Source organism: Urocitellus parryii, chromosome 8 (genome assembly GCF_045843805.1).
Source record: "Urocitellus parryii isolate mUroPar1 chromosome 8, mUroPar1.hap1, whole genome shotgun sequence".
Lineage (NCBI taxonomy): Eukaryota > Metazoa > Chordata > Mammalia > Rodentia > Sciuridae > Urocitellus > Urocitellus parryii.
Genome location: NC_135538.1, coordinates 33,985,668 through 35,139,100, shown reverse-complemented (window position 1 = coordinate 35,139,100; position 1,153,433 = coordinate 33,985,668). Strand labels below are relative to the sequence as shown.

Genomic DNA, 1,153,433 nt, shown 5'->3' with positions numbered 1-1,153,433 from the left:
TTTCTTTATGATGTAAAATGATCATCTAACTACCTTATACAAACTTTAGAGAAGCTTGGTAAATAATGTAAGTGTGCATAGGATATAATAATATTAGCTAATTTTAAAAATACCTTACATGGGATAGTAGGCAAAATATTGAAAACATGCCCCAACTCCCCAAAAATGAAATCTATGACCTAATCCCTGAAAGTTGTGAATATGTGACCTCACAGGGTAAAGGAACTTTGCAGATGCAATTACACTAAGAATTTTGCAAGGCTATATTTTCCTGGACCATTTGGTGGGTAGTCCAGGAGGTCCTTCTAAGAGGAAGCAATTGAAATTAGAATCAGAAAGAGAAGATGTAGGATAGAAGCAGAAGTCATAAAGAGTAAGAGTTGCTATACTTGGGACTATGAAAATGTAGGAGGCTATAAGCCAAGGAATACAAGTGACTTCTAGAAGCTGGAAAAGTCAAGAAAGGGGATTCTCCCCAAGAGCCTCCATATGAAATATAGACCTGCTTTCTCCTCAACTATACTTCTAGTGAAACCCATTTCAGACTTCTGACCTCTAGAGCTTAAAGATAAATTTGGGTTAGCCACTAACTGTGTAGTAGTTTACTAAAATAGTAATTGGAAGCTAATATACACGGGTCATCTCATTTGAGTCTTTAAATATCATACCCATTTTACAGATGAAAAACTGATGCTCAAAAAGATTAATCCATGTAGTTAAGGGTTGGAACAAAAGTGCAAGCCCATGAACTGTGATTCCATAGTCTATATCTTTGAGAAATAGACTATTTACATTAATTCGGAATGGGAAGAATATATTATTGGCATATGAAGGATATTTTGATAGCAAATTTATAAATTTTGTTGAATAGATTTACAACTTGTATTCACAGTTAATACAATACTTAACATTCCATATAGTTCCTTTGTTCTAAATGCTAACAACCATATACTAATCTGGTATAATAATATTATTTAGCCAGAAGAACACATAAATTAGGAGATAACCTTTGTCAGTAGTTATTCTGAAAACTAATCGTCATGTACATTTATTTAGTATATTTCCTGATACAACTTTCATTATGGATTGTAAGCCATTAGGAAGCTGAGACTGTATACCTCTCTGTTCTACAAGCCCATAGCTCATGTCATTCCATACATTATCTTACATCTATAGGCCATCATGGACCTATTGGTCATTAATGCTGGGGGTCATTGACTCCTTAAGAATCAATTTTTCCTCTGCTCGGCTCAAGGACTATCACTATAATTTCCTGGAAGTAGGATTGTATATTGTTTGTTACTGTATTCATCCCATAAAACAGTTACTGTCATACAATTGTTCAACTCATTGTATTTGAGAAATGATTGAATGAACAGACTTTCCAAGGCCAAGTGGCAGAAGAAGAAGAAGAAGTAGAATCTGATATAAAGACAGAACAAACATCTGGAAAGAGGGTTTAAGAATAAAAGAATAGCTAGGTTCTGTGACACCCAACTATAGCACCAATTATTCAGGAGATTGAGGCAGACTGAGGCAGGAGGATTACTTGAGCCCAGGTGTTGTAGCACAGCCTGGGCAACACAGCAGGAGCCTGACTCAAAAACACAAAGAGGGGAAGGGAAGGATAAGTACCATTCTGATTTAATGTATAAAGTTCATTGTTCTTTATTCTACTTCTAATATGTTTCTTGTTTTATGCCTCTAACATTATTCAAGAATAAAGACTTATTAGTTTCTTTTTGTATTCTTCCTGCTGTCTGATGATATGCTTTCTTTTATGCATAACAAACAGCTATTAACATCACTTATTTACATCCAGAGACATTGAAGGTTTATTTTCATAAGTCATTGTGTGATACTCAGAACTCTCTTCTTACAGGAGCTCTGAATCTAAATTTAAGGCAAAAAAGTGCAGGTGCACACACAATTTAGGACAGTTCCAGTCACCTTAGACTTCAGCACTTCAGATTTTTCCTTCCCAGATAGGTGTCAGAGAGAAAGCTACATAAACACCTCTTATTCAAAGTCTTGTCTTTCAATCATAAAATTCACTGGTAAACAAATCATGATCAGGCTGATGGCCCTAGGATCCGGTTACTTTATATACACTTTAATTTAGGGTGGTTTGACTAAAATAGCTCTTCTGCCACCCTGCAACACACAATCTTTCGTGTGTGTGTGTGTGTGTGTGTGTGTGTGTGTGTGTGTGTGGCAGGGCAATAAGGAGGCAAAAGTTTTTGCCCCATGTTTACATTTTATTGGAGGCAGATGGACAATAAAAGGAATCATCTAGAAAAAATAACTGTTGTTGCAACTAATATTTTAATATCTGAAAAAAATATCCCCAAAGAGGGACTTTTGTTGTATTTTGCCTCCTAAACCAGACTAGATTCAATGTAACATTGTTACCAAAATTAAAATTTTGATTCAGTATAAAAAAGAAATGTATGATGAGTAGGTTAGTTTTTTTTCTTCTAAACTATGGGTATTTATATTTTATGAATTATGATGTAGCCATCTGGCTTTCCATTTTTACTTAGACTGCTAGGAAACTCAGATCTAAATTTGCATAATGATTATGTAAAGTTTATTGGTCTGCATTGGTATATACCAAATTTCCAGTGGTCTTACTTTATCATTCTACATAGGTTTCCTTTCACTTTGATTTCTTTATTTGAATCTTAATGTATCGATTTAAAGGACTAAGTCTACTGACCAAAGAGCAAAAGTTCCTAAGTGAATAGAATACTTTATTTTTATGCATTCATAGAATAATCAAGAGCTCCTACCTTCCTGTTTCTTAATCTTTTTGGATTACAAATGCCAAGTCATAGATACCCTGTCCAGGATTTTCACTGGGTCCTCAAGCATAGCTTATTAGCTAACCATCAGCTAGCTAATGGTTGGCTAACCAACCACGGGAGTGGGGAGTAGTTTCAGCATTATGAGGGCTCTCAGTTAGATCTCTATTCTGTTCATATTTAAATCACAAAATTCTACTAGCTTTAAAAGTTTACTTTATGTGATATTCTGCAAGCTATCTAAGTTTTTAAGAGAAAGAAATTAAGAAGAATTAATCTTGATACAGAATCTATAAATCATAGCAAACGGACATGTTTAAGGAAATAAGTAAGATACTTGAAATGTTCTTTAAATTATTGCAATTTACCTCTTTATTAAAAAGCAATTATGGGATTCAGATTCAAAGTATAATTTCTCAAAGAAATATGAAACCTGAGTTGGTAAGTGACAAGACCCATCACAGAGCTATTTTGTGTAGTAGTAATGCAACCCCTGATCAGTTTACTAAAGAGCCCAAGGGACAGATTAATTATTTAGCAGTGCAATAAATTGAAAAGTTGGCCCCAACTACTTCAATAAGAAATGAAATAGCAGACTCTGCAAAACTCTCAGCAATAATCACAGAAAAATGCAAGTGCATTTGAAATCAGGTTTTGCAGTTGGTCTAATATTATTGTCTCCCTTTTTCCTTCTAAACCCCTCAAATCCATTTTCCCCACTCCAGCTCATCCATTTCCCAGCCTCCCTTCCCACTCTGGACACTAATGAATACCTCCCTCATACAGTAATTCTTGCCTGCATCTTCCCTCCTTCCTTATTTCTCCCTTCCATCCTACATATAATGTATATAGGGCATTGAGGGGTAGGTGAGAGAGCACAGGCCCACATACTTCCAACAGCATAAGTTACCATCGAATGGTGAGGGTGAGGTACAGTGAGTATGATGTGGAAAAAAAAAAAGAAGAATTAGGAATAAATACAAAAACAATAGGCACAATTGAGGTACAACCTGCTGTGAAGATACAGATGAAGAGGTAATTAATTTCTGTCATTTTCAAGCAAGATTAGGTGACAAATATCTTCACTCTGCTTATTCTCTTCCCATCTGTTTCTCTCACTTCTAATAGGGACAATTTGGGATCCGGCTTGTCAGTTTCTGCTACCAAAATACGAACTTGGAGGATGAAATTTATTCTGATGTCAACCACAGAAAATGCTGGATTTAACATAATCCAATGACGGGAGCAGTTTAGTGACTAGGTCTCTATAAGGAACAACAATCCTTGGTCCCTATAGACCTTGCTGCTGTTCAACCCTCAGTGCTGGCTGCTTTCAGCCATCCTCTCCTTTCTCCCTCTGCAGATTTCCCATCTCTTCTCAGGGTTTCCCAGATGTTAGGCTTTTGCTATCTCATCAGTCCCTTACACCAGCCTAGTTTTAGTTGTCTTGTGCTTCACATACCAAGCAGTCTTTGTGCCAAGATAACCTGATTGCCTATGGGTTGTGAATTTGGAGACATTTTTTTTTCACAGTCACTTTGTCTAAAATGCCACCATTTTATGTCTTATTTCATGTCACTGTGAAGTCAGAGCAGAAGGTCTCTCAGTCACTTACTGTTATATTTACAATTATTTCATCATATCATGTTTCTCTAAGTATCTGGCAGAGATGAACTACCCTGGGGAGGTTAATTCACTCATTCAGTCACTGTTTGCTTTGAGTCCTATTATATACTGTTACAAAAATGAATAAGACTTGTCTGACTCATATGCCAGTAGGGAAAGAAACATACTGTGTTCATTTATTTTTATGTGTGTTTGCTTGTTTGTTTTATGGTGCTGGGGATCCAACTGAGGGGCATTGCACATGCCAGGCAAGCTCTACCTTTGCATTACAACCCTACCACCACAACTATAATTTTAACAAGTGATAATTGTATGGAGAAATCGCCAACAGTGCCTTGGGCATTGGGTAATGAAATAAATCAGGGATTTGAGATGAATCTTGAAGTTTAAATTGGGAATCAGCCAAAACTAGGGAAGGAGAAAAAAGTATCAGAATTAATACTTTGAACTGGGTAGTGTTTGAGGGAAGGCTGGGATAAAGATCTCAAGCAGCCTAGAATGGCATGGGACATTGTGGGTAGGAAAAAGGTAGATTCAATATCAGGGGTAGGAAAAAGATAGATTCAATATCAGGGAGAAAATGTGAAAAGGTAGAGTCATGGGAGGATATAAGACAGTCTTTGATGATTTGAAATTTTTACCACTGAGAACTTAAGAGGCAAAGAAGTCAGGATCAGAATAATAGTAGGATATCTTGGAGGGAATTAGAATATGAATAATGGGGCTGGAATCCTCAATTTTCTTTTTAATCAGTTCCTTCTCCTCCTCACCTAGGGTGCTCTTCTCTAGGTCACAGGTGTGTGTCATCTGTCATACACAAACATTGAAGAGTGCTGGAGTCCTAGTTCTACCATTAATTTAGTGCTTGCAAGTTCCCTAAACACCCAGGGATCTAATTTTTCATATTTCACAGGAAAGCCTGAGATACAATGATCCTTAAGATTTCTTTTAGTTCTAAAGGCTATTATTATTATTATTATTATTATTATTATTATTATTATTTATATTTTGAAAGAATTGTGCTGTAAATAGCACTATCTAAATAGACACAACCTCCTCCTACCAGGAGCATAAGCTTTACCCAACTTTGGCATTAAAGAACTCAGGGTTTTATTATTTTTATCTTAAAAAGAACTTTTTTCTTCATTTTAAAAATAATATGTGTTCATAACATATTCATCACATAATAATATGTGTTCAGGAAAATTAGAATAAAATTGTAAAATATTACAACTCCTACTCACTCAGACATTATATGTCTAATACTTAGTCTACAACCTTACTAAGAAGATTCTTATTTTGTGTAAGATTGCACTAAATAAATGGTGAATTATTTTCTATTAGGAAAAAAATTTTGCTTGTTTGCTTCTTCTAGTGCCACGTGATTTTCATACAAATAACGACTGACTGTTTCATGGGATTCAAAGAATCTAGGCAGATTGGCATCTCCCTACAAAGTCAATCAAACATACACTAAGAAAACCTTGATAGGATTACAAGTTAATATAAACATCTTCCCTGTGACTTCGGATTAATGCTTTCTTAAAGCTCTTTCAAAGATAACACTCAAATACCAATACAAGTGTATACAAGGCACTGTACAAGGTACTTTCTATTTGCTAAACAAGGTATTTTCTATTTGCTAATTTTAAACCTCATAATAATAATTTAAGGAAGGTGTTCTGATCCCAGTTTTACAGATAAGATGTCAGAGGGTAGAGAGGGTAACTGACTTCATTACAGCCACTTCTATAGGGAAGAGCTGAGCCAAGAATTGAACCCCAAACCGCCTGATGCCAAATGTCACATTGATAACATTACAACAGCATTCACCAAAAAGCTTCCAAATTATGTTAGTATCCAGTGAAGTAATGTTTCATTTAAAAAAAGTCCTATTTTTAGTTATGTTTGTAAAACTCTGTGTTGCAGGAAAGAAACATGTTTAACTTAAGGTAATACTTAACTTTTAAAATTTTATTATTATTATTATTATTATTATTATTATTATTATTTGGTACCAGGGATTGAACTCAGGGACACTCAACCACTGAGCCACCTCCCCAGCTCCCATTTGTGTGTGTGTGTGTGTGTGTGTGTATGTTTTTAGAGGCAGGGTTTCACTGAGTTGCTTCACTGTTGCTGAGGCTGGCTTTGAACTCAAGTTCCTCTTGCCTCAGCCTCTGGAGTCGCTGGGATTACAGGCATGAGCCACCCAGCAATTTTTAAATATTACTTGATAGTGAAACTGCTCTTAAAAAAAGAGGTCATGTTTTGAGGGGCACATATGAGGATATATAGGTGACTGTATTTTTTTCCTATGAGCATGAAATCATTTATGAAGAATTTGAAAATCTTTCTTTCCTCTAACCAATATTACAAAGGTAATAGAAAATATAGGGTCATTTTCCTAAATGATTTATTTTCATAAATAAAGCTTATGAAAATAAATTTATGTGAATTTGTTTATTTTCATAGATAAATTTTTTCAGATATATTTCCATAGTGTAGTTATTGTGGACTGAAAAGAATGAATATTATGTGGGGACCAAATAAAGTTACCTGTAACTTCAAGGTTTATTACAAGTACCTGAAAATAAATTTATATAACAATTTACAGAAAGAAAAATCTGTAAATAGTTTCACAGGGCATATTTTTTCTTACCTGGATGAGTCTCAGTTTCCTTGTCTCTAAAATGGGATGATAATACTAATATGTAATTGATATTAACTATTGAAGAAATGTGTCAGATTGTGGGAAGACCCACAATCTTAAATTGTAACAGAAGAAATACAGATTTGACATATAGAGTGATTTACATAACAGAGTAATCAATCTTCTCAGCAGGCTGGTTTTAAGAATATTAGTGTGATGGCATTGTATAGCAGGGATTATAACAGGTTTTTATGTCATGTATCTACAATTTGGTAAGTCTGGCATTTTACCAATATGGCTTCCTCCATTCCAGTATAGGTCATAACCATCAGCCAGTAACTCATCACTCTCTTCGGAACTCTCAATTATTTTTTGTCTCAAGGATTTAGTTCATGGACTCAAAGCTGACATCCCCAAGTTTCACCTGAGTATAATAGGTGACTTAAACTTTGACAAAGTTATGACTATAATTTTTTAATTGTTTCATAAAGGGAAACAAATAATTTTCTAAGCCAGGAAACTTGGAGAGAATGACTTCAAAGGCAGCAGACTAATAATTATTAAAAAGCTAAAAGAAAGTTGGTCCTGGCACTTGAGCCCTAACAAATGTTTCCATTGGTGGACTGGCTGTCAGCCATAACACTCTAGTGCCAACCACCAGCATCACAAAGTAAGGAAACCCAGGAAACATCCATTGAGCCAAATTCTTTCCTATTCGGTACAATTGAAATAAATCCCTGCCCACTAGAAACATGACCTTTAAATTCAGAGAACCCTAAAAAAATGGAATATAAAAAAATACTAAAGTTGACTATTTTCTTTATGGCCTTCAGGCCAAACAGAAAATAATTTATTGTAAAATCAAATTAATAAAGTTTAACCTATAATACCTTGAATGAACCCCTTTCAAAACTTTGGGAGGGAATTAATAATGTTCTTATATGATCATAACTTTCTGTAAAATTTGCAAGTGAAGTTATTGTTACCTAATTATGATTTTGTGTTTCCTTTTTGATGTGCCCTCTACTATATTTTGATACTAGAGCATTGGTAGGCATTGTTGGTAAGTCATTAATAAGAGGAGTTGGAATATACTTAAGATAAGTCTAGCACAGTGGTTCTCCACTGGGGGTGATTTTCCCCCTCTTGGGAAAAATTTAGTTCACAACAGGGACAGGGGTTGGGAATGCTAATGGCATCAAGTGAAGAAGGAGGCTGCCAAACACACTAGAACTTGCAAAATGCCCTTTCCCCATACAGATTATGTCCCCCATAATGTCAGTAGAGCCAAGATTGAGAAACCCTGAATTAGTCAATTGCATTTTTGTGGTCTGAAAATATTTTTATGTATACTTACATTATTACTAGTTATTGGGGCATGGAAATGGCTTTTAGGAAGACTGTGCTGACTTGCCCAAAGTCATAATACGAAGACATAAGACCAGAGACTATCATGAGATGAACTTGCTCTACATTAACTGACCCTAGACATATATATATGGCAGTGAAGGAAAAGAGTTTTCAGTAAACCAGAAGCTGGTTAAAGATTAATTTTCCAAACATTAAAAATGTACAATTAAGGTAGGATGACTGCTCAAAACAGATGTTCTTTTCTGTCAGGAATGTAATAACACAGAGAGGAGAATGATGTAAAATGGAATGTATATAATTCATGTGATTGAAGGTACAAACCTATAGCAATATTATTAAAGCCATATATGTCTATTTTAAAGTCACTTGTTTTGTGCATCCCAACATGTAGGGAAGTCTTGGAATAACATTATCAAGAATGAATAATGAAGTTGAAAGAAAGGTTTCAACAGTCTAATTAGTTTTAAGAAATATATTTTTGAGGCTGGGTGTGATGGCACAACCCTGTAATCCCAGCTAGCTGGAAGGCTGAGGCAAAAGTAAAATTTAAAAAAAATATTTTTTTCTTGAATTTTTGTGGTTTTAACTTTTATTTGTCAGTTTTACAAATTTTCAATTTATTGTAATTTCTTTTACCATTTTAAATATTGACTTTTAAACCTAATTTTGAATGTGTAAGTTTAATTTGTTTTTCTTAAAAAGGGTTTACAAAATTGTATACATTTTAGACCGCACAAAACCTAGATATTTCTCTAGATATATGTTTTATTGTTAAATAAAATTTTGAAATGTTATTTGTTTTATTTATTTAAAAACAATGTTTGCTTTCTGCTCCTGGCTCATTTCAGAAAGCAGCCACACTGAGAAATCCATGTTTTTTCTGTTCTGCTCTGTCTTTCAAGAACTAAAATATTCTCTTCCATTTCCCTTACTTAATGGAAAATGAAGATGCAAGGAAAAAAAATCCTATTACTTCTGTGAAACCTGCTGCCCTAAAGTCACAAACATAATTTATGGATTCTAGCCATGCTTGCATTCCTTGCCATGCCAATAAAGTTTATTGAAATTGGTATTGGAATTAAAAAGCTTAAACTAAGAGAACCAGTCCAGAAATCAGAAATGTATGTGTGTGTGTGTGTGTGTGTGTGTGTGTGTAACATGTGTGTGTGTATTTTATATATTTTTTAGGTTTTATCCAAATAAAAATATTGTTTTATCTTCAGCCAGACTATCATACCAGTTAGAACAAAGTAGTCAGTTTTATTTTTTAAGCCAGCTAATCATATGAACATTGAGGAAAATTTTTCATTTTTACTTATTTTTTTATGATCTAAGACTTATCTTTCCATATTGAAATGAGAGTCCAAGAAAAAGGGACCATCTTGCCTTATGCTCCAGTCTTTAAGGGCTTTAAGATTTAGAGAGAACATGATAAAAAATATCTATGTAGGGCCAGAATTACTAGTCAGGGTGAACATTATAAAAATGTAAGTAAAAATGAATTCAAAAGTGATATGAGTACATTGAATTGGTTGAAACATAAAATCCCACAGTGAAGTATTTGTGGATTGCTGCAGGAGATCTACATTAAAGTACATTATTTCATGCAGAGAGAATCTTGCTGAAATTATAAAGTACTCCTATGGCAAAAAGGAAAGAACAACCCACAGCTTTATAGCAGCAGCCAGAGTAACAGCACACATCTCAAAATAAATCCCTCACACTTTCAGAGGGATGACTCCAGCTAATCAAGTATCTCAAAACATCTGGGTCCTACTTGGAATTGCCTGAGCATTCTGGCCAAAGAGACAGAAATGTAGATTCCAATAGGGCATAATAATATTTCAGAGGCGCTGCTTTTGAAGCATTTCTAATTTCACTTAGTCTCAGAATGCCCCAGACTAATAGGGAGACCCAAAGATGATGAGTATCAAGAGCCCTCAATTGCAGATTAGGGAATATTCAAAGCTAAAAACAATTAGTAGGCTGGATGTGTGGGAATAATAGCACAAATGAAACTTTTTCTAGCTTCTGATTTAACTTCTTATATTCTACTTTGTATAACTCTGGAGGAATTAGTTTTGTTGTCAGAAACTTTTAGGGAGTATATGTTTTCCTTTCATTTGCAGAATTTAGTTGAGAAATCTACCACTTACTTGCCATTAAGGAAAATATCAAGACAGAATAAGGAGAAAAGATTTCATCTTTTACAGAATAAGGAAAAAAGGAAAGTAGTCTGATGTAAAGAAATGCTACCAATCTAAAGAAAACTTGCATGACTGTAACCTGGGCAAATGTTTGAATTTTATCTGTGAAATAGACAACATTACACACCTGAGTGAGTTGTGATGAAGATTAAATAACAATGATGTTTGTGAAACTTCAAGCGGGGCTAGGGACAGAGTGGGCTTGTTGTTGTTGTCTTAATATTATCCTAATAATTTTGTTTCTTTATATATGGATAAACATTTTAAAATTTGAGGGAGTTGGTGATAAAAAAAATTCAGAGAAAAACTTACTCATTAGGTGGTCCACAAAATAGAGTTCTTATTTGCTGAGAAGCAGGCATGGAAAAAAAAAATCTAAAATTATCTCACCTGTAGAAGTAGCCACTCTGAATTCTTTTATTCCTTTGCAAATAAACTCAACCTAATATGAATAAAAATCAGTTTTTAAAAAATGTTTCAGAACTTGTGTTTATTTTTATGTGGTGCTAAGGATTGAACCCAGTGCCTCACAGGTGCTAGGCAAGCGCTCTGCCACTGAGCTACAGCCCTGGCCCTAAAAATCAGGGTTTTAATAAATAATATTACACATGAAAATCTTGCTCAAATTAAATAAAAGTAAAACTACTTGAAAAAGTAAGTACATATTTTACTTCAAGTAGGAAACTTGGACTAACAATTTCTACCATCACATTTGGAAATGTCTAATATATTATCCACCACAATGAACTAAACTTTATGTTATTAACAAGTTTCTGATAGAACAGAAGTCAGTTGGGTCTCAATATCAGCTACTAATACACTTCTTTATAAGGTTCTTGTACATAGACCCTCATTGCAGCATCTTAAGGTTCTAGTATAACAGGAATATATTCTACTATCTTAAATGTACTATATAAAGTGTGTATAGAATTGTATCTTAAATATACTAGATAAAATGTGAAATTACAATTCTTACTATTTTACCACATCACCATTCATAATACTTGAGTTTTTTCTTCTAAAAATAATAGTATTGATAAACAGAAATCCATTTACATTCTTTCTCATCTAATCATGTACACATCACTGACAACTCTTGCTATTACCTAATTTTAATTGTTCACCTAAAATGAGCACCACATAAATACTGGTCTCATGAGTCCAAAGCTATACTTTTCAGAAACTACATAACTATTCTATAAAATTTCTAGAAAAACCAAATGGAGACACAATCACTGAACTCTTGGGCCATAGTCTTAACTTTTAGCAGTTTGAAAGTTAAAATGTGTACATTTTTTACTTCCCTTCTTTTTAAGGTATTGAAATTACATGTCCACAAAGCTTTATCTGCAAATCTGAAATTCAAAATGATCTGAATGCCAAGAAGTTTTCTAAAATTCATTTGATGACAAACCAACCCTAGCTGAACATGAAGATATTTATGATCTCTGTTTTGTGTGCATATAGATGTTCATGAATTTCTCTACAAAAATAGTCATGTCTTTGATAACACTAGATATATGTACTCTGTGGTAAGTATTTCATATCACTGTCTAAAATCCTATAAGTTTTTGACTTTGATATACATCTAACCCTGTAGTTAGAAAAGAGATTGTGACCTGGATTTCCTTTTGAATTGCTCTTGTCTCAAATTTCAACTTTTTTCTCTTTATATTTTTTTTAAAAAAATTCAGTTAATCCATATTACATTAAATGTCAGCTGTGTTTAGAAACTGATCATGAGTTAATAATTCAGGACCTCTTTTGAACTATCAAAAGTGGAACTGAAGTTATTTTGGTTAGAGAAAGGGGAAAATACTAGATTTCATATAGAATTGTGCATTTGAAAACAAAGATATTATCCCTTGTCATGGAGAAGAGTAGGATGCTAAATTTTAGGCAAACTTATTTAAATGAACAGGTTTTATTTTATCCACACATCTCAAACAGCAGATGCCTGCTGCTGTATACTAACTGCTAAGAGTCCTATGGTTTTCTACCATAATCCAGCTGTTTTCAAAGTTTTTGATGGATAGTCCTTACTGCTCTGCCACCCTGCTCTGTGAATCATGTAATTGTTTACTGTCCTGGTCCATTTAACTCCCATTTAGGACCATATCTCATACATATCCAGAGTATTTGTACTTCCTTTCTTTGATCATAAAAGAAAAACCAAACAAAAGAATATTATCTTTAACAAACTTTGATGCATATGGAGTCCTTTTCTTCAAACACAACACTTCTTTTCCACACATGGAAGTTAAATTACATAAACAATTCTTCTCAAGAAATAGTTGTAATAAATTTTTGTCTTTATTGTCAAAATGTTATAGCACTTGATCAAAGGATGAAAATACAATTTAAGCAAATATGTATGTTAATGACATTCAATGGATTAAAAAATTAAGAATTGGAAGTAAATATCTCTAACTTGGTAAAATATCCAAATCAAGTTAAAAAGTTAAAAAACATTGTTTATAAACTTCCCAAATTGAAGCATACAATCTGATAAATTCTGACTTAAGTATACATCTATGAATCAAGACTCAACATTTCTATCATATCTAATGTTTCTTCCAGGCTAAGTCAACTTCCCTTCTTGATCTCCCTGCTATTTTATATACAGACAACCATCAATTTGCTTTCTGCCACTGTAGAATAATTTGCATTGTCTAGATTTTACAAAACTGGAATCTTACAACATATGTTACTTTTTTATTAACCTCATTTTCTTCACTCAATATAATTATTTTGAGATCCATCCAAGCTGTTACAACTGATACTTTATTCCTTTTTTAAAATAGCACAAATTATATACACTTTTATTAAAAGTCTGTATAAATAAAGAATTGCTAGCATTACATTGCATGGATATGCTACTACTTCTTTATCCATATAGTTGCTCATAGATCAATTTGGATTATTCCAGTTCTTGTATTACAAATAAAGCTGCTGTAATACTTCTGTATAAGGCATAAGCTTTCATTTTTCTTGAGTACATACATAGGAGTGGAATGGATGGATCACATGGTGGGTGTACATTTGACTTTTCAAGTACCTGCTCATTATTTTTCAAAGCAGTGATACCACTTAACACTCCCATCAGAACTGTGTTAGAGTTCTAGTTCTCCATATCTTCATCAACATTTGATATGGGACAATATCAACTTTTAGTCTGAGACATTCAAGTAAGTAAATAGTGGTATTGAATTAAAGCTTTTTTAAAATTTTTATTTGTTATTTTTAGTTATACATGACAGTAGAATACGGATATAAAGATCTATGAGATGATCTTTCATTTCATCTGTGTAACTTTTCTGTTTTTTTTTTTTTTTTTCATTTTGGTACTAGAGATTGAAACAAGGGGTCTTAACCACTGAATCACATCCCCAGCCATGTTTACTTATTTTTATTTTTTGTTTTGAGACAGGGTCTCAATAAGTTTCTTAGGGCCTCACTAAGATGTTGAAGCAGGCTTTGAACTACCATATACTACCATGACCATCTCATTTGCATTTCTTCTTTTAGGGAAATATATATTCAAAACTAATATCCATACTTTAAAATTAATTCAACCTTTTAGAACCATTTTAGAAGTACGGGAAAACTGAAGTGAAAGAATGAAGTATGCCTATAAACTCTGGATCCAGTTCCCCTAACATCATCTATTAGTATGGTCTGGCTATTTCAATTAATTAACCAATATTGATATATCATCATTACTAACATACATAATCTATTTATACTTCCTTACTTTTTACCTGTATTTGTTCCTGGATTCAATCCAGATCATCACATTTATTTTGTTATCACATCTCAGTGACAGTTTCTTAGACTTTACTTGTTTGTAAGGTACCTGATAAGTTTTGTAGAATGCTCTTATAATTGAATTTACCTATTTTTCTAAAAACTTTGATCCAATTATAGTTTTTTGGGAAGAAGACAATGACAGTAAAGTTCCATTTTTGTCATGTCATATCAAAGATGTTCACTAAAAACTTATCACTGTTAATGCTTACCTTGATCACCTAATTAAGGCAATGTTTGTCAGATTTCTCCACCATGAAGTTACTCTCCCCCTCCCTATTTTCTTTCTCTCTTTCTTTCTTTTCTAAATACCTTTATTTCATTTTTAAGTGGTGCTAAGGATTGAACCCAGTGCCATACTCATGCTAGGCAAGCACTCTACCACTGAGCCACAACCCCAGCCCCTCCCCTCCCTATTTTCCATGCTATACTTTTTGTAAAGAAGTAACTTTTTTTTTTTTTTGAAGGCAAGACGTGTATATATGTACAGTATTTGGAATTCAGCACAGGAGATTTATTCCTTTTCCCTTGGGGGCTCAGATCCTAGGGAAACAGAGTCAGGATCCTGGCAGAAAAAAGAAAATGTGAAATGCAGTTGGAATGTAGACATGATTTATTTGGAGGTGGCAGTAGGCCAGAGCCAGCCCCCAGCTTCAGCCTTTAGCCCCCTGAATCTTTCCATAGGACTTTTTTTTTTTTATATGCAGGCCAAAGAAGGCCCAGTGCCAACATGCTATATAAGTGAGCACATGCTCATAAAGCAGATGCTTATGACCTTGAGTACATATAATGAATCTGGGTAATGAATCTGGGTATTTATGAGCTTGACTACATACTAACACATAGCTGACCAGATATCTTGCTGAGGGAGCCTAACTATAGCCATCTTGGGTTTACCCTACATCCCTTTCCCTGCATGATTTAATTTAATGTTTTTTTATATCAATAAAGATTGGTTCATAAAGACTTATTTGGTATTCTCCATTTTATCTCTTTAATACAAAACTTTCTTTTGTTGTTATTGCTTAAAGCATTCCAACTCTGGCTAATGGGAGGTCTTTCAGTTGATACCTCTTCTTTGACCCACCTTCTTCAATGGAGGGCTACTTTTTAATTTGTAAAAAGCACTTCCTAGCTTTGTGGTATAAAAGATGCTCCAGCTTTTCCTTGTTGCAACCCACTTTAAATTGTTGTTTTCTTATTCATGAGATTTGAGGGTTCTTTAGACAATATTCTTGATACTAGATCCTTATCAAACAGGATTTATACATAAAGTCTGTGACTTGTCTTGATTCTTCTCAACAATGCATTTTGAAGAGCAGAAGTTTTTCATTTGCTGAACTTCCACTTATAATTTTTTTTTATTAGGTGCCAAAAAATATATTGTAGAAAAGACAGCCTTTTAAATAAATGGTGCTAGAAAAACTGGTTATCCATACAAAGAAGAATGAAACTAGACAATTATCTTTCACCCTACACAAAGTGAATTAAAGACCTAGGAATTAGAACAGAAACTATGCAACTCCTAGAGAAAATGTATGGTCAACACACCAGCATATAAGCATAGACAACTACTTTCTCAATAGGACCCCTAAAGCTCAGGAAATAAGGCCAAGAGTTAATAAATGAGATGGCATCAAATTAAAAATCTTGTGCATACCAAAGGAAACATTTAAGAATGTGAAGAAAGAACTAAGAATAAGGGAAAATCTTCGCTAATATTCTTCTGACAGAGGATCAATATCCAGAATATATAAAATAATTCATAAAACTTTACACCAAAAAAATCAAATAATTCAATTAATGAGTGGGCAAATGAATTAAACAGACACTTCTCAAAAGAAGAAATACAAATGGCCAAAAAATACAACAACAAAAAAAGTTTGGCATCATTAGCAATTAGGGAAATGCAAATCAAAACTACAATGAGATTTCATCTTACACCAGTCAGAATGGCAGTCCTCAAGAGTACAAACAACAATAAATGCTGGAGAGGATGTGGAGAAAAAGGAACACTTTTATATTGTTTATGGGATTGTAAATTAATATAACTACTATGGAAATCAGTATGAAAGCTCCTCAAAAGACTAGGTGAGGAACCACCACATGACCCCGCTATACCACTTCTTGTTATTTATCCTAAAGAATTAGTCATGATAACCTCAGTGATACATGCATACCCATATTTATAGCAGCACAATTCATAATAGTCTAGGTGTCCATCAACACAAAAATGGATAAAGAAAATGTGAGATTAAAATGGAATTTTAAAAATTAAATTATGTCATTTGCAGGAAAGTGGATGGTTCTAGAGATTATTATATTAAGCAAAATAAGTCAAACTCAGAAGGTCAAGGGTCATATGTTTTCTCTCATATGTGGAAGCCACAGAGGAAAAAGGAAAAGAAAGGTGGGGATGGGGAATCCCATAAAAATCCAAAGGAGATCAATTGAAGAAAGTGACTGAGGGGTATAAGGAGGGGAGAGAGGGGGAAGTGCTGGGGAGTGATATTGGCCCAATTATACTCTTATATTGTCTGCATATATGAATATGTAACAATAAATCTGATCCTATGTACAACTATAATGCACCAATAAAATTGTGGGGAAAAATTTTTTTTTATTCTATTTGATGGACAATGATTTCAGTTTTTAATGTAAGAAATCTTTGCCTAATCCACTGTCATAAATTTTCTACTAATTTTCTCCTAGAATTGTGATAAGTTTGTGCTTTAATATTGTCCATCAGACGGGGATTTCACCAAGGAGCACTGTGCTACCACTGAACTACATCCTCAATCCTTAGGATTCATTTGGATTTTATGTGTGTGTGTAGGATGAAGTATGGCTTTTCAGTCCACATCACTAACTAATTAGTTAATTAATTTTAGTGTTGGGGATTGGACCTGTGGTCTTGTGCATACTAAGTAAATGCTGTTCCACTGGGGTCCACAGCAGCCCTCATTTATTTTAGCATGTTTAGCACAAATTGATGGAGAGAATATGTGTTCATTAGTGAATTCCCTTGTACCTTTACCAACACATGATTGGTTGTGTGTGCCTATCTCTGGGCTTTGTATTTTCTTTCTCCTTCCTTCCTTCCTTCCTTCCTTCCTTCCTTCCTTCCTTCCTTCCTTCCTTCCTTCCTTCCTTCTTTTCTTCCCCCTTGCATCACACTGTCTTGGTTATCACACCTTTACTTTGTTTAGAAATCAAGTGATAGACACACTTCTTCCAACTTGGTTCTGCTTTCTCAAGTTTGTTCTGTGTGTACCATTACATTTTGTTTTGTTACCAGCAGGAGTTAGGATCTTCCACCCAGTGGAAGAATGAACATTGCCACTGAGGTAAGCAAGGGAGCAGGACTTTCATTAAAAAGGAAAGTGAGAGAAAAATTCAGAGCTCCCATTGCAGTGTGCCTGGAGGGGTAAGAGTGTCATTTAAGTCTTACAGCTCACCACCTTTTAAAGGTACCTAAGAGGTTGATAAGATCCTCTTCATTGGTCTTTGATATTTCAGTTGTTTTCAATTATGCAGTAACTTTTGGCAGAATGGAGACTTCTGCCCTGCAATGGTTAATTTGAATTGTCAACTTGACTAGATTAAGAGATGCCAAGGATTAAGAGGCTTATGGGTGTGTCAATGAGGGTATGTCTAGGAATGATTGGCATGTGGGATAGGAACTGAAGTGGAGATCATTCCTAAGTGTGGACAGCCCAATCCAATAGGATGGTGGCTTGGATGGAATAAAAGTTGGAAGAACAAGGAACCAGCAGAAGATTCAAGCTCCATTCTTCCTGAATGGGTTCTTGATTGTTGTTGGCATCTGAGAACATCAGACTCTCGATCCTTCACTCTTCCAAAGTGGACTATGCCTATGATTCTCCAGGGAGTTTCCAGAAGCCTTTGGTTTAAGACTGGGGTAGCACCACTGATCCCTCTGGTTGTGAGGCTTCAGCCTTTTGGACTGCTCAGCTACTGGTTCCTTCAGCTCTCCAGCTTACAGACAGCGATTGTGGACTATCCAGCTTCTGGTCCTGTAAGTCAATCTAATAGATCATACTTATAATCAAACTTCCTGTTGATTCTGTTCCTCTGGAGAACCTTGACTAACACAAGCCCTTTCTGAAAAACAGGAAGTGTCTTATAACATGTTGGGACACATTAAAGTGGCTGTCCTCACGCTTGTCCTCTTGTCAACTTTTACTGTCCCTGCCCTACTCATCCCTGCCTATTTTTTTATATCTGAGTCTTGTAACCCATTTTTAGAATATTTGTTTTGTGAGTATTATGTAAGGGTCTGGCGAAACGTCGGAGGGAGAGACCACCCAAGAGTCTGACTCCATGCAATTGGCAAAAGGGGATATTTATTGGGGATCCATTCCAGCGCGCTGGGACTCTGTGCTCACTCAAGAAGGGAGAGCAGCCCAGAGCCCAGAGCAAAGGTCAAGCAGAGCTTAAGGACACTTTTTGGAGAGGGCGGTGGGCTTTGCATACATCAGAAAAAATGAGGCGCGGGCAAATTGAACAACAACTCTGAGACGTGATTGGCACATTTATTGGCGGGAACAGGTCGGGCAGGGGTGATTGGTCATTCCTAAGTGGGGTACACATTCAAACTGATTGGTTTGGGCCCTGTGACAAACTGCACAGGGCCCTAGGCTAAATGGCCAGTAGGGCGTTGTCTTAACTATCTCAGGAATCTGGGTGTGAAAGACACCCCGTTTATGAAAGACCCCCGTTTCCCTGTCCAAGGAGAATCACACGAAACACTGGCTGCAAAAGCACGAGGTGGTTTATTGAGACGAAGGCGCCTGCGGGTGCCCAGCAGAACCTCAGCCAGAGCTTTGGTGAACTAGCACACCGGGCTTGGGGATACAGAGATTTTTATAGGGTTTGGGACAGGTTTCCCGCGCGTGTGCGGGAAGCAACAGGTTTCTTATTGGTTTGTTTAAATCTAGCATATAGGCCACCTAGGGGGTACAGGTCTGCATTCCAAAAACCACAGGTCTGCATTTTATTCTTTCCGTTCCTGCTTATCTGTTCCTGTTTATTCATTCATGCCTCAGGATGTGGGTGCTCTGTCCTTTCTCAACCGGAAAGCACATCTGGCGCCTGAGCCTGTTTGTGACAAGCCTGGTATCTTGATTTCATCTCTTGGCCTTAGGTAACTGGGCTAACTGGGCTAGGGTCTTTCAGGTGTAACAGAGGAACTTAATAATACCTAATTTTAATTCAAGCTTTCTAGCTTAGAAACTTTACCCTTTCACTTATTTTATTCAAAAGAAGTCCTTAAGTTTTAGGAAATTCATTGGAAAGATGACCAATGCACTTGAAAAGGGGGCAAAGAACAGTAAATATTCCATTGAGAAGGAAGAAATAGAAATTTTAAAAAAGAATGATTCATGTAATTAATAAAGTAGTGGGTATCTGCAAATTAAGGTTTTTTAATTCTTAAAAGAAGAACTATTTTAAGTGATTATAAATATTCAAGGCTGATGATAGCATAGATAAACAGGTGTTACCATAAACACTTGTAGTGAGAGGATAACTTGACAAACTTTCTGTGTTGAATTTTGGAGGTTTTCTACAAATATACTTGGATTCATAGTCGAATGCTGGTGTTCTTGAACATGAGGACTGCAAGAGTTGGTGGTTAGTGAGTGGAGTCTTAACTATTCAGAATTTATTCCTTCAGTTAAATCTAGTACCTCAGTATCTCTAACAAATCCTGTGTCTTCTGCTGGAGTGGGAGAAGAAGTCAGGCTCAGTGGTCTCCAAGGCATAACTCTGACAGCACCATTTACCAGAAGCATACATGTCACCACTCTTTGCAGGATTCCAAAGAATGACGCAGCTAGCTGCTCTTTAATATTCTCCTTTGCAGGTCTTCGATTGCATCTTGCTCTGCCAATATGATTACCACTCCTCCATCTGCTTTTCATCTTCCAAAAATTCATTCACATTTCTCACTTGCTGTTGTCTTCTCTCTAATTCCTTTGTCCTTGCAGGTTTATTCTTTTATTAGCAATACCTTTCATTACTTTTATTTCTAGAGGGAGTGAGAAAAAGCAGTAGAGTTCAATCTACGGTGCTAATATGAAACTTGCTTCCTAAAATTACCATAGAAATATGATTTATTTAAAAATTTAAAAAGTTACTTTAAAATGAATGCTGAATTTGACAGATGAGAGCAGCTCCATCTCTTTATTTCTATGATCATATAATTAAGCATAAATCAAATATAGAATAAATTGACTGTTTTATAATGTCCACATCCCATATATTCAAAAGAGCCCTATCAAATATCACAATTTGATGGTTGACTTTCTGATTTCAGATGGAAGTTGGATTATTAATATGCTGAACAATTTCTACTGTAGGATAGCTGCATTGGGTTTGCATGTGGCAGAATGAATGTCAGCTTATTGTGAAGGAAATCTTCAGGGCTAAATTCAGGGAATGTTTACAGTTTGTATTTTCTAAGTTCAAACTGTGAGAAATTTATGAAAGAAACAACTTGATCACAGCATTAGAAATGTTTTTTTTTTTTTTTTGTTATAGTTTTTAAAGCCAACTAACCACTAGAAAAGTTCTGGAAAAATGTTACTTGGAAAGATAATTTTTTCAGTCTCTTGCTTCTGTAGGATGCTATTGGTTTGTTAACATGGATCAACTTTTACAGATGTTTTCCTCAAATTTTGGAAATAGAAATTAAATTTAATTAATGCTATCTGTTGTGTAAATACCTGCCTATGAATGTACTTATAGGTTTCTGCTTCCCTGTGGACTATAATATTGTACTGTCAATAAGAAGCTTTATCTCTTCTATTCTATAATTGTTTTCATTTCCATTAAAAGAGAAAGGCACAAATAATAGAATGAAAGCATGCAATCTATGTTATGTCACTGAATCCTTGATGTCTATTAAAACTCCACCTAAACTTGCAATTCCCTTGACAGAGCACATAGGAAGGCCTTTATCCAGCTGCTGTTTTTGCTGATGAGATGCCAAATGTCTTTACAGATACATCTTCAAAAAAACAGAGAGAGAGAGTGGGGGGGGGCGGAGAGATGGGAATGCAATTACAGGAGCTCTGCTCTTAAAAGTAGTGGTTCAGTAAAGGTGAGTGATTTTATACTTACTAGATCACCACACAAGGATGATTTCAAATGATGTTCATTAACAATAAAAGAGAATTTTATCTGATTTTTAAATATTGGTTTATAGCTAATAAATGATGTATGAAATGTCCATCAACTGCCACTCAAAGCTGTGGAGCTTCATTCTGGCATGATTTTTTTCATTAAAAAATCTTTGAATTTTTAAACTTTGAACATTCTTTTCATTTACTTGGAATTCAATTTATTTTTATAAATCAATACTGTGAGCTATGCTCTGAAGATCTGTTATGCTACAACAAATATAGAAACATTTGATATACAAATATTATTTTCATGAATATCTTATTTTGTGTACAATAATGCAACAAAGCAATAGCATTGGTGTTGTAAATAAAAAATGCTAAATCCAGAAGCAAAAATTTTGTGAATTTCCTGTTTCAATTCTTAAAAAATATAAATATTTTTTATTACTCCTGCTCACACTAACTCCCAAATAACTTCTCCTTATTGGTATTGGTTTTGATCAATACATATATTTGTGAACATGTATTGGCATTAATAGTCTTTCATGAGGATCAGCATATAAAAACATCTAACTTCAAACTTAGGATTTTAGAAATGTTTATTGTTTGCTTCTTGCTAAATTATTTAGGGGTTTGCAATCAAGATTATAACTTGGGGTAGAGGAAATACAAATCTTCAAAAGTAAAAACAACATAAACAAAATAACAACGTTGTTTAACTATTGTCTTTTTTCTCTTCTCCCTTCTTTCTCATCTCTCTCTTTCTCTCTCCTTCCCTCTCACCCTCCCTTTTCCTTTCTTCTTTTTTATAATAACAAAAAGCAAATTGAGTTCACAGCTATTTAAGATTGGAAGATATTTCTTATTCATCACTAAGTTAGTTTACACATCTGTTTTTTAAAACATCAAATTGTTATAAAAGTATGCAGGAAAAATAAAACTGCCTTTGAGGCTGGGTGATACATTTTTACTGTTCTTGTATATAGGTGTAAATTAAAATGGAATAAAACAACCAAGAGAAAACAGGGTAAGAATTAAAAGCACTTTGTCTTTGTTCTTTCATTTTCTTCACTACAGAGTATAATCAATACTTTACAACAGGGTTAATACACTGTCTTCAAATATGCTATTATTCTTTCAGAAGAGCACAATAACTTTATTAGTTATGCTGTCTACAGTCTTTCCAAAGTGATAAGACCAGGTGGGTATGTCAATCGCAAACATTTCTTGGTGCCCTCTGTTGGAATATTTTTATTATACACCAACATTATAACAAGAACCATACAGCCGCAGGTAATTTTAATGGTGGAAGTTCTAATTTTAATTAGTATAATTAACCAAAACAAAACAAAATGAAAAAGAGGTTGATGTTTTATTCTTTCTACTCACTAGTCATTGAATATTCAGATCTTACATCTGCTCTCCATTCAAGTGAATCCAGAGTTGCATTATTTGTTTCAAAGCAGTCTTAGTGTTAACTCATATGATGACAATAACTCAAATTCCTTCTGGTATGTCAGCAGAGTTCAATGTTGCTTTTTGTAAGTCACATTTGTATATGAGTTTTTGTATTTCCAAAAATATGTTTAAAGTCAAAGCAAAATTATCTGAGCACCAGTTGACTCCATTATTAAAACTTGTATTTCAACCTATGTTTTACAGATGAAAACAGAAAACTCTCTCTGGTGGTTGTCTTATTATCACTAAAGTGACTAATATTAAAACATTCTAACTAGAGAAACTGAAATCAACTAATTTGAGTTAAACATTTATAGCCAGCAAAATATTTTATTAGATAACTCACAACTGTGATTTCAAATTGGGAGGAGGAAGCCATCTATTATTGATTAAATTGTGTAACCTAAAAAGATGCTGAACTTGTAACCTAGCACCTATCAATGTGACCTTATTAAAAAGTGGGATCTCTGTAGATGCAATCAAGTTAAGATGAGGTCATCTTGGATTACAGTGGACCCTAATTTAATGCTGGGTTCCTTATAAAAAGACAAAATAGAGACACAGAAACACAAAGAGTAGACATGAAGGAAGAAGGATACGTGAGCACAGAGGCTGAAATTGGAGTTAAATTGCCACAAGTGAAGAAATCCCAAGAATTGCCTATTATGACCAGAATCTAGTAAGAGCAAGTTAGGACCTGTCCCCAGAATCTTCAGAGGCAGCATGGCCCTGCCTCCTTGTAGCTTCCAGCTTCAAGAACTGTGAGATAATAAATTTCCATTTTTTAAGCCTTATAATCTGTTGTATTTGTTATTGCAGCACTAGGACACTAGTACTGTATCCCCTAGCCAAGGGAAATTACAGCTAAAGAAGATTCTGTTATATATGAAAATCCTAAAAGCCCTAATACCACGATTTGGCTGGGGGTGTAGGCAGTGTAGCAGAGGAAGACATATCAACTTCTTTTGCACATGATAACAAGAGAATAATTACCTAACACCCAATTGTTGAAGCCAATAACTGAAATAACAGGGCTCATTTTGAGTTTCCTAAACACTTGAAATTCTTAAAAGGGAAAGTGCAATATGTGCATCATCACCTTATCAAATACTTAACGTGGCTGATGTTTTCTTTTAAGAACGTTCTTTGAGCAAATGCCAAAGTGGAGAATCATCAAATACAGAATAGATCCTTAATTGAAAGTTTCAAATGTTAGAACTAGAAGTCTTAATACTAATCATATTAGCTTATTACTGTCTGGCTTTTTGCCCTAGCCCTTCCTCTTTTCTGCTTTGGCCCTGGCTTAATACAATCCAGCATCAGCTTGCAATATTACTTGAAAACATTAGGAATCCCCTAATATTAAGAGAGCAAAATATGGATGATTGAAAGATGATCATGTATTAAATTGACGGAGCAAGAAGATAGAAACAACTGAGACAGATTGCATACAATGTAATTAAAAGATAACACATTATATGAAGGAGAGAAAATAAATATAGGAAAGGAAACAGAAGAAAAAATAATCTGAAAAAGAGAGCCCTGGAAAAATAGGGGAGATAGAAATAATATTCAAGGCAGGAGAAAAATTGACATAAATTGCATCTGAGAGCAATATTTTAGAATGATATATAGGATTATAATTCCACAATTATCTTTATGAAGTGATAATTTAATTCAAAACAACCATTAAACAATTATGTATATGCAGCTTACTTTTAAAATCAAATATGTTATTGGAGAGATTTGCAAGAGCTTTGTCAGAACTATACAGAATAGATGTTTAGAGGTCACAGCATTGTTATTAAGTTAGCATTGTACATGCTGGTTAAATAAAGTCAGGAATGAAAAGGTTCACTGAGCTGTTTTCTTTTAGATATTTTTACTATGAGCTTCTGTGACATTTAGTTAATTTGTGTTTATAAAATAATCATTTTCACAAAATGTGATACAAAGTTTCACAGACTATTCTCAGACTTGTGTGTGTGTATGTATATGATGTTATCTACCCATAAGCAATACAATGCCTTTTTTTTGTTTTTGTTGTTGTTTTGTTTTGCAGAAAGCCTTATCTACTCAAATAATGTTCACACTCAATTACTCCTGTGATAGGAACAAGCTCATCTGCTGCTGTGAACAGATAAGAGGCACAGAGTGTGCAAGAAGAAAGGAATTGAAGAAACATTTTTATAATTTATCATGATCTGCTGTCAGTAAGTTACCAAAACAAACAAACAAACAAACAAATGACAAAAAAAAAAAAACCACAAAAGAACAAAACAACCCATAGACATGATTGCTATAAGGAATTGCATTCTGGTTTGCTTTTCTACTCTCTATGCTATTTTATCCTTTGTTCCAATTATCTCCTCACTTTGCTTGTTACCTTAGTCCTTACAATAATTAAAGTTTTAGAATGCTATTAGCCTGAAGAATGTATACTCTCACATTGGTCTATACTACCTATTCTCCCTTTTTAAATTATATGTCCCCTCCTCTCTACAACATAGTAGGTGCTTTTGTTTTGGCACCATTCAAAGTATATTTGTTATAGACCCATGCATATTATACCAATTTGTTAATTTCTAAAGAACTGTCCATCATGTAAAATTCTCTCTACTATTGATAATTTTATAAAGATAAGTATCTTATCTTTACAATGAATAAGTGAGGGATGAGGTTGATTTGGGATGATGAATATCAAGTTTAATTTCAAATTTACTCAAACTCCTTTGTACTGTGGGGGATAAAATATTTCTTTAGGAGGACACCATATTTTTCTTTACATAATATTATGAAAATAATTAAAAAGTAAAAACGTGTGTACTGCAGATCTTGGCAGAGTCTGGCACCTTTGACAGTTCCAATACCTCCCAGTTACTTCTTCAAATACCCAGGACTAGATGCCTTTGACTATTTGTCAAAGGATTTAAATAGCATTTTCTGTTCAAGTGCAACACACAATCTATTCTCCACTAATATGTTAGTGGAGATTGTCCATGAAGTTCACTCCAATGACAGGCCTTGGAAAAAAGAGATAGAGCCTTAAGAATTCAGAGAACCTGGGAATTTAGAGAGGTAGAGGAGTCCAGGACAAACTGCCTTACTTTGATGGCCCTGCAAACTATATGCTACACAAATGTCAAGTTGTCCAAGTCTTTGTCACAATGTCTTTCATACCCATTACCTAACTTTCATCTCTTTCTGTAATTCGGAGTTTGTGACTATTTGATTTCAGAGATATAGGCTGTTTTCCCTGTTCAGTATTCCCCCAGATACTTTTATTCAGACAACCTTGAAAACATATTTGTTTTCTATGAAATCAGACATATTAAATAAATTTTCTATTTGGAAATAAAGTGTAAAATATTTATGAGAAAGACTTGTGTCTCCTCTTTGGGTTTTGTAGTAGTTTGGTTTTCTTTTTCTGAGTTGTGGTGTCATCTCTATAGCAAAATCCTCCATTCTGTTGCTGCATACCATAACATTCGGACAATCCTTTAATTTTTTTTTTTTTAACAAATCTTTTGGTTACTTTTTTCTTCACTATTATTTTGTGTTTATTTTTTCCTCGGTAAACCTATGTTCTTTATATCCTTCTATAGGATGTTCAAAGTTACCCACCCAATCAATCACAGAGTCTTTGTCATTTCTTGTTCCTCTTTTTCGAGCTGTCTAGAATCTACTCTGCCTTTCTCTACATGCCACAATCAATTCCAACTCTTTGCTTTACCTTGATTATTAGGAGCTCCTTCCCATTGGTGCAATAGCTATGGCTCTTGTCTTCAACTTTCTCTTTTTCTTATTTTTAATTCATTTAATTTCCTACTATCTGAATACTTTTGTTCTCTCAGAAACTGCCACATTTGTTCAACTTATTTCTCCATCTTATAAATTGTGGTATAAAGATGTATTAAGAATTGTAATGCAAAATAATAATAATAATAATAACAATAAGAGAGCTCATGTGTAATGGCATAATTTGCATTGAACATACTTTATATACAGAGTTATGAAAAATTTTGCTGTGAATGGATAATTACGATTGTAATGCATTCCACTATTGTCATAAATGTAAGAAATTTAAAAAAAGAAAAAAAAAAGAGATCCTCAAGTATGGTGGTGGTGCACACCTGCAATTCCAGCTACTTCATAGGCTAAGGCAGGAGGACCATAAATTTGCAGCCAGCCTAGTCAATTTAATGAAACCCTAACTTGAAATTAAATTTTTTAAAAATTATATATATAAATTATATATAAACATATATAATATATAATATAAATATATATATATTTTATACATATATAAAATATATATATTTTCATTCCTAGGATAGAGCTTAGTGGTACAGTGCCCCTGGTTTCAACATCAATTCTGCAAAACAAAATGAAATAATAAATAAAATAAAATTCTTTATAGATAAGATTCTTTAAACTCCTTTGACACACAACCCCTTAAATGTACATATTATTGATTTTGGTAATGAATGATATGTGCTTTTTTAAAAATTTTTTTTAGTTGTTGATAGACCATTATTTTATTTATTTATATGCAGTGCTGAGAATAGAACCCAGTGCTTCACACATGTCCAGCAAGTGCACTACCACTGAGTCCCAGCCCCAGCCCTAGCCCTGTGTGCCTGTTTTTAAAACATGATTAGTAAAAAGACAATCAGCAAAACATACAACTGTGTAAAATTGGGATACAAATTCAAAATGGTGTAAATATACAATAATCCCCGCTCCTTCAATTAACAGCTAACCCCAGAAAAACTGAGTGTTGAAGCTGTAACAGTGTTGAGGATTTGAGTAGCCTGATTATGTGAATGAAATAAAGCCTTATTTATTTATACAAGTTCAGCAGGCCTTTAATGATGTTTTGTTCCATGAGAAAGTTTGTTTCTATGTGATATGAAAAACAGATATGTTGAAGGAACTATGCATACTTTGTAGGAAAGAATAATTTAGTAACTTCTCATATTACTATGCCTTCTTAGTGCTTAAAATGAATTATAACCTAAAGTACTAATTATCTGGGCTGCAGAATTAATGTTCTAGATACAACATTACACTATTTCTCATCTGTCCTCATGATTCCACTAATATTACTTTAGTTTGGACCTTCTTTAATAATTAACCAATGACTATATTAGCCCCCAGACTGGAATTTCCTCTCTTTCTCTCTATCTATGCATCTACCCAAGTATTTATTACCCATTCTTTACCATGTTCTTAATGAATATATGATGATACTATCCTGATGTTAAGATGTTGCCTCTCTTAAGGATCTGATGAACTAGCTGAATTCATTAATATTCAATTGATCCTTGTATTTCACGTTTTTAAAACCCTGTAACATTTTGCAGTGACTTTTAGGATAAGATTCAAATTTATCAGGGATTACAAGACCCTTCACATTTTGGCACAATATGTTATTATTTGGGGGGCAGAGCTGGATCCAGGGATGACAGATGTCCTACAATGTATAGGGCAGTTGTGTCTAACAGAGGATTGTCCCACATCTTGCATGATTTCAAATGCCTCAAAATGTTTAAAGAGATGAAAATTTTATCTAGACCTAGAGCCTAACTTTGTTTTCCATAATGTGCAAATCTTTCATTTTATTTAATATTTTAGATGGTTTAAACATGCACACATTCTCATGCTGATTTCAACCAAAATACTGAAATAGCCCAAGAGCCTGATTTCTCTATTTTCATCCTTTGGGAACCAAAACAGGAAAATGAAGAGCAATAGAGGAAATCCTATGCCATCTCCCCTCTGTTGCCCTCTGGACAATTTGTTAGGATATGTATATATGAATGTGTATGAATGTACGTGTGTGTGTGTATGTGTGTGTGTGATGAAGATGGTTTTGGCTGGGAAAGAGGCAGCTTCATAGGCAAGTTACAGGATAATATAGGTTGGATCTGGAAGGTCCCCCAAAAGTTTATGTGATGTAGTGAAGACTTTGTCCCCAATGCAGAAATATTTATACGTAGGGCTTTTGGCAACTGACTGGATCATGAGGGCTCTAATATCATCTATCAATTAATCTGCTCATGGGTTAATAATGAAAGGGACTATTGGGAGGGGTTGGAAACTGTACAAGGTGGGGCCTGGTTGGAGGAAGTAGGTCATGCCCTGGAAGGGTATATGTTGTCTCTGGCTCCCTCCTACCTTTCTCTTTCTGATTCCTAACTCTGTACCACTTGCCCCTAATCCTCACTATGATGTTCTTCCTCACCAAGAGCCCAAAGTGATGGGGACAAGTGACCCTGGATTGAAACATCAAAAACTATGAAGCAAAATAAATCTCTCTTTTAAATTGATATTCTTGGTATTTTTGAAACTGGAGTTTGAGATGAACCCTATTCTGTTATAGGTGCAGTCTGTGTAAGTAGCATGCCTCTGTAGCCCAGAAAATCCGTTTCAGTGTTAGCAGCTAATCACAACAGGGAGTGCCTACCTGCTCAGTTCTGAGGGTTGCAGTTGGCAAAGCCTGATTCTTTGGCACTACCATTGAGTGGTGTGTTGCAGCTCTTAATATGGGCCATTTCCTTCCAATGTTGCTGCAGATCTCATCAGCTAACCACCACTTCTTTTCAGGTTCTTGTTTTGTAAATAAGAAGAATGAAATTCACAGAACAATCTAGGCAAGAGTAAAATCTATTCAAGTGTGAAAGATCAAAACAAAACTCTGGCAGGAGCAGGAGGAGACCCCTTAAAAGTTGCCAGGTGGGTGTGCTAGTTTAGGTTTTTATATATGGTCAAAAAAAATTTTTAAAAATATATGGTTGGGGTATTGGTTCACATTTATGCTAATCAGGGTTTGGAAATATACTAATGCATTTGATGAATCCTCCATCTGTACTTCCATTCAGGTCAGCCCCATTTTTGTTTTCTCACCTGTCACCTGCAATCCCAGCTTCCTAGGAGGAGATCAGCAGAAGCTTGGGAGTTCCGGACTGTAGCACATCTGCACCGGCCTGCCTGGCTGCCTGTGTGTGACACAGGTCAGTGTGTCTTGACTTGCCTTGGCCATGCTCTGTACCTGCATGGTGGGCTGTGTGCTGCAGCGGTAGAGCTCACTGCCTACCCTCCAGCCGGCCTAGACTGTTGCACCCCAACTCCAGGACAAGGGCTTGGCTTCATTTTGTCACAGCAGTGAAAAGCTATCAGATGGTAAATAGAAAAAGTACAGTTGGAATTCAGTTCTCCCCTGCTATTATCTTGAGGCAGAAGCATCAGCTTTAAATCCTGGTTCAAGAATTCTTGTCTCAAAATCCTCTGTGGTTAATAATGGAGAGTAAAATAGGTCTTTCTTTATGCGGAGCTGAAACAAAAAGTAGATAATAAATAAATTCAGGTGGGGACCATCTGACCTCAGTCAGTTGTGCTGCCACACCTCATTTTCCAAATTCCTGGAACGGTAGCAATCAAACTATTTCACCCTGAAGTTATATATGTAACTTTAAGAAAGACAAATGCCTGGATCCCTCAATTACAACTCAATGTAATTGGTTTAGGGTGTGTCTTGGAAATTGTGTATGGGTTCTCTCCACAGCCTAGGATTATGCATTATAATCTAAGAATCTAAGAATCTGCATATGATGATGAAAGCTGAAAGGTGAAGAAGACCTGACCTGAGATTTGGGGGGAGTTGGGAAGTGAGTGTTTCTTGGGTCAAGACTCTTCATCTTGCTAATCATTAGTCCCCCACCCACACAGACTGACACACTGGAAAAAACTCATTGCCTGAAAGCACAGCCAGGAATGCTAGCGAAATGGTTCCTAAATTTTGTCACACAATGGAATCACCTGAACATTTTTCGAGGAGTGCTCACACCTGGCTCCCACTCTTAGACATGTTGATTTAATTGCTATGGGGTGGGGCCTGGCTTTGGGATTTTAAAAGTTCCACGGATGATTCTCATGGGAAGCAGCAATGCTTGGGACACAGACCTGGTGAGAGAGAGCTCTCAGAACAATATATATATGAGGTAGGTAGCTAAATATACACCATTTACACATATAAATATCTATACCAGAACAGCAATAAAGAATCTAAAATCAAGATAATATTAGATTTTTTTAAATAGCAAATACTGCATACAGGAAGATAATGGGTATTTTATAAGAACTAAAAGAGAAAAAAATTAAAATTATAGAATTTCCTGTCAAGCCAAAGTAACTTCAATTATGTAACATAATAAAATGATTCTCAGGCATGGGAGCATCTCGAGGTTTGCCACACAGAGTCTCATATAGACAAGAGTTTGGGGTAAAATAAAAGAGAAAGTCCAAGAGATAAGTTATTTGAATTAAAGGAAATGAAATAGCTTGGCAAAATTTGTTCTTGTCTTGGTCATCACTGTGACAGATATCTGAGAAAAACAACTTAGCAGAGGAAAGATTTATTTTGACTCACAGTTTCAGAGGCTTCAGTTCATGGTCTACTGGCTGTAAGGCAGAAACATCCCAGAGGAAGAGTGTGGTATATGAAAGCTGCTCAGTTCATGGCAGTTGGAAAGCAGAGAGAAAGAGGAAGGAGTCAGGGACAAAATATAGTCACCAAGGGCATGCCCTCAGTGACCTTATTCTTCCAACAATGCCTCAACTGCAACTGCCTACAGTTTCCATTGCCTCTCAACAGTTCATTCAGGTCTCAATGGATTAATCCGTTGATAAGATTAGAACTTTTATAACCCATTCCCTAAAGCCCTAACTCTGAGCATTGCTGCACTGGGGACCAAGCCTTCAATATTTAAGTCTTTGGGGGGACACTTCATGTGCAAACCATGACAGTCATTAGTCAAAGAAAAAGAAAAAAAATAGGTTCATAATAATCCAAAATTAAAAGTCTAGAAAAAAAAAACTTACATGATGTGGTTTTTGTGGAGGAAGAATAAGGGACTTAAGAATTCACTCATTTCTTTATTTTGATACCAGGGATTGAACTCAGGAGCACTTGACCATTGAACCACTTCTCCAGTCCTATTTTGTATTTTATTTAGAGACAGGGTCTCACTTAATTGCTTAGCACCTTGCTTTTTGCTGAGGCTGGCTTTGAACCTGCAATCTTCCTGTCTCAACCTGACAAGCTGCGGGATTACAGGTGTCTGCCACTGCACACTGCACTCATATATTTTCTCTTTCTTTCTTTCTTTCTTTCTTTCTTTCTTTCTTTCTTTGTTTATGAAACTTTATTTTATTTATTTGTTTCTATGTGGTGCTGAAAATTGAACCCAGTGCCTTACACATGCTAGGCAAGTGCTTTACCACTGAGCCATAACCCAAGTCCTCATTTCTTTTCTTAATAGAAGTACCTTTCTTTCCTTAAAAAAAGAAAGAGCATTAAAAAATAAAGGATAAACAAAAAATAAGGTAAGTTTGCAGAAACATATTCAAATAATAATAATGTTGAATATAAATAGACTATATTCACCAATTTCAAGTTTAATATTGAAATATTGGGGACTGGGGATGTAGCTGAGTGGTAGAACACTTGCCTAACATGTGAAAGTTTTTATCTATAGTACCATCCCAAAGGGGAAAAAAATAGAAAAAAAAATATAGGTATATAGTATAAAAGCCACCTGCACTTCATTTGCATCCAATATGAAGCAAAATGAATAGATTTACCCTTCTGTTGAGAACAATGGAAAACTAGACTGAAGTCTAGTGAAGACAATGACATTTAACAGGAAAGGCCAGTGATCCTGGCAGAGAGAAAACAAGTAAGGCAAATCCTATAACTTCCTCATCATGGAGAATTTCCATAAGGAAGAGGAAGAATAGGTGGAGACCAGTGATCTCTCTGAGTGGAAGAGATGGGAACTAAGGATCTGGGGAGACAAACACAGCTGAACTTCACATGGCAACCAGAGCACCAGAGAGGAGAGAGCCACACAGAGATAAAATTATGGACAACAACAGGGCATCACCCTCTAATATTCAGTAAAGTCTGACCAGAGGAAGCATTTGAGAAAAGTACTCACTAATAATTGAGAGGAATAACAATCCCAAATGACTAAAGGGAATAGAACCCAGAATTCATACAGGATGAGAAACTGTACTTGTTCCCACGGGCCAGATTGGAAAACACAATTCACAGGGTTCTGCGTAGAAGGATCCTTGGGGGTGGGTAATAATTAATCCTAGACTAACTGTGGTTCTATCATGTATAACAAATTTTACAAGCAGGACACCAAAGGATCAAACTACTTCCAAGGAACTTAATTCCATCTGAGAAAAAGTTCAAAATATTTTTAGAATACAAAATATCCAGTACTCAATAAGGTAAAATTTGCAATGCTTGACACGAAATAAATTATTAAGCATAGGTAGGTGCAGTGTGCATGCTTGCAATCCCAATGGCTTTGGCGGCTGAGGCAGGAGGATTGCAAGTGTAAGGCCACCTTCGGCAACTTAATGAAGCCCTAAATAACCTAGTGAGCCTTGTCTCAAAATAAAAAATTAAAAAGGACCGATGATGTATCTCAGCAGTAAAGTGTCCTTGAATTCAATTCCCATTACTCCTGTCCCCCCACCCTGCCGCCCCAAATATCAGGCATAAAAGGAATGGGAAGAAGGGGTTGGGAATGTGGCACAGTGATTGAGTATATGATAGCATGCACAAGGACCTGGGTTCAATTCCCAGTTTTAAAAAAAGGAATGGAAGTAACACGTTCTGTAATATGTAGGGAAAAAAAATCAGTTGAACAAAACCAATCAATCAATGAGAACTGACGAAGATAATTAGCAGACAAAGATATTAAAACCCTTAGCTCCATTCTATATGCTAAAATAGGTAGAAAAAAGACTGAATATAAGAGAGTAACAGAATCAGAACTTCTAGGAATAAAAGCTTCAATCTCAGATGAAAACCATACAAATGGTATTAATAACAGACAAAGTATTGCAGTAAAAATTATGAACTTATAGAAAAAAACAAAAGAAATTATCCAATAAGGAACAGATAAGAATGATATAACAAGAAAATGAATAGTGCATCTATTAGTTCTGGAATAATTTTCTAGCCATCTACTGTACATGAAATTGCAGCTTTTAAAAGGGGAGGGGCAGAAAAGAAACATTTGGAGAAGTAATGGCCAAAAATTTTCCAACATTAATGGGAACAAAAAGGAAATAAACCCTAAGAAGAAGAAATAGAAAGAATCTAATATAAGTTCACATCATAATAAATTTGGTCAAAAAAATAAGTAAGAGGAAATCTTAGAAGTGAGAGGGAGAGAGAAAAAAAGAAATAACCAAGGATCAAAGGTAAGGATTATAGCAGATTTCTCATTGAGAATAACACAAGCAAGAAGTTAGTGGAGCAGCATTTTTAAACAACCGTGTATGTGTGTGTGTGTGTGTGTGTGTGTGTGTGTGTGTGTATGTGTGTGTGTATGTGTGTGTGTGTGTGTGTGCAAACATGTGTTTATACCTAGATTTCTATAACTAGTAAAAATACATTTCAAATATAGAGGTAAAATGAAATTATTTTTCTGGTTATTTATGTGTAGGAATTAAGAGATACAGAAGGGATATCAATGTGGGTACATATGTAAGAATTTTCTTATGGAATTCAAATCTCTGAGTGATAATTGACAATTTAAAAGGTTATACAGTGTATTCTTGGATTTCTTACTATAAGTAATAATTGCATAAAAATGGAATGAAAACACATGAACATAAGGGTGTCATATGTGAAGTGCCATAATATCACTAGAAGTTAGACTATAAGAAGATACAGATATAGATAAAATATAATCCTCTAAGATTGAAAATAAAAGAATGGCATAAAAAGGTTTATTAGGATAAGATAAAATGACATTGAGAAAATCATTGGAGATAGAGAGGATCATTCCAAACTGACAAATATTTTTAGAAAAATACATTCACCTGATATAATAGTCTTGAAATATGTGAAGCAAAAATAGAAGTGCTATGGAGAGAAACTGATATCACCAATATCATAATGAGAAATTTTAATACATTCCTTTAGTTTTGTTATCCCAGTGATTTGGGAGACTGAGGGAGGAGGTTCACAAGTTCTTGTCAACTTAGAGACACCCTGTCTAAAAATAAAAAGTAAGGAGACAGGAAAATGTTGGAATGGAGAGGTTGCTTCCCTGATGGTTCTGTATTGTGAAACCAAGAAAAGCAGACAGGCAAGTTTTCAGCAAGGTGGGTGATTAAACAAAAATTGTGTGTGGGGCGGACTTTACTGCAATTTAATACTAGACACTCAAAACAGACCTGGGACTTAGGTGAACAAATATAATAAAATAAGGAAGAAATTCCCAGGGTCACAGCTGTGGCAGCAGCTAGAGGCACAAGCCAAAATAGTCATTCCATGAATGCAGTAAAGCAATTAAAGGAACCCCCAATTCTTGGGAGGACTGAGGCATGTTGGGGTATGGAAAGTTTAGAGATCAGAGTCACTGCTTGACCAAACAAAATATCCTTGTGTGGGAAAGTAGGTGCCAACTCTCCCAGTGGTACCCGGCACACAGAAAAGGAACCATTTTGAAACCACTTGGGTGGGAGCAGCATGGGTAGCTGATTTCTGGCTGACCTAAGTTTGGCTCAAAAAACAAGCCAGGCACACCCACGCTGCACAACAGAGTGTGATTAAGTGATTGGGAGAAGTCATCCATGGAGGGGGGTTTACCCAGGGGAATACTGGTTGAAGAAATCCACCTGGCTTCTCCCTCCCCTTCTACTGCAGTTGTTTGCAGGACCAGTTAGGAGAGAAGCCCTTGATTGGGAATTGAAAAGAGTTGGGGCAGGAGAGATTGAGTTTGAAGACTGAATCAGAGATCAGAATTTGTGCTGTCTGAAGGTGATGTAGTAGGCTAAGAACTGACTCCTATACCACACAGTGAAACCCAAAGGAGATTCCTGGGGTGCAGTCTTCCAGTGTGGACCAGCAATTGATAGGTCCTGGAGGTGTGCTGATTTAAAATCTCCAGACTGGCAATCAGCAAAGAGACTGGAGCATAACTAAGCCTAAACCCTGCCTCCAGGAGTTTTGCCCCTAGGATTAATACTCTCACCCTAGCAACACCACCCTGAAGGAGGAACAAGCATCATACTCCAGGCAATCCCACCTAATTGCTGAGAAGGAAAACTGAGAATCTTTTGAACTTCAATGGAAACAATGTTTCATTGAGAACTTTTTTTTCCTCCTCATGTTTCTACCATTTTTGAAACCAATTATTTTTCATGCATCAGGTTATTGAGGACTAGGTTGTTTGATTAGTATATTTCAGTTTTCTTTTGTATTCTTTTATTTTTACTTTTTTCTTTCTATTTTAATTTTTACATTTTTAAAAATATTTATATTTTAGTTGTAGTTGGACACAATTTCTTTATTTTATTTATTTATTTTTATATGGTGCTGAGGATCAAATCCAGGGCCTTGCATGTGCTAGGTGAATGCTCCACCACTGAGCCACAACACCAGCCCTCTATTTTAATTTTTTTAAAAAAACTTTTACTTCATATATTTTTTCTCTCACTTATTGTTGCTCTTAATTCTCCTTCTCTCTTTCCTCTTGCTAAACACCAATCACTATTATTCCCTCTTTCACCCTTTAATTTTTTACTTCTATCATCTGTCCTCTTTCTTCATAAACATCACATCCTACACTTCTGTCCTCTGTTTGCCCACCTTTGAAAATTGCAAACATTTTTTTCAAACTTACTGTTTATATTTAGGCAATAACTTAACATATCATTTCTGCTTATTGTAACAAAATTGTAGATGTCTTAGTAATAACTCTTTGGTTTAAGGCAATATACTGTTTGCATTGGTTGCTATTATAATTTATCTCCCCCTTAATGACAAGGTAGTGGAAATATTCAGGGACACTATAAGTCTACGGGGTAGGAACTATACTGCCTCAGATTCACACTGATAGATGGGAAAACAAACAAATAACAAGAAAAACCAAAGGAAGAAATCACCCCAAACAAACCAAGATGCCCTGATAATAGAATAGAAGCTGTTGTCTCCACAACAGAAATGTCAGAGAAGGAGTTAAAATATACATAGCTAAACTAATCCCAAGGTAAATGATGATGTAAGGAGTGAAATCACAGAGAAAATTCAGGAGGTGAAAAGTAACTTCAATAATGAATAGAGATTCTCAAAATAAATCAAGCACAAATCCTCAAAATGAAGGAAACAATAAACCAAATTAAAAATGCAATGTAAAGCATCCATAACAGACTAGATCACATGGAAGACAGAGTTTCAGACAATGAAGACAAAATATGTAATCTTGAAAATAAAGTTGACTATGGAAAAAAGAGGTTAAGTGATCATGAACAGAACTTCCAAGAAATATGGAATATGAAAAGACCAAATTTAAGATTTATCAGGATAGATGAAAGCATGGAGATAAAAAACAAAGGAATGCACATTTTTTTTCCCAAAAAATAATACCAGAAAAATTTCCAAACCTAAAGAATGAAAAAGAAACTCAAACACAGGAGGCTTATTTTATAATAGAGTCTCATCAAGACACATTGTTATGAAAATGCCTAACTTACAGAATAAGGATAGAATTTTAAAGGCTGCCAGAGGAAAAAAATTAAAGATTACATTTATAGGGAAACCAATCTGGATTTCATCTGATTTTATACCCCAGACCCTCAACGCTGGATGTCTTGGAATAATGTATATATATATAGCTTTATAATATATATAAAGCTTTGAAATAAATGGATGCCAGACCAGAATTCTATTCTCAGCAAAATTAAGCTTCAGATTTGAACATAAAATACAAACCTTCCAAAATAAAAAAAAAGATTAAAAATTAACAACTAGAAAGCCTATACTACAGTATATTCTCAGCAAATAATCCATGAAAATGAAATGGAAAAAAAAGGGAAAACTAGCAAAGGGAGAAATTATACTAAAGGAATAGTCAAACAAAGGAGAAACTAAGTCTAATTAAAAATCACAAATAAACCAAAGTGATTGGGAATATAAATCATATCTCAATAATAACTTTGAATAATTTAGGCCATTTATATTCAATCAAAAGACATAGACTGGTAGATTGGATTAAAAACAAAACTCAACCATGTACTGTTTCCAAGAGACTTGCCTCATAGGCAAAGATACCCACAGACTGAAGGCGAAAGGATGGGAAAAAACATCATTCATGTGGATCATGTAAACAAGCAGGGGTTTCTATCCTTATATCAGATAAAGTCAATTTCAAACCAAAGTTAATTAGAAGGGACAAAGAAGTACACTTCATACTGTTCAAAGAATTAACACCAATACTCCTCAAGTTATTCCATGAACGAGGAAACAAGGGAACCCTTCCAAACTCATTCTATGAAGCTAGTATCATCCTGATACCAAAAGCAACAAAGAAACATTAAGGAAAGAAAACTTCAGACCAATAACCCTGATGAACATAGACACACAAAAAAAATTCTCAATGAAATACTGGCAAATTGTATACAAAAATATAGTAAAAAGATAGTGGTCAAGTGGTCATGGTCAAGTGGGGTTCATCCCAAGGATGCAAGGTTGGTTCAACATAAGGAAATAAATAAGTGTAATTCATCATATTAATAGACATAAAGACAAGAATCATATGATTATCTCAAAAGATACATAAAAAACATTTGACAAAATACAGTACCCAATTATGCTAAAAATACTAGAAAAATAAGGCATAGTAGGAACATACCTCAACATTTTAAAAGCTATGTATGATAAACCCAAGGCCAACATCATTCTAAATAGAGAAAAATTAGAAGCATTCCCTCTAAAAATGGGAATAAGGATGGCCTCTTTCACCACTTTTTTTTTTTTCAACTTCATCTTTGAAACTTAGCCAGAGCAATTAGAAGAAAAAAACTAAAGGGATACAAATAGGAAAAGAAGAACTCAAACTATCCCTATTTACTGACAACATGATTCTATATTTGGAAGACAAAAAAACCTGCACTAGGAAACGTCTAGAACTAATAAATAAATTCAGCAAAGTAGCAGGATATAAAATTAACGCTCATCAACCAATTGTGATCCTAAATATCAGTGATAAATCAACTATAAAAGAAATTAGGAAAACTATCTCATTTACATTAGTCTCAAAGAAAATAAAACATTTGGGAATCAATCTAATAAAATAGGTGAAAGACCTCTACAGTAAAAACTAGAGAGCACTAAAGAAGGAATATCTTAGAAGATGGAAAGATCTCCCATATCTTTGGATAGGCAGAATTGATACTGTCAAAATGACCTAGTACTAAAAGTGTTTAATCCAATTTTTATTAAGATTCTGATGATGCTCTTCATAGAAATAGAAAAAGAAGTCATGAAATTCATTTGGAATAATAAAAGGCCAAGAATATCCAAAGCAAATTTCAGTAAGAAAAGTGAAGCAGGAAGCATTACAGTACCAGACCTTAAATTATACTACAGAGCTATAGTAATAAGAACATCATAGTATTGGCACCAAAGCAGACATGAAGACCAATGGTACAGAATAGAAGACACAGAGACAATATATATACACAATAGAATATTACTGAGCTGCGTGTAAGAATGAAATTATGGCATTTTCTGGTAAATAGATGGAACTGGAGAATATCAGGCTAGAGGAAATAAGTTGATCCCCCAAAACCAAAGGCCAAATGTTTTCTCTGATATGCGTATGCTAACTCACAATAAGATGGAGAAGTAGGGATGTATAGAAGTACTTTAGATTAGAAAAAGGTGGATGAAGGGAAGGGCAGAGGAAGGGAAATAGGAAGGATAGTTGAGCGAATTGGAAATTACTATTGTATGTGCATATATGAATTTATGACCAATGAATTTCTGTATCATGTACAACCAGAAGAATGGGAAGTTATCCCCATATATGTATAATATGTCAAAATACATCTACTATTTTGCATAACTAATAAGAACAAAAATATATAAATAAATACAAATTAAAAAAAATAAAAAGTACTGGGGAACTAGCTCAGAGGCAAAGTACCCCTGGGTTCAATCTCAAGTACAATACATACATACATACATACATACATACATAAAATGGAGGGAGAAGGAAATAAAAAAAAAGATAAAAACACAATAAATGTGACCATCACATATAGAATTCTGCTTGCCATACTTAGAGAATACACAAATTTATGCTGAGGGATCAGAAATCTTACGACAGGTCTGTAGAAAAACAGGATTTCCCAGGGTTGGGGTGGTAGCTCAGTGGTAGAGCCCTTGCCTCACACATGTGAGGGTTGGATCCTCAGCACCACATAAATAAATAGGATATCTTTAAAAAAAATTTAAAAACCATGATTTTCCATTATAAGACTGTTAAAAGTTAGAAAATATGACAAACAATTACTAGAAATTAAGAAATTTGCAAGAATTTTCTAGAAATTCACTTTTGGTGCCAACAAAAGTATGTTTTGCTAGAAATGATGTGGATCATTTCTCATCATTTTAGAAAAAGACATCACATTAACTGTGTTAATAGTATTTGACATCAGGGCATTTGAGTGAGAGTGAGGGGTGTGAGGCAAATAGGGGGTATCTTTTACAGTGTCATGCAAATGTCTCTACATTTTTTGCTCAAGGAACCTCATACCTTGTCCTGGCCCTAGTGTTTGAGTCATCTGAACAATTCACCTATACTGGTCTACATCAATATGTTAAAGAAGAGATTTGTCTCTCCTTTTTTTTTTTTTTTTTTTTTTTTGCCTTTTGATGCTGAGGTTTGAACCCAGACATTGTAAACACATATTCTATCATTGTTTGAGCTACACCCCCATTCTCTTGTGAGTCCTTTTAGCCTGTTAGAACATCACTAAGATAAGAGCAAACCAAAGAACCTGATTATATCTCATTAATAAAGGTAACTTTAAAAAATATTTCATATTTTCTAGCATGTATTTTAAATGTATCATATATCTCATTGGTTAAATAAACTACTATGGAAAAAGCACAATACAATTATTTGTATAATCCTGAGTTGACAATTTTTTTTCAAACTACTCAGATATCATTCTGGAAGATAACTGTACCACTTCTTCATGGTTCTTGCTGTATAGTGAGTTTGCTCCTGTATTTCCTCTCCATCCATCTTTTATTTCTCATCACTAATAGATATATTTCATGTTCTGAATAAATTAAAAAACACAACAAACAAACAAACAAACAACAAAAAAACTAACTTGTGTCTTGACAGGTCCTTGGCCTTCCAGAAATAAGATGCATTTTCTGTGATGATGCGAGTTTCATTCCATGCCATAATATTAAGAATTATTAAAATTTTTATCAATAAAATTGTTTTTTCCCTTAATGATTCTCTAGGTTAATGGTCTCAAACCATCCTTTTTTCTTGGGGGGGGGTACTGGGGATTGAACTCAGGGGCACTTGACCACTGAGCCACATCCCAAGTCCATTTTGTATTTTATTTAGAGAGAGGGTCTCACTGAGTTGATAAGCACCTTACTTTTGCTGAGGCTGGCTTTGAACTCATGATCCTCCTGCTTCAGCCTCCAGAAACACTGGGATCATGGGCATGTGCCACTGTATGTGGCTCAAACTATGGTTTTGTCGGAAGTGTTCCCTTCTGGAGTGACTTGGCTGGATTTATTTTAACTTAACTTTTCCAAATTCTAGTGACTTCCAGCATTCCTTAACTTGTGGTCTCCGACTTTACCTTTGAAACCAGCAAAGGTAAACTGTGTCCCTTTCACATCCATACCTTTTTGACCTCGCTTCTGCCTACACAACTGCTTTTTTTACTTTGACTCTCATCTACTTTCATTGACCCATATGATTGCATGGGCCCACCCAGACAACCCAGCATAAGATCCCTCTTTTAAGGTTAGTTGATTTGCAGTTTAATTCCACCTATGCAACCTTGATTCTTCTTTGTCCTGTAACAGTATACTCACATATTCTAGGGATTAGGATGTGAACATTTTTCTTTCCCCAAGAGGAGGCATTTTTCTGCCTACCACATTTTTTTTTTCCCTAACACGAGCCTTTGTTCTAGCATTCATGTGTATTTCTGCCCTTTCATTCCCCTGTGCCTACACAACACCCTACTTGTCACAAATCATATCCCATTCATTTCAAGTAGATGCAAGCAACTGACAATTTCATACATCTTCTGGTATACTTGTGTCCAAGTCCTTCCATTGTGAAATATAAATTATTTTTAGTTTCTCCTATTATGGAAAGTTTTTTTTCCCCCCCTACAAACTGTAAGTTTATAGTTAGGGCACCTTTCCTTCCTTCCTTCTTTTCTTCCTTTTTCTTGAAACATGTGTCTCTGAGTAGGGACCATTTAAAGTCAGTCTTTAGGAAGACAAAGAATGGGGCATAGAAAGATCCTAGGGAACAACAAGAGCATTCCAGGCATGTAGACAAACCAGTGTGGAGGAGGATGGCTCATCTTCAGTTTGGGTAAGACTGGAGAGGTCATGTAGGTCAAATGCTTTTTGGAGAGTTATTGACAACATCCACCCATATCTTCAATACATTTGAAGTTTTTGAGGGTAACATTCCTTTGCGTGTAAGATTTTAAAAAGTCTTGCATCTGCCAACGAGGCTACATGAAATCAGGGAAATCTTTTCCTTTGTGAAAGGTGAGCAGGAGATGGAAACCTAGGTTGTAGTTGCTGTTTTTTCTTTTCCTCCCTCCTGAGCTATAAGTTAGAGCTCCATTTTAGATTCCCCCACCCCCACATTCATTGGGCAGTCACTGATAGAGATCTTTCCTGGAATAGAAATAAGAGAATAATGCACAGCAAAACTATCACACCACATGCTGGGCTGTATTGAAGGTGCAATCCTAAATTTAATTAAGAAAAAGTTTATTTTGGTAAAATAATATCTTTCCAGCCGTCCTAACAGATACCAATGAGAAATACAGCTGAGACAGTAGGGTGGTAGGAAGCTATCACAGTTCCCCAGGGGCATGCCTTGGGCTGGAAATCTCAGCACTCTCACATGAAGTCTTAACAAGATTGCCACCACACCAGTAAAACCTGCTCTGTAGGACTGTACCAGGCTGGATTTTTTTTATTCGCGCTTTTGTTTTTCTATAAAGCACTTTTGAGTTTCTGTTTCCCAAGTCTGGAAGAGACAGGCATGTAATTTTGGCAGAGATTTTTCCCAGCGATTTTTTTTTTAGTTGTTTTATTGTTTATTTAGAGTGTGAGGTGATGTATTAATAAGGAGACTGGTACTGTAGGCGAAGACCAGGCAAGTTCCTTTTATAGCCCTGCCAGGACTCCACATTCTAGGCAAAAAGAAGGTTCAGCCAATTATCCAGGTAATAGAAACAAAAGGTAAAACAAAGAGGAGATGATTTCAAGTTCCCCCACATCTGCTTGTGTTAATGGGTTGACAACCACGGTGTTCTGCAGTTTCTGTCTGTGACTTGTGATGGGAAATAGATTCTGTTTAGTTCAGTAGGCTGTGACTTCTGTGAATGAAACACAGGATACATGTGGTTAGCTTAGGCATGTGGATAGACATGATCCCATTCCTGGTTCAACATGTACTCCCTATTATTTCTCTGTCTTCCTTCTCCCTTTCCTGTATCTCCTTTCCTGTACACTCTTAAATCTTAAGTGCAATTTGGCATCAGTATACTTAATTCTATTTACAATTTTCCATGTTAAGATCATGTGGTCATTTTAGATAAACAGTGCCACTTAGATTTTATCTCCTTCTCCCTCCTTTCCTGTCTCCAATCATTTTGTCTTTCCTATTATAGACTTAGTATCTATAATATTCCAGGTGTTGTGTTATATATTAGTAAAACAAAGTCCTAATAAACTCACAGTATAGTTGTTGGGGAAAATATAAGTAAATAAATAATTATAATTATTTGATAGAAATATGTATTGGTGGCTGTTAGAAAATATAACTTTATAGTAGCTCATATACTTACACACAAAGAAAGTAGCACACAAAACAAATAAACAAAAAACTAATAGTAAATAGCAAAGTCATCAACTGTATTTAGTTTTATAAGAAATTAACCTGGCTTACAATTATTGGTGTTCTAAGACCACAAATGCGTTGAATGAAAGATTTTTTTTTTTTTAAAAGAGGTTTATTGTCTTTCACTGAGTTGTAAATTCATTATAGTATGGGACATGTTTGTTTGTTGTTTGTTCTAGTACTGGGGTTTGATCCCACTGATTCCCAAATATTTTTACTTTTTGAGACAGGGTCTTACTAAGTTGCTGAGACTGGCCTCAACCTTTTGATCCTCTTTCTCCAAGATATCGTTTCATGACACACAATAGATGCCTAATTAAAATATTTGGAAGAAAGGATAAAAGAATATCACAATTTAAAGTAGTGATTCTATTTTTGTAGAACTACCTATAAAATATATTTATACTTCCTTAGATCAGTAAGAACAACACTGAATACAATTTACCGTTTCTTTCAAACTCGGTCATTATTAGGAGTGAGTCATAATTATGAATTGCACTTTAGGGGTAAAGGCAGTTGAAGATGTAGGGCAGAGGACCAAGCGGGTATCAACATTTTCTTTCTTGAAAAGATCTCTACATTGCTGATTGCTTGCTTCTAGTTTATTTCCATGTTTTTCTTTTTTTTTTGTTGTTTCATGTGTGTGGAAGAAAACCATGTATTGTTTGGCCCTAGGGAAGTCTAATGTGGCCATTTTTTTTCCCAAGGTAAATCATAGAATAAAAATATAGAATCTTCTCATTTATTATTTTTTACCTTCCAGAAAATTTATCTTTGTTATTGCCAGTTGATTTTTCAACAACATTCATATAATTATCTCTTTTTTTCCAAACTGTCACTATTAACATACCAACTTCACTATATTTTCCACTTATTTAAACTAACATCTATTGAATGAAAACTTATTGAATACTTGCTATGCATTACATGTCAGTCTAGGAGTATAAGGTGCATCATGGAACAAAACAGGCAGAATTCCTAATTTTGTGGAGTTTATAATCCAGCATGTTTAATTGAAGTTTCTTTCTCACTTTATTAAGAATTTGGTAGGGTAACTGGGAAGGCTCTTTTGAAGTATAATTTATAAAGGCAAAAATACCAACTTATTAAGGATTTTATAATATTTACAGTGGACAACTCACTTTTAGAGGATACAGTTTTATCAAAATTTTATAGTAACTTGTAAGATAGGTTGGATGGGTATTACTGTTTTTTGTAGTATACGGATGTAGAATTTGGGCTTAAAGTTAATTACTTGTAAAGGTCACACAGGTATCAATGATGGAGCTGAAACATGAATCTAGAATATTTAAAACTTCAAAAGCTGCCTTAGTACTTTTAATTTTGGAAATGTTAAATATTTGTTATTTAATTGGTTCTTTATAGTAATATAATTGAATGAATTCATTATTTAATTTGTTCTTCACAGTACTATACTGGTGGTACTGATGGTGGGGGCCAAGCTCACATAGCTGGTAATGTTGAAACCAGGAATCCAGCTGTGTTCATTGGGAAAATCAATTCTGTATGATAAACACCACAGCAATATTTTCTTTAATGTCTCTATATTCTTATAAGCAAACAAAATTTTTAAGAATTCATTGTAAAGGTAATACAAATGTTTGAATACTTTATAAATTAATTTCCCATGAAATCAGCCTTTTTTGTAACATTGTGTGTTCTGAATAATACCCAGGTATATAGTTTGAATAGTGAAGTGACAGTAGTAGGCAGCAAAGTCACAAAACTTTATTAAACAACACATTCTGATTTTCGGAGTGAATTCTACAATTTTCTTAAGTGAACATATCATTTAGCAAGGCTTTTAAAAAAGTACATTGCAGGTGGCAAAATAAGTTTAAAATAAGGAGAAATACAAAACAAAACAGAACTCCAGCCACATATCTATTAACACATGCCTTGTAAATATAGAGCTAGAAATGTACATTATTTTTGATGGACAGAATTTCCAGTAGTGGAGGTTTTATTATATAAAAGACAGCAGGAATGGTATATGCAAAAGCTCTTAAGGTACCCTTTTCTTTTTAAACTCAGCAATTTGCGATTATTATTGTTTGTCAAGCAGGAGCAAATTGGACCATCATTTCAGCAGCTTTGTAGAAGTATTCCAGGAGATGGTGTTGATAAATGAGTCTGAAAACGCCATATACTTTTCTTGCAGCTTCACTGTTTGATGACTTACTTTCCATGGGCACATCAGCCCTTGGGCTTCCTGTTCTACTGCTAAACGTGAAAATTGCTTGTCAGAAAACAACTGGCTCAAGAGGTACACAAAGAGCTGACTAGGGCTCTGGTTGAGCTGAGTGGTAGAGCACATGCCTTCTGTGCACAAGGTTCTGGGTTTAAGACCCAGCACCAAAAAGTAAAATAAAATAAAATTAACCCCCAAACCCCATAAGAGTGTCTGACATTTGCTAATAGAAAATATAATCTGCTCTTCATAGAACTTATTGTCGGCCTTCTATATGTATCTGAATGCTACCCTGGATCTTATCATGGTATCTGTTGCCAATAGATTTATTCCCCTCTGAGGGATACTCTGTCGCATACTACCTGGGGGTACCATCAAGATGATGACCCTTCAATATAATAATGCCTTGAAATTGTGTGGGTGATAAACTCAGATTATCCCCATTCATGAAGAGTCTAGGCTAACTGTAGCCATGTTGTATTTTGTTCTAAAGGGTTACTGAAGTAGTTAGCATAAAGGGAAGAGAAAACATTTTCACATATTACATACCTATTAAGTGCCAGGGACTGGGAGATGCTTCTTTAATTGTTGCGTACATTAAAAAAAAAAGTTCTGTAAATTCCATATAATCCTCAGTTTACAGATGAGAAATCTGATACTTAGAAAGTTTAAATGGATTCCGTAAGGTAGGATTTCACACTCAGATTTATCTAGTTTCCAATATCGTGCTCTTTCTATTTGCTGTTTGATTTACTGGCTTAATCTGCCCCAAACCAAATGATAGTAGAAGAGTTTCTCTTCTGTCAGGTAAACTAGCATTTCAGATTAAGTATTCTTGAAAAGTCCTTTGTTTCCCATAGCTTTGTTGTTTGTTTGCTCTCTGTTGGTGAAAATAGATCACATATACTCAAAATCAGTCTGGTTAAGGTGGAATTTTCTGAGTTGCATGGGAGTGGCACTGCCTGACTGGTTTTGTCCAATCTTGTCCCAAACCTGGACTGAAATAGGCAGATATGGTTCTATTGGTCCAGATATCTGTGTTTGATAATAGGTTAGAAAGATTCTTTATGAGATTTTATGAAGTCAACCAAAAACTTATTCAGAATGACTAATTGTGCTCAGGAATGGAGATTATATTCACCTTCTGTACAAATGACTGAGTTCTGAGTACCTGGCCCTGGAAAGAGCTCCTACATGTTGTTGTCCTGGATGCTCCCTGTCCTTCATTGTTGAGTCCTTATATCCTTTTGGTGGTTCATCCATGTTCTCCTACCTGGAATTGCTGATGCTTTGTTTCACAAACTTCATTAACAAAATTTTTATTATTTCATCTACAAATATCCAGAATTCACTTTCAGTAGAATGTTTATCAGTAGATTTCTATGATGACTTTGCATATCTTCAATATGCTTACTGCTTGATTTATTAGCACCTCTTTCTTCTTAGCTTTGTCTGTACCTCTTTAGGTAGGAGTGCTTCTTTTTTCTTTTGATTTATTTGATTTACTTTCATTGGAAATAATAGAGAACTATTCTTGAGTTGGATTAAAAATTAAAAGTGAATAAGCCAGTATGTACCTGAAAGTTTTTATTGTAGTATAGACTTCAGGTTCTCATCAATGAAGAATCTGACTTGATTTCTCTGCTATTCTCTTGGCTCTAATCCTGGAAATTTAACTTTGCCCTAAGTCTGGCTTATCTTATGGTGATAAAATGGCTGCCTGCAACTTCTGGGGTGACTTGTTTCTCCATTTAGGTTTATAGAAGAGAAAGAACATTGCTTCCCAAAACATTGAGCTAAAGTTTCACACTTTTCCCTAAATGGACCACTTATTAATAATCAGGATTCTCCTGATTTTTTTTTTTCCTAATTTAGGGGTGTCCTTGGATGAAGTCAACTGCACCACAAGTACATGTGGTTTCTATAGAATGACAAATCCTTAATAGAAGATACCCTGAATGCCACAACACTACAGTGAATTAAGCTATAAATTTGTTCTTATTCTCTTTTGCCACTAGCACTAGAGCAAGGGAAGTTAGAGGATGGTTACTGGAATCTTTTTGGTGAGAAAGTCACATTCTTTTTGTGTGACCCTGATGAAAACAGATTTTATTACTCATGTAGTCCTGGAACACAGTGTCATAAAGTGCTTTTAGAACAGTTAGTATAGTAGAACCAAGTGGTCTAGCAAGTGGCCCTGTCTCCCAGGCCAGAAGCATCAGCATCTCTTGAGAATGTTTAAAAATGCAAATACTGAAACAGAAACTCTGGGAATGGAGGAAATCTGAATTTTAGCAAACACTGAAGTGGCTTGTGATCATGCTAAGATATGGGAACCATTGCTCCAGTAATTATATCCACTGTCACAATCCAGTGGTTTGCATATTTACTTAATAGGCTCATTTATTTTCCTATAACTGATGTTTGAGATTGTGTGGCCAGACAAATGAGCCACAGATAAATTATTTCTTATTATTTGGAATTAACACAGATTACGTAGTGTATTTTGATATAATGATAATTTTTTTAAAACTGTGAATTTGTTCCTATGCAATTGATATGTTGGGAAACAAGTTTAGCATAAGGGGAATTTTGCATTTACTTTTGCACTATTTTATCTGGTAAACAAAGGAGGTGAATGCAGAAAAATGCACACAGCTGAGATGGCTCTTGTAGGAATATGCAAAACCTAAACTCACATCTCACAAGTATAATCAGTGGCTCACACACATACACATCTAGTGTGACAACTTCCTATCAATTTCAGAAAACGTTTTCAGGGCAAAGTTTTTATTTTATAATCAAGATCATTTTGTTTCCTTTTTAATAGAATACACATGAATTTAAAGTGAACAATTAGGGAGGGGTAGCCTTTCAACTATTTTTAGTCTTTATATTGATGTGTTTTGTTTAAATCTACCATTTTAAGCTTTAGATACTGAAACATACTTGTCTGCTTGTATTAAAAAACATTCCAAGAAAATAATTGCATTTCTCCTTAGTATCCTCTCTTTGATGACCAAGTAATATACAAATACGTGAAAATTATTCAGATTGTCCTTGCTTGAAACCAAGATTTATTTATATGAGCCAATGTTTTTTCAAAAACATGAGAAGTTTGACATTACAGTAGGAAGAATTAAAATAAATTATTATTATTAAATTTATTATTATTATTATTATTTCCTTCCATCTATATTTGCTTTATTTACCTTTTTTCCTAAAGATTTTTGCTCTTTTATTTTTAATCAACTCTTTAAGGAATGCCAATAAAGAAAATGAAAAGGTTATTAATTATAGTTATCCTTGTTGGATGAAGGGGGAGAGTTCTTGTGTGATTAGCTGTGTCTTACTTCTTTATCAGGAGAAATAATTTGCAGTGTTGTTGTTGAACCTCCAAGGGTTGGCTCTGTGACAGGTGAAGAAGGGCATCAGAGTAAATTTCTTGGCCTACAGAATAAATAGAAAATATGGAAGGACGAACTCATATACAATTTCCTGTTTACAATGGGGGACTTTAGGCTTCATAATTGTGGACTCATCTAACACACTAAATATTCCCAAACTAATAGGTTTCTTTTCCATCCATTGGATATGTTTGTGCCCTATTGAGTTTTTCGTGGCTAGAGTACTCATGAGAATGTAACTACCAGGCTGTCTGATGGGTTAGAGTGCCTTTTGAGAAGAAATCAATGAATACTGGATTTATTCTTGTTAATGAAGTTTTAAAGGCTCTACAAATCTTCTAAAATGCAATGTGAAAAAGAATGAGGAACAGCAGTAAAAGAAGCATCAAGTGAAAATATAGGAAGCATATTAAAGCTTGGACTAGAATTTCTTCTTGGTATCTCAGAGATAAGTTTATCATAGAATATTTTCCTGCTAACCCATACTGATATACCAAAGATGTTAAGTGACATTGTCTTTTTAAGTTTTAGAAAATTAGCTTAATTTCTACAGATATACAATTGAATAAAGTAATTATATTGTACTACCCCTTACCATTTCTTGGAAATAACATCTCTCATTTTCCAAAATTAATGTAGTCATAAAGCAAGATCCCTCAAGCTGAGTACTCTGGTCAGCTGATCATTTTTGCCTTTAAATAGTATATGTGAGAGCATGGTATTTTAGATATTGTGTAAAACTGTTTCCTGAACAATACGATATAAGAAAGAGTAGAAAAAAAAATAAGTTTTGTAATTAAAGTAAACACTTGGCATAAGTGATGTTGTGTTGCAATGCTTTTGTGATTTATTTACGTCTCACTACCTTCTCTACCTCCCCACAGCCCTGTATCTTATGGTGCAATGGTAGGCAATCATCATCTCTGGAATTGTGAAAGTTCAACAACGAAATAATAGCACCTGATGGCCCTTTAAAGGATTTAACAATCAAAGGTGCCTTGTCCAAAATGCATTTACCCTGAACAGAAAAAAATGTGAGACTGTGAAGTTTTATCTCTCTAATTATTCATTGCTTATTATTTTGCTGTTTGCATACCCTCTATGCTTTCCACATCAGTGTTATCTGTCGTTAGATTATGATCTGTCTTGACCTAGACTCTGTTTTCTAAATTGCTCCATGCAATTAAATGCTTTGTGATTATGATAAAAAGCATCATTATAACTGTTAGATTAGAGGTCTACACACAAAGCTGTATCCCATGGAGAGCAGCTACTGTCACTGAGCAACAGCTGAGTATGCTGTGTACAGGAGAGACTTATAATCATTAGGTTTCAAACAATTCCTTATGTTTATCTTTCAACACAGAACACCAGGCTAGTGTACATGTATGTGTGACTTGCTGCTTAATCTATACCAGAGAGACTGACTCTTAAATTGGGTATGCAAGAAGATCAATTAATAGATTTGTTAATTGAGGAGTTTTTTGATGGCTTTATTGACCTCCAATGGCTTCTTAAATCTTCAGTCATTATTAGACTCACTAGTGACTCATAGTAAATGGTGAGGCATTTACCTGTGTAAATTTATTTAAAATATGACACTTTCTAGCAATGAAGCAGCTATAAAGTTGAAAAGTTCCTGGCAATCTTCTTAACTAACTTCTATTAATATTTGCTTAGTATTGGTTATGGTCCATAACCAACAAAATATTCTTTTCCAAAATTGAACTAATAGTTTTTGCAGATGTTCACATTAAACAAACAAATGAAAACACACACACACACACACACACACATACAAACACACACATAATCTATAAAAACATATGAATAAATATGAATAGTAATTAATGATTATTTTCCCCAAATGGGTTCTTAGTCTTCAACTTGCTACAAATATTAAATAGGCTTTAAAAAGGAAAGGGGAAAATAAATGTTCAATTAATGCATTTAAACCTTTCACTGTGTAATGAAGTATATCCAAATCCTTCATGAATGAACATTTTGAATACCAAATGGACAAATATTTTTAAATTTCTAAAGTAAATTTCCAAAGTCTTTAAGTTATTCTTTTGTAGTGCACAATACTTTTAAGTCTTCAAAAAAGTACTATTTTATTTAAAAAAACATGAAGTTTGAAATAGAAGCTTATATATGAGAGTGTTGGTGAGAAATAATCTGTTAAAGACAGCTTTTATAAACATAAACTGCTGGAGAAAAACAAGAATTTCAAAAGACAATGAAAACTTTCTGGCTCCTCAAAAGAATTTAGCACTGATGAATACATCTCATAACTGAAGTCTTTGGGATTTTTTTAGTTCTGGTTCTTCCATGAACTCAAGGTTTGACCTTGGGCGGGTCATTCTATCTCTCAGGGCTTTATTTCTCTTATGTCAAAGGAATACATTTGTTTGTAACAACTTCAAAGTCCTTCTGCTTGTAAATACAATAAAATTTTCATTCAGTTACCATGGCATGATTTTGGAAATTGTTTAAATGCTTACAGAAAAATATCTTGAATGTATACTATACACAGAGCTGCTATGTTGAAAATCTCAGACGTGTCACTTGAATATATTATTTCTCTGATCACTATTACTGAAGAGGGGTATAATTTTTTCTCTTAAAATTTGTGTACATACCTCAAATTCTGATGGAGGAAAATTACATTAATATCTATAGTAGAAACAGAAAATTATCTCTAATTTATAGTAATAGATATGTAGATATCACACATCATTATCTACAAATTACTTGTTAAATTTAATAACCTCTAGTGCTCAACAAATTGTATTGAACCCCTCATTTGTATAAGTGTGTTTGTCTTAAGTAAAGTTTATTTCAAAAATTATTGCCTATGAGTTATACAGAAAAGGTCAAACTCTTAAATCAGTCCTATGTATATCAACCAAAGGCCTCGGGTCTAACAATATTTCTTGCTATTCTTTCAATTGCAGGGTAGAGAACGAGATGGTATCGAAAAGTAGGTATTTTTCTACAAATAGTTCTGTTTAGTGAATTTTGGACTATAAAAGCATTAACAATAAAAAACATTGCAAATACATTTTTTTTGTTTGTTTGCTTTCCTGTTGTCTGCCACCCTGACAATGAAGCAGAAAATACAGCACATATAGGAGTGGGTAACCCTTGTTCCTCTGCATTTTCTGAGCTTGAAATAATTGGCAACGTGAATCTGAAATGCAGATACAAAAAGTCACCCGTGATTTGATGGCTTCTCTTTTTTTGTGTGTGTGACTTTTCATGTTTTTATTTTGGTATATCCCTCCCTGCATACAGTATCAAATACTACCTCGGTATTAATAAACAAAATCAAGAGGAGGAAATGCGAAGAGGAAAGCAAAAAGAATCAGCTCATTATTCCTCTCCTGTGCATGATTGGGCTCTTGCGATTGGTGCATTCAACTTTGTAGTGTCAGTTCTTTTCTTTTTCTGTAAACATCAATACTAGCAAATGAAAAGCAAACCCTCAAATGTGAGGATAAGCACCAATTATTAATGTATGTACATAATCTGCCTGGGTTTCTAGCTATTGATCTTCACATGAGTATCTAGGCTGAAGTAGGTTTAAATGTATAGATAGTCGTTTTGTATCCTTACATTTATTGTAATTAATATCTAGAAAAACAAGAAGGAAAAGACAGATTACTACTCTCATCATTTACCCCATTTGCCTCTGCAAAAATAGGAGAAGGATTACTTGTTATCTACTTGCAACAGACAAATTTAAACTACTGTGAATTAAAAACCCTTAGGCATTTTCCTTAAAGTTTGCTTTAGTGAAAATTGATAGAAATCAAAAATTTATATGGAAAAAAAATGGCAGGTACATTGCTTCTAGCAGAGTTTTCTGAATGATTTCCTAGGTCAAGCAATCTGTCAACCATTTTCCCCTAGATCATAGGATTAGTGTATCAGATCAGATTCTTATTCTGTGTAACAATGAGCAAAGCTATTTTTGGAATGTGACAGAGTGTATGATTTGACACTCCTAGAGGAGACTTTTTAAGATTTTTTTCCTTCCAAAAAAACTGAGTGGATATTACAGTAAAATATAATTTCTATACAAAATACAGCTGGAAAAACTAAAATGCAGTTTGAATACATTTAAAATGAATCTTCAATACTTTCTTCATTAAATAAAAAGATTGCAAATTAAAAGTACTCAAAAATTGTAGTTGACATTCAGAAACTCATTAGCTTCATTCTTCTTGAAAATCACCATAGCAATTAGTCTTAACTTTAATTGGTCAAAATTGTTCATCATTAAAACTCTGATTTTTTTAGAAAGACTATTTTTTCCCTTTGCCATGGACTTTTTTTCCCCTCAAAATTTTAAATCCTCTTCCACTACCAGTTCCTGAAGTGATCAAACACATTTGCATTTCATCTGTTCAGAGAAGATATTTCTTCCATTGAACTTTCTCATTCTGTTTTTTTTTTTTCCCCCTGCTTGGTTAAATGTCTATGAGAATTCTCTGCTGATTAGTTATAGATTGTATGAAAATCTATATTTCTTAAGAAAAGTTGAGAAAATGTGTATGTAGGGTCCAATTTATAATAGAAGTTTCAACTAGGAATTTTTGTATATTCTTATTCTATCTTCTTGGTATAGTTTTTAAATTTTCATCTCAATTTAACTTCTTCAGTTTAAGATATTGCTTCCTTATTAACACAGTTACCATCTTAAAATTATCCACTATTACTTAATATACATATATGTTTATATTCCTTTCCTCCTTCTTTCATGTATTTAATCAATCAGCCATGTGTTAGTTCTAGGGCGGCGGGAACATGGCGCCCTCCCTTGTTTCCAGGGAGTTAGGCTGACTTAGGCTTCCTACTGTGTCCTTGCTGTTGTTGGAGTGATATTCCTTAGATAAATAAAAAAAATTCCACCACATCACATTACCTGAGAGGGATAAACCACCTACTATGAACTTGGCCTTTTCCAAGTTTCACCTATTTAACAGCCAAATCCTGTCTTAGCAACGTTGTTTTGTGTTTTTTTTTTTTTTTTTTTTTTAATTTCCTCTGCATTTCAGTGATAGTTGTCTTGGCACACAGTCCCAGCTGCAGACAGCTTTTATTTTTAGGTTTCCTTATTTGAAAAGAGTAGTCCCTGCTTAGGGACTTCACTGTCATGCTAAGCTTTCCACTGAGCTAGGACCCTGCAGCTCTCTTCAAATTCAAGTCACTGGGGAGGCCTTTTGAAATTCTGAAAAGACAAGACAACATTTTTTACAAAGGGGAAAAAGCAACCAAAAAAGAAAAAGAAAAAAAAAAAAAACTATTCCAGAACCAAGTAGATATCATGGGGAAAATAAATAAAGAAAGAAAATAAAAACAAACCAAACCAGAAAAGTGAAGACAATGACTGGAGTCAAAAGGACAAAAGATGATACATCAAATCCTTAGTAAGCCAGCCAAAAACACCAAGGAAGACCAAGGGCAACAAACTTCTAACTCAGAGTTAGAAGTTTGCACACAGGGAAGAAAATATTTGCTTCATAACTCTCCAAAATACTACCCAAGTCACTGCAGGTCATACGATATTCCCTCTTATTAAAATAAAGAAGTTGCATTTTGGTTCACATTATGAGTGAGCTGGTTAGTTTTGGGGATCTCGCCTTGGCACTCATTCAGGTATGGATTTTTCAAATCCAATTATTTGAGTGAAACAACCTTAAATTGAGCCTACATTCTAAAAAGTAGTCGTTTAGTTATGTAGACTCATGTCTGGAATTAAAACTATATTTATTTAAGCATTGTCATATTTTATAATGGCTGTTAGCATCTCTTTTCCAAATATTTAGCAATCCTAGCTATGATACAAGATAAACTAAGGATAAGCCACCAAGTAATTGTAATCAAATACAAAGGTACAATTCAGGGCATGCATAACGTGTCTTTAATACACTGAAGTCTTCAGCAATATGCATTTTACATGATGCCCAAATGTGCCACCTTTTGGTCTCTGCGTGGATCAGGAAACTTGTGATGTTCAAGAGAGGCTGCAGGGGTTTGGGTTGGGGCTCGGTGGTAGAGTGCTCACCTAGCATATGTGAGGCAAAGGTTCAATCCTCAGCACCACATAGAAATAAATAAAATAAAGGTATTGTGTACAACTTAAAAAATATATAAAAAGAGAGACTTTTAGGAAGGAAGACACACAGGAGATGCAAAGTTGTAGGAGGAATACGCTAGAAAGATTTAAAGTTTGTAGTTAGCACATGAGGTTCTTTTTGCCCTAAAATGCTTTAGGAGAGATTTTCCCATCTTTCAGTCCCTGAAAATAAATGGTATATTCATCTAAATTACCTGAGGCACTTGAGGTAGACTTAAAAGAAATACTAGGAGCAACATTGATGCCTCATGAATCATTTCTATGAACTCAGTGATGGCTTCTCCCAGCCCTACTCACAGGTTGACTCCTGTTCTCTTTGTGTCCTGTACCCTGCCAGGCTAGCTTGCAAAGTAGAAGGGAACTGAAGAAGCAGAAACAGGAAAGCAGGCTGCCTCAGTCTTGCCATGGGCCACACAAGTCTTGCCTTGTTTCCTCTACACTTTCTACAATTCTTTGGTTTTTCAGAAAAATTGTGATGACCTAATTCCTTGCTGACACATTTTGCTTTTCTCTCCACATTTTTGTTGATCACTTGCAAGCTGTTTTCTGGGGCCTCTAAAATTTCTGACTCATGTAGTTGGCAGTGGGGCACCCCTGTAATCCCAGTGATTTGAAAGCTGAGGCAGGAGGATTACAAATTCAAGGCCAGCCTTAGCAATTTAGTGAGACCCTGTCTTAAAATAAAAAATAAAATGGACTAGGCATGTAGTTCAGTGCTTTAAAGAGCTCTTGAATTTAATCCCTAGCACCAAAGCCATCCAACCAAATAAAAAAATAAACAAGAAAAAAATCTTTGGACTTCCTGACTTGTGCTATTTATGTTCATTTTTCAATCACTCTCTTTGCTCATTTTCCTGATACTTTAAAATGTATCTTTCTCTAGTGTTAACTCTACTCTTGACCTCTTACTTTAAAATGTATCTTTCTCTAGTGTTAACTCTACTCTTGACCTCTCCTTTATCTTGCCCATAGATATCCTGTTGTAATTGATGTTGAATGAAAAAAGCTAATCAATTATTATTCAAAATTCAGAAAAACTTTGAAGTAATAAAAAAAATCTTACATTTATTCCATTGTTTTCCTCAAAGACTTTACTCTCATTCTTTATATAAGCGCATCATTGGCATTAAGTGGCAAATACCTTCTGGGGGCTGTATGATCATTCTGGGTTAAGCTCTCCATTCATATCCAATGAGTCACTAGTTCATACTGTGAACTGATATTAACTTTGCCTTATTTGCAAACACCAGCAAGCATTTTGGAGATAAACCATAGTTACTTCAAGAGCTGGCTTTGACATGATTTAGGACTGGGTTCCATACCCAGTTCTTCCAGGTCAAAACTTCAATCAGGATAATAATGTAGGGATAGAGAAAACAATACCCCAAAGTAAAGACCTCAGACCCAAGTTCCTCTCTGATATTCTCCTGCCCTTCTGCTTCTCACCTCTCAGTATCCTTTATCCTAGGGTGGATCATAGAAACCAAACCCTCATTTTCTCAAAGCCAGCTAAACAACCTTAAAATATCACTCTAACTTTCCCCTGAATTTCCAGGTAAAGAAATTCTTTGATCTAACTGATTTGATTTTAGGTCAAAGACTTCCCATTCCAGAGGATCTTTTGTTCCATACCCAGAGGGAAGGAATGCTATCCAAAAAGGCCAAGAGGAATCCTAACAATTAGGCCTTGCTGGGATTCTACCCTTGTCTATTGCTATTAGATGATTCCCTTTCCATTTAGTCAAATATCTACATGACTGTCCATGTTTCAAGGAACTGAAAGATATATAGCTCAACCTGGGTCAAAGGGTCTTTAATCAGAAGATTCCCATGTCATATAAAACTGTGATCAATTAAATTTCTTATGGCTTCTCTCTTGTTAATCTACTATCAATTTATTTCAGTAGACTCAAATATTGAATTTTCAAAGGGAAGGTTTGAAATTCTCTATGTAGTAATGATAATAATAATACTATTCAACACTCCAGTCTTATCATAGAACTTGATTCATAGAAAGTTCCCAATATTTATTAAACATTCTGATGATGAATAAAGAATGTTCAATGAAGAGCCAAGATTTAGACTAATCTTTGCAAACACTTCCCTAACAGGTGCCTGGCTTCCAAACTTTCTCATATCCATGGCATTCACTACAACCCTAGCAGAGCTTGCCAATATCTGCTGTGGAGTGTCCTGGTATTTTGTTTTTGTTTCTGGTACTTGTTATTGAACCTATGGGTATTTTACCAGTCATCTACATCTCAGGTTCTTTTTAGTTTTTACTTGAGACAGGATTTCAATAAGATGCTGAGGATCTCCCTAAGTTGCCATGGCTGACTTTGAACTTGCAATCCTCCTGCCTCACCCTCCCAAGTCTCTCGCATTACAGGCTTGCACCACCATGCCCAGCTTGGCCTGATTTCTTAAATGTCCACATCTATACTTTTTGGTTACGTGGAAACACTGACCTGCCCAGTCTATGCTGACAGTTTCCACCTGGTGTGATAGTCCCTGTCTATCACAGTGTTTAATCAGATTTCAGATCTGGGGCACACCTCCCAGAGGCATGTCTCTCAAAGTTCAGAGGCTGACCTTAAGAACCACTTGTAAAGGTTTCCTCCTGCATATGACTCAATATTTCTAGCTGAGATATTCATTCTTCATTACAAAAGGCCATTGGGAAACAAGGTCAGGAGGAAATTGGCACTCACCTCTTTTATTATCTATTTCTTTTCCTGATTATGACTGCTCTCACTATCTTTAGGTTCGGATGATTTGCATCTATCTGTTGCTAGAGTTCTTCCTTTGACCTATAGCACTTGCCACTTGTGATGATAATTGGTTGTTTTCAGCATGTCTCCCCTTCAAACTCTGAGCTTTATGAAAACAAAACAAGATTATGTGCTCCTTGATTATTGCTATATCCCAGCTTCCAGGCCAGAAATTGGCATTATCACATGATGGTTAAGAGCTTAGGATCCCAGAACCTGACTGCTTGGTTCAATTTACAGTTCCACTCCCTATTGTCTATGTGAATTTAGGCAAGTTATTAAATTACTTCTACTTCACTTTACTTATCTGAAAAATAGGTAATTTATTTATCGTGGAAGGAATAAAGGGATCGAACTTAGGGGCTCCCTATCACTGAGCTACATCTGGGCCCTTTTTATTTTTTATTTATTTTGAGACAGGGTCTTTCTTAGTCCCTGAGGCTGGCCTTGAACTTTTGATCCTCCTGCTTCAGCCTCCCAAGTAGCTGAGATTATAGGTACATGTCATGGCATTTGCTCAAAATAGGTATTTTAATAGTGTCTACTTCTTAGAGGAGATTAAATAAGTTAATATTCATAAGCACTCAGGATAGTATTTGGCACAGAGCAAATAGTTATTAAAGTAGGTGAATAAATATTTGATGAATCAAGATATGTTGCGGTAGGTCCAGTAATCAGCATTCTGCAGACAGATTTAATCAATCTGAATAGTCCAGCTGCTTTGAGAGTCTTGATATTTTTTCATTTCCTGCCTCTCAGATTTTTATTGTATTTATGTCAAGTCCACTTGTCTAAACATTTAAATGAGGAAAACAATGTTACATAGCTTTAAAAACCATTATCATTTCACCCCACACATTCATTGTTAAACATCACACACAAGTGTTAAGCCTCATTCAAGGATTTATAATACTGGTCAAATCTACTCATTTAACCAGTGTGTAGTAACGTGGAGTGTGGTGTGCAAAGTTGGATGTTAGCTCAGTGTGTGTATGTGCAGGTATGTCTGAGTGTCTGTGTAATTCATCTATTTGCATGTGTGTGTGTGCTTTGGGTGGAACTGGCAATGACAAAGTTGAATAAGATAAAGAGATGAAGTTTCTGCTCTGTGGAACCTTGAAATTTAATAAAGAAGATAACCATGCAAACAATTAAATCACAAGGTACAGTCCTCTGTGAGCCTCTGTGAGTACCTGCATCTTGCTCTGGGAAAGTGTAGCAATCCCTCTTGGTGTCTATAATTTTACCCAGGCTGGCATCTGAGTCAGATTGTGGGCTCCTAATGTTTCACTTTATCAGTTGTACAATGCCCCACATCTCTGAACACTAAAATAAAATGCTGCCATTAACACAATGTGAAAATAATGTGTTTCTGTCTTTTTTCTTTCCCTGAAGGGACCAAAGTACTGCCATGAAGCTATAGAAAAAGATCTCAGTAAAAAGACTTTCCTTAAAAGTATTTCCTAGAAACATTTTAATGTATTTAAATAAACAAACAAAACAAATGAGGAGACTTTTGACCTGTGTGGCTTCCATGTTCTCTCATCCTGGTTCTTTGGACCTTTAGTGAATCCCTTGTTTGGGTTATTTTTTTTTCTACCCCCTTTCTGTCATAATAGGAAGAGAATTCCCAGTGGGGAGACTACAGAAGTCTGTTAGCAGCAGGAACACTTCTCTATAAAACAAAGAACTACCTCTCCCTGTACTTCAGTAGTTCTTTCTCAACACATGGGCTAAATTCCTGTACCTGGTTTCCTCCTGAACATCAGGGTTGGGTTGCCCTACTCTCAGACAGCTCTCTTCATTATGATTATCAGTGCTAATGCCATGTCATTAATCCTCGTGGGCATACGGAGGCTTCACAGGAATGAATGGGAAGGTCACCATGGAAACATTTGTCTCCCTAGCTGACTCACTGCAACCCCACAACTGCTGAACCACATCCTGTCTCCTGGGTGCGCAAGATGAAACCACAAATTTGGCATCCCCTATAAGACCATATTCTTTTTAAAAGCTATTAAAAATCTATGCCAGGGAAATGTTCCTTGGACTCACGATAATAATAATATTTGTGATGTGCTTAAGTGGGTGATGCTATGCAATTAGCTGTTAACAACTTTTAATAAAGGCACGCAGTAAACATTACCTGTGGTTTTTTGGCTCCTGGTTTCTGTACAGTGTTGTCGTCTCTGGAGGTAAGTACTGGAAAGAAAAAGTGCCCATGTGGAAACTAAGCAAAACACTTGCACTCTCACATTTCAGAAGTGATCCTCCTTAGGGGGTTAGTGTGGTCTATCAACCTGTAGCCCAGTGAAGTGGAGAATAATAAGAAGGCCTTTGCTGGATATATACATGTATTTTGGGGCTTCTTCAATGAAAAAAAGTAAGATAATCCATGTAGAAAAATTACATTTGAGGTCTGCAGACTTCTTGCTTGGCCTTATGACAGGAAGGCAGAATATCAGCATTTCCTAGATGTGAAACTAGGTCTAGGTTGGGAGATATTAGACTTAAATAAAATCACATGAGAACTGTAGTGCACATCCCAGTTACCTCAGTATAACTAAATGGAGCAATCTGTCTAAAGTTGCTGTGTTCAGAGTTGGTTCAAAGTTGCTGTGTTCAGAGTTGTCTGTAGCTATATGCACTTCTGCAAGCTTGGGAGGGAGAAAGTCAGCAGACTGTATCCCAAGCTGTGCACAATCCCCAGCTCTTCCCAGAGACAGATCTTGAGTTCTTGTTTATACTGTGGATCCCAAGTCTATGTTTTAAACATAGGTGATAATAATAATACTTATACAGCACTTGCCTAGTTTATTTGGTTCTATAAATGATCATATGTTGTAGGTAGCATTCTTTTTTCAGCAGACTAGGAAACTGAGGCATGGATTAAGTGATTTTTCTCATGGTCACGTAGCTATTAAGCAGCTGAGTTGGGACAAAATTCAGGCAATTGGCCTCTAGAATGTATTTACTAGACATCCAGCTAAGTATTTGCCTCTCATTCTGTCATATTTAATTCCTCTCTCTTCTGTTACTTTCTCCTGCTTCCTCCTTTCTCTCCTCCCCACTTCAGTCTCTTCTCTCTCCTCCTTCCTACCATCTGCCCTATCACTCCCCTTACAACCATGCCCACTTGACACCTCTATCCTTCCCTCCCTCTATTCCTATCATTGGAAGTCCACCGGCCGGTCCAGGACAAAGACTTCTGGCTTCTCCCACACTAGCTTCTACTCAGAAATCAGGAAAAGCTGGTCTTTACTTCTAGGTCCGGCCTTCCCACCAGCTCTTCCTCTCCTATCCCTTTCTTTCCCATAGGCACCTGGTTCTCCTGCACAATTTTTCCTATCAACTTCTCTCTCAAGAAGAAGATGACTTAAAGTCATCATACAGTAAATGCAATCTCTTTATATAAAAGTGTTTTCCCTTTATGGATATTTGCCTTTTTCCTTTGTTATTGAAGAATAATATATAAATGGCAATATGGCTTGAACTGTGGCCCTCCCTGCAAATTGACAGGTTGAAGCCTCCCCACCCCCAATATGGCTGCATTAGGAAACAGAGTCTTTTAAGAGAGGAAAAGTTAAATGAGGCCTCCCTGATAGGCCCTAATCCAATACGAGTGTCCTTGTAAAAAGCAGAAGAGAAACTGCAGATGTGAGGACACAGGAGGAAGGCAGCCAGAGGCCTGAGGAGAAAGAAGCCAATCCTGCAGACACCTTGATCTTGACTTTCAACTTCCAGAACTGTGAGGAAACAGATTTCTGTTGTGTAAGACACCAAGTGTGGCATTTTTTACGGCAGCCCCAGCAGATGAAAACATGAGGCCAAATATATAAATGTTTTATGACTTGGTAGCATTGTACACATTTGTAAATTCACCACAGATCAAGAAATAGGACATTCCCAGTATTCGGCAAAGCTTCCTCCTGCCTCTTGCCACTCTCTTCGGCAACTTGTGCCCATATGGTCAGATCTGCTCAACTGTGGACAGGGTTAGCTTAGGTCTGCCTGTGTCATGGGGAGGGCTCTTCCTCCATGGGTGTCCACAGAGCCAGTGCCTGGATGGGCAAGTTGTTTGGGGGGATCAGGGCTGGTGAGGCCACTGTGCCAGAGATCTAAGGCAACATTCTCCAAGCTTCTTCACAGGTGGTAAGGATGACAGAATCTTCATCTGGTTTCTCTATTTATCATTTTTTTTTCTGAACTGAGGAGGGAAAAGGGGTATTGTCTTATTATTTTTTTAGTTTATTTTTTTCATTTTATTTATTTATATGTGGTGCTGAAAATCAAACTCAGTGCCTCACAGACATGCTAGGAAAGTGCTCTACCAGTGAGCCACAACCCCAGCTCAGATGTATTGTCTTAATCCCTTTTCTGTTACAATAGCATACCTAAGACTCTGTAAGAGAAGAAAAATTTAGCTCATTGCTCTGCAGGTTGGAAGTCTGAGAGTGCCCTTCCAGCACCGGCTCAGCTTCTGATGAGGGACTCATGCTGCTTCAGTTTAAGGCAAAAAGGGGAAGGGCAAGTGGGCACATGTGCAAGAGGCAAACAGGAATGAAGGATGACCTCACATAATAACCTGCTCCAGAGGTAATTAATCAAGTGCTGAAAGAATGAGAACTCACCACAGATGAGAATTAACCCAGTTCTACAGAAAGGCATCAATCCATTCATGAATGCTCGCTGCTCCCCTGACCCAAATACTTCTCACTAGGTTCCACTTCCCAATACTGCTGCCTTAAGGAATGGAGGTTCTAACACATAAACCACTGGGGGACATGCTCACACTCTAGCAGGTTTTATCAGCTCTTTAAAATCTAACATTTTGATGTTTGGTTGGCCCAAGTTCAGAATTATACGAACTTACCTACTATTTTTATTATAAACTCTTTCAGACATTCAAAAAATAGATATTAATATGATTTTGCAACTTAATAATACATAAATACAATTTAATATATTTTCCTGAAAAAATTTTTTATTTAAACTACTCTAATAAATCACAGACTTTCTTTCATTATTCTTTGGATTTTACAAATGAATGATGAGTGCCTCTAAGAGAATCATATAAAAACACAAAATACACAATACTCCCATGATCACTAATGCTACTTTTTATCTAATGTACTTCCCATTGTGTTCCTTACCATCTGCTAATCTACTAAAGTGCTCCAAGAATCAGAGTAGTAAATTTTAAAATCGCTCTCTTCCTTTGATATGTATGTGATAGAGGATCCCAGGATTCTAACTTTGATGAAGTAGTGGGATCTCTGAAAGTTTAGGCAGATTTGGGGCAGCTGGCATCACAAATATCATTTGTCTGAATCCCCAGCCTCTAGTCAAGAATGGGTCTTGGAATTTATTTACTTTTTTTTTTTTCAACCACACACTTAAGAGGAGCAAGTGGTGACCATCCCTTGAGGAATGGGCAATTATGCCAAATAGTTACAGGAAATTGGGACTGATTTGAGAGAAGAGGTCAGTATACACTCTTCAAAGATTGGCTGGCTAGATATAGAGGTGACAAAATATTACTAGTGCAGAGTCAGAAGGAGAATCCTGTGTCCCAAGAGAACATGCTAAACGATGAGGAAATTGGGACTTGAAGGGAAGACATAAACCAGCAGAAACACATTAAAGGTGTGGTAGGCAGAAGATTAAATTCAGGCCAGAGTTTGTTAGTGTTTTGGTGGAATTATCTAATCTAGGTTAGTGAAGGTGAACAATTATGATGTTTTTGAATACATGAAAGTCATTAGCGTCCTGTGGTCACAACAGAGAGCTAAAGAGAACATTTGAAAAACAAATGGCCAGGCCTGGAGAAAAAGAGGGAGGGAGGGAGATGGAAATTTAGAAATTGAGAGATGAAGAAAATGAAAATAAATTAGTTATGGAAAACCTGTAAATGGTGAGAGTCCTACATAAGTTTGAAAAAAAAAAAGAGATCGAATTGATAAACAGGTGAAACCATTAAGGGGTACATGCCTTGATTAACTTATAGGAATATATATATATATATATATATATATATATATATATATATATATTAGTTGTAGATAGACACAATATTTTTATTTTTTTATTTTTATGTGGTGCTGAGGATCATACCCAGGGCCTCCTGTGTGTGAGGCAAGGGCTCTACCTTATGAACATTTTCTAACTCTTTAGACTAACCAATGTGAATGAGAAACTATGTGAATTCTAGTAATAAAAAAAAATCTTACACTAGGATCACATCTCCAGTCTCTGTTATTCCTCATGGTAATCTTTTCTCTGGAGAAGGAGAAACTTACCTGACTGATGAGTTTCAGAGCAAATATGATCACTGTACCCTTTCCTCTTGCTGCTTCTTCTATCTGTCTGCCAGCAGAAGGGGTGCATTGTCTTCTCTTTGTCATTTGAGAAGGTCTTTGTCCCAAGGTAGTGCATCAGTAGCTTCCTGGCTATAACTGTGGCTAGTGAGGGAGGGGGTAAATTTGTCCATGTTGAGAGTAAAGGCTTATTACCAAGTTTGCACTGCATCAATATCTAAGTCATCAATATCTAATTTTCAATCAGCTTTGTTATTAATAAAGGTGATATGTGAATGTTATTTGGTCCCAAGTTTGAACATAATGAAAAGGGAAGTTTTATTTCAAAATATACTCAGTAATATTCTGAAGTAGTCCATAAATGATTGGGTAGAATTAAAAGAAATTTATAACAATATACTAATATTAACAAAAATTAGTAATGAATATGGGAATTAGGACAAGCGATGTATATTTGGTCAAGGTGGGAACAGAATGAAAGGTCTTGAACAATGATGATCAAGCTAATAGCTGACATTTACTAAGTGTTTATCCTCTCTGGTTAATTTATAATTACAGGCCCTATCTTTTGGATGAGGATACTGAAGCATAGTAATTGTGACAGATGAGGGTTAATAAGAGGGGAGTCTATATTCATAGTCAAAGGCCTGAATTAGAGTTGGTTCTCTTAGTTTAAAATATGCTGAAACTTTATTAAAATAAATTTGTCTCTGAACTTTCACAAAAATACTTTGGTTTTCAGTGTAACATTCTCTTTTGTCCTTTTATATTAGAGTCCATTCCCAGGAGAAATACAATATAAGGCCCTATTAAGACATGCAGCCAAAGTATTCTCCAAATAAGTTTCCCTAATTTATCTTGCCACTAAGAGAATATGTGTGCAAATTTATTTTGCCTTATCGAAATAGGTTGCTACCACTTTTTGGCATTTTATTTCAATCAGGAAATGCTATGGCATGCAGTAAGAAGCAACCCCTGAACTTTCATGACTTAAAACAACTTAAGTTTATATCTTGCTCATGTTGCATGTCTTTTGCAGTGTGGGTGGGTACACTTCTCTATGATATCCTCCTCTGGAATCCCACCTAGGAGATCTCTGGAGGGTTTTTTTTTTTTTTTTGTCAGCTATTAAGTGTTTTGGCTGAGAAGTGAACAATATCACTAATGTTCTCAACACCATTAGTCACAAGTCACTTAGCTTCACCCAATCATAAGTGGCCTAGGAATTGTAAAAGAACCATCTTAAAATTTAAAAAAAAAAAAGAAGAGAGCTGGAAGATACTTCATGATAAATGGTACACGATTGCTACACAGTTTTATGTTTCACAGCTGCAAAATGGTTACTTGCTTTTTTGTTTTTTGCATTTATATTATAGCAATTTGTTTTTTGTGAATTATTTATTCATGCTCTTTTTGGTTTTTTGTATTAAGTTGAATATGTTGGAACCTGGTTGAAAACCTGTTGTTCTCATGTTATCAGCAAGGAATTACCTACCACCTCTTCTTGCTCTACTCCTTCCTTCTTCCCACCCAAGAAGTTACACACAAGGAAATATTCTGGAGGGTGGTGTCTACCTGATCTGCAACATACACTATAAGCAATGTATCTCATAATGAATTCAATAGGGGTACTACGTTTGTTAACCTGTAAGTGACTCATTTTTATAGCAACATAAACTGAGTCATATACTTGATGTACTCTGCCAAAGATATATTTTTCCAAGGTGTATTTGTTAGGCACCTTAGCTGTAAATGACAGAATTCCAATCTGAACTAGTTTTAAAAATAAAAACATATGATCTCAGGTAAAAAATTGCAGGGCTTCCTAAGTAAGGCCATGGCTAGAAATGTGAAGTTAAATAATATATTCAGAAATTTCCTTCCTTTTCTCCATTTCTCATGCCTGTATCTCTGTGTTAATTTTGACACTTGATTGTTTTTTTTTTTCTCCACATGGCCTTATTTTTTTTTTGTAGTGCAAACATATAAGATTTAATCTCTTAGTAATTTTGAAATATATGTCATATTATTAAGTAAACTCACCACACTGTGTAATAGATCTCAAAAATGTATTCTTCCTGCCTAAATGAAACTTTGGTTCTTTGACCAATATCTCCTCATTCTCCTAACACTCATCCCAAATTCTGGTAACCAGCATTCCATTCTCTGCAAACTAATTCCCATACCCACTCCTTTGGTGGCAGTTACTTTCCTATCTGGGATGGGTAAGGCCCTTTGATTTCTTATCTACCCACAAACTCTGGAGTGAAGATAGGCAGTTCCCCAGAGGAAAAGGAGAGCCTCTGTGACTCAAAAGAGGGACTGATGTAGGACATATCATAACTGCAGATAACCATGACTTGGAGAGTAATCTGCCCTCCTCCAAAATATCATGATTTCACAGGATTGTTCAGGAGGGAATTTATTATTTATGATAGATTTTTTTTTAATTAAAGTTGTTCAAAACATTTAGAGCTTCAAATCCAACAGTAGCAATTTGGTATAGGTTGTAAAAGCAGTTGAGTAAAGTTCACAAGGCTCTTGAGTCAGTCCAATCTCAATTTGAATCTTAAACTCATCCATTTACTACGATTGCATTCATAAGGTATTTGGTTCTATGCCTATAAATTAGGGATAATGATATTACCTCTTATCTTGTAAGTATTAAATTTATTTATGTTAAATTATTGCCACAGTGCCTAATGCACTAATAGAAATAGTAGATGCTGCCTATTATTATTCTTAGTACATCTGTTATTACTGTTACTGATGTTATGCATGGATTGCTCAACACAACAAAATGACCCAATTAGATATAACTTATCCAGAGATACGAATTTGGGTTAACTATTATTTTTAGACCTTATCATTGATATAAAAATGAAGGTGGTGTACATAAAAGATTTTAAATATACCCTTAAGCAGATTTCAGGAAGTGAGAAGAAACTGGACTTGCCAGATTGCACATATCTCAGTGCTGAGTGTTTTGAATTGAGGAACCTGTGTGAAAATGAAATGGAGAGATTCAGTCTAGGATTTTCATTCTGTATCTGAAGACATAGGTTAGGGATAGTAGAAATAAATAGAAAAATTATTTTTAGTATTGGAGACTCCAAACTAGCTATTTGGAGAAAGGGATTGTGTATTTGTTTTTCTCCTAAGCAGATCTTGATAATAAAAGAATAACATTAAAATAATTTAAAACCTGCTGTCAAACAAAAGAAACAAGAATGTAAAGGGAGGCTACAAAATGGGAGAAAATTCTTGCCAGGTACTATTCTGACAGAGAACTAATATACAGAATATATAAAGAACTCAAAATACCCAACACCAAAAAAAATAATAACCCAATTAAAAAATGGGAAAATTTACTGAAGGGACAGTTTGCAGAAGAAGAAATACAAATGACCAACAAATTTATGAAAAAGAAATTGTTCAACATTCTTAGCAATTAAGGAAATGCAAATAAAAACTACACCAATATTTCAGCTGAGTCCAATTAAATGGCAGTCATCAAGAATACAAACAATAATAAATGCTGGATGGAATGTGGAGAAAAAGACATTTTTACAGTGTTGGTGGACTGTAAATTAGTACAACTATGGATAACATTATGGAAGTTCCTCAAAAGACTAGACATGGGCCCACCATATGACTCAGGTATACTGCTCCTCAGTATTTAGCCTGACCTGGTGAATTAAAGTTATCCTACTATGGTAATACATGCACACCCATGTTTACAGCAGCCTAATTCACAATAGCCAAACTATGGAACTAGTATAGGTGTCCATCAACAGATGATAGGATAAAGAAAATGTGTTATGTATCCACAATGGAGTTTTATTCAGTCAAAGAGAAAAATGAAATTATGTTGTTTGCAGGAAAATAAATGGAATTGGAGAACATCATGTTAAGTGAAATAAGCCAATCTCAGAAGGTTCCGGGGTTAAAAGTTTTCTCTCACATGTGGAAGCCAGAGAGAATAAAAGGAAAAACCTGATCTCATGGAAATAAAAGGGAGATCAGCAAAAGAGAGGAAGGAGATCAGGGACAAGAAGGACGGGAGGGAAAATAGAGGTACTGGAGAATGAAATTGACAAAATTGTGTTAACTATGATATCACAGTGAATCCCACATGTGTAATTATAATGCACCAAGAAAAAAAACTTTTTAAAAGGAACCTATATCTGGAGGCCATTTAGACAAAGATATGTGGCATTTTGAATAGTTTTAATTAATGGCAATACTTCTGGGAATGTGGAAATACAAAACCTGAAGGCATTGATAAAAATTAAGTTGCCAAATTTTCACCGAAATTAAATTAAATTAAATAAATCATCCATCTACCATTTACTTAGTGCCTAAGACATGCCCAATGCTGTGCCAGATGTAAAATGTCAGTATTAGTCTAAACTCACTGGAACCTAATCATTTCTCTTATTGAGTTCTAATGGAGCACTGGGGTGCTGTGGCCCCAGGAAAAAACAAAGTACAATTTTCTGTCCAATTTTTCATTACATATATCAATAAAATTTGATAGCCATAAAAATAAAAATATTGAGCTTTTCTTAATAAATTAGGCAACCCAGGCACAGTGCTTGGCATTCTGATATGGCAAATGGCCAAGGAAACTGAGAAGTAGCTGTCTCTTTAGGCCATGATTTCCAATCTTCATTCAGACTTATATGCTTTTATTCCTCACTCATTTGGGCTACTTTCTTCCCCTCTGATGGTATTTGAACACTGATTCCAATCAAGGGCAATTTGGCCCTTGACATAAACAGTTCGGACTAAAGATATGAGGTTGCAATACAAAAGCAGAAGGAAAAGGGTCCAGTTGTAGAAGGGATGGGAGCAGAGAAAAAGAGTCATTCAAGAAACTAATAAGGCATTATGAGTAAGATCAGCAGGAGGGGACATTACATCAAAGGCAAAATCGGAAGTAGACCTAATGGGCAGGAAATGGTCAAAGAGCACCACAATCCTAAAGAAATTTAATAGGCAGGGTGAAAATAATCTATTAATTTTGCCAGTTAAAAGAATTCTTCAGGAAATAATTTAGCACAATTCTTGAAATTGATATCAAAGACATATGGATACATTTAAGGATTAAAAATGATTTGACTAGACTTGAGTTATTTATTGTTTTGAACAAATAAAGGAATCAGAATTTTATTCTTTGTTTTATATTTTGTACACTACTTGTTACAAGAGATCTCCCTATAATAATTTTCAAACTGAAGAATAAAAGATTATATATAGACTTTTCAGTATAAAATAAAAAGATGGTTAGTGACATATAGTAATGAAAAGAGGTTTTCATTGGGATGGAACAGAAAGCTACAAGGGAGAAGGGTAGGAAAAAAAAGGTAGGAAAAAATAGGAAGTTTTTATTTATTGAAAAACTTTTAAGACTTTTGTATAATGGAGTGATAACTAGATGAGGTTTTATGGGAGTCTTGCTTTATTTTTTAAATTGCAGAACACAATACATATTTTACTGACTACATTGGAAGCAGTTTGTAGAGGAGATACTATAAAAAGAATGAAGAGACAAAATTAATCTATGGAACCTAGAGGAGATACTATAAAAAGAATGAAGAGACAAAGTTAATCTATGGAACCTAATTCCAGTGGAGACCAAGCAAAATTTTAATCACACACACACACACACACACACACACACACACACACCACACCTGAATTTTAAAATCTACTAGTCTTGAGACTCAAAGTTCTTGGAACTCAAAAGGTTTAAAAATAATTTCACTAATTGATCCTACCCTATCTTCAAGCAGATTTCTATTTGTGTATTCTTTCCCCAACTCATCCAGTCATTTTGTATTTTCTTTCTTACCACCATTCTGTTCCTCTTTTCTTTTCTGATGCCTCCTATTCAATCAGACACAAAGTCCCATGAAGCTTCTCTTAAATATGTCTCTGAATTTTGTCTTAATCAGGTTCTCCTTTTCTGGATTTCTACTAACCTGGAAGCTCTTTGGGAATGAATTGTGTTCTTATTAATACTTTTTCTCATTTCAAGTCCTAAAAGTTTATAAAACGTGATGTTTGATAAATCTTGCAGAGATGAGTTCAATATTCATTTCCCAATTTCATGTCTTACTATGTTTGCATCCTACAGTCCACCTACAGCGAACAACCAATCTTCCCTCAATAATACAGATGGTTCCTTAGCCTTTATATATATGACCTTTCCATGAGCTGTTACTTCTTTCTATGTTCTTTGTGGCGCACTGCCCATCTGGAAAATGGCTCATTCTTAACATTAGTAGAAAAAATCAATGCCTTTTTGAAATTTACTCTTGTTCCTGTACGTTTGTGCAGCCTGTGCTGCAGAATACCAAGTAATTTCTTTTTTCTTTTGAGTTCTTTTTTTTTTATTATTGTTGGTCGTTCAAAACATTACATAGTTCCTCATACATCATATTTCACAGTTTGATTCAAATGAGTTATGAACTCCCAATTTTCTCCCGTATACAGATTGCTGCATCACATCAGTTACCCTTCCATTGATTGACATATTGCCTTTCTAGTGTCTGATGTATTCTGCTGTCTATATTATTCTCTACTATCCCCCCTCCCCTCCCCTCCCCTCCCCTGTTCTCTCTCTACCCCTTCTACTGTAAATCACTTCTTCCATTTGAATTATCTTGTCTTACCCCTCCTTTCCTCTTATATGTCATTTTGTATAACCCTGAGGATCGCCTTCCATTTCCATGCGATTCCCCTTCTCGTTTCCTTTCCCTCCCACCTCTCAACCCTGTTAATGAAAATCTTCGTCTCAAGCTCTTCGTCCCTACCCTGTCCTTGTTTCCTCCCCTTATATCAGAGGAGTCATTTGGTATTTGTTTTTTAAAGATTGACTAGCTTCACTTAGCATAATCTGCTCTAATGCCATCCATTTCCCTCCAAATTCTATGATTTTGTCATTTTTAAATGCAGAGTAATACTCCATTGTGTATAAATGCCACATTTTTTAATCCATTCATCTATTGAAGGGCATCTAGGCTGATTCCACAATCTTGCTATCGTGAATTGTGCTGCTATGAACATCGATGTAGCAGTGTCCCTGTAGCATGCTCTTATTAGGTCTTTAGGGAATAGACCGAGAAGGGGAATAGCTGGGTCAAATGGTGGTTCCATTCCCAGCTTTCCAAGAAATCTCCATACTGCTTTCCAAATTGGCTGCACCAATTTGCAGTCCCACCAGCAATGAAGAAGAGTGCCCTTTTCCCCACATCCTCTCCAGCACTTATTGTTGTTTGACTTCCTAATGGCTGCCAATCTTACTGGAGTGAGATGGTATCTTAGGGTAGTTTTGATTTGCATTTCTCTGACTGCTAGCGATGGTGAGCATTTTTTCATGTACTTATTGATTGTTTGTATGTCCTCTTCTGAGAAGTGTCTGTTCAGGTCCTTTGCCCATTTATTGATTGGGTTACTTGTTGTCTTATTGTCTAATTTTTTGAGTTCTTTATATATTCTGGTTATTAGGGCTCTATCTGAAGTGTGTGGAGTAAAGATTTGTTCCCAGGATGTAGGCTCCCTGTTTATCTCTCTTATTGTTTCTTTTGCTGAGAAAAAACTTTTTAGTTTGAGTAAGTCCCATTTGTTGATTCTAGTTGTTAACTCTTGCGCTATGGGTGTCCTATTGAGGAATTTGGAGCCTGCTCCCACAGTATGTAGATCATAACCAACTTTTTCTTCTATCAGATGCCGTGTCTCTGATTTAATATCAAGCTCCTTGATCCATTTTGAGTTAACTTTTGTGCAAGGCGAGAGATAGGGATTCAGATTCATTTTGATGCAAATGGATTTCCAGTTTTCCCAGCACCATTTGTTGAAGATGCTATCCTTCCTCCATTGCATGCTTTTAGCCCCTTTATCAAATATAAGATAGTTGTAGTTTTGTGGATTGGTTACTGTGTCCTCTATTCTATACCATTGGTCCACCCGCCTGTTTTGGTACCAGTACCATGCTGTTTTCGTTACTATTGCTCTGTAGTATAGTTTGAAGTCTGGTATCGCTATACCGCCTGATTCACACTTCCTGCTTAGTATTGTTTTTGCTATTCTGGGTCTTTTATTATTCCATATGAATTTCATGATTCTTTTATCTATTTCTACAAGAAATGCAGCTGGGATTTTGATTGGCATTGCATTGAACTTATAGAGAACTTTTGGTAATATTGCCATTTTGATGATGTTGGATCTGCCTATCCATGAGCAGGGTATATTTTTCCATCTTCTAAGGTCTTCTTCTATGTCTTTCTTTAGGGTTTTGTAATTTTCATTGTATAAATCTTTCACCTCTTTTGTTAGGTTGATTCCCAAGTATTTTATTTTTTTGGGGGATATTGTGAATGGAGTAGTTGTCCTCATTTCCGTTTCAGAGGATTTGTCGCTGATATACAGGAATGCCTTTGATTTATGCGTGTTGATTTTATATCCTGCCACTTTGCTGAATTCATTTATTAGCTCTAATAGCTTCTCTGTAGACCCTTTTGGGTCTGCTAGGTATAGAATCATATCATCTGCAAATAGTGATAATTTAAGTTCTTCTTTTCCAATTTTTATCCCTTTAATTTCTTTCGTCTGTCTAATTGCTCTTGCCAGTGTTTCAAGGACTATGTTGAACAGAAGTGGTGAGAGAGGGCATCCCTGTCTTGTACCAGATCTTAGAGGGAATGCCTTCAATTTTTCTCCATTCAGAATGATGCTGGCCTGTGGCTTATCATATATTGCTTTTACAATGTTGAGGTATGATCCTGTTATCCCTAATTTTTCTAGAGTTTTGAACATAAAGGGATGCTGTACTTTGTCGAATGCTTTTTCTGCGTCTATCGAGACTATCATATGGTTCTTATTTTTTAGTCTATTGATGTGGTGGATAACATTTATTGATTTCCGTATATTGAACCAGCCTTGCATCCCATGGATGAATCCTACTTGATCATGGTGTATAATTTTTTTGATATGTATTTGAATCCGGTTCGCCAGAATTTTATTGAGAATTTTTGCGTCAAGGTTCATTAGAGATATTGGTCTGTAGTTTTCTTTCTTTGAAGTGTCTTTGTCTGGTTTCGGAATCAGGGTGATGTTGGCCTCGTAGAATGAATTTGGAAGTTCTCCCTCTTTTTCTATTTCCTGAAATAGCTTGAAAAGTATTGGTGTTAGTTCCTCTTTAAAGGTTTTGTAAAACTCTGCTGTATACCCATCCGGTCCTGGGCTTTTCTTAGTTGGTAGTCTTTTGATGGTTTCTTCTATTTCTTCTATTGTTATTGGTCTGTTTAGGTTGTCTATATCCTCCTGGTTCAATCTGGGCAGATCGTAAGACTTAAGGAATTTATCTATGCCTTCACTATCTTCTATTTTATTGGAGTATAAGGCTTCAAAATAGTCTCTGATTATCTTCTGTATTTCTGAAGTGTCTGTTGTGATATTGCCTTTTTCATCCCGTATGCTAGTAATCTGGGTTCTCTCTCTTCTTCTCTTCGTTAGCATGGCTAAGGGTCTGTCAATTTTATTTATTTTTTCAAAGAACCAGCTTTTAGTTTTGTCAATTTTTTCAATTGTTTCTTTTGTTTCAATTTCATTAATTTCAGCTCTGATTTTGATTATTTCTTGCCTTCTACTTCTTTTGCTGTTGTTTTGCTCCTCTTTTTCTAGGATTTTGAGATGAAGTATGAGATCATTTATTTGTTGGTTTTTTCTTTTTTTGAGGAATGAACTCCAAGCAATGAATTTTCCTCTTAGGACTGCTTTCAATGTGTCCCATAGATTCCGATATGTTGTGTCCGTGTTTTCATTTAACTCTAGGAATTTTTTAATTTCCTCCTTGATGTCTTCAATAACCCATATGTCACTCAGCAACCTGTTGTTCATTCTCCAAGTGATGCTTGATTTTTCCTTTCTTCTTTTATCATTGATTTTCAGTTTCATTCCATTATGATCAGATAAGATGCATGGTATTATCTCTACCCCTTTATATTGTCTAAGAGTTGCCCTGTGACATAATATATGGTCTATTTTTGAGAAGGTTCCATGTGCTGCTGACAAAAAAGTGTAACTACTTGATGTTGGGTGGTAAAGTCTATATATGTCAATTAAGTCTAGGTTATTAATTGTGTTGTTGAGTTCTATAGTTTCCTTGTTTAACTTTTGTTTGGAAGATCTGTCCAGTGGTGAGAGAGGTGTGTTGAAGTCTCCCATGATGATTGTATGGTGGTCTATCAGACTCTTGAACTTGAGAAGAGTTTGCTTGATGAACACCGCTGCACCATTATTTGGGGCATATATATTTATGATTGTTATGTCTTGTTGGTTTATGGTTCCCTTGAGCAGTATGAAGTGTCCTTCTTTATCCCTTTTGATTAGCTTTGGCTTGAAATCTATTTTATTAGATATGAGTATGGACACGCCTGCTTGTTTCCGCTGTCCATATGAGTGGTATGATTTTTCCCAACCTTTCACCTTCAGTCTATGGATATCTTTTTCTATCAGATGCGTCTCCTGTAGACAGCATATTGTTGGGTCTTGTTTTGTGATCCATTCTACTAGCCTGTGTCTCTTAATTGGTGAGTTTAAGCCATTGACATTTAGGGTTATTATTGAGATATGGTTTGTACTTCTATCCATATTTGTTTGTTGATGTTACTAAACCTGATTTGTTATCCTCTTTGACTACTTTCCCCCCTTTACTGTCCTACCTCCCATTGTTGGTTTTCAATGTTATTTTCCATTTCCTCTTCCTGCAATGTTTTGCCAAGGATTTTTTGAAGAGATGGTTTTCTAGCTGCGAATTCTTTTAACTTTTGTTTATCATGGAAGGTTTTAATTTCATCTTCTAACCTGAAGCTTAATTTTGCCGGATACACGATTCTTGGTTGGAACCCATTTTCTTTCAGTGTTTGAAATATGTTATTCCAGGATCTTCTAGCTTTCAGAGTCTGTGTTGAGAGATCAGCTGTTATCCTGATTGGTTTACCCCTAAATGTAATCTGCTTCCTTTCCCTTGTAGCTTTTAAAATTCTTTCCTTATTCTGTATGTTGGACATCTTCACTATAATGTGTCTAGGTGTGGATCTCTTATGGTTTTGTACATTCAGCGTCCTGTAGGCTTCTAGGATTTGGGATTCTGTCTCATTCTTCAAGTCTGGGAAGTTTTCTCGTATTATTTCATTGAATAGGCTGTGTATTCCTCTGGTTTTGAGCTCTGTGCCTTCCTGTATCCCAATGACTCTTAAATTTGGTCTTTTGATATTGTCCCATATTTCTTGGATGTTCTGTTCATGGTTTCTTAGCAGACTTGCTGAGCTGTCTATGTTCTTTTCCAGTTGAAATACTTTGTCTTCATTGTCTGATGTTCTCTCTTCTAAATGATCTACTCTGCTGGTAGTATTCTCAATTGAGTTTTTAAGTTGGTTTATTTTTTCCTGCAATTCTAGTATTTCTATTTGTTTGTTTTTTATTTCCTCTATCTCCCTGTGAAATTGATCTTTTACTTCCTGGATTTGTTTGTCAATGTGATCTTTCATTATCTGATTTTGCTGTCTCATGTCTTCCTTGAGACTCCAGATCATCTGAAGCATGTATATCCTGATCTCTCTATCTGACATTCCATCTGTTGCACCTATTACCTCTTCTAAAGTTGAGTTGACCTGCATTGCCTGTGGTCCTTTCTTTCCTTGTCTTTTCATACTGCTGGCGTTTCTTTCTGCTTGGTGAAACTGTTGTGTTTTTGAAATTTTTCCTCTATTTATTTATATTGCTCTTGTATAGTTGAATAATCACCCTTGCAGGGCATGTAGTGGCTGTGATCCTCCTCCAATTGGTGTGATCCGTCTACCACGCTGGGAGGCCCTAGGTCTGCTCTGCTGGTCGGTCAAAGGTCCGCCTACCCAGCAGGCACGAGGGGCACCTCTATCACTCCGCAGGTTGCTGGGCCTAACCTCCCGATGGGTCAAAGGTTCGCCTAGCTTGCAGGGGGCTGCTCCCGGAGCGAGAGCTAGGCCTCCCGGGGGAGCCCGGATGGTGGAGGCCGACTGCCGGTTCAGGCGGGGTGGGCCAAGCCGCACTGGGTGCCGGCGGCTTGCAAACGCGGCTGGTATCAGCAGGACTTAACTCCTGCACCCGCTGCGGGGGCACCTTTATCACCGAGTAGCTGCGGTCGCGTGGTTGGGACCCGGGCGGGTGGGGCCGCTTCTCCCAGGGCGAGAGCTGGGCCTCCCGGGGGAGCCCGGATGGCGGAGGACTGCCGGTTCAGGCGGGGCGGGCCAAGCCGCTCCGGGATCCCGCGGGTTGCAAAGGTGGCTGGCGTCTGCAGGACTTAACTTCTGCACCCGCTGCCGGTTCGGGCGGGGCGGGCCAAGCCGCTCAGGGATCCCGCTGGTTGCAAAGGCGGTTGGCGTCCGCAGGACTTAACTTCTGCACCCGCTGCCGGTTCGGGCGGGGCGGGCCAAGCCGCTCAGGGTTAACGCGAGTTGCAAAGGTGGCTGGCGTCTGCAGGACTTAACTTCTGCACCCGCCACGTGGGCACCTTTATTGTCGAGTAGCTGTGGCTGCCTGGTTAGGAACCGGGCGGGTGGGGCCGCTTTTCCCTGGGCGAGAGCTAGGCCTCCCGGGGGAGCCCGTATGGTGGAGGACTGCCGGTTCGGGCGGGGCGGGCCAAGCCGCTCAGGGATCCCGCGGGTTGCAAAGGCGGTTGGCGTCTGCAGGACTTAACTTCTGCACCCGCCGCCGGTTCAGGCGGGGAGGGCCAAGCCGCTCAGGGTTCCCGCGGGTTGCAAAGGCGGCTGGCGTCTGCAGGACTTAACTTCTGCACCCGCCACGTGGGCACCTTTATTGCCGAGTAGCTGTGGCTGCCTGGTTAGGAACCGGGCGGGTGGGGCCGCTTCTCCCAGGGCGAGAGCTAGGCCTCCCGGGGGAGCCCGTATGGCGGAGGACTGCCGGTTCGGGCGGGGCGGGCCAAGCCACTCAGGGTTCCCGGGGGTTGCAAAGGTGGCTGGCGTCTGCAGGACTTAACTTCTGCACCCGCCACGTGGGCACCTTTATCGCTGAGTAGCTGTGGCTGCCAGGTTAGGAAGCGGGCGGGTGGGGCCGCTTCTCCCAGGGCGAGGGCTAGGCCTCCAGGGGGAGCCGCCTGCCGGAGCGGCTGATGGTTGGGGGACTAGACCTCTGTGCCCGCGTGGCCTTCCAAGATCCACTTCTCTGGGGCAACCTGTCACTTCGAGTAAACCTACCAGTTCACGGCAGCTCTCCTCTTAAGGAAGTTATGCTAGAAGTTCCTCCGTAGCTAGGCTGCAGCTGTTTCGATGAGTCTTTCATATCTCTTTTTTCTTTTGAATACACGATAAAATATTTTTCAGCCTAACATTTTGTTTGACATAGCCATAGAATATGAGCAGTAACCGTATATACACTCTCCGGTTTGGACAGTAAACTCCTCCCACTTCTGATCCTTCATGCCATCTAACAATTCAAAATAGTCAATTTAAGGAACTCTTTCAAGGAGATTGCAGAATCGCTTATTGAAGATGGTAGAGTTATTGGAAAAAGAGAGCCCAGGTCCCTGAGTCATTGCTTGCAAGAGTACCGCCTGATCACCAAATTATGCATAGGACCATTAAGAGAGACACATTTTTTATTGTGTGAAAACTACTGAGATTTTCAAATTTATTCATTATAGCTGCTAGTGTAATCTTAACATAAAACTTACATTACATTTAAATTTTTTTTTGGTTGTAGATGGACATAATACCTTTATTTTATTTGTTTTTATTTTTATGTGGTGCCAGGGATGGGACCCAGTGCCTCACACATGTTGGCAAGTGCTCTACTACTGAGCCACAAACCCTGGGCTTTTCATTGCATTTTTTTTAAACTCCATAACATTTTATTATCATGTAAATATCTATCCCTCCACAAAATTATGCCTGTGCTATAGAACTAGTTTTCATCAATCTTCCCAGTATCTGACAGACAATAGGCATTGCTTTATAAAATAAACCTTTAATTTTAATATGTTGTTCTTTTACCAAGTTGTTGTTTTATCTGGGAATTGATTTTTCTAATTTTTTTTAATTGTTAAAATACACTTAAGTTAACCATTTTCAGATATATATCTCAGAGGTGTTAAATTTACAATGTTTTGCAACCATCACTACCATCCATCTCCATAACTCTCTTCACCTTGTGAAATTGAAACTCTGCACCCAATAAGCAATAGTTCCTCATTTCTTCCTCCCTCAGCCCCTGGCAACCACCATTCTACTTACTGTATTTATAAATTCGTCTTGTCATTTAGCATTTTGAAAGTAAAAGCACACTACCTTCTGGCCTCAAAAATTCTTGATCTTATTGAGAGCCCCTTGTATGTGACGAGTAAATTCTTTATTATTATTCTTATTATTCTTATTATCATTATTTTAAATAGCAATTTTTATTTGTTCTTTTTAGTTATACATGGCAGTAGAATGTATTTTGACGTATAACTTTCCATTCTTGTGGTTGTACAAGGATAAGAAATTTATGTCCAATTCACTCTACTGTCTTTCCCATTCCCCTTCCTCCTCCCTTATCCCCATTTCCTTCTGTCCAATCTGGTGTATCCATACTCATCCCCTCTCCCCACATATTTTGGGGGGTTGGCTTATTTCCCTTAGCATATTTTCCAATTCCATCCAATTACCAGAAAATGCCATAATTTCATTCTTATTTATGGCTGAGTAATATTCCATTATGTATATATACCTCATTTTCTTTATCCATTCATTGTTGCAAGGCACCTAGGTTGGTTCCGTATGTTAGCTATTGTGAATTGAGCTATTAACATTGATGTGACCTTGTTACTATAGTATGTTGATTTTAAGTCCTTTGGGTATATGCAAAGGAAAGGAATAACTGGGTCAAATGGTGGTTTCATTCCAAATTTTCTGAGGAATCTTCATAGTGCTTTCCAAAGTGGTTGAACTAATTTGCAGTCCTATCAGTAATGTATGAGTGTACCCTTTTCCCAACATTCTCACCAACATTTATTATTACTTGTATTCTTGATAATTCCACTTCTGACTAGAGTGAATTGAAATCTCAGTGTAGTTTTTATTTGCATTTCTCTAATTGCTAGAGATGTTGACCATTTTTTCATGTATTTGTTGATGGATTGTGTTACTTCTTTTGTAAAGTCTCTTCAATTCCTTAGCCCATTTATTTATGGGTTATTTGTTTTTTGTTGTTAAGTTTTTTGAGTTCTTAATATATCCTGGAGATTAATGCTCTACCTCAGGTGTAGGTGGCAAAGATTTTCTCCATTCTGTACACTATTCCAAGACCTTCTAGGTTTGACGGTTTGGGTTTTGAGATCAGCTGATATCAAATTGGTTTTCCCCTCAATGTTACCTGTTTTTTTTTTTTCCTCAGGCAGCCTTTAAAATTCTATCCTTAGTCTGTATGTTTGGCATTTTCATAATAATGGGCCTTGGTGTGGGTATGTTGTAATTTGGTATATTTGGCATCCTACAAGCCTTCTGTATTCTGTATTTCATTTTATTCTTTAAGTTTGGGTGATAAGAAACTTCAATTTTTGCTGCTCTCAAGATTACTTCTTGCTTTTTAAAATTTTGTTGCATCTCAGTGTGGGTACCTTTAAATTCATCTTATCTGGAAGTTGCTGAGCTTCTTGATTGTTTGTATTCATGTCCACTGAAGTTCAATAACTACCGGAAGAAGGCTTGTAAATCAAATTGCCTTTGGCATTGGTGATTTCAAATCTTAGCACAGCTACACATCCTCCATTTCAAACTTTGTTACAGGCAGTCATACATGTCTTCCTGAATCAACTTGTATGCAGCTAGTGGGAACCAGTTTGGAAAGTATGTAGACATTATTTCTTCAAACATTCACTGTTTTTTTTTATTCTTTCTTTTCCTTCTTGAGTATTGAAAATTTCTATAATATGCATATTGGGTTCACATGCTGGTGTCCTTTAGGTTGTGTTCACTTGATTGTGTTTTCTTTCTCTTCCTTAGGCTTGATAATTTTTATTGTCAAGTTCACTGGTTTTTTTTCTCTGTATGCCCAAATCCACATTTGAATACCTCTAGTGAATTTTTTTTTCAGTTACTGTATTTTTTTTTTTGAATTTTTAATATTTATTTTTTAGTTCTCGGCGGACACAACATCTTTGTTGGTATGTGGTGCTGAGGATCGAACCCGGGCCGCACGCATGCCAGGCGAGCACGCTACTATTTGAGCCACATCCCCAGCCCCCAGTTACTGTATTTTTACCTTCAGAGATTCATATTGTTTTCTCTTTAGATTCCTGTCATTATTTCCATTTTGTTCATAGAATATTCTTTTGATGTTCTTCACATCTTCTTTTAGTTATTTGAACATTATTAAGATAGTGTTTTAACATCCCCACCCCCCTGCCCTTTTTTTAAGTAGATCTGCATCTGGCCTTTCTCCAGTGAGTTTTTGCTGATTTTTATCTTTTCTCCAAGTGAGCTGTGCTTTTCTATTATTTTATATGTTTTGTCATTTTGTTGTTGCTTAAAAGTGTTTTACTTGAATCTCATAATGTCATAACCCCTGGAAATCAGACATTCAACCTTTCCCTCGGTTTCTTATTTTAATTGCTATTCTATTTTTGTTTTTATGGGGTTTTGAATATTATTGTCTATTTCTGAGTGTGAGATTAGATTGAGGTATAAGCTTAAGGTATTTTTAGGTGTTTTCCAGAATTGTGCCTTTCCCTTTCATTTGTACTCACTTTTAAATTTTACCCATATTTGTAGCTGTTTTTGAATACCCTAGTTTCTCATATCTAACTTTCAGAAAGAAAAAGAGATCAGGGAAAGAGTGTTGCCCTTTAAGTATCTCAAAATTACTTCAACTGGAGATAGTGAATCTTGCAGCAGTGGGGGAAGGTACAGTAACAATGGCCACCCCTTCTTTGTACTTCTGAAACCAGAAGCAAAAATTATTTGTCAATATGCGGATTCTTATATTTGGAGGACAGGGTCCACTTTGCCCATACTGGTTCCCACTAGCTGCATACAAGTTGATTCAGGAAGACATGTATGACTGCCTGTAACAAATTTTGACATGGAGGATGTGTAGCTGTGCTAAGATTTGAAATCACCAATGCCAAAGGCAATTTGATTTATAAGCCTTCTTCCGGTAGTTATTGAACTTCAGTGGGCTCCAGAGTTCCCAAATAGTTACATGAGATAGCTTCTGCCAAATAAATTTTTCCCTAGGTGGAAAGATGTATTCTTTCTGGTTCTTTCTATTCTACCATTTTCCAAGAATTCTCCTCAAATTATTTTTTAATGAATAGGCTTCATAATTAGAGGTAATGAGATTTTTCTTTTTACCTACGAACTCCTCTTTAGAAAAAATGTTGGGTATGAGAAATTATATATTTACCTAATAACCACTGGCAGTTACTTCTCTTCAGAGTAAAGATTGATATTGGGCATATTTTGAAATTTCAATGTGGTTTTCCAATTTATAATTTATTATTTGTATTTTCATCATTTCCAAGCACAATGGTATTTTGGGCAAATTAACACCCACAGTAGGAATGTTTTAATACTACTGAATAATAACAGTGTGTAATTTAAAAGGTAATTCCATTATGGAAAACTTGCTGGGAACATCAAGTGGACTGACTGTTATAAAATTTGGACTCATTGTTAGAAATTATAAGTTTATTGAATAATAAATACAGTTGTCATTTGGCCTTCAAAAGCGAAGTTTTGTATTTGTGATAAAAGGAGGTAGTTTTATAGAATTTCTTTCATTACTGTTCTCTTTTTCCCCCTAAATCACCAAACCCTGAATTGTGAGTTGTAAAGGGAGTGAAAGGGTAATTGTTGTTCAAGTCAAAAATAATAACTCTTTTAGTTCTTTCTAAGCATTTTCTTTTGTTCCAGGGCAAATAAGATATTTTCAAGTCTTTTTAATTATAATGAATGATTGTTAAAAATCATAAAGCATAGCAAATTACATTGTTATTCAGGATTACTCTAGAAAGTAATTCATCAATGCAGATCTTGGAAGTACTGGTTACTAAAATCCATTACAAGCTCTTGTGAATATTAATGTTATATAGACCTTTATTTTATATATTATCTTTGGAGTAAATTGTCCTTAATTTGAATTGACAATTATTTAGAATCTGTAACTCAAACACTAGTCTGAAGTTTCATTTATTTTTTGAAAAAAATTGATGTAAAAATAAAATTTTTAGAAGATTTAAAAATCTATCAATAGTATATAGAAAAAGGTTTAAAAAATGGGAAAATTCTTGGTCATGAAGAATGCAAATTAGAATGAAACTATAGCATTTTTCAAATATAGTGAAAACTTGATCGTTATTGCTATAGTTTGGATGTGGTAAATCCTCCAAAAATCTTCAGGGGAAAGGCTTCCTTTCCAGGGCTGCACTATTGGGTAGTGGTGGAGCCATTAAGAGGTGGGACCTAGCATGAGGTCTTCAGTCATTGAGGCTGTGCTCTCAAAAGGAATAAGCCATTGTCTCTCCTTTTTGACCCTGACCATTGAGTAAGGGTCTTCGCTTTGCTCTGGGTTCCCCACCATGTTGTGGTGGTTTGCCACAGTCCCCAAAACAAGGGAGCCAAGTAATGTCAGACAGAAATCTCCAAAGTTTTAAAGTAAAATAATGATTTTCTTTTTATAAGCTGATCATCTCATGTATTTGTTATAGTAATAGCTGACTAACACAATCAATAATTGTGTTTATGTCAGCACAGAAGCTTGGAGAGGATATAACTACATTTCTTTTAAAAAATAATTAACTTGAGGGGAGGGGAGGGGGGAGAGTAGAGGAGAGGAAGGGCAGCAGAATACAACATAGACTAGTATGGCAGTATGAAAAAAGTGGACGTGTAACCGATGTGATTCTGCAATATGTATACGGCATAAAAATGGGAGTTCATAATCCGCTTGAATCAAATGTATGAAATATGATATGTTAAGAGCTTTGTAATGTTTTGAACAACTAATAATAATAAATAAATAAAATAAAATAAAATAATCTATATTTATACATACATATATAAAATTAATTAACTAAAAAACTAAATTAATTAACTAAAAAACTTAATTTTTAGTTAATTAAAATTAATTAACTAAAAACTTAATTTTTCTTCCTGGGGATTGAACCCAGGCATATTTTACCACTGAGCCACATCCCAAGTTGTTTTCTCTTTTTTTGTTTTGACATAGGATTTTGCTAATTACTGAGAGTATCAGTAAATTGCTGTGGCCAGCCTCAAACTTGTGACCCTCCTGCCTCTGCCTCCTGAGTTGTTGGGATTTCAGGACATGCTACCAAGCCTGGCACAACTACATTTCTTTCAAAATATCATAGAGATTAATTTTCTGTTTTGTTCATATATTTCTTTATTGAGCAATAAGACACAGGCAGGTAGAGTTTAAAAAGTTATCTTTGCACTTTTATATTGGGGGAAAATAATGCACATTCTCAAGGTAATGTGCAGAGATAAAATATAAAAGATTCTAGGAGGACAATGACTGTAAGTGTGTTCTTGCCTTCCACAATGTCCTCCATCACAACTCTCTGCCTCTTCCAAGGCAAATAATTCTGGGATCTATGAAAGGGCTGAATGGAAAGGAGGTCTTTATTTTTTTTTTCCCCCACTGGTGAGATAAATGCTCAAGAAGACCACAGGAGCCCTGGGCTGCATAGAGGTTGGTCCTTAGAGTAGAGGCTAACATATTTGTGGGCCTGGTCTTCACTAGTTTCTGAAAGGGAAAATAATTTTTTTTAAATAAAAGGAGAATTGTCCCATTCTTTCACTTTCTGCATGTTAGCAAACCATATGTGAGAATGGCAGAACTTTAGCAAGACATCTACGAGTACTAGTATAACACAAGAAAGACCTCTTTTTCTTCCAATATTTGTGTAACATTCCCCACCTTGATATTCCACAACTATCCCTGTTTTCCACTGAGGAGATAAATGAAGTAAAACTAACAATATCGAGAGTTCCAGTAGCCAGGAGAGGAAGATTAGTCAGAGCAAACAAAACTCATGTCAATCAAAATTTATCTCCCAGGGGAGACAAAAAGCAATTTGAAATAAAGAGAGTGATTAAAGAAATTGAAGTACTTCTCATGAAATCTTTTTGCTTAAAACAAACCAATAAAATATTAAATAAAATCTGTCACCTTATCCCCTATAAAAAAGATAAAATGAACATACAGTTGAAAAATACAATTTTCTAATTTAACAATTTACCAGTAAAATGAACAAATGGTGGTCTTTGGTGATGTGACAAACAGATATGTTCCACAAAACCTGATTCTTTTTTTTTTTCTTGGACATATATGTAGTTTACATTACTCAGTCTTACTGTAAATGCCCATCCATGTCAGTGAGTTCTTGGTAATGAAATATAAGAACAGAGAAAATAATTACACTATCACAGAAAATTTCCTTGGGGAAAAAGGAGACCCAAGATAATTTAATGATGCTTAAATATAATTGATATAAAATATATAACTAAAATTTTCATAATAAAACCTTTTTAAGAAAAGATTTTTAGCTGGTCATGGTGCTGCACACCTGTAATTCCTGCTATTTGTGAGGCTTGGGCAGGAGGATCATAAGTGTGAGGCCAGCTTGGGCAACTTAGTGAGACTTTTTCTCAAAAAAAATCTTTTTATGAGAATCCAGATTTTTAAAAAGAAGAAAATTATAAGGGGAAAAGAATCTGTTAATGGAATTCTCATATTTACTTATTTAAAAAGTAAATATGTAAATATTGAGGACTAGGGAATAACATCTTGAAGGTAAAAAGACTATAAGCCAGGAATCCTAATCTCCCTTATAAAATGTATTATTTGTATTTCAAGTGAAAGAAAGATACTTGTAATTATACAAACCATGCCTTATATGCTGTATTGGAAGAAAATCATTTAGAAAGCAATGTATTCTGTCAATAAGTAAAATAAAAGTGACACCTTATAATAGAGGAGGAGGATAAATAACCAAATAGCCACACATATAAATACTAATAACTCACTGTCTTGACTATTAACATAATGCTTAATGTAGGATCTTGAAACTAAAGTATTTTATTAGGATTTACTATTAGGCTACAAACAAAAGTAGTGAAAATTATATCAGCAAAACTTGATTTTGGAGTGAGTCAGTGAAGAGAAAACTGAAAGTATTTAAATAGTTTTATTTGGGACACATTAAAAAGGAAAACTAAACAAAATTATTGGAGTGTCCAGAATGTCTATGAATGTGGTAGTTGGGAGTAGTGGTATGAAAGCACAGAATAGGTGGAATTAGAGCATCTTGGTTAGGGAAAGAGTTACCACTCATTCTAAAATAGTAACAGAGAGATGAGAAAGAATGTTGTCTGATAAAGCCTCAATAGTCTAACCATATAAAAATAGAAGACATGTCAATTAGCATGAGTAAAAAATATTACAAATACTCACAAATATCTATTTTTCTGCCTTGAAATAGAAATATATTTTAGGAAGAAATTTAGGATTCCCAGTGTTAATTCTTCTTTGAGGGTCTGGTAGAACTCAGCTGAGAATGTATCTGATCTTAGACTTTTCTTCTTTGTTGGAAGGCATTTCATTACCTCTTCAGTCTCATTGCTTGATATTGGTCTGTTTAGGTTTTCTATATCCTCTTGGTTCAATTTGGGTCAGTTATCTGTGTCTAGAAACTTGTCAATATCTTCTAGATTTTCCAACTTATTGGAACATTATGTTTTAAAAATAATCTCTAATGGTTCTCTGTATTTCAGAAATGTCTGTAGCAGTATCCCTTTTATTTATAATTTTGTTGATTTGGGACTTGTTTCGGATTTATTTATTTAGTTTGGTTAGGGATTTGCCAATCTTGTTTATCTTTTCAAACAAACAATTGTGTTACATTGTTCCTCATATTGCTTTTTTACTCTCTCACAAATTTCAGCTCTGATCAAAATTCCTGTCTCCTACTAGGTTTGAAATCAGTTTGTTTTTGCTTTTCAAGGGCCTTGAGATGTAGCATCAGAGTGTTTATTTGAAATATGTTTTTGTTCTTTCTTAAAACATGTAGGCTCTGAATGCATAGACTTTCCTCTTAGTACTACCTTTGTAGTATCCCAAAGATTTTGATATGTTGTATCATTGTCTTATTTGATTCTGCAAATTATTTTTATTTATTCTATCCTTTCTTCATTGATTCATTACTAATTAAAAGAGTTTTCTATAAGTTTTCTTGCTGTTAATTTCCAATTTCAATTCATTGTTATTTGATAATATGTTTAGAGTAATACCAATTATTCTTTGTGTTTTGGTTTGTTATTAAATATGGTCTATTTTGGTTTCTATGAGTTGTGGAGAAAAATATGTATTCAACTCTTATTGAAAGAAATCTTTTATAGATGGGTATAATGTCCATTTGACTTATGATATCATTTTGGTCAACAGAATATTTATTGATTTTATGTCTGTATGACCTCTTGTTGAGAAGGTGTGCTGAAATCACCAAGTATTGTTGTTTGGGGGTCTGTCTGAATTTTAAAGCCAATAAATGGTTGTTTTATGTAAGTAGGTACACCAACATTTGTAGTATAAAAATTTACTATTGTTATGACTTCTTACTGAATTGTTTCTTTTAATAGCGTATAGTGGTCTTCCTTGTCTTTTCTGATGAATCTTTGCTTGAAATCTCCTTTGTAAGATGTGAGAACAGGTATTTCTGCTGGATTTTTGGACTACATTTACATAAAATATCTTTTTCCAACCTTTCATTTTCAGTCTGTGGATATTTTTTGCCGATAAGGTGAGTATCTTGCTAATATCATATGGTCAGGTCCTGTTTTTTAATCTATTCTGCCAGTCTATGTCTTTTAATTGAATATTTGAGACCATTTATATTCTGCATTATCATGGAGAGATGTTTATTATTTTCAGTTATTTTGGTTTGTTTTGTAGATTTATTTATTTATTTATATTTATTTATTTTGTAGTTGTAGGTGGACATAATACCTTTATTTTATTTATTTATATGTGATGCTGTGGATTGAACTCATGGCCTCACACATGCTAGGCAAGAACTCTACCATTGAGCCACAACCCCAGCCCAGATTTAATTCATTCTTAATTTTCATTTGCTGAATTGCTCTTCTGGAAAGCTTCATTCATTTGAAAGCTCTGGGATCTGTTTTTTAGTTCTTTGTGTAGTTATTTCTCTAAATATTTTCTTTAGAATAGTTTAGAAGTCATGAATTCTTTTAGTTTATCCTTATCATGAAGTTTCTTTTTTATTTTTTTCTTTGATTCTGAATGATACCCTTACAGGCAATTGTTTTCTTTCTAGCTTAAAAGATTTCATTCTAAACCCTCCTGGCTTTTAGAGTCTAAGTTGAGAACTCTGGAATGAGTTTAATTGGTCTAACTTTAACTGTAATCTGATGTTTTTCTCTTGCACCTTATAATATTCTATTCTTATTCTCTGTGTATTGGATGTCTTCTTTTTAAATCTTTTCTATCTGGGGCTCTATATGCCTCCTGTATGTCAATTTTCATTTTACTCCTAAGGTTTGGAAACTGTATGCTATTATTTTACTGAAAAAAATTATGGTGCCATTAGCATGTACTTCTATGCCCCTTTCTGTCCTGATGAAACTTAAATTTTGTCTCTTAATGTTGTCCCAGAATTCTTACATATCCTGATGTTTTTCATTTTCAAGAGTTCTCATTGCCTTCTTTTCAGAATCTCTATCACTTCATTGAAATGGTCTTTCATTCCTCCTGTAATTGCTCTTTTAGTTCATTCCTCAATTTGTTTCTTAGATCTTCTTTTAGCTCATTTATCATTCTAATGATCAATATAAAAAAGTCTTTCCCTGGAATTTTATCCCATTCTGTGTCTGTTTCTTTTGGGGCTATTGTAACTTTGCAAAGGAAATTATTTGTATGTTTTCAGAGGTCTTGAACTTGTACTTTTGTGGAGACAACTGCCTCTTCCTCTTTAGTGAGGATTTCCTTCATTGTGTACATATTTCTTTTGCACTAAGGCCTGTGTTGTCTCTCTTAGCTTCAACACATAGGCTCAGTGTTATCAAGTGTTAGTTTCAACTGTCAATGCCTCTCAGTTTGCTGTTGCAGAACTGCTGATTTATTTCACTCTTGTAGAGCTGCTCTAACACTGTGGGTTTTCCTGAAACATTGTTTTGGAATCTTTCTCTGATTTCTCTGATTTTGCTGTAAGAGTAGATGTCTAGTGGGTCCTGATATCCCACTCTCTTCCTTCCTACTTGGAGCCCAATCTTGGATATATTTTTTTCTTCTCCCCATTGTATGTGTTCAATTATTGCTGAAGCTTGAGTGGAGTTAGTTTGTGTCTGGAAAGTGTTCTGTTGCTTTGCTCAGTTGAGGGTATAGTTCAGTTGTGGATTCCCCACCCTGTGAACCCACAGTGTACAGTCATTTCCCAGATACTCTCAGGAAAAGGCAAAACAACAACAGCATTGGGACAAATGTCCAGTGCCTACTATGGCATGTTTACCATTGATTACCACAAAAGAGGACTAGTGGGGTCAGCATTTAACAACAGCAGCAGTCAACAGCTGTGAACTAGGTGTTGCTCTAAAGGGCCCTCCCCAGTGCTAATAACCACAGTAATGCAAACGGCAGGGGTAGAAATTATAGAAACTAAATTTTTTAAGAGTTAAAATTATTGTTTATTAAAAGAAAAGAAAATATGGTAGAAAAGCAAAAGGAAGTTTAAAGTATTCAGAAGACAGACAGGTAAATTAGGAGAGATGTATAAAGGTAAGACCATAAAGAAGGAGTAAAAATAACTCAACGAAAAAATAAATAATGAGATGGTAAAAGAGAGAACAAGCAAATTTGTCTATTGAAGGGGGAAATAAAGGAGAGAAAAAGTAATAAGAGAAACAAACACGAGAGTCAAAACAAATAAAAACTCAAGCCAAAAGAAATAAACAAAAACACTACCCCTCTAAAGTCAAAACAAGGTGAAATAACAAATGGTTAAGGCAAAAAAGGGGAAAAATTGATAAAAATTAAGAGAAAAAAGTGAATACATATATTCATTTGTGTGTGTGTATGTGTGCACACACACACATACCACATTCATACTCACACTGGATGGAAAAGGACAAAAGCAAAGAAAAACTCTTAAAGAAACTCCACTGCCCTCAAATGGAATATTCTCTGTATCAGACTCCAAGTGCAAATGTACACACCTGTGCACACTCTGGGTTCATTCTGGCTCATCCCACAAGCTGCCAACGGAATGCTAATGGAAAAGTGAACCACACTCCACTCTATCCCCAGCCTGATTTCCTCTCAGAATAACCCTAGCCAAGAGGACTTAGATCTCACTGCAGGCACAAGCAGGTACAGTTGGCTACTGCTTATGAAGAACAATTAGGTTCCTACAGCACAAAGATACAGTGGGGCCACCCCCCTCCCCAATATGGGAATCTATGCTAGTTCTTCATTATGTTGAAAAACATGGAACAACCCTCACCTATCAGCCAACTGACCATTCTGCTTCTGGGTCACTCAAGTTCAGACCACACCTGTAGTCTTTGGATTTCCCCAGGTCAAATTTTCTTTGCAGATTGACTATCTTTCTGCCTGGGTTGCCCCTCCCCTGTACAGTGAATAGGCTCCTCAGTATAATCAGCTGGATTCCTGATGTACTCTTTTTCAGGTGTTAAAAGCACCTGAATTTCTGTGTGTCTATGATTCTGATATTGCATTTCAGTGTATTTCTTCTGTCACTCACCTCACTAGGAAGCAGTGGACCACTGCTTGAATCCTGAACCACCGAGCAACTGGAAATTGCAGACTTCCTCTTCCTCTACTCCACCAAAGATCTCTGTCTCCTATATACACATTCTTTTTAAAGCTGGATACTTATAAGGATCTTTCTTTAAACACTTTATATCAACCATTTTATATTGAAATTTTAAGGTATATGCATTTTATATCAATTATATGTAAAAGTGTCCCAGGCTTTTGTGACTTTTTTTTAAAATTTTGATACTGGAAATTGAACTCAGGGGCACTTTACCACTGAATTACATCCCCACTTCTTTTTAATATTGACTTTATTTTGAGATATGTTCACACTAAGTTGCTGAGGGTCTTGCTAAGTTGTTGAGGCTGGACTCAAACTTGCAATCCTCCTACCTCAACCTCCTAAATTGGACCACTACTTCTTTCTCTACTTCTTTGAGATAAACTTTTGAATTTCCATAAATAAGTGAGAACATGCAGTAGTTGTCTTTCTATGCCTGACTTATTTCATTCAACATAATGTCCTCCAGTTCCATTCATGTTGCTGCCAATGATGAAATTTCATTTTCTTTTTCGTGGCAAAATAACATTCCATTATGTTTATATACCACAGACTCTTTATCCTCTCATCCACCAGTGGATACCCAAGTTGATTTCACTTATTTTACCAGGGATTGAACCCAGGGTGCTTAACCACTGAGCCACATCCCCAACCCTTTTTAATTTTTATTTTGAGATAGGGTCTCACTAGTTTGCTTAGGAAGTCACTAAATTGCTGGAGCTGGCTTGGAACTTATAATCCTCCTGCCTCAGGCTTCCAAGTCACTGGAATAACAGGTGTGCACCACCATAACCAGTGACACTGAACATGTTTTATATACCTGTTGGTTATTTATATGTAGAGTTTCTTTATAGAAATGTCTAACCAGTTCACTTATTAATTTTTTTTTAAAGAGAGAGTGAGAGAGGGGAGAGAGAGAGAGAGAGAGAGAGAGAGAGAGAGAGAGAGAGAGAGAGAATTTTTAATATTTATTTTTTAGTTCTCGGCGGACACAACATCTTTGTTGGTATGTGGTGCTGAGGATCGAACCCGGGCCGCACGCATGCCAGGCGAGCGCGCTACCGCTGAGCCACATCTCCAGCCCCTCACTTATTAATTTTTAAATGAGAATATTTGGGCTTTTGCTGTTTAGTTGTTGGTTTTATATATAATGGAAATTAATTCCTTATCAGATGAGCTGTTTGTAAATATTTTATTACGTTTTGTATGTTGTCTCTTCACTCTTGATTGTTTTAATTGTTGTATAGAAGCTTTCTAGTATGATTTATTCCCATTTGCCAATATTTGCTTTCTTTGATATTAATTTTTGGAGTTAAATAAAAAAAAATCTTACCCAACCATCTCCTGAAACATTTCCCTTGTTTTCATCTAGTAGCTTCTTTTTAAGTCTTATATCTAAGATTTAAAAATATCTAAAATATCTTCTATTTATTTTGAGTTGATTTTTGTATACAGTGAGAGAGGGAGCATAGTTTCCTTCTTCTATCTATGGATACCCATTTTTTTAGCATCATCCATTCTACATATTTTCTCCAATGTATATTTTTAATACGTTGTTGAAATCAGTTGACTGTAAGTATGCAGATCTATTTTTAGCCTCTTTATTCTGTGTCTCTGTGTCTATTTTTTGATAGCACCATGCTATCTTTATTTCTATTGCATTGTGTTATGTTTCAAAATCAAATATTGTAATTATTTGCCCTTTTTGTTCTTTTAGCTACATGTTTCATTGGCTAGTAGGTTTTTTTTTGTGGTTCCATATTAATTTTTATTTTTTTCTAGTTATCTGAAGAATGTCATTGGTATTTTGCCTATAATCTTTATCAAATCTACAGATTGCTCTGAGTAGCACAAAAATTTTAACAATATTAATTCTTCTAATTAAGGAACATGAGATATCTTTCCATTTTTGTCTATGTGTTCTCTTCAATTACTTTCATCAGTGTTTCAAATTTTATTGTACAAGCCATTTAATTCCTTCATTAAATTCATTCCTAAGAATTTGAAAGTTTTTGTGCCTATTTGAATGGATTTTTTTCTTGATTTCTCTCTATTGGTATTTAAAAAACCCTTCTGGGCATAGTGGTGCCCTCCTGTCATTCCAGCAGCTCAGAAGACTGAGACAGGAGGATGGTGAGTTCAAAGCCAGCCTCAGCAATGGTGAGGTCCTAACCAATTCAGTGAGACCTTATCTCTAAAAATATACAAAAAGGGCTGGGGATGTGTTTCAGTGGTTAAGTGCCCCTGAGTTCAATCCCTGGTACAAAAAAAAAAAAAAAGTGTAGATATTTTTGTATTGATTTTGGATCCTGCATACTTAATTTATTACTTAATCTTTAGATTTATTACTTAATCTTTAGATTTTTCTACATAGAAATCATTTATTACTTAATCTTTAGAATTTTCCTACATAGAAAATCCTGTTGTCTACAAACAGAAAATTTGACCTCCTCTTTTCCTACTTGGATACCATTTATTTCTTTTTCTTGTCCTATTTCTCTGCTTAGGAATTCCAATACAATATTAAAACAGTTGTGAAAGCATACATTATTGATATTAAGGAATGATTTCAGCTTTTCTCTGCTCGCTATGATATTGGTTGTGGGTTTGTCATATACAGCGTCATTTTGTAGAAATACATTTCTCCTCTATTAATTATTTGAGGATTTTAATCATGAAGGAATGTTGAATCTTATTGAATTTTTTCTTCTACTGACATGACCATATGTGGTTTGTCTTTCTTTTTGTTGATTTAATGTGTTACATTTATTAATTTATCTATGTTGAATCATCTTTGCATCCTTGGGATAAATCCCACTTGATGGTGGTGCTTAGTCTCTTTGATGTGCTTTTGGATTCGTTTTCTTAGCATTATTGCTGAGTATATTTGCATGTACATGCACAATGGATTTGGACCTATAATTTTCATTGTTATTGTTCTGCCATTGTCAGATTTTGGTATCAGGGTTACATTGGTTTACCAGAATGACTTTGAAAGAGTTTCCACCCTTTCAACTCTCCAGAATACTTTGAAAATAGTCACCTTTAATTCTTCTTTAAAGGTTTGGTAAAGCTCATGAGTACAGCTAGCCAGTTATAAGCTTTCCTTTGTTCAGCAACTTTTATTACTGATTCAATTTTATTATTTGCTATTAAGATTTTCTATGTTATTGTTAAATTTGAATAGTTATCATGTCTAGCTATTAATTCATTTCTTTGTAGTCTTATAATTTATTGGCACATTGTTGTTCATAATAATTCCAAATGATCCTTTGTATTTCTGTGGTATTAGATGTAGCATCTCCTTTTCAATCTCTGATTTCATTTATTTGGTTCTTTTTCTTGGTTAGTCTAGCTAAAGTTATTTTTTTGTTTTGTTTTTAACTTTGTTTGGCTCATAAAAAAAATTCATTGACCTAATTTTGTGTTTTTTAAATCTCTATTCATTTCTGCTCTGAACCTTGTTAATTCTTTCAGATTTAATTATGTTTATAAAACTGATTGCAATAACATTGGGTACATATTTACAATTATTATTTTCTCTTGTTGAATTGATAACTTTATCAATTTACAGTGGTATTTTTCTGTCTCATAGTTTTTGACTTAGATTCTATCTTAGTAGACTGATACAATGATAATAATTCCTATTGGCTTTTGATTTCTATTTATATGATAAATCTTTTTCAGTTACTTAATTTTAATCTATATGTTTTTTTTTGTGAAGTGAGTTGCTTATAATTAGCATGTTTGTATATTTTATTTTTTTAATCCAGGCAGTGAATATCTTTTAATAAGGGAAATTAATCTATTTACATTCAGCATTATTATTTGATAAGTAAAAAGACATACTCCTGTCCTTTTGGTAAAATTTTTTTTACAGTTTGTTTTGGATACTTTTTTTCCCCCTTTTGTCGCTCCCTCTTCTTCTTTTTTTTTTTTCCTATGTTTTTAACTTGCAGCATTTTATTTTATGCAGTGAAAGTCAAAAATTTAATGCAGATGTATGCAACCAGAGTCTGATATATTTTGAATGTCTTATGTCTTAGAAGTTTTTTGTATTTTTATTAGAACATTATAGTCATCCAAAGTAGTGGGGTTCATCCTGACAAAATCATACATGCATGGAATTTGATATCACTTCATGATACATCCTTTTCACTCCTATCTTCCCTTCTCTCCCCCATTCTCCTTCAGACCTTGCTCATCTATTTAATTATTTATTTATTTTTTATTGGTTCTCTTTACTTACACATACAGGTGCAATTCCTTGTGGTAATGTATATGTGGTCATAACATGATTTTTAAAGAATTCATTCTGCATTGCTTTCCCTTTCCCAACCCTCCGCTTTGTCTCTGAATCTTCTTCTACCCTAGCAATATCCTTATATCTTAATGGTACCCTATCCTTCTCTTTATTTTACTCTAGCTTCCACATATGAGGGAAAATTTTGACCCTTGAGTTTATGAGTCTGTGTTTATTTTACTTAGCACGATTCTCTCATTGCCATTTGCCATAATTTTATTCTTCTTTATGACTGAGTAGAACTCCATTGCGTATATATGCCTCAATTTTTTAATCCATTAATTGACAGATTAGCATCTGGACTAATTGAATAATTTAACTATTGTGAATTGTAATGCAATAAACATTAAGGTGGATGTGTCACTATAGTGTGCTGATTTTAGTTCTTTTAGAAAAACACAAAGGAGTAGGATAGCTGGGTCATATGGTGGTTCCATTCCTAGTTTTTTGAGGAGTCTCTATACTGCTTTCCAGAGTGGTTATACAAGTCTGCAGTCCCATCAACCATGTACAGGTACACCTTTTCCCCCACATCCTCACCATCATTTATTATTGTTTGTATTCTTGTTCAATGACCTTGACTTGAATGAGATTAAATCATAGCACAGTTTTGATTTCATTTCCCTGATTGCTAGAGATGTTGAACATTTTTTCATATGTTATTTGGCCAGTTGTGTTTTTTCTTTAGTGAAGTTTCTGTTTAGTTCTTTTACTCATTTATTGATTGAGTTATTTGGGTTTTTTTTTTTAGTGTGTTAAAGTTTTTCAGTTCTTTATATATTCTTGATATTAACTCTCTGATGGAGGTGTAGCTGGCAATAATTTTCTTCCATTCTGCAGGCTTTCTCTTCATACTCTTGTTTCCTTTGTTACAAGAAACTTTTTAATTTGATGACACTCTACTTATTGATTCTTGGTTTTATTTCTTATACCTTGGGGGTTTTCTTAAGGAAGTTGGCACCAGTACCAATATGATGAAGTGTTGACCTTATATTTTCTTCTAGCAGTTGCAAGATCTCTGGTCTAATTCCTAAGACTTTTATTTTGAATTTTGTGCAGGGTGAGAGATATGGATCTTGTTTAAGTTTTCTACATCTGGATATGCAGTTTCCCAGCCTAATTAATAAAAAAGGCTCTCTTTTCCCCCAAATATATTTTTGATAACTTTTGTCATACATCAGATAGCTACAAGTATGTGAGTTTATCGCTGGGTCTTCTATTTTGTTCGATTGGTCTTCATGTCTATTTTGATGCCAATACCATGCTTTATTAAAATTTTCTTACTATATCTCTGTAGTTAATTTCAGATCAGGTATGGTGATATTGCCCATATTGCTTTTGTTGATCAGTATTGCTTTTGAAATTCTGGGTCTTTTCTTCTAAATGAATTTAAATACTGTTTTTTCCTAATTATTTGAAAAATGACATTTGTATTTTGATGGGGATTTCATTGAATCTATATTGCTATTAGTAGTATGGCTATTTTGACATTACTAATTCTGCCTATCCAAGAACATGGGAGGTCTTTCCATCTTCTAAGTTCTTCTTCAGTTTCTGTCTTCGGTGTTCTATAATTTTCATTATAGAGCTCTTTTACTGGCTTTATTAGATCAATGATTTATGGCTGTTGACATTGTATCTTGCTACTTTGATGAATTCATTTATCAGTTCTAGAAGCCCTCTAATGGAGTCTTTTTTCCTAGATATAGGATCATGTCATCAGCACACAGAGATAGTTTGATTTCTTTCCCTATTTCCATTCTTTTTTTTTTCAGTTTTTTTAATCGTTGGTAGTTCAAAACATTACACAGTTCTTAATATATCATATTTCACAGTTTGATTCAAGTGGGTTAAGAACTCCCATTTTTACCCCGTATACAGATTGCTGTATCACATCAGTTACCCTTCCATTGATTTACATATTGCCATTCTAGTGTCTGATGTATTCAGCTGTCTATCCTATTCTCTACTATCCCCCCTCCCCTCCCCTCTCCTCCCCTCCCCTCTTCTCTCTCTACCCCCTCTACTGTAAATCATTTCTTCCACTTGTATTATTCTTCTCTTACCCCTCCTTTCCTCTTATATGTAATTTTGTATAACCCTGAAGATCAACTTCCATTTTCATGCAATTTCCCTTCTCTCTCCCTTTGCCTCCCACCTCTCATCCCTGTTTAATGTTAATCTTCTTCTCTAGCTCTTCGTCCCTACCCTGTCCTTAGTTATTCCCCTTATATCAATGAAGTCATTTGGCATTTGTTTTTTAAGGATTGGCTAGCTTCACTTAGCATAATCTGCTCCAATGCCATACATTTCCCTCCAAATTCTATGATTTTGTCTTTTCTTCATGCAGAGTAATACTCCATTGTGTATAACTGCCACATTCTTTTTATCCATTCATCTATTGAAGGGCATCTAGGCTGGTTCCACAATCTTGCTATCGTGAATTGTGCTGCTATGAACATCGATGTAGCAGTGTCCCTTAGCATGCTCTTTTTAGGTCTTTAGGGATTAGACCGAGAAGGGGAATAGCTGGGTCAAATGGTGGTTCCATTCCCAACTTTCCAAGAAATCTCCATACTGCTTTCCAAATTGGCTGCACCAATTTGCAGTCCCACCAATAATGAACAAGTATACCCTTTTCCCCACATCCTCTCCAGCACTTGTTGTTGGACTTCCTAATGGCTGCCAATCTTACTGGAGTGAGATGGTATCTTAGGGTGGTTTTGATTTGCATTTCTCTGACTGCTAGAGATGGTGAGCATTTTTTCATGTACTTGTTGATTGATTGTATGTCCTCCTCTGAGAAGTGTCTGTTCAGGTCCTTGGCCCATTTGTTGATTGGATTATTTGTTATCTTATTGTCTAATTTTTTGAGTTCTTTGTATACCCTGGATATTAGGGCTCTATCTGAAGTGTGAGGAGTAAAGATTTGTTCCCAGGATGTAGGCTCCCTGTTTACCTCTCTTATTGTTTCTTTTGCTGAGAAAAAACTTTTTAGTTTGAGTAAGTCCCATTTGTTGATTCTAGTTGTTAACTCTTGCGCTATGGGTGTCCTATTGAGGAATGTGGAGCCCGTCCCCACAGTATGTAGGTAGGTCGTAGTCAACTTTCTCTTCTATCAGATGCCGCGTCTCTGATTTAATATCAAGCTCCTTGATCCATTTTGAGTTACCTTTTGTGCATGGTGAGAGAAAGGGATTCAATTTCATTTTGTTGAATATGGATTTCCAGTTTTCCCAGCACCATTTGTTGAAGATGCTATCCTTCCTCCATTGCATGCTTTTAGCCCCTTTATCAAATATAAGATAGTTGTAATTTTGTGGATTGGTTTCTGTGTCCTCTATTCTGTACCATTGGTCCACCCGCCTGTTTTGGTACCAGTACCATGCTGTTTTTGTCACTATTGCTCTATAGTATAGTTTGAAGTCTGGTATCGCTATCCCGCCAGATTCATACTTCCTGCTTAGCATTGTTTTTGCTATTCTGGGTCTTTTATTTTTCCATATGAATTTCATGATTGTTTTATCTATTTCTACAAGAAATGCTGTTGGGATTTTGATTGGCATTGCATTGAACTTATAGAGAACTTTTGGTAATATCGCCATTTTGATGATGTTAGTTCTGCCTATCCATGAACAGGGTATATTTTTCCATCTTCTAAGGTCTTCTTCTATATCTCTCTTTAGGGTTCTGTAGTTTTCATTGAATAAGTCTTTCACCTCTTTTGTTAGGTTGATTCCTAAGTATTTTATTTTTTTTGAGGATATTGTGAATGGAGTGGTTGTCCTCATTTCCATTTCAGAGGATTTGTCGCTAATATACAGGAATGCCTTTGATTTATGTGTATTGATTTTATATCCTGCCACTTTGCTGAATTCATTTATTAGCTCTAATAGTTTCTTTGTAGACCCTTTTGGTTCTGCTAGGTATAGAATCATGTCATCTGCAAATAGTGATAATTTAAGTTCTTCTTTTCCTATTTTTATGCCTTTAATTTCTTTCATCTGTCTAATTGCTCTGGCCAGTGTTTCGAGAACTATGTTGAACAGAAGTGGTGAGAGAGGGCATCCCTGTCTTCTTCCAGATTTTAGAGGGAATGCCTTCAATTTTTCTCCATTCAGAATGATGCTAGCCTGAGGCTTAGCATAGATTGCTTTTACAATGTTGAGGTATGCTCCTGTTGTCCCTAGTTTTTCAAGAGTTTTGAACATAAAGGGATGCTGTACTTTGTCGAATGCTTTTTCCGCATCTATTGAGATGATCATATGGTTCTTATTTTTAAGTCTATTGATGTGGTGAATAACATTTATTGATTTCCATATATTGAACCAGCCTTGCATTCCAGGGATGAATCCTACTTGATCATGGTGCACAATTTTTTTGATATGTTTTTGAATCCGATTCGCCAGAATTTTATTGAGGATTTTTGCATCTAGGTTCATTAGAGATATTGGTCTGTAGTTTTCTTTCTTTGAAGTGTCTTTGTCTGGTTCGGAAAATTTATCGATGCCTTTACCATCTTCTATTTTATTGGAGTATAAGGCTTCAAAATAATTTCTGATTATCTTCTGTATTTCTGAAGTGTCTGTTGTGATATTGCCTCTTTCATCCCGTATGCTAGTAATTTGTGTTCTCTCTCTTCTTCTCTTCATTAGCATCGCTAAGGGTCTGTCGATTTTATTTATTTTTTCAAAGAACCAACTTTTAGTTTTGTCAATTTTTTCACTTGTTTCTTTTGTTTCGATTTCATTAATTTCAGCTCTGATTTTAATTATTTCTTGCCTTCTACTTCTTTTGCTGTTGTTTTGCTCTTCTTTTTCTAGGAATTTGAGATGAAGTATGAGATCATTTATTTGTTGTTTTTTCCTTTTTTTACGGAATGAACTCCAAGCAATGAATTTTCCTCTTAGAACTGCTTTCAATGTGTCCCATAGATTCCAATATGTTGTGTCTGTGTTTTCATTTAACTCTTAAGAATTTTTTAATTTCCTCCTTGATGTCTTCTAAAACCCATTGATCATTCAGTAACCTATTGTTCATTCTCCAAGTGATGCATGATTTTTCCTTCCTTCTTTTATTGTTGATTTTCAGTTTCATTCCATTATGATCAGATAAGATGCATGGTATTATCTCTACTCCTTTATATTGTCTAAGAGTTTCCCTGTGACATAATATATGATCTATTTTTGGGAAGGATCCATGTGCTGCTGAGAAAAATTTGTAACTGCTTGATGTTGGGTGGTATATTCTACATATGTCAATTAAGTCTAGGTTGTTAATTGTGTTATTGAGTTCTATAGTTTCCTTATTCAACTTTTGTTTGGAAGATCTGTCCAGTGGTGAGAGAGGTGTGTTGAAGTCTCCCATGATTATTGTATGGTGGTCTATTAGACTCTTGAACTTGAGAAGAGTTTGCTTGATGAACATAGCAGCACCGTTGTTTGGGGCATATATTTTTATGATTGTTATGTCTTGTTGGTGTATGGTTCCCTTGAGCAGTATGTAGTGTCCCTCTTTATCCCTTTTGATTAACTTTGGCTTGAAATCTATTTTATTTGATATGAGTATGGACACTCCTGCTTGTTTCCGCAGTCCATATGAGTGATATGATTTTTCCCAACCTTTCACCTTCAGTCTATGTATATCTTTTCCTATCAAATGTGTCTCCTGTAGGCAGCATATTGTTGGGTCTTGTTTTGTGATCCATTCAAGTAGCCTGTGTCTCTTAATTGGTGAGTTTAAGCCATTAACATTTAGGGTTATTATTGAGATAAGGTTTGTTCTTCCAGCCATATTTGTTTATTAATGTTACTAAACCTGATTTGTTTTCCTCTTTGATTATTTTCCCCCCTTTACTGTCCTACCTCCCACTGTTGGTTTTCATTGTTATTTTCCATTTCTTCTTCCTGTAATGTTTTGCCAAGGATTTTTTGAAGAGATGGTTTTCTAGCTGCAAATTCTTTTAACTTTTGTTTATCGTGGAAGGTTTTAATTTCATCTTCCATCCTGAAGCTTAGTTTTGCTGGATATACGATTCTTGGTTGGAACCCATTTTCTTTCAGTGTTTGAAATATGTTATTCCAGGATCTTCTAGCTTTCAGAGTCTGTGTTGAAAGATCAGCTGTTATCCTGATTGGTTTACCCCTAAATGTAATCTGCTTCCTTTCTCTTGTAGTTTTTAAAATTCTCTCCTTATTCTGTATGTTGGGCATCTTCATTATAATGTGTCTAGGTGTGGATCTCTTATGGTTGTGCACGTTCGGCGTCCTGTAGGCTTCTAGGATTTGGGAATCTGTCTCATTCTTCAAGTCTGGGAAGTTTTCTCCTATTATTTCATTGAATAGATTGTTTATTCCTTTGGTTTGGAGCTCTGTGCCTTCCTGTATCCCAATGACCTTTAAGTTTGGTCTTTTAATATTATCCCATAATTCTTGGATGTTCTGCTCATGGTTTCTTAGCAGACTTGCTGAGCTGTCTATGTTCTTTTCCAGTTGAAATACTTTGTCTTCATTGTCTGATGTTCTCTCTTCTAAGTGATCTACTCTGCTGGTAGTATTCTCAATTGAGTTTTTAAGTTGGTTTATTGCTTCCTGCATTTCTAGGATTTCTATTTGTTTGTTTTTTATTACCTCTAACTCCCTGTGAAATTGATCTTTTACTTCCTGGATTTGTTTATGTAGTTCCTTGTCAAAGTGACCTTTCATTGTCTGATTTTGCTGTCTCATGTCTTCCTTGAGACTCCAGATCATCTGAAGCATGTATATCCTGAATTCTTTGTCTGACATTCCATCTGTTGCAGCTATTACCTCTTCTAGAGTTGAGTTGACCTGCATTGCTTGTGGTCCTTTCTTTCCTTGTCTTCATACTGCTCGCGTTACTTTCTGCTTGGTGATACTGTTGTGTTTTTGAAATTTTCTCTCTATTTATTTATATTGCTCTTGTATAGTTGAAAAAACTCCCTTGCAGGGCAGGTAGTGGCTCTGATCCTCCTCCAGTTGGGGTGATCTGTCTACCATGCTGGCAGGCCGCTAGGTCTGCTCTGCCGGTCGGTCGCAGGTCTGCCTACCATGCAGTCACGTGGGGCAGCTCTGTCTCTCCGCAGGTTGCTGGGCCTGACCTGCCGGTGGGTCGCAGGTACGCCTACCTTGCAGGTGCGGGGGGAGGGGGTGAGCCTGCCCCTCAGCAGGCCACTGGACCTGTTGTGCTGGTGGGTCACAGGTGCGCCTACCCTGCAGGCACGTGGGGCAGCTCTGTCACTCAGCAGGCCGCTGGGCCTGATGTGCCGGTGGTCAGAGTTCCGCCTAACTTGCAGGCACGGAGGGAGGGGGCGGCTCCACCCCTCAGCAGGCCCCTGGGCCTGACCTGCCCGTGATCAGAGTTCCACCTACCTTGCAGGCATGGAGGGAAGTGGACTATTTCCATCCTTTTAGTTTCCTTCTATTGCCTCGTTGTTGTGGTGAGGATTATATTGAATAGGAGGAGTGATCATGGATAGCCTTGTCTTGTTCTTGATTTTAGAGGAAATGTTTTTGGTTTTGCTCTATTCAGCATGATGTTGGATTTGGATTTGTTATAAATAGCCTTTATGGTGTTGAGGTAAATTTTTTCCATGTCTAGCTTCTCCAGTGTCTTTAAAATCAGTGGCTGCTGTATTTTGTCAAATGCCTTTTATGATCTGTAAGATTATCCTTTGATTCTTGTCCATAGTTCTGGTTAAATGATGAATTACATTATTCATTTGCATGTGTTGAACCAACCTTGCTTGCATCGCTGGAATAAAATTTAGTTGATCATGGTAAATTATCTTCTCGATGTGTTTTTGAATGATGTTCGCTAATATTTTATTGAGGATTTTAGCATCTGCATTATCAGGAATGTTGGTAATTCAGTTTTCTTTCCTTGATGAGTCTTTCTCTGATTTTGCTATCAGGGTTCTACTGGCTTCATAGAGTCTATTTTAGAATGTTTTCTCCCTTTCAATTTCATAGAGTAATGTTAAAAAGATTGGCATTAGTTCTTTAAAGGTCTGTTAGAACTCTGCTGAGAATATATCTGGTCCCTGGCTTTTCTTTTTTGACAGGCTTTTAATTGCTATTTCAATTTCATTATTTGATATTTGATGTCTTCTGTAACTTTCTGGTTCAATTGGGCAGATACTCTGTGTCTAGAAATTTGTCAATGTCTTCTAGATTTTCTTGTTTATTGGAGTACAAATTTTCAAAATAGGTTCTGATGATCCTCTGGATTTTAGGGGTCTATGGTGATATCTGCTTTTTTACTTCTAATTTTATTGATCTTTGTCTTCTCATTTTCTTTTGGTTATTGTGGCAAAGGGTTTATCAATCTTGTTGATCTTTTTGGAGAACCAACTCTTCATTGTGTTGATCCTGTGTATTGTTTTCTCATTTTTAATTTAATTAAATTTGGCTGTGATTTTAATTACTTTCTGTATTATACTGATTTTGGAGTTAGTTTTTTTCTTTTATTATAAGGCCTTAATATGGAGTATGAACTTATTATTTGGGATCTATTTTTTTAAATGTATGTACTCTGTGCTATATATTCTCTTAGAACTGCTTTCATACTATCCCAGAGATTTTGATATGTTGTATGTCTGTTCTCATTTCTTTCTAAGAATCTCTTGATTTCTATCCTTATTTCTTCTTTGATACATTCTTTATTTAAAAGAGTATTGTTCAGTCTCCATGTGTTTATCTGTTTTCTGTTTTTTAATTGCTATTATGTATATGTCTTAGCTATATACATCATATTAAATAATATATAACATTATATATATTAATTTAATTATATTTAATATATTAGTATATTATATAATATATGTTATATAACATTAAATGTTATATATATATATAACATTTAATTTGTGACCTAAAATATGGTCTAATTACAAAAAAGTTCCTTGATCTGCTGAGAAGGAGGTAAATTCAGATGTTTTGGAGTGAAATACTCTGTAGATGCCTGTTAGGTCTTATGGTTTTATTTAGACAGGAAATATCTATTGGCTTTATTTTTATGACCTGTCTATTAGTGATAAGGGTATGTTGAAATCACCCAGTATTATTGCGCTGGGGTCTATCTGGGATTTAATGTCAAGGAGCATTTTGTATGCATTTGGGTGTGCTTCCATTTGATATTCTTCTATTTTTATAACTTCTTGTTGGGTTGCTCTGTTTTCCCGAATGCACTGGGCTTTCATTGTCCCTTCAGATTAATTTTTGTTTGAAATCTGTTCTGTTGGATATGGTTCTCAATAGCTGTTCTAACTATTCCTGCTTATTCCTGGATTTCATTTTCATGGAATATTTTTTTCCATTCTTTCAGCTTGTGGGTTTCTTTGCCTTAAAGCTAGTCTCCTTTAAGTAGTATAGAGTTAACTCTTTTTTTTAATCCATTCTGCTAATCTATGTCTTTTTTTTTTTTTTTTTTTTTTTTGGCACAGGGATGTAGCACTTCATACCCCTAGCCCTATTTTGTGTTTTATTTAGAGACAGGGTCTCACTGAGTTGCTTAGTGCCTTGCTTTTGCTGAGGCTGGCTTTGAACTCAAGATCCTTCTGTCTCAACCTGCTGAGCCACTGGGATTATAGGCATGCACAACTGTGCCCTACTAATCTAATTTTTAATTGGAGATTCGAGCCTATTAACATTCAGTATTACTATGGATATGCATTTGTGGTTTCCTGCAATTTTTATTTTTTGATATATTTAATATGACTTGATTGTTATTTATTAGATTACTCTTCTATTGATCTTTGTCTATTTGGAAGTTTTCAGGTTTGTTTTTGAGGCCCTCTGTGTGAAGTTTATCTTTGAGATTTTTTTTGTTTGTTTGTATATTTTTGTTTTTATAGTTCTGGCTTGGTGGACATTAATTTTTTTTTTGGTTACGGAAAATTTTTCTTTCCCCCCAAATTTGAAACTGAGCTTTGGTGGATATTGTAGCCTTGGCTGGCAGTTGTTTTCTTTTAGAGTGTGGAATGTATCATTTTTTATTCTCCTTGATTTAGGGTCTGAATTGAAAAAACAGATGTGAACCTTATTGATTTGTTTTTAAATGTGCCTGGATGTTTCTCTCTTGTAGACTTTAATATTTTTTCCTAATTTTATATATTAGGCATTTTTATTATAATGTGCCTTGGATAACTTCTCTTTTGATCAGTTTCTATTTGGGGTCTCATATATTATATCCTAAATGTGAATGCCTATCTCATTTCTATTAGAAGAAAATTTTTCTGTGACTATCTTTTTGAAAATTTTCTTAGTAACTTTATTTTATGTCTCCATGTAGTAATGAGACTCGCTGTTGCTTAGTTGATATGTGATTATTTCTTGGCAATGGGACCTCTACCCTGTGTTTTTGAAGTATCCCAATTTCTTTCCAGCTCCTCTTAGCAGGAGAAGGGGGCAGAAATGGCACTAATGGCAGCAACAGAAGTACAGCTTAAGATAAATGTCTGGTGTTGACGTTGACATCTGTAATGCTAATTACCATTTATATAGGAATGGTGAGTTTTTTTTAAATTTAATGATAGTACCAACAATTAAAAAGAAGAAAACAACCATGAACTAGGTCAGGCATTTGACAGAAGGTGTCCACTACGCTGTCCACTGTGTTATTAATCACAGCAACTTGAATGGGGCAGGAATTACATGAACCATATAATTTCTATTATTTAGTGGGATTACAGTTTCTTAAGTAAGAGAAAATAGAGTAGGAAGTCAAGAGAAAGTTTGAAGGGTTTGAAAAGCTGATTAGTGAAGAGGCAGGAAATAAGTAGCAGGGGTCAGCTGTAAAAAAGAAGAACTAAAAAATTAATTGAAAGTAATGAGAGAAAGAAAGAAAGGAGGAGGAAGCAGAAAATTTTGGGTATTACTAAGGGAAGAGAGTGATGAAGGGGAGAGAAGAAGGCCCAGAACTTAGATATGAATGAATGAGCAAATGTACCATCCAAAAAACCTGTACCTCATCTAAGTCTTATCAAGACTAAATAATAGATACATACAGGAGAGAAGTATTTATGTGTAGTGAAGTTATAAGAATATATGTGTGTGTATGTGTGTGTGTTTGTGTAATATATATAATATATAACATATATTATAAAAATATATAATATATAAAAATATATACAATTCTGATCTATCCATATAGTGAGAGCATAAACAATCACATACACACACTCACATACAAAATCATACATAATGAAAAAAAATTGAAGAAGAATACAATATGATGAAATGATTTTTGAAAAAAAAATAAACATAATATTGAAAAAGAATGGAAATATGGAGGAAAAAAGAAAATAAAAGAAAAAGGAAAATACCTTAATGTGGGATAGAGGGCTTATTTTCACTGCAGTGGTCAAATCTGTTGGCAGGGACAGATTTTCTTTTTTACATTTACCTTTGGCTGTGTATTTTTGGCCACTATCCTTGTGTTCCTCATCTAGCTGCCAGCTGGGTGTAGTAACTCTCAGCTTCCGATCTCCAGGTATTGCGAGGGATAGACTGGGTGATGCTGATGCATTGTGTAATCCTGTAGAAGGGTGACACAGAGTTCTGGATTTGAGTTTTCAGTTGTTGGGGTTGGTTTGGTCTTTTGTGGATTTTAGAACTGTGAATATTTGGACCACATACCCTCTTGGTTTGGAGCTGCTGATCTTTTCCAGATTTTTGGATCTCTGGGGCTTCTGGTAAAATCCACTATTAGGAAGTAGAGACTAAGACTCCACAGGTTTTACCTTTTCTTCTGTGGATGTGAATTACTGGGTATCCACCCTGGAGTGCAAACATGCTTATGTGGCTCAGGAGGATTTTTGCAATAACGCTGATGGGGTGGTGCCAGCAATTATGAGAGTTTTCTCCTTGGGTTTCAGAGGCTGAATGTCCAGATAAAATTTTCTGTGGGCCTATTTCAGTGTCTCTAGGTCAGGCACCCTCTGGGAATTTTTTTACTGGCTGTTGATAACTTCCATTGGGTTCTCTTATCTTTTGTCTGTTTATAGCTGTGCAAGCTGCATGGAGATAGCTTTCTGTGCCTATGAATGGTTTCCTCATCTGCTAGCCTGGTCAGCACCCATGGAAGGCCTTCCCTGCCACCACACAGAAGACTTGACACTCCCAGAGAACGCTTTCACGCCTGGAGACTGCTTTGTATTTGTTTTCCCTGAGACGCTTTCCCTATCAACTCTGTGTCCACTAAAATTGGCCTTCCTCTATAGACCACAGGTTTCTGCAAGTCAATTTTTCTTTATTTTTAAATTCCTGTATCCACTGGCCATGTGTCTCTTTGGTCTTCACTCCATGCTCTGCTCTGTTACCCCTTATGGCAAGTAGAGCTAGAACATCTATAAGGTATTATTTCTTATTTTCAAGTTACCAACTTTCTATAGCTCTATGAATTTTTTTATCAGTTTCATTGAGGTTCCTTGTTTACTCACTTCACTGAGGAGCACCCCAGATTTACACCACTTTGTAAATCTGGTGCTGAGGAACTTCTGGGATGTTCTTCCTCTCCCGAATCCATCATCTTTTCCTCTATCCTTCATCTTTGTGAAGGGGTTTTCTATATTGATGGAGCTTGTTTCGCTTTTCTCTCTTGTACGTTTTTGCTCTGTTGGTGAGCTTTATTTTTTCTTAGGTTTTCATTAGGGTAGTTATCATTATACTTCTAGTATAGGACTTCATTAAGAATTTCTTCTAAGGCTATTCAAACCGTGACTAAGTCCCTGTTTTGGTTTGTCTCAGAAGGACAACATTTTACCTTATTTCTGAAAGATAGATTTGCTGAATATGGTATTCTTGGAAATCCTTTTCGTTTCAGAATTTTGAATACACTGCATTCTTGGCTTCTTGTCTGATGAGAAATCTGAATTTAATGTAATTTTAACTCCCTTATGTGAGACTTGATGTGTCTTTCCATTTTTAGAATTATTCTTGTACTTTTGAGAGTTTAACTATAATGTGCCTCAAAGTGACTCTTTTTCATTCAAATTATTAGGAATTCTTTGAGCTTTCTGAAATTGGATGTCAGTATATTTCTGAAGATTTGGAAAATTTTCGGCCTCCTTCTTTAATTAATGTCAGTAACACTGCTGGAAATTCTCTGTGGCTTTTTCTTCTGCACTCATAGCTTTAATAATATGAAAGCTTTGGGAATTATGGTGATATTTAAAAAACCACCAACCAGTCTGTAGTAGCATTAAAAGAATCCAGTTGTGCAAGATTTGATGAATATAGTCTTCATCTGTAGATAATGCTTTCTCTTTAAATGTAAAGAAAGTTGTTCCTGATGTTCTAATTGACTTTCAATTCATATACTAAATAATATTTTAATTTCTTATATTTCTTTTGATATTGTAGACTTCACCACACTTAGAGTCCTTTTAGACATTCACATTTATTTCTGCAGGGTTGTTTTTGCTTGTTCACTGTGTGGATTTCTTTATGTGTATTGGTCTAGAGATAATGCATATTGCTTGTTTCTTTTAAAACACATTAATTCAAGATTATCTTCAATACTTACAATTTGTCTTTTATATGTTCTGCTTGCTGGTTTTGAACCCAGATACTTAGATATTTTGGGGATGTTAATTAAAATATCTTCACATAGAAGATAAATTCTTAAATTCATAATATTAGAAATATAGGATGCATTTTGTGAAAAGCAGTACCCCTCTTATTTCTGACCTCAATTTTCAAAATTTCAGTTATACTCAACTGTTATCTAAAAATAGTAAATGTAAATTTTCAGATATAGATAAGTTATGAGTTTTAAATTGCATGCCACTTTTGGCATGATGAAATTTGCCACTCTGTTCTGTACTGCTCATTACAGAAATCATTGCTCTGTCCAGTGTATCCACATTGTATATGCTGCCTCCCTGTAAGTCACATAATAACCATTGAGGTTATTGGATTAACTACTTCAGTATCACAGTGCTTGTGTCAAGTAATCATCACATTATCATTGGCATCAAAGGGCAAGTGTAGTGATGCTGGTAATTTTATTATCATATAGTCATTTGTCATAGAACAAAGTTTCTGTTAACATGCATATAGAAGAAGGTGATCCCAGAAGATCATGAATGAATTGAAAATTTTATATCTTTGTGATGTTATTATCATGATAAAATCCTAGTACAGTGCATTACTTGTGTGCTTTTGATGATGTTGATGAAAATAAACATGCCATAATGTCAGTCATACAAAAGTATAGCACACACAATATGTATAATACATAATACTTGATAATGATAATAAATGACTACATTACTGTTTTATGTATTTGCTATTACTGTAATTTTAATCATTATTTTAGAGTGTATTATTTCTACTTTTATAAAAAAAAGTATACTGTAAACAGTGTGCCATATCTCCTGGCAGCATTTTTGATAACATCATTTTCCCTGTGCTTGATTGAACTTTTTTGTCATTTTTCATCATGGCCCTAAGAACAATAAACTGTGGCATATATTCCATGTAACCTAGGTGTGAAGAAAGCTGTAATTCTTGTTTTTTAGGTAGAGTCTATGATGTTGGCACCGTGGTGAAATTGCCTAACAATGCCTTTCTTAGAACATATCCCTATCATTAAACTACATGCTACTGTATATTATAATGTTGTATTTTATAGTTATTACTGTTCAAATCTTACCATGCCTAATTTGTGAATTCAACTTTATTATAGGCATATATATATACACACATATATATACACACATACACACACACACACACACACACACATACATACAACACACACGCGCATATACATTGTTCTTCTAAGCATTTTGGAGCATATGCCCTGGAAAAGGGGGACTATTATATTAATTCCAACATAGCTTTGTTCAGTTGATGTGATTTTCAGTCTTTGGCTAGTGTTTTGTGGAGATAAATGATTCATAGGCAGAAACAAAATTTGTTTTGTGTTTGAGTTATTTTAAAATGTGTAATTTATGCAGGAACAAAGTAGTATTTCAAAACAAATGCTATAATAAAACTGACTATATACTCTAAAGAAGTTAAGAAGTTGAATCAATCTTTACATGTGTTAACTGGCCAAAATCTGCCTTTAAAAGAAGGATATCATGAGATTGAAGTTAAAAAGTCCACTTATGTACTGTCTCTGTAGGAAACAATAACAAAGAGATGAACAGAGAGATATATGATAAGTGAAAAAAAAAGAAGTAAAATTGATATTATAAATATCAAAAAGCTAAAATTTATGGATAATAGCACTAGTCAGGAAAAGATTATATAATTATAAAATTACTATCTATGAAAGATATATTGACTATATACTTATGTATCAAATATACCAATGAAGTATATAAACAAAAATCTATTATAAATTAACTTAAAATCTCTTGGAATTTGGATTTATAAGGAAATGTTATAATTTCACTTTCAATTTTAAATAGGTTGGGGGGGAATAGCAGTTTTAAACTTATTATATATATATGGGGGAATATATAAATACAGACATACACACACATATAAATGTATATAATCATAAAATAGTATTTTATTTCTTAAATAGAGAAAATAGTTTAGTCTTACATTTAATATATAGGTAAAATTATAATATAAACATTAGAATATCTTATTTATCAAGGTATTAATATACCATGATAGAAGTTTTATTTTAGAAATGATTTATTATCAGGAATTCTGCCAGCAGAATTTAACATAAGACTTAATACAAAACAAATTTAAAGAGAATAACCATATGGCCATAACAATAGATGATAAAAATGGCATTTAAAAATGTATTATGTGTTCTCATAAAAATTGGAGTTTAAAAAGCAAAATATCTTTAAAATAATAAGTGCCATTTATTGAAAACACAACTGATGTTTTTCCCCTTTAATTGTGAAATAATAAAAATCCCTTTAAAATCACTAAGAGTATCCATTTTCAAATAAAAAAGTGCAGAAAGGATATGAATGAACAGTTTATCGGACAGCAAACCTAAAAGGTCAACAAATACATCAAATGATGATTAAGCTGACTTGGCACCAAGAAAATGAAAATTAAAATGAGATGCTACTATATACCATATTGGTCAAAATGTAAAATGAGCCACATTTTCCTTCTAGTTGTTGTGGTATAAATTTTATTTCCAAGAATTGCTCATGGATATGTAAATCATCATTTTGGACAAGAAATCTAGTAATACTATTAAAATATCAAAAATTACTATACACACTTTGATCCAGCAATCATATAATGAACCACAGATTTAACAGTGTCACTATGTAAGAATAAATATGTTTAATTGCACTGTTCATGACAGAAAAAAAGGTAGTGTCATAGCCCTTATAATGGTTGACTTATGGTTTTAACATATAAAGAATTATTCTGCACTTATTTAACGTGAATTAGATTAGAACTATTGCAAAGTACTTTGTGGGATTTTTGCGAGGTATCACTGGATGAAAAGGAAATAAAACACAAAAACATATATAATAAGTTTATTTTATGTAGCATATAATGTAATAATCTGTACATATGCATGCATGTGCTAAAAATATAGTAAAGTTTCAGTGTGAGGTGTCCCCTAAAAGCTCCTGTTAATGCAAGAGTATTCCAAGTTTAATTATATTGGATTATGAGAGCTGTAACCTAATCAGTTCACCCTAGCTTGAAGGTACTGACTGAGTGGTAACTGTAGGCAGGTAGGGGCAGCCAGAGGAGGTAGATCACTGGGGGTGTTCCCTGGAAGAGTTCATCTGCTCTGCAGACCCCCCAATCCCTGCCCACTTCCTGGACTCTCCTTGAGCTGAACAGTTTTTCTCTGCTGGGCCCTTCCCCATGCTATTCACCTTGGCACAGAGGAATGGAATTGGCCATTTATAGACTGAGATCTCTGAAACCATGAGCCTTACATCAACTTTTCCTCCTCTACATTTTCCTTGTTCAGTAATTTGGTCAGAACAAAGGGTAAGCTAATACAAGTAGTTTTAGTATTTTCTTTGAATTTCAATTATTTTATTGGGGAGGGAAAATGAAATGTTTGTTGTAAAGTGGGGAGCATAGAAGGCGTTATCAAGAATAAAGGAAAGGGGCCAGGCGGTGGCATACACCTGCAATCTCAGTGGCTCAGGAGGCTGAGGCAGGAGTATTGTGAGTTCAAAGCCAGTCTCAGCAAAAGACAAGGCACTAAGCAACTCAATTAGACTCTGTCTCTAAATAAAAAGGAAAAGCATAAACAAGCAATGATAATAGGCTACAGAAGAAATTAATAAAATGTTCAATATGTGCTTTCACTTATGTATATTTGTGGAAATTTTTATCTGCTGGCCCTTCTTTTTAGAAGAACAGAAAAGTTCATATTTATTATAAAGTAATATAAATCCCAATAATGGTAGTCTCAGTCAGAACATCAGGGTACAAAAACATGCACTTATAGGAATAAGTTGAGTTAAAAGCATGTATTCTATTTAGGCTACACTTGTGTCCAGCAAAACAGAGAGGGCCTTAAGAACAGTAGCTGTGCTTGCAGAACGTATGTTTCAAAAGGAACCAGCAGGATTTTATTGAAGTAAGGATCTCATTACTGTGCTCTGTGTTCTTCGTTGACTACAAGAGGCAGTTCTATAGAAGTTTAAGGCAGTTAGCCACATATGTATGGGAAAGTGAAGAATTCCTGTCTTACAATTTGTCTTGATTTATAAGAAAGATATATGATGGCTGGCAACATCATAGATTCTGATTCAATGGTACAGGAAGTATGGCTGGGTTTCTGAGCTAAAAGGTAGGATGAGAGTACTAGTATTTACCCTCCCCGGTCATTCCATTGCTCAGCAAGAAAAACAATGTCTATTTCAAATCTATCTGGAAGTTTTGCTATTATGAATGTTTATACATTGGATCTATTTACCAGATGGAGCAATAGCCAAAGAGGGTTGTATTATATAATTCTCACCTGATAGTGAACTGAGACAAAAAGAGGGTTATAATTATTAACTCAGAAGCACCAAGAGAGGGTATCACAATTAATGTTATATCTTTGTCAGGTAAATAAATATGAGATGGAACTTTGGACAAGCATAGAATAGATGAAACTTTAAATGTGGTCAGTTTTGACAGTGCATTGGAATTATCTGGTGCTGTGGTTTGAATGTGTGCCCTAAAGTTCACATGTTGGAAACCTAGTTCCAAATGCAACAGTGTTGAGAGGTGGGAGGTTTAAGACATGATTAGGTCCTAACAGTTCTGCCTTCATAAGTTCATTAATGCTATTATTGTGGGAGAGGGTCAATTGCCACAGGAGTGGGTTCATTATCTACAAGTATAGATTCATTACAGAAGTGAGTTTGGTCCTCTTGTTCTTTCACATGCTCTTTGGCTTCTGACATGGGATGATGGATCAAGAATGCCCTCAATAGATGTGTGACAAGCCCTGAACTTCAAGGCTCTTAAATTGTGAGCCAAATAAACTCTCATTGTTTGTAAAGTACTCAGTCTGTGGTATTTTTTAAAATAACATTGTCTTTAAAAAAACATAATATTTTTAGTTGTAGATGGATACAATACCTTATTTTATTTATTTTATTTTTATGTGATGCTGAGGATTGAACCCAGTGCCTCACGTGTGCTAGGTAATTTCTCTACCACTGAGCTACAACCCCAGCCCTAGTCTGTAGTATCATAGCAGAACAAAATGAACTAAGACACTTGGGGAACCTTAAAACATACTAACACCTTCCCTGTTCCTCCTAAATTCTGATTCAATTATCCTGCATATAGGGATTTAAAAAATCACCCTGTAGTTGTATTATGAAACCTGGGTTGAAAACCACACACACACACACACATACACACACACAGACACACTCACATACTTATATAGAGGTCTGAAGACCTTTTGCGATGGATGACATTTATTTATATTATTCATTTAGTTCAGGTATTCAGGTTAGCCATTATTTCCATCATATTCAACTAATGCAATGTTTACTAAGCAAACACATTGTCACTGAACTAGAGGCAGAAATTCTCCACCCAGTCCCCACCCTCATTTCCTGATAACTAATATGCAAATTTGCTGTCACTAATTTCTTCTTATTGCTGGCACACATCTCTTATTGTGAGTCTGGCTTTGTCAGAAAACAGAGACCAGTTTTCTATTCTATTTTTATATTTGCTTTTAGACAGCAATTAGGAGAGAAAGACCCTCAGAAACTTTTATTTGGTTCCTACTGTTAAGCAAGAGCTTTGGTTTGAATGTATCTCTATATGATGGTTGGAAATCTGATCCCCAAACATATGTTAGTGATACTTAGAGGCAGGGCTTTGTTAGGTAATTAAGATTTGATATGATCATGAGAGTGGGGCCCCTGTTATGGCATTAGTAGCTTTGTAAGAAAAGGAAGAGAAGCCTGAGCCAGCAAGCTTGCTCAATCTTGCCCTGTCATGTCCTCTGCCATGTTATGAGGCAGCAAGAAGGGCACTTTGCAGATGCTACAGCTTTGTTCCTAGACTTTCTCAGCCTCCTGAATCATGAACTAAATTAACCTCTGTTCTTTATAAATTACCCAGTCTTTGATATTCAGTTACAGCAACAGAAAATGGACTAAGCAAGGATTAACATTTCACAGTCGTAATCTCACAGATCTGTGATGGAGGCATTATTACATCTATTTTATAAATGAAGACACTGAGACTCAAAAAGAGTAAGTAACATGTATAAGACCGAAAAGCCACTTAGTGACAAAACTAGGATATAAACTTCAAACTACTTCCTAAAAACCTTTGGATTACAATTTCTGTAAAGTCACAGGAGAGAGAAATTATGTTCCCAAGTAGAAATTGTGTCTGCCGTATATCTGAGGAAGTATTCTGAGAATGCAGTTTCTTTGAAGTTTCTTCTTATATCTTAAGAAAATTCAAATTCACTTTTTGATTTTTATTTCATACTTTATATGTTAATTAAAATTTTTAAAAAATTGTGTATAACTTACCATTAGGAAAAAAAACAATCTGTTCCTGCTTTAATGGGTGCTATTACATTAAGTTTATGAACTTCAGAAAATTGTGCTGGAGAATCGACTCCACATATTAGGCTGAGCATCTAGGAAATTTCCCTGCTCTGGCTTGTAACTGCTAAATTGCAGTTTGGTTATACAAATGGTAACAGACTCTTTTTCCACTGTGTTTCTGAATCTCTGACAAGTCTTGTTGCAAAAAGACCCTCCAATTCTGAATGAATTGGAAAGGTCACTGTGCCCACTGGCCAGGCTAGTCTCACTGATGTTGATCTTTATTTGCTCCTAAAAATATACTTTTCATTGCATGAATCAAGACTCTCAAGTGACTCATAGTCCCTAATATCAACTCTCTTCATCCTGTTGAAACTTCATTGTCTTTGTGGAGATCTGATGTGTGTTTCAATAACTTATCAGCACTTTACACTCTTGTATTGTTTACTCAACTCTTGTAATTATCTGTTTAATGTGTATGTTTCCTGCTGGTATAAGCTCTGTAAGGTAAGCATCTGGTTTGTTTTTTCACCTAATATATCTCCCACATCTAATATTTTGCTGTCTATATTAGACACTTAGTATTTATCAAATGATTACAGCATGGGACTCTCTCAACTAATTTATTTCTAAAATATGCTTTTACACATCAAGCTTCACTGACCTTGAAAAAAGTCTGAAGTGATTTTTAATTTCACTGATTATATTTTTTTACTTTTTTTCTCCACCATCTTTAGTATTCATAGAGTCTTTGTTACTTCGGTTCTTTTTTTCTGTCAAGAATATTTCAGGGACATCTCGGGGACGACTGAGGGACAACTGGTTTCATGATATCAGGCTGCTATGCATTTCCATCATGTTTGTTTTTACTGGTTTCAGGCCTATTTTTAAATAATTGATTTTTAAAATCCCTCTCAATATTGCCAGTTAGAAATATAACTTATAATTATTTTCCTTCTTTAAATGAAAAGGATAATAAATTCCCTTATTTACATATAATTATTAGAATCTTCATGTTAACTGAGGAGTTCATAACATGAGTAACTAGAGTAGTAACAAATCTGCCCTGTTGCATATCCAGTAGCTGTAAATATGCAACCACTGTATTTCATTTATCTGTATTCTTTATTTATTGCATGTCAAATTAAGTAATTTTTCATATACACAAGTATATATGTATATAATAATTTTTTTGTGACACATGAAATTATTATTTCACATTATCTTTTCATTAGCAGAGAAGATATTTGTTGTCTCTTAAAAAATAAACAACAGAAAGCAGCTGAGAATATTGTAGTTCATCCTTGTCCAAGGTCACACATGCTCATATGGAGTTAGAACCAGTCACAGATCTGCTCTTCGACTGGTGCTGTCCACTCTGAAATCATTGTAGTGGCTCCTGTTCACTCTCTATTTTAATTTAAGAATCCTGGCAGGATGGAAAGAATATACAGAAAATGGTTCACTGCTTTCTCTGCTATACACTTTATCTTGTAAGAATTTATGGTACGTGGTGCTTGAGAACAGTGCCTGCCTGGCAATTCTTGCAGCATCTCTAGGGCTGTATATCATCCCATTTTCTTATTTGCCATACTGTAAATCAGCTTTGCAAATAGACACTCATACAGGAAAGTAGCACTTCAGATTGGACAGTCTATAACTTTCCAATTTTGTATATGGTTTAGTAAGCTGTATCTGTTAAATATGCCACATGTTTATCACTGTCCTCTCTGAACCACCATTAATATTAACCAGTAAGTAGTAATCGAGTTAACAGACTCAAAACTCTTTTGGCAAAGAAATGATCCTTCAACGAACTTTGTTATGAAGGATGTATGTGGTTAATTAATATATTTTGAATACCTAAATAGCTACATCATGAGGCTGTGGTAGGAAAACTTCACCAGGAGAAGGGGGGGGGGTTAAAATGGATGCTGTATAGTAAAAAGCTGCTTTACAAATGTTGGCAGAAAGCAGACTAGGCAGAAAGTGGGTATTTGGAGCTTTCTCAAGAAAAGTTTTGAGCTAATTCAACTGAGTATAAAGTAGAGCTGCATGCTTAGGGTGAGGTTCTGCGGTAGACACTGACTGTGTATGTGTTTATGATTTTCAACAAGAACTAGCTACTTTTGCCCCTGACTTTGACAGTCTCTAATGGGTAAGAATCAGCATGAGTCATTAAGGGAGCAACAGATTGTCAGAGGCACCACAATTCCAGCTAAAGACAGGATCTTCCTCCTTACTGGAGGCTGAGAAGCTGCAGTCAGCCTAGCTCAAGGTCTTAAGGAGGAACTAAACAGGTGGCTTAATCTGAAAGACTTGATATGGCACTATGTCAAGTAGGTCAGACAGGCAAGGCAGAGGTAGGTATGGCAAGAACTGCATGAACTTGTGACTTGTCAGAGTAAACGTCTTGCCTCAGTTCTTTTTGGCTAAGAAAAGCTCTATTCTTTGTGTTTCCTACTCCCCCATGGGTAGAATTCAAAGCTCTCAACATTCCCAAAAAGTCTAGAAAAGCCCTGTTTGCTGGAAATAACACTGTACCCTTAATTGCTTAGGTAAAGTCTTTGTGTTCTGAATTAAAATTGCTTACTAATCTTTGTCCTGACTGGTAATCCCATTCTCTGGTGCTAGGAAAATAGAAATTTGTACTAAGAAAATGGGAATCATGAAGACAGGTGTACATCTGTCCTCAAACAGCACAGTCCTCTGAGAGGATCCATAATATCTGTAGCTCTCCTTACTATGCCCTTGACTGCCAGCTCCCTTCCTTAAAAAAGAATGTGGGGCAGAATGATAAAATGGGTTCCCCAGAGTATATCCACCCCTGCTGCAACCTGACTGTGGGTTGACAATTTATGTAACACTAACTCTGAATATGTGGAGCTGACAGTTGTCAAATTAATATTTATACAAAATTTGCTCTGTATGCAAAATCAGTCAGGCTCAAGTGTCAACAGTGGACACTGATATTACAGTGCTTTAAATGCCATCCTGGTATGACTGAATCTTCTCTTGGCACAGAGCTATGGTAGTTTAAGTGGGTGCTGGGCCTTTTAGTGCATTGTAATTTAGTATCTCACATAAGACAACTTTATTATCCCTCAGAAAAATCATGGGACTTTAAAAACTATTCTTACTTTTCTTTCCCATCTAGTTCTAGTCACAAATTCTCACCAAAAAGAAGAAGAATTTTCATTTTCTCATAAATTTGGTACAATTCAAATAGAACTTCATCACTTGGAATAGGCCCTAGAGTTCCTTTAAGGCCATTTGATGACCAAATTTTCTCTTTTTTATGTTTACAAAATACACAATAAGCTTATGCTATAATTAGTATAAAAAATTGCACAAGCTGAAAATGAATACATAATTTAAAATTATATACATGTATTTAAAAACATTTGGAGACATTGGAGCAATGTCTCTATATATTATTCTCATAACAGTTCTCAATGGTATGAAGATGTTTGAGAAACAAAGATTTAATCAATGAGCAAATGCTGGACAATTTCTGAGAAGGGAAATAAATAGAACAAAGAAGAATTAATAGGGAATATAATAAAGCAAGAAAGAGAATTCTCTTTCACTTCATCAGATACCTTCATCATCCTGTATGTTTTTCTCCTATGGCACTTGGAAAGCTTAGCATTATATATATTTAAGTGCTTATCCCACACCCAAAAGATATAAAATTTACAAGGACAAGGACATCACTTGTTCTCATCTTGAATCCCCCCCATACCATGCACAGAGCTTGCAAAAGGTGAGTGTTCCATATATTTTTTGAAGACTATATAAATAAATTTCTTTCAAATAGTTGAAATAAAAAAGTAACTGAAAAACTAACAAGTTGAGTAGATAACTAGAGGTTAAGAGAGTCAAGGAAGTAAGTTCAAGAATGCTGTAGAGGGAGGGGTTGACAAAAGACTAAAGACTGTGTTGTGTTCCCTGATTGACAGCCTGTTGGGTCCTAGTGCCCTACTGTGCTCAGGTACTGATCAAGGATAGGAAGCATCACAAGACCTGAAGGGGACTCTATCCTCTGATTGGCTGCAAGCTGTTATCTTACTTTGGATTCTAGTTACATACTGTGTATACAGTAATTGTGTAACAGGCCAGGTGAGCATTAAACAAAGGCTGTTTTCATTTCTTCAGCTCCCGGTGAAGTTCTTTAGCATGACAGATGATAAACAACTAGGCAGACAGTCAGACATTTTTAAGCAGATTTTCAGGGTGGTCATGAATATATCATTATTGTAATTCTTCAAAGTTCTTGTTATCTTTTAATTGTATATTCAACAGGAACAAATCTAAGCTTACCTGTCTAACTAGTTGCTATGTAATAATTAATACACATAATAAAAATAGTAAAAGACCATCTTAGCTAATAATAGCAGGTTATCTTCCTTACATAGCTATTTTTTTTCCAAAACAATTTGCAATATAATTTATTCAGGCTAGTTTATGTTCACATTTTTTTTTACGTACTGTTTACAAGAAGCAATTTGTCTTTTTTTTCTTAATAGGCTTATAAATTTGAGTTTTAAAGCCAATTAACGAAAACAATCACCAAATGAACTCAGTCTAATTTATTTAACTAAGTGCTTTTACAGAATAAAAATATATGGAATTTTAGGTCTTCTTTTGTCTTTAATGACTTTCATTGTAGAACCTTAGACTTTAGCACCCCCATTTCATATCCTGCAAATGGAGTTAGTAATTTTTGAATATGACAGAAGTGTTAGAGTTTTTAAAACTGCGTTAAGAAATTAAGTTTTTGCCTCTTATTTACTAAGACTTTTTAAAAAGTCTTCTAGGTTTTAGAAAACATTTATTCACATGCCAAGCTTGATATTGGGGTTACTAAGATAAAAAAATTGATTTTTGTCCCCAGGAAGTTCATTGTACATTGGAAATAGAGATGCAGAAACTAAGCATTCTCTACATTGTGATAAGTAATGTAAAAGAGGTATTCACACAACATATAAAGTTGCAAACAAAGAATAGAGGCATGTTATTTAACTTCAAAATTGACTTTTTTGTCAAAGAAAATTTTGTAAGGCAACTATAAGAGTTTTTTTTTTTTTTTTGAAGGAAACCAAATACAACCAGAGGGTGTGTGTGTGTGTGTGTGTGTGTGTGTGTGTGTTTCTGTAGGGGAGTCTTGTTGGGAGGGTATAATTTGGGTATTTCAAGTATGTGCAAAGTATGTGAAACATCATTAAGAATTTAAATAGCAGTTTCTCAATGTTAGTTCTATATAGTGTTTATATTTAGTAATCATTGATGAGATGTTGTGGCAGACAAATGGGGACCATAATATCTCTTTATTCTAAGGATAATGTGGACCCACTGGATTTTATTCAGAATTGTTTCTGAGCTTTATCTCTCTCTGTCTCTGTCTCTGTCTCTGTCTCTGTCTCTCTCTCTCTCTCTTTCTTTCCAGCATATACTCTCTTTCAATATTCACAAAAAGAATATGGCCTCCTTTAAAAAGATTTTGACAATTCTAAATAAACATTATTTCTAAGAATAAAACAATCATAATCTCCAATTAGATTTTCCCAGTTACTTTATGATGAATAAGATTCATTTAACCACCTTTTACACTAATTTCCCCCAAACATTTAGATGAGATTATTATATGATTTCTTTACAATCACCTGGTTGAAAATAAAAAATATTTAGGATCAGTATGGAATATGGATAGAGAAATTTCAGAATGAACTTAGGAGATCTGTTAGGAGGTTACTATGTACTTCAGATAAGAATGATAAATGCCTGAACTGAAGTAGTAGTGGTAAGAGCTGAGAGAACAGTATTGGCATGGGAGATATTTAGGGGTTTGGATCAATAGGACTAGGTGATAGATTGAATGGGGGTTGGAAAAGACAAAAATGCTCAAGTTGACTGCCCAGGTTCTGACTCAGCCTTCTGGGTAGAAGGGGACCATATTATAGTGTGTTGAAGGGTTAGGTTCAGAAATACGATAGGAAAGATTCTGAGTGTAATTGGGAAATTATTGATTTAGAGATGGATGATGTATAAAGTATATGGACATATTGACTGGAGCTCAAGAGAGAGATCTGATAGGCAAACACAGATTTGCAAAACTCATTGCTGAAAGGATAGTAGTTGAAGTTACAGGGTTGGCTAAAATGTTCCAGGACAAAGTTAACTGGGATCAGAAGAGGACAATTGAAGAAATATGAGAAAAATCCCATATTTACAGGGAGGAGGAGAAGATGAAATTAAAGGATACTGATAAAGAACATCATAGCAGTAGGAATTAAGGAAAAATATCAGAATCTTGGGAGATGATAGAGAAAATAATTTCAAGATAAAAGAAAGAGGCAATGTTAAAAGTGACTTAGAAATCAAGGGGGATAAACCTCTGCAATTGTTCATTTAATTTTGGTGTTAAAAAGACATAATGGCCATCATCAGGCATTTTAAAGGCTTTTTTTCTTTTAGCAAAAGGATTTGTTTTTTTTTAGAGAGAGAAAACTAAATGAAACCAAAAGTATTCTGATATCACAAAAACATTTCTTTCGCTTATTTTTCTAAATGTTATAGGACCCTTTTGTCATTTTTTTAAGGGAAAGAAACAGGAAAAATCAATTGTTTGATTTTTTCAGTCAATTGTTGATTTTAGTAAATCTATATTACTCAAAATGACAAAATTGCTTTCTCAAATCTCTTCCTTTTCAGGACATTACCTGTATTTCCTTTATTATGTTAAGGAATAACTCAGAGTGTTGTTTTCTAAAATATTATTAACAATTCTAGATTCATGGTAGAGGGAGTATAGTCTAAAAATTTAAACCAACTTTTGGAGAATATAAAGGAGAATTAATTTTAAAGCAACAACAACAAAACCTTGTAGTATCTCTTATGAAGGGGGTCCATGGGCCTCATCATAATAATCAGTAAATTAAAACCATTAAGAAAAATTACTTCCAGAGATTTTTCTCTTTGGTTACAGTTTAACTTTTAAGTATGGGAAACAACATATATAAAGTTCAAATCTGGTGTCAATAAAGTCAGGAAAGAGGAGGAAAATACAAAGGTTTCCCTCTATTCCCTAACAATATCTTGTAAACAACAGGTCAAAACTTATTTCAAAGTAAAGTGATCACAAAAGCTCAAAATAGCCTTGGGCAATACAGGAGAGCAGAGAAAGCACTGAACTGTATGCCAAGGACAAAATCAGATGAGAGACTACAGTTGAAAAAACTGGCAAGAGGAGTAACATTTTGGGTTTAGGAAGGAAAAATGAGATGCTTCCTAGGGTTTGTCCACTTTCTAAAACAGGATTGTGTGTTATGCTTCCTAGATATGTAGCATTTACAACATGGATGGCTAGTAATTCTGGAGATTTAAAAAAATTACTTATTTAATCCCAGGTCATTACCAATATTTCTCAATAAATAATCTCTTCAATTAACTAAAGAAGGTTCCAAAAATACATAGCATTTCCCAAGTGAGGGCATCCTTTGGGAATAAATACATGTCTTCTTACTTCTTTGATGTTGTTCACCCAAATGGCTGAGACAAGACTGATGAAATGGGATTTTTATTCTCTCAATAAATTTAGCATTGCTATTTGGAGTCTTTAGCCTTCAGATCATCTACAGAGCAACAGAATTCTCTAAATTCAGATCAGGAGGGACAGAAGACTGTTGTTTCTCTGGAATCAGAGAAGCCTTCTAGACATGTCAGCAAGTTATAAGCACAGAACTTTCCAAAATCTCCTATGAAGCTATATCTGGTAAATGTTATTTACTTTCTAATTTACTTAAAGTATTCTCTGTTGGGAAATGAATTAGAATGTTCATCTAAATATTTCAACAATCTAGCATGATGCACATGACTTAAGACTTTGAAAATCACAGCACATGTCAATATAAGTACATGGACACACACATGATTTGGATATATGATTTAGGACATGACATAAGGAAATGTAAGATTAAACTCTGACATGGAAAATTTTTTAAGTCTTTGTGAGATTACATGCAATTAAAGAGATTTAGAAAAGGCTTCATGTCTTGCTTCATGTGTGAAAATAATTTTTAAAAGAACTGCACAAAAGTACTTTGTGAAAGAGGTATATATTTCTAGAAAATTTATTAAACCAATGATAGCCAAAGATTGTCAAGAAATAAAAAGTGATTATTTCAATTTCTGTGATTTTAAGAAACATCCTAGGAATGACTCACTATTTCATAAGTTTGATTTCCAGTTTTCCAAATGTGAGGGTTGTTGGGGACAAATTAAAAAAGCATTAGAAAGTGCATCAAAATTTCTCTTTGGAATGAAAAATATTGCCACTAGAGATGTTGAGTCAGTTTCTTAGCTCCTGCTTGTGAATCCCTGCCACAGAGGGTGACTCCTTTCTGACACCAGATTCACTAGAAAATAATCCTTCCCTTGCTCCACCTGACAAAATCTTACTCATTTTCAGGTTGTTTCTGAATGTCACTTGCTTCAGGAAGCCTTTTCGAAATCTCTTCAACTGAATGTAATCTCTCCTTCTGCTGCCCTCATAAAGAATCTCACTCCTCACCTTGTGACATTCATTTCTATAATTTGTTCATTGCCCACACTATTTTGTAACTTCCTTGAAGGAACACAGTGTCTTGTATTTTCTGTCTCCTTAGACCAATATCAGATGGATAAACAGATAGACAACTGATGCTCAAATATTTTATTTTTAATTCAATTAGATTACAGGGAGGAAAGGTAGGAAGATATAAAAGGATTTTAAAGAACAGACAGAAGGACTTTGGCCAAAATATTCTTTATCAGAAGCATGGGAATTGGCCTAAAATAGAAGGTGTCCTGCCAGTCTATGGAGGGACAAATTCTTGTTTGTCTACACATGTTTTTCACTCTTATCACCATGGCTTGTTTATTATATTTTTGTCTTACTCACTTGCCTCCTGCAGTTGGTTTCCAAAATGATCATGTGCCAGTTGGCCAGAGCATGAAATGTTTATTTGTAGGAGTCAAAGGTGTTACAATTACAAGGTCATCTTATCTCTGAACTTTTAACCAACCATTTAGTTCATCCTAATATTTGATTTTTGTGTACTTCCTACTCATAAACATAATTTTACTTCTGACTTTGGATCTCATTTTAGAAACATCAGCTCTGATTTTTGAGACTCAAATTGTTCTTGGCTCTCCTAGCTCTGACTCTTCCAACCCTGGCATGCTCTTTTGTAAGATTCCTTTAAGGACTTTTTTATTGGATTAAATGGAGAGAAGGGCAAGGAATGGCATAGAAGACAATATTTGTGATTGCTTTTCAGTATTATCTAAATCTAATTTTTTTTTTTTGTCATCTAGCTCTTCCCCTTTAGTTTGACTGATGGCTATTTCTGTGCTAAGTGGTTCTGAAGTCTTTGTTAGGGGCCATTCTGTTTCTATAATGATCCCTTAAATCAAGTGCAACCTAGAACATTCAAACACAGATTTTTATCTTCTTGAATTACACATTCACTGAAAATTCCAATACCCATAAGTAAAACTTCAGAGTTGGTTAAAAGTCTTTAAGTAATTAAATTCAAAGGACATATAAATTTATTTCCATGGAATATCAAGATTAATAAAGATGATATTCTAGAAGGTAATATTTTGATGCTAAACTTATCTTTATTTTCTCCTAAATATATAAATAAACTTTGGATATTCTGTGATATTCTATATCATAGCTTTCAAAAAAATTTAAAAAATGAATTGAATTAAAATGTCTAAAATACATTAGTAGGAGTAAATTATGCATTTAAAAATCATGAAATGTGTACAGTAGAAAGGATGTGCGTAACATTAATTTATTTTAAAATTTTAGTAAGTAAAATTAATTTATTGAAATAGTTCTAATTTTATAATTTTAAAATTAATTTCTAAAATTAATTATATTTTCTAAAGTAAGTTTCACTTCATAGAAATAATTTAAATTTTGTTTTCTCTAAATGTACTATAAAAATAATCTCACAATTTTCAATTCAAATTGATTTAATTTAGTATGCCATTGAAAATTTGTTTGCAATTCCTGGTAATAATAGAAAAAGGCAACTTGTTTATTTATCCAAATTATTAGTACTGTTTGAAAATGCATGCAATATTTTTACTTATGATCTATTTTTACTGTTGAGAAATTTCTCTTTGGAGGAGTATGGAAGATAATGAAATGTCCACACTTTAGGAAAAACAAAATATAAGGATATGCTTATTCAATGGTTAAGGTACTTTAATCTCACAATTCCCTTTTGAGGTTCTGAGGTTTTCTTTCTTTTCTTTACTTTTTTCTTTCTTTTATATTTTAAAGGGTTTGAAGAAAGAAATACCAAGAAGTTATGTAACTAAGGTGAAAACATTCTAAACAACTCAAAAGTCAATTATTTAAATAAATTTATAGTATATCTGTGTATCACAACACTAATTAAGCAAAAAAACCTTAGTAATTAGTAAATATATTATTATTTGATGACATAAAATACATACTAGATATTGGCAATTAAAAATGGATAAAAATGCATGCATGCTTATTCATATGTATATCTTTTAAAAAATAAGTTAAAAACATATATAAGACAGACTCACAGAATCACATAAAACAGAGAAACCTGTTAAAACTTGCTTTAGCATTTATTTCAGGGTAATAGATTACAAGCAATTTTCATTGTTTCATTTACTCTAAATTTCTGACTGTATTTCTCAGGGTGTTTTCTTTTTGTTTTTCTTTTCTTTCTCTCCACCCCCTGACCCGTACCCCCAGGTTTAGGAATTGAATCCAGATACATCCCCAGCTATTTTCCTGGTTTTTGTTTGTTTGTTTGTTTGTTTAAGACAGTGTACAGGGTCTTACTAAATTGCTGAGATTCACCTAAAACTTTCACTCCTCTGTTGTTTTAGAACCATAGATACGTATACACATAATTGTAAACATAAGAACTCAGATCTGAAATATAAGGTTATATTCTTTTTACTACTATCAAAGATAGACTACCTCAATCTAAGAAAAACATTCAAATACCCTTGTTGGTGTATGGGTGTCTTGGGTGTCTGTAAGTGAGAGAGAGAGAGAGGGAAGGGGGAGAGAGACAGAGAGAAAGAGAGGGAAAGAGAAAGAGCCTGTGCAACTGACAGCCTCTGTTTACCTTTAGCTATTCTTGAGTGGACAACCTTCATGATAGTTATTTTTGGGGCAGTCGTGAAAATCCTTCCTAAATTGCACATAACAATACTTTCTTTTTGAGTTCTATTGGTTGCTATTGAAGATTCATAAGAACATTTGTTATTACCTCCAGAGCAATTAAAAATTTAGAGTTCCAGGGAAATCTGACTATGGATTCTCTTGAAATAGCTGGGCTAGCTGAATTTACAGTGAGGTTAATATTCAACATTAAGGAATTTTGTTGTTTCTGTTTAAATGGAAAATTTAGCCAAAGTCCTGTTTGGAAAGTTCCAAGCCAAATCAATGATGAACAGAGAAGAACCTGGAAAAAAGAAAATAATCTACTTGAACAGCAGCCTAGGGATAGTAATTGGGTTTAGAGATCATAGGCCCAGCGACCAACCAGTAAGATTGTATTACCAAAATCAGCAGCAAAAGAAAATAAAGCCAGGTGCCCAGGTCAAAGTCAGGTATGACAAAGGTTATAAATCAAAACAAATAGAATCAGAGTTTAAGGACAGGTGGACCAGCAGGAGATGAGTGGGACACCTAGTAAATTGTTGTGTGTGGGTGTTGATTCTGATTCTTTTCTTTTCCTCCTTTCTTCCCTGCCTCTCTCCCCCTCTTCCTCCTTTGTCTTCCTTTCTTCAACTTCCTAGCCCCCTTTTCTTCCTTTTGTAAAAATCATCTCTCCTACAAGTACTGCTTAAAGTGTCTATTATAATGATGAATACATGTGTTCCCTACCCTCGCAGACTTCTCAGACTATCTGCATTGAGATCATAGGTTAATATTTGTCTTTATTTATCTTGAAATTAAATCTCAAATTAAACACTCATCTGCAGTGTTTTCATTGTACACAATCTAAAATAGGAATCTAATGCTGAACACATGGCCTGTGTTGTGAAAAGTTATGGGCTTTGGGGCAGAAACCCCACCCTTGACCTTCAAACTGAAATGAACATTCTATGCAATGTAATGTCTACAGCTACTGATCTTATACAGTAGAGTTCACTTGTAACAGTGGTGCAAAAAGACTTGGATAATGGCCCCATGTTGACTTGGTGATAAAATGAGAAATTCATTATGAAACTTCAAAGAAGAGGGATCATTTTTCTTACTAGATAAATGAGTTCTTGCTATAAGAAACACTGGGGTGAAATTTTACAGAATTAAACAAAACACAGTGACCCACTGCTGTAATAGTATAAAGTATGATATCAAACCCAGACTTGGAAAGAATACAAACTTAGGCTTAAAATATGTTGTATTTCAAGTGGAACTTTGTGACAGCTGAATAAGGGATATGATATTGCCTTTTAATGAGCTAATTTCTTCCCAATTTTAATAGTGACCAAAGGTCAGCCCTTTTGGATTGTGTGCAGAGCACATTTGTAAGAAAGTGTTATAAATCATCCTTATGTTCAAGTACAAGGAACTACAACACAACTCTATGTATTAAATCAAAAGTGCCTTTCACAATATGGGAGGGAGAAGCAAATGTTTATAGTAACAATGTCCTAAGTGTTTTATGAAATGGAAAGTTAACTTTGCTACTTTTGTAATGGACAAGGTTTATGTAAAACATAGGGTTTTTTGTTTGTTTGTTTGTTTAGAGGATACCAAACCATGTAGAACAATTATCATTTTGATGTGGCTATATGTTTCATTTGTCTGTTTCTGTGTTAATCTTTCTATATTAACACCACATTTTAGAAAATATTAATTGTATACTCAATGTCCGTAATGGATTAGATTTAGAGAGGGGTTGTTGGAACATTGGAACATTTCTGATTGATCAGTTAGAGAGACTGAAATATAGCTAGTGTCACAGGTGACACCAGCACAGAAACTAGAAATAGGTAGTTGGTGTTGATGGATGGTTAGAACACAAACTTCCAAAGGGATCCAGAGAAGTATTTCTGATAAAATGATAGTTAGAGAGATATGGTAATGGGAATATAAATTAGTATAATCTTTTTGAATTGCAAATTGTTAATAAAAATTATGTAGCATTAGTTTAGTACTTTATATACAACAGAAACTATGCTGTTTATACATATATTTTAATAACAATTGTTTACAATGTGTCAGGAGTCTCAGAGGTATTAATTTTCTTTATCTAGTATTTCTGTATCTAGGACCTTAAACTATGTAATCATCAATATCCATATAAAGAATTATGTAATAAGGTATTTGCATCAACATGATTTATGTGGCATAAAGTTTGAAACAAATGTCTAACAATGAAAACTGCTTAGGTAAAAGTACATAATAGGATATTACACACTCATTGAAATTATGTTTGCAAAGAATACCTAATAAAATGGAAAAGTAATCTGCATGCAATATTAAGTGAAAAATAAAGTGAAATGCAAAAAGGTATATATAAAACAGATTGAAATTACTGAACAATAAACAGATACTCTTACAAAAAGAGAGGAAATGGAACAGAATGTTAATTGTGATTGTATCTGGGTGATAGGAATTATGAATAATTTTAGTCTTTTCAAATGCATTTACAAGTAATCCACAATAAGTATACATTAAATCTATAATTACAATAATAAGCTTAATTTTTTTTTCTGGCTCAATGTGATTCCTGGCTTCTCTTCAGGAATATTTCCTTCACATGGCTCCCTGCCCAACTACCTTGTCAGTCAGACACCCTGCCTGTCTGAAAATAAAATCTTTGTGCTAATTTTTGAATCTTCAGAGTAGAGTAATTTTCTTGTAGACTTCTAAGATTTTAGTGTATTCCTCTTAGGAAGTCAGCCCCCTCCATAGTCAGCTATTGACTATGGAAACTCCTTATCTGAATACATTCTGGGATGGAGATATAAATCATTCCATTCTACCTTTAGTTGGTCACTGACACCCTGGCTGACTTCATGCTTTATTGAAGGAATTTCATTAGGACTTCCAGTAATATACTGAATGTCCCAAAAGTTACTTAAAATTCGGGGATGTCAGGGGAGTATATCATGTGGGCCTCATCTCTCAGAGCCTTGACTCCATCTCACTACACATATGCCTGTCCGCACTGAGGACTTTGCTAGTAAAACAGGCTACCAGAATGTTCTCCTAAGAATCCCTGGGATTCCTTGGTAAATTAAAAGTAAGGAATTTGGGAATTAAAGGCAGTTTCTTTCAGAGACCTTGGTAACTACCATGTAGTGAACTCAAGAAATATTTGATGAAGAAAAGACTACTACCTCCAGTATTGTCAGTCAGACACCCTGATTGTCTGAAAATAAATATAAGGATATTTTTTTAATATAGCAAATATTTTATTAAACAAAATAATAAAGAGTTTTTCAGAGAATAAGTCAGATGTGGGTAAGACATAAAATACAGACATCATTTTGATTAGTAGGGGATTTCATAGGATAAATTTCCCATCTTGGGACAAATATTCAGAGTTATTGAGGATAATTAAGAGGACAATTTATAGTGTGATATAAGTGAACATGGAGGTACTTGGTACCAACTCTTTAACAGAAGAAATAGTAAACTTTTTTATTCTAAGGATCCAAAGAGTTAAAAAATTTATGACCCTGAACTTTTTTCCGACCGTAGTAGGTTGAATGATGGTTGCACAAAAATATCAAGTCCTAAGCTCTGGAACTTGTAGATTTTAACCTTATTTGGGAAAGAAAAAAGGTCATTTGCAGATGGACTAAATTAAGGATTTTGAGATGAAAAGATTACCTTGGATTACCTTGGTGGACTACCGAAAGTGTCTTCATAAAATAGAGATAGAAGGAGATTCCACACAGACACACCAATGAGGAGACAAACAGAAGAGGAGGCAGGAATCTGATGATAGAGGCAGAAACTGGAGTGATGTGGTCATAAATTAAGAGATGCTGGAGTCACCAGAAGTGGAAGAAGCAAGGCAGGACACCAGCGACTTGAGGGACTGCAGTTCTGTGACTTGTTAGAAATCTGACTTCTGGCTTTCAGAACCATGAGAGAATAAATTCCTGTGGTCTTAGGCAAAGAAGTTTGTGGTAGTTTGTTTTATGGCATCCCTGGTAAATGAATGAAGCGATTAAAATAACCCTTACATGGAAGAACTGTGATTACTGCAAAAAGTCATTCTAAATAGTGTGCTTGTAAGTTGATGAGAGGTAAAAACAGCTTTGAAGAGCAGGTCTGCAGAGGCAGTAGGCCAGCAGAACAGTGGTAAAAGAACTTGCTATAGTAAGACCACGGGGGGGGGGGGGGGGGGGGAGCAGAGGAGGGGAGGAGGTTCCTTCCCAGGTGCCCAGTCTCTCTTTCAGTCGATTTATCCCACTGAAGCACCCAGATGAGATGGTTTTCTGGGTACTGTCCTAGGTAGGAACTGAGACCATAGTCTGTGGTGTTATTTATCCAAATTCTGGATTATTCTTCAAAATATATGTATTTTGGTGAACAGGATTTACGGTATAGTTTATCAATATGGAAACCATTACAAAGAAAGTTGCTAAACTAAGTTTTCTGGACCCTAAAAAAGTTCTTTTTAAAGGAATGATTTAAATGACTGTTTTGGAAATAAAACAACATTAACAACAAAACCATGCAGCTTCAGAACTCAAAAGAGACCACCTCCAAAAGCATTCTTTTCTCAAAATTAACTGGTGGATGCCAGACTTAGTAAATTTACATTTGACAGACAAATACAAATTTTTTTCATATTCCACAAAGGCAACGTTATAATCTAGCTGTCGGGCCTTAGCTCCATTGAGGCACTGAGATGTGGGCCAGATGAAGATAATTCAGGGAATCCAGCTGCAGCGACAGTCTCAGGGATCCCTCCCTCAGTGAGCTGAAATCCCAAACGCTTATCGCAAAAGCAAGAGAAATTTGATAATGACCTGGCAGTGGTGACCAGACTTATTCTTGCTAGAACAAGAAAGAGATTGACATACTCTTCAAATGATCAAAAGGGAAATGCAAGGGCTTTCTTTTCAGACATTCAAGTCACAGTAAGTTTGGTCAGATAGTGTGAGGGGCCCAGTCGAGTCACTTGTTAGAGTATATAAAATAAAGTTGGGAAAGAAAAGGAGAGATTGGAGAGAATGAGGTATTTATTTACTAAAAGGACCAATGAAACTGATCCCCTCTGTTAAAGAAGGAAAAGAGGACATTGCCAGGTATTTAAAATGCGTGGACAGGGGATTATTTCTAGAACACACCTAGGGGTTAGTTGCCATGAGAGGTTTGAAAGTAACAAAATTCCATCATGTCAGTTATCACAATAACAGTTTAAACAAATAGATATTGATGTTTCTGTTACAAAAGTGATACAGTCCACTATTAAAACAAAATAAACCAGAGCTGAAAATTAAGGCACATGACATGGATGGTGACATTCCCACGGAAGTCTGCTCCTTGGTGTCAGCTGTGGTTAACAGCTCAATGTACAAAATGACAAAAGAAAGGTCTGAAAAATTTGTAGATGTCCTCTAATCCAATTCCCTTACTTTAGAGAAAAATGAGATGCAAAGAAGGCTATGGAGTTGCTGAAGTTTGTCCAGGTACTAAGAAGATGATCCTGGTTTGCTCTCATGCACCTACAGACACAGAGACCCTTCATTCACATGTTTTTTTCTCTTACGTTACCAGGGGAAATTATCTTAGATAGTATGAACTAAACTTGAACATGGAAGAGATTTTAAAAAGGAGAGCTGACTAAGGTGGGCAGATGAAGAGGTAGTTTATGATTTAATTATCAGCTAGAATGCGTTGTAGAAGCCTTCATTCTTAGTTTCAAATTGCAGGTAAAAGCACAATAACAATATTTACCAATCTCTAGAAGTTTCTTTGTTGGACATATGTATATATATTTTAGCTCTTTCTTGCCGCAGTCTGACTGGACACAAATCACTGAGCCGCCACAAAACACTTGTATGTTCAAACAGGAAATTTTATTGCCTGAACTTCAACAGCACTCCACGCACACTCCCCGGGAACTCTCCCTAACGCCACCCACGCGGCCCCTCTCCGGCTCACCATACCAACCAGAACTCCCTCCACTCCCTTCACCAACCAACACGAACTCCCCAGGATATCCCTGCCAGAACTCCAAAGGAGCGGGCGCCTGAGGCGTACAGCAGGGGTCTATATACAATTGAATCAATCCAGCATCATCTTAATGGCTTGCATTTTGCCAGGGGCCATTCCGACTGGGATGTGGCTCTCAACACTTTCTCTGAGAAATCAACCTACAGTCATGAATCATTGGGCTAATTTCTATGTGCTTTCCAATCTCTCCTCTGCAATACCCTCCAAAGGCTGCTTAGTATGTGGCAAATAATATCAAAGAATTTTAAAATTTTCTTTGAGATACCAGAATTTTACTGACTACTGATACTTTTTCCTGTAAAGGAAATTTACAATTTCCTTTCATTATTTCCTTTCATTACTCATTATTTCCTTTCATTATTTTACAACTTATTTAACATTTACCTTCTCTAGGGGGAAGGCTGCAATACTATGAAAAGGATTGCAAATGTTTTCCATATTCTAACCTATCCTACTGCAATTTATCTCTTAAATATGTCTCCCTTTCTTTGTGATTTTTATGCCTTCTCGGTTTTTCAAAGTAGTGACTGAGCCAAGTGCAGATATAGTCTACATTTTTTCCTCATAGTGCTGAGCACAGTGGTCACCATGCTCTATAAGATATGTGTATGAATGAAACTGTGAAAATATGTATATGACTGATCTGTGTTTAAGTGTGTTTACATACATACATATACACTGTTCACTATTCAGTTCACACAGTTTTGAATAAGAAGAGAGTTTGGACCTCAAGCCAGGTAGATTTGGCATCAAAGGTTGCCTCTTGCTGGTTGTGATTTGGACAAGTCACTCAGCTTCAGAACCTTAGTGTCTTCATCTACAAAATGATGATAATAAGTATCTTCAGGTGTAGTCTGTCACAAGAATGGAATAAGATAATGAAATAATGGGCCCAATATAATGCCTGGTATATGGTTAAGTGTCAATGAAAAGCAGTTATTATTATTTTCTCATAAAATCTCACTATATTTTTAAAGGACTAAAACAGTATTGCCTGAAAATATTCAACATTTCTCTTCTCCACTCTGATTTCTGTCCTTTAGAAAACACTACTTCTTGGAGATCATTTGCTGATTGCAGTTTTATTCGATCTTTCTCAAACTCACATTTTCTCCCCTGCATTATCTCTGACAGTGATGGCTGCTCTGCTGTTATTGCTCTCTGGCTCTTCCCCTTGTTCCTGAATGTTTCAGGCTGAACTGTGCTGAGCTATGGAACCATTTCAGGTACTCTGCCCTCTTGTGCAATTGCCTCAGAATCAACTTCCTCCACAATTGGTTGCCACTGGTTACATTTTTAGCAGTTGACCAAAATGCTTGTTTGGGTGTAGATTAGGTTGTCATGCCTCTGGAGTGCTTGCAATTCAGAACTTTTACTGGATACTTTCTCTTGTCACTTGATGCTAAGAAGAGCATGTCAACAGTAAAACTGATCTGGAAACTAAAGATGATGTAACTGATAGATTTAGGTGTCATATTATATAGTAGACAGTAGTGTTGCTTGATAGAACATTGTTTGACTCTGTGCCAAAAGACACATTGAGTTCACTCTAGCTGTCTAGCTCTTCACATATCAGCATGTCATTTGCTATCATGCTAAAAACGTAGCAAGAGGCCAGGATTATTTTTAGTTTGAAAAGCTTCATTTACTTCTTCTAGGCTAAATAGATCTTTAATGAATAGCTTCTTTAATTTAGTCTTGTTTTTAAGACATGAAAAGGGAATAAATATTCAGTGATTTGAATGATGGGTTCTCCATAACAATGAAATATTTAAATGCTTTAACTAGGAACATTAATCCACCATAACATTTCTTTTTGACACTCAAAAGTATTTTCTGTTAAGCAGGGGTAATCTCTTTTAAACTAAACATAAAATCACAAACACAAAGGTCTTCATTTTGAATTTTTAATATTTAGATATGAGCCTGTGTTCAGATTGCTTATTGAGGTATGGTCCCTATTCATTGCATACATAAGAATCTCTTCTAAATCAGCATTAAATTTAGGACTAATTTTAAAATAAAATAATTAATTATAGTCATTGGCATGAAATGTTTTTGGGCACAGGAGACTGGAATTTTTTTCCCCTTTCCCATATTCCCAGTCATCATTTAATGCCATCTCATATTAAATGCTATATTTTAATAAACTCAGATGATGCATAATTCATAAAAGATTTCAATTGTTGTTAGGAGATAAAATATGATAGACTGAATGAAATAATACAAGCACACTGATAATAAATTTTCTGAGATTAACAGTGGAGTCTGTGGAGTTATCTGTAGAGGATTATCCTTCCTTGAGAGTAAGAACTGTGAAGGAGTTCAGTCATTTGACTAAAGATCTTGAGTTTATGCTTGTGTGGTGAACTCTTATGCTTATGCTTGTGAACTCTTTTCCCTTTATTTTCTATTAAAAAGTATAACAAAAAAAGTAGTTATTTTGAATAATTTCTTGCCATAAATGAAAACAACAGCCTTCCTACACCATACACACAGGCTCCAGGAGGACCATATGCATAGCATGAAGTCCTGATCTGGGACTTCAGCAAAATCAACATTGATGTGATTTTGATGTTGTTTGTTTTCCTTTTAAAATTGTCTAAAAGAAGACTTGGGCCATTTCAAATTTATAGCACTTTTTCCTGTTCGTAGATGTATTGTTTAAATATAGGGTATCCACCAAAAGGTCATGTGTGGGACAATGCAAGGTTTAGAGGTGATATGATTGAGTTATCAAAGCCTTAACCAATCACTAAATTAACCCCATGATATACGGCAGCAGTAGGCAGGTAGGGTGTGGTGGGAGAAGAAGGGTCATTGGGGATGTAATTTTGGGGTATATATTTTGTACTTGAAGAGTGAAGTTCTCTCTCTCTCTTCCTCTCTCTTCCCCCCCATTCCCTCTCCTCCTCCTCCTCCTCCTCCTCCTCCTCCTCCTCCTCCTCCTCCTCCTCCTCCTCCTCCTCCTCCTCCTCCCCCCTCTCTCTCCTTTCTTGTGCAATGTCCTGAAAACTTTTCATCCTCTTCTGCCATGTCGTTCTTCCTTATCTAGGGCCCTGAGGAATGAAGTCAACTATCTATGCACTAAGAGCTCTGAAACCCTGAGCAACAACTGAACTTTTCCTTTTAAATTGTTCCTGTCACATCTTTTGGCCACAGCAGCACAAAAGCTGACTAAATCAGTAGATTTCCATTCAGACATCAGAAGCCACTCTGAATACTCAGATAGAAGGGGTTATGATAAAGAAATGACAAGTGTAGCCATTGTAAGGGTGGGGGTGAAGATTAGGGAAGCCTATCTGCTCATATCAGAGGCCAGTAGACCCAAAGAGGATTCTCAAGTTCACCTGAATGCAACTGTGAATCTCAAAAATCTCCAAGAAGTGGCTTCTAATGTTCACGCTGCCTAAAGCACCTGAAGTGACTGATTTGGAAGCCCTCTCACACTGAATCTTCTGTCTCCTTGTGCATTTCTTTAAATCTCTGCCAGAAAGCAAAGTTTTGGTTTTTTTTAATTATTTTTATTATTTTTATTTTTGCTTCCTTCTGCATTATATATATCTTTTGCAGACTAATTCTGTAACCATCCATTTAAAAGTGCTCTGGGAAATGGAATTTCAGGATTTTTTCCTTTGAAGCAGACAAAAATATATGACAGGGACAGTAATGATGTTAGTTTGGACTAAAATCTAAACTGGTCCAATTTTTTTTCAAATCAGAAACCATATACACTCTTCAATGCATATTTGAACTTCAAAAACAACCACCCTGCTTCATGCTTCCATAGGATATGATAATTCTGTCTTATATAGTCATCCAGTTTACCCTCTCCCCAGAGGGGTGGATACAAAGTTCTATGAATCACTGCATCTATCTATGAGTGATGTTTATTCTTTTCCTGGACTTAGTTTCAAATTTTCCATTAATATTTTATACCTTTTAGGCTGAATTATAAGACTAATCTTACTAATATGCATCATATTAGAAGAGAATGATTGACAAAAATGGATTGATGGATTAATATATAAAGCAAAGAAAGAAATAGGCTTAACTTCTACATGCCTCATTTCTACAAGTAAATAAATGGTTATGATTAGTATTTTTAATTCATTTTCTCACTACCCATTTCTTTTGTCTTTAGTAAATAACTTGTCTAGTCATCATTTTTTTTAATCTAATAAGGTAATGCCAATCTTTGTTTTCCTCTTTTTTCTTTTTTTTTTTTTAAGGGCTGCAGTTATTAGAGCTTTTCCTTCATTGGACTGCTTTACTCCTTTGCTAACCTCTTACATTAGATATGAGTACTATGAGGCAACTCAGTAAATTCCTTTAATACTCTTTCCTTTATCATGTGGCTATAACTCTTTTTCTCTTTGATAATAAGTATTATGCTCTCCAGTTAGTATTCAAATTCTTTGTCTATTTCCTTGATGATATGAAGAATTAAAAGTGACTTGGCAAGTTCCGGAATCATTGTTCGGTCTTCTAGTGGAAGCATTTAGTTTTCAGAAATTAAATCCTCTAAACCTGCAGAGCCAAAAGGTAGAAAACAGGATGAAAAGATTTGTGACTGAACCCTTAAGGATAACAGAGAGAGTAGAACCATGTCCATTCCCACTTCTTGGTTCCTGGATGTATATATTCTGGCTTTGGGAAAAGATAGTATCATATTTGTTGCTTTTTCAGAAAATGCACTAAATCTTGTAGGACAGTATATCCCTAATGAGGTACTATGATTACTTAGACAGCACTATAACTCTTTAATAGGATATTTCACTGCTGTCTCAAACAGGACAACTTGAGGCGATGTGGTACGTGATAAGACCCATAAATTCCATGGGTGTGAACCTCTCCCTCATTCCTTGCTGGTAAATGTGTTCTTTGGCCGGAAGCAAAGTTGTGTGGGTAGCATTATAGAGAATCAGGCATTCCATTAGCCCATGGTTAATGGTTATTAAAAAAGCAGAGCACTCAGGAAAGGCAATTTATATCTACTGTGTTTGTTCTGGTGAAATATGTTCCTTCTTCCGTGATGGAAATAGTCAACTTGGCAAACAGATCCCAGTGGGAATGAAGCCACAAGGAGTCAGTATCAAGTACAGCTGATGGCATGTCATGTGTTTAACAATGGTGGCAGATGAAGTAGTCTTGTTGAAGGGAAGGCTATCTTTTATGACCACATGTATAGCTTCTATACCTGATGTCTTGGCTATCTTGTGTATGAGCCCATTGTTCAAGCTGAAATGATTGGAGAAAGGTTGACTGATGTTCACAGAAAGTGTTATCTTTTCCACTTTGCTACTGAGAAAATGCTTTGCAGTTGAGCATTTAACTTAGAACACAAATACTTTCAGACTTTTACCATTTCCACAAGTTTATTGCTTCTTATTCAGTATTTTGTTTCTTTCAAAATTCTGGGAAATGGGAAAGCCATTATCCACTGTCCACTGTGTAAATCTTTTAGGAAAATGAATGTGGTTCTGACTACTAGGAAGATTTCCTATCTTCCCCTATGTAAGGCCCATTACACTGTGGAACTGAAATTTCATAAGGGAATACAAATTTATTGTGTGAACATATCTGTAAATCAGCATTGACTTATTTTACCTCCGTCACTTGATCATGAATGCCTTCTGAGGTCCAAAGTCAGCTTGGCTAGCAATGTTGGTTACAAAACCTTTGAATTTTGGTGTCAGTTCAAATTCTCCCTAAAGTTCTATTTTCTACTTTGTTGAGAAAGGGACTGGTTCCCCATCCTGTGTGAGCTTTCTCCATTTTAAGGCAATTTACCTGTACTTTCAAAAGTAATTGACCTCAGTTATACATATGCCAATTAAATTTGATAATGGAGAGCTACTACACACTCAAAAGGAAAAATTAAAAAACAAAAGAAAAAGGGCAAAGGGTTGAAGGTATGACTTAGTTATAGATTGCCTAGGATGCACAAAGCCCAGGTACAAACTAGTATTGCAAAAATAAATTTAAAAAAAGATTTATTGAGATTTAATTTAGACAAAGAAATGCATCAATTTTAAGTGTAGTTTAATGAGTTTTGACAAATGTGTGTGTGTGTGTGTGTGTGTGTGTGTGTGTACACACCATGTATGACCTCCACAAGAACTATTAACGAGAACATTTCCTTCATTTAAAAAGTACATGGTACTTCTCTGTGGTCAATACCCTCATTTACTCTGACTGCAAAACATTGATCTGCTTTCCATCACTATAGATTAGTTTTGGCTGTTCTAGAATTTCATATAGTCTTTTATATATGGCTTAATTATATTGTACAATGTTTCTGAGTTTCATCAAAATTGCTGAATGTATTAGTAGCTAGTTCTGTTTCACTGCTTTGTAATATTCCATTTTATGAATATTACTGGTTTATTTATCCATCCATCACCATTGAGATATACTCATACAAGTCTTTCTGTAAGCGTGTGTCATCAATTGTCTTGGGTAAATATTTATGAATGGAATGACAATTTCAAATATTAAGTTTGAAACTCAATGTTTCACTTTATAATGAACTCCCAGAATGTTTTCCACATGGCAGTAATATTCTGTATTCTCGCTAATGAGTTCTCATTACTTTACCTTGTTGGTAAAGGCACTTTTAAATTTTATACATTTCTATAGTATTTGGTGACATTTGTTTACATTTTCCAGTTGATCAATGATGTTTCATATATTTCTTGGCAATTTATTCATATTTTGTGAAGGAACAGTTCAAATCTTTTGCCCATTAAACATTGTGCTGTTTTTCTTATTACTGAGTTGCAGTAAGTAGTCTTTATTATGGAAACAAGATCTATGTCAGATGTGTACATTGTGGATGTTCATTCCCAGTTGGTGGCTTGTATTATTTCTGTAAAAGTGTCTGTCAATAGGCAGTCATATTTAATCTTGATGAAGGACAATTATCAGTTTTTTATGATCAAGTTTTCCAAGTCCTTTGTAAAAATAATACACAAAAACAATACAAATAGTGTATCACAGTCACGATGATTTTTTCCTTTTTCAATCTAGAAATTTTAGAGTTTTAACTTTTACACTTAGGGCTACGATTTATTTCAAATTAATTTTTATGCATCATTTGAAGTAGAAGCTCAGGCTTAATTTACAATGTTGTCTTTATCTGTAGTTCTATTTAGTTCTGTTTCATATTATCTGTATCTCTATTTAAAAATGCTTAATCTTCTCTCTAGCATTTTGAACACCTGGACACAGTCCTATTAGCTGTTTAATTGTCCTTGTTAACACATTCTATCTTCTTCTTAATTTCTGGGTCAGTTTTGATTGATTTGGTTTCTGCTCTTTATGAGTCTTACTTTCCTGTCCTTTTTATGTTTGCATGGCAGACTTTATAAAATTCACCTTTGGGGGCACTGGATGTTTTCCTATTACTATACATGTTTTTGAGCTTTGTTCCAAGACATAGTTCATTTTTCTGGAAATAGATTGATTATTTCTGGTCTTGCATTTAATTCTTGCTGTGTGGAATCAGAGCAGCTAATTTTGTCATACTATGGAGGAAAAACCTTTATGCATACTATACCTGATGCCCTGTTTTCCATGCTGACAGGGAGTAGAGGAACTGGGACCCATCCTATGAGAACTGACGCTTCCAATCTTTCTGGGCTGTTCTCTTAATCCTCAGAGAGTTTCCTCACAGAAATGCACTGAGGAGTCTCAGCTAAAGACCCAGAGAGAGAGGGAATACTGGGATTTCTGGATCTCTCTCTGTGTGTCCTGAGCAATTTGTGAGGGAATAGAGTGCACCTGATCTGAAATGATGTGATGCCAATCAATTTGGGGGCACCATTTCCTCATTGTCAGAAATGTTTCTCATGCAAGCAGGAAAGCTCTTGTAGCTGACTGCATATCTTCTTTCCTGGACAATGCTGATACACTTCCTAAGAATCTGGCCCTCTGGCTTTCTTTTCCTTTGTTACATTATGAGTTATTTTTCTTTTAGTGATGTATTTTTTTTTTCTTTAGCAATCATTTTGTAACTTTCTTAATTCCAATCCCATTACATTTGTTTTTTCTGATTAGTCATCTGACTTGGAATTTCCAAAACTCTTTATTCATAAATACTTATAGTCACATGAGTCATTCACATAGATGAACAATTGAGTAATTGTAGGTTGATTTTTTTAATCACTTACTTTCAGACACCAATTTCATTGTAAAAGTTATGGCTCAATTATTGTGTATTAAAAACTTTGGACATACTCCTGTTTTAGAAAATATCTTTACTGATGTCGTCTATCTTATTTACATGAGTTCCTGTATAATCTCAACATTTTAAGTATCATTTATCTGTTAATGTTTTCTAGTTTACTCTTAGCTCTTTAATTTTAGTTGTATTTTATTTTATATAAAATTCAAGTTCATACATAGTAAAACTATTGATATTTATATTGTTTCTTCTTTTCCTTCCATGTATATTGAATTAATTGATCTTATGAGAGACTTGATAAACATTAAATTTCATCTGTAGCTGTATTTGTAGATATTTATTCTAAATTTCCTGACAAATGGAGTGCAGTCCCTTCTCTACTTTCCTCCATTCATGAAACTAGCCTCAAGAAAAGGTAGAGGAGGCAGAGCAAGATGGAGGCCAAGATGCTTTGGTAATCCTCTCTCCACAGACACTGAATTCAACAGCTATTCCTGAACCAAACGACCTTTACAAGAACTACAGAAACCAGATGAGAGGCCATATTGCCTGCTTTTTAGTATAATGAAACAAGAAGGCTATTCAAGCAGTCAGGCAGGAAAGAGGTACTAGCATGGCTCCTCCCCAGCACTGAACAGCAGAGAGGGAGCTTCCCACTTGCAGGAAGGAGAGGAGACTTGAATGCCAGCCTTAGTGAAACCCAGTGCTGACCAAAGCCCATGACCTCTCCTGCCATACCAACACCTAGGACCACACCAGTGGAACTACAAAAGGCCTGCCTCTGACTGTGACCACCACCCCTCCTTATCCTCAGACTGCAGATTGGGCTGGACTCTACCACTGGGGCACAGCAAGTGAAAGCATGCACAGGGCTTTGTCTTTTGAAATTGAGTGCCAGGTCTGTTAAAAATAAATAAATAAATAAATAAATGTTAGAAAAAGAAAAGAGAGAAATGTTGGGAAGCATTGACAAAACGTCTAATTCTAAAATTAAAAAAAAAAAAATAAACTAGTTCCTTCCTTCCTGACAGGTCCCCTCCATCACTTGGTTAATCCATAGCACAATATGTGATATTAAGCACATATTTATTTATTTACTTCATTGTTACCATGATGAATGCTAAGAAGATCAACCAAAATCTAAGTGGAAGGAAATCAACCAGGTCTGGGTGGTAAGAAATAATTCATTAATAAATAAAGCATTTCTTGTATATTTTCTAAGCCAGATTTCTACAGTGGCAGACTTATTCCAGAGGCATGTAGAATTTTTTAAAAAAAACATTTTATAATTACTTATAAGAAAATGGCAGAAATATGAAAGTGTATGGATTTAAGTTTCTGATTTCTTTTTTTCATGTCTTTGACATTAATTTTCCATTTGAAATAAGAGTTAGTCTTGAAACTTAAAATGCAGAGTATAATACATATTGTCTAGCTTTGTCAGAGGTTGCAATGAATGCAAAGAATTTTTCTGCTTTAGAAATCTAGCATTATAAGTGGAAGGTTTTAAATATCCGATAAACAATGCTGGTTATATACATTTTCTTACACCATTTCAGTTGGGCTTTTCTTCTGTCTGCTCCCCAACTCACATTGCTCAGGATTTTCTCCACACATATAGACACCGGAGAGAAAAAAAGAAAGTAGAAGGTAATAATTGAAACATGAGTTATGCACCTAATACAATAGGGAGCACTTGGACATTTCTGTTTTCTTTTCTTTGGTTGTTCATTCTTTTTCTCATCCACCTAATTGTATCTTATTCTATAACAGAGGAAAGTTGTTTTCCTTTTGTGTGTGAAGGCCATGGATCTTTGATATTGTAATGACTTCAAGGGAATCATTGAAAACTTAGAAATTGGATAAGGGTGTAATTGTGTATGTCTGTTTTGAGGGATGGGATTGGGGTAGAAAAGTGTGTTCATAGCATTTCCCACCTTTAAAAGAAAACAGTAAGTCATAATTGTTGGGTAGCCCTGTTCAAAACTCTTACCTTACCTGAAAACTCTAGCCAATATTGATCTTTCTCTGGAAGTAGTTCTGAAAGGCTTAATGTACTTAAACATAAATTGGTTCACATTGCTACAAACTGGTTTGAGAAATCAATCCCTTCTCTTACACATCAGGTAGAAAGCTCCTTGAAGTATATTTCTTTTATGCCTTTAGTGTCCATTTTAGAGCACCAGGGTACAAACTTTAAAGGTAATTAGTTAATTCTTACTAACAGATAGCATAAATCATTGCTCATTAACATCATTGAAATTTTAATTTTTTGCCAAAAATTCATATGCCATTATACATTTTTACATTTCTATAAATGACAATTGGATTTGTTCTTCCCAAGGATTTAAAAAAAATTAGTTGTTGATGGACCTTTATTTTATTTGCTTATTTATATGTGGTGCTGGGAATCAAATGCAGTGCCTCGCATGTGCGAGGCAAGTGCTCTACTGCTGAGCTACACCTCCAGCCCCTTCCCAAGGATTTTTTCTTTATAACAATAGCAATGAAAAAAAGTCTAGTGTAATAAACAATAAGAGTCAGTTCATTTTGTTGTTACCTATGATATTATTGTACTGTTTTAAAAAGGACCTTATCAATGTCACTTTATTTTCCTATTATGTCAGGATTAGTAGATTAAGTGAGGGTGTTTAACTGCTCACTATATAATAGGCCAAGTAACAGCTAACCCTCCAAGATATTTACTTTATCATCCCTGGATTTGTGAATAAGTTATGTTGATATAACTTCATGGCCAGTGGAGTGAGGCTGCAAGTGTCATTAAGGTTGCTACTCAATTGACCTTACAGTAAGAAAATTATCCTGGATCATGGAGGCAGATGAAACATGATCACAAGGGTCCTTAAATATGGAAGAAGACATCAGGAGGATCAGAGTTAGTGATACAATGTTAGAGAGATTGGTCAGCCTCCTGCTAAGATGTTTGGTGGCCATAGTCATGTAGACTTGAGCAGCTGGCAAAGGCAAGTAAATAGATTCTCCACTGGGCTTCCAGTGGAAGAAATACTGTCCTGTATTCACCTTGTTTCTGGCCTAGTGAGATCCATTTTGAGCTTTTGACCTTCAAGTTGTAAGATAATAAATTTGTGTTGTTTTAAGCCACACAACTTATAGTATTTGTTTTAGCAGCAATAGAAAACTTAATCATACTACCAGATAGAAACATTAGATTACTTTTATTTTTATTGTCCACACACTATGGGCCAAGTAATGGGTTAAATAGGTTAAATCTCTCTCTCTCTCTCTCTCTCTCTCTCTCTCTCTCTCTCTCTCTCTCTCTCTCTCCCACACACACACACACACACACACACTTTAAAAAATATTTTAGTTCTGTCTGATTCTACAATCTGTATTTCTTAACCTGTTGTATCAACCTCTTCTTTCTCAATCATTGGATGAATGATTAAAATATGTAATATTAAGCTTGCACATAAGGAACAACATGCAACAATCAGTAAAGGCTTATAAACAATTTATTTTATGAGTAAAAATTGAATCTTCTATTGATATTTAATTCATAGTTTTCTGAAGAGTGGCATTTTGGTCAATAAGAATATTTAGTAGGTTGGAGTTATTCTATCTTTCTGGTTAGAGGGGTCAGTAGCTAGAGCAACCTTGAGTTTAGTTATTTATATTTTAACTATTCATTACAGGCATCATTTTAGAGATCCTCAAGCCTTTGGAAGTTCATTTCTTATAATTCTTAGAATAAGAAGATATATGAACCTGCTTGCATACCCTGGCAGATCATCTTAATCAGGGTTTTTTCCCTCAAGGTTTTCCAGACATTTTTCATACTGTGAAAAAGTAGAAGCATATTGAACTCAAAGCCAAGTTAAAGATTCCCTAAAGGTAAGCATCACATAAAACAACCGATCCATTTTTTCTTCAACTTTCCAAACTTGTTTTTTGCCATTTGTTTGAAATGTTTTCTCTCTTGCTCTGTTATGTGCAGTGCCCGAGTCTCCCTGTGGTATTTGCTTTCCATTAACTTCCTATTGATTTTCAGTTATGTGTACACAGTACTTCAGGAACATAAACTGTGAGCACCAGACTTAAAGAAGTTCTGAACTATAACTGTTTAATCATGGTGACAGAGTTCTATGTCGTGAATATTATCTGTGACCTCTTAAAAAATGTATTTAAAGGTAGTTGTGACAAGTAGGTTCAAGTCTAACTGAGTGATGATATAATATAAATTATAGTGGGAAGACATTTGGCATCTGGAGATGAAGGATATTCAAGTAGAAAGAAGTTGGAATAGATAGAGATGAATTTTTGAAAATAGAGCATTACAGAAGGCTAAATAAAGTGTAAATCATTATGAAAGAAAGGTACCAAATAATGAGAAAATAAGGAGAAATAGTAAAGAAATAATACATAGCACATTGATACAATTAAAAGGGGATATAGTTTTTGAAACAAGTGAAATTTAAAAAGTTATTTTAACTTATTATGATTAAAACTGTCTCTTACATTTAAACTCATTCGCTTCTTTTTTTTAGAGTCTCAAACATAGTAACAACACTTTGAAACCATAGATTCTTGGCTATATGTTGGGGGAAAGTGTTTATCTTCTTTAATCTCAGTTACATCATATATAAGAGAAAATAATGTTCAGAGTTACTGAATGGGAGAGTGGCTGTGTGGTAACATTCAGTATAGCCTCATGTTTCAAGAATTTGTGAGTACCTGATTGTATGGAGCTAAAATTAAAAAAAGGAGTTTTCTCTGTTTTTTTTTTTTGCATCAAAAAAAATAACATGTTTTTAGAATTTCAAGATTATGTTCTACTTTCATATAGTATTTTTAGAAACAGTACTAAGTTATATGTCTAGGAAAATTTAATCATATTCCTGAAAAATGTTTACATAAAGACCTGTATTACATGAAGAACCTTTAAACAGTATCCATTACATGTATCCTTCAAAAATTCTTTCTCCACAAAGCAAGGGGAAAAAAGAAAAGTGTGTTCTTGGAGGAAAGATAAGTTACCTGAGATATCTTAACTTTAGTCCTTTTTCTTATATATATATCATTTTTTCAGATAAGAATTTTATATTTATTTTTATGAGTTAATTACTTGAAACACTAATTTGTTGTTTTTGTCTTATTTCACTTAAAGAAATTTTCACCTTCTCCTAGGAGCCTTCCTGATGGGGCTAAGCATCAACTAGATAAGTTACCTGAGAATACCATAGTGTGAAAGTTTCCTACTGGAGCATCTTTCACTATTGTCATTTGTTACTTTTTTCTAACTGGCTAAGAGGAAAGTTTTCCAAGTATCCAGGAAGATAATAGATATGGCACTACATATAATAGCCTGGGTTTAGATTATTTAAAAGGAGCTTCCTTCAAGGACTGGCTATCTCATTATGACTTCTTTAGATAACTGCTTCACCTTCTCCAACTGTTATATCATAAGGGAGCTTGGAAGAATTTGAGTGGGGGTGTGTGTTGTTGGGAGTGGTGCATAATTCTTACCTGTTTATTTCTTCATAATTTGGTTAAAGAAATGTGTATGGTAGAGTGGCTCTAACTATAATTTGTTTATCTATTTTTATCTTTGTTTTTTTTTTAAATAAGATTTAGAAAACAGAACATTTTTTTTTGAGTTCTATTTACAAGTTATTTTTGGTTCCTCCTAATTTAGGATCAACAGTGTTACTCTTTGAACACCTCTATTTCACATATTTTTGCTTATTTTCAAAGTGAGAAAAATCATAAAGGAAAATTCCCACTTGCTGTCTAATTCATTTATCTATCTGAACATTGAAAGTAGGATCATTTAATTGACATTTAAGAAATACCCCCTATACTGGCAGAAAATAGTTCTGGTCCTGTCTTTATTTCACACTGGGTTATTTGGAGGTCATCAGTTCCAGATAGGAAAAGCAAATAGGTATTGCAATTGACTGTGAGCAGGGGCAGTGGTGCACATCTATAATCCCAGTGACTCAGAAGGTTGAGGCAGGAGAATCACAAGTTTAAGACTAGCCTCAGCAACTTAGGGAGGCCATGTCTCAAAATAAAATAAATAAAGGCCTGGGATGTGGCTCAGTGACAAAGCACCCCTGGGTTCAATACTCAGTGCCAAAATAAATAAATAAATAAATAATGATGATGATGATAGAGTCTGAATTTTTACATTGACAATGAAGACTGTATTAAGACATTCCAAATACTTATTGAATGTTGACTCTGAATAAACTCTCAATTTTTCACCATTCACCACATCTTTCTTCTTCCATATGAAAATTATTCAATTGTCTGCCTAAAATACATAAATAGCAAATACAAATCTATATCGAGGGACTGATGGCTACACATTCTATTGCTCTGGTTTGATTTCTGCACTAGTTTCTCCTCCCATTAAACTTTTGCTCAGTGCCATACATTATCATACTTCCACATAGGAAACACTGAAAAAAAGAGGTTCAATGTATTGTAATGTCCTCCCTCCTTTCGTAAATGTCAAACACCAAGTATGGCATTATCAACACAGTGGAAGAGCCAAGATTTACTTCAGCAGAAAGGCAAGAGGAGTCATCATCTCCTTCCTAAATGAGACCTAGATAAGATGATAACTGAATATGCATTGCATATACAGAATATATTTTACATTTATTTTCTAAACCAATGATCAGTATACCTAGTGGTCATTTTTTCCACTCATGTCCTCATTCTTTTATCAATTTCTTTGAGGTACACTATATTTATTGAACATGTACTACTATACAGTGAACACTGTATTAAAAGCTTGTTATATCACAGAGAACAAGTTAAACACAGCATTTACCCTCTAAGTATTTATAGAACAGTGGGATATCAAGTTGAGTATCAAAACAATGCTGGTAAAATATACCAAAGAGTAAGCAATAGGGTTTTTTTTTATTTATTTATTATTGGTCTTTCAAAATATTACATAGTTCTTAATACATCATATTACAGGGTTTGGTTCAAGTGGGTTATGAACTCCCAATTTTACCCCGTATACAGATTGCTGAATCACATCAGTTACCCGTCCATTGATTGACATATTGCCTTTCTAGTGTCTGATGTATTCTGCTGTCTGTCCTATTTTCTATTATCCCCCCTCCCCTCCCCTCCCCTCCCCTTTTCTCTCTCTACCCCTTCTACTGTAAACAATTTCTTCCATTTGTATTATCTTGTCTTACCCCTCCTTTCCTCTTATATGTCATTTTGTATAACCCTGGGGATCGCCTTCCATTTCCATGGGATTCCCCTTCTCACTCCCTTTCCCTCCCACCTCTCATCCCTGTTTAATGTTAATCTTCTTCTCAAGCTCTTCGTCCCTACCCTGTCCTTGTTGACTCCCCTTATATCAAAGGAGTCATTTGGTATTTGTTTTTTAAAGAATGACTAGCTTCACTTAGCATAATCTGCTCTAATGCCATCCATTTCCCTCCAAATTCTATGATTTTGTCATTTTTTAATGCAGAGTAATACTCCATAGTGTATAAATGCCACATTTTTTTAATCCATTCATCTATTGAAGGGCATCTAGGCTGGTTCCACAGTCTTGCTATCGTGAATTGAGCTGCTATGAACATCGATGTAGCAGTGTCCCTGTAGCATGCTCTTATTAGGTGTTTAGGGAATAGTCCGAGAAGGGGAATAGCTGGGTCAAATGGTGGTTCCATTCCCAGCTTTCCAAGAAATCTCCATACTGATTTCCAAATTGGCTGCACCAGTTTGCAGTCCCACCAGCAATGAACAAGAGTGCCCTTTTCCCCGCATCCTCTCCAGCACTTATTGTTGTTTGACTTCCTAATGGCTGCCAATCTTACCGGAGTGAGATGGAATCTTAGGGTGGTTTTGAATTGCATTTCTCTGACTGCTAGCGATGGTGAGCATTTTTTCATGTACTTGTTGATTGATTGTATGTCCTCCTCTGAGAAGTGTTTGTTCAGGTCCTTGGCCCATTTATTGATTGGGTTATTTGTTATCTTATTGTCTAATTTTTTGAGTTCTTTGTATATTCTGGTTATTAGGGCTCTATCTGAAGTGTGTGGAGTAAAGATTTGTTCCCAGGATGTAGGCTCCCTGTTTATCTCTCTTATTGTATCTTTTGCTGAGAAAAAAACTTTTTAGTTTGAGTAAGTCCCATTTGTTGATTCTAGTTGTTAACTCTTGCACTATGGGTGTCCTATTGAGGAATTTGGAGCCCGATCCCACAGCATGTAGATCATAACCAACTTTTTCTTCTATCAGATACCGTGTCTCTGATTTAATATCAAGCTCCTTGATCCATTTTGAGTTAACTTTTGTGCATGGCGAGAGATAGGGATTCAGATTCATTTTGATGCAAATGGATTTCCAGTTTTCCCAGCACCATTTGTTGAAGATGCTATCCTTCCTCCATTGCATGCTTTTAGCCCCTTTATCAAATATAAGATAGTTGTAGTTTTGTGGATTGGTTACTGTGTCCTCTATTCTGTACCATTGGTCCCCCCGCCTGTTTTGGTACCAGTACCATGCTGTTTTTGTTACTATTGCTCTGTAGTATAGTTTGAAGTCTGGTATTGCTATACCGCCTGATTCACACTTTCTGCTTAGCATTGTTTTTGCTATTCTGGGTCTTTTATTATTCCATATGAATTTCATGATTCTTTTATCAATTTCTACAAGATATGCTATTGGGATTTTGATTGGCATTGCATTGAACTTATAGAGAACTTTTGGTAATATCGCCATTTTGATGATGTTAGTTCTGCCTATCCATGAGCAGGGTATATTTTTCCATCTTCTCAGGTCTTCTTCTATATCTTTCTTTAGGGTTCTGTAATTTTCATTGTATAAATCTTTCACCTCTTTTGTTAGGTTGATTCCCAAGTATTTTATTTTTTGGGGGGATATTGTGAATGGAGTAGTTGTCCTCATTTCCTTTTCAGAGGATTTGTCGCTGATATACAGGAATGCCTTTGATTTATGCGTGTTGATCTTATATCCTGCCACTTTGCTGAATTCATTTATTAGCTCTAATAGCTTCTTTGTAGACCCTTTTGGGTCTGCTAGGTATAGAATCATATCATCTGCAAATAGTGATAATTTAAGTTCTTCTTTTCCTATTTTTATGCCTTTCATTTCTTTCGTTTGTCTAATTGCTCTGGCCAGTGTTTCGAGGACTATGTTGAACAGAAGTGGTGAGAGAGGGCATCCCTGTCTTGTACCAGATCTTAGAGGGAATGCCTTCAATTTTTCTCCATTTAGAATGATGCTGGCCTGTGGCTTATCATAGATTGCTTTTACAATGTTGAGGTATGATCCAGTTATCCCTAATTTTTCTAGAGTTTTGAACATAAAGGGATGCTGTACTTTGTCGAATGCTTTTTCTGCATCAATCGAGATGATCATATGGTTCTTATTTTTAAGTCTATTGATGTGGTGAATAACATTTATTGATTTCCGTATATTGAACCAGCCTTGCATCCCAGGGATGAATCCTACTTGATCATGGTGTATAATTTTTTTGATATGTATTTGAATCCGATTCGCCAGAATTTTATTGAGGATTTTTGCGTCAAGGTTCATTAGAGATATTGGTCTGTAGTTTTCTTTCTTTGAAGTGTCTTTGTCTGGTTTCGGAATCAGGGTGATGTTGGCCTCGTAGAATGAATTTGGAAGTTCTCCTTCTTTTTCTATTTCCTGAAATAGCTTGAAAAGTATTGGTGTTAGTTCCTCTTTAAAGGTTTTGTAAAACTCTGCTGTATACCCATCCGGTCCTGGGCTTTTCTTAGTTGGTAATCTTTTGATGGTTTCTTCTATTTCCTCTATTGTTATTGGTCTGTTTAGATTGTCTATATCCTCCTGCCTCAATCTGGGCAGATTATATGACTTAAGAAAATTATCTATGCCTTCACTATCTTCTATTTTATTGGAGTATAATGATTCAAAATAATTTCTGATTATCTTCTGTATTTCTGAAGTGTCTGTTGTGATATTGCCTTTTTCATCCCGTATGCTAGTAATTTGGGTTCTCTCTCTTCTTCTCTTCATTAGCATGGCTAAGGGTCTGTCAATTTTATTTATTTTTTCAAAGAACCAACTTTTAGTTTTGTCAATTTTTTCAATTGTTTCTTTTGTTTCAATTTCATTAATTTCAGCTCTGATTTTAATTATTTCTTGCCTTCTACTTCTTTTGCTGTTGTTTTGCTCTTCTTTTTCTAGGATTTTGAGATGAAATATGTTATTCCAGGATCTTCTAGCTTTCAGAGTCTGTGTTGAGAGATCAGCTGTTATCCTGATTGGTTTACCCCTAAATGTAATCTGCTTTCTTTCTCTTGCAGCTTTTAAAATTCTCTCCTTATTCTGTATGTTGGACATCTTCATTATAATGTGTCTAGGTGTGGAGCTCTTATGATTTTGCACATTTGGCGTCCTGTAGGCTTCTAGGATTTGGGATTCTGTCTCATTCTTCAAGTCTGGGAAGTTTTCTCATATTATTTCACTGAATAGACTGTTTATTCCTTTGGTATGGAGCTCTGTGCCTTCCTGTATCCCAATGACTCTTAAATTTGGTCTTTTGATATTGTCCCATAATTCTTGGATGTTCTGCTCATGGTTTCTTAGCAGTCTTGCTGAGCTGTCTATGTTCTTTTCCAGTTGAAATACTTTGTCTTCATTGTCTGATGTTCTCTCTTCTAAGTGATCTACTCTGCTGGTAGTATTCTCAACTGAGTTTTTAAGTTGGTTTACTGTTTCCTGCATTTCTAGGATTTCTATTTGTTTGTTTTTTATTACCTCTATCTCCCTGTGAAATTGATCTTTTACTTCCTGGATTTGTTTGTCGATGTGATCTTTCATTGTCTGATTTTGCTGTCTCATGTCTTCCTTGAGACTCCAGATCATCTGAAGCATATATATCCTCAACTCTTTATCTGACATTCCATCTGTTGCAGCTATTACCTCTTCTAAAGTTGAGTTGACCTGCATTGCTTGTGGTCCTTTCTTTCCTTGTCTTTTCATACTGCTCGCGTTTCTTTCTGCTTGGTGCAACTGTTGTGTTTTTGATTTTTACCCCCTATTTATTTATATTGCTCTTGTATAGTTGGGAAGTCTCCCTTGCAGGGCGGGTAGTGGCTCTGCTCCTCCTCTAATTAGGGTGATCTGTCTACCCCGCTAATCGGTCGCAGGTCTGCCCCCCCTGCGGGCATGGCTGGCGACTCTGCTCTGCCCCCACTTCAATTGTGGTGACGTAACTACCACACCCTGGGGTCGTTGGTCCTGGTCTGGATGTGGGTGGCGGTTCTGCTGGGTCCCCACTCCAATTGGTGTGACGTGTCTACCGCGCTGGCAGGCCTCTAGGCCGGTAGGTCGCAGTTCTGCACAGCCCCCACTCCCAATGGGGGTACCTGACTACCTCTCCAACAGGTCGCTGAGCCCCCTCCGGACCCGGGCGGCGACCCTGCTCCACCCCCACTCCAACCAGTGTGACGCGACTGCCTCGGTGTTGCGTGTCCACCACGCTGGCAAGCTACCTGGCCTGTCTTTCCAGTGGGCCGCAAGTCTGCCTGCCCTGCTTGCTCCGATGGCAGCTCTGCACAGCCCCTACTCCAAATGAGGTTGTGCCTCCCAGGGGAGCCCTGATGGCGGAGGCTGACTACCGGTTCGGGTGGGGCGGGCCAAACCCCTCGGGTGTCAGCCGCTTGCAAAAGTGGCCGCTGGCCTCAGGACTCGACTTCTGCACCCTCCGTGGGGCCACCTGTGGAGCCAGGTAGCTGTGGCCACGTGGTTAGGACCCGGGCAGGTGAAGTGGCTGCTCCCAGAGCGAGCTCTAGGCCTCCCAGTGGAGCCCTGATGGCGGAGGCTGACTGCCGTTTCTGGCGGGGCGGGCCAAACCGCTCGGGTGTCAGCCGCTTGCAAAAGTGGCCGCTGGCCTCAGGGCTCGACTTCTGCACCCTCCGCGGGGCCACCCGTGGAGCCAGGTGGCTGTGGTCGCGTGGTTAGGAACGGGCTGCGTGGTTAGGGACCGGGCATGTGAAGCTGCCGCTCCCAGAGTGAGCTCTATGCCTCCCAGGGGAGCCCTGATGGCGGAGGCTGACTGCCGTTTCTGGCGGGGCGGGCCAAACCCCTCGGGTGTCAGCCGCTTGCAAAAGTGGCCGCTGGCCTCAGGGCTCGACTTCCGCACCCGCTGCTGGGCCACCTGTGGAGCCGGTTAACTGTGGCCGCGTGATTAGGAACCGGGCAGGTGAAGTGGCTGTTCCCAGAGCGAGCTCTAGGCCTCCCGGGGGAGCCGCTTGCCGAGCGGCTGATGGCTGAGGGACTAGATCTCTGTGCCCGAGTGGCTGTCCAAGATCCACTTCTCTGGGACGAACTGTCACTTCCAATAAACCTACCAGTTCACGGCTGCTCTCCTCTTAAGGGAATTATGCTAGAAGTTCCTCCATAGGTAGGCTGCATCTGTTCAGGTGGGTCTTTCTTATCCCGTTAAAGTGGAGACGTTGGAATCGCTGCTTCCTCGCCGGCCGCCATGTTGGATCCCCCCAGCAATAGGGTTTTATGAGGATTTATAAGTATATTGGTTTTTATGTCATAAAATTAGTAACAGTGTAATTTGAATAAAAATTTCAAAGGAACCCAAGAAAGTAAAGTTAAATACAAAAATATTGGTTCATAACAAAATAATCAAATGACACTTGTTGGCCTATGAATTTTGCCAGTTATTTTAAATGAAAGGAGACAAAATAACTTACCTATATAGGTTTTTTTTTTCTCTAACAAGCCAAAAGAAAAACCAAAATCCAGTCACAATCTAAATCTGAGAAATTAAAAAAAAATCAGTCAAGAATGAGTCTAAACACTATCTTATAACTTTGAAAAGTAAAAGTAGGAATCTAGAAATCAACAGAACTTTGGCAGAAAGAACAGAAATAAAAGTTGTGACCCTCAAGAGAAAAAAGAATATCTAGATCTTCATGAAACAAAGTTTTAAAAGAGAAAAGTTAATGTTAGAAAACCACACAAAAGTCTAAAAGCTGAGAATGTTCAGATCCCTAAAGAAATAAAGATACCATCATAGAGATTTTATGGGCATTTTATTTTCACAATAGTTGGTACTAATATTTTTTTTTTCCCCCAGAAAGAATCTACCACATAACAACTAGTAATATGGCAAAAGCAACAGGTAAATTGGATAAAAGACTTCATCTCTGGCAGTACGGGAGTTTACCCTGCAATTTGTCTTTTATTTTTTCACTTAGCTTATCCCTGACTGTCTCACATAACAATTGGGTTGTAGATTATCCCATCATTGAGTCTGTGAATCACAGACCAGGAAGACTCACAGAATCGCTCCTTCCCTGACTCTACCTAACAGCTTTCAAATAACCTCAAACATGGCTCTTGGTTTATAAAAAACCCTTTATGAAGGAGAGGCCACCATCTTTCCTTTAAACACACTGTGGAAAGCATCTAATTGGTAGGATATTTTTAGATATATTTTCAAAAATTCTGCTTTTCCCAAGTCTCTTCTTAGTCAAGTACTATGGCACAATGCCAATAATCGTATTTTTAGTGTGTTGTTCTAGTACTTAACTAACAGACCACTGGGAGGAGTAGAAAAACGTATTCCTTTCAAGTGATAAAATTGATTTTTTTTCCTTAATTTTATCTAACACAAATTCATACTCAGAATTTGTCTTTTATTTCTTCCTTAGTCTTATTTATTTCTTACCCTCCCTTTAAATGGGGTTTAGAAGAAACACTGAGCAATGATAAAAAGTAAGAAATAAAATTGTATTTGGGATTTCAGGTGGGTATGAAAGGGTTTGGAGAGGTAACTGTTGATGTAATTTAGAAAAGTGGAACTTTATCTTCAGAGGTGGTTTCTCGGAGAAGCAGTACCTTTGTCATTAGAACGTTCTAGACCAGATGAACTAAGAGCATTCATCTCCACTTGTTCAGGATCTGAAACATAACTGTGACGGCCTAACTTATAAATTGGTACATTGCTGTTTTTATACACTATGCTTAGGAAGTTAACATTGTATTTTAAAACACTCCTTTGAATGTTTGCTCTTAGATATCTGCTACTTTTGTCTACATAGAAACTATTATCTTTTCTCTGGTACAATGTTGTTCCCTGCCTGCTCCTTTGGAAAACTAAACTGGCCCCACTCTTAAGCTTTTTATCCGAGACTGCAGAGCACCAGCCTGGATCCAGATGTAGCTCTGAGGTAGGCCTAGACAATGAGTTTATTTAATCCTCTACCTACAAAGAAAGTTATGGGATAGAAACATCTCTCTCTGTGTGTGTGTGTGTGTGTGTGTGTGTGTGTGTGTGTTTTGAACTTTTGTAAAGGAAGAACTCATTCCACTGTGGGGAAGAACATAGCCTGGAGCTGTTGACAGCCATCTTGCTATATTCCCTAGGGTAAGACTGATAAAGGAAGTCCACATGGAGAAACACTGATGTGACAGAAGGAGAGAGACCATGTTCTTATTGATATAATTGAACCACTTGATTTATCTCCTTCTGAATGTTCAGTTTCTTGAGTTTATAGATTACCCAACTCCCCTTTATTTCCTACAAACTACCATGGCTTGTATTTTTCTGTTACAACTGAAACAATCCTAAGTAAAGACAATATGTTTGTTTGGCTTCCATGTCCACAGAGGGATTTGGGAGCCTCGACAGTGAAAAGGCTGAGAATTCTACACAGGATTCCTTTCCATTTTGGCTCTCTTTGCCATCTGAGGAAGGGACTCAGCATGAGAGGCCACCCAGCCAGTTAACTATGGAGAGCTGTTGTGGGTCTTCCTGTTTATGCCGATAGCATAACAATATATTGTTCCTACCTTGTTAGGAAACAAGTTGGGTTTATTTTAAACTGCATTTTTTTTTCTCTAGTGAATAGGAGAGAAAAACTAGATTTTTTTAGGAGAGTTCTACCAACATCGTTGGTAGAGCCCAAGAGGCAACAAGAAGAAAGGAACAAAAATGGCACTTCTACTCTCTAAGTTGCTCAAATGGTATCATAATACAGCAATTGTTGCTTTATAACTTTCTTATTCCTATCCAGCAATACTAGTGTTACAGAGGATCACAGATGCTAGTCACTTCCTCTTGCTAACCTTTGAAGAGGTGGATAAAAGAAAGAAACAGCCCCCAGTGAAAAGATAAGATCTACAATATAGAAGTTGAATTCTTTCCCTGGAGGAGGTTATTATGAGACACTGGAATATTACAATACTATTCTGGTGGCTAAAGGAAAAACAAATAAATTCACACTAGAGTTAATTTTATTGGATAATATAGTAATTTGTAATAGTAGAAAAAATATCTCATGAATTTTCAAGGTGTTGCATTACTTTTTTTCTTTTTCAGTACTCAACATGAAATCCATTTATGTACTGGAAGATGAAATGTCAAGTTAAGAAGGCTCTAAGTCATTTGACAAGAGGAAAAGTGTTGGGTTTTAAGTTGATAACAGATTTTATTATTTATGAAACCAAAACCATGGAAAATAAAAAATATATATTTGTTATTTAAAATTGAAAATTATACAAATCATAAGTGGAAAACTTAATACATTCTTACAAAATAAACTTACCAGTATAACAAACACCCAGATAAGGAATATAGCATGACTAACTTCCCCAAATCCTTATACAGTCTAACAGGTATCATTCATTATGTTGGAATATTGGGGGAGATGTACTAGAGAAATTATTTGGCTTAAAACTAGAGACCCAGTGTTACACAAATACTTATAGCATTAAGTAAATCAGAATTAGAAGAATGTGCCTTATGTGAGATTTTGCTCTTTTTCATTGAACAATAATCTTAGTAATACTGATAGCTAGAATCTATGGATTTAGCAATTTCCAGAGCAGTTATTTTAATTGAATTTAAAAGGGATATTATACTGGATAAAACTCTGAAAATATTTTTATAACTGTGCTATGGTTTATTATGCAGAGTACATTTAAAGATACATGCAATGTATTACATTAACTTCTTTTAATCCTGCATATTACATATTTTTCTTCTTGCAATGAGTAATTACTGGAACTATTCAGAGAATGATTTGAAAAGTTTAACAAAGAAGGCCTCTTACAAACTTGCTGTCTTCTTGAAGGTACACATTCTGAGTTTGTGTGTTGGCTCACTGTCACTTTTGCCAAAAGTATTTGAAAAACCACAATAATGAGGAACAGTGTTTTTGAGGGAAAAGCAAAGAGGTTAGTCTAACTAACTCCATGCTACCTATGTATATGCAAGTGTGTGCTTGTGCACCAAATGTAAAATAAAGTAGGAATTTTAAAATTGGACATAGTCTTCCATAATAAGAGAACAAGTGCATTCAGTATATGTGGAATGAGGGAGGAAAAATTGACAAAAAAACTTTAAATACATAATAGAAGATTAGGGTTTTCACATTGTAGGTAACAAGAAGATATATAATTCCTCTCATTCTGACCAGAAATTCCTTTGATAAAGCAAAGATTCAAGCTCTTCCATAGTTGGACTTTATCTGAGTTAGTCAACTGATACAGAAACTGCAAAACATCTTGCAATTGTTTATAAATGTGGTCTTTTGATATTCTGTGAACTTTGACCAATCCATCTTTCCCAAAGCTTACTCCCACTTTTATTCTGTGACATTAAAAGGTTTTAAATTATACCATCTAGATTTGTGACAATAGTGAATGCTAGAGCGATAACAAAAACTAGAGTGATAAAAATCAGTGCCATCCATATATTTATATATGCAATTGCTATACACATACATACACACATATTTATTAAAAATTTCATGTGATAAGATTTTTGAAAACTTCATAAATGTTAGTCCATAAGAATTTCTTACATAATCCAAATTTTATGAATCTTTCCTTGAAGTAAGTTTTCATGACTTTTTAAAATATAAACTAATATTTTTTGTTAGTTTTGATAGTTTATTTTTATTTGATTTTTAGGACTTATTTCTAACAAAATTGACCCCTTGGTTGTGCTCACATCAATAGCTGATGTCAGCATATTACTAGTTAGATATAGATGACGTTTCTTGATCCCTGGTCCTTTCCCCACACTGTCACCATCAACATTGTTACCAAGCATGGCATGGGCAATGTGAGCCAATTATTTTCTGATTCCTACAGCCTGCGTAATTTGTTTATCCCGTAGGTACTATCTCTAAAAATAGTTTTGGGTTCTGGAGACTAGAAGAGACAGATGGTGTATGGGGAAATATTCACCATTTTACCAAGTGCATAACAGATCCAAGTAGAGTATAAAGACAACTTGGATGTTTCTTATGGGCATCATGACATTTTGCTCACAAGTCCCTGACATATTATAAAATTAAACACAAAAAAGGAAGAAAATACAACATTAGGAGTGTGTTCAGCCTACTACTTTAGGGGAGTGAGTGAAAGTTGGATAATCATTCCATTTGGCATCTTTGGATTATTTTTATGGATTATGTCCCAGATGGATATTAGCATATTATAGGGCATAGTCAGATAAATGGTCAAATTTTTAAAAAAGCAACAGCTAGTAGATTGGCTCCAACCATTTCCTTAAAATGGCAGATTAGTTTTATGATTGGTATTTTAATACAGCTTCACAGCAAAGCAGATTTATATAATTTGGCCACCTGCTATAAACATCAATTTTAATCAATCACATATATCTTTGCCAATATAGCTTATCATTGGTTAATGTTTGAGGATTTTAAAATAATTTCATGATAAAATTAAGTAGCCATCTGGAATTGTAAGTTTTCTCTAAATGGTTTACAAGTCATCAATTTGAAATGCTACATATATGGAGAGGACACACATGTAAATGCATATTCATTTTGGCCCTGTTAGCAATATTGTTTGTGAGGACATTTTTATCATAAATGATACAGAACATTTACCTACTTAACACAGCCTCTAAACAACCATGGCCAGAAATATGTTTGAGATTTTGCCGGTCTAGACCTGTGTGTTTAGATAATGAATCCAGCTGCTCTAGCCAGGACTACTCAGTGATTATGAGCCAATCTCTGTAGCTTTTCACTTAGCATAAAATTATTGCAGAAACCAAAATCTGCTTTATGATATTTATTTTGAGTAAAATTGCTTTAATAATATGCCTCTAATACATAGATAATTTGTGCGGAAAATGTATTTATGCTGCCTATGCAAGTTAGCAGCCTCCCATCAGAGTAGCAGTTTCCTAAACTGTTTAGGAAAGACACACTCAAATAATTTACACAAAGATTATATTACAATCTGGATCTGTGAAAGAAAATATCTTGAATATCTAAATTAGCAGTAATTTATGCATGTAACCCTTCAATATGCTTATTTTGAGGACATGGCTTATTTTAGTTTTTCTATTCTCAGGCTTATTTTGGATTTGTTGACTTATTCATTACTAGTGGTAGGGAATGTAGGGGTTGGTTTTTTATCTCCTCTGTTTTATCCCCCTTTTTGCACTTTTTTATGGTTCATTTTAACATGCCACCTGTGGGGGCTTCTTTTTGAAATTACCAGTACTCCTCCAGCTAGAAACATATTTTATTAGTTTTATAGCTTATCTCTGCCTTTTATTCAAAACTGTAGGTTTTGAAAAAGACTGGATACAAAATAAAAAATGTGAAATGTGAAAATGAACAAACATAATTTTTAAAATAGATTTAGAACTGTCAACAAAAGACTCACTCTTACCATTTATAAAAGAAGCCATTTTAAAGCCATTAGGATGACATGTTATATTTTTAATTTCTGTGGTAATATAAAAATACATAAAATATTTTAATATACATTTTTAAAGTTGTAGATTGAGATAACACCTTTATTTTATTTATTTATTTTTATGTGGTTGGTGCTGAGGATCAAACTCAGTGCCTCACATATGCTAGACAAGCGCCCAACCACTGAACTACAGCCCTGGCCCATGGAATATGGAATCTTCATAGAGATTGACTTTGAGCATGTAAATACACAAAGTCATAGGTATAACCCATCTTGTGTATCCTTTATTACATTTACAATTAAGATATTTTATGTATTTTAAGTGTATCTTTAGGTTATAATTTCATATTGAGACATAGAATTCTTTAACACACTCATGTTACATATAATGGGCTGGGGACTCACCTTCCATCATCTGATGTAAAAACTTGTGAGGTCACAGTGTCTGAATCTAGATGGTAATTTATCATCAATATACTACATTATCTCTCTTGTAATTTTTGTGAACTAATTTGATACCCAGTAGAGTAATTATGAATAGATATCTGTTCAGAAAATAGAGAGGAAATAATCCAGTCTTCCTTGAGGTATATAATGATCTCACAGAGGAATTTGTATTTATATTGAGCTGTAGTATTAGAAGATGGGATTTATCTGACTGCCTTATATGATTGTGGATAGTCCCACAATGGCCATCTGCACACTGGAGAACCAGAGGACCCAGTAGCAGCCAGGCCAAGAAGCTGGTGTCTCAGAACACGAGGGAAAAATGATGTAGCCTCAGTTTGAGCCTAAAGGCTTGGAATGTCCTTGGAAAGTCACTAGGGCAAGTCTGTATTCAAAGGCTGAAGAATCTGGAGTCTGACATCCATCCATGGACCACAGCAGCAGCAACAAATGCCCTAGTCTATTGCGTGTGTGTGGTCATGAACTTCCCTCCTCTTCTGCTTTGTTGTTCCATCCAGGCACCATACACATGTGTGCTGGTCTTTCCCATTGAGCTTGCTGATACATGACAATCTTCTCTAGAAACACCTTCAGATAAGCACCCAAAATTGTGCTTTACCAATCTTTAGGCATCTCTCAATTGAGTCAAGTTGACAACCAAGATTAAGCACACTGAGTATGAAAATAAAGAGTTTATTCAAGCCAACATGAGGATGATCATCCAGGGAGACAAACTTCTAATCATCCTAGAATTTGTGCTTCTGAAATGACATTTGAAATGACATGGAGCTGGCCAACATTTTGAAGCAAACGACTGACACAAATTGATGTGTTAACATATATTTAAAAAAAAGATTTTATGTATTTTCTGAAGCTTTATAGCTAACAAAATAACAAAAAAAGGAGGTTATGGCAAATCATTTGCTATAATATGCCTTGGGTATCAAAAAAACATAAGACATCGAGTATTGATTGGTCACTTATTAATTCTAAGAAAGAGATTCAATAATAAGGAAAAGGCTTTTACTGAAGTTATTTATTATTCTTATGGCATCATGGGGTCTCAGAAACTTGCTGTATTCCAGGTCACAATGACCAAAGTGTCTGCAATCTCATGCCTCATGATTCCCCAGTCTCAAGTATTTTGTGATCTAATTTGAGTTTGTGGTATGTGTGTGTGTGTGTGTGTGTGTGTGTGTGTGTGTGAGAGAGAGAGAGAGAGAGAGAGAGAGAGAGAGAGAGAGAGAGAGATTTTTATTGTTCTTTAAGATGCATAGAAATGTATTAGGCAACTTAGAAATGAGGAGCATTCCAACAGAAAGAATAGTACTAAAGAGTATAGTCAATTAAAAAAAGGCCTAGAAGTTGAAGTCCATAGGATTGGAAAAGTAAGCAAAGGGCTTAAAGTTTATCTAAAGTCAGGAAAAGAAGGGTATTTTGCTATTATGAAAATGTATTCTGTATGCATAAAGAACTGGCCAATATTTTTTTTTTAGATTTTTTTTAGAGAGAGAGGAGAGAGAGAGAGAGAGAGACCGGGCCGCACACATGCCAGGCAAGTGCGCTACCGCTTGAGCCACATCCCCAGCCCAGAACTGGCCAATATTTTCAAGCAAAGGACAGACACAAATTGATGGGTTTTTAATAATAGATTATAAAGCGATACTATGGAGTTTGTGTCAAATAGGAAAAGACTGATAGCAGAGCCAATTATGCACAAATGGTACTGGTCTAAGAAATTTTTTTTTAAGTAGAAAATGAAACCATAGGTTTTCTGGGAAGACTTGGAAGACCTCTCTTACATATGTCACTTACTAACATTAGTTTTACTTTTAGATGACATTTAAAGACTTAAAAATGTTGCATATATCTAAATTTTAAAAATTTAACAGTTAACAAAAGTTTATCATCCTCTGATGATTTTAGTGCATCTTCTTATTTTTTTTAAATCTTGTGGTTTTTTATGTCTAAGTTACTTTTGTACATGCTACTGAGATATTTCTGTTACACTAGTGAATTAACTCTTATAATCCCCAAATTTATTTTTAAAAGTAAATATGTCTCCTCTAACAACATTTTATGAATATCCAAAAGCAAAAGCAATTTCTTTGTGTTTTGTTTCCTACTCCTGACTCTTCCTCAAAAACAGAAAAACTGTAAATTATTAGAAAAATATCCAAAAGGCAGTTCTCTGAATGGAAAAAAAAAGGTACATAAACAAGAAAACAACAGAAGATAATTTAATTCTTATGAAATTGAAAATAAAAAAGATAAAATGTCATGGGCCTCGGAAAATAGAAACTCTTGTTATGATGAATATTGTTATATATATATATATATATATATATATATATACACACACACACACACAGAGACAGATAGATAGATAGATAGTATCTTTATTTTTTACTCTATTGTATTGCTTATACTATCTAAATTCCCTACTCTAATGAGTTATGAAACAGGGTATTCTTATGCATGGGATTGTTTGTCCATGTCAAATATTATTTGATGGTTTTGACTTGATTTGACAGGTCAGGTCAATCAAAACAATCAAACAAGCCTCTATACTAATCTAGTCTAATTATACTGTCAAAATTTAGAGGTTTTGCAATGATAAAGCATATCAATTGTTTGCTGCAAAGAGTTTAGGGTCCTTAGCTACCCTCTGGCATTTAAAATGCTGTTCACTTTAGTGAATATGTAAAGGAATAGTTGGATTAAATTTTGAGCAAAGCAATTTATTTCCTTACTTAATGCTAGACTAGTACTAATGATTCTTGTAACAATTGTCATAAAGATGATTCATATTTTTCTATGTGGCTTTATAAATGCACCATCTAGCATAAGATAGAAGATTCTAGTTTAATTGCTACCATTTATCTTTCTGGGTCTCATTTTCTCCCTGGAGTAACATTTCTAGAAATGATAAAAAATAAATCATTACTTAAAAGATTGGATTTTAACAACAGAATTTGAGGTTATTACATAAATGTTTTATAGGGGGTAGTACTAGAAGTATCCTAGTTTATGTAGTAGTATGTCTTTTAGGCCATAGATATAATTGAAAAGTTAACAGTTATATCATCCTTTGGAGGTCAAAGTTTCAATTAAATAAGCTCTTATAATTTTCTGTGTTTTCAATGTAGGATAAGTGTAAATTTGCTTTAATGTTATCCTTTTAAACAATACCGTAGATGAGTAACATTTTTTGGTGATTCTCCTCTTGTTCTCTGTCTCTTCATCCATCCTATATTACTCCTTGATTCTTTTCTTTCTATTTGTCTCCTATAATAGAAATCACAGATTAACTATTACATGTTCTAACATAGTGACAGATACATTGCTGTACAATGACTACATAAAGGCAAAACCAGCTATTTAGGATCAAGTCCAAAAATCTAGTTAGGTTGAGAGAGTCTTATATTCAAGAGGTCATGTTCCAGCGAAGAGACTGGGAGCTTCTATTAGATGACTCAAGTAAGGAAATACTCAACAAATTATAGTTCTACATGATGTTTTAAGTATGTTGTTACAAGGAAAAAAAATGTGTGGGGCAGAAAAGAGGCATGGGAGGAGAAAAGAAAAGAGAGACACAATCTGTGGTTTTAGCTGTTAAGAGGGTGAACTCATGATACAAAAAACCAAGTCACTTCAAGTTCAACTATGGACATTATCAGGACCATTGTGGCCTGACCAAACAGAATAGATCCCTGTCAAAAATATTAACTTACTGAGTCAGAGACCTCTTTCTGTTTTTTTAAAGTGGAAGAATATCATGGGATGAAAATGGTTTCTAAGGGGGGTAATTTCAGAGAGCCATAGTAGTTGAAAAGATGCAGAATTAAAAATTCTTTTTACATATAACTTTATTTTATTTATTTATATGTGGTGCTGAGGATTGAACCCAGGGCTTTGCACATGTGAGGCGAGGCGCTCTACCGCTAATCGATAACCCCAGCCTCACAGAATTAAAAATTCGAACTTCACTGTTTACGAACTATTTGATTTGGGCAAACTGTTTCACCTCTTTGTACTTCAGTGTTATTATCCTTCAAATGGGAAAAACAATGATGTACATATCATAGAATTATTGTAAGAATTAATCAAAATAATATATTTAAAGTATTTAGAATAATACCTAGATAATAGTAAATGGTTGCTAAATATATAAAAAATAAATAAAGTCTGTATGAATGAATAGCTCATGAGAGAAATGGTAAATATAGCCACTTTAGGTGAACAAAACATCCAGTGTGAGGTAGGTAGAATTTGAACTAGAAATGTGAATTGTGGTATGTATAAGACGAAGTGGATATACAATTTATTTTCTCTGGTTTTACAAGGCCAATCCAGTTCTTGCCCAAACATGTCAGATTAGTCTAGATGTAACATTAGTTCAGTCAGATAAATATTTAAAAGAGTCTAAGATTTTATATTCTTACTTGAAGGAGCAAAGCTTGTCAAGAACGCAAACAGTAAAATCAGACTAAACTTTTATTTACAGAGGTCTCAAGGATATTCAGAACAGGAAACTGTGCGACTTCTATAAGCAACATCATTCTAAATCACTAACTCTAGACAAACAATCCAAATGCAACAGTTGAAAGGACTTAGAGGTGGTTCCGAGGTCTTACATGTGTTGGGCTCATTTAGGATCACCCAGCCCTTGTAATTTGTATAGTTTTTGTGTGTAGCACCTAGGACTTTTGGGCATTTGAAAGTCTAACTTGATCCATAATGTATCCATTTGGAGAATCCTAGTAATGTGACAATATTTTGTAGAAATTGGAGGATAATGCAGGTTAAGAAATAGTTAATTGTCCTGTTGAGAGATTGATTTCTATTCTCCATTATTCTAGGAAGAGAGTTCTATTGACGACAGAAATGTGAATTCCTCTCTATGCCACTTTGTTCAGTCTGTGGGGAGTAGCAAAGAATTATTTTTTACAGTATGTTTTCTAATGATTTGTCCAAACTAATTTTGTATTCCAGAGTCATATTTTGCTCTTGGGTTTTTCTCCCCACATTTTCCCCCAGTGGATTATTTATACTTTTAACGAAATGATGAATGGTTCTTTGTATATTCTAAATGTATTTATATCCTCTTGAGAAACTGAGTGAAACAAATAAATTCTTGCAGAAGAATCCTAATATGGTTACCTGTTCCTTTGAAATTGGCTTTATCTTTGATTCTGAGAATTCTCTACAAATTGAATGCTGTATATTAAAAAGCTACAATATTTCTTATTTTTAATAGCAGAGATAAAATTGTAGAAACAAGTTAAAATAGAGAAGGGATTTTGGTTTCTTCAAGAGAAGAGTGTTTCATAACATTAAATAAATCCATTTAGGAATTTAAAAATGCTTTCTCTATATGTTCCTGTGAAACTTCTAAAGGCAAAGTTATTTCTCTCTGGGATTCTTTCTCTCCCTTATTTCTTTCTCTGCTGTCTTCTTCCTCTATTATTGTACTTTGGCTCTTAATTTTTGACTATAATTTTGACTGAATAAATGTAAGTTTGTTTCTTTTTAATGTTCTTTAGTAACTTTTTATTATACATCATAATGGGGTTCATTGTGACATATTCATATGTGCACATAACATAATCTGCTCCTTTTCATTCCCCCCCCCAGTACTTTAGCTTTGCCTCCTCTCCTCCCTTTGCTTGGTCCCCCTCTTCTACTCTACTGGTATCCTGGTCTGTTTCTGTACAGTAATATATAACATTTTATTTAACACTATTTGTATATAAATAGTTGATTTTGGAGAAGAAAGAATAAGGTGAAGTGCAGATGCAGGTCACAAAATTACCCATATATCACTTTTTTTGTTGTTCTTCTTATGTGGTCAAAGTAATATCAAAATTATAGTTAAGTTTTTAAAATTTACTAAGTTGGAATGACTGAAAACATCTTTTGGAGATGTTTTTTAAATGTAAGCTATGAACACAAGCCTAAGTAATTATACAAAATGTAGGGTGCATAGAAAATATATAGAACTTTTTCTGTCATTAATCTTGAGGAGAACTGTTTTTCGTGAGAGGGACTTCAGTAAAGTATACAATTTTAAGTTTTTAAAAATTTTAAATGCTGATTAAGGCATTTTGACATTCCCGGGGAATGTATACATGAACATATAATAGTCCTGCTTCTCTAGTGATTTGTAATTCAGTTAAAGAGAAAAGAAGTAGACACTGTGACCATATAAGCTCATCTGTGAGTGGCACAGATTTCACTGTGGATCAGGAGAATAAAGACATTTTTGAGTCCTTGGGAGGATATTGGGAAGATATGCATGCACATAGTTCTCTGAAAAAGGATCACATATTCCATTAATGTCTATTCAATTTCTGGAGCCACAGTTGCTCATTGTTTAGGGAATTTTTGGAATAATCAAAGATGGTCTCTTGGAGAAAGTAAGATAAGCCTGGCACCAAAATTTTGTGTTAAAAAAAATGCTGGAGTGGAGACATTCAGAGAAATGGCAGAGCAATCTATGAGAGGATAACAATGTGAATGGATGACAGAACACAGGAAAGTATTAAGTAATTTTTTCGGAAAATGTTGAGTAACTGCCAAGTTGAATTAGAGCTGCCAGGTTGGGCCAAATTGCAGCAAATTTTGGATTCCAATTAAGGCTTTATCAGTTTAACAAGATCTTTAACTGTTTTTGAAAGTGGAAATTGTGGTGTGTGAATTAGATTGGGAAATGGAAAGAGATCAAGTTGATGCTGTTTATTATTATTTTAATTTTTATCCAGCACATATGAAGTACATGCAGCATTTCATTAGCTGGAAGGAAAAAGGAGAAGTAAATATTAGAGACAATGACAAGATTGAAGGTTTTCAAGTACAATTATACAGGTATAATAACAGAAGCTATGAATTCCCTCATTCACTCCAATAAAAAATGATTATCTATACTGTGAGCCAGTTACATTTCTAGGGGCTTGAAATACATCAGTGAACATAGCAAAGCTACAACTCCCAAGGTGTTTGCCTCCTAGAGGACGCCACAAGTATTTATGAATGGGACAATTTTGGCAGCACAAGTGCTGATTGTGACAGGGGAAATCATTATGAAGTGGTGGAGCAATTTCTAAATTTTTGCAGCAAAACAGTAGGCAAGAAATTTGCTTTGGAGTTAGATATTATTTGTCATTAATATCCCATTTGAACTAATGAGTAAAGCAGCTCAAGAGTAATTATACTTAAAATTGTTTCAGAATGATTTTACACTTCATCAATTTGAATGTTCTACAATGACGTGATAGAGAAAGAAAAGAAAAAAGAAGGAGAGAGGAGATAGAAAAATATATGGGAAAAAAAACAGAAGTTCTTTGGACAGCCAGATCACATATTGAATTGATTATGTAGTAAACATTATATAAAACAAAGTACTTCAATATATTGAAGTTTTTAATGTGAGATTTAATTCTGAGACTATACTTTCCTCTAACATTTCTGTCCATCAAAGGATTTAATCCTGAAAATGGATTACAAGTAAAATATTACAATTTATACAGGATACTAGTTTTCTAATATTAAAAACTTTCCTTTCTTGGTGTATATTTATGTGCCATTAAAAATTAATGAATGAATACTTATGGAGTATTTTCTATACTGAAGTGGCTGTAAAAGACAATGGGAACAAAATTTTAAAAGAATAAACAGAATTCATCTCTAAGAAATTTATCATCTCAACAGGGAAATAAACATGTTAAAAACCAAACAAAACCAAATCTATAATTAAACTTGGTTAAAAGAAACAAGGTGTCTAATTCTGCTTGGGATTACCTAGCAAGCTGACAAAAAGAATGAATCTGAAGGTAATTTCAGAAGGTAGATCAAGTCAGAAAGGGCATTTCAGGCAGAGGCAACGTATAGACAAATAAATGCACTAAAGAGGCATAAAGGAGAGAATGTTAAGCAAACTGCAAACTGAAGGAAGGACTGCTGGTGCAGTTGTAAAAAGACATGGCCCTGGAGTGTGGCCAAGAGCAGCTCAGGGAGAGCCTTGCACACTAGCCCTTATTAGAACGTCCCGCAGTGGAATCTGTTGAGCTCTGAAATGTTAGAAGAAATAATGCTGTCATTATATTCCTCAAGCATAATACTTCAAGTAATAACATAAATCTATGAAGTGTTGTGAAATAGGATGGTTCAGTCTTACACAAAGCACTGGTCATTTTTGCAGGATGAATCAAGATTCCCTGGGGTAAAGGGGAGTATGACCATAAATAGATACGGGCTTAATGAGCTTCCAAAAGGCAATACTCATCTATTCAGACTGTAGAGCCACAAAGAGCATAACACAAATTGATTAATTTATCCAATAAATATTATCTGCCCATAATGTACCACTGTGGGAGATGAGACTTGTTCCTAAAGAGTTTATAAGGTACCACAAAACAGTGCAGTCTTTGATTGTGAGGAACTAAAGCAATAGAATCAGCTGGACATGTTGTGGCTACTTCCTGCCTCCCAGGTACAGTGAGTGAATTATATTGCTGATCTTCATAGAGTGGGAAGGTTAATGGACAATTATATTTCTTAATGTGCTTATAAGTGCTTCTTTTGTGAACTGAACGTTAGACTGTTTATAAGACATGCTACAAAGTGGTCTAGTGGGAACTCTGTAAACTGGTGCTACAGACCTGAAGTTGTAAAAGATAAAACAAGTTAAGTCAGTACTTTCAGTACACTATAATGAAAATAGGAGAGAATAAAATGAATGAGCCCAACAAAGGGATAGCTTTACCATCTAAGATGGTGTTGTTTGGTGGCCTACAAGTATTCATTGATTTTGTCCATGTTTTGCCCTGGGACTTTGAGCATCAGGAGAATTTGGCTTCCTACCCAACCCCAGGGGTGAAGTTTGATTTGTCCAAGCCAATTATGGTAATTCTATACCCCTGCCAAGTGAGTCATGCTGGCATGGGCATTGACAGAATTTTGGCAACAAAGATATGAAGGGAAATCAGTTGGATAACTTCTGGGATATTTCTAGCTATTCTCATTCAGGGATACAAGGAGAAGAATGTGCCCTCCATTCTGGCTTTTGGATGTTGTTGTGGAAGGATGTGATAAAGACGCTGCAGCCATCTTGCTGTCAGTAAAGGGTCAGCCTGAGGACATATATGTTTTCATTCTGAGGATGGTAGTAAGGAAAACCTAAAGAACCAAAGTTATTCCAGGTACAAGGACTGATGAGATCTTAATAATTTAGTTTAATTAATCAATTAATCCTTCCTACCTTTCCACAGTTCCAAACTCCTATATAACATAGAAAATGTCATTGCTGAACCCAGTTTTTATTTAATGCCTTTTCTCTTTCTTGCAGGCATTGCTGGGGAGGGGGGTGAATCTTTTCCTCTACTCTTTTAGATGCAGTATGTGGGTTTCTGCAAATTAAACTGAAGAAAGGAAAGATTAGGAGAAGATATATGTTTCTTTTTTTTTAAATCATACCCCCCTTTTTTGGGGGGGTATGATTAATGTTCAAAAACCTGTTCATATTTAATATATACAACTTGATGAGTTTGGAGATAAGCATATACTCATGAATCCATCACTATGCTCTGTCATAAACCTGTCCAGAACCTTTTAAAAATGGCCTTTTAACTTTTTATTTATTATCATTGTATGATGAGAACACTTAACATAAGATCTACTCTCTTAGTATAATTTTAAGTATATCTCAATTTTAACTATAGGCACTGTATTCTGCAGTTGTATTCTAGGACTTATTTATCTGGAAGAACCAGAACTTTGGGCTCTTTAATTAACTCTCCCCATTTGCACTCTTCCAGCCCCTGCAATCACCATTGCAGTCGCTGCTTCTGAGTTTGACTGTGTTAGCATCAGAATATAAGTGAATTCATGTGGCATTTATCCTTCTGTACCTATTCACTTCACTAGGTTTGTCTCCAGGTTCATCCGAGTTGTCACAAATAGAGTTCCTTCTATCCTCACACTGCACCATACTGCATTGTATGTACGCATCACATTATCTTTAACCATTTGTCCTCTAAAAACATTTAATTTTCTTCTAGGTCTTGGCCATTGTGAACAACCTGCAATTAACATGTTCTAATTTCAGTTTCTTTGATATACACCTCAATGTAGGATTGCTAGATCCTATGGTAGCTCTGGTTTTAACTTTTTTGAGGATCTACCATACTGTTTTCCACAGTGGCAGCACCAGTTTAAATTCTCAGAGTGTTCCCCCCACCCCCAACATCCTTGTTAATATTTGTTATTTAATGTATGTATGACAGTCATCCCTACAGGGGAGTGGTAACATCTCTTTGTGCTTTTGATCTGCATTTCCCTGATGGGTGGTGACACTGAGTACCTTTTCATATGCATGTTGGTCATTGTGTGTCTTCACTGAAGAAATGTCTATTCAAATCTTTTGTTCATTTTTTGTAATAGAGGAATTTGGTTTTCACTATTGAATTATAAGAATTATTTATATATTTCAGATACTAACCCTTTATAGGATACATAGTTTGCAAATATATATTGCTTTTTTATTTGGTTGTGTCCTTTGCTGAACAGAAGCATATCAAATTGAAATAGCCACATTTCTCTATTTTTGCTTTTCTTGCCTTTATCTCTGGTGTTATATCCAAAAACTATTGCCAAGATCAATGTCAAGGAGCTTATGTTTTCTCCTTAACTTAGTTTTGAGTCTTAGTTTTGCATTTCTAATCAGTTTTGAGTTGGTCTTTCATGTGTGACTTAAGTGCATATGGATACGGTTTTCCCACCACCATTATTTGAAGATGCTGTCCTTTCCCCATTGTATATTCTTGGCAGACTTACCAAATATCAGTTGATCATGTTAGTATGGATTTATATGTTGTTTGTTCTGTTTGATTGGTCTGTATATCCATTTTTTGTAGGGTGGTACCAAAGATTAAACCTAGAGGTACTTTACCACTGAGCTACATTTCCAACTGTTTTTATTTTTTTATTTTGCTAAGTTGCTTAGAGCCTCATTATATTGCTAAAACTAGTGTTGAACTTGAAGCGCTCCTCCTCAGCCACCTGAGTTGCTGGGATTACAGGCATGTGCCATTGCAAGCTAGTTTATGTATCCACTTTTGAGAGAAGGCTCTACTCACTTTGATTGCTTACTTCATGATATACTTTGAAATCAGAAGTGTGATGCCTCCAGCTTTGTTCTGTTTTTTGTTTGTTTGTTTTAGTTTTTTTGTTTTTCAAAATTTCTTTGGCTATTTGGATTCTTTTGTGGTTCCATATGAATTTTGGATTTTTTTTCTTTTTCTCTAACATTAAACCTCTGTCTTTCACCCTGCACAAAACTCATCTTAAAGTGAATCAAAGACAGGCTCTAGAACAGAGACTCTGTGCCTAACAGAAGAAAAAGTAGGCCCAGATCTTCATCATGTTGGCTTAGGAACAGACTTCCTTAACTAGACTCCTAAAGTGCAAGAAGTAAAATGAAGAATCAATAAATGGGGTAGAATCAAACTAAAAAGCTCCTTCTCAGCAAAGAAAATAATCAAAAATGTGAAGAGAAAGCCTACAGAATGGTAGAAAATCTTCACCCACATTCTCCTCAGATAGAGCATTAATCTCTAAGGTATATAAAGAATTTGAAAAACTCAACACCAAAAGAAACAAATAATCCAATCAATAAATGAAAAAAAAATGTTTAGCATCTCTAGCAATTAGAGAAATGCAAATCAAAACTACTTTAAGATTTCATCTCACTCCAGTCAGAATGGCAATTATCAAGAATACAAGCAATAATAAGTGTTTGCAAGGATGTGGGGAGAAAGGTACACTCAATACATTGCTGGTGGGACTGCAAATTGATGCAACCATTATGTAAAGCAATATGGAGATTCCTCAGAAAACTTGGAATGGAATCACCATTTGACCCAGCTATTTCGCTCCTCAGTATATACCCAAAGGACTTAAAATCAGCATACTCCAGTGATGCAGGCACATCAATGTTTATAGCAGCTCAATTCACAATAACCAAACACCAGAACCAATCTAGATGCCCTTCAAGAGATGAATGGATAAAGAAACTGTGGTATATATACACGATGGAATATTACTCAGCGTTAAAGAAGAATGAAATTATGTCATTTGCTGGTAAATGGATGGAGCTGAAGAATATCATGCTAAGTTAAATAAGCCAATCCCCCAAACATCAAAGGCTGAATGTTTTCTCTGACATGTGGATTCTAATTCAAAATTAGGTGGGGTGGTAGCTAGGGGAAAATTGCATTAGGCAGACAGGAGTGAAGGAAGGGGAGGGGGCATGGGGCTAGGAAGTGTAGTAGAATGAATTGGGCATTTTACCCTATGTACATATATGACTACAAGACTGGTGTGATTTTATATCATGTACAATCAAAAGAATGAGAAGTTATACTTCATTTACATATGATGTGTCAAAATGCATTCTACTGTCATGTGTAATTAATAAGAACAAATAAAAACTATGACATTGTATTTTTATAAGGATTTCAATAATCTGTAAAACAGTTTGGACATTTTAATGATATTAATAAAATCTGTGAAAATTAAATAATTTTATTTGTATTTGCTTTAGTTCATCGATTTATTTTTTTAAAGTTTTGGTGCATAAGTCTTTCACTTCTCTGGTTTAGTTATTTTATTAGAGGCTATCATAGATAGAGTTATTTTCTTAATTTCCCCTTCAGATAATTTATTCTTAATGCATGGAAATACAACTGACTTTTAAACATTGACTTTGTGTTTTGCAGCTTTGCTAAATGCATTTATTTGTGTGTATATTTTTGGTCTTAATATTTTTCTACATGTAAGATTGTGTCATCAGCAAACAGATAATTTTGTTTCTCTTTTTCAAACTTGGGTATGTTTTTTTTGTCCTTTTATTGCTTAATTGCTTTGTTCATGACTTCCAGAACTATGTTGAATAGAAATGGACAGAGAATCCTTGCCTTGTTTCATATTTTGAAAGAAAAGCAGACAGCTTTCATCATTGTGTTTTTAAGCTATGGTCTTTTCATATATGGTTTTTATAATGTTGAGGTAAGTTTCTTCTATAATTTGTTGAGAGTTTTTTCATGAAAGCTGTGTTGAAATTTGACCAATTCTTTTTCTGCACCTATTGGGATGGTCATGTGATTTTTATTCTTTTTATTGGTGTGTATCACATTGATTGATTATTGTGTGTTGAAGCATCCTTGTATACCTAAGATACATCCTGCTTAGTTATGTTGTATGATCTTTTAATGTACTGTTAAATTCAGTTTTCCAACAATTTATTGAGTATTTTTTGCATCTACCTTCCTTGGAAATGTTGGCTTATAGTTTTTCTTTCCTTTTTTGTGTGTTCTTTTTCTGGCTTTGGTTCCAGGGTGATGCTGGCCTCATAAAAAGAATTTGAAATGTTTCTTCTAATTTTTTATTTAGAGAAGAGTTATTTTTAGATGTATTTTAAATGTTTACAGGGGCTGTGAATCAATTTGTTCCTGGGCTTTTGTTGTTGTTGTTGTAAGGCCTTTGATTACTGATTCAATTTCCTTATTTATTGTTGGTATACTTAGGCTTTCAAGCTCTTCTTGGAAAGATGTGTGTTTCTATGAATTTCTCTATTTCTTCTGGGCTACCCCATTGTTGGAAAATAATAGTCCATAGTAGTTCATTATGACCTTTTATAAATGTGGCATCAATTTTAATGTCTGTTTTTTTTTTTTAATTTCTGCTTTTATTTACTTGAATCTTACATTCTTTGGTTTTATTTATTTTCTTCTTTTTCTTTTTCACTTTTGGGTAACGAGGATTGAATCAAGGGGCACTTAACCACTGAGCCACATCCCCAGCCCTTTGTATATTTTATTTAGAGACAAGGTCTTGCTAAATTGCTGAGACCAGCTTTGAACTTTTAATCCTCCTGCCTCAGCCTTCCAAGCCACTGGGATTTTAGGTGTGAGTCACCTGCTCAGCTTGAATCTTTTATTTCTTACTGTAGAAAAACATTTGTCTTTCAAACAACCAACTCTCAGTTTCATTGAATTTAAAAATATTTTTCTGTTTTCTCTTTCACTTCTTTTTGAAATAATTTTTATTATTTTCTTCCTTTTACTTGCTTGGGACTTAGTTTGTTATTCTTCTATTTCCTGGAGGTATAATGATAGTTTATTTGAGATAATCTTTTTGCTTTAATTTAGACAATTGATCACTATTATTTATCACTATTATTTATTCCTCTGTGTTTTTGTTATATCCCATAAATTTTGATATGTTGTGTTTTCATTTTAATTTGTTACAAAATATTCTAATCTCCCTTTTGATTTCTTCTTTGGCTCAATAATTTCTTACACATGTGTTGTGTAACTTTTCATGTATTTGTGAACTTTCTCATTTTCTTTTGTTATTGGTTTCTAGTTTTATTCTTTTGTGGTCAGAAAAGATAATTGGAATGATTTCAGTCTTCTTAATACTTGTTTTGTGACTTAGTATGTGACCTATTTTGTACAATGGCCCATGTGTGCTTGATAAAATTTCATATTCTTGTATGGGTTGAATGTTCTGTATAGGGAACTGTTAAGTATTTCAATTTATAGTTTTGTTTGAGTCTGCTGTTTGTTTATTGATTTTCTATTTGGATGGTCTGCTCATTAACATAAGTGGGTTATTGAAATCACAATTATTGTATTGCTTCCTGTTTCTCCTTTCACATCTGTCAAGGTTTTCTTTATGTATTTAAGTTCTCTGACGTTGTTTGTGTATATGTATATATGTATATGTACATATACATATATATTCTTATTGAATTTTATCCATTTATAATTATGTAATGAGCTTCTTTTATCTTGTGAGAGTTTTTAAAATTTATATATAACAGCAGAATGCATTACAATTCTTATTACATATATATAGAGCACAATTTTTCATATTTCTGGTTGTATTGTGAGAGTTTTTAAGTTAAAGTCTATTTCATTTTATGTAAGAATAGTAACCAACACTCTGTTTTTATTACCATCTTTATGGAATATCTTTTTCTATTCATTTATCTTCAGCATATGTTTATTCGTATATATAAATTTGGTTTCTTATAGATTGCACAAAGTCATGTTCATGTTCATTTGTTTTTAAAATCTATCAAATCTATGTTCTTCAATTGATAAGTTTAATCCATTTACACTTAAAGTAATTTTTTATGCCAGGAATTATTAGTCCATTTGTTGTTTTCTGTATGTTTTACGGGGATTTTTTTTGCACTCTTCCACACCATCTTTCTTAGTGTGTGTTGTTGTTGTTTTAGTAACAATATTTTGTTTCTGCCATAGACATTTTCTTTGTGCTTATCATGAGGTTTGCATGTAACTTCCTATTTCGAGCCAATGATAACTCCAATTTCATATCAAAAACTACACTTATACTGCCTACCACTTTGTTTTTATTAATGTTAGAATTTCTTTGTTTTATATTGTATATCCACCAACCAATTTTTGTGGTTGTGATTATTTTTACTATTTGTCTCTTAAATTCTATACAGGAGTTAACAATGATTTATGCATCACCATTACCATTTTAGATTATTCTATATTTATGTATATACTTACCTTTAGTATTAAGATTTATTCACTCATATAATATCATTCTGTTTTTTAGTGTCTTTCATTGCAAATTGAAGAACTTCCTTTATCATTTCTTGTATGGCAGATTTAGTGGTAATGAACTAACTTAGTGTTTGTTTGGGAAAGTCTTTATCTCATTTTTTAAGACAGTTTTTTTCTTGTCTGCTATTTTGGTTGTCAGGTTTTGCCTTTCATTGCTTTGAATATATCATTGTTCTCTTTCAGACCTTCAAGATTTCTGCTGAAAAGTGTACTGATAGCTTCATGAGATCCCTTCTACATTGTGATGAGTCTTATTTCTTTTTTTTGAACATTTTAAAAAATATTCACTTCTTTTACTGTACACAATATCTTTGTTTTATTTATTTATTTATTTATTTATTTATTTATTTATTTATTTATGTGGTGCTGAGGATCAAACCCATGGCCTTGCATGTACTAGGCAAGTGCTCTAAAGCTTAGCCACAACCCCAGCCCCATGAATCTGGATGTACATTTCCTTCTCCAGATTTTGGAAAATTTCCTCCATCCTTTATTTCATTAGTAAGCTCTTAATCCCTTTCACTTTTTCTCCTATTTCCAGGATTCTCATAATGTGAATACTGGTTCACTTAATGGTGTCAAAAATGTCCCATAGTCTTTCTTCACTTTTTTTTCCCATTCATTTTCTTTTTAATCCTCTGGATAATTTCAAGTGATCTGTCTTTGACTTCCTGGATTCATTCTTCCATGAGATAAAGAGTATTGTTGAAACTCTGTTAAGCTTTTTTTAAACTTTTTTTTTAGTTATACATGGGCACAATATCTATATTTTGTTTATTTATTTTTATGTGGTGCTGAGGATCGAACCCAGGGTCTCACACGTGAGAGGCGAGTGCTCTACCACTGAGCCACAACCCCAGCTTCTCTGTTAAACTTTTCATTTCAGTCATTGTTCAGCTCCAAAATTCCTGTTTTATTTTTTGATTGTTTGTTTTTCTTTCATGATTTGTATCTCATTGTGGAACTTCTAATTTAGTTTTTGCATAATTTCCTATTCTGTTCAGTTGCCTATCTGTTTCCTTTGAAGCATACTAGGCATCTTTATTTTATTCTTTATCAGGCAGATTTCTATTTCCCTAGGGTCAGTTACTAGAACTATTTTGTTAGTTAGCATTACATTTCTCTGAATCTTTGTGATTATGTTGCCTTGTGTAGGAATTCATGAACTTGAAAAAAAAAAAAAAACCTCACTTCTTCTAGTCATTACAGACTGACTTTTTCAAGGATGGACCTTCACTAGTCATATCAGTCAGAGATTCTGGGTGTGCTGAAGGCCTGAAACTTGGGTTTCTAGGGGGCATATTAAGTGCTGATATTTCACTGGGAAGGGTCTGTTTGCTGTGGTCCATGGTAAATTCAGATACCCACTTTACATTCCCTTTCTTCCAGAGGAGAAATTTTGGACCAACAGAATCTATTTCAGTGATTCACTTTGTGGGTTTGATGCAAGGGTGATGTCTGTAAAACAAAACTGATCTTTTTATTTGTCTATTATGCCTTTCCTGTTTCTGTGCTCTACTTGTGTGCTGTTGCATTTTACCTGAATTTTGAAATTTTTAAAATTTAATCTTTACTTTTGTAGTGCTAAGAATCAATCCCAAGCCCAGCACATGGTGGGCAAGTGGTCTACCACTGAGGTATGCCCTAGGGCCTCACCTGGATTTTGAAACTAACATAAAGGCCTTTTTTTTTTTTTTTAATGGAAGATGGCCAAATCAGTGTTTCTGTGAAGGGATGAAGGATATGGACCTCTTCTTTACCACACTGCTGATATTACATCCTCATATATTGTTTTATTGATATTAATATGTTTATGTGTGTGGAGCCTCATAAATAAGGTGCAATAGCCTAAAGAGGTACTTAGGCCAATGAGAATATATACCATTTTAACAGGGGGCAATAAATTGTGAAGAAGCAATTAAACAATAGACGAGGGGTTTTGGACTCCTAGGGGCAGTAAATTCTGGGAATATAACTGAGATATTTATAGTAGATAAGAGCTGTTTAGTATAGGTTGTTATACAGATAAGAGTTATTTTTCTCATACCGATGCAGGACAGGTAAACACTTTTATAAATGAAGATTCATGTCATTCTTACAAAGAGAAATTTATGCCCTGTTTAGGCAGAGAGAGGGAAAGGAATGAAGTGTTTCTGCTACTTTGCTATAGTCTTTGGCTTAAAACAATCCTTATGTTAAAGAAGAGTATTTTGGAGTGGCATGTGCTCGTCTCTATCAGCATCCTGCCTGGTACAGTGGTTCTCTCACTCTCATTTTCTCAGAACTTGGATTTGAGATTTTGAACAGATTGTGGATGCATTTTGTGTAAATCTAGGAGATGAAGCAAATGGGGGTTGCTTTCATGATAGATATATTTATAAGTTACAATTTTAATGTCTGTGTTGAAACCAAATCTTAAGCATCATTCTAACAAAACTGAAGGTAAGGGCTGGCAGTGTAGCTATATGGGTAAGAGTCCATGTTTACTATGTGCAAGCTCTGGGTTGAATCCTCAGCACAAATAATGGTGATGATGATGATGATAATAATAATAATATAGCTGAAGTTGATAAATGAGCTCAGAGATGTTTAAAAAGAAATTCTTTGAAAAATCCACATTCAGGTTAAACTGCGATATAGTAGTTTCCAATTAAGGGACTTTTTTTATTTTTATGACTTCTAAGAGGAAAAGCACAAAGAACTAAAGCAAATGATCAAAAACTATCAAACTATCAATGGTTTGGGCAGACAGCTATTTTTTTAGGTATAAAAATAAATGTGGTTCTGTCTGGAATTTAAAGGGAGTGAATGACCCTCAGCTTTTCCTTAAAATAGACATATAAGTGAGACAAAGTTTAACCCTTAATAAATGAAGACTGGGAGTAAGAAAATTCATAAATTTGAATCATATGACCAAGAAGTTGTCTCTTTTTATATCACTGTTAATATCATTTGTATAAGGATTTGAACGACATTTAAGAACCTCTTGGTTATATGAACTTGAATTTCAGTGAAACAAGGCTGTTATTTTGCAAAGTATCTGACTTAGCATTTTTTCTAGAAAGATATCATTTTAATTAGTGTATTTGAAGGCTGAGAGGAGAGCTTTATCCTTTCTTAGTAGTGATTTTCTTCCCAGACTAGTTTTATGTCATCTATTATTGACCTTTACAGTGTCTCTGAATTACTGTGGTTTTTCCCTCTTTAAATTGGGAGAACTTAATTCATGATTGAGAAGCAGGAACAGAAAATGTCACTTCTCTCCTTGAAAAGTGGAGGAAGTCTTTAGGAAATGCTCAGTCTTCTAGTTTCATAATATGAAACTTTATAGAATGTTAGGTCAAAACATTTACCAGTGGCATTTCTCACTTTCAAGTGCCCAGTCTTGGAATGTGTGTGTGTGTGTGTGTGTGTGTGTGTGTGTGTGTGTAAGGAACCTTTCCACATGCACACACATGCAAAAACTGCACTTGTTTGAGTGAATTCAGGACCAAGCTGAGTGTAATTGCAGGCAATATTAACATATTGGCAACAAATATCAAGGTTCACTTGGCCAGTCAGAGTGCTCACGTTTATAATTACTTGTTCTGTGAACCTGGACTAAGAAGTCTCTCCTGAGGAATGTTGGGATGTCATACAGATTAAAAGATGAGGTAGTTGTTCTCACTGTGTGTGTCATGGCTCCTGATTTACCCAGTTAAAAATACCTTAGATGTAGAATTTGATGTCCCGAAATTAAGTAAGGGTTTACTGTATGGGTGGATTGTTTTTATAAGTGACACTTTTAAAATTTGAAATTTAAAAATCATCATAATAGCTTCCTCTGTTGTGTGGAGAAAAAAATCATTTTCTCAAATGTTTGTCGGACACTATCGCAGTACATGGGCCTGTACTAGGTTCTTGGTACTCATATATATTTAAGAATCTACACTCTGGTATAAGGAAGATAATGATATAGTGAGGTAGACTTAGCTGCCAGTGATATTGATCAGGTACAATTAGAATTGAATTACAAGGGAGAAAGATCAGGAACAATTTGTTGAAAAGAAAAATCATTCATCATTCATGCAACAACTATCCATCAAACACAAGGAAAGTTATGATGACAAACAAAACAGACTTTTGGAACTTATTCTTGAATGGTAATAAATTAATTAGAATGTCTCACTAATATTTAAATATAAATCACATTAAGTATTGTGATTGAAGTGTACAGCTGAGTGAGACCTGGGATATATTCAGGGCAGAGTATTTAACTTTTATTTATTTTCTTAATGAACTGAGAACTAAGAATTGTGTTCTATACTTAGATTTAGTAGTGTGACCATTTTGTGTTTCGTTTTCTTCTTCAAAACCAGGAAGAGCCATATTTATCTTATTTCACAGAGCAAATTAACATAAATGAGGGCGCCTTGGACAATTAAAACATTATACAAATGGAAGTTAAATAGTGTTACAGAATAACAATCAAAAGTACTGAAACAACGACTATTTTGGTAGAACAGATTATTTGTTATCCAAATTAATTATGGTAAGTTCAGTAAATATAATTTTTTTGGCAAGTATTTCACAAAAACATTTGCAGTAGGTTGTGGTTGACTTTTGAAGACAGTCGGTAGAATACTAGATGGAGAAAACATGCTGCAGGAGTTTCAGGAGGAAATTGGAGGGAAGGAGGAGACACAGGTGGGGCCAGAAGTGGAAATCTATTCAGTTCCTTACGCAGAGAAATGCACTGGTGGAAAAAAGCTTCTTTTTTAAGTTCTGATCTCTTTCCTTGGGAAAAAATTTTTCCTTCTTAATCTCCCTAACCATTTCCCCCCCTACCCTTTTCTCTGAAATTATTGCTTCTCTTAAGTGAATAATTGTGAATTTTTTGTAAGGTAAGCAGGTAAAAGATCCCCTAATGGTCTATACCTGGGGTCCTTAAAAGCTATATCCTAACTAACAATGCCACTTATTCTTTCTTTTGCAAACAGAGAACTCTATGTTGTTATCCATTCCTTTCATTTGTTTTTGAATACTTCCTGATTTATATTGTCCACATATTGTCCTTCTAGGGGTGAATATTTAAAGCTTAAATTGTATAGTTTGCATGATTTCTTCAACTTAGCCCTATAGCACCCTGAAGCTATATATTCAGAGCCCTATTTTTAACTCTGGATACTCATCAGAGGTATCTGATAGCAAACAAATAACCAACCAGTAGAAGAGGTAGCCTATGACTTTTGTCATTCTCAGGTCACTCAAAGTTAGAATCTGTTTTAGGAAGGAAAAACAGAAGTTCTCATGTTCTTTATCTTCCTTTATATCAGATACATACCCTCTCTGACATTGTAACTTTTTAGCAACATAGGATTGTTGGTTCTTTGGGTAGAATTTCCTGATGTGAAATATTTATTTTATGGCTCCACATTTCTCTCAATATAAAAAATCTTTGTATTGACAACAACCACACAGGATCTTTTATATATTTATTTTAGCAGAAACACATTTCCTGAAAAACAGCACTCAAACATATTCTGTGGACACAAGAAGTATTTTGCATTGACATCTGTCATTCCATTAATCATTAAGGAAGATTTGACGGAATTCGTTTCCTGGGTATTACTTTTCTATTTCTGTTTGTGTCCTTTATCAAGTTGCAATCTTGGAGAAATTCAAGATAACTCCCCAGATAAGACTTTTCATCAAAGGTATGAAAATCAAGTACATAAATGAAATAGTTAAGTCAAGTTTCTAAATATAAAACACCATTGGGCGTAAGATAAGCTTTATGGACACTTTTATAGAATAGCATTTCAAATTCATTAGCCTTTCTGCAAGACAGTCAGCTCTGTGCCAGGCACTCTGTAAGGTGAAAGCTCCGGCTGAGGAAGGTGTGGGGTAGTGGGGAGGGTGAGAATGTAAATATGAACATAGGTACAGTCACATACTAAGAGGGCATTTTTTGTAACAACTGCTTGTATTTCTATCCAAACATAAATAATTTTTAAAACCTGTGTATGGGGAGGAGATCGTCCTCCAAATAAGGGAGGTCACTTTCTACTTTGTACTTGCAATAATTCATTGTGTAGATCATATTATCCTTGTACTCCACATGTTTGTTGCCTGTGAATTTTCCCCCTGTGATAACTCTGGCTCTTTTCTGTTTCCATGACCATTTTTCTTTTCAGTGAAAATCAGAAAAACGTAAAACAGAATAAGCATGTATTACTTTGTATTCTTTGTTATTTTTCATATTTTTTTCTTTCTCTTTTTCCAATACTTTAAAAAATGAAAACAACAACAACAACAACAACAAAGAAATCCGACTTTGTTCATGCTTTTCCTCTGTTCTGAATACTTTTCATTTTTTCTCTTTTGTCTTTTCTTAGTTAACATTACAAGTTTCCTAAAGCAATTTTAAAAAGAAGTTCCACTGTGTTTATGTAAAGCTTCTCTTCATTGCACCAGTCAAGTCATTTCATCTTCTATGTCTTTAATGTGTTCTGCGCCCAACAAATAGAATAAATATTGCCACTGTTTCTGCACAGATTACATGGTGAGAACAGGACTCTCCTTGAACTTTCCATCTAAAAATTCTCACATGTATTGAGATTCATGTTTAAGCACAAACTGATTCAGAGCCCTATCTCAGCACTAGCACTTTATTTACGCCAGGGCTTTCTTTGAGTAGGGGATCCTTCCCGTGACTTCTTCCATGGTGTGAACACCTTGGAACACTAATTATTCACATGTCAGCTGGAAAAAAGGAGGTGACAAGTGTTGACATTTGGATTTCTGGAGAAGGCACTTTGTTTTATCAAAAGATGATGGTGCCAATTAGAATTTTGTACATGTTGCCTCATTTTTACAAATAGAAAGTTAGAGGCAAGCTAAAGAATAAAGGTGTCTGTGAAAATGATCAGATGATATAACATGGTACCTGTGTAAGAAGTGGGACAATCAAAAACCTCGAAAAAGAAGAAAAAAAAAAAGAAAGCTGAATATGTACTATTAGTAGTACTACTGGAAATTCTCACAGTGAACAGGGAAAGTATAATGAATGGAAAATACCCTTAGTCTACTTTAAATGCCTTATTTGAAAGTGCTGTATATTACATATTTACTGTTCTCAATAATATAATAGTATATTTCAGACTTTTCTGAACCATCATCATTGTTTTCTTCCTTAACGTTACCAGTATTATCACTGAGTACTCTCTCCATATGGAGTAACATGTCATATATATTTGTACTACAAATGGAAATCAGACAATAACTGTGAGTGCAAGGATGCTGCAACTGCAGGTCCAACATCCCTAATCAGAAAATGCAGAATCTGAAATGCTCCCAAATCTGCGACTTTTTGAGCACTGACAGGATGCCACAAGTGGAAAATCCTTTATCATGAAACTCTATTTAATGTATGAATTCAATTAAAATACTGTTTAAATTGTCTTCAAGCTTTGTGTATAAGGCATGCATTAACTTTTCATCACTATAACAAATACCTGAGATAATCAACGTAAAAAGAGAAAAGGTTTATTTCAGCTCACAGTTTTATAAATTTCAATCTATTGGTCCCATTGCTTTTGGTCTATTGTGATGCATCATGGCAGGAGTACACAGTAGAGCAAAGCCATTTGCCTCATGGGGAGGAAGCAAAAAAGGAGGGACTAGGATCTCATTATTCCCTTTAACAGCCTGTCCCCAATGACCCAAAAACTTCTATTAGACCCTACCTATTAAAGGTCCCACAAGCTCCCAATAGTGCCACTCCAGGGAACAAGCCTTCCACATGTGGGAACGGGGAGGCATTTAAGGTCCTTGCTATAGAGAGGCATATATAAATCATGAATTATATTTTATTATTTATAATAATTAATTATTGATTATATCCCCAAGATATCTCATTATGTATGCCAGTATTCCAAAATCAGAAAAAAATGAACAATCAAAAACACTCCAGTCTTGGGCTGGGGATGTGGCTCAAGCGGTAGCGCGCTCACCTGGCATGCGTGTGGCCCGGGGTTTGATCCTCAGCACCACAAGCAAACAAAGATGTTGTGCCTGCAGAAAACTAAAAAAATAAATAAATAAATATTAAAAAAACTCTCTCTCTCTCTCTCTCTCTCTCTCTCACACACACACACACACACACACACACACACACACATATACTCTCTCTCTCTCTCACACTCTCTCTTTAAAAACAAACAAACAAAAAAAAAACTCCAGTCTCAATATCAGAATACAATACTCAACTGCAGTAGTAGAGATAGTAAACATACCTGTAGCAATGAAGGAATGTTTGATGATATCTAATTTGGGTAATATTACACTTGAAGAATTCCTAGAACTTATTTTAAATGATTATGATTTTACATGTGATTCTTCACACTTTGATTAACATTGGATTTTAATGTGAATTTGGTTCATGTAAAAAAAAAAAAAACAACTTGCATTCCAAACATAATCTGTCCTCTTTATAAAACTTCTATGGTATGAGCAAATATTTGACTCTCTAGAGAATATATTGTGTGCTTGAACTATTTATGTCTGTTTTTACTAATCAGGGTAACTGATAACTACTGAAATAAGTAACACTGGAAATCTCATGGGCTTAACATGATGTCTTATATGGATAGGACTCTCCTGGGTGGATCACCTCTAAGCAACGATGAAGGGATGGTGGTAAGACCATTCAATTGTATGGCTCTGCCATCATGGAGTTTGTCACTTCCTGTCTCAGATTTAGGAGACAGATATAGTGAATCATCAAGTGGGACTTCTGTTGATGCTGCACTGGCCTGGATTTAGTCACATGGTTTGACTTAATAGCAAAGGTGGCTGAGTAATGCACACTTCCTGTGTGCCCCCCCTGCAAACCAAAACAAACCAAAAACAAACAAATAAATAAACAAAAAACAGCCCAGGACTAAGAGTATGGGTTTGTTTAGTACACAGTATTGTCTCTGTTACAGTGTAGAGTATCCAAGTAGAATAACAATATTAATTTGAAAAGTGGAAAATTAAGAGAAAGGGCTGAATTATAAATATTGACGTGGAAGACAAGGACAATGATATAGTGGGAATTAGATATTGGTTAATAGGTATCACTAGAAAAAAGAACATACCAAATGAATAAAAATAATACTTAAAGAATGGTTTTATAAGTGAGGGACAATATGGAACTCTGGTATGGTGTAGAGTTTTAATTGCCTCTTTTTTTTTTTTTTTTTTTTTGTACCAGGAATTGAGCTCAGGGGCACTTGGCCACTGAGCCGCATCTCCAGCCCTATTTTGTATTTTATTTAGAGACAGGGTCTCACTGAGTTGCTTAGTGCCTCTCCGCTGCTGAGGCTGGCTTTGAACTCACGATCCTCCTGCCTCAGCCTCCTGAGCCATTGGGATTATAGGTGTGAGCCACTACTTCCCACTTAATATCCATTTTCCCTTCTTCCTTGTAACAAAACTCTGATCTTTGCCTAATTAAGAGAATATTTTCTAACCTTCCTTATGTGATTCATCTTTTTCCAGTGATATATAAGTGAGAATGTTAGATGAGATCTATGAAATATCTTAAAAAATAGTTAGTATGCTCTGTCTCCCTTTCTTACTATGGATTCATGAATTGACTTTTATGATGGGAAGCACTGGGATAGTGACACAGGCAGATAGAAGCCCAAGTCTCTGAAAGTTCTGCCTGCCTTCCTCCAGAATTCTTTTCTATGAGAGGAAATTACGCTACTATTTGTTCAAGTCACTATTAGTTTTTGTTTTCTGTCCCATGTAGCTGATCTTAAGTGGTATCACCTATTTTTGATTTTTATCCTAGTTCCTTTTGATAGACATCAGAATTTTGAGATGGTAAAAGCACCAAAAATCAAAAGAAGACAAAAATCTCTGATTTTGTTTTTTCCCAAGCTACTCAAAAGTATAATATTTATCAGAAAGGTGAAACAACACAGAAAACCCTAACCACCTAGAGCTCCCTGTGATCTTCCTTTCTGTAAGATAAGAAATCACTTTGACCTATTAGATTTTTAAGAAACCAATACCCTTGGAAATAAACATTAAAACTTAAAAAAAATGGTTCTATTTTTAGGTCTTTATTGTTATTTGAAATACATACATACTATGGAAGGTGAAATAAAAAGGGTACGTGATCATAAAAATTTACACTTGGAAAATTTAGAAAGCAGTAGAATCTAAGAAATTAGTAATATGGTCTTATAGGATAAATCATCTGGAAATTGATCATTTCATATAGCATCACAGTGTTTCAGAACAGACAATGTATGCAATGTAAGTTCCTAGCCTTTCATAAACCATTAAAAGTACCTGAGGAAATATGTGAAAAGTTAATTTGAATTGGCACTGTCACTGTGGCTGAGAAATGAGTGGCAGTGAGTGAATTTAAAACTCTGATGGTCAATAAATATTGCCCTAAACTTTGGTAGAGCCATCTAGGTACAAGTCAGTACAATGAGGATCTTAGCTTTCTCTCCTTTTTCTTTCTTCTCTCCTCTCTTCATCTCCCTCCCTTTCTCCCTTCCTTCCTTTCCTATCTCTTTCTCATTCTTTTTATTAGTCTTCTGAAAAGATTGTGTCATATACTATCCTACCCAGTTAATAAATATATCCATATTGGATGTTGGATTATTTTGTTGACTAAGAATTTTGCTTATGATTAACTGATTGGTTGATCATAAGTTGGCTATTTTGTTTTAATTGAATGTGTTTTTTTTTTCTTTCATGCACTTCCATTTCCTAGCTGTGGTTGTTGCAAGGTTTTGTTATTTTAAACACTGGTAATCCAGATTATCTTCCTTACCCTTAAAATCCTTTGGAGGGGGCACAATGTCTATTAGAATTTCTCTTTCTTGCCCTATTTTCTTCAATGGACTCTTTTCACTGAAGCACTGCATTTATTTAGTTCCAATGCTCTCAGTAAGTGTTCATTAGTATAAATGGTTGTTCAGGTTTAAAGATTATAAAGTAGAAAAAAGTTAGTTTGCAGAGTAAAATTTTGTTTATAATTAGTAGTGAGAAATCCTGAGTGGTTTAATACCACTGAACATGATTTTTTTTTTTTTGGAGGTCAGAAGTTTTATTTATTTATTTTTATTGGTTGTTCACAACATTACATAGCTCTTGACATATCATATTTCATACATTAGATTGAAGTGGGTTATGAACTCCCAATTTTTACCCCAAATGCAGATTGCAGAATCGCATCGGTTACACATCCACATTTTTACATAATGCCCTATTAGTAACTGTTGTATTCTGCTACCTTTCCTATCCTCTACTATCCCCCCTCCCCTTCCCTCCCCTCCCATTATCTCTCTCTACCCCATCTACTGTAATTCATTTCTCTCCTTGTTTATTTTCCCATTCCCCTCACAACCTCTTATATGTAATTTTGTATTGCAATGAGGGTCTCCCTTCATTTCCATGCAATTTCCCTTTTCTCTCCCTTTACCTCCCATTTCATGTGTCTGTTTAAAGTTAATCTTTTTTTTTTCCTGCTCTTCCTCCCTACTCTGTTCATAGTTGCTCTCATTATATCAAAGAAGACATTTGGTATTTGTTTTTTAGGGATTGGCTAGCTTCACTAAGCATAATCTGCTCTAGTGCCATCCATTTCCCTGCAAATTCCATGATTTTGTCATTTTTTAGTGCTGTGTAATATTCCATGGTGTATAAATGCCACATTTTTTTTATCCATTCATCTATTGAAGGGCATCTGGGTTGGTTCCACAGTCTAGCTATTGTGAATTGTGCTGCTATGAACATCGATGTGGCAGTATCCCTGTAGCATGCTCTTTTAAGGTCTTCAGGGAATAGTCCAAGAAGGGCAATAGCAGGGTCAAATGGTGGTTCCATTCCCAGCTTTCCCAGGAATCTCCAAACTGCTTTCCAAATTGGCCGAACCAATTTGCAGTCCCACCAGCAATGTACAAGTGTACCCTTTTCTCCACATCCTCGCCAGCACTTGTTGTTGTTTGACTTCATAGAGGCTGCCAATCTCACTGGAGTGAGATGGTATCTTAGGGTGGTTTTGATTTGCATTTCTCTGACTGCTAGAGATGGTGAGCATTTTTTCATGTACTTGTTGATTGATTGTATATCCTCCTCTGAGAAGTGTCTGTTCAGGACCTTGGCCTATTTGTTGATTGGGTTATTTGTTATCTTATTGTCTAATTTTTTTAGTTCTTTGTATACTCTGGATATTAAGGCTCTATCTGAAGTGTGAGGAGTAAAAATTTGTTCCCAGGATGTAGGCTCCCTATTTACCTCTCTTATTGTTTCTCTTGCTGAGAAAAAACTTTTTAGTTTAAGTAAGTCCCATTTGTTGATTCTTGTGCTATGGGTGTCCTATTAAGGAATTTGGAGCCCGACCCCACAATATGTAGATTGGAGCCAACTTTTTCTTCTATCAGATGCAGAGTCTCTGATTTGATATCAAGCTCCTTGATCCATTTTGAGTTAACTTTTGTGCATGGCGAGAGAAAGGGATTCAGTTTCATTTTGTTGCATATGGATTTCCAATTTTCCCAGCACCATTTGTTGAAGATGCTATCCTTCCTCCATTGCATGCTTTTAGCCCCTTTATCAAATATAAGATAGTTGTAACTTTGTGGATTAGTCTCTGTGTCCTCTATTCTGTACCATTGATCCACCCGCCTGTTTTGGTACCAGTACCATGCTGTTTTTGTCACTATTGCTCTGTAATATAGTTTGAAATCTGGTATTGCTATACCGCGTGATTCACACTTCCTGCTTAGAATTGCTTTTGCTATTCTGGGTCTTTTATTTTTCCATATGAATTTCATGATTGCTTTATCTATTTCTACAAGAAATGCCATTGGGATTTTGATTGGCATTGCATTAAACCTATAGAGAACTTTTGGTAATATCGCCATTTTGATAATGTTAGTTCTGCCTATCCATGATCAGGGTATATTTTTCCATCTTCTAAGATCTTCTTCTACTTCTCTCTTTAGGGTTCTATAGTTTTCATTGTATAAATCTTTCACCTCTTTTGTTAGGTTGATTCCCAAGTATTTTATTTTTTTGGAGGATATTGTGAATGGAGTGCTTTTCCCTCATTTCCGTTTCAGAAGTTTTGTTGCTGATATACAGAAATACCTTTGATTTATGCGTGTTGATTTTATATCCTGCCACTTTGCTGAATTCATTTATTAGCTCTAGTAGTTTCTTTGTAGACTCTTTTGGGTCTTCTAGGTATAGAATCATGTCATCTGCAAATAGAGATAATTTAAGTTCTTCTTTTCCTATTTTTATGCCTTTAATTTCTTTCGTCTGTCTAATTGCTCTGGCCAGTATTTCGAGAACTATATTGAATAGAAGTGGTGATAGAGGGCATCCCTGTCTTGTTCCAGATTTTAGAGGAAATGCCTTCAACTTTTGTCCATTCAGAATGATGCTAGCCTGAGGCTTAGCATAGATAGCTTTTACAATGTAGAGGTAAGTTCCTGTTATCCCTAGTTTTTCAAGTGTTTTGAACATAAAGGGATGCTGTACTTTGTTGAATGCTTTCTCTGCATCTATTGAGATGATTATATGGTTCTTATCTTTAAGTCTATTGATGTGGTGAATAACATTTATTGATTTCCATATATTGAACCATCCTTGCATCCCAGGGATGAATCCTACTTGATCATGGTGCACAATTTTTTTGATGTGTTTTTGTATTCGATTCGCCAGAATTTTATTGAGGATTTTTGCATCTAGGTTCATTAGAGATATTGGTCTGTAGTTTTCTTTCTTTGAGGTGTCTTTGTCTGGTTTCGGAATCAGGGTGATGTTGGCCTCATAGAATGAATTTGGAAGAGCTCCCTCTTTTTCTATTTCCTGAAATAACTTGAAAAGTATTGGTATTAATTCTTCTTTAAAGGTTTTGTAAAACTCCGCTGTATACCCATCCGGTCCTGGGCTTTTCTTGCTTGGTAGTCTTTTGATGGCTTCTTCAATTTCATCCATTGATATTGGTCTGTTCAAATTGTGTGTATCCTCCTGAATCAGTCATATGACTTAAGAAATTTATCGATGTCTTCACTATCTTCTATTTTATTGGAATATAGTTTTTCAAAATAATTTCTAATTGTCTTCTGTATTTCTGTAGCATCTGTTGTGATATTGCCTTTTTCATCCCGTATGTTAGTAATTTCAGTTCTCTTCGTTAGCATGGCTAAAGGTCTGTCGATCTTATTTATTTTTTCGAAGAACCAACTTTTAGTTTTGTTAATTTTTTCAATAGTTTCTTTTGTTTCAATTTCATTGATTTCTGCTCTGATTTTAATTATTTCTTTCCTTCTGCTACATTTGCTGTTGTTTTGCTCTTCCTTTTCTAGGGCTTTGAGATGAAGTGTGAGCTCATTTATTTGTTGGTTTTTTCTTTTTTTGAGGAATGACCACCAGGCGATGAATTTTTCTCTTAAAACTGCTTTCATTGTGTCCCATAGATTCCAATATGTTCTGTCTGTATTTTCATTTATCTCTAAGAATTTTTTGATTTCCTCCTTTATGTCTTCTGTAACCCATTGATCATTCAGTAACATATTGTGCATTTTCCAAGTGATGTAGGATTTTTCCTTCCTTCTTTCATCATTGATTTCCAGTTTCATTCCATTATGATCAGATAAAATGCATGGTATTATCTCCACCCCTTTATATTTACTGAGGGTTGCCCTATGGCATAATATATGGTCTATTTTTGAGAAGGATCCATGTGCTGCTGAGAAAAAAGTATATCTATTTGATGATGGTTGATATATTCTATATATGTCAGTTAAGTCTAGGTTATTGATTGTGGTATTGAGTTCTATAGTTTCTTTATTCAACTTTTGTTTGGAGGATCTGTCCAGTGGTGAGAGAGGTGTGTTGAAGTCACCCATAATTATTGTGTTGTGGTCTATTTGAACATGATTTTTTAACATATAAAACTGCTATGCAAATACATAGCTTATATTATAGTCTAAGGAGTAAATGATAAAACACATGCAAAAGTGGTTAAAGGTGCATCTTAAAGGGTAAATAGATGTTCAATAACGTTTTTTTGTTCAGCTTTTCTTTCTTATTTTCATTTATCTTTCCATCCCTCCTTTCCCTAATTCCTCTGAAATATCAGTTTGTACTTTAAAAAAAGACTGTTTTTTTATTTTATTTTATTTTATTTTTTTAGAGAAATGTGTTACAGTAGATGGGGTAGAGAGACGTGATGGGAGGGGAGGTAAGGGGAGGGGGGATAGAAAGGACAACATAATACAACAGACACTAGTATGGCTGTATGTATAAACGTGGCTGTATAACCAATGTGATCTTGCAATCTGTACACGAGGAAAAATAAGAATTCATACCCCATTTGAATCAAATGTATGATATGTCAAGATCATTGTAATGGTTTGAGCAACTAATAAAAAAAAAAAGACTGTTTTAACCAGATGTAAGATTTAACTTTTCTACTTGTCTTGAGTTGCATTTTGCCAAATTTTTATTCTATCATTTGAAACTTGGATCACCTCTGTAAGAAATAAAGAGCAAACAGAATATTTTTGGTGGCATTTTAATATTGGCACATTCACTGTGAACTTGGGGGAAATGTTAGTGTTCACTGTTTCCTGTATCATTTCAGGAGCATTTCCTTGGTCCACTCTTGACTGCAGTAGCCCCACCATTCTGATAAATGTCCTAGTGGTGGCAAGAGTGTAGATGTCTGAGTGGATAAAGATAAAAAAAAGGGGGGGCAGCATTTAGAATTGGCCATTTTTGTTGGGGTTAATCAAATCTCCCTCCAGCCAGAGTTCATGACATCAGTGACAGTTTTTAGCCAAGAGCAATTCCACTGGAGAGGAAATAACATTGAAAACACTCTCCTCTGAATCTCCTTGTGCTTCCCCTAGTACTGCATCATCCTCTCCCTCAGCTTCCTTTCTACTGAGTGAACAACTTTCATTAAACACCTTGAGCAGTAATCCAGGTCATGGCACCCTCTGATTCCATCCTATCTTAAATGCTTCCCTCTTCATAATATTTGTTGTGAATGATGAGTATATACGTTCTTATGGAGTGAAACTGTCATCGGTTGCCCTGGTACTTAGAAGTATGTACTGCTCAGTGGAAGGCAAGTTCTGATTGTAGAAATTGGGTGTTCAGTGAGAAGTTTCTGCTTAAGTGACCACTTTAGGAGAGGCATGAAAATAGTTGTTGCTCCCACGAAGGCACAGATCAATTTAAGCTACATGTGCTGTTGCAGATGTCATTTTGAATATCCATATTATGAGTAAGTGGTGCAAATACAAAGACAAATCCATATTCTATGGCAGTAAGAGGAAAGGAAATTTGCTTTCCTAAATCTGAGAACACACCCTATAATTCATCAGAAACAGCAAATTCACAAACACAAAATTGACAGAATATGTAAAATTTTTCCAACAGTTTACTTCTGAATACATTACAAAATATGACAGAACATACTAAATTTCTTGTGATTTTATTTCCCAAGAGAAGTGCTAGGTTTGTAAATCCTAGAATACCATCAACTGTTTTGAACTGCTTTTTTTTTTTGAGCTTGAATTTTAAAATATTACATATTTTCTTGCAGAAAATGTTCATGCAGTTAGTAATAATGATGCTGAAGGAATGGAAGTGTAATTCTGGAAATCATTTACCACTTTTTAAAGTTTTATAGTTTATGAACTGGGATACTGGAAAATTGAAGTTTGATTTAATATTTGGTGGAAATAGGAGAGTTTATTATTTATAGTTCTGATATTAGAAATTACTTGAGGTTTCTATTACCAAACTTCATAAAATATATTTCATAAAAATGGTTCTTAAATCAGGTTACACAATGAAAAAAAAAATACACCGATGTGTTGAAAGGCATTAGATTTTAACATGATAGCTGACCTAAATAAATTGGAGAAAGTTCTTAAGCAATTTTGTTTAATTTTCCCATCAATAAATGGAGTGATAATAATACTTAATTATTTATTGCACAGGAGTCTTGCAATAATTAATTAATGCTTTAAAATACTTTGAAGATGAAAACAATTTTATGGGCCTCCGTATTAAAGGTAAATTTTTATGGTAAATATTAACCAGTGAAAATCATGCTTTTGGTCCCCTCAACTTTTTTTAAGTGCTCTACTTGGATGCCTGTGTTAATTGTGAATTTTAATATAGTACTTTTTAAAAGAATGTGAAATCCTGCTCTAAATCTTGAAGTTTTCGGCTGTGAAATCACTGGTAACTTATTTTTCAAATTTTAGTTGTTTTATGATTATAAACTTCTTTCCTATCCCAGAAAGTGAGAAAATAGTGCTCTCAGCTCAGTAATATGAAAAGAGGCTCACTATGTTAGAAACTCTAACATTTATGTTTTCTCTGAAGCCTATTACTTAATAATTAGCAAAGAGAAAGAAAGAGTCACTATGATAGCAATTCAGAGAATGAAAACATAAAGTCCTTCATTTACTTAAACAAATATTTATTGAGCATATGCTATAGCCTATGAAAGATGAATCACTGGATATGTATGGGAATAGAATAATGTTCTCATTCCCATAAAATGTTTATCTAATGGAAGAATTCAAGCCATTAAATTTAAAGTGCTTTATAGAATGTTAAGAGTATCACAAACACCAAGTAAAAAGAGACTGTTTCAAGAAGCTCACAATTTTTGTGAAGGTTACATCCTGATGTGCCTTTATATTTAATAGACAAAAAGGGAGAAGTGCTACTTTAGAATAGTAGTGCCCAACTGTAATCAATCATCCCTGTCAACACAATGGGACATTAGCATTGTCTGGAAATAATTTTTGTCATCCCTGGAAAGTGCTACTCACATCTAGACAGACAGTGGTGGGCATCCTATAACATACAAGACTTGCTTCAAAGGACCACAGGGCCGAACTTGAGAAATTCTGCTTTTGATAGAGAAGATAGAACTATCAAGGCACTATGTGGAGAAAGTACTGGGTATAAATTAAGAGTAGTTTGGCAGGAGCAGGGAAATGAGGTAGGTAACATTGAAAATCTTATTAGGAGAGTCTTGAATATTATAATACAGATTGATTCATTCTTTATACTCATTCACTCAATCACCATTGACTCACTTATCTATTCAGTAAACATTTATTTCTCAGCTAATGGGGACAAAGAGATGAATGATATAGTTCCTGCTCTCAAGTTTACAGTGAAGTTGGAGAGTCAGGTAAGCTAGTCACTGTATGTCTAGAGCATCTTTGACTAACATAATTTCGGTAAAACATCAGTTCTATTGTTTCTTTACCAAGAATTCTAATAAAAAATAAAGAGTAAAAATATTAAATTTTTGTCTTTTGTCCTACTGTGGGACTGTATGGATCCATGGATGTAGTCAATCTCTCTCTCTCTCTCTCTCTCTCTCTCTCTCTCTCTCTCTCTCTCACACACTCACACATACACACACACACACACACACACACACACACACACACACGCTTGGCTTTCTTTTAGCCAGCACTTCTTTAAGCCAACATAGTTTTTCTTTCTGTATGTAACAACTTTTAACAGCCCATGATCTGTTGAATAGTTTTCATCATTGGCCCTTTCATATTCACTCTCTACCTGTCTCCATGCTATTTCATGACCCAGGGAACTGATCTTTATGAATTTCATGCTTGAATGTTTAATTTCTGGCTGTGTTTGTCCCAATGAGACATTTGCAGGAGACCACAGAATGAAAGAAGTAAGGGGTTAGGGCACTTATTTCCTTTGCTTCCTCTTTCAGGTAACCAAACCATCACAGATTTGCTGCATCCCTCAGCAGAACACCATAACCTTTTCCAGAAGCCATTCTCAGCTACCTCTCTGGGTCCTTATCACTGTTTCCTCTGCTTGCACCTTCAAACCTAGAGCTGGCAATGCTCCTCACCTGTTAGGACCTTTATGCTGCTGCACTATCACTCTTTACAAAAATGCCTACATATTTGTAAAAATCCTTTATTAAGTGCTCCTCAGATTACCAATCCAGTATTTTCTTTGTTGTATATGGAGCAAATGACTCGGAAAATGCTCATATGGTAGCTGCTTATAAACAGAGTTTTGCATAGGAAGGAGTCTGGAAAACTATAAATTTCATATTATGACCCATGAGAACCTATTAAATTATTTATTTGTTAGCTTATTTATTGTTGTATTTATTTTTACACGTAGCACACCTCAGAGATTTAGCTGTTTCACAGCACAGTTCTGATGTGCTCTATGTAATTCCACTTTTGGTATATTTGATTTCAGAGCAATTTAAAGTTGGAGAAGTAAAGCAGCTCAAAAAGAACTGTGCTTTATTCTGGCAGAGAAAAGCAGGCAAGGAGGCAAGGAGACCCACTGAGATGAACATTCAATACTGAATAATTAATATTTTGTTCTACATGTTTTCCAATTCTAAAGAAATCAAGACAATACTTTAAAGTCAAGATAATGACTTGAAAAGAGCAAGTATTGGCAAGGAAAGCAAGAATGGAAAAGGGATATGCTAGTATGATTGACAGTGCTTGAAAGCTCATTGGAGGACAGGAGTATAGAACAGAGAGCGATGATGTGAGATAAGAAGGGAAAGATGAAAATGAAAATGCAAAACGCGATACAACCTCTTCCCTCCGGATTCCTTTATAGCTACCCATCATATCTATCTCACCTATGAATTTTAAAGTTAGTGTTAATACTGAGGTTAGATTGGCATGCAGAGGGGACAGTTGACAATAACTGGAGAGAAGGTGATTTGAGGAAATGAATTGCAAAGGCAAACCCTAAATAGAATGAAGTAATAACCATATTTCCCCTTTTATCTCTAAAATATGGGTGTCATCAAGCTAAGTTAAATTGTACCTCCTAGACATGATATTTGCTAACCATTGTCCTCAATTGTGCAAATATAGAGATGAATAAGGAGTGGTTCTTGTGTTTCCTTTAATAATCTGTGAACTGTGCAACTGTGTCTCAACTGTCCTATGGGGAAAGAAGAAATAGATCATTTATCCAACTTATGGTAATAGAATGACCTTCCATGGTTAGCATGGTGGTGGTAACAGTAAACTTGGAGGAAAATCTAGAAACCACCTGAATCACAGAACCAGAGTTTTTTCTTTTAATGTGATCCAAACATTTGTCCCCATCAGGAGATATGGGCGGAACTTGTAGAGTCTCTCTTTATTATTTTATTTTTATTATTATTATTTTTACCCATTAAGAAGAGTGGCATTTCCTTTTAGTTAATGCTGAAATTTCCCCCGCCTGCTAAAGGATTATTACAATGGTCATATAGCGAAGTTAGTATCAGATTAGCGTCTGAATCATACATTTTTCAATAGTTCAAATAATTAAAAAATTAAAAGTAACAAAATTTCATGTTTCACCTCATGTACTTGGTTTAATATTTGAGAGATTGGTATTATATAATACTCTAGGTTTGCAGGTAGGCATTTTGTAATCTCTTAAGTGCTTTTCCTTTTTTAACTCTCTCCCTCTCCATTCACCAAGCTTATTAAAACCCACCTCCATCCCAGTAGCTTAGGTATATTATCATATTTTAACAGCTTTATTGAGATCTAATTTACATAATCATTAAGTTTCCTTATTTAAGTGTATCGTAGATGTCGCCTTTAGTAAATTTATATAATTGTGCACCCTTCACCACAATTCAGTTTTATTATATTTCAATTACCAAAAAAAGTTCTTTTGTGTACATTTTTTTGTTAACTTTGCTCCAGTCTAGTCTGACAACAATCACTGATCTATCCAGCTATAGTTTTTGAACTATTAAGTTGCATGTATTAGTACTTTGTTCATTTTATCAGAGCAGTACTACATATTTGGATATGCCATATTTTATTTATCTATTTATCAATTCATAGAGATTTATACATTTATCATCTCATTGGATTATTTCTAGCTTTTACTTATTATGAATTTTTCTAAAGAAATTATTATAAATCATCCTTATTTGCATGGAAGTGTTTCTGTAACATAGTTAAAAGTGACATGATATGTACTTGTATAAAATATCACATAGTATCCCATAAATATGTATAGATTTTATCTTTTTAGGTATTAGTTACAATAAATTTAATTAAAAACAATTTGATTATAACTTGGAAAATTTCCATGGGTTGACTTAGATGGTATAAAATTATTATTAATTTTTTACCTGTGGTAGTCTGATAGTAGTATAGTACTTATGAAGAAACATGTCCTTATTAAGATACACATGCTGAAAGGTTATACTTTTTAATTGCTACAAAAGTCTTCCTGATGCAGAGTCAAAATCTTTTAAGTACTAATTATTGGTCCTCATTTTGCCATCTGGAGCTGAAAGCATGGGTTGGTACTGTCACAAGAAAATTGTCTTTATTATAAACAGAATAATTAAAATAAAACATGTTTATATATATGTATATATATATATATATATATATATATATATATGCAAGAGAGAGGATTAAAAATTAGGTATCCTTATAAATTGCTATATTAATTTTATGCCCCCATGGCAAATGACTTTTAAAATGCATGACTTCTTCTAATAGAAAAGTTTAGGTAGAAGTGAAGTATAGGTATAAATTAAGCATTAGCAACAATGCTGATATTTTTTCATTTATCTGTTTGAAATCTGCTCCTAGTCTCAAAATCTTTAGAACTTAATAAAAGAAAGAAGGTCTCATTTAGTACCTCCCTTCACCCCCAACATTTAGTGATGCAGCAAGGTTATGAATTTTTAGCATGCTGATGGTAGTAGCAAAGGGGAACCCAGAATAGTGCCATTTATTTGCAATTTAATTTGATTACAGAATTGTTTGTTTTGTGTTATTTGGTTCAATGTTAATTTTAATCACTTTCAAAGGAATACAGTTTCTTTCATGATTTACCACTCCAAATAGTGAAACATGTCATCCTTTACTTTAGAGTCCATATTTCTTAGGTATAATTTTTGAGCATCTTGAAGGCTTAGGGGAAAGAGGTTACAAAATTAGTTCCATGGAGTAAAGAGTTTGGTTTTAAATCCCAGCTTTACTTGGATTAATTGTGTGAATAGTTTAAAATTACTTAATGTCTCTGAACCTCAGTTTTCTTATAGGTAAAATAATAAAAGTTCATGAATCTCAGATTAAATGAGCTATGGCATATACTGTGGTTACTACAGTGCCTGCCATATTTCAAAAATTAAGTTCTTATTATTTTATATGGTTGATAAGTAAGTTAAGAATTAGGTGGAAAATCTGGGACTTCTTTTTATTTTTAATTTTTTTTTAGTCGTAGATGAACACAATACCTTTATTTTATTTATTTATGTTTATGTGGTGCTGACGATAAAACACAGTGCCTTACACATACTAGGCAAGTGTTCTGCTACTAAGCCACAACCCCAGCCTGGCACTTCTTTCTTGCTAGGATTTGGTGAAAGATGATCCCTCTGCAGCAGTAGTGAAGAAAGCTAAGGAGAGTCCCCTACTGAAATAAGAGAGACTATGTCCAAGATCTATGTCCCAGAGAATCAAACACAGGTGAGAACTAACTCCCCAGAAGGTAGATAAGGAAATCAAAATGTCAAGAACAGAATTCTGAGGAGGAAAGAAAAAGACAGAAAAATGATTAGTTATGTTACGGTGGAGAGAGTAGAAGAAACCTGTAAAGAAAAATCTCAAAAAAATTGACTAAAGAAATGTCAAAGTGATTACTATGAATAGATCCACTCATCAGCCAGCTAATCAAATGGGATCCGTGAGGTGGCTAGGTGAAGTTATGGATTCTTCCTGACATTACCTGCACAACAGATGCTTTCTCTACTTATTGTTAGCTACAAGATGCAACGGAAATATACCCTTCAATCAGCACAGTTAGCTCAATCTTCTTAGACTCACTTGGAAAAAGCTGTATCTATATAGTGATTAAATATTTTATCCTAGATACCAGACTGACAATGGAGATAAAACACTCCTAATAAATATTTACTTATTTTCCAATAATAAAACCAGAAAAAGAAAACTCTAAAACACAACCAGTGTTTTAGAATTTGCAGTTTACTATCCAATTTGGTTGGTACTTGGCAGCAGAGAAAAGGAGTGGTGGGAAAATCAGTAACATTAACATATGTTAAAATTCAGCTGCTAACTTTTATATATGTAGGATGAATTCTGCTTTTGAATTATATCCCTTTAGGTATAATTTGTTGTTCCTATAGTTTCATTAGTAGTATTTAAAAGTCTGTAGTCTTGATGGATCACTTATACAAAAGCAAAGAACAATAAGCGCTGATTTCTAAGAAGCTAATAAGAAGTAGTTTACAAAACAAATTAGTTTCATTTTAGTTTACAATTATCTAAAAATTTGGAAAGATATATTTACTTATACATCACAGCGTATCTTTTTCATTCAACATTTCTTAGAATAACATGCTTATTCTCAGATGCTTACAGGATGCTACATACTTCATTCTGTTTAATACACATAAAAGAATTGGTTTAACATTGAAAGTTTTGACCATTTCTTTTAGAATTCAGATTTTGATTTTCACTTTTTTTTGCAAGATAACATTGAGATATGTGTGATGAATATAAAGTAGATGACAAAGTAGAATGCTATGATGTGAAGTAAAATTTGATGAAAATATAATTGATTTGGAGATTTTTCGTTGAACAAATGAAACCAGCTATTTTTTTTCCCCAACATCACACACTAATTACATTTTGTTCTGATTTCCTTGGAGACACATGTGGAATAAAGTGTAATAAATACTGTACTTGTGTGTTTACTTACCAGAATGTTCTCCTCAGAAAAAGTAATGATACCCTTTCATTGACATCATCCAAGTGATAATATACTTTTGTTTCTGTCATTGGAGTAATAATAACCTTTCAACCACATCACTGCACAGTGCTTCTTTCTTTTATTGTACATAATGTATAAAAATAAAAAGGCTATATTATTTCCTAAGAAATAAGGTTGTTAAATAAACTCACAGACATCAGAAAACTACAGTTCCTTGTTAATGCGTACTAAAATTTCTATAGATACTTGTACCTTTGTATAAAAATTTAATTTTAATATTCTTTTCATTGTCACATTATACTAAAATTCAAATCTCTGCTATTTCATACCCGAAAAATATGACTTTAACCAGTTACAGTTTCTTACACCACAATGCTAAGTAAGACATTATTATTATTATTATTATTATTATTATTATTATTATTATTTTGAGAACCATACTTCTCATGCTAGATTTGAAAGTCTGGTTTATATAAAATAATACAGGTAGATCATTGTCAATAAAGGGCAAACAGTCTATTCAAGTGTTTGTTCATGAGTCAATTTTAAATTAATAAAATTAAATAAAGGACTGACACTAGTCATAGTGAGAATTTAAACTTTTTCTCTTAAATAATTTAATAAGTGAACTCACAGCTTCCTTGTAAAACATTGATACGTATTTAATGTAAATCTTTCATGAATTGCTTCATATCATCATAAATTGAATACAGTATGAAATAACTTGTGACTTTTATTTCTTAGTATCTAAGATAAAAGAATATATTTGTTCTGGTTTTTGTTCTTTCATAATAAATTGTAATAATATGATTTGTCCTAGATGATAGAAATAGTGTTACTCTATGTAGTAAGAACAGTGAATCATGTATTAAATGCTCAAAATAAAGAACTCATCCTAAGCTAATGAGGTAGTTCCAATATATAAACATGAATCTCAGGAAAAAGGCTTAAAGGAATTTTATAAAAATTAATTATAAAATGTTATATGATTTAAGTAAATGCTTATTAAATGTATCTATTTTTGTTCTTGTTCCACATCCCAAAGAGACCTATCTAAGCTGAATAATGTTGGTTTCAAGGTATCCTTGCAGATGGAAGGCAGAAATGTTACCACCATTTTCAGGTTTATACTGTTAAAATAGTCTCTGAGTTAAAACCTGAGTTTTGCTGTCTGTGGGATATTATTAGAACAAGGGCTACCTAGTCAAAGCTTTTTTTTTAAATGTATATATATATATATATATATATATATATATATATATATTCAGTAGAATAAGAAAACTTAAACACTAAATTTTTACTTATTCTGAAAGTCATGATTTGGCTTTATTATTGGAAAGAGAGGGATTGTTCACCAAATCTCTGACAATGAGAGGTGAGATAACTTTGTTATTTGGTGCGTGTGACTTAGCCTGCCTGCCAGGTACCTCTCTGGCAGTATTAAATGTAATGTGTTATTCCTAGATAAGGTTGTTCTAATTTTTTTTGTAACAGCCTTCTTTGAAATATAATGCACTTACCATACAATTTTCCATTTTAGGTGTACAATTCATTGTATTTTTTAAAATGTAGAGAGTCTGACAACCATTGCCACAATCAGTTTCAGAACATTTTCACCATCCTGAGAAGAAATCCCATCCCCATTAGCAGTCACTCCCCATGTCCTCCTAATAAAACCTGGTCCCAATGTTCAGCCACAGGCAACTATGGATGTACTTTCTGTCTCCATAGATTTGCCTATATTTGGAAATTTCATAAAACTGGAATCATATAATTTGTGGTCTTTTTTGACTCCCTTTTTAAAAATTTAGCATGTTTTTAAGGATCACCCATTTTGTTGTAGGATTTGTCAATATAACTTTGTGTTTGTTGGTTTGTTTGTCTGTTGTTGTTGGCAAATAGTATTCTGTTGTATGAATATACCATATACCACATTCTGTTTAGTCACTTGTCAGTTAAAGGACCTTAGAGTGTTTTCATCATTTGCTATTATGAATAATGCTGCTATAAACATTCTGCTACAGGTTTTTGAGTGGATGTGTTTTACTTCTTTTGGGTACCTGCCTAGGAATAGAATTCCCGAGTCTTATGGCAACTCTGTGATTAAGCAGTTGGGAAATTTTACTGGACTGTTTTACAAAGAAGCTGTGCCATTTTGGATTTCAGCAGTGGTGTTTGTGGGTTACAGCTTCTACATATCCTAGCCAACACTTGTTATATATCCTTCTGATTGTATTCATTCAACTCCGGTGAAGTGTTATATCATTGTGGTTTTGATTTGTCGACGTTGACATCTTTCAGGTACATATTGGCCATTTGTATATCTTCTAGGAGAAATGTCCATTCAGATTCTTTGCTCGATTAAGAGATTATCTTTTCATTATTGTCATGAGAATTCTTTATATATTGTTTTACCAGTGTTTCTTTGTGTGGTTTAGTAAGATGAAAACTTTAATTGTGTGTTATTAATAAATATAATTATTAACAAAAATACATCAATCAACTATAATTTTTGATTGACTCAACATAGGGAAAGCTAATTTATTTAATGTTTTTTTTAAACTGGTCTGGAGTATGCTTGCTTACCAAATTATGGATTTTAATATGTTACCTAGTGCATAGCTTTAAAACATAATAGAATATATTGATTGGAGATTACTGTAAGATAAGCAATTTATTTTGTCATGTACCACTGAAAAAACGTACTCCTTTCAAGGAGATATAATATGAATAAAAAAATTAAAGGTAGACTGGATTTTATTTTTGAATAAGTTGTGTTAATTGTGAATTTAATAGAATACAGCATGAACTGATCAAATCCAGCCTTTACCAACCCCACCAATTACTAGTATTTACTATTCCATCTTCAGATTAACTGTTTCTTTTCTTTTATAATTTCCATATGTGAGAGAGAGCATGTGATACTTGTTTTTCTATTTTAGGCTTATTTCAATTGACATAAAGTCCCCCAGCTTTATCCTTTTCACAGAAAATAATATGATTACATTCTTTTTGGCAGAAATAATATTTTATTGTACATATATACTGAATTTTCTCTATCCCTTCATCCATAGATGAGCACCTGGGCTCATTCTGTATCTCAGGCTGTGAGTTCTGCAATAAACATGGGCATGCAGGTATCTCTCTTGTATGCAGATTTATTTCCTTTGGGTGAATACCCAGAAGTAGGATAGCTGGATCATATGATAGATATGTTTCAAGTTACTTGAGGGATATCCATACCTTTCTCATCAATGACTGTACTAATTTACATTCTCACCAACAGTATATTAGTATTCTTTTTTCTTCACATCCTAGCATTTGTTTTTTATTTGTTGTTGTTGTTGTTGTTAATAGCCATTGTAACCAGGGTGAGATGACATCTTATTGTAGTTCTGACTTTATTTCCCTAATGGCTAATGATATTGAACATTTTTTTTCATATATTTGTTGAGTATTTACATTCTTCTTTTGAGATGTGCCTATTCATATCATTTGCCCATTTTACTTGTTTTCTGTTAAGTTTTTTGAGCTACTCATATCTTCAGGATGTGAAAATTTTTTGTCAGATGAATAGTCTCCTATCCTTGTCTCTTGACTCAGTTTATTGTTTCATTTGCTATGCAGAAGCCTTTTAGTTTAATGTAATCCCATTTGTCTGTTTTATATTTGTTTCTTGTACCTTTGGGGTAATATCCAAAAAATTATTTCCTATATAAATGGACTTATATTTTTAAAGTGCATCTCAATTTTTCAAGTTGGAATATAATAACTGGATATACTTCTAGTGTGATAACTCAGAACATGTATAGAACTAGTAATGTTAAAATTGGGGTAATTTGCATTTCCATCTCTTAAAACCTTTATCATTTCTTTTTGTTAGAAGTTGTTCATTTAGGGCTGGGGTTGTGGCTCAGTGGTAGAGAGCTTGCCTCACATGTATGAGGCACTGTGTTCAATCCCCAGAACAACATAAAAAAAAAAAAGAAAAAGAAAACTAAATAAACAAAATAAAGGTATTGTGTCCATCTACAACTAAAAATATTTTTTTTAAAAAAAGAAGTTTTTCATTTAGAGTTACTTTTTAAGGAAGTATTAAAACTTTAAAATTTTAGCATCTACCTGTCCTTCTTTTAAATTTTTCTCATAATTTTTTATACCTATTAATTTCAGATTGTAAATTAAACCTTAAAGAACATAAGTGATTTTACATTTCAACAAAATTAATCACTTCTACTCCCCTGGTTAGTATGGAAGATAAGAGCAACCAAGTTTGGAGAGGAAATCAATTGCCACTAAAATGTCAAAATGTTAAGTATTTCTGCACTTGCAGCTAGAGGAGAAGACAGCAGTGTGCTCATGACAAGGCATTTGGAAGAAGCATGACAGGTGGTGATGGCCCTTTTATTGGGGCTGGGGGGGGTCTCTTTCCTTGGGTCAGGGACATGATATATAAGTTGTCAAAATACCGGCCAGAAAGAATATGTGCGGCACAACACAAATACAACCTCTACTTTATGAAAGAAAAAAAAATCTTAGGAGGTATGACTGAAAGTCATCATTTAAATTTACAAATTCTCTGAACAATGTCTATTTATTAGAGGATTCTTAGTGTGTTTTTATCATATAATAAATCAATATTAAAACAAAAATAAAATGAACTAAAAATGGAATAGGGTGGGATTAATTATAAATTTGAAAGTTGAACTACACATAGGACTAGCTTTTAAAATATCATTCGTATTTAAGAACTCTTTGAAATATGGCAAGTTATAATTTATAACATTTCTTTAAAATAAAATAAGCTCATATATATGAAAAGTACATATGTAAATGTTTATATATATATATATGTTTTAAACATATACATATTTTTAAGTAGATGCAATAATTGGTCATAACCCTCAGTGAAATCCTAAATATCAGCAAATTTATACTGACAAGAATTTGCAGAATACATATCATGATCCAAACCTAAACAGAGAATAACTCTGGTGCCTGATTTGAGTAATAGCTTCTTTCATCGAGTGTCTGCAGCATCATGTTCACCCTTATGCCTATTCCTTATTTTCACTTGTAGATCAGCAATTGGAATTTTGTCATTTAAGAGCTACACCCTGTGGCAGGATAGTAGGTAGAACTTCATTAATATGAATGTGGAAAAAAAAATGCTTGTCTTAGGCCAGGAATGAAAGAAAGTTTTCCACACAGGAAAAAGAAAGTAAGAGAGAGAGAAAAAGTATAAAAGAAATAAAAACTTAAGGGTAGAATTTTCTATTTACAAACGTGCTTTCCCTTGGCACTAGCTTCTGCAAGTGGATGACTGCCTTTTGGGATCTTAGTGAATCATGGCTGCTTGGCCATGGTTTTAAAGCTATTAAATTAAGTTACCAACAGTCATCCCCAAAACTTATATGCATGAAAAGATGTAAAAATAACATAAAACAATAAAGAAAATTTCCTATTTAAAATTTAATACTGATATGATTAAAAACATATATCAACAGCATAAAGGCAATCAGACTTCCTAATCAAGGAGTAGGCTTGTTACAATAAAAACAAGCTTTATTGTCAGTTCTGATATAGATTTAATTTTTTATTTTTTTTAAGAGCTGAGAATAGTAGGAGGTGATTCATTTATTTAGATTGAAAACTACATCTGGTTCAGAGTTAACAGCCATCTCAAAGTAAATTATCATTTAAAGAGGCTTGGGGGTATGCCTAAAGCTTTTTATTTTTACATCATTTGCTAATAAGCTAGTTATATGGAAGCTATTAAATTGGAATATTTGATTTTGCTGAGATTAAAAAGAAATATTAGACTCATAGTTAATATTTTGTGCAGAAAGCTCCTATTACATTCTACAAAGTTTTAAAAATCTAATGTAACAATATGTTTTGTGTTGACTTTAGAAAATGTTTCTCTATTTGTTGTATATGAAATAAAACAAATATAAAATTTGAAGTAGGATAATGTTCTGAGTTTATATTTTATAAAGCTTCAAACTTTAGACTCAAGCCTGATTTAAAGAATTTTAAATTAATAAAATTAATGTGTAGTGTGCTATTGGATATAACTACTAAAGACCTACATCCGAAGGATAATTAGTTATAATATTTTCTTTGACTCTAATAGCAATATTGACATTGTACAGGTAAATGTGAGAATATTAGTGAACTGTGCAGGAATAAACTAAAAATGAGACTAAAATAATTAGAAGTAAGATAATGTCATGACTATCCCTGGACTTGTACTTCAATGTATATTTGTCAAGTTAAAAAAATTTTTTTCTGCATTTTTTCCCACAATACCTTTATTTATTTTTTATGTGGTGCTGAGGATCCAACCTAGCACCTCACATGTGCTAGGTGAGTCCTCTACTGCTGAGCCACAACCCCAGCCCCCATACTGCATATTTTTTCTGTCTATATATATATATATATATATATATATATATATATATATATTTATTTATTTATTTTTACCCATGGTATTGGGGATAGAACCCAGTAACACTCAACCACTAGCTACCTCCCCAACCCAAACTTTCTTTCTTTTCTTTTTTTTTGGACACAGGGTCTTGCCAGGTTGCCCAGGCTGACTTCAAACTTGTGATGCAACTGCCTCAGGATCCCTCCCAAGTAGCTGGGATTACAGGTGTGTACCACCGTGCCTGACTAGACTGCAATTCTTTATATTTGACTTTTGTTTTATTTTTCCTCTTCCTATTCTTTCTTGCTCTTTCTTCTCATTCCTTTGTTTCTTTTCTCATTTTTTTTTCCTGCTGAAATTATTTTTAGGTACAAACAACACATGTTCTATTCCAAGGAGAATTTCAGAATGCAGATACCTTTCTACTCAGTGTAGCAAGATCAAGAAATTCCTGTGTATGTGTATGCATGTGTGTGTGTGCATAGTGTGTGTATTGAATATGAGAGAGATTTTTATTGTAAGATAATTAAAATATAAATTCACTACCTTTCTTTTTTTGCCTAGCATTTTATTCAAATTCTGCATAGTTTTTAAAACAAATTGCAATTAATAGTATTCTAACCCTGTAATCACATTCTTTTCTTAAACTTTTTTTTACTAAAAATGTCTGTATTGACTTGCTTTAACCCAAATAAAGTCACAAGCATATGTTTCCATATTATTCCTTCCTTAGTTTCAGTTTAGGAACTGCAAATAGGAAAACATCACAACTTATTTTTTCCACTGCTTATTAAACAGAGACTTTAGTTACTGTTGAAGGGCAAACTTCCTTGAAATAGGCAGTTATTAACTTATTGAAGGAATCTTTAAAATTTCACTGATATGACAATTTTTTGAAAATTTGAAAATAATTTCTCCATTGTAACAGTATTAAAAGAATCTGACTTGACCCCAGAATGACCACAAAACTCACTCGTTTATTTCATAAGAAAGGTAAAATATCGACATTTGGCATCTAATTTCAGTACATCTTTTCGGGGGGGTGGGCGGGGAATGGATTGAAACACTCTTAGCTTTCTGATGTGCAATGATTTTGCTTTGCCTGTGTAATCTGACTCATCTCTGGCTATACAGTGCCACAGGGAGGGAAGTAGGAATTCTTGAGATCTGGTTTACTATAATTTCATGCTTCTTGTAACTAAGTCCATACCAGAACTCTTAGGTTTTTATTTATCCCATACTGGTTCTCTAACATAATACCAGAAAGGGCTGCTTTCACTGATACTTTGTTACCTTTCCTCTTATCTGCCTAATTCTACAGTCCCTTGATCTTCCAGTTCCATCTTTATTTCTCATCAAATGATTAATCTGCCTATTTATTGAATGATTTAGGTCATTTTCCATCTTCCTCAGCTTGCCAATTTCTGTTTGTTTGTTTGTTTAATTTTGAGAAAGAGTTGATTCTACTGTAAAACCAGGTACTTTGTCCTTGACCCAACTCTTCCAGTTTCACAATGGATATTATTCTTAGGGATATTCTCTCCCAGTCTTTGCATACACTGTTGTTCTCAATCCCCTTCTAGCTCCTTTGCCTTCTTTTTCTTTAATGATAAGCATCTTAAATGTCCATTTCATCTCTGTTAGCCTGTAATTAAGTGTATTTAATTATTTTCTTCTCTTCTTTCCTATTAGAATTACCTTCTCAATATTGGGATATTATCAGATCAAATAGACACTTATTCCCTTGAAAACTACTCAATTTTTTTACTCTTTAAAATTTGTTTGCCCTTGAACTCCAGTTCATTATATTCCTTCACAAGACTCAGATTCTTCTTTTCTTAGCTTCTAAATACTCAATATTTTTCAAATATCTCTTTTCACTCCTTTGCTGTTTTCTTTACTAAATACTATCACACAGAAATCTTATACCCCCCCCCAAAAAAATTGTACAAATCCTTTCTGTGTGAAAAAATATAAAATAATCATTTTACATTTCAAAGAACTGAAGGCTGTATAATTATATTTGACCTTCAATATGAATGTGTGAGATAGATATTTTTATTCTTATTTTATAGACTCCTAAATTCATATTTTCACTTTCCAACTATCTGGTCACTTTTCTAAATTCAGCTAGATGTTTATTCATGCAGGCATTCAATATTACATGGCAACATAGTCAAGATTAAATTTATAAACTCTTCCACTCTCATCCATTTTCTCTTAGCAATTTTCCTACTGGGTTAATAATAGTCAAGCCTGTTCATTCAATATCTTGAGTTAAGTTTGATTCAAACACCTGAGCCTTTCAAAGAGATTAATTTGGATCATCATCTCTTGGTGTCCCCTTTCCATAACATGTCAACTCATCCTTCAATAGCTCACTCAAATGAATAGTGTGGACATATGAACAATATCAATTCTTTCAATCCATGAGCATGGGACATTCTTCCATTTATTTATTTCTCCTTTATTTCTTTATCAAACTTTTCTAGTTTTCTCTGTTTTTTTTCTTTACCTCCTTGTTTAACTTTATCCATAAATACTTTTTTAGCTATTGTAAATGGGATTGTTCTTTTGATTTCTTTCCAAATAGTGCATTGTTGGCTGTATAGAAATGTGCTTATTTTTGTGTATTGATTCTGTACCTTCAAATTCACTGTATTTATTTATTATTTTAACAGTTTTGGGTGGCATCGTTAGGGTTTTATATATATAATGTGTCATCAGCAAACTGCTAATTCTACTTCTTCCTTTCTTATGTTAAAGCAAAATGGTGACAGTGGGCATCCTTGCTTTGTTCCAGATCTTCAAATTGCTAATTCCTTCACCAAGTTGGCACTTGGTTCCAAAACTCTAGGAACCTTCTCACAACTCTATGTTTCTGTGGAACTTTTCCCCTCCAATCCTGATATTGCTAAATAATGCACCATCGGAGCTCAAGTTCTGGATCGGACATGTATGTACTCTAATATCCTTGCTGCTACTTTTGAGCTGGATGACTTAGTGCAAGTTACTTTTCTAAAGCTTTATATTTCCACATTGGTAAGCAGTGCTCATAATAACTAATTTTGTGTGCCTAATTTGTGGAATGCTTAAAAAAGATGAAACAAGATGATAATACCTATTTGGCTCATAACAAGTGCTGAAAAAATTGTTAATTATCGTAACTCCTAAAGCATACTATTGTGAATGTATGCACAACATGGATTTTTAAAATTCAGTTTTTAGTTTTGTGTTCCTTGAATTTATATTGCTGTGATACTTAAACATAGTACTTTTATCAGCTCTGTTTTATAGTGTGATGAATTGCAATTTAAATGAATATTTGTGGAATGAGAAAATTTTCTCTAAGAATGTTCATAAGCTGTAAGATTATATAACTATATGATTAAAATCAAGCCTTTCAACAGAAGAATCAGATTTTGTATATCTTTGCATTTTGTTTATTACATAAACTATCATAACATAGCTTATATTTAAATATTATGTCTTGATTGAATTTACTTTGATATTATATTAGTCAGATTTCTATTGCTATCACAAAACACTTGAGATAATTAACCTATAAATAAAAGTATTTTATTTTTGCTCACAGTTTTGGAGTGTTCAGCCTGAGATCGGGTGGACTCATTGCTTTTAGGTCTCTGTTTGGTGTGCCGGATGGCAATACAGGGAGCACATGGCAGAGAAAATGGCTTACTCCATCATCCGGGAAGTAAAACAGAAAGAGCAAAGGGCCAGAATCCTGCAAATACCTTTCAAGGAAACACTTCCAAAGACATCAGTCTTCCACAAGGCTCCATCTCCTAAAGGGTCTATCACCTACAAATAGCACCACCTTGAGGACTAAGTCTCAACATGTGAACTTTTGGAAGACACTTAACATCCAAACTCTAAGAACTACCAATCCTTTGTTTCATGTATACAGATATTTTCTGAATCTTGTTGATGAAAATATAAACCAAAACCAGAACTCTGTAATCTAAGGTCAAACCACTCTTATATTCAGATCACCATCATTTTGAGCATAATTCTAAGTGTCTCTATTTGACCCTGTTGCCTCCAACTTTTAATTCTACTAATTCATTTATTTCAGTGATGTAGAATAATATTCCTTAAACTCAGGTGACCATACCATTCCTTGCTCAAGAACTTTCAATGGTGACTTGCTTTTTTTCTAGCACAAAAATGTTAAACTTTTCCCCTGAAATTTAAAATCTTTCGTCTATTTCTCCTCTTCCTATGTAATACTATTTTATATTATTCGTTAACAAGCTTCCACTGCTCTACTGAGACAGGTATATGTAATTTTTTTGCCTCTAGTAAACTAGGCCCCAAAGATAAAAATTTGCATAAAATATTCAGTAGCATGTTTCTTAGAAATTTCCCCTCTCACCTTCTAAGCTTTTGCACATACTGTTTAGTTTCCTGGAATGCCCACATCTCTCTCATTACCTTACACAAATTTACCTAAACCCATAACCCAAGAATTGTTTGTTCACCACTATGAAGCCTTTTCTCCAGTACTCATTAATCCTCCACCTTTCTTAATATCATTACAAGGCCTTTAAAGTAGTCTAAAATGGGCAATTTAGTCCCTTGAAATAAGATTCAGGGGAACATATGGTTTAAGTTCCTGATTCTCAGTAACTCCCATATATCTCCTTCTTCCAGAATTTTTTTTCATGAAAACAGATGTTATTTATATTTTTTTTTCCATTCTTCTCCCCACCCTTTTAAATACGATGATGGAAGGAGTGATGAAGCTGTCCCTAAAGAGTTCATATCTGAGCAGGAACCTGAATGAAATGATTGAGTATGCAGGTGAGGATCTGGGGAAAGAATTCCAGGCAAAGTGTGTGGGAATTGCCAAATCCTTTACATGGCATCTCTTTTTCCTCCAGGGAAAACAAGTCACCCAGTGTCGGCCGAACGGGGTAATGAGGGAGAGAGGGGCAATGAGGGGCAATGAGGATGGGAAGGTTTGAATGACCAAATCAGGGACGGGGGTTTAAGCCATGGTAAAGGGCTTAAATGGTAAAGGGTTTAGAATTTGTTCTAAGTGTGATGAAAATCTATTGTTCAATTTTGAACAGAGCATGCCATGAAATATTCTTAATTTAAAACAACCCTGTGGGTGCTCTGTTGAGATGTGACAACAGGCAAGTATGAGTAGGGAAGATGTTTAGGAGTCTTGGCGAAAGAAAAATAATTTCCACAAGAAAGCTGTAGAAACATTTTCCTAATTTGGTCTTGACACCTGGACATTAAAAACCAACTGAAAATTATAGATTACTTAGAATTAAAGACATTAAAATTACTATATATTAAAACCTGTAAGATATAAGCAGAATGGTACTGGGGAAAAATTCATACAGTGGAAGCATCTATTTAACATATTGAAAATAAATGAAGAAACTGGAAAAAAATAGATGTTTAGCAAAGTGAGGTAAGATAACTTAAATGGATGAAGTAAGCTATAAAGAGAAATTATATATAAATAAAACCAACAATTATAATTGGTAAGTTTGAACAAGAAAATGAGACAGAGAGATAGTCATGGTTGTCATAGGTTAATTTTTTCGAGGATGCCCAGGTTAGAATTCTAGCTTTTCATGAATGGGCCTCCAATATATAGAGACCGATGCTTGGTAGCTCCATGCCAGATATGATCCTGTCTCAATAGTTATGACTCTTTGAGCATGGACTAGGAAAGTCACCCAAACTGGAGCAATAATATTTTTTTTTCTGGAAATTTGACATTTACAATTGTTAGGAAAGACTGAGTGGCTAGAGAGCTCATAGAGCACTGTCACTGAGGGTGTTGTAGATATTCCAAATGTTACTTGGATTCATAATATAACAGAATACATTTCCATATCCGCATCAGCAATACACGTCCTTTCCTAAAATCCTCTCTAAAAGGAATGCAATAAAAATGCTTTTCTCACCTTAATATTCACAATAACCCCTTTCTCCTTTACAAAGAAAGACATAGGTCTGCCTCAGTCTTCTTAAGTATTGAAATAATACACGGAGCCAGTATGGGAAACCACTAGAGCGCCAAACAAAAGACATCTGGGAATATGGATGTTGGTGTTTAGAGAACAAATGTCCAGCGACTGGGTAACAAATCCTCTGGCAAATCAGAGGATTTCATTTTTATTGAATTAAGTACAATATAAAGAGAAGATAGTAGAAGTTGCATTAATTAATCATTAAAAACAATATTTGAAGAATTTTTTTCATACACTAATAATGAGTTCGAAGAATTGAATAACATTTCTGTTTTTAAACTCCTTCTAGGACCCCTTGTTAATTTATGTAAATAAGCTTCCTCAGCATTAAGTCTCTGAAAATGAAAATAGGGGAAAATGAATGTTACACACTACCTCATTCAAGAATGATAGCTTTCATCAATGAATATAGGAGCTAATAATAAAAATAACTGAGAAATGAGAAAAGCTTCATTCTTATCCATTTCATTAAGTGTGCATTTTAAATTAAAGTTCAAATTTCTAAAATTAAAAATTGTCAACTTTGTGATTTTTTTGTTTAAATTAACTGAGTCCAACTAAATAATTATAGTAATTTAATTTAGGAGAAAAAATAATTCAACAGTTAAAGCTTATAGTCATGGGAATTTCAATATTAAATTTATGGCTTTATTATAGAAATGCATTAAAGGAAAATTAATAAAAGATACAAAACATAAAAATAAATACTACTTCATTGTAAAGTTTTATGTGGGCAAGTGAAAGATAAATAAGAAAAAAAGAAACAATGTAAAGTTCTTATTTAAAAAGAAAAGTTATTAAAAACAGATTTTGCTGTCAAATCTCTATGGTATTCAGATTGAATTAGATACATTTGAAATGACACAATAGTTTTATTTATAAGATGACATATTGAAAATAAACAAAAAGTCATCTTTTTGCAACAAGTTAAATGAAAAATCTCATTTATAAACATAAAAACTCTCATGGAGACACATAAGAAAATGTTTGAAGACCTCTATTCTACAGATATGACCTACAGTGAAATTGTTTGATAGAGTCTCCCCAGGGAACTTCTTCCTTTCATAAAGTAAATTAGATTTGTAATTAGCATCATGTTAAGAATGGCCAGATGTTTACATACATAGCCTATGGGCTGATAACACTGGCTTTGAACATGAACTCTTATTAGGCTATTTGCTCTCTGCATGATGCTGGACAAGTGAGGTTTTGATTCATGCCTCAATTTCCTCATCTGAAAAATGGGAAAATGCGACAGCTACCTCATAAAGCTGTTGCAAGAATTAAATTAAAACAGCACCTCACAATAGACACCTAAAATATTATTATTGTTATTTTAAAGAAAAAAATAAAATCTAATTAAAGATATGAAAAGCAGGGGAAAATGTTTAAAATATTTTAAACAAGAATTTGCTAAAATAATAGTGAAAATTGTATTATTGAATTTATCCTTAAAAAAATAAAATTATACTCATATAAAGAATAAAATCCCCCCAAACAACATTACAGGTTGATGAAACTAGCACCTAAGAAAGGCATGGGGATGACTTCATGACCAAGTTCTTTTAAACCTTCAAGCAAGAAGAAATTTATCAGAACTATTTCTGAAAAGAATTCAAGGTGGAGATCCTATTGCTATCCTGACATTAGCTTGATACTAATAGGTATGAGATAGGAATTTATACATATACAGACACACACACACACACACACACACACACATGAAAAATCTCACTTGTAACATATTAAAAGATTAAAATCTATTTCAGGAATACAACTATGTTTAAGTACTAGAGGAAAATGTTACTATGATGGGATAAAAAACATTAAAAGCAACAACATATCACATCACATAGATATTGGGAGTTACTACATGAGTAATAGAGATATTAAAGTTGTGCTTAGATAGGAAACATTAGCATGTATAACTATCCATGGTACTGTTGTCAGTCTATTGAATGTTGTCCAAATAAAATTTCAATAGAATATTTGTTGATTTTCAGCCTGACACAGTGACACATAACTGTAATTCCAGCAACAGAAGAGGCTGGGGCAGTAGGATCCCAAATTCAAGGCCAGCTCAGCAATTTAGTGAGACTTGTATATTAGTTAGCTTTTCATTGCTGTGACCAAAATACCTGACAAAAACAACTTAGAAGAGTAAAATTTTATTTTGGACTCATGGTTTCAGAGGTTCAGTCCCTGGGGGGTTATCTCCATTGCTGTGGGTCTGAGATGATGCAGAACATCATGATGGAATGGCCTGGCAGAGGATAAGTGTTCAACTAATTGCAGCCAGGAAACAGAGACAGGGAGCTGAGAAGAAAAAATGAGATATAATACCCAGGGCACCATCCAGTGGCCTATGTCTTCCAAAGGTGAACCACCTGCCTGTTAACCATTCAGTAATCCGTTCAAATTATTAATCCATCAAATGAATTAATTCTCTGATTCAGCTCCAGCTCTCATAATCTAATCGATCATTTTACCTCTGAACATTCCTGCATTGCCACGTGAGCTTTTCTGGGGACATCTAATATCCAAACCACAACATCCTGTCTCAAAATTTAAAAAGGGCTGGAGATATAAACTCAGTGTTACAGCACCCCTGAGTTCAATAGCTTATACAAATCACCACCACCAAAAAAGCAACCAGAATGTTGACTTTCAATTTTATCTGAATTAAACAAATTCACGTGTATAAAGAAATGGACAGTTTCTGCCATGCTTTGTGGGAAAGCTATTTTCTATAATATTTTGAGGGGCTGACATGATATGTATCTAGATGAATAAAAATCATACATGTTCTTTGATCTAGCACTGAAGTAGATACATATTTATCAATTAGTGTATTAGGGAAGAAATGAAGTTGAAAAAAATGTTTAATATAATGTCATTTTGCTAAAAAATTAAATTTATGGCATTCAATTATTAATCCAGTGGTTTCAAAATGGCAGATTAGAGGAAGTCTGCATTTCCAGTTGCTCAGTGGCTCCGGATTCAAACAGCAGGAGTACCACTTCTCAGTGAGGTGGGTAAAAGAGGGCTTTTGCTAAACTTCAATACTGGACAGTTAGAGTATCTTAAGGACTCAGAAATTCATGTGCATTGAAGAAAGATCAAGAAAGAATACATGGGAATCAAGTTGGTTGCTGCAGGGGCAGTAGCAGCAGCAGCTGTCTCCATGTTGGTCCACCATGGAGGACATGAATAACACAGAGGGAAACACATCAGATTTGGCATGGAAAAATCTGTCGATCAGAAAAACAACCTGAATTTAGCTGATCCAGAGGCTGAACCACAAACCTGTGTTTGAAAAGTGCTCTGTGTTTCTCAACTGGCCACAGGGAGCTGAGGCGGGAGCCATCTTGAGGTGGCCATACTGCAGCTGCTGCTGCAGAGCCTGGAGATCAGAGCAAACACTGCCAGGCTGTTTCAGCTAGTGCCTGCCATGTGGCTTTGGGTGTACCTACCAGAACGGGTACAGAGAAGATTGTACCCAGGGGGATTCAAGTCAGAAAAGTGAAGGACAAGCCCAACTTGCCTCTACTTTGAATCTGGCGACTCACCTGACCATCTGAAATTAGCGATGGGGAATATGCACAGGTGGGTGTGAATATGCTCAGGAACTAAGCCTGGGAAGGCTGTGTTCACAGGTGGCAGAGTGTGTGAAGCATTTGGCCTTCCTGCTCCAGGAGTAGAATTCTAGGTTGGCTCCTGAGATTCTGTCTCCTGACAGATCAGCATCTGCTGGGCCCTCAGGATGTATTGATTTAATCTCTCCAGAGCAGATATCACCCATCAAAGCCACTGAGGCCTGATTAGACCTCAGCTCCACCTGAGGGAACTCCATAGAATTCTACAGCAGCTCCACCCATCTGGTCTGTGTGAACAAAACTGCAACTGAAAATACTTTCTATTCCATCCTACTTTATACTGGTGAGAAGGAAAGCTGAGAGCCATTTCAACTAGCTTCAGTCTTAGGCCACTCCAGCTGGCAGCTCAGTGGGCAACACAACAAGAAGAGGGAGTAACAACCCCCAGCCCTTGAGATATCTCTCTCTCCCTCTCTCTCTCTCTCTCTCTCTCTCTCTCTCTCTCTCTCTCTCTCTCTCTCAGTACATAGTTCAAGAATAAGTTTGGAGAGGGGCAATTGGGCATAGGTATTGGACAACCATTGTTGTAGATGGTTTTGACCATCTCAGTGGAGACGATTTGTTCGTTTTTCATTAATATTTTTTCCTCTCTCTCTTTTGTCTTCTTGCTGAACTTATTAGGTGTGTGGATAAATCCCCACATATATATTTCTCTTATTTTCCTAATTTTTAGCATTTTTTAAAAACAATGTTATTTTCCCTTTCCTTATCTTTTGAGGTTAGGGTTTTTGGTTTGTTTATTTTGTTTTTGCTTGTTTCAATTCCCCTCTTATCTTCTCTTGCTAACAGCCAAATTCCCTTGTTCTCTCTCTTCCTTACTTTGTTTTCCCTGTTTTTTTCTGCTCCTTCTTTATAACCATTATCTCCTATATATCTTCTGTATTCTCTCTGTTCACATTTTAAACTTTCTTTCTTCTGCCTTTTGTTCACATTTTTTTTTTTACTCTTAATGAATTGTATTTTTACCATCTTTGGAACTATTTGGTTTATTGAACTCCTTCCCCCACCATTCATATTATTGCAGTTATTAGTACTATGAATGGAATCATCAAAACAGGCTTCATTTTAATGCTGTTTATTTTACCGCCAAATCTAGTTTATGGTTGGTTACTCATTGTTTTTGCTGTTAACCGTTGCTGATCCCACCATTCCTGTTTTTGTGATAATTAGTGTTGAAGATACCATAGTAGGCACTGAGTTTTTAACAGTGCATATTGTTTGCTTCAGTTATTGCCATGATTGATTTCACCCTTTTCTGTGAACTGCTGAGAATCTACATGGGCACCACAAGCTCACAGGGTAGAGACTCTGCTGCTGAACTAAAAGCAAAAGACATTGCACCTTGCTTCACACACAAACACTCAAATTTTCTTTATCCTTTAATGCAAAGAAGAGACAAAAAACTAAACTAACCATCAGGCCCCAAGTTAGAACAGCTAGGGTTAGGCCCTCAGGTCCCACTCACAGACATCCACTTGTACAGTAAAAACAAAGAATTAACACAAAGACTCTGGGTCACACCTATGAGGGGGTCTCAATCTAGATCATTCTAGCACTCTTAGGCAAAAGAAGACTATATCCTAACAAAGCCTGCACATACGAGTGGAAGAGAAATCCATCCCAACAGAAACATAAAATCCAACACAGGAATACATGAATTGTGAAAATGCAAGGTAACACAAGACCTCCTAAAGGCATAATTCACCAGCACATGACCCCAAAGATATTGAAGTTGATAAAATATTGGGTAAAGAACTCAAAGGAATTATAAAAATGACCAATGAATTCCAAAACATTCAGGAAGACAACTGAATGCATTGAACAAGTCAGTGTAGGATATAGATGAGAAATTCAATAGGAGCTAGAGATATGAAAAAAGGACCAAAAGACATCTTGAAAATGAAAAGACACAATAAATCAAATAAAATGTTTAGTTGAAAGTATTTCTAATAGAGTCGACCATGCTGGCGACAGAATCTCAAGGCTGAAAGACAAAGTGACCATTTTTGAACACTCAGAGAACATAAAAAAAAAAGAATATAGAATACACAAGAATGCTGGGACAGCATTAAAAGACAAAATTTAAGAATCGTTGGAATTGAGAAGGGTTGTGAGATGCAGGCTAATGGAATGGAATTTCAGGGAAATTTCCAAAGAGTAAGATGAACAGTCAGTTATAGGATGCACTGAGAATCCCAAACAGACAAAGTTAAACAAACAAACAAACAAACAAAAAACAAAACAAAACAAAACAAAAAACACACACACACACAAAGAAAAAAACAAACAAAACAACAACAACAACAACAAAACAAACTCTCTACAACAAATTGTAATTAAAGTACCTAATGTACAGAAAAAAGAGAATTTTAAAATCCTCAAGAGAAAAACATCAGGTCACATTTAGGTATATTTATACATAGAAACAAATTTTAAAACATGCCCATTTGGATGGTAACTGGTGAGGGTTTTATTTTCTATTTATTTACTACATAATGTTAGGTTTTTTTTAAAAAAAAATAAGATCACTAAATTTTTATAATTAAAATACAAGTCATGTCTTTGGGAAAATCATAAAGTTTGGCAGTGGCTATTGGAAAAGTGTGTCTCTTAACCTAGAATTACAGCCTAAGAGACTTAAATCAATGAGAAGTCAGGTTCAGACAAGGTATTTCCTCATGACCTCTTGTCTGTTTAGTAATTAGTGGCAGATCTGTGTTAGACTAGATCTAATCTTCACTTTAGCTAAACTACACTGTCTCTTGCAGTTGAATGTTTGTACTTGCAACTTGTGGTGAGTGAAAACAACCCAGTTTCCTCCTAGTTTTATATCACCTGACATATTTATCTGTTATTGCTTAAACATGTTCTTTGTATAGAATGAAAGGATATGAGTCTGAGTTACTGTATCAAAAGTTTCCTTGTTTCAAGGACATAGATGTTAAAAGAAAGAAAAACTGTGATGTCAACATTTATCCCTAGGGTGTTCCCTGGCTCCTCTCTTTTTGTTGTTCAGCCTACCAGTCACGTCTTCTGCTCTGAATTTACCCAGAAGCATTGGACTCATATTGTTACCCAGTTTTCTTCATGGCTGTCCTTACTTTCCCTAAACAACCCTAAAATGTATTCCTCACCCTCCACCAAAGTGCTATCTCTCAATTTGTCATCTACCTACCTATCTTTCACCTGTTTTTCTGTATATAGATATGGATTTCACACAGATATGGCAAATACACTTGCATGTTTATCTTTCATCTGTTTTTCTGTATGTAGATATGGTTTTCACATAGATATGGTAAATTCACTTGTACTTTTATTTTGACAACCTTATATGTTACCTCTTCCAGAGGGTCTAAATATGAAAAGATAATTTGACTTCAAATGCTTCTACAGATTTATTCCTAATAGAGGAAAGACTTGAGAAAACTAGTTTAAAGCACCCCAACAAACACTAAATGTCTACATTTAGTGTATATTGTAAATACCTTTGAAGTTCCATGTTTTAACACTATAAGCATTGCTGATTTCACTTCACAATATGTCTATTTAAATATAGAATTGTGATTTTAAGTGTGAGATAAAACATATCATTTATTTCACAAATCTTTTATAAAGATTATAAGATGTATTCTCTCCAAGCATAGTATTTACTAGTTAACTCTTGTATGCATTTATGTTTCAGATTGCATTCATGCAAGTGTGTGTGTGTGCACACGTGCACATGTGTGTGTCAGTAGGGCGTTATTTGTGGTGTGTTTTTGTCAGGAGAGGTCGTCTTCCCTATGTTTCTTAGCCTGCTGTGTTTACTTGCAAGAGTTATATGTGGAAAAAAAATGATATATGCAAAAGCTACTTCCTAGGATTTCTATGCACTCTGAAAGCTGAATTTCAAAGAGGCCATTTCAGTGTCTTATGAAATTAGTCACTGGAAGGAATTGATGCGGCTTTTAAAAGAAACAGAAATTCCAAGAGAGTGCTAATGCTTTGCTAGAATGAGCATCAGTAGGCAGGTAAATCAGTCATACAAAATGAAATTATGTATGCCACTATTAAAGATTACTTTCTTGCTAAACAAATGAAACATTTTATGATGGACATATTGCTTGTAATGGAAAGTCCTTGATTGCAAGGGGTATAATGACAGCAGCAACTCAATGCAACCTGTTTGAATAAATTCTTTTTATAAGTATATTGAAAAGGCAGATTAGAAAAAGGGTTTTTACTTTCTGCCAAATGTTTGAAATCAGAAACATAAAAGAAGTAACATAAATGTTTAAGTGCTAAATAAGCTTAGAGAGTAAAATCTTGTTTCTTGTCAGTATAAATACAATTCTTTTAATGTATTTTTGTGTGTGTGTGGGGGTGGGTACCAGGGATTAAACTCAGGGGCACTTGATCCCTGAGCCACATCCCCAACCCTAGTTTGTATTTTTGTTTAGAAACAGGGTGTCACAGAATTGCTTAGCGCCTCAATTTTGCTAAGGCTGGCTTTGAATTTGTGATCATCATGCCTCAGCCTCCTGCGCTGCTGGGATTATAAGCATGCACTACTGTGCCTGGCTCCTTCAATGTATTTAAAAAAATAATTTAGCATGTGTAGTTTAAATAATTTACAATTACATGTTAGATCACAAATATTTAGTGGGAACTATTCATGAAAATAGAAAAGGGATACTTTGCTTAACAAAGGTGAGGAACCTACAGGGTAAAATCATAAAATGTAAAAGCTAAATTAAAACAACAGCAACATTTTGAACCAGATTCAGTGACTCTGCTAATGCTGGCAGTATTTAAATGACTAACAATTTTTTTTTTTTTTTTTTTTGCTGGTATAATTAACACTTAGAATGTATAGGATGTGAACTAAGAACCTCACAGAACTATGAAGGATTTGTCTCCAAGCCAAAGATTCTCTTTTTATGGACACATTAGAACAAAGCAGGGAAATGACTCCAGATCCTAAAGCTACACGTGTTGTATCCTAGAGTGAGGGATGACATGTCAGCGGTCACATCATTTATAACAGTCATTAATAACAGAAGTCCTGTTGTCCTTAAATTCTGCCTATCTTATTAAACTGGCAATTTCATCACCGAATTCAATTTCCTTCTCATTCTTAAGTTCCCCATCATCCCATATTTTTTTGTTTTTATGCATATTTAGGTAAAAGGAAGGGTAGAGCTGTCCTCAGCACAAACTTTGCCTCAACATCTCTTACGTCACTTTGGCACCTGAAACTCAAAAGGAGAACATTAAATATCTAATTTTTGCTTAGCTCTGTACTGATACTAAGCCAGTTCCTCTCAGGATACTTAGTAAATAGTAGCTATAAAACTTAACAGGAAATAATACCAGAGTATCTTACATAGTGCTTTTTTTTTTTTTTCAGGAAGAATTTCCCTTTAAACATAAACGTTCATGCTCATCCCAGCATGTCCTCTTTTTCCCCCGAGTGTGCTCTTATTGAGTGACAATGAGTTCAAATGATGCAGTCAGTCACTTCTGACCTCTCATTTCATTTCATTTTGTCACAAGTGACAGGTGTTTAAGCTGAACTATTTTCCTTTTCTGCAGGACTGATGACCTTGAGCTTGTGAAGGTGAAGCATTTCAATGCAAAAACTGGTAAAGAAGTAAATGATTCTCTCAAGATTTTCTTACTGAATATTCCATGTAAGTCTACTGTTATAACTCAAGTATAATATCTTATCTGCAGTGCAATGTGGAGTTAATTTTTTCCATAGGCTAAATTTTATTTTATTTTATCCCAGCAAATTTTGTGCTTTTTCCTATTATTTTATTCTTTTTTGGATTGTTCACTTGGTGGTGAGTGAAAGAGTTTATGTGGGAGGAACTGTTGTTGTTTGAAAAATTCTCTTAAAGAATTTCAATAAAAATTTTAAAATAGTTATTTATATATCTAAAGACAAGTAAGTAAACAAATTTGATATGTTGACTTGATTAATGACACACGCTGAATTCTTCACTAATTCTTTGAGATTTGCATGAATTTGGTTTCTAAAGGCCAACACTAGGGGTCACCCTTCCTTATTTTAAAGTTTTAGTCATTGCCCAGATCCCACTGACAGTCCATTAATCTCAGAAGAAGATAGTAACCAATTTTGTAAAGGGAAGCAAAAGACTTTTGGCTGTGAAAGTGCTAGTGATTTGGGTTTTTGTCCTTGCCCTGTCGAAAAGCCCAAATTTGTAACAGAATTTTATAAATAAGGGAAGGCTGTTGAGTTTTTTTGGACAGAAACCTTCTCAGGAAAGAATAAAAAATTTAAAAAAAAAATGAATTCAAGCTTGAAGCCGGGCTCCAAAGACGATAAGCATTATGGGTATAATACATAGGGTAGTACTTGAAATCATTAAATTAAAAAATGAGTTTTTAGCTTAGTAGTTTTCTTTTAGATATAATAATGGTTTTGCTTAATAAAATGGTACAAATGTCTTTATAAAATGAAATAAGTTAAGTAATTAATGATTATGCATATCATTAACTATGTGTTTATAAAATCATCTTAGAATAAAACTTAGGAAAAAATACATGCTGAACTATACAATGTTGGTCCATGCCTTGTTGTGTGTGTGTGTGTGTGTACGTGTGCATGCACAAATATATGTATAGTATGTGTATGTCTGGTTGAAAGAATATTTCCATCTATAATAATGCAAAGAATCTGTAAAATATCAATCACTATTCTTAGATTTGTCCTGTAACTCAGTTTTGAAGATGAGTCTTAATAGTTTTATTAGAATGCTTATGACTGTCTCTATTTCTTCTCAGCTGTAATATTTCCAACATAAAGTAGCTCTAAAATTGCAATTCTGTTCAATTGCCTTAAACTCCTCTTTTCCTTTCTTTTAATAACTCTTAACTCTGCTTTTTTTCTCCCCTGTACTTTTCCCTTGTTTTGAATGTGTTTCCATGAACCTTTCATTCATCCTGATGATAAAAGTACCAATCTCAGTATTAAGTGCTTATTACGTAGCAAGCACTAAGTCTTCACAACCATTTTTCATTTTACAGAGGAAGACACTGAGGTACAGAAGCTTAAGTGGAGTGCCAGAGGGAAGGTCCAATCCTGCAATGATGTAATCAAGTGCACATATTCCTGTACCCTAGGCTAGGTGGAGTTTCCAAGCTGACCACAAAGTTGCCTATCAGTTACACAGCATATGTGCATAAGTACCCCCAAAACATGTAGTTAAACATTAGGTGGTAAATGTATAATTACCTTGGGCTTTTGGAAGATAGTGATGTAACTTAAAGAATCACTCTAATAGTGGAATTTTGGTCACAGTAGTGGGATCATTAGAGCAGCAGAAACCAGAGAGTATCACACAGTGCCCTAAACTTTTCCCACCAAACTAGCCACACCAACTTCATTCCAGTGCTTAGCAGAGCCTGCAGCCATCATTGCAAACACTGTGTGTGTCAGGGCGCTGCTCCTTAGTAACAGTGAGCATCCTGTGCTTTGGGAAGACAGGAGCAGTCAAGTAGGGATTTGATGGCATTTAACTCGAAATTTTCCCCATCTTCAGATTTTCTTAAATCCAAAAGAACAATGAATTCCTCCTTTCTCTGTGCTACTGTAGCAATTTATATGTATATTATTACTGTAATCTTCTCATTACCTCATAATTACATCTCTAGTTTCCTGTATTAAATCTAAAAATTCAGTGAAGCTAAGACTATATGTTGCTCTGTCTTTTTTCTTTTCTTTCTTTATTATTTTTATTTTATTTTATTTTTTTGGTAGTGAGGATTTATACCAGGGGCATTTTACCACTGAGCTCTATCCCCCCACCACCACCCCCCTCTTTTTTTTAACTGGGTTCATCTAAGTTTCTTAAGACCTTGATAATTTGGTGAGACTGGCCTCAAACCTGTGATCCCCTTGTCTCAGCTTCCTGAGTTGCTGGGATTATAGGCATGTGCCACTGTGCCCAGCTAAGCTATGGCTATTCTATTATTATGGTGTCAGACATGAGAAATTGAAAAGGTGGTTATGAAGAAATACATTCTCAATTTTAAGGGACTCTGTCATATTTTTCCATAAGAGATTAATGTAGACAAGGGTCAGGGCTCACCCCATTCCTGGACCAAAGTGGTTATCCTGTGTCAGTTCCTAGGTGGTAATACTGAAAAGGATAAAATAATCTTTTGTAAAACCGAATTTAGTGTAGGCGATTAAATTTTCCCACTTTGTTTTCAGAGTTGACAGAAACTCAGTTTGGGGGCTGAAGGATCTTTGTCTTGTGATATAGATGCCTATGGAGACACCTGTCACTCCACAACCCCACCTGCTGCTTCTGTTTATGCTGCATCAGTGTAGTTATGAAATCTGCCAATTTCTGATGTTTGCCCACAACATTTTCACTCACACTCAATGCTTTTGGAGTTTAGAGATTCTCTTTGAAACCGAGTCCTAGAGAGCAGTCACATGTCTGCCTTTATACTGGCTTTCTCCATCCTTGGAACCCCTCCTCTCTCTGCTCTCCCCAGAGCTGGTCCTCCTTGCCCCATGTAGTCCCAGACTAGCTTGTGAGGGAGGGAAAGAAAAGAGAAGGAAAGTTCTGGATAGACTGATGCTTTCATGCTGTTATTGCACCCTTTAGAATTTGTTGTCATTTCAAGCTAACTTTTCTCATAAGGTACTTTTGTGGGTTCCTCATAGAACCCCCCACTTCTGCCTCACATTGTGGATAGCCTCACACCTGCAGTTCTTTTGAGAGGAAACGTTGCTTCCCCACTTGATATTTGGACATACACTACTCTCTAAATGATTCTTTTTTTTTTAAATTATAATTAGTAGCACATATTAATTGTACAAAATACTTGGTTTCATTAGTTTTCATTTTGATCATAAACATCTCCCTACTCCCCTCTTGGACCTGTCCCTGGTCTCCTTTGCTTCCCTCCTGACAGCTCCCCTATGAATTTCATGTTTTTTTTTTCTAGCTTCTACATATGAGTGAAAAGTTGTCCTACTTATTTATCTGAATCTGTCTTTTTTCCTTTACCATAAGGATCTCCATTTCCATCCATTTTCCTGGAAATGACATAGTTTCATTCTTCTTTATTGCTAAATAATCCTGCATTGTATACATATACTGATTTTCTCTAAATGATTTTCTTGTTTTGGTCTTGAGATTAAAACAAAAGAACTCCTAATTCCCTTTACCTTGGGTGGGGGAGCATACAGCATATCATCTCTCAAAAAAAATTTTCTACTGAATTTCTCCAACACTTTTATTCACTCTGAATGAGTGAGGAATTATTCTTCTCACCATTTTCTGCAACTTTCCTTGTTGGTCTTGCACCTGAGTTTGATAGTAGTATTAGGATTTTAGCTAAAAATTGATTTAAGTTCTCTCAATCAATCTCTTATAACTTCTACCAGTATGCTGAAAAAGAGCTAAACATCACATAGTTAAAATACTTGCCTATTGTCACATATCTAGTAAGTGGCAGAATCTACGTTTCAAAAAAATTTTGATCACACACACACACACACACACACACACACACACACACAACATAAAAGTTCCATTTTAACTGTACAGTTCATTGCCTTAAGTGCTTTTCCATTGTGCTTTGACTGCTTTAAACCAGTCTTGTTCCTCTAGGCTGTGTACACACTGTTTGACCTCAGAATTTTTTATTCTGTTTTGTGATGCTATATCGAGGTTTCATGAGATGCGTACCAGGTTCTTCAAATAACCTCTACATCTTTCTGTAATCCTTATCTTAAATGTAAGAAATGTTTTTTTTTTAAATAAACACTTCACTTTTAATTTCTGTTTAAAACTTCTCTATCTTCCCTTAAGTTCCAATTGCTGCATTCTATTCAGTCTTTACCCATCCCTACTGAGGATTTCCTTGCTCTTTCAACTCACAAGATAGTGAAAAACAAAATAAAGCCCCAAACTTTAAGCTATTTGTAAGAGTAAACCCAGGTAATATTAATTTACTAACTCTGATCCCTAAACCCCATCTTTCCTGAAACTTTAACCATATCCCCATCTTATAGTTAAGTAATTCAGGTAATGATTTTATATCCCTCAGTAACTAATTTATATAATGTTTATAAATACATAAGTAAAAAAATAAGCATAAAGAAAATGCATAACTTTACTACATAAATTTGAAAATCTGTTTCAAAAGATAGCGTAATAAAGTTAGCATCTCAATGACAAATTGAAAAAGTTTTTTTTTTTTTCACGTAAATATGTCAGAACTGGTGAATGCTTTTGATATTTGATGTCCACTGGTATTTCTCCCTTTTTAGCAGGCCTCACATACCCTCTGCTTCTTTTCAAGAGTTACTCCTCCCCCAGTTTGACACTGTGGTCATCTGGGTGAATCCAGTCTCTGAACCCCTGGCCATACAGAATGGGCTCTTTTGACCCAAGCCTAGCTGGGCTTACACTCATTTCCTCCTGGCCACAAGGAGGGTAGCCAAACAACTTTAGGTAAGGCTACCTGGGAGTCTCTGGAACCCTCCTCTAAAGGCAAGGCTGTGAGCTGGGTGCTGGGAGAGTGAAGCTGAGGGGCAGTCTCACTCTCTTCTGGGACTGCTAATTCAGGATGATGTAAATCTGAAATGTCCCGTGGGCACCTTTCTTTCCATCTCATCCTGCTAAGGAAACTCTTTGAAATAAAAGAGAATGAGAAGCTGAAGTTATAACTCAGTAGTAAAGTACCTGCTTAGCACTCACAAGGCCCTGGTTTGATCCTTAATGTAGTGGAAACACAAAACCAAAACCAAACAAACAGCAAACAACAATAAGAAAAACAAAAGCCCAAGGACATTGGTATGAAAGAATCTAACAATACAAGAAATAGATTCAACACTGGTGACATTTGGATGCTAGAATTTAGTCATCGTTGAAATAAATTTCTTCAGTGTCCTTGGAAGTGTTCCCCGTTGTAAAACTTTCAATTATTTTCCCCTTTTTTTTATAAACTGAAGAATCTTGACAAACAGTTTTATTAACATGCAAATATTCTTTTTGTCAATAAGAAAAATATAAGCAACCTAAAAGTAATGGGCAAAAATTATAAAACCGAGGAAATCAAAATGTTTACAAAAACTAAAAATATAAGGTTCTTCAATTCATATTTGTCAACTAAAACTAAATATTGAGGTATACTAATGATTTAAATATGAGTAAGATGATCCAAAAATGTAGAAGTATATATTTTTTAAACTTTGGTGGTAAAGACCTTTCTTACAATAAAAAAAAAATCATAGGAATCGCAAGGAAAAAATCACTTGATTCTATGCAAATTTAAACAAAATTAATGATCCTCAATAAGTTGAGATGAATACTTGTATTATTTATAGATCTAAATAAAATATTTTAAAACAGAATAATACAACAAAAATGAGAAAAAATGGACAACTTCTAGAATAATACTAATTTCAGATGATAATTATAAAATCTAATCTTCATAATAAGTTGATGTGAAGGAAATTGAGGTAGTGTCTTTTTTTATTCTCTTGATTTGTGATAACCTGATAACTCTATATGACAAGTGTGAAACAAATAAGATTTTTTTAGATTGGTGCCAATTTTCTGGAGGACAGAGTGAAATATTTTCATGCTTTCACTCAGAAAATATTCATTGAATGCTGTGCCAACTACTGTTTTAGGCACTGGGACTAAAGTAATGAATATGTAGACAAAAATTTCTGACCTCAAGGAACTTCATTGTATTAATACTTGGTATGCACACCTTTTGACTCAATATCTGTGCTTCTAGAAATTTATTTTGCAGAAAAGCTTGCAAAAAGTACAGCGAGGTTAATATAAAATGATATCATTGTTATACCACTGTTAGTTATACGAAAAATTAGAAACAAGCTAAAAGTTCATCAATATAAGACTGGTTGGATAAATGATGGTATTCATTGTGTAAAAAATATTTTTTCAGCTATTAAAAGCAATGAGATAGATTATATAATATTTAGGATTAAAGTATATTTATCTATGTATATGCATATTTGTTAGAAAAATTCGGCAACATGTACCCCCCCCCAAAAAAAAAGAAGGTTTCCTCTGAAGGTGAAATTATGAAGGACTCATTTCTTTGTTCATTTTTTAAGTTGTTTAAAGGAATTTTTTCCAAGACACTTGTGTTGCTTGTCTAAACAGATTTTTATTTTTTTAATGAAGTATATAAAAGGGAACTTTCAAGGGTAGAGGAGTGTCCAGCAGGGAACTACAGAGTTGTTGGCATCTCTTTTTACTCCTCCAATACAGTACTTAAGAAGAAAAAAGGAAAGAAAAGCTGGAAAAACAAAAGTTCCTCTTTATTTGCGTTACCATATTGCATTTTCATTTGTCTTTACCAGTAGGAAGGTCAATGATAGAGATCTATAAATCAGAAGCCCCAAAGCATCTATTTGTCTAATAATGACACTTCTAGGAATTCATCTTGAGAAAAAAACACTAGACAGAAAGATAGATTTATGCATAAGAGTGGGTATTAAAAGTAGTAGAAAAAATCTAAAATCCAAAATAAGGGATTGCTGAAATACACATATGACATCATATAATTGGATACTTGGGAACCTTAAAAATAATCTTGAAAAATACTGCCAAGGAAAAATGTTAAAATATTTTAAGTGAAAATATGAGGCTCTAAGCCATACATACCCATTTTAGTTTGTAACAACAGACGTTTATTTTATCATAGTTCTTGAGAATGGAAGTCCATGATAGAGGTGCCAGCAAATTTAGTTGCTGATGAATACTCTTACTTGCCTATACCATGCCATCTTCTCATTGTGTCCTCATATGGCCTTTCCTCTGCTTGCAAGTAGAGGCAACTTTAGAATATCTTTCTCGTCTTATAAGAAGACAGCTTTATAGGATTTACCCTCCATAGTTAATTACATCCTTAAGAAAATGACTATAGACGTCTCATTCATCTTTTGAAATATTAATTGACCTCGGCTTGGTGGTGCACACCTGCAATATCAGGTAATCAGGAGGCTGAGGGAGTAGGGTCACAAGTTCAAGTATAGCCCAGACAATTTAGCAAAACCCTGTCTCAAAATTTAAAAAAAAAAAAAAAAAAAAAAAGAAAAAAGAAAGGGTGATGGAGAATTTGCTTAGCATAACTGAGGCTCTGGTTCAATCCTTAGTACTGCAAAAATAATTTAAAAACTTGACTTGGCATATATAATTTGCCTTCACATTCCTGTTGATCAGAAAGTCACATATCCATACAAAACTTCCAGGACTCTGGGAAATGTAGTATTACTGCAGGCAATCATATGTTGAGCTAAAACTATTAATGGGAAGAGGGAAAAATGGATATTGGACAGAGAGCTGCTCTGCCATAGGAAACCTAGAAAATATTATATTGAGAATGCCTAAATGATATCTTTTAAAATATTTTATTAAAAAAACACATTTCTAAATTTATTATTAACACATTTTAATTATACAAATTATGGGATTCACTGTGATAATCCCATAAATGTATACATCGTATATTGATCATGTCCATTCTCCCTCCTTTTCACATATGAAAGAGAATATACAATACTTGTATTTCTGTTTCTTTTTTATTTCAGTTAACATAATGTCCTCTAGTTCTACTCATTTTGCTGCAAATGATGGGGTTTCATTATTTTTTATGGTTAGATATTATTCTATTATGTATATATATATATATATATATATATAGTATATTTTATTTATCCATTCATCTATCAAAATGACATCTACGCTAGTTCCATATTATACCCATATTAAATCCAAAGCATTTATATAGTAATATGGTTAAAAAGATAGATGTACCAAAATATTAACAGTGGTTATTCTGGATAAGAAGGATTTGTTTATGAATGATATTTTCCTCTTTAAGCTTTTGTATTCTTCTAAATCTTTTAAATAGTAAACATATATTACCTTTAAAATTAGAACATATTTAACGAAGAGAAATATCTCTGCATAAGTTGTAGGTTTAATTAACATTACCCTTCTTATATAACTGCTCTCATAATAGTTTTTTTATTGGCTTAATTTAAGAGTCAGTGAATTTAGGTAGGGCCATGGCATATACCTGTAATCCCAGAGACTAGGGAAGCTGAAGTTCAAGGCCAGTCTCAGCAACTTAGTGGGACCCTATCTGTCTCAAAATGAAAAATTAAGAAAAGGACTAGGGAGGCAGTTTAGTGGTACAGCACCCCTGGGTTTAATATCCAGTGCTACAAAAATAAAATAAAACAACTAAACTAAACAGTCAGTGAGCTTACATTGCCTAATATGTATTTTAAGATTGTCATCTTGTTATTTAATAACAAATAGAATAATGAAATAAAACACATTTCATTTTTTAAGCTAAAGAAAATGGTGTATATAGGTCAGAAAGGTTATCTTTTATAATAAGGTAGGGATAATATCACTACCCTATTAGCTTCCTTTCCGCCTTTCTTTTTTCCTTCCTATGCTGGGGAGCAAATCCAAGGCCTCATTCATACTAGGCAAGTCCTCTACCACTAAGCTACATCCCCTGTGCTCTTTATTATTTTGAGACAACATCTCCCTAAATTAACTAGGTTGGCCTGGAACTTTTGATTCTCCTGCCTTGGGTTTCCCCATTAGCTGGGACTACAGGTGAGGAACAACTCTCCCAGTTCCCCACAAGCTCTCTGAAAAGTAAAAGAAATCAGTTCATGCAAAAAGGCTCATACAGTGCCTGGCTCATAGTAAATAGTCCATATTTATTACCTATTATCATCATCACTGATGGCGGCAGTATATTGTTTCTTCCTCTGCTTTCACTGTTGAACTGGTCACATCTGCTTGAGAGACCTGTCAGTTTCAGTGTACCTTCAATTGGTTGGACAGATTCTGGAGAACAAACAGCCCAAAATTCAACACTTTTTATTCCCCGGGTTTCTTAGAAAAATTCCTAAATCTTCAAGAACCAGATTGATCTCGTATGTTTCCAAAATCCATATGGCCACAACACTATTGAATCCTTTGGCCCTTTATTTGTCTTCATTTTAATCAGCAGTTAAAGAAAGTGCTATCTTCTTGGACAAACATTCTAAGGTCTGTTGAGTTTTCGTCTTTTATGAGCTTACTTCTTGACATGATCACACTGCACTCAAATTCATCAACGAAGTAAACAAAGTGGAAAGCAATTCTGAATGACTCTGCATTCTACTCAGATAGACACTGTACAGCCATGGTAAACAGATAGATTAGGGAAGTGAAGGGCAAACACAAAAGGCAGAAATAGCGACTTCATGTTTATAGCAAAACTTCAAGCACAACCGTATCCAGGAATGAAGAAGAAAGCTAGGATTTAACTATAAACTGTGTTACAATATTTCAACAAACAAGCACAATATTTTAAAATAGAGATCTTGGCAAGATCCTTATCAATTCCTCTGTGACATATTAGTTCACAGAAGTATTTGAAAATAAAAAAAGAATCTCTACACTCCTTTTTTTTTTGATGGTTGTATTGAGATATATAATCTTAGTTTGAAAAACAATTTTTTTGCATTTTTATTTTAGTAATAATTTCAGGTCAAAGAAAGTATTTTATAAGACAATGATTGTACAAATGTGCAAACTTAAATGGATTATTAAAATTCAAAATACATTCATACATAACTATTAGCCTATTATAACATATGTAAGAAACAATACATAATTTATTTTCCTTTCTTCTTCTTTTTCTCCCCCCACCCCGCTCCCAGTACTGGGAATTAAACTCAGGGTTACTCTACCACTGGGCTACAACTCTAACCTGTTTTATTTTGAGACAAGGTAGGTTTCTCAGACTGGTTTCTAACTTGAAATCCTCTTGCCTCAATCTTCCAAATAGCTGGAATTGCAGGTTTGGGCCAACATGCCTGGCTCATTTTGTCATTATGGTTGAGAATTTTGATTTCCCCAATTTAAAAAAGCAAATTTATTATTTTAAAATGTAATTAGAATTTACTAGGGAATTTTATCAAATTCATTGTTTATCATCTTTTTCCCCCATTTTCATGTGTGATGATGAATTTTGTGTTGACTGGCTAACGAGACAACCAGAGAGCTTCTCTGGATATGTCTGTGAGTGTGTTTCCAGAAGACATTAGTCTTGAATCAATGGAGTGAATCTGTCCTCACCAGTGTGGGTGGACATCATCCAGTTTGTTGAGTGTCCACCTAGATGTAATGAAAAATATAGAACAAGGAAGAATTCAAGTTCTCTCTTCTTGACCTGGGACTCCCACTTTCCATTTGTCATGTTATTCCTGGTTCCCTTAGGACTCAGCGGTGGGTGTACAGGACAGTTCCCCTTCTCCCACCTCCTTTGGTCTTATATTGGGAGTTACACCATAAGCTTTACCTGTGCCCAGGCCTTTGGATTTGGACTGCATTATACCACTGGTTCTGGCTCTCCTGGCTCTTAAGCTCACAGATAGCATATAACTGAACTTTTCTGTTTCATAATCCGGTGAGCACATACCTATAATAAATCTAAATTTCCTTAAAGTGTGTGTGTGTGTGTATGTGTGTGTGTAGATATATTTATAATCCTCCTGTTGATTTTATTTCTCTGGAAAACCCTAATACTCTACTAATCTTCTTTTTCACTTTTCCTTTGATAACATACATAGTCAAATTTTCTTTTAGAGAATGACTAGCGGGTAAATGATCTTAGATATTATATGTTTGAAAATGAAGCCAAAATGAAAAGAGGCAGGCAGTGTAGACAGGTAAATCTGGTCAGATTGGATCAAGGAGGCCAATTTGGGCCCAGGAAGTCAAATACCACCCCCTGAGGGATTGAAATGTTAATTCCTTCAGAGCCCTTCCTCCACCCTTATCAAGATGTCCTGCTCCTGTTCCAACCTGTTACTAAGGTAACCTGTCCCAGGAACTGTACCTTCCTACTGGGACTTGTAAAAGTTGGTAATTAATGTGCCCTGGGTTGCTCCATTAGACCTTCCCCCACCCCATCTGCTTCTCACCTTTTGGCCATCCCACCTGAGCATCTCCTGGGCCTCCTCACATACTCAGGAAGGAGAGAGATAAGTGGAAGAGAGCAGGAGAACAAAGGAAGCCTAGGACATATTAAAAAAGGCAGACCTTCTCATTTCTTGGGATACCAGGATACCAGTTATGGCCTCCTTCTTCTTCCCAGGAGAAGTCTGTTACCCCTTTTAAAATAAACACTGCTTTCTGTGTTTGCCTAGACATGTTTCTCTAATATTACACTTCAACATGAGAGGGAGCAGAACTCATCACTGCTTACTGGCAGTATCAAAAACATCTTTATTTTGCTTTTACTCTTGGATAATAGTTAAGTATAAATGCTTTGTTGATAATTTTCTTTTTCCCCTTCCATTTGTCCTTAGATATTATGAGTCCACAGAATTCATAATACATTATTGCAGATGAGAAGGGTACTTTCTGTCCTTTGCAAGTCGTTTATCTGTTTTGCTTTGGTAGCTTTCATGTATGTCATTTTATCTCTGATGCTCTAGAGTATCAGCACACTGTGTATATGTATGGGATTTATCAACACATCAAAGTATACTTTTGACCTAATGCTTCAAGCTGGAGAATTCTGAAGCCGTTATCTCTTTAAATATTGTATGTTTCCTGCTCTGTCCTCTTAGATAAGTTTTCTCATCTTTTGGTCCATCCTTTATATTTCTTAACTGCTTCTTTCCGGTATTTCTTTTAGCTTCTTTCTAGTATTTATTTTAGCTTCTTTGAACTGTATTCTAGATGAGTTTGTTCCTTATCCAACATTCTAGTCATTCTGTATTAGTTTCTATTTTTATGGTAACCACATGTGCTGTATTTTATTTAAATGACATTATTTTTTCACATTTGGAATATAGAAGTGATTGTTTTATATTCTCAGTTTGTTTCTTAAGGTTTTCCAAGTTTGGTAATTGGCTGAATTCAAAGGAAGCCAGGGTTCCTTTATCTCCTGAAAACTTTTAATGTATTTATTTAAAAACTCTTGCCCCTTCAATCCCTATACCTGCCCATACAGAACCCTATTCTGATTTCTATTTTAATAAACTGAAATTAATTAATGAATTTGCATTCCAATTATTGATTTCTTGGCTCTGTTTTAGTACTATATTTTTTAATGCTTTGTAATTTTCATTGTCTTGCTTTCTTTCCTTTTCTCCAGTTCTTTTTCTCATCCTTCCTCCTTGTCTTTCTTCCAATCTGTCACAATGTGTCTCTCCTACTCACTCATCACTTGCATTTGCTTCTAACCAGCCCTCTGATGATCAGGTCGATAACCACAAGCAGCAGTTACTGACTGATGGTGATTTGGGACTATCAGATATATTCATGAAGCAAGTGGTTGGTTTGGTTCAGCCACGTGTCACAAGATGCATTTTGTTTTGTTTATTTTATAGTCCTGAAACATCTTTGTCTTACAACATTTTTCATTTATATTCTACTTCTGGTCAATGGAGTTTGCTTTGAATTTGAGTCTGACTACATCATTTTGTTCTTCTATATTTTTATTTGACAGTGCCATGAAACGGGAGTTTATTAATGGGCATACTCTTTGTAATAATTTAACCTGTGTATCTATTTCTTCACCTTTTTTTTTAAAATAGGTTACTGGGGATTGGATGCAGGGATGTTCTTCCACATATACATTTCCAGCCATTTATTTATTTATTTATTTATTTAGGGACAGGGTCATGCTAAGTTGCCTGGCTGAACTTGAACTTGCAACCATCTTTCCATAGCCTACCAAATAGCTAGGATTTTAGGTACATGCCAGTATGCCCAACTGTTTATTCATATTAATGTTTACTTTTTGTCCTATTTTCATGTTTGGACCCAATTTTCTCTTTTTGGTGTTATGATAATTTGGGGGAGTTGGCTATATGTCTTTCAAGTTCCTTTTTAACTTGTTTAGTATCTGGCTATTGAATTCTAACTTTTGCCTTCCTTCCAAGAGTAGAATTATTATTGTGGTCTTGCTGTTGCACTACTTCTTGGGCCCTTGTCCTTTATTCTATGCCATAGCATATTCTTCTGCTATACTTTTCCATAATATTCTGTATTTTCTTACAAGTGCATATAGGGAGAAAAAGTAATATATTCTCCTCATCCATTGCTAGGTTCATTAATGAGACCCCAGTAATAAAATTATTAATGAGAAAAGCATATAAATTTTATTTAATGTGGCAGAAAGGGACTTTGAAAAATGGTGACCCAAACTTGGAAACCTACATGTCTATATGCTTAGGTTTGCTGAAGGGTGAGCAGTTATAGGGAAATATGAATGAACAAAGCTTGGTCAAATGATGATAAGCTGGGGAAACTTAGCAAGACCTGTTCAGATTCTTCTCTGTGATCCTGTATTTTCAGAAATCAGAATTTGCCTTTCCTCCAGGGATAAGGATGGCTCTTCTGGAATTGAGAGCCTCTGACCTTTTTTTAGAGGAAGGTCAGAGAATCCTTTTGATGTCTGCTTCAGAAGACAAGGAAGGGAGAGGCTACCTTCTGCTATTTCCTTAAATTCCCAAGTGCCATATTTTGGTGTGGTATGTGCTGCTCTGTGACACAGCCATTTTTCTTTTTCTATTGACCACTTAAATATAGATCTTGTTTTAAGGACTCTTAATTCTGCCTTCTGACATACAGGGTCCTTGATTTTATACGATGTGTTCTTGCCAACTGTGACTAGATCTCACCTCAATTATTCTCTTTGGCAGTCTATGCAGTTGCAACTTCATCCATATCCTGTTGGCATTCACTGTAAATGCTGAGGTTTATGTTTTGCAAACACACAGGACTGTCTTCCTGAAGGCATTTTATAGGTATAGTAATTTGCTTGCCCCACTTGCCATACAAACTGAAAGTTCTGGAGCATTGATGCCTCCAGAAGAAATTCCCAGAAATGCTGGGTATGAAGTTTTAGTATCACAAATTGTCCCTCAATTAGGAAAAATCTGAAGCATATTTTACACTATTACCCAGAGTTCTATAGTGGAATTTGGTTCTATTTGCTCACAGTGATAACTTATTCATAATGTGACTTTTATTGCCGCACTTTCCTTCCTTTATCTCTACTTTTTAATAGGCATTTACCTGGATCACTTACCAAGTTACCTGTATTCAAAAATCTTTCTCTGGGTTTGCTTCTGTTGGAATTCAAACTCTGATATAAACCATCTCATGTACATACTTCCATTTAACTACTATTCATCCATTCCCACTTGGTGTAACAACAGATTTTCCCCGTCTCTTATTAATGTTTTAGTTTGTTCTCTATACACATGGCAAACTGAAATCCATTTGACCTAAATGGTCCTCATACTTGAGTGAGAAAGTCTGGCCCAAAGTAGCCTCTCTATAAAATAAGCAGCACCTATTGATGTTTAAAAAATTATAACCTACCCGGTAGTATGCCCTTATAAGCAAGCAATTAAGTCTTAGACACTTATAGTCCTCAAACTGTAGCCAGTCACAAGTTTCTAACTGATCACACCATGCTCATGTAAGCCAAAGGTCAATTACAGCCAATCAGGTGATTTCTTTGTATCACTACTTTTTTTTTTAAGACTATAAATATAACCATATATGTGGTAGACTGGAGCATTCTGAATAGAATCATCTTTAGTCTGGAATACTGTTTTGTCCTGGAAGCTTTTTCTTCCCCCAGCAAACTTTTATAAAATTTATCTACTCTCAGTTTTTCTTCAGTACATGTGTGCTTTTTGTAAGTGCTGAGTTACATGCTTCTTAAGACTATGTTTTGCAAAAGGTGTTACTGTTGCAGAGCAAGACTAGCCTATGAAGCCAAAGGGGCTATGGACATTCTACAATTGTGGGTGTTTTCTCAATTATTGGTTTTTGCAATTTCAAAAGAAGGATTTTAGGCAAGTTGCATATGGGAATAGGCAGGAATTTATTCGAAGGGAATGAGAAAGAGGAAAAGGACACTTTCAAGGGAGAATGGGTGATTGGGTCCTCTTTGAGAGGAAAGGAACCTCCAGTTTTTTTGAGGGTCCCAGATAAGTTTCCAGATCCTCTGGGCCAGCACCAACTTTCAACTTTTGATTGACAACAGAATTGCGTTAGACTTCCAAGTCTGCTACAATATTCTTACCCGCAGATGCTTACACAATATTCTTACCCACAGATGCTTAAGCAAAACCCATGGCATATATGTGTGGGGTTACCATCATAATGACTTTTTTGGGGGAAGGAGGTTACTGAGAATGAACCCAAGAGTGCTTTATCGCTGAGCTATATCTGCAGTCCCTCGTTTGTATGCAGTTTGAGACAGGGTCTCACTAAGTTGCTTAGAGCCTTGCTAAATTGCTAGGACTGGTTAGAACTTGGGATCCTTCTGCCTCAGCTTCCTAAGTTGCTGGAATTACAGGTGTGTACCACAGTGACTGGCATATAATAATGACATGTTAAAGATCCAAAGGCAACTCAGGGTCACCTTAGAGCTCAAATTGTTCTTACAGATTTTATACTGGGTGGGCTTTTTTTTTTTTTTTTTCTAATTATCCTTTTTTTCCCAAGTCCTGGAATCTTTAGGGTGTTCGCTGAGGAATACAGCATGTCCTATTGATTTAGGGCAGTATAAGAGTGGCCTCAGGTAAATTTTTTTTTTTTTTTTTTTTTTTTTTGTAAAGAAAGCTTGTGGGTATCAGCACAATAGGTCCAGTCTATAGAATTATCTCCTTTACCTCATGTCCCTCGTGCTCATGTCTGCCTGTTATCTGTCTCTACAATCCCAGCAATGCCATTTAAATTCTCCCATATCAACTTCTAGGGCCTCTTCCTTTCACTTTTTCTTACATCTATTTTTAAACATTATAAGCTGATGAAAATAAAATTTCCAGATTTACAGTGTAGTCTTTGCAACTAGGCATAGTTTGGAGCAGTCATAGGCAACTTTTGAACTTTCTCTTTCAACAGTGAATACTGAGTTGGTTCCTTTTGCACCAGTAAAGTTGTGATTGTACAGTATGTCTGCAAGGCTAGAAAGCTAAACCTATTGGCTTGGCTTGAGGATTTAGGAGTAGAGTAATAGAGGGCATACTTGAAAGCTTTGTTTAAAACCATCAAGCAGGTTCAGTGGTTGTAGTACTGCTTTTCTTCCTCTTCCTCCTCTTTGTGCATAGTGGCAAAATATTTATTTAATGGGTGAAATGGTAAGTCCTTGTAAACATTTTCTGGATACACAACCAACTTTTATAATGCTACAACTACCAAGAGCTTTCTTGTTTCCTGTTTGTCTCTGTTGTTTTTATTTTATTCTTTTTCCAGCAAGGAAACCACATTGATATCTGCTACAGGAAAAAAGGCTAAAAACTGCCACAAACTGCTCTATGACAGTTTATTCTCAATAATCAACTAGCTAAATAGATATCATTCAGAGGCAAAGATACCACCATGCTCATTTAGGAGCATTTAAACCCAACTTATTTTTAATCTCTCCCCAGTTGATGGTAAGCAAATATTGATACTGAGTACTAAAATCTGTAAAGCAAAAGAAAATGATTTTCATGGCTGTTGAAAGAAGCCACTGGAGTCACTTTGCCAGTTGTTGTTCCTTTTTATCTCTGAATTGGCTTATTGTTTCAGGCTTTGTCTCTTCGATTAGAGGCAATTTATACTGAAAAAGAGGTTTTCATTTGCATATTCTGTGAAATTCAAAGCATGTTTCCTTGGAAACTTTGGTTGTCTGAAACAGTTATTTACATAAACAATGTTCTCATCAAAGCTAATGTTTCCAAAGGAGGGGGGATATTTATAGTTCCTCTGAAATAAAACATGAATTAACACTAATATCCTGAGATTCTGTGGGATTAGCGAAATTTAATGATCTTCATAAAGAATGTGAAATAACTGAAAAACGGCTTTTATATTAATATTAGGTTATATATTCTATGCATTATACAACAGTATCCCTCCTGCCTGATTCAAGACTGGTAGGTGGAAAGGAGATTAAGACGGTTTTTTAAAGTGAGTTATCAGGAAGAAAAAGTTAGATACAATTAAATAAAAATTACTCATGTTACTTGCTAAAGGTGGTAAGGCAGATTTTATTCTTGAAGGGTCATGGAGATAGGCATATGCAGCCATGCAGTGAGATGAGATGTTGGATTCACCTCTGACTCCCAACCAAGATAAATGGGGATTATGAACAATGAATGGATAAAGACTAAGAGCATCATCAAGTGTCTGGCTAATCTGACCAAATTGGATAGTTACTGAAGGCAGGTGAAATGATGAGGTGGTGAGGGTGGGCAGATATCAGAGGCAGTCTTTTGGTGAACTGGCTTAGCAGGGTTCTTTTTCAAACTGGATTCTAGATGGACAGAGAGGGAAGCCCAATTCTGGGCCTAGCCAAGACAGGGATTCAAGATCCTGACTGAAGTTTGGGTCTAAGGAGAGAACCTATGTCAATATACACTGCAACATTTCATTTTAAAATGTGCACTTATTTGCCAACCTTTGGATGGTGATCCAAAACAATTACTTTGATGTCTGCTGAGAAAGTTCTACATTCTTTTCTTATATAAACACTGTACTCTGTCATTTTCAGTTTTTTTCAAATTTATTATGGGAGTCCATGTACTTAAAAAAAAAGAGTATAAGTTTCTTCTAACTGTTATTTTCAAGTCCCCTGTCCGTTTTTTATTTTTTGTTTCACACAAGAGAAAATATATGTTAGTGACTCACAATTATAAAATCTTTCAAAGCATTTAACTTAGTTTACATAGCATTCCCATCATCAATTACATTTCATCAATTTGCATAACATTTAATTTAATTACATAATTGTTGTAAGAAGTACAACTGGCATAAACAGTTTAGGAAATTCAGCTGAATCTTGGTAAGCATACAATTCCTCTAGCAGGAACATAATCACTAAAAAAGAAAAAAAAATATATTTATGAAGTACTTAATTTTACCATTTTAAACTGAAACTGGGAAGACCAATAGATCTCTGAAATACATGGTCAGCAGGTCTTGGGACATGTTCCTGCCACTGCAGGTAGCAAGACTGTGTAGCATTTGGAAAATGTCTGCAGGAACAGAACCAAGACCCTTTATTTTTGTAAACTTTGAGGAAAGAAAAAACCGTTACCTACATTGCTTATAAATAAGAGGACAAAACCAAGCAGGCAAACATGGGTTAGGAGTTCACACGGCACGGCAATACATTATTAGCCTCTCGATAGCTTTGTTATAGGTACCAACACTGGGGGATTCTCAAGCTAACAGGAGCTGAGGTTCCTTTTCTCACCCACTCTACAGATGTCCCATGGATGACAGGACATATAGTATCTTTTGTCCTTTGTGACCTTAATTTTGGGGTCCAATTATATTCAGCACTGCACATAGACATGTTGATCATTTGAGGAATATTTTGTCCCAAACTAAAAGGATTAACCTGAATTAGACTTTTTCTAGTTTCTCTCTCTCTTTACCTCCAGGCTGATCAGCCTAACCCTACCAACCATCATGGCCAGAAACTCCAATGAAAAGAGTGAAAAGAGGTAGCACTTGAGTTCCTGAAACCTCTCTAGTTTTTCCTCCCAAAAGACATGTTTATCCCACCCCTTTATTAGCCTCTCTATCTCCCTCATGATTCCTACCCTACATCTGTAACCACTCAATCCCTAGGAGTTGAGAAGCTGATTTGTGAGTAAAGCTCCTTTTCTGTTCCTTGGCCACTCAATAAAGCCTTTCTTCCCCCCCCCCCCCCCCCCAGTGCTCATTTCAGTGTTTATTCCAAAAGAGGAGCTTCTAGATCTGGGTTCAGTCACAATATTTTAAATAACAATGGGCACTATAGGAAAGGAAGCAGAGAAGAATAGGGGTTTGAAAATCATAGGGGAATTGTGAATTGGGGGAAGTATAGTTTAGAAGGTGGTATTTGGTCAAGTGCCTAAAAGAAGAGAGTTAAGTTAGATAGGAATAGTGAGGAGAGAAAATTGATTTAAGTGGTAATAAAGAAAAAAGTAAATTTACTTATACTCTTTTAATTTCTCTGCTGGGACCCCTGTAACAAAAGGCAGATTAACAAGAGAAAAACAAATAAAAGTTTGTTATTAGGTATATACATGGAAAAAAAAAACAGGGAAAAAATCATTATCAAAAATGTGGCTTAGAACTCTGTTTTAGCATCTCCAATAAAAACCAATACATTTTCACAGAAATGACAAGACAAAGGCAAAGGATGTTAAGTCTCTCAAGATGTCTTTGTCCTTTTAGGCTGTCATAACAAGATACCATAAATTGGTATTTCTTAGAGTTTATGCTCATGAAGATTAGCGATTTGTTTGATGTGGTTTGGGATTCTGGGAAATCCAAGATGAATTATCATCAGATTCAATGTCTGGTGAGGATCACTTTTTGGTTCATAGATAACATCTTCTAGCTGTGTCTTTGAGGGGAAAGGAAAATCTCTAATCTCTTTAGAAATACATAACTGTGCTGATGCTAACCACAAGGTCTCTATCCACATGAGCCAATAATTTCTCAAATCCCAACCCTAAATACCATCAACCTGGGGCTCAGTTTTCAACAAGGAACACAAAAATTCATCCTGTAGAAAATCAGACTAAAGTCCTTATTGGGTAACTAACTTTGGTCTTTCCTGGTACAGATATGTAAATTGATGTTCTATTTTCAGGCAAATGGGGGGTGGTAGAGAGCTTTATTTTCTGTCACTGTTTCTTCTCTATTTGCCTCATCTCAAAATAGTCCTTATTTCGAAATAGCACACGGAGGGTGGCATATTTTGTTACCCTTCACAGTCTCTGAGGCAGAAGTGTGCCTGGAGTTATGGAGGATAGATAGCAAGGGAGCCAGGGGCAGGGCCTTAGTAACTGAAAAGTCAAAGCAAAAGAGAAGTTATCTCAACATTTTACAAAGATCATCTGGCTGAGAAAATATATGTCACCAAACGAAGTAGAAAGGACAGTTGGGAAGCTACTGAAATGAAACAGATTAGAAGTGATGGAATTAAAGAGAATTAAGGAATTAAAAGAACAAAAACAAGAATCTCATAAAAATACAAGGGAGAACTGGGGATTAGAGGGAGAAGATCCAGGGCCACAGAGGAGGGTTAGGAAAGGGGAGACCTGCGGAATGAGATTACCAAAGTTTGTTATGTGCATATATGAATACATCACAATGATTCCACTTTTGTGTATAACTATAATGCTCCAGTGAAAAAATTTAATAGAAGGATGGACAACAGAGGAAGGGATCATGGGGAGGAAGGAGGTGGTAGAAGGGTAGAGTCCTGGGCATTGAAATGGAGCAAATTATGTTATATACATTGATGTATATATCAGAATCAACTCCACAAGTAGAATGAACTAATAAAAAAGTAATTTTTTTAAAAAAATGAGGCATATATTTAAAAAAAATAAAAGGCAATGATGGAGTTCCACACCTTGAGTTTTACATTGTAGTGTTATAGATATATTTTGAAGGTAGCATCCTTAAAATCTATATTAGTGTATTTTTAAAAATAGTAAAATAAAAATAGTGTTTTGGCTCTGTGCACAGAATTGAAATAAAATATTGGAATCATATATTAGAAAAATTCTATTATTGCTCTGCAATAATTCTAGATGCAGTTTACCATTCCTCTTAGTATTAGAAGTTTTTGAAAACCTCTTTGGCTTATATTCATACACACACACAAAAAAAATCACTATTTTAGAGAAGTGATAGATGACTGGATATAAGTTTCATGGATAATGCTTGCATTAGTTTTAAGGTAATCTTGTTCTCTTGTGTATTATAGTTCAGTCCCTTGAACATGAATGTCTACTAATTCTTTAGATTCTTTACTTCATGCCCAATTTTAATTTTAAATTTATTTTCAAAGTAAATACTATAGTTAATATTAAAAAATATAGTATATATTAATAAAGATGATATACATATATGTGCATGGTACATATATATCATTTTTTAAAATGGAAACTCCTAACCCAATAATAACTTTGCCTTCTCTTTTATTACCAAATTATTTCAAATGAGGAGGTTGACATTCTGAAATGTTCCCAGATGCATCTTATAATTTTTCCCTTTACTTTAAGTGCCAGTTCTGCTCTGAAATTGAAAAACAAATCAAGTCACCAACCTATTAAACTCTGTTGTCAAAATCATTCAGCTTCACACACAGCTTCTCTTTAGATCTTTGACTTCCAGTTATGACAAGGTATCTAGTACTTTGTTTTTCAGTCCTTTACCTTAATTTCTATTTGAGTAGCATATTTTCTTTCCAAGAATTGAAAGTCATTCATAACTCATTTATTTTCTATCTACTGACATGTTATATTGAAGATTTTTAGGCTGTGAGAAGTGATATGATAGTGAAAAAGACAGACTTAGAAAATTTTAAAATGAGTACAAGAATAGATAGATAGTAGATATATCATAGTGGTAAAATCCACTCATCTTCCCAAATGGAAATCTGAACATTCTGAACATTTTATGTCAGCCTGACTTTGGGAACCTAGATCTTATTGGTGGTTGAATAATATTTTTTGAAAGTTTCAAAATTTCTTTAGTTCAATTATTGATAAGCTCATCCTTTCTGGAAAAGGTAATATTGTCTTTATTAGAATTTAGGCAATTATTATAACTCCTCATAAACAACAACCTCACACAATAATAATGATCTCTCAAAAATATTCTAAGTTTGGTTCTAGCACTTAAGTGTTCTTCATGTTTTATTTAGATCAATACCAGTTGTCAAAGTAAAGACCACTCACAAATTTTACTCTCCAGCCAAATCTGTCCCTGAATATTAGGGTTGACTATCTATGACCATGAATAAGTGACTAAAAATTGAATTTCCCGTTTATCCTTTCTCACCACCCCTGCCTTTCCAAATGTTGTGTAAGTCATCTGCATCTTAATCAATAGTACTTAATCTTTCTAAGTGCTATAGCCCAGAATTTGGTTCTATCCTTGATTACTTTTCTTTTTCTTTTATCACACATCCAGTCATTAGGAAATACTTTTTTCTTAATATTGAAAAACATATACAGTATCTTTTGCAAAATATATACAGTATATTTTGCAAAATATATGCAAAATTTGCAAAATATATGCAATATTCAGCCTTCTTTGTCTGAACCACCAGCTAGCTATGGACTAGATGATAGTTTATTCACATTAAAGCAGCCAGGTGAACCATTTAAAGCAAAATTAATTTTCATATTACATCTCTGCTGAAAACCTCTATAAGTGCCCCATTAGAATTTGGATAAAAAAGGAAGTTTTCATAATGACCTATTAGCCTGTATACGACCTGGCCTACTGTTATTTCTTTTATACAGAAATAGTGTTAAAGTAGAAATGGTGGAAATTAGAAATCAACAGGAAAGATTAGAGAAAGGAAAAACCTACCTGAATTTTTTATCAATCAAAATTAAGACAAAAAATAATTAATGACATCCTCAAATACAGCGTGAAAAGTCCCCTTAGCAGATTTAACTGAAACACTCAGGGAATTCCTCTAGTAGAAATAAAAATCAGTGAAATAAAAGGATGGAAATCCAAAAGGTAAAGAAAAATATGTGGGTAAACCCAATAATCTCATACTGTTCAGGCAAAGCAACAATAATTACAAAAAAAAAAATGTGAAGAAGGAATATACATGCAACACAAAATATGGGAGGGGATAGTAACCACCATATACTATTAACATTCTGAAACTTTCAAACTTCTTTCCCTAGAGCTACAAACTGGCTGATTTCCAGTGTTTGAATGTTGACAGTTTTACCAATTTTTTGCCATTGCACCATAAAGTCATCCACGTTTTCCATTTCTGATGTCAGTTTCCTCATTGACTGCTACCTGGTCACTTAGCTAATGCAACATATGCAAGGTACTTCATAAAGGAAGTACTCCATTTCAAATTACCAATAATTTTTTAAATGTTATCAGATTCAGAAAATGAACAAATCAGAAACAAACATAACAAAATTTTGGTGGCTTATATAACTGAAGTTTATTTTTTGCTTAAGTAATAGTCCCCTACAGATGCTCTTGGCTGATATATACCCCCACATCAGGTGGTTCAGGACCTAAAACTCCTTTCCCAAGTCCCTGCCATCCTTTAGGGCTTTGAAGTCCTCTGCATTTAGTTGACAGATAAGAAAATAATACAAACAAAACAGAGCCATTGTTTCTCAAACTGAGATGATGTAATCACTTTGACTCACATTATCTCACATTATTTTGGTCTCTATTGATAGTTAGCAAAAATGTTGGAATTGTAGACTTGGGATAGACAGTTTCTTCCCAACAGGAATTCCTACCATTGCTAAGAGAAATCACCAATTTTTGTTGAACAGTTAGGCATTCTTTTTAAAAATTTTTTTTAAAGTTGTTTGTTTCTTTAGAATTACAAATCAAAAGGAGTTTTTAGAACAAAGATTTGAATAAATCTTAATCATTGTTGGACTTAATTTTTCTTTAAGCAATAAAAATGTAACAGTATCAGCAGAAACCAAAGGAAATTATCTTAATAAAATATAACATCTTTGTTATTTAAGCCAGTTCTCTGTTAGATCCTACTTATACATTTTATTTATATCTTATTTTTATGTGTTCTTATTATACATGACAGTAGAACGTATTTTGACATATTATACATATGATATTTTGATACATTATGCATATACATATAACTTCCCATTCTTCTGGTTGTACATGATATGTAATTACATTGGTTGCGTATTCGTATATGCACATTCATAATGCCTCATTCATTCTACCAACTTTCCTATTTCCAATGTCCCCTCTCCCTTTTATTACCCTTTGTTTATAGGGGCTTTTGAATGAAAAAAAAATAACCAAAGGCTTTAAGTTTGTAAGCAAAGCTTCTTCCCCATCACAATAACTTTATAAAACTAATTTTGAACATTAAATAGATTTGATGAGACAGCTAGGACATGGGTAGGAAATACATGTAATTTGGACCATTATATGAAAACTTTTAGTTAATAAATTGGAGTGTTTTATTTTAGTGTTTCATAAATGTTGACTGAAGAGAGTTCTTTGAAAGAAACTCTATTCATTTACCTTTTCCCACTATGCATTCAGATATATGCTTTTTAATATAAGTACATATTTATAAGTTCTTCATATAAGTACTTTAATTGTGCTTTCACGAGCAAGAGGGCTATAAAGTTATGCAAACTTCCAAGACTTAGATTAGTCTTTCAAAACTCACTTATCTTAAACATGGAAGGGGATAAAATAAGTAAAAATGTGTACATTTAGAGGCCTTGTGCTAAAATGCTTAATTTCTCAAAAGTACTCATATCTCTACTTTTACAGTGGATGAAACAAAGGGTAATTGTGGCCCTTTGATTTGTGATGTAAGCCCATATCTCCAGAGGACAGAGATAACTATTTTGACAATAGAAATTTAACTCATAGGTTATTTGGATATATTAGATACATGTTTTAGTATCTAGCCCAATTTATTAGAGAATATGTTTTCGTGATATGCAATAATAACATAACCCATAAAATCTCTTATAATATTAAGTGTAAATTAAATATCTACTTTTGTTTATCTGTATTACCATTTAAAATGGAAAAACATCTTTTTATGTTTTAATTTACAAATAACAACATTTAAAACAATTACTTCCATCCACAGATGTATTTACATGCAGCTCAGAATCAAATGAGATAATTTTGAAACTGCTCAATTTGATATACTGAGCTTATGTCTTCTATTAGTTTGTGCAACCCATTTAGGTTTAATGAAAACCTCTCACCAGTTATCTAATTTTTGATATCCTTATTAACTTAGTGCAGAAAAATTGTGTCTATGAAGCACTGGGCTCATTCCCTTGAGTTAAGTTGCTGTTAAAAGGCACCTTCTTATGTGACACAATGAAGACAGCATTAAAAATTTTAAAGATCTTAAATGCTAATTAGGTCTGGTCAAATATGTATATTAAATTTTATTTATAGTTCATTTTGTCCTTGACTTATTATTGAATACAGTGTTGAATTTTTAGTAGCAACTACTATAAGTAAATGAATTATTTTCAACTTTATAATAGTCATTAAAACTGAGAACAACCTGTTGATTTCTCTTTAGTTGGCACAGAACTTATTGGAATTATGTAATGAAAGTTTTTGAATACATGAATTAGATGAAGACCTAGATGGGAGATATCTATCTTGTCTTCAGTGCCAACACTAGAAAAAATAATATATACTGTTCATTGCCAGTATTAAGTAAAGTTTGGTCATTGGAAAGATTGTAAATTATTTGAGGAAAACAATTGTATCTCAGATGGTTTTTTATATCTAGACTTTAGCTACACACATTTCTCTTATGAAATTGTGCCAAATTTTGTTGATTTTTTTCCTGTGTTTATCAAAATAAGGGTATGTCTCATGTTGACATGGTGGGTTACATTGATAAAGGTTCAAATATTAAAACAATATTGCAATCCTGTTTTAGACCCAATTCAGTTAATACCTAATGTCTTTTTAAATGTATTCCTTTATTGTAGTTGCTAGTATTTTATTAATTTTTTTAAATCTCTATTCATGAATGATTTTTCTGTAGTTTTCTTTACTTTTAATACCCTTGCCAGATATGGTTCTGATTGTCCTGATCTTACAAAATGAGTTAAAAATTTGTTCATTTTCATCGTTTTTCCAAAGAAAAGTTTAAGTAAATGCTGTGATCTGAATATCCTCCTAAATTCATCTCTTCAAACATAATCCCATGGTGGTTAGCATCAAAGGGACCTCTTGTCAAGTGATTGAGTCATGAAGGCTCTGCTCCCAGTGAGAATGGATTAGGTGCACCATAGAAGCTCTAGAGGGAATTTGGTTAAGCTTTGTTTTGTCTTTCCACTTTCTGTCTTGTAAGTACATAGCAAGAAGTTCCTCTCCAAGACCCTATTGTTAACACTTTGATCTTGGACTTCTCAGGCTCTAGAACTCTGAGAAATAAATTTCTATTGTTTATAAATTACCCAGTCTATGGTATTGTGTTATAGCAGCACAGATAGACTAAGAGTTAAGAACTATTTTTTTCTTTAAGTATTGGGAGGACTTCACCTTTGAAGCTGCCTGAGCCTGAAGTTTCTATAGTAGGAAGAATATTAATAAAAATTTCACCTTTTAAATAAATAGAAAGCAATTAAATTTTCCATTTGTTGTTCCAACTTTTGCAAAATGAGTTTTTAAATAAATTTTGCATTTTATCTGAGGTATGAAATTCAATGGCATAAAGTTATTCATAATAATATTTTTAATGGCTATTGGATCTATATGTAAATACCACTTATTTGTTAAGGATATTGGCAATTATGTTTTTCTCACTCTTTGGAGGAATTATTCTCACTAGAGAATTTTATTTTTTTTGAACTTTCAGCTTTATGTATTAGCTTTTTCTGTTGTGTGACATAACACCCCATGAAATATCAAGTTAAAAGAGGAACTATTTATTTTTGCTCAGTTTTAAGGTTTTAGTTCATGATTGTTTAGCTCCATTTCCTTTAAACCTGTGGCAAGGCAGAACATTATGGTCCAGAGGGAATGGCAGAGTAAAGCTGCTTACCTCATGGCTGTGGGGAAGCAAAGAGAGAGAAAGAGAGGCCCAGAGACAAACTATACCATGACTCCAGTGAACTACTTCCTCCAACTGGGCTTCACTTCCTAAAGTAACTGATTTCTAAACATTTAAACATTTTCTACTTAGAAAATATCTTCTGTGTTTTTTATCTTAATTTAATTTAGTTGAAGGTCAGAGAACAAAATATAGTGTCATTTCAATTATTTGTAATTTATTGAGATTTGTTTTATGGCCCAGCTCATGGTCTATCTTGTTAAATCTTCCACATGCACTTGTTTGAAATGTCTATTCTGCAGTTGTGGGTTATAGTGCCATAAATGTGCATGATATCAAGTTAGTTGCTAGTGTAGTATTAATTTCCTTTAGCTTTACTGAATTTTTTGTCTATTTTACAATTATCAAATGGGGGAATGTTAAATTCTGAAGTCATACTTATGGATTTGTTTCTTTTCTTAAATCTGTCAACTATTGCTTTTTGTATTTTTACATTGTGTTATCAGTAGCAAACACACCTTTCTTGTGGACTTTTTTTCCTTTATTTTTGCAGTGGTGGGGATCAAGTCTGGGGTCTTATGCATGCTAGGCAAGCATCTTACCACTGAGCTACATTCCCCGGGCCCCACACCTTCCTTATGAACTGACCTATTTATTATTTTGAAATACATCTTTTTGTGTTTGTCTTAAAGTACACATTATTTCATTTTAGTATAGCCATATCTGCTTTCTTATGATTATCTTCGTATATAATTTTTCAACCTGAATATCTCTCTCTCTCTCTCTCTCTCTCTCTCTCTATATATATATATATATATATATATATATATATATATATCTCACATATATAAAACTATATATAACACATATATATAACTATATATAACCATATATACATATATATCTATATATATACATGAAATATATAAATATAAATATATGTGTATGTATACATATACATACACATATATATCTTTTTTAAGGGCACTTAGTTTAATTGTATAAAAAAATCCATTCTTATGATGTCTCCTTTTAATTGGAGAACTTAATCCATTTGCATTTCATGTAGTTATTAATAGAGTTGGAATTTAGACTAACCCTTTGCTTTTTATTAAGTTTGTTCTTTGTCTCTGCTTTCTAGCTCTCCTGTGAATTAATCTCCTTCCTTAGATAATTAATTCTAATCTTGGTTTTATTTTTATTTTTAGTGGTTTCTTTAGGAAATATTCACCCCTTAATTTACTGTCTGTTATATCATTTTGTACTACTTCACCATATGACAGATATATTTCATTTGTTGTCTTATCCATTATGATGTTGCTTTTTAAAAAATATATTTATTTATTTATTTATTAGTTGTAGTTGGACACAATACCTTTTTTTTATTTATTTATTGTTACATGGTGCTGAGGATCAAACCCTGGGCCTCGCACATGCTAGGTGAGTGCTCTACCTCTGAGCCACAACCCCAGTCCTATGATGTTGCTTTTATCTAATTTATTTCTAAATTACAATGCATCATTAACTTTGTATTCAATAATCAGTTGCCTCTCAAAGAAATTTTTAAAAGTGTTTTTCTCACTTGTGTTTTACTTCTGATGAATTTTATTTTTTCTGAATATACTCATTACTGTTTGGTATTATTTCTCTATAGGTGAACAAAATATTGCTTACAATTTCTTAAATTTCTGGTGTTGGTAATAAATTCTTTAGTCCATTTTAATACAAACTTGTTTGTTTCACTTATAGTTTTGAAGGATATTTTCACTGGCTATAGAATTTTGGGTCGACAACATTAAATGTATGATTCATTTTCTTTTTTATGATGAGAAGTCAGTAATTAGTCTCACCAATGTCCTTTTCTTATCTGAAGACTTTTAAGATTTTTCTTATTATCTTTATTTTTCAGATATTTGAGTACCTATGTGTGGTTAGCTTTATTTTTACATCACTGTGTTTATGCTAATTATTGAGATTTGTGCATCTACATATGATGTTTTTAGTTGAATTTGGTAAAAATTGTGCCATTAAACATTTGTTTTTATACTCTATTTTTAAAATTTTCTTTGGGAAATCCAAATGCACATATAATATGCACTCCTGGATATTGTTTCAGGGGTCATAGTCTTTTGATTTCCAGTATATTTTATTTCATAATAAATAATTTCTTAGAACATTTTTCAGTTTCATGGACTCTCTTCTGTGAATGATCTGCTTTTAAGTCATTGTGTATGAACATATATATTATATATTTAATTTCATGTATACCATTTTTTATTTCTAAATTCTCATTTGTTTACTGTTCTGGGATTTCTATTTCTTTCCTGAAATTATAATTATCTTCCCTATTATATTCATCTTTTCCTGCAAATCTTTTAACATATTTATAATATTGGATCAAGATGATGGCTCATGGTTAAAAAAATCTGAATTATCTGTGGGTCTATTTCAATTGATTTTCTTTCTTGAGCATCACATTTTTCTAGTTCTCAATATCTATTTAACTCTAGATATTATGCTTCATCTCTGTTCTGGTCTAGTGGCTGGGTGTGAAGCTCCTCCTTCAAATTCCACTAGGGGTCATATTGGGCTGTTTTGGGACACAGCTCTGAAGAGTTTTGTTTTACTGTTGGATTGATTCACAGCCGGGCTTTGGAAACCTTGCACCCCCAAATGCATAAGGCTGCTTGAATCCTGTTTCATACTCTTCTTCCATTGCTTCTTTGCAGAAAAATTTAGGAAGTTGTGGGAGAAACTGTCAGGCACATTGGTTAATTTTAGCATTTGGGGCTCTTCCAGATTTTAGTCCTCTCTGCCAGTCTACACTTTTTTAAAAAGCTAGGCTAGATTCTCCTCATTCCAGCAAAGTCTTGCTATCTGTGACAAGCCACTTACTGCCCATCCATAGCCAGGCAAAGGATGGGCCTCTTGACATGGGAGCTGAATTGACTTTCTGCTCCTTGATACTGGAATGCAGGGCTTCCATTCATCCACCACCTTTAATAGTCCCTTAGGATACGATGTAAATGTTTATAATTTTTTTTTCATGCTGCTATCATGAAATATTTTCCCTACTCCTACATCCTACTCAGTAGCAAAATGTTTTCAATTGTCTTATATTGTGTTTTCTTTTGACAAAACAGTTTTCCTCCTACAAACCTTTAACTGATGGTACAGATCTCTGTGGGCCCAGCTAAGGGCAGGTCCCAACTGTTGGCTCTTACTTTCCATCTGTGCCTTTAAATGCAAACCCCTTGATCATTAATATCAATAAATCCTCACAAAGAATTATGGGTAGGTTTTAGCATATCGTGCAGATTGTCCAAAATTTCTTTTCTGTTTTTTTCTTACTTGCTTTCTTAGCCACCATTAGGGAATTCTCTTATCCTCAAGTGAACCTCTGCTTATAAAAGCTTACTTTCTACATTTTTCCAGCATTCTAGGTGCTCTGTGGTGGGACAATATCTAGTGTACCACAAAGACAAAATACATAAGTCATTTCTTAAGCCTTCATGTAATTTTTAACCTTTAAGCCACACAATCAGATAATGCTGTTTTTCTTCCTTGGAAAACCTTCAATACTTCAGTTCCTCTTTAATGACATTTTACATGTTCTTTACTATGTTATTGATAGTTTTTCTGCATATCCTAGTTGTATTACATGATTTTAAGTTCAGAGCGGTGGAGTAGCTTGATAGAGAGATGTTTAGCACACAAAGCCCTGGTTCAGTCCCTAGCACCAAGAAAAAGAAAAAAAAAAAGAAAGAAAAAGTTCGATAACCAGTTGATTTTGATATGCTTATATTCTTTTTAAAAATTTATTTTTAATGACACATAAAATTGTACATATTAATTGGGAATCCTATAATGTTTTGATACATGTATACATTGCATAATGTTAAGCAGATAAAACATTTATCTTCTGAAACATCTGTCATTTTTTATGGTGAAATGTTCAAAATCTTTCCTTCTAGATTTTTGAAATGTACAATGCATCATTAATGTTTCTAGTCACCCTATTATACAACACACACCAGAGCTTCTTGCTCCTAATTGCATCTTAGAATCTAGTGATCAACCTTTTTCATCCCTCACACTCCTTACTTTCCCTAGTCTCTGGTAACCACTATTCTCCTCAAAACTTTAATGAGATCAACTGTTTTAGATTCTACATACAAATGAGATCATGTGGCACAGGACTTTCTGTATCTGATTTATATCAGATACATTTAACCTAATGATCTCCAGTTCCATTGACATTATTGCAAATGACAGGATTTCATTCTATTTTTTTTTTTTTGTAGTTTGACAGTGTTCTTTTATGGATATGTATCACATTTTAAAATCTATCCATCAGTTGACACACACTGAGTTTGTTTCCATTTCTTGGCCGTTGTGAATAGTGCTGCGATGAACAAGGAGTTCAGGGTCTGTAGAAAAGAAAGATTTCATTTCCTTTAGATATTTGCCCATGGAATTGATAGATCATATGGTAATTCTGTTTCATTTTGTTAAGAAAACTCCATGCTGATTTTCATAATGGCTGTACTAATTCTCATTTCCACCAACAGTGTGGGATCGTTCTCCTTCATCCACATCCTCACCAGCACTTGTTGCCTTTAGCCTTTTTGATACTATCCATCTTACTGGTACAATGTGATATTTCATTATGATTTCAACTTCCTTTCCCTGATGATTAGTGATGTGTTTTTTTTTTCATGTACTTGATGGCCTTCTGTATGTCATCTTTAGAGAAAAGTCTATTTAGATCTATTACACTTTTAAAAAATCATGTTGTGATTTTTTGGGTAATTGAGATTTTGGACTTCCTTATATATTCTGGATATCTGCCCCATATCAAATATAAAATTTATAAATATTTTCTCCCTGTGAAACCACTGTAAGAAAAAATAGAAGAAATATTTTAACATATACCTATAGGCAGTAACTTCCTGAATAGGACTACTAAAGCTCAAGAAATAATACTAAGAATTGATCATTATGATTATATGAAATTAAAAAGCATCTCAGGACAGAAAACAATAGAGTAAAGAGATCATACTGAATGAGAAAATGTCTTTTCTCAACTGAAGATAGATATACAGAATATATAAAGAATTAAAAAATCTCAATGCCAAAATAAACCAAATAACTCATTCAATAAGTGGGCAAATGAACCAGACAATTCTCAAAAGAAGTAGAAATGGGCGATAATTATATGAAAAAAAAAGTTCAACATCTTTAGCCATCAGAGTACTGTAAATTGAAACTTCTCTGAGATTCCATCTAAGCCAAATAGAATTGAAACTAAGACTACATATAATAGTAAGTGCTAGTGAGGATGTAGAGAAAAAGGCACTCTTATACACTATTTGTGGGAAAGAAATTTAGTGAACATACTAGGGAAATTAGTAATGAGATTCCGTAAAAACAGTAAAGATAGAACTACCACTCTTTGGTATTTATAAAAAAATGATTAAACAGCATACTTTAGAGATACATACATATCCATATTTATTGCAGTACAATTTTCAATTGTGAAGTTATGGAGTCTTCTAGGTGTCCATCAACAGTTGAATAGATTAAACAAACAAACAAAGATGTGATATACATATACAATGGAATTGTATTCAGGCATAAAGAAGAAAGAAATTATGTCATTTACAGGAGAATGAATGAATCTAGAGTGTATCATTCTAAGTGAAATAGCCAGACTCAAAAAGCCAGTATTGAATATTTTCTCTCATATGTGAAAGCTAGGGGAAAACAAGAAAACTGAAAGAAGACATGGAAGTAGAAGGGAGACAAGAGTGTAGAGTGGTAAGAGGAAGCAGACTAGGAAAAAGAAAGGGTAAAGGGTGTTACTGGGTAATGAAATGGTTCAAATTATATTATGTGCATGTACAACTATGTCATAATGAAACCCACTATTTCTGGACAATTATTAGGCACGGATAAAAATATCTTCTCACATTTTTAGGTTGTCTTTTCACTCTGTTGGTGTTTCCTTTGCTCTAGAGGAGCTTTTTGCTTGATGTAATCCTTTTTGTTTGTTTTTATTTTTTATGATCTGTGGTTTACCCAAAAAGTCTGTGTCCATTCTAATGTCCTGAAGAGCTTCCTTCTGTTTCCTTAGTAGTTTCCTATGTATGTCTATATAGATACCATAGTCTTTATGTTAAGCTCCTAGTATTGCATTAAAGTGCTTAATCAACTTTGAGTTGATTTCTGTTTGATGAGAGATAGGGTTCTCATTTATTATTCTGCATTTGGGTATCTATTTTCCAAGCACCATTTATTGAAGGCTCCTTTTTCTGATGTACTTATTTAATGCCTTTGTAAAAAATAAGTCAACCTTAAATGTGGGAGTTGGATTCTAGAATCTCTATTCTGTTTCATTAGTCTATTTGTTTATTTTTATATAAGTACCATGCTGTTTTGATTATTATAGATTTGCAATATGTTTTGAAGTCCAGTAGTGCAATACATCCTATTATTCTTTTTGTTCAACTTGGCTTTGGCTACTAAGGTTTTATTTGGAGTTTTGTAAGAATTTTAGAGATTTTTTTCTAGTTCTATAAAGAATGCAATTGGTATTTTAATGAATATCACATTGAACTTGTAACTCACTTTGGGTAATTTTCAAAATATTTATTCTTCCAATCTATGAACGAGGGCTGTAGTTTCATTTTTTATTGTTTTTTTTTTCAATTTCTTTCATCAATGCTTTATTATTTGATTATAGAGCTCTTTAATCTCTTTGGTTAAATTTATTCCTAGGTGTTTCTTAATAGCCATTATAAATGGGATTGATTTCTTAATCTTTTTTTTTCTTTTAGATAATTCTCAGTTGGCATATAGCAATACTACTGATTTTTGCATGCTGTATTTACATCCTGTGGCTTTACTGTACTCATTTATTTTAATAGTTTTTTGATGAAGTCTTGGGTTTTAAATTAAGATTATGTCACATGCAAACTGACAATTTGATTTATTCTTTTCCAATTTGATGCCTTTTATTCTTTCTCTTATTTGATTTATTGGAGTAAGACTTGTAGCACTGTGTTGAATAAAAGTGGTGAACATGGTCACGCTTGTCTTGTTCCAGATCTTAGAGAAAAAGCTTTCAGCTTTTCCTCATTCCTCATGTAATGTTGTCCGTTGGATTACATAAATGGCCTTTATTATGTTGAAGTACCTTCCTTTTATGCCTAATTTATTTATGAGGCAATGTTGAATTTTATCAAGTAATTTTTCTGCATCAATTGAGATGATCATGTTTTTTGTTCTTCCTTCTTTTGATGTGGTGTTTCATGTTTATTTATTTGTATATATTAAAAATGTCCTTGCATTCCTGGGATAAATCCCACTTGATCATGGTATGTGCTATTATATTTGGATTTTATTGAGAATTGTATCACACCTGGATATTGGCTTATACTTTTCTTTTTTGTTATTGATCTATCCTTAATTTTCTTATATCCTCAATACTATCTTTAGTGCTTGGTGCAATACATTGTTTATACTATCTACTCCATGAAGGAATTGATGTATGTAGAGTGTAATAATATCTATGATTTTTTTACGAAGAAGAAATAAAAGCACTTCTATGGCCAGGTTAAAATTTTAAAATTTTTTATCTCTTTAGTTGTAGATGTAGAACATATTCCCAAAGACAAGAAATCAATGGTAATTGATAACTAGTTACCCTGAGGTTTTGTTGCCCTCACACTGAAGTTTCCATACTACAATTAGCAAATAATCAGAATAATATAAAATACTCAACCTCATTTGATTGTCAGATAAATAATAAGTTTTTACAATGTAGATATGTCGGAGATTGCAGTGTTATTTATCTGGAGGTCAAATTTAGCATGATGTCTTGTACTCTTTCTGTTAACTCTATTCAAATTATAATGAATATTCTCAGAAACCTGCTACCAAATTGCAAAACTTTCCAGGAATAGTTTCCTTGGGGTACACCTTATACCCAAGAACTTCTCCCTGAACTTCTCTTTTCTCATTTCTGTCATGAAGATAATTTTCTTCTTATCCTTCCAGTCTTCAAGATGACAGTTATCTAACTGGCATAACTAAACTGTATTGCGTGGGGCGGGGGGGACGCTATACCATGGAATTTGTAACTTTCAAGTAAAATGTACACAATGTAACAGTATTGGAGTCAATGTCATAATTCAAAAACATGATTCTATTGATGAAATCTTGAACCAGAGTCAAAGTATCACCAAAATTCAAGAAATTTGTGGTCTTTGAAACAAGCTCAGTAAATTGTGTACTGATGCCATCAGGTTTGGAGAAGTACTCTTTGCCAGTTGGGATTCTTAACATGTAGACTTTGTGATTATCAGCCATGTCATTTTAACTTCAGTTAGAAAATATTTTTGCACTATGTAAACATATAGTAAAGAATTTTTTTGAAGTATTTAAAATTTTTAAATGACTGCTACCTTGGATTCTAGGATTTAGGAAAAAATCATAATAAACATCATCAATGGTTTTTACAAAAAATTATATACTCCACCAGTATTTCTTCTCAGACTAAAACTATACATTATTCCTCCACTATTAAAGTAAGCAGTAAATTAAGAAATTCAATTGAACATATTTTGAATTAAAAACACATAAATTTACTATTGCAAGCATTCATTTAGCTAGTTTCTTGCCCTTCTTCCCTCCTTCTTCCCCCCCTCTTGTTTCTCCTCCTCCTCCTTCTTCCTTTTTTTTCTTTTTTGCGTTTTGGAACCAATGAGAATTGGTTCATTTATTAATTTTCTTTTGTTAATAAATTTATTCATTGGGAAAAGAAGAATAAATGTTGACAATAAGAATAGCCGGTTTTCAGGGAATCATAAGATTTTTTTTCCCCTTGAATGTACAGAAAGTTTGAATTATAAACAATAAATTGTCTAAGTCTGTCATTTTTAAACTTGGGAGAATCCACTCATTTATGAATTAAGATTTAATATTAGTTCTCTGAGAGAATATTATTATTAGGAGATGGACACAGGAATTATGAAATGTTTTAAAGTAAGAAGGAATTTAAGTATACATTTAGATTACAGCAGAAACAATGCTTACATAGAATATAAGAAAATATTTTTAACTAGCATGGGTAACACAGGAAGATAGCTGACAGCTGTTGACAGTTTTCAGAGAACACTGAAAACTCTCTGCGTTGTATTTCTTCTTGATAATTTTATACATTAAAAAGACTTATTATGGTTTATTTCTGTTTGACAAACATGATTTTAGACTTGATAAGGAATATTTTCCTGTGTTCTCAAGCCCATACCCAACACGTTTGAAGGTAAACAACCAATTCCTATAGGTAACCAGCCACCATAGTGATTCCCCAAATGATAGAAGTTTAGAATCTTGATAAAGGACTAGGAGACTGGAGAGAGGCCTGGGTAGTTTTATAAAGTCCTCCAAATAATGCTGATATCATTTTCCCATCCTTAAGGATCTGTATCTAATATAAATATTTTCTTTAAATGAAGCAATTGAGAGACAGATTTGCCCCACATCATCCAGAAAATTGGGTAAGAAGATAAAATTGGTAAATGTATCACATTTTCAAATACAGTGTTTTTCCTGATGCATAATGTTTTACTATACTGCTCAAAAACTTACATTTGTGTCAGCAATAATTTATCACTTCGGTTCATGAATGCACATGAATTTTTTGACCATTTTTTAAACTGATTTTCTTCTGTTGTAAAACAGAGGGTTGGTAGCAGAGAAATACTCAAATGTGAATTGCTTGAGTTATTCTTAGTTAGATGCTTCCTGACAAACTTGGAGGAATCGATACAGTTTTACCAGTCTTTAAGCAGATTTTGTCTTTTTTTATTACTTTAGCTTGGGGGACATATGGTTAGAGTGTTTGGTAAAGGATGAAAAATGTCAGAGCTCTTGTCCTAATTACTAACTCTGATTAACTCCTCCAACCTGTCTGGTTTACATTTCCATCCTGTGGTTACACTAATTTTATAAGTTCAGACAGCAGTATAACTAGGAAGATAATCTTAGGGGACAGCAGACAGTGATGGTGCACATTCTTTTCTGGTGCTAGAGACAAGTGTGTGGAAAGAAATGTTGTTATGCAGCTGGAATTTGTCAGTGCTATAGAGACTCATTAGTTTATTAATATATATATATACTCACTGAGTGTCTGCTATATGCCCACCCAGTCCTAGATCATGGGTCTTGATCTGTCAATGAAACAAAGTCTTTGCTTTTGCAGAATTTATAGTCCAGTTGAAAATTGAAGTTTGAAAGTCTGGTTGGTAAAGATTTTACATTCACCCATATATATTTAATTGCATACACACACACACACACACACACACATATACACATTCTTATATAGAGATGTATGCATATGTACATATGTGTGTGTTTTTTTATTAGTTGCTCATGACAATACAATGATCTTGACATATCATACATTTGAATCAAATGGGGTATAATTTCTCATTTTTTCAAGTATATAGGTTGCAGAATCACATTGGTTATACAGCCACGTATATGTGTGTGTGTTTGATGGTAAGTTGTAATAAAAAATTAAAAGAGTAAAGGATGGAAAATTTTACAGGGTCCATGATGTAAGACATTTTAAGTAGAGTCATAGGCCAAGTGAAGGGATGAACCAAGAAAATAATGTAGGGAAGAACATTTGAGACAAAGGGAAAGGCTTTCTTTGTATTTTTGGAGAATTACAGAGAAGTAATATGGGTGGAGCACCATAACAGAAGAGTGAGAGGAGGTGAGGTCTAGAAATCATCAGGAGGCAGTTCATGTTGGAATTTGTAGGCCTACTAAGTATTTGGACTTTATTCTCTGTAAAATGGCATACATTGGAATAATTTGAGTTGAGGAAGGGCATGATATCATTTGTGTTTTAAAAAATACTATGTGTACAATTGAAGGATCTGACTCTAGTGGAACTAATGTAGAGGAAGACATACATTGGGAGGCTAGGAGCAAAGTATAGGCAAGAAATGATGATACTTGGTTTGATGTGCTATCTTTTTTTGTCTGTTTGTTTTTGGTACTGGGGATTAAACCCAGGGGTGCTTTGGAACTGAGCCACATCCACAGCCTTTTATATATATTTTTTTAAATTTTGAGACAGGGCATTGCTAAGTTGTTTAGAGCCTCACTAAACTGCTGAGCCTGGCCTCTAACTTGCAATCCTTCTACATCATCCTCTGGACTCTCTGGGATTATATTCATGCATCACCCTACCCAGCCTGACATGCTATCTTTAGAGGGGTCAGATTCTCAGTAAATTTCAGAGATGGAACTAATAAGATTTTGGATATGTAACATAGGGGATAAAAGAGCTAAGAGGACTTTATGAATTTTGTCCTGAGAAATTGAAATAGAAGTTATCCTTTGACTGAGAGGGAGAAATAAGTAGTGATTTCCAAAATCTTTTGTAGTAATGCAACAGTCCTCACTGGATATGAGTTAAAGCTCCTCCAAAAGATTGAACTGGTTCAGTACCTTTTTATTTTGCTTCTTGAACATTTTTCACACTTGTTAATGAAAGCTCAAGTTGGCAGCAGAGATAAAAATGATTGGTAGAGCTATTAGGGAAATACTCACAGAGGCTAACAACTATCTTGCTTGACAGGCAGAAACAATGACTACTTAAATGGCTTTAGGGATTTGGAATGGCCCAAAAAAACCTCAGCTTAAGAAATGCCAGCCTTACCAGCCACACAGATTTCCTGACTTCACTATTTGTCACTATAGGAGTCCTAGGGGAGTTCCTGTTTTTTGACTTTTAAATCTATACTAAACACTTAAATGCTAAAAACTAAATTGATTTAATTTTATCATTTTAATTAGTAAGATACATCTGGTTTATTCTGTATCTGGGAGCAGAACAGAGAAATCTAGGACCATGTAGTATACTGATATTTTTCATACTGACAGAAAAATTATTACTAGACATAATAATTATGTATAAAGATACATATTAGAAATTTTTAAAAATCGTGAATAATTTTTAAAAATTTGTACAACAGGGCTATTTTTTTTTTCTGGAAGCACATTTTTTTTCTTAGTTGTAGTTGGAAACAATACCTTTATTTTATTTATTTTTTTATGTGGTGCTAAGGATCGAACCCAGGGCCTTGCACTTTCGAGGTGTGCGCTCTACCACTGAGCCACAACCCCAGCTCACATTTCTTTATTTTTATGTATAGATTTAATCTAGGGCATTTTGTTGCTAAGTAAAATGACATTTTTAAAAACAGCACACTCAAGTAACAATTTAGAAATTACAACACTGTGCCTGCATTAAAAAATTCTCAGCAACGGCACGGCGTTTTGTGTGCTGTATTCACATCTTATGTGCTGCTTCCTATAGCAATCTGTCTTTTTTTTTCCCTCTAAAGAATGAAGCTTTCATCTCAAATATTTCAAAGCGAATCCAATGGCTAAGAAAATATGCAATGAAAACAAGAACTTTCCAGGTTTCATAAAGCAAGACTCTTTCTAAAGATTTTTAAGTTCTTTAATTTTAAATTTATTCCTGGAATATTTCTTTTTTTTTTTTTTTTTTTGATTGAGAATTTTCTCCAATCATTGCCTCTTCTGAGGACACTGCTGGCACTATTTTCCCATGTAATCATCAGGTACCAGGATTGCTTTCTTACATTTATAAATCATCACTCCTCTTACATCTTGTATCGTACCTTGCCTTTCTAAAAATCTTGACCATGGCTCCAAGCCACCTTCTCATTTCTTCTAGGAATAGGCTTCTCTTTGTTTCCATTCCATTCATTGAAGACTTTATGAATTAGTTTTGTAATTCACACATATTTCTGACCTAGTTCTTGCTCACTGCAACAAATGTGAATGATTTTTGAGACATTCAGAATTTTCAGTTTCCTACACTTTTGTTTCTGTTTTTTTTTTTTTTTTTTTTCATTCCCTCAGTCATGTTGTCATATCCTAGAAACTGTGACCACTCAGGGCTTATCAACCTCTGGGGTATTTGCTTCAACTTCCCAATTTCTGTCCACCATCCCTTCTTAGGCCAGCTACTCATATAGCTCCTCTCTGCTTGTCTTTTTTCTGTCCTAACTAGAATTTCCAGCATTGGAAACCTCAGAGTTTCCTCATTCACCTTCCCCTGTCTTCTCATGCCTTATGTAGTGTAGAATTCCTGATTTACTTATTCACTCTCTTCCCAACATCTTATCTTCAATCTCACATCAAATTCTTCTTCCATACCATCTGCAGGGAAAATAAGTCCATATCCATCAGGAATCCTCACTATACATATCAGAAACTGCTTCCGATTTATTGGAAAAGAAATTTATTAATAGAATATTGCTGTTTTAGTCAGTTTTCCCCCTGCTGTAAGCCAGAAGATCTGACAAGGACAATTTTAAGGAGAGAAAGGTTATTTGGGGGCTCAATGTTACAGAGGTCTCAGTCCAAACATGGCCAACTCCATTGCTCTGGGTTAGAAGGGAGGCAGGACATTATGGTGGAAGGGTATAGCAGAGGAAAGCAATTGAGAACGTGGCACCTGGAAGCAGAGAAAGACTAAACTTAGCTCACAAAATAGAGACCCCCCCCACCAAAGACATGTCTCTGACAACCCACCTCATCCAGCCGCATACATGCCTATAGTCACCACTGAGCTAATCCCTTCCAGAGGATTAACACACTGATTGGGTTGAAGCTCTCACAATTCAATCATTTCATCTCTAAACTTTCTTGCATTGTCTCACACATGAGCTTTTGGGGGATGTCTTATTTAGAAACCATAATTACTGATGGAGTGGTTCACAAAGTTGAGAAGTTAGCAAGGTAACCAAGCTCAGGAAAGAGGTTGCAAGGAAGGTTCTACAAAGAGCCTGTGAGCATGTCAGGCCACAGGGACTTCTGGTTAGGATGCTGACACTGAAGCCAGACACACTGGCATGGCCCCTCTTTATAGCACTACAACAATATACCTTAAAATTTTCTTTTTGATTTCCAGAAAAATTGTTTCAGAAATAGCTGATACTGAGGATATGGATACTGAGGATTTTTAAGGCTGAACCATTATTATGAATAATTTCTAAGCTGTGCCTATGTCTTTGCATTATTTTGTCAAGATTCAAAGTCTTAGGAGCATGATTCAAACATTAATCTTCTGGTTTTAAGGATGGAGTATTCAGAAGTTCTCTCTCCTTTTTCCTCTGTAGTTGCCTCTAAGGCAGTGAGTACTGTCACCTTCACAAAATGAGATCGTTTTCCCAAATCAGAAAAGTGTCTGGGAACTAGTTGCCAAACATTGAGAAATAACTGACATATCAAGACTATATTAATTCAGTTGACTTCCTCATCCATACATGGGTTGCTGAACACTGTTAGAGAAAATGATACAGCCATAAGTTTATATTCTAGATCAAAATTAGTTGTTCATTGTTTCCTGTACTGCTGTGTTCTCCATAGCAATTATTTCTCATTTTTATGCTTCCCTTATTTTTCTAAACCTTCCCTTTGTCCTCTTATTCTTTGTAGTTGCACTCATCACGTTCTTTAGAGAGAAAAATAGAACTTTAAAAAAGTCCTTCAATTTCGTGCCACCATTCAAACAAATTCATCTGGCTACATTCAGATTTTCTTCTAGCTTTGTCTCAGTTATCAGCTTCCCATCTGTGCTCCATATTCTGCTTCTTTATACCTTTTCAAATCCTTCACTTGGTTGTTCATTCCACTTATCATGACTGTAATTTTTCCCTTACACCTATTTATATGTATTGACATATAAACACTTAAGAATTTCTAGTCATAAAGTTTTCTTTATTCATATTACTTAAGATACTACCCATTATTATACTCAAAAATTCTAGAAAGTTTTAATGATTTTCTTAAAAGAATGCCTTATTCATCATAATAGCTATTTCTGCAACAATTTGGCTGGAAATCAAAAGAAAATTTTACTGATCAGTGTGTTAGTCAGCTTTCCATTATTATAACAAAGTATTTGAAATAATCAATGCATAGAGCAGAAAGGTTTATTTTGTTCACAGCTTTGGACATTTTCAGTCAATGACCAATTGCCTCATTGCTTTGGGCTTGTGGCAGCACAATTCTTCATGGCAGGAACACACGGCAGAGGATGCCCATTCACCTCATGGTACCCAGGTGCAACAGAGAGAAAGAAATAGAGTCCCATGATCCGTTTTGGGGACACACTCCCAATAACCTTAATCTCCTCACTGGGCTCCACCTTGTAAAGGTTACCACCATCTTTCAGTAGTTAGTTTGAAAACCAATTCTTTAACATATAGGCCTCTGGAGGACATTACATATTCAAATGGAGCAAGCAATTTGTAATTACAAGGTAAGAAAAAATATACAAACTTCCCAATTCCCTGATTGGGAAGGAGAGTGACTTGAGACTTCATATACTTGAATGGAGATGAGATTGTTTTAGACACTCACTTATCAACAAAAATTATTCTCTTCTTGGTTCAGAAGAGACTATCTTCTTCAATCTTGAGCCTCTTCTAATAATCTAAGGCATCTAAGGCAGTTACTTGGTAATGGGTTGCTTAATCTCTTCATCTCCTGTTTATTTCCTCTTGCTCTCATGCCTCACACTTGTGACTTAAAATAACACGAATGTATTAACTTACTGTTTTCCAGGTTAAAAGCTCAACATTGGTCTCAATGGAACAAAATTCATGCCAGCAAGTCTGCATTCCCTTCAGGATACTCTAAGAGAAAAGACAATTCCTATTTTTTCCAGATGCTAGAGGCTGCTTGCCTTCCTTCAACTTCAAAACTAGTGAAGGGGATCAAGTTTTTCCCCCATGATATTACACTGACATTCTCTTCACCTTCCTCTTCCACTTCTAAAGATTTTTTTTCAACCCACAGGAATAACCAAGAAGAGCCATTTCAAGGTCCTTAACTGATCTACAAAGGTGTTTATTTTATTTTATTTTAATTTGCCATGTAAGATAACCTATTCATGGATTTGTGTAATGACAAAATGGACATCTCTGAGGTGCCTCTATTTTCCCTACCAAATACCTCAGAAATATTTTGTTGCCACTGGATTCATAACTATGGTCATTCATTGCATGATCCTGAAGAGTCAGTACAGTCTGAGCAGGAAGCAAATAGTTGACTTACAAGGAGAGTGGCAATATTTTTTTCATACATATTTCAAATACCTGAAGAATAGATGCAGGAGTATAATTCTAAGGTAGGTAAAGGAGAGAATATATTACACCAATTTTTTGAAATGACTACAATTACCAGATACTTTAGAATTTATATGTTAATTTCTACAGGTAGAAATAGTTTTAATAATTTACTTTGTCAGTGATTGAAACTTTGATTGAAAGAAGTTGATGTTCTATAACTCCTCTAGCATAATGTGATGGAAGAAGCCTAAAGGATTAAGAAAATGGGATGTTGGAGAATTTATCATGTATGACTTGCAAATTCCACACCTATTGCATATTCCAAGGAGGCCTAGAGGATCCTCGCAAAACTAATGCGTTAAGCATTAAGACTCTCCAATGCCCTGTAACATTGTCTCCTGTAAGTCAATGATGAGTATAGGTGATGTTGCCAATGAATTAGGCTCTCTAATTTCAGCAGGGATAATGGGATCCAGTAGCAAAAGAAGTTAAGTGGCTGTGTAAGACCAAAGAAAAGCTGGTATATATATCATAAAAGGCAGTAGGAATGAGGTGGGGACCTAAATATATTAACTCACAGGAATCTTTGGAAGAGACTATTGTTTTTAGAAACTTACTGTATACCAAAGGTGTATTTAACTCCTTATTGGTGCAAACAGGATGGTAAAAAGATTTTAAAAACACCATAAAAAAGAAATATTTATTTATAACCATGAAAACAAATGCTCAATAGAGGTTTCTAAATTTCATGCAAAATATTTGAATGTCCTACAGGGCATATATTTTCCATAGTATGAAAATTCTTTGCATATCTCCAGGATAAAATTAATCAGCACTGCATAGAAACAGAATAATCTGCAGGCCTATCAGTTTTTTATCATCTTTACAGATTTGAAAAATACTGTAATGTAGGCAACATCCTCCTAGTGTTGGATAACCCTTGTAATTTCTGTCTCTTAGACAATATTCTAGGATGACATTATGAGATATGGAATCCTCTGTTTTTCTGCATGTTTTGGAATTTTTCCCCCTTTTCTCTTTTCCTTGTACATGTAAGTAAATAACTCTCTACCCCTGGCTACAGGCAACCACTAAAGTTTTATGTCACTATAAATTGTATTTGACATTTCAGAGATTCCAGTAACAGAATCAAACAGAATGTACTTCTTGAGCTTGAATATTTAGGATAATATTCTAAATATTAGGATAATATTGTTGGGCTGAATTATTTAGTTTCTATCAACAGCACATATTTTGTTTGTTTATTTTTATGTAGTTGTACTTTATTATATGGATATACCAAAAGTTTTTTTCACTGATCAACTTTTTGGGTCTTTTCAATTTTTCATAACTTTCAAGTTTTTAGCTATTTTGAAGAAGCTAACAAGGATATACATATGTATATATATATACATATATATATATACACATATATATATATGTATATATATATAAATTTGTTCACATAATGTATATGTGTGTGTTCATATAATACTTATTTTATATATATGAACATACTTGATTTATATATATGTGAATATATACTATATATTTATATGTATATATACTAAATATGCTATGTATCATATAGTATATATAGTATATATTTATATATTGTATATATTTATATAGCATATATAGTATATATATATACACATATGTATGTTGTGTGTATATATATAGTATATAACAAGTATTATGTAAACACATTTTTTTATCTCATCTATGTAAGTAACTCAGAGTGGAATTAATGAGTCATATGGATATGAATATGTACCTTTTTAGGAAATGGTAGATTGGTTGGATTAATTTTTCAAAGTGATTACATTATCAATAATTATTCCCATCTTTGGAAGGGAGAGAGCCTCAAAGACAAATCATTTTCTATTCAGCGTCAGGAAGCCAAAATCAAAGCCAAAGCTGACTGCCAACAATGGCCAAGGAATGGAGAAGGATGACCCTCACTCACAGACCAATTTCTCACTTATGGTTGAGAGGCTGCAGAGACAGAGTAGGGGAAGGATGGTAGGAGACACAGTAATCCGGGAGAGGAATCTGTTCCTAATATTGGTAAGACTTCTTAGAACTTGAGGGCCACCTCTTTTTATTCCTTTTATGATCTAGTGTTTATGACCATGCAGTGGGTATGTGTGTCATGTAACATGGACATTAGATTATAATGAAGTTAGAGATGGTCTGGCAGTTACTCTGGCACTCATCTCAGATCTAGCTGATATTAACTAGCCTACCAGAAGAGAAAATTTGCCCTTCAGACATCTTGTTCTCAAAGATAAACAGGATTAGTGGGGTAGAAATTCAGCTGGGTCATGTAGGTACTACTTTGGATAACAGTTATAACATTTTCAATTCCTTGCTCCATGTATGAGAGTACCAGAAACTTTATAGTCACCAATAGTTAACATTGGTCTTCTTTATTTTAGCCATAATAATGAGTATACAGTGATAGCTTACTGTATTGTTTTTATTCAACTGATTACTAATGACATTGAAAATTTGTTTATGTATATCTTCTTTTGCCAAACAAAGGGGATGGATTTCTTCTGAAAATTTACTTGTAAATATCCTTCATATATTCTAGATGCAAGTTGTTTTCCAAGTTTGATGAGAATATTTCTGGAAGCCTATAGGTTGTCATTCTATTTTTCTGAACAGTGGCTTTTTAATAGCGTGAATTTTGAATTGAAGGGATTTAGAACATGACACCCCAAAATATGTTGCATTGGTATATTGTTTATTTTGAGCTGAAAGTGCTAGCAAAATAGAGAATGTAGGGAAAGACTGCCTCTAAACTCCCCAAATCTGTCTAAAGAGGAAACTAAAAATCTGTCTAAAGAGGAAACTAAAAAAATCTGTCTAAAGAGGTTCTCTAAAAGGAACCCAATTGTCATAAATCCTTTCCCCAGAAATTTCATCAACCAGAGAAGATTGACTCTTATCAGAGGAGAGGAGTCTAGAAGTTAATACTACACCTAGACAAATTTTGTTACAAACAGTAATATCTACCATCTATTCTATCAAGTTTCCATTCATCTTTCTAGAAAGTCATTTTCTTTTCCCTGTGTGGCCTAGTTTTTACCTTTCTTTCCCATCAAGACTGTAAATAAGCTTTGAAATCTCACAACTTTTCTGAATATTCACTTTTTTTTTCTTGTGTTGCCCCATGCATATAGTACTAAAAATTAGTTAATTTGTGTACTTTTTCTTATATCATTGTATTTGGTGTCAGCTTATTTCACTGACTCATCTGTCAAATTTAAGAGTGTAGAAGCAAAGTCCTACTCTGCAGAATTTTAATGAAGTCCAGATTGCCCAGATATTTTTGAAAAGCCCAGATGGGCTTTTCTTTTTTCTTTTGTTTTAATTAATTAATTAATTTTTTAATTTATATATGACAGTGGAATGCATTACAATTCTTATTACACACATAGAGCACAATTTTTCATATCTCTGGTTGTATACACAGTATATTCATATCAATTCGTGTCTTCATATCTGTACTTTGAATAATAATGATCATCACATTCCACCGTCATTAATAACCCCATGCCCCCTCCCTTCTCCTCCAACCCCTCTGTTCTATCTAGAGTTTGTCTATTCCTCCCATGTTCCCTCTCCCTATCCACTATGAATCACCCTCCTGATATCAAAGAAAACATTTGGCATTTGTTTTTTTGAGGCAGGGCTTTTTCTGTGGTATCTTTGCCTTTTTTATTATCACAATGATTAGGTCTATTTTCCTAATAGTTATTTTTTATGTTTTCTTAATAGTTATGTTTTTTTATGTTTTATGTTTGGGTCTATGATATACTTTGAGCTAATATTCTATATGTTAAGGTGAAGGTAAAAATTACATTTCTCCATATTTATATCAAGTTGTTCTGATACCATTTGTTGAAATATTGACAACCTTCCTGTAAAATCACCTTAGTATCTCTGTCAAAGTAAATTAACTGTAAATGTATACATCTCCCCAGTCCTCTGTATTTTGTTTCTTTGATCCTTATTTCTTGATCTTTACATGAATGGCAAACTATCTTGATTTCTTGAGCTTTATACCAAGTATTGAAATCAAGTAAAGCATGTTTTTTAACTTCATTTTTCTTTTGAAATTCATTTTTTTCCATTATTTCCTTATATTTTTAGAATAAACTTAATTTTTGCAAAAAGCCCATTTGTGTTTTATTAGGAGCATATTGAGAATATATATCAATAGAAAAATTGTCTTAATATGGAATCGATGAATTCATGATTATAGTATATATCTCTATTTCTTTAGGTGTTTTAAAATATTTCCCAGAAATGCTTTAAAGTCCTTAATATTCAAATTTTCCATACATTTTAATAAATTTATCCCTATGTATTTCATGTTTTTGATGCTTTTGCAAATTGTTGCATTTTTTTTATTTTCTAAAAATATTGTTCTTAGTGCATTATAGTTATACATAATATTGGGGTTTATCCTGACAAAATCATACATGCATGGATATAATTTTCTCCACTTCAGTCCCCAATACTTTCTCTTTTCCTCTCTTCCTCCTTCCCCTACTTCCTTTATACTACTGGTATTCCCTCCATTTATTCTTTTGTTGGTGTTTTATAGGAATACATAAAGGCAGACTTCACTGTGGTATATTCAGATATGTACATAACATAATTTGGTTAATTTCATTCCAAAGTCCCACTCTTTTTTGGTCACTCCTCCCTCTGCCTTAATCCCCTTATATTACAATGACCACTCTTTAATTTTCATTGGAACCACTCCTGCCTCACTTTTTCCCTCTTTTTTTTTTTGCTCTAGTTTCTGCATTTAAGAGAAAACACCCAACCCTTGACTTTCTGAAACTGGATGATTTTACTTAACATATTTTCCTGTTCCACCCAATGACCAGCAAATGCCATAATTTCATTTTTCATGATTGAGCAAAACTTCTTTTTGTATATACACCACATTTTCTTTATCCATTCATCTATTGACAGGCACCTATCTGGCTTTTCATAACCTGGTTATTGTGAATTTCACTGCTATAAATATTGTTGTGTCTGTAGCACTATAACATTCTGATTTTAGTACTTTTGGATAAATATCAAGGGGTAGGACAGCTAGATCTTATGGTGGTTCCATTCCTTTTAAGAATCTCTATGCAGGCTGGGGATGTGGCTCAAGCGGTAGCGCGCTCGCCTGGGATGCGTGCAGCCCGGGTTCGATCCTCAGCACCACATACCAACAAAGATGTTGTGTCCGCCGAGAACTAAAATAAATAAATAAATAAATATTAAAAATTCTCTCTCTCCTCTCTCACTCTCTCTTTAAAAAAAAAAAGAATCTCTATGCTGTTTTTTAAAGTGTTTGTATTAATTTGCATTTCCACCAACAATGTAGGAGTACACCCTTTTTTGGACATCCTTGTCAACATTTATTATTATTTGCATTCTTGATGATTGCCCTTCTAACTGGAGTGAGATGATATGTCAATGTAGTTTTGATTTGCAGTTGCTTTATTACTAGGGTTGTTGAAATTTTTTTCATATATTTGCTGGCCATTTGTATTTCCTCTTTTGAAAAAATGTCTGTTTAGCTTTTTCCCATTTATTGATGAGGTTATTTGTTGCTTTGTTGTTAACCTTTTTTTTTTTTTTGAGTCCTTTATATGCTCTGGATATTAAAAGCCTGTAAGAGGAATTGCTAAAAAATAATTTCATCCCATTCTGTAGACTCTTTTTGACTCTCTTAATAATTTTCACCGCTATGCAGAAGCTTCTAAATTTGATGGCATACCACTTATTGATTCTTGGTTTCATTTTGTAAGCTTTAAGGGGTCTTGTGAAAGGAAGTTGGTACCTGTACCAAATTGTTGGAGTATTGACCCTATATTTTCTTCTACTAATTGTAAAGTTTCTGGACTAATTCCTACTTTGAGTTTTGTGCAGGGCAAGAGCTAGGAATCTAGTTTCATTCTTCTATATATGAATATCTGGGAAACCAGCATCATTTATTAAAGGTTATATTTTTTCCAGTGTGTTTTTGGCACCTTTGTTGAGTATCACTTGACTGTCTATGTGGGTTTTTCTTGTGTCACCTCTACTTTTCTACATTCTCATTGTCCTAATATATATATATATGTATATATATATACATATATATATATATGTATATATATATACATATATATATATATTTTTTTTTTTTTGCTGGAATTGCTCTAACACTAACATTTTCTGCTTTTCATCTGTTTTCCAGAGGGATATTAGCTTATAGTTTCTTCCCTCTTTGCTATCTATCTTCCTGCCTTCCTCTCTCACTTTAAATATCTTTCTTTTTCTTATCAAGTTATTTGATCTCATAAAATCATTTTGGAAATGTATATCTGAGATACATTTTTTTTCTCTATTGAAATTTTTCTTTCTAAAATATTTGATAGAATTAAATAGTAAATTCTTTAATTCTGGAATTTTCTGCGTGGTAAATAAAGTAAATTGAATATAAATTAGGTTTCTTCAGTAAGTTTAGGTCTTTTCCATTTTCTATTTCTTCTTGAGTAAACTTTGATTACTTAAATCTTAGGAGGAATTTTCCAACTTTATCAAAGTTGTCAAACTTACATCCTAAAGCATGTCATTACATGTTCTAGTCTCACTTTAAATGGATGCATAATGCACTATGGTGATTTCTTTTTCATTTCTAATATTCCCATATCAGCCATGAATATTGGGTCACACCATCAGCGAAGTCCCTAAGATCTGCTGGTAGCCTAGTTTGGAAAGAGATTAGAATGGACAATGGAAGAAGGAATGTTTGAGTACCAACTGCAGTTTTGACATCCACCAAATAATTGAGAGCCATTGCTCTCATTTCTAAATTTCTCCTTGGAACCTCACAAAATTCATGGAGCTTTTGGTTTAAAATTCTTCGTAGATGCAATTTTGTTGTGACATCACTCAGGCAATTTTTCATCTCAGAGCTTCTGGATAGTCTCTCTGTCTTTGTATTCAGTCAAAGAATTAACAGTATAAGCATGCTTATTTCTGGAACTCTTTTCCTGTGTAAATCCCTCATTTCCAGAATTCTCCTCTGGAACTTCCAGCTTCTTCAGCATCCCTAAATCTCTTTCACTCAGTGAAACAATTACATTCTCTTGGATCTTCTTCACAAACGAAGACCTGGACTATGCACCAGACTGAAATCCAGGGCAACCAACATATGATTTCCTTGTTTGTTTCTTATCCTTCTGATATTTCCTTTATTTTTTTCTCCATATTTGTGGTTGTTTATGGTGAAAGACATAGTTTGGTATTGTTACTTTATCTTAGAACTAAAAATTATTTGCATGATTGTATAAGTATTTAACTTATTTTATTTCTCAGTAGTAAAATTTTAAAAGCACAGTTTAAAATCTTTATCCATTGACTTGAAACATCAAGCTTATCTTAAGAGTACTTAATATGTATTTCTGGACTTCAAACATTTCCATTCATACGTTTGCTTGTACCTGAGAAAGTTTTTGATAGTTTAATTACAGGTTGAAAATATTTTAGAATCTTTTAGTTCAATCCCCTCTAATTATCTTTCTTTTTTTTCTGTTATTATGTGATATAATGACAAAAGTAGAATTTAATACTTTGTATATTTCTATTTTTAATGTGTGATTAATCCACAAGATTTTTTCTTTCATTTAAATTAATAATTTATCTCACTTTGATAAACTACAGATTCTGAATTTAGTTTATTAGAATTTTTTCCAAATGTATGAAAAAAAGGCAATATGAGTCCAGTTAAACTATTCTCTGTTAGTTTTTTCTATTACATTGTAGAGGGATAGATGACATAATACCTGGGTTATTAGTGAGATAATAGGTATAAATCCAAGTACTCTTAATAATTTTCAAGTCATAAAAGTTACATATATAATCTGAAGTCTAAAAATGAACAATCTGCACAAGGAGTTGATTATGTATTTTCATTTAACTTTGTAGTAATCTGTTTTCAAAGATTGAGTAACTTATTGAGGATTGAAATAAATTAAGTAATAAAATATTTCAATAGAAGTATGAACACTTTAAAATGAACATAATGTCATATAGATATAAAAATAAATTCATATATGGAAGTTATAGTTAAAATTAAGTATATATAAACAAATGTAAGTATTAAAAAGTCTTATGTAAAAGCAGGAAGCAATGTGAGAAAAGAAATTAATTATTTGCCTCTAGAAGTATTCTTTAACTTTGTTCATCCTTTAAATTACTCAATCTACAAACTTTTACTGAGATTAAATTTGGTTATATAATATATTATTATGCATTGATGTATAGTTATGAAACACTTATATAATTCAAAAAGATCAAAATTAATTTTCATACAATGTTGAAAATATCAAGAAATGTATATAATAGGTATGTTTAATACATAGGTCAATTCATCATTAAGTTTACATTTTATAATGCTAATGATAACCATACATATATTATGAATTTTCTCCCTAATATTAAAATTTACCATCTTTATAAAAAGTAATTTATTGTGTTTGCATATATTATTTGCATATAGCACAATTTAGCTTCCTGCTTTGAACATAGCATCATTCACTGCTTAGGAGTCCTATAGCTTGTGGTGCTTGAGTTTTCATGACCTGAAACAGTGAGTCTTTCCTAAAATGTTCTGTGGTCAGAGGTTATAAACTTGTGGTATCTGCAACACAGAGCTGAAAAATGTTGTAAATGTGGCATGATGAATTCTGCTGAGAGACTGGTTTCTCAGCATAATTGATACATCCCAGAAAACTTCAGAAAAAAAACACTTGGTGCATAAATGCAGGAAATCTTATTGTTTACTTAGACATATAGGAGAGAATGATGACTCAAAATTAAATATTCCTAAAAAATAAATATTCCTCCAAGTTTTGAATCACAGGTCTTAAGCCTTGTGAATACCACATATAATTATAATATATTCATATCCACAGAGATAATATTATCAAGCCTAAAATTTTTATTCCAATCTAAGAGGCTTAGATAATATCATTATATGGTACACTTCTTATAAGAAGTGAATACAGACAACAAAATTGAGAGGTTTTTTTTTTGCTTACTAAATTAATTTTGGATAGAAAAGAGTGAAAGTGATGTTGTTTTATTTCTTGCCATTTCAAAACAGAAAAGCTTGCTATCAAAGAAAAAAAAAGAATCGTGTTAGAAATTTTATTGGAGAAATTAATTCAATTAGTTTGTGTAATTTAGCAAAGTATAAATAAGATAAATAATACAGATATTTAAATTTAAATTTTTATTTTGAAGAAAGTCATAGACTTATTAGAAGTTGCAGATGTAGAACAGAGAGGACTACTATATGCATTAGGCAATTTCAGCAGTGGCAGCATCTTGTATAATAGGTTCAATCATTCCTCTAGCTTTTGAACAACAGAGAACAAGTGAGGTAACCACCTTCCCACTCTAATCTGAATTTGCAACAATTGATTAATTTTTCTCCTAATACTGTTTCATAGTTTCTTCTCTCTCTCTCTCTCTCTCTCTCTCTTTTTTTTTTTTTTTGGTTTGGATACTTTTTAAATTGGATTACAAGCAATTTGATTTTTGTTTGGTTCAGAGTAAGATATTTTTGTATTGCTAGAAATATTCTTGACATTTACTTATTTATTTTGGTACTGGGGATTGAACCCAGGTATGCCCTACAATCCCAATCCTTTTAAAATGTTTAAATTTTGAAACGGGATCTCACTAAGTTGCCTAGGTTGACCGCAGACTTGCAATTGTTCTGTCTCAGCCTTCCAGGGAGCTGGGATTACAGGTGTGTGCCTCCATATTCAGCTTGACTTTTATTTTCAATGAACTTAAGTTACTTAATAGTTTTGACTCTGTAAGTTTGTTTATCTTAACAACAGCATTATTTAATCTAGGCTCATTTTATTTACTGCTACTATTGTGAAAGACCTTTCTTGGTACTTTGTTGTAATATGTGATGAGTTTGAGATTTTTCTAGTCTGCTTAGTGGGAACAGATTATCCTGGGTGAGTTGCAGACATTGGCCCCTCAAGTCATTTTAAGTAGTTTTGTGTGTGTGTGTGTGTGTGTGTGTGTGTGTGTTGTGTACTTTCCTCATATTCATATACCAAAAAAAAAAAAAATACTATTCTGAAGACTGCCAAGGAAAGCTTGTTGTTCTCTGCGGTTTTTTTCTTTGTAAATTTTTTTTCCCACTGGTAATGTTTTGTATGATTCTAGACATTTTGTTTTTTCTGGTGTTTCAGCTCTGTTTTCTCCACCCCAGATGTCTATCCATTACCAGAAGCCTGGAAATTCTTCCAAAGCTTGAGCTGGGGTAGTCATAGGACTCACCTCCTTTGTGTCCCATCTCTCAAGGATCATTACCCTTCATTTGATGCACTAAAACTTGTCATTTTATTTACTTTGTCTACTTTTATAGGTTTTTCAAGTAGAAGAGTAAATTTGGTTCCTGTAATTCTATCTTAGAGAAATATAAAACTCTTTTACCGTTCTGTTTTACCTGGACATTTAAAATATTTCCTACATTTTCTCCCTTCTTCCATTTCACTTCCTTCCAGTAAATTCCTTTTGTGGATGTCAAAGTGGCTTGTCTAAGAGGAAAGTTGATCAAGAAGTATTCTGCTTAAAAAATTTCATGGCTTTCTGTAGCAATTATTGTTAAGGAAAAAAAAATCTAGTAAAGGCTTAATATGATTTTGAAACCTTATATCCAAATCTGATGTCAACTCCTATCCCAAATCTTCCAATTCCTTTTTTATATCTAATCTCCTGCCACACTGAACTTGGAGTCCTTTCAAAGTAACAGCACAGTATTGCAACTTTAGATAGTCATATGCACTGCCCTCTTTTCCTAGTTACTTCCAATTCATCCTTAATTATCTACTATTTATCCTTAAAAAATGGTCATTTAAACTATAATTCCCCCTAGTTTAACTCAGTACTAACCACACATCAGGCAAATAATAAATATTTTTTTGCATATTATTATTTGAGTATGAGGGGGAAAGATGGAGCTAAAAATTTAAGAACTAATATTGAATATTTGTAAAATTTTGTTTTTGAAAGTGCCTGAGCTCTAGAACAATTATGCTTATATTCTCAAAATTTTTCATTCATATTTCAAACATAGTAGTAATGTTGGTGTTCAACAACTCAAATTTTCAGTAGTTTATCCACCGCTCTCAGTTCTCATTACCCCTACTGAGTCATCTGGATTTTCTCCAGAACTCTCCATTTAATGCCAGATTTCACCCAACTCAAGGTTGGCATAATTAGTCAAATTTAATCCAGGAAAAGCCTTTCCACTCTTTTCCCAGGCCAGCTGGCTTCTTCTTGAAATCCTTTCCAACATTCACAGGCTGCCTTATGTTCCAGGTTCCTCTTGTCTTGGCTTTTTCTCATCACACCATATTCTCTAATGAGGCGAAGGCTATCTGCCTGGACTGGAGGTGGGCAGACTTCCTAGTCCTATTACAAACCACCAAGCAGAAATTATTTAACTGATAAGACAAGATGGCACTTAAATCTTTTTGGAAAAATTAAGGCTAAAACTAAATGGCAAAATCTTATTTCTGCATATTAGATCAAGGTTCCCAATACGGTCACACAAAACTTTGACATTTTTGATTATTAATATACATCCATACTTCAGAATATGTTTCAAAGGAAATTTTATAAAACTTAAGTGACTTGAAAGTATCATAATGTTTTTTTTTAAAAAATAATTATTTTCTCTGCTTTTAATTTTTGGAAATTTCTTGACTATATAGACTGTATACATATGTATACACATATATAAATATGACAAAAGTCCATTTTTCATAAAAAATATTTATCAAGCATAATGCTTGACTTTGGGAGACATATATGGGTCAACAATGGGCATGCAATGTCTGACTCCATGTACTTGTAAGTGAATAGATCACTAGAAGGCATGTACTCGTTCAAAGCAATGCTACAAAATTTTCGTCTTTCCACTGCCTCACTATATTATGAACTTACTATTCTCATGTACTTTGCAGAAGTTGACATATTAATTAAATGTGTCTTCCTTTTTATTCTATTGTTGCTTTGTTGGTACCCAGTGGCATAGAATTGGATTAATATTTTTCTTTGTTTTGTCATGTACTGTCATCAGTGGCTCTTTTGTACTTTGTACATTAATGCGTTTTTGCTTATAAAGGATAATGTAACAAATGCCAGTTAACTTACCACCTGGTTTGGAAATGAGAATATTGAATGATCTGGTTCTTATAATTTCTGTTCACTATCTTCTTTTTCACCACCTTCCTACCACTATTTTTTTGGATCATAGATGGACATCCTCTTGTCTTAAAAATAATATGATGTAGTTATAACTATTTATCCTTAAAATAGGTAGTTTTATTTTCATTATTTCAATTTTATGAAAATATATTGTGCAGGAACAGAGTGCGGTTGAGAAGGGAGGTGTGTGTGTGTGGCGGCGGGGGAGAGAAACTCAAAAATGACAAAGAGTGAAGACCGGGAGCGGGGAAGGTAAAAAATATTGAGGGACCTCAGATCTAGAATGGACCATAAAGATAATCTCATTGTTAGGATCCTGAAGTTCAGAGTCAACCAGGGACAGTAAAGGAGCTCAACTTTCTTGACTCTTGAGTTTGCTGTTCCCCGAAATGAAGGGGCAACCCTGGTGAGGCTGGGGTAAGGAGGAGGCATGGTTCCGCGATCGCGAAGTTCCTGGACCCTGGAAAGAGAAATGATGTTAAAGTGGGATCGTGGGGCGCCATGGAAAGGACAAGTGGGGAAGAGAAATAAAAATGAGGATGGGCCTCCAGTGAATAAATACACCTCCAGTCGTCCAAGTACGTTTTCTCCTCCCGGCCTTTTTGCTTGCTGTACCCACTTCTGGAATGCTCACTGCATGACTGTAACCAGTTCAAGTCTCTGCTCATAGGTGACCCTTCAGAGACTGTAACCACCGTATCCAAGGTGGTGATCATTGCACCTATCCTGTTTTATTTGGGTTTGGTTTTATTTATCAAAGCACTTACCACCTAACTTGTGAATCCAGGAGTTTTTATCCTGGAGGGCAATTAGTGAGCGGACCTAAGAAAATCTTTCAAAAAAAAAAAAAAATGCCATCTAACCATTTTTCTACAGAGAAACTGTGGATGGCTCTCTCTAGAACAATGGTTTGTGATTTTAGAAAATCTGCATATTTCTAGAAAGAACCACTTGATGCTGAAGGATATCCAGAAAGATGAACCATTTGTATTTTAAAATACTTTATTCTGGTAACCTCTGGATATCCCTGAATAGAAGATAACCAGTGATCCTGGGAACATACTTCAGGCTTATCAGAAAAGAGCCTTGTTTGAGGCTCTTGTCTTTCTAGCCTTTCAGTGCTTGGATTTTTCTGGAAGAAAGACTGTTGCTGGAATAAACAATAGGCTAACAGTGAGTAGGGTTGACTTTTGCTAGGCTATTAAGGTGGTTATTTCCACTCTATCTCATCCCTACTGTTTACTGAAGTGTCACCTGCAACGTGGAATAGGAAATGGAAAGAAATCCTTGAATTTCCTTTGAGAAGCTTAGCAATATTACAGCCTCTTTTATTTGTTTTATCCTATGTTCACTTTGCATTTACAATTTGATAAAACATACTTGATTCAAGGATCAATATGAATGTTAACATACTTTTCTGGTTCTGATGAGAGACTCCCACTACCATCAACAGTTACATACACCACCCACACCCCCATGTAACAAGTATGCTTTTTTAACATCTATAACTCAAACATTGCCTCATGTTCTCAATTCTAGTTCCAAGGTATCATGATATTGAAAGAGCACTAATTTTAACACCCAGTATATAAGATCCAATCCTAGTTCTATCAGTTATTAGTTGTGACCTGAACAAGCTTCTATGCCTATCTGACATAGAAAATAATACCTACTATGTTAACCTCAAATATAATTGTGAGGATTGGATGACATGGATCTAAAGCATCTTTATCAATTGCAAAGTACTATGTTCAGGGACATTGTAATGCTATTCAAATACACTGAAGTATCCAAATCATAGAAGCTAGAGTTGGAAAGGACCCTAAAAGAAATATATAAGTTCATTTACTTTATTTGAAAGATAAAGAAACAGACCCAATATAAAAGATAATCAATAGATAAATACCTTTGTAATAAGGAAGCCTATATTAAACCAGTCTTTTATTTTACTTCCCCAAAAAAGAATATATTGTGCAGTATTTTCACTTTCAACTTGTGAGAGTTTTAAAATAAGTTTTTGTTTATTTTTAAAATGAACAAGATATCATTTTTCCTAATTAAATAAAATACATTTCTTACCATGATGATTGTTACAGGTATAACAGTTAACATGAGTACAATATTTATCTTTGTATAGGAAAAGCATTTCTCTTGTTAAGCTAAAAAAAAAAAGAAAAGAAAAAGAAAGAAAACTGGAAATTGATGAGATGTAAAAAGATTTGACAAATTGAAATTAGAAAGCATTGTCAAAATACCATTTTTCTCGGGATGGAGCATAGAAATTTGAATAAGGAATCTAGACAAAGTTAATCTACTGATATGTGTTCAATATGTTAATATTATTCAACATCTCTTTCAATGGTCTCTTAAAAACTTATTTTGAGATTGTCATTTTGTCTTACACTCTCATTCATTTATGTTGTATCTCCATTTTCGCAGAACAAAACTCAATCTATACTGTTTTTCTGTGACCAGGTAGGGCAATGGTGGGTTTTTCTAAAGGAATTAAATAGTGGACTGTTATTTGCTTCTCTTAGGCTGGCTTTATGCTATGATTTTTTTTCCCCTTAAGGTTGCATTTGTAATTTATTACATTACCACAAGGGTGCACTAAGAAGCCCTCATAAACACAAAAATCAGTTATTTAACTTGCTGTAACTCATTTATCCAGAGCAGTAAAATATTTTTATTGGATTCACTTGAAGATGTTCATACTCCAAGAACTTCCTTAGACTGTTAGAAACACTCTGCATAAGAGCAAAAATGTATTCTCACAAAAAACACAAGAGTTTCTTTCCAATAATTAATTATTAAGTCTTAAAAAGTTGCATAGATTATTTTAGACAAAAAAATGAATTTAGCCAGGGATTTCTTTCTTTTATTTCTTTGGCACTTAAAAATAGTTTTCTTTGGAAAAAGTATTTTTAATTATTTGGGAGAAATAGCAATAGGATTTTAGTATGTATTCTAATTATGAACTGTAAAACTTTACATATTATTAGCATTATGTCATTTTTTCATCATTCCTTTGATTGTTAAATAAAATTGAGTATTAGGTTTTCAGGAACCTCACATACATTAAGAGGCATATCACATACTTCATATACCAATCTAGAATATAAAAGTAGATTATTTTTCACAAACAAATACTCCCAATAATATTGCCCTAAATGTAATTATGTCTATATATTAGAAATTTATCACCTTTATCATTTTATTTACAAAAATTATAATCATTTTGCTTTTAGATAAAGCTTTAGAATTGTTGAGATATAAAGCTCTCTTATTGTTTATTCTCCAGTGAGCATTTAGTAATAGCCTACTGTATGTCAGGCACTGTGATAGATCCTGCAAAATCAAGGATTAATCACAACTACAGTCTCTTTTCATGCCTTAACTATGTACTAATAGCAGTGGACATGGAATAATCAAGAAAGGAGTTTGAAGTTTTCTTCAGTATTCATCGGAGAGTTTTTATTTGCTGAATGGACTTATTTGCATAGAACATTGTCCCTTACTTTTTTTTCAGGTTGGGTAGTGGAAAATTGCCAGGTTGGGAGGCCAAGTTTTGGATCTTACATTTAGCTCAGTCAGTAATACCTTCTTGGGAACTTCAAAAAATCCTGTTTTCTCATTTGTAAAATACAAGAGTTAGAGTCAATGATTTCTTAAAGAAGTTTTCTTTGAACTTTGGCATGCTATGATTCCACTTATGTTAGTGCATAATTAAGAGATGTGGTACACTGAAATGCAAAAGAAATTGGATACAAACTGAACATATTTTAGGAATAGGACAATAAATATATTGTGAGCTTTTGATTTTGAACATAAAGACATTATTCATTTTTACAGTTTAGTTCAGCAGTGGGCATCTTGCCAATATGATAGGCACAAAACGACCCCTTAGATACAAAATAATCCTTTGAATACCACAACATTCCAGTCCACAGCTACTCATGAATAAATTTCTTGGTTGGGTAATTTACTTGATGATGGAAAAATAAAGTCAAAGACTATATTTGATATTAGAGATTAAATACTGTCGAATTTTACTGAAGAATTTCTTATTTCCTTTCTCACTTAATCTTTATTTTGTATTTAATTACTTTTTAAAATTTTTGGAAAATATGTAGCATATAAAAATGACAATGTATGGTATAAATGACAATGTATGGAATAATAAATCCCCATATATTTATCATATAGCTTTAATATCAATCAATGACCAATCCTGAGTTTACATACCATCTACCACTGATTATTATATCATTTGTAAACATAATCACAAAGAAATTGAACCCATTTGTAAACCAAATTCAGGCCTTTTCTACTCTTTCAGTTTTTATTTGTATGAGCTAAAGATATGTCCCTGGCTGAATGATGCACAATATGTATTCTGGGATGCCATATATCTTACTGATGTTCTTTAATCTGTCTTGGGCTTAATTATGAATACACCATTTCCATTTTATGATGGACTGATGCTGGATCTGTCTTGTTTTGTGACTTAGTGGGTGCTATAGAACACAGCTCATGATAGGCAGTTTCAGATTCACAGTCAAATGTTTTATTTTTACCAGGGTACAATAGTTCACTAGGAATTCTTTTGCAAAAAGTATACAATTATTCAGTGCAGATGGCATGATCTTGCTCCAGAACCCCAGGTACCTACATTGTAATGCCTCCGACCACGGAGACTTCTATTTGATCATGGGGTCTACTGATTTGGATAGTCTAAGCAGCAGCCTCCTTTTATTCTAACAGAACCTGTTTTGTATCCTGTATCTGCTCCAACTCTTCTCCAAGATAAAACATTTCACAGTACCCATGGATCAGATCAGTATTACTAGTTGAGTACTGTGTTATCTTCAGAACTTTCAGAGATTTAAGAGACAGTGCATTTCCTATTTTATAGTTGGGGATACAAGAAACAGTAATTTTACTTTTTAAAAATATTTTATTTTTTAGTTGTATATGGACACAATACATTTATTTATTTATTTATTTATTTGTTTGTTTATTTATGTGGTGCTGAGGATCAAACCCAGTGCCTTATATGTGCAAGGAAAGTGCTCTAGCAGTGAGCTACAACCTCAGCCCAGTAGTTTGTCTTTTAATTGAAGATGACCTGCCATGCCACTGACCACTGTGCCTCCTGATATTTTGCTAATATGACAGCCCTCTGAATATTCAATTAAGTTTACTTCATAGAAATTTACTGGAACTCATGTGCCTCACCAGTGCTTCTAACGTGTTAACCACCCTTTTCATCCTCCTGCTTGATCAGCATGATATCATTAAGGAAGTGGATCAACTTGATTTTCTGGAGCCGGATCATATGATAAGGGTGTCTTTGAACTCCATCTTGATATGGAGCTCAAGATTGAACCTAGAGATGATGTAAATCTGCGATTATGTTTTGTTGGGTCTTCCATGTGAATGTAAACCCTTTATTTTCTTTTTTTTCTGAGATAGAAACACATGCATAGACATACATAAATTCTCTCAGTGTACTATATACCATGTATCTAAGGCTTTATGAATGTGCTTGGGTAAAATTACCCAATTTAGCAGGGAAATTGCAATTAAGCTATATTTGGTTGAGCTTGTGGCAATTTATTGTCATTCCCCACAACCGATCTGTTTTTTAAAAACTGGTATATTTGATGGGTACCATTCCTGTCTGTCATCCACCATCCTTTACCCACCCCACTTCTAAAGTTTCATTTTGTCTGTGATTTTCTATCAGAGCTGGGAGGTGAGGAGGATTGTGGATAGAATGTCAGAGACTTCCTTTTGATTTAGCCTTCTATGATAGCTCTTATCCCACAAACCAATGCAAGGGTTATTCTACCTGTCAAGAACATCTATCCTCATTGTCTACTCCACTGGATTTCTACTCTCCCCTACCACCTTTCTGTGTGTCAATTTCCACATATCAGTGAAAATATTTGACTTTGGGGATTGGCTTATTTCACTTAGCATGATACCATACATTCAGAAACCAGAAACATCTATTCATATTTAATGAGACTATACTGGAATTTAGCTAGAATTCTATTTGTCTACTGCCTCTCACCTCCCATTTGTTCTTTCTCTGAAAGGGAGGCCATGATGATTCTTTATGTCTCTGGCGATCAATAAAATCCTAGATGCCTATGGTCTTCCTGAAAATGTCTGGTTATTCGTGTTGTACAGAGACTTGAGACCTGAGTAAATGGCCACAAATACTAGCCCTCTCCTGGAGAAAGACTGGGAGAGTCAATGCAGTGCTTACTTGCCATGCTCCTGGAGGGTCTTCTTTCTGCTGAATTCATTTGATATTGAGTCTTGAAACTGAATTGCTGACTAAAATGATAAATGTATATGAAACTTGTCCAATGTTTTCTATTGTCTCTCCACGAATGTTATATTACTTTCCTTCCACAGCAATGATTGAGAGCATCTGTTTCTCTATGGCTTTTTCAGAAATATGTGGCTGAATTTGGAACATTTGATGATTTCATAGGTGAAAAATATCTCCGTGTGTGTTCAGTTTGTATTTTTCTTATCACAAGTGACCCTCTTATCCTATGCTTAACTGCTATTTGCATTTATCCTTCTGTGAATTCCATTGATAATCCTTGGGAAGTTTCATAGGATTTTTGTATTGTTTTTTTTTTCCTTCAGTTCTCAAGGTATCTTATATATTAGTGATGCTTGTTGTTGATTTTTAACAGAGATTGGATATTTTTTCCCCCACTTGGTCATTTGATTTTTGGATGTCTTATGATTGCTTTGTCATGGGTTCTTTATATATTAAAAACTATAAATATTTTTCCTTATGGAATTTAGAATCTGAGTCCCAGCAGGCTGTTCTCAGGTTATCCTGCAATTTATCTGTGGTATGATTTACTTTTATTTATAAATTTGTTTAAATAAATATTGACCCATTAGAACTTAGATGGCTTGGTCCATGAAATCTTTGATCCACTTAGACTTCATCATGGTAGATGATATGAAGAATGGTTCTACTGTTATTTTTATCCTCTATCTTATTATAACAATTCCACTATTTGGAAAGTATTTATTTAGCTCTACTGATCTGAGGTGCTAGTGCCTGTATACACACATTTTTCATATTCTGGTTATTTTCATACACAATTCATACTAATTTGTGTCTTTATACATGTGCTTTGGATAATAATGATCATCACGTTCTACCATCATTACTAACTCCATGCCCCGCTCCCTTCCCCTCTAACCCCTCTGCCCTATCTAGAGTTCATCTATTCCTCCCATGCTCCCTCTCCCTATCCCACCATGAATCATCTTCCTTATATCAAAGAAAACATTCTACTGCATTTTCTCTTTTATGAAAGTTTATCTTATGAAACTGGTTTCAGAAATATTTACTAATGTTACTTCATCATGAAGCATGCATTTTAACTTTATAACTGTCCTAGTAAATCTCCTTTACTATATTTCTAGTTGGAATTCCTCCTCATCAAAAATAAAGATTGAGAAATTCCAAAAAAAAACAAACTTATGTTCCATTCAAGTTGTTAGAAAAGGAAGAAAATAACTAGTTCTAAAATCAGTAGAAGACAGGAAATAATAAAGATCAGAACTGAAATAGTGAAATTGAGGACAAAAAACAAAATATACAGGATGAATGCAACAAAAAATTGACTGAGATTTGTTTACCTATTTTTTTCATGATTTCAGAGGTCTTAGACTTGCATATCAATTGCAATGGATTTCCCTTTCTCTATTTTATGTGTGTTATTTTGTGTGTAGTTATTTTTATTTTTTAATTTTTTGTTCTGGGACTTCTCTGTTTTTATTGTACAAATAGATGTCCAGATATATGACCTATAGGGTCCCTCTGGATTTTCCCTCTTGGGGCCTTTTGATCTGGGAGTTGTTGATCTGGGAGTTTTTTCCTTCTCAATTTTATGGGATAAACATGGAGAGTGGTGACTTGGTTTCTGGTTGTCTCAGCTGCATTTGCACTGGGAACTTTCTGTATAAAGTACAATTCAAGGTGTCCCAGTTGCTATGTTAATGCTGGCCTGAGGAGACTCTGTGTAAACCCACAGAGCTATATCATTCTGGGCCTTGAGCTCAGGCATCAACTCCAGAGGATAGAGAATTCTGAGCATAACAAGATAACCCTAATGTGTTGCCAGTCTTGTGTCCTTCAGATTGCCTTCTTTGCTGAAACTTTCTAAAAATTACCTTTTGATGAGATTTATATAATAAACATGCTGTACTATCTCTAGGTCATTTATCTTTCATCAGGGGATAATGATCCACTTGCCCCCAGCTTTTTCTCTCTATATGTGTCTGTTTTACTTTTCTCAATCCCTTGTTGTCCCTTGCCAGTTTCTGAAGTAACAGCAGTTCTGGTTGCTGCAATATCGTAATGTTGAGGCCCTGGTGGAGCTAGATCTTTTGTGAGGTGAGATTCGCTGTTACTTGGCTGAGTTGTGGGTATTGTTCTGCAGCAAGATCCCCACTCTGTGAACTTAAAGTGTTCCAATCACTTTCCAGCCTCTCCTAGAGGAAAAGGGAGCCAGAAATAGACTAAAGTTAGCAACAGATGAATATTCATTGTGGATATTTTATTTCTCTTATAACCATCAATTAGATTTATTTCTCTAGGTAAATATCTACTGAAAGCTCATTCCAGACCTCAGGCTGATGGCTTCTATTTTCTTTTCTTTTCTTTTCTTCCTTTCTTTACTCTATTGAAACTTGTTCTCTAATAGATTCTTTCAGACATGATCATTCTGAAAGAATGAAAAAAAGATAAAATTCTCTGTATTCTTATTCCTAACAGATAATTTTTATGTTCATATATAAAGTTAGTATGGATGACATACAGCCTGAACATAAAAAATATTTGTTCACATTTTCTTTCCTTGTGTTTTAAAATTTTGTGTTTTCATTGTCTTCAGGCATAATGTGCTACTGTCAAAGAGTCTAATAAGAGTATAGTTCCCCCCGGGACTGGTAGTGCATGCCTATAATCCCTGTGGCTTTGGAGACTGAAGCAGGAGGAGTGCAAGTACAAAGCCAGCCTCAGCAATGACAAGGCACTAAGCAACTTAGTGAGACTCTGTCTCTAAATAAAACACAAAATAGCGTTGGGGATGTGGCTCAGTGGTCAAGTGTCCCTGAGTTCAATCCCCAGTACCAAAACAAAGAGTGCAGTTCTCTTTTCCTTTTAAGTGCTTTGGTATATTTGCCTACATTCTCAAGCTCCCCTACCCTATTTTCTCCCCACCTTCTTAAAATCTAAGTTTTTCTACTAAGAAAACATGTCTGGGTGTTTTCTCCTCTGGATTATTTGTCCATGTGTATAGTGTATAGTAGGATATGAAATTTCAAGTTATCTGTTTTCCAGGAAAGTTGTTTTGAGTTGTGTTTTTGTCCTGTTTCATGATCTTAGTTTTCATATGTTAGATCTGGTCTTTCAGTTATATGTATCATTTTCTGTGCATACCTTTTTTCATAGTGCTCATCTTTGATTTTTAAACGTTGGCTGCTTTCTGTTTCTCCCAGTCATTATTTGTATATGTTTGTTTTTTCTCTCTAGTATTAATTAAGACATTTTTCTTTTAACTTTTCTTATAACTTTCTAAATCTTGTCTGCTATTTTCAAATTATACTTTTGTTCAGTCATCTCATTTATTATAAGCGTTTATAATTCTTATTTAATCAGTTTTTAGTTTCTAACATTTCACTAATTGTTTTGTACTTATTTTTAATAATTAGGTAAATTTATTGTGGAGATATCTTTCTATTGCACCTTCTTTGTCTATAGTAACATAGAATTTTTCCTGAATCTTAGTTTTATTGCAAAAATTGTATCTATGATTTGAGTGTAGTCCTCTTCTGTATTCTTCAGGAATGAAAGGAGAATAAGATTATATGTTGTAGGTTTATGATTCCAGAACTCCTGTTGGCATTGAAAAAAATATATCTTTCTATTCTTTGAGACCTTATGCTGTATTTTCCCTCTCCCATGTATGAGATCATCTTAGTCTTTTCTCTATTGCTCATATCTTGCTGAATTTGATTTTAGATGCAGCAGGTTTTAGAAGTAACTTAGCTTGACTTTATTTATTTTTTGGCATGTATTTGTTTTTTGTGTTTGTTTTGTGTTTTCTTTTTCTCACTGAGTTAAAAGTTCTTAAACCACACCAACACCACATGACCTCACTGTTTTCCAAGACTGTACCCACAAATTGGAGTCTGTTGAGTTCTTCTCAAATCAGTCACCATTTTTATGTTTGCTTTCCAAACTCCAGAGTGTGGTGATTTCAGAGTTTTCTAGGTCTTGTGGCTCTTAAAAGTCCCTTGTTCATTTTCTCTGCTTCCTTCCACACAGTTAGCCAGACCACTTAGTTCTTGCTCTTATAGTGTTGATCCTCATCTATTAGCATTTTAAGGTTTTTGTAAGGATAACTTGCTATCTAGAATTGATGCAGATTTTGTCTGTGGCTGTGGATTTTGCTACTCTGAGTGTTCAATGCATTTTTTATAGGGATATCAGGGAAGGTTAACAAACTGTATTAATTTACTAAGGTTATCATACCAAAGACCCAGAGAGTAGATGGGTTAAGCAACAAATTTGTTGTGTAACAGTCTTGATGACTGTGTGTTAAAATCAAGGTACCAATGTTGTTGGTTCCTTCTGAGTGCAGTATGAGATGCCTCTGTTTTAGCAATCTATCCTGTATTCTATAATTTCATCTTTTCCTTTGCGGAAGACACAATGCAAACTACATAGAAACTACTGATGCCCAACTCTTATTTTCTTGTTTAAATTTCTTTATGTACAAATAAAACACCAATAAAATCTCTGTATGTTATATTTTGTAATGCATATAATAGAAGATTCCTGACTTTAAGGAGTTGGCATACAAATGGAAGAACAGATATAAGACACCTGAAACATTGAATAATAGTATATAAATGCTTCAGGAGTTGAAACGAGAACTCAGTGAAGGTTTATGTATTCAGGAAAGATTTTCTCTGAACATAGAATTGACCATAATGTTGAAGAATTATGGGAAGAATCTGGATAAATTGAAGGAAAAAAAAAACATGCTTCAAAGTAATCAAAGACAAAAAAAAAAAGTGAGAGAATATGAATGCCTGTCCAGTTGTCCAGAGAAAACTTAGAGATTACAGTGAGCCTTAGGAAGTAATGGGTTAATGATTGGATAGGGATGATGTGAACAGCTTTTAATGACCTTAAAAGTTAGAGGAGCTAAACTGCTTGACTAAAGAAACTCAAAGCTGATCAGTGTCAAGGCATATTATTTGTAAAAGTAAGTTTAAGAGTAGTCTATTAGCAATATGCTTGATGGATTCAAAGTAAAGTTAAAATTAGAATATTATTTTATCATTTATAAATCATGTTTTCATCCATTTCCCCAATGCTAGTAGAAGATAGGAAGTAAAGACTTATTTAGCTTTGATAATTTTCTAGGATCTTTTTACAATTATCTACTTTCTGCAAAATACCTTGATGCATGTGTTAATGCTGCTCTTTTTGGATGATTAAATTAAACCCATACAGTTGAAATTCCTTCCTGAAAAAAGAAAATATATATATATATATACATTTAATACATGTTTTAGTTAAAATCTGAATCCAGGTCTCTCTGGTTCTGAAGTTCATACTCTTTCTACTATCCTTTACTGCCTCATAAAAGGCTACCAAGTTTTAGAGATAGTACAAAATATTTTTATAGATTTGGCAATGACACTAGAGAAGAAAGTCTAGGCATGAAAGATTTTTTTGAAATGAGGATGAGTTAGTGAGTGATCATATATTTTTTGAGCCCAGAGATTATATCTAGCTCACTTTAGCATTTCTTACACCAAGCATATTGTGGAAACACATCAGTTTTTATATATTTTGTTATAAAAATGCAGTGCTTAACTTTATTCTCAGTAGTATGTAAGTCAAACTGGCATTTTGTAATTTTTTCCTCCACTAGATAAAAATAAATGTTAAAAAATTTTTAGTTGTCTAATAAATCACTTACAGATTTAATTGCCTTACATATTCAAGGAAATCTTTTTTCCATAGTCATTTTTCTTACGCTAGTTTTCAACTATACTAATTATTATGGATGTTATGGTCAGTTGTAGGTATCAACTTGGTCACCCAGACGGCTTTTCTAGCATACTTTCTGAGTACATTGGGGAGGGTGTGAAGTCTTTTCCAGAAGAAATTGACATTTAAATCCTAGACTGAGTAAGGATATTCAGTACTCACCCAATAGAGGCAGACACCATCCAACCAACTGAGGGCCCAGATAGAACAAAAAGGCAAAAGAAAGATGAATTTGTTCTCTTTCTTGAGCTACAACAATCATCTTGTCCTTCCCTTGGACATCAGAACTTTAGGTTTTCTGATCTCTGGTCTCCAAGACTTGCACCAGAGGACCCCAGGTCCTCAGACCTTGGACCTCAGGTGAAGAGTTACAGAGTTACACAAGCAGCTCCTATCCTGCAGTTCTCAGGTCTTCAGACTTGGACTGAGCTACATCTCTGGCATCTCTGGTTGAAGATGACCCAATGTGGAATCTCTTAGCCTCCACAATCACATATGCCAATTCCCATAATAAATCCCCTCTCATGTATCTATTGTCTCTTTTTCTCTGGAGAATCTTGACTAAGACCATGGGTAAGAGAAAAGTCTAAATGTCGAAAGTACCTATAGAAGTGGGGGGAGAGAAAGGGAGAGAGAAGGGAGACTGTATGGAAATGGAAGGAGACCCTCATTGTTACACAAAATTACATATAAGAGTTTGTGAGGGGAAAGGGGAAAAAAAAAAAAACAAGGGAGAGAATTAAACCACAGCAGATGGGGTAGAGAGGGAAGATGAGAGGGAAGGGGAGGGGGGATAGCAGGGGATAGGAAAGGTAGCAGAATACAACAGTCATTAATAGGGCATTATGTAAAAATGTGGGTGTGTAACCGATGTGATTCTGCAACTTGTATTTGGGGTATAAAATGGGAGTTCATAACCCACTTGAATCAAATGGATGGAAGATGATATGTCATAAGCTTTGTAATGTTTTGAACAACCAATAAAAAAAAAAAAAAGGGAAGAAGAGCCGGAGCCCCTTGTAAAGTCTTTCTTTTTTGTGTGTGTTGAGGGGGAAGACACAAAATATTTAGCTCAGTTGCAGCCACATCATGTGGTGTTCCTCCATCTTCCCCAGGTCTAGTTTCTGTCCCATTGTATTTCTATGTTATGAATAAATTTTGGACCTCTATTAATGATACCAAGTTAGAGATAGTGTAAGGATACTACAGTGTTGTCTACACAAAATGAGGATGAGAAACAAGTGATGCTAATTAAAAAGAAAATACGAACAGAGTGAGGATTTTCTGGCATTAGCATTTTAAATTTTGTTTTGTCTGATTTAAAATAAAGGAATTATGTTAAAACTCTATGTTAAAAGTCACATTTAAAAAATATGTTAAAATTAGAAAATTATTACCAATTAAGAAATGTAACTTGAGCCTCATTAATAGTTCTTGAATGTTGTTTAAAATTACTTGGGGTTTATTATATTTTGAAGTTTAAAACTTTATAAAATTAAACTTTAGTAATTAAGTAATAATGTAAAGTTTATCATCATAATAAATTAATACATAGGAATCAGTAGGGAATTGGATTATAAATTTTTTATCTCAAGCAAAAGAACATTGGTTAAAGTTATGATTCCAATAATGGTGAGTAACATTTTCTGAACTGATCTTCCTATTGATAATTATTATAACTTTGAATTTAAAAAACTGGTCAAAATATTAAAAATCAACCCAAACACCAGAAACCAACACAATCTTTTAAAGAAAAGAAGTGGCCAAGGTGACACTTATATTTACTTAGATTTCTCCCTGAGGTGATTCCCAGTTTCTTGAGGTATATAGGGAATAGAGCTCAAATAAACATCTGTGGTTTTGCCAGACTAAAAAGGTAGAGCAGAAGGAAATTGAGGAGAAAATTGCAGGAAGGAGAGAGCCACAGAAAAAGGATGCCCATTTCCAAATTCTGCATACACATTCTGCACATATATTTCTTTCAACTCCATCAGTGACTTCTGAAATATGCACATGAAGAATAAGACTTCAAAGAGCCAGGAGGAAAGCTGAAGCTGAAAGACCAAAGAAATGAGAACAGACTTGAATATCTTCCTCTTGCTCAGAAAAAAAAATGTTCTATTCAAATGAAGCTAGGTTATAGTCTCCAGAATATGAGACAGTAAGTTTATGCTGCTGGCACCATTCAGCTTGTAAGTGTATTAAGGCAGCCCGAGCAAATCACACAATGAACAAATCACATGCAGCCACATGTAACAAACACAATAAATCATTAAAAGGAGCTGCTTATTCTGTGAATGCAAGATTGATTTAGCATGTGAAATCAATCAATAGAACTTCAACACATTAATCAGGAAAAGGAGAAAAAATATGATCACAGAAAAATCATTGACAATATTCAACAATGATACATGAATTTAAAAAGTAAGAAGAGGGAGAAAACCTCATAGCAAGCTAAAATGTATATAAGGAAACATCTCTAACCTATTTGAGGATATCTATGAAAAATCTATAAGTATTCAAATTATTTTCCCTCAAGTGGGAAATAAAAGACTTATTGCTCTCACCACTTCTCTTTAATTTGGAAATGAAAATTCTAGCCAGCAATTAAGCAAGTAAAGAAATAAGTAGGGATTTTCAAGAGAATGATCAGAAAAGACAGAAAAATTTGCAAAAGATGCCCTTGACTAAGAATTATTATAGGAACCTGTGTAGGTAGATGGATAGATGAACTGAGGCAGAGAGTCAAGAGATGCAGGGAGGCAGGGTTTGCATGACTATGAGAGTCTGCAAGTCTCCAATTTGTAGATCAGGACTGGCAAGACATTGTGGTCTTTGGTTTAGAAGCAACTGATGACATAATTTCTTCTTTGGGGGATCTTAAGTCTTTTATCTTATGGTTTTATGGAGGGTGACCTATTTTGCTCTAAGTCTACTGATTTAAATATTAGTCACAATTAAAAAAGTAAAATATCTTTACAGCAATGTCAAGGCTGGTGCTTGGGAAAACATCTAACTGATCTCAACAGGCTGGACAAGTTGGTTGGTTCATAAAATGAACCATCACAGAGGGAATGTCCTCAACTTGATAAACGACATCTATGAAAACCTCTGACTAACCTCATATTTAATAGTGAAAGGCTACTATCTCCCCAAAATGAAGAACAAAGCAAGGATACTCTTTTTCATCACTTCTATGCCACAATATATTGCAGCTTTTAACCAGTACAGGACGGCAGAGCAAAAATAAACAAATACATAAAAGGAATCCATATTGGAAAGAGAGAATGCATTAATTCAGATGAGATAACTTTAGGATATCCTATAGAAACTCCAATAAAGCCACTAAAACTAATAAGTGAGTGTGGCAATGTTACAGGATACAAGATCAATATGCAAACATCTACAATATTCCTATACACTAGCAATAAACAATATGAAATGGAATAAAATAATACTGTTTGTAATAGTATCAAAATATGAAATAGAGACAAATTTTACTAAAAGGAGCAAGGTCTACATACTAAAAACTATAAAATTGTGCTGAGCAAGACATGGTAATCCCAGTGGCTTGGGAGGCTAAAGAACAAGGATTGCAAGTTGAAAGCCAGCCTCAGCAATTTAGTGAGGCCTTGAGCAACTTAGTGAGACCCTGTCTCAAAATTAAAAATAATAATAATAATAAAGGGCTGGGGATGTGGCTTAGTGGTTATGCACACCTGAGTTCAATTCCCACTACCAAAACAACAACAAAAAAGTGCTGAGAAAAATTAAGTAATAACCAAATAAGTGGAGAGATATAGCATTCATAGCTTGGAAGACTAAATATTATGAAGATGTCATTTATACATTCACTGAACTACATTCATCTGCATACTGTCTACATTTGCTTTAGTACTGCCCTAGCACTTTAGAGTGGTAGTTACCACAAGAGACTATATGATCCCCAAACTATTTATTACCTGGTCCTTTGCAGAAAACCTTTGCTAACCCTGCTGTATTTCCCTCTCCATTCAGGTTCTGGTTATTTTACTGGCTCTTTCTGGTGTCAACTCTTAGTCTTACATGCCACTGACATGCACTTCTAACAGATTAACATACCATGGTATCTCTCATGGTATACTTTAAGCTTCATTTTAAGATAGTAATTTTCTTTTAGAGAGCTTTGCTGAGCCCTGAAATCTCAAGAGAATGCACTGAATCTGTGGTCCTAGGGAACTTCATATTCCATGTTTTTTAGAGTAATAGTTAACATACTATAAAAATTTGTTTTTATTTTCTCTGAAAGATTGTAGACTATGTGGAGAAGGGATTGTGTTGCAATATTTTACTGGGGAATGGTATATATTTTCTACTATTGAATGAATTAACATATAGGCAACAACCTTCCACCAAGATAGCTTTAGACCTAAACAGCATGGTCAAAGGAAAGCTTTTGGGAAGATTATGCTGGCACTAACCAGTGATTTCTTCTCCTCTAGAAACTCAATGTCATTTCACCTGTGTAGAATAGATATTGTGATCTGAGACTCAGAGTTACAATTCTTTGACTCTAACATTTCAAAAAAATGTGGATTCATATCACAAATAATTCACAAATGTTTTGAATTATTTGATATGAATACACAATTTTTTTACATTTGTGAAAAATCTTTCCTCTGATACAGCATTGATAAATTTCTGCCTATGAAATCACCAAAATGATTTTTTTCACTCCTATCTTAAATGAAAATGAAAATTAGCTATTAACTGATATGCTAACACAGGAGGTAAATTCCCAGACCAACTACTGACTTATTTGGTATGAAAAGTACACATTTTATTTGCAGCCTGGCATCTTCCTATTTAAAGACAGAACACAATGGCTTTTGATATAATTCCTTCATGTACTTGTTGAGAGGATTGCCATCCCTGTAACATACTCACAGCAAAACCTCAGGAAAATCTCTGAATCTGACTTCAGGTACATGGAGGGAGAGTAAGCACAGATGTATTTGATTGGTCAAAAGAGTTGAGATCATTTGGGTAAAGGAGAGGGACATAACTCACATTTTTCTAAGTTTTGTGCAAAGAAAGACTAAATTGGTATACAAAGTAAATAAATGAACTAAAATACTATAAAGTGAAAATAAAATTGGGAACTATTATGTGGTGGGGAATTATATGTTATATTTGCAAGTGAGATAGATTTGTGCAAGTTTTAATGGTTAAACATACAAATGGAATCTTTAATGCAAATTGTTGGTTTGAATAGCCAGTTACCTAGACTAACAATTATGGCATGTGATGTAGGAAAGCCACATTTTCACTGTAGAAGGTGCAAGATGTCTGTAATATTAAATGTTTAGTAGTGTGAGTCCAATACATTACCCTAGGAAGTTGTAAGGTATGTGAGACATCTAAACAACAAAGGTGTGATTTTGGGGAAACAGAGCGGATTCATTATTGAGTATTTTAAAGTTAAAAATATTCAAGACATAAGTGACTGTTTTAAGCTAAGGATTTGTGTCATAATCATGTTTTAGATTTAAAAAATAAAAATTACAATATACAGATTCTTATATGACTATAAAAATACTAAGTGATATCAGTCATGTTGTCCTAGAAAAATAATATCCTAAAATCTCTGTTTCTATTTTTTGGCACTGTGATTTTGGCCCCCACCTGTGTAGGAGGAAAGGTGCCAAGCAGAAGCTGCTATCATCTCTGTGGAACATTTTTAACTCAGTAGCTGAAAGTGACAGCTTAAGTTATAGAAAATTGGTGAAGGTACAATTGGATAAATAAAAGTCATTTTTTTTTTCTTTTTGAAGTTACAGTATATAAACTAAGAAACAGAAGTTTATAAAGCCAAAAGATTCAAACCTTAGGGAAGTAAGCATAAACTAGTCACAGTCACACACACACACACACACACACACAGAGAGAGAGAGAGAGAGAGAGAGAGAGAGAGAGAGAGAGAGAGAGAATGAATACATAATGGAATCACTGATGTTCTTTGTTCTCCCTGGCTCATTTCTAGTTTCAGAGACAAAGGTTGAAAACCAAGCAAAATGATAGCAACAAATAAAAAACCACCAGCATCACCAGAGAACATCCTCTAAATATAAATGAGTATTGTGTGTAATGCTTCCTATTCATCAAGGATAACTGCACTTTAAGGGTGGTCACATAAGATTACATTGGATCAGGGAAATTCCCATCACTTAGTACCATTATGGCCATCACAGTGTTGTATAGCAATACACTAAGAATGTGTTTGGGTGAAGTTGGTGTAAATCAACAATGCTGCCAGTTGAATAAAAGTAGAGTGCATATAAATATGTATAGAACATATATTCTTTGATTATGATAATAAATGCCTATGCTTCTAGTTTATGTAGCTATTATACTATACTTTCCATTGTTCTTTGGGAACATAAGCCTTCTACTCATAAAAAAGAAAGTTTAATGTAGAAGAGTGTGCCATGTTATGCAGGTTCTCTTGATTATACTGTTTTCTTTTGTGTTTGGTTTAACCTGTTGTTGTTATCTTCATCATGACCCTAGCAACAAATATATATGTATGTATACTCATACATACACCATTTAGCCTAGGTGGGCAGCAGGCTATACCATCCAGGTTGGTGTAAGTAAATTCCAGGATGTTCTCACAATGATGAACCTGCCCAATGACACATTTTTCCATATTATATCCTCACCATTAAAGGATGTATGCATGTATTTGTGAAAAATAGGTCCTCACAATGAAGCGTAGACTTGAAATAAATCAACATCAACCAGAGATATGAAAAATTGTGCTCTACGTGTGTGATAAGAATTGTAATGCATTCTGCTGTCATATATAAACAAAAAATAATAAACAACATATGAACTAAGAAATTATTTATCAAAACATTTATGATTTTTTAATTGAAGTTGTAAAGTATTGTTAAAGGGAATATATCCTTAGAAGACTCTTTAGAGTTGGGTTTAAGTGGATGGTTTTTCATTCAAATTTAGAAAGTAATGAGAAACTGTTCTTTAAAGAGATATTATCATTCAGAACAATAATAAAAACATTCAAAAGCCTGTCAATATAGGAGAAGTTACTTATATTAATGTGATTCTATCCACACTGACACATAACAGCATTGTCTGTGGGTGTTCAATTGCAGCTGTGACATTAGCACTTGGCTGGACACTAGGGACCATCCAGTGATAGTCATAGTACCTGCTATTAAGTTGCTAATATGATACAGTTTGAACATCCCTAATCCCAATATCCAAATTCTGACATGATTCGAAATCCAAAATGTCTTAGGCATCAACATGGCTCCACAGTGGCAAATGTCATATCTGGCTTCATCTGACAGGTTGGAGTAAAATGCAGGTGCACTAAAATATTGTATGACAATTCACACATGCATGGAAATTGATTTCAGTTTACTCTTGTTGTTCTTTTTTTTGGCAGTGGGGTGCATTCAGGGGATTGAACTCAAGGGCAGTCAACCACTGAGCCACAACCCCAACCCTATTTTGTATTGTATCTAGAGACAGGGTTTCACTGAATTGCTAAATGCTTCACTTTTGGTGGGGCTGGCTTTGAAATCATGATCCTCCTGCTTCAGCCTCCCAAACTATAACCATAAAGCTTTAATAAAAAATTAAAAATAAAAAACAACAAGACTGATTGATACCTCTTTACTAATCAGTTTGCTCTCACACAAGAAAAAATGGACCTTAGTAATAGTTTCTCACTGTATGATTTTTCAGAACTGTTGTACATTTTATATATATCAATATATAAGAAAAAGCATATAATCTCAATCCATTGTTTGCAATCAGTGATTCAACTTGCATGATATTCTCTCCTTCTAGAAATAAAAATTATTGAGATAAAAAAACAGCAACAAAAATATCGTATGAAGTTACCGTCAGACTATGTGTGCAAAGTATATATGAAACATAAATGAATTTCATGTGTAGGCTTGGATCATGTCCCCAAGATGTCTTATTATGTATTTGCAAATATTTGTTTCACTTCTGTTCCCAAGCATTTCAGACAAGGAATACTTAGCCTTAGTAAGAAGGAGATGTGAAAACAGAAGTATACTCCCATGTACTTTTGGAGAGGTTTGCATGATACACACATGAAATATTGATGAAAGAGCTCTTACGTTTCTAATTCTCAGAATGGATTGCCAATTTGTAGGACAGGGAAATTACTTGTTATATTCAGTACTGTATTTCCAGTTCTTAGAATTATAATGGGTATAGAGGTGTACTAAGAATTTTTTAAAAGATTGAAAAAGAAATTAATCTTCCTTGGGATGTTAAGCTAAATTTCACAGCAGAAGTGATGCATAAAATGATTCTTCAGGTAAGACAGAGAGGCAACACATCAATATATGTAATGGCACGGAAGGATAAAGCAGCTTGATGGTTGAGTAATAATAGGTCTGAGGAGTTCCAGCCTTGGGGGAGGTGGGGAACAGAGGCTGAAGACAGTGAAGAGGTGGGCAGGGGTCATAATTTAAATGGGTCATAAGTGTGGAGGATATTTAAATTTGATATGGAAGCTCACTGAGACAATAGAGAAAATCACTTTACCTGAAACTTCCTTCCTAAAGGAAATCTGGTTTCTTCCAACTAAATCTGGCTTTGAACAGGAACTGAATGGGCATCTCAGTTGGGTCAGATTAAGTTTTGACTGGAAATGTCAGGAGTGTTTCTGATGGTGGAATAGAGATTGCCTCTGGACGTAGGGAGGCAGACCAGAAGAAAATGGCCTCTATTGAAGCAATGGAATAACTCAGTCTAATAGTATAGTTATTTACTGTTAGATAATTTTATTCCACTATCACATCATGGTGATGTTACCCAATGGGAGTTAGGCTTAAAGTTATATACCCTGATCTTAGTTGGCTATGAGATATGAAGATCATCTCTGAAGATAATTTTGGTGATACCTGCTTGATTCCATTGAAGTTATATGCAGATGTCATGTATGACACTTGGCCCATTGCTTGGGTATAGGAAACACATGTAAATATTAATTGTATTTATCTCTTTTGTCATGTATCATGAACACACATCATCATGAGTACACTGCTCCATACCAAAAAGCGTTTGATTTAGTGTCTGCTCTATTTCATTTTCTTTGTAGACCACTTTTATTTCTCACCTTTCCATTCTTAAAATGCTTACATTACATATCCTCTCCAATAAGCCATGATAATCAATTTCATTGCAATCAAGGATTATCTCTATCAGGGTGCCTAATGTCAACCTAATCCTGTATGTTTATCTCTTATGCTAGAAATCACTTTTCCTTTTTCACATTAAATTTTACCCAACTCTTACAACCTATCTCAGCTCCCACCTAGTTCAAGAAAATACCTTCAGCTCTACAAGTTTGTCTGAATTCAAATTAGATTAGTACCTCTCATTAGATCCTAATGATTTTGTGTGTTAGCAACACCATTGCCAATAGATTGCAAGCTCCTCCATCATTAGGTACTCTGTGTATTTGTAGCCCTGACAGTGCTAAATCCAAGGTTCAACGTGTGACAGATACTCATACTTAAATGTTGACTGACCTAAAGAGAGTTCATGCGTGGGTGAAAGGAGGATTCTTAAGTCTGGACAGTAACAGCAGTTGTATCTTTAATAACAGGGATTTATTAGCTGATTAATCAGCATTAAGAGGTACCTCTATCATTACCCTTCCTTGCCAGACATTATCATGACCTTTCTTTTGTTATTCCACTGTTTTCCATCTGCCATTGGGCATTTGCTCAGCTCTGCATCTATGGAATCTTTATAAGTATAATATGACATGAGGTAAGCATGGAAAGAATTTTTTTGCATATCACTGAACAAGAAATGTTGCTTGTCACAAGGTAATGTGATATGGCAAGCCCTAATCACTGAAATGTTCCGAGTATATTATTGAACACAACAAAAATGGAACAGTTACACCATGTACATATGACTTTACAAATTTATTCTCAGAATTGGTGAAGTAGTGACCATAAATAGCTGCTTATTTTGCTGTGTTATATATAAATGCGACAACTAAGTACAATCCTATCTCTAGCATCTGGGTTAGTCAACTGGCTATCAGATATCTAAGAATATTTGTTGTTATAGAAATACAAAATGAAACAGTGCTTGATTGAACTTTTACGCTCCAAAAAGATAGAAACAATAAGCAAGTATATTGGAACTTTAATGAAGAAAATAAATGTTGCCAAAAAATCAGTAAGAAAAGTTGTACTGCTTATATAAAATTTTTATCCCTCTGAAAAATTTCCTACCCTTATCTCAGAGCTTTTTGAATGTACAGTTTTCTAAGTTACTCTAAATAGGAAAAGGAATCATGTACCCAATTAATTAGCAACCTAATTAACTGAACTGCAGCAGTATTTATCTGATAGTAAGTTAGAATATTGGAAAAGGTAAGCTGATGTAATGTCTGCATTTGTTCTGCAGGCAGGGCTGTGTTTTACTTTTACTGACCATAACAAAACTTTTCTCCCTGAGCTGTGACATGGAAGGGAAGACAGTCATTTTTCTCTAAGAATATCTGTGGTTGTTATTCCCAAGAGAAATTGCCTAAAGGACCTTGTCTCAAGTTATAAGCTTTTTCAAAGACAAAAAAACAATCTCTCAAAAGCTGTAGAGAACTGTGAGCAAACTAAACCATTCCCTATGGGTTTTCTCATAGCACTTCAGGTCTAATGCTTCAGCTATGCTCCTCAGTATCTTTCAGTGGGTCCTGTTTTGAAATTGCATGGGGTTAGAAATCCTTACAAAGATTAGAAATACTTGGTGAGATCACTTTAAGACAACTAGTATGCAGCTCTATTTTCTCTAATATTATTCAAAGTTAAATATGATAAAGTAAGAAAGAACACTCAAAAAGAAAAAATCCATACAATTTTATATCTATAGTCTTGTCTTCCCTTGTTGCATTTTTACAATAACAAATGACAAAAGCAAGCGATAAAGTGGGGTTTACACATGGATTTGTACATATGAGCTTACCTATATTTTGTTACTATTAAAAAAATAGTTAACTTCAATTACTTACTGACCGATGCTTTTCTTGAAGTATAATCATATCAGCTTTCTAATGACTGACCTCTTACTTATCCCTGTATTTGACAAAACCAGAAAAAAAAACTGTTTTGAAATAAGAAATACAATGTGGGAGAAACATGTTGGTTTGTCTTTAGACACTGGATGCTCCAGCCCTAAATACAAGAGTCAAGAGTTACAGAAGCTTTAGTTCCTCTGCCCCTAGGAGGCATGCTGCCGGAACCCCGTGCCATCTCATTGCTGTGTGGGTTTAAGGTTCCTTTACCCATTCTCTGGGAGTGTAGGAAATTTTTTGCTGTGGCATTTCTTCTATTTCTTTTGGGAGGCTCCTCAGGACTGTCAGTGACCATCCACAGTGTCTACTTTTATGATAGTACGATAAACTTTAAAATATATTTTTAGTTGTAGATGGACCCAATACCTTTATTTTATTTTATTTAAATGTGGTGCTGAGGATTGAACCCAGAGCCTCACATGTGCTAGGCAAGTGCTCTACCACTGAGCTACAACCCCAGGCCAAACTTATTTTTCTTACCAGTATTGACATTTTTCCTCATCTCCAAACATAGCCACATGACATCAGGAAGTTCAAAGTAGGCAGAGACTTTGTTTTTAATCATTTCAGTATGAGTAAATATATATGTCTACTTGTATTTCTATAATAGTAATATATGTATACTTGTATTTCTCAACAATATTGCATTTTATCATCAGCTCTATACTTGAGGTTACAAATAAAAGAAGTAATAAAATATAAGAATTTAAAATCATTCCTGCTTTGGCAGTCATGGAAATGGGGTTTTTGAATCTCCCTTCAAGAAGGAACTTTCTAGTTAACTACAATTAGTACATTAAGGGAGAGAGCCTGAGCACCTTCAGTATCTGTCCCATTTTTGATCCAAGTTCATTCTCTTCCCATGCAGCCCCTGGTCAGTGACTGAGCTTGATATGGTCCCTGTACCTCTTCCCAATACAGACCTCTGCTGAGGGAAAATCCTTGCTAGAGAGCTCCCTGATGGATTGGTAAGATTTTGTCAGATCTCTTTCACTGTTGTAAGATCTCCCTGCCCCATCTGTTCTATAGTTCCTTTTTTTCTTTTACACATGTCAGATTTTTATAGTGATGTCAAGCTTTTTTTCTGCTAGATCTTAATTCCTCCAACTTTTATCTTATGTAGGCATTATCACTCAATAAAGTTCTTGACCTCCTGTTTGTCTCGCAATCTGTTCCCAAGGGAACCCAACTAATATTTTAACTGATTTGTTTGATGTTTAAAAATGTCACTGTAGATTGTAATCTAATGTCCTTTTTACCCTGTTTATTAAGTTTCTCAAGAAGCAGAGCTCAAGACTGGAGCTTAGCCCCAGAAAGCTCATTTTGGTCTGTCCTACCAAGGGACAGGAGTGGACACTGGATATAGGCAAACATAAGCCAGGGTTGGTCGTTGGCATGACTATTGTGTGCCACTGGGTTAAATTCCTCTAAAAATACCTTGAAGAGGCTGGTGGAACATCCTCAGAATTGTTTGCTGGAAGTACACAAAAGAGAGGAATTTACATCATCCTTTCATCACTTTTTGACTAAGGGCTGCTATCTCCACCTTTGTAAACTGGTTGCTGTATTAATGGTTGGAATAAAAAGGTGGGTTAAGAGGATTCCTAGGGTGGCCGAGGATGTACCCACTGCAGCCCCTTTAGAAGTTTCATTACCACTTATATTAAATTTGTCCCATCTTAAGAGCTTCTAGCAATTTTATACCTTTAAAGCATATACTTGTTGAAGAAATTTTGGAATAAAATTATAAAAGGTGTAATATTCATTCCACTTTTAACAATTATAATTATTCTACTATTTCTGTTTCATCAATTGCTTCCTCATGTTTTTTCCTAATGTATTTTAAAGCAAATCTAAGATAAAATAAATTTTATCCACAGACATTTTATTTTATTTCTATACAAATTAAGGACTTTGAAACCTAGTCACTATACCATCATTATTTTAGCAAAATTTTAACAAAAGAAGCTACAAAATCTGTGTTCATTTTTTTCTCCTGACTATACCTACCTTCATGCATACATGCTCACACACACCCAGTTTGTTGAAGTAACTGGCTAATGTATCTTTTGAAATTTCCTCCACTCACCTTTTGACTGATAATAGCCTTGTAGTATTGTATAAAATATTCTTCCATCATATTTCTGAATTGGGGTGTCCCAGACCTATAGCATTCAGATTTGGGGAGTTTGTTAACATGGATTGAAAAATATCAGCAATTTTATGTTTCCTAATCTAACAGAAATTTAACATTTCCTTCATGTTGAACATAGCTTAAAAATTACAGAAGCATTAGCAAAACTACTATATGGATTTTTTTCTATTGTTATAAATAGAAAATTTTATGTCCATATGACATTACAGTTGTAGAAATGTCATTTACCCTCACTATTATTCTTCTGGTTATTTACATCAAAAATTTACTATGGCTATTAGATACTCCAGTACATTCCAAGTTATCACAGTCTTCGTGTTCATAAACATGGATGGCCAACTAAGGGTCAAACCTGGCCTAATATTTAGTGAAAACAGGATGATTCATGCTATCTCTTCAAGGCACATAAGAATTCTTAACTCTTGGTTTGTGTTTCAAAAAGGCAGTGATCTTTTATACTACAAATGACTGCACAGGCTGAGTGAAGACCAGATAAGTTCAAATGTATCTTATAATTGAGGTAAATAAAATGTATGCTAGTTAATGTAACTTATTAATTACTACAAGCAAATTGTAAGATATCCAGCTCTAAATCTGTGAGTAGCAGATACTCTTTTCTTTCTTTTTTAGTATCATTTGGACATTGCTTATATTATAAAACAAAAATATTCCCATACTGAAATATTAGCTGTGAAATTTGACTTCATGGAAAATGTTCAAATACATGGACACATCTTTAGAAGGTTGTGTGTTGAAATGGTTTCTGTTATATTTCTTTGGATTATTAAAACTCCTTTTTCTCAGTCTTTGTGACCTGAAGAAGAAATTAATAATGATTTTTTAATTCAGAAAAAATATTGTCTTTGTTAGAGAGAATTCCTTTTTATTATTTTATATAAAGATTCATAGAAATTCAGAAGTAGTTGAGAATCAGTGGAGTTATAGGAAGTAAGAAATCATTTGAGAATTGTGCTTAAGTCTTTGTTTCATTTAGTTATAGTTTCTTTTTATTTTTTATGCAGGGTCTTGCTGTGTTGCTCAGTCTAGTCTTTAACTCCTGGGCCCATGCAATCCTTCCACTTCAGTCTTCCCAAGAGCTGTAGTAACTTACCATTTTTCCCAGCTTTAGGTAATTAATTGCGAATGCACTAACTCATCTACTAATGTGTACAGATGGCCTATTAGCTAGTATATATTTTGAAAGACTACGTAGTTTAAATGTTAATTGAAATTAGATTTCCAAGAAGTTATAATTTATTAATATATCATAAATATTTATCTACTGTAAAATTAATAAATTGCTATTTATGACATGGTGAGATTTAGAATCTAAATGATAATTAATGAAAAATTTCAATTTTAATATTGACTGTTACTAAACCAATACATGGAGGGAATCATTCACTTGGTTTATGAGAAAAAGGGCTCATCCTCCCCACACACTTTTACAAAGTCATTCAATTCATTCTCAGATACTTGGATTTGGATTTGTAGTGGCTTGGCCATGGCTCTCCAATCTGTCTTATATCAGAATCACCTTAGGACTGTTAAACTCAGATTTCTGGGCCGAGTGTTTCTGTTTTAGTAAATGTGGAGTAGGGTTTGAAAATAAGCCTTTTTAGTATTTACTTGGGTGATATTAATATGGATGGTCCAGCAACCACAGTTTGATGATTGTTATTAGAAAATATGAGTTTATTTAGTTATCAACTCAAACATTCTATAAAAACATGGAATGAGTACTTATTATGTGTCAAAACAGCAGAATAAAAATTGGGAAGCCACATTGTTTTTATTGGAGGTGATTTTTTTCTGTAGGGGTGTACTTGGGATTGAACTCAGGGGCACTTGACCACTGAGCCACATTCCCAGCCCTATTTTGTATTTTATTTAGAGACATGTTCTCACTGATTTGCTTAGTGCCTTTTTTTTTGCTGAGGCTGGCTTTGAACTCACCACCCTCCTGCCTCAGCTTCAAAAGCCTCAGGGATTACAGACATGCACCATCATGTCCATCCGAAGGTGTTTATTTTGATGAACTATGTTTAATTTATATCTGAAAATAATTGTTAATGGTTAACTTCTACCTGTAATTCCACATAACCTTTATATTGCTCAAAATTTTTCATGTTAAATGAATCAGTATTTTACTTTTCAAATTAGGACATTAAGACTTGAAATGTGGAGTATCCAATGTAAAGCAACCTCATGAAATATGAAAAGGTAGTCTGAGGACTTTATGTTTATTAGTATTGATCAAGATATCATATTAGCTTTCTAGGGTTGCCATAACAAAATGCAGCACATTGGGATCTTGAACAACACATATTTGTATTTTTATATAGTTCTGGAAGTGGGATGTGTAAGATCAAGGTGTTGGCAGAATTGGGTCTTGGTAAAGCCACTCTTCTTGATTTGCAGCTGGCTGTCTTCATGCTGTGTCCTCATGTAGCCATTTCTCTGTATCTGTGCCTTCCTCGTGCATCTGTCTCATTCTACTGAAGGGCATCAGTCTTGTTGGATCGGGTCCCCACCTGGCTAGCCTCGTTTTAACTTAATCACTTCTTTGGTTACCAAAAACAGTTCACTCCAGAAGCCAGGCACTAAGGGAGCTTGAGTGATATAGGACAACAGAATTAGCAAAGAAAAGAAAATAAATGGGAGACCAGAGGACCTAAGAAGCTACAGCCGGGCTTCAGTCTGTCAGAGAAGACACTCAGACACATTATTTATTGGCAGAACACTCATATGTCAAGCATTGTTGTTTGTATTTTGTTCCGGAAATCAAATGATGCAGAAGTCAACTATGCAAAAAATTACAGAGTCAAAAGGAATAGTAAATCATAAACTAACTCTGAGAGAGATACTAAAGGTTATAAATTTATATTTAACAAAATTAAGTTTGCTTAGTTGAACAATTCATGTAATGATAGTCTAATTTTTTTTTCCTTAGCTTATACTCATTGTTGTGGTAAGTCCATAGCTGTAGGAAGGTATTTTTCCAAGACTGTGGTATATATGCTCTCTTGGGATCTATTTCTTTGAGACGACTTAGACAATAAAGTCTTGGTGTTACTCCTAGGGTGACAAAGTTTTTCTATCTTGGGAAAGATTGTACAATTTCAGAAACTGCTAAAGTATCTGGGTGGTGCTTGGATTCAATATAATTGGATAGTATTTTCAGAACCTGTTGTGTCATGAACTATGTTTAGTGACAAAGTAAATGAGTCCTGGTGCAATGATAGGAAATCAACAAATATTTTTGTACAATAAACATCAAAGTTAAAATGAACTTTATAAAATATTTTTACCTCATCTATTAAAATAGTTGGAATAATTATAAATAGAAAGAAATCCACCACTTGATTAATTTATCATTAATGTATTATTAATTTCTATTCACTGAACACCTTCTTGGCTTTCTAAAACTCAACATTGATTGTCAAGAAGACATCTATCAACAGTTTCTGAGAAAACTTTATATTCTCTGAAAAATATATTTAAGTTCAATGTAGCAACACAAAGTCTCTGTAATTCAGTATCTCCTTACTCTATAGCTTGCATAAATTATATATCACCGTGGGAGATAATTAATCTGCTTACTTGCTAGGTTTAATTCTATTCATGTAAATGCTTTTTTGTTATCTATATCTTCAAATATTTGTAGTATTTATTTAATTTCAATTTTACTTTGCTAAATTTTAAATCAGAAAAAGAGAGATTTTCCAGGAAGAATCATGCAGTGATTTATCATGCAGACTTGAAGTTAGATTCCATGGATTTGAACTTTGACTTTCTTCTTTACCTTATCAGTATTTAAGCTGTTTACCTTTATCAAGCTAGTGAGATTCTATCAATTTTAATTTCTTTGCCCTGATAGTGAGAAATAGTAACAACATCTACCTGAAGAAATTATTATGAGGAATGGACAAACAGATATATTGTTTGGCCAGTGATTTAAAATTTAAATTATTATTACAATTGTTATTAATACATATAACTCACATACATCTAAAATAACTCATCAATACAGTACTTAATTACTAAGTGTCAAATTTCTTAATTTTTATATCATTAGATATTGTCAGTCACAAATAATAGAATTGTAATAGTCTCTTACTTCACAGTATGAAGTGATAATTTAGTGGCTAATATTTGTGGTAATAACAGTAAATTAAATACTTTAAAGACTTCTTATTTCTCTTCTGCAATTATTGATCTTTAAAAATAATATATTTTGATTACTTGTGAGAAATAAGGGGGTTTTGTTTGATTGTTTTTTTGCACTAGAGATTGAATCCAGGGTGCTTAACCACTAAGCCACATTATTTATTTTAACAAATGTTTATTTTGGGCTGGGGATGTGGATCAAGCGGTAGCGCGCTCGCCTGGCATGCGTGCGGCCCGGGTTCGATCCTCAGCACCACATACCAACAAAGATGTTGTGTCCGCCAAGAACTAAAAAATAAATATTAAAAGTTCTTTCTCTCTCTCTCTCCTCTCTCACTCTCTCTTAAAAATAAATAAATAAATAAATAAATATTTATTTTGAAAGACAAATATTTATTTTAAAAATATTTTTTATTTAGCAACTGGGTCTCATTAAGGCTGGCTTTGCACTCACGATCCTCATGCCTTAGCCTCCTGAAGAAATGAGGTTTTAATATTAAATAGTTCCCCTCAGAAGAAAAAAAAACACATAATAGTTTAATAATTTGTGTGAGATTTTGCAGAAAAGAATCCCTTAATGTTTGGATTTCTTTTTAGTCAAATTCTAAAGAATGCTGAAATATTAACATTTCCATCTGTTTTTTTTTCACCATTAGTGAAGCAAGGGGTATAAAGCAGAAATAATGTGGGCTTTCAAAAACTAATATAAGTTTACAAGAAATTATTACTGTATCCATTTAGATAAATAATTTTAAACTGAAGACAAATAGTTATAGTAACAAATATTTTAATTTTGACTGCTCATATAGCAGAAGATTAAAGCTATTTTTAGCCTAGTCCCATATTTAAAAGTAGAATATTTGGAGAAAGATTTTTGGAGATCAGAAATTGATATCCACAGCTTTTTTAAAATATTTTTTTAGTTGTAGTTGTATACAATATCTTTATTCCATTCATTTATTTTTACGTGGTGCTGAGGATCGAACCCAGGGCTCTGTGCATGCTAGGCAAGCTCTCTACTGCTAAGCTACAATCCCAGCCCCTACGTTGGTTTTTCTACCACATTATACTGCATTGTGTGTGTGTGTGTGTGTGTGTGTGTTGCATATAAAAATTACCCAAGCAAAAGTACTTTAAACATTACAGAGGATTTCTGGGATTTTATGAGTGTATAAATATGAGGCCACGTTGAGTTCTGAGTTGGTTTTGATCTGGAAACTTAATGGTATCTTTATGGGCCCAGATTTCTCTGTACTTTCATTCTCCCTTACTCTATCAACTTTATCTCTGAGATTTTCTCATGATACCAAAATTAATCCAGCATTTCCAGGCTTTATAACAACTCTTCATCTAGAAATAGGGATGTTCCTTTCTCAGCATTCTAAGAGTTCTAAAATTCTTTTTTTTTTTAAAAAAAATTCAACTTCTAGTTGGATCATCCAATCTCTGTACAAGGGGATGAAATATTTGGATTAACTTATGTCTATCATAAGTCTCACTCTTGAATTTAACTTCTTGTGGAACACATGTGCTGCAGAGTGGAATAGCAGGTGACTAAACCAAAATTCTTAATGCTTTTAGGAAGAAAAAAGAAATCAATTTATGCTGCCTAGGTAGGTAATCAAGAACAAATCCACACTGGTATTTTTATCAAAGTCAGAAAAAAAATTACAAAATACATGGAAAGTAATCTTGAAGATTTAAAAAAAATTATACAGCTTAAAAAATCCAGAAATAAAATCATGTATAAAGAACAGGTCTGCAGATATGAGAGTAATTAGTTATTTTTCTCTCAAAATGAACCTGTGTTCTCAGGGATAACAAATTTTTATTGAAATTTGTGGATCCAGAGATATAAATATCTTAAATGGCTATGGGCAACTTGGTTTTGGGAGATATGTTCCAATGGAATATGTTATTTGTTAAAGGAATGGTTATCTGTTCAAAATATATCTGTTTATAAATAAATACATAGATAAACCTCTTAAAATATAGTTTCTAACAGCATCTGGAATACGTTTCCTTATGTGAATTCATCATATTCAGTTCAGGCACCTTTTCATCTGGAAGCATGATAAAATTGAATTTCTGGATCCGGTTGAATACTGGATTAAGAATTCTAGAGTATAGTATATATCAAAGTTGCATATGATTTCATGCCTTCCATTTTTCTGGTGCCAGCAGCAACCATGCTTCCATTTTAAATAGATCTCAAGGACTGACAGCAGTGTCTGAAGAAGGGAGAAGCTAGTATTCCTCTTCTGGCTGTTGGTTTTAGCACAGTCACTCTGGATGAGATGCAGCAGAACCTCAGAGTGAACGTTAGAATACAAAGTTAATACACAATAGGTATTAGTTCAGATTCTACAGAGAAACTGAAGACAATAGAATGGATAAATAGGCATAATTATAAGGAATTCCTTATGTGATCATGAAGACTAAGTGTCTGGATCTATAAGTGGTGAGGTTCTCATATTTCCTAGGATCTGAGAGTCAGCTAAGCTGATGGTATAGTAGTATGAACGCTGGTAGGTCACCTGAAATACAGAAAGAGCCAATACTTCAGTGTGAGTAAGAAGGCAGGAAAAAGCCAATGTATCAGCTTGCTTGCAGTGAGACCAGGCAGAATTTCTTTTAGTTAGGAGATAGCTTCCTTGTTCTATCCAGAACTTGGACCAGTTAGATGGGGCCTATCCACATTAGGAAGGGAAATCTGCTTTAATCAATCTTCCAATTCAAACATTAATCTCATTCAGAAATACTTTTATAGACACATGCAGAATGTTTGACCCACTGTCTGAGCATCCCATGGACCCAATCAAGTTGACATAAAAAACTAGCCTTTACACAGTACAAGTGCAGGATGGCTTGTCTTAAAAGTTGACAGATCACTGAAAAAAAGCAATTCTGTTTACAGTTCTGATGAAGAAGTTATAAAGTTTTGCTCCAAATCCTTTAAGGCTTTAGAGCCAAAATTCTTTAGATCTTTTCACATTTTTATCCAGATGTGATGGCCTTTACAGAACAAATAAACATGGGTTTGCATGTGACCATATTTGGAAGAAAGAATGGAAGGATTAGGAGTGCAGGAAGCAGTATTTAGCCTAGAAGAGTTCCAGGAAGGATGCTTTGATGATGTGCTCATCTTCCTACCAAATCGTGGTTAAAACCTTCCAGAAAGATTATGGTGGCGATTCTTAAAATCCTCTGGAAGAGCAGATTCAGACAACACTTGAATAGTCATTGTATCGTATACTGAATGTAAAAGGGAAGACCACAGTCAGGCCATGCATTGGTTGGTCTGCGTGAAGGAGAAAGTACTTGGAGGTGGTTTGTGCTTAGCTGGGGTAGAAGGGTGGAGAAGTGAGGAGATAGACCTCAGGAGGACACCTGAGCCTCTGCACGCCAGAAAGAGCCCTTTCTATAAAGGACTCCAGAAAACAGGGGACACTCCAGCAATGTTGGTTCAGAGCTCCAGTTGGAAATGTGACAGAGAAAGAGGTGCACTCTACTTGTTTATTTTCCTAAGCAACCCAGCATGACACAGAGGAAGACTAAAGGAAATCCAGTGTCATTTCATTCCTAGTGAGTTTATAGCTCTGTAAGCAACATGAGAAGCTACTCTTATCTGGAAATAATCATGTTTTCATGGTGGACATAGCAGCAACAGAGCGAGAGGCCACCCTCAGAGCCTTGGTTGATAGCAAACCTTAGTGAGATGATAAGAACAGAGAACTGTTTCTAAACTTATAGACAGATAGAATCATAATCCAGTGATTTTCAATTGTTTCAGTTAATAAGATTATTTCACATTGGTAAGGGATGTAGACAGTGGCCCATTTCTTAGCTCTATGATCTTAAAATACTGAAGAAACAAGCCATAACAATAGGAAGATATAATTAATGAATTTCAAGACCATGAATGATATATTACTATATTTCAATGAAAAACTGTTTCTCTTTTATAATGTTTCCATGTCAGTTATATCTAATTTTACTAGGTTACTTACAGTTTTCATGTCAGTTATGTCTACTTTTACTGTGTTATTTAAAAGTTAGGTTACCTGGGGCATTTAAAATTAAATGAATAGGGAAAGACCCAGAGTTCCCTTTTATATTGTGGAAAGTGAACATAACATATGAAAACTTATATACAGAGAGAAGTTTTTCAGATTGATTAAAGTCATTTGATTTCAGAAGTATTTATTTATTTTTTAAAAAACGTTGAGGGCCACAGACAAGTCAAGATGGCGGCGCCTGGCACTTTGCCAGGAGGAGTGGTTTGAGAAGTAATGTCAGGAAGCCATTAAGATGATGGAGATTCTTAATGACTGACTGCTGTGTCTAGATTATGTCAATTAATTTAAGCTGTGTATAATTATTAAGATAATGAGGATTCCTTAATGACTGATTCCTGTAACTGGATGATGCTAAATTGAGTCAAGCTGTGTATTCAGTTATGTATATATACATCTGCTGTCCTACAATAAAGCGGCTCCCACTGTATCAACCTTCACAAGTTGCTTGTCACCCCCTCCCCCCCCCCTGTTATTTTGCCCAGCCAGACTGCGGCAAAAAAATATTTTAAATTGTCGATGGACCTTTCATTTATTTATACACAGTGCTGAGAATCGAATCCAGTGCCCCATGCATGCTAGACAAGTATTCCGCCAATGAGCCAAGTACTACACCCCAGCCTAGAAATATTTACTTATAAGAAAACCATGAAGGTTTGGTACAAATGCCTTCTCTTATTGCCTAAATATGTAATTTTTTAAAAAAAGATTTTAAGTGGAAATGTTTTAGTAAATTAAATTACAGGTCCAATCTTTCAACATATTTGCCTTCTGCTTATTTTTAAAATGTTAGTTTCAGGAATTCAATCAAGAACTCTGTCTGGTTAATAGATTTATATTTTCTATGGAGTTTCTATAAGACCCACATACGTGTATACACTTTTATTTTATTTAGTGTATAAATAAATTTTGAAATTGGGTGACAGGTTGAGATTGATACACTTGGCTCTGCAATTTTTATCCTCTCATATTTGTTGCCTCTTGACTCCATCAGCCTATTTTCAGAACTGATTTTGACCCAAGAGAGGAAAGAGTAAGGATCGCCTCTTTCAGTATATTGAAGTTGAATATTATTCTGCTCTCACTTTTTACCTTATTTCTGAGAACTTTGATTCTTTCTCCTGTTAGTCTAATGCAGAGATTGGTTAAATGAACTCATTATTTTTCATGGATGCTGTGTTAGTCTATTTTTTGTTGCTATATCAGAAGACTTGAGGTGGGTAATTTGTAAAGAAATGAGTTTACTTTGGCTCTTGGTTATTGTTTTCACTCGCTTTTTCATAGTTGTCACCCAAAGACCTGAAAAGAGCAATTTTAGAACAGGAAAAGTTCATTCTGTGGCTCACGGTTTCATAGGTCTCAGTCATGGTTGGCCAACATGGTTGCTCTGGGCTAGAGGTGAGGCAGAGCATCATAGAGTAAGAGTATGGTGGAGAAAAGCAACTAACTCATGACATTGAACTAGGAAGGAGAGAAAGATACAGCTCCCCTCACCGCGGACAAAATATAAACTTCAAAGGCAGGCCCTCTGTGACCTGCTTCCTCCAACCACACCCTACCAGCCTGCAGTTACCACCCAGTTAATCCCTGTCAAGGATCAGGTGATTAGGTTAAGGCTCTCATAACCCAGTCATTCCACCTCTAAGCTTTTTGCAGGGTCTTACATGAGAGCTTTTAAGGGAGAACTAATATCTTCACCATAACAGTGCTGGAAACTGAAAAGTCCAAAATCTGCCAGCTGCATCTAGTGGGACAACATCTTACTTCAACTCATGGCAAAGGTGGAAGGGAGGTAACTTAGGGTGGAAGAGGGAGAACAGGAGGGAAACTTGACTTATAGCAACTCACTTTCGGTAACTCATTCAGTCCAGTGAGAGCAAGAATCAACTCACCCGGGAGAGGCATGGGTCCATTCATGGGGATTCCCCATCCCAACCTAAACTTTTACCATGTCCCACCCTCCAACATCAAAGACCAAGCCTCAATATAAATTGTGGTGGGTACAAACCATGTTTGAACTATAGAAAATGCAAATATGTTCTTTCTTTCAAATTCTCTACTTCAATTAAACCATGAAATACAAGTGAGAGAGTCTGGATTGTCTTTAACTCTACCTTTTCCAATCTCATATTTAGTTGTTTCTCAAGTTCCATTCTTTTCACTTCAAGAGCTGTCTTATCTGTTTATACTAACTCTTAATTCCTAGATTAAAAATTCTACTATCTTTTATCTGATCATTTGATGTAGCCTGTTATTGGTTTCCATCACTGCTGTTTCCATGTATAATTTATCTTTCAAGTCACTTACAGAAGAGTCAACATGTGTGAGGTTAAACAGACTGGACTCTGCTATCAGATTACTTAGGTTCAAATTCTAATCTGTTCTAGAGCGAGTTATTTAACTGTTTTGTGCTTTAGTTTCTCACTGAAGATGGCAGTACTTATTTGTGTGGATTTGAGAAAAAAGAGAGAAAATATACGTGAGTAACATAGAAGAAATCATTCCATGGATGATGACTCTCAGAAAATGTAGTTCTGCTCTGGACCCAGTGGTGGTTCTCCTTTACCTAGGGAGCATATCAGTATCATGACATACAAAACTTTTCCTGATGAATTCTAGGTTACTTTTCCTGCCTTGTCTCTATGTCCCATAAAAGCACCCTGTGTGTTTCAAATCATGTTATTTTAAAGATGCATATTATATGTTGCAACTAGCTTATTATTTTCTCTCTATGGAATGATTTTATGTTGGTTATTGCTTGGAAAACACTTGTTTGTATTTCAAGCCATTGTCAAATTAATTTTGTTTGTAAATTTTTCTAATCCTTTCTAGATATCAATTCCTTCTTGCAGTGGACATTGTTGTTGTTTCACCTATATCTTTTTTGATTCTTTCTATCCTTTCCATGCATAACAACCTGATTTTCAGAAGCCATTATCCTCTAACTATATCCTGAGACTGTTTAATACAGTTTGTCATCTTGCTACTAAATCCACTTCACAAAATAAGAGTTGGGATAAAGAGATGAAAACAGTCTCATGGAAATTAACATCCACCTGGAAGCAGACCTTAATTTCTAAGTAGAATATTGAGTTGGGATTGCTCTTAGGGGAGAAAAAAATTATATCTACTGTATCTGCTTTTCCATAGCACTTGGTACATGTTACCTTAGAAGATTTGGTTGTAGAACTTTTATTTAGTTTGTACCTGTTTTGCTACCTCCTCTGGACTGTGAGACGCTCCAGCAAAGACTGCACATCTCATCCATCTTTGTATTTCCATGATCTTGAGCTGATCTTAACCCATGATAAGCCTTCAATAAATTGGCTACTGAAATGAACCATGATCATTTGGTGTGCCACTTGAATCTCTCAATCGTTGTTTTTAATCTTTTGATTCTTCCAGGTTTGTGGATGTTTGACCTTGCCTCGACTGTAAGTCTCTCCTTCAGAGAATAGACTCTTGTCATTGAAATCCCAAATCATGGCTTTTGCCTTCTGGTTGATGAGAGGGTTTCTTTTTTCTTTTTTTGTTTTGTAATTTTGCTTTCCTGGAAGATCTTTCCTGAAAAAAAGGAAGGCATAAATAATTAAGAAATAATTGAAAGAAAAAAAATAATGAAAAAGAGAAGAGAGAGAGAGAGAAAGAAAGTAGGTAAAATTACATGGAAGGTTGAGATGCAGAAGAATGCTGAAAGTTCTTACTAGATACGCCGCTCCCTTTTTTTGCTCCCTTTTTTTAGTAAAGTTAGAGAAAAAATCATTTGCTCAGAGGAATGGGCAAAATACATATGGTCATGAAGGCACTAGAAAAGGCTTAAGAGAACAGATAAGAATAGTGCAGATAGGAAACCAGTAAAGACTTATAGAAAAGGCATTTATTCAATCTATGAACTAACAGAGCACGTGCTGTGTATCATGTCCTGTACTGAACATGATTGAGACCATTCAATATGATGAATAATTCAAATCCACTACTTTCTTTTTTATTTGTTCTTTTTAGTTATACATGAGAGTAGAAGCTATTTTGATATATTTATACAAGCCTTGACTATATCTTATACTAGTTAGAACCCCAGTCTTGTGGATGTACTTGGTGGTAAGATTCATTGTTGATGGGACTGCAAATTAGTGTAACCACTCTGGAAAGCATTATGGAGATTCCTCAAAAACTACAAATGGAACCATCATTTGAACCAGTTTTCCCTCTACTCAGTATATATCCAAAAGAGTTGAAAGCAGCATACTACAGTGATGTAGCCACATCAATGTTCATAGCATTGTAATTCATGATATTTAAACTATGGAACCAAACTAGATGTCCATCAAGAGGTGAATGGATAAAGAAATTTTTGTATATATACACAATGGAATATTACTCAGCCATAAAGAAGAATAACATTATGACATTTGCCAGTAAATGGATGGATCCAGAGACTGTCATGCTGAATGAAATATGCCAATCCCCAAAATCCAAAGGTCAATGTTTTTTTCTGATATGTTGATACTAACCCATAATAAAGGTATGGGGCAAAGAATTGAAGAAGTTCAGTGGATTAGACAAATACACTACTTCTAACAATGTATTCATTTTAAATTTTTGGACGGTTGCCTTAAAATACTTACAAGTAACCTAAAATATGAAAATGTTCATTAATAAAGCAAAAACCTCCATTAAATTATTTAAGCTTTGAAAATAAGCATTCCTTTAGAACATGTAATTTTGACCAATGTGAGAAACTATCATTTTGGTATTTCTCTTTGTCAAGTAAAGAGAAAAGAACCTCTGGCAATACAACCTTCTTTAGTACCTTTGCTGCCATTACCTGGAAAGCAGGATATTGAGTCATTTTCCCAGAAAAGAAATATCTGCTGAGGTCTGCTTAGTTTATGATATATTCTAAGGTAAAGTAAAATTTTATAACTAGAATTTTTTGACCCAATTTTACAATTCTAAGAACTTTCAGGCAAAAGCCTTAATCTAATGATTCAGGTTTTAAACTCAATCACAGTCTTTCATTCTTCCTTTTTCATATGACATTTCATATGACTTATCAATTTTTTCAAGGAACAAAGCAATCTTATATGTCAAAATTACTTATGCCCTTTGTTATGGTTTAGATATGGTGTCCCCCAAAAGCTCCTATGTGAGAAAATGCAAGTAGGTTTGGAGGAGAAATGATCGGGCTACAGACTTAACCTCATCAGTGAATTAATCCCTGATGGGATTAACTGAGTGGTGGTTGCAGGCAGGTGGGGTATGGCTGGAGGAGGTGGTGCCTGGGCGGATTGGCTGTGGGGTGTATATTATGTATCTGTAGAATGGAGGTTCTCTCTCTCTCTCTCTCTCTCTCTCTCTCTCTCTCTCTCTCTCTCTCTCCCCTTACTGATCATCATATGAGCTGCTTCCCTCTCCCACACTCTTCTGTCATGATGTTCTGCATCACCTTGAACCCCAAGGAATGGAATGGGCTTTCTATGGACTAAAACCTCTGCATCTGTGCACCCTCAAATAAACTTTTCTTCCTTAAAATTGCTCGGATCAGATCTTTTAGTCACAGTAGTGAAAAAGCTGACTAAACACCCCTTGAATCCTGTGGATAGTTATTTATGCAATTATAAAAAAAAAAAAACGTAGGCAATAGGTAAGAGGGTGGAATTATCACCTGACAGATCTGAATAACCTTATCACTGATCAGTTGTGATCTCAGAGAAAGCTATTTATCCTTATTATAGTTTAGTTTTCACTCCAGAAATTGAAAAAAAAAAGTGGAGTAATGTAAATGAATAATTTGACAGAAAACTCATAAAGTAGTGCCTGGTAATGGCAAGGCATTGATAAATGATAATTATTTATATTGAATATTTACTTTTCTGTAGTTTGTTTTCAGGCATTCATTGTGTAGACAGACCACTTTCCTAAACACAGGGAATTTCTGACCTAAAAACCTTTGCTGGGAGGGAGAGTCAATTTTCGTATACTGAAGCTTAATTGCAAGCACATATTTATGACACTTAACCTGTCTCACCTCCTTGATTTAGGCATATTTCCAAGTGCATGCAGCCTATATTTTAACTGTGAGATAATGCTGGAAGGAAACACAAACAGAAACAGAAGGGAATCAGGTGGATGACAAAGACACCTGTTAACAGTGATAGCCATCTTCCATGGGCAGTAGAAGCAGGAGGTCAGCAGTGACTTTTTTGAATTGCTGGTGATACTTCCTGTGGCTCTGAACCTGTTTCAGCAGTGGCATGAAGAGTGGCAGGTTCATAGACTGTGATTTGGGCTGAGGCTCTGGCAGTGGGCCTTGGGAGACTGGTTCTCTAACTTCATTAGAATTTCTTTCAAAGCATTCTTTTATCTTGAGTCAACCAGTGTCAGCCTTTGTGGCTCTCAGTGAAGATTTCTGATTAATATAATATTAGGATCAGAAATATTTTCAAGTAATAAGCCTAAGGGGAAATTGAGGGTGGCACATGGAAGTGGAGAAATCTGGGATTTGTTAACTGGCTTAAAGGGAAAAAAATTACAGTGATCAGTAAAGGATACAACGATGGTAGTTGATGGGATGTTGTACCTGAAACACTAATTAAATTATTCCCTGTGGTCATCTGCTATGAAAGAACCACTCAAAGAAAGGTTGTGAGGGACCAGTGGATATTATGGGCTAGTATGAAATATTTTCCCTAAATATATGGACATATTAGCCAAGGAGGATGATGTGGTCAAATTCCAACACTTTTGGCTTAAGATAAAAAATAAACAAGAGAATTTCTATGTCCATGTTAAAACAAACAAACAAACACATACCTCTCCTCCTTTGCATCAAAGAGCCTAGACACTGAAACTGAATGTAGGTTTGAGTCTGTGAATTGCTGAATTATGTTGGGTAAATTCATGGTTTGATGAATTTTTCCTTTACTGCTAAAATTGCTATTATTTCATGTTTTTATTAGTGCATGGATTACAAATACAAAACGCCATTCAGATAGAAAGGTAAATTATATAGGCTTTGGTTTTCAGTACAAAGACACAAATAACTTATATACAGTGTTTAGTCATTCCAGTGAATCTACCTGTATTCACTAGGATTACATATGTCTGTAGGTAACTAAATACAGCTAGCGTGGCTTCAAAGGCAAGCACACACACTGCACTTGTACCAAGAAATCTGCAGGTGGCTAGTGGGTTTAACAGCTCTGTAGTGTTTGAGGTTGCTGCTGTTTCTCTCTGCCATTCCCTCATGTCAAAGGAAGGGCTCTGCCATTCCTCTTTATTGATGCTCAAGGCAGTGTTGAGTTATGGAAAAAGGCTAAATCTTCACCCACTGTCAGACACTTGCCAAGAAATACCATCATTCTGTCACTTCTGCTAAGGTGCCATTGCTGACACCAGCTCATGGGTTTGTTCACTCTGACAACAAGACAGTATTAAAAAAAAAATCAGGAGAGGCTTGTGCTGATGAATTTGCCTGGGATGGACATATTGTTCGCTGAATTAAAGTGAGGATGTTAGCAAGGATGAGGCTGGGAATGAATATTAAGTTGCCAACAAGGAAGGTCTGCCACATCATCCCACATTTATTTCGCCAGTTCCTGAGTATATGACTGGAGTACATGTATTTAGTAACAGGCAGCACTTCCATTTATCCTTATGAACCATGGAACCAAGGTTACCATGGGAGGGAGACACAGAGATCTTCTTTCCTAATGAATACACTGCCCATTGAAAAGTTAATACCATCAACAAAGACATGAAAGAAAACAAGGAATCTCATCAAGCACTGTGCTTCCCTTTTAGTGTTGAAATCTGTAAGATACAATAATTTGCCTTTTCCTTTTGAAAGAAGAGATCCACAGGCATGATTCAGATCACTGATTTGGCCCCCTCCAAATTTCACTGATAAGGTAGACCCCTGAATTTTCTTTTTTTTTTTAATTTATTTTTTTTATTGTTGGTCATTCAAAACATTACATAGTTCTTGATATATCATATTTCACACTTTGATTCAAGTGGGTTATGAACTCCCAATTTTACCCCGTATACAGATTGCTGTATCACATCAGTTACCCTTCCATTGATTGACATATTGCCTTTCTAGTGTCTGATGTATTCTGCTGTCTGTCCTATTCTCTACTATCCCCCCTCCCCTCCCCTCCCCTCCCCTCCCCTCCCCTTTTCTCTCTTGACCCCTTCTACTGTAAATCATTTCTTCCATTTGTATTATCTTGTCTTACCCCTCCTTTCCTCTTATATGTCATTTTGTATAACCCTGAGGATCGCCTTCCATTACCATGCGATTTCCCTTCTCACTTCCTTTCCCTCCCACCTCTCAACCCTGTTAATGTAAATCTTCGTCTCAAGCTCTTCGTCCCTACCCTGTCCTTATTTCCTCCCCTTATATCAAAGGAGTCATTTGGTATTTGTTTTTTAAAGATTGACTAGCTTCACTTAGCATAATCTGCTCTAATGCCATCCATTTCCCTCCAAATTCTATGATTTTGTCATTTTTTAATGCAGAGTAATACTCCATTGTGTATAAATGCCACATTTTTTTTTATCCATTCATCTATTGAAGGGCATCTAGGTTGGTTCCACAGTCTTGCTATTGTGAATTGTGCTGCTATGAACATCAATGTAGCAGTGTCCCTGTAGCATGCTCTATTTAGGTCTTTAGGAAATAGACTGAGAAGGGGAATAGCTGGGTTAAATGGTGGTTCCATTCCCAGCTTTCCAAGAAATCTCCATACTGCTTTCCAAATTGGCTGCACCAATTTGCAGTCCCACCAACAATGAACAAGTGTACCCTTTTCCCCACATCCTCGCCAGCAGTTGTTGTTGTTTGACTTCATAATGGCTGCCAATCTTACTGGAGTGAGATGGTATCTTAGGGTGGTTTTGATTTGCATTTCTCTGACTGCTAGAGATGGTGAGCACTTTTCCGTGTACTTGTTGATTGATTGTATGTCCTCCTCTGAGAATTGTCTGTTCAGGTCCTTGGCCCATTTGTTGATTGGGTTATTTGTTATCTTATTGTCTAATTTTTTGAGTTCTTTATATACTCTGGATATTAGGGCTCTCTCTAAAGTGTGAGGAGTAAAGATTTGTTCCCATGATGTAGGCTCCCTATTTACCTCTCTTATTGTTTCTTTTGCTGAGAAAAAAACTTTTTGGTTTGAGCAAGTCCCATTTGTTGATTCTAGATATTAACTCTTGTGCTATGGGTGTCCTATTGAGGAATTTGGAGCCCGACCCCACAGTATGTAGGTTGTAGCCAACTTTTTCTTCTATCAGATGCAGAGTCTCTGATTTGATATCAAGCTCCTTGATCCATTTTGAGTTAACTTTTGTGCATGGCGAGAGAAAGGGATTCAGTTTCATTTTGTTGCATATGGATTTCCAGTTTTCCCAGCACCATTTGTTGAAGATGCTATCCTTCCTCCATTGCATGCTTTTAGCCCCTTTATCAAATATAAGAAAGTTGTAGTTTTGTGGGTTGGTTTCTGTGTCCTCTATTCCGTACCATTGGTCCACCTGCCTGTTTTGGTACCAGTACCATGCTGTTTTTGTTACTATTGCTCTGTAGTATAGTTTGAAGTCTGGTATTGCTATACCACCTGATTCACACTTCCTGCTTAGCATTGTTTTTGATATTCTGGATGTTTTATTTTTCCATATGAATTTCATGATTGCTTTCTCTATTTCTACAAGAAATACCATTGGGATTTTGATTGGTATTGCATTAAACCTATAGAGAACTTTTGGTAATATCACCATTTTGATCATGTTAGTTCTGCCTATCCATGAACAGGGTATATTTTTCCATCTTCTAAGATCTTCTTCAATTTCTCTCTTTAGGGTTCTGTAGTTTTCATTGTATAAGTCTTTCACCTCTTTTGTTAGGTTGATTCCCAAGTATTTTATTTTTTTGGAGGATATTGTGAATGGAGTGGTTGTCCTCATTTCCATTTCAGAGGATTTGTCGCTGATATACAGGAATGCCTTTGATTTATGCGTGTTGATTTTATATCGTGCCACTTTGCTGAATTCATTTATTAGCTCTAATAGTTTCTTTGTAGACCCATTTGGGTCTGCTAGGTATAGAATCATGTCATCTGCAAATAGTGATAATTTAAGTTCTTCTTTTCCTATTTTTATGCCTTTAATTTCTTTCATCTGTCTAATTGCTCTGGCCAGTGTTTGAAGAACTATGTTGAACAGAAGTGGTGAGAGAGGGCATCCCTGTCTTGTTCCAGATTTTAGAGGGAATGCCTTCAATTTTTCTCCATTCAGAATTATGCTAACCTGAGGCTTATCATAGATTGCTTTTACAATGTTGAGGTATGTTCCTGTTATCCCTAGTTTTTCGAGAGTTTTGAACATAACGGGATGCTGTACTTTTTCGAATGCTTTTTCCGCATCTATGGAGATGATCATATGGTTCTTATTTTTAAGTCTATTGATGTGGTGAATAACATTTATTGATTTCCGTATATTGAACCAGCCTTGCATACCAGGGATGAATCCTACTTGATCATGGTGCACAATTTTTTTGATATGTTTTTGTATCCGATTCACCAGAATTTTATTGAGGATTTTTGCATCTAGGTTCATTAGAGATATTGGTCTGTAGTTTTCTTTCTTTGAAGTGTCTTTGTCTGGTTTCGGAATCAGGGTGATGTTGGCCTCGTAGAATGAATTTGGAAGTTCTCCCTCTTTTTCTATTTCCTGAAATAGCTTGAAAAGTATTGGTGTTAGTTCCTCTTTAAAGGTTTTGTAAAACTCTGCTGTATACCCATTCGGTCCTGGGCTTTTCTTAGTTGGTAATCTTTTGATGGTTTCTTCTATTTCCTCTATTGTTATTGGTCTGTTTAGGTTGTCTATATCCTCCTGACTCAATCTGGGCAGATCATAAGACTTAAGGAATTTATGTATGCCTTCACTATCTTCTATTTTATTGGAGTATAAGGATTCAAAATAATTTCTGATTATCTTCTGTATTTCTGAAGTGTCTGTTGTGATATTGCCTCTTTCATCCTGTATTCTAGTAATTTGAGTTCTCTCTCTTCTTCTCTTCCTTAGCTTGGCTAAGGGTCTGTCGATTTTATTTATTGTTTCAAAGAACCAACTTTTAGTTTTGTCAATTTTTTCAATTGTTTCTTTTGTTTCGATTTCATTAATTTCAGCTCTGATTTTAATTATTTCTTGCCTTCTACTTCTTTTGCTGTTGTTTTGCTCTTCTTTTTCTAGGATTTTGAGATGAAGTATGAGATCATTTATTTGTTGGTTTTTTCTTTTTTTAAGGAATGAACTCCAAGCAATGAATTTTCCTCTTAGAACTGCTTTCAATGTGTCCCATAGATTCCAATATGTTGTGTCTGTGTTTTCATTTAACTCTAAGAATTTTTTAATTTCCTTCTTGATGTCTTCTAAAACCCATTGATCATTCAGTAACCTATTGTTCATTCTCCAAGTGATGCATGATTTTTCCTTCCTTCTTTTATCATTGGTTTTCAGTTTCATTCCATTATGATCAGATAAAATGCATGGTATTATCTCTACTCCTTTATATTGTCTAAGAGTTGCCCTGTGACATAATATATGATCTATTTTTGAGAAGGATCCATGTGCTGCTGAGAAAAAAGTGTAGCTGCTTGATGTTGGGTGGTATATTCTATATATGTCAATTAAGTCTAGGTTGTTAATTGTGTTATTGAGTTCTATAGTTTCCTTATTCAACTTTTGTTTGGAAGATCTGTCCAGTGGTGAGAGAGGTGTGTTGAAGTCTCCCATGATTATTGTATGGTGGTCTATTAGACTCTTGAACTTGAGAAGAGTTTGCTTGATGAACATAGCAGCACCGTTGTTTTGGGCATATATATTTATGATTGTTATGTCTTGTTGGTGTATGGTTCCCTTGAGCAGTATGTAGTGTCCCTCTTTATCCCTTTTGATTAACTTTGGCTTGAAATCTATTTTATTTGATATGAGTATGGACACTCCTGCTTGTTTCCGCAGTCCATATGAGTGATATGATTTTTCCCAACCTTTCACCTTCAGTCTATGTATATCTTTTCCTATCAAATGCGTCTCCTGCAGGCAGCATATTGTTGGGTCTTGTTTTGTGATCCATTCAACTAGCCTGTGTCTCTTAATTGGTGAGTTTAAGCCATTAACATTTAGGGTTATTATTGAGATATGGTTTGTTCTTCCAGCCATATTTGTTTATTAATGTTACTAAACCTGATTTGTTTTCCTCTTTGACTACTTTCCCCCCTTTACTGTCCTACCTCCCACTGTTGTTTTTCATTGTTATTTTCCATTTCCTCTTCCTGTAATGTTTTGCCAAGGATTTTTTGAAGAGATGGTTTTCTAGCTGCAAATTCTTTTAACTTTTGTTTATCGTGGAAGGTTTTAATTTCATCTTCCATCCTGAAGCTTAATTTCGCCGGATACACGATTCTTGGTTGGAACCCATTTTCTTTCAGTGTTTGAAATATGTTATTCCAGGATCTTCTAGCTTTCAGAGTCTGTGTTGAGAGATTAGCTGTTATCCTGATTGGTTTACCCCTAAATGTAATCTGCTTCCTTTCTCTTGTAGCTTTTAAAATTCTCTCCTTATTCTGTATGTTGGGCACCTTCATTATAATGTGTCTAGGTGTGGATCTCTTATGGTTTTGTACGTTCGGCGTCCTGTAGGCTTCTAGGATTTGGGAATCTGTCTCATTCTTCAAGTCTGGGAAGTTTTCTCATATTATTTTATTGAATAGATTGTTTATTCCTTTGGTTTGAACCTCTATGCCTTCCTGTATCCCAATGACTCTTAAGTTTGGTCTCTTTATGTTATCCCATATTTCTTGGATTTTCTGCTCATGGTTTCTTAACAGTCTTGCTGAGCTGTCTATGTTCTTTTCAAGTTGAAATACTTTGTCTTCATTGTCTGATGTTCTATCTTCTAAGTGTTCTACTCTGCTGGTAGTATTCTCAATTGAGTTTTTAAGTTCGTTTATTGCTTCCTGCATTTCTAGGATTTCTATTTGTTTGTTTTTTATTACCTCTATCTCCCTGTGTAATTGATCTTTTGCTTCTTGGATTTGTTTATGTAATTCATTGTCAAAGTGGTCTTTCATTGTCTGATTTTGCTGTCTCATGTCTTCCTTGAGACTCCAGATCATCTGAAGCATGTATATCCTGAATTCTTTGTCTGACATTCCATCTGTTGCAGCTATTACCTCTTCTAGAGTTGAGTTGACCTGCATTGCTTGTGGTCCTTTCTTTCCTTGTCTTCATACTGCTCGCGTTACTTTCTGCTTGGTGATACTGTTGTGTTTTTGAAATTTTCGCTCTATTTATTTATATTGCTCTTGTATAGTTGAAAAAACTCCCTTGCAGGGTAGGTAGTGGCTGTGATCCTCCTCCAATTGGGGTGATCTGTCTACCACGCTGGCAGCCTTCTAGGTCTGCTCTGCCGGTCGGTCGCAGGTCTGCCTACCCTGCAGGCATGTGGGGCAGCTCTGTCACTCTGCAGGTTGGTGGGCCTGACCTGCTGGTGGGTCGCAGGTCCATCTACCTTGCAGGTGCGGGGGGAGGGGGCGAGCCTGCCCCTCAGCAGGCCGCTGGACCTGATCTGCTGGTGGGTCACAGGTCCGCCTACCCTGCAGGCGCGTGGGGCAGCTCTGTCACTCCGCAGGTTGCTGGGCCTGACCTGCCTGTGGGTCAAAGGTCCGCCTACCTTGCAGGTGCAGGGGAGGGGGCGGCTCCGCCCCTCATCAGGCCGCTGGGCCTGATCTGCCTGTGGTCACAGTTCCGCCTACCTTGCAGGCACGGGGGGAGGGAGCGGGCCTGCCCCTCAGCAGGCCGCTGGACCTGATCTGCTGGTGGGTCACAGGTCCGCCTACCCTGCAGGCGCGTGGGGCAGCTCTGTCACTCCGCAGGTTGCTGGGCCTGACCTGCCGGTGGGTCGCAGGTCTGCCTACCTTGCAGGTGCGGGGGGAAGGGGCGGCTCCGCCCCTCAGCTGGCAGCTGGGCCTGATCTGCTGGTGGGTTGCAGGTCCGCCTAACCTGCAGGTACGTGGGGTAGCTCTGTCCCTCCGCAGGTTGCTGGGCCTGAGCTGCCAGTGGGTCGCAGGTCCGCCTACCTTAACCCCTGAATTTTCAAGGATTAAACTTCCTCACCTCTGGAGTTTGTTTTCCTCACCAAGATTTCCAATATAGTCATCCTTTTATTGCTTGATTCAGCCTGTCTACCTTGATGTCATTGTTATACACAAGGGGACATTCTTCTGTTTTGTGGAGTATCCAGGTGAAAAGGGTGAGAGAGAGTTAACAGGGACAAGGGACAAGATTGTTTTTATGCCAAGAATAAGATGGGCTTCCTTACCTATTCCTTAAGATTGAAAGTCTGATTTGTCACAGTTGTGTGTGTGTGTGTGGGGGGGGTGTATGTGTGTGTGTGTGTGTGTGTGTGTGTGTGTGTTTGCAAGGACAATTTCAACACAGAAACTGATTCATTTCTTATCATTCTTGTAGTTGATTATCTGGGATTTGGATTATCATTCCTAAAGTTAAATATATCATATTTCTAATTAGGTTGGTTCCTAGGCCAACCCACCAAGGCCAACTTAGTCCTATCAGACAATAAATTGTGTAGTACAATTGCACTAATGTGGATTTGGGGTCCTATGGAAAGGAAGCCATTAAATACAGTGGGAGAAGGGAGAAGAGGCCTCTTTCTGTCTTGACTTAAGGAAAAAGAAAAACAAAATGAACCTTTCCCCCCATGTACTGATTTCCCTAGTGCATCCACTTCCATGCGATGGTACTGAACTGTGGCACAGACCTAACTTCACTGCAAAATCCAAAAGGGTCCATGTTTCAAAATTGCAAATACTTTTTAACTACTTTTCACTAATATTTACACCACTATTTACATGTATGTATGGGAATGCTTTAAGTGTGGGTTGAGAAACTACCATATTGCTAGGTTAGTTCTGCCTATAGGTCTATTCCCATGGTTGGTTCATCAAAACTCTTTTCCTTTCTATTGCATATTCTCTCCTCCATTACTAAATATGCAGATGAACTGAAAGATTTGTAAAGATTCTTTGGGAGGTTCCTTTGGTGGCACACAGCTTGACTTGTGAGAGTGGAGAAAGTCCATAAAGATAAGTGGTTATATTTTAGGATTATCTGTAAATTGGGTTTTACTGAAACAGAGACCTGTTCAAATAAACATGATCTTCTCATTAGGTTGATATTGCTATAAAGAGTATCAGTTATTTTATTGAAGGATGCACTAGGTGTTCCAAGATAGAGAATTACTGCAAGGGAAAAAGAGGGTGAAAGGGAGAGCAATGCTTAGTGGGCAGGGCTCCAGCTCTATGCTCTCCTACAACTTCTCCTCCACACCCAGGTACATGTAGGCACTTTAATCTCAGCAATTTACTGGCTATGTGTATCAGATATTCACCTATTTTGAGAAATGGCTCCCTTTCTTAAAAACATTTGAGAAGCACTAGATAATATTTAATATTCATTCCAAATCTGAAATTAAATGGCTCATCACATACCTATCACTTATTACATCTAACCAACACCTTGAAATATATTACATATTTATTAGTGTTAAAAATATTTGATTAATTTAAGAGAAGTTAAAGAAAATAGACTTTATGTTTGACTATAAATAAAATGTTAAATTTAATAATAAATAAGTGCCTTAAATTTTAAGGCCTGCACACAAAAATATTAACCTCCCCATGACTTGATATTTTTAAATAGCAATGAATCCCTATTCCACTATTTCCTAGCAATGTGGACTGGAAAATTGTCTTAAGCTCTTTATTCTTCAATTTCCTCATCTGTAAAATGGAGATAATAATAGCATGTATTTAGCCGTAATGAAAAAGTAGTAAGACATTAAAGCTTTAGGAAAATGACTAGAACCTTGTAAGCACTCAATATAAATTATAAATATTATTATTGTTTATTTTGAAGTCATAAAATCTATATTACAAGTCTGACCACTGAAAATTTGAATAACTATTTTTTTTGCATTTGCGAAAAAGGAAAAAATATAGGACATCTAGAATAGCTTGAAGTAGAAACTCGGAAAGGAAAACAGATGGGTAATATCCAGAAAGAAAATTTTGCTCAGGATTGCCCATCTGCTTCTTTCTGCCTGCATGCTTTGCAGTAATATAAATTTCCAAACAGCCAAGTAATAGAATTCTCAATCTACTTTAATTTGTGTTTGCACTTCATTGGCTACTGGCAAGGGAATGGTTAGACTCAGATTTGATGATAACACCACATAGTCCTCATGTTTATCCCAGGAGAGGCAAAGCTGTACAAAAGATTAAAATTAGTAGGAGGCAATTATTCTCCTTATTAATCAATTCTAGACACATTTGGCAGCTTTCTCTTGCAACAGAAGTACTATTCAAATCAAGGTAGTAGAGACTCTTTTCAAAAGTGTTATTTTAATTGAAAGCATCCAGCTCTCTTTAGTAGGCCATAACCTTCTTTGCCTAAGAATGTGTTAAGATTAGTGTTTTTCATTTGAAAATTACAGAGTTTTCTAAAAGCACCATCATTATTCATTTTATTATTAATTGAAATTGCTTATTCACAGTAAAAATAAATAGAAACTTATTTGATTCAGGAATTAAAGACTAATGCATTTTTCTCTTAAAGGAAAAAATGTTAGCTTTATTTTGATTTATGTTAATAAATGGCCACTCATGTAGATCCAAATCAGAAATCAGATGATGGTTTTTAAAGGCAAGACTAAAAGCCTCTATATTTAGAAGGTGGTTGTGAATTATTTTACAGAATTATAGATGGCTAGTGATTAAATCTTTAAGTTACTAGGCTAGATGGTCATTTTCCTTGTATTTAATTAGTCAATTCAAGCAGGCACTTAACATTGAAAAATTTAAAAAGAGCAATTTTCTACTTACTTTTCATCCATAAGAGGAAAATTGGCCAAAGACTTTATGTTTTCTTTATCCTGGATCCTTCTTGATATCTGTAAGTCTAGAAATACTCTACTCCAATCAATGATCTCAAATCCTAATGTCTTATAATAGCAAATGTTTAAACCTCATTTAAACTATATATCAATTGGAATGTCATGGAACCCAGGCCATGGTACTACCTTCTCTGAATCCTTGTGGTCTTAATTATGGAGTGGGAGGAAATTGTGGTGAAGTTCATGGAAGTGAAATATATCACATTTCTTCTTCATTGGCCAAAACTATAGCAAGATTGAGTTCAACATAGTGAGAAATTGAAATTTCCCACCCATAGCTTAAAGGACTATCTTGAAGCATTCATTACCAACATAGCTAAAATGAGGCCTTTGAAGAACTGTATCTGAAACATGTGAAGAAAGAAGAATTCTAGTTGGGGAAAGAAAAAGAAAAGATCATATCAGAAGTTAAAAAAAAATTAAAATTGACCTTTGACTCTGAGTATCCCCTTTATCCATTCTCAGATTATTCTAAGGGTGTTATGAGACTATACATCCTCACATGACCAGTATGCTTGAATTTTGTGAGTATAATTTGTTCAGTGTCTTAAAATTAATAGAGTCTATCAAATTTTGTTCTTAACACCTCTTTTGATGTAAGTGGTCTTTCAGTAGATTCAATAGCACTATATAAGTTATAATGAATCTACAAGTACTTTGTAATTATTTCCATATTCTTTTCATAATTTTTGCTTCCATGTAGATCATGGATACTTTTTGATCTTAATGAAATTGTCACATGATGGCAGGTAAAATAGGCTGATGAGATATTGGATTAATGGGAATGTTATCTGATACTTAAAATATGTCAACTCCAGTCTTCTTCAGAAAAGTGCTAATTTAGGCTAGCATGTTATATTCTCAAACCTCTAGGTCAAGGTTAATGACTCACTTTATGTTTCATATAAGGACTTTATTTATGTTTATCTTCTGTAGAAATATTGTAGGAAAAAAATCTGAAAGGAGCAAATTTCCTTAACATGGCAGAAGCTGATTTGCAGTATATTTTATCAATTGAATTAATAACCACGAGCTTTTTCATCATTCTGTGAAATGTGTTCACATCCTGGTGGTAGAATTCCTCTAATCATAGATTCAAACGTCCTATTCTCTTTTTATTCTCTCCTGCATTCCACAAGTCTCTTGACTGTCTTTCTCCATGGGGTGAAGAGTGAATTATCTGGATGATAAATTGGGCAGTCAAAATTGGGCATGTAAAGCTGTAGCTTGCTATTTTTGTTATTTGCTGCTTGCTCAGGTCCTCCACTCCATAAATAACTTTTATTTGGGTGAGGTTGTGTGGAAGGGTGTGGCTGGTGCTTAGAGTTTCTCAGAATTGACTGTAAGTGGGTAGGTAAGTGTCTAACACTGGGATTTCATACTGGAAATCTCTCCTGGCTTCACAATAAAGCTACATTCTCCAACAATACTATGATACAGACTGCCCTGATTTTTTTTTTCAATTCTCTGCCTCACTTCACTTGTTTCTCAAGTCAGGCAAGGAAACAATTTTTCTTCAAACCCTAATTATCCATTCCTTCTCTTACCAGCCCCAAACCTTGCTCAGAGCTACAGATTAACTGCTGAAGAACACCTTGCTATTCTATCCAATTTTCCTGTTACTTCTCACAGATTGAAGGAAAATTGTTGGGTAGGAGTTGGGTATCTGTACTTTTAAAAACTTCATATATTTTTTGAAGAGCTCCCAGATTAATGAAGATACTGACCTGTTTCAGTTATATGTGTTGTATATGTTATCAAGTTTGTGTTTATCTTTTCATTTAATTTACAATTTTTAAATAATAAATACTTGAAACTTGCCTACAAAAACTATTTGTCTTTATATTTTTCCATTTCTATATTCCTCTGTTCTAAGAGCTGAATATTTTCTGGTAGGATTTTAGAGTTTGAATTTAAAGTAAGTTATTTAAAAATCACTACATGAATACATGCATATTTTTTAAAAGCCTCAAATTGCAAAGAAGCATGTTTATTAAAACATAAAAATTCCCCATTAGTAACACTTCCATCCTCTTATTACATCAGAAGCAATTTGCACATGCAAATATACACAGATCGGTTCTAATTTTGATGTAAAATATGCATTGTTTAGTAATTTTTACAAAATTAACATATCTTGGCAAAATTTTCATGTCTAGAGATCTTTTTATTTCTAGAATGGTATAACATTCTATAGGAAGGACAGATCATAATTATTTAACTATTCCCCAATTGATGCACTCTTGATTTACAAATTTACTATTGCAAACACTCCTGAAACAATCATACTTATGCTGTTATTATTTCTGTGTTCACTTTTGGAAGTACAGGCTCTTCTTTAACTCCTGAGGGGGGGAAATGTCATGTTCTTCAAAAATGACAATTATGATAACAAGAAATAAATAGGCTTATGGAAGACCACTGAACACCTGGACCACTTTGAAACTAGAGAACCAACAAAAACAGAAGTTGGTACTTGAAGAGAGAATGTGCACTGCCCATGCACAAAGCTCTGTGTTGGTAGGTGGTCACAATGGATATTAAAAATATCTGAAATCAGTAAATGGAAATGCTAATAAGATTAGGGCTGATGATGCTACAGGAGGGACAAAGTAGCACTGTGAGTCAGGTAGATACCATTATGGTGGGGACAGGCAGGAGTACAAGGTGCAGTAATATGAGAACTACTAATGCTGAGAATAAGCCATCACTGGAGAAGCTGGGTGCAAGCAGTGATTCTTTTTTTAAATCTTTTTTGGTTTTGATTGGCACATAAAATGTGTACATATTTATGTTTTGATTCATGTATATACATTGAGTAGGCACTGATTCTTAATGGTATCTTGATAACACTGCAGGAGCCCAGCCATGGGCTTTTTCTTTTCATGCTGAAGATTGTCTTTATACTTAATGCCTTTTTCCTGCTTTTCTTGCTTGGAGAAGGCCGTGCATAAATCTATACAACTTCTATGCAATATTGTATCCATTCTATTTATGACACAAGTATAAGTAAATACATTTGAAGTGAGGTAAAACTGACTGTTGAAGAAAAAAAATGTTTCTGCAAGTAGAGTAAGGAAGTCAAAAGTGATGCACATTTATAATTTGGCATGAATGAGTTAAATGTGCATGTTTTCTATTCTGCCAAATTGTTCTCAAAAATGATGATGATCATTTACAACCACAGGGGTTTAGAATATCTGTAATCTAGATTTTCATTAGCACTAGGTGGGGTTAACCTTTAAAATTTTTTTGTTTCATGAACTTATTCTACCCAGTAGAGTGAAAATAAATACTTTATTATTGTTTTCACTTACATTTCTGAGATAGTTGAACCATTTTTGTATCTTTTTATTTTGCAGGCAAATATGGACTTGTGGATTATTTGTTGTTATTCTTTGCTTATTTTTATGTTTAATCTGTTGTTGTTGTTGTTCTTCATAGTTGTTGGTAGAAACTTAAAAACAGTAAGAACATATAAACTATGTGCCCATTAATTATTGGAAGAGAGTCCTAATAATCTTTGGCCTATAATTTAACTTTCCATGTTTTTTTCCCCCACAAGTAAAATTTTAGCATATTTATGTGGTCATTTATGCTAAATTTTCCCTTGTTGCTCAGAATTTTGTGATTACTTTAGAACAGCTTTCTTATCCCTATATTTCTTATCCTTATGTTACTAATGCATTAGTAAATATAAATATATCTTTATTTGTATTAATAAAAAGTCATAGAGCTGCTGGGCAGTGGCACAGTTCAGTATGCCAAGTGAGCTGGAAATCTGAGGAAGGAGGATTGCAAGTTTGAAGCCAGCCTGGGCAACTTGGTGAGACCCTGTCAACAAAAAATAAAAAGGCTGGGATGGAGCTCCTGGGTTCAATCCCCAGTATAGCAAAAGAAAAAAAAAATGTCACAGTGCCATCTTCTCTCTACTAATTCATGAACACTTATAAATAAATCTAAACATAGTATTCTGCTTATATTCAGACTGCTGAAGTGTTAATGTCTTCTCTAGTTTTTCTTTTTATTTTTAATTAAAATTTTGTTTATCTACTTGTAAATACTTTTTCCCCTAAAGGAACATTATAGGGACAGATACTCTCTTTGACCAGAATTTGGTCATTATCTCATGAGTCCTCTTCTTGGTTATGCCTGAACCAACCCTGGGCTTTGCTGGCTGTCTTCAAGGATTCTAGTTTTAGGAAGAATCCTGCTAAGTCACTTTAAGAGAGAATCTCATGTTTATATCTTATCATTCTTCTCTGTCTTGAGCAAAAAGACTGTTAAGTCAGTTTAGTAAGAGTCCCCTTTCTTTCCTTTGATGTCCCTGTTATTGTCTATCCACTGAACCCCCACACTACTCTTAGCTATAAATCCCCACTTGTTTGTGTTGCATTCAGAACTGAGTATGATTTCTCTTCCCTATTATAGTAGTCTTGACACAGAAAAGGAGCACTGAATTGTCTCCCTTACCAATTTATCAGGTGCCAGATGATTTTTTTTTCTTTAGCAAGAGACATTGTGTCATTATTTCATAAATAAATTCAGAATTTTAATTAGTATTGATTAATTTTGAGAATAACTGTTTATTTAATATTTAGTTCATTTTTCAAGGAATGTGAATCTGTATCTATTTCTATAAACATTGAGGTCCTCTGCATTCTTTTCCTAATGCCTATTTTAAAATTATTTTTGTAGGGCCAAGATCAGTTCATTTAAACACATATGCATTTGAAGCTTTAATAACTTCAGAAGTATAAGTATTACAAACATACAAAACACATCGTTTAAATATTTGCATTTCTTTATATTTATTTAGTTTTGGGAAATTGGATAATAAATTTTTAATTCTTTTAGTCAATGTTGCCACCTTTAATCAGAAAGACTAAGGCAAAATTAAAAATTGATGATTTGCAAAATCAAATATACATACAGGAAATGTAAACAAACTTTCATATGATTTTGGGGGTAGGTTTGTAGAATTTATAAACAAGAAAAACATTTCCAAGTAGAAAGGAGAAAACCATTCTTTCTTAAAGTCTTTGTCTTGTTATTATTTCTTCATTCTCTCTTTCTTATTTGCTAACTGGATTAATTACTAAGGGACTGGTCTTGTATCTTTTGTAGTTCTAAAATCTCTACCTTTGACTTCATGCTCTGTTACAGTTTTTGTATGACTTTCATCTTCAAACTATAATTTATTTGCTTTGTATTTTTATTATAGTATTTTAAAAAAATTCTAATAATAAATTTTGGAGACTGATTCAGTGTGACAATGATTTTTCACTTAAGTCTGAAAACTAATTTTAAAACTGAGTTTTGAAAATAGACATGTTAGTTAATTTTTAATGACTGAGGAAAACTTTTATTTTTCTCTAACCTAGCAACTATAGAGACTTAAAAAAAATTTACTAGGGTAATTATCATAACCTCTATCATGTAAATATAATTCTATGCATTTTCAGTCAATTTTTTGGTAAGTTATGTGTTTTTCCTGGTATATATACTTTTTAGGTTTATTCTCTCTCTTTAGATAGAAATTGAAGAGACTTCTGATTTTTCAGTTGTACAATGAAAATATTGCTTAGCAATTTTTAGTGATATGAGAATATTTCTCTAGAATAGACATCAAATGCACTTGCTAGGCTAAAATAATAGGTATTTCACATTTTAGTTAATTTTATCACTTGGTGCAACTCGATATGTTTGCCAATTCATATACAGTGAATGAGCACCCCGTATGATAGTGTGTCCAATCCTTGAGTATTTCAGTTCCTTATTTTGCTGCCAGCCTCATGGAGGAAAACTGGTGTTCAAATTGTTTTAATTTGTGATTTCCTACTAACTGGTAGGGTTAAGCATCTTTTTTTTGTATATGTATTGCTCTTTGATAAAGTCTAAATAAATTTAGTGATTAAGTATAAAAAGTCACAAATCATTTAAAACAATATGTTTTTGCTTATTTTTCTGTTGTCTGCTTTTCTTTTATTCATTTATGAGTATTTTTATATATTCAAGGTACTAAACTTTTATCTGTTCTATATGTTACACATATTTTCTACATGACTGTTGGTTATATGTCAATGTTGTTTATTGTAATGTTGATATTATTTATGGCTTCTGAACTTTAAGATGTTCATCATTCTTCCCTATCTCTGATTATATTTTCTTCTAATGCTCTTATGACTTTACTTTTTAACAGTTTTAAGAGTTAGCTTCTTAATACACTGAAATAAAGCAAGAACATACTGTGGGCCCTACCTTTAATATATGTCTAGAATCTGCCATTTTTCTACCTCTGCTTCTCCTCCAGTTCCAGCTACCATTGCTATTTCTGAATTTCTGTGGCAGCCTGCTAACTGGCCGTCTTGTGTCTGCACTTGCTCCCTACAAGCTATTTCAACGTGTAGCCAGACACACATCATCAAAGTGCAAAATAGCAATAACTGCCATTTTCACATAGAGTAAAACCAGTGTCCCCAGAATGCTTAACATAATTTTGACCCTTACCCTTGGTCTCTTTACACTTTGCTCAGTCCTTTCTCCATTCCTTACTGTCCTCAATTAATACACAACCCCAAGTCTATGCACCTACTCTGCTTTCTAGCTGAAGAAGCACCAAGGACAGCTTGTTCTATTCCCACAGCTCTCCAGCCATGGTGTCCCTATGGCTGTTGGTGCTTCTTTAAACTGCTGTGCTTACCTGCCTCTGTTCCTATTCCCTCTTGAAAACATCCCTAAAACCTCTCTCTTATCTCCATTCTTGGGGTTGCTGTATTGGCACTGGGTACTGAGACATAGGCAGAATCTGTGAATTTTTACAAAGAACTGAACATGTGCAACTTATATTTTATAATAATTTACTGAATTTTGTGATATTATTTTTTCCCCAGAATAAAAGCTTTAAGATTATAGAGCAACAGAGATCTTTGTTTCATTTGCTGACTGCTGTATTCCCAGCATGCAGACCAATGCCTCACCTGTAGTAGGCTCTCAGTAAATACCAGTGGAATGAATTGAAAGAAAGAGTGCTAACACTGATGCTACCAAGTGTCACCACCATTGCCACTGCAATGAATTTGAACTTTTCTCTGCTTCTTGATACTGCAAGTTGTATGTTGGAGGCTGGCTTGGGTAGGAACATCCAAGTGGCAATACTTAACCTCCTTGCCCTCATCTGCTTGCAAGGAATCTGTTCATCTTCCTCAATGGGCAACACAGCCCATGATCCTACCAGTAATCACAGGGCAGGGCCCAAACAAGGACAAGCCAAAAGAAGAAATTATTCCTTTCAGGATTGAATTATATATATAAATTAATTTCTAGAGACTCTTTATGATGTTGAATATTATCATCTAAGAATATAGAGTAACACTCTATTTAGGTCACATTTTTTATTATTCAGATTTTGGGAAATACTATATTATATTTTAGTGTTATGCATTTTTTATATTTATTTCTAGATAGATTTTTATTAGTATTTTTTAATTAATCATTTTTAATTGATAGTTTTTGGTGTATTCCACAAATATTATGTTTATTCCTGTAGTAAATATTCTCTTTCCTAGATTTATGAATTATTGTTTTAAATTATTTGTGACTTTTTACACTTAATTACTAAATTTATTTAGACTTTTATGTATGATATTTAGTGAAGATTAAACTCAATTTTGTATTTTTCAATTCCTCCACCAATTGTCTAAGCCTTTACAATTGATATTCCTTTTTTATTCTCATTAATTTATGGTGCAAATGAGCATCTACTAAACTGTTTTGTTTCTAGACTAGTTATGATTTTTAATTATTCCCTCCACACCCATTCCTCAACATCACAGAGAAATCTGTTCACTCGACTATGCCCTATTCATGAAATGACTATGAAGTGCTTTCATAAGAACTAAAAATAACCATCTAGATGTCTTTAATGGAAATTACCTCAATATATCTAGCTCACATGGGGCGGTCTTCCTGTATTTCCTCTCAGTTATTAACACTGCCAGACATCCAGTTGCTCCAGGAAGAAACTTTAGAATGATCTTTGAATCCCCGTATCCGGTTGGTTAGCAAGTCTTGTGAATTCACTCTCTCAAACACCTCCAAAATATTCTGACACTGCATTCATTGAATCCTGTCCTCTGTCAGATCTCAGCTTAAATGTCACCTCCTTAGAGAGGGTTTTCTGACACACTATTTTAAGAAAGCTTCACCTTATAGTCACTGATTAATCACCTTGTTTCTTTTGTAAATGTTATAACAATTTGTAGTCACGCATTTACAGCTTTTTACTAATTTGTTGTTTGTTTGTTTCACCACATTGTAAATGCTATGATAATGGGGTCTTATTTATCTTGTTTTTGGTAGTAACCACAGTATCTAGTTTCTAGCATATATCAGACATTCTTGTTAGGTTTAATTGCTTTCATTTCCCTTAATAATTTTTTGTTCAAACAACTGCCACATTGGTAGAATGATAAAGTTCAGAAATCTAATCATGTTACCTCCCAATTTAAAAACCATGTCTTCTTAATTACAAAGCAGACATCACTTTCTTCAGCCTGTAAAAAGTGGCAGGACTACTTCTGATCTACTTTAAATGAGGTTTTGAGTAGAATTGAATGTGCTATGGTAGGAAATAATCTTAAAGTTTGTGTTTGTTTTAAGTTATGCATTTTAAAAAACAGAATTTTAGGAGGAAAAAAAAAACTCATGTACTTTCTTCAGAGATGTTTCCAACATTTTTCTCATATATTAATTTCTCTTATTTCCAATTTTCATGGGCTTCTTTTGTTTTAAAATATTTTATATTAATCTTTTTCTACATTTTAGAACCTTAGTAATTAAACACTATTCTTTTCTGGTTAGATTCATAATACTACATAAAATAATTGCATTTTGTGATTAGCTTGTGGGGTTGGTTTCTTTCATGCCTTTACTCTTCTGTAGGTCATAAGCCTGAAGTATATGATAAACCTTTACATGACACATAGAATGTCCCTTGTACACAGGTAGTTGCTGCTGCCCACATATGGATTCTGAACACTTCAACAGTGACTATCTGACTGAAGACCTAAATTATAATTTTTCTTTTATTTAAATTTGTTTAAATTCAAATGACCATGTGTGGCTAGATGTTACTGCATTAAACAGTATAGGTCTATTCACTCTAATAAAAAGGCAAAAATTATCAGCCTGTCTGAAAAAGCAATACTCAATTCAATGCTGACTATAAGAGATAACCTTTATACATGAAAGTAGAGCATAGCAATGTAAGCAAGCAAATGTTAACTGTCTATATTTCTATATAGAGTGGATATTTGACCCCGCTATCTATCTCCTTGATCTATACCCAAAGGACTTAGAATCAGCATACTACAGGGACACAACCACATCAATGTTTATAGCGGCACAATTCACAATAGCTAAACTGTGGGACAAACCTAGATGCCCTTCAGTAGATGAATGTATAAAAAGAAAAGTAGCATATATACACAATGGAATTTTACTCAGCAATAAAAGAGAATAAAATCATGGCATTTTCAGGTAAATGGATGGCATTGGAGAAGATAATGCTAAGTGAAGTAGCCAATCCCCAAAAAACAAATGCCAAATGTTTTCTCTGATATAAGGAGGCTGATTCATAGTGGGTAGGGAGGAAGATCATGGGAGGAAGAGAGGAACTCTAGATAGGCCAGAGGGGTGGGAGGGAAAGGGAAGAAGCAGGAGGTTAGCAAGGATGATGGAATGTGATAGACATTATCCAGAGTACATGTATGAAGACACAAATTGGTGTCAACATACTTTATATACAACCAGAGATATGAAAAATTGTGCTGTATATGTGTAATAAGAATTGTAATGCATTCCACTGTCATTAATTTTTTAAAAAATCCAAAAATATAGGTGGATGTATGAATATAAGACATATGGATTTTAGCAGAAGAAAATTACCAGGGATGGAGGCATTTCATAATAATAAAAGAATCAATTTTGAAGATAACAGAAGATACTAATGTGCAGACACTGATAATACATCTGCACATCATTACTAAAATCTTGTGATAAAGAAATTGTATTAATATAATAAAGAAGAATCCTATAAGATTATGGTGGTTATAACATAAAATATACCCACTCATTTACATACTTCTAATAAGTAGAATTTTGTGAAAGCGATGGTGTGACTAGGTCATAAATAGCATTATTTTTTCTCTCTTATCATTTGCTCTAGGTAAGCAAACTGCCAAGTCATAAGATAACTCAAGCAGTCCTATGCTGAAGCATGTGGCAAATTACCAAGTCTATGCCACAGCTGCCTTAGATAGGGATCCCATAGCCCCAGGATAGCATTGAGATGGCTGCAGCCCTGGTTGATGTCCTGACTGCAACCTCATGGGAGATTTTAAGTCAAAATCACCCAAGTAAATTCCTTTTAAATTCCTGATCCACAGTAACTTTGAAATAATGAATACTTAGTAATTGAAGCTGTAAAGTTTTGGTGGCAATTTGTTTTGAAGTAATAGGTAACTAATAAAAGGTCTAAAAAGTGAACTAGAAACAGCCACATTTATCCTTAAGAGCAAATGGATAGATACAAAGAACATTATCCACCAGTTTGACTGACTTAATTAACCTTTATAGAACATGCCACCAAAGAATAGTAAAATACCATTGTCTCAAATAAATATGGACCATTCATAAATATGGATCATATGCTAGGAAAACAGGTTTCTGTAAGTTTAAAAGTATTAAATCATATAGACTATATCATATAGACTATGGGAATTAAATTAGAAATTAATAAAAAATCTAAGGAAACCTCAAAAAATGCATATTGAAAATGCAATTTGAAAATAACAAATGAGTCAAAGAAGAAAGAACAAAATAAATTTTAAAAAAAAGATTTTTCAATTGAAAGAAAAACTAAAATTCCAAATTTGGGGGATGCATAAGACTCAGCTTAGAGGAATATTGAGTCCTTTGCTATTTATTTAAGAGAAGAAGAAACATCGATAATCAATGATTAAGTTTCTACCATATGAAACTAAAAAGTAGAAGGAAAGAAATTTTCAAAATTTAAGGAGAAATTGATGATAAAAATATACAAACAACAAAAGAAAAAAATCAACAAAGTCCAAAACTGATTCTTTGAAAAAAATCAATAAAAACTATAAGCCTCTAAAAAATTACCAATATCAGGGGGGAAAATCATCATTATGGATCCTACAGATATCAAACAGATAATAAATGAATATTATGAAAAAATTTTTGCCAAAATAAATTTGACAATTTAAACAAATACATTAAATCCTTAATACAAGTCACCATAATTGGTATAAGAGAAATGAAAAATCTAAATCACTCCATATCTATTTAAAACACTGAATTTAACAATTTTAATTAAAAAAAAACTTTTTAAAAAAGAACAGTATAGGCCCATAATTTCTCTGGTGAGTTGTATCGGTTATTGATGGAAGAAATTATAAAACCCTACATGAACTATTGCAGAAATGACCTTACTCAGACTAATTGAGTAAGGCCAATATTACTCTGATACTAACTTCAGATGACAATTTACAAGAAAAGTTAGAATGTACTGATATACTTCATGAATATAGGCATAAAATACTTCTTAAACCCATAGTTTAATTTAAGTATAACTGATATAGAAATAACTCTACAAATTAAACATATACAACTTGATGAGTTCATGTGTATTGAAACCATTGCCCAAATCAAGGTAATAGACATATCCATCATCTCCACTCCAAAGATTTCCTTGTGTGTGTGTGTGTGTGTGTGTGTGTGTATTAATAACAGTTAACTTGAGTTCTAAAATTTGGTGCATACTACAATATTATTGACTATCAAAACCCAAGTAAATCTAAACCAGCAACATATAAGGGATAATAAATCATTTAGGCCGGGGCTGAGAGTTTTACAAAATCAGTCAACATAGACTCACCATGTTAATCAAACAAAACTAATTGTGCTTTTTTAAAATAGATGCAGAAAAAGCAATTTGCTAAAATTTAATACACATGTCACAAAAACTTTCAGCAAAGCAAGAAATTCCCTTAATTTCATACTGAGCACCTACTGAAAACCTATAGCCACTATCATATTGGTGAATGTGCATGAATGACTGCTTTTCTGCTCTGATCAGAAATAAGGCAAAAATGTCCACTCTTATCAGTTTTCATCTTTTTACTAGTGGTCATTGCCAGAGCCAAATGGCCCCAAAAGAAAGGAAAAGACAAAAGTAAAAAAGTAAAAGGCAGACAGATTGAAAAGGAAGAAGTAAAATTATTTGTATATAGCTTGATCCAGCACATAAAAAATTCTAAGGAGTTGTCATTTAAACTACTTTAAAGTGATTTTAGTAACTTTTTGATTACTAAACTTTTGATTATTTTGATTAATGATCCATTGTAGATAGTTCAAAATTACCATTTCTGTTAGCATAAAAATTAAAATTTAAAAGATTAGGTGTAATAGCATTGAAAAACATGAAACATTTAGATTAAATTTTAGAAACTATGTTCAAGAATTGAACATATTAGCTTTCACACATGCACTGAACACTACAACACAGCTTAAAATATTCAAGAAGCAAATAGAATGGGAAATGTAATATTTGTAAGTGGAAGTTCAATATTGCTAAGATATTGATTCTTCCAAAATTAATCTATGAATTCAACCTAATTGCAATTAAACTCCTATGACTATGACCTTTTTTATTTCCCCCTTTCAAATATGGTAAAAATTGACAAGCTGAGTTTTAAAATTTTGTGTATTTCAAAACTAAACATAACTTTCTGATATGATCCAGCAATTTTGTCCCTGGCTATTTACCCAAAAGAGTTGAAAATTTATATCCACCTGCTCAGAGATGGTTCTAGCAGCTGTTTAAAAATTGCCCAAATCCAGAAGTAACCAACATGTCCTTCAGTAGTGAAGGGATAAATAAACTGGTTTATCCAGAGACTGAAATATTATTCAGGTCTATTATTCAGAAATGAGCTATCTGGCCACAAAAATATAAGGAGGAAACTAAACATAATATGAAATGAAGGAAGTTAATTTAAAAAGGCTTAAATACTGTAAGATTCCAACTGTATGAAGTTCTGAATAAAACATAAATAAGAAAACAATAAAAGATCGGTGGTTACCAAGGGTGGAGATTGGTGTTTGTGGGTGGGAGGACAGTTGAATTGGCAGAACACAGAGAACACTGAGGGTGATGGGTCTTCTTTGTAAGATACTATTTGTCTAAACCCTTAGAAGTCCAATGCCAAGTCATAACCCTAGTGTAAGCCACAGACTCTGGGTGATGATGACTTTTCCATATAAGTTCATCACTGTAACAACTGCACCCCTCTGAGAGGAGGCTGACAGTGGGAGAGGCTGTAGGTAGTGAGAGGGACTAGGGCTGTAAAGACATCTCCTTATCTTATGCTCAGTTTTGCTGTGAATCTAAAACAGTGCTAAAACATAAAGGCCATTAAAAATTAAAATATTCAGTTTCATCAATAAATTAAAGACACTTTCATTTAAAAATTACATGGACATACACAATAATAATAAGAATTTTTTTTGGTGTGTCGGGGGAGTATCAGGGATTGAACTTAGAGGCACTTGTCCATTGAGCCCCATCCCCTGCCCTATTTATTATTTTATTTAGAGACAGGGCTCACTGAGTTGCTTAGCCTCTTGCTTTTGCTGAGGCTGGTTTTGAACTCAGGATCCTCCTGCTTCAGCCTCCTGAGCTTCTGGGATCACAGGTGTGCACCACCAGGCCCAGCTAAGAATTTTATTTTTTATATTTGAAAAATATGCAAAATGTATAAAGCAAGTACTTAAGATACCAATTATTCTTTTTTCTTTTTTAAAATTGTTTCTTCTTACACATAACAGTAGAATTTGTTTGGATAAAATTATATAAGCATGGAATACATCTAATTCTGATTAGGACCCCATTCTTGTGGGTACACATGATGGTGAGATTCACTTAGGTATTTTCACATGTGTACATAGGAAAATTATGTTAGATTTATTCTACTGTCTTTCCTATTCCTATCCCCCTTTGTTCTGCTTTGTCCAATCTACTGAATTTCTTCCCCCCACCCCTTTATTGTGGTTTAGCATCCACATATCATAGAGAACATTTTACCTTTGTTTTTTGGGGGATTGGCTTATTTCACTTACCATGACAGTTTTCAGATATATCTATTTCCTGGCAAATGTCATAATGTCATTCTTCTTTATGGTTGAGTAATATTCCATTGTGTATATGTACTACATATTCTTTATCCATTTATCTAATTGATGGGCATCTAGGTTAGTCAACTGAACTTCACCAAAATTCTTAGGTAAGAGCTCTGTTTTTTTTTTCACTGCAGATATTCATTGAAATGGTATTTAATACCATTTCAGAAAAAGCACACAATCAGTAATCCCTATGCTCATGGTATTAGAGTGTCCAGGATAATATCTATACCCCATCGATCATATTGATGATGACCCTAAGAATAGAATTCCTAAAATAGGATTTACATTATCTAACTTTGAGATTTACTATAAAGCTAGGTAAGAAAGGCTGTGATAGTGGCATATAACTTTCTATCTATCTATTCATCCATCCATCCATCCATCTATCAATGCAGGGTCCAAAAATAGACCCATACATGGTCAATTGATTTTTGAAAAAGAAACAAAGGTAATCAGATAAGGAAATGATATCTTTCTCAACAAATAGTGTCAAAATTAATTATATATGCATGAAGAGAAAAAAGAACTTACCTTAGACTTTACTTCAAAGCCAACATCAAAATACACTTGGAATTATAGATTTGATTGTAAAAGTCAAGAATATAAAAATCTCTATGATGGATAATCCTGTTAGGAACTCTTTATTTTACTGAAAGGAAATTCATAGATAATATCATAACTTCAATAGGATATCTTTAAAAATCAATTTATCTTAATTATAAAAATAAAAATGTCATTTACATGAAAGATTTTAATATGAAAATGCTTAGATAAATATACTTTAGTTAAGTAAGCAAAATAAAACAGAAGGAAACACCTATTCCTAGAGTCACTGTCAACATAATTGATGTGCCATTGATGTTGTGGGGACTCATTGTGAGCAGGGTTGTTACCAGTGATGTGATTTTCTGAAGCGGTATACTGTTTCAATTGATATCTGCATAGTAAAATGAAAGCACTTATCTAAGAACTTTTAGTGAACTACAGAATGACAAAATACAGTATTTCCTCAATTTATATTATAGATACATCTGGGAAAATAAAAATCACACATCAAAAATTTATATGAAACGTTTGTTTTTCAAATATAACAAGTTTATTTTAAATCTGCATGAATATCCAGTGGCTTATTGATAAGTCCAGGCGGGATAATTTACAATGTAGGACTGTCTGTCCATTGAGAGACAACTAGACTCCTGATTGTACCCCACATTAATGACTGTAGTGTCCACCCAATCCCTGAACAGAAAATGGACGTCTTGCAAGTTTCATTAAACCCTTTAAAGAACTGTTTCAAATTTTATGAGAACCACTGAGCTAGGCCATAACAAGCAAATAATAATAATAATAATAATAATAATAATAATAATAATAATAATAATAAGTAGGAAGGGAAAAATTGAGTTAAAGGGAAGACATTAGGACTGAAAGAACTTTGGATCTGAAAGGAAATCATTGTAAAACGTTTATCCTTTAAATAAATGTCTTCCGGAATCAGGGGAAAGCTTTAATTCTAAGCATTATATTGATGAGAAACATTTCAGGAGATCAAGGGGCGTATTTTATTTTGCCAAACCTCTGTTGCCTTGACAGCCTTCTATAGCCTCCCCTGGCCTGAAGTTCAGGGTTCCCAGGGGCCACTGGGGGAACTCTGGAAACTGGGGAGGGTCTTGAATTACCTGGATTCACAACAGCTGCAGTTTTGCCAGGACGTTCTCAGGAGCCAGAGTTCCTAACTGTACGGATTTGCCACAAATAATGTTTTCCATGTGTAGGGATTTCACAGATCCCAAAGTACTTTGGTTGGTGTCAACAACTTTTGTAATTTTAAAGAAGTTTAGGTAATGGATCAAGCTAAGGAATGATGCCATCGCCGAGGAAGGCGCGCGGTGGGAAATCCGGTCTTTGCAGGAGGACCCTTTAAAGGCCTGAGCCTGGGTGTCTGTGGGGCCGAGCGCCTGCGAAGGGGGAGAGTGGGGGAGTGTCCTCTTTCTCCCCCCACCCTCGGGCGGCGGCTGAGCCAAAGCCAGGGAGGGCTGTCTCCTCCTCTTCCCCAGCAGCTGCTGCTCACTCAGCTCTCAAGCCAGGGCCAGGGGACCAGGCAGAGCGACTCTGAGAAGCTCCTGAGAAGTGGATTCGCTCGGGGCCACCACGATGCCGGGGGCCGCCGGGGTCCTCCTTTTCCTGCTGCTCACTGGGGGCCTCGGGGACAGCCAGGAGCAGCGACTCCCACAGCGTCGACAGCCACAGGCGCATCAGCAAAGAGGTACCGTTGAGGCAGGAGCTTTTGATCCGCATCCTTTCCAGGGGCGCGGCTCCTTACTTGTCCTTTCTTCCCAGAGTTGCTGGCTGGGACCGCTTTCTCGCTTTGCCCTCAGGGAGTGCGCTTTCGGAAAAGAGGGAGGAAGAGTGGAGCAAGTTCACGTTCAACTCCCTGAAAATTAGTGTAGAGGGAATTACCTCCAGGGACGTGGAGCGCTCTTCATTGTTCATTTGTTTCTAAGCGGTCCTGCTATCTCTATGCTTTCTGTAAACTGATTTATGAACTCTTTCCAAGAGGCAAACTTTTCCAATTGGGGGGAAAAAAAAAAAAGAAGAAAGAAAAGAAAAGAAAAAGAAAAGAAAGTTTCTCCAAATCACATTCCATCCCTGCAGGGAAAGGTTTCCCCAAGATGTAGTTCATCTTGGAACTTTATGGAGGGCAGCTGATGCATCTTTTTTTAATTTTAAGCAAGTTTGTTTCCAATTATTTAAATGGGATTTGTAAAGTCGTAAAGTGTGTGGATTTTTTTTCTTCTTTCTTAACAATATTTCCAGCCTCACCTTTTCCATAATCACATTCCCTCTCTGAAGCCTGTTTTTGTTGTAATGAAGCTTCTTTTCTTGCTTAAATATAGAGGAGACTTTTAAGTCCTGTGTATTTTAAAACACAGTGACCAGATATACACTTCAGGGGCTTTGGAAAACAGTTATATTTAATGTAACTTAAATTATTCTCATCGGAGCATCAATGTGTATATGCATATCATTTCTGAAACTCTTGGGAGACTTTGAAGTGTTATTTTACCATGAATTTTAAAAGAAGCACATTGCAGCATTTTAAAACAGAATTCGTAACATTATTTCAGAAAACGTTGCTATTAGCTGGAAACCTGAGTCAAAGTAAAATGTTATTTAAGAAATATATATGTTTTGTTTTAAATATCAAAATATTTAAGCTTTGGGAAGTTTGGATAAGGCTGAATTTGCTAAAGTTTTGAAATATAATCATCCCTTTTCTAATTAATTGGAATAAAGCCATGTCGAATAGTTTTGATGGTTGTTCTTGTTATAATCTAGACTTTTTAGGAGTACTGTTTTTTAAAAGATTGAAAATATATCCTAATCTTCTCGCTTTAATAATAACTCACTGTTTATATATTTTATAAAATAAAAATGACGTTGAGTTCACTATATAACTTTTTTTTTCTTTTATTTTTTTGTTTTTCCTTCCCTGAGAGGTTAAATGGGGTCATTGTGGCTCAAATAACAAGATTTTGAGACAGTGATTTTAAGAATATCTTTAATGGCTGCTTTAAGAATACTATTTTAAACTATTAACCTTTGTTTAATTACATGATGTGTTTCAATAATACACGGTATTTCAGTACTGTTAGGCATCTGGCAGAGAAGAGAGGCTAGAACACCAATCCTTCTGTCCACTTAGAACAGGACAGAAGCTTAAAGCATGCAGAATAGTGAGCAAGTGGGTTCCTGAGAATTTTCCCCAGCACACACATGTGCTCCTGCCTTTTCTCCCTCCTACCTCAATTTTGAGGTAAAACTAACTGTGATTTCAGTAGTCTAGGCATAGGGAGGTGAATGCAGAAATGTTTGTAATGCCATATGTTGAGAGATTATTACGTATTATATAATAAGAAATCTTGAGAAAAATAACAATGATGTAAAATCTACCATAGACTACAGTATTCTGTATTAGATATATTATCATTATTATAGGCTATTTGCAATATATTTGGATGTCAGCTCTAGGATAAATCGTTGAAGTTCCTTCATAATAAAAGTACATATAGGGCTGGGGATGTGGCTCAAGCGGTAGCGCAATTGTCTGGCATGCGCAGGGCGCAGGGTTCGATCCTCAGCACCACATAAAAATAAAAATGTTGTATCCGCAGAAAACTAAAAAATAAATATTAAAAAATTCTCTCTCTCTTCTCTCTCTCTCTCTCTTGAAAAAAGTATATATAAAATATGTTTTGTGACACTTTAAATTTATAGGTCTTTATAATTTGAAATGGCTTATATACATGATCTGTTTTTACCATGAACTTATTATTCCACTAGGATCAATTTAAAAATTGAGGCTTTAAGTAGCTGTAACTTCTTACATAACTGATAAGAATAACTTAATTTTAAACAATTACAATCACTTTCCAGATTTTTTTATGCTAAAATTTCCCTTTTATGGTTTCAAAATTCCTTATTTCCTTTTTTTTCCTCCCCCCCCCTTTTTTTTTATTTTGACATGATTGCTTTTTGGTGTCATAGTATTAATTGATTAAAGTAAGCTTTCAGTGAGGATCATTGGATATGAGTTGGACAAGTATTTTCTTGCCTATCATCAACTGTTTTTCGATTATACATGCTAGCACTGACCTTCCTGACCAAACACTAACTGTGTAGGAATTCTGTTTTCCTTTATAGTACCAGGCCAACTTTTAAGTATTTTGATATGTAGCAACAATTTTTAGATATTGTAATGGAATTAGAAACTTAATCAGATTTTTTTTGCTTTTTATTTTTTCATTAAAATTTCATGTGGTTTTTATAAAAATACTGAATTATAGAATGAATAATACTGAATAAGCAAGTGTGGCAGTCCAAGGAAATTCTACAACTAGATTTAAGATCAACAAAATAGGAGCATGGCGTAGTCAATTATTCTAAACTTCAGCAAGGCAGTGAATAACTTTTTTTCTCTAATTTTCTTGTGAATAACACATACAAGTGGAAGCATAATGGTGGGTAAATTGCAACTGAGTGAAAAGTAGTTTGCAAAGAACATTGCAGAGTGGATCATAGTCAGTCTGGAGAGAAGTCTCAAGTAGTGTGACAGAAATTTTCTTATGTTCAACTGTCTTAGTAATGATTTGATGGCAGACATAAAATCCATGCTTATCATAATGTCAACTTGTCCAAATATGATGCAAGTGGCAAGCTGGTGAATAAAAGGATTAGCCATTTTAGAGGTCTTCACAGCTTGGACTGTGAACTAAGCTTACATGAATCTGATTTTATTTTTCTTAACTGGAGTTAAATAATTCTATACACCCTCTTCAGAAAATGTATGATGTCCTTTACATGTACAGGGATGAATCAAAGAGAGGATGAGAAAGGCCAGTTAGAGTTGTAGCAAGTGTAATATGAACATATAGTATGGCATAGTGACAGAAAATTTAACTCGCTTTCATACAGAGCTCATTGATGCAGACAGGTCTGGTCGATGCATTTAGGTACCTCATTGACAAATAGGAATAAATTCAGAGGAAGGCAAATAGAAGAGTCAAGGGTCTGTAAAGCTTTTCAGAGGAGGTATGTTCCAAGGAAAGCATTTTGACCTGACGAAGATTTAAGGAGAGATAATAATAAAAGAAATCCTCAGAGTTTTAGAAGGATTGTTACCTGACAGAAGGACAAAACTGTCCTTTCTGAAGGCTGAACAGGTTTCCATAGAAGAATATGACAAAGAGGAAAGTTTATATTCAATAAAATGGAGTAAAATGTTGCCTGTTCCCCGCCCTTCCACTCTCCTCCACTCTCCACTTTGAGCAGCTTGCAACAAACTGGATTGTCTTTGGGACCCTCGCCTCTGGAAATGTCCATGCTGCAATCAGATGTGTTAATTGCAGAGATGCTTTAGGAAGAGATGCCTCTGCTGAGAAAAAGTTGAGATGCATTAAGTCTAAGTTCTTTTTCGTAATTACAATACTAAGTCCTAGTATTGTAATCTATTGTTTTGGGATTGTATACTTGCATTTAAATTTCCAAATTCTTATAAATGTCAAGCTAATGTTAAATGTATTAAAATGAGTGTTTGGATGCCTTCTAAAATTTAAAATAGAAAACATGTTTGAGACAATCCTCACACATTTTTGGGAAGAATGTTTAAACATTTAGCAGTGAATTTTTACATCACCACCAATTACATGATTTTAAAACATCCTGTGTTATATAAGAATAGTTTATAAATTTCCTAGGAAATTTCAAGGGGTTCAGTGGGATCATAAACCTAAAATCATTATGTTTTTATTCTTTCTTTTGCTACATTATAACTGTTGACTTATTTATTATATATTGACCTACTATTTTAGTAGAAATGATTCATAACAGATAAAAGGTATGGCTGATAAGAATATATTCAAAATTGACTATTATAGATATGGCAGAATTAATAAAATTTGTATAAATTTTAATTTTATATTTTATTTTACATATCAGTGAATACAGATTTCTATGTTATTCCTAAGGATTTTCTATCCTAGGATTTCATGCAAAGTAATGAGCTGAATCTATCAAGAGTTGCTGGGTAATATGAAAAATATGCATATGCTTTGCCAATTCTTCCTCAACTCACTTCAGTTACTCTAGCTGCTAAAATATGGGGGAAATCATCACCTACACTTATAATAAGTAAAGTTTTCACCTTCTGCAGATATAATCATTTAAAACTCAAATAGGTATTTCAAGTGTTCTAGTCAGATATGACCACTGTAAGAAAAAAATAATTCTGAATTTCATAGGAGGTATTAAATAATAATAATAATTTCTGAATTAGTAGGATTTCTTGTACTTTTGTACTATACTGCAAAAATTATGACTCAGAAAACTTTCCTTTTTCATAAACTTCACATCTTAAAATTTTCTCAGTCTCCATTTACCTAAAGCAGAACATTGTCACTGTTGGTTTATTTATACATTTGCTCAATACTAATCATTCATCAACAATGACTAATGTACTAGACATTTCAACTTGGACCTCTGAGACTGAAGCAATTCTTTTGGTCCAAACAGATTTAGCAAGAATTATTAATATTTAAACTTTATTCTGCGTCTCAATTTTCTTTCATAATATGTTGTAGGATTACAGAATATGTTCACAATAACTGGTCACAATGTAAGTGGGAGGATTGATACCTAATGAGATCTAGAATAGGGAAACTAACCTCAGGTCACCTGTCCAGTACACTTTTCAGTATGTATTCTGTTAGTAGCTGTAGACTGTATAAAAAATATCAGAAGGAAAGGATCAGTGGCCACACAGATTATTTAGCTTCTAATCTAGAATATTGGGGCTTAGGTTTTGTATAACCTCAAAACTTTAAACTGGGTAGCCTAAGCAGGCATTTAAGCAGAAGCCCAGGTGCAGTCAATGAGAAAACAAGATAGAGGTTAGAGAAAGACAAAAGTGAATTTGCATGTGGTTCTCAAGACTCCTGCCAGGCTTAGTGTTCATCAAATAGACTGAAACTAAGCTAATTCTGGGCTTTACTTTTTGGAAACACTGAATTTAAAGATCAGGATTTGTGAATGAAATAGATGGGATTAGGTCTGGGTGTATTGGAATGTGGTTAATGAATGAATGTGTTCAGTGAGTAAAACACACACACATGCACACACTCGTGAAGCTCTTGTGGAGCTTATATTTTGTTGTGATGGAGATGAGGTAACAGGCATATAATGAAGAAGTAATAATATGTATATTATATAAAATTTAGTGAGGGATAAATGTTCTAGACAAACAAATACAGTAGGGTAAAGAAGCCAGGAGTTCTAGGAGAGGAGAGAGACTGTTTGCTATTTAAAAAGGCTGGTAAAGTTAGGCTCAGTGAGAAGCTCACACTTAAGTTACAGTTGCTTATGATGTGAGAGTCATTCATACAGACATCATGTGGAAGAGTAATTTCTGTGCAGGGAACAGATTTATAATTTAGAGCACAGCGAGAGGGATTAGAGAAGTAATGGGAGCTGGATTATATAGCATGTTAAATATTGTAAAGATTTTGCTTATAGTCTTAGTGAGATGGGAAGGTATTGGCAAATTTTGAGCAGAGTTTAATAAATGCATGAAGTCACCACCGTTATGTACTTTCTCAAATAGGCCCAGATCCCTGAGACTCAAGCAACAGTCCAAGGGTAGGATTATGTTAGGCCATCTCTTGTCCCAGATGCCGGATTCATGGAGGATATTAAAGTGGCTCCACATTTCAGAGCATTCTACATCAGGTCTTTTCACTGTGAAGCTCAAATGTATCTTTGGATGCTTTTCGTCTTTTGTCATCTCTCAATACTATTTCATAATACAAAGTCAGTACCTCAGTAAGAGCATGAGTGCAAGCCCCTTTATTTCCCCCAGTGTATCTGGAAACATGTCATAGTTTCTTAGAGCAATTTTAGCTAGTGTGTACTTTAAAACAAAAGTAAGTTACTTACAATCCCACAAGGACCTACGTGTATATTGAAGTTTCCTTTTTTATTATCCATTTCAATATCAAAGCTAAAGTTTAGACACTATTGTTAAAAGTGGCACAGTGATGTATTGATCTGATGACTTCTTTTATGAAATGGACTTTGAAATGTTACCCATTTTTACAATCAGAAGCTTATTCTATGCTCCATTTCGATTTTTATAACTGCTTTAAGGATCACCGTATGTCTTACAGTAACCTTTGGACTAAAGTAATGCAATTTTGGCATGATTTAATTCTGTCATTTAGAACAAAGTTACATGAAGAAAATAGCTTGGCTTTTCTGTTCTTTCCTTCCTTCCTTCCTTACTGTTTCTTTAGTATCTGCTTGTGAATAAAAGAGGGCAATTAAAAGAAATGAATTTAACTATTATAAATTTTAAGAAGATTTGTACAGCAAAGCTTCACTTAAATCCTTCTTATTAAAAATTAGTGAGTCTTGCTCTCAAAAGATAGTTTTGAGACAATCCAAATTTCCATATTAAGTCAAAGCTAAAGACATTGTCAAAGATGTACCAAAAAGATTAAAAATGTTTTCTTTAAATTATCTTTAATGTGAATTTTAATGTGGGAATCTTACATTATTTGGAAACATGGCATTTAGAAAAATATCTTGGAGTTTGTCCATTAGTAGGTTATTACTCCTAATCCCAGCCTTCCGTGACAAGGTTCCTCTAGTTCAAATAGCAAGTTAATCTATGCAAATCCCAATAATGAAAAACTGAGGACCTATTTAGTGTCTGGCATTTAAGAAAGGCACTTCAATAGTTCTGGGATCTCAGTGGACCACTGAGCTGTGCTCTACCTCAAGGCTCCTCATTCAATTGGTCTTCGGTGCTAGAGGTAGATTGGTATATTAATATTTAATACAGTGAGCATTGATTAAAACCTTTACTTACATAACAAAGATTTTTAGTAGATTGATATAATTAATTTATTTTATAGCAGGAAAATTATGATTCCTAGCAACTTATCAAGGAAAAATAAAATTTCCAATGCTAGTTTTATATTTAGAAACTGAACAGCAATGGGGGAGGCGAAGGCAGAAGGATCACAAGTTTGAGACCAGCGTCAGCAACTTAGTGAGACCCTAAGCAACGTATCAAGATCATGTCTCAAAATAAAACATTAACAAGGACTGAGTATGTAGCTCAGTGGTAAAGTACCCCGGGTTCAATCCCCAAAACCAAAGTAAAAAGTAAAAAACTAAATCATGTCCCTCCTCCTGATTTTATGAATCCTGAGCCTTCATCCTTTTTAATAAAATACACTTAAATTAATATTTTCATTTCTGAGTTATGTTAGTCTAATTTGAAATCAGAGATTCATTAAGTATTGTTAAAGAGTAAGATATTTGATGAGGAACATTCAGGGCATATTTTTATTTAAACACAAACTACTTAAAACTGTGTAGAAATATATGCACACATAAGTCATTAGTTAAACCTATTCATAAAGCATTCATCAAATTTTAGTCTTTAAACTCTTAGGACTTTGATTCCTAGACTATAAGAAAGTATTGATTAGTTCTTTTTTGGCATTTGTGATGTACCTTATAGAAGTTACTTAAGCGGGTCAGAAGCATAATGATATTTATTATGTAACGGTTTCTTTTTAAAAATACTTGATTTGTAAATGTCAGTGAAGGAAAATAGCAAGAATAAAACATATATACCTAAATACCAGAGTGGGGTTAATTTAAAAATTTCTCATCAAGAAATTTAAAGCTTTGCTATCTTTATAAATAGATTTAGACTTCCATCTGAAGTGAACTCAGTTAAGAGAAAGTTTTGCAACCCTCTTAGATTCTTTGAGGGTGTGCATGTGTAGGTATGTAGTATGTGTGAAGAGCACATCATTTGTGTATTATTTAAGGTTTAACAATCACAGTGCCTAATTAGTATATTTAGTATCTTGATCATTAGCTTTTTGTTTCCTTAAGTCATTAGATTTTTTTGGTATCAAAAAAACCTAGAATAAGGGACTCTAAGAATTGAATTTCTGGAATTTCTAGTTGCCTTGGAGAATGATTACGGACCAAAGGATAAATTGTAAGTGGAATAAATCTCAGTCTAATAACTATGGTATTAAAACTCTTAAGGTATAGCTTGTAATATAGAAGGTTCTATCCCAAAATGGAAGTGCAGATAGTAGAGTTTTCCAGATCAAATATGTGGTTTCAAAAGCCTATGTAGCTGTCACAATTGTCTGGCTTATTGCCTGTCATATATTTTCCAGTTACTGAAGAAGACTGAAAGTCAGAAGGACAGCATGAATCTGTACAATTGTTATGCTGGGGCACTACCCTATTTATTGATTTGTTGTGAGGTGTTTGTGGAACTTAGACTATAAAGTACAGCATGTAATGAGGTCTCAATAAATGTGAATTTTCAAGATGCCTAAAAAAATGAAGTTTAGAAATTATTATGGTGTTGAGAAATGTTTTGGCTCAGTGAAACACTTTTCTACAACTGTGTGGCATAACAAATTCAACTGGGATTATTTATGAAAGAATTTGGTCCTATATTTAAAAACAGAGATATAAGAACTCAGTTTTAGTTAGAATTTCTGTCACAATCATAATCAGAATAAATAAATAGTATTTATTCTGAACTTCATGGCATAGCCTACAATAATTATACGTATCACCATATTCCTACTTATACTTTCAATTTCCACACTCATTTCTCTATTAATGAGGTAACTGAGTAGTAGAAAGTATGTACATGGGAGATGGTAAGAAATGGATTCACTGCCAAGTTACTAAATAATGAAAAACAAAGGACTCAGTCAATGGAGTTTAAATTTCCTCTTAGTGGAATAGAATTGTTAGAAAATACACATGAAAATAATTGGCAGTTAATCAGGACATATTAGCTCTTTCCTTTCTCCTTTATTATTCAAACATAAAGTCCAACAATTATATTTGTAGTGCATATGTCTCACCTCTTTGCTGAAGAAGATCAAAATATTCTAAATTTTGAGTATTCCTTAAGAGATTATTGATGGCAAACTAACTCATTGTAGAGGGGTTGAAGAATTCTGTCAGAGTTACCCAAGTCAGTAACAGAGATAAGAAGAGACAAGTTCCTATAATTAGCTAATAGTTATGTTAGTAGCTCAGTGTGAGAAGTGATTTAAAACAGGCTACACAATGGAAATTTTAGCTATTCTTTGTGGCTATTTATACTTCAACTGAGATAATTGAAATTATGTTTTAAGACTCTCATTAATAAGCATCCATTTATTAAGTATTGGTAAACTCCAGTTTTAGATCGTTTAATGCACATAATGAATTTTCCTTTAATATATGTAATGAGTTTAGAAAAATGTGTGGCACATAGTGTCCCATAAAGTTTAGTTAGTTATTAGGAAGCATATGTCCTTATTAACACCTGCTTGGGTAGAGATGACAATTAAGCATATTTGACACACAATATTATTTTAGGATGGTCTTCAGTGATCTTCAATGGAAGTCCAATTGGATTATAGGAAAACTCTCAATATAAAGAAATTATATTGATATTTCATAACCACTAACATGAAAAAATGTTCTTAAAGCACATTACTTAATACCAACAATTTTTAGGGTGTTAATCTGTGTATTGAGTATAATGACAAATTAAAAGAAAAGAAAAAGAAAAACTACCTTGGAAAATCATGCAACACCTAACATATTTAGGGAAAATTGATTTTTAAAATTAGGAATATTGAATTTTCAAAAATATTCAGATAAAACACTTTCTATAGACCCTTTACCATCAAAGACGTTTCAAACATACTAAATATATAATGTTCAACTATTTAATTTTTTATTCTGATAAATTAGAAAAATATCAATGGATTTGCAATTGGAACTTTAGAATAAAAGTCTTGCCACCAGCCATCCCAAAATATATTATAAACATTGTATATGTCATTGATTCTGAAACAATTTTTGATCTAAAAAATGGCAATAGACTGTTAAATCTATCTCATGAGATTTCTGGAAGGGTTAAATGAAATATGCCGTATAAAGAACATTATTAATAATAATGTTTAATATTATAATAAATGACAAGGCTGGCCTTAGGCATTACTGAATGAATTGAAGTTTTGCTGTGATTTCCTTCCCCCTAGTAGCTTTTAGTATAATTAGTTATATATTTTCAAAAGCATATAGCACATGGTTTTCAAACATGATGCAAATGATTTGTTTAGTAAGCATTATACACAAAGTATTGTATGTTTTGAAAGCATATATACATTACTACAGAAAAACAAAACTGGTATCTGAAAAATACATATTAATTTTCTACAAATAAAGAGCAAATCTTAAATATTTAGTGAAAATATAAAAATAATAATAATAGCTCAGGAATTCTCTAACTTTTTGAGTCAAGATTTCTTTATACATTTAAAAATAATTGAAACCAACTTATATATGGCTTATATTTACTATTTTATTGTAATATAAATTGGAGTTGGAAAATTTGAAAAATATTTGTTAATAAAATAACAGTAATGTAACAATTACATGTTGACAAAAATTATATAGCTTTATGGAAAATAATTTTATATATAAAACCTAATTAAATACCTTAATTAAAGTCAAGAAGAAGAGAACTAGGTTCTCATTTTTGTCTCTTAATTCAAATTATTATATATCTATTTGGTTTAAGTTTATAAAGAATTATACAGTAACATATCTAGGAATGATGCCAAGAAAATCTAAACCTATATCAGTGATATTTTTGTTCTGCTGTATTAAAATTCACTGCTTTATCTTGCATTTGGAAAGAATTTTATTCATGTGTTCTAATATCTTTCACTGATTATTTGGAACATATTGATCTACTAAGTTATGCAGATCACCCAGAAATTAACAAGTTTTATTTAAAAACATTTTAAAATTATATTTTTATACAATCACTGATCTAATCAGCAAAGTCTTTAAATATTAGAACTTATTAATCTCACAGTGGTAGAGACAAGATTTTCCAGATTTTATTTTCATTTGCAAGTTTAAATATAATTATTGATCATTTTAAATTTTTTTGTAACACAATTACTTTATTTCCATGGAAATATCTATCAATTAATTAAGAATCAAAAAGTATAATTTGTCAGACACTTTTTGGAGAAAAAATATATTTCCCCAAAAAGTATTACTCCTAATGTATTTAGATTTTTATTTTTTAGTTTTTGTAGTTCTGGGATCAAACCCAAGCCTTTACACATGGCCCATGCATGACATCCCCACCCCTGATGTAAGCAAGTTTTAACATGAATTTATTAACTTAGTCAGTCCTTGGGGTTCAAAGTGAGCCCAAGGGCAAAGTTGGAACTGAACTACTACAAAAATGACTCTTTAAAAAATTTTTTGTAACATGTTTGCATAAGGAAATAAACAAAAGGAAAGAGTATGTCATCTCTTTGTCAAATATCTTTTTAAAATTTTGTTTTTGTGTTTCTCATTGACATGTAATATTTGTATTTCAGAGGTACAGGAATGAAATTCAGTTTGTAGATACAATGTGTAAAGATCAAATCAGTATAGTTAGCATTTATAACTCATCAAATATTGTTACTTCTATGTGTAGGAACCATCAAACTCTTATCATCTAGTTATTCTGAAATGCACAATTGATTTTTGTAGGTTATAATTTCTTTTTGTGACATAGAACCTTAGAACCTTAATTGTGCTTTGGAACCCATTAGCTTCCCTCTCTCACTATTCCCTTCTGTCTATGCCTTCTACCATCCAATGACCTCTATTATATTCTCTGCATCTAGGTGACTGACTTTTTTTTTTAAAACTTCTGGATAGTGAAAGAAAACATGCAGTATTTATCTTTCTGTGCCTGGCTTACTGTACTTCATATAACATCCTCCAGTTCCATGCATGTTGCTGCAAATGTCAGGATCATATGTTAGTTCTATTTTCAATTTTTGAGGAATGGTCATACTATTTTTCATAATGGCTCTGCTAATTTGCATTCCCACCAACAGTATATCTCAGTTCCCTTTTCTCCACATCCTCTACACCATTCATGATTTCCTTTTCTTTTTGATAAGAGCCATTCTAACTAGAGTGAAATGATGTCACATAGTGGTTTTGATTTTTTTCCCTGGTCATTAGTGATGAGCTTTTTTGATATACTTGTTGGCCATTTGTATAACTTCTTTTGAGAAGTGTTTGTGTAGGTCATTTGTCCATCTTTTAATCAGATTATTCATATTTTGCCGTTGAGTTGTTTGAGTTTCTTATATATATTCTGAATGTTAACCCCTTTTCAAATGACTAGTTAGTCAATAGTTTCTCCTATTCTGTAGATTATCTCTTAATTCTGTCAAATGTTTCCTTTGCTGTGAAGAAGCTTCCTAATTTGATATAAACCCATGTATCTTGTTTTGCTTTTGTTTCCTGTGCTTTTTGATCTAATCAAAAAAATCTTTCCCTAACCCAATGTGTTGAAGTATTTTCCCTGTTTTTATTTACTAGTTTCATAGTGTCTTGTCCTGCTACTTTAAAGTATCTTGATTCTTGAGATATGAATTTCTTTCTGTTCCCTTTTGGGTTCTATTTGTACAGAGGATCTTTCCCCAACCTTTCATATTTAGTTTGTGTGTCTTGAAGTAGTGCATTGGGTCTTCTTTTTCCATCTATTCAACCAGTTTGTATCATTTAATTAGGATATTTAATCCATTTTTATTCAAAGTTATTACTGATAAGTTAGAACTTATTCCTGCCATTTTGTTGTTTTCTAATTGTTTTGTTCATTCTTTATAGGCATAGACATCCCTTACTGTTTATGTTTGTGGTCTTGTGGTTTTTGTACAGAGTATTACTGTTTTTCATTTTATGTCTGCTTTACCAGTGACTTTTCTTTTTAATGTGTTTTCATGATGTTGGTAGTTATTTTATTTGTTTATTTTTATGTGGTGCTGAGGATCCAACCCAGTGCCTCACATGTATGAGGCAAGTGCTCTACCACTGAATTACAACCCCAGCCCCATGATGTTGATACTTATCATGCTTTTGTTTTTAGATATAGGATACTCAAGCATTCCTAAGATGGCTAGTTTAACAATAATAGATATTCTGTTTTTACTTTGTCTTCAGAAGTATTTTTCCTTCATCTCTGAGGATTGGCTCTTCTGTAAATAATACTCTTAGTTGATGGTGGTGTTTTATTTCCATACAACTTTTACAAATATATTGTTGTTTATGCTTGTAACTCCCTTCAAAGTACCATTAAATTACTCCCCTTTGAGACTGATGGATTGCAAAGGAAATCTTATAACCAATAACCTGGTTGGTTATTGGTTAACAGAAGGTATAGTCCTAGTTTTGTGACTTTGTATCAGAAGTACAGCTAAGTCCTAATTCCTTAATTTATCAGTTTATTTGTGACTGAGCCCCACTGGAAGTTCAGCTGGGGTGGGCATTAAAGACACCCACTTTGAAATTAGATTTCTGGGGTATGAGTTCTAGATTCTCATCTTGCTGACTGAATGAATCTGAATAATTTCTTTGAACCTCATTGTTTTCAGCTGCAATAATAATAATAATAATTAATAATAATAATAATAATACCTTTCTTAGAGAATGATATAAAGATTAAAAGGAGTGGGCTGGAGATGTGGCTTAAGTGGTAGTGTGCCCGCCTGGCATGCGTGCGGCCCGGGTTCGATCCTCAGCACCACATACAAATAAAGATGTTGTGTCCGCCATAAACTAAAAAAATAAATATGAAAAATTCTCTCTCTCTCCATCGCTCTATCTCTCTCACTCTCTCTTTAAAAAAAAAATAGATTAAAAGGAGTTAAGTGCCCAGTCTGTATGCAGAGGCAAATCATCAAGGGTAGACTTCATGTTCATGTTCAATGGTGTTCTCAGCATGACAAGTCAGACTTTGACTTAATCATCAAGGAATTAGCTTTGCTGTCAATCATTTTAGAATGAGTACAGGTAGTCATAGTTTGGTCTATGTTGCTGCTATCCTAGTTTTGAATACTAATAGATGTCTTCATGTCTACTACTCCTCTCAAAACTAATATTTTCAAGTACTGAACATGTATCCTTCATATTACCTCAACTCTTCTCCCCTCAGCTTCCCCAACTAAGAAAATGGTACTGCCATCCACCACTGAATAAAATTAGATAACTAGATGTCGACATTAACTTCTGTTTTTCCTTCCCCTCCCACATCCAAATCACCAGTATGTCTCTTACCCATACTATCAAAGTTTATTCCATAACCATCCACATCTTTTGGACCCTACTGTCTTCTAGACTAAGGCTCTGCCTTTTCTTGCCTATGCAGCTTCAACAGGCTCCCAGCTGCACTTCCTGTTTTCCATTTTACCTATTTACAATCCATTGTCTAAGCAACAACCAGAGTGAGCTCTGAAAAGAGTAATCATATTAGATCTACCTCCCCGTAAAAGTTTCATTGCATTCCGATTTCAAGAATATTGAACAGAGTCCAGATTCCTTAGCCTACAAGGCTATTTGGGACTCAGTTCCATGTATTTTTCTCTTATTTCTCTGTTTTTCTATAATATTACAGGAGCAGTGTGAACTTATTTTCATTTCTGAAACGTACCATGCTTTTTTCCATTTCAGAACTTTTGTACCTGTGGGTCTTCTGTCCAGAATATTGTTTCCTCAGTTTCCTGCATGGCTGTCTTCTCAGTATCAGGATTCCACCTCCTAGAGAGACCTTTCCTGAGTATCAATTTAAAGTAGTTCTCATTATATACTCATCTCCCTGCTGTGATTTAAAAAGAAAGTTAACATTTATTTAGAATAATCTAATTTATCTTTTATTTTGTTGTCTGTCTCTTCTGCCATCAGAATATCAACTCTATTGTAAAAAGACCTTCATATCCAGAGCACAGGAGACACTGTATGTCAATATTTTGAATTAACACATGATTGTGTTCGGGTTCTTTCATATATAATTCCATGGGTTATGTAAAAATTGAACTTATCTATGTAATGAATCTTTCCCATTTATGACTTTTAAGTTATATAATGAGTTAGATGATGACCAATCTACTCCTAATTTAGATTAAACTTCTAGAGTTATCGCTCTTACAGAAAGCTGGAAAGGTAGTAAATCAACTAGTTCCTCTCTTTAGAGCCTCAGCTCTTTAACAGAAATTAATAACTAAGTAAGGTTTATAATGATATGATAGGATTTTTTTACCTTTTATTTTTCCTGTTGTTTTATCTCCAGATGATAGTCTGATATATGTATGGTAGGCATACAAAAACAACACAGAACAAAGGCACACAAACAAAAAAATCACCTTCATGAAGAAGACATCCTTTTTGTATAAACCTTTCAAAAATATTTACATATTTTTTTCACCTAATGAATGTCTTTATAGTCTGGATGAATTTTTTATAAGTTATAAATTTCCACAAGTACTGAAACACAGTATATATGTAGATATAGATACATGGCATTGTTATCCATTCCACTTAGGGATGACCAAAATATTTTAGAAAATGGAACTACTTTCAATTACCTTGTTTTTTAAAGATTTTTTTTCCCCCTTAGAACTTTCCAGTGACGGTTTAATGGCATTTAACTTTGATAGGATCTCTTCCTTAGTGTTAATAATAAAAATGGTGACGTACTTAGAATTAATAAGAGATTTGTAGTTTAAGAAGCATGGCACTATATTCTTCTCCTTAAAAAAAACAACCTTAATAACAGGCAAGACAGAGATGGGCTTTCAAAAATGAGAGATTTTTCTGATGGGGTAAGAAGGTTGTGAGCAGGACCTAGGACTGTTTTGCATTCTTAGCATTGTATGGGCCCTGGCACCTAGGATATTCACAGGACAAACTGGATGATAAAATAGGGTGAAAGGAAGAGCTAACGTTTAGGAGGAAAAGTGTATTTCATTCATATAGGTATCAAAATAAACACAGTTTAGATGTATGATACCATCAGAAGTAGGTATTTACTCAGTATGGAAAAGAGAACCAAGCAGGATTTTCCAGGACAAGAAGGACAGGTGTAAGATCATGGACTGATGAAATATATTATTCCAGTTAAATGTTTAAATCTAAAAATTGATGATACTGGGAGTTTAACAGGTACTTTACACATCAGAGAAGCTAATAGTCAAAACTGCCTGCCAGTTTCCTTACTAAGTCCTTCTTACTAAGTCCTAATTCCCTATTTTTTCAATATTCTGTTTTCACTAACTTTTTTTTGCAAAAAATCAATTCTCTATTTATGCCTTACTATTTAAACCATCAAAACAGTCCTCTTTCCTTAACAATCTTTATAACACCCTACTTTTTCTTCTTCTACTTTTAAAATGGGGCTAAAAACTCATTTCCTTCAAGTTCTTATTGATAAGTCCACCTTTGTCTGAGTATTTCTGTCCCTTTAATTCAAGCCATCATAATACACACTGTAAAGTCTATTATTTTTTATATATTTCATTTTTTCTTATTTTTATTTCTTGATTAACATGTTTATGTATTAAAAGTATGATAGAGGTAGAATTTCTCTCCAAAGTATATGCATTTTCTTCTTTTTTAAAAATACTAATTGAACACCTAGTGATGTATGAACTCACTAGGCAATGACAACATTTTCAATTGGAGATATTTAAAAGGAATAGAGAAATGGTGTTCTTCATTAGCTTTTGTTCTCTTGAATTGTGTTATTCATTAGTAAAGAGCCAATAAATGGATTGAAAAAGCAATATGAGTCAAATAATGAAGAGTCTCTGCATTCAACTATAGAATTATTAATATACTTGCAATTTTGTTTTAAATTAAATATTTTTCAAGTCTGAATTACTTTGTATAACTTTAAAATTTCTATTTTAGTTAGAGCCTGCTATGGTGCTTGTGTAAACCTTTTTCCCCAGAGTGGTGGTATGGGGAAGGGCTGTGGACCAGTAAGTGGTAGTACCTCATGGGAGGCCCTTAGGTCATTAGGAGTTTGCTTACCTTCAGTGGGCATTGTTAGATCCTGGCTGTCCCTACTCTCTACTCTCTTTGCTTGAGATGTGAACATTCACTCTAAAATATGGTTCCACCACAATGTGTCACCTTTAGCAGAGGTCCATACCAATGAATTGTACCTCCAGACCCCTAAGCCTAAATAAACCTCTTAATTCATAAGTAGCTGTGTAATATATTAATTACAGTGACACAAAGCTGATGCATACAAGATGTATAAATTAAATGTCTAAATTTAGGTAAGTTTATATAACATACCATGACTGCCATGGGAGATAAAGGCCAATCTGATGATCTCAGTCAAAATCTCTCTTTCTACCATATTCTGATCATATTGACATTTGTGTTGCCTCTGTCATCAAGGGACTTTATCTTTTCACCATCATTTCTCTATTTCTCTACAAAGCCTTTGAGTCTTGTGTATATAGCACTACTCCCTATAGTTGGAGTTAAGGGGGAGGGGCAATGCTAAAAATGAACTATCTTTACAAAAATAAGAAGGTATGAAATCCTGCATACCCTAAATGCTGGTCGTACATTTTAATTCTCTATATATTCTTCAACACAACATGAAAAGCTGCATTTTTTTTGAAGGAGAAAGCCAATATACAAATTGTAGTAGTATAATATCATTTAAAAATGAGAGGGTTAGGATTTTTGAGAATTGAATCTATAGATAACCTATAATATATTTTAAAACTTAGTTAAAAACTGCTGGTTTATCACATTCTCAGAGAAATATCTTTTCATCTTATTTCTTTAAGATAATTGTTAATCTTTATGTATTTACCTGTTTGATTTTTACATTCTATTTATAAATATGACTAGAAATAAATTAGAATGCACACTATTATTTTACATTAACATATTTCGTACTTCCATGATAGATTTGTGTATGGTTTTATATACTAGAATATTGAATATATTGTAATTCACTTTATAAAATATTGATATTAAAATCTATGAGTTCTGTTTATTTGAAGGCTATAGGAGACTTAGAGTGAAATCATCATCTCAAGATTTCTTTCAAATAATACATTCACTATTACTGGAATTGTTTTTTGTGCATTACATTCCATTGACGTAGTTTTAAACTTCCATTCTACTTCTCTATAAAAGGAATTTCATTATATCTGACACCACAGTAAGTGAGTTCCAGAATCGTTGACATTTAGTAGAATTACATATCTTAGTGTCTTTGTTCCGCATTAAAATGCATTATGTGTAATTTCAATTCTGTTTTAAAGAAACTACCATCGATTTACATAGTTGTTATATACAAGAGTTCTGTTTAACTCCATTGTTGGATTTAATGGTGGTTTTTATTTATTTATTTATTTTTCTTTCTGAAATCATTTAAAAATATTTCTTGGTGTATTTTCAGCTATTGAATAAAAGTAAGATAAATTCAATGTTTTCCTAGGTTATGTATTTCTGGGATTTGCCATGGGGGTTGGGGAAAAGAGGAATCTGGGCTGAAGGGGTGGGGAATAAAGTTGGTGGCCTTTGATTCTAAGAGGCCTGATTCTGAGAACTTCTCATCCATCCCTAGAGGATCTCACAGATGGATATGCAACTGCAGATAAGTATTTTTCAGCCCAAAGGAGTCCTGATAGATCCAAGGTGTGATTGCCCTAAAATCATGTAAAAGCCACCAGTTGTGGAATCACCATTTCCTTAAGAATCTGAGCCTCAGGGACCAAAGTCGAAGATACATCTACTCCTTTTACTTTTATGGGAGGAGAGCTTTAAATTCATCCAGGTCCAAATAACCCACTATCTCTGTTTTGTTTTTTTTTGGGGGGTGGGGGTACCGGGGATGGAACTTGGGGGCACTCAACCAGTAAGCCACATACCCAGCCCTATTTTGTAATTTTATTTAGAGACAATGTCTTATTGCATTGCTTAGCACCTTGCTTTTGCTGGGGCTGTGTTTGAACTCGAAGTCCTCCTATTTCAGCCTCCTGAGCTACTGGGACTGTCTCTATTCTTAACCATTGCTACATCTCTGCTTTCTTTTTCCTGTCTAGAGGGAAAAGGGTCACAGTGTTAGTAACCATTTTGAAAGACAGTTTCCTGTTTCATCAGCATGCCATCCACAGTCTTAGGTTTTTAGCTTGGTTTGAGGGATTCTTGTTCGGAAGTTACAGCAACAAATTTGGCATGGAAATGCCCTTGACAATAGTTTTAATAAGCACTTCAGTTTCACCAAGAAGTGATATAGAGAATCACCATGCTCTCTGTCTTCTAAGAGAAGTTTGAGGAGGCTGAATGTCCTGCCGAGTTGATTAGCCTGATCAGAAACTAGGCATAGAAGCATGAAGCATGTTGTTCTGCATCTGGAAGCCAGGATGTAATAAGCATTGTTAATTTAGTTAAAGAAAGACAGCTGTTTAAGATTAGTCTTGTGTATGTGTGGGAGTTAAGAGCATAATGTCCCTTTTCCAAACTATTTATGGTTTTCTCTGGCTTGTATGCAAATTTTAATTGATTAAGGGATAAATAAACTAAATGAAATAATAGTCAATTTTGTACACTTAAAAACTGGTTGATCTGTACTCATTTGAATGATGGTACACAGTTCTATAAACCAGATAACTTCCAATTCTTTCTATACTGTGCATTATATTCTGAATCAGTTTCCTACTGTGTAACTGCTAAGTCTTGTACAGCCCTCTATTTTCAAAATCAGCCTTTCTGTTAACTCTTACTTAGGGCCCCACCCTAATTACTGATTTGTCATAACCACTGTTGTTTTCTGATATGCATTTTGGTGAAAATTTGAATAACATGTATTTATGCAAATGTGTATAATGAGACATATTTGGAAAACAGGTTTTTTGTTGAGTTTAAACTTCTGATCTCCTGTTAGCTTTCATAAACTTTAACGTTTTTTTCTGGTGTTCTATCAAAGTACTGATTATGTGTCCTGCATTTTATTTCTTTTGTTTCAACTATTCTTGAGATTCCCTGAGAAGTAAGACTATTACAGTTATGATGCTATAACTGAGGAAAGGAGGTTCCCAGTATGATGTAAAGGCAAAATCACTTTTTAAAAACAACCTTTTGATATATAATGTATATAAAATAAAACAGCACCTATATACAGGTAGATAACTTTTGACAAACTCGCGCACCCATGTAATACCACCCCAGTCAAGAAATAGAACATTTCCCCTTTTTCCAGAATGCCTTCCTGTCCCTTTGCATTCTCTTCCCACAACCTCCAAATCCTTACCCATTTTGGTTCATCTGTCCTAGGATTTCCTTTATGCACATCAACAACTATGTTGTTTTTTGTTCTGCCTTCTTTTGTCTATTCTAATGTCTATAGAAGCATCCATATTTTTGTGCTTGTCAATATTTATTCTTCTTAATTGCCAAAAGATTTTAAATTTATGAGCATATTTTAGTTTTTAATTTACCAGCCTGTTGGTGACATTTAGACTGTTTCTAAGTTTTAACTATTATGAATAAAGTTGACATATGCTAATCATATACAAGTCTTTTTTTATGGACATATGTTTTTATTTCTTATATTTATCTAAGACTGGAATTAATGGGTTTCATGGAAAATGTACATTTCATTTTATAAGAAATAAGCAAATAATTTTTTTAAAACAAAGGTATGATTTTAGTCTAGTGTTGTTTGCTTTTATCCTGAAACATATATATTTGCTAAGCTAACTTTCTGGGTAAGGGATGGTACCATATTTGATACCTTTACTTCCTTCCTTTGTTTTAGATAATTAAAAAATAAATATGAAAAGCTCACTCTGTATGGGAAGATTTCTAGGGGATAGGCAAGTTTAAAACTTCTGTAAGATGCTGCAGAGGCATAGAAAACAGAATAAATACATTTTGTTTAATTTAAAGCAGGCTGTTAATCACTTTTTCACTGTTTTACATGTGTTGTGCTCACGGGAAAGGAAATGGTACAGAGAAGGAAAAGTTCCATTTTATTCATTAAACAAAAATGCATTGAACAAGAACTATAATAAAAATTCTGCATTGTAGATAAAAAGATGAGCGAGAAATAATTTTTTTCCTCCAGAATTGTACGGGTAAAGAAAAAAGTAAATGTATCTTATATAGTGAGATTAATACAGGCAGGATGTATATGGAAAGGACTTTGTAAAGTTATTAAAATGTTTTTAGATTCTAAAGAAATAAAAAATTTTCCATCTCATAGGTTAGGTATAGGAGCAATATCACAAAGGAGATGGAATTTGAGTCCAACAGAAGAGAAGAATTTTGATGTGCAGGTCAGGAAAAAAGCAGATAAAGGGGATGAAATTTTGTTTTGTGGCTATGGTGATGAGAAAGGCAGGTGACTTAAAACAGGTTTGAAACTGGAAGGATGGAGAATTAAAAAACACAAACTTAAGTTTAGTTTCCTTATTAGTAAAGCAAAAGATTAGCTTGTGATGAGAAAAGAGAAGCTAAACATTAATTTTATTTTTGATTGACATGAATTCTTTTTTATTGATTTTATTATTTTTTAAAATACACAACAGTGGAATGCATTACAACCCTTATTACACACATAGAGCACATTTTTTGTATCTGTATATAAAGTATTTTCACATCAATTTATGCCATTATACATGTACTTTTTTTTTTGCAAATTGACATGTATTAATTCTATATATTTATGGGATTCAGAGCGGTAATTCAGTGCATGCATGCTCTGTTTCCCTGGCTCCACCCTCCTACCCCACCCTATCCCAACCTCTAATAATCCCTGTTTCACATTTGACTTTTTTTTTTTTTTTTTTTTTACTTCTGCATAGGAGAGAGAATATGTAGTACTTGTCTTTCTGGGTCTGGCTTATTTCAGTGAACAGATTATGAAAAGTAAGGGTGAGGGTCTACAATCATTGAAATGGAGTGTAAGGAACACTTACAGGCTTTGATAAATTCTAGAAGCTGTGACAAAGGTGATCGCTACTTGAGCAATTCTAAGTCATTGGAAACCTTTAAACTTTGATTCCATGTTTTCAGTAACTATTCAAATTCAATTAATTTAGCCAAAGAAAGAGTTACCCTGTCATTGATTATTGATAATTGGACTAGTATAGTTTTTGTCTAAATGATACATTTTTATGAAAAAAAAAAAAAAAGACCAGTTTCACTACCTGGATCACTTGTTATGACTTTGTCTGAGATAAACATCCATATGAATTTAAGCCATCTTTACTTCACTGTTTAGATGACATTAATAATTTAATCTTATTATTAACTAGAGATTACTTTTTAAAAATTGTACACTTGTGGCTTATTGCATCACAGTGACTAAAGCTGCTATATTTCTGCCTCTAAAAATTGATTTGTATGTATTGTCTCCAGTTTATTCACAACTTCTGTAGTAAAGCAATCAGTATAAACTCTCAGAGCAAATTAGAGGGTCCTTATTAGCAATAAAATATAGTAAAAACATACACAGAATAAACATATTTTATATAATGAAATTACCTCAGAATGTAATTAATCTCAATCAATCTAAATTAAATGAGTTTATAATTGAGATATGTGTGCAAGGGAAAAGAAAATTCATATGCTATGTAGTGTGCATATATAAATATATGTACATATATATATATTAATGTCAGAGCCAGAATCTCAGCTATCATTTTAGAGTATGTGTGGGTGCCATTAAATGCAAATGTCTTACTTTGCTGTAGTACAAGGATAGACCTAGGCAAAAATTAGGAAAAAAAAAGGATTGAGGAGATAAAGAAGTGAAAAATTATAAGAGAAAAACTAACTTCCTTATTTTTTTCCACAAAGTTATTAGCAGAAATAATGTCCAACATAAATAGTAATTAAAAAAATAGAAAGATGTTTATTTTAAAAATAGCTATATAGGGCTAAAGATGTGCTTCTGTTGTTTTACTGTTATAACTTCCAAAAGCCACAGTTAGGGATGTTTTATTAATTTGATACTTGAAATCAATAGATAAATTCTACTTAAACAGTATTTAGATGCATTTGATTTTTCACTTCAGAAAATGTATGTTTGTGAATGCTGAAATCAGCAAGCAAAATGTAAATGTAAAGTGAGCAACAAAGAATGCTACTTATGTTGAGTGCTGGCCTGTGTACTTTAAGTCTGTAATCCTCTATATGTATGTAATACTTGTTCAAGTTCATCATAGCTCTGTGCCCTCTACCTCCCAATACAGTCTCCAGCATATCTAATTTTAAAATAGCTATGCTCATTTCAAAGGAAAACTTTGCTGTGGTTTTATTTTATAGGCTTTAGATTTAAAGTTCTACCACTTCGGTAGATCACAAAGGTAGCTTTCTTGAGCATCTGTGTTTGCAAGAGTCTTATGAGCACTTTGTAAGAGAAATGACAAGTGTATATACTAATCACATAATTCTTTCACTTGAACCTTAAGACAAAGATAGAAAACCCTTTAAAACAGATTGATAATTGAACCTGAGTAAGCCATTCTAGAGCCCATTATTACTGAACCTACATGGGCTTTAGATTGGTAATGTCTGAATTGTGTTTTTATATTGAGGATGTTCATATTCATGGTATTTTTATTTTTTTATTTTTTTAAAAACAAAAATATTATTTCCCCCAGAATGTTTTTCATACCTAAAGTACATTACTGACTTTAAGCAGAAGACTGAACACTTAAAACAATTAGCTAGATCTATTTCTTAATAGTTCAAATTAAAGCAGTTTGACCTAGACCCTATTGGATAAAAAAAAAAAAAAAAAAAAAAAAAAGATAAGGTGGTGATGGGAGAATAGCTGGTCTAATTAGAAATACTTTGGCTTCACGTGGGCCTTTGCTAAATGCCATTTCTGTGTATTCAATATGTGACCAAGTGCTGAGCATCCACATACATTTGCCTCTATGTCAACATTTTGCCTCAGTCTCTCTCCCTCTGTGTGTGTGTGTATGTGTGTGTATTATATAATATATATGTATTTCAAAATATCATGTTGTACATGATAAATACCTATGGTTTTATCTGTCGATTTTAAAATAAAGAAAAAAAATACTTTGTAAATATTTCACTCAGGCACTTACAAGAACAAGACCAAAGGGCTAAAGGAAAAATAATTTGCTTTTCTTAAAATACACATTTATTTTCTTTTAATTGCTAATGGGCTTTTTTGATTAGTCTGTTGTTGCTTTTGAAGAGTTATGGGAGCACAGGGCAAGATCAAGAAAGGAATTTTTACCCAAAGTATTCCTGATTCTTAGTGTTTTGTGGAACAGCGTGAGAGATGTCTTCCAATTGTGTAGGATAAGTACAGCCCACTGAATAGTGCTTAACAGCAGTTTACCACAACCAGTTATAATGTCAAAAACATCAGAACCTTTTCTTTTCTTCTATATTTGAATAATGATAAATGCCTTCACGCTGGGTGAGAACTATTGAAGTGCGTTTCTCTGCAGGTAAACTTGGCAGAGTCTTATATAACTGCACTCGATGGGAGCAGCGCTTAAACAGTGTGAAACACATTGTCTGACGAGAATTGTATCACAATTTGGAATGATGTTTATGCAAGTAGATAGTCTACCAGTTATTTTTTATTTTAAAAATGGACCTCGGAAGCCACAATATAATAACCATGTATGAGTTTGGATGTTTGAAGTGAAAACTATAATTGTTCTTTGTGAGAGAAAAATAAATTCAGAAATGAGACTGAAAATAAACTATCATTTGGCCCCAAGTCCATCAAGTATGTATGATGAGAAATAATTTGTCTGTCTTTTAATTCTAAAGTAAGATGTACAATATGATTAAATAGTTACTATTTTCTAAAAAAAAATCTAAGTATAATTTTGATTGAAATTTAATATTTAGTTGTGCCTGTACCTGATGCCTGATTGTTTACATGTTGGTTGACATTGTCGGTTATCTAACTGCTGTATCGTGTTCTTTGCTGCTGCATTGATTCTACCTGTCCTTCACGGTGATAACATTGTTTTTCATGGTAACCTTTCATATTGGTTTGATGATCCTAAGTGGACTGCATGAAAACTGGGTGACCCAAAAGTCTATTTGACTAATTGGGATATTGGAATGAAGACCAGAAATTCTAGTACTTGTTTGATTTTTGAAGAACTTCAATTATGTTGGTTCATATTCCCAGGCACTCCAAAATAAATGTAATAATCAGAGATTCTAAATGCAAATACCAGTTTTAGCAATGAAAATAATTGGTATTTGAGTTGTTGAGCTTCTAATATGTGACTATGTAAGTAGTTATCGGTGACTTGTGAAATGGAATATGCAGTGCTTTTATACTTGGGTATGTCATTTGAACATTTTGTAAGATAACTAACATTTCAAGTCTTCCTTGTTTTATAATTGCATTGTCTTCATTCAATTATTACATTTTTAAAATTTAAAATTTATTTTTTTTCAATTATTGAATTTTATGATAGAATTTGATGTGTAGAGTTCTGAGGTCTTAACCTATAGGGTGGTATTTCTCAAATAGTGTAGATAGGGGCTGGAGTTGTGGCTCAGTAGAAGAATGCTTGTCTAGCATGTGTGAGGCATTGGATTTGATCCTCAGCACCACATAAATGTAAATGAATAAAATAGAGGTTAAAAGAAAATAGTGTAGACACGGAAAACCTAGGAGATACACACAACTTGAGAAGCTGTCAGGGCAACAGTGGCTGTAAAATCGGATCAGGAATTTAGGGCCAGAGGTGAGTCAGAGGCTTCCTAGTCAGCTTCTTTTACAACTGAACATTTAAATAAAATTGGAAACCTGCTATTCTTCATGTTTGATTTTCATTATGATGGGAACGACTTGGGCAAGTTACAGTACAGATGGTAACATTGGCTATGATGGAGTGGCACGTGGGAAAAGGAAACTTTTAAGCATTGGGTTTAAGAGAGGCACCAAGTGTTGTCCTTTCTTCCCCAACCTTTATATCTGTTTACTTACCTTTATCTACCTCAACACACCTGATTCTTATTCTTTCATTCTCTCTGATAGATAGCTTTGCTTTTCTGCTCTCCCGTGGCATCTCATCACCTCCTATGGCATCTCATCATCTTCCATCTTACAAATATAGTATAAAATTGAAGCCCCCCTTTTTAAAAAATAATTATAGATGTAACATACATTTGTTTCTTTCTATAGTTAAATAATATATATAAGCAAAAAATAAAATAAGCATGAAAAATTTTTTATCAGTTTCCATCAGAAATTGGTCAAGTGCTTTGGAGTTTAATGGCATATAGAATTTACTTTATTTTCTTTATCTATTTAAAAGTTTGGCCCGTGGTCTCAATTTATAAAGTCATCAACCTTTTATTTTTACTTTCTCTTTTACTCCTTTTATTATTTCTCAATATGCAGTGTCTAAGACAGGTACATATGTGACTCAGAGTCCCAACTGTTCTCTTCTTGTAATGTCACCAACATAGCAAATGGCTCTCATGCGGGCTGCAGCAGAAGAGAGGAGAATGGAGCCATCACTCAAGGTCTTCAGTGCTTTAGTGAGGAAGTCACATGAATTTATTATCTAGAAATAGTCATATGCCTATGTTAACTACAGGAGAGCTAAAGAGTGGAGGACACACAGGAGATAGTTGGTGGGAACTGCTATCTCCAATTACACATAATGGTAAAAGAAAATAGTCTTCCAAATCTGTTAAAATCACAGTCTTCTCAAATATCCTGGGCACTTTACTAATTTAGTTTATTGTTATCCCAATAATTGTCTTTTCACATTGCTTAAATAGCGATTTCACAAGTCTTTTTATTAACATGCTGTTGTGCACACCACAGGTACTGAAACATAAAATTCTTCTTCCAAAATCATGCCTATTTAAACATTTTTAATGTTCAATTTTCTTTTGGGCACTGGGGATTAAACCCAGGGATGCTTTACCACTGAGCCAAATCCCCAGCCCTTTTTTTTTTTTTTTTTTTAAATTTTGAGATAGGGTTCCACTAAGTTGCTTAGGGCCACATTAAATTGCTGAGGCTGGCTTTGAACTTGAAATCCTCCTACTCATCCTCCCAAGCCTCTGGGATTATAGACATGTACCACCACACCTGCTCAAAGGAACCTGGGAAAGCCCGAATGAGAGTCATTTGCTGGGATTATAGTCATATGCTATCACAGTATCTTTCTTAGTCCTATGTATGAAAAATATATACAGCCCTCCAAGATATTTGTAAGTACTCAGTGCCCAGGTATCTAGGGTGCCATCTTATCTTCCCCCTGAAATTTTAGGTCTCACACAAATTGAGCTTTATTTTTTGCCTGACACAGTACAAACCACTGTTGCTTCACATCAACCCATTTGCAAATAGTCATTACATAATAACATCATTTTTAGAGAAGAGAATCATTTAATCAAACATAACATCAACAAGCCATTTACAGACTACACATACTTAAATATCACAGCTTAGTTTTGAGATATTTATAATTGATATATAAGTGTTTACTAAAGTATTATGTGAATATATTTTTGTTATAAAAACTTAAAATGAAGCTTTATAAATTTTGAATGGATGAGTGCCATTACAAAAAACACCACCAACAACAAAAAACAAAAACAGAAAATGGGATGGCCATTGTGGAAAACAGTATGTCAGTACTTGAAAACAATTAAAAACAGAATTACCATAAGATTCAATAATTCTGCTTCTGGGTATGTACCCATGGAATTAAAAGCAGAGTCTTGAAGAAATATTTGTATAACCATGTTCATAGTAGCATTATTTACAATGGCTAAAAGACAGAAGCAACCAAGTATTAACAGACAAATAGATCAAGAAAAAATATGAAAATTATTCAACCATTAAAAGCAAAGGAATTTTGACACATTCTGCAGCTTGGATGGATTTTGAGAACATTGTGAGATGAAATAAGCCAGTAAAAGGTGATTACTATACGATTCCACTTACATAAAATACCTAGAATAGTCAGATTCAAAGAGTCAGCTTATTGACTCCCAGGAGCTGAGTGGGGGGAGGAATGTGAGTTAAAGTTTTCAAGAGGAAGAGTTTTAGAGGTGGATGGTGGTGGGAGTTGCACAGCATTGTCAAGGTATTTCATGCTACTGAACTGCACACTTAAAACTGATTAGGATGATAACTTTTGTGTTATGTGTATTTTATCATAAATTAAAATAATTCAAAAAGGCATTCTTACTTAAAATTATGTAATCAGAGAAAAACACTAGCTTTATTTTTTATATTATCATATAACAATATAGGGTTTATTCTCTGGTTAACTTTGTTTTTTGCATAGATCTGATGTTAATTACATAGTGTAATCTGCATCTCCAACAGCATGCAAGTCCTGTTATGACAGATGGAGCAGGGAAACTTCCTGGGTCCAAATCGAATTTGGTCTTTTGTTTCCTTTTCTGCCACATTCTTTGTGGTCTTATTTCTACTCGACTCATACTCTCCACCAATGAGACATTCTGGCAGAATTTTTTGTGACCCACCAGATCTAGGATTTCTATTCAGTACTTCTAACCATTTATTCTAAAATTTCCTGGTTCTACTCAAAGGTTGTGTGCATGTATGTGTGCATGTGTACATGTGTTTGTCAATGTGTAGTTTCTATGGACATATGGACTGTTAAACTTCAAAGGTGAATTTGCAGCTTTTTACAACTCTTCAAATTTATTTAGCCTTCAGTGTGTTCTGAATTTTTTAAAAAAGCTCTTTGGTAGTGTTAGGAATAGTAGTTCAAGTACAAATATTATCTCTCAGGCTTTTTTTTTTAAAAAAGAGAGAGAGAGAGAGAGAGAGAGAGAGAGAGAGAGAGAGAGAGAGAGAATATTTTTTAATATTTATTTTTTAGTTCTTGGTGGACACAACATCTTTGTTTGTATGTAGTGCTGAGGATTGAACCTGGGCCGCACGCATGCCAGGCAAGTGCGCTACCGCTTAATTTACAGTTTTGAGTATCAGAACACAAATTTATAACCCAAAGAGGTCATTCAGAGATTTCTTCTTCTTCAATAATAATCTGTTTTGTATTCAATATTTAGGGTGGATCCAAGATGAAAAATTGGGAAGAAAATCTCAGGACTCTTTTTTTATTGGTTCTTTTTAGTTATACATGAAGTAGATCTATTTTGATATATACAAACATGGACTACATCTTATTCTCATTAGGATATCAGTCTTGTGGATGTACATGATGGTGAGATTTATTGTGGTATATTCATATATGTACAGAGCAAAGTTATGTCAGATTAATTCTACTGTCTTTAAAGACAATGGGATCTCAGGACTCTTAACAGCTCAAACCTTCATGATTATTTATTCAACATAGAGAAATCCAAACTGTTAAGGTACATAGTATCTAGCCATTATTTGTTACTAATTTTTTCTGTTTAAGAAATGATAGTATAGACCATATTTTGAACATTTATGTGCCTTTTAAATATTTGTAATGTGTTTGCTGTGATAAATTCAAGAAATCCAATCTTTCTTTTGAGCCCCTCTCCACTTTTGAAATAGATAAAGACCACTTAGTCATTTAGAAATATTTACTGTAGTGCTAAAGCTCAGAGTAGAAAAGGTGTTTTACTATTAATCAGATATAACATTGTAATATTATTGGTAAGACTGTGAAGCAAATCCCAGTGCACTTTAGCTTGGTTAACAAAGATGAAATAGAGAATTAAGTAGGTATATCATGAATCTGATTAAGGTTGACATCCAGTTTGAATACATTCATCCTCTAAGGTATAGTTTAGGGCATAAATCATCAACCAAGTGCAAAATGGTGACGTTGAGAGCAGCAGGACATGTATTAGTCAGCTTTATATAACTACAATGGAATACCTGACGCAGACTACTTTTGAAGCAGAAGAGGTTTACTTTGGCTTATGGTTTTGGAGTCTGGAAGTCCAAACAGCATGTCCCAGGATCTAGTGAGAGCCTGCCTTTGCTGCCTCACATCGATGTGGGAGCACATGTATATTCCTGTATGGTCTTTCTGTTTCTCTCTCCTCTTAAAGCCACCGATTGAATCATGTGCGCTCAACCCTAATTACCTGTTCTAATCTGATGAATTCCCAGAGGATCTGGAACAAAGCATATTTAAACCCTTACAGAATACAAAGATCTGGTGGATGTTGCTAATGTGTGGCTGCTTAAGTGAGCCTCCCTTTTCTAGAACAGTGGTCTTAAAACCGTTCTTCGAACCCTTTTTAAAAATGTGCATTTAAATTGTGACCATTTTTCTCACACACACAAATATAATGAAAATGTCATGAATTTTCTTGAAGAAATACTTGGAGTTATTATGTTTAGTGTACTCCAATATTTCTACCCCACATTTTTTCTTAATATTTGTTTTGACCTACTAAATTGATTTCAAGATGTACTAACAGATGGTCATAACTTGAAAAATACTCCCCAGACTTTTTCATGTTATATATTTGGGAATAATTGAATATGTGTTGAGTGAGTAATGATTTGCTTCCAATTTACCTGTGTATATGGTGAAAATGTTGCTGTGAGTTGAAATCTTTTCTCAGGAAATTTACTTGAAAATCTTCATAAAAGATTTTCTTCATTAGTTCTTTATTAAAAGTTCATGTTTGTACAAGCCAAGGCAAGAGGAAAGAAAAGCTCTTAAAAAAAATTCACAGAACTGTTTTAACACATTTCAGGGGATTGTCATTAAGTATATGCTTTCTAATTACCCCAGAGGAGATCAGCAGACTTCCCTTGTATTTATGTGGTGACCTTGGGGGAGTAAGATATGAAAGTTCTAAGACTATACTAACAAAAGACTCTTGATGTATTCAAAACCCACATCTATCAACAATTTCAATCCTTAGAATTATAGTGCTCTGTTTTTCTGAAAAACTTTTCAAATTCTTATCCACATTATATTTATCATTAGTTTATTTCTTCTCCATCTACATGAAACAAGTAAAATAATATCAACTTCTATTGGCTTAAGAATGTGGTAAGACCATCTAATGTTAATAATTTTACAGAGATTTAAGCACTAGTTCTATGTCAATAATCCAAGGTCTTTATTTCCATTGTTGACCTCTTCTTGAGCTCCATCTCCTAATTTTCAACATAAAGTTACCAGCTGAGCATTCTTTTTTGAAGTATCTGATTTTGTCCACAGACTTCTGACACTGCATTAACTCTTTCTCCTCTTATTTCTACTTTTTTTTTTTTTTTTTGCAAAGGGTACCACAAGTCTTTCAGACATAAGCCCCTGGATACATGCTAGATCCCTGTCTTTTCTCCCATATTATATTGTTCAGGAAGGACTTGATTCTATTTTCTGAATATTTCTCATACTTTCCTATTTCTTTCCATTCCTAACTGCTTATACCCTAATTATCTTTAATCTGACCAATGACAATCACCTTTTGAGGTAGTAGCTGGTGCAACTGGATATTTCCAGTTCTTCTTCTGGGCACACAGCAGAATTGCATGTGCCCAACCTCTGAAGTTAGCCACAACCAATGAAATGTGAGCATAAGAAACATGTGTTATTCTTAGCCCTTTAAAAGTCACTGCCAAGTCACCATGCTAAACAGAGAAATAATTTTCCAGATGGAAGATTGAGAAAAGAAAGATATCTGTGCCCCCAACATGGACACAAAAGACACATGGAGTAAGAGAATGAAATAAGGTTAGTTATCTTTGCTAATTTAATCTGAGAGACTTGGGAGTTTGCGGTCACATAGCATTCTAGCTTGCCCTGATTAATATAGTCCCTTAACTGATTTCTCCAAAGTCTGTTACCTTTCCAATTATTCTATGTCATTACCATATTAACACTCCTAAAATATAAGTTTAATTATACATATTTTTAATATTTCTCCCTTACATTTACTTGCCTTCAAGGGAATCACAATGTGTATGTCAACTCCCTTTTTATATCTATGCACACTGGACACTTTCTGCTTCTTTTGGTTTTCTCTTCCCATTATGATGCCAGAGGCCTTTCTCTTCTATTCCTTTCTGATGAATTCCTATTTATTTTTAATGAACAAATCAAATGACAGTATCTCCATGACTTTTTTTTTCTGGACCCTTGTATGAAAGAGACAAGAGATGTTTCTATCATCTCAACTCCCAAAAGACTGAATAATTGTTCTAGCGTTTGTCACTCTTTGCAGTGGCCATTCTGAGTAGATTTTTAGGTACTTTGAAGCAGGAAGTGGTTTTCTTTCACTTCCATATTGTTGCACATTCTCTTGCTTAATGAAGAGTAAATATCTTAAAGTTTAATGAATGAATGAAACTAATGGTACCTTTGACTTTAAAACTGTGGCTTTGCTCTTTAGAAGCCATATGATTATTGGTAACAATAATGAGTCAGGTGCTGCTAATGACATATTTAAGGTAAAAAAAATGTAAATGTCATAGTAGCCATTTTCTTTCAAATAATCTTCTTTTAAATTATTTTATTAAGCTGCACTTTGAATTTTACTTTGGTCTCTGACATATTGACTTTGAAGAGTTTCTTAGTGACTTTAATTTTTAAACAATTTAAACAAATAAATATTATATTAGTAAACTGTTAGTTTCAAACTGTAACTTTCCACTTGATCTGTTATTGCAAAATCTGTTTCTATTTTAATTTTAGATAAATTTTTTTAAAGAATTTTAATATTTATTTTTTAGTTTTCGACCGGACACAACATCTTTGTATGTGGTGCTGAGGATGGAACCCAGGCCGCACGCATGCTAGGCGAGCGCGCTACCGCTTGAGCCACATCCCAGCCCCATAAATTTTGTTTTAAAAAGAATTACTCATTATATTTTTCCTCCAACTTCTTTAAATGCATCAGCTATTCTTTTCTGGATAGTATAAAAGTTTCAAATCAATGAATATTCTACGTCATCCTAATCTTAATGATTAAAAGGAAAGAAAAGCCTAAAACCTTTTTATTCTACAAAAACCAATACTTAAACATGTCTTTTTCTTTGTAATTTGTTTAATTTGATACATAAAAATTCTCCATATTAATGGGCTACCTCTCTCTCTCCTTCTTTTTCTCTGTCTCTTTCTTTCTTTCTTTCTTTTTTGTGGAGCTGAGGATTGAACCTAGGGTCTCACACATACTAGGCAAGTGAGCTACCACTTAGTTACATTCCTAGCCCTTTTATTAAAAAAAAAAATGGGGGACAGAGTCAAAGTGACTTGGAACTTGTGATCCTCCTGCCTCAGCCTCTCAAATAGCTGGGCTTCCATGTGTTTACCACCACACCTGGATCTATTTTTTACTATAAAGTAATCTTAATACAGTAGACAAAAGAGTAAGTCTGGATCATTCTTAATTACACATTGTAAGGGCTTTGCCTGTTTGGTGGTAGGCCCTGGAATGATATCCTCGTAAGTGGAACTCTCTGTCACTGACTGCACTTATGTCAATTAAAAATCTTCCCTAGAAGTGACTGGACCTTATGCAGATCTCTCCAGTTGTTGTTTCTCCCAGTACTGAGGTCTGAGAGCCTGAGCATAAATCACTCGACAAGTTTTTAGTTAATTTCAAGTTATTTTTTGCATGAGGAGTAAGGATCCAGTTTCACCATTTTGCATGTGGATATTCAGTTTTTCCAGTGCAATTTATTGAAGAGATTTTTTTGTTCCTCATTGTTTTCATGGCATCTTTGTCAATAGTTAGTTGATAATATATGCATATGTTTTTTTTTTCTAGGCTCTGTATTCTGTTCACTTGGTCTATGTATCTTTTTTTTTTTATTGCCAGCATCATGAAAACTGTTAGCACCATGTGAGTATCATACTATTTTGATCACTTGGGCTTTGTAATATAGTTTGAAATTAGCAAGAGTAATGTCTCCATCAAGTTCTTCTCTTTCAAGATTATTTTGACTGTTCAAAGTCTTCTTAAGTTCACTTCAAATTTTAGAATTATTTTTCCTATATCTGAGAAAAACGCCATTGACATTTTTATAATGATGGCATTGAATCTGTAGGTTATTTTGGTAAAATGGATATTAAACAATATTGATTCTTCTGAGTCTTGAACACAGGATATCTTTTTATTTATTTGTATCTTCTTCAATTTCTCCCAGATTATAGATTTCAGCATACATATCTTTAATTTCCTTGGTTAAACATTATTCCTGAGTATTTTATTCTTTTTGATGCTGTTGTAAATGGGATTGCCTTCTTAATTCTATTTTGGATAGTTTATTGCTATGTATAGGAGCACAACTGGTTTTCTTATGTTGATTTTCTTTTTATCCTGAAACTTTACTAAAGTCACTCAATTTGCCAGAGTATAGTTCATAGTAGTCTCTTATGATTCAAATATCCCTTCTTTAATTTACAACTTAAAAGTTTTTTCAATTTCATTTTTCCAAAAAGAAATTTTTAGTTCCATTGACATTTTCTATTATCTTGTTTGCTGTGTTACATTTATTTGTGCTCTAATCTTTATTATTTCCTTCCTTTTGCTAGCTTTGAGCTTTGTTTTTCTTTTTCTGGTTCCTTGAGATAAAAAGTTAGTTTTTTTATTGGAGCTCTTTATTGTTTTCTTAACGTAAGGTTTCATACACTAAAAACTTCCCTCTTAGAACTGCTTTTCCTGCATCCTGTACATTTTGGTATGCTGCTTTTTGATTTTTGTCAATGTTTGATTTCCCTTGATTTGTTCTTCGACCCATTGATTGTTCAGGAGTGTGCTAGTTAATTTTCACATCATTGTGCTGATTTGAAGATTTCTGACTGCACTTCTAGTCTGTGATCTAATTATAACCGCACTATTTGCAAGATATACAGCTCTAGATAATTCACTTAAACTCTTAGTGCCTCTGTTCCCTTATCTGTATAACAGGGAATCTAATGATAATATTAGTAAGAGCATCTACCTTGCTGTCTGGTTGTGACAGTTGACTGATCAGTAGGAAACACTAGGTAGGAAGTAATTAGAATAATTCATAGTATATGATAAGCATTTATTATTATTGTGAACTAATCTTTTATGAGACATTGACACTGGGAGGCACTGTCTACAGGGGGATTTTCATTTGACTTTCACAGCAGTCTTACAAATAAAGTTTTATTGTCCTGTGTTTTAGATGAAGATACTCTTGGTGAGGTCACCGAGCTGATTTTAGACACCAGCTAGAATATAGAGAACCTGGTTTGCAAACAGAATCTTCTCATTTAGCTCAAAACCTGAGCACTTGAACACTCATCTGCTCCTCTAGAAAAGTAGTGATTTTATGCCTGGATTGCATGGACATGGGTAATGGGCAGGACATTGGACTTCAAAGTTTACAACTCAAACTCCTCGGAGGATGGCTTTCTTAGAAATATTCTTCCTCCTACATGTGTTTCCCCCACCCCACCCCCGTTGGTTTACATTGTTTATAAACATCAGTTTGTGATTTCTTGTGTACCACGAGGAAGGAAGGAAAGTCTTGGGAGTACCAACGCTCAAGCATGAGCAAAAGAAGAGAAGCTAGCACAAAGGAATTGTATTGTTTTGATTCCCAAGCCCACTAATGGTCTTCATCTCAGTTAAGGACCACTGGAACTTGACCCCCAAAACTCAAATGACCACACTCATTTCTCTCCACTGCATAGCACATTACCTCTTCAGAGTCTAGACCTCAATATTTTCCACGTGAACTTTTTCTATCTTATTTTTATTCATCTTCTTGCTGCTGTCCTTATATTCTGAGTAATCCTCGATTCTGTCCTAAGTTCAGAATTATTTTCCAATCAAAGATTCTAAAACTATTTTTTTCCTTTCAGTTTTCACTCAGATTCTTCACATATGTACTCATCATCTAGACTCGAAAGCCTTTACCCTAGAATTTTACTTGGTAAGGTCCCTCTCATTTGTTAAAACTTAATGAAAATATTGATTTTTACATGAAAATAGATAATCTTTCAACCTCTTGATATTTATAGTTTTTGTTCCTAACTCTATAATAGTCCTTTCATGATGTGTCCCTAGTTACCTTTACCCAAATAAAGATAAGCACAAGAAAACCAATTTTCTTTTCTTTTTTAAATTTCTGTATCCCTGTGCTTCCTGTATAGTAGTCATTCTATGCGTATTTATTGGATACACATGAATCTCTCATATCTTTATCTTCACTCAATTTTGAATTTTATAAAGGTTGCAAATTTTCGGATGAATCTACTCGTTTTGCATTTAGCAAGAATATCTGATAAAACAGTACAAAGTTTAAACAAATGAGTAAATAAAAGATTAAATTCATAGACTTTTTAGAAAGAGGCAGAAACAAAGATTTTAGTGTCCAGAAAGCTCACCCCAAAGATGGGTAGCTAGAAGTATGGAAGCAGAGTCCAAAATGTAGGGCAGCAAGGAACAGGAGGCTCAGTGAGGAGGAAATCATTAAAGAGGCTGAGCAGATACTGGAATACTCATCCCTTCCTTAATGCACTGGCCAATGCCTCCTTCTCGTAAAATGATTATTTTCTTCTCTGAGAAATGTGTTCTTCCCTGAGAAGATGAGTTGCTTTCAAGCTTCTCCATGTGAGCTGCCCCCATCATTCCCTTCTAGAAAAAATGCCTCTTCTCCATTCTTGCCAACTCCAATCTGCTTTCTTTGATGCATTAAGAAATGTTTATCACTCCTCTGTTTTAAAGTTGAAAAAGCCCTTATCTCTGAGTCTTCTTGTCTTAAAAGATGACCTCTATCCAGCATGTTTATTTTTCAAACTTAAGTTCAGATATTCCCTCCTTAGGGAGGTCTCTTCAGACTGTCTGTCCCACCCCAACTCAATCACACTCCTTATGAGGGGCACTGTTGTTTTCTATGCTTTTTTTTCTTTTACACTCGTCATTGATTATAATTATTAATTTATTGAATGAGTTGATGGCTGTCCCTTCTTTTTGTATTGTAAACTTTGAGAGGACAAGGACTCTTGTTTTCCTTACCATCTTTCTCACTTCAGTGCTGATAATATCTGGCACGTTGTAGAAACCTAATAAATATTTGTTGAAAGGAATGAGTATTGAGTGAGGAAATAAATGAATAATGCATTTATGAGTGAGCAAAGAACATCACACTTTTTTTGGTAAATATTTCGCTCACCTTCATGCTAAACTAAAAGAACATCATAACCTGAAATATACCTGGAAGCCATTGAATGAAAAATTCCATGTGCAGAATATTGTTTAAAATATGAATGAAGTATGTATCATGTTTACAGGGGTACAGAACCATAGAGTTCATGAAGGAAGAAATTGAGAGCAATGACCTGGAATAAGATTTTAGGATATAACTTACTTGAGTGGAAGGTTTTCTTTGAGCAGTAGTAGAAAATACCTGCTTGATGGAGTGGAGCAAGTAGGTGGAAAAACTTTGGATTCAGAAAGAGTGATTTAGACTAAATGAATTTATTTTCAGCTGTCAGCAAACATTGACTGAATGTTTGCTAGTTACCAGCCACATAAAATTAGGTGCTAGGAAAATGGAGGGACATAGAATGAAGTAGAATCATTGAGACCTTTGGAAAGTCAAGTACATATTCAATATCTGTTCTTTGAAGAAGAATTAGAATACTTCTGAAAGATGGTTCTGGGATAGGGAGGAAGTCTGTTGAGTGAATGAGTGAATCAATCAAATTTAATTAATTAAACTGTGCTTTAGTGAACATTCTGAACATCCTTCTCTTAGTTTTATTTCTCTTGACTGTAAGATTTTACTTTAATGAATTGGTTTAATGATTTGGTTCTCTTCCATTGAGTCAAAGAGATTTTTAAAATATCATTTTAAAGTTTCAGAAACAAAAAAATAAATGACATGCTCTAAAAAAAGGAGGAGTTTAGACCTAAAAGAAAAATGGCAGAGATGGTAAATATGTAAGTGAGAAACTTGATAATGAGTTTCGTTAACAAGATGCACCACTAAATAAAACACATTCTCAGGTGGTAGATGGTAGTTTATTCTCTGTGCCCAGTGCGTTGTTACCTGCTGACAGTGATTTTTCAAATGTGACATGTGGCTGAGGTCATCACATCACCCACATACACCTCTGTCACTGAGGAGTTCAGAGGTAGAGGATGAAGGGGAATGGCATTGGCCTCCATTAATCTTTGCTTGAGCAGAGCATCTCTGGAGAACACAGTCTGAATTTAACTATGTTCAAAATGCTCCACCTACAAAGAAGAGCAGAAAACAATCTCATTAAAACTAGCCTAGAAAACAATTCCAAGATATATGATTAAAAGCAAACCGAACAATGGGAGCACAAATAGCGTGACCTTCTCTTGACTTCCATTTTTACTGCTGTACTTATTCAAGTTCTGTTTTGGACATTAAGCTTTGTTCATAGCCATAACTTCTGTGGCTATTCACCCATCTCATCTATTATTTTCCCCTTCTAATTTTTATTGAGTTCTTTTAAGAGAAGCTTGAAAGAAAATCTTTATAAATCTAAGTTTTCACTCAAATGCTTTTAAAATAATTGTGTATGTATAATGTTATTTAAAAGTCTTCTATTGTCATTTAAGTTACTGTTTATTGAACTTTCATTGAAACTAGGTAAAACTTTTTTTCTTTCAGTTCAGCTTTAAAAGAAAAGCCAAAAATATGGATGGTAGTCAGAAATGATGAAAATAAATTAATATTCTTTTTATTTAATTTTTAAAACTATGAAGTAACTCTTTTAAATGGGTTCTAAAAGTTTTTGTGTGTATGCCTGAATACCATTGTTATGCAGAATAAAAGTTTTTTTTTTTCAGTTCATACTGTGGATGGAAGATTTCTTCAATTGATGTTTCTGTAAAATAAAAAAGAAATTTAGCACAGAATTCAGTATTTAATATAATTGTTCATATGTAATCTTATTTTGGATGATATATTAAAATCACTTGTATTTTATACTTGTATATTGCAGAGTATAAGAATAATTACAATTTCATCGGTAACTGCCTTAATTAGAACTAAGCCTGGGGAAACGCATTTGAGGTGACAGGGTACACTGTAAGGTATCAGAGATGAGGGGTTGTTGGAGAGACTGTGGGCTGTGTGCTCTCTTAATTTTGCTCTAAATGGTTAGGAGCACAACCCATACATTCTCCATTTGTAAACTATAGAGTACTCATTGTTATTCTGTTCCACATTCGCTAATACCATTTTTTTTAGAACAAACTATTTTTAAAGGCATATATGTTTTAGTTCTTAGTAATCAAAAACTTATACTGAAAAATATCCGCTGTTTTGAAATTAACTTGATTTCCTTTGATTTCCTCCTGGACATAATGTATTTTTTCCAAATGACCAAGAAAAAAATGTAGCTTTCTTAAGATTTTTCTACTTTCTACCTTATCAGAAGGAATTAGTGGAAATAATATTAAAAATATATCATCAGGACTGGAGTTGTGGCTCAGTGGCAGGGCACTTGCCTCACACATGTGAGGCACTGGGTTCTATCCTCAGCAACACATAAAAATAAACAAATAAAGATTTTGTGTCCATGTATAACTAAAAAATTTTGAAAAAAAAAGATATCACCAGATGCTACTCATGGATAATATAGAGGACAACACAGTACAGTTGTTCAGCATAGATGAAGAAAAGAAATATCTCTGTATGAGCCTACCATGTAGGTCAAATATGAGGCCCTTCAGAGAGGAAGTACCTTGTGAAGAAAGAGCCTTAAACATTAATAAGATTTAGAAAGAAAACTTACCAAATGTATTTATGGCAGCAAACTATATAGGTAAATATATATATGACAAAATCAAGATTTTAACAGATCTTCAAAGATTACAGTAATACACAAATATAATTTCAATAGACAAGATTTCTCATACAGTGGCCAATCTTTCATCTGAGTACAAACCCAAGTGTATTGAAAGTGAAAAATGGAGAGTCCCTAACTGGATTAAGTGAATTAATTATAATCTTTGGATTTGGGTCCCAAAATTTCTATTCTCCTCAGAAACTTCTTTTGTGTATCCCAGAGTTTTGCAAGCTGCTCATCTAATATATGAAAGGTAATATCCTTGATCCATTTCTGTTTGCTAAGCAAAAATTTGGAAGAAAAAAAGCTAGCCTTAGATGCCATACTTCAGAGGGATACAGGAAAGTAGGTTACTTTTGGAATCAGGGGTGGGTGGGACAATGAAGGTTTATAACTTCATGTTGTTTGTGATGGCAAATATCTATCCTTATAAGAGCAGGCACTGAAATAATCTACCAGTTGTTTTCAAATATCCGAGGGAATATCAATACAAAGTTTATTTGTAGTTATGCCTCACTTGTCTGGAAGTTTTGATTAAAATGCATTTTTGTAGATGTAATTATGCCTTGTTTCTCTGGTGACCATCTGTTAGAATTTTGAAAACCTACACCTATGAAAAAAATTGTGTCACTAAGATACATTTGTTACACCCAGTGTCTCAGTTGTGGACTTTTTAATCAGTGTAGTTGCCATCAGACTGACCAACCAGCTTGCCTGCTAATCCATCTGATCCCTGTCACACTAATACCGCAGGGAGCAGAGCACAGCTGCTGCTCTTATTTCATTCTCCTTCTGTCTGTCATGACATCCAGGTGCCAATATCTGGGGATAGACATTTTACCAAGAGCAATTGTTACAGTAGCTTAAACTAAAATCTCAACTCATTTCCCATGAAATAAGAAAACAAAATTGTAAATTTCAATAGTGGCATGTGAATTAAATAGTTAGGTTCAATGACTATTTAGTTCTGATCGGTGTTAAGATGACTGGTTTGGATCTTGGAAGACTTCATGTACATATATTTAATTATATCTGTGTAGCATTTAGTGTGATAGGAAGAGTCTGAAATGGCTCCCAGGATTCCCACCCCCTTGATTATGTGTCCCGTATAATCACCTCTAAGTGAGTGTGGGTGGGACCTGTCAAAAGGATGGACTGTCATTCCCATGATAGGTTACATTTTGTGACAAAGTAGAAGATATAAATCAGTATAATTTTGATTCCTAATTAGCTTTCTTTGAGTCAATGAGATGGGAGACCATTGTGGGTGGGTCTGACCTGGTCATGTGAGTTCTCAACACAAGACCCAAAGGGCATTTACTGCTGACCTTGAAAAAGCAAGTAGACATGGGAGGGACCTGAGGCAAGAGCAGGGAGGGCTCCAGGTGTGGAGAGCAGCCCACATGATTACCAGGAAGGAAGCTGAGCCAATGCTGAGACCACAGCTCACTGCCACCTTGTGGGTGCTGAGCAGAGCACCCATCTAACATGGTCCACAAAAACTTTGTGATAATAAACATATGTTTTATGGGAATAAGTTTAGGGGCATTGTTACACAGCAATAAAAACCAAATACTTCATGGTGAAAAAACAATTTCACCAAACAACAACCGGTTACTCAAACATTTAGCTTTTTCTTCACTTAGTGATTTCGAAAAGTGATTTATGATAACAGATTTGAAAAATTTAAAAATAATTCTAATTCTTCTTCTCCTTCTTTTTTTCTTTTTTCTTTTACCAACAAATCAGCATCCTGTTTGAACATTGCTTCATTTTAGTTCTCTGGTTGTAAATTGCTCAAAGTTGAGATTTTTCTGGATAACACTTGTTTGTGTTTCACTGAATGCTACAAATAAACTGAAAAGGTCAAGACATACACACTGTTTATCAAGGCAGGAAAAAAGATAAGCAGGATGATGATTTTTCATTTTACCTGATTCATGGCTATTAAATATTAATGTAATAGTTTGTATTTGTTGGGTGTTAAATTGTTTGACATCTAGCTGGAAAGTAAAATGTCATATCACAGATAGCTTTTCCAATGTTTCCTTTTTAAAGTAAAGCTTGAGGATTAATTTTTTCATGAAAATTAATTGCTATTCTGTATGTCTTCCTCTATAAGAAAAGAGTTAAAGAATGGAATGTAATGACATTGAAAATTGCTTTCATGTCATATCAAGCAGGAAAAGCCATATTGTTAATGTGTACATTCAGTGTGATCCCCACTTTATAATTCTACTGTCACTCTGTATATCTAAATATAGCATATAAAAAAGGATGGAAGTAATTTGGGTCTTAACAATTATTATGTCTGATGAGATTATGCATAATTTTTTTTAAAAAATAATATTTATTCTATATAGTAAGCATGTATTACTTTCATAACCAGAATGAAACATTATTTTAACAGAAGAGAGTAAATTGAAAGTTTTTAAATGAGACAGTGATTGTGTGTGTGTGTGTGTGTGTGTGTGTGTGTGTGTGTGTGTGTGTTACTTGATTGCAAAGGGAAAGGTGGAGATGAGATTGAGGAAGGTTAGAATATTGTGGAGTGAGCCACTTTGATATTGTTATAATCTGGGCAGAAGGAAGCAATTGCAGAGAGCAAGAGGCTAAAATGCAAGGGAGAAAATGAATAGCTCAGCTGTATTTTTTAGGGAAGCAGGAATGACTCAGATTTGAAATATAGGTGCCTGGATTAGCCTTTAGGAGGAGAAAGAAAACCTCTTCTGAGACGGTGAGAGATAGCTATAAGAGATACAGAGAAGAGCGGGCAGGAAATTAAAGGAATCTGTGCATGTAGCCTAAATTCTGTCTTTGAATTAAGCCAGGTCATTAGCTGAAATTGGGAAAACTGGGGTGAGCATGGGCCTGAGCTGATTTCTCCTGGAAGAATCCAAGCAAAGCAGACAAAACAGGTCCTTGATTGCAGACTGGTGCAGACATTAGTGGCTAATCTGATAGCCACCCTGAGGTTGCTGCACTTAAATATGTGGTAGGAACTCTGGGGAAAAGAATTTCTCCCTATATGTGCACAGATTTGGTTCTGATCCTGAAGAGAGATTTAGTGGCTTCCCAGTTCATAGACTTACAGAATATCTTCCCAAAACATGCATTTCTTCTGTTTATTTCTTAACCTGATCCCAATCCATCTACTCTCATTCCAAGACATACACTAACACTTCTAAACTGCTCCCGACCACATACAGCACACACAGTGCTTGAGTCCCTCCAAATGACACACCTTCTTCCGAGCATGGGTGTGAAACTAGGAAATTATGGAAATGTGATATTTGGGACTTCCCCTCCCTCCATCTGGGATCAATTTGGCATGAATATTTTAATGGTGTTAAGAGTTAATAATTAATCTCACCTAATTCTCAGAGCAAACCATGGGAGATATATTTTATTTTAATACCACTATAAAAGAGGAAGAAGTCAAGGCCAATAGAAGGCTATTCACTATCCAGGTCATGCTATCCCTGATTGTGTACTGGTTGTGTTTCTATCTATTTAGAGCAAAAATAAGAAAGCACACAGCCCACAGTGTCTCCAACAACCCCTCATCTCCCATGCGTACAGCACACCCCGTCACCTCAAATGAGAGCTTAATCTTCAGGCATGGCTTCCTCAGGTGGACTTTGTGTTCCCACTGTGATATTAGCTGCAGATCATTCTTTCCTTTACCCAGGGGACAAAGACTCTTTACAGTGTGTTCACCTTTCTCCCCTTCTCTTAGGGCAGGCTGATTGCTCCTCATATCACTACTTACAGTGTAGTGGAGGGAAGATTGATTATTCTGTGGGTGTCAGGAACATTTGGCAGATAACAGTAGGTAGGGGATACAAGTATCAAAATTAGAAAAGACATTTTTTTTGAAGAAACACATGAAGGGAGGGGAGAGGGAAGGGAAGAAAGGAGAGAGAAAGAAAAGGAAGAAAGATGGGAAGGAAGGGGAATGTCTGATGCGTTTATGAAGAATGTTCTTTGCAACTGAATTGTGTGACTTTAGGTACATTGACTTAAAAGGAAACAAAAGAAAATCACACAACCAGTATGTATGTGTGTGTGTGTGTGTGTGTGTGTGTGTGTGTGTATTTAGTGACTTAAAATGGGGTCATTATTTCTGTCTTTATTTCATATGTCTTTATGTGTTCATACCTTCTTAGAGTTTTAAATTTTTTTTTCTTTTTTCTTTTTTTATTGGTGTTCACAACATTACAAAGCTCTTGACATATCATATTTCATACATTAGATTTAAGTGGGTTATGAACTCCCATTTTTACCCCAAATACAGATTGCAGAATCACATCATTGCAGAATCACATCGGTTACACATCCACATTTTTACATAATTCCCTATTAGTAACTGTTGTATTCTGCTACCTTTCCTATCCTCTACTATCCTCCCTCCCCTCCCCTCCCCTCCCATCTTCTCTCTCTACCCCATCTACTGTAATTCATTTCTCTCCTTGTTTATTTTCCCATTCCCCTCACAACCTCTTATATGTAATTTTGTATAACAATGAGGGTCTCCCTCCATTTCCAAGCAATTTCCCTTTTCTCTCCCTTTCCCTCCCACCTCATGTTTCTATTTAATGTTAATCTTTTCTTCCTGCTCTTCCTCCCTGCTCTGTTCTTAGTTGCTCTCATTATATCAAAGAAGACATTTGGTATTTGTTTTTTAGGGATTGGCTAGCTTCACTAAGCATAATCTGCTCTAGTGCCATCCATTTCCCTGCAAATTCCATGATTTTGTAATTTTTTTAGTACTGCGTAATACTCCATGGTGTATAAATGCCACAGAGTTTTAAAAATTTTGAAGTCAAATTAAAAATAGTTAATTTTCACTAAAACAGTCATATTTTTATTCTTTGCAGCTTGTGCTTTATTTGACAACCTAACATTTACCACCTAGTGTTAAATTTGAACCAGTTTTAATTTTAACCAGAAAATTTAAGACTTTTTTTGATGTTTTGAAAGATTTTATTTTTTTTGAGCTGAATTTTTTTTTATTGATTGTTCCAAACATTACAGAGCTCTTGATAAATCATCTTTCATACATTTGACTATGAAATGTAGAACTCCCATTTCTACCCCAAATACAGATAGCAGAATCACATCTGTTACATACTCACATTTTTACCTAGTGGCATATTAGTGACTGTTGTAATCTGCTACCTTTCCTATCCCCTACTATCCCCCCTCCCCTCCCCTCCCACCTTCCCTCTCTGCCTCCTCTGCTGTTGTTCAATTCTCTCCCTTTTTCCCCCCCTCCCCCTTGCCCATAGACTACTGAAAGAAAACAAAATATGATTCTTTATTGTTTTGATTATTGCTAAAATATCTTGATCCCAAAGAAATATGCATAAATGCTGTGAGGAGAATTTAGAAAATTAGAAGACTTAAGTAAAATATTTTTTGTGTACTTAGAATACACAGGTATTAATTATGGTGCTAAAAGCAGCAGATGAAGAAACAAATTAAAACGTTACATGATATGTGTTTCTTCCACACATGAGTATGGGGTACTTAAAGAAAGAGGTGCTTGGGAGAAGCTAGAGGGAAAGCTCTGGGATTGAAGCTCTGGGATTGGAGCTCCAGGAAGCATACATTCAAGGTAAGAGGAGAAAGGGCCCTGAGTATTCAGGGAAAGTGAGCACTTTGGCAAGGATCACCATTTCTGAAGCAACTCACCAAAGAGGAGCCAGCAAAGAGAAAACAAAATTGCAGTAGGGAAGATGGGTGAGGAGCCATGCAGAGTGGATGGGTAGAACTTGCTTATTACAATCAAATGTTTCTCCATCTAATCTCTAGTAGTACTAGGAGTCCTATAAATGTTTTGTTTACTTTTTTTTTTTTTTTGCAGAAATCTCTCCAGTTTTCAAATACTGTTAATCTCAGTGACATGTGAAGAGCCACTGTCCAGAAATGGCTTAGCGAGGTGCCAAAGCCACACGGCCTGGGGTTGAACCTCCGTCTCTGATTTTTTAGTTGTGGGACATTAGTTAAGTTACATAACCCCTGATGTCTCTGTTTTCTTGTCTACAAATTGGGAATAATAATAGTGCCTATCTTTAGGAGCACAGTAAAATATTATATTTATTTTACTATATATACATGTAAGGTTCTTAGCGGAATCCCTGGTATCACATGAGCACTGAGTAAACATTGGATGTTATTGTTTAGTTTACCCGAAACAGTTAAATGGCACAGTATGAAGGACATATAGCAATGACCCATACCTCCACTATTGAAATTTTATCAGAATTTTTTTAATATCTAGGATATAGATTCAGAGGAAGGCTCTAAAAATTAGCTTAATGTTTGAGATTAAGAGTAAAGTGATGTGATTGGATTTTTTATCTTTTGTCTGTGTGACAATTTCCTCATGGTCCTTGTCACAGAGCCAGTAAGCTGTCCTGTTTTGGAATTAAGGCAGATATGAATTTGAATTGCAGTGTTTCCATTTTCTATATGTTTGACCTTGTATAAAAATGACTTTAACTCTTTTTTTTTAATCTATCAAACTAGGTTTGTGTTCCTGGCAGGGCTTGTTAAGTGAATTAATTGTGATAACAGGTGTAAGTGACTGGTAGAGAACCTGGCACAAGTCAGTGCTCAGTGAGTGGTGATTATTGAAAAGAGTTCCCCAGAGGAGAGCTGGCCCCACTTCTGAATAATGATCCTCAGTTCTGTACTGGGAGTCACTTCCTTAAGGGAAATCTCCTATCAGCACAATGTCCAAACTTAAAAATTTTCATGATTATGCTTACAAAAAAGTTATTTTAAACTGGGATGTAAATCCACTGAGCTTCAGCTTGGAGTCTGAGTTACAAAGTTATCTGTAGTGATTTTGAACAGAGATGCTGTCCTAAGGCAAAAATGATCATAAATTCCAATGTGTGTTCAATGCCAGGTCATCCACATTAGTTTTCTTTTACAGAGGGAAAGCTACTTATTGTCCCAAAGCTGTTGACACTCAGTTTAACTCAGCATGACATATAAATACTATTTATCCATTTGGCTTTGCCATTTAAGAAATTCTTAATCCTTTTTATCTGTTTTTTAAAATATCATATATTGTATATAACATGTATATAAAATTATAACATATAACACACACACACACACACACACACACACACACACACATATACTCCTTCCTTGACCTCCCAAGCCACTCAGATTAGAGGGCTGTGCCACTGCACCTGGTTAAAATTATATTTTATAAATAATGCCAATCCTCAAAACTACAAAGCACTTCAAAACCTAATGTCTTCATTTTCTGAATCAAAATAAAAGACTTTCTTTAAATATATGGAAAAGTATTTGTCTTTCATATGGTATATTCTATTTTAAAAGATCTTAAAAATTAAGTGAAATAGTCTAGTGCTTCTGGTAATGTGAATGTTAGCCAACAGGAATGGAAATTAATACACAACCAACCACAAATAATTTTTGAGAATCTATTATAAATAAGGCATGGCTTCACAGACTGGGTATCTAAAAGTGGTAAAATAGAATTTCATCTCTTAAGGATCTCAATTACTGAGAACAACAGACACTATAACAAATACATATTATTTAATTTAACAGAATTAAATTTGATTATTCACAAGGCATTTGCAATCGCTATTCACTGGTGTTGAATTTTAAAATGCAAAATCCTGACAATTTAGCCAGACACAATAGCACACGCCTATAATCTCAGTGGTTCAGAGGCTGAGGCAGGAGGATCATGAGTTCAAAGCCAGCCTCAGCAAAAGTGAGGTGCTAAGCAACTCAGTGAGACCCTGTCTCTAAATATAAAGTACAACATAGGGCTGAATATTGATTGATTGTTATTGGTATTGGGGATTTAACCCAGGGGTGCTTAATCCCTGGGCCACATCCCCAGTCCATTTTTTATATTTCGTTTTGAGACAGGGTCTTGCTAAGTTGTTTAGGGCTTCTCTAAGTTTCTGAGGCTGGCTCAAACTCTCTATCTTCCTGCCTTGGTCTCTCAAATCACTGGAATTACAGGAATGTGCCATGGTGCTCAGCTAGGATTGTTTTTCTAGTTAGTCTTCAGTTGCAAGTGATAAAAGTGCAAATTTAGTTCCAGGGACTCCTCTATTAATCTGTTCATGGAAGAGCTGATTTAGCTGTCCATTGACCAGTGGTTGAATCACATCATCAGTACTCTTTCCCATTCCCTCTCATTTTTCCTCTTTTTTTTTTGTCTTTATTTTTATCAGGTCTTTCTTTACAGGTGCCATTAGTAGACAGCCATCAGTAGCTACAAGATTTAGGTAGTTCTTAGCACTTTAAATCTAAAAAGGAGAAAAACCTCCTATTCCTAAAGTTCCCTTTAATCTTTGATGGCTTTGCATTGGTCATATGCCCACAAGGGACAGGGTATCTTGGCCAGCTTGGGTCACATTTCCTGAATTTTAGAGGGGTTACACTGTGGCTGATGTATATTCCACAGGTAGGAAATGATAACTGGGGTTGGATCCATTCTTTTCTTGATGACTTCCTGCCTCCACATGAAGTTCTTTTCAATTGAAACTGCTTCCTGGCTTGTTGCTTAAATTTTGGGTGAAAAATCAATTTTAGGTAAAAGCAATAAAGAAGGCTCTCTAATGCTTCTTTTAAAGAAACAGACTTTTACCTATAGGAGATTCCATCAATAGAATCTTTAAGGAAGAAGAATATAGTTTATATAAAATAGTAGGATGCCCTGAATTTTTTAATGTCTCATGGATTCTAACATAATTGACAGCCTGTGTGAACCACTTGACATCCTCCAGATATGCACATTGTCAAAATACAAAATCAAAACCTGTATCTGGAGTCTGTGTGTTCTTTGTGTGTGTGTGTGTGTCTGTGTGTGTCTGTGTGTGTCTGTGTGTGTGTGTGTGTGTGTGTGTGTGTAGGCATGTATGGTATTAATGTGCAAGGCAAGGAGAAGAAAAAGATGAGTTTGATATTATCTTACCAATATACTGTGATAATCTTGTTGAATAGTTTCTTTTGTTTCTCTTCTAAATTGACAAAAGTGCAATGTTGTTTGTGCTGTATGAAGTAGATGGACGATTTTCCATATATTAACAGCAATTCTAAAAGGAGCTCATTTCTCAGATCCATGTAGTCAAAATGGCAAACTTACTAAAGTATATTTGCATTATTCTAGATATATTTTTCAGCAGTATTCTTTAAATGTTGAATCCCAGCTGATTTTTCTTTATCTTCAAAAAGTTCAATGAACAAATTATATCCTGCAGATTTTGTTGTTGCTGTGTTCAAGTTCATTTCATCTCTTTTGCTTTAATTCTGCATGGATATTCGATCCTGATTGAAGGTAGACTTGAGTCCCGAAGTTTGTCTCCTTGACCAGTGGGTGATTTATCAATTTAAAAAGAATGTAGCCATGCATATTAAAGAAAATGTTTACTTTAAGAGGCAGTGCACTGTTATTTTTAGAGCACATCTCTCAAAAAAGAAAATGTGAAGTTCATAATGATGCCTTCTCATATTCCTCTTGAAGATGACTATCATTTTAGCTGTTATAAAACAGGAAGAAGCATCATGGAGCATTAAAATATAATACCTATAGTCACAGTAGCATGCCACTAAATAAAGTTAAGGCATGAATATTTAAATTAGAATTTGTTTTTCATACTCTATTATGTCAGGAAGAAATTGCAAGCTCTGGAAATCCTTTGCATCTTATTGAAAGAAGGTTTGGCATTTTATGCTTCTTTTAAAGAAATATCTGTATCAGCAGAAGATTGCTAACAGTCATCATATTTGATTTTATTTAACATTTCTTAAACACATGGTTGTTTTTATGCAGGCATGGTGTGTTGGCACTTTTACATTACCAGCTCCTTGATTTAAATTTTATTCATGATGCTGACCTGTCATATGGAGTAAATCTATACCACAGTAAAACTCTGTTGTGCTTAAGTACATAGCTAGATGTAATATATTTGAGTGAAAACATTGCAAAATCATAGAAGGAAATCTACTTAAGATTTTTTAAAACAATCCTTTGATGTTCTTCAGTTTGTCAGCAGAAGAACATGATTGATGAGCCAAACAAACAAACAACAGCAACAAAGAGACAAAAGTGTGGGCCCCAGATTTCTTAACAAGACTCCTAAAGCACAAGAAATACAATCCAGAAATTAATAAATGGGATGGACTCAAATAAAAAAGCTCTTCTCAGCAAAAGAAACAATGAGGTGAAGAGAGAGCTTACACTTGGGGAGCAAATTTTTGCTACACACACATCAGATAGCACACTAATCTCCAGGATATATAAAGAACACAAAAAACTTGGCACCAAAAACAAAAAAAACAAAAACACCCAATCAATAAATGGGCTAAGGAGCTGAACAGGCACTTCTCGGAAGAAGATAAACATATGATCAACAAATACATGAAAAAATGTTCAACATTTCTAATAATTAGAGAAATGCAAATCAAAACTACTCTAAGATTTTATCTCATGTCAGTCAGAATGGCTGTTATCAAGAATACAGACAACAATAAATGTTGATAAGAATGTGGGGGAAAAGGGCACACTCATACACTGCTGGTGGGACTGCAAATTGGTGCAACTAATCAGGAAAGCAGAATGGAGATTCCTTAGATTACTTGGAATGAAACCACCATTTGACCCAGCTATCCCACTTCTTGGTCTACACCCAAAGGACTTAAAAACAGCATACTACAATAATGCAGGCCACATCAATGTTTATAGCAGCACAATTCACAATAGCTAAACTGTGGAAGCAAACTAGATGCCCTTCAGTAGATGAATGGATAATGAAACTGTGGTATATATACATGATGGAATATTACTCAGCATTAAAAGAAATAAAATTATGGCATTTGTAGGTAAATGGATGGATTTGGAGAATATTATGCTAAGTGAAGTAAGCCAATCCCAAAAACCAAAGGCCAAATATTCTTTCTTATAAGTGGATGCTGATCCATAATGGGACAGGGCATGAGAAAAATGGAGGAACTTTGATTGGGCAAAGGGGAGGGAGAGGTGGGGAGGGGGCATGGTGGCAGGAAAGATGGTGGAATGAGATGAACATTATTACCCTAGGTACTTGTATGACTGCACATACGGTGTGACACTATATAGTGTATAACCAGAGAAATGAAAAATTGTGCTGCAGTTGTGTACAATCACTCAAAATGCATTGTGCTGTCACAGATACCTAATTAAAATAAATAAATAAATAAATTTAAAAAACAATAAATTCATAGGCTACACAAAAAATAGGTGTGGGCAAGGAACACATTAAGAAAAAGAGGTATTTTTTTTACAAGTAAATACTAAATAATAAATTATTAATGTAAACTTCACACATATTTTTCTGTCTTTAGAAAGGGTTTGATTCAACAATCCTTGGAATCATAAATGATAATAATAAGTGTAACATAAATGTAATAATGGGCTTTGGGTTTCTGTTATTTTATGTAAAATCTGTGGGATAATAAAAAACAAAGGTTTATGTGGTATTTACTGTGCATCAGTAAATGTTTGAACTCTCTCTATATAATTCATTATTTTTCTCAAACTCTGTGAGATAGGTACTATTACTGTACCCATTTTACAGACAGTGACGCACAGAAGAAACTAAGTAACTTTTCCAAGGAGACATACCAACAAGTGGTAGAACTAGAATTTGAATTTGGACATCTGTGGAAAGGCCCTTGAATGGTTTCTTCAATCACTAAACTCTATGGCAGCCGCAAGTGTGTCAGAGAGATGACAAACTAGCTATAGCTTCCTTCATCTAAAACAAAAGTGTGTGGAAGCACACCAAGTGTGAATACTTTTAAAATAGAAAAAAAATAGGGAAAATAAAACACATTTAAGAGTTTCAACCTCTTCCAGTTATGGGCATTTAGATATAATTTGGGTTTCTACTGTTGGTTTTATTAAAATAAGTAAGTCTATCTTTTATTTGTTGTATTTATTTCTCTATGCTAGTTTTTGAAGGGCAAAAATAGAGTTGCTCATTCTGACTATTTAAAAGTTTTAGCATTAAATTGAAACACTGATTAATCATTGTGAAAACATATTCAATGCCTTTATCAAATTACAGCTAAATAGTGAAGCAGGATGATTGATCAGTGTTTTTAGAGAGAATAATGAGTGCAAAGAAATTCAGCAAAAATAATTTTTAACAAAAAGAAAAAAAAATAGACTCAATTGACCCAAACATATGAATTCATATGAGCCAATAATTTCTTGTAATATCATACATTTCTTACCCTTTTTATAGGAAAAATTTACACAATTCTCAGTGTGGCAAACACTTACCATCAAAGATACAAAGTGATAGGCCATGGACTTTATAAAACCACAGCACGAATATGGCAGATTTTCTTATGCCATCAATTTTACTCAAGGGAAATTTTAAATAATATTTTAATTAATGTTAAAAATAAAATTTATCAGGCAAAATAATAAAATATATTTGAATTTTTAAAATATCTAGTCTGACTCTTCAAGGAAATGTCAGTTGTGGCAAAAAAAAAAAAAAAAAGTTGTAGCTATGCCACTAGACCCCAGGACATATCTATTTATTCTTCTCTGCCTTAGGGAAATTTAAAAAAAAAGTCTGAGAATTTCTGAGATAATTCAGCTTTCCATACTTATTCTATTTGTAGATTGGTAGTATGTTTTGGACACTCGTTATGAATCCAAGAGTGAAGTTGAAACAGTTGGATATTTTATAAGACTTACTATGTGTTGCTCTATGTTAATGAAATTGGTTAGATAGATCAATAATCATCTTATTAGTGAAAGAAAATAAAGAGTATTAGTATGTAATGAACACAAAACAAAGTTAATGATATTTTGCACAATGTTAGACTAAAAAATATGTGTGTCTGGTAATCTTTTCACCTTGGTGATTGTTGCTTTCTTTATAGGTTTTTACTGTAGTTCTCTGTTTATAATGACACACTGCGGCCTGTGCTAATCATTATCATATATTGCTTTCGTTTTATTTGTCATGTTGTACAAATTCATGTTCAGTTCTCAGGTTGCAAGAAGTCACACATAAGGTAAATTTAAAAAAAGAATACTAAAATTGAGTGAAGATATGGTTGGATTTTATATGTGACTGACCTTGTGTGAAGAGAAATCCACAATAAAATGCTCCATGAGACACACTGCATCGAAATCTCAAGCAATAAAATTCATCCATAAATTAAATGTTATTCTCACATTCTATTCTATTTGGTTCATTAAGAACATGATGATATTTTGAGAATCCCAATTCCTCAAGCTTTTGATTTTGACACCAAGAGATCTACCAGGGAAAGAAATGATTTGTCTTCCTCAACTCAATATTATCAAGTTAGGAATATTTTTCCAATTTATTCCAAAATATTGGCTATTTTTATGAATATTTATTATGTGCAAGGAATCTGGCTAATTGCTGGTTAGATACTAAGATATTTGGATATATTAGATACCAGTACTGTTCTTTATGTTATTTTTATTTTTACTTTTAGTCACTGACAATTTATAAACCATTAAGCCTTCTGATGTTAATATTTGAAATTCCTTTTTTGTATTACATTTACTTACTGAATGCCTTATGGGATTTTTTTGTGTAGTTTAGTCAGGGTTTCATATACTTTCAGTGTTTTCAATATATACATTATTCTATAGGTTTCAAAGGCATAGTTTCCTATTGTTTTCTTAAAATTTTCTAGGCTAAAATATTACTGGCTTCCGCATTGATGCCTTTAGCATCAACAGGTCTGATTTTTGCAGATCAAAAATATTTGAATAAAAAACCCACACATGCACTGAACATGTACAGCTTTTCTTATCAGACCTGAACAATACAGTGTAATAGCTATTTGCACAGCATTTACATTTACATTGTATTAGGTATTATAATAGAGAGATGATTTAAAATATAAGGGAGAATTATATACATAGAGGTTATAGGCAAATATAACTCCATTTTATATAAAAGATTTGAGCATCTACAGACTTCAGTACCCTATGGAGTGGGGGAGGCAGGGTGTAATGGAATTTAATCCTATTGTTGATACTGAGATACAACCATGTTTATGTTTGAGAGTCTATTCTATAGTGACCGCTGCAAACGTGTGCTTACTATAGATGTATGAGGGGCACATTTTTTGTTTGTTTTGGAAACAATACAGAAGAAAAGTTTTAAAGTATAAACAATACACAATAATTGTTTTTAATGCCCTTCTTGATGGTGCCCAACATTTCACTTCTCTTGCTGGCTATCTCAGTGGTTCAGGCCTTTTGTGTTTAAAGAGTAGTTTTCACTCAGTAATGACTAGTCCTTGAAGTCTCTTAGCTTGCCATCAATAAGTATAATTGGCATATGTTCCCAATGTGTAATACTCCATGCCCATCTTCTGCCTCTTGTTTTGAGATTTATCCCTGAACTGTTTTTCTCTCTATGTATATAACAATCAAGAAGAGCTTCATCATCTGCCAGTTTGAGGTTTCACTTAAAAGTAGCCCATCAAAGAATAATTCATCTCAGTAGATTCTTTATGTCCTATCACTGTTTTCCTGTATTACTTCAAAAATTTTTCATATATTTATTTTCTGTATTAAAAATACTGCATTTTAATATCAAAATCTGGAAAATTCACACAGGCAGAAATCAGTCATTTTACCAGGCAAAAGAACATCTAGCAATAATGTAATGTTTAGCAAATATATATTTTTACAAAACTTGGCTTCAACATCTGTATGTCATTTTACCTATGCATTTATTTATTTGTGCCTTTCAATATCCTATCTACCTTCTTTTATTACCTGAATGTGAGTTTATTCCCATATGCGAGATGATCTGGCAAGATCAGATAAATTTTAAAATGTCTTTGAAATACTTAATTTATCAATGGATCTTTGTTATGGTATCCATGTTCGGTGTCCCCCAAAAGCTCACATGTGAGACAATGCAAGAAGATTTGGAGGAAAAATGATTGAGTTATAGCTTTAACCTAATCAGTGAATTGCTCATTGATGGGATTAACTGGGTGGTGACTAGAGACAGGTGAGGTGTAGCTAGAGGAACTGGCTCATTAAGGCCATGGCTTTGGGGTACATATTTTATATCTGGAGAGTAGAGACACTCTCTCACTGCTTTCTGATCACCATGTGAGAATCTTCCCTAAGCAATACTTTTCCGCCATGAGCTGGCTGTATATGGACTGAAAACCTCTGAAACTTTAGCCCTAAGTAAACTTTCCTCCTCTATAATTGTGCTGGTTGGGTCCTTCAGTTTCAGCAGTGAAAAATCTGACTAAAACAATATTCTTCCCAAAATTTACTGTCATTTTTTCTTGTTACATAATTATTAGTAGAATTCAGAAGTATGCTTTGGGGACTTTTTGTCTTGGTTATTTTCTCATGTTTTTAAATAAGGACTTCAACTTGTTTCATGGCAGATTTTAAAAATTACTTATTTGTTATTAAAAAGTATGTTTATCAAAGCAATGCTTTTTAATCATTACAATTATTCATGTATTTGACATTAATTTTTCAGCAATTTATGTTCTTACTCTGTGGCATATTTTTCTTTGATTTCCAAATGATGATACTAAAGTCTCGAGGTTTCTTAAAGCAAAATTCTTAAAACTGACATTTATATTTTTGTCCTTTTGTACATTCATTTTAAAGGCAGAAGAACAAAAAAAATAGGCTCCAGGATACCCATGGTGTTTAATATATTACTAAGAAATAATATGTTACATGTGTAGTCAAAGCCCTACAATCTCATCTCTCCTCATCCCTTCAGAGGGATCTGGTTGTGATTAGTAATTTGTGGTTGTGGCAATTTAAACTAATTGTTATGCTATTTGTTTTCATTCTGCACTTTCACCCTCATCATCATCCTTGTGATAGGCTTCATGATTTGAAAATAACAGCTAATATTGATATTTTCTGGTTTAATCATCACCTGCCTCTTTCCCTGGTAAGTTCTATTTTAAAGGACATTGTTTTAGTCAGCTTTTTCATCTCTGTCACCAAAGATCTGACAAAAACAACTTTAAAAAGGAAAGTTTGTTTGGGGGCTTATGGTTGAAGAGATTTCAGTCCATATATAGGTGGCACCATTCCTTGGGACTTAAGGTAAGGCAGAACATCACAGTGGAAGAGAATGGTGGAGGAAAGCAGGTCAGGGTATGGCTGCCAAGAAGCAGAGAGAGACCAACCTTACTTAGCTCACAAAATATACACCCAAAGGCACACCCCAATAACTCACTTCCTCTAGCCACACCCTACCTGCATACAGTCACGGCTCATTTAATCACTATCAGAGGATTAATTCATTGATTGGGTTAAGGCTCTCATAACCCAGTCATTTCACCTCTGAACTTTCTTGCATTGTCTCACACATGAGCTTCTGGAGACACCTAATATCTAAACCAAATCAGATATTATATGTGTTTCATGAAGCTTAGTTGTATCTAAATAACAGCAGTTATGGTCATGGAATATTGGAAAAATCAAAACAAACAATTGCAATTCCTGATCCCTCTTATATCCTGAGAGACATGACTGATATAATTTAATTGTTTCTTCTAGTAATTACCTCCAGATTTTTAGATGATATATTTAAATAGTATAATTTGAGTTTTGAATTTTAGATGTTATTCCTTTTCTAGTATGGAAGCAAAGATTGAGTTCTCCCATCTAATCTGCATATACATTGTACCCTTCATCCTTCAATATATTTCTATTTAAAATAAATGTTTTATGAAAACTATAAAAATATCACAGCTGAGCTCTGTGGTATATTGCACATACCTTTCCTTTCTTGCTAGCACTAATAATTCCCTTGTTTTTAAAAAAGTCTTCCTTGTTTGTATACATTTTCCTACTTCTAAACATATCCCTAATTACATCTACCTACTTCTAAACCACAGTCTTTGACAGAGTTGTTCACTTCCCTTAAATGCTCATAATATTTGGAAGTTTTGTTATTTTTGTTGCTGTTTTTAGTTGTGTGTGTGTTTTAAGAGCACTCCTGTGGAGCTCTTTATGGCCATATTTTTGTATCTTCCCTACAAAGATTGAGGGGTAAATGACATTTTTAAATACATCTTATTTTTTTTCTCTTTTGAATATCAACGAGTTATAGAATTTCAGGCTGAGAGCATTGTTTCTTGTTCTTTTGAAGGCATTTCTTTCTGGGGTTCTCCTCTTGATTCATATCACTCCAGCAATCTTGCATCTTTACTTGAGTACATGAAATATGTTCTGGGTTCAGGTCCTTTGCACTGGTTGGTCTTCTGCCAGGAATTCTTCTGCAGTAGATATCTTCATGGCTGTTCCACTTCTCTCCATAGAAAAGTATAAGAATGAGCCATGTTCAGTGAATCTCCTTTTATTCCTTTTAGATTAATTTTTGCAGACTGATCTTGCCCCTGATATTCCTTTATCTCCCTAAGCAAGTCGTAGTATTTCCTCCTTTCTCTTATGTCTTTGGGTATACCATAGAGCTTACTTACATATGAGGCAGACTTTTATTACTTCTCTCTGTACCACCTACTCTTCTCCTTAACCCCTGAGAAGACAGAGACTCCATGAGGGCTTGGGTTTTGTCTGACTTTTCTTTTTCTTTTTAAATAACTCAAATATCCAGAGCAACCAGGTGTATCCCTCAGCACTTAGAAAGGTGCCTGGAACATGTTAGAACTGTAAAAATATTTGTTAATGAAGAGTTTTCTGATTTTCTAAGTGAAGAATTTTGCCAATCTTCTTCATCCTATATATGTGAAGAGATTTTTACCTCAATAATCCTTATGGTCTTTTTTTTATTGACCTCTAGTATTCCGTAGTTTGATTATGATAGGCTCTGTATCATGAATTTTTGACCCTGAAACTCATGGATTTAATTTTTATTATTATTTGTATTATCTATCTATGGAAATATTCTTAGTAGGATTTGAATTTTGTGGATTTTTCTTTTTTGTCTTTTCTTAGATAGCTTGGCATCTTTTTTTTCTTTTTATTCCATTGCTTTCACCTAGAAGATTTCTGTGGTAGTCAGCTTTTTCACTGCTGTGACTAAAAGACCCGATAAGTACCACTTTAGAGGAGAGAAAGTTTATTTGGGGACTTACAGTTTTAGAGGTCTCAGTTCATAGACAGCTGGCTGCATTTCTCAGGGCTCAAGGCGAGGCAGAACATCATGGCAGAAAAATGTGGCCAAGGGAAGCAGCTCCATGATGATCAGGAATCATAGAGAGAGACTCCACTTGCCATATACAAATAGATACCCCAAAGCCACGCTCCCAATGACCCACTTCCTCCAGCCACATCCTACCTGCCTTCAGTTACCACTCAGTCAATATATCAGCTGGACGTGGTAGCTCACAATGTAATCCCAGGGACTCAGGAGGCTGACGCAGGAGGATATCAAGTTCTAGGCCAGCCTCTGCAATTTAGAGAGACCCAAAGCAACTCAGAAAGACCCTATCTTAAGATGAAAAATTAAAAATAAAAAAGGCTGGGTATGTAGCTAAGTGGTTAAGTGCCCCTTTGTTCAATCCCTGGTAATGTACACACACAAAAATTAGTATATCATCCTGTTCATGTATATCATATATTTTTGCTTGTTATCTTAGTATTGATTGACTTTTGAAGTTTTGTCTTTGTTTCCTCTGAGTTCCTTCTATTTCTCTGTTTTATTTTCTGCCTTTCATAGTAGATATAAAATTTCTCAGAAAATTTGGCTGTCTGATTATATTTAGCTGATCCACAAAGTTTGTTAGATCAGTGGGTGTCAGAAATATATGTTAACTTGAGAATGATCAAGTTGTTGTCTTTTCACTGTGAGACTCTCAAACACTATATCTTTTGACTATTTCATGGGCAGGTATTTTCTAATCTTTTGTCTGCTAGCTTTTCTATTGGGCATAGTTAAGTAAGGGCTAGGGATTAAAATGATCACTTTATTCAGTATGTAGATTATCTGTTTTTTTTTTTTTTTTTGTCTTCAATACAGAAGGCAAAATTACTACCATCTTCTGCTGCACGAACACTAGAAACTCACTGGTTTAATTTCCCTGGAGAATAAAACCCCCATCTCCTGCCTTATAAGTTATTTGGCACCTCAATTTGTAGAGACTCTATGGGGTTCAGCAGCTCAAACTAACCTTCTTGTTGTGGTTTGTTCCCATCCCCCTCCTCTTGCAGACACCTGTCCTTCAGCTTTCTTGCTTTTTTCTGGTACCACTTGCACTATCCATTTTCTTTCCATCCTCTATGAATTTGTTGACATTTTACTGCTATCTTCTTCCATCTAGTTAACTAGGGTCTAAACATTTTTATTATCTAAATCTTACTTTAGAAGCTTTTATATTAGGATTTAATGTGTTGTTCATGGCCATCTTTAACTAGAGTCCTAGGTATGGGTACTTTAATGTGAAGTACAGACGAAATGTAATTTTACCTTCATCCCTCTACTTTTTTGACTTAGTGATGCTGAGCCCTAGTTATGCTATGGTTACATCACAACCAATGGTATGGACCTTTGATTTTATGTGTATTACATTCATAAAGAGAAACTTAGGGTGACTTAAAGTACTTTTGAAGTTCATGATCATTGTGAGAAGGAGGCTTTTGAGTTATTTTTCATTTCCCTAAGGGACAAGAGCAATAAAAATTTGATGTAAACACATTAAAAGCTTTGTTAGACATTAGGCAGTGGTGTCTAATTATTAAACAATAAAGTAATAATATTTCTCTTCAGTCATGTGTCTATAAAGACAAAGTTCTTAGTGATTTAACCCAAGTCTTTTCCATCAAGGTGATAAGGACCTCTGGATGCTAAAGAGATTGGTAAATTCCAAATACAGAACAAATTAATTTTCTTAAAACTTGTTGTATTTATTTAGCTGATGACAGGGTTAGAATCAATTGAAAGTAACTTCAAATTAATGGCTGTATTTCTTTTTATTGGAAAACAGAATCTTCTGAAAAGGCAAAGTGAAATCTTGTCATCTACATCACTTGTTAATGAAAGGGCACAAGATACCCATAATTTTTCTCCATCTGGAAAAAAAAACTACAGATGAGTGATTAAACTTATTCCAGTCTTTATTATCTTTTAAATATAACTTTTTTGAGCAACAACAAAACCATGGTAATGTTGGAAATATTGACCCGAGAACTAGATTGCCTTATTCTAGTATATTCTTTCACTAACTGGTGTGTTTTTTGTTTTTCATTTTTTTTTTGTACCGGGGATTGAACTCAGGGGTACTTAACCACTGAGCCACATCCCCAGCCCTATTTTGTATTTTATTTAGAGTCAGAGTCTCACTGAGTTGCTTAGTACCTCAGTTTTGCTGAGGCTGGCTTTGAACTTGCGATCCTCTTGACTCAGCCTCCTGAGCCAGTGGGATTACCACCATGTGTGCACCACCATGCCCAGCTAACTGGTGGCTTTAATCTCTTAAATGTGATCATAGATCACCAGTCATAGGACTAGATGATCTTTAAAGACTCCTTCTTGTTATTCTCCTCCTCTTCCCATGTTTTGCCTTTCCTTTTTGATGCTAAGACATGATTCTTGTTTTCACTGGCTCACATTGTACTAGTGAAAATGATGGTGCAAATTAAGGACAAACATACACACATATACCAGGTCATCTTATGACTTCAGAGGAAAATACATACAGAAAATGCTGGGGGGTCAATCAGAGTATTTTCTAAGAAATCTAATTTTTTTCTTAGTACAGAATTTACATTTCCCATCATAGAAATGTAGTTAAAGTAGAGTCTCACATGACTGCATTCCCTCTCATCTGCCTCTCTCCAGGCCCTATGTCATGTAGAATTCAATGGGTGTTTTCCTCTGTGTGCTTTGTTTACTGTTATAAAATCTTAAATCAAAACATTACATCAAAGGAGAATTTTCATCAAAAGAACCTCAGGAAAACCTCAAACCAACCACATATTCTGCGCATCTATTTAAATCATTAGCAAAGGCAGCACTGTTGTCCTAGCTTCTGAAGGTAACTAGACTCATCATTTTACCCCTCTTGTGGATGCTTTTCCCATGGCTGAAATACCTGTAAATTACTAATAAATACTGGCAAGGAGAGAGGTTAAAAACAGGCAAACCATTGCCTTTTCGCTGACAAAACATTCATTGAAATGCTATCTGTGTGAAGCACTCAGAAATTCATCATCTGAATAGTCTAAATTATAGTACAGGAAGAATGCAGCCCACTTGGGGGACTACCTCCAGCATTCTTCTAGGTTAATTTAAACCAACATGCAGATGTTTTATATGCTTCCTGTGTGGTATCCCAGAAGGTTATATTTTTCCTTTTGAGCTTTGAATGTGCTGATCACCTTGTATAAACAGTAGCATTTCAGTGCACTTGGAAAAAAATAATCTTTGTCTTTGGAGGTAAGTGGTGGGAAAGAGAAATCATTAGAGACTGGAGTGATTGTTGTTGATTGAAAGAGTATCAAGTGAGTTGAATGCCCTGTATTTTAAAAATAGGAGTGATCTCTATTATTACTTTTTTTCAAAAAAATCTGCTTTTTATATGATACCTGACATGGGAAAGGGATGTTAATGAGAAGCCAATGATGTTGAACTTGCTGTATTTTCAACTGACTTGTTTTTCTCATGAAGGCAGCATTTTAGTGAAATTGTGTTTGTTTTTCTTTCTGATAGGTTCTAATTGAAGTTTGAAGGTTCATTACACAGTGCCTGGGAATATGTTGTCAAATACAATTCACCTCTCCCATAGTGAATGTTAGCATAATTTTATAGGACAGGGGACTCTAGAGTGCTCAGCTGTCATAATATTTGGATTCAATTTTATTCATCACGGACAGAATATTTACAATGTTTTGAATTTCTATGTTCAAATATCAGTACACAGAAGCAAGGCATAAAGAATAGATTTGAAAGTAAGTAGACGAGCTTTGGTCTTCAAACAACATGTTACAGATCAAATCTTATGTCTCCTTCAATTATATTGAAATAATGCAACCTTACATGTTTCACAAATGTATCACCTGAAACCTAAAAGCAAACCACTTCATCAAAGTCACCTTTATTTAAGTTTAATAGGAGAAAACAAAAATCTAAAGTGTTTTATTATATATATATATGCTTTTTACGTAGCAGGACATTTCTAATTTTACTTGGGAAATTGAATATATGTTGGGTAGGCTTGGGTTCTCAGTAAATGAGTCTACTTCAGTGTGAGGACTGTTTTTATTAACAGATTTTATAAACCAACTTGGTAGTTTCTAGTTCTGTGGCAAGAACAATCTATCATCATAAACCTGTAACATAAATGTACAGTATACATTCTTGTTTCAAGAGTCTCTAAGAAGAGTCCCCTTATGAACAATTTATATGAGAAGATCATAAACTGAAGTTCAGCAATAGCACAAGCCACTGTAGAGAATGGTGTGTGTTTAATGATCTTTAAATCGTGAAAATATATATTTTTTTTCAAGAATTTATTAGTCTTACTCCAAATATATGTATTTTTGGTAAATTGCAATTGGAAGGAAGAGTTTATACTTTTTAGAAGTACTGAGCTGGCCAGTATATTAGAAAAGTACATAAAACAGGGCTGTAATCTTTGTTTCAAGTGGAATATTTTTCTCCGACATCTGAGTGCAATGATGGCAGTACACTGTCATTTTATTTTTCTTTTGTACAAGTTTGATTGAATTTTTAAAATATGAAAATGTGTTTACGAAATATAATCTGTGTTATATTGTAGTAGAAAAAAATTGGTCTAACGACATGAATCGGTTTGGATAACATGGTCATCAAACTATTCGATTTATTTAATTACCCTAAAGAGAAGTTGGTCATAAATTTTAAAATGTTATGACTGAATTTATCTTCCACGTTCATGTAAATTTACATCTTGCTTAAGAGCCTTGATTACTTGAGGTCAATCATTTTTAGGAAATACAAGACTCTTCTATAATTCCTACCTCCTGTGAACAACTCCTTGTGGTCCCTATAATTGCTCTTGTTTAGTGCACAGGCCTTTTAACTAAAAGGAAGAAAATAAAACAATATATATGGACAAAGACTGGAAATCAAAATAAATATAATTTGAATTCACCAGATTTTTCTGGACAAAGACTCAGAAAGCATTCCAGTTCTTCTTCAGAAAGGCCTTTGTACGCTTAGCTAAATAGATTGAAAAATGCTTATAATTTTGATAAATTATTCAATTGTTTTCTCAATACTAAATATTCATAAAAAAGTGTCTATTCATTCACATAATCCTTTTTAAAATGAGGTAAGTTAAGGAAAAAAGTAGGTCAATGTGATGAGAAATGAGCTTTTTCTTTATCAAAAGGTTAATTTTGTAATCTTTAAAAGAGCAAAGATAAGCTCAGCAAATAAGGGGCTTGTAATAATGAAAGTCCTACACACAGAAAAACTGTCCTTTTGTTTTTAATCTATAATTGATTAATTAAATTTCCTTGCATGTGTATTGCATAAAACACCTTTCAAGGGTGCAGTTCTTCCTCATTATAGCACCAGCAAAGGTCCAAATTTCAATGAGTAACTTAGCATAGGTGGGAAAGAGTGCTTGTAAGCTACATGCAGATTGTTATAAAACCCTATGAAAGATCTTACAAATACAGAATAGGAATGTGCCTAGGAATGAACAGGCTGTATTCATTTCTGCTTCTATGAAGCTTTCAGGCCTAGGCTTTTGCTCTGAGACAGAAAACATCAAGAGTGAAATATCAGTTACCACATGTATCCACCAAGTACCCAGTTTGTCTAAAAGTACTAGTAAATTTAAACTCCCTACCACTCCCGAAGATATACAAAATCAAACATCAGTTTAAAAGAGAAATATGAGTGAAGTAAATTTTAAAAAAACAGAAACAAATGTTTTTTTTTTCAAGATGCCAAAAATATACAAAGAACAGTAAATCTTGATTATTTCATTAAACATTCATGGAACGAAATAGTCATGGGCCAGGCACCTTTAGGTTAGCCTCATGTGCTTTGCATGAGAACTCAGTTGCTATGCATAAGGCTCAAAGACACACTCCTGACCACTTATTGTGCCAGATACAATTCCTGTCTGATATTGTGTTTAAGGGGTGACTAGAATCGGTATTAATCAATACTTGATGAGTACATTTGACAAACATTTTAAAACTATCCCTGCTAATCAGGAACATGAGACTTGTATGGGCTCCAGGAGGAAGGAGATGAGTTAGAGCAGTTTTCTAACAAGCACCCCCAGGACTCCATTCTCTCCTTAGGGGACTCAGTAGGTGATGAAAATCTGAGTCTGAGTTTTATATCTTGGGTTATTTCTGAGTTAATCTCTAAGGAGCATGAGATTCTTAGCTCAGGTTCCATCCTTGCTCAAGGATAAGATCATATATACCTAGTCCTTGCATATTTCTCTCTAGTCCAAACTGAGGCTAATTTTGCTTGTTAAGGATTTGTGTTAAAAAGAAATCAGTCTCAGGGCTGGGGTTGTGGCTCAGTGGTAGAGAACTTGCCTAGCATGTGTGAGGCACTGGGTTTAATCCCCAGCACCACATAAAAAAAAAAATTAAAAAAAGGTATTGTGTCTATCTACAACTAATTTTTTTTTAAAAAAAAGAAATCATCTCAATTCATTCTGTAGATGAAAAATGTGTTTATTTAATCAACCAAGAGTAAATCTATGTGAGGCAAAAATTAAAGAAGGACTTTCCCACCATTTGGTGAGCAGCAACTGAACTGGGTATGTTCTGAGAGGACTGTAGCAATATTGAGGGACTGTACATAGCTCTGTTCTGGGTAACTTGTCTTCATGAACACACTGGAGTCCAATACTGTGTCACTCTGGAAAACATCACAAGTAGATAAAACTTGGAAGTGGGCATTGTTCCGGGCCAAAGCCTCCACAGGACAATTTCAACAACTCAGTTGCAATAGTCCCTGGTCTCTGGAAGGGACCCCCAGGGTTTCTTCTGCAGTTACTCTTATTTGTGGTGGGCCCAAACATCTAAAATAAAATGTGTAACCAATTATACTGTTATTTCAGGCTGAAACCTAAGACATTGAAAAGAGTTAATACTACTGGAGGAGGCTGGGATTGTGGCTCAGGGGCTGAGTGCTTGCCTCACATGTGTGAAGCACTTCAGCACCACATAAAAATAAACAAAGACATTGTGTCCATGTGTAAGTAAAATATTATATATATATATATATATATATATATATATATATATAATTTTTTAAATTACTGGAGGGAAGATGACATAGGAAAAGCCATTTGTTCCCTTCTTTTTAAGTCTCCACAGGATGACAATAACACTTTATAATAATCACATTTATGCAATTTCCCAGAAAGTTTGAAATCTTAGATTACCACTGACATTCCATTTTCTAAAGGCAGCTCATATGAATTCCCACAGCTCTGTGAGAATAGATTTTAGGTATTATATTACAACTTCCTGTGTAGTTTTTAATACTTGGATTGATAGTTCCTTTGACTTTAAAGCAAATTAATTATGTATACAGAAGCAATAATAACAATATTGTTATTTGCAGAGAACAAAGATAATTAAAAGTACTCTACAAATGGAAGATATACCATGCTTTACAAGTAACTGGCATCTGCATGCCAGTGGGCTCAGATCCAAAGGTAGATGAAGAGCAACACAAAGTACATTTATGACTGGCACAGCTATTTTGAAGTTTTAAAAGAGATAATATATAAAAATCTATAATTGAAAAGAGAATCTCGTTAGAAATCAGTGGAAAATAACATTTCAGAATTAAATTGGTTAAGTAAAATGAAGAATCTATTAGGGGGATAATCATTCTCTTTAATTTTTCTTACAATTTATAAGTTATAAACCATATAAATTATTATGTTTATAAATAACATTATTATGTTTCATTTTTATAAATATTGAAATAATATGCTGACTCTTTAGTTATCATGTAGCCCAAGGTCTTTTTATTCTGTTTAGTCTATTATTTTTGAAAGAATGCAAACTATGGTAACTTTTATTATGCTACATGGTATTTTTCAAATTTTTGCTTGAATAAAAGATTATAGAGTAAAAATTTAAAACATTGGCAGGCTGTGCAAAGATCCCGCAAATGTTCTATCATTTTCATTATTTTTTTATATTTTTTATTACATGATCTACCAATGTTCACAGCCTGTGAGAGTTTTTTTTTTCAGCTTAATTTGATTTTTACCAACACCCTGTGGGCACAGTTAAGAAGATGAATTATTTGTAATTTTTATAACTGAAATTGTACCAGTTCAAAGGTCTATTAGATATAAATGTACTTTAATTAAAAATAAATATAGTTTTTAAACTCTCAAACACCAATCTTTACAATTTTTTCCCTGAATAACACAAATCAATTTGCATTACAAAGTAGAAAATTCAGTTGTTGGAAATGTTATTCAATCCTATTCTGATAATTAGTTTCTCTTGATTTGTTAGGACCCTTATCCTTAAGTTGTATCCTATGATTTATGACAGAATGACCATCACTAAGTCCATCATTGCCCATTGGTTTGTCTAGATTAGCTGTGTTCTAAGGAAATTAATTTTAATTTAGTATAGGAATAGCCTACAACCATGAACACTGAAGCTATATATATATATTGCTAATCAGAGTTGGTGGCTTTCTTTTGCATGTCTCTTGGAATAGTGTTTTTTTAAGGGAGGGCTGGTTTTATTGGTGACCATATACAAAGGGAGAAAAAGGAGCCTCAGCTATTCTTTTTTGCAGTTGACTGTGATGTCCTTTTTTCCGCACTGTGACACTCTTCCATTTGACTCAGGAGTTTTTGTGAGTCCTTAGCTTTGAATATCAAAAGACCTCATCTCCTTTCTATCATATACCTGGCACTGAAAAAGAAAGTGAAGAGTAAAATAATAATAATAATAATAATAATAATAATAATAATTCCACACACACACAGACATACATATATGTATATAATCTGTTAACATAGTGGAAACATTTCATAACATTTCATTACAACATTTACAATTTGACTTTACACCTGTATTAGTCATTTAAAATTCACCATTTATTTGTAAATTAATATTTGAATATTAGTATTTTCAAAGAAAAAAAAGTAAAATCTTCACAGAGAGAATATAGTCAAAGAGGCGATGTGAATACATGGAGGAGAATGAGAATCGTTGCCAGATGAGTAATCAAAAAAGAGCATTTTCAAAAAAGTGCTATCTGTGCTGGGTTTCTGTTGGGATTAAATAAAGGAGAGATTAAGTAGAAGACAGATCTTTTAGGCAAAGGTCTAGAAGTTGGGTGTGCATCGGGGATTTTAGTAGATGTAATTTATAAAGGGAATGTTCTCAGGAGACATCCATGAGAAGAAGAATCAGAAAAGGATAGGGTAAGAAACTGGAGAAAGATGCAATTACAGGAGAAGCCAAGCCTCCACCTGCACAGGCATGGTGTGTCCTGGAGACAGTATTGCACCACAGAAGGTGTTTCCCCCACAAGGAGGAGGATCCCAGGGTTTTATACCACACATCAGACACTTGGTAGCCACAGGCTGAAGGACAAGTAATGTGACTCAACAGGTATTCCAGGGTGAGGTGGCTCTCAGACACAAAAGCCAATGTCTGGAGTGGTGGATCTGAAAACCATCAACAGCCACCACTGCCACAGCTGAGAGGGGGCTCAGACTTTGGAGAGGATTCTGAGTAGGCTCCAGCAGAATTTCCTACACTTGGGAAATATGCAGTGTACACATAGAAGGTTAGTTGTGAGAGAGAACAGCCTGATAGGAAATATTTATTAATTCAGATTTATCAGGATGTTCAACTGGTAATACTTCATTAGTAATTAGATATTGACCATTTATATATTTTGAAGCAATGACTGTGTTTTGAAAACCTTATTTTGTTAATGATCTATAATGATCTATTCCATTTCCTGCCCTACAGTTAGGACCATTTATTAATTAAGAGCAAAGGAAAGGGGAGGTAGGTGAAAGACAGATAAAAATCCTGTTTTTTTTTTTTTTTTTAAGCTCACAAAGACTAAAGGGGCTTCAATCTGCCAGAAGAGCAGAAAGTTAGTGTCACAGAGACCAGGGACCACTTGGTATAGGTATTCATAGGACCACCTGGCCCTATGAATCAATAACCAAGGCAATTCACTACAAATAGTTGGCCACCATGGGAGCAGGTGGAGTTATTGTTTTTTCACCACTGCTGCAGAGCCTTGATGCCTCCTTCCATAGGGGATCCTGGAAATTGCCTTATAACACAAATGCAGACTTGCATTTCAAATAAATGCCTTTCCACCATTGCTTTTTAAGCTTTGCACATTAACATTGACCTACTGCACCAACTACAAGTCCTCCATCTATCACACAGTGGCTAGCCTATTCAAGGTAAGTAGCCAGATGCCAGCATGCTGTGCACAGTATGTCATCTGACCCTTGGTGCAGTTCAGGATACTCCATTTATGCCCAGTTAACCAGGCGAACCTCTAGTTGCTTTATCAAATACAGCCTAGGCTGTCAAAGAGGTCACAATAGGAACAAACAGCATCCCTGTATTCTACAAAAGAGTTGCTTAAAATCAGAGAATATTTACTATTATTTTCCAATGTTCAATTTCCACCAAAGGACATATACCTCTATGACTTGTGAGAATTGTTTAGGTTGATAAGAACTAAAATTCAATACTTATAATCATTAGGGTGTCTAAGAGCATGCCAGCAGATAGCAAAAATACAAGATGAATATGATACCATTTTGTGGAATATGACATAAGGGTTTAAATGGGATGTAGATAAAATTACTATTTAGTATTAATATACATTAAATCATATCACAGGATGACAGCAATATTTTAATATAGTTTTTAGATATATCCTCCAAATTTTTATATTTCCTGTAGTGTTAATTCAAAAATTTCCATCAAAAACACCAGTCCTTTGGAAAAGTTTGAGAAGTGCTAATGTACTTCTCAATGATCTTCAGAGAAATATTTTAGAATAAAAAGAATTAGAAAACTAGTGGAAATGAGCCTGTGGAGTCACTAATTCATTAATTCATGCAATATATTTTAAGCCACTCTTATGCACCAGTTGTTGTTTTTGTTTGTTTGTTTGTTTTTTCAGATAGGCAATTTCTGCATCGTGACACAATCTAATGAAAAATTTTAAAATAAATATAAATAGTATATGGTGAACTAAACACAACAATAGAAATGATGTTATAACAGCATATAACAGACAATAACTGAATATTAGAAGAGTTAGGGAAATCTCCTTGAGGAAGCAAAACTACTCTGAAATATTAGAGGAAAGCAGTATAAGTTCAGGCAAATAGAATTTGGAGTGGAGTTAGGGATAGGTGGATGGAGTGTGAAAGTCTAGGCAAATAATGTAGCATTTCATCTAATGAGTATCCTAGGTGAGAAAGTATATGGCTTATTTCAACACTTAGAGAAGTTTGAAATGCTTGGGATATAAAGTGTGAGGAGAAGGATGAAGGAGAAGGTAAAGCAAGCATCACAGGGAAAGAGGAGGATAGGTAAGGGTAAATGTTAACCAAGAACCAGGTTGTGATCCACTTTGTGAGCCCAATTAAACCATATCAGGAAAATCATCCTGACTGCAGCGTGGAAAGTGAATTGGAGGGGTCAATGAAGGAAAACCCATTAAGAGGTGTTTGATGGGACCAAAGAGATTTTTGAGGCCTCAGAGGGTTGTGCTGGGAATGGACTGCAGAGCTGGACTGATAGTATTTTGACGGGATAGGACGGAGTAATGGAGTAGATGACAGTGTGAGGTGGGCAGAAGGGGGAGGCATGACACTCACATTTTTAACTTTGTTAAAAGATAAGCAGAAAGACGTGTTTTGAGATGAAATAAGAATTCCCATTTGGGTTTGATTTTTTTCTTCTCTTACACTTGATGGACATCCTCCTGCAGATGTCTAAGAGGCAATTAAAGGTTTAGAGTGAGAGCTGATGGAGAACTCAGGCTGACGATAATGACTTGGGAAATTTCAGCTTATAAATACTCATTGGCACTAGGGGACTGGCTGATATAACTCAGGACAGATTTGTGGAGTGAAGAGAAATTGCAAAAGGAGCACTGGGAAAGACATTGGCCTTGGAGAGGAAATGCTTTGCTTGAGGGTCCACTATGCATTCAGATTTTTCTCTTTGAAAGAAGCATCAGAGCAATAAAGGAAACTTGATTTCATCCATGTTTCAGATTGATTTTAGAGAATGGCATCCAATTAATAACGAGTATATGATGTAAATATTGACATTCATGAGGAATGTGTCTTGGGACCTTCAAATCTGTAACTATCATTTTAGTCCAAATGAACCCCAAGAAATTCTGTGAGGCTTAGATACATGTTCTGTATTTCAAGATATTTTACAAATACACCTGGATCAGAGCCCTGATGAAATTGGTATATAAGTAGCTTTGTGATCCAATGCCAAGATAAGTACACAGATTCCTCTTCTTGTCCTTCAAAGTGAGATTCCCTGTGAAATACAGCAAGACTGCAATGTGCAATGAAATAAGGAAAAATTCATATTTGACTATCTTTTGCTCCTTAGATATGTTTGTAGATATCACTGTATTCTGCTGATGTCTGTGATAAGAAATCTGAGTGTCTTGCCTTTCCTGGTCTTTCTCTTTAGGAGTATCTCTGGTTAGAAAGAGCTTCACACAACTGCCTGATCAGTTTTCAGCCTCTCCTCCTAAGGCTCTTTCTTCTTGCTTCCTATTTTTTTTTTTTTAAGAAAGAGATATTCTTAAACTCTGAGAACTAAATTTTGCTTATGATAAATACTGGTTCATTAGCTTCAATATAGCTTTCAGCCTCTGTTGCTTCAGAGAAATGATTTTATATACTTTACATTTCACCTGAATTGGATTTTTGTTGAGACAAGTATTTTCTGAATATGTCCTCACTTCACCAAATTAATTTATTTTCATCTTCCCTCCAGTTTTACCACTGTTTTGAAAAATAGTCTTATAGAGACAGACTCAGTGAAACAATTTCATAGCCTTTTTATCTTGTTTGCCTCAGACAGTATGGTTGATTCATTCCCTCCCTATGTTGGAGTCATTGTAAAATCAACATTTTACTTTTAAATGAATCCAAAATGCATAAATTCTAGTTAAGTAACCTCAAAACTGTGAGTTGCCTTTATTTTAAAGGGAAATGCTTAATTTTTTTTTAAAGAAACCATTAAACATGTCATTTTGAGATTTACCCTGTATATTAGAATGAGTACGGAGTAGCAAACTTGAAAGAAAATTAGTATCCTGGGTGTCACTGACCAATTTAACTGCTTCCATCTTACACACTAACCAAATGATTCTGATTCAAAGCAGGGCCTGAGGAGGATTAGCAATGAATATTTGTAACAAATCATTGGGGCTGCTTGTGAATAATTGAGTATTAGGTCGGTGTGTGCCATAAATTCAATTATTCACTCAACTCTTTTTTTTTTTTTTGACCACCTTTCTGAGACTTAAGCACAGGTATTTAACCAAAGCAGATCTGCCTCTTCTCTAAAGTCCATTGCAGCCTATGAGGTTGATAGACTGTAACTGTATCATTAAGATAAGGTAAACATGATTTGATGTGAAAGAGGTAAGGAACAGGACTCTTGACAGTATATAATAAAAGAATATGATCTATGAGACAGAAAATCAAAAGCTGCATCTTTGAGGAAGTGACTCTGGGAAGAATTAGTAGAAACTAGGTCTGCAAATTGGGTTAGGTAAGAGGGTTGAGAGTGTTAAGAGGGAAAGCTTCACAGGAACATAGTCCCTGTCCTGGTGCACTATCTAGAGAAAACATGGAGCCTCAAAGTGAAAAATGTGATTGTGGTTAGAACATCAAGATGAAGGGCAAAGACTTTCAACTGAGAAAGAAGCCAGACCATGCATGACTTTAGAGGTTGTTAATTAAAAGATTATATAATTTAAAGGAGGCTTATTGATTAGGATGAACTCAAGATAACTTACTTTGTAAAGGGTCAGCTAGGAAATATCATAAATACCACAGGTGATATGGTCTCTGTGGTAACTATTGAGCTCTGCTATGGCAAGGGAGAAGCAGCCTTCAATAGGACATATGGGAGTGAATGTGGCTGGGTTTCAATAAAACTTTATTCATGAAAACAAGCCATGAGAGTATTTTGCACACCCCCTGATTAAGTCAACCCTCAAGTTACTTCTTTCTTTCCAGATTTCTCCATTTGAAGTTGCTCAGGGATATTGAGAGGACTGTAGCAGTGCATAGTCAGCAAGTATCAAGGTACTTCATACCTCGAAAATTAGGCTAAGAAAAAAAAGTTGGAATCCTTTGATTCTTCTTTGAAATAATGTCACTGGAAGAAAGCAGCAGTCTGGTTCATCTGCCAAGAGGAAAAGCATAAAATGAAATGCCAGAAACTGGATACTAGAGGGAATGAGTGCTAAGAAAATGTTAAAAAGGTTTCTTGAATAGTAAGGATCACTTGAGAGGTGAACTTGTTCAAACCATGCATTTACTAGCCTCTTGCAAGAACAAACTCTATTATGAAGCTCTGCTATAGCTTGTTTGATATACGGCACCTATGGTCTCTGCAGACAACAGGCTCTGTACTTGAAAAGCACTGAGTTTAGTGCTCCCACTATAGAGAATGATGTACTGTCATAAAAGTATTCAGATGAAATCTGGAAAAGCTAAAAAAGACTTTATGGTAGGTTTTGCTCCCTGTTTTAATCACAGTACCAACTTTGAGTAATTTCATAAAACTTTTTTATGTTGAAATGATCAGTCTGTAAAATTCTTGTCAAAATCAGATAGTATCTTTACAATATTTTGGAATTATAACACTGGACACAAGTGGAAGAAGATATGCATCTCTCAGGATGTGCTAGATTGTGCTGAAGACACAAACAACCCTAAACTTCAGTTACTATAAACAACAAAACATTTTTTTTCTTTGCCACTCAAACTACATGTTCATCATGGTCATCAGAGGACTGTATTAATCATAGTCACAGACATAACTAGTTTAACGGAGCAATCAGCTTTTCAGTGTTTCTGATAATGGTCGTAGGAGAGAGAACTCTTGACTGATTTAAGTGACTTGACTTGGAAATAGCATATTAAATTTTCTCATAATACATGAACCAGAACTAGTCAAATGCACCCACTCACACCTGTTGGGCTACGATATTTAGCATCAGCATCCATGTACCCAGAATTTGGAAAGCTGGGAATGTGGCAAACAGTACTAGAAACTACCATAGGAAGTTTTATATTTTTTTGTGTGTTAAAAAGTTTTCTTGAAATAAAATAATTATTTTATTGATAACTATTTATTCAGTTTGGAGTAGAGTAACATAAATCAAGGACTGTGATTATTTTTGCTCACAGTATTCTCTACCCAGCATACAGAACAGTTCCTGCCCCAATGAGGGGCTCGTAAAATATTTGTTAAATAGATGAAGCTGTCTGTCTAGTCTAATCCTTTGATGCAAGACCATACAAAATAATGTGCCACTTTCTTTCTTTAAGATCTTAAGAATGTGACTTCCACATAACATTATCCTTAAAGTAGCTAAAAAATCACTGTCAAAAATAATAGTCAATGGGCTGGAGTTACAATAGTCATGTGTAGAACAGTTACCTGGCACATGTGAGGCCCTGGATTTGATCCTCAGCACTGCATATAAATAAATAAATAAATAAATAAATAAATAAATAAATAAATAAATAAATAATCCATTGATGACAACAACAAAAATTTTTTTAAATGTAGCCCCAAAATCTATCTTTAAAACTTTTTTATCATTTTGAAGAAACTGAAGATAATTTTTTAAATGGTCAACTTTTCCCCACCATAAGAGGAGAGAGACTTTTGAATTGCAAATATTTGATGTTGGGGGTTTACTCTCTTGGTTTATATTAATCAAGATTATTCCATGATCATAAAGTGATCTCTAATATCTTGGTTAGTTAATATAGCAGAGTTTGTCTTCGCTCACATTGTCCAACTGGGTTTATGAGGGAGAAGGAAAAGGAGCTCTGCTCATATATTAATTAACTGAAGTTAATGGATGCTCTGCTATCTGGAAATGAGTAGTCACTTTGAGATCAAGATAGCTGAAGCATACCACTCATCTCCTCCATACTTTGTCCAGGAACGTGACAAACACCACTTCTACTTATAGCTCATTTTTTAGAATCAGTTGTCCTCACATACTACAAAGGATCAGAGTAATGTGAGAAAGCAGATGAGATGTTTGACAAGCACTACTTCTTGCCACATAATCTGTATCAAATAATTCAAAGGCCATAATATTATACATAGATTTGTAACAGTGGGGATTTTATTCTGAATATAGAATTCAGTAGAAAGAAAAAAATATGTTGAGATTATCTAAGAAAAAGTAACTTAGTCTTGGTTTGCAGGAACTATCAATTTAACTGATTTAATGATTAAGTAATAGACAAACATCAGAGAAGAGATTTGGACTTGTAGAGTCTGGGCCCAGTTGCAATCATAGTACAAAAACAAAAATAGATGTATTAACCTACTGCTAGGAGAAATATCATAAATTAATATCAGTGATCATTTCGATATTAAGTATTAGAACAGTGAAGTGGAACAATGCTTATTTTATCTATCTACATCAGCACCATACACAATAGTATTTTGTTTGTGTTTTAAAATATTTTGCTAGTTGCCCTGTAAATATATCAATGTTCTGTACTATGTACCTCTTAAAAGGAGAATTACCTCACAAATAGCAACCATCTGCTATTGTAACCCACCAAGTTGTAGATATGCACAACGATTGCAGTTAGCAGAATAAGTAGATTGAAATTCTTTATGCTATACATGTTAACAATTATAGAAGGAAAGCAGTTCTTTTTGAGACTTAATTTTCTATGTGAAAATAAATCAATTTTTTTTGGAGGGACATTTCACATGGACTATTGGGTCATATTAGGTTAAGTTTGGGAAACTGATGTTTATTGAGCTATCCACATATCTGCTAAAGGAATTTCACATCTATAAATAAATAAGCTTATTTTTCCACGGTGCCAGAGAGATAATAAGACTTTTATATAAAAATATTTCAAAGCAGCTGAAATATCATGATTGTTATTCTACTATTCCTGCCATAAATACTTAGTGATCTGTGTGTCTATTTTAGAAATTTGCAGTGAATATTTTAATTTTTTCTTGTTTTTGAGAACTACTTTCAACCACAGCAAAAATCAAGTTTATATTAATGTGTATATCTTAAGATGTCTTTTTAAATGCTGTTTATTTATTTATTGGTGTAGTACTGGGGATTGAACCCAGAGCCTCATAACCTGTTAGGAAAGCTATTCCCAGTCTTAATATGTTGGACAAGCATAAGATTTTTGCTTTGATTTATACTGAAATCAATTTAAGATGATTTTAGAAAGTCTTATTGTTTTTGTTTTTCTTCCCCAGTTACAGTTGTGATTGTCACTTGCCCCAAATCAAATAAATTGCCTCTTTCCTCTGTGTCCTAACCGAAGGACATCTTTAGCATTCAGGTGTCTTTCTTGGAAACCAGGAGGCATCTACTCCTACTTTCCATTCCACACAGTCACAAGTAATTATTCTGTAGTTTGAGGTCCCTACATACTTGCTGATTTTCTCCCTTTTGTCCTACAGGTTCCCTAATTTAATAGTTATTTCTCAACTAAGCTATTGTTAAGATCAAACTTTTCAGGCTGTCAGCCATAATAGAGCCCATACCTGGTACTATCATTCTAGGTATAATTATGAAAAAAACTATGAAAAATTTATAATTATGAAAAATTAAATGGCCTTGGTTGACTCCCTTTCACCTGGGATAAAGTTCAAACTCCTGAGAGTTGGTTCCATTTCCTTTCATCCTCTCACCCTTGTCTGACCTCAACTCTCACTCCTCTCCTGCACACCTTTGAACCTGTGACACTAAAAATGACTTCCAGTTCCTCCCAGGTATCATGGTCTCTCTTGCTCATTTTTCCTTGTAAAGGCCATTCTGATTGCCTTCCCCAGAGAAACTCGGTTTCAGCTCCCAGCTCATCAAGTCCTACTCACTTCTTAATTGCTAGCCACTAGGACACTGTCCTTTAGTTCCTCACAAGGCAGATAGAGGCAAATAACCAGCCTTCCTGAGCTCTTTAGCTCTCAGGGCAGAGTCTGTTTCTTCAACATAACACAGGCACACACTTTCCAGGTGGTTCGTTTTACTTGATTGACATCTTTACTGCATTGTTCCTTGTGGGTGGAAACAGTGTCTTTGTTTATTATCTTTATTAGCATGAGAAAATCAAAAGGCACAGGGAAAAATATGGAATGATAAAATTTACCCTCACACTCTAATCTTTTCTAGTAACCTTGATATTTTATCATGTTTTCTTTTTCTTGACAAACAAATAAAACAAAATACAATTAACTTTTACTTCTATTCTAACTTCCTTTCCTCCTTTGCGTGTAAGCAGCAAACACCATCACAATTGGATTTTTCCATTACATTAGAAAACTTTTAAAACACACATTGTGTATCTATAGTCAGACAGTGTATGTTTATGTGGTGTTTATTTTTCTAATTTTAGAAATGTTTACATACCTTCTTTACCCTACTATTTCTAGAAAAATTGTGCCAGTATGCATAGATCACAAAAACATAATTTTGAGTAAATGTGCCAAGGGATAGAATGTCATGTGAAGTTTAATTTTTGTCAGTTATAAGTGATAGCAATTTATCTTCTTTTGCTTTTATTTGTATTTTTGATTAATAATGAGATTGAACTTCTTCCCATTGACCATTTAGATATTTCAGACTCTGAATTTTCAGCAAATTCATGTTTTTCTAGAAAAAAAATGAGGGAATGTCCCATAGACTTGAGGAAATGACAGTTCTCTACATGCGTGGGTAGGCGGTGTGGTAAGTACCAGCTTTACTGAGCAGAAGATGGAATGGGAGATAGGAAACATGAACTAAGAAGCTTGGATTTTATCTTCTAGTGGTAGAAAATTATTGATGAACTTTAAACAAGGTTGTACTGTGTCAGAGCTTAGTTTAAAGAGTCAGCCTGTGATTGATGCTTTGTAAGCCAAGGCAGAGGGAGAAGACTTGAAATAGAAAAAATTATTTAGAAAAATATTGCAGTAGATTAAACAGAAAATTGCAATGATCTGAAATGAATAGAGGAAGTAGAAATGAAGCAAGTGGCTGTTTTTGCAATTTACTTGATAAATTGGATTTTAGGAATTTGGATAGGTTCAAGGTAAATGAGGCACATAATCTAAATGTAATGATGAGTGTTATTTAATGTGTACTACTGATATTGTTTTTTCCTTACTAAACTTAAAATTAAGACAGTCAGATGCTATGAAACATTTCCCTGTTCTCCCCATTGTATCCCCAGTGCTAGTACATAAAAAGTATACCATGAATGAACAGAATGGACATCTGTATACCTCTGTCTCCATTTTGTTGATTTACCTTATTCTTGCAAATACTACTCTTTTCCCTTCCTATCTTTCAGAAATTTTTTCCTCTATGTCCTTGATCTAATCAAAACACCACATCTGTTTTTCCGGTTGTGGTGCTAGGGAAACTTAGAACTACCAGCAAATTCTCATCTTTGGTCTGATGGGTTCTTTTGCTTCTCCTCAGCTGTTCATGTTCTTGCTGTGCTGCAGTTACTGGGTATAGCTCATTTGACTACAGTATCCTCATTATCATATGTTTGAAAACTTACATCTCTCAAGAAAGACCCTTTCATATACACTTAACCAAGAAGTTCAACAGAGACAATTTACTAGATGTGAGCTCCCTCAGCTATTCTTCTTTTCTCTAAGCTTTTCATTTTCCATGCTTAAAACACTTCCATCTTTCAACTTTCTCTAAAGAAATAAAAACATAATAATTCTGCAGGATTGCATGACAAATTTTTCATACAAAAGTATTTTTTCCCCTATGGGGGGAAAAAAACTTCTTTGGAAAGAAGAGAAATAAAGTAAATGCTTTGCAATGGAAAGGGAGATATTTCTCCATAATCTCACTGGTTTCCATATTACTTTATATCTTAATCTTGATAATCCCTTAGATGGCAATAAATATGATTTTGTTAAATTTTACTTCCTTTCTGGTTTTTCTGGGGGAGTACCTGCCATTGTGCTTGCATTACAAAACAACATACATTAAATGTGTACAGTTGGAGACACTTGGCTACATTGAATCAGGTTGGAAAATAAAGATTTGTGATTATTTCACAGTTTATAGAAACCATCACTTTCTGGCTCTTCTGTATAGATCTACAAATTAATTAGTAGTTTAAGATACATGATTTTTATTACTCATTCAAAGCCTATATTACTTCCTATTCCTTTGACCTAAGTCATAATACACTGTCTTGTAGGTACAGATTTTTAAGAACTCCTTAGGCTGCCTCATTCTTTTCGGACTCATGTCTATGTCATGCATGGTCCTGAATGTGGAATGGGTCTCTGTGAGGAAAACTGGGTCAGATGGCTGCTTGTGCAGATTGGGAAGGAATCTCTAGCTTTCTGGGCTCTTTTGAAGGGCGCTATTTTAAAATACAGATTAGTCAAGGTTTACAGCGTTCTTCCCAGCCCGAACACTTCAAACCACCATGCAATTTAAAACTGTTCAGTGCTCTTGGCAAAATTCTGGTCTTTTGATGTTGGGGCAAGAGTAGATATTTTATTGGACGACAGGCAAAAGTAGAGATAAAACACTGGAAGGTTTTTTAGGTAAAATGGATTGAGTTTAATAAGAAATGTTCACACCTTTAAGATCTAGAAATGCCAACAGAATGAGAAATAGAAACACAACAAAACCACACACAAATTCGGTCTAGATCCAACTTAACAGTCTGATATTCATCTTCCAATGTTTAAAAAAAACTTACCGTAAAAAATTCTAAACATGAGAAATGGAGACTATAGTATAAGAAATCCTTTAAGTGCTAATCACTTCAATAATTATCACACATCTATTAACTCTACTTTTTTCCTTCTTTCCCCATTGGATTCTTTTGAATTGAATCCAAAACGTCACAATCTGTAATATAATCTGTAATCTGCAAACATTTAGGCATTCATCTCTAAAAGACAAGGATACTTTTTAAGAATATAACTCTAATGCAATTTCACAGTATGAAGTGACTAAAGATTATTTCATATCATCAAATAGTCATTGACAATCTATCACTTTTTATATACTTACTAGAATATTTATTAAATAAAAGCTGTGGATCATTAGCTTTTTCTTTGTTTACCTCCAGGTAGATGTTACTATAGGAAAACAGATCAAATACTTGAGACTTTTCCTTTATTTTCTAGTCTGGGAAAAACATGAGTTTGTTCACTGGTATCTGTTAATAGTGATCCATTTGCTTTATTTATCTTTGTGACCTCATATATTTTTAATACATTTGATATGTTTCAATTTATTGTAGCTATTATTCCTTTCTATGCTCAAATGGCTCCCTCTTTATCTTGGGAGAGTGTCTTCACCTTGGCTCCTTATTCCTTTAACTCATATGCCTTGATTATGCCCAGGCTTCCTGGTATTTTAAGATTTTCTAGGATTGTCTTGTGTATTTCCTCCCTCAGTCATAGACACTGTCATTTCTCTAAGGAACTCTGGTTCCTTATAGGAAGAAAAGATACTTAGAAACCACAATTTAGGCCAATAGGGCTGTTCTTGGATATATATTGGTGTGATTTTTAGGTCTTTTTAGTGGACTAAGAAATAAGTATTTTCAATATTGAACATACATCACAAGTTCATTTTGACGTATCCACTTTGAATTATATGGTTTATATTCAACTCCTTTAGATTTATATTTCTCTTTTTTATTCACCGAAAGTTTTGATTCCTAATACCTTATTTGCTCTATTTTATGCTCTATCTAAATATGTACTTTCAAAATAATAATAACAATAATATTGTACATAGTATAATTACAAAAGTGACGTTCTTAGCCCTAACCATTATTTTGTATTTCTAATATATCCCACTAGGCATGTATAATCAAATTACCCTTTAAAAAAAACTTAAATTTTTTTTCTATTATGGTTAAGATGTTATCCATAATAATAGCTACCTTTGTTTCATGTAAGCTATGTTTTAAGGAATTTTTAATTTTTTTGTAAAATCTTCACAAAGTTCTAAAGTCATATCTATAAAATAAGGTATATACAACACTAGACTCAATCTCTGTCTCAATCCTGTTTTCTACCTCCCCAATGGGTACCCATTCTCTTTAGTTTTAGATTAACTTTTTGGTTTTTTTAGGGATACACACACACACACACACACACACACACACACACATACATTTAGACACCTCACTTAAAGCTTTTATTTTGTTATTTGCCTGTACAAATATTCTTATAATCAATTGTTATGTGCAGGTAATCTTTGTACTTTTTATTTTTTGATCAGTTTATCCTTAGAATAGATTCCTAAAAATATATCCTCAGTTAAGGGATAAAATTGGATATTCTTTTATCAGATATTGTCACTTTCATCTCTTGGGGTTGTGATATTTTCTAGTTCTAAGGCCAGTGTGTGAGAATACTCCATATTCTTCAACAAATTTTGTTGCTAAACTTTACGTTCCAAATCTTTATTGTTGGTGGTGGGATGTTTATTAGTTTGTTGGGGAAGAGAAGGAAGGAAGAAAACTCAGCTTGAAGGAATAAAAAGAATTTGAAAACTCAGGTTCAGTTCTTGAGCTCTCCATGATTACTTGTTGGACCTTGGACAAGTTAGAGAACATTTATCACCTGTTCCAAAGGACTGTAATGAAGATTAAATGAAAGGAGATCTGTGAAATATATGACAAACTATTTTGCCATAATAGTTACTAAGGACATGGTTTTTAAAAGGTAAAGTATTAATAGACACTGGTAAAGAATTTGTAAATTTCTACTTGTCCTTTGATGAGAATATACAAGAGGATCCATCCACCTTAGGTCTCATGATGACACCTAGTGCCATCTCCAAAAGCCAAAAATCTGTGTCTGAAAAGTAATTGTAGTCATAGCACATAGGTCCTGCATTTAAAATGGCATGCAGAGTACTTTAACCTTATTAATATTCAGATAATTACATATGTCACAGGGCACTGTGACATTATATGCTTGTTTGATAAATAAATAAACTAGGTTAAGAAAGGCTTAGTGATTGTTCAAGGTCAAGGTCATACAGCTATGGTTGTGTAGATATTGGAATATATTTATGTGACATGTATAACCGTGTATATATCCATATTCTATGAGTAGAAATGTGTCTGAGCTTGAGGGAAGAAAGGGCATGGTCCAACTAACCGAGACCAGTTCAGTGTCATTTTAGATGGTGTGACTAAATGCCTTCATTTGCTAAGGACAGTGCTGTTTTATATATATATATATATATATATATATATATATATATATATATATATATATAAAATATCCTTCTGTAATTGCTACCAGTATCAACCCTCATTCTCAGAATTGTCCTACTTCTGAACAAGAGTCAATAAGCCTGTAAGCAATGTATGAAGTTTAATGTTACAGTTTCTCAAAGTGCTTTGTGGGAGATCCTTCCTCCCTAAATTAAAAGCAATTGAAAATACCACAATCCTAGTGTGTGGCCTACTAACTTCTTTATAGTAGCTAAGGATAGCGTCAACCTGCAGCTGTGGCTAAACGTCTCTGTAGATTTTGAGTCCCTGGTGGGGCTAAGCCTGGGGTTGTACAGAAGACAAAAAGCAGGCTGTTATCCTTATATCCTGGGTTTAGCAGTCCATATGTTCCCAGGCCCTATATCAGATCCTGCAGAAAACTGAGCACTTGGTAGTGTCTTCAGTAAACATATGACTTCAACTGGTATGTGGAAAGAAAGCCAGCTTACTCAGGCCACAGAGTTGACGTGCATGCTTATATCCACATTATTTAATCTTCTTGTTTCAGAGAAAAACATTACCAACTGGAATAGAGACCACCTTTTCAGACTATATCACTGTGTATGTCTTTTTAAACAAAGATCAGGGACCCAAGATGAATGGCGTCTAGGCCTAAGTTATAGCTTGGTTTTATTTTGCTTATTAATTTTGTAACTTTTTACCTGGGAGAGTGCTGCTGTGTATTTGATCTTACAACCAGCACCAAAAGTATCAGTCTCTTTAGAATGTGTACTACAGAAACACAAGGGCAGGGGTTTTGACAATGGGCATGATGAGTGCAAATTTGATAGGAAAAATATTAACAAAATAGCCTTGCACCAGGTGCCATGCATCACACCTGTAATTCCAGTGGCTCTGGAGGCTGAAGCAGGAGGATTACAAGTTCAAAGCCAGCCTCAGCAATTTAGGGAGGTCCTGAGGAACTCAGTGAGATTCTGTCTCTAAATAAAATATAAAAAGGGGTTGAGGATGTGACTCAGTTGTAAAGCACCCTGGGTTGAATCCCTGATACAAAAAAAATAGCCTTGCTGATGCCAAACCAACATCCAGGCAAAGACTATGTGATTCTGGACAAATAAGAGTTTCATTTTTCTATCTAATAAGCTTCCAGATAAAGAACAAAATAAACGAGGTAAAAAAAAAATATTTATACAGGCTAATGTGTCACTAAGGGGGTTTTAGTTATTGTCTATTGAGCAAAACCAGCTGGGCCAACACAAGACTAAGGCCCTGATGTCCCTGTTGGTTGGAGAGGGCTTGAGGAGAGGGAGCCCAGTCTTGCATAAGCATTACCTGGAAAATTAAATTGTCAATTATTGGATTTGTCACTGGTTTCTAGAATTTAGACTAAATTAGCAATCTTTTCTACTTTAAGTCTTAGAAACCATAAGGGTGGGAGAAATTTAGTTCTTCACTTTTATTTTCTATGCTTGATGGGGATTAAATTTCGTTAGACTTTAGCCCAATATATTAAAACTGAAGCATTTAATTGAAAAAACTCAGAAATTTCTTCAGGCTAAAATTCTTAATTTTAACAAGTCTATTAGATTCATTTAAGATTAATAGTATACTGAATAAAAATGAAATTGTCCATTCCTGTATAATTAAATGAAAAACAGAACAAAATCATTATTTTATAAGTATTATGCATCAAGTTTCTAGAATAGCAAAGGATTATTTGTCTTCAAGAAAATATTTTCTATATAATAGTAATGGTGGTATGTGGATATAGGGAGCTTAAAATAATGATTAGGAATGATACTAATGTCATAATTAGGTTTGAGTGTAGCCTTTCTAATTCTGTAATGTTTAATTGAACACACTTGTTGATGCTTAAATGTTAACAATATTTTTAAGAGACTCTGAATGGGATTCTATCTTTAAATGGTCTAATAGTATTTATAGAAAAAGAATGCACCTATAAACATTTGTTCTTAAGCATATAAAAATCTAATCTAATATGAAGGTAGAGTAATGCAGAGAGGATAAATAGGTAATTCTGAACCGTGATTTTTAGTTCCTTTTGAATAAGTGAAATCATGAATGTTTCTCATATTTGCTCAATTTATAAAACATGAAGTTACAAAATAGCATTTGAATGACCTGCACAGGCTTTGCAAGCACTGAACCTTGCATCTGCATTAAAGTTCTTGGTATACATTTTCTAGCTTGGTTATTAGAAAGCAAGATAATTTTCCTCAGTGTCTCAGGTGTTCCTTATGTTCTATGAAGATCATATTTGCCTTCTAAAGTTGTCCCAAGGAGCAGAGATAATATATTCAAAGATACTGGCACATAGTAGGTGCTCACAAATTGTAACATGTTTTCACTTCACATGATTTGTTGATATTTATAAAAGCCACTTTAATAGATAATTGCTGATAGGATAAATATTGTTATAAATATTGCCGTAGTCCATTTATGTTACTGTAACAAAATAATCATGAACAGGGCAGCTTATAAACAGCAGAAATTTATTTCTGATGGTTCTGGAAACTGGAATATCAAGGCCTAGGTGATGTCAGGTTCAGTGTCTGGTGAGGATCTGCTTTCTCCTTCATAGACAACATCATTCTGCTGTAATCTCGTACAAGCATACAAGGAAAGGCAACAAAGTGCCCCCTCATGCTTCTTATATAACGACACTAATCCACTTGTATGGGCTCTGCCCTCCTCACCTAATGACCTTCCAAAAGGGGACTCCAGGATTAGGGGGATTAGGTTTCAATGTGTGAGTTTGGGTGGGCCGTGAGCACTAACATTTAGAATGTTACAAATATAGATATTATTTTAAAATGCTTTAGGATTCCTTATTGTGGTCACTGTTAAAACAAAACCAAACACAAAGCTGTAGTAGCAGCCTGGATATCTTACATAGATTTGTTTTGAGGGACTATTTTAGGCTTTTGCAGTTTACAATATGCTGTTAGCCATTTCTGTTTGTTAGGTCCTCAGCCTGTGTTATTTCTGAAAAAAAAAATATTTTTGTATTTTGTATTTATGTATTTCCTATTGGATCTCTGAAAGAAGCATTTATTTTAATTATTGATTATTTATGGTTAAATGGGGAATCATTTTATTCTGACTCATAGGAATAAAACAACAACAAATGGGATGCATGTGAAACACCTCATAAATGCATATCCAGCGAAGAAAGTATGCATCTTCAGATATGAATATGCATTTAGAGCCTGGCTTGCTGCCAAGCTCCTAACAAGTTGTTCTGTGCTTCAACTTCCTATTATCATAGATCCTGCAAATGGATGCTTTTGGTCCACAGCTAGAGGTAATAGCACCCTATAGAGTTTTATATCTGGGAAGAAGTGGACTTCTTTGTGGTTAGGTAATTAAATATTTATCACTTTGCCTTAAGCCAAGTACATGGTAAAAGACTAGTTTGTGTTTTTTGTTGTGTTTTCAAGTGGGCTACTTTTACTCTTATTTATCTTGCCTTAATCAGAGGGTTCATTGTTTATTAAAAAGTTGTAATCTGAAATACTTTCATTGCATATGTATTACCTAAAACAAATGAGCTATCAATGCTTCTGAGCTTCAAGCAATGACTTGTCAGTACATAAATCCATAATATGTTCCTTGATATGCATAAAGAAGATATTTTAATCAGTATTTGTTTTTGTATTTAAAAGTTGAAAGAAATCCTCTATAGAGCTAAGAATGCTTTTTTAAAAAATTTTTTTAGAAAAGTGATAATTCCAGTGTTATTTATTTACTGTTCATAGAAGATTCTGATTCAATCAGTTTAATGATAAACAGATGATTGGTCATTTAAGTTGGATTTTGATTTAAAGAGTAAATTCTTGGAATTTGGGATACTGAACTATCTGTTCCATGCTGAAGGGGAAAAAAATAACTTCTCATGATTTTTTCTTACTTTTATCTTTTTTCCCTAGGAATGTCATCCTGTTAGAAAAACTTATTTTATTCTCCTAGATTTCCTATCACCCCTACCCTCCTGATGCATGGTGATTGGTTTACAAATAGAAATTTATGTCAACTGACACAATCCTTCTTCCTTCTACTGTTGATCTCAAAATGTTCTGCAGTCCTGAAATATGAAACACTATTGATATTTTTTGGTTCAGCTAATGCTTTCCAAAATGTAAATGGATGAAAGTGCTCCAATCTATTACAGAAGCAGAAACATCTTCATATTTGCTTTACAAATTTTTCTAAGTAAAATACAGTCAGGTTTGTAACATTGCACACAAACTCATTTTAGAATTCTTTGCAATAAATTGAAGAAGATAGAGCAATCTGCTTCTCATATTAAACAGTGAAGTAAAAAGCACAGTTTTAAAGAACTATTTCTGTTTTGTTAGTGTGTAAAAGTTTGTGCTTATTGCTGACTTCTTAAAGAAACCCTATGGGTGAAACTTATGGTTGTTTATAAAATCTGTTATAGGACAAAGTAAAGTAAGATTGGAACTATATGTCTAATTAAATGATAAGGTATGTAGGCAAACTAGCCAGTTAATTCACATAAATACTTCCTATGCAGTTTGACATCTAGTATTCAATTTTCAATCAACTCAAAGCCCTGCAACTATTCATTTGAATATTAACTTGGAAAAAACATTCACAGTTAGCAATTTCCTTTTATGTCCACATTATTTAGAATCAAGGCATAGATTTACCACTGTGTTTTATAGTCAGAGCATATTTATCTGTGAATACTTAACCCTTGATATAATATAGAATGTAGTATAGGACAAATGACATGATCAATTGTTAGATTCTGACGTAATGATAGAGTCTTGGCATTTACAGATTCAGCATTCACAATTACAGCTCTTGTAGTTTCAGATATTTGTGAGAAATCTCAAAGATAGATAATATGGTTTGAAATTTGTGAGCCACAATAGTTTGTGCTGTGATCCCAGCTCTTGGTTACGTGCAAGCAAGCCCATCTTATAACCAGAATTAACACTGCAATAGAGTTGTCTATTCATTAGGGCCTTATATTGACTTCTATGACAGGATAACTACCTTATTTCATAGCATGAACTGTGCTAACAAGGATTTCATCTATGGGTATTTCAGGTTTTTTATTTGTTATATACTATAAGATCTATACCATAAGAACATCGTGGTTTAGTGAAATTAAAGACACTTGTTATTTTGTAATAAGATTATTTTAGTATTTCAGATATGGTCTCACATTAAATGAAAAATATTCAAAGATGCAAGAATTAGACTTTAAAGAAAACTCCTATGCACCCATGTGTCATGCTTTCACACTTAAATTTAAATAAATTATTTATAATCTATAGTATCCAGCGACCTTCATTTTGTAGTAGAGAAACTGAGAATTCCTGATTAGCCAAGTTAGAATAGGAAGACATCAGCCGTGCTGTTGATATTTTGCTATGACATTTCATTTTTCTCACATGGCTTTGTCTTTTTTGACTTCACATTTTATTGATAGTTTTGTTGTATGTACTTCAAATACATCATCTCATTGCATAACTGATAAGAAAATAATGCTATAAGAAAAGTAGGGAAAATGTGAAAGTCAAGTTCAATTTCTTAGTTATGTACAGGGTATCCAAAAGAAACAAGGATATTTCATTTAAAATAGCTGAATCCTCTAAGTAAAAATATTTTACTTGTCATATGCCAAGCAGATCACTGGTGCTATTTAATTTCTCTACCTGTCAGTAAGAACCATCCCTGAAGAGCACTGGAAAAGCTTTCTGTGAATGAAATCATTTAACTAAGTAACACTAGAGATTATTTATGTTTAATTACCACAAAAACACTTCTATATGTGTATGCCAAAACATTCTAACTGAAAAGTTCAAAATAAAATAATTAATCACTATTTTCTAAAAGAATGTAGTATTTCCAGCAGAAACTGGAAAAACGTCCACCAAGAATTTATATATAATGTATATAAATCCTGACTGAACAATGAGTGAACAGTTACTTCTAACAAATTTCAGTAACATTGTCTTGACAGTGGTTCATGGTGCCTCTGTGTTGCTAGGCAACCCAAGAGGAGATGGAGGATTCAAACTCAAATATAATATATATATATATATGTATGTATGTATATATATATATATTAGACTTTATGCATATAATATTGAGAGTGTATTATACATGTCATTACAGGCTAGTTGTACATATCTATTTTATATTTGAAGCTTCTGTCTATATATGTTTATTTTTATGTATACATGCATACATATGTATGTCTGTACATATATATGTATAGACACATACTGCCAGCATCATTACTCCTCATTTAAAAAAATTAGCATACTCCTAATAATATGCATTGTTATGATTTATTATTCTGGCTACAAGAGAGAAAATATGTAGACTTTATTGATGCAGAAAGAATTTTTTTAAAAAAATATAAACTTTACAATATGTGCATAAGAGAGAGAGACAGTGTTTCTGAAATAAGATCTCTATGGATAAAAAAAGGAATAGTCTCTTAGTTCCACCTGGTTCTTCTCAGTTAATTACTATAATTAATAGATGTGGGAGAAAAATTAACAGGATTCTTAAATCCAGGGAGATATTAAATGTCAAAAATGGGGATATTTGAATTAAAACAGGTTCAACTTGAACAATACACAATGATGTTTAAGATTCTGGTAGCACATTAATTTTAAGTGAGAGTCTTACATTTGATAACTGGAGTAATTTTGTGAATCCAATTTTAAGAGTTAAATGTTATGTCAATGTCAAAGACCAGAGAATTAGATATTAATAACAAAAGAGCTTTATGGAATAATGCATAATACATCATGAAGGCTAAAACTTCTGAAAATTGATAGTCTCAATCAAAGAGGATGGATTTTAAGAATCTTCCTGGAATGATTACACACCTGCAGTTTTGTGAGGACAGGTGAAAAGAACACAGAATATCAGAGGCTTTTATTTCAAGGACTCTGAGAACTTGTAAGTGTACATCATAGTATTAGTCAGTTTACAGTTAGTTAAATGGTCCAAACTTATGAATGAGGATGTTTTTATTGTCTCCCACCAAGATCATGGCACGATTGCTAGGCAAATAGGGGCTTGTAATCTCCATGGTATCACTTACAAATCCATGTGTGGGCGTGCAAATTGGTACATTTAGATTCTGATACACTTTAAATTTCTTATGGTAGTTTGAACCAATATCTAATTGTGTGCTTTTTATATGTTTATGTTATTCAGATAAGGTTGAATTTATTTATTTTCATCTTTGAAGATTGAATTAAATATAATCTTTACTATTTCATTGAGATTATTTTAGAATAAATGTATTATAAGAAAAATGATTATGTATCTAATACACTATCTCTATACTTTAGAAATTTAGTGATAATTAAGAATTATAGTCCTCGCTTTGGTTTTCTGGGCAGGGAATATTAGAATTGGTAATTATATATCACATAAATTTGATAAAATTATTTTGTGGGTGAAAATTCTTCTAGACACTATATGTCAAATGGCATAGCTATTTAACGATAAATATATCATGCTTAGCATAATGCCAGATATACTTGGGTGATTCAAGATTTCTGTAGAATGAAATTGAGAGGTATTGATAAGTACCAGATATTTCATAAAAACAATTTCCCAATTCTTTGGATTCCTGATTCTTCAGTGATACATTTAATTACCCATTATTCTATTAATCTTTAAATTTATTACAAACATTATGGTTTACCAGATTTTTGTTATTTAATCATTTAATTCTGATTCTCCTATTGATGAATTATGGAATGATGTCTTTCATGCTACTTTTAATTTAATGTTTTAAAATTGATTCTAATATATGTTTCTTATTTTATACTAATAAACACATTTTGGCCAAATTGCTTTCTTTTAATAAATTTTCTTATCATTAAAAAAATTTTATGTAGATGATCATTTATATGGCTTAACTTCTTTTATTTTAGTAAAACAAAATGAGCAGAATTAGTAAACAAAATCATACTGATATTTTCGGTGTGGATTGTTAAATAAGTAACCTTGCTTCTGTTATGCAGATCTTTGACAGATTTGTAGTTAAACCTTGCTCTCATGTTAATACCCTTTGTATTTAATGTCTAATAATGTGTATGTAAATTCATCCTTCACTGAGAGTATAAAAGTGAATAAAATTATATAAATAAGGACTTTGTCCTGTGTAAATCAAATGCAGAGGCTGACCAAGGGAACTAAATGATGTAACTATAACATACGTAAGTGCTATAAAGGAAATTTAAAAAGCAATATAATAGAAAGTAGTTGGGTTGGGTTGGTGTAGAGGAGATGATCAAAGGAGGCTCTTCGTGGGCTGACGTTGCCACTGAGAACACCCAGGAAGAGCCCTGACAGTTCAGTCAACCAAATAAGCACATCTGGCAGAGTCAGGGAAATAGGGAAGGCACATAGAGCAAGGGGACTGGTGACCTCAAGAGGTAGATCAGCCAGTGTGTTTACAGTGCATTGAGGGAGAGGGAAAATAATGCCAGTCAAGGCTGGAACTGAAGACAAAAGTTGACTATTTGAGAAGTGTATCTATAAGAATTTAGGATTTCTGGTGTGTTTTAATTAAATGAATGCAGCTGTTTTCTTTGAAAAAAAAAAGGACTTGAGGTTTTTATAATGTGATTTTAATGATGAATCATTAAGCCAGGCAGGAAAGAATGAAGGCAGGCAGATAAATGGTAAGTGGGAGAAAGAACTCTAAGCTGCAGAGGAGTCTGAGAGATCTTGGGGAGGGTGGTGAGTAGAAGATCTGCTGAGGAGCCAGAGCAGTTGGGCCCTGAGACAGAGGGGAGGAAAGGTGAAGACCGAAGGCCCAAGCACTGGGTGAGACACATGGATAGACTTTTCATTTGTAAAGAGGGGTAAATAAATGTCTTAAATAAATGACTAGCAGGTGGTTTGTGGGATGTATATGTACAGACCAATGACTCCAGTTCCAAATAAGCTGAAATTTTTGGAGGAAAAAAGATAATTACTTTAGGAGTAGCAGCAAAGAGAAACAAAGGCATTATACAACCTGTCTCTAGGTTTTGAAGAACTTTTTAAAAATTAGGTTCACAAGTCTCTTGTATGGTGATGGTGGTCATTTTATTTAGAATTAAATCATGTCCCAGTACTCACTGGTTTGCATCAATATGTTTTTCTGGGCATTTTTAACAAGGATGCATTTCCATGAGGGCAGAGATAGTTTTTGTTTTGTAGATTGTTGAATCATCAGAACCCTTTTAGTAAATACATGTTGACTTAAATTAGTTACACTCAATTTCTTGTTTGACTTAAATTAGTTACACTCATTTTCTTAACTTGATTTTAATTGGCAAATTAAGAAAAATGTACTTTTATTTTCTGTCTTTATTTCTAATTCTTTTTTTATATGAATTATGTTATCACATGTATTTTGGCACTTTATAATTATTGCCAAATTATAAACACTATTAGTTAGTATCTTATTGACACCTCATAATATTCTATTAACTATCATTTAACACCTTTCCCACTAAACATATTTCAGAATATATTTATAGTTATTGCTTCATGATTCTATTTTATACTCATTTCAATTATGTCAACTAAATTTTCATGTAAAACCACATGGAGTTATCAGATTCTTTAATAGCATTCAAAATTTATATAATGTATCTGTAGAGTTTCAGATATTTTTGAAAAAAAATTACTTTGGAAAGAAATAATTTACTTTAACATGTTTTATTTTTTATAAAGACATCCATAGGTTATGAATTTACTGTTCTTTTCTTGGGGAAAGAGATATTAGGGTTTCTTTCCAGCTTTTAGACTGGCCAGTGAGGGGAGATTTTTATAAGGTAGTAATTTAAATCCCCTTCCTTCATCTTCTCTCTTCTCTCTTTCCTTTGTTATTTCTTTCCTTTAATTTTAAATATATGTATCTTCTTTCCAGGAGGAATGTATAATGATTGCTGCATATATAACTACTCATATTTTGTCCTTGGAATATTAAAAAGTGGTTGACGTTGCCTATCTTGCTTTATTACAAAATAATCAAAAATATATTTAACATTTTAATACTAGAATTTACCAAATTGATGAGTACTGATAACTTTTGTTTTCTCATTACTTTTAACTTTCATTAATTTAATGATAATTTTGCAATTTTATTCAAATTTCAGACCTGAGCATACATAAACTGATAAATTGATGTCTAGGAAATAAGTTGCAATATTTTTATTCTGGAGAATTTTTCCAATTATTCTAAAGCTCTGTAGATTACCAAAGCTGTCAAGGAAAAAATTGTGTGTGTGTGTGGTGTATATATCCATGTATGTTTCTTAGTATTTTTGCCTTATCATGAAAGGACAGGCTACTAAGCAATGATGTGGTAAAAAATCTCCCTCTTTTTCCCGAATTGGACAGTAACTCTGAATTGTGTTAGGCGAGAGCTAAGATAGGAGTACTTAGGCCACCAAGGCTGCAAAGCTGGGTTGAACCTGGATTCCATAGCCCATTGAGACCAGTGGCAAGACCAAGGCCCATGTAGCTATAGCCTGCCTGTTGCTAAGGTATCTTGTGGCCTAATACCACTGCAGCCAGCAAGAGGTGATACTGGCTGCAATTTAAGTCTGTCTCACTGGAGCTGCAGTTTGGGTCTCTGGACATGTACAGACCCAGAAGATTTATCTGCCAGCACTAACCTGGGATAAGTGCTGTAGAAGTCTTCATAGTGTTGGGTTTTAAAGGCATGGCACTGAGTTCCAAGGCAAAGTTCTGTGTATATTCCCCTGTCCTACTCCCCAGTGGATGGAATCTTTGTGTATTATGGTGCCTAAAGTTGGGGCAAGGATGGTGGAAGGAGTCCCTTGGCTTCTAAGTTACTCTAGGTCCATGAGTACTGGCCCAAAGGAAGGGCCTGTGTGCACTGCCAAGTACTATGTCGTTGTGTCAAGTCTGGTACTGGGTTCCAAGTTTAAAGCCCAGACTAATTTCTTCTCCCTCAAAGGGGAGGGAGGTAACTCCAGTGTGCTCTGCTTGGAGTTGGAAGAGGGGTAACAAGTGCAACTTTCCTTCCTGACTTCTTCAGTGCATCTTCTTACTAAAACAATGGATTATGATTAACCACCTCATTTCCTTAGTTTATATGAAGGTAATTTCATGGGTGGACAATTGTTCAGATAGATGTTTCTGTAGAGATAGGATCACTGGAAGGTTTTACCCCTCTGCCATCTTGTTCCACCTATAAAAAAGAATAAGTTTGATAGAATCAACATTTTGGGGTCAAACAATAAACCCCTTAGATTAAAAAACATTCATCAGCTACTATAAGTTTATTGCAAATTTTTATTTAGGTTCAATAAATATATAATTGAGTAAATAATATTAGCAGCAAATTTTACAGATTACATAAGAACCAATTTGATAAGTCTTTAAAGTGTAAACCTCTATAACTGTTATCAAGCAAAATTTGGTGTCTATTACCACATATGTGAATTGATATCATTCTTTCCACAAGTTCTCAAATTTTTAATGTGAATCTTAAAGTTTTTGTGATATATTTTCAACTTGCATTAATAGTTTACTTTTTTGGTAAGAATTACGTTATATTCTTGGGGTTGGGGTTGAGGCTTAGAGGTAGAGCACATGCCTAGCACATGCAAGGCACTGGGTTCAATCCTCAGCAGCACAAAAAAATGAATAAATAAATAAAATAAAGGTATTGTGTCTAACTACAACTAAAAAACATATACATATAAAAAAATAAATACTTTATATTATTAATTTTAGCTGAACCAACTTATATGTAATTTGCCACAATTTTAGAGGTTGAGGATTGGGCAACAGTCCCATCTTATCTCTTTCCCTACTTTCCTGATCTTAGTGAATGGTGTCCCTTTATCCCACCCATGGACAAACACTACGGGCTGTGCCTCTGACATCCTAAAATCCATCTGCTTTCCAATACTTACAGCCAATGTATTCATTCAAAATCTCTTTCCCTTGATTTCTAAACTGCTTTTCACATTAGCCATCTGCAAATCTCTCTTGTTACTCCCATTCTCATATCATTCCTGCCGAAATGCTCTCCCAGGGATCCCTGTGGTCTCAAAGATAAAGTTAGATTCAAACTTGTAATAAGGTGTGCTTTAGTCGGTGTTGCTTTGCTGTGACAAAAATACCTGAGAAGAACAATGTAGAGAAGGAAGACTTTGTTTGGGCTCACCATTTCAAAGGTTCAGTCCATGGTTGACTCACTCCACATATCAGGGCCTGTGGTGAGGTAGAACCTCATGGCAGAAGGGTGTGTCAGAGGGAAACAGCTCAGGCCATGGCAATCAGGAAGCAGAGAGCTCTGCTCACTAGGGACAGAATATAAAAACCAAAGGCGCATGCCCAGTAACCTACTTCTTTTTGTTATACCTACTTGCCTACAGTCACCACCCAGTTAATCCATGTCAGGGGATTAATTCACTGATTAGGTCATCGCTTTCATAATTTAATCATTTCACTTTTGAACATTGTTTCATTGTCACATAAATGAGCTCTGGGGGGCATCTCATATCTATAACATAGTAAGGTACAAATAATCTTAATAATTCAGTCTCTGCTCATCAGGTAGTCCTGTCAGGCTGTACTCCTTGCAGTTGCTGGGGAGTGCATGAGCATGCTTATGATTTGTCCCTTCTGTCCAACACCTCACATTATTTGTATGGGTAGCATGTCGTCACCTTTTAAGTATTTGCTGAAACTACCCATGACATCCTGATCCCTGAACAATCTCTTCTTTGTGCTCATGGAAGTCTTTGTGCTTATATCATTTATCACACAGAATTACCTCTGGCAGTTTAATGTCTGTCTCCCATCAGGCTCCTGAGTAGTTATGCATAGGGGCAAGCAATCTGGTGGAAGGGGGCCAAGGAAGCTTGTCTTTTAGCTACATTGGCAGATCAATGCTTTGCTTAGATTATCTTTAATTGAGATGGATTTAGGTAGACTTAGGGAGATTACTGGAGAAAAAGGAAATACGAAAGACGAAGCATCTCTTGGCACCTCTGCTGCTGATGTTTCCACTGTGGATTGAGCTCTTAGAAACCAGGGACTATATCATCTGAGTGTCCACTGAGTACCACATAGTGTTTGGCAAATAGATTGTATGTCTGACACTTAATAGGCCCTTAATAAATATTAAGTGAATGGAGGATTCTGGATGCTATTCATGTACTCATACTAAATTACTTTCAAAAAGTAAATCCTCTGTAACATTGAAATATACTTAAAATGTGTATTTTTTCATCAATGTGATTTGATTTAGATGTGTGGGATCAAATGGGATTAAGACAAACCATTGCTACCTATATGCAAATACTACACGTATCTAACATTTTATTCTCTGATGGAGATTTTGTGAAAGGAATCTCCTTGGCCAGAATTTTCTGATGGAGGAATAAGTCAGAAATATGAAAAGCATACCTCCTCACTTTTAGGTTGACAGTTGTTTTTTTTTTTTTTTTTCCCTGTGAGCTGTTATACATCAAGCATACCTAAATTGCCTTTCTGAAATACAGGGACACTGTGTATTGTCAGTAAAATGGTCTGTGTTGATTAGTTTGTCTTTGGGGTGTAGTTGATTCATCAGATGATGGAGATCCTGCTGGCGTTTCATGCAACCTGCTATGGTATGTGGGCTTTATTGGCTTCCCAGCAGCAACACTGACACAAATTGTCAGATTTTATGGGCAGTTTTAAACCTAATGAAATACATCCTTGAGAAACTTCCCTCACCATTTTAGTAACTGTACAATTTGAAAGAAAAGAATCAATGCACACCACACAGGGTAGTTCAGGACTGAGATCATGGAATGCGGTGACAACATGCTTTTTTGCTCTTGCACATGGTGTCATTAACTGCACTATGGGATACTGATGCCGCCTCAGGGGCTGGTATTAATCTTTGTGCCAAAGCTTGCAGAAGCCCTGGGTGCACTCGCTGATGTAAGTGTCGCTGTCCATCTTTTTGATCCTAAGATTATTCCTTTGGGGTGGAAGGTAATATAAGGCTGCTGAACTTAAAAAAAAAAAAAATCTGTTAGTGATGTTCATTTTCTTCCAGTTCTGAGAAGGAAGAGTACAAAGTCACATTATTACACAAAAGAAAGTAGTTCTATCACTGCTAGATAATTTACATACATTATCTAATTTAGTCATAAACCTGAGACAGTAAAAATATTATCTCTACTTTGCCAATGAGATATTAAGTGATTTTCTGGCATTTGATCTTAGGTCCACATGCATCCAAAGGCATATTCTTAATTAACACACTAAAGAGTCTCCAGTCAAAGCAGTTATTTTGCTATTTTTTTTCTTTTAAACTTAAGTGATTCATTGTTATAATAATAGTAATAATGATATTTTTATAAGTCAAGAAAGTTGACAAAAATTTATGTTCAAGATTATCTAAACCTTTCATTTCCCCCCCTATCTTTCTATGTATTTCTGAAATGATGTTACAGTCAGGATCTGTATATTGCCAGGAACTTTGGCAAGAGGAGAGATTACTTTTTGGATAGAATCATTTGCAGGAATTTTCCAAATGATTCACAGAGAATCAGCTTAATCTTCTGGAAAACATTTTAGGGACCACAGATACATATTACACCCAGAATGCAGTGTGCTTGCTGTAGTGTGGTCTATTATTTTTCTTTTGGCATATATGCATAATCCAAATACCTACATAGATATAGCAAATTTTAGCACTTCTAGCTATAAAACAAAAGCTATCCTACAGAAGAAATTCTTCATTCTTATTAAACATCTCCAGTATCTCTAATAGGAATAACTAATTCAGAAAGACATCATGCCGTTTGGTTCTCATTTGCTATTCATGGGGGAAATGGTCCTCTTTGGGAATACTTTAGAGAAGTTAACTTTTTAGCTAAATTAAGGCTCAGTTGATATAAAAAAAGGTATATAAAATGATAATCCACCTTGTAGAAATGAGTGAGCTGTCTTCCCAGTCAGATCAAAATCTCTCACGTGAGTATTATAAATTCTCTTTTTTATTTCTAAGAACTTTGGAATAATTGTGACTTAGATCCTTTAAAAACTGAGTGCTATGATTGGTTTTTCAAAAATCTCAAAATTTTGACAAATGTTTTCCATTTTCTTGTAATTAGGATAATTATTGTAGAAAGCCAGAAGGTGCTTAATTCAAAACTCTAAGCTGAAAAACCGAAATTAGAATGTATCTTTAGAAAAGTGAAGATGTCCTTTTTTGAAAAAGTTTGGAATCATTAATTAAATATTTGACCTTTTGTGGCTTTTCAAATGTCCATTTTCAGAAAGGGAGAAACAGTTAGAAGGAAAAGACTATGAATGTAGATTCAGGGCTAGAGGACAAAAACAGTTTAAATTGCCTTGATATAGATTCATAGATTGCAAATGAGCACTTTTTAAAATTTAAACCCTTGAATATAATATCTCAGGAAGAGAGTGAGTTCTTAATATATATGTATATAATGTGATTCTTACTGCCTACCAGCTGTGTTCTGATTTCAGAAGATGACCTTCCCTATAAGTTTTATATCTAACTCATAAAATGTGCAGCTCTGGAGAACAATTATCATGACAGGGAATATACATTGCTGATGATACAATGGGGTCCTGTTTCCCACCTCTGTTTTTGAAGGATATTAAAGGTAAGAATATAAATGCTTCAGTTGTTCTCCTTGCCTGATTGTAACAGTGAAGGAGACAAAATTGATTCTAGCTTATGGCTTGGTGTTCAGTGTTATTCTGTGGCACCTGTTGACCAGCAGCTGTTGGAGATTATTGCAGGTTTCTTTGTCAGGAATGTTGTAGCAACTATAATAAATCAGACTTAGATTGGATACTGAAGGGTTTTTTTTAAAAGATTTAAAACTCTCTGTATAGACAAAGATGTTAATTCTAAGTGGCAAATCAGAATGAGCCTGCATGCATATTGAGACTGAAGTGTATATTCTAAATCTGAGCTTATGATCATTCATACAATGAAGCAGAGACAATTTTCTCCCAGAAATACCCAACATCAAGAGATTCCCTACCAAGTATGCATTAAAAGATAGCAAGAGTACAATATTTCCTTAATATCCCCTGCTCTTTTATTCAAAGGAAATGGAGGAGACATCTCTGATGCATAGAAAACCATGTGGCAAACACACATACAATGGATTTGAGAAAATAAATTTCACTAATCTAGACATTTCTCTCCTCAAGAGAAAATGGATTTAAGAAATTTCATGATGTATTTATATTAAACCTATTTTCTCCTACTTTAAGTTGGAAAAAATTGACTCTAAGGTCAAAATATGAAATTGACTTTCTCCTTCTGTGTTAGTCAGCTCTTCATACTGTGACCAAAATAGCCAACAAGGACAACTTAGAGGAGAAAAGTGTATTGGGGCTTAGTGTCAGAGTTATCAGCCCATAGATAGCCCACTCTATAGCTTTGGGCCCATAGTGAGGCAGCATATCATGGTGGAAGGGTGTGGTGGACAAACGCTTCTCCATTCATAGCAGCCTTAGAAAACAGAGGTGGAAGAAGGGACCCACAGAAAAGATGTACCCTTCCAGGATATGCACCCAACCCTTGCATCCATGCCCCAATCTTCCCACAGTTACCATCTAGTCAGTTCATTCAAACTAGGATGAATTGATTAGGTTATGACTCTCTAGCCTTTCCTGCAAAACCATTCACCTTCCTAATATACAATAATATTTCACATTAAGTTAAATGAAGGAGGAACATTCACAGTGACTGGGGAGGAAAAAAATGTTGTTTATGACTTTATTGATTATTATATCAATATATACTGGATACAGTCCATCTATTGTCTAAATTTATATTTTCTCTGAGCTCAAATCTCAAAAAAAAATCAGATATATTTGGGGATATCTGAGAGAGGTAAACTGTCTAGAGTCAAAGCAAATATCATGTGACTTCTAATATATTTATTCCTCTTATTTATATCTTTGCCTATGCTACCAATACATCCATATCCACATGAACTTAAGGATTCATTTTTCATATTCAAATTTTATTCATGAGAAAAGCAGATTTATGCTTAATCCCATTTATGTATGTGGAGAATGGCTCACCTTACTCATTTTGCTTTGCAAACCCAGTCACTCTTCTTCTCACCTCTCTCCATCTCTTTCTTTTTATCCTGTCACTAATAGAGCCTTCACTAATGGAGCCTTCAGCTACAAAGACACACAGGACCGCTTTCTGCGGAGTAACTGAAATTAACCACATACATCATTTCAGTGGCAAACCCCACAGCCACCAGTCATTCATAGTGCCAAGTCTCAGCTCTTCAGGTAACAGTGGGAAGAAATAGTACACTACACATGTTCCACACATGGATAAAAGAGATTGCTGATTGTTCTCCTATGTGGAAGCCGTGTGCCATACCCATCCCCTTTACACATTTATGAAATTTCTGTGATTTGTCCTTTATGTCTTTTGAAGCATTCACATAATTAGATTAGGCTCTACCTAATGGAAGGGAATTGCTCCTATTCTGTGCACAGGGGGTTCATCCATCACCAAGCATCAATGGCATCAGTAGTGTGCTCAGCATCAAGGCTGAGCAAAGAAAAGAACTTCCCAGAGATTACTCTTAAAATATTCCATTCTGAGAACACCTGTTTCTCCTAGTGCTGTTTACTTTGGGACTTTCAGGGTCAGTAGGAAGGCTTTTCAACAAATTTGGTTTCTGTTTTAAACTATTTTTGGCAGTTTTGTTACATGTGCCTGTAATTCATTTTAAGTGGTAAAGAGATGGAGATAAATGGTAGGTACAATTTGAAATGTCTGAAAGCTTTTTTTTTTTTTTAATCATCCTAAGTTTTTTTCCAAAAATTATATCTGGTAACATACAAAAATGAGACATTGTAAAAACAAGGAACAGTTTAATGTTGTTTAATATAAAATCTTTACTAAGAGGGGATAAAGATGGAATGAGGCTCTTCCACTCTTCTTATTTTTTATTATTCTTCTTTCACTCTTTCCGACTCAGGACCCAAATAAAAACACTCAGGATTAATTTTTGTCATTTCAGGGAAATCTGTACTGTACCTTGTCTTTCTGCAAAGCAAAGATAATATTGTATTTCAAAACTTATCTGCCTATAATACTTGAGGAATATATTTTTATTATTTTCTCAGAAGCACTTAAAATTTCCCTAACTGTATTTTTAATTTTTATTCATTCTTAAAATAGAACATAGATAATAAATTTACTCATTTTGTGACTCATTCATCATTATTATAGTTCTGATTTGAATATAGTTATAACACTATGCCCTGTTAAATTATTAGAACCACTTATTTTTATGGCAAATGACCGCAAGCTTCTATATCATCATCGCCCTCAGTCTCTTTCTTTAAAACTGTTATTAATTGGAATAAAAATTATTAAAATTTTAAAAATATATTTCAATTAGGTATATATGACAGTAGAATGAATTTTGATTCGTTATACACAATTGCAGCACACCTTTACATTTCTATGGTTGTACACGATGTAGCATCACACCATATGTGCAGTCATACATGTACCTAGGGTAATGATGTCCATCTCATTCCACCATCTTTCCTGCCCCCATGCATCCTCTTTACCTTCCCTCCCCTTCCTCCCCTCTATCCTTTTTGCACAATCAAATTTCCTCCATTTTCCCATGCCTCCCCACTCCCTTTTATCGATCAGCAGCCACTTATCAGAGAGAATATTTGGCCTTTGTTTTTGTTGGGTTGGCTTACTTTGCTTAGCATGATATTCCCCCATATCTTTCCATTTACCTGCAAATGCCATAAAACAACAATTGTGTGTGTGTGTGTGTGTGTGTGTGCGCGTGCGCACCCGCGTGCTTGCTGTGGATTGAACCCAGGGCATGTGAGGCAAGCACTCTACCAACTGAGCTATATCCCAGCCCCCAAATGTTTTATAATTAGTTGTAAAATAATAATTCTCTTATGATAAAATATACATTTATTTTGGCTATTTACAAGACTATTTTTTTTTGTTTGGGGCATAGTTATTTTTCCTTTTATATTTATAGTAAATAATCAGTCACAATTTTTACAAAAACCTTTCAAACTCATTGCAGTTTCATTAGAGACAATTTGTTTTTCCTAATGAAATATACTATGTAATAATTTTTGCTCACTGAAAGACAAGAATGCACATTTTCCCTCCTTTGGTTCATCAAGATGATGGTTCATAGAGAATAAATAAATGTTCTATTGACAAAGTTACTTATGTGTTATAGTTTCTGAAGTAAAGGAAAATAAGGAGAAAATGATTTTCAAATATGTTATAGATGGCTTTCAGTAAATTTTGCCAATGGGATATAAATTTTAGAGACTGTATTTAGACTCAGTGTTACATACTTTATTTTATATAATAAAATATAACAATATTTTCCTTAATAGTCAAAGCTAAATGTCCTCTTCCTCCTCTCAACACAATCATATTACACTCATTCTTTAATAGTTGAGTTCCCATCTCTTCTTGAAGTACTGCCTGTGAACATCAGTCTATGGTGTAAAACAACTGTTACAGCATTTACGGCAAATATCAATAATTACTGCATCTAGGTGATAAGTATACAAGTGTTATTTGAACTAGCCTTTCAATTTTTCTTTATAATTGATATCTTTATTAAAAATTTTTGAATAAATAGAATAAAGAGTTAGCAAGTAACTAGGCAGTAAAAAAAGCTAATAAAATATACCAAGATGCATGTTTATAGAAACCAAAAGAATGCTGCTGTCAAGCATAGAAAGTGTGGATAAGAGGATTAAAATGTCTCCATTCCAAGAAGAAATGCCAGAGAGGTGGGCAGGGGCCAGGAGCTTTGTAAGCCAGGAGAGACATCTGCATTTTATTCAGTAGATTTTAAGTAAAGTTGTAGCTTGCTTCTGATTTATATTTTAGAAGAAATCTTTGGCTACCCAGTGCAGAATTTATTGTTGGGGTATAAGATCTACAGTAGGGAGGTAAATTAGGAGGCTATAGGAATACAGACACAAGAGTGGCTTAGATAGGGTGAGTTTAAAAGATGTGGGGGAAAGCAGCCATGTGTGGGACATTTGTGACAGGTAGAATCAATAGTAATGACTGATGGATTGCAGGTAGGTAGTAAGAGAAAGAGGGAAACTTTAAGTAAGGCAATTAGGAAAGTAAAATCAAAGTTAGATCCCATATTTGTGTCATCAGCCATAATATGGATGTGACGTCATTGATTTTGCTGGAAGTGATTAGGAGGGGAGCACGATTTTCCAAGAAAGGAAGGTCATGGAATAAAAATTCTGTTTTAGCCATATTGAGTTTGAGACAAGTAAATAGAGCTAGTGTCTTGCTATTTGGGTACATCTTATTTTCTAGGAAGAAAATAATCCAGTAGATATAAATATGGAAGTCTTTGGCATATAAATGGTGTGTAAAATCATATGACTGAGATGGCAAGATGATGTCACCAGGGAAGATTGAGCAGATGGAGAAAAGGAGATTTCCCTTGCCAAGCTGTGGGTGTTTCTACATTTAATTGCTAGCAAAGAAATAGGAAACAATAAATGAGATGACAAAGGTATAGCTATTTAGGTATAATTCCTGGAAGTCAATGAAAGAAAATATATCAGGACACTGTTAGTGTTGTCAAACGTCGTTAAGAATTCAAATCAAACAGGAACTATGAAATGGCCATTGTGTTTGGGAAAATGAAAACCACTGATGCGTGGGAAGAACATTTTCTTTGGAGTTGGGAAGACTAGATGAGTTTCAGGGGGGAATGGGAGATGAAGACAGTAGAGGATTTCAATAGATTTTTCTCTGAAGGGTAAAAGCAAAAGAGTGCGTTAGGCAAGGAAGAGAGAAACTAAGGAATTTGTTTATGCCTTTTTCTGTTTTGGTATTTACAGTTGTATCTTGTATACTGATATGAATGATCAAACAGAGAAAATAATGATTCAGAAAACAAAGGGGATAGTTATAGGAGCAAAATTCTCAAGGAAGATGGAGTGATCTTAATTCAGACTTACCATGCCACATGTGGGGAACTTGTTCTTTGAGAGGGATAGTCCCATTTCATCTAGAGCTAGAGGAGAAAAGGCAAAAGCATGACACAGATGCTGGTCGCCTGGTGTAATGGCACTGTGAACATGACAAAATTTCTGTCTCATTTCCTCAAAAGGGTATGAGGTGAGGTCAGCAGTGGGAAGTAAGGCAGGGGAGAGGGTCATCTAGTACATTTGAAGAACAAGAAGAAGGTTTGGCTATCTAATTTTTTACTTCCTTTTCTGATTATCTTCCATTTGTATTCAAATCTCAGCTTTCCCACTTCCTACATATTTAGCCATGGTGGGATCACTTAACCGGCATTCCTCACAACAAAGAATTTAAACTTTCATAATGCTGACAGCATGGTTATGATAAAATAGGGATATGCAGATTTGAAATGTTAATAGTTTGATATTATCATTAGAATCTAATCAAGCATGAATATCCCGGCTTCTATATTCTGGCAGAGGGAATTATCTAGCCTTAGTGTCTTGAAATATAACTCATAAATTCATTCAAATAATAAATTACAATAAGAATTTACTCCATATAACCAATTAACACTTTTCCAAATTAATTGAGGATGCTTTGTCTGAAATTGACTTAATGTAGATCATTTGTCCATAAAAACATAAGCATATTAATTAAAGGATACAAACTTAAATGTTAAAAATGAGGTGATCTTATTTGGAGGTATAAATCAAGGATGCATTTTCTGATTAAGAAAATGTCATGGTTAATCATATGGAATCTCCATATGGAATCTCTACTCACCCTACACCCTTTAAAGCACTACAGTACAAGTTTGGGCTGATCAGGATCATCACTGTCTTTGCTCTGAGATGAACAAAGTCAGGTGTTCCTCTAAGATGCACTGGTGGTTACAAATAAGAGCATGGTAAAAGGGCAAGCGAGAGCAGCCTCACTTAGAATCCAAGAAGTTCTCCCAGTCCTCCCTATAGTTTATTTGCATTGTGGGTTTTTAGGGGCACCTAAAAAGTATCTTACTTAATATAATAGTATTCATAATATACTAGTATTCATAATATACTTAATATAATAATATTCACAAATGTTTTGTCATGAGGTATTTCACCATTTTAATCATTTAAGATCATTTAAGATGAAATGCACCAGCTCTTATGATTATCTTTATTCACCATCTTCTTGATAACTATATTTTCATCAGGAAATTTAATTCCCTAACACTCCAGAGTAGTAAATTTGTCCTTTTTTGTTTGGGGTATGAAGGTCAAAATAAGGTATTATTTTTAAGAAATTGAGTGATCTTCATTGTTCCTAATCAAAGAATTTCTCTTTATGTAGTCTATACTGGAATTTGCAATGATGCACATAAGATATAACTTTTTAACCTGTAAAATTGTTTTGCATTTTGTTTCACTTATGTTTGCAAGTGTGAGCACTTAAAATCACCATTTGAATTTTGAGCTCTTTTGGCTTTTGACTGTGGTAGAAATTTGGATTGCAGACAATGGGAACTGTGATGTACAATATATAAACTTGCATCCAACTGAGAAAAACCACCACTCCTGTCTCAGTTTCAGTCAGCAGGGGTTTCTCTTTTAGTTTGTTTAGAAGAACTGGAGCCTGTCATCAACATGGCAAACCATAGTTGACAGCAAAATTTTCTTTTGCCCTTTGTATCGTAACTGATGAATGCCACAGAAATTTATGTCTAGCTGAAGAACAGTTTATATCCACAATGTTAAGAATAAAACCAAATAATATCTTAGATTATTATGTAAAATAGACCAAGGACCATTATCTGAATACCAGATGGAGCCAAATACTTCTTTTTGATTCAGATTACACTTAGAAACATCTTAAAAATAAGTATGTGGCATAAATCACTTTGTAAAAGTGTTTGGCATTATCTGCCAAACTCAGTACATGCACAGTCTATGATACTACAGTTTAGCTGGCAAGCAAATACCAAAGAGCAATATGTGTACTAAGACACAGACTCCAGAATTTTCCTAGCAGCAATAATAACACCCAAAGCTAGACATAAACAAACGGCATTCCTAATGGACGAATAGAGGTTTTTATGGTATATTATATAAGAAATACTATGATGGAGGAACAGTGAGGTAACAACTCCCACATCTCAAAGTGAGAATGAATTCTTTAATATACTTTCTTTTTGAAATTAGATGTAAAAGAGTACATACTGCCTGATTCTATTTACATAACATTAAAAATAGATACACATAAACTTTCATGTTTGATGGATAGATGTCAACATGGTATTTACGTTTGAAGATATTGGAGATGGGTATCAAGAAAGAGGATTCTGGATATGGGTAATATTCTCTCTTAATGTGGATGATGGTTATGTAGGTTTATATTTATGATCATACATTGATTTTAATGTGATACTAAATGGGGATCTTCATGATAAAGCAATGAGATTACATAAAGATAATACATTTATACATTTTCTGTAGGTATATTTTAGATATGTTCACCATAATATATTTTATTAATACTTATTGTATACATTTTTTTAAATGCTTTCACGGGAAGAAAACAAAAATCTCAGAAAACAAAAATTTATCCCATTTCCTCTTCACTAGAGATAAGTCTATAAACCTGTCATATAAGTAGTATATTATGGGTATGTTAAAATATGTTGAATAAGCAATGCAGCAGCTCCTTCTAGACTTTCTTATGAATCAAAAAGCAGAATTAGGTTTAAATGTATTATGTGGGCAACTGAAAAAAAAAATCTTTTTTTTTCCTGAGTAAACTTCAAGTACATTAATCATAAGTAAATTTAATGAGTTAATTATATTAAAGATTTTTAAGCTCAGTTTATTTAGATGTATCTTTGTTTTCATTGAGTTCAATAATTTACTTTAATTTTAAGTAATGATATTTTATTTTGCTTCTACTGTTTGTAAGACATTATGAGTTTTATGTTATAAATGTTCCAGATATAGCCTCATAGAAAATTTGGTGATGAGAGTACTATTGATTTTAGCAAGTGAAGATGTGTAAGTCTATAGATTATTTACATACTGCAGGAATAGTACATCATGAAAGATAAAAGACTTTTGTGTACATCTTTGGCATCTGACAGATGAACTTTGATAATATAAAGTCTAGCAAAATCTTATTACTCAAACATTTATTAACAAATGCATATTACTTGTTAACCTTTTTTTCATAATCCTTTGGGATGCATTATCTAAGAGATTGACAAAGGTGATAATAAAAGCTGTCATTTACCAGGCATATTCCACTTGCCAAACACAGTTCCATGGCTGATGATGAATATGATTCTTATGTTTCTGGAGAGCTAATTTAAAAAAGCGTTTTTTTCTGCCTTAAAATTATGAAGTGTTTTTCCTAAAACCATTACTTCATTTATCCTATTATGGAGAAAATTAGCTATTTTATGAGGAGAACACCATCCTTTGATGGCTATCACCTAAGATAGTTAAACTTTCTTTTAAAAAGTTATCATCTAGGGGGAATAAAAGTAAATACAGTTATTTACATTAGATCTTGTAAAGCTATTTACATGCACAGAAATACCTAATTTTCCAAAAGCAGCAGTTTTGTATCTGATGGGAATCTCTTTCTATTGTGTGGATTGATACATTTTAAGGGATCTTTCTACTTTGCATGAAAAAAGTAGATATGGGAATATTTCTTTGTCAAATGTAGTTGTCTAGAAATATTAATAAGAGAGAAAATGTGTTGGGCATTATAAAATATTTTTCAATTTCAAGTTACAGTTGATTGTGAAATAATAGTTTCATACTGACTGAAAGATTTGCTTTTAAGAAACAAAAGTGAAGTATTTTAGAAGCCATTAATATAGAGGACATGATTATCTTATATTTTGCTTTAAGAAGTATATGCAATAACTCTAACGGGGTTGAAATGCCAGAAAATCAATCTGAAGGGAACCTGCATAAATGAGAAGAATAAGAAACAATTACTAGGGTCTTAAGTAAAAAGGTAGAACTAATGGGGTATGCTAAAAGTTATATCAAAGTCAAGGGGAAAATTGGTAATTATTATGAAACTTTTATGTATTTTAATCAGAGGCAAATGAAATAGTACAAAGAAGCTTGAGATAAAATAAAATACTTAACCTATCCCTCCTTACCTCTCAAGTCATATTTGTTTTAGTTAGCAATTCCCTCTGATATGTCTAAATAATAGGCTTTTATACATCTTTCTCAATCTATTGAGTATTGATATTATCAATTGACATTCTCTTTTATAATCCTCCACTTGGCTTTTCTACACCCGTGTTCAATGCTGTTACTTCCAATGTAATTAATATTTTACTTAACTCATATTATTTTTTATGATGTAAATGTTGACCACTGTTAACATATCCATTATTCCATATTTATATGACCTATTTTGAGTGGTTATGTTCACTGATATTTATATATATATATATATATATATATATATATATATATATATATTAGTTTATAGTCCTTCTGGTATAATTTGCTATTGTCGTTGTCTTCCATCCCTTACAAATACTTCATCATATTATTCTGAACAGCACCACTTGTCTTTAGAGCTTTTGCTTGAAGTCCTCTGTGTTAGGCCTGAGGGTGGATTGATTGCTCCCTCAGCCTTCTAGAGTGTTTTCCTACATTTCTCTTTTCTGGTTTACTTTCTCATTTTGCTGAAGCACATTTTCAAATAGTTTCTTAAGAAAAGTTGCATGTCCAATACATTTTTTGTCTTCATATCATTTGTGGTATTGTACAAAGTCATAGGCCCTGCTACTATATACTTATTTCTTCTAGTTTAAATAATTTTTTCTTTTATTCTTACTTCTTAACTATAACTCAATTTATCTAGAGTCTTCATTCTATCTTCCTAAAACTTCTACTAGTCAAATTTGTTGTTTCTGTATTGATGATTGATACCACTCTTCCCCTCCTATATTAAATCTATTTTTTCTCTATTGTGAGACAAATCTTCAACTTTTCTTCCAAAAACTTTACTGAAATTTTTTTCTAAGTAGTTGTAATTTCTTTTTTTTTCATATTATCCTACTTTTTAATCTCTGGAATCCCTCCAACAATATTAGAGGTGTTTTTATTTTAAAAAAGTAGCTTCGTCAGTTCTTTGTATAACTTTATGTCTTCGAGGATTTTCTCTTATTTAGTCTTAGTTTCTCTTTTCCCTAAGAGATACTTTACTCAAAAATCTGCATATTTTTCCTTCCCTCGATTAATCGCAAGGGCCTAAAGCGACCTGTGTTGCTGATTGTACATGAGGGTAGTGCAACATGCCTTTAGGTCAAGCATGAGTTATTTTCTGGGGCAACATCCTATGCAAAACTTTGTAGGTTTTTTTTCCTCCTCAGGGATCATGGCTTTTTAGGGCAGCTCCATGTTTAACCCTAAGGGACAGGTAGTAACCACTGTTCTGGGTCTCAGTTGTTCTTGGCTGCAAGAGAAAAAAATATTCCCCTGAACAGAAAAGTTTTCCACTACTTCTGTTGAATTTAGTACAGTCATATCTTTTAATGTAGTCACATCTCATGAATAAGTTTTATTTCATGTAACTGATTTATTCAACAAAAACAAACAAAAGAAGGTTTACAACGTAAAATTCCCCAGTAACTCTTTGAAATTTCTCTTGTTTGGATTTTCATTTCAATATATCATGGGCTTAATTGTCTGTGTTTGAGAAGGACCCAGTTTTTGGGTCACAGTCCACCTGATTATAGTTGAGTCTTGATAGCTAGTTGCACTATCATATGCACTGGGTAAAAAGTTCTCTTGTTTAGCACATTATGTCACTTATTTGTTCCAAAATATTTTATCTATGAATTGCTACTCCTCCATGTAGACTTTTCCTCACAGAAAAGGTAAAATAATTTTGGAAACAGAAATTATTCTGAATCTAAAATTAGATATTCTTAATTTTGAGTAAATTGTAGGTAGAATTAACCATATCCTATGTGCAATAGAACTTATTTCTTCAAATTATGCAGAAAATGCACATAATTCTGGAAATAAAAATGTTCAAGAGCTAAGAACTCTCTCCTGTTATTTGTTTTCCATTTGATATAAACATATTCGGGTATAGTTACTTTTCTAGCTACAAGAATTAGCATCAGCTTTGGAGAGAAAAAAAAATAGGAGAAAGAATGCCCTGAGCATCCCTTTGAATAGCTCAGGCAAGAACAGGTGTTATTATCCCAGGAGGAAACTGTAAGTGACTTTTGTGTAATTGGAAGTGTGTCCTGCCCTGATAAGAACTGGTGGGTAAGGAAACAAGAGACTAGTAAATAGCCGAAGGGAAGAAAGCCAGAAAAGCATGCTGTGTTCCTCCACTTAAATATATGTCATTTCTTTAGGGTCTGCAGGTTTTATAAAGAGATGAGGACTAATTTGGAATGCTACTTACCTCTGTTTCCAAAAGAAAGACTTCCTTTAAAATGTGGTTTTAAGTAGGCCATGGACCAAAAAATAGGCCATAAGGCATGCCAGGCAGCTTGATAAACTTCAAGGTTCTAGGAAATTTTATCCATTGGCAAAATCTTCCATGCTTTAAACAGTATGAGAGGGGAAACCCACGGTAAAAATCAGCCATGGTAGTAATACTGTCTCCCACAAAAAGCTATTTGAATGGTAACGCCTTAGGAGTGCTGCTCTTGTTGTTTTGGTTGGTTGATTAAATGTTCTATATATTGTTTGTTTCTTTGCTTGTTGATTTTTAGCATATAAATAAAACTCATAAGGCCAACAACAAACAAAACACAGTAATCTTTCAGGAGCTTTTAAGATAGCATCATCCATTTCAACATATTTTGAGGCTGAGGTTCTTCTATTTTGCTTGTTACAATACTGCATAATTTTGCTTATTCTACATTTTTTCTTACTCCTGAAACTCAGAAGAAGCTCTGTCATTGATAGGCTCTCATTGTGCATTCATCACACCACCAAACCATCATTTACTCTAAAATTAAGTGTTCAATGATATGCATGTGATAAACTCATTCTCGGTCGAAAAATTTTCTGGGTGCTTAAGAAATTGTTCTTTAATCACATTTGGCCAAAAAGTTTAGCAAAAATAGTATTTTGACAAGCAACATCAGCCTTTTCCTAGATCTTGATAAATGTGGACAAAATCAATAGATAGATGCATGAGAAGTGCCCAAATAAAATCAACATACATCAAAAGAATTTCCTAACATAACTCACAGCTGTAGATTTTTTCTTTCAATAATAAAACAGTTTTCATAACTAGAAACTACCCACCCAACTTTTTATTCAAAGAGTACTTCTTTGCAGAAGGCAGAATAGTTACTCAGCAAAATAAAAACAATGTGAGACTCCAGTATATTGTTGTATACACAAAAGCCATGTGAATTTAGAAAATATTTAGTGTTTCCAGGTTTGGTATTTGAGAACACTTTTTGCATCTACATGGCAATATAGAACTGACTTTCCCCTTCCTCCACCCCATTATCAGGGTCCCAGGCTATCTCTTGTTTTTTTTCTTGGTTATAGTAATATATGCTACCATTTTATTTTAGCTCTTTCAATATCTCACGTGCTTCATTCTTTTTCTTTTTAAAGATGAAACAAAAGTTTTTGCACCACCCTTATCTAGTTCCACTCCCATGCCTATTACCATTATCCATGTACTCCTCAGCTGGTGGCAGTCTGCTTTATTTTTCTCCATATATAAAACTGGTCTCATTAAATCCTTCTATGTAATCTTATAAACCAATGTTCTAAATTCTACACTGCTCCTCTTTTTTTGTGTTCCAAAGAGCCTATCAGTGGATTGGAGAAAGCTTCCACAGTGTCTATTACCAGTGTGTATTGGAGACTCTGGATCTACACTTATCCATTTGATCTGTTGCTTGTACATGAATGTCAGCAAAGAAACCTGAAGATCATCCTCAAATCTTTTTTCTCCTGAATTGCCACTATAATCAATTTTAACATAATGTCTTTTAAATAATTTACCCTTTCTCTGAACCTAATATCAGAATCCTTTGCATATGGTTATATCTTGCTTGCATTGATGGTTATATTTTGCTTGCAATTGGCTATCTTGTCCCTACTTTGGCCAACTACACTTAGTCCAATCCTGTGATCTCTTTTCTTTCATATCACTAACTTCGTATCACATATTTGATTTTATTAATTGATTCATAATCACACTCTGTTAGTTCATTAGGTGCCCATTGCTTATCAATATTATTTTTTATTTTGTTATTCCATTCATAGCTCTTGTCATAAATGTTTAAATATATATGGTAGACAGTGCAGATGGAATGGTAGTGGTAAAATGAGTACTGGGGCAAGGATGAGAATGGGTATCTAAAATTGAAAGGGTATTTCAGCAGCTGCCTCCCATAGTCTAGAAGAAGTCCACTCTGTCTTCCTTGCATTGGTGGAACTGGATCTATATTAAAATAGGTTTATTTGAGAAATTTTATATAGAAATTAAATATAACCTCTGTGTTGGCTCTACTTAAGGAATATGCTATACACCCATAATATAAATAAATCAAATGTTACGAGGGAAATGTGGGAAGCATAAATTGTTCATTGATTTCTAAAGATAGCTGTATATCTGCCTACATTAATTCACAGTGTTATGATAATAATGGCATTTCTCCATGTCTTTCCAGTTTTTTGACCAGGCAAGAGGTGTGTTTAAAATCAAAAGACATCAATGGTCTTAATAAGTTTTCTCCTTAGAAAGTTTAAAAATTAATTAAAACTAATTAAAAGTTAATCTAGAACTATCTAGATTTGGAATTCATATTGTGCATACATGAACTTAAAACAGCAAAAAAAGTGTCCATACCTGTGTGAATTTGTTGTCTAATTTAATTTGAATTATTGAGAAAACAGACAGTTGCAATGTGATATATTATATGAAATGTGTTCCTTTGCTGTTTTTATAGAGAGTGGATATTTTACTTCTAATTTCAAAAAAAGAGCCTTTTTTTTCTTAATTCTGGGTTGCTTATTATCTGTAAGTAAATTTCTGAGAAAAGTGCAAGTATTTAAATACATTGTTTTATATTTAAAAGGAAAGAGTATGTGTTTCCACACATATTACTATTTAAAAAAAACATACATTTTATTTACTTGTTTTATACATTTTTAACAATAGTGGTCTGAAAATAGTTATTGTTTAATAACTGTGGATATCCAACACTTTGCTTTAATACAGCTGCAGGCATCTTTTTCATCAACAGCATTGTTAGTAGGTCAAGGAGAAATCATACCTAAATAGAAGGATCCATGGAGAAAAGAGAACCAACCATATCAGAATTAAAATGAAATTGAAAAAATTTAAATCAAGAAAACCATTTTTGCTTCTTTCAGTATGATGTGCAAATTCATGCATTTTAAATGGGAAATTTCCTAGCCACTGAACAGCAGTGATGTGAGCTTTGTGGTCACAATCTACCTGTGGTTGCTTTTGCTCACTTAAGGAAATTACATTTGAAACATTCCGAATACATTATGGACCCACAAGAAAATTCACAGTGATTTCTTTTTAGTGGAACAAAGTACTTGCTTTTTCTCAGCTCAGAATCATTTCCCAATCTTTCTGCACTTAAGAGGCAGCACACACCTGCCCACACACTCACACATGCAATATTTTACTGGCCATCTCTGTATTTCTTAATGTGTGGCAAACTTGGCCATCAGCTAGAATATGTGTTTTACTTTGGATAGTAATTTACCTCAATAAAATGCCCGTCACTTACTTTCTATGCACGAAGACATTTTTTCCCACAAGACTTATAGGTGATTTCATATTTAGTCCAATATGGCCTAAAATGAAATTTTGCATGACATTAACATGATATCAAGAATCTTTCTCTCATGTAGAATGAAATAGGTATTTTGAAAAGATAAAAAGTATCTGTGATAATAAGTATATTCATAATATATCAACCAAATTTGCAGAATATTGGTTTCTCTATTAAATTATGTATAATTTTAATTAAAACAAATATATTGTCAATTTGCAAGCAGCACAGTGGTAAGAATCTTTTTCGTGAAGGCAGTTGTATAAATGTGCACTAAAATTCAGTCTAACTGCAAAAATAAATTCAGTAGCTACACATTTAGAAATCAGTGCTAAGAATAAATCTGTTTACAAGCAATTAGTATATATGTGCTTTGTTAGAGGGAAGAGAATTCATTGTAAGTGGGATGCATTAACTCTTTCAGACATAAGGATTTTAGCTCCCAAATACACTCCATTCATGCAGGCAATATGTTTTTTTTTTTTTTTTTTTGAGAGTCAGTTTTCAGCTTCCAGCTGTTTTCTAATGCTGGAAAGTGAACGCAAGAGTTTGAAATGGTTCTGGGGACACAGTCTTTCCTGTCAGGGATTCTAGCAGATGCTTTTATAATTTGATATCCATGGAAGACAGGGCAAATATAGAATAGCATCAAATTGATTTTGCAGAATTTTCAAACCAGATGTCCCTTGGCATTTACATGGAAGAAGTCTACTGAGTACCAAGTTGCATATTTTTGTGTGCAAGTTCTCAGCCATGGTATGTAGTCATTGGTGTTTTGACAGCCATCTGCTCAGACCTTACTTTCTGTATTCAGTCATAACTAAAATTGAACATTTTTCAAACTGGAAAATTCCAGGTAGTTTCAGTTTTAAGAGAACAGAAAACTACTACTCAGTAACAGATCAAAAAAGCAATATCATAAGCTTAGACAAAACCCTTGAATGGAAAAACAGTGTCTTATAAATAGCTGTGAAAATAAGTAAAATCTTAGAGAATAAAAACCTCATCATATTATCATTGGAATTGGTGTTAATTGTGAGCAAGGTTTTCAACTAGATTCTGAAGATGTTACAGAAATGAGAAACTCCATATTACACTGTCTAATGTTGACCTGGTCTTGTACCTGATGAACACCTCATAAATATTGGTTGAATAATGCATGAATGAAGGAATATTAGGAACCACATATAATAATGTGTCTATATGTATGTATTTTTCACCCAACACACATATACACACAACTTTTTGTGTATATGTGTAAGACACACATGTTTACACATTATAAGTGAGCAACATGTTTAATAAAAGTGTAACTATGTACTTATTGGTATATTAGGCATTTTGGAGATTCAAAGAAAGTACACAACATTGTTTCTAAAGTCACCTAGAGGTAATCCAATAAAACTTGTTAAATTATAAATTATATAATATATAACATACGTAATATAACATACTATATATACATAATAATATAGAGAAAAGCAGAAAAGTGTTTTTTAATCAAGAAAATGATTCTGAGCTAATTTTGAAAGAAACACTAAATTTAGATATATTATGGAAAACAATTTAGACAGGGAAATGAATATAGCACAGAGAATATGGGAAATAAGATGGTGTATTCAGAAGAGGATAAGGAAATATTTGACTACAGTGTGGGATTTTAATTGAAAATATGAAGAGATAAAATTAGAATATATTTAGATTGATAAAGTGGATTGTGGTGAGATTATGGAATACTTTGTCTAAATGAAACCTTTATATATAATCAAAGAGTCAAGTAAGAATTATTTGAAGTTCTGGATAGAGGTGAGAACATGGAGAAAGTGGACTTTTGAAGAATTTATAATAATGCAGAGGAATCAAAAAAATTATGATAATCTCTGTTTTTAATTAAAATAAGGACTTAGGCTGCATCAGTAATAATGACAAATAGTGTGAATTTATTTTGAAAAACAAGGATAAAGCCTGATAAATAGAAGACAAGAGAAAACCAACGTGAGATATCTCTCTCTCTCTCTCTCTCTCTCTCTCTCTCTCTCTCTCTCTTCCATGTTTTCAATTGTAAACCATTTTTATTACTCCACTACTTTTCTTATTAATATTGGAAATCAGCCATAATTATGCTCATACATTAATTAATTAATCAATCAAATATTTTTTGAACCCTTTCTTAGGTCAGGTATTACATTAAGCACATATATTATTTTAAAAGTTTTCAATTTGGTTAAAAGAAAGATGATAAATAAATATTATCATGAGATTTTTAGAAATCATAATGCTCCAAATCCATCTATCAGTTTCATAAGCATGATTTTCAAGCTTGACAGGGTAGCAAAATTTACATCTCTGAAAAATAACACTTTTCTGGGCATGTTTGTTGTCACCAAGCAAATATATGGCATTCTGAAAATATTGCTTATGTCGCTTGTTTCAACATGCTTGGGACAAGTTAATGTTTACAGTTTTGTGAGTGAATAAATCCATATACTGAAAACATGTTATTCAATAAGTTGACCTTGAGTTTTGAATAAATTTTGGAGTCTGAGGGAATATGGTCCTTAAGTTTCAATCTTCTAGGTGTGTCTAAATTTAAGTTCATAGATATAATTATCGACATTTATTATTAGTTTAATGATTTTGTTAAGTTAATTGATTTTTAGAATATTTTATTCTGACCAGTAACTTTTGACCACCATTCATTCTGGTGGGAATCATGAGATTCCCATATTAATAAGAAAAAAAAAATAACTAAATTCTGACTGTCGTGACATTACCTTATTCACCAAATATATTTCCCTTCCAAAATAACTTGAGAATATAACATCTTGATATGATTTTAAATTGATACAGCATATTGTTAAATTAGCCACTTAGTGAAAAAAATAGATAAAACATTACTAAAGGCATAAGGAGAGAGCATTAAGTGAGGGAAATCTGCAGAAAAAATTCAGTTTCATGTAGAAAACTGAAGAGCAATTTACTCTGGAAGCAAAAATCTTATGACATTAAAACAAGATGATGAAGAAATTACTCTGTGCAAGTGTGGAGAAAAAAATAGCTTGTGATACCACAGTGATGTGAGACCTCATTATCTATCAGCAATGAAGAGCTCTAACTACCATGCAATTAAAATACTGGAGAGTCTAAATAAGAGTGTATCATGCCTGACACATGTAAAAACTCAGAACTGGGTGGAATTGTAGTAGAGTGATGCTCTTGGCAAAGCAAACTGATTAGAGATCTTTAATTAGAGAACAGTTGCATGGATACCTTCTATAACTATCTTTCAAGTAACAACATCTCATTCTGGATATCTTACTTGCAATAAGATTGATACTCTGATGAAGACTCATCATTTCTGAACACTTACAGAGATGTTTCCTATATTCTCAGTAGTAAGTTCCAAACTGTTCATACCATGTGATGGAGAAAGGCTTGTGGTTTGGTGGCTTGATTTTGCTTATTTCTTTTAGAAGATCAAATAAACTAGTGCACTGTATACAGATTTTTTAAAAAAGGTTAGAAGTAATGTGATTAAATTGATTTGCAGAATCTGAGGCCATTCTTTAATTTTATAAATATTTACTGTAAATCTATTTGATATCAATACTATAATTGTCCGTGGGAATAAAAATATTAATAAATTATGGTCTCTGCCTTCAAGAGACTTAGATTTTAGTGGTCAGAGGCAAAAAAAAAAAAAAAAAATCTGATGAAAACCTATCTCTGTGAGTTTGTATGTGCTTGGTAAATTAAAAGCATTATTATAAACCCTATGCTAATTGGCTGTACAAAGCTGTTTTTTTACTTCAATTATTTCCAAGAGAAAACCAAATATTTGTGAGTTTCCCTGCATATTTATGTGTGTATTCCAACAGCTGCTGGAGAACAAAGTATTTTGCTATAAACACTGTCAAATCTCACTTTGAAAAAAAATGTCTATAAAACAAGTATTTCCATAGATATACTGAAGCTGCATAGAACTTGCTTTGTAGCACAAAACAGAATTATATGCTTGAGTCAGCCATGAAGTATTGTTTTTAGATAGCCCTAGTTCTCTGTCTTCACCTTGTGCATTAGGCTGTGGTCTGGTACAATTTGAAGGTTATCAAGCCATAAAATGTTCCAGAAGGAATCTAACAGTTAGTGTAATTTAACATTGTAGTTATTAGATTAGGATCAGCACATTTTGCCTTCAAGTATTTTTGAGGGAAGTAGGGTCATAGACTGGGGAAATACATTAATCCACCAACCAAATTTCTGATTTATCAACCAAATCAACCTAATCCCAGAGAAAACTAAAGATGACTCATAAAAACTCCACAGAATATGAGAAGCTGTATTTATTTCCCAACACAGAAGATGGAAATCTACCCAGAGGGCAGGGGTATGGGTTTAGGAAGACAACATAATAAATTGTAAGAAAATACTGGTTTTAGACTTCGATATTATCATTATTTCTATGCTGTCAAATCATAGAACAACAGCAACAGAATTGTGGCTTTTTAGTGTTATGTTTGTTGAATTTTGTTTTAGGTCATGCTTTATTCTTTTTATTTTTTGACAAAGGGAAGTTTGCCACTTCTTCAGAACATGCATATAATTTATGTACTAAATTCTGATATGTTTCTCATTGGAGAATATTTCACATACCTTTGAGAATACAGTGATAAATTGAAGGAACTATATATGGTTTCTTCCATCATGAAGCTTGTGTTCCAACAAAAGAGATGATCACTCATTAAAGTTACAGGTTGTCATAAGTTCTACACAAGAAAAATAAGGCACAATTAGGAACTATAATAGAAGACATGTTTATAAAGATTAGAAAAGATCTCATAGAGGACATAAGACAAAATAAATACCTCTGAAAAGCAGGAAGGTATAAAGAGCACAAGAAAGTAGAGGAGCAAGAATTTCTAGATGTAATACGGAGGAAGAAAAAAACAGCCTTGTTTAGTAACCAATTCAAGAGAGCATTCTTTGAAGGAGACGAAAATCTTGTAATCCAGGATAATAATTTTGAATTTTAATCTAACTTCAATTAAAGTCTATTGAAAGGGTTTAAGAAGAGTGATGTGATTAGATTTATATCTTAAGAAAATTCATTTTATATATAAAGATTAGGAAAATGTCCAGAACAACTTAGAAATACCTTTCGGAGGCTATTATAGAAATATCAGTGTTACCATGCATGCGACTTGGCCCCACTGTAGGCAGTGATGCTGGAGAGAAGCAGATGGATCTGAAAATTATTTTGGAGTTAAATTAGAATGTAGTGATGAAAAGACATCAATTTTGACTCCCAGTTTTCTGTATGAGACACCAGATGGGTAAAGTAAAATGTGCTGAGCTACAAAAAACTCAGGAGTAGCTAATTCACTGGGTGTTGGGGCAATGGTTGGAGCACTGGTAATCATAAGCTCTGCTTTGGATAGATTAAATTTGAGATGTTGGTGAGACATCTAAGTAGAGGTTTCAGCCAGGCATTAAGATAAACAGGTCTAAAGCTTTAGAATGCTCTCTGGCCTATAGATATAACTTGGGTATCAGTGATGCTACAAATCACATGCAAATGGCTTAGAATTGGATGAAATTATTCAAGAAGAAGAATTTAGATAAGAATCCAGGATCAGCCCCTGAAGAATTCTTAATACTTACTGTCAAAAACAAATGAAAAAGAGTGTAGTAATGAATGTGACTTCCTTTCTGTTCATCTAAGTCTTTTAAGCCAGGGTAAACATGACGGGGAACTGTGTTTCATCACTAGAGATAAGAAATGGTAAGCAGTCCTTATAGAGCATGGGAACCACATTTTCTCCAAGGCTGTGGTATTCATCAAAGCATGCACAAATCCCTTCTGAGTTTGTTTGTTTGTTTGTTTGAGGGACATAAATATAAGCTTATGCTCCTAGCATAGAAACTAGTTTAGAGATCTGTCATATTTCACTTTTAAATTATTGGTGAACAGCACACATAGTTGCAAAGTTTTTGATCTGTCTCCATTACAAACACCTTTGTTGTGGGGTAATTGCCAATTTAAGGTTGTAAATTTCATTTTAGTGACTTAAAAGTGTTTTGTATTTTTTTCATCCTTTCCTTTTTTCCTTCTCATTTTGGGTTTGCACACAGACCTGCCAAAGAGACATCGAGTTGATAGGCTTAGTTTTTGGAAGGCAGGCAGAAGAGGGTAGATACTGAACATATGTTCTGCTGATATTGATGAAGTGACGTTGGAAGGAATTTGGAAGTAGTGTATTTCTCCCCAGATGCCACCCCCTCAGTATATATTTTAAGTATCCTAATGCTAGAACATTCCAAATAAGTGTTCCAGCTATGTCTCTTTTTGGGGGGTAATAATGATTTTGAAAACCATTGAGATGATTCAGGATTGTCCTACAAATGAAGTATAATAAAAACAAAGTATTTGGTGAATACTAATTTTAAATGGTAGTAAATAAGATTTCCAAGCCAGTTCCAAGGAGTGGAAGTGTGACCAGCATCTGCCAGATGGTGGGTTCTTTCTATTTTATTTTATTCTTTTTAGTTATACATGATAGTAGAATTTATTTTGACACCTTGTATATACATGGAGTACAACTTCCCATTCTTCTGGTTGTACATGATGTGAAATTACCTTTGTCATGTATTCATATATGGTGGGTTCTTGATAGGTGGTGGAGGCCATATGTAGTGAGACCTGCTTTTTGGGACCAAGTTAAAGTCTCTTCCATTTAGTCCTGGGATGATGTCTTGCTAAATCAAATTTTTTCTTTTCATTTCAGGAAGTATATTGATCACAGGCGTTGTGGTCAACTCCCATTATCCATCATAGGGTGTTTAGAGTTGGTTCCAAACTGTATTTATAGAAGTTTGGGGGAGTTTAAAGCACAAATGCCATATCCCAAGTCACTGTTACTGTGTAATAGCTTTCCTGGTGTAGGTTAGATTCCTACAAGAAATCTAAATTGTAATAACAGTCATTTTCTTATGTATATCTAAAGTTTAGGTCATGGCAAATCCATGAGGGTATTCTCTTAATTAGATGAATGATGCCCTTTGTGAGTTATTCAGCTCATGCATTTGCTAGGCCAAGTGGTGAAGGTGGCTGTCACATAGAGTAAGTGCTGATGCTGTGTCAGCTATCATATAATAGTTACCTTTGGCTTATTTCATTTCTGATGATAATAAGATTGTTTAAGTTTTTTTCTTAATCAGTTTATTTTAAAAAGAGAGAGAGAGAGTAAACAATTTTAAAAAGTTAATTCCACAGAGTAATAGGAACAACTTTTCCTAATTATAAAAAGAGGAAAGGAGACCAAATCAATTCAGGAGGATTTAAATGTGTCTTTTTATTTTGGAGGCTGAAAAGGGCAGAATTAAATCATAGTCTGAGATAAATGTTAGTGCCCTGGAAACAACTAGAATACGTGCTCTCCTTGTTTTTGTTTGCTTCTAGCCAATTGGATTCATTCTTATTTTCTTTCTAGCTTGCAAGCGTTGTTGTGTCTGGACAGCTATTAGTTCAAATTGGACTGATTTTGCAGTTCTATAAAACTCCTCATCTGCATTGTGGATCAAGTGCATTAAGTTACTTCCTGTGGTGCACAGCTGGAAGTCATTCTCTTCAACATTTTGTTTTGTTCCATTTTTGTTTTATACCAGTGTGTCCTACACACCCACATAGTTCAAGATTTCAACAGACAAGTATCTCTTTTACTTCCTTGACACGTCTGAGAACATTTTAAATTGGCATGTTCTCTTTTGTCTTTTAAAGAGTGAATCGCTGGCAAACAATTTTGTTTACTTGCATGAATATTTTTTAAAATGCTCCACAGACCTAGAAACTGAAATGGAAAGTTAGAAACATTCAAACCATTTCCGTTTATTCTCTTCAGAGGTGATAGGTGCTTGGCATAAAATAACAGAAGAAATACTGTAGCCCAGAGTAAGATGACAGGAAAAGAGAGAGAGAATCTGCCATGTATAATTGTCATAACAATTATTTTTCACAGTTATTAAGATGAATATACTGAAAACAATTGTTTTATTGACTTTCCCATAGAAAGTCTCCAACTACCATTGGTTATCAGTTATTTCGTGATGGTTTTCACAAGCTGAAGTATGAATGTTAACAGGTAGCATTATTTGAGATATTAAAGAGATGTATATGTGTCAATAGGTAAGTGTATACTGATATTTCTGAGTGTTAATTTAAAAATATAATAATATGCTAGACACAAACAATGAAGACAGATAATCCATAGTATCTAGCTAGTTTAATATTTATGCTGATGAAACAACAAAAAAACACCATGTTTGGAAATATTCATGCCAGACTGTATTAGAAAGATTTTCTTTAAAGATGTATACTAGATAGTGGTCATTAAAAAAATGTTATCAATGCTGGGTATGTGGCTCAAGTGGTAGCACGCTTGCCTAGCATGAGTGAGACACTGAGTTCGATTCCCAGCACTGCATAAAAACAAAATAAAGATATTGTGTCCATCTAAAAATAAAAAATAAAAAAAAAGATTTATCAAACATTACACAAAGGTAGTAAAAATAAAGCTACAAGAACTGGAAAACTCTAGAAGGGAAATAGAGTTATCTGCTGGTTGCTGACCTGCATGTATCTTGGAGTAATTCAACATTTTACTAATCTTATCCTTTATTTTATTTTATTTTATTTTGGCCCAGTTGCTGTGCTTGAAGGAAAGTGAAAAGACAGTCTCCCTTTGTAGCACCAAACAATCTTTTCCACATTTGATTTAAGAAATGCCTGTTGAAATTTTTATTGGTACTGATATTAAAATTTATGAAAGCCAAAGAATAAGATAAATTTCATGGATGCATTACATTTCTATTATATTTTTCACCAAAATTTCGTGATGAAAATTTGACTTCATGCAGAAAATTCAAGAATGATATAGTGAGCACAATTATATAGTGAACATGGGCTGAATTAAAGCTAAGATTTTTGTATATTCACTTTGTTACATGTCTATTCATTTGAGCTTATCTATCCATGGATTTATCTTATTGTGGACATCTTACCAACTTCATTCTTATATACATTATCATAAATAGCATTAACTAGAATCAAAATTGGTGTGTGACTTGTGTAAAGCTTCTTTAATTTGGCATAACAGTTCTTGGAGTCATCTGTGTTGTTGAGTGTATTAATAATTTGTTCGATTTTAATGTGAAGTGGACTTTTCATCATATAAGCACAGCACAGTATCAGTTCTCTGATGGAGCCCAGGCTTGGGGTATTATGATAAAATTTTCTATGAATGTTCTTGTATAAGTTTTTTTGGATACTGTCTTTTCGGTTGATTATTTAACTGTGAGAGGAAATGTGGGTTCATAGGGTAGGTTTAAGTTGAAATTTATTAAAAACTGCCTAACCATTTTATGAAACATTTGCAGTATTTTACGTCCACAACAGTAAAATATGCAAACTTCAACTTGTGCTGTTATTGTAATTTCATACCACTTAACACAAAGCATTTGGATCCATTTACCGTAATCCTGCTATCCTCCAACCTTCCTGATGGTTGTCATATGTGTTATATCTACATCATAACCCTACCCAAGGCAACATTATAATGTTTGTGCTAAGTACTAATATCTATTTTAAAGACTTCAAGAAGGAAAACAGTTTATAGCTTGTTCTTTAGGTCTCTTACATTTTCTTCTGTCAGTTTCAATTTTCTATTATTCATTTCGGTGGGTAATTTAATTTTACATATATTATTTTTCAGTTCTAGAATCCATACTTCACATGTGTCTATTTCTCTGAAGATATTGAAGATATTTATCATTTGTCTTTCCATCATGAGCTTGTATGTGTGTGTGTGTGTGTGTATAAGACAGAGAGAGAGAACTATAGTTTAAAACTTCCTTTAACTTATTTGTTTGCTTCTTCTAATATGTGATTGATCTCAATTCTCAATGCTGATCTTAATTGATTACTTCTCTTCAGTATGGGTTGTCTTTCTTTTTTTAATCTTTATATATATATATTTAGTACTGGGGCTTGAATCCAGGATTCTCTAGCACTAAGATGCATTCCCAGCTGTTTTTATATTTATTGAGACAGCATCTTGCTAGTTACCAGGGTTGATTTGGAATTTGCAATGTTTCTTTGTATGGATTTTTTTTCTTTAATTTAATCTTGGATTTTGTGAAGGTTATATTGTACAAATTCTAGGTTGGGTTATATTCCTCTGATATAAACACATTCATTTTTTTGTTTCTGAGACAGTGGGTTAACTTCACTGCACTCAAATTTCAATCTTGTCCCCGCTCCCCACCCCCATGGCCTTCAAGAGTTGTATTCTCTACCCAGGGTTTTCAGTCTCAAGTTGGAGTACTTGGAAACTGCCTAGGACTTACAAAGGTCTGGCATCTGTGAGCAATCTGGGTGCAGTTTGTGCACATTTTCAGGCTCCCCTTCTGTGCCCCTGTCCACTCCAGGATTTGACCCTTCATTTTATAACTGCTGTGAGCTGTGCCTGTTCTTGGTTCTGTTCTTTGGTTATTTTATCCAGTAAAACTGTGAATCTCTGTTGAGTTTTAGCCCCACATTGCACGATTGAGGCTTATCCAGTGAGTTGACCTCTTTTTCTTCTATGCCTACACGTTTCTCCTTAAATATTGTTTGTGGTTGATCTGATTCAATAAAAACTTAGATATCAACTGACACTAGATATTGGTGGGATACCTATCCATCTAGATAAATGTATAGATAGAGGAAAGGGGAAGAGAGAGAAAGAGACTGAGAGAGCCTGAGAAAGAGAGAGGAAAGGAAGGGATATCAGAATCTGCAGCTTTTATCTTTGGGAACTTTGATCAAATAGGAGCTGCTTCACAATTTTTATAAATAGAAGTTCCATGAATAGATTTAAAAATGCTTCTTCTGTTTGAAACTAGAATATGGTATTTTGACAATGCAGATGATCAAAATCATGCCAACATGTATGAACATACTATATTATTTGAACACCCAAATAGACTATAAATATATCCAAGCAAAATCAGTAAAAATTTAGTGAATTTTCTAAGTGTTCACTGTGTTGTAATATAATTTCTGTTTTTCCCCTAATTTTGATTTGGCATTTTCCTAAATTTTCTATTTACCATATGTGTGTATACATGTACATATATGTAAATAGAAATATGTGTGCCTATTATATATGCATATATAATAGAACAAAATATTTTATGAAGAGTGAATGTATTCTAATCACTATATATAGCAGAGAGAATAAATATTATTTTTTCCAGAGTTGGTTCTTCATAAACATAAATCCAACTAAATTTAGTGTAATTGTATTTAAAAAATGTCAATCATAGTTGTACGGTCATTAACATTACAAGACCTCAAACTGATTGCAATGCATTAATACTCTGTAAAGGTTCATCAGTTATCTGTAGTTCATTTACACTTCTAATGCTTACATAATCTTAACAAGTAACCTAGATTGAATATGGCAATAAATATTGGTCTAATGCTTTTGAATGGGAATAAATAGGTACACCCTAATAGATTTTATATATAATGAAAATGATGGCAATCTATAATATTGCATGTTGAAGCTTCAGCAAAAGTTGAGATATTGACTGACTGTTAAATTGATCATTTTCAACTAATTGAGGACTTTCCCTGACCAATATACTTTATTGATTTTTTAAATAAGCAGGAAAATAGTGATAAAATTTCATGAAGCAACTATTCTCTGACCACGATACAAGGCAACTAAATTGTGAAAAGGCTAGTTTTGAGCAAGTGATCAATAAGTATAATAGAAAAAAATATCAACAGAAAGAGGGGAAAAATACCAAATGTAAGTTTTTTTTAAGAACTTTAGTTTTATGGGTAGAAAACTCAATGGAACAATGGAGTGGTGAATAGGTAATTTATTTAATTAAATATATACATTGCTAAGCTTTATAGAGAACCAGGTTTTGGGATCATCATTGTGTCCTGAAAAAAAAAAGTCTTCTGAGCTTTTTAAACAGCTGAGTTCAACTCATATTCTCAAGCTGAACTTTCTCCACATTATTTATCTACACTTTCTATAAAGTAGAATTAATAAGATTTACACAGTGGGATGATTGGGATATTAAATAATATGAGGAACATAAAATAGCTTCTGAATCAATGTTATTTCAATATCTGTAATCCTTTTGTAGTTGGATCATTTTGCTCTCATTTTATTCATTTATTCATATGGGGAAATTGAGATGTAATCCAATTCTATGTTTTCTGAACATAAAATGCAAGTAAAATAGTTCCTGCTGGGTGGGTATCTTTCTTTTGGTTTGCTCTCATGACTGCTTGGACCAGGGAAAGTACTTTGACCATCTCAAATGAGGCCCTGTAGGACTGCACCAGACCAGGTTATGGGGAGTCATCCATTCCTGCAAAGTCATGGGAAAGGTCAGGATTTGTCAGTGGTAAAGGAGGAGATCACAGAGTCAAAATGACTATATCTTGGGGAAGTTGTAGAGACGTCCCCAGCTGCTGGAGATGGCTTTTATGTGGGTAAGCTGGTTTTCTTTGAAGGGTCTACATGGAGTTTATGACTGGAGCTTGTTCTATGATCACTAAGATGAGAAGAAGAGTATTTATCCTCCTTAGAACATAAGGCTTAATGCATCTCTTCATTCCTATTACCTATTTTTTCTATACCATAAATTAAGTGTTTAAAGAATTGGAAAAAAATAGTGACTAAAACAAAAAGGTAACTGTGACATATAGGCTGTGGTTTGTGTTGGTATGTGTGTGAACCATTAGGTGTATTCTATGTGTAATCTATATGTTTCTGTATCTATAAAGTTACATAATCTTACATGTTAGAACAACTGCAAATTGAAGTACTCAACATTCACACAAACTTTTAGCATAAAGCCCATATACAGGGTACATTTGCTTTCTCCTTTCTACCTTTTTGCTACCAGATAAACTTCTCTATCTTCAATATTTAGCTCAACATAAACTCCCACAATAAGCTCATCTTAATAATTCCAAATTTTACTCTCTGGCATAATATGTTCTCAAACATATTTGATGAAAGGATAATTATATAGTTAAATGTAAAATGGTGATGAATGACAGAAGACAGAGATATACACACAAATCTTATTTTTTTGATCATATATTATTTACTAACCTAGAGAAAAAAAAGTGTCTACAATAAAGAAATAGTGCCCTGGAGACTATATAATTATAAAAATCAGTTTAAATTTACAACCTGTCAAAATTCACAAAATTGTTATGAAATTTTTCAATAAATCTAGTCTATATAGAAAAGGTAAAAATAAAATAAATACTAGATAATTTTTATATAGCACTGTTAGTTAGCTTTTAATTGCTGTGACAAATATATGAGAAAATAAACTTAAAGAACAAAAATTTATTCTGGCTTACAATTTCTGATGTTTTAATCCATGGTTGACCCAGCTGCTTTGGGGCCTGAGGTTGGGCAGAATATCATAGCAGCAGGAACATACTGTGAATAAGGTTGCTTACCTCCTAGTAGCCAGGAAGAAGAAAAAAAGAGAGAGAGAAAGTGCTGAGGTTCAAATATCCCATTCAAGGGCACACACCAAGTGACCTAACTCCCTTCCAGTATGACTTACCTCCTAAATCTTCTATCACCTTCCAGTAGTGTCATAGGCTGGCACCACGCCTTAGCACATGGGCCTTTGGGTGATATTTAAGATACAAGCACCTTGCTTTTTGCATAGCACATTATGCTTTATTATGAAACAAACAAACAAAAATAATGTTTTATGAATGGATAACATTTCTCTGACCAATGATCATCTTAGTTGACCTCACATCTCATTGTAGCATGTCTCACTGTGTGGAGGTCAGAGAGCATAGAAATTGTGGGGAGGGATAAATTCATTAGGGAGAATGAAAGAGACAGAAATTAAGTAAAAATTTCAGGAAGTGATGAACTCCTGGCAAACCAGGAAGAATTGGAAACCTCAAATAATTATTAGCTGGAGAAAAGCACAAAGCCAGAGGATTAAGGAGAGAGGGATTGCTGTGCTGGAAGGGAAAATCAGAGAGATCTTAGAGCCTGGAAAATGCAGACAGGGAGGGAAGATTTCTTGGGTATAGATTTGGGAGATCCTGAGGGTGATTGAGAAAAGAACTGAAGTGCTTCCTGGCCTTATGAATTCACTTACTGATTAGACAATTTGGATAATGATTACAATAAAGATCCAAAGTAATTAAAATTGTTTTTAAATTTTCTTCTATCATTGCTTTTGCTCTTCTGGTTGAAAGGAAGCTTTATTGATCAAATAAAAATACATATACATCTCATCAAATTTTATAAACACTGATTTATTTTTTAGTCTTTTATTGTTTCAGTGCAATTCCAAGATCAATCAAGATCACGAGTTTTAATGAGCACTAGATTTATGTAGGTTTCAGATTGCATTGAAGATACCGTTCTGTGTAATGATTAAGAGGACAGGCTTGAGAGCCAGAAAGCTTAGCCTCAAAGCACAGCTCTGTTAATAGTAATCCTGAGCCATTTGCTTAATACCCTGTGCTTCTTTAATAAAATAAAAGTAAATATAGCTCATATTGCTCATAGACTTATTATACATAAATATTATAAAGTAACTATCATGATTGTTATCATAAGTCATTTATTCATTTCTTTTACAAACACACTGAGTGGCTTTTCTGTGCCAAGTCCTGAGAATAGGCTGAAAAAATTTAAAAGCTTAAAACTTTAAGGGTATCAGTAAAACATCAGGCCATAGATTTAGTCAAGAAAGACAGTATTAGAAGTTGAACTGATATAGACCTACTTGGCACATGCATAGAACTTGGACAACCTAAGTGATCAGTGTGTTACTTACATAAATTGAGTCAGATTATCTTAATTCCCAATTGATTTCCTCCAACAAGAGTTTTTCAGTTATAGAGTGGCTTTTGATGAGTCACTTTACTGCGCTGTCATGGAAAAGAGGTCTATAAAATGCAAATACTAGACATGTACAAAGCAGAACTGACATTAAGTTATAGAAACGGAAGGACCTGCACTGGGTTCTCAGATAGAAGGAAGGCTCTCTAGCCTTACAATGAGTTGGCCTTTTGAGTTTGTATGTATGCAAGTCAAACATTTTATTGTAGCTAAGAAATATTTTCAGGTATATGAACATTTACTATTATGATGATTCATTTTTGGAAAGGTATTGTGTAGCACAGAAATCAGTAAAGGACAGTTTTCCAATATCTTTCATCATTATCTATTTTTTTTAGTGTGGACATAAAGAAGTTGTAACAACCATTTACACCAAGTGATAATTGGAGCATAATGTGAGCATGAGAACCATAGGTGCATTGTTGTGCAGAAACTACATGTGATTATAGTTTAATACTAGATATAAAATAACTGAAGGGGAAGATTCAGATTCAGTAAGATAGTTTATTGATCAAATGAAAAGTATTACTTAAAAGTGTCTGTGACAAGACCTTCTTTATAATTAAATATTAGAGATTAAAAATTAAATAGACAGCCTCATATTCCCATATTTAAGACCCGGAAAGAAAAAAAAAATCTCTTCCTTTGATAACATGCAGTATTTATTGTCAGGTATATCATTATAACTAAATATTTCATCTTGGATTAATTTAATGCTCTGAAAAATATCCCATGTTAATTAAGCATTTTAAAATACAGCAAAATCAAAACTGGCTCACGTGCTTTCATTTGTCTATCTTTTTCAGGTTTATTCCCTGCTGTCCTGAATCTTGCTTCCAATGCCCTCATCACAACCAATGCGACATGTGGAGAAAGAGGACCTGAAATGTATTGCAAGTTGGTAGAGCATGTCCCTGGGCAGCCTGTACGGAACCCCCAGTGTCGAATCTGCAATCAAAACAGCAGTAATCCATACCGTATGTATTTCACATGTATTTGTTTTCACTCAGTAAGATATATTTTTGAGAGATTTTAAGAGCACGTTCCATGAAATTAAAAGAGCTTATAATTCTAAGAATTATTAAAATCTTTTTTTTTCAATGTGAGCCTGTATATGGCCCTCTTCTGTCATTCAACAAAAATTAAAGTCTTGGGGTTTTTTAAAAGTAGCAGGCAAAGAGGCTGAAGAGAATTTTCTAGCTGAAGAACTAAATCAGTCATTGGGTTTCCTGGCTCCAGAATGGTATCAGAGGATGTGATTTTTCATGGAGACTTTAGTTATTCATTGGTTGCTGGTGTGTCAGGTACTATGGTTAAGTTCTACTGGGAATAAGGAGTAGTCTTAGCCTAAACAAGAGAGTCAGTGGGCAAGACAATGGCTACTGCTATGAAGTGTAATAAGTACAAAGAAGGAGTATAGGACCCTGAAGAAGAGAGAAAAGGCTCAGAAATTCAATCTTGATATAGGTGAAGGCTTACCTGATGTGATAACCATGTTGGCAAAGAAGACAAGTATGAGCTGAGTAGGTGAAGAGGGAAGAGGGGAAGAAAAAAAAAAAGCATGGTTAGGAAAAGAAATCAGAATAAGACAAAAAAATTTACTTGTTCAGGAAGCTACCAGTAGTTAGGAATGAGTAGAACTGAAAGTGTCAAAGGGCAGAGAATAGAGATGAGTCAAACATAAAAGACTGGAAACAGATTACCAAGGGTCTCACAAACAGGATTGTTTGTGCATGGAAAACCCACTCGGTTACCTCTATGAACCATACTGACACCTCAGATAATTTAGTGTATTTGTTCAACAAGCTTTTAAATGCTGCTTCTACCTATGTCTTATACTGGAACATGATGCTTAATCATATGTAGTCCTTGACTTAGAGAACTTGAAGGGGAAACAGGAAAGAGAAACATAAACTGGGAATATGTAGGTTCTATGTAGATGCCAAGGTCATTGAAGGATTTCCAGGAGACAGTGACTCATACTCTCAGAAGGTACAAAGTAGTAAGATTAGATGAGAGAAAAGCATTAGAAAAGGAAAAGCATATATAAGTCTTAGAGGTATAAAACAGCAAGAAGTATTCAGAGAACTGTGTCTTAACAAGTAAAGAATTTGTATGGCAAAGGGAAGAATGGTATGAGATAATTTTAGAGTTGAAAGTTCATTTATAAATATGCATTAGAAAATCGTATATCTCATCTACCTATCTGTATCAATTTATATAGAAAGGAGAGAAGCTAATAAACTAAATATTTATTATCAATTGATGTGAGTTAAGATGAAAAACTTGGGATAAAGCTTCATCATTATATTATTTTTAAATTTGTTAAATGTACCTTTTAACTTTCTTTTATAGTGTTTACTTTTAGAACAGACTCAGGTATGCAGAAAAATTCCCATATTCCCTCTGCCCCAAATATATGCCTGACCTTCTCCATTATAAATATCTACCTCTATTGTGGTAATTTTTTGTTTATAACATTGACACATCATTATTACCAGAATTCAGAGTTTACATTAGGTAGGGCTCCCTCCTGTTGATATGTTCTATGGGTTTTGGGCAAATGTGTAATGAAATGTATTTATCATTACCATTTTAGTATCATACAGAGTAGATCCATTGCTGAATTTTTAAGCTTATCAAATGACTAAAGGTTTCTCTCACAATTTGCATTTTTTCAATCTCAGAAAGGAAATTGGAAGGCACTGTGCCTTTTTGATAGAGTTAAAGAGAAGAATGCATAATTCTCTCTATAATAGTTAATTTAGAGATGTAGAAATCATTAAATATTTTGATATAATATTTATTAATATATTTTTACTTTTATGATTAAAACTGATGGTCTCATATACTACAAAATGTTAGAAAAAATTAAGACACCAAAGAGGGCAACCATCAGAAATCTTTCTTTGCTATGATGGACTTTAGTTGATTTCTAGAGTCTGTGTTGGTATGGTATGGGAACAGACTGGTAAGTCACAGCACACTTCCCATGTTTGTCTATTTCTTGTGTGGTATGATAAGAGCAAAAGACTTATGTCAGACCCCTGGGGAAACATTGAAGGCTCAAGGAAATGGTTAAGTGGAATCTAGGTGAGGATGAAGATAAACAGATTTTAAGGAAGAAAATCTGGAGAATGAGGCATCATGTATATTAAGAAGAAATTTTCAGGAAGAAAGAGTAATGTATAGTGTTAACTGCTTCCAAGATACTGAGCAAGAAAAGCATAACATGGATAACATAGGTTTTCCTAGATTTTGACAACACAGGCATCTGCTGGCCATCTTGTTAGAGTCAGTGGACTCACGGTGGCAAAGACAACATTGAAGAGTTCATAAATTAATAAGGAGGACAAAAGGGGAGTGTAGGAATAGTCTTTTCAAGTATTCTTGATATAAAGATAATAGAGGGTTTTACAGTGGAGTATATGGTGCTGGAAAGGTTTTCAAAGACAGTAAACAGGTGAGCTGGTTTTAGAGGTGACAGGGAAAAGTGAGGGAAGTTGTCAACAAAATGATGTTGAAGGTGATGTCTCTTAAGAGATGAGGAGAGATGATCATTAAGCACAGATATAAAAGCCTAAATGAGGAGATATATACCTTTTTAATTGACCAAGTTAGAATAAAAGGAAGGATGCATAGTGGCAGATAGAAGAGTGGTTGGGAGGAAATTCTTACTAGATGATCTTATTTCCTTTTTAAGATGTGGATCTGGGTTATCTGCTCAGGAAATAAGTAAAAATTCAGACTAGCTTCCTAGGAGATAGACACCATTGAGCTATAATGAGAATAAGGTGAGAATTCCATATAGAGTAAAAAGGCAGTAGCAAATATTTGGACTGATTTTCATGCAACATTACAGAGAAAGTGAAACGGAAGAATAAAGTGTCAAGAAAATCCAAGGAAAGGCTTGAGAAGAAATGAATTGATGGATTATAAGTTTTTATTTCATTAGGAAAGAGGGTAAATTCTGGTGGAGAAAAACATCTATGAGCTCAGGAACAAATGATTTTGTGCAGAATTTGAGAAAGGCTGGAAATACAGACGTAGTGCAATGGATGATAGGGATGGGATGGTAGAAATGCATAGCTTTGTGTTTAGGATAGGATGGGCAGAGGGGAAATTATAAAGATAAAGAACATTAAAATTCACATGTGTGTGTGTGTGTGTGTGTGTGTGTGTGTGTATATAAATGTTTCTAAGGTAAGTACCTTTATTTACCATATATATACATACATATATATTTACCTTATATATACATGAATATATATTTCTACAAAGAAAGAAATTGATATGTTCAGGATGAAAAATGCAAAGATTAGACTGGAAAATAACTGAATGGAGACTCTTGTTTGGAAACTAGATGAAATATACTTGCCAAAATGAGTTTAAGACCTACTGTGTCACTTTTTCCTTCAAAGTTCTGTATTCAGAGTCTCTTGAGTCTCAGTGGAATATACCTATATTTAGGCATTTTCACCCCATGTTTTCAAATTAAAGCCAAAACTGAATCAATGTTTTAGTATAGCATAATTCACACCAGGTTTGCTTTGTACCTCCCCATTTTTACTTATTTGTGTTATATTTTTTTATAACTAGTCACAGCCTGTATTTTCTTCATATTGTTTGTTTATAAATGACCAGCTTTACTACATTTCAAAATCATGTTTTATTACTGGGAATTTAGAAAGAATAGAACCCCACCAGAATAAAAATCTAGTAATAAACCACAGGAACATATGTTAGTAAAGCTGGAGCTATAAAGGATAAAATTCCACAAATTCAGTGAACTTCTAGAATAAATCTGGAAAGTTTGCACTTAATATCATATAAAAAATGAAACTTGAACTTCCTTACTATTACTAGACTGTGCTTCCCAATTAAAAATTAGCAGTCTGAGTGGTCTGCCTCCTTGGATCCCCAGCCAGTTTTCAGATGCAGTTTAGCCCTTTGGTTGACTTGTATAGTTTTTCCCTGTTGAGGATATTACATGTTTCTATCCCCTTTTAAATAAGGGAACTCTGCCAGCAATTAATCAGTATTTGCAAATTAATTATGATTAAATTTTTATAATGGGGATTATGGTTAATTGTTGATTCATCTCCCTGTCCTCCTTTTCATGACTAATTCTCATATCAATTTGACCTGAGGTGGCAGATATCAAAATTTCCAATTAGACAGGCTCTCTCGCAATTACCTACGAGTCACAAATTCTATTTGGTAATGTGGTTGTGTGAATGTTTTTCTATCACATATTAAACCCACAGTCTATAAAGATGATTCAGGAAGATGTTTGGGGAATGTTTGCTGTGATATTTGTTTTTCTTCACAAGCAATGCCAGCAATATTTCATTTGGTGTTCTGATTTCGGTGTGCCAATTTTAGCACCCACTCACACCACCAGGAGCTTTTGTTTGATATTTAGTTATGCTTCTGATATTTGCTTATTGTTATAAAGATGACCTCTTCCTTAGCTAAACATAATTTAACTAGCACTAATTTTTAAATACATTTAGCAATTTTACTTTTCATTAATGAGACAGGATGCCTTATCTCAGTGGACTGTTAATGACATAAGACTTGGTACAAAATAAAGTCCATCCAGCTGCTTAGTGGAATTAAATTTTTATCAATAAAAATGGAATGTTGTTATCGTGTCCTATCATCTCATACAATATTTGGAATATGAATATCTATGTTTGAAAGGTGAATATCATACCATAAGAAAGACAAAGTCATAGCCTTTGTGTGTTTAACTGATGGTTATAGCAGACTACCTAAATAAAATTGACATATAATAAAAATTTTCACAAATTTGAAAATGGCAAATTTAATAAATAGTTTTTAATGAATTTTTTAAAAGATATTTTATTTTACTGATTTATACTGCATGGAAGACTTATTAGTTTTGCTTTATTTTTTATTATGTTCATTTTTTTATTAATTGCAATTTGTCTCTAAAATTCAGTAAGGTATACATTTTGAACAGATTCACAATGTATTTTATCTATATGCATAATAAGCTTAGATTATTGATAGTTATAGAGTTCATTAGCAACCCTATAAGTAAAGGATTTGGATACAAAATGTTTTCACGGGTCAGAGACATGTAAAATAAATGAGCACAGCATTCCATGTGTTTCATGAAAACAAAAGGATACATTTTAAAAAATTTTTCATTTCTGGAGCTGGGAGTGGGGTACTGGGGATTGAACTCAGGGGCACTAAGCTTTTATTTGGAGACAGGGACTCAGCAAGTTGCTTAGCACCTAAGTTTTTTGCTGAGACTGGCTTTGAACTTGCAGTCCTCCCGCTTCAGCCTCTTGAGCCCTGGGATTACAGGTTGTCCTTTATTTTGATTTTATGGCTTTTCAAAACTATTGTTAGCTCTACTTTGTGTACAACCAGAGATATGAAAAATCACTTGTGCTCTATATGTGTAATATGAATTGTAATGCATTCCACTATCATATATAACAAATTAAAATTTTAAAAATGCCTCAAAAACCCTATTGTTAGCTTCTAAATGTCCTTTATTTTGTGAAATAAAAGTGATGGCATATTAAATGATAATTAGTAGATCAGGATTTATTAATAATTGAAAAAATAAATTTGAACTCCTATATCAACTCCACATATCTCTCATAAATTTTTTAAAAATTTTGCTTCTTGTCTGAAAGTTAAGAATCTGGAAACCACTGCTGTGAGTGAAGTTTTTGTTATCCCTATTTTAGGGATGACACAGATTTTAAGCAATTTGTCCATGGTCAGTTAAGTACTAAATGGCAGCGTCAGGAGGAATAGCTAGTTTTTCGTATGACAGCTCTTCATGTGCCAAATTTTGTGCTCTTTCATCATTAGACTATAGCATTATCATTAGAATATATGGCTGGATAACTTCATTATGTAGATAAATTGAGAATCCATGATTGCTCCTTTCAGTGTTGTAATTTGTTCATTATTTGAGGTAGTCTTTCAATTTAAAAAAAAGATTATGTTTTAATCTGAAGGATTATTCATAGATCACTAATTTTAAACATTTTCCCAAATAATTAGTTTTATATAAGTTCTCAAGAGTGACACCCCAACTATACTTAAACCATAATGAATGGAAGAAAACCAAGGAAGCTCTTTTCCCTTTTGTTTACATTTCTGAGGGAAAATGTGCTGACTTCCAAGTGAGGTGTGAGGAATGTAGACACTTTTACTAGAGCCTTAAAATTAGAAACAGGAACATCAACAACCTCAACTCCCACCATTCTCACCCATGTGTGGATGGGGCCCATTTAGATGAGAGAAAAAAAAACAAAAAACAAATAAACATAGCTTGTATTATTTGGAAAAGGAGAAGCAAAGATTTCAGACTTTGATTCAAAGGGTAATGGGGATTGGGGAGGCCCGGGGTAGCTCTACTGTAAAATCTGTGGAGCTAATTTGGAAGAGATGAGCATCTTTGAGGTCCAAAGCTTGTAAGAACAAGGAGAGCCATATCAAAGGACAGTACGATTGGCCATGGCTGTCCATATCTCACCTGCTATTCCCAGTCTTCCTTTTGATTCTCACAATTGGGTGTCTTCTCAACTGTGTGGAATAAGGTGAGGAAAGACCCATGTTTTATTGGTTGGATGAAGTTTCATATGCATTATCTCTTTGTTTGCCATTATTATCTAAATTCTTCCACTACAGTAGTGATTTACGGGGCTAGAAAAAAGCTGCATGGGAAGCATAGGTATCTTTCACTATATTTTTTAACAGTGGTAGAAAATGACAATCTAAAGACTTGTTGTAAAACATCTAATAGGATAAATGTGATAACAGTTTATATTAAAACCAGATAAATACTGGATTGTCCAAGTCCTGGTGATAAAGAATTTGTCAGAAGAGCAAATGTTCAAGTATGTTTCAACTACAGTTCAGGATTTTATGTTTCTGTTAATCAAGTTGATGGTATACTAGAGTTGTCTCAAACAGTACAGATTTTGCTTTTTTGAATGACTGATGCATCAATTTGATTTCAGTATTATTTCCTGACCCTTAATTTCTGTAGTCATCTTCAAAGTTGCCCATTGTAGTAGTTGATGGCTGGAGTGTTGAACAGCTGCTTCTTGTGTAGCCTGAGATCTTGGCAATTTCCTACTACATTGTACAGAGATATGGAAAAGGTATCACTGGATAAATTCTATAGAAGATATGGATTACTCTTTTTTTAAAGTTTGATCTTTACAGGATTGTTTTCCTTAGTTTTACTTCTTTTCTTCAAAGAAACAGTTACAGATTCATTATATGATTTTCTTTTCTCTTCCTTTCACATGTTGCTGCTGACTCAATAGAGAGACACCCTATTACGAATGCTATTGATGGAAAGAACACTTGGTGGCAGAGTCCCAGTATTAAGAATGGAATCGAATACCATTATGTGACAATTACACTGGATTTACAGCAGGTACAGTGCCACTTTCTTATCATTTTCCACTTTTGAAGTTGTACCTTGCATTTGCTATTTATTTAGTTGGTACTTTTTTGGGTGAAAGGATACACTTTCTGATCACCTGCTGTTATTTTCTTGATACAATGAGCAAAGGGTCCTATTCATTTGGCATATAGTCATTTACAAATATGTGGTATTTATTTCTAAAGCACAACTAAAATGGATCCATGCAAATGGTTTATTAATGAATTAGGACCTGAATCTATATTAACTAGTTAGAGTTGATGAAAACATAGATCAACAAAATTTTACATGAAGGGAGTATGATAGTGCCATTTTTAACTTTTAAAATAATACAGTGCTTCCACTCTGCTGATGTTGTATGTGCTCTTAAAGGCTCTTGGATAACAAGGCTCTTGAGTAAATTGCCTCTCATTACTGAGAGTTGTGCAAGCTGCGACAGTTAGTCTCAAATTAAACTTGGGCCTCTAAACGAGGTAACAAGCCTTGTAGTTATATAAAATTGATGTTGGAAGTCATTAGAGTGTGTGTTGCATAGGCCTGAGTGCCTTCTATGCTTAATTTCCTTCTTCTTTCTGTTCACAACATTCAGTTCAGGATGAAGTTATGAATCAAGAATCACCGTCACCAAAATTATTTAGGCTTGCAAATGGATTTGGGATGGGATTTGAGAAAAATGTTCCCATAGTTTTTTGTTATTCCAAATACAATGGTTAATTTAATTGGTCCTAGACTGAGACTAGAAATGGTGAACTTATGTAACCTCTTCACTTTGGCCTGTTTCTCTTTCACTCTCTGGCATTAACATAGGAAAAACACTTATTTGTTCTTTCTTAGTCCAGTGTGGAGATGATGCATCTAGAGATCTGAGGACTGGTGCAGGGGAATGGCCAAAACAATTAATGGGAGATCAATACACTATAGAGGTCATGGTTTTCAGAGTTTGCCAAAGTATAGGGAAATACCATCTAGTGGGCTAGATTGACATCAGGCAGAAAAGTTCAACCTCCATTCTCCAGAATCTAGGCCCATTTTGGTGAGACCTGTATGTAATCAAGAGCCACAGATAGCCATTGGAAGAGTGAGCAAGCTGGTAGGTCATATAGCAGACCCCCTTTCATCATATCTCACCCTTTGAACCTGAGTAACAGAGTGGCGGCAGGGCTCAGTGCTGCAGCTAAATTGCCAACTGACATAGATTTATTTCTACTCATATTAGTGTACAGCAGCTGAATGTCAGGTCTGAGTTAGTGATATTTCCCAAGAACTCTCTGTGCATTGTCTGGGAGTGGCCAGGCCATCTACCACACTGATCAATCTTGCTTTAGGTCAATTAACCCTGTGCATGAATTCCCTGTGGATCCTACCCTCAAATTGGACTTTATCTTCCTCTGGATAAAGACAGCTTGGTCCTTTATCGATCACAGCAGTACTTCTCTTTCATATGATCATTGAAAGTCTGCCTTCCCAATCAAGAGTATGTCTGCTGTCCATTGACTTGGGTCATCTCCTGGGATAGGAAACCAATAAATAGTGATGGTTTATTGCTCTGGTTTACTCTCCACTTATTCTCTTAGATTGCACATAGAGCAAGAGAGTCAATTATTAATATAATTTGCACAAATCACTTGAACTACCTTTTGAGCTCTACCACAACATTATTTATCTGTTATCAAATATAGCAGCATTTTTCTTTCTAATTTACAGCTGGATGGTGGAATCACCAGTTTTTACTAAATCATTTTTGTCCAACATGCTTGTCATTTATTTCATAAGTCAAAGAATTCATCCCAAAGCTCATTTTTTTAATGAAAGCAGTTATATTTCTCCAAATTTCTTTTGCATCACCATTATTCATTACCATACACAATCTGAAGAATCATGTAGTTTTGAGCCAGGCCTGAAATCTTAGCTCCTCCGTAGGCTGAGGTAGAAGTATCACATGCTTGAGGACATACTGTCACAAAAATAAAATAAAATAGGGCTGGAGATATAGCCCAATGATACAGCAGCTCTGTGTTCAATCCCAAGTACTACAAAAAAAAAAAAAAAAGGAATTAGGCAGATTTGTTTTTCTGTTTTCTTTCCACATGTTATGATAGATTAAAGATGAATGAATACTCCAAAGCATCTCTTAGAGTTCAGTCATCCTAACAATCCTGACTAGTGGGGAAATTCTGTATATAATTAAGGGCTACTGACTCCAATACCTGTAACTGCACAATATACATAAGCTTTGTAATCAAATGGTCTGATATTTTAGGGTATTGCCCACCCATTCCCTTTTATTTACGTTAGCCTACTCTAACTTACTGAAAGACAACCTACTATGTTTTTAAGAGGAGAATATAGATAATCCGTAAAAGAAAATAAAAATTTATTTAGTCTATTATTTAATGATGTACATCAAGGAGGTTTCGTAAACAGGCTTTATATAATTCCGTAGACAAGAAGGAACCCCACACTTCTCATTCGGCCTCAGCCTTTGTAATAACAAACTGTGGCAACATATTTATAGTACTTACCTAGGAAGCAAACCATAGAAAGGCATATTTTAATGCATTTGGCAACAGAGAAAATAAGGACATTCTTTATTAAGTTACTCACTTCTCATAATAATCCCATAAGAAAACTAGTATTATTATTCCTATTTAATAGCTGAAGAATATTAGTAGGGTCAGAGAATTTAAGAAACTTGGCCTTCTTTACAAAGCTTAGCATAGAGAGTCTGGATTTTGACTGGAATAGTCTGAATCTGGAACCCAAACTATGCCACCATTTTCTAACAGGGGTCTGAGAACCTTAAGCTAGGAAGCACATGAGAATTTCTGGTATATATTTTCACGGGGTTCATACGTAGTCTACGATCAAAGAATACTGTACTCTGTTCTCTTGTCTTCTATGTAAGCAAAAAAGAATGGAACTAGATCTCTTATTTCTGGTAGAGTCCAATGTGCCTCTAAAGTGGCATAGAAGCTGTCTTTTCCACTTAGAGTATAAAGGAATAATAGGTTACTCAGCATAATATAAGCTATTATCCAACTGGGAGTCAAGTGCAGTGATATTGTTAGGAATAGGTAAACATCAGTAAATGTGTGTTTGTCATTAATTCACAAGAAGTTTGAGCATCTATTCTTTGTTTTTGTTTTGAGATGTATGAATTTTGATAAGTGCTAATGGTTTGTTGATATGTTCTTGACTCCTCTGTGAAACACTTTGAGTAAATTACTAACTTAAATATAAGTAACAATCATTAGATTTTCTTGATTAAATCATTAAAGACTATACTGAGAGATTTCTTCACATTTTAGTATTCAAGATAAGCACCAGAAAAATATGAAAAATGTATTGACAAGAAAGTAACTGCCTATTTTATAAGAAGACTGTTTTTACATTTATTACTAAAGAACTATTGGCTTTTTCCAATTGTTTACTCATAGCATATCTTAAGCTAATGATTTAATCATGCTGTGCCCCAATATCTAGATGAGCAGAATACACATTACAGTGTGATTGTAAAATAATGATAATAGCATATAGCAACTAAATTCCATCTGGCAATTATGTCAATTATTAGAACTTTGGATCAGCATAAACTTGAATAGAAGATGAAATGTTCCAGTGATATGTATGCAAATACCTAATATGACAAACAAAAGTATACAGAAATTTAAAAGACAATAAAAGAGAATTGAATGGTAATATAATTTCAAAACATTTATATTCTGACAAGATGTCATGAGAATGTGTCATGATATCTGATCTCATTTTATGACTTTTAAAATTTTTATCAGTCTTGCCCTTTGGTTTCTTTAGAGAAAAGGCAGATTGGTAGTTTGTATAAAACACAAATGACCAGCGGATAATAGACTATGCTAGCATATATTGAAGTCATACTCGTGCCTAGTAATGGAGGAGTGAGGGGAAATAATTTTGCAGTGTGTAGGAGTCCTGGTTAGCTTAATAAACACTTCTTCTATTTCATGTCTATTTCTTAGACTTAAAAGGGCATTTACAAATAAGATTGTCTTGCAGCTACAGAGATCATACTACACACATATTTTAAGCCTAAATGTCTTACACATTGACTTCATACAGACATATTTGGAGAGATGGGTTAACAATTTTAAATATGAGTTATAATTTAGAAGGAATTCAAAGTAGTATAACTATATTTTTAGAATCTATTTGAGTAACATAGAAGAAACTTCTCTTAAAGCCCAGAACTATTAATTTAATGGTTGAGTCCTTTTATGACAATGAAGCACAGAATACATCATCTATTCAAGTTTTTTTTTTAATTTAAACATTTGAAACATGATTGAATTTTCAGTCTTGAAAGAACGTCATTGTTCTTTCATATCAAATTATTTTTTATACTCTTATTACTGATTCCTATACAAGGATCTGTTTTTCAAGGATAAATTTTGGAAAACTTACAAATACACAAAAATTATACAGAATGCTTCCAAACAATGAATGGGTCAAAGAAATTAAAAATGAGACAAATAAAATGATACAGACACACTACTAAAATTCTATACCATACTACAACTTAGAGGATTCAGCAAAAGCAATTCCAAGAGGAAAGCTAATAGCAATAAACACGACATCGAAAAGAAGGAAACTCTCAAAGAAAAGACCTAATGTTATTCCTCAAAGAAATAGAAGCAAAACATACTGAGCCTTGAGTTACTAGAGAGGAGGAAATAAGAAATATCAGAGCAGAAATACTGGTATAAAGACACAGAAACAATAAAAAGTCAAACAAAACCGAGGGTATATTTTGAATATAAACAAAATCAGCAATCTCCTTTACAATCAATAAAATAAAATAAAAGATATAAAATAATAAATGTTTTAGTAAGCTTTTGCATTGTTATGACAATATACCTAACAAGAACAATGTAGAGGAAGAAAAATTTATTGTGGCACATGGTTTCAGAAGTCTCAGTTCATAGATAGTGGACTCCATATCTCTGGGCCCAAAGTGAGTCAGAACATCATCGAGGAAAGGCATGTTGGAGTAAACAGATCAGACCATGCCAAGAGGGAAGCCAGAGAGAGCTTCATTTACCAGGAACAAATGTGTACCCCAAAGGCATTCCCCCAATGACCTATTTCCCCTAATCACACACTACTTGCCTACAGTTACTACCTAGTTAATCCATATTAGTGGATTAATCTACTGATTAGGTTATAACTCTCATAATCAAATCTTTTCACTGGTGAAGTTTGTTGCATGTCTTACATATGAACTTTTGAGGGATATTACATATCTTTACCATAACTATAAATTTAAAAAAAGAAGACACGATTATTGATACCACAGAAATATAAAGGATCAGATACTACTATGAACAATTTTATGTCAAGAAATTGTATATCCTAGACAACGGGTATAAATTCCTAGACACATACTATCTACTAAGACTGAATTGTGAAGAAATAGAAAACCTGAAACAGTCCAGTAAAGGATAAGGGAACTGACTCATATTCTTTTCTCTGTACCAAATATTTAAAGAATAACAAATACCAGTTCTTTTCAAACTCTTTCAAAAAAATTGAAGAGGTAGGAATATTTCCAAATGCATTTTATGAGAAGAACATTACCCTTATACCAAAGCCAGGCAATGGTATGATAAGAAAAGGACACTAAAGCCTAATAACCTTGATAAACATCAATAAAACATTAGCAAACTGAATTTAACATCATATTAAAAGGATCATTGTGCATGATCAAGTGAAATTTATCCCTGGGATGCATGGATGATTCAGTATATGCAATTACATACATGTAATATACTATATTATCAGAATGAAAGATAAAATAGTATGATTATATCAATAGATACAGAAAAACATTTCACAAAATACAACATCCTTTTATGTGCATAGGGAATATATCTCAATATAATAAAACCATGTATGATAGACTCACCAGTAATATACTCAGTGGTGAAAAGTTGAAAGCTTTTCCTCCATTATCAGGAACAAAATTAAGATGCCCCATCCTACCACTTCTATTTAATATAAGTATTAGAAATCTTAGCCAGAGTAAGTAAGCAAGAAAAATAAATCAAATACATCCAAATTGGAGAGGAATAATGTAAATTCTCTGTTTGCAGATGACATTATATATAAAAGCCCTGATGATTCCACCAAAAAGTGTCATAAATGATTTAAAAAAATTAGTAAAAATGCAGATTGTAAAATCAAAATACAAAATCTAGCATATTTATATAATATTAATGAGCTATTGAAAAGAAGAAGCCAGAAGAACAATACTATTCACAATTACATCAGAAATAAAACAAAATTGACTATTTAGGGAAAAAGTTTAAATAAAAAATTGAATGACCCATCCACTAAAAACTATAAAATGTGGATGAAAGAAATTTAAGAAGACAGTAATAAATGGATATCCTATGTTCATGGATTGGAGTAATTAATATTATTAAAATGTTCCTACCAGCCCAAGTGATAAAAAATAATGAATTTTCATTAAAATTTCACTGATATTTTTCACAGAAAAAAATTCCTGAAGTTTCTATGGGAATACAAAGGATTGAATAGCCAAAGCAATCTTGAGTACAAGAACAGAGCATCATATTACCTGACTTCAAAATATAACTACAGTGTATACTGTCAAAAAAGTATGATAGTAGCATAAAAACAAATAGACCAATGCAAAAGAATAGAGAGCCCAGAAATAAATATACACATTTACAGTCAATTGATTTTCAACAAGCTGCCATGGATATACTATGAGAAAGAATAGCTTCTTTAATATAGGATGTTGGGAAAACTGGATATCCACCTGCAGAAGAATGTAAGTAGACCCTTATCTCACAACATATAAAAAATCCACTTAAATAAATTAAAGACTGGAACCATAAAATGATGAGAAGAAACCATAGGGGAAAAACTCTATGACACTGCTGTTGGTATTAATTTGTTTATATAACCCCCAAAACACAAGTTACAAAATTGAAAGGTCACAAATGAGAGTACATCAAACTAAAGCATGGTGGCTCAGCCAAGGAAACAATAAACAAGGCTGCTTTTGAAATCACTGAATTTATTTCTTGGTAGTATTTGAAACCCTGCTAAAGTGGGAATTCAAATCCAACAACAGAGATTACATGATGAAAACATCCTACTTAGATAGACCTTGTTTGGTGTAGCAGTAGGATCTGTGGTTAATAGAAAATATATTCTCTCTATAAATGGATTTGTGTTGACTTTTTAGTCATTTATGTAGTTCACAACCAACTTCAGTGTCTATATTGTACAGAATATTAGTCTTGACTGGTTTCTACTCCTCTCCTCTTCAGTATTTTCTCCATACAGCAGTCACAGTAATCTTGGCACAAAAATCAGATCACATCACTTCCACTGAAACTCTCTAAGGGCTTCCCATCACACTCACTTTGGTAAACACAATGACTCATAAGTCCTTAAAGGACCAATTCTTCAACCTGTTTCATTTTTAGCTTCATGTACTGATTTCCCTTTTTCATCTGCCCTGATTGTTGCCTCTCTGGATTTCTTGAACACTAACATTTTGCACCCTCCTGCCTTAGCACCCTTGTACTTGCTCTTTCTTCTGCCTGTAGTTGTTTTCCCCATTTTCCACTTGGCCAGTGTTCTCACCTCTTTTGCGGTTATATTTGGTGTTGTCTTCTCAGCAAGGATCTCCCTGAGGACTCCATTTAAAACGGCAGCCATTTCCTAGACCACTTCCTTGCTTTATTTTTCTCTACACAATATAACTTTCCATGTATGTATATTTTACTATTTATGTTGAATGGTTTTTTTTTTTCACTTCTAAAAGCAAATTTCATGAGGTTGGAAATATTTGTTTTTAAGTTTTTTGAATATAAATTAAAAATATTTAATTTACATAAAACATGAAAATTTGCATATTAATGATGTACCATATGATATTTCAATTTTTTAAAAATACTACATTCTAAGCCCTTAGAACAGTGTCCAGCATATAGAGAACACTCAATACATTTTTATTAAGTGAATGAAGGATTAAGTGAATGAATAAGAAGAAACATAAATTCATAATGTAACAATCTTATTCTAAAGATTAAATTAGAGATTAAATCATTGGTTTCTAATGATAAAATTTTGTTTGCATTTTTAGAATTTATATAATTTCTATCAGTTCTTAGGTTGAATAGCATTATCTTAGTCTGTTTGGGCTATAACATAATGCCATAGATTAGGTGGTTTATATACAGCATAAATTTATTTCTTGGGAATTCTTGAGGCTGGGGAAGTCCAGAGTAAAGGCACTGTCAGATTATGTGTTGGGTGAAGGTTTGCTTCCTGGTTTATAGATGGCCATGTTCTTGTGGTAGCTTCAAATGGCAGAAGAAACAAATGAGCTCTTTGGGGTCTCTTTTATAAGGACACTGATTCCATTCATGAGGGTCTATACTCATGACCACATCACCACCCAAAGGCCTCCCTGTTAAGAGCATCACACTAGGGTTAGGATTTCAACATAGGAATTTGGAAGGGACATAATATTCAGCATTTATAAAACATTGAATAAGTTTTCTCACTAATCATCTTTCTAAACATGTGTTAAACTTCAGTGATTTGCCATTCTCTGTGTAACTTCACCACATTCATAGTTTATTTGTGAAAGAAGGTTTTACTGTGATAATATAAAGTGATGGAGGGATAGGTTTTACATACTGGGTGGCATAACGGGCTCTGTTTTAGCTTATGTTTGAAATACACATTGATCATCAACATGGAAATATTAAAGAGAATTTAATTTATCAGACTGAGGTTGAAGGGAAAGATTAGAAGTCATGATATCAACTTGGATAACGCTGGCAAAGGATTCTCATTAACATTGAGCCCTTGTTTAAGACCATCTAGAATGAAAGTATAGAACTAAAAATGTGCCTAAAATTGAATCCTAGGCATTCCAAATTCAGAGTTGATAAATTAAATATGTCAAAAAAGAAGAAAGGCAGCTGGGTGTGGTGGCCCATACCTATAATTTCAGCAGCTCAGGAGGCTGAAGCAGGAAGATCACAGTTCAAAGCTAGCCTCAGCAACTTAGTGAGGCCCTAAGCAACCTAGTAAGACCTTCTCAAAATTAAAAAAAATAAAAAGGGCTGGGGATGTGGCTCAATGGTTAAGTGCCCCTGGATTCAATCCCTGGTACAAATAAATAAAATAAACAGTGTGTGTTGGGAGGATTGTTCAACTGTGTCAGTGCAGATGCTGAGAAGAATGAGTCAAATCTCTCAGATATTAGAAATAACAACACTAAAAAAAAACTGAAATCAACGAGTACGATATTTTTTAAACTTAGAGAATCTTTAATGAAAGTCAAATGGCTTCAAAAATAACATTTGATCTGGAAGCATCCACCATGATTCTACCTACCAGTATTTGTTTACTTAATTACACACATTTATTCTTCAACCTTTCAATTAAGGTAATAACCAATAAAATTGGAGAGCAAAAAATAGAAATAGTAGATGTCCGCATCTTTTGCTTATCAGCCAGATTGTGAGCAAGTATTAAAAGTAATATATTCCTGGCTGGGCACAGTAGTGCACATCTATAATACCAGCAACTCAGTAGTTTGAGGCAGGTGTGGCACTCATTCAAGTCCAGCCTGGAAGAGACTGTCTCAAAATAAAAAAAATAAAAGCCACTCAGTGGATCTCAGTGGTAGAGTATACCTGAGTTTAATCCCCAGTACCATGTTAAGAAAAAGTAAAATTAATATATTTCTTAGTCAAAACACCTCACTTTCGCTTGTTTTTATAAATATTCAAATGCAGCCTTTCTGCCTAATTGGTTGTAGGAAGCTCATTATAGATTATTCTCAAATTAACTGAAACAATGGACACAACTACAACGAATACAGTACAACTAAGAAAATCCATCCCAAACACTAATGAGCATTTGCCTTTCAGCATTGAGTCATTATCATTATACTGATATAATAAGTCTGGTTCAGGTTAGGAAGCAAAGATAAATAGTGCTCAGAATATAAGGTAACTAATTAATTAAACTCTCTGCCTTCATACTGGTTGCTGTTTTCATGCTAAAATCTTGCAGCAGTGGGTTGGAATACATGATTTTCTTAGTAATAGTATGTGATAGAATGTCACATTTTGCTCTATCATCATCCTCATCAGCTTTCTCAATTTATTTGAAATGATAATCATTTACATTCATCAATTTGACAAATAATCTGTTTACTTACTGAATCTGAAAACGTTGGAAAATTTTAACAAATACAGAATTTAACAAATGGACTAAGAAAGGAAAAATGTTTTTCTCCACTATTTTTAGGATATACTCAAGAAAACTATAAATAGAATATAAATTAATCTATGGACAAGACTGATTTAAATTATAAAGTAATTGTACAAGTTAATTACAATCCATGTAACAGATTTAGAGGAAAAGAAATTGTAAGTAGATCCCATTTTGATAGTATTATTAATGTACTCCAATCAGCATCTTACATTTCAAGTGTCCCTGGTACCATTTTACTATGGATCTAGACAAATGGGTATGTTCTAAGACGCAGCATAGAAGATGTGGAACATTTGAATTCCATTTAACTCTGTGGCACAGAAAGCTCTAAGCAATGTATAGCACCTTGTTTATCCTTTTCTTACAAGGGAACCTTCCAAACCTCTAAGAAACATTCCTTACTTCTTATTTGGCCTCTTGATATGTCAGATTCTTTTTTTAGGAAGCTATTATTTTTCAGGCAGATCATTGCACACATTTATAATAAATGACATTTTTTTTACTTTTTATTAAATAAATCAGGATTTAGGAGATGGAAGGGTGAAAAGCAGAGCAATGAAATTTGAATGAAGAAAATATGTTATTATACATTTGTCCTGATACACTGATGGCACATCTAGAGTGAACCCTAGTATACTCTATAGACTTTGGGTATTATGATGTGTTAATGCAGTTTTCACAACTGTAACACATGTACCACTCTGGGAGGTGGTGTTGATCATGGGAGAAGCTGTGCATGTATGGGGCCTGGACACATATGCAAATCTCTGCATCATCTGCCCAGGATTGCTATAAACCTAAAAATCTGCCCCCCGCCCCTGCAAATAGCATCTTCAATAAGGAAAAAGGAAACCCTATGTTTCTCACTAACTTTTTGATGAAGATTATCTTTTTGTTTTCAATTCACTCAGTGTTTAATTCTTTAGAACACAATTTCACTTATGGTCAACCTCTCAGAATGTGCTGTCTTTTTTTTTATTATGATAATACACACATGCACACACATCCACACATGCAACATAAAAGTTATCCCCTCAAGTGCTTTGGAGTACACACTTGTACATTCATGTGTTCATTCATCAAGTACATTCATATTGTTGTGCAGGCATCACCACCATCCAGATTTAGAACTCTTTTCCTTGTTTAAAACATGAAATATTGAGCTCATTAAATAATAACTACCCATTTCATCCTCCCCTTATCCCACAACAACCACTTTTCTGTCTTTTGTCTCTGAATCTGACTACTTTAGATATCTGATACTAGTGGAATCATATTTCTTTGTTACAGGCTTCTTTCACTTAGCACAACATTAAGATTCTCCCATGTAGCAGAATCTTCTCCTTTTAATCATGAACAATATCTACTATATGTATATACCACATGTTGTTTCTCCATTCATTCATCGATAGATATTTGGATTACTTCCACCTTTGTACTGTTGTGCATAATGCTGCTGTGCACATGGGTATATGACTATCTATTCAAATCTCTGGTTTCTTTTTTCCCATATTTTTGGCTCATATACCTAGAAATTTTGCTGACCAATTGGTAAAGCCATTTTTATTATTTTGAGGAACCCTCATTCTGTTTTTCCATGATGGCTCCACCATTTTAACATTTTCACCAGTACACAAGTGTGCAGTTTTTTTCACACCTTCTCTAACATTTGTTATTTTTCTGTTTCTCTTCTTTTTCATCTTTGTTAGTTTTCCTAGTGAGTTTGAAGTATTAATCATTCATATTTTCAGCCATAGTTTTCTTATATTTCTTGACATAACATTGTTACATTCTAAGAGAAATATTTTTAAAACATATATATTAGAAAGAATAGCAATGCAGAGTGCCGCTAATCTGGAAACATGACAGATCAATAAGTTAAAGAAAATTAAATACTGGGCACTTTTGCTCATTTTGCTGAAACAGGTCATCAGTGAAAGATTCATGCTGAGATCCAGGTAATATGTGACCCATTTTATTATTTGCATAAATTATGGCTTTATTATATAAATATAAAACACAAGTGCTCATGTTTAGAATTACAACAGAGGCATTTTTGTCTCTAGGGAGTTACACAGACACTTTCTGAACACCTATTTTTTCCTACTCTGGATAAAACATTTTACATGAATCGTCTTAGGTATTGTTTTCAACTCTATAAGAAAGGTACTATTACAGAGGAGAACATTTTGCACCAGAGATTCAATATCTTGTGACCACAAAGGGAAAGCCATAGAGCCAGACCCCAGTTTTCTCATTTCAGAGATTGCCCTCATTTTGCAAGATTTAAAATATTATAATTTAAAAGATTCAGTTTCAACCAATCAACACATTTCTCTTTTGATCATATAACATGGGGATTCTTTTTGGGAAGTGCCCTTAAAGTAGATGGTATTCTAAACAGTAACAAAATAGGAACAATTTATTTGTAGTGTATTCCAAATTTGGAGGTGTTAAAAATTTCCTGAGCAAAATCTTATTTTGATACTGAAATTAATGCAACTTATTAAGAATTAAGAAAATCAGGATTTTAATGCTATATGTAAACCCTTATTTACTAATTATCATAATAATCTCACTAAAAATAAGAATAAGTTAATACAAAAGAAAATTAAAATTTAAAATTCTACTTCCAAGTTAAGCTTGGGATTTACCAAAAGTGTTACTCACTTTTAACGTATACGTGTAGATATAACTTGACATAGTGAATTTAATACTTAAATATCCACATATATTCTTAACTCTCTCAGAAGGATTTGGAGAGATTTGTTGTATTATTAAATACCAGTCATTGGTCAATTTAATTTCTTTTAAGAAGTCATGCAGAATTTGTGGGTCTTTGACAAAAATGCTTTGGGCAATTTTACTGCAATAGACTAATCACTGTGCAAGATTGGAGAAAGGTCATTATTAATCCAATTTGGTCTAAATGATTTTCTCAAGTTTAAATTATTGTTTTTTTCATTTTTAGTGTGACTCATTGATTTTTCTCAGGAAGAACATTTAATTTCTTTCTGGAAATCAAAATAAAAACTTGCCTGAATGTTTACATATCAGCATGACTTTTAAAGTCTTTATTACCTATGGACATTAAATAGAATTCTTATTAAAATATAATTTCTGATATATAGAAAATAAGGATAACTTTTAAATAATAAATCATATTCTTTTGATATTGTTATCAAATAGGATAGTTTAGTATGCTAAAACAGCTTCCTAGAAAAAAATCTGTTTTATCATATTCTCATTTAATCTATATATGTCAACATAGATTAAATGATATTTTAAGTGATATAAAAAACAAAATATTTCTAAAAATATAATGAGAACTTTAACAGAACATTTTTTACATGAAAGGATATTAGCACTAGATATTTGGATTAAAAGCTAGTGCAAATTTTCCAATATGCTTCTACAATGTAAAGAACAATATGAGTTCTTGGTTATCCTTTTTCATAATTTCACTTAATGCTTCCTAGTATCTATCTAAATAATGGTGCCTGGCATGTAATGGTGCCCAGTAATTACTATTACATTAATCTGCTACTTTGCTAAATCTTTCCATCTCTGATTTCTTCTGTTACTGACATTACTGTCTTAATTATATTCTTTCCCTCTTCTGTAAGAGATTATATAAATTATTCTCTGCTCATAAATGGTGTAAATTACTATTCCAATATAGATATGACTTGTTTAATGATATAAATATTTTATTATTTACTTATTTAATTGTTTTGTCATACTGGGGATCACACCCAGAGCTTTGCTGCTTCTGGGCAAGTTCTCTAATACAGAGCCTCACTCCCAACTCTATCTAAATATTTAAATATCTGAATATTTTAAACATCCTGTAAACTAAGTCTTTTATGGGCTACTTTTGAAGTAGAAATTTACAGATTCAGCAAAATAACTCTTATTTGAATTCTGTATTGTAAGTGTATTTAGTATGGTATTATAAACAGCAACAAAGTAACATCAATGCATTTACTGTCTTTTCCAAATTTGGCTATACTGTAAATTTCTTGAGAAAAAGTTTATCTTCATAATCTCTGTATACTATCTATATTGATAACCTTAATTTTCTTGATTTTTAATTTAAACTTGTAATTTCAAATTTATTAGTGAGCTGCATGCCTGTATAAAAGTACATTTCACCAAATATCTTTTTCTTTATCTTTAAAATGATTATAGATTACCATTTCCAGTATGGTTTAAAATTGATAGTTTTAAATTTTATTCCTGAAATATTTGGTTTTCCTATTGGCACTTTCTTGTTGATTATTTTTCCTGTATATATCTTGAAATTTTGATCTGTGTTTCAGAACAAGCAAAGCAATATTTATAGATTTGTCTCACAAATTGCCTTTTCAAAATAGATTCTGACATTTTTATATTATAAAAATTAGTTAATAGCATTAACGTGGAATTATTTCCATTCCGTTCTCTTGTACTCACATACACACACACACACACACACACACACACACACATGCATTTTACATTGTCAGCATACTGCAGAAAAAGTTCATATCCTCTTTTGTTAGCTGGATATTACATTATGAGCATCTTCCCTCTTATGGCTACATAGTCTTTGAAAATTAGTTATTTGAAAGTTGAATTACAGACAAAGATCATATAGACATTTTCCCATATCTTTGGAGTTATGTCCCTCCTGAAATATAAGGATAATATAAGTGACTTAGCACAGCTAGCCAGGCCTCGGGAAGCACCATTAACTTCATGAAGCCTGCCAATACCATGGAAGCCAGCAAAATGACTTTTTATCCAAGTGATACATTTCTATTAATAATTAGATAAAATTTAAAATATATTCTACCATTTTATTTACAAACTACCATTTAAATTCTCTATTCATTCCAATAGTACAAACAAATAAGCCAAAAAAAAAAAAAACTAATTCCAAAACAGATGACTGCTGATAGCTGAATTATAAGGATAGATGGGAAGGAAGATCCAGGTAGATTTTTTTCCCCATTTAGGAAATATTTATCCATGTACTTATTTCTCTCTTTGTCTCTTTCAGTTGAAAGTTTCAAAATACTGTGAATGTTCATTCTCTTTCCAACTTGATATCTAATTATTTTTCTCTTCCAACATTAAAATATGTTAGATCCTGCGAGTCAACTGGGAAACAGGTGAAAGGATCACTGCTTATTAAAATAACTAATATTTAATGGGGGTTAGTATAAGCCGAATACTGCTACATACAATTTACTTGTATTACATTTTATAATCATCCCAATTGTATAAACAAAATGTGTTATTGTTTTCATTGTCCAAGTGGGGAAAAAAATGAGGCACAGGAAAGTTAAGAAACTTGCCCAAGTGCCAAGCCTATTTAACAGTGCGCTGTGTCTGTCTCTCAACCAGCAGCTCCACTTGGACATTTAATGGAGCATCACAAACTTTATAGCTTTGAGCAGAAATCTTGATTTCCTTCCTTAGAATACTTTTCCCAGGAAATAACATCATTCTTACCCAGTTGTTGAGGCAAATATATACAAACAAACAAAACACATGGGGATAGTCCTTAATACTTCTTATTCTGGTCCTGCAAACTTCTCCTACAAAATATATCCTGAGTCTGTCTTGTGTCATCTGCACCACTACCACCTTCTAATCTAAGCCCTCATCAGTTTCACCAGAACTGTTATATAGTCTGTTTCAACATCCTCTCTCCAAAGGCCACTTATCAGAAAGCAACAAAAAGTATATCTACCTCTCCATATAAGCCCTGTCTACTTCGCTAACACTGCTACTGACCAGTCTATTGCTCCTGATTCTGGCCATATTGGTATTCTTGGAATGAACCAAGTTTATATGTGTATTAAGCCCTTTACACTTGCTCTTTCCTTTTCCGTAAATGCTGTTCCCCAAGATGCTGACTGGTTTCATCCCTCGTACTAATAAGGACTCTACCCAAACAACACTGTCTCAGATAATCCTTCCATTATCAACATCTATTATAGAAATATCTACCTAAAATTACTTATTCATTTACCTTATTTGTCATCAAAGCGGTATCCTGGCAAGTGTTTATCAATTAACCCTTCAGGGGACAAAATAGCCCTGATTTGTAAGCCAGTTTCCATGAGGGAAATACTCCTATTATGGGTGACTTCAAGTTATTAGAGTGATGTCATCGAACAAGGTGTTGAGAAAAAAATGCTCTTGATTGGCTTCTGAAAGCCAGTGTCAACTGGCTCTACCACATCATTGGTATATTGCTCATTTTCTTATAAAATTACTCCTTGAGAGAGCAGCTTTCATTTCATCACTGTATTCCAACACTAGGTTAAAGATTATCATTGAAAACAATGTGTTGCTCAGCAGTATTTGTAAAATAAATAGATGAGCTGATTGATATATCATTCTGTGGGTTTTTAAGATACATGTACAAGTGCAGAATATTAGAATTTCTATAATAGGAATCTTGGAAAACAAAGGTAAGGATAATACTGACCAAGTGGATTTGACTCAGATACCACTGTCCTTCCCACCCTTCTTAATTAGGAGTCACCTTAATGCCTGTGTGAAGGTTCTCTTGTAAATCTCTATAAAATGATTATTGAGTATGTAGACATTTAAATGTATTCTGTTCCTATTTAAATAATTTCATTTATGTTTAGGCTGCAAAAATTCACCGAAAGTTATCCCCATATATTATGTACTGTGGGCATTTGATGTGTTCTGAAAATGTTCGCAGTCAAGAATATCTACAATTCAAATCATGACCTTCTTTTGGTTTGTTTTCTAATTTACTGTTCCTGACCTAGACACAGAAAGAATTAACTCAAACATTTTAATAATCATTCTGTTATTCTTCATTTCTATCCATGAGACACTTGAAATGTAAACTGCTGAAGAGGCCAACGATGGAGGAGGCTCCTCCACACAAAATGTTGTGTGAATTCTAGTTTCCCTAAGTAGTGTTCATGGTCACTTTTTGCAATACTCTTCTTCCATGCATTGCAGACAGGAAGCCTGGGCTAAGGGAAAGTTAAGTCTTCACACTTCTTATAAGGCTTCGCTGACAGCTGCAGATATTTTGTACTGTATGTTTAATTTTCTTGGCTCTGAACTAGGAAATGTGCCATTAGACCTCGTATGGTGTCTTTATTTGTAAGTGTCTCTCCACATGTACTTTTGGGAGGATTTCACAGTTGCTCTGCTGTTGTTCTTTCTTTGCTGTGTAGGTGCTCTCAGTTCTAGGTGTCAGGTATCCTTGTAGATGATCTTGCAGCTTTGCCATTTGATGATAAGCAAATGTAGTCAGACTGCTCAAAAGGCCCTACAGATTATGTTTTACACTAGGTTTCACAAATAAGCAAGAGCATGATTCCATATTGGTGGACTACTACTTATGTTTCCCAAAGATAAATTTTTCTTTTATTTATTTATTTTGGATTTTGTGACTAAATGTTTAATGGGAGAGTCATTTCAAAAATCAGAAATCAGGGGCAACATTTTGCCCTACTTTTATTTTAATCTTAGAAAGTTTTTCCCACATCACCTTTGGGGCTTTCTTTTATCCCTCCTGAATTATGAGTTCTAGTTTGATTAAATAAGATACAGTTTAATTGTAACACACACGAGATATTCATCTCTATCATATATTTCATGTCTACCATATATATATGATATATATATCCAGTTACATATATATACACACACACACACACACACACACACACACACACTCACACACACACACACGCACATATGTGTTAGGCCTATATGGACAACTTTGGGATGTGTAAGCAAGAAAACTTTCTAATAGCAAAAATTTCTTATGAAGACAGTGGATTTGGATGTTCTCCTAAGTGTTGTGTATGCTGTGGTTCATTTTGAGTTTAAGAAACCCAGCTCACAGCATAAATCATTTTTGACTTGACATCATGGAAGTTATATTATAATTTGGAGAATTTTAGACTCAAGAAACACTATGAGCTATCTATGCAGAATACAGGGTGAAAAACTTGTGGAGCAATTCCTATAAGAAATTTGTCACATATCTTCTTACAATGGTAGACTTAAAAAAAAATTTTTTGTTACCTTTTTGGCACTCAGGCTTGAGAAAATGCCCATATAGTTCTGTGAGTCTCTTTTCCTATCTTTGTTTTTAAATTTCAGGCAGAATGACATAAGGCTCTGCAGCTTTCTCATTTTTCATTTCATTTATATTCTTCACACTTCACTGGCAAGTGAGGTCACCTCTTTAAAATTTGGGGTAGAGGCCAGTTGGACAAACAGTGTTAGAATGCTCTCTTCTGCAATTTTTTTTGTTTCTAAGGAAGAATATATGATTTAGAAATATTTAGACTGTCATCTTGGTAGAGTATGCCCTCCATTGATATGAGTTATATAATTTGTACTTGCTAATTTTTGTGGTGGTTACGTAGGTTCAACTTTCAGATAGTTATAGATAATCCAGGGTTATTGCCCCAACTTAAAATTTTTAATTATATCATATCTTAAAAGTACTTTTGTCAATTAAGTTTACATATTCATAGGTTCCAAAGATTAAGATATGAACAATTTGAGGGACCCTGATTCAGTTACTTAGGGTCACCCTTCAGATACTTGTAGAAATCACCTCTGAGGTCCATTGAGTTATCTCAGAGGTGCAATCAATCTATTTTTTATTACTTATTCAATGAAATTTTAAAACTAATTGACCATTCATTCATTAATAGATATTTATAGGATATGTGGTAGTTTCTATTGCTAGCAATTGAAGACTTAAGTTTTAGTGACTGAAAAAAGGCAAAACTGCTTCACTACAAAGCAAAATTAAATTGTCACAAGAGAAGTTCTGTTGCTAGTTTGAAATATAAAATGGGTCTTGCAGGTATGGTTAAACTGAAATGTGCAAAACATCTGTATAATGGAGAGAGTGAAGTAGTCATACACATGAGAGATGGTACTGTTCTGGAAAAAGATCTTGCTTTATTTGTTACTAGTCATGTGAATTAGAACTAGTTATTTAGTGTTTTAGTTTTATATTGTTGCCATAACACCTTACTAATAAACTTGGCAACTTAAAATAAAATGAATGTATTGTCTTACAGTAAAAATCCAACAGGAGTCTTACTGGCCTAAAATTAAAACTGGGCAGGTTTGCATTCCCTTCCAGATGTTCTAGTGTAGGATCAACTTTTTTGTCCAGCTTCCATGGGCCACCTGAGTTCCTTGTCTCATGATCTCATCCTTCTTGCCCTTCAAAGCTAGCAACAGGTTGAGTCCTGGTCATGTTGTTGTCATTCTGACGTGTGTGTGTGTGTGTGTGTGTGTGTGTGTGTTTGTGTGGTCTTGGGACTGGACCCAGGGAACTCTGCCACCAAGCTAAATCTCACTGAGCTGTTGAGGCTGACCTTGAACTTGCCATTCTCTAGCCTTAGTTTCCCAAGTTATTGGGATTATATCTGTGTGCCACTGCACTTGCTGTGACCTCTTCTTTTGCCTTCCTCTTTTACTTTCAAGGACGTTGTATACATTTGGCTTACCTGGATAATCCAAGCTGATCTTTCCACCCTGAGGTTTTTAATTAAATCATATCTTCAATGTCCTTTTGTTAAATAAGGTTACATATTCATTGGTTCCAAAGATTAGTTATGGATATTTTGAGGGGCCCTGATTCTAACATACTTCTCTTCTCCTGTTTTCAGTATCTCTATCTCATAGAATTCTTGTTGGCACAAACTTCTGCATGCTAGGAAAAAGCAGGAAGAAAATTTTTTTTTAATCTCAAGAAACAGATGATTAGGAAATAAAAGATTGGATTTTATTTTATTTTATTTTGTCTAGGAAACTCAAATTAGAAAGGATCAGAACTAGCTATCAAGAGAATAGAGGGAAATTCAATCTAGTGCTATCTTCACCCCTTCCTCTTGTGTTGTTTACTTTGTGCTGTTTACTCCCTAAATTTTAAATAAATATCACTTTTCCAAAGAAAGAAGAAGTTTCAGAAATCAAGAGAACAGCATAATCAATAGCTGCAGATACTGCAAAGAAGATAAAGATGGGGCAAAGAATATGAATTTTCCAAATAGGCCACTGGAAACAGAAGGGGATTCTAGAATAGGGTGGAGGGGTGATCCATGGGCTGCAGGGAATTAAAGAGAGAAGAGGTGGTAAAGTAATAACCAAAAGAATTCCCTGGAGAAGGACAAGAAATTGGGGCCATATATAAGCATCAAACTAGCTAATGCTATTTCATTTGTACTAGCTAAAGTTGGATAAGTGTTAAGTGACTCGGATCTGTTTCTGATTCATGAGCCAAGATCAGAAAATTTCATTCTTTGTTATTCTACACTGTTAACGTTATATTTTGAACTCTTTCTCATCACAGCAAATCTCTATTATTCCCCAAATGCTTTGAACTAGAGTGATTCATTCATGTCTGTAAAGTCCGAAATTGGAGAATGCATAGGTTCTTCTTAACCTGATAACTACAGAAGCATGAAAACAAAGGTAATGCTGGTATTTCTCCAGGGTGAATAATTTTTAGAAGGCAAGCTTTAAACTGTCACATTTTTGATTATCTGTGATTCACACCAATATTGTGCTCCTGATGGTTTCATTGAAAGAACTGTCATGTTCTATGGGGGACTCAGCCTACCTGCTCTTTTACCAGTAGCTGGTGTAAAAGCCATGCTGAGCCAATGACTTATTCACAGGAAGCAGGTCAATCTTTTGAAACCATAGATTGTTTCAAATGAGAGAGAAACGTGTGAAGAGAGAATAGATGTCAAGGGCAGTGCTAAAGACAAGGAAAATGCTTGCCTGAGTTTTCCCTGCAGCTAACATTGTAAAAAATGATAGTGACTTAATGAAGCATGGAAAACTAAATACATTAATAGGCTGAGGGAGGGCCTTATTCATTCCAATTGGATTCCATTCACTGATGTTACTATTTTCCCTTTAAAACTGGACTAAAATTTTGAGACCTTGTAGGCCAAAAAAGCCTTTTTGACTTGGTAATTATTCATATGTATTTTTTGATCTCAGAGTGCAGTATAATTACAGTGAGAAATAGAGCTAACCATTCATCGAGATAATTAAGAAAATACAATAATTGTTTGCACTTTAAGAGCAAGCACTAAATTATTGCCAGTGGATATATTGGTATGTGAAAGAGAATTATTTATAAAAATGAGATGTATTAGTAAGTTATATTTTTTTTAATTGTGAAAATCTCCAAGCAAATACAAAAGTATAGAGAAGGATACTATAGGTCCAAATGTCCCCAAACCCACCCAGAAATGAGAATTAGCTCATGAATCCCTTCATGTCAGATCTAAACTTTTCCACATCCCATTCTGTGCCCTGGATTATTTGGAAGTAAACTCAACAACTTTCTGTATGAATAACTCATTATATATCTGTAAAGGATAAGACTTATAAATAAAACCATTGTCACACCTAAATACTACTTTGGTATTAATAAGTATTTAGACAGTATTAAAATTTATCATGCTTGCTTCCAGATTCTTTTTAAATGATTGGTTGATTGAATCACAATGTGAATGAAGACATTGTATTTGTTTGTATGTCTTAAATCTCTCTTTATCTGTAACCTCACTATTTTTTAACTTCCTCACAATTTACTTTTTTAAAGAAATCATGTTGTTTGTCCAACAGAGGATCTTAGATTCTGCAGTTTGCTAATTGTTCTACTTCAGTGCTATTTACTTGCTCCTCTGCTATTTCATTTTCTGAAAACTGACAGTTCAGTTTAGACCAACTTTACACTTACTTCCAATACACTCCTGACAATGTCTGGATATGTCTCTTCTGAGGATATTAGTAGGCATATATCCATTTTATTTTTTCATGAGGGACCCCTTTCACAGTAGTCAGATGGAAGCTGATTACTTCATGTGGCTTTTCTTAGTTAACAATGTTTACCTCCATTCATTGCTCTCAGGGCTTCTTGATTCTTCCAAATCAACTTCATCATCAACTTGTCCAGCTCTGAGAGGCGAGGTGGGGGTTCACTTAATATTTTTTTCATGAAAAAAAATGGAATTGCATTATATTTATATATTAACATAGGGAGAACCAAAAAGTAACTCATTTTTCAGAGATAGACTTATGATTAACATTTTTGCAGAATGAGGTAGAAAATTCTTTCAAATACTGTCTCTTGAAGAGTTAGACAATGATTCAAATCCTTTAAAAATAATTTCAAAAGTAATTGCAAATTCTCTCTTCAAAGGACTATCATTAGCCATCCAGTTAGATTATTGTTTCTTAAGAATTCTGTGGTGATGTATTAATTCGTTTTCATCTGTATTAACTTCCTACGTCTTTAATGTGTACATAATTTTTTTTTTGTCTTAATTGGAAGCAAAGTGTTTCTGTTTCTCTTATGACCTGGGAGACACTTACCTCGAGGTAAAGTGGCAGGTTTGCTTACCTGCAACTTCAATAAATGGATGCTCAGCAACTGTAATACATATTTGGTGGAGGAGAGTTAGATAAGTGGATTGCACATTATAATTGAGTGACAATTGCAAGTCATTTTAGTATGTGAAATTATTTTAAATGTGTTTGTCTGAAGATAGAGAGTATGGGGGAGAAATCTCCTTTTGAGCTCCCTACCACAATATTCTAGGTTTATTGAAGTAAGTAAATGTATAAGTGGACAAAGAACTCACCTAGAAACTAATAATTGGATATATTCTAAAATTATTTTTTTAAGTTTAAAGCATCATTTAAAAACTCCTTTGTTGAACTTGTTGTAAACTTAAGTCTAGTAACAGTATTATCAGAATTTATATAATTATCTCTTCAAAGAATTTTAAGATAATAGTAACTAATTTTCTGAGATTGCTCAGAAATTGTCACTGGATAGTAAAAGCCTGGTCACATGCAACTTAAGTAGAAGTGGGGCTGTGAGATAGCCCTCTGTGATACATAGACTTTCTATAAATTCTCTGTCTTCAGCCCACTCCACAGCAACAACTCCTGCCTGTATCCATTGGCCCAGGACTTTCACCTGGGCAACAACCACTGAATTCTCTGGGCTCTGACCTTTACTCTCCTTCATCAGAAACTCTGATGAATCTTCCAGAAAAATGCCATACTCTCTATATCCATTTCTGTTTGTTTTTATTGGTTCCTATTTTGGTTTTTTAAATTTTTTTCTTTAGTAATCACAAGAGGAAAAGCTGATAATCATATGCTATCCATCAGCTTAGATAAGGAAACATCAAAGGCACTCTACAAAGCTTCCCAGATTATTCCAATGGGAGCTAAGCTTGACAATTCATGTTTTCTATCATCCATTCTGACTCTTACATTGGGTAATTCTCATATATATATATATATATATATATATATATATATATGATAAATATGATAAATAAGAGAATTTGACAAATATACTATTAAAGCAAGAATAAGCTTTCAAAATGTATTTGAGATGACATCAAAATTGATGGAAATGTTAAAATCCTTAACAAGGCTGGTAGTACAATATTGTAGAACCTCCTTCAACATTAAACAGTTTTATTTTGTGGACATCCATTTACTCTAAGATTCACAGCCATTTGACAGCTGCGTGGGCAGTGGTGCAGAGCTTAACATTGGGTAGAAATTAAATAGCCACACACTGCTCTCCTGAGATTAGGAAAGAAGACACAGAAGAAAGTAAATCAGGTCCTAGGAGAAGGCAGAAGTGCCATCTTCCATAGACAGTAGCTGTCATTAATGTTTTATGGCTTTCATGGGAACAAGCCTATAGGAAATTAGAGGACCTCTGCCCTTGTTACATCATTACACTTTATCCTGGCTCTTCTGTGTGCCAGTGACACTCAAAAGTCTCAGTAAATGTCCTAAACACAATAGTCTTTGGTAGCATTTTTCTAGATCTGTGATTAATCTTAGCAAAAAACTTTTTTTAATGCATACCCACCCAGTAATGTGAATGCTAGAAATTGGTTCTGAATTAGGCTTATCTATATGGATTATAGATGAGCTAAGATATTCAGCCCTAGGGCAGCATCCAGAGTGCTCAGAGATCCCAGGTAACTTATTTCAGGCAGTGAGACTCTGTTCAACACAGTGCTGTGCAAATGTAATTTTATCTTAGGCACAATGTGAAAATGTTTGGAAACCATCACTCTATTGGTTGTGATTTGTTACTTTTATTTTGGGACTGAAATACTCTTTAGAAAGACCCTATTCTCCAAATCCGCATTCAACAAGATCAAGTTCTTAACACTCTACTAATTATCAAAGTAACATCTAATTCCATGCTTTGTCAGATGAAGTAATCACACGATAGTTTGTTAGGTGGCAAGCAAATGATCAACACATGGAATAGGAAATGGTGAGTTTTCTTTGCTGCACTAAAATTTTAGATATTTGGTATTAATTTCAGAGTTATTTTAGATTTTTTTCAGGCACAAAATTTGTAAATGTGACTTCCATCAGAAAAACATTTCTGTATCATCACATTTGATAAATTTGATTCATTGAAGTGTATGAGGCTTAGTACATCTTTTAATGTGGGTGTTTTCTTTCCTTGTTGCACACCAAATAGATTAGGGATATATTCATTTGAAAATCAGGTATTAAAGCTGCTGATTTTGAAGAGTTTTTATGCTGAAAACACAAGAGATAGTTAATAAAAGTAGCATAGATAACATTAAAGAGCTATTCTGTTAAGGACCATTGAAAATTTGCAGTACTTAGTAAACCACTGTTAAAATTTTCACAGTCATTCTCTGAAGCCTTTAAAGAATACTTCTATTCATTGTGTTTTTCAATAATACTATTTATGACACTTTAAAAAGTTTATTCATAATACTACATGCCAACAAATTTAATTAATTTTGCATGGGATGTGAAAGAATTCATTGAAAATAAATGAAAGAAGGATATTGTTTTGAAATAGGACTCCTTTAATATTTTCAAAGGCAGTGACTGCTTTTCCATGTCATTTAATTCTGGCTGTTATATTGAATAATAGAAGGATTCTGTGGGGTTTCTTCTAGAACTTTTTTCATGGATTATTTTGCATGTATTATTCCAGAGCCAACACAGAAATTCCAAAATTGTATATCCATATTATAGCTCCAAGAAAATTTGGCCTCTTTCTATATTTACTTGCTGAGCTGCTTTCTAAAGCATGTTCTTTATCCATGACCTCAGTGTATCCTTATTTTTCTTATTGAGTACCTTTGGTCTCCAATATGCTTTGTAATCTCAGTTGTTTTTCATCTTTTAAAAATATCTCTGTGAAGTTTCTTCTCCTAGAAGGAAAGATGCTAACTTAAAATATTCATCCAGCTTCTGTCTTCCAAAGAACATGCAGTTCATTATCACTTCTGTGGTTTGACTGTAGAGGAGAGAAACTGGGAAATAAAGAGTAAAATAATTTAAGTAATTTTCTCAACTCATAGGTATATCATAAGATGAACACCAAAGAGAAGTATGCCTTAGTTCCTGCAGTTCACAAAATATAATAGTGTTGATTGTGACATCAGTTCTAAGAGAAATGGCCAGTCTGAGCTTATAGCAGCAATGTGGAATTATGTTACCTAGATTTTGGTTATTTGGCTAAATCTAATTAATAGTGAATCCCTAGAATTTCAAAAGAACTGTAATAAGGTTTGTAGCATCTTTAAAAAATGTAAAATCTGTAGCTCTTTACCTCTAAACACTCAAAATTTAGTATTGACCTTATGGTTTTAAGATCCTGCCAGAAATACTTTGGCATTACCAAAAATTAGGACCAGACTTTCATATTTTATACTGGACGCAATCTTGCCTTTGCATTTGTAGAATAAATCAGTTGGTATGCTTCTCAGTGAATTTTCTTTCAAGGAAGTTCCATGAGATGAGTTGTTTAATAAGAACTATCTGAAATATTTGGGAGGCTGAGACAAGAGGGTCACGAGTTCAGAGCCAGCTGCAGCAACAGCGAGGCGCTAAGCAACTCAGTGAGACCCTGTCTCTAAATAAAATTTAAAAATGGAGCTGGCGTTGTGTTTCACTGGTTGAGCACCCCTGAGATCAATCCCCAGTACATCCCCACTCCCCAAAAAAGAACTATCTAAAGGAAATTTTTATGAACAATACCTCAAAAATTCAAAAGCTGTAAATAATTAGTTAATAGGTGAGAGAGTACGTTTCATCTTATTCCTAATTTTGTCCTTTCTCTGGTAATTTGTATTGGAAGTTTTCTTTATTTTAAATTACTTTTATTAAAAGACATTTGTGTTAATAAAAATAATGTAGCAGGATATTGGGATAAAATTTTAAAATTGTTCTATTTCCTTTCCTTGACTCCTCTTTCTGAATCTCCAGAGATGCCAGCTTTAGTATGCTTATGTGTAGCCTTGCCATAAATGTTTAAGCAGTTTTCAAGTACTTATAGGCATGCTTATTATGATATATATATATATATATATATATATATATATATATATCTGCAATTATATTGACATGTGTACCTTTGTAATATAAACACATCAGTATTCACTGCCTATAGTGAGAGTCAGTAATGGTCAATTTCCACACCAATGACAATGGATGTTTTGACTGTTCCTTACTCTGCTGGGAATAATCAACTAGTCTCAGGGAAGGGGTGGTGTTTAGGAGGTTGATTGTACAGCAGTGATTTACCAACAAACACAAAAACATATCAGTATTTTAGCCATCCAGGGTTATCCTAACTGAACCTAAAAGTTGAATACCAGATCCAACTGCCATCACTTGAGGCTTATGATTTTCCCCTCACTTGTACAAAGTATGCTCATATCTAGTAAAGTTCTCAAGCACTGGTATCTGAGTCGCCTGAACTTACCTTTCTGTATCAACTTTTCATATTTTTTAATTCAATCTCTTCATGTATACCATAGATATTATATATGAATTTATGAAGGCCTCCTGTCAAAACAATAAAGCAGATAGAGTTTATTTCTAGAACATTCTTTTAAGATTCCCTCTGTGGCACAGCAGGCCTTTTACCACATTGTAGTGGGCCTGTTCTTCTAATTGTACCCCACTAGTGGTCCTGATCACCCAGAGCTTAAAGTTGTCAAGCTTCCCACATCTTATAGCATTTACCAACCAAGAATGTATCGTATTTTTTTATTAGTATTGTAATTTCCATGTCTCATTATTACCTTATATTTTCAACACAGTTTTAAAGTAGTTTGTATGTATATTTCTATCTTGAACATTGCATAAAATATCATTCAATAGTGTTTATATATTACACTTTTGGAATTATTGACTTTATTTGTAAAAACACATGTATATACTATCCTAAAACACTCAGAATATTTATTTTCAGATCTATTTTGCATCTTCCATGTGAATTTGAAAATAGAGGATTGTTACATTCCTCTCAATTGTCACTGTTGATTTATAGTAACAATGCCATTTCCTTTATTTCTCCATTTTTAATATTTTTACCTCTTATAAAGAGAAGGTTTCAAAATCTTTCATTTAATATGTTTCAACTTCAATCAATTGTCTGCATGTCACTGAAATTTTCTCTCCATTTTTTTAATATTTGGGAATATAGAGGAATTTACATTGCTTGAGTATTTCTGCTAAGTTCTTTGCCAGATACTTTACATACATTATCTCATTTAATCCAAACTGTCTCTTCCTGGTGTGCTTATTCTAGACTTTAATTCACAGAAAAGGAAGCCAAGAGTTGGAAATCTTCCCAGGTTCACATAAATGGTGGGGCTACAATTTGAACACATGAGGGTGCCTCCAAAGCTCATTTTTTTTTCTGTATTATCTTAGTCCATCAAAATAGTACTTTTTAAAGCACTAAGTGACACAAGTAAGCATGTTTCCTGGATTATCTAGTACTTGTCACACATGGGATTTCTTACACATTTTTTTGTGGGTGAATAAATTAGCAGACCATAAATACTTTCATTGGTAATAGTCATAATGGAACTTTAAAAGTTAGGTGAAATGATGCCAATGAGTTGTTAGACAACTAAAATCTAGTCCTAATCCATTGCTTTTAAAGTCATGGCTGTCAAAAGGAAACATCGCTTCTTAGCAAACAGGTATTAAATGTGAGCATCCAATAGTAAAATCATTTCAGAGAACATAAAAGGGTTATAGAATAAAAGTAAAATAAAATCTCCCACATCAGTTAGCTGCATATTTGAGAATTAAAAAAAAAAAAAGGTGAAAAGACTTTGGAATTGAAAAGTCATGCTGCTGTCACTCTTCCCCAGGTGTTCCAGATTGCTTATGTGATTGTGAAAGCAGCTAACTCCCCTCGGCCTGGGAACTGGATTTTGGAACGCTCACTTGATGACATCGAATACAAACCCTGGCAGTACCACGCTGTGACGGACACAGAGTGCCTGACCCTCTACAATATTTATCCCCGCACTGGACCTCCATCCTATGCCAAAGACGACGAGGTCATCTGCACTTCATTTTATTCCAAAATACACCCTTTAGAAAATGGAGAGGTAAGATGAGAATACTCACCATTGAAGTACATTTTATATGGCAAAATAAGCCTGTCAGAAAGACTTGAATATATCAGTAATTAATGTCAGAGAGATTTTAAATGGGATTTAGCAGAAGTACATTTAAATGAGTTATTAAATAAAAAAAGAAAAAAAAACCCAAGGTGATTAGAATGTTAACTACCTTCATGTGTCTCCTATCTCCAATAAAGATCAGAGAATAGGAAATGGGTTTAAGCTGGAAAGTCAGTGATTAATTTTATATATAAAGACTTTCCTGACGGTGAGGATTGATAATGATTAGAGAAAGGCTGGAGACCTTAAAGAAAGCCTTACATTTGTGTATGCTCTGGTCTGAAGATGGAGACAAAAGAGGGGGATTTGTGAAGAAATGGAATCTACATGAAGGGCCCAAATAAAAGAAATCCTGAGTCGTGGATGCTTTTCTGCTATCACCACAGAGTGCTACAGTGGGGTTTCTTTGCTCTGGTTGGGCCATCCTGAATATTAATGTGCAGGATTCTGAGGTTCTCAATTATGTGCAAGTAGGCTGTATGCTTAAATCAAAAGTGTTCTGCTACCCTGTAGTGTTTTTCATCCTGCAGCTAAAATTTTAGTTTTATTCATTAATTTTAAGCTACAGATTGAAGCCATGACTTCCTTGTTATTAGTTTTGTGTTCTTCCTCCAGTTATTTTAAGTTATCTGTGCGTCAGTTTCATCTTCCATAAATTGGGAACATAAACAATCACTTTTATCATATGATTCCCATTATGATTAAATGGATGATTATATAGAAACAGTGCTGACATGTACACCAAGTGCTACAAGCATGAACTATTTAGTGCTATAAGCATTTAATATTTTTGTCATTGCTGCTGCTATTTCAGTAATAATGATAGCAATAGCTACCATATTTATTATTATTCTCTTCTCAAATACTCAAACCCAGATTTACTGATTCTTGAATTCTCTAGTGCCTCTTTATTATATTTTCCTGACCTGACTCCCTTTAATATGTATGGTTAACCTCCTTTCATCCTACCTGCTTGACAGCTACTCAAGTAACCATCCTGATAACCTCTAAGTTGAAAATATCTAAGTAAAAATGTACCTTACACATCTGACATCTGAATACCATGGCTTAGCTTGCCTACCCTAAACATGTTCAGAACATTAGCCAACCATTGGGCAAATTGACCTAACACGAGGCCCATTTTATAATTATGTGTTGAGTGATCTCATGCAATTCACTGACTACTGTACTGAAACTGAAGAACAGAGTGGTTATTTGGGTACAGGAGACACTGATGAACATTTTGTAGACATAATGAGATGTGAAGACACAATGTCCAAAAGTGTTGACAACACGGCAGATTGTAGAGGATGGATTGTTCTCGCCTGAGAGCTCACTGAGAGCTGTAGCTCCTGATGCTGCCCATCACAAGACAGGGTGGAACCCCATATCACTAGCCTGGGAAAAGATCCAAATTCAAAATTCAAATTACATTCTACTAAATGAATATCATTCTTTCACCAGCATAAAGTAAAAATATCCTAAGTGAAAAATCCTAAGTCAGGATGTCTGTACTTGTGTCTGATATTCTTTCCTCCTAAGACATCAGAAGGTAATGTCATCTGTTACATTCTCACATTCAGAAAAACCACATTCATATTCTATCATTTCTACCCAGACCAATCCAGGCTATCCCTAAACACTTCTGGGGGACAGTTAGGTGTCTGACATAAATCTATCAGACTCCTTTTAGGCAATATTATTCTATGAGTTTAAACTTTATTTCAAATTCCATGTTCAAAAATACCAGTTTTGGGGAAAAAACATTCCAAATGGTGCTCTCAGCAGAGACCTCAATCTGCCAAATGACAAGGAGTCAAATGTAGTGAGTCAAACATCTGTTCAACCCGCTCTATGCCCAGAGGCAGCCAAGACCTGGCCAGTTTGGCTTCTGGATCTGGAAGGGGAGTAGAGAGAAGACATGTGTGGGAGCTGAATTTTTATTATTTCTTCTCCGTGATCCAGGTTTTACTCAGGTCTAATGATTATCTAATATTTTAAGATTTTTTACTCTTTTAAAAAATGACCCAATTCAGAAATTGGTTGAGCAAGATAAAAAACATAAAGCAGAGCTCCTTACCCTGCTCTCCCTAAATTAATGGTGGTCCTCCATCCTTTAGACCACATCAACCTACCAATGTGGAACAAACCTACATGTCTGTTTAGTTCTTTATTTCTCTAATTGACAAAATATCATTTCTACTCTTAGAACAACATTCACTAAAAAATGCTCAGTGATGGTGACTATTAAGAAGTTAAAGTTAGAAACAGAAAACAATTCAGCATATTTGAAGTAGAATGATAGGTTTTAAGAGCATGAATTAAATTCAGACTTCTCCTAGACTTTCTACTCATTTTGAAGAATTTATTTCATGGAATGTTCCTTTTTAGAATAAACAGCCTCAGAGAAGGCAGGTGATATTAGCCAGGACCAGCTCCTGTGATAGTAGAGCTGAAATAAGAATACAGGTCTCCTGCTAGAGAGGAAAAAGGAAAAGAAGGATGGGGGCTGGATCACATAAAGCAGAGGGAGAGTAGAGTAGAGGAAGGGGACCAGGGGAGTGATATTGGCCAAATTATGTTGTTATACTATGTATGTGCACTAATATATAACAACAAATCTCCCCATTATGTACAACTCTCATGTACCAATATAATATGTAGAAGGGAAAAAAAATAAAGAATCCAAGTCCCCTACTCCCTGGTAAATGTTTCTTTCATACTCTAGCAAAGACTAGAAGTTGGTTTAAAAAAATCTGTTGATAGTTCTTAAACTCAGAAATAATTTAGAGGAGTTGTACATACTGTTGCTGAAACCAGTGTGCTTATGAAGAGTTATAATTCTGAGATAACTTGGTATAGGAAAACATACATGGGAGTAAAAGTTTAAGCTTTATTTCAAATTCCATGTTCAAAAATACCATTTTTGGTTCTTTCTGGGACCTCAAATCAGTTAATCATCAGTGAATTTCTTTTTGTTTGGAATGGGGGATTGAACTCTGGACTTAATCGCTGAACCATATCCCCAGCCCATTTTTGCATTTTATTTAGAGACAGGGTCTCTCTGAGTTGCTTGGGGCTTTGCTAAATTGGCAAGGCTAGCTTTGAACTCATGATCCTCCAGCCTCAGCCTTCCAAGCTGCCAGGACTACAGGCCTACACCACTGTGCCTGGCAGTTCTAAGGCATCTTTGTGTTCTAAAGCAACATTGTTTTGGATAACATATTACATTTGAAAATACAAACTTTTTTGGATGCTTGTCTACAATATTTCCTAGACAAATGACTGTAAAATTAATCTTAGTCTCACTCATTAACTTTTGGTTTTAAAATGATATTGTTTTAGATAGCACCTGAAATACAATTATTAAGTGTTTATGTTCAAAACTTCCCAAAGAAGTGACAATAAAATTAAAGAAACAAATGTACAGACTAGGAAATAAAACATGAAAGTACAACTACTATAACAGAAGCGTATAGAGGGGCAAATCCACCCCAGCCCCACAAAAAGAAGTCACAATGAGAAGGTAAACTCAAAATACAGAGAAATCAGCAACAACTCTAAGTATCTCAAATTTCAAGGCCAATATGCAAATTCATCTTCAATAATGTATATAACATGAAGTAAACAATAGAATTCACCTCCATTGTAGAAAAATATTTTATTAAGCATAAATTTTAGGTTTGCAGTTATTTTATTTTGGTACATTTGGTTATTTTCTGATTTCCATTTTACTCTTTTTATTTTGGTACATTTGGTTATTTTCTGATTTCCATTGTTTATGTAGAGAACCTTTTGTTTACCCTTTTGTCTTCTTCTATCTTTGATCTAGGTACTTCTTCTGATATACTTCTAGTTCATAAATTCTCCCTCAGTTATGTGAAATATATTAAAATGATTCATAGAATTCTAATTTTATTTATCATATTTTTAGTTTCTAGAATTTCTGAGTCACTTCAAATAGAAGCTTGTAATTTCTAGTTTTACATTGAAATTCTATATTTATATTAAATTTTTAATTCTATTATATATGACATTCAAATTTTCAATATTCTATTTTTATCTACTTGAAAACAAGTTTAACAACTGTTAAGCATTTCAGCTTGGTAATACCATTCCTTTATGTGTATATTTTGCTGTCTGTTTCATCTACTGGTTTTCTTTTAAACTGTGTTATCTCTTTCTATCCTGACCACTTTGTATAAGAGAAATTGTAATTTGATAAGCTATATAAATATATGTAGATCCAATATAGGGAGGAAGATATTTTCTTCACCTTGTGAGGTTATCCTGATCCTTCTGCTATCCCATGGCAATCTGGATCCTCTTAAAACAATTTAGAGATTCAAGTATCTGAGACACTCAGATGACTCAAAGCTGTGCTATAACCCAGGGACAGCTGCTTTAATTCCAGTTATCCTCATTCCTGGAATGTCTTTGGAGTCTAAGCCAACATGTGGGGGATTTACCAATCATCCTCCTACTAGTCCCAGAATCTAACTTTCGTCCTCTTAATACAGCAGGGCTGTCAGAAACATGGCTTAGTATATCAGCCATGTCTTTTAGACAAGAAAATGCCCACAAGACCAAAGTTCTCATAATAAGCCAATCACCTATCCAAACATTTTTCTTCTCAATATTAAGGTTACTCTTCATCCTCTAAAGAGCTCTTAGGTGGCTTTTAACAAATATCTTTGTATATTTTATCCAGTTTGTCTAGTTGTCATCATTGAGAATCTAGCCTTGGAATATAACCTGCTGTAAACAAAAGCAAAGTCACATATGCATTTAAAAATAAATTTTTATTTTGAATTATGATGAATTGATATAAATATAAGAAGAATAAATCCTCATATCTCTTCACTCTACTGCCCTAAGGATAATATCTTACATGATGCATATTTCAAAATGATGTCAACATTGATGTATTACTGTTAAATAAATCACAGACCTGGCTAAGATTTAATTAGTTTTACCATTAATGCTCTTTTTCTCTTATGGGATCCAATTCAGGATTCCACATTGCTTCTAGTGAATGTGTCTCCTTTTTTGCTTCTGATCTCTAACCATTTTAAGAGATATTTCACATATTATTTAAGAGGTATTTTATAAATATTAGTCTATGTGGGCTTGCCTATTTTATTATAATTATATTGGGCTTCTAGGTTTAGGTTAAGAATGTAATGCAGGAAACAGGTTTCTTATTTATTTATTTATTTTTATGCCTTTATTTTATTTATTTTTATGTGGTGCTGAGGATCAAACCCAGTGCCTCAGATGTGCTAGGCAAGTGGTCTACCACTGAGCCAAAACCCCAGCCTCTTATTTATTTTCATATGTGTAGCTCTTTTGCATATATGCTGCAATTTGGTGTGTGTGTGTGTGTGTGTGTATGTGTTTCTTTTTGTTCTTTATTTTTGAACCAGGTGTTTAAATAAAAAAAATGTCAAATCCAATGAGCTTTTTTACATTGTCACTTGTTTGGAGAATTTTGAGGAAATGTATCAAAGTTTTAAAACATTTTAAAATATTATATTTCAGGCAAAAAGTACATCATTTCGGAGCCAAAGATATTTTAGATAAATTCTTTATTGACCTAATAAAGGACATCCTGGCTTGGCTTCAACCTCGGCATCTGAAGTTCAGAACTTCCTCTGCCCATACCATCATTGCAGGGTCTGGCCCTTCCTCTGACCTCCTTGCTCCTTCCACCCCAACTCACTACTTTCCCTGGTTTTCCTCAGGCCCTCGCCTGCTCTCCAGCTCACATGGCTTTCAAGAGATCAACAAATGTTAATCATGAGGATTTGCCAGGAGAGTACTTTAGAAAAAATACCCAATTCCCAAAATAACAAGGTTCAACTACTTCCAAGAAAGAGATTACCATAGAATCTAGCATTCTGGGCTACTTCCAAAGGAAGAAGCTCACCCCTAGCTTTGAGATAATCATAGGGTATCAAACCTTAGGACTTGGTAAAGGAGGGATAATGGAGGGATAACCTTGTATATTCTTATCTAGGCTGCAAACAGAGGGAAGCTTTGAGCAAAAACCTTACAAGAGTCTCATTTTTGAAGGGCAATTTTGTATCATCAATGTCAAGAGAAGGCTCAGCAGGGACCCACTTTTCCCTGTTTTGAGAGAGTGATATTGAACTCACTAATAGACATTGCAGAGTATAAAGCAACAGACCACAGGGGGCCCCTATTATTTTATGAGGCCAGTCATAGGGAAAGCTCTGGTGGGCACAGCTACATAGGCTTACCTCTCCAGCAGTGCCAGAGGGAGCCAACACCATCAGGAGCCACTATCATGGCCCATGTGCTACCTCTGTTAAACCAGTTGTTTCCAGAGCTACTAGGAACCCTGAACAAGGAATGCCACGTGGAGGCACCACTGAGAAGCTGGCTTCACTCTGAAATCACCTAGAAGCATTTGAAAGATAGCTATTTCAGAGACCAGTGCTTTTAACTCAATAAATTCAGGAAGGGCTCAGGAAGCCTTCTGTATGTTTTCAACAGATGCTTCTGGAGACTCTGATGTCTCAACTCCTAGTTTGTTTGTTCAGACATCTCCAACTTTCTCCAACCCTGGAGGAGAGATGGGTACCACTTATTTAAGGAGAGAAAATTGGTCACAATAACTACTTATATGAGGAAAGAAACTAATGTTTTTCTCTAAGGAAACCTCACAGGCTTTTGTGAACCGAATATCTGGCTGGTTTTGAATTGAGTAAATGAGCTTGGAGCTTTAATGAGGTTACTGATGGTTGGAGAGGTGGCTGAGAGAGGAATTACATTTATGATATTGAGAAGGATGGAAGTACAGATGGCAATGCTTTTAGGTGTCCTAGAATTAAAATTATAATCCATGTTTATTTGTTATGAGATTTTTCCCCTTTCTATAACTGGGATTATTGCTTTAAATTTACTTGAATTGCCACTAGACTAATAACTAAATATTCATGGTTACCATGGTGATGTTGACTCAATTTCTTCATACAGAGACCTAAAGGTTATTTGCATATGATTTCCTTTATTTTTACTCTAATCCTACACACTCTCCTGCAGTAAACTCAATGGAACTTAGATTCACTTTGAGTTTGCTTTTGAAACATGGTAGTCTTGTACAAAAATCCCTGGAGAAACCATCATTAATTCTTGAAGACAATTTCTTTTTGGTAACTGTATGTACAGCTTTGATATTATTTTGATTTCCTATGTGACAGAATTTTATATAAAGAGACAGAATATTTTTCTTTCTCTTTTCATCATCTGACATTATGGTGATCCTTAGAATTGCAAATACTGGAGAGAGAAGAAACAAAACCAACCCTGTATTAAAAATGTTTCAGAGATTCTCCTTTGATATAATATTGTTAAGAGTATAGCAAGATTTCATATGTGAGCTCTTATGGAAATGTGGGAATAGAAATGAGGAACTAGTCCTTCTCAATTACTCATAAAATCTCCTTTAGTGAACAGCAGAGTATTACTAATAGTTTCTATTATGAAAGCAGGTTTAGGTAAATAATAATTTGAGATTTCAAACTTCCTTTCTCTAAAATAATGTTTGCATTGACCAACATTAGGTCAGTAAATACCCCTTGAGCAAGAACATGAAAGTTCCTCCTTGCCATGAGGATTCTATGGAGTCCTCCAAGAAATGAAAAGTTTCAACTCTGCTGGAATACACAGAGCACTTGAGATATCTTGTCACAAAGCATTATATCACATAAAACCCATATTTAATTCAAAGCATTTTCTTTTTAATAGATTTTATTATTATATTACCTTTGTAATAAAAAGACAAAATTAAAAAGATTGTATTTCTCCATTCTTGATATGGATCAGTTTATAGATTTCCTCCACCCACACCCAAAATAATGGACCCAGAAAGTGTCAGGGAATCCATTAATATGGTGTTGCTGATAAACAAAGATTGTGAGAGAAAATGAATACGAATGGACTCTTGAGGAGATAGCATCGATATTTAAGAGACCCATATATCTCAGTATTGTAGAATAAGATATACCAGGGTCTAGTAAAATGAAACAGCTCTTGTTAAGCTAGGTTAGAAAATTCATAGTTTTGGTAGAAGACACAAAAGAACTGTACATTGTCTTTGGAAGTATTCACTAGATTTGACTTTCAGATAATTCTGCCAATGATTAACAATGAGGCTGGCACAGACAAGTAAACTATCTAATAAGTGGCCAGGCCAATTCCCAGAGCTATAAGTGCAGATGAAATTAGATTATTTATGGCAATGGCCTGTATAACCTATGTAATGTGATAGCAAATTCCCTTGGTTCATAGCTAACATTGACTTAAACCAACTCCTCACTATAGAATGACTGAGCTGGCTTAGTCTGGATTGACAGCAGGAAGCATCATGGGAACAGAACCATATTGTACTGATTTGTGGAATCATTCCTAATGTAGACAGGGGCTCCTAAGCAAGACTGAATAAATGAGTGAGGCAAAGAACTGTAGCTTGCTAAAGTATAAAAGACCAGAAAGAACAGGGTGGGCCTCAAGAAGTGACATGGGTTCAATACAGGGCCAAGAAGACAATAACAATTATTGTACCTTAATTTTATGACAAATATCAGTCTAAGAGTTTTATGAGTATAAAGTCACATATAGTAATTCCCCTTTATCAGCAAGAGGGTGGGTCATTTCAAGATCCTAAGTGGATTCCTGAAACCTCAGAGTACTGAACCCCAGATACTTTTCCTATTACACATGCCAATAATAAAGTTTAATATAAAGGAGGCATAGTAAGAAATTAACAATCATAACTAATTATAAAATAGAGTAATTATATGTGTAATATAATGTTTGAATATATAATATAGTATAATAAAATTATCAGCATGATATTTTTGTACTCTGGAGTCATTAAGTAAAAAAAAAAAGGATTTCCATGAGTCCAAGCCCTGGGATACCACCACAGTCACTCCAATGTCTGAGGTAGTTATGAAGTGACATATGGGCAGGTATACAATGTGCATACACTGCACAAAGAATGATTCATGTCCCTGGTGGGATGCAGCAGGACATAGGAGGGTGAGATAGTATTCCATTGTGCTACTCAAAACAGCGCAAAATTTAAACCTTATGAATTACTGCTAGAATTTTTGAGGTAATATTTTCATGCTATTGTTTCAGTTAGTCATGAAAAGCCAAACCCTGAATAAAGAGGGACTACTATATTCTAATATTTTTTTTCTCTTTTTACCTGAGAAAAAGATGGTACAGACAGGGGACATGACTTTCCCAAGGTGGCATACCTGGTCATTTTTCCAGCTGTGATTGAAACTTAATGTGTCCTCAGAGCATCAGAAAGGTGTAGGGTTAAACCTTTTTCCTTTTTGTCTGGGTTTTCTGGAAAAATATCCTCGTTGCTGAACTGAAAGCCTAGGTGTCCCCACCTTCTAACAGGCCTTGCTTTCTTTGTGTGTGAAGTTGCTTGAGCCTGGGTTTTAGCTACTACCTATTTTTACTTCTGCATTTTCACTCATTTGGCAACATTTAAAATCAAGTCTGAATTCCTGAGCAAACATGCCATAAAGGAATGGTAGGTCGTTTGAGATTGGATGAGTCTTATCAGCTTTATTCCATATAACCAAAGTAGGGTCTAAGCCTTTTGAGTTAAAATGTGAACCCCAAGGAGAGGAAGAGGATTAGTACAGCAACTATTGGTTTTGTTACCAATAAAATTGGCAGTAACATTTAGGTCTATGATATTTTATCAGTTACAAAGTACTTTGTCATATACTATTTCATCTGATTCTCTCCAAAACCTTGGAGAATTTTGAAGCCAAAATTTTTATTATTCTCAGATTATAGATGGAAGCTTGTTTGATATAATGCAGGGCTAAATTTCAACATTAATATCTGGTCTAGATTTTGTGATTGGCAAATCTCATAATGACTCCACTTTATAAACTGAACCCTTGGGTGCAATCATCCATCTTCTAAATGTGACTTTTCCATTGGCCACAAGGACTTGTGTAACACCGTGTGGGTAATTAAGTGCCATCCACTTTCTCAACTGGGAAAACCTGAGGGTGTGTCTGTGCCAGTTAATCAGTTTCACAAAGGAAAGATAAGGTACTGTTATCTTTATTGCAGAAGTATACTTGAAAATACAACAAAGGATCTTGAAGCTATTAAAATAAGCTTCTGATCCTCAGGGAAACTATTTCAACACTGAAGCTATCATCAAAAGTCCTTGAGACAAGTAACCCAGGATTGGAATGGTTATGATTACACTTCACAAGCAAACTTAAAAAGGAACTGTTTTACCAAGTCCACTGTTAAAAAAAAAATGAAAACTAGAGGATAATTCAATGCAAGGAATTCTATGTAGCCTGAGGATATGTACTATTTTACAACATGGAAGACTGACTACTACCAAATATTTTCATTGAAAATATATAAATGAATAACTTCACTGAATTCTGCTACCTGGGGAACACATAAGACATACAATTTAAATTCTAATCATGGGTAGCAAAAATCCTATGATACTCAGTTTACAGAGAAAAATGGCAACCCTGGCAAGATTATAAGTTAGAAAATTATATTTTCCTTGTGTAAATTTGTTCTTAAGCTTCATTCAATAATAAGACTTATTTATTTTCCTATTCAACTGACAAGTGCCTTCTAAAACCAAATGTACTATTAGGTTAAGACATATAAAATTGCCAATATTTGACTACTTTTAGTCAACAAAATGCATTTTAATATGTATTAAAGTAATATATGCCAAAGCATGAACAAAAATACTTACAGAAATTTAATCTCTACCAAATATAATCTTAGCTACACACAATATTTCAGCAAAAACATCAATGGGAAATCAAACCCTTTCAATGAAACAATAATTTATATGTATAATGATATATACTAGCTGTCTTATGGTTCCCCTTATTCCTGGAATAATAATAAGGTCACTATTACGCTAAAAGGAGTCAAGTTGTATTTATTTCTGAATTTAGGGGGGAGGGAGAAAGCAGCGAAAACTATTTTCATATGAATATTTGGCATTATGTCAGGTTACATGAAAGCTGAAAGTTTATTGGTTACTGGTAGTAAGGTTGGGGACACTGTGGTTGGGGTTCATAGAAAATAAAGTATGTTTGTGTATATCTGTGTGTCCATAGAAATACATTTCCTATTTCTTGATACTTGGGAACAGGAATGTTCCTCTATTCCATCACGTGTAAAAATGTTGGTTTTATCAGGAGTGACAGATAATACCGTTTTAGAGGCATTTCACATATTTTTAAACCTGACATCCACTTATAGCAGTTATCTACTATTCTTTTCAGGGTGAATTACCTTATTGTAAGATTATTGATGAAAATTCTTAAAGATTATGTCAAGAAATAGAAGAAACCATCTATTACCTTTGAAGGAAAAAATCATAGAAATGATTTAATTTTGCCTTCTTCCTTATCTCCATATTATTTCAGGGCATGAAAAACATTTTGCTCTTCTTCTTACAGTTTGTTATATTATATCCACTTATCTTAAAATAAGATAAACTTTTGTGTTGTATTAGCTACAGTAGAGCAGCTGACACATTTATCACTACTAAGCAAAAGATAGGACAACAAAAATATGGCTAAGATACAGTTTCAGTTCAACCAACAAATGACTTGAGATTAAGAATAAATTTAATGAGTTCATGTAGTCAATGAATGGGGTTCAACAATTAACAATTTTACCCATTAACAAATATGGAGAACCATCTGCGTGCCCAGCAGTGTCTCAGGGTACAGGGAGGCAATAAAGTAAATTTGAGGCATTAGATACAACATAAAATGAATCAATAAAGTGGTAAAGGCATTCTTAGTACAGAAAGGGTGTGGTTACAGAGTGACACAGACAGAGGAAATGCCAGCGACTCACCTAGGGAAAGGCCTCCTTGCCACATAGAGAATGTGGGAAGGATTAAATGGAGACAGGCTGTGTTCATAGCAATTGCTTTGACTCATCATGATTATTTCGGCTTCTGAATAACTGAATAAATTGAGTAAACAGTTTGTCCATTCTGAGCTATAAAACAGTTTCAAAACGAGGAAATACCATTTTAAACTTGGGGAAAAAACACCTACCTTGCAGATACATGTTGCAGAAGCAGATTTTAGGGAAGCAGAGTTCTTTCCCTAAACAATAATTATAGCAAAGTCTTGTTAAAAATAAAAATAAGTACGTTTATCAGCATAAGGAGTGAAAACATTTGGAGTTTTGCTTTAGTTTATGAAATGTATCTTGTTTTGCCATTCTTTCCCCACAGTGCTCACACATGTGGGGCTCATTCTTTGGCCTGAGGGACAGTCCCTAAAGGGGCAATGTTTCAGTTTTCTATTTTTCACCAGTGTTTGTTAACTCTTTCCTTTTAATAATTCCCCAAACAGTCCTGGGTAATATTTGACTTCTAAGTCAGTCCATTTGGCAAAAGATGGACATATTCTTTTTTGCCTGGGTTCCATGCTAAGAAAAGCGTATGCATTTATCTTGAAACAATGGCTAGTGAAAAGCCACAGAGAACTAATAGAACAAAAATACAGAGAGACAAGCCCAAAGCAAGCAAAGCAACTGGCTTTAACTTCAGCATTATACTGAATTGTGTGTCGTGACCAAATCTCTACTAGTTAATTCCAGCAAGCACCTGATACTAACACAGTATTGGTGCCAATACTATGCCATATTTTGTTACTATTGCTCAATAGTATAGTTTAAGGTCTGGTATAGTGATGCCACCTGCTTCACTCTTCCTGCTAAGGATTGTTTTGGCTATTCTGGGTCTCTTATTTTTCCAGAATAATTTCATGATTGCTTTTTTTATTTCTATGAGGAATGTCATTGGGATTTTGATTGGGATTGCATTAAATCTGTATAGTGCTTTTGATAGTATGGTCATTTTGACAATATTAATTCGGTGTATCCAAGATCAAGGTAGATCTTTCCATCTTCTAAGGTCTTCTTTAATTTCTTTCTTTACTGTTCTGTAGTTTTAATTGTAGAGGTCTTTCACTTCTTTCATTAAGTTGATTGCCAAGGTATGTTTGTGTGTGTGGCTATTGTAAATGTAGTAGTTTTCTTTATTTCCCTTTCAGAAGATTTGTCACTGATATACAAAAATTCCTTTTATATATGGGTGTTCATTTTATATCCTACTTTGCTGAATTCATTTACTAGTTCTAGAAGTTTTCTGGTGGAATTTTTTTTGGGGGGTATTCTAGGTATAGAATTATGTCTTTGGCAAATAGTGCCAATTTGAGTTATTCTTTTCCTGTCTGTATCCCTTTAATTTCTTTCATCTGTGTTATTGCTCTTGCCAGTGTTTCAAAAACTATGTTAAATAGAAGTGTTGAAAAAGGGCATACTGTCTTGTTTCTGTTTTTAGAGGGAATGCTTTAAATTTTTCTCCATTTAAAATGATGCTGGCTTGGGGCTTAGCATAGATAGCTTTTAAGATGTTGAGATATGTTCCTGTTATCCCTAGTTTTTTTAAATGTTTTGAACATAAAGGGGTGCTGTATTTTGTAGAATGCTTTTTCTGCATCTATTGAGATATCATATCGTTCTTGTCTTTAAGTCTATTTATGTGATGAATTACATTTATTGATTTCCATATGTTGAACCAACTTTGCATCCCTGGGATGAACCCCACTTCATCGTGGTGTACAATCTTTTTGATGTTTTAGTATTCAATTTTCCAGAATTTTCTTGAGAATTTTTGCATCTATGTTCATTAGAGATATTGGTCTGAAGTTTTCTTTTTTTGATGAGTCTTTGCCTGGTTTTGGAATCAGGGTGATATTAGCCCCATAAAGTGAGTTTGAAAGTGCTTCGTTTTTTTTCTATTTACCTTGTCTCTTTCTTTAAAAAATATTTATTTTTAGTTATAAGTGGACACAATATCTTCATTTTATTTTTACGTGGTGCTAAGGATAAAATCCAATTCCTCACACATGCTAGGCCAGCACTCTACCTCTGAGCCACAATCCCAGCCCTGCCTTGTCTCTTGATTGCATTATTTTCTCTTAATCTTGTGTTGTGTTGTTTACTATGGTCCTGGAAGCAGTAGGCTATACTGTATATTCACATACATGCTCATGTGCACATACACAAACACAGATACACATAGACATCATATGTGATATGTAGAAACCTATAATATTTGGGTTTTGTGGAAGTACACACTATGATGTTTACACACAATGGAATCACCTCACCATACGTTTCTGAGAACATATTCCATGGGAAGTGAAGCAAGGCTATGTAGGCAAAACAACAAAACAAACAAAAACCCTGTGTGACTAGAGAAATGGCATCTAAACATGCACAGAGAATGGCAAATGGAATTCTCAGGAAGATAAACAATCAGGACAGTAGCAAAACCAGGGAAATGATGTCCTGGGCAGTCCTGAAGTGTTTATGCATTTCTTTCTACCCACAGAGACATGCTGATGAAATTTACCAAGGCCCACTAGTGTCCTTGAGGTATCCCATACAGGGAAGCCCAGATATATCAGCCATCCTCAATTCTGCCTGGCCAAGGCCTTGCATTAAGGCTAAGAAGAGACATGGTTTGGGACATTTTATCCCTATCACTGGAAAATTAGCACAGCTGGTGTCTAACTTTCTTTTTCTGAAAATGGCACAGGTAATTTTTCAGCCAAATAAGATTTTTATCAAAAGAGGAAACAAAGGCAGAATAGGAAGAGGAGCAGATGTCTGTGCTTCTAATGATGCTAAGTTTGTTTAAATATAATAAAAGAAATAGCATTTCCAGGCTCTTTAAAGTTCCAAAATTGAAATTAAACCAAAAAATGACAAATAGGATATTCACATATTTTTTTAAAATAAAAGGACTTGAATTGCACAAGGAAAGGTAAATTAAAATTGAAAAGATAAAACATAATTAGTTCAAGAGTAATCAGTGAAATATAAGCTGAATCAAACAATACTTTAATATTCTGGCCTGGAAAGAGAATTTGGGATTATTTTGAAAAACAACATCTCTATGACTCCGTCCAGAACTCACAGCTGCAGAAACAGAAGTAAACAAGTCCTCCTGTTGAAGGACTGCAAGGTTGAGGAACAGCTAGAGACTCAACACCAAATGAATTCTTGTTAGTTCTCATTGATATGATTATAACTCATACAGTTCCCAAAAGGAAAACTACAAAGGATGTTTGTTGAGATAGGAATACAAATAGCTTTTGCTTGTTTGTTTTGTTTTAAATCAGGTAACAAGAATGAATGTTTTCTGTGTTTGCTTCAAAAAAATATTTATTTTCTATGCAGTCATTTAAAATAAAATCTTCCTTGTTTCTTTTCATAGATGAAGAGGTTGAAAGTTGCTTCGTTTATTAGGCATTGCTGAAAGCAACTGAGTTCCATGAGAGAGGGGGCCATGACTTAATCCTTCTTACATTTCTTCACTGCTTGGTTTACATCACAAGAACATACATGTAAGGCCTTCCTTGAAGATATCCAAATTCAATAAATCATGCCTTGGAGTAGAAAGTAGGACCTAACTTATTTAGCTTGACTATCGTGAATGATAAACCATCTAGTCTTCAAATATCTATTAAATCTGTGGCAGGAAAGCAACACCTTAGAATTTTTTAGTATTTACATATGTCATTTGTTTATGTGCTAAAGCTACACCAAAATAGCAGGAGAATCAAAAACAAAATGGTAAACTATGATTCTGAATTCAAGTTTAAGCACAAATTATTTGAAAATGATTTTAATTTTATGTATATTTCATTTCTTGGCCACTGAAGAGAGCTTTAGCTCCGCTCAATCCAAAATAACACATAAGCAATGTAATAGGGGCTGCAAGGTGTTGTTATGAAAGCTACATTAATTATTCTAGCCAAGAAACAATGTCACAACCTTATTGCATCATGCAAGACACTTGTTCTATATGTGCACACTAAAAATGAAGAGAAATAATTCATGTTCTGTAACTTAGCAAAAAATCAAATTGGTATCTCCACTTTGATTTCCTTTTTGCATTCAAAATTTTTTAAGTTTTTATTTGCTTCTGGTATTATGGATGATCAGTTTGTAGCATCTGGGTAATTTTATATTAACATCTGGAACTGAGATTATTATTTTTTTTGTCTGATGCATATAGACTACTTCTTTAAGAAATGTACTTTCCCAGCTGATGTTTATTCATTTCAAAAGGACCTGGTTAAGTGAATATAACAGCTTCTAAAAATCCTTAGGAAAATACAAATCATGTTCAGTTTTAAGTCCTGTCAGTTTATTTTCTACTCCATCATATTTTCCAATGGAAGAAATGGATGAGATCTGTACAGCAGGAAGAGGTTAGAATGGTAGTGGGTGGTATCCGTGGTATCATTGAGTACAGGGTTCTTTGAAATCAAGCCTGGTTTGGAGTCTGATCTGGCTGTTAATGACCATGAAACCTTGGGTAACTCTCTGAAGTTCACTTTCCTTATCTCAACATGGAGAAGTATTAATACATGCCTTTCAACAATGACCATATGAAATGAGATGATTTACAAAATATGTGGTTCATGGTACATGTTCAATAAATGCCAGCTTTTATTATCATTTATTTCAGACTGTTACAAAATGCAGCTTAGAATTTCTTCTTTTATTGATCTACTAGGATTTTATGCATGCAGGTAACAGTCTGGGATTTGCACAAGTTTTTGAGAGCTGTGTCTTATCTTCTAAAAGCTTGCTCATTGAGTAACAAGGAGGAAGGAATTAAGCTGGCTCAAGACATGACAGGAGGAGCCAGAGAAGGCTTGCTTTCCTAGCTTCTGTAGTACAGACTATGAAGTGTGCTAGCAAAAGCACTTCAATTTTAGGAAATGCTTCAGAATTCATAGTAAAATAAAGAGCCCTATACTCATAATGAATGCAATATTGTTCAAAATAATTTTGAAACTCTTCTTGAAGTTGTTTACTCCTCTGGACTAAAAAATGACTTTATTTTTTCTCCCCAAATTATTTTCCTTCAAAGGTGAAAATTCATTACATTGAGGTAGGCAAAGGAATGCTCCAAAGGTTCCGAACATAGCTCTGAATAATTTCAAAATCTGAGTGGTATTGGATATGTGTAGAAAAAGGTGGTTAGTATAGGGCAGTTTTCATTCACTTAGTTGTATGATTTTTTTATATTCTTGTGTAAAAATTAACTGCTTCATTGTATATTCACGGACAAAAAGAGTTTTAAGAGAAACACGAATTAACAGGGTTTCAGAGAAATGATATTAATAACGTGAATTTCACACACTTATTCTGAAATTCAATGACTTTCTTCAATATAGTATTTCCAATGCTTTTATGAGTATTTCCAGATTGTCTGCTTTTTCTCTCTTGTATTTAGCAGGGTTGGTGCTCGTAATACTGGATAAGCAAATGAATGAAAAGATGACACAATTATATGTTAAAGAGGTGTCCCTTTTTATACTTGTACTTGTTTCCCAGGAAAGCATCAAGGTGACATATGTAACAAAAGCAAAATTTAAAAGGACAACGAAAATGAAAATTTAACTAGAAAAATTAAGGAAAATGAACATTGGCTGCTCATCTGGGATGGGTTAGTTATTGCACTTGAACTCTTAATTTAAGTCAGAATTTTCAGACAATTAAGGCAAAAAAAGGAAAATGTTAAATTATATAATTTCTTTGTCTGCCAAAGAAAAGAGCTCTTCCAAATTTTCAAGACAAATATTTTCCTGGCAATGAATTCTCAGAGCAAGTTTTAGTACAGTCCTTTTGTTAAGACTTCAGAGAACAGAAAGTACAAGGTTTTCAAGGACAAATGGCATAAAGAAAAAATATTACTTGCTTAATTCTACCACATATGAAAGCTAAGGATATAAACTTAAATTTTTTCATTCAATAATGATATATGTGTCTCTGAGGAACTTGATAATATGATTCAGTTGCATGATTTTCTGACAGTCTAACTTAACCCACAGAAGAGCCTTAGGGATGGGTGGTTAATATGCCATTTTGTTGTCACTCTGAAATGTCAAGTGTGCAGTTAAGTGCTCTGGGTCAGATAACTTGACAGGGACTTAAGCATCAATATTCTTCATTGTTGGGTGGCTTTCTGTGTGATTAATATATAGAATGCACTCCTATCCAAATGGAGAGCCAGATTACTGTCACACAGAAATGCTTCTGTCTGAACAATATATTTCCCCAATATACCCTTTGAGCAATAATAGTTAACATTTACTGATTGTTTGCCATATGCTAGGTACCATCCTATGTGTTTTGCAATTCTTATCTCATCAAACCTTCACAACAACTCCATATAATGAAAACTATTATTGTTTCAATTTATGAATGCAGAAACTGATGGACAATATCACAGTGCCTAAGTATAAATGGCAGAGTCAGGATTTGAACACAGGGTCATGCCACTGCCTGTAGTCAAATTGCCTACGAATTTGCAATAGCACATAGGCATTACAGGATGGATACTTCAGACTCTTTCAATATAGAAAAAAAAAAAAGTACCATAATCGCCAAAGAGATGAACTAACATACTCCTTAGCATTGGGTTGAAAAAGAAACCTAGTATTATCAAGGTGATCATGAACAAATGGAAAATGCACTGAATTTGAAGTAAAATACCATCAGGATTCAATTCCCAATTGTACCACTCAATTTCTTCAACCTCCAGTCTCTAGTTTCTCTGGCCTCTTAGGAGTGTATTCATAAAAGATAAATTTCTCCCATAAGATGGCTTAAGATTCCTTCTCCCGCAACCTTCTAGCTTTGTCGTGTAGCAAATAAGATACTGTGTGTACGTTTCCTTGCAGATGCTAAAGAAGTTGAAAATGCATAGTATTCAAAAATACTAATGTCCATGAAAGACAGGAATTTAAATAACATCCATGTGGTACCAAGTTATTTAATTTCATTAGAAAGACAAGTAGTTCACAGGCCCATTTCATTGCACTTAGACTCGGAATTTCATCTGTTACAAATTTATTACTGATTGCTCTAATCCTGTCTTTGAGGAAACTTGACTAAACTGGAATATATGCCAAGAGTGTAGAGAAGCATTATCTCTGAGAAGTAAAGCAGACGAGAAACCTCTGAAAGTTAGAAACGTGCTTTAATGTTTTTAACATCTTCCCTGAAGAATGGAAGAGGGAAGCTGGACCATAGAGGTGCTAATGGGCTGTCATTGGTCCTTACTGCTGATGTGTAAGAATGAGGAACCTAGTCTGAAAATTCCTTAAGGGAACAAAGAGTATACAGGGTACTTAAAGGTATTTTTTTATAGTAGAAATATGTCAATTAAAAATAAATAGAACAAAATTATATAAAGCAATTTTTTTTAGTACTATGTAGATATCTGCAAATATAGATGAAGAGAGTTCTAGCCTCTTCACATCCTTCTCACTGCTAATGGCAATTAGCAGTTTGGCATGTGACCTTCTAGATTGCATTTCCCATACATATGTGGGTATAACAGTATATTATATATTATTTTACAAATAATATTATATATATTATATTCTTTTACAAATGCAATTATCTTTTATATAGGGTCATGATTTGCTTTTTCACTTACGAGGTTGCACACATTTGTTTCTCATTTCATTATTGGTAGATTTGCTTTGTTTTTATCACATCATTGAAATGGAGGGATCCTGTAACTTATTTCATCATTACCCTCTGATGGTCCTTCAGATTCTTTCCATTTTTTCATGATTATAAGCAATATGTACAAATATGTTTATGTTCTTCCATGAATATTTCTGAAAAAAAATGATAATTTATTTGGTGATTTAAATTTGGAACTGCTTGGTAAAATATAAGTATATCATACAAAAACATACATGCACACATATATTTTGTATATGCACTGACACAGAAGTAAGTAAATAGCAATAAATAAATATGTTTAGGAGATATGGAAAATTTCATTGTTTTAGTACAAAATGATCACTTGTATAGATTCTAGTTATATCTATTTATATCTTGATAATGCAACCAATTTAAGAAGATTCAAATATAATTTCTACTATCTCTACATCAATGTTATAAAAAGAAATTTTCAGATCCATAGGAGAAATATATCAAGAACATTTTTGAGGGCTAGGGCTGTAGCTCAGTGACAGAGAGCTTGCCTCACATGTGTGAGGTGCTGGGTTTGATCCTCAGCACCATATAAAAATAAAATAAAATAAAGGCATGCTGTGTATCTACAATTATAAAAAATTTAAAAATATATATTTTTGAAGTTGCTATAGAATAATTCAAGGTATATTTCAATCTGAAATCCCAGGTACATATTTTAGTACAGCAAAATCTTTTAAAAATAAAAATAAATTATTTAAATATACCAAATCCCATTTGCTATATATGAGAATCATCAACACAGTAAAATTAAAAATTCTGTTTTTAAACTGGGCATGGTCGTGCACACCTGTAATACCAGTGACTCCAGAGGCTGAGGCAGGAGGATCTCGAGTTCAAAGCAAGCCTCAGCAAAAACATGGTGCTAAGCAATCAGTGAGATCCTGTCTTTAAATAAATAACACAAAATAGGTCTGAGGATATGGCTCAGTGGTCAAGTGCCCTTGAGTTCAATCCCCGGTACAAAAAAAAAAAAAAAAAAAAAAATTGAGTTTTAAATATTTGGGGTTTTCTGAAAGCACTTAATGAAAATCCCTAATACAAATGTTTGCAATTTATAATTTAAATAAAAAAGGAAAAGAAAGAATGAAATGAGATAAGCTTATGTTCCATGGGGTATCATTGTCACTCATAAAAATGGACATACTTGGACTGTAATAAAATTTTGGACTTATAGGGCCTTATGAGTATCATACTGGGCAAAAATGCTTAATTATATTATAAAAAGTGTTTGGGGATTTTAGATTTAAACAATCAAGTAATGTGAAATAATTTTAGGGTTATAATGACATAAATATCTGGACTTTAGATGTGACTTCTATGACCTTAGAAGTCAGACCTTTCCATTCTGATGACTTCACTTTTGTCTCTGGGGACATTTTGTTTAAAGACTTATTTATCCTCTGTCAGATGATCTTTATATGACTTTTCAGCATGTCTGTTCACATTGGGTTGAGAAATCTTCCAGGAAATTAGTAATCTCCGGTTTCCACAGTCTTTTGCTATTGCATTTGCTGTGATTTAGAATAAAGCTAAAAGTCATAGGAAAAAATGTAGAAGTTAGCACTGTAGAAGAATCCAAATGTGTCTAATGTCTTCTTCTGCTACTTCCTTATTGCCTTTAATAAAAAATAGCCTGTGAATTGCAAGGATTTTTTTTAATCCACATGAATCAGTATGCCCCTTCAGCTTGACTTTTCAAGGAGACTTTTTGAATGCTGAAATGATTAACAATATCTGGAGCTGGATTGTGCAGAACCATGTGGTGTGGTAATAGTGGGTGGGAATACTTATTAGCCTACAGGCCTCTACAGAGCCCTAGACAAAGATCTTGCTCCCTAGTATTCCTCACTGATGGTGGGCTGGAGATGTATTTTCAGAAATAATTATTTACAGAGAACTTATAAAATAAATGAATCACCCTCATCACTGTGCCTGTTCCATTTTGGGATGTTTGTCTACAAGACTTTCTAAATTGGGAGATTTAAAATTTTAATAAGAAAAACATGTTTTATTTCCTTGAGGACCTCTGAGTCTTCTACAAAGACACTTTCAAATTTTTTTAAACCAATCCTTTTGATGCTGTTGCTTACCAATGCATTTTTATTTAATTTGAATATTTTAATTTAGCATGATTCATTCCTGTGGAATTACGACTTTCTATTCCAGCATATCTAGTTATATTGTCTGTTGGCAATGACTCTTCTTCTAAAGAGTTCCCTGACTTTATCACTTTAGAACTGACAGAGCATTTTATGACCAGGAGTAAAGATAGAAACTCCGGAAGGAGGTGATAACAAAATCTGGAAATTGTGTTTAGAAAAATAAAATCATCTTATTACAGAAGTTCTAGATTATGCTTTCTAATATCATTACAAATGTGTTTTAAGAAATTAATTATGGTGAACTCTAAAAACTCTGGAAAAGGCTGAAACAGTGAAACTATAAGGGATTGCAAATTGCAAATAATATGTTTTGAAATTATAATTAAAATTAACTGGAGTCAGTTTTATGAGGCATTGAGCTATTAAAGATTTATAAATTGCCTAAAATCAAATTTTTCAGAAAGTAATCGCTTCAGTTGAGATAAAGGAAAGATCTTATTTGCTACTTCACTGCTTGAACTAGCATGAAAAAATAAAATTTGTGATTATTACTCCTCATTATGAAGTCTATTGCTAAAATTATAGCTAATGTTTAAAACTGTGTGAAATCTCTAAAAATTGTTTTAGTCCCTCCTTAAAACTCATAAGCAAATCTTAGAAGTTTCCTGAACTGGTTAATTTCTACTTCTGTATGTAGCTTAAAGTCCTGTGAAAACTTTAGGTTTAACTCTGTGTAAGTCTTCCATCATACGAGCTGCTAATTCATAAATTATTCACAAAATATTGATGGAAATGACTTTTTTCCTAATCACATTTACAAAATTAATATTTATAATGTAGTGTTCAAAAAAGTCTTAACCAATTAGGATTTCTTTCTTTTATGCCACCTGACTCTTTGTGGGTAACAGTGGCATAGACTTTTATGTTCCCTATTGGACTGGATTTCAATGTGTGATCCAAAGTAAATTTCAAAGGAATGTGACCCAAAAAGCCTTCTTTCTATGTTTTGTTTTATGGCTTTGAAAATCTGTGGGAGAAGATGTATCACAACTCCAGGAAGGAAGCACAATTATATATGAAGACTGTCACATGATTTATCTCTGATGGTATTTATGCAAAGATTTGTGACTTGTGCTTTTGTGGGGAGTGAGTAATCCCCAGGTTTGCTGGACAAAGGTTGTGGAGTGGTTGTCCCTAACTGTGACTGACTGCATTCCTGCTCTGTTGGCATGCTCCAGCTCACCCACATCTACCACATGCAGTTACTATTGGATTTTAATCCTGACTACCAAATTTCCTAGCTGTTTATTCTTGGGAAAGTTCTTTAACCTCTCTGAGTTTGTTTCCTTGTCCTAAAAATAAATAACACAGTAATACCTTCCTAATACTTAGCATTAAATAAGAGAAATTTAAAGTATTAAACTGGCCTAGAAGGAAAATAAATTGTTGTGGCTAGTTATTAAAAGAATATAGTTTCTGCAAAATTATTTATTTATTTTTAGTTGTAGTTGGACACAATACCTTTGTTTTTATTTATTTGTTTTTATGTGGTTCTGAGGATTGAGCCCAGGACCTCACATGTGCTAGGCAAGCACTCTTCCACTGAGCCACAACAACAACCCTCTGCAAAATAATTAAGAGTTAAATAGCCATGTGATCTACTCATCTTACTTCTAGATATATATCTAAAGGAATGATAATCCAGTTCTCAAAGAGATATCTATACTCTTATGTTCTTTATAGCATTACTCATAATAGCCAAGACATAGAAGCAACCTAAATGTTCACTTGTGAATGACTAGATAAAACATATATATTCATACTTATGATGGGGTAGGATTCAGCCATTGGAGACAACACAGATAAACATGAAGAATATTATGTAATTGAAATAAGCCAGACACACAGAAAAAATTCTACATGACTCTGCTTACATGAGGAATCAGAAATAGTCAAAGCACATAGAAACATAGGCTGTAATGGTGATTACCATGATGCGAGGAAAGGAGAAAACAGAAGGACCAGTCAAAGGGTACAAGGCTTCAGTTCTTTAAGATCAATGAATTCTAGAGATTTACCATCCAGTATAGTGTCTAGCATTAACCATACAGTATTTTGTACTAAAAAGCTTATGAATTTGTAGGGTGAAAAGAAACTTTAATCAGTTACAGATATACTGATAGCATAGAACCTAGTGAGGGTCTTCTTGATGTTCCTTTATCTGCAAACTCATCAATTTGGATACATTGAATATGTACTACAGCTTTTTGTATGCCAATTTTATCCCTATAAAGTATTTCTTAAACGATCTTGTAAAAGCCTATTTTAAAAATTACTACCATTTAAAACCACCTAATTCCTATGGTGTCTTCTTCAAATAATAGTTACATTATGACTGAATTTGAAATCTAAAAGCTTAGGCCTATATTCAGATAGAAACCTTGGAAAATTGGTTATAACTTTTGAAACTAGGGCAGAGCATCTTTGTGGCAGACTATCTTTTCCAGGATGTTTATTTAGCATCTCTGTGAAGCAAAGGTCAGGTTTGTTTATAGCTGGGGTAGATATGGATGCTGTGTCCACCCAGATGAAGGGACGAACATGCTTACCACCCAGAAGAGACAGCTTGCGCTCTTAAATCAGGATTCCTCTTCAGTAACACACTGCCTGTGAGTCTGGCCTTCAGCCAGTCCTCTTTCTGTCTCTGGGAAGCAGAGCTTGGGAACTGGTATCAAATATGGCAATGCTCAGCTTTGAGTAATAAAGTCTCCTTCCCTGTGTAGGAGTCCCATATATGCTTCTAGCATTCATGAAACTATATCTGGCTAACTTGACATCTTCCAAATATTATAAAAACTCACATTTCACAGTCCTCTTTTTTTTTCCTCAAAGAGTGTTTAAAGATCTATTTTATATACAACATAATTGATCAATTTCAAGTGTGCTGTCCAGTAGTATTTAGTGTAGTCACAGACTTGGATGACCAGCACTTCAGTCCAATTTTAGATCATGTTCAACACTACAAAAAGAACCCTTGATCACACAAAGTTCCCCATCCATACTCTCCTTCACTCCCCTCACTCCAGGTGCTCTGTGTGAGTGTTAGAGCACAGTGGGGAAGGGTGGGAGCAGGAGAGCAGTGAAGAGACTTTTGCAGCAATTCAGAGGATAAATGACAGTGACTTTGAATGTGGAAGCAGCAGCAAAGGTATGAAGAATGGCTGAATAGAAGATAGATATATATATATATATATATATATATATATATATATATATATATATATATTTTTTTTTTTTTTTTAAGTAGACTCAACAGGATCTCCTGACCAATTGGAACTGCCAAAAGAATGTGCCAATGATCTCACATGAAGTGTGAGAGAGTGAGATGAGCAAAGGACAAGTCCATGGTTTTGGACTGAGCAAATAGAAGGACTGAGTTGTGATAGAGTGAATTGGGGAAGACTGTTGAAGTAGCAGATTTTACAGGAAGACACAAGAGTTCAATTCTGTATATATTAAAAGGTCTATTAGACATTGAGGTGATGTTGAATAGACAACATGTAGTATTCTGGAGTTCAGATGAGAAGTACTGCTTAAAAATATGATTTGGGGGCTAGGATGTAACCCAGTAGTAGAACACTTTCCTGGTATATACAAGGTCCTGGATTCAGTTCCCAGTACTGCTGGAAAAAAAAAAAATACTGGAGGAATTTAAAGCCATGAGAACTCATGAGATCACCAAGGAATTTCTTGACCACCATGTTCTAGAACTGAGCCCTGAAGGATGTTGATCTTTAGAGGTCAGAGAAATGTGTAGAAACTATAAGATCAAAGAGTAGACACACATAATTTGGGATAGGGAGATTTCTCCCAAGAATGTTGTTAGTGTTTCATGTTCTTATTTATTGGAGGCAAAAATAATCTTTTGAGAAATGTTCACATGAACCTTGGTGTGATTTATATGAAAAGCACTGGACAATTTGCTAATTCCATTTTATTCCCAAGAAAATGAAAATGTTACAAAATAAACAGTCAGGGGAAAGGGGCTCCATTTCTGTATAGAAAAACTTGACCAGGCTTTTCAAGATTTACTATACATTAAACAAAAGAAAACCAATTAGTATATCTGTTTAATGTCCATCAGAATCCCCATTTCAAATAGATAACTGTTGTATATTCAAGAATATATCATAGTAGTACATTCTTGAAATAACATCTGAAGGATAAACATGGAATTTAGAAACTTTTAAAACAACTTATAAATCATATAATAAGTGTCAAATATTCACACTTAACACTGGATAGTCACAATTAGGTTTCAATTCTGGTTTTTGTTAGAATTGGAAAACATTGAAAGATAATTATTTTTATGATATTATTTATTTATTTATTTTCACTTTTTGCAGTTCTTCAGATTGAACTCAGGATCTCACACATGCTAGGAAAGGGCTTTAACACCAAGCTACATGCCAGTCCCAAATATTTATTTTTAAGTAAAATTTTATTTATGATATTTTAAAAGTCTTCCTAGTAGAATTGTACATATTGAGAAAAAATAAGGGATTGATCATTATATTCATATGAGTTTCTTCTCTGTTGTTTTGAGCCCAACTCAAGAAACATTTGTGTTTTTTTTTTTTTTTTGACATAAAACTAAGGTACTCTCTTATGTGATGCCAAACATCTGGGTGAAACTAAAAAATATAGTTAGTCATCAATGTTTATTACTACTATCTGGATATTTGATGTCATGGAAATGATAAATCATAATTAGCATTTCAGTTTGTCAAACAGATGTTCATTGGAAAACAAACACGAGCTATTCTACAAGCTAGAAGGACATGTCAGATAACCCACCTAAGCATAATCGTTCTTCTGGTCTCAAAATTAAAAAGAAACAAAATTTGTCAACATAATCTATTCAGTGATGTATAAAAATAGGGTTTATTTGTAAATATGAGAGCCTACATTAAAATGATCATGTGTTAAAATTTGATTTAATCTGTTGTGGTTTAATGATCTTAAGGACTCAAAACAGAAGCTGGCAGAAGTATAAATTTAAATGAAATTTATAACATAATGTACATTTTCCATATAATTTACAATATAGGTTTAAACATAGGATTGAACATATTATAATTTTGCAACATGTTCTTTTTTATTGCTGACTCATTTTTTAGTGACACTGATATAGTAATATCCTTTCCCTGGTGAATGATTATTATTCTTAAATGGACTACAATAATTTGATTTTATGATATGGTAGTCTTTCATAGCTGCACAGATACACTCTAAATAGTAACAAACCCTATATATACTATGTGTTATTTCTGTACATACACAACTTGATAAAGTTTAATCTATAAACTAGACACAATAAGAGATTGACAACAATAACTAACAAAATGGAATAATTATAACAACAAATTTTGATTTAAGTTATGTGATTATGGTCCCTCTTTACCTTGAAAGAGTCAAGGCAAATCTTAGTATTTCCAAACTGCGGTTGACCATCAGTTTCTGAGGCTGTGAAGAGCAAAACAACAGATAAGGGAAGACTATTAGAATGGCAGAGATTTTTTAAGTAGACTATGTTTGGTTGCCAATTCTTTCCTGAAATCTTTAACATTTCCCAGTAGCTCCTGGTGGTTGTTAAGGGACACTGACACTGAAAGAGCCCTGGACTCCTGGGTGCCAAGGGAAATAAGTGGAAGATTGTGTCATCTGGACCATCCTCTATTTTCAGCTTGAATTTTCCATTTCTATTCTGACTTTTAATTTTTTTGAGATATTTTCCCCTAGTAACCTTCTTCTTGAGATAGTTTTCCTTCTACCCCTTCAAAAAAAAAATTCAGGAATAAAGAAAAATGCAGTAGTATTAAAAATATTAGTGACAAGTCAAACTTTTTATAAGTAGAGCAGCATGCAATAATTATTTTAAAAGGACAACACTCATTGGATTTATAACTCTGGAATGCTATTATTAAATCATTCATGAGTTTTTTTAAATTACTTTTTTACATAAGAAAGAAATAAGAGTGTTGGTATTGTCTGTGTACTTCTCTACAAGCTATATAATTGATAACAGTTTTTGTGACCTAAAAGAATATTTTCCTCTTTTGTAGTCAAACCATCAGAACTGTTTCTCAAATATATTACTGCAAGGGATACAGGGATATATAAATACAAGAGCAGATATCTAAGTAAAAAACAAATGGGGAATGACCTAAGGACTGAAAATAAATTCTCTTTTAATTTTTTTTTTAAGTGGCAAAACTTCACAGTCTCAGTAAAGGAGATTTAAAGAAGTAGACATATAAACATGGCAGTTAGGAGGAAGGATTACTTCAGCTAAAGTAAATTACTAGAAGATAGAAAGATCATGAGATATTTCAATGAAAGGGCTTAATTATGATGGAGAAGGGCTTGATTATGATGGAGAAGAAGGGATTAAAAACAGAAAAGAAAATGAATTATCAGAAATGAAGTCACAGAAGGGACTGAATATTGATCAGATTTTCAGAAAAAAAAAAAAAAAAAAACTATATACAAACCCCAGCCACTTCTAATGCCAGTCCAAGACTTGAGATTTTTGAAAACCAGCTCTCTATGGATACATTCAGGGTCACTGTGAATAAGAAAGGCCATGGAGCAAGACCATTGTGGTCTCTGACCCTGTGCTATGGAGTGTAATGATTGGGACAAGGAAGACTAGACATCCTCTCTCCACAGAAGTAATAGAGCCCTTTGGGCTGCCTAAGAACAGGATTTCAGTGATTCTTCCTTCTGTTTTTCAAAAGATTTCCACAGCTAGCCAAATAATAAGGAATGGCATCTGTTGGTAAAGAGTCTGTCCTCACTGTGCCTCATGACTGAGATCCTAAACATGACAAAGATGCTGGTGGTGATGGGCCATGAGAGCCCTAAAGGAGAGCTGCTGGAGAAGCCTGAGAAAAGATGATTTTTACAAATTGGTTAAAAGCATTGGTTCCCAGCACCAAATATTCACCAGGCTTACAGTATATCTTCTTTTTCAAGGAATGAAGTTCACAGTCATTACAACACCAGAGATAATCACAACATAGCTTCTTTTAATTGCTTATAGGTGTCCTTGTCATAAACTCTCTCAATAAGGAGATCAAGGTTAGCTTCTTATTTTGGACGTAAGATTGTGAGAGCAAGGAATAAATGAAACAATCTTGTTGCCGGTTCTCATTGCAGCCAGTTTAGAATGAAAACAAACAAACAAACAAAAAAGCCCTCCAAGCCAACAGCAGCATTCATAACTATTTTCCTAATTTAACTCCTTTTCTTTTTGCTAAGGACAAACAGTTGTATTTTTGTCATTAATAGAAAAGGGAACAGTGCCTAAACAACCTATTATAAATTCTTCTGGGAAAGCATATTACAAATAATTGAAAACAAACCCGATTCCATGAACTTGGCAGCAAATGTATAACAGAAAGCAATTCAGCCTTGGCCCCTGGATGATTGATTAAATGTTTTATTCCCTTTACCTTTCATTCACGCTGTGTTTGTCAAGAGGAGAGAGAAAAGAAATGTTGTGAAACAAAGTCCACTTAAGACAAATAACTTACAGTAATGATCGATGACCTCTAATCAGATATTTATTCATTGTTCTCAAGTTTTAATGCTTCTAAATATTAGCTATTCTGCATGGGTTCCTGTAGGAAACCAGGGCCTGAGTTTCAGCATGTCCCCAACCCCCGCCAGCAAACCAACAACATGAGCTGTTTCTGAGCTACTTTGAGGGCACGGCCCCGCAGCTTCCTGTGGTCAGTTATTAGTCGGAGTCCAGCAAAAGAACAAGAACACTGTGTACTTGGTAAATCTGCAGAAAACTTCATCTTCTGGCTGTGTGGGAGGAGAGGATCCTTTGTTACTTTGAAGGGACTAGAGATTTGCTGGTGCTGTACAGATGCTGAGGTGCACAGAGCCAGCATCCTGCAAACCTAGTAAATAAATGATTTTGATTCACCTCTATACAGAATAAAAGGAGGATTCTAAACTTGTGTATCACAGTTGTTGTTCTGCAAAGTACATGACATGAAGACCAAGCATCTTCAATGAAGCACTTTCTTAGAACCTTTGTACTGTTTAATATTTAGCCATCTGTGTACATCATAGTATGAGATATAAATCTGGTGACTCTAGCAAAATTTTAAATATAAAGTCAGATTTCCAGGGGGTCCCTTCTTACATCACATTCTTTTCCTTTTCATCTTTCTCTTCTCACAAAATACAGTCCAGCTAGTGGTCATTCTAGTCTATTCTTCCTGCAGCCTTTGGTATTGGTCACTTCCTCTGATCTCAGACCCCAAAGCATCATGTCAGGAGATGAGAATATAGGCCATCCCCACAATAAAACCCTCAGCACAGAGGCAGAGGGGGGTTGAGCCAAGAAGTCCTCTGATCTTTCTTTTTCCTCATTGCTTGTGTGAAAAATAGACATGGATAAGAAGATGAAAAGCAAGAAGTTGTGATTTTCTTCTGGACATGTGTTCTCCTGTTGATGTCCCACCACATTAGCATTTCAGAATGACCCCTCCATTGTGGGTGGGAACTCTGTGACTCCATTCATGTTGCTAAGCCAGGTTGGTAATGGGTAGCTACTGTAAAGAATAGAGTCCTTCCTGCTTAGCAGAAAAAACAGTTACTTGCACTGTTCTTATTCTCACAAGAATAACAATTAGCACTTAGATTTTCTTGTACGATAGACATTATTCTTGATCTTTTTTTTAATCCACTAAACAGCAGTAAGGTAGAAATTATTGCTGTTGTCTGCCATATTTAAGGAATGATTAAGTAAATTGCCTAATATACCTATATAGTAAGTAGTAGAGCCACAGTTTGAACATGGGCAAACTATTTCCAACATGCATGATCTCAGTTATACAAAGCATCAAGCACACGGGAAGAGCCAGTGTCAGAAAAGCACATAAACATCCTTACACTGTTACACACAAACTACTAAGCCTGCTGAAAGGAAAAACTCATCACTTATGGGAATACAAAAATTTGTCTTACAAAAAAATAATTTAGTCTATTTTAGATATTTTTATGCAATGAAACAAAAATCACAACATTGGAGAGATAATGCCCATGGTTTCCTTTTACAAAGCTGGTCCATCTGTTGAGCAATAGAACACATTATTTCACCTGTAAGCATAGGAACTTGACCAGCTGTGGATGTACAACTTTGCTCTAATGATGAAAAAAAAATTATAAGATCAAGAGTAAAGAAATAAAACATGAACAGAGAAAGAGTAAAACTATAAAAGTAACTACCAAAAGTTAATACTGTGCAAGCAAAACTAAAAGAAGTAGAAAAGTTGACAAAAGAGGGAAACATTCAGAGAACAAGACTTTTCCTATAAGTGGAAAACAGAGAGCTGGCAGGCAGAGAAGTGTCAGAGGGTAGGATGATGTGGGCAGTCACTGGGGACTCTTCTTTGCAAATGTATGTAAGGGATGTTAGGAATATAGCTAGCCTAGAAAAAAATGATAGTTCTTGGGGAACTTGTGTCTACATTCAAACTCTTCTCCAAGTATTAGTATGACTCCGTAATTTAAATTCTCTTACATCTTGAGGTTGAGCCTTTTGGAAGATTAGATCTGTTGAGGTTAATGGCCATCTTAAAATGCAGCTTCTATACAAATGGGGAAAATCAAATTAATATATTTATATAGCTTTTCATTTACATACTTATAAAAGATGCACACACACTCACACATACACACATGAACACACACACAATTTCTCTCTGAGGATCCTCTGAATCAGAGAATAAGAACAAAAGAGTCTGAATTTCTCTTTCAAGTGCACGTCTAGGTTTTGTTCCAATCTGTGACACATGATCTGGCAGTGTATTGAGACCTCCTGCTCCAAGATTTTATTTTAATTTTAAACAAGTGTTCCCACTTGGGAACTGAAAACAAAACAGGAAAATGTTGCTTAAGTTTTCCTTTGTGCTGTTATACATCTTTCAAGTGTTTTGTATTACCAATGTGGGTCATTGTATTCTCATTTGCTTTTTTTCCTGTTCAGAACTCTCTTTTAGGTACACCTTAAGGAAGACCATGTTAGTTTCACAGATAGTTATTTTGAGTGTTAACACATTATTATCTTCTTCTCCCTCTAATTTAAGGTTTTCATACATCCTACCTTATATAATTTACCATTAAGTAAAATTTTTGGCATATCAGTGATAGTTTTCACTTAATAAAACATTTAAGTATTTAAACTGTCATAACCAATTTAATTGATTATGATAATAAGAGGGTTTTTTTAAGAGTTATTGGTTCTTTTCTGGATAAAAATGATTCTGTCCTCAACTCTGAGACATGTTTAGTTTTGGTTTTGACCAATATAAAAAAATAGTTTCTTTTTGCCAGGAGAATTTATCTTGATGTGGACCAGTACTGAGGGGTCTTACTGGCTCTAGAACTGTTCTTTGATTAGTGATTTCTTGTGCTTTCATGTGCCTCACACATGTTCCTTCACTGGAGACCTGGGCACCTCCTGTCCAGTGGTGTGTCCTGAGTAGTTTCTACAGCATGGTAAGAATTCTACACAGAAAGTCTAGAATGGATAGAATCAGCAGGACAATTGCTACACAAATTAATGCAGAAAACCAAAAGCTGGGGAAGTCAAGCTATAAAGATAATTCCAGAGGAACAAAGGCAGACCATCATATAAAAAATGGAGTTAAAAATACAAGGTCTATCACAGATAGAATCAGCTCAGAGCAGGTCAGGAGATAGACTGGGTAGAGGGTGCATAGAATAGGCTCTCTCACCAGTGATGAGCCTCCTGTTGCTACAAGTCTTCAAATAGCATCTATATGATGCTACATGATGCTATCTACAGGATGCTATTTCATTCAACAAATGCCTGATGAGTCCCTGCTCTGTGAGGTAGTATAGTGATATCTACTAAAGTAAGTCTAGAATTGGAACATACCCTAGCTATATTTGGCCATTCTTGTTAAAATTTTAAAGTCTTTTTGTTTTCAAAAAAAGGCCAATGATAGCACCTACATCATGAGGTTGGTTGTTAGAAGCATTAAATGAGTCAATATTATAGGTATTAGTACATACAGAGCACATATAAGAGTTTCTGGTATCCAGTAAATATACCATAATAACCACTATTGCTTCTCTAGTCAAGGTCCTGTGTATTGTAAGAAATTTCTGAAATAGTGATAGAGCTGAAACAGATGAGTAATGATGCTGTTCTCTTAGGCTCTCTCTGGTTGGGGCACACCCCAAACAAAATTTAGAGCAGTGCAAAGGTTTGAAGAAAGCAAGAGAACTTCATTTTGGTATTTTTCTTCATGACTTGTCCTCTTAGAGTCTTTTCTGGCTGTGAATTTCAGATGATGACTATATCTGTATATAGTCTTAGCTTGACAGCACAAGGATTTAGCAATGACATTTGCATTTGATAAAATGTAAATGAGAAACTCCCAGAAGAGATTGAGAAAATCTATTTTGACTACTTTCCTTTTATCCATGCAAATATTACACAACAGGAGAAAGGAAAAAACAATGATAAATAAAATATTTTCAACTGGAAGTATTTTTCCAAAGCACTTTAGAATATATATGAAATAAACTCTTATATGTAATAGTCCTTTCAGAAAAAAAAAAAAACGGGGGGAAAAGGAAGGAGTGAGATTTGCATTTAGAGCTATTTCCTCGTTTTGAAAATTTTAGGAACTTGGCGTTAGGGTCAGTATTCTATTTAAACATCATGACCAGAGGGAATGATATAAAGATCTTCTATTTAATTATGATGGAATATAGGTCACCCATCTGTGTGTTTTTCAGCTGAAATTAACCTTAGCTCACCTTGAACAAGGAACTTACAAATAAGTGTTTTCCTGAATTGTTTTTAGAAACCCAAAAGAACAACAAAGGTGTTTTGAAAAGAGGATCCATACCAATTTTGAGACTTCAAGAAAATGATAATTCTTATAGCAGCTCAGATTTGGCTTCCACTTTTGATATTTCCTAAAAATTTAGACCTTCTGGGTATTCAGCAGTTCTTATAGGAATTAGAAATCACTGTCACATGAAATCTGCTATTGTTACAGGAAGTTAAAAAAAAAAAGCTGCAAGATTTGCAGCAACTGTGAAGCCAAAATGTTGGTGGTTAAAGAAATGATTACTCTCTTATTTTGTTTTTTGACAAGCAGAGAAGCTACACAAACTTCTGGAACATAATATTTTAAGGAGTTTTGCTAGGTAAGAAGAAAAATAAAAACATAAGATGACAAATACTCTGAAGAGAGCTGATTTTCTTATTATGTTGCAATCTATTAATGGATATTGCTTTGACAGTGAAGAATCTGTTCAAATACTTCATGGAAGGCAAAGCTTTCATCCAGGAATGACAAATTCAAGAATTATAATTCTGAAGAAAAAAGAAAAGCAATTTAAGTTTCTGGGTAATTGGGACCAAGTAGGTGTCTAACACAAAATGCCTTTTATGGAATAGTATTAAGACTAAACTTAAAAGCAGAGTTGTCAATGATATGGCCATATTAGTTAAACATTTCATTAAGCTAACATTTCCCTGTGTTCTTGGAATAGTTAGTTAAAGTCATACACAGTCTTTGACATTTTATTATTAAATACCTACTTTTCAAGCAGCTTAGTAGTCATCCACCATGAGAGAGTAGTTGTTTTAGTTGGGCTTGTGAACTTTAAATGTTAGTAACATATTTACTAAACATCTTCCATCTAATTTAGTACACTACCATTTGCATGTAAAGAAGTCTTCCAAGTTCTGGATACTGGAATACAAAGGCACCTGAGGAAGATAGCCATTTATCTGTATATCCCCTTATTATTCTCTTCAGAAATGATTTTACTTTTGTCTTTAATAATTTCTCATTAACTTACGATAATGTTGGAGCTAACCAGTGAAAAAGAGCCAATCTGCTATGGTTGAAAATTGGCTGAATAGTTCTTAAGTTCAAATACAATGTCTTATTCTTTAAAAACAAAACAAAACATATTTATGTATTATTCTCAGCTAAAAAAAATAGCCTATCAAAATAAAACTTTGATGTAATATAGAATAAAATTAACTAATATTTATCTAATATTTCTTTTAACTAATACACTAAGATATAAAAAATAATGGACAAATACTACTAACTTATCTTTAAATGAAATTAAAATGCTTGGATTGAAAATAAAGGGTTAATGAATTTTTAATTTTACGAAAATAGCATACTCACAGATAGAGTTATATTAATAGCAGAAAAAATCATATTACTCCATTAAATTGTTTCTTTTTTAGACAGAAAGCTATTGTAATTTGCTAAATATTTAGGGATTACTAAACTTAAGAAATTTTTATTTATTCAATAATTTTTTAGCACTTTATTTTTACCAGATGCTATCCAGTGTCTGCTAGGGATTATATCAGTTAACAAAATAGAAACTTCTAAGCTCTTGGGCTCCTGTCCAGTAAATAGAGAAACAACCAACATTAGTGTCCCAGGTGAAGTAAGAGGAAAGCTTGAACTGAGATGGTCTTAGTGGAGGTAGTAATAAGTGATTAGATGCTGGACATATTTTGTAAGTAAAGCCAACAAGATTTGCAAATAAATTTGACATAGGATGTAAGAAAACAAAGAAGTAAGTCAGAAGTAGATAAAAGGATGGGAAGAATTAGTAATGTTGGGAAGACTGTGTATGAAAAGCAGGAACTCCTTTGGGATGAACTTGAGCCTAGTAACTTCAGCGAGTGGACAGTTGGTTGCTGCATTCTAAACTTCAGAGAGAAGAGACCAGGCCTGGAGTTTCTATGTGAGAGATATCACAGTAGATGGTATTGGAAGCCAGGTACTTTGATGGGATGACTGAGTAAGCGTGGCCAGAGCAGAAGTAAAGGACTGTGCACTTTGGTGCTGTAATATTAGAAAGTTAGGGAAGAGTTAAGGTACAGGGTGAGGATCTTTATTCTAAACATCTAAACTATGAAATGCTCCAAAGTTTGAGCTGACATGGTACCACAGGATACTATAACTGGAAAATTCCACACCTGACCCCCCTGATAGGTCACAGTCAATATACAAATGCATTAAAATTATTATATAAATTACTTTTAGGCTAGTGAGTAAGCTATATATGAAACATTAATGAGTTTTTTGTTTGAAAGTAGGTCCCATCTGGAAGATATCTCTCTCTCTCTCTCTCTCTCTCTCTCTCTCTCTCTCTCTCTCTCTATATATATATATATATATATATATATATATATATATATATATTTTTTTTTTTTTTCAAAATATAAGGATTCTAAAATATTTCAGGTCCAAAGCATTTTTGTTAAGGGAAAATCATTCTATAGTAGTGACAGAGATTGAGATGGGATAGCCAGGGAAGGGGAGCCAAACAAAAACTATGTGTCCTAGATATCAGTGGAGTAATCAAGTTTTTGCAATTGCTGACTATGGTAAGAACTGATAATTGGTTATTTCACATACTAAAAAGGTGAAGGACCTTGGTGACTTTCCCAAGAGCAAGGACAATGAAATGGAGGATGCTCTGGAATAGTAGGAACACAGGTGAAGTGTAGTCTAGAAAGCTCCCAATTTTCCATCCAGAGCCAGAACCAGAGAGCCTTTATTTACCTTGTGCTGGGAACACAAGACAAATTGTTGAACTTTCCCCCTTTTCAAAGTAGTCTACACCTTACTTTCCTTTTTTAAACTCATTTTTTTTTCAGACTTAAATAAAAGTGATTGACTCTTTTTTAAAAGTTATCTTTATAATCTTACTCTCCCTCCCTGAAATAATACCATGTTAAGAAGGATTGGATTGCCAGGCATGGTGGCGCATGCCTTTAATCCCAGCAGTTCAGGAGGCTGAGACAAGAGGATCTTGGGTTCAAAGCCAGCCTCAGCAAAAATGAGGTGCTAAGCAATTCAGTGAGACTCTGTCTCTAAAAAAAAAAAAAAAAAAAATACAAAATAGGGCTGGGGATGTGGCTCAGTGGTTGAGTGCCCCTGAGTTCAATTCCTGTTATCCCCCCAAAAATGAATGATTTGATTTAACAAGTTCCCATATGCCTCATCCAATCATCCACTCATTTTATACATAAATTATTTAGTCACAGATATAAGTAGCTAATCTCACCCTATACATATGAACTCATTGTTTAAACTTATGGGGTCTGTTTACTTTCAACTTGTGGTACCTATCTCATTGGCACCCTCTTTGGAGATTGATAATTAAAAAAAAAAAAAGATTTTGAAAATGTTCTAACAAAGCATATCACATTTTAACTTCATCCACTTCCACTACTTATTTCAAGATTTCTGATACTGATTTCGCTAATGCTCTTTCAGTGGTCTCCTGTCCATCCATTCCCTCAACAAACTTGTATCATTTGGGAAGCGTCAGGAGACCATAGCACTTCCAGCAATCCAAAATAGATATAGTCATACAATAAGGGGCAATTTTTCATACTATAAATTTCATTATTTGATACACAAAATATTTTAAAAGATATTCTAAAGCAAAAAAAATGCCATAGAGACATGTAACTCTTATCCATCTTTAATGGAAAGGTGATAAGGCAGTATGCTTAACCTTTTAATAGCAGAATTATTTAGGTGAATACAGTGTAATATCGATATAGGCATTTAGTAATTTTAAAAAAAGATATTCTGATGTGTTTTCCCCTTTATTTTTCTGAAAGCTCATTTCAGGGAAAAAAACAAGCAATTTTTAAAGCTCAAAAGCTTAGTTGATAATCATAGTAGGATATTTTCAGTTGGAAAGAATTCCTGTGACAGCATGAACATACACCCACCAACATGTCTGTAATAGAAAGAATTTCAGAAGACAGTAGACTGCCGTGGATTTCCCAGGGCCTCACAGCAAGACAACAGTGGTCTTGGGGTCTGATTCTTTCATCTTTCTTGAAGATAGACACTTTCCAGTTGTCACCCCATAGGGAATCAGGAAGTAGGCTAAACCATCCAGTAAACTTGAAATTACACAACATCGTGCCAGTGGAAATATCTTATCCAATGTTATGATTTATTTTGAAGGAGAGTGGGGAAGAAAGGGGGAAAAAAAAGAAAGAAAAAAATAAAACCGATGTAAGGAAGCTGCACACACATGGCCAAACAGCTGGCTGGTTTTATATCCCAGAAACAGCTTGGGATGAGCCATATTCACAAGATCTCTTGGCAGAGTAGCTTGAGGAAAATACCAAAGCTGTGAGGAGAAGTGTTCTTTTGCTGAATATTTCATGGAGCTCTCATGTGGGTTAGTAACCTAAATGAGAACATACACACCTAATTTTTTTTAAAAGTCTTTGTTTAAGTGAGAGATTTCTGACTCTTTAAATAACACAAATGTGGTTCACTATAACATTAACACCAAAGATACATTAATAACTTTTGAAAACTATAATCTTAAATGAGTATTAATTTTTTCATTTGTTTCAAATAACACTTTAGGGAAAAGTTCAGGGAAAACTTGAAAGAAATGCAAGCATGAATTCAAGGGCACTGGTGACTTTGTTTGGATGCAAAAATTATCCTTTAAGAGATACTAGTTTTAAGGACTTCAAGCTTTTGTTTGTTCATTCTTTTAACATTTAATTGATGTCTCTTTAAGTAATGAAGACAACTTAATTTTAAATATTTATTGGCTCACCTGCTAAATGCCAGAATTGTGACACACACAAGATCTACTTTACTCTTAGAATTTCCTACATTAGAAGTGGTTTAAGATGCAGTGTTTTAGGTGAACTTACATTTTACCATGTTCCAATTTGTTGATTATATGAATTTATTCTTCACTCAGTATCCACTTTAAATTCAGCTAGCTAGAATATTTCACATTCTGATCACGAGGCATTTTGAGTCTTCTTTGTGACATCAGAATTAGTTTCTCATCTCAGAGTTTGCTATATTTCTCTAGTGACTCAAGTAGTTTATTGGCAGTCAGTTTGTAAAATGCTTACTGGGATTATCTAAATGCAGGATGTTAGGAATAGAAATAGATATCATTGCCACTCCTGTCAAAATTATAATTAAAACAGGATATATAATCTTGAAAAAGTAGATGAAAAATCCCAGGGGATGATTTTGAGTCACAGGTCCTCAGTGTGCAAATGGATTGTCCTACACCAGAACATCTCCTGCCCTGGCACAGATCTCCCACTTCTAGTGTTCCTGTCTCCTTAGCCCTGTGTCAATATATGCATTTTCAGTTCAAAACCTATCACTTAATTTAAAAATTTTGATTAGACTAAATTTATTGCACAGGTGGGAATCCATTTATATAGTGCAAAAAAGTAAAAGTAGTTCTTTCTATCATTATATTATGGATCCTTTATTTTTTATTATCACACATATTTCAGTATAACCTTAACTGGTCAAACATTGATGGATATCTGGTCATTTCCTGTTTTCTTGTTTTGTTTTGTTTTGTTGCTGTAACACCAAATATGCTGAAAAAATATTACTTGTACTCATTCAAGTCACTATAACAAAATTCCATAGAGTGGGTGACTTGTAAACAACAGAAACTTATTTCTCAAAATTCTGGAGGCTAGAAGACTGAGATTAGAGTGATAGCATGGTATGGTTGGGTTATGATGGAGACTTTTCCTGAACTGCAGACTGCTGACTTCTAGGACTGTCTCATGGTTGAAATAAGGTAACACACTTGTATCCTCTTTGGGTATTAATTCTGTTCTTTGAGGGCCCATCCTTATGGCCCAATTACTGCTCAAAGGCCTCACCTCTAAATATCATCACATTAAAATTAAGGATTCGGTATATAAATTGGGGCAGGAGTAATGGAAACTTTTAGTCTATTTAACATAGTCCATATGTAATATGATATGTGTATTATTTCATATGTGTAGGATAATTCCCCAAAGTAGAATTTCTGGTCAAAAACTCTGCATTTCTCATTTTGACAGTTATTGCTAACCTGGCTTTCTGAAACATTTTTCAATACCCCTTAGACTTGCATCCCTTAGTCTTGCCATCAGAGATTATTACCAGTATTGAGGAATTTTATCAACCTAAAGATATGGGGGGAAATTTATCCATATCCTTTTAATCAACATTTATCTTATTATGAGTAAACTTTAGCATTTTTATCAATAGTTTAAAAAGCAATTATTACATTTCTATTTTTTTCAAAATTGTCTTTATGTCTTTTTAAACCATTTTTGTGTTGTATTGTTGGTCCTTTCCCTTGTCAATTTATAAGAGTTCTTTAGATGTCAGGGACATAATTCCTGTATTTGTACCAGGAATTCTTTTTATTTTGTTCAACAGTTTATCCTTCATTAGAATTTTCTGCTCTCAAGATAGCCCTGTGAGAGTAAACCATCTTTGGTATGAGTTTGGAGCAAAGATTCCGGGCATATCTCCATTTTTACATTAAAAAATTGTCTGATTAGATTGTATTTCTTTTGGTGTCAATTGTGCTAAATTATTTTTCTAAAAGATTCTCCATTTCATCCAGATTTAATATATTTTCATACATATATTTTTCATAGGGTATATTATGTCTTTGGTACATTTTTGTCTTTTTATTCTACCAATTACTAAAATGTAAATGAATCACAATAACAACAACAACAACAAAAAAACCCACTCTACTAAAAATTTGTTACCCTGGGCATAAGTTTGTCTAGTTTTCACTATAATCTATCAGTTTTTACTTTCTATATTTTATGTATGTGTGTGTGTGTGTGTGCATGCATAAATATGTATACACATAGAGAGAGAGAGATGATTTCAAGTTCAGAATTAAATTCCTGATGGGTTCTTGCTTTTGTCAGATATTTTCTAACCGCTCCCTCTCGCTTTTTTTTTTTTTTTTTTACTAAGTTTGTCCCACTATGTATCATATTCTTCAATAACTTAGGGTGCAATAATTTTCAGAAAAAGTTGATTTATGAATTTATTGAAATCCTAGGAAGGGACGAGGATGTTGCAATGTCCTAGAATAGAGGATATAGGTAGTTGTAGTATATAGTTTATAAGATATAAGCAAATGAATTGCATGCTTGGATATTAGAAGAACCAAAAAATATATCAGTTATCTCATTGTGGTCTGGTGAGTACATGTGAGCCTGCATATATCTAATTGGGAGAACAGGGGCCTACTTTTATTTTTCTAAGAAAATAGGAACAAATAAAAACATATCTAATTTCGGTAAACTTGAGTGTTCAATTATTCCCCACATTTTGCAGATTCACATTTCTCTGATCAATGGAAGACCAAGTGCTGATGATCCTTCTCCTGAACTGCTAGAATTCACCTCTGCTCGCTATATCCGCCTGAGATTCCAAAGAATCCGCACCTTGAATGCCGACTTGATGATGTTTGCTCACAAAGACCCAAGAGAGATTGACCCCATTGTCACAAGAAGAGTAAGTTATAATGACTGTGAATGAGCCTGTGAATGATATAATGCCCATCTTTTAAATTGTCTGTTAAGAAATTTAAAAAAGAAATATTTCAGTGATTTGTATAAGTAGTTATTAGCAAAGATTTTAAAATTCAGTGGACATTCTTTTGTTCAAATTGAAGTCTGCAACTTATTAGGTGCATAAAATTTGTCAAACCTTTTTCACGTTCTTAAACTTTAATTTCCACTTTTGTTAAATGAGTATCATAATGTCTAGTTCATAACCCCCCCCCTTTTTTTTTGAAGTCTGAGTACAGAAGTAGTCTTTTTCACTTTAGGTGACCTGTCCTATTAGTATAATTTTGCTGAGTTATTACTGAAAGGACAGGGGCTTTGACATACTTTTTTCTATGACCCTCACTAAGAAATACACTTTTTAATCATGACCCAGTATAAACACACAGAGAGAAAAAGAGTGCAATTTATCTTAAACGTTAGTGTGCACAGAATTGGTTGGTGTTCTTGTGGAAATGCAGATTTGGATTCAGTAGGTCTAGGGCAGGGCTGAGATTATTCAATTCTAGCAGTTCCCAGCTGGTATCAATGCTGCTAGTGTGTAGACTATTTTGCCTCTGTAAATATTTTTGTGTTAGGTTTTAATAATGAATCATGATCCATAATTTTTTTTAGAAAATAACACTACTATCTGAGAAAAGGGATACTACATACTGTTTGATTTTTCTTTTTGAATAGAATGTAACAAAGGAAAACAAAGGGTTAAAGCTTCTTTTCCACAAATTTTTGACCATAGAGCTAACAGAAGTGCTGATTTCCAATGTGAAACTGGGATTTATTAGATTGTGAAATAGATGGCAATCTCATATTGCTATGGGTGATAATTGTGCTTCTTTGTGCCTGTCTACTCTGTACCGCATTCACTGGTTTATGTCACTTTCCCTTATATGATGCCACACAACATTATTACCATGAGATTCAATTCAGCCATAAATCCATAAGGCAAATCCATGCTACCAAGAAATCCACTGTAAGGCCAGAGGTATCATAAGAAATAGGATGGTAGAGAGAAATTAACATTGTGGGAAACCACTTAATTATAGAAAGAGCATACCAAGATCAAACTTCTACCACCAGTCACCAAATTGCTTTACCACTAAGCTGAATACAACAGTTCCTGAACACTTCTCACATGTTTTTTCATTACTTAATTCCTCATGCATAACTTCTCCATCATCACAAAATAACTTCAAAAGTTATAATTATCCCCATGAAAGCTATTTTCAGATGTTTTAGTGCCCTGTTTTTTCCAAAACTGAAACTACTTTACCGCATACTATATTTCAATGTATTGTCAATTGCATTATACAGAAGTAATCATTATCTTATAGCAATGTTTAGATTCTTTGCATGTTTCAAGAAATCACTTTTAATTTCCATTTTGGCGTGACTTAAAAATCTGCACCAAGAAAGACTGAATAATATTGAAGTGAAATTTATTCTTTCTTGACAGTATATCTATCAGGGAAAAAAATCAATGAAAATAAATTAGTGTTCCTTTTATCATCTTTTGCAAGCGTCAGAGTGGGAGTTGGGGTGCACATCCATTATTTATGACTGTGTTGTACATGAGCATTTAATACAGTGCAGTACAAGTCAACATATAAATGTGTTTTTTGAAAGTACTGAAGTTGAATAAACACTACATACAAATTTAAATATATAAAAATAGGATATTGAATTTTAGCTCTTCATGATTCAAAAGCAAAACATTATGCATTTATATTTAAAATCAATTTCCCAATTTTAAAAGCATCTGCAAATACTACTGTGGCAGCTTTTTGAGCAAATATCTCCATTTGTATTAATATTATTAAGTGATAAAGTGAAAAGGAGATTTATATGTTATCCCAGTTTCCTAACAAGTTCCATTAGTTCAAGGTCTAGGCATATCAAATATGTTAATGTATAAAAAATATTTAAAAAGACACTATATGTAAATAACAAAAACAAAAGGAAGAAGAAGGAGAGGAAAGTAGGGGAAGAGGAGGAGGAAGAAGGGGAGGAGAAGAGTAAGTGAATAAAAGGGATTTCTAGCTAGGGAACTCAGATCTGTGTCCACATGTTTATTATTACTAAATCTGGGATTTTTTAAGGTATATATTTGAATAATAGTTCTGTCTTCCATTGAGAGTAATACTTGGATTCCATATGATAAGGTAAAGGGCTCTGACAATTATGTGCATGTTAATTAAATTTTTAATAATACTAACTCTGTAATTATGAATAATCTTTTTAAAAATAGTTGGTAGATTAAAATAATTAGGATCATACCCCTTTATTAGCTTCAAATAGAAAGGTAATTATATGGACATTTTAACATAATAATAAAAGAGGCAAGTGTTCTGCACATCGAATTTGCAGTTCCTTTTTATATCCTTCAACGTTTGGGTAAGAAGTACATTATTATCAATTTTCCCTAAATGTGTTATTTGTTTTCAAATCTACCAGACAAAATAACCTGCATGTGATTTGTGAATACAGTTTTCTATTATCACAATTAAAGAGCCTTTCTCTGAAGAAACCATGCAAAACTTTTATGAAGAATTACCATCCTTAGCCCCATTTAAAAACTGCTTTTAGCAATGGGTACTCCCGCATGGCCTTTGTACTGCCTATGGGAAAGAAATTTATAAAACGCCCACCTAACATAAATTAGAGGCATTCTTTCTTTGGGCTATGATTACAAATCTAGAAGTTACTTCATCTGTTTTGTGAGCCCTCACTTTTCTTCAGTAAACAGAAGCTTGCTTCAAACCAAGGATAAAAGCAAAAAATGAAGTTTCCAACTGAATGTTCCCTTTTATGGCTTTCACCCTGCAGTCGTCTTAACAGGATTTCTTCTCTGGATTGCTTTTTGCAGTATTACTACTCAGTCAAGGATATTTCGGTTGGAGGGATGTGCATCTGCTATGGTCATGCCAGGGCTTGTCCACTTGATCCAGCGACAAATGTATGTATATTTATAGGATGCTTAGGCAAAATGAAGTGCTCAGCTGTAAAATGCTTCATGAGCTGCTTTGCAGGCAGGGAGCACTGTGAATGGGTGTCAGGTCCCCACTTAGACAGTGTAACAGAAAGCCATGCCAGGGTGAAATAGAGCTGGCAGTTAAGATGATAGACTTTGAAGTCAGCCATCACATTATCAGAAAACAGATTAGGTTTTTTTTTTCTTTTTCCAAAAAATGTTCTAAACTGGTATCTATTTTGAAGCTTCTCTAGCTATGACAGCTTGCTGCATGATTTAGCATTAGAGAATGCCTGCCATCAATCAACCTGTCCATTTCTTTAGAAATGTTTAATCAAAAAATTAATGCAAACAAATGAAAAATGTGCATGGAAATAAATATATAAATGGCCATGGAACAGGAGATAGGGCAGGAGCAATAAGGAATAGGTGGGAAAGAGGATTCAGGAGAGTGTTGATATCAGCAGGCCAGAAAATGCTGGAATGCTTTTGGGTAAAATTTTCCATTAATGACAATGTATTAGGTGAACATAACATAAAGAAGAAGATGAATGAGCATCTATTTTTTTTTCTGTCATAAACAAACCGGTGAAATTCATAATCAACTACTGGGCAGTATAAAGAAGAAATATAATGAATAGTAAGATCAGTGAATGTTGGTAGGGTGATAGTTGGGTTTTGTTTTACTTTTGCTTCAACAAATTGTATGATACTTGACATTATACTCAGACCTAGTTTTCTGATTAATAGATCATATAATGTTATCTCCTAGGAAGATTCAAAATCCTAGTATGTTTTTCTGGAAGAGTTAGAGTATCTTGTTACCTGGTAATATGCCGTCAGGGGTGTTTTCCAAGCTTTGAGAGCCACCAGGCAACCTTAGAAGGGCAGTGGCATGTGGCAAATGAGACCACTCAGAGCACACACAGATCGGAGAGCTAGCCCAGGGACACTAGATTTCTGTTCCTCCTCTGCCCCTAGATACAGAGTTGGGGGAATCAACTCCTTTCTCTTTTACTATATTCAAAAAATTTAAGGATACTTTGAGTGAAGACTTGAACTCGACACATCTGACTCAGAAAACATGTGCATATCAGAGAATTCGGTGTTCAAGAACACTTCCCATTGGTCTTCACTGATTTCTTCCAAACCTAAGCCCTTGATTCCAGAACTACCCTGGATCACCCTAAGCTGGTATTGATCAGAGATACCCACTGCTTCCTGCCCAGGCTGACCCAGTTTTACATTTTAGTACATAGCCTAGAAGTCTTCTCTTCTTTGTACTGCCTTTTAGAAGGAATCCCTCTCTGAGTTTCTAAATAATGTTCAAAGTGTCTCCCACTTTGTGGCTAGAAATCACGCTGCGAGTGTGAGCACAACACGTGTGGCGAGAGCTGCGATCAGTGCTGTCCAGGATTCCATCAGAAACCTTGGAGAGCTGGGACCTTTCTGACGAAAACCGAGTGTGAAGGTATGTTCTTGAGAAGCCTACAGAGTGTGTCTATCTTCCTCTCCTGGAACTCGGGTAGCATAGACGTTTGGAGATTTTAGATACTGTCCTCATATATCCAGTTTGTATATCTTATCCAAGGCAAGAGCTGGTGAACTCTTTACCTTGCTACCTTAGTTTTCCAGGTTTTACTTGGTTGTTTTAATTTGACACTTTTGAATTTACTACTGTGGAAAGATTATGAGAACATGTAAAAGTATACTATCATCATAAGAACGAACCTGATACTTCTAACATTTTATTTATTATATTTATTATATATAATATAAAATATATTTTATAATATATTTTTATATATAATATAAAATATATTTTGCGTATTTTATTATATATAATATAAAAATATATTTTGCGTATTATATATATATATATATATACACACACACACACACACACTCTCATAGAAATGCAGATAAATATTAATTAAAACCTAGACTGTGTAGAGGCTAGCCTCCCAAACATATACACTTAGGAAATTGTTCTGAAGCATATATTAGCTCCAATTCTTTCTGGTTGTTCCCTTGACAGTCTGATGCTCTACCCCCTTTTTCCTAGTAAATAGTCCTTACATACTCATTGTCTGATGAAGTGTGGGAAATAAAAGGTGAGAGATTATCCTCACATGTTAAAACCAGGTTATTATCAGAAAAAATTCATTCATTAGGATTTGATAATTATACTTATTAGAGGTACTGTTTAGGGCAGAATCTAGGAAGGGTACAAGGGTAAAAGGTGAGAAGTCAGAAGATGAAAACTGTGAGAAATGAATGCTTATCTTTTTTTTAATTGACACATAATAATTCTACATCTTTGTGGGGTATCTTGTGATATTTCAGTACATAATTATACACAGTGTATAATGTTCAAATCAGGGTAGGAATATCTACAGATATTTATCATTTCTTTGTGGTGTAAATATTCAAAATGCTCTCTTCCAATTTCTTTGAAATATATAGTATATTATCATTTCCCATATTTACTCTACTATACAATAAAACAACAGAACAATGTCTTGTGTTAATTAGCTTTCTGTTGTGACCTGGCAAAAACAACTCAAAGGAGGAAACATTTATTTTGGCTCACAGTTCCAGAAGTTTTAGATCTGTGGTAAGGCAGAGACATCATGGCAGAAGAGACTGGTAGAAGAACACTGCTCACTTTGCAGCAGCAGGGGTGTGGGGAGAAGCGACTTGGGACGGACCGGGTACCCTTTCAGGTTACACCCCCAGTGTCTTCCTTCCTCCAACCTGACCCCAGCTCCTACAGTTCCCAATACCTTCCAACAGTCAATTCAATTTGAACCTGTTAATAGATAAATCTGTTGATGAAATCAGAGACCACGTGATCCAGTCACTTCCCTAAAGCTTCACTTCTGAACATTATTGCATTGGGAACTAAGCTTTCAGCAGATGAACCTGAGCAGAACACTTCAGCTCCAAACTATAACCGAATCTACTGACCAACTTTGACTCTCCCTATTCCCTACTCTTCCCGACTTCTGGAACCCTTATTCTACTTTCAACTTCCATGAGAGCAAATTTTTTTCTTGATTTAACACATGAGATTGTGCTTTATTTGCCTTTTAGTGCCTGGCATATTTCACTTAGCATAATGCCTTCTTGTTCCATCCTCATGATCACAAAAGGAAGACATCATTATTTCTATAGCTTGACGGTATTACTATATGTATAGCTATTTGCTCACAAACGTCTTTAAATTTTGATTAAATGTTTTTTTAGGCTTATGGAATATCAGCAACCACAGTGGAAAAAGCATTTTAGGGTAGGGATTCTTCCTGATACCTTTGAAATTGTGTCAAACAGTTATAATTGTGTAATATTAAGCAATTCTGCAACATTTTTTACACTTTTCACACACACACACACACACACACACATACACATACACACACACACAAACACACATACAATAAAAAGACCAGTTCAACTTGTCAGCCACAGAAATAGACTATAGCAAAGCAGATTTCTACTTGATATTATCTATATATTGATCTATCCATATATAGATATAGATATAGATAGATAGATAGAGATATGTATTTAAAACCCTAAGATTATGAATCTATTTTGTCTTTCTCTGTAGGGCAGAGAGTGGGTTATATTTTCAAAGAGAAGAATAAACATTTCAAACATCCAGAAATTAAAGATGGGCATTTTAACCATAAAATCTTCAAATAAACAATGTGCTTTGGGCAAATGTATACATTCCTAAAAGTTTATATTAAAAAACAATTTCCAAGTTGAATTGCATTCCAACTGACTTAATATTTATAAATTCTTCTGTGACATGATAAATCCCTATATTTAAAGGATAATCATCATCTAAATCACTTAATTTGGATTTTCATCAGTATAGCTTACTTAAGGCAAGATGTATCTATCTCTAAAGAGCAACTAATATTCATTACATTGCTAATCCTTTACTTACATGGTAGTTTCATAGCACATGTTTTAGACATTCTGCTAAACATCAAGTTGCTAATAACAGCAAAAAAAAAATAGCTCTTTTTTTGTGTTGTCCCTGTTGTCAGACTCCATGAACATAGAACTGGGCAGGGTGTTGATAGACAGCAACCAGGGCTATAGGTAGAGTGTCCTGGCTGTAAGAGAGCTCTGAAGAAGAACTGTCCAGACATTGATGTTACACCTGCAATAACTCTCAGTTATAAATATACTCAGCAACACTGATTCTAAGTCGCATAAATTTGCATTACTCCGTATTTCCCTCTGTTTATACCAGCATCAGAAATCCTCAATTTCGGGCTGCAGATGTGGCTCAAGCGGTAACACGCTCACATGGCATGTGTAGGGTGCTGGGTTTGATCCTCAGCACCACAAAAAAATAAAGATATTGTGTCCAACTACAACTAAAAAGCAAAATATTTTTTTAAAAGGAAGAATACTGTATAAATTATCTTTCTCTAGTTCCCATCCTGATAGAAATTCCACATGATTTTTTGAGGGCTTTGTCCTTTCTGGGGAAAGTGATTTTTCACTTCTTTGATTTTCTATAATGCAACATGAAAAATACGAGGAAGACTAAGAGCAGGACAAATCAATTTGGAACTTATTTATAAAGCATTATGCTAAAGATTTTACATGCATTATCTCACTCAATGCTTTTAAATATCCATATCTGGTAATTACTATTGACTACTCATGTTTTATATGGAAACTGAGTCTTAGTGAAATTAAGAAGTTCTACACATCACATGACTAGTAATTAGAGGTGAGGACACGTAAATCCAGCACTGCTTGGTGCTCACTTTGTCCTGATTACTGGATACCTGCCTTGTATCTTATATCACTCACCAGGTGGAATGTGAAGGCCTGTGGCCCTGGTGAGAAGTGCATGGAACCTAACTTCAGAATTTGATTTCCAATACAAATTAGGTTAGCTTTTTTTTAAGTTAGGATACTTATCTGTGGCTTGGGTTCCTAATACATGAAAAGAGATTTATTTCAATTTAAATCCACTGTAATAACCATAAAACAATTAGAATAGAGTCTGGCATATTAAAAAAGTAAGCTTTAGTTGTTACTAGTAGTAAAGGAAAGGAATTATATCCTGAATGTTCTTTTTTACATGTAGTGTCTAAAACTGAAATTCATATACAGTAATTATTCATTACAGATGACCTAGTTGCTAATCATTCAGTACTATCATTCAATAATTTATAATTTAATATACTAGGAAATTGTAGGCTGAACTATGTGAACCTGTTTCACTTTTATATATCAAAAGTCAGTAAAATATCATCAGTTTCATGATTCAGCTTATATTTTGATCATTTCATATTTCATTAAAAGCACAAACTTATTAATATATCCAATAAATCCAAATACTTTCTAAAGGTATTTGTGTATGTCTGATAAATTATAACAGAAAATACTTTTTAAATATGTCTGAAATCTGAGATTAATGTTTGCTAATTTATTATTTTCTAATGCAGCATGCAATTGCCATGGAAAAGCTGAAGAGTGCTATTATGATGAAAATGTTGCCAGAAGAAATCTGAGTTTAAATATACATGGAAAGTACATCGGAGGTGGAGTATGCATTAACTGCACACAAAACACTGCTGGTATAAACTGTGAGACATGTATTGATGGCTTCTTCAGACCCAAAGGGGTAAAGTATATTTTTATATCACAGTTATTTTTGCTTTTTCATATGAAGACATAGGATGCAAAAAATAATTTTGACAGGATTTCTAAGAGGAGTTATTCAACTTCAAATTTTAAAAGGTGACCAGAACTTTTCATCATTGAAGCTGATATAAATCTTTAAGGATATAAGACATTGAATAGCCCTAGAAAATTTTATTGTACCTCATTCCAGTCAATACTCGCCGTCAGAAAACTCTATTCAAATTTTTATTTTTTTCACGTAGTTTTCTTTTTTTTAAGTTAGTGTCATGTGGATGTACATAATAGTTAGATTCACTATGTTATATTCACATATGTTCATAGAAAAGTTAAGTCAGTTTCATGCCACTGGTATTCTCTATCCCATCCTTCCTCCATTTCTATCATTGCCCTTTGTCTACTCCTATGATCTTACTTCTGTTCTTTTTTAAACCACCCCTTCTAATTTTGGATTAGCTTCTGCATATCAGAGAAAACTTTCAACTTGGTTCTTTTTTTTTTTTTTTTTTGGACTGGCTTATTTCACTTAACATGATAGTCTCCAGTTCCATCCATTTACCAACAAGTGCCATAAAGACATTCTTCTTTATACCTGAGTAACACTCCATTGTGTGTGTACATTTTAATATATGCATCACATTTTCTTTAACCATTCATCTATTGAGGGGCATCTAGATTTGTTCCATAGCTTAGCTATTGTGAATTATGCTGCTATAAACATTGATGTGGTTTCATCACTGTAGTATGTTCATTTTAAATCCTTTAGACATGTATCAAGGAATGAGTTAGCTGGGTCATATTGTGGTTCCATTCCCAGTTTTCTGAGGAATCTACTTACTGCTTTCCAAAGTGGTTTGTATAACTGTATCATTTTCCCCACATCCTTCCCAGCATTTTTTTGTTACTTGTATCATTGAAAATTTACATTCTGACTGGAGTCAGAATGATTGGAGTGAGATTAAATTTCAGTGTAGTTTTAATATGCATTTCTCTAATTGCTAGAAATGTTGAATATTTTGTCATATATTTGTTGATCCTTTGTATATTTTCTTATGAGAAGTATCTATTTAGTTCCTTTGCCCATTTATTGATTGGATATTTTTTTTGGTGCTAAGTTTTTGTGCTCTTTGTATATCCTAGTTATTAGTGCTCTGTCTGAGGAGCAGGTGATAAAGATTTTGTCCCATTCTGTAGATTCTCTCTTCCTGCTCCTTGATGGTTTCCTTTGCTGTGAGAAAGCTTTGTAATTTGATGCCATTCATTTATTGATTTTCAATTTTACTTCTTTGCTTTAGGAGTCTTATTTAAAAAAAAAAGTAAGTTCCTGAGCTGACATGTTGGAGTGTTAGGCCTACATTTTCTTCTAGCATGTGCAGGAGTTCTGGTCTAATTCCTAGGTCTCTGATCTACTTTGAGTTGAGTTTTGTGCAGGATGAGCAATATGGGTTAAATTTCATTCTAATACTTATAGATTTCCAGTTTTCCCAGCACCATTTGTTAAAGAAGCTATCTTTTCTCCAACATATATTTTTGGCACCTTCATCTAATATGTGATAACTGTATTTATGTGGAGTTTTCTCTGTGTGTTCTATTCTATTCCATTGATACTAGGATCATGCTGTTTTTGTTACTGTAGCTCTGTAGTATAATTTGAGGTTTGGTATAAAATATTGGCAAACTGCATAGAAATACACATCAAAAAGGTAGTATACCATAATCAAGTTGGATTCATCCTAGGGATTCAAAGTTGGTTCAACATACATAAATCAATAAATGAAATCTACTAAATAAATAGACTGAAGACAAGAATCACATGATGATCTCAATAGCCACAGAGAAAGCATCTGACAAAGTATAATACCCATTCATGTTTAAATCACTAAAAAAGCTAGGGATACAAGAAACATATGTCAACATTGTAAAGGTTACATATGACAAACCTAAGGCCAACATTATTCTGAATTATGAAAAACTAAAACCATTTTCTCTAAAAATAGGAATAAGTCAAAGATGCCCACTTTTATCAATTTTATTCAATATAGTCTATGAAAATCTTGTCAAAATATAAGGCAGGAAAAGTAAATTAAAGAATACAAATAGGAAAAGTAAATCTCAAATAATCTGTTTCCCAATGATAAGATCCTATATTTAGAAGATCTGAGAAACACCACCAAAAGACTTCTAGAACTCATAAATTAATTTATCAAAGTAGCAGGATACTGTAAAAGCAACACCCATAAATCATTCCTGTTCCTATTCATTCCAAAGATTAATCTGCTGAAAAAAGAAATTAGGAAAATTATATAACTCATTATTACAAGCAGAGTTTCTATAATAAAGAGTCACTGAATTTTTTAACCTGGTAAAGGCTTTTATTCTTTGCTACTTTCTTTCAATTCTTTTGTTTTGCCATTCTTTTAAGAATATTTATTCTAATTTGTTATATATGACAGCAGAATGCATTTCAATTCCTATTACACATATAAGGCACCATTTTTCATGTCTCTAGTTGTACACAAAGTAGAGTCATACTATTTGCATCTTCATACATGTACTCAGGGTAATGATGTCCATCTCATTCCACCATCTTTCCTACCCATATGCCCCCTTCCCTTCCCTGCCTTCCCCTTTGCCCTATCTAAATTTCCTCCATTCCTCCCCCCCCCCCCCAATCCTCAGCATGGGTCAGCATCCTCATTTCAGAGAAAACATTCAGCATTTGTTTTTTTGGGATTGGCTTACTTCACTTAGCATAATATTCTCCAACTCTATCCATTTATCTGCAAATGGCATGATTGTGTTTTCTTTTAATGCTGAGTAATATACCATAATTTCTTTATACATTCATCTACTGAAGGCTATCTAAATTGGTTTCACAATTTTGCTACTGTGAATTTGGCTGCTATAAACATTGATGTGGCTGTGTCCCTGTAGTATGATGTTTTTAAGTCTTTTGTGTATAAACCAAGGAAGGAGTGGGATAGCTGTGTGAAATGGTGGTTCCATTCCAAGTTTTCCAAGGAATCTCCATAGTGCTTTCCATATTGGCTGTACCAAGTTGCAGTCCAACCAGAAATGTACGAGTGTGCTTTTTCCCCATATCCTTGCCAACACTTACTGTTGTTTGTATTCTTAATAGCTTCCATTCTGACTGGAATGAGATGAAATCTTAGAGTAGTTTTAATTTGCATTCCTCTAATTGCTAGAAATGTTGAACATTTTTTCATATATTTTTGATTGATTATATATCCTCTTCTGCAAAGTGTCTGTTCAGTTCCTTGACTCATTTATTGATTGGGTTATTTGTTTTCTTGCTGTTAAGATTTTTGAGTTCTTTATATATTCTGGAGATTAGTGCTCTATCTGATGTGTATGTGGTAACAATTTTCTCCCATTCTGTAGGCTCTCTCTTTACTTCACTGATGTTTCTTTTCCTGAGAAGAAGCTTTTTAGTTTTAATTCATTCCATTTATTGATTCTTGATTTTATTTCTTGTGCTATATGAATCTTATTAAGGAAGTCAGGGCCTAATTCCACATGATAGAGATTAGGTCCTTCTTTTTCTTCTATTAGACACAGAGTCTCTGGTTTAGTTCATGGGTCCATGATCCACTTTGAGTTGAGTTTTGTTTATGGTGAGGGATAGGGGTTTAATTTCATTTTGTTGCATATGGATTTCTAGTTTTCCCAGCACCATTTGTTGAAGAGGCTATCTTTTCTCCAATATATGTTTTTGGCACCTTTGTCTAATATGAGATAACTATAATTATGTGAATTTGTCTCTGTGTCTTCTATTCTGTACCATTGGCTTACAGGTTTATTTTGGTGCAAATACTGTGCCATTTTTTGTTACTATTACTCTATAGTATAGTTTAAGGTCTTGTATACTGATGCCACCTGCTTCATTTTTCTTGCTAAAGATTGATTTGGCTCTTCTGGGTCTCTTATTTTCCCAGATGAATTTAATGATTGCTTTTTCTATTTCTCTGAGGAATGTCACTGGGATTTTGATTGGAATGGCATTGAATCTCTATAGTGCTTTTGGTAGTATGGTCATTTTGACAGTATTAATTCTGCCTCTCCAAGAACACAGGAGATCTTCCCATTTTCTAAACACTAAAAAACTTGGGATATCAGGAACATGTCTGAACATTGTAAAAACTATCTATGCTAATCCCCAGGCCAACATCACTCTAAATGGAGAAAAATTGAAAACATTCCTCCTAAAACTGGAACAAAGCAGGGAGGCCCTCTTTCACCACTTCTATTTATCATAGTTCTTGAAACTCTAGCCAGTGCAATTAGACGAAAGAAATTAAAGGGATATGGACAGAAAAATAAGAACTCAAGTTATCACTGTTTGTTGATGACGGATCCAAAAATTCCACCAGAAAACTTCTAGAACTAATAAAGGAAATCAGCAAGGTAGCAAGATATAAAATTAACACCAATAAATCAAAGGCATTTCTATAAGAGTGACAAATCCTCTGAAAGAAAAGCACTCCATTTAAAATAGCCTCAAAAAAATAAATAAAATACTTGGGAATCAACTTAATGAAAGAGACGAAAGACCTCTGCAATGAAAACTACAGAATGCTAAAGAAATAAATTAAAGAAAAGTTATTCAATTTTATCAGATGCTTTTCTGTATCCACTGAAATAAATCTAATTGTTTTCTTCTTATATGTTAATGTGGTAAATTTGCATTGATTTTTTAAATATTGAACCAACTTTGCATTTATGGGTTAAATACCACCTGATTATGAAATATAATCTTTATTTATTAGATGATTTTACTTAAGTAAGGATTTTTATATTTTTGTATAAGGCATATCATTCTAAACTTTAATTCTTTTGTAACGCCTTTGTCAGTTTTTGAATTGGCATACAATGGTCTCAAAAAATGAATCTGAAAATGTTTCCTTATTCTATGATTTCAAAAATTACTCATGTAAGATTGAAATTAATTGGAATTAAGGAAGTGGTATTAATTGTTTTTAAATGTTTCTTATATTTTTAGAACAGAATTCCCTACTAAAACTATCTAAGCTTTTTGTTTTCTTTGTAGAAAAACATGTGGTAATGAAATTAATTTTTATTGGTATAAGACTATATACACTTTGTATTTTTTCCATGGATCAGTTTTGATACATTAACATTTTCCAAGGATTAGTTTAATTTAGATAAGTTGTCAAATTTTGTAATAAAATAATTTTCTTTAATACCCTCTTATTCTTCTTAAATTGTAGAGTATGTATACTGACACCACTTCCTTAATTCCTAAAAGTTTGAACTTTATTTTTCTCTTTTTTTTTTAACTGATCAGTTTTGGTAGGAGTTTATCAGTTTTCTAAATGTTTTCAAAATTTTTTTACCTTTTTCTATATTTATTTATTTCTATTTTTACAATACTTACAATATTCTTCTAACGTGTTTTAGTTTTCAATTTTTTATTATCTTACTACCTAACAACAAGGAAACAGATTATTTTGAAGCCTTTTTTCTATTATAATACACATATTTATATATAAATTTTCTTCTAGTAAGTACTTTTAGCTGCTTCCCATAATTTCAGAAATGCTTTATATCCATTATTATTTATTTAAAATAATTTCTAATTCTCATGATTTCTTTTTTTAAATTTAATTTCCAAGTATTTGGATGTTAGTTGTTTGATTTCCAAATATGTAGTCTTTCTCAATAAATCATATATTTATTGTGTTCTACACTGAATATCATATTGTCTGAGAATGTAGTCATTAAGATGCCAAACTCTAGAAGTTTATTGATACTTATTTGTGGCTCAGTGCATGGTCTCTTGGTAAATGATTATCTGTACCTGAGATAGTTTGTCCTAACATTTTTTACTTCTGCACATATAGATCGATCCAATTTATGATTATGGATTCTTGCATTTCATTTTTTTTTTTACTATTTCTCCATGTATTTGAAGTACTGTAATTAGGTGCAGTCACATTACAAAATTTTTATATCTTTACATTTTATATCTTATAAGTAGACATTTTAATAATTATGAAGATGTCTACTTAATCTCAGATGAAACTTTTGGTCATAAAATCAACTTTGTCTCCAATTAATAAAGCTACAACAGCTTTCTTATGCTTACTCTGCATTTATATGTTTTTACTTTTTTTACTTTCAACCAATTGGTATCTTCATTTAAAAGTAGATTGCTGTATAACTAAAAAGAATCAATAAAAAGTGAGTTTCTTCTAATAAAAAAAATAGTAGATCACTTATAAATAATTATATAGATGAGTGTTTTTATCTTGGCAATTGCACTTTTTAAGTTGTTTAGTCCATGTATACAACATAGTTACCATTATGGATAGGTTTTGCTATGTGCTTTTTTTCTCAGAAACTTCTTAGCCTACATTTTTTCCTGTTGTCTTTTGTGTTATACACAACTATTTTTCACTATTCCACTTTATTTCTTCTGTCATCTTTTTAGCTATAACCTTGTGTATTATCTTTTTATAAGTTCATGCTTTAGTGATTGCAATACATACATTCTAAAATTATCACTATCTTATCAGAGTAACTAATATGATACTTCATATACAGTTAGGAGAACTGCAATAGCATAGTTCAATCTATGCCTCTCTTTTGGGCTTTTATTTTCCTTTATTGCTTGTAAGCCCCACAGTACAATGTTGTAATTTTTGATTCAATTCGTGTTTTAAAAAAAGAAATGAAGAAAAAAGAATTTTACAAATATATGCACACACATACATACATATGTATATACATACACTGACACACATCACAGTCTACAGTTGGAATGCATGTGTATATTTATATACATATACACATATTTATATGTGTGTATACATATACACACACATATATACATCCACACATTCACACACACATGAACATATATATACATGTGCCATTTATAATAACCTTCAATTCTACCCTGTCAATTTGCCCTTTGCCTGAGTAACTTCTTCTACAGAACTACTAGTTATAAATTATCTTTTAAGATATTTTACTTAAAGATATCTGAAAATTTCTTTACTTCCATAATAGTTATAGAAATGGGTTTTTTTAGAACTTTAGTGTAGTACCTTTTTTGAATTGTTTTTTTATGAGAATGTAATCATCCTTTGTATATTTGTTCTTCTATATATAATGCATCTTTAATTCACTAGCTGATTTCAAGATGTTCTTTTTTATATTTCTCTTTCAACGGTTTTAACATGTATTAAAAAAACACCTTGGCCTGTAGACCAAATCTGGCCCATAGCCTATTGGTGTATGGCCTGCAAGCAAATAATTTACATTTATAAATGTTTGTTGGTATAAGAGGAAGGATCAGTAAAAGGATGATGGGAAGAAGAGGAGAAACAAAGACCTTAAATGGCTTACAAAATCTACATATTGCTATCTGTCTCCTTATAGCAAAAATTTTTCAATCTTAGACGGGGATGTGTTCATGTTTGGATTTTTTTGTGCTTATCTTGCTTGGTTTACTGAGCTTATTGAAATTAAAAAACTTATTTTAATTATTTCCCATTTAGCACATTTTAGGCCATTAGTTCTTTAAAAAATAAAGACTCATTCTTTCTCCTTTACTTCTGGGACTCCATCTATATATATTTAGCTTACTTGGTTATATCCTATAGGTCACTGATGCTAATTTCTTAAAAAAATATATCTTTTCCTATTCTCTAGATTTTATAATTTAATATATCTGATGTTATGCCATTAAATTGCCACTTTTCTTTCTGCCATTTCTAACTGGAATTAAGTATATCCAATGAATTTTAAAACTGAAACATTTGATTTTCAGCTATCTGGAGTTCTCAAGTTTCTTACAGTTTCTATTTCTCTACTAAAATACTCCATGCATTCACTCATTGTGAATGTCATTTATTTTATGTTGGATATATTTGCAGTACCTGTATTGACTTCTTTGTATGTCAATTTAAATACCTGAGTCACCTCAAGGTTTACTTTTATTGACTTCTTTTTCTTAAGCAATGATCACATTTTCTTTGTTTCTTTTTTAGAACTAATAATTTTATTTTCATAGGACATTTTGGATAACACAATGTAAAGACCCTAGATTTTTGTTACCTTCCTCTGAAGATTTTCAGTTGTATCCTAGTTGGTAGTCAGTGCATCAAATAACACCTGGAAATTGTAAGGCTTGTTTTTACCCTTTGTTTGGTCAGTTTGATGGAATCTCAAGGTGTTCATCTAACCATGTTGATTGAAACTCCAACTTCTGATTATTTTATGATATACTGCACCTGAAAATTGCTCAGGTGATTCAGCTTTCTGGTCATTGCTTTTTACTGAATTTCTTGGCATTTGCTTGAAGCATCTTTAATAATGGATTAGTTAAGCATTTGTGGGATAATGATATGTAGATTTTGGTTCTGTCCCTCTGTTAATATGGATCTTCTTCAGTACATTTTTTTTCCCCTTAAAACATCAAATTCTTCTAGTTTCTGCCTGTTTTTAATTGTTCTTACACATCCTCAAGATTCAAGCTTATCCTCTGATTATGTGTTGCCCCATGTAAGACACTGCCATAATTGTAACTACAAGGTTGATCAAATTTTTATTAAAAGTCAAGTAATGAATCTGTCCCTAGCATTTGGTACTTTGATACTTATAAAAATACTTATGCTAAAGTAAATTTTTAAAAACACATATTTGCAAGCACTTAATATTTGGGTAGAAATAAAATTTTATGTATTGAAACTTACAAGTAAAGTAATTTATTTCTATGATCATCTTAAAATTGTCTTAAATTTGATTTTATATTTATTGACTAAACAATGTACATTTATTTATATATTCATATATTTTGTATATGAAATACATATAAAATAATATTTACTTAAAGAGCCATTTATTAATCAAAATTATTACTTTAATAAAATTAAAAATCAAGGTAAAGTAGATATGTTTATAGAATCTCATAAATTAGAAGTTTTGCTGAACAATCTGATTAACTTATATTCTTCCAATTATCACAAGACATGATAATGAATTAAAAGGGCTTAGTTTACTAAAGCTCATCATTAAGATCATAAATCATATTTATGAGTCTAAATTTTATTCAATAGAATTTTTTTGTAATATGTTACTGAGGGTATGCTTTGTTTTGTTTTGTTTTAGTGCCCTGATAGTTCTTCTGGATAGAAAGCCCTCTTTCAAATTATTTACTCATGTATTCATATATCCAACTCCACTTTAAATGTCCCTTTTTTTGGAAAATATTATTTAAGTTTATTGTGTTATAGGGGTATCCTTTTTCTTTTTCTCAATAAGGTTCTGTTTGTTTGTCATTTTTATCACTGTGTATATTTTCTTCAACCCGAGTCCTTCACATTTGTAACCCCTATAAGCTCATTTTAGGTAGAGACCATGATTCTTATATTAGCTATGTAGTTCTTACTTCAAAATGGGAAAAGAATGAATGAGTCTAAAGCAAATGATGATTTTGGAACTGCTCTGTGATCTTAACTGATTCATATTCAATCACATGAGTAAGCAACTGTGATTTTAACATTCTGAATTATATTAGCAAATGAGTTTTCACTAATAAATTAAGTTTAATTATAAATATATATGAAAGGCATATTTTATTAGTGGAAAATGTTTACATAGCTATATATATATTTAGTAGCATTTCAGTATTTTCTGGACAACTAATTTAGGTATTTTTATTCTTTTCCTATTCCATCTGGAAAACAAATGTTTCATATATAGTATATGAATGTAGTCTAGGTTTATTTCATTAAAATATTCTAGCAGGAAAAGTTAGTAGTTACATTAATCATTTAATACATGCCAGATTCTTATGAGATTTTTATATATTATTCCTTTTAATTTTGATTTATGTAACATCACTGTAGTTGTTTTTATTACCCTTATATTAGAAGAAAGTAAATAAATCACACACAGCTTCACAGCCAGTAAGTGGTCACACTGGGATATAATCTGAAGTTTTCCTAATGGCCCAGGTCACATTGTTTCCTCTCAGGTTATGCAGCCTAACAGCCAGGAAGGCCTCATTATAAAATATGTATTAGAATATTCCCAATAAATATCATTGTTATTTTTCTCTGTTATGTTGACAATACTGTGGTGATAAAAGAGGTGCATCCTTAAATGCATAGTTTTTAAAGTCTCTTTATCAGGGATTTTCTCTACAAAATTCAACAAAGGATTAAAAGAGATGATATTTAACTGCTGAATGTAGGTAACAAATAAGTTTATTGTAATCTTCTCTATGGATAGAGTTAGAAGAACTTGATTTTAGAAATAGCATGTGTACTAAAGTTCATTTCTTGTAACTTTTCTCAAAATAATTTATTTTGTATTATTAAAACCAATTTGTCCTTAAAAGTGGCTGAAATGACAAATATTGGTGTTTTTATTACATGTGATGAAAAATATTTCAATATTTTTATTAGGTATCACCAAATTATCCAAGACCATGCCAGCCTTGTCATTGTGATCCCATGGGTTCCCTGACTGAAGTCTGTGTCAAGGATGAGAAATACGCTCGCCGAGGTGAGAGCCGCAGAGAGCCACTGCCCTTAGGAAGTCACAGGGAAGGCCAGCCTCCAGCATTTTCAGAACAACTCACAGTGAATTCCACTCACATGATGCACATCCTTCAATTTATCAATGTACCAGTTTTTCCCTGCAGGGACCAGATTTTGTTGTGTCGAAAATTAGTTTTATGTGAAATTATAATCTCTTAAAAGCAAGAAGAGTTTAGTCATTTCTTTATATATTATTATATATGGACAAATACACATACACACAGATATAGACACACTTGCAGAGTTATGTGTCTCTTAAAAATGGCATAAATTCTGAGAAACTTGTCATTAGGTGATTTTGTTGTTGTATAAATGTCCTAGAATGTACCTGTAGAAACTAAAACTTTACCAGGCAATATAATGCTATGAAACCACGACATCAATAGTATATGTGGTCTTTCCTTGACCAAAATGACATGCAGTGCATGACTCTTTGTGTGTGTGACTGTGTGAATGTGTGTGTGTATGTGTGCATGTGTAGAGAAACAGGGAGAGACTGTGACTCAATCACAAGTCTGTGATGTCTCTACATTATTTTGTGTGTCTCATTATTTATTAGACAGTTTGTAGCCTCTGTGGCTGCTAGTGTAAAATGGCAGCATTCACTGAAGGGTGTGTATGCTACAATGGAAAGAAAACAGGGAAGAGCATATAGTGAAATGGAAGCAATAATATGGAAAGCAAGAAGTGTACATAAAGAGCTATAAAAGATAGTAGTCATGAGTTAAAGGCAAAGAGGCTGATGTTCACTTAAGCCAAATACTTTGGGAAATAAAATCCACAATGAACTCCAATCATCAAGGAATCAAATCCCAACCTAACTTCTTAGTATAAAATGCTTGGGAGCTACTTCTAGGGCAGTCATTTGCCAAGTTTAAGTAGGAAATTCATAAAATGTATCTGGAGCCATTTCTTTATATATCAAGGAGTGAATTCTTGTCTTCTTTGGAAAGACTAAAATAAATCATGGCTACAATATAGGGTTTTTTTCCCCTCTAATGACTTTAGAGTAGAAAGACTGGCAGTGTTTCTCTGGTATAGTTCAGCCTACCTGCTTTCTTTATAAAACTGCAGACTTGCTTAGCAATTGAGCATTATATGCAGTCTTAAATCTTCAAAGATTAAAAGCTAATGTGTTTTAATATTTTAATAATGATTACTGAGGTCACTTTTCATTTTAAGACCCCTTCCCTTTTTCTTTTCTTTTTTGTTTCAGTAACAACAAAATCACAATGTTATTTTCAGCAATATCATTTATCCTCTGTCTCCTTTTAATAAGTATATCATTGTTGAAAAAGTTATGTAAAAATGTAAGAAAATAACTACAATGCAGTGGTATTTCAGCAGAGATACTACTGTTAACATTTTGCATGGTTTTGTCATAATGTATAGAGATTTTTATAATGCTTCTTTTTACTTTACATATGAGTTTTCTTATTATCACCAAAACCTTCTCTAAAATCTGTTTTCAGCACCTAAATAATACATTAGAATATGGTTATACCACAATTACCCACTGAATTTAATGTAGACATTATTATTTCCAATTTTTGTGTATTATAACCAATTATTTAATGAATACCATTGTATATAACTATTTTTCAATTGAAAGAATATGTGGTGCATGATTTAAAAGGAAGGGAATAAAATAACAGGCAATAGTATCCTTGTTGATCTCCTTACCTCCGATCTTCTTTCCAAATTTAACTATATTGAGTTTTTTCTTCTACTCAGTTCCTATAAATTACCCAGTATCTAAACAATATTCATTCAAGCATTTTGTCAATATAACATATTGCATATTGATTCCATATTGAAATGCAATAAAATGTGTTATTCATACCACCTACCTTTTATCCACTATCCTTACCTTTTTAATATATATTTCTTCTAAATATCTTCATTATGATAAATAGAAAGCTTAAATATTTTATAACCTTTTAAATTTTGACTCTATCTTGAGGTCCTACAATGACAGATCAGAAAAGTATCATCCTTACACTGTGCCTTGCCAGGTGTGGCAATTACATACTTATCTTTTCAAAGATTTTACCAAGTTATATTTGTGTCTTTAGATTAGTAATTAATTATTATAATTTAAAAATATAAGCATAATCAAGATTGGCATTATTATCATCATTGGCATTAATATCAGATGCATATTATTCAATACAGACACGAGTTGTAAAATTGGCCACACTCTTGTAATACACTGTACCTTCAGGCTTGGTCTGATTTCATAATCTCTTTAGGAAAGAGTCCAAGATGTAGTCTAATGGTTTGAACTACTTTATCAAATTGTGTCACTAAGCAGTAAAAGAAAATATATTCCACTGCCTTTTTGGCATTAATTTGATTACTAATAACATATAAATGTTTCTTTTGTGAATTATCTGTTTTCTTTGTTTTCTGCCAGTGTAAGGTAGTCTTAAGATTTTTAAAAGCCCTTTAAATATTAAAAATAATAATAGATCCTACTTGTTATAAACAATTTCTGTGTCTCACTGGTGTTTATAAGAATTTCTAACATATATTACTTAAATAATTTTTATATAATCAGCTCTCAGAATTCAGATAATTGTCTTTAGCTATAATCCTGGCACTATGTGAGATTATTATATTATAATAATATGTCCTATTTGTTATAAACAATATCTGTGTCTCACTGGTGTTCATAAGAATTTCTAACATACAGTACTTAAATAATCTTTATATAATCAGCTCTCAGAGTTCAGATAATCGTCTTTAGCTATAATAATGACACTATGTGAGATTATTATATTTTAAATGTTTTTCTAAACTGAGTTTCTTCCTACCCTTTATAATCTTAGAGATATTGTATCCCCAAATTAGATGAATATATTTATTTCCTTCATTTATGATTTCCTTTTATAATACCTAATTGATTAATCTATCCGCAAATGATTTTGGTAATTTTATAAGGAAAGTTTCTATCTATATTTTGTTTCTGAATGATTTCTTTTGTTTCACTGATATTAATACTATCTCTTGAAACATATTAAATATGATTACTTCATATTCTGTATATATTAGTAGTGCCATTGTTACCTGAGTCTGATTCTGCAGTTTGCTTTTTCTACTCACTGCTAATCATTGGAGTTTCATTTTCTAAAATGTTTTATAAGTATGTGTTGTATGTGTGTGTTGGTGTTGTGATATATGTATGTTCATGCTTGTGTGGGGTTGTCCTTTCAGAAGCTTTGAATTTGTATGAGATTCTCTGATATGACTTCTTAACTTATATAGGACCTAGGATTTTTATTATTGTTATTGTTGCTTTCTTCCTCCCCTCTTTTTTTTTTTGCATGGACTATATTTTATTAATTTGCTCTTAACTTTTCTGAATTTTGAAGGTCTATTACCTGTATATATTTGTTTGGCATTTTTTATATTTTTCTAACCAAAGACATGAAGGACAGGCAATATCACTGATGGTATTACTGAAGAAGATTCTAAGAGCATTCGTGGAGATAAAATTTATATTTTATTTTTCTCTGTATAAAAAATAAAAACAGAATTTTAAGCTGCATTTATATCCCTCTTCTATTTATTTGTATGTCCAAAATATCTATTTCCATGAATACTTTCAGTCTTTTCTTCAGTAACATGACCGTGACATTGTCTTTAGACCATCACTCCTGAATTGTTGTCTTAAGTACCATATCTTCATTCTCAAGGCCTTTGCCCATCTTGTGTTAGTGTGATGGGATAGGTTTTTTTATCTATCAGGATGCACAAGTTAATACTTATTCTTCCCAGTATAGTCTCATTACCTAAGATTATGTGGAAATTGCTATTTTCTGATTATTGTTATAATTTTACTGTAGCCTTGGTGGATGGTTTATGTAGTAGTTTGAAAGTTCATCTATCTTTTTTCATCCTTCATCTCTTGAAAGATATTTTTAGAAGTTGCAGATTATCATAAATGTAGCAAACTTCCTTTTGAATTTGGTACCCAATAGCTATAACTATTGATGGACAGCAAGAATCTAATGTTTGTGTCAAAATCAGCTTCTAAAGATTACTATAAGAAAGCTTTGAGAACCAAATTATGTATTTGTTTTTAAAATATGTGGTGCCTCTTTCCTTAGGTCTGGCACCTGGATCCTGTCATTGCAAAACTGGCTTTGGAGGAGTGAGCTGTGATCGGTGTGCCAGGGGCTACATGGGTTACCCAGACTGTAAACCCTGTAACTGCAGTGGCTCAGGGAGCACAAATGAGGATCCTTGTTTTGGTCCCTGCAACTGCAAGGTACATAGATTATTCTAGTAATGTTCCACGGTCAAGACAGAGGTGATTTTCTTTGGCTCCTCTGTTATGTCTGCTGGCATTAAGCAATTGTAACAACTTCTCCTGATAATATCCACCATCTATTCTATATGTAGTACTTTTATAAGTGTCCTTAAATGCTTAACAGGTTCACTGCAGCAAGATATTTATAAGTCATCTGTCATTTATCTAAAAACTACAAATATACAGAAGATAAGTCACCTTAACAGACTGTGTCATTTTATAACCAAAAGGCTTCCCCCATTGCCCTTATTCTCTGTTAATTGAAAAATACACAGCACTAGATACAGCAATTCTTTAAAACCACAATATATTCAAATCTGTTTCTTCACATGTAATACTTAAAAAATTCTGTCAAGGGTTTCATTCTGGATTTTTAAATAATCCTCTGAATTTTGAACCTAGATAGGTCTTAATATTCACACCATATTCAACTGTTCAGTTTAATTACCAAAAGTATAAGAAGACCTAGTGGAATTGATTAAAGACTCAATATTTTCTCCTAAGACTACTTTTAGAAATGAAATTTTATTTATTGTACATGCTCAGCTAATAGCTCATCATGTACACTCAGAGGGATGCATTACACCTGCAGCTTACACACATAGAAGGAACAGTATGGCATGCTCAAATCTAAAATAAGACATATTTACATTATCTATAATAATCAGCTCCATAATGTTCTGATCAGTGTATAGCTACAGTAGCTAAGAGAGTGAACAATTCTTTGAAAAAGTTAGTATGCCATAATGATACAAAGATAAAAATTACTACTTTTTTCATTTTTTTAAAATCATAGATGGAGGCTTACTAGCCTTACTAGTTTATTAGTCTTTTCTAGAAAGTTTTAAATATTACATGGTTATGGCTGATAGATGTATATCCTTGTATGTGTGAATTCCAACATTAAGCCCTGACAACATTATAAGAAGTAGACAGTGAGTTGTTGAAAATATTAGTTTTAATATTAATATTAGTAGCAAATATTCATTTAATGCTAAATATATATATTTTGAAAAAAGCATATCTAAAATATAAAGCTAAAAATTATAATGGTCGCATAGAATGCATCTATTTTATCAGGGGCTATTTAGTTGCCAATCTTGGGCTATTGAATTTGGAACACTTGGCCAACTTGCTGTCTACATAAGGAAGCAGAAGTCCATGAGGCCATGGTAAAAAGTTGTCAAAATTTACTGCAAGATAGTAAATTTTCTAGATTCAATACATTTTACTCCAATGTTATCTAAAATGAAAAATTGCTCTCATAGACCAAGGTTGGATAGCTGTCTATGAGTGATTAATTGCTTAAGGACATTTCCCCTGTCCATCCTGAATGCTTTTTTTTTTTGGGGGGGGGGCGGGGGAGGGGGTTGCAATTTTACAGGCTTTTAGTGCTTCTTCGCTGATATGTACTGAAATGAATTTTGTGTGTGCTTTATTTTCTTTTCCCCAAACTCCATAGAAATCTCTAACCTTTACCACTTGCGCAAATAAATGACAGGTAAGGCTAGGCTTAAAATCGAAGAGAAATGTCCTGAATCTATAGATTACAGGAAGCATTTCATACACCTACCATTTATAGACTGATGGTTTGATGGTGTGCTCAAGGAAAGAATCACAAAAGTGAGGGAGGTAGACCTCATTTTGTTAATTTTCTGTGGGAAATACACTCAGAAAGGCTAGAATAAGGGAGCTGTAGTGTTTGCAGAGCTCCCAAGGAAAGCTCCTTGGGCTCCATGTGCCAGCTCTCTGCCTGACTTAATGTTGTACTGAGAAGTGATTACCATCCTAATAAGAAAAATGCCTCCCACGAAGACACTTGAAGCTCTGTGCAGACAATTAAAATGCACAATAAATAGCAATTAAGAAATCATAAAAGAGATTGAAAAATTAAGTAAATAGCATCATTAAAAGAAATGTCTTTCAGCCAGATGATATTTTAAATAGTAGACTCTCTGTTCTTAAAAACAATTTGGGGGAAATAAAAACGTGTAGAAAACAAGTTTCACAAAATATCTACATAAAGATCACAGGCTATTTGTTCTAGCAGTTCAGATCACAAATACATATCATAATAATTATATCATAATATATTATAATGAATTCTATCACAACATACTGTAATGGAGACCCTATTGCTTCTTCTTTACAAGAATAATAAAAGCTAAATATTTCAGCAAACCACACATACAATTTCAATATTGAAAGAAATACGTACTAATGTAGAGAGAAAAGTGATATTTCCTTCTGTTTCGTGAAAACATGGTTTGTCACAGTGTGTCAACTGATCATTAAAGCAGCATGGACCAAAAAGCTATTTAAGAAGCAAAATATTTGAGACATAAATTCATATAAATTATAGATTTTTGACTGAATAGGAAGAATATGTGTGTATTCATGTGCATATACTATTGATATCAAATTTAGTAATATTAAATAAGTATTTACTTATAAATAGAATAAAAATTACATGTAAAATAATCTCTATAAGTATCATCTTCAACATGAACATTAACTATTAAGTACATGCATACCTATTTCCTTATACTATAAGATAATGAGAATTTTTTTTGTAATTTCATTAGAAAGAAATATCTCAAGTATGAAGATGTTTTATTGAAATGCTTCTTTATGAAGTCTTGAGACTAAATTTTTTTTCTAGTGTTAATTTTAAATGACTGATACTTTAAATGCCACACTGAGTTTATGTGGATGACCCCTTTCACATTTCTGCTATTTTAAACACCTAGATATGCTCCGTAACATAGCAAATGGGTTTTAAAACACTTTGATTCATTAAAGAAAAGGAATTTTCTAGGCATCAGACCAAGGAAGGAAATTGAAGTTGAGCATAAATTCAAGCAAAACTCAATACTGAGTGAAGTAGTAGGTGTGAGGCTTGTCTTGGTTAAAAGATGGTAACTAAAGTTTGGGTATTTAATACAAAGGACTGGACAGTAAGATTAAGGGAAAATGCAGCTGATTAAACTTAAGGAAGAATACTGCTAATAATCTCTGAAACTGAAAAGGGGTCTAGACCCCTGCAAACCTAGACAGGCAGTTTTTCTTTGGGATTGTGGGTAGTGAAAAATTAGTGCCTATCTCCAAACCGGAGTGCCACAGGGGAATGGAGTCAATCTTATTCTCCCTTATATGTCTGAATTCTCCAATAAATCAAGCAAGTGGTTTTCCCATAGGAAAAAGAAACAGAACTACAACTAAAAATGAGTTCACTATAGAGCAGCACAGTGCACAAGATAAAAATTACTACAAAAGGAAATTGGTAGCCATGAATATGAGAATATTTGTACACTAAAAACTAGAAAGCATAGTGTGAAACAAATCATATAATCATAAAACAGGTAATCCCTTTTGTCTCATAAATCATAAAACTAAAACTATGTTAAAATGTACCATCATTAAAATATGATCTGAAGATTAAAGAATAAAAAAATAAGAACTAGAAAAATTATATAAAGTAGGGTCCTATGTTAAAATACAAGAATAACCTGGTTTAGAGAAGAAAATTTAAAATATATATAGTCATTAGAAATAAAAAAATTAGTCAATAGATATTTTAGTCAGCCTTTCAGACTAAAATAGCCATAAGAAAAACTTAGAGAAGAAAACATTTATTTTGGCTCAAAATTTATTTTGGTATCGGAGGGTCAGGTGATGGTGGGTGAACTCCATGCTCTGGGCCCAAGGTGAGGCAGAACATCATGGCAGATGGGTGTGATGGAGGGATGCTGGGATGTTCTTGGCATCCAGGAAGCAGAGAGAGAGAGCAGAGTGGGGAACAGGACACAGTGGAGGTGAACCCTTCCAGGGAAGGCCCCAGTGATCTACCCCCTTCCAGCCAGAGCCCACCCGCCTACCAAGTACCACCCAGTCAGTCCATTCAAATTAGGTTAAACTGATTCTGTTTCAGCTCTCACAATCCAATCATTTTACTTCTGAACATTCCTGCATTAACCTAGGAGCTATTGGGTGATACCCTATATCCAAACTATAACAGTGGTTTAAACAAGAGATTAGGTACTACTGGATAGAGAGTAGAAAATACAGTCTAGAGGAAATTGCCTACCAAGTGGCATAGGAAGGTAAAGAAATGATTGAAATAAAAGAAAAGATGAAGTTCAACCTAATTTTAGCAGGGATTTTCAGAGAAAAGAGCAGATGATATTGGGTAGAAACAATATTAACTTTAGCAGGGATTTTCAGAGAAAAGAGCAGATGATATTGGGTAGAAACAATATTCAAGAAGCAGTATTCAAGGAATAGCAAAGGATAAAAGAGTAATCAACAAAGAAACCATAAATCCTTAATTTAATGAAATTAAACAAAACAACCCACCAGTAAGGCCCATAGAGAAACCTAATTACCAGCAAGAAAAAGAGAAAAATACTAAAATTAGAGAGGAATAGGGTAATTTGTGAATATTCACCACTAATCTGTCTTCATAGAAAGAAATACTAAATAATGTATGTGCTTTAGTAAGAAGAGTATTAAACACAAAGGTTTTTACTACATTGCAGGATACACGAATCAGCCTATAAAAAAACTGTAGCATTTTCTACACAATAATAACAATAGTTATAATAGCAACATAAGCTTTGTGATACCTAGAAATGTTTTAAAAATAGGAGTAATTTTTTAAAATTATTGAAGAATAATAACCTAAAATATAAATGTGGAGATAGTTGATAATACCAAACACCAGTGAAAATCTGGGGAAATGTAAATGTTTACCATTGCTAATATTAAGGTATATTACTAGCATAATTTAAGAAAACAATATGGCATTATCTAGTATCTTTGAGATGACAAAACCCTGTCATCCAGGACTTCACATTTAAACATTTACCCTTAATGAAATTCTTAACTGTATGTTTAAATAAGTATATAAATGATGTTGAACATAAACCTATTTGCTATAAAAAAAAGAAAAAAATATAAATATCCAAAAAATAGCAAAAGTAAGTTGTAATATAGTAAAAAAGTAAGTTGTAATATAGCAAAAGTAAGTTGTAAAATAATCCTTTGTATCCATAGGTTTCCACATCCTCAGACTTAAACAATTGCATATTGAAAATATTGTTTAAAAATTATACTGAATATGCACAGACTTTTTTTTTACAATTATCCCTAAACAATATAATAACTATTTATATTGCATTACATTGTATTAGGATTTATAAGTAATTCACAGGTTTATAATATATGGAAGGTTGTGTATAGGTTATATGCAAATGCTTCATGAGTTTATGTAAGGAATTTGAACATCACTAGATTTTTTGAATCCATGTAGAATCTTGTAATCAGTCCCCTACAGATAAGAATGAACAACTGAATGTTCATTTAATCTTATAAAAGAAACAGTTAAAGTGAATGAAATACGTCTATATGTAAAAACATTGATAAATTTCAGAAACCTTAGGTAAAGAAAACAAATGCCATCAAATTATCATTTACATAAAGTTATAAAACAAAATAATTCTATATCTTGTGGACACTCTAGAGAAAGAAAACAGAGCAGAACTTAGGTGAGATACAACTTTATATTTAAAACTATATCTGAAGCAAACGTAAAAAATGTAAAGATTGTTTACCTTTAGATGGTAGGTAGTGGATATCATATTACAAGTAATTTTATGATGCTTTAAAATAATTGCTAATTTAAAATTTCTATACTTAAAGGTAAAAAGAATTCTAGATTTAAGAGCTGAATGAAATTCTTAATACAACTAATATCAACCACACTATTGCTTTTACACGTATGGGGTTCTCTTGTACTCTTACTTAGACAATAATATTAAGGAACATTATCCTCATTATATTCCAACTATAAAAGCAAAAATAATGTGAGACAAAATTATTTGCAAGTTTTTATACATTATTATACATGATTGAAATTTCTGTCTTTTTGAATTACAAGTCCACCTTAGATAGCTGAATCTACTGAACAGAAATGCTCTCTGACTCTGGTGTTTGTTTATTTTAAGTACCACCTGCTAGAAATTGGCTCTGTTTTAGTTTGGTGCTATATTATTTATTCAAAGTCACTTGGATTGCAGAATGTGATAAATAATATAAGCTGACCTTGATCCATGTAGGAACATTGGCTTTTGTTTTTATTAAAGACTTAGTGAAAGACTAGAAATCAAACGTTATTTTCATCTTGTTTTGATTTGGTTTTTTTATTATACTTTCCATTAAGTCTTCTTAGCCCACAGGACTATGTGATCTGGCCTTGACTTATTCCTCTAGGATGTTCTTGAGACTCAATCATTGTCTTCCAGCCTTGCTCAAATTCCTTGGGTCACCAAGCCTTTTGTAACTCTGCAATCTTACAAGCTTTATTCAGACTGCTTGGGAAATCTCAGCTCTCCCCTTCCTTTGCTTAGCTATGTGCTTTTCAAGGCTCAGCTTTACCTTTACTTTCTCAGCAAAGCTCTCCCAGGTACATCAATAGAAATCATTCTCTGCCACAATCACTTTTACACTGTCCCCCTTTGTGATCTTTTCACAATTTGCAATCTTATTTTATGTCTGTCTTACCTCTGGGGATGGCAGGGGTCCTATATAATTTCTCCATCATTACACAACAAGAAGATAACATAGCAACTCTATATGAGAAAGTAGAAATCTTTAGAAAATTGTGAAGTTTGACAGTCAGTTCCATTTCATAGTTAGTTCCATTTCATAGTCTACTATAACATTGAAGTTCTGTACAAACATAAAGTATAACCATAAATGCCCACTGGATTACTTTTTTTGGTTGTTGTTTATATTCCTTTTCACAAGTACAGATAAGTTTTAATTATCCTTCCCTAATAGGATTTTTATGGCGTGTTAACTTTTTTATTGGTTTTGAATTTTCCTCCTCTTTTTCATTTGTGTATAGGAATGGTCACGTCATTTAACATGTTAGATTTGAACCTTGGGCATTTCTTCAAAGGACCTTCAATGTATATGTTTTATCCTGGATCTAAACTTGCAAACATGAAATTTTTAACATGAAGACTGCATTCAGAAATTTGTCTCTGGTCCCTCTTATTAGATGTCATCTTTAGGCCTTATTTTCATGCCTAGCCCACTTTTAAAAAGAATCCTACTAGATCAGTGCACAGAGAATTCCCTACTCTTAATATCCAAGTACCTTGACCTGTCTTTAACAAGAATCTTATTAGGTTGATTTAACAGGAATGCTACCTACTTTTGATGTTTCCTCTCAATAGTTTTCCACCCACTAACCCTTTCTGCTCCTTGACTATAAATCCCCACTTGTCTTTGCTGTATCAGGCATGAAGCTTAGTTCTATATTTAGCTCTCCCTTCCCCTATTGCAATAGTTTCTGAATAAAATGTTTTTATTATGTTAAATGCTATATGACTATGAGTCTTTTCAGTAATATTGAAACTCAACTTGTGAAAAGTAAAAACTAATTTTCATTTGTTTTCTTCATTCCCTAACCCATCAACTATTTGTCATCTAGCCTCAGAACACTGTGTTTAGAGTAAACACTCAACAAATACTGCCAATTAGCCAGTTATTCTTCCATTTGTTAACTTCTTTTAATACTAGGATGCATTAGAATGAAGGCCATAATGGAAGAAAGCCTGTAATTGACTGTATACCCCCCAAAAAAACAAGTACAACTGCAAAATTGCTGAAGCAATTATCTCTTTCTCTCTCTCTCTCCCTCTCTCTCTCTCTCTCTCTCTCTCTCACACACACACACACACACACACACACACACACACAATATCCTTAAATGTCACTGCAGATATTCTTGGTAACTTTGTCAATAGAATTCCCAGTTGACTAACAACCACAGATAAGCATGCACTGCAGAAGTTGTACCTCATTTATAACCAGGCAGCTTCCTGATACAGAATACAGGAAACTACTATGACTCTATTTCTCCAGAGAGACACTATACTGAGGAAACTATGGCAAAAAGAAATTGATGTTAGCTCAACAGAATTTTATTTAAAGAAATCAAAACTAAAAACAGCTAGTAAGGTGCCCACCCCCCACTCCTTCTGCTTCCCCCCCCCCCCGGGGAAAAGGAAACCAAAAAAAAAAAAAAAAAAAAAGAAAAAAAATGAAAAGCACTATAAATATTTTTGTAGGATAGGACATAATATATTTAATTATATAGTCTGGTAAGTATGTTCAATTGAGATATGTGTCTGTAAGCACCCGTTTCCTCTTAAGGGAATGAAAATTAGTTCTTGGGTGATGAAAATATGTTCATTTTATGTATAAGGCAAACATATTCACAAAATACATCTGTACATACAATGTATCTATAGTATTAAAATTTCATGAGGGATTATTATTAAAAAAAGAATAACTAAACAGATTTCCTTAGGGACATGATAATGAAAAATTGGTTGAATAAACTGAGAAAACTGGTCTCAATTAAAATGGCATTTTATTATCACAATATATAAGAATAAAAATATTTGTTATCTGGATTATTTACAATGAAAAATAATTTATTATTGGTTCATATTTAATTTTTAATATAATCAATTAGAATAATGCTCTAAAAATAACACAAGTAGAATATTGAGAATATTAATCTCTACAGTAGAAATATGGAGCTATTTTAGAGGCTTCAGTGTGAAAACTGTTATTGAATCTGTACATCAGAAAGACTCAGCAGTGAATTCTAAATAGATAAAATATTAAAACAAAATGACAGGAGCTGCCCAGTGGAAATGCTTGTTTAATAGAGTCGAGCCTAGTTTGTTTAAATAAAGAATAAAGTACATTTTTAAATGTATTAAATTATGTTAATAACTCTTTTTAAAGTTGATCAGTACAAAGAAGTGATGCAGTAGTAGTTAAAGGAAGGATAAATCTCATAATGATTAAAATAGCATCCAGACTGGAAGTTATAATGTCTCACTCTCCTGATCAGATAGTTAGGATCCCACCTGGACTTCAGGGACTGAGCCATGGCCTCTGCCAACCTTATAATATAAAGGGTAAATAAATAACAAAAACAGTGCTTTTACTCTTTGTGTTTATTTATTCATTTATTTCAGTAAATGGATTTTGATAGATCCTCCTGCTAGGGACATTCCAGTAAATGAAGATTTTGCTGCAAACTGGGCATGATGGCACACTCCTGTAATCCCAGGGGTTTGGGAGGCTAAGGCAGAAGGATCACAAGTTCAAAGCCAGCCTCAGCAAAAGTGAGGCACTAAGCAGCTCAGTGAGACCTTGTCTCCAAATAAAATACCAAATAGGGCTGGGGGTGTGGCTCAGTGGTCGAGTGCCACTGAGTTCAATCCCTGGTACCGCTCCCCCCAAAAAATAGATAGTGCTACAGTAGCCTGTTTTCACCTTATCATGAAAATCTTGAGATACATCTTCTTTGCTCAACCCTGTGGCTTTTCTGCCTCACTTTTCCTTCAGGGGCAGAGACGACTGTGGTGTCTCAGGATGTTCTCTGAACCCCTCTCAGAGCAGTCAGTGCATGTCTTGTGAAATGTTATCTATGCACTTTTCTTAGTTCCTTTGCTCTATTGCTTGCTCTTGAAGGCAATTTTATTTTCCTCTGATATCACCTATTAGACCACATAGAATAGCTGTCATTTGATGAATGAATGAGTCATACAAAGAATAAAACAAGAAGAGAAATAATGTGTGAGTTGTTTATTAATAAATTGACATGGAAAGCAAAAGAAATTCAATTGCCCAAAGAGCTCACCCTTAAAGCAGATGGTTCACTCTCAAGCTAAAAATCATAACATCAGTCCTGAATCATTCATATCAAGAGGAAACTTCAAGGGAATGAATCAGGAATGCAATCAGGGACTGAGTAACAGATGACAATGTTGATAAATCATACGAGTTTTGAAAAAGCAATAGTACCCCTGAAGACCAATACAGAGAATTGGGATCTAGGCTGCTAAGATTACACTGATAGCATAAAGATGCTAATTATATACAGATTGTGAAACACATTATAGAGGAGGTAGGAAACAAACCCTTGCCTCTATGAAGGTGTACACAAATGTCTTAAAACACTATATTCCTGTCTTTGAATTGTGCTATTCTCTATTGTATAACTATTTATTATTGCACTATAATGTTCTCTAGCAATCATCATTTTTTTAAAAAAAGACTTACTGTTAAAAGAAAAATTGTGAAGCACTAAGTAGAACATTATTTAGATATGCAGTCAACTATACACTCTTTCAAGGGAGTTTGTTAAAGGAAGTAGAACCTAATAAGATTAGTTTTCCAGATATCTATGTTGATATGTGTTTAGAAAGAAGATCTTTAGTGAATCCAAAGATTTTCTCCAGTTCTTCATCTTCCTACCAACTTCAAACGGCCCTTTAAGTAGGCCATGAAGAATGATATATAAGCAGGTCATATATACATTATATTTATTATTTAGTTATATTTCAGTATTTGCAGTAGAGCCTGAGAAAAATCAAAATCTAGCAATTTTGGATAATGAATCTACCTCAATCTTATTAGAAACATAAAAATTCTTGACAAAATAAATTTAATTTAGTTTCTTTGAGCAAGAATGGTTCAGGAATCAGGTAGTACTCAAAATTGGAAGAGATTCAGAGAACTCTGCACACTTATGTGGTCAATAAATATTAGAGGGAGGGAGGGAGGGGAGAGAGAGAAAGAGAGAGAGAGAGAGAGAGAAAGAGAGAGAGAGAGAGAGAGAGTATAGAAGCAACTTGATGGGTTACTTCTAGGCATTTGCCTTATTTGAACACTGATCAGTTGGCAGCCTGTAATTGGCTTAAGCTTAGCTGTTTGTGATTGGCTGAAATCTGACTATCTGTTACAATAAATATACTCCTAAATTAGGTTTTCTAATCATTGAAAAATTAAGTTGCATTTTTATTATGTAGCAACTCGAAGTATGGAGGTAGCCTCAGATAAAATTCAATTTAGCAGAAACTATTATTCACTATAAAGTAAATATAAGGTATAGACTCAGGAATAAAAAGTGGGAGTATAGATTTTTTAAATTGTACCATTAAATAAATATGCAATGAAATCTTATGTAAGGTTTTTGCAAATGCTGTAAAAATATGACAATCATTCATAGAGGGGAATGAATTGAATTGGGTGTAAAAAGAGTAGGATTAGTGTGAAGACCTAAAATACATCACTTCAAAAATTTTTCAAAATGAACAAGGCAAAATCACCACTTGGAGACATGTTTTTTTAGATGTAGATATCCTACATCACTAGCATGATGTGTCAGGGACCCTAAGATCAACCCCAGTTTGAATGATTTGTCAAGAGGATTCACAGGGCTCAGAAAGCTGTTATATTCATATTATAGTTTACTACTTGAAAGGTTGCAGATTAAAATTGCCAAAAACAGAAGATGCATAGGTAAGAGTTCAGGAGAGACCAAGCAAGCACAAACTCTCAGTTATCTTGTCTCAGTGGAAGCACACTGAAGGCTAAGTTCTTCATGCAAAAGTATGTGACTACTCAGAGGAATTGTTGTTCATTAAGGAAGTTCATCTGACTCTTGATGTTCTGGACTTTTACCAGAGGCTCAGTTATAATGTATAATGGCCCATATTACCAATCTTAAACTACCCAGTCTTCAGTACCTCCAGAGTTCACACTGGTATGGCATGGCCCTGGCGCCTCCAACCGGCCAAAGCCAGGCATTCTCCTTATAAAGTATCTGCTGTGACTCTAGGACCCAGGCATATGAAGGTTTATTGGTTATCTTCCCATAACATAACAATCATCATTATATGCAGGGTTTCGTACCCTAAACCTGTTGAGGTAACTCATTATTGCACCATAAAAAGTGAAAGGTTTTGTTGTTCAATGACTCACATTTCTTAGACATTTTACTCAGTGCTATTGACTTAAGTCCCCCAAGTATAGTGCTATTGATTTATCTCCTGCTGAGAAGTCACAAATGACTTACTAGTTCTTAAGGGGAAATGACAGGTCAATGTATATTAGGATTGCCTTTAGGATCTATAAACTGAGGATAGAGACCCTGGATTGCAAGAATCAAGTGAAGCTCCTAGCATATTGGAGTTATTCGATGTATTTGTTTTGAAAGAATAAATAATGAATGAACCTTCTACCTATTATGATATTCTTGTTTCCAATATCTTTGCTAACATGAGTCTCTTGTTCTATCCCTGCCAACTAGTTGAATTCATAAACCAGACTTAAAGTTTACGTGAAATTTCACTCCTGCTATGAAACCTCCTAAAGCTTGCAGCAGAAATTAGTACTTCCTTATGGTACACCTATAATTTAGTTCACTTCTGAGATGCAGTGACCACATTCCATCTTGCATTAGAGTTGATTGTGAGTCTATCTTGTTACCTAAGTAGATGCTGGCTTTTAAAGACAGAGACCTTGACTCGCTCATATTTATGGTACTTCGAATTTCTTCCCTAATGTGTTGCTTCAGGTTATCAAATTGAATTGAATATGCAATTATTTAATCATATTTTCAGGGTCATGTTACTAGGCTAAAAGGAAGCTAAAGAAAATGCAACTAATGTCTAAAATTTTCTAATTGTTGAACTCACTCTGAGTCTCAGAAAAGTGGTATGATTTGCTTTCAAATGAGAGTAAATGAAAAGTGGATTAGAGCAAGCACAGAAGAACACAGTGTTCAGAACAGCTGTCCTGTGTCCTCAACAGGAGAAGCAGAACTATAATTATAGCTATGTTTCATCCTTTTGCCTGTGTAATCTTTTGAAGATGCTCTCAACTTCAGTGCTGTCTGGACTTACGTGTCCCGTTAGGTCTGAAATAAGTTTTATTACTTTCTCTGAAATCATCTCAAAATATCTGAAATCGACCTTAAAAAAATTAAAACTTGCAAGAATGTTAATGCATTGCTTCATTTGGTGTGCATATCAGATTCTACAGTTTAACACATGAAACAAGAGGAGAAACACCCCCTTGTTGAGGCTTCCAGTGATGCAGAAGTGGTTGATGTCAATGGACCTTAGAAATGCAGAGCCAAAAAGTTAATTTTAAACAAGTTCTAGATTTAAGGAGAAGCTCTTCCAAATCCCTCCTTACATTTATGCCATTTTTTTCTATTTTACCTTATAAATTCTCAAAATTTTAACATACTTGTCTTCTTCCCAATCTTGACTTATTTAAAAATATCTTCTTCATCATCTATTATGTTCAGAGCACATTTTTGGATGTAGAAATCACCACCATTTGACAAAAAAATTATGAAGTCTGCATTCAATGTTGGACCAGGATTTCTTATTTTCTGGGATTGAAGTGTATTGGAAAATAAAAGTCAAGACACCAAGATCTGGAAGCAACACTTTATTAAATGGACTATAATGAGGAATAATTCTCAAAGTCTGAGCTCTGAGCACAGTGGGACTCTTATTTTTAAACATAAGCAAGTTTTTGGTACATCAAAGCAAGGGAGTGGGTGCAATTCTATTGAAGGTTTCATTCTACACTCCTTTATATGCATACAAGCTAGTCAACACCATGTGACTCTTTGCTCATTCAGCTTAGGGAATTTTACTGAACTAAGCATAAAAATTATTCTGTCCCCATTGCTTTGCTTCCTGCTTCTACTACTGTAGTTATCTTTTATAGGTACCTGTAACCACTGCAAGCCTCTATGATTAAATGTCCATAAGTAGAGTTGTTGTGTGTCAGCGTGCAGAACCAGTCTGTCAAATCTTAAACTGCTAAAGTTCCCAATTTGCTCTACCACAATAAGCACAAGTAAATAGGGTTTCTACCTCTGAATAGATTATTGTACACATCCAGGAAAATTGCATTTTTTTTGTGGTTATCTTAAGGCAGTGTACAAAAGGCCATCTGAACACAGTTGAGAGAGAAGTTTGTTCTCCAAGGAAAAAGGAAAGCTTCAAAATTGAGGTGTAAAGGGAATTTAAGAAGAGGAGAAATGCAGAATAAATTCACCTTTAAGTAATATTGAAAATCTATTTTCTAGAAAGCAGGGAACTTTCATTTAGAAGAATTAGTCAAGATTAACCATCTCTTAAATGGAGATATTACACCTTTCCCAGTTTTTCATTATACAGCCAAATTCCACTGGCATAAGACCTCATTTGAGGATCACCTATCAAAAATAACTTTCAGTGCGCTAGGAGTAGAATTAATGGAACCAATCTGGAGAGCAGTCAGCAATAAGAATGAATTTTTCCCATAATATCCTTATATCACTAACTGGCTGGACCAATGTGTCAAAGCCAACAATGTAAAAAATTAACCAGGGAAAACTTTCTTCCTTTTGCAGTTAGTCTGATCAGGAAAACATTCCAGATTATTTGGCCTAGTTCCTCTTCCTGTCAAATTAGCGCTTTTTAGTGCTCAAAGGCATGCATTTTAGTCTGTTGTATAAAAAGTATTTTACAATTTGTATAACATCAGTGTTCTATTATGCATCCAGGTAAAAGTTTAACATGTTTAATTTTATCATATATCATGTGCAAAGTTGTTCAGTAAAATGGAAATTGCTCCATAGAACAGAACCGTGAACCTGAATGGCACCATTTTAGTCAGGCTAACATATTCTTGTATTTTATCATAACATTTGCTCAATACACTTAACAAACATGAAGATTAGCATCCAATAATCTCTGCCCCCTCCATGGGATTTGAATGGATATAACTTTACAAGCAGCTTATGATCTGATTTTAAAAATAATATTATACTTTAAACAAGTTTGTAAGTAAAATAAATATACAGGTAATATTTTCCTGAGACAAGCAGAGGTATAACTCCTCGTCTTGAGGGGTATCTCTGTCTGTTGCTAACACACCTCTCTATTTGCAGGAGAATGTTGAAGGAGGAGATTGTAGTCGCTGCAAATCTGGCTTCTTCAATTTGCAAGAGGATAACAGGAAAGGCTGTGATGAGTGTTTCTGTTCAGGGGTTTCAAACAGATGTCAGAGTTCCTACTGGACCTATGGCAATGTAAGGACTGCTATTTAATTCTTTGTGCCACTCCAGGGTCTTCTTTATTGCTGCTGTTGTTTCTTGGTAACAAATATTTTCAAAAAGTAATTTATTACCATGAGCTTCTATTTAGAGTTATTTTTTTTAAAGTGATAGGATTTTCTACAAATGCTATTTGTGTATATTTGCTCAAACCCTTTAAGGTTTTATTTGTAGAGCTGTATACTGGCACCTCTTAGAATAAATTGTCTGGTCTTTCAGTGCCTGTAATTAGTATGTGAAATAATAATGGAATTCATGTTGTTTCAATTCCAAGGGTTCATGATATAATAGAGAAAGCATGAGATTGTAATATAAAACATTACATTTTCCATTTATCAACATGTTTTGTATGGAAGTTGAAAAACTCCTTTATCATATACATAGTAAATATATATATGTTTGTGTTTATTTATATATATATATACTTAGTAAATACCAGCTTTTAATTGCTGTTTGATGCTTCCTGGGCTATTTAATTATTAAAAAGTACACTAAATTTAAACAACACCTTCATTTTTAGTTGATTGGAAGAGTTTTAAATTATTACCTATTTAATCATAACTAGGATTCTATTCCTCTAATGTAAATATGTTTACCTCTCTAACTCTACTGCCCAGAATACTTCCTAATGGTTTCCTTTGCAGAGATCAATTTATCCCCTTATAGAAGAGTTGAGGGAAATGGGACCTTCGGGGAATTTCAGAGAGTTTGTGTAGCTGGACTTAGTATATACAGTGTAGGAGAGAAAAGCTTCCAGGGTGAATGAGACACTAGGTCTTATGAAGTTGAATGGACTGAAACACTGGAATGTTTTGTTTGGAGAGTTAGAGAAGGATTTTGAGCAGTGTAGTACAAGATTGTAGTTATGCTTTACAAAGACTATTTTGATAAGCTATCTTCCAAATACTGCTTAGCTTTAATAAGCTAAATAATTCAGAATATAAGTATAAATATTTTTCTGCCCATATGGCTGTTAAGTGAAATTTGCAATATTATGAGTAGTTTCTAATGATCCTCCCATGCCTGAATTTGAATCTGTGTAGACATTATCAAATGTATTGCTTTTGAAGCTGAGTTCAAAGAATCAATATAAAATGGGCATTCGGTCTAACTTCCTCATTTCCCTTATAGAGCCCCATCCCACCCTCCTGATGTCTCCACTGACATATTAAAGCTTCATTACCAGCCAAGGGGCACATCTGGTGGCACTCAAGCTTTGGGGTCTTTAGAACCAAGGTCCACTGAATCCAACTCAGCTCCCTTGGAAGGGGAAAAGGTGGAAGGAGTTTATTATCTATCATCTAGCTAGCCAATAAGTTTTCACTTTGTTTTTGCTTTTCTTTTGACCACAAAAGTACTAAAGATTCTACAGCTTTGGGATAAGCATAATCAAATGATCTGTACATGAAGAAATTTAAAAAATATTTTAGCCACACGTCATCACCATTACCATTCTTTTCCCAACACATCACAACACCAAGGAGGTTAAAAAAGTCTCATAGATCCCTGGTAGTGAGTAGCCTGAAACCTCAGTTCAGCTTTATCCTAAGCAGGTAGGATGGTTTAAATTCAAAGTGTGGCAATATGCCTGACCCTGACAGGAGCAGAGCAATGAAAAAGCCAATCATCATGCACCCCCTTCCCTGCAAGGTTTCTTCCTTTTCTGGCCAGGGATCTAGGATGTGGGTCTCCAGAGCACTTATGACCCTGTGGGAAAGAATAAATACAGTATTGTGAGATGTTGTCATAGCAACTGACTGGGGGATTTGTATGCCCTTAAACCTACACAGAAATTTTAAAATGTGGGAGGGGAAGAAACACTGAATGTAAAGCCACCTTTTAGGTACTTGCATGTTTTCGTTCTTTTCTTCCTCTGCTTTACAAATATATATGTAATTCTTTTGAAATATGTTTATTTCCTTAAGCAACAAGAAATTATTAATAGAATGAAAACGATGAAATTCAAACTCTGATTATTTGATGAATTATATACTGTTTTAACCATCATGTAACTTTGAATGAATTTCTGTTTTTTACAGTACTTGGAACTTTTTAAAAGTATAACATCAATAAAAAACTGATTGTTATACATTGTTATCAAAACTCCTGGAAACATCACGGAAAAATAAACAATGGGAGCTTATATGAGTGTGTTAGTTAGTGACATTCATGAATTTCATGTTCTTCTAAGTGTTAATAGTTTGGTTTTCTAATTTCTAAACATGGACACTACAAGGAATGTGACATAGAGAAGAAGGTGATGGATAGTTGTTTATAATTATTGATGTTTGTTTTTTTCTAAGATACAAGACATGAGTGGCTGGTATCTGACCGACATCTCTGGCAGAATTCAAGTGTCTCCCCAGCAGGACAACTTGGTGTCGCCTCAGCAGATCAGCATCAGTAACGTGGAGGCCCGGAGAGTCCTGCCAGACAGCTACTACTGGAGTGCTCCAGCTCCATATTTGGGAAACAAAGTAAGTCCATATGTTTGCATGTTTCTTGTTCCTCTCCTATAACTGACCAATAATGAGAGTGAGTTTTATTTAGCATTTTTTAAAGAAAGAAGAAATCAGATTCCTAGTGTACTGTAATGCCAGAACTGGTTAGTCAAGTCAAGTTGGGCATTTCTCTCCTGATGCTGGAGCAAGGTTTGTGTAGAAGACTTTAATGGGCCATGACATCCCTGGTTCTTAATATAGTTGGACTTACATGTAAACTTTCTGAATGAATGAATAAATTAATGAAACCTCGATGATATTTTGTAAAACATTATAGATATTTGAACACTGTTGTGTTTATTTGAAAATGGGTATTTTTTAGAGTGTTCCATGATGGGATACTTAGTGAAGTTTTCTTTATCTGTTTAAACTTCATTTTCAAAATTGATATGTAAGAGAGCTACTTTTTCTTCTACCTGGTATAAATCTTAATTGTAAAAGAAATCTATGACATAACTAATTAAATGCTTGCTATAAGGCTTATGTAAACAGCATTTTTCCTGGAATTCAAACTGAGAACTACCCTAAATGTGCTAAACTGAAAGAACATGTTTTTTTTTTTAAAGTCTACTCATATGTGTATCAAAACACACACTGATTATCATAATAAGCCTTAGAAATTCAACCTTTCCCCCCCTATTGTTGATTAACTCTCTCTAGATAAGTGTTTTGGTGTTTAGAATTTATTTTATTTTGCCTAATAATATGTTGGAAACTAAATGGTGTCTTAATTTCATGAATATATCCTTATTCTGTGAAAATTAATAACTTGTTATTGATAGTTAAGTTTCTTTATGAAACCAGAAACTATAATAGAAAAACAAATATGTTAGTGAATTGATGCTATTAAAACCTATTTGTCACCCATAAGAACATAGAGTAACTTTTGAAGAAATCTTCATTAGATTCAACAAATAATTGGAGGGAAGAAGAGGGAATGTGGGGATATGAAAGATAGTAAAATGAAACAGACATTATTACTGTATGTATATATGTGACTACATGACCAATATGATTTTGCAACATGCACACTCAGAAAAATGAGAAATTATATCCCATTTATGTATGATATATCAAAGTACATAAATGCATCCTACTGTCATGTATAACTAATTAAAACAAAATTTTAAAAGTGTATTTGTAGCTACTGGTTCTCTTGTATGGCATGAGAGTATCAAAATGAAAAAAAAAACTTACTAGCTTATATGTTGCTCAGTGAGTGGGAACTGGTAGTTTCAGCTGATTGAAAAATTTTAACTCACAACCTGGTTCTTATTTTTAACAGGCTTTAAATGCTATTACAAAAAAAATGTGTAAATGAATAAACAGGTTTTCAATGAACATGTATTTTAAAAGAGACAGCATATGTTGCATAAAATTCAATAGCTATAATAAAAATCTAATTAAACTTTTATTTGCAGAGCCACTTACAATAAGAAGTCATTTTATCCTATTCTATTTAGGAACCTCCTGTATTCCCAACAAGGATAAAATAACACATAAGATTTGAATTTCCACTGCTTAAAATTGCCAAAAAATTATGAAAATAAGCTGTCTTTTTTTTTTTTCAACATCTTATAGGATGTTCAAGAAGAGATTTGGGTCAAAATTAGATGAGTTTGAGAGGTTTATTTTTTTATGTGATGGCAAAATTTATTTAGAGATAGCTGATAATAGAATTTGCCATATTTTCCATCACATCTTCTTCGGTCATATGCTTTTTCTTTCTGTTGGCTGAAAATCAAACTGACAGAAGGAAAGCAAGCAAGTGGGGTACTAAACAGCATCAGAGCAAAGAATTTGGACATCCTGTTCATAGTTGTTGGTTCCCAAAGATAACTTCCCTTATCCTGGCTGAACTGTTTCTTTTAACCACCCACAATGAAGCACTTCATTTTCCCCTACAGATTATTTTCACATCAAAAAGCTGTGCTTGCCTGTGCTCTACTTTCCATTCAGTGAACAAAATAATGGTAACCGGGTGTGCAAATTGTTTGAATATGGAAGACATTTTTTAATGTAATGTGGAAGCCCTTGGTGGTTTACTGTCAGACATCTCAGTATGAATGAAACAATTTGCCTTAATAACTGAACCATATAAATTTTTGATACTACAATAATACTGCAAGCTCTCAGAAATTACCACAGTACATCTTAGCTGTCATGTCACATCATGTAAATTATAGTCATGATGACATGCTTAGCTTGGTTGATTTAATATCTTGCTAAGGAAATGGAAAATTGCAGGGCCTTGTTTGTAAATTCAATAAAGCTACTTTCCTAAATAGTTGAGGCTAAATTCTTTAGCAGTAATTGCTATTTGAATCAGAGCCATTGCCAGAATCTGACAGAAAAAGTATATCAAGATATTTGTGCATCTGCTTAGATACTGAATTTCATTGACATCCATGACCAGAGGCTATGGGTGCATAATCACTCCTCTGCTTTTTTTTTTTTTTGTTAATTCCTAAGTCCAAAAATATGTATGTATATATTTATGAGCAGCTATTAGCTCTTCCTAAATATTTATATGACTACTTTTCAAACATTTTCCAAGTCACTTGGTCAGAAAGCCACTTTGCAACGGAAGGGAGAGATGCTGTGCTTATTCTCCTGGAATGGAGATGCCACATGTCCTTTCTTTCTGAGGAACCTAACCCCACATAATAAAAGTGCTCCAGCACAAGACACACTTTACTCACATAGAAGTCTGCAGGTTGTAATAAAACTCAAAAATATGAGCCAATATAGTATAGTACCTGTTATCCTCTGAGGCATGTTCATTTTTTGGCTCTCTGGAATAGTAATGTATGAGTGCATGATTATGAGTATGTATGGAAAGTGGATGTGACCCAGAAGAAGCTCACACATTTTTATTCTGCCCATTGAAACTACTCCCATGATCTCAACTGTGAATTAACTTCTCAATTGTAATCATGATTTTTTTTTCTCACATCTAGGTAAATATTTGGCACAACAGGCAGCTCATTTTTATATAATTTAAACCATCTCATTCTACGTAGTCAAGGAGAATTAAGTCCTGCATGCACAGGGTTATCCTAGGCAGCATTTTATTTTCGACGTGCTTAGCAAATGTTAATGCCTAATGTTTTAAAGCATTTATGTAAGCTTGGAACCAAGCTAGAGGACAAAGAATCCTGCTGGTTTGCTATAGGCTGTAGCTATTCAGGAACAGTTTGGGAATTTCAGAGTTGGATAATTTACTGCTCTAGTAAACTAAATGCTACTGAAACACTGTAACAGTCATTTACTTAAGGTTACCCTAGTGGTCTAAAATAGTTAGTGCAACTTCCCAAAGCTATTCCCTGCATCTCTCAAGTTCTCAAGAGAATCTGGCTCGCCTGTCTGCTTCTGTTTTTACATTACCATTAAGGTTTGAAATTCTGTCTCTAAACATTATTGAATAAATCTTATGTGATTTGTTATTTACAACATTATTTTATGTTCTACAATATTATGCTGTCTCTCTTTTGCTTGCTTAGAAAAACTTTAAATTGTTCCATGTAGGTGCCAATAATACCTGTAGTCTAGCTTAAGAAGTCTTTATGAGGGCCTCCCAACATAAGAGCATCTGGATTTCAAAAGTCATCTCTGGTGAACTCCTTTGTTGCACTTGCTTGACTTTCAGTTCTACTTTGTAGAGTCCAAATTACAGCTGCTATGAATTAAAAGAAAGAGACTGATGTTCAAGATTCACAGGACACGGTAGCCCTTATCATATAAAAAGAGCTCAACAAATACTGTGTGATCGATGCTTCCTGCTTAACACAAAGAACAAAAAACAACAAAAAAAATATTTTCATTAAGTTGCTCAGAAATGAATGACCTTTGAGTTGAGATTTGTGTGTGAGTTGAAAGATGATTTCAGTCTTGTATCTAAGAAATTTAAAATCCTCTAACAAGTATGATCCACTTTTTTTTTTCTTTAGTCTTGTAGTTTGCTTCTGTGACTCCTTTGCTCCACATTCCTCAAGATTATCCAAAAGAGGAGTTCAAAACCCTTTCCTCCATCCATAAATTTCCTCTAATTTAAGTCTTGAATTAATTAAGAAGATCATTATGTATGTGAGGAAGAGCATGGTCATAAAAGCAAGTGAATAAATCAGCTGTGATTGACTTTTTTATTCCATAAATCAAATCCTATCAGGAATTATTTGGAAATGAAGTATGGCCTAGCAGAATGATTTCTTCCTAGAATAAACCAAATGAATTGTTAAGAGAAGATGAGGAAATAAATATCTCATATTGCAAAGTATTATCTAAAAGAGCATTCTAATACTCATATGTGTTTTTCTATTTCCACTGTTCTATAATGAAATGCAATGGCACAAAGATCATTTTTTTAAATTGATCAACTAAACAGGTACTAGGTAAGGGACCATTCAGTTTAATAGGAACTTAGTGGAAAAAGTAAGGGACTTTATTTAAGAGTAATTTCAGTATAAGTTAGTTTGCAACATGGTTGACAACAAAGCTAATAGAGAAAGTAGGGCTACATTGGTAGGAGTTCACTGGTCAGAACAAAGGAAGGGAAAGAAAAGAAAGAAAGAAAAGAAAGAAAGAAAGAAAGAAAGAAAGAAAGAAAGAAAGAAAGAAAGAAAGAAAGAAAGAAAGAAAGAAAGAAAGGAAGGAAGGAAGGAAGGAAGGGAAAGGGAGGGAGAGAGGGAGGGAGGGAGAGAGGGAGGGAGGGAGACTCAGAACCCAACAATGTAAAATTCACCATGTTTAGCATGAAGTAAAAAAATACCAGGACCATTAACAAGTAAGGCATATGAGCTATAACCTGGAACATAATCAGTAAATGAAAATAGACCCAAAACTCACATGAAAGTTGTGCTATAGTCTATCAAAGTTAAGTGATTGAAAGAGGAGATGAAGAGAAAATCGTAGAAGCTCCCAGAGGGAAAAATGATACAACATGTACAGAGGAACAAAGAAACAGCAGATTCTTGTCATACACTATATACTATGATCCACATATTGATGTGCACCCCTCCCCTGAAAATTCATGTATGGAAGCCTAATACCTAATGTAATAGTGTAAAGGGTTGGGGCTCTTTGGGGAAGTGATTACTTCATTTCCTTGCAAATGGAATCACAGTCATTATTAAGGAGGTTGAAGGGGAACTACCTTGCTTTGTCAGTCATGTGAGGACACAGAAAGAAGTTACCATCTTGGAAACAGAGAGTAAGCCTTTATCAGATATTGAATATGCCAGTGCTTGAGTTGAAAATACCTATCTCAAGAACTCTAAGCAATACATGTCTCTTCTATTGTTTATAAATTACCAGGTCTATGTTATCTAGTTATAGCAGTGTTAATAGACTCCCCATGCAAGCCAAAATATAACACATTCAATTTTGGGGAAGAAAACAGCAACAGAAACAAACAAATGCTATGAATCCAGCATTTTTTTTATCAGACCAAAATATCTTTGAAAAATGGAGGCAAAAATAGACTTTTCCACTGGTGTAAAGGCTGGGTAAATTTGTCACAGATCAACATTAGAAGTATTTAGAAAGTTTATATATATGTATGTGTATATATATATATATATATATATATATATATATATATATATATACACACACACACATATATACACACACACACATATGCACATATACACACATGTCATATATATGTGTGTATATATATATATCATATATGATGGAAATTTGTCCTATAAAAGAAGTATCAAACAAGATAAGTTTTATTTTTTTCCTACTGTTACTTTCTAGCATAAGACCTCCAGCCAGTTATCTCATTAGCCCCTGAGCCAAGAACCATAATTATTAAATAAATGATTAAACACACAAAGTTGAACTAAAACTTTGAGCACTCCTTGCATAAAAGTTTCTGTCTGAAGTTGGAAAACTGAAGACTATACTATAACAAGAGCATAAAACAAAGGCTTCCTTGACCATTTATCACTTATTATCTCAAAACCAAAGAAAGCAAATCCAGTACTGATTTGAATGTATTTCAGTCAGTCCTTAAAGTAAACTATGTTTTGTTTTTTTCCCATATACTTTTCAGTATGTTTTTGACATTCATGTTTCATGTGCAGCTCAGTGGAGAACTTTGGGGGAACCAATGGAGTGTTGTCCAATTCCATAGGGGACAGACCCTCAATATGCTGCCCTCTCCTACTTGGAGTAGATGAGATGCTCCAATAATTGTTAGTATGACAGTATTATACCATTAATAAACCTAGAGTGGCAAGTGTTTTTTACATACTTATTTTTTTAAATTGTTCTTTAAGTATTGGTAGTAGAACAAGAGCAATGTAGTAGGGGTGAATGGGCCACAGACATATACAGAGGAAAGACAATGGAAGGACAGTGGGAGATGCCAGCCGTCAATTTGCCAAAAAGAGATGTCTGAAACACACCAATTCCTCACAGCCCTCAGAAGGGACCATCCCTGCTGACAGCATGAGCTCAGGCTAGGGCTTCTTTTTCTTCGCTTTCATGAGAATTACTAAAAACTAACATTCGTGTAAGAAGGTGACCTGGTTTTATTCTATTTGTGGTTACATTTGTGTGTGGGGGGGGGGGGGGTATGTGTGGTATGTGTGTGTGTATTTTGTGTGTGTGTGTGGTTTGTGTATGCCTGCATGTTCATGCTAGCGATCAAAACTTGGGCTTTGCATATGCTAGTCAAGCACTCTGCCACTGAGCTACACTCATAGCCAATGTTTTCTTTTTTATGCCTTTCACAGACCTGATATAAATGTTACAGCTCTTCTTTATTAACTTTGTTATGTTGTACACATTCTTTCAGTCAGTTGAACTAGATATTCATTTTCTGAAAAATGAGGATTCTAGCACCCTCCAGAATCATACAAAACCCTCAAAAACGTCCTTGCCACACAGAAGCTCTTCAACAAATGCACATTGTTTTGTGAATTTCTATAGTTTTATGCTACGGCAATTTATATTGGAAGTAATCTTCATAGTCTCAAAGACATTTGTTAAGGAACACTTCGTTCCCTGTCTATTCATTGTGGCCTGGCATAGCATCTGGTGGTAAAGGTATCCTTACAAATAAAAATGGTCAAAGAGTTCACTTGAGTAAGTAAGGAGATGATGTGACTTAACGGCAGCTTCACAGAAAAGGAAAATGATAAATAAGTTAGACAACTGTTTGAAATACCTGGAGGGCATTTTGTACTATATTTTGAAGGTACCAAAATTGAGCTAGTGTGTATTATTTTATATCTTCCTGAGCAAATGACTAGGGCCCACTCTCTTTGCTTCACTGAAGACCTGGCAGTGAGTGGGATTTGAGTTTTCTGACCATCAGAAGTCGACTAAAGAAATAAACTTCACAACTGTAGTCAATGTGCTACAGCAATCATTTGGCAAGTGAGAATGAGGTCATTAAGATGGGCCCAACCCCAATATGACTGGTGTTCTTATAAAATGGGGAAATTTGGAGACACACACATTGAAAGAACACCATGTGAAGGTACAGATGGCCATCACCAAGCCAAGGAGAGAGGCCTAGAACACATCCTTCCCTCTTAGCCATCTCAACAACTGACCGGCCAATGCCTCAGTTTCAGACTTGTGGCCTCCAGAACTATGTAGCAATAAATTTCTAATTTTTAAGCCACTCCGTCTGTGGTATTTTGGTATGGCTGCCCTAGCAAACCAATACACATAGTAAAGTATTATTTTTTTTTTAGATCCTATAACTTCTAATTGTGTTATAATATATAGTGAACAAAACACAAATTTCTTGATTCTTTAAAGAAAGCATACAAATTTGATAATAGCAAGGTTAAGAGTCCAACAGAAAAACGGATAATAGGGTAAATGAGCAGTACATAGAAAAGGAAATAAAATGCGGTCTTAACTATGTGAAACAATGTTCAGCCTGTTTTATAATATAATAACTACACTGAAAAATCATTTGTCATTAGTCATGTAGGGAAGACAACAAAATGGATAACATGCTCTATTATTTATTGAAGGTTTAAAGAGACAAAGCTCCTCATAAATCCCTGGTTGGGATATATATCAATGTAGTCCAGGAAAACCAACCTAGAAATCTCCACCAAAGTTACAAACGCATGTATTCTTTATATACTTCTCTTCTGGGAATTTTGCTTACATGTATGTGTGTGTGTGTGTGATTGTATGTGTGTGTGTATATACACACATGCAAAGTCACTCATTCCACAAATGTGGTAAGCACAAAAATATCCATTAGTGAGAAACTAATTTAATGAATTTTGGTGCATCCATGCCATCAAACACTATAAAACTATAAATAAATTAGAAAAAGAAGTTATTTGCAAAATAATATAGAATGATCCAGAATATATTTTTAAATGATTAAAGAGAGGAATGGGAAAATAAACAAGGAGAGAAATGAATTACAGTAGATGGGGTAGAGAGAGAAGATGTAAGGGAAGGGGAGGGGGGATAGTAGGGGATAGGAAAGGTAGCAGAATACAACAGTTACTAATAGGGCATTATGTAAAATTATGGATGTGTAACTGACATGATTCTGCAGTCTGCATTTGGGGTAAAAATTGGGAGTTCATAACCCACTTCAATCTAATGTATGAAATATGATATGTCAAGAGCTTTGTAATGTTGTGAACAACCAATAAAAAACAGACTGTCTTGTATAAAAAAAAATAGAAGTCTAATATATGTATGACTACCATTTATGTTCTCAAGTGGAGAAAAAGATTACATATTTGGGATTTTAAAGTGACTTTCCTGTTTAGAGTAACATCCACCATTTGGATTGAGATGAGTTTGTCTCAAAGACTGTGTTCTATTGCCACACTCAAGAAGAGCATATTGTCACATTTGTAAGATAAGGTATTTGAACTAAAACAGTCTTATTTTTATTTCTAATTTCATCTCTTTCACACTATTGCTTCTTTATTTTATACTTCACTGTAGCAATTGATGTTTTCATGTGATCCTTTAATAAGTATTAAGTGCCCAATCCCATCTGCTAAAGAGTGGTTAGCATGCTTAATCAATCACAAGGATTCCAATAGCACTCTTCTCTTTCCAGACTTTTTCAGGAAATTCTCTTATTGTCAGCAGGGCCTGTTGGGAAAACATAAAACTGGCATTTGTATTCCTGATGTCTTCTCATCATTTCCAACAGTAGCAGCTGAGTAAAAGCAGGTGCACTCTTGCCTTACTTTTTCAAAATCTCTTGCTCTGTTACCTGGGTCTGAAATTTCATGCAGTTAAAAATCTAACACTTGCCACATTGAAAAGGGAGCTATGTGAGAGAACCCCAATCTGAAATGTGATGAATTATTAAACAGGTAGTTTGTTGGGTGATTGAAAATTACCTGCAAAAGAGTGCTTATCTCCTTGAGGCACATCGAAAGCTGAAGGAATTGAGCCAATTAGACTGACTGTCTTTTCAATGAGTTGTGACCTATCAATGGTAATAGCTTATTATGATGATAAATGAACCCATCTCTCAAACTGAAGCCTGAGTACACACTTCAGCAGTTTCCTTGAATCATGAGGCCATTACCTCTCAGCTTCAGATCGACAGCAGTGACAACCATGGGAGCAGAGAGCATGCATGACTAGACACAGATGATTGTTTTACTCAGATGAATATATTTACAGCTATTTCCAAAGAAACAGGCCCTCTTTGTGCCTTGTGTGTTGATACCTGAAATATTCACCATATAATTCTTCCTTCATTAGGAAGAAATCCTCTCCCCAGCTGTAACATTCTCAGATAGCTAGATATGGGTATTTTGAAAGCATTTGTGGTTGGTTTGTTGTTTACAGTGTTTGGATATCCCATTCTTGTTGGTCTTTTGGTTAGGTAAAAATACAGAATAAAATTAGCTTCTTACACTGAAGATAAAAGTAAATATGAATAAGTGTAATTTTGGCATGAAAATAATTTTACCCATTACATTTCACGGTTTATTTTTGATGTGAGTTGGGGAGACTACACAGAGACTCCTTTTTCTGCTCTTACAGAGAATTGTTTTTTTTTTTATATTTTTTAATATTTATTTTTTTTTTAGTTCTTGGCGGACACAACATCTTTGTTGGTATGTGGTGCTGAGGATCGAACCCGGGTCGCACGCATGCCAGGCGAGCGCGCTACCGCTTGAGCCACATCCTCAGCCCCAGAGAATTGTTTTTAAGGATCAATAGTTTAAAAATCACACAATATAAAAAAAAAATAGTTTGGGGTTTTTATTTTAAAGACATGTCAAAAGTTCTTGAAATAATTATAGATGTTTGATAATTTCCATGGGCTATTACAACAATTTCTGGTGTTAGGAGAATTAGAAATGACTAATAACAAAGTATAGTCTTCTGATTCTTATCAAGTATTCGACAGATGTCAGTTGCCAACTTGATAAAAATATCCCTGAAAAAAATCTGTTAGTTAGTCAAGCACAACTAAGTTTTGAAATTAATACAGGGTGGGAGAACAGAACTTCTATAAGACTATAACAGCAGCTCAGAAGGTAAAGATGAGGGTTGATATTTATGAGTTTTAGGGAAAACAGGTAATTTCAAGGCAGCTCTTGCATTATGGAAAACTCTTCCGGGATTCAGCAGAATTTATGGTACAATAGCTTTGCATTTGTCAGCAGGGTAAGGCAAGGGTCTTTAATCAAGTATTAAAGAGTCTGCTATTGGTCTATAACTAAGCTTTTTTAGATGGTTCATAATCCAGGAACAAAGTTGTTTTCAAAATTATTCACAGTATTTTTTTTTTTTTTTACAATGAGAGTTGTAAGTTATGTTGTTGGAAGTTATGTTATCCTCAGCCTTGTTTGATACAGTAACAAAAATTGGAGTTGACTTTCCTTTTTACAGATAGCTGGGTGACTGTAGTACAGTTTACTTGGCATTTCTGTGCCACAGTTCCTCATGCATAAAATGGAAATAATTATTAATACCTACTTCATTGAGTTTTTGTAAGGATTAAATGAACAAATGGATATCCCACACTCAAGATGTACCTGAAAAATAATAAGCTGTTATTATTAACTCCAAACTGGAATTTACTTGAGGTCAAATTTTATTTCATTGGGACTTGAGAAAAGCTGGCCCCCCTGGAGAGGTGGTACAGGCATGTGATCCAGTGTCCCTGGAGGCTAAGCAGGAGAATTGGAAGGTCCAGCCCAGGATGGACAACTTAGTGAGACCCTGTTTCAAAATGAAAAATGAAAAGGGCTGGAGATGCATCTCAGTGATAAAGCACCCTTGACTTCAATCTCCAGTTCAGAAAAAAAAAAGGGGGGGGGTAAGAAAAGAAGAACTTCTGTCCCCCACCCCCAACATAAACATCATGGGGGGAGGGGAGATGGAAGGTGGGAGGAAAGATAAAAAGGAAAGGAAGGGAAGGGAAGATGTAGGAGAGAGGGAAGGAGTGGAAAGGAGAAAGGGAAGAAGGGAAAGAATGAAGAAATAGAGCAGGAAAGGGAACAGGACAGGAAGAATCTGATGATAAATAATTTTGGAGGGTATTTTGATTTACAAAGTAACTGTCTATCAGGGCCTCCCTTAGCCCAAATCTATTAAGAAATGGCATGGTCTGAGAGTAAATTACTTTTCTCTACAATTTTCATCTGGGGCTGGATTTGAAGTGATCATCAGCCTCAGTGTTCTGGAAAATTCCTCTATAATGAAATGAACTGGAAATAACTCAGAGGCATAAAATTTTGCAGGCAATGGAAGATCCTCCAGGTCATTGAGCGCTTTACGCTTGTTTTTGCTCATATCGGAGGGGATAGAAATGAATAGGATGTTGTTCTAATATCAAATCATTTTAAATTAAGATGTGATGGTTTTATTTAAAAGTAAAAATATTCTATTTTGCTCTCTCCTTCAAAGAGGCATACAGTTAAAATTTAACTATAGTAACATCTAATGTTAATTCTGCTCTTGATCAGAAATTCTTGAAATTTTACCCAGAAAATGATAAAGCAGTTTAATGCATCTTATTTGGAGGATGTTGGGTAGGAGGAGTGTTTGAAATAAGAAAGCGGGCTGGGGATGTGGCTCAAGCAGTAGCACACTCACCTGGCATGTGTGGGGGCGCTGGGTTCCATCCTCAGCGCCACATAAAAATAAAAAAAAGATGTTGTGTCCACCGAAAAATAATAAATAAATATTAAAAATTCTCTCTCTCTCTCTCTCTCTCTCAAAAAAAAAAATGAAATAAGAAAGCATTCCAGTTGTGCCAAGCTCGCAAACTTTTTGTCTGATGAAAGATAACTAGGTAAATGAAATGTTAACTGTGCTGGAAATGAAACAACCACAGCTTGATTCTATAATCTTAGATGGGATAGGTTTGACTCCATGTCCCTGATTCACACGGTACATTAACTTTAAAGAAGACAAGCCAGGTGAAGGGGTAGAACAAAGCCATTGAATTAATGCCTTCTTTTAACATCAAATTGTAGCTACCACAGCCTCTTAGGGCTGTTGTTCAGTCTGCTTTGCACCAGTCATCTAGAGTCCACTAAACTTGGCAACTGTAGGCCCTTATTCTGGCTTCACTCAGAAGACGTGGGCAAATCTACATTTCTAAACCACACACCCAACCATTGGTTCACCTATAAAATTTTGACAGCTACCCTTTTGTGATTACTTTATAAACTGACTGATGATTAATTATCTGTAGATAGTTCTGGATACCTAGGCTTTCCAAAGTTTAAAAAAAAAAAAGTTGCAACATACCCTAATCTGAATTCAAAGGTTGACTTTCTTATTTAATAGCTTAGCATGCACAATGGAATCCTAAAATAGCCCCTTCTTAGCCACCTCTGAAGACTATGTGAATCCAAATTTATCATCAATCTCATTAAAAGAGAAGCTTGTGCTAAAGCATGTGTGCGTGCACACACACATACACATGCACACTCACAAAACACATTCACATAGTAAAAAAAAAATAGGTTTATAAAACAGCTGTTTTATAATAGGAAGTCTAAAATACATTGCAATTAATATTTGGAAAGAGGAAAAAAGGAAGCTTGGCAGGACCAGAATATTATGTCTGGACTGGGAACAGTTTCAGATTTTAGAAGAGTTTCCAGCTCTTCCTGAACATATTAATGGTTTTTCTGATGGAAGTCTTCTGCCTACTTATCAAGTATCAACAAAGGTAAGACCCTCACCTTCAGAGGGCCTCATTTCTTTAGAAATTGAAAGGTTATTATTTCTTAGCAACAGAAACTGTTTTTTAAACAAACTTTTAAATAAGACATCCAAAACAAGGAAAACAAATCAAGTAGATGAGAGGGCCAGTGCTGTTACATCAAAAGATGCAGATGGTTCTGGTTACATGGGAGATAGGGATGGTGCTAGCTACTTTGGAGAAAGGGATGGTCCTGTTTACAGTAGGCCGCAGGCAGTGGCTGGTTATAGGGTCTGAGAGTTTTGGTTCAAGTGAGAGTTAGTGTTGGTGATTATTACAGTGGTTGAAAGGGCTGGTTTTAGTTATTGTGAGTTACAGAGGTAGGAATTCTACCTGCATTTATATCCCCATGGTTTCATCTCATGTTCCTACATGAAACTTCAGTTTTAGAGAAACGTGGATTGAAAATATACAGATCAGGTGAATTAATAGGTCTTCCGAAGATTCAAAATTCTGTGATTCTAACACCAAATAGAAGCATATGCTCAGTTGACTACTAACAAGAAAATAATAACTCTGCAAACTATGGTAGAGGGACTACATGACAACGATTGAAAAGAAAAATATTTTACCCTGCTGAGCTGTTGTCCATATCCAGATGTGCTGATGAAACATAAGCCCAGCCATAGAAAATGTGGGATGTGTCAGAGCAAAGCAACTAAAATGATTCAAGACACTGAGGACACATCATTCCTTAGCTAGATTACAGCAAAAAGCCATTGAACTTTCTTTGCAACTCTAGCCTCCCAACTCTTAAATATTATTCACACACCTGATGGAGGGAATCTTATAAAAGCTCAAATTTCATTATCTCTGTCCCTTTTTAAAATCTCATTGTTGAAAGCATACGGCAAAAGCTGAGCACCCACTTCAGATTTGTAACTCTCTTGGAGGTCAAGAAGGAAGCTGGAATCAACCATTAAAATGCCCACAAACATCCAGTGCTTGAAGGCATTCCCATATCACAATATCTTCTTTTGTCTGGAATTTCCACGTATCATTTTCCTGATTGATTAACTTTTATGCAATTCAAATATTGACTTGTCTACTAAACTTTTCTGACTCTATCTCCCAGCTCTATCGGAGTTCAGGCTTTTCCTGGGACCTCCTACCACACAGTATGAAGAAATATTCCTTTTTGACTCTCTCAATAAACTAAGTTCCTGGAGGATTACCAATGAATTCTGTTTACTGTCTCTCCAGAATCCAGAAGATTGCTTTAGACATCATAGGAGTTCAAAAACTCCTCACTGAGCAAATAAATGGAAGCACCATGTGAACAGCTATTGTTTGTTTCCATAGAAGATGAGCAATAGAAAATATAGGCAGAATTCTTTTAAGTAAAAAGAATTTTGAAAATGTAGGGAAAATACTTAATAGGAATTTATTCAGAAATTCCTGTCTAGATTTTCAAATATTTAAAATATATATATATATTTTGGGGATCATTTAAAGCCATGTCTGTTCAGAACCAGCCTAAGTTGTATGCCAGATTCTTTTCCAGCCCCCAAATTTTATGAGCCTGTTTAGTATTGTGGATCAGGAGGATGTTAAGGTGTTTTGTGTATTTACATACAAAGAATTTCAAGACTGGAAAGGACTTGAGCACTGCTCTATTAAATGGTTTTCATTTCACACTGTATTCTGTGTGAAATGATTTTCACATTGTGTTCTTTGTGGTCCTATGGCAGGAGGTAGGATAGAGCAGATAAGGATTCTCTTTCCTTCTTAAGCCAGAGTATTTTTATCTGTTTTGCATATTGACAATACACGTCATGGAATATGGAAACTGAGACCCCCAAGAGATTATGTCACTTGGACAAAGTATATAGCATCTCCAGAGGTCAGACATAACATGAGATTTATGATTTCCTGTCATCTACTGCAGATCTCTTTTCATTTTTCTATGCAAACAATAAAGGCTATTTATGTTTTAAATAGGTAGGTTAAAAATCAAGACACTTGTTTTCAAACATTAATTTTAGAGTTTATGTCATCAAATTTAAGAATTGGTTAGCAAAGTTTAATTTTCTTTTACTTAGGAAGCAGCTGCATTTCAAGATAATAAAATAAACAGATACAATAATATTTGGTCAGCTGTGGCTTTTAATTTAAACATTTGATTTAGTGTTGTTTAGTCTATTGGATTCCAAATTTTTCTCTGCAAGAGAAGTGTATGCATTTCAAATGTTTATTGTGGTGTCCTAGATCTTGCTGCCTTTATTCTTGTGGTCCCCTGAGCAGACATGACATTGCTTTGGCAGCATATATTTTATACTACACATATAACTTTCATAATATAAATTTTCTGGTAGAGGTGACAAATGTGATCGGCCATTGTCAACCTTACTGTCTCCTTAGTGCTTTTTCCAGGATGTCATTTGGAATCCTTGGTGTATAACCTTTTCAGATTGACCTTCCTCACTTGGTAGCATGCATTTAAGTTTCTTTGAATCTTTTCACAGCTTAATAGCTCATTTATTTTTAGTTCTGAATAATATTGCATTATTTGAATGTGCCACAGTTTCGTTGTCCATTCACTTACTGAACGACATTGGTCTGCTTCTGAGTTTTGGCAATATGAATGAGACTGCTGTAAGCACTTGTATGCTGGTTTGTGTGCATGTAACCTCTTAGCTTGGTTAAATTCTAAGTAGTGTGATTTATAGACTAAATGGTAAGAATGTGTTTAGCTTTGTATAAAACTGCCAAGCTGTCTGCCATTTGCTGTACCATTTTGCCTTCTCATAAGCCATGAGAACCCCTGCTGCTGCACATCCTCACCAGCATTAGATGCTGTTACTGTTTTATAATTTGGCCCTTCTAATAGGTGTATACTGATATCTTGATCTCATTTGCAATTCCCCAATGATTGATGATGTTGAATATCTTTTAATGTGTTTATTCACCATCTGTATATAATCCTTGGTGAGGTGGCATGCTTTTGCCCATTTTTAATTGGGCTGTGAATTTTTTTATTATTGAGACTTGAGAGTTTTTTTATATTTTGGAAAAAAGATTTTTGTCATCATCTTTGAGCACACATTTCCTCCAAGTTTATGGAGTGCCTTCCCATTTTCTTAACATTCTTTCACAGATTACATGTCTTTTGATGTTGACAATTTCAGCCTATCAATTTTTCTTCTATAGCTCTTGACTCAAGGTAATTTAGATTTGTCTTCTGTGTTATCATCCAAGAGTTATTTGTAATTTTGAATTTTATATGATTCATTTTGAGGTTTATAATCCATTTTCTATTCATTTTTATGAAGAGTGTAAGATCTGTGTCTAATTTTATTATTTATTTTTGTAAGGGGTATTCATTTGTTCTAACACCATTTGTTGAAAAGATTTCCTTTTATCCATTGAATTATCTTTGATTCTTTGGCAAAGATCAAATGAGTGTATTTGTGTGGGTCCATTTCTGGGCTCTCTATTCTATTCTGTGATCTATCTTTTTTTCACCCTTACTACACTGTCTTGATTGTGATAGCTCTATAACAATTCTTTTCATGGAGTAGTATCAGTTCTCCAACTTCATTCAGTATTCTCCAATGTTGTTATAGATATTCTTGGTACTCAGCACTCTATAAAAACATTAGAACCAGTATCAAGATATCCACAAAACAACTTGTTTGATTTGGTTGGTATTACATTAAGTCTACATTTCTTAGCTGATATCTTAGCAATATTGAGTCTTCCTATCCATGAATATGGAATATTTCTTCACTTATTTGTTTTTTCCTTGAGTTCTTTCATAAGTCTAATATATTTTTTGTTAGATTTATATTTAACTATTTGGGGGGTGGTACTAATATAAATTATATTTTAAAATTATTTTTGCATGGTAAAAAAACCAATTGACTTTTTATTATTCCTTTCTCTTTTTTTAAATAGAATCAAGTGACATAGAAATTGATAATTTTTCTCTAAGTTGAATATCTTGAAAATTCCCAACTTCATTCTGAGAAATATGATCTTTACATCTCAAGGATACGGATAACACACTACTTCCAAAATTCATGTTAAGACACAAGTTCTAAAAACCTAACACCTCAAGAAGTTTTTCAAAATCAGAATTTGGGTTTCTAGTGGCTTCAGGAACTGTATGTGGAGTATATTGGCAGAACTATGGGCCACTCTCAAAGATTCTGAGTTGTAGCCCTCTTCATATACAGGGTGGTTTTTTTCCCCAAGCAAGAACTAACTACAAGTAGCTTTGCCACATAGGGATATATATTTCTTAAACTCAGCCAAAGAATGGTAGTGCCAGTGAGACCAAAATTTCTTTTTCAGTACTTAGTGAAATTCCTTTGACCCATATTCTTTGACACTTCATCTGTAAAATGAAGATTGTGTTATTTCATAGAATTATCATGATGTTTTAATATTAACACAACAAACATTTAGTATGTAATAGGAACTGGATAATTATTAACCTCTTTGCTTCTGTTTGAGATTTTCCAAAGAATAAAATCTTGATTTGGAATTCAAGATTCTCTGTCAGATTCCAGTAGAGAAGGTGAATCTGAGGGAAGAGATATTTGTCACATTTCCTACTTTGTTATGGGGATAGTTTGGTGTTTAAATAGCTGTTCAACAAAGATATGTGGAGGGAGATGATTGCCAGAGGATCATATTTAGACTCTATCTTAGTCAATACTTCCCTTCTGTTTTTTAAAAAAGTACTATAATAGTGACTATAACAAATTGCTATCTATTGATTCATTGTGAACAGAGACAATAATGGTTGACTATGCCTTACTGTGCAAGGCAAAAATGAGTTTAATATAGGATGTAAATCATGAATCAGAAAGTAAAATTTGCTTTACACATGATGGATAACCACAAAGAAACTCGAAAACACAAACTCTGATTATACAAGTACAGTAACCTGCAGCTACATTCTACAAAATAAACACCATTGTAGCAACAGATACTTTATCATTTATATTTTATGAACGCTATTCTCCTTTGTTTTTATGTCATTTAGAGGGTAGAAGAACATCCTCGAGGGTAAAACATGCCTTTCATACATTAGGGTTGCCTAGAGCATATTCTGGCACATTATATAAATATTAAATAATCTTTATAATTAAAATGATGTTCTTTGGAATGAAGATGGAAACACATGGTTATCTGAATAGCCTTGAGCTAGTTTTTCAATAAGTAGATCTTTACTTTTCTAGAATATGTAATGAATCATGCTATGTTACAAGTAAATATTAATTAATAGTGAAAATTCAAAGAACATTTTCTGGGGATATGTGATAATCTATTTACAACAAAAGGTATTTGTCATGATAAATGCTTGTCAGTGAAGGCTATATCAGATACATTTTTATTCATAAAGAAAATTTTTATTTATTTTTAATACAACAAATATTTACTTAAAAAGTAAAAGAACACTAGTATAATGTGAAAATCTTAATATTTTACATATGATACATGATTTTTGTTGAATAATTTGGAAATACTTTCAAGTTATCAAAAATACTCAGAAGGGGTTGCAATTATCAGAAATACATATTATACCCAAAATGTATTAAGGCCTTTGTTGTGAAAATTATGTTTCATAGCAAGAAAATGGTCTATTTAATTATGTTCTTCAAATATAGGTAAAGACAGGGAGTGTGTTTTAAACACAAAATATTCATTTTTAGAATCTCAAACTCATATTTCTTTTTCACATACAAATCCCAATGTCAGTTTTCTACATAGTCTGTGTATATAAGATTTGTAATTATATTACTTATGTAAATGCACATGATTCAAATTGTTTGGTCAATCTTCCAATTTTTTTTTAAGCAATTACCTGCTCACTTTGTGTTGAATTCCTTTTAAATCACAAAAGTAAGTATTAACAGGGTACCTTCAATATGTCTACCAAAGGGGCTGGGGATGTGGCTCAAATGGTAGCACACTCACCTAGCATGCGTGAGGTGCTGGGTTCGATCCTCAGCACCACATAAAAATAAAATAAAGATGTTGTGTCCACTGAAAACTAAAATATAAATATTAAAAAATTCTCTCTCTCTCTCTCTTTCAAAAAAAGAAAATGAAAAAAGATATTGTGTCCACCTACAAAAATAAATACTTAAAAAGAATGTCTACCAAAGAGCCATGCATAACTCTATCCAAAGTAGCTTTCTCCTATAAACGTTACCTATGGTATTTTCCATAGATCGAGATCATCTCTTACCAAGTTCTGATCAAATTAGATCTTTTTCTCATTTGAAACACTCTGCTCACTTTAAGTAGGAAACACTTCCTCCTTTAAAATAAGATCACTGGAAAATCTGGCTGAGACACTTTTGAATATTTTTCACAGAAAGTAATGAGAAAAAACTTAATATCAGAGTTTCTGGGAAACCCTAGTGCCTAATCTATTCTAAAGACTTGGTACAGTTCAGCCTCTACGGCTTTAAGATACAATTCTGAAGTTAGGTACAAATGGATCTTGTAAAGTTTCACAAAATTTCTCTCAAAGTCACTTGTGAAAAATAAGATTGGGCCAATAGCCAATAGTTTGTATTTTGGTCTCCTGCTGTGAACCTAGTAGAGCAAAGAGGTATCTTTCTCCCTTTGTTCCTTCAGGATGCACAAAGGAGGAGACAGTGGTTACTTGTAGTACAACATGTATCATCCCAAAGTCAAAAGCTTTTTGCTCACCTTACTAAATTCTCCAGAATTCACTGATCTGTTTTTTTAAATACAGAAACATCAACTTTCCATTACCATAGCAGTCATCACATATTTTAATGCAAGTACAGAAAGTGTAAGTAATGAATCAAAACTTGAAGCAATGACATATAAAGTATAAACTAGATTAAGACAGATAATATACCCAATTCATTATTCCAGATGACACTAAGAGCAGCTTTGCTACCACAAGTGACATCCCAATTAACTCAATATATCAAAAGATAAGCACGTGCATATTTTGGGTAAAATACTAATGATATTCCAATTGAAATACTTTATCGTGAAAAAATTGATTTGTTCAGTGTTTTCACTCCTTTGAGTTTTAAAGTTCTTGATGGAAAGAATGATGTTTTGTTCCCCTTGTGCTTACCTTCCTTCCCTATGCATGCTTCCTTTAGACATAATAGCTATTCAATACTGTTTATTATAGTCAATAGAACTTTATACATCATGGTTTATAAAGTTTGACATACACTTGATATACTCATGCAATTTATAAAGCCTTTCTGAAAACTGGCTAAATTATAGCTAGTTGTTAAAACTCTGGGGAAATTTTATAAATTAGAGGTAAACTACTTCTCCAATATAAAATAGCTATAGGCTCTAAGTTAAAATAATGATTTTCCTCATTCTTCAATAACATTCATTAAATTTCTAATGTGATTCTGTACTTTCTGAAAAGTGATTATGATGAAGAGATCTCAGCTATTATACAATTGTCATTTAGTCATAGGTAAAACAAATGAGAGTATTACAGTGAAAGCATTTTTATTAGAGGAAAGATGAAACTACTCTTTTAAAACATTTTAGTGTTATTCATTTTCCATATTTTATGTTGAGTGAAAGAATATGGATAGATAATGTTTACATTGGCAGGTTTTTAAATTTAGATAAATGTTACTACTTAAATTCTTATTATCAAACAGTACCTATCATTCATTATTCAATTTATTAAATGAAAAATTAATATTATTAAATATTTATATGCAAGACCTCAAACTAACATATTTCATAGTGAAATAATGGCTTGGATAGCCATTATTTAACAGTTTTATATTACGTCACAAATTTCTGATATTTTGCTGATTTTCATGAATTTGGGTTAAGACACCATAAGAATGCCCTAAATGTTTGGCAAAATATATGGGTAAAAAAAAAAAAAAAAAAAAAAAAAAAAAAAAAACACGCCAAATCGGACATCTCTAAAGTCCAGGAAGTATGTTTGCCATAAGAATGCCTGTAAAGGAATATTAGATCTTTCAATACTTTCAAGTGGACATCTGGGGGCAAGTAGATTTTAGTGCAAGAGAGAAGCACATGTACAGGCCCTGACAAATAAATGTGAATGGCATGTTCACAGAATAAGGGGTACAGGAAGAGAAGAATAGAAGAAAACGGGAAGGGAAATATGTTTTAGGCCTTTGTGCCAAGGTAAGTAATGTCTTTATATTTTTCTCAGAGTGGTTTGAGCACGGAAGTATATGATCTGACTTGTGTTTTAACAGTCAAGTGATCAGTGCGCTGAGAATAGGCTGAAAGGAGACAAAGGAGATAGGGAAGCCAGTTAAGAGACTTTGTAATCAGCCAGTCTTTAGATATAATATCTTGGACCAGAGTTGTGGCAGTGAAGGTGTTTAAGAGTGATTTTATTTTGTATGTATTTCAAAGACAAAGCCAAAAGGAGGTACTGACAGTTTGGCTATGAAACTTGAAAGAAAAAGTCAAAGATCATTTCAAGATTATGGGCCTGGACTACTGAGAGAATAGAGCCAATGATTTAGAGGGGGCAGATTTTAGAAGAGTATATTTTGGAGAAAAAAAAAATCAGTGGCTCAATTTGGCTCGTTAAATTAAGTTAGAAAAGACTACTAAACATGTAAGTGGAGATGTTAAAATGGTAGCATACAACTCCCAAATTCAGTGGGAAGGAGCTAAATTGAAAATTTTTTTTAAAAGTTGTCATTAATATAGATGTCAGTGAAATCAGAAGAACATATGAAGCAACCAAAAAAAAAAAGTAAATATAAACAAGAGAAGAGATCTGAAGACTGAAACAGTGGCAATCTCTGATTTATGGAATAAGAAACTGAGAAGGAATCAGAAATAAAAAGGAGTACTCAGGAAGGTAAAATGAAAACAAAGATGCTGAGGTTCTAAAAGTCAAAAGAGTTAACTGATAGTGATCAACTCAGTCAAATACTATTGAGGGATCAAATAAAATGAGGAATGAGATGTTGAGAGTACACTATCAGTGGAGTGATGGGGGCAAACACTTGACTGGAATGGACTGATGAGAGAGTAAGGAGAAAGGATATTGATCCATCAAGTATAGCCAGCTGTTTCAAGAAAACAAAAAGAACACAGCTGATTTTAAGTGGATTGAAGTGGTACTGAGATGTGTGAAATGCTCTCTTCTGTTGGCCTTTATATTTCTATAAAAAAAAAAAATAGAAAGTGAGCATGAGGACATGGGAGGAAGATTTTGGAGCTGTACAAAGAAAGGAGAAGGGGTAAAAGAGTATTCAAGAACATAGGAGAGAAAATGGACCATATAGGATTAAGGATCCGTGTCAGTTTAATCATCTCCGATGGAAAATGGGGTTCCGTAGAAGGCAGTACATGTTTTGTCAGATATTTCCAACTCAACAATTCCAAGTGCAGAAGAAGGTAGACTAGTAAATTTAAATAAGATTGTGGATTACCCACAAAGTACAATGAAACTAAAGAGGGCTTAGGGAGCTGAGATTGAGTGCAATGGAGAGATCAAAATGATTGACCATGGAATTCAATATGGTGGTGGAAAAGCCTCAGGCCATACCAATTTCCATTTTCCCCCTGCCTTCCAAAATGCTAATAGCGTTTTAGACAAGACAAGTTTTTGTTTCCAGGGACTGTAAAAAGCATTAGAGAATGTTTAGTATCCTGGCTCATTTCACCACAAATTAAAGGAACAATATGTAATCTTTGACAGCTTTTAAGTCCATTATGGTTTTTCTTCATTGGAATGAATTTTTTATGTGCCTCCCCAGCGAGGTAATCAATCTAACATTAAAAGCCTATGCAAACACAAAAATCAGTCCAACTATCTACTTATTATAACTAGTACAAGGTAGGTCAGTGAGGAGAAGTTAGCTTAATATTCTGAAATTATACTTAACTGGACTTACAAGAATTTCTATCATTCATTTAGCTGGTTCTGTTTGTTAGGCTTAAATAATAATAGAAATAACTGGAATGTATTGAGCATTCACATGAGAGTCTGGAATGCATCAAGTGTTCATTTGTATTACTGGCATAATGCTAATTATTCTATTATCTAATTTAATCTTTTCACAATGGTCTGAAATATGCATTTTCATTTTTTTCCATTTATAGTAAACGACACAAAAATGAGCTTATCACTTGAAGAAAGAACTGTATGGTGTGGTTGCTCACTTTAATCTGGATGTGTTGATACTGGATGGTTTCAGGTTGCTAAGGCAGCACTGTTGGAATCCACCTTTTTCTTAGACAAAACACTTTATTCTTTTATGCTGTAGGTCCTCAAACTGTCTGCACAACTTCTTCCTTTCTCTTTCCACATTGATGACTAAAATTGAAAGCTTAGATTTTTTTTTTTTAATACAAAACAATCTAGGGGAACATACACCCTCCAAAAGATTATTTAGCATATATTACACATCAAATTACTTAAAAGCTTCAAAAATTTTTGAACTTCTAAAATGGCATGTCATTCGATATTGGTGACATTTGTTAACCAATAAAAAGATGTATTTTGCATCCATGTAGCTACCATCAGTATATTTGCTGAATATATATGTAGTTCTAAATACACTGCAAAAGTGATATAAATATATAGTGTTCTCTTATGTCCCCTTGATCGAAACTATATTATAAAATGTTCTTTTCCTTTAGCTCAATAACCTAAAAAACAGCTATTTTAAAAATACATATTCTTGTTTGGCAGAATAGTGTCACCATATACCACATGTACAATATGGTCCTAATTTGTGTGTATATGTGCTAAGCTTAGAAAAGTCACTTTAAGTTTTACTGAATTTATTTTGGAGTTTAACTCTTACTTCTGACATAATTTATATTCCAAGGAATTCTCAGCTTCTCCCTGCCTGAAACTCAGCAAAATGACATTAGATAGAGAAAGGTATATGCTCTTATTATAGCAGTATCTGCTAGGACTGCAGTGCTATTGCTAGAAGCCTGTCAGAATTTTCAATGTGAACCTTCATTCTCTAGGTGTTATGATTTAATCTGCTAACTTCTATTACTCCCCAAGAACTATGCAGCCATCTCATATCTTTGAACAAATCAATATATGCACATTCCTGTTTCCTTCTCCATATCGACCCCCACAATTATAATTGTATTACTTCAAAATTGTCATCCCAGCAACTGATTCCAAATGAGAATTCTGGGTCTACTTGCAGAACTGGTGGCTAGTGAACTCCTCATGTGAATTTATTTATATCATTATATTGATTAATACTGATTAATATATGTGGTAGAGTAAAGAATGTGCCCTTAAAAAAAAAAATTGCCCACATCCCCATCTCCCTAACCTGTGTGTGATGTAGCAAAAGGGGCTTTGTGAATATGATAAAGTTTTAAGGCCTTAACATAGAAAGATTGTCTTGTATTATCCATGTGGATCTATCTAATTACGTGAAGTGTTCAAAGTGAAAGAGAAAGGCTAAAGAGGGGCTTAAGGTGATATGATAGAAGAAAACAAGAAGGTATTTTTTCCTTTTTTTTATTAGTGCATTGTGATTATACAAAACAGTGGGAATTGTTGTTCCATATGCATACGTTAATACAATAGAACATACAGTAGAACAATATAAATTGGTCATTTTAATTCCCCAGTACCTTCCTTGTTTCTTCCCTCTCCCTTCCTCCTATTCCCTTTTTATATTCTACTGGTCTAGAAGTAGGTATTTAAAGAAGGAAAGGCACTTGATCTGCTATTGCTAATCTTAAAGATGGAGGAACCTGTGAGCAAAGGAATGCGAGCTACCTCTAGAAGCTGGCAATGGGTATTGGCTGACAGCCAGCAAGGATACAGGAACCTCAGGTCTGTAACCACAAGAACCTACAGCCTGAGTGAGCAAGGAAATGGATTCTCCTCTAGAAGCTCCAGAAAGCAATGTATTCCTTCTGACACTGGAATTTTAGTAATTTTAACCAGAAGATCCATGTTCAAATCCTCATCTGTGGAACTGTAAAATTTGTGTTGTTTTCAGCTTCTAAGGTTGTTGAGAAGCAATGGAAAACTTTTCTAATACTATCTGGATACTAATACCATATGGATACTTTCTTCTTTGAATACAGGAAGTGGGATGTATTTCACGCACAAAACTGGGAATCGAAAAACCATAGAGGTTTCATGTTATCTGTCCCTTTTCCCTCTTTCCACTTCACTGGGAGCTTTGAAAAACTGGTCTGAAAACTTATTCTAAGAGAGAAAAAAGCTATAATTGGAAATGAAGAGAGATATTTTGGAGGAAGATACAGTAAGACAAATTGTAATACAGGGTGGAGGAAGGGCTATTTTCTCCCACCTGTAATCAAGAGGGGTTTTGATACCTTGGAGGTGAAGGGCAGATTTGCCTGAAATGGGATTCTCTATGCAAACACCAATAGCTGAGTAGTGGAGAGATATCTTGATGAGGGGCCAGAACAGATTTGCTTTGGGATTGGAGGTACCTAAGAACTACCTTTATTAGACAACAGTGTTAATGAGACTGCATTTCTATCTACAGAATTGTGAGCTGTAGATATATGCATATTATATAAAATACTACATTTATAATTAGAAGAGCCACAAATAATTAACATCCAAATATTCCATTTAAATGATGTCTACACAATTCTACACATGTATATTGAAACTCAAAAAGTGAATCATTCATTGTAATAATTTGCCCAATCCAGTTTGAGTGTTACATAGAAGTCCATCTGAGGGCATCTCATTGTGCTAACTTTGTGAGTTTCTCTCTCTCTCTCTCTTTTTTTTTTTTCTTGTGTCAGGGATTACCAGCCCTTTAAAAAATTTTTTTAATTAGAGAAAGAGTCTCACTAGATTGTTTAAAGGCCTCACAAAGTTGCTGAGTCTGACTTTGAACTCATGATCCTCCTGCCTCAGCCTCCAAGACACTGTGATTACAGACATGCCACTACTCCCAGCAAGTTTTTCACTTTTATCACAGAGTTCAGATGATCAAAATATCACAATGAAAAAATAGGACATAAGTTAAAAAAAGACTAATAATGGTATTTCTCCTTTTTCTGGTATAAGAAATCCATTAACATGAGCTAGTTTAGATTGCATGAGTACATTTTATTAAAGCACAAAATGTTTATCTGGATGGGTCTATTTCATGAACAGTTGTGAAATCAAAACTACATTTTAAAATTAAGTCATGTCATTGTGAACGCCAAAGTTAATATGCTCATTGCTAATATGCAGGTTCTTTTGTGCTGCTTAGAAAATTCACTTATGTGGAATGCATTTTATTCAATAGATTAACCACAGTGTTATACACTATAAGAGGCATAAACCTGATTGTTGACTCTATCTTTAAGAAAATATATAAAGGGAAGAAAACTCTGTCAATTACTTAACTGAATTCATATCAATGACCTACTATAAATTGAGGTTTGTAAGTTTGAGTGAATGAAAAGGTTAATCTGATTTGACTCTATTTTAGGCACAGATTCATGATGTAATACAATTGGAAGTAAACTCTTGAACATATTTCTGAAATGTTTAAAAGATAATTACATATTTCAAACCCTTACAAAAACTTAGTTGACCCATCTACATCTGTTTTGCATTCAAATTACATGGCCATTTGTATGACAAATGAGAAACTTCTAGAGACAAAGAAGCCTAGAATCAATTGAACTAGACTAAAATAAATAAAATTTAGTTATTTCAGTACTTAGAGTTTGTAGACAAGAAGAATAGCTTCTTACCAATTATTATGCTACTACTTTTGTATTGCTTTGCTTTCACCAACCTTAGTGAGGAGTAAATGAGTTCTAACAAGATGACTCAGAGACTTTTCAGGAACTTGATTTCTTCTGGCTGTGCATGGTCAGCTCTCTCCAAAAGGTGCGACTTCACCCCAACTTTGTCATCTATTGGCAGAGCTACCAGGCTACGGTGATATGAAAAAGAGATTTATATTTTTGTGAATTGTACCAAAATAGAAATATATCATTTCTTTTTGCTTATCTCCTTAGATATATACTTACTTTGCACAGGACCAATCTTAACACTGAGCCATATATTAAAATATGTTTTATTTTATATGTTGTTGAATTACTTAATAATAGCTAAAATTATGAGAGAATTCTACTTGGTCCAGGAAAATTATTGTATTTTCTTGAATGTCAGATATATAAAACAAGATATTAGAAAAGTTTATAATATGATATATGTTCTTGTCTAATGATTATGGGGCATATTAACATTTCTTCAGTTCTCCTTAGCTAAATATAATGTAACTTTTAAAATGTCTATTATGGTATTAATTTGCTAAAAAATTATTATCAACTTATTTTGCATAAATAATACTTTGCCTAGATGTTCTTTATCTCAATTTTTAAATTTTATCAAATAAATTTAAAATATATTGCCAGATTTTTTTCACTGTTTTTTGAAAGAGTTAAATTCCTCATCTGCCTTGTGTTGTTTATTTGCTTCTTGATATATAAATAAGTTGCATGATTATATACGGAGGCCTTTGTTTTAAAGAAATTCAGCACAAATATGATAGCACAAATACATTCTATCCTGTGCTCATAAAAATAATAAAATAAAAAGAAAGAAAAATGATAGGTTCCACTGGATGTGGTGGTGCACACCTCTATTCCCAGTGACTTGGGAAGCTGAGGGAGGACAATCTGAATTTCAAGGTTGGGCTCAGCAAATTATCAAGGACCTAAGCAATTTAGTGAGATCCTGTCTCAAAATACAAAATAAAAAAGGGTTTGGGAGTTGCTGAGTGGTTAAGCACTGGTACAAAAAAAAAAAAAAAAAAAAAAAGCTAGATCCCAACAAATAAAGATAAAGAAAGCAAAGGTTAGGACTGCATCAGTTTGATTGATGGTATCTAAATCAAGACAGCATATTCATTATTCATGGGTTAAAACTGAGAACTAGAATATTCTAGTAATCTGTTGTTAACTGAAGTACCAAAGCACTGCAAATTTGGCAGTTTAAAAAAACTATTTTATTATGCTTAAAAATGTTGTTGCTAAGAATTTGGGCAAAACATTGCAAGGATAGCCTTTGTTCCATATCTTGATTTCATCTAGGCAGATTCAAATAGGTATGGGTGAGGGAAGTGACTGGTGGCCTCTTCACTTACATATCTGATAGTTGAACTACAATAACAAGGGTTAGTCTATGCTGGGGTTGACAACCAGGCAGCTTGCACATAACTTAACTATGTGGTTTGGGTTTCCCCCAAACTTGATGGCCTCAGGTAGATATACTTGCTTCCTGGTATCACATGGCTCTAAAAGAATATGTACCCCTAAAATAAGACAAAAGCTCAATGATCTTTATAACCAAATTTCAGAAATTACAGAGCTTTTTTTCCCTATAATATTCCTTTTTTAAAAGCAGCTACAAACCTATTCCAACTCAAGATGAGGAGCAAAACCCCAACAAGAGTCACTGGTGTGAGAATGAAAGAATTTTTTTTTAAAAAATTGTAAAAAATAACATAGAACAGAAAACAAGTTTTCCCAAACTATGAATAAATATAGAGAAATGAGAGTAAAACCCAAGGCCCAGGTTCTCTGCCATTATTTGCAATTTGACTTGACAGATTATGTATCTTCCCTAGGACCATTTTTTTTTCTCAATGGTAATTAGGGTTAAAACAATATCTAAAATGTTTTGACAGATGAGGAAAAAAGTATAATCAATAAGATTTTAAATCAATCTCTTGACATTTGATTGATTAGTCCGAAATAAAATTACTTTCAGAAATGATAGGATGCTGCACATATTCTTAAATATTGCTCACTTATTGGATAAATGCCTACCAAGGATTAGAGGGAATATATAATGTTCTCTTTGATCACTTTTAGTGAATTTCTAAGAAATTCCTGATATTTTAAATTTAAAACTCTCTCTTCCAAGAATTATGTGAGTTCCTTAGGTTAATTTGATTTAGAAAAAAGAACAAGGTCAATATTTTTGTACTATAGCAGTTTGAGTGGGTATTAACTCAAAGGGTTTTTGTCTGTCTTCTTTCTTGGTAGAAGTTGCTGTTAAATGAACCAGAATGCTCATTGAGCTTTGAATTCAAGAAACTTTTGCTGTTGTCAGTTCCAACCAACTATATGAACTAGTATGCATTTAATTGGAAATGTTTTATATTAGTCATTAGTGTAAAAGATAGCCTTCTGTTTTAACTGATAACACAAGTCCCATGCATTTGTACAAACCATGATATAAATAGAAGCTCGATGGGAAAAACTAATGAGGAGCCTGAAAATTAATGAGACATAAAAGCTTTTGACCATGACCTTGAGATGTGAATTGGTATTTATAATGTTAAATTACTTGTCTTCTTTAAACAGAGAAACATCTGTTCTTTGTGGGAAGGATGTTCAGTAATGATTGAGAAGAGAAAGAGAAACAAGAGAAATTCCAAATCCTTAGAAATTATATACAAATTCAAGTACATAGTAAAAATTCAAATGCAATAAGTTAAAGTTCATAGAATACATAAACTTGTCCCCCACCATGGTGTGAAAGTACATGAAGAAAATAAGTATCCAAAGCTGCATAAATATTTGTACCCCCATGAGAGTGTGAGAAAGTGTGTTTCATGTTGTGATTGATAGGATGGCTTTCAAGGCCCACTTTGAACTCTTAGCAGGAACTTTGGAGTGTCCTGAGGGTCTGTCTGCCTTTGTGTGCCAGGAACTCTGTTTTCTTAGAAAATAGTAAAGAACACTGTTTGTACTCCCTTTGTTCAAAAGGGGAATGTACACTTTATGGGAATTAAGGAACTTAATAGAAAAATCACCAACTTTCTTACACATCTTAGAGGAAATGTTTGGCTTTATATTGAAACTTTGGCCATTGTTTTTCTTTCTGTCTCGTTCTTGCTCTTCTTGTTCCTTTCCTCTATACCTCTTCTCTTTCTCAGTCTAGGAAGGTTCTACTTTGACCTATTTATAATATATATGGTGATGATATATGAAGATCCTAGCAAGGCTATTTTATTCTAATGACTTTCTCCCTCCCCCCCCCTTTTCTTTTTTTTTGTAACTGAAAATAAGAAGGAGTGAAATTAAGGCAAATCTAAAACACTGGGTAATGTATTTGCCAAAATAATCAATAAAGTTCTGCACATAGGAGTGCTGGAGAATTTCCCTATTAAACAAGAAGTCTTTATTACTTCAATGAAGTTGTATGATCTGGGAAGCATTATATTTCTGTTTAAGAAACCTTAAATTCTCCATCGAGGTCAGGAAATTTTAAGGTGTCAGAAAATAAAGCATACCTATATGTAATCTCCAAAATGAGTTAAACCTTACTTCATATGAATCTCAAAGTAACATGGTAAAATAAGCAGGTATATTGTTGACATTTGCACAGTGGAAATGATCTTAAAGCTCACTGGGCTAAATAATTTGTTCAAAGTCATATTTCTGTGAAGGACTCAAACTGAGGCATTGTTTTAGCTTGTTTCACTTTTATGTTCCATATGTTGGTTTTGGTTTTGTTCTTAAGAAGCAAGTGTTTTCAAATCAACACGTCTGACTAAGCAGCACTAACACTGGGGGATTCCCTTTCACTGTGTTTTCTCAATGCCACTCTTCTAGAAATTCCTTTGAGTATATTTTAAAGGCACTCTTTATAAAACATAATTTTTTGTTAGATAATCATGCATCTCCAAGTGCTGAAATCAAATATTTCACTTGCAATTCCAGGTAGAAGTGCTGATTTTCCAGGTAGCAGTCATTCCATCTGATAAAATTAACTGAGGAATAAATAATATTGAAATAATAGCTACCATGTATTTTGGGGTTAACTTTTCACTACTTCTGCACTTCTGTGTCTTAATAGATAATGTATACTCTCATGGATTTACATGCATACACTTATACACTCACATACATACAGGCATATGAATAGCTTTCCCATCATTTTATATAAATGCTAACATGCCATACACATTATATAAGCACAGTATAATTTGCTTTCATTTAATATAATTTAAAACCAATTTCATATTAATACCTAGTTTTCCCAGCAGTTAATATATGATTTTTTTGGCGGGGGGGGGGTAGTTTTCTTCTGTTTGTTCAGTGCTCTAAGTAGAGGTTAAACGTTGACCATAGTGCTAGACTATGAGGGATCAAATCCTGGTTTCACCAACCAGTACCTTTGAAACCTTGAATAATCTATGAATCATTTAACACTTCACTTTTCTGGTCTCTAAAATGAATGTAACAATAATAATAATATGCCTGTATCACAAAATTCTGTGTTGAGAATTAAATAAATTAATACATGCAAATATGATTGTATCTTCAGAGAGGTGAAGAATATAAGTTATAACAATATAAGTTAGCTATCATGTCCATCAGTATTATTATTAACATATCTATTACCTGTTGCTATTGATGGACATAAGGGTATTTTAAGTATTTTCCCCTACAAACATTGTTTCAATGAATAAACATGAACCCAGTTATATTCTACATGTGTCAGTATAACTGTTGAATGAATTTCTAAAAGTGAAATTTCTATGTTGAAATATGTATTCATTTATAATTTTAACATGTGTTGTCAAGTTGATCCCATATATTTTATATATGAGTATTTATTTCCCTAAACCCCTTATTAATAGAGTATATTCTCAAACTTTTGGATGTTTGTCAATTCAATGGGTGAAAAATAGCATAGTAGCAACGTTTTACTTTTAGAATTAATGAAAATGGTACATTTTAATGTTAAGAAATGGTATATTCTTTTCTACACAGCACAAATTTACAAAGCCTATTTTTAATTTATTGAATTCTCAGAATAATTAGGAGAAGAAAGAGATCGTGTTTTAAACAATCCTGTATGCTTGATATAGAAAATGAAGAATAGGCTTTATACATGTTTCTCTCATGAATCGTTATTAAAGTTTTTTCCAAGGGATCATTTTTCATTCCCTCTTAGATACAAAATAACTTTTACTTCAAAGATAAATTGCTTTACCCAAAGTCATACAATAAATATATGGATGAAGTTTAGAATGAGTAGGTCTTATTCTTTTGCACATTTATCTTTGAATTATTGACACATCATGTCCATTGACAGTGTTTGAGTGTATTTTGGGTGTGTGTGTGTGTGTGTGTGTGTGTGTGTGTGTGTGTGAGAGAGAGAGAGAGAGAGAGAGAGAGAGAGAGAGAGAGAGAGAGAGAGACAAAGACAATCTTGAGAGAAGTGTTAAAAAGGTGAATAAATAAATCAAGGATATATATCAAAATCACTAAAATAACACTGTAACCTTGAACATTTCAACCTCAGTGCTTCAATTTATACATCCACACAGTAGAATAATAACTAACCTATACTATATTTGGAAATTAAATGAAATAATTACGAAGTGCTTCAAAAATTCTGAAGTTACATGCAAATGTTAGCTTTGATCATCTATAGAACAATAATTCAGTCTCTCTTTTTTTCCCCCTTGGTACTAAGAATTAAATGCGGGGGCTATGGGGAGGGTGCCCTGCCACTGAGCTACATGCCCAGCCCTTTTTGTTTCTCAACCTGACCTGGCCTCACTAACTTGCCCAAACTGGCCTCAAACTTGAGATACCTCCACCTCCAAGTGGCTAAGATTATAGTTGTGTGCCACCATGACTACCTGGGTCTCCTTCCTCGTTGAGACCTACCTGTATTTTATGTTATTTATTTCTTGCTAAAATAAAACAGTAATTTTTTTGCATACTTTTTTTTCAAATTTTCTTTTAAATTTAAAAACCCTGGTTCATATTGATTTGTTACAACGATGAATGTGGTTGTCAGAGTACCTTGCTTTGGAAAGTTACAAAATTATGGATACATTTTATATGGTACTTACAATAACAAGAACAATGGTCACACCTCATCTCTGCTAAACATTTACAACGTAGCAAGCACTGTTCTAGATTATTCATTTGAATCCTTCCAACAACCCTAGGTGGCAGTTACTGTTGTATCATCCCCATTTTCTTCTAGAATAAGAGAGGCCAAATAATTTGCTACGGTCACACAGAGCTAATAAGTGACAGAGCTGGATATTTTACTGCAGGCAGTCTAGCTTAAGAGTGGTGCTTTCTCCACTGTGCTACCCTCTTTCTGGTGCTGTCGGTACAAATCATTTTCTCTTAGGGAAATGTGTTGTTCTGTCCTATATATAATTTTGTTCTAAAATCACAGAACTGGGAGCAGGTGTACATAAAGCTTATTACTATTCTGGTGTTCTAAAATAAAACTTGCAGAGGATTAACTCTAGTATTTAAGTAACCTACTGTTAATAAATTAGCTGTAAAACAGTATGGTGAAATTACAAGTTGTGTAGTGAGATCAGATCTAATCCAACCTCTCAGTAGATGTGGGAATTTCTTTCCTATCCTCCTACACCAATGGGACTCTCTATTCGTCTACCTTCAGAGATACTGTTGCCCTACACAGGGTCGCTCCCCATTTTCAACAGCTCTAGATATTAGAAGTTAATTTTCATATTGAAGAAAAATATGCCCCCTTCCATGACATTTTTACATTATAAAGAACAAGTTCCTTTCCTTTTATGCTTGATAAACCTTCAAACCATTCAGAAAAAAAAAAAAAATGGTGTTTTCTTTAAGTCTTCTCTTTTTGAGGTTAAATACTCGCATTACCTTTCTAAACCTCATGTTCAGCTGTTGGTGCCATCAGCATCCTAGTCACACCTCTTTGGATGAACTCTAATTTGTCAACTACTCTCTTAAATGGTGGTGTCAAGAATTGATCACAGCACCCTGGATGTGCTCTGCCTAGCTATGACTGCAGCTAGACCACTGCTTCTACAAATCTGCACACTAGATTTCTTCTTCATAGAATATGTCCTTTGCTTATATATCATTATGTTGAAAATATATTTATGACTTATTAAATATGTGTTGGGTGCTGGAATTTACATTATTATCCTAGTATATAGAAGCTGGCAAAAAGTAATGCCATATAGTTGATTTATGTGTATAAATGTCTAAATGACTTAAATATTGATTTTTCCTCCTTCAACGGCAGATCAGACTTTCCAAATGCTAAAGGTTCCTTACTTTAAAACAAATGCATTTATGGTTTACTGGTCAGCAGTCCAGAAGGCTCAAATAACCAAAATGCTTAAATAGACACATCAACTTGGGATAAGAATAGAGAAACTAATAAAGACATACTTTAATAATCACTCTCAGGTATCTCATGAGGTAATACAAATTTATCCTAGTTTTTTTTTTTTATGCTCTCTCTGTGCATAGTACATTGAAAGGACATATGGTGATGAACCTGATTAAAATGCAGCAGATATTTATGCAGGATCTTCTACCTGTGAAATGCTTATGCAAAGTACCATAGGGGAGCATTCAGATGCGAATGAGGCCTGAGTGCTGCCATTGCCATGCTCTCTCCCAGAAACCTTTGGGTTTTTAAAGTGCATTTAGAATCATGAAATAAACATCATTGCCATTACTGTTAAGTATTTGTGGTATATTAATTTTGAAAACTATACTTATTTAGACATTAAGACTGGCAACATTTATTCAATGCATACCACATGCTAGGTGCCAGGTGAAGATTTTTATGTGTATTTGCTCATGTCATCCTCAAAACAGACTTCTGAGGAAGGTGTAATTCAGCTCATTTTAGTGACAATTAACTGAAGCTCTGAAAGCATAAAATGCTTTCCCAATGGCCAGAAAGCCCTGAAAGGCAGAATCAAAATCAAAACTAGGACTTTAAAAGCTCCAAGAATGAGCTTCATCTTTTTCTGTGATTTATATATAACATGTATTAATAGGCATGTCAGATAATAGCACAACTCCATCTGTTTATTCTGGAAGAAACTGGATGTATTTATTAGCCTGTTGATTCTACTCTGGAGTGTGACTTAGTATCCATTGCACCTTTGGGATTCTTATCTTCTAAAATTCACAGCTTTTTCTGCTGTTGTAATAAAGAACCACCTTGCAGTTGGTAAATGAGTTGGGAGAGAAAAGGAAATAGTGGTAGATCAATAACATTTACCATCAAATCCAAATAGTATTTCAAGTCTGATGTTCTGGCTTCTGCTTTTGTGGAAAATAAGTTCACTGCTCTTTCAAAGTACCCTCTATCTGAATAACTGAAACTTGAAATTAATTGAACTCATTGGAACATATAGCACACCAGTCCATATTCAGGCCTGTTAAAGGACCTAGTATTGAGGTCTGCCTACTGGCAAGATGAAAACTGTTTTCTATACTCCTTTTTCCCTATGCAAAGAATGGGGAAAGAGCTCTACAGCAGCCACATACTACCCAAGGTAATAATACTTCCTTAAAAGAAAAAAAAAAATCCTCAAGCAGTGAGAGAAAGGTTAACTAAAATTTACATTCAAAAGAAAATAGCAATGCTAATCTCTCTCTCTCTCTCTCTCTCTCTCTCTCTCTCTCTCTCTCTGTCTCTCTCTCTCTCTCTCTCTCTCTCTCTCTGTCTCTCTCTCTCTCTCTCTCTCTCTCTCACACACACACACACACACACACACACAAACACACACACAGCATTCCTATACATTTTTTCACAAGGACTATTCATTTTCTGTTTACCCATTTGTCATTTATGTAAGAATCATAAGTCTGTTTCTTTTACCTTAATGGAACTTGCATTAAAATGTATTCTGCTATTTTAATCATTATCAATATAGTATATCATGGGCATGTAGTTTTCCATTTTCTTGGCAGGGACCTTGAAAAAAATTTAAGCCTTAGTCAATAAGCAGCCTGTGTGTAAATGAAACCATAATTTATGGTTTATTCAATTAGATCAATGTTTAATTATGTATTACATGTATTTTTTGGTACAGAATATTTACACATAAATTAATCTATCTCATAGCGAGAGGACCAATGGAATGTTCTATCCAAACAGAAAGTGAGTAAATGGAAAATAAACAGCTGTTGCAAAGACCCTGTTTTTGAGTCTGGGCCTGAGAACACAAAACAGTTTTGAGAATTTGGCTGCTACTCTTACTCAACATCTGTTGAGATTATACTGTTTCAACTCAAGATTTTATCAGGGCATGTCACAAATTAACGAGTAATTCTCTAAGTCAGAAAACTTAAAGAAAACCTTAAATGTTATTTTATTGAATGAGATGTTGGCTTTTTAAGTACTGCATCATTTTTGTGCAATGTTTAGCAAATCTAATCACAGAGTCCCTGTATTGTTAAAAGCCCACAAACAGATCTGTTCATAAAAGATAAATGGGGCGGAGGGAGGAAACTAATATCTTGGGGCTAGAGTGGTGGCTCAGTGGTAGAGTGCCTGTCTAGCATGTGCAAGGCACTGGGTTCAATTCTTAGTACCCCATATGAATATATAAAATAAAGGTCTATTGACAACTAAAAAATGAAAAAAAAAACCCACTAATATCTATTTGCTGTATCTTAAAAATCAGTTTGTCTACCAAATTTTGTTGGATTTCTTATTTTAGGAGAACCACTGGTTGTCTGGTTTTTCAATTCCATCCAAAAGTATTCTGATCTGATAAAACTCTTGAAATTCTATTTGCCTTGAATTATAACTTAGTCTTATTTTGTTACACAGATGACAGGAAATTTATGCTGAAGACTAGTCAGTCTTATTCAAGTGAAGAAGCAATTTAACAAAAACTCACATGGGAAACACATTGGCCCCTCAGCTTCTCTATATATGTCTCTCACAATTACTCCCACCTCCCATCAATCAAAACATTATAGTGAATATCTCTTATCATTATCCAAAAGAAATGCAGCATGTTAATATTGACTAGAATGCAGTCAATATGAATTAACAGAGTTAGAGTGAATTGTGAGAGAAGTAAATATTACCAGGGAATTCAATTGGCAATAGAAGCTAGGAGGACACCACTTAGTCCATCGGGGCAGGTTAGGCTGAGGGAGTCTCTCCCCACATCCGTCCAAGAACTCTGTTCTTGGCCTTGTCACATTAACAATTCTTCATACTTAGGAAATGTAGATGATACCAAACAGAGAGGAATGCACAATCATCAGATTGGACTGATTATAGTGTTCACGTCAAAGAACAGTCTCAAACTCAATCCTCTTACCCCAACCAATTCTAAGTCCTGCACATGTGGGGAAAAAGAAAAAAAAAACACACTATAAAACTGTGTAGTGATTACTATAAAAGAAAAGAAGGAAAAAAGGAGGAAAAGAAATAAAGAAGTCAGGAAAAGCAGGAAGAAAAGGGGGCAGGAAGGACATTTCCCCAAGGCTTTCTTCTTTATCCCTCCTAGACTCCATAATCTAGTCTCTTGCCTTCTAAAGCAACTTTTCTGGGATGTACTATCTCTGCTTGACACCCACAACTCCTAGTCCAGTCCATTTTCTATGGACCAAAAGTGATCAACTTTAAGAGTGTCTGTATTAATTCTGCCCCTCTGAAATTCTATTTCCTCTTGCCTTTGTTCTATTCTAATAATTATCAACCTTTGAATTAAAAAAAAAAAAACATGCTCCTATTTCAGTGTTATAATTGTATGGAAGAACACAATAAAACCTTGAAGCAGAATAATTTGTCTTTGTTAAAAGAAACCTCCTTGAATAGATGCATTAATAAACCCTTTTCTGGGAGGGATACCTTTTGAGTTAATGCTAGGAGGCTTCCAAATCTAGAGAGATGAATCACTTGCCCTGTTTGGGATACTAAATGGAAACTGGCAGATATGGTTAATTTATCCTGCTCAGTATTACAAAGCCTTTTCCTCATCTGACTTTAGTATAGCCCTCTTGAAGTATTTGTTCTGGTAAGCAAAAGCAAATATTAGGTTTTAAACTCCATTTAGTGGTATAACAGTGATGATAATCTGACATCAGAGAACTGAATATCCCAGGCTTATTTTGTGAAATGTATTTCCTCTCCAGATACATTGTCCTCAATAGGTTATCCCATCCTTCATCCCGCAATTCATATTTCTTGAGATTAGGGGAGAAAAAAAGAAGGTCCTACACAAGCAGCCTCATACAAAATACTTTGGTAAAACTTAGTATATGAATTACCTTTAGCTTTTTCCACTCATGAGGGAAAACTTCCTTGCCTCATTAAATCTTTAATGCAATGTGTGCCAGGCACGCTCTATTGTTATGTGTGACATTAGGTTATATAGTGCATTGTAACTACAATGTTACTTGCAAACAAGCTGTTTCTTTCCCCTGAAGGTAAAATTAAAACAGGTACTCCTGGGGAACAGCTATTTGTATTGTTCTTTTCTTAATGAGGTGAAGCTGAGGATCTGGAGAATGAAGGGCTTAACTCTGAACTATCTTCAGGAATCCTTGGGTGCTGCTCCTCTGTTTACAGTGGGAAATTCTTCTCAATTTGATATCTGAATCCCTCTGAAGAGAATATCCCTTAATACATATGGAGAGAGAGGTAAAAGGCTGTTTTGTGGGGGTCCTTATGGAATGAATTATTCTCAGTAAATTCACTTTCTCTTTGAAAGGGATACATCCTCTCATCTCTGGTGAGTGTACTCCCTTCCACCCAGTAAACATAATAATTGCGTTGATGTAAACAAAATTGTACTTACTTCTACCTGTGGAAAACCATGTTTCTCTAGCCAATAGAAAGATAACAGGTCAGTTCCTCAATAGTAAGAGGAAATGAAATGTTCTACTGAATGTACAATACTGAAAAAAAATTTACATAAATCAGTATTTTCCCCAAATGAGATAATGAGTATGCTAGATACCTTATTTGATTATTGACTGCTGTTTTTATATAATCTGAAAGTCTCAAAGATAAAATTCACGAATTGAGTATACCAAGCCCCAAATTATACATGTATGTCAAAATACATTCTACTGACATATATGCCTAAAACAAACAAAAAATTGGTTGAAGCTCCAGATGTAGAACCCGAAAATACAGAGGGCCAATTGTATACAAATTCCCAAACCTAAGTATCTGATCATACAATGCTACCCTTAGTTTCTATTCCACATTGTTTTTTTTTTTTTTTTTTTTGCAGTACTTGCTTTTTTATTTGTGTATTACTGGGGATTAAACCTAGGAATGATCTTAGCTAGATGCTTAGCCCTTTTTATCATATTTTGAGACAGGGTATCAGTTAGTTGCTGAAGTTGACCTCAAACTTGCAATTCTCCTGCCTAAGCCTCCTAAATCACTGGGATTACAGACAAGTTCTATCTTACCTGGCATCCACTGAAAACTTTGCTTAGCATAGATATGACGTAGCTTAAAGTACACAGTGAATTCTCCAGCACTTTATGAAAATAAATTTTTGTTATTTAAGCTACTTGGTTTCTGATACTTTATTATAGTGGCTTGAGCAAATTAACACAGGGACAAAGCCTAGGCCAAAAGACATAGATTGAGGAATTAGGTTAGTTGTAGTTCAGTCCATGAGAGAGGAGTCCATGTGAAATATGACAACCAAAGGAGAATGAAAAAGAGTCTTACAGTCACTCACTGAGTACAGAATAATTTTTTTAAAGTGTATTTAAATAAGGCATGGCTGTGTCCAACACAAGGAAAATAATATGAGGAAGTTCAGTGTAATGGATGACAAAGGAATAAAAAAATCTTAAGAACTATTACATGTCATATAAGAATAAGAATAGAATTAAACAGAAGGATTAATACCTCAAAATATAGTACTCAACTGTAGTAACTAAAACAGCATGATACTAACATAAATATAAACCAATGTAACTGAATGGAAAAGATAAATGTAGTTTTTACATACTTATGATCAGCCAAATCATTTTTTGAAAAAGGTAATAATTCACAATGGAGAGGAAAACGACAATATCTTCAACAGATGGTGCTAGGAAAACCAGATAACCATATGCAAAAGAATGAAGTTAGGCCCCTCTGTCTTACCACCCAACAAACATCAGTTTAAAATATATCAAACAATTTAAGTCCAGAAATGGTAAAACGACTAGAAAATATTCTCTGACATTGGTCAGGCAAGGATGTGTTTGGATAAGACCTCAAAGCAAACAAAGCAAAAATTGACAAATGATATTACACCAAAGTATGAATTTTCTGTACAGGAAATGAATCAGTCAAGAGATAACCTACAGAATGGCAGAAAACATTTGCAACTATATATCTGTCAAAGTATCAATGTCCAAAGTGTATAAGAAACTCAAACAACTCAATAGTATAAGACCAAACAAAAAGAAAACTAACAGACAAACCCTCCAAATAATCCATTAAAAATGGACAAAAGACCTGAATAGGTTATTTCCTAAAAGAAGACATATGGACAAGTATGTAAAAAAAATGTTCAACATCATTCATCAGCAGGAAATACAAATGAAAAATCACAATGAGATATTGCTTTACCCCAACTAGAATTGCTGTTGTCAAAAAAAAATAATAATAATAATAAATATGATAGTGGCTGCACAAAAAGAAAAACTCTGATACACTGTTAGTGGTAATGTAAATTAGTGGAGATATTATGGAAAACAGTAAGTATATTCTGCAAATCATTAAATATGGAACTACCAGATGATATAGCAATCCCACCATTGGGTATATATATCCAAAGGAAATGAAATCACTCTATTTAAAAAGATATCTTCACTCTTATGTTTATTGCAGCACTATCCTCAATAGCCAAGATAGGGATTCAACCTAAGTATTCATCAAAAATGAGCATTCATCAAAAATGAATGGGTAAAGTGATGCATAATACACAATGGAATACAATTCAGCCATTTATAAAATGAAATCCCATCATTTCCAGCAACATGGATAAACCTAGAGGACATTTTTTTTTAAGTAAAATAAGCCAGGCACAGAAAGATAAATAATACATGATAGCATCTGTGTAAAATTTAAAGGAGCTGATGTCATATAGTTAGTAGATTGTTGTTACCAGAGTCTGGAAAGAGGAGGAAAGAGAAAGGAACAGTTATAAATTGACCAATGAGTACACAGTTACCCAGTGGAGTGGGCTCTGGTGTTCTGTTGCATGATAGGGTGACTATTGTTAACAATATTGCTCTGATTATTTCAAAATAGCTAGAAGAGGGAATATAAATGTCCTTACCACAAAGAGATGATAGATGTATGAGATAATGAGTATGCTTTGATGACTGACTGATGTTTGCATTTATCAAAACCTCCATTCTACCCCACAAAAATGCACAACTATTATGTCAATTACAAATAAAATTTTAAAAGTGGTCATTAATGGTTGCTTTATAGTTTATAAATGGCATATGAAGATACTCTTTCAATGGAGCACTACTCCATTGAAATGGACAGCTGGATTCAGGAGATGAAATAAGAAAGGATGGATAGATAGAAAATAAAAAAAAAATAATGCCATAATTCATGTGTCCAAGTTTGACAATAAACTAATAAATAAGTATGGATAATAGCTAGAAGAGAAATTGAAGCTAACTGATGATCTGCACTCTGGTGCACATTCAATTTGATGAAGAGAGTGAGGGTTAGGATACGGAAAGGTCTATAAGAGATTGTGGAAGCAAGGGAAAGGAACAGTCTAACAAAGGTGACATCTGGAATATGGAGGACTGGAGAAATGGAGAACAATCTTCATTCAAAGGTATAGGAAAGGATAACATAGACTGAATATTCCCAGAGCTTTCCCACCAAAAATCAATATTCCTCTGAAGAGAAGTTGTTTTCTTAAAATTGACTCATTATAGTGTCCCACACAATAGTATGTACTCTTTGAAGGAAACACATTCAGTGGCAACATTAGGAAATGCTTGATGTCACTTCTTACGAAGTTTGCTTTACAAATTTGTAGGAAAACTAAAACAAACAACAACAACAACACACAAAAAAAACCAAAAAAACAAAACTTTGAGAATGAGCTATTCCTAGGGATGCAATCTCTAAATTGTAGGATAATATCTTAAGCCATCCTTTCTAAAAATTACTGAAATCACTATTTGGCTAAGTAGTTATGCAGATATGGTTATAAATATGCACCTTTAGAGTTAAGGAAAAAGACAATGATTCTAATACTCTATAAATTGGTACTTTTACCATGGGGAAGAATATCTGGTAACAGTACCATACACGTGTTTAAAACAATCTGTCTTTCACAAAATTTAGCAGGACGTAAATTGGATTAACTTGTGAAAAATTTTAGGTGATTCAAAAAATGTTCTATTAATTCCAAAATATGACTATCAAAATGCCTGAAAGAATTTGCAATACATTGGTTTATAAAGTATGAGTGAAAGCATAATTTTTCATTACTATTAGAGTGAATAGAGGAAGGGCCTACTTCTTACTTGTATTTTACATTATCACTGACCTGCATGAGACACTTCTTTTCTTATATATTTATTTAGTTCTTTTCACCATTACTCCTTTCCTTTCCTCTCTCATATTATATATGTGTTATGAGACTTTATAAATATTTCAAGTAGGTATAGAAAGTATATTAAAAATCAAATAGTATAAGTGAACTTTTTTGTTTCATATATAGTCTTAAAACTGAATGTTCAAATTATATACATTTTGGCTTTTATTAGCAAAATAAAATATTACCTTTAATTCAAAATTCTTTATCTTTGGTTTTCTGTAGGAATTTCTTAGTTAATATAATTTTTAAATTTTAGATAAGCATATTCAATAAAAATAATTTAATGCAAATTTTAAATAATCAAAATATGTTTGGAAGCCCAAAATATTTTGGAATGTTACAGACCTATATTTCAGTGTTCTTCCCAAACAATGTCTACCTCTGACTAAATAATTTAATTAATTTAGAAAATTCTAAGTAGTCCAGTCCTCTGAAAAATATAAAACATTTTCTTTTTCTGCTGCCTTTTTGGATTCCTCTTATTGAGAAAATGTCTGGCTGATTTGAACAAGCATGCTCTGTAAAATTTTGGATGCTTTTTTAATAGAACCCAAAGCCTTTTATATATATTCACCCCTCATTACTCACAATAATGCCAAGTGCTATAGTCCAGGCAGATATTTATTATTTTATATGTGAAAAGACATTAAAGTGGGACCATTTCTCAGTGGAGTAGGGAAATAAAAGTTTTCAGAAATTCTGTTCCTTCTAGAACACCATGTAATGAGCTCTTAGAAGACACTGCAGAGCTACAATTTAAAATCCTGTTTAATCAGCCATAGCAAGCTGTGTGCAGTCCCAATGGAACAACTCTGAAAGGAATCAGGACTCCTCCTCCTCTATCCAGTGCCTGTCCAGGAATTGCTTTCTGGTCAGAGTCTGCCATGAAGGGCCACAGAGAGCCAAGGGCTGCAAAGCTGGGTCTCTGCATGTCAGCAAAGAGCAAACAGCAGAATACAAATCATCAACTTTGTTTTATGAATGTCTTTATTTACAAGGCTAGAGTAGAATTTTTAAAATAAGAAGTGCAGCATTAGCATTGAATCTGTCACTCACAGCTCCAATTTTGATTCCTGTCCTATAAATGATATCGCATTCCTTTTTTTTTTTTCCTAAGTTTCTGCAAGGTTACTCTCAATGACAGAAAATATAAACCTCCAGCACTTATTGTACGAGGCTTGGCTTGCATGTTAGAAGGAAATAAATTTGTTTAATGAAAAGGGAATAATAACCTTCATTCAAACTAACTTATTTGTTTGACAGGGGTAAGTATACCTTCTTAGGCAATTTTGATTACATTTTAATATAAATTTTGGTGCTAATCTTTTTATTTTATTTTTATTTTTTTAGTTCTCAATGTACCTTTATTTTATTTATATGTGGTGCTGAGAATCTAACCCAGTGCCTTACACATGCTAGGCAAGCACTCTACCACTGAGCTACAACCCCATCCCATGTGCTAATTTTTTATTTTCCTTTGACCAACAACAAAAGCTCATCTAGCTTTTGGTCTTTGTAAAATGCCCTTCAAATGGAGAGAGATCCTCATTGGCTGCATAAGACCCAAAGACAGTGGATAGAAAATGGATAGAAATCTTCTAATTTTGACAATGATCCTTATTCGTTTGGGAATTAAAAAGCTCATACTACAGACCGAGAAGATGACAGAAAGGGCTGTGTTTGGTTTCATGGAACTGAACCTGTTCAGCAATCCTGCCACACTGGGGGAAACAGTACATGAATTTATATTTATGCCAGGCTTATAGTTGATGGGTAAGATTTCGTTTAAAGGTTACTCCTAAAGAAATGTCTGTCATCGACACTCTGTTCTCTGGTGATTTCTGCTTCTTCCAAATACTGCCCTATAGAAAAATAAAATTATTTAAAAATAATAAATAAAATATGATTTAATAGCCTATCTCCTGTGCCATAATGATTATGCATCTCCTCTCTTGTAGCTCCCAGCCGTAGGAGGACAGTTGACATTTACTATCTCATATGACCTTGAGGAAGAGGAAGAAGATACAGAGTATGTTCTCCAGCTGACTGTCCTCTTAGAGGTAGTGTACTAAGCACATTGCTTTGTAACCCTAGAACACCATATGTCATTTCAGGTTACTCAGGCTCTTTTTACCTGGTTGGTTTGAAATTAATTTACATAATTCTAAAGAAAAAACAATCTTAGAAATTTTGTCGGGGGGATGTAATTCCTATGTCTCACTCTGAGGACATATCTAGAAAACTAAATATATTCACTGGGTTCTAATAATAATGGAAACCTTTGGACCCGACTTATAAATTTAAATTTAGAGTATGATGATCATGTTTCTGTGACTATAAGTATGATGACAGTGTTTAGGTGAAAGCTGATTTATATAGTTTATATAAATTTTCCATCTGCCCTTGCTTCCACATAGATTTTACTATTTCCTTGTTTATAGTAGTCATAAATAAGTGAAAAAAAAAATGAAACCAGTTCATTTAGCTATAGGCTACAGTTAAAGCTTGACTTTGAAATCCCAATTTAGGTATGAAACATAGGAGAAACTGCTTTCAGGGTTTGGATGTTTGTAGTCAATTCCTAAATGCTGGAAACCAAGAGTAATCCTAGAAGTGCTCCCTTCCCTTTTCAGTTATGTCTACCCTTGCCCCATAGTCACACATACTCAAAGGCATGCACATGCATTCCCATTGATGATTCCGAAAGGTAGAAGTCACGTTAGCCCCTGTTAGTAAACAGCCTCTGTTATTCTTTCCCTTAAACATTTCAAACATGTGGATCAATGACAGAATGACAGATTTTTTCCTCTAAATGAATATTTTTCAGAATTGATGAAGTGGTCTGAATTTTAGTTAGATAGATATTAAGAAGTTATGTGTCATTAATATGAATGAACTAATACAAGGACAACCTAAATGTTCAAGGTCAATCTATACTCCTTATTATGATGTCAGTCTCCTACTGTAATCATTATATATAGACCTTTTTTATTTGTTTTACTTATGTACAAAGAAGTCCTTTACACGAATAGCTTAATTAAGTAAAGCTTCCTTCTCTATTGTATTTACCATCAACTAATATTTTTGAAATATATAATTTTTGTATTCCTGTGTAAAATCAGGGTGCCTATAATCACATGCATGCTTAGGCCTTGCCAGCTATCTGTTATTTTAGTTCATGAGGGAAGTGGGATCATACAAAACCAAGACACTTATACTTTGCAGTGCATCTGGTGAAAGCTAATATTTAAATTCATGTGTTCTGAAAATGCATGGAACAATAAGGAAAGCCAACCTGAAATTCAAAACCTACTGATAATAATCTATAGGATAAATAATCCAAATACAGATTTTTTTTTGTTTTACTTTTTTTTTGCCTGGTTATCAATCTTATCTTGATATACTTTTTACCCTCCTTAGGGAAATGGCTTGAGAATCAGCACAGCCCAAGAAGAGGTGTATCTTCAACCATCTGAAGAACATGTCAGCATGTTAGCACTTAAAGAAGAGTCATTTACCATACATGGCACAAATTTTCCAGTTAGTAGAAAGGATTTTATGACAGTGCTTGTGAATTTGAAGAGAGTTCTCATACAAATCACATACAACTTTGGGATGGATGCCATCTTCAGGTAAAATCAGGAACTGCACCTTCCAAGTCCCCACATTTGCCTTGGGGCAAACATGCATATGCGAGAAAAGTGAAGGGGCTTGAGGCAACTTCCTTGATCAGGCCAACACAAACTCTTTGTGCGAAGCTTACAAATACCATCTTACCAAAACTGGGGCTTGCATGATCTGGAGCTACAACTTCTTTTAAAAAAGGAAATAAATTGTGAGCAATATCTTGATTGGACAGAGGTTGCATGGTTGTCTCAAGATACTGGGTGTCTTACCTGGTACTGGGCTAGAAGCTCTCTTCCTCTAACTGGTAGCCAATGAGATTAAAAGTCACCTTCAACTGTACCACATGAACCCCTAGACAGTAGCAGCTCCCCATCAATCTTTTTGATACCCCTCACAGCTACTGGAGCTTTGTTTTGCTTTGCTTTAATGAATTCCTATAATTTGTTCTGCAAAACAGACACACACACACACACACACACACACACACACACACACACCAAACAAACAAACAAACAAAAAGTGAATTTTAAAACCTCTACATTTAGCCAGATGTGGTGGCACATGCCTGTAATCCCAGAGGCTTGGGAGGTTGAGGCAGGAAGATCACAAGTTCAAAGCCAGCCTCAATAACTTAGCAAGGCCCTAAGCAACTCAGTGTCTCTAAATAAAATACAAAAATAAATAAATAATGACAGAGGAAGTGGCTCAGTGGTTAAGTACCCCTGAGTTCAATCCCCAGTACAAGGGGGGAAAAAATCTCTAGGTCTGTTCCTTCAAATACAAGATAAGAATAAGCATTGGTTTTCTGAAAGATGTTCATGAGCCCTTTAAAATTTTAAATATCACAAATAATTTGTCTTAGAAAAAAAGTCAGATCATTGATGTTTCCTTTATAATTCTGCCAGAATATGTAATAAATAATGACTCCAAGGTTGAGACATGCTATACTAAAATGTAAAGTCACCTTTATGATGGCTCAGATAGTAGGAATCCAAAAAGATACAATTCCAGGGTACTCATGTTTAGAAAGTGGTTTGTAAAATATTTTCCTTCATAACTTAATTAACTAGTTTCTGTCTTATTAGTATGTTGTTTGTAATAAAAAACGCAAGCCTCTTTATTTAAATAACCACCCATCCCTGTACAAACCATTGTAAAATTATAATGGCCCCATAGTATAAGAAGAAAGAGTGTGGATTTTAGAGCCAAAATGAGTAGGAATTCGGCAAGCTCTCTTGCTTGTTGTGTGCATATGGCAAGAGATTGGGGTTTGTAGAACCTTAATTTTAATTGTAATGTGCAGATAATAATTCCTGTTTTCAGGGTTGCTGTGACAATAATATGTGATAATTACATAAAGTGCTCATTACCTAGAACATTTTCAAAGATTAGCTCTTTCTTTTTCTCCATGTTTTTTTTTTTTTTTTTAAAATGAGAGTGCCCTGGCTTGACACAAAAATACCCATATCTGACTGACTGTAGGGTGCTGTGTTTTCCCTTTTTAAAACTGTGACAGAATTTTAACTTAAACTATATACGAATGAGCTCTTTTCTCTTTTCCTGTTCTATGCAGATAACAAATAGCATAAGATATCATGGTATCTTACTTTTGAATCAGATTCAGTTAGATGATCAAGTTTGACCCCACACTGACAACTGATAGACCCTTAATCAAAGAAATGTCTCCAATATTAGGTATTTTATTTCAGATACCACCTACCATTATTTGCTTGTGCTGCCTAGTTTGTCTTTCACTTGTAACATTTCAGCAAAGTATAATCATCATTACCATTTCCCAAAGGAGGAAACTGCAGATTCATAAACAAAACCATTGCCAAACAATGTTCCTCTTTTGCATAGGCAATTCTGCTAGAAGCAGGGTTAAAGTGCCATAAAGATGAGAAGCTGCACTTAGGAATTAATTATGTTTTTCCCATTTAGTAAATAGAGATTGTCATGATGTTTAAACAGTACAAAGAGATGAGTCCTCTAGCTTTCAAAATGAATGACAACCAAATTGACAAAAGCTGGCTAGGGGGCTTATTTATTTTTGTCAACATTGTTTCTCAGGCTAGTTAATCCAAAGACACTTCTCCCTGATTTATGTCAAACAGTTTCAGTGTCTACCCTTCTTAAAATCACTGGTTTTATTTGAAGCTTTCTGAGTTATCCCTGTATATGCAGGACATATTCACAGACCATGGCTATGTGAACAGACATAGGAACAAATCCAAGTAGGTGACTGCTTGCCGCCACCTTTATTACTAAAGCACTGTGGTTCAAGAAGTAAAAGCCAATTTAGATTTGAAATTCCTCCCCACTTCAGGTGAGCTGAAAGTCAGCATGAATCCCAAGTTAGTAAGCTTGTTATATTTTATTTATCTCTGATCTACTAGTAGATTGAGTCATATTTGTAAAACATCACCTGAATTGATTCAACTTGTCTTGCACAGTAGGCTTCTGACTTGGTATACTGTTTGTGTATAAGCATGAGTAAATTGAAGCTATCACAACAGAAACTCATGTTTAGGCTTATTTAAGGAGGACTTACTCCCATGATAGTTCTCTCAGCAAATGGGCTTAGATCTGTCCGATTCTGTAGTCAGGTAGAATTGTATAGTAGAAACCTGGGCTGCAGGTCAAGGATTTTGACTTTTGTTTTCAACTCAGTTATGTAATAATTGTGTAAGTAAGTATGGCTTTGACCTCTTTGTACTTAAGTTGCTTGCCCCCGCCTCCTCCTCCTCTTCCTTCTCCTCCTCCTCCTCTTCCTCCTTCTCTTTCTCCTCTTCTTCCTCCTCCTCTTCCTCCTCCTCCTCTTCCTCCTCTTCCTCCTCCTTCTCCTCCTTCTTCTTTTCTTCTTCTTGTAACTTGGGATTGAAGCTGGGGGTAAACAACCACTGAGCCACACCCCTAGCCCTTTATATTTTGAGATGGGTCCTAACTATGCTGCTGAGGCTACCCTCAATCTTGTGATCCTACTGCTGCAGCCTCCCAAGTTGCTGGAATAACAGGCATGCCACCATGCACAGTTTAAATTGCTTCATTTCTGAAAGAAGGAGGAGGACAATTGTTCTGTCAATTTCAAAATGTCACTTTGAAAAAAGAATTAGAGAGATGCTGAAGTGGTTTGATAGTGGAAGATCAACACACAGATATGAAGAATGCCCACCTGACCCACCTCATCCCAAGGGAGAGCATTTTTCTCCAAATACCATTAAGACTTGGAGACACCCAGAATAAGGCAGAGTCAATGAATCAATTTCCACAATTATTTTTGTTCTTACTGACATTCTTTTCCATATATATATATATATATATATATATATATATATATATATATAAATTTTTCCTAGAGGAAAAACATTGAATTGCCAGTGTGAGACTCTCTGGCACTTATTCAGCAACAGATGATCAAACAACCTGAAACACTGACAGCACAAGGAGGTCAGCAGCCCTGGTTGTTTTGATCTTATGGTTGTTGAACAAAGGTTAGCTCTTGTAAAATCCTCTGCAGGCCTGAAGTACCCCTGAGAACTTGTAGTTGTTACCACAGTGTAATGGATCCCATCATGACTTTATCATGATTTACCTCATATGTCTTTATTGCTTAAAAATGAATACCGAATCTTTCAAAGGCAATATTTATTCACATAACTTTTAAAGTTTAGGGGTTATGAGCTGAGAATGGTTAGACAAAATTTAGACAATAAATAATCTAGAACAATTCTTGTAAACTAAGACATTTTGTTTATAGAAAAAGAATTGATAGATGCATAGTATGCTTCCAACTTTTTACAATAATAATCCAGGCAACCACATTTTAAAGAAAGTATACCAATAAAGACTCTAGAACTTAAAAACTTTTATGCAACTCACTTGGTATCAGGCAGTGGGTAAGAGGTACAAGCAGCATTTGAACTCCTACATGCTTTCTCCTGTTATCTTTAATTACTTCCCAGTGCTACCCTGTAAATACTGGATTCAGTCTGCAAACATTTTTATAGAGCACCTTCTACGTGTATCTATTCAGTTCTCACTCCAGTAAAATGGTAAAAATAATATCTAACTTCCAACACTGAAGATTAAGTGAGAAAATCTTTTCTATAAAACACCAGACGTGCTACTCAACATGTGTTGGTAAGCAATGTAGGGTAACAAGGAGGCCCCTGGTTTTGGAGTCTCACTCAGGTTTGGATCTGGGCTGCACTGCTCACTAACTATACATGTTGTACAAGGCACTTTATTCCTCTGAGCTTTAGTTTCTTCATTTGTAAATTTGAAGGGAAAATGTGATTTTTACATTGAGAGTATTGATACGTAAATGTCTTTTAAGCACCCATTATAACACACTGAAGATAGTAGACACAAATTTAAGTAATAATTATTAATATGTGCTAGTTCTAAGCTAAGCTACAAGGATAAAAAGATGTGTAAATGATCATTGAGTTCAAAGAAGGTGTAGTCTAGTAGGGAAGGCGGATATGCACATTAATGATAATTAAACTGTACAATCGAAGTGAATATAGTGTAGATTGCTAGGACTAAGGAGGAAGAGATGAATCTATACATTAGCATTTAATATAGACTTGGTAGATGTCTACAGTAGTATCAGATTTTATCATTTACTTCTCCTACTTGATATAGAGTTGAAAATGTTTGGAGAGAATATATGCCCCTTTTCCAGATGGCTGTATCAGACATTGACTGAAACACTGAGTGATTTTGTTACCTCTTTAGGAATGCAGTAAAAATTACTAGGCTCTTCTAATTGAGCAGTACCTTGCACAATTTCCATCACATAGAGACTAAAGAAATTCTGAATCCGAATCTTAGGTTTTGATAAAAACACTTCAATAGCAATAAAATACTTATGATAGTTAACCCAATGTAACATTGTTTTAAGTGGGATAAAATAGAGTCCTTCAATGTAAAAAGGAGAGTGGAAAGGTAAAAGAAAAAAATTGTAAGACCAAAGGTCTTTCTGTTATTTCAAAATGTGATGTTTTCTGGTGGTGCTGGTTGTTTTAGTGTAGTATAACTACACTACGTCTAATTCTGGTGGGAAGTGTAGTAAATCAAAAATATACTAAGGTAGTACAAGGACATTGTTTCTGATATGATTTCAGTATTTTTCATAATAGCTTACATAATCATGTCTTTTCTCTTCATCTGTTGTCTTATCCGCACTTTCAAGTCATAAAAATAAAAATAAGAAAAGATAGCTAAAGATTTGACTTAGTTGACAAATCTTTGACAGCTCATGCATCTCTAAAATTTAGTACTTTATTACTGCCAACATTTTGTATTTAAATGAATGCAGGCTGGTAACAAGAAAATAAAATGACCATATTGAAGGGGGAAAAAAATAAACTGCAGCCTTCTTCATGAGTAACACTTAAAACTGTTAAACGCATTAAAATCCCATTTAACAAATAGCAGAACCTAATGAACGCTGGGACTACTCAGTGAATACTAATGTGGAATATTACTGGGAAAGATGTTTGAGTGTTGAAATTTCTCATAGCTCAAAATGGCTGTACAAATTAAGGAGAGGAACATCTGTTGTTCAAAAGACAAATGAAATTTGGCAGTTCGCAGAAAATATTTTTGTTTTTGTATCTTTATATTTTAAATTGTTTCTTAAAGCGGTCAATTGCTCATTCTTGTACCTGGAAACTTCCAATGCTCTTCCTTTAAGTTTTGTATATCAGTTTTATATGCGAAATCCTAGGAGTTTATCTATGTGCAATCAATCAACCTGCTAATTAGTGCACTGTGACAATCTATTGCTTGATAAACAATTAATATATTAATCTGTTCGTGAATACTCATAGCAGCCAAAAGGTGGAAACAACACAAAAATCCATCAACAGAAAAATGGGTAAACAAAATATAGTATATACATGCAACAGTATATGACTCAAGCATCTGAGTCATATATTGTTGCATGTATATACCATGCTAGAGTAGACTTCAAAACAGGCTAAGAGAAAATAATCAGACACCAGGGTCACATATTGCTTGATACTGTTAATATGAAATATCCAGAATTAGTAAATTCACAGTGATAGAAGCAGATTGATAGCTGACAGAGGTTGGAGGAAGAAGGGAAGAGACAGTGGCTACTTAATTTGCATGAGGTTGTCTTTGAGGCTGATGAAAATGTTTCCGATCTAGACAGAGGTAGTAGTTGCACAGCATTGTGAATGTACTAAATGATGCAGAATTGCACACTTTAAGAGTTCATTTTGTTGTGTGAATTCCACCTCAGATAATAAAAAGAGGAAGAAATGCCTAAGACACTGCGTGCCATTGTGCACAAGGCTGCTTGGTGAGGGGAAGATCATTTAGTGATTTTTCAAATGACCCATGTAACATGAACACTGTATGATGGCGATTTTTAATGCCTACCTGTTGAGGACCTTCTATCAGGTTGTCTAAGCTGTGCCCCTAGAAAAGACAACATCCAAGAAACAATGCTGGATGAGTTCATCTGCCGTTAAAGATAATGCCCTGGTCTTTACAAGGCACCAGCTGTCACTCAGCACAGAGAAGATTTCATCCAGCTGCCTATTTTTTTTTTTTTTTTAAGATTTCAGTTCCCTCTCCTTTTCTGCTTCTTGATCATAATGAACTCATACAAATTCCAAAGTAATATCAGTGTCTAGGATTAGTAAAGTGGAAGTAAAGCCAATAAAGATTTTAGCAACTTGTTGAAAAGTTTACAATGTTGTTGAAGGTTGTCACTTTTGAAAATAACGTTTAAACCTTGTCATGAGCCCTATAGCTTTGCTCTCTGGATTGGCTACAGCATACATTCCCACATCCAGCAAACTCTTGGTTTACATGTAAATCCCTGATTAATAAAAATCTCTTGAGTAAGAAATTCAGAATGCCCTAGCAAGAGCAGCTGAAATTTTCTTATGGCTAAAGGGTGCCATATTATGTCTTATAAAGATCCATCAATCATTTTAAAAAAAACAAAGTTTATTATGTGAATCAACACAGGTCATTTAGGTTTTTTTTTTTTATTTATTCATTTGGTTGATTTTTTGCTTGTAAACATAGAAGTTTATTTGTCAATGTTCTGGAAGTCTGAGATCAGGGTGACAGCCCAGTCAGGCTCTGCTGAGAGCCCTCTTCCAGATAGCAGCCTGCGCTCTTTTTATTGTATCCTTACATACTGGAAATAGGGCAAGAAATGCTATTGGAGTTTCTTATAAAGCCACTAATGCCATGTGGGCTCTGACCTCAGGACTGAATTTCCTCCCGAAGGCCCCGTGTGTTAATATTGTCATGTTGGGGGTTAGGATTCACTGTTACATTATTAATTTTTAATTTTTTTTGTCTAACCTGTACTAACTATTTACATAAATGAAGCTCAGTGTAATATTTCTTTTTTTAAAATATATTTATTTATTTTTATGTGGTGCTGAGGATTGAACCCAGTGACTCAGATGTCCGAGGCAGGTGCTCTGCCACTGAGCTACAGCCCCAGTCCTCAGTGTAATATGTCAAAACATAGAGCATATCACGATGAGATGCAGCCTCCTCTTATACATCCCCTTCCCTTACCGCTAATAATCACTATTCTACATTCAGGTCAATTTTTATATATTTTTAAAATTCCACATATGAGAGAGAATATGTGGGTCCTAACTTTCTGTGTTCAGCTTATGTCACTTAATATAGTGTCCTTCCAATCTACCCATTTTACTAAAGATGAAAGCTTTTATTCTTTTTTTTTTTTTTTACTAAATTATCTGCCATTGTGTACATATACCACACATTTTAAATCCATTGACCCATAGATGGGCACCTAAATTGATTTCATATTTTAACCATGTGAATAATGCCACAGTAAATGTGGGGATGCAGTATCTCTTTGGTATGTTTATTTCATTTCCTTTGTATATACCCAGAAATGGAATAGCTGGATCATATGGTAGATCTATTTTTAGTCTTTTGAGGAACTTTCCAACTGTTCCCCACAATGTCCCTACTCATTTACATTCCTATGAATGATATATAAGGGCTTCTTTTTTTCCTCTACATTCTTGCCTGCATTTTTTGTTTTTTATTTTCTTATAATAACCATTCTGACTAGGGTGATATGATAGCTAGTTGTAGTATTAATTTGCATTTCTCTGATGAGTAATGATATTGAGCATTTTTTTTTCCATAGACTTTTTGGACATTTGTGTTAATTCTTTTGAGAAATATCTGCTTAGATAACTTCCCCATTTAAATTGGATTATTTGTTTATTCATCATTATGTTTTTTGGGATAAGATGCTTATGTATTTTAGATATTAACCAAATGAGTACTTAGCATATATTTTTGTTAGGATGTCATTTCTGTAGGTTGTTTCTTCACTCAGTTGTTTCCTTTGCTGAGCACGATTTTAGTTTGATGTGATCCCATTTATCTACTTTTGCTTTTGTTTCCTGTGCATTTGTGGTAATATCCAAAAAAGCCATTGTATATACCACTGTCTGTAACTGTTTCCCCTGTTTTTTTTTTCTAATATTTTAATAGTTTCAGGACTTATTCTTAGGTCTTTGATCTAATCGAGTTAATTTTTGTAAATGATGAGAAATAGTGTTCAAGTTTCAGTCCTTTTCTGCATAAGGATATCCCGTTTTCCCAGCACTACTTGTTGCAGAGGCTCTCCTTCCTCCAGTGTCCATTTTTAGCACCTTTGTCAACTGTCTGTTGGCTCTAGTGCATGGGTTTACTACTGGAATCTCTCTGTTCTTTCATTGGTCTGTGTCTATTCTTATGCTAATGATTTGGTTACTGTGACTCTGTAGTATGTCTTGGAATCAAGTATTGTGATGCCTCCAGCTTTCTTCTTTTTTGTTTAAAATTGCTTTTACTATGCACAGTGTTTTCTGTTTTCATGTGAATTTTGGGATTTTGTTTTTTCTAGTTCCATGAAAAATGTTATTGGTGTTTTGATGGAAATTGCATTGAATCTGTAAGTTGCTTTGGATAGCGTGGACATTTTAACAATATTAATCCTTGTAGTCAATGAACACCAAAGGTACATTTTTTGTGTGCCTTATTCAATATTTTCTCATCAATGTCTTATACTGTTCATTGGAGAGGTCTTTAACTTCCTTAGTTATATTTATTCTTAGGGATTTTTTCAAGCTATTATGAATGGGATTTATTTCTCAATAATTTCATTATGATATATATAAAAATGATACTGATTTTTATGTTGATTTTCTATATATACTGAATTTATCATTTCTAATAGGCTTCTGATGGAATCTTGAGGGATTTTTATGCATAATATCATATCACCTGCAAACAGGGATAATTAGACATCCACTCTTCCTATTTATGCACTTTGTTTCTTTCTCTTGCCTAATTGCTCTAAGTAATCATTAGTTTTGCCCTCTTAGAGTTTATTTAAAATTTGTTAAATGATTTGGGTTTACAAATAGTTCAGGTAGTATTTTCTTTACTACTTATGTAGTCATTTTTACCGTGTTTCAACAATCAGTGAAAATATGTTAATTGCATGTCTAGTATTTCATAATTACTATAAAATCAAGAATTGGTATTTTTTTTATTTAATCATTTTACCAGCTTTTCTCTCAAATAATAAGTGATGCCAAGTCACTTGGCTAACATCACCAAATGGTATAAAAGTATCAGTAAAATAAAATTCATACATACAGAGAACAGTGATTTAATTTACACCAAAAATAGTTTAAGAATAGTGCTAACTAGCTCTACTGAGCATTTGAGAAAGTTTCACTTATACCTACTACAACATGGGTTTATCTCTGAAGAAAAGAAACCAAAATTCATTCCACTTTTTCTTTCAATTTAAAAACTAAAATTTAAGATTAATATTGTCCCTTGTTTTTCTACTTCAAACAGTCATGGGAATTAATGTATTCTATTTTAAAAATCACTTAAATTATATGATTTTAAACTGTTTTTTTTTTTTAGCCGTCATAGAAAGAAAATGAAAATATATAGCAGCCAGGCACAGTGGCTATGCAATAATCCCAGCCTCTCAGGAGGCTGAGGGAGGAAGACTGCGAGTTCAAAGCCAGCCTTAAGAATTTAGCAAGGCCCTAAGTAACTTAGCAAAAACTCATCTCTTAATAAAGTATTTTTTAAAAAGGAGCTGAGTTAAGCACCACTGGGTCTAATCCCTGGGACCCCTCCCCTTCCCCCACCTCAAAACGCACAAAGCTAAGAACCAATAAATAAGGAAGAACATTCTCATATCTTTTCAGTATTTGATGGTTGTGATGATTGTCAGCATTTATAGCTGAGTAGGCCTTACCTAATAGAGCTGTTCCTCAGTATCCTCAGGTGATGGATTCTACCCAAATCCCTGTATGCTTAGTCACCATATCAAATGATGCAGAGTCTGCATATGACCCATGCAATTTTGCTATACGGTTTAAATTAACACTTGATTACATGTAGTTGCTATATGAGCAGTTTTTCTAGTATATTGTTTAGGGATGACAATGACAAAAGTCTGTACATTTTCAGTACAGGTTCAGTTTTCCCAAATATTTTCAATCCACAGCTAGTTGAATACACAGATGTGGAGCCATGGATAGTGAAGGCTAACTATATAATGCATGACAGCTTCAAGTTATGGATATTCATTTGCTTTCTTCCAATGGATGATTTTCTCATATTTGTGTTATAGTTGCTATACATGTTCTTTAGCCAATATAATGCCATAATGCCGAAGAGATTGTGTATTTACTTAGTATCCGTTTCCCCACTTCTCAGGTTGAGCTCTGTGAAGCTTGAATCTGCTGTCCCATATTCTACTGATGGAAGTGTTGCAGCTGCTGTGGAAATCTGTCAGTGTCCACCAGGGTATAGTGGCTCCTCTTGTGAAGTAAGTTTGTAAAAATATATTCTCCATGCAATATAAGCTCCTTCAGATACTATTCTGAATACAGGAGTTCTTTGCTAATAATTGCACAAATAATCATGTATTACTTAAAGAAGGAACAAAATTCTACTAAAAAGTCAAGACTTGTCCAAAAAGTATTAACCACATAATGCCATTATGAAATTGGTCCCTTTTGAGACATTTTTCTTACTATAACTGAAAAATATGATGTTTCCATAAATATTTCTTTCCTGTTTAATCAGTTGCATGCTGGATGGCAGCAGAATAATATTTCAAAGTGGTTTTTTTTTCATTTTCATTTCAGTAGTTATCCAGAATTTAGTACTTGTTTCTTTTTATTTTCCCATTTTTAAATCCTATATATACCTCTTTTACTCTACTTCCTGAGAATACAACCAAGTCACAACCATCTGAAGCATGTAATCTTCAGAATTCATGGAACATAATTCATGGAACAAATACCTTGCTCTAGGAAATTCTTTACCATTTTTTTTATTTGTTTAATATCTAAGTTTCAGATATTAGTTGTTGTCTCAAAATTCCAGATTTAAAATAAAATTAATGTTTCTTACTTAATACCACAGTATATCTTTTTAAGAGAGCAATTTTATTTACTTCTATGTATTTTCTCTGAGGTATTTTGAAAATTGATTTTACTTGAAACCTGGTCAAAAAAATGTAAACATGAATTCCCTGCCAAAGGGAATGCCTTCAAGATAAATAAGAGCTTAAATTCTTTAAAATGATACCTTTAAGGAATCATTTGAGTGCATCAGGATGTTCCATCAGAACACTAACCTATTACACCATTTATAGAAATACTATAGGCACTGCTTTGTGAGTTCCCTCATACTTTAAAATAATATGTGCTTCCAGAGAGTGCTCAGACCTTACAGTCATATTCATGACAAATGTGTTTTCTTTAACTGGGCAGATTTACCTATCTAGAAATAAAACTAAAGGTAATTCATTATAGTACTTGTTTTTCCAAAATTTTTGAAGAAAGGAAAAAAAAATCATGGATTTAAACTATCTATGTCCAGCCTTATTTGATTGCAGATATAAAATCTATGTTGTATTTGAAGAAACTTTTTTTATAACAAGTCTTTCAGCTTTTATTTTCAACTCCTTTTGGAAATTTAAATTCCTATTTCAGTTATAATAATAAATACCTTATTTCTCTTCTTGCTTTAATACATACCCACATCATTCTCATTTTAATTCATCATCTTTTATGCAAGGACCGCATGCCTATAGAATAGAAAATTGTCTTAATATTATAATGGTTTAATCAGCTATGTTTCATGTTACTTTTGTCCCTTTGAAATTATTCTGAAAAATTCTGCACGCATTTGATAAGTTATGTAAATTTCTCTGTATAAATTGTCAATGAGTATACAACACAATCTCTGTTCTTAAAGAACTAACAATCTGGAGAGATAGAACAAATACCTATGAAAAATTGGATCATAGCACTGTATCATTAAGGGACCAGTTAACAGGGGATCCTTCAAAGGGTTAGCTACTCTAGTGGAAAGAAATGTCTTGGAAAGTATCTGAGAGATGCTAAATATTAGTAACACATGGATTGGAAGAGAGAAGCATGCAAGTGTGGAAAAGAGAACAAAAAAGGAGCAGAAGAAGAAAAATAAAGCTTCCTTGAACTTGTCACACAATAATTGATAAATAAAGTTTCTTTGAGACACATAAATGAACTTAGTTTAATCAAGGGACAATAAGTTTTGGAACTCTGGAGTTCCTCTCTGATTTTGTTTCTTTTACCCTCTAATGATCTTTTCTGTTCTTTATCAAAACTTCCTGTCCCTAGACTTGATATCACCCAATGCTGTCCTTTCTTGAGGTTGTTTTCTTTTTTCACTGAGCTTAGTTCAGAAGGCCAGTCACTAGGTTCGTTATCATTAATATCCTGCGATCCCTTAAAAGCAGAGTAAACTACAAAGACCATCCCATTACTTAATTATAGATTACTAAGAACCTCTGGCCAAAAATTTATTTGAGACTTTATTTGGGACTACAATGTTGATTTAGAAGCTATTTTTAAAAAAATAATTCTTCTCATTTCTACTTGTCATCTTATAAATCGCTCTACATTTAAACTTTCAAATATTTTCTTATTTTCCTAGTACCATCATAATCCATTTTACTTGATAGGTGAGGAAATGAAAGCACAATAGGATACTAAAAAAAAAAAGTTTTAAGGCCAAATCTGTTTCCTCTTAATATGAATCTCTATATACAAGTGTTTGTACTCTCACTTTACTTCAGTATTTTCTAAAGCATATATTTCAGGCAGTCAAGACCCAGGACATGAAGGATAATGTGATAGAGAGTACAAATACGGTATTTGAAAAGCTAGGTAAATTAACAGGATGTCATCACATCACAAAGGTCCGGAGGAGACTGATTTCATATGAAATCAGACAGGAAGAGAGAGGGTATTCAAAGATGGAGAGACTACTTTATAAAGTTTGCCATGAAAGGCTTTCTGAGGTGGTGACATCAAACCATGTTAAAGAATGAGAAGTAAAAAGAGCTTATGAGGAAGTGGCCTAGAGTTTGGAGTCTGCAGGAACCTGAAAGAAGGCAAGTTTGGCTGCAGTTTAGTAAGCAAGGGGGTGAGTGGCCCAAAATGTGAATGGGGGAGCCAGGCCATTCAGAGGTGTTCACACATGGTAAGAATCAAGATTTTATTCTGAGTGCCATGCAAAATCAATAGAGGTCTTTAAGCAGGATGTTGCCATGACTTGAATTATGGTTTTTTTGACTGTATTTTTTTACTTTGTACTATAGTCACATCATTATTACTATAACATAAAGAACACACTGTAGAATGGCATGACTGGTAGGAAGAAGAGCAGTTAATACACTAGTACAGATAGAACACAGAAATTACAATAGTTTGTGTTCATTTATTGGCAGGGCATGTACAAATACAGAACATATTATATATGTGTTTTTAGAACCAATAGGACTTACTGCTATTCTACATGCCAGGGAGAGAAGAAGAAATAGTTTACGAACGAGTCATAGGTTACCAGCTAAAAACTGTACAACTGGATGTGATGACATTGATTGAGCTGGGAATGGCTACTCTGGAGGAATAATCGGGTTGGAGTGAAGAGGGAATCAATAGTCCATTTTAGAAATATTTGGTTTGGAAACACTGTGAAGTGTAGGTGTCAATGTGTCCTTAGAATATGCATGTCTTGGACTTAGCATATCTATCTGCCTGGTTGGAAGGCATTAAACTATGGGACTAAATAAATTAACCAGGAGAGAATGTGATTAAAAAGAGAAAAATAACCTCACCTAGACCCTGAGGGGCTCCTGACAATGAGAAGTAGGGTCAGAGCAGAAAAGAATGTAAAGAGAAAGGAGATAAATTCAGGGAGCATGATGTTGCAGAGGTTGGGAGAAGACTTTCAAGGTAGAATGGAGTCAGCCAGGCAGAATGATAAGAAGGTCCCAGACCAAATACAGTTACAGAGTTGTGCACTGTATTTGATCAAATGGAACATGGTGGCAGGGACAAGAGAAGTTTTAATTGACTGAGCACAAAACAGATGAGTATGGGATGAAGCGAGCAAGGCAATCGAGGAAGAAAAGATTGTGTAGAATAGTTTTACTAAAAAGAAAAAAAGGTGACAGAAAGTGTTGTGTAAGGTTAAAAGAGTGATTTTGCCATTTTTTTTCTGTTAACTAATGATGGAGGCAGTGGGTCATATTTCTGAGATGATGATAGTGGTCCAGTAACAAAGATTTTATTGATGGAGCAGTGAGAGGGAATATTGAAAAGACAAAAAGATCCTGGAATCAAGAACACAAGTGGAGTAAGATTTCCTTCAGAGGAGGAAGGATCCTGCATTACCTCCTCTATTGTTGCAGAGGGAAATTGGCAAGAATGTCTGAAGACAAAGGTGCATTCTTGTTGGCTTAGGATTCGAAAGAGATAGATTCTGATGGCTTTCATTTTTTTCTGTGACTAATGGGGTAAATTCACTGATTAAGAAAAAGGTCTAGGGAGTTGGGGCATCTGAAAAATGAAGGTGTTATACAAGTGCTACATTTTAAAATGTTAAAAATATATGTTAAGGAAATCTCTATAAACATCTGCCCTAAAAACCTACTATCAGTTCTCTCGCTCTTCTCTTGATATAAGCTTTACCTCCTTCTGGATAGGTAGCTTCACCATTTTATAAACATTTATATTATAGAAGAACATCACTTCCATAATAAATCTATGGAGACCAAAATTTTAACAGGGGGAAATTATTGGAAAGGAACAGAAAGTCCACACTTTCTCTTTCATACTGCTCAAAATAAGAGGAAAGTTGATTTTATTTTATTTTCAGATATGAAATATCTGCAGATCCTTTTTTCACGTGTCTGTTATTGATGTTCAAATTGAAGAGTCCTCATATCCTAAGGCAGAAGAACATTTCCAACAATACACAACACAATTCTATATACTTTATTACTTCAGTGGTTTCTTTCATTTCTATTTTCAACTGGAAAAAAAAAGACCTTTTGTGATATATGGTGTTGTATTTAACCATCCAGAAACACAGTTTATAACCCACAAAAGGTGATTACTACATGGATTCATAAGCTTCTAGAAGACATCAATACTTACCTTACAGTGAATTTAGATACCTTTCAGTTTGTAGAAATCCCCAGAGAATAAAAATTTAATTAAGAATGAGTGGATTTAGATCAGGTACTGACAAATAGGAAATATAAACCCCAAGTATCCTGTTATAATTGGAATTCTGGTTTTATATCATAAGCTGTTTCATATATAAGAAATCTACAATGAATATAAGCCAGATTATAGGAGAATAATACCATAAAATAAACTATCAGGGGAATATATGGTAAATAAACCACAAGCTACTTTGGGTAAATTTGAAAAACCATTATAGGATGGAGGAAATTTGGAATGAAATATATAAATTACAAATGTATTAAAGTCAAATGTGTATGTTGTCAAATGTAGGAGGCGACTGCTGTCTGTTTTGCAGATGATTTCAAAGATTTTTATGAATGTGAGGGGGTTGAGGATGGCGACTGTGTGGAAAAGGGAGCTATTCCCAAGTCAAATTACTTGGGATGATGTTGAGTGCCCTCATAGGCTAAGATTCTCTGAGCCCTTTTATGTTGGCTACTTTTTTTTTTTTTCAGTACTTTTCCTTCTATTTTCCTGTCTGTGCTTTTTACTTTGAGACTGTCACATTTCAATTCTTTATATCTGTGCTTTATTTTACCATTTCAGAAGAGACACCATGCTAACGCTTCCTCTAATCTCAAACCTGCCAATAACAGTAAGGTCAGTACGAAGTCCCAATGTCAGGAATAATAGTGCTACAGCAATGTTTCAATAGTGGCTACCTTTGACAGCATATTTGCTGAGTTTGCTACCTAACTTCTTTTCTATTATCAGAAAAAAAATTCTTTTTTTTTTTTTAATACCAAGACTGATGCAAAAATTATCTTTCTTTCAGTCTTGTTGGCCTCGGTACAGAAGAGTTAACGGCACCATATTTGGTGGCATCTGTGAACCATGTCGATGCTTTGGTCATGCAGAATCCTGTGATGACATTACAGGAGAATGCCTGGTAAGTGCTGTCTTTCCACTGGGGATGCTGATTGACACAGCTGAAATTGACTCAACAAATGCCGCAGTTTGGTTGCTGCCTTTGGAACCTTGAACACTTGAGTAAAGAAGTGGTTTGACAACGATATTTATATTGAACTAAATTAGAAGCTGAAAATACTCTTGCATATGTAATCTCCCTAGTAACTATTAGGAAGTATTTATTTATATTAGTCTAAGAATCGAGTTAGAGCTACATCATTATAGAGCATAACTAATAACTAGGATATATATTCTAACATGAATATATGTGATTTCACTCCCTTCCATAAATCTACCAAAAATAGACTGTTCTAAAACAAGAAATTATGTATATCCCCATAATAGGAGAAGTGTAAAATATAACCTTTATAATACACATAATTCAGGGTTTTTTATAATTTATTATTTTCACATTGAAAATGAGGACATTTGCATATTTATCTGAAACTTTCAGCATTTAACTATATGCAAAGTGTCATGCATAGATAAAAATAATAAATATATGGAATACATATTCACTAGAGTCGTTTCTCCTTCTACAATTAAGGCTATACTTTTAACAAGAAAATAAGCTCTGCGAAGTGCAGAGCACTTTCTATCCTTCTAAGAAGCCTTAGGACTGGAGAATTACTCTGAATAGGCCGTTCTGATTAACTCAAGGGCATGTTAGTTTTATATTGTCTGACATGGCATGAAGCTTGAAACAACACTTCTCATTTCATTAGTCTTGCAGAAACACAATTTGAAACAGTGCCAATTTAGGAGGATATCATACTCTCATTTCCCTGCAGAACGTAAGACAGACTCTGTTATCAGTAATTCTTAATGTTTTCTTTCTCTTGCTCATTTTCCCCCCTTTCTCTTCTACTTAAAAGCTTCTGGGAAAAATCCAAAATGAAAACTCAGGGCTTTTGTTTCAATGTAATTTGGCATTTAGGTTTATTGATGTACTTTCTGTTTTCTCTATATAAGATTTTGTTTAATTGCATTGCAGTATAAAGCATGATAGACTTAATTTGTGGATCAGTAGATTTTTCAAATGGCATTTTTACGAATAGAAAGACTAAGTGATTTTCATTTTAATTATACCACAGTCTTTTAAAACGTACCTTGGGAAAAATATTGAGTTACCTTTAAACACTTTATTAACATGCAGTAGGAAATATACAGCTCGAAACTAATGTGGATTTGCTTTACTTACCAGAAAAAGGCAAAAATAAATATGTCACAATACCAAACTCATAATGTTCCCTAAGGTAATATCCCAAGTTGAATTCATCACAATAAAATAAAATCATGCTGTTGGTCAATTTGGTGATATGATATTTTGAAGAATGAAACATTTGTTTTAGAATTAAATAGCTTCTTTCATCATAATTTTGAGAGAGAAATCATGGAGGAAGCAGTGATAGCTGAGATCTTATAAAAAACCTATTTTATTGGCTGTTTAATGGACAAGAAGATAGAAATCTACCTTCAAATAATAGAGGAATCTTGGAGACAAAATCTCCTGTTCCTTGGATTTTCCCAGGTAGCTGGCAAGTAAATGATCAGGTAGGATATATTCTGGAGACATTCAAGTGTTCTTTCTCTGAAATGGTATTGAAATCTAAGTGTCAATATCTTAATTTTAGCTTATGTGATCCACAAGGAGAAAAATATTGGAATAATTGCATTACTAAGGCATTCTTACATTTTATTGTTCAATTGATCTTATATTTCAGCTTCTTTTTTATTATTCATGGGGAATTGTTTCTTTCATTAAAAGATAATTTATGAAACTTATAGACTTATTTTCGTTTAGCTTGTCTGATTATAAATTAACTGAAATACATTTTTGACATCAGAATAAAAATTCAGACAACTGCTATAATGTGAACCTATATGGAAAAAGTCATTTTAACTCAGAGTATGATGTGATCCAGGAAACATTTAAAGCCACATGGGAAGATGGTATGTTTCTCATTGTTCTCATGATATGTGATGGGAACAAACATTTGAAAGGCACTTTTATAGCAAATCACCCTTGTAAACAACCAGCTTATCATAGTGAAACTTTCATGTTTTTCAGTGTTGATTATATTGGTTGTGTGATGCTATTTTATAGTTTTAATTACAAATATACTTGTTTGAAGATTATTTTATTTTTATTTACTGAAACCTAAAAATACAAAGTGTAAGAAACTTTATTTTTCCATTAAATCAGTTGTTAAAGAAAAGCAGGGTCTCTGAGTTATGCAAGATTTTCTGTGGAGTTTTACAATTATATTTTCAATCTAGTTAAATTGTAATTAATTTTATGATTGAATTTACTCTAAAGTTGTTGACAGAATTTTAATTTTGTTAACATGACAACTTGCAAAGAATTTTTCAAAAAACAAACAATTATTTGGTAAGACCTAAGTTAAGATAAACTTAAAAAGTGAAGGAGGTGATAGGAAGGCCCAATCAAAAGAAAGTTTTCTTTCAATTGTTCTAGGTTTTGTTCTTAACATCCTAATATACTGTGTTAGACAACTGTTAATAGCAAAGTTAGTTAATTGTTACACTGTCTTTTAAAAAGTCAAATATATTTGAGAAATAATTTAAAATAGCTGAAAGGAAAACCTGTCTTCGCGTATCACCAGTTACTATAGAAATACCTTTCACTTGTAGTTGATAGCAATGACATGGAGTATTCAGAGCTTGAAAACTTTAAGTAATGAACTTTAGCTTCCATTTTCTTTTAATTTTTATTTATTTATATGCAGTGCTGAGAACTGAACCCAGTGCCTCACACATGCTATGCAAGCGCTCTACCACTGAGCCATGACCGGAGCCCAACTTTACTTCTTTATTTCAGAGAATGTAAATAGGAGGTTCGAGTTAAATGAATGGATTATGATTTAGATTTTTTTTTCATTCAATAAACAAATCTGATATCCCCTAAGAAACTATAATAAGCAATGTTCAAAATATATCTTCATTTATTTGGTTGTTTTTGTTAAATCTATATACTAAACAAAACTGACACTCATCTTATTTCGAAACCTATGGAAATGAATAAAATGTGGAATTTTCATTAACCTGATCTGACTGTTCCAACAGTCATAAAAACATATAAACTTTTACTGTGCTCAAGATTAATTTATATTCTTCCTATTTCCTTCATAAATTTGGGTGTTGGTGATAAAAATAAAGGCTGCACATCCTTGAGTTCTTATGAACCCTTGTAAACATGTAGAAAAATGTAATTATATGTGCTTATTAGACTTAAAATAAACTTCAGTACTAATGAATCCATGCTATATGATTTTAGAAGGAATTATATAACATCATTGTATCATTGGAAACAAGACCTATATCTACATGATAAAATAAATATTTATCAAATTGTGCTATTGGAGACAGTTCTACTGCTTGATTAGCTGGACCTTTATACCAGTCTTGATGAATTTTATGAACACAGCCTGAGATTAGGAATATATTTTAATTAATATGATAAAATCAAGAAATAAATTATTTATTTTGATTTTGATTTTTGAAAAAGAGATTGCTCTAAAAATAATAATTGGTAGAAAGATATAGTTTCTACTTGGTTTTGAAAGTATCTGAGGAAAATTTTTATGTGCTCTGTGATTTCATCATATATTTAAGATTTTTTCCCCATTTTCTCAATGTTCAATTATGAATCAAACAAGCTCCTCACAGATATAATATAAGAAAGCATTGTGCAAACATCAGAGTCTGCTAAGTTCAAAATTAATGCCTGAGCTAAGAGGGCACAGTCTTGGGGGATTTGTATGATTAGCCACAGTTCTCATTAAATCAGCAGTTTTAAGCTACAATTGATTTTTACTTAGAATCAGCTACAATTTCCATTAAACTTATGTCATTAGGCTGTCTGACTACATACACATACACACACTATCAAATACATTTTCTTAAGAAAAAAAAATAAAGAAGAAACAAAATTTGCATAATGAAGATAATTTATAAAGGATTTCAGTTATCTTTTAAATTATGTATGTGTTGAGCCTAGTATGTAGTTGATGAACTAGATATTAACTTCCAATGTTATTTCCCTGCTAAAAAATTGACCGTTTAATGTGGAAAAATTTATCTTCCTGGTGGGGAACAGACTAATGATTTTATAGACCTGAAAGCAACATGGTGCTGTTTGAGACCAAAATATAAACTCTGATATGCTCTTCTTCCTCAGAACTGTAAGGATCATACAGGTGGCCCCTATTGCAATATATGTCTTCCTGGTTTTTATGGTGATCCTACTCAAGGAACTGCTGAAGATTGCAAGCCCTGTGCTTGTCCACTCAATATTCCATCCAATAAGTGAGTAACAAACTTTCCTTACCAAGGAGTTTGGTTTCCAGTTCTATAAGTGTATCTTTGATATCAAATGTAAACTTTCTCTTGTTGCATGCACATAAATAATAAATACATGCATGAATTTTTCAGGAAGGTGATATGAGTTTTTAATGTAAAATATTTAAAATTATGACCATTTATTTCTAAAGGTTTTTAGTATTTTGCCCTAGATTTGATGATTTAGTAATTAAGAGATAGAACTCAAATAGCATTTCTATCCTAGTTTAAAAGAACATAATTTAAATAAGCACATACATGTGCCTGTGTAGACATATATGCCTACACACCAAAAGATCAGTGACATTAAATGCTGCTCATTTAAATCCTAGTCTAGCTTTTGTGTGTGTATGTGAAAGTATGTTTGGGCAAGTCACAAACTTCTCAAAAGCTAAAATGAAGGGATTTGATTAGTTGAAACTTTAAGCTTGCCTTGATGAGTTTTATGAACACAGCCTGAGATTAGGAATATATTTTAATTAATAAGATAAAATAAGAAATAAATTATTATTTTTATTCTTATTTTTGAAAAAAAGATGGCTCTAAAAATAACAATTGGTAGAAAGTCGTTGAAGCACTGCATTCAATTCTCAGCACTGCATATAAATAAAAATTTAAAGACAAACGAAAGCTGAAGTTGATTACTTAAAGTTTTCAAGCTCTGAAACTCCATGCCATTGCTATCAAACCAGCTGATCTTCAATTACCCATACTATCCCTGAATTATCACATAGTTTATCTCTTACACAATATTTACAGATAGATATGTTTATTTATACATATATGTCCATCTTATTAAAATTGGTTTAACAGTACACATTTTATCATAAGTTTATGACTAATAAACTATGGGTATTAATTGCTACATTATCTATTATAAACAATGTAGATCTTAAAAGTTTTAATACAAACTTCATATAATTTTATATCCATTTTTTTCCAGTTATTCACCTAGAACAACAATCTATTAGAAAATATTTTAGAAAAGGAAGGAAGGAAAGAAGAAAGGAAGGAAGGAAGGATTAAATAAATTAATAAAATTTTCTTTGTTCTTTCCCTTACTTTTCATGAGAATGCTCTATACCAGGTTCAAAAATTGATATTACTACAAAATGTGGCTGTGTTAGTCAAATTTTCATCACTGTGACAAAATATCTGAGATAAATAAAGAAGAAAAAATTTATTTTTGCTTACAGTGTCAGAGTTTTTAGTGCATGGTCAGATGGTTGAATTGTGTTTAGACCTAGGTGAGGAAGAAATATGGTGGAAGGGCGTGGCTTAGGAAAGCTTCTCATTGGGAGGCAGACAGAAAGGAAAAGAGAAGGAGAGAGAGGAAGGGGCCAGTGACAAGACATAATTTCCAAAAGCATTCTCCCAAGAATAGATTTACTTCAATGAGGTCCTACTTCCTATAGTTTCCATCATTTCCCGATAGTTCATTCAAATTATGAATCCTTCAATGGCTTAACCCATTGATGAGGGTAGAGCCCTCATGGTCTAACTATTTCCTAAAAATTTTACTTCTGAACATTCCTATATTAGGAATCAAGAAGGCAAATGGTTCTTATAGGTAAATAATCGCAAATAACTATAATGTTACTTATTTTATTATTTTGGTGCTAAATTTAGATCCAAGATCTTGTAATCTGCCACTGAGCTACACCACCAGCCCTAACTATAATTTTAAATGAAAGGAATTTTCTTTTGAGAACTTTTAAGAGTAATCTTAGTACTTAGTGAAGTTCTTATCATGTGATGCACTTTCCATCTGTTTCTACAAGCAGTGATAAAACTTTTAGGGCAGAAATTTCAAATAATTTTTAAGTGAAATCTGTCAGCTATGATTTTTAAATGTGAAGTTTTGATCAAGGAGGTCATACTCTTAGGTCTTACCCAAGATGTTCCTAATTAAGATGCTATATTATTATTAGATCTAATGAATACAACAGGCTAAAAAATGAAAATAATTCTGTTTTCAAGATTAAAGTCCTCCTGAGAACTGTGCTTTCTTGTATTCAGCTCACATGGAATCCTTATCCTCCTCTCCAACTATGCTTCTCTTCCAATGTTCCACCTTACTCATTGTTTGGAAAAGAACTAACATTGAATGAAAACAGCCTACTATATTCTAGGCATAGGGTCATGCACTGTATTAGGTTATTTCACCTTCAGAAATTATCCAATTTGGTAGATAGACTAATAAGTCAAGTTTATGAGTAGAAAGGGTGTTATAATATCAACTTTGAAGTCAAAACTCCCTTAGTTTAAATGGTGGATCCATACTTTCCACTGGTACAACTTTGGGCAACTTTCTTAAACTACCTTAGTTTATTCAACATAAGTTGTGATAACTGAACCCTCTCATGGGGTAGTAAGAATCACACCATTAAAATATGTGAAGTACATAAAACAGTGAGTGGAAATGGTGAACTGTAGATTGATTGTTAAGTAACTTGCTTAGAGTCATAAAGCATCAGTATCAGAAAACAGTTTTAACTTAAATATCTTTTTTAAGTTCCAGTCCTCTGCAGTCTATGTTGATGACTTTTTAAAAAATAAGTAAAAATAATGCAGGTTAACATAAAACCTAAAACAATCAATCCACTAGGTAAGTTAAGTTCCCTAGTAAGATCCTGAAAAAATGAGAAGTTGATTTAACCTATATTAGGGATCAGAACATTTCCAGAACATAGGGAATGAGCTTGGAAGGACATACAACTTAAGAACCTTTGCCCACCAAAGGTATCAGAGAAGAGGAAGAAAAAATATTGGAAAATAGGGAATATAAGGAAATACAAATAAAGTCCTTTATGACTAATGGCTACTGCTCCCTACCTTGTATATAATGTGACACCAAATTGGCTATGTGTTGTACACATGAAGGATTAGATTACATAGTGCATGACCTCCTCATTTACCAGGGCTAAATGGCATTCTCCAGCCCATCACATGCTCATAAACCTCACTGTTGAGCACTGACCTTCGTTGAGGAAGGCAGACAGATTGCACCTCGAGATGCCCTTGCAATGTATCTTCTTATCAACCAAAACATTATTGTTATTAACATAGCTATCAACCCCACAGAGCTGTTCATTCATTGAACCATGTGAATCCTAATGTAATACATAGAGACCTTATGAATTTCCCCTCAAATCTGGCCAACATTGCTATAAATAAAGAGAAGTCATTAGGGAAGGAATTTTGCTTGGGCAAGTGTAGGCATTCTTGGCCAATCCTTGCCTTTATATTTGCTGTGTGTTGTCCTGAACAAAAAATAGCTCAACCAAAATTAAAGTACCATCCACTTGTACCAAAGGGATTTGGGTACCAGAAAGTTGAATGATATTTCCTAAAACATGTGTTTTGCAAGTTGGCTTACTTTGTTGATGTTATTTTTTTTAAAATCATGTAATAATAATAAGAACGACAATAATATATTAACATAAATAACAATATTGGTAACATCAAATATTTAGAGATCATTCAATTTTAAGATGATTTTATTTGTAGTAAATAATAATTGAATTATTTTTCAAAGATTTATTTTAGTAATATCATTGAGACTAGAGTAGTAACTTATTTGAATTCCAGATTTTTTTTCTTTTTTTAATTTTTATTGGTTGTTCACAACATTACAAAGCTCTTGACATATCATATTTCATACATTAGATTGAAGTGGGTTATGAACTCCCAATTTTACCCCAAATGCAGATTGCAGAATCACGTCGGTTAAATTGTTTTATTAAACGTAGAAAAAGGAAAGACACACTTAGTTTATAAATTCTAGAACTTTTGTAGTTAGAGATATACAGTCTTTTAAATTTAAAACATTCTAGAAAATTATCATAGTTTAGCTACACAATTATGATGGAAGAAATCCATTTTAAATAATAACCTAAAATATTTTCTTGAAAAATTACTAAAAACAAGGGCACTTAAAGAAATAGGGAACTATTTTTTTTAAAGATCTTTGTAAATTACTGTTATAATCTAAGTTAGGAACTCTGAAGCATAAATTGAAGAGTTGTATATAATCCAGAAGATGGGATTTGAATTTTTACAGTTACATAGAAAAAGAGAGAGTGAGCACTAAAGGTTGCTGCAACCTTCCTCCGAAGTGTGAGGCTTAGTGATAGTTTTAACTTGGTGATTTATCTATTTAATCCCTGGTCATAAATCTTATAGATCACAAGCATTTTGGCTCCAAACTTCTTAGATAATATTGCTAAATAAATCAAATGTGTTGGAAGATAGAGACAGATTGGTATAATTATTATGATGTATGAATACAGACAAGCATATAATATTTAAATCATACATATACATCAACTTCATCAACTATTTACAGTGCCCACTGTGTGTTTGGCCTTTTCACCTTGGTGATGTTTATATTCTAACTATAGATGTAACTAGCCAGTGAAATTTACCTCCAGAGAAGTAAATAAAAGTGAAATTTCAAATGTTTAATATTCATTAATTTTCAGTATCACATAGATTAAATATGAACATTTGCTATTGAATACTTAGTATGCATTTTAATAGATAAAATTATTTAACCCAATACTGATTTTCATAAATTGTGCTATAAAATTAGAGATATTCTTGATACAAGCCTGGACAGAAAGTAGCCCCTAAACAAATTCCAACTACTGTGGAATCTGCTAATTTGTGTTCCTCAGGAATGCTTCAATTACATTAGTAAAAGAATGGAATACTTCTAGAGCTGACTTTTGGACTCTTTCAAAAGGACATATTGAATTATTGTTGTTAAATTTAGTACTTATAATTGAGAAGTACATTCCAAGACAAGAGGTAATTTAAATTCTTTTGGAATAAGGCTAATGGTATCCTTATGTTTGTATTCACAAACATAAACATATACACGAACTCATATATAAACACATATGCATGTATGCACATATATACATCTTTATAAATGGATCATTATGAAACACATGAAAATCTGTTTGTTATTAAAAGATCCATGTGCATATCCTTACAATTTATTCCAAGAGTAGCTGCCCTTCCTCCCCATTTGTTGAAGCTGTGCCTGCAGCTCTTGGCTCTCCTTGTCTTCGGTGCCATGGGCTGGTAAATCCAGGAAGCAGAACATTCTCTCTGTTGGTGTGCAGCTAGCCAATTAGTGTTAAGTGACATAATCTTGGAATCGATTTAAGTCAATGATGATCCCACAGTTCCCTCTTTGTGTCATGGAACAATTATCTTCATGTTTTGGCCAAAATCAGTGTCACATCACTACATTTGCCAATCCAAATTCTGGAGGCATTTTTGGTTGTGCATGTGTATTTCTCATTCTAATTTTAATCTTGTTGTTGAATGCCATCTTCTGTCATTCCTGTAACTGAAATTACAGCAGTAAGGGAGTGACTCCTCAGTTTATGTTGTTAAAGAATTTCAAAGCATGAGTATATTTTAAGAGGGGATTTTATTTGCATGCATCATGTAAAGTATTTATATTACTAAAACCTTAAAATGACTTAATTCTCACCAGCAGGTTTGAATGACAGTTTGTTATATGGAGAAGAGAATATCAAATTAAAATTCTGAAGTCCTGGATCCCATGCTCAGTTCTTCTAGAAATTAGAGTATGACCTTGGGAGAGAAAAATTATGCCTGCCCCAAACAGCTCATAGGATTCTGTGAAAATATGATAAAGTTATTTGTAAAAGGACTCTGAACTATAAGAGCAAGTCAAATCTAATATATTGTTATTGCTTATTTTTTTACTGAGAAAATATTGATTTTTGTCAGTGAGTACATTTTACTTTACTTCTGTTGGCTTTAACTGACATGTGAGTATTTTAAGAATTTGAAATCTATTTTATAAATAGTTTTAAAGTGTCAGAAGCCTTGTCAACCACCTTTGACATGTCTCACGGTAAACTGATTTAGGATTTTAAAAAAAATAATTGGTACAGTTTTTCTTTCAATCACTGTAGTCCCATGGGATTGACAAACTCAGGGCTTTAAAAGTCCCTTTCTCCATACATGATAAGATAATTAAAGAATTCCAGTTTTCAAAGAATATATGCACTACAGAGATTTTTAAAATTCCAGTTCATTTTTTTTTCATACCTACAAACAAAAACAAATCACTGTGTAAAGATGGGGAAAATCCTGTTTCATTCTTCTTTCATATGTGCTTCTCCTTGGTATAAACAAGTGACATGTACCTCTTCAGTATAAATGCATTCCCGCTAAGATCCTGTGGGTGATCCCTTTGGGGGTAATGTGTGGCAAGATGGAGGCCCCAGTTTCAAAGGAGATTCCTTTCTCACAGAACAGACTGGTTGCCCATGGTAGCCACCAGAACCCCTTAATATGAGATATTTTGTTTGGATAATATTTATATATAAACTCATGTTCCCCTTTTCAGGTTTTCCCCCCTTGACCCAGTAGATTCATTTGGTCTTTCCACAAAGTGAAATGTCTAAATTGATACCAGTAGCTTTGTACTTCCAAAAAAAAAAAAAAAGAATTATTTCATCTTAACAGGAACATAATGAATTAAGTCAGAGTCATATTACTTAAAAACAGTACCCATGATATTCTCTCCATCATATTTAAGAAAGCTATGCAAGTGTCAGGAGCCGAATGAGATCAGGACTTGCAGTGTTTATTGTTCTCACTTTAGTTCACTTAGCCATCAAGCAATCAAGCAAGACTGTACTGAATTGTCATGTCATATACAATAGAAAATAAACCTATTTAGAGAAAACATAATGGAAGAAAGATTAATTGAGGGCATTTCCCTTTAAAATAGTGGAACAGTATGAATCTGAAGAACTTGATCACAGAAAAGTTGAGGATGGAGTGGTGGTTACCAGAGGCTGGGCGAGTAGTGGGGCAGGTATGAGTTTACAGCCAGACAGGAGCAACAAATTCTGGTTCTGGACTACAGATAACAACAGTGTAATGCACATTCCAAAAGCCTAGGAGAAAGGACTTTGAAAGTCTTCACTGTGAAAAAAATGATGTTTGAGGAGATTGACGTGATTCATCTGATTTAAACATTACACAGCATAACAAAACAAAAATTACATGCTATCCATTACTATGTACAGTTTCTGTGTGCCAGTTTAATAATATTTTTTTTAAATAGTAGAGCAGCAGAATTAATTAGAGTGCTCTTCTGAGAGCAGCAGATATCTACAGAGTAGTGTCCATGTTGGGGTAAGCGTGAATGCAGGAGAGATGTCTCTTTCCAAGAAAAAAAAAATGTAAGCCAAGCTGAACATGTTTCTTTGAAGGCTAATGCTCACATGAGATTGCTGTGCTGGTTCTTGACATGGTGTCCAACTCTGTTATTTCAGACCAAAATTGTAAGTATGTTCAAAGAGAGAGAAATTTTGAAACATGCCAAAAGGTATAAAATGGCAAGGTTGCTGTAGATTGTTTTGTCTTATTATAAGTTGAAGTATAGTACACACACTTAATTGCTTCTGGAAGCATTCTTGAGGATGCCATCAGTGTGACTGTATGCCTGTGAGTATACATTACAGCAGTTAGCACATACACCCCAGGCGGCAGCCCTGAAGGTAGGAACCCCTACTGCCACCTCTCCTGCATGCTGAGTTTTCCAAAAATCCCTAAGATTTCTCAGTGCTGCTTCAGATTCCAAGGGACTTGGCTGGAGAGAAGGGATGTGAGGAAATTTGTTTCTAGGCCCAGGGAATCCCTCAAAGCAGCTGTTCACAAACTCTTATTATTGGCAATCACAGATCCAGAGCAATCAAAAGTTAGTTAATAGCAGGTCACAGGGATACTGCTTCTCCACTGGGCTATAGTCATGTCTACACATAGAGCAATGTCATTTCATCCTCAATTAGCCAGATCCTGAGTTCTATCTGTGAGACAGGAATGACCAGCTTTTGGCCTTTTTTTCACAGCAGTAGTAGAGAAAGAGAAATGAAAATATGCTACTAATGATTTTGTATATTGCTTCTTTCTTGTCTCTGTTGTTCCCCAAAACAACATCACATAGCTTTAGCCCGACCTGCCATTTAGACCAGAGTCTTGGCCTGATCTGTGATGCATGTTCTGTTGGGTACACAGGACCACGCTGTGAAAGGTAAGCATGTACCATCCCATCTTGCAGAATGACTTCTACCTTGGGAATTACAAAGCCATAGGCATCATCATCCTTCACTCTACCCCAGAAAAGCTGCCACACTTGATGAAGTGGAATAAAGTTTCCTATCACACTTGTCAAACAAATGCATGATTTCTTTATACTTTATTTATTCTCTAGAAATTGCTCTACCAATATCTATTCATGTAGGAAGTATCTGATTAATGTTTTAATCTTAAAGGTTAAGCATTGACCTGCAATCTTTCTAGAAAGTGTTGCTCAAGTGGAATGTCATGCACTTTAAGATTTATCTTACTGTCTACCATCAGCACCCTTTGTTTTTCATAATTAGCTTTTTGTCCTTAAAATGTGGCTTAAATTCATAGTCCATAGTTCAGTAAGTGGTCCATAATTTACTTTAAACATATTTGAAAATAGAAACAAAATGTAATTTATCATCATGTTTTTTACATTCTTTCTAATTAGTCCTTATACCAGTATTTTAATTCCTGTTGAATTTGTTGGATTGCTTTGCAATGGAATGATGGGTATTACTATATGTAATCTGTATAATCATATTTTCTCCCAAAATTATTTTTTGGATTTATTTATTTTTTTAATTTGTTCTAATTAATTATACATAGCAATAGAATGCATTTTGACACATTATATACCAATGGAGCACAACTTCTCCTTCTTCTGGCTGTACATGGTGCAAAGTCACACCAATAATGTAATCATGCATGTATGTAGGGTAATAATGTCTGTCTCATTCTACTCTCCCTCTCATCCCCATCTCTGCCCCTCACTCCCCTCTGCACAATCCAATGTTCTTTCATTCTTCCCCACCCGACCCCAGTCTCATTATGAATTAGCATCCACTTATCAGAGAAAACATTCAGACTTCCCAAAATGATTTGAAGAGACTTTTCTTTATTCCAGTTGCAGTATAAAAATGATACAAACTTCCCCCTTGATATTATTGCCAAATAGAACAAATTCTCTCTGGTCTTAGCAATGAAAACAGATCCAAACAGCCTAGTTCATCAGTAGGCCATAGGGATTGGGGGAAAAGGATCATAATGGATGTGACCTACTTTCAATCTTTGTCACCAAAACTAACCCCAAAGAGGGCCATTTTGGCCTGTCCTCTCCTGCCTTCTTGGCAGCCATCAGTCCTATTCCAACCAGGGTGCATAAAATTATTGAAGCAGGAGCCAGTCACCCAGAGAGAATTTAGCTAGCAACTAGCAATCTGTGGACAAAGTACCAGTGACAGTTTCCAGGAGCAATAAGTACTATTTGTAAGAATGGCAGCATCTGTAAATTAGTAATGGAAGAAGAGAACTGAAATAAGGAGGATATATTTGTAATCGAGAAACTAGAGGTTTTTAATTGTGTTTTTCTTTAAAAGAAGCTTTGTGTATATTACTTATTATAATAGGAGAGCAATCATTGCCAAGACAGATCTACATCAAAAGCCTAACCACCCACCGCCTCCCCCACAGCTCACTACAGGCAACCTTTTTTAGCAACTAGAAAGCAACAGCTGCTCTTTCATACAAGGCCATTAAATTCGCTTACCTAGGTGAGCATAATCTCTGATGTATTTATATTGCTTTGCTTCGTACACTATGTTTTCTATACATGTTAGATCATAGTTTCCGAATCATCTACAATTTAAATGCTACCTCTAATTTTACATATATCTGCTTAGTAGCTGCCATTTACTAAGCACAGGGCTGGATGTCAGAGGTAAACAGATGCATTATGCCATCCTTGCCCTCAAGCAGCTCATATCTTTCTTTAATGCATATGAGAATGGTCACATGCATTCTGGAGAGAAACCTAACTGAATAATGAAATTCGCCCAGGAAAGAAGTAACTGACAGAGAGCATAATTTTCTGCCTAAAATCTATATTAATCTGATTCAATGGAAGATTACAAGATGCATATGCAGTGTAGCAAATGGTATATAGCTCAGCTCCAACTAAAGTTTTTTAACTAAAAATAATCTTCAACTATTTTTATACAGATGATGAGATATTTGCTTTTTTCTAGGCAGAATTTGAATTAGCATTTTCCAGAAATATTTAGGGTATACCATTTCAGTATATGTATGTGAGCCAAAAGCCTATTTGATAGGTCAAAATTATGAGAGGAATAATTTTGCAATTGTGTCTGGTGAAGTGCAAAGGAGGGAAAAGAAAGGTCAGAGTAAAGAGGAGTCACTGGTTGCATTAAAATTGTGTAATCAAAGCCATTCTGTAAGTGATGTGTATGATTACTGTATGCATACCGGCTACATAAAAAATCAGCATTTGAAATAAAACAGGGTTTTCCAAACTGTAGTCGTTCCTAGAATAAAGAATCCTGAGATCACAAAAGTTTGGGAAGTATCCATTAGCATGTTAAAATTTATGCTAGGTCCTATGGTGGGAAGTAGAGAAATCTGATCACTTAATTTAGCTCAGTCTTTCCAAAATTTTCTGCTTTTATCATATAGCATGAAAGTGTCTCAGACTACAGCTCTGGTGGACAAGAATTATCAGTTGATATTCTTTATTTCAATTCAATTTCTATTTTGAGACCTCATTGTATATATGTGAGAACTGTGAGAGCTTAGACATGTGATCTCACATGATCTCAACCAAGCTTGAATCAAAGTTCTAATAAGCTGAAAAAGTACCAAGGGGCCAGTGTGCATGTGCTGTGGGGCCATCCTGTCCTAATTCTCCCCATGTGTCTCTGCCAACCTTTGCCTTCCCTGTCCTCCGAATCACCTTTTGTCTCAGGTCATTCAACTCTCTCCACTTTATCCCATTCTTGGGGAGACAGAAATCATTCAGCTTCTTTCATTCATCACTGGGATCTACCACCATCACTACTATCATCACTTCTCCATCCACCTTTCTATCTCCATATTATTTGGGGGGAAGGTGTATAGGTGCCATGTTCATAGAAATTCCAACTTTTTGAGTCCAAGGTCTAGGAGTTCTCTGTGTTTCTGCTTTCTTCCCTATCAAATCCTTTCATTCAGACACATAGTGCATGATGCTCTTGCTTCTTTAATTGAGGGAAAGAAAAGAAACCACTAACAAGAGGATGGCAAAAGTAGATTTAGCAAAATGTTGACTGATGATTGTTTCACATGTAGGACACTAGTCACAGCTTGGAAGCATGAAACATTTGCTTGGGGCCAAGGCACCTTGAGGAGTTACTATTTTGCTGGGAACTAGTTTAACAAGAGAAAGAAGAGAGGAAGTTAGGGGAGAAGGTATTCATTATGACACTTTGCTAAGATTCAAGGCTTCTTTCATCTGGACAATGGAAGGCTAAAACTCCAGAAAACCAGAGACAGCATCTAGAAATTAGCTTTAGAGCATCAAGAGAAATTTTTAAAAACATAAAACAAAAGCTGAGTTAATCACAGATGACACCTGACCTACCATACATTGGGGTAGTTTCAGAATAAGTCTGTAGCCCTAGCAATTTAGAATGCATCATGGAGAAAGACAGTTCCAAGACTGTGGCAAGTTCACTTGGCAGATTCTATGGGACAACCTGGTACTTAATGGGATACTTAACCCTTAATGGGATAACCCCTGCCTCCTCCCCAGTGTAATTTCTTAGCAGCTCCTCCCTAGGTGAGGACAGAGGCCAAAAATCAAGACTGCTTTCGCAGTTACCTCTGAGAATGCAGAAGACATTTGACTCGGGTTGCCTAATATTTTAAAAATTCACCTGTAATTTTATCCACATGATTCATATTAGATATCAAGTTCCATTTTGTTATTTAGCTATAACTCTAAAATCCCAGTTAGGTCTTCTCTACTTCAGAAGTGTCTGGATCAAGTCCAGTTTCCCTCTGATCATGATGCTGATAACATTTTCTACTTGTGTCTGAATCTCCTTAAGTGTTGGGTCCTCGCTGCCAACGATGACATTAAATAGAAACAACAGAAGAGAGAAGCTTATTCTTTCTTAATAGTGCCATAAACAAAACTGTGGCTTCAGCTGATGTTTCAAAGAGGCTGCTCATGCGCGATTGAGCAGTTTGCACACTGCCCAAAGAAAGTCCGGGAAGTGGCAAATGGCAGCTTGAAGCCAGTATGAGGGCTTGAGTGCAAGAAGAGCTTCTTGCTGTGCTCAGCTGCAGAAGTGTGGACACGCTCTCTCTACACTTTTTGTAATTTGCAGAAAGGCCTTGAATATGCAGGCAAATTCCCTCAGTCTTTAGCTGACTGGCAGGTGCAAGGTAGTAAGAACACAGTCTTGCAGTATAGCCACACACCTTTATACTCCAGCCACTTTTTTCTGTACCTTTGTCAATGCTGTCCCTCCTCCCTAGAACACTGTAGTCCTCCCACTGCTCTGCCTGAGGCTAACCCTGGTCATCTCTTAAAATTCTGCTCAGTCATTCTGAACAGGCCTTTGTAAATCCTAATCCGAGTAGGTTGTACCTCTTCTATGCTTTGCTGATAGTACTTACATAACTCTGGTTGATCTGTTGTCAGATTGTTTAAGGAATATTCGTTTTCTGTGGACTAAAGACTGAATGTTATTTATATGCATCATGTAAAAATACTCAGTGGCTTTTTTTTTTTTTGAGGAAGAGATAGTATGACCATAGGCCTCAGATTTTAACCCAAAGTTGTTGGAGAAATGATGGAACACAATGAGATTTAAAACATCTCCTCCATCCTGTTGCTTTCTTTTCTCGTTACTGTTCCTCTCCTCTTCTGTCATTCATTCTCTCTCCCTCTCCCCCCACCCTTTCCTCTCTCTAATATTCTTCCTAAATTATCAACAGCAGCAACTCTTATTATATAACTGCATGTGTTTTCTGGAATCTTATTTGCCTTTAAAGGGTATCTGTTTTAAATAGCTCAATTTGATTTGAAAAAGTGAACAAATGTGGAATGGAGTAGTGACTCTATGACAAGGTGCTCATCTTTAACAAGGAATCCAATAAACTGCCTTCTTTAAAAATGCCCTCATTCTGCCTTATCTATGAAAGTGAGAGTGCTTAAGATTTTAAATTACAATTAATTTTATTAGAGCGATAATCTGTGAAAATGAGGGTCAAAGGACTGTGATTTTTAACTAATTTTTATTAGATAAATCATATAACAGATTATAAAGTGATATTATTAGTAATAAAAGCATATGATTAGTAACATTGTATTTTCTGATCCTAGCATTGTTTGTTCACTCCAAATGGAACATTTTATATGTCTCTTTGAAGACCATTCTATGTATAAAAATGGATATGCACATACACCAGCAATAAAGCACAAATGTACTGCAGAAAATGGTCCCACTTTCAATAAAGCAGCATATGAATTTTCTAATATGTATATTCACAAATTTTTCTTACATTTCCTGCAATGAAAAAGACAGATGCTTCTTTCATTATTCTATTCAATCACAGTTTTGTTGCTTTTTTTTCTTCCATGGGCTGAGTTTCTTTTATTATAGGAGAATTTTGTACTTAATTGGTATCTGTGTTAAGAGAAATTCCCAGATCTTGTTATATAATGCCATCTCTCCGAGGGCAGTAAGTTATTTTGAGGAAAGTGAACTGAAAATAATAGGTCTTTGTTGACTGTAATAATAATCACGGTACCTCCTTATTCTAAGTGGAGCAAAGTCACTCTCTTAGCAGTAAACAAAATGAGATGTGAATATATGCAGATATGATCATAAGCTCTGAATATCAACTAAGGTAAGAATACCCCTGAAGGGATTATGGGGGAACTTTATGCATTAAAATATTGTTTCATATTTTGTAATAGAGAATTAATATATGAATTTGTGGGCAGCAGTAGCCTTCTAAGATGTTTATATAACATTCATAATCATATTAACCATTTTGTAAAAATAATTAAAACTATTAATCTCATTTTTTAAAATTCTGATAAAATATTAAATCCATAAGAATATTATGGTCCCCATAAATTTTCTGGAAAACTTAGAATAATCATTGATCAATGTATCTGTACCAAATTAACAGCTGTGTCCCATAATTGCAGTGTTATTAATATGTCCTTAATATAACATAATGAATTTAAACCATTTCTATTCCTAATGGCAGAGAGCCTTGCTCTAAACAATGTCTTTCACATCTGAGTAGATGAGCATAACATAGCATTCTATGGAAGTAAAACACTCTATATTTTTGTTCATTTTCAATTTTGACCCTTGCTGCAGAAGTCTACTTTGATAAGATACTACAGGTAACTGAGCTGGCCCTCCCATAGACTGTAGATGCCCTGTTTCATTTCTCCTTTGTCAAGTATGGCTTAATATGAAGTGTGGGAAAATGTAACTGAAAGAGATGACAGAGCAGAAGATAAAGAGGCATTGCCTGTAAGGATGTATCTGTGTGTCCGTAAGGTGATGTGACATTATAAGACAGCATTTAGATCAGGGAAATTTTGATACTATAGTTTTTTAAAAAAATCACCTCTGTGATGCTTTGTAAATAATGACAATTAATATGTAAAATAGTTCTCGGTTGATTAAAACAAAATACCTGGATTTTGCTAATTTGAGTTATGGGCACGGTTGAGCAGCACCTTATGTCATATTGTTATAATTGGCAAAAATACCTACTTAGACTTCCCCTTAGTAAAGACTCTTCATTTACAAACTACCTCTAAATCCACATTCAGTTACATACAAATCCATTACTAATTCAGAGATACGCTCCACCCAAATAAAAATAAAAATCTCGTGAGTCACAGTTTTTATTTAAGAAATTCTGTACTCTCGCTACTAAATTTCTCTTGAATTGTTTCCTCCTAACAAGCTCTTGCTGCAAGAACAACAACAACAACAAAATGTGAACCTTGCATATTTGTACAAAAAAAAAAACCCCAACCAATTGGTGTAGAGATACATAATGTGTTCTATTACAAAGGCTTTGCAACATGGACCTAAATTCTTTGAGAGTGCCAGCAGCAGATTTCTTATGCTTTGGTCTCGTCTTCAGTGCCAGTGACAAGATTTTATTTTGTTTTGTTTTTGTCTGGCTGAAATCTAATTACTAGTGGGTCTGGCAGGATTTTGTCTTGTATCTACACTGTGGTTATAGAAAAACATTTTTTAATCACCTTGCATTTGAGACAAGGAACACTGAAAAGGAAAAGCCATCATCCTGGGAGAGTAGTAGCATGAAAAATATGTAAACATTGCCCCAAGATGTGTTTCATGAGTTTCCCCCAAATACTCATGGATGCAATTTTTCACCTTAGGTGTGCAGAAGGCTATTTTGGACAACCCTCTGTACCTGGAGGATCATGTCAACCATGTCAATGCAATGACAACCTTGACTTCTCCATCCCTGGCAGCTGTGACAGCTTGTCTGGCTCCTGTCTGATATGTAAGCCAGGTACAACAGGCCGGTACTGTGAGCTCTGTGCTGATGGATATTTTGGAGACGCAGTTGATGCAAAGAACTGTCAGCGTAAGTCCTGAACTATTGATGCCCCTGACAGAATTGATGTATTATACCTCAAAGTAGCTGATGAGTTCTTGAGTGGGGATTGGAGACTAGGAAATTATCTGTAATACATGGATGATAGATGCACAGCATAGACAAGAGTCTGCATATTCCAGAATCTATCTTTCTTTGTACTAATAGCAAAAATCCTTTGAAAATTGCTGCATTGTTGAAGTGGTATTCCTTTTTATTTTTTCAAATGATACACATGTTTCTATTTTTAAATGACCTCATATCCATAGTAGGAAAGAAGAATTTGAAAATTTAGTAGGACTTTTCTTTTGGTGTTATGTTTTATTGTTTTGTTTTGTTTATCTCAATTCTAATAATTTTTTTGTTGACCTAAAGTTCTTGGCTCAGATCTTTCATCATTACCTGTCAATAGGTGTTATTTGGTTGTGCTTTCCTGTGTGAACTTTACAGTCTTGTATTTTTTAATAGGTGTAAAACTCTGCCAATGTTTTCACACGCTGGCATTGTAATTATTGAATGATTAACTTTCATCTTAGGACTATGCATAGGATATTACTTCTGTGTTTTCCTTCACAAAAGTAGCTACTCTATGGCTTCATCCATTTTAGTACAATTCACCCCCCTCCCCATCTTTGCCTTCTTTGCTGTATTATTAAGTGTGGCACAGAATTTACTAATGCTTTATAATAGTGGTAATATGATATGCAAAGGGAATCTAGCAGTGGAAAGGCAAATGGGTTTATGAGTCCACATTAGCACTCGAGTGCTTTACACAGCCATTGTCAGCTTCATCTGCTGTCAAAATCTTTAGGAGGAGCAGGATATTAAGAGTAGCCCAACCATTCACTTCTGCCAAGAGACTCCTGTAATCATTCAGGTAAGGCCCAGGGATTGCAGAATTACAGAAACCAGAGAAAATGAAGTTTGTTATCATCTTTGCTTTAAGCACTACAGGCCCACTAGGGTTCCTCATTTCACTAGAAAATGTGTCTTCACCTAAATTGAGAAGGTGAGTGTGAACTTTGTGTCATACACGTATGATAATGTGTTCAATCAAAAATTAATCACTCTGGAACAACTACTGTCTGTCAATATCATATATAAAGTGATTTTAAGCAAAATTTCCAACAGGTTCAGAATGACTTTAAACATCATAGGTTTTTAGGCATTTTTGTAAAATCATCAGGAACTGAAGAAATTCTTCTGTTCAAACAAATCATCTGGGATCCATGTTTTCTAGCTCTGTGACGCTGAGGAAGACATTTGACCTCAATAAGACTTAGTTCCATCACCTCCAATAAGTTTGCTACAGGAGTTAAAGGACATACATAGCACATAGAGAGCATCCAGGGAATCCTTGTGATCTGGAGATGCCCACATGTGGTCTCTTGTCTGGTAGTAGTGCAAATAGTAGTCATGAATATCAATGGTTCACTAATTCTAGATTACTTTAGTCATTTATCAGCCTTTCTTTCTCTGTCTTCTAATAATCCCTATGTAAAGATGAAGATATTATTCCAATCATTTTAGCATGATAAACTAATGATTTGTGGCATAAAGTTTTAAGAACAGAGGAGAATGTGGGAATAACAACATTTGAACTATCTCCAATTTTTGTACTACTTGCCATGAGGTATAAATATGATTATGATTTTTAATGCCCTCCAGGATATAATTATGATTAAAAATGTAAAAATCCATTTATTATCTATTTTACAATTTTTTATACAGTAGTTCCTCTACATATGATAGTAAACCCTCAAGAAAAGAAAGCTCATGAGAAAGCATTATTTAAGTTGCTTCTGGATTTGTTCATGAAAAGTTGACCACTACCAAGAAGTATATTTTGCTTTTTGAATTTATATATTTAGTTTGTTTTATACTCTTCCATTAAATGCCCCTTTTACAAAATTCAGTGTTGTTTTTGTTATTTTTAAGGTACATTAATCACCAGAATATTTATGTAAATTTAATTTTATAGTACTTACTTCTTAAAAAAAGGATTTCTATATTATAAATAACTTATGATTTTTTAAATTTACATATAAGACACTCAAGAAATTTACATAAAGAAATTGATAGTGTGCACCACAAATCGGTATCCAAATGAATGTGGATATTTAAAAAGAATATTTGTCTCTAGCCCTTTTTTAAACACCATCTATGAACTAACTGTTCCTTAAGCTATTGCCTGAGGAAAATTAATCAGCTAATTTGACTGGTTGCTGGGTAGGCTAGTTTTCCAATGTCCAACATACTAGAATCAAGTTAGCAGATACTGAAGACTAAACTTTTCCGGAAAAAAAAAAATCAAGCAATTTTTAGAAGAGCAGTAAAGGAGAGTGAAATCTGGAGCCAAGTGAAGAGAACAATAATAGCATCGGCTAATAGAGTAGCCATTATAACATGTTAATAGGTAATGTTTAACAGCTATTGTACCAAATTTGCCAAAGCCACGTATGGAATAGTCTTAATTCCCATGCCATCTGCCCCCACACAATTTCATTCTGTTATCAACGCCATTATATGCATCATGACACATGCATTTGTAGAGTACACAGGGAGCCATTAATTAGTTATTTTTGTGAATACCACTTAGGTTTTAGACTGATTTATTATATGTTTCAGAATAACATCAGACAACTTCATAACACAAAAATGACAATAGATTATTGAAATCAAATATATTTTCCATCTTTGCAGACAAATTGTAATAATAAAGTGATTTTTAAAAATTACAATGTTCTATTTCTAATAGACTTGAAGCAATGTTTTCATCTTATATACTTTTATAATCATGTCAAACTCATTTTTTGTACTTAAAGACTGACACAGAATAAATAAACATTATTTTGAAATAATTAATCCAGTATTACTTGATTAATGATGACATTAGTATTATGACATGAATGCAATCAATTTTAGTAATTTTTTGGAATTATTTTGGCCTTAGAGTCAGTATGTATGACTTAAAATGGGATTATAATATTTTAAATGTTACCCAATGTATCTATGAAGGAATTACCCAGCACTGTACCTGAAATCAGGGATCTGCAAGTCTCATTAATGTTCTGAACCCAGCAATATCTAACTGGCCTTGAATATCTTGAATGACAACGTAAATGTTTGAATAGCATATGATGTCTGGAGAATTGTACCAAAGACTTGATATAAATTCTCTCTACAGCTGATAGAGTTATTATAGGGATAAAACTAATAGAATTCTTGAGAGCAATTAGTAAGTCAGAAATATTCTATTACTGAATTTAGGTGTCAGTGTTACCACCTGGGCTATATTTTTATTTAACAAACACGTTAAGACTAGGAACATTTTGGATTTCAGATTTTCCAACCAGGGATACTCAACCAGTAAAGTTTATGCAACTATATTCACAAATTTAGAAAACTTCAAACTCTGAAATATTTCTGGTCCTTGGCACTTCATATAAAGCATATTCAACCTGTATTAGAATTTTTTTTCTCCAGCCACTGATGCCTTTTCTCTCTCCAGCCTGTCGTTGTAATGTCAATGGCTCCTTCTCAGAGATTTGCCACCCTCGAACAGGACAGTGTGATTGCAGACCCAATGTGCAGGGACGCCGGTGTGATGAATGTAAGGTAAGGAGGAGCTCATCGGTGAATTACTTTCTTGAAAATTTTCATTGGCTTTCAATATCATGTTTTAGACACCTTAATGTATTCACAAAATGGTTCAGGATTATCTAATTCCACAGATAGAATTACTATGATCAGGAAAATATATGCTCAAATACAGCAAAAACTTGTTGTATGTTGCAGTTGACCTGCAAATGACATTTCTTTGGCAGATAATTTGTATATTTCCTATAATGCAAATGTTTCTGAAATAGCCATCATGAATATAATCCTGATCTTTTGGAAAGTAAACTACTCTTTACATTTTTGGCAGAAAAAAAAATGTGTTGCTCCTTTTGCTTAGCAAGTACCTTCTTCTAGTTCTCATTTAAAAGCTAACTCCAGTGAGCACTCTACTTAGCAAAAGTTTCAAAAGAAAAGCTAATTTATATAATGTTTACAGATATCATTGTGCTAAAATGAAATTTTCAGTTTCAATATGTTGATCTCAATTTCTGAACATATCAGTTGCCTGCCTTCAGCCGGGTGAGTGCCTTGAGATTCATTCATGACAGTGGAAGGATTTGCACTACCTCTTTTACTTAAATACATTTTATTGGTGATAAAGACTATTAAGCAGAAGCCAAAACTTCTCAGATGTCAAACTGACCTTTCTGCAGAAAGTTGGAAAATATAATCTGCTACTGTCTTTTGAATAATACCATATGCTTTTTTGTTGTTCTTATTTTGTTTCATTTTATTTTTCTGTTGGCAATTAAAGCCCAGTATGTGGTGGGATCCAGAGAAGCAAGTCTGTGTGCCCTGTGACTGCAATCTCATGGGCTCAGTGTCACCCCAATGTGATACAACAGGAAGATGTATCTGTAAATCAGGCTTTATAGGGAAACAGTGCAACCTCGGCAGGCAGGTGCATCAACAGGAGGAGCAGCCACGGAGAGCACAACGCGTGCTGGGGTCTCCCAGGAGGTGGGGGTCCAGCAGTTCCAGTGGGTGTCCTCGGGGAGCCTATCGGGCCCCAGCTCGGGTAATCCCAGAGGCGCTGCATGGCTCGTGCCGGGGCATGTTGTGTTCCGTGTGCCTCAGCTGAAGTTCCCTGGCGGCATTTTACCAAATAACAGCTGCTAAGTGTGCAAATTGCAAATGCAAACATTTTTTCAATTTCTGATTGGAGCCTTCCCTTTTTAAAAATAACCATCCTTATGCTTTTAAAAATATATTCAAGTTCATAAGTTTAATAAAGTGTCAATTGGCCATGGTTGGGTAGAAATCAAATAAAAATTTATTTATAGGAACCTCAGGTATGATTTGGTAAAAACTCACTTTAGAAGTAAACAGATGAGAAATATAACAAAGAAAGTGACTTGCCTAAGAAAATTCAGAGCTTTGATATAACATTTGTCTGATATCATAATTAAGGGTTTTGCTAACTTTCTCATCACTTTTTGTTCATGTGTGCATCAAACACAAGAAACACATTTGCACACACTATAAAAGCACAACATACACAAAATAAGGAAAGAAAGTTGTTTTCAGTTACAATTTGTTCCCCTTCTCACTAGGCAAACAAAACAAATGCTAAATAATAAGGGAGAGATGGAAGGCAGGAGGGAAAACTGCTTCTCATAGCCTTGTGGCTGAGTAACAAGGGACAAGATTTGCCATTCTAGATGAAGGGTCTGTGGAGAGTTGAGGGTAGGGGTTAAAAGGAGAGTGCAATATAAACAGTAAAGAGGAAGAAAAAAAAATATTATTTTATTTCTTGGTTCATTAGAGTACATTTTAAGTAAAGGAGTTCTCATATCAGACTGACTGCCTCAGATCAATCCCAGCCTCTTGGCTTCATGGCTGTTAAGTTCCTTGATCTATCTGTAATTTAGCTTCTTCGTGTATTTGCTGTAAGACCCACTTCATAAAGTTTGTGTCATCTTATATCCTTCAAAAAGAAAATTCCAAAAGATTTTAGGGGAAAAACATGTATGAAGAATGAAAGGGGAAGAGCAGAGCATGCTGGGAGACTTCTGCTACAGTGGCCCTCTGACTCCTGGGCAAAGAGAAAAGGAAAGATTGGTTAGGAAAGGCTTCATTCAGTGCATCCTACCAAAATCCCAAATTTTGACCAGACTAATGGGAAATGCCCATCAGGGCAAAGAAATGTTTGCCCATTGGTGGAATCCTAAATTTGGCAGGTAGGTTCTGGTGCCTTACTGTAATTAGCCACTGACTGGAAAAGCCTGACAAAGCATAGACTGAGCTTGACTTAGTCCATTCAGGAGGCTATATCAGAATGGCATTAGACTGGGTGGCTTATAAACAACAGAAATTCATTCCTCAGAGTTCTGGAGAAGATTCAGATCAAGGTGTTAGCAGATATCTGTCTGGTGATAGCCCACTTCCCCTAGATGGCTGTCTAAGAAGACAGAATAACTTCTCATGGTGAAGAGATTTCTTTGGGTCTCTTTTATAAGGCTTCTGATCTCCTTCATGAGGGCTCCACCCTCATAACCTAATTATCTCCCTTAAAACCCACCTCAGATTACCATCACTGTGAAGTTAGGATTTCAAAATATGGAATTGGGGGTGGGGACATCAGCTTTCAGCCCATCGCTAAGCTCTTTGATGGATCCAAAAGACCAGAAGCTGGAGGTTATGAGGCATCAACATTCCACACTGCAGATGGCTTGCAGGGAGATGTGATGAGGCACCTCCAAGGCTGTTTGAAGGCAATAGTGAGAACAGCAATAATATACTAACATGGAGCAGTCAGGTGGTCTAGTGCATGCATTATTAGTATTATTGGTATTACTGTAGTTACTAAATGAAAAAATCTTTAAAACATTTTTTTTTCTTCACAAACAAAATGAATTAATTGAAAATAAAAGAAAGGGATAGTAACTGATTAAAATGCCTCTAAAATAAAAATTTAGCAGAAAATCAACTCTCATTCATTTGTTTTCCTACATACCTCACAGTACTATTTTGTCTTGAGACCACTTAGTTCTTGAGGAAGTGTGTATGAGAATCCAAAGCCAGGCTTCAGAGAAATTTCTTTGGCAATTTACTTACATTTTCCAGGCCTTGATTTTACTACTTTCCAAGAAAGTAATGGCTGTGACAGTTTATTCCACGGTTGCCCTGTGGACTAAACTAATTCATATTTGTAAAATATGAATTTTAGACTAGTGCCTGGCTCATAGGAAATAATATATAAGAGCTAGTTTTTGTTATTTCCCTCAGTGAAAAGAATGTAAAGGAGTGCATCCAGCTTGCTGCTGGGAGTGGACAAGTACTCTTCTCCGTATTTGTTACTTCATTAATCTCAATTATTGACCAGGAGTGTTTGCTCCTTTAATTTGTTTCCTAGGGAGGTTTTCCTTAGGCTTTGAAATCAATTTTTGAATCCCCAATTTATTAAAATTTTATTAATGAAGTATGGTAGCATTATTTTGGTGTAAACTAATTTTTAAAACAATATTATTTAAATACTTGAAAAGTATTTCGTATTTCTTCCTGTATATTTACATTTCCTCCTGTATCTTTCCTTGCATAATCAACTTTGGAATTTTTGATGCTATGATTTAATAAATTCATTCAATATTTGATCAACTTACCCATTAAAGGTATGTGCATATATATGCATAGGTGCATACCTATGTATGCCTAGGCTAAATTAAGAAAATTTAGGAAATAATGATGAATATACAATTCAGCTTCAGTAAAGAAAATGCAATAAATAAAGACAAATGGGAAGTATCCAGATATTTTACAGAACTGTTTTAATGTGTTAGGTTCTAGACATGTTTTTATATGTATGTTTCTATTTGTGTGTTTCTGGGTGGGATGCATGTCGTATGTGATTGAAATCATAAAATCTGTATAATTCCAAGTGCTGCATTTTAGAAATTTTCCTTAATGCTATATCATAAGCATATTCATATCATTAAAACTGTTTCAAAACAGATTTTAATTATTGCATAGTATTACATAGCATGAATATGTTATAATTCATTCAGCTATTTCACTAACATAGAACATTTAAGTGCCTCTGCAGTTATACGCCATGATAAAAAAATATCGTAATTGGCATGCTTGCATTTTAATCATTGTTCTAATACCCGATAATTTCTCTAGGTCAACAATCTAGAATCTTACATTTAATCATTGATTTTATGAATAAAAATATTGTGTTTTAGTTTTTCTTTACATAGGTGAATTTAAATTCAATATTGGGTCATTTGTTGAAACGATTACTTACTTTCTTCTTTAATATAATGAATTCTAAATTATAACTAGAAATAAAAATAAATCGAGTAGTAAATATAAAGAATAAAATTATTTTTAAACTCAATCAACCCATTTCTCACTTAAACAATAAAACTACTCTTAGCCATTTTAAAATTCTAATCATTGGTATGAATTTGTTTTCTAGAACTTAGTTTTAATACTGCTAATAATTGAAAAATATATAATGAGACTTATTCATTTCTCTTTGGGTGACTCACATTAAGTGGCGAGATTTAGTTTTTTTTAACCCAGAAGTAATTATTAAGTCTAATTTTCCAAAATAGGGATTATTTTTACAAAGAAGTAATTACTGACACTAATTTTCCAGATTGAAATATCATAATAATGTGACACAGTTTATACTTAAAAAGACAACTGCGACACACTTTAAGTAGGATATATGCTTTTCTTTTTTCTCGTCGAAGGGATTTTTCAGTCCATCAGCATTTTCCCATGCAGCCACTCTAAGCCTGATAACATGCATTTCAAGAAAGTCACCTGAAGCAAATGTGGCCACAGATGAGTGATGGGCATCTAAGTCATTACAGAATAAAGATTTCTCTTTACTTTTCTAATAGAGCACTTTAATATGTGTTCTCACACATCAGTTTTAATTATTAGAATAAAATCCAAGAAACTAGATGTTTGCCAAACCAATTATTTGGTCACTGTAGGCATAACCTGTAAATTACATTTATAATGTGCATACTGTAATGATGACTAGAAGTATTTATGGATCCATGACAAAAAAGTAGATCACATACTATTTGATAAATACTATTTTAAATTTAAACTTCTGGTCAATCATGTTTAAAGCATTTTTATTAGAAATACATAAGATCTGAAAGTAATCAATTCAGAATATTAGGAATAAAGTGAATAACATTCTAAGTGAAAACCAGAAATACAACCCACAGCTTACTTCATACTGCTTCTAAAACCTTGAGAAGTATAGGGCAAGGCTGATGGAAATACAATAGGCAAAAGATAGTGCCTAATTCTGCTATTTATTTTGATGGTCCTTCAAAGTAGCTGAACTTGCCCTTTGGTTATCATTGAAAGTACCCACTCAATTAAATGACAGTCCAGTCATCATGACATCATTGAGGAACCCTAGTAACCTATAGGTTCTCTTTTTTCTGCCTGATCCCTTGCTATTGTGTATATTGTTTCTTTGTGAGTTAATCAACTGAAATTTCATTTTTCTTTTTCCTTTTCTATATCAGCCTGAAACATTTGGCCTACAATCAGCCAGGGGTTGTGTTCCCTGCAACTGCAATTCTTTTGGGTCTAAATCATTTGACTGTGAAGAGAATGGACAGTGTTGGTGCCAGCCTGGTGTGGCAGGGAAGAAATGTGACCGTTGTGCCCGGGGCTATTTCAACTTCCAAGAAGGAGGCTGCACAGGTCTGTAGACAAGGCTGGAGTTCTGCATTTTGGTGACTGATTTTGATAACTGTTCATTTTTTAAAAGGAAATAATTGTTGACAAAATATTTAATAATAACATATTTTAAATTTGTTACTGAGTAAAATATGTTGGTATTTGAATAGTATCTTATAAATAACTGTGCTTGCAAACTATTCAATAAAAATCCATCAGCAGATCCCAAATCTGCTATGTCCCTCCCTATCTGTGACCCCAATTTGACCATTACTTGATGACCACTGCTGTTTAAGTCAAATGTTCAAGTTTTCCAGTGTCAATGTTATCTCTCAGCTTTCCCTTCTCGTAATGCAAGCTTGATACAAGGATCAAGGAAGGTAATTTTTTTTCTCGTACAAAAAATACATTTTTATCTACTTTTAGCTGTCTTGAAAACTGTGATGTTCTGGGAAAGAAACAGGATAACTCTAAATGTTTAGTTTGTGGGGAAAAGCAGTCATGTTTCTAACCATGATTCCTTAGAGTTTTCCTATATCCATTCACAGCCTTCACACAAATCATGAACTAAGAAAACATCAATTAGCACACTACAGATGAAAGAAAAGATTGAATATTCACTCCTATTCATGTACCACTAATTTAGAATAGACCCTATTTCAACAGTCATGGGGTGGAATCTTACTTTTTCTTATGAAGTTCATTGATTGAACATGGATTGATACTATCATACTGTACTCTCAGCACTGTGGTAAGACTTGAAAACATTGTTGACTCTTGTCACGGCTTTATGTGAGAATCAGCGAGAATAATATTTAAAATTATTTAAAGAACCAAATCTTTCAGACATTCTTCAGCACTTGAGATACATGATTTTTATCATAAGCCAAGCTTATTATAAATTATTTGAAATGTGATCATTGAAGATCTATGAGTGCATATATATCTGTAGGCCAATATTGGCATATACTAAAAATTATAAGGCCACATTTTAAAATATAATCTATTATTTGAATCCAATTTAACATTTTTACTTAATGGAAATTAACATGCTAATACTGTACATTCAAATACATCTAGTAAGAGAAGGTATAAGTGAAACCAAGAATATTTTCTAATATACAAAATGGTGATGGCATTTCAGGAATGCAGACCTAGTAGCATTTTAAGCCAAAGACATAGAATAGAAAAAATAATGCACCAAACAGGCAGGATAACATTATGATTGAGAGCATGACTTGCACTGAACAGCCTGGATTTATCTCATGGTTCCATCAGTAACTAGTTTTGTGACCTTGACTGTATGATTTAGCCTTGCTTTCCCTCCGTAAAATTCATCTGTTATACTAAGATTATAATAGTATGTGCATCCTAGGGTTTTGGTGAGAATTAGTTGAGTTAATGGCTATAAAATATTTAGAGTAATGACTGACATATAAGTATTATGTGTTTATCATTATTATGATCTTTGATCTTTGTCAGTATTATTAATTAGGATAAATATAATGCTTTAGGAGAAGAAAATTAACTAATCACCTAAATCTGCTTCCTATTCAGTGTTATGATTCCATTGAAGATCTACTTAGAGAATTTCTGTTTGCAAGTAGAAATTTAAACTGTCCCAAGATGTATTTAGCACATAAATGGGAACAGAATGATGTTTTTCTTCTTAGTGAATGGCACATGTAAAGTAAATCATGTGATTTAAAATTAGTCACAATAATAATAATAAAAATAGTAATCACTGATATTGATTGTTTAATGTCAAGTATCATGGTAAATATTTTTCACAGCTGCTATGAAATGCTATGTACAATGACAGTGAACTTAATAAGATATCCTAAATGCATTCAGTTAAATGATTTAATCATCATGTAAGCAACTCAAAGTTTTTTCAAAGCATCATTCTCCTATTTGAATTCAAGTATTTTGTGTTTCTTCTCTCATTTCTTTGAAATGAAGTGCTACACTAAAATATATTTTTAGCAGCTGGGCCAACTATAGATAAGTGGTGACATACCTTCTTGTTTCACATGGCTTTGAAGATGGTCTCAATTTGTTTATTTGCATTTTTTCAGAAGAGGCAACTGGTTTACACTCTTCACGTATCATTCATAGTCAAGAAAATGAAATCTATTGAAAAGACATAAGGACAGTGGCAAATAAAAGTATCTTTATATCTAGACAGTGTTCATAATTTAACTGTCTTTAAATATTTGCAAAACTGAAATATTCTAATATTTTCCAATTATATACATGATGTGCTGGATTTATAATCCTGATTTTTATTGTAAATCAGAGTCATCATCAAAAAGGAAAAACAAATCTTTCCAGCATAGTAACAAATATTAATAAACCTAAAATAAATATACAAACAAAATTTTCAGCTTTATGATACTGGATATAAGGCATTCTAGTTAATAGGGAATCTGTAACACCAGTTCTTCCTTTTATCAAACTGAACAGGAAATATAAAAAATTTTTATGCTTTAAATTTTGAAATTATTAAATGAAATACAACATATATTGATTGAACAACTCCTCTGTGAAATACACTATACTATGATATAAAGGATGAATGAGGTAAGTTTTTATTTCCAAGGAACCTTAAACAGTACCAAAAAATGGAAAATGGAACAAATCAATCCAACCAAAAACTAAATATTTTATATCAATTTTTTCCCTTTTTCTAAAACTCTTCTCTATTTCCCCTCTTTTCTCCTATGAAGCTTGTGACTGTTCCCACCTGGGTAATAACTGTGACCCAAAAACTGGTCAATGCATTTGCCCTCCAAACACCATTGGAGAAAAATGTTCTAAATGTGCATCAAATACGTGGGGCCACAGTATTGTCACTGGTTGTCAGGTGAGTGGATCAATTTTTTCATCAGATAATTTTTGTAGAGATTTTGGTTTTATAATTGGACACTTGAAAATCCAATATGCTATTATAAAACAATACAGAATTATCAGAGAGTGTATTGCAAATATGGGTCAGTATCTTCAGTTTTATTTATAGGAGAGATTATGAAGTAAGTACACATTTCTGCAGCTGCTTCCATGGTATCTACAGAAATAGGGGGAGGAGAAGGACAAAAAAATTATAATAAAACTAAGAAATAGCAATAACTTTTTTGCTAGAAGCTGAAATATATCTGCAAGGTATAAGAAAATTAAAAATTGGTGAAGAGAATTTTCTAAAAATCTACAGCGATTGCCCCCAAATTGACAAGATTTATCTGTCAAGAAGTAGTGGAAAGGATTCTGAAAGTCATATTAACAGTCTTCAGATTGGAAAAAAATCTTCATTATTTTTTTTTATTTTTTTTCTGTGGGTTGATGATAGAAAATGCCATGACCAGGCTCCTGTTCAGAGAAATCTATCTAGCATGAGGGGAGAAGGTAAGAATTTATAGGACTGTTGAAAAATTTTAATAGAAGATGCCAAAAGCCTGGATCCAGTTAACAAGCTTCCATGAGGATTCAGGAGTGACATATCTTAAGCTGATATGAACTGAGTGATTTGACAGAAAAGAAAGATAAGGCTTAAGAATGATTCCCATGTCTTGCTTCAGAACAAAATAGAGGATACTAGGTACCATTTACTACTAAAGGGATCATAGGGGGAGTAGCAAGTTCAGGAAGATGATGAGTTTGAGGTTCTTATTAACATGTTATATTAATTAAAATATAACTCACGCATTTAAAGTCATGAGCTTTGACCAGTAGTTACAGTCATGTAACCATGCCTTCTGTCCCTTTGCAATTTTGCTTCTAGCACTGTCTTTTTCCATTTCTACACAGTTTCATACATATGGAATCATACTCTAGATCATTCTTTTGTTTTGCTATTGCTTTGGTGAAGCAGGGCTTGGTTTGTCTTTCTTTGTTTAGTGTGATGCTTTTGCAGTCCATCCGTAGCGTTGAATCTACCAGTTGTTTATTCTTTTCAAATGCTTTACAATATTCCCATAGTGTACTATGTTACAACTTGTTTATTTATTTCCCATTTGCTAGGCATTCGACTCACTTCCAGTTTGGAGCTATTAGGAATAATTTTTCTGGGAACATTAGTGCACAAGTCAAAAGCATATTTCTAGACATTTGTTTACATTTCTCTTCATATGAAAGCTTCACATTTTTGCTAACATTTGAAACTCTGACCATTTTTAACTATAAGCAGTCTTTTGGGAATGTTTTGCATTATTTAATGTCCAAAGACATTGGGAGTTGTTTTGTTTATTTATTTGCCATTCATATATTTCCTTCTGTGAAATTTTTACAAATGTTTTCCCCATTTTTATTTTGTGTATTTTAAATAATGAGCTTTAAGAATTCTTCACATATTTAGGATATAAATTCTTTAACATATATGTTCTTTTTATTTATATATGACAGCAGAATGCATTACAATTCTTATTACACATATGGAACACAATTTTTCATATCTCTAGTTGTATACAAAGTTATTCAAACCAATTCATGTACTTTGGATAATAATGATCATCACATTCCACCATCATTTATATCCCTATGCCCTCTCCCTTACTCTCCAATCCCTCTGCCCTATCCTGAGCTCATCTATTCATCCCATGCTCCCTCTCCCTATCCCACTATGAATCAGCCACCTTATATCAAAGAAAACATTTGGCATTTGATTTTGTGGGATTGACTAACTTCACTTAGCATTATCTTCTCTAACTCCATCCATTTACCTGCAAATGCCATGATTTTATTCTCTCTTATTGCTCAGTAATATTCCATAGTATATGTGGAATTAGGCCCCAACTTTCTTAATAAGACTCCTTTGGCAGAAGAATTAAAATCAAGAATCAATAAATGGGATTGACTCAAACTAAAAAGTTTCTTCTCAGCAAAAGAAACAATGTGTGAGGTGAATAGAGACCCTACGTCTTGGGAGAAAATTTTTACTCTTCACACATCAGATAGAGCACTAATCTCTAGGGTATAAAGAACTCAAAAAGCTAAGCACCAAAAAAACAAATAACCCAATCAATAAATGGGCCAAGGAGCTGAACAGACACTTCTCAGAAGATGATATACAATCAGTCAGCAAATATATGAAAAAAATTCATAATCACTAGCAATTAGAGAAATGCAAGTCAAAACCACTCTAAGATTTCATCTCACTCCAGTCAAAATGGCAGCTATTATGAAGACAAACAACAATAAGTGTTGGCGAGGATGTGTGGAAAGAGGTACACTCATACACTGCTGGTGGGACTGCAAATTGGTGCAGCCAATATGGAAAGCAGAATGGATATTTCTTGGAAAATTGGGAATGGAGACATCATTTGACCCAACTGTCCCTCTTCTCAGTCTATACCTAAAGAATCTAAAAACAGCGTACTACAGGGACACAGCCACATCAATGTTTATAGCAGCACAACACAATAGCTAAACTGTGGAACCAACCTAGATGCCCTTCAATAGATGAATGGATAAAAAACATATATAGTTTATAACTGTATTTTTCCTAAAATATACCTTTCTTTTCAATAAAAATATTCATTTCATTTTTATAAATGCTGGTTTATTACCTTTTTCTTTTATGGTTCATGCTTTTTATATTTTAAGAAATATCTCTTTTCCCCAAGTTAAAATCCAAAGACTTCTGTCCTGTGTTTTCTTAACTTTTAAATTTTTAGCTCCTAAATTTAGGTTCATTTTGCATAGTAACTTTTATATGGTATAAAATAATGGTCAAAGCTCACCTTTTTAGTGGCTACCCAATTTTTTCAATACCATTTATAGAAAAGACTATCCTTTTTTCCATTGAATTACCTTTGTCTCTTTTTCTAATCAATTGACTGTACATATGTTCATGCCTTTCTGGACTGGTTGATTTCACTGTCTGTATGTCTATCCTTACATCTGGATTACTATAGCTTTCCAGCAAGGAATGAAATCAGAATTGTGTACTCTTCAACTTTGTTCTTCATTTCCAATATGTTTAGGTACATTTCCAAATAAATTTTCAATTCAGCTTCCCAATTTCTTGACCAAAAAGTCTTCTAGAATTTCATTCATGTTACATTGAATGTGTAGATCAATTTGAAAAAACAAAAAAATGACTTCTTAAGAATATAGGATCTTCCCGTGTGTGAACATGGCATAACTTTGCATTTATTTAGGTCTTTACGATTTTCCTCAGCAATGATTTATAGTTTGGGGGCATGCAAACCTTGCAGATATATTGTTGAATTTATTATTATTTCATATTCTATGCAAAGGTAAGTACTATTCTTTGTTCCATTTCACTCTCTAATTACTTGTTGCTAGAATAGAAAATCATCATTTTAATACATTACACTTCTGTTCTGTAATCTTTCTAGAGTATAATTCTAGGTGCTTTTTTGCTAGATTTATTGAGGTTTTCTAGGTAGCTAATCATGTCTTCTGCAAGTAAAATTTTACTTTTTCCTTTATAGTCTGTGTAACTTTTACTCATTTTCTTTTTGTCAATAACTTTTACATCTAGGTTCATAAGCATATCCAAAGAGTTTTTTAATAGTGTTGTCTGGTGTTGGTATTGGGCTACTGCTAGCTTTATGAAATAGGTTGAAAAGTATTCCTTTCTTATAAATCCTGAGTTTGTACCATCAGTGAAATAGAAAACAGGAATAATTTAGAGAAAAATCAATCAATGTTTCTTTGTAAAGATCAATAAAGTAGACATATTCTAGAAAGATGAATTAAAAAAAGGAATAAAGTAGAAATAATCAATATCACAAATGAAAGAGGGGACATCACTATATATCATAAAAACACTAAAGTAATAATATTGTAATAATATATACAATTTTATCAATAAATTCAGCAGCTTGCATGAAATAAAATTTGCTTAATTTGATTTTTTTAAGTTTTCCTAATTATTATAATATTCATTAAAATAATATGTACTCTAGAATTGTTGAAAGAAATATTTTATTGAGTATATTATCCTTAATGATTTTGATTTCTAAATGTTGTCTCAATTACCAACAATGTTTAACAATTGTTCTGATTTAGCTGTTGGTTCTTTTATTTCTCTCAGGTTTTGATCATGTATTTTAGAACAGTATCATAGAGGTATGCACATTTAGGATTCTTATGTCCTTTTGAAAAGATTGTACCCTTATGATAAAATATCCTTTTTCAGCCCTGATAATATTCCTTCTTGTGAAATGTTCTTTTTTCTGATATTTATATAGCCATTCTATCTTTGTTATGCTTGGTATTTGCATAGTGTGTTATGTATATTTTTCTACAAAAATTATTTATGTTATCTCTAATATTTCAGTGTTTCATTTAGATATTGCATATTTAAATATTTGTTGTTTGTTCAGTATTAATACTTTGGACTTTTAATTATAGTATTTAAATCATTTTTATTTTATGTAGTATTGATATGATTAGATTATGTGCCCCTTCCTCCCATCTCCACACTGGGGATTAAACCCAGAGCACTGAGCCACTGAGCCACATCCTTCTCCCTTTTTATTTTTATTTTTTTTATTTTGAAATAGGATCTCACTAAGTTGTTTTGGGCCTCGCTAAATTGTTAAGGCTGGCTTTGAATTTGTAATCCTCCTGCCTCAGTCTCCTAAACTGCTGAAATTACAGGTGTATACCACCACACCAGGCTATGTCTGCTTTTTCTGTTCACTTTTAACTTGCCTTATTTATTCTTGGCTTTTCTCTTATTTCCCTGCCTTCTTTTGGATTGAATAACTTTTAAAATGATAGTTTTCTTTCATTTTTAGATTATTGGGTAACCCTGTTTGTTTTATGGGTTAGGTGTTTTTTGAGGGATATACATTTTTCACTTTCCAAAAAGTACCTTATATAAGGCCTTTTTACATATATCATAACAACCTTTACAGTGATAAATCTCCAATTGCTTTTTCCTGTTCTTTGTTATATTATCATATATTTTATTTATTTGTGGTATATATCTCACAATAAAATCTGATTTTGATTTAAATAATCAATTATCTTCTTCAAAGAAGAAAAATGTTTTTTTTCTGTTTGTCCATATATATACACATATGCAGATATATATATTTAATTCCAATGCTTTTAATTCCTTTTTACATATCCAGCTTTCCATATCATACCAATTTTATTCTTTCATTTACTACCTTCCTAATTTTTATTGTTATTTTTTCTAGTATCTTAGTCTACTGCAATGCTTCTTTCCTTTTATGCTTAAAAAATGTCTATTTTTTCTTAATTTTTTAAAGATATTTTTGGTGAATATATAGATAGATAGATAGATATTAGTTTTCAGCTATTTAGTTATACTGAATTTTTTTTTATAATTTTATGTTTTCCCCCCACAAGATTAGTTGGATCTGTGGATTTTATAAGATGACCATTTTTTCAAATTTGAAAAAGTTTTGACCCATTACTTCTTTAAATAATTCCCTATACTTTACCCCAGTCACTCTTTCTCATTAAAATGTACAATGGGCCACTTGTTTTTTTCCGCCACATCTCATTGAAGCTTTGTTTGTTTGAATTACCATTTCCCTATGTTTCATTTTTTACAGTTTTTGTTGAATATGCAAATTTACAGATTAATTTTCTATCTTGTGTACTCTGTTAATCCAACTGAATATATTTTTTAAAAAATCAAACATTACATCTTTGGTCATTACAATCATCTTCTGGATCTATTTATAGTTTTCATTTCCCTATTCATTCACATTTTTTATTTATCTTTGAAAATATTTATAAATATTAGCAGTATTAAGATGATTGCTAATTCCATCATTTGTTTCACAACCTTTCCTATTGGTTTATTTGGTTCTGAGTTGCAGTTTCTTGATTCTTCACATGCCTGATAAATTTTATTTGAGTGCTAAATATTGTACATTTTTCACTGTGGTAAATCAAATTTTTGTTGTATTCCTTTAAAGAGTATTGAGTTTTATCTGGCAAACAATTTAGTTACTCACTAATCATTTGAACCTTTTTGAAGATTGCTTTTAAGTTCTGTTAGGGAAGATATAACAAAACCTTAAATCCAGGGACCACTTAACTCTATTACTAAGGTGTGACCCTTCTGAGAACATTACCCAAAGCATTATATTGTGGCTCTCCTGTCCTGCTGTTGGGAATATAGACTATTTCAAGATCACTGTGAAGTCTAGGGATTTTCTCAGCCTAGAATTTTTTTTGTTTGGTTTGGTTGGTTTGGTTTTTTGTTCGTTTGTATTGTTTTGTTTTGTTGGTACTAGGGATTGATTTCAGGGGCACTTGACCACTGAGCCACATCCCCAATCCCATTTTGTATTTTATTTAGAGACACGGTCTCACTGGGTAGCTTAGCACCTTGTTTTTGCTGAGGGTGGCTTTGAACTGTCAATCCTCCTGTCTCAGTCTCCCTAGCCACTGAGATTACAGCCATGCCACCACACCCTGCTCAGCCCAGGGTTTTTTAATGCTTTATTTTCCCCAACCAGTAGAATTTGTTCTATATGCACTCATCAGCTTTCAGACAAAGACTCAAAGGGATCCTTGTGCAAATCTCCAGAGTTCTTTCTCATTCAAACATCTTGCTTTTCGAACATATATTATTCTTGTTCCCATAAATTTTAGTTGCTTTGCCTTCTCTAAACTCTACCCTTTGTCCCTTTGGTTTCTCCTCTCTGTGCATTGCAGTTTAGAAATACCACCCCCCATACCCCACAGCCTCATTTGTTTTTCTCTTGTCAAAATTACAGTTCTGTGATTTCTGTTATCCAATGTCTGATACAATTGTGTCTTGGTTTTTATTTATTTATTGGTTTCTTAGTTTAACAGCTGAAAAAGAGAGGAGGTAAAGCTCTACATGCTGTAAAATCTAAGAAAGAGTCTGTTCAAAAAGAAGAACCAGTCATAAGTCCCAAATATAACATTAGGGCCAAGTAAGAGTAAAGATGAACTGTGTTCATTAAGTGTAAGAACAGTAAGTAAGGACATTTGTTATGTTAGTGAGAGTTGTTCCAATCAATCAGATTGAGTTAGGGAATATTGAAAGGTGATAAATGTGATAACCAGGTGTGGTTATCTCTTTGTTAGATCCCTCTAGAGATGGGAACTCATTTTTCCACTCAGCTTACGTACAATAGTAGACTCTATCCATTTTTATACGTGTGTGATAAAACATCTGAATGCCAACCTAGAATATACCGAAATAGGAGAGAACAGGGTATTTATTGGCAATTGTTTGAGGAAGTTGATCTGACTTCAATTAAACACGTGATCAGAAAAAATAAAAACTACACAGGATATTCATTTTTCTATTGCCCATGGAATTGTTAAATTTGAAATTTCCTAGAGCTCCATTTTGACTAACAAAACTAAAATTTCTCAAAAATGTCAGATCTTATGAGTATAAATAATGCTCTAAATGTCTATGATTGACTTTATGTATTTCCAATATCATATCCATGCATCTGAGGGATCTCTTCCCTTCTATCCACAAAGTCTTATGATATAGCTAAACTCTAATGAAACTCCTAAAATTACAGCTGCTAGTTAATGTTTAGGATGTAAATCAGAATAGAATATAATTTAAATCTCTATAAAAGCATAGTTATTTTCAGTGCTATCACTTTATTGGCCCTTAGATAAACATTAAGCTGATTTAAATTTTTGATTACTTTGAACAATTTTTAAAAATCTAAACTTCTGAATAGTAACACAGTTTACATTATGAAGAACCACACAATATAACAATTAATGTTGCCCTCACAAATAATTTATTTACAAGCATACATTCTAGTACTTACAAAACTTGGATGAGTTTAATTTAAATGATCGGTGACTGGAGGATTTAGCTTCTCTTTCTTTGTGTCATGGATAATTTCTCTGAGCTGAGGTGTAAGCATACACATCATTTGAACTGCTATTGAAGTAGAATACAAAGCTGCCACTTTACTAGCAGGGGAATAGTGAATAAATCCTTTATTGCTAAACAAACATTACATCTAATTATTATTTAAGTTTGATGTTACTATCATGTTATCTATGCATATCTATAGCCTCATTTATTCCCCACTCTAACTTCCCAAATAAACTTCCTGATATGGACAGGTCCCACTGTCTACTCTCAATTCTTCCTCAAGTATTTGTGCTATCTATGGTTTTGAACAATAAATTCAGTAGCAGACATTTCATATTTTTATTATTTAAAGATGTGTATGTTTCACAGGACTTTTAAAACTACAACTGTAGCTTTCCATACTACATCATACTTTTGCTTCTGACTATGGCAAATCTTGTTTAGGTGAATTGATACATATTCAATGCAATTGGCAAGGAAAAATTATATGAATGAATTAGTAAACCATCATAATTTTGAAACTTCATTCTACATCTGATGTTCTACAAATATGAGTTACTTGGAGGTTATTACAATGGGTTATGCCCATGTTTGCAATATAACAAATAATTTTGGAACTTTTGGTTTAAAATAACTTTAGTAGGCATCTCTATTGCAGCCCTTTTCCTCCATAGCAATGAAGAGATAGAAAAATATTGTAAAACACTCAAAGTAAAGCCTGATGTTTTCATATCAGAGTCTCGGAAGATTTTTCACCAAACATTTGAGCAGAAAAACAAAACAAAACAAAACAAAAAACCATAAGAGAAACTGATGATTGTATATTACATCCTAGAAAGAGTAGTCTTCTGATGTCCCCATCGACAGTGGATAGAAGAATTAAGCTGAACAATGAAGTGGGAGCCAGACTTGGTTCTGCATTAGAGCTGTAGATCTGAGAAGGATGATAAAGTGAGGTCACAAAGCATAAACACCATCTGGTGGTAAAGTCAGAGAGGTGTGAGTCTCATTTGAGTACCAACTCAGGCCCCAGAAGGGAGAGAGAAACCATACAGTTTATGTAAACAGGGAAAATTGTATAAAAATAACGGTTAACTGAAAAAGGTAATTACTAATTTAAAAATAATAAAAGAATTACAGAGCATGTAGAAAAGAGCAGCTATTACCTGTCAGCCAAGAGAGAGTTGACACTAAACGAACTGAGGGCTAGGACGGAGCACACCCCTCACCCTGGTGAGGCTGACATTCAAAGGAGGGTATAGAAACCACAGGTATCAACAGCCTACTTGTCATTAAAAAACAAACAAAACAAAACAGCAAATCATTAGAGTTAGTGGGCAAGTGCTCATTTTGGAAGCAGTACCATTTTGGTGGAGTACAGACATGCAGAAGCTGTTCAGAAGCAGTATCATCTCAGAGTTGTATGATGCGGTGAGAAGCCATTGAGAAAAGTGCCTATGGGGGAGAGTGGCCTGAAGGCACAGCTGGGACCCCTTCAGGACCTTAGGATTCTGTACTAAATAATAAAATAATAATGGTAACAATATTAATAAAGAAACATAAACAGGATGGAAGTTTCTTGGACCTCTTTGGATCTTTTCAGTGCCTTCTATTGACAAAGCCTGACACATTGCCACCTGGCCATTGAGACATTTCTACAAAGTCTCACTACAATAAAGCAGGGTGGATTTGGAGCTAGAGCCTATAGTTTGACAAGTGGCACAAATGGCCCCTGAAAATGATTTATTCCAAGATTCTAAATGACTTGTTAGGAATCTACTGGATTCCTAAATGTCACTAAATGTCAAGAGATATGAACTCTAGATCAAGAACAGAAACTTTAAGAATGTAAGACAAAAGGACAACTGGGAGATCAAAAATTGAAAATGAGTGAAGTGCAAAAGAAAGTATTCAAAAGAAGATAAAACTGCATGTGTAATTAAAACATGCATTGATGCTATAGACATACCATAAAGTTCTCATTATATACAACAGGAGCTGAAAAAAATGGAGAATGTCAATTTGAGATGTCAATACAACTAGAAAGGTAAAGGAAGGAAGAGGATTAGGGAAGACATTAGGAGATTTAGATTTGACAGACAAATAAAAGTAATGTCCTTCAAGAATTATAGTTGATCCTGAAGAACAAAATTAATAAAATAGAACAGATAAAAATATCAACAATACATCAGAATAAGACTCAAATTTGCATCAAAAACAATTATGTACTGTAATTACAGCAACTCAGGAGAATGAGACAGGAGGATCAAGGGTTGAAAGCCACACTCAGCAATTCAAGGAGGCAGTAAGCAACTCAGTGAGACCTTGTCTCTAAATAAAATGCAATAAGGACTGGGTTTGTGGCACAGTGTTTTAGTGCCCCTGAGTTCAAACCCCAGTACCAAATACCAAATAATAATAATAATAGTAATAATAATAATAATTGTTATTATTATTATTATTACTATTATTATTATTTCTCAAACTGAAATAACTCACCATGTTCTGGTAAATTAATGAAAACCCTCAAGTTTTTAAAATTTTGAGCAAAAAAATTGCATTACATAAACAAACTGAAAATAATGCATACAACTGAGGTGAAGAACAGAGGTCACCAGTCAATTCCCTCAAATCTGGGCTGTCTGCAAAGCTAAACTTCAAAAACCAATAAATAAGATGTCAATTCTCAAAGCTCTCCCTGGCTTCCCTGCATCTGGATTGCTTCTCCTCTTATGTTCTCATACCATTTTCCATTGTATAGTGCTTATTCTGTCATGTTATAATACATATTTATTGGTCTCCCTCCATTAGACATAGGTATGCTCCCATAGAACTTTCATGCTGCAGTAGTGAATCAATGTGTAGTGAATATGAAATGAAATTTGGTTGTATGAAGTATACTCTTTGAAGCAAAAAGTATATGAAGAAAACCCATATCTAACCCTTCCCCACCATGGAAAGACAGAAATAAATACATTTCTTCTTATTCACATAACATTATGATTTCTATTTGTATAAATGGAAAGAGCAATTTTAACTTTTGGATCTACTGATGTTTCCCAAGTAACTAAAACAAGTAGTACAAAGCATATGATAGATACAGGATTGTTATGTGTTTGAATAAAGCCTAGGAGCATTAAGATTAAAGTTGAAAATATTTCCTATGAAGCTGTATTAACAGTCACTGTCTTTCTCTCCTCTGTAGGCTTGTAATTGCAGCATGGTGGGCTCCTTGGATTCCCAGTGCAATGTGAACACAGGCCAGTGCAAGTGTCACCCAAAATTCTCTGGTGCAAAATGTGCAGAGTGTAATCGAGGTCACTGGAACTACCCTCACTGCAATCTCTGTGACTGCTTCCTGCCAGGGACAGATGCCTCCACCTGTGACTCAGAGACTGGAAAATGCTCTTGTAGTGATCAAACTGGCCAGTGCACTTGTAAGGTAATATGCTGTTGAAATGCTTCAAGGAAAAGCCTCAATTCTGATTCCATTCCATTCTTCAGTTTCAACTTCATGAGGTATTTGTTAATCCTGTTTCATTACACTGTACCAAAAAAAAAAAAAAAAAAAAAAGTCATTGCCAGAATTTCTCAAGTTCTCCAGCACAGATAAGTTATGCTTTTCAATAACTTACTTTCAACCCAAACCCAACTTTTTTCCAGTTGATAGAGATGATGTATTTTCAATAGTAAAGCTAAAGTAGTTTTTTTTAAATATATATTTCCTTTGATTAAACCAGAATAATCTGTGGGGTGGGGCAAATAAGACTTTTTTTAAACATCAGAGAAAATCACAGCTAAACACTAGGCTTAAAAAAAAATTTCTCCTAAACTTAATCTTTAATCACTGCATATTGGGAAATTAATTTACTGCTGAGAAAGTTCAGTAAAATTTCACCACATACAAACACTGACATTACAAAGAGTGACTGTGCAAATTTCAGCTCTCATTAATATTGTGAAATGATGTAGAAAAACAGACAATTAAAAAGGATGAGGATTTTTCCCATTAAATATTTCTGAAAAATCAATCCAGATTACATGCAGCTAAAACTGTGTCCGAGGGATCTTTTCAAGATAAAATCTATGGAAAGAGAGACAGAGAAAACAGAAAGAGGTAATCTGGGAGTGGTTATCAGTATAGTCTTAAGGATTTAGGAAAATGACAACTTCTGTCAACAAAGGACCCAGTCAAAACTAAGTACAAGGCTACATTATTACATAGTATAGTTATATTTATGTGCTGTATATAATATGTGTTATATGACATAGACATTATATTATAACTTGAAAATGTACATTTTTTAACCTCTGCCTGTTTTAATTTTACTTTTGGAATTCTCATGAGGCTTTCATATTGCTCACAACAAAATTGTAGGGAAAAGTGCCACTTAAATTTAAAAAATATGTATCCACTACCCTTAGTAATTGATGCATTTATAAACAAAATACTTCTTTTAAAAACCCATGAAATCCTAACAGTGAGTTTAAATACATATGGCATTAAGATGTGAGTCTAATATTCAGTATTCTTTTATTTTATTAATGAAGTATAAATGTGTTCCTATTATTCACTGTTAAGTTGGTATCCCCCTAACATTGCTGTTATGAACTCGAATGGGCTCTCTTCTTTCTTCAGGTGAATGTGGAAGGCATCCACTGTGACAGGTGTCGGCCAGGGAAATTTGGACTTGATGCCAAGAACCCACTTGGCTGCAGCAGCTGCTATTGCTTCGGTGTTACTACTGGGTGCTCTGAAGCAAAAGGACTGATCCGAACGTGGGTGAGTACGGAGTTGCTGAGCCGTGTAATGGCATAATGTTAGTTCCTGCTGGCATCTTTTAGTTGGCCACCGAGGGATGGTAGGTAATGGCAAAATATTTAAGTAATCTTTTCCCCTGTGCACGTTCAGAAATGGTAAAGGGGCTATGTGCCATTAGGCACTTGGAGTAAATGACTTTTTAAAAAATTCTTCCTTAAAGATAGTTCATTTATTCTTGATAAGGAAATAGATGTGAAGTGAAGAGGAAGCATTGTCAGGGAGGCATTACCCTTTCACATGGGAAGAAGCTCTGTCTTGAGGAATGAGGGCACCAGAGCATGAATTTTGATATGTAGTAATGCAGCAATGAAGACCACCAGAACTTGTTACATGAATTCCAACAGTCCTTAGGAAATTTTTAGTTTTTAGTGTGGGAGCCTGCTCATATTTAGCCTTAATTTTCTTTTAACTCTTTTTACTTTTAAATTCTATTTTTATTAGTATAAAATATTTCAGTTTTCAGATATTATAGTTTTCACTATGCACACTAGTTAAAAGGACTCATCCTCTGGCATGCTCACCACTAGGTGCCCTATTTCTTGTGAGAACCCCTCAATAGAATGGGAATAGGCACCGTAGATAGATGTACAGCCCATAACTTAGTTTTAAAGTAATGCCCCAAAGACTTCAACTCAAATTCGGGTTGCATTTTTTACCTAACCCAGGTAACTCTGAAGGCTGAGCAGACCATTCTGCCTCTAGTGGACGAGGCTCTGCAGCACACAACTACCAAAGGCATTGCTTTTCAACATCCTGAGATTGTAGCAGACATGGATCTGGTGAGAAAAGACCTCCACTTGGAACCTTTTTATTGGAAACTCCCAGAACAATTTGAAGGAAAGAAGGTAAAATAAATAAATAAATAAATAAATACATACATACATACAAACACTTTTGAATTCACATAAAAACAAAGTAAAAAGTAAAAGATGCTTTTGGAATCACACTGTTTGGAGTATTACCTACATCTCCATTTTCTTTTGTTAGTTGATGGCCTACGGAGGCAAACTCAAGTACACAATCTATTTTGAGGCTCGGGAAGAGACAGGCTTCTCTACTTATAAACCTCAAGTTATCATTCGAGGTGGGACTCCTACTCATGCTAGAATTATCATCAGGCATGTGGCTGCACCGCTCATTGGCCAACTGACAAGGCATGAAATTGAAATGACAGAGGTAAAGTTATTGGTTGATTAGTACCAGGATACCAATTGTTTTGCATTCAATGTTGTCAACGTGGTTTCGTTTCTTACTCACAGAAAGAATGGAAATATTATGGTGATGATCCTCGAGTCACTAGATCTGTAACCCGCGAAGACTTCTTGGATACACTATATGACATTCATTATATTCTTATCAAGGCTACTTATGGAAACATCATGAGACAAAGCAGGTAAACTGTGAAAGAAAATGTTCAAATTAAGGTCTGACTGTAGACTCTTCAGGACAGGTCAGTAAGACACCAGATAAGATTTAGAAGTGGTTGCTTTTGGAATGTGATAATAAAAAACAAGCCAAGGGTGGCATTACTACCAAAAAAGGGAAGTAGCACAAAAACCTGAGTAAAACAGAAAAAAATATTGAATTCACTTTAGATGGGGAGAGTTAAATTGCTAGTCCAAAATGCAGGAAAACATGTCGTTTAGATCACATATAATTAGTTGCTGTGCCATAAATGTGTTATAAGATTGCTAGAAAAGTGCCCTCCTTCTTCTCTCAGGGGAACCAGGTAGGGCCAAGTTAGTCTGGTCTCTTCCAACTCTGAGCATCCTCATCTGTTCACCCCAGTGTACCATCCATGTATTTCCCCTTTGCACCATTTACCTATGCGTCATGACATGAAACAACTGGGAATCATATTGAAAACACACACACACACACACACACACACACACACAGAGAGAGAGAGAGAGAGAGAGAGAGAGAGAGAGAGAGAGAGAGAACAGCAAGAATGAATGAGGTATCATGGAATCCAAGCCACTGTAATACTTCCAGGGAGTATTCAAAGTTTGGTATGACTCAAAGAGGCCAGTTTAAATGAAGCTTATTGGGACTGACACTTAGGACCACACTGGTGACATTCTTAATGCCAGTCTCAATGGAGTCCTGGTGCAGGAATAATCTCACAATTTTAAAGAATGAATGGCACACCATGAACCAAACATTGTGAGCATGCACTGCTGTTTCCATGAATGCAATTACAAAAGGGAGGAATGACAGTGTCAAAAGTCAAGGGATAATTGTTCAATTTGAGACAGAAGTAATCATTTTAATGACTGTTAGGAAAGGATTAGTAGCAAAGAAAATGTTTAAAATAAGAATAAAGAGAGAATAATGGTGAAGCCAGGAGACTTTGATAACACAAGGGCACCTAATATTTTTCTTTAGTAGAATGAGCAACTTATTCAATGAGATAAAATGAGAAATCACTCAGATGTAGGTAAGTCTTATACCATAGAAGTAGAAGGTTGAGTTGATTTCATAAAATAGTCTCAATTTCTCTTTCATGTATTTTTCTCTTATGTTCTGTAAGAATATGGAAGCAATATATGTTAGTAAAACTAATCTTGCATGATAAATTAGTAAACCAGGCCAAGAAAACAACACAAAATTATGAAGCCTCTCATTGTCAAATTAATGCATCTGAAAATCCCATATTTCAAATATTTATACTGTAATAAGTATTTAATATAGCAAAATAATTTTTCATTTCATTAAGTTTCATATTCCTTTTTTATTGATATAGGGACTTTGGGTAAAAGAGTAAATCAAGGACAAAAAATTCACTTTCTAATCTATATTCCTTTGGTTTCCTTGTCACATTCCTCACTGTAACAGGAGTTATGTTTTATATGGAATAATTAAAAACCGTGTCCTGAAAAAGTGCTGTCAGCTATATTGTTAATTATTTTAGAATATCAAATGTACAGTAGGTGGTAGAAGCCAAAGCAGGTTTGCATGTCATAGATATGCAAATCCATTATTTAGCAAATTGTTCCAAGCTGCACCAAGAGTTAGGTAGGTCACATTTTTTTGTGTGGAACTGATGAAAACAATGTTGTCATTCATTTTTCAATGCACTTCCTTTCCATTTCTCACCGATTTAGCCTTTCTACAATGTGACACTTTGTCTCTGAACCCCCATATGTCTCTTTTTCTTATCATATTTTTTCTCATTAACTAATGACAACCTTTGGTTTAAGTGACAATTTTATGAAACTTTAGGAAAAAATATTTCCCTTTTTCTAAACCCCATTAAAAATTAGCAAAACATCTAGCAATGATAAGAATAAGGCAGATAATCAGCACCTGATCTTGTGAGGCAGTGGAATCATGGCAAATGTTGGGAAAAAGTTAAAATATTTTCAAAATATAACAAAATATAGCACACAATCCTACATCTTTATTATTATATAAAATTTAATAGTCTCAAAAGCAGAGACTTTGGAGTATATGTGTGGTTGGAGATTCACACTTTACACATTTTTGTAAACCTAGCCTTTTCATTTTTCCTTGCTTTGGCGTTCTCTTACCTTTGTTTGAAACAAATAACTTTAAATTTTTTCCCATATTTTTTTTATTGGCGCATTACAGCTGTACATGATAGTGGAATTCATAGGTACATATTCATATATGCACATAATATAATAATATATTTTGGCCAATATCATTCCCCAGTAGTTCCCATTTCCCTCTCCTCTGTCCTCTCCCTGGTCCCTTTCCTGTACTATACAGGAAATAACTTTTGCCATTCAGCATTCATTGAAACAGAAGCCATATCTCGGATACAGACAAAATCATTGCTTTTCTATCTATCCTGCATAGCCACTCTTCCACCTTCCTGGAATCCCCTTGAATCCCTGGAGAAAAACTTTGCATTGCAGAATTATCTATTGTTGCTTCAGTTGATTTTTAAACACTTGTTGGTCTGTCATGTGCATACTTGTGCAAGGCAGAGGAGGCGATATGATGGTAATATATCTATGGCTATAAAAATACCATGGAGGTGCCAGAGGAGAGAAGGCTCCTCAACAATACCAAGTTACCTTCTTGCTCCCACAAAGAGCCTGAGGGTAATAGAAGAATGGAGTTTCTTTTACCAGAGGGGAGTGGTTTATTTACAGCTTACTACCACTGTATGTACTCTAAGGAGGGGAGAATGAAACCTGAATTTTAGCTGAACATATGTGTCATAAAGACTGGCTCATCTTCAGACTGCAGATTACAATGCTAGTGAAACCAGAATGTGCATTCATAACTCAATGAAACTTACCTATGCTTGTTATAAAGTTTATGATTTCAAATCCTTGGACTATTGGAGGTGACTTTTATTGAAGCAAAACTGTTTATTGTCTCATTTAAAAGTTTATTTGCAGAACATTTTCATGTTACCAGTTAGTCAATCATGAAATAGTCTGAGTTTATGGACTGTGTATATTTTTAATGTATAATTTCAAATTAATGAAAAGGATATCAATATTTTCACTGTGATCTTTTTTATCAATTATAAGGTCTTTTTCAGCAATAGGAAGGGTGCATTAAGTCACTTGAAGAATTTATTTTAATGAAGTTAATAAAATATTAATTTGAAATGTTCTTTCTTTGTCCTTATGAATACACCAATATTATATCATGCTAGATTGTTGTTTTCTGGGTGGTTTTCTAAAGTTCTTGAAAGGACATTCAGAGGCTAGAGAGGAAGAAATTGGGAACACTAATACATTAAAAGCAATTTCACTAGTGACTACAGGAGATATTCTTACAGGGAATGACCTTGGGTTGTCTGTTTGAAAAAATATAAATGTCTAATTAAATTTCCATGTCTACCTGAAGCCACTCACACTTTAAAAAGTGGAGAGGAAATCTTTATAATAAAGTCTCAACAGGATATCAGATATCCAATTTACTGAACTCCTTAGGATTTGTGCGGAATTTTTGCTAATATGTAATCTCAATCTTTGAGGAATCAAAAATGTAGAAGGAAAATGTGACACATGAGCCCCTGTAGATATAGGCAGCTTCAAAACAATATATTTAATTAACTTAATTGAATCTTTCAATTATATGTACACATACCAAAATGCACTTGAGGTTTGTAAGAATCTGAAGACAGTCTTCTTGCAGGGTTGAGTATTTTGAGGTGACCTGAGCTGACTGATGGGATGATCTAAGTATGTATTTGCTCTTTCCAGAATTTCTGAAATTGCCATGGAGGTAGCTGAACCAGGACGTATAACTGCAGAGAGTCCTCCAGCTCACTTGATAGAAAAATGTGATTGTCCTGTGGGCTATTCTGGATTGTCCTGTGAGGTAAGCTGGCTGCTACTGACCCCCTTCCCCTCATTTCAGGAGCCAAGTAGAATATCCTACACCCCCTTAGGGGCTGAGACCTTGCAACAGGTTACAAAAGCTCTTTCAGGGGAAGATGGTGCATTCCCAAATCCCAGTTGTGCTTTCATACATAGTCTTCACCTGTTTTATTGGATCTTTCCCTCACAGTGTTAGAAACAGTAGCAACAGGATGATGTTATTGTGACCAAGGAGAACAAATCAGAGCTAAAGAGAAATATTTGATAAAAAATTAAAAGATTCATAAAAAATACGAAACAGTTGGGAGATAACATTGTTTTCAAAAGGCCCGTCTATTATAACTGATCTATTTTTTTGGCACTATTTCTGAACAGTTAGAGGCATTTAAACTGCAATGATTATGAGATACAATTGTATCAGGTTTTGAAAGTGTTTTTATAGAGATCATAACAAAACTTAAGCACTAAGCAGCAGGCTGTTCCCTTCAATGTGGCTTCTTAGAATGATATATATTGTTTCAACAGTGCTGTTGTCATTCAGTCACTGCATTTTCAAAACGACCTTTATAAAAAAAAATTAATTTTCTGGGATATTCTTTTGACTACCTTAAGAATTGGAAAATTTTGTAGATCTTCGTCTTCTGGAAGTCAATTCAATTTCTACAAATATCAATTAATAGAGATAATGCCGGAAACATGAAATGGATGAGAAATGAGTTTGAACCTCAGCTTCACCATGTACTAAGGCTGAGACTTTGCAACAGGTTACAAAAGCTCTTTCAGGGGAAGATGGTGCATTCCCAAATCCCAGAATAACTGCCACCGCACTTGGCCTCTCCTGCAGACCTCTAGTCCAACACTTGGCCTAAGAGGGGCCTCAGGAACCTTCTTGACAGTCTTTCTCATTAGTCACAGTGGTTGGTGCCCATGGCATAGCAGTCAAATAATATTAATAACTCCCTTTACTACGGCCTGTGAATCTTATGAAAACAAAATAAGCTATGAGCTTTAAGCCCTGGTCACCAAGCCTGGCATAAAGTCACTGCTAGTTATTGAGGTTAATATTATTATTATTGTCATAAATATAGATCCATGTGTTGATTTATGTATAAATGATTTTCTATACCTTATTCTGTGAATAGATTTGGGAATTTTTGTTAAGTATGGCACACAAGTCAAATGATGACACCAGGTCAAAACAAAAGTACAATTTAAAAATACTGAATATTCCTGAGAAGTGGCATGGCAAAATGAAAAGAAAAAGGCATTTGGTTTTGGTGAATCTTACCTAGTCTGGCTCCCATGATTGTTACTGACCTTGGGAGAGTTTACCTCTTGAATTTTCATAAGGATTAACTTAAGTGAAAACATATATGGAAAGCCCCATTGTAAACTGATGTTATTATCATATGTATTTACACCATGCAGAGAAATTTCATAGCATAACTCGGAAATCTTGTGAAGCGACCTTGAAATAATTTCATAGCCTCTTTTTTTTTACTGCTCTGAGGGCAATATACATTTGAATGTGCCTAGCTTGATTTAATAAATAATCAAATAATCAATTTTATTATTAAATCATAACTCCTGTGTACATCAATTCATACATTGGTATACCAACATGTAGGTTTATATATTGCATTTATACATACATATATACATACAACCCACCCAAATATACACATTCATACGCAGTGTATAAGTTATGAGTAAATAATGAGACAGTGTGCTCGTATAAAATATGTTAACTTCCCAGTAAGCATGAAAGATATAAAGGACAGAAAGAACTTCAGATTTTTCCAGACAAGAGATAAACTTTTATTTATTCCAGGGAGTGTGCAGCTGCACTGCTGACTCACTATGTATCTTTGGTCAATTCCCTTGTTATAGTCATAAGTTATATATTTATCCAATCTATGAAATGACAGGTTGGGTTTTGGAGTTCTAAAATTCTCTGACTCTGCAGTATTATTCTGCTATAGAAGATATCCAGCAAATACTCAAGGTTGATCTTTAGATATCTTGAAAGAAAGTTATTACAACTCTATTTTCTCTGAATTTATTTAAAATAATACTGATCACTTACCAACAAAACTGTTAGTAGAGTGGCAATTTATTTTAATGTAATTTACCTTCCATTACTGATTTCAAATGTTAAAATCCCTTCTTATCGTGGTCAATAGGCTTTTCAAATAATATGTTCTAAAACATGATTTCCTATTAATTTTAGTAATTTTCCATTGTATGAAAATATAAATTAGTACAAATTAAAAAAATGATAAAAGAATGAAATCAAGAAAAACTGGGAATATGTTCAATCATCTGCACCGGTGGCTTTGCCTGTGTCCTGTGAATTTCACCTAAGCTCCTATTTACAGACAATAATTACAGTAATATCTTAGTGAGGAGATTATAAAGATAAAGGCTTATCTCTCATAATAGGGTACCTGAGATGTTTGCCACAACCCATTGCCTCTAATCCATTATACATCTTATTTATGATTCATCTTGATTCTAAAGTGTAATTACCAGGCATAAAAATCTAATCATCAAAGCAAGAGCTAAGGACAGTTTTGAAATAGTACATCCCATTCCAGTAACATATGCTTTGGGTCATGAATACACAAAGCAATTCCTTCACAGTATTTTCACCAAATGTGTGGTATTCTGGAGATATCTACATTTCAGGCTCTTCATTTCATATTTTTTTTACACAAAATGTGACTGCACATAGACCAAAAAAAAAAAAAAAGTATTGGTTACACTTAAAATACTTTAAGTTTTAAAGACCTACCTTGTAGCATTATAACTGCATCCCTGCTCATTAACAATGTTAGTGCTAAAAGTGCCCAATCATTAAAATTCATGATTACCTTTAGAAGTCAAATATAGGGCACTATTTTATTACTAGATTTGTTCTTGTTAGAGTCTTGGAATTTACCTGTTCTTCAGGTTAGGTTAGGCTTAGCATGTTGCCTCAACTAAACTAAAGTCAGTTTAGGATGTATGCAGGTACTATTCATATTCATGAAATTTTTTTCTTAAAAATGGAAAATATCCTATATTAAATATATGTTCTTTACAATCATATCATGGGAATCAAAAATTCACCAATGATTTCTAGGTCATGTTTAATAGTTTCAGCCTCTACCCCCCCCCACCTCCTATATTATAGTAGGGATTCCAGCTCACAGTTGAATGGCTGGTGCTCGTTGGGTCACCACTCATAATTAGTCACTTGTGGCAAACTAATTTTTTAAATCCCCACCCAGTTTATGTCTATTATCAAATGATAAAACCCAAAAGACAAAATGTAGAAGTAGACTTGTCCCTTTATATATTCCCACCTTTCAGGGTCTCCTTTAACACATTCAGTTGAACTGAGACTCAAAACTCAGTTTTCAACTGTGTTTAGTCATGTGCTGTTTAACAACAGGGACATGTTCTAAGAACTGTGTCATTATTCAATTTCATCACTTATGAACATCATAAAGAGTACTCACATAAACTAAGCCAGCTACAATATCAATAGGCAATATAATTTTATGGGACCACCACTGAATATTTAGTCTATGGTTGACTGATATGTGCATACAAATATTGGTAAAGATAATGACATACATTGTAATTTTCTTTCCCAGTGTAGCTCAGAAGAATCACAATTGCCTTTATTTTTAGTTCATCCTCCACATATGTGTTGATTTATTTTAAGTCAAGTTATGCCATTTAATTCTTACAACAATGCTGTGCAAAAACAAAATTTATTTATTGAATGCTTACTATATCCTGAACAAGTCCAATCACCTTTCCTAATATACATATACCACCATCAAGTATGATGTAATGGATATAATGGATGAGGAAATTGAAGCTTAGGCACATTAAGGAACTTGTCCATGATGATCCCACAGCTAAGCAGAAGCAATTTGAACCACAGTAGGCCTATTTATAAAATGCAGATAAACTTATACTCAGCTATTATGTTGTACAAGATTCTTATGTTCCAGGTGAGGAAACTGAGGTCTGTAGTACATGAAACCTGCACAATAATCACATGTAGCAAGAGGTAGAACAAATTAACTGAAGTTAACTTTGCCTGGTTGAGAAACCCATGCAAAGATAAAAGACAAGAGTATTTTTATTGGCTCGAGCTCAAATATCTATTTTTATTGTTGAACTGTGAGGAAAGAAGGTATTACTAAACTCATGTTCATTTCTCACTACTTGAAACAGCTAAAGCTTTCCAAAATTTTATGTAGGATTTTCTCCATTACAAAGGGAGGGTGCTGCGCAGCTCTGAGCCTGGGGCTTGCTGGGCCCTCTCATGTTTCATTCTGTTCTCTCTAGTTTTTCACATTTTTGTACAAATTGGATTCTAATATTTTTAAGAGACATTATATTATGAAAGTAAAAGTGGAAAGAAAGCAGAATCAATTGAGCTATGCATAATTTCAGTATGTGAGAAGAAAACTGTGGAAAAGTTTAAGTTCAAGAAAAAGAAAAGATAAAATGAACTCAGTAAAATTTTCATTTATTTGCTTTTCTTTAATTCACCATTGTGTTCCAGAAAGAATTTTAGATGAGACATTGTAAAGCATCTGTATTTTTTTAAAAGAGAGAGAGAGAGAGAGAGAGAGAGAGAATATGAGAGAATTTTTAATATTTATTTTTTAGTTTTCAGTGGACACAACATCTTTATTTTATTTTTATGTGGTATTGAGGATTGAACTCAGCACCCTGCGCATGCCAGGCAAGCGCGTTACTGCTTGAGCCACATCCCCAGCCTAAGCAGGTGTTTTTAATCCTAATTCAAATATAATTATTCTCATGAATAATCTCAGTTCCCTTAGAGTCCTAGGAGGCATAAATATTGAAAAACACCCTTATTTTTTAAATATAAAGAATAAATACAAAAGATCCAGAAAAAAGAGAAGATTAAAAAGAAATAAAAAGGTAACATAGTTTCTTTAAAATTTCTACGTTTTTGCATTGTGGAATAGTCCCCCTCCTTTGGTAACTCATTGTTATAATCTATCAAGGCACAATAATAATCTAAAATTTTGGAAACATTAGAAATCCTCCGAGTTAACAGACCTGCTTATTTGTGGGATGAGGAAACTATGTATCACAGATAATTAATTTGACCACTTCCTGCAGAAAAAAAAAACAAAACAAAACTACCTTGACAACCATGGTTTCCGTATTCATTATGCCATAATACCAAGGAGCGTGCACGCCCCTCTGAAAGCAAACAGGGGAAATGGGGAAGCATACTGGTCAATTGCAAACCTGATATGCTTATCATACTCTCACAGGAGTTTTAAAACCAACCCTAGGATCTCTAGGGGTGGAGCCAATTATCAGTACATTTGAAAGCTCCCTTGATAACTATGAGAACCACAGAGAAAAGTCTAGAAAGTTCTATACAGAACTCAAGTTGTAGCTTAGTCTGTGGATACCCACTACAGGTGCTTTTCTACTGAGCCATACTAGCTCCAGGAAAGCGCCACAGCAAGTGTCTTGTGCATTACAGTCAATATTGCCTGAGTGCTCATCTGCACATATCAGTCTGTATTGCTGAGCTTCATATGATTCCTCAGTGAAGAATATTATTTATTAAGTTTGTTCTGCTAAGACTTGTTTTAAGCTTTTGTTTGGAGATAAGAAGTGAAGCTAGGGGTCTCCTCTTAATTTGTGTCATTTTTTCAGAGAGAAAGAGAGAGAGAGAGAGATACACCTAGCACATATAGCAATAAAATAACAATATAATAACAATATCTTAGGAAGATATTCAGGGATGAAATCCATGCAAAAAAATTTATCTTTATTCAATAGTTTGCACACTAACAAATTGGGACAGCCTACACTGTGAACCACCTTTAAATATACCTCAGTATGTTTCTTCAATTTTTCTTAAATTAATTCCTCAATTAATTTCCAGATCTTATTCTATAGCAATGTGGTAAAAATTGCTATAAAATTATATTCCTATAAAATTACAGAAATAACTGCTATGAAATAGATAATAGGAAGAAGCTTTATCAATATATATGATTATGCCCACTGTGACACAAACAAAATGCAAAATCTTTTGAATACTCTTTTCATTTTCTCTATCAGTTTTGCTTAAAGCTGAGGCATTATTAAATCTCATTAAAATTTATTATTGGCTTATAAAAGCAGAGAGACTCTTAATTAAGTACTTAATTGAGGTACACATTATCCAAATCAAAATAAACAGGATGAGTGTGCTGAGTATTGATCGATTTTATCTTTCTGAGCAATCCATGTATATTCCAATCTGGACTACTTAATGCCAGAATCAAAGGGATATGAGGCAGTAGGAAGTTCTTAATCCAATATTTTTTCTTCATTTTCAGTAATCATTTTTCTTCCTTCAATGGGAGCAAAATTTTTAAGTGAAAAAAAAAATTCATTAGCTAAGTTGGTAAAACAGCCCCTTTATAATCAGTGGAATCTGAAAAACAGATCACTACCTTTTAACCAGAAATGAAGCTATGTCTGATGAATGCTAGGGGTCTGAGCCTGGAACTCAGACTGTCCTCTCTAGAGCTGGGATCTTCCTTCCAGAAAGCTGGACATGTTTTTGATATATTTATATGATAACTGAATGAAGATGAACATCTTGATTTCATCCACTTCACTAGCAATTTTCTGTTGGCTTTCAGATTTTTATTGCAAAATGAAAAACAAATAGATCAGGGAAAGAAAATTTTTATTGGTAGCCTAATAGTCCCAAGAAATGAATAGCTTTGATTATTTTGTATTTCTTCCTTTTATATTCTATACATAATATCAATATATATATATATATATATATATATATAATGCATTCTTGACATTTTAAAATTTTTTGATGAATTTCATTGGACATTTGCTATTCATTAAACACAGTAGAAACAGATTTTAGGTTGTCAAAGATGTTGGAATTGTCTTGTTAGCCATATGACAATGTTAATTAAAAATAAACCTCTTTCTCAAGTGGGAAAAAAAAAGTAAAGCTTTTTCAGGCAAAGAGCTATACTGAAAATGAAAGCCTTTTTTTCACTAATATCTGGTTACATGGATGCTGCCTATATCTGTGTGCAGAGGAGGGACCCAACAAAAATTTACATTAGGTATCAACAGGCACTTGAGTTTATAAGTGGTGTTACCCTATCACACATTGGAAAAAGAAGTCCATCTTCATAACCAGAATTTTCATTGCTGAAGCAAGATTTCTACTTGGCTGTCCTAATTGGCTTTCTTTTCTTTCAGACATGTATGCCAGGATTTTATCGACTTCGTTCTGAACCACGTGGCCGCATCCCTGGTCCCACCCTGGGAACATGTGTTCCATGTCAGTGCAATGGACACAGTAGCCTGTGTGATCCTGAAACATCCATATGCCAGGTAGGCACCTAATCCTTTCTTGTCCAAGGTCCAGGTGAGATACTGTATGCAGAGGCCAGCTGGTCTGCAGAGAGCATGATTGAGTGTATGTGTGTGTGTGTATGTGTGTGTGTAGAATAAAACATGTAGGAGAAAAACAACATCCAACATATTCTACATTTTCAGAAAGGAATGAAAAATGATAACTGGAAAAACCAGTTTGTGTCATGAAATAGAAGAATAGCAGCGCATTAAAAGTCTGCTCTACCTTGGAACAGTTACAACCCTCATGTGTTTCACCCTTTGCATTTCAGTTGCTATGAGAAATTCAGGTTTCCTATGTCACCACCCCTCCCCTTAACGAATCACCACACAATTCTGTATGTCTCTGCTGACCCCATGTGCCACCTCTTCTCATCTGCTGAAGTCCTTCCACTGAATCTCGGCAGAACTAGTGGTTAGATGTCAGCAAAATCCCCTACGTACTTCTCCTCTTTTCTTCTTGTTCTCTTAGTCTGGCTCTCATTGAATCCTGGCTGTCCCCTTGCTAGCTGCTGGTAGGAGCCATTGTTTTCTCTCTTTTCATTAAGCTCCTTAAGTAGGAGCCATTGTTTTCTCTCTTTTCACTCCTGAGTCTGAAGGTAAGACAGGGGTCTGTGGCCCTCACTGATGGTCTTATATCCTGCTCCTTTTCTCTTCCACATGACCAACTTGCTGTGAATCTCATGTCCCCATCTCTTGCCAATTACACTTGCTTATTAAAGTTGCCTTCTAATCCTGGGATAAGCTACGCTGTTCCCTGAAGATTTTTCCTCTGCACTGTCCTATCATAATTCTTGGTTATTTTTTCTTCTATATCCTTAACTGTTGGTTCCAGGTACCTCTGAAGTCTCCATTTTAAGGACCCTACTATTTCTTAGCCATTGTTTTTCTCTCCAGTTCACTTCTTAATACTTCAACATTTCAAAGCTCATCATTGATACTTATACCCTATCTCTCGTGCTTCCATGTTTTTAACTAGTATAATATTAGCATTACTGCTTACAACGTTCATTTTTTGCTGCTCTCTCATTGGTTGAATCCTACTCTCTATCTACTACACCTGCACCTTCAAAGCCAAGTGTGGCTGTAGAAAAACAGACAACTGCCCTTTATTCTCAGTTTAAGCTCATGATCACTCTCTTCAAATGGACCCTCTGTGCTACCCTGCAGTCCAGGCACTTTTCTCTAATGGACATTCCTAAAAGACAAGTTCATATCTTCTCTTCCCTATTCAAGTCCAAACCTCTTCTCCCACCTCTTAATTCTCCGTTATCAGTGCTGCTTTTATTATTTCTCAAATAATTTCTTATTTGAGAAATTAGAAGCAATCAGAATGGAAGGAACATGTGCTCCTACCACCTCAGGCACCAACATCTTTGCATCTGTGCTCTATTATTCAGACTCTTTTCCATACTTTGGATCAGTTGTTCTTTCTAGGGAAAAAAAATTGAGTCTTCCACATACATTCAATATCTCACATGTCTCCCACTCAAGGACATCACTCCTGCTAATCTCTTTTTCCTCTTATATTGTCACCTAAAATGCAATACAAACTCTTTTGACTCTGCTTTCTTTCTAGCTATAACTTCCCTTCCATCTGTGAAGAGTCATCTCTGCCTACAGTTTCTCTCTGTTCATTCTCTCTTAATTACTAAAACCTGGCTTTCATCTCCACCACTATACCATAGTGCCTAACTAATGCTCAGCCATGGTGGTCTCATCTACGTGACTGTTAGCCTTGTTTGCCACTGGCAGTCACCCCCTTCTTGAAGTTCTCTGTTTGGTTAGCTTCTCTGCCATAATGTTTTGAGGACTGTCAAACTCCAGGAGGCTACTTCTCAGCCTCCCCCTGTGCTTCCCTCTCTGTGTAGCCCAGGATTCTGGGGACTCAGTCCTTGGGCAATTGGTCTGTGTTACACTCATCTTCAGGGTGATCTCCCTCAGTGCTGTGGCGTTCAGCATGTGCTTAGGAGCCCATAGTGTTTACCAGGATTTCTATAATTTAATACAGTTTATTTATTATATGAGATCCACCGTTTAACACTTCAAAAATTTATTGTGGTATAGGGAAGGAATTTTCAAGTATATGTTAATGTAAAGAAATTTTATTTATTAGTGCTTTCTTTTCTCCTTCATATTTCATGGTATCTGAGTACATAAAACCTATTTCTCCCATGTTAAAATATATTCAAGGATTATCAATTTTGTTGTACTTACTTTTATACATATAATTTTCTGATTAACAACATCGCAGAGTAACTTATAATATACAAGCCATCAAGGCTCTTGTTTTTGAATTGGGTTATGAGGCCCCCATGGAGGATACCTCATCTCTGTCGTTATCTCACTTCACTGGCTGAGTCTCCTCCAAGTTCCAGCTAACGGGCATCTATCTGTAGGGCCTCTCAAGGCCCTTTATCATTGTCCTTTCTTCCACGTTTATTAAATAAATACTCATACATTTTTTCAACTACATTTTTCTTCACTGTTTCAATATATGCTCTAAAAAAAGTTACTAGCATTTTGATTGTAATTGCAATTAACCAATTTGTAAAGATTATTATATTATTTATTCTCCCTCAACCCAGTGATATTATACTCAATTCAAACATTTTATGTCTCATAGTGAACTTTTAATATTGTCTATGTAAATTATACATTTTATATATTAAAATTATTTGTATATGTTTTACACTTTTATTTCAATACTAAACATTAGGTTTTTTGTTTCAATGTAGTACATTTATTAACTGGTCATTATTGATAAAATGTTTTTTAACATGTGTTTGATGTTCACCCACTTTTATTTTAGTTCTATAATCTTTCACTTGGTCATTTTACTAATTTTATACTTATATTATTTTTCAATAACTATAATTATTTTTTCTTACCAGAAACTATATGTTATAATAATTTTATATTTTTCATTGTCAAATTCTTCCAGAAAACGTTAAATAGAAAAATAATCAACTCCCTATTTTATTCCTTATCTCACATCACATATGAATGTCTCACATCTTGTACCATATGATGCCAGTGGTTCATTTAAGAAAAATATTCCTTGTCCTGTAAAGAGAGTATCTTTTCAACATGGCTTCTTTAATTTTTTTTCTATCAATCGGTGTAAGATATTGAAATTTAATACAAACTTACTTGGGGAGAAAGGGAGGGAGTGAAGAGAAATAGGTAGTTTTTTCACAGTAAGCAGATGGTTGATTTACTGAATAACTAATTAACTATCCTTGAATTCCTGAAATAATTACTATTTGGTTTTGGTGTAATATTCTTTCCCTACTACTTGTCTTTAAGATTCAATAGATAATATGGGAGAAATAGATTAACTTATACCTTCATAAGTGAAAATTAAATGCATAATTGTCATGCAATTTTTACTGACATTTTTAGCCGGGTTAAGTTAGCTTCATATGATTAATTTATAAAAAATTCATAAAGAGTATACCTTAATTTTATTTATGTTAGAATAAAAGTTACTGTCTTTATGCAGTCCTTTTGGCCACTTGGCTATCATTGCTATATTTGTTCCTTAGGAATCCTCAATGCAGTTCTATTTTTTGAGAAATCCCTAGGTGAAGTAAAAAATAAATAAATACTTCCATCAAACATACACAGCTAGTATAAATTGTTCTGCTCTGAATTTTTATATTTTCCTTCAGGGAACTTACAACTTTTGAATTTAGACAACTTTATTTATCTTTGAAACAGACCCGTGAGGTAAATAGGAAATGGCTATTATAACTCCCATGTTGTAACTGAGGATACTGAAGCATGCTGATTTCTCTTTTGTGTGGAATATGGATTGCAGTTTAGTATCATGTCCATTACATAATGCACCCTCTGCTTTTGCAAAGTGGCAAAGTGGACTCCGAAGTCAAACTGCTTTGACTGAATCCTAGCTTCACCCCTCAAAGGCAATGTGAGCCTAAAGTTAATTTCTTCAACTTAAGTAGGGCCTGAGTTTCCTGATTTATAAAAAAAAATAATAGTACTTACTTATAAAGTTTTTGTAAAGGCTATGAAATAATAAAGTTCTTAGACTATTACTCAGCACATGGTAAGCACCATAAAAACAATAGTGATGATAATGATGGTGACCACATTGTCACCATTTACAATTTCAGAACCAATCAGTTGACAATCAAAAACTATTTTAAAAAAACATTTTTATGTTGGATTTTTTCTCACTGTCTCAGTTGTTTGGGCCAACAAAATAGCATAAGTTAGGCGTATGTTTGTTTTTCATAGTTCTAGAGACTTGGAAGTTCAAGATGGAAGTACCAGAAGATTTGATTTCTTGTAAAGACCCATTTCCTGGTCACATGTGATGCTGGCTTTCTTTGTACTGAATGGTGGAAGGAGCTAGTTCACTCTCTGGAGTCTCTTTGTAAGGGCACTAATCCCAGCCTGAGGGTTTCACCCTAATGACCTAATCACCTCTCAAGGTTCCATTTCCTAGTACTATCACATTCAGGGTTAGGATTTCAATGTAGGAATTTGGAAAGGACACAAAAACATTCAGATAATATCAATCTTCAATCTTCCATGTGATGCTATTTGGAGATGGAATACTCACTTATCTTTTTGTGTTTTGTTTCCTCATCAAAAACAGTGGAAAAGAAATATAGCTATTGAGAATTATATAGGTTAAATATTTCCCTGTGTAACTATGTTTTTCATAATGCCTAGTGACACTTGCAAGAAGTATGGTTGCTCACCCTAGGCTTTAAAAAATCCTATACCTTCAACATTATTCCATATCATTAATACCACAGTTAATGTTGCCCACAAAATTTTTTAAAAATGGAAGAGTAAAACCAATGTGTTGTTGAATCCCAAACAAAGGGAAAGGAAGAGGAAGAGACAAGTGAATTAACACTAATTGGCATGTGCGCGCGTGCATGCGCGTGCTCTCACACACACACACACACACACACACACATGGAGTCACATGGATGGATGGATAGATGGATGGATATTCTTATTTATTAGCCATCACTAAACCCAGTGGTCTTGATTAATTCTGTTTTTCACATGAGAATATTGAAGCTTCAGCTAGCTCAAATAACATTGTAAAGGTATAATTGCTTGTGGCAATTTAATTTTCACTCTACCTAATGCTGTTTTTTTATTTTTTAAATTTTTTTATTGGTTGTTCAAAACATTGCAAAGCTCTTGACATATCATATTTCAAGAGCTTTGTAATGTTTTGAACAACCAATAAAAAAATTCTTATTTTAAAAAGAAAAGAATAAAATCTTCATCATTGAACTGCTCCATTGCCTGAAATACCATTGATATCTGTGGATAAAATATTAGCTCTCTCTTTAGTAAATATATTTTTAACTGGAATCCACTGTGTTTAAGGTGCATTGCAAACCTTTTGTAATCTGTATAACAATTTTGCCAAAATAGATATTATTAGAATCTTGTTTCAGTTCTAAAAATTAAGGCTAAGGAAATTCAAGCAACCTGTTAGCCTTGACCAAGAAGTATTGGAATCAGGTTTCAAATCCAAACTGAGAAAGAGAAAATGTACACTTAGTTAATTAAATGAGTTTGGTTTAAAATACCCAGGTGAATTATATCTTAGACTATGTAAAATTAATCAAGGACTATACATGAAAAAATTTGAGAAATCATAAGTATATGAAATATATCACAAGATAAAGCAGTGAAATATCGTTTTAGTTGTATAAAGGAAAGAAAAATGTAGGAAACAGATTTACTTTGATCTACAATGAAACAAGTAAATACATGATGTATTAAACTAGTATATATCAATTATAGGAAAAATAGAGCAGACTAAAGAGGAATCAGAATAAATTCATTAAAAATAACGTATTTCAAACTAATTGCTAGGGTTACAATATATAAAAAATACCTGAGACCATGGTCTCCTGAATCTCTATACAATACTAAATTTCTCTGACAACATGATATAACATTTCTCAAATTCAGAAAAGCATTAATATCTACTATGTGTTCACCCCACTATCACAGATTTTCTCATTTATTCTTATAATATAAACAGGATCATTTCTTACTTTATAGTTGATGAATTGATGAGAGAAGTTAAATAATTTGCTTAAGTTAAAAATAGTAAGGATGACATCTATGATTCAAACACTAGTTTGGGCCTTTGATGGAATGTTTCATGGTATCCTTATTAATAAGACTGAAAACATGGACTGGATGTCAACCAGCTAATGGGTTGCTAAAAAATGTGACCCAAAGTAAGTTCTAAAGATGTCTCCAACAATAAGGCATGGGGTTTGTATTTAATTGTGTTGTGTTCAAAATATTTATTAATGAATTGGATAAGATCTGTGAAATATTCAAATGACATAGAGCTGGAAGAGTTATCTAATCCATTGGGTGGTAGAATAAGATCCTGACAGGTGGAACTATGACTCATAACTGACACCATTAAATTAATACAAAAGGTTTTGAATTGAGTTCATTTGTCCTTTCATTCTTATGGCCTGTGTGAATAATTATTTCCAATATGCCCACCTTATGGCTGGCTGGGATATAAAGATATGCACTGCATAAGCCTTGCCTTCCAGGAGTGTATTTTCTAGTGTTTTAAAAACCAACCAAGGAAATAGCATATAATATCAATGCATGTGATGTAGGGATTCTTATTAGATTGCGATTCATACAAAGCATTACTATTTGTACAAGATCCAAATCAAGGAAGGAATAACACTCAATATGTTTCTAAATCACAGCTAGAGACTTATAATCTACTATCTTTTAAAAGAAACTCGAAGTAGCTTGGATAGTTAAATATTTAACTTGGAAAAAAAAGATTTAAGAAGTAATAGTATTCTTAGATATCTGAGTACTTTTCCTGGGAAATGGGAATTAGACATAATCTGCATAGCTATAGAGGCAGAATTTGGATCACTGCCTGAAAATTAGAGTGAAACAAATTTTCAGATAGCATAAAGTAAAACTTCATAGCTTATGGTTTTGCAAGATAAAAGGGACAGCCTTATAAGAATTCATGCATTTAGTAATATCTCAAGGAAAGTGTAGAAGGTATTCCTATAAGAAAGAAGATTAGATTAAGTAACTTCTTACCCTAGGTCTACAATACTATATTAATGTTATATTCATTTGAAGTAGTGGAAGAAATATATACCACCAGTTTTCCATGATGCAAAAAAACTTCAAAATTTCATATATTCTAATCTATCTTGAAAAGATTCTAATATATATATATATATATATATATATATATATATATATATATCACTCTTGAGAATATAATTAAATTTCTCATTAGATGTCCACAGCATATAAATGCTTCCTAAAAGGCTAATTTCTATATAAGATAAAATATTACAAGCTCTATTTCAAAGCATATAGGAAAGTAATATGAAAGGACTATGTTAAAAAGTTTCAAAAATAGCATCATGATTTATGTGCTATGTTGGTGGATCTATCCGGGACCTTTGATTCACTTAGCCAGATATACTATGTCAGCAACCCTGTGTAAGATTGACTGTCCAGAGATTTAAATACTGGCTTGCTCTGTAAAGAAATTGTATAAAGTTGCAGGCATAAGTAAAACAATGACATATTTTGAATCTCTCCATTTTAGTAATGATAATTTTATTTTAAGTATTTTGATTTAGTTATTAATGTTATATTTAGGTTACATAAAATGATTTATTATGCAATGATTTCATTAAAAATGTAAAATACTGAAAATTATTGTTAGAGATTTCATGTATTTTTGGCACACATTAATTCTTATAACTATAAAATATGTTCTTAAAACACTCCATAGTTAACACTTATTCATCATTTGTCCCCTTGCTGAATGATTTGAGACTGAAATTTATATATTATTTTATCTAGGAGCCATTATCTCTCACAATGCTACAATTAAATGTGAAATGGCTATTTTATTGCTAAAATATGGTGGTTCCTTTGGGTGGTTGAAAAGAAGATTATGGCTTAAAATTAATTTTAAAATATAACAAATCATTTCACCTTTCTAACCAGTTTTTCTGCAGATACTAAACTTAAAACTTGGTTTTTCCTTCTGGGCACAGTGGCACACAACTATAATCCCAATGGCTCAGGAGGCTGAGGCAGGAGGATCGAGAATTCAAAGCCAGCCTCAGCAAAAGTGAGACACTAAGCAACTCATTGAGACCCTGTCTCTAAATAAAATACATAATAGGGCTGAGGATGTGGTGTAATGGTCAAGTGCCACCGAGTTCAATCTGCAGTACAAACAAACAAACATTTTTTTCCCGTAAGTCTGAGTAGTTGCTTCTATACTAACTAGAACATGATTGATTAATTCAGTAAGTCAAAATAACCATTGAATGCCTATGCTGTTTTATTCACTGTGTTAAACTAGAATGAGCAGTTAAACCAGATTTATGACATCAATGAATGTTTATCAGAGAAACTTATATTTGTAGTGAAAACAGAAATGAGTAAATGCTTGTCTGGTGAGCAGACAAAAAAAAAACATTTCATAATAAAGGATTTGTAAATGAGAAGTCCTAGTGGTAAAAGAGAGAGCAGCACATAATTGAGAGTTTCAGATGGTCTCATATGAATAGTAGAGTATGCAAAGGGACTTATGGCTAGAGGTAAGACTGGAGGACAAAGAAGACCAGATTATGAAAGTCTTCCTTGCCATGTGTAGGTATTTACAGGTATTTACAATTCATTTTGACAATAGTGAGTACCTAGCATAGGCTTTCAAGCATGGGATGGGCATGGTTTGATATGCTGTATGGAATAATCACTCTGATTGTAGTGTGGGAAAATCTCTGGAGGAAGAATAGGACCTCTAGCAAAGAGTTTATTCTAGTAATACAAGTAAAAGATGACAGTGGCCAGACAAAAGCAGTAGCAACAAGGAGATAAGAAACAGAAAAATACAATTATGAAACAGTAAACAAATAAGTATCTGGGAAAAGAGAAGACTCTAAATTGTGGACCTGGGCAAATGAGTGGATGACAGTGACCCCAAATTAACTATGAATCACAAGTTCATAGTAGGCTGAAAGAGAGATAAACACAATTATTGATGTTTCAAATTCCAGGTGCTTTTGTGTTGTGCATTGAGATTTATCCAAGAAGCAATTAAACATATAAGTCTAGCACTCATTGGAGATATACATAATGAATGTATAAAATATAGTTTGGGGCACATAGATAACTAAAGTCATGGTAATGGATGAAACCACCAAGGCTGAATATATAGGAATAAAACAGATGAGAGCCAAAGCTAGAGTCAAAGAAATTGGCCTTTCACAATAGAAAGGGAAGAGTCCATGAAGGAGAATAAAAAAGAGTAGCCATAGAAATAGGAGGAAAAAAACAACACTATACACTTTAAAGAGAGATTATAGAAGAGAAACTTTCCAAAGCAGAGTGGCCAGAGACATCAGATGCTGTAGAATTCGTATACTAACACTAGTTAGTGTCAGTCAATTTCAGTTTAGGAACTAAGATCTTTATGTGAGCCTGAAATTATTTCAGTGGTGAGATGAGAAGGCTATTTAATGGGTACATGGGAGCAAGATGAAGAAATAGAAATGAGGAGTGTAAACAATGTGCTTTAAAAGCTTATCAAAGATAGAACGGAAGTTATCAAGGGATTTGGGACCCCACAGATTTTATTTATTTAAGATAGGAAAGTCATGACCAACTTCAAATATTAATGGGTAAAAGCCAACTAAGGAGAAAATGAAGACACTGGAGAAAATTCAGAGGCAGAGCAAGGAAACAAGTTTAGAAGGAAAGTAGATTTAAGCAAAGAACAAAACACCACTTCCCTGCAGACAGAATCAATGTCAAAGGGATGGAAAAACATGCAGGCAAAATAGTGAATAGTTTGGAAGGACACTGAGGGAGCACCAAATTGAGGACTTTCTTTTCTCTGAAAATAGGAGGCTATCATCTCCTAAGGGTAAAGTGGAAACAGAACTGAGATTTCTTCCTGTCATATTGTGCAACTGGGTCCATTTTACATTAGTTGTAAAATTTATCTTCAAGTGACACAATATATTTTCAGGTATCACACGGAAAATGTAAAAGGCTAGTCGTGTTCTAAAATTAATGGTGGCAATGTCATGCTTTTACTGCAAAATCTCTCAAAATTAGTATTAAATACTCTAAAATTAAAAAAATAATAATAAAATTCCACAGCAGTGTTTTTGGTGGAAGTGACTTCAGTTAGTGTTTGTCATGAAAGACTACACATCATGTACCAAACATTGTTTGTCATTAGAAGACAGATGAAAAAATAAATACATTCTTCATGATTGATTGAAACAAAGAGCCCAGCAGACGGATGTCATCCAAGTTCAATATACAGCCTGCAGACAGCTCTGTGGCTCCAGCTGAGTTGATCAGGAGACCATGTACATCTATTTGGTTGCTGACTTTGTTGCTTCTCAACTTTTCTTTTTATAATGTTTGTAAGAAATAAATCACTTCCAACCACTTCAAATCCTCTTAAAAAAGAAAGCTGAAATCCAACTTTGAATTCCCTTTATTTCTTATTTTTCTTAACTCCAAATCTTAACTCTAAACAACATTCCATATTACATTTTTGTTTCCATGTTTATTATTTTTTTATTAACCTGTACCCAGATACTTTCTATTAGCAAAAAGTAGAGTTAAAAAGTAGGACCAACCCAGATGAACACCAACCAGGAAGTAAACAGAGTTCTGCAATGGGACATTAAACAGTAAAAAGGAATAAAGAACTGAAACATGCTAAAACATGATGCTCAGTGAAGAAGCCAATCAAAAAGAACTTCGTGTTATATTGTTCCTTTTAAATGTACAGAATAGGCTGATTGATTGAATGATTGATTAATTGATTGATTCTGAACCAGTCTCACTATGTTATCCATGCCAATATTTTTTTTTAATGATTAATTTTTTTTCTTTTTTTTATTGTTGTTCAAAACATTACATAGTTCTTGATATATCATATTTCACACTTTGATTCAAGTGGGTTATGAACGCCCATTTTTACCCAGTATACAGATTGCAGAATCACATCAGTTACACTTCCATTGATTTACATATTGCCATACTCATGTCTGTTGTATTCTGCTGCCTTTCCTATCCTCTACTATCCCCCCTCCCCTCCCCTCTTCTCTCTCTACCCCCTCTACTGTAATTCATTTCTCCCCCTTGTATTATTTTTCCCTTTCCCCTCACTTCCTCTTGTATGTAATTTTGTATAACCCTGAGGGTCTCCTTCCATTTCCATGCAATTTCCCTTCTCTCTCCCTTTCCCTCCCACCTCTCATCCCTGTTTAATGTTAGTCTTCTTCTCATGCTCTTCTTCCCTACTGTGTTCTTAGTTACTCTCCTTATATCAAAGAAGACATTTGGTATTTGTTTTTTAGGGATTGGCTAGCTTCACTTAGCATAATCTGCTCTAATGCCATCCATTTCCCTCCAAATTCTATGATTTTGTCATTTTTTAATGCAGAGTAATACTCCATTGTGTATAAATGCCACATTTTTTTATCCATTTTATCCATTCATCTATTGAAGGGCATCTAGGTTGCTTCCACAATCTTGCTATTGTGAATTGTGCTGCTATGAATATCGATGTAGCAGTGTCCCTGTAGCATGCGCTTTTTAGGTCTTTAGGGAATAGACCCAGAAGGGGAATAGCTGGTCAAATGGTGGTTCCATTCCCAGCTTTCCAAGAAATCTCCATACTGCTTTCCAAGTTGGCTGCAGCAATTTGCAGTCCCACCAACAATGTACAAGTGTACCCTTTTCCCCACATCCTCTCCAGCACTTGTTGTTTGACTTCATGATGGCTGCCAATCTTACTGGAGTGAGATGGTATCTTAGGGTGGTTTTGATTTGCATTTCTCTGACTGCTAGAGATGGTGAGCATTTTTTCATGTACTTGTTGATTGATTGTATGTCCTCCTCTGAGAAGTGTCTGTTCAGGTCCTTGGCCCATTTGTTGATTGGGTTATTTGTTCTCTTATTGTCTAATTTTTTGAGTTCTTTGTATACTCTGGATATTAGGGCTCTCTCTGAAGTGTGAGGAATAAAGATTTGTTCCCATGATGTAGGCTCCCTATTTACCTCTCTTATTGTTTCTTTTGCTGAGAAAAAACTTTTTAGTTTGAGTAAGTCCCATTTGTTGATTCTAGATATTAACTCTTGTGCTATGGGTGTCCTATTGAGGAATTTGGAGCCCGACCCCACAGTATGTAGGTCGTAGCCAACTTTTTCTTCTATCAGATGCTGTGTCTCTGATTTGATATCAAGCTCCTTGATCCATTTTGAGTTAACTTTTGTGCATGGCGAGAGAAAGGGATTCAGTTTCATTTTGTTGCATATGGATTTCCAGTTTTCCCAGCACCATTTGTTGAAGATGCTATCCTTCCTCCATTGCATGCTTTTATCCCATTTATCAAATATAAGAAAGTTGTAGTTTTGTGGGTTGGTTTCTGTGTCCTCTATTCTGTACCATTGGTCCACCTGCCTGTTTTGGTACCAGTACCATGCTGTTTTTGTTACTATTGCTCTGTAGTATAGTTTGAAGTCTGGTATTGCTATACCACCTGATTCACACTTCTTGTTTAGCATTGTTTTTGCTATTCTGGGTCTTTTATTTTTCCATATGAATTTCATGATTGCTTTCTCTATTACTACAAGAAATGCCATTGGGATTTTGATTGGCATTGCATTAAACCTATAGAGAACTTTTGGTAATATCGCCATTTTGATGATGTTAGTTCTGCCTATCCATGAACAGGGTATATTTTTCCATCTTCTAAGATCTTCTTCTATTTCTCTCTTTAGGGTTCTGTAGTTTTCATTGTATAAGTCTTTCACCTCTTTTGTTAGGTTGATTCCCAAGTATTTTATTTTATTTTTTGAGGATATTGTGAATGGGGTGTTTTTCCTCATTTCCATTTCAGAAGTTTTGTTGCTGATATACAGGAATGCCTTTGATGTATGCGTGTTGATTTTATATCCTGCCACTTTGCTGAATTCATTTATTACTTCTAGTAGTTTCTTTGTAGACCCTTTTGGGTCTGCTAGGTATAGAATCATGTCATCTGCAAATAGTGATAATTTAAGTTCTTCTTTTCCTATTTTTATGCCTTTAATTTCTTTCATCTGTCTAATTGCTCTGGCCAGTGTTTCGAGAACTATGTTGAACAGAAGTGGTGAGAGAGGGCATCCCTGTCTTGTTCCATATTTTAGAGGGAATGCCTTCAATTTTTCTCCATTCAGAATGATGCTAGCCTGAGGCTTAGCATAGATTGCTTTTACAATGTTGAGGTATGTTCCTGTTATCCCTAGTTTTTCGAGAGTTTTGAACATAAAGGGATGCTGTACTTTGTTGAATGCTTTTTCTGCATCTATAGAGATGAACATATGGTTCTTATTTTTAAGTCTATTGATGTGGTGAATAACATTTATTGATTTCTGATTATCTTCTGTATTTCTGTATTTAGGGTTATTATTGAGATATGGGTTGTTCTTCCAGCCATATTTGTTTATTTATGATACTAAACATGGTTTGTTTTCCTCTTTGATTATTTTCCCCCCTTTACTGTCCTACCTCCCACTGTTGGTTTTCATTGTTATTTTCCATTTCTTCTTCCTGTAATGTTTTGCCGAGGATTTTTTGGAGAGATGGTTTTCTAGCTGCAAATTCTTTTAACTTTTGTTTATCGTGGAAGATTTTAATTTCATCTTCCATCCTGAAGCTTAATTTTGCTGGATACACAATTCTTGGTTGGAACCCATTTTCTTTCAGTGTTTGAAATATGTTATTCCAGGATCTTCTAGCTTTCAGAGTCTGTGTTGAGAGATCAGCTGTTATCCTGATTGGTTTACCCCTAAATGTAATCTGCTTCCTTTCTCTTGTAGCTTTTAAAATTCTCTCCTTATTCTGTATGTTGGGCATCTTCATTTTAATGTGTCTAGGTGTGGATCTCTTATGATTTTGCACATTCGGCGCCCTGTAGGCTTCTAGGATTTGGGATTCTGTCTCATTCTTCAAGTCTGTGAAGTTTTCTCATATTATTTCATTGAATAGATTGCTCATTCCTTTGGTTTGGACCTCTATACCTTCCTGTATCCCAATGACTCTTAAGTTTGGTCTCTTTATGTTATCTCATATTTCTTGGATGTTCTGCTCATGGTTTCTTAACAGTCTTGCTGAGCTGTCTATGTTCCTTTCAAGTTGAAATACTTTGTCTTCATTGTCTGATGTTCTATCTTCTAAGTGTTCTACTCTGCTGGTAGTATTCTCAATTGAGTTTTTAAGTTGGTTTATTTCTTCCTGCATTTCTAGGATTTCTGTTTGTTTGTTTTTTATAACCTCTATCTCCCTGTATAGTTGATCTTTTGCTTCCTGGATTTGTTTATGTAATTCATTGTTGAAGTGATCTTTCATTGTCTGATTTTGCTGTCTAATGTCTTCCTTGAGACTCCAGATCATCTGAAGCATGTATATCCTGAATTCTTTATCTGACATTCCATCTGCTGCAGATATTACCTCTTCTAACATTGAGTTGACCTGCATTGCTTGTGCTCCTTTCTTTCCTTGTGTCTTCATTCTGTTCGAGTTTCTTTCTGCTTGGTGAAACTGTTGTGTTATTGAATTTTCCTCCTATATATTTGTATTACTCTTGTATAGTTGCAAAGTCTCCCGTGCAGGTGTGGGCGGCGGCTCTGTTCCTCCTCCAATTGGGGCAATGTGCCTACCACACCGGCAGGCCGGGGGGCCTGTTCTGCCGGTTGGTAGCAGGTATGCCTGCCTTGCAGGCGTGGGCAGCGGCTCTGCCCCTCTGCGGGCTGCTGGGCCTGTTCTGTCGGTGGTCACAGTTCCGCCTACTTTGCAGTCGCGGGCAGCGGCTCTGCCCCTCTGAAGGCCGCTGGGCCTGTTCTGCTGGTGGGTCGCAGGTCCACCTACCTTGCAGGCGCGGGCGGTGGCTCTGCCCCTCCGCGGGTCGCTGGGCCTGTTCTGTCTGTCGTTTGCAGGTCTGGCCTGTTCTGTTGGTGGTCGCAGTTCCGCCTACCTTGCAGGCGCGGGGGGGGGGGGCAGCTCTGCCCCTCCGCAGGCTTCTGGGCCTGTTCTGCCGGTGGGTTACAGGTCCTCCTACCTTGCAGGCGCAGGAGGCAGCTCTGCCCCTCCACGGGTTGCTAGACCTTTTCTGCCGGTGGGTTGCAGGTCTGCCTACCTTGCAGGCGTGGTTGGCAGCTCTGCCCCTCCGCGGGCCACTGGGCCTGTACTATCGGTGGTCACAGTTCCGCCTACCTTGGAGGTGCAGGGGGAGGGGGCGGCTGTGCCCCTCAGCAGGCTTCTGGGCCTGTTCTGCTGGTGGGTCGCAGGTCCGCCTAACTTGCAGGCGTGGTTGGCAGCTCTGCTCCTCCGAGGGCCCATGGGCCTGTTCTGTTGGTGATCATAGTTCCGCCTACCTTGCAGGCGCGGGGGGAGGGGGCGGCTCTGCCCCTCAGCAGGCCACTGGACCTGTTCTATCCATGCCAATCTTGAACTCCTGGATTCAAGGGATTCTCCTGCCTCAGCCTCCAGAGTACCAAAATAGTCAAATTTATGGATACAGAAAGCAGATGAATGGTTGCCTAGGTCAGAGGAGGATTGAGGAGAAAGGGAGTGATTACCAACCAGAAAGTGTTTCTGTTTAAGGTGATCAAAATGTTCTGAAATCTGTAGTGATGGCTGCTAAACTCTGAAAATTCTAGAGCGGGCCGAAAGCCGCTGGTTTGCTAAGACCCCATGTTTATTATTTGCCATTGTTTTTAAACTCTTTTCCTAAAGTAAGAAAGATGTTCTTTTCTCTTTTTTCCCTCACTTGATTCTTCCAATGCCTAGTTTAGTACCTTGAAGCACTTGTTGCAGGAATGATTGTTCTGTGTTAAATATAATTCTGTTTTAGGAAAATTTTAATTTCAAAGCTATTTACGCACTAGTCTGAAACTTGTCTTTTCCTTATAGAGGTGTCTTAGAGCAAGCGTATCACCCCAATTCCTTTATTATGCAAACACAAAAAAAGACAATATTTGACCTAAAGTACTTGGTTTCAAATTGAATCATTTCTATTATAAAGAACCACCATGTTTGATGAGTAACAGACAAATAGCTTTTTTATTTTTATTTATTTATTTATTTTTAGTATTGGAGATTTAATACGAAGCAGTTAATCTCTGAGCTACATCTGAAGCCTTTCCCCCTTTTTAATTTTTTTTTTTTTTTTTTTTTTACTTTGAGGCAGAGTCTCACTAAGTTGTTTAGGGCCTGGCTAAGTTTCTGAGGCTGGCCTTGGACTTGCAATCCTTCTGCCTTAGCCTCCCAAGTCACTGGAAATACAGGAATGTGCCACTGTGCCCAGTGCAGCATTCTTTTTTTTTTTTTATTCTTTTTTAGGATCCCATTCTTGTGGTTGTACATGATATGAAGTTTCACTGGTTGTGCATTCATTTATGAACTTAGGAAAGTTATGTCTGATTTATTCTACTGTCTTTTCTATTCCCATCCCCCTTCTCTTTCCTTCATTCCCCTTTGTCTAATTCAGTTCTCCCACACATTTTATTTTGTGTTAGCATCCACATATCAGAGAGAACATTTGGCCTTTGGTTTTGGGATTGGCTTATTTTACTAACCATGATAATCTCGAGTTCCATCCTTTACCAGCAAATGCCATAATTTTATTTTTTATGGGTGAGTCATATTTCGTTGCATATAGCATATATATATACCACAATGTCTTTATCCATTTGTCTACTGAAGGGCATCTGGGTTGGTTCCAAAGTTTAGTTATTGTGAATTGAGCTGCTATAAATATTGATGTAGATTATCACTGTATTATCTGGGTCAAATGGTGGTTCCATTCCCAGTTTTCCAAGGAATCTCCATACTGCTTTCCAGATTGGCTGCACCAATTTGCAGTCCCACCAGCAATGTATGATTATACCTTTCCCCCCACATCCTCACCAACACTTATTGTTGTTTGTATTCTTGATAATTGACATTCTGACTAGAGTGAAATAAAATCTTAGTTTTGATTTGCATTTCTCTAATTGCTAGAGTTGTGGAATTTTTTTTTTATATATTGGTTGATTGATTTTATTTCTTCTGTGAAGTATCTGTTCATTTCCTTAGACCATTTATTGATTGAGTTTTTTTGTTTTTTGCTGTTGAATTTTATGAGTTATTTATATATTCTAGAGACTTGTGCTCTATCTGAGGTGCATGTGGTAAAGATTTTTTTCTAGTCACAGCATTTTTAAATGCAGTTACAAAGCTGATCTTTTTTTTCCCTTGTTCTCTCTTAAAACATTTAGGTTTTCTATCTTGTTTTGGCTTCAAAATTCCAATGATGGGCATGTGCCAAGGTCCCATTATTTTTAATAAATTTTTCAGAACCTTGTAGAGCTAAAAACTAAGAAATTTAAATGACTAGGTGATAAAATAAATTCTAGAGATTTTTGGGATTCCATACCTCAATTTAGAGTGAAAGAAAAATGTACACAGAAATTGATGTAGGAATAAAAAAGAAATACTTATCACTAGTTTAGCTAAAATTGCATAGTATTAGTTTCTCAAATAAAAGTTTCTTTAAAATATATCAAAAACTGAGTTTCCTATTAATGATAGACTCTGTGTGTGTGTGTGTGTGTGTGTGTCTGTGTGTGTTCATAGACACACACACTCATAGGGATGGAGCTGTACAATAAATTACATTCTAACTCTCATTTAATTAAAAATAAATGTTTTATCCTTTTCCCTTTATTGCAGAATTGTCAGCATCACACTACTGGTGATTTCTGTGAACGGTGTGCTCTTGGATACTATGGCATTGTCAAGGGATTGCCAAATGACTGTCAGCAATGTGCTTGCCCTCTGATTTCTCCCAGCAACAAGTAAGATTGAGAAATACAGCCATATTTCCCAATCAGTAATGCCATCTGTCTAGCACATGGGCTGTCTAAGATTCGACTGTTTTTCCATGTAGATAAAAATCTCAAGACAAATATTCCTAATCATAAAATCATGAAAAATGTTGGTATATACACTCTATGGCTCATTTGTCCTTTAAAACACTGTCCCAGTGTTTAATAATTAATTAAAATGTAAGTACCAATATTAATATGATTTCTGATTATAAAATAAATGGCATATATACAAGTATGCATAGTTGTATAAATATACAGTTCTAGTGTTTGCATATAGTTCTGCCATCAACTCAGCTATGAAGGATAGCTTGACTGCATACTATATCACTTTTGTGGCTGTTTCCATTCTTTTTGTGTGATAAATTTAAGGCTGGAAATTAATTATCAAGGAAACAATTGAAAAATTGCACAATGAAAGCAGGGCAACTTATTGATATGCTCCCCCCCCCAAAAAAGTCCATGTCTGCCAGAATCACAGCACCCCTTCTGTTAAGACGGTCTGAGCTTGGTACCATGGAAACATAGCTAAGGGGGAAAAAATGCTGGAATATCTTATTTCGATGCTGTCTGAACATGCTGCTTTGGTTTATAGATTGATGAAAACCCTGGATGTTTTAATTTATCCTTTTGGTAAGACAATCTATACTATAAGTGATTTATAGACTTCAGTATTCACTTCAAATTTTTTCTTTAAGAATTTGGTTGGTTTAAAAAGAAAGGTATATCAGTTTGTTCAGAATTAGAATTCTGGACACTTGGCCTCTAGCATAAAACAGATACAGAGAGATTCCAAGTGGCTGCCATGCCACCTGGGCCTGTTTGCTTTGCCTCTACATTTCAGCTTTAGGCATATTCTGAAAACATTTTTGTATAACTTGTTTCCTTTTCTTCTGAAAACTTCTCTTCCTTGTTGACCATAATTCCAGGCCTTTTTAGGGTGTTAAATATAAACTTTGGGATACATTGGCTACTGATGAGGATAATATGCATAATCTTATTTTCATGCAAGCAGGAATTGATAGGTATATGAAACATAATATTATTCTGCTTTCCCTTTTCCTAATCTCCCTCTGATACTCATATTTAAATAAGGGGATGCTATTTATTCCCTTGTTTCTTAAAATGTGAACCATTTGAATTAGAAAAAATAATCAATAGTTAATTAATTTTTCTCTGTTTGGATACACTATAAGAAAAGCTACAGAGACTATAAAGGAGAAGCTACCATCTCCTGGGGTTGCTCCTTATTAAACATGTGTCTTAAGAGACATCAACTTAAATGTTAAGAGAATTTAAAAGCTTAAAACACTGTAATTATTTGGGGGAGTTTCAAGAACACATTAAAAGAAGTAGTCATTGTGTAAGGGATCATCAATAGTAGACTGAAGGGTTTTTACTGTTGGGAATGGTAGGAAATTATATGAGCAGAAGCCTAGAAAACACAGTGTACAAGGCATATTGAAAAGCTAGTAAGTAATAGAGTTTGGAGCATGAAATTTGGATAGAATTTCTTAATTACAGATGAAAATGAACAAGAAAATAGAGGCCATATTATAGAAATTCTCAAATACCACTATAGAAATTAATTTTAATTTTATATATTATGAAAAACTGTAAGTTTTTTTTATTTTTAAGAAAAGGTTAATATGATCAGAGCCACATTTGAGGAAGACTATTATGAGACAATTGAGCATAATGAATTGAAACAGGCAAAAAAGAAAATCGGGGAGACCAATTAAAGGGCTAATGCAGTAACCTGGACAAAAGATAATTAGAACAGTAACAAGAATGGAGACAAGGAATGAATATGAGAAAATTGTTAAACATAGGTCTGTAGAATTGATAACTCCATGTGAGGGATGAGGTCTAGAAAGGAGTTGAAGGCTGAAGACTTTAGCCAGGTTGACCCCCAAATGGTGGAACTATGAATTGAAATAGGAAAATTAGGAGACAGGTGCTACAGAAGAAAGGCCATTTATACTTTAAATAGGTTTAAATTGATGTTAAGAGTCTGTGTGAATGGAAATATGCAAATATCTGTAAGAAGTAGGAATCTGAAAATTGCAGGAGCAGATGAAGGAAGAAATATGTTAATAAATGAGTTTGTCAGATCAGGTTGCCCTGGCTAATAGTATCCCTGGAGAACACATGGAGAGAAGCAAAGACAGGACTTCCTTTGTGGGGAATCACTAAAGAAAATGGGGAGGCAAGGCAGGAACAGGCAGGGAGACAAGAATCCAGGCAGTTGTCGCAGACAGCAAGGGAATGAGGAATATCAGTCAACAAACACCCAGTGCTTCTCCCTCATATGAGACAGCTTCAGTGTGGTGGCAGATGAACTAGCAGCAAGAATGGAAGCAGTCATTAAGACACAAGAGCTTGAATTTGAAGTTTTAAGAAATGTCGAACTTCATAATAACAAGGAAAATATTACTTTGGTTGGTTAGAACAATCAATTCAATGGTACATTTTCATTTGTTTTATTTTTAGCTTATATTATTTATGTAACTAAAGTATAATCTCTATTCAAAGGACCCTAAAAGAATCATAATACCAAGTGAAAGTGGCTTATTCCAGTGCCTTTCAAACTTTCTTGATCAAATCATTGTGAGAAATACTTTTTTCTTATATTATAGCCTAGCATTCAAAGACATGTGTGCAGATACTCAAAAAGATACATTATATGCCCAACCATTTATTTCATTTTATTATCTCACATTTTTGGAAAAGTTTTAGTCAAAAGCCACTAAGCTGATTTCATGACCCACTAATACCCATCACCTAAAGCCTGGAATGTCTAGTCTAATTCAAATATCTACATATGGTGAAAAAAGAAGGATTAAAAGGCAAAAGACAGAAATCAGCCAGGGCAAAGAAGAGAGGCACATCTTCCCAATATATAAAAAAAAAGATTCCAGGTACACGTGGGATGGGTTGCAATTTCTCATTTTAGTGCCTTCGATTTGTACAGCTGAGTGAAACAAAGGGTAGGAAGGAATGGAGATTGGTCACTGACTCACCATTCCAGGCTCAGTGCCCTCTGTTCCTTTTCTCATGATGCCAAGTCTGGAGATTCCTGCTCTTTTCTGAACATGCTCAACAGTCTTTGTCCTTGCTATTCCCTGAGATGATTCCTGTGGAATCTAATCCATTCTTAAAGGCCCAGTTCAAGTGCCACTTCCCCCACAGAACAGCAGAGCATGTTCTTTGTACTTTCATTTACTACTAATGCATTTTATCTCATATCTTTGCTTCATTCAAAAGGGCTTTCAGAAATTAAACACTAAGTAGTAAGTACTGCATCTTGACATCCTGAATAAGAGAGATACATATGTCCTGTCTTGTATTTGTATATGTCCATCTGATATACACTTGTAACTTTACTGAAGGTAAAGATACTATTGTGTTTCTACCTTCACAAATATTTAATGATGGTACAACTCAATGCCAGACATGGTTCTTCATGCTGGGAATTGATAGGTGAACAGAATAATCCAAGTTTCCTACTCTCCCCGATCTTACATTTTTCATAAGTAAGACAATAAATAAATAGATAGATAATGTAATGTCAGGTGGTGACAAATACTGCCGTGAAAAATAAAGCAGCCTCGGTGAATATAAAGTGACTGCAGTACAATTTTACATAGGGTGGTCAGTGACCTCTACAGAAAGATGGGGTTTATGTAGAGACTCAAATGAAACAATGGAGCAAACCATTTGAATATTTGCAAGAAGAGCATCCAGCCAGAGGTAAAGCAAATGCCCAGGCCCAGAGACAGATCCTTCTGCCCCATGCCCAGCAGACAGCAGAGGTCAACAGGAAAGGAGTAGAGAAAATGAGTAAGAGAGTTGGCAATGATGAAATCAGCAAGCTCCAATGGGTAACTAAAGATACAGAAGTCAGGGTCTGGGGTTGTGGCTCAGTGGTAGAGAGGCTACCTTGCATGTGTGAGGCACTGGGTTTGATCCTCAGCACCACATAAATAAATAAGTAAGTAAATAAACAAATAAAGGTATTGTGTTATGTAAAAATAAAAAATAAAAATTAAACACACAGAAGGCAAACTGTCTTCCAATGGCAAGGGGTGGGCTGGTCCAGGACAATGCAGTGATGATATTTCTGATTGTAGCACCAGTGACATTTACAGATAAAATTTATGTGGCGTGTGAGAGAAATAAGAAGACAAAGTTGACCCCGTGGTTTTTGGCATAGCAAATAGAAGCACAGAATGACCTTTGACTAAGATGGAGATAATTATAGAAAAATCAGGTATATTTTTTAGAGGAGAGGGGGCTCAGTTTTAGATCTGTCAATGTAAATTCAATATGTAAAGACATTGAGAATGGATGAAATTGTCAGAGAAGAAAGGAGAGAGGAGGAGAAATCTGAAAACAGAACTTGGAAGCTCATTAGGAGATCAAGGACATGATGTAGATCCAGCAAAGGAAATTAAAAGGAGAAACAACTGAACTGGGATCAAAACTAAGGAGGTTGTTTCTAGGGAGCCAGTTCCTCTCTGTAGAGTCCACACAGAGTGACACAGGAAGAGACTCTGTAAATGTCAAAAATTCTGTTGAAGGGAGTTTGGAATCACCACAGGGAAAGGTAAAGGGTGGTCACCAAGAAAAAAAAACACAAGGCTTGTTAAGTGGTTCTGTCAATGAAATGAGAATTGAGAGCAGACAAGGGAGGTATGAACAAAAAGAATCAACTCTAACCTCAGGCAAATTATGATTCCTACTTCCTTCTTCAGAAGCCTTTTTATGTGATTTAAGGAGAAAGCACGATCCATCAGAGTACTGTAATTCCAAGATGGTATCCACTCTCCAAGGAGATTTACTACACTCCTATGTGGTGCTTCATTCATTCCTCTATAGCACACTAGTTATTTACTTTCTGAGTACTTTATTTTTGGTAATATTATATTACTGTAAATGAATGTAATCTAGGTTTGCACTTAAAATGTCCAAAATCTATTTCCTTGGGCCTATATATGTATATGAGTTTGTGTGTGTATGTACAAACAGATGCATTTGGCATCAAGTCTTAAAGAGCTAAACACTTGACAGACTGTGTCAATTATGAGTTTGTGGTTCTATTTTTCATGAAAACAAAAAAAAATAGTCTTGAATAATTAGTTTGCTAGTACTAAATTCATTCGTTTACATAGTTTGCGAAAGTTAGAGTTTATCATTCATTCTTATACTATTGATTTAATGCATTAAAAGATAGTTAAAATAGGGTCCTATTGGCACCTGACCCAAAGAGCATGGCCTTTGTCTCTGTCATTACTGCCTTTTTAGCATCAAGTGGTTTTGCAGATCAACCAAAATGAAAAACGGTATTTCCAGCATTGATGTTTTGCAACAAATAAGTTTTCTTTTCCTAAGTTTCTAATGAATCAAATAGTTTTATTCAATTGAAATGTAGCACTTTCCTGTTTGAAAGAAGTTTATAACAACTCAAAGCTACATGATAATACAGTTTGGTTTTCAAGTCTCTTCAAGTCTTTCTATTATACAGTAAGATAACCAGAAAAATCCTGGAGCAAGGCAGACAGGCTGTGGCCTACCAGCATTGTAGTGAAAACAAGTTATAGAAGACCTAATAATTAGAAAATTCTGTAAAATGATGAGTAAATTGTATTCATTTTCTTATAGAAGGCTTTCTTTTCTTCTTGTGCTCATACTAATCACATTACTTAGTGTTTAATGTAATATGTAGTTTGGAATCTGGATGTCAATTAGAAAAAGCGCACTTATTACAACTGAAATGTTTATTCATACTTCATGTGTTTGAAGTACCAGGGGTAATTTGAACTGAGCTTTCAGAAAAAAATACACACACACACACACACACACACATACATACACACACGATATGTATATATAGCTTTTATGCCCTCTTCTTTACTTTAACCTGAGAGACATTCAGCAATGCCTATTCTATCAGAGAGATATGCATAAATTCTAGTCCAATTTATCTTTTGATTAGTGAGCAAGGGGACTCTTTTGCCTAATATTTTCATGGCTATTATGTAATTATTGAAATTCCAAAATATTGACATGTTTAGTGTAATTCATCAAACACCAACCAAGATTTATTTACTATTATTAGTAACATTTGTGACACCCTACCCTTAAATAGGAACTTTACCAATGATTAAAATATGACCTTTGTCATTACCTTAGAAATATGAACCAACCACCTTGAAATAAATGAGTAAAAAAATATTTTCATAATATTTCTTTTTCTGATTCAGTTTCAGCCCTTCTTGCGTCATCCAAGGCATTGATGATTACCGCTGCACAGCTTGTCCACGGGGATATGAAGGCCAATACTGTGAAAGGTACTAGCAGTCACGACACATGGAGGTTACATAGCTAAGGGTCACCACAGAGAAGCCCATATTTCAATAATTTCATTATTTTCATTTTTTCTAGTTGTTTAAATTAGATGCTTACAAAACTATTTTTATATCTTTAGACTTTTTCTGGAGAAAGTTTACTTCTATCTAACTTTAGATTTCCTTAAAGCTCCAAATCATTTCACAACTAATTTAGGTTTTAGTAAATATATAGAGATATAAATGTATAAATAGGCACAAATTTTATAAATTTATTTTATAAATTTTATACTAACAAATAAATTGGTTTTAAAAAGCTTATCAGTAGTGTCCAATAATAAAAACCTGGCTACATATTTCTCATTTTAGTTCACTGGCTACATATTTCTCATTTTAGTTCACTGTTGTCTTCAAAATACTATAATGATAACTGCACACACATCATTTGTTCTTATCCCAGTGACCCTTTATTGGCAAGTATATGGCTAACTCAGAATGTAAATGGTGTCAGCATTTTTAATTAGTATACTATTCAAACAATGAGATGCTGTTCATTCCCCGTATTCAACAGTAAACAATGTTATTTACATGCTGCTTCTTACAGTAGTAATTTATAGGATCTACTAAGGCAAATGTGTAGATATTAAATTGAATTCTAAATATATAACAAATGTTAAAATAAGCAATACAATTCCAGACTATAAAGTAAGATTGTAACTAACATCTTCCCAATACGTATTTTCTATAATATTAACATCCTAGCTATTCAAATTTTTCACCACCACTTTTAGCATCTTTAACATAACAGAAAGTAATAATATTGACCATTAAAACTCATAGTGGTTATAGCAGAATTGACAGCATAAAAAGTTTTCTAGAGCTTCATGAACTTAGTTTAGTTCCACCAACCTAGATGGATCCCATATTTCCTCATCTGTCTTAGAAGAATAGCTGATGTTCTATCTACTTAACACTGCCAGTATGACAGTGATGTGTGTGACACCTTGCCTAGGCACCCAGATGAAAACCTCCTCTCCAGCAGAGTCACAAAAAGTCTTGGAAATTTATCTCATCTTCATCTTGTGCCTCAAAGTCAATAACTACCTAGTGAAGTAGTACAAGAGTCCCTTTCCTTTGTCTCAAAGCAGAACAGATTTTAAGATGCTATTTATAATCCAGAACGCTCTATGGAATCACTCTAACACTGGAGCTTTATTGTAATCACATCATAGTTTGGAGTCTTTCTTTTCCATGTCCTGCTTTACTCATTTTTTTTTTTTTGCTGGATTCTCCTAGGAGCTTTTGAAATCAAAATTTAAAAAGATAAGCTAATATTAAATAATATTTATCATCACTCACTTAGAAAATCTTCTTATATAGAATCAGAAATGTCTATATTAATAATGACAACAGTAAGGTAATTAAATAATTAGACTTAAATTTTGTAAATTCCAGTGCAGTTTGTATAAGTTCATAAGGTAGAGTTCGAAATACAAATCTGTATGTGGTTACTCTAATTACAATATTCTGTACTTGCATATGTATAACAGTGCATTCACAATTTCCATGCCAACCAAAATTAGTAGCAATTAAACAACTTGTAATATAAAATCCAAAACTATTTTCATTTGTTTTGAAAATACATACATTATTTGTATGTAGATTATAGATGATAAAGGTATATATTTTCTCTCTCCACCAGGGTGCTTTAGTTTTGATGCTTAGGCTGATATTCAGTTCATGCCCTTGTAATCACCAGCAGGGTGGTAAATGAAAGCATTCTTCCACACCAACACAATTATCTGCAATAATAAGCTGCATTCATAAATTGGAATCACCACTACAGACAAAAGCATGTGTATAGATAGAAAAGACTGGAAAGGTATACCATGATGATAAGTATTATCTTAAAGCAGAGTGATTACAGAAATCCATTTCTAAAATCCATTAATATTTAATGAATAAGAGTTGACAGTTCATACAGCATATAAGATGAGCAGGATCATATACTATCAAATGTGAATGGTATGAATTGTTTTTGCAATTCTTGAATGTTGTTAAAGCTTTGCATTTATCATCTCTAACATATAAATGATCAGTTATATTTCCCTGAAAAATTGCTTCTATTCAGCTAAATTAAACCAAAGGTCTTGGTTAAATTTTTATTGTAACCTTCCAAATAAACTCATCCCACTTCTGAGAGCATCTTAAATCATTTAAATCACCTTAAGACCTGCTCAAACTTAACTCAACTCTTAAAGTGTCTAAATTTCTTGAGTGTCCCTGTAATGTAGAAACCCTTCCCAAGCTTTATCCTCATTACTTTTGTCATAAATTCTTTGAAGATTTACACAGTCTGAACCTGCTTAGAATACAATTATTTTACCTGCAAATGTTAAGAAACAATTTAAGTGGACTTATTTAAATAATATTTTTATTAAGCATTTGTTATCTTATAGTGGAAAGAAAATGACAATCAAAAGCATAAATGTCTGAAAGCCTAATGTTACAAATAGTTTATCCTTCACCTTTTCTAACTAGCACAGGATGAATGAACTTTTAGAATCAGCTATGCAGGGCTGGGGTTGTGGCTCAGTGGTAGATTGCTCTTCTAGCACGTGCAAGGCCCTGGGTTGGATCCTCAGGACCATATAAAAATAAATAAACAATATAAAGATATTGTTTCCAACTACTTCTAAAAAATAAATATTTTTAAAAAAGAATCAGCTGTGCAAGTTTTCATAGTCCCAAGCTACTAAAAATGGTCTAGAATTATCCAATTAGTATTTATACCTTTGGCTCCAACCGCCTACTATCTCTGACCTTTTCTTACTTACATGTTGAACAAAAATCCTGACTTTTGAGTGAGACTTTCTCAAAATAAAAAATAAAAATGGCTGGGAATGTTGCTCAGTGGTTAAGTGCCTCTGGGTTCAATCTCCAGTACAAAAAAAAAAAAAAAAATCTGACTGTTAGTTATATTTACACTGACCATATATATAATATATTGCACTCTAACGAGGAAAAGGAAGTATTTTTTAATAATTTAGCCAGGACAACAGGTAATCTGAGATTGTCCTGAGCACAGCAGAAACATATGACTTTGCTAGCATCTTGTAAAGCTGCAGTATCATAGTGCATGTTGGTATATACTCAGATGAATAGATTCATGGATTGGGGGGAAAGTTGATGAGGGGATGGCATTTGGGGTTCACACAATCTGATTTCATTTTTAATTTCTTAAGTCAATGCTATGTGTTTGATTTGCTCAACATGAACCCATTTTCCCAGGTACCTAATGAATATCATCTTGGAAAAAGTGTGGTAAAAAAAGAAACACCAATAGAATTCAATAGAAAATCCAATTTGCTTATTGCCAAGAAACTTTAAAAGAAACTTTTAAGAAAAGTTTATTAACTAGAGCTGCAGTAGGCAAACTACAGCCCATGGGCCAAATTCAGCCCTTGCCTGATTCTCTTTGCCATTTAATCCAAGAACCATACTGCCTCAGGTAAACATTTACAATCATGTGATGATTTGAAAGCACTAAATCTGAACTCCATTTAACTTAAATTTAATATGTCAAAGACTTCTAGTTATTCTCTTTAGTAGATTTGTATTATGAAATAATTTATACTCTATTATTGTTGATATTACTATGGTTTGAATTCTACCAACTTGAAGAAACTTTGAAATTTTCTTTCTCAGTGCATAAACTTGACTTTGTCTTTGGCTTATAAAGCACAAAATGTTCTATCTGGCCCTTTATAGGAAAGGATTGCTGACTCCTGATCTTGATACCAATTTTGACTCTTGATACCAATTTTGCTTCATTTAAAAATGAAACAAATAGACACACACACACACACACACACACACACATACACACACACACTCAAACAAATAATTTAGAGATGTGACTTGCCTAACCTTTGCTTTGTCACTGTTTAAATCCAGGTGTGCCCCTGGCTACACTGGCAGTCCAAGCAGCCCTGGAGGCTCCTGCCAAGAATGTGAGTGTGACCCCTATGGCTCACTGCCTGTCCCCTGTGACCCAGTCGCAGGACTCTGCACATGCCGCCCTGGAGCCACGGGAAGGAAGTGTGATGGCTGCAAACACTGGCATGCACGCGAGGGCTCCGAGTGTGTTTGTACGTATACTAACTAAGTGTTAAGCAATAGGACCTGGGCTTCCCCTTCTGTCTCATTTCAAATGAGAAAGATGAACTTTTTTCTTGTTTGCAATACCAATGTCTCCTCTCCATTGGTTCTGACACTATCTATTCACCTCCTGCTTTTGGCCTGTTGGTTTTGACTCCATCCTGCTGAGCCATGAATAGCTGAGAAAATCCCCAGCATGCTTTGGTCCTCTCATTGAAGACCCACAACAAAGTTCCTGGAGACAAATTTTATTTATTTATTTTGTTCATCTCAGGGTTTATAGTTTTTTTTCTAAAGTTGGCATTGCCTTTGTGACAGATTAAAGATCTGAGTATATTAAATTTTTTGGAATCCTTCTGAATTTGTAATCAACTAGGCAGGTACTTTAAGCCTTGAATTATAACTGATTTTTATTTTTCCAGATTTTATGGAAATCTATAGGCATATTGCTTTGTAACTTTCTCTTGAACTACAAAACCTGGGAGCATGAACTCAAGTATTTAAATATTTTTACTCACACATACACTAAATGGAGAGCAGTTTGCTGTCTCTCTCTTTCCTTCCTTTAACTGATTCTGAATTCAGTAGTGCCATATTGAAAATACATTGAAATGAGTAGTTAAATATAGTTCTTGGATTTTCTGAAAATTCTAATCTAAAATAGGTTATTTAAAAATTTAAGAAGGGAATGTTATACGGTGATATACTTTTCCTTAAGGAAATTTGTTTTAACACCTTTTACTTCACCATTTACCTTTTTAAATGCATTTGTGCATGCCAGTGTTTTTTGTTTTAACATCTTACATGTGTCTTTGTATCAATAGCGTTTTAATTAGAAAAATTTTTGTTTGTACACTGGTTTTATAAGAGTTACCTCAAAAGCTAAGGCTGGATTTAAAAATATGCCAAAACTTAAGACTGCCTGTGTTTGGGTAGATAAGCTTTTAAATATTTTCTTTGTATTTCAACTATATTTAATGAAAAATATTATTTTTCAAGTAAAAATAAATGTGAAAGTGGACAGGAGAGAAGAGATAAATTGTAGTATAATAATATACATCAATATTATCGTATCCAGTTATTGGTATATACATAGTCACTCTTTCCAAGTATAAAGATATATTCTAATGATAATTAAAGAGTGTACTACTAAATATTCTATACTGTTTTCAAGTTGAATTATTAGTATGAATATAATTAACTAGATAATATGTAGATATTTCTAATGCAAATATGACATTAAAATCTAGGAAAGATAAAATAATGAATTATTTTTCTGAACATTTATTTGAAAGTGTAATAGCATTCTACTCATCAGCAATGACTTTAAGTTCTGTTTCTATTAATGACAGGTACCTTATTTACATTTTTAATAAAATAATCCTAAAAAAAATCTTATTCCTATCACATATGGATTTTTAATCTCCAGGTGTCCCATTGGAGGTTAACAAAAGAGTCAATCTTCCACTTACAAAGTTACACAGCCTTACAATGCTTTCCTTTGTTATTTTTATCCCACAGGGAAATGCATTCACACCTGCTCTATATACATGGTATTCACTTCAGTTGCCATGTCCTGGAAATTTAAATATTCTGGAATATTCATTCTTCTTGATTAACTCATGAATTTTCTTCTATAAAATGCTAAATTACAGGGTTGATTTTTATATTAAATCTTTACTGAAGTTTGTAATTATGATATATAGGTGTTCCTTACGCTGCCTTCCTTAAGCTTTGGTGATGTCTGCTGACTTGTAGAACATTTCCTCTTCGCCCTTCATTAGGTGAACTCTTAAGAGTTGCCACACAGAATATCGTTAGACTTTCCTTCCTGTCTTTTAGAATTTTCTTCAATTTTAGAACAATGTGCCATAGTTCTATCACATTAGTCTTCCCCAGGACTCAGTTTCTACACCTACTTTTTAAATGACTTAACAAGGTACAAGTGAGGACAAAACTCTGACTTATTCTCAATTCTCTTTGTAAGACATTTTTGTATCCTCAAGCTAAATTAGATCAAGGGGCCAAAGCATAGATTCTGCTGGCTTGTTGGATCTGCAGGGCCTGTTTTATCACATGTGATCATCCTGGGATTACATAAGGCCCAGGGGTGAAAGCTTGGGGAGGGAGCCTGGTGAGGGCAAAAGTAGAGATGTGTAGCAAGAGAAGTGATTGTGGTGCTGGTTCTTAATGTGGTGCTGACTGTAGAAAATGAAAGCTTCTCCTGTTACAAAAACAAGCACTCATATAGGGTGGTAGCATATTTTGTAGAAGAGTTAAATTTGTTCTCTATAGTTGATTCTCTAGGAAACACACTTTAAATTGGCCCATAACAAGAGTTTGTATTTTTTTTAAATGCACAATTAATGACCTAGGCATGTTCATTATATTATCTCAGGCAAGCTACCTGTTGGTGGAAAGAATCTGCATATGCACCATAAAATAAAGTCTTATATAATAAAAGATATAAAATTCTGCTGAAAGACTGGACAGTACAGAACAAATACAAAAGTCATAGAAGAGTTTCCTTTGACCACCCAGCTTTGCCAGAGAGACTTATCACCACCAAGGCCAGTTGAGAGTGAGTAAGCTAGAATTTTACTGAATTCAACATGGAATTTCCTGTGGGACATAGGTTTTTTATATGTGAGATTTCCAATATTCTGACGAGTTTAAACAAATAGTCCGTGTCCATCGTGGGAAGTATTTACACCTCAGTGTCACACAATTAGTGAGTCAAATCCAGCCACACCAAGGTGATCAGCTCCACCAAGCAGAATAGCACCTGGCCTTAAATAAGCAATATTCACCTGCAGGTACTAGGCAGTCTCCTAAGAATCCCCTCTACCAAAAACAAGATCATCATAATCATAATTTTTAAAGGCTCACTTTGAGAGCTGATCTTTTGCCAGGCACCATGTTAATTGCTTCATATGCAGCTCTTTTAATTCTTGCCGTATCCCTAGACATTATAATCACCATTGTGGGATAAGAAAGTTAAATTTAGGCAGTTTAAGCCATATTATGATTTGGATAAGTGCCCCCTAAAGGTCAATGTGTTGAAGACTTGGTCCCCAAGGTGGCTCTATTGAGAAGTGGTGAAATTAAGAAGGTAGGGCCTTATGAGAAGTCCTTTGGTAACTGGGGGTCTGCCCTCAAAGGAGACTGTGGGACCCTAGTCCCTTCTTCTCTTTTTTACTGTCTACCGTGGGTGAGCTGTTTGCTCCACCAACCACTCTCAGACTTTGCCATCAGAAATGTCTACCAGAGGCCCAAAGCAATGAATATGCTAATCTTGTACTGGAAGCACCAAAAATGTGAGCGTAGATAAACCTTTTCTCTTTATTTGTTAATTGTCTCAGATATTTCATTATAATGATGGGAAGCTGACCAACACAAATCACTTTCTGAAGGTTCACTGTTACTTTTTAACAGAGCTACTGTTTGACCATAGGTGGTTTGTAAATCTTATTTTTTTAAACTCTCCGCTGGCTCCTGATGCAAAATGCAGAAAACTAACATGGTTTACCTGATATATTCAGCATTAATGAAGTCAGTCTTTTATTCATTTATTTCTTCTCATCTAATAATCCATTTTACCTGAATAAAAAATAAAAATAAAATGGACTACAGATACATTAAAAAAAAACTTTTAAATTTATCCAAGGCCAATAAGGTCATATTTTTTTCTGTTAAACATCGTGTGTCTCTTCACTAAGTTATAAAAGACTTATAAAATATTTATAATAGATGCTTATTCATCAGAAATTGTCAAGTAGACTGTCCCCTTTGTAGGAAAAAAGGCACACTAGCCATGTACCCAGACTAACTTCAGAGCTTTTTTTCTTTTTGTAGGAATTATTTTGGGGAGTTCTTTATTATTACAAGGAGTTCTTCACTTACATATGTTAGTGAGATCTGAATAGATAATTCATTGGATTTCCCAAAGTTGGCTTTCTCCTTAGTAAGTTACAAAAATCCATCCTCCTCTTTCAACCCTCATTCATAATTGACATTTCATTTTACAATTACCTGCCCTTCTGAAATTTGAGAATGATCAAGAAAGTCATTATTTATTCAGTAGTAAAGTTTTATATTGTGAAAAACTTGGACTTGTTCATGTCCTATTTTCCTCAGATGCATAGTTGACAGAGTAACTCATATGATGTTTAAAATAGATTGTGAATGGCATAGTAAAATAGATAAATCTCCCAGAAAACCAAAAGATAAAATAAGTAGCTATTGGCAAGATGTTGTGCCACAAAAAGTGCTTGAAATAGCATTTAATAAATATCAAGTTGATACTTACTATTTTTAATCACTGTAGAGTATATCAGTTTTTTATTATTTATAGTCACAGTTTATTTAAAATATAGAAAAAAGCTTTGCTAGCTAATGTAAAAACTCTATCATGAAGTGTCCTTGATACTGATCCACAGAGACACTGTCAAGATTATTATTTTTAACAGCCAGTTACCACCAAGGATCTTACCATAATAATACAAAGGCTCTTATTATCACCAGAGCATTGTTTATCCAATATAATCAAACTTGATTAATATTGACAGTGATTGTTTTCTATGCAAAGAATTAGGCTCAAAAAAGTAGAATATTGTTATCACTGTAAAGAAAACAGGATTTTCTGTTTTAAAATGTGAAAAAACATCAACTGATCTCCAAAGGCAATTTTAAAATCTATGACTTTGTATGTCATTGCCCTCCATCCCAGCACCCTGAAGATCACCCTATCTCTACCCCCACTTTAGTGTCCAAGTTCCTTTCCAAGGCCAATGTGTCCACTAGAGCCTTTTGGAACTCTGAACCATGGCATGCTGTTCAAATCCAGGTGTTGGCAATCCATTAAAACCACTTCTGTTTCCCTTGTTTTGTACCATCTACTCATCTGTTTCATTAGTAAAAGATGCTTGAATTTCTTGTCACCAACCTTCTTAGCACAGATCCAGGGGACCAGTGTGTGGAGCAGTAACTGTCACTTTGATTCTGGATAAGTTTTCTAGTCATTGAGGGAGAGTCTCAGTGATTTGCACACCACATTGAGCAAACTGTTCTGTTAACAGATTAAGGAGTTGCATGTTGAATTGACATATGGAAAAGCATGATCACTATTCCTTTTTTTTTTCAGTGAAGCTTTTAAAGATAAAGTGAATTCTTCATTGATTTCTTTTCTGGCTAGGCACTAAAGCTTTATTGACTTCAAAGAATATTACAAGTACATGATTTTAAAATTAGATATATTAAAAGATAGTCTAATCTTTCTCCTTTTTGTGGCACCCCCCAAACAGACAATTCTCTATTGTACAGAATTTTGCTTTTATAAAATGGCTTAGAGCTGGGCACGGTGGTGAATACCTATAATGCCAGCAGCTCCAGAGGCTGAAACAGGAGGATCACGAGTTCAAAGCCAACCTCAGCGAGGTGCTAAGCAACTCGGTGAGACCCTGTCTCTAAATAAAATACAAAATAGGGCAGGGAATCTGGTTCACTGGTCAAGTGCCCCTGAGTTCAATTCTTGGTATCAAAAAGAATAAAATAAAATGGTGTAGAAGGTTTGATTTCTAGTCCATCTCATAAAAGATGTGTGACATCAAATTAGCTAATTGTTCAAAACCTTATTTTAACATCTGTAAAATAGAAATAAAATACTATATATAGGCATATATTTGAAATGTCTAAGCATACTAAATGGTTTATAAATCCTAACAATTATTACTATCATTGTTATTCAGTGGCCATTTTTTTCAAAGACATGATGTTTGGTGCAACTCATCTGTTTCTAATACAATATTTTCCTTCATTTAGGCTGAATTCCAGTTTTATATAATTATCACTAATTATAGATTCTTCAAGTCACAGAAAATCACTTTTATGACCAGTTTACATTTTTCTTTTCTTTAAGTTCTGCACATGCATTATTTATAGATTCATAAACAGCCTAATTGCGACTATTTTTCTTATCTATAAAAAAGTATATTAATAGTACTTACCTAATAGAACTATTGTGAGAATTAGATGAGATGATAGCAAACATGATACATTACCTGTCATATAGTGAATATTGTGTAGACAAAAGCTATAATCTCATTATTATTTATAGTACTTTCAAATTTTCAAAGTTTTCATTTGGTTTTTGAAAAGTTATACCATCTCTGAACCATCTCTGAATCATTGTTTTTCTTATAGACTCTGATTTAGTTTATGTATTATATATATGTATATTTTACTACTTGGCACACAGATTTATCAGTCTCATCTAAAACCTACAGATTACCTTTTCCTCTTGTCAAACCTAACAGATAGAATGCCTTCTTAATGAGTCTGGACCAGTTTTTTTATACATTTATTTATAAATGATATAAAATAACTGGATCCATTTTAATAAGCCCTAAATTTATGTTAATCTAAAATTTTATTCTTGAAGAGGTCAAGGGAAAAAGAGAGAAATATAAAATCCAGACAAAGGGGAACTATCAATGCTATTCTTCTAGAAGGATTAATTTAAAATATGCACATTAACACATAAATTTTATCTTTTGTCAGAATGTATATTTACTCCATTATTCTTAGTTGAATAGAACATATAATTTATATATCTTTATCTAAAATTGGCAAAGGGGTTTAGCCTTTTCTGAAATGCTCAGTGTACTCATTTCAGCCTCAGCTTCTTTGGCATGAATGCAGTTTGTGAATTTTTGTGACAGTAAGCCAGTCATTATTATGCATGGGGGACTCTGGTAGAAATGCAATATTTTGTACTAATTGCTAACAGAAAGATCTGTAATATTGGCTGCATGATTTGCCCCTTACAAGTGCCCAGCTATAACGATCTGAATTTAGTACTGCATTTGTTAATATTAGACACAAATTTATTCTGACACTTTTATAGGCAAAGCCTTGGAAACATTTAGTCATGTAAAATATAATGATAGTCTTGAAATATTTGCTTTTGCTCTCATGCATTTTAGGTAGGATCTCACTTTATAATCTTATCTGTATTGCTGAATTAGGAAAATTGTTTGGTGAGGTTATTTGGGGTCCTGATTATGAGACAGGTGTTAATTTACACTGCACCCTTATCAAAGAGCAATTGTTTACAGAATGTGAATATTCCTCATCTCTGTACACTCTTCAGATCTTCCCATCATAGTGAGTTAAATTCATTTTTAAATTGCATCCCATTTCCAGTGTCTATTGGCAGACACTTCAGAGTTTTGAGGGCAAAGAAAAGTAGCTCATGGTATAAGTGAAATATTTTGTGTCAGAAAAAAAGACAGCAAAGGGCACAATTCCTGGTGTGTTTACCTTATAACTGAGTGTACTAGACTTGTACAGAAGCTTTGAAAAAAATCTCCATGGCTATAATTTTCATAAGTCTTTCTGACCCATTGAGACAGATGTTAGTATATTACTTGGAGCATACTATAAAACTTACCTTTCACTTATGGAAATGTGCTTGTAACTTTGTTCTCCCAAAAGCAAACACAAAAACCATAAGACATGGGATAATAATAGACCTTTGTATACAGAAACATAAAATGGAATGTATGAGTCCTTGAAAGAGCAATTAAATACATTTTCATTTTAGCAACTGAAGATGAGGAACTAAAGCAGATGGGCAGAGGCTAGAATAAATGAGAGAAAAATCAGTATTCATCATGCCTCTTGGCATTCTAGCTCAGCAATTTACTCTGTAGTAGATCACAGTAAATCAGATCTAGTTTTCCATTCCAGCTCCTGGTTTATTCTTATGTCAAATAAAAACTAAGCAAACTGTGGGTACTTTCCCTGGCAATTTCTAGAATCATACAATAAGGAGCCTCTAGCTATATTATTATCAACAAGCCAACTCAATTCCTTTTTGGAAATAGATGAGTAATACATTATAAATAAATTACAGAAAGGACTACCACAGGATTCCTGAAGAACATTCTACCCTAAAAAGCATGGTGAGATATCATATTATCAAATACCCTTTGGGATCTTGAAGCTGAAAAGAGCAAATTACTTGCTTCTATCCTGGGATTATCTTCCAAAAATACAGCCTCACTAGAAATAAGTAGAATTTGTTTGGGCTCCATGGAAAGGGAAACTTCATGTTTTCCATAATTCTTAATAATATTAAGAATTGCTACAAATGCTTGCTTTTAACTTGTGAATTGCAAAGTCAAAGTCTTTCATTTGAATCCATACTCTGAATTATAGCAGCAAAACTTAGGAATGTATATTAGTTATTGCTGCCAATCTGAAATGTACAATGCCAACTATATACAGCGTAGCCTCACGATTCTATAGGTTGGCAATTTGGGCTGGGGTCAGTAAGACAGGACTTTTGTTGCCATGCCTGGAGGTATCTGGAATGACCCCAACCACAGGGTGGGGACTCAGCTGGTGGCAAGTTGGGCATGCCCCTCTCTGTCTCATGTTATATCCTTGCTCTTGCCCAGGGTTGTCCTCAAAGTAACCAGGTTCCAAGAATATGAAAGCAAAAATCACTAACACCTTGAGACTGAGGCTTAGAAGGTACATGTATTCCTCTGTCTATTCTGTGGATCAGAGTATGTGGCAAAGCCAAAGAAGATTGGAGGAAAGAGAAGTAAAGTTACCTTTTAACAGAAGCTGCAGCAAAGATGTAATCATTTATAACCTGCTACAGAAATCAGAATCACCTTGATCTTGTCAGTAACCTAGATGTGGTCTTTCTTGCCTGGTGGTACTTTAGACCTATCTTCTTCTCTTCTGTTGCTCTAAGTAAGTGTCTCTTCACTGGGTCATTATTGCATGATGGAGCCCAGTACAGCCATCACAACAGTCATCCCTGATTTCAGGTGGTCTCTGTCCTCAAATCATAACACAGTTTTTTTTTTTCTGTGATTATTCTTTTTATCCTGTTCCTCTGTTCTTTGCAATCTGTGTGGTTCACCATTTCCTATCAAACATGTCACCCTCACATTCAGAAGTCTTCTATGTGACCAGTATCCTTCCCCTCTCTCACTTGAACATTCTGTCCCCAGTCTCACCTTCTCAGGAACTTGTTTACATGCCATCCTTAGCCATTCTTAGACCAAAATATTTTCTTGATTTTCATTCACAAAGATATTATTAATATACAAGTATTTATAGAATTTACTTTGTTGAAGACACTTTCTAGGCGCAGTGAACAAGGTGTTTAAGGTCTATTCTTAAGTAAGAGAGAAACAATATATACATATGCAAACAACATACTAAAACAGCCAGTGCAAGCAGAAGGTCTAAGATAATAAAACAGGGAATTCAGGGGTGACAGGTGAGCAATTGAAGTAAAGGTAACTTTAAAGTCATCAGGACCTTCCCCTTTGTGCAAGTAACACCTGAATATTTGACCTGCACACCCAAAAGCCAAGTGGATGAAGATGAAGTACCCTAGGTAAAGGATAACACAAGTAAAATGACCTCGACCATATCCTTACCCACTTTAGCACTGAGCATTCTTACCACTTACCATCTGGAAGGCAGGGGAAGAACCCAGGATCTATGTTTTTATAAATCCCCATGTGATGCTAATGTGCAGGCAAAGCTGAGAACCACTGATTTCCAGCAGAGCTTTTAAGACTTTCCTATCACATGGAATCTTTCTCAAATGCAGCCTGTGGTTTGCAAGATCTGGGGTAGAGCCCAAGACAGTGCATTTCTAATGAGCTCTCAGGCAGTGCCAAAACTGCTTGTCTGTTAGCTCCTCACAGCATGGTGCACAGACCAGCTGTATAGATGTCCAGGAACTTGTTAGGATACATATGCTCAGCCTAAGAATCAGATACCAGGGAATACTATCACCTCCTGAATCAGAAACCTGGGGCATGACTAAGTCTCCTGGATTTCAGAAAATCCTTTGGGTAACTAAGGCCTACTGAAGTTCTGGAGAACCAGAACATGGATCTAGGTGTTTAAGCATGATCAATTTGGCACTTAATTATATCCTGTGTTGTGTTTCTATAATCATGTCTTGTAGGTAACTCTGTTGACACTTACACTGACCAAGAGGGTGAAGCCATAATGTTTTCTTCCTTTTATTTAGTTTCCACAATGCACAAATTCCTTCATTCTGGTTAGGAGGATGAGACAGACATAGGTACTGGGAATGAAATTGACCAAATTATGTTGTTATATTGTGTACATGTACACAAATATGTTAACAATGAATCCCACTATTATGTATACTTATAGTTCACCTAAAAAAAAAAAAAATTAGAAGAGACACAGCTCCATTTCCAGCCTTCTTTTGCTGCCTCCAAAGCTCTTGTTCACTCAGCTTCTCAAGTATTGGAGCTTGCAGAGCCCCTGCAGATGACACTCCATGGTTCCAGGTGTCACCTGAAAGGAGCTGATTTTTCAGACCTCCTGCTGGGGCAGTTTAGTTCCTGTGAAGAAATGTTGTAACTCACCTCTAACTGCTGTCCTATCAAAAATCACCCTCTATACTACTTCTCTTTGTTTACAAGCTTCTGTTAATGGTTTTCTCTCCATTAAACTGCTCAGGGGAGTGCTATTTAGAGAACTAATTGAATTCTTGCCAGTTTGGGACATGATCCAGTGCTGCTCCATATCTCAGTATTTTCCGTGATAGGTATTTTCTTTTCCTCTAATGTGCGTAGTCTTGGTATCTCCATCTGCAGAATAGATGTTAGAGATTGTAACTGTATACATGAATGTATCTATTTTATCAGCATGGTAGTACCTGCTCCTTTTTTATGAAGAGACAACTCATTACTCTGCAAAGGGAAATGCATATAACTTAAAGTGCTCCCCAAATATTAATACATGTTAATTTTAGAAATTGTACTATTTGTGAGATTAATTCAATCATGAAGAGACAAAAATCCAATTTTCTCTCTACCAACTCTACAACCAAATTTGAGGAGTTCTTCTTCCTGATCACTGAAAAGATTGTAAGTACAATATTAGTACTCTTGGCTACTTAAGAGATAAAACTTTCCTGATCCATAGCCATTATTCATCTAAAGACTAGATAAGGTTAATTAATCATCAAGGTGGGGATTTGTGGGATGTACCTAACCATGGGTAAAAAGGTATTAAGGTTCACTACAGAGGAGGAGTTGGCAAACAAATAAGTAAATAAATAAATATCAAGACAAGGTAAAAACAATAATTATAAAAAGAAAATTTGTTTTGTCTTGAAAAATAATACTCTTTAGTATGTAATCGGTGATAATTTTCATAATTTTCAACATGTCATACATGAAGCACGCACAGGACAACCTGCTTTAGTGTAGCACTGTACATTTGTATACATAGAACAATTTGAATACACTGCAGTATGTTTTATTTCTAAGCTACAGATTGCTCCTGTGGGGATTTTGGAGTGTTTTATATTCTGTGTCTCACCTCTCCTTTACTGCTATTGCAATATGCTTCCTTTCCCTAAAACTCTATTTGGTCCTCTTTTTGGAACCTCTATGTAGTTCATCTTCTTCTATTTCCAGTTCTGGGTGGCAGGCATATCAACTCTGTTGTCATTATTCTCATCTTTTCTCAACTGCCATCCATTCAATAGCATTAATTATCTGAGATGAGTACCACTATGTTTCACGGAATTATGCTTGGACCATAAACTATTTCATTGCTGAAATCTTTGAACATCTGGATGGCATGTTTAGCAGAAGTAAATATTCTCTGTTGTTTCCCTTCCAGTCTGTGGAGATGAATGCACAGGCCTGCTTCTCGATGACCTGGCTCGCCTGGAGCAAATGGCCATGAGCATCAACCTCACGGGCCCACTGCCTGCTCCGTATAAAATTCTCTATGGCATTGAAAATACAACTCAGGAATTAAAGGTAGGTTGGTACAGTAGCAGCAAGAACCAGGGCCAAGGTGACAGAAGCATCCCAAGTGACATTGGCCATAATTGGTAAATGCTCTTTCCACTGCCCCAAATCAAGGGGAGCAGCTGTTCGGGAAGTTCAGATTTTCTAAAGCCATCTTTTTCAAACTGGAAAACTGAAATATGCAGAGTGCCATTAAAGGAAAAAGAGTCTCATATATACCCACCCCCCCACTGTTTTTCCTAAATCAGTTTTATTATGTGACTTAAATATGTGTGAACATAAAATCAGGTATGTACTCCTTATACATATAGCTCCATAAAATCAAAACAAATTAATTCTTACAGAAGTCTACAAAACCAATAAAATTCAAATTAAAAACATTAATCTAAAGTAATATGATTTTGGCTAAAAGTAAATTGCTACTTGCAATAAGAATATGATTCTGACTACCTCCGCATGGGTTCTTTCACCAGCAGGCAATATGTGATAGCTTGGTTGTCTTACTATTCCACATTTGAACTAGTGAGCCCCTTGCAAGGGATCCTGAATGACTTTTGGCATCATTTGACAAGTACCTGTGACTCATAGGCTCAAATTTTCCATATGATCAAACATGTAAGCAGATGTAGTCTCTGATATCAGGAGTTAATGTGTATCTTGAGTATCTCACTTGGGGTCCAGAAGAGCTTATATTAAAACCCAAGAATAAATCTTTGTTCTAGAGAACTAGTAGACCTTTGAAAGTACCTCTACAAGTTCCAGTTTGAAAACCACTATTCTGAAACATTGTTAAAGCTTTTGGTCATTGAAGGGATAGGAAGAAATGTTAAGGAAATCAGATTCATTTTTAAAAGATGAAAAGTACATAATTATATGCTATCAGTCAGTTACCAAATATTTATAAGAAATTATAGAATGCTCAGGATTGTACTTTGTTCCCTGGGGTATCTTTTGACTTTTATAATATTGTCACTAAACCTCAGGAATCTTAGATTCTATGTAGCTTTAAAAAAGTCAATAAGCAGTAATTCAGTAGCAAAAAATCATACTATGTGCTTTATCAAGATTTGAGGTACAATAGAGTACAAAGATTGAAGAAATCAGTAAGATTCTGGATAACTAGAGAATGCACCCTTAATGATAATTAATTTTGTTGAAAATCAAAGGGTAAATACCATTTTATTTAGTTAGCTAGTTTTTTTTTTTTTTTTGGAGGGTACTGGGGATTGAACTCAGGGGTACTTGGCCACTGAGCCATATCCCCAGCCATATTTTAATTTTATTTAGAGACAGGGTCTCACTGAGTTGCTTAGGGCCTCGCTCACTTTTGCTGAGGCTGGGACTGAACTCCTGATTCTCCTGCCTCAGCCTCCCAAGCTGCTGGGATTATAGGTGTGAGCCACTGTTCCTGGCTTATATACCATTTTAATTGGCAGAGAAGTATTGGTGAGGACGAGGAAGAAATCCAAACTTGATTCACTCGCCCCATATACTTATCTGGGAAATATATTTTTAATCCTGATTATAGCCACCTTATTATGCCTATTTTACTGAAAAACCACTGATAATGATAGCAAGAATAACTAAAATTTATGGAAAACTAAGCAATTAACTTACGTGAATAACCATACATAACTCATATAGAAACTCCAAGAAGTAAGAAAGAAGTTTTTATGGATTAAATATTTGTGCTCCCCACCAAGTTCATATGTTGAAGGCTTGTCTTAGACTGTTTTAGGCTGCTATAACAAAATGGTTGTAAACCACAGGGACTTATTCACAGTTCTAGAGATTGTGAGGTCCATTGCTGAGGGCCATTGCCAAGTAGGAATGACGCATCAATATTTCCTTGCCAGCGTACCCCATGTTAAATGGACTTGCCTTGGAAATTTGCTGTGACCTTGCATGTGTGTTTGAGAAAGGTGACCCTGCTCAAAGACCAGGGCGGATCCGGGTTTAGAGATGATCAGGTTTGAGGAAGTTTCCTACTCCTTGAGTTTAAGGCGTTCCCGGTTTGAGACAATACAGGTTTTAGGGAAGTTGGAGGTTGAAGATTATTGCTGCTGGGATTAGGGTGTTCCTGCTGCTTGTTTCCCTTGAGTTCTCGTGAGATTCAAATGGGCTTTGGAAAAAAAGCCTCATGGAGTAGGTGATTGGGGGTGGCGGCTTATTGGAGATTTCACCAGAACGTGTTTGGAGAGGCCGGTGTGAGTTCGGGAATAAAGAATTGCTGTTTGAATCTACAAAGCTGTGAGTGGCTCGTGATTCAGTGCCAAGCGGAGACTTTGGCAGTCCATGATAAACGTAGATTGTATATCTGATGAGGGCCCCTTCCTCATAGATGTGTGTTCTCATATGGTAGGAGAGAATAGCTAAATTTGTTAGATCTTTTTCACAAGGGCACTAATCCTAATCTTGAGTTCTGTACCCTTATGACCTTATCACTTCCCAAAGGCCCTAATTCCAAATACCATCACCTCAGAGGGTAAAATTTTGGAGAGAGACAAACAATCTCTAACAATAATAAGAAATGTCACGATATTTGGAGACAGGGTCTTAGGGAGGTAAACAGATTAGGTCATGAAGGTAAAGACCTCATTATGTATTGGTAGCCTCATATAAAGAAGAAGTACATTCTCTCCCCCACCACCTGTCTGTAGTATTTCTTTTTTATAGCAGTCTCATGTAAGATGGAAGTACTATATTATCTTTGTTTTTCAAGTAGGGAAACTGAGGCACCAAAAAGTTTTTGCATAAGGCACAAAGTTTTATAGCTATTGAGTGTAGAGCTAGAATTTAAAAAGAGGGAGTATAACTTTAAGACCTATAAGAATGACTGTCTTGGGCTGCGGAGATAGCTCAGTTGGTACAGTGCTTGCCTTGCATGCACAAGGCCCTGGATTAGATCCCCAGCACCAAAAAAACAAAAACAAACAAACAAACAAACAAAAAAACAAGAATGTCTATAAAACTCAGAGAGAGAAAGTAACTTGCCAGGGAGGACCCAGTGAACCAGTGGTGAGATCTCCCTAATGCACAGCCCCTGCTTGCTCTTGCCATGAAGTCATGTCATGTGAGCAGAGGGAGAGGTATGAATGAGGCATCTCTAGCAGACATTAAAAGTCAGGTCTGCTAGTGACAGATAAAGCTGAGGACTGGAGTAGGGCAAGGTGTTATGAAGGACAACCTTGAAAGCAGGCAGAGGATTCTGAGTTTAACTTCATTGTCCTAATATTCAGGGATATAAAGAGTTTCCACAAAGAGAATGCCGACCAGTTATTTTCCATGTGCCTGAAGGGAATACAAAGAAAAAAAATTAAATTAGAAAAGCAAGCATTTCAGTTGGATGTAAGTATTTTTTTAAAAATCCTACTTAAGTAATGAACAATGAAGTGCTGAAGGGCACCGGGGGAAAGGTCCCAACTGTCACCAAGCTGAGGACTTCAGTTGCCTACCCTCTTACATCTAGGTGTTAATCAAAATGAGCTTGGCTTTCTTTGAATCTCAAACTCCCCTGATTCTGTGTATTCTTATTACATAATTCATTAAGTAGTTGGATCCTTAAGATCCCATTTTGATGTTTTAAACCCTAAGCAAATTCTTTAATCTCTTTCTTCAGTTCTTCACTGTGACAGTGGTCCCTAGGTCCAATCTAAAGACCACCAAGAGCACACAAATGGTAGAATAAAGCTGGGTTTATTAGCTCACTCCAGCTAGGACATGGAACACCAGGGAGAACAGTGGGCTGTCTCCATCAGAGGGTGTTAGGAAGAAGGTGTATAGTACATTGGGCTAGAGCTGGGTGGTGTGAGGGCAGGTTCCAGGAAGCAGGGGTTAGTACTCAATTGGGAGCTGTTAGCAAGAGGGAATAATTATATAATTCAATAGTCTCATGACTATCTAGGAAGCACAGAGGGAAACAAACTATGAGTGAAGAAACTGGTCCTTCATATTAGCCAGCAAATAGGATTTTATGGTATTATCTAAGCTTAGGGAAATGGTATTGTCTGTGCTTAGATAAAATTATAGAACAGTCGCATTTTTCCTTTTTATTCACCACTATCACAGAGTGACCCTATCTAATCTTGTGAAATTGTATATTCAATGGGAGAAGAAAGTAGCCTGTGAATGCCAGGCCAGCTCTTACCTATTCTAAGCCCAGGCCAGTTAGTGCCAGGATCTCTATGCCAAGTGCTACTGTTAGCTCTTTTGTGCCTGTAAACTGTGTCTCTGCTGATTGGAACCAGGAGCGTTGTGAAGGTTCATCTTAATTCTACTTGCTATTAGCTGTGTGATCTTGCACAGATTTTTAACTCTCTGTAAGCCACATCCACAAAATGGAATAGCATTGACTTGATAGGACTCTTATAAGAATTAAGTGAAATAGCAACTACACAAAAAACAAAAACAGTTTGCACTGTAAATTCTCAATAAATTACTACTTTTTTTGTTGTTGTTGCTATTTGCCTGAGTATTTGACATAATGCTCAGTGTGTAGGGTTGTTATTTTTTATTCAAAGTGAAAAACCAAATTTTTTGTATATGTAGGAAAACTGTGTGCCATTCAACCCAATGATTACTGCAAAACCACTTACTGAAGTATGCATGGGATGAAATGTTTTTCAGCACCTGCTCTCACCCCAGCGGGCCCCTGAGAGGCTTATTCAGTTGGCAGAAGGCAATCTGAATACACTTGTGATGGAAATGAATGAGCTTCTGACCAGGGTAAGTTGGCAAAGTCTTCCTAAGTAGATAGATATAAGAAATTAATTTCCATACGAACTAAAAGAGTCCCTAATCTTGTTCTTCCCAGTTTGATGCACATCAGGACTTGCTACTTCTGCTTCAAATCAAATCTTAAAAGCCAGTAGCAGACATCCCCCTTCCCAACAACAAGAAATGATTGTGATACTTAGGAAATATCAAGGAAAAAGACCAAAAATATGAGAATTACAATGTATTTTGAAAACTGTATTCAGTAACATTTATGCTAAAGTTTTTATCAATTTTAAATTTCAAAAGCATTGTCCTTGATTTGTGGAAGGAAAAACAAATGAAAATACTTGTAGTCTCTTTGATCTCCTCCTGGGATTTTCCATTTGTATAAAAGTCTCCATCAGATCAGTATTCTTACTCAAAAAAAAGAGTAATATTATTTATTGTGAAAATCCCAAACATTCAAGACACCCTTGAGAGTCAGCATACAAAGTCCATGTCGCATTTATCAGACTTTTTCAGGAATTGGTAGTTTTAAATTTTCAAAATGCAGGAGTGCTAAGGTTCTTTTTTGTTGAGGAAAATAACATAAAGCCCGCCATCTTGTGGTCAGAAAAATGCATGAACAAGAATCCAGCCTGCTCTGTAGGAATTGAGTTGATTATCCAAATTTAAGCTTTAAAATACAAAGGATACTAGAGTTAGAAGGTTTTAGAGACTATCTACTCCATTTTGTATTTTAAAGAAGAGCTGCCTCAGGCCATGATAGTGAAATGAATCAACAATGGCTATCAATTCACTACTCAAGGACCTAACCAGGAACAAGCTCCAGATTCCCATTGGCTCAGTACTTTTTTCACATAAACTGCAGCTGGATTAGGAAAATTTCCACAGGGAAATCAAATGGCTTCTGAGCACATAATGCTAAACAATGGGCCTGATGTTACAAGTAGCATACTAAACACTTTCTCTAAATCTCAAACCAGCAATATAGAACGTACATAGTTTCTTGCCAAATGTACATAGACATTAAATTAATTAATGAGCATATGAATCTCATATTAATTTTATATTTAATAATTTATATGTTGTATGACTATTACTAAATAATATATTTTAAATGAATCATAGCAGAGTAAACTCAATTCAATTTATATGTTTACTACATACAAAGCCCCAAGGGTTGTCAAATGAAAAATATTAGTGAGGCTCAATCTATCTTCAAGGACCTCTTAGTCATGTGTGTGTATGTGTGTGTGTGTGTGTGTGTGTGTGTGTGTGTGTGTTTATGTGTTTATGTGCAAGCCTGTACATGTGTGTGACATTTAGGTGAATGGAGATAGTATTTGTCAACTATACACAGATATATATATATCCATATATCTGTGTATAGTTGACTAATATTATATGGCCCTCCTATACCCACAGCTACCCTTACTATTCACCTCCCCCATCAGAATGGTGCTTTTGTTAGGATCAATGCACCTTTAGTGCTATATTTTTATCAACCAACATCCGAAGTTTACCTTAGTGATTATTCTTGGAATTATATATTCCATATAAACACATCTTGATGTGTACTCATCATTACAGTATGCAACCAAAGAGTACCACTGCTCTATAAATCATTTGTGCTCCACCTCCACATTATCCTCCCTCTCTAACCCATAGCAACTGCTCATCTTTCACTGTGTCTATAGTCTTTGTCCAAATGTCCTGTAATTGGAATCACATAGGATATAGCTTTTATAGATTGGCTTCTTTCTCGTAGTAATATGCACCTAAAGTTTATATCATTTCATGGCTTAATAGCTTGCTTCCTTTTACTGCTGAAGAATATTACATTGTCTAGATGTATCAGTTTATCCAGGCACTTACTGAAGGACACTAGTTGCTTCCAAGCTTGGCAATATGAATAAAGTGCCTGTGAATATCTGTATTCAAATTTTTGTGTGAAATATTTTTGAGTAATTTGGGTAAAAAAAAAAAACTAGTTTGATTGCTGAATTTTTTGGTAAGACTGTGTTTAGTGCTATAAGAAATTGAGAAAATGTCTTCCCTTTTGGCTGTGCCATTTTGTATTCTAACCAGCAATGAATGAGAGTTCTGTGGCTCCACATCCTCACCAGAATTTGATGATATCAGTGATCTGGATTTGAGTCATTCTAAAAGGTGTTTATGGTATCTCATTTTTGTTTCACTTGCAATCCTCTAATGACATATGATGTTGGACATATTCATCTACTTATTTGCCATCTATGTATCTTCTCTGAGAAGGAATCTTATTCCTATTTTTAATTGGGTTTTTTTCTTACTGTAAAATTACAAGTGTTTTTTTTTATATTTTATATAACAGTTGTTTATCACATATGTTGTTTGCAAGTATCTTTTCCAACTCTAGGTTGCCTTCTCATTCTTGTAAGAATATATTTCACAGAGCAGAACTTTTCAATTTTAATCATGTCCAGCTTGTCAATTATTTCTTTCATGATTGTACCTTTGGCATTGCCAATATACAGGAATAACATTCTTTTTTTATGTCAGAGGTACAGTCCAAAACTAGAATTGTCAAGATCTTTCTGCAGATGATTCTGATGTCAGCCATAGCTACTATTATCCTAGTCATTAACCCAGTGGCTGAGACTCCCCTTCTCTGAAAAGTGCTTTTGATTGGTTCTGCAAATTTTATGATTCTCTTTCCCCTACCCCACCCCTGATTTGGCTAGCCATGTGTCTTTGTAGTATGCTGACTTTAATTCTTTTAGATAAATAGTAACAAGTAGTGTAACTGAATCATATGGTGATTCTTATTCATAGTCTTTCAGGAACCTCCATCCTGATTTCCATGCTATCTCTACTAATGTACAATCCCACCAAAAGTTTATGGTTTCCTTCCCCCCTCATCCTCAACAGCATTTATTATTATTTTCACTCTTAATGATTGTCATTCTAACTGGAGTAAGATAAAATATCATACTTTTGATTTGCACTTCCCTAATGGCAAAAGATGTTAAGCTTTAAAATACATATAATCGCTGCCTATTTGTATTTCTGTTAAGATGTATCTGTTTAATTCATTTGTCTATTTATTGATTTTCTTGATTGCGGTTATTTGGGTTTTCTTTTCTTTTTTCTTTCTTTCTTATTTTTTATGTTAAGTATTTTAAGTTCTTTGTGTGTTCTGGATATTAATCCTCTGTCAGAACAGCGGCTGGCAAAGATTTTCTAAAATTCTGTAGATTCTCTCTTTATGCTATTGTTTTGTTGCTACATAGAAGATTTTTAGTTTGATGCTCTCATTTATTCATGATTGGTGTTATTTCCTGAGCTATTGGAGTCCTATAGAAGAAGTTGCTCCCTATGCTTACATGCTAAAATTTCCCCTACATTTTCTTGTAGGAGTTACAAAGTTTCTGGTCTTATTCTTAGGTTGCTGATCCCTTTTGAGTTGACTTTAGTGCAGAATGAGACATGTGGGTCTAGTTTCAATCTTTTACATATGAATATTCAGTTTTCACAGTACTATTTGTTCAAAGGTCTGTCTTTTCTCTAATGAAAACATTTGGTAACTCTGTTAAGAATCAGATGGCTATCTGTGTGAGTTTGCCTCTGTTTTCTGTTTTGTTCCATTGGTTCATGTGTCTATTTTTTGTACCAGTACTATGCTGCTTTGATTACAGTAGTTCTGTATTATAGTTTTAAGTCAGGTATGGTTATGCCTACAGCTTTACTCTATTTTCGTAGAATAGTTTTGTCTATTTTGAATCTTTTATTTTCCCATATGAAATTTAGAATTGTTTTTCTAGTTCTGGGGAAAACAGGCATTTTGATGTCTCTATTAAAACATTGCATTGAATCTGTATCACATTTGGAAATATGACTATTTTAACAATCTTAATTCTGCCTATCCAAAAACATGAGGAGTTCTTCCATCTTCTGGTGTATTCTTCAATTACTTTTTCAGTGTTCTTTAATTTTTATTAGTTAGGTTTTTCATTTTTTTATTTAGATTTATTACTAAGTATTTTATTTATATATTTTGAAGTTATGCTGAATAAAATTGTTTTCTATCTTTTTCAGTAGATTCATTGTTTAATAAATGAATTAAGTTAATGTGTAGAAAAGCTATTGATTTTAGTATGTTGATTTTATATCCTGCTCTTTGCTGAATTTGTTTATCAGCTCCAGAAGTACTGGTGGACTTTTAAGGATCTTCTAAGTGTAGGATCACATCATTTGCAAACCATGATAATTTGACAACTTCCTTCCCTATTTGTATCCCCCTTTTTTTCTTATCTTGCTGAATTGGGCTAAAATTTCAATTTCTATATTGAATAGGAGTGGTGAGAGAAAACATCCTTGTCTTTTTCTTGATTTAGAGAAAATGCTTTCAGTTTTCCCCCTTCAGGACGATGCTAGCTTTGGATTTGTTATATATGTCCTTTGTGAGGTTCAGCTGTTTCCTTCTATTCCTAGTTTTTTTCAGAGTTTTAATCATGAAGAGGTGCTGAATTTTTTCCAAGGCTTTCATAATTGTGAATTTTTTTCTTGATTCCATTAATATGATATATTATATTTGATGAACCATTGTTGCATCATTGGAATGAAACCAAATTAATCATGGGTATAATCTTTTAATGTGTTATTGAATTCAATTTGCTAACATTTTATCAAGAATTTTTGCATCTATGTTCATTCAGAATATTGGTGTGTATTTTTCTTTTCTTTCTTTTTTCTTTTTCTTTTTGATACATCCTTATCCCATTTTGGTATTAGGGTGACAATGACTTCATAGAAAGAATTTAAAAATGTTCTCTTTCTATTTCATGAAATTAGTTAAGGAGCATGGCATTCCGTTTGCTTTAAAGGCTGATAGAATTCAGCTTTGAATCCATCTGGTACTTGGCTTTTCTTTGTAGAAGGCTTTTTATTACTGTTTTCATCTCATTTCTTATTACTGGTCTGTTTCAGTTTTCTCTTGGGTCAGTTTTGGTGGGTTGTGTATGTCTAGAAATGTATCCATTTCTTCTAGATTTTCAAATTAATTGGAATATAAGTTTTCAAAATAAGCCCTAATGATCATCTGATTTTCAGTGATGTCTATAGTGATATCATCCCCTCTTTCATTTCTATTTTTATTAATTTGGGTTTTCTTTCTCTCTTTTGGTAAGTTTGTCTAAGGTCTGGCAATCTTGTTTATACTTTTAAGGAACCATATCTTTGTTTTATTGATTTCTTGCATTGTTCTTTTATTCTGTATCATTATTTCAGTTCTGATCTTATTATTTCTTTTCTTCTACCAGTTTTTAAGGCAGTTCATTATTATTTTTCTAAGATATTGATGTATTATATATTATTAGGTTATTTATTTAGGATCTTTTTTGATATTTTTAATGTCAATGTTCATAAACTTTCCGCTTAGCACTGCCTTTACTACGTCCCAGAGATTCTTGTATGTTATCTTTCTGTTCTCATTTGAAATTCCTCCCTGATTCCTTTTATGACTCATTTAATCACTTAAAAGTGCATTGTTCAATCTCCATGTATTTATATTTTCTGTAGTTCTAGTCGCTATTGTTGATTTATAATTTGATTCTATTATAATCCAATAAGATGCAAGAAATTATTTCAGCTACTTTTGTATTATTCAGGATTTACCTTCTGGTTTAAAATGTAATTTTTTTTTCTGGAGAAAGCTTCATGAACAGCTGAGAAGAAAGTATATTTAGTTGTTGTTGGTTGAAATACTCTGTTGATGTCTGTTAAGTCTGTTTGATCTGTAGTCTACTTCTGTGGTAACTTTTGGGATTTGATGTCTGAATAACCTATTTATTAGTGATACAGGGGTTTTTAAACCACCCAGTATAATTTTATTAGGTTCTATCTGAGCCTTTATGTTATCTGTTAGCAACCCAGTGATAGCAAACCAGTCAACCCTCTCTTTATGCCCATCATTCATTATCTACTAAGCCTTCTATTCCCTGCCTCATTTTGTTGAGGAATGTGACATTTCCTTTCCCCTCAGGCCTGGTAGGGCTTTGGGCAGATTGCTTTTAGGCAGAGAATCCATGTAGGGAGTCAGTGAAGTGGGTTCATTTGATAGAATTATTCTCATAAATGTGTGTTCCCACCATTCTTATTTATTTGTCCCTTTCAATGTTGAGCAGAGTTTGTTTTATATAATCAGGTACACCAATGTTTGAGGCATAACTATTAAAAGTTGTTATATCTTCTTGTTGCATTATTGTCTTTACTAATACATAGTGACATTCTTTGTCTCTTCTGACTAATTTTGTCTTAAAATCTACTTTCTCCGATATAAAAGCAGCTACTCCTGCTTACTTTCAGTTTCCATTGGTATGAAATATCATTTTCTATTCTTTCACTTTCAGCCTGTGGATATATTTTCCTAAAAAGTGTGCTTCATTCAGGTAGTATATAATTAGGTTTTATTTTTAAATCTAAAATGCCTGACTATGTCTTTTAATTGAAGAATTGAAACCATTTACATTTCAGTGTTATTATAGAGTTATGTATTAACACTTGTAATTTTGTTTTATTTCTAATGTTTTATTTGATCCTAATTCTCATTTGCTCATCTATTCTTCTAATGAGATTTATTTTTCCTGCACTTTTCTTTGATGTTTCTACTCTGTGTAAGGTCCTTGTAAGTGTTTTCTTCAATGCTGGCTTAGTAGGCATGAACCTTTAATTTGTGCTGCTCTTGGAAGGATTTTCCATGATTCTGAAGGAAACTGATGGATATAGCAATTTAGGTTGGTAGTTATTTTCTTTCAGTGCTTGAAATATGTCATTCCAAGCCCTCCTGGACTTTATGGTCTCTGCTGAAAAATCTGCTCTTATTCTGATTTTTTTCTGTGACCTGGTATTTTTCTTTGGCAGCTTTTAAAATTATTTCTTTGTTCTAAAGTTTGTGCATTTTGTTTATAATGTATTATGGAGAGATTCTTTTCGGGTCTTATTTATTTGGGGGTTCTAAGTGCACCCATCTCATTTTCAAGGTTTGGAAATTTTTCTATTATTTCAATGAATAGGTTACCAATGCCATTAGCCTGTATCTCTGCTCCTTGTTCAATACTGCTGAGTCTTAAGTTAGTTTTCTTAATGTTGTTCCACAACTCATGAATATTCTGGTTATACTTTATTGTTCTTTTTTCTCATTAATGTTATCTAAAATGTTCTGTTGTATATACCTTATATTCAAGCTCAGAAATTGAAATTATATTTTCAACTTGATCTTATCCATTGGAGAGACTTTCAACCAAGTTTTTTTGGTTATTTATTTTCTGTGTCTTTTATTTCTGAGATTTCTGTTTGGTTCATTTTCAGAATCACTAACTCTTTATTTTAATGTTCTTTCATATCCTATATTTCTTCTCCCATTATGTGAAAGATTTTTAGTTAGCAGTTATCTCCTTATAATAAGCCCTGAGCTTGGGATATAACTTGGCATCCATACATCCAATCAGTGTATCAAAGTGTTAAGTATAAGCACCAACACTGCTTTGAAATGAGAGAGCAATTAAGAGCAAACTGTTTATCCACATGTATTTAAAAACTTATTACAATGCTCTCTACACCTAAACTAACCAATGAGTATATTGGGTGAGAAATAATGCAGAAAAGATGGAAAAGTCAAACATTTATGATACTAAATACTAAATCACACTTGAAGGGAAACAAACAAAAGAAGAAATAGGTAGGTAGGAAAGATAGACAAAATAAAATTGAGGGGAGAAAATAGAAAGAAAATTATTGGAGATGATAAAGAGGAAACGAGGTATAAAGAAAAAAAAACAGTTAAGAATGCATAAAATTAGGATGCAAGATGTCAGGCTAGGGGGAGGTTGCATTCCTTGTTGCTCTTTGACCTGGGATTCAAGAAGTGGGAGTACTATATCCCTGCAAGTTATTAGAGGACCCCCTACCATTGATCCCATGCAGGAATCCTGGCCACCATACCTGTGCAGGTCCCCCAGCCTCATTGGCTGAACAGGACCCCTGGCTTTAGTGCCCATGCAGAACCCCCAGCTGCCCACCCACACAGGTCCCCCTGCCACCACCCCCATGTGGACCCCCATCTACCAACATGGGGCTCCCTTTGTCATCCCCATCTTGGGACACTGCAACCACTGTCACAATCCCTTCTACATGCCAGTCTGCACCTGGGGACATAGAACATGTTCTGAAGACAGCTGCCCACCACAGCACTGCATGCTGCTGAGCTGAATCTCTGAGTACGCCATGCATTGCCATCGCCCAGCCCACCTGGAGGCCACATCTCTCAAAGCAGTCACCTCCATCTTGGGACACCTTTGTCTCCATCTTGGGTTATCTTCTCTACCACCATCAACATTTTTATTTGGGGTAACTCCCAGCTTGGGACATCTGCTGAGGCCTAGAAGCAATATCAAGGTACCAATAGTCCTCAACTCCCCCATTTTGCCCATAGCCACTAACCCAGCATAGTGCTTGCAGCTATGCGGCCTGTTGGTATCTCACAAAGCCTGGTCCTTAACCACCCAATATAAAACAGCTCTCCACGGCAGGTGCTCAGGACACAGAGCACAGCCTACAAGACCTCTGTAGAAAGGGTTCTGACTGGGAAGTAGAAAGTGAAGGGGTAAGTAAGATACAGTTTAGAGACTAAATTAGAGACCAGGAATTGTGAGGTCTATAGGCAATATGAGGAGATAATACCAAGTACCCACATCACAGGAGTGGGCCCCAATGAAGATCATTGGGGTGCAGTCTCCTATCAGAGACCAACAAGTGCTGTACCCCACCACTAGGAGTTCCACCTCCAAGACCAACCCTCCCACCCTAATAACCTTCACCATCCTGAGGTTGGATATACCAGCAAAAACCAGACAACTGCACCTATTGGATCAGAAAGAAATAAGGAAAGATACTGAACTCCAACAGAAACAATCCCTTCATTTTCCTTAAAGAATTTTTTTCTCTCTCTCCCTTCCCTCACAGCCCCAACATTTGTGTAAGCAAGTACTTTTCATGCATTAGACTACTGAGGACTGGGATATCTGAATATTATATTACAGTTGTTGTATATTCTTTTTTTATTCTTACATTTTTTTTCTTTTTCTTAATTTTTGTTTCTTTGTTGTACTCTCTCTCTTGTCTTCCCATTTACTTCTCTCCGAAAATCTCTTTCTCTCTTTTCTCCTGCTGCTAGCCAACTTCCTTTGATTCCTCTTTCACACTTACAAAGATCTAATAAGTCTATATTCTCACCCCCTACCTCCTTAACATCTGCCCCCTCATTCTCTCTTTGTCCACCATTAGAAACTCTAGACCCTTTTGCAAACCTACTGTTTATATTGTAGATAATAACTGAACTCACCATTTCTGTCTCTTGTGACAAAACTGTAAATATCTTAATAGGATCTATTTGATTTAAGGCTATATGTTGTATGAGTATCTGTTAATATTAAAAAATTCTTAGAGGTAAATAAGAATACTGATACAACATATCAAAATCTCAGGGACACTATAAAGGCAGTATTAAGAGGAAAGTTCACTGCATGGAATTCATTTTTTAAAAGAAGGAAAAGTCAAGAAATAAATGACCTAACATTACATTTCAAAGCCCTAGCAAAAGAAGAACAAATGAACACCAAAAGTAGTAGAAGACAGAAAATAATTAAAACCAGAGCTAAAATCAATGAAATTGAAATAAAGAAACATTTGAAAAATTTGACAAAATAAAAAGTTCATTCTTTGAAAAACAAATAAAATTGATAATACTAATGAAGAGAAGGAGAGAGAAAACTCAAATTAATAACATCCATGATGAAAAAGGAAATATCACAATGGACACAACAGAAATACAGAAGATAATTAGAAACTATTTTGAAAATATGTACTCCAATAAAATAGAAAATCTTGAAGACTTCAACAAATTTCTAGAGACATATGACTTACCCAAACTGAATCAGGACAATATGCACAAGTTAAGCAGATCAATTTCAAGCAATGAAAGAGAAGACAGCATCAAAAGCCTACCAAACAAGAAAAGTCCAGGACCAGATGGATTCCCAGCTGAGTTCTACAACACCTTCAAAGAAGAACTAATACCAATATTCCTCAAATTATTCTATGGAATAGAAAAAGAGGGAACACTTCCAAACTCATTCTATGAGGCCAATATCACCCTGTTTACAAAACCAGACAAAGACACATCAAGGAAAGAAAACTTCAGACCAATATCTCTAATAAATATAGATGCAAAAATTATCAATAAAATTCTGGAAAATAGAATACAAAAACATTGAAAAGATAGTGCACCATGATCAAGTGGGGTTCATCATAGGGATGCAAGGTTGGTTCAACATACAGAAATCTATAAACGTAATTCATCACATCAATAGACTAAAAATAAGAATCATATGATCACCTCAACAGATGCAGTAAAAGCATTTGACAAAATACAGCACCTCTTTATGTTCAAAACACCAGAAAAATTAGAGATAATAGGAACATATCTGAACATTGTAAAAGCTATATCTATGCTATGCCCAAGGCCAACATCATTCTAAATGGAGAATAATTGAAAGCATCCCTCTAAAAACTGGAGCAAGACAGAGATTCCCTCTTTAACCACTTCTATTTAACATAGTTCTTGAAATTCTAGCCAGAGCAATTATACAGATGAAAGAAATTTGCCGCAGTCTGGCTGGACACAATTCAGGAGCCACTTGTCAAAAGAAACTAACTTTATTTTTAGAACCACACACGCCAAACAAAACAGCTCCTCAGGAAAAAACCCTCAGAGCCCAACTGCCACCACCGGCTTCCCACAGGCCTCTCACTCCCACCGGCCTCTCCACCTCCCACAATCCTCCTGCTCTTGAGGCCGATTGGCTGGGTCGCATGGGCAGAGCCAAAGAAGTCCCCCAATGAGCAGCTCCGTGGTCTGAAAGGGCAGGGAAACAGCCCAATGAGCATCACCGCAGAGGAGCCAATCAGCTAGATGTTGATGGGGCCACTGTGAGCCAATCATCAGCCGGCAGCTGGAAGTTTGCTGGCAGCTGGAAGTTTGCTGGGGCCCCTTTGGCTGTGGCTCTCAACAGAAATTAAAGGGATATGAATAGGAAAATAAGAACTCAAACTATGACTATTTGCCAACGACATGATTCAATACTTAAGAGGTTCTGAAAAATTTCACCAGAAAACTTCTAGAACTAATAAATGAATTCATAAAAGTAGCAGGATATAAAATAAACACTTGTACATCAAATGCATTTCTGTACTTCAGTGACGTATCCTCTGAAAGAGAAATTAGAAAAACTATCCCATTCACAATAGCCTAAAAAAATAAAATAAAATATTTTGAAATCAACTTATCAAAAGAGGTGAAAGACCTCTACAATGAAAACTACAGAATGCTAAAGAAAGGAACTAAAAAAGATGGAAAGATCTTTCCTGTTCTAGAATAGTCAGAATTAATATTGTCAAAATGGTCATACTGCCAAAAGCACTTTAAAGATTTTTTTTTTTTGAGAGAGAGAGAGAATTTTTTAATATTTATTTTTTAGTTTTCGGTGGACACAACATCTTTATTTTATTTTTATGTGGTGCTGAGGATCGAACCCAGCGCCCCGTACATGCCAGCGAGCATGCTACCACTTGAGCCACATCCCCAGCCCAAACACTATACAGATTTAATGCAATTCCAATAAATTACCAATTAAATTCCTCATAGAAATAGAAAAAGCAATAATGAAATACATCTGGCAAAATAAGAGACCCCAAATAGCCAAAGCAATCCTTAGCAAGAAGTGTAAGGCAGGTGGCATCAGTATACTAGACCTTAAAAAATACTACTACAGAGCAATAGTAACAAAAATGGCATGGTATTGGCACCAAAATAGACTTGTAGACAAATGGTACCCAATAAAGGACACAGAGACAAACCCAAATAAATACAGTTATCTTATATTAAACAAAAGTGCCAAAACATACAACAAATGGTTCTGGGAAGACTGGAAATCTGTATGCAGCAAATGAAATTAAACTCCTATCTCTCACCATGCACAAAACTCAACTCAAAGTGTATTAAGGACCCAGGAATTAGACCAGAGACCTTGTACCTAATAAAAGAAAAAGTAGGCCCAATCTTCATCATGTCGGATTAGGACTCTACTTCCTTAACAAGACTCCTAAAGTACAAGAAATAAAATCAAGAATTAATAAATGTGATGGACTTAAACTGAAAAGTTTCCTCTCAGTAAAAGAAACAGTGAGGTGAAGAGAGAGCCTACAAAATGAAAGAAAATTTTACCATACATACATCAGAGCACTAATCTCCAGGATTTATAAATAACTCAAAAAACTTAACACCAAAAAACAAACAAACAAACAAAAACAACAAATAACCCAATAAATAAATGGACTAAGGAAATGAACAGACACTTCTCAGAAAAAGATATACAATTGATCGTTCAATATATGAAAAAAAAAATGTTCCACATCTCTAACAATTAGAGAACTGCAAATCAAAACTACTCTAAGATTTTATCTCACTCCAGTCAGAATGGCAGTTATTAAGAATATAAGCAACAAAAAGTGTTGACGAGGATATTGGGGGAAAGGCACACTCTCCCATTGCAGGTGGGACTGCAAATTGGTGCAACCAATCTGGAGAGCAGTATGGAGATTCCTTAGAAAACTTGAAATGGAACCACCATTTGACCCAGCTATCCCACTCCTTGGTTTATACCCAGAGGACTTAAAATCAGCATACTGCAGTGACACAGCCACATCAGTGTTTACAGCACAGTAGCTAAATTATTCAGCCAACCTAGATAACATTCAATAGATGAATGGATAAAGAAACTGTGATACATATACACAATAGAATATTACCCAGCATTAAAAGAGAATAATGTCATGGTATTTGCAAGTAAATGGATGGAGTTGGAGAATATCATGCTAAGTGAAGTAAGCCAATCCCCAAAAACCAAAGGCCAAATATTTTCTCTGATATATGAAAGCTGATCCATAATGGGGGTGAAGGGGGGATCATGGGAGGAATGGAGGAACTTTGGATAGAGCAAAGGGAAGGGAGGGGAAAGGAGAGAGCATGGGGGTAATAAAGGTGTGGAATGAGATGGAAATCATTACCCTAGGTACATGTATGAAGACACAAATGGTGTGATGCTACTTTGTGTACAACCAGAGAAATGAAAAATTGTGTTCCACTTGTGTATTCCACTTGTGTATTATGAATCAATATGCATTCTGCTATCATGTATAACAAATTAGAAATAAATAAATAAATAAGTCTAAAAAATACATAAAATTAGTTAGAATCATGAAAAAACAAATGATAGGAAAGACACAACAAAATACTTAGGCTTTACACAAAATAGTTAATATAACAACAGTCATAAAAAAATTCCATTTTGGCTTTGCAGAAATATTTAAAATGTAGATACCTATTTTATGCACTCTTGAACTTACAAAAACAGGTATGAGCTCATCTTTGTAGTTTTTGGCTTGTGGAGCTTGGTAGCACAGGACAGATGCATGAACTGACCTGGTTGCTGAGAAGCAAGGTGGTACCTGGAAGCCGAGGTGCAGATTGGCAGCTGGTTTGACGGTGGCTGGTAGCAGAGATGTGAGTTGCTCCATAGATACCACACTTTCTAGCAGAATCCAAGGTTGATTTTAGGGATATGTTTGCTGCAGGTAGGTGCTATACTCTACCACAATATTATGCACTCTGCTCTGCCTCACTCCTGTTGCAGAAGCTAGAAGGAAGAGGGGCAACTCAATTGCCTTTAGTTCTAAACCGTGTAACTACACAGAATTATAGTACTGCCCCACTTCAAAGGTGTCCCCCATGATAATATTAGCAGGTGTCTCTAGGTGGGATGAATCTTTAAAAATTGAATTGCTTCCTGAGCTATAAGCTTAGATGTGATCTCCAAAAAATGGCTGCCCACCACAGTCTCTAGTAAAAAAAACAAGTGGAGTACTTCTTATTCAGTGGTTGAATCTCAGCTCCCTTCCCAACTTAGTCTGAATTTTTCTTCAGCTGTCTCTAAAGTAAGCTTATCAGCTTTTCCTCTCCCACTTTCTCCCCCTGTGACTCCTCCCTCCAGACCTGTCCAGATGCTGGTTCTGGGTTAACTAATTCTTTTCTGTTACTTGTTGAAGTAACCAGAATTTCCAAGTCCTTCAAGTCTCTGATCTTCCAATATTGATAATCAGTGCATTTCCTTTGCCACCTACATCTTAAATCAGCTGTTTTCTCTCTACATGGAAGAGCTAAGATAGGCAGCCTGCCTTCCCTCAACCATCTTGGATTCTCCTTCAGATAATTTATTATGACAACTGTATATATCTCTAGAGCTACGACTGTTAGCATTTTTTTGCTTTCAGAGACAATTTTTTAAAGAAAGTCTTAGAGATCTGCACTTATTTCCCACTCCCCTTCCATTTAAATTTGTACGAGAAACTACTGAAACTATTGTTATAAGATAACCATTGAGTTGTTACCAAATCCAATGGACACTTTATTAATTTACTTGAGCTCCCTGAAGCAATTAACAATTTTGATCTATCTTTCCTTCTTGACATATTATTCTCTTTGTTTTCCTCTTAATTCTCTGGCCTTTCATTTGGAGCCTCTTCCTCTTCCTATCCTTTAATTTTTTTTTTTTCATATAGTCTAGTCCTCAGTCCACATTTCTTCTCACTCTATAAGCTCTTTCTCTTGGCTTACTTACAAAGTATAAGCTGATGATCCATCCAACTATATTTTCAAGATAAACTTCATTCACATGCTTCAGTGCTGTGTACCTACCTGCCAGATGGACACCTCAAACTGTGTTTGTCATTTTTTTTGTCACTGTAACCAAAACACCTGATGAATATCTCAAAGGATAAAAGACATATGTTTGATTAATGGTTTAAGAGGTATAATTCTATGATCTTCTAGCTCTATATATTTGGTCCTGGTGGAGGAAAAACTGCTCAATTCATGGCATCTTGGAATCAGAGGAGTGGGAGGGTGAAAAGACAAGAAATACCCTTTCAACACATGCCCCCAGTGACATACCTCCATCAACTATGCCCTACCTCCTAAATACTACACTACACTCCCAGTCGTCCTTTCTCTTGCTAATAAAGTAATGCACTGATGATGTCAAAGCCCTCATAATGCATCCATTTCTCAAAAGTCCCATCTGCTACCTTGGGGATACAGCCTTCAACACAGAGTCTTTGGGAGGCATTCCTGATCCAAATCACAAAACAAACTAATCCCATAATTTTCCTTTAAATTATGTAGTGGCTTTCTAATTTGTTCAGAATAACATACAATGTTCTCCCATCATAATCTGAACTCCCTAGCTTAATCTCTTCTCTTCACTCAACAATGTGTGCCCATTTGGACCTCTGTGCATTGAGTGTATAAGCCAGAAACCTAGAATCTTCCTTGATTCCTCTTAATACCTTATTGCCCTCTTGCTTATCTAACTCATTACCAAACCTCCACTTCTGGGTAGATCTTCTATTGTCATTACCCCACCTCCTCCAATCTCATAATGCTAATTTGAGATTACCATGTCAACTTTCTACATAGTCTCTCTGTTTTTAGTTTTGCTCTTCCTGGCTCTGCTCTCTACAATGTAGGCTGAATGATCATTTGCTGTTCCAAATATGAATATATCACTAGAGTGCGTAAACTCTTTTTCTGGCTCATCTTTGGTATTAGGATAAGGGCCCAAATTCCACCTTTGCCACCTCTCCCACCACTTGTGCCACTGCAATGATACCAACATTTCAGCCATTCCATCACTTTGTCACTTTGTCCCATCATGGAGCCTTACCACACATTTTTTTTCTGCTGCCTTGATGGTATCGCCTGCCCCCAAACATCTTATTAATTTCTCTTAACTCCAGTTCACATTTCAAATCTCAACTCACGAAAACCCTCTGTGACAGTCCACGTGTGCTGACATTCCTCATATGGTTGTATTATACCACTGTGTTTTTTTTATTATACCACTGTGTTCTCCAGTTTATTTCTATAAATTTATTGGCATGATTATTTGACAAATAACTCTACCCCATCAGACTATAATTTCCAAAAAAGACAAAATACCCACTGTTTTGTTTTGTTTTGTTTTGTGTGTGTATGTGTTCATTGTGGTATCTTCAACATTATATATATATATATATATGAACTGGCCTGGGTGCTTGGGAGCAAGGTGGTCACACAAACATACACACACAACACACACACACACATGATGAGGTGTTCAGTTAATATTTGTGTAATGAATTAATTGTGAATAATTCAATAACAGCATTTGAAGAAAAACATAAAAGCTAGACGAATTCAAAGTAAACTCTCATTCTGAGTTTCTCTAAAGTATATTAAAATCAGACATATATTTGTAGTTTTCTTAAATTTTGTATCTTCTGTGATAAATAACTCTCAAATGTTTATATTCTATGAGAAGAAAATGTTACATAATAATTTGAACTATATAAAATATTAGAGTTTAGTGTTATTTACATTTTTGCTGCCTATTGAAAATTAAATTTAGTTAAGATAAAGCACTCTTAAAATAATGAAACTGGCTTTTGAATTATTCAAGTGCTAACAATATTATATGTATACAATGGCTTATTTATATTTTCAAAAGTTGAAATAGCGAACAATATTCTTTATTTCTGATTTTTTATTTTAAGAGAGAGATAGGGTGTAATAATAAATCATATGTATTTGATTTGGAACTTTCAAAATTGTCACCTGAGATATTTAAGTAGATATTCCACTTGAAACTGGCTTTTTATCATCCCACAGGGTTAAATGGTTGTTTTTCGTCTCTTTCCTTGTGTGTTGTTGGTCTAGCACCTTGCCTGAGAAGTGCTTCACTGCCACTTGGATATACAAAATTGGTAGTGTTTAAAGATGAGCCCTTGAGAATATCATATAAATGAGTAGACCTGAAATTTAATTTTAGCAGGTAACCATAGGAATCTATAAATGCATAGGTGGATGACATTTAAGCATTGTTTTCTATTGAGCAGTTAGATTTGCTCCATTAGCTTCTAGTTTTAACATAAAGAATCCAGAAAATAAAAGACACTAGTAATATTCAACCAAGAAAATTATGCACAGATTTCAAGGGGCACAGTGAGAACTGCTTGAACTAAAGCAAGAGAGTAACAGCTATATTGTTCAGAAGTAATTTAATGTGCACCTAATGGAGATGCATGCTGCCTGGATATAAATACTTTAAAAACAAAAGCCAGAAAATAAAAGGAAAATAAAAGGGAGTGGGGGAGACTTGAGTGAACTTCAATGTTAAAAAAATAAAGGTAATCAAAGGTAGGAAAGATGCATGTGAGATACTGTTAAAAGCATCTTTACAGACGAACATTGGAATGATGGCAGTACAGAGGCAAGGGGATGCTAAAATAAGAAAATCTAAGCTAGAGAATGAAGGGAAACCTGTACATCATATTACAGTAAATGAGATAATTGTCAAATACCAAAAGAACAAGATAATAGTGAACGAGAGAAAGATGACTAAGGGATGGGGATGGTAATTTAATGAAACACAGGAAGACCAAGCTGGGTCCAACAGATAGCCCCTATCATGTATTATTGAGCATTCATATATATGAAGCATTATATTAGCCTGTCCTAGGGAAACCTGAGTTTTGTGAATTTTACTTTTACAATGATACACTAGCAATCACTACTATCTATAGGTAGCAGAACATTTGTTGTGGTCCTCCTTTATGGTATCTTTCATTTATTTTGACCAGAGTGACTCTTCAACTTCACTACAATATAATGAGACATGCTTTTAAAAAATATATCTAGATGTTGTTCTGTTATAGACCTCATGTTAATTGACGAAAGGCCAAAACTTACATGTACAAGTAATGACAAGTAATGTACTACACAAGCTGTAGCAATTTTCTCCTCCCTCGGAATGCTAAGCTGTTTTTATATTTGTTCCAGTCCTTCTGGATGTTAGCCAAATATAAAATAGTATTTGGTACAGACAAATATTGTACAAATTTGTCTTTTTGTCCCAAATTTCTGATGTATGAATTTACGTCGCCACTAAATCTTTCTGTACCTTCACTTTCACCTGTGTGAAAGTAACAATCATGCCCCCACATATCTCTAAAATCAGTTAGAGTGAATGAGACCTACGAGAGTGATGTAAACCTTTCCAAACACACATATCAATCTGGGCACAGCTGAGTCTGACTCTATAAACCATCTTGCAAAGTGCTAATCCACATAAGTCAATGCTTTTGGTGCCAGGAAACTCTCATCTCCTCCTCTTTTGGATTGTAGCCAACAGGGGAAGTTCTAGTACATGAAAAGGAAGGGTGTCTTTCTTAGTAAGCCCTATGGTGGTTCTGAAAACTTTTATCCACCCCTCCCTCTACTCAACCCTCACCAGCATGGAGCTTAGTGCATAATCACAGGCTCAGTTTTGAATTACCATGAGGACAGTGGCTAGAATACAGTGTGGTTACAACTGGAGGTCCTCATGCCTGGCTGTGTTCCCAAGCACTCAGCTGCAGCCCTTGAGCCACAGCTTCTGATGAGCTCTAAGAGATTCCCAGAAAACTGCTCAGATGTCTGCATTTGCTGGCAAGCATAGCTCCAAGCATATGGTCAGTTTGAATGGCCTTGGGAATCCTCCAACAGGCTCTAGAACTTGAAAGGGCTAGGTGGTTTGATTATCATTATATCAGCCAGTCACTCAACATTTTTGACCCCCTACAATTTACCAGGCACTGTGCCTTGCACTCTAAGGAATCAAAAGAAGAAAGTCTATGAGTTTTAGGCTCCACAAATGAAGATGATATAGATATGGCAAAGCACCTAGCAAAGTAACTACCATTGCAGTTATGAATGGTACTAATGAAGTTTGAAAATCTAAGGAGAGCATGCACTAGAATAAGCAGGGATGCCTTTCCAGAGAATATGAGACTGGAACTGAATTGCAAAATTTGGATATATTTGGAGTAAGTGGAGAGAAGTTAAGAATCAATAATATAAACAAAATCTTTTTTTCCAAAAAAATAAAATAAGTAAGAATAGTAATGTGGTAATGAGGGTGACAAGATTCAATAAAAAATTGTTTTTCAGTCATCTATTTAACCATACTCAGAGAATATTAGCTGTAAAGTAGCTATTATACTAGATGATGGATATAAAGTGATTAGCAAAATAGACCAACTACTTGCCTCTTAGAGCTTACCTTTTAGTTGGGAGGTAGTTGACAAATAGTAAGTCAGTAATAGTAAATCAATTACTTATTTATTAAAATGAAATAAGTAATTCTAAACTGAACGATACGATGAAGGAAGCATCCTGATGCAGGAGAAAGGTGGAGAACTGAATAGGCACTTGGGAATGGCTAAGAAGAGCCACTTAAATTGAAAACTGATGGATGATAAAGGTCCCATCACTGAAAGAGTCAAAAAGAAACATATTACAGGCAAAAACAACAGGATACACAAAAAGTCCCAAAAAAGGGAAAAGCTTGGCGTATTTAATATACTAAAAGGAAGCCAGGGAGGTTGATTGCAAAGGGCCTCAGTGATTCCTTTGTAAATATGTTTTTATCACAAGACATGCAAGATTCTTTTTTTTTTAAAAGAGAGAGAGAGAGAGAGAGAGAGAGAGAGAGAGAGAGAGAGAGAGAATTTTTTAATATTTATTTTTTAGTTATCAGCGGATACAACATCTTTGTTTGTATGTGGTGCTGAGGATCGAACCCGGGCTGCACGCATGTCAAACGAGCACACTACCGCTTGAGCCACATCCCCAGCCCCATGCAAGATTCTTGATATCTCAATATTGGAGTATTCATACAATTGGTACTGAGAGTTCAATGTTTGTTGTCAATGACTTTTCACATTACACCTACTACAGCAGGCCAATAGGAGAAGTGAAGACAATGAATGTGATCTTGGTCATGTGGAATGTGGGAAGTGGTGTGCTTATGTACATCATTTTTTAAAAAGTTTGATGCTTGAGTTATTCATAAGAATTGGTTAGTTTGATGGTGTGAATACTTGTAATACTTTAGCTTAAATTATAATGTACATATTTTGCATATTAAGAGATAATGGTGCTGGTGATCCATGCATTCTTAAGATAATATATTGGACGATGACCATATTGCAGATTGAGTCCCTTATCATGATTTTCCATTTAGGTGAAAATGGAAGTGATATCAGAGTACAGATAGGGTTAGACTAGAGAACTCTAGTTTTGGTGATATTAGCTGTTTTATGCCTTTCTCAAATATCATCTAATACTCTTAATATTAAACTCATTAAACAAAAGTAAACAAGCCACAAGAGAAAAAGACAAATTTCTGTAGCATGCTTTTTAAATTTTTTTAAATTTGTTCATTTTAGTTATACATGATAGTAGAATGTGTTTTGACATATCATACATACATGGAACATAACTTCCCATTTTATGGTTGTTCATGATGTGGAATTACACTGATCGTGAATTCATGTATGAACACAGGAAGGCTATGTCCTATTCATTCTACTGTCTTTCCTATTCCTATCACCCCTCCCTTCCCTTTACTCCCCCTTGTCTAATCCTGTGACATCTGAAGCAGTTGACTTTAGTGATTCAAAACTAACTCTTAAATAACTACATGTGTAAAGTGTTTGTGTATGTATTGTGTGTGTGTGTGTGTGTATGTGTGTGTGTAAAAGTGATTTGAGCATCTGATTCTTGAATGCAAACATGTGAAAGAAATTACTAGGACACATTTGTAATACCTAGGGATTTTATGCACCGTTTACTACCAAAAAGAATTTTTTAAAATCCAAAAGTGAAAGTAATCCCATTATTAATACATTAGAAGAATAAATCTAGAACATTAAATATATTGATTAATATTCTACAAGTCTCAGTGTATATGTATAGCAAACTACAAAGAGAAGATTTTAAATTTTTCCAATGGATTATTTCCTTTTCATCATTTTGTATTGTTAACACTAGCAAATTGAGAAATTGGATGATAATAGTTGGATTTTTATTCTATCTTTTATGAAAAACCTTGAAACCTTTCATAAATTAAACTTCTTACTGCCCCTGGGAAAACACAAAATGCAGAGAAATTCCTGTGGCATCTCTTGCCATTTCTGTACAGGCCCGACATTTAGTTCTACTTAAAATATTTAAAATAGAAAAAGATGAATCCTTTGGCCATGCTTAGAATGTAAGGACCCTGGTCAATCAAGACTGTAGAGCATTAATACTCTGTCAACTTGGACTGCATACAGCAATATTGAGGCAGTTTGTGATTCTCTGATTCATATCTGTGGTTAGATTACATCCTTTTAGTAAAAGAGAAGTCCTTTTCATTCATATATGTGTACACATAGAAAAGTGAGGAGTAAACCTGTGTCAAGGCGCTCTAAACTTTGTAGTGCCTTTTAAAGAAACATTTAACATTTTACAGATCTTTTGTATTAGACTATGCTCTGTCTTAACTCTGAACAATCCATTATATCAAATGGCGTCTTCAATGTAAACAGAGGTGAATATGTATAAGGTCCTCCTTGGGAGGTAGAGCTGTTTGAGAGTTCTTTTTTATTTTGCATATGGTATATGGTTCTGTGCCCTATTTCTGCCAATGACATATAGAAAAGTTAGTATTTATTCTCTCTTGATGTTTTACTGGCATCTTTGAAGTGTTATACAACAAGCATTTACTACTGGATAACTAAGCACTTCTACCCTTTGTTTCTTTAATTAACGTATTGATCTACACTGAGTCTATAGGATCAAGCTTATTGAGACAGACTGCCTATTCTTCCCCCAAGAGATGGTTGCTGGTCTCCTCATGTTTTCAAATAAAAGGCAGACAAACCTGCAACACATGGAGCCCAAAGATTTCATAAAGACTTTGGCAATAGTACCTTACAGACATTTCAAAAATAGTTGTGCTTTATCACTTCTTCTGTGCCATCACATATAATGAGTCTTTTAAAAAGACTAAATACAGCTCTCTGATTTTCATTTAATGGAAGAAGTAATAAAGTTTAATTGTATACTTGAACATGGGGTGTCATTTCCAGTACTTCTGATCAATAATTCATCGATTGCTTTTGGCTCAAAGTAAAATTTGAAAGAAAATATAGCCAGTGGGAGCTTATCTCACTGTAGCTTTATCATCTCTATTAATTATGCTTTTCCCAAATTTGGATCATTAGGCTACCAAAGTGACAGCAGATGGTGAGCAAACGGGACAGGATGCTGAGAGGACCAACACAAGAGCAAAGTCCCTTGGAGAATTTGTTGAAAAGCTTGCCCACGATGCAGAAGGTATTAGAGAAACCATGTTGTAATCATTATTTGTCTCAACAGAAAATAGAGAAAAGAGATTATAAGATTCTCTTGTAAAGATGCTATTTCTAAATTCAAGGGTTGAGTTTTTCAAAGTATTTTGTTAAAATATCTACTGAGAACCTGTGACCTACAGTGGTAAATGAATGACAATAGCCAATGAATTAATGATGATAAGCACAGAATAGTGGTAAATTCTTGAGGAATAACTATTACAATTAAATTACTCATGGGAAAGCTACGTTTTGCTACTTTTGTGTTCAAAACTATTTAAAATATTTTTTAATTTTTAAAAAGGCTTATTTGATAATCTATTCGGTACATGAAAGCAGCACTTTAATTTCTCAAAATGGCCTTTCAAATTCTTGGTACAAGATTTTTAATGAACATCTGTTGCTTGGGATTTGGATGTGCTACTTCACAGAAGCTCCCCTGCATTTTGTCCACATTTCCCTAGGAGTTAGTTGTTGGCAACTGCCAGTATGATTGAGAGTTAAAGTGGAGACCATCTTTGGGCAAAAGCTCTGCTGAGACCCAATTGATGAAAACAGATAATGCCCACACCACACTAAAATAAAACTAGCTCTTAAATGTCTACTAATATAAGTATGTATGCATGTTGAGAAAGTTTTTAAAAAGAAGGGTTTTTCTCTCTAAAAAATAAATATTTTTTATTGCTCTATAACATTATGCATATTAGATCATTTGCTTTGTAATATAGTTTAATAAATCAGGAAAAGATCTAAACTTCAAGGCAGATTCTAACTAGTAATTCTTAGATATCACATACAGGAAGATTCCCCATGGCAATTAGGAACAGAGTTCTAAACATGTCAGAATCTAAAACAGAAGTTACTTCCATTAGAACAATCTCAGTGAACTTATGTGTTTTATCCTCTGTTAGATGAGATTGGTATGCTTTCCCTGGGATTACTTTCCATGAATGCTACTTAAAAGTCCCCTTCCCCAAACAGCAACCATAACAACAACAACAAATCCCAGGTAAGCATAGCAGTTTCCCTCCATGTGGCTCCCTGAAGATGCCAGTTAATGTTCTAAGATCTCTCCTTTCCTTCTGTCTGATTTCAAACACCCAGAACCAAGATGCTATGCTCATCCCAGAGACTCATTTTAAAAATTATTTCAATGAAATATTGGTACATCATAATAAGTGCTAACACATGCACTAATAGACCACACTGTCATTACTGCTCATTTTCTCTTTTACATTGAGTCCTCCACCGGCCATCACACAGAGACATGTATTTGTGGACTTTTTTTTTTTTCCTGCATGGCCAAGGCCATTGTACAGTTTGTGCCCCACACCAGACACCAGTGGAGACAAACTGGAGATGATGTTTAACATGGGTTTTGCAAACTTGAGATGATGTTTAATATGGGTTTTGTTCAACAACCATATTCTCTGACTTACTACACTGAAAAAAATGTGTCTTTTTTCCCAAATTGTGCATTGGTCAGATGATCTATCTAGATGAGACATCTTTTTCTAATTCATGTGAAGTTACATGGGATTTTTGTACCTGAGGAAAACAGGGCACTGCTCACTTCTGCCAGCAGACACTATTTGGCAGAATTGATGCAGCTGTTAAAATGGAAAGCAAACCAGAATATTCCAGTGATGTACTAAATTTTTGCTAATATGTAAATAGGTTATACAACATACTCAGACTCCCCCTGCCACCCATCAAAACTACAGTAGGGAAAGTCATGAGTAATTTTGCATTTTATTAGTGGCAATAAATTGCTATGGAAAAAGTGAATACTTCAGCCTGGCATTTGTCCACTTTGGTTTTATGTTTAGGTAGAGGTGAGTGCCTCACCTCTCCCCCACTTTAAGTCATGGCCTCATTATACATGATCAGCTTCTCTTCATCCAAGACCTTGTACCCCACTCTAATTTTATAATATCTTCTCTGATATGACTCTCCATTAGGTCATGAATATTTTACACCATGCATTATTAGAACGAATGAATGGACATAGGTGAACCCCATTAGTGTCAACACCCTGACACATAAAAGCACCTGAGGTTAGACACCCTTCTAGGCTGTTTCTCAGGTCAGAGTAGCAGTGTTCATTCTTGATTACTTTACCTATCACAGGATTTCTTTCAGATTTATGTACAAAAAACATCCTGGCATATCCTGAAGATTTGGCTTATTTTTATTTAGGGATACTGTATAACTCTGGAGATTCTCTTCATTTTCTCAGCTTGGAACTAGATTTAGGGACCATTGTTTAGAACATGATGACACACCTTTTTGCATAGTAAGACTTTTCCTGATTCACATTAATCTTTTCCCTTTACTCCTATTTTTTTCTTATAGGAGAATTGAGTCACCATGTTTTAAAGACATTTTTAATTCCTTTAAATTCTCATATGAAATAAGGTCCAAATAAATGAGTAAATTCAAAAGCTATATTTATTTCACAAATATTTTCAATAACTGTGCAAAAGAAAATATATTGCAGTGACAACATATACCTCTGAGTAAGAGATTAAATAACACATTCATCTTTAGTATTAAAATGCTCAGAGAAGTTTTAATCTCACATATATATAAGTAGTAGAGCAGGTAAACCTCTTCTATTAAAAGGCTTGCTTTCTTAACACAGCATCATTTTACTAAAGCCATTTTTTGTGTACCCTATTAATTTCTTTAGTTCTTTACATAATATTTTAATTAAAAATAAAATGATCTGCATTTCAAAACATGCAGCCATTTTTAACTTTTCCTTTTCTCTCTCTGATGTCATTCTTTTCTGCATAAGTTTAGCTTTGAGCCTAAACCACAAGAGAAACAGTGAAATTATATCCCATGTTCTCCCTTCTCTAGTATGGCTTGTGCTCAGACCTAAATTAGATCAAATTTCAAAGAAATATTTTTATCATTTAGATACACATTTAATAAAGAAAAAACATGGCTTTCAGAGATTAAGAAGTGGGATTTATCACTGTCAATTTAAAAGAGTGAATATAAATGATGTCTGTAGTTACTTATATGCCACAATTGGTTTACATCAGCTTTGCCAACAGGCATGTGCTCAGACTAAAGGATGAGGCTGTCCATAGGTACAGCCAAATCTATGACAGATTCTACTTTTTTGAAATTTTAGAAGAATAAAATATCTCCCATTTAATCATTGGCCCTCTGGTATGCCTCCCATATGGTCCACTGGACCAGAGAGCTTTCAATTAAGCAGTTCATGGTCACAGTGGCCCCATAATAGACATGACACATGATGCTGGATATCTTACTAGCATGTGATAAAATCTTGGGAAGGTTCTTTGACCTATTTCAGGATGACTGTTAGAAATGTTCACCCTCACTAACTTCTAGGAATATAGCACCTGAGCAATGATTTCTTCCACAGGGCTAGGGGTGGTTCCTAGGAGTATTCTTTAAAACACAGGATTCAAATTTTTCTGCAAATTAATCTATTGCTGTCTAAGTATGTTCTGACCATTTGAACAAATATATCACACACCTGTGGGCTTAAAAGCAAATTAAATATCTTTTTCATCTTTCATAAAGCTGATACATCCAAAATTAAGGCACTGGTGTAGCTAGTGTCTGGAGAGGAGCCCCTTTCTTATGTGCCAAGGGCAGTTTCTTGTTATACCTCACATGATGGCAGGGTCAAGGGAGTCCTCTGCAACCATTGTATGAGGTCACAACCCCTTTCCTGACCTCATGATCCAATCAACTCTCAAGAGTCTTACCTTCATCTACCATCACAACAGGAATGGTTTCAACACAAACCTTATGTCTATAACAAAGGCTATAGGAATAAGGTGTTGACTGCAGCAATTTTCTTACCAAAGACTTTTATATGAAAAGGAAATTACAAAGGTGCATTTGGGAAAGGGATTGAAACTAATTAAAACAAAACAAGCAAACAAACAAAAGAACCTCCATTTCTTCTACTAACCCAGTACTCCTTGCACTCCAGCATGTGTCAGAAGCACCCTTAGGACTTGTTTAAAAAACACCAAATTACTGGTCCCCTACTCCCAGAATTTCTATTTCAATAGGTCCATGGAAGGCCTGAGAATATGCATGTCTAACAAGTACCAAGGTGATGCTGCTGCTACTTAATGCGGGAACAACATTTCAGATCCACTCTACTAACTAACCCACCATTTCACCACCCACTCTGGCTAATATACATTCCTGACTATGTGCATCTGCTCAGGAGCTTTGACCAGTATAAATCAGAAAATAATCTCTCCAGAAATGAATGTTCAGGATTTATTATGTTTACAGAAGTCTTCAGATACCCTCTTGACTATATATGCCAGCCCAGACCCCCATTCTATGGCTTTTCATATATAATATTGTAGAAATAACTATTCAGCAGACAAAGAGTTCAGAAAATATCTCCCTTCAGCTCACCAAATTAATGTTCAATAGAACACTTTTCAAGCAACTTTAGTCTAAAATTAATGGTTAGAACTCTGTAAAATGTTTCAATTCACCAATTCTTTAAACTTTTATTTGACAAAGAATTCTTTTTCCAAATGAAATTTTGCCCAGAACACCAACTTATAAAACAGATTCTTGGCAGAATAGACATTATTTGTAGAATACCTGAAGTACCTGGAGAATCCTAATATTCCAACAAATACAGCTTGAAGCTCCATTTAATGCATAAAAACATGGACTGCTAGGATGGATGTTACTGCTGGAAGGCATCATCAAGGTCTAATCTATACCCTGGTCCCAGGACCAGTGTTCCTTCCCTCACTCCTTTATAACAATGAATACAAGAGTACTTGTGGAAACTCAAGGGCAAGTTCATGTTCAGAAACCTCATCACTGATAGTATTTCTATATTAAGTATTTTAAAACAGACTAAATATGACAGGTTTATCAGCAATAGGAAGATTTCTTGTTTTCACTTCCAAGAACTAGTCTGCACATCTCATTTTTTATTTTTTCTTGGAAGAGAATTTGACCCACTGCTCTGTTAGTATTCTTTCCTTTTGAGTTTTGAAACTGTGTTTTAATTCCTGTGTCCCCTAAAAGAAATCTAATATGAAGAATTATGTCACATTTCCCTCTTTGTTGGTGATTGTTACACAACTGCCTCTCTCTTTCCCAGCAGGAACACCTCTGGCAAATTACTTTCCACTTGGAGGTGGTGGTAAGGAGCAGATGTTGAATGCCACTTTCGCTTGTGACACTTTTGTTTACTAATTTGCAAAATTTGTTTTACCCCCTGCAGCTGTAAATGAAAAAGCCATAAAACTAAATGAAACTCTAGGAACTCAAGACAAGGCCCCTGAGAGAAATTTACAAGAGCTTCAGAAAGAGATAGATCAGTTGATGAAAGAGCTGAGGAGGAAAAATCTGGATAAACAAAAGGAAGTTGCAGAAGATGAGTTGGTGTGAGTAGATCCTCTATTTCTTCATTTGATAAATTGAGCTTTTAAAATTATGTATAGATTTCTAAATTTCTATCACATATTTAAGCAGATAATAATTTTATTCTGACCTGGAAATGTTTGCTATTTATTTATTTTTCATTTAGTTACTAAGGTTATACTTACTTTGCTCTAAAGTGAATTAAAAGCATTTTTCCCTATTTTTATAAATAATCAAATAAATGATTTTTTCCTGGTATTGTCCTTTTTATAATTAGATTAATGGATTTTCTTTATTAATAGCCTGTATTAGGGGATTTTAAACTATCAATAAATTTTTGTTTTAATAAGAATACTTTTGGATAAATAAAATTGTGTCTTAGCCAGACCATCCAAATACATTATTAGTTCAGGAAATTCAGGTAAGTCAAACCCAAACAATTCTCAGATCACTCAGTTGAAAGAAAAAGAAATGAAGATTGAAATCATAACATTACATTGGCATAACAAAAATAGAGTTCTGTTCATAGTTTCTAAGCAAATATGTCAATATTCATCTAGTATATTCCTGTTATGGAGAAAATGTCCCATTTTGGTGACAGGGGAGGGTTTTTTGTTGCTGTTATGTGAAGTAAATCATAGAACTCATTTCATCAGTCATGTTCTGTGAATTACATGAGGACCCCATCAAATGAAAATAATATCTTACTAATGAATTTCGAGGTTGGGATTTTTTTTCTTTCTGTTTTAAATTATAAACTATGTGCTACTTTCAGAGGCCAGATTTCAATTGGATTTAGTACAGACCGAATCTGCCTCACATGCTTACGTTTCACGCTTTTTTATATTAGCATCTCTTGGTAACACAGTTTAATACCAATAGGTCCTGAGGCAGTGACATTATTGTCTGTGCTTGGGCTGGGTGGTTACAGAGCTGCAGAAGGCCTTTTGAAGAAAGTAAACAAGCTATTTGGAGAGTCCAGAGGCAAAAATGAACAATTGGAGAAGGATCTCAGGGAGAAACTGGCTGACCACAAGAACAAAGTTGATGAAGCTTGGGACCTGCTGAGAGAAGCCACAAATAAAACCAGAGAAGCGAATCGCTTATCTGCTGCCAACCAAAAAATCATGACTGCTTTAGAGGTGAGTGTTAGGTGCTTTCAGTAGACTCTCGGGGATGGAGAGTAGGGTGGAACAGTCAAGTTGATACACATTTACGACCATCAAGAATGACAACTCTGAACAGAGACTACTAAGCAGAACAGAAAATGATCTTCTCTCTCTCTCTCTCTCTCTCTCTCTCTGTGTGTGTGTGTGTGTGTGTGTGTGTGTGTGTGTGTTTGTGTATGTATGTATGTGTTGGAAAGAAAAAGAGAGTGAGGGTCCTTAATGATTATTTTCCATTGAATCAATTAAAATTCAGATAACTTAGGCTATGTAATGTTTTTAAAGACAGTATGATACAGTGAAGAAGCTCTTTCCTGGGAGTTAGGGGACTTGGATCTCAATAATGAGTACCACTAACTGTAAGATTGTACCAGTCAATTTATATCTCTGAGCGTCAGATCTCTTACTCTTCCATGAGTGCATTATATTAGAGCATACCTAGAGTATTTTCAAATCTCAATGCCATATGATTTTGCAGTTCACCAACATAACCCACAAATTTGATTCAAAGATCTGGCTGCCAAAAATCATAGAAGTCTCTACATTTTTCAACAGAATCTGTGCACATGAGCAATAGCTCACTGAGAAACCAGAGCTGGAGAAAACCCTGGATTCCCTTTTTATTTGCACTGTGTTCCAGGCAAATGATACTTTTAAAGGGACTGACAGGAGCAGATCAATTCTGGGTTATTTCCCCACCTTTCTCTCAAAGAGATCTAGAAATTTTAGGCAGCCCTTTTGCAGAGGCTTTCTCAAAATGTGCCTTGTTCTAGAACTAAAACAGATTCTTCCATTGTTTTCTTTTTATTTTTAAAAATTTCTTCTTTCTCTTAACATGATTAATCACTTTCCCTACAACTAAATTCAGTACATAGGATGGCACAATCCCGTGTTTGGTAAACAACTTTCTTCACAGAGACAAACCAACCTTAGCTGATTTTGAAGTATTTGACCCCCATAGATCTGAACAGCAGCAGCACTCCATCTCTACTATCATAGAATTCCATCTTCGAGGATAAAACAACATCCTGGCATAGCATATGCTCTCAAAAAAATGTTTGTTGAATGCCAGTGATGATTGAATTAATGAGCCTGGATTTAAAAAAAAAAAAATTCCACTAATGTTCCTTTGTGTTAAGAAGTAAAAGGATGAACTAAATTTTTAAAAAAGCAATCTATGGGTCCCTCCTCTAAGGTATAGACTGAGAAGGCTCACCTTTTTATAACTGATGTGTCTAATCTTAACCAATTTGTAGTCTACTGACAAGCTAACAATATTCAAGAAAAAGCACCATCTGGAGAGGCTGGAGCCCAGGCTGCCGTCCTGTCAGAGGCTCCAGCATGACTCATTCTGCTTGGTGACACACCAGTGGTGCAACTTATTCTGAGGGGCACCTCTCCATTTTATGGCTACAGTTGAAGAAATTAAAATGACCTGTGTGGAGAGCATGATAAGCATTCGAGAAGTATTTCAAGAAGAGTTATAGTGGCACATAAATGGTGCTTTCAGCTCTTCCTCCCTTTTCCTTCCTCCCTTTGCAGAGGCTTTTAGTGATGTTTAAAACTAAGAGCCATCATTCTTGGGTACCCCAAGAGACTCCTGTAGCTTATATAGTCAGGACTGAAATTCTGTGTCATCCTTTCTGTCTTTTGTTTTATGTGCCACTACTAACTAAAGGCTTGTTTAGATATTTATCAGATAAAATAGATGTTTAATAAATTAACATGAATAAAGTACAAATTATTTAAGGTTGCTTGTCTCTACCAAGGGTTTTGCCAAGCTACCTGAAAACATCACCTGGAAAGTCCATACACTCCAATTGGGAATCTGGTTAGTCTGCTCTTGTGTGTGGCCCAATGTCCATATCCTAAAATTCACTGGGTTTATTTGATGCTCATCTAGGCTTGGGAACAGTGGATGCACTGTACTCATTGGATTAAATAATGAGCTATTTTTAAAATAAACCTCCATTGTGTTAGTGTCTTCAATGAAGATGATATAATTAAAAGCCAACTTGGATGGTTTATATTTATTTTAAAGTGGTAGGCATACATTTTTTATTATTAAAAACTTTTATTAATTGAAATTCATTGTTATGTGCATGTACAAATATGCCACAATGAAACCTACTATTATGTATAAATATTATGTACCAATAAAAAAAAAACTTTTATCAAGCCCCTTACTATATTCAGGAAATACGCTGACCACAGAATTTATTGTAACAGCTCTCAGTCACCATGATGTGGTCCTCAGAGTAACAGTATCAACATCAGCTAGAAATGGGTCAAATATGTGATTTTTCATGCCACTATTAACTTGTGCTATCAACTCAGAAATTTTGAGGAATGGGGTGGGGGGTCCAGTAACCTGTTTTAAAAAATCCCTCCAGTGAATCAGATGCAGCCTTAAGTTTGAGAACCCAGATATAAGGAATAAAACACCATTGCTGATAACTGTCTAGTGGGAGATACACACAAGCAAACCACTTATACACTAGAGCAGAGATCATGGAGGTGAGCAAAGGGAGCCTCAGATGTCCCCACGTTCTCAAGGGGCTTCAGAGAGGCTCTGATACTTGTGCCTAAAGGACAAGTGCTACTTAGTAGAAATAAAAAGAGAAAAGCATTACAGAAATAGGAAAAAGCATGAGCTCAGGCATGAAAAAAGAAAGGTTGGACATTGGAGAAAAAATTCGGTGGTTTGATAGAATTGGAATGAAACCTGAATGGGAGTAAATGTGTAGACAACCTTCAAAGATAGGCAGCCACCAGAGCTGGAGGTGCAGGAGATTGCATTGTGAGACTAAGCCAGAGAGATGGGATTTTTATTCTGAAAACCGAAATATGGAGTCATGGCTTAAAATCACATTGGGGAAAGGGTTGACATAAACTGGAAAATTGGCTTTGTATTGGAACAGTGCGAGTTTAGCCTATGAAAGTGGGCTAGGTAATACTTAAATGTCTGCCCCATCAAGCTGCTGTTGGTAACCAGGGTATTTGAGGTTAAATAGGAATAGTTCCTGGCCTCCTGGAACTTAGAAGCTCCTGAAAACTTTATACATTTTATTCTCTCACTATGTATAATATTGTGATTAATACTGACTGAGTCAGCAAAAGAGCTCCAAAAATTATGGCACCATACCAAAAAAGAAAAAAAAATTGAAAGAAAGGAGAAAACAGCATGAGCACAAGCTTGGAGCTCTGAAAGTGTAAGGTGATCTGAGAAATGTCAAGTGCAGCAGTGCAGCTCATTCATAAGCCACATAAAAGTCTGCAACATAAGATGGGTCTGGAAATGGCATTTGGAGCCTAAACATAGAAAACTTTGAATGCAAACTACTAGAGGTGACAGAGTTAGAAGGGCATTTCTGGTGATGGAGAGAAAACTGCAGGGACTGATGAGCAGAAAGAGATGAGGTGAGCAGAAGAGTGAAGCAAAGAATGTGTATTGAACCATCTGTCAGAACCTTGCTGAAGAAGAGATTGCAAAGAAAGAAAAGAGTAAGTTGCTACCTAAAAGGTAAGACAGGAAGGTAGCATTTGTTGGTTCCTGAAAAATCTACCCCCTACAACAACGGAAGACAGGGGGTTAGTGTTCAACTTGCAAAACTCTGGAAGGAATTAAGATCTAATTAGTATAAGAAGTTAAAAATAAGAATATAATCAACCTTGACATTCAAACAATGATTTAATAATTATGTTCATGGCATACTGTAGAATAATTCTCTCAATACATGGGTATTCCTTTTTGTTCCTTAAATACTCCATTTCTTAAATATATCTTAAAAATATCTTAAGTATTTTACATCCTACATCATTCTCTGTCCATTTATTCTTTTTGTTTATTTTTTGGCATTCATTTTTTCATTACTTAAAAGGATACATTAATTCACTCATTCATTTTCTCCTTCCTGTGTTAGTTAGCTTTCTACTGCTGTGACAAAATACCTGAATTAATCAACTTCTAAGTTTTTCTTGGCTCTAAGTGTCAGAGGTTTCAATCCCTGATTGGTGGGCTCAGTTGTTTTTAGGTTTTTGAGGGGGCAAAATATTATGGCAGAGAGTGTATAATGGAGAAGTTATTCTTCATGGCAACCAGGAAGCAGAAAGAGAGAGAGAGAGACAGGAACTAGGGTCCCAATATCCTCTACAAAATCATGCTTGCAGTAATCATACTCCCTTTCTCAGGCTTCACCTCCAATGGTTCCAAAGAACAAGCCTTTGGCTGGTGAACAAGCCTTCAACACATGGTCTTTGATAGCATTTAGGTTCAAACTGTACCACACCTCCAGATAAGCCACAAAGAACATGTCTTCTTTCTGACTTTATCATCAGAGTCTAAAGCAGCTCTTGGCACTAAAGCAAAACAGACAATTTTTTTTCCAGTAAATGAAATTTCATAAAGCAAAGAAAAATAAATGTTGATCTCTATAATTTTATCAATATGTGGGAGCTCCAGATCTCTTTCTTTGTTTCAAAGCTAGATTCCATCAATGTCTAATTTGAAAATTAGCCACATCTAAAATCTCTTTAACCTTTACAGGATTATTTCTGCCTTAGTATGACAAAGAACATATTTTGATCTTCACAGGACAATGGGCTCTTTAAAGTTGCTCAACTAGAATTTTACAAAAGAAACACATAATTTACTAAAGCCAAAATGGGTGTAGCTCTTCATTTAAACCACATGTGAAAATATTCTTCTCCCTACATTGGTACAGCACTTTAAATTACCTTGACTCACTAATACAAACAAGCACTGTTGTGACCAAAAAACAAAAAAAGATTCTTGACTTTCTGCACACAGTAGAACTTTAGATAAGTTAAAAACTGAAGACTAAATTGATAGTTATATAGCAAATGTCAGACTTTCAGAAGAAAAGATAAGTGGAAATCAGGGATATAAGGACTGCCCCTGCATTTGTTGTCTATGAAGAGGGGGTGAAAAATCAAAACTTACCCTGAATTAGCCAGAGATGAGAGTAGTTGAAAAAGCAAATGTCACTGGCAAAGTTTCAAGTCTCATTTTCATTTATTTAACTGAAACCATTTATTGAGGAAGTTCATCTAACTACTAGAGATAGTGATAATAAGACTTTGTTTATAGGACTTGTAATAGTGAGGGAGATAGTCACTAAACCAATAAACAAGCATGTGATATGGCCATAGAGTTTTGAAATGTGGGATGATGTGTAGTACATGGGTTTATGGATATATATGATCTGTGATATTGCATGACACTTCCAATGTGTCATCCTTCATCTGCAATGTGCAGCTCAGGAGGCTGTGCCTTCTCATCAGTCCCAGCATAAGTATCTATGATACATTTCTATCTCTGATGTTCATTAAATAACCTATGCTTTTAGAAACCCCAGAAGAAGAAATCAAGCTAGTTTTGTTCTGCATAAAAACTAAAATAATCATCTACGTTTCTATGGTTTGTGGCCACCCTATTGTATATGATTCAGCTTAGTGAGTGCTAGGAAGAATAATGAAATAAAGTAATTACTACAATGGTTAACAATTACATAGTGTCACTCTGTGCTAAGCAGTGTTTTAAGCCAAGTCTTCCCAGATTTTACTAGGTATGTCAATCACTTGGGGTTCTCTTTAAAATGCAGGTTCCGAGTCAGTAGTTCCCCAGAAGGTATTGAGATTATGCATTTCTAACAAGCTTCCTGGTGATGCCCAGGCTACTAGTAAATGTGTAGCAAAGGACTAAATATTTTACATGAGGCTTAAGATTTCATAGCATTCAGAACTAGAATTCCATTCCAGCAGCCTGTCCCTTGAATTCCTCTTTTAATCACTGTGCCCTAATCTGTATATAATTATTAGAAGGAAGATGCATGCTATTTTAGATAGGTGGTTGGTAAGTGACCATAAGCAGAAAATGAAGGGAAGAAGCATGCCAGAGAACTTGATAATAATATACAAGAGAGAGAAGTGCGAAGGCAAAGGCTCAGAGGCAGCTAGATATATGTACTGGGCACCATATTGAAGTGTTGGGAAGACACTAGAAAAGGAGGGTATGAAGTCAGCACTAACCCAGTGCAAATAAGAAATGTGATTTCTGTAATGAGAGAAAGTTCTTTCATTACCCATGGCCCAGAATCTATCTATCATTCAATAGATCAGTATTCAAATTTATTTACCCTATACTAACTGAACTGCATGACCCTTAAGTAAATCACTTAATGTCTTAGTCCACTTGGGATGCTATAACAAAATACCAAAATCCAAGTGGTTTATAAACAAAAGAGATGTATAGTTCTCATATTTATTCCTCATAGTCCATTTTTCTGGATTTCTGGAAATCAAAGATTGAGGTGCTGATAGATTAGTGTCTGGAGAGATCTTACTTTCTAGCTCACAAACGGTCTTTCCACTGTACTTTCACAGATAGAAGGGTTAACAACCTCCCTTGGGTCTCATCTGTAAGAGCATTTATCCCATCTTTATGTTTTCTGCCTTATGACCTAATCTCCTCCCAAAGGCCCAACCTCCTGATACAAACACCTTGGAGATTAAGATTTTTCACTTACAGACTTACGGGGAACAAAAATATTCAGACAATAGCACCTAACTTTTTCAATTTTCCACTCATTTAAAAGATAAGCACAGGACACAGAGAGTTGAAATTCAATGGGAAAGCCTTGTAAACTGCCTGACACATATTGATATTTCAATACATATAAACTACTAGTATTATTTATATAAAAACATAAATGGCCTGGCTTACAATTTTAATTGATGCAGCTAAACTTAAATGTAAAATGGTGATTGGAAGAAAATGAATGAGTCAGAAGTATGTTTCTAAAAATGGTAAGCAAAGATATGCTCCAGCTGGAGAAATGGCAGTATTTTTCTCTCATTGATTTTCCTCTTCTAAACCAGGAATGAGTTTCATGTAGTTTTCAGACAAGCTGTAAGTTCCCAAGAAAAGTTAGAGTCTGTTCTCTTCTTATGAAACAGTCTATTAGGTTTATCCTTCCAGGTGATAGTTTCTTTTCTTGAAAAACATTGCCCCTAAGATCTCTTTTAAAGCTCCCTTCTTTGAATTTTACAGAATTCCCATAGAATAAACCTGCTTATGCTTATGCTTACAAAGAACTCATGTGTACATAGCTCTGGAATTCAATGTGCCATTCCACTGTGATTTGGTGTACTATCACATGTTCAGTAGTTCATATTCAGCACTTACAATGTTGTTAAATATGGATGCTTCATCTTGCTTTTAAAATAATTTTAATTCCTCAGCCACTACTATCTCATTTCTTTTCTTCGCTTGGATGCCTTACTCAAATGGGAAGGAGAAATTACCTACTCAGGCTCTAAATAGAAAGACTTTCAGAGGACTAGCTAGGTAGCTTGTATCATTCTCATCTAGTCACGTTGTCAACACGATGTACTTTGTTCGTGAAGCTTTTGTTCAGACAACTCAGGAGAGATAGGGGTGCAGAGCTGGATAGGGTTTTAACCAAATGGTATTTTGATGTCTTGTTCTTCCCATACTATAGGAAAAGAAGGAGGCAGTTCAAAGTGGCAAAAGACAAATTGAGAACACTTTAAAAGAAGGCAATGACATACTTGATGAAGCCAAACGACTTGCAGATGAAATCGGCTCAGTCATAGAAGTGAGTTTTTGATAAAATCCAAAGTTAAAAGAGAGATGATTATGGTGCAGCCTCTCATAAATGGGAAACAAGGAGATATCTTAGTAATATAAGCAGATACTGACATTTATTTTCTCAAGGAGGGAAAATTATTTTTGTATTGTTCTACTATGATCATACCACCTATTTATAACAATTAGAGCTTTATCTCCTAATAGATATGGATGCTTATGCCATCACACAACTTGTGTTTCTATTTTTTTTCCCACAGTGAAATGTGGGCCATTCCTTGTTCCTAGGGCAGCCTTTAAAATCTGCTTCAGTATTATATAGCACTAGTTAAAAGAGCAAAGTAAATCTACAAACAGACTTTTAACATACTGTCTAATGCATTACCCAGTAATATATAGTAATAAAAATGCAAAATGGTCTAAAAGATCCTAATAACTGTCATTTATACATTTATTCCAATGAAAAACATTTTTTAAAAGGTGTATTCTTCTTGGTGTAAATTGGCATCATAAAATTTCTAATATTTTTATTAAATAATAGCTTTTTTCTCTTTTGACTAAGCTAGTATATTTTAAAGTTTCATAAAAAAATTAAATGTATATAATTATGTCTCTTGGAAAAATTAGTAAATTCAAGGAGGCTTGGATTCACTTGATTAAAATGCCTTCTCTCCTCTCTGCATATTAGTATGTTGAAGACATTCAGACTAAATTGCCACCAATGTCTGAGGAACTTAAAGATAAAATAGATGACCTCTCCCAAGAAATAAAGGACAGGAAGCTTGCTGAGAAGGTGTCCCAGGCTGAAAGCCACGCAGCTCAATTGAATGACTCATCTGCTGTACTTGATGGGTATGTCATTTGTTGTTAGAAATGCCAATGTACTGTGACACTTATCCAAAAGTTTTGACAAGCAGAAATGATAGAGAATCATTTTCAAATCTTGATTTCTACAATTATGAACAAAAGAGCTACATGGCCTTTCTATGGAACATCCTAATTAGAAGGGTGTATGCAAAGCTCTACTGGAAAAGCATCAAAAGTCCAAGTTAAAAGTGGATTCATGCCTGACTTATTAGGAAGTGAACATGGCCTTAGGCTACACTTAGAATATTATTTTCTGTTCTTTATTAGAAAGCACAGCAGTTGCCTTATTAGCATTTTAAATAATAATAATATATTAACATTTTCTGCTTCAAAATTTAGTTTTATATTCATAATGGAATAAAAAAATTTATTATTAAAAGGTGCCTTTTGAAATGTAACCCTATACATAGCCTCTTTCTTGCTCATACGAATTCCAGGAAGATCCTACATACCCTGTGAAATAACAGCTTGCTATAAGGGGGATTGTTGCATGATTCAGGGAGAGAAGGGCAGAAGAAAAGGGTGTTTTTAAGTTGCAAACAGCCTTCCAGGTGTAACTAACGTATTTCACCAACACTTTAGGATTGACAAAATAAATACAAGAGCTATTGGCCCCCCAAATAATTTTTCCAAATAAATCTATATTTAATGTACACCATACACAAGGATATGTTTCCATACTTAGAACTTATTGTTACAAAGGAAAATACTATTGTTTGAAAATGCTAGGCACTATATAACTTTTTTTTTTTTTTTTTTTGCCAATTTACGGTAAAGGGTTGTAGATACAAAAGTGAGCCAGGAGTCAGCCAACCCAAGTTTCAAGTCCAGATTCCTCATTAGGGATATGTCTGTCATGTGACTTGAAGCAAGCCATTTAAACTTCTGAGATTTTTTTTTCATTCTCCCCTGGAAATGCACCTACCCCAGAAAGATTTTTTTTTTTAGAAAATATATCAATATTTTCTTTTAGTTTTGTTAGTTATTTCTGTGGTTTTTGTTTGTTCTTTTTAGATATACATGACAGTAGAATGTATTTTGGTATATTATACATACATGGAGTATAATTTATTTTAATTAGGGTCCTATTTTTGTGGTCATACATGATGTAGAGTTAACCTGGTCTTATATTTAAATACAAGTATAGGAAAGTTATGTCTGATTAATTCTACTATCCTTCCTATTTCCCTTCCCACTCCCTTTTCTTTGTTCCCTCTTTTTAAAAAAAATATAATCTATTTATGTATTCTTTTTTTATTATTTGTTTCACTTAGTTACACATGACAGTACAATGATCTTGACATATCATACATTTGAATCAGATGGGATGTAATTTCTCATTTTTCTGAGTGTACAGGTTGCAGAATCACATTGGCCATGCAGTCACATATATAAACACAGTAATAATAATGTCTGTTTCGTTCTACTATCCTTCCTATCTCCCCAACCCCTCCCCTCCCACCACTTCTCTCTACTTAATCTAGGGTAAAGCTATTCGATTTTTTTCTCACATCTTCATACATGTATTTTGTATAACGATGAGGGTCTCCTTCCACCAAACATGCAATTCTGTTTCTCCCTCCCTTTCCCTCCCACCCCTCTTCCCTATGTAGAAGTAATCTTCTTCCCATGCTCTTCCTCTCTTCCCCATGTTGAGTCACCCCCCTTTATATCAGAGAAGACATTCAGGATTTGTAGACTTTTTGAAGTTCATTCCAGCAATGGGGTGCAAGTTCTCTGAAACCTCTAGTTTGCTTTATAAATAACATGAAGGATTGTCTCACTGTACACACACGCCTGGTGCATATGGTTGCAGAGGCTTTGGATGATGCTGCAGATGTTTAAGAATGTTGGAGGTATTTCATAGCTGAATTGTTTAAGAATATGAATTTAAATTGAAAACTACAACACTGTAAGTAGATATGTCACTATGATTCACAATTACTATCATTATTTTGAAGCCATGATTGTTATAACCAGGATGTTCCTTATTTGCTTACTCACAACTCTGATGTTATTTTTTTTTTGTGTGGGGGGGGTTATTCCAACAGAATCCTTGATGAGGCTAAAAACATCTCCTTCAATGCCACTGCAGCCTTCAATGCTTACAGCAATATTAAAGACTACATTGATGAAGCTGAGAAAGTTGCCAAAGAAGCCAAAGGTCTTGCACAAGAAGCTACAAGACTGGTAAGAAACAAACAGGACCATTAGCCTTTTTGAATAGTTACTTAATTTTTTCAAATTTAACTGAGCTCTAAAAACCCTAGTAAATTTGATTCCTGTCTTGAATTATTTTTTTTTTTGTAGGCTTCCTTTAAGTTTTCTTCAAAATAAATTCTCTGTGTGCAGAAATCTTTTCTCAGTCACCCACTACTTATCACTGTTAGGGCCTTGAAATTATCACAAATGCCAAGCAGATTTGTGCCACCAGCTCACAAAACAAAAACAAGCTAATAGAACACTCTAGACGGAGAAATCTCTCACCATTATTCCAAATATTTTCACTAAAAAAGTGCCTTGAAAATTAATATCATTGCTTATAATCACATACAATACAGTTGTATGTGAAGTCTGAACATCAAGTGCACTTTTTATAAAGCACATTGGATCAGATCTTTTTAATGTGTTTATAAAATTTTATAAACTAAAAAGTCTTTAAGCTTTGGCTGCAGCCATTGATCAAAATACATTTATACCTAATATTTTAGAGTTTTGAGGTTCCAATTATATCACATTATTTGAGCATCTTCAATATAAACAACTCTTTATCCTTTATATGTAGAACCACATTTTCTAAATAACTTGCATAATAAAACTTGGTGATAATATTTTAAATAAAAAAGACATTACTTAGGAAGCATGCTGTTAGCTAAAATTGTTCAAAACTATCATTCATACAAAATTTCCAAACATATCAGAAATTTGCTGGATGGGGGGCTGATTGGATATTTGATTATGAATGAAATATGGTGTTATGAAATTGCCTGGTATTATAAGAAATGGATCAATATTTGATTTTGCATTGAGCAAAAAATATTTTCTCAAATCTCTGAGATATTAGAGATAATTACCAGAATCTTAGAGATGTTATCCTGTGACCATAATGAAAACATGATATTCTATCAACAATTACTAACATTCTTTTCTTTTCTCTGAAATAAACTGAACTAATTTCACATATCCTATTTGTTTCTTATGCATAATAGTGACACCCATGTCAACTGATGATTTCTTTTCCTTTGTTCCTTCATTTTTGGAAGGCGAAGAAGCTTGGGGTTAAACTCATAGGTACTTTGTCACTGAGTTACATCCCTAGCCCTTTAATTTTTATTTTGTGGCAAGATATCACCAAGTTGCGTAGGACCTTGTTAAGTTGCTGAGGCTGACCTCGACCTCGTGGTCCTCCTGTGTTAAGCTGCAGAGTTGCTGGAACTACAGACACACACCACCACAACTGTCTCCTTCTTCTTCATCTCCTGGCCACTATTGTTGTCTGAAACTTCCTGTCTCTACCTTTGTCTGGCTCTGTCTTTCTTACACACCTATCCACAGTGTTTCTTAATACCCTCTAGTCCTGAATTACATTTTTCAATTTGTTTCCGTGCTTAACGAGATCTTTACTGGTGACAACTATGAGAAAGTGAGAACTTATACTACCTATGTCAGTCAGAGTCCTGCAGAGAAATATACCTAGTAGGAGATCATGATGGTGATGATAGATAGATGGATGGATAGATAGATAGATAGAGAATTATCTCACATGATTCTGGATGTGGAGAAGCCCCAGATTTGTCCAGCTGGAAATCTAGCAAAGCCAGGAGTATAATTCAGTTCTAATTAAAAATCTTCAGAATCAAAGGAGTCAATGGTGTAAATCCCAGTCTGAAGGTTAGAGAAGATGAGATGAGATGTTACAGCTCAGTCTATTATGCAAGAAAGAAGGGACTAGATTCCTCCTTCCTCCAGTTTTTGTTCCATTAAAGGTTTCAGTGGCTGCATGGTATACAACCCTTCAGCAGAAAGGGCCATTTGTTTTACTGTCATCCAGAAACACCTTCCTAGACACTCCCAGTACTAGGGTTTGATCTGGACACTCACTGAAATTAATCATAATATTGACCGCAAGCCCTATGCAGAATTTAATCTTCCTATGTATTCTCCAAATTCAGATTTTCTCTCTTGCCATAATAACTCATATTTCTTGGGAGGCATGATTCTAAAAAATCTTAGGCAAGGTCTTTCCCAGGCATTTTGAAGAATAATAATATAAAATACAAAAGAAAATGAGGGCAATGTGAAAGTAATATGTGTTGTCTTAGACACAGAAATAGTGAGTATAGTACAGTATAAACAAGATGTAAGCTTTATACAGATTGAATAAGGGAGGGGAAAACCTAGAAAAAAATATTATACAGGAGTAGAATATATCTAAAAGTTAAGTAAGCTTAAAGTGTTGACACTTGTATCCTCATAAATGTCTGAACTGGTCTTGTAGGTAACTTTTGGGGTTCATTTTCTAATATGAGTAAAAATCCATAGAAACCACAAAAGGAGTTTTTATGTTTGTTTGCTTGTTTGCTTCAGGATCAAGTGTCTAAAGAATAAAGTGGATTTTTGAAAATTTACTCTTATGTGGCAGATCAGTGAGGGAAAAACTACTGATAGGAAGCACTTAACTACTACAAAATACACTTTATTCACTACACTGCCACAAAACACATTTCACTCACTGAAATACTACAAAATATACTTCAAAAGAAATGTCAATAAAATCAAAGAACATGGGGATTAAAGAGAAATGCATGAACCAAAAATAGTACATGTGTAAAAGTTTAGGTCAGAATTGTTAAGATCATGGTGATGATAATAATACATATAATTAAAAGAGAAAAATTAAATTCAAGAGACTAATTACATGGAAAATGTGGCATGTGGTCAGTTAAAAGTTTTTAAGGTCCTTCAGTTTGAGGAAGGAAAGTAAAAGCTGATTACCTTTCATATATATCAAATTTTGTGTGTTAGATATTGAGGATTGCTATAAGAGAATGAAAATAATTATATTAAAGTTCTCTAAGGAAACAGAACTGATACACACAGCATCACATCATTTAGCATTCTAGAAAGTGTGGTGTTAGGTGATTTCTTTGTTTTGCAACAACATGAAGTGCACTAACCTGGTTAAAGATAGCTATGACATCACCTGCTGATGTAACCTTAAGGGACCACCATTGTAATGCAAGTCATCCTTGACAAAAGCATCACTGTGTGGCACATGAAAAAAAAATACACACACACACACACACACACACACACATATTAAAAAGCATTGGCTCACATAATTATAGTACGTAACAAGTTTCCTTAGGCCAGGCTAATAGGCTAGAGACCTAGAAAAGAGTTAATGTTTTAATCTTGAGTCCAAAGGCAGTCTGCATGTAGAATTTATTCTTCCTCAGGGTTCTCAGTGTTTTCTCTTACGATTACCCACACTATGGAGAGTAAACTGCTTTACTCAAAATCTACTGATGTAAGTGTTGAACCCATTTTGTCCCATTATCCCAGATACAGAGCATCTGGAAAAACTTATAGGATATATAATAAAATTATATAACATGAACTTATATAATAATAAAAGAATGTATTATAATGCAATATATATAATATACATAAGCTCTAGATTATGATTCCCAACCTATTTTAATGCACCTGTGTCAATTTTATTGAAATATTTGCAGAATTGAAAACTTGGGACTTTGTGAGTTAATCAAATCTGAAAAATCCATTCCTAGCAGCATCTACATTAGTAATGTTTGACCACAAACTGGGTACTATAGTCTAGCCAAGCTGACACGTATAATTAACTATCACAAGTAGCTACACATTTCATATAAGCAGAAAGAAAAACAATGTCTGAAGAGAAGGAACATTATCAATCAATTCCATGAAAAGTGAAAAATAGAAAAACAAACAGATCATGGTAAATATAAAATACGATAGAATTATCCAAATATAGAAGTCAGAATAATTATCATTAGTTACCACAAGAAATAACTCCTGAAATTTCAGAGGCTGGACGCAATATAAGTTTGAGTCTCACATCACAACCCAAAGTGTGTCCTACAACTCTTGTCCCTTCTTGTAGTCAACTACACCATACTGTGTAGCCTACAAGATTGTCCTGGCAGAGAAAGGGAAAGAAGAAAGAGACGTGCCAGCTCTCAGCATGTTGGCTTGTGTGGCTTGGCCTAGTCCATTGACCAAAATAAGCCACATGCCCCAAAATAACTGGAAAGGAGACTGGGAGTACTAGAAGGCATATTTGATGAGCACCAACTGTCTCTGCTTCTGCTTGTCTTCATGATAAAATGCAAACAGACTAAAATTACCAATTGGGTCACCACAATTTTTATATTGGATTATAAAAGATTTGACAAAGGTGGTCAAAACTCTGCTGAGCCATGAAGGTACAGAAGGGTGGGAAATGAAGGGATGAGAAAAAAAATACGTCAGGGAAACTAATAAGAAAGCTGGTACACCTCTATAAATAACAGTCAAATAGGTTTTATATCTTTCAAAAGGAGTTATTAGGGATAAAGAGAGTCATCATGATATAAGACAAAGAACTAGATATCAGGAAGATTTTAAATTTGTAAAACTAAAAGGTCATAACAACAAACCATAACACTAAACAAAACTAACACATATATGAGAAAATTGATGTGTCTCTAGTGGGAGATTTTCCTAGATCTCTTATAAATTGAGAGGTAAAGAAAAGACATAAAAAGATATAGATCCAAAGAATACCATAAACCAGATAATTTAATGGCCTTGCAGAATTCTATAACAATTAGATAACTAATTCTACATGCCCCAATAGATACACTTCTCCTAAAACTTTAAAAACAAAACAATGCCAAAGGACCATGAACTGAAACACAAAGGGTCAGCATATGCTAATGATCCAACGGCACCTAGACTACAGTCTGTGATCACAGTGCAGTAGAATTAGAAACTGATGTAAAATTATGGCCAAAAATAAGTTTTAAAATAAAAACACACTTAAACTTAATTCAGGACTCAGTGAATTAAAACTAATTTTAAATTACAGAATATTTAATAACAGAATGTAAATATAATTCTACAAATGTATGGGTTGCAAATAAAATGGTACCTCCAGGAAAATGTAGAGTTTAAAATGCGGATATTCGTACAGGATAAGAACTGAAACTAGTTACTAAGTTTCTGTTCCAGAAGTTTTAAGCCAGACATGGTGTTGTAGTCCTATAATCCCAGTAACTCAGGAGGCTGAGGCAGGAGGATCACAAGTTTGAGGCCAGTCTCTACATCAAAACAAGACTCTAAACAACTTAGTGAGATCCTGACTCAAAAGAAAAACTAAAAAGGTCTGGGGATATGGCTCAGTGGTAAAGTGTCTCTGGATTCAATTGCCCAGTACCACAACAGAAGGAGGAGGAGGAGGAGGTTAGGGTTATGGTAGAATGAATACAAATAAAAGCCGAAATTAATGGTGTAGGAAAAAAGCATTAGAGTTGACAAAACAGAAACCCGATTCTTAGAATAAACAGGCAACTAAACAGAGAAGACAAAAACAATAAGGCAAAGATAGCTGATACATACAAACAGGAATGAAAAGGGGACCATTCCTGTAGATATAGTGTAGATTTTTTAAAAATATGAATATACCAGAGTACGTGAACAATTTTATTCAAATGGATTTGCATACTTAGATAAAGTGGACAATAAATCTAGATTAAAATTGACTCAAAACAAAGTAGTAAACCTGAGTAGAATTATAACCATTAAATGAATCAAATCAGTAGTTAATAATTTATCTACAACAAAAACCACAAAGCCTACCGAAATGCTAAGGACCCATTATGCAAAACATTCCAAAGAACAGAAAAGAAGGAAATGTTCCCCAGCTTGTTTTATGAAGCTGGTATGTGATCTTGATGGCAAAATTCCTTAGGGAACTGTATTGAAAAGAAAAACTGTGGGCCAGTCATTTAAATAAAGATGCAGGATGTTAAATTACTATCAATTTTAATCCAAACATGCACATTTTGAAGATCTGCACAAATACAGGAGAAAGTTGATATTTATCAGATTTAGAAGATAAAAAAAATACAGGTGTCTGCATTAATGTCTGTTCTTATCAGTATGCTTAAATTATTTCCTAGATAAATGTTTTAACGTAAATGAAATTAAGAATGGTTAGGAAATTAATTCTGCAAGATGGACCCTAAGGGAAAAAAATTAAGAAAGATGGGTCTACCATGGGTCTGGATTTTCATCCTCTATACCAACAAGTCCCTAAATTTCTTTCTTTCATTTTTAAATTCATGGTGTATGCATGTTTTTGTTTCTTACATATTACAAAGAGATACTGATGATTTCAATCAACAATCCCCTGACCTAAATTTTCACTTCTACGATCACGCACCCAAGAGCAACCATCTATCAAATTTTTCTTTTCTTTCTCTATTAGTAATATTATTATCATGCATCATGGATTTCATTAATGTGGAGGGCTATCTTTGCTGTGGTGAATGAGAGGTTCACTTAGAGCTCGTCACATTGCTTTGTTCTCCCATCCATGTCCCCGTAGATATGCTTCACCACCCTTCACTGTTTCTTTTAAACTGATGTAAATTTACCTGCAGCTTTACCTCTTGTTCCATAAATATGGATTTCACATACAGAAGATGAAGTTACTTGGGACCTCATCTTTCCCTCTAGCTCCCTTTCTTTCCTTTTCCCCTCAACCTCTACCCCTTTTACTTTAAGAGTCTCATAGTCAGTGATATTTACATTTCATCTGTAAGCATAATTGTTCCAAGGCACGTTTTTTTTTAAGCCACCCAGTTTGCTTAAAAAGATTCCCCAGTTTCTGTTTGTTTGATTTTCAATAGGGGGAGTGGATGCTTGCCTGTCTGTGCTTCTGTGCAGGAAGAAGGGGTTAAAATAAATAACCCATATTGAATTATCTGCTTTTATTCTCATGATTGATTGATCCTCAACCTTACTGCTGTTTCTGAAGCCTGGCCTGCTTCAGAGTCTTTGTACCTCCTTCCTGCCTTCTACCCTACTGTGCCACGTGTAGGCACAGTAACTGCTACAGATTGAGGAGCATTAAATATCTAAAGAGCTTCATTGGTATAAAGAAGAGAGTCCACCTGCAAAGGGAAGATTCCTCTATGGAGGTCATACACTTTCTTTGATCTACTTCTTTTTTTCTGTCTCATAGTTGTATTCCCCATTGATGTCTCCTGCAAAGCCACTACCTTTTACATAGTCTCTTGGTATAATCTACTGAAAATGATCAGTTCTTTGTTTAAAATTCATATTTTAGATTCTTTGTTTAAAATTCATATTTTAGATTAAATAATCTATTTTTTGAGGAGCTCCTTGTTCTCTTACTGTATACATTACCTCCTCTGTGGGAGAAGTATAGTTGGGGGCTCCACTAGCCCATTCAATCATTGAGTGAGTTAGGAGAGGCATCTTGGCTTGGCATAGGTACTAGGGTTCACAGCCTGGTGAGCAGCACCCTTAGTTCTATTTGCACTGTTTCCTGGTTGTGATGTTATGTTATTCTTTCCTTTTCCCAGAAACAAATGTATCCAGAATTAAATTTGAACTGACAATAAATTTCCCAGTTGAAAGAAGCATGAATAACCAAGAATGACCCTAGGTATTTTAATACAGTGTTATGTGATTTTCATACATACTGGGTTACAGTAGGTGATCACTAAATGCAGGATGCACCCTCCTATCTCCAAAAGCTAATGCTAAACCTCTAGAATGGCTGATAATTCAGACTAACACACCTAATAAAATATTTATATCACCACAAGATAGAGTTGAACAGTGATGAAAATTTCAAAGAGAAATAAAATTCTTTCTTTTTCTTATCTAATTTGAGATCATGACTGAACATCTGTTTCAAGGTACATGTCACGTAGAATTTTTAAAAATTGATCAGATTTAGGTTCAAGTAATATGCTTGAATATCCTACTCATCCTACTCTTGAGAGAAGAACTTGGCCAGTCAGAATTTAGGAATTAGGAGATCTGTCTCCAAATTGAGCACATTTAAATAGGTAGTGAGCTACCAGCTAACAGAATACCTTCTCAAGAAACACTGAGCAGCCTGTGTTGATTCATCCATTGGCATAGTTCCTATAGTAAATGCAGTTCCTAGAGTCTAGAACTTAATTTTAATTTATTTTTAATTGACAAATAAAATTTTCTACATTTATGGTATATAATGCATAGCATGTCTTTTTGTTAACAGAAATTCTAACAGGTGTGAGGTGATAGCTCACAATTTTAATTTGCATTTCCTGATGATTAGTGATGTTGAGCATTTTTTTTTCATGCATCTGCTGGATATTAATATGTCCTCTTTTGAGAAATGTTTATTCAGGCCCTCTGCCCATTTTTTAACCCAGTTATCTATTTTCTTGTTATTGAGGTTTTTTTTTAAATTTCTTATATATTTTGGAAATTAATACACACACCCTTTTTAGATGTGTGCTTTGCAAATATTTTCTCTAATTCACTAGGTTCCCTCTTCCTTGTAGATTGCTTCCTTTGCTGTACAGAAGCAGATACACAAGCCTGAGTAATGTATAAAGAAAAAAAGGTTTATTTAGCTCACAACTTTGGAAGCTGACGTCCAAGTTTGGGGGGCACCATTGATTGTATTTCTGATGTGGACCCACCTGGCTACATCACATCAGGCTTTCAGCATCTTGGCAGAAGCATGTGTGAGAGGGAAATATCACATGGTAAAACAGGAAGCCAGAGAGGCTGATGAGGGGCCAGCCTAATTTTTTTATGACAACTCTTTTGTAATAATTTACCAAGATCCGGAAAATAGTAAATCAATTCCTTCTACAGGTAGCATTATCAGTGATGTCATTACTTCCTAATAAGCCCCATATCTTGAAAGTCCAATCAGCTCTGGAGACCAAGGTTCTAATGCATGAACCTTTGGAGGACAAACTACATCTGAACCATGGATAATCTATTTTGAAATGATGTGAGACAAGGCCTAATTTCATTGTTTTGCATGTAGATATCAAGTTATGCCAGCATCATTTATGGAATAGTCTGTCCTTCCCCAATTGTGTGTTCTTGGTTCCTTTATTAAAAATCCATTGATCTTAAGCATGCAAACTCTCTGGGCTTTCTATTTTGTTCCATTAGTCTATGTATCTGATTTTATGTCAGTGTCATGCTGTAAGATTACTATAGCTTCATCATATACTTTGAGACCAGGAAGTGCAATGCACAGCTTTGTTGAGGATTTCTTTGGTCATTTGGAGTCTTTTGTATTTTCATATGGACTTTAGAATTGTTTTTCCTACTTCTGTGAAAATTGTCTTTGGAATCTTGATAGGGATTGCTTTGAATCTGGAAATTACTTTTGGTGATATGGACATTTTTGGATATCTTTCTATTTATTTGTGTCTCCCTTGGTTTCTTTCATCAATGTTTTATATTTTTTAGCATACAAGTCTTCCCTTCATTGATTAAATGTATTCCTAAGTTTTTCTCATTCCTTTTGTACCTATTATATATAGAATTGTATTATTGACTTCCTTTTCATATAGTTTGAGTTTGTTGTTAGTATAGAGAAACACAATTTTTTAAAAAATTCAATTTACAGATAACATCCAATGGTTTTATCATTACATGATTTCTTGAAGTATACACACAATGTGTAATGGGTAAATATAGTTAATTAATAAATGAATCTACCTCGTATAGTTATCATTTTTGTGGTGGGAGCACATAGCATCCACTCTACACATTTTTTTTTCAAGAACACAATGTATCCTCCTTAACTTCAACCACCTTGCTGTATCAGAGGTGGATTTATTCCCCCTACAAAATTGTAATTATAGATCCTTTCCACCAACATCTCTTCAACCAACCCCATCAACAACAACAACTACCTTCACCTCAGGTAGCCAGCAGTCTACTCTCTACTTCTGTGAGATCAACTCTTTAGATTGCACATATGGAGGAGATCATGCAGAATTTGTCTTTCTGTATCTGACCTAACATAATATCCTTCATGTTCATTTATGTTCTCAAGATGGCAGGATTTCCTTATTTTTAATGGCTGACTGGTATTTGATTGGAAAGAAATACTACTGGTTTCTGTATCGATTTTGTATCTTGCAACTTAAGAATTTAATTTTTATCTGAGTTAACATTCTATCTCCAATTACATAATTTCTTATTTTTCATCAATGCAGTTATGGTATGTATAGTAGGATCTTATGAACTATTTATTAATGTGAGGTGTTAAACATGATCATATTTTGAATTTTCTCTTTAAAATATTTTTAAAGCATGTATTCATTTTAATTAATGTGTAAATAGAATTAAGAAATATATAGGGTAATCAGAGGTGGATAGAATTCCTTACTACCCTTAGGCCAGTAGTTACCATTTATGTATTTATTACTTGTCTTGATAATAAAAGACAACACTTTTCCAACTTTTATCTATATTAGTCATTATTTTTCCTTTCTTCCTATTTTTACTTTTTCTTTTATTATTTATTTTCTTTTAATATTATTCTTTTCCCTACTAATTTCTTATTCTACTTTGTTATTAGTTTTTGAATATTTAGCAAGATTATTTTGATACCACTACTGTTGGTCAGTAAATCCTAAAGTAAAACACTGAGTCTTATGATATTATGAGTAAACATTAAGGCCTTTCTAAAGAGCAGTTAATTAAAAATATGATCACATAGTATCTTCTATATGTCTTATTTAAATTTCCTTTTTGTAAAAAGTACTAGTAAATTTTGAAGTTTTTATTTTCAACACAAAAGACAGGGAAAATATTAGAATATCTATTGCATTCAAAGTTCCCATAAAGTATGGTGTCTGCCAATTTCTAAACTTTACTCACATTTACCTTGCATTTTATTCTGTCAACTTTTACATAGTAGTCACTCACACAGTAATTTTAGCTTCTAATTAATATCTGTAATTATTGGAATTTACATTTTATACCAGTGTAGTGTTAATGGGAAAATGATATAAAGCCATAAGTGATATGACAGTCAAATTTGTCACCAAAATGGGTGAGCACTTTTCTTCTGCATCAGCAAGTCACCTCTCTGAGAACTAAAAAATTCCCACAATAGTAAATACAAAATAATCAATCAGAATCTAACCTGTGTAGAAAAATAATGAATCAGTATGAAAATAGTACTCATTAAGCTTTCTTGACTTTAGCAATTTGCTTTGTACCTGCTAGACTCATTTCAGTCAATAATTAAATAACAATCTATTGAAAGCAGAGAAGTGAATCCTATTTTATGGCCCAACATTAGATGCATTTAAAATTTCAGGGAATAAAATGTTTAAAATCAAAAGATTTTTGTCATCAGAAACAAACTCTTGGGGATGATGCTTTAATGCAATTTAAATGTGAACTAATTTTCATCAAAACATCAATGTTCTTGATGCTGTTCTAACGACTGGTTAGGAATTTCACCTAGAGATGGAATGATCAGGTGGTGAGACTGCTCATTCAGTTTGATACTGGAGAGAAAATCCTACTAAACTTCTTCATAGTCTTTTTGCAAATTCAAGGCCCTTGTATTATCTGCCCACCCGTCTTCTAATGACCATTTATGAGCCCAGTCCCTGCCCTGTTGCAACAGGTTAGTGACACCCATAGGTGCAGGCAGAGTTATGGCTATTATACTGTAATTGGGAAAAAACAATTCTTAGTCATAAATTTTTAAATCTTTCTTTGAGTATTTTTCTTAGTTTTTACATCAAGCTAAAAATTCACAGTCACAAACTGAATTTTCATGAGCAATTTGGGAGTTTTCTTATTTTATCTCAGTTTTCTTTGTGTGCTCAGTCGCTTTCAGTCTTCCACAGACTTATCTAATTCTTCTACAATCCTAGGATGCACTATTTAATACCAGAATTCTACAGTGTTTCAAAAGATCTCTGGCCAAGGCCATCTCTTTGGGTCATTTCTTGACTCCCTATTCTACTTTAGGAACCTATAAAACATATATATGTTTCATTAAAAAGCTTTCAAAATTGAAGCAGTGATTTTCTTATTTCAAAACTCTTTGTGATCTTTACAATTATTTTACCTAAGTTCATGTCCACTATCTATAAAACAGGAAATAAAGAGGAAGAGAATGTAAAGTTGTGCAAAAGCCCACAAATAATTACTATATCACACCATAATCTCTCAAAAATTACTTTTATAATATTGTTGTATGCACATTTTCCTATGCAAATAATTTTTGCACAAATGAGTGATGTTTGCATAATGTTTTTGCAACTTGAATATATCAATTAATATCAATTAATATGAAAACAGTACTCATTAAGCTTTCTTTTTTAGAACATTTTTAAAGATTCTCAAAATTTATCTTTTTAAAATGCATATAGGACTAGACTTCACCCTATATTCTGAGAATTTATTATAGTAAGAACATTACCCATGATTTTTAATAGTAGTCAGATGCACTAAAATGTAAATTATCTCTCATACATACTTTATATAAACACATTGCAACTAATCACCAACCTCACATATTTTGAAGTTCTCTTTATTGCAAAATTTAAATTTAAAATTATTTAGTTAACATATTATCTTGGTACATTAATCCACTCTGGAAATGTATAAGAACTTGACTTATGAAATAAGTTATTTTATAAAAACAGCATAATGGAACATGTAATAACCATTCTGATGAATTATCAGTTACTACTTCCCTTAAAACTAAACAAAAACAAATATTTTCATACCTTCTTAAATCCAACTTTTACAATTGAACTTAGATAATTTATCTCTAATAAAGAAGTTATGTGAGTAACATTATAAAAGTAGAAAGCAGAATAAATAATATTTAAAATTGCTTGTTTAGAAAGTAACTCACTGGATGCAGGTTTACCAGCCCAACAAATTGTAACTTACCTTCAATACTCAACTACACATCTCCCTCACATCTCATACACATCTCATAATAGAACCTCCGGATAGCCAAAAACTTTGAAATTTCTCTGCTCTCATAATGATTTGATCATTTTTCTTTGAAAGTGACTTTTTCATTGGTCTTTCCACACCACTCCAATTCTATCCAGGAAAGCATAATCTTTCCATTTTGAATACTCAGAGCCTACTGTGGTGGTTGAAACATCTAAAAATTTTCATTGAGTAAATTAATAAATTAATTCATCTATTAATCAGCAACATTATGTTTTAATAAGAACCACTGTGAATATTTAACCAATAGTAGGAAGAAGAAAACTTACACATATCAAGATGCAATTAAGTGCCAAACCCTCCATTATATCTTTAGAGACTTTGTCATTTCGTTTTTCCTATGTTTTCTACTCTGTCTTAAATTATTTCACATTTTCCTAGATAAGTATGAGCTAATTATACATGTAGAAACTTACATACATTAATAATAAATTCTATTTTGCATGACATAATAAATGTATAATTTGTATGTGTACATATTTATGCATATATAGATAACTGAAGACTTATTTATGAAAATATAACCTCTAAAAAGCAAGAAATAAAATATCTTGCAACTCTAAGAATCTCATTTATATTTCACATATGCTGTAGACACAGCTCAGAAATTCAGATGTGATGCTTATGAATATGTATGAAGAATAATTAGTTTGGAAAATGCTGCTTCATCACCTGTCTTGATTCTGTTGATGTGCTTCAGTAACTTACTAAGCAATGTTGGAGGAAGGTCTCTCCAAATTCCAATGAGTCGAAACAGTTCTGTTCATCCATGAGATGTTAGTATTTCCATTCCCTTATCCTATGAAAAGCCTGTCTTTTAAACCTGGATTGTTGGCAGATTGCTTATAACTGACAGTTGTATGCCATCGGCTCGTTATTTTATTATTTTGGAGTGTGCCTGGAAACATTGAAGACTGACTCTCAAATCCAAACTTTTCAATTCCACAGGTCTTGTCTGTGTTTATTACTCTTGTCTTCCTAGCCTATACTATTACAATAGCCAACCAAAGGCTCCTTCTTTCCCAGGCAGCTACCTAATTTATCTTCTGGACTGGAACTTTGATTGTACTCACCTACTCTGAAATTTTTAATAGCTCTGAATTGTTCATTGTCCAGATTGCTTAGTCTGACATTCAAACCTTCTAGAAATTATGACGCACCTAATATCTTTATTTCTCCAAACTGCCCTCCACAAACTATAGCCTGATGGGATTGAAATATTTATTTCCCCCAACCACACTTCAAAACTTTTTGACTCTTTGTCTTTCCTTAGAGTATTTCTCCTGTTTCCTACACTTTTAAATATGCCATCTATCTCCTTGTCTCTTAGTAAGGAATGGTTCACTAAAGATACAGGAAGAAATCACTGGCTTCCTAAAAAGCAGGGAAGATAAGACTCCTGGAAGCAGAAAAATGAGAAATATTCCAAAATGAAAAAAGATAGAAAATAGCAGTGGGGATGCTTTTCAGTAAATAATCTTCAGTCAGAGATCAATCTCATTGCTGGATGAAGATGCAAGGATTCAATGGAAGATGAATAAGTTAATAATTATCCGTACAGACTAGCATTAGAAAACTCAGAAACTCAGTTTCCAAAGAGGGATCTCACAAATAAAAGAGGTGAAATTACTAAAACATCTTCAGATAATAAAAATATTAGAAAAGTATTGTAAATAATTTATGCTAATAATTCAACAATTTGAATGAAATGAGCAAACTCTTTAAAAATCTTAAACTACCAAAACTCATCCACAAATGAACAAATAATCTGAATATACATAACATACATAAAATATATATAATGGAATTAAATTTGTAGTTAAAAACCTTCATACTCACACATATGCACAATCTCAGTCCCAGATTACTCTACTTGAGAATTTCATGAAACTTTCATCAAAGAAATACTAAATTTTTCTAGAAAATTGAAGAGGATAAAATATGTCCTCTTATCCCATTCTATGTTATCAATGCCAGGTAAGGATATTACAAGAAAATTATAAACTAATATCCTTCATATTCAAACATTTCTGATAAGGCTATAACAAATTTAAAGGATTATACAATATTTCTGAGATTAATCCCAGGAATGTACAATGAGGATTTGTAAATCAATCTATATAATTTACCACATTAAAAAGCTAAAGAAGGAAATCATAGAATCACCTTAATAGAGGCAGGAAAAGTGACAAAAATCCAACATCTCTGTATAGTAGTTTTAATTTTAGAAGTAAATTTTTCTCCCTGTTATCTATGAAGTATATTATTTTTTAAAAACCCTACATGAACATCATACTTAATGGTGAAAGACTGAATGCTTTGTTCTTAAGATCAGGAAAAGGAAAGGATATCTGTTCTCTTCACTTTCATTTAATGTTGTATTGGAAATGCTAGCTAATGCAATCAGCAAGAAAAAGGAAATAAAAGGCTTCCATATTGAAAGTACAACTGCCTTTATTCACAAGAGCTATGGCAGTCAAAGCATAATAATCCATGGGATCTATAAAACGTTACTAGAACTGATAAGCAAGTTTACCAGTATTATAGGCTATGGCATAAATATGTGAAAACTGATCATTTGCATAGGCTGTCAAAGAGAAACTTGAAGTTGAAAATAAATTAATACAATTTACAATAGCATAAAGAATATGAAATAGGTATAAATTTGATAGAAAAATTCAAAAAAACCTATACACAGAATATTACTGAAATAAATTAAAAACATCTATATAAATAAAGAGATATATCATGTTCATGGATCAGAAGATCCAATATTATTATAGTGCTAATTTTATATAAATTGATATATACATTCAATGAAAGCTGAATGAGATCCTAGAAACCTATTTAAAGAAATTTGTAATCAATATGAAATAAAAAGGAAAAACATGGAAGAGTTATATTATCAGGGTTTAATAATTTCTATAAAGCTATGGTAATTAAACAGTGTGGTGTTGTTATCAACATTGAGTAATAATTGATCATTAGAACAAAATAACCTAGAAATAGATCCTAACATACGTCAAATGATTCCTGACAAAGATGTTTTCTAATGAATGCAACTATAAGAATTAGATATACATGTGTAAAAACATGTACTACAATCCATATCTTATACCATTTTTCAAAACTAACTCAGAAAGAGATCATAGATCTAAATATACAGCATAAAAATATAAAACATCTGAAAGAAAATATAAGTAAAATATTTATGATCTTGGGCAAAAATTATTAGATATAACATAAAAGACTAACCCTTAACTGGAAAAATTTGCTAAATTAATCTTCATTAAAATTGAGTACTTTCCCTTCAAAAACTATTTTGAAGCCAGGTGCAGTGGCACATGCCTGTAATCTCAGCAGCTTGGGAGGCTGAGGCAGGAGAATTGCAAGTTCAAAGCCAATCTCAACATAAGTGAGGCAATTCAGTGAGACCTTGTCTCTAAATAAAGTACAAAATAGGGCTGGGGATATGGCTCAGTGGTCAAGTGCCCCTGAACCCTGAGTTCAATCCACAGTACCCAATAATAAATGGCTAGATAAATAAATAAATAAAAATAAACAAAAAACTACTTTTAAGAAAATGAAAAGACAAATTCCAAATTAGGAGATGATATTTTTGAATTATGTGTCTGAAAAAAGACTTGTAATAAGGAAAAAAAAACAAAAATTGAACAGAAAAATTCTTAACAGATATTTCTCCTAAGAAGATAGCAAATAAGCACAAAAAGAAATACTCAACATTATTAGTCAACAGAAAAATGCAAATTAGAACCAAAATGAAAGTCAAATTTTAGTCTATTTTTAAATTTTAAAAGATTGAGTATTGGGGGTGTGGCTCAGTGGTAAAGTGCTTGCCTAGCACCTATGAGGCCCTGGGTTCGATTCTCAGCACCACATATAAATTAAAAAAAAAAAAAAAAAAAAAAAGATTGAGTGTATTGAGTCTTGGCCCAGCTGAGGACAAAAGAAACTTCTGTGTACTACTGGACAGAAATTTTAAATACTACAAACAATTTGGAAATCAGGTAGCTGTTTCTTAAAAACTTAAATATACATCAACCATATGATAAGTCATTCTACTACTTGGTAATCACTCTCAGAGTAATGAAAATCTCTGTTTATACAAAGATTTGCACAAAAATGATTAGTAGTTCTATTTAGAATGGTGAAAGCTAAAGTAACTCAAATTTCCATTCAATAGTAAATGCATAAATGGATTGGGACACATCCTTACGATGAAATACCACTTACACATACAAAAGGGATCAAATACTGACACACACACAACATGGACAAATGCTAAAATTATATTGAGTGAAAAAAGCCAGACCCCCCCAAAAAATGCAGTATATAAATTCTATAAGACACAAACTTACAGTGATTAAATTAAGACTAGTATTTGTCTAGGAACATGGTGGGGAAGAGGAGAAGGGATAAGAAGGAAAGGATTAAAAGAAATGATATTGTGTTCTCTACTTTGATTACAGTAATGGTTTCATGGGTGTAGACATTTCAAAAATAAAATTGTAAATTCTAAGTATGTGTGATTTATCTATCCAGTTTTAACTTAATCAACTGCTGAAAAGTTTTGAAAAATAGAAAAATGCATATTGGTTACGACTGATACGACTGATTATAGTCCATCAACAACTTCTCACAGTTCACTCAGTGGTGATTGGGGTCTCTCTCTCTCTCTCTCTCTCTCTCTCTCTCTCTCTCTCTCTCTCATCTGTTGCCTTTAATTTTCTTTTTCACAGCAAATCAACTCTGTTTCCCTCAGTTAATGCCATGCCTCATTTTGCACATCCAAGATTAGCTTTAAAATTATGGTTTTTAAATGCTTGCCAGATGATGTTCTTATAAAAAGGCATTCACACTCCAAGAATGTTAGAAAAGCTGGGGTTTTTTTCTTTTCTCTTTTTTTTAAAGTTTCCTCTAACATTATGAATGACCCATATTCTTGATTATTCAGGAACATTGTCAACATTAGTTCTTTTATTACAATAATATTGTCATCCACTGAGAACTACCTTACCATATACACTTGACCCCTTTCCAAGTCGATTTGGATGCCTAAGCATTGAAAATTTTCCTCTCTACTTTTGAGTTTTTTCTTTTTCTTCATCGTCAAACAGATTGTCAGCTGTCACTTCTGCTGTTTTTACTGTGCCTATTTAGAGAATCTTCACTCCTTTGTAATTTCCTATCTTTGATCTGTTTTGATTCAGAAAACTTATAACCCACAGAGTAAAAATGATGTGTAAATTGGAGCAAATATAGAACATGAGTGGGTAATCTGAGGCTTCCTTTTTTGAGTAAAGTACATTGAATTTGTGCCATTAACTTTTACACTTATTTTTTTCCCCAAGATAATGACACTTTTTGACGTTACTACACCTAATTCCCAAGATAAAATGTGAAACTAAGAATTCCCATGAACGCAATGGGAGATACTCTCAATTTCCCAAGGTTGTATTTTTCTAGTACTTTGTACAATGTCTCTTTTTATTTATGCAGATGTTTCTCATATGCCCTTTTGTGGATATAAAGTCTGTCTTATGAGCAATATTTAAATGAATTCTGTTGGAACGATGATACACTAAAATAAATCTGACCACAGCAAAACCAAGCTCTGTAATTTTTTCCTATTTTAATTCTCAAGTAACATGACTGATAAAAAATGTTACTAAGGCACTACAGATGCCTTTGAAGAACATTATGACTGGGGTGACCTAAGTTCAGAATTATAACTTTGAGAGTAAGCATTTAGTATTCTTCAGCCCTTATTGTACCCTGAAATACTTTTCCAGTTTAAAATGTACACATAGGACCTTATTTGATTTATCTGTTGGTATAAATGTATTATGTAATGACTCCAGAGGAGCAAACACTATTAAATGGATAACTAGACAGTCAAGTGAAATGATCCTTTTCCTGTTCTATTATCTTTGTGTCACCTCGATCAATCTAACCCTCGACAAATACATCTTTGCTGGATGATTGTGATTCTGAGCTTGTCATTTAGAAGGCTGTATGATGCCATGGTGCTTTGAAATTTGTTTAAAAAGGAACCGGTATTCCTTTTAAATTCAACACCCAGGGAATAAAAGTAATGCTCCCCACTCACCCCACATCTAGAATGAATGTTTTTAGTTCTTAATTTGCTTGGCTTCTGCAGCACTTAATACTACTGATCATTTACGTTCTTGTAACTCTGTCAGCCATGATATGTTGGGGAAAATAATATCACATTCTCTCAGTTTCTCCTTATTGCCTCTGGAATGCCATCCCCACTTCTATACCTGCCACTTGAACATTTTTGTTCTAAGGATTTCTCTCTAGACCTTCTAATCTCCCAACAAGTAGTCTCTAGTCACCCACATGTGTTAAAAAGTCACAATTACAAGTCTTTATTCCAGTAAGTAAACTCTGTATACTAACTGTCTTCGGGACATCTTGACTTCATTATGCTACATTATTAGATATTTTAAACCTCTTTTTCTGTCCACAGGCATCAGGTCCTCAAGGTTCATTGAAGGAAGATGCCAAAGGCTCTCTTCAAAAAAGCTTCAGGATTCTTAATGAAGCCAAGAAATTAGCAAATGATGTAAAAGGTTAGTGTGGCCAATGTTTTTGTTATATTCAGGTTAATTGCATTATCATTGATAGGATATTCTATGACCATATTGAAGAATGAAAGTTTTCAGATTTACTGAGCATTTTACAACCTGGATATTAAGCAAGTAAACTCTCTCACCAGTTTTACATTTTATAGTCTTCACATCTTATTTTTCACTGAATAATGCTTCATAATTTTAAAACCTAACTTCTATACAATTGCTTCAATTCTAATTTCTTTAGAATTGCTTCAACTATATCTCAAGTACAGTAACTTTTAGCATGATGAATTTTTAAGGGTGCCAACCCCACTTTGTTATGGCTTCAGAAAAGAAAGTCACAAAGGGATAGGATAGGCAGATGTGATGTAAATGTCTGTGAAACTTCCAGTGTTATTAGTGGGATCTGAACATTTTTCAGATCTTTTCAATATATTTTCATGTATTTTATTCTTAATACAGAAATCAAATATGAAAAAAATTCTACCCATATATTTTATATTTTGTGTTAAGAATGTTACTTCACATGGCTATTGTCTATATAAGTTGTTATACTCACTATTTCATTCAAATATCACCTATTTCTCATCTGAATGGCCTTTTATTTATCTCTCCAGTCTCATCCCTTACAATTTTTCTGGCTTTCATCCAACTTCCAAGCCTTCCTAAAGATTCAAAGCCTCTCCAAAACATGCTAACATTTTGAGACTTCATGCATACACAGTGTTATTCCTTCTCCTTGGAATGCCTCAATCTCATCCCTCTTTATCTAACCACTTTCTCTCAGATCTTTACAATATAGCCCAGATATCTTCTCCAGAAAACCTAGCATCCTATCCATTTACATGCCCCTCTCTGACCATACTCTTCCCCATAGACTTGTCAAACTACTGCCATTATGAACCTTATTCATCCTTCTTCAGAAAAGGCATAAGGTTTTTTAAACTTTGGATTTCTTGTATATATCGCACTGAAGAATTCAAATTGAGAAATAATTCCATATTTTTCACTAAAGGACTGATGTTGGTCTTTACTTATCCTAGAAAGAGAAGAAGTTTAATTTCTATTTGCCATGCTTTCAACCAATAAAACTTGGTCTCCTATAGTAGCTGATATACAATTACAAGATCTATCTCTCTTAGAGATGACACTTTCATAGTAAAATGCTTTGGACTATGTATCACAGGTAAAATAAAGCTCCATATTTACATAATTTTGTGCAGATGATAGCTGTTATTACAAAGAGCAATTATAAAGAACCAAAGTCTGTTTTCTAGTTAAACAAAAGGCGTCAGACCATTACTTTGTGTTCACTTCTTCTTATCTTGTACCCTTGCCCAGGACGAGGGCAGGTGAGTGAGATAAGTCATACAAGTCCAGAGACAGAACCTGTCTTTATTTAAGATTTTAATATTTGGTTCATTATGGATCTTTCTGCATTAATTCTGATATTTTATATATTATATTAAAATATTTCTGTCTTACCTACTGAGTTTGGGGTGTTGTTTTAAATTTCATAACAGAGTTTGTTGCCTTACACACCTGACCCTTCTACCTGTCCTGCCCCTTCCTTGATTTCCCCACAAACATTGTGATGTTATAAAAATGAAGAAAGAATTCCATTTTTAGTGTTTGAAAAAGAAATCTAAGGACAGAAAGGGTTTGGAGACAGAAATGTTCATTAGTCTAAGTGTCGTTTTTTGTACTTCAGGTAGTACATTATTTAAAGTAATGAAAACCCACAAACTACTCAAGTAATAATTCCTCCAGAAAACCAAGCCAAGGCTATGACGGAGATGGGAATGTTTTCTTGCTACATTATGACATTCCCCTGATTTGTGGCCAATTACACAGGTTATAAAATGGCTGTTAATCAGGGAAATGCCATATATTACCACTAGGAACTGCTGAAATAGGCCCTACAGAGCAAAACTCCTGACAGCAGCTATTAAAATAGAGATTTAGTCATTTCTCTCTCTATGGTGCCTGGAGTTACAAGGAATAAAAATGGTGGGGCCAGTATTCCCTCCATATTTCTAATTTGTTGCTTGGTTCAACTCAGTACAATTCAGTTAGTTCCTGAGGTTTAGTCATGAATGACTTACTGCTGCTCCCTGACATTTTTCTGCTGTCCTTGCCTAGAGGGAGTCTGAACTTGCCAGGAGCAATTTGTTTTGCTTTTTAATGTTTGAATATACATCTGTTAAAAGGAAATTTGCCCTTGTGTGTGTTTGAGCTTTGAAGCCGGTCTACACTACACTGATTGAATATCTGTGGAAACAAAAACCATTTTGTTGATGGATATGAGGCTTTGCACAAATTGATGATTGAAAGAGAGGATGAATTAATACCACCAGGTGAATTAATTCTACTTTATCAGTAAGCAAGAAGTATGGACAATAAAATAGTTGAGGTGCTCATACAGTATGCACAGGGCGAGGAATGAAGTGGTGATGAATTAGTAGTCTGAGAATACTGTGATTTAAAAATTTTCAAATTATATACATTGTCTTACATAGAGCAACATTTCAAATTTATTTACTTCCTAATTTACCCCTAATTTTTGTTTTTGTCAAAGATAAAAGAAATTATATAATTACTTAAGGAATACTTATAAAAATTGGATAATACTCACATAAAATAAAAATTTCTATTCCCAAGCCCAGGAATAATGAGTCAGTGCACTGCTTGTCCTGTGGTGCTGTCCAGCACACAGAGCAGTTCCACACATCACTCAAGTCATCAATGTTAGTCACTTTCTTTTTCTGCTATGGTTCTCCAACCACTTGGGCCTCCGTCTAGATATGTGTATCAGAAGATTCTGCAGTTATGGATAATGCACTTAAAATTATATACTTATTGAGATTCTTTGTTATTTTAGAAAAGGAATAAAAAGTCATATTGCAGTGGTTTTAAACCAAAGTATAGCGTAGGAGTTACATTTAATTAAAGCATTCTTATATTATTAAAAATGTAATTTTTCTGAATTCCCATGCTACCATTTACCTGAATCAGTCTAGTTGGCATGTCACAGAGACAAAATCATTTGTTCACTGATGACAATTTTACATGAAACTGATGAAATCAAACCTTGGTATCCTGGCATAACATACTTCTTCATCTTTTCTCATTGAAATTACTGGTCCCTTATATATAATTTTGACTCCTTCTTTGGAATGTGAACATCAAAAATCAAGAAAATTAAACCAGGATGGACTCAGGTTAGAGGGAAAATCAAAAAGTGGCCAAACAGGGATAAACATGGAGGGGCAGGAACTACTAGAAAGACCTTCTCTAAAAGTGAGACTTAGCTTGTGGTATTGCAGAAGCAAACCCTCGGAACCATCCTCTGAATCTACTAAGAAAGAGACAAAGGTCTGCACAGTAAAAGCGGGAGTCAGAGGGATTGTAGTGTATTCAGAATCAGAACCTGGGCTTTTGGGGGAACCAGGTTGTAAGTAAATTTGTCTGAAACCAGGGTAAACAGAAATGTTTTCAAGAACCTGACAGAGAACCTAAGAAATGGTAGGGCCTGTGTTAAAGTAGAAAGTATTTTCATATATAAAGACATTCAAATTCAAGTTCCTGACTGACCAAAATAGAACAAAATAAAAGCCTGCAGGGCCACAGTCAGAAAGCAAATATAGGTTAACTGACGGCAGTGGGAATTCCTTCTACCGCCACCTCCTAAGAGTTTGGAGAGCATACAACCAGAAAAGTACCCCTTCCCTCCATTCCTGAGGAGTCTACCATAGTCCTCTAATGGTAGGAAAAGCAGAAACAATCAGTTGTAGCTGATAGTTTTAAGGGTCTGTCAACCCTGTGTTTATCTCAAACAAGACTCAATTTGTACTCGATACTTCAAGGATCAATGTATACAGTGACGTGTAAATAACTTTAAAATATTGCAAATAATAACATATATTTATATACATGTATATATATATAAATAATATATAGAACTATATATATACATATAATAATATATATAGAACTATATATAATATATATATAATATATATATAGAATAATATATAGAACTATATATATAATAATATATAGAACTATATATATAATATATATAAATATATATATACATGTATATATTTATATACATGTATATATATATATAAATAATATATAGAATTAATAATATAAAAGAACTACACTAAGATCATGATGAGAAGTTCACTTGACATTTTATGCTTGGTTCAGGAAGCAAACTCTTTTATAAGAATGCTCAAGGAAGCAGAAGTTTCAATCTAATTCTCTTACAGAGGAACCATTAGAAATCTTGCCACTGACTCCTTTAGCCATGAGAATAATTGGCAACTTAGCAAATTTAAATTCTGAAGGTTCCATATATCTAAGAAATTATAAAGTCATATAATATATATAAAATCATATAATCGTGTAATACATACATGTTTTACATATTTGTAATATGTAGCTTTAAAGTTAGAGCATTTTACATAGTATATTTTTATTTATGTTGAGTTGGTGTAATGGGCTTGAACAATATCAATGCTGGACAGACAAACTCCTCAGCTGGCTAAGATTAATGTGGTTAATATATCATTCTCTCTACTAAAATTACCTTCTACGTAGCTATATGAAAGAAAAGTTTTAAATATAGGTTATTTAATTAAGTAAACGTATGCTTAACCTATCTATGCAGGCCGTGTTAAAAATTTAGAGGAAAATCAGAACACTACAGATTTTGTATTAACTTGCCCACATTCCAATTTGGGATTTTAAATCATTGATAATTGTGTTTTTAAAAACCCTCAAAGAAAAAATTAAAAAGATACAACCAAATTTAATTATGCATACCCCTTATCTTGACGATGAACAATATTTTTGTAACAATGACTTGAATAGTGATCAAAAGGGCTGGGAGTATAGCTCAATGGTAGAGTGTTTCCTGATATACACAAGGCCCTGGGTTCAATCTCCAGCACTGTTAGACAAAACAAGGACCATTGAACAAGTGCAATGTATGATACTTACATCCTCGTTAAGTAAAATGACATGAAGAGAGACATCTTATATATCTAGATACATATCTATATAGAGATATAGATAAGCTATATATTTAAAAATCAATAAATAACAATATCAACATATTTTATATAACTAACATATATTCCAGCACGAATAGCTATAAGAATTTAAGATGAATGCTTTCAAGGAGACATAGGTCTTAAAGACACTGACTAAGACAGCAAATTACTACTTTTATTGGAAGGCGTTTGGGAAAATTTAGCTTTAAAACTTTGTTGTTTTGTAAACATTGCTTACTTTTAAAATATGTAAATTTAAAATAAAAGCAAAATACTGTACACGTTGAAAATTTCCATTGCCTCTGATGTTTCAATTACTCAAAAGTAGTCATTGAGGCAACTGAGCAGACCAATCTGGATAATATATATTTTTGCATTGGAAGGGTCCCCTAAATTTTGCCCCAAACAGCAAGTTAGGAACCCTAAAAAATTTCTATGTGGTAGCATATTTTTTTCCTCAAACCTTCCATAATAGATGGAGATGAGAAAAATGATAAAGAGAGGTTAAACGAACTGCCCCAGTCTATCAGGGGGTATATAGTGGAGTCAGCAGTTTAACACAAAGTTTCATGGCTCCAAACCTGATATTTTAACCCATACTGGACAAAAACTCTGGACTTCTACCATGGTTGGAAAGGTAGACTGTTAACATTCATGGCCCTACAGATGGTTGATAAATGAATGAGTGGCAGAATACTTGAGAGCAGGAATCACTCATTACCAGGATGGGTTAAATCAAGGTCATCTCCATGACCTGGTACAGAGCCCAGGCCTATCCCAAACATTCTGCTTCAGAACTACAGACAGAAACACTGCAGAGATTAAAAAACCTATTCTCTAATAATTACAGGGCTTCTAGAACAAAAGATGAAGCATATTTAACAAAAAAAGAGCTTGTATGGATTAAGTTTCTTCTGCAAAGAAATCTTTAAGAGAGTTTATTCTTTCAGCTTCAGAAGAGTGATAATGAGTCTGTGCAAATATTGTGGACATGAAAAAGCTCATTGCAAATGTCACCTAGTTGGCAGTTTGACAATGGACTCCATTTAGCCAGACCATTCAAAACTAATCCATGAATTTCACCCTTATGATTGGGGTATTCTCTCAGGATATTTATTTGTGCCCTGTACATATGAATAGAAAATTAAAATTGTGTTTGAGGAACATAATTAGCTGAAGTTTAAATAGGCAAATAGAACAGTTCTACTGAAATCCATAAAAATCGGTTAAAAGAGATAGATATATTTTCTTAGGAAATGTGAACTTAAGTTCTGGACCAAGCAGTTTAAATGAAGAAAGTAAGCCATAAATAACATTAGTAAAAACTGGCCAAACACACCAGACTCTTATCAACACAATGTGGATGCTTTATCTCTTACTACCTGTGATGAATCTAGTACTTTCTCAGGCACCCTTCAATTAATTTATTATGTCAGTCATAGGAAAGGAAGCACTGTGTTCATTCTATACAGATAAAAAGGCACAGAGATGACATTTGAACCCACATCTTCCAAATCCAGTCCTATAATGGTTTCATTGCACCATACTACTTCTTAATGACTGGCATCTAATAGAAGAAATTGCTAATGATCAAAGAAGTAATGTGTAATTTTTTTGAGTTTTTTATTTGTTCTAATTAGTTATAAATACAATAGAATGCATTTTGACACATCATACATAAATGAAATATAAATTTCATTTTTCTGGTTGTATATGATGTAAAGTTAAACTGGTCATGTAATGATGTATGCATATAGGGTCATATTTCCAGTTCATTTTATTATCCTTCCTATTCCCACACCCTTTAACTCTCCTCTGTCTAATCCAGAGTACCTCTATTCTTCCCTAGCCACCCCATCTTATTGTGAATTAGCATCCACATATCAGAGAAAACATTCAGGCTTTTCTTTGGGGGGATTGACTTATTTTGCTTAGCATGATATTCTCCAGTTCCATTCATTTACCAGAAAATGCCATAATTTAATTCTTTAAGGCTGAGTAATATGCCATTGTGTGTGTGTGTGTGTATCTATCTCACATTTTCTTTATCTATGCATCTGTTGAAGGGAACCTAGATTGGTTTCATAGTTTAGCTATTGTGAATTCAGCTGCTATAAACGTTGATATGGCTACATCACCTTCATATACTGATTTTAAGTCCTTTAGATATCAATCGAGGAGTGGGATAGCTGAGTCAAATGATGGTTCCATTCCTAGTTTTCTGGGGAATCTCCATACTGCTATCCAGAGTGTTTGCACCAATTTGCAGTCCCACCAGCAGTGTAGGAGTGTACTTTTCCCCCCGACATCCTCACCAACATTTGTTATTGCTTACATTCTTGATAATTGCCATTCTGACTGCAATGAAATGAAATCTTAGTTTTATTTGTATTTCCTAATTGCTAGGGGTGTTGAACATTTTTTCATATATTTGTTGATCAGTTGTATTTTTTCTTCTGTGAAGTGTCTGTTCAGTTCCTTAGCCCATTTAGTTAATTGGGTTATTTGTTGGTTGGTTGGTTGTTTTCTTGAGATGGAATATAGCATAGATCCGTGTCACCAGTTCTGATTTAACTGCACTGTGATTCATATTTACCACCATGCCAGGAACATGGCATATGAGTAAATGTTTATGGACAGTGAAAGTAACTTTGAACTCTAATGCTTTTTAGTAGGGATATGACTGCCTTGTAGTACTTCTGGTTGTGCATGAGAAGGAAATCATGTCATCAGACACATTCACAGTCTATCCTGGCTGCTCTGCTTTGTCTCCTCCCTTGATTTATTAGCCTTATCTTTGCCACACCCATTTCTTAACAACCTTTGTCTTCTGAAGGGTGATGACAGGGTAAGCATAGGAGAGCCATAGTTAAAGAAGTACACATATGTAGTCTTTGAGGTGTAATGAATGAGGACTTTAGAGAGAAGATGGACTGGCAGGGCTACTGCCATTGTTGTTGTTTCAGCAAAAAGTACGGAGACAAAATCCTACAAAATGTAGCTGAAGATAATAAATTGAATTCTTTTCTTGCTCTCTAGAAATTGAAAGTAAAGAATTATGTTAGAATTTCTTTTAACTCTCAATAATTATGTTGTTTCAGTCATGTTAAAATTCAAACCAACCACAAGCATTCTTCCTTATATTTTTGAGTTATGAGTACACTGTATCTTATCTATTTTCCCTTGAAACCAATACTGAAAGACTTCTTAATCTAATTTTTTTTCTTTGCTGTAGGTTTTGTTAGTTTCCATTTAAAAATCTATCATTCTTTTTTTGTAAACTTCTACCTACTCACCCAATGCTATTTCCAGAGATACAAAATGTTTAGGCTTTGTATCAGAAGTTCTAGAAACTACTTAAGAAATAAATTATCAGTATAAGAAAAGATAAATTAAGAAAGAATCAGAGTCAGATCTCTAAGACATAAAAATCAGAATAGGGTCAGAACATATTCATTTTAATTTTCCAGCACATAAATAGATAAAAATTATTGCTTTGAAATTTGAAGGACAGCAGTAAAAATAATCTTCAGGTCATTCTCTCTTCTGAATAATTGGCCTGATTGTTCCACTAGCATTTGCTATCAGAATGCAGAAAATGGTATAAATTTGGTGATGCCCTTTAAATTGATGATTTTTCCCTGTATGTGAATATCTTGCTTGCCAGAGCATTTGAATACTTCATTATTTAAAAAATCAAATCCAATCAAGAAGCTGGGAATTGAAATTTCTACAGTTCTATGTCCGTAATTGATGAAGACTTCCAAGTTATTATTAAAAGAGCAGCCTTGTATTCTCAAGGAATTTGTGTAGAAATCACAGTCATAATCAGACTGCTTTATTTCCAAAAGTATACTTTTTGGTAATCTATCCAAAGATTTTATTTTAGAACAAGCAGTGAAAATAACAGAAGTATTAAAAGAGAGATGAATTGTGATTGACAGAGGAGAAAATTAAATCACTTGCAAAACATATTTAGAGGGACTAGAATTGGAAATAATAATACATTAGTGACTGAAACAGACATATTGATGTTTTAGAACCATATTCTGCCCTATTATTTTATGCTTTGTTTTTCTGTAATATCAAGTCTTTGGCAGACACTTTAAACAACATTATGTACATACATTAGTATAATCTGTGATATAATCATGGTTTTATGTGTAGTATGACAATGGTTTAATCAGTCTGCCTATAAACCCTTTGTATGAAGTGGGATGTAGCTCTAATTAACATGTCTACTACTCTTCACATTCAGAACATTGAGAGTTCAGAATCCTCTGTCTTCCTTCCCCTTTGCTGTTCCTCCTAGAGGAAGGACAGTGAAGGCCAGGATTATTACCCAGCTGCAAGTGGCCTGCCTGCCAGTGGAGCATCTCCGATGAACCAGATGCACTTCCTCTGGCAGGGGCGGGCACACAATCACATCAAGACAGTCTGGTTCTATTCTGAGGAACATATCATCTCCTGGTCTGCCCACTCTGGGTGCCAGAAAAATGGTAAAAACAAGAGTCCTGACATGGGCAGATAACACTAAGATGACAAATGGCATTCTTCCTCAATTCAGTTTGCTTAAGTATTTTTTTCTAAATAAAGCAAGAGAAATATATGCACAGAGAAAATCATTTTATTAATACAGGCAATTATAAAATTCTATAAACTATGAGCACAGTCAATGGTTTTGGGTATATTTGTCACAACCTATCTCCCACCAACCACCATTTTCAGGAAAGGTGTTAAAGATCATTTTATACCCACATTTACTCTTCTAATTCTTGTTAAAGTTTGCTTCCTACATACCATTGTAGGATATGCTGAACTAATATAGACAATACTCTCATAGTGGAAATTTAAAATTCTTTTTTTTTTGCTGTGACAAATAAAGATCTAATATATATCCCAGAATATAAACATTGATATGACTTTACAAATATATCATAGGATAAATTCCTGTCAGTAGAACTGCCATACCAAACACATGTCTATTTAAAACTCTAATATTTAATTAAATTGCACTTAAAACAATAGCATCAATTCTCACCTGATAATTTCAGAAATTTAACTTTTCCCAATCTGGAAGATGAGAAATGACACCTTGTTTTTCATTTGCTTTACAGTTTTTTAATGATAATATTGTGCTTTGTTTTATTTTGACAATTCCTTCTTTTTATTTTGTTGTGAACTACCTATTCCTATATTTTACCCATTATCCTCAAAAACATGGAACACTGTATATATTACCTGTCACCTTTGCATAGGGACAATGTTTGTGTAAGTCTCCTGTGATTTTCTGTAACCATGACCAATGTTTTCAGACAATAAAAGAGAAAGGAGAGGGAGGGGAAAAGAGAAGAAAAAAAGGTTGGGGGCATGAGTGGAGGTGGAAGGAGCATTATTACCCAATGAGCCTGCTCTTCTCATCCCTGGTTTTTGTGAAGTTATTGTAAGGATGAAGTAAAACAACCCACAAAAAATGACAAGCACAACATGGGGTCCAGGGCACTCACTCATTGCCCATTGGCCATGTCTATTACTAAATATTGGCCAGTCCTGTACAGGAGAGACAGGGGTACTTTCTTGTCTTGGTATATTTTTTTTTTCTTTTTTCAGTTTCCCGCTTTATATGGAGACTTATTTACATTTTTGCATTCTGTGTAGCTAATTTAAATAATTAGCATACATCACCCCAGGAAACAAATATGATGACATAATAAGCTACTAAAAATACCATCAAGAAATGGTCTGCTTTATCGAGTTAGTAGAAATAAATAATATTTTGAGAAGCATAGTATTTTACACATTTTGTTTTTCATTCCATGGTTCACTAATAAGAGAAGGAGACAGATGATTCACTCCATTTCAGTCTTTAGATATACTTACAGTTTGATGCATAATGAAGTAAGATTTCTAAACTGACATTTCATATAAACAAATTGAATCTATTTTTTCTTTCCCCCAAAAGACTTCATAGTTTTCACTTTTTTATGTTTTTAACATGGAAATTCTAAAATGCTTAATTATTACTACAATATAAACTAATGGAATATCTAGAAAATGTTAAAAACTAGCAGAAAGAAGCTGGAAAATTTACACTGATATTATTGAGTTAACATTTGTATATCATATTTTCAGTGTTAAATAAAGCATATTCTAAAATACCAAGAAGACCTACCTATACAAAGTCCATTTGAGGCAATTTTTTAAAATACCACTTTCTGTATGAAAAATTAGAGTCATATCAAATATGAGTTGTTTTTTCCTTCTTTTGATTTTTATCTGTTTCAAATAAATACTAATAGTAGTATTTACTAAAATAAGAGATTCTGTTTAACAATCATATATGAAATCTTAAAAAGCAAATCTGTGATCCATTTGGGTAATAAAAATTTTTGAGTAAGTGAAAATAAGAGGAATGATATCAAGAGAGTAACATTACAAATGCATCAAAAGACTGACTCTTACAGGGTATTTATCCATAGGAAGCCATCAAATTAAATCAGAAGGATGTTGGATATCAAGAAGAAAATATAATCATTAAACATGCTAAAACATCAAGTGATTGTAAATTCATGTATTTTATATTTGATTGGAAACATATTTGTGGATAGATGACAATAAACTAATTACACTGAGGTGTTTTTTTAATTAATTTTGTATTGAATAACCTGAAATTGTACATCCAAGAATAAGCTCATAGGCAATTAAAATTGTTTTTTTTTCTTTTTTTGTTTTTCCCTATTCACAGAAAATAATGACCATCTAAATGATTTGACAACCAGGTTAGAGAATGCTGAAGACAGAAATGGTGATCTCCTGAGAGCTTTGAATGACACTTTGGGAAAGTTATCTGCCATTCCAAATGGTATGCATTCAGGACACTGCACATTTGTCATTTTACCTGAACTTTTGGAGAACATAGTTCACTTTCACCATTCTTCTAACATTTCACTTGTACTAATGTCAGGAAATTAGATGCTGGTTTTCTTACCTATGAATTGTTCCTTTTAAGAATGAGAAACAAAGTCACATTTAACATTACGATGTTATTTATCTTTTATTGCCTTTATTTGGCATCTAGAGGAATGTTATAGAAAGAAAGATATAGACACATAATTATTAAATTGTCTTCCATGTTTCAGCCCAAGAAATCTTGTATTAGTGGGAAAGAATAAAATCATATAGATACTATTCTCTACAATCTCGATGTACTACAACAACATCTCAGTTTATTACAGTACCTACCATCTTAGATGAGAGTCTATTGCCCTTCCATAAATCTGTGCTCGCAAAATTCAACTCCTTAGCTGTTCTAGCTTTCAAAAGCATTGGTGGTCAAACCATGCCCATATTATCTCTCTATCTTTAGAACTATTGAAATTATGTCTAGGTATTATGAAAGCACATATTCTTTTAGGGATATTATATTTATATTTTAGTCACATGATACAATAATAATAAAAGTCATAAACATTTATTGAGTGTTTACACAATATGCCAATGTTACATGTATCTAATCCTTTATATTAATTTGACAATGTGAATAGCATTTATAATCTCACTTTCCAAGTGAGAAACTGAGACAAGAGATACTGAAAGACATTGTTTAAGTAACATTTATGATATATGAACCTTGATGTTCTACTTCAGAGCCTGTGGTCTTAAGCACTAACCCACACTATGTGCATTCATATGTTCAATATGTTTTATTGTATAAATTATGATCAGAAAATAAATACACAAATTTATACAACATAGGAAATATTAAAGTTTAAATGGTTTTTACTTTAACACTAAAATACTATAAAGTAGCTTTTCAAAATTTCAGGTTGTTTCTGCAGTAATAAGTGCCTAAAAAATTTCCAGTGCTCAGAGCAGGGTGGGATGGTACACAGCTGTAATCTCAGCAACATGGGAGTTTGCAGCAAAAGGATTGTAAGTTTGAGGCCAGCCTGGGCAACTTAGCAGGACCCTGCATCAATATAAAAAATAAAAAGGATTAGGGATGCAGCTCCGGTAGCAAAGCACCCCTGGGTCAATTTCCAATTCCATCAAAAAAAATTTTCTTTTAGTGCTGACAACATAAAAAATATACACAAATGCATGATCTTGCATTCCTGAAAAAGTCTCTCTATCCTAAAAATGAAACACATTCATTTCTCCCCTCTGGAAATACAGATTAAAACTTAAGCCTGGTTTTGATGAAGCTATATGACTCACGTGGATGAATTTCTCTTTTTAATATGTTCAGCAGCAAATCACAATATGCCCTTATACAATGAACATTTAGAATAATCACTTTACTATATTAAAAGCTAATCAGGTATTCATAGCAAAGGTCCCTGAGAAAATTTAATTTAGCTAAAAAATTTGCTTCATTTGCTACAACCAAATGAGACAGAGTTCATCCTCTCCCCTTTGTAAATGTGTCCCTGAGGTCAGCCAGCCGCAGCCTAGCTTTGACAAGCATGGATTAAACCACCAGCTCCAGACCCATTGTTTTGCCTTTCATACCTTCTTCTGCTTGACAGACACAGCGGCTAAACTGCAAGCTGTTAAGGACAAAGCCAGACAAGCCAACGACACCGCCAAAGATGTACTGGCTCAGATTAAAGAGCTCCACCAGAACCTGGATGGCCTGAAGCAAAATTACAATAAACTGGCAGATAGCGTGGCCAAAACGAATGCGGTGATAAAAGATCCTTCCAAGAACAGTAAGATCTCCTTTTTTTTCACTGCGATAATGTGATTTATTTCTTCACACTGTAGTATCCTCAACTCAAATGGTAGAGCTGGGAAGACTCTCATGGTGCTGTAGTCTGCCCTCTCAATCCTAGTCTGGGCACAGTAGATGGAGTGCCCTGCCCTTCAAGAACCAAAGAATCCAAGTCTCCCAACTCTGCCCTGGTGCCTTTTTTCATCTAGATTTTGTCCAATCAAGAGGAGATTGGGACTTCCCAAAGTCTGTATGATATTTGATGTAGACATGCTAAATACTTTTTAAATCTATTAGAGTAACTGAAAATACAGTTGTTTTCAGGAAACTCTACATTCAGAGCTAGCCGAGTTTCATGAAGCATAGAGCTTGAGGAGCAGGCTAATTTCTCAGGCCTGTTAGAACAAGGAATGAAAATCATATTAGCTTGAACTGTGTGAACATTTAAAAATTTTAATATTTTATTATTTAGATTTAATTATTAAGCATTTCTAGGAAAGAAGGATGTATCCAGTTTAATTTATATTTGTAGTTAAATATAGTCTATAAACATTGACATGGATTTTTTTTTCATTCCTATCAAGTGATTAGACATTATCTTAGAGTATGTTGTTTTTATCAGGACAGTTACTTATGCTTTTGTACTTTCCACCTCCAAGAGACTTGCCCTCTTTATATACTAACATTTCCACAGAATAGCAAGGCACTTGAGAGTACAATAACAAAAACATTCTGGTTGACGTTATGTGCCATACAATCCAGGTGATGTTTGAATGGGGCAGGGTGCTGATTTCAGCACCATCCGCTCAACTCAAATGCTAAGAATAGAATAATAGAAACTATGGTGCCAGTACTGTGAATGGGGGTCTTGAGGAGACTCCTGACTCCATCATGAGTAAGGAGGAGCACAGACACATGGCATGTGAACTTCAGAGCTAAGAATCAGAAGATCCCATTCATTGCTATTTCTTCAAAGGAAAAAAAAAAAGGATGGGAGGATAGAAAGGTTTTCAATTTTTTAAATGTAAATCCAGAGATAGCCTCTCCTACAGGTCAAAGATTTGATCTAAATAATGATGCATGCTATATAACATTTCCCTCAAAATGAGGGAAAATGCATTTTAAGTTAATACTACTATGGATTCATTTTATAATATATCAATCAGTTCATTCTATTTTAGATTGATTCTCAACTAGTGGCTTTTGATAATACACCTCACATTTTCTTTTACATTATCTGCTAAGAGAAATAATTATCTGCAAATATTAATTAAATTTTGTGTTTTATATCTTTTTTAAACATGACAGGAACAGTTCTTTTAATATGAACAAGAGTCTGCTAAATGGCATATCGTTGTATACTTTTTATTTCATAACACTCATTTGATGTAAAATAGGGTGCATTTGTAATTAGTACCCGTCCTGGAAAGCAACGTTGTTTGTGATGTCACTACTTTGTTAATATCAATACAAAATATGTTCTCATGAATTTTCTAATTTCTTTTTGTTTTACTTCCATATGAAATTACCTGCAGAAATCAGTATGTATATGTTTACTTGGGCACTCTTTACCAACTTTTATGCTTCACTGCCTATCACAAAAGCTTTAGCTTTGCATGTGACCATGTTTTGTGCTGTTTTGAACTTTACATAGCTGTTCTTTCCACTCTCATCATATTAATGCTAGATACACACACACACACACACACACACACACACACACACACACACAGAATCTTCCTTTATATAAGGATAGTAGGTACATGTAAAACTGAATTCCTTCACATATAGAAGGCAATTATAATAACAAAATTCAGCCACAGAAGCTCAAATGACTTACTTGCAGCAGATTAAAATACACCATTAGGTCTTTGTTGTTGGTAACAAATATTCTATTCCCCATCCTTATAAGTAATTCTTCTCAACTTCTAAAGAACTGTATTTTTTTTAAAGAGAGAGTGAGAGAGGAGAGAGAGAGATAGAGAGAGAGAATTTTTTTTTAATATTTATTTTTTAGTTCTCGGCGGACACAATATCTTTGTTGGTATGTGGTGCTGAGGATCGAACCCGGGCCGCACGCATGCCAGGCGAGCGCGCTACTGCTTGAGCCACATCCCAGCCCAAGAACTGTATTTGAAGAAGCACCAAAATGAGATCTTAATAAATGAGCAACTACTATGATATAAACATATTCTCTCGAACTCTCATATTTTAAAGTTAAAAGTAAAACTGAGGAATACTAGAAATGTAATAGTAACAAAATCCATTGTATCAAAATCAAATTGAGAGCAATTGAAACCAGCATTGAAATAAACAATTTTAAGAAACCAGCTCAGTGGGTTAGAAAAAGCTAAAATTGACATGAAGAACAAGGTGAAAAAGTTAACGAATTAAACAACAGAAATAATAGAACTGAGACATCCAAGAGATATTTAGGAAAATAAAGATTAAAAAATAAATTATAGGTTTAATGAAGAAAAATAAATTACAAATAGGCAAATTTCTAACCGAGATATAACAATCTGACAGAGGAAATTTGACACATAAGAGTATGTGTCAAATACTCTAGGCTAATAAATTATAACCTAGATAAAATCTTCTAGAGAAACATCAACTTTATCAAAATTTCTCTTCAGAAGCTAAAGTGAGAACGTTTTGAAACACTACTGTACAAGAAAGCATCAGACTCAGTATCAGAGATGATTTATTTTTCAGACCTTCAGGAAGGTAGTTGCCATATGACTCTAATTATTTCACAAGATAGAAGAGAATGGGGGAAAGGAAATCTCCAGATCCCATTTTGAAGCAGTTGATGTGAGTTTCTGGGAACTTTAGAAGAAAAGGATCTATTTTTGACCTATGCTTAAGTAATCTCTGCTTAACACCTTCTTTCTCTTACTTGTGAATCTATATTTAAATCAATGGTCCTCAATTCTAGAGTAATTTTTAAAATCAGAATAATATTGGAGAATTAAAAAGAAGAGAAAAAGAACAAATAGTTTATTAAAGTGCACAAAACTAAGGGGTAGCCAGGATATGTTGTCTACACAATTATCCAACAAGGGCTTAGAACCACATAAACCTGCAGTTCAGAAACAAAATACTCAAGGATTTGTCTAGCAGCTTTTGGAGTTAAAAGCTAAGAATAGTCTTAATGTTGTTTTAAACACAATAACAATATGATTCAGTTTTTTGAGCATGAGTTCAAAACCTAGTTCTAAAACCTAGTTCAAAAATAATAATTTACTTCCATTTGAGCACATTTGATTCAATGGTGAGGGTTGGGTCTCAGTGGTGCAGTGTCAGCCAGAGAGCTGATCATTAGGTTTAGCACAGACAGCCTTGAACCTTAAGCAATTTCACTTTTTCATCAGGATTACAATGACAGAAAGTGGAACAATACATGCTCAATCAGATAATAACTGACATAGTTTGAATAAGACTGCCAGCATCATAGAGATAGAATAATTAGTTTTCCGTTTGTTATATGCCCTCTATGAAAAGAACATACTTGAAGTCTATGGATCACTGATAACCTTCAACTATTTTAGGGTTTAAACTTTTGAAATTGCCAATATTCGATCTTTTTCTTTAACCTAAAAAAACAGCAGTTTAATATGGTTCAACCTAATATATAGTGCAGGATAATCAACTATTCTTCAAAATGAAATTGAACCACAACTTGAAAGATTTAATTAAAGTGTAACATAGCCCTCCAGTCTCAGGGTTGTTCAACATCAAAATGTTCTTTAAGCCACATTTATAGCTTCTCTGTTCAAGATGTGCAGAGAAAGACAGAAAAAGAAAGAAAACCAATTTTGTGTGATAAACCTGATTAAAAAACAGTTGGGGCTTGGACAGACTTGGTGACATTTTAAAGACACTTTCATCTTCCTTCTTCAATGACTGAAGTTCTATTCTATAAAGATTAGCTTTTTGGCTAAAGCTAAAAAATGAAGCATTGAATTAAGTTCATCGAATTTTCTATCTTTAGTGCTAATTTTCAGCTTCATTCCAAGGCCAAAAACTTTAATACTGCCTCTGGCCTGCTTGAGTCTCAACTAAAATACCTACATTTGCCATCACACACTTTGCTTTGGCAGCCACTGCCTTGCTTTGTCACATGGATAAGATGAAATTGCTTAGTTAAACATACTACCATTCTAATTTCACTGTGTGTGTGTGTGTGTGTGTGTGTGTATGCACACATTAATTTGTTCTGTACAGTTGCAGATGCAGATGCCACTGTGAAAAATCTAGAACAAGAAGCTGATCGGCTGATAGATAAATTGAAACCCATCAAGGAACTTGAGGATAACCTGAAGAAAAACATCTCTGAGATCAAGGAACTGATAAATCAAGCCCGGAAACAAGCCAATTCTGTAAGCTCTCTTTATTTTCAGAACCAGTAACTTATTTTGATTGTTAGTATTATTCCCCAAGGGGAGGTCCTCCCCCAATTTACCCTATTGAATGATCTCTGACTCTTCCTTTAACTTGAAGCTAAAGAGGACAGAAAAGGGAAGTTAGATAGTTTTCTACAAATGTCAAAAGACATTTCATGAGAATGATAATCACTTTTTAGAATTAGGGATTCTGGCATATTATATTTGAATTAATCAAATAAATAGCAACAACGAAGATCTTATTATTGACTGCTAACAAGACATTGATGAGAATGCCTTACTCTTGATAAGCAAAAAAGCCAATCTGTGAGGTTGTGCCCTGGAAGAAGGAAATGCAGAGAAACAGCAGAGAGGAACCATGGTTTATATACAATGTATTATTTCATCTGAGTACAAGCAATGATAGAAATTATTTTTTATTAATATATACGTATTTTTTATTTCAAAGAAAGATTAGGAAATATCTTAAATGTCTTAAAATTTTGCTCTATATTTATCCAATGTGAAGACTATTAAGATAGAAGCACAACTTTCTAGAAAGTCTCATGCTAAAGAACCAGGATATTAAGTACCAATGTGAAACTTCATGTACCTAATGATTTTAGAAATAATAATTTTTAAAAAGACAGATTTTATGTTATCAGCCTTCAACTTAAACCTTTTTAGATTCATAAGTCTTTCATCTCAAAAACCATTTTTGAACAACTTCAGAGCTAGGATGATCAGAAAAGCATTTTATTAATTCATCAATTTATATAATTTTTAGTAGTGTCCAAGAATATAATACTTGAATGACAGTATTCCTTTTCCCCTTCATACATGACTAATAATTCTAAACAAGGCCACAGCAATAAGTTCAAGGTGAACTTTGAAAAGGAACTCATGACTGACTGTAAAGAAAACTAAGAAAATGACAAAATGACTAATGAAGATGTTGTTACATAAGATGAGAGTAAAGGAGGCAGTGATAGGATCTGAGAAGTCATATATTCAACTATAATAAGAAAACCAGTGTGGTCGGCAGATGATCATTATGTACGTAAAATATGAGGTTAAAAGATAACTAGATTTTGCAGAATTTAGAGTTTTGTCTAAGATTTAACCAAAGCAGAAAAAGCATCTCTTATGTTCAGTGCCACTTGCTGTGAGATATACCAAGATGAGAGGGGCAGGTCTTGCACTCTCAAAGTTTATAATGTAGAAGAAGAAATATGACATGAATGCAAGCAACCTTTAAGATGATGCAAAATGTTGGGCCATGTACATGAGCCATGCATGGGAAGAGCTTTCACAATTCTAAAAAGAATAAGTCACTTCTGGGAGATTCAAAAGATTTCCCAAAGGGAAGGATTTCAGCCTGGCCTTGAAGTGGGATAGTGCTGGATGGTGGGAGGGCAGGAACACAAGGGAAACTAGGGAATGGCTTGAGCCAAGACAGAGAGAGAAGCAAGTTTCAGGACCACTCCATGCAAAAAGCATTCTACTTAGTCAAGAGAGAGTGCATAATTGGTAAAGTGAACAGATTTATCAGTCATGAATGATTTGCCTCTTCTCCCCACAAAATCAAAATTCTCACATGTGAGTATATAAACTATGCCAAAGTCCAAAGTGAAATAAAAGTACAAAGCAATGCTAGAATAAGTAAACATTGTCCATGTCTTTCAAGAAAGTTTTTTTTTCACTTTTGCATGTGGAAGTTACAACAAAATGCCTAACTTTTTGTGAAATATTAGAAAAATGCAAGTATCAAATGTATTTCAAATGACTTGTATATGAACTGAAGATTATATTTTCTGATTTGTAAATATATTTGCAACTTGGCATGGGTGTCTGGATTTGACCCTAACACATATTTGATCTTGAAATTAAGAAAGACTTTTCTTAATTAAGATATTAAAGATATTTTTAAAGCAGCTCTGTTTTAATTTGTTGAATTTAATATAGAGCAGATGATACTCTTTTTAAATGAATGCCCTAGTTACTAGATGAAAAAATGCAATGAAAATTCAATAGATATAATAATGGGATAGTCAATAATGTTTAATTGAGTTCATAATGATTAACTGGTAAAGAATGCTATATCAAAAATGCCCAGAAATATCTAACACTTAGCGATTTTTTTTTCAGAAGTGTTACTAAGGAAACACATTATAAATACAACAGCCCATAGAGCCAAACATCCTAACACAATGATCATATTTCAAAAATCTCTCCCCTTTTTCCAGAGGTTTCTTCAAAATGAATGTATAGATATTGTACTTTGATTCACTAGTTTTAAGTTAGTTAAAACACATACCTATACTTAAAAATCAAAATACAAAGTATTTGAAAGGAGAAATTAGTAGTTATGGACCGGTTGCTGATAGTTTTCACTGCCTAAATTTTTCAGTTACTGAGGTATATTCTAAAGCAGAAACCAAAACAGAAAATCCAGAGGGTTTTCTGTGTGAATGTTTATTGTTATGAATGTTGAACCATAGATCAGTGTACAAGATTAATTGCTGGCATTTTGGGTATGGCAATGCCATTTTGTTCAGAGAACTATATTTTTAGATATGTAAAGTATGCTGCACAGTAGATTAATTTAAAATCCTAATGACATTAAACACTTTTTTGTTTTAAAATGGCTATGCTCTTGACTTGAATTCTCAGATGGAGCTTCATCAGTTCAGTTAGGTGTCAGTACCGGTGTTCTGTCTTCTACATCTTGGGAAACTCCTTTTCAATTAACCAAACATGTAATCTCCTATTATTTCTACCAGGCATAAATAAGCAAAGCCTGAAATTCATCCTGTGACCCAGTGGCCACGTATTCCACATATATTCAGTGTTTTCTTCCTTAATGATAAATGAGGAGTATCATTCAATTGTGTTCTTTAAACAAAAATGACTTATGATTACACTAGTCATAATATGGCCCTATAGCTAAGCCTATAATGCATTTATGAAGAAAGGGGAAAAAAACTATATACAGTTACTTTTTACTAATCTGTCCCTGCTGTGAATTTAGATATGATTTCCTGTCAGGCACAGCAGTTTCTTTTCACTTTTACTCATGAATGGCAGTTAGATCTTAGTTTTCTTGTTCTCTTTAATCCTCTTATGGTATCACTGGTACTTAAAGTCTGCCTCAGATATTAAATTTGCTCAATACCTAGGTCTTCTCTTATGATGGTTCTGGTCCAGTTGCTACAAATTCCTAAAAACTTACTACATCCTACACCCTTTCCTGAACACTAAAAATATCTGAGGACCACATTTTCCCTGCCTGTTCTCTACAACATGGTCTTTCTCTTGTGTTGCTTTATCCTTCCAATCTCGAACTCTGCATAACTGCTATTCTGTCATATAATATGTTCTGCCCCGTTTCCATTGCACATCTGCTTTATAGTATTGATATCCATAGTAAAAATCATATTATTTCCTGGTTAGGGTTTTCTGTTATTCACTTTGATTCACCTACTCAACTCTATATGTAGAAGGGAAATTCCCGTGTGAAGCAAAGAACTCACACTTCCTCACTGAACACCACACTAACAAGAAGCAATCTGTCCAGGACACAGAGCAAACACCAGAGAGGGTCCCCTAGTCCTGAACTCCTCCGCTGGCAGCCTGAACCACATCCTGAGGGGAAGACAGGACAGGACAGTAGTTTAAGAAGTAGGCTTCACAGATTTTTCCAGTTCCAGCTACAGGCCATCACACACAGAGCTCTACGAGTTCATTTCTTCCTGGTAGGGGAGGAAACAGTGCCTGCTTCTTTTCAGAACACAGTTTCCTCTATGTGGACATGCACTTTGGTCAGCAGATCAGATGAGGCAACCATATCATAAAATTACAGGTGACTTATTTAATGTCTGTGGGAAAGCAGCACCCCTGCTCTACCCTACCCCAGATACTCTTTAATGGATATGAATTTACCTGTTTGTCAAAACCAAAAATCCCTCCTTAGTGTTCCCTTTTAAAACAAGACAATTTTGTATCCAGCACCTCCTGGGTGTAGTCTTCCCTACCCTTTGTGAGGGGCCCCAGGGCTCCCTACCCTCACACCTTAATCAAACTCTTGTAGACCCATGGAGACTGGCTTGGTGGCCTAGGCTATTTTGTTTGTAGTCTGCACCAGCCTTCCAGGAGGGTGACCACAGTGCTAGTTGGTTTTGCTCTGAGTGTGAAAACTAAATGTGTAGCATGAAATGCCAGACGAAAAGAGAAATCAGAAATTCACTACCAGTGAGGGCCCAGAGGCTCCCCGAGGCTGGGCATTGGAACCAGTGGCAAAAGAGGTTGTGTTCCTTGCCCTTTCTCTGCCTCCTCCTATGAGCACCATCAATCAGCCAAGTTGCAACTTCTCAGACCAAGCAACTACATGGCTGTCCTAAAAGCACCCCTTCAATGGTGATTTTGTACCTGACCCAAAGGAAATGGAATCGAATAATCAGGTAGTGTTATTTGTGATTGAAGAAAGGCTCCCTGAATGTAGATAAAAATTGGTACAAACAGTGTCATTCTATTCACATAGGAATTCCTTTCTTAGAAATTCATAGTAATTTTTAAAGTATGTTTCAAAAGAAAAAGGAGCTGTTAAATACATTAGTACTGATAGCCTTTAGAAGTTATTTCCATCTCATTTCTTGGCATTTTTAATAAAAAAAGTATAATTTATTCTGAAATGTATGTTCTGAGAGGAATGATTAATATCCTTCTTATTATTATAACATCTAGAACAAAATTTATTTGGCCTCTTTCAACTGTAAGAGCATGGGAGGTAATTTCCTCTTGAAAACTAAGAAAAAATAGCTCTCTACTTTAAATGATACCCAAATTGCTGAAACCTGAATTGTAAAATTTCATTAAGCAACCTTAATGAAGATCATTCCCATTAGCTCCTCGTAAAACCCCCTTTTGAAAATGTCCCTATATTCATAAAGCAGACAGGTATGAAGGGAAGAATTTGTTAGTTGCATGCTTCAAAAACTAGTAGCATGCTAACAAGCCAAGGTGCTGGGAACAGCTTATTGTCAAAGTGCGAGTGGGGAGCTGCTCTTCTATGCCCTCACTAGTAAGCATGATGGTGTCTGCATATGGGCACTTAATCACACTATCTGATGATTGAAAAACAACTTCAAAGAAAAAGTGATGATGGGTTTGTGGTTGTTTGGGAGTTACTTCAAACTTCCTGAGAGATTTAGTCTAAGGTCTTTGTACCTTGTTTTTCTTGAAGATCAAAGTATCTGTGTCTTCCGGAGGTGACTGCATTCGAACATACAAGCCGGAAATCAAGAAAGGAAGCTACAATAATATTATTGTCAACGTCAAGACAGCCGTTGCTGACAACCTCCTTTTTTATCTTGGAAGTGCCAAATTTGTAAGTCTAATATTCAGCTTTTTTTAGTCTACTGTGTACATGTAATGTCAGAGGGTAACCCTGGTGTTAGGGGAAAATCACAGAATTTATAACATGGTCCCAACAGTGTCTAAGGTAGCCAGCCTTTCAGATTTGAAAACTTTAGAATCTCACCACACGAAGTTCTGAAGTGTCACGTGAAGTCAGAAAGCAAATAAGTAGAGAATTCTTTACAATATTTAGGCATATTTGCTTTCATCTATTAGTACGCCAGCATTTACTTTGAATTATGTTTTCAGATCTAGCTATTTAAAAAGAAGAGCTAGTAGATATAAAGCTTTTTTTTTTCAAACTGGGAAATTACAAGGAAAGTTCATATTAGTAAAATTAAAATAGCAAATTATGTCCTAATTTCTTACCAATGAAAATCTTCTAACTCATGTTGACTTTATGACTCAAACTGAAATGGCATAAGTTGAATCTACAAAAACTTACACATAGAGTTCTAATGCTTTCCATTTGAACCACTTGATTCTACATGAACTTCCAAAATGAATAAGACTCTAGCAAACTAGTTTTGAAATAAGTAAATATTTGCCATTTCAGATGAGGAACTTTGGATCACTTTGGGTAAATAAAAAAAAAAATCATAGCTGCACCTCAAAAATGTCAGTGTCATTGGTGAAAACAATAATGAATTCTGAATCCAATTATTTTACATATCTCTATATGACACCTGTGAAAAAGTACTCTGAGGTCCTCCTCTTTCAAAGGGCTTTACATCTAATAATCTACTGTTCTTGTATTTCTCCAAACCAGATTGACTTTCTGGCTATAGAAATGCGTAAAGGCAAAGTAAGTTTCCTCTGGGATGTTGGATCTGGAGTTGGGCGTGTGGAATATCCAGATTTGACTATTGATGATTCACATTGGTACCGTATTGAAGCATCAAGGTAACTACTCAATAAAGATTAAGATAACTCAGTAACAGAATTTTGAAGTAGCTTTCCAGTTTCAGAGAAAACTCCTATTTCCATTTTAATACGGTAGCTGTGTATGATTGTATGTATATATTATGAATTTTACATATTACATGTATATGCATAAATGTGGGTATACATATATTTGTATACCTGTTAAGAATGCCACACCTTCAAGGTACCAACCAGAGTGACCAATCTATTTATGACCTCTTCATCTGTTATCTGGTGGAAATTTGGGGATTTAGACATTTGAAGTCATTTTATTTTGCTTGAGGGGGAAAATAAATTACTGACATTCTTGTTAAACAAAGGCCAGAGCCTAAGAATTCCATTATTGCTTATCTTTTTGTGTACATAACTCCTCTTCTCGCCTAGGTAGCAACAATGTCTTCAGGCAGATGCAAAAAAAAAAAAAAAACAAACAAAAAAACAAAAAAACAAAAAAAACCAAGAAACTGTGAAATTGTCAGCATCCATATGTATTATGTCAATCCTTTCTTCTGAGAATGCAAAGTCATAGGAAATTGAATCAGTTATTCTATCTCTGAAGCCTTAATCCAATTATCAACATTGAGCAGCACGTGGATTACTTAAACAACCATTCCTGTCTCCAGAACTTGCCCCCTGTTTTCTGTTCTTTTCCCAATTCTTAATTCCCTATTAAGCTCAAAGCATCTAACAGCTGAGTGTTGTGGCTAAGGACCTAGAACTGTAGATGAAGTTCTTCAAACAGGTGCAGAACACTTGAACTACCACTCAATATAGATAAGGGGTACATATAGTTTCATTCTGCTTATACATGCTTATTTTTTCTAAAATAAAGTTTGAAAGAAAATTTTATGGAAAGCAATAGTTTTAGTTCAGCAAAGGGGTGTGTGTGTGTGTGTGTGTGTGTGTGTGTGTGAGAGAGAGAGAGAGAGAGAGAGAGAGAGAGAGAGAGAGAGAGAGAGATTGATTAAAAAAAACAGAATGTGCTAACATATGTGGTAGTAATGGAGGGATTAAATATTTTACCAGGTTCTAGGACATTTATTCTCACGAAGTACACTTTTATCAGAAGAGATTCATTCTGTTAAAGAAGAACTTTAATTGTTAAATTCACTCTTTTGTTCCCATGTATTTCATTTAAAGCTGGCCCTTAAAGATAAAAAGATTACCAAAATGAGACAGCAGGGAGAGAAATATGACACTGAAGTTGTGTTATGACTGCTTGTCTCAGAAGAGAGACCAGATTTTCATATTTAACAATGCATGGAAATTAATCACTTGAAGAAGAAAATGAAATAAAATGCTAATAGCTTTCAAAATTCTGTTAATTGAATTTAAGAGAACTCCCATATAATTTATATACACAACTCTGAAGACTAGATATTATACTATATAGATTAAGATGGTGCAGCAAACTAAAAGACAATTTCAGGAAGACTACCTCAGCAAATTTGTACTCAAAATATTATAAGGAATATTAGGGAAAAAATATGCATCTTCTACTGCATAAGGGTGGCTCATCTGGGTTTCACTTGCCAAATTAAATTAGACAAAATGCTAAATGAATTGATATAAATTTGTTGAATGCATAGAAAACACCAATTATGTAAAACAATAGGAAAAATGTTTCCATTTGACTCATAGCTATTTCATAAACTAATGGATGCTGTGTCATTTTGTATCAGTGGGCACACAGAATCAGGATAAGACTCTCTAGTCCTGGTTCAATCTGACTGTAAATATCCAACAAAGATCAGACTCTGGGTGTTAATTTGAGATTTAATGAGTTTGGAATATTTGTAGCTAGACATCTACTTTTATCTGAAAATTTTCCACAAGAGTGCTCTATACTTTGTTATTGAAATCTAAAGTTGACAGAGATATGATATATATTTTATTTTCTATATTTCCTTCCCCTTTATTTTAACACTTACCCTTAAAGAACGGGAAGAAATGGATCTATTTCTGTGAGAGCCCTGGATGGACCCAAAGCCAGCATTGTGCCCAGCACCTACCACTCAGTATCCCCTCCAGGATACACCATTCTAGATGTGGATGCAAATGCAATGCTGTTTGTTGGTGGCTTGACTGGGAAATTAAAGGTAATGTGCTCTTGCCCACTCTCTTTATTTCATCTTTAGAGACAACTCTTGCCTGATTTCTTTGGAAGAAGGCATGAAGAAGCTCTGAAAAAACTTGTAACTTTATACTTGACTTTAAAAAAAAAGAACACAAATTTATTTTGAGTAAAAGTTTCTTCTTTGAATCATGAAAACTCAATCTGGAAACATTGTATTTATAACCCATGTGCATTTACCTAAATAATTGTTTTGCCCTTATCAGTGGCATTAGTTTTTTGGGTTTTTTCCTTCTTTTAGTTGCCTCAAGAGCAAAGTATTTTTTTAAAATATACATCATTTTCTGAACCAATTTGTAATTTATAGACATGAAGTGCTATAAAGTTCATATTCACATCTAATTAAAAGATTCATGAATACCTTGGGAAATATCAAAGGAGCTATAAGCTTTCAAATCATGATCTGGTTTTAAAAGTTTTCGAGTTGCTCTTCTCATTCTCAGAGTAATGCACTTAATATTCATAATTGCTTCATGACAGGTCCTCGTGCATTTCAAATTGCAAAGTGCCTGCATTTTAAAGAAGCTTATGTTGATTAAATGGAATTAGGTATTGAAAAACAACCTGTGGGTGATATGCAAGAGTACAACCAAATATAATGGCTAATCCTGGACTAGTCATAATCACCCTGGGATGAGATTAGTCAGAAAATGTGAAAAGTCAGGGTGACCCCAAATTTATGAGAACTCAACCTGCATAGAGAGCAAGGATGCTTTGTTTGCTTTGTATACGAGATGTGACTATAAAACATGGGAATTGATTCCACAAATACAGACTAAAATCATCCTCATTTCCTAGAACAACATATAAATATATGTGGCACATAATAACATATAGTCATATTGCCAAGTCTCTCTGCTTCCTAGAAAGATAAATATAGGTGTAGCACACAGTGGTACAAAAGCCATGAATTTTGAAATCAAATCCAGCTTGGAATCCCTCCTCAACCACTTACTAAAATATGACCTCAGGCAAGTCATTTAACCCCTTGAGCTTCAATTTTCTCAACTAGAAAAGGGTGATAAAAATATCCATTTTGCTTTTTTATTGTAGTAAACAATAATGTGCTTTTATAACACTTTTTAAACAGTGTGCACTAAGTAATATTCTAAGTATCTTACATGAATTAACTCATTTAATCGTCACAAACATTCCAAAAATTATGTCTTAGTCTGTCTGTATGGGCTGCTATAACAAAATTACCATAAAATTACTGCTATAACAAAATTACCATTGGATAGCTAATAAGCAGAAAATTACTGAATGCTAAGCTCAAAATGCCAACAGATTTGATGTCTAATGGGTGCCTGTTACACATGAAAGGAACATTCTTGCTGTGTCTTCGTAGTAGAAGGGGGTGGGGTATGTTCCCTTATACCTGTTTTATAAGGACACTAAACCCATTCATAGAGGCACCACCCTTATGATCTGATCACCTTCGAAGTCCCTCACCTCCTAATGCCTTGTGAATCAGTATTTCAACACAAGAACTGGGCAGTGAGGTAGGGAGGACATAGATGTTAAGTCATAGCAGATAGATATTTATATCCTCATTTCATAGTTAAGGAGTCTAATAAGAGAGAAGTGACTGTCCTGATCAAGGTCACAGTACTTAGCGGCAGAGCGGGCATTTGAATACAGGTTAACAAGCACAGGAGTCTCTCTCTTAATCACCATGCTCTACTGCTAAGATGAGTAGGGAGAACATGTGTACCAATCAGGTGACCAGTGCCCAAGTCAAGGTAGTCACACCTTAAATAAAGTCTTACTATGCAGTTGTCACTGGCACAAAGCAACTTTTTGTCAGTCTCAGGAAAAAAAAAAAAGTAGACAAATGAAATCTATAGAAAATCTTAAGAAACCATTTTGGCCAAGAGTTTCAAGACTCCTGTCACATGAGAATATGAGTCAAAGCTACAAAAAAAGTAACTAAATGAACTTGATGATGAAAATTCAAATGAGCAGGAAAATTTCTCAAGTATAGCTTTTTATGATACAAGGAGACACAAAAAGAATCCACAAGTAGGATAATCAACCTCTGGAAAATGTTCTGAGGGAGTATTCCAAGGACCATTCTGACTTGTAATATCAGGGGCTCTGATCAACATTCTTTCCACACAGGCACATTGATAAGAAGATATTCATGTGATGGGTTTAAATAAAGATATAACTAAAAATTTTTAGCCATTCATTGACCATCTTTTTACATTCATTCTAAAACTCGAACATGTCAATCTACCCTTATTTCCAGATAATTCAAGTAATGTGGATTAGCTTTAGCAGAGTTTCTAAAGTTGTAAGGCACCCAAATTTAGAGTTTATCCATAATACATGAAGGTTTAAACAAATGTTAAGTTGTTTAAACTACATCAAGGATCTCTAAAGTGAACTGGGTCACTTTCCTCCTTTGCAGTAGTGGTATGTATGAAGCATATGGCGTTTCCCTGTGAGAACAACATCAAGATTGGCATTCAGCAGATTTTTATCGAGCCCTCTTAGACCCTGAGGCCTGTGCTAGAAATACCAGCAAGCATAACTTGTATGGTCCTTTTCATACAAATTTGCTTCTTTTTCTTCATTCTCTTGAACTGGAGACCTACCTGGTTATGAATAGAAATGAAAAGTGAAAGGCAGCCCTATTATAAAATGATAAGGATATGTGTGTTCTTTTTTTCCCTTCTCCCTGTGTTATCAATCTTTCTCATGCTCTCAAGAGAGAAATATTCTTAGTGTATGTGTGGTCGAGATTTGCCCACAGAAAATCATGTAGGTGCAGTAGTGCTTATTAAACAACTATTCTATGCCAGACACTGAGCTTGGTACCATAAAGAAATCATCTAATTGAATTTCCACAATAAACCCATGTTGTAGACCAAAAAATAAAAATGTAGAGAACTTCAGCAGAAACTAGAAATTGTTTATAGACTTCTGTCAATATCTGTGGGTTCCCCAATCTAAGATCCAACCAACCAAGGATCAATAATATTCAGAAAATAAAGTTGCATTTGTACTAAACATGTCCAGATTCAGATTTATTATTATTATTATTCTCTAAACTATGCAGTATAACAACTCTTTCCATAGTGTTTATGTCATATTAGGCTTTATAAGCAATCTAGAAGTGATTTAAAGTATATGGAGGATGCGTCAAGTTTATATGCAATTACTACCCCATTTTGTACAAGGGACTTGAGCCTCTAAGAATTGTGGTATCCATGGGAGTCTTGGAACCAACCATCGTGAATACCAAGGGACAATTGCATTCATCAATGGGGATAAAGTGGTACAACAAAAAGTAACCAGCATCTATAGATGAAATATTTGAGCTTCCATCACCCCTTTATTTTGAGCCATCTTGGAGTAACTTTGGTGATATAATGTTGTTAAAAGAAGAGTAGATGTGAAATTAAGAATATCAGAAAAATAGATAATAACTAGTCTAGCTTCTACTGTTGGTAATTCTTGCAGATACTGGGAGATTATTTGTGAAATTCTTAATTTTAACAAGTACAATACCTTTCTCTGCAGAAGGCCGATGCTGTGCGTGTGATTACATTCACTGGCTGTATGGGAGAAACACACTTTGATGGTAAACCTATAGGTTTGTGGAATTTCCGAGAAAAAGAAGGTGACTGCAAAGGATGTACTGTAAGGTTAGTTGAGAACTCCCCTGAGAATGGTTCTGTGTGTCATGAAAGTTTTTATTTTACAGTGTAAAATTATATTGTCACATAGATAATATGGAGCTGTTTTGAAATGATTATACAGAGGTGGATTTACCATAAAGCTAATGTAACTTCTAGTTCTTGCTTCTGATTTATATAGGTATTTTTAAGGTCCTGGGAGGTACTCTAGCAGTACATTTATCAATTTCCTATGAATGTTTTCAGTGGAAACCACAGGACTTTAAGATTCTGTTTATAGGAGACGAATCTGGGGTCTAGACAGACCAGAAGAAATTCTATGTTACAAGTCATCCACTATAAGATAGAGGCTGGAATAGAAGTTTGAAAATACAACAGTATACAAAGAATGTAGGAAGAATAATTTTTTTTTTGTACTGGGGATTGACTCAGAGATACTTTACCACTGACCCATAGTCCTAATACTTTTTAATTTTTTGAGACAGGGTTTTACTCACTTAATGAAGGTCTCACTAAATTGCAGAGTCTGGTCTTGAACTTAAAATCTTCCTTCTCCAGCCTCTCAATTCACTGGGATGGCAGGTGATATGTCACCCCTGCTCCTAGCAAGAATACAAATTTTTATATAAACTTGAATACAGGATATAAAATAATTAGCTAGAAGTAGAGGATTTCTCAGCATAAAAAAATGGAGTCCTCTAGTTACACTATCATAAAATAATTTCATTATAATAAGTTGAAGCTATAAAACACAAATTAAATATCTGGAACATTTAATGTGATATACATAGCAATTCAAAAGTGCTAAGGAGTTTGTGTTTTTTACTTCTAATTTAAAGGGCACATGCATACTTTCAAAACCCAAGTCACTCATTAAAATGCCAGAATACACTGTACATTTTCTTCTCAGCATTTTTAGAGTTGCATAGAAGAAAGTAGCTCCAAAGTAATTCCTTATGAAAATTTAAACTTCCAACTCTCTTTCTTTTTGGCATCTTGAATTTATCAACACAACATGAGGATAGTTTGAAAGCCTGACCTATTTAAAATATTTTTTAAATAATCTTCAATAAAATTTAATATGGAAGGTTATCTGTAAAATTCTTTCACTACAACAAAAGTGATGAGGTCTGTTTTAATGTTTTACTACTCACAAAGAAACACCAACTTTTTTCTACGTATCTTTGGTAAATTTCTAAGTAGAATTTTCAGAAGCCTGTTACCAACAAAACATCTAAAGCACTTAATATCTATTGAGTGGTGCATATCAGATAGGACTATAACACCACTAATTATTAATTCTGCAAAGATATTGTACTTCCAACCTACAATGTGTTATATTAATTGAAATTAATAATAATAATAATAATAATAATAATAATAATAGAATTCCTATATATTCATAGGGCAATTTGTAGGTTAAAAGATTCATGCATACAATTACCTGATACTAGGATGAAGCCAGTCTTGTTCCAGATATCAAGAAATTTATCACCAGGAAGAAAGAAAAGCCAAATGTTAAAATATAAGCTATTTTTAAAAATCCCTTTTAAAAGGTACCAAGTGTACATAGGTTGTTCACATCAGGTTGAAGGCATCAAGATCTGTTTAGTGGAGGAGGCAACATTTGAGGTGGCCCTTAACATGGGATAAAAGTCCAACAAGAGGAGAGAGCAGGTGAGATGTGGAATTTGGAGAACATTCTGGTCCCAGAGATCAGGGAAAGAAAATGTGGGGAGGCTGAAAAGCCAGTCTACAGTTTGTAAAATGCTGAATAAGTGTGAACTTGCTCATACAGGATTGGTTAGTGGGAGAACAATACAAGTAACAAACAGAGGTCACATGGGTTTGTACCCAGTCCTTCCCATCAGGTTAATGTTTTGCATGTCAAGTAAGGATAGCAGAATGCAAAGCAACCTAACAGTCTGCGGACGCTGAGATCAGGATACCGAGCCCATAGTGCAGCCTGCATACAAAGCCATTTCACCTGCACACTTGTCCTCAGCTGGCTTTGGCAAAGCATTCCAGCTCGGAAATGTTCATTGCCCAGTTCTCCTCTATCACAGTGCATTTTGAGCACATGGTCACCCTGCAGGGTCAACCCTTCCTTACACTCCAGGTAGTCAAACTGCCTTCACCTTTTCCTTTGAAGGTGAAGTTCTGTTTCTGGAATGATTCTCTGTTTTTAGATTTTTTTTTAATGTATCTTTTTGAGCTGTGCAAATATTTTTATTAGGACTGTCATTTTTTTTTGTGAATGCTCTGATTATGTGGTTGCATAAATTTTGAATGATCTTCCCCAAACTATTTTCTCATAAACACTGGTATTTTTAAGAATCATTTTTTAGAGCTTTAGGTATTGTTTGTGTTCTGTTTTCTTTTCAGGAAAACACGGATCACATTTTTAACATAATGACCAATTGTTCCAGTTAAAGGGCAAAAGTGAATTTATAGAAAAGATGTAAAACATGAAGCTAAAAGAACTAGATTGGAAAACTTTGTAGAAGACCTAGAGTGTCAGTTTTAGAAATTTGTATTTATTCAGTAGTCAATAGAAGGGTTATAATTATTGTTATACTTTGGAAAGATTACTTTGTCAATGGTATATTTTAAAATGTATCTCATTTTTCTTAAACTGCCAAAAATCACATTAAGATTAAAATACAGAAAAAAAATGCTGAAAGTAAAATGTATTTAGCTAAACATTAAAATTATGATGAAATTTTAAATACCAAAAGCCATCATACATAACTGCTTGTTAACTACAGAATAAAATGGTGGTTTCAAAATAGCACAGTTAATCCTTTGTAACTTGACCAAACATCCAGGTTCAACAGAGAAAAATAAGGGAAGTTAAGATGCTTTCAGTTATTAATATACTAGTTACTTTTTCTGGTAAATGTGCTCAAAATCAATTTAGGAAAAATCTAGTATAATGTTAGCTGTTGAATTATTACAGAATATACCTGGAAGAATTTGTTGTCCCTCATCCCAAAGTCACCAAGCCTAGAATTGTTTTTTAGGCTATTATCATCGAATAATTAAGTACATCTATCTGTATGCCACTCACTTCTACACAAAACTCTTTTCCTTAGTTTGTCTATTGCTTTAGTAAGAGAATCTCCTCAGCGTTAGAGTTGAAGGGGCTTAAGAATCCTATAAGTGATCTAACTTATAATATCACAGTTGAGAAACTTAGACATGAAACTATTTAGAGACTTGTAGCAAGACCTTCATGAGATTTCATAGTAGACTCCAGGGTACTTGCCATCTAATCTGTTGTTTTTTCTATTACCTGTTGAGGGAGTTGGTAGATTAGAGACATAAGGACACCAGGGTACAAGTATTCAAAGTTTTTGTATATGAAAAATAAAATGTAATATTTTTGTTTTGATTCTCCAACCTATGCTCACCTTGTATTGTGAGACTTTAATGTTTTTGATTTGGATATTTTTTAAAGTTATAAGTAACACTGTATTGGGCCAAAGTATCAATAAAACAGTCAACAGGGATTCCCACAACTCTTTCTTGGGTTGCATTGGTAACCTACCTGTATATAATGAAAAATTCTAGTAATTGAGAACTTTAGGGAACTTCTAGGTAGATTTTCAGCAACATTTTCTCATCACTAATGCATTGCTCCAGAAAGTAATGTATTCATTATCATCATGAAGGAAGGCGTCATAATAGCCAATTTATTCACTATCAGTTCTACTCGTAAGAGGTTGATTTACTCAGTCTTCCAGTTAGCATTTCTCATGAGTATTGAAAAAGCATCTTTTGCTTTATCTTTAGTGCTTTTATCTCTCTAGTCCAGGAACAGAATGCTAAGTATGTAACAGCTCTTTCTACACAAGCCCATTAAGTTTTTGTTCACTATATATTTTCTCATTAAACATTATTTCATAAAAATAGTATTTTAGACTCCTGTTGTTTTATAATGATAATACAATAATATTTCTCAATCTCTCTTTCTATGCTCAAGCTGATACAACACTCCAGGTTCAGAGATTAAATATATCCTAACATGCAGATACTGTAAGTTTAAAACAATATCCCCATGATATCAATAGTGATTAAATAGATAAGATAGGTAGATATATAACATCATTTGAAAAAAAATTAAACTGCACCACAAGACTTAGGTATAATTATTCAATCAATACTGAGTAAGCATGTATTCTCTTGAAGAACTTGTCTATACTAAAATCTTCTTTACCCTACAAATGCATACTGGCTTCTTTGAGCCAAATGCTACGTAGATGTTGAATCCCATCACATGAGGACTGGCCTGTAATTTCTAGATGGTCTCACAGAGCTTCTAGAAGTGAAGGACACAGATTAAAAAAAATACACAATTAAATACAGGCATCCTTCATTGTTGAAGTCTAATCTGTTCTAAGAAAATCTACTGGATGGTGAATATTCAGAGATTAGGGGTCTGATAGTCCATTATATTATGCATTTGGGAAGTCTAATTATAGACTTTCAACCTATCCCCAAACTCCACCAGTTTTCACAAATAGCAATAAGATAAGCTTAAACACCAATATAACTATTCACCAATTGCATCATCTAAACATAAAAAAAATTTGAAGTACCCATTATTACCTACTTTTGAACACCTAATGAAGTCCAGGTGAAAGATGGTTATTTTTTGTTATAAAATGATAGTAGTAGAGGTGGTGAGAAGCAGAAGAATAGAAGACATATTGGGCATGGTTTCTGCTCTACCAAAGCTTACAATCTAGTCTCAGTTTGATACATTGAATGATGATGGACAGAGTAGGTCTAATTCATGTGAGATGTTTCCTTTCAGTCCTCAGGTGGAAGACAGTGAAGGGACTATTCAGTTTGATGGAGAAGGTTATGCATTGGTCAGCCGCCCCATTCGCTGGTACCCCAATATCTCCACTGTCATGTTCAAGTTCCGGACATTTTCATCAAGTGCTCTCCTCATGTACCTTGCCACAAGAGACCTGGTAAAGAAAACATGCACAGTCAGAGTTTTCATAATTGATAATGTATTTGCTTCTTTTTGTAAAATTCCAGTACAGTTATCACTTATTTGTAAAAATCATCAGTTATTGTTTAAAAAGTCTGGGATGGGCTTGGGTTGTGGCTCAGTGGTAGAGTGCTCAACTACCATTTGGGAAGCACTGGGTTGGATCCTCAGCACCACATAAAAATAAATAAAATAAAGGTAGTGTGTCCAACTACAATTAAAAATATAAAAAATGGGTCTGGGATGACTATATGGTAGTCAAAGGTGGGTGCTGCAGATGATGCTTATATATTTTTATTGATAACTTCAATTATGGATACAATTTAATTGTCATTTATTTTCAATATAACTTCTTATATAATCCTTTAAGAGAAGCAGACAGTAAATATTTTCCCAGTATAAAATTGTACAGCAGAAAAACTATTTTCTTTTTTTTTTTCCAAAGAACTAAGTTGAAAGGTGATTCTAAATGTTTTTTTGCCCTTACTTTTTCAGGTCAATATTTCTTAGCAATTTTTTTTCAGGGAACCTGCGTTTTTGTTTACTTAACATGTTTCAAAGGAACCCACTTTGTAGTGCTCTAATGATAGAATACGTCTTACAGTTTGTTTGGGATGATTTGCACCATAACATAACATCCATGAAAATTCACAAAATATTAACAGGAGTTCTATTTCCAAAGGGTATTTCTGTTACCGAGCAACATATTGAGCAATTTAGCGACAAGGCCCTATTATAAATGCCATAAAAAAAGTGAATACCCATATGTTTCTCTGTGTGTCTAATCATTGATGTATTATTTTTTACTCTATTAATAGAAAGATTTCATGAGTGTAGAGCTCAGTGATGGGCACATAAAAGTCAGCTATGATCTGGGGTCAGGAATGGCTTCCGTTGTCAGCAATCAAAACCATAATGATGGAAGATGGAAATCATTCACCCTGTCAAGAATTCAAAAACAAGGTGAGTTTTTATAGTAATAATGTAGTATGGGCCTTAATCATGCCATCCAAAGTACCCATGAACCTAATCAGGAGAAAGACCCTGGGTGTAATTTCAGCTACTCACAAGTTCTGAGAAAAATTGATACAGTCATTTCTTGGCTTCGTTATAGGTAGTTTGGATTAGACAAGACTGATTGAAGAGCCAAATGCTTCCCTGTCATTTTCTTTTGAAACTGAGAGCTTAATTTGAAAGCATAAAACTGTCTTACAACTTGTAAAATTATATCCCATAATAGGCTTGAAAAATGTTGTGTGCTTTTCTGTTATTTTCAGTTTTTCAAGATGTTTCCTTTAAAGAATTCTGCAGTAGAACATGTAGGGGTGGAAGAGCATAGCTACCAGATCTTTGCTCTTTAGAAATGTCAAAAAGATCTGTATGTGTTTGAGTAAATAATTGATTAACAATAAAATGACATTTGTATGGTTCTGGGACTTTTAAAAACACTTCTACAAACATTATTTTGTTTGATAACATAAGGAGGTATTTTGTTCTGTTTCTGGAAAAAGGGAAATACACAAACTTAATACGTGGTTGCAGTCATGTGTACATAAGATTCCACAACCAAGGCAGGAAGCCAGGTCTATTTATTCTTAACATGGTGCTATTGCTATTTAGGTATCATTCCCTGAATTCTGTGTACTGTGGTATTACCTATATCTAAAATGAAGCATTTATTATTTGCTAATATAATTAGACTTAATTAATGTTGATGATGTTCATGTAACATTGCATGACAATTTAGATTTAACTTTGTATCATCATTAATTCCTGCAATTAACAAATTTCTGCTAGTCACCCACTACATACTAAAACATGCCTTTGCCTTCAACAAGCTTGCAGTCTACTGGGTGAGTTAGACAAGATTCAGTGGTCAGAGGCTATACGGCACTAATTGCTGATAGAGATGCATGTAGCAGATTAATAGTCATAAGAAGATGTCAATGTTTAAGGGAAGGGAAGACATTATTGTTTAAGGGAAAGGAGAGGTCACGTCCTGGCAGTGGCCCTGAAGCTCAAGCAGGAGTTGAAGAGTTAGCTGGATGAAAGGCACAGGAGGACATTTCAGAGTGGTGAAAAAGTTACCGGAAGGTCTGTCACTATCAGAGAGCAGAATATATCATTTCCCAGCTACATTTCCTTGGAGTGTTATTAAGACAAAAACTAATTTTGAGCTTCTGTTGGAATTCTGACAAATACCTTGCTCCCATGTATGATGGATGCATGTTCCAGGCTTGGCTTAGTTGTTCAGTAATAATGTTTAACTCATTTTACCAAGTTTTCCCCGAACTCACTTAATCACAGAAAAACATCCATTCCTGCAGTACTAGCATTTTGTGAAACATTTTGGGAAACAAATTAGTGACTGTAAGTGAATCCTTAGGCTCAATGGATGAATGTTGGCAGAAAATTATCAGATAAGGCTGAGGTAACAAAGCCAGTACATAAAGGGCCTTGCAAGCTAAGTGAATGTGTTTAGCTTTCCAGAACTATAGGGGTCCTAGGAAGTAACATCATCAGATTTACATTTTAGTGACAGTTTAGGATGCTTCCGCAGTATGCAGTAAACCAGGTAGACAGTGAGAAGAAAGAAAAGTAAGTTAATGGCTGTGAGAATGGAGAAGAAAGAATGGAGTTGAAAGGTATTAAGTATCTTAAAACTGAAGACTTTTGTGATATACACCATGTGGAGGCTAACTTAAAAAAAAAGTTATAGAATGATTTCTTTTTTGTTTTGTTTTGTTTTTCCTTAGATAACAAGATTATGTCAGTGCTATTCAAGCAGCTTTTATTTTTTAATTTTTTTTTAAAGAGAGAGTGAGAGAGGAGAGACAGAGAGAGAGAGAGAGAGAGAGAGAATTTTTTAATATTTATTTTTTAGTTCTCGGCGGACACAACATCTTTGTTGGTATGTGGTGCTGAGGATCGAACCCGGACCGCACGCATGCCAGGCGAGCGCGCTACCGCTTGAGCCACATCCCCAGCCCCTCAAGCAGCTTTTAAATACAGGGAAAATAACAGGTTTCTGGAAAAGATGCTGAGTTCTATTTTGGACATTCGGTACACAAGGTACTTTTAGTACCTTCAGCAGCCTAGGGAAATGTGTAATTGGCAGGAATTAGTTATATGTATCTGAGGATCACAGAGTTCTGTAAGAGATAGACAACTGGGAATCGTCATTAAATCTCAGTAGTTGCCTGTGAATAGCGATGAGAAAAATCCAAGCAGTTATGTCTAGAATAAAATGGCCCAAAGCCCTGGAAAACACAAATATTAAAAAGATATCCATCATCACTGGGGGCTTTGGAAAAAATGGTGAAGTGGCCACTGTGAGAGTCAAGAGCAAGTTTAGGTCATAAAGTACTATGGGAAAGCAGACACCATAAGTGTAGACTGATTCTTAAGAAAGTTTGGCACTAAAATCCAGAAGAAAGAAAGGGTCATAGCAAAAATGGGGGTTATGGAGTTTGAAGGCAAGGATCGGATCACAGGTGAGAAAAATGTTATTTTTCTCCATCAGTTCTTAGCACATAGTAATTACTCAATAAGTGCTTGAGGAGTAGATTGAATGAATGATTCTTGATCATGTCTGTAGGCTACAAAGGATGCAATTGGAGAAAGAGGCAGCAATTAGAGGAAGAGGAAGCAATTAGAAATACAAAAAGAAATAATGAATACAGCATGAGCAAGCCCTTAGAAAGCCTGAGAGCATTGCACCCATGTGGAAAGAGAGGGCTCAATCTGAGACAGAAAGAAACCTTTGCTCCCAGAGACAAGATGAAAGAAGAAGTAAAGTTAGAGATAAGTTTGTAGCTATGGGATGGGATTTTGAGATTATTCTCTCCAGATGTCCTAATTTTTCATTGACTATAAAAGTAGAAAATAAATGGAGACTAGAGAAAGGTGAGAGATAGAAGAATAATAGGTCTGAAGAAAAAAGGAAAAGGTCCATATATACACTGTGGGAAAGGTAAAAAAGAAAAACTCAGGAACACTTGGCTGAATTGCCTAGTGCTATAAACTCTAAAGATAATAATGTGTTAAAAAGATAAATCTAGAATGCAAAAAAAAATCAGGATGAAATGATTTGCCTACCTAGCAGAATAATTTCTATAAATCTTGGAAATACCAGTTTCTATAATCAGTCAAATATGTAGACTCTCTGTCCAATAAAGTGAGTGATCAAGAGTCCTGTAGTCTTAAATAATGTTAGTCAAAGGTCGACTTATAATACTGTACAAACTTGAAAGCAGTTAAAATATGTTTTTGGTTTATTGTAACTCAATGTGAAAAGTGAAAAGTTCTTTCCTCCACTGGTGCAATTTTTCCAGATTTCACTAGACCTACATTGTTTGTACTCTCTGATCCAAAAATCTGAAGGACTTTGTCTTTTCTTTTCCATATAGTATCCTCTGCTTGAGTCCTGTTCTCTAGCTTGATTCCTTTGGCTCAATTAACTGATACCTTCTCTTTCACATATCTCCATCATGTTGTTCACATTAACTCTAGACTGACATTGATGTGTGCATTCTTAAATACTATCAAATGTACTAGCAATCATTCTCACTTTTATTTTAGGTCTTAATGACATAAATCATCCTATAAACTGCTCTCATGTATCTCCATATTATCACCATTAAAAAAATATCATATTAAGCTAGGTGCAGTGGCTCACGCCTGTAATCCCAGCAGCTCAGGAGGCTGAGGCAGGAGGATCATGATTTCAAAGCTAGCCTCAGCAATAGTGAGGTGCTAAGCAACTCAGTGAGACTCTGTCTCTAAATAAAATACAAAATAGTGCTGGGATATAACTCAGTGGTCGAGTGCTCCAGAGTTCAAACCCTGTTGCCCCTCAAAAAAATCACATTAAATCCTAAAAACTTCTGTTGTTCAGAACTCAGATTCTTATATTAGGTTGAAAACTTCTGGTTTCTCCTGCCTTTGGTTGTTCCTCATTTTCATGATACTTTTAAAGCATTTTATTATTCTAGCAACATAAATTATTTTTTCTATTAAAAATAAAAGCATTAAAGCTCAAACAGAAAAAGACACAAAAGTTATAAGGAAATAGTTCCTAGTTATAGTTGGGAATTAAAATCTCAATAAAATACAAGAATGTAATTATTTACTTCAATATCAGTATTCACAGATCACACTTAATAAACAGTGAAATAAGAGTTACGGTAGGATTCAATGTTAGGAAAATGCAAAATAAATCCAAAATAGGATACCACTGCATGGTTATTAAAATATCTAAAATTTGTTGGGAGTAGTGGCACAGGCCTGTAATCCCAGTGGCTTGGGAGACTGATGCAGGGGGATTGCAAGTTCAAAGCCAGCCTCAGCAAAGCAACATGCTAAGTACCACAATGAGACCCTGTCTCTAAATAAAATATACAAAATAGGGCTAGGGATGTGGCTCAGTGGTAGAGAATGCCCCTGAGTTCAATTCCTGGTACCAAAAGAAAAAAAAATCTAAAATTTAAAAGACTGATCATAACTAGTTCTGGCAAAGATGTGGAATAACTGAAGCCCTCATACACTGCTAATGAAGATATAAAATGGCACAGGAACATTAGCAAACAGGTTGTAGGTTCCCCCACCTATGAAACAGCCATTCCCATTCCCAGGCATTCACTCAAAACACCTAAAACCATATATTCATACAAAGACTTATGCCATGATATTCATATTACCTTTATTTGATATGTCCCCAAACTGAAAAGAAACCAAATATTCATCAGTAGGCAAATGGAAATACATGGATTGTTATGTGCCCGTACAATGGAATTCTACTGGTTCATAAAATATGAATAGACATACAAAATGGTTTGATATAAAAATAATTAATGAGTAAAATAAGGCAAACAAAACATACATTTATATAAAATGATATAGAAAATGAAAACTGATCTATAGCCACACAAAACAAATAGAGGCTACCTATAGATAGGGCATGCAGGGAGGGTTGGGAATGAGGGTTACAATGCAACAGAACACATTTGGGTTGTGAATATGTTAATTTTCTTTATTGTGGTGGTGGGTTCCATAGGTATGAAGAATTTTAAAACTTGTTAGATTGCGTATTTTAATCATGGGCAAAGTATAAGGTGTCAATTATATGTTGGTAAAAGTTTCTAAAAATAATACAAATATCATTATTTAGAAGGAGAAATCAGTAAGGATGTTGATGAATTAGATGTGAATGATGGGTAGGGTGACTTTTCTAGTTTAGGAGACTGAAAGGGGAGACATAATGCCACCAAGTAAAATAGGTAATAGATATTTGGGAGTAAAAATATCATCATTTTGGTTTGGAATATGTTTAGTACTGAAGGAAAACACAAATGATACTACTTCCCCTGTTGAAACTGTATTTTTAGGAAAAAATCAGGTACAGTCATATTCTTAAGTTATCAACACATTAAGTCTGAGTTAACTTTGAATTTACTCAGATGGATGAAACAGAAGTGAGAAAAGGAAGGGCATTAGGGAACATGGAAATCTCAGAAATGTTTAAAGAAACAGGGAAGGAGATGGCAAATGAGAACAAAAGCTAAAAAGCGTAAGATGCTGGGAGCCAAAAGAAGAAATTTCTAGAAGGAAGGGGTATACTCGTAGCATCAAAATATTGAGAATGCTAGTAGCATCAAATATTGCATAAAGATTAGGATGAGGACCAAAAGTACTCCACTGGGTCTGGAAAAGGGGGTGAGGGGTGTCAGGGAGTGGGGTGTTCTCAAGGATTTTAGCAATATCATACTCTACAGCATAGTGGGATAGGAATTGAAATAAGGCTTTAGCAATTTGGATTATTGCTTCTTTTCAATAACCAGATTAGTTGTTTTATATTAATTATTCTCAACTAACTTATAAAACTATTCCTCCTTGAAAGTCAAATACAGTCCTTCAGGGGCATTCCCCATCTTCCTGGGAGTCAATCAGTAGAACCATAATCACTAATAATCTCATATCCCCGATGTGCATTGGTATGGAAGCAAAGCTAAGAACAATTATATAGGTTTTCAATAAATTAAGAGAGAGAGAGAAAAAAAAAGAATTACCAAAGTAAAAATAATTAGCATATAACAACTCAGCACTGATCATAAAATTACTTGTTAAGCCCCTACTAAGTGTCTGTTATTTAATGAAAACTCTTATTTCCCTGCTTACCTATAAAAATGATGACCGAACTCATCAACTCTGAAATTTGGTATAAATAGCTTATTTTTCTATTCTGTAAGGAAAGGAAATGGCACAAGAAATAAAAGGAAATATTAGCATTTCCCGGTGGAATCCACTTTGGTCACTATCTCATATGAAGGATAGGATAAAGCCCCAAACTAACTTAACAAAAATATGCCGTCCTGCACCTCCCTGCGGGAGTGAACTCCTGGGCCAGTGAGTTTCAATTGAATTGTGTTGCTGCTCTTTAATCAATTTTCCTTAGAGTGATTTCTAAAAATGCATATATTCACTCAAGGATAAGGAAGAAAACTACCTCCCATCCCTGGCTTGTCAGTGATAGAGGCAGAATCTCATTTCACAGACACCATTAAAATATCCACCAAGTCTGCAGAAAGAGACGATTTTCATGTTCCAGTCAACAGCACCATATAAAAACTTCTTTGTGATCTAGATAAAAAGGAATATGTATGAAGAAGTCTAGGAAACAGTTTTATAAATCTATTTTCTTTTACCCACCAGTCTAATTTAAAAGATATATGTATGAAAAACTAATTATATTTATTAAAGTAATTAAATATTTGTACAAAATTAAAGTTTATGAACATGATTAAATTATAAAATCTTCCCTTGCTAACTATTTTTAATAGGATAATTGTTCTTTTTAGTTGATTTGTTTGTTTTTATAGACGTCTGCTTTGAGAATTTGAGGAACCAATAGGTTTGAGAAATTGATTTGAGTCATTTTTTACGTGGCAATTGTGTTTGATTTTATTGAAGATACATCCCTTGGGAATGGTAGCACTATCAGCTACAATAGAATTTAGAATTTAATATTTTTATAGTTACCAATAATATCAATTCTAAAAGATGTGAGTTGAGAGGAAATAATAAGAGTCAAATACTTCTTAGTCTATGTTGCTCTTATGAAATATTGCACTGCATATTAGTATGTTAAAATAACTGTAAAGTTAAGATATATGTTTAACTTTGTTTTACCCAGTATTTACCAAATATATTTGAGCCAGGAACATCCAAGAAACTACAATCTAAAGAATTAACATTTAGAAATTCCATTATAACCAACTGGTGAAAGTGCCCATGTTCAACCCTGGGATATTTCAGATTCTGCATCAGGCATAGACAAAGAAGTGAAATCTATCATGTTAATGAACTGAATGTACAGCAAGGATCCAAACTGGGTGAAGAGGTTGAAGTAAATAGTGTGGTGAGAAAGCACATAATTCAGAAAAATCCCAGCTTGACGCTTACAAATGAGGGAGGAAAATCAATGATAAAGAATTTTCATTGCTAAACAATGCAGTCTAAGCAGAGGAATGACTCTTCTTTCCTTTATCCTATTTCTGAATTCTTATCCTCAGCACATGAGTAATACCTTGAGAGACATAAGAGAAAAGCAATAAAGCCTGAGGACTATCCCTCACTCACAACATTCAGCTTTCAAGTCTAAAACATGATTTAGCATGGACATGGGTCCCACTGTCTTGCAGGACCAAAGATCCTCATTTCAACATTTCCATGCACAACCATATTACACAAGAGCATACCACTTTGCAGATGGCTCTAAATTTCAATAGTTTTTCAAACACTGACATTTACAGAAAGAGCCACAGAATATTTCTAATAAATATTAGAAATTAATTTCTAATTAACATTCATCTTAGCACTTCACCATCCTAATTTATTTTCTGACTACTGACCTATATTATGGAAAACTATAGCAAGTAGTTCTTTGTCGTCCAGATAAACTTCTCTCTTTTATTTTTATTGATGTGCCTTTTTTAACGTTCAAGCCATTATTTTCATGCTCTCTTGTTTGTGGAAAGGTCAGTAATTATTCTATTGGTGTTACTGTTGTGTCTTCAATTAATAAATGGTTAAATATAGTACAAGTGCTTGATAAAGTCAATGTTAATTTCAGAATTGAACTAAATTTATCTTGAAGTACCAGTGATGATATAGGTGTGATTGGTTTGCTCCAATTAAACTTCCTATTTCCTTTACAGCCAACATATCCATTGTAGATATAGATACTAACCAGGAGGAGAACATAGCAACTTCATCTTCTGGAAACAACTTTGGTCTTGATTTGAAAGCAGATGACAAAATATATTTTGGTGGCCTGCCAACCCTGAGAAACTTGAGGTAATTTAGCATATATTTAAAATGAAGGATTAACTTTTAATTAAATGGTCATTCTGCTCACTAGAGTTCTGAAGTTTAATTACAATAGGAATGCCATATAACCTTTAGCAGCAGAAAAGGTCTAATTAAAAAAAAAATCATGTTGGATGTTAGAACAACACCAGGATTTAGAAATCAAAGGATTAGTTTGACATCTTTGTTGAGGAGATGGATTAGAATCACTGCTTCCCTTATATGCACCTGCTGAAAAGAATTATGAAAGTAATTAAAGGTAGAAGCCAGACTCAAATGTGGGTCTTGTAATTGCTGTTCTTCTTGCACATTCGCTGGAGGTAATGGCACTCTGACATTGCTTAGTGTTCTGGAAATTAGTCAGTGTTCCAGGATACTGTGAGTATAACCTATTTTATTGCTAAGCATTAGCATTATAATGGCATATTGGAGCTTTCCCATATGCCTAATACAAAACTGTATTAGTTTTTCCCATGCCCATGCCAATATTTTCATCATTTTTCACATATGCTTTTTAGTGAGCAGAATGGGGAAACATCTTTAGCTCATAGTTTAGACAGTTCAAAAAAATAACTAAAAAAATGTCAAAAATCTTCTGTACCATAATGTCAATGCCATGCTTATTATAAAACATAAGAAAAACAATAGAAAGTATTTGGTCCTTAATAAATGTGAAATGAATTTGATTAGAAGGGAATGAGTTGATTTGGATAAATCATTAGAGTTTACTACATACAGAGTATTTTGTTTAGTTTGATAGTTTTTAATGGGTATAAAAGTTCTATCTAGGTGTTCCTACTCCACAAAGACAAATTACATTTGGAGAAATTTCATAATACTATAGTGGAAAAGTGTGGTGTCAGTTATTTTTTATTTCCTAATGGAGCAGTGAAACTTTAGTCTCATCAGTAGCATGCAAATTGAAAGGTTTTTCTCCTGAATCAAAACTCGTAGACCAGGACATTATCTTTGTAAACTCATTAGCTATATTCTACTGAGTGCATTCAAAAAAAGGCTATCTATATCTATCTTCATTTATTCTAGTGGTGATTTTAATTATCATAAAGTGATTTTTAGGAACGATCTACAACCATGGATATGTAATTTCATAGAGAAGAGATTTTGTCTTAGTTGTTTTGGAGACTACATGTCCAGTGAATCTGCTTTGCTGAGATTTTTTTTTTAATTTTCTCAGTATAGCATTTATAATTGTAATATTATCGTAGTATGGTATATTATTTCAGAATAATCTTTAGATGTATATTTGTGATTGACAAAAGAACCAATTAATTATTGGTTATTTAAGTTATTAAATAACCAATAACTTAAATTATTTTTTAGATATTTTGTTAAGCTCAAGTTATTTGAGAGCAGTATTCATAAGCTTCTCATAAACACTATGTTTGTGCATTTTCCCTTTTATTATATTGATGGAATAAGTACTTTAAATTTATATTCCAAACTAAAAATGATTCAAGAGAAAAGTGTGGAAACTGGTCATCTTTGAATTCTAATTTCACTTCAGTCAAGGGCACATGTCTATTTTCTATTCTGTCAGGTTTTTTAATTTCTTCTCTGTGAGATGAGTTTTTTTAAAAGAAGATTTATGGTTAAAGTTTATTGTTTTGCTAAATGAAAATGCAATTATAAGTAAATTGTTTTTTTTTTCCTCTCTCTCTCTCTCTCCCCCCTTTGACTTAGTATGAAAGCAAGGTAAAATTTAAATTTATGCATGCCTCCTTCAAGTGCATGGGTTGGCTAAATATGGCTTCTTAGATAAGCAGCAGTGCAGAAGCAGAGCCACACCCGCGCAGCTTTATTCATAGTACATTTCATGAGCAAATAATGCATTCTGAGAGAGTTCTCATGCTGCCCTTCGCTTACAAAGATGCTGCTGCTTCCCCACCATCAGTTGAGCTGCAATTTGAGATATTTCACCAGCAACGACAGATTTGCTCTGCTTACTTGTTCAACCAACTGTGCAGTGCTCCACTCCTGACCAGTAGCACATGCTCCAAGCACCACTGCTCAAGTGTATGGGCACAATCTAGTTCCAGGGGGACAGAGCAAAGAGGTCTCTTGATTCTCCAGACTCTGGCTTCCCTGGTGCCAGGCTGTCTGCTGAACAGTCTACCAGTGCTCCCAAATGCTTATCACTGCCTCCTTGCTTTTTGCAGGCCTGCAAATATGCAAATATCCACGGGGCCTTTGCACCTCTTAGCAAAGCTGCTTATGTAGTTGCTGTGTTTATTTAGAATTAGCTATGGAGCCAAGTGAAAGGAATCTCTGGAAATACTGTTTAAAACAACTGTTTGAATTAACAGTGAAGAAGTTTTCGAATGGTCCCCCTACCTTCTCAGGTGCATTAATTCTTACTTACAGACAGGCATTAGCAGGAATTAACAGCCTTTGTAGATGAGTCATCAACCCCAGAGATGTGCAGGGTTGGCACACTCTGGCTAGAGCTGATTTGTGGTATCTTAGCATTTAAGAGCCTAACTATGCCAAATTTCTGGATAGGAGATAATGAAGTCTAATGGATCCAAGAAAATTTTAAAGCAAAGCCAGACTTAATATCAGAAAGTGGGAAAAAATGAAACAGTTGTTTTATCATGATACTGTTATGAGACTAATCATGCTATCTGTTTGCTGAGATGACTAAAAGGCAAAGTCTGGCTTCCAGTTGAAATATATGTTAATAAAACTCTGGAATGGTACTGTGCAGCTTTGAAATTTGCCCTTGAGTGGTGACCCTCAGGAAACAGAGACCTATGACTACCTTTAGGAATCTGATCTCCATTTGTCGTTACTTACCCCTCATGATTTTCAGAACATTCAGCTTGCTAAGTCATTGTATTTGGAAATGGTACTTTATATTTCCATGAAACAATGAACTTGTAGGACAAATGTACTTTATTACAAGACTTCTGAGAAAACTGTGATAAATCTTTCTTCCCCTAAAGGAAAATTTGGAAGCAAATGAACACTGCAAATGAAATTCACTTATTCCCTCTGCTTTTTACAAGAAGAATCTTAGCTCAATACTTACCTTCCAGTTAGGCATGTTCTTCAGAACTACTAACTGAAAGAACAGGAGGAGGAGACCTTGAGAACCAAAGGAAATGATCAAAGGAAAAGTTCCAGAGCGAGAGAGGGCTGGGGGTGGGGGACTGAATAAATACCTGACATGAAATAAATCACCTAATACACACTGCCAGGTTCTAATTTGCTTTCCCACCTGTTTTTCCTCATGCCATGTGTTTTTTATTAAGATGAAAAAGAAAAACTTGGCATCAGGGGACTTTAAGGAGAGAATTAATCATTACCCTATCAAGCACAATATTGGTGTGGACTGGACACTTTTCAAGATATTAACACTACATAAGGAAAAATCGCATGTTTACCTCTATATACCTTCACTGTTCAGCATAATTGTCACTAGCCCTATTGGCTATTTAACTTTCAGTTAAAAACAAATAACAATCAATATGCAGTTCCTATTGGCACAAGCTACCTTGCAAGTCCCAGTAGCCACAGGTGGCTAGTAACACTTGACTTAGTGCAGAATAGAATGTGTTCATCATCACAGAAATTTCTGTTGGACAGCACTGTTTTAGACTCAGGAGGGGTCAGCACCATGGACATACTGCTAGTTTATGTTTATTGAGCACTTACATGTGCTGTGCTCTTTTTTTGACCTATCCAAATTTCACAACATGATAAATGCAGGTACTACCCATTATTATTATCATGTCCACTTCATATCTAAGTGCACTGAGTCCTGGAGAAGTCAGATCACATATATAATGTCACATAGTAACTCAGAGCAACATGCTGTTCTCAAAGGCAAAGGGTTCATTTTCCAATCTTCTGGCAGGTTGGCTTTGTTTGAAAGAGCAGTAAGCAGAAAGTAAACATTCAAGTTTAGTGTGAGTATAGAAGCCACTTCCCAACCTATAGGAAAAAATAATGTATTTTTCTTTTTACATTTAGTTGCTTTGCTTCATTATTGCTCCAATATAGAATATAAACTTTGGGGTTGATTTGTAACTTAATTTTTAAATATCTGTTTTTTAGGCTACATAACCCAGAAGAATGTTTCTAGGCTTTGCTTTACTTAAAAGCTTTTTTAAAAAATGTTCATTATTCTTTAACTGCCTTCTCCAAAATCTCACTAAGAGAATTTTTTTTTTTTCAAAATTAATGGTTCCAGCTATTTTCCCTAAATTTGAAGTAAATTTTAAAAAATGTTTTGTGTGTAGTTTGATTATTCATAATTTTCTTATCTTTAATGGAAAAAAGAAACTCTTTATTATGCACATGAAGACAACAATTAATTTCTGTACTTTGTATGGAATACTATGAGAAATTATTTTAAAGAGAATAAGAACTACAACAAGACTTCTTCTGCAGAGTGGTCAACCAGCAGATATTGGAAAGCATGGTGTGTGCTAGGTACATGTGCGCATGAGCAGTTTGATAGACATGGACTGAGCTATGTGCCACTTTGCTCCATATGACCTCCTCCCATCGTCAGAGACGTTGCTGCCATCACACTCATGACTTTGCTTTTGTTTTCCATTTGACTGTTCAATAGGCCAGAAGTAAATGTGAAGAAATATTCTGGCTGCCTCAAAGATATTGAAATTTCAAGAACTCCATACAACATACTCAGTAGTCCTGATTACGTTGGCGTTACCAAAGGATGTTCGCTGGAGGTTAGTCTGTTTTTAAAGCCTCCCTAAACACATCCCTATCACTTTTTCATTTACTTAGTTTGGGTGCTCTTGTTAATATATTTCTACAGATCCTGGTCTTAGCTATACATAAATGGTAAAGCAAGATTGAAGCATTCTATAAAGTTCTGTGATGGTAATTGTGTTATGGAGATTGTGCTCCATTTTCCCAAATGAAGAAAATGTATCTTTGATATTAATATATCTCTGGTTCTCCCTTCCTTTCCAACACTACTTTTTCTCATTTTCTGTCATCTATTTTAGATTCGTTTTATCTATCTGCATTATATATAGCTCTATTAGCAACATTAATTTTTTTTGAGAATGTATTAGGAGTTTAAGCATTTTTAGAAAGAGTAGTAATTTGTACCATACCCATTCGGGTATAGCCCCTTGTCTTTGAAGTAATGTAGAAGGGGACTTGCAACTTCCTACTTTGCAAAGACTTCTGTAACATAACAGAAAGTCTTTGTTAGCCAAAATCTCCAGAATCTCTGATTTTTTATTTATTTTTTCTTGTAAGAGGCCCTGGATTCCGCATGACTATTCCAAAGACTCCCCAGTTAGAGTTGATCCACATGTGAGAAAGACTGAGGACACAGCTCTGCTCTCTTGAAACATAAACAAAAGCCAATTGTCAATAGAAAACATTAATAAGAATTTTATAGGCATTCAATGGTGGTGAGTTTTATAAATAAGAAAATGTTAACTATATCACACAAATTTTTAATTTCCCTGATACCATACAATTGTTCATTTTGACGGCTTCTTTGGATTAAAATAGTTTTAAAGCACTCCAGTAAAGTTCAAGGAAATGAAGAGAAGACAGGGAAAAAGAAAGAGTGAATCTGCCTTCAGAGCCATGAGGTTTAAAGACTGGAACAGAACTGTCAGGACTTCATTGTTCATAGCCTCAGGCTCCAATTTAGAATTGGCCATAGACACTCACCCTGAGCTTAGGAAGAAGGAAAATGGAAATACATCAAGAATTAAAACTTTAAGGATCCATACTTGCTTCTTAAAGAAAATGTTACAGAGCATTTTAATCTTCAAAGCCTAACTCTCATCCACATTCAAAAGATATATACATGAAGATGGAAAACTGTCCAGAAAATGAATAGTCTGTATGCATGGAAATGATGAGTCTGTAAAGGCGATTTGCAGTAACCAGAAATTATTTTACGAGGAAAATGTGAGGAAGAAATTTGATTTGGATAAATATTGAAATGTCTGCACAGTAGTTTTATCTGAACTATCTAAAACTCTGTGATTTGAAAATTGGAATAGAAAGTAGATTACACATTTTACCTGCTCTTGTGTCATTGAACTGGGCTTGAAACACTGTGGAGGGAAAAGACAGCCCACATGAAAGGATCCCTTGTTTTTACTCCAGCGCAATTCAGAACTTCAAAAATGAATATATTAAGTGCCATAAATGCCCAAAGACATGCACCTGCCTAAATAAATGCAAGCACATTGATAGTAGTAAAAAGTCCCCCAGCAATTAAAAGTAATGGTGGTCTGTATTTACTGACAGAGAGACATTGCCCACAAACTTCAATGCAAAAGAGATCTCAAATGAATATGCTTGCCATGATTCAGTTTAAATGCAGGGAGGAGCAGAAAGAAAGGGGTAAAGGTTGTGAAAGGTAAAATGAATGAATGGATAAATTATAAAAAGGCTCTGTTTGGGGCTGGGGTTGTGGCTCAGTGGCAGAGCATTTGCCTCGCACATGTAAGGCACTGGGTTCCAGTCTCAGCACGACATAAATAAATAAATAAATAAACAAACAAAATTAAGATATTGAAAAAAAAGTAAAAAAAAAATATTTTAAAAAAAGGATCCATTTCCACATAGCTTTGGGATTGTCCATTTTGCACTTGATTACTGTCTAAAACATAGTTTATTAATTTTATTTTATTGTGTTTACTTATTTAGTTAGTTTTTGGTACCAAGGATTGAACACAGGAACACTTTTTTATTTTGAGGCAGGGTCTCACTAAGTTGCTTAGGACCTTGCTAAGTTGCTGAGGCTGGCTTTGAACCCTCCTGTCCCAGCATTCCAAGCCACTGGGATTACAGGCATGAGCCACCACACCCAGCTTAATTTTATAATCAGTCAGAACAATGGTATAATTTTCATTTTGAGAAAAAAATAGTATTTTTAAAGTTTTGTTTTTAAGGCTCCAATTTTTAAATTTTTTTTCCAGAAAGTATTTACATATTTAATAACTAATGAACATTTTGCTTGTGGACTCATCAAGAAGAAGAATGAGACATAGACCATGCTCTACTCATCTTTCAAACAAAAAAATAATTGATAGAGTATAATCAAGGGATTGATTATAATATTTTCAAGGAGATTTTACAAGGTAGTCAGGTGTTTTGTTTGAAGGGATTTTGTTGTTTTGTTTTGTTTTGTTTTTTTCTTGAGACAAAAGTCTCATTATGTTGCCCAGGCTGATCTCAAATTCCTACGCTTGAGTAATTCTCCAATGTGGCCTCCCCCATAGCTAAAATTATAGGTTCAATAATTTTAATAATAATTTTAATAATGTATCTGACTAGCAAGGTAGACTTAAACTGAAAGAAAATGTTATCTGTCAATAGTGATCTCTGTTTTTAATCAGAAGTTCTAGACTGAAAGCCAAGGCCATCATTTTGATTTTTTTGTTTGTTTGTTTGTGTTTTGGTGGAAGGGTTAACCAGGAATTGAACTCAGAGGCACTTGACCACTGAGCCACATCTGTAGCCCTATTTTGTATTTTATTTAGAGACAGGGTCTCACTGAGTTGCTTAGTGCCTTGCTTTTGGTTGAGGCTGTCCTCCTGCCTCAACCTCCTGAGCTGTTGAGATTACAGGCGTGCACCACCATGCCCAGCTCATCATTTTAATCTTAACCCGAACTTCTCGAAATATTCAAAGTTCTAACTAGAAATAATATTTCTTCAACTGCATTTAAGTATTCCACATAACAATGGTTTTTATGCTTTCTAAACCACAGTATATTTACTAATCACATGGCCTGTGTGGAAAGAAGCATCTGCGATGAAGAAATTAAAATTCATTTCTAATGATTTCTTCTCCTCTTCTCCTTTTACCCAGAACGTTTACATAGTTAGCTTCCCCAAGCCTGGTTTTGTGGAACTTGTTCCTGTGTCGATTGATGTAGGCACAGACATCAATCTGTCCTTCAGCACCAAGAATGAGTCTGGGATCATTCTCTTGGGAAGCGGAGGAGTATCAGCACCACCTAGGAGAAAACGGAGGCAGACTGGACAGGTACTCTCACCCCTGTTAACAATGGATTTTCCCTTGTGCTTCAATTGCTTGTGTATTTTTATATTCACATCATTGATTTCAACTCTCATTTTGGCTAACCAGTATTAATCATTCCATTTATCCTATTGTCTTCCTATTTCCCCCACATCACCTTCTTAGGGCAATTGACTTTTCTATATTTTCATGTTGTCAATTTGAGGTGCCGAGTCACACCTATATTTGCACCAACCTTTCATATAGTACTTTGCATATTCATATGTAAGTGGGAAGCTTATAATCTATTCAAATTATATTAATCTTCTTTTCTTTAAGGTTAACACTTTATCAGATCTGTAGAGATTCAGCTAAGGTTTGTTCAATTTAAATTTAAATTTCTTCTAGGATCAGCTTCCCAGTTGTACTAGCTGAGGCAATGCTGTCTGTTAGAGTTTGAACAATCCAGCTTCTCTGGACACAGAGAAGGACCTGGCATAGGAGAGGCAGATGGCACCCAATCAATAGAAGCATGAACCACTATAGCCCAGTCTCACTCAAGAATGTTAAAATAAAGCCTAAGGAGCATCTGCTTTGAGTATTTACATTCCCTAATCATTTGATTCTTTTAAAAACAATCCCTCAACTACTCAGATTTAGGCATCAGAACTCTTACTTCTTTTGGTACTCCTCAATACCCTCCATTATAATTTTTCATTGTATTTTTTTCAGTTAACCTATTTTTTTCTCAATAAAAGCGTTCATAGAAATTACCTAGCCCACCATTATCAGAAAAGTGAAATGCTTTACAAGTATGGCCTTGAATGTGCCCATACCTTTGTGAACCAAATGTGATTTTTTTTATTGTATGTGTTTTTTAAAATTAATTTTAGAATTTAATATTTAATCAATAATATATGTGATAAAGTCTTATCTTATTCTTTTTCTAAAAATAATATAGCCTGCACAAAATATTAGCAAATAGAATTTTTAAAAATATAGAAACCATGAGTAATTTGGGTTATCTCAGGAATGCAGGGATCATTTAATATTAGCAAATCTAAATATCCTATAATCATCCCAGTACATACAGAAAAAACATTGGGTGAAACATAACACCCATTCATAATTTTAAAATAAAGTGAGAAGGGGAAGAAATTTCTTTAGCCATCTGTAAAAATTTATAGCAACTATTCTTAATAGAAAAATAATACAAACATTTGTTATGAATTTAAACCCAAGAATAGTTATTATTATTGAACTGAAAAAAGTATAAGTAAACATACTATAAGAATAAGTATAAAATTTAAGAATAAATATAACAAGTTAGACCTAGATGAAGAAAATTATAAAAGTGTATTGAAAGGCATTAAAGTAGTCCTTAATAAATGAGTGTATTCAACATGTTAATGGAAAGACTCAATATTAAAAATATGTCAATTCTCCCAAAAGTGATTCAATTTCAGTATCTTATATCATAATAGAAAGGAGACCTGGGTAAAGAGGAAAAGAGGGAAAAGGGGAGGTACTGGAATTGAAATTGACCAAGTTATACTGTTATATTGTTTGCATATACAAGTCCCACTATTGTGTATGATTATAACGTACCAATAAAAATTTCCATCAAAGACCAAAACCTCCCAAACTCCTGAAATTGAAGAATAAGATGGTAAGCTTAGACTATCAGATATCAGCACATTATGAGAGTTTGGGATTGTAGTGCTGTGATATTCATTCATGGAAAATTCTGTCTGGTGAAACAGAAAAGAAAACCCTGTCTATCCCAAACATAGATGGACATGACATTTGACACTCCAGTGGCATTTCGAGTCATTAAGAAAACAGTGAACCCATTCAGTGAATGATATTAGGACAATTGGTGATCTATATGAATAGAATGAAGCTGAATTTCTTCTTAATATCAAACCAAAAAGATAAATTCCAAGTGAATTAAAGTCTTACATATAGAAAGAAAAATAACATGTTTGGAGGAAAATATGGAAGGATAACTTTCAATCTTGAGGAAGAGAAGGGTTTTTTGAACAAAATAGAAGCCAAAAAAAATCATTAATATTAGAACTCTCTCTCTCTCTCTACACACACACACACACACACACACACACACACACACACCACAAGCCCCAGCCTGGAAAGTTACTGAATATATAACCTTCAAAAATCTGGTAAATAGGACTGGGGTTGTGGCTCAGTGATAGAGCACTTTCCTAGCACAGGTGAGGCTCTGGATTTGATCCCAGCACCACATAATTCATTCATTCATTCATTAAAGGTCAATTTTTTTAAAAAATCTGATAACCAGCAAATAAAAGTAACTCTTACAAACCAAAAAAAAAAAAAAACCACAGACAATAATGAAGATTTGACTAGACATTTCAGAGAAGAGAAAACATGATTAATCCAAAAATATTTTTAAAATATTCAACCTCAGTGTAATGTGAGAAGTGCAACTTCAGGCCACACTAGATTTTTAGACCACTTAAAATGATAAAACACTGGGAAATATCATTGTACCAAGTATTGGGAAGACCTTGGTCAAAGGAAACTCTCAATCACAGCTGGAAGAAAAGAGGGAGTGGCTACAGTCTCTTTGGAAAGTGATTTGGCACAATCTTATAGAGTTGAACTTTCCACTCCCATGTGTATGCCCAGACTCTTTCACAGCTGCCTAATAAGACATGTACAAGAATGTTCATAGAAACATTTCTAACCATAGCAGAAAAAGTAGAAACCACCTCATCCTCATCAGCCCGAGAACAAATAAGCAAACTGGCATTTTTGCATAATGGGATACTAAGAGTAGACACAAGGAATAAATTGTAATTAAACAAGACAACATGGATGGATAGAAACCATATGGAAATGAAAAATGACACTATTTATAGATTTTAATACAAGAAGCAGTAAATAACTCCATTTACAGGTATGTATATGTGCATTTTTAAAAATAACTTTTTAAAAACATGGAAATAATGAAGGTATAATCCATATTAGTGGTTGCCTCTGACATGTATTTACCTCTGGAAGGAGGTAGATGGGATCAAGAAGCTCATAGGAGATATAACAATAGTTTCTTAAATTAAGTGATGGATTCAGAGGCAGATTTTACTGCACAGTATGAACACAACTTCATCATTTGTATGTATATCCCACTATGAGGAATGTGTCAAATAGTCATAATAAAATATTTTTTGGAGAGTAGAGGGAGAAAAGCAATATTTCATTTTTCACTGCACAAAATAATCACTGAATAAACATAAAACATGAGAGCTCCTTTAAATCCTTTATCCTTTAATCCTGAAAAATAAAATTATTTTCTCACTGTTACAAATGATAAGCTAGTTATAATAGGGGGACCAGACCTAACATTCCAAAATACATTTCTACTACCCTATATTTGTTTCCTTGCTCATTGCAGAATAATGAAGTACTACCTACTTACTGGCTTCAAATTTCCCTCATCAGGACTAATTAAGTGGACCTGAGTCACCAGCGTTCAGGATATTTCTTTAACTAGAGCATGTTCCTATTAAAACAATTAAAATAAGAAAACATGAAGTACTATAGCACAAAATAAATTAGAAACAAAATTTAATGTTCCAGAATTTTAATGATAATGAATATCTAATATCTAATTTTTAAAAATTGCATAGTGATTGTTATCTGAAGAAGGAAAGGAGGTTAAATAGTACTGGTCTGTTGTAGAATCAACGCTGATTAAATTGACATGTTTTAGCTTTCAAAGATAACAGTTTTGATATGCAGAGTGTTGTTTGTGATTGTGTTCTGCTAAATGGGTTTGTGATGTCAAACAGCTGAGAAATGCTCAAGTAAGTAGTTTGTGGCTGCCCCTTTGGGGAATGGTGAGTACTAATCTAGATCCTCAGATCATTTTGTGCTGGATGTGGACCTGCGTAGATGACTCAGTACAGTATTGAAGACATGAGGATTTTGATAGAAACCATCTCCACTGCCATAGGTTACTCGTGAGGACCCTGTGATCATGTCCAGTGGGTGCCCAGTGGTCCACAAGAAAGGAAATGTATTTGGCATCTGCTTTGGGGACGAGGACTGCATTCATGCTCCCTGGGGTTCACAATCAGATATCAAAACCATACTGGTTGCTATGGTAACCATAGCAAGAAGAGGCAGACGTGTTTGTGGATGAAAAAATTGTCTCCTTCTTTCTAAATGTGGGAGACAAGTTACATGTTTGTGATAGAAATCTATCACACCAGATCGAGAGCAAACTGAAGTCTAAACATTCAAAATACCATGAGGTTGAGAGTCAGACCTCATTTCCAGAGGCCAGCCTTGCGCCTGTGAATACAAGAGAGACAGATTTTGTGGACACCCTTTGTGTTCTTTTGTGAGTTAGAGGACCAATTCAAACACAGCTGTTAGATTCAGCATTACAAACCTGCTTGGCAGAGAACTGCTATATTACTATCTGCACTTTCCACATCATCTAACAAGCAAAAACGGTAAATGGTTAAAAAGACATTGCCAAATGCTCTAACAACTCTGTTTAAGAAAATATTGAGTTGTCTTCAGTAAGATCTCAGGCCAGATGAAATTGTGGCTCTGTCAGAACATCTTACAGCTAAGCCATAGATGAGTCTCCTTTTCATCTTCCATAACCATTTCTCATTGCAGGCCTATTATGCCATATTCCTCAACAAGGGGCGTCTGGAAGTGCATCTCTCCATGGGGACACGAACAATGAGGAAAATTGTTGTCAGACCAGAGCCAAGTCTGTTTCATGATGGGAGAGAACATTCTGTTCATGTGGAGAGAACTAGAGGGTAACTATAGCACTAGAATACTTACTGTGTCAACTTCCTTTCCAGCCTTGGTCTCTGCCTGAACTTCAGTGTGTCTAGATATACTATCCATCATAAAATGAAAAAGTACCTTAATTTCCTTTTCTTACACTTTGTATTTCAGGAACCTCATTTAGCCAGGCCCTTAAGAATTCTGTTCTTAACAGCTTTATCCTCTACAGGTCTCTGTTCCACCTCTGGAATAACCAAATGAATCTTCTGAATCTAGAGATAAGAAAAATCCCTCCTTCTTCATCTCTCAATACTCTCTTCTCAAATAAGGCATGCACATAGTAAAGCTCACGTAAAAGCTCAGCCAGAGCCAGCAACCGTTGGCAGCTCTGATTTCATTCAGGTTCCAAAGCAGTTATGGCAGCTGCTTAGAAACCTGTCACAGATATGGTAGCGTGGCGACAGCAGCTGCATGACCTGCTGAGCCTCTTGTGTGCGTGTTTCATCCCTGTCTCCTCCCCAGGGTGTGCAGAGTTCCTGCAGTACCTTCATGAGGGATCAGAGTCAAGGTAGAGAAGGGGAATGGCCACTACCCCACAATCCTTCCATGGAGACCTCCACTCCACGGATCCACAATAGCACCTGCTCCCCTTGCTCTGATCTAGGGAATTGGCTTTAACAGTACACAAACCGATTTCCTGCTTCTTCCGTTGTTACCATACTTAATACTTTCTTTATTGGAAATTCATCAGTATTTTTCATCAAAATATTGTACAACTCAGAAAGTTAATTAGTTTTGAAGGACAGTTAGAGAAAAAGAAAACAGAAACCCAGAGACTGCAGAGGCCTCAGCCCTCCAAACAAGAAATCCATTTATTAGACTGAAGCATAGAAAAGAGCTAGAAATCAAATATAATGAAACCTCAAAACACAGAGAATACTTTTAAATGAAACACAAGTATGAATGTGTAGCAATAGTTCAAACAAGCAGTTGCTATTCTGTAGCTAAAGATCTATATTTTCTAATTATCCTCTTGTATAGATAACAGTTTAGATGAATAATAAGGATTTCTTATCATCTAAGTAAATACTAAAGCTTTCCTCAGCTCGCTTTGTTATTATTACATAGAGCATTCGGTTGTAGGCTGAATTGATGCTAAGCATTCCTGCAGCGTCTACTAACCAAGATGTTTAGAAACCATGATTAAGACAAATGAGCAATCAATAGTTGGACAAAATCAGAACTTTTACCAATTTAACAGCCAGATATTGTAGTTGTGGTTTCCAAAAAGAACAGCAGACTGGATTTTTGCGTTCAAACCTGAAGGAACACTTTAGATTATGATTTTACATTTCTTCTTGACTAGATTTTATGCCCTTTGCCAAAAATGAATACTTCTTACTGTGGGAAGAACTTTTTTTTAAGAGTCTGTGAACTTGAAAGTATTTCAATTAAGAAATGCAAATTTGAGAAATATAGTTGATCCCAGATCACCCAAAATGTATTATTTTCTAGAGAAAGAATTTTGAAATCCCCAAATGCATTATGAGGTTGTACTAAGGTGTCCTTTTAACAGGTGTCTCTTCAAGAAGGGCATTTTATTATGCCAGCTTCACAGCTGTTGACTATCAATCCAGCCTTCATTTGATTAAGCTCAGTGGATAGTACATCCCTGAAAACTGGTCATTCTGCTAATTGGCCATATAAACAAACGGTCTTGCCATTCACTGTTAATTACAGGATAATGTTGAACATATTAGTGTGTAGTCACTGAACTCTGTGCCAAAACAAGAACACATTTGCTTCCATAATGTCTTTTTCAGTGTTCTAAGGTCGAAACAGCATTACCCTCTACTTTATAAGAAGGTACTCCATAAAACTGATTAACCAGAGATCACTAATGTCCACCTGAACTTCACTCTGAAACATTTTAATGCTTCATATACCAATTCTATGATGTTATTTGTCAAATATTACACAGACATTGCTTGTTAATTATTCTAAATGTCCATGAGAAGTGTATTAATATTATTTCATCATGGATGAGAAAGAAGTAACTGAATTGCACAAAATCACATATCAGAAACACAGAGACAGGTTTTTAACCCAGACATATTTGTCTTAAATACTTCCATCCATGCTTGACAAACTATTTATTCTTATCCTTACTTGTGACCTTAAAGGTTTCTTTTACTTCAAGTTGATTATAATATACTTCAAGAATATTGCTTTCTCTCAACACTTTTGAGACCATAAATGTCAGTCACCATTTAGGTTTTCCTAAAACCCTGGATAAGATTGTGTTTTTAATACCACCTCATAAAATCATTGGGTTTTGACCAAATTATAGGACAAACTTCCCAAGATCAAACTTCTGTCTCCCCCTCTGCCTCTTTTCACTCCTCTTTCCTCATTTGTTCTTCTTTTCTACCCCTTCCTCTGGAAAAAAAAAATTTCATTTCAATCACTTTGTTATCTAATTTCTTGGTACTCCGGTGACCTCTGCTTTTTGTGAGTGCTCTAGCCTCTGACACTTCTCCCAGCATCTACCTCAGCAGTTCTAACTGGATGAGGGCCTGAAATGGCTGAATAGGCAACTAAGATAAGCAACTGAATTGGGTTTCTCCTCTGCGAAAGCATTCTACATGTAGGCACCAAATGAGGCTAAAGACCATGAAGTTGGGTCAGATATTTCAGGCATAATTGGGGTTTCCAGAAGGAGAGCATGATTTGGATACTACCACCCAAATATTTTCTTCCTTATCATTGAGATTCAATTTTGTTCATGTAAATTACAATGTCAAGATACTTAATATGCAATTCAATTGGTGGTGGCTTGAAGAAACAAAAGTCTTGGACCAATATTTTGAACAAAAAAGGAAAAGAATGTAAGTAATAAAATATTTAATTATGAGGGGCTGGGGCTGTAACTCAGGGCAGAATGCCTGCCTCGCATGTGTGAGGCACGGGTTCGATCCTTAGCACCACATAAATATAAATACATAAAAATATTGTGTCCATCTACAACTAAATATATATATATATAAACATTTAATTATGAAACCCTAAGAATCAACCGCTAAAATTGTAAAAGAAAATAATGACAATAGAGCTGACCTGTCATAATATTAATAGGTAATGCAGCATTTATTATGGTGTTTTGCACAAAGAAGAAGAACCTCAGTAAAAAGTTTTTACATGAATTAAAAAAAAATAGAAAACACACCAGATTCATAATGGCCACGTTGGTAAAGTCCTTCTGTACCTAAGTACTACATAAATCATTTAGATTTGATGCACTTAATGTGTAAAATATGAGCTGAATCCAGCTATTGTCTTCTAGCAATGCCCTTATTAAGTAAAACAGCCTCGGGGGAAACCCTTAATTAATGTTTTCCAGTGTTTGAAGTAGGTATTTTTATCTCCATTTTATAAATGAATGAAATGAAATTGAGCATGATTAAATAACTTGCCCAAGGTCACAGCACTAGTAGGCTTCCACACTAGCACTTAATTCCAGTCTGTTCCTTCTGAAAGCCCTCATTCATTCCACATCACTACCCCAGGATCTAGTAGCAAAGGACTTATATCATGGTCCTTGGGGCAGAAGCCAACTATAGAATCTACACCAGAAAAAGGAGGGCTCCTGGCTCCTTAAAACTCTAATCAAGAGCAGAGATTTGCTCTCTTTAAGAGTGGCTTACACACTCATTAAAGCCCCTAGAAGCACCACTTCATCTGTAAGCAAAGGATTGCTTTTAATTGAAGGGAGAAACATGGGGTGGTGGGAGTGGGGGTAGGGGTATCTCAGTGAGTCACACATATCCAGAAGTGAGAGGCTTCTTAAGTCTCCTAAACCTCCAATACTCTTAGCAATGAAGTTGCACCTCCTGATATTTGCCTACATATTCTTCCACAATCTCGTTTCTTAAAAACCTATTTTTTCCTTTGAAACTAAATCTGACCAATTCCCTGTACACCCCCTTGAAAAGTGATATCTTGAGCCATAGCAAAATCCATCTTTTGTTCTTTTCTCTTTTGAATTGTATCAAAGTGGATCCATAATCAGTAACAATTTGTTGCCTTACTATATTGTTTCCAGTTCCACATGTGTATGTGTTTTTGTTTTGTTTTTAACTTATAAAATCAAGTAAGATAGCCCTTTAGGACTGCATTGTCCACCAGAGTACTTTGGTTTTATTTTCAAATAGGAAGTAAGTTTTCAGTGATCCATTTATGATCTTGGGGCTGGTGACTAATATTGATGACATTTATCACTAATGGCACCCAGATGACTGTTGGAACCAAGCTCAAAACCTACTTCAACAACAAAAGAGAAAATGCATTTGGTCATTGCAACTTTGTCTCCTGATTCTTTGCCCCAGGATCCAAGGATTATTGTAAATCAGTAGCATGAGGTTTTCAATTAGTCGTGTGTGAGTTATCTCTCATAAGCAAATTAGGGAAAGTAATGAAACAGCCACTAAGGAAAATTGTTGCAAGGAACAATGAGCTTGGTGTTCTTGCCTGCCTCTTCTATTCAAAAGCCAGCAGCTACAATCTTTATAAAACAACATACTGTACAGTGTTTGCTGTTGATTCCTGCAGTCGAAGCTCTCAGGAGTACAGTTTGTCCCCTAGCAAGAAGATAATAGCCAGCACAAACCAAAAAATAAAGAGTCAAACAAAATGTGACCCCATGCTGTGCCTAACCAACTGATCCTTACAGGATTAGACATCACTGCTCAGCACAGGAGCCCCTGCGCTCACAGGCTCATGCTTTGGGCTTCAGACTACAGCTGTCCCCTCTACCAGAGGCTCATTTTGCTTCTGCACATTGCCTGATTTCAGTAAGCTTTCAGGGACAGTTAAGAGAGATAAGGGACAAAATGCTGGGGAAAGAATAACAGTGGTTAATGTGGAGTTCCAAATCAGCCAATTGGGGATCACCTAAATGCTGTAGAAAGGATGGGTGAGGGGCGGCAGGAAGGAGATTTCCAACTGTATTGAATAATATGTGATTCATGTTTGTTTATTTTAAAAATCTTAGCATCTTCACTGTTCAAGTCGATGAAGATAAAAGACACATGCAAAATCTCACAGTAGAACAGGCTATTGAAGTCAAAAAGCTTTTCATTGGGGGTGCTCCACCTGAATTCCAACCTCCCCCACTCAGAAACATTCCTCCTTTTGAAGGCTGTGTGTGGAATCTTGTTATTAACTCTGTGTAAGTAATACTCCTTTCTACTATTTTTTTTTTCAATTTGAGGATCACTAACATTATCCAAAATCATGAGGAAAGGAAATTATGAAGGTCTTAATTTAGAATTGGAAGACTGAACTGGGGGTCTTAAAAGGGAGGGCATGGTGGTCTGATTCATTATGGAGGAATGAAAACTAAGAAAAAAAAAATATTTTGTTCCATTCAATTAGCCCCATGGACTTTGCCCAGCCTGTATCCTTCAAAAATGCAGACATTGGTCGCTGTACCCATCAGAAACCCCTGGAAGATGAAGATGGAGGAGTTCCAGCTGAAATCATTATCCAGCCTGAGCCAGTTCCCACCCCAGCCTTCCTTACTCCCAGCCCAGCTGTGGCACATGTGAGTGTTTATATCTCCATTCACTTGGTGTTTTGAGTCCTTTTTCAGAAGGGGAATTGTTCAGGGAATCAGATATATTCTATTGCTGGGATTGGAAATGAAAATCTACTCCTCTCACCTCTACCTTGAGTTATTTTTATTTATGTGTTTCCCTAAATTTTTGTTTATAAAATAGTACAGTTTCAGTTGGAAAGTTGGAAATCAGAAATATCCAAAATTAGCAATAGAAGCTACCTACAATACCAACACAGAAAGGGAATCATATCACTTTTCAATCATATCACTTTTTTTTTTTTTTGGTACTGGGGGTTGAACTCAAGGGCACTCAACCACCAAGCCACATCCCCAACCAACCCTATTTTGTATTTTATTTAGAGACAGGGTCTCACTGAGTTTATTAGTGCCTTGCTTTAGCTGAGTCTGGCTTTGAACTCATGATTCTCCTGCCTCAGCCTCCTGAGTCGCTGGGATTATAGGTGGGCACCACCACGCCCCACTACAATCATCAATTTTATTTTTCATTTCACACATGGATCTCATACCAGTGCCCATGAAATTTGGTAATCTGATTTTTAAAATTCATAATACACAATTAAAACTGGTTCTAAACATGTAAACGTATGAGCCTACTATGATTTTTTATGGTACACACATATACATATACACAAAATGTGTCACAGTGCAGGAGGTAGTACTCAGACAGCCTGGAGTCAAATCCCAATTCAATCAATCCTAGTTTAACCAACCCTCTATATGAATTTGGGAAAGCTAAAAGGGAATAAAGAGAAGGGAGGGGAAATGGGAATAGAAAAGACAGACTAAATCAGACATAATTTTCCTATGTTCATATGTGAATACACGACCACTGTAACTCCACATATTTACAACCAGAAGTGTGGGATCCTAATTAGAATAAGTTACACTTCATGTATGTATAATATGCCAATGTATACTCTACTGTCATGTATATCTAAAAAGACCAACAAAAAGAATTTGGGAAAGCTGTTTGGCTGAACTATTCCTCAGTTTCCTCATTTGTGAAGTGAGGATATTAATAGCACATATGTCAAAGAGTTATTATCAGGATATTAAAATAAAATCTTTGCTACATGTCTGCCATAAACTAAGTATTTATATATATATATTATATATATATATATATAATATATATATATAATGATTATTATATGGTAATGATAATAATTACTGCCTTCAAAAGCTTAATGTTTCAGCTGCTATCTAAACAATTTCCATTTAATGTTATTGTAACTGTCATAACTGCTCTTTAAAATATAGATTGTCATTCCACTTTGAGTGGATTTGATAAGCATTAGCTAATTTAAGTAACTCACCCCCTCACCCAGCTAGTTAGTGTCACAATAGGAAATTTAACCCCATGGATCTTAATCCAAATTCTGGCTTGCTATCACTACAGCACTCTGCCTTTACAATGTATTCTTCTTTTGAGTAGTCCATTGTGGGATTTTAGAGTATTTGTAGTTTTTCGCTATTAGAACCTAATCTCTGATAAGCACTTCTGTGAATCAAACTTTTTCCATCATTTCTGATTTTTTTTAATAGAATAGATTCATGGATGGTGAATTATGAAACCAAAAAGTGAATATGTCTGAGGTTCTCAACACATGTATCTGAATTGCCTTTTCCAGTGGTTATACCTGTTTACATTCTTACCACCATATTGTCAAAGGGGTCAATTTCACGACACTCTCAACAGCACATGATCACATCTGTAATTCAGAAGTGGGTGAAACATGTTGTCTTGAGTGTAGATTTGGAAAACTCTTGACCATCTCATTCTCTTCATTGATTTCTGTGATGAAATGGGTTGTTCTGTAAAGCTCTGAGCTCTTTATCACTAGAAAAATTATTAAATGACAGGGCAGATAATCATCATTCAGTAAAAGTGGTCATTTACTCCAAGCATAAATTTAGCCTTTGTAAAGTGTGAACCTTACACCTACCTTGCTTACTGCATGGAGTTATAGGAGATAATGCATGTGGAAGTTCTTTAAGAATTGGAAGAAGTACATCATCACATAGATACACTGAGGGATCTCTGCCTTTAGTGAGTGATTGGTATGAGTCCATTACTCTGTGGTCATATTATTTTATTTGATCCTGAAAAGCTATTAATTATTTTATTTACAATTTTTGGAAATACTATTAATGTTATCTCACCAAAGAAAATACCCAGGATCACAAAACAAGCAAGGTAAATGCCATCAGTCATGTGGAGTGATTTCCCCCTGAGGTATCAGGAGATCTGCTACAGGGATTTCAGAATGTTTTCTCAGCAGTTTCATACCGTGACCTCTGTCTGTATCTTTCCCCAGAAAAGGAAGGCTAATGATCCTCCTTCTTTTCCCCTTATATTTCTTAAAAGTAAGTGTTCCCTAAGCTCAAGAATGTGTTTTCAATTGAAGAATTAAAAACATGATATTTTGACCTTAGAAATAGTCTTTTTTTGACCTTAGATCCTCATATGCCTTTATAAAATGATTTCTAAGGAAATAGACCTTAATTTCTCAACAACACGCTTAAAATTATAAACTACAGTTGACAAGAGCCCTATAGATCTCTGGTCCTGTCCCCTTCTTAGATCTAAGTGTGAATTTCTTATGTGTGATATTTGACATGGGCTTGCAGCCTTTGCTTGAATATTTCATTGACAAGGATTTTCCAGGGTCGTGATGAGCAGGTTCAAAGTGTTAGAAAGCCATTGGTTATACTGAAGTCAAATTGTATCCCTGTAACTTCCACCTAATGATGGTGCTTCCATAACTAAACATATTAGCATCCCTTCTAATGACCCTTTGAGGTTTCAAAAATAGTTAAGTCTTGTTCTCCCCAGACTAAATATCCCACCTGATCAGGTATTCTTTGTATGACCAAATTTATAATATTAATATCCCAGGAAATCAATACTCCTGAGTTTGAAATAACCTTTTAAAATATGGCACATAGGATAGACCATACTCCTCAAAAAAAGAAGTGGCTAGTTCAAGGGACATTGCTTCCTCCCTGAGTCTGTTATTATTTTTCTATTAATGTACCTGAACTGTTAATGTTTTCAACAGATGCATCATTGCTATTGACTCCTAAATTGGTACCATATTTTCTCAAGGAAACCTCACCCTGTGGGCCTTCTTATCACTAGAATTCCCTTCAGTCAGGTCTCTCATCTTGTACCTGTTGGTTTGGTTTGGGCTTTTGGAGAAGACCCCTGCTGGCCTTCAGTAATCCCCTTACTTTCCTTAGTGCTCACCAAATGTCATTGTGTAGGTCATCTCAAGCACATCCCTCTGTGGTTTCTAAAAACAACATTTTTCTGGGACTGAAGGTTTTCACTCTTTTCAGTTTTCTTGGAACTTTCTGTTCTAATTCTGGTTTCCCTTTTCTCTTAACAATCTATGGTTTAACTTTTCCAAAAATATAGCATTCATTGGTAGACAATAACAAAGCCAACTAGTTATGGAGCAGCCCAGTTGGTTGCTCTGGAATGAATAACAAAGAAGTTACCTTTCGTATCATAGCTAGAGAAGACCTTAGCAATTCGAACATGGTTCAAGGTTACACACATTAGTGAGAACTGGCGCTAAAGCCACTAATGCATCTAAACTCTACCTGCTATTGACTCTCTCTTGTACATAGTAATTATTTATGATGTTGTGGTCAGAATTATAATTTTAGAACTTTCTTTATGGAATTGTATTGTAGAAATTCAGATCATGGAGCCACACATATCTCCTCTTTTAGTTTGATTTCTTTCTTATTTTCTGTCTTTTGGGTGGGAGGTGGAGAGGAGTCTTCTCTTTAAAGGTTACTAAAACTTAAATGTTTAACTTTTTTTTTTTTTTTTTTTTTTTTTTTTTTTGGTGCTAGGGATTGAACCCAGGGCCTTGTGTGAGGCAAGCACTCTAACAACTGAGCTATATCCCCAGCCCATTAACAATTTATTTTAAATAAGTATTTATTAAGCATCTAATAAATGCAGAGATGAAGAAGAGAGCATCATTGATAGTGGCAGGGGGCGGCCTTAGCAAGAGTGATAACACAAGAGTAAGTAATCATTAGCTTTCCTGCAACCACCCATATTTGTTCAATGAACTCTGGCAGGTGCCTGGTCCTCTCTAAATGTAAGGTAACCCACTGAAAGATAAGATAATAATATCTACCTTTTAGGATTATCATGAGGGAAGAAGTTACACATTGCATGCAGAGTCCCTGGTTCATGGTAATACCCCATGGCTCTGTCAATCCTTCTATGTGACTAGCTAGTTTAACCTTTCGTACTTATAGGGTGAGGCAAGCACCAGGGAATATGGGTTGCTGGTGAGGATTCTACTTTTAAGCAATTTCAAACTCCAACACGTAATGGTTAGAACTCAAGTTTCTCATCATTTATAATTCTCAACATTTTCTTTTTTAAATCAAAGTTTATTTAAATTTTTAAGAATTGTTATGTAATAATTAAGACTTACAAGTTAATTTTTGATGTGGAAGCTTCTGGTATATGAGCCCCATATTTGTTCTAGTGCAATTGACAGAAAAGATCTCCTCTTCTTCCTTCTTTTTCTTCTTTACACCCAACCCAGTCAGCAGCTAACAGCAAGAAGACAGCAATTGAAGAGGATCCTGAGAAAGCCTTGCCCTGGGAAAAGGATTTCACCAGTCATGTGGTTAATCCATGATAGAACCTTGGAGATTAGAGGGCATTTCATGCATGTTTTCTCATTTGATAGGGCAGAAGCTTATCATCTCTTTGTTCTTCCCTCTTATTTCTTAGCCCATTTAGATAAGCATTTCTGCATATTATTTGCAGATCTTTCCAATTTAGAAACACAGGGAACAGAGGAGTTAAAAGTCTGGGGCCTCCAGTATTTCAGAAATATGGTGATGTGTCAAAATGTGGCAAGTCCTCTGTGAATCCATGTACTATTTACACCAAGTTCTCATAAGGAGCGTGGCTGTGGGGCTTGTGAGCAATGCCTGCTGCTTATTTTTTTACTTGCATCTTATGGGAAAGTTGAACTGTGAACCTGAAAGTTTAAAATGTGAAAATCAAGAAGAGCCATATAAGGAGCCATGAAGAGGGTTGTGTTGATAAGGGCTCTTTGGGAATTGAGGAGATGAAGTAGACAGAGAAGGAAAGGATAGAGAAAAAGAAAGTGATTTCTCCAGCAGATTTAATGCTACGACTTTAAAAGCTAAGTACAGTCAAGGCTAAAGGATAAATCGATTGGATACTGATATGTATTTAAAGGAAAAACACACATTCTCTACACTTCAAGGAATCTCTCTTCAGGCATTAGTGTGTAAATATCACTGAAAATGCCCAATACCACCAAAAGAGCTCATGAGCAGGGAGTTAACATAATTCAGTTTTTTCAATAAACAGCTTGAATAGGAATATTCCATTTCAGAACATTAAAGTCAGTATTAAAAAAAAAAAACCTAGTATCTTCCACTGAGTATTCATCCGTAAAGAAAATCATCACAAATAATCATCAGATATGATTTTAGCCCACACTTGTTAGGGAGATAATTGACTTATGAAAGAAGAAAATCATGCAATTTTTATGATGATTTGTCATTCGATGCTTTCAAGAACAAAGATGTCAATTTTCATAAATGCAATTTAAATCTCTGCTCTGCACCTATCTAAATTCAAGGGATGCTTATCAGGGAATCGTGTGCTATCTTAAATCCAAATATTTATTTGCCAACGCCAACCACCAATCAGAAGTTGAATATGACCACTACTTTACTCTGACTTAGAATTAAATAGGGTGAAAAGATTTTCACCTTATTAATAAATGGCATATTCTCCTCTTCCCTGAACATGACTGTTGCAAGCCTGGCTTTCTTCAGAGTCCTCTCCAACCACATCACTGCTCTCATCAACAGACAAACTGCAACATTAGACACCCCTCAAAATCCAAGTCAATCTGCCTACAGCTTGTCCAGGGTCAAGCAGATACATTAAAAAGCATATCCAGTTCCCCTTTCATATCTCATTTCCCCCAAAATGTACTTGTAGTATTTTAAAGCATCCCCACAAGGTGGCAGAATTGTAACACGTTGAGATTGATGAGCCTCTACTGAGACTGATTTTTTTTTTTTAATTGTTTAACACATTTCAGAGATCAGTGTTTCCAAAACAGCATAGGAAAAGCATCACGTCCATAAAGACTCCCCTCAAGCTCTTGTAGGTGAGAGGAGGAAAATTCATCTTGCAATGAGCCATCTTTAAATTGAAATTACCTAATGAGATCTTTCCTCCCACTCCTCTGGCTTAGCTTAGATTTCTATGGGAAGCAGAGTTGAAAATGTCCTTACTGTCAAGATCATTTCATTCTTGTGCATAGTGCAGGCATTTTCTGATGCATCTCACATGTTCCCTTTTAAAATGTTAGAAGGGAGAGAGAAGCTGGAGCTGCAGGGGGAGCAGCTCCACCCTCTGGGGGACTGAGAGAGGAGGAAGGGAAGCTGCAGCAACAGCAAGCAAACCTCTGGAACAGCGCTGCCCTGCACCCATCCTGATTTAAAAATCAGATTCAGTTCACCCCAGAGAAGGTGATGCAAAGCAGACATGATTCAGTCCAGGCTCCCTTTAACCAAGCAAGGGGAGAGATCCAGATGGTACCAGAACATTACCACACTAGAGATTAGAGGATTTTCTTCCTCCTTAAATCCTAAAGTAGATACATATAAAAACCCTCTTACACTAGCATTTCTCAGTCCTTTTCCAACTGCCAATTTTATAAAGGAAGGTGATAGATATTTTATTAAAGCAATATCTATAATATGCATCTGATTGCAAGTCGACATTAGTGTCAGTTTGGATGTCCTCAAAGAAGAGTGAATTTACCATCCTGGCTTCTACTTTGAGGTTACCCACTAATCAGTTTGTTCCCACTGGCTGCTACAGCTTAGGCTAATTGGAGTACACCATTATATTAAACACTGCTTTTGCCTGCTTGTCCAGATCCACCCTTTTCAAAAGAAAAAAAATGGGAATTTTGAGGAAAGTTCTTCATTTCAAGTAGGGTGCTCATGGTTCTTAGAAGGGCCTTGACAAAGTCCCTGTACTTTTCTGGACAGTTCTTTTCCTAAAATGACTTAAGCAGGGCCACTTCCATCTTGAAAATCTGATAGTATGTGATACAGAACTGTTGATGAGCTCAGAACCTGTTTTGGAAACACCTGTCTAGCTGGCAAAGTTATCATGGTGTTTGGGCCTCCATGTAACAGATAAAGACAAAAGCTCTCTAGAGCATACAGGTGCCACCAGTAAAACACCCAATCTTTGCAACTGCCACTGTGATCTGTTTAAAAACCACAATAGAATAGGGTTTTATTTTATTCAAAATCAAATATGATTTTCTATGCTTTTCTATTACGTTTACATACAGTAACTGAACAAGTAGCTGCAATAGTAACAATAATAGGATCATAACACTCTGTGGTTTCCTTTTAGGTGGCATTATTGCTCCCTAATTCCTCAGTATCCATTGACCTTTTCAGTTTCTCCGTTTTTCAAAGATGAAGGTTTAAAGATGTGTTAGTGAAATTCTGTCCCCGTGGACTCACAGCACATAGGATTCTCTTAGAGGTTTCTGAGAACTGTAGGCTACATGTGTTTTTTGAGAAGGTCCTGTGTACAGGAAATATTGTAAAAGATTGATAAATGATCCCAGTTCTATTAATAGTCACTGAGGGCTGAGGCATTAAGCCACCAGAGCCTTTCCATTTGTGCTCTCACTGTGGGCAGTGAGAAATAAGGTGCCGTGAGGAGCATTTTCCCTTCCTACCCACTGGGTTTTTGCATTGCTATATGAATTTTGGCCACAGTCTGCTCTTTATAACTGACCATCTCCTGGGAAGCCAAGAAGAGAAATACTTCCACGAAGACCAATTTTACAGCATTTCAAAACACTTTAAGCCCTTTACCTGCTGTGGCAGAGTGTTGCATTTGACTAAACGCAAGAGAAAAGAGAACAAGGCTATTCCTCAAGTAAAGATTTCCTGTGTGCTGATGAGTCATCTCAGAGGTACATTGGAACACTCTGCATCCAAAGCAAGCCCTGGGCTGTTTGGAAACCTCTGCTGACTCAGCATTCACTGGGGCAGTGGTCCCTCTAGAGCTATTAAGCTCAGATCTTAAAAACAGATGTGCCGGGCAGAGTGCACAGGTTATTGATTTTCTCATATACTGCGTGTTCTAAAAGATGTCTTAAGCTGCCTGTACATGGAGCTATCTTGTGAAAATAGAGAACAGGGAAAGAGGTTTGTGGATTTGGTCATATGCAGAGCCTTGATTACTGGATTGTTTGTTATGGTAGCCTAATATGGTCCACATAGCCAGGATCGATTGTATAATTTGCAAGGTTCAATGCAAAATGAAAATGTAGGGCCCCCTGATCAAAAACTGTTCAGGATTTCATGATGGTGAGGGCAGAGCATTAAACCCAGTGAAAACACAGCTCTGTACCTAGCTGTCCCTCTTAAGCACCCCAGGAACCTCATCTGTGAACAGGAGCAGTGGAAATGCTGTATGGTAGTTTACATTAAAAAAAAAAAATGTGCTGTGTTGCCTAGCAACTGACTAAGGACCTGAATGGTCTGACTTGCAGGTTTAGATACACCATCTTGAAAGTCTAAATTCATGGCAACCTCCTAGTAGACTGATAATTTTTAAGGAAAAGTAATATAGTGGGAGATGGAAATGGGAGGGCAGAAAGGAACACTTTTTCCTACTCTTATAATGCAGGTGGCTAGTTTGTTGTTTTCCTTATTCAATCTTCCAAGAATAAGATTCTTCATAAGTGAAATAAATGTGAAGAAGAAATTATAGTTTCCTCTGAAATATAAACAAGATTTTTCCTTAGAGGATAATGAAAATATGAATTAATCAATAAATTTTTGAGCACACGTATTTAGCAATTCACATTCACTGAGCATTTAATAATAAGTACCTGCTATGCTATAGATTACAGAGATGAATAATAGTTTTTATTCTTAAGGAATTATACCTAGACATGAAGATAATATGTAATAAACAAACAGCAGTGTTGCCTATTTAAAAAAGAGACCTCATAATCACCTCTCTTTCTCTCCTTGGTGTTTTACAGGGACCTTGTGCTGCAGAATCAGAACCAGCTCTTTTGATGGGGAGCAAGCAGTTCGGACTTTCAAAAAACAGTCACATTGCAATTGCCTTTGATGACACAAAAGTTAAAAACCGGTGTGTATTATTCTGAGATATTGCCCAAGAACTGGTAAATGAAATATTGAATAGTCTTGTTTAATCAAATTTCATCAACTACATTTACTAATTAATGAAATTATTTTTTTATTTACTTTTAATTTTCTGAATACAGCAGAGAATAAAATTATATTTGTCTGGGCCTAAAGAGCTCCATTTAAGAAATCAGTAGCCCAGGCAAGCCCCGTCAGAGAAGATTTTACCTATGTTATGAAAATAAACCCATAAGTTGACACCCCTCCATCTTAGCATAACAATTCTCTTATTTTCCTCTTTCCCTTCACATGCTTGAATTTCACAGCCTCACAATTGAGTTGGAAGTGCGAACCGAAGCTGAATCAGGCTTGCTTTTTTACATGGCTCGGATCAATCATGCTGATTTTGCTACAGTTCAGCTGAGAAATGGATTGCCGTACTTCAGTTATGACTTGGGGAGTGGTGACACCAACACCATGATCCCCACCAAAATCAATGATGGCCAGTGGCACAAGGTAACCATGCCCAGGACTTGGCAACCCTCTCTGCAGGGGTCCAGGTGGCAGCCATGGGTGTTCCCGTGATGCCAGCACTATTTTGCCAGTGCAGGCACTAACCCTCATGCTGCTGGAATGTGGCAGAGGTTAAAAATAAAGTAAATGTTGTATACCACTTGCACAACCTTGGAAAATGTGATCCTATCCTGGGTAGGTTAATATTTGGCCACTTACAAACCTGATCATGGTACTCCAGGGTTCTGCCATTGTTTCACGACTGTGGCTCCCGAACATATGTCCACAAACTGGGCCAAGGGGTTGAAGACATTCTCACTGCTCTGAGTAAGAATTATAGGATACAGCATGTGTTAACCATGAAGTTTTGGGTAGTAGATGTAGAGGAATAATATTTATTTTTGAGATTATATGTTCCTATTTCGAAGGTACTGTAAAACCTCTCTTTTAATAAATAAAATTTGGCCAAAGTAAAAGTTGGCTACACTCAGATGGGGGCTTACGATTTGGGGGGTCTGAAAACCAAGAGTCTGGGAATCTCTGCAGTGTTGTGTTTAAAGGACCCTAAGGTACCATTTCCACCGATAGTCATTTGGAACAACTTTAAAAGGCTGGCCTTACACCCAGAAACTGGTGCTATTATGGGCACAGAAGGCTCATTTGACAGCTTACAATCGTCTTTGGCATGACTGCAAGTAGATAATATACTGCGTGATTAAAACAAAAACTCAAAATTAAGCACCTGTGATACCCTATTAAGTAAAGTTTCCCTGGGTATACCAATAAAATGCTTAATTTTCAGAGCAGGATATTATTAGATGTTAGATTTGATGTATTAACCTACTTTGACTTGTCATACCATATAGAAAGCCAAAGAACATTAAAAAAAAATACAAGACAAACTCCAAGTCAACCAATTTGTCTCAGAAATAAGAAATGCAATCTTTATATTTGATTGGGAGTTTATGGATAGCAAATAGTGATCTCAATGGAGGGGTTCCTGTTAAGATTTATTCTTATCTCTGGTTAATGGGATAATAAATATGATACTTGAGAAAAAGTCACATTTGAGGCCATAAAAAAGGTTAGGATTAAGAGAGGAACTTAAATATGATAATTACCCAAATTAAAAGCAGATTTTATTTTTGAAGATTTTAAAATTACTTCCCAAACTAGAATAGATAACCTATAAAATGAGGTGTTAAAATTACCCTAGTCCTGATCCAGACTCATTTTTAAGCCATTGTTGGGCTCCAGTATTCCATAGGCTTACATAATCCCCTGGTTAAATTTAGATTCTATACTCAAGCCATTTTTCACACCCCTCTTCTTTTATTCTGTCCTGGAAGATACTTCCTTAACTGCCATAAATTCAGCATCAGTAGGGTTTCCATCTTCCTTGCTGACTTTGGACTAATCAGCTGCTGCAGAAATTACAGTACCTCCCCTGTGCACTGCTCTCCTTCTAGTTCTGCACACAAGAAAGGCCTGTAGCAAGTAGTCAGTGGCATTAGGAGTACAGGTTTTGCTCAGATTAATACATTATTACAACTAGACACGAATTTTGCAGTTCACTTAATTCATAGCAGTGCTATCAGTCTACAAGTTTCCATACAACATGCCTATCTCTTGAGACATATGCAAACTTGGAAAGCTCTAGAAGCAACTTCAATCTAAAACTTACCCAGAAAAAGGTTGTGACTTTTCAGTAATGATAGTCATGGAAAAGACAAAACTTTGAAATATTATGTTAAATGGGTGTATACTCCTTTATGTTACACCTTAGCCCATAAATTATTTCACCTTTTCTTATGAATATCACACAAGTTCTTATGTTTTTTTTAAAAAAAAATTTAGTTGTAGATAGACCTTTATAATATTTATTTGTAAGTGGTGCTAAGAATCGAACCCAGTGTCTCACACATGTCAGGCAAGTGTGCTACTGCTGAGCCACAGCCCCAGCCCCCAAATTTTATGTCTTATACTGTGCATAATTGAAATTCATTTAAGATTGGCATTAATGACTTTTTTCAATTTTGTAGATTAAGATTGTGCGAATTAAGCAAGAAGGAATTCTTCATGTAGATGATGCCTCCAACAGAACCATCAGTCCCAAGAAAGCAGACATCCTGGATGTTGTGGGAATGCTGTATGTTGGTGGGTTACCCATCAACTATACCACCCGAAGAATTGGTCCAGTATGTGTCAGATTCCTTCCTTGTTGCCTAAATACATGTTATTTATGTATGTATTTTTAAATTGTTAGATCATGTGGGCTCGTGATCATTTATAGGCGGGTTGGAAATCATCTTTCTTGAGAAGTGATGGAAAGTTTTCTAGAAAAATTTAACTGTGTGTGGTAATGTCACCGAGCACTGGACCCTGAAGCCCAACTCCCGTGTTTTAAATATTTGCCTAATATTTTTTTAAAGAGAGAGAGAGAGAGAGAGAAAGAGAGGATTTTTTAATATTTATTTTGGGCTGACACAACATCTTTATTTTATTTTATGTGGTGCTGAGGATCGAACCCAGTGCCCCGTGCATGCCAGGCGAGCACGTTACCGCTTGAGCCACATCTCCAGCGCAGATATTTGCCTAAATATTGACTGACAAGCTGTATGACCTTGAATGTCTTTCTTTAACAAAGTTCCCTCTTTTGCAAAATAAGGTAATGAAAGTACCAGAGTTGCTGTAAAGATGAAATGAGGTAATATATTTTAAGTATTTGAAAGAGAACCAGACATGTAGAAAACACTGGATAAGGAAGATAAAGATGATGGTGTGCATGATACCATTTCAGGACTAGAGACTTAGTGATTAATGGAGAAATATAGTATTCAAAGACTAAACTTATTCAATTTCAGATTCGGAATTTAAAGTCCTCACAATTTTATGAATCAATATTCACAAAATAATTTTTTCTCAGACCTTGAATCCTGGTTTACTTTGAAAAAATGTAATTCTGAGCAACACAGGGGGTCATTGTTTTTAGAGAATGCACTAGATACAAGTGTGATACATTTCTACAGTCAAATTAGAGCACATGATAGCTTTATTCATTTGTCAAAGACAATTGCCCTTTGCAGTTGTAATTCTCAGCATTTGGCTTTTCTTGTGAATGATTGCTTTTTTTCATAGCTGTCAGATATGCTACCAACATCTATCAAAATAAGAGTCTCTGAAGTGATAACAGCAAAAAGTGACTAACTTGAATTCCTAAAACCAGATTAAATATAACAGTGCAGCTGGGTGTAGTGGCACACTCCTGTAATCCCAGCGGCTCAGGAGGCTGAGACAGGAGGATCGCAAGTTCAAAGTTCAAAGTCAGCCTCTACAATAGTAAGGCACTAAGCAGCAACTCAGTGAGAGCCTGATTCTAAATAAAATACCTCTGAGTTTAATCCCCAGTACAAGATAGATAGATAGATAGATAGATAGATAGATAGATAGATAGATAGATAGATGGATGGATGGATGGATGGATGTGCAGAGTGTGATTGAGTTATTTCCAAATTCCTCAAGGCCCAAATGTTTCATGCAAACTCCTGAGTTTTATGAATGTATGTATTTTCTTAGGGGATGGACCATTGAGTTGATTATTTTCAAAAGAAACAAGCACTAAAGCAAACCTAATTGCCATTTCAGACAGAATTTGATATAGATCACAACAAAATGTATATATAGTGAGATTAATAAATTATTAATAGGAACATGAAATCAGCAACATAAAATACACATCAAAAGCTACAATACCTGTGCAGAGCCCATAGTTCTTTCAAAGCAATGGTCACATAATACAACATAGTATGCAGTCTTTAGAAAAGCAGACAGTCCTGTTGGATATAACCTATGGAGAAGCACAACACAAGATTCTCAGAAGCCATGCAGTCCTGGGGTGATGCGGACCCAGGCATCTCTGGCAAATGCTCTAAGACAACAGACCCAGGTCTGCATGCACCAAGGATCCCACAAATGATTATACTGCACATAAAGACAAAATTCTGCTAAAACTTGGCATTTGTTTCTTCTGCCCTGAATGTTTAGGTGACCTACAGCATTGATGGCTGCATTAGGAATCTTCACATGGAAGAAGCTCCTGTTGATCTTGAACAACCGACCTCTAGCTTCCATGTCGGGACCTGCTTTGCGAATGCTCAGAGAGGAACCTATTTTGATGGGACAGGTTTTGCCAAAGCAGGTGAGGCTCTTCTTTTTTCTTCCTGTTGAATATTCACTATGTATAAATTCTAATTTCTTACCTGTACCAAGAAGTAAAAGTCCCAGAATCCCAAACTAATCCTCTTTGTGGAAACTTGAATGAATTTCTAGAACTAACAAAAAATGCCTCTTAAAAATTCACGTATCTACTAAAAATATTTTTTTTAAATTCACATATCTGACTATGATAAGGACTAATAGAAAAAATACAATAAAAAATTGGTTGGAGATTTTATTTTATGTTCCTCATAAAGACCAATAACAGTAAAATAAATGTAATTCTGAAGAAAAGCTCCATAAGTTTACACTATGTGATTTCTGTATCTTCCAGTTTTCCCTGTCTGCCTTTCTAGATATATGACACTATTTTTCTTTCTTCTTCTCCAATTCTTTGCCAGGCTCCATTTTTTGATATATACACACACATTCACACTGCACACATACCTATGCTTATTTCTTACTGACAGTGGGAAAAAACTAAAACTAACTTCTCTTTAATAATAACAACAACAACCAAAAAAAAAAAAAAACCCTCTCACATTAACATACATTAAGATAGAATGTGCAATACCATGGTTTTGATAGACACATGTATTTATTCATTAAAAAATTATAAATACCTAATATGTGAAAATTTTTATGGGAAACAGAAATTAATAAGATGTAGTTCCTTCCTTTAATAATATATTGTCAATACGTAAGATATAATTTGCTCAAAAATCACAAGCAGACAAGTAAAAATGATTCAAAACTATAAAAGCAAAGTTCTATAAATAATAAGAAGAAAGATTAATTTGGGTTGAAAAATCAGGAAAGTTTTAAGGAAGAATTCACATCTAAGTAAAGATTTAGAAGACAGGTGGGACATTCCCATACAAAAGTTGTGAGAGGTGGAAGATTAGAACCCTGTCACAAAGCCTAAGTGGGAAACATCACCTATGCAGAAACAGAAATCAGAAAAACACATGTTAAATACTCAAATATTGGTTGTGTTAAACCCCAAATTTCATGTGCTCTGGAAATCCAAATACTTTCCCAAGACTTCTGCAAATTCAGATGGCTAGCATTCTCTCCTTCAGATGTGATGGCAAGCTTCAATGCAGCCTCTGTAGCTAATGGAATGATTTACCATCCAGCAGAGCTCCTTTGGTTCTGGTTCAAACTGGACCAGAAAATTAATCACTTCCCTAAGTTTCAACAATTTCTCATCTTCTCCACACAGCACAGTACAATTTACATAAGACCTGGTGGTCCAAGGAGATTACGTAACTGGAAAACACAACTTCGATTTAACCTTTGACTTCTTTGTTCTTTAAAGCTTGCCAGCCATCCAATCACTGGAGAGTTTTTATTGGCCTCTACACGCCCTCTGTCCTTAGCTGAACTGATCCATGTCATCCTTCTCTTCTTACTTTTCCCTTTCTGTTTTACTTTGCAAAATAACTCAGCTTCTTCTACCCTTGACTTTTTAAAACTGCTGTAAATACACCTTTGCCCATCCAGAACCATCCAGGTTATCAGAACAGTCTTTCACATAACAGGTTTCACCCTTCACTATCAATGGTTGTGGTTATACACTGAATTTTTTCCTTGTCTAAATAAATAGAAGACATACAGAAATTTTCCATGAGTCCTTTCCTAATATGTCATGCAGTTCATGTAGCCTAGAATAATCACTTTGTTTATATGAGAACTACCTTGAATACATGTTAAAAGACTAAATAAATCAATCGATCAAATATATAAAATTATAGAGAAAAGAGTTAACTAGTGAACTAGAAAAGTCCATTTATCATCCAGAATCTTCTCATCAAAAATTACATTTGCTGTTTCTATCTTTATTAATGAAATATTTAGTAACTTGTATAGTCTTTCAGATCATGTGGTATCATTTAGAGTGCCTCAATAAAATTTTACTCATTAGTCTTTGAAATACTTAGTCCAACAGACAGACTTCTACACAATAATCCTACCTAACTTTAAGGTTCTTTGACTCAATCTCAGTGTGTGTTCATTCATTCATTAATTCAACAAATATCTATTAAACTTCCAATATATGCTAGATACTTTGATATGCCCAGGAATAAAATGTTGAGCAATATAGACAATCTATACCCTCATTCTGGAAGGAAAGACAGCCAAGAAAATAAGCTAAAACTATAAAATATAATACTAACACAGTGGTGGAGGGATAGGTCTGGAACTTCAGCCTCAGTTAGGTAGCATGAATTGAAATCTAGTAAAACCAATACACTATACAAATTTAAATTAGTAATGCCTACACTCTAATTCACATTAAAAAAAAACACTTTATTTTACAGTTGGTGGATTCAAAGTGGGATTGGACCTTCTTGTAGAATTTGAGTTCCGCACAACCAGAACAACTGGGGTTCTTTTGGGAATCAGCAGTCAAAAAATGGATGGGATGGGAATTGAAATGATTGATGAAAAGGTGAGTGACAGCAACCCAAACACTGTTTTGTTTATGACATCATTGTTCATGTGTTGGGAACTCCATTTTGAAATCTTGACATTTTCTTTATTGTCAGAAAGCTTGATTGCCTTTTTCCATTCTTCTGGATTATCTCAATTTGTGTGTTTTCAGCATAAATATTCTGTAGGCCAGTATAAACTTTAAATTTGATAAGCCTACAGCAAGGCGACTGGATTGACCAGTTATGGACCAAATCATTTTTTAACTCAAGCTCTTACGATGTTGTCCTAAGTACTCTGTTATTCTCCTCTCCATGAACATGGTCTATGGAGCTATTGATTCCAGTGGAACAAAAGGAAGAGGTTTGGATCATCTATAATCAGTCTACCTCCTATTAAAGGGTAGGCGTCTCTTAGAAGACAGAATGGGCAACATTTCAGTTTCTCAATTTTTTATCTAAAAGCATCCAGATACTATTAAAAAAAAAAAAAGAACAAACTTATAAAAGTGTTTTGTCAGTTTGCTGACTGTGGATAATCTAGTTCTAAACACCCCTTTAGTCCCTGCATGCTTATGACCAACAACCTGCAGTGAGATGACCTGTTTATATATACTTTGTACTATGGGGATCTGGCAAAAAGAGGAGGCAAAGAAAGACATCTCATAAGTTTTCTATTTGGGTATTAGCTTCAACTCTGCACATATATTGCACACCCCCATGACCCCCCACTTAAAACGCTGTGGCCTCCTAAGAAGAAAAATTACATAGTGACTTAAAATACATATTCCTTTGCCTCCTCTCTCCTTCTCCACAGTCTTCAAACCACCCACAAAGGCAACATAACAACAACCACCAAAAAAACAAAACAAGAAAAGATCTAGAAGTTTATAGATAAAAAAAAAAAAGGATGAATAAATAAGCCACCCTAGTAGTTTTGTCAAATTTGTAAACATACTTTTTCTACACCTTTTTAAGCTTTACCACTTGCTCATAACCTTGGTAGTATTGATGTGTCCATTTATCATGTGGTTTCTCATCAGGTTCCTTCAACATGCAAAATCCTGTGATTACAAACTCCACTCAGTATACCAAACTCCTTGCCAACATTTACATCATTGTACATTTTATAAACTTTCCTACTATTTACTTGCACTTTTAATCTTTTTACAAAACTGTATTTCTTTTCATTCACCTTGTCAAATGCATTGCCAAATTGACTGTTTTTAATATTTCAATATGTTTCTTTTCTTCATCAGCTTCAAAAGAATTCTGACTTCTCAAATTTCAGGGTCCTTGCCGCATTACTAAAAACAGATTTTTCTCATTTAAATGAGAACTTCTAATCTAAATTCTTCATTGTTAGGAATTTAACTGGCCTTCTGGCTCAGGTCTTTGGCACCTGTGACATGAAACGTGCCTCCAAAAGTAATTTATGTAACTCATTCCTGTATATAAAATAGAATCCATGAAGGAAAACAAATACAATTAAAACATCAAGCGTTTAAATTTTTTAAAATCCTTTAAAGTGAATTTATAAACCAATTAATAGATCACTTTTTAAACAACATCTTTTAAGAAAGTTTTATAAGGTTCACCGAGAACTCTCACACTCTAAAAAAATGTGTGGTTATTTTTCTGTGTATACTATATCCTTTTTTTTTTTTAAATGCCTGATTTCAGACTTTTCTGAAAACAGAGCCAGCTTCATGCACCTTGTCTATTAATACTAATGATGCCCAAAAGCAAAGAACATAATTTGTGACTCTGGGTGATCAGATTCATATTTTAATTTCTGTCAAGTTTTTAAATATGTTTAATATGTCCCAGTTGTGTTCACTTCAAATGCTTCCAGGTGACATCTTTCCTAGAGACCTGATCATTTTTGCTCTGTGAACTGTCATGACTCCCCTCTAATGAAACCATCTGGGACTGTTCACTTTCCTACTTTCTAGCTTATGTTTCATGTGGACAATGGTGCTGGCCAATTCACTGCTGTCTACGATGCTGGGATCCCAGGATATTTGTGTGATGGACGATGGCACAGAGTCACAGCCAACAAGATCAAACACCGCATTGAGCTCACAGTAGATGGGAACCAGGTGGAAGCCCAAAGCCCAAACCCAGCATCTACGTCAGCTGATACAAATGACCCTGTGTTTGTTGGAGGTTTCCCAGGTAATGATTGGCTACTTCAGTCAGAATTTCTTTGCACTATTATGTTTGTGGTTTTGAAACATTTATATTTGTATGGGCATGTCCAAAAATGTGTGCCTAAGGACACTTGCTTCTTAACTTTAAGAATCCCCTCACAAATATAACACTTTACCTCAAATTTCCAGTCTATAAAATGAGCATATTACTTATATAGAACACATGGGACTGAACTTTTCACAATGGTCCCCAAAGTTTCATCCAAGAAGAAGTGAAACCTAGAGGAAATGAGTTTGACTTATAAAAGATATGAAGCATTTAATAGCAATTGAGGCCAGAGTTGGTGTTCTTTCTGATTTTGTTTTAAAATTAATATACCAGAGGGATCATAAAATGTTGTGGAACTTATTTCCTCAAGTTCTGGAAATCATTGGGTTAAATACAGCTAATTTCCCCCTTAGGTTATTATAGAGTTTATATTTATCTTACAGAGAAACCCAAGCAATAAATCTGCATTCAAAATCTTTCTCCAGGACATTAAATATAGCCTGTGAACCACAGAGAGTTGCCTAAAGTGTCCATAAGCAAGAGTCCTCCACTTCATGAGAAATAAGCCCAGTTCCCCCCTTAATAAGTACTATAATAACACAAACCCCTAGAATGGTCTTTCATCATTTTGGCAAGAGGAACTTTTGTCCACATTTACATCAATCTCCTTTGCACAACATACACAATTTATAGTTTTCAGTAGTAGTCGACAAAGCAAAAGATATAAAAGTAAACGAGGACTAGTTGAGAGCTCCCCTTTCCAACTTGATTCTGGATTTTAAAAAAGACCTACTTCTTCAACAAAGATAAACCCTCTTTTCCATTCACAGTCATGGAATAAGGTCCCAGTTAGCACCAAGTCAGCCTGCCGACAGATGGCCCTCCTTAATAAAGAGAAGAAAATTTTATGTGTGCTTGCAACTTACTGAACATTTTGAGATTTATTTTTCCAATATAAGAAGTGATAAAGTCACCTTTTAAAACCAACCCATATCCTGATTCAATATTTGAAATATTTGATGTTGCTTTGTTTCATTAAGTAAAACTTTATAGTTTTAAGTCACCACTGTAAATGTTTTCATTCCAATCCACATTATTTGTTTGATGTCTTCAAATGCATAATCCCAGATGTTTCCATATTTCAAAAGTTGGTATTTCTCTATAGATTCAGTAAACAAACAAAAAAAAATGCCTTACCTTATACAAGACAGTGTTCCAATTTATTCTTAAACTAACTGTTGACTTTGAAAGAAGTTCTTAGTATTTAATGCAGCAACATTTCTAAACTGAACCCTCAGGGCTAGAGATGTAGCTTAGTGGAAGAGCTGGTCAGCATGTGGGAAGCTCTAGGTTTCATCCCGAAAAGCCAAAAACAAAATAAAAATCCTAAACTCTCTTGTTTTTGTCTTTCAGCTGGCCTCAACCAGTTTGGCCTGACAACCAACATTAGATTCCGAGGTTGCATTCGATCCCTGAGGCTCACCAAAGGCACCGGGAAGCCATTGGAGGTTAATTTTGCCAAGGCTTTAGAACTAAGGGGTGTGCAACCTGTATCATGCCCAGCTGACTAATAAAAATAAGTTCAAATCCCAGAAGCATCCATAAAAACAAGTATATCTACTCAAACAAATCTGTTTTACCTATATATATTAATACAACTAATTTGTGCCCATATATCGAATTCTTTCTATATACAGATGGTGCTAATTCAGACCCCAGATTGAATTTCAATTCAAGTTCTTTCTCAAGTTTATGAATATTAAACCTACTATTTCATTCTAAATAACTGCTTGTTTTGTGCGATTTTTAAAAATAAAAGGCAACTGACCATAATTTATTGTATTTGCAGCATGTCGGTCATTTCAGGAAAAAGAACTCAGATGCAATTTGTGAAGGAAACTTAAAAAAAAAAAAAACTTACTTCTATTAATACTTTTATCATCAATTTCCAAGCTTTGGCTTTCTGTCCAAGCCATTGAAAACAAGTGGATTTGGCATGTGTGATTAGAAGGAAATCAGCTCTCCTACTCCCTTTGTTTGTAAAAGCATTAGCAAATCATTTCTCTGATCCAAGTTCATTATTAAAGAATTTAACTAGCCATCTGAGTGAATACCTTTTTATGCTGGAGGATGATAGTATAGATCAGATTCAGGGCAGAGAGCTTGTTTACTTGATTTTCTTGTTTGATAATGATTTATAGGCTTTGGGGACATACCAGAACCAAGCTGCAGAATGACAATTAAGCATACATTTCATGCCACAGTATTGAGGCTTTGGGCTCTTTACGTTACAGTGAATGTTGCAATCTACACTGCAGTGGACGGGACCCATGCAGAGATGCATCTTCACTTACCAGCAAGCAATCAACCGGAAACTTAAAAGACATACTTCACTGAGGCTTTTTAATTTGTCATTTGACCAAACAAATTTATATCCTAAAAAAAATTCTGTATATTCTTCTCCTTTTACTTACTGTTTCAATCATCTTGAAAGGGGCCTGTGAAAAGACTGGCCTAGATTTTATTCATCAGCTGAAGAAGGAAACATTTCATTTGCTATATTCAGAAAAAAAATGGTTGTAGACTAGTAATTCAGAACACTTGAATGAACAGAAGACTTTCCTCACTATGGAAATTTTAGCCAAAGGAGAATATGTACTCCCACGGTGTTATATGATGTTATCCACAGGGACATGAAAGGTGCTATTTTGTAATCAAGGTGATGGTGAACCTGCTCTTAGCTTTTTGCCATTGGCTCAATACAGTTTGTCCACAGGATTTCATTCTAGAACAAGAAATTCTCAACCTTGGCTTGGCTCAGATTTTCAGAATATTGCCTTGGAATTAAACAACAACAACAACAACAACAACAACAACAACAAATACAACTGGTGCCTGGTATAGCAATTCTGATTTGGTTTAGCACACACCCTGGATATGAGGACTTTTAGAGACCTTCCCAGGCAATTCTAAACTGCTGTCAAGAATAAAAATCTAAAATAAAAATCTAAAATACTAACGTGAAAACTTATCTACCTGTCAACAGTTTTATAGTCACTAGAGAGTGAAACTGTTAGTTCTATCTTCGCCATTTCTACACACATAAAAAATATATTCTATTGGATCAAGTTTAGCCTTTTAATCAACCTTTAAGCAATAAACTGAAAACTAATGTTTTAGAAATAAAACCATTGCTTCTACAGTAAACACTGACATTAACTGTAGGGCTTATTGTGAGTATTCAGTGGGATAAAGAAGAATAACAATGCTAAATTCCTTAAATGAAAAGCTAATGCTTATCTTTCTTGAGTCCTGTACAGAAAAATAAATAATTATGAAAGCAAAGATATTTTACAGGTATGCCCAGCCCAATGAAGTCAATTTGTAGACAAATGACTTAGAATGGTAGAATTTGAAGCAACCGCTGATATCGATGAATATAATTCTCAATTCTGGCTAGATATTACAAGTGACTTAATGCTTAAAAAAAAAAAAACAAATAAAACCTCTTTATATTTGAGTGTCAACCCAGACCAATAAATCATAATTTATGGGTAGGGCCATGGCACTGGCATTTTCATAATAATCCCTAGTTGATGCTAATATGTGACTAAGAACCCTGGGCTCCAGCCACCTCCACATTAGGAGGAAGAATTAGAGGGGGGCAGGGGAATTTGATGGTGTGTGCAAAGTTCCACTTTAATAAAATTTTCCCATGTGACCCCAAGAAAGTTGAATCTGGACCCAAGCAGAATTTACTGAATTAAGTTTCAGCAAGATCTCTCCATACTCCGAGATATTTGTTCGTGAATTTCTATTGACAAATATCGTTCCTGTTTTAAGATCAGAAATAGAATATTTGAATTCATTTTTTTACCCCCCAAAAAAACCAACAAATTAATTTTTATCCCCAAACAATATAAAATGTTTTCTTTATTCTTATATTCTCAATAATTTCCTCACCCGCTGCCGCCCACACCAATCATGAAGAAAGCAGAATATTTGTCATTTATTTTCCAACACCCACTCCTACCAGGTTGTCAGCCTACTTTAAAAAGGTGCTTGGCACTTTAGAAGAAAAACAGTCATGAGGGGACTTTTATTGAAGTTACCATGGTGAACACCGCTGACAAAGGAAAATAAAGAAGAGAGCGGATTTCAGCCCCAAATCACCAGAACACTGACAGACACTTAATGCTTCAATTAGCAGTTTTAAATTCTTCTGCATTGATTTAGCCTATTGTCCCCAACTACAAAACCCTTCTGGATTTTTTCACTTACCAAAGGAAAAGAATACTTTGACAAATTGAAAATCTCTTGATTTTTATGTGAATTATTGACTAAATTATTTGGGTACAAAATCGGTAAATATGATTAACATGAAAACAAAACATGACAGTCAATCAAGGACAAAGTGTAATCCTCTTTACTACCAATTGGAAAGAATGTGACTTATGGCTGATGTGACTTCTTTTGCTCATGTTTCATTGTCTTTTCATCTCTGTTTAATCTAGAAATCGATGCAAACATAGGTACTTTCCTCATTGGCTTGATGGCAATCACTAGCACACACCTCAGTCCCAGAGGATACCTGGAGGGACATGCTATCCCAGGCCAGGCCCTGAATTCCAACATTATTCTGGAATCTTGACATGTAGGGTGCTGGCTCAGTTTCACCCTTCAGCATTTGTGTCATTTACCTAAGTAAGCATGACATGTATGCTCATTAACGATGTGAAAATATTATGGAATGGATTGTGTCCCCACAAAATTCACATGTTGAAGTCCTAACTCCCAGGACTTCAGAATGTGTTGCCTTTTTGAAGAGGTAATTAAGACAAAACAAAGGGTGGGTCCTTCTCTGATATGACCAGCATCCATATAAAAAGAGATGAGGACCCAGACATAGAGAATGAATCATGTGAAGACAACAGAGAGAAAATAGCTGTCGAGGTGCAATGAAAGCAGCTTCCAGAAAAATTCATCTCTATTGACACCTTCATTCTTGTTCTAGCATCCAGAATTGTGGGACTAAAACTTCTGTTGTTACTTTACCTAGTCTGTGACACTTTGTTACAGCAGTACTGGTAAATTAATCCACAGTGCTTCTTCACTAAAAAGTAAACAATATTTTAAAGTGTAGTCCAACTTTTGATACTCAAACTCTTGAATAGTAACACCCAATCACAAGAACATGGACAGAATTTTTTTAATCATTTCGTTACTTTTTAATTATCTAAGACAAAACAGAAATAATCTTAAGTTTAAAACATTAGATAAGTATATTATTTAAGATCAATTTATTTAATCCATTTGTATATTTCCTAATAATGCCCATGATCTTAAATATAACTAAAATAAAATGATTGGCTGTTAAAAATCACAAAAGAAATAGCCGAACAGACTTACACTAAATTTGGGAGCAGGTTTTGAACTAACTTAAGATGCAGCATTCTTTGCAGCATTAACAGAAGTTATCTGGGGTCCCCTGCTGAGCACCTGAGGGAGATGGGCAATCATTCCGGAAAATGAAGTACCAACATTAGAAACTGTTAACTGCTTATGGAGAAAAACATTCCACGTACATACAAAGACACAGTGAATGGGGGAAAATCCCATCAACTATGGGCTTAAACCCACCAAAGTCCAAAACCTGTAGGTACATGTGTCATCGAACTACATTTTGCATTGGCAATTCTATAGGGTATGTTATATAGGATTAGAACCATCATCATTTTTGTAAATGAATTTTTAAAAAATGGTTTATGTATCTTTCAAAAGGTACAGTACAGGCTACCCAACCTCTTTGTACAAAAACACAGGGAGATAAAGAAAGGGAGAGAAGTAGGGAGGAAAGGAGGGAGGGGCAGAGAGAAAGGTGATTTTCACTGTAAATATGCAAATAAAGGCACATTTATTGACAAAATCCTATTGTTCAGTCTTGATATGCCAAGTGTGCATTAATATTTTGATTAAAATTTTAATAATGTACTATGCAATAAAAAATGTACTGAAACTAATGTTATGATCTAATAATCTTATATTTTTTTTATTTTAAAATATCAGTTGGGCTGGGCATGGTGGCACATGCCCGTAATCCCAGAAATCAGGAGGTGAAGTAGGAGGATCACAAGTTGGAGGCAAGCCTCAGCAACTTAGCAAGCCTGTCTCAAAATAGAAAATAAAAAGGGCTAGGGATTTCTCTCAGTGGTAAAATGCCCCTGTGTTGAATCCCTAGTATCCACTCCCCCCCCCAAAAAAAAATCAGTTGATTTATATTGATAGTTTTTATTTTTTGTTTCTCTATTACAGTCAAAAAGAACCTTTACATTATTACATGTAGGCACTTCTCAAAAATACACATTGTAGCAGTGAGTAGTTTAATCCCAGTAAACAAAAAGTAAATTGGATGATATTTAAAATTTTATTTTCTCTTATGAATTGGTTTTTTTTTTTGTATTAGAGGTAATCACGATGCATCATATTAAATTTTTTATCAAATAAATATATTATGGATCTGATGAGGCAAATGGAAAAAAAATTATTCATAACAGCCAAAACAATAATGGTGTCAAGCCTATCAGGTAGGTAGTAAACAGACTGATTCTCATTAATTGGCATTTATACTCACTTGATGTGCTCCAGTGGGCTCTCCACTGTGAAGTTATTAAGGGAAATATTTAATAATTATTTTATTTTGTGTAGTGCCTTTTAAGATGGAAGCAGAAATATTTGCCATTTGGGTCTTAAGAAGAGAACATTCTTGAACACAATCATAAAACCTTAGGGTTTTATGATCACTAGTGAGACGGGATGGCCTTAGTAATAATTTTCAAATTGTGTTGTTGAGACACATCAGTGGATCATAGGATCAAATTACAGGATTGTAAAAGAGCAATTTATGTAATAAAGTGGAATGGAAGGGAATAGAACAGAATAATAACATCAAAGTGCATTGGACAGACTGAAGATTGTTCCATGAAATCTGTTTTATGTATGTGTGTGTTTGTGAGTATATATACCAGGCATGATGTAAAGTACATGTAAAATGTTGTATTTCTGCAGATGGCAATTTTTGAAAGTTGAAGTAGAAATTAGCTAAAATAATAATGTGAAATATAAAATGAGGAAAAAGAAAAGGATCATTAAGGAAATTAGTTTATTTTTACTTATTGGAATAATTAGAAACAATAATAGCATAATAATTTGTTGTTATTAGAATAGTACAAATAAGATTGTTTTTAACAGTTTAGTATACTGTTAAGCCAAAAAAAAAAATGTGGCTTAATTAATAAGCTCCCAGCTGTGACTGCTGAGTCTACCATAATTAAAGGCTTCGACTGTGTCCGGAAGGTCATCTCTAGAAAGCACAGAAAGATGTGGTAACAGTAAAGAAGAGTGCTGAGAATACAAAGCTCTTAAAGGAATAATTGAGCAGCTATCTAACAGGAACTGAAGATATCCAGTTACAGGACAATAACATGCAGAGTTCTTTTTCTGAATTAAAACATTGCCAAAACCTCATTTCCTTAGTACACGCTGAACAGTGGAGCCTCATAAAAGAAACGAAAAAAAAAAAAAAAGCAAATAAAAGGGGAAGAACAATGTATTTCAATCAAAATTGAATTAAGAATAAAATATTTCTCAGGTTCCATTTCTAAAAATCACATTGAGACTCAGAGTAATGAAAGTTTATGCAACAATTGTTGTAGCCTATACATAATAATGTTTGGGGGAAAATAATATATTCCATTTTGTAGGGGATTTTTGAGAAACCCTTTCTAAGGTAAAAGAAATGTATACTTCTTGCATTTATTAGACTGTAGGAGGCTTTTGTCTCAATGCATTGTCCTTACTTCTAAGAAAAAATCCCTACATTCCTTAGGACACATACCCCTCTCACCATTCCTCCTCCAGAAATAGGTGCTGATAATTCAACAAGTGAATCTCATCCCATTCTTCTGCCTACCAGCCTGGAATGATAAGGAATCCAGTCAGGACCAAGGAGTTTCCAGGGAGGGCTATTCCAAGTGGTGCACTCTGCACTCACACAGTAAGCTAAAGCATAGTGTGCATTAACAACACGATCACTAGAATTGTTGCTGCCAAGTAGAAACAGTCCAGACCCCAGGAAGACAAGGACAAAGCTGAGGAGGAAGATGCCACTGTCAAAGGCAGGGTAGAGGAGCCACATGGTTGCATAATACCCATCCAAAGGCTATCATAATTCTGGCCCTTCCATTTGCATGCATAAGAGCAGTTCTTTACTAAGACTAGTATTAAAATTTCCCCTCACCTTCAACTAATTGGTTCTAATTGATGCACATGTGAACTATATACTAGGCACTGTAAGCACAATTTCCTACCTAATCCTGACATAGTTTGTGACACCACTATGGTTGCCATTTGAAATATGAAAAAATACAGGCTTAAAACAAGTGCCTTTTTGTCCAAAGTCACCAAGCCAGGGATTCCCAGAACCATGAAATTCAAATTTAAAACATTCTCATTAGGTTTGATACTCTCCAAAAAGTGGAACCCTAGATTTTTTTTTTCTTAAGCTTAAAATATATATTTTTTAAATGAACTTGAATGATTACAGTTAAATAGTGATTGGGACTCCCAGTGCTCATTGGGAAGAGACATAAAATAATCCTTCCTGACCTTTGTTTCCACAAATATTCATTTAAATCCTAAAATATACAGGCAGCATGGAGATAAGAAGCATATAATCTTGGGGCTGGGGATGTGGCTCAAGCGGTAGCATGCTCGCCTGGCATGCACAGGGTGCTGGGTTCGATCCTCATCACCACATAAAAAATAAATAAATAAATAAAGATGTTGTGTCTGCCAAGAACTAAAAAATAAATATTGAAAATCTCTCTCTCTCTATTTTTTTAAAAAAAGAAGCATATAATCTTATCTGCAGTTCTTTCTAGTTTGTAAGTAGAACTTTCAAACCAGCCAAAGCAACACAAGGGGGTTTATATTCAGAATATCAGAGATTTTCATGGAACCCAAAGAACACAAGCTTGAGCTCATAAGGACGTGCAATCAACAACTGAAAACCATCAGATTCTGTAGAAGCTGTTCTGCCTCCATCTCTGCCTTCCCACTGTGGTGTTGCTTCAGTCTTCTCTCTCTCTCTCTCCAGATGGGATCCCCTGCTTTCACTGATGTAAATAGACAACCTCTGATTATTCCATTTATTTTTCAAGGGGCCAGGGAGAAGCACCAGCTGCTCTGAATCCCAATTTGAAATTTTCTAAAAGGAAAGCATGATTGGCTGCTCATGAATCATGCTGACCTCGTGTGATCCAATCAGTATCACCATTGGAAGCATCAGGTGGTACAAATAGAAGTGCATAAAACTGACACTCCCCAGTGGCCAAGCAGTGGGGGCAATCCTAGACTGCAGAGAGGCTGCGTGTATGGAAACCTGAAAAGCTATTCCAGCATGGCACAGCAGTGAGACAAACAAGGTAAGGGAAGCGCCAAATTTAGGGTATATACAAGGTCAGGGGAGGCTTTGAGTCCCTGGTGGGACCTGAATTTAATGATAAGGAATTTGGGAAGTGAAAGAGAAGGTAATCCAGACAGGAAAACCAGAAACCTGGACTCCCACAGAAAGTGATTTGACAAATGAAAACATCATGCTTCCAATAAATTATGAAACAAGAGAAATTGTTAAATAAGGAATCGACATGTTGAAAGGAGAGCTTTTTTGATATCCGAAAAGGAGGTTGTAAGAATTGGGGTGTCTGAATCCTTCCAAAAAGACAGATGATAAACAAATTTCTCAACTAAGTTCTGATCTTAAAATGAAAGCTTTATCACCACAGTGGAAAAATATTTAGTCATTGATTAAATGATAATGAGTTTTAAAAATCTTTCTTCTTTCTCTTTGTTTCTAAACAACCTCGTCTGCTGGTTAAATCAATCTAAATTGCTCCATAATTTAAGATCTGGTGTCTATTCAAAATGTTTGATTTGTGTGTTTATTGCAGTCCACATAGTGCAAACATGAAAAAACACTGATTTTCTTAATGGGAGGTCTGTAATTGACTCAACCTAACATATTTCTGGTGATTAATAAGGCTACTTTTCTTCATGGTGGTAAGACAGACATTTTTTAAAAAGTCTCTGGAGCAAATAATAATCCCAGTGACCTCGTTTTTATTGTCTGCAAACTCTTTATAAACACATTCAAGTAGAATATGGTTGTTGAATACATGGTCACCTATATTGAACTAAACTAGACTGTTTTCCCCACTCAAATGGAACAAACCCCATAAATATATATTTTTTAAAAAACAGACTCAATGGCATGCTTTTATGCTTTCTAGACCAAGCAATATGATTCTCAGAAGTGATCCTTCAATCTAAATGTCCTTTGCTTGATAAATTACAAAATCCCTCTCACCCTTTTCTCTTACTGTTGTCTCTATTTTTCCCTGCCTTTCCACTATATCTTCTCTCATTTAAGGAAAAAAAAAAAAAAAAAGCAGCAGCAGCTGAGCATGGTGGCACATGCCTGCAATCCCAGCAGCTCAGGAAGTTGAGACTGGAAGATCATGAGTTCAAAGCCAGCCTCAGTCAAAAGCAAGGCACTAAGCAACTCGGTGAGACCCTGTCTCTAAATAAAATACAAAATAGGGCTGGGGATGTGGCTCAGAGATCCAGTGCCTCTGAGTTCAATCCCTGGTACCCTACCCCCCCAAAATAAAGAAAACCCTAATTTTGATAAATGCCAAGTTGAGATGAATAGAAATGTTTATTAGAAATAACAAAGTCACTCCTGTAGTCCCAGCTACTCAGGAGGCTGAACAGAAGGATTGCAAGTAAAAAGCCAAACTGAGCAGCTTAGTAAGACCCTGTCTGAAAATAAAATGGGCAGAGGGTATAACTCAATGGTAGAGTGTTTACCTAACATGAGCACAGCTCTGGGTTTAATCCTCAGCATCAAAAAACATTATCACCTGTCTTTCATCCAGAAATTAGAGTGCTTCCTATATGGACTGGCTTGACTAAGTGCTGAACACACAATGTTAAATGAGAATCCTTTATTTCTTACCTCTGTGATAGATAAGTACAGCAGTAAATATAACTTTGTGATAAGTGCTATAAAAGAAACAACTAAAACAGGAGGAATCGATTTCAGAAAAGGTGCTCAGGGAAGGCTTTCCTGAACAGATGACCCTCATGCTGACACTCAAATGAGAAAAAGTCAATCATGCAAAAACTATATGCATGTGTGGGAAGGGAAGGGCAGCTTCTCTTGGGAGGAAGTACATGCAGAATGACAAGAGTGCACAGATTGTGATTGGACAGAGCAGATGTCTTCTAGGAACAGAGCAGATCAGTGTGGCCAGAGGTCAGCCAGCCAGCAGAGAGTGGCCTGAACTGAATTTAACAGTGACAGGGCCACATCATGCAAGGTGTTACAGGCCATGGGAATGCGTTTGGCTATTGGTTTTAGGAACAATGAAAAGCCACTGAAAGTCTTTCAGAGAGGATCTGATTCGATTTCTCTTGATGTTCTCAGGAGACAAGATTAGGGGGAGATAGGAATGGAAGGGAAATCCCTCAGTAATTCTGGCAAAAGATAATAGCAGTCAAGACTACAGCACATTTGTAGAAGCAGAAGAGGATATATTATTGGCAATGAATTAATATCTTGAAGGAGTTGAACTTAAGATGGGTAGATGGGGTAGAGTGTTTACCTAACATGAGTAAGGCTCTGGGTTTAATCCCCAGCATCAAAAACATTATCACTTGCCTTTCACCTGCCTAAGGGAACAGGAAGGGAGAGAGATTTCAAGGACAGCTTATAAATTTCTGGCTTGAGTGACCATATGGATGATGGTATCATTTATTAGAGTTAGGAAGATTGAGAATGGAGGTTGAAGCTAACAACTAAGTTGCTTTGGGATAACACAGTCCAGGCTAAATTTGCTGTGAGGGTATGGAAATACCTTTTCTAACATAATCAAGAAGCATTTGTGGACTTCAGGGCTCTGAGCCCACTTTTCTCTGGTCTTCCTACGTCTGCAGGGTCCCACGTGGTCTATCCTCAGGCATAATAGCTGCTGCAGTTTCAAGCATCAACACATCTGTAGATGGAAGTGTGACCCTCAACCTCCATCTCCATTCTAGGAGTCAAGGACTTTCTAGCAGTTTTTCAGTTTTTCCTAGTTAGGTCTTAACAGCAGAATATTACCACCCCACTAACTGCATGCAAGAAGAAAGGGATCTCTATATTTTCTCATATCAATTTCCCAGTTATTTTTTAAAAAACTGAAGATGGATTCCTCGCAACAAAATGTCAGAAAGTTACAAGTAATAAAACAATAAAGCAGGACTGAGCATTCACACAAATGTTTCGAAAATGTATGCCACCCCAAAACATATACATTTCTAGTAGCTTCATTCATCATTCCAGAATCAAAGCAACCAAGATTTCCTTCAATAGAGAATGGATAAAAAAGTTGTGTTATACTAATACAATAAAATATTATTCAGTAGAAAAAAATTATCAAACCCTGAAAAGATATGAAGGGAACCTAAATGCACATTTCTAAGTGAAAGAAACCATTCTGAAAAGACTACACACTGTATGATTCCAACTAAATAATTTTACAAAAGGAAAAAAACAAGTAGACAAAGAATTAGTAGTGGCCAGGGGGTTAGCTGAGAAAAGCAGGAAGGGTAAAACCCAGATTTTTCAGGCAGTGAAGCTATTCTATAAGAAACTGTAATGTCAGTACATGATACTATGCATTGGTCAAAGTCCTCTCTGCATAACAAAATTAACCCTAACATAAACTGTGCACATTAGCTAATAATACTTTATCAACAGTGTGTCAATTTTTTACGAATATATTAATGAATGATGTTTGTAATAGGAAAAAATGGGTGTGGGAAGGAGTATAGGAGAACTCTACTTTCTATTCAATTTGTCTTTAAATGTTTAACTGCTCTAAAAACAATCTATTACAATAAAATCAGTATTCTGGAAGCAAATAATTATAGAATATACAGAGTTGCATGGTTACCTAATAGTGTCTACCAGGGGTACAGGAAAGCTCTAGCATTTCTTTTCAAACATGTTAAGTTTGAAATGTGAAGCATCCTGTGCATGTGTCAGGCAGTTGGATAAGTGACTCTGACAAAGGAAAAGATTCAGGGAAGAGATGTGAATTTCAGAGAAAAAGACTCAAGAATCTATGGAAATTAATAAGATCTCCTAGAGAAAGGGAGAGAAAGAAGGTTCCTGGACCAGGATTGAAGAACCATATTTAGAGGCCAGACTTGAAAAAGGTGTTGCCAATCAAGGGGAATAAAGTGAGGAGCAGACAGATTTTGGAAAAAAAATGTGATGTGAGGATAGGCAAGGGAGTTTTATTGTTCCCAACACACACACACACACACCACAAAAATGTTAATTAGCTTGGTTGAATTTTTCTACAGTATACACACAAATCAAAACATCAGATTGTACTCCATAAATATACACAATTATTTGTCAAATAAGTATGAAAGTTTAAAATAATGAATTAAAGATGAGGATGTTTCAAGATGCATGGCGTGCTGAGGTAGTTTTTAAAATGAAGCAAGTGAAGCAAAGGAAGAGGACTGAGTGGGAAGGATGAGGACAGGAAAAGGGAGGAACTGGACATTATGCTATCTATGTATATATATAAATATCCCTCAGTGAATTCCACCTTATATGTATACAGCACCAATTTTTAAAAAAAGTAACTAGAAGAAAGATCAGTAGAGGAAGAGGAGAAGTAGGAGGAGGGGAGAGAAAGAGGAAGTGCTAGGGACTGAAATGGAGCAAATTATATTCCATGCATGTATGATTATGTCAAAATGAGCCCAATATTATGTATAACTAATACACTAACAAAAGGATTTTTAAAAAGATGAAGGCAGAAGCTGATTCTTTTGTAGACAACATGATAACTTTGACAAGGGCTCCTCGTAGAGTAGTATGGGAAGACGGAGCTCAAACAGTGAATGGAAAACAAGGAATTAAAGGGAACATTTATAGATGATGAAATGTTTCCCATTTTCCTGTAAAGGGACTACTTTGTGTCAGTCCAATGCCTTGCATATAATTTTGTCTGCCTCGACAAATGAATAAAATAAGAGCATTACATCTCTTGAACACATATGTGCCCTCATGATTCTGATAAAGACTCTGGACAATTATATTGCGCCTTAAGGACTGCTGCTCAGAAATGTGTAGCTCCAGTAACTGAGAGACCATAAATTCAGCAGATCACATACGCCTTCTTACCCAGGTGCCTTTAGCCAAATCACAACTTAGAATTGAAGGCAGACTATTTCTAGGGCTTAAATAATTCAGTTAAAATAAATCACTCTCAATCTCCCCAAAGGTAATGAAGTCTTATCTGCTTAATAGAATCGAATACAAACAAGATAAAACATCAAAATAAGATAATCTAAAAGTATAGTAGCCAAAAAGATGAAATGTAAGGTTTTGTGATGCTAACCACAGCATTCTCTATTGTCCTCTCTGTGGCCCCCACATGTTAGAAGGGCCCTTGAACATGGGATGGCTGCATATGGTGACAGGGTATGGATACTATTCAGCAACTTGCTCTCCTAACAGAAAGGACACCTGATATTGAGGCTCTGGGCAGGGCTCCCTTCTGAGCAAACTCCAATGTGACCAAAAATATATAGCAAAATCTCTAGGTAGTCTTAAAACCAAGTGTCTGTAATATAATTATAAGCAAAGGCATTACTTGACATAATTTTATTTTTTTGTTGTTTTCCTTCAAGGACAAGGTGTTGCACTTGAGACCAGGTTATGAGAGCAGTTGTAGTTATTGGGGCAGTTGACAGAGTTCTCAAATCTTGTGAAGCATTCTGAAAGCTGTGATAATCACAGTGAGTCTGCGATGGGATGACTGGACAGAAATACCTGGATGGAAGTATTAACTATGAGGCTATTTTGGAAATATCCAAATAAAACAATGTGTCAGATGTACAATTTAAGAGAGGGTCCCTGATAATAGTGAAGGGGACATTGTGGCTCAATGAGACAGAAAAGTAACCTTTTGACAAGGTGAAGGCCCTAAGTTCAGTTTCTCCTTCTGACTGTATAGATGAATCACTTAAACTTTTTGAATCTTACTTGTAAATAAAAATAATACTCCATGTTCTATCTTGCACAGAGCATTCAATTGCAAGATCCTTTCCCCACCTTATGTTGAATGAAGAATTCTCTTCTTTTTTCTCTCCCGGTTTTGCACTTTAATTTGTATTTTATTAATTTTCTTTATTTAAGATTAATCCTTCACTTTTTCAAGATATACAACTTCAAATCTAAATTAGATTTGGGAAAGAAAAAAAAAAACAAGGTCTAAAAGAACTTGGAATGCTTTATCTTCATCTTTTCCATCCTGTATGTTACTTCTGCCTACGGTTAGTTCCATTAAGCTTCCAGAAATTGGTGGTAGGATTTTTTGGACAGTATTTTTACTCTAAAAACACCTTTTTTTTTTTTTTTGCTTAACATTACTTCTTGGATTCCACCTCTTCTGCATTCTTATGTTGTTGTTTTTTGTTTTATTTTCACTGAGAGATATTAAGTAGTACCTCTCAGTTTTTCAGTATCTGGAAATGTTTTTCTTGGTCTTAATCTTGAATAATAGATTTGGGCACAAACTCCTAAGTGGACATTTTCTCTCAGTGCTTTGAAGATATGATCCCATTGTCTCTCTGTGTTAATTATCTAATTAGAAGTCTACTTTATTCTGATTGGTATTGTTATAGGTTTTCTTTCTTTTCTGTTTGGTAGGTTTTAGAATTTTCTTCTTTGTCCATGATAATGTGTAGTTTCAGTCCAACTTATTTAGATGAAGATTTGGCTTTATCTGTACTACTCAAAGCTCACTGTAATTTTTTCACTTTAAAACTTGAATCTTCTTGCAATTCAGGGAAATTCTCTAACTTCTTTTTGAATATTGTCTCTTCCAAATACTTATTCTCTTCTTTTGAATATTACTTAAATTGAAGTTTCTCATTTTTTTTTCTATGTGACAACCTGTCATTCATATTTCCAGGGACAGTGCACAGTTTTTTTGGGACTTGCAATTTATATAATTAGGGAGTCTTTTTAAGGAAAATGTAATAGTAAGAATAGAAAATTACATATGAAATAAATATTTTAGAAAGAGAAAAGTAAATCACACAAATTAAAAATTGAAACAAAACAAATACTTCAAACACAGTTCCAGAAAAATATCATAATATATGTACTAACTGCTAGAATAACTCCCTAATACTTTTTCTTTCTTCCTATTTAGGCACTACTCTTCTATAACAATAATGAACAATCCTTTTCAATTGAAGGATAGAAATGCATCTGGGCCTCCTCTTTCTTATTAATAAATTTTTAAAAGTTTTTTTAGTGCTACATTTATCATTGATTCTATAAGTTTTTAGGGCTATTGTTAAATATGGGAAAAATCTTCCCAGGGTTTTTCTTATATATGGAGTTAGAAGTTGATCTTATAGTTTATATATATCCAGACTTATTTACTCTCCGTTCTCCTTATTGTCTTCATGCCATGTGCTGTAGGACATTTTCCTATCAAGAAATGACCTCTGGCCTTGCCTTTCAAAATGCCCAGCATTTAGGCACACTGATAGTATAAGTATTCCTGAGAATTCTTCCTATAGGAGGATTCCTACAGTGACAACTATACAGGGAAGTTACTACCCACTACACAAATATTACTCTTCCAATACAGGGAAAATATCCTAAAGTCAACTCTTCTCAAAATGTACATGGCCATTCCAGTGTAGCCCACCATGAGGAGAGTATGAAAGAAGCCAAGTGGAATGGAAAGATTTAGCAATCTTAAACAATTGCAGCTTAAAAATTGATTTTGCAAAGTGTGGAAACATAACATGAGCATGCTGTTTAGCAAACTGCTGGATAGGGTCCATACCAGTGAGGGGGCCTAGCATGGAAGCATCATTATTTCATTATAAATCTAGTAAATTTATTTCCCATGTATCTCTTTCTATTGTATTTCAATTTCTTCTATTTTGCATTTCTTTGTATCCTTTCAGTGAAGTTAGTCACCATTTATGCCCCGTACTGACTCTTCATGTTAATGACTGTACTTTCATTTCTGAAATTTCTATCTTTCACACCTTCTTATAATTTTAAAAAGTAACATCTTCTCATCTTATGTATTCAGTTTCTTTTGTGTCATTAAACATGTTAAAGATCATCGTGTTAATTTATTGTAAGTTGCTGTATTATCTAAAATTCCTTGAATGAGAATGCTCCCAATTGTCATGTCTGCTAATGGTCTCAGAGATGCCTAGTGTGTTTGATAATTTTTGACAGTGTGCTTATCCTCATGAGAGTCTCACGTGTGGCCTGGCTTATGAAGGCATCCAATGTAGACTTTCCAGGTTTACCTTCATGAATATAGCACAAATCTAGCCTATAGATTTGTGGGACCTATAGTTCCTTACCCTTGATATTACAACCCCATCCCCTGTTGCAAACAGATGTCAGGTAATCTGGTCATTGAGCAAACAGCAGATTGAGAGGGAAATATTATGATACCAGTCACTAACACATCGCACTACACATATATAACCTCAGGAACAGATGGTATACCACAAAGAAAGTGAGTCATGGACCAAATTCTGCTTCCCTTCCCCTCCAAAAAGAAACTAAATATTATTAGCAAGAAAGAACAAAGATAGCTATGTGTATGTGGTCTTTGCCTTATTCTATGCATTAAAAACTTACTCTAAAACAGAAACAGTATTCTTACAGCAGAACTACCCAGGCTTGTGGTCAGATTAGGTGACCTGGAGGAACATAGGGTCAATGGTGCTCTACTTCTCAAGCACTATACAACAGTGGAAGTCTTCTGAGATGACTAGATTTTTATACTTTATACCCAGAAAATATTCCTAACCAAGTTAAATATGACATATTTTAACAAAAAAACCTGTAATATCCCTTAAATGAATCAGTAAACCTCTGTGATGAATATTTTCATCATGTTTGAAGTGCTCACTACCTGTCAATAAAAATGTGGACTCCTTATGAGGATACTCCAAACACTGAAAAACCATTTCTCTCAACATTTTGTTAGCTTTAGTCTTGAATATCATAGAGATTTATCTCCACGTAACTGAAAAGATGATCAGCAGCAGTTCCCAGTATCACACTCCAACAGATTCACACAGCCAAGGTAGAAAAGGAACTTCTATCTTCTAGTTTCAGCATTAACATTCCAATATACAATGCCCTCTTAAATGCAGTGTTTAGAACCAAATAGCCTGATGTGAGCCAAACATCATCAAGGAAAACATGCAGCCACTGAAGTAGACATTCAAATTATTTATATGATCACAGGATATTTTTAGCAGTTATTGGCTGATGTTGACTTTTTAATCACCTGTGACGTTTCATGCATGTAACCACTCAACGTAAAGGTTCTTCATTCTGTAATTGCATGATTAATGTTCTACACATAAATTTAGGTACTAAATGTATCCCTTTTAAATTTCATCTTACAACTTTCCCTATGTAATGTCCAAGTCTTTTTTAGACTATTTATTCTGCCATCTGGGTGAACAGATGGATGGATGGATAAAACATCTAACATTCCTTCACTCAGTAGACCATGTTTCACAGTAGTGCTGTCCTAAAATTATTTCAAGCTCTTGATTCTGCTTCTATTATTTCTCTACCATTGCCCCACTTTTTCACTCTTTTGGATACCACAAGCAGCCAACACTAGCAGTCAGGGAAATTGAAACTTAAGAGAAAAGCTTATCATAAGGAAATACAGTAATTTATGAAGTGGTACCCCTGTGGCCTGGATTATTAGAGATTCCCAATGAGCCTGACTCCCTTTAGGGAAGCACTCTATGCAGCAGGAGAAGCTGATTCAACACATTTCTAATTCTGCATTCTCTCCTGGTACTGGGTATGCTATAACCAACTCTGCTAAGTGATCAAGTTTCATGGCACATGTAATGATAGCACAGCAGGACGTCAATAAAACAACAAAATCTAAGGTAGCTAGGGAAAAGCAAACAATTATGGAAGAGGAAAATTAAGAATGCAGGAGAAGAGGCAGCTTGTAAGGCAGAAATTTTTTTCCTCTTTCAGCCTTGAGTCTAGGGAAATATCAATACAATGGTATATTGTACAACTATCTGATAATAATAAACTTTGGTCACTAGCAGCCTGGGAATGTTTGTCCCAGGCAACCTTCAAAGTAATTTGGTCAATCATTAGTCCCTAAAGCCACTCTGTCATTCTGTACTAAGTAAAAAATAGTAGGAAAAATAATAATTTTGAAAGTTTTGCAAATAATGAGCTTTAAAAGAAAAACTCAACATCATTTCTAATTCCTAGAAAATTAAGATGTGTTATAATAGACAGGGCATATTAGCTTTCAAAAGCTCTTGAGGGACTCGGTGTTATCCCATTGGATATCTACGACTACAGATTTTGTTAAATGAATTAATTATCTCTCCAGAGTAAAGAATAACATCTACAAAAGACTAGATTCTCTTATTCAATGATTTTTTTTTTCCTCAAAACTTTAAGGTCTCCTGTGTAAATACTTAAACCCCAGAATTGGTAGTATTTTCATTTTTATAATTGCCTTAAAGGGAAAAAAAGCCTATAAAACTTGCCAGAGTTCTTTTTGTCTTTTAGACTTCTTGTTAATGTCTTTCCCATTTCTCCAAAGCCTCCCTCTCCTAATACAAACTTTCCTTTTATATTATCTTTATGTTCATTTATTCATATAAGAAAAAATGTTTTTTGGTTTTCTGATAGTGTTTAATTTGTATTTCTTTTAATATGTGAATCATTATGATGAAAAAATAAATCATTACAAATTTTAAAATATACCACCATGGAATCCAGAAAAATAACATTATTAATTCGTTGTCAATTGCTATAATTATGTATATATGTTTGTGTCCATACACATACATATATAATAAATATATATTAAAATTTACCCTAGTTCTAGTTCTTGGTGCCAAAGACCACTACTTGTGGTTTGCTATGTGCCAATTACTTTGAACAAATTCCTCTTGGGTCCTTTTTTACATTTGAAAGATGCTGGCCAAAATCCATTCCAAGGAAAGAGGAGATACTTCTTCTGTGTTGACTCTAGATTATCTTCTTCATCCTCTTCAGGAATAGAGAAAGAAATGCAGAATAAATCAATCACTGAGTGCAGATTAGAGAATCAAATTCATACGTATCTGTGGGCTCCAGCTGGAGCTCCATGTCTTTCCTAGAGGTTATGTCTGAGCTGTGTCTGGGTCATGGCACATCTCTAAGGCACATCTCTGCATATGCAGGTTTCCTATCAGGGTACTGGTATGTATAGTATGTAATTATGTTGGAGTGAGGTGCTAACAAGAAGGATAGCTGAGAAAATGTAACAAGAAAATCTGCCAAAAATGTTGCTTCTCCAGGTTAGTGAAGAAGTGTGGGTTTTGGTTTGATTTCAAGTGACAAGAATCATATTAAAAAAGAAAAGATTTTAGTTTTTCTATGTGAAAATGAAGTGTCTTTTTGTTTACATTGTTTATTAAGAAATATATGCAGAAAATAAATACATACAAAAACTATGTTGACCTAAATAACTATTTACCTCGTCTTCTACAGATGTAATTTTAAAGAGCTGATAAAGAAACTAGGGTTCCTTAGAGGCCTCCAGATAATTACAAAGGAAACACTCCAGAAAACTAAAATGGCAAATATATTTAAGGTAATTCCCTGTGAATAGACTTTAGTCGCCACCATCCATTTTATTATTGCTTTTCTAAATTGCTTTCTAGCTGTTCTCTACCAGAGTCTCAGATCAATCTCTAGGTATTGTTGCAAGGGCTTGTCCAATGTAATGATACTTGGCACAGAGCTGTAATTGTTTTATGTGCAGGGCATGCTCTGTTGTGTGCTAAGTCTTTTTCTTCATTAAGAGACTTTAAATCTCATAGCAGACTTTAAGCACAAAAGAGGGCACCTTGCAGCAAATGTTTCAGTTTAAATAGGATTTCTCCAGAAAGCAAGGAGCACAGGGTCACTTGCATTCAGAGAATGAAAGGTGGTGGGGAAACATCTAGAGCAAAGTGAGTTTTTGATGCATGGGCTCTTGGTTCCCCAGTATACTTTTCCTTCTACCCTCTCCAATCCAGGAGATGAATTCTCCAAATCTCTCTCCATTGCCAGCTGGCCGAGTGTCTGCCTCTGTCAGTAGACGAACTCAGTCAACAATGTTCACTTCAATTGGCTTCTGCAGTGTAAACAGTCCTTGCAGTAGTGCCTGGGGACCAGAAGCAGAGGGCCCCTACCAGTCAGACGCCCTCACAGTGGCATGTTGATGATGGGCCTCACTGTGCCCAGCTTCCCAGAACAGTCTCCTCCCTGGAACTCTTCCTGGGAAGTCCACCCCATAGACGGTTTTCTTAGATGGTTTCCCAGAGAATCTTCATGGGCAGAGTGCCCCTTAATGGCTTCTCCCAGCTTCCCACAACCTGGAGGGTTCTAAGGCTCCACACTTTCTGAAGACAGCCATCCCCCTGAACTCCACAGGAAAGATCCCAGAGAACTTCACATACCCAGTGAGCCTTGACTGTGCCTCTCTGGATGTTTTGTCTCAGCACCAGGAGTGAGGGCAAGTCCCTACATCCATTGTTTATATTTGTTAGTGCTTTCTGGGCTTGTATTAGCCAATTTCTTATTACTGAAATCCCCTCCCTGTTAGTTCTTTATGTTAAACTTTCCCTCCTTATTGTTTTTATTTGTTTTTCTGACTCCTGTTGGATGATAACCACAGAATCCTTTGGTGAAGAGGATGAGAGAGGGGTTCCCAGTGTTTCACAGAAAGAAACATTGATTTGTTCCCGATAATTTCTGCTGCAACTGCCCCATTTTCCAGACAACACCCTTGTCTGCTCTCTGCACATGATCATCCTGGCTTACATTCAGGGGCCACTAGCCCCAGAAAGGTTCCCACCTACCAAACTCCCAGAGTGTCCCCAAACCCCTACCCAGCTTAGACTCATCTTTGGGTGATGGGGTGAATAAGTAGAATCACTTAATTTCTCTATAAAATATACTGTACCTTGACCTTTAAAACAATTCCCAACTTAATATTTTGTAATAGAGACTTGAAAAGGACTCTGACTTGATCAATATTGCAAATTGCCAACTTAGTTAAAGTCCCTAAAAATCATGCTGAGAAACAGCAGAAATTTGTTCACAATGTGAAGGTCAGACAGAAATTTCTGAATTGCAATGGACAGAATCAGCCACAACGGACTGGTTTGACACCATAATCCATCTTAACAGTGGCACACAGAAGATCAGTGCTCATTATATAACCTCCAGTCCATGACCAGAGTAGTGACAAATTGACTTCCCGTGATGACTATAAATAGAAGGAATACACTGTAAAACTGGCTAGTCTGTGCTCTAGTATAGAACCCCATAGTTGGAGAATTTTACACTATAATCATTTCTTTGATGTGATTCCTCTACTGGCCTTTATCTTCTTCCTCCAAGTAGAAATGCACTCTGCTTATTCCTTTAGGTATAAGAATTTTAATTTCAGCTTTTAAAAAAGTGATCCATCAGAAAAATGAAAAATTAAAACCCAAGTATAAAATACAGACAAAAATACTATACTTTTGTTCAATAGCAAAAATAGGTTGACCAGATACTAGTGCACAAGTAGGCTTTAAATATATATATATATAATTTGGAATTCATTCACCTATAAGTATGTCATAAAACTCAGTTCTTAAAGTCTGTAGAAATATTGTACTGAGACCTAGCTAGGCAGGGTTTGGGAATGTAAGCATAATTTTGATACTCATTGTTTTCTTGTTGGCACACTTTATTTATTAACCTTGGGGGTGGAACACATACGCATTTTGTCCCTGAAGCATTGAGTCTCATAAGGGGTGGTGCAAGGGTCTGGGGAGTAGGAAAGGGTGAGAGATGAGACCCATGTTGGATATATGCAAAGTCCTGTGTGGATTAGATTTCTAGAGATAGAATAACCTTGGGGTCTAAGGCCTCTTGAATCAATCAACATACACAGAGATAAAGGATACCATGAGATTAATCCTAGTGAACATTATTCAGATAGTGGAGACAAGGATTTGGGTATTGAGTAGAGAATTAGAAATAGTAAAATGCTAGAAAAAGAACTAGACTAAGATAATGATGGAGAGTAGAATTGATGGGGCAGAGGAGAGTTATCTTTAAAACAAGCCATTTATGTTTTAAAAAGTAAAATGATTTGGAAAGTATTTAACAAATTTAATTTTTAATACATAACATATTAATGGGTTCTGTGTGACATTTGCACACATGCATATGACATGTATTGATTAAATCCAACCCCCCTTTATTCACCTTCACCCCCAAATCTTTCTCAACTTCTAGAATCATTATTCTACATTCAGGTTGGCTTTACCTAGTTTCCATATCTTAGAACAAGCCTTTCCGTGTCTGATTTATTTCACTTAGCAAAATATCCTTGGGTTCCACCCTTATTGCTACAAATGAGAGGATTTCATTCTTCATGGCCGAACACTCCTCTTTTGTGTGCAAATACACATTTTCTTTATCCAGTCATCAGTTGATGGGTACCTAGAAGAATTCCATATCTGTAGATATTGCCACAATAAACATGGGTGTGCAGATGACTCTTTGGTATGCTGATTTCATTTTCTTGAGACACATACCCAGAAGTGGGATAGCTGATGGTGTTTGTATATCTGTTAGTTTTTTGAGAAGCCTCTAAACTACTAATTTATATTCCCACCAACACTATACATGTTCCTTTTTCTTCCACATCCTCATGAGCATGGTGTGTGTGTGTGGGGGGGGGGGGTAGATAGCATCTTACTCCAGGTAGAATGGCTATCTCCTTATTGTTTTGATTTTCTTTTTTCCTGACAGCTAATAATATTGAACAATCTTATATGTATTTGTTGGCCATTTGTGTTTTTTATTTTGAGATGTGTCTATTCAGATCTCTTGCCCGTTTTTAATTGGATTATTGGGATTTTTGTTTTTTTAGTTCTTTATATATTCTGAATATTGAACCTCTGTCAGATGAGTAATTGGCAAATATTTTCTCTCATTCTGTTAAATTGTTGCTTCGTTCTGTTGACTGTTTCATGTGCTGTGTAGAAGCTTTTTACTTGGATACAATCCAACTTGTCAGTTTTTGCTTTTCCTTTCTGTGCTTTGACCATCCTATCCAGAAAAACACTGCCTGTGCCGTGTCTTGAAGTATTTCGCCTGTTTTCTTCTTGTAGTTTGAGAAGTTAAGGTCTTATATATTTAGATCTTTGGATCCATCTCAAGTTGGTTTTTGTAGGGTGAAAGGAGAAAAGTCTTAGTCTTTGGTGTGTGGATGTCCCGTTTTCCTAGCACCATTTATTGAAGAGGCTGTCCCTTCTTTAAGGTATATTTTGACACTGTTCCAGTTTGCATGTGTGGTGTCCCCCAAAAGCTCACATATGAGACAATTCAAGGAGGTTTAGAGGATAAATGATTGGCTTATGAGAGCCTTAACTCCATCAGTGACTCAATCCCCTGATGGGATTAACTGAGTGGTGACTGAAGGCAGGTAAGGTGTGCCTGGAGGAGGTGGAACATTGGGGGCATGCCTTTGGGGTATATGGTTGGTGAGCTGAGCTTTGTCCCTCTCTGCTGCCTGACCATCATGTGAGCTGCTTCCCTCCACCACACTCTTCTGCTATCATGTTCTGCCTCATTCTGAGCCCTAAGGAATGGAGCCTCAGTTTTTTTTTTTTTTTCAGAGACGGAGATCTCTGAAACCATGAGCCCTCATATTAATTTCTCCTCCCCTAAAATTGTTCTGGTTGGGTCTTTTAGTCACAGCACCAAAAAGGCTGACTAAAACAGATACCTTTGTCAATCAGTTGGCTGTAGACTCATGGGCTTATCTTGGGGATCTCTATTAGGTGCCATGGATCTCTATCTCTGTTTTTAATGCCGATACCATGATGTTTTGTTTCTTATGTCAATACCATACTATGGCTCTGTAGTATTTCTTGAAATCAAATGTTGTGATACTTATACCTTTGTTATTTTCCCCCCAATATGACATTAATTACTCTGAGTTTTTTTTTTCTTCCATATCAATTTTAGGACTTCTTTATAGTTTGGTGAAGAATGTCAAATGTCACTGATGTTTTTATGGGACCTGCATAAAAGTCTGAGGATCACTTTAGGTAATATGGACAATTATTTCTTCCAATTCATGATCATGGGAGGTTTTTCATCTTCTTATGTCTTTTTAAATATCTTTCATGAGTGTTTTATAATTTTTATCATAGATATCTTCTACTTCCTAGGTTAAGTTTATTTATAGTTTTTTTTTTATTTTTACAGCTACTGTAAATGGGATTGTTTTAATGATTCCTTAGCAAATTCATTATTGATTGATAGAAAAGCTACTCATTATTGTATGCTGCTAGTTTACTAAATTTATCAGTTTAAATAGTCTTGGTGGAGTCTTTAGATTTTTCTATGAATAGAATCATATTTCTGCAAACAGGAATTTGACTTTCTCACTTCCTATTTGTATGCCCATTATTACTTTCTCTTGCCTGATTTCCCTGACTAAAATTTCTAGCACAATATTGAATAAGAGCAGCAGGAGTGGACACCCTTGTCTTGTTCTTTATCTCAGAAGAAATATTTTCTGTTTTTCCTCAGTTTGTACAATGTTGATTGGGTTTGTCATGTATAGTCTTTATTATGTTAAGCCATGGTCCTTCTATACCAAGTTGATCAGAGATTCTCTCATGAAGGGATATTCAATTTAATCATTTTTTCTACATTTGTTTAGATGATCGTATCATTTTTATCCTTAATTCTGTTGATACAATATATTTTTTTGATTTGCATATGTTGAATCACCCTTGTATTTCTGGGATGAAAACAACTTGATCATGGTGAATAATCTTCTTGAGGTGCTGTTGAGTTAGATTTGATAGTATCTTGGTTCAGAAATTTTCATCTATGTTCATCAGGAATATTGGTCTACAGTTCTTTTTTGTTGTATTCTTGTAAGGTTCTGGTAATAGAGTAATAATGGCTTCATAGAAAGAGTTTGGAAGGGACTTCTCCCTCCCAACTCCTTGGAATGGTTTAAGAATTGGCTTTAGTTTTTTAGGAGTTTGGTATAATTTAGCAGTGAAGCCACCTGGTCCTCAGCTTATCTTTATTGGATGACTGATTCAATCTCATTACTTGTTATTACTGATTCAGTCTCATTACTTGTCATTAGTTTATGCAGGCATTTTATGTCTTTGTGGTTCAATTTTTAGTAGGCATGTGTCCAGAAATCTGTTTCTTCTGGGTTAGCGTAGAGGTTTTCCATAATAATCTCTTTGTATTTTTGTGGTATTGGTCTCCTTTTTCATCTCTAATTTTAGTTAAATTCTTTCTACTTTTTCTTGGTTACACTAGCTCAAGGTTTGTGGATTTTATTTTTCTTCTTAACAGCAGCCAACCACAGTGGCACACACATGTAATCCCAGGGACTTAGGAGGTTGAGGCAGGAGGATCAAAAGTTTGAGGCAAGTCTAAGCAACTTTAGCGAGATACTATCTCAAAATAAAAAATAAAAAGACTAGGGCTGTAGCTCCATGGTAATTTGCCCCTGAGTTCAGTCCCAGGTACCGCCCCCCAAAAAGACATCTTTGTTTCATTGCTATTTTAGATTGCTTTTTACTTTCTAATTTGTTTACTTCCGATCTTCTTTCTTCTATTTTTAGGTTTGGTTTGCTCTTAGTTTTCTAAATCCTCAAGATGTATCATTCTGATTTTATTTGAAAACTTTTTTTAATGTAGACTTTTTTTGCTATAAATGTCCCTGTTTGTACTCCTTTTGCAGTATCCCATCTGTTTGGGTATGTTGTGTTTCCGTTTTTACTTGTTACAAGATATATTTTAGTTGTCCTTTTGATTTCTTTGACCATTGTTTGTTTAAATGTGTGCTGTTCAGTCTCCATGTATTAGTATAATTTCTAAAATTTCTTATATTGTTGACAACTAGTTTCATTCTCTTATGATCAGAAAGGACAAAACAAGTTTTTTCAATTTTTTTTTTTAATTCAAGACTTATTTTTTGGCCTAAGTTATGATTTATTCTAGAGAAAGTCCTATGCTCTCATGAAAAGAATATGTAGGTTCTTCAGCTATTGGATGAAATGTCCTGTAAAATGTCCGAAGTCCATCTGATCTATAGTGTAATTCAACTTTTTTGGGGGGAGGGGAGGTCTGGGTGATCCGTCCATTGATGAAAGTTGAACACTGACGTCTCCCAATCACTACATTATTGGAGCTTATCACTCCCTTTAGATCAAACGGCATTCACTTTATAAAATTGACTGTTCCAATTAGATGCATATACATTTGAAATCATTGTATCTTCTTATTGAATTGATCCCTTCTTTATTATATAGAGATTTTCTTTGTCCCTCCTTACAGTTTTGTCTGAAGTCTTTGTTGTCAGACATAAATACAACTACTCCTGCTCAGTTTAGGTTACATTTGCTTGAATATCATTTTCTGTCCTTTATTTTTAGTCAGTATGTGTCTCTATTGGTAAAATGATTTTCCTATATGCATTAATTTGGGGGGTCTCCATTTTTATCCATTTGGTTAGTCTGTGTCTTTTTATCAGAGAATTTAGTAAGTTTATGCTCAAGGTTATTATTGCTAAGTAAGAATGTACTTCTATCATTTATTTATTTATCTATCTTTTTGTTGTTGTTTATTGATCAATTTCCACTTTTTTTTATTGTTGGTAGTTCAAAACATTACATCTATTTTGATATATTTCACAGTTTGATTCAAAAGGGTTATGAACTCCCATTTTTACCCGGTATACAGATTGCTGAATCACATCAGTTACATCAATTACATTTCCATTGATTTACATATTGCCATTCTAGTGTCTGATGAATTCTGCTCTCTATCCTATTCTCTACTATCCCCCCTCCCCTCCCCTCCCCTCTTCTCTCTCAACCCCCTTTACTGTAAAACACTTCTTCCACTTGTATTATTCTTTCCTTACCCCTCACTTCCTCTTGTATGTAATTTTGTATAACCCTGAGGATCACCATCCCTTTCCATGCAATTTCCCTTCTCTCTCCCTTTCCCTCCCCCCTCTCATCTCTATTAATGTTGATCTTCTTCTCCTGTTCTTCGTCCCTACTCTGTCCTTAGTTACTTCCCTTATATCAAAGAAGTCATTTGGCATTTGTTTTTTAAGGATTGGCTAGCTTCACTTAGCATAATCTGCTCTAATGTCATCCATTTCCCTCCAAATTCTATGATCTTGTCATTTCTTAATGCAGAGTAATACTCCATTGTGTATAAATGCCACATTTTTTTATCCATTCATCTGTTGAAGGGCATCTAGGTTGGTTCCACAATCTTGCTATCGTGAATTGTGCTGCTATGAACATCGATGTAGCAGTGTCCCTGTAGCATGCTCTTATTAGGTCTTTGGGGAATAGACCGAGAAGGGGAATAGCTGGGTCAAATGGTGGTTCCATTCCCAGCTTTCCAAGAAATCTCCATACTGCTTTCCAAATTGGCTGCACCAATTTGCAGTCCCACCAACAATGAACCAGTGTACCCTTTTCCCCACATCCTCGCCAGCACTTGTTGTTATTTGACTTCATAATGGCTGCCATTCTTACTGGAGTGAGATGGTATCTTAGGGTGGTTTTGATTTTATTTATCTATCTTCTAATTGCTTTCAACATGATCTTTAACATCCTCTCATTTATCTCTGTGGTTTGATGGCTTAGTGTATTGATAATGTTACTTTTCTTTTTTTTGTGTGTGTATCTGCTCATCTAGTCAGAGTTAAGCTTTTGTTAGAGTAGTTGTTTTACATTCACTTTTGGATGTAGGACTCCTTTAAACATCTTTTATAAGGATGGTCTGGTGGTTATGAATTCCCTCAGGTTTTGTTTGCCTTTGGACAGTTTTATTTCTTATTCATTTGCAAAGAATAGTCTTGTTGGATATAATATTCTTGGTTGACAATTACTTTTTTCAAAACTTGGAACACATCATTCCATTTTTTTCTTGGCCTGTAAGGTTTCTGCTGAGAAATCTGTTAGTCGAATAGAAATACTCTGGAATGTGATTTGGCACTTTGTCTTTCATATTTTAGAAATATTTTCTTTGTCTTGTATTTTTGAGTTTGGCTATTGCGTCATGGTGAAGGTCTTTTGGTCAAATCATGGTCATGTCTGTCTGGGATCCTTCCTTGCATGATGTCTAAGATTAAGAATGTTCTCTGCTTTGACTTCACTGAACACATTTTCTATACCTTTTTTAATCTCCTTTGGAAACTCCCAAAATGTGGATATTTGTTTTTTGTTTATTTGTATTCTAAAGATCTGAATGTTCTTTACATTATTTATTTATTTATTTTGGTCTGACTAAAATATTTCAAAAGATTTCTCTTCAAGTTTAAATATTCTTTCTTCTGACTGATCAAGTCTGTTATTGAGGTTTTAAAGTATATATTTTTTTTATTTGACTCAGAGCTCTTCATTTCCAAGATTCATTTGGTTTGTTTTCAAAATATCTTTGTTAACTTTTTCATTCATATCCTCCATTATTTTCCTAATTTCATTTTACTGTTTCCTCTATATTCTCTTGGATCTCATTGAGTTTTTTTATAATCACTTTTAAATTCCGTATCAGATTTCTTTGGAATCAGTTGCTAGTTATTGTGTTTTGGTGATGTCATGTTTTTTTAAAAAGTACTTGTTTTGCTACTATGTTGATTTGCACATCTGATTGATCGATTATCTCTATCACTTTTATAGAGTGGCCTTCTTACTAAGCTGATTTCTCTTGAAGATGGATCTTTGAATGTTGGTTATCTGATGTTGGCTTTGTTTCCAACTGGGCATGGCAATATTGCCTCCTTATTGCTTCTTGAGCCATAATTAATGGCTCTGGGTACAGTGCGTACCCTGATGGAGTCAGAGACACCTGTCTCTGTAGGCTCTTCAAGAATGGGAACTAAGTTTTAAAGGCTCATACAGGTGGAGTACAGACAGCAGTGGCTGTGGCGTATACACTATATGGCTATGTCTGTAATGTGAGTAGTAGCCCCAATCATGTAAAGAGGTTTCCTCAGCCACCATGGATGTTAGCTCTGCTACTTTCAAAGGGCCTCCATCACTGACAGGCCCAGCAATGGTGAGGGGCCTGAAGCACTTGTCCTGTAACCAGGAGTTGGTGCAGGCTCATACTCTGCACAGGGAGAGGCAGTGGTGGGAAACACATACTCAATCTGTGGTTCTCACACTAGTCCTTGCAGCAAGTCAATGCAGAGGCAGGACTGCAGGGTTCCCTTCTGCCCCTGTGCGGCGATGCATACCTAGGAGCGGAGAGTAGCTGGAGATGCAGCTTTTCTCCCTACCCCTTCATTTCCAGTGTGAGCACAACAGCATGGTGAAATACAGAATCACAGCAAAACTTCTCACAGTCCTTGGCTAGACAACAGCTCCTTCACTCTTTTGATAATAGCCATTCTATCAGGAGGTATTATCTCACTGTAATTTTAACTTGCATTTCCCTGATGGTTGGAGCTGGTAGGTATTTTATTTTTCATATTCTTATTGGTCATTTGTATGTCTTTGAGAGATGACTGTTAATGGAGTTCAGGATGCACTAACACTAAATATTTTTCCATAACATTTGAGAAAACAGCAGAAGCAGGGAGTTCTCTGTCATCTTCTCTGATTCTTTTTGTTGCTGTTCAGATCTACTCTTTTAATATATTAACTTAGACATCATTTAATAATCAACATATTAACTTTTTATTTCTTTTTAGATGCACATGATAATACAGTATATTTTAATATATTATACATACATGGAGTATAACATTCTAATTGGGATCCCATTCTCATGGTTGTATATAATGTGGAGTTTCACTGGTCATGTATTCATTTATTAACATAGGAAAGTTATGTCTGATTCATTCTACTGTTTTTTCCTATTCTCATCCACCTCCCTTTTATCATTTCTCTTTGTCTAATCCAATAAACTTCTATTTTTTTCTTCCACCACCCCTCATTTTGTATTTGCATCTGCATATCAGAGAGAACATTCAACCTTTGGTTTGGGGAATTGATTTATTTCACTAAGCATGATAGTCTCCATTTCCATCCATTTACTGGCAAATGTCATAATTCAATTCTTCTTTTTGGCTGAGTAATATTTCATTGTGTATATATACACCACATTTTCTTTATATATTCATGCATTGAAGGGCCCCTAAGTTGGATCCATAGCTTAGTCTATGAGACCTGCTATAAACATTGATGTGGTCACATCACTATAGTATGCTGATTTTAAGTCCTTTTGATATATACTGAGGAGTGGGATAATTGGGTCAAATGGAGGTTCCATTCGAGTTTTCTAAGAAATCTCCATAATACTTTCCACAGTGGTTTCACCCATTTACAGTCCCACAAGCAATGTATGAGTGTTCCTTTTACCCCACATCCTCATCAAAATTATTATTCATATTCTTGATAATTGCCATTTGACTTTAGTCAAGATGGAATCTCAGTGTAGTTTTAATGTGCATTTCTCTAATTGATAGAGATATTGAACCTTTTTTCATGTATTTGTTGATCATTCATACTTCTTTTGTGAAGTGCCTGTTCAGTTCCTATGCCCATTTATTGATTGAATAATTTATTTTTGTTTTTTTTGTTTGTTTGTTTTTTGAGGGGGTGTCAAGTTTCTAGAGTTCTTTATATATCCTGGAGGTGCAGGTGGCAAAGATATTATCCTATTCTGTAAGTTTTCTCTTAACATTCTTGATTGAGTCCTTTGTTGTAAAGAACCATTTTAGTTTTATATCATCCCATTTATTGATTCTTAATTTTACTTCTTGTGCTTTAGGAGTCTTGTTGAAGAAGTCAGTTCCTAAGCCAACATAATGGAGAGCTGGGCCTACATTTTCTTCTAGTAGATACAGGATCTCTGATCTAATGCCTATGTCCTTGATCCACTTCAAGTTTTGTGCAGGGTGAGAGATGGGGATTTAATTTCATTTTGCTACACATAGATTTCTAGTTTTCCCAGCAGATTTGTTGAAGAGTCTTTCTTTTCTCCAAAGTGTGTTTATAGTGCCTTTGTCTAGTATAATATAACTGTATTTATGTGAGTTGGTCTCTGTGTCTTCTATTCTGTTCTATTGGTCTCTATGTCTGCTTTAATGTCAATACCATGCCATTTTTTGTTACTATGGCTGTGTTGTATAATTTAAGGTCTGGTATGGTGAAGGCTCCTGCATCACTATTCTCACTAAAGATTGCTGTGTCTATTCTGATTCTCTCATTTTTCCAAATGAATTTCATGACTGCTTTTTGTATTTTTATGAAGAATATCATTGGAATTTCAATAGGAATTGCATTAAATATGTATAGTGCTTGTGGTAGTATGACCATTTTGACAATATTAATTCTGCCTATCAAAGAACATGGGAGATCTTTCCATCTTCTAAAGTCTTTTTCAATTTCTTTCTTTAGTGTTTTATAGTTTTCATTGCAGATTTCTTTCTCCTCTTTTGTTAGATTTATTCCCAAATAATCTTATTATTTTTGAGGCTACTGTGAATGGGATACTTTTCCTAATTTCTCTTTCAGTTGATTCATCGCTGATGTATAGAAATGCAGTCAATTATGAGTGTTAGTTTTATATCCTGCTACCTTGCTGAATTCATTTATGAGTTCTAGAAGTTTCCTGGTGGAATTTTTTGGGTCTTCTAAATATAGAATCATGTCATTGGCAAATAGATATAGTTTGGGTTCTTCTTTTTCTATTCGTATCCCTTTAATTTCTTTCTTCTAATTGCTCTGGCTAGAGTTTCAAGGACTATGTTGAATAGAAGCAGTGAAAGAGGGTATCCTTGTCTTGTTATAGTTTTTAGAGGGAATGACTTCAATTTTTCTCATTTAAAATGAGTTTAACATGTATAGCTTTTACAATGTTGAGATATGTTACTACCATACCTAGTTTTTCTAGTGTTTTGAACATAAATTGGTGCTTTATTTCCTCAAATGTTCTTCTGCATCTATTGAGATAATCACGATTCTTGATTTTAAAGTCTATTTATGTGATGGATTATGTTTATTGATTTCTGAATATTGAACCAAACTTGCATCCCTGAGATAAACCCCACTTGATCATGGTGCACTATCTCATAAAAAATGTGTTTGCATGGAGTTTGCCAATATTTTATTAAGAATTCTGCATCCATATTAATCAGGGATATTGAGCTGAAGTTTTCTTTCCTTGATGTGTCTTTGTCTGGTTTTGGTATCAGGGTGATACTAGCATTATAGAATGAGTTTGAATGGGTTCCCTCCTTTTCTATTTTGTGGAATAATTTGAGGAATGTTGGTGCAAGTTCTTCTTCAAAAGTCTGATAGAACTCAGCTGAGAATCCATCTAATCCTGGGCTTTTCTTTGTTGATAGGCTTTTGATGGCATCTTCCATTTAATTTCTGGAATTTAATCTGTTTAAATTTTCTATGTCCTCCTGACTCAATTTGGGTTTGTCAATGTCTCTAGAAAATTGTCAATGACTTTGAGATTTTCCATTTTATCAAAGCATACATTTTCAAAATAGCTTCTAATTATTGTCTGTATTTCAGTACTGTCCATTATGATATTTTCTTTTCTTAATATTTATTTTTTAGTTTTTGGTGGACACAACATCTTTATTTTTTATTTGTATGTGATGCTGAGGATCGAACCCAGCACCCTGCGAGTGCCAGATGAGCACACTACCGCTTGAGCCATATCCCCAGCCCCATGATGTTTTCTTTTTCATCACAAATTTAGTAATTTGAGTTTCCTCTCCATTAACTTGGCTAAGAGTTTATCAATTTTATTTATTTATTTCAAAGAACCAACTGTGTTTTTGTTTTAAATTTTTTAAAAAAATTGTATTGATTTTTTTTTCAGTTCTGATTTTAATTACTTAATGTCTTCTACTGCTTCTTTGGTATTGATTTTTCTCTTCCTATTCTAGGGATTTAAGATGTGAGTTTAGATTATTTGCTCAATGCAATGAAATTTCCTCATAGAACTGCCTTCATATGTCCCATAGATTTTGATGTGTGTGTCACTATTCTCATGTACCTCTGTTTGTTTTTTTTTTAATTTTATCCCTGATTTCTTCTCTGATCATTGGTCACTTAATAGAATGTTATTTAGTCTCCAGGTGTTAGAGTGGCTTTTATTTTTTATTTTATCATTGATTTCTAATTTTATTCCTTTATGATCTGATAGAAGGCAGGGTAGTGTCTCTACTTTTTTTCATTTGCTAAAAGTTGCTTTGTTGCCTAAGATATGGTCTATTTTAGAAAAGGATCCATGTGCTGCTGAGAAGAAAGTATATTCAGTCACTGATGGGTTTCACCAGTATTTCATCAAATAGTTTAAAATATGTGTTTCTCTGTTTCTTTGAATTTTCATATTTTTTATTAAGATAAAATATTTATACATAGTGGGGGTATATTATTAGTTATGGGAAAATTTGATGCCTGTATATAATGTATAATAATCAGAATAATAAACCTTTTATCTCATTTTTAATCATTAATCATTTTTGTATATTGGGAATTTTCATTGAGCTAGTTGTTTGAATAGACAATTGTAGATAGTGGTGATCCTACTGTGCTACAGAAAACCAGAACTAATTACTCCTGTCTACCTATATTTCAGTGCTCTTATCTAATCTTCCCCCACACACACTAGAGTGGTCTACTCACAAGGGGTCACTTTTCCATTCTTCCATATAGTTGACTTTATAGTTCCCACAAATGATTGAGGCTTATTACTTTTAACATAATTATTCTAGTTCCATGCATTTTTGCCACAAATGACAGGACTTTGTTCTTTTATAGGGCTAACTGATATTCCATTGTGTATATATGCCCCACATGTTCTTTATTCATTCATCTATCAATGATCATCTTGGTTGATACTATATATTTGTTATTATGAATATTGCTTTAATAAATATGGGAATAGAGGTATTTTTGATGTAATTAGTTCATTTCTTTTGAACATATGCCAAGTAGTGGGATTGCTTGATCATGTGGTGGTTCTATTTTTAGTTTTCTGAAAAAGCTCCATATTGTTTTCCATAGTGGCTATGCTAATTTACATCCCTCCACCCCACAACAGTGTTTGTATACAAGACTTCCCCTTTCTCTGCATCCTCACAGCCCTTTTTGTTTTTTGGACCATGCCAGCATTTTTTAAAAATTATTTTTATTAGTTATACATGACAGTAGAATGCATTTGTGCACTTTGATATATCATACATAGACAGGATACAATTTCTCATTTTTCTGAGTGTGCATGTTGCAGAATCATATTGGTCATGCAGTCACATGTATAATACAGTAATAATGTCTGTTTCATTCTACTATCCTTCCTATCTCCATATCCCCTTCCTTGCCCTCCCTTCACTTCCCTCTACCTAATCTAAGGTAATGCTATTCTTCCCTAGTGCCCCCCTGCCTAATTGTGAATTAGCATCTGCATATTAGAGAAAATATTTAGGCTTTGGTTTTGTGAGATTGGCTTATTTAGCTTAGCATGATATTCTCCAACTCCAACCATCTACTGGCAAATGCCATAATTTCATATTTTGAAGCTCTGAGTAACATTTCATTGAGTAATAGACCTCATTCTCTTTATCCATTCATCTGTTGAGGGACACCTAGGTTGGTTTCATATTCTAGCTATTGTGAATTGAGTTGCTATAAACAGTGATGTGGCTGAGTCACTATAGTACGCTGATTTTAGATCTTTTGGGAATAAACCAAGGAGTGGGATCGCTGGGTCAAATTGTGGTTACATTCCCAGTTTTCTGAGGAATCTCCATATTGCTTTCCATAGTGGTGGCACCAATTTGTAGTCCCCCCAGCAATGCATGAGTTTACCTTTATCACCACATGCTTACCAACATTTATTGTTGCCTGTATTCTTGATGATTGCCATTCTGACACGAGTTAGATGCAAATCAAATCTACTCTAAGATTTCATTTCTCTAATTGCTAGAAATGTTGAACACATTTTCATATATTTGTTGATCAATTGTATTTCTTCTTCTGTGAAGTGTCTGTTGAGTTCCTTAGTCCATTTATTGACTGAGTTATTTTGTTTGTTGTTGTTTGTTTGCTTTTGGTGTTTTTTGAGTTCTTTATATGTCCTAGAGATTAATTCTTTATCTGAGGTGCATGTGGTAAAGATTTTCTACCAATCTATAGGCTCTCTCCTCACATTGTTTCCTTTGCTGAGAAGAAGCTTTTTAATTTGAATCCATCCCATTTATTGATTCTTTTTTTTTTATTTTTTATTTTTTTAATTATTGGTCTTTCAAAATATTACATTGTTCATAATACATCATATTACATGGTTTGGTTCAAGTGAGTTATGAACTCCCAATTTTACCCCGTATACAGATTGCTGAAACACATCAGTTACCCTTCCATTGATTTACATATTGCCTTTCTAGTGTCTGATGTATTCTGCTGTCTGTCCTATTTTCTATTATCCCCCCTCCCCTCCCCTCCCCTCCCCTCCCCTTTTCTCTCTCTACCCCTTCTACTGTAAATCATTTCTTCCATTTGTATTATCTTGTCTTACCCCTCCTTTCCTCTTATATGTCATTTTGTATAACCCTGGGGATCGCCTTCCATTTCCATGCGATTCCCCTTCTCACTCCCTTTCCCTCCCACCTCTCATCCCTGTTTAATGTAAATCTTCTTCTCAAGCTCTTCATCCCTACCCTGTCCTTGTTGACTCCCCTTATATCAAAGGAGTCATTTGGTATTTGTTTTTTAAAGATTGACTAGCTTCACTTAGCATAATCTGCTCCAATGCCATCCATTTCCCTCCAAATTCTATGATTTTGTCATTTTTAATGCAGAGTAATACTCCATAGTGTATAAATGCCACATTTTTTTTATCCATTCATCTATTGAAGGGCATCTAGGCTGATTCCACAGTCTTGCTATCGTGAATTGAGCTGCTATGAACATCGATGTAGCAGTGTCCCTGTAGCATGCTCTTATTAGGTCTTTAGGGAATAGACCCAGAAGGGGAATAGCTGGGTCAAATGGTGGTTCCATTCCCAGCTTTCCAAGAAATCTCCATACTGCTTTCCAAATTGGCTGCACCAGTTTGCAGTCCCACCAGCAATGAACAAGAGTGCCCTTTTCCCCGCATTCTCTCCAGCACTTATTGTTGTTTGACTTCCTAATGGCTGCCAATCTTACCGGAGTGAGATGGTATCTTAGGGTGGTTTTGATTTGCATTTCTCTGACTGCTAGCGATGGTGAGCATTTTTTCATGTATTTATTGATTGATTGTATGTCCTCCTCTGAGAAGTGTCTGTTCAGGTCCTTGGCCCATTTATTGATTGGGTTATTTGTTATCTTATTGTCTAATTTTTTGAGTTCTTTGTATATTCTGGTTATTAGGGCTCTATCTGAAGTGTGTGGAGTAAAGATTTGTTCCCAGGATGTAGGCTCCCTGTTTATCTCTCTTATTGTATCTTTTGCTGAGAAAAAACTTTTTAGTTTGAGTAAGTCCCATTTGTTGATTCTAGTTGTTAACTCTTGCACTATGGGTGTCCTATTGAGGAATTTGGAGCCCGACCCCACAGCATGTAGATCATAATCAACTTTTTCTTCTATCAGATACCGTGTCTCTGATTTAATATCAAGCTCCTTGATCCATTTTGAGTTAACTTTTGTGCATGGGGAGAGATAGGGATTCAGATTCATTTTGATGCAAATGGATTTCCAGTTTTCCCAGCACCATTTGTTAAAGATGCTATCCTTCCTCCATTGCATGCTTTTAGCCCCTTTATCAAATATAAGATAGTTGTAGTTTTGTGGATTGGTTACTGTGTCCTCTATTCTGTACCATTGGTCCACCCGCCTGTTTTGGTACCAGTACCATGCTGTTTTTGTTACTATTGCTCTGTAGTATAGTTTGAAGTCTGGTATTGCTATACCGCCTGATTCACACTTCCTGCTTAGTATTGTTTTTGCTATTCTGGGTCTTTTATTATTCCATATGAATTTCATGATTCTTTTATCAATTTCTACAAGATATGCTGTTGGGATTTTGATTGGCATTGCATTGAACTTATAGAGAACTTTTGGTAATATCGCCATTTTGATGATGTTAGTTCTGCCTATCCATGAGCAGGGTATATTTTTCCATCTTCTCAGGTCTTCTTCTATATCTTTCTTTAGGGTTCTGTAATTTTCATTGTATAAATCTTTCACCTCTTTTGTTAGGTTGATTCCCAAGTATTTTATTTTTTGGGGGGATATTGTGAATGGAGTAGTTGTCCTCATTTCCTTTTCAGAGGATTTGTCGCTGATATACAGGAATGCCTATGATTTATGCGTGTTGATCTTATATCCTGCCACTTTGCTGAATTCATTTATTAGCTCTAATAGCTTCTTTGTAGACCCTTTTGGGTCTGCTAGGTATAGAATCATATCATCTGCAAATAGTGATAATTTAAGTTCTTCTTTTCCTATTTTTATGCCTTTAATTTCTTTCGTTTGTCTAATTGCTGTGGCCAGTGTTTCGAGGACTATGTTGAACAGAAGTGGTGAGAGAGGGCATCCCTGTCTTGTACCAGATCTTAGAGGGAATGCCTTCAATTTTTCTCCATTTAGAATGATGCTGGCCTGTGGCTTATCATAGATTGCTTTTACAATGTTGAGGTATGATCCAGTTATCCCTAATTTTTCGAGAGTTTTGAACATAAAGGGATGCTGTACTTTGTCGAATGCTTTTTCTGCATCAATCGAGATGATCATATGGTTCTTATTTTTAAGTCTATTGATGTGGTGGATAACATTTATTGATTTCCGTATATTGAACCAGCCTTGCATCCCAGGGATGAATCCTACTTGATCATGGTGTATAATTTTTTTGATATGTATTTGAATCCGATTCGCCAGAATTTTGTTGAGGATTTTTGCGTCAAGGTTCATTAGAGATATTGGTCTGTAGTTTTCTTTCTTTGAAGTGTCTTTGTCTGGTTTCGGAATCAGGGTGATGTTGGCCTCGTAGAATGAATTTGGAAGTTCTCCTTCTTTTTCTATTTCCTGAAATAGCTTGAAAAGTATTGGTGTTAGTTCCTCTTTAAAGGTTTTGTAAAACTCTGCTGTATACCCATCCGGTCCTGGGCTTTTCTTAGTTGGTAATCTTTTGATGGTTTCTTCTATTTCCTCTATTGTTATTGGTCTGTTTAGATTGTCTATATCCTCCTGCCTCAATCTGGGCAGATTATATGACTTAAGAAAATTATCTATGCCTTCACTATCTTCTATTTTATTGGAGTATAATGATTCAAAATAATTTCTGATTATCTTCTGTATTTCTGAATTGTCTGTTGTGATATTGCCTTTTTCATCCCGTATGCTAGTAATTTGGGTTCTCTATCTTCATCTCTTCGTTAGCATGGCTAAGGGTCTGTCAATTTTATTTATTTTTTCAAAGAACCAACTTTTAGTTTTGTCAATTTTTTCAATTGTTTCTTTTGTTTCAATTTCATTAATTTCAGCTCTAATTTTAATTATTTCTTGCCTTCTACTTCTTTTGCTATTGCTTTGCTCTTTTTTTTCTAGGATTTTGAGATGAAGTATGAGATCATTTATTTGTTGGTTTTTTCTTTTTTTGAGGAATGAACTCCAAGCAATGAATTTTCCTCTTAGAACTGCTTTCAATGTGTCCCATAGATTCCGATATGTTGTGTCTGTGTTTTCATTTAACTCTAGGAAGTTTTTAATTTCCTCCTTGATGTCTTCTAAAACCCATTGATCATTCAGCAACCTATTGTTCATTCTCCAAGTGATGCTTGATTTTTCCTTCCTTCCTTTATCATTGATTTTCAGTTTCATTCCATTGTGGTCAGATAAGATGCATGGTATTATCTCTACCCCTTTATATTGTCTAAGAGTTGCCCTGTGACATAATATATGGTCTATTTTTGAGAAGGTTCCATGAGCTGCTGAGAAAAAAGTGTAACTACTTGATGTTGGGTGGTATAGTCTATATATGTCAATTAGGTCTAGGTTGTTAATTGTGTTATTGAGTTCTATAGTTTCCTTATTTAACTTTTGTTTGGAAGATCTGTCCAGTGGTGAGAGAGGTGTGTTGAAGTCTCCCATGATTATTGTATGGTGGTCTATTAGACTCTTGAACTTGAGAAGAGTTTGCTTGATGAACAAAGCTGCACCATTATTTGGGGCATATATATTAATGATTGTTATGTCTTGTTGGTGTATGGTTCGCTTGAGCAGTATGAAGTGTCCTTCTTTATCCCTTTTGATTAACTTTGTCTTGAAATCTATTTTATTAGATATGAGTATGGCCACTCCTGCTTGTTTCCGCAGTCCATATGAGTGGTATGATTTTTCCCAACCTTTCACCTTCAGTCTATGAATATCTTTTCCTATCAGATGCGTCTCCTGTAGGCAGCATATTGTTGGGTCTTGTTTTGTGATCCATTCTACTTGCCTGTGTCTCTTGATTGGTGAATTTAAGCCATTAACATTTAGGGTAATTATTGAGATCTGGTTTGTTCTTCTAGCCATATTTGTTTATTGATGTTACTAAACCTGATTTGTTATCCTCTTTGACTACTTTCCCCCCTTTACTGTCCTACCTCCCATTGTTGGTTTTCAATGTTATTTTCCATTTCCTCTTCCTGTAATGTTTTGCCAAGGATTTTTTGAAGAGATGGTTTTCTAGCTGTGAATTCTTTTAACTTTTGTTTATCGTGGAAGGTTTTAATTTCATCTTCTATCCTGAAGCTTAATTTTGCTGGATACACAATTCTTGGTTGGAACCCATTTTCTTTCAGAGTTTTTAATGTTATTCCAGGATCTTCTAGCTTTCAGAGTCTGTGTTGAGAGATCCGCTGTTATCCTGATTGGTTTACCCCTAAATGTAATCTGCTTTCTTTCTCTTGCAGCTTTTAAAATTCTCTCCTTATTCTGTATGTTGGACATCTTCATTATAATGTGTCTAGGTGTGGATCTCTTATGATTTTGCACATTTGGCGTCCTGTAGGCTTCTAGGATTTGGGATTCTGTCTCATTCTTCAAGTCTGGGAAGTTTTCTCGTATTATTTCACTGAATAGACTGTTTATTCCTTTGGTATGGAGTTCTGTGCCTTCCTGTATCCCAATGACTCTTAAATTTGGTCTTTTGATATTGTCCCATAATTCTTGGATGTTCTGCTCATGGTTTCTTAGCAGTCTTGCTGAGCTGTCTATGTTCTTTTCCAGTTGAAATACTTTGTCTTCATTGTCTGATGTTCTCTCTTCTAAGTGATCTACTCTGCTGGTAGTATTCTCAACTGAGTTTTTAAGTTGGTTTACTGTTTCCTGCATTTCTAGGATTTCTATTTGTTTGTTTTTTATTACCTCTATCTCCCTGTGAAATTGATCTTTTACTTCCTGGATTTGTTTGTCGATGTGATCTTTCATTGTCTGATTTTGCTGTCTCATGTCTTCCTTGAGACTCCAGATCATCTGAAGCATATATCTCCTCAACTCTTTATCTGACATTCCATCTGTTGCAGCTATTACCTCTTCTAATGTTGAGTTGACCTGCATTGCTTGTGGTCCTTTCTTTCCTTGTCTTTTCATACTGCTCGCGTTTCTTTCTGCTTGGTGCAACTGTTGTGTTTTTGATTTTTACCCCCTATTTATTTATATTGCTCTTGTATAGTTGGGAAGTCTCCCTTGCAGGGCGGGTAGTGGCTCTGCTCCTCCTCTAATTAGGGTGATCTGTCTACCCCGCTAATCGGTCGCAGGTCTGCCCCCCTGCAGGCACGGGTGGCGACTCTGCTCTGCCCCCACTTCAATTGTGGTGACGTAACTACCACGCCCTGGGGTCGTTGGTCCTGGTCTGGATGTGGGTGGCGGTTCTGCTGGGTCCCCACTCCAATTGGTGTGACGTGTCTACCACGCTGGCAGGCCTCTAGGCCGGTAGGTCGCAGTTCTGCACAGCCCCCACTCCCAATGGGGGTACCTGACTACCTCTCCAACGGATCGCTGAGCCCCCTCCGGACCCGGGCGGCGACCCTGCTCCACCCCCACTCCAACCAGTGTGACGCGACTGCCTTGGTGTTGCGTGTCCACCACGCTGGCAAGCTACCTGGCCTGTCTTTCCAGTGGGCCACACGTCTGCCTGCCCTGTTTGCTCCGATGGCAGCTCTGCACAGACCCTACTACAAATGAGGTTGTGCCTCCAAGGGGAGCCCTGATGGCGGAGGCTGACTACCGGTTCAGGTGGGGCGGGCCAAACCCCTCGGGTGTCAGCCGCTTGCAAAAGTGGCCGCTGGCCTCAGGACTCGACTTCTGCACTCTCCGTGGGGCCACCTGTGGAGCCAGGTAGCTGTGGCCACGTGGTTAGGACCCGGGCAGGTGAAGTGGCTGCTCCCAGAGCGAGCTCTAGGCCTCCCAGGGGAGCCCTGATGGTTTGCTCCCAGAGCGAGCTCTATGCCTCCCAGGGGAGCCCTGATGGCGGAGGCTGACTGCCGTTTCTGGCGGGGCGGGTCAAACTGCTCGGGTGTCAGCCGCTTGCAAAAGTGGCCGCTGGTTTCAGGACTCGAATTCTGCACCCGCCGCGTGGCCACCCGTGGTTAGAAGCCGGGCAGGTGAGGCTGCTGCTCCCAGAGCAAGCTCTATGCCTCCCAGGGGAGCCCTGATGGCGGAGGCTGACTGCCGTTTCTGGCGGGGCGGGCCAAACTGCTCGGGTGTCAGCCGCTTGCAAAAGTGGCCGCTGGTTTCAGGACTCGAATTCTGCACCTGCCTCGGGACCACCCGTGGAGCCAGGTAGCTGTGGTCGCGTGGGTAGGAACCAGCCGCGTGGTTAGGAGCCGGGCAGGTGAGGCTGCTGCTCCCAGAGCGAGCTCTATGCCTCCCAGGGGAGCCCTGATGGCGGAGGTTGACTGCCGTTTCTGGCGGGGCGGGCCAAACTGCTCGGGTGTCAGCCGCTTGCAAAAGTGGCTGCTGGTTTCAGGACTCGAATTCTGCACCCGCTGCGGGGCCACCTGTGGAGCCAGGTGGCTGTGGTCGCGTGGTTAGGAACGGGCCGTGTGGTTAGGGACCGGGCGTGTGAAGCTGCTGCTCCCAGAGCGAGCTCTATGCCTCCCAGGGGAGCCCTGATGGCGGGAGCTGACTGCCGTTTCTGGCGGGGCGGGCCAAACCCCTCGGGTGTCAGCCGCTTGCAAAAGTGGCCGCTGGCCTCAGGGCTCGACTTCCGCACCCGTCGCTGGGCCACCTGTGGAGCCGGTTAACTGTGGCCGCGTGATTAGGAGCCGGGCAGGTGAGGCTGCTGCTCCCAGAGCGAGCTCTGTGCCTCCCAGGGGAGCCCTGATGGCGGAGGCTGACTGCCAGTTCGGGCGGGGCGGGCCAAACTGCTCGGTGTCAGCCGCTTGCAAAAGTGGCCCCTGGCCTCAGGACTCGAATTCTGCACCCGCCGCTAGGCCACCTGTGGAGCCGGTTAACTGTGGCCGCGTGATTAGGAACCGGGCAGGTGAAGTGGCTGTTCCCAGAGCGAGCTCTAGGCCTCCCGGGGGAGCCGCTTGCCGAGCGGCTGATGGCTGGGGGACTATACCTCTGTGCCTGAGAGGCTGTCCAAGATCCACTTCTCTGGAACGAACTGTCACTTCCAATAAACCTACCAGTTCACGGCTGCTCTCCTCTTAAGGGAATTATGCTAGAAGTTCCTCGATAGGTAGGCTGCATCTGTTCAGGTGGGTCTTTCTTATCCCGTTAAAGTGGAGACGTTGGAATCGCTGCTTCCTCGCCGGCCGCCATGTTGGATCCCCATTTATTGATTCTTGATTTTAACTTTTTACACTTAAGGAGTCTTGTTAAGGAAGTCAGATCCTAGGCTGATATGTTAAAGATTTTGGCCTAATTTTTCTTTGTTAGACATAGGGTTTCTGTTCTAGTGCCTAAGTCTTTGATCAACTTTAAGTTGTTTTTTGTGCAGGGTGAGAGATAGAGGTTTAATTTCATTTTGCTATATATGGATTTTCAGTTTTGCCAGCACCATTTGTTGAATAGGCTATATTTTTTTCCAGTGAATATTTTTGGCACTCTTGTCTAGTACGAGATAACTGTATTTATGTGGGTTTGTCTCTATGTCCTCTATTCTGTACCATTGGTCTACAAGTCTATTTTAGTGTCAATACCATGTTGGTTTTGTTACTATAGCTCTGTAGTACAGTTTAATGTCTGGTATTGTGATGCCTCCTGCTTTACTTTTCTTGCTAAGGATTGCTTTAGCTATTCTGGGTCTCTTATTTTTTCAAATTTCATGATTGCTTTTTCTATTTCTATGAAGAATGTCATTGGGATTTTAATAAAAATTGCATTAAATCTGTACAGTGCTTTAGGTAGTATAGGCCATTTTGATAATATCAATTCTACCTATCCAGGAACATGAGAGATCTTTCCATCTTCTAAGGTTTTCTTTAATTTATTTCTTTAGTGTTCTGTAGTTTTCATTGTGGAGGTCTTTCACCTCTTTTGTTAGATTGATTCCCGGGTATTTTATTTAAGTAAATTAAATAAATTAAATAAATATTTATTTTGAGGCTATTGTGAGTGGAATAGTTTGCCTAGTTTCTCTTTCAGTAGATTCATCACTGATGTATAGGAATGCATTTGATTTATTGGTGTTGATTTTTATATCCTGCTACTTCACTGGATATTCATTTATTAGTTCTGAAGTTTTCTGGTAGACTTCTTTGGATCTTCTAGATGTAGAATCATGTCATCAGCAAATAGTGATAGTTTGAGTTCTTCTTTACCCTATGTGTATCACTTTCATTTCTTTTGTCTAGTTGCTCTGGTTAGTTTCAAGTATGATGTTGAATAGAAGTGGTGAAAGAGGACATCCTTGTCTTGTTCCAGTTTTTAGCAAGAATCCGTTCAATTTTTCTCCATTTAGAATGATGCTGGCCTTGGGTTTAGCACATATAGCTTTTACAATATTGAGGTATGTTCCTACTATTCCTAATTTTTCTAGTGTTTTGAACACTAAGGTATGCTGTATTTTGTCAAGTGCTTTTTCTGCATCTATAATTCTTGTTTTAAAGTCTATTAATATGATGAATTATGTTTATTGATTTCCATATGTTGAACCAACCCTGAATTTCTGGGATGAATCCCACTTGATCATGGTGCACTATCTTTTTAATATGTTTTTGTATGTAATTTGCCAGAATTTTATTGAATTTTTGCATCTATGTTCATCAGGGATATTGGTCTGAAGTTTTCTTTCCTTGATGTGTCTTTGTCTGGTTTCAGTATTACGGTGATATTAGCCACATAGAATGACTTTAGAAGGGTTCCCTCCTTTTGTAGTTCATGGAATACTTTGTGTAGTATCGGTGTTAATTCTTCTTGAAAGTCTTGTAGAACTTGGCTAAGAATCCATCTGGTCCTGGGCTTTTCTTGGTTGGTATGCTTTTGAAGGTATCTTCTATTTAATTACTTGAAATTGATCTGTGTAAATCGGGTATGACCTCTTCATTCAGTTTGGGTAGGTCATATGTTTCTAGATATTTTCTTTTATCAGAGTATAAATTTTCAAAATAGTTTCTAATTATCTTCTGTATTTCAGACATGTCCATTGTGATATTTCCTTCTTCATCTTGTATTTTAGTAATGGCCAGGTTATTATTGAGATACGATTTATCTATTTTATTTTTCAAAGAACCAACTTTTTGTCAATTTTTTCAATTGTTTATTTTTTCGACTTCATTAGTTTCAGCTCTGATTTTAATTATTTCATATCTTCTGCTTTGGGGGTTGATTTGCTCTTTTTCTAGGACTTTGATATGTAGTGTTAGGTCATTTATTTGTTGACTTTTTATTTAATGAATGCACTTAATGCAATAAACTTTCCTCTTAGTACTGCTTTTATAATGTTCCAGAGATTGATATGTTGTATCATTCATCATTCAATTGTGTATTATTTAGTCTCCATTTGTTACAGTAGCTTCTATTTTTTTATTTTATCATTGATTTCTAATTTTATTCCATTGTTGTATGGACTATAACCATGGAAATGTACAGGAAAGCATTCCTCTGGTGAGCAAACTCCCTGGGTGTAATGGGCACCCTATTTCCCACCCTTGGAATGACCTGCAATCCCTCTTAGGATCTAGGAATATAGCTAATATGTGTGCAACATCTAGCTGGTATGGCAATGCGCTGAGAAGCCTCTGTGTTAGAGCCTTATCAAGCCTTGACCTTGATTTCAGGCACATAGCTCCTGGAAATAAAATAACTTGTTTGCTAGATAACTACAATGTTTCATCAAGCTCTGTTGCTCCTGGATCTGCCCACTTAACAGTAACTTCAAACAATGGACTTTCTTGAGAACTGAACAAATCTCCTAATATTACATTTTGTAACCGTAGAATGTAAGCAAACTTACGGATACTCTAAACAATAATATGGTTCTAATGACCTAATGTAACCTATTGGTATGAATACACTTGGCCACTTGGATAAAAAGCCACCCTGCCACTTTCCTGCCTCTGCACCTTATCTCTGTGTCACCCTTTATTATCATTATTCTTTACACACTGTGGTCTGATAGAATGCAGAGTATTATCTCCATTTTGTTTTTTATTTGTATTTACTAAGAGTTGTTTTATGGCATAAGATATGGTCTATTTTAATTTTAGAGAAGGAGCCATGTGCTGCTGAGAACAAAGCATATTTTCTCATTGATGGATGAAATATTCTATGTATGTCTGTTAAGTCTAAATAATTGATTGTGTTATTTAGTTCTATAGTTTCCTTAGTTTTTGTTTGGAAGATCTGTCTAGTAATGAGAGAGGTGTGTTAAAGTCACCCAGTATTATTATATTGTGGTCTATTTGACTCTTGAAATTGAGAAGGGTTTATTTGAGGTACATAGATGCTCCACTGTTTGGGCATAAATATTTATAATTGTTATGTCCTGCTTATATATATTTTCCTTAAGCAGTATGAAATGTCCTTTTTTGTCTCTTCTGATTAACTGATTTGAAGTCTACTTTGTCTGAAATGAGAATGGAAACCCCTGCTTATTTACGCAATCCATATGATTGATAATTTTTTTTTCCCATCCTTTCACCTTCAGCCTATGGATGTCTTTGCCCATGAGATGAGTCTCATGAAGACAGCATATTGTTGGTCTTGCTTCTTAATCCAATCTGCCAAACTATGTCTTTTGATTGATGAGTTTAGGCCATTAACACTCAAGGTTATTATTGAGATGATTTGTATTCCCTGTCATCTTGATTTATTTCTGATTTTTAAATTCTTCTTAGTTTCTTATTTGATTGAATGTCCCTTTAGTGTAGATCTTCCCTTTGCTGGTTTTCACTTTTTCTTTTTTCTCTTCATTCTCGTGGAATATTTTGTTGAGAGTGCTCTGTAGTATAGGATTTCTAATTGTGAATTCTTTTAATTTTTGTTTATCATGGAAAGTTTTAATTTCATCTTCAAATCTGAAAATTTTGCTGGATACAAAATTCTTGGTTGGCATCTATTTTCTTTCAGAGCTTAAAATATATTACTCCAGGAACTCCTAGCTTTGAGGATCTGGATTGAGAAATCAGTTGATATCCAAATTGGTTTCCCCCTCTACATAATTTGATTTTTTTTTCTCTCACAGCCTTTAAGAGTTTATCTTTATTCTCTGTGTTAGTCATTCTCATTATAATGTGTCTTGGTGTAGGTCTGCTGTAATTTTGTATATTTGGGGTCCCCTTATATATTTGATTTTCCATTCCATTCTTTAGGTTGGGAAATTTTCTGCTATTATATCATTGAAAATATTGTGCATTCCTTTGGTTTGGTTTGTATCTGTGCTCCTTCATCTATTAACTCTTAAATTTGATCTTTTCATGTTATCCTATAATTCTTGGATATTCTGTTCATGGCTTCTTAACATCTTCTCCATATGTTCAACTCTACTTTCAAGATTATATATTTTATCTTCATTGTCTGAGGTTCTGTCTTCCAAGTGGTCTAGTCTGTTGGTGATGCTTTCTATTGAATTTATAATTTGGTTTACTGATTCCTTCATTTTGAGGATTTCTGCTTGCTTTTTTTTCATGATCTCTCTTTAATGAAGTGGTTTTTCACTTCCTGCATTTTTTCTTTGATTTTGCTCCTTATACTATTCTTACTTCACATACCAATTTAACTATATACAATCTGAATTCCTTCTTAGACATTTCTTCTACTGCATTATCAGTGGCTTCTGTTGTTGAAGCATCTTGGTTTGGGGTCCTATATTCCTTTTTTTTTTTTGTCATGTTGTTAGTGTGTTTTACCATTTAAAGTATGGATCTAAGGCAGGATATAGTCTACTTTGAAGACCTATAGTGTCCCTGAAGGTTTCCAGCACTTCACCTTTACTGGTGAAACCATATAACATCAATAGCACCCAGTGTACACAATATATAGCCTTAAGCCTAATAGCTTCCACTAGAGCATCTACTGCTTTCTTGCATTAAACCAAAATGATGAGTTCAATAACTGTGTATTACAAACTTAATATTTGTTAAAATGATTTGCAATTTCAAATGGTGGATAAGAGAACAGAGGTAGTGTAGTATGCAATATTTGTAAGGGATGAAGAGAGAAACTAGAAGTAAAAATTCATAGGAAGTGTGGAAAAGGAGCCGACAAAGATTGGCTGTAGGTTGGAGAAAAGTTGGAAAGAAAAATCCAAGAAAATAGACAAGAGAAAGGAAAAAATATGAACAAAGAGAAAAAGATAAGACATAAGAATACAAAAAAAAAGCAAAAAAAAAAATACATTCATATGTCATTGTCCTCCACACATTGATGCATAAAAAACTTCCTGTTCCAAATTTGGTAGAGATTAATGAATCAAAAATAAAACAAATCTTGCTGGAAAGACAAATTGTCTCTTTCCGTGTTCAAGTTTCTCATCCCTGTCTCTGACATCTCTTGGGATCACCAAACCCAGATCAGCCCTTGCAAAACCAGTCCCTTTCCCATCGATCCAAGCTTCAGCTATCTCAGGCTTGGCCACACTACAGTCCCAATACCTTAATGCTGCTCCTACTCGCAGAGAGACCACCAGAGATACTCATGCAACAGAGAAACGCCAAGATGCAGCAGCAAGACAAGGGCCATCAGCACTCTCAGCAGAAAGACCCTTTTGGCTCCTCCAAACCCGCAGCCACCCCCATACTGGACTTGCAGGTCCCAGCTGGAGAAAAAGGCTCTTGTGGTGGTAAACCTGCTGGCACCCAACCCCAGGCCCTGGTGTCCCAAAATGGGTACAGCCACATGCAAGCAAACCTGGAATCTCCCCCAAAAGCAGTCCTCTAGGTTGTGGTAGCAGCAGCCGTGGCAGTGGTTGTTGGCAGCAGCCAGCTGGTCAGCAGAAGCAGGGGCTGTACTGGCAATTGCAGCTATGGGGGCAGAGTCAGCAGGTGATCTCTGGGATCAGCAGCAGTGTCAGCTTCGGTTGCATCCAGGGCAGCAGTTTCAGCAGCAGCACCCATTAAGAAGTCCTCCAGGCAACCTCGGGCTGGCAGCAGCAGAATCAGCGGCAGCAGCAATCTTTTTTGGTCTTTTTGGTAATAGCCATTTTAACTGTGAGTGGTGAGGAGATGTGTTGCATTTACCCAGTAGTTAGGGATATTAAGCATTTTCTAATGTTTGTTGCTTGTATTTCTTATTTGGAGATTTTCTAATTGGTACTTTGTAATTATACATAATGATAATTTGATAATATTAATTCTGCCTATCTGAACATGAAAGGTCTTTCTTCTAAGGTCTTTAATTTCTCTCTTCAATGTTCTATAGCTTTTATTGCAGAGGGCTTTCACCTCCTTAGTTAGATTTATTCTTAGATATTTTAATTTTTTGAAGCTCTTGTAAATGGGTTTGTTTTCTTTATTTCTAAGTAGATTCATCGTTGGTATATAGAAAATATTTTTGTAGATTTTATAACCTGCTACTTTGATGAATTTATTAGCTCTAGCAGGTTTTTTTTTTTGTTGTTGTTGTTGTTGTTGTTGTTCTTTTGGTGGAGCTTTTTGGATCTTTTAAATATATGAGCATGTCATCTACAATGATTATTTGACTTTTTTCCTTTCCTATTTTTATCATTTTTACTTTCTTCTCCTGCCTAAATGCTTTGGCTAACATTTCCAGTACTATATTAAATAGAAATGGAGAGAATAGACATTCTAGTTTTGTTCCAGACTTTAAAGGAAATGCTTTGTTTTTCCCCATTCACTATGATGTTGGCTTTGGGAGTTTTGTATGTAGCCTTTATGATTTTGAGATAGGTTACTTCTATTCCTGGTTTCTTCTGGGTTTTCATCATGAATGGATGCTAATTTGTCAAAGGCTTTCTCTGCATGTATTGAGATGAGTGGTTTTTCCCTTTTCTATTTATGTAAGGAATTATCTTTGTTGATTCGCATATATGAAACTATGCTTGCATCTCTGGTTTAAAACCAACTTGGTCATAATACACAATCTTTTTAATAGGTTGAGTAAAATTTGCTAATATTTCATTCAAGACTTTTGCATCTAAATTCAACAGGGATATTGGTCTATAGTTTTCTTTCCTTGATGTCTCCTTGCCTTGCTTTGGTGATACTGCCATCAGCCCATTTTTAAGTTATATTATTTGGGGCTTCTGTTGTTGAGCTTTAAATTTCCTTTTTATTCTGAATATTACTTCTTTGTCAGAGAAATAATTTCAAAATATTTTTCCAACTATGTAGGTTGTATCTTAGCTGTGTTTTCTTTGCTGTTCAGAAGCTTCTTAGTTTAATATAGTACTATCAATTTTTACTTTTGTTCTCTGTGTTTTGAAGGTCTTCTGCAAAAAAAAAATAATAATTGCCTGCACTAATGTCTTTAATTGCTTCCCCTATGATTTCTTGTACTATATTTATACCATCAGGTCTTACATTAAGATCTCTGACTTTGTGTATGGTAAGAGAAAAGAATCTGGTTTTATTCTTCTGCATATGTATATTTTCACAAGCAACATTTTTTGAACAGACTGTCCTTCAATGCATGTTCCTGGTGCCTTCGTCAAAAATTAGTTGGCCGTATACATATGGATTAATTTCTGGATTTTCTATTGTTTGATTACTCTATGTATCACTATTTTTGCCAATACCATGCTGTTTTGGTTATTATAGCTTTGGTAATATGTTTTGAGATCAGGTATTTTGATGCCTCCAGTTTACCTCCAACTGTAGGATCTCCTTGATTATTCTGGGTCTGTTGTGGCTTCATATGAATTTTAGAATTGTTTTTTTTTAATTTCTGTAAAAAATGTCATTTGAATTTAATGAAGATTTTACTGAATCTATAGATTATTTTGGGTGGTAAGGTCATTTTAACAATATTCTTTCAATTCATAAACATAATATCTTTCCATGTGTCTTTACTGCATAGCTTATTTCATCAGTTTTTTAAAATTTCACCATAGAACATTTAACTTTCTGGATTAAATTTACTTCTAAATGTTGAAGCCATTTTGAGATAAATTGCTTGTGATTTTTGGAAAGTTGCTTGTGTTCAAAAATAATGGATCTGTTTCTTTGTATGAATATTGGTTTTGTATCCTACAACTTTACTGAATCTTCAAATCAGTTCTAAAAACTTTTTGGTGGAGTATTTCTATTTTTTATGTTTAAAATCATATCATTCAAACATGGATAAATAATCTTCCTTTTCAATTTGGATTCCCTTTATTTCTATCTCTTGCTTAATTGCTCTTGGAAAGATTCCAATATTATGTTTAACAAGTGGTGAATATGAACATCCTTGTCTTGTTCCATACCTTATAGGAAATCTTTTCAGCTATTCTCCATTTGGTGTGATATTGGCTGTGGGTTTATCATACATAGTCTTTAGTATTTTAATGTATATTCCCTTTCTAACTTGTAAGAGTTTTTATCATTAAGTAAGTTTGCACCTTATCAATTTTTTTTGCAAATACTGAGATGATAATATGGCTTCTATTATTTACTTGTTGGTGCAATATCTTTAATGATTCATAAGTAGTAAACCATCTAAATTTCTCTGGGATGGATCACACTTTAACCTGGTATATGATATTTTAGTTGTGCCTTCATATTCAATCTGCTAGTATTTTGTTGAGAATTTTTAAATCTGTTTTCATCAGGGATATTGGTCCAGATTTTTATGATGCATCTTTGGTTTGGGTCTCGGGGTAATGCTGGCCTCATAAAAAGTTTCAGAGTTTCTTTTTTATTCCTTGGAATTGTTTAAGAAGAATTGGAATTAGTTAAATATTTTGTAGAATTTGACTGTAAAGTCATCATGTCCTGGACTTTTCTTTGATGGAAGATGCTTCATTACTACTACTTTAATTGTCTACTCTAATCAGCAACTGATTCAATTTGGCAGGTCATATGTGTCCAAGAACTTATGTTTCTTCTGTTTTTTTCAATTTGTTAGCATATTATTGTTCATAATCGTTTCTTATCCTTTGTATTTCTTTGGTCTCATTTACAACCCCCACCCCCTTTATTTCCATCTCTGGTCTTACTTATCTGGGTCTCATCTTTTGCTTCCTTGGTTATTATAACGTTTTTCAACTTTATCTTTAATAAAAAACATAACTGGTTTGTTGTTGTTGTTGTTTTCAGTTTTTGGTTGCTATTTCATTTATTTTGGGTCCCATCTTAATTTTTTCCTCCTAATTTGAGTTTGAAATGTTCTCGCTTTCTAAGTCCATGAACTATATTATTAAGTTGTTTACTCAAAATCTATTTTATGTGTGCACTTATTGCTATATAAACTTCCCTGTTTGTTAGTATGGCTTTTGCTACATCTTACAGATTGTGTTGTGTTTTCACTTTTCTTTAAAAGCAATTATTTTTACATTGACCATTTAGACGCATGTTGTTTAATTTTGATATACTTATGTATTTTTCCATTCTCATTTATTACTAATTTTATTCCATTTTATTCTGAAAAGATGTGTGATACAATTTCTATTTGGGGGATATAATTTCCATTTTTAAAAATTTATTGGGACATGATTTGTAGCCTAATATGATCTATTCCAAAGAATGTTGCACATCCTGATTAAAATATATGTATTCTGCTGTTAGGTAAAAGGTCTGTAAGTATCTGTTGGGTACATTTATTCTGTAGTAAGGTTCAACTCTGATGCATCTTTGTTTTCTGTCTGGATGTCCTCTCCATTGATAAAAAATAGGCAATATAATTCCCAGTTGTTATTGCACTGGAGTCAGGATTGTCTCTCCTTTTAGATCTATTAATATTTGTGTTATATATTTGGATGGCCTGAAATTGGTTGCATATATATTTATAATTACTATATGTTCTGGTTGAATTAATCCTTTTATCAGTATGTAAAGGCCTTCTTTGTTTCCAGTTTCTGATTTAAAGAGTGCTTCATCTGATACGAGTATAGTTCCTCCTACGTACTTTTAGTTTCCATTTGCATGGTATGTATTTTTCAACTCTTCACTTTCAGTCCACATGTGTCTTTTGCCAGTGAAGCAAATTTTGTGTATGTAGCATATAGTTTTGTTTATAAAAAAAAATCCATTCATCCAGCCTATTTGTTAATTGGGAAATTTAATCAATTTATTTTGTTTTCCAGAGGCATGGACTTATTCTTGTGTTGTTATTTTCTTATGGCTTTATAGATTGTTTCTTTATATCTCTTATGTTGCTTATCTTTATTGTTTAGTAGATTCATGTGTTTTCTTGATGGTAGTTACCATCCTTTTGTTTCGAGTGTAGGGAGTCCTACATTAAGCATATCTTGTGGGACTGGTTTGCTGGTGATGACGTTGTCAATTTGTACTTGTCTGAAAAAGACTTTATTTCCTCTTCCTATCTGAAGGTTAGCATTTCTGGGTGTAGTATTCTTGGCTGGCAGTTCTTCTCTGTTTCATTCCCTCAGAACTTCTGATATATAATCCCATCCTCTTCCTCTTCATGTTACATGGTCAGGGTGGGCCAGGAAACTGAGGCGTCATGAGAGGAGAGGAATGGCCTGCCTTTCTTGCCCTGCAGTTGTATTAGGGGACCCAGGGAAGTTTCCAGAGAGTCCCACCCAATATCCACCTCTTGACTATTTGACTAATAGCAGAATGACATAAGACTTCCAAGTCCTCACTGCCATTATAACTCTAGGTCAATTTAGCCCATGATTGGGTCTACTTGGAACCTGTTCATACAGATTTTATGGTTGGAGGAATTATCCTTATCTCTCTGAGTTCTGGTCTCTGTAAGGGTCACAGAAGTCTCCCTTTCCTGGTAACTTGTATTCCTACAGGTATTTCAGGCCTATATTTCCCCTGCAGGTAAGTTTGTTTTCTGAGGAATGTAATAGATCCTGTTGACGTAAACCAAGCAGGGCTGCAGATAAATTGTTTTATAGAAAACACAGCATTTTGGAGTCAGCACAGTGGGTTCATTTTGTAGAATTATTCCCTCAACCTTATGTTCCCACTGCTCAAGTCTCTCTGTTCCTATCATTCTGGCCTGTACAATTTCTGCAGAGAAATCTGCTCTTTACATAATGGAAATTCTGTTATAAGTGACTTGACACTTCTCTTGCTGTTTTTAGAATTATCTCTTTGTCTAGTACTTTTGACAATTTGATTATAATATATCTTGAACATATGGGAGGGGTAGGGTAGTGTGAGTTTTTTCTTTGTTGCACAGTAATTGCTCAAGTCCCAGACAGCTCCACAGACTGTATTTAAAGCCAGTGAGGACTGTGGAATTCTCCTGCAGTTAGGACTGCAGCTGCTTCTATGATGAGCATTGCTGGTACTGAGCATTGCTGGTACTATCCCACTTTTTCCTGACAATGTAGTAGTCCTCCTCCCATCCCACTCTACCAGCCAGGGTTCAAAGTTAATGTTCTTTGTCCTATTCTCCACACTTTCTTTTCAACTTTCCATGAAGTTCTGGATTCACATCACTTCCTGGATGATTTCCAGAATTCTCCAATAGTCATTGTTCTCAAAAGGCAGCCTACCTTTGTTGCCCTCATTCTTATCTGTGGTAGAGGAGAACCCAGGTCACCTCTCTTCAGCCATCTTGGGTCTATATCTTCTCCGAGTCTTCATTTCTAAAGGTTCCTGTGCCTCGTAAAACTATACTCAGTAAATTTGTATGTTTTCATCTTGTAAACCTGTCTTTTGTTGTACCCTGAACCTTGCAGTGGGTAAGGAAAAGATATTTATTTTCCCTTGCGCTATTCAGATTCTTTGCCCACTTCTTTGTTTTTTAGTTTTATTGGTGCTGGGGATGAAAGCCAAGGCCTCATACATGCTCGGCAAGCACTCTACAACTGAGCTACAAATCGAGCCTCTCTTTGCCAACTTTTTAATCAGGTTATTTGTGCAATTGTTTGACTTTGCTATTTAGTCGAGTTCCTAATTTATTTTGTATATTAACTCTTTATCAAATGAATGGTTTGCAAGTTTTCCCATTCTGTAGGTATTTCTACAGCCATTGTACTCTTTGTTCAGAAGCATTTTAATTTGACATAATCCCATTTATCTGCTTTTGCTGCTAATGTTTTGGGGTCATTAGATCTGTACACATCCTTTGATCACACCTACTCTCCTGCCTCTAAAGGTACCAATGACATTCAAATTTACATCTCGAACCCAAACCTCTCTCCTAAACGTTATATTCTCATAACTTAATTACCTAATTAGCATCCCTGCTTGGAAGTCATATATATGAAATATCACATATATATGATAAATTATATAAATTATATATTATCATATATATCAAATATATTATATCTAGAAAACAAAACACATAATCCCTATCACCCCGTATGGGTTAGATGTGAGGTGTCCCTCACATGTGAGGCAATGCAAGAAGGTTCAGAGGAGAAATGACTGGGTTGTGAAAGTCTTAACCCAATCAGTGAATTAATCCCCGATCAAATTAACTGGTAACTGGAGGCAGGTGTGGTGTGGTTGGAGAACACCGCTCATTGGGTGCAGGGTTTTGGGGTACATATTTGTATCTGGACAGTGGAGATCTCTATCTATGCTTCCTGATCATGTTGTGAACTGCTTCCCTCTGCCACATTCTTCTGCCATGATGTTCTGCCTCACCTGGAGCCCCAAGAAATGGAACAGGCTTTCTATGGACTAAGACTTCTGAGTCCTCAAATAAGCACCCCCCCAAAAAAAATTGTTCTTGTCAGATCCTTTAATCACAATGGTGAAAAAGCTGACTAAAAACATACTCAATATATTCCTAGTCTTTCTCCCTAAATGCTTCCCCCATCTTAAATAATGGAAAACGTGTTCTTCCAGTTCCTCAATCCAATCCAAAATCTTTGTAATCATCTTGAGTCTTACATTTCTTTCATACTTCATATCTAAGCTATCAGAAAATCCTACTTGGTCCACTTTCAAAATATACCCAGCATTGCAAATGACAGTTTGCTTGTGAATTACTGTCACTCAGTTAGTGCTGGCTGTGACACTTTCCTGGCAGTGTCTCTCCTTCAGCTTGGGTAATTTCAAACTACTAGAAAAAGAGAATGCTAATAAATAAAAGGGCAGGATGTGGGTGTGATACTCTAATTGCTTCTAAGAATTTCTTTGTCTTCAAGGAAGTTATGCTTAGAAACACATACACATAGCAGAAAGAAAAATGGAAGCAAAGTAAGACTACAGTTCTCATACAATGGTTGTATTTTGTACAGGATCTATCCCATTCAGTGTTTAATGAGTGCTCATTGACACAAATAATACTATCATATATATATACACATACACATACATACATACTATTATATATATATATATATGTGATATATATATATATATATATATATATTGCTTACCACTTGTACAGCATTGTTATATGTATCTTAGTAAAGACATTTATTCATTACAATAATCCTACCAGATTTCAAATCCTTGCAGGCAGAGACTTCTTTGAACTCCAAGGCTAGCCCAGGGACTGTCACACAATTCTAGCTCAGCCAATGTTTGCTAAAAAGTGATTTGACTCACAGACATGAGCTTTTCATCATCATTTTACAGATGATCAGAACAGACTAAAAAGTAGAATAACTTGCTCGATATTACCAAAGTACTAATTGCAAGTAAGCAATCTTCTAATCCCTCCTGATTCCTAGGGTTCTTTGTATTAAGCAAGTGACTCCATCAATGAGTCATGACATGTCCAAACAGTAGAATTTAACATATTAGATAAACAATCTAGTGTGTTATAATTTCAAAGGTTAAACAATTTGGTGCAGATCTACAATATCAAAACAAAACTAAATGTTGGGACGATATATTTTGGAAGAGATCTTGGTTTTGTTTTTTTTTTTTTTTCAGAGTTCCACACAATGAACAAATGCTATGATGCTTCTAGACAGATGGTCATTTCACCTCTCTGAATACTTCCACAAGACAGACCATTCAATGTTGGAATTCTTCATTGCCAGAAAGATTCTTTATTTAAAATAACTAATATTTATTGAGTCCATTTGGGAGAATTTTCTACCTGATGGCATGAAATCTATTCTTTTGAATGCCCCAGGATATATCTAATTTTTGTTCCCCCATTTTTATATACATCATTGAATATAGGAAGACCATTATCATGGCTGTTCTAAGAAGCCCTATTCCTTCTGGGTTATTTTCAACCATGTAAGATCACATTCACACTTCTCATTATCTGGCTCCTCATTTTGTGAATACAAATTATATTGTCACAAGACCTCTTAAAATATACTTAGCACAATTTAATGTAATTCCCTCAGAATGATTGGAAAACCCAGAATTTAGAGGCCATGTCCTTGTACTTGGCGCTCCCTAACTTTAGTTGGCAGAGTTTCCAGTCAGTGTCTTTTTCTTCCCCCAAGATGTATTGTACCATACAGAGTATATCAAATGTGTGGTCAACTAAAGAACAACTTAGTTCATGGTTTTTCTCAGAGAGCTGCACCAAGCCTATATACTTACAATTAATTTTCTTAATTGTAATAAATTTAAATGTTTCTCTAACTTAACCTTCATTGTTTCCTTATAGCTCGTTAGCATTTGAAACTGAAGGCTTTGGTCTAAAGGTTAAACACAGTTAGTTCATGGAGCAATTTTACCATCCAGGCATGGTGGCACAGGCCTATAATCCCAGCAGCTCAAGAGGCTGAGGCAGGAGGATTGCAAGTTCAAAGGTAGGCTTGGCAACTTAGGCCCTAAACAACTTAGCAAGATCCTGTCTCAAAATGAACACTAAAAATAAAGAGCTGAGGATCAGTGGTTAAGCACCCCTGAATTCAATCCTTGATCCAAACAAATAAAAAATAAAAAATTCCTCCTTCCCTTCTGTAAGTTGACATGGGACACAGTTTCTGCTTGTATCTCCACATCCTCAGAGCCTTGGTCCTGAACATCTGTTCATCCATCTTGAGCTGTGTTTTATTGCCTGTCAGTTTCCAACCTCATGATTTCTCTTCAATGGTGTAACTTTAGTCCTTGCATCTGACACATCATATCTTTTATTTTCTTCTTCAGTTATGAGTAAGGTCTTGGACTATTCTACACTTATTAACTCTTGACAAACACTGCACTGCTCAGCCCATCCTTGAAACCTCATGTCCCAGTAGGATGCCCTAGTCCTATAGGGAAGGCCTATTGGACACTTGGTACAGAAGCTTTTTGCTATTTTACCCCCCTCAATTTACCACATATACAACGAGGTTTTGCCTTCATTTCCTTTTTTTAAATTTTTTTTCATTATTTGTTCAAAACATTACATAGCTCTTGACATATCATATTTCATACATTTGATTCAAGTGGATTATGAACTCCTATTTTTACCCCATATACATATTGCAGATTCACATCGGTTACACATCCACTTTTTTACATATTGCCATACTAGTGTATTTTGTATTCTACTGCCTTTCCTATCCTCTACTATCCCCCCTCCCCTCCCATCTTCTCTCTCTACCCCATCTATTGTAATTCATTTCTCTCTTGTTTTTTCCCCTTTCCCCTCACTTCCTCTTCTATGTAATTTTGTGTAACAATGAGGGTCTCTTTCCTTTACCATGCAATTTCCCTTCTCTCTCTTTCCCTCCCATCTCTCCTCCCTGTTTAATGGTGATCTTCTTCTCATGCTCTTCCTCCCTATTCTGTTCTTATTTGCTCTCCTTATATCAAAGATGACATTTGGCATTTGTTTTTTAGGGATTGGCTAGCTTCACTTAGCATAATCTGCTCTAGTGCCATCCATTTCACTGCAAATTCCATGATTTGGTCATTATTTAGTGCAGAGTAATACTCCATTGTGTATAAATGCCACATTTTTAATCCATTCATCTATTGAAGGGCATCTAGGTTGGTTCCACAGTCTAGCTATTGTGAATTGTGCTGATATGAACATCGTTGTAGCAGTATCCCTATAGTATGCTCTTTTCAGGTCTTTAGGGAATAGTCCAAGAAGAGGAATAGCTGGGTCAAATGGTGGTTCCATTCCCAGCTTTCCAAGGAATCTCCATACTGCTTTCCAAATTGGCTGCACCAATTTGCAGCCCCACCACCAATGTACGAGTGTACGCTTTTCCCCACATCCTCACCAGCATTTGTTGTTGTTTGACTTCATAATGGCTGCCGATCTTACTGGAGTGAGATGGTATCTTAGGGTGGTTTTGATTTGCATTTCTCTGACTGCTTGAGATGGTGAGCATTTTTTCATGTACTCATTGATTGATTGTATGTCCTCCTCTGAGAAATGTCTCTTCAGGTCCTTGGCCCATTTGTTGATTGGGTTGTTTGTTATCTTATTGTTTAATTTTTTTAGTTCTTTGTATATTCTGGATATTAGGGCTCTATCTGAAGTGTGAGGGGTAAAAATTTGCTCCCAGGATGTAGGCTCTCTATTTACCTCTCTTATTGTTTCTCTTGCTGAGAAAAAACATTTTCGTTTAAGTAAGTCCCATTTGTTGATTCTTGTTATTAACTCTTGTGCTATGGGTGTCCTATTAAGGAATTTGGAGCCCGACCCCACAATATGTAGATCCGAGCCAACTTTTTCTTCTATCAGACGCAGAGTCTCTGATTTGATATCAAGCTCCTTGATCCATTTTGAGTTAACTTTTGTACATGGCAAGAGAAGGGGATTCAGTTTCATTTTGTTGCATATGGATTTCCAGTTTTCCCAGCACCATTTGTTGAAGATGATATTATTCCTCCATTGCATGCTTTTAGCCCCTTTATCAAATATAAGATAGTTGTAACTTTGTGGATTAGTCTCTGTGTCCTCTATTCTGTACCATTGGTCCACCCGCCTGTTTTGGTACCAGTACCATGCTGTTTTTGTTACTATTGCTCTGTAGTATAGTTTGAAATCTGGTATCCCTATACCACCTGATTCACACTTCCTGCTTAGAATTGCTTTTGCTATTCTGGGTCTTTTATTTTTCCATATGAATTTCATGATTGCTTTATCTATTTCTACAAGAAATGCCGTTGGAATTTTGATTAGCATTGCATTAAACCTATAGAGAACTTTTGGTAATATCGCCATTTTGATGATGTTAGTTCTGCCTATCCATGAGCAGGGTATATTTTTCCATATTCTGAGATCTTCTTCAATTTCTCTCTTTAGGATTCTGTAGTTTTCATTGTATAAGTCTTTCACCTCTTTTATTAGGTTGATTCCCAAGTATTTTATTTATTTTTTTTTTGAGGATATTGTGAATGGGGTGTTTTTCCTCATTTCCATTTCAGAAGTTTTGTTGCTGATATACAGGAATGCCTTTGATGTATGCGTGTTGATTTTATATCCTGCCACTTTGCTGAATTCATTTATTACTTCGAGTAGTTTCTTTGTAGACCCTTTTGGGTCTTCTAGGTATAGAATCATGTCATCTGCAAATAGTGATAATTTAAGTTCTTCTTTTCCTATTTATATGCCTTTAATTTCTTTCATCTGTCTAATTGCTATGGCCAGTGTTTCGAGAACTATGTTGAACAGAAGTCGTGAGAGAGGGCATCCCTATCTTGTTCCAGATTTTAGAGGGAATGCCTTCAATTTTTCTCCATTCAGAATGATGCTAGCCTGAGCTTTAGCATAGACAACTTTTACAATGTTGAAGTAAGTTCCTGTTATCCCTAGTTTTTCTAGTGTTTTGAACATAAAGGGATGCTGTAGTTTGTCGAATGCTTTTTCTGCATCTCTTGAGATGATCATATGGTTCTTATCTTTAAGTCTATTGATGTGGTGAATAACATTTATTTATTTCCGTATATTGAACCATCCTTGCATCCCAGGGATGAATCCTACTTGGTCATGGTGCACAATTTTTTGATGTGTTTTTGTATCCGATTTGCCAGAATTTTACTGAGGATTTTTGCATCTAGGTTCATTAGAGATATTGGTCTGTAATTTTCTTTCTTTGGGGTGTCTTTGTCTGGTTTCGGAATCAGGGTGATGTTGGCCTCATAGAATGAATTTGGAAGAGTTCCTTCTTTTTCTGTTTCCTGAAATAACTTGAAAAGTATTGGTATTAATTCTTCTTTAAAGGTTTTGTAGAACTCCGCTGTATACCCATCCGGTCCTGGGCTTTTCTTGGTTGGTAGTCTTTTGATTGCTTCTTCTATTTCATCCATTGATATTGGTCTGTTCAAATTGTGTGTATCCTCCTGACTCAGTCTGGGCAAATCATATAACTTAAGAAATTTATCAATGTCTTCATTATCTTCTATTTTATTGGAATATAGGGTTTCAAAATAATTTTTTTGTCTTCTGTATTTCTGTAGCATCTGTAGCATCTGTTGTGATATTACCTTTTTCATCCCATATGTTAGTAATTTGAGTTCTCTCTCTTCTTCTCTTCATTAGCATGGCTAAGGGTCTGTTGATCTTATTTATTTTTTCGAAGAACCAACTTTTAGTTTGTCAATTTTTTCAATAGTTTCATTGTTTCAATTTTGTTGATTTCTGCTCTGATTTTAATTATTTCTTGCCTTCTGCTACATTTACTGTTTTGCTCTTCCTTTTCTAGGGCTTTGAGATGAAGTGTGAGCTTCTTTGTTTTTTTTTTTTTTTTTTTTTTTTTTTTTTCTTTTTTCTTTTTTTGAGGAAAGATCTCCAGGCAATGAACTGCCCTCTTAAAACTGTTTTCATTGTGTCCCATAGATTCCAATGTGTTGTGTCTGTATTTTCATTTATCTCTAAGAATTTTTTTATTTCCTCCTTCATGTGTTCTGTAACCCATTGATCATTCAGTAACATATTGTTCATTTTCCATGTGATGTAGGATTTTTCCTTCCTTCTTTTATCATTGATTTCCAGTTTCATCCCATTATGATCAGATAAATGCATGGTATTATCTCCACCCCTTTATATTTACTGAGGGTTGCCCCATGGCATAATATATGGTCTATTTTTGAGAAGGATCCATGTGCTGCTGAGAAAGTATATCCACTTGATGATGGTTGATATATTCTATATGTCAGTTAAGTCTAGGTTATTGATTGTGATATTGAGTTCTATAGTTTCTTTATTCAACTTTTGTTTGGAGGATCTGTCCAATGGTGAGAGAGGTGTGTTGAAGTCACCCGTAATTATTGTGTTGTGGTCTATTTGATTATTGAACTTGAGGAGAGTTTGTTTTATGAACGTCGCAGCACCATTATTTGGTGCATAAATATTGATAATTGTTATGTCTTGTTGGTGAATGGTTCCTTTTAATAGTATTTAATGTCCTCCTTATACCTTTTGATTAACTTAGTCTTGAAGTTGATTTTATTCCATATGAGGATAGCCACCCCTGCTTGCTTACAAGGACTGTGTGCATGGTATGTTTTTTCCCAACCTTTTACCTTCAGCCTGTGTATGTCTTTTCCAATCATATGAGTCTCCTGGAGGCAGCATATTGTTGGATTTGTTTTTTTAATCCATGTTACCAGCCTATGTTGCTTTATTGTAAGCCATTAACATTTAGAATTACTATTGATATATGGTTTGTACTTCCAGCCATGTTTGATTATTTATCTTTTTTTTAATTTTAATTTGGTTTGTTTCTCCATGATTAGCTTTTCCCCTGCCTTCTCACTTTACTGAGGTACTTCCCACTGTTGGTTTTGGTTATTGTTTTTCATTTCTTCCTCGTGTAGTGTTTTGCTCAAGATGCTTTGCAATGCTGGTTTTCTGGCTGCAAATTCTTTTAACTTTTGCTTATCATGAAAGATTTTTATTTCGTTGTCATACCTGAAGCTGAATTTTGCTGGATACAGAATTCTTGGTTGGCATCGATTGTCTTTCAGTTTTTGGAATACGTTGTTCCAGGATCTTCTCGCTTTCAGCGTCTGTGATGAAAAATCCGTTGTTAACCTTATTGGTTTACCCCTGAATGTAATCTGCCTCCTTTCTCTTGTAGCTTTTAATATTTTCTCTTTGTTCTGTATATTGGATATCTTCATAACAATGTGTCTTGGCGTTGGTCTACTGTGATTGTTGTATGCTCGATGTCCTGTATGCATCTACAATTTGTACATCCATTTTCTTTTTTATATCTGGAAAGTTTTATATAATTATTTCATTCAACAGGTTGCTCATTCCCTTCGTTTGAACCTCTATTCCTTCCTCTATCACAATGACTCTTAAGTTTTTCTTTGTTATCCCATATCTCTTGGATGTTTTTCTTGTGATTTTTTACCAGCCTTTCTGAGTTGGCTAGACTCTTTCCAAGATGATATATTTTGTCTTCATTATCTGACGTTCTGGCTTCTCCTTGCTCCACTCTGTTAGTGATACTCTCATTTGAGTTTTTAATTTGGTTTATAGTTTCCTTCATTTCTAGAATTATTGTTTAATTTTTTATAATCTCTATCTCCTGATAAAGATGCTTAACTTCTTCTTTTATCTGTTTATGTAATTCATTTTCAATGTGTTCTTTCATTGTTTGAATTTGCTGTCTCATGTCCTCTTTAAGATTCCATTCCATCTGTCTAATGTATTCCTTGAATTCTTTATTTGACCATTTTTCTGATACCTCTAGGTCCTCCTGTATATTTAGGCTATCCTGCATTGTTTGTACTCCTTTTCTTCCTTGCTTTTTCATGCTGCTCATGTTACTTCTTGTTCTGTTTGACTGCTGAGTTACTGTTTACTCCTATAAATTTATTTGGTTTTGTGTGTCTCTGGGGTCTCTCTTTTATGATGGGAGACTATGACTAGAGATGATGAGTTTTGTTGCACTTTAATGCACATTCATTCATTTCCTAAACTGTGTACGGATTCTGATGGCATATAGCAGTCTACAGTTTGGTCTTGGGCCTTATATTTAGGTCAAATGATGTGATGTATTGAGGTTGGTATCTCTTGGCAACCTTTTAAGTTTGCTCTACTGACAAAGGGATATTAACAGGAGAATGGTCTGGAGTATTTGGGGGTAGCTAGGGTCTTGGTAGCACTATATATAACGCCTCAGAACATTTACGTATACACATTTAGTAAATTTCACATAAAAAGCGTCAAGATGCTTGGGAGGAAAGGTATTAGAAGGGAAGGGAAGAAGTCACTAAAGAGAATGAGAGTAAACAGGTAGAATTCAAGGAAAGGGGAATAAGGAAATTGAAAAGAAATGAAAAGACAAAAGAAAAATAGAAAATAAAAAAAATTTTAAACAATAATCAAAAAAATAAAAATAAAAATAAAAATTTGAAAAAATTTTAAAAACCAAATAATAAAAAAAAAAAATTTAAAAATGCAGTCTTAGAGTTCGATTAACTTCTTCCAGTAGGTGGAGCTGTGCCCACTGGGCCAAGCATCTCCTCTCAATACGCAGGAACCAATCACTCTGAAGCAGCTCCTCCTCCCCGACTGGGCAGGTCTCCAATCCTGAGTGCCTAGGGCCTTTTCTTGTGTCTAGTTACTTCCCCACTTTTCCTCAAGCCAGGCCCCGCTCATCGGTGATGCTCACCACAATACTGGCTACCTGCCAGGTCTCCTGCTCCCAGGAGCCCTATTTTCTTGAATGACTGGGCACACTCTCTCTGCTTGCTATTCCCTCAAACCCTAAGGTTGTGGAGCTTGGGGCTGAGAACCCTCAGCATATTTTGTTTGCCCTCCGGTAGCCACGCCCCCGGTAGCTGGTGCAAGAGGCCTCAGTTGTTAGCGCTGGTGGGAGCGGTAGCCGGGATCCCACGCCGCTCCTGATTCCCTCAGTCTGACTATCATGCTCATGGGAGAGCTGGGAGGGCCCTTGAGGTTTCCCCACTGTGTGGAGAGAGGGAGGGCTAGGGGGTTACACACCTGCCACCACCGGTTTCAATGAAGTTATCTCCTCCGCCGCATTCTGGTGACATCAGTTCTCTTCCACGGTGATATCCCCTGCCAATGGCGATAGTTCATTCCCTTTGCCGGTGACCGGTGCAACGGGTGGTTCCTGACCAGCTCTCCCGAGCCCCGTCTCAATCCTGTGGCCTCTGCCTATGAAGGCTCCGTTGGTACTAACCTCTGCAGGATCAGGAAAAGCCAACAAGTTGTTTCAGCAGGATCGTTTAGCGCGGAGTCACAGCGGTTTGTCTGTGAGACGCAGGCAAATGGGAGCCTGAATTCAGCCACTCCGGGCTTGGTGTGTGTTCTGAGAGGTGCAGACTTTCGCCCCAGATCCACATCAGCTCAGCATTGCCTAGTAATCCTGAGAAAACAGCATTTTCACGGTTTAAGACTCCCTATGCCTGCGCAGCTGAAGAGCTCAGAGACTTGATCTCTTCGCGCCCGCCACCATGTTGGATCTCCCTTGCCTTCATTTTCTAATTGCCAGTTACCTCTCTGCATAGGTTTGGCCCAATTTCCCTTATACTTGGCTATTGGCCAGGGTCATAGTCTAACTGGGGAGAATACTGAGCATCTAGATTCATTCTGTGAGTCACCTCTGTATGAAAATGTTGATGGTCACCATTTGAAGTACCATAGATATTGTGAACCTGAGCTTGATTGAGGAGCAACCAATATCTTTTTGACCCGGCATCTGGACTGAAGGTTTCACCTTTCTGAGAGTAAGCTTACAACTGAAAGAATCTCCTGAGTCTATCTTAATCTGTCTGCCTCTATGATTCAAGTTGGCTCAGTCCTAAACCCAGTCTGTTAAAATTCCTACAATAATCTTTCATTTGACTGTGTGATCAATAGGTACTTGTCTACATTCTATTTGTTGATTTTTATCAGCATGACTTTTTCTTCTCTGAAGTTGAAAACAACCAAAAATAATATTGAATAGAACTGTCAGCCTGCTTGAGACTTTCTTTGAGATTTTAAAATGATACCAAGTTAAAACTAAGTAAGTTTATTTAAGCATACTGTAATTGAATTCCCATTTTACAATTTTCTATTGGAACACCCAAAAGATTGAGTCCAATATTTGCCTAATTTGATGTTGTATCTGACAGTCTCTTTTAATCCACCAATTATTGTTTTAAAAGAAAGAAGTACATGAGATTCATTTGGCATACATTGTTCCTAGTGAACCCGGTATCCTTCCACATACTCAGGTTACTGACTTATAGTTATTGCAACTCCATATATGTTGGGACAGCCTTGGGGAGAAAAAATGGCAAAAGATAACTCTTACAGTGAATGTTCCACAGTGAAAGAGAATCATAGCACAGCATCTTTTTTCTCTGACTTTTTGAAATATGCTTCCTGAAATAGTATAATAAGTAAACAGGGAGAACAATAGAGAAAATTTTAGGAGAGTTTTATATATTTCCATAGAATGGAAAGAAAAATAACTTCTGGAGTTTTTAAGGATTGGTTCTACCTAAAATTTACTATTTACATGACTGGAACTTGTTTGATTTTTCAGTTTCCTTAAGTGCCAATGAGAGCTTAATATCAATATTAGAATTTGGTGGTAAGGACTAAATTAACATGTAAATCAGCTAATCCTTACACATTTCCTAAAGGTAAATTCCCTTTCCCTTCATTTTCTTCTCCCAAATAGTGTTCTCAAATTTCTTAATCTTGTTCTTCAGATTTGGCTTCCTATTCCTTATAATAGAACACATTTAGTAGAACATCAATTGCCTACCACTATTTTCTTTCAGTATCTTCCAGCTTCCCCTAAGTGGATACTAGTTTCCAATTATTTCAGCCAAAGGCAAACCTGAGCAAAATAGAAAAATAGGTATATACTCCCTGGTTACTATAAGTATTGTGAAGTGCCATCTTAATGCTTTCAGGAATATCATATTTTATTTACATATATCAATAATACAAGGCAATGGTATTCTCCCAAAAAACACTTCCTGGAATCTAACTCTTCAGATTTGGGGATGGGAGGTGATCCATAAATGGCCTGGCCTCCATTAGCCCATTTCTCCCAAAATGCTATGTTTAGGACTTATTCTTGCATCTGACACATCATATCTTTTATTTTCTGTGAAATGTCTTGCATCTTTTTCTTCATGAAATCTTCTAGTTGAAATTGCTACCCTGCTGCCAGTTGGGTTTATTGTTCCATCTCCATCTGTATATTTACCTTATTTAAAAACATTGTTTTCATTTCCTAACCACCTTCTGGGGTTATCCTTTGATTCCTTTCAATTACTGGGGACTCAAGAATCAGGACTAGCTTTATCTTTCCTATTTTGTTCCCCAAAACCTCTCCCTTTTTTTGAGTACTTTAACATGATGCCAAACTGCATCCTCACAAATCCAAAGTCTCACTCGAGATAACAAATAACCAAGCTAGAAACCTACCCCCATACCAACCTATTTATAATAATAATAGTGTTCCCACCGCATTGTGTTCTCCTCTTTAAGCAATACTCAGAAAAGGTATCCAAGAATGCTGAGGATTTCTCTTTTTAGTTCCCTCCAAGTTATTTTAGAAAACATAAGAGTGACAGAAGTTTAAGGAAAAAATGTTGGGAATAATCAAGGCTGTTAGCAAGCCCCTTTCAGTGAGCAGGGCACACAGCTAGTCATCTTTAGATGCACTCTCAGAGTCCCTACCTAAAAGAGGCATACTGTTTATAATAGTGAATTTCCTTTATTACATTTTACACAACAGTACAGAGCTTCTTCATGGCTAGTGTCCAACAAGCCTAGAAAAATATCCTCTACTTCCTTTTTCACCTGGTGTTGAATTTTTTAAAAAAGATTAAAGATACAGAAGTATCTTAATGAAGTAGGTAAAGAACAGAGAGTCACAAGTTTATGTCAAATCCAAAATTCACTTAAACTACTTTGGGTTAATTGCTTCAACTCTTGAGTCTGTTTTCTCATCTATAAATGAAAAGAACATTATCTGCTTCCTAAGACCAGTATGAGAGGTAGGTGAGAGTTTATCTGAAAGGATTTTATAAAATATAAAGCAGGTGCTATCATCTAATTCAGGCAAAATAGCAGAATGGAACCACCTGTCAGGTGAAGGGAAAGTGCTATAGAATGTGCACTTTGGCCTGGGGATGTAGCTCAATGGTGAAGGGCTTGCCTAGAATGTGCAAGGCCCTGGGTTCAATCCCCAGCAACATAAAAAAAAAATGCACTTTCATTCAGTACATGAATCCTATTTCCCTAACTGCAAAAATATCATCTTTGCTTCAAGTTATCTTTCTGATCTCTTACTTCTTACTGAATGCATATTAGTGATGATGACATGTAGAGATGGGTGGGGCTCTAGAAAATGGTAGTATCCCCGAGAGCATAAGAAAATAAACTCAAACACTGATTGTATACAGGACTCATTATTTTCCATTTTGTTGGCACTGACTAGAGAAAGAAGAACCAAAAGGTAAAAATGTGTTTTCTCAGAGAATTAATATCTCCCTCTGCATAGACAACTAATTTTGTAAAGTAAATCATATTTTTCCTACCCATTTTGCAATTATTTCTGATATCCAATCACTTCTCTTCTGCACTCTAATCCCTCTGCATATCCCCTCTCCTGTATCCATCACATATGTCTCTTATTTTCCTCGATCAACATGTGGTCAACTTCCAAATACAAATCTCCAGCCCAGACATCTCTCGTGGTGGACTTTAATATCTAACTGCCACACAACACCCCCACTTGGATATCCAGCGTCTCAAACTTAACATGGCCCCAACTGAACTGATCTTTACCCTCAAGCTCACTGTTCCCATTTTCCCACATCTTAGTTAATGTCTACTCCAATTTTTGTTGATTGATAATAGAAGTGATATGGACATATAACTTCATTAGGAAATTTTGTTGGCCCTACCCTTCAAAATAAACTCAAATCTGCTACTTTTTTACTGATTCCATGGCTACCAGTTTAGTCTGAGCCATCTTCTCTTGCCAAATTTACACAATGGCCATCTTGCGGTGTCCTTATTTTCACTCTTCTTCTCTCCATCACCCTCAACTCTGAGTCTTCTCTCAAAATAGCAGCGGAACATTTTTTTTTTTTTAAACCTATGTCTGGGCATGCTGCAGCTCTTCTCAAAACCCTCTAACAATAACACATTTTACTCAAAGAGAAGCCTTTCCAAGATGATTCCACTGTTACCTCTATGACCTTATTATCCTACTCTGTACCCCAGGCTCCCTGTCTCAGACACACTGGCCTTTTTACTCTACCATAACATTTAGGCACATTCCACTTTTGTGGTCTCCATATTGGTTTTTCTGTCTGCCTGGTGGGTGTTTCACTTTATAAGTCTATAAATCTACTTCTTCACATTGCCGACACTCTCAATGACACCTGTACTGACTACCCTGCTTAAAATTGCAATTCTCTTCCCTAGCACGACAGATCTGTCTCATCCTGTTTGTTCTCTCTCTTTACCTGAAGCCCATGAACTCCAACATGATATTATTTTCTGTCTCACTCTATCACTTTATTAGACCATAAGGACCACAAGGGTGATAGCCCAGGCAGAGGTGCCTTGCAATCAATAGAAATTTGTTGAATAAATTTCTTTACTCTTATTTTCTGAAGTATTAAAAGTTGAATAGTGTTTTCATTTCCTATTGCTACTCTAACAAATTACCATAGATTTAGTTCTCATAAGACACCACAAATTTATTGTCCTATAATTCTGAAAACTGGAATCCTAAACTAAAGGTGTCAGTAGGACAAGGTTCCTTCTAGAGACTTTAGGGAGATTGCTTCCTTGACTTTTTCTGCCTTTGGAGATTATCGGTATTCCATGGCTCATAGGCCCTTGCTTTCTAGCATCATGCCTCTTTCGTCAGTTCTCCTAATCTTGCTCCAGGATAATCTCCCCATTTTATGATCGTTCATTTTTTCATATCTACAAATTCCTTTTGCATATAAGTTAATGTTCATAGATCCCAGAGAGGAGGACATGGACATCTATGTAGTGGTGGAATGAGGGGCAATGCTCTACTTACCATGTGTGGAAAACAGGTTTGTGGAATTGAGTGACACATGGCAATTCTCCCTACCCACATTAAGGATTTGGGACCATGTTCTAAGCAACATTGGAAACCACTGAAGGGACTTATTTAGGGAAAGTGGCCTCATCAGATTTACATTTGAAAAAAACACTGCTCCTGTAACTATGAGGGGAAAGAATGGAAGAGCAATAGGGACGTGACCACATCAGTTGGGAGAATGATGCAATGGTCCAGGTCAGAGTGCCTTGCTGTATATTGAGTCTTGGCTTCTTCTGTCACCCTCAGTTAGTCATTCCAAGGATTCACTGAGGACACACACAAAGCACTGGCTTGGGTGCATAGATTGTGCCTGCTATAGGTAGCGGTAACTGTTATCTGTTCTTAACAAAATTCTAGAGCTACTGCTTGAAAGAAAATGAGGTATTGATCTCATCTTACCCAAGGAATTTAAAAACCAATAAAATGCTGACATGAGCACAGTGGGATAAGGAGCTGGCCTCTGCACAGCCCAATTAGGTTGAGAAGACCTGTCTGTAAACACCTTCTGCAAACAAAACCAAGAGATGGCCAGAGTTCAGAGAGAACGTTTGGATAACAGATTTCAGTAACAGAGAAGCAAAGACAAAGTCGCCACTGAGATGTCTGGTTGCCAGAGACAGAATATTATGAAAATGAATGATATTGAGAGTCCTTGGAGGTGCTTTACCATGTGTCGCCAGGCAAGGAGGGAGAACAGTGCCGTGTATGGAAGCCTAGACTTGAGCATGAGTGGATTCAAGTCCTGACTTTGTCACTCACTCCTTTACCATTGGGAAAGTTACACAGATTTTATGAGCCTCCATTACCCTTTCTGAAAACCAAGATAATAATAGAAATATGTGCCTCATGGGTCTTTATTAGAATTTAATGAGAAAATGCTGTGCAAATGCAAAGCATGACCCAGCATGGGTATCCAAATAGTTGTTTTGTTATTATTTAGGCTCTAACCTTTTTTCTCCCCCTTCTATTTATTCATCCAGTGTCATTTAATGAATTCTAAAACAGCATCTGGAATAAGGGAAACAGGAAAGAGACTAGATGGAAGCAGAGAAGGAATTGTAGGGTCAGTACCAAGTCATCTTACCAAACACAGGACCTGAGTCATTATGATTCAAGCAAGGCTGGGAACTTGTGTTGCAGTTGAGGTGTGTTACTAAGAGCAGGCAACGAGCCAGCAAGAAAACATGTAGGCATGAACCAAGGGAAGAGAGAATGCTGATTTCAATGTGTCAGGAGATGGTCATCTCCTGGAGTACCTGGCTCATTGTCACCAGGAATCTGATAGCCTACAAAGAGGAGGACAAGCAAGAACACTGGAGGACAATGGTTGTAGTCTTGCAACTGCCCTCTCTGCAGAAACCACACACATTAGCCTTCCTTAGATGAAAGGCTAGAGAAGCTGTTTCCATACTACTCTTAAGGGCATTAAGTGCCTCCTATTTGAGTACAAAAAAGAACTACATAAACATAAGACCGATGTCAACAGACACAATGATAAAGAAAATAGATATCATTAAGTCTAAGAGAGCCTAGTAGAGTTTTCCAACAGATTTGAACAGTTGAGGCTTATAAGTTGCATATGGTTAGGGAGGGGGGAAAAAGTCTAATTTTCCTAAAGCCAATGGAGTGGGTGTGGTATGAGTAAAGTTTATAAACAAAAAGGAAAGTCCACATGACTGAACAACTGAGCCACCTCTCAAGAAAGAGGGGAAGGGGAGAATTGCTGTTCCAGTCTACCCCTTTTTAGCCTCCTGAATTTAGCCTGAGAGAAACACATTTAACTCTGAGATGAAAGAACTTTGGTGTTATCTCAGCCAAGTGCTTCTTGGAGCAGGCACTTAGAAGATGCCCACCATCAGTAGATGTATAAACCGATGTGATTCTGCAATCTGTATACAGGGTAAAAATGGGAGTTCATAACCCACTTGAATCAAAGTGTGAAATATGATATGTCAAGAACTATGTAATGTTTTGAACAACCAACAATAAAAATTTTTAAAAAAAGATGCCCACCATAAGTGTAAAAAGATTTTGAGACTAACAAGTGTAAGATGACTTTGGCAGACTATACATCAATTATATACATACAAAACAGATGCCAGTGGTGACCCATTATCTACCAATTGCAAGCTCCTTACCCTGATTTGGAAAAATCTTCCCATGCTCTACTTAGTCCCCATTCTAGGTGATATGTCCCAAATGCTGTTCTGGGTGTCGAGACTAATGAGAGCATGCTCAGTCTAAACTCCCAGGAAGAAACTCCCTCAAGGGTCTACCCTGGGTCCAATTATACACAGCAAGTAATCACAAAATTGCTACCAGAGCCCCACATGTGTGCACCAGGGCAGGAAAGCTGTGGATCTGGTAGAGATCCAAGTGTGTCCAGACTATCTTTTCCTTTTTCACTGGTCTTTTCTCCTCAGTCACGTTAGACTTGTTGGAAAAAGGAAATGGACACAGCCTTCAAAGATGAGCTTCAGATATTGGTCAGAATATGTGCTCAGGCTTAGAAATCTTATATTTCCCTGTTCTACATTGAAAGGACAAGGCCTTCGTGAAGGCTAAAGATGATGTTGGGAGCATCTAGAGAGTGGGGCTTTTCTGGTGTGTTCTGATTCCTGCTCAGGAAACGTGTGGGTGCTGCTGTATACTTTTAGTCTGTTTCAATCTCAGCCATGTTATTTTGAAATTATTTTGAAAAGACCAACCCTGCCATGTTGTTGAATTAGTAATTCTAGTTGAGATATGGACAAAGCCTCATGCATAGACTCACACAATGGCAATGAGACCTTGGGGATGAGTGAACATGACCATCTGCAGAGCCACAAGAACTCGGTGTCACCTCATGAGGAAACCTCTTCCTTACCTTTCCAACTGATACAATAGCTCCCTCTTTCCCATTACCAGAGAATTTGGTTTTATTCTGTGGACTAGATCATAAACATAACACCACTTTGTTTTCTGTCTGAATATCAGCATAGTCACTTAGCAAGTGTGATTTCTCTGAAAATTCCTCACTGGTAAAACAGTAGATAAAAATCTCACCTTTTAGGTATGCTGTGAAACTTTAAAACCAATGTATATAAAACACATATCACATTGCCTGGTACAAAGTGCTCAATGCAAGCTAGTAACACCACTATTTGTTCTTGAGGCAGTAGTACCTTACTGCTATTTGAATATAATACTGCTACCTTAGTAAAAACAATTAAATAGAAAAACAGGCGGTTCAAGAAGGTATTTCCAGCCAAATGCCTAATGGAGTTATATGGTGTTTGGCAGGACACTGGTCAAATCTTCCCTGAGACTTTAAACACAACAAGGATACCAGCTGCTTTTAGCTAAGTATAACCCTGTTGGGGCTAAATTCACCTATCTCCTCAGAATTCTTGTAGAATCCTACCTACAATGTGTGGATAAGCTCTAGGTGTTCATTAGTCACAAGCATTTTCTGAGCACCTACAGATTTCCAGTTATTGGAGAGGTCAGAGGAGATAAGACCCTGTTCTAGGTGCTGACAGTCTCTTTCCTAGAGGTGTTATACCGATCACATCATCAATGCACATCTCACAAAACTTAATGCTCTGCAATGATTTCACCTGTCAGTTTGCACCCTGAAGCAGCAACATAATCCTTTATACGTGACCACATCCCTCGTGCCACTGTTGCCAGCCCTACTTCTGCTCTGGTTCCAATAGCATCTCCATTGCTGTCCTTACTAACATTCAAAAATGAGGAGTATGATATACAGTGGGTATACAGTGTGTTGATGTCAATGCTCATTTGTTGTATCCAGATTTCCTGTATGGGTTGGTTCACTGTAGCTGCATGTGGCACAATCTTATGCCTCCCTTCATAAGCTATGAAGCATACTAAGCATTTGGCTTGTGTTTGGGTTCTTAGCATGTAGTTTGTTCTATGAAGATATCTACCAAGCTTCTAATCTAGATTCAGACAGAGGGAAATACACTCCATGTTTTCAGTTTTAATTAGTGATTCTCCCAAATCTATGTCCTTATAATTACCATCCTTAAAATTCATCTGCTACCTTTGCACTCATTTACATTTGAATATTCATGTATAGTTGGATCATCTTCATACTAGGATGTTCTTATGTGCCCTGGGGCTAAAAGGTTTTTGTTTTGTTTTTGTGGTGCTGGGGATTTAACCCAGGGCCTTGTTCATGCTAGGCAAGCACTCTACCAACTGAGCTCTATCCGCAGCCCACTGAAAGATTTTTAATTTATTATTGTTTTACTAACATTTACTCACTAGTCGTTATATTTATTCTACTAGAAGATTCATTTTCCTTATTACTTCCATAGGTACTGCCCTAACCAAATGACTAACAATTACATAAAAAATGTGCTTAGATATATTGGTATAAAAGTTTCAAAGTCACTTTTAAATCACACACACACACACACACCACTTTTCCACCATCTAAATGCCTGTTTACTCTTAGGATGATGCAAAACTAGCTCTACAGTGAAATACCATGACAAACTGGTAGGTGAGTATCCAGGCCATATCAATGATTAAAATTTTAATATTGCTCCTATGTCCATAAACTTATTTGTATATATTTTCGTATAGGTGATATTTAAAACTGCTCTATCCTAACTTCTGAGGGGAAAATAATTTGTAAGGAATTTTCAATTTGAAAGGAAATTCTATTTCTCTGGAAATCTCTACTTTTTGGTCCTAGGAATTGAACATAGGGATGCTTAACCATTGAGCCATATCCACAGCCCTTTTGATTTTGAGATAGGGTCTGGCTAAGTTGTACTCTTTCTGCCTCAGTCTTCTAAGTCACTGTGATTACAGACATTCACATTCATGCAACACAATTCCTACACTTAAATCAACAAGTTCCAGAAAAGAATGAGGATCAATGTTATTCTAAACACCAACTTTCCAAGGACAGATAGTGCATAACTTCTAAGTCTTCTGACTTAGCTCAAATGGCCATAATAGTGAGTGGCTGACTAAGAGAAGATATCTATTTCTCACAAAGCAGAAATTACAAAGTCCAAAGTGAAGGTGACGTATGATTCAGTTCTTGGTTTAGACTTATTCCCTGGCTTGCAGACAACCGTCTTCCTACTGTGTCTTTTCATGGCCTTTCCTTGGTGAATGCTCATGGGGAAAGACATCTTCGTGTTATAAGGCTGCTCATTCCATAATAAGGAACCTGTCCTCATGACTCATCTGACCTTAATTACCCCCCAAGGGCCCCATTTTCAAATGCCATCACATGGGTAGTTATATCTTCAACAAATGAACATGGGAGCATGTTCAGGCCATAACACCTTTACTGAATAATGACCTTTCAGTTCAAAAGGATTCGGAACTACCAAGGGGAAAAAAATCTTTATATAAAGTAAAATCAAAATATTTAAAATCAAATAGAGGAAACACTTTCCACTCGTACCAAGGATGCTGCTAATATTGATTTATATTGCTATGGGTCAGGTGTTCTATAATATTTATATTCTATAATGTTTACATTCCCAATTATACTTTTATATTACTCGATGAACAAATGATAAATCTAAGTGTCCTAAACAGTTTATATGTTAGTAATTAAAGACTGCAAAGAGATACTTTTTCTTTTCTGAATTCACTAATAAACATGAGATATGATTAGCCTCATTAGTTATCCATGAAATGCAAATTAAAGCAGCAAAATGTCATTTCTTCACCCATGAAATTAATGAATATTAAATAAAATGATGTTGAGCAGACATGAGATTATCACTAAACCACTACCAACAGAAGTATGAATTAGTATAACTTTCCTAAAAATCCATTTGGCAATATGTTCAACAAGACCTTTAAGTATTTTTCTACTTTTTGAGTTAGTAGCCATTTTCTGTTATACCCCTGGAAAGTTGAAAAATGAGTGATCATAATAGCTAACAAATTCATATATAAATCAGATTGACTCAAAATAGCTTTCAAAAAAAATTACGTATTTCCTGGTTAGGCCATTACAAATAATTCTGATGATGTATTTATAACTATTGGCACATAATGAACTTAAAGGGAGTTCAAAAACCCTGAGTAATCATTGCCATAACTAAAACCTTTTATTCCAATTTACATTCATGTATGAAAAATTTTCTTGGTGTCTATACAAATCTATGTAATGAAAAGTAATCTTGAATTAAGAATAAAAGTATGAATCCCTTGAGGGGGGTGAAACAAATGTTATCCTCATTAAAAATCCCATTTATAAAAAATTTCCCCCTTTATAATTTTACTGGTAAAATTATACATAATAGATTTGTTGTTACATACTCATAGGTGCACACAATAGAAAAACAGATTGGTCAGTTTCATTCTCCAGTACTTCTCTTTTTACCTCTCTACCCCCTCTATCTGGTCCCCATTCTCTACTTTATTGGACTCCCTTCTGTTTTCATGAGGACCCTCATTTTCTCCCCTTTATAACTTCTATATATGAAAAATATGACCCTTAACATTCTAAGTTTGGCTTATTTAGCTCAAGATAATGCTTTCAAGTTCCTACATATAACAATTTCATTTTTCTTTATGGCCAAACAAAACTCCATTGTGTATATATACTATATTTTATTAGTTCATCTGTTGACAGACGCTAGGCTGGTTCCACATTTTTGGTTACTGTGAATTGTGCTGCTGTAAACCATGGGAATGCAGATATCACTATAGTATGCTGACTTTACATAAATACCAAGTGATATAACTGGGTCATATGGTGTTTCCATGCCTACTCTTTTGAGGAAACTCCATACTGGTTTCCACAGTGGTTGTATTAATTTACAACCCACCAAGAGTACAAGTGTTTTTTTCATCATATCATCTTCAGCAGTTATTTATATTCTTCATGACTGCCAGTCCAACTAATGTGAGATGAGATCTCATTAATAGGGAAATGCAAATCAAAACTGATTGCTAATGATATTCAAGATACTTTTATTTGTTGGCCATGTGTATTTCTTCTTTTGAGAAGTGTCTTTTTACTTGTTTTGACCATTTGTTGATTGGGTTATTTAGGTTTTTTTGTGGTTGAGTTTTTTATATATTCCTGTTGGAAGAGTAGCTAAAAGATTTTCTTCCATTATATAGGATCTCCCTTCATGCTCCTGTTTCCTTTTCTGAGATTTTGACATCCAACGTATTATTTAATTTCTTGAGCATTAGGAGTCCTGTTAAGGAAGTGGTTGCCTGTGTCTCTATGTTGGGAGTGTTGACCCTATATTTTCTTCTAGCAATTGCAAAGTTTCTGGTCTAATTCCTAGGTCTTTGATTCATTTTGAGTTGACTTTTGTGCAGGTTGAGAGGTAGGAATCTAGTTTTGTTCTTCTACATATGGATAACCAGTTATTCTAGCACCCTTTGTTAAAAATGCTACCTTCTCTCCAACATGTTTTTGGTACATTTGTCAAGAACCAGATGACTGAATCTGTCTTCTAATATCTGTTTTTATGCGAGTACCATGTAGTTTTTTGTTCCTATAGTTCTGTAGTACAATTTGAAGTCAGTTACTGTGATTACTACACTACGCTTAGAATCGCTTTGGCTATTCTGGGTCTTTTATCCTTCCATATGAATTTTAGAACTTTTTTTCTAGTTCTTTGAAAAATGGCATTGGTATTTTGATGGGTATTGCATTAAATCTGCAGATTGCTTTTGGTAATATGGCCACTTTAGCATTATTATTTCTGCCTATCCATGAACACTGAAAGTCTTTTCATCTCCTAGTGTCTTCAATGAAAAGTCAAGTTAAAGGAAAGCATAAAAATTCTTGCCATTTATGAGCTTCCATACATTTTTAAAAAACATTCTATTTGAAATCTTTTAAAGAATTAGAATATCCTTGGCAATTATTTAAACTCGTGAAGAATTTTAGATTTTAACAGAAAAAAATATGCAAAGTGGTGGATCATTTTGGGGTGTACATAAGTGAAAATAATTTGAACAGAATTGTAGAGCATTCAGTGCATTGTTTGCCTTTCAATAATTAGTGTTAGAAACAAAAGGTTTCCATGGAATCATAGTTTCCAATGTATCTAGCATGAGGTGCTCAGATTTTGCTGCATGGACTAAGCAATTATCCTCAAACATGGCCATGTAAAAGAGCAGCAAGAGTCAGAGTGACATTTCCCAATTCCCAAAGTATTCTCAAAAGTGCTGCTAACCTGGAACACATTTTAGTGCTTCAGGGTTACCAGTCCCTTCTAAACACCAGCTTCCAAACAAACTCGTTTAAAAACCATTTGACTTGAGAGTCACTAGTTTTTGATTTTTAAACTTGGAGAAAATTCTTAAGGTCTGGCAAAATTCTTAGAGGAATTTTCACCTTAGCATAGCCAATTTTATTCAAAAGTTAACCATTTTGAGTAGTATGGTAGATAAGGGGAACTCTCTGGAAGAAGCACCTGCACTAACTAAAGTTAGCAATAGATTAACATTAGAAAGATGTGCAAACTATGATCAAGTTTCCCCTCTGCAAAATATCAGAAGAAAAAAAAATCTTTGCTGACCCTTATTCCTTGTGCCCCTCCCCACAATGATCCCAACTGAGTCCACAGCTTCCTGTTCCTATTTACATCTTGGCCTACAGCAAATGCTTTGGTTCCCCATCAGTCCCATCACTCTAGACTCAAAATCTAGGTCTGCCCTGAACTTCCGCTCCAGGGGATTCTATTTCACATTTTGTCAGATTCACTTCCCTCAATTATTTGACATAACTTATTTCCTTTCTTAATCCATCTCTGACAGCTGTGATTTTTACTCATCTGACATGAGGACTGTGGCTTGAACTGCTCTTTCCTTCCTCCCCTAAGTAGAGGGAAGCATATCTCAAAGTGAGATAGCCTCTCATTTCCTTTGCACCTATAGCTTTAATTATCATCTCCTGCAAGAATTTTCTAAATATATACTTTTCAAAGAAATCCACCTTAAAAAAAAAGTTTCATTCCTAACTATTCATTCAGCTCTTCACACACCTGAATCTCAACACATTGTTACTTTTTCTCCTTTCCACTCCCATAATATTCTCCTCTTGCTCCATGCCCTCTATCCCTAAACTAACTATGTCCCTCTATTCTGGGATCCATTGAAAAGAAACTACCTAAATAAATAAAATCACAATTAATTCTTAGGGCCTTTAACTCTTCTGCATCCTGTGGAATCATCAAGTCTTCTTGACTCCAACATTGGTTAACACGTTCTCACTTTTCATTGCCATAGGCTGATTCTGAATCTCAACTTGACATTCTAACTGGGTTTCCAGCTTAAATACCACTCCTCCTCACTGCCTCTGATGCTGCCCAATGAACAATACCCTTTGTCTGTGTTCCTCTAGTTTATCCTACAGTTAGTTGTACCTGTATCCTCCCTCCTATCCACAAATGTAAATCTAATCTCCCTGTGGAAATACATCATATAATTGATGATACATTACCCATAGTATTAACTGGTACAGCACACATAGCAAGCACTTGGAAAGAGGAACAAGTGAGGATCTTATTTCTTTCTGAGCCTTTAAAGTATTCCTTATCATAGTAATGCCTAAATGAGCTCACAATATACTTTAAAACAATACCTAACTATAATAATTTCTTAAGAATAAAAATTTTGTTGCTGGAGATGTAACAGTGGCATAACATTTGCAGAGCATGCACTAGGCCCTGGGTTCAACCCATAGCATCAAAAATAATGATAAAGCTTGTTAATTCCTTCCACTTTCTTCACATAAAGACAAGCATGAGGATGCATGTCCTGGAGTATATTTCAAGAATCTTGGAAGAAAGGAGAAGCACAATCCCCCAACCGTTAATTCCTTGTATTCTCAATAGAATTCTTCCTTGCCAATTATAAACTGAGTGGTGCAAGCACACAAAGCCAAGGTGCCCAAGATTTCCTCCACTAAAATTAAGTTGTAAAGTCACAAGAACTAAATCATTGTTTTTGTACTTGCAATAAAATTTTGTTTTTTTGCACCTAATTGTAGTTTTAACTAGTGGTCAGCTCAGAAGTTGGGCCACAGATTCCTTCTCCTTATGAGTTTCCCTCCAGGGGAAATGCCTTGTTCTCTTTGGCCCTGGCTGGAAAGGAAGGCAACCTAAAGCAGAGATTATATGAAAGCTGTCAGTTTCTAAAGGTTACAAGAGATGCAACAGGATACAAAACTGAACTGCCAAGGTGCAGCAGGAGGCGAACATCAAAAGAGGGATATAGCAGCGAGGAGAGCTGCTTTTCCTGAAGCTTATCTGAACTACTTTGGTTGAGAAGACAAGACTTGAAACCTCAAGATTAAAAAAAAGTTTACCGTAACAAAGCCAGTGTGTCTTATCTCCAGGTACAAATGCTAAAGATGGATGTTTCCCTTCTACAATATGCAGTCATGTGTGAAAAACAACTCTTGAGCCCCTTCAAAAAAAACGTTTAAGGAATGGTTATATGGAGGAAGGGGAGTCTCATGTTTCCTCTGAAACCCTTTTGACCAGAGCCAAGGATCCTCCAAAACACTTCGCCTCATGTGAAAAGAGAAACTGATGCCAAGTCCATATTCCAAGCCACCAGAAGTGGAAGGAAGCCAGGTATGCTGGTACACATGTTACTCAGTGACTTGGGAGGCTGAGGCAAGAGGATCACAAGTTCAAGACCAGCCTGGGCAACTTAGTAAGATCCTATCTCAAAAAGGTAATTTTACGAAGGCTGGGAGTATAGCTCAGTGGGCTGAATCCCCAGTACTGGAGGATGGGGAGATAAAATCATTGCTCTTTAATACTAATTAAATGTGAAATTTGAAAAACTGGGGTCTCAGAAAAACTAACAATGAAGTGGGACCTCTATCAGCAGTAGTAGCCAACACCAGGTGCCCAGGATCATCCTAGAAGTGATCAAGAGTGAAACATGAACTGAGTAAGGCTTTGTTTTCTTGCTGGGTCTCCTGGTCTGAGATGCAGGGAGAGAATTCTGTCCCTTCTGCCAGTCTTTACTTTAAATGAAACAAATGCTGTTTAGAGTACAAATTTTCTGGAATTATTGTGGTGCCCCAGATCCTCCAAGGAGGAGATACAGCCACTGGTTTCCAGGTAGCATAGGTGGCATTGGAACCAATGACCAGAGCAAAATAAAGGACAGTCCTCAAACATCCCAGAAGTGACTTGCCACTTCAAGGAAGGAATGTTTATAGGAGATGCTAGCAGAATCACCAAAGGAGGAAAGGGCTTGCTATTCTAAACAGCTACTACCCATCTCCATGAATACCCTGTATTTGTCATCTGTTCAATGTTTTCTTACTTTCAGGGGCAAAGAATATACTAAAATAACATTTTGAGGTGATGTACAACTGATAATATTGATCCTAATAAACGCTAATAAAAATATTCATTTATTGAATATGCTGCTGATCCTTTAGATAATATTTAATTCTAGTAAACTGATATACAAATTAGACACTGGATTAACTTGTGTGATCTTGGACCAGGTTGACTTGCTTCATTTTCTATGTTGGCTCTTCTCAAAAATTACTTAAATGTATAAATCCCCCCAAAACTTGGGCAATAAGAACATCTTCTACTTCTGCTTGTGCCTCATTTATTAGCTCCCCTGTGTAGAAACAGAATTCCTTGTAAGAAGCATCCACAACCTTTAGTTCTTCTGCCATTCTCTTGACTCCCTATCACAGGTCCCATAACTTTACCTAGCTGTTCAGCAAGGTCAGTAATATTAGTGGTCAATTGCCAGCCCTCATCTCATTTGAGTTACAAGTAGCCTGTGACGTAACTACTCCCTGCTTCTCAGTGCCCATTATGATGTCATAATCTTAATTGCCTCCAAGTCACTTCTCCATCTCTTTGCTGATCCCCTTTCCTCCCAGCCTCTGATGTTGGGTAGCTCCAGAGCTTAGTTCTTGGCGATTTCTCTCCTATATCACACTCTCCCTTTGTGATCTCATTAAGTTAAATCCCACATGCATGGCCATGACTTCGACCCAGACCTGCCTCTTGAACTTCTCATGTAACTCCCAGGTCATTGACACTTGGATGTCCAGAGACATCCCTCTGAATATCTGATAAACCTCCTTCCCTATTTATTGGAAATTCCATCCTTCTAATTGCTCAGGTCAAAACCCCTGTGGCAAACCTTCATTAAAAATGCATTCTTGTTCTGTCAAACCAGAAACCCTGTACCTCTCCACCTTCACCATGAGGAGGGATGACCACTTCTTGTCACTTAGCAACTCCTGCCCTCAACAACACTGCCATTTACTCTGATGGGACCTGATTTGAACCTTAAGTTACCATCATCCTAATTAAGGCTCTCATGATCTTATCCCCTACCCTAACCTCCCCTCTCTGACATCACCATTTGGCTTTCAAGGGCCCTGTATCTGCTCTTGCCACCCTTTGCCAAGTCAGGCACACTTCTGCTTTGGAACTTGGCTCTAAATGTTCCCTTTTCCTAGAATGCTCTTCCTCCAGATATCAATATGGCAACTCACTACGTTCAATACGTAACGTGCCCATCCCTCCACTTCATCCCATCCACCCTGCTCATTTTGTCTCCATTGCACTTTCCACCTTTCAACATACCCCATAATTTACTTAACTTATTGTTCTACCCACTGAAGTGTAAACTCAATGGGATTGGGGCTTTTTATTATTTCGTTCACTGATGTATTTATCAATATACTTAGCACATACATAGGTGCCTAATAAGCATCTGAATGAAGAACTATGTATACTAAACATGTCAGACCTTTCCTTAGACACCCTTCCTCTTACTGTTCTGGTTTTCAGCCTTGCTTCTTGTAATAATCCTTCTGTGCTTGAAATAGACATTTGACAAAAGCCAAATTCTGAGATAACACACCTCCACCCCACCCCCACACACAATGGGTTAAGGATAAAAGCAATAAGCTGAACATAGAAACTGAATTATTATTTTAGAAAGGGTAATTAACACAAGAGATCCAGTATTGTTGCCAAACTGCCTTGCAAATGCCTGGGAATGAGTCTCGGCTACTTACCTATGAACTTGGGTTCATTTCTTTTAATTTCCCATATTTCAGATTCAAAGGAATTCCTGACCAATACTGCCACCTACTGACAAGTGGGTGAGAAATCAGAACAAAGTGCAAAAACAATAGTGAAATATCCAGTGAAGTCAGTAAAATAAACTGCTTTCCCCAAAGCGAGTCAACCAGGAACTAACAGTGAATTCTCAGCAACATTAAGCAAAGAAATATACATTGAAGTGCAAGTGAAAAGAATTACAGGACCTCTTCAGAAAAAAAAAAAAAGGCATCACCAAAATCTTTACAGGGCACCAATCTTCTATACACATGGCTCTTCTACTTTGCACCGGCAACTTCTGTAAGAGTTGAAATGTTTGAGACTCAAAGGCTAATATATTTGTTATTTTCCCTTACACAGACAAATCTACTGTGATATTTACAATAGGAGGCCAAAAAAAAAAAAAATCACAGTAAAGCATATGGGATGACCAGAACATTTACACTTAAGGCTCCAAGCTATCAAACTTCTCATCTTTAGATTTGTGTGAGAGATTTTAATGCCAACAAATTTGGTTGTATCATGAGTTCTAGGAAGGGCAAATTAAAATGACATTTTAATTTCTTTACCAAAGAAACATGATCAAAAACCTGCTCCCCCTGGTTGGGTAGTAAATGGAATGAAAATCAATTTCTGTATGCTGTAGTAAAACATTTTGCTGAGAAATTTGTAATGTCAAACAACAGTATTTTGAAAGTAAAGCAATTTGCAGAAGGGGAAAAAAAAATCCAAGGAAGGAGATAAGTTTATATCCCACATCTTCCAAATTTAAAAATTACACAGGAGCAATGAGTAGATGTGACTTTTTAATAACAAAAATAGTTCACTTGTCAGTTTAAAAGGCACATAGGGTTAAAAGTAATAATTCCAAGAGACAATAACTTAGAAAAATGCATTTAATTATAAAAATTTCTTTAAATAAAAAAGCAATGGCACAAATCACCACAAAGTTACTCAAGTGATTATATCCACAGGCTGCTCTTGCAATATGCTACAAATTTATGCCTGTTCTCACTAACAATTTTCCCTCCTAATTAGTGACATCAATAGCTTCCGAAAATGTAATTTGTCCTAAAGTACTACTAAAAGTATCATGAACACAGTTGGTGCAGTGTTTACATCACCTTTTATTTAGTACACTCTAACATCATAAAATATTTAACATTTCTCTTTTCCTTCATTTCTCTTATTTACAGTACGGAGGCTCATCTATTGTCACAGTGTGGCTTGTGTATTAAAATCCCTGGGAACATTCTACATTTTAATAGATTTACTGATTATTTAAAATAAGTACACAAACAAAAGCTCATTCACATGAATGTCACAGCCAGAAGAATAACTCTTCCACTAGACTTATTCAGGAGGAAAAATCCCACTTTAAGAATACATTCTCCAACCACTATTGGATTATACTATCATGCATATTTATAGTGCTAATACAACAATAGGTAAAGCCAGCTATGACTTCTTGCGTTTCAGTTGGAAGGATACAGCAAACATGAAGTGATTTGGCTTTTACTCTCTGGTTATCAGTAATTCAGTTATTCCACATGGGTATGTTTTATTTATTCTTAGAAGTATTTAATGGTTTGATAATAATTGGCAGTTTCTAACAGTTCTATCTTCTTGATCCTGGAAATAGTTTTGCACATATCAGGAAAAAAACAACTCACAAATCACTGAATGCAATGCAGCAGAAACGAGCAGGATGGTACTGTTTGGGCAAATGACTCAGACATGCATACTAATGTTCTATAGGGCCAGGAATACTGTTGAATAAGGTCTGTTTCAACGTGTGTTGTCTTCACGACTTGCCATACCTGCTATTTATCTTTTTTTTGTTGTCGTTGTTAAAAAATATCAAACCTCATTGCGGGAAGGCAGATGCAAGGAGCTACAAAAGGTGAGAAAACATATATTGCAGAATATGATTTTAGGGGAAAAAAAGTGAGCAGATAGAGACATTCATACTAAAAACCAGTCACATCTGGATGCATTTCAGACCATATGAAAAAGCCCAGAAACTAAGCCCCTTTCTTTTCCAGTGGTACTTGTTTCTAGTAACAATTAGCATCATTCTGGCAGCAGCACAAATCTAACTTTTTAAGGCTTGAGGGTGTCATGTCTTAATAGGTGGGTACAGTTGACTATTAAGAGCCCTGACATTTCACTTATATATAGTCTTGATCCCAGGAAGCATGATTGTAGAGGTAGTGGATCAGCAGCTTCAGTCTTCTACAGTGGCTTTAACTTGATGACCCACTCGGCATTTGGATTGAGCTGATACAAGTCCTTCATATAAGTGTCATCATCAAGACGGCGTTCCCCTGTTGAAGAGAGGTGGTACCAAGCTGAGCACAGTGGGAGGATGGGGTGCAGTTTTGAACTGAAACTCGATGGATCTGAAGTCTTAGATTTCTAAATACTTCTTCCTTTTCCATTCTCATCAGGCACATATGTACTCGCTAGCAGTTTAGCAAATAGGATAAATGACTTAGGTTTATTTTTCTATTTTGTAATACATTTTAATACTTAAACAAAGAGGCAAAATACTGGAAAAACCAATTTGGCAGTCTTTCCCTAAATAAGTAGGTTTCCAATTAAATGAGGAATCAAAATACTTCGTACTGTAGGCTTTTAAACAGTTCCTTAAATTCATATTCACCTTTATTAAGAACAACAATTTTAGGGCTGAGGCTCAGTGGTAGATCACTTGCCTGGCAAGGCCTGGGTTCCATCCTCAGCACCACATAAAAATAAAGGTATTATGTACAACTACAACTAAAAATTAAATTTTTAATAACAATTTTAGAATCATCTAATAGTAAAATCAAATGTATTAATACTAATCTTTACTAGCAGATTTAACATTTGCAGTTCTCTAGTGGACCTGTGGTTTATTTAAATGTTAAGAATGAGCCTTCACATATCCAGTATTCAACTAACATTTTTTTAAGTTCCAGAAAATATTGTATAAAACTTCAAATTATTTTCAATTAAAAATTTCATTTTTAATGTCATCCTTACCAGTTTTCAGAGTCAAGGAAAAGTTTGTTTTAAAGAAGAAATGAGAGCCAGGCATGGTAGTGAATGCCTGTAATCCCAATGGCTCGGGAGACTGAGGCAGGAGAATCACAAAGTTCAAAGTCTGCCTCAGCAATTTAGTGAGGCCCAGTCTCTAAATAAATGATTAAAAGGGTTGGGAATGTGGTTCTGTACTTAAGTGCCCCTGGGTTCAATCCCCAGTACTAAAATAATAATAAGACCCACTGATAATTATAAAATAGGATAAATGACTTGTTTATTTTTCTATTTGCTAAATTACTAGTGAGTATATAAGACTTAGTAATTTGTCCACATTGATTTCCTACTTTTACTAAAAAATCTAGTACTATGCCATAATAAAACTATTTTATCTTGGTTTTAAATAAGCTTAACTCCTTCCTTTATTATGAAGGTATAAAAATGAAAGCAATCTGGAAAAATTCGTATCACTGTCCATTCTAGAAGGTTTTCCTATTCTAAGAAACTTGCCTTTGCTGAGGTTGAATGTAGGGGCATTTGTACAGAAGCAGCTCAACTAGAGCCTGGAGGAAAAAGTCTAGACCATTAAACAAATCCATAATATTCAGCAACTATCGAAAAGCATGCTATATTTTACTGACAACTTCCTTTTATTTTCCTTCAAAGATATAAATAACCACTGGCAATGTCAGAACAGCATATGGAATGCAAAGAGAAAAAAATGTGCTTACCAATATTTCCTCCAATTTCATACAAAAAAACTTCCCCTTTCTTGAGAGTCTGGGCAACCCCACTATTTAGGGACAAAACAAACTGATTAGTTGTATCATCAAACAGCTTGCAAGTAAATCACTTTAACATGCTTGGGGAATTCTGGCTGGTATGGAAAATTCATAACTCAGACACACCGTAATTATCTACACATTTGTATTTTCCCATCTGTTAAATGTGCCGAATAGGTAATAAAAGTCACACCTGTAAATAAACAAATGGAATCATACATCTGAAGGCAAAATAATAAATCAGTATCTAAATTTATAAAGTTAAAAGGAAAAGTTAATCATTAATTTGAATGGCAGCTAAAATGTTATATTATCTATCTTGCATAGAGGCCCAAGTTTCCATCTCTGTTTTCACAATGAACTTATCCAGTAAGGTTTTTGTCACAAGGCTGTTGTGCTGACAACTCCAATTGTACAAGATGAATGCAAAGAATGATTCATAGGTCTCTCTCTAACAGCCAGTCCAATGTGGGAGGTACATATACTCCCAAATCATAGAAGCAAACAGCCATCAGGAAGGTGTAATTTTATCAGGAAAGTTGCATTTATAATTTTCAAAGAACAAACACTTCTCCATAAAGAGGTGGTCAATATTTGAGGAGAGAGACATGTTTGCCCCAATTTGGATAGTACATGTATTAATGCAAGGTATGGCACCCCATAAATATATACAATTGTTATTTTTTTTTTGCAAAGTCTGAAAATACAACAAATCATTAGGATAAAACAAAAATTGGTAAAATTCAGTGATTCTTTTTTCAAAACTTTCTGTAAAAGAATTACTTGAGAAACATGTAAAAACTCAGACTCAAAGCTCTAGAAGTTCTTAGGATGAAATTCAAGAATCTGCTTTTTACATGCTCTATAGGTCACTGTGATGCATGAACATATTTGTGAACTGCAGATATAAGATCATGAAGAGAAAGACTCTGGAAATGAGAAGTAAAAGCTATTAGGAGAAATAGGGCACAGAGCAGATTTCCTAACCAGCCATTTAATGGCTCATCTGGCTACCTAGTCTTCTCTATCCACCTGCCACATCAGATCCTAATTCATAGTTTCCAACCAAGAGTACATTTTTTTTTAAGTTAAATACTTGTACTATGTAACCCCATCAGCTGAGTATGAAAACTCACTCCCGCTATGAAAAAACAATGCTATATTTGCTCCAATTGATTTTTTGTGTATCTATATTTTTATTCCACTTGATAAAAATGTGAAAGACTTTTTCAGTCTACAAAAGTTTTCATATAATGCTCATCAACAAATTCATCATTAATAAGATGGCATAAATCCCGAGTGGACTGGCAAATGTGCAATTTATTGTTTTGTTGTTGTTGATTCATGTGTTGATTGGCTTCAGCAGAGAAAGTAGGGAAGAATAGGGATGAAAGGGTATAAGGGTATAAGAATACCCCAACACATGTAGAATAAAACCAGAAGTACAGGCATGAGGTAGAAGAAAACAGAGGACTTCCATTACTATGTGGCCCAGACAGACAGGTGATCATTACAAGACTATAACGTAAGTCCTGTTGTGTCCACTCTTACAAAATGAGATTTAAAATTATAAAAACTAGCCTAGAGTGAAGCATGAATAGTGAGCATTTTGAATCCAGATTGATTGGTTGTCTCTACATCCCCAAGAATAAGGAAAGGGCCAAAGGATTACGGGCCCAACTCCACAGAATAGAAAGTGCTTATTTAATAACAGCACCACCAGCAGAAAATCCAAATATGCAGAGAGGGCAATTATCACAAAGCTGGTGCTTTCTATAACAATATACTGACTAATGGTTCATGCTATGCCCTAAATATAAAAGTCACAGTTGAGTATGTTGTAGAATTTGTATCTTATATTATTAGCAAGTAGAAGGAAATAATGAATAAATTGGGCACTTATATCCAGAAAGTAAATGCCATGTAAATGAACTGTGTGTAGCCTGAAAGAGCCATTCATGTCTGAAGTTAGGCAGATCTGTAGGAAGACTTTCTAGGAGGGGAGGGGATTCCATCTCTTGAGGGAAGAAGAGTAAAAGTTGGTATCTACAAAGTCAAGGGAGAGGGTAGAGAGGAAGCTCCCTTTAGGGAGCAAAGATCTGAGAAATTTCAATTGCTTCCACACTTGACTCTAAGAAATTCTACTACCCCCATAAAACTTAATCCCTCAAAATTCCATCTACTCCCAGACCTTCCAGCCAATGTGGAAAGTGGCAAAGGGGCTGCCTTTGAGGATAGAAACCACAGGAAGAGGGCCAGCCCCACTACCTATGGGAAATACGTGACCTACAATCTGTTTACTGATCAGTAAAACAGAAGAACAATATTCACAGTGTTACTGCAGGGGAAGTTCACGCTGGTTTACTAAAACCTGAGATAATACTAATAAGCCTCTTTCCCATTTCACCACCATCTGTTAGCTGTAGAGACTCATCCCTTCTCTCAATTTATAAACTCCCAGGGAAGGTACTTTAAAATAAGTTTTATTCCTCTCAACCCCTAGCAAAGGGCCTTAAACAGAGTAGAAGCATATTAAATACTTGAGATATTAAAATTGGAGAAGCTTTTGGCAGAAAATCTGACCAAAGCCCCCTACGTTAGAATGAGGTGATGATGTTTCATGAAAGATCAAAATGGGTTATTGTCATCCGAGGTGCCAATGACCTTGGATCTCCTTTCTTTTTAAAGATTTTAGTTAGTTTATCTCAAAGAATAGGAATGGGAGGCTGGTATTAAAACATGACTCATTAGACAAGAATTTAAAAACTAAAGATTAAAAACCCAATACAGCTATTATGACGTCTAAAATTTAAGATGAATTGGAAATCAACTCCACTATGACAGTAAGAGGGAGACCAATGGCTTTCAATGGACTGTTGCCCCAAAATGGAAGTGAAGGGCTTGTCTGCCCCTAATGAGGAAGATTCATTCTCCCCTACTGACTGCAGACTCAAGGGACTGCTTCTCTGTGCTCAATTCTTCATGCTGTTTTTAAATTGGAACATTTCTTTTGTATTCATTATATTTCATAGAAAAAGTTGCATCTTTTATTTTAATACCACTGTATCCTAATTAGTAATTTTCCTAACAGCCGAGGAACAGCAATTAACCTCTCATCAACATATTCAAGAAAGGCTACTACTGAGCGACTCCCTTGCCAGGCGCAGTGAAGGAACCGTCAGGCCTCCTGCTTGAAAGAGGCTCAACTTGAACTAAACTCATTCCAATAGTCAAACTGTCAGGTCTGTTCTCCTCTGCTGGGAAGACAAAAATTTTAAGCTATGCACACTACTTTATAGTTAATGAAAAAGGGAAGAGGGAAGACAAGTGAGTTATCCCATAGAATAATTAAAACAGGCCTCTACCTTTCTTGGCTGAGAAACCTGGCAAGTACATCACTGGCTTTTAGCTCTTCCGTTAGCTGTATTGCCATGGAAACTTTCGAAAGACGGGGAGCTTGCACTCGAATCACTCCCTGAGGAACGTCAGCCTGCAAAGCAATAATGACACTGGAACAAAGCTGGCGGCAGCTGGAACATGTAACTCTGTACAATGCATTATATGGTAAGTGTGCTTAACTACTACGCATTTTACTTCACTGCATAAAAACCTTAACTACTGTATAATGTAATTTGCTAAATTACATCAAACCTCAAATATCCTCTTAATGGTGATAGGGGAACTTTATAATGCCTGTGCAGTAATGCTTAATTATTTTTAAAGATGTAAAGAATGACAGCAATAACCATTACTGCCATATTAAGTGCTGATTTCTGAGTATTATCTACTAGAGGGTGCTTCTTCATGTAGCAATTTATGAAATTGAATCAGAAAGAAGTCACCGTGTGCTATAGTTATGTGTGCATTTGAAAAATCTTCCCACACATTAAGAAATTTTCCCCCCAATTTGTCACTGAGTGTCAAAAAGAAAAAAATAACAACATACTTTTCAAATATATTTTATCACACCTGCTCCCCACTTGGTTAATGAGTTTAGACTTCTGACTATACACTTTGAACTAAAGATGACCAATTTTGAGGTCTTCGCTCATGGACTTAAAGAACATTTTATGGATTTGGAGATATTATAAACTCATTGATATCAAAATGTCAGTTATGGCACTTGAAATAAATACTAAATACTAAATAAATACTAATTTATTATTTATAACCATATGTCTTAAACAGACTTTAGAACAGCATGCACAAATTATGTTTAAAGATAATTCTTTAAATACTACAACTACCCCATTTAATTTGACCAAAAATTTTCCTAAGCATCTGAGTACCAAATAGTAGATAAGACACAAGTCCTTCAATCACATAGACATCACATTTTAAAAATGTACATGTCTTAAAATGCTTTTTAGACAAAGCATAGATGCCATTAATTTCTATGTTCAACAATTATATGCCTTTAGAATCGGGCGACACAAAAGCACAGGTGTCCTCAAAAGGCTTAAAATTGATTTTTCAGTAACATAAGTGATTTCATGTGGGAATAAAGAAAAAGAAGTGACCTTGAAGAGGACTGACTGCCCAGGGAGCATGGCTTTCCCCACCCCTGACAATTCCAACCCATGTCCAGACTGGACCCTCAGCTTGGTTTTGTGACTTCTATTACCTAGGTCATGTAACTTGACCCAAGTACCTTAGTCTATTCTCTGACCTTGACCTCTAGGATAAAAATCTAACTTACCTTTTCCTTGACTGACAAATCGCTTTCATTTACAACATACTAGAAAATGAGCTGAACAATTCCTTACCATGCCTGGGGTATCTCCTCTGGTACTATTATCTTTTTCTTTGCAGAGCAGTTAAATCAATGCTGCAACACAACTCGGGGATAATCTCTCTAGTTTATATTTCCTACTATGACCGTTCTACCTGCTAGCCTGTCCTCAACTGTGTCTCCTTCAATAGGAAATGGAAAACAAGAAACAGGTAGTGTAATAGCAAAACATGAAGCATTGAACTGTATTTACAGGACCCTTGACCCCCTTGTCCACTCAGGACAATACACATGTCACTGGCATTTTCAGTTCCCTTAGTCCATTATTATCATCTTGTACAGGGCCTTGAATGGCTGGCTAGAGTTTCAGATAGCCACATACTTTATGCTGACATTAATAAGAAATACTGGTTAAGTCATGGCTGCAAAATATCCTTCCATATTGGTTTAGTTGAAGAAAGTAATAGTAGCAAACATTGTCCCATAACTACCTGTTAGCCAGCCCAAGAATATTAAAAAAATCCAACTTACAATAATACTTAAGGTGAATAAAATGTAAGTTTTTATATACAGAAGATCCATAGAAATGTATTACAAAACAAAAATGTACCAGGAAAATATATTGGAGAACTGGGGGATAGAGCAACCTTATTCTCTGCCTTTCCCTCTCAACTGTTGGTGTGTATTCCACTGTTTGGTTAAAAAGGTGAACAAAAATTCACTACAACCACCACATGTTATCCTATCTGTACATGCTGTATCCTAATTCTGGACTATTTCTGCTATCTATACTTGGAGGCCAGCCTATACTTTATGCACCCTTCTCCTATAATCCATAGGATAAAAGCAATGTCTTACATGGAACCCCATATGATGGGCATTCTAATATATGCCACATATCTATGGCTGTAGCTACTCATAATGTTAATTGATTAAATGAATCACTATTTTTCACTAAAAATCATAGGTTGACAGTAAATTGCATTTCTCCAAAATAAAAGCCTACCAACATGCTTTCCTTTATTAAGGGGTATAGCCTTCTTCCCCTCTGAGGATCAAGGAGAGCTGAAGGCCTACACTAATAAGCATAGACCTAAGCATTCTCAATGAATTCAGGGATTATGGCCTTAGAGAGTGTGGCTATGTTTCCTCAAAAGTGCAGCACTGATTTAGGATGGTGTCAGAATTTCCAAAAGAGAACTACATCTGACACACAATCCAGAGAATTGGGCAGGGCCTGTAGGGATCAGTGGCAGAGCACAGGCTTAGCATGTTCAAGGCATGGGGTCCAATAACCACTACTACCACCAGACATACTCAAGTCTTTCTGATAGGAGTTTGAAAAAGGAAGACTACAGGCAGTAGCTTCTGAAGGCATTTGGGAATTTTTGTGTCTATAATGTTAGGAAATTGCCACATAATGTGCTCAGGGCTGAATTTTGCCAATGTGGGAAATGGCCTAGGCATTCTCCAGTGGGTTCCTTATGGCTGGGAGTAGAACATTTCCCACACCCTTTCAGGGGATGAGGCTAGGCCAGCTCAGGCTCAGTATTAACTCTTCCCAATCTACTGACTGTAAAAAGGTCGACTCATTTCACAGAGTGGGCACATTGATATTTTTCATTTGGGCAGACAATGACAGACAGCAACTTCCCAGGTCAACTGGAGAACTTGTAGTCAAACCGGTTAAGAGTGCATGGCTTTTGTGTCTGTGAGAGGAACAAGTCTCAGTTTGTTTAATTCATCCCACCCCAACTCTTGCAACAATGCTGAGATTGAGCGACTCCATGAATCTATCATGCCCTTTACTGTTGGAGATGAGCTTAGCCAGTCGATGTAATGATAGAGAGCTTAAAAGTTGTTTCTGGAAAGTTTTTCAGAGTATAGTGACAAGGGAGGCCAAAATGATATTTACATGAAGATGATAAACAATAAATGATGCCAAAGCTCTCGTTTAAATGGTGTATGACAACTGCTATTAAGCTCCAGAATCATGCTGCATCAAACTCGAATCCTATTAGTATACTAATTACATTGAGCTGCCAAGCTTTGAAAAGACACAACATGCCTGATCATTAAGCCAAACAGTCTGTTCTTAACTTAAGCCATAATAATAGTTGAATCTGGGCACAGTATAATCTTTGTGACCTTCCTATTTCATGTTCTCTGGTGTAACTGCTGTGACACTATCCCCTTTTTTGGGGGGAGGGGATGCTTATGAAATGAAATTATGTGATGCACAGTAGTTCTGGAGAAGTATTTGACTAACATATCCTTAAGGTTTAGTTACCAAGGATTTTATATCTTGGTATTAATTTCTTTTGCATGCAAAGACTATTACAGTAGGGAAAATGATCTCATATTGTTCTTTTTTAATGTATTGAACTAAGATTTTTTTTTAAATCTGTTTTTGGCCTGAATGATTTTAGTATTTAAGATATGGCTTTGTTCATATTTTTGCTCTCTAGAAATTTAATGTCAAGATCATCAGAGAATCTTTTTCATTAAAACACTATAAAGCTGATATTTTTAATGCTACACAAAATGCCTTTCATCTTCAAAAGGGCGAACTGGAAATAGTGCTTTTTTAAAAAAATGCCAGATATATACTTTAGAAAATTAAATAAGGACATTTTAGCAAGGTATCTTAAACAAAAATGGCATATTCATCACCCTAGTCAAAATCAACAATACTTGCAGGTAGTGACATAGACAGGATTCTCTACTATCCTGAACTAGGATTGCTTATAATTGGGTCTTCATTATCCAAATGCCTCAAACTTTTTCCCCAACTTATAGGTTCAGACAATTTTAAAGGGGCTTTAATATCTTTCATAATTAATAAGATTTTAATCTCCAGTGAAATAAGTTGATATTTTTCTCTTTTAATGTGGTTTTTATGACACCTTGATTTTTTTTTAATAGTGCATAAAAATAAACAAGATTTTGTGCTTGATATTGTAATTTGATTTTCCACATGGTTCCAAGTGACTGTTTCCAGACCTAAAGCAGATGCTGGAAACAATACCTGCAATACTGCTCTGGGGTGAGAGCTGCTAAATAAAACCAGAGATGGAATTCTGAATAGAGGTGTGATTTACGGGCACACAAACCAAGGCTCCATATTGCATGCAGCCAACATGAGGATGCTTCTGGTGGCCGCAACTTTTTTTTTTTTTTGCCCAAAGCCCTGAACTTTAAAATGCTACAAGATCATTCCAGAACTTCTGGCAAGTCACATAACCTCTCCAAAACTTGAGTTCCTCTGCAATAAATGAAGCTTGTGTCATCAGGCCATCCCGAGTTAACCTGCAGTTAACCATGCGATGAGAACGTTTGTTTCCTTGACCAGTGAGGTCAGATGTGAGGAGCATAACATATTTCACATATCCAAGTCCCTTGCTCTTCTAAAAGTATCGGTTCTTGTGGCAAGTAAGCCTGAATGGTGGATGATCATACAGATCAAAGTCCACAACAGATATCCAAGCCTGCAAGATTTAGCAGTTCACAACCAACTGCCCCCACATCCTTATCAGAGAAGCAATTATGGGATGTCTGATTTTCTTAAAAGCGAAAATGTGGAGGACAGAATCTAGAAAAAATGTATTTTTTTATTGATGTTGGGATTCATGCAATTTCTACTTTTGTGCATGTTAGAAAAAAGATCTGTGGTACAATTAAGGAAATATACACACACACCAAATAAGGGTGTTCCCTTACAGTTTCAATGTAATTCACATACTCAAGTCCCACTTTGGAAGATTCTGACTCAGTAGATCTAAGGAGTGGCTTAACAATGTTTTTTATTTCTATATACTATAGATGCTTCCATGGAAAACTCTGGCAAACACCACTAATCTCACCCTAGCTTATAAAATAACTTGCACTCATTAATGGCAGTGCTAGAGCTGTATGCTGAAGCCATATAGCTTCTGCTAAGTGTGTGAGGCACATCAATCCCTACAAATCAAAACCTATCAGCAAATGGTTATTTTTAATGGTTCACAATGTTATTTTCTCCAATTGTTTCTTCCTATGATAACAGATAGTATTTAATATGCTGTAGTCATTAAAAGCATTTGTCTTATTAGGTAAATTGAGTGTGCCTTACAACCTGGCTCAAACTATTAATTTACCTAGTCAAGCATATCTTAATAACATGAATGCCCAATTATGTATAGTTAGATTTAATAGCATACAAAATCTTAAAAATATTACCTTAATGAATTTTCATGATCTATAATCTTTTACTCTCCAATCCCTGGAAATCTGTCTTCTGCCATCAATACTCACCAGCAATACTTTGGCAAAGTCATAACTGACCTTCAAATGCAAAAGCCCTTGGACCTTTATCCAACGTAAACCACCTCCTCCCTGCCATATTGGTACTACTACCCCAGCTTTATTTTGCTTTTCCTGCCTGTCCTTCTAAGACAGTACACATTCTTCAACTTTTTTTTTGAAGGGGGGGGGGGTACCAGAGATTGAACCTAGGGGTGCTTAACCACTGAGCCACATTCCCCCCACCGCCAACCCCCGTTTTTATTGAGAGTGTCTTGCTAAATTGCTGAGGCTGGCTTTGAACTTGTGATCCTCTTGCCTCAGCATCCCAAATTGCTGGGATTAAAGCATGTGCCACCACACCTGGCTCAACTTAATTTTACTTCCTATTTGTTATAGTTTAGATATTAGGTGTTCCCCAAAAGCTCATGTGAGACAATGAAAGAAAGCTTAGAGGTGAAATGATAGGGTTATGAGAACCTTAACCTAGCCAGTGTGTTAATTCCCTAGAAGGGATTAATTAACTAGGTGGTAACAACAGACTAATAGGATGTGGATTATTTGGTATAGATTTTGTCTTGGTTGAGCAGAGCTCTCTCTGCTTCTGGGTGGCCATGTCTTGACCTGCTTTCTTCCACTACATAGTGTTTCCAACACTACATATGTTCTGCCTCACCTCAATCCCTGAGGAATGGAGCCAGCTATCTATGGACTGAGAATTTTGAAACCACGAGCCCCCAAATAAATTATTCCTACTTGAATTGTTCTTGTCAAGTCTTTTGGTCACGGTAGCAGAAAAAGCTAATTAAAATATTATTACCTCATAGCCTCTTACCAGCTCTACTGCCCTCTTCATTGGATCACTACTTAAATATGAGTGTCCCCAAAGATCTGTCTATGCTTTTATTATCTCATTCTACATATCCAGCTTGTGTGCTGTGAAGCACACTGTATGGCTTCCATTACAATCTCTAGGCACCTCCGCCCCTGGATGCTCCATGAACTTTGCACCCATGTAGTCAGTTCACACAGTCATATTAACCCAAGACATAAAAAACATTTCAAGTCTGTTCCCTTTGCTTGATACATTATCTTGCTGATAAAGCCATCCTAGCAAAATTATCGAACAACTTACCTAATTTACTGCAATATTTGTTAAGGACAGTGCCTTATTTATTTTTGGTGAATGCTTACCAGGTCAGGCATGATGGTAAACATTTTACAAACATTATCATGATGGTAGTCTAGTTGGAGTATATTCCTTTGATTTTTTTCCTCAGATGGGGAAAGTGAGGATCAGCAGTGTTTAAAAATCATTTATTATAATTTGTTATATATAATAGCAGAATGCCTTTCAATTCATAGTACACATATAGAGCACAATTTCAGAATCAGCAATCTTAACAAGCTGATCCAGATACTAAGTCGTGGAGCTGGAATTTGAAACCAAATCTGGTTGTCTTTTAATCATGGACTTTACTTCTCCATGGACCACAGAACTGTAAGAAGGAAATATACCAAAATGCTGAGTTTATGGTTGGTAATGAACATGGATTGCTGCTGTTAGAAGTTTTATATATAACTTTTAAAACAGTCCTGGGATGGAGCCAAGGCCTAGTTGGGAATAGAATGAAGTTTAGATTATGAGCCAGTGGGACCCACAGGACATGGATACTGGTTGGATGTGAGGAGGGTAGAAGAAACTTATGCAAAATTCTGTACTGCCTGACCCACCATATATCTATAGTATTTGAATTCGCCTAGTACTTTTATTTTTTTTTCAGTATTTTCTGTGCCTATTTACTCTCCCCATTAAAAATGACAGCAACTTGAAAAATAAATTCTGGAAATTGATTAAAGACTCTCAACCACAATGACAGGTCAAACAGACCTCCCACTGAGGGTTAGATCAGGTCTGGTGACTCCTGAGTAACACCTCATTTTCCATATCTCAGTTTGACTCCCTGTAGGCTCTTTGGTGTCTACTGTCTGCTTTCCAGCCTGACCTTGCTCCAATCACTCACCGCTGAGCTACATCCCTCTCCTGGCTCCCTGAGGGCAAGTCCCCTGCACCAGCTGCCTCTGAATACCTAACCTAAGTAAGAGCTTGACATCCAGAAAGCAGTAGCATCTTGTTAAGTGAATAGCTAAATTGTAGAACAGCAAAGAAAACCCAAACTCAGGGAAAACCAAAAACTATTAAAGTTACAGCTAATATATGAAAAACCAGACTCAAATTTCAGGCCTTAAAATGTCAACATAGCTTTTCAATAGGGCAGAGATAATTTTCTGCCCAGCTTATATCTAATTAGTTCAAAAGTACAAACAGAAGAAATAAAAATTAATGCTCTTTCCGTAAGTGACTAAACATTTCCCTCTAGAAAATAACCTTTTCACTTTTTGTTAAGGACTTACTATGAAAAAGGTATCTCCCAAGGGTCTACTAAAGGCTCAGTACCACAGTATAACTGCCTTATAGAGAGACGAGGCTATAAAGTCAATATGAATAATTAGGGCTACATAACAAGATATCCAATATTTATAATGGTGTTGAAGGTAATAAAGAATTCTAAAGTTAAAAATGATTTGTCAAAAATCCTCCCCAGCCCTATAATATCAAGTCCTACTTCCAAAAAAAAAAAATGAACAATCTTGTTATTTCACTATATCATTTTATGTGCTTTTAAGGGCACTGAAAATTTATTTAAAATTTCACAATGCCAAGAAAGCTGTATATCCATTTAGGAGAAAATTTGGGTCATATCATTACTAGCTCTCTCAGCAGGCCAATGCAGAAGAAGCAGACAAAGGCCGATTACTGCATTTTCAAAAGGTTCCACAAGATGTCAGCATGTAACTGGACAACCTCCACCATGGTGCCGAGGGGTGTACTCACACCCCAACAGAACAATAGAAACCCTTCATTTCATGATCCTATGCTAGAGCTTTGGTAACTCAATTCATAAACGTTTTCACGCACGTTTTATTGCAAATTCTGTGGTCAATACATTCTTACAGACCTTTCTAAATACTGATAGTGAGATATGTTTTGTTCAAAATGTCTTAATTTCTTTACAATATAACTCAAAATTCTTCTGATCAAATTGAGAGCCTTTGGATACTTAAGTCCAAGAACAATCCTAAGCCCTATACCAACATTAGCCAGTTTGTCTAAATTGTTTTCCCTCATTTTACAGATGAAAAACTAGCAGCCCTGTGTGGTGGCTCATACCTGTATTCCCAGGGCTTCAGAGGCTGAGACAGGAGGATCGCAAGTTAAAAACCAACCTCAGCAACTTAGGATCTAAGTTGCTTAGGGCTTCACTGCCTCAAAATAAAATAAAAGAGGGCCTGGGATTGTGGCTCAGAGGGAGAGCACTTGCCTCGCATGCTTGAAGCACTGGGTTCGATCCTTGGCACCACATAAAGATAAAATATATTGTGTCCACCTATAACTTAAATAAATAAAATAAAGGGCCTACGGATGTAGCTCAGTGATTAAGTGCCCCTGGGTTTGACCCCACAGTACAAAATTTAAAAAAATGGTTTATGAAGGAGATTTTTCACTTGCTAGATACTATATAGTCAGTAGGCAACAGAGTCTCTGTGGGAGTCCTGAGTGTCTGAGTAGCTCATTCTTGTTATATTTCTTTGCTCCCCATTAATGGGTCACATGCTGAGTCACCAAACCTGGCCAGCTGTCAACACTTATCACTGGGAGTATCAGAGGATAGCTATTGTTATCAATACATTAACTCATGTGTAGTACCAAGGCTTAGCAAGTGATAGAAAGTCTCACTATAGAAACAAATGCAAACTAATAAATACAGATCTTCACAATTTTCTTACGTCATTTGTACTCTTATCTTGCTTTTCATATTTTTCTCGGTCATAAGCCATTTTCTTTAGTAATTTCTTCATGGCTTTTCTGTCCTTTTTATGGTTTTCAGTGTTTTGCTTCCTCACTTGATTGACAATAAACTTGGGAATCTATAGAAAAAAAGAAATTTAGTTTGGGGAAGAAAAAGACAGGTTACCATTTTAGAACTACAAACATTTCTTTATTGAATTTTGAGAGGCATACAAGTTCTACTTAATAAGACTCTGCAATTTTGCATTTTTACTAGTCATTAAATCTATGGAAAGATAATGTGCATTTCCTAAATGAATAATATGATAAAGAGCAACCACAGGGGCTGGGGATGTGGCTCAAGCGGTAGCGTGCTCGCCTGGCATGCATGCAGCCCGGGTTCGATCCTCAGCACCACATACAAACAAAGATGTTGTTTCCATCGAAAACTAAAATATTAAAAAATTCTCTTAAAAAAAAGAGCAACCACAGGATAAAATTGACCACCCATTGTGTAAGGTTCCAAAGAGGCTTTGTGAAGTTCAAAGGCATAGTGACTTCTTCCATGCCATGAATATCAAGACCAAGACTCCTTTAGGGGATTAGTAGTACAGGCCACTACTTCGAATTTTCCTTTGCCATCACCTCTCTGCAGCCCCTGTAGATAACCTACAGTCCCCCTCTAATAAGAGGCCTCTTTTGTCAGGAAAAGAAAAGTTTACCAACAAGAGCCAACAGGGAGCTAGCAATAATCCAGGAAAAATTGATCCTTAGAATCATATTAATGACAATGAAATATATTTTTAGTTACCAAACTATAAACATGAAATAAAATTAGCATTTAAAAAATTAATACTTAATAACTGGATGATTTTTAAAAATCATTTTGACCTGACCTGTATCAGTTGCCTTTATAGAGAATATAAAAATAAAGAGTTCAGAATCTAGATAATATCACTTTGCTTTTTTAACAAAATATCTGGGGTTTCCTTCAATAAAAGATTAAAATTTTCAATACTATAATTTTGCTTAGTTTGTTTTTCTAAATGCCTCTCACTCAAATTCTAAATTTCACTAGAAAATGAGGTCTTAATCAACTAAACCTATCATCTATCACTATGTCCTGATTATCTGTCAAAACTTAAACTCAAGAGTGAAATGGAAAAACCATTTTCAAGACAGTCTCAGCAATCAATGTACAAAATGTGTGTCCCTTCAAATAATAGGTCTATGAAAAATAGCAGTGAATAAACTGAAGTCAAGATAGCAATAGCTCTTTAAAACAGCTCCTGCCAGGCATGGTGGCACATGCCTGTAATCCAGTGACTCGGGAGGCTGAGGCAGGAGGATGACGAGTTTGAAGCCAGTTGCAACAATTTAGCAAGGCCTTGTCATAAAAAATAAAAAGGAATGAGCTGTATCTCAGTGATAAAGCCCCATTGGGTATAATCCCCGGTACAAAAAAAAAAAACAAAAAAAACCCAATAACCCTGCCTTGCAAGTTGATATACACCTGTAATTCCAGCTGCTCCAGAGGTCAAGATGGGAGGATCGCAAATTTGAGGCCAACCAAGACCCATCTTCAAATTAAAAAAACAGAATAAAATAAGTCTGGGGGTGTGGCTCAGTGGTAGAGTCCTTGCCTACCTAGCACAAGGCCTTTCAATCAGAGAGGAAGGAAAATTATAAATGGGGAACTACGGGGGTAGTGAAAGGACCAGTAAAAAATACAAAGGGCTGGGATTGTGCCTCAGTGGAAGAGCACCCCTGGATTCAATCCCCAGTACCCCCCCAAAAAAAAAAAAGTAAAATAGAAATTCACAAGGTTCTCCTTACCTGTGTGAATAAAATGCCTTTAATTTCTGCACTCAAATTTTAAATACAATCTTATAAAACTGGTAACAAAAATATAATGTGTTTATTAAACCATTAAAAAAAGAACATTACATTTTTATATCTGCTTCATAAAAGCACGTTCAAAATTATTATAAATAATTATGCAAAGAAATTCTATGGTCATTAATGCTGTTCAAAAACATATACTTACTGTCCATAGAAGTTTCTGATACTTAATCAATAAGTGCATGATGTTTGCTGTCCCAGCTGCCATTCCAAACTCTCGTTGTTCATTGGACTTCAGACCCAATGCATGACACATAAAGAGATTCGGGGCCATGACCATTGCTACATTCATGACTGTCATTTTATTTTTCTCTTTATTATCTATGACTCTTTGGAGAAATTCCAGCAGGGCCTAAAAGAGAAATGACCATGAGATTTGTTTTGTACATAAGAGAGTAAAGCATTGAAGCAGACAAGATTTTTATGTCACTTAAAAACTAAGATGTGTCAAACCACAGTCAGGCAGCCACACCCCAAAGTCCTTATTCTGGAAGCTTTTTCCTTTGGCCAGTCCACCCGGAGACAGTACTTGGCTTCTGTGAAGAACCATAGCTTGTGTGGTCTGCAGGAGGCAGAGAGTGTACCATCTGAACTAGGAACCTACTAAGCCTCTAGGAGCCATGGAGCATTGAAAAAGAGCTTAAAATATCATATAAAGATCCACTTATTTTAGAAGGTGCTATCGTTTTATCTCTAGGGATTATAAGAAAAAAAAATGTCCTTAACCCATTTTGTTCCATTATCTCAGATGTAGAACACCTACAAAAACTTAAATTGAGCAACAAATATACTATGGTAAATGAAATATTTGAATATTTATTATATTTGCAAAATTAAAACTTGGGACTTAAATGTTAAAAAGACCCATTCACCCTGAGTTTCATTCGCCTTCAGTGAAAGCACTCAATAGTTGACTGGAACCTAAAAAGAATAAAGATTGACACGAGGAATGAGGGAAAAGAGGAAAGATGAATGGGGAAGATAATTCTTACTGAATGAAAGAAAGGGAATCTTTCAATCAAATAGGCTAGATTATTCTCAGATGTTACCCACTTCTGACTCTACTGCAGATGCCCAGTCTCCTCTGCACCTGCCCTCCCCAAAAGTCACCAGCAGCTCAGGTCAGCCTGCTCTGACATGGCTTCACGTTCTCCTTTTGCCTTCTTAATTTGTCTAGAATAATCACCGATGCACAGGAATTTGAAGTTCTCTATGGGCATGACAGTGCATTAAAACACAGTACAGAGATCAGCTTGATCCTCAGAGAAGACAGATGTTGTACTTATCCCCACCTTACAGGGGAGAAAATTATGTTTTCAAGAAGGTTAAGTAACTTGCTAGAGTTCACACAACTACAAATGTGGAGAAGAAATTTAATTGAAGATCTATTTGGCCTTTGTTTCTAGACCCAACAACTGACTAAAACAGTCATGTTTGCACAGTTAGCCCAAAATTTCTACCTAAAAAAGTATACTATACCAAATATATTATAATGGTAAGACAAAACAAAATACAAACTGTCTTTCACAAGATTTCAGGAAAAAAAACAAAAAGTCTTAAGTACTAACAGGTTGATCTTGCATTAAGTTTAGCTGCTCTATAGACCTTGGAAAGTTGAAACAAAGATAGATACTTAATATCTAGCAAGATTTTGTATATAGAATATCTGTAATCCAAGCCTAGTGTTCCAATAGAAACAAGTTCAAGAGGAAAATTTGAAGTTTGGAAAATGATTGATTTTGTTCCACGGAGACTAGAACAATTGTTTAGGGACCAGTGCGTCTCTTTATGAGTATAAATTACAAAAAAAAAATAGGTAATTATTTTAATCATGGTGCGCACAAAGATATTCAAAATATTAATATCAGGATGCTATCTAGCAGGAGGAAGGGAGTGGGAAAAAGGAGGAAAGAAGATACAAATTTAATAAGATGTTAGCCTCCCCTTGCTGAAAGAACTGCAGTATTTTTTTTTTCCACAAACTAAGAACTGGTGGCCGTATAACCAATGTGATACTGCAACCTGTACACTTGGAAAAATGAGAAATTATCATACATTTGAATCAAATGTATGATATGTCAAGATCATTGTATTATCATGAGCAACTAATAAAAAATAAAATAAAAGACTGATAACTTTAAAAAAAAAACTAAGAACTGTCCTTTTTAAAAAAAGTATTTCCTTTGTGATGAGTCATTATAGTTCCCTTTCCTGAAAACACGCATTTGAATCCCAGCACAGTTATTCCTTAGCTATGTGTGGTCTTAGGGCAAATCCTTTTATATCTCTGTGCTTTAATTTTTTTTCAGTTGTAAAATGGATATTTCAGTCTCCTAGCTTGCAAGGATTGAGACAAAATATATAATACAACTATAAAAAGAATACATATGGGTAATTATATTAACATGGATCTCCTTGATATTTTTTTTAAAGAGAGTGAGAGAGAGAGAGAGAGAGTTTTTTTTAATATTTATTTTTTAGTTCTCGGCGGACACAACATCTTTGTTGGTATGTGGTGCTGAGGATCGAACCCGGGCCGCACGCATGTCAGGCGAGTGCGCTACCGCTTGAGCCACATCCTCAGCCCCTCCTCTTGATATTTTAAAATCATTCTTCTAATTCTCTAAATCAAAGGTAAGTATGATCAAGAGTCCAAATGCACAATAATTCAAAACAAATAATTTTGATTAAGCAGCTTGCCCAAAGACACCTGTCACTTTATAGGTATGCCTGGTGTCTCCGTAGATTTGCTGTGGAAATACTCTACACAAAGCACATCATGATTCTCTTTCTCCTGATAGCTGAGGAATAGTGCAAGCACTGGATACATCACAGGAACTCTGCATTAAGTTTCCTAAAATTACATTGCAATGCGTTTCCTTTTCCTTTTGTAGAAGTAAATTTAAAGTTTATTAATTTATGGTTTATGATATACCATTACAGGCTTCCATTAGAATTCTTGCTTGAAACCATCAATGTTGGCTATTTGAGTCACTAAAGCTTAAGTCAATATGTAAAATTACTTATTTGCATCTCCCAAATTTTGATCAAAAAATCCTTCTCCATTATAAAATTATCTTCTAGTAAATTTACATGCAAAATAGAAATCAACCCTAAATTTTAAACATACACTTTTAAACACAATTGTTAAAAGAATATGCCTCAGACTTGGAAGGTAAAGTCCAAAGATTTCTAGACCAGCCCAATAGCAAACATACTGGAATCAGCGTTTTCTTCTAAAACTCGGAGAATTTATTTGAATATATCTATATTTTAAGGAATTATGTGTATTTCACTTTTCACCTTCCACTCCTTGTTCACAGGGCTGTCATGCCAACAGGCATTTTTATGTGAGTAAGAAAAAGATGTTCCCCAATCTTCCTACATAGTGGAAACTATATCAAGGGCATGGCTGGTAATTAGAGGACAGGCAGAAAATCAGCCCCACTCTGTCCTGGACCCATTTCAGCAACAATCTACACATTCTTACACAGTAGCCCTGCTATGGCAATATCTGAGTGTAACTAGTCCTAGAATTGGTCTCTGCCACAAAAACCAAACCTACCCTAATATTGCCTTCCAAGTCATGCATTTGACAATCAGTAGAATAGAAGATTTGTTTCTGACATAGAAAAGGGAGAAAACTCTTTAGACATTCTCCTATTGGAGAGGTAGTGCATTGCCCCTAGTCATCCTCATGGAAGTGCTTTATCCAAAAAAGTTGAATAGTTACGTTCATTCCAAGTGCATTAGAGAACTACTGCCCATGAACTTACAGTTCAAAGAGTTTTTATAAGATGCAGAAAAAAATTCAAGACTGACCAAATGATGATTTTTCTTTACATGAAATTTCTCAACATGATATTTAACTTTAAATAGAAAAAAAATGCAGGGAATAAAAAGGCAAGGGTCCTGTTCTACCTACATAAAACAATTTTTATGGTAATGGCAAAAATTAAAGTAAATATTCTCTCAAAATTATATATTGAAATTCCTTTTTTCTTTTATAAAAGTTTATAATTAAGCCTTTACAACTACTCCATAAACTTTGGCCCTTGAGGAAAATAAATCAGTGTGGAACAATTGATACTGATTATAAGAGCCTCTAATAACACTTATAATAAGTGGCATTAAAACATATGAATATTAGAACAAATCATTTCAAAATTATATAAATCAGAAAAAAAAGCCCTTAGAGAAATAACTAGAATTTGAGTTGGTCTATCTTTAGGCTAACAAATAGTTTAAGTCACCATTAACAACTTATTTCAAAAACTCTACCTTTTGGAACTACAAAAGATTAACATCCTTAGGCAATAGTGGGTTATATTTATATTAGTGAGTCTTAGGATTTTCATTTTAAATATTATTAACCTTATTAATACACACTCATTAAACAGAATTTGGAAAATGTAGAATAGGAAACAAAAAGATATCCATTGTATCCATTAATCAAATGAACCTTAATCATCTGTTTTGGTAGAAGAAATGTTATAGAAAAACCTAAAATGCAAAACCTAGTAATATGAACAACAACCAACACAATAAGTTAATGAAGAATTAAAGACTTTCCCTCCCCATCAGTCCTTAGAAGTCTTTTCCTTTTAGACTTCTACTAATCTTTCCAAGGTAAACATCACATTGTTGTACTATGCTACGTCCTAAGGGATATTTAATGTAAATTATCCCAGCTGACCTTCAGTGTGTCTCTGTTTGCATCCGGCAGGAGAATGACAAGGAGGTTCAGAGCCTGCAGTTGTTGCTTCTTGGTTGGAAGATCTGCAGATAGATTAGACAAATCTGAACTCTTTTCTTTATTGAATATTTTTCTTTATCTTTTCAGGCAAGAAAGTTATTTGGCATAAACATTACAGTAAAATGTAAGATGCAACGACGACTGAGCAGCAAGCCTGGTTGAGAGAGTTTGTGGGAGATCAGTGGAGCAGCTGCCAAGAGCTTCCTCTCCCTCAGAATGCTCACTTCCAACTGTGATCATATGACGAGCGGCCTTATGTTTGCAGACACACAACAGTGCTTTGGAAATAATTTTAACTTCTGTGAGATAATTATTCCCCAATGAAAAGACACAGAAGATCGGACCTTCCATGACATGGCATCAGGGTGCATCTTGTGTTTCTTTTAATAGTGAGTGAACAAATAACATGGGAAGAGTCCACTAATTTCAACAGGAATAAGTAAAACAGGGTCTTGGAACACAGTTGGTGTTTAATATGTGTTTGTGCAATGAGTTAGGAAACCAAACAGCAACTAAAAGAATCTAAGAGCTACATTATAAGCACTGAATCTATGATCTTCAGTAGTCCTCATCCCATTTTAGTAGTATTTATGTACATTTAGAATCATCCCAGCATTTGTCAACAATATATGTGGTCCTTTAATCCATATTCAGGAGATGTATGCAAAATAACACAATTTAACCATTAAAAAATATTTTAAGCAGAAGATGGTTTCTTCTGTTTAAAGATGAAATCTGTTTAAAAAATACTTCTAAACATATTTCATGTTTCCCTTATAAATTTTGAAGAAATATTATGGTACAAAATGACTCATGAATTCATCTCAATATTGTATGCTTTAAGAATAACCTGGAACCGTTCTGATTGACATGGTAGCTCACCATAATTATTAACAGTGCCCCTCTTTCACTCAAAAGTGTCCCAGTCTGGAAGCTAAAGATATGGTTGCTTAAACATGTTGACAGCGTTCTTTCTTTTTTAATGGACTCTCAGAGTAAAAGGGATAATTGTGCCGGTACATAACCCTTATAAGATCGCTGTGTTCCCTGAAAAGGGAATCAAGAACTATAACAGACATTAACTTGGAGCTTGACCAAGACCACAAAATTGCAACACACAACTAGTCTGTGTCCTCCACCAATGAAGCAGCAAAGTGCTCTGTCCCATGCTTCCTCACATCAATTTCCAAATTTAATTTTTCAGGGAAAATGCTCACAGACTCTACCACATCTCCTTGTGCTTTTATGACAACTGTGAATCCACAGCTTCTCCTGTAAGTGTTGCTTTTAACACTTGGCAAGGAAAAAAAAAAAAAAAAAAAAACCGCATCAGAGATCTTCTGCAACTCCTATTAGAGAAGTACTTAAGTTTCCGGGTTTTAACTTTCAATTGTATTGTTTAAATGCCAAGCAATTAACCTGTACCCAAAGAGAACATCCTGTAGCCTATTTACGCAGACATGTATATTTGTCAAAGAAAAGGGAAACAGCCTGAGGTATTAGAGCACCTACTGTCATCCTGTGAGTCAAAATGTGTCTACTTGGGTACACCTGGTTAGCTGCCTCACCCTGCCAAATGCATTTAAAACAACATCGATGGCTCGAGCATCAAAGAGGGATGGCACTTACTCTGCACAGCCTGAAAGGCTCTGAGATACTCTACGCTGAGCAGGGGTTGGGGCAGCTCCCGGATGAAGAGCTTCAGCAGGCTGGCTGCGTCATGCTGTTTGACACTTTCCCAATTAAATGTCCCTTCGTAAAACTTTGCTTCTAGTTCTTGGCAAAGATTCTGAAAGACACAAGGGGGGGGGGCGGGGAGGATGGCTATCAGTAAGTGCATTTTTCCCCTGCTGAGAGAGTGATATGTTTTCTGCTTTACAAGAATTCCACTCTGACATATTGAAGTATCAAAAGTCAATACTTCCGTTACTCAGAAAAATACTATCCCCATCTCCACCCCAGTTTTACTTTACTAAGAAGAAATTGTACCTAAGGCCAAGATTTAAAAAAAAAAAAAAAAGTTTACTCAAACTTTAATAATGATAGAACATAAAAATTAGTTAAGTTAAAATAGTCCTTCCATTTAGGGGCTTCACCTAGATACAACAATTCTTCAACATATTAAAACAAATCACTTAAAAGAGACAATTAGTTACTTAGAAGTGTATTTGTGTAACAAAATGCATAATCAATCTTTGCACCCTAAAGCAGAAGATCACCTCTGATTAGTCACCTCTGGGAAATGGAAAACCAAATCCTATAGCAAACAAGGCATGAAAATACATCAATATACCCGTCTTCAAATGCAGCCATTCTGCTTTCAACTAACTCAAGGGAGAATTCAGAGTCCACTTAGAATTGGAAATACCTACTCATTTACCTCACAGACTCTGCAAAACTTGCTGGCCAAACTACAACTAATAAGTCAATTTAGTTTAATGATCACTACTTTAGACATTTTTTTTTTTTAATAAACATCATGGCATGTCAAAGTTTGTTACTTCCTTCTATTAGGTGAAACCAGTTTCCCCCAAGATGGTTTTTATTTTCCTTGTAAGGTGACTTTTATCACATTATCTCTTCCCAACAGAACCCCATCCTCAACCTTCGTTATTTTTATAATTAGTGAAAAGCATGCAAGTAAAGTTAGAAATGGAGAGGTAAGGGCAGAGGGAGAGAAGGAAAAGAGAAAACAGAAAAAGGAGAGAGGAGAAGGAAAAGAGGAAAAACAGAGGAAGAACCAGTAAGGCAGGGAAGAAAAGAGAAAAGCAAAAATTTTGGTTCTTATCGTTAAATTATTTGTAATGAACCAGCTGCTGCATAATCTGGTGGATGACAAGAGGCTGGGTTAACCCAGCTGAATCCACTTAATTGGACATTGTAAAAATTACATCTAGTTGTCTTTTCTGCCAGCCTTCCCATCACAAAGTAAAATCCACATATATTCACTATTCCGTACTAAAGTCAACCTGTCTTGGATCCTGTGGGGTTGCCATCATGCTGTGCTCATGAGGGCCCAAAGGCTTTGAACTGTCAACTGAGAAGCACTACTTGTGATGACATAAGTAATATGAAGCCACATTACCTGTTTCCATTCCTTTGTAAGAGAACCCATTTCTCAAGAGCTGATCCCTGAATCACACACAATGCCCATGATTGACTGGTGAACTCACCGTAGATGTTCATAAATGCAGAAAGACATCGGCAAGTTATCAAACTTACAAACAAGGCAAAGCATTTCCAGGGACCTCTATGTACCAGACATCAAACCCAGGGGACACAAGCTGAAATTTGTCAGCAGGGTATGTCACATTACTGGAATCCTATTAAAATGAGATCACTGTAGGAAGAGCCAAGTTGGCTGAATCTAGTGTCTTGGAATAAGGAAACTTATCACTAGGTGATGCAAACTGGAATACATGCATAGTAATTCCAAATCCTAGTAGCACCAAAGCCCAGCAATGACAAGCAACGGCAGCATGCACCCACTGAGCATCATCTCATCCTGGTCAGCTCTGAAATTGTCAAATAGGATAATAGGACTTAAGGAAATGAACAGAGAAGATCTCTTCCCTTGATCTTATTTATTCTTGGAGTTTCAAATTCAGTCAGACAATATCTAGCATTCGAGCAGTTTCTCTGTGCTATCTCAGTTTAGAGCCAAAGCTGAATTTGAAAGATAGGGTAAAAGAGATAGTAAATGACTGCTAACCGAACATTTCGTAGTTATAGTTCCAAAGGAACTCTTTAAAACGCATGTCTTGTGGGAGACATATGTAGTACACTCTGCCTGCAGGGTCATTTGTGCAATCACTGGAAGTTTTATCTCCCAGAACAGGAGTTGGAGCACAGAGTTAAATACAGGAGGATGCACAGGACCCCAAGGAGAAAAGAAAAGGTAAGGACAAATGGGGATCCAAATTAGGAAGTCTGGGAATCCCCTCGCCTCTTATCAGCCAGACTTGCATCAGCTGGCCACGGAAAGAAAAGGAACTGTGACAATAGGGAGTGTGGTTGGGACATTCATTCTGCCAGCTCACCAACACTAACAAAGTATGGGGACTATTGTCAAGGGCCATACTGTGCCAGAGTCTTATGTTCCTGTAAAAATAAATAAAAAACTCAGTTGCTATTACTCATCCTGATAAACCTATCACCACTACCCCCTATTAATATTTTGAGTCATCATGTTCTCTTTAGACTAGTGTTATTAATATGGCAATTTTGAAAAATAAAAACTTATAAAAGAAGAAGGGATTGTAGAAAACCTAAATATAAAGTGAAGTGTTAAGATGTTTTATTGTTTTATTTTATCCACTTTGTTAACAATAAGGGGTGGGGAGGACAAGTTGGCTTTAAAATGCAAAAGTATAATTAAACAATAAAATTGTACATTAACAGAGCCAAAAGGTTACACTACCTTGATTCTAATGGCAGCTCCAGGTATTCGTAAGAGGCCTTCAGTTTCCAAACCTCCCTCTTCAATTTGAGAAATCAGCTGTGTATAAACAGAAAAACATGCCGATTTTGATATCTGTAACAGGTACATTTTAACATCTGTTTCATATATAAATAAATGAAAGCTGATTGCAATGACATGTACACTGGATTTTATGAGGTTTTGAATGCTAATGCACCACCACAATTCAAAACAATAAGTCCAAGAACTAGTTATAATTTAGAAAAAGTTGGCTCTGGTTTTACTTTGCAACAGAAGTGTATAATTTCGCACAACAGCTGTGGTACTCCAAACAAACAGAGAACGAAGATGTTCTTTGTTTAAAAGCAACCAAGAACATCCATTTCTTCTGTTTTTCCAGCAACATATTCTGAAATAAAATAAATTCTATGAAATTCTAGTATCTGCACAATGACATCACATTTTTAGTTTGTTCCAAGAAAGAATTACTTATAATATGAAGAAAAAAATTTGTTTGCTAATATTTATTTTTAAGTCTTTGATGATAAACTCGAATGTTCTTAAACAGGACTTTTAAATCAAACCAATGGCCAATGATTACACATAGCTCTCTCTTCTGGAACCCACAAATAAAGTCTTTTTGTTTTCTTTCTAAGGATGAAAGCCAGGTCCTCCCACATGCTAGGCAAGTGCTCTCTGCCACCGAGTTATATCCCTAGTCCTTTCTGAGACAGGGTCTCACTGACTTGCCCAGGCTAGCCTCAAACTAGCAATTTGTTGTCTCAGATTCCAAGTAACTGGGATTGCAGGAAAGCACCTCTGCTCCCAGCCCTTATTTTTAAAACTATAAGCCAAAAACTCATTAAAGTAAGGCAAATGGGGGAAGTTATGGTGACAAACTATTGAAAGCTACAAAGACGACAAGAGTGGTCAGTTTCTTGGTAGGGTGATCTTCCAATTAGAAAACTAGAACCCACATTTCCTGGGCAGCACACAAATTGTTGGAGGTATTCTGTTATTTTTAAGGAAATCGATTCCACATCCTCAGTTTAAATACAATGCATTTATTAGTATTCTATAGGTTTCCCTTCCTACAATCTACCCACTTTCCCCATTAGCCTTCTCTTACTTCATCAGACAGAACTAGTCTGCCTCATGTGTAATCTCAGAATAACATTCTCAGCATATCCTAAGGCATAAAATCTTCCAGAGTACAAAAGAATGTTTTTCAGGGAAGACTCCTTTAATCATTAACCAAGGTGCCATAAGCCACCTAGACCTGTTTTTCTCTTATATATAAAAAGTGCCTCTTAAGAACCAAACTAGTTGTCATAAAAGAGCTCCTTTGACCTGAAATCAGTTCTATTAGGGTATGTGAACACTGGAAGCAATGGCATTTTTTCTTTAATGACATCACCTCTTCTATCCTTGGGCTAGGTGGTGGCTAAAGGATGCTCTGATTTTTAGGGAGCTGGGTTAAGAATTAACCAAAGAATAGTCACAAAATTCTCCTAAGGATTTATTACTAGATGAAGTATCTTTGACCAGTTGAAGTAGTATGCGATTTTTTAAAAATTAAACCAGAAAATTTTTCAAAACCACATTGTTCAATGGATAGAAACTAAAAAAAAATTTAATAAAGTATTTAAAACCAGATTTATAAATATTCAATGAATAATTTTCATTTTATTTCACCTTGTAAAATTAACAATAAAACAAAACCATGTTAGATTCTGAAGCAAACTAGTTTTTAGTTTCTACTAAAAGCATAGTTTCTATGCTTTCTCACTTTCATTAAATTCACAAAAAATTGATCATGACTTCTAAATAACTAAATGAGAGCAACATCTGAATTTTCAATATTCTAGACTTTTTTATTATTCTCAAAAAGTGAATTCCAACATCTGACAGAATCATGTGTGTATACAATCTGAATTTCATATTTTCATATTTCTCACACTTTTTCACCATCGCTTATTACATTATTAAAATATACTATTTTGCCTTCCTTTTAATTTTCAAGACTTAAAATAGATAGAAAATTATAATATTGATCTATATAGTGAATATGCTAGTTTTAATAATTTATCTCATGTTCTATAATTTATCAGTAATTCACAGCATTTCTCAAAATAGATAGTATAGATTTATGTTAACTGAAAAATGAACTCGGGCTTTTTTGACACAAAGTATGCCTAGTACGGCCTATTAGTTTGTCAGTAAGAACACGGGGTCTGCTAACTAGATTATAAAGTGGACTTTTTCCATTAAATTAAAATTAACAACATTTTATTTTTCAACTCCTTGTGAGAATATGGTTTAAACCAAGTGCCTCTGAGGAAAAAATAAATAAATACCAGATAACAACTCAATGGTAGTGGATACACTCTGCTAGTGGCCTTTTTTGGGGTATATTTCCTCAAACATTAAAAGTATAATCCTCTGAAGATTGGTAATGAATCTCTTTGTAGATCGGTGGTTTCTATTTCTTTCCTTTTACAAAACAGAGAGAAGACCCAATTGAGTTGTCCAGCTGATGAATCCAAAGGCACTTCTCAAGACAGACCACTGTGATTTGCTGCTTACTGTTCAGAGGGGACACAAGCAGATGAGTGTTACCTAAAAGCAAACTCTTCATATGAATGAAAAGCTTGGAGCTATACCAATACTTCATACTAGCAGGCTGCCAGAGTCTAGAGAATGTTGAAGAGAAAATAATGAAAAGTAACTAAATAAACTTTAACAACAATGACAACAAAATAGTGTCAAGAGAAATGACAAAGGGAGATTTTTCTCAAGGGACCGGATACCATCCTCAGCCTGGTGAGGAAGCATCATTGAACCTTATGAAAACCTAGGCTCACAGAACTTCCCTGGTATGATGATGTCTGTGTGTCCACTTGGCTACAGTGTCCATTTATTCAGTCAGACAGTCAAGATGTTGCAGGGATAGGATTTTTTCAGATGCTATTAACATTTAAATCATAGTTTGAGTAAAGCAAATAACACTCCAGAAATTGAAGGGCCTTACCCAATCAATCGAAGGCCTAAAGGCAAAACCTGGGATATTCCAAAAAAGAAGTTCTGCCTCAAGACTGAAGCATGAACTCTCACCCCAGGGTCCAGACCGCTTGCTCCACATCTGAGGCTTGCTAGCACCCATACCTAGTTGAGAAAATTCTTCAAAGTAATTCACTTCTTATCTTTCTGCACGAATCCCAATGGTTCTGTTTCTCTGCAGAGCCTTGGCTAACATACCTAGGAAGCATGTTGCCGAGATTCCTGTTCTGAGAAGCCATTTGTCTATAAAGACTTACATCTTTTCTTGAGACTAAAAGAATTTGTCAGTAACCTATATTTGTTACCCTCTTTCTATTAATCACAGGAAGCATTGACCACTATTCATACAGATACAGGTTCTGTAGGCAGTGGCTGTCAGAAGCTGATGAGTAGGATAAACCACACAACAATGTTCATCAGGAGAGACAGAGATGCACAGGTTTGGTGTAATGGCAAACAAGAGCAGTAAAGGTCACAATGCTAGTCGGTAAGACAGGGAAATGACCAATTTGGCATAGACTAAGGGCCAAGATTAAGCCTTAGGTTTGGATGAGTCTGTTGGCCTAGTCAACTGTGAAACCATTTCTCCTGCCCCTAGAGATTTCAGAAACTCATATGCCTGGACTGTTGCAAAGTATCCATAATGTGGGTTGTCCACAACTGATCCAATCTGCCTTCTTCAGTGTATGCTTCCTAGCTTTTGTCAAATGTAATCTGTGCTTCAGGAGCAATGATGGCTCAGAGGTTGGGCTGGAATTTTTTATTGCTATAGATAATCCCCTTATGAATAATTGAGTGTTGACTACCCAAGTGATTTGATAGTTTAGCAATCATTTTCTAATTCTACTTTATGGTTTCTTTGCCTACTTTGGACATAGGCACTGGAAAATTAAATCGGACATCCTCACTGTAAATAGGAAAGCTTGGGAAGTACATACAGGCATGAAATATTCATGAAGATTCAATTCCCTAGAAATTTATAAGCAGTTCTCACTCCTATGTATTATAGAATTGAAATCTCAATTATACAAAGCCAGCTAATATAAGACAGGAAAATGATGCCCGGTGATCACAGTTACAGTAATAACACAGAAAGCATCACCATGAAATAAAAATTATGAGCCCTCGAAACAAATTTGCTTCCTGAATAGAAAATCCAAGTACCACAAAGTAAAAGAGACTATCAATTGAAACTATAGCATATAGTATAATAGTATGAGTACAAAAAAAAAAAAAAAAAGGCCTACTTACTTTTTGAAAGATCAAGGGTATTCGAGTTCCGGGCACTTTTCTCTGATCTTGTTCTAACAATGTGGCCAGTGGAACACCAAAAAGACCAGAATCTGCAACAAGAAAACAAAATGTCTTTGTTTCCATCAATTGACTAATAATAATAAATACAAAAAAAAATGTTAAGGCATAAGATTTCTGACACTGTCATTCAATTAGACAACTATTTATTGAGTACCTACTAGGGAAAGGACAAAACTTGGCTGGCCATTAGGTATAAATAGGTCAATAAAAAAACTGACCCTGCCTTATGGAGAAATATAACAACAAACAATGTGTTAGCTTGTTGTTACTGTGACAAAATGCCTGAGACAAACAACCTAAAGGAGGAAAGATTTATTTGGCTCATAGTTTCAAAATTTCAGTCCATGGTTAGCTAGCATCATGGCATAAGGACAAGGTAGAACACAGCTCTCACCTTATGATGGCCAGAAAACAGAGTGGAATATGGGACAAGATATAGTCCCCAAGGGCAGAACCCTAAGGCACACCTCACTCCCTTCAACTAGGCCCAGCCTCTGAAATTTCCATCACATCTCGATAGTCCATTAAATTGTGAATCCATCAATGGATTAATCCATAAAGTCAGAACCCTCATGATCTATTTACTGCCCCAAAGCCCCAGCTATGAACATTGTAGCACTGGGAAACAAGTCTCGAGCTAACACATGTGCCTTTAGGGGATGTTCCATATCCAACCAGAACACTAAAGATTGCAAAAACATCACTGAAATAATTAGTAAAGGGAAAACTGCTACAAAAAAGGAAAAACAGACTCCTATGAGAACATATAAATATTCAAACAATTTACTAAAGTTCAATCAAATTAAAAGTTATGGCTGAAAACCAAGTATTACTCATCTCTTCTAAATTGACATTTAACATTCTACAAAACAGCTAAGTATCAATAAATGCCATTTTGAGAAATAAGCCAACTTTATGATCCTATTCTACAAATGTTTCCACTTTAAAAAAAAAACAGTAGATATTTGGTATTCTTAATTTTAAATCTGTAGGGTTTTTTTTTTAAATATAGTCAGTAATCATTCCAGAAGAAATGATAGTAATTTACAAAAATTATAAATGATATTATCTATCATATGCCTTGAGTTTGGTAGAGCATAGTTCCTACCCAGAACCTCCACCTCATCCCCATCACTAAGTGGAGAATTACCATAGACGAGACAGCACTTCCTTTATGGCACACATTAGAGGAAATAAAAATCATCGGTGAACATGAAGAAGGGGGTGACCTTGTAATCTGAGGACAGACATTGGACACTAAGATGCCACTCACAAGAATTCTAGTAACACAAGAAGTAACTTTTCAGTTTGAGTTTTAAGAAAAAATGTAACTGAAGAATGCCAAGTGTGTGGTATATAGTGTAAACAGCTTAGATAAGCGATGAAGATTATTTTTTAGCTGGGTGTGGTGGCATACACCTGTAATTCCAGCAACTTAAGAGGCTGAGGCAGGAAAATCACAAATTTGAGGCCAGTCTCAGCACTTAAATGAAGAGGGCTGGGATGTAGCTCAGTGGTACAGTGCTCCTGGGTTCAACTGAAACACCAAAAAGACCATAATCTGCAACAAGAATTTTTTTTTCAATACTGGAATTTCTACTGTTCCATGGAAACTGTGATAGCTTTAATCAGAGCAATACTTCTCTGCTAGAATGGAATCCTTAAAAACACAAACATAAAAATCATGAGGACTAGGTTTCAGTTATTTCAATGATATTTCTATCTTTGAATCGCAGGTTTTGTGATGAGATTCTAGAAAAGCATGTGAAGTCTTCTTTCTCCACAAGAGACTCATGAAAAAAAAAAAAAAAAAAGAGCACCTTTTAACCCAGAAATTCACCATTCCAAGCCTCAAGCTAGAAGATTCCTAGGAACTGAACAGGGAATGCGGTCCACCGTGGGTCCACTAGGACAGAGGATCTGAGGGAAAGACATTTCAGTCCTACAGAGAAACGGCCGCTAATATTTAAACCAGGTGACTACTTGCCTTGGCTAATGTTACCATAGCAACTCATAGTCCTCATTCATGGTGTCCCTTTAGGAAGCACCTTTCAGGTTAAACAAGAGGACAAAGAGTCCTACATCGTAAAGCTTTGTCAGTAGAGAATTATCTGGATTTCCAGACCAATAAAACCCCAGAGGAACAAAAACCAAAGACTTATTCATTCTTTATCATGCTACAAAATATAAATTCTATTTCTGTAATAGGTAAAGCAAGCTGCTTACAAAAGAAAAACTACACATATATAGGATTAGTATCATCTAGGGGTACTGTATGTATGTCACAATGACATTTTCTTAATAGGATAAGAAATATTTTCAAAATGTAGTTACAACTCTCATGTAAGTGAACAAAGGGACAAAATACTAACTACCCCAGTATTTTCTAGCCAGTGATAAGCGAGAGTCATAATTTAGGACCAACCAGCTCAAAGTCATTTTTCAAGATCTGAATTTGAAAACAAATATTTTTTTTTAAATACAGTTTTCAAAGGAGAAAGCATAAAGTTATGATTCTTTGATTCACAGTTTCCTTCTGTGGGAATTATTTGATTATGCCTTTATTTTCTATAGTCTCTAAGACACAGTATATTTTTATCAAGTTACTCAATTTTTGAAGGCAATGTTTTAGAATCTGAACTCCAGATGTATTTGCAGATGTTGCTTTGATACCTGCCCACAAGAATACTGCTAAAAAAATCCATTTTGATGCTTTAAAAGTCAATCTAACTATTTTTTTTATTTGAAGGTTACCTTTTGTTTTGATTTTCGCAGCTTTCTGTTGTTTCAGCTCGACACCCAATACATCATAGAGAGCGGTCAGCTCAATCAGGGCTAAATGGCAAACTTTCTTCATGTCCTGGGGTGCAAGGTCACCAACCTTTGTGGTGCCCGTTTTATCTTTTGGCAATCTGAAATCCTAAAATAAACACCATTAATATAGTGAAAGCTGACAGTATCTAACCATTTTTGTAATGCAGGAAGAAAAAAAAATCATAACTCTATAAAGAAGTTGCACTCAGATTAAATGACAAGGAAAGCCATGATAGAATTTTCCGAGTCAGAATGCAGAGTGAGTGATCCTGTCAAAAGGGTGTGGAAGTTCCAGAATCTGACAAAGTGAATGAGATCATATACTGGGAGGGCTCCTATCAATACTACAGATCAAGAGAGTAAGTTCAGAAGAGAAAATGACTACCAGTTAGTGGTTATTTAAGAACCAAAGATTAATCAAGCATATGCCTGTAATCCTTCAAAACTCGGGAGACTGAGGCAGGAAGATGTAATGTTTGAGGCCAGCCTGGGCAACTTAGTGAGATCCTGTCTCAAAAAAAATCAAATAAAAAGGGCTGGTGGTAGTATACTCTTGAATTAATCCCCAGTACCACCCAAAGCAAAATTGGAAGTTGGGGGATAATCAATGGGGTGGGGGTGGAAGAGGAGGATTACGTGATATGATGAGGATACATAGGAAGAAGAGAAATAGCAGCATGAGTGTGTGCTTAGAATGTGCCAGGTACCCTTCACATACTTTGTGTATCTTCTGTAAGTAAAAACATGGTAAGGTTGGTAAAGGCTACGGGGCATGGGATAGCAGCTGGAATGAACTTTAAAGACAGGGCCTGCCAGTCATCCAGCTGCTTACCAGATATGCAATTTGGCAATTGCTTAATCTTTCTGCAAAATGGGAGGAGAGGGAAGAGAGAAAGGAGGAGGAGAAAAAGAAGGAAGCCACCTAATTTAAAGTGCTGTTGTGTGGTTTAAACGTCACCACTTCCCATCGACTTTTATGTGGTTGCTCTTATTAGTTATTATTACTTTCACCGCTGAATACACCAAAATGGAGAGGTGCCACTCAGGACCACAAGCAAGTCAGTGATATTAGCCGTTTTATGCATTTCTCAAATATCATCTAGTACTCTTAACATTAAACTCATTATATATAAGAAAACAAGCCACAAGAGGAAGAAAAAGAATTTCTTTAGCATATTTAATACATGCTGCAGTCTTCCCTGTTTGCTGACTAAACCAATGATCATTTTCTAGCAGTCTGATAAAAAAGTCTTTCATTAGATGACATCGTTGAGGTTTACCCTTGCCTTCTTCATTTAATTGCAAAAGATGTTCAGTTGATTCCCTTTTATTCTCTCTGCTGATTTTTGTCATTAACATCTCATGGCCTAAATATTAATATAAGCAGCAGGTTAAAGCATGGTATCATGCAGGTCCCCAATACTCTTTTCAAGAGGTTTAGAGGTCAAACTTATTAATTCAAAAATTGTCAATTTTTATAATAATTAATATCAGTTGAATGATTAATTTTAATAATAATTAAGACACTGTTTTGCCTCTCCTGCTTTCATTTTCTCCTGAGTGCACAGAGAAATTTTCCTATGGTAAACGATGTGGACCATTGCAACAGATAATGCAGGAGAAGCTGACCTACTAAGGCCAAATATTAGAGATGTGCTAAAATTAAAACTATGCCACACTTCTCAATTTTTAGTTCTAAAAAAACAAGGCTATTTTCCATTTTTAAAAGGGCTTTTATGTTAATGGTAGCAATTACTTTAAACAGACTGTGTGTGGCACTAGGGATTAAACCTGGGGGTGCTTTATCACTGAGCTACAATCCAGACCTTTTTTTTTTTTTTGAGACAGTGTCTTGCTAAGTTACCAAGAGCAGTCTTGAACTTGCAATCATTTTGCTTCAGCCTCCTGAGCCACTGGGATTCCAGGTGTGTGCATGCTACTATGTCCAGCTAATTTATTTATTATCATTATTATTATTGCTGTTGTTTTATTATTTTGTGCCACAGATTGAACCTAGGCCTCAAGTATGCTAAGCCTATAATTTACCACTAAGTTACACACCCAGCTCCTTAATTTGATATAAAATCCATAGGTGCAACCCACATAAACAAAACCTCTTTGAGGGCCTCAATAATTTTTAACAGTGGCGAGACCACAATTTTTGAGGGTCACACTATTTCCTGAAATCTATGGCCAATGTCGTTCAAGCAAACTCAACTCTGAGAGCCTTAAAAAAAAATCCACTAAAAAGAGAAAAGGTCTCTCTTAGCTTTGAGTAATCTATTTGTTCTATGAAAATATTGAGTAAAATAAGAACAGACCTCATGGAAGATGGAGCCTAACTGAATTCCCAGCACTGATGTGGAAGGCCTCCATAGTGCTGGGCACTGTGGGTGAGTATGTGGAGCTGGGCACAGGGGGCAAATCTGTCTCCATCGCTTACTAGCTATGTGACCTTGGGCAAATATCACCACTTCTGAGCCTCAGACTCTTTACCTGCAAGATGGAATAATGCCATGTTCCACCATATAAAGCTATGGTGAGGCACTCATGGCATATAACAAGCACTCAAAAAGGGTTAAGTATTACCACTGTGTATTTCTTCATAGAACTTTTTAAATAATGTCAACGTTTCATGATTTTCCATTAAGAAAAAAAATGACAAGATTCATATTTACTTTTTACTACATTCTACCAAAGTCTCAAAAGGGTAAGAATGACTATGGCGGTGTTGTAGGTATGGAAAATGAGGCCTGGTGGAAAGGGTTAAATGTGGCCACATGGTCAGTGACAAAATTACAGATGCAAATTCAGATCTCCTCAATCCCAAATTCACTAAATCCAGTCCTCCCAGCCGCATTCACCTGGCACGCAGAGGGCAGAAAGCAGCAGGCAGGAGGAAATGTAGGTTGGCAGGTGTTGATGTAGGACTGGGAGCCCCCCAAGGACAGGAACTACACCTTAATCACCTCTTGTAACCCTGTTGTATCGTAGAACTGGCACATTTCAGGAGCCCTGCCACTGGTCTAACAAATGAGGACACTCACACTACAGAAAGAAAAGCATATACTCAAACACCACACCAATGTTTTGATATTCTGATTTTGCAATTTTTACTAAGCTTTACTTTTTCAATTACACAAAACTTGTCACATTTTTCTCATGCACGGCCCTATATTTATGCTAATGACTTTGTTTTCTGAAGGGCTGAGCCAACCATATTTACCAACCGTTTACACATTTTTAAAAAGTCCTAAATGTTTCATTAAAATCAGTTGTTTTGGGGCTAATAAGCCAAACACATGTAATATAATTATTGAAGTACTACCCAAGGTAAATGTTTAGAGAAACCTGAAATATTATTAGTTCAAACATTTGATTTACCTAGCAATATATGTCATGAGCTTATTTATTTATTTAAACATTGTACTTAATGAAGGAGTTAGTTCTTTACCCCAATGTTTAATTCATAGCAGCTGCTTTAAATATTTATGAAGTTTCCTGTCATTTTTGTTTAGTTAATAGACTAGATGGCTGAGTTCCTTGGTTAAGAGAAGACAGTAGAATTTCAGCAACAGAAAAGTCCTCTACCTTTGAAAACGGTGCTTAAAGCAAAGAATGAAATAAAAATTTTCAAAAAATATAAGGTCCCTGGTTCCCTGTGTTTCATAAATTAGCTAGGGAGAGCTCCCTGATACTTCCCCTCCTTTATAGGCCTTGCCATACAAGGTAGCCTGCAGGCATTTCATCAGTAATGATGAACTTGGCTTTCCTACTCCTCAGTCTAGCTTCAGCTTGGAAAGGAAAGCAAGAGAAAAGTGTCAAAAGCTTCGTCACCAAAGTCAAGCCTTAGCATGCCTTGTAACTTAACTGGTTTTCTCATGTAGAAAATAGGGACAATGCTTAACCTCACAAAGATCTTTTGATAGAGGAATGAAATAATTGGAGAGCATAATTCCTGATATATACTATGTAGTAGCTAAATTGTCAAACTACAGCATCTAAAAGGTTATAAAACCTGATCTTCAAAATTTAAGAGCAGAAATCTGAATCTACTGAGAGATCATAAAGAATTAAAACAAAGCCCGCTCAGTGCTTTAAGAAAAAGGAAGTGCATATGAAATGCGGTCAACAGGATAGTGTATTACATAAAGCCTATTGCTTATTTACAGACTCGGGAAAGCAAGGAGTAAAAATGGAACTTAAGGTTTGTTTCTGCTCAGACACCTGCTTCTGAGTAGTGATTATAAATATTCACTCCATCAACCACGCTAAAGACTCGCAGAAACTTTACAATATACCTAGGTCTTCTGGAAGGCATGCAGAATTTTCATATATGGTTGTAGAAATGAAAAGATGCATGTAGGTAAAAAACAAAGTCAGACAAATTAGTAACATCAAATGCATGCTAATGATAGTATATCAGTAGATTTCAAGTAATTTATGTAACATAAGTTCATGGTCAGGAAAGACTTAACAAGAAGCATAGGTATAGAGGTAGGCTCTGAGGAACAGATGAAGGTTTCCTTGGCAAATATAGAACATAGAAAAAGAAATGTCATTCTTAAACCTGGGGCATGACATGCACAAAATCAATATGGTAAGTGAACACAAATTAGTTTATAAAACAGAATAAAATGGTAGAGCAAGTCTTGTTTTGAAACTTTGGGCAGAGATTTTATTTTATTCCATTGTTGTAGTCAACAATATCTTCATTCTGTTTAGATTATGCTAACCTTATCTTGTATTGTTACTGATGGCAGTGTTAGCAATCGCTATTCTTTGCATTAATGTGAAATAAAGGAGATGAGTCTTTAAGTGACGTTCTAAATATGTCACCTGCCATTTCCTGAGAACCACAATTGTCAGCATGAAAGATACAGATGTTATCCTGATGTCTGAAAAGCCTTGAAAATGAGGACCAACCCAGAGACCAAATACGCCTTCAGTTCCAGTCAGACAGGAAAATGTGTTTCTACAAAATGAAATCGGGGTTCTTGATGAAAAACACAATATTAGGTCTGGAGTACAAAATATGCCAGATAAGCCTGGGAAACTATCTAGGATCACATCAAATATGTATGAATCCATGAGTTAAGATGCTATTCTTATAAAACAAACACAAATGGTAATTGATTGCTGGGGAAAAATACTAGGGAATCAAAAAATTTTGAAAACTGGTAAATACATGGAGAAAGTAACCATTTCAAAAAAAGTTTCTTAAAAGAAACACCCAAAGTAATAAAGCAAAGACAGATGAAAATATTGGAACATCAGCATTTTCCAACCATGAATAAACTGTATTATTGACAGCAGCTGTTAATTTCACCAACAAAAGACAACCAGATTCTATGCGCCTGCTGAAAACAGGTAACCACATATCTGAAGTAATCTCAACAGAGAAGTTGAACCTTAGACAGATACGTTTAGAGTCAATTATAAAAACAATGGAAGATGTTAAATTGTACCATAGGGATAGGATTAGTCACAAGGAGAAATTCTCTATAACTTAACAACCAGGTGTCTTCAACAAATACATTTTGAGAGAAGGGGAGAGAGTAGGATGTATGGAAAGACAGAAAGAACAAAAGAGGACACAGAAAGGTGAGAGACAAAGGAAAATAGGAGAAAGAAAACAGAGGAAGGATGAGAGGAATAGAGGGACAGAGGGAGAAAGAGGAATATGGGGAAGAGAGAAATGAAGACGTTGGTTCCTGGTCCTCAAACAAACTCTACAAAAAGATCAAATTTCAAATTGTTGGGCTGGCTCAGTGGTAGAGAGCTTGACTACCATGTGTGAGGCACTGGGTTCAGTTCTCAGCACCACATCGAAAAAATAAATAAAAAGTCATTATGTTCAACCATGACTTATATTTATTTATAAAATCCAAATTATATCAAATTTCATGAACACTGTTCTAGAGATTTGAAATTAATAATTGTCAGTGTTTTTAACACATGGCAACATGAACATGTGTTTTAAAATGTTTAAACTTTATCAACACAAATATTGACAATATAATTCAGATATGGTTCACAAAATAACACAGAATAGACAACTAGATAAGGATATAGCTAGATCAGGATTGACCCTGGACCAATAAATGTTGGGGCTGGGAGATGACTAGGATTCATTTTTATTATTCCTTTTAATTGCATGTGTAAAATTTGAATAACTACTTGTATACATGTATATATACTTATATACACACACATACAATCTATCTACATACATACACATAGATAGATAGATGTGCATGTGGACATATGTATTCAGTAGCAAAGAGAACACTCTATATAGAGAACTGGGATTCTAAATATAATCTACTGCTAAAAGGAACCAAAGCTTTTTGAAGACATGACTACTTTCAAGTCTAAGGGGAAAAAATTACAAGGTGATCATAGAACATTTTGTCCAGAAAGTTAAGGAAACAGACAAAAATCAGAAAACTGCTCTGGGCTCTTCAAAAATGTTAAAGGAAAAGAAGGGGAACTACCTCAATTCAAGAAAACTGGAAAGATGAAACAACCAACACAAAAATATCCCTTGTTCAAATTCTAATGGGTATGGAGAAAGGGAAAGCTATCAAGGATAATCTTGTAGCAACTAGAGAAATATTAATATGACTCTCTATTAAATATAGCTCTCTCTTCAGTGTTCAGTTTAAGTACTGTAGCTGTTCTGTATGTCCTTGATAATCTCAAGGCATACATAGATAAAGATACAGGAAAGGCTATATATTAATAAGGGTTGACTATCAATGAAGGGCAGGGTGCTGCTGTATCATGTTTTCAACTTAGCCCTGGGTTCTAAATTTTCATAAGAATCTGATAAAAATGTTTCTATGGGTAACATCTGGACACATGCTACTTACAGGTAATGAGGCATCATTGCTTTCACTCTTCTGAGTTTTCTCCTCTTTCTGGTTGACCGCTTGCTCAGCAAATGACACCTCCAGGTTGATGTCCGTTTCAGAGGCAGGTGTGTCCTCAGGCACTGGGAGCATCAGCTCTTTATCACCAAAGGGGGTAGATGCCTGGTCTGGGGGAGGAGAGGACCCAAATCATATACTTGCTTTATTTTTATTTTTTTTTTTAACTTCCAATACATTGACTACTTAAAAATCTTTGAGAACATTACTATTTTCTCCCCTCAAGAATTAAATATCGGGGCTGAGGCTGTAGCTCAGCGGTACAGCGCTTGCCTGGCCCATGAGACGTGCTGGGTTCGATCCTCAGCACCACATAAAAATAAAGGCATGTGTCCAACAACAACTAAAAAAAAAATTGAATATTATTTTCATGGTAAAAAGTATATTCAAGGAATCCTATCAAGAGGTCAAGGGAGACAGAAGATAGGGATAACTGGGAACTATGGTCCAATTGTGGAATATTTGAGAACATAGCTCTTAGATGGGATCAAAATACAAAATGCAGCTGGGAGATATCAAACTCTTGATGAAAAATCTCACAAACTTAATAGTTGCCATGTTATTTTATTCTACACTGAGGAATTAAAATCAAAAGAAAGGTCAGAAGAGTTGTAATCTCTCAGAATTAGCATTTAATTTCATCATATTAGAAGAGATTCCTGGAATAAACCTGTTCCACACCCTGCTTTTTCTTTCTGGAATGCTACCTATCATAGTAGAAATTCCAAAATAAGAGCTAATGCCAAAAACTCACTGTGGCAGACAGTTACCTGGAGGTAACTGGTACAGGAACCAACAGGTTTTCAGCCCGATTTTATCAAAGAGCATAAAAGTTCCTACAACTATCAACCCTAGCTAAATAGGTTTAATCCATTTACATCAACATTTCAAGGATATGTAGTGTAACACATTTAACTTTGCTTTGAGGTTTTGATTTTTTTGTGTGTGTTTGCTGATAATCCTCCTGGAAAGAATTCATATTCAAAACCTCTGAGGAAAACACAAGCTTTTATTTTTGTTGCTGTTCATTTTTAGATATACATGGCAGTAGATTGTATTTGACATATTATATGTAGATAGAGTATGACTTACTCTAGTTAGGATCCCATTTTTGTGGTGGAACATGGTGTGGAGTTACACTGGAAAATTATGTTGGATTCATTCTACTCTTTCCTGTTCCTATTTCTGTTTCCTTCCCTTCATTCCCCTTTGCCTAATCCAAAGAACTCCTACTTTTCTCTTCCCCCAGAAAATTCAAACTTTAAGCTTTGAAGAAAATACTTCTAAATTTGACTATTTGGTACATATTTGGTTTTAACACATCTCACATTAAAAAAAACCCAGGCACCAATGATGGATTGTTGACATTATCTTTGAAGAGGTTTGAATCATGATAAGAAGCTCTGAATTAAAAAATAACTTACATAGTTCATTTATAAGCTCTATACTAACATCCTCATATAGTGGCAGAACAAACTGCTGGAAGACAAACTTAAAAAGATGAAAATGCATGCCATATATACATACTGGTATTAAAAGTCTACTGCTAAAAAAAAAACATTGCATTTATAGTTATTTTGAAAAAACCTCTTTTAATCAAAATGAAATTAAGAAATAAATACAAATCTAGTCTTATTCACTCCCATTATATAAGCAGAATGGGCTCCTGTGCAGTCATGAGGGGATCCCAACTCAGAAAGGTTCTACCCATGGCTTAATACTCATTGTTACCACCTTGGAATCTGAATAAGCCACCTACATTTTCTGTTTGCATTGGTCCAACTGGCCCAGAGGCATCTCACAGTTAAAAAAAAAAAATAAGCATTTATCTGTGTTGATTCCAAAAATAAGAATGAATTTAAAGCTAATTAATATTATTGGTGACATCTGCTACCATCTTTGTTTTTCCAGCCTGCCTGCAATAACTTTTTAAAAATTAAAATATTTGTAAGTTTTTATGGTTTCTAAAAATAGTAACAAATGCCAAAGCCCAATTCTATTTTCCCATTGGTTTATTTGGCTTTATGTGTTACTGTGAATATGTATATTGATTTCCTAGGAAACCATTCTAAGAAAAAAAATGATTAGCTATTTTCTTAAATTAGAAACTCCCTTTCAGCAGCTGAATGTCTGTGAACAAAAATTTTAAAACTACCCTTCTCAACACAATACACCCAATACAAATGAACTGTGTTAAACTCAAAAATAGGTAATTCTACTTAAATTAGAACACATTTAAAATATATGAATCTCCTCTAGAAACAAGGCAAAATAAAGTATATTAAAGACTCAGTTTTAATGGTAAGTTAAGGGAGACCTTCAGGAAAATAATTATGGTGACAATAACATCAATAATTATAGGGACACTGTTACAGGAAATGGGTGGTTAATTGGATAAGAAAAGTGATATCTATTCTCAAAAGAGAAAATCTAAAAGAGAATATTGAAGTAGACCTTTTGGCACTCTAAAGTTCTCAAATGTAAAAAACAAAATTTCTTTAATTTATCTTCCCTGGGTTTTGAAAAGGACAATAGCACTAGGTTACAAATATTTTGCAAATCTCCCCAAAGTGTTTTAATTGTTCAAAATATTCAGAAATATTTTAAAAAAGACTCTTCTTCCATGGAAATTTAAAAAAAGAAGAAAGTATACATAATAATATGAAAGTTTTTTAAAAATTAGAAATGTAATTCCCAAATAAACAATCACTGCCCTTTCATAGAGTTGTCCAGTTTGGTTAAAAGTTTAGGTGAATACTTAGTGATGGATTCATTTGAAATGTGAAAACCCTTGCAATCTCCATATTGACAACTTTTTAATTTGCAATAAGTATCACAGATTGAACATGTCTGAAAACCCAAGTGTAGGGAGAATACTTAAAATAGACTATGTCACCCATGCCTTCAGATCTTAACCAGAAATAGCCCTACTTTGGAACCCCAGCCATAATTTCCATGGGCATCATACTGAACCTTCTGCTGTTTACACAACACTCTTGGCTCCCTGGCTAGTGCCCAGAATAGGTGTGGTGATCACTGCTTGGTGCCATGGACAGGGGTTCACAGGTTCTGCTGTTCTTATTGGACATTCAATGCCCACTGCTTAGCATTCCAATGAAAGCACATGTAAACCAGGCAGCATGACTGAGTCCTGTTGCCCTTGCCTGCTGCCGTTTAGGCTGGAAAGTGCTTATATAACAAACTTGTCTTCCAGAACTTTTGTTGATATAGCCTACATTATGATCTCTGACAATGGAGAAAAACAAAAAGCAAGGACAATATTGTCCTCAGTATCTGTTAAACAACTGCCAGTCACTCTTCCCCAAGGCCCAAAGCACAATGACACTGGCACAAAGGTTTGTCTGTCTCTCCAGAAGACTCCGCCTTCCTGCAAGCCAGAGATGGCTATGCTGGCTGGCTTGTCATTTTGGTGTTTGCTGGTACACATATTAGAGGAAACACTAGGAATTTCATTCTGAAATAACACATAGCACTACCAAAAAAAAAAAAAAATCACAGAATAGCGAGAAAAAGCAAGTGCATCCCCTCCCCACCCCCAGTACAGGGGATTGAACTCAGTGGTGCTTTACCATTGAGCTACACCCTAGCACTTTGTACAGTTTTATTCTGAAACATGGTGTCCCTAAATTTCCAAGACTGCCCTAGAACTTGGAGTCTTCTTTCTTCAGCATTCCATGTAGTTGGGATTACAGGCATATGCCACCATACCTGATGGAGCATGGGTTTTTATAGCTACAAATATGTGTGTGTGTGTGTGTACACAGACCTACACACCAGCACATGTGTGCATTTTTTTAAGGTAGGGGTGCAGGAGAAAAGTTTTGAAAAAACATGAAAGAAAATGATGCTGGATGCTCACTGTAAAACGTCTCATACAATGTAAGCCTAATGCATGATTTTTGATAACTGGTCTCACTTACTGAGGCCTGCCTCAAAATTGCAATAATCCTGCTTCAGCCTCCTGAGTAGCTAGGATGACAGCATGTGCCACCATGCCTGGCCTAATGCAGGATTTTTGTGGGAATATTAGGAACACTTCCTAGTACTAAGTTTACCTGATACCCAGTCCCCATCTCCAACAACTATTAACTGCAACACTATTAACAGTGTGAATGTCCCAGATGTTAAGACTGGAGAAAATGAAGTTTACCTTTGTGATAACAATTAAGAACTATATTTTTAAGCTTAAACCTATGACCTTAATTTAGAACACATTTCTTTTTTTGTAAACAAATAACTACGTTTTTTCTTGATAAATTCTAACAAAGCCTTAATATTTATTTTTTTCCATGCTTTGAACTTTCAACTCATATCTGAATATCCAAAGAGAAAAAGTATAAAAAAGAATTATAATCAATTACTCAATCAACTAATATTTTTAAGTTTCTTTAAATTTTCAGAAAATTAAACCATTTGAGAACAAATTTATTGGTTCTGACTTTCTAACTGTATGACCTTGAGAAAGGGAATTCACAACTCTAAACCCATTTTCATTTGAGAAAACAGCTCAAGAGCAGTGCCTACCACCAAGTTTTTGTTCTTGTTTTTCTTTGTTGTTGTTGTTGTTGTTTTTGGAAGGTACTAGGGAGTGAATCCAGGGGTATTCTACACTGAACTACATCTTTAGCTCCTTTACTAATTTTATTTTGACAAGGAGTCTCTTTAAGCTGTGGAGTCTGTCCTCAAACTTGCAATGATCCTGCCTCAGCCTCCAGAGCAGCTGGGATTACAGACATGCACCAAGGTACCTGGCCACAGAGTTCTTGAGTATATTAAATGAGGTAAACATCTCTGCACATGCTAACTGTTCAGGAACATAAATATATGAATGTAGAATCAGATTGGGATATACGTTCAAAAAAAAAAAAAACAGCCAACTATATGCTCAACTTCATATAATTATCAACCTGGAACCTAATACTAGTAATAGAATTTGCTTACTAGAATTGAAGGCAAATGTTTTAAAAGGTTGTAACTGTTTATTATCCCAATTAAAAGGAAAAAAAAAAAAAAGAGAACAGGTCCAACATACCATCTTTTCCTTGGTATTTGTTTTCATTTGTTCTGACTGACTGCGATTCAGTACCATCTGGAGCCTAAACATAGAAAACGAGCCATTTAGTCATCTCCAATTCACAACCAGAGAAAATGGGATGGTAAATAATTCTGCTACTAACCTTTAGAATGCAAGAAATGTGCACAGACTTATAACAGTCACCATGGTGGGGGGAACACTATGGTTATGATCAATAGGCAATCTTCCAATAAATACATGATTTCCCCCCAATTGTAGGTTGCAATAGTAAGTCTTCTGGGGAATATGGAAAGTGTCAAGGATCCCTGCTGTCAAATCATCACTATCCAGTTGGATATCCACTATCCAGACAAACCTGCTAGTAATATCAAGTGATGAGTAGAGAAACAAATGTAGCCTATACATACAGGGGAATATTATTTGGCAATGAAAAGAATGAAGTATTGATGCACATTTCAACGTGGATGAACCTTAAAAACCTTTTGCTATTTGAAAGGAACCAGTCACAAAAGCCCATTCATTTTATGATCCCATTTGTGTGCAATGTCCAGAATGAACAAACCAGAGAGATGGAAAATAGACAAGTACTTGCCCAAGATAGGGAAGGGGACATGAAGAATGAGTGCTAGTGGGCATGAACTTTTTTTTTTTTTTTTTTTTAAGAGATAATGAAAATGTACTACAGTCAATTGTGGCAATGGTAGAAAAAAATCTGTGAATATACTAAAAATCATTGAATTGTACACTTTAATTCGGTGAACTATATGACAGGTGAATTATCTCTCCGTAATGCAAAAAAAAAAAAAAATAGAAGTAAAATAGAAAAAATTATTTAAAGTAACAAATGTGAGATAAATTAAAATCAGGTTACCAAGTCAGCAAAAAGAGCTAAAATGGAACTCATTCTGTCCAGGGTTGGTGCTGTGACCCCTGAGTAATCGAGCCCTCCAAAGCTGATGGACAAGGTCAATCAGGGTTGGTCTGCTCACCAGTCAGGGTGGTAAACAGTACTTCTTCCTTTCCAGGTAAGCTGAGAAGGATCTCAGAGATAAGGGGAATCTGGATCAACCATACAAAAGGGCCTGTTTGAATGAATTATTTTTAAAATGATCCTTCTATTGGATTGTATCTCTATAGTAGCCATAGTAGTCCCCGCACCACAACGTTTCACCTCAAGTTATCACAGCAACAGAGGACTCCCCCTCCACATGCCTTAAAAAAATAATAAAAATACCAGGGCAGGTACATATATGCCTTTGGTATATTACTAAGAGACCAGCACATCCAGGACAGAGATGGTGCCTCCCACGTCACACGGGCACATGGCACCACATTAGTTAGCTGTAGGACAGGGCAATAGCATTCTCTTTCCCTCTATCCCTGAGCCAGCAGAGGGCAGGCCCTCCATGACCGTGAACATAACAAGTGATTCTAATCTTGTACGTGAACGCATATTTTGGAATATGTGGTTGGAATTGTTTTCCTCAACAATTGAAGATGGCAGTACCGATGGAATTCATTTCTATATTATATTTCCTAGTGTCAGCAAGGGCTTCATGAGAAAGCATTTAAACTGGAAGAGCTGAATATGCACTGACTGAAGAAGAGAAGAACTGCAAGTGGAGACAGCTGGTCCGTGTTTGCTGGAGGGATGCAGAGCACATTTCTAATGGGTTGTGGTGTTCAATTAAAGGGATGCCTTGTAAGCGGGTATATATTATTTCAATTTGCTTGTAATATTTCTCTCTTAATGAGTCCATCAGATGATACAATCCACCAATTACCTTGCATTCAAAACCATGTGGTTTAGACATTACCAGGAATTTGCTGAAAAATGCTGCTTCTAAAATCAAGTAGCAACGTCCTCTTGGAGATTGGCAGGAATCCCACAGTATGTATTTTGCTTAGGTTCAGCTCTCGGCTCCCTCTCCCTTTTCACTTCCTCTTAGTTCCCTTAGGAGGGTTCTTTGATTGGGAAGGAAATTTCATAATACTATATTTCCTTGCCATTCATTATTCTACAGCTCGAAACCAAGTCCAGTCCTTAAGTACTAGTGGATGTCCCAAATCACCACTGGCTGGTAAAAGGTGCTTAACACACATAAGTGCCTGGAGCATTGAAATGATCCCAGAATTCCTGTAAATGACTGGTTTTGATCCATAATTGAGCATGCAAATAGAGTAGCAATCTGTAGCTAGAAAGGATTTCTTGGAAGAATGAAAACAAAAAAATTTACATGCCAGAAAGATACCTTAAACATGAACCCTTCCACACTCCATTTGTTATGGAAAAAAACATATAATAAAAGTTTTCCAGGCATGGCGGTGCATGCCTGTAATCCCAACCACTAGGGACACTGAGGCAGGAGGATCACAAGTTTAAAGCCAGCCTCGGCAACTTAGCAAGGCCCTAAGCAACTTAGCAAGATCCTGTCTCAAAATAAAATAGAAAACCAGCTGGGGATATGGCCCAATGGCTAAGGAGTCTTGGGTTCAATCCCCAGTACAAAAAGCAATCACAAAATTTTCATTACCCCTCATTTATAGTATAAATAGAATCATATTCAGAATGCTTAATATCAGAATCATGTCTGGAAATGAAAGTTTAGCAGAACAGAGAATGGTTAAAAGCAAGTACTTCAGAGTCAGACAAATTTGGATTTAGTATGTATAGGCCATTGAGCAAGTCACTTAAAGTCTATGAGCCTCAGCCATAGAAAGGAAATGATAATACTTCACAGACAGCTGTAAGGATTAAATGAGATAAAGCAGGTAGAGCAATTAGCACAGTTCAACCATGGTGGCAGCAACTGTTATTGTTACTGTTATCATTACAGTCCTTGTTCCAGAATCCTTTTGTATCCCCCACCAACCACTTTACTATGTCTCCTAGGCTATTGGGGCCAGAATGTAAATCTACCATGACCCAGGAACACCATTGAGTTCAGTGGACTTTTTTTTTTTTTTTTGGGGGGGGGGTAGTGAGACTTTCCTGATAAAAGAGAGAATAGTAATTTACATTCTATGCTAGCTCCTGGCTTCTTTGTGGATGAATAATAAGGAACCTGCCAACTAGCTACATTGTTTATACTGTTCTGGGTCACACAGGTCTGGTCCTCTTACTATACATACCTTCTCTCATGTTTCTTCATTCATCACCTCCCCAGTCACTACCAGACTTCAACATCTTCCATCAAAAATTTCCTATGTGCTAGGTTTGGGGCTAAGTGCTAGCTATAAAAGGGGTATCGTTTCACATCTCAGGATCCCTACTTTGTAATTCAGCTGCCATTAGGTCCCTCATATCTCACCTCTGTCCATCCCCAAGTGAGTCTGAAAACACAAGTTTTCCTGCAGGCACTAGCAGATAAGACAGACTCCTCCACCTCCTGTTTTTCTATTGGCAAGGACTAAAGGTCTGTTTGCCCAGGAAGCCTGTCCAGTCACTTCTTGTGGCACTGTAGGTACATCTAGTGCTCCAAGGACATCATCTCCCCCAAGAGGATTATCACACTGAATTTTAGTTTGCTTAGCTTTTTACGCCATCAGTGTAACTTCTAGAAGGCAGAGTACAGGCACTTTTGTTCACTTCCTGGATGGAGCTTTGGTGCCTGGTTTATAAGAAGTGCTCATTAAGTCTGTAGGCTTTGAATTAAACTAGACTGATCCAAGTGAGACCAAGCACATAATCTTTTCACTTAATATCAGAAAAAAAAACTTACTTTTTCTTTTGACTCTCTCTGTTGAGTAAATATGTCTCTGACGTCAGGAATTTGGTACTGTTTGTTTTTCTTCCTCAAAGTTTGGGAGACCGTCTCTACCCGTTTTTGAACAGCTGCTGCCTGGGTCCGGGTCAGTGTGGATAAAAACACCATGCTCTCTTGGGGGTCCTCTGCAGAGTCTCCAAACAGGTTAGACAGACCAGCCTCTTTGAGCCACTCTTCTTCCAATTCTCCCTCTAAGACAATGGGGGAAACCAGGTGTTATCACAATTTATAAGAAATTCCACATTTTTTAAGCTGTTAAAAATTCTTGCTGAAACTCTTCTATTGTAACCCAACTGCAGTGCCAAGAATCATTAGCTGAAACTTGGACAACTGCCATCTACTCTGGCCACAGCGATATCAAGTTTTAGGTCGATTTCCTATATACTCAATTAAAAAAAATTTTAATGACTTCACATGTAATTAACCTCTACAACTTCCCTGCAGATGAACTAGAGAGAATGATACTGTTCCCCTTCCAGAGATGAGTAAGCAAGAAAAAGATAACTTACTTCCATCAAATTACAGAGGGAAGTCAGTGCTGGGGATATACATTCAAGCCTGGTTTCTTGGCTTAGATTCAGCATATCATGGACAGCAATGCTAATTTATGTAATGGCTTGCTTTTTTTCTGTTCACTGTAGCTGACGAGGGAATGTGGCAAAATAGTACAAAGCATCTGGACATTGGGAACTATTCGATTTCAAATTAATGTTTCTAATCCCAAGTCAGCACATCAGATTAAGTTGCTTTTTATAATTTTTCAAAAAAAGACTATTTTTAACAAAGAAGAATTTATATAAGAAACTAATAACCGAATCAATTCAAAATACCAAAAGCAGGAAGTAAACTAAATTCTATCAGCCCTTCACATCTTCAGACACTGTATCTGATGATTCAATCCACCTCATGTTGAAAATATTTTATAAACAGTCCATCTGCACTGAACTTGCACACACACTTTTATTGTTCAGGGAATAATGACAAGAGAGTATTAACAATTATTTATATTGAATTTACATTGTGTTATGTACTATAAGTAGTCTAGAAATGACTTCAAACATATAGGAGGATACACATAGGTCATAAGCCAATGCTAATAATCATCTTAGGTAAGGGACTTGGCATTTGTGGAGTTTGGTGTTCAGAGATTCCATATCTGTAACCAATCCTCCATAGATACTAAGGGATGACTTTATTGTTGACAATCCAATACAGATAAACAAAAGGACTTTATGGTACAGTGGCACACCCCTGTAATCCCAGCTATGCAGGAGGCTGAGACAGGAGGATTCCAAGTTCTAGCCAGCCTCAGCAGCTTTTGTCATCTGTGAAATAAATGACAGCCATCTCAGCCACCTCATAACCAAATGAGGAACACTGCAAAGCTCTATTGTATTGTAGCCTGTATCACCCAAGAGCACTGATGGCACTGTCTATCCTTCTATGCTACATACACTCTTTGAGGGCAGAAATCAAGTATTCATTACCCTGACTTCAAGAAACATAATGAAGTGCAAGGCACTGTGTCTGTTCCACATTAAAAACTATTTAATGACATAAAGTCAACCATTATTACTAAATCTGTTCTGGTAAAATTTGTCATAGATGTATAAAACCAAATTGCTAGGGGAAAAACAGACATTGCCCTGACAAGGAAACCATGATTAATATACAATATAATTTATTCCAGAAGCAGAGATAGACAGGGCATAGTGGCACACACCTGTAATCCCAGTAACTCAGGAGGCTGAGGCAGGGAGATCACAAGTTTGAGGCCAACCTTGGCAACTTAACAAAACCCTTCCCCCCCCCCCCAAAAAAAATACAAAGGGTCTGGGAGTTAGGGGATATAGCTCAGTGCCCCTGCATTTAATCCTCGGTACTTAAAAAAAGGGGGGCGAGGGGGTAAAACTCAAACAATTTAAAGTCCAAAGAGGAGTATGAACATGTAAAACCATCCCCAATCTTCCTTTATTGTTTTGATAGTAAGGACTGAACCCTTGAACCCAGGATGCTTTACTACTGTGCTGTATCCCACAGAGTTTTGCTAAAGTTGTGGAGTATCTCACTAAATTGCTGAGGCTGGCCTCTTACAATCTCTTGCCTCAGCCTCCCGAGTTGCTAGGATCACAGACATGTTCCAATCTTCTTGGAACAAATGACAAGATCATGTATGAATCAAATTTAACTTTGGAGAACTATGAAACAACTGATGATACCTGTGGATCTGGCCTCAATACCATTTTCTCTAGCATATTTTCCTCCTTATTCAATAAACCACTCGTGTGCTGCTTCCATATTGAATTATTGAGACAGAAAGGCTGAGGAACAATATTAATTGTCACAAAGAAGTCTGGCTTTATTGGTAATATATTTGGGAAAGAGAAAAAAAAATAAATGAGAAACCAAAGAGTGAGTTGCTTATAGTTTTCTTTTACAAATTAAGAAATATTAAAATTTTTTTAAAAAGCCCCAATTTTAAAAAAAATTGTCAGATTTTCTAAGAAATGTTGCAGCAAGGAAGAAAAATCTTATATAGACTTTTCTGTGCAACTTAATCCTAAGTCACTTAGTTAGAAGGAAATCTCTCATTAGTGAATGAAGAGGCACTGACTGGCTTTTACCTTTTTTATGTATCAACTGATACACCAAAATATATTACAAATTTATGGATTACATAGAAAGAAAGCTAATACAATAAATAGAAGCCAAAATTGGGTATCAAAAACTTGGCGACTGCTTAAATTTAAGAGGTTAAAGAAATGGTGTGAAATTGAAGGAAAAAAAAAAGTATTACATGTTTCTCCCAGAAATATCAAGTTCATTAGTGAAGAGTGTGGAAAATCTGGCTGGGAAGAGACTTGAGAAAAATTACAGGCCAACAAAAGAAATAAGCAACTATAGGAAGATAAAAATGGTGAAGCCATCTTCCACTGTCTAAATCTGTATCTGTAGATTAACAGGCTAAGCCTGTGGCACTGCATCCAGTCGGTCATGCTGTACTTTGGATAACAAAAATGACCAAAATTATAGGTCTGAAAAAATCACTTAAGGGTTCTTTTCATAAAATTTCCTTGCAAAAGCTACATGGCTAGAAACAAGGTAAGTGTCCTCAAATATATGACAGGCTACCACGTAAAAATAGAATGAATGTGTTCTGTTCTTCCGAAAGGCAGAAAAAATACAGCAGTATATTAGAAGAGAGCAGGCTATAAATCAGTAAAATAAAGATGAAAACAAATCATGCATACTAACAACTGGAAAAACAGTAACACTGCAAAGTCACAAGCTTTCCATCACCATCTACACTTCCTAGAGACCAAAGAACCATGAAGCTGGCATATTACAGAAAGAACTCAGAGTTTCAAAAACAAATTAAACCTAACCCTAAAAGTCTATATGCCACAGTCAGTTCAGCCACCAAGAACCCAGCCATAGCAACAATTAAGTGAATTTGCTCATGCCACTTGTATCTGGCAGCTACACCCATAAACCTGCTACAAACAAGTAATTATCAAGTTGAAAGACAACTAACAATTTCATTTTCTGGTTGTTCTACTCTGCCTTTCTACACATGGATTTTCTATGAATAACCAATAAGAATTTTATTCATTTGTTACCATCAGGTTCTTTGACAACCACCACCTCTTGATTGTCTTGTCTGTTTTCATGAGATCTCTTGATATTTTCCAGTTCTATCCAATAGTCCTCCATAGAAAGTTCGTCCAAGGAATCCTGGGAACTTGATCGATCAAATGGAGGCTTCTCCGTAATTTTAGTGGTGGTGTCCTGGTTCATGGTATACTGGCCATATCTCCGACTATAAGTTAAAAAAAAAAATGGTTCCTTTTAGTAAATGAGGGAATATTACAATTTTCAAAATATCATAGTGCTGAGCTGGAAAATTTGACAACTTCTTAAGTTTTCCTTTATAAAGCAAAGAAGATAACATATTTTGAAACTGTTTACCTTTGGCTGCTATTGATTATAATATGCTCCCAGAATGAAGAGTTTCACACTTTCCAAAACAGTACTATGAGGGACAAAGAGCGGCAGGGTGAATTACCTGCCCTTTTTACATTATTACTTAAATTATCTTAAGACTCATTGCAATCTAAAACTTTGAGTTTTTTAAAAAATAGGATGAATTTTGATTGCAGGCTATAAATAAAATTGAAAATTTTATGTGCTATTTATCACTTACATTTATAAAATGTAAATAGCAAATATATGCAACCAATGAATAAAGTACTATTTAAATTTCCATTTTATTTTTGGAACAAATATAAATAGGGTGATATATTAGTTTGCTGTTATACTCTACTGCAGAAAGCAACTTTAAATCTTTGCTGTAAGTGTACCCATGACACACACATATTAATAATTTTAAAATGTGTTTAAAAACTCTTTAATTAGCAATTCTGAAGAGTTTGGAATTACCCTGAGCATTGATTTTTTAGATACAATCCATAAATAAAAGGATAAATTGAATGAGAGCATTCTCATGACTTCAAGTGAACTGTATTCTTCCTTTATAATTCAATCTTAGAAACACATGAGAGGTGAATTAAAGGACCTTATATGATAGAAATTTGAAATTTTTGATTATTTAAATATAGAGAAAATAGCACCTAATTACCTAAAAGAGGAAAAATTTCAGCTATGGTATCTTCCTTTATATTCGATATTTTTCTTTTAAAAGTACAATATGAATAGGGACAGGTGGTGAAAAATGTTTTTTTAAGATTTTAATTTCAAATTGCCCTTTTATTTCCCAAGGACTTTTAGGAAGTAATACTTGTTAGATTGATTTTACCTCCTGTATATATTGAAAGTCAAAATAAATATAAAATTATTTAATAATGTGTGAACATTCTTAAATTTCAACTGGCCTTTCCCACAATTATTTAAAATAGTAGGACTTTAACACTACGTGAGGTAGAGTGTCACTAAATTCTGGGTTAACCTATCTAGATGTTTAATTCCAACTCGTTTGTTAGAAAAAGTGAAAGACCTTAATTGTCTATTGCTACAAATAAATGCAGCACAACTCAGTAGTTAGCAGTACCAAGATCATAGGTCAGTTTTATTAATAACCTTAAAGATGGATCTTTATGCCTTAAGTACTTTATAAATGCAGATTTCATGAATGAATACTCACTCACTATAATCACTCCCTGGTAGCAATCTTGGATGGTGATGGGTGAACATCAGGACTAGGGCCAACAAGAATAAGTCTGGACAAGTTTGTGAATTTCTTTCCTCAGTTCTCTATTGTCCATTGTTTGCCTCTTCCATCCCTTAATTCAAGGGGTACTTCCTCCCTCCCTGGCCCCCAGCATCCTGTTTACATCACTGTATCCCATCCTGGTCCCCAGGCCTGGCCCAATGGTCACTGTATAATTTTATTTATTTTATTTTATTTTGGTACAAGGGAGTGAATCCAGGGGGGCACTTAACCAGTAAGCCACACCCCCAGCACTTCTTGTGTTTTATTTAGAGACAGGGGTCTCACTGAGTTACCGAGGGTCTCTCTAAATTGCTGAGATTGGCTTTGAACTTACAATCCTCTGCCTCAGCCTCCCCAGCTATTGGGATTACAGGCATGGGCCACCACACCCAGCATGACTAATACTTTTATTACAGGGTTTTCAATCCTGAATCAAATTAAAATGTGAATAAGAAAGTTACCCTCTCTTAAAAATGACTTGTTTTTCCCCCAGTATCAGCAGCTCAATTTATCTGTGGTTCATAGTCCTTAATCCTGCCTTACCAGGATAACTACAGCTAATTTGTAGAATGCCTGTCAAATTCATTTTTTTTTCTGTTTTGTCAAATACACATGCCCTGTCCTTGTTTTTATTTTATCTCACATGATAATGCAAGACTGGCTACCTTATTCCTATTCCCTACTTGTACCCACTGCAGCTCCCACAAGAGACCACAATAAGTATGGTGAACTATGTGAAATATAATGACTAATGCCAAATAATTTGGTTTATCTGCTCACAGGAAAGAGGTACAGTTGAGCTAGAAGTACATTAAGCTTTTCATTGCTGAAGGAATGTGTTTATTCTGGCAAGAATTTTCCAGTAAATTTCCATTAAGATAGCAATATGCAGAAAAATGAAGGAACACTGAGTAACAGCATTGTTACATAAATATACCTTCTCTATGGACTCTGCTTTCAAAACATGCATAAAGCAAAAGTCTTACAGCTCAGTACTGACGAATTGACTCAGTATTTTGACTTTAGATTCAGAAGCCAAATAGGTGTGTAATAACCTGAAAATACTGAGTCATAGATTTTTTTTTCTTCTTTCCATCTCCTCCATTTGCATCCCTGGTAAATATTCCAGGGGCACATTTTCAATTTTATATATTAGGAGATGAAAAGTATTCAGGAATGGGATTACTCTCCTTGCTCAACCTAACATGTATTTTTAAATTACTCTCAAAATGCAAGTGAATATTCTTTCAATTTACATCAATTAACATTCAGAACCACTTTTTCTCTTCTTAGAATATACTTTTGGTACCTCTGCAGTGGCTTAAAGTCTGGACCCTTCTTAATGTCCTGGTAAGTGGCCAATTAACTGATTTCCTCTTTTCTGGTTTTTTAAGAGTATGCTATTTGATACCATGCTCATTCTGAAAATTGGGTTCAAAAACATAAAGCAACATCTGCTAGATGTAATGAAGTGCAGAGCAGAAGTATTTTATATTTCCAAAAGATCCAAGCCAACACATAGTGCTGAAATCAAAGAAGCATAGTTCATACCACAGACAACTACAAATTACCCACCTGATCTGCTGCCAAGAGACTGTTCCAAGATCCTTCCCACCCCCTCCCTAATCCTGTGCACTGACTGTCCCATGGCCATGCTTCAAGAATCTGTGCATTTCCTGCCTTCTGCAACTACAATGACAGAACTGGACGTGTCTTCTGAAAGAGGCTGCCATGTTGCTCTACTAAGAGCTGCTTCCAGACTGCCTGTGTGAGTCACTCTTTTCCCAACACACCGTCACTCTGCCTTTTTTGTGGGCATGAATATCACCAGCTTCCTGGAATGGTTTGTTTTCAACTTGCCAGCATGTCCTCCATGACATGTTTATTTTTAAAAATTAAGGCTCTGTTTTATTGTGGTTTTGTTTGGGGGGGGGTGGTGGTGGTAGGTTTGCATTACTGGGGATTGAACCCAGGGAAGCTCTACCACTGAGTTACATTCCTAACTCTTTTTAGTTTCAATTTTGAGACAGGGTCTTGCTAAGTTGCTGAGGCTGCCCTCAAACTTGCATCCTCTGGCCTCAGCCTCTTCAGTCACTGCGATTACAGGCAGGCACGATCATGCCCAACTTGTTTTGTTGAATTTTCCCCCAGGCATAGGTTCTATCATTTTCCTAAGATAATTTTTTCTAGCTGGTCAAGAATTTCAAAGGTATTGATATTATGGTGTTTATTTTTATGGAGAATATGAAACTGGTCTGACATCATTTGTCCTCCACAAGGAGGTGGGGTAGCTATCTCTTACAACATGGTCTATTGGAAGATCACAATCTGGCTGATGATTCATGCTGATACCTGATGTAGTCAGTAAAGAAATGGAAAAATATGAAACCAGGAGACCTAAGAACCAAATGATTCCAGCTCTGTTTGACCATCTCTATAATCTATGGTAGTTCACAACTTCTCCACTCCCCAATTTTCTATGAAATGGGAAGAGTAACAATAGCCTTGAGGGCTGGAGGCCAAGCAGGAGGCCCTAGGTTCAATTTCCAACACAGGTGAGCATGCAAATATATATCCTCAATTCCAACTGACTTACCCTGAGAAGGTCATGAAGGATAGTATCTCTGCTAACCCAAGTACCACTAACTATACATAACTGCTGATCCCAGAGTTTTGTTGTTTTTGTTTTGGGTGGGTTTTTTGGGGGGCGGAGGGGGCAGGGGGGATGCATACCAGTCCTTGAACCCAGGGCCTCATACATGGTAAGCACACACTCAGTCACTAAGCTACATCTATAGCCTATAATGCCCCCCTGAGACACATACACACACACACACACACACACACACACACACACACACACACACACAGAGTACTGAGGTCACCTTTGCCCTCTTCTAAGGTTCAGAGAGATCATTTATCCTCTAGGACTGTTCTCGGACTTTTTGATCTCAGAATTCCTTTATACACTCAAAACTTTTCAAGAACCTTCCAAGAGCTTTTGTTTATAGGCGTGTCTATTGATGTTTACAGCATTAGATTATAAAACTGAAAAAAAATTTCAATACTATTGGTTTGATAATAAACATCTTAACGTTAACTTTTTTCCAAAAAAAAAAAAAGCTGTTATGATTTAGATGTGGTGTCCCCCAAAAGCTCATGTGTGAGACAATGCAAGAAGGTTCCGAGGAGAAATGAATGGGTTGTAAGAGTCTTAACCCAATCAGTGAATTAATCCCCCGATAGGGATTAACTGAGTGGTAACTGAAGTGGTAGGGTGTGGGTGGAAGAGGTAGAAATTGGGGTGTGGCTTTGGGGTATATATTTGTTTCTGGCCAGTGGCGTCTCTCTGCTTCCTGATTATCATGTGAGCTGCTCTCTGCCAAACACTTCTGCCATGATGTCCCATGTCACCTCAAGCCCCAAGGAATGGATTCTGCCGTCTATGGATTGAGACCTCTCAAACCATAAGCCCCTAAATACACTTTTCCTCTTCTACAGTTGTTCTGGTTGGGTCCTTTTAGTCGCAGCGATGAAAAAGCTGACAAAAACTCTGTATTTTCCAAACAAAACATAGATGAATATCATTGCTTTAAATTTTGAAACTGTCTTTAAGGTCCAGCTTAATAGAAGGCATCTGGACTCTCACATCTGCTTCTGTGTTCAATCACACGTAGAACTGCACCTCACAGGGCCTCTGGGATCCTGCTCTCTATTCTCATGAGAGAACAGTGAAAATGGCAAATAATGTTTTAATCAACAATTCTGATCTCCCAGACTCCTGAAAAAGTTCTGAGACACCCAAATGTCCTGTACCATACTTTGAAAAGTAAGTATGGTATCTTACAGAAGTAAGCTTCTGTAAGATTTCTTAAGAACATTATTTAATGGATGTTGAGAAAGCACTTTTAACTCTGTGCACAGTGCCCCAGAAAGCTCTCCTGAAACAGGCATGCATTCCTGGTGACTCTTGACCTAGTTCTTTATTTTAGTTTAGTTTTTCAGGCTTTCATAAATACTGGGACTCATTCCAATGATATATCCATGCTGCATTTATACTATAATGACAAAAAAAAATAAATAAAAACGTTAGTTCGAAAGCTCTGCCTGGCCAATGTTTGTAATCGTTTGCTTGTGTCCACCAGGCATAAAGGGGAGCTCTTCCCCACTCTGGCCAGTGAGTTTCAAGGTGGACATTCCCTTAACCCTCCCTTGACATCCATGTCCTCTGCCTAAAACCACTTTCAGGCAGATTTATCTGTAACAAAAAGGTGTCTTTGAATTCATACTTAATCATCTGGTCCAATTTCCACTTTGGGTACCCTACCCTGTTGGTGTTCAAAAAACAATACCCTAAAGTATGGTTTCTTTAGCATGCCAAGCACTTCTGAATTAAAGGAAATCAGAAGGATTTAGAAGCTGCCTCTGGAGCAAGAGATTTTTAAACTTTCGTTTGTTTTCCCTTCAAAGCCAGAGGGACTCTCTGAAGTTCCTTTATCTAACTCAAGTTTCCTTATCTGACTTCTTTCAAAAGATGGGCAACTATGTTAGGCCCCCTTCCTAGGAAACTAATCAAATTACCAGGGAAGAGTAACTATAAGAGAGGACTGAAAGCCCTCTCCATTCTCAATAGATTTTCCTTGGAGAGCTTACCTGCATAAGACAACTTTATTCACAATGAAGTTCTGCCCCTTTCCTAACTTGTGCACCTCCCCCTGGCTGAGAGGACTTTGTCCCAGACCATGGCCCACTCTTTGCGGTTCATTCATTTCTCAAAAAACAAAACATTTAATACACCTCTGAAATTGCCTATAGTCTCCTCCAAGACCAACTGTGACACTTAACATCCGGTCTCCTTATTCCACTCCTTCCAGAGATATTTTTGCAGTACAAGTCTGTTTTCACTTGAAGTACTATGGTGTGGGGCCTTAGAGAACTCTTAAACAAAAACTACATTTTCTATCATATTTCTTATCCTACCTTTATTTCCCTGAAGGAAAACAAGTAATTGGATTGGGCAATTTAAGACAAAATAAGGTTTATTTTTGTCTTTGTACAATTGGGGGGGAGATGTTCTTACTCAGATATTACTTATCAATGTTACTGACTGAGCATACTTTAGATAAAGTTATACTTATTAAAACTTAAACCTTAGGGGCTAGGGTTGCTGCTCAATGGTGGAGCGCTAGCCTAACATGGGCAGGACCCTGGGTTCTATCCTCAGCACCACATAAAAATAAGTAAATAAAGGTATTATGTCCAACTCCAACTAAAAAATAAATATAAAAAAACAAAATAGGGCTGGGATTGTGGCTCATCGGTAGAGCGCTCGCCTAGCATGGGTGGGACCTGGGTTGGATCCTCAGCATCACATAAAAATAAAGGCATTCTGCTGTGTCCATCTACACCTAAAAAATAAAAATAAAAAAACTTAAACTTTAGAATTGTATTAGATCTTAAGAACTTAAATATATCTTATCATATGGGGTAATGAGGTCCCCAAACCTGACCAGCAAAGGGATGTTAGAATCAAGATTAGCCGTCTTTTTCATGTTTAGTGGTAAATATTATACCACTATAATTTGCTTTGTTCTTATTATTTGCATCTGTCTTTCTGAGTTTATATTGCACATAGCTGGCCAAATGCAACCTTGTTGACAGTCTATAATTAGCATTTTTAAATGATATTTTACTTACCAAGAGAAAATACATTTAAGAAATACATTTAAAAATTAAACCATTCCTTTTGAACAGGCATGAAAAGCCTTTTGAGATGCACTGCCTAAAATATGGTTGGTGTCATGCTGGGCATGACTTCAAATATAACCTGTTTAAAAAAATAAAACCAAAACCTTTGCTTTGCAAAAGTTCAAAAATTTGGGAATGTTTTAAAAATTCTTCTTCGTCTACATTATTTCTATGTTTAAAAAACAATAGCTTGTCAGATGTACAGTTTTCTCTTTCATTGCAACAATGATATTAAAGAAGTATTCACTACATGGTGCTTGGTAAAGCCATTAATACTGTGTAATGGCCCTGTCCATCAGAATACACTCAGTTTGAATCACTATGAAGAGCTGCAGCCTATGAATGACCCAAGTCATCCCCGCCCCCACCCCCCCACTCCCCCCACCCCTTGGAAGTGAATGTCTAGTATTGTTTAGCTGAAAGCAATAATTATTACAAGTGGCTCTGACATTCATGAAGAAAGAACCCTGAGGATGCCCGAAGGCAGGAAGAAGTTGATTAGAAAGCAATGCCACATTGCTCCCTCCCTGTACCCAGGAGCCATTAGAACTCAGGGAAAGGGCTCTTCATCTCTTGTATCTGACCCTAAAGCCATAGTTTTAAGGACCTACTAAGTTAATTTTCACATTTCATTTAAAGGAACTTACTTTATGTTTTGTATATCTTACCCTTTCCATTTGGGGGAAAACCCAAAATTGACTTGTTTCTTTCAGCTTTTGTTTTCTTAAACAAGACTGACTCAATATCTTGTATAGGCCTTTGTAGTTTTTCAGAGTGTCCACCTACTTTTGACACACAGTAAAACAAGGAGCAAATAAACTGGTTATTGTCTATTCACATGACATTCCCTGAGCAAAACTGAGAAGAAAAGCCCCTTGGGTAGCATACTGTTAAGAGCTAGCTTTGAAAACATGGCTTTCTCATTTTTATGGAAAAATAGAACAAAAGCAGTTCTGATGTTTTTCGTTGGTGTTTTCACTATACTTTGATACCCCTAAAAGAATAGGCATATAAACCGTAAACTCCAGGAGGGAAGGCAGAGACAGAAAGGATGTGGGAAAGGTAGCCAGGACAACTTGCAAACATTCCACTCCTCTTTAGGTACCAAACAAGAAACACAAAAGGGTACAGTGTCACTGGCCACCAGACATAGGTCTTCATTGTTTTAAAGCACTGGTTCTCGGTGAGGTGATCCTATGTCTCATCTCCCCTCAACTCTCTCAGGAGGTAGTTCTTTCACCTTAAATGGAGGCACAACTTAGAACTAGCCAGGTGGGAAACACGGGTTCTTAATATCAACGTCATCTTCTTGGACAAGCATGATAGAAGCTAAAGTGAGATTTTGACATGCAGTGTTAAGATCTGGAGACCCTGGTTCAAAGCATATTTGCTTCACTCATCTGTCACTATGACTTGTTTCTACCTGACAATCTGATCCTGTTGTGTTTTCTCCAGGATTCCTTCCTCTTCTTGTTCTGGCCAGCTGTACAGCCAGCTGGACAGTAAATACCAGTAGCTGCTTTGCATTCTGAGCATACTCAGTTGCATATCATGGTACCTTTCTCTTTCTGGGCTGGAATCAACTCGTTGCTACAGACTTCCTACATTTTGCACTATGATGGTCTGCTCCCAACTGTCTCTACCACTAAATTACATGTTCTTTGGGGTAAAAACCCATTGTTGCTTTTCATTGTGATATTCCTAGATTCAAGCAAACTGCTTGCCACAGCAGATAACTATGAAATATTCAATAAATATTCAATTATTACTCATTGAATTATCAGTGCTTCTGAAACAACCCCTTTTAATTCATGAGATTTTTTTTTAGTTAATTGTACAAAACCACAAAGAAGTAGAGATATTAAAAGTAACCAAAGAAATCAGCAATTAAGAAACCCTAATATTGGGCTGGCTTTATAGCTCAGTGGCAGAATGCTTGCCTAGCATGTGTGAAGCACTGTTTTTGATCATCAGCACCACATTAAATAAATAAATAAAAGTCAAGTTATTATATCCATCTATAACTAATTTTTTTAAAGAAACCCTAATACTAATAGGGAAACTGTTCTATTATCTGACTCTCAGATGTTTATCCTGAAAGTAGGCTCCCTAAAGGGAGCAGATACATGCAAAAGGGTTGATTTAATACCAGAATGTAATTAATATTAAGTCACAAACAAGCTTTCTGCATTAAGCACATGTTCCAGTGTCCTAGAGCATCCCAAGCTCTAGAATAAACCTTTACTGAATACCTTCATTGAATTTCAAACTTCTATTCATTTATTTTTATTGTGCTTAGAAAAAAAAAAATCAACTCAACATTGGGCACCTTATCAGGACCCTCTATTCAACCAAACTCTTCAAACCTCTACTGTGAGGTAGATGATACAGGATGCCACACCAGATATAGGTGCAATTTTCTAGTTCCTCATTGAATTAGTGGCCTGAAAACTCTCCAGCATAGGCTTCCAGGTCATAACCACTGCTTTGGCATATTATTTGGCCCAGTTTGTGGTTCACCACTCCTTTCCCAGTAAGAATTTCACTTCTGCTCTGGCTGTTCCTGCCACTCCCACCCACTCACCCTCAACTCATCCTCTGCTCAAGCATTTTCCTAGATTTAGACCAATAATTTGAGGCCACTCCATAGTTCCTTACTATGGTCTCAATGGTTGTGTCACTCCAAAATTCATAGGTTGGAATTTCACAACACTAGGAGCTGGGGACTTTGGAGGGGAGCTGGCAGTAGGAGCTGGGGCCTTTTAGTGTCCTCATAAATGAGATCTTAGACAGCTGCCTTGCCTCTTCCTCCATGTGAGGACCAGAGAGAAGGCACAGTCTGTAAGAAGGCCCTCACCATGGAATCTGCCAGTGTCTTGAGCTGAGACTTTCCAGCATTCGGAAACAGGAGAAATAATTTTGTTGTTTACCAGCAACCCAGTTTACTGTAGTCTGTTTTAAAGGCACAAATGTACCAAAACATCCTTTCTGGGATTCCTTCCTCTCCCCTCATCAGTCTGTCCCAGGCTTCATGGGTTTGCCTGAAGCCCAACGCTGCTGTCCATTCTCAAGATGAAGCCTGCCTTCCTTAAAATTTTAGTATTTGACTCTTGTTTCCCAATAGTCATGTGGCTTCAAAGGTAGTTATCAGCATCCAGATTTTTTTTTTCAAACTTTTATTCATTTATTTTTATTGTGCTTAGAAAAAAAATCGATATTTTTGACTTTTCAGTTCAAAGCTTAACTCCTATTTTCATTCTGAGAAATCTATCAAGTTCTCAATACTCTTCAGAGGTGAAAGGAGGAAGGAATTCACTCTTGGAGACCAAAGATATTTCCACCTCCCGACTTTCTCAAACTCAATCTGAAGTCCCCTATCATGACCTCTGTTAGCTTGTAATTTCATCATCCTAGTTTGTCAAGAGGCTTTAAACACAGATTAACTGATAAACTTACATCAGGGTATAAATTTACTCAAGACTATTAATATACCTTAAGATCTGGGATCCAGCAACTCAGGAGGCTAAGGAGGGAGGTTCACAAATTCAAGAACAGGCTGGGCAATTTAGTAAGACCTGTCACAAAATAAAAGACTAGGGATGTAGCTTGGAGGTTGAGCACTCACCTAGCATGTGGGAGCAGTGAGCTCCACCCCAAGCAAGCACTCCCTTAAAAAAATTGGGGATTCAGGAAATATATTTATATGTGAGCCAGAAATTTTCATTCTGGACGATAACTACAGAGATGCATATAAAAATGCGCTACATAGGTTTTTGGTGTTTTCATGGCTCTAGAGACCTCACATATATTAAGCAAACACTCTACCACTGAGTTCTACCAGTATCCTTAAATTATGATATTCTGATACCACCTCTCCAGTTCATAAAGGCTGTTATCAACTCAAAATGCTTGCTATAATATAGGTACTGGCAAAATATTTGTTAACAAAATTATGAACACTATTTTAAAATGTAATGTTAAAAAAATTGTACTAAATATTGGTTTTATTTATTTCCTATGGGCAAATCTCTTGTCCTACCAAAGCCCTTTTATACACATATTAACATCAACTTTACATGCTAATAGAAACACAGACATGAGGCAAAGGTAGATTTAAAGAAAAAGAAAATCTTTAAAAGTAAATAGATGGGCATATTCTCAAAGAGACAAGGGTTTTATTCACCTTTTCTTCATTCTTCATGATAGCCTATTATAATAGAGTGGAGAAATCACCGTATTTCTCAGTGAGGATACAGGGGGTATAAAACCAATGTTAAACGAAGAAAATGTTAAAAGTGGGGCTGGTGGTGTGGCTCAGTGGTAGAGCACTTGCCTTGCAAGCGTGAGGCACTGGGTTCAATCCTCAGCCCCACATAAATAAAGGTATTGTGTCCATCTACTATATATAATATATATATATAAAATATATATATTTTATATATATATATAAAATTTTTTTAAGTGAAGGGTGGGGCTGGGATGTGGCTCAAGCGGTAGCGCTCCCCTGGCATGCGTGCGGCCCAGGTTCGATCCTCAGCACAACATACAAAGATGTTATGTCTGCCGAAAAACAAAAACAAATATTAAAAAATTCTCTCTCTAAAAAATAAAAATAAAAAAATAAAAGTGAAGGGCTATCTGTATTTATGCTAGATGATAAAAAGGAAAAGGCTACCTGTCAAGTAACACTGGTGAAAGGTAAAAATGCCACCAATATTGCAGTACGTATCTAGAGAGGAAAAAAGAAAGCTGCTTTCTGTAAGCTGGAGAGAGAGAGGAAAAAAAAAAGAGTGCGTGTATTTGTGTGTGTGTGTATTTGGTTTTGTTTTGTTTTTTTTCCCCCCTAAGCCAGGTGCTAAAGTTGTTAGCTCTATTATGGAGATGAAAGAGGTAGAAAGAAAACTTTCAGCTAATCAAAAATTTTAGCCAACCTTAGAGATAATTCATCCATAATGTTTCCCACTAAATGTATTTAGCAGTCAGTCACAAAGTAGATTATGTAAATATTACAAGAGATTTTCCCTTTTTAAATGAGATTAATAAGAGAAAAAAATTCTGAGATGTCCTAAATTTAATTCCAAGAGCCAGAGGATGGAGAGGAGAGATAAGGCAGATAATGAATTAACAGCTGCAGCTGAAAACAAGAGACCACTTCAAGTTCTGAATCTGGGTTAAAACCTTAAGTCAAATTCATCACCACCTGCCATGCACACAGCATCCTGCTTGCAGCCCCACCTTCCAGAATGATCTCCTCCTACCTCGAAGACTTCCCTCCTCCTGTCAGCCAATCCCTCTTGTCTATGGCCAGTGTAGGTTCAATGTGACAAGTTGTGCTTTCCTTCTCCAAATTTTCTTTGTAAAAATACTCTTAGCTCTAGGTCCAGCGGACATTTTCTCATCTGCTACTGTAACCTTGCTGCTGGAAATTGCAGGTTGGTATCCTAAGACCGGGTCCTTTTTCAGGCTCATATTCTCAATGGCTCAATAAAACCTTTTATTTCAGAAATCCCTCAATCTCAATAAGTTGGGTTTAACAAGATTATTTAAGACCACCTTTTCCTTAGTATATTTTAGATTCTGACCTGGTCCAACACAAGCAGATGTGACTACAAATAGCAGCCAGGCACGGTGGTGCACATCTGTAGTGCCAGTAGCTCGAGAGGCTGAGGCAGGAGGATAGAGAGTTCAAAGCCAGCCTCAGCAACTTAGCAAGGCCCTAAGCAACTCAGCAAGACCCTGTCTCTAAATAAAAAAGACAAAAAAGGGCTGGGGATATGGCTCAGTGGTTAAGTACCCCTGGGTTCAGTCCCCAGTACAAAAACAAAAACAAAAAAAACCCCACAAATAGTATCAAAGACCAATTAAATATGAAATAGAAACATGGAAAAGACGGTTTTCATTTGTAAGAGGTTTACAGGGAGGGGAGGGGCTTTAGCCTTTCAAAGACAAAAATATTTAAAACTCCCAGAAAAAACAAACACAAATATTTTCAATAAAAGCCTTTGACCTTTGTTTAGGACAGGAACAGGGTTCACAGGGTATTGAGACCTAATCCTACAAAAAGGGGAAGAAATGCAGAAAGTAGAGGGGAAAAAATTGTGTAAAATCACAATTTATGCTGTTCCTGGACATTATCACATCTACACAGTCATTGGCACACTGAGCTCAGGGAAATGCCACCCAGAGACCCAAATTCTAAGAGGAGTAAATACTTGTTCATGTTGGACGTTTACAAACCTGTCCTAGCTTAATTCTTAAAAGGGCCAAAATAGAACTTAACATCCCAGACTCCTACCCTCCCGAGTCTCAGACTTGCCGCCAGGCATATGCCAGCCTATGGCTCAACTGCTCTGTTCACGCCACGCAGAATTTCCACTTAACCCAAAGCAAAGTGGCATCTGGTTCCCAAATGCCATTCCAAGTAGAAATGTGAAACAGGTTAAGAAGTTCAAAAGCAGTTGATGTCCTGAAGAGTTCCCTCCCTCATCACAGCCAAGGTTGGGCAGGATCTCAGGTTAAATTAGAGTCCAGCTCCAGGCTTTCACCTCCTGTGCACCCTTTTCCATCCCTCTTGTTCCCAGCCTTCCTCATGGTTCCATTCCCGGGTGGATTCTCTTCTACACTCACGCTCCATCAAGATACAGAAGTCCATCAACTTGGATCGTATCTTCCCAAAATGCTGCCTGCCACATCAGTCTTTCTGAGCTTTCTGTACTGGCCAAGGCTTCTGGGACCTTCCATCTCAGGAAGGTCTGGGACCCATGGCCCATGCTCAACAAGAAGGAAAGAGGTAGAAAAAAAAAGAACTGTTGTCTCAGAAAGCCATCACTTCAGAAGACAGAAATCAATAAAAGCCAGTGAATAGAGGGTAGAGCCTCTAGAGGAGGGCAGTCAAAGTTCTGAGGAGAGAAGATGAAAGGATGAAAAGTATGCAGGACCCTCCAGGGCACATGTCAGCATTTGTGCAGTTAGTGCCACAGGTGGGGAAGCCAGCCCAGCTGATGGCATCAGGGATGGATCTGTCTTGGCTATCTTGCCAGGATAAGTCTACGGAAAGAGCTGTGAGATACTGCAAGACACAGAATGTTTTCCTGCTTTCTTACTTTTTAATTCAGGTGTTGAAGGGTCAGCTGTTAAAAAGAGTTCCCACCTCATAAATGACTATTTGCTGAAGTAGGATCTATAAAATACAGAGCTTTTATAAGACAAATATGGTGAGCTTTAAGCACACTTTCATATGCCAACCCGTCTGACATAGGACTATTTAATTTCCTTTTTAAAAAAATATTTATTTTTTAGTTGTAGTTGGACACAATACCTTTATTTTGTTTACTCATTTTTATGTGGTGCTGAGAATGAAACCCAGGGCCTTGCACGTGCTAGGCGAGCATGCTACTGCCGAGCCACAACCCCAGCTCACAGACGATTAATTTTGTAATTGTTTTTCAGGGAGAAAGCTTCACTGAAAAATAACACATTTATTCACTGGTATTCTTTCTTTAATTATATTTGATCAGAATTCTGCATTTAGGGTTGGAGGGATTTCTTTGGTGCTGGGGATCAAATCCAGGGCCCTTCACGTGCTAGGCAACTGAACTATACCCCCAGCCCTAGGTTTTTTTTTTTTTTTAAATCATTATGATTATGGTTCAACATAAAACTGATCCCATTTTTTTTTTTTTTTTTTTTTTTTTTTGGTGCTAGGAATTGAACCGAGGGCCTATTGCACATGCGAAGCAGGCATTCTACCACTGAACTTCACCCCAGCAAAGGGGCACTTAAAAGGACAGTAGAATCAGAATCAGGTCAACACTTCAATGTTTTGTTGGAGTGACCTACAGAACTTGGACTCTTGTTTGTTAATAACAAACAGACTACCAAGTTATGGTTCAGATATTCGTTAAATAAACACTGGCCCCCCACCTCCATTAACTGCAGGGACTCAAATCCAAGGAAGCACTGGACTTCACCTCTGACTTCCAAGTCTGCCTTCTGAGAGAGATTAAGCATGGATGAAAAGAACAATACAGAATAGCACTGGCTTCATGCCCAAGGAGGGGGACAAATAGCAGGTGTTACAAGGCTCACTCCTGGCGAAACACAGGCAAAGGCAAGATGCCAGAAGTGTAAAAAACATATTTGTAGTCTAGTGAGACAAGGTAAGAAGGGAAATTCCAGTCTCTTGCTATACCTTGTTCTAATTTTATAAACCTCTCCCCAGAGCCAACAATGTCTTCCTGTTGTTTGATTCAACTTTATTTCCCTCTAATTTAAGCCCATTTCCTCTGAGCATATAAAGAATCAATCAGTGTCCTCTTTGTATGAACCTCTTTGTTGGGAAAAAAGTTTTAGTCGTCTTTCACTGCACTTTTGAGTTGGGCAATGAATATTACTCTTTTATTTTTTTTTCCTCCTATATTTTTAAAAAGCAGCACCTCAGAAACACAACCGATAGTACGTGTTCTTATTGTCTTCTAAATCAGAACTACCTATGGGTAACAGCATATCATCTTTGTTCCGAAATGTTTCTTTTTCAGAATGGTTCTTGCTCTGCAAGGGGGAAAGCTCTAAGCTGACACTGATTTTAGGTACCTGTTTAGGCCCAGGTGGGAGGTCCTTGGCACCGATAACAAAGTTAGAAGTCTAATCATAAAATGTTTTTTTTCTTCCTTACTAAGGAAATGAGCACTGCTATTAACTGCTTTCCAGGGTTTCTGCTTTCTTTTTCAAAAAGCCTTTGCTGATCATTTGCATTAATATTATGCTAATAAAAGTAAGGGGATGCTAACTAATTCTGTCTCTTCAGTAGTAACTAAGGATCAGAGAGAGATAATTTGCATGTTTTCTTGATTGGAGTGAATTGGCATTTAAACACTCATTGTCCTCATTTCTAAAAAAAAATATACTAATAATAATACATGTTGGGTCAGGCTGACAGAAGTAATTTCTCCAGAGAAACCATCTAAAACCGAAGAATTTCAAGAGACATTTTGCTTCTAAGTATGAATCTCAAATGACAAGGATGAGCATTCAAACACAGGGCAGCCATCTGCATCACAAATACATTTCAGTCCTTCTCTGCAGAAGGAATTCATTTACTGTTGAAGGCCATTCACTTCCACTGCGAGTGCTTATTCCTCAAAAAGCTTCCAAGTATTGTGAGAACAATGATTAAAAGAGGATCTTTCCATCTGTGCTGCATTAGTCTGCAAGGCAGCCCCTCCTGCAGAAACATTTTTTTTTTGCATAATTCATTGTGCCATTTTTAACCCTAATCAGTGCAGTGCGATAAGCAATTGACAAAGTGCGCCAGAGAAAAGACATTTATTAGCTGCCTCCTTAGCATGCACCTAATCCTCACTTGAGGCTATTCTCCTTGAATCATAGCATATGTACCCACATCTTACCTCATGTACACACATCTTACCTCCTGTGGGTTCTTACTCACACCTTACTCATCTTTCTTAGCCCATACGAATATCTCAGGACAGTCATCCATTCATTTAATCATGCGATGCTGGAGATGGAACCCAGGGCCTTGTGCACGGCAAGGAAATGCTCTACCACTAGCTCCATCCTCCGGCCCCACACTAAAAAGCCTATTTCCTATGTGATTATCAGAGTAGTCAGGGAAAGAGAATTCTACTGGGAGACAAAAGAATTTGGCCTATCTCCAGTACAGCTTTTCCTGTATGAGCATGACAGAAACATTCATACTACAAAAGGAAGGACAATAACTCAAGTCTCTTCCTAGTCTAAAAATTATATAACTGTAATCTGTTAACACTGACTTTTCACCTTTAAAGCCTTAATTCAGCCTGCCACTTTGCCTGAGAACTGTGCTTTCCAAAGGGCAAACCAAGGTGGCCTACAAGGGCCCCTCTCAGTCTCCACCAACCCCTCCATAGCTTTGTTTTGATCTGTTTGTTATTTAAAGATCCACTTAAGAATGCACTGGGGAAAAAAATCCATGATTATAGAAAATTGAAAAAAAAACTGCCTTAGGCACAAGTTTAACAAAAGAAAAAAAAAAAACTTTAAAGGATAGATTCCTTAAGCTTTAAACATTGAAAAGCCAGTTAAGTAGAGACATTAATGAGACAGGCAATATATGACTTTTGAATCAGCAAAACTAATGAGAAACTATGTGGGCAGCAGGGTGGAAGATGTGGATTGCAAGTCTTAGCCTAAAATGTAACACTTTCCACTTCTTATTTCTCCCTAGGTCATAATAAAATATTTTGTGAGTTTCATATTTATAGGTAATATCAATATTTGACACACAGTAATCAAAAAAAATCATCTCAAAGGTAATTTGAAGAACTAAATTCACTGGTAGTATCTTCACATAAATTTACTTTAAAAATCAATAATGCCTAAGAATGAAAACATAACTAAACAGTAAATACTTGGCAGTCTTAGAAAGCACAATGGAAGTGTTAGTGGAAAGCCTTTCTGGGTTCTAAATACAAGGAATAAACTATTATTTTAGAACAGTGCCAGCCAACGGAAGTAAAAGAAGAATATGAAAGTAATTTGAAGCTTCCTGGTCACATTTAAAAAAGTAGAAATAGATAAACATTAATTCCTATAATATACGTGAACTCGATAGAGCCAAAATATCATCATTATAACATGAAATCAATATAAAAATAAATCCTTGATATCATTTTAAGTTCTTAAAGTCCTACATGTCATTAAATGCTGTAAGTATGAATCTCAAATGACAAGGATAAGCATTCAAACACAGGGCAGCCATCTGGAACACACTTCTGGTGCTCAACTGCTACAGGAAGCTTGGCTGGGGCTACTGCAGGGACAAGAGTGCTGCAGATTGGCAAGGCTGTGGGCAGGTTTTCCTCAGAAGACCACTGACATACACCTTGATAAGTACCGCCGATGTAATTTCCCCCTATTAACATACGAAAATTAATGCTGTTTGTGTACAGAATTTTTTTTTCACTTGAGTCAACAAATAGAGTGAAAACTAACTTTACCCAAGATGCTGAACATTAAAATACAGATGTGTTTCAGATGAGGTTGGCCTACAATTTAGAAAGCAATAAAGATATGCAACTCCTGTGATGCCCCCACTGCATGGATATGTTTGTATGGCTTTTCTCCTATTAGTCTACCCTTGGGGAAATTTCCTCCTTTCCACAGACCAAGGGCACCAGGCATTAAGGGCAGAATCTCAGACCCCACTTCAGACTTGCTCCATCTACATTTAAACAATATCCTCAGGTGACTCCTGACAGTTTAAGTCAGAGAAGAACTATCCCGGGCATTTGGAAAAAATCAATTTCAAGAACTCATGAAAGAGTTACTGGCTGGAAGATAATTTTGGAAGCATTCGCATACACATGAATGTTAAAAGGATAGGAGTGAAAATGCTCAGAGAACAAGTTGACACAGGATAAAGGAATCTGTGGTGTGGAGGAGGTCGCCTGTGTACAACAAATGAGAACCATCATAAAAGTAAACAGTAGTTCTCTGGGTAAGTATGTTAAATAAAAACTAAACCCAGAAGAAAAGGCAGAAGAAAAAAAAGAAGATAGGAAACCTCTAAAACTAATGAAAAGAATCACAAGGATGACTCCACATGAAAGCTATAAAGTACCTTCCATTTGTGATTAAGACAAAGTCATAGCCGGGCACAGAAGCTGGGGAGGCTGAGACAGGAGGATCACAGATTCAAAGCCAGCCTCAGTAAAAGCGAGGTGCTAAGCAACTGAATGAGACCCTGTCTCTAAATAAAATACAAAATAAGGCTGGGGATGTGGCTCAGTGATAGAATGCCTATGAGTTCAATCCCTAGTACCCGCCCTCCCCCCCCCCAAAAAAAAGACAAACTCACACATTTCTTACTATTCAGGGATGCCGGACAACAAAAACAAATTAGACATAAGCAGAGGCAGAAATTAATGAAAAGTTTAAAAAATGGAATACAAAATATCAATTTTTGCTTGCTAATTTGTAAAATGCTATTAAAATAAGTGATGAATATAAAATATTAATAGTTGATTTGATAAGATTATAAGAGGAAGAGTTTAAAGAAATCTATAATCAGTAAAAAAAAAAGTAATAAGTCAAAATGTATCACTTTTTTCTTTGAGAAAACAAAAAAGATACTGCTTGTAGTGCAGAGATAATCAAAGTGGGGAAAGAGCCAGAAGGCCCAGGCTCTAGGCTGGGGCTCCAGGGCCACCTGGCCTCAGGCAAGTCATCGCACCTCTGCACAACATGGTCTATTCAGCTGGATAAGAGGGGACCCAGAACAAGATGTTCTCTTCGAACGGGATTCCTAGCTGTGACTCTATGATCCAACTTGGCAGCAAAGCGAGATTCATTCATACCTCCAAAATGCTCTTTGACAATAATGTAAAGACTATGTATAGCTTCGGTTTCCATGCTCCACCCAGCCCACCCCAACCTCCCCAGCCCACCAGCTCACCCAGAAAATGACTTTCCAGAAGCTTTGTTCAGAATCCCACAACTGCTTAGAGCTGGTTTCAAGTCCACAGAGCAGCAGTCTGCGTCCTGTTTCCCAGGTGACGCTGTCATAGCTTCCTTGTGTTGCCACCACACACACACACACACACCCACTCCAGGAACCCAATGCCCTTACAGCCAAGAGCCCCTCCCAGCACCCATGCAAGCTGCTGCTCCCTGAGGCATGAGACCCTCTGCATGCTTCTTGCTAGATGCTAAATGATTAAAAACCACTGGGCATAATTACTAGTCCATGTTAAAGCCTGAAAAAAAATTTTTAAATGGCTTTACTGCAGGTCACAGAAGCAAAAGCAGCAAGAGCAAGCTGTGCTCTTTTATGTGGGGGCTAGTGCACATGAATACAAATATGGCAAGAGATCAAAGCGAGAGGAAAGGACAAGCTGCTCTTTCAGTGGTGCTGGCAGCCCAGTGTGAAGGGCCCATCGGGGCAGCATGCCTGTTTCTCGGCTCCTCAGAACACTCGGAGTACACACACACGCTGTCCTTCTGAAGTGGGTGCAATTTGTCTATTGTCATCCTCTTGCCTTAAGTTATGCACCAATATGGATCTGGAGAGGTGTTTTTGTTCTTCCCATGCAGAGGTCCTTCACATTAGCTGGTGAAAACTATCACAGCATCTTGTGTCATAAATGCTTCTCTCTACAGCAAAGCTGCTGTCTGATGGGCTCCTTCAGTGATCCCCAATCCTACGTGCAAGCCTTCTTTCTGCAGCACTGCACAGGAGTCACGGGCCCATCTTTACAGTCACACATGCAAAGTCAGCTGTTTAGTTAATATTGGGAGATCCACAAGATTCACGTGTTGCTGCACCTTAATCAACTCGCACTGTTCCAATACAGAGATGTACACTAGACTAAATCAAATGTATGAATGAGAAACAGTCCTGATTAACCCTGCTAACTTTTCATTCCAACACACCTCAATTGCTAATATGAGATTTGAAAGGCTAAAATCTTCTGGGAAAGGAGGAAAATTCTCATGCTATGTGTCAAATATTAAGTTTTTTAAATTTATACTACCTAGTTACTCTATTACAAAAAGGGAGCATTTGATCAGTTTATCAATAATTAGGATAACAACTAGACTAGGATATAGTTACCATTATTACCCCCATTTTACAGATGGTATTTTCCCCATCTGTAAGATGGGGAAAATGGGGCATAGAGAAATAAATCAATGTGGCCTAGACATCCAGGATGCCACCCAGGCAGGGGGACTGAAACACGTGCTCTTAGCCTCTGTGATAAAAAGTTTGGCAATCTGTTCTCAAAAAGGATAACTCAAGTTACGATGAAGTTTGGGGCCAAAATCACTAAGTCTGATCATTCTCCAAGCTTCATGGCGGGCTCACTGGAGGAAACTCAGCAACCATGTCATGTTTATCAGTGTGCTCGAAAACATCAGTGATAGATACTAGCAATCTAATCCTTTTCTCTGACAACACAGGCTTTGTTTAGAGATAAAAGAACCAGGTTCAAGTCCTACACAAAATCCTCTGTGCCTTTTTTTGCACATGCCTCAAAGCCCAGCTCTTAATTATTCAAATGTTAATATGGCAAAGTAGAAAATTTGGCTAATTTTTCTTAGTCACATCCAGGTAGTTAATACACCAAACCTCTAAGAAGGTCTCTGGACTTGTACTCAGGAAATGGTCTAACCAAGTATGCTCCATTAGGACAGATGGTATTAGGACAGAGAAAACACATTACTCTTCAATGTTATCACCAGGGTCATAAAGACAGGCAATAAATATCCTTTTATTGATCATTATTTTCCCTTTGTGAACTTTGACAGCCCAACCCACTAATCCTTGGGATGGTCCAAAGAACAACTAACCACAAAGGTACCACTTCACATGTTATCCAACATATTTGTGCGTATTGGAATTAATTACTCCTTTGGAAAAAATTTAAAGCAGTACTGAGGATTGAACCCAGAACCTTCTGCATCTAGGCAAATATTCTACCACTGATCTATGGTAGCAAATACACTACTACCAGCCCTTTGTTTTAGAGTGTATTTTGAGGCAGAGTCTCCTTCAGTTGCTGAAGCTGGCCTCCAACCTGTAATCCTCCTGCCTCAGCAACCAGAGTAGCTTGGGATTACAGGCACATGCTGCCACACCCAGTGAAAAGGGTTATTAATACATGCCAAGGTCAATAGTCACAAACTAGGAATCTACAGGAGAGACCTGACACACTGAAGTGTTTTGTTTGGCAAGCAGAGTGTTTTAAGCATTTTTACATGGGTTCAACCATATTTTTCTCTTGCAACGTGCTTTTCTGAGAAGGCAGCAGATGGGCAGGGCTGGGAGTGGAGATAGCCCCATTGAATATGGGATGTGTGTCCCAGTTTGCCATAGCCTGCCTTAATTTTGTACTAACCCTGTTGAGAATCTGAGTTGTGGTCTCTGCTCTACTGTATTCATATTATGGCATTAAAATACCATGAACCATTTCAAACCTATCACCATGATTGACAAGTGAATTCTTTCATAAAATACATCTTACTTTATCAGGAACACAACAGAGCATAGAGACAGACCTGGACTGGGAGGCAGGGTAGCTTGATTCAATCCATTCCCCTTTCAGTAAATGGCAGTATTACTTTGATCAGACTGCCTACTCTCAATGGATCTTGGTTGTTTCCTCATTGGTGAAATATAAAAGTTGGACTGTCTACTAAAATTTTTTTTAATGCCCCTCAACTCAAAAGTCCTGAAAAATCCTTCAAACTCAGATCATGTAAAAATATGGAAATTTTCTCAGGCAGAGGGACATTAGTGAAGAGAGGAACATGAGAGGTTGGGATTACATAGATTATCCCGATATCACTTCCACAAAATCTTAAGGCCAGTCATTGAAACTCTAAGCCCCGATTTTCTCACATTCATTCATTTCCTTGAAATGATTTATTGAGCATTTCCTAAATGACCAGCAAATTCTAAAGGCTGGGGATTCAGCAGTGAACAAAACAGTCACTGTTTTCATGAAGCTTAGAGTGGCCAAGCCATGGAAAATAAATAAATAAATAAATAAAAACTCATCACTTGTCAGGTGGTGAGAAGTGCTGTAAGAGTAAGTCAGGTGGGAAGGGATGGAGTTACAGATGGGAAGAGTTCACCTCTCTGACAAGATGGCACTTGAATAGAATTGATTGGAGGTTGGGGAGGAGAAATAAGTTCAGTCATGCAGATTTGGGGGGTATAGACTATTCCAGAAAAATACCCATTGTGAAAATTTAATGATGTGATAAGCAGAACTCCTGGCAGCCACTGGCATTTCTTAGGAGCTATGATAAGCTCCATTCCTCCAACCTCCTCATTCCCCACTTTATCTTCTAAACACTTGTTTGGCTTTGATTGGTAAAAGTAGAGAGTGGATCTCAATGCCAAACACACCAAAGTAAAGTTGACCGAGGATCAGTAAAACTTCACCTTGAACTGCACATTCTAAGCAATGGCAATCTACACCGGTCAAATCCTGTGTGATAAGAGCCCACATCTGACATCAACTGTTTTCAAAAAAAAAAAATCCTTTTTATAATAAAGTACTCCAAAATACATACAGAAGTTAGTATTTATGATCTGCTCTTCTTGGAGTTGGAGCAGGAAAACTCAAGCGGTTAAGATCACAGTCTGTCGAAAAAGACTAGATCGCATCCCAAACCTGTGTGCAGGATGTTGACTAAATTCATCACCTCTGAATCTCAGATTTTTTTTTTTTAAATCTGTGAGCTGAGGACTGAACATGGTACCTCCTTTCAGGGTGAAACTTGAATAAGACTATGTACAAAACATGTACAACCTCCTTGGCACAGAGGAAAGTACCCAAGGATATGTATCCATTTCTCTCAGGGTTTTTCATTTCAAGTTCCAAAAATTAACTCTGATGAGGCAGAAGAGAATTGTCTTAAAAGCTTACTAAGTGACTTACAAATCACATCCTGGAATGGACCTGCAGCCTCACAGGGCAGTAGATGCTGCTGCTCACACCACCAATGCCTATAGCAATGGTCACTGGCTCCTTTTCAGTGGTGGTGGTGGTGGTGAGGGGGAAGTTCTGCCTCCCAGCAAGACTAGGAAAGTAGACAATTCCCCACACCAGAAATAGGTGCTTATATGGGGACGGCCAAAAAGACACATATCCAAGCATGCCACTACAACAACATACAGAATTCGTAGTACTCCCCCTCTGGATCATCTACTACTTCTCTCATGTGACTTCCCTCAACAAGAATTCAATCCTCTCCATGCAGCTCAGCCCCATCCTGGTGACCCCCCGCCCTTCTGAAAAGACTTCCAACCTGCATCCAGGGCCTCCTCCCTTCTCCAGCTAATGTTCCTACAATGTACCTTATTATACCTGAGTGACATACCCATATGTCACTCAAAGTCTTTAGAGAATACAGGGTAGAAATTAAAAACAAATGCATGGTGATGAATAATGCTTCTGAGTTGGCTAATTATTTGTGTGTGTACATCTCTTTCTGCAAATGAGGTTTTAGGTCTCTGTTGACAAGGAACACCATTCTCTTCTGTATCTATTAGAAGCCTTTCTTGTTCAGTACCTCCTCCTTTAAATCCAAAATGAAGTGTAGTTTTATACTGAGAAATATTTAATTCATATCTATAAATATTCCTTTGTTGAGGAAAATTCAAACTCTCATGCAGAATACAGAAACTGATGAATGTCAATAAACTTCACGACACTGAAGTACATGCAAATTATAACAAATTATTTTAAAACCCATTTTTACCCATTTTCAGGTTTTTAAAATATATATATATATATAAAATAAATTATCTTCCTTCCTACTCTAGAAAGTGGAGTATCCTACACTGCCCCAAGGGGAAAAAGAATGTTTTGTTTTGTTTTGTTTTTTTAAACACAGAGAAGAACATCCCCATCTTGTGAGCAATATTCCTCAATGTTTTCAAAAATCATGGTTACATTCAAAACAATGGCATCTCAATACTCGCCAGGGACAGATAGATTTGAACTGCAATCCCTATTTGGTTCACAAGCCCGAAATTTCCCCTTGTCTTTAACAAATGCTTTCTGCACAGAACACTTAGACATTTGAAATAGCTAAAAACCTACAATATTGAGTTAGGTATCAGCCAGATGTATGTGAGAAGATATATCACATATATTTTAATATATGAATATTTATATATCAAAATGACATGAAATATGTCAATGTATCAAAATACAAAAATATAAACAATATATATATATATATATAATATGATTCAAAATATATATAATATATCAGTTTTTTTTTTTTTATTCACAGGTACCTAAGGGAGAACACCTCTCAGATGGATTCTCTTCCCCGTGAGTAATGAACTCATCCAATTCAGGAAACATTTATTGTATCCAGTGTCTATTTAGGCCTCACCTATTCCCCTCAGGTCAGGATCTGCCAAGCAGAAGGCAATAGATACATGGAAGGCAAAGAGAAACTGACAAGAACCTCAGTGGTTCCCAGAAGGTTCCTGCCCAAGGGCAGGAGGCTGAGAATGTCTTCCTGGGCTCCTGGCCAAGGGGAGGAAGGTTATTGGACTTTCAGAGATACGCATGGACAAAGAACCAAAAAACAAGATGGGAGAGGAGGGTGATGAAGCAACAGGAAAGTAAGGGGAGGAAGCATCCGTGGGCTCTTTTGCACCTTTCAGAGACGGAAAGGAAGGACTGAGCATCTATCAAGAAAAGTAAAATGGAGCAGAACAAAGAGGCTGACAAAGTTCCAACTCTCTCCCTCTGTACTGCAGAGGCCCTTGGAAATGCAAGAAGTCTACAACTTAGAGATGCCAGATATTTAAAGTTCTCTAGCTACTACTTGCCCTCCTTTTGGAATTATCATGAGACGGCTTATCTAATCTTGTTTGTGTGCATCTCTCACTGAAATAGTTCTTCTCTGCAGAGAGAACTTTCTTTCTCAAGCCAGGACATGATGCAAACCCACCGACTCCAGCCATAATTTATTTCAGAATGACCTTTATTGAACACAGTTATCACCGACTAGGAAAATACATGCTATACAAATGCAGCATCTTCAACCATCAGTCCCAAACCATCAGTTTATGGAAATAATCATCAAAAAATAGGAAAAAATATCTGTGGACTCAGCACCTCTCATCGTCTCCTAATTCTTCTCCGAATCTCAATGCAAACCATAAGAGCCATGATTACAGGAGCATCCCATTTCCTTCAGTCCCCAGGTTCTGCAGTCTGAGGTTCCAGACCCCAGGAGCCCAGGCACAGCCTGCCTCTTCCTCTGGCTCAGGCTCTTCTCCCATTTCTCTTCTGGGCATCTCCCTCTGGTCCAGCAGTACTCAGTATCCCACGCACTTTTCTTACCTCAAGAGCCTGGTCTCTACAGGTCCTACACCCTATTTAACGCCCTCCTACTTTCCTTAACCCTACATACAACATAGCAAATAGACCTTCCTCGAAACCTCGAAACTCCTAACTGCCTCGTGCACTGCTCTCCTGGCTCACTTACTGAATGTCCCTTTAGTGATAGAGTGTGTTACTGCAGGGAGAATTGCAGGTTTTGAAGTCTGACAACTCTGCAGTTTGCTGGATATAGAATTTTGTACAAATTAACCTCTTTGCATATCCATTTATTTGTTAAATGAATAATACCTACCTTGCCTGGTTGTTAAGACTATGGGAAATTATTTACATAGAATGACTAAATACAGGTTGAGCATTCCTAATCCAAAATTTTGAAATCTGAAATGCATTAGTGCTCAAAAATATTTCAAATTTAAGGGCATTTCAAATTTTCAATTTTTGGATAGGAGATGCTCAACCTGGAACATCTATGCAAATATTCTAAAATACAAAAAAATTCCCAAAGATGAAATAATTCCAGTCCAAAGCATTTCAGAAAAGAGATACTCAACTTGGGCTACATGGCAGATAACACAATAAATAAAGACCATGATTCAAAGAAAAAAATGAAACAACAATGTGACAGCCTACAGTTTGGAGAAGGGACAATGCCATAAGTGGCCATACTCTGTGCTGTGGGCTCCTTGAGAGCAGATCCATTCCTTTCTCTTCTCTGTGGACTTAGAACTCTAACTGCTAAACTTAGCATCTACCAAGTACTTTTTAAAGACCAACAGAAAAGACTATTAAAATAATTTGCAAAATAATATGCACCAAAATATTAACAAAACTATTCTCAGGCACTGGTTTTATGGACTATTTATTGTTTACTTGTACTTTTCAGTATTAAAGTTTTAGAGTGTACAAACATAATATTTAAGCTAAATATTCACTATGGAATGTCACTTGGCTCACAATTCCTGTTACACATTGCAAGCAGAAATTAAACTAACAAATTTTTCCTTTCCATTTGGCTTTATGTCCATTTTTCCTTTCATACTTAGTATAAATGTATGAAGAATTAGACATTCTCTAGACTGAAACAGGGTTTTTTTAGTTGAAACTCCCTTTAAATTTGACCTCAAAATATCCCCCAATAATTTTATTTGTGACCCTAGTGAGCATTAAGGTTAGATATCAAGTACATTATCTGATCTAAAAATCAATCAACCTTAAGAAACCTAAGAAATTCTACATAATAGCCAAATGGATACCTCATTATCTTAATATTCCTGCTTTCTCATGGTAAACGTCTATGGTTACTTTCATTTTTAACATTTTAAGTATTCTTTAAGATAATAAGCTTAAAAATGGATGATAGAGAAATTCTCTAACTCAAAACTGATCCCATATCATGGCAAGATTTTTCCCCAAGTTTCAGCAGAGAACATTCATACTAATGATGGATAATGGTGCCATCTTATAATGTAAAAGGCAAAATAAACTGTTAGAAGAAAGGGATACATTTGTGGGTAGCTCAGTTATTTGAAAAATATTTTATACCATCTACTTCACATCAAAAGAATCATCCAGATTGAGCTGGAAAAAAAAATGCAGTCATAATGCCTTTTGTTTTGTTTTGTTTTTTAAACTGCCTTCCCCACCACTGAGCCCTCTTCTGGCTGCTCCTACTTCTCTGTGGACTTTAACTAGAGTGCCCCTTGGCCCTGCATTGGCAGGAACCTAGCTCTCCTCAAGGGCCCAAGGTGCCCCTCCCCTCCAGAGGGATCTCAATGTCTTCAGGATTTCCTCGGTTCATAAGTGGCTGGTTTCTCCCCACTTCCTAAGCTGATCCTCAGTCTTTAAAAGCTTCCCAACATAGAAAACCTATCTTTCCACATCATGACATTCAAAGAGCTTCAGTACTTTGGACATGTCAGGTGTTAAAAATCTTGGAGACCACCTAGTGATATGGTTCTCAAACTTAACAGACTCACTTGCCCTTAACATATCTCCCTTCACTTTTCTGAAGCAAAGTTCAGATAATTTATCTATACATAGTTAGTTACATGTGTATTCTCATGCCCTTTGTCATAACATTGAGGAAAAATTAAGAGCGATGTAAAATAAAATAAAATTTCAATGAGCTCTTGCACTCTAAAAGACATGCAATGAAGTGGTCAACTGTTTATCTACTGATAATGAACGAATTTACACAGGGAAAAAATAAAATCAGAAAAATTACTAATAAGAAATACCGGTCTTCAAATTCTAGATCTGAGTAGCTATAGAATCTTGAATAAATTTTTAATGTTCAAAATAAATAAATAAAGAGTGGGGAAGACAGGTGGCAAGTAGAAAACAAAAAAGCCTGATTTAGGATATGCAGAGATGAGATTTATTTGTATCTGATATTCTTTGAGAATGCCACCTGAGTCATCCCAGAGTCATGAAGGACACCAGATAATTCTCTGTTTGGCAGAGCTGTCCTGAAACTGTAGAACATCTAACACAGTGGGACCATAAAACACGCCCCCACAAATTTCCAAAATGCCCTTTAGAGGGCAATATTGACCCCACTGAGAACTACTGGTCTAGTTCAACTCTCACTATTCACCCCATTTTGCCTTTAAGAACATAGAAGCCCTGAGAAATTAAGTAATTACAGTCACAGCAGGTTACAGAGATGACACAGTTGGTTTCAGCATCTCTCCCCCTCCGGCTTCTTATCCCATTCGGGGCTCAGAATTTTCACCTTGCCCTCTACAATCATGAGCCTCCCAATTTGGACATCTGACTCCCTCTGACCCCACCCCAGGTGCATTCTTCCCTGAACACACAGGCCAACTTGCCTCTCCATTGCATATCAAGCCTCACTAACATGCTCACTGATGGAGCCTTATTAACTCAAATCACAAAGATCTCTAATTCAGCATTCCCCTGTTGAACCACAACCAACCTCTTGCCTGTGTCTTTGGGACCATCCAGTCTAGCCAGCCCACTGTGTCATTTCCTCCCTTCCCATATCCAACTCCCTAAAGCACCAGGAAAACTAATTCAACATGGATCTTCCAACATGCCCATTAGTGCATCCTGAGTGTTGGTTAATATCCCACTGTCAGCTTTTACCTAATCCTCACTGCACAGAAGTGTGAAGCATGTTAAATTCCATGTCTAAGCAGGCCTGCAATGCTTCATATTCATTAGCTACAGTGCATTTTGATTCAGTGTAGTTCTAGCTGCCTGACATAATCTTTCAATGGCTGTCCCAAATCTGCTGAGCCAATTCCCAATTCAATCCAACTTTGCTTTTATAATAATGAGGCCATCGATTATGAGGATGCTCCTCACAGCACCATCTTTGTCAATGCTCAATGTCCATGTACAAATATACCACAATAGTCCTCCTATACACACACATACACCATAATATAATGTACTATTAAAATAACAACAGAATGGACATCAATAAAGTAGAGTAAGCAGAGGAGGGGGAGGGAAGAGAGAAGGGAAATGGAAAGTTCTGTGGAATGAGATTGATCAAATATGTGCATATACAAACATGGCATAATGAATCCCACTATAATGTACAAATTATAATGCTCCAATAAAAAAAGAGAATGCCCTTTTGTTGAAGAACCAAGTTTTATATTTCCTTCAAAATCTGGTTCCTGTTAATATCTTCAATAAAGCTTCTGGGTTCTTGGTCCATCATTTTCCCTGCTGTCTCTGATTCTTAAGAATGACAGATTTGCAGAGGGGAAAGAAGTCCATAGATCACCTAGTCAAGTGATTTTGTTTTATGGATCAGGGAGGGCACTGGGATTCGGCAATAAGACGGCTTTGGTGATGTCACTGGTTATCAGCACAGGAGGCTACAAATCTGGTCTCTCCACTTTTTGTCCAGTTTCTTTCAAAGGCATACTCGAATCACTTTTCCAGATTTATTTACTTTCAAAATGTCAGAAAGTTTTCTTTAAGATGTGTTTTGCATGCATTTTAGAAAGATAAATACTACTATGCCTCCTATTGTCATTGAGTACTTAAAAATGGAAATAGTTTTCCCTAGTGTATTTTCATACTACATGAAAATTTAATGCAAATATCCAACTCCTATTTCCCTTAGTTTTGAGCCCCTCCCAAATTAAAAAACATTTCCAACCAGGCATGGTGGCACATGCCTGTAATCCCAGTGACTTTGGAGGCTGAGGCAGGAGGATCACAAGTTTGAAACCAGCCTGGGTAATTCAACAAGACCCATCCTCGAAATAAAAAATAAAAAGGTTGGGACTGTGGCTCAGTGGTAAAGCACACCTGGGTTCACTCCCCGGTACCAAAGCAAACAAAAACGCCTCCAGCTTTTCTATCAGGACAAAATATTCATGTCAAATTAATGTCCCAAATGAAGGATTTTTAGTTTTAGTATTCTGACTTCAAACCAGGTTTATTTTATATTGTGTTTCTTCTTCACTGTATCCTATACAGGGAAGGTTAAATAAAGATAATCCCATTATTTAATCTGAAATTACTTCTTAAGTTTCTTGCATGCCTTACTATTGCTAACTCATCAACAATTATTCACATTCTTTAAGCTCACAATCTGTTTCCCTCCAACTGCTTAGCTTTCAACTATTTAGGAGGTAAATATTTTAGATTATTTTCAAGCTTTTCATGTAATAATTCTTATTCTTTTTATTAAATTATTTATTCTGTTATACGACAGCAGAATGCAATTCATTTCATATTACACATATAGAGCACAATGTTTCAAGACACTGGTTGACACAAAGTATTTTTACTCCATTCATGTCTCCATACATGTATTTAAGATAATGATGTCTAACTCATTCCACTCATTTTCCTACCCTCATGCCTCCTCCATTCCCCTCCCTCCCTTTTGCCCTATCTAAAGTTCCTCCATTCCTCCCATGCCTCCCCTGCCACATCAAAACTACTCTAAGATTTCATCTCACTCCAGTCAGAATGGCAGCTATCAAGAATACAAACAACAATAGTATTGGCAAGGATGTAGGGGAAAAGGCACACTCATGCATTGCTGGTGGGACTGAAAATTGATGCAGCCAATCTGGAAAGCAGTATGGAGATTCCTGGGAAAACTTGGAATTGAACCACCATCTAACCCAGCTATACCACTCCTCAGTTTATACCCAAAGGACTTAAAAACAGCATATTACAGAGACATAGCCACATCAATGTTTATAGCACCACAATTCACAATAGCTAAATTGTGAAACCAATCCAGATGCCTTTCAGTAGATGAATGAACAGGGAAACTTTGGTATATATACACAATGTAATATTACTCAGCATTAAAAGAGAATAAAACCAAGGCATTTGCAGGTAAATGGATGGAGTTGGAGAATTTAATGCTAAGTGAAATAAGCCAATCTCCCTCAAAAAACAAAGGCCAAGTGTTTTCTTTGATATGAGGATGCTGAATTCTTTGTTTCTTTTAAATTAATATGCCATCTGTTTTTTTTTTGTTTTGTTTTGTTTCATTTGGTACCAGGGATTACTGAAACCAGGGGCACTTAACCACTGAGCCTTGACCCTAGCCTTTTTTATTTATTATTTTGAGACAAGGCCTTGCTAAATTGCTGAGTCTAGCTTTGAATTTGTGATCTTTCTGCCTCAACCTCCAGAGTTCCTGGGATTACAGGTATGCACCACCACACTTGGCAGTTAATTCATTTAAATGAGCTCTGTACAGAACACCACTGTTGAAAATCCAGAATATGCTTCCTCCCTGCAGGTACATATTCCTCAACAGAATGTATCTTGCCAGCCTTGAAAATATGTTTCTATTCTTACTAGTTATTTTGAACTCTATTTTAAATACAACCAAAATAAAGAAAGGGAAAATGGATGTATGACAAAATTTGACTCAACTGAAGGATAACATAGGGAAAACTTCAAAGACACTGGCTTAAATTTCATTTTCTTAAGCTCTAAACCCACAGAATCAATCTCTCTCAATCTTTCTTTCCCTCCCCCATCCCCACTCTCACGCATCTTTCTATTTGACAAAGGTGCTAGGTGATTTGTTTTGTACTTCTCCCCAACTCTGCCTCAAGCTTTTAATCTCTCCATAGTTAGTAAAATATACTTTGTGTTTTACACTCTGTCTAAAAATTTTGAGTTAAATACTTTTTATCCACATGAAAAATGCTCAGTGAAATTCTCATAATTATAACCCCTGGCAACTGAAACAAACTGGGGGGAGAAAAACAGCTAAACAGGAGACGCATGTGAAGATGTACAACACAAGTCTATGACTTTAAGGAAAGAGACCACGGGCAGCCTACCTGGTTCTATCATTAGTTGCTTCATCTTCATCTTTTCATAAGTGAAAAGTCACTTATGCTCTCTGGGCTATTTCTTTTCTTATAAATCAAGGCAATAGAGAATGAATAGAGTATATGTTCAAGCTTCAAAAATCTGTGGTTCCAGGAAATGACACCAAAAAATATTATTTTTCTGTAATATAACTAAATAAAATCCCTCAAGAGAGGAATTTCCTGAGTTAAACTGTGAATCCCTGGTGTTCATAAGGTCAGGTCATTATGGCGTATTAGGTGTGGGCAACTGAATCTATATAATCCACAAATTTTATTTTCATAGGTGTCACTGCTACTCTTCATTTAAAAACTTGGGACAAAATTGTCAGTAAGACTGCAAAATAGATAGTCATGAGAACAAAATAACCATTAAATGCTATCAGCAGCTCACATAAGTTCTCACTACCTGTTAGGAACTCTTTTAAACATTTGCACAGTTTTTTGTTTGTTTTTTCACATTTACTTCTTACAACGACCTTACCACTATCTCAATCTGTCAGTGGAGAAACAGGGACAAGTGGTAAAGGTCATACAGTATGTGGAGAGCTAGACTTCCATTTCAGGCAGCACACCCTCAGCTCATGCAGGTGGCTCAGACCTTAACTTACAGCCTCCAGTTAAGAGACTGAGTGGGGATAGAATGTTAGTTCAGTCTGAAATGAACCAGTACACAACCCTGGAACTCCATTTTCCACATGTCCAAAAGGAGGTGATTGTGAGAACAGCTCTCACTACTCCATTATCTGGTGGAGTTTTTTTGTGAGTGTTTTTATTTTTGTTTTTGTGTTGTGTGTGTATGTGTGTTCTGGGGAGGCGGGTACCGAGGATTGAACTCAGGAACACTCAACCACTGAGCCACACCCCCAGCCCTATTTTATATTTTATTTAGAGACAGGGTCTCACCGAGTTGCTTAGTGCCTTGCCATTGCTGAGGCTGGCTTTGAACTCGCCTTCCAGTGGCTCGCCTCAGCCTCCTGAGCCACTGGAATTACAGGTGTGCTCCACCATGCTCAGCTGTCTGGTGTTTTAATATGGAAAACTTTTTTTTTTTTTATTGGTCGTTCATAACATTACATAGTTCTTAATACATCATATAACACGGTTGATTCACGTGGATTATGAACTCCCGCTTTTACCCCGTATACAAATTGCTGTATCACATCAGTTTCCCTTCCATTGATTGACATATTGCCTTTCTAGTGTCTGATGTATTCTGCTGTCTGTCCTATTCTCTACTATCCCCCCTCCCCTCCCCTCCCCTCCCCTTTTCTCTCTCTACCCCTTCTACTGTAAATCATTTCTTCCATTTGTATTATCTTGTCTTGCCCCTCCTTTCCTCTTATATGACATTTTGTATAACCCTGAGGATCGCCTTCCATTTCCATGCAATTTCCCTTCTCACTCCCTTTCCCTCCCACCTCTCATCCCTATTTAATGTAAATCTTCTTCTCAAGCTCTTCGTCCCTACCCTGTCCTTGTTTACTCCCCTTATATCAAAGGAGTCATTTGGTATTTGTTTTTTAAAGATTGACTAGCTTCACTTAGCATAATCTGCTCTAATGCCATCCATTTCCCTCCAAATTCTATGATTTTGTCATTTTTTAATGCAGAGTAATACTCCATAGTATATAAATGCCACATTTTTTTTATCCATTCATCTATTGAAGGGCATCTAGGCTGGTTCCACAGTCTTGCTATTGTGAATTGAGCTGCTATGAACATCGATGTAGCAGTGTCCCTGTAGCATGCTCTTGTTAGGGCTTTAGGGAATAGACCGAGAAGGGGAATAGCTGGGTCAAATGGTGGTTCCATTCCCAGCTTTCCAAGAAATCTCCATACTGCTTAAAAAGACTGTCATTTCTCTCCAGAGCATTTCCTGAAGCACAGCCATAAGCCCTTTCTCCTATTACTCATAGATGGATCTATTATTGAGGATGGTGCCTGGGTTCCTAGCCCTAAGAGATCATAAGGGGATCTAAAATGGAATAAGAAGCAGACTAATTGGTTTTCCTCACTCCTCGTTTCCCTTTTTGACTGACATGATCACTAACCCTGTGTTCCCGTGCCTACCTGTGATGCCCAAACAGCTGTCAATACCAGACCAACTCCCACTCGGAGTTTATCCAATAGCCACCTCACTCCGCCCAACTATACCTCACCATGCACCATGTTTGCCCACAATTAAAAAGGCAACTGACTCACAGGTAAAGACTGACCAATAAGTTGAAAGTATAAAATAGATCCACCTAACAACCCTGGATATTATCACTGGGGTCAGCCACTTGATTTATCATAGAGTGTCCACACCGATTCTCTCCTAGCTATAGCTCAGAAAAGGCTATCAAATGGTAAGAAAAGTGGGAGAGAATGGGGAGAGCCCATGACTGGCCAAGCTTGCTCACCTCTTTTATACTGGGTTTCTGAAGTGGATGGAAAATTGGAAGAAAAGCATAAGTTCTCTTATGAGTGAAAGTGAGGAGTGCTACTACTTCTGCTTGCTGACCATCATGAAGGTTAATAACCCCACAAGCTGGAGAGGGACACAACAGGCCAGATACCATCACTCATACCTACATCTCAGAGTGACCATGGAACAGGGCCTATGGTACTGAGTCTGAACATTCATGAGTATTTAGATAAACCATCAAATTCTCCAAAGCCAACCAGGGATTCTCCAAGAAGAGGTGTGCTTGCCATGTGCACAGTGTGCTGTGACCCTGTAGCCTTCAAACCCATGATATCTCCATGATCATAGTTCTTGGGAGAAACATCCCCTTTCCATCCCTGATGAAGGTGGAATGAAAAGACCAGACCCATTCACGGTGCTTACTACTCTACTTTTTAGAGCCTCAAGTTTGGATTTTGAATAATATTCTCAAAAATGTCTAGAAAGTAAACTGCATGTAACTGTCACACATCACTGAGTAATGTTCACTGGGGGTTCTAAGTGCTACTCTTTCCATCACCTGCTGGATGTGAGCTACTCTGAGTAGGGATTTTTACCTCTCTGGGCCTGTTTCATCATGTATAAAAGAGTGATACCAAGTGACACTCAAGTCCCTTAAACACAAAAATTTATGATAACAAGGCAAAAGTAATATCCTTGAATGATCTAAGAATTGCTGATTTATATGAAAACAGGTGAATTGCTTGTACTTTTTAAAAAAGGGAAAGAAAATAGAATGTTCAGGAACAACATTGATTTTTTGTTGTTGTTGTCAAACTAGATAAAATAAAGGCCAGAACTAAAACTATAAATGAAGAGAGTGTAAAAGAGTCCTGCTCCAAAGGTCAAGTTTAAAAAAAACTTTCCTTTGTTAACTGGTAATCTTCACCACCTTTTCTCATTGTTCATAAAAATCATACTGTTTACCTGGGTAACTAGTTTTAGCTAATCTACTGAACTCTTACTTGTACTAAGTAGGCTATATTGGTCAGTTTTCTGTTGCTGCGACAAAATACCTGATAAAAATATACTTATAAGAGGAAAAGTTTATTATTGCTCAGTTTTAGAGGTTCAGTCCATCACTGACTGATGCCATAGCTCTAGGTTCCAGGTGAGGCAGAATATCATCTCAGAGGGACTCAGTTAAGAATATGGCAACCAGGAAGTGGAGTATTTAACTCACCAAGGACAAAATATAAACTCCAAATGCACACCCTCAGTGATCTCCTTTCTCAAGCCATCCCCTACCTGCCTAGAGTTACCAGCCAGTTAATTCATATCAGTGGATTAATCCATGGATGCTTGGCTCCATTGTTTCTTGGCTTGTGATGAAGCAGAACATGGTGGGGAGGAAAACTGCTTACCTCATAGCATCCCGGAAGCAGAACAAAGAAGGGGCTGGGGAGAAAATATATCCTTCCAGGGCATGCCCTCTGTGACCTACTTCCTCCAACTAAGAGGAACCAGCTTTTACCACCTCCCAATAATGCCATCCAATTATGAATCCACCCATTGATTCATTCACTGATGAGGTCAGAGCCCTCACAATCAAGTCACTTCCTAAAAGTCCCACTTCAGAACACCGTTGCATTGGGAATCGAGCCTTTAACACATGAGTTTTTGGAAAACATTCCACATCCATCCAAACCTCAACATGTACCAAGTTAAAAAATTCTGTCTCTAAAGGAATAAAGCACTGCTTTAAAGCGTTGAGATTCTATCTCTTGGTTAGACTTGTGTGTGCTATTTGACAATGGAAAGGTCCTAAAAATTGAAGATTGATGCTTACAAAATATTCAATCACAAAATAACAATGAGTCGATCATTTCTCACCCTGTTGTCACCTCTAAGATTACCTTGAAAGGTTCACTGGCTCGATCCCTGGACACACATCCCCCATCCTCTGGTCTTCCAGCAATGCCATTCACAAGTCACTTCTTCCTATCATCATGTCTCCTTGTCCTTGCAGAAACCTTTGCTCCCAAACTTGGACATTCCCATTGCTAGCTGGAATTAATTTTCCATACAGAAAACATACTGCTAAAGCTACAAGTAAATTTAATGTGTAAAGAGAAAGGGAATACAAGATAGCACTAAGAGAACAATAAAAAATTTTAAAAAAAACCTTGTGTATGAATATCACCCATGTTTTCCTTATCAATTAAGCCTCACATTCCTAACAAGGTAACATTAAACCTGTTGTTGCAAGATCAGAGAAAGACGACTATGTGACTACAAATATGCTAGCTGATCCACGAGGGAGCAACCCTGAAGCTGGGGTTGAACCCCAGGGATCCATATGGATGGGCCTTTCTCAGTCTTTGAGTGATGTTTACACCAAACATGAAATAAAATTCCACCTTACATCTCTGCGCACATATTTGAACTTAAATGCATTATTGATTACAGAGTTGCAGTTTTCCATTGATCTCTTTTCTAAATTCACAGCGATACATTTGTGCTCTGGAAAGGCTGCACTGCTTTTCCTGCTCACGTTGTAACAGTTGGTCAGTGTAAGACATTGCTCAGACACAGACAACCCACTCAACAGATGCCCAGCAAAATGTAGAAGCCTTTAAGTTCATACAATCTACAAATATTTATTTGACACTCTGCACAAGTCTCTCATATAGGTACTGGGAATACAGCCGTGAACAAAACAAGACAAAAATTCCAATCTTTATGGAGATTGGCAACCACATCATAGTTTGTAACAAAAACCAGCTATAAAAGGCACCCAGAGAAAAACTTTTGAAATTTTAATATGGATTCCATAGTAGACCATAATTATCTTTGTTACGATAACTGTATACTTCTATTTCTAACGTGTCTGCATTGGAACCACCTGGGAGTTTCACTGAAACAAAAACTGATGTCTATGACTCATCTTAAGGCTGAGATTCATTTGTCTGGAGTGTGGCTTGAGATTTGGAATTTTAATTTTTCTAACATTTTTTCCTGTACTTTTTTTTTTAACCCAAGAACTCACTCGTGCCAGGCAAGATTGTACCTGATACATTCCCAGCCCTTTTTATTTTGAGACAGGATATCACTAAGTTTTTTTTTTAGGTCCTCCCTAAGTTGCCAAGGCTGGCCTCCAATTTGTGTCCTCCTGCCTTAGCCTCTTGAGTTGCTGGAATTATAGGTGTGTACCACCATGTTTAGCAAATTTTTCTGAATTTAGAATTTGAAGCCATATGTAAGATTTATGTGAATTTTTAAACCCATTGGAAAAACATTTCTAAGTACTTGAATTTTTCCCAAAAGTTTGGGAAGTAGTATGAACCATCTTGTTCACTAGATGGCCCTGGACAAGATACTGTCCCAAGTCAAAAAATTAAGTATCTTACAGCAGAAAATGACTTTCAGGTGATGAGAGATGCTTAAGCATTTACCATGTAGATTAATTTCAATTTACTAAGATATTTGTACTAGGAACTCTTCCTTTCAATACTCTAAACTTTTTTTTTTTTTTTTTTTAAAGATGGAGTCCAGAGCCTCACTGACATTATTCTGAACTACAGGCATAGTATGTATTTGAGTTTCATCTATACTGACCCTAAAAACATACTTTAAAGAACATTTTTAAATTCCTTAATATACATTTGATTTGCCTACTTTGTCCGTTTTTCCTCAGAAATGTAACCAAAAAAGTTCCAATTAATATTTATTACAATCAGTCTATTCTAGTACCATCTGTCATCTGGACAGTTATTATTCATAAGGGAAATTGTAGTTATTATTCATTATTTATGCCTCACCAACTTGATTTTTTTTCCTCTGGCAAGAACATAAAAAGAAGAGTGAGAAAAAGAGCTAGAATAGCTGATTGGAGCCCCGATTAGGAAACTACTCAGATGTAGGCGTGTAGTCATTTGGAAAATATTTACTAAGAACCTACTGTGTGCCAAGTAATGTGGATACAATTATAGACAGGCCAAATAAGATCTCAAATTTATAGTCATATTAGGAATACAAGCATGTGCGATACAATTAGAGGGCTGCTTTAGGAAAATTAATCCGGTAATCAGAACTTCACTAAAACAGCTTTGTAATAATTGCATATAATACACAAGTACATGAAAGGGGATTCTCTCATAAAAATTAAATTTGTTGATAGAAAACAACTTGGTCAGGAGGACTCTTATTTTTTCTTTCCCTCCTGTATTAGGTTTCATATGGCTGCTATAACAAATTACCACAAACTTAATGCTTAACAACAGAAATTTAACACTGTTGCAGTAGACCATGCCTGCCCATCCCAGCTACTTGAAAGACAGGAGGATCAGAAATTCAGTCAGTCTAGGCTTTTAAAAATTAACAAAAACAAATTCAAAAATAAATTTGTTTAATTAAAAAAATAATTAAATTATAATTTCATAGTTTAGAGGTTAAATGTCCAAAATCAGGATTCCTTGGATAAAATAAAGGAATGTGCAAGGATTTTTCTTCTCCAGAGCCTCTGGAGTATCTATGCCTTGCTTCTTCTAGAATCTGGGTGTACTGGCATTCTTTTGTGGCAGTTGATTCCAATCTCCACCCCTATCTTCACATGTTTCCTCCTCTGTATCAGATTTCCCTCGGCCTCCCATGTGGACATGTATAATTGCATTTAGGGCCCAATTGGGATAATCCAGGATCATCCACCATCTCAAGTTACTTAACTTAATCCATCTGTGAAGACCCCCCTGCATTCCAAATAACATTTTAACATTCACATGTTCCAAGGATTAGAGCTTAAAAAAAATAAAATTAACTATCGTACCTATACAGAAAGCCTAAGAGATAAATAAGGATAAAGGGGAGGGGTAAAAATCCAACTTGACTATGAGAGCCTTTATAGTCATACTGCAAACACATCTGAAGAGCTCATCCATTTCTAAACAGGTCCAAATGCAAGGCTGTCGCTCCTCTGTTATTTCATGCTTTTATGGAGAGAATTTCATCAAGACACTGGAAAGCACTATAGATATTAAAATGGACTTTACCTTTTTTTCTTCCCTCTTTTTCCTCCTCCATCACCATCTCAAACTTCCTTGAAAGCTGCACCTGCAACTTCCACTTACCCATTTGAAAACTCTGGCTTGATATTTCACCATATTTATTAAAAAAAAAAAAAAAAAAAAACTTCCAACAAATGTATCAGGGCACCCTACCTTCAGGCCTGTTCTCAGGCATCCTTAGGATTAGAGGTGAACCTGGGCAGGGCTTCCTGGTGGAACCCTGGAGCTAGATCCTTTCTAGCCTCTAGAACTGAAAGAGTGACTTGGTATTCACCCCGGGGACATTCTACTTACAGTCACTATTCCATAAGTGCAAAAGTCAGTCTTGGCTAGAAATGCTAAGAATCCTAAGTCCAAAATAAGCATGAGAAGAGTAGCATGGAGAAATTCAAGATTCTAGTCAAAACCCGAGGAGCTACTCTGCCTCTTAAAACTTCCTGCAGTTATAGTAATGGAATGTTAGCCAAATCATCACTTTCCTGACCAAAGTATTTGAGCAGAATCATAAAGCAGGCCACCCTCATCCTGACTTGCCTCCCCTTCCAATTGCCTAGATATGGAGAACTGCTCTCACTGTAGAATCCGTTCCCCAGTGACTCTTTGCTAAAATTTTTATTCAGAAATATTTCTTAATATCATTAATACTTAAAGGTGTTCTCCATAACAGAAAAGCATCCTAATGGAGAAAACCTAATATAAACTGACATTTCAATAAGTACTTGTATATAAGCCCAGTCTACTTTCTTCTCCCTCCAGATCTATACTGCTATATAAATTCAATCCTTAGCCTCTCAAGCGAGGTTAAAATTACCACCTCCTATATTATGATGCCAGCACAAACATATTTCCATTTGGACTACTGACATGTTCAGACTTTGAGACAAAATAAATAATTCATTTTTGCATGGGCTTAAAATATAGCAACATGAACTAGAACACAAAATTACAAACCAAGTTCCATGTAATATTAGTTAAGGGTATCTAAAGTAGGGCAAGCACCATGAGGCAGTCCAAGGACATAAAACATTGTTTTTCAAAGAGCGTGGTGAGCAAGCTCGAAGATTAGGCAATTCATTATCTCCTCTTCCTCATTTATCGGCTTACCTTCATGAAGCAGAAGTTCCAGGCAGCTACATAAAAAGTCTATTGTTTCCTCTCCACTATCTCATCACGCAATAGCCTTCCATTCCAGTGAAAAACCCATATTCTCTTACAGAGCTCATTTTAACTTATTAAATTCACAATTTAACAACTGTGCCAACAGAACACACTGTAATTACAGAATCATAGGATTTTTCAAAGGAAGGGCCATCGGAGATCCAGTACATGAATGCAGGCATTGCTTCAATCCCCATCACACTTTCTGAACAAAAGACCCGCCGCCTTTCCCATCACCCTCTACTTCTGGCTGAACTGAGAAAAAGATGATATTGGCATTTGCAAATATAAAGGCATTCCAGGGTCACAGAAGTAGTAACTCTAGCTTTGCAATATAAAACAACCCATGTCATTTCTGTCTGCCAAGCCAGAATCCTGACATGACCACTGAAACATGCTGGCTTCATCTCCTACTGGCCCAAGGCTCCCTTCCCTTTCTGGCAGATCCCAGAACAAAGCGTGAGGTCATAGAGCCAAGTAACAGGACAGATCCCAGAGGAATCAAAACATAGCTGTCACCCACACAGGTTACAACTGGCATCTCCTTATGGACAACTGGGTGCCAATATCTATGGATAGTTAGAAATACGGATTGCTGCCACTGGGGTTAGGAATATTCTTAAGTTTTTTTAGTAAAATAAAACCCCTAGAAATACAAAGAAAGATTATTTTCCCGAAGCATCATCACATAATCAGCAAACATTTATTGACTGTACACAGCTTGGCTGATATTAACTAGATGTTGAGATTCAGGGATAAAGAAAATGTGTTCAATGCTTTTATGAGTTTATATTCTAAGACAGAAACAGGCACTGGATGTTATATAGCTGAGAAGAAACAAAAAATGAAAAAAATTTTTTTAACTGCACACAAGGTATTCTTATCAAATAAACACACACTCAAAATGCATTTGTATCAAAGGACACATCTTGCTAACAATACCATCTCTCATTAACTGTTTTGTTTCTTTCTCCTCTTCCTGCCTCTCATTTTCTTTATGCTAAGTTTCAAATAGTACTTTTTAGACTTACATACTTTTGGGGGAAAACATTTAAAATTTAGGGCAGAAGGAATTAACACAGGGTTGCAAGCTTTTTAATTGGCCAAATAAGTGCATTTCTAAGAAATACAAAACTATACTTCTTGCAGGAATTTCATTTCATTAAGATATTTGGTCACTAAAAGAATTCATAAACAACTGATGAGATCCTTTCATATTTTGTTTAGAAATATGAATCAGAGAGCAAGAATGATACTAAATAACAAGTAGAAAAGATCTAATGGGTCACAACGTAACAAAGGATACAGCTTGAAAACAGCAAGGACTTTTCTTACTTCACAGATTTTCTCTAGAATCAGCTCAATTAATCTTTTAACAATACAATAACAAAGAACTAAGGTGTATCTTTGCCTTATGTGCAGTGGATGAAATAAATAAGAATATCATTGAGAAGCATAAAATGTGGCTGGGGTATAGGTCAGTGGTAGAGCACTTGCCCAGCATGATAGGGCCCTGGGTTTCATTCCCAGCACAGCAACAAAGATGTGGACATAACTGGAAAGTAATGCAAAGGGGTTATCATGGTAGAGTTCTGCTAAGAAAAGGACACTAAGAAACACTTGAGGGAAATTTTTGTTTTGTTTTTGCTGTTGTTACTAGCACTTGGAATGGAACCCAGGGTCTTGCATGCTAAGCACATGATCTACCACTGAGCTACACCCTCTTGCCACAGAAAATTACCCCCCCCCTTTTAAGTTTGGATTGAAACCAAAAAGAATCTAGAGGCCAAGAAACGGACCTTGACAGCATGAGATGATTGAAGTACAGATTAGGGTTGAGCTTTGGTGGTTTAAAAATAAAGTACAGATCTGAGAAGTCTTAGGGAGAGGAAAAAAAACAACAAAGCTCAATAACAGCTTCTGGAGACAGAGAGAAGTCAGTGATGACTCAGATGTCACAAGTGGAGAGCCAGCAGCAGGACTGCCAGGGACACAGAGGAAGTAGGAGAGGAAATGATGCGTACAATGGCAAGGCAGTACTATAAATGGTTACATATCTGTGGCTTCCCCAGCAAAAAAAAAAAAAAAAAGCATGTGTGAAATGTTCTGCATTCTGTACCTTGGTTAAAATTTAACTGTGAGGATAACAAGATATTAGCTACACAAACTATTGCTTTAAGATAGCATGTGTAGAAATGTGGGTGCAAGAAAATAAAAACACTGAGGGAAAATACAATTCAATAAAGACCAGCTTTGCAGTAGGATTCTAAGTGACCTTGATTTCCTCTTTGCACTTTATTTTTCCAGTTTTTCTTTAAGGAGAATACAATTTAATTGGTAGAATTTTTGAAATATCAGAGCCGAGTTATGTCAGCATGCTGTATTAGTCTGACAGTTTCAGGGACACATACGGAGAACATGTTCACCAACTTTAAGTATTATGGAGTTTTGAGTCCACTGGAGGTATGCCCAAGTATCACTGCTGCATTCACAGAAATTAGGGCACATCTTTGTGATCTGCCATCTGGTGACTTTCATGTATTTAACATATATCAGATGTGCACAGATTGGCCATAATTCAGCCAAAACCCAAGAAATTTCAGCCTAATAAATGTTATTAAACCTAAACTCTGCCACTACTACATGGTCTCTTTCCCCAAGATCTGTGAAGAGCCCTCTGAAACTACAGAAGATATCAGCATCAAGACTTTCTAGTATTAAATACTGTGCTTCCTAGTCATAAAGAAGAATGGGTATTTCCATGATAAGCTGGGAATATTCAGTTGCAAGTCATTAAAATACAGAACAGAATGACTCCTCCCTTGAGCTCAGGCTGTGAACAGTGAATACAGTATGGTAATTAACAGAACAAACTCTGGAACCAGATTGGCAGGGTTTGAAATCCAGCTCTTCTATTTTCCTAGCATGTCACCTATTTTAACCCCTGTGCCTTAGTTTCCCAAACTATAAAACATAATTATACCTATACTCATGGTATTGTGATGCATGTATGAATCGATATTCAAGCATAGGACATTGTGAAGCAAACAAACAGTACCAGGCAAGGAATGATGTAAATGCTAGTTATTATATATTTTTCATCAAAAAGTGAGATGTTGTATAACCCCAGCTGGTCAAAAAATTCTAGTTATAGTGCAACCACGAATGGTGCTAATCATGTTGGAGATTGTTTAATACAGTTTTTCCATATTCAAAAATATAAGTTTCTTTTTTCCCCTCCTTCTTCTTGTCCCAGCCCCAGACCTACTTTAATAGGGTTTAGTTCCTCAAATTTAACAGCACCTAAAGAGTGAACTGCCTAGATATTTTTTCCCCGTCCACTGTGTTATACTCTTCCCTCCCCTAGAAAAGAAGTTTCTTCAGTTTACTAACAACTCAGAATGCTGGCAATAATGTTTAAAGTCAAAAACAAGTTGACCCCATTGTAAATGAAAAAGGCTGCATTGAGGAGAATGAGATAAATTATAATTATACTTTACAGAAACCTGTAATAACTAGCTCTCTCATGATGCCACACAGGCTACCTAAGCCAGACCATGTCCTCGGGTCACCTCTCTGCATAGTATTTTCCCCAGCAGGGTCATCCATTGTGTGCTAAGAGCCTACACTTCATGAAGTACTAACTTCCACTAGTGCTAAATCTTCTATGGTGGTCAGCTCAGTCTTCCCTGGTCTCTCTCTCATTTGCACTGCCCTCTGCGGGCTGGGCTGCTCACCTCAGATTGCTTTTCTTCTGAGCCATGACCAAAGGTTCCTTATGCAATCTACCTATGATGATCAGAGACTGCAAAACTCGACTTTAGAAGCTACTCTCATTGGACAAATTACCACATCACCAAGATACCAAGCTGGCAAAGAAGCTTACTCAGCATCCCACTGGCTCCTCAAATGGGTTCATTAACTCAAAGCTCAGTCTTTTCCCTAAGATGTTGAGAAAAGTCAACCACCTAAACGTTCTGGAGAATTATGGGCTGAGAGCTTCCAGAATTCTAAGGTTTACAACTATGAAGTTTATGTAGACTCCTGGCTTTGTTTAGACGCACATTTCTCTCAATAGTTAGGGAAGTCCCCTCATCCACTTTCACTAAAAAAAAAAAAAAAATCTTAATAAGTACATAGTTCAGGAGAACAATTGGCTGTAGATGCTGAGCAGGTATGCAGCTTATTCACTAGGCACCATCTCCCACACACCACACCCTTTGGACTTCCAACCATGGGTTCAAAGGTTTCATAGATACTATAAACTACCATAGTGTCCAACATTCCAAGTAACTGCAAATGGTAGAAACTGCATGTGTTAACACTAGGAATGCCAAGGGTCTGAACACCGATTGACAGAGCTCGCCCTGACAGTCTTCAGAAAGTCTTTCTGCATGCCTGCAGCTGACAACATTTCCTCTCCTTCAGCACCAAGTGGGACTCCTCAGGTTACCTGAGCTTAGGCTCAAAGTGCTGCTTTAACTCTTTTCCCAAAACATGGGAAGCAAGAGGTAAGCATCTTTGTTGTAGAAAGTCTGGCTTCACTACAGGAAATGGGACCTTCATATTTCATACTAAAGCCATCCTTTCTACTAACTTACATCTTTGTCTGTGTGGAACATCTCCCTGTCTCATCACACACACTTATTGAACACTATGTTTGTGACAGAGCAGAGGGGGAGACTTTGAGATGACATAAAAAGTTAAGTAGGGACCAGGAGGTTTTTAGTTACTTGCAATGGACCTCTGTGCTTTGTACCTCACTTAATCCTCACACCACCACTGAGGAACAGGGAGGGTTACTAACTTACCCAAAGACAGATGGATCAAAAAAAAAAAAAAATTATATATATATATTTATATATATATAAAATTTATATATATCTCAGGCCTAGAGCCCCGTTTGCATTACAATTCCACTCCATTACAATGGTGGCAGTTCAGTAGATCCAAGAGTATATAATAGAACACTTGAGATATTCTGAAAATCAGGCTGGTTACAGAAACTGATCAAAGACATCCCAATTCAGATGGAACCTTAAGAACTGCAATAAGTTGGCCTCAACCTCCCAGTCCTTCCTTATTTCTCAAGCATCCTGTCACTAGCCTAATTAGCATCCTCAGATTATTAACCACCATCCAAACTTCCTCTCCTCAGAATACATTTACCTTCTTTCCCCCAAAGCTAAATCCTACCCAGCCACTGCAGAAAGATGAAATGTGAAACTCTCAGATCCTCTTAGTTGGATGTAAAATGACATAACTCTGTAAACACACATGGCAGAATTGTTTTTAACCTCTTCTGCAATGATTGTAACTTCCCATTCTGTCTCACCGATATGTGAGACAGAACTCATCAACCTTGGCAGGAACTGTAAAACTCAGAGTTTTATCTCTGTGTAGTTCAGTGCTCCTAGTATGGGACAGGACACAAGGTACTTGCTCAACAAATTCCAACATGTTACCATAGCAGTGTTTAAAAAATATGCTCCATCATTGATAGATGCTATACGGGGAAAACTAACTAGAGCCACTACCAGTGACAATAATTCTACCTGGGAACTGTCTAGAGCTACCAATGACAATAATTCAACCTGTTGGAGCTTCAATAGATGAAAGGTAGGACGACTCCCCTTAACCATTATCTAAAAGAAATGTATGTATTTTCCTTCTGTCTCCTTGAGAACCTCAGGGTCACAAGGCCAAGAGGCGGCAGATTTTAAGTAATTCTTTCACATCCAACATATGTGTTGTCACTCTTAAGAGTTTATCAAAAAATGGAATAGTGCAAATCTTAAATTTCTAGAGGAATAAATGAGTGCTACCACTAATAATCATCTCCCATCCTCATCACAACTTAGGAAAAAAACATAAGTCTCTAGCCTGAGAGACAACCAGGAGAAAGGATGGCTTGAAAGGCAATCATTTCCTTTTCAAATGAAGATGAGAGCTTCCCTCAGGAAAAAGATGTGTGCACAATATTGTTTTTGCCTTGGAAAACTTGACCAGAGACTCTCCCTTTAGGATGCAAGGATGAAAATCCACTTACACGTTCTAATTCTGCATTAAAACATACTCTTGGCTTCATCTCAGCAATCATTGCAAGTGTGAAGGCACAATGCACACCTATGGGCAGCTGGATGTTCCCCTATTTCATCCCTCAGAAAAATTATACACTTGCTTTTCACAAGGACCTTGGGAAACAGCATCCCTAGAAAAACAATTCTATGTCGCCCCTACTGTTGGCATCCTAGACTTCAAATTTTAAAACTACAAAGTTTGACCATTTAGTTCAACTTGTTATCTAATTTTGTTTTTGTTTGTTTTTTTGTTTTTGTTTTTTTAGAAGGAGGCTGGTTCATTTCTGTTTAAAGTAATTACATAAATTCAAATTGAGTCTAATGTCAATGAGTAAAACACATGTGTTTTGGTTAAATGGTCCATTTATAAAAGTTTATTTATTACAAAAATCAACAGAAATGTCTTGCCCAAGGAAACAAATGTGTGTGATGATTTGTATGGAAATTAAGTAAAAATACACCAATGACTTATTCACAACATAAATATAATCTTTACATATACACAGTGCCTAAAATAGCATAATCCATGAAAATGAATCAGATTCCTACAAATGCTACTGCAATGATGATTGTAACTTCCCATCCTGCATCACAGATATATGACAGAGCTCATCAACCTTGGCAGAAATTGTAAAATTTGTCATAGGAGGTTTATCTCGGCATAGTTCAGTGCTCCTTTCATGGGAAAGTACAACAAATTCCAAGGCGTTAACCATAACAGAGTTTTTTAAAAGTAAAAAAACTTTTATTTTTTTTCTTAATTTTGAAAACTAGAGTACTTCCCTAGATGATGCAAGGATGAAAATCCATCTATGCATTATACTTCTATTATTAAAACATTCTTTTGGCCTCATCTCAGCAATCATTTAAATGATTGCTGATGCGAACATTTAAATATCTGATTGGCTTGAACAAGAGTGGTAATTACCTTTATCCTAAGTCATCTATCATTATGTACAATATATAAGTTCTCCAAATGCAAAATCATTCATGTTCTAAATACAAAACATGATATCGTTTCAGACAGTAAAGAAGTAATTAATTGACTATTTACATTACTCAAGTACAGTTTTAGAATCTATAGATAAGATTCACTTTCAAGTAGTTAATTTTTCCATGTTTACCTTTTTCCATAATGTAATACAAATATTACATCATATAAAATTCCCTTTAAAAATATTCATGCATAAAGGATACATATCAATACAGCATTATGAAAATTTGTAGCATTTAATGTTACTCAAGAAAAATATTCCATATTATGATTTCATAAGCTTAACATCTGAGAGACTAAATTTTATAGGCTTGCACAATATTAGAAAGTTTTCTGTAAATCTAAAATCGTAAATTCACTTAATACTCTCATCATTTATTTGGTACAGACGACCTTTATTTTATTATTATTTATTTATTTTTTTTAGATGCTGGTTATGTACAAAAATACCATGTAAGAAAGTGTTTGGCATCTTCATCATTGACATACTGGGCTAAATTTAAGTTATAACTTTGATGAGTAGTACAATGAAGATATTATTGCACAAAATCCTCCCAATTTACTTGGTTATTCAATTAATTTAGTCCTCTAATGAGACGAAGATAATACATTCAAGGGGAAAGGAAGTGAATAACTGGAAATAGTCAACTTCAACATACACAAAAACTTTCCCTAACCCCAGTCTTAGATAAAGGACAACACAGACTTTGGCCCCAGGTCTTATCAGTATGAGGCCTTCAGCAGCCTGGGGGTCTCTGCTTAAAGATTAAGGAAACAGGAACTAAGGATGGGAGATATTGAGTCATGCAGATGGGTATGTCAGCCATCTCCATGGAAAGATCCAGCTCAACCTTAAAGGAATTCTGTGCACTCTAATATTTTGCTAAGGAAGCCACTTTTTAAAAATTTTCTTTCAAAGTGCTGGAGATTGAACTCCAAATCTTGGTGCATGCAAGCCAAGCACTATACTACCAAGCTACATCCCCAACTCTGTTTTAATAAAATTCACTCTTTCAAATAGTTCTTCAAGATGCTTAGAATATCACAATTTTAAGTGGAAACCTAGAAAGCAGCTCTCTCCAAGCATTAAAACTTAAAGGCCAAAGGTTCATAAAACCCTATTGTATAAGAGACCTGTTTATTTCATTAGTATTAAAGAATGAGAAGGGGACTGGGGTTGTGGCTCAATGAGCGCACTTGCCTAGCATGTGTGAGGCACCGGGTTCAATTCTCAGCAACTCATATAAATAAATTATAAATAAAGTCCATTGACAACTAAAAAAAATTAAAGGAAAAAAAGCTGAAATACCTATATATGAGAAGGTATGCCAGACAGGGCTACATATCCAGGAAGCACGTTGAAGGGGTGTGAACCACTCCACAATGCAACAAAAATTGCAGTTCTTGCCCACCCAGTCTTCAGGTCTTCCAAGGGCTGCTGAGGTAGAACAGTTCCTCTGGCAGCCATGCCTTCTGGTAACTGCTATCCTGTCCACCTGAAGTGGCTTCTCCAGCCATGGCTGTTCTTGCATGCCACCTCCATTGCTGTGGGCACTCTTTTTATGGCCACCTGGGCCTGACCGGTGCCTCCTCAGTACCAACACAGCCAGCACCTCTAGAAAGTGACAGAACCAACTGTCCTCACCTTCCAAATTGTTCTCCTCTTCCAAGCCCTTTCCCCATTTTTCTGTTCTTGACCCTGAAACCCAGAGATCTCTTTCCTTAGATGGAGTCCTCCGAGCCAACTGGCCCTAGATGAGGGCTGGGCAACGTGGACATTTCTATCAATTCTGGTTTTGCATTGTGAATGTTTAAAAAAAAAAAATGCATGCTTGGGACTGGGATTGTGGCTCAGCAGTAGAGTACTTGCCTAACACGTTTGAGGACCTGGGTTTGATCCTCAGTACCACATAAAAATAAAATAATGGTATTGTGTCCAGCTGCAACTAAAAAGTTTTTTTTTTTTTTTTTAAATGCATGCTTCTTTCCCTCCTTCTGTTCTTCACAAAGAGGGGAAGGCTGCTGAGGGAGTGCCGCTTGTCTGCACAGGCCCCTTTTGCAAGATAGTACCATTGTGCTTGGGTTTCCCAATAGCACATGGTTCCCATCTTCCTTTACCCTCCATGTCCTGCCAGCACTGGGTCTGCAGACTTGGCAGTTGGGATGATTCCTCAAAGTAAACCATTTGCCCAAGGATGGGGGATTGGTATACTTCTCAGCTTAAGGCAGCACAGAACTTTAGGCACAAATTAGAAAGCATGCAGAGCTCATGCAGGGAACCTCACCTGGTGAAGGCAGCACTGGCTGTGGTCAGAGGAAAGCAGGAGCAGTTTGAGTGGACACAGAACTCTATTTTTGCTAAGATTTGCAACTTGTGGCACCAGGACGTTTATAGAAACATGTCATACAGGGACACCTTGGCCTGGAAATCAACTGTTTTTAAAACAGGTCTAGGTTTAGGACCAAGAATAAGCCAGTCCCTGTATGTCTTCAGTTTTTGGATAAATTTTAAATTACTTTGCCTAAAAATGGAGATGCTCCTGAAAGAGCTATGAAGTGAGTCAATCACCTGGTTAATACTTGTTTTATTTTTTTCCTTTTTATTGGTGCATTATAATTATACATAACAGTGGGATCTGTTATAATATATTCATACATGCACACAATAAAATGGTATAATTTGATCAACTTCATTCCCCAGTACTTCCCGTTTCTCTCCCCTTCCCTACTCTTGTTCCCCTTCTATTCTACTGGGCTCCCTTCAATTTTTTTTAGTTTGTTCTAATTAGTTATGCATAATAGTGGAATGCATTTTGACACATTGTACACAAATGGAGCACAACTTCTTCTTCCTCTGGCTGAACATGGTGCAGAGTCACTCCAGTAATGTAATCATACATTACATAGGGTAATAATGTCTTATTCTACTTTCCTTCCCATCCCCACAATCCCACCCCTCCCCTCACTCCCCTCTGCTGCTTAACACTTATAAACTAAGAAAATCTAAATGCTTCAATTTTGAAAGGTCCATAGCTGACAGATAATTATAAGTACAAGCTCTCTAGCTAGCCAGCCATCACTCACCACCTTCTTAAATATTTCATTAATTTAATCAAAAGTGCTTTTGAAACACCAAAAGGGCCATTTTATTTTGAGACCTTTGGGTCTGTGGTAGGCCACAACTTGAATGTACTGGCCACCCCCTGAAACATTCCAATGACTTTGCCAAGTGGAAAGAGACCATTCATTAGCCACTGTGAGAAATCCAGTTTCACAGCCAAAGAGAATGGCCCATTTGGATATCAGAGGCAACTTACAACACAAGGGAAAGAGTAGTGAGACCACCTAGACGGTGCTGGGGAAGGCCAGAAGTTAACCCAGACCCAGCCATCTTATTGTTCTATTTCACACTAAGAAATATCTGATTCGTCAGCCTTTAAAGAAAAAAACACAACCATTAATGGCACCGAGGAGGGTGGAGGTGGCATTGCTATTTGAAAGGCTTATCTTGTTACTGTGTCACCCTGGTTCCAGGAGATGTATTCCAATGCTTTTGAAGAGAATTTCCAGATCACAAATGTTCACTAGTGAAGACAGAGGCCCTAGCCCAGGGCTGACTCCTCTGCTGTATGAACAGGAACCCCAACTTCCTCATCTGCTCCTGTGGCTCCCACCACAGCCATCACACACCCAGACTGAAGACCCAGGTTTGCCTGCTATAGATATCCTTTCTGTGAACTGAGGTCCCATTGTCATTTAGATACAAAAAAAAAAAAACACTTGCATCCTCTCAGTACATAAACTGACAAGTACTCAAGACAGAATTGATCTATGCACAAGCTGTGTGACCTGGGACCAGTAGCTCCACGTACCAGAGGGTTAGCTTCCTTAAGACGAGGATAATAGCTCTAGTCTTATGAGGATTAAACAAATTCCCCTTTAAAGTACTTGGAACTCAAAGAGTGCTCCATAAATATTTGTTTTACCCTGCCTCTACGATACAATGTCCCCCAATATTTGTTTTACCCTTTCTCTACAATATAAGTGACCACAACATGCCAGGGGACACCTTAAGGCTACATAAACTTATGTACTAAATGGCAGGATTTTGTAAAACTACTATTTCACTAACAGTAAATAGTATCTTGGCACCTGAAAGGAGTTAAGTTGATCTCTCAAAGTGTCTATTTTAGTACCAGTAAATGCCCAGAAGCCAGATTGGCATAATCTTCTCTAAATACTACAGGGAACAGAGCTTTTACTATAAAAATGAATACAAACTACCAGACATGCCAACATTTTGTTGTACTTTAACTTGCTCTGCATACACTTCCCAAAACCACACTGAGTTTACAAAAATTAGTAACAAAATTATTTCTGTGAATAGCAGGTGGTGAAGACCCAGACAGCAAATGCCCATGTTCAAATTTCAGTCCTGCCACTTACTTGCAGGATGACCTCAAGACTTTACCTCTTTATCTCTCTCATATTGAGTTGGGGGGGTTTATGCAAATTTTCCCTATTAAAAAATAGGAGGAGCCAGGCACACTGGTGCACGCCTCTAATCCCAACAGTTTGGGAGGCCAAGGCAGGAGGATGACAAGTTCAAAGCCAACCTCAGCAACTTAGCAAGAATGTTTCAAAATAAAAAATAAAAAAGGCTAGGAATGTGACTCAGTGGTTAAGCATCCCTAGGTACAATCCCTGGTACCCCCCCAAAAAAAAAAATTACGAGAAAAATGCTTTATTGAAAGAGTTATGTGAAATTTGGGTATGAAGATACAGAAAACATTCATACTGTGGAAACAAGGTACAAAACACAAAAGGAAACTCTGCAGGCTGTAAATGTGTGGTGACTATCAGAAGACAGGAGGTTTTAAAAGCTACTGTTGCTACTATTATCAAAGAGCCCAAAATGCTAACAATTGTAAATTTTGGAATTAAGAAGACATTTTTCTACATATAAAGAGACATCAGTATTTGGGAATTTGTTTTAGCCCGTCTCTACGATACAATGTCCCCCAATATTTGTTTTACCCCCATATTGTGTTCTACTGATCATTGGTTACAAGAGTTTTGCAAAACTAAGGATCCCAAGTCAAATAAATCTGAAATAAATTTTGCTTTGTACAATGTTGGCCTCTATCTTTTAGTGATTTACAATACTTACTAGGATAGTATATGCCATGCAGGATTGTTTACACCTAAATATTTGACCATGAAACCCTTTTTAAAATGGAATACTTATTAACAGTGTTCCACACACTATTTGTGAAATAAGAACCCAACACTAATTCATGGAAGAAATTTTGCTTTAAGCAGATTAACAAAGTATTAATCTGTCCTGAGATGTGCAAATAGCTATTAGAATGGACTTTGTAAGAGTCCCAAGCCTAGACTTTACCATCAAGTTTCAGGCTTCAAACTAAATTCAAAAAGAGATTCATTTCCTTTGCCTGTAAAATGGGGATGACTTGATTTCCAACCTATAGAATAGAGGACAGGAAAATTTGTGACAACTTATTTCTCTAAATGACAGAAACATCTAGGAATTACATGATCTGACAAAGTGGTATTGCCATTTCCATGGACAAGTAATTTAAATTTATGCATTAACTTCTCACAATAACAATGGCAGTCCAAAGCTGAAGATTCAATTTTTTTCTTTGTTGTTATTGGGTTTTCCTATGTGGGGAGGGAAGTGGAATGGGGGTAATATATGTGTTCTAAGGAATTGAACCTGGAGGCACTCTACTACCTATTGATCTTTATTAATATTATTATTATTATTATTATTATTAGAAAGGGTATCACTAAATTGCAGAGGCTGGCCTCAAATTTGCAATTCTCCTGACTCAGCCCCCTGAGAATAGGGAATTACAGGCATGGGTGGCTATACCTAGTGATAAAGTATTTTTAAAGAAACATAAACATCTTAAGTATATGTATTATACTATATACAAAATATTCCCTAATTTTTGAGAGAAACTCCTTCCCATTCCCCCAGAGTTGTATGGGGTTACCTCGTCAGTGATGTCTTTCCTTTCTTTGGTAAACATATTTCAAGAAGCAAATAGAGTTCAGTAATAGACACAGTAAAGCAAAACTTTCTAAATAAGAAATGAAATCCTACAGTGATGCTATTTAGGTATGTAAGGCTCAGTGGTAACAGTAAATGATTCATAAATCTATTGTACCAGGGTAGAAACATCAAGTAACTCAAATATTGGCAGGTAACTTTTATATTTCCTCTGGGATATTTCCCAAATGCAACATGTGATCTGAAAAATAATATGTACTCCAAAATACTACATTTGTGTCCAATAGACCCCTGGAGTAAATATCACTGGATGTAAACAAACAACAGCCTTTAGCAACTAGGATGCCAGCAACGGAGGGAACTGCTTAATTTATTATCCCATGAAGAATAGTTAGCCAACATTTTACAAGAACTTTCTATATGCTAGACCCTGTCACATTCTTTAAAAGGAATACTTCATTTCCCAGTACTCTATTTTTCTCCCAATTCAAATTGGTACTTATGCCTAAAGTCAATTTTTAAATTTAGATTGGGGGGCAGGGGGAGTAGAGAAACATTTTGGAGAGTTAGGCATCTTTTTTTGTAGAAAGAAAAGAAGGCTGCATAGTATAAACTGCCCTGCAAACAATGAAAAAGCAAAATCCTTCCAAAGTATCGAATATCAACCAAATCACAAACATAGTCGAGTCCTATTATAAATCGGGCACAGAATCCATCCAGTGCTTAGGAGAAAGAAATTAGTGCCAGTTCCTTAAGGCATTCATGTTCTTGATGAATAGAAACATTCCCCAATATAAAGTTACCAAACTCAGCAAATCAGAAGGATAAATGCATACAGGATGTGTATGTACTGATAGAGAATTTTAAAGTCAAGCCCCATGAGACAGAGCGTTCTGTATAAGAACAGTTGGTAATAAGACCAAGAGAGGCAGGCAGGGACAGACGCAGAGAGACAAGGATGACAAGTAGTCCGTCACCAAGGATGGTTGCCACCAACTTCTTATCTTCCCACTATGTGCAGGCCATTCTCCCACTGAAGAGAATTATATTCCTCCATGATCTTGAATCTGAGTTGGCCTACGATGGGTTAGCCAACAGAATACACCCAAGTGCCTCTGATAACTTCTGAAGCTGGGTCCTAAGAAGTCTGGCAGAAGGTTCTACCCACACAATTCTCCCAATGCTCATTTTAGGGTCAGTCAGCAAGACTGCAAGAAGTCTGGCTACCCTGAAACTGCCATGAGTGGAGAAGCTGCACAAGGAAGAAAAGATGCTCAACTAGCTTAGATGCCAAATGTGTACATGTAGAAGTCTCTGATGTCCCCATCTCAGCCCATCTGAATGAGGGTCTCAAGAAGGAACTCGATTGTGGCCCTCCAGAATCATGACAGAAAACTGTTATCTTCAACTCCTAAGTTTTAGGGAGATATGTTTCACATCAGTGGATAATCGAAACCTACATCTGGTCCTCCAGGATACAGGTCACAGACTACTGGGTCATATCCAACTTATAGACAGGTTTTTGTATTTTTGTTTACTTATTATTTTTAAAATTCTAATTAATATTTTCTACCTAATTTTTTTTTTCCTGAGGCCTGTACTTTCGAGTAATCCACTTCAAAAATTTAATATATTATCTTTCAGGCCTCTATTGATTCTTAGGTAGCCAAACTGTTTCTAAAACAGCACACACACACACACACACACACACAAAAAAAAAAAAAACACAAAACAGCAAGGGATTACAAGGGATTAATACATTTATATAATTACCTAATCATGTCCAATGTGATGACACTATGACTAATATCAGACACAATAATTTAGAATGCTATAATTCAAGAATTTTAATCTAGAAATACTAAAGTATATATTTCCATTTTCAAGAAAAAATTCACTTTTTTTTTTTTAAAAGACATACTTCTACCTTCATCCAAATAAAATGTATCACATGACAAACCATAGCTTTGACTGTATTATTTGTACCAAGAGAAATGAACAGGCACACACTTAGTAACTCTAGTAAAAACATTAATTATAGAATACGTTAATCAAGTTACAAGTTTCTAGACCACCTATAAATAGCCTAAGTTCCTTTCAACTTCCAGTAGCCAACTTATCTTTTCTTAGCCAAACCCATTCTCAATTATTCAACAAATTCTTTTTAAGCTTTATAGCTTAAAAGAGAAAACTGTGCACCAAGGCTTCCTAAACCTGATACTGAAAAGGCTGTTTTAGAATCCATTTCAATTTTACTGTAAGCTCTCTCAGAGCAGGAATTCATTTATTTTATATACCTATATAAAATACATATATAGATATGTAAATATATGTATGCATATATACACAATTTTTAGGCTTATTATTTGTTTGTACCGACAAGGACCTTCCAAGCTGTTTAGTTAAAACACATATTAAATTTTTTCTAATAATTTAAAATTTAAATTCTTCATGTTTACATATCCTGAAAGCGTTTGAGTTATCCAAGTCTTTTTCCATGACAGAATTTTAACCTTATGCTGCTCATCAATAATATATAATAACATCCATTTTTCCCAAAATATAGGTGGTATCTGAGTCATTAGCATTCAAAGGTACACCAAATCTTAACACCAAGCCATGCCAATTTCTTGTTAGTGTGAATCCCAAGACTTTTCTACACAGTTCTAGTTTTATAGCAGAATGGTATTAAAGCATGTCTCACTTTACTAAATTAATTACACTGTATCAGTTCTAATCTTATTTTAACTGAGGTCACAATACCATATCAACTTCTACCTTCCTTAATCTTCCAAAGGAATGACAAATGTAGACAAGTACATAATCCTTAGTGGAAGACAGGCATGTGTTGAGGAATTGTGAAAAGACATTATTTAGTGGGGTACAAAAAGCTGCCGCGTACCTTGGGAAGAACATTGTACACTTCTGTAAGACAAAACTGGAGACTGTAAAAAATAAACAACTTTCACTTTGCACTTCCCAACTATCCTGGGCAGCAACAAAATGTTGCAGAATTAGAGAATTTACACCTCCATACATTTTAAATATCATTTATGCTTATCGTTTACCCTATGGAAAATGGATCTTTCATTTGAAAGTGGCAAACATTTCCACACACCCTCCAACTCTCCCTTCCCCTAGTTACTTCTACTTCCACCAAAAGATCCCCAGACGCTTGGAGGTGGAAGCAAAGTCGCCTGCTCTTAAGTGTCATTTGTGAGCAAGAGTAACCAGGTTTACAGGCACTTGAACCTTTAGCCCAGTGCATAGTAGACATTTGAAGTAAAGGTATTGTGGATGATATAGATGAAGAGAATTAATAGCAAACTAAATGGGAAACAGGATTTGGCACAAGCTCAAGAGAAATTGGTTAGGGGGAATCCGACCCCCAGATCTACACGATGAACAAAATTAATTCAAAAGAATTTTAATCTAGAAATACTAAAGTATATTTTTCCATTTTCCATCTTAGCTTCACCTCATGAAATGTCCCTTCTCAGTTATGAAATCAATTTATTCAAAAGGTAGAGAAATATATTTTAAGGGCAAAAACCTATAAGATTATTCTTTTCTCAAACACTTCAGCTATAGTGATTTACTGTCACTTTTACCTGCAAGTTCTCAGATAATTTGAGGGAAATTTGCTCTTTGAGGAACAAGAGCAAATAACTTTTCCTTGCTCTACACCAGATGATTTTTCTAATTTACCAAAAAGTAACATTATTTATAAATTTACATGTACCCAAAAATTAAAAAGCTATTCCAAACAGTCACTGAGGCCTACCAAAAGTTGAATACTTTTAAGTCCTTTCTAAGATGCTTTTTTGGGGAGCATTATTTATATTTATTAAAATAAATAAAAAGGAGCTGGGCTTGTAGCTCAGCAGTAGAGCACTCGCCTAGCATGTGCGAGGCCCTGGGTTCTATCCTCAACATCACATAAAAACAAATATATAAAACAGAGGTATTGTGTTCAACTACAACAAAAAAATAAATATTAAAAAATAAAAATAAGTAAGCTGAAATGTGAAATTAATTCTACAATTATTTTTAAAATAAAGAAGTCATACCCCATATGTATTAGAGGAAGTATTCATTTTCCAAAGCACTTGCATCTTAAAAATAGTTTTCAACACTACTTCCAAATTAATGCATCAACAGGTTATAGCCTTTGACTATCCTTCATCAGAGAAAATATACTTTCTGTCAAGTAGTCTTTCTGGTAAGTTACATTTGTTAACTCACTCAATCCTCATTATAACTCTTTAGTCTTGTCCCCAGGACACAGAATTAAAAAAAAAAAAAAAAAAAGGGACCTGAGACTCTAAATAACACTGCCCAAGGTCACACAGCTATTAAATGACAGAAGCAGAACTCCAATCCAGGCATTCTGCCACCAACTCCCTTTTACACACATTCATTCAAATTTTTAACTTGAATGGAACAAGTACTTGACTAAGACAGGTGTAAAGCTACACATTCCTCCTCAAGGGAAAAAAAAAAAAAACCCACAGGCAAGATCCACACCCTACCATGAACTTATATCCGAGTATCTATAGTGAAAAAGAAAATGCAAGTTAAACAAGAAAGTTCAGTATGACAACTGTGACTCAGGTTAAGTAAAATGCCTGGAGAAGATTTAAGATACTGCACTGAAAAGGGTTCATTAATAATGGTCCTCGTCTGTATGTATTTTTTTTTATTTTTATAATGAACCTAGAGAAGCAAACAAGAGCATTATCATGCCGACTTCATACATGAGGAAACAGATGAAAGTACTGCGTCCTTAGCAAAGATACCACATCCTTCCTGCAGGGAATCTGCCATAGATAGATCCTGCTTCTCTAAAAAGACCAAAAATGGCCAAATTGTACAGTGCCTGGGGATCTACTATGGCCTGTTCCAAAAGATTAGATGGACAAACCTGATCCCCTTTTCAAAATGTGAAATAAAGAAATGTGTCAGATAGCCAAGTTAAAAGATGATAGAGGGACACCCAGGAAAAGTGTGGGCTCCGGCTGAAACAATATTATAAAGCCAGTGGTTCTGTAGAAAACCAAGAGTCTCAAAGAGGGAAAGCAGGCTTGCCACAAGGGACACCACATGATCAGTCCCTGAGGGCAGAGGAGAGATGCCTCCTTTCCTTCTGAGCCAGATCCCCATGATAAGTCCCACTTCCGCCAAAGAAATGCAAGTGTTCTTTGCAGCCAAAAAGGAACTACATTTGCCAGTGCAAAATTATTAAGATTTTACCCTCTCCTTCATCACAGAAATTCTGATACTTGGTAGACTTAGCATGAAAAACACTCTACAAGTGCTGACTGGCCACATAGGTTTCCATGGCTTCTGTTTACTTCTTGCAAAAAAAAAAAAAAAAAAAGCCAATTTTGCCAGCCCAGTAATAAGCACAGAAATCAAAAGAAATGCGTTTTCAGAAGAATCCAGATATCATCATCTGAGCCCCCTGACCTTGGCTCATCCCTACTCTCCTCAAATTATTAGGCTTCTTATTCTCTATCTCAGTTTGTCAAAAGAAAAAACCCACCAAGTATCTTAACTGAATAAAACTTTTAACAAGCCCTTCCATTGCAAAGTATTTGTATGAAATGTAAAGTTTGGAGCAGAACACTAAACTAGAAAAGAGCTTGGTGAGGGTTGTCATCACACCTTCTTTCCCCCCAAACCAGTGATTATGATGCTAGTGACCCCTCCCCAAAACCATGAGAACTCTTAAACACTCCCATTCCTCCTCTTGCTCCTAGTAAGGACTTCTGTGACCTGGTTAGTCTGAGGGCCCTGAATTTTTGCAGTTCATCCACAAGGATGGCTAGGAGGGAGTCTCTGCAGGACTCCTGAGTAGAACCCAATCCAAGGAGGTGCGAGAGGCAGAAGGGAAAGACACCTCATGCTCATGAACAAGGAGCACAGGGAACTTCCACCTCCGCCTTGGCCTCTGGGGTCCCGGGTTTTTCCTCCAATGTATGAGATTGAGGTTTCCAGCAGGGAATTAAAATTATATATATATTATATATATATATATTATATATATATATATTATATATATATATATTAATATATTATAATTAGGCTATATATCATATGTTCATATGTTCTGCGGGTCCATCCCAACTATTAACAATGACGTAAGCCTGACATGTGGCAGTCAGCAGCAATCTCCTGCACCACATTAAGTTCATTGATTCTCTAAGTCCATTCTGCTTCACCACTCTTGGAAGTACAAGAAATTCTAATAAAACTAACACCCAAAAAGAACAATGACCAACCTTTAAATGATAGCAAGTCCGTCTCAGAAGAGATAAGGTGCAGAGTGAGGTAGTAAAGTTTAAGGAGTAAGTGCGCATGGAAATAGAGGCCAACTTTCAGCAGGTTCTTCTCAGGGTGGAGGTGTGGAGTGTGATTTCTAAGTCCTTGCATTTGAGAGGCATAAATCTAATAGGCTCCATGAAGATAACTTTAAACAGGCCCACAAAAATCACAGACCTCCAGAGGGGGATGATTAAAAGGGAAGTATCATAATCCCCCAGAGAAAAGGTGGAGGCTGCTCCAAAATAATGAAAGTCACACCTAACAATTCAGGAGGAACTTATGCATGTGGCTTCTGAACTATACAGTGAAGAAAATAAGTCCTTAAGAAGCATCTTTATGCCGTGAATTTGAGAACTTGGTTAGTCTAGAAAACAGTCATCCGTATGGACAGGCTAAAAAAAAAAAAAAATGCATTTCATCATTAACCCTATAAAAATGAGGAAATACGCCTTAATTAAGTGAAGTATAAAAACCTCTTAAAAATGCCCCTTCTTTCACCAAAATAGTAACAGTTTCAGAAAATACAAATTCAGAAGGCAAGAACTCCATCAAGGGTGTAGTCCACAGGTTTTAAGGTGCTATACACATAAAGGTGCCAACCTCATCAAGACAGAGGGTCATGTCCTTCTCTTAATGTTTTTCTCCAAAAGATGTTTCCAACTTGGATGTCCCAAACTGAGCTTCACATCTTACCCAGCCCACACCCCTAATACAATCCAAGAAATCTTTACTAAACTTCTAACAACTCTGTTATGGTTTAGATATTAGGTGTCCCACAAAAGAGCATGTATGAGGCAATGCAAGAAGGTTCAGAGGTGAATTGGTTGGGTTAAGAGCACATTAATCTAATCAATGAATTAATCCCCTGATAGGGATGAACTGGGTAGTGACTCTAGGAAGGTAGGGTGTGGCTGAAGGAGGTGGGCAGTGTACCTTTGGGGGTATATATTTTGTCCAAGGTGAGTGGAGTCTTTCTCTCTGCTCCTGCTTCTTGGTGCCATGTTCCCAACTGCCTTTCTCAACCACACACTTCTGCCATGATGTCCTGCCTCACTTCAGGACCCAAGGAATGGAGTCTGTGCTATATGGACTAAGACCTCTGAAACCAAGAGCTCCAAAATAAACTTTTCCTCCTATAATAGTTCTTGTCAGGTCTTTTTGGGCACAGCAGTGAAAAAGCTGACTAAAACCCTGGTCTCCAAGTTTCTTAGGCCAAAAGCCCTGGAACCATCTTTATTCCCACTTGGTCATGCATCACATCCATCAGGAAATCCTACAGAGTATCTTCAAAAGACCCTCCTGCTCACTCCCCACAATGCCACTGTGACCTAGACCTTGGCCCAAGCTACCCCACACAGCCTTCACCTCCTGGGGGCTGTTCCTATTTCTATACTCTATGCTCAACATTATACCAGAGAAACCTTTAAAAGTGAAATCTCTGTTCTTTCCTCAAAACCCTTCCCCTCAATGTCTTCTGATCTTACTTTAACCATAAACCAAAGGCCTTAAAAGCTCCACAAAAGGCCATCAGGGGTCAGCTCTCCCCTGGTTTTCTTCTCCCCAACCCCCAGCCACGTAGGGCTCTTTGCTCTTCTGGGTACTTGCTCTACATAGTTTTGATTTTCTACTCCAGGAGCCACGCAGGTATTCATTATGTTCCCCTCTATAATCCCAGACAATTGCCGACACTGAGCAAGAACTTGGGGTTCTACATGGAATGACCAAGTGAGTGACTGGTTGTGCTTTCAGAACCAAGGAATGGCGAGACTTAGAAACTAAGTCCAGAACTCAGATAAGCATATGAAAATGACAGCCCTCTTACTTTGGCATGGAGAGGAGGAGGGAGACCAACTACTAAAAAAGGCTCCACCCACATTCCATCTTGCCATAAGTCAATGTTTGCAGACCTTGGTGCCCATCAGTTCCCAGAGGCAGACCTTCAATAGGAACTATTCCTCGTGCCAATCACAAAAGTTTCTATGGTTCAAAAGAAAGGAAAGCCCAGAGGAATGTTACCCTTCAAAGGCCTAAACTTTTACATTATGGTTCATTTTAAAATATGTCTTTCTCAGGTAAGTTTAGCTCATGCCCATGCTTCTTAATATTGATATAAATTCTTCTGAAACAAAGAAGGACATTCTATATGCTATAAAACCCAATCATTTCTTTCCTTTATCTAGTGTCAAAAAAACAGCAGCCAGTTATGTATTGGACACGAGAACATGGACTTTATATGGACCATCCCACTTAAACACAAGTACAATTATGAAGTTCGATTTAGAGGTAGAAAATTAAGTAACTCTTCCAAGATCATGCTAATAAGTGAGAAGGTCAGGATGTAAATGTAAACAAGGCAGGTTAGTTTTACAGTTTAGGATTTCAGGATTAGAGTCACCACAGGGCACCTCTTGGTTCTACCTACTCAATACCACTAGCAAATGGGTCAATAAGACTCTGAACAATAGAAGACATTTTGTTTAAAAAACAAAAAAAGACATAGAAACATCTCATTCTTCATCCTATTTAGGTAGAGAGTTAAATGGTTCTATAAAATAAAGATTCACTTGACATTAACATTAAAAATATTAATAAAAATGATATCAGAATAGTTCTCTTAAAATGATGGTAAAGTTGAAGTAATAGTGTAAATAGACAAAATATGTAAACTTCTGAAACATCTGAAGACTCCTGCTTGAAAAACAAATAAGTCTTATAAATATAGCTACTCATAAAAAGTGGTTTCCTTTGGAAACATTTGACTGTGTACAAGGCAACTAGAAGAGCTAATGTTGATATATTTCTCCAAATCCAGAAACATTAAGGAAAAAAAAAAAAAAAACACCACCACAACAACACAGGATTCTACAATTATTTGTAAGGCCCCAACCAGGAGTGGGGAAAATTCCTTAATTTGGCATCCAGTGAATGTGTTCTGATAAAGAGGGATAATGGAGTGGAGGGAATTTTAGACTAACAAATTACTTTAAAAAATCATTAATCCCCGGGCTAGGGATGTGGCTCAAGCGGTAATGCGCTCGCCTGGCATGCGTGGGACGCTGGGTTCGATCCTCTGCACCACATAAAAATAAAGATATTGTGTCCACCGAAAACTAAAAAATATTGAATTTTTTTTTAAAAAAATATTAATTCCCTACTATCCCAGTTTCATAAAGACCAGAATAAAAATATTTGTTTAGACAAAGCTTAAAAAAATCAAACTTTTAAAATAAATATGCTAAATCATATACATAAAAGCTTCTTAGATTTCTTGATTAAACAGTTCATTAAAGTACACATTTTTTAAAAAAGAAGAAGAAAACCTTGTGACAAATGAAGTCAGAATTTTAGGTACCTCTAGCAACATACAGGTAGGAGGAAAGGCAGAAACTAATTCAGTCTCTTTTTAAGAGTTTTGTTTTGATTTTACTTCTTGCAGAATTCTACAAAACAGGTATCAACCATTAATCTTGCACTTTGGAGCAGTTGACCAGACATAACCAAAGTTTGTTATGCGCCCCCCAAAATCATCATATGCTTAGATCATCACTAGTGATCCTGTTTCACACTCAAATCCCTCCTCCTTCTATGCATCTCCACCACCCATGCCAATTCCAGTACCTTAACTCTTTGAGGTTACATAGGGTGCATCTCAAAATTACATTTTACTCATCTGGGAAATTATTCCATGCTTAAGGGTAAAAGCTAATAAGGATTTTCCCCTCCTCCCTGCCTTTCCTCCCAGACCTCAAACCAGGTTGCCGTGTTCTCCAACCAACATAAATTAACTGTGTGCCTAGGATCCCAATTCACTGGGTGTAAGGGCTGGGGTGCACTATGGGCAAGTAATATGGTATCAGCAGGCAAGACCCTTGAGAGCAGACCCGGAACTGCAGCCTAGCTCCAAGCATTCACTGCAGAGACAAGCTGCCCACCCTGCTGCCTCAGTGCCTCTGGGTTCTGTCTCAGCAATAGTTGAGAATGATCCCTGCCTCTGTTTGCTCATCCCATTGGAGTACAGGCCACCCACAACAAGCTGCAAAACTGCAGACACAGCAAAAAGTGTCTTGGGAACCAGAGCAACAGCCCCAGGCAGATCCTAGAACTAGAAGCCTTGCAACTACTTAAGGAATCCCTGGATTTGAGTCCTCAAATGAGAGGTTTGAACATAAAGTTCCTATGGTTCTATTTACTCTCACAATCCAGATCTAAGATTCAGCTCAGATCCTCAGGCCACTCCAGTATGAAGTCACTAAAGAACGCGCTGAGCTTGCACAATTCTGACAATTTTGACTGCAATGTGGAAGCCAAATTATGGTTGACATGGGATTGATGTGGCAGGCTGCTTACTGCTGAATGATTACTACATATACACATGTATATCCATATATAATACACATACATGTATATACATATTCAATGTGAAAACTGGATGAACAGCTAATGATTTCAGAAAGAAAGAAAGAATACTTAAAAGGACAGAAAAGAAAATGGTAACAGCTATAGCACAAGCATCAATTCCCTTATATCTTTGGCTGCGGGTGCCATGTGAGAAAAAAGTTTTAGTCAGCCTAGGTCCAACCCAGAGTATTACAGCCATTCCTTTGATTCTCACCTCCCCCACATTTGAGGATTTTAAAACAAATGAAAGAAGGCATTATTTCAACTTAAGGCACATAAGGCAGCATAAGTCACTTAAGAACAAAGGAGGTTTTATCATCACAATAAGTATCAAGGAGGAAATGCACTTTCTGTTAACTAATTAAGCACTCTAGGCTAGTAGGTTAGCATTTGCTTTCTGCAATCTTCCAGGCTAATATTTGCCATTTATATCTAAGGAGGTAAAAATGTTCAGCAAGTAAGAAGGTCATTAAGGGGAGAAAGGGGACAAAAATTCCTTGAAAAACAGAACAAAGTACACAGATAGGGAGGAAGGTACCCTTCGCGCCTCAGTGGTCTATAGAACATTTGCCCTTTCTGCCTATAAAGTGATTTAACATTAACCACATTTCACTCCAGAGGCAGAGCACTATCTCCTGATATAAACTCTTTTTTGGGGAAAAAAAAATGGGGTGGGGATTGGGGGTAGGGAGATCCACATACAGGAAAGAATGTGAAACATTGACACAGGCCAGTATCTTGGGCATTTTGCCTAAGAGGTTTGCTTTCAGTGAGGAGAGAGGGGAAAAATAACACACTGTAACAACAACAGCTTGTACAGTGAACAGCCTTCCTGCTTTTTGGCAGACTTTCCCAGCTAACAGTTCCAGTGGCTATGTCTCCAGCCCATTCAAGAATTCCATCTCATAGGAAGTTTCAAATATAGTCATTTGATCTTTCAGCATTTGCAAATGCACCTGCTTGGCAACTAATCTGATGGCCATACAGCCATATCCCCATTTCCTTCTGCTTCTCCTTCACCAGTAAGCAGATGGGCCATTTCAGACCTGGACTGGAGATGAAAAGTACATAAAAACCATGCCAAATACTTCTACTGCTGCGTGAGGTCAGGTTCCACTTGCACAGGTAACTCCCTTCTCCCCACACCAGCTTCCCTGTCACTTTTTTCCTGGAGCAGGGAAGGGGTTTTCCTTTTGTTTTCTGGCTTTTAAGCACCAGGGCTTACCTCGAGGTGGCCTCCTCACCTCCCCGTGTGGGGCTCTCCCCCACAGCCTGGTCCTTGCCGCTGGGGTGGTAGGCAGTTAGCACAACTCCCTGGGAACTGGAGAGCCAGCTCATGGTGAGAGAAGGGGCATAATTTCTGTGATCCTGACCCAGAGGAGAATGAAGTTCCTGTCTTGCCTGGCAACTTGCTTATTAGCATCGGCCAGCTCCTCCCCGTGGGGCAGGCGATTCACACGGGAGGGGCGGGGCCTCCCCTCTGAAGAGCTTCCTGGATCTCCAATGAGAAGCCGGGACTCAGCGCTGTGGAACCACCAGGCCACTCCAGGCCCAGCCGCTTTAGTAAGCGCCCCTCCCCAGCCCAGGCTGACAGGGTGCCCCAAATCCCCAATGATTCTGATCCGATTAAACTGCCAGATTGTAGACTCAACTCGTCAATGTAAGTACAAGCCCCGTTGGTTCGGAAAAAATGACTTACTGCCTTCTTTCCCCCGCCTTCCCAATTCCTGTTTCCATCTGATAATTTCTGCTACTTCATGTAATGTGAGTAAGGGCGTTTCTTAACCCCTTCATGCACTGCGTTAACCTTAGCCACAGCAAAACCCAACAAACCTATGGCCACACTGTGCCACACCGCCCACAAGAAGGGCTCTGCTTGTTACGTCTGGTTGTAAATGCCCTCATAAAACATGACTGTGTGCCCTGGAATGTCATCTCCTTTTATCAGAGCCCATGTCAAGTATACCTCTTGCTTTATTATCCGAACACTTTCAGTACCAAAAAGACATCAACCTGTGCTCTGATAAGTTATTGCAAAGAATAAAAGTAGCCACCATTTATTCAGCAGGTGCATGCATGCAGGTACACACACACCAAAAAAAAAAAAAAATAGGTAACAGTAATAGTAATAAGTAAGGCTAAGGAACAGGTGGGATGCCTTGACTAAAATAGCTCAGTTATTAAATGCCAGAAGCTGGAGTTGAACAGAATCCTAGCCTAATTCCATTCTTTTTCATCAAAATGCTGCTTAGTTGAAGAAACAAACTCAAATGAAAAATACAAGAGACATCTGTGTTCTTTCTCCCCCCTCCAAAAAAAAAAAAAAAAAAAAACACTACTCTCTTCAATTTTTCTAAGTAATCTGGAATTTATTGATCTTTATGATTTATTGGTCTGCCTATCTAAAATTCTTCATGAACAGTCTTTCATTATTCCAAACACTGTTTATACTTTATTTTAAATTATGAGAAATGATTTACCCATACATTAAAAAATATCTATATATATATATATATATATATTTTAAAAAAACTTTGTTACATCTGTAGTGAACTCATTACAAAAGTCTTCCTTTAAAAGGAGATTATTTCTCCCTCCCTCTCTTCACAGATGGTTGCTCAATCTTTCTGTCTCCACCTCCTAGAAAGGGGACAGCAGGGAGAGTCCTATCTTCATTGCCTCAGCTATACTGGGCCCTATAATTATGTATTGGTTCAAATCTTACGACAGTCCTTTTAGCCCTTCTCCTTGTCACCTCCTCTAAATTGTTTCACCTTGTTATTCCATCCGAGCACCACCCCAGTGTCATCTCTTCTTGCTTAAAAACCTTCACCAGCTCCCTCTTGCCAAAAGAGCTAGTTCTAAACCTTTGATATGACCACCAGCCATTCTCCTGCCTTACCCACACATACAGCTCTTTCCATCTCATCTGCTGGTCACCACTCCCTCAGGTCACACTGTCATTCCTTTCCCTTCATTCCCTATCTAATTCAATTTTTCCACATACTGGGACTCAAGCAAATGTTGAATGTAGGAATGACTTAAAAACTCTGCTAAACTTTTATATTAAGTTAGTATTAGATTAGTTGCTCCCATGCAGACACCACGGCTAACCTGTCAGGAAGTGTTTACCAGTCCAGACAAAATAAAAAATAACAGGGAGAGCCAGATGGTAAGTAGAATAGAGTGAATACATTTTATCACTTTACTGTCCTAATGTGGGGAAAAAAAATGGTCAATATCCCCCCCAGTTACCTCTTTTTAAAAAACGTACCTGCCCTGAAATGAAAAAAGAAAGAAATCCCCATCTTTTAGGATTATTAATGGTAATCCCAATACTCGGTTTTGTAGACTCTTTCCTTCCCAGCCTTTCTCTTGGCCCCACCCTTTCTTTCAGTTCCTTGGACCTCCTTTTAACCTTCTTTCTCTATTTCTCTTCAGTCTTCTCTCCCTTCTTTGCAATATCTTCAGACTCTGCCATGCAGAAAACACTGCTCAGGCATTCCATTTGTGATAAAGATATTTTGTCCATTTGTCAAAGTTATCTCTTTGCCTAATCTTTGTTCATTGAGTACATTAATCACAATGTACAGGTTGAATGTAACTTATAAGTCGAAAATAATATACGGGTTCATAGTAACCATACTTTTAAAAAAAAATTTCTGGGAGGCAGAAAAAGTGATATGAATTGATTTCCATAGCTGAGTATATAAAATTTGAATCCTAATTTAACTTTCAAGCACATGGAAATCCTCTGGAGCCCTTTTCCATACTTCCCACTAAGCTCTGTTGTTATCATTCTGAGAGTATTGCCTGCCAGCACACAGCTGGCAGGATTGTGCCCTCCAGTACACGGCCTCAGATATGAACTCTAGTTTCAAAAAAAAAAAAAAAAAAGTCTTCAGAATTTCCCTATGTCATCAAGGAAGCAAACTTAACCACCCACATGGTCTTTTGAAAGGCTGTTCTTATTTCACACCCTAAACCATACCAAGAGTTAGTCACGGTCCATGTCTTATGCCATATTAACCTTCTTACATAAAGGCCCCTTTTATTAAAAATGAACACTCTTACTCCCTTCCTTAATAGTTTTAAACAAACACAGAGAAACTCACGTCCTTGAAGATGTTAATATTCCAAGCTTCTGAATTCATGCCAAATGCTTTCCTGTTATGAAACATCTTAGAAAGTAATTAACAACATCAAGACAGGTAAAAAAAAAAAATGCATTTCATTCATTCTCTTTAACCAGTATGTAGTAGCTGTCATGGGAAGGGAAAAGGAGGTTGTAATTTATGTACTCAAATAGGTCCTTAAAAATAGAACGAGATAGTACTGCAGTCTGACAATTTGACAAAATGTTCAAAAGTAATTAAAAAAAGTTTCTTTGATTCAGTGCTAATAGTGTTATTAACCGATTTTCACATTTTGATGCAGGAATAAATTATTTTTGAAGAGAATCAAAATCACCATGAAATCAATGTATTACTAAAATTTCTCAACTAGTGAATTTTATTTTTAAAGGAATTAACTAAGGAGAATGTGTGTACTCTAATCTCTAAGATGATATAAAACCTAGGTAGGGACACAAAGCCATGTGAAGAAGGATCTTTCAATTGGTAAAGTTCAACTCAATTTATAATATGGTATAGGAAGAACTTGAAAACATTAATCATAAACTGAGAACTTAAGGCTTACGTAAGTGATAAAACCTAGGTTTGTAAAGTAGCATTGACTAATGAAGAGGGAGTGTTCTAACCCCATTCCTGATGTTTTATCAGGCCTTTGTAGGAATAATTCTTGAAAGCTTGAGTGCTAACCAACTTTGTGCGGAGGAACGGTTTCAGAAAAATATTCTACACACAGAATCTAAACTTACTTCCTTGAAAATTGTATGTTACTAATTCTATGTGGATCAACAAGGAATGAGGCTTTTCCCTTCCTCTGGACAGCTTTAAAATTTCTACATTCTTATCAAAGTTATTTTCTTTAAATGTTCCTCCAGGGAAAAACTACAAGCCACACCTTGAATAATGTGCAAGCAATTGCCAGAGTCTAACGTAGGCTTCTGGGCAAACATTTAGGAAAAAAAAAAAATTATTACGAAGAGTTCATTACCAATAAATAATAGTTTCTAATAGTTGAGTGTTTTTTGCAAGACATGGTCTCTCATTTAATCAACAACTTCAGACTCTGCCATGCAGGAAAACACTGCTCAGGCATTCAATTTGTGAAAAAGATATTTTGTCCATTTGTAACCAAAGTTATATTTTTTGCCTAATCTTTGTTCATTTGGTAAACTAATCACAATGTACAGGTTGAATGTAACTTACAAGTTGAAAATAATATATGGGTTCATAATAACCATAGTTCATAGTAATCATCAACAACAGCCCTAATAATAGATATTAGAATTATGCCCACTTTAAAAATGAGAAATTTGAGATCACCCAGCTACCAGGTAGCAGAACCAAGACGGATAAACCTGGGTTTATACAACCATTTGAGGATACACAATTATTAAGGGTGAACCTATCCTGAAACTGACACTGTATCACTTATGAAAAGATTGGTATGAGGAACTAACAAGAAACATACAGCAAATTGAAGGTGTCCACAGCCAAATGAAATACTGATATACCGTGCCATGTGCTGGGGTTGGGGTGGGGGGTTACATTCAGACTGGAACAAACACATTTGTTTCTTTTCTGGCACTTTGAAACTTGTTTTTAATGTCAAGTAACTGAGGTACTTATAGTACACTATGTATCCCACTCTAAAAGGACATCATCATTATGCCATACTTTTTTTTTTTTTTGAGAGGGGATACTGGGGATTGACCCCAGTGGTGTTTTAAAACTGAGCTACATCCTTTTATTTCGATGCTGTTGCTGAGGGTGGCCTGGAACTTGGATCCTCCTGCCTCAGTCTCCAAGTAGCCAGGATTATACATGTGCCCACTCCCATGCAGGCTATGTAAAATTGTTTCTACCAATAGAAAAGGTATGAAAGTACTCTGCCTATTAATTTATGAAAATTCTTTTTAGATGTTTAATATCAAACAGATTAGATTTGTGGACCTGGAAGCTTACATAATTTGTTTGTTAGCCACAAGGCCTTAGCAAAGGGTCTATGTAAGAGTGAACCGTGAAGGTTCATCTTCACCTAACTTCATGGTAAATCACCTATTATATTAAAACTCACCCAAACTATACATTTCTACCATTGAGAAAAGAAAAGACGATGATCCTTAGTTTCCTTTAATTTTCTCCTTCTACTGAAGGATTCCCATGTTGCAAATATTTGCAACTAGAAGCATAAAGTCAAGAACAAAATACATCCTATAAGCTAGAACATTCTGGAAAGGTAGAATTTTGCTGATGCATAAAGGCTCAATTTGAAAAATGCAGAACTGTATAAAATACTTAGATGTGCCCAAATACAAAAGCCTTATCAGGAAATAGATTGAAAAGATATCATGTGAGAGAAGCCACTGTGACTGGGGAAATCTTGGTGAAGCTGCATATCTAAGAAAGGAGATGAGCCAAATTTTTGACTTGGAGAAAAAGGTCAATGAAAGCCATGTTTCTTTTTTTTTGTTTTGTTTTGTTTTTAAACAATGATGGTTATCCACTTCAAAATGAAGAAAGTTCTGATGTTTTAGTAAAGTTCCTAGAGTAATTATCCTATTTTTCTTGAACAAAATACTTAATAAAACTGCATAGATGCCACCAAAAAGAATTTCTTTCATGAGCCCTTTGGGAATTTTTTTTTGGGGGGGTGGGTACCAGGGGTTGAACCCAGGAGTGCTAAACTACTAAGACACATCCCTACCTCTTATTTTTATTTGAGACAAGTTGTTCAGGGCCTTGCTAAATTGCTGAGACTGACCTTTGAGGAATTTCTAATGCTAGAAACATCTTCAAAAATGCAGAACAAATTTTTTTCTGAAAAAAAAAATCATACTTTATTCACAAATAGAACACCTCAAATATTCAACAGTAAACCCAGTTTTGTGTCTGTAGCTAAGAGATTAGATTGACATGTCATCATGGATCCATGTTCTCTACAAGTGCACACATTTGGTGGCAAAACAACTATTTTAGTGTCATGTAAGTTGTTAGAATCAGAGTTTGGACCTTAATCACTGATTTCTCAAAATGAGGCATCATAAAACAATTGGAATATATTAGTATCCTTTTTAATGACACAGACTCTCACTAGTTTTCTAGAATATTTTAAATATGTTTGTTCTTCATGGAGATGTTTCCGTTTTTAAATCCCACCCTTAAAAATAATTTCAAAGATGAATTTATTGGGCATGGCACTTGGCTTATTTAATAGTAATTATCGTCAGTTGAATGAGTAATCTTTGCATTTTTAAAGTTATAGAACAGAGTATCTTTAAAAGTAAGCAAAGTTGTTTTTGCACAATCAGCCTTGTCAGCCAAGGTTAAAATCTGAAATACTAGAGATTTGTGGCTCAGTAGTAGAGCGCTCGCCTAACATGTATGAGGCACTGGGTTCAATCCTCAGCCCCACATAAAAATAAATAAAGTCCATCAACAACTAAAAAAAATTTTTTAAAAAAACTGAAATACTAGATAAGTTTTTTAAATTTCACAACATGAATAATCCAATTGTATGCTGGAGTTTGGAGGAACTCCTCCTTCTCAACGTCTCTGCAAGCAAAAACCTCATAACCTTTTGCAAGTTTTCATCCTCTCAGACAAATGGGAGGGTAACAGTTCTCAACTCCCTAAATTTAACTTGGGATCCTAGAGGATTGTAGAGAAGCCAGTCTTGACATATGTCTATCATGTCTAGCACAGCAATTTATGCGATTTCTAATTTCCTCTGCCAACACAAACCTCTTAAGCATCGAGGTCTTCCAGCAATTGTTATCAAAATGAAGGGAGTGGGGAAGAGAACTACATATTAAATAGAAAACAGTCTTATTAAAATTTATTTTGAAGAATATCTCATTTGGCCACTTGTTTATTGAAAACAGTTTAAACAAACAAGCCATAGCTCTGGGGAAAAAATTATACTGTATTCTCTCAATTCTAAGAAAGAGATTTTAATACTTTTGTCATTTAGTAAGTACCCTGAAATACTTCAGACTATTTGATATGGTGCCAAGACTTATTTGCCAAAAATCTATTAAGCTTTACTTGTCTTTCAATTAATAGCAACTTAAAAGGAAAGAAAGTACTTTATTTCTGCAAAATTTTGGTAGAATCTACTTTGCTGGGTAAAACATATTTATGTCATTGGTTATATATTCTGTGAAAAAATTTCCAGCCATTCAGGAGGCTGAGGCAGGAGGATCAGAAGTTTGAAGCTAGCCTGGGCAATTTAGCAAGATTCTGTCTCAAAATAAATAAAAGAGGCCAGGAATGCAACTCAGTGGTAGAGCTTTCCCAAGTGCTGGAGGTGTGAGTGCAGAAGGTGGGGAGCAGCACATTTTCAGTGAGATTAGTAAATTACTGTACTCCCGAAATTTGGAGTACAGTGTTAATAATGATTTATTTTTGTGCCAGGATCCCCCTAGTTTCAACATATTCTTACAGTACCTCCAGGAAGGATGAAGAACCACTGTTCTAGACATTATTGTGAAGGGTTTTCACCCAAACTCCCCATACTTCACTTGAGTTGAGGAAGAGCTCCTTAAGTAATATCCTAGCACCAAAATTGTTTGTACTCCTGAAATATGCTCTTGAAACATCTAGAAAGGCTATTCTCCCTTCTTCTATTTAATAATTTGGCTAGTTGGGTATGTGGCAAAGGCTCAGAGAACACAGCTGTAATCATGAAGACCTTAGCTGCCTGAAAATTTAGACACTAGAAATTATAGGGTGGAGGCTGTTCCACAAAGGTATCTATATCTAGTCCAAACTACTTCTTTTATAGAAGCAGCTGCTATGGAAAAGGAAGGGTAGGCACTAGCTGGTCAGATGATTACAGAGCCAAGATTGTGAGATCTGATGGAAACTCTACATCCTGGCACCAAAATACTTTCTTGCACTGCAAATTGTTCGAGGTCAGAACAACAATACATTCAACCCACAGTCCCTGGCTCAGTCAAAATATCTATCTATTAGAAGAACTTAAGTCAAGTGCTTCTGAATTTCTTTAAACTTCTATTCCACCCTAACTCCTGCAAAAAAAAAAAAAAAAAAAAAAATAAAGGAAGTTATCTATAGTTTAGTGGAAAAAAAATTAATTCCACTACGGACAGAAAAAATATATTTTCCATCAACATTTATTCTAGGTAACTATATATTCATCTCTATTTTTCCTTTAAAAAAGATGCTTTCCTTTCTCAATAATGAAATCACATGTTTAATATCCACTGTGTCACAATCCTGCAGTTGAGGATTAATGAGTAACATAAAATTCTACCCAGTCATCATCCTTCCAAGCACGTCACATTTTACACATATGTAGAATACTCACAAATGCTGTAGAATAGATATATTCATAAAAGCCGCTTTTATCACAAATTAGCATAAGAGAAGAAAAGCAGCAAGCTTGGTGTGACAGAGGTAGATTGAGTTTTCACACACATGCTATAACATATTGCCACTTCCGCTTATACAGAAGTAGTTTTAAAATTTTTCCAGAAGGTGAATATAACCTTCCAAGTCTTTGAGTTTAAATCTTACTCTGATGTTCTGGGAAATTTATGTCACTATAAATTATCAAGGATTCAAATCAAGGCAGTAGAGCAACATTTTTGGTCACAAAAAAAAAAAAAACTGAGGCATATATCAGAATTCTCCCTATTGTAAGTCTGCCCAGCTCAAAAGTAATATTGGTCGTAACCTTGCAAAGATCATCAAAATAAAGCTGTGATGAGCAAATGGATACATTACTTGAAGGAAACAAAGTGAAATGGGCAGAGCCCTCTTGGATTTCATTTCTTTCAAGAGAGACTGCCTTTACATTATTCTATGCAGTCTACTGGGAACATTCATATATTAGAGGAATATAAAAAATTCAGTAGAATCACCAAAAATTTTTTTAAAAGACTTTTTCAAAGGTTTCAGTCCAGAGCAAAAATTCTACCATCTTAATGTGATCGAGAGGCATAAAATGAGCCCATCTGAGAATCATCCACAGATCTAAGAGCAGATACTAGGTACCAGTGATGGCCTCCACGGGATGCTTTGATGATGACTAGTAGGGCTTGTCTCTTAAAAAAAAATAATAATAATTCTCTATCAACCCATGGCTCCACTAAAGTCACATGTTCAGTTATTACACAGTTACAGGCTCACTTCTATCAAATACCTGGAAGAGTTAGAGGAGTCAGATTCAACTCAGGTCTTAGAGGAGTTTGTTTTTAGTCAGGACTGACAAATGTGCATCTATTTATAATATCAATCATTGGATCATAATGCAAAAATAAATAAAAACACTTCAATGCTAAGGGAATAACCAAAAAGAGAAATATTTCCCAAGTTGTAAGGAAGAGGACACAATTAATTAAGCAGGATGCATATGCAACTTTCCCCCAAGCTTTCTGTATTAACCATTATTTTATAACTAGAGAAAATGTGAGTAAACATACATCAAGGCATACTACCATGTCAGGTCTTGAATTAGGGTGGGCAGAGTGGGGCTTTCTACAGGAGGGTGAACAAAAGAAGACAGATTCTAGCTGACTGCTCATGAAAGTCAGGATGCATTCACAAAGTGCTATGAAGTTGTACAAGAAGAGCACATGCACATGTTCTATAGCACAATAGCCGACTATAGTACACAACAATCTATTGCATATCTTATAAAGAACTACAAGAGAGGAGTTTGAAGTTTTCCAACACAAATAAATGATAACCAGTCAGGCAAGGTGGTGCCTGTAATCCCAGTGGCTCACAGGGCTGAGGCAGGAGGATCCAAGTTTGAAGCTAGCTTCAGCAACTTAGCAAGACCTGGTCTCAAAATTAAAAAAAAAAAAAAAAAAAAAATCAAAAGGGTTGTGGATGTAGCTCAGTGGTCCAGTGCCTCTGGGCCCTGGGTTCAAGCCAATTAAAAAAAAATAAGCATTTAAGGAGATGGCATGAAAATTACACCAATTTTATCATTAAAATTGTATAATATATCAATTATCACACTTTGCCTCATAAATTTGTACAATTACTGTATATCATTTAAAAAAAAAAACTTTAAAAAAGCACTGTGTGCCAGACATGGTGGCATAATCCTGTAAATACCAGAAACTGAGGAGGCTGAGGCAGGAAGACCACAAACTCGAGGCCAATTGCAGCAACTTAGCAACCCTCGGAAGTTTAGCAAGACCCCGTTAAAAAATTTTAAAAGAAACACTGGGGATATAGCTCAGTGGTAGTGCCCCCTGCCCCTGGGTTCAAATCCCAGATGGAGAAGGGAGGTAAAATTAGGGACTCCAACAAAAATACACACACTTATGCCAGATGTTTAGGGACTTGTAGAGCCTGGCAAGTATTTTGTCTATATTCCACCAGAAATGGGAAACAATCCAAGGTGAGTGAGCATTAGGTTAATATAATCAGATCTGTGCAAAGAGGGAACACTCTGCTTGGCTATGAATACCACAGTGGGAGGAAAGATGGCAACGAGATCAGTTAGCAGGTCAGTACAGTAGAACATATGGTATCGCAGGGTGCTGTGATGACAGACGTGACAGATCTGTCTGTGCCTCATCTTCTCCCCCAGTTCATGCTGCACATGACAATGCAAAGAAATATACTGGCAACGGACTTCTCAGGACCTGGCAGAATGCGGAAATGCAAAGGGTAGGAGTCTGAAATTACCCTGTGGTTTCTAACCTAGGTGAATGAAGAGGTCTAACAAATGGTGAGAGGACAGGCCCTGATGTGACCTATGACAGGAAGGTCTCAGGCAACTTGGGGTCATGAAGTACCTGGATGACAGGTGAAGAAAAAGTGGAAACATTCTTTTCCTACCTGAAGTCTTGGTCTCTAGCCATTCTTCCCAAGAGGACAAGCGGCCCAAAGAGTACTTCTCTGCCTTATTGATGAGAGCTGCATTCACCCATTTCTCAAGGATGCTTACTTTTCACACTGGGAGTCCCCTAGGTCCATTAATCTTGGAAAGTTTTCCAGTTTTAATCAAGGGTAAAGGGTCACAGAGGGTAGAAAGAAAGATCAGAAAGGTGAGCATCTGTGAAGTTTCAGACTCTTATTAAGCAGGCCCTTTAAAACATTTTTTTTTTCGTAGGAGGTTGTTACTAGAGATTGATCCCAGGGTGTTTTACCACTGAGCTACATCCATCCCTTTTTGAGACAGGGTCTTTCCCAGTGTGGCCTTGAACATGTGATCCTCCTGAGTAAGTGGGTTTATAGGCATACACCACCACTGCCAGGTTATTTTCTCTCTTATTTTTTATTTGATGTACAGGGCTGCAAAATCTTTAGTATGCATCAGTTAATTAACTGCCCAACATCATCCAGCCCTGTCAGAGTCCAGAAACAGGCTAACCCAACTCTGAGATCTAACTGCAGCTTCTCATAACAGGCCCATCTCTTCTTCATTTAGGTTTGATGATAGTCGATTACTAAAGTCTGATCCTTTTTCAGCCTACTTAAAAATGCGATTATAGCTGGGTGTGGTGGTACACATCTGTAATCCCCAGGACTCAAGAGGTTGAGGCATGAGGATCACAAGTTTGAGGACAACCTGCAACTTAGCAAGACCTTGTCTCAAAATTAAAAAAAAAAAAAAAGGACTGAAGATATAGCTCTTTGTTCATCCCCAGTACCACAAATACACATACAATGATTATTAAATTGAAAGCAAAGACTAAGAATAAATCTCATAATTGAAAATATTCAAGCTAGACTCAAAATTATAAATTTTTCCATAGCACCTACCTATGATTCCACCACAGATGTTTAAGGCCATTAGGTCTAATATCTACCATCTATGGCTCTATTACAACACAATTCTGATAACATGTTTTTGAGTTTGTGCTGAGCTCTGGGGTGTTAGTACTGATATTTAATTTCAAATCATCCACATAGTTTTGTTCTATCCAAACCAAAGAATAGTATGATTTATGGATCATGGTATTTTTGAACATTTGGTTTATACCATCTTGAACCCACTTTTTGTGAACAATGAGATGAGGAAAACATCTGCTCCCAAAAATGCTGGACCAGGTGATATAACATCCTTTTCCCTCTTCCTTTTCCTCTTCTTTAAATAGAGGCCCATCCTTGTTTACAGGATAAGGGCAAGAGGTAAAATTCTTTCCAAAAAAGGATGTAGCGCATTATGTTGCTCTCAAGATGTTGTGTAAGATTGTTACAGTGGCTGTCGGAGATTGATCAACACAAGAGTAGCTAAACTCTCACCTACGTCAATAGTTACCTGGAAGAAGCTCAGTGGAGCCCTGGAGGATCCTCTAAAATCAAAGGCTCCAGGGACACCTCTCTCAACTGCTGCAACTAAGCCTGTTTCTGAACCTGTGGTCAAGGCTTGTTACTACCCAAAAGGGCCATTCTAAGGTACAAATAAGCCAGCAAGGGACAGAAGAGAAAAAGGAGCATTCACTGGATTTTGTTCATTGAATATCTACATCTCTTATATCACTGTTTTGTTCCGATAGTACAGACAGGGACACTATGACTCAAAGATGAGCAGCTAGGAAAACAATGCTCAGATTTAAAAAGGGAAAAAAAGGAAACATAATTTAGAATAAAATTTCTTCGGTCCAAAAATCCATGCTTTCCTCTCATACTGTCTTGCATATAAAGCACCAGAGACATTATCAAGGTGAATTTAGTCTCATTACCAATGTACCTTACCAAATCTAACAGACCTACCACTGATAGCCTTGCAAAACACTGGTAAGAACACTACTGATCATGTTTATGCTACCAATAAGTCACACCCCAGTTTCAGAGATGTTCTCATGTGAATGAAACAAATATATACCTTAGAATCAACAAAACACAGAAGCAGAATATAAATAATTATTTTTTTTTTCAAAAAAGGTTACAAACTTGGTTCTTTTAAGGTTTACCAGGACTTTTAAATCTTTCATAAGTGCTACTGATAGCCAGGCCTGGTGGTACATGCCTGCAATCTCAGTGACTCAGAGGGACTAAGGTAAAGAGGATTCCAAGTTCAAGTCCAGACTGAGCAACTTAGTGAGATCTCATTTCAAAAATAAAAAAGGGTATATTGGGGCTTTAGTACAATTGGTTAAATCCCCAGTTCTACAATAAGTATATAATACTGACAGTCATTTACTCCATCATTCATACTTTTTTAAAAAAAAAAAAAAACTTATACATACACTGTCCTGCCCCTCCAGAATAGGAGGCATGTTACCAATAAATAACAATCAAGTGTTCTAGTTATGGAGATAGACAGCAGAAGCAAGAGTGAACATGAAGCACAAAGTAGGTAATTCTTTCAGGAATGAAACAAGTTGTCAACCTTTCTATGATGAACACAAAGTTCAGGATAGTTATGGTTAGTTCCTTACCTCCTTTTTTTGGTACACACAAATAACTGACTTCAAGTACAAAGCACTCATTTTAATATGATACCTCCAATCTAGATTTTTTTTTTCTTTTTGGTAGCACTGGATATTGAACCTGAGGTGCTCTACCATTGAGCTACAACCCTTTTTTTGTTTGTTTGTTTTGAGACAGGATCTTACTAAGTTGCTGCATCTGGCCTAAAACTTGCAATCCTCCTACCTCTGCCTCCAGAGTGGCCGGGATTACAGGCCAGCACCACCACACCCAGCTCCTTCATCTTTAAGACTCATTGCCTTTCAGAGTAACACAGGAGTCTTTGCTATAGTGCATGCTTTCCTCATTACAGGCCTAGACCTATATTCCTCCAGATTCTATATATCACCACCATTACCTATCACATTCCCTGACTTGGTGGTAGGACTACTGGACAGATTCTGGGATTTTGGCTGCATCTTCTGAGCCAGTTCTGCTAGGACAAATTCATAGGGTTTTGTTTTGGCTTATGCTTCAATCACTAAGGGAGCCCTAGAGACCCACTGATATGTCCTGAATCACATAAGGGCTCATTTATTCTCACATTTGTTTTACACTTACCAGTGAACGTATTATAGCTTGACAGACTTCAGTTAGAAAGAATCATTTATTTATGCATTTGTGTGTTTATTTATTTAGGGCTACTGGGAGTCAGCTTTAGTGCATGTTAAATAGATGCCTTCCCACTGAGCTATTCCCCCAGCCATAGACATTCATTTCTGAACATCAAAGCTACTTCTTGTCCTACTGATTAATGAAGCAAATGTCTATCTAAAGAAGGAAATCCCACCAGGTATAGTGGCACACACTTGTAATCCCAGTGTATGGGGAGTGTGAGGCAGGAAGGATCTCAAATTTGAGGCCAACCACTACAACTTAGTGAGACCCTTTCTCCACATATATAAAGGACTGGGAATGTAGCTCATTGATAAAGTGCCCCTGGGTTCATTCAACCTCCAGAACCATAAAACAAGAAAATCCCTAAGTACCTTTTGATAGAGGTAGAACTTTCCCTTCACTTTATAACTTCCTGGATAACAAATGTGAAGTCACTGAATTGGGCCCTAAATATCATCTCTGGCATCAATATCATCAATGGATTTGCTTATTGTTCTGATGGCCACTCATCAGTTTATTCACTGGGCAAATACTTCTTGACACACCACTACCAGCATGAGGCACTGATTTGACAAAATTCACTGATGAATAAAAAGAAATTCACTTGAAAACACACACACACACACACACACACGGCCCAAATTCTTACATCCCTCAGTTGAAAAACATGCATTTAATAAAATGTCAATTATATGCTAATCTGTACTAGTTTTCATTTATTACCTTAGTACATCCTGACCCCTGCTTCTATTTAACAAATGAGAACATGGAAAGCTTCATCAGAAAGAGGAAGCAATTTATAAGAATTTGAACCCAAGTCTCCTGACAAGATACCAGATGTTTATTTATATTTGGCAATGGAAGAGCTGTGGATTCATATTTTAACCAACGAGGTGATCCATACATTCTCTCTAGTTGGCTAGTATTAACCTTATATGGGAAACTGTAAGGCATATTCCTCAAACTTTGTGTTAAAGTTACACTGTTATCATTGGAACTTTGTTCACAATGAATTCCAGGTCCATAACAAAGGATTATTCCAAAAAGTGACTCCCTTTTACATTGAGATAACACTTGGTTCTGATAACTCCATCATCTTGGGTCTGAATTAACTATGGAGCAAAGCATTTGCCTACTGGTTACTATCCCCCTACCCTGCTATGGTTTAGATATGAGGTATCCCCCAAAAGCTTATGTGAGACACAATGCAAGAAAGTTCAGAGGTGAAAGGATTGTTACTAGAGACTTAACTTAATCAGTACATTAATCCTCTGGTAGGGATTAACTGGATGGTAACTGTAGGCAGGTGGAGTATGGATGGAGCAGATGGGTCCCTGGGCACCTGCCTTTAGGGTATGTATTTTGTCTGTGGTGAGGGAAGTCCGTCTCCTGGTGCAATCTCCTAAAATGCTTTAATCCATCACATTCTTCTGCTATGATGTTATGCCTCACCTTGGTCCTCAAAGAATGAAGCTAGCTATCGGTAAACTAAGACCTCTAAAGCTGTGAGCCCCAAAATAAAATTTTCCTTCTCTGATCATTCTTATTAGTTTTTTTGCTGCTGTGACCAAAAGACCTGACTAAAACACCTTCTCTGTGTCACTCTAAGAGTTTTAAGACTGTTCTTTGGGTCTTGAGTATGTGTGGTACCAGGAATTGAACCTTGGTCTTTGCACATGCTAAGCAAGTGCTCTAACACTGACTTACATCCCCAGCACTTTTTACTTTGAAACAGGGTCTCACTAACTTGCCCAGGTTGGCCTCCGCCTGCACGTGCTTCTGCCTCTCAAGCATCTTCTAGGTATTTTTAAAAAGTGTTGCAAATTATATATGTATCCAGCATTTTAAAAAAGCAAAAGACTACTTTTCACAGGGAAAAACTATTAACTTAGATCTTCCTTAGATATTTTCTAGAAAGGTCCAATCACTGAAGTATGTACACACTTCAGTGTATGATCATTGCATCTTCAACATGATCCCTGGGAATAAGTCTGCTACTCTTTTAGACCACTACCTTGCTACACTGAAGTTATTTATATTCCTTATCACCCCTCTGTTTCCCCCACACACTCAGACTCTAGAGAGACTACCCATTCCTTGAGAGGAGAAGGATACAACCATTTCCCTATAATTGTTGGTACGCAGTCATTCAATCACATTTGTTGCCAAAGCAAATGCCATCAATGTGCCAAAGACAAGAGGACTTCAAGAGTCCTGCTTCCCCACTAAGGCAGTAAATGGGTTGCTATAAACTTGACAAAAATGAAATAGATTTTGGATCCCTTGTAGAAAAGTGTTTGGCTGCTAAGATAAACACTGGAGGTCTAGTGGTAATAATAAGCTGCTATTCTGAATCAGTCATTGTTAATATCACCCTACATTCCCTGTGAAGGCAAAGTAACTACACCTTCTCAAAGAGTGCATATGATCACTTTCCTTCCATCTCCCTTCTCCTAAAAACATAATCACTATCACATTAGAATTGTCTAATTTGTTAATAGTCACAACCTGTCTTTGTCTTACTGAGCTACAGAATACATGAGGAAAAAATGCATCAAGAACAGAGTCCAAAATAGTCTACAGCACAGCACTAAATTACCACTTTCATCACTAATCAACAACTATAATTAAGCCTAATTATAAATTACAAGTATCTAATTTTAGGAGACCTTTACATTATAAATCCTAGATGTTAGAGACATTATCAATTTAGCTACTTGAAATTACTTCAGGGCCAAAAACTTTCTTTGTGCATCCTTGCTTCTTGAGTTTGTCCTAAAATACATTTTTTTTTTTTAAAGTGGTACTGGGATGGAATCCAGGGGTGATTTACCACTGAGCTATATATCTATGGGTCATGCTAAGTTGCTGAGGCCGGAGAAATAATTTTGTTCCAGAACATACACAAGTGCATAGCAGAGAACATAATCTCCTGGTTTGTAGCTTTGAACCACCATCAATTATGTTTCTGTTGGACTTGGAACATTTTCAACTAGAATTGGCGATACTTATCTTTGCTTGAAGAAATGGCATAAAAAAAGCAAGGAGAAACTCTCACATTCATTTGCAAGGTGATGGCCCAATGGCATCCTGCCGAGTTTTCCAATTTATGAATTGAGGGGTCACATTGCACTAGCGAACTCCTGCACTTCAACATTGTGGGTGTGTATTACAACAGATTTCACTAATGGGATGGTGGCCCACGCTTTGCACATCAACAGCTCACATAGATATGAGGGTGACAGCGTCTAAAGGAACAGCGTCTAAACATCCCTGATCTGGAGATACTGGGCAGCCAAGAATGACGATAAATAAGGGGAAAATGTTCCCTCTTCTAGCCTTCAACTCCTTGAGATCTTTGATAGGGAACTTCAAATCATTAAGGGATCTGCAGGATAGCAGCTTCAGTTAGTATAACCTCTTCTTGGAACATAAGCAGGGTAACAATTTGGGAGCATTCCTGAAAGCCACATGACACCAAACATACTACAAGTACAAGGGCCTGTGTGCTTGGCTGTCCTATTGAGAGGAAGGTGGCCTACCATGGACTTGCTTTGGAGAAGACAGCTGGTATTAGGGGTCATCTTTTCTGTTTAGGGTAGACTTTATCTCAGGAGTATCAGCAGCTTATATCATATGACAGTGAGTTAGTCACCACACTTCTGAGTTCAGTCATCACTCTGCCTGCCATGCTGACCATCTTCCCATAGGCCCTGGAAGCAAAGTAGCTAGCTAGTCCCCCACAGCCACATCTATACCATCCACCTCCAGCCCAAGCTAATGCAGATTCCAAGGGCACTGGGATGAAGAACAATGCTGGGCTCAGGAGTTCTACTTCAGTGTTGCTGTTCTGGAAAACTCATTAGCTCTGTAAGTCTGTGCAAGTTAGCTCATCTGTGCCTCCATTCCCTCAGCAAGCAGTGAAAGGGTTAGATCACATAGGCTCTTTGATCCCCTCCATCTTTGCCGACTGTCACCACTGTCATATCAGTCATCTGAAGGGCACCACTCATTAGGCTTGCTTACTGAATGCCTGGCACCCGAAGTGCCTTTCAATCATCATCTTTTTAAATTCATAAAATAGGTGATGATACTGTCCCATTCAATAGATTAAAAAACTAAGACTTAAAAGTAGCTTACAAAGGGTGCTACCTCTGCCTAGGCCTTTTGAAGTCTTTGAGTCAAAGAGTGTACTTTGATTTTAAAAAGTCACAAACTTACACCACACACACACAAACCTATATTGAAAATAAAATAGTATTTTTATAACCATTCCATCTTAACTGACGACTTCACTTTTGACTCTGCCTTTTAAACTGCCAAATCAAGCAAATAGATTCATTATGTTAAACACAATGTTGCATAAATCTGGATGATTCCTCTGACAGGCCTCTAAGGTGTGTGACAGTGATATGCAGGTACTGAAATCTAAAGCAGCCTCAGGAAAACCAACCTTCTGTATAGGGACCTGGTGTTCAAAAACACCTCTGTCAGGGTGACTCCACTTCAGGGCCAAATGTTTTTCATTCACCTGTCATTTTCATCAAGCATTAATATGCAACAAGCAGGGTTTCTACTGGCTGCCATAATGAGGTGAACTTTTAGCTTTAATTTGGTTGCCACCTGCTGGCTAAAAAACAAAAAATCTTCCCTGTGAAGAAAAAAACTGCTTGGTACCTCAGAAGGACACATGTAAACAAATGATGAAATCCACATCAAACCATGTGGGAGAACTCGGGTCATCTTACAGAGGGGAAGGGAGTCAGTATTTAATGAGTAGGTGGAGGGTCAGGCAGGTGCTGGGTGCTTCAGACCCATCACATTTCATCAGCTGCAAAAACCTGTGACAAGCAGCCATTTTGAAGAGGAGAAAACAAGCAACTAGCGTCAGATTACACCACCACAAAGTGACAAGGAATTCAAAACCAGGTCTCGCTCAGGCATCGGCTTCTCTTCATCTTGCCATTACCCTGGTGTACCCAAGGATCTCAGCCCTTATAGGAAACACTGATGAGTGGAGGATCAGCAGTAGAGGTGCAGCTCAGTGCAGAGCCAGGAAGACTTCAAGACATTTCACAGTGAAGCAGAGACAGGCCACATAAATGCTTCATAACGTTGGCAGGGAGTTCTAGCAACAATTCATCAAAATAAACTAGTTGGAAATATTGTGATAGTTGTCCATGGAAGCAATTTCAGGAGGTCAGAAGAAATTAAGACTTTTAAATGGTAATTAGATTTATTCAGTCTCTTTAGCAAAAATAAAAACCAAAAAAAGGGTTGGGCATTTTTCTTTGGCCCCTTTAGGAAACTCACAGTGCTCACCCATTTCCTCATGACCATCAGTACTGGGTGCTACCTAGGACCAACACCCGGCCTTGAAGAGCTCACCATCTGGTTCACAGATACAAACATGAAAGAGGTTTCCATACTTGGGGGCACTATTTCTCACCTTGCTTTTGTCTAAAAGGCCTTATATTTACCAAAAATAATGATGGCTAGTGTTTGAGCCATGTTTAAAGTGCTTAGAACAATCTTCATACAATGGCAAGAGATAACTGTATCTTTACTTTCTCTTTTATAGATGGGAGAGTAATTTGTCTCAATCCAAATAGATCTCTCAAGTGATGGCACCAGTATTCAAACCCAGGCAGTCTGCTCTACGATTCAAGTCTTTAAAGATGTTGTTATGGGCCTCTGTGAGGGGTACGTTTGCTGTGGTTACACAGAAGTTTAGGATCAGAAAGGACATGAGACTTGTCAACTGTTGCACAGTTAAGTAGCCAGCAGAGCCAGAAAGGGAATAATTCTCCAGCCTTGAGTCAATTCAGTTCTCTCAACCAACATCACATTATATCTGAAACCAAAACTACAAGTGCAAGAATGCCAATACATGTTACTTAAGGGAGTTCAAGGTCGAGTTGTTGAGCAAAGACATACAGTAGCAGAATCAGCGAGTGGGTTTATTCCAGGCAGTCTGCTTGGAGTCAGAGTTATTTCCAGAGCCAGCCTACCACGCCAGGAATTCCTACTCATCTTGGAAGCCAGCTCCCATCCACAGACAGGCCTGGCACTAGAAACAATTCTATGGTGAGAAGCGATTAGCTAGACATCACAGAGAGCCTCTGTATTTTGAGGTAGCATGTGAACTTACCATTTACAGGGTTTACCAAATTACAATGATCATCAACTTCTGGGGCAAATTCAAATGTCAGATTAATATTCTAGAATTGATTGGATTGGAAAGATGCAAGAATTATAAGACAAACATCCTTGTGAAAGTCACACCTATGTGAAAATCATTATCTTCCAATGAAATGTTACTTGGAAGTTTTAGAAGGAGTAACAATCATCTTTTCATAACCATTTCTCGTTGAAAGTGCTATAATTGGAGGAGGTAGTTATGACTACTATTTATCACTAATCAAACAAAATAATGACACTGAAGGCAGTCGATAATGAGAGACAAATCAGAAAATTAACTTGTCCAGAATTAAAAAGACACAAAATCATAGCTAATGATCATCAGTGACATAAAGGAATTTGACAGATGTTTCTTCTTTGATTCATTTTATTTAATTTCTCAGGGCATTACTGCTTGCAAGTATTCATCTCCCACCACCATAAAAATGTCTGAAGTTTTTATAATGAGGTCTAGGGGATGAAAGGGGGGAAATGAAAGAAGGGAAAGGAAAAAGCACAAAGGTAAATGTGATTCCACAGAAATTTTTTTATAAGCATGTTACAGTTTTCATTGTTCTAAAATACTTTATATCATTGCCAATAACTTGAAGATAGATCCATCATGCTCTGTCCCTAAGCTAAATATACTGTATTTGTTAAGTTCTAATATAACATTTCAATAAATGTGCATCTAGAGAGGATGATCAGTTTGGTATGAAATACCCAAAATATATCACATGATGTAAAGTGAAAGGAAACAGAGATGCCTGTACTTAAGGAAAAGAAATTACAGAAATGTTATAGCAAACATTTACAGAATGTGCATGACATATCAGAGTGCCGTTTGGTCTATTTGTCTACATGTATTATCTTATTTAATCCTTACAACAAATCATCCGAGGTATCATTACAATTTATGGATGAAGAAGTCAAAGATTAGAAATACTGCTCATCCAGTATCACAGGCTGGCAAGTGGGGAAGGGTAGACCTCTTTGCAGCTCTGCTTTTTCTGACAATCCAACACCTCCTGCACCTGCTCTAATGGCTGCAATATAAGAGATAAGTGCTTATCCTGGGTGGAAGGTTGCAGAGACAGTGTTAATAGACAGCACCTTGGGACCAGTGTTGCCACTACCCGAGACTGAGTTCAGGGAAAGTCATCCCAATGCATCAGGGTTCTGTCATTTCTAAAACAAGAGTTTATATGATCACAGAAGTTTTTAAAAACCCAAATTCTCTCATTCCAAGTATTTGAAAATATATTGATGAGGAAATGCATTATTTTTTATGCATTGAAATTTTAAGGAATAGGATTGGAGACATTGATTACAATGAAACAGAAATGTAAAGAATAAATGAGGGGCTGAGAAGATAGCTCAGTTGGTAGAGTGCCTGCCTCCCATGCAAAAGGCCCTGGGTTCAACTCTCGGCACCTCCCACCCCATCACCAAAAAAAAAAAAAAAGTTATTTTGGGTCTGAGGTTCAGTGGTAGAGTGCTTGCCTAGCATGTGTGAGGCACTGGGTTTGATTTTCAGCACCTAATATAAATAAAGGTCCATCAACAATTAAAAATTTTAAATAAATAAAATTATAGGTCTCCATCTCATTCAATGTTGAATACATTTACATTTTATCAGTATTTTGATATATTTTATAATAATGGTATAGTAGAACCAAAAGTCACCCCAGAACTTAGCTTTTCCAAGGTGAAATTCTCAAATTATATTCTTTGTCTCCTTTGTTATTATTTCCTATCTTTGAGTCAGTGTCTTTCAAAAGAATCAGTCAAATTCAAAAATCCCTTACATGCTAAAATGACTTCATTAATTTGAAACAGTTTAGATATAATTTGGCAGTGCTAATAAAAGTGTTCTAAACATCCATACTCAACAAAAACCTTCAATGTTGATATTTATTGAACAATCCACTCTCAAATAAAATTTTAGGTGATATATTAGTTTTCTATCAAATTAAGTTATGATAAAAAATTATGACATTGATAGAAAATCCATGTTGTATAGCCATTCTAATCTAAAAATTAAATTGTTCTATGGCAATGAATTGGGAGTCTTGATTTCTATTCTTAATTTCTTTACATTTTAGTGCCGGTTGGTATACACTTTTTTTCTCTAGGTAGCTAGTTCCATCGGTACCCTGTCAACATCTCAACTCTATTTGCCCATCTTGTCAGTCCATGAAAACTACAGAAAGGTGTCCCCAAAAACTTCTAAAAAATGACAGCAATGAGCAATCCTCAGTCTCTGATCCAAAGTAACCTCAAGAGCAGGTAAACTATCAGGAAAGCAGGGCAACTCAATAGAAGTAGTTTATAAACCATTGAGTTAACATATCTAAAACAGTTTGTTTCAAGGGAATCAGGAAGTAGATGCCTTAGCAAGGGAGGTAAACGCAGACATATAAATAATGGCAGTATCTATCCTAACGTTGTCCACAGGCCAACAAGAGCCTTCCCAAGTAGACAAGGAGGTAAATAAGGCCATGTCACTGAAAGTCAAATATTTCAATGGTCTGCCTATAAATAGATGTGGTACTCTTGGATGTATACTTAAAATTTCCACATTTCCATGTCACTGGTCAATTATAATGTATTAATAAAATAGCTTCATTTTTACATGACAAAATATGAGTTGACCATACCTATTTAAACACTCCTGTCCTTATGACAAGTCAAATATAACACAATATACATAAGTCATGGAGCTACAGATTGCTGTTTTAATCACAATGCAAATATTCAAGTAATCATAACCATGGTCCAAAAATAGTATATTGCCAGACCCCAGAAAACTGTACCCCTCCCCTATCAGTACCCCCCTACTATCTGAACTTAAATGTTTTTTTTTTTAAAAAACATATCCCTAAAGCTGTGCTTCAGTTTTTCCAAACTTTCTATAAATGTAAATATAATTATTTGAACAAAGAATATATATTGTATAAGGGGGAAAAGGCAGAAATGTGGATGAATATTGTGAGCATAAGTGTAGTTTATTCATTTCATAGTGCTCCATATGGACAGAATACAATTTATCCACACTATTATGAATAGAAATTAGAGCCGATTCTTATTTTTATCTATACAAATGTGCTACAAATGTTCTTCTATGTTTCTTAGTACATCTGTGAGCAAGTTTCAACTGAGTATATACCTAAGAGTGGAATTTCTGGGTCACAGGGTATTCATATCTTCAACTTTAGCAGATAATGTTGGAAAGTTCTGCAAAGGGGTTGAACATATACATTCTCTCAGCAGTGTGTGAAACTTCTTAGTTCTAGATCATTGTCAATACTTGGCATTGTTACCCTTTGGGATTTTAGACTATCTATTGGGTGAAAAAAAAAAACCCTTGAAATCACATATACAGCTGAATTGTATCAAACATCACATGTATCCAATTAGACAATTATTTTTGTTACTTTTTGATCATGTGATAAATTGTGGTATTTAAGTGTTAAATCAATGTTATTTTCTGGAGTCAGCCCAACTTATTTGTTACAAGGGTCGCCTGCCTGCCCGCCCGCCCGCCCAACCACCACCACCACCACCACCACCACCACCACCACCACCACCTTTTTTCCTTCCAGGGATAGAACTCAAAGCCTCAAGCATACTAGGCAAGCATTCTTCCATTGAGCCACATTCCTAGCCTCATTTTATCTTTTTCTGTATGATTCCAGAGTTGGTTTCACAGTCACTTTGTTAACAACTTTTCCATCTAGTTCAATAAAATAGGGATATATACAATAGTAGGCAGAACAATGCCCTTACCCACAAAGTGTCCATATCCCAATCCCTGGAACCTGTGAATATATTATACAGCTAAGGGAAATTAAAGTTGCCAAACAGCCAACCATAAAATAGAAGAATGTTCTAGATCATTCAGATGAGCCAGAAATATTTAAGAGTCCTTAAATGCAAAGAGCCAAGGCAGGAGAGGTCAGAAGGATGCAAATGATAAGGACTAGAGTGCAGGGACTTTGGAGGAGGTAAGGAATGCAGACAGCCCCTGGAAACTGGAAAGGGTAAGGAATCTTCCTCAGAGCTTCCAGGAAGGAATGCAGCCTGCCAACACGTAGAGGTTAGCCCAGTGAGATCTGTATTAGATTTCTGAAATAAACAACTATAAGATCATAGATTCATAGTGTTGTTAGGCACTAGATTTGTTGTAATATGTTTGCAGCTGCATTAGAAAAGTGTGGCACACACTTAGGTAGCTACTCTACAAAGAAAAGCAAGGAATTATCAGATCAATTTCTTGCGATCATCTTCACAGTGTTTGACATTGAGGTTATGCTGGTCTCACAAAAATGTGTTGCATCCTTCCTCTTTTCCTGACTCAGTTTGAAAAACACTTATTACTTTAAGTGCTTTGAGGAACTCATTAATGAGGCTATCTGGGCTAAGGGTGTTCCTGGGGAGAGGCTTTAATTACAAATTCAATTTTATAATTATAGGATGAGTCTAGTATAGACTGTCAGTTTTGTTAGGTTATACTTACTTGGAACTTCTAAATTTCAAGTAAATTTTCAAATATGCTGGTATGAAGCTGTTCATTATATTTCTTTAAGATCTTCCAATGTCTTTTTTTTTTTTTTTTTTTTAGAGGGAGGGAGGGTGACCAGGGAATGAACCCAGGAGCACTTAACCATTAAGCCACATCCCCAGCCCTTTGCATATTTATTTTTAATTTTGAGACAGAGTCAGAGTTGCTTAGAGCCTTGCTAAGTTGCTGAGGCTATCTTTGAACTTGAGATCCTCCTGCTTTACCCTCCTGAACTGCTGGTATTACAGGCTCTAGCACTAGTGTCTTAAGAGTTACAACATTAATATATTTTCTTATTACTGGCATTTGTGCCCTTTCTTAATATTTGTTTTACCAAAAGGTTATCCATTTTATTTGTCCTTTCAAAGGATCTGCTTTGGGATATATAACTTTTGGTGGTGGTGGGGGGCACACTTTTTCTTGTCACTAATTTGTTACCTTTATCTTTTCCATGTATGTTCTTGGATTAAATTTGCTGGAATTTTTCTAGTTTCTTCCTCTGGATGCTTATCTTATTGGTATTTAAACTTTATTCTAACACAGCTATGCATTTCCTTCCAAAAGGGCTCAGGTTTTAATCACATTTCACAATTATGTAATATGTAGTATGTGGATATCATATGCAGAAAACCTCAAACTATTTTATAATTCTTGACTAAATAAGAGTTCCTTAATACCAGTTCTTAAAAACAAAACACAAATAGGATTTTTCTAAGTTCTTCTTTTTGTTAATTTCTCACTTATTCAGATTGCAACCACAAAACATTCTATAGGATTTTACTCAGAAATTTGTTGAAATTTGTCTTTGGCCCAGTAAATAGTCAAAGTTAATGAACACTTACACATGCTAAAAAGGAATATTCTGGAGTTTGGGGGTTTCCTGTATGTTCACCAAGGCAGGTTTTGTCAAGTATGCAGTTTAAATTTCCCAAATATTTGTTGGGATTTTTCTTCCCAATGGTTCCAATAGCTACTCAGAGTAGTATATTTAAATACCTCACTATGGCCGGATTCTGTGGTTGGTGCATGCATGTAATAATCCCAGCTACTCCAAAAGCAGGGGCATCACAAGTTTGAGGCCAGCCTAAGCAACTTAGCGAGACCCTGTTGCAAAAATGAATCGAGAGGGATGGGGTTTAAATTCAGTAGTCAAGTGCTTGCCAGGCCCTGGTTCGTCCCCCATTATAGATATGGGAATGATCACTCACGATGGGGTGGAAAAAAAAATCCTCACTATGGCTATAGACTTCCTCGTTTGCCTTTATAGTTCTATAAACTTTATGTGGCAGTTATTTCTTATTGCAAATTGATGAACCGGCATTTTGATCTTCACTCTAGGCTTCCATGAGTGTTACAGGGACTTAGGATCAAATGGGACAATGTTCTCTGGACACACATCGCATCTCTGGGACAGGGCTTCTCCAATGTTGTGACATGACCATCCTTATATACCCTCGTCAGTCTGGTGACATCTGTGGACACTAAGTTTTTAAATGACCGAAATAAATAGGATGATAAATTAAATCAAGTCCTCTAAAATGTAGTCATCAAAATGGTAAATATAATTGTTATTGTAACACAGGTTTCAATTGCTAGTATACTCAAACAAAATATTCTACCCACAGTTCTGATAAACCTCTAATCTCTAGTGATCAGCACAAACAGCCTATTTGCCATAATTGTACCATATATTTTGCAAAAATTTTATGTGATGTGAAAATATCTGATCTTGATTAGAGACAAAAATCATAGGTTCTGCTAATACTACTGTGATTTATTTCCTGTATAAGAGAAGTGACCAATTTCAGTGAGACGTTTGTGAAAATAAGTCTGCATTTTTCTTCTGTCCACATTCACAAACACCTTGAATTCCATCCACTATGTGGCTCATGTTCACTGACCACATGTTAAGCACTGTTGCTTCAGACTGTCAAATCAGAGGTCAACCTTTTAGAAAGTAATGACATTCTTTCTTCCAGCTTGCAGGTCTTGTTTGTTCTATCTCCATTCTTATGTTTTTCCCCTCCCCTTTTCACATTACTTCTCATTATTTTACAAATAAATATATATATATCACCACATTCTCCAATCTTCTATTCCCCAAGCATCCTTTTCTACCAAATTTGCTATTTTAGTTAGTGTTAGAATTCATTTTATTCCAGAATATGATTATTTCCATCTCTTTTTGCCTAAAGCAGTATTTTATTGTATAAAACATAATATTACATATTACAGATATATGCTTTGCAATTCTGGGGATCAAATCCAGGGTCTCCCACATGCTAGGCAAATACCATTGGTCCATTCCTAGTCCAAGGATACTTATATAGCAACTTTACTGACATTACCAGATGGTAAATTTATTTAAAGTTTTACTCATCTTTGTATTTCTTGCAGTGTCAATATAGAAGACATTCAATAAATATTTGTTAAAATTACATAATTAACTTGTAACTAAATGTTAACCAAAATTTTATTCTCTATGGAGATCAACTGAGTGAATGATAAATATTTGACAATTTTTATTGTCCTATTTCTTTCTTGAAAAATCTAAACCAAGATGAGATCCTATTTTTATTAATATTGGACTAAACTAATTCCCCCATCATGGTTAGGATAAATATCCCCGAAAAGGTCCAGGTGTTCAAGGCCTGGTCCATGATGACACCATTGGAAGGTGGTAGGAACTTTAGGGAGTGGAGTCTAGCGGGAGGTCCTTGGGTCATTGAGGGCATGCCCACAAAGGGCATTGTGGGACCGGATTTCCTCCTCAACTCACGAGCCAGAGAGCAAAAGAGAGGAACAGTTTACTGTCCCTTGTGTTGCCTGTAGGCCATCCAGCACCCTCACAAGTTGCCCAATTTTACATAGGGACCTCAAAATTCTTAAGCCAACTACCATTTCTCTTTATAAGTTGGCTATCTCGGATATTATAACAAAACAACATGCATTAATATACCACTCAAATGCCTGTTGACGTGAACATGGACAAACAATTGTATTTTCACATAAGCAAATTGGCTTTTTACTGCCGCTTTTGTTACAACACAGGTTAATCTGGAAAACTTTGTAAGAAAAAAAAAAACATACCCCAAAAAAGCCAGACACACACACACACACACACACACACACACACACTTCACACACACACACACACACAAATCACACACACTTTCTTTTAGATGAGATTTTTAAGACAATAATAACAACGTACAACAGCAGAAATCAGACGGTGGGTGTTTAGGGACCAGATTTGACTAACAAGGGCAAAAGAGAAATATCCATGAGGATAGAGATGCGCTTCATCTTGACCAAGGTGGATGGCCACTCAGATGTACACATTTGCATACATTCACCAAGTTGTGCACTTAACAGACCTGCATTTCTCTCTCTCCCCCTTCCCCCCCACACTCTCATTCCTCAAAGATAAAACATTAAAGGAAAAAAGATTGCTACCTTCAGAAGAAGGCCTACTGCTAGGCATGATTCTAAACACTGAATATCAATCAGTCCACAAACCACGGCGGCATAAAGTGAATAATACATTGTGATTGTAAACATCTTCTGACCAAATTAAAGCATATGGTAGAAAAATCACTTAAATAACAACCTTTCAGAAGCACTATTTCTGTTGGCTTCCTATTCTTATTACACCTTAATGTCTATATTAATGTATTCTCTTAATACACTAGCCATAGGGTTCATACAATTCTAGAAAACCATTCTCGAAAAATCTAAATAAGCATTAAAAAATTAACTATCCATTGTCCTACCACAAAGGATATTTTCATTTTATATTGTCTAATTATTTGTTCCATTATTGGAATATATCCAAGTTGACAAGGAGTTTTTAAACTATAAATTCCAGGATCTCTTCAACATTGAAGATATTCCATTCTAATTGATTCATTTCTCATTTAAAAAAACCAAAACCGATAAAACAAGAGACGACTAGGATGCTTTGTTTCATTTTTCCACAATAAATAAAGAGAACATGGATATTTGTGATATTTACAAAATTAGTTTCACATTAAAAATCGTACTCAGTCTAAGGAGATGTGTTTGGTCTATATTTTATTCTCTATAGAGATCAACTGAGTGAATGATAAATATTTGACAATTTTTATTGCCCTCTTTCTTTCTTGAAAAATCTAAACTGAGATGAGATCCTAGTTTCATTAATATTGGCCTAAACTTGAATTCCCCCGTCATGGTTTGGATAAGTATCCCTTGATTTCAAAACACCGATATCAGAGACCTTGGAAGCTTTCATTCCACAAAGGATCGCAAACCTTAGGGTGGGGTGAAGCAGACTCAGTCTTAAGGATGGAGCAGCTGGGGGTTCCCAAGGCCCACAGCAGCACTTCCCCTGGAGGGAAGGAGACGAGCATTCCGTGGTCAGTGCATTTAGGAAACGGTTCATATCTTTTCTCACACTGGAAAAATGAGAAGTCGCCTGTCAAAGTGATCCTCCCAGAAGTCGTCCAACTGGGGAACAACCTGGTTTTGATGGAATATTCCCTAAACTTATTTGGCTTCCTGAACTGTTGTTCTCCCAATTTAAGGGACAGCCAAGAACATCAAGATGAGGCCACACTTTGGAAACCGCACCCATCTGCCCTCTGATCTCACCACTACAGTCCTCCTCAGACCCACCAGTGAGCCACCACAGCAAGCCCTTTGCCACTCCTTGCAGACACCTGGGTGGCTCTGAAGCCCTACCTTGGTACATCCTTCAGCATAAATGCTACTCTCTTTCTCTCTTGGGCCTGCTGAGCTGGTGATTGCCCCGTCATCATTTTGGTTCAAAAGAACCTGCTCTGCCCTGCCAGGAAGGCTTAGGCAAACCTTCTTCAGACTTCATCATACAAATTTTTTTCATTCTAGACATTTCCATAAAATATCATAACAGTTTTCTTGTATAATTCCCCATATGCAAGTCTAAAAGTAAGGTTCCTAAGTGGTAGAACTTTTGCTTTTTTATCCTTTAAGAATGGAGACTGACAGAAGAGTTTTGTTGTTGCTTCACAGTACTTCCCAGGGACATTCTACCAGTAAGCTACATTTCCGGCCCTTTTTATTGTTGAGACAGAGTCTCTAAATTATGGGCTGCCCTCAAACTTTCCATCCTCCTGCCTCGGCCTCCCAAATAGCTGCAATTACAGGCAAGTGCCATGGATTAGGAGAGTCTTAAATTGTTGGTAAAATAAATAAATGAATAATTATAGTACAAACTTTTTTTCAGGAATGGGAATTAAAAGTAGCAGGGGCTGGGGATGTAGCTCCATGGTAAAGCACTTGCCTACCATATGTGAGGCCCTGGGTTCAATCCCCAATGCTCCAAAACAAACAGCAAATTAATGTGTCTATATATATTTTTTTTTGAGAGAGAGAGGGGGGGGAGGAATGGATTTAAATATTTATTTTTTAGTTATCAGCGGACACAACATCTTTGTTTGTATGTGGTGCTGAGGATCGAACCCGGGCTGCACACATGCCAGGCGAGCGCGCTACCACTTGAGCCACATCCCCAGCCCTGTCTATATTCTTATTTCAACAAATAATGTACGATTTTTGAAGGCTTTCTAAAAGTATTTCTCCCCCTTTATCATACAACAAGGCAAACTAAATGCTACTGAACTCTATGTTTAAAAACAGTTAAGATGATAAAATTTGTTATTTCTATATTTTCCCCCAATAAAAAAGCAAATAGGAAGAAGAAATATTCAATTGTCATGAGAGAGGGAAATATTTAGAAGAATACTACCAATACCTATGATTTTTTAAAACCAATTTCTTTGAATAGACCCAAAATCTTTAAATGTGTTGAGCTAAAATTAAAACTGAGGGTAAAAAACAAAGCAAGTGAGAATAAACAGCAATAAAAGCAAAGATACATGATTTTTATTATGAAATTAAAACACAAAGAGCCCCTTAATTAGGGAGAATAGAGAAAACATTACTGAAAATGACATCCCCATTAGTACCACCTAAATTGCAAGGGACAGCTTACAGCTCATGTGTGACTATGAAGTAAGTTAACTGGTTTTACAATAAAATACATTTTAATACTGTGTAAGAGCTGTCTGAGAGATTTTAAGTCTATTCCACAGACACCCCAGCAGGGAGGTTGCTCCAACACTTTGATATCTGAGAGACAGTTGTTAATAACAGATTCCTAAGCCATTTACTTCTTATCAATTTTCTTCAAAGGGGACAACACATCTTGTTTCAGACTAATCTGTAGCGACTTTATAGGCAAGCCGCTTCTTTATTCTAGAACTTTAATCAAAATCTCTAGTGTTTAAAATATATGCAGAAAAAGCAACTAAAACTTGATCCTTCATTCATATGACTTATAGTTACATAGATAAAAAAACATTCTACTTCTTTCTATTTAAAATAAAAATGAAACACTCCTTCAAATCAGGTCAACTATGGGTTTGATCCTAATACCACCACACACACACACACACACACACACACTCACCGATTTAACTAAGATTTCCCAGGGTTTTATTTTTTTAAATAATTCCAATTACAACCTCTATTTCTTATAAATTATCGAGCCTCAATGATTTTGTTATAGCAACAGAAAATAAACTAAGACACAACAATCTGCCATAGGCTACACCAAGTTAATAGGTTTACTTTCCACTGCTTTTTGGAGACAAATTAGCTCAGGATCACAAACTAAAAGAAACCAATTCATACAGAATAAGTCTAGCCAAGTAAGTATCAACTTCTTACACAACACTGTGCATTTACTGAACAGTCAACCCCCACAGTCACTCTGACTGAACACCGTGACCACTTCTCATGTCTGTTTCTGACCACTTCAGAGGTTTGGACCAAGTAAGTAAATTTAGCAGACACCTAGATAACTAATAATGAAAGAAGTAAAAAATTGAAGCTATTTCAATTCTGCATGACCTGTCACAACCTTTCACTATGAGAACATAACTTCTCCCAAATGACTCCAGAACCCAATGCCATTATTTTGCTTCTGGATCTCCTAAAGCCCAGTGTTTAGATCTTGACAGGTGGATGCACAAAACAGATCTTCCACCCTCCTTGCTGTACAGTGTCTTTGCCTACTCCATTACACTCTCTCCGTGGTATTCTGTACTTGAGTTTCTTACTACTTCCTCTGCTGTTTTCTTGGAATTAATACTTTGTCTGCCTGAGCTGTGGTCCCAGTCCATCCCTCACAATTTAGCCAACTTCCCCCTAAATTTGTATCTGACATGCCAGATTTATACCACCAACTAGCCTACCTTCTAGCTAGCCAAATTCCAGACCTCAGCATCCTTGGCCTGTTACATTCATTGCAATTTTTAGACTACACTATTTACACAATAAAGATATGAAGTTAGCGTGCTGTGAGACCCAAGCTATTTTGAGAGGCAGGCGAAGAGACGTTTGCATAACCAAAGAGGAAGACCCAATAATAAAAGCTCCAATTCAAAATGAGACATACATATACCAAGTGAAAGACCTCATTTTGTTAGCAAAATGGGAAATATGCAAGAGATTCCACAGAACTATGTGATATATCAGGTAAAGGCTTATCATAACTGAAGGAAGGCAAAACTAGAAACTGCATCAGAGCAAATTTTAAAGCATAATATATGTAAAGAGTCTCAACAGGGATTTTGGTTGTTTTTACCAAATCCTTTTGTTTTCTTCAAATAACCAACTTAAAAGACTCTCTGGATAATGTTGTGGGGAAGACTGATGGGGAGAAACAGAATAGTACCTAACATCACTACGATCAGGGAAAAAAAAATAACAAATATACAGGAGGCAGACATGCTCTTGACACTCCGACACCCACCAACAGCCAAAATGTTTGAACACTACATTAGTTGAGCTCTTCTCTCATCATTTAAGTTATATACAGCTACCAAGAACTAGTAAGCTACTCAGGCTTAATTAGACCCATTACTTTAATTGGGGAAACTACACAATAGTAATCAAACTGATGAAATAGGAGTTCAAAAATTCTCTCTATGAAAACCAAGGATAATGCAATGGGACTCCTTGGGTGCCAAGAAAAATTGCTGTCAAACTAGGTGAGTACTAGACAACTACAAACTGGAATTCTACATCCAGGTCAGAAGAGACTGTAGTGCTAGTGTAAGTTTCTTATTTATGAAACAATACATACTAAGATACATTTAGGTCCACGTTTCTTTCACATGAGGATGTGGGCACCATAAAGGTGCATGTCGGGTAGGAGATATAGATTTCCCATTTCTGTATCATTTTGCTTTGAAAGCAATTATGGGGGCAAAGTGATAGCCAAAGACTATACGTGAAGAAAGTTCCATGATAACTATCATAAAGAGTCATGAAAGGGTGATCCTTAAAATTTTAATGGTCATTATTGTCAAGCAATTTTAACTTCATACATTATCATTTGAATACGTTACAGTGAGCATCTTGCATAATTATAAGAAAATTAGGGCATTTTTCATTTTGATTTTGTTGTTACTATAAAATGAGCAGTCCATGGGACTCAAATGAGGGAGAAAAACTAAGTCAATGTTTAGACATTGGAGGAAAATTATTTTTGATCCTTGCTGACAAAGGACCTACTGTGAAGCAAGAGGGGAAAGACAGCAGTGACCCACCTCTGCCATCCAATTTCCAGAATCTAAAGCTCCATTTCTCAGGGAACTAAGGAATTGGCCGTTTGAAACTTCTAGCGCTCTTGGAATCTAGTGACATTTGTCTATCTTTACTTGTATTTTAATAGAAAATTAACTTTGCCTGTTTATATATCAGTGCCCATAGATCCATTATAACTCCAGGTCAGCTTGCCTTGTGGTAGATTTTCGACATTTAATTGTAAAATAGTGTCACCAGTTACTAATCCAAACGTAAAAAAAAAAAAAAAAAAAAAAAAAGACAATGTCTTATTATTTGGCTTCCTAGCAGGGAGTGTCAGATTAGAAAGTCCTTCACTTGGTGCTAATCACAAATGACAGGGGCCTTTGACATTAAGTGCAATAATACATTCCCAGGTATATAAGGGGGTCATATCCTAAGGAACTCTCAATTTAAAAAAATATATATATGTATTAGGTACTTTACTTGAAATTAACTTACACATAGGAGGAATTAAGGCTTGCAGAGGTCACATAACCTATGCATATTTCTATACTGATAAGAAGTGGTAAAACAGGAATTCAGATATGTCTCAATCCTCTGGATTCCTGATTAGACAGGTTCAATGTGTCCAAGGCCCTGGCACATGACAGGGATTGAGTTAATAGCAAAAACAGGGCCAGAGGGTTCAATTAGTTGAAATCAGGTTTAGATTTCATAAAATTAAGCTTACTTAAAAAATGAATTGATCTATACTTGATCAGGAAATATGGAGCAAAAGAGTATAGTGCAGAAAAATACATACATTTTTTAAAGCCTAAGAGAAAAATCAGGCTTACTTTTCAGGCATCCTTTTACATTGAATATGATCTAGAGCTGTTTCACTCTTTTTCTCCAGGATCATTCAAAACTAGAATATTCTAGAGCTATTACAGACTGGCACCAATTTTCCAGTGGGTCTGCTGCAAAAACACATTCAATCACTTTGAGTTAAAAGGACCAGGATTGAGAAGAATATTCTCAATGTGTCATTTACACGCATACCAAATTATTTTGGAAATTGTTTCATGCAAAGGCTCCTGGATAGAAATTCAACACACCTCAGTGCAGCTGCCTTAGTTTATGCAAGAGTCCCGACAGACACGGTGCTGGCCTGTTTCGCTTCATGGCTCTGCTCAACCCATCTTAATTCATTTGGTTTTGATTTCAGTTATACACACACATACTACTAGGAATTGTTATATTTAATATTAATATCAAGAACATGTGTTCTGAGCCCATTCAAAATGCATTTATCATTCTCTGGATAAAAGACATGGTTAATTATAGACATCGCCTCTCTTGAAAGTGATAACTCATTCACATATTGTGTACTCTGTAATGTACAAAATCAAACCTTTATGTCTCATGTCAACTGCAGACGTCAAATGCAAAATATATCAACCAACATGATCCACAGAATGGCATGGTTTGCAAATGATCTTTTGATTTTTCTTCTGTACACACAATTACTAAAAGAATAGGTAGCATGGTATGAGAAGAATTCTGAACTTAGAGGTGTCAGAAACCACGACTTCCAGTCCCAACTTGGCCCCTAACCTGTTAAGACAAGCACTTTAACTCCTTTCATCCTAGTATTCCAATTTATGAAAAGATGAACAAATAACTTCTAAAAGCCCCTTAAGTCTAATCCCCACTTTGGAGACTATGAGCAAGCCTATCACATTTCTCCACTTTGAACTTCCAATTTGACCAAGTGTGAACATTTTTACTATCTGGCATTCCCATTAAGGAAAGATTACAATGTTACATGACTGACCAACCATCTGCTCTAATCCTAGGGAAAAAAAGAAGACGAAATATAGAACGAGGAAGCAGAAGAAACCTGTAAAATGAAATTTGTGGTTAACAGCATTGAGAGAGATTGTTATTAGACGATCCAGAAACGCAATGAGTTTGGAGCTACCATTAGATGTTAAGTAGGTTCCCCTTCATAATTAACAGGGGTAGAGAATAGTGTATGCTCAGTCACAATTTTTCTTTTTTAAAAAGGCATGCAGGGAAGAAGTTGACTCACTTTTATCCTTACTTAATGCTACTGCTAAGTCACTTAATCCAAATCCTGTGCTCCTGATGGGGTAGGAGAGCAGGAGTAGGGCATGAGTCATCAGCAATTACTGAGTTTTCTAAGCCATGATCATCTTTCTTTATGAGCTTCCCTCAAGTATCTCTAAGAACTTTTAAGTATTAATTATAACACCATCTTGAAATAATTTTGGCTTTGATTAAAAATTACATGTTCTACTTATGGTTACCATCTTCAGGTGCAGAGCCTGAAGAATCCTAGAAGGCTAGATGTTGGAAGGATGCTGAAGTACACCATGCCCCACCCTCACATTTCAGATATGAGATTTCAGAGACCACGTGGTTAGGGGACTTGCCAGATTTCACCTGCTAGACAAGGAGCAGGTTTTGCATAGATGTGCCACATCCTGTTCTCTGAAGCCTCCCCTGAGGTTGTGCCAAAATGGCATTTCATAGTAATCTTTCACCCACTCACCTCCTAAGTTACTTGAGGCAATTTATGAGTAACTTTCTTAGATACAAAGCCAGCATATAGGTAGAAACAAAGATAATCTGGAGGGGCTTAAATAAGACCTATTTCCCTCCATGAAGTTTTTAATCATTTAGATTACAAACTGGATATTCAAAAATCAAGATAGATTGATGATGATCTGCACAAGATTTGGAAGATGAATGAGATGAACTGTGTTCAAGCCTAAGAAAACAGCTCCTAAACATTAAAAAGCCTCCTTGATCAGGAGCTTGGGCTCAAGCATTATCTGTAAGAGATTACAGGTGAAATAGCTTCTTTATTTTTTCAAGTGACCTAAAATGCCCAAGTTTCTCTGGGGCCACTGAAGGGAAGAGGAAGGACAAAGGAATATGGGTGTAAAGAAAAACAGACAAATGAGAGGGTAGCTAAAGAATGTTTCAGTTGATTCACAGCATGGCACACATCTGAACTTCAAATGCCACTTATCTCAAGGGAAGATCAGACTGATGTGGCTCAAAGTTGGGCCTGGAAGTCAGGGGGAGCAGGCTCCCCTCCAGGTGGCAGCCATGAGGCCCTGGACTATCTCTTGACCTCCTGCACATTTCCTTTTCATAAAGGTGGATAATAAAACTCCTTCCCTCACAAAACTAGTGGAAAATTAAATAATACACATTGACAGAAGAAAATGCAGCTACAAGTGAGTACTCAATAAACTCCAGAACTTGCTGTAACCAAAAGTGTCTCCCTCTTGAGATATTCAAAGGAGAGTTGGACTGTGTTTCAGGAAAAAAAAAATTATATATATACACACACACACACACACACCTCCACACACATATATATTGTTTTCTTTTTAAAGAGAGGGAATTTTTTAATATTTATTTTTTTAGTTTTCGGTGTACACAACATCTTTTTATTTTATTTTTATGTGGTGCTGAGGATCCAACCCAGCGCCCTGCACATGCCAGGCGAGCACGCTACCACTTGAGCCACATCCCCAGCCCCATATATATTGTTTTGAAACAATTGGCCCACCTTTACTCCAAGCATTTGACCTTCATGGTTTATGTAGTTGTAAAGAGCAAAAGCACTCTTGGGACATTCCTGGAGAATGCCATTTTACCTATGTCCTGGAAATGTATTTCTAAGTGAGGTTTTTGGTCATTTAAAGCAACAGGGACTAAGCTAATTCTGCTGGTCACTTATTTTTATGTTGTGAAGGAACAGGGATTAAGCTAGTTCTGCTGGTCAATTATTTTTATGTTGTAGAGACATTTGGAAATTATAGTGACCTGGATCTCATTAAAACATCTAATCTGAATACTTCATTCTTTGTCTCTGCCCTTGCAATCTCCTTCCTGGGATTTCTACCTTTTGTTTGCTACTCTGACTCAGACTATATACTTCAAAGAAAGTGCAGATGATTAAAAAGTAAAATAAATATATATGAGTAATAGTTGAAATACAAATAAATTGTATTGATAGAGTACAAAATCTGGAAGTTTCATGACTCAAGAATGACCTTTAGAGAACAAATGTATGCTTTTTTGGTTATGTTCTTTGTGCCTTGTATGCCACAAACCTGCCTTCCTAAAGATATACATTTTAATCCAAATAAAGCATAAGCAATTCACTTTTTAGAATTCATAAGAATATTTCTTGATTATCACCTTTTTCATGTCATCAGCTTACTTTAATTTTTTCTACTCTTAGAATCACTTCTATTAAATAATTCTGGCCCTAAGAGATCTATTTGGTTAATGTTCTGCCAAAAATAAAGAATTAGCTTTCTGCTTAGATTTATCAAAGTTCTACTCCAAATTAGAAGTAACTAAGTTTTATATTGGCAAAATATAAGGTCAGGTGTTCCTTACATTAGTTATCAGTAGCCTGAAATCAATGATTCACTTCAGAAAATAAATTCTATCACAATTTGAAATGAGGGTTTGCTTGTATCCTACAAATGTCTCCCATCTCTTTTGTTCTCCTGCGCCATCTAGTGGTAGTTAGGGAATATTTAGCTCAATTCTCAGGCCCAATCCTAGCCAGAAAAATGAAAGCATCAGTTTAGGAAGACTGTCTAGTCTGATACCCCGTCTTCATTTTTCATGTGAAACAAAGTGTTTGCTCTCCAGAGGTGAAACAGATGATTACAGAGAGATCTGGGATTAGATTTTATTCTGGGATACTGAGGAACAGTCTCAATTTTCCCTCGACTTTATTTACCATCTGTCATTATCACAACTTCATAGTTTCAGCTGCACAGAACAGATATATACAACGTTCATTAAAGAAAAGAGTGAGTTTCTGAATTTAAGCCAAAGGTCTAGTATTTTCCATCATATGTGGAAGCTACAGTTAAAGGGGGAGGGAAGGATAATATTACATAAAGAACCAATCAAATACAAATAGATGAGCGACAGTCTAGTAGAGGAAGGGGGAAGGGAAGGAGGATGGGAAGAAAAAGGATCATGAACTGAAATCATTCTTCATGTATGTATGAGTTTGTCGGGATGAACCCAATTACTATGTATAGCCACAGAGATCTAATACAAATAAAAAGAGTGGCTTCAGAGACAACAATTGGGGCAAGAAAAATACTTCACTCAGATGCATTTTCACCATATATATACCTACCATATATTATCTCAGAGTTTGCATGTTCTTTCTTTTTCTCATGAAAAGTGCCTGGCAGAGTTTGTGACCTGGAGACAGTTACTAACAGTCATATTTAGTACTGAATGAGCACCTTTATAAGATGAGGTTCTCAATCCTCCACTGAGTCGGCACCCACACGCACAAATCCCATATACTTATGTTCCGTAACTAGAGGTCTCTTCCTACCAAGAGTTGACATCCCATGATGTATGCAGGTCAGTCACTGCTCTCACCCATGACACTGTAATGTTGACAAGTGGGGTTCCTACCTGTTCCCCACTTTGTAGCTAAGTAGCCTCAGACTTTTTACTTAACAGTATTCCAGAGAAGTTTCAACACATGTCAAACTTGGATGATAATACCTACCTCATTGTTTTTTTTTTCTTTTTTGTGAGGATTACGTGTGCTGATACATGTACCTGGCACTTAATATATAGTACTTGCTAAACAGTAGTCAGAATCTAAAGCAAAACAAGTCATTTACTTGGTACGTGTGCTAAAACGGTTATAGAAAATACTAATTTAATGAAACCTAAATTGTATATAAAAAGTCTGCTATAGCACAGATATCCTTAATCAGAAATGACAAGGAAAACTTTTTTTAGATGCTTCTAACTTTTAAACATATCTTCCTGAAAGATCTGACAGAAGCATTTGTTTTGATTTTTAACAATTAGACCTTCCTTACAATTAAACACATGCCCCCTACTGTGCTATGTGTTTGTAGCTGTGACTTGTCATCTGGTCCCCACCCTGACTGAGGTAGGGAAGCATGACCATCTTCCAGGCTGTGCAGAAAAGGAACTGAAGGCTTAGAGAAATAAGTCAGAGCTTGCATGTGTGGGGGATAAAAAATAAACAAAAAACAAAAACACAAAAAACTAGATGACTCAAATCAGAAATGAGGCTCAAGTTGTAGTTCAATAGAGGTGCCTGCCTAGTATGCTCAAGGGCCTGGATTTGACCCCCAGTCCTATGGAGTAGGGGATCCAGGAATGTTTAGAACCATTACATGAATGGCCAAATTGTTTACCTTCACTAAGTCTGTTTTCCTTAGACATGAGAAAAAGTAGACGAGATGGTACAAGATGCTGAAAACTCAGCTTTTAAATACAAATATTATTACTCTATAAATCTGACTGGCAAATGTAGGTATTTATTTAAAATTTACCAATAAGTCTATGAAGTTTTTGTTGTTGTTTGTTTGTTTAAGTCAGTTTGGGCTGCTATAACAAATATATAAACTGGTTAGAAAATGAACAACAAATTTCTCAATTCTAGAGGCTGGTTAGGCCAAGATCAAGGTAGATTGTGCGTCTTGGTGAGGGCCCACTTTCTACCTCAGAAAGCTTCCTATTGCTGGATCTTCACACCATGGAAAAGCTAGCTGGCTCTCTGGGTACTCTGTGTGTATGGTACTGGGATTTTACCCAAGGGCACAATTCCTCTGAGCTATGGCCCCAGCCATTTTTTTTTTTTTTTTATTCTGAGACAGGGTCTTGCTAAATTGCCCAGGCTGATCTTAAACTTCCAGTTGGGCACAGTGGTACATGCCTATAATCCCAGTGGCTAGGGAGGATTACACACCTGTAATCCCAGAAGGAGGATCACTAGTTCAAAGCCAGCCTCAGCAATGGGGAGGCACTAAGCAACTCAGTAAGACTCTCTCAAAATACAAAAAAAAAAAAGGGGGGGGGGGCTGGAGATGTGGCTCAGCAAAGTTCAATTTCTGGTACCCAAAAAACCAAAACCAAAAACAACGTGGGGTCTTTCTACTTCAGCCTCCTGAGTCACTGGAATTATAGGTGTGTGCTACTGTGCCTGGCTTCTCTGAGCACTCTTAGAGCATTAATCCCAATCTTGACAGCTCTACCTTCACCTCTCAAAGGTATGACCTCCTTCCTAATGCCTTACCATGGGAATCAGGGTTCAACCAATGAATTTATGGAGGACCCAAACATTTAGTGCATGGTAGTATTTTTCTGTTGGATTTTCTAATTGGCGTTCTAAAAGTTATAAATTCTCAATATCAGTATTATCTAACTGACAATTCACGTGCCAGGTATATGGTTATGCCCACCTGTAATCTCACCTACATGGAAGGCTGAAGCAGGAGAATGGCAAATTTGAGGCCAGTCTTGGCAACTCAGCAGGACCCTATCTCAAAAAGAGTGGGGTATATAGCTCAGTAGTAGAGTGCCCCTGGGTTCAATCCCTAGTACAACAAAAATAAATAAAAATTTAAGAAATGGAAGGTATAGAATATCTATTCTTATATAAAACAATATATAATTACATCTCTTAAGAATATGCATTTTCAACTTGCGTGCTGATTCCACATATTGTTACTCCAAATATTGAACATTAAAATAGCTCTTTAATTATGAATTAGCTAATCCCAATTTTTCTTAGAAAATATAAGCCAAGGGAGAAATAAGCCACAGATAAAACTAAATACTAGCAGCAATAAACACCACTATTGGCATTTTGTTTTTATTTTCCTTGTCAAAGATATTTAAAAGAAATATGAAGATAGTATAATTAATTTTACATTCTTACCATTCAATCAACAAAAAACAATTGGAAAAGAGTCTACTTGCTGAGATAGTACTGACATGATAATAAACAGTACTGGCCTTAGTCTATGCCTATATAAATCACCTGGCCAAGAGTGTGAATTTAGTAGTGGTTTTTGAGATAAGAGAACTGAGCTCTTGATAAATTAGCACATTAGTGTGGTGACTAGGTCTGGTGTACAAGAGGAGGCTATCCACGTAATGTCCGTAATCTTTCCAACAATACCATTTGCATTTCTTCATAGCACTCATGATTCTGATTGTTTCTTCTAATATTTACTTGACAGTAAATCGCATATTTGTCATCTTTTAAAATACATATGTCTTGTTAAATAGCTAAGAGTTAATTAACATGTACTTAATCATATAGTAGAAACACAAAATCAACTCAACATTTAAGAATGCAATACATTATTATTAACTATAGTCAACACTTTGTACAATAGATCTTACACTTATTCCTTTTAACTGATAATGTTCTCTTTTGACAATGATGTCATCAAGCCACCCTCCTTTCCAACCTCAGATCTCTAGTAACCAACATTCTACTTTCTACTTCCCAGTTTAACTTTTTAAAATTCCACATAAGTGAAATCTCATGGCATATATTTTTCTGTGTCTTGATTATTTCACCTAATGTCCTTTAGTTTTTTTTTCCATATCATTGCAAATAACAGGATCATTAAGGCCAAAATAATGTTACATTGTACTTACACATTTTCTTTACCCATTCATCCATTGTTGGACACTTGGGTTTCTTCCATATCTTAGCTATCATGAATGCCACAATGAACATAGAAATATAGATATCTTTCTGACATACCAATTTCATTTTCTTTGGATGTATTCCCAGTGGTGGGATTGCTGGACCATATGGCAGCTCTATTTTTAACATTTTCAGGAACCTCCATACTTTTTTCCATAATGGCTGTACTAATTTATACTCCTGCGAGGATGTTTGTTTATTAATATTCTCTTTCTCCCATCAAAATTCAGGTTCCATGGAATCAGGAATTAATCTCTCTATATATTAATCTCTATATTCTGAGTGCTTAGAATAATAGGAGCCAACACATGATAGGTGCTCAGAATATATTTACTGAACAGTGAATGAGATGGCACAAGTGACTAAAAAAATGATTTTCTCTTCCTGGGTAGTTTATATTCCTCACCCTTTTCTGGTAGTTACTTTCCTTTCTACCCCTCCACCATGACCAATCTTCTAGTGCCTCAGTTAACAACAACAAAAAGTGTTTTGATCTGAAAACTTCATAGACAATGAGTTTGGTAGTGAGCTCTTGGCAACCTGCCCCTGAGCACTGAGGATATTTGCTCTGGAAGCAAACAACCTTCCCTCTGCTCAGGAGACACTTTAGGCTGATTGTACCTCTCTTTGAGACCTTTTCTTAAGGGTTTTCGCAGACTAGATGCTTTCATTCAGCAACATGACCTTTGCACATCTCCATCACATCTAGAGTTACAGGTTCCAGATGCATGTAATCTGCATTTCTGAATCTTGATTTGGTTTGCCATGCTAGGAATTGAACCCAGGGTCTCATGCATGCTAGGCAATGCTTTACCACTAAGCACATCCCCTGCCCTGAATCCTTGCTGTCTAAATTTAAACCTGGATGTCATTTAGTACTAAGAGACAGAAAAGCCCACATTTACAACTTGCTTCAGATACCACCCCCCAGTCTGTAGTTGATCTGGGCAAGACCCACACCCAAAGTACATAGGAAGGCAGTAGAGTGACTCTTGGGACCCTTCCCTAAAACAAACCTCTAATCCTGTGGAGAAGACAGTGGGTAACAGTAGGCTAGTTCTTCAGGCTTATCTTCACCTTCTGCTTTAGGAGTCTGTAAGCAGAAGCTGCACAGAGTACCACTTTCTCCCAGTGGAACATGAAAAATTAGACAAACGATAGTCCTGTTGGTATCACATAGCACCATCCTAGACTTGGGTGTACTGTGCTTATTCTGAGCCTAATTATTCTCCACACTGTATCCTAAATTTAACCTGAGTGTTACAATAACTTTTTTTTTTTTTTGGTGGGGGGCACTTTGACAAATTTTTTCTTGTCGATCCAAAGCCCATGTCCGCAGCTGGACACAGAGGCCTGCAGAGCTCCCTGGGGAAAAAGGCAGAGATTCCTGCCCAACAGGAGATCTAGGGAATGGATATTTGTTAAAAGTTTGTTTACTATTACCCCACTACCCAACCACCCTCAACCATCCAGATTATGTTTTAAGTATATTCGTACCAGGAATCCAGTGCCTCCTGAAACCAACACCTAGGAGCAATTCAAAAAGCAGCAGAAAGTGCTTCATTTTGCTCTCCCAAAGGGAAGGACTTATTTGTTAATTTGTGCATCAGACATCATACTAAAACTCTATAGGTAAAAATAAAAATAAATAAAATACGTTTTGTGTGGGCAGAACCAACTACACAAATTTTGGATTCCACTGCAAAATAAAAATGTGGTGCCACTTGTTCAGAAGTATTAAGAACCTCAAAAAAGCAACAGCAGAGAAGTAAGGCAATCATGGGTTCCTGCGAGCCTGGACAAAGCATTTCATTTTGGGAATCCACTGACCTAAACTACACGACTGTGAGCAATGTAAAAAATAAATAAGGCATTTCGTTTTGTTCTCAGAATCATGACAGATCACAGATCTATGCCTGGCCTGTGAATGAGGGGGGACTGTAGAACATTCCTGAGAAATGAAATTTGACACACAAAAGGGGAGGAATTAATCAAAAATATATTTCTGATTACTAAGAAACATTTCAGTTTTTCTAGTTGAATAACTAGACTTTGTACTTCTACGTAAGTATGCTTAAGAAAGAAACATTAACAGTAAACAATGAATTAACATTAATTAACAGTAATTAATGAATTAACTTTGGGATGTTTTTGCAGTACTGAGGCCTTCTAAAAGATTAAGCCATTCATGGCCCAGCTACTTGGGAGGCTGAGGCCAGAAGATCCCTTGAGCTCAGGTTTGGGACCAACCTGGACAACACAGGAACACCCAGGGACCCTATGGAATAAAAGTCCCTTTTTGTAAAGCTGAAAGAGGTATATGCAAGAGATATCCATGGAAAAGAAAAGAACAGACATTAACTTCTAATTAATTTACAATAACATCTAAATATCCTTTGTTCTTAATAAAATGTGGTGGGGGGAAAAAAAGCGAAACCATCCAGGTCAAAACTTGCATGAAGATAAATGCACTTAATAAATGAGCTCTTCCATACTATAGAACATTCTTCTTGTTAAGCCATTTGTCAAACTCACATTCTAACATTTCACGTTAATAATCATGATTTTTTTATAATATAGAATTATGCAGTTTAAGAAGTTGATGGTTATTTTACCATATGAATTTAGGGATCTATAAACCCAAATCTTGGTAATTCCTATCCTCTTAAAAAAATTGAATTATGAAGGCCAAAAGCATGGCAGAAATACTTTCCCTTCATTAACAGGGTGCTCAAGAGTTCTTTTTGTATTCCCATGTAATGCTCACCTTCAGAATGTTCCATATAGCAATAAAAAAATAAAATGAATAATCAGTCATGCAATATGCCAAAATTGTGGTTAAAGGAAAAACTAGTTCTCTAAACACATATGGAATTCCATGAGTTTGATGTTACTTAAAAACACCTTACCTGGTTAAGGGGCATTTTCTCCCTACAGATGGGCTAGAAACAGCCAGGGAAGACCCCCTCTAGTGCCTTACATTTCCAGTAGGCACTTGTTACTGTGACACCAAGAAAGAATAGCAAAATGTGTGCCACTCACACCCTTTCAAGAAAGTAGAAAGGGAATGTTTCAGCCACAGAATCACAGTCTATATTACATAGTGAAAGAACAAATTTACCAATGGTTTATCAAGTCGACTAAGAAAACAGAAAAGAATTTGGCTGAATTGAAGAGTATACTTTTTAAACTATAGTTTTATTGCAGTCCACTGACAAATTTAATGTGCATAAACAATTCCAGTTTAATTTTTATTAAAACTGAGGATGTACCAAAAGCTATATCTAATTCTTGCTTCAAAACCCCAGTTAAAACATTCCATATGTACCTTAACCAGCAGAACGTGTAAGAATAGTTCTAAAACCTTGAGAAATAAGTACACTTTAGAACTATTCTTTTTAACAACAGAACACTCTGGGGATTCTGAGTTGGTAAGTCTGGGTTGAGGTTCAAGCACATTTTTTTTAATATTTTTTAAACTCCCAAGGAGTTCCAAGACACAGGTTAGGATTCGGAACCACTGTTCTAAACGAATGGTTCTCATGATATGGCCCCCAAACCAGTAACATCAGCTACTGGTTCACTTGTTTCAAATACAGCTTCTGGAGATCCCTTAGACCTAGTGAATTAGAAACAGAAGGAGCAGGGAGGGCTCACAAGCCCGCCAGGTGATTTGGTTCATGTTAGAGAATCACTGTTTAATGCAGACATGAGTTAGTTCAAAAATCATGCCTTATAATTATTAAAGCTACCAGACCTTTCACCAGATTCTTTTTTATATCTATGCTCAAAAAAGAAAAATAGAAACTTATTGCTCCATATAGGAACCAACCACCACTACTTTAAAAATGTTCCCACATGTAATCAATTTTGTCACCTTGACTTTAGTGTCCCACTCCTTCCCCAAGTTAGAGTAAAGTTCAAACTTCTACTATTCAGGGCTAGAAAGTCAATGTTCTCACTTCTTGAAGGCCAGATGGTCTCCACTATAAACATTCAACTCCATCATATACAGTACATGAGTGAATGTGTCTCTGTTCCAATAAAACTTTATTTACAAAAACAGGTGTCAATTCAGATTTAACCTAGGGCTATAGCTCACCAACTTCCATGTTTAAGACATGATGGCCAAAAAAAGTTGGGGAAGAAAAACCAAAACAGAACAAAACACATCATCCCACACCCATGAAATGAGAAACTATCACGAGCACAATCCAACCCAGAACCTGCTTCAGGGGTTAAAAAAAAAAAAAGTATTGTATTTTACTTATTCACTTATCAGACAGTAAACATTTGGTTGCATACACATGCCTGAAACTGAACATCAAAGCCCTACTTGCACAGACCCAAGTCTATAAAGAAAAACATTTTAAATAATTAGAAAAAAATTTCAATGTTTTGATGACATTGCTGAGAGTATGAAATGGTGAGTGTCACAAAGCTCTGAAGAAGGCACAAAACTAGTGACATTAGGCCTGAATCTCCAGCAATCAACAGGATTATGCTACTTGGAGAAAAGGATGAAAATTATACCACATAAAGGGAGCAGCACAGCAAGTGCATAAGCTTAAAGCTTAAGATCAATACATTCCAAGAGATCAGCACTGCTGGACCATATGCTCAACTTTCTCCCTTGACCCTTCAGTGCATTCTCCATATAGAAGCCACCATGCTTTCAAATATGAAATCCTCCAATGGAGTTCCACTGTGATTAAAAATTCATTCTCACATGACTGTAATTTCAGTTACTTTGGAGGTTAAAGTAGGAGGATCACAAGTTGGAGGTCAGCCTGGAAAACTTAGTGAAACCCTATCTCAAAAAAAAAAAAAAAAAGCTGGGGATGTTATTCAGATGTAGAACAACCCTGGGTTCAATATCTAGTTACACCCCACCTACTCCTCCCCGCCCAAACAAAAAGCTCTACAGCCCTTGACTATCTTTCTGAACTTATCCCCCCATCTCCCACCTCCCCCATACTGTGGTCCACACCTCCTGCCTCCTCCTCCTCCCCCCCCCCCCACATACACACAGCATTACCTATCCAGCTCCACAAGAACACATACTCCATTCTTGCCACATTTTAATATCCATCTGGAGAATAAACCAAGAAACCAGGAATGTGTCTCCAGACTTAAACTGACTTTGAACTCGTGATCCTCCTGCCTCAACCTCCCTAACATCTGGGAATACAGGTGTGCGCCACCATGCTTGGCTCATTAACAACAAGTTCAGGTCACATATTTCTTCAGAGGGCTTTCCCAAGTGCCCTACCTGAAGTCACACTTTAGGCCATCTCTCAGTCAGCTTCATTGCATCAAGAAACGCAAATATTCAGATTCCAGCTAGACTTGCATACTTGAAAAGATGCCAGCTATGGCCTACTTATGTTCTGTTGCTAAACCATTTGGTCTAAACAATGTCACAGAGAAACAATACCAGGATTTTCTCAAACCTCAGTCTGTGTTCCCAAACTGTATTGCTAGCAGTGACAATCTGAAAGTCACTTGCTGGAAGCTTAACGACATACCCTTGAAGATGAAATAGAATTCTTAGCAATTTGAGGCATTAATATACCAGTCCTAGAACTAATTTGGTATTTCTGGCTTCTTGTTCAGATTCCAGTTAATATTTGAGTATTTCTAGTTTTATGCAAATAAAATTATACTCTCATTAAATTGCTAAAACCAAGGCTAGGAACCAAGATCAAATGGTGACTAGGACAAAAACTTTGCACACTATAAAAAACAAATGGTTAGCTCTTTTTAGAATAAAGAAAAAAATGATGGGAACTAGCAGAGAAAGTTGCATAAGTCATTATTAAAATACTTTCTGGGGGGAGGGGATACCAGAGATTGAAATCAGAGGCACGCAACCACTGAGCCACATTCCAGCCCTATTTTGTATTTTTACCTAAGGACAGTATCTCACTGAGTCACTGAGTACCTTGCTTTTGCTGAGGGTGGCTTTGAACTAGTGATTCTCCTGCCTCAACCTCCATAACCTCTAGGATTATAGGCATGCACCACCATGCTTGGCTCATTATCAACATACTTTTGATCATGTGATCTTTTATTGATAGCACTTGTGATGTATCCTGGTCCAGGTTCTGAGAATGAACCAACTACAGCTGAATCTTGCTCTAATCCCAAGGTCTAATTGAGCCCATCTCAAAAATGGCAGAAATAAAGAGGCAGTTTATTTATTAAGGAAAAAGGAATATGTCTGTACACCTAGAGGACTAAAGTTCTGGTCCAATTGGACTGTTGAGAAGTGAAATTCATTGTATTTCTTTCACAGATTAATAACTTAAGAATACATTCATTTTCTGTGATATAAAAGATACTAGAAGCGGGTAGTGGGACACAGTAATGATAGATAGGAAGCTGTCCTCTACTCTCACCCTCAAAACAGGAAGCACAACGATTTCCACTGGAATAGTTTTACTCCTTGCTGTGTATCATAATTGAGGGAGAAGAGCAGGAGAGAAAGTAACAGCAGTCTGCCCCTCCTCAATATTCAGATGTGGGAATAAGTTTTCCCCCCATTTTTTTTTTATTCTTCCACCTGATGGAGATATTCTAGGCAATTGTGGTACTTCACATTTGAACACATGTTACATCTAACAAGACTAGAAATGTTTACTGATCATTAGAAACTTACAAAGACTCTCAAAGGTTGGCATTGGCTATTACTGATTGTTCTCTGTAAGAGAAATCATCTGGAAATGGCTATCAATTATCTCCTTTACTTACTTCACATGAAGTTCCTTTCTCGTTCATTTCACAGAAAGAGACCAACAACAGCTAAAGCAAGGGCCTGGGAGATAAATTTTCCTCAGTAAAATCTTGGGTCTTTGGGAGCTTCTGAAAGGAAGGGGTGCTTTTTGTGTAAATTCCAGAGTAGACCTAACAGGTGTCAACAGGTAAAGAATAAAAGGCTAATGTATTAACAGAGTCTCCAGGCAGCTTTCGTCTGGCCCTAGGTGAGCTGATGGAGTCTGGATATTTACTACCAAAAAGGGAAGGACAGAAGAGATTTCTGAGCTTCCAGGCAAGTCAAACATTACCAAACTCTATCCCTTTTGTAGAACCAAACTTGTTGGCTGAATGTGAGTAGATCTCAGTCCCTATAAACAAACTAGGAATAGGAATTTTTAGCTCTGTATTAATTTGATCCTTCACTTTTTCTTTCAAAGTGCAGTGCTTTCAAATTTGTACCTTTTGTCCTTTTTATCTCGTTTTGCTAGACTTTGTTGACTGGTTACAGTCATTATCTTTAAGTGATCCTTTTCAGATCGAGGACACACCTCCCTTGCTTTGCCCACCTATCTTAATGTCATGTGTTAGGCATACAGTCCTAACATTATAGATCTGCCATGGAAAACAGCAAATGCTTCAGTGAGCGGATTCAGTAATTGATTTTGAACTTATTACATTTTGCCTAAAACGATAGTATCACTTGTTCGTGGTAAAATGGGCCCACAAGAGGAAGTGTCATAAATGCCAAGTAATGATTTTTCTAAAAGGCTGTAAAAGTACTTATTTGTCCAGAAATTCCAACTTTTTCCTCAAATGTTTACCACTCAAAATCAAATATATTCTTGCCTTTTCTTCTTTATCACTACATGATTTTTAATTTTCATGACAAAAAAATCTTTACTATCTTAGAAAAATAAGTTACTATATTATATAAGTTATTAATAAGCTTAAGCAAGAAATTAAAAAGCCTAATATGAAACTCTATGGAAAACAATTTTTCTGTCCCATTGATAAGAATTGTTAAAAGTTAGGCAGTACTCAAAAACCTATGACTACCTTATTTCTTTGAAAAGGTAGTCCCTTTCTTTTAAGGCCTCCAAGCTGATAGCAATGGAAACTGTAATTATTATAGGACATTTGGGGTAGTTTTTCTTTGGTAGCCCATGATTAAATATGTTCACTCAAATGTACTTGATTTAAGTTCTTTATACTCTCTCCCCTGACTTCCCCCTTTTATATGAAGGGCCATATAAAGATTTAATTCCACAATTTCCACCAAAAATTCACACAATTATATTTTGAAAATGTTTCTTTTGAACAGATGCCTCTATGGAGAGGCTGTCCTACTCAACACTCAGAATGAGTGATTTTTTTTTTAAATTTGTTTTAAATCTATGGGCTCCTGTTTATTAAAACCTTGAAACTTTTTGTTTTGCTTGTTTTTAACAAATAAGTTGACTAGAGGAAATGTTCATATTAGTTATCTGCTTAAATTCAATGTGGATTAAAGTTAATGTTGAATCTTAGAATTAACTGCTCTGTTGGCTGCAATTGAAATGGTAATTATATGGAAACGGCTGTAATATCAGTCCACCTATATTACATGAAGTTCCTTTCCTTAAAATATAGCAGGAATTTTTTTTTAAGTTACCTTAACCTCATCTTGCAAATGAGAAACTTAAATGGTGGGTTCATGGCAAAATTCTATGAAGCAAGTAAATTTCAGTCTAGAATGACGGTGGCTTAAAAGAACACTAACGCTTCTCTTTACGGTTCGCCAGGAAGGATTTTAAAAAGTCCTATAAAAAGTCCTTTTCCCCAGTCTTCGATAAGAGCAACCTAGTCGTGTAAGAATAAAGGCCACAGTTGACTTTTTCCCAGCTGCAGTTTCAAAGCTAATTAACGCGGTGACAATAGAAAAGCGTGGAAAGATGCTCTTCTTACCTCCGGTGAAAGCAGTGTCCCAGCTTTGCCACTACTATAAGCATCTTTCCCAGGGCCAGAGCGGCAGGCACCAGTCGCCAGAAGTAGGGGAACGGAGCTCTGTCGCGACACACGGCCTCTCTGGGGCTCTGGGGCTCTCCCGCGCCCTTCACGGTTAACCACGACTCTGATCCTGTCATTTCTGCTCAATCATCCAGCAGCTGCTTATAAAGACCGGGTGAAGCATGATGGGCACGAGAAGCAGGAGTGGGTGGAGGAGGAGGACGGGCGCGAGCGCCCAGCTCGCAGACTGACTTCAGCTGGAGGACCCCGGGGGACCCCCGCTGCTTCGCAGCTGAAGACCCGAAAGCCGCACGTTACGGGGCGGAGATCAGCTTTCCAGGAACGAGCTGGAACTGCGGCACAAGCCCCGCAGCTTCCTGGAGGCTCTTCTAGCAGATGTGTGTGAACCCAAACGGGCTGTGTGCTCAGAGAGCGACCCCTGCCACGACTGAGCATGCTCGGCTTCCCGGCTGTCTCGCCAGGCCTTTCAACGGTTGACTTCTCTAGATGCGAAAAAGGGACAATGGAGAAGTGGGCAGAAGGTGAGATCAATGTAGGTAATTTTAAACACGAAGATGACCTCCTCGCCTCCCCTCCCCTCCCCTCCTCTCCCCTAGAAAATGAGGGTGGGGGTGCAAGTGGAAGGATTTATCATCCTGCACTAAGCAATGATTTTTGTTTTTGTTTTTTGACAGGTTGACAAAGATGTTCTGGAAGCGATCAATAGCTTTTGAACTCTCTCCGTGCACAATTAAGTTGCCTCAGGGGTCGTGTGTGCATTGTATATAGTGAAAGGATTTAATGCTAACAAATCACTGTCAATCAAAGATTAGGTATGGAATTGCCGAAATTTGAAGGTTTAGGCAATGTGCCACGGATGAATTATTCTCTATACGAGTGTAACATACACCTAGACAACTTTCTTAAAACAGTATTTCATAAAAATGCAATTTTTGAAATTTTAATGTTAGTCTATATTATAATATGTACATTTCGAAACGTAAACCTTCCACATGGCAGCTCAATTGAAGCCGAGAATATTTGGCTAATTCATGATTTCTAAATCTTTTCTCTGGATTTAGTAAATGGCAAGTAATCCATTAATGTTTGAGAATGAATTATGGGTTTGCTAGGTAATCTGTAAATGGCACTTAACCCGGAAAGCTGAGGTTCTTGAATTTGATATGCACCTATATTCAGCTCTTGACCTTCTTGGTTTTCTATTTTGGGCGGGTCCAGTGCTTAAAAATAGGAATACACTGTTTTTGCCATACACACAATGCATAAGTAAATTTGCTTTTCAATACTGTTTGCAGCTTAGTGTTTTTATTGTGGCCCTTCATCTCCTCTTTTTCAAGCCCCGGAACTTGATACTCACTAAGTTGGGCCCAATTCAGAGCAACTTTCAGAACCAGCAACACTGACTCTCCATGATTTGCAAATAGCATTTCATTTTTAAAAACTTCTAGCCAGCCATCTCTGCCAAAACTATGGATGGTGAATCTAAGATGCTTTCACAGCTGAAAGGGATCCTGAAACAGCCTGAAAGCTGACTGCAAGTTCACTGGGAAA

At 35.1% G+C, this 1,153,433-nt stretch overlaps 2 protein-coding genes and 1 long non-coding RNA gene across 4 annotated transcripts; 2 read left to right on the top strand and 1 right to left on the bottom strand.

Annotated features, from left to right (window-relative positions):
- The first annotated feature begins 343,568 nt into the window (after positions 1 to 343,568).
- Lama2 (laminin subunit alpha 2) lies at positions 343,569 to 898,973 on the top strand. Its single transcript, XM_077801650.1, has 64 exons — positions 343,569 to 343,745; positions 471,883 to 472,053; positions 479,407 to 479,519; positions 508,082 to 508,324; positions 549,456 to 549,635; positions 552,552 to 552,641; positions 554,010 to 554,127; positions 558,140 to 558,318; positions 568,793 to 568,892; positions 573,040 to 573,200; positions 588,073 to 588,213; positions 590,541 to 590,714; positions 635,249 to 635,350; positions 636,711 to 636,922; positions 647,697 to 647,808; positions 653,349 to 653,462; positions 657,684 to 657,811; positions 665,850 to 665,936; positions 673,197 to 673,408; positions 676,929 to 677,035; positions 682,540 to 682,720; positions 685,426 to 685,562; positions 696,736 to 696,972; positions 698,170 to 698,313; positions 699,018 to 699,197; positions 699,340 to 699,528; positions 699,612 to 699,745; positions 703,545 to 703,662; positions 710,940 to 711,074; positions 728,914 to 729,038; positions 735,335 to 735,421; positions 739,376 to 739,569; positions 751,283 to 751,425; positions 756,043 to 756,141; positions 778,414 to 778,525; positions 783,797 to 783,959; positions 784,868 to 785,078; positions 792,626 to 792,742; positions 793,421 to 793,584; positions 795,651 to 795,789; positions 815,189 to 815,291; positions 827,103 to 827,219; positions 828,886 to 829,068; positions 833,298 to 833,452; positions 838,698 to 838,841; positions 839,640 to 839,773; positions 841,734 to 841,893; positions 845,457 to 845,581; positions 850,392 to 850,554; positions 851,396 to 851,540; positions 859,793 to 859,931; positions 861,645 to 861,656; positions 864,541 to 864,661; positions 867,786 to 867,962; positions 872,610 to 872,758; positions 877,780 to 877,956; positions 878,163 to 878,331; positions 887,487 to 887,599; positions 887,922 to 888,111; positions 890,151 to 890,306; positions 892,153 to 892,306; positions 894,648 to 894,778; positions 896,714 to 896,936; positions 898,374 to 898,973. Exons 1-64 carry the CDS (start codon positions 343,634 to 343,636, stop codon positions 898,529 to 898,531), a joined length of 9,363 nt encoding a protein of 3,120 aa, XP_077657776.1. The 5' UTR covers positions 343,569 to 343,633; the 3' UTR covers positions 898,532 to 898,973.
- Positions 898,974 to 981,604: 82,631 nt separating this feature from the next.
- On the bottom strand, positions 981,605 to 1,152,014 carry Arhgap18 (Rho GTPase activating protein 18). 2 transcript variants are annotated; one of them, XM_026380823.2, is made up of 15 exons: positions 1,151,820 to 1,152,014; positions 1,035,034 to 1,035,233; positions 1,031,369 to 1,031,604; positions 1,027,644 to 1,027,707; positions 1,022,534 to 1,022,700; positions 1,015,599 to 1,015,764; positions 1,012,782 to 1,012,873; positions 1,008,471 to 1,008,548; positions 1,005,680 to 1,005,839; positions 1,003,991 to 1,004,073; positions 999,440 to 999,646; positions 997,392 to 997,532; positions 987,895 to 988,019; positions 984,479 to 984,540; positions 981,605 to 983,050 (listed from the first exon to the last, which is right to left on the bottom strand). In XM_026380823.2, the coding sequence occupies exons 1-15, from the start codon at positions 1,151,996 to 1,151,998 to the stop codon at positions 982,959 to 982,961; spliced, it is 2,052 nt and encodes a 683-aa protein (XP_026236608.1). In that variant the 5' UTR covers positions 1,151,999 to 1,152,014; the 3' UTR covers positions 981,605 to 982,958. The 2 variants fall into 2 exon arrangements, with proteins under 2 accessions (XP_026236608.1, XP_026236615.1); XM_026380830.2 differs by lacking the exon at positions 1,151,820 to 1,152,014 and adding an exon at positions 1,101,279 to 1,101,460.
- A 304-nt stretch (positions 1,152,015 to 1,152,318) lies between these two features.
- LOC113176368 (uncharacterized) lies at positions 1,152,319 to 1,153,172 on the top strand. Its single transcript, XR_003300061.2, has 2 exons — positions 1,152,319 to 1,152,403; positions 1,152,557 to 1,153,172. It is a non-coding gene; the product is annotated as an uncharacterized LOC113176368 (long non-coding RNA).
- Positions 1,153,173 to 1,153,433: the final 261 nt, after the last annotated feature.

Coding starts and splice junctions, on each gene's coding strand:
- Arhgap18 (XM_026380823.2), bottom strand. CDS start 1,151,998: ATGACAGGATCAGAGTCGTGGTTAACCGTGAAGGGCGCGGGAGAGCCC. Junction 1,005,840..1,008,470: donor GAGCTGCCATTAGAATCAAG/GTAGTGTAACCT, acceptor TGTGTCTTTCAG/AATCTTTGCCAAGAACTAGA. Junction 997,533..999,439: donor ATCAGAAACTTCTATGGACA/GTAAGTATATGT, acceptor TTTTTTCTATAG/ATTCCCAAGTTTATTGTCAA.
- Lama2 (XM_077801650.1), top strand. CDS start 343,634: ATGCCGGGGGCCGCCGGGGTCCTCCTTTTCCTGCTGCTCACTGGGGGC. Junction 729,039..735,334: donor CTGATTTCTCCCAGCAACAA/GTAAGATTGAGA, acceptor TTTCTGATTCAG/TTTCAGCCCTTCTTGCGTCA. Junction 783,960..784,867: donor GTTGCAGAAGATGAGTTGGT/GTGAGTAGATCC, acceptor GGGTGGTTACAG/AGCTGCAGAAGGCCTTTTGA.